The 1,153,433-nt window shown below is 40.2% G+C and overlaps 1 protein-coding gene across 5 annotated transcripts; it reads left to right on the top strand.

The window, feature by feature from the left end:
• The first annotated feature begins 190,873 nt into the window (after positions 1 to 190,873).
• LOC132816388 (protocadherin-9) lies at positions 190,874 to 925,462 on the top strand. 5 transcript variants are annotated; one of them, XM_060825876.1, is made up of 3 exons: positions 190,874 to 194,815; positions 637,339 to 637,414; positions 689,056 to 690,050. In XM_060825876.1, exons 1-3 carry the CDS (start codon positions 191,780 to 191,782, stop codon positions 689,853 to 689,855), a joined length of 3,912 nt encoding a protein of 1,303 aa, XP_060681859.1. In that variant the 5' UTR covers positions 190,874 to 191,779; the 3' UTR covers positions 689,856 to 690,050. The 5 variants fall into 5 exon arrangements, with proteins under 5 accessions (XP_060681859.1, XP_060681860.1, XP_060681861.1 ...); XM_060825877.1 differs by lacking the exon at positions 689,056 to 690,050 and adding an exon at positions 924,823 to 925,462 and having other exon boundaries at positions 190,876 to 194,815; positions 637,213 to 637,414; XM_060825878.1 differs by lacking the exon at positions 689,056 to 690,050 and adding an exon at positions 924,823 to 925,462 and having other exon boundaries at positions 190,877 to 194,815.
• The last annotated feature ends 227,971 nt before the right edge of the window (positions 925,463 to 1,153,433 follow it).

The following is a 1,153,433-nucleotide window of genomic DNA, read 5'->3' as shown; positions in this document are numbered from 1 at the left end:
GAACAGTGGAGGATCATTTTGTTGTTTGTCCACAGCACTCCAGCAAGCAAACAATTAAGCATGACTCTTGCCCCCATCTATAAGTATATTTCAAAGGAAAATGACTGTTAGTCTCACTTTAAATTCAATGTTTTCATAATTAATGTCACCTGAGGATTCTGTGGAAGAAGGTTGACTCTTTAATGTGTTCTGTTATCCATGAGAAAAAATAAATGGTTTTATTGCTCCTCATGGTAAACATGTCACTGCTAGGGAATAGAACCCTCCTCCTTTTAAAGTGCTCAGTTCTAAACTCAAGTCCATTACAACTGGTATGATGCAAGCTGGATATAATAGGAGCTGGGTGAAACTGCTGAAATATGAGTTGTGCAGTGAGTGAATTAAGAATATTCATCCCTCTCTATAAACAGGATTGTAACCTAAAACCTCGAGGTAAAATGGCACTATTGGACAACAGTCATCCAGTTCTCCTTATGAGCATCTCTAATGTCTCATTAGATTGAAGCCTCTGGTTTCGTTATTTCCTATTGATTTCCCCTAGTTCTGTACAATGTGCCTGTCTGCATCCATCTTATTGATTAACACCATTCATGATACTTTTCTTGATCTTTCTTTTCCTCAAGGAATTGAATTATCTTCCTTTGCCTTCAAAGTTCAGCAATTTTATTTTTCCAAAATTTGTATCAAAGCTGTCTTCCCACTTTGAAGCATTTGTTTGTGAATGTGTGTTACATTAAAATCTTGCACTGAATATTGAGATATCCAACAATATAACTACCCATTGCCAAATTATGTGACTCTGAATATTCTAGCTATTATCATACAACATTCTTTCCTTTCTGGTTCATTTGTATTTGGGGGGTAATTTTCCAAAAATTTTATTCAGGAAAATATTTTTATCTACATTCATTGTCACTTCGCAGTTTGGTTCTGTACAATTGCATATGAAGGAACAAACGAACATTGAAATTTGACTCCATCCAACAAACAAACCAAAGGCGTCTCTTATTTGTAACAAGCCTATATTTACATGCATTTAAGACATCCAATAACTGAATGGAGCTGAAAATGTGTTGCTGGGAAAGCGCAGCAGGTCAGGCAGCATCCAAGGAACAGGAGATTCGACGTTTCGGGCATAAGCCCTTCTTCAGGAATAACTGAATGGACCCTATTTAGCTTCAGCAGAAGGACCTCGGACTATAGAATTTTCCAATGCATACGTGCATGCAGTCCATGAGATTTCTCAGTACAATGCATATTCAGAAGGTTACATTTCTGTTAAGTAAAGACTGTGTGTATCTATGTGCCAAGAATGGCAATTCCTTTAATAAAATAGATGCTTATGAATTTGGTGGAAATAACTAAATTCACAGATAATACACAATCCTGAGCCAAATCTTGCAGATTTTGTTACACATACTGTATTCAGTATCAGTATTCCTCCGCCTCCACTGTATCTGCTCCTAGGAGGACCAGTGCCACCACAAAACACACCAGATGGCCTCCTTCTTTAGAGATCGCAAGTTCCCTTCCCACATGGTTAAAGATGCCCTCCAACATATCTCATCCACATCCAGCACCTCTGCTCTCAAGCCCCACCCCTCCACTGGTGCTCACCTTCCACCCTACCAACGTTCGCATTATCCGCATCATCTGACGACATTTCCGCCACCAGAGATATATATTACCCTCTCCACCCCTTTCCACTTTCCGCAAAGACCGTTCCCTCCATGACTACCTGGTCAGGTCCATGCCCCCCAACAGCCCACCCTCCCGTCCTGGCACCTTCCCCTGCCACCGCAGGAATTGCAAAACCTGCACTCACACCTCCTCCCAAGGCCCCAAAGGAGCCTTCCACATGCATCAAAGTTTCACCTGCACATCCACCAATGTCATTTATTGTATCCGTTGCTCCCAATGTGGTACCCTCTACACTGGGGAGACTGGACGCCTCCTTGCAGAGCACTTTAGGGAACATCTCTGGGACACCCGCACCAATCAACCCCACCACCCTGTGGCCCAACATTTCAACTCCCCCTTTCACTCTGCTGAGAACTTGGAGGTCCTGGCCCTCCACCACTGCTACTCCCTCCCCACCTGGAGGAAGAACGCCTCATCTTCCACTTCGGAACACTTCAACCCCAGGGCATCAACGTGGACTTCACCAATTTCCTCATTTCCCCTCCCCCACCTTACCCCAGCTCCAACCTTCCATTTCAGTACTGTCCTCATGACCTGTCTTATCTGCCAATCTCCCTTCCCACCTATCCACTCCAACCTCCCCTCTGACCTATCACCTCCATCCCCATCCCCATTCACCTATTGTACTTTTTGTTACCTTCCCCGACCCTCCTCTCTGACCTATCACCTCCATTCCCACTCCCATTCACCTATTGTACTCTTTGCTACCTTCTCCTCAGCTCAACGTCCCCCATTTATATCTCCACCATGGAGGCTTCCTGCCTCCATTCCTGATGAAGGCCTTTTGCCTGAAATGTCAATTTTCATTAGATTAGATTACTTACAGTGTGGAAACAGGCCCTTCGGCCCAACAAGTCCACACCAACCCGCCAAAGCGCAACCCACCCATTCCCCTACATTTACCCCTTTACCTAACACTACGGGCAGTTTAGCATGGCCAATTCACCTGACCTGCACATCTTTGGACTGTGAGAGGAAACTGGAGCACCCAGAGGAAACCTACGCTGACACAGGGAGAACGTGCAAACTCCACACAGTCAATCGCCTGAGTCGGGAATTGAACCCAGGTCTCTGGTGCTGTGAGGCAGCAGTGCTAACCACTGTGCCACCGTGCTGCTCCTTGGATGCTGCTTGACCTGCTGTGCTTTTCCAGGACCTCTCTGATCTAAACTTCAGTAACAGTATGGCCAACCCTTGATCTTCCAGCCGTGCTAGTAGACAAGCATAATTGTTATTGCATCATATCTCTTCCATAACCCTTTCCCTTTCATACACTAACCCCATAAGGTCATTGTTGTCACTGTTTCCCAATAATGTGGGCAAGTTACAAGATACAATAATTTGTTCTGCTTTCTTCTTGTTCTTCCACTGCTTCTCTTCTTCCTCTGGTCAAAGGCAGGCTTGACTTATTGTTCTAAGATCTCCATCATGGGTACAGAAAAGAGGCGGGTAATAAGGTTTATTGTGTATGGTCTGCCAATGCGAAGATGAATTTTCTCATGCAATATTCCACTGGCCTGTGTAGGTCCTGTCTTGCAGATCTATGCAGCCAGAGTGGCAGCAGTGCTGGGGGTAGTTGGTTATCTCAGTTGGCAGGCCAGCTTGTTTGCAATGCAATGACACTAATGGCAGGGGATCAACTGCTGTATCGACTGGGGTCACCATGAAGATTCCATCTTGTCAACCTCACCTGAGGTGTGATGACTCTCAGATTAAACTCACCACCAATCCCATCTTTCTTGGGCTTTTGGGACAATGGTGACTTTACTTGACTGCTTTGTTATAAATGCAGCTATACAGCACTGTAGACCCAGAAACTACCTTCCACACTGTGGTCCAACACCATTATCCAGGAAGCTCCTTGACTCACCAACATCAACCTGGAAGTGCTGGTGGATTCGATGGTGGAAAGGAGGGCAGTATTTTTTCTTGCTGACAGAAAAGGAGGCCACACAACTAATTGCAACCTCCCTGGAATAAGAGAGTGTCCCAGGTTGGTGCAGAATTGAAATGCTTTTTATGCTTGGCAAGCATAAATGCCACCATCTTCTCTCTTCTACCTCACACTTACAAGGTTACCGCTAACTCTACCTCAGCCACTGCATACTCATCTTAACCAGGAATATGTACTGCATTCTTCATTATTGCATGCATCAGGTCTATTCAGTGCCTCTTATCCAGCTCATTCTCCCAACATTGTCACCCTTCCTGCCCTTTGTGGTTCCTACTCTATCAGTGGGGACAGCACACCACTGCTCCTCTATCCACTATCAACATACTCAGTCCTCCCCTTTGTCTCATTGCAGGAATATTGATGCAATCCATCCACAGCTCCCCACCTCATATGTCTGTAATCCCTGTATCTGAAAGACCAACCATGACCAAACCTCAGGACGAGAATCAGATGAGCTCTTTTAACCATGGTGGTACCACCTGACTGACCATAGTTCTTTTGACCTCATGGAGGTTTGTACCCTTTGAATTTCATGCATAGCCATTTGGTTGAAGTGCATTTTTATTTAAATCTGGATTAACAGTCTAGCAATTATACCTCCAGGTCAGTGCCTCCCTGCATATGCTGCAGCTGTGACAATCATACGATATTTTGGCATGTAACCAAAATGTGAACCCTTCAAATATTCACTACTCTGAGTCATGACAAGCTGGCACCTCTCACAATAAAACAATGCTTGCCATAGAATTCGGTAACCTCCGTATAGGTGCAAAGTGAGTCAGAGTTAAGAAGTGAAGCTAAGAGCCATAAGTTGCAAACTTTGAGTTGCATGTGATATGTCTGGCTGGCTGTCTTTGTCTACATGCAGAGTAACTTGGCAGAAAATGCAAATCATGTTGAGCTTCTGACTTCCAAAGTGTCTGGGTTTGGCCGAAAGCAGCCATGCTGATATACTGAGGCTGATAGTTTGCTGTTTCCGGCTTGTTTAGACAAAGTGTGGAAGAGTTCATGCAGTGACATTGTGGTGAAGGCAGAGTTATCTGAAGGTATGGAGAAATAAGCAGCGGGCTGCTGCCATCAGGTAATGGCTAACTCTGACTTTTATGTGGAATATAGGCATCATCCATTTTCTTGTTGAAGAAGAGAAGAATTGGGAGTTGCATATTAATGAATTGCAAGTAGTTAAAATTTAGATCCAAATACTTGGAAATAAGGCAGTTGACACTCATTGTTGAGATTCTGAACTCACAGCTTAATCCCTAAGGGGAATGTTTCTCGATTTTGAGACATTGATTTTTGCAAGTTTCCCATATTATCTCAGTTTCATGCCTTTACTTAGGTTGCTCAATGGAGTGGATAATTCTACTCAATATTAATGATATGAAATATTATTGTGTCAGGTATTTCCTCGTTTAAAGAAGGAGGTGAATGCATTGGTAGCTGTTTTGAAAAGATTTACTAGTATAATGTCTGGATCGAGCATGTTGTTTTATGAGGGTTGGCTGGAACAGCCAGGCTTGTTTAGAAGATTAAGAGGTGACTTGAAACATAAGATCTTGGGAGAAGCGTAGATCGAGGCACTCGTTGTATTTTAGATGTCACTCATTTAAGACAGAGATAAGAAGATTCTTCTAACAGAGTGGTGACAATCTTTGGAACTGTCAACCTCAAAAGGAAGCATTGCCTGACTATTTTAAAAGCACATTTGGATAGTTTTTTTTGGCGAGATAAGGATGTAAGATTATCATTTGTAGACAGGAATGCAAAGTTTCAGATCATCCATGATCTTGCTGAAAGTTGGACTAGGCTCGTAGGACTGAGTTACCTATCTCTGTTCCTAATTTGTAAGTTCATACTTATTCTGATCGTGATAATGTTGAATTAACATTATCAAAGCTGATGATATAACACCATCTTTGTAGAGGAGAGCCTTAGATTCCACCAGTTAGCAGTCATGGTAATCAGACAAATACCTCATAGCAACAGCAGTGCAGAATCAGATCCCATGCTGAGACCGCTATGGCAAGAAGAAAAATTCCAGAAGAACTAGAGAAAGAATTATTTTAAGCAAAGTGAAATTACTACTTAAAGAGCATTAACAATTTAAGAAGATGTAAACAGTAAGGCAGCAAGACAGTAATACCAAAACATAGAAAATAAAATCTATAGGAAGCCATTTCACCTTTGAGTCTGCTCTGGCATTCAATGTAATCATGACTGATCATTCTGTTCAGTACCGTGCTCCCACTTTCGTATCATACTCTTTTGAGGAACATTCCATAGGTAAGTCAACACAAAGTGTGTAGGCTAGGAAAGAGAGAAATAGCCAGAGAGAGAAGGCTCTGTCAGAAGTAAGAGAACACTCAATAAGTAGTGTTTGATATTTGGAAGGTAAGACAGGCCAAGTATACTGAAATAACTCCAAAGTGGCCAATAGCCCATCACCAAGTCACTCTTTATTGACAAATGGAGAATCTTTGACACAATCCAGCTTCCACAGAGCCAGCTGTCAGAGTGAACAGGACAACTGATACTCCTGTTTCTTTTTTTGGCTAATTTGGCCAGGCCCAGGAGTAGGCCCATGAGGAGAGCTTCTGACGTGCCCTCCCCCCTCCACACTAGGTGCCCGATGATCAGGAGGACACTCTTGTTAATCTTTTTAGAAAGAAAACCCAGAAAAAAAATCACAATAAACAATAAAGAAAAATAAAGAAATCAAAGCAAAGTCTACAGGGGGGAGAGACAAAAATGAAAACTCTCCTCCTCAATAGGAAACACCAACAGTAGTAATAAGACACACTGACTGTGTAGGACATTCTTGTTAATGTTTTTCCCTCCCTAACACAAAATGGAGAGTCCTTCACCACTGATCCAGCTCCCTCAGAGGCAGCTCTCAGAGTGAACAGGATCTGATACTCCTGTTCTTATCTATCAGTCAGGGTTCTCTGATTGAATGAGATTAACAGCCTCAAACAAGGATCTCATATTCTCTGAGGTCCCTGGTTGATCTTGTTACAATCACTATACATATGAAAATGTTACAAAGACCAGAAAGTAAGGGCAAAGTTATGTAAAAGAGAGTATCCACATCACACAATGAGCACCACCACTGTGAAGATTAGTCTCCATGCAGCACAGCTGCAATGGGCAATGAAAGAGCCAAAAAAGGAAATTTTATTAACATTGTAGAATTGGAATGTATTTATCTCAGCTGGAAAGAAGCAAATTCAAAGAAATATAATGAAAAAGTCTAGCAGAAGAATAAAGGTCAAGGGAAATTAAAGATTTAAAAGGACTGGGATTTGATCAGTGAACTTCAGTTTCAGTGCAAGATTTATAATGGCCACGACCAGCGAGTGACATTAAAATATTTACATGAAAGAAAGTGCTTGGTGTATTCAAATTAAAAAGACTGGAAGATGTCTGTTTAGCGTGGGAAGAAGCAAAAAAAACTTCACTTTAGCTACAGTAGGTGGAAATGTCCTGTAAAAGGTGGAGTTATTTCAGTATACTTGGCCTGTCTTACCTTCCAAATATCAAACACTACTTATTGAGTGTTCTCTTACTTCTGATCACTAAATAAGGCTAGAAAAGCTGATAAAAGATGGGGGAAACCACAAGACGTTAAAAGGACTGACAAACAAAATCGTTGCATTACAAACATCAGCAAACTTTACAGCAGTTGAATTTAGAACATGTGTACAATCTTAACATCTGCAGATTACAAGCACAATTGAAATTATATCAATGTAAAATGGCTGTAAGAATTAATAAGAACATTGAGAAGAAATAGAAAGAGACATAACACTTACTTAAAGCTTGAAGGCCAAGACTGACTATACAGAACACAAGGTTAGACTTCTTGCAGGAATGGATCTCAGAATACAGAACTGCTTGAATATTAAACATGAACTTTGAAATATAGCAAGCTAATACAGCATAACCTTGATTATCTGAACATTGATTATCCAAATTTTGGATTATCTGAACAAGATCTCAAGGTTCCGATGCTTGGGTAAGTTGTTAAATATTTGATTATCTGAACATTCGATTATCCGAACAAAATACTCCCCTCTCATGTCGTTCTGTATACCATTTTTTTCATTAGATCTCATTGTGGATTAAATTAATGTGCAGAATATCAAAGAGACAACAGATATCTTTGGTTTTTCAAGGCCTTCTGTTGAAAACTTTATGTTGACAACAGAAAATGAGAATTAAGAGAAGATTTCATTTTACAGGTGAATCACTAGATAATTTCAGTACTTACCTCAGAGATTAGCAGAATGCTATAACAATGGACCTTTCATGCGAGGATAAAAGTATTATTCGCCAAAAACGGATACCCACGCAACTTTATCACCAGATGCCTAAGAGATAGACCACGGAACGAGAACATGCCACAACCAAAAGGACTAGCCACACTACCATACGTCAGGAGCGTCTCAGAACTGACAGCCAGACTACTGCGACCCTTAGGACTCATAACAGCACACAAGCCAACTTCCACACTCAGACAACAACTCACTAGAACAAAGGACCCAATAGCCAGCACGAGCCAAACTAACGTAGTTTACAAAATACCATGCAAGGACTGCACAAAACACTATATAGGACAAACAGGAAGACAGCTAACAATCCGCATCCATGAACATCAGCTAGCCACAAAACGACACGACCAGCTATCCCTAGTAGCCATACACTCAGACAACCAGGAACATGAATTTGACTGGGAAAACACTACCATCATAGGACAAGCCAGACAGAGAACAGCCAGGGAATTCCTAGAGGCATGGCATTCATCCACAAACTCCATTAACAGATACATAGACCTGGACCCCATATACAAACCACTACAGCTGAAACTGACACCCGGAAGCAGCAAGAACAAACCACTATAAATACCGGAAGAAACATCACAGCAACGCTTCACAGGAGGCTCCAATAGCACTGATGATGTTCCCTAGCCAGGGAACGAAACGTTTGCAGCAAAAACTTCCAGCTCGGCGAACAGAACCACAACAACGGAAAACAACACTACCCTTAGGAAACCAACCAAGACAACAAGCCAAACACCTCATTAGATTACTTACAGTGTGGAAACAGGCCCTTCGGCCCAACAAGTCCACACCAACCCGCTACATTTACCCCTTACCTAACACTACGGGCAATTTAGAATGGCCAATTCACCTGACCCGCACATCTTTGTGACTGTGGGAGGAAACCGGAGCACCCAGAGGAAACCCACACAGACACGGGGAGAACGTGCAAACTCCACACAGTCTGTCGCCTGAGTCGGGAATTGAACCCAGGTCTCAGGCGCTGTGAGGCAGCAGTGCTAACCACTGTGCCACCGTGCCACCCACATGTTAAGGGTCAGTGGCTGCATGGACAATATGCACTCATCACAAAGGAATGCTCAATCTGTAAGACTGAAGACCATTTACAGAAGAGATACAGAATGTCCACATCCTGTGAATGAAATATTGGAAGCGCTCTCTAACACCAATTAGGGAGCATAATCAAACAGCAATATCAACTGTTTAAGTAGAAAAATAGAATCTCAGAATTGTTACAGTGCAGAAAGAGGTCATTTGGCTCATCATGCCTGCACCAGTGTGAGTGCCAATCTCCTAACTTCTCTCCATATTCCTGCACACCTTTTTTATCCAAGTAGTAATCCAGTGCCCTCTTGAATGCCTCAGTTGAACCTGTTTCCACCACAGTTCCACGCAGTTCATTCCATAGACATGGAAAATAGGAACACAAGTAAGCCCTTCCAGTATTTGAGTCTATTCCACCATTCTTTATGATCATGACTGATCAGCTAATTCAATAATCTTTTCCTGCTTTTCCCATACATCTTTTTTTATTTCTTTAGCCACTGATACATATCCAACTCGTTCTTCAAATCGTGCAGTGTTTTGGCCTTGACTGCTTTCTGGGGCAGGGAGTTTCACAGTCTCATCAGTTTCTGGGTGAAGACATTTCTTCTCATTTCACTCCTTAATAGTTTACCCTGTCTTCTTCAAATTCATGCCTCTTTCCATACCTGCATCCAAATTTAACTAAAGCAAAGTTGCCATTTTCTTACGAAAAAATAACTCTGCTCTTAATTATGACATTTAATCATGACACTTGGACCATTAGTGTTAGGCGCAGACTGTTATCTTCTGTTGTGATTTCATAGATATTGGACTGCACAGCACATTACTTTTATTGTTGCTGTTAGCAGTATCTGACACAATGTAATGGAACTCTATTTTGCTAGTTTGAATTTGGTATACTTCGTACATAGTAGTCCACTGTCAATCCTTTCCACTGATGCAAATAAATCACACTGATGCATTATGTGGCAGAGTTATTCTCTTAAACAATTCAGGGGCATTAATCTGTTTTGTGTCATTGGTTATGCTGCAGTGAGTAGCACATTATCTATGCACAGCATAAAAAACCCAATTCCTTAGCACAGGCTGCAGAGATACCATTGTGACCATGGCATGGATTGACTAGTACCCCTCAGGACTCAGAAGCGATGTGCATTTTGATTAGTCTAATCTTTGTACCATCTTTTGAGATTCAACAAACAGATGCTACGAGGAATTAAAGGAGGATTTGGAGAGGCATTCATCCACTAATTATTTTCTACCAAACAGTAGCATTGAAGTCCCTGACTGCAATGATTGCTATCAGATGAGTCACTCAACATTATTCAGACCTATTTCTCAAGCTCTGTGTTAGTTATGACTGTAATGTGATTTGCTTCTTGCAGGCTGCTCAGGGAGACTTCAACAGCCCTTCAGCTCCTAGAGTTCTCACAGTAGCGACAGAAACAAAAAGAATTTTTGTTTTGTCCCAGTTCTCAGGCAAGCAATACCCTGAAGCAGACCCTTGCAGGGACATGTCAACCACAGTCGAAAGGATTTTATTCAATAAATCTAAAGTTGGTATGTACTTTGCATATATGTATATGCCAGCCACCTCAGCTGGAAAAGCGTACCACATAATGCCACATCCTTCTTATTCATTGAAGTTTTGCTGACAACTTTTCAGGTTATTTGCCACTCAAGTAAATTATTACAATGGTCAGATGCAAACAAAAAGTCAATAAAGAAAAAAGCTTGCTGTTTTAGTTCTCCATCCAGCTCCCATTCTGCCCTCGGCCTCTGAGACAGTTTCAATGAAATTCAATGAAAGCTTGAGGGGGAAATTCACAAGTTCCACTCAGATTGTTTACAAGTTTCCAGACTCCGCAGTTTCAGATTGTAACTGGTCTGATTTTTTTTCACTTGATGATATGTATTCTATTATCACTTAATTACAACTCTCCCACATCCATTCTTTGTTTCTTTGCATGTCCCATTATTGCTTAAATTTGATTTGCATCATCATCACTTCGACTGTTTGATCAGTCCTACCTTCACCCAATCATGGACTTTCCCATCTTTTGCTCTGGAGCCCACTGTTTCTGCTTCTGTATTTGCTTAAAATTGCTACATCTCAAGCTTCCTTTGCTACATGTGCCAAAAGATGACTGATTTGAAATGCGAGGCCATGAGATGTAGGAGCAGAAGTAGACCATTCATCCCTTTGAGTGTGTTCCACTATTCAGTGAGATCATGGCTGATCTGATCATCATAGAATCATGGAACCTCGCCATAGCCAGTATTCTAAAAGGAAAGAGGTCATTTAGACCATTGAGTCTGCACCAACCTTCTGAAAATCATTCCACCCACACCTAGCCCTCCACTTTATCCCTGAAACCCTGCATTTCGCTAAGGTTAATCCACCTAGCCTGCACATCCCTGGACACTGTAGAGCAATTTAGCATGGCCAATACACCTAAACTTTGGACTAATGCTGAATTCTATTTTCCTGCTTTTTGCCCATAGTTCTGTACACCCTTCCTGATCAGAAATCTCAGCTTTGACACTACTCTCTGAGAGAAGAAATTCCACCTCACCTTGTCTTAAATGTTGACCCTTCATTCTGAGGTTATGTCCCCAGGTGTGAGACTTTCCCAAAAAGGGAAATAACCTTCCAACTCTGCTAAACTGAAATAAGTACAGGCCTAACCTATTGAGCATGTCCTCGTAAGACTCTTTTTCTGGACTGCCTCCAATGCCCGTATGCTTATTCTTCTATAAGTGATGAAAAATGTCTCACTGTATTCCAGCCGTAGCCTGATTAGAGCTTTCAAAGATTTTGCAAGACCTCCAATACTCCATTTCCTTTGAAATAAATGTCAGCATTCCATCTGACTTTCCTATTATTCATTGAAGTTACATGCGAGTATATTAAAATCATTTTATGCATGAGGAATCCCAAATCTCTCTGTGCTCTAGCTTTCTGCAGTCTTTTTCCATTTAAATAATATTTGGCTTCTCTATTCTTCCTGCCAAACTGCATAACCTCACATTTTCCCACATTATATGCCATTTGCCAAATTTTTATCCACTCACTTAACCTGTCAATATCTCTGTGCAGATTTTTTGAGTCATGCTCACCACTTTCCTTCTCACTTATTTTTGTATCATCTGCAAATTTGACTATAGAACATTAACTTTCCACATTCATATTATAGATTGTGAATAACTGTGGTCCCAGCAATGGTCTGCAAATAACAGATGGACATCCTGAAAATGCCTCCCTTATTCTAACTCTCTGTCTTCTGTTAGCCAATCCTCTTTCCAAACTATCTTCAATATAACAGGCTGTAAACTTATTAAGCAGAGTTGAGAATTGTGGCACTGGAAAAAGCACAGCCGATCAGGCAATATCACGGGCTAAGAGATAAATGAGGTGGGGTGGGGTAGGGCTAGAGGGCAGGAAGGTGGGATGGCGATAGGTGGATGCAGTTGGGAGTGATTGCGATAAGTCGGTGGAGAGGGTGGAGCAGATAGGTGGGAAGGAAGATGGACAGGTAGAACAGGTCAAGAGGGCACTGCTGATTTGGAGGGTTCAATCTGGAATGAGGTGGGAGGTGGGTAAATATGGAAACTGGTAAAGTCAATGTTGATGCCAGGTCTCTAAGCAGAAGATGAGGTGTCCTTCCCCCAGTTGGCAGGTGGCATGGATTTGACAGTGGAGGAAGTCCAGGATTTCAATGTCCTTGGGGGAGTGTGAGGGGGAGTTGAAATGGTTGGCCATAGGGCGGTGGGGTTGTTTGTTATGTGCGAACAGAGATGTTCCCTGAAACACTCTGTGGGTCTGCACTCAATCTCCACGATGTAGAGGGGACCACATCAAGAGCAACAGATGATGGAAGTGAGGTGGGAGGATGTGCAGGAAAATCTCTTTCAAATCTAGCAGAGATTTTCCTGCACATTTTCCAACCTCATCTACTATGTCTGTTGCTTTTAATGTGGTCTCCTCTACACTGGGGAGATTGAGTGCCAATTCACGGAGCAGTTCAGTGAACACCTCTTCTCAGCACCAAACATCCCACTGCCATGTGGCCAACCACTCCCTCACACTCCCCTAAAGACATGTAAATCCTGGCCCTCCTCCACCTCTAAATCAAAGCTACCTGCCACCTGAAGGAAGAACACCTCATCTTCCACCTCAGGACCCTACAATCACACAGCATTAACATTGACTTCACCAGTTTCCATATCCTCCCATCTCCCCTCTCATCCCAGCTGCAACCCTCCAACTCAGTACTACCTTCTTCTCCTGTCCGGCCCATCCTCTTCACTAACCTATCACAATTACCATCAACCTGCAACCACTAATCGCCATCCCAACTACCTTCCCCACAGCCCCACACCCCACCCTATTATTTATCGCTTAGCATCTTTTCCCATCCACATTTCTGATGAAGGGCTTATGCCCAAAACATCAACTCTCTTGCCCCTCAGATGCTGCCTGACCTGCTGTGTTTTTCTAGCACCACATTTTCTGACACTGACTCTCCAGCATCTGCAGTCCTCACTTTCTCCTAATTGCTCTAAACTTATTAACTAATCTAATATGCAGTACCTTATCAAACATTACTGAAAATCTAATTATATTACACCCACTGTTTTCCCTTTATCTGTCCTGCTTGATTGCTCCTCAATGAACTCTAATAAATTGGTCAGGCATGATTCTCCTTCGTGAAGACATAATAACCCTGTTTGATCATACTGTGCATTTTGAAATGCTCTGCTGTTATATCATTTATAATAGACTCAAACATTTCTCAATATTAAATGTTAAGTTAACTGGCCTATTGTTACCTAGTTTTTACTCTCTCCTTTACATTTTAAGGAATGTGTTGCAGTGGTAGTTTTCTAATCCTCTGTGGCTTTGCCAGAACCTAAGGATTTTTGGAACATTCCTACCTCTGCATCCACTACATCTGTAACTACTTCTCTCAATGTTGTAGGAAGCATCCCATCAGTTCTGAAAGACTTCTCAGACTTTAGCACAATTAGTTTCTGTATCGCTTCATGTCATTTTGGGAAAGCAAATCTTAGCAGGACTTATACACTTAATGTTAAGGTCCTAGGGAGTGTTGCTGAACAAAGAGACCTTGGAGTGCAGTTTCATAGCTCCTTGAAAGTGGAGTCGCAGGTAGATAGGACAGTGAAGGCAGTGTTTGGTATGCTTTCCTTTATTGGTCAGAGTATTGAGTACAGGAGTTGGGATGTCACGTTGCAGCAGTACAGGACATTGGTTCGGCCACTATTGGCATACTGCGTGCAGTTGTGGTATCCTTCCTATCAGAAAGGTGTTGTGAAACTTGAAAGGGTTCAGAAAAGATTTACAAGGATGTTGCCAGGGTTGGAGATATAGGGAGAGGTTGAATTGGCTAGGGCTGTTTTCACTAGAGTGTCGGAGGCTGACGGATGACCTTATAGAGATTTATAAAATCATAGGGGCATGGATAGAATAAATAAACAAAGTCTTTTTCCTGGGGTGGGGGAGTCCAGAACTAGAGGGCATAGGTTTAGGGTGAGACGGGAAAGATATAAAAGAGATCTAAGGGACAACTTTTTCACACAGAGAGTGGTACATGTGTGGAATGAGCTGCCAGAGGAAATAGTGGAGGCTATTACAATTGCAACATTTAAAAGGCATCTGGATGAGTATATGAATAGCAAGGGTTTGGACTGATATGGGCCAGGTGCTGGCAGGTGGGACTAGACTGGGTTGGCTTATCTGGTCAGCATGGATGAGTTAGACCGAAGGGACTGTTTCCATGCTGTACATCTCTATGACTCTATGACTCTCTTTTCTGTTAAACGTCTTTCCCAGTCCACTCTCAGTCCTTTGTAATTGCAAAACAATCACACTATACCAGGTTATAGTCCAATAGGTTTAGTTAGTGCTTCCAAATAAATCTGTTAGACTATAACTTGATGTTGTGTGATTTTTAATCTTGTGCACCCCAGTCCAACACGGGCACCTCCAAATCATGACTTTGTAATTGCTGTTGGCATCTTTTTTTCATTCAATGGTTGCCTGACCTACTGAGCATAAAGCTTTGGGAATTTGGAGAACTGGCTATCTAGCCTTTTCAGCCTGCCCCAATATTAAATAAGATCAAAAAATCTGTTTGCTGTGATCAGTATACATTCATCCATCGAGTACCCTCGACTCCATTGTGTGGGAAGTTTCAAAGCTTCGTAACATTTGAACCAGAAATTTTCGTAAATGTTGACCCTTTATTCTGAGAGTACTTGCAGCCTTTGTATTTTATAGTTATATTAACATTTCTGAATAAAACTGGAAAAAGAAAAGTCAATTCCAATTCAGAATACAACAAACCATAACATGTATATTCCAGACAGTCAGGATAATGGTTAATTGGGAGAAACATTAATTAAAATTGAACTAGCTTTGGATTCATTATAATCTATCTATTTTTTTTCCTGATTTGTCGTGCTTCTAATTCAAACTCCGTCTTTGTGCTGCTTTATCAGTTTCCTTCCTTTATTTTGTTGTTATTACCTCAGAATCCACCAGTTTTTCTCTTAGTAGAATATCTTCCCCACTCTCTTTAGGAGCTTCAGCATCACACATCACTGTCAGTCATTCCCTTAACCTTTAGCATCTCCAGAATAATTCTGCTTTATTTATGACACATTTGTCTCGGAAACCAGGTGCAATAGGCAGCTGGTGCCCATATATCAATGTCTCAGTGGTGGACATGCATTTTTGGGACAGAAAGCGAGAAAGCTGAATATAAGGCGAGAATGGTGGGGTAGGAGTGTGGGATTATGTTTTAACTTGAATGTTGTAGCAAAGAATTGAACCAGATTTTTTTTCTTACTTTCATGCATGTCAGTAGCATGCAACAGACATTATAAATCTTATATCAGGAATGTCTTACTAAACCATCAATTTGAAATTCCAACTGACTCTCTCAGCTACAGTTGTGCATCCTTTCATTTCTATAAGGATTTTTAAGTTTGTTTATAATGTTTAAGATATGACACATTTTCATGAATATTAATTAAAAGCCATAGATAATTTAGCAGGTTACTGATAATTACTGTGTTTTTTTCCCTTTGAAATGGCGATAACGCCATTCAACCATGCACTGGTTTCATTGATATTCTTAGTGTTCATGAATAAAAATGCTGATTAAGCATTGTGAGAAAAGCGAGATTGATCTAGTACCAATGAACTCAGATGCTCTTGAAAAACAGCTATGGTTGAAAAGGTCAATTTTGGTGAACGCAAACAGTGCTAAGTATTTCTTGACTCTGCTTTTCATAAAATATACTATCGTACCTTCCAACTCAGAAAGTAAGTAGGCGTTTACTTCGTTAATCACTTTCAGGAATTCTGCTGCTAGATTTGGTCACTATTCTCAGTCTAATTGGATTGCTCCAGCAATCTGAAAGTGTTTCTGGGAATGCTTTCAGCTTCATTCAATGAAAAAGCATAGAATGATCCATTGAGCCGAGCAAGTCTGTGCTGACACTGAGAAAGAATCAGCTAATTAATCCCTTTCCCCTCCCTCTGAACCACCTCAACTCTAGTACCAGAGCCCTGCATTTTTTTTCCCTTGTTCACATTGCTATCCAAATCTCTTTCAAAAGTCACAATGGAATTTTCTTCCACTACCATTTCTTGCAGTACATTCCATGTCATAACAAATATGGCATTAAAATCATTTTGCACTTCCAGACTTTTTTTTTAACCGATGATGTTAAGTCTCTGTCCTTCTGTTGTCTGGTTACCTAATCTGTACATTTATTTTCAATGCTTCTATTAAATAATTAATAACTTTATTATTTATTTTCAAACTTGTCATTCTTAGTGATGTGAATCTCCATTTCAATTCATCCTTCTGTCTTGTTTGAATTTCCTGACCTCTTATCCTTCTGTACTGATTCCCTCTATGCAAAATCCCCAAATCATATTCACTGTTTGTTCTTCTGTTTCTTGTAAGCATATAAATCATACAACAGGGATTAGTAAAACAATAAAGTGTGTTCTTTATTTGAAGATAAGATGATATACAGATAATTACAACTGGGAGGCTGTGTGGAACATATCTGGCCTGTCGAACGGCTGCTCTGTTCTGTCTACTGCCTATATGGGATTATGTATTACATTCTGTCTTATAGTGATAGTGATGGACAGCTATTTAAGTTATGCATCCTTAAAGATACATGCATACCACATCCCTGACAGCCACCCCTCGAGAATGTTACCTCAAATCATGTAAATTCAAATATTACATTTCACCAATATCCCCTTTCACCCTACCAATCCAAACTACTTCTACAAACATCACTGCTTGGACTGCACATTTGAAATTTCAACCCTCTAGATTTTCTATTCACTGAAACATTTCTTCAGCAACAAATCTGTTAAACTGAACCTTTATCACCACTTTTGATACACTGGTTCTCAATAAAACCATTGCGATCTCTCACCCTGGCTATTCCCCAACAGGATTCTTTGCTCCACTCCCTCAGCCCAAGGGGCGTACTCTAAATTGGTATGATGGACAATTGGCTCAATCATTCTCTAAATGGATCTGTTGGTCCACAAAAAGCATTATTGGTTCCTGCACTGCTAAACCTCATCGCTATTCCAGGTTTGTTCAGGAATGCAGGGTGTTTTTCTAGTGCAAGCTGTCTTTCTTTCTTCTGCCCATGACCTCAAATAACTGGTGCAAAGAGACTAGTGACTTCTTTGCCTTTATTTTGAGGCCTTCTAAGCAGTGGTTCTGTTACATTTCATTTTGCCATTAGCACACCAGGCCAAACCTCCTTTGATGTATGTCTCCTAACCCCAAATCACCTCAACCCATCCGTCCCCAGCATTAGCTATTAGTTTTCAATTTATTCTGTTACCCTCTAAATCCCTCATGTCCTACTTAGTTCTTATCCATGAGATCCACCATTCCCCCTGCCTACCCACCACTATTCTCAAGAAACTGCTGATCACACAACTTCCTTTCATGGCATCTGATATTATTGGTGTTTCTCAAACATCAAGTACTATCTTTCTCCTTTTCAAATCCGTTGCAGTTGTCAAACTTGAAAAGAATTCTTAACCTCTCCTTAACCTCTGCAAGGAAGGTTATGTCTCACAAACTTCCTTGAGCTGTTTGAGGAAGTGACAAAGATGATTGGTGAGGGAAGGGTAGTAGATGTTGGCTACATGTACTTTAGCAAGACCTTTGACAAGGTCTGACATGGCAGGCTAATAAAAAAAGATGAAGTCACATGGGATTTGTGGTGAGTTGATAAAATGGATTAAAAAACTGGTTTTGTCATAGAAGACAGAGTGCGAAAGGGTGTTTTTCTGACTAGAGAACTCTGACCAGTGATGTTCCATAGGTTTCAGTCCTGGGATCCTTGTATTGTATATATTGAGACCCTTCAGTCCACTTCGTCCATTGCAACCAGATATCTTAACCTAATCTAGTCCCATTTGCCAGCACTTGGCCCATATCCCTCTCAACTCGTCCGATTCATGTACCCATCCAGGTGCTTTTTAAATGCTGCAATTGGCCCGGCCTCCACCACTTGCCTCTGGCAGCCCATTCCATATTCTAGATCAGTGGTGCTGGAAGTGCACAGCAGTTCAGGCAGCATCCAAGGAGTAGCAAAATCGATTTCCCTGCTCCTTGGATGCTGCCTGAACTGCTGTGCTCTTCCAGCACCACTAATCCAGAATATGGTTTCCAGCATCTGCAGTCATTGTTTTTACCTCAGCTCATTCCATACACATACCACCCTCTGCGTGAAAACATTGGCCCTTAGGTCCCTTTTGTATCTTTCCCTTCTTACCCTAAACCTATGTCTTCTAGCTCTGGGCTCCCCCACCCCAGGGAAAAGATCTTGCCTATTTATCCTATCCATGCCCCTCATGATTGCATAAACCTCTAAAAGGTCACCCCTCAACCTCTGATGCACCAGAGAAAACAGCCCCAGCCTATTCAGTCTCTCCCTATAGCTCAAATCCTCCAACCCTGGCAACATTCTTGTAAATCCTTTTGAACCCTTTCAAGTTTCACAACATCTTTTCAATAGTAAAGAGTCCAAAATTGCAGTAATATTCCAAAAGTGGCCTAACCAATGTCCTGTACAGCCGCAACATGTCTTCCCAACTCCTATAGTCAATGCTCTGATCAATAAAGAAAGCATACCAAATGTTGTCTTCACTATTCTGTCCTCCTGTGACTCTACTTTCAAAGAACTATGAATCTGCACTCCAAGATCTTGCCATTAAATGTATCAGTCCTGTTCTGATTTACTTTTCCAGAATGCAGTCCCTTGCATTTATTTAAAGTAAACTCCATCTGGCACTCCTCAGCCCATTGGAATGAGGTGAAGGAGAATGCAGGTGGCCTGACTGGTAAGTTTGCTCCCAACACAAAGATTGGGGGAACTGCAGATAGTGAGGAGGATTGCCAAGGAAAACAACAGTACTGGAGACTTGTGCAGAGAAATGACAGATGAGTTTAATGTTGCCAAAAGCGAGATGATCCATTGTGAAGGATCTAATGCAGAAGGGAAGTATACAGTAAATGGCAGAGCCCTTAGTATTATCAACATACAGAGGGAGCTAAGTGTACAGGTCCACAGTTACCTGAAAGTGACAGCACAGGTGGATAAGGTGTTCAAGAAGGCAGAGAGCATGTTTGCCATCATTAGTTGTGGCATAGAATATAAAAATTGGCAAATCATGGTGCAGCTGTATTAAACTTAGTTAGGCCAAATTTGGAGTATTGTGTATAGTTCTGGAAAGCACCAGAAGGATGTGAAGGCTTGAGAGAGGATACAGAAATGGTTAATCAGGATATTGCTTGGTTTTGAGGATATTAGCTATGAGGACAAATTGGTCAAACCTGGTTTGTTTTCACTTGAACATTGAAGAACGAGGGGTGACCTAACAGAAGTTTCCAAAATTATGAGAGGCATGAAGAGAATCAATAGTCAGTCTTTTCCCAGGGTAGAATTGTCAATTACAAGAGGTCATAGGTTTAAGATAGAGGGGGGATGTTTAATGGAGATGTTTGAGCAAGTTTCTTTTTCAACAGAGGATGATAAGTGCCTGGAATCCACTGCCAGAGCATGTGGTTGAGATGAATGAAATGGCAATGTTTAAGAGGCATCTTGGCATATATATACATGAATGCCCAGGGAATAGAGGGCTATTGACCGTGTAGACGCAAAAGAGTTTTAGTTCAGAAAGGCATCATATGTCAATGCAATCATAATGCGCCAACGGACCTGGACTTGTGCTACTTTGTTCTTTGCTTTTTATTTTCTCCATCCATGTAAGCAATAACACATCTCCGACTACTTTCACTTTGAGATCCTGAATGTGTCATTGGTTCCACAATTCAGGCCCAACTTTTTTCCAGATTTCCAAGTTTGGATCACTTCAATCAGATATAAATCCCTGCCACAGTACCATCATTATTGTTTTCAAAGCCTTAAAGGAGATCTTGTGTGACTGTGACAAGGATCCATCTTGACCTACTTATGGTCTTTGAAATGGCTGACCAGGTCATACTCCTCCAATAACTAGAGTAGAAAATGCTGAAGAACCTCAGCAGGTGTTGGAGCATCTGTGGAAAGTGAAATAGAGTTAACATTTTGAGTTTGAGATGATTCTTAAGAAGAATTCCAAAGAAGAATCCTTGGTCTTGAAACATTAACTCTGTTTCTCTCTCAGTGCTGCCAGACTGGCTAAGTTTCTCCCACATACTTCCTGAATCCACAATATTTTGCTTTCATATTCCCCTGATGCCTGTTAAATGTCCCAGGGAAACACCATCCAAAAAGCAGTATCAATTACCACATGTGCACTGATGACACACAGCTCCACCACACTATCACCACTTTTAATCCTTCCAGTGTCTCTAAGTGATTCAATGCTCTGCAATGATGAAATAATTCTCCCAGAAACCCACTGGGGATACTGTCACAAACTTTGCTCCCTCAATATTAAATTTATCCCTCTCCCGGGCAACTGTGTGAACCTGAACCAGAGTGTTTATAACATGCCACGTCAGAAACAGGTGGGTTTCTGATCTCATATCAATACCTGTTGCACATGTACCATTGCCAACATCAGCCCCTCAGTGAGCTCATGGCTGCTAAAACTCTCAGCGATGATTATTCCAATCCACTTCTAGATGAACATCTATATTGTACTTCCTATTTCCTAAACTATGCTGTCCATCTCCTAAACTGAACCCAATCCCATTCCTCCATCCCAGAGTTGACTGCCCTCCTGGGCTCCCATTTTGAAATCCTCATCTTCTCTTTCAAATCTCTCCAAACCTCACTTTCTCTGTAATCTCCTCCTATGCCACAACCCTCTGAGATAGCTGCACTCTAATTTTAGCGTCATTGTTTTCACTTATTTATTCACAAGATGAGAATCTTATCTTTTCCCCTTAACATTCAATGGTATTACCATCTGTCAACCACCCACTATGATCTTCCTGAGAGTTGCCTTTAACCTAGAAACTGAACTGGACCAGTTGTATCAATATTATAGCTACAAGAGCAGATCAGGGCTGGGGAGTTCTGCAGCAACTCTCATTGGCTCCTCTAATGGCAGTTTCTAATCCACAAACCCACCTAGAAGCAGATGCATAGGATTGAGAGGATTGACCTCCAACAAAAACAACTATCTTCCTTTGTTCAAGGTATGATTCCACCAATACAGAAAGTTCCTTCTATTTCCAAGGATTTCAGTTTCGTTAGTGTTCCTTGACACCCCACTCAATAAAACGCTGCCTTAATATCTAGGGTAGTCACACTTATTGCCCCTCTGGAGTTTAACACTCTTGTCCATGTTTGGACCAAGTCTGTAATGAGATCATGACTGAGTGGCCCTTGTGGTATCTAAATTGACTATCGGTGAACAGATTACTGCTGAACAAGTGTTGCTCAATAATACAACCAATGACACCTCCCATCATTTTGCAGGAAGTCAGGAGTGGAGTCTTGGGGCAGTAATTTACCAATTTGGTTTACTGCACCTTTAGGTGTCAGAATGCTCTTGGGCAATTTTCGGAATTGTTGGATAGATGCCCCAATTTTATTAATGCAATGGAGTAATTTGGCTAGGGGCACAGTTTGTTCTGGAACACAAGTCTTTGTAATTATTGACAGAATGTTGTTAGGTCCCACAGCGCTTGCAGTATTCAATGCCTTCAGACATTTCTTGATACCATGTGGAGTGAATTGTATCAGCTGAAGATTGGTATTTGTGATGTTGGAGAACTCAGAAGGAGGCTGCAATGAATCATCCACTCAGCATTTTTGGTTGATGATAATTGCAACTGCTTCAGCCTTGACTTATCCACTAATGTGCTAAGCTTCCCCCATCACCGAGATAGGGTTATTTCTGTCACCTCCAGTGCGTATTCAGGAGGAACATCTTCATTCAGAAAGTGGAGAGAATGTAGGAGTCATTATCACCAGAAGCAGTTCAGACAAATGCTGCAGGAAGCAAGACAAGTACATTCATAAGAAAATGACTGCTGAGTCAGAATAGTTTTTTTTTTAAAAAGTCATTTGTAGGCTGTGGGCTTTGGTTGCTACAGCTGCATTTATTACCCATTGTTCATTGTCCTTGAGATGCCAGTGGTGAACTCTGTCTTGACCAAGTGAAGCAGCAACATGTAGCTGAGTTGTTTGCTCATCCATTTTACAAAGCAGTGCAAAGTCAACTACATTGCTGAGAGCCTGAAGTCACATATAAAAGAGATCAGCTAAGGATGGCACAACAGTGCATCAGTGAACAAACTTGAAGGACCTTAAAGACCATCCAGCAACTCCATTGTGACTAGCCATCTGTCTCCAGTCAGAGAGTAGTTCTCTGATCCTCTGGGACTATGGTGATTTTATCTTTACTAGTTTTGAAATTCCAGATTTTATTAAATTTGACTGATTTGAAGTTTTCTAACTGCTGTGGTTTGATTTGAACTTATGTCACTTGTTAATTAGTCAATGTCTCCCGATTACTATTGCAGTGGCACAAGTACTATGCTACAACATCTGTGGATTGAGAGGAGGTACTTAAAATGCAAAGACCAACTGAACTAAAGGTATGTTTCTATGGTGCAAATATTTTATAATCATCATGCTAAGGTATGTTACCACACAACTGTGAATCAGTTAAATCTTTAACCTCTTAACTCAGAGGGAGGGACATTACCACTGCACCACTGCACATTCTTTGGTTGAATCAACATCACCTCATTTAAACAAACCCCAGAGTCAAAATGACCCATGTAGTCCTCCAAGGTTGATGCCGTTTTGTTTCAGTTGTTTATATTTGCTTTACCTTTTGTAGGGTTATCATTTTCAATTACGTTTCAAACATAGCTGCATTGAGAAGACGTTTCTTTTGTTCAGAAACTGTGAATTTCTTTCTTAACCTTATCCACTGTGGCTCTTTATAGCTTGAAGTTCTCAGAAAGGTAGTATATTTTCACATAAATGGTGCAGACATCTTCCATTGCTGGAACCATCTGTAAGGTTGTTTTACCACAGCAGTTACATTCCCAAAGCAACCTTTGTCATTGCACCAGAGGAGTCCAAGATACCAAATAGATTTATCTGCTAGATTATTCACCACCAGCTTGGGACATCGAATTATTTGATTAATAAAGAAAGCTGCTCTTGAACAGAAGCCCCTCTCCCTGGGGTGTTTTCTTGAGTCTGCCAACCTGCACAGTTGGTACCTATACAGAGTCATTAAACAAAATCAAACACACCAACAAGATAATGTTGTTTGCTCCTTGGCTGTGGGTCAATAACAAGAGCATGACAGTCACGCTGTTTGATTGCCCGCAGACTGTTCCTTCGCAAAACTGCAGTGCTTAGTTACTCACGGTCTTATGTTTATGTTCAGCTCCCAGCTCCAAAGGAAAGTAAATTTTGCCTGTAGGCTTACAGTGAGAATTCATTCTCAGTGAGATTTGGTTTTGGATGTTCAAGCTAACTGAATTCACAATCTTAAAACACAGATTGACTCGTAATTCTGAAACTTTGGATGGCCCAACAAGGTCACGGGCTTTATGTTCAGTGTCAATGTGAATAACATGAGCAAAGCCAGAATTTGTTGCTGATCCCTAGTTACCCCTTATTAAGGTCCTGGTGATTTATGATTGCCACACTCCTGCTGTACAGTGCTGTCTGGTAGGGATTCTTTTGATTTTAGACCAATGTTTAGGAAAAAAACTGGTGAACTCTGACTGAGTAAGGATGTGTGCAGACTAAAAAGGAGGTGGTGATGTTCCTTTGTGCCTACTGCTGTCATCTTCCTTGTTTGAAGCAAAGCAAACTGCAGATGCTGGAATCTAAAATAGACAAACAGGAGGCTGGAAGAACACAGCAAGCCAGGCAGCATCAGGAGTTGGATAAGTCAATGTTTTGGGTGTAACCCTTGACATCTCCACCTCCTAATATGGCCTGACTTGCTGTATTATTTCAGCTTCCTGCTTGTCACCTTCCTTGTGGTAGAGGCCTTAGGTTTATGAGGTTCTGGTGGAGGAACTACATTCTGTCACTACTGTACAGTGAGAAAGGGTGGATGGAAACAGTTTATGTACTTATATGTCAGATGCTAAGACAATTCTAGAAAGATCAGAACAAGCGGGGGTGTTAGGTGTACACTCAGCCATTTGATGAATAGGCTTTAACTATGCATTGAGGTGAAAGTGAGGACTGCAGATGCTGAAGATCAGAGCTGAAAATGTGTTGCTGGAAAAGCGCAGCAGGTCAGGCAGCATCCATCCAAGGAGCAGAAGAATCAACGTTTCGGTAAGATTAAACAGTGCATGATGTAATTACATGGATATTAAACCAAGGAGGCTCAATGTGGAGGTAAATAAAATAGGAGGTAAATGAAGGCTGGTATACCGTCACTAAGACATCTTTTACTTACACTTGCATTGTATATAACACTGATCCAGCTAGTTCAGAGCCGCCTCCAAGAGTGAACAGAACTTCTGACACTCCTGTTTATATCCCTCAGCTAGGGCTCCCTATTTTGACCAGGTTAACAGTCCCAATCAGGAATCTCATATTCAATGAGGTCCACCTGGGGACCTTATTCCAATCTCTACAGTAAATATTTTATTCGTTTTGTTAACACATTAGAGTGAAACAATAACGGAAAATAAACAATATAAATACCAGAAATATTCAGCGACACTGACATCAGTTGTGGAGAGAGGAACAGCATGAACATTTCACATCTTTTCTGATTAAAGGAAACTGTCAATGTTAATGCTATATCTTTCTCCACAGGGCAGCCAAATCTGCTGAGTATTTCAAGAAATTTTTGTTTTTATTTCAAATTTTCAAAATCCACAGTACTATTCTCTTGTGCAATAAAGCAGTACAGGGTTGATATTAGTAGATTGTTACTGAATGTGAATATTGAGTTAATCCTGGTATTGTATTATTGGAATATTATTGCTTCTAATTGCAGTATTTGCTGAAGGTTTAGTGTAAATCTATATGCAAATATGCTGACTTCACCTCAAAGTCAATTGTTATTTATCAAATGCCAAATAAATCAGCATATTTATTAATTAACTCATCTTTGAATGTTTAATGTCACTTTTGATTGATTTTGGAAAAAGAAGCATCAGATCGTGCCTGAGAATATGTTAGAAAAGTATTCTTGTAACAAGCAGAGAGAGTTATTGTTAGATAAATAATTGTTTCATATTGGTGGTTGGTAATTTAGAAATGGATTGCAAACAAAATAACCACCAAGTTCATGATTTTATGGATTATGTTCATCTTCATTTTTATTAAAATCTCTATTCCATACAGAACTACTTAAAATAGGGTGAAATCAAAAATCTAAGTAGTTACATTTCTCAGTGGCTTCAGTAATAATGGTAGATTTTCATTTAACAAGGGCAAGATAGTGATAAAACTAATAGTTGGCTGTTGTGATTTTTTCCAGCATAATGACTTCATTTGTGGCAGCACATTCTACAACAACTTGCTGTTTATTTTTTAAAGGTTTTTTATGTCTTTTCTGATTTTTTTTCCCATCTTTATAACTTATGTTTTCTGGCTACTATCTACTACTGAAATACACACAAGTTTCTGATGGTCAGATGGTCATTTCTGCAGTTTAGACTGAAGTTTGGTGTTGGAAGCATGCAGAAATCCTAATGCAACTGCCTATGTTTACATTACCCTGAAATTTAATTTTTTTGATTAGCAATCCCTAGCAACTGGAACACTTTGGAAAACCTACTTAAAGTTGGTGATTTCTAAGGAGTCCAACTCACTTAAACTTAAAAGATAATCAGGAAGTGATAGAAGATTAAAAACATACTCTAACTTCTGGGTAACTATTAAATGGAAATTCTGAATCAGCACTGACCCATCACAACTACATCATGACCTAACACCTTGTCTGACCTCCCTCTAGACCAACATCATCAGCCCTGGCACTATAGCCCCCTGATCAAACCCCTTCCTGAACCTAACACCATTCCTGAAGCCAATGGCCAATCCCTGGTGTAACCTGTTTAGACCAGGTTCCCCACTGACACCTTCCCCGAACAGACTTAACTCTACATGCCAAACAAGTCATGTCAGATCTGACAATCCCTTTACATCCTTTCACAAACCTTTCCCCTAAGCTGCCGTGGCTATTCATCCACTCGCCTAGCACCCTAACCCATACTGACATCCTGCCCCTCATCCATCTGGCACCTTATCACTTATATTCCCTCACATCCTATCTTGGCATTTGGCACCCTTTCTTCTCACCTTTCTGCCAATATCCCCAGCTGTCAACATACTCCTAACCGGCTCACAATCTACACCCTGTCTCAATGGCACACTTACTCCATTACCTACCTAGCTGTCACCATATCCTTTACTCACCTTTCACACTTAACTTTCCTTAATAGTTACCAAAGTCATTTTGGATGTTTTAAGTAATTTAACTCCTAAAATATGGCAGCAAATACAACTAAAACAGTTTGCCTCTTGGCCTGCAACATTGATCTTACACTAAATGAAATTCTCCCAGGTTTCCTCCAATGGCCAGTCCAGACTCAGTATTCTGACTGGAAACATCACGAACAGGTCATCTTAAGGTGGCCAAATCTATTGGACAATTCTATATAATAATAAATGGAAAATTTAGAACATTATCTTCATTCTATCAAAGCTGATCAAGATTTTCAGCATTTCTACCAACTCCCTGCTAACCTTTTCTTCAAGGAAGAGCAATCTTAGGTTCTCCAGCCTCTCCACATGACAGATTTATGAAGACAGTTGAACTCCATCAGTTACTGTGGGGATGAGTCATGCTCTTATGAATATTTCCCGGAGCCTGAGATTAAGTTGGGATTTACTCACTCCAAGCCTTATTTTCTATTTCATCATAGTGAAGATAAGTTTGATTAAAATCTCTTGAGCCTACACCAGTTCATTTAAATTTCAAAGCCTGACTGCTGTATCTTGGAGGTGAAGAGAAATGTAGACTCTACTTTAGAAATAATGAAAATGCAGAGTAATGCAACATGTTTCGCAGTTTATGATGAGTGAACTATCTGCAGTGCTGAAATCTATACTGAAAAAGGGAAATGTTTTAATTTAATGGAACAATTTTGAAAGATCTTATCCATCAAGGGGTCTTACATATGGTCAGTGAGTAACTTTTGTCAAGATGTCTATCAAAATGCATGCAAATCATCACACAGTTTATATATTGATTGTAACAATTTCCAGCCATCCAGAATTATACTTATCTGAGTAATGGCAATACAAGTTAATTCCTCCATAGCATTTTGACTTGTAATTATTGTCCAACCAAATAACAATCCCAGGTGCCCAATATTTATCTCTCAACCACATTATTAACACAGACTGTGTGATCAATATCATAATGTGGGATTTTTGTTACATAAAGTAACTGCCAATACAACAGTGACAACACTAGAAGAATAAAAATATTTTATCGGCTGTATTTTGTGACATTCTGAGTTTGTGACAGGCGCTATATAAGTGCAAATGATTTCTTCTCCAGTCAGCTAGTTGCCTCCATAAACATTTTCAAGTATCATTTCTACAAGTGTGATTTATTGCAATTTATTTAATAGGAAGCTTCATTTGACAGCTTTGAAAATTAGCATCTTCAGAAAAACAAATCTAAAAAATTATTTTAGGTGTAAAACATGCCAAAATTGCTGATCTCTGACATAAACATGAACATCTGTTTTCACAAAAGTGTTCAAATCCCAACATTTTCTTCATTTCAGGTCAACACTGACAATTATTTCCAACTCAGTGTTGTCTAAGTTTCAGCCATAATCCAAGAGTACATTTTATCGGCTTAGCAGAAACATGAATGATTAATGAAGATGTATTAAATATTCCGTGGATTGGAAATTCTGAGAAATTCCTGGCTGTGAAATTGTAAAGGGACTATAAACTGTTGGCTAAAATAATAGAGTATTAGTGCAGAGATTTATTCAAAATGACATTGCAGTTAGTGTGTGTAAGGGATGGTTGCTCTGGCAAGAGGACTTTGCCATGAATATTGAATGCAGCATTGGCATCCCTTTTGGGTTCCTGATCAATCAGTGAGGGAAGATAGATTGATGTTTCAAAGTCCAGCAAATGAGGGTCAGAATGGCTGAGCTGGAGACCTGATAATAATTCCAAAAAACCTCAAGCAGAAGATTCCTGCCAGCACCACAACATTCCCATCACAAATCTGGCAATAGCGACATTTGCAAAGCCAATGTAGGTCACCGGCTCTATGAGTATGCCTTCGCTGATCCATCCTTGCAAAGGGGACTGTGCTAAGCATATCTTTTGATCTTCAGTAATGCTAACGTGGAAAACTAATCTTCTTCTCCAAAAAGGAGAAGTGGTAAAACAACTATTATCACCAGGTTCCATTATCTATGTCATGCAGAGTTGCATGACCTTTTCCAGAGTTCAAAGCGGATTCATGCCTGTGTATGTGAATGGTTTGAACGAGTTAGAATCTTACCCGGAGTTAAGGCTGCTTTTGGCTCTGTGAGTTGCAAAAATATTCCAGGGGCCTTATGTCGGCAAGCCTTCATTAGAAGGAAGGGGAAGAAAAGGAACATATAAAAGACAAACCCCATTAGAATTTAAAGGACTGGTCAAATGCCAGAAGACAGAGTTGCTTCAAATTCTAAACTTTTTCACTCTCCATTGAAGAGTTTTTGTCCTCCCTGGTCCAAGAATTTCAGAGAACTTCCATCAAGAGAAGATGCTGTGCAAAGTATTGGATAAACCTTCAATTGTTTTATGAAAGTGAGTACTCCCAATTACAATTTAATGCTTTAACATATCACAATCTACACATTATCATGATTTCATTTTTTTATTCTAAGTGGTAGGCCTCATAACTGGGAGGCTAATCAATGTCAGGTTCATCTCTTGGTTAAGGTCCTGAAATATGTAGTAAAGCCCTTTCAGTAGATACAAAAATCCTAATTCCTGGTCCAGACATAGCTTTATCAGCCTTCAGAAAAATGGCACTTGAAATGCTCACCACTTGTCATATTGGGGTTGAGGTTTTCTAGAGTAATTGAGTCATCAGCCTTCCATTCTGCAGATACAGCCTGCTCCAATGTGCCTTTATTGGATGGAGAATGAGCTGTCCCTCATTCAGGAGAAAGATGTGCCTTAGAGAGCTGTGAGGCCAGTCCTTCTAACTCCAACACTGTCAGAAATTGCATTGGATAGGATTTGGACTGCTAGCAGTCCTTACCATTAAATAGTTAAAGACCAGGGTTAGATAGGTATTAAAAGTCTCAGGTTCAGGCGGATAGGTAAGACCCCTAGCAGTGGGGACAGGGAGTTGGGTGTGTTGATGGAGAGGAAGGGAGGGGATGGAGAGATCTCAAACAAGGTACAGATCTTTTTGGGGGAGTGGATCTTGATGTTGAGGAAGAGTAATTGATGGAGGTGTGCTTCCCATACAGGGTCTGATCAGGTTGATTTTTCAAGCTTTTCCCCTGCTACCAAACCCTCCTGTTGGCATCAAAACTGAGATCAGAGTGGGAAGGATCCATTAAGTGGACATTCATGCTGACTTAAGGGACTTAGAATGGGGAAACAGTGGGCTTACACGCCCAGTTTGTAATTGCAGATATTTAGAGGAGGACAATGGGCAGGCCAGCAAATAAATGATGTGAGCCACTCCAGTCCTGGATCTGCAAGTCTGCTTTTGGGATATTTCTTTTTTGCTCTGCTTTTCTTCAATACATTTTTTTGCCACTCCCCTTCTGACTCTGTAAGTCTCCCTCTGTGTTCTGCACTCTGCAAACCCACCAGCCAAAAATGAGAAAATTCTGCCTTGGATGTTTAAAGCAAAAAATTTCAGTTAGCTGAGAAAAAATAGAACACACAGGAAGTGCCTCAGAGTCTGAAAGAGAGTGGCAAAAAATATAATGAAGAAAAGGAGAGCAAGAAAGAAATATCCCAAAATCAAGACTAAAACAAGCACAGTAAGAAAAGAACAAATGGATTGACCAGAAAGGAGACATAATACAGATATCCGAGAACAACAGAGCAACTCCTTCAGCCAGATCATTGACATGACCATATCTACTGGTTACATCTAACAATATACATAACTTGCAAAGAAGATGACATTTCTGCAGTTATTCTGTTCTAGAAATCACAAGTACTGACAGCAACTTCAACCTCATCGGCCAGAAGACTGCTGCGAGTCTTTCCGCTTCGTTTCTGGCCTTGACAGATAAATGTACATGTTGATTAAGAAATTGCAATAGATCACCAAGAAACAATTAACAGCATCTTCTCAGTACAGGCTGCAGTCACAGAATGTAAAGAACATTTTAGCACACATGCTGTGCCAATTTAAGCTATGCCACGGAAGATCTACTTTGTATCATTAAAAAATAAATTAAAATTAATTTCAATGAGCGGAATCTTTAACTTCAGCATTTTACTGATGCTCAGATAGCTTAAATGCAATCTTTTAAAATGTCCTGTCTCCATTTAAGCTTTTGTTTTTAAATAACCAAGTCTGTTGGCACTATTCTTCGATAACATAAAATCAATCTATTGTTGAAAAGTTTTCTCATTCATATTTTTCCCATTTCCTTCTATTGTTTCCAAGAGAGGCATGTTGACCTGCTCTGTACCAGGTTTGTGATAATATTTATCTACCAACAGGTCACTTTTGGACTTTCCCTGAGAATTTTGTCTGCAGTGAAATATCTTCTATCCCAATGGATCGTGAAATAGGAATTAAATATATGGAACAACTGTGTTACAACAAGAATCTGCTAATGAATTGTTAGAAGTCACTCAGTTATAATAGGAAATTGAACTCTGAAACAACTTCCAAAATTGTGAGGTTATGTGTTTTGATAGCAAGAACACTGAAAGACAAAATAATAGGGAGATACAATTCTAAATGGGTCCAGGAGCAGAGGAATATGGGTGGTTATGAATATAGATTATTGAAAGTGGCAGGAAAGGCAGAGAGGGCAGTTAGTAAAACATACAGTCTCCTCTGCTTTATTAATAGGAGTATCGAGTACAGGACCAAGGAGGTGATATTGAACTTGTATAAGATACTTGTTAGACATCAGCTGCGGCATTGTGTACAGTTCTGGGTGCCACATTATAGGAATGTTATGAATGCACTGGATAGTTTACAGCACAGTTTACAAGAATGGTTCCAGGGATGAGGAACTTCAGTTATGAGGACAGATTGAAGAAATTAGACCTGCTGTTCTTCTTGGAGAAAAAATAGGTGAAGAGGAAATCTGATGGAGGGGTTTGAAAAATCATGAGTGGGCTGGGCACAGTAAAGCAGAAGAAATTGTTCCACTCATAAAGGAACAAAAGTAGTTAGGGTATGGAATGCACTACCTGGAAATGTCATGGAGGCAGGTGAAGTTATGTTTCAGGAGGCTGTTGGGTGATTATTTGGATAAAAATAATGTGAAAAAGAATGCAGAAAAAACAGAAGAGTGGGAGGAGGAAATGATGTTCCTTTAATGAGCCAATATAGGAACAATGGGCCAAATGTCCTCCTCTAAACTGTAACATCTCGGTGATTCTGTGAATTAAATGGATATTCAGCACCACAAAGAGCTGTGGATGATCATTAGTTTAGTTTATATGAAGCATAGAGCAATTGTGATTTCAATACAAATGGAATGACAGGACATGGGGATAATGTGGCAAGGTGCAGTTAAGAGGAAAGTCAGCCCTGGTTTATTGAATGGCAGATGGGTTTGATGGATTAAATGAACTCCTGTTTTGACTGTTCTCATGCAAAGTTTTGGCTCTCTTACCAAAAACATGTTGCAACGGAAATGGTCTACTTACTTTTTTCCTGATAGTATTCTGTAATCTTGGATATTAAATTTTACTTTGTTGTGAAATAAAACATTTTGGAAATGTTAAACAATGTTACTAAATTTTCTGTTGACCAGATACAGGCTGCTTGTCCCAGAAACAGTGGCATTTTTCTCCTCACAAGTCTCCATCTGTTTTACATCATCTAACCCAATATGTTTATCCTTCTCAGATGCAACATATAAGCTACATAAGCTAAAGAGTCTCTTGCTTTTTGTCATAATACAGCATCAAACACGCAAATTTCAAATTTTATTTATAATGCTATTGTAAGATTTGTTTTAAAAGAATTCAAAAGATTCCAGCATTTTTAAAGAAAATTCAGAGTGGGGAATGCATCTCACAGTTATAACAGGGAATTAATTATCCATTATAATTGGGATGGAAACAGTGTAAAGGGCATAGAGGGGTAAAGGTTCCTAGAGTGTGTTCCAGAGAATTTTCTGTATCAGTACATTTTTTCCCTAACAAGGTAAGAAGTATTGTTGGACTTGGTTCTTGGGAATGAGGTGGGCTAATGTGTCAATGAGAGAATATTTGGTCTCTGTAACATGGGGTTTAGAGATAGTGTGGAAAAGGATAAGTAGCAATCTAAAATAAGATTAATTAAATAGAGGAAAGCTATCTTTAAAAGGACAAGAATGGATCTGGGTTGAACAACTGCAGACAAATGTCAGCAGGAAAGCCAAAAGATTGACTACCTTCAGAGCAGAAATGGCACAGTTAATGTATATTCCCTTGAACAAAACTAGAACCTCCTGGATGACAAAGAGATAAACATCTTAATAAAGGAAAAAAAAATGAATGTCTGACATATAAAGCAAATCGATTAAGAACAAAGCTGAATACAGAAACTTTACAGGAGTAGTGAGAAAAAAAAGGAAGCTTATTTGGGAGAATGGGAAGAGTTGGGCAGCTAACAATATTGGGAATTCCAACATATGCTAAAGTTAAAAAGTAATAAAGGGATAGTTAAAAGGAGAAGTGAGGTTGATTAATACCAAAGAGTGGATTTACACATGGAAGAAAAGCACATGGCTTAAATAAGTCATTTGCAGTTGGTTTTCAAGGAGGAAGATGCCATCCAGGCTGTGTTAGAAAAGGAATAATTCAACCACAAGAAGGATATATAATTGATCAGGAGCAAGTATCAGAATGGCTGTCTATGCTTAGAGTTGATAAGCCTCGGGGATCCAATTAGATGCATTCCAAAGATATTTAAGAAAGTGAGAGTAGAGCCAGTGGCCATAATATTTCAGACTTCCTTTGAATCAGGGTGGTGCCAGAACAGTGGAAAATTAGAAATATTATGCTCTTAATTTAAAAAATGTGTGTAAGGGTAAATGAAGAAATGTAGATAGTCAGTTTAACTTTGATGGTTAGGAATCTTAACTTGCCACAATACTTACGCAGTAGTCACATAGAAAAATGTAGGTTAATTCAGGGTCTCTGATGGGAGACTTGCTGGATTTTTTTGATGATGTCACAGAGAGGGTTGATAAGAGCCATGGTTTGGAGATGCCGGTGTTGGACTGGGGTGTACAAAGTTAAAAATCACAAAACACCAGGTTATAGTCCAACAGGTTTAATTAGAAGCACACTAGCTTTCGGAGTGAGGCTCCTTCATCAGATGACAAGCCTATCACCTGATGAAGGAGCGTCGCTCCGAAAGCTAGTGCTTCCAATTAAATCTGTTGGACTATAACCTGGTGTTGTGTGATTTTTAGGGTTGATAAGGGTTTTGTTGTTTTTGTGATGTACTTGGATTTTCAGCATGCATTTGTCTGTGGTGAACAACAGACTTGTGAACAACGTTAGAGTTCATGAAGTAGAAGTGACGGGAGCAACATGGATACAAAAGTGATGCAGTGACAGGAAACCATCAATAATTGTGAATGTATCATTTACAGTTTGGGGGAAGATGGTAGAGGAGTGCAGTGATGCAACTCTAAAATTTTCCTGACTGCTTATAATGACCTTGGTGTGGATGGAGTTGGCAGATGATGTAAAAATTTGAAGCATTGTAAACTGTAAGAAGGATAGTGTTAAACTTCAAAAGGACAGAGACAAGTTGGTGGAGCAGGTAAACAGGTGGCAGATAAAGTTCAATGGCAACTGAAGGTGATAGATTTTGGCAGGAATATGAAGAGAGACAATTATTTTTTTAAAAAATGTATAACTTTAAAGGGAATGCTGGAGGAGAGGAACCTAGGTGTATATGTGCATATGTTATTGAATGTGACAGGGATGGTTGAGAGAGCAGTTAATAAAGGATACTGTATTCTAGGCTCTATCATTGTAGCCGAGAGTTCAAGAGTAAGGTGGCTATGTTGAATTTGAGTAAGGCATGAGTTTGATCTCATTGGAGTGTTGCACTTGGTGTTGGGATCTGCACTTTAGAAAGGATGTGAAGGTATTTGTGACACTATAGAGGCATTTTACAATAATTATTCCAGAGATGAGAAATATCAGTTATAATGCACAGTGGAGATCTGGAACTCCTTGGAGAAAAGATTGACAGGTAATCTGATTGAAGTATTCAAAATCACAGAGGTTTTGGATGGGTTACATCAAAAAAATGCATTCTCATTCATGGAAGGATTGAGAACAAATGGGCGCAAATTTAGAGTAATTAGTCAAAGAAGGAAAAGTGACACCCAGATATTATTTTAGAATCTAATTAATTAAGGTGTATTGCCTCAGTGTATGATGAAAGCAGATTCAATCAAAACATTCAAAAGTAAATTAGATGGTTATTTGAAAAGGAACAATATGCAGGGAGGTTACAGGCAGGAGGCAGGATATTATAAAGAGGTGACATGCTCCTTTGGAGAGCTACTACAGACATAATGGGGTGAATGACATACTCTACTCTGTAACAGTTCTTGTGGATCAATCTGACTATTGATCCGTCAAAGATCTCAAGGGTATGACTACAGTGAAGCACTTAATTAAGAACAAATTAAAGAGACTTTCAGGCTATAGAGTTCAACAGTGACCCTCATACACATGACACCTCCATGACCCTTTCACTGTGTTTCACTGCTGTGTGCTCTTAGTCAGTTGCTTAATATGGACCATCCATTGGTTGCAGTCCTGAGATGTAAAAGCACTAACTGTTAAGGGCATCAATGTCTGAGGGAATGCATTTTTAGTGAAGAGCTGGTTCTTCTAAGCTGTGATTAATATTATCTTCAGGTTCAATTTGGGTAATTACAAAAATGGAAACTGATACTTAGCATGCACCAGCAGAACTTCAATCACCATAAACATCAGACAAATGTAGTTTTAAGTGTTGTTCTGTTTCAGCAATATTTTACTTAATAAAAGAGTAATCCAATATCCAAGATTACAGAGTGTTATCAGGAAAAAGTAAATTCACCATTTGCATTATACTGCCAATGAATCTGCTTTACCAACAGAAGAAAGGCTTAGTGGAGAAATTAAACATCAAAATGCATGAGAGAGGAGCTCAAGTCACCTATTTGAGCTTGCTTCAAGATGCAAGAACATCATGACTCATCTTTAATCCCAACTCTAGCTTCCAACACAACCTTAATATTCCTTGATTCCCTTCAGCCCAAATTGTCTGGTCTTGTGACAGTCAGGAATTGAATTCATTCTCAAAAATACATGTACTTTGAAGTTTCAAAGCATTGACTCTGTGGGAACTCACTGCAAGGTTTGAACTTTTGATGGGCAGTTCTTCTGCAATTCCCTAGGACCCTCCTCAAGTGTCTCTTCCTCTCCTTAATTCAGGGAGAGATCTTGCGTACATGGCTGGGTAGTTACCCACGACACATTAGACATATTAAAACTATGTATAACTCCTGAATAACTGTAGAAATGAACACTACCCCGAACAAATCTAAGCCCTCCAACTCTCTTGACACACCACTGAGCTCATGAACTCAACATCTAACTCGCCGACCCCAACACCTCCATTTCACTCCTGAAAATCCAACATGTTTCTCTGATCTGGTTCTCTAATATCACCGGCACCTCTCCATCCCCCACCAACCCCCACCCCTACAACCTCCCCCCCCCCAACAAACACACAATCCTCCAACCTGAAACTCTGCTGTGTCCCGATCCACAATTTTTCTCTGACCTGAACTGTCCTGACCTTGCCACTCTTTTGCCCTGCCATCCCAGCTAGTTACGCACTTTAGCTCATTCTCATTTATTCAGTAACCTGGTCAAGAGCTACATAAATTTCTTAAAGCTTTTAGTGTGTTCACAAATAAAGATTTATGAGAGTACCATTGTCGTGCACTCATGCACTATAAACAAGGAATTGGATATCAGGTATGCTAAGTTTTTTTTCTGAAGATGTTGAGTTCAGAAGTCCTGCTTAGAAGTTTGGAGTCCAGTTGTAGCAGGAAAAGAAATATGAGTGTGAGTAACAATCCAGTCATGATTGCTGTTCCTGGAGGATTTGGGTTTCATATCCAAAAATCTAATGATCTCTGCTTTGAAGATACTCAATGTTTGAACATCCACAGCTCTCTGGGATGGAGAATTCCAAAGATTCACAACCCTTTAAGTGATGCAAATTTGGCTCTTGTTCTGAGCCTACCGGCTGAATTTTACCAAATGAGTGGAGGGCCTAACATGGATAGCTACAGTCAATAAATGATGCATTTAATCTTTTCAGTGAAACCTTGATAATCTGAACAACACATGCAGGGAGTATTTTGTTTGGATAATCAAACGTTCAGATAATCGAATGCCGGATGACATTGTTGTGCCAAGCATCAGGACCTTGCGATCTTGTTTGGATAATCCAAACTTTGGGTAATCAAATGTTAGATAATCGATGTTCCTCTGTACTATGTTCTTTGTTCATTAACTAATCCAGGCTAATATCACTTCCATACCCCTAAATCTTATGTTTGTTTTCTAACCTCTTGGGTGGAATCTTCTTGAATGCATTTAGAAAATCTAATGAAAATTAATCCATTGACATTTCAATTATTGTCCCTTAAATGCTTTTTGAAATATAGTATTTTTGGGACAAGCAACCAAGTTATTCACAAAAGAGTGCTGACTGTAATAAATTACAGTTAGATTTCAAAAAATGCAATTCAAAATAACTCTGGCCTTCAAAAAATATTCAAATTCATTTCACTGGGGTGCATGCAGCAAGTATAATCCTGATAGGATGCATTGCAACTCTGTTGAATACTTAATAAAATAATTTATCGTACAGTTTTATGTTTCTACACATATGGGATTTAAAAGACAGTTGCATAAATCTTGCAGGGTGGATGGTATAAACCACTCCAGTTTCATAAACATAATATATTTTAACTGCCTAAATCCATTTCCTTACAACAATAAATTAATGACACTGCACATTTAACAGTCAACATACAATAGTGCACTAGGGGTAGACTCTAATAACACTCTACAATAAGCAACATGTTATAGAAACCAAAGAATGTTCTATGTTTTGGGTTGTGTTGAATAGGTGAATGCTTAGCATTTTACTGTTGTCCATCAGTCAGCCAGCACAAGAGTCCAATCTTGCTGCTTCAGGACAGACCTTGCCATTAGCAATATACAAATGAGGGGGAATGGAAACTTGTTGGAAAACACACTTCAGAAAATCAGTGAAATTTAGGTGGCTATCAGATTGGAAACTCCTGGATTAGATTTTAAAAATTATAGAGTCATGGAGTCATATCGCAAGGAAACAGACCCTTCGGTTCAACCAGTCCATGCCAAACATAATCCCAAACTAAACTAGTCCCACATATCTGCTCTTGACCTAAATCCCTCCAAACATTTCCTATTCATGTATCCATCCAAATGTCTTGTAAATATTGTAGTTGTACCCACATCCACCACTTTCTTAGGAGTTCATTCCACACGTGAACCACCTTCTGTGTAAAACAATTGCCTGTTTTGTCTTTTTAAATCTCTTTCCTATCACTTTAAAAATATGCCCCCTAGTCTTGAAATTCCCCACCTTGGGGAAAAGGCAACTACAATGAAGTCCATCTATATCTCTCATTATTTTATAAACTTCCATAAGGTCACCTCTCAATCTTCTACGCTTCAGTGAACAAAATCCCAGCCTATCCAGATTTTCTTTATTACTCAAACATTCCATACCTGACAACATGCTGATAAATTTCATCTGAACCCTCTGCAGCTTCATAATATCTTTCCTATAACTGAGCAACCAGACTGGACACAGTATTTCAAAAGAGGTCACACCAATGCCCTGTACAAACCCAACATAATGTCCCAACTCCGATACTCAAAAGATTGAGCAACAAAGGCAAGCGTGCCAAATGCCTTTATAAAGGGGGACACAAACTTTGAAGAATTATGTACCTGTACCCCTATGTCCCTCTGTTTTACAAAACTAGCCAAGGCCCTACTCTTGTTTCTTGTACCAAAATGCAATGCATCGCATTTATCCAGATTTTTCAGCCCATTGACCCATTTGATCAGCATCCTTTTGTAACCTTAGAAAACCTTCTTCGCTGTCTACAATGCCACCAATTTTGGTGTCATCTACAAAATTACTAATCATGCCTTCTTCATTCTCATCTAAATCATTTATATAATTGACAAACTAAAGAGGATCCAGAACCAATCCCTGTGGAAAACCGCTGGTCACAGGCCTCCAGTCCAAAAAGTAACTCTGCACCATAACTCTGTACCATAACTCTGTCTCCTGTTGTTAAGCCAATTATGTATTCAATTGGCAAGCTCACCCTGAATCCCATGTGACCTATCTTTACTAATTAGTCTGTCATGTGGAACCTTGTCAAAGGCTTTGCTAAAATCCAAATAAACAACGTCTACTGCTTTGCCATCATCAATCTTTTCGGTAACTTGCTCAAAAAACTAAATCAAGTTTGTGAGATATATTTTTCCTCACACAAAACCATGCTAATTATCCCTAGTCAATTTTTGCCTCTCTAAATGTCCATAAATCCTATCTTTTCTAATCACCTCCAACAATTTACCCATAATCAAAGTCAGGCTCACAGGTATGTAGTTCCTCAGTTTCTCCTTACAACCTTTCGTATATAAAGATACAACATTATCCACCCCCCAGTAATCAGGCACCTCACTCTTAATTATAATGATGAAAATATTTCTGCAAGTGGTCTCGTAATTTCCTGTCTTGCTTCCCAAAACATTCTGGGATACATTAGATCAGGTCTCAGATTTATCCAATTTTATCTTCTCTAAGACCTTCCGAACTTCCTCTTCTGTAATGCAAACTGTTTATAAACAAAGATTATGTCTCTGCATTGCCTACACTTCATTTCTTTCTCCAATGTAAAAACAGATGCAAAATATCCATTTGGTATCTCTCCCACCTCCTGCGGTTCAACACAAAGCTGTCTTCCTTGATCATTAGGAAGCCCTGCTCTATCTCTAGTTACCCTCTTGATCTTAATGTTTCTGTAGAATCTCTTTGGCTTATCCCCAACCTTATCTGCCAATAGTATCTCATATCTCTTGTTTATTTTCTTGATTTCTCTCTTAAGAATGCCCCTACACTCTTTATATTGAACAAAGTTGTCAATACCTAAAATAAGATTTTCTTTTATTCTTGACCAGAACCTGAAAAACTTTATTCATTCATTGTTCCTTCTTCTTACTGGCCTTACCCTTCAGTCTCACAGGAACAAAATGCCTTTGTACTCTTGTCATCACATTTTTGAACACCTTCCACTCATCAATGTCCTTTTATCTGTGAATAGTCTACTCCAATCAATGTTTGAAAGTTCTTGTCTCAAATCATTAAAATTTGCCTTCCTCAGACTAAAATCTTTAACCTTTATAGAAGGCTTATCCTTTTCCATAACCATTTTTAAACTAATAGAATTACGATCGCTAGACCCAAAGTGTTCCCCCACTTTTACTTCAGTCACCTGCCATGCCTTATTGCCCAAAAGGGGTTGAGTTGTATTCCTTCTCTAGTAGGACTATCCACATAATGATAAAGAAAATTTCCTTGAATACATTTTGACAAATTCTTTACTATCCAAATTTTTAACACTACGTTAGCCCCAATGTTTGAAAAATTAAAATCCCCCATTATTACAACCTTATAATGATTACAAATATCTGAGATCTCCCTTTCCATTTCTCTCTTGCTACTGGGAGGAGGGCTACAGTACAATCCCAGCTAGGTGATCTTTCCTTTCTTATTTGTAATTTCTACCTGTATGTTTTTACTGAATGATTTTTCAGAAATATCTTCCCTAGTTACAGCAATAATGTATTCCTTAATCAAAAATGTCACCTCCATCCTTTCATGCTTCCTTTTCCATCCTCCCTAAAGCATGAAAAACCTGAAACATTGAGCTGTTAGTCTTGTTCATCTCTCAGTCAAGTTTCTGTAATAGCTATGATGTCCCAATCCCATGTTCTTTAACGTGCCCTGAGTTCATAAACATTACCCGTAAGACGTCTTGCATTGAAATAAATGCAACTTAGTTCTTCAGAGTCAGTGCATACTCTGACTGTCTCTTATCTTTCTTTTCTAACTGATTTGCTCTTCTCACATTCAGAATCTTTCCCATCAATTCTTTCATTTACACTGCTACTTAGAATTCATCCACCCGCTTGCTCTATCAGTACAAAGTCTCCTCTAATAGAATGAGCAAATCACCCTCCTAAGTTATTGGTCCCTTTTCAGTTTTGGTTAGGCACACCCTTTATGAACAGATCTTTTCTGTCCCAAAACACATTCCAATTGTCCAAAAACCTGACTCCCTGATCAGCACAACAACTCTTCATTCATTGATTTATTATCAAATGCTCATTGCTAAACAGATGAAGTTTCGACCTTGGGGGGATGACAGCATAATAAAGAGGACATTTATTAATGGCACACAATATAAATTAATAACTCCTATGCTCAGGTCAAGACCACTGCCAGCTGTCAATGTATGTCTTCTTTCCTTAATGTGCAATCACCATAATTGTCAGGGTTAGAGGTTGCATTTCCTGATGATATTGAAGATAGATTCTTTCTTTACGCATGTAAAGCAACCATAAAAAAAATTGGAATCTTCAACCCTTCCACTTAAATGCCTTGGAAACAATGCAAGTAACTCAGGAATTAATTGAATGAGTCTCCAATGTCAACAAAAGATTTCTGTCTCTCTCCCTATTGAAGACATGGTTTGAAAATCAAATCTCATCTTTCTTTGTTCGGCTTGAATTATGACTCATGGTTATTCATTTAGCTTTATTCTTCCCACCAACACAATTCAGACTTTGGCCCACTTGGCAGAATAGAAATGATCTGTGAAAAGACTATCATTAGCTGTTAACTATTTCAACTTCTTGATGTAAGAGGCTTTTCTTTTCACAATTCAATATTAAATCCTAAATGTTTTCTATAAATGATAACCGGATACGTTGAATAGTTTTGCAATAACATAACTTCAATACCGTAATTTGATTACTGAAGAATGTTATTAAGGTCAATGCTTTGTATGTATGCTTAATGTTCCAGTGAAACAGAATGTCAGTAAGTCAGTTATCATTTCAGTAAGTCCATTGCATTGAACTATAGGTTAAATTATGACAAACATGCATTTTATTCAATATGTAGTCTTACTTGAAGCATGTTTTTAATTCCTAGAAATCATTTTTTTTTTCAATTTTTGGATCACTTGGTAATTTAAAATATTACATAAACACTAAGTATATGAAATATTTTAAACAGGCGAAATATTCTTGGTCTGATAAGCACTTTGAGATAACACTGGCAGGTGTATGGATTGTAATTTATATGCTTTATGTATGATGGGGCAAGAGATATCACCAGACATTATGTAATCTGCATAATTTATTCATTGTTTCATTTTTAATGTTTTATTACACAAAATACAATCTTGTGTAAACTCAAAGCTTAATCAGGAAACCTTGGAAACAGAAATCATTCAATTTATGATAAAGCGCTTTATAAGTCTCTGGTTGACTTTGTCACTTGGGAGTTAGCAACATTACTTTCTCTTGGAATAAACTATTTATGCAACATCTGTGACAAAAATGATATTAGGTAAATTGTTGCTTTCTCAAGCATGTCAGATTTGGAAATGATTGCATTTCAGGTAAAATAACCACCATTTTGAAATGCTACTTCAAGCAGTAGGAAGGAAGCAACTGTAGCTATCTGGCAGGAACCAAAGTCCCACCCTAAATAGAATATTTGAATTATCTGAATCAACACACCACCTTGACAAACTATTTAAAAAGAAATCAACCTGCACAGACTTGCATCCAAGCTTTGTGAGATTTGAACACAGATCCTCTGGCTCAGAAGCAGACTACAACTCTGAGCCATAGACCCCACATTTAGGTCAAGGAACGAAAAGATATTTATACTTAACAGGACTCAGGCAACTCTACCATTCAAGATCGGAGACGGTTACAGAGAATGGTGAACTTGGCCCGGACGATCACAAAGGCCAACCTCCCATCTATAGAATCTATCTATCAGGCTCACTGTCAAGGAAAAGCCATTAGCATTCTTCAAGATTCATCCCATTCTGGCAATGTTTTTCTACAGCCTCTACCATCGGGGAGAAGTTACAGAAGCCTGAACACATGCACCAGGCGGTTTCGTAGTGGTTTCTACCCTACTGTTGTTAGAATACTGAATGGACTCTTAATATTTGCCTGTACCAGTGTTTTTATTTTTGCCCCTACTTACCAATTATTTATTATCCATACTACTTAACTCTGTGATCTGCCTGTGTTACTTACAAGACAAAGCTTTTCACTGTGCCTCAGTACACTTGACAATAAATTCAATTCAATTCAAACTTTCATCTGAAGTTTCCAACAGATTTCTAGTCCATCACTTTAATTGTTCATTCATAATTACAGTTCCTTAACAAAGTATATTTATGCTAAAACATAAATTGCCGGAGATGCTTAGTGGAAAAAAATAAACAGAATCAACATTTCCAATTCTAATAACCCTTCTTCAGAACTTCAGAGTTAACTCTATTTTCTCTCCACAGACTTGCTGAGCTTCTCCAGCAAGTTCTACTTCCATTACTTGCAGATCTCCAGCAGCCCTAATTCTTTGTTTTATTTTCATGTTATATCCAAGCTAAGTACTTCAGTACTAATTATATTGAATTTATTGCACAGATATAGACCATTTAGCCCAACATATCTTTGCTCGTGTTTATGTTCCAAATTAATCTTCTTCTGCCTTACGTTATCCCACATTTTCAGTAAGCCTTTATTTTTTCCTACTTGTGATTTTATAAGTTCAACTTATGGAAGTTATGTTATTCAACTTAATTACATCAGGCAGCAAGCTCCTTACCATGCTCTGGTTAGACCATTAATGCAAATGAAACACAGCAAAATCCTGCCATTGTAAGCTTGCATCCATTGTTTGGTTTATTTTCTTTTTACTATTTTATTATCTAGCAAGGCTACCCATCTCAACCCTATCACAACTGCTGCAATTGAAGGGACTAATAGAGGAAAAAAATATTAAAAATGTAATGATTTGAAATTAATGGACTGGGTAAATTGGATCTCAGTTTTAAAATTACAAGACTTTTAATTCACAAATAGGAGCTTATTCACGATGGTAGCCTTTTTTTTGGCTACCATCGTGAATAAGCTCCTATTTGAAATTCTGTATGTCCTTAAAACACAAGGCGTGGTCTCTAGATTATTCCTGCAATGATGTTATCATTATATTAACATCTCTCCAAATTGTTCACTGGTTCTCTTCACCACCAACGAGGTACATTAAAGGAGAGCTCAGTTACAGAGTGTTTGATACCCTGTTGTTACCTGGGAAGACCAGAAGGAACTGTGAAGAATGATATTTCTCTTATTCCTCTTTATTCCGACTGTAACTAATATTTCCAAATTCACTCATATGATTCCAGGGTCTTGTAAGCCTCAACCCGAGCTTATCATTTAGATTAGACTTACAGTGTGGAAACAGGCCCTTCGGCCCAACAAGTCCACACCGACCCGCCGAAGCGCAACCCACCCATACCCTTACATTTACCCCTTACCTAACACTACGGGCAATTTAGCATGGCCAATTCACCTGATCCGCACATCTTTGTGACTGTGGGAGGAAACCGGAGCACCCGGAGGAAACCCACGCAGACACGGGGAGAACGTGCAAACTCCACACAGTCAGTCGCCTGAGTCGGGAATTGAACCCAGGTCTCTGGTGCTGTGAGGCAGCAGTGCTAACCACTGTGCCACCGTGCCGCCCACGGCTTTGTTTTGCAAAGCGTGGGCAGAAGATCTTTCTCTTACTAGTCTGTATAGAAACTGGTTAAATGTGCAAACACTCAATATAACCTGATCTGCTCAGTGTTTGGAAGAGAGACTGGGCCCAGTCCTGTAGATTAAATTTAGTATATATTTTTACAAAATAATAGAAATCCACAACGGATGCATTTTTTAACACTGCTTTTGTATCATTTATGTTCACAGAGATACAAATTTGGACTCAGTACATAAGGAGAATCACAAAATTGTTACAGTGTTTTAGGAGGCCATTCGACCCATTGGCATAAATGTCGGCCACAAAAGAAAACAGGCTTAAATGATTTGACAAAAGATTCAGAGGGAGCCAAGGAGACTTTTATTTTCATGTGGCAGGATATTATGATTTGGATTACACCATGTGAAAGGTTGATACAAACAAATTCAATTTGAACTTCCCAAAGGGAACGCAACAAAAAGATAAAGGGAAAAAAAATTGCAGGGCTAAGGAAAAGAGCAGGGAGTGGAATAATTGGATAGCTTCCTCAAAGAGATGGCACAGACATGATGGGCCTCATGGCCTCCCACAGTGATGTATTTTTCTATGATTGACACATTTGTGCAATTTTTATTTTCTATGAATGTTACTTTCATGATAGTCTCAGGTGAAGATGAAAAAAATAATGTTTATTTCAGTCACATAGTTCCATTGTACCAAAGTCCTGCTGTCTTCCTTATTTATGGGTCAAGCATTACATTTCAATGTCTTCCTTTACAGGAAACAATACCTTCTTTGGATGCCCTGGGAGACCATACTGTATAGGATGTAATTTTCTGCAATTGTTGGAACACAAGAGTAGTCATCTGAAATAGCATTCGTCTCTATCTGACTTAGCAAGTAATAACATTCTGTGATAATAAAGCTAGCTAAAGGTTTTGGTTTGGAGAACCATGAATGAATACGACATTCTCATGCAATGTTAAAATTACAAAGTATAAGCACAAGCAGAATTTTACAGCTCCCCAAAGCAAGATGACAGGTCAGGAGAAGGGGGCACTGCTCCTACTGGGCCCTGCTTGCCCCAGTAGGCAAGCTTTGAGAATTGCATTCAGTTGGGCCACTTGAGGACAGTAAATCCTCCTGCTATTACTGGGGTTTCACCGTGGTGGAAAAGGCTTGTGTCACGATTTCAGTTGAAAACATGTGGACAGACAGTGGGGAAAGTGGGGGAGGATGGTTTCCCACATTTTGGTCTCCCTTGTTCATAGTATCGTATCATCCTGGTCATTCATATGTCATCCCCTACCATCCCATCCCACCATCAACTAATAAACCCAGTCTTCCACCTCCTTGACGCTAACAACCTGGCCATGGGGAAGCCCTAGACATATTTCAAACTCTGATTTACATCTTCCCCTTCCTGGAGATTTCCAGTAATCACAGGAGTGTCTTTCACTGCTGGTTGGCGCTACTGGCACAAGAGAGTTATGAAGACCCTATGACTTTATTTTCCTTATTTTTGGTAACAGACTGAAATGAGGAAAGGGTGGCTTTAAAACCAAGGATTGTGAAAGAATCACTGCACTTTTAAAAATAATTTACTAAAATTCATTGTAAGCCATTTTTACATGGCTGCTTTTATTTCAGGAATGGGGAAAGCTGTCTGTACATGGCTTAGCACCGGGCATGTGTATTAACAGTGATATTTGGATGGCAAAACGTAGCTGATTGTTTGTGCAATTTTGAGCAGTTGTGAATAGCAGAAGTCATCCACCTGACAACAATACTCTGGTTTCCTTGGTAGCTGAACAGCTTGTGGGTGTGAACAACACAGTGATAAGCATTCAGACTTCTGGAGGGAAATATGATGCGTGTGTCTATGCAGTGAAAATACCTAAAACCTAAAAAAAAACTATTTACTTCTCTCTTCCACTCTACCCGTTGCTGTAAGCTATTGCCTTTAACAAACAACTAAGAGACTTTGCAGTTTGTGTACCAATTGCCCTATGCATCTTGGAAAGAAGTGAAAAAAATCCAGAGAAAAATGTGAAGAAGAGAAAGACTTGAAAAGCCAGAAGGAGGGTCTCAGGAACTGTGTGACCTGGTGCTATTGAATTGTGGTTCCCAGTTATTTTCTCTCATCTGATGATATCAATAATAATTTGGTCTGTGTTTGTCTATTTGTATGCAAGGGTTTTAAAGGTGTTTATAGTTCCAATTAGTAAAACCATATGTTGATAATTCATAGCTGTTTACTTGCAGTTAGAATTTACTTATTTGTGGTAAAGATTAGTTTATGTTAAATCCAGGAACCTCAACAGTGTTTTCTGTTTACCTGATTCCAGCAGGCAGGAAAATTGAGGAATTTGCGCACTTCAGTTGAACCATTAACTTTCGGGATGACCCTGGTTATAGTGAGGTTTCTCAAGTGCGTCATGAAAAGAGCTGCTGGCCATTTTGTTTGTAAAGCAATACATTTTCAATTCAAGGTGATGAGCAGACATCCTTGGATGTCTACTGTTCTTTTCTAAAAGGACGCCCTATCTCTCCAAAGAGCTCTGCCCATTTTGGACCTTCTTCTGAAAGGTGCGAATCCCATGAGTCATATTTTGGACATTCCATTAGCAATAATTAAGTCTGGCCATAGACAGACTGAATTTTAACACAAGCAGCTGCCTCGATGCTCCCCTCTCACCCCTGGAAAAAATGATGGGTGTCAGGTTTGTGAGAGTCATAGAATCAGGCCCATAGTTCCTATTTGGCTAAACTAGCGACTCTCTGCATCTGAACAAAAAGTTAGAGCAGAGAAATACCTACTTTGATCATTTTTCCAAGCATAGAAAGGGGGAGTGGGGAAGGTGTGTGAGTTTCTGGGGACAAAATCCCATCCCCAATGTGTGGCATTGTGGTCCAATGCTAGTCTGCCATAGTGGGCAGCATGATGGCACAGTGGGCAACATGGTGGCACAGCGGTTAGCACTGCTGCCTCACAGTGCCAGAGACCCGGGTTAAATTCCCACCTCAGGCAACTGTCTGTGTGGAGTTTGCACATTTCCCCGTGTCTGCGTGGGTTTCCTCCGGATGCTCTGGTCTCCTCCCACAGTCCAAAAATGTGCAGATTAGGTGAATTGGCCATGCTAAAATGCCCATAATGAGAGGTGAAGGGGTAAATGTCGGGGAATGGGTCAGTGTGGACTTGTTGGGCCGAAGGGCCTGTTTCCATACTGTAAGTAATCTAATCTAAACATCCTGTTTTAGGACTATTACAGTCTGCAAAAAAAAATTGGTACTTACATTGCGCTTCCTGCTATTGCTTTTTTCTTTCTCTTCTACAGCAACCTCATCAGCTAGAACTACTCAAGTAACTATGCTGCATCATAATTCAGAATACAGCAACAGTTTGCCACTCAGCCAAATATTTATCTAGCTCTAATGATGTCTGAACACAGTTGACCTCTCCAATACTCGCCCCTATATAAACTGCTGATGTCTGTATCTTGGTATTTCCTTAGAAGCATTACTGAGAACCCATTTCAGCTTTACATAACGTAATCCTTATGAATATTTAACTCAAGCTTTGTATCTATAACTATTTGGTGGGCTCCAAATGTCACAGCATCCATATGAAGCCGTAATGCTGGTTTAAACTATCCTGTGCTACAGACAATATGTGGCATCAGGTCTAGTGCGTGACTTTTTCTAACCTTCAAGGCTTTTTACCAATCCTTCTGTAGTCAACTCTTCTGTCGTTTGAAGTTTGCGGTTGCTTATTTATTTCTGTCAGGTTTTTCATTCCTCTTTACATAAGCATTTGCTGCCAAAGTATTTTTTTTAAATTCTTCAGAAGTTTAATGTGATAAGTAAATGGTGCCAGTTGGTGCAAACGCTCCACAAATTTGAAGGTCAACCAGTTCAGAGTCACAGTCATCAGATAAAACATCAAAGGAAAGCTTTGTTTGAGCCTAACGTATGATGTGAAGTCAGGAATATTGAAACAGATGCCTTTTTGAATTTATGTTTAATGTTGTGACAGTATTAAATCAGTTGAACTACCTCAGTGAGCCAGATCTCCTCAAGTGATAGACTATTATGAATTTCTCAACTTTACTTTCTCAGAAATAAAGCAAAGCTGGTAGCAGGATTTGCTAGATCAGAGTGGGTTTGTGCCAATTTTGTAGGTTTTTTTTTAATTGATTTTGCAAATCTCCTCACAATCAAATGATTGGGCTCCAGCAGTGATATAAATCACATCAACCATCTAACTTGATTTGATTTAGCAGGATATGCTGCATGTTTGCTGCAGAGAAACAGTGGAAGAGTAATTGCTAACAAGGCAAAGGTTAACAATAGATGTCTCTATTGTGCTATCACGTCACAGAAATAACAAGAATGTGCGTTTGCAGACAGCAGCAAGACTTTAAATCTGTCAAACCGACGCAGGTAGTTTCAAATCGGGATTGTGAAGATCTTTCACACTGAGAGAGGGGGATGGCTACTTTTATTTGGGGTTTGATCTCCAAATTGAGTGCATATTTATCATAAAGACAGGAAATTTATTGATGGTACAACCCAGCAGTCAAGTCAACCATGTTTGATAGGGTAAACCAAGGATGTCTTAACCCAGCTAACTCCATAGGAATTGCTCTGAAAGTTAAAAACATCGAGAGGGCTGTCACCTGGCATCTGGAACCCTCCCAATAAAAAAAAAACCCAAATCTGAAATAGAGACAGAGGCTTCTTGAGTTCTTATTGACTTAGTTTAACGGTTAGATGGAAATTGGAGCAGGTTTTAATTTCTTGAACATTTCCGGGGCAATATTCAGAACAGAGCCCTGATTCCTACAGATCTCAGTTTGATATCCCATATCAATATGATATCCCACCAACCAGAATGTGTAAGCTCCACACAATCACCCAAGCTGGAATAGAATGGGAATCCCCGGCACTGTGAGGCAGCAATGTTAACCACTGAGCTACTGTGTGTCTAGCAGCCCAGGGCTAAGAGAGTCATGGCCAGTTCCAGAGCTCCTCCATAGGTTCAGCTGCCCTGTTCCTCAGCATGATCCAATTTCCTGGTGAAAGTGAAATGGTGTTGCAGGGCTCCTCTGATGTGTCCCAACTGCACAATTCCAGGATGTCTCTGTCTTTCTTCTTTCCTGTCAATTCACACAAACACTTCTATCACCTGTTCAGGACACTGAGAGTGAAGTCAAGATCCCTCAGTGCCCTTCGCTCAAAAACTTTGCAAACCTTCTGTTCTGGGTGGCCTGCAGGAGAATGCCTGGGGAGGTATCGCTGAATTTGTAGAGCTGATTTCTGGAGGCTCTCCATTATCGTCAGAGGTGGGTGGAAGTGATGAGCTGATGTCCACTAATATTGCTGGATTGCAGTTTGAAGTCTAGCAGCCAACTAGACCACATAGAGTATATTCCTTGATTGCAGCTGTTAATCTGGACCAATCAGGGAGCCCTGCCTGACATATAAAAAGGTGACTGTCAGAGATACTGACAATCTGGTACCTGACTCTGAATGAGGTAGTACTAAAGTCAAAGACTATTCATGTATAAATAAAGGGTGACTTTGTGAGAGGTTACCAGTCTCTGTGGAGTGATTTCACAGCTCATCTCTACACTCAGTCTCAGAAAAGACAATTCCACTTGATAAGACCATAAGACTAGAAGACATAGGAGTGGAAGTAAGGCCATTCAGCCCATCGGGTCCACTCCACCATTCAATCATGGCTGATGGGCATTTCAATTCCACTTACCAGCATTCTCCCCATAGCCCTTAAATCCTTGTGACATCAAGAATCTATCAATCTCTGCCTTGAAGACATTTAGCGTCCCGGCCTCCACTGTGCTCTGCGGCAATGAATTCCACAGGCCCACCACTCTCTGGCTGAAGAAATGTCTCCGCATTTCTGTTCTGAATTGACCCCTTCTAATTCTAAGGCTGTGTCCACGGGTCCTAGTCTCCTCGCCTAACGGAAACAATTTCCTAGCGTCCACCCTTTCCAAGCCATGTATTACCTTGTAAGTTTATATTAAGTCTCCCCTTAATCTTCTAAACTCCAATGAATATAATCCCAGGATCCTCAGCCGTTCCTCATATGTTAGACCAAACATTTCAGGGATCACCCGTGTGAATTTCTGCTGGACATGTTCCGGTGCCAGAATGTCTTTCCTGAGGTGTGGGGACCAAAATTGGACACAGTACTCCAAATGGGGCCTAACCAGAGCTTTATAAAGTCTCAGTAGCACAACCGTGCTTTTATATTCCAACCCTCTTGAGATAAATGACAACATTGCATTCGCTTTCTTAATCACAGACTCAACCTCAACACTCAGTATGTTATTACTGACTTCAATAGCTTACTCATTAGTTGACATATTACTATATATGAGCTAACGCATGACCGTAATTCTCAGTCCAATCCCAACTTGCCTGAAAGAAAATTACGAGTACATGAACGTTAGATGCATTACTAGGAGAATCTCTGCCAGTCCGTGGCCCTTTCTATTCCTGTCCGTTGATTATCATTCTTCAGCCTTTAGCTTGCTATCTTTGGCTAATTTTTTCCCAATTAGTTGGCCTGTGCTTTGCCTCGAGAAAGCCCTAACAGAAAGAAACTTACCTTTTAGCCTCGCAGATCCATGTGATGTTTTCTCCTCCTCAGACTCTCCTTCCCAGTCCTTTTCCTCCCTATTCTTCTGTTCCTTCGTGTTTTCTTCAGCTTTCCCCAAAAAACATCAATTTAGCTGAATATTCACACTCCTCTCAGTGTAAACAAGTTTCTCCTGAAACCCCTTTTTTCTTTGATTACTGACTCTTATTTATAGCTCTTAGTTCTGGTTTCAACTACAAATGGAAACTTTTGTTTTCTGATTGGATCACTGTGTACAGTTCTGGCCACCCTTTTCAGGAAGGATATTATTAAACGAGAGAGAGTTCAGAAAAGACTTACCAGAATGTTGCTTGGACCGGAGAATTTGAGATATAAAAATCGACTGGAAATGCTGCGACTTTATTTCACTGGAGCATAGGAGGTTGAGTGGTGATCTTCTGGAGATTTATAAAATCATGAGGGGCATAGATAAGGTGGGGGAGTGCAAACCAGGGGCCATATTGTTCAGGTAAGAGGAGAAAGATTTAAAAAGGACATGAGATGCAACATATTTACACAAAGAATAGTTTATGGGTGGAATGAACTGCTAGAGAAAATGATGGACGCAGGTACAGTTACAAGGTTTAAAAGATACTTGGATAAGTTCATGAAATGAAAAGGTTTGGACGGATATGAGGCAAGTGCAGGCAGGTAGGAATAGTTACATTTGGGAACATGGCTGGTGTGGAATGGTTGGACCAAAGGGTCTGTTTCATTACTGTATGACTCTTTTGAGTACAAGCCTGCCAAACCTTTTCATTAACTATGAAATATCCATCAGATCAACCCTCACTCTTCTCCTACCTAGAAAAAGGAGCCCTGATACGTTCAATCTTTCCTACTAGGAATCAAATTTCAGTTATGGCTTCATTCTTATAAATCTTCTCGGTGCATTCTCTTTTAACCTCATATTGTCAGGTGTTGATAACAGCACTCCAAGGTTTGTCCAGTTTCAGTCTGTGAGTGTCTCCCCCAGGCTTCTACCCTGCCTGTCTCATTACTGACTCACCGAATCTGTAATCTGCCAAGCTGAGAAGATTATGACTTATTTGTCCTTTCTTTCCCAAAATGGATGCAGGAAATTAGATAAATATTGCAACCATTTCAGCACCACTGACTACAAAAAGTGATTCCTTCCCACTGAGGGTCAAAGATTGTGGAGGTGCCTCTTATCTTGTTCTGAATTGAGTCCGAAATAATGTATCATAGCTAAAACTGCTCACCTCAAACCTTCTTGTGGTGAACCATGTGAAGGTTTAACACAGAGTGAGGGGAGACAGGAAAGGATGAAACAAAGTTCATTACAACATGGAAGGTGACACTTTGAAGTATTTGGCATTTTTAATGTATCTAGCAGGACAGTCATGTGTCATGGATTACAGTGAAGAAAGAAATCCCTGTGTCAGCCATTTGCTGCAGCTATCAACCTACCATGGCACCTGGCATCTTCATCATTTCTGGGATGATGCAAAAGCAACCAAGAGGTTGGTTGCTGCAGTATGAGGTGGAGATGCAGGTGTTAGACTGGTGTGGACAAAGTCAGAAATCACACAGGCTATAGTCCAACAAGTTTACTGGAAATCATAAGCTTTCGGAGTGCTGCTCCTGTGATTTAAAATAAACTTTTTTGGATTATACTATCCCAGGTTTCAATCTGATAAACAGGCACTGGTGAGGCCATAGCTGAAGTTTTGAATGCAGTTTTGGTCACCCTGTCTGAGGAAGGATGCATTTTTTATAGAGGGGATACAGTTAAGTTTTACCAAATTGATTGGATGAGTTGGGGAATGGGATGCTCTTTGGATGGTTGGTGTGGACTCGATGGGTTGCATCTACACTGTAGGGATTCTAATGATTCTATGAATGTTTGAGGCACCTCGAAACTTGAGATCATTTTGAATTGGGACTAGATTGGGTTGGGATATTATGGTCGGCATGGACGGATTGGATCGAAGGGTCTGTTTCCATGCTGTACACCTCTATGACTCTATGACTCTAATTATAACCCTGGTGTCGTGCGACTTCCTAATTGCAATCAAATTACTTAGCTTAAGTTTAGCTTCCACCCAGCCTTAAGAAAGTATTAGTTTCATAAAGAATGTTAACATGTCATGTTAATTTCTTGCTATCATTGCTCCTAACTTTCAATCATCTCCCATCTTCCATTTCTTTTTCTGTTCATGTATATTCTTCATTCCCTCTGTCTCTCTTGCTATTTCTTAAATGAGACCCATCAGTCTTGAGAAAGGCTTGAAATATTAATTCAACAGTTTTCGTAAAAAGTTCAGTGATGTAAAATGTTAATTTTGTTACTCAGTATACCTGCTGAGTATTTTCATTATTTTCTGCTTTGATTTGGTATATCAAGGGCTGCTTCTCTATCTCTGTGTCTCACTGACATGTGGAATATTTCCACATTCTTAATCTTCTGTGGTTTAATGGTGACAGGTAAAATCAGAAATGGAATAATTAGCAAAGATTTTGACTTTAAGCAGCAAGGCATGTCCCAAGGCAGCACCAGGAGCATAACCAATAAAAATTAGTTTGGTACCAATCCATGAAAAAGGATATCAAAATGGAAGACCATTGCTCAGAGGCAAGATTTAAGGTGCATTTTGAAAAATACTAGCAAGGTGGTAAGTTTTAGGGAGGAAATATCAAATCTTAAGCCTAGACAGCTGAAAACATCTCCACCAATAATGAGGAGATGAAAATCACGTATGCACAAGAGATCGAATCTGCAGAAGGGAAGAGTTCTTAGTAGATTCATGCTTATACTGCACCTTATCACAAGCTGCATGCTGTCACTGTTATAACATAACCAAACAGTGTCAGATATTTTGGCACAACAGCAAAATAATGTAGATTGTAAAACTGATAGAACAGTTCAACTAACAGTTATGTGAAAATTGCATTTTTATTTAAAAATAAAGGGTCCAAAGAATTCTGCTACTCAGTCAGAATTATCATTTTCTTGCAACTTTAACATGAGTAGCTGAACAGATTGCAGCTGGATTTTACTGTGTATCTGCATACTTAAATGTTTCATATGGTTCACTGCTCAAATGGGTCAGAAATCCACAAGCAGAAATTGCACAAAAATACAGTTGAATACTTTAGCATTTTTTTTACTGGAATTTCATAAGGTATAAATGAATTATTTTTACTCATGTCTTTTTTTTTTCAAAAATTACTTATTTCCATTCAATGCTGAATAAATAGGTAGTAACATCATAGTGTTCGTGAATACAGCTTAGTTGCTTTCTGATGTATTGTAATTGATATATGCAGGAACTAAGCTCCTGATTTCTGCACATTCCAAACCATTAACATCCTTTTACCATTGTTTAATTCTTACAACTGATCACTTTTTCTTTGAATTCTGTTAAGTGGGTATTTACGACAAGAAAATAAATAACTGCATTTATGTTCTGCCTTTATGGCCAAAGGATGTTGCAAAGTACTTTATGATTCATTTTTTTGAAATTATTTTTGAAGTGTTGTAATGTAGAAATTGTGCCACCAATTTGCTCACAGTCAGCTCCCATCAACAGCAATGTATTTTGTTTTTGTAAAATCCCTTCAGCCGTACAAGTCCACAACGACCCTCCGAAGACTATCCCACCCAAACATATTCCCCAACATTTACGCCCAACCTACACATCCCTGAACACTATGAGCAATTTAGCATGGCCAATCACCTAACATACACATCTTTGGATTGTGAGGGGAAACTGGAGCACTCAGAGCAAACCCACCCAAACACAGTGAGAATGTGCAAACTCCACACAGCCACCTGAGGCCAGAATCAAAATCTAGTTCCTGGTACTGCGAGGCCGCAGTACTAACCACTGAGCCACCATGCCACCCTTGACAATAAGATGAAATGACTTGTTTGAAATAACATGATGGGATGTTTCATATGCTCCTGAGAGGGAAAATTGGACCTCTGCTTAATGTGCCCACTGGAATTTGCCACCACTAGCAGATTTGTTGTACATATGTACACTCTCTCAGTATGACAGTAGATCTGATTTCCAAGTTACTGATTTGGAAAGCAGAAGTGGGAATACTACCACCAACCTCAGATAAAATATGAATATATGTACAATCAAATTGAGAGCAGGGTTTGGTCATTTACCTACCTTGTGCAGACCTGTCATTCAATATGAATATCATTGATCTCATTTCCATGTTTCTGACTACACCTCATAACCTTTGACCCCCTTGTTAATCAAGAAACTATTTCCATCTGCCTTAAAAAAAAAGGTAGATGACCCTGCGTCTATCAACACTCTGAAAGGAATAGATTTCTCTTCACCTCTGTCCCAGCTGTGAGCCTTCTTGTTCTTAGAATAACTCCCCTTGTTCTGGTTTCTCTTGGGGAAACATTCTTTCAAAATCCACCTTGTTAAGTCTCCTCAAGATTTAAAATATTTCAATGAGATGATGCATCATTCTTTTGAACTCCAATAGACACAGGCCCAATCATTCCAAACTTTCCCCATAAGACAGGCCCTGATCCCAGGAATCAGTCGAGTGCACTTTCTCTTCAAAAGCAATTATGCCCTTTCTCAAATAACAAGATTAATATTGTATGCAGGGCGTTGGATGAGGCCTCATCAATACACTATGGAGCACTTATTTCTCCCACTAATTTCTTAATCAACAAGGTTCGATTTGCTTTTCTAATCACATATTGTGCCTACATACAATGTTTCCACAACTCTGCACTGCTGTGTGCACACTTGTTCTGGTGTTCTGTGCCCGGTGATTGACGTGGCACACTGCAAATGGCACAGAGTCTGAATCACTACTGTGCACAGTCTCCATAGTCACACAGCCAGTAAGAAAATTAGTAAAAATAAGGAGAACACTCCTTAAATACTAACTTCTGGTGATTTATGAATCAGCACACCCATATCCTTCTGTGCCTCAAAGTTCTGCAATGTTGTTACATGTAAACTTTTTTGCTACTTTTTCATTCTTCCTGTCAATGTGGACAAGTTCACAATTATCTACATTATAGTCCATCCATAGACATTGATTGCAATCTGGAATTATGATGTTGTGGTGGTGACAGAAACCAGGTTCAGGGAAGGGCAACAGGGGTGTTAAATAATCCTGGATAGCAGTTGTTCAGGGAAAATGGAGAAGGAAGGAAAGGAGGAAGGGTAACAGATTGGTTTAGAGGGCATTTGCAGTGTTGGGGAAGGAGGATGTCTCAGAGGGTTCAAAGATAGAGCCAATGTGCCAAGATTCATGGAATAAAGAAGGTGCAATTAAATTGCTCGTTGTAGTCCACAGACCACAAATTAGTGGGAAGAATGGAAAGGAACAAATCTGCAGGAAAATTACTGAGAAATGCCAGTGATATAGATCAGTTGTAAGGGTGGGAGGGACTATAATTCCCTAAATATGGACTGGGATACTGGTAGTCTGACAAGTGATCCTGGAATGTGTTAGAGTTTCCTACAGTGGTATGTGTCCCACACAACAAGAAAGAATGCACTGTTGCTCCTTGGAAATAAGGTGGGCCAAGTGGATCAAGTGTTGATGGGGATCATTTAGGATAGTGATTCTCAACCATTTTTGGGTCATGGACCCCTACAAGTTCTTCTCACGTTCCAGGCCCCTCCCCCCCTTTCAAACAGGGATACAACACGAACAGATAGACAGAATAATAAATAGACCATTTATTATTGAACGCCAAGAAAACTTGAACATTATGACATTCTGGACAAGACTTAGAAAAGACTGTATGGAATTAAACATCTATCAGGCCTCATGTTATCCTTGAGCTTGGTGCTTTTCTGCAAGTTTCATAATATCAGGGTCCAAATTACACAATGACAGTTGGAGGTCACCATTTGTTGCAACATCAATTCTGTTCCTGGACTTTGTCAAGGAAACTACCTCGGAACGAAACTATTGACTCAAATGAAGGTTGTTGCTTGGGTATTTCATCAGTTCAGTTACCAGGGCCCCCATAAATCCTTGGGGCTCCCCTTGTCACAATTTTCAGTCTGTGGCCCCCTTCAAATGTGTCAGGGCCCCTTAGGGGGCCATATTGCCCCTGTTGAGAATGGCTAATTTAGGAGATAGTGATCATTGTATCATAAGGTTCAAGTTGGTATAGGAGAATGACATACAATAATTCAGAGCCAGACAAGTCAATTGGCAGTGAGCTGACTTCAGTACAGGTAAAACAGAGCTGAGCAGGATTGATTAGAATGAGAGGTCGGTGAGAAGATTGGTAATTGAACAATGAGCCACCTTCAAGGAGCAGATGGTTTGACAACATTTGAGGTGTATTGCCTTTAATAGAGAAGGTAAAACAAACAAATCCAACATTCCCTGATGACAAAGGAGATAGAAATTAACATTAGAAAGAAAATATGTGCTTATGGCAGGTGTAGGGCTGAAATACAATTGAGAATCAACTGGAATATCAAAAATTTATAAGGAGATGAATGATCAAAGAGGAACAATGCGAAAGGCTAGCAGTTAGTATCTCGAGAAGGTGATAGCCTTGTGGTATTAATTAGACCATTAATTCATAGATTAATTGAATCACAATACAATGCATCAAAAGGTTCCCCTCCATCCATGTCACTTGTTACTTCCTCAACTCGAATAAATTAGATAAAACCAATGTCTCTTTCACAAAAGCTGCTGTTGTTGGCTGATTGTAATAAGAATTTCTAAGTGCCCCACCACAACCTCTTTATCTGCCTGATTTAATCTTCCTTACTAGATCTTGAAGCTGCCTATTCAGCATTTCAATTTGCAGGTTTCGGGCTTTTCATTCAGTGTAGAAGAGCTGAAATGGTGAGGAACTGTGAGCGTGATGAGTCAGTGATACCAGCTGTGTGGCTGTGTATGGACATGGAGAACTGCGAAGGTGGTGGGGAGCTGGGAGGTGCAGGTTTTGCAGGTGGTGGGTATTTGGGTGGACAGACTGTGAGTATTTGAGTATTCAGGCACCGAATCAGGATTGTGAGGATGGGGAGTGGAGAGGCAGGAGCATGACCTCACACTTTCCCATATTGTACTCCATCTGCCATGTCTTTGCCCACTCTCCTAAACAATCCAAATTCTTCTGAGCCTTCCTGCCTCCTCAATGCTACCTCTTCCTTTATCTGTCTTTGTATCATCTGCAAACTTAGCCAGAATGCCCTCAATTCCTTCATCTAGATTGTAACCCTATGTTGAACAAGGCTAACCCAACTAGTCTACACATATTGGACATTATGAAGCAACTTAGCATGACCAATCTACCTACCACATACTTGGACAGTACAGTTACCTCTTTATTACAACCACAACTCAGCTTAAACTATTCATTGTATCTGATTTTTGCTTGATCTCCAAATGCTAATAACACATGATGCACATACAGTATCATTGCTTTGTTATGCTGCGGACACCAAAATCCTGCATCACCTCCTCTGAGAAGAATGCTGACCATCCTCATTCCATGTTCTCCCTCTGCCACCCCCAATCCCCCACAGGCAGAATTAACTCTCCTGGCTGGGGTTATAACTGATTTCAAAAGCTGCTTGGAAATTGCTGACTTTTTAATTGCAGCAATTTTATTTATTTGGACACCCAGTGGGATGAATCCATGCGTGTGTTAGCTGGCACGGGGAAGTTAAGATCTGGCACAGATTGTCCTAAGTGCTCATTCAGCAAATTCAACAGCTGTTTTGCACAACCAACAACTGCTTATGTTGATTCAGAGTAAGCTTCTGGAGAGCCAACAGCTGCTTCAAGTGAACCACAAATGGGTCCAAATCAACTACAACATGGTTTGCCACCTTTCATTCTTAATGTGGACATCAAGTGACATGTGTAGTACTTCTGAGTCCAGTCGCTCAAAGTCTTGATCACATATATAGATAGCTGATAGGATTGGTTTTTCTTACCTACCCCCTTATTTTTCTGCCCACACACAGACAAACACACATAGGCACAGACACGCTGAAATTGCACCAATTAACTGTCCTTAGTTAGTGCAGGCAATGGAGTTGTTGACACTTCCTTCAGAATCTGCACTGTTGTGAGATTGGAAGCAATCAGTCTGAATTTTATCTGCTGGGTTACAATTCCAATATCAGCTTCATTTCTGGGTCAAGGGACTGGAAGTGGTAAATTTTGTCCCTTAGTTACAATTTTCCCAGAGGTAACCAATTAAGTAAGCACCCACCCTCAACTCATTGGTTGAAAGAATTTGTGTATATTTTGTACCTCAGAGCTATGCAGAGATGATACAGAGGCTTGTATGTGCATGACAAGAATTTATTCTCACTGTTTTGAAATGTCTGCTTTCTCATACTTACAGCAACTAGCTTCTAGATTTGTTTACTTTTCTTGCAGTTCACTAATCACCCACAGTGAGGACGGATAATAAACAGACATAATAAAGTGCAGAACAACTGAATATTACAATAAGGATGCCAGAACACACTGCATTCTTTAAAAGCTAATCATGGAAATGTAGATATTGTGAAGACATGCAGATGTTCTGCTTTGGAACTCTACAAATATTGCAAAGGCATGTCAGACAAGCTAGTTTTCATAATTTTGTACTTTACAAACTATTGCAATTATTTTAAAGGCACAGAATCCTTGGTCCATATTTTTGTCATGATGGTGAGGCACTCCATTTGAGCAAAAATACCAGAAGATATCAGGAATTCCAAATACTGCCCCCAGACCTAAAATTCTCCTTCTGAGCGGCAGTGGATTGGCCTAAGTCCATATGTCCACATGTGTGTGTTTTACAGAGACAGCTGACCATTTAACTGCTCAGCTGTCTCAGTCAAATCCGATTTTGTAGTCCCTGATGCCTGAAGTATATAGAGTCTAGAAAGTGTATAGAGTTTAGAGGCAAGAGCACGTCTGTTCTCAGTACATTTTAGTTGGATAGACAGGGTGTCCCTTTGGCACACTGGGGCTTTACTGTTGCCGTGGTCACAAGACACCTTGGGGTTGAAGGTCTGGGGGCAGGGAGTGCCAGGTTGTTAACTGTGGAGATTTAATGTAAAAAAAAGTGTATAAATCCATTGGAACTGTCGAACTTGTCAAAGCTTGTCAAGAAATGTTGACTTGTCAAGAATTAACCAGAAATGTCAAGAAATGTTGACCTGTCAAGACCTGACAAAACTGTCAATACCTGTCAAATGCATTTTAATGAACAAGAGCAATTTTCTCAATAGAGTATCTTCTGCATTACATAAATGCAAGCAACAAAACCTTATTTCCTTTCCTGTATGTGATGAGATATGCCTTTAAGGAAAAGTTGTTCTGTCCTGTTTCTCTTGAAGAGGGGTGTAGTGAATGTTTTGCTGAGGCATCTGTTCCATGTAAATCAGAGTATATAGCTTTTTTTTAGTTAGCATGGGTGGGTGGAATCAGGCTCAAACAGACCCAAGGTGTTAGTTTTTGCTTTCACTTGTTGAAGTTGGAGTTTTGGAGTTGATACAGCTCTCTCTCTCTGCTGCCACAAAAGCTTGTGTTCTTTCTCTGCTGTTAGATTCATTCTGTTAGTGTTAGTGTTAGTGTTCCTTCGCCCGGACTGGAGGAGATAGAGAGTGTTTTGCTGAATTTGCCTTTGCCAAGGGTGTGTTTATGGAATGCTGCCAAATTGGAACAGTTGAGGAGCAGTAGTTAAATAATATTTTGTTAAGTATTTCTGATAAATTTGAAGTCATGCCAATTCTTCATTTTCCGTTTGTATTTTAACTGTGGTGAAAGAATAATGTGTGCTTTGCTTAAAGCCTAATAGTTTGACCAATTGAATTGCATCCGGATTGCAGTGCCTTACACTTGCCTTTAAATAAGATAAAAGTTAGGGTCTAGGCTAATTCTTTGAGTTGTTTAAGGGGTTTTGTCTGGTCCATAACATTTGTCACTGACTACTTGTGGATACTCAATATGGTGGCATGGTCAATGAGGGAGGAAAGGGTGGTTGGTACCAATATGTACTAAGTTGGCATGGGAGCATGCAGGGTTGTGGGGATGGATAGAGTAGCATAATGTGGTAGGGAGATATGATGGGATTTTGGAGATTAGTAGGTAGCTTAAGGTGAAATTAGATGTACAGAAAAGTTGTGAATTGCACTCAAGACAGATATGAGCTAAACCTAAATTTTCTGATCCATAGTCAGATGCATCATCCATTGTGGTACTGGTCCTGGGCATAATGGATAATACATCTGGCTGTGAAATATAGGTACGTAGGTTCATACTCCTGAGGTGATGTTAGTCGCTGGTGTTGGGGCATGGGAGTGAAAGTGATTGAGAGGGGGAGATTTGGAAGAATACTTTTGTACTTTATACCTTTATTTTGATTGTTGGCCAGAATGCTGGAACCCCAAGAGATGCTACTAACCCAATCCAAACTACCAGTGCCCTCAGCTCTTCCATTGTTGTCACGTTTGACTTGCAATCCAGACTCTCAAAGTCTGTAAGTGAGGGGTGTTATTAAAGGTCACGTTTGTAGTATCACGTTTCCTTCCATCTGTGCACATCCAACCCTGGAATATCAGGAACTTGCGTTGATATTACAGAAGCTAATGGTCTGGAGATTTGAGTTTAAATCCCATTATAGTAGCTGATTACTTTGTTAAATTAAATAAACCTCGAATCAGTGATAGTAACCATTACACAACTGCATCATCATAAAAGCATATTCAAGCTCACTAACCTCTTATAGGGAAGGAAACCAAAGTTTCTCATCTGGTCTGGTTTACATATGATCCAGTTGGGTAATACCACTCTCTGGAATGAATGATTTCATGAGTTTTTGAGTTATATTCTCAATCATCTTCTAATCTCAAGAACAATTCAATACAAATAATAAATACTGGTTGTTTCAGTAACTCCCAAATCCCACAAATGAAGAAATGAATCAATGCAAAAATGATCTAGTGCATCACTTCAAACTTTAGTTCAAAGTATTAGATGGTATAAGACAAGAAAGCCAGCAGCTTCATTTAGACAAGGATTTGATGGATTCAGGAGGTGAGTGCCTTCACTCTAACCTTCTGAACACAGATGGCTGCTGGGATGGCTCCACAACCAGACACCTCATCCATTGTTGCCTTACTTCAATAAATTCCAAATTCTGCTAAACAGGACATTAAAGCAAATTGACCAGGAACATAACCTTACCGCACACTGGTGCGGATTTACCTGCTACTTCAGCATTCACTTGACTGCTATCAATCAAACTTGGTTCCAGTTATCAGTAAAAACGAAATGTCTTATATGGGAAGGTAATGGCTTAGTGATATTATCGCTATACTGTTAATCAGAAAGGAGAAAGTGAGGACTACAGATGCTGGAGATCAGAGTCGAGAATGTGGTGTTGGAAAAGCACAGCCAGTCAGGGAACATCCAAGGAGCAGGGGAGTCAATGTTTCAGGCATAAGCCCTTCATCAGGAATCAGCAGGAGATTCTCCTGCTCCTCAGATGCAGCCTGACTAGCCATGCATTTCCAGCATCACACTCTCGACTGTTAATCCAGAAACACAGCCAATGTTCTGGGCTTTTGAGTTCAAATCCTGCCATGGCAGATGGTGAAATTTGAATTCAATAAAGAATCTGGAATTTAGGGTCCCATGATGACCATTGCTGGAAAAACCCTTCTTGATTCACTAAAAGCCTTTAGGGAAGGAAATCTGACATTCTTACTTGGTCTGGGTTCCATGTGATTCCAGGCCTAGAGCAATGTGTGGGTTGACTCTGAACTGCCCTGCGAGTAATTAGGGATGGGCAGTAACTGTTGAGTTAACCAAGACACCCACATCCCATGAGTGAATTTTTTTTTAAAAATCCAAAATGGAGGATTCCTCATGACTTTCTTATTCACCTTCTCCCTCCCAGTGAGACAACTTGAACGTATTGCCAACATCTGAAACACATGTTTCCCCTGGTAGTCCAGTTTACTCCCACAGTCCAAAGATGTGCAAGTTAGGTGGATTGGCTGAGCTAAATTTCCCACAGTGTTCAGGGATGTATAGACTAAGTGCATGGTAGTTTGCTCTTCGGAGGATCAGTGTTGACTTGTTGAGCTGAAGGGCTGGTTTTCACACTATAGGGATTCAATGATTCTTTGATTCTAAATGACAATTTGAATATCAGTGAGGTTTAGTAAATACCAATGCTTGTTGCAGTTTGGTTCTGGTAGAAGAATTTTGACATTTAAACAGTTTGCCTTGTAACCTAAGTTTGCAACATGATAAGGTGAAGTGAGCTTAAATGTGTTACTGACCCCATCATTGAGAAGGAGCTGTGTTAGTAATCATAGGGTTGAATTATTCTCTCAAAGAGTATGTTGGTGGACAATGCCAAGGCAGATTCTGGAGGGCACTCCTTTAGCTATTCAACAGAGCATCGCCAAATGAATAATATTACTTAATTTACATGGACTTGGTCATTTGAGTGCATGCATTCCAAGGTGGCACTGAGGAGAGCTGAAAATGTGTTGCTGGAAAAGCGCAGCAGGTCAGGCAGCATCCAAGGAGAAGGAGAAACGTCGATTCTCCTTCTCCTTGGATGCTGCCTGACCTGCTGTGCTTTTCCAGCAACACATTTTCAGCTCTGATCTCCAGCATCTGCAGTTCTCACTTTCTCCAGGCACTGAGGAGAAAATAGTCGTGTGCAGTGTTGCTTATGTGGCTGTTTTCTTCCCATGGGTTCACTGCAATCAAATAAACTGATACTTAATCATTTGCAAATCTAAATGACATAGAATTACATCAAATTTCCAGGAGCTGCCCTGTGGTGCTACACTATTCAATGGCTCAGTGATAGAAGCTGGCAAAATTTCTGTGATAGGGTCTTGGAGGTCCAGGTAAATGATATGGTAAAGAGAAGAAGAGTGCTTTTTCATCCATGTCCATTTGGAGATAGCATTGACCAGGATAGCTAGCTCCAGGGTGAAACAAAACACCCAGCAGTACTGTTAGAAAAATAATTAACTTCTGTGCTGGGTAAAGGTAAGTGCCTGCATATTCCATCTGCTACTTCACACTGACTGGTCCTCAACTGCTCCCTCCAACTCTACCATTTTAAACACCTGTCACCATGGTTCATAGACTGCATGCAGCATACCACTCAAAGCCTCTCCATCACTTCATTCTCCCAAACAATTAACCCTCCCTACACACTCACTGGGACATATCAGCACCTTTCCTGCATCATCACTCATGCCTCTTCCCTCACTACTCAATCCCACATGTTGCCTCAATGTGGGATCCAGCAGCTGGGAATGAGAAGGAGGTTGGTGCTGAGACCCTAGCTCCAACTCCATCTTTGAGAACAAAGCCAGTGAACCCTCAGAGAATGCATGATCAAAGCTTCTAACTGTGCCATTCACCCAGCTCAGAAAGTTTCACCTTGATAAGCTGGCTTTCTAAATTAAGTTTTGGAGCACATCATCAATACATCTCCACAGTTGGTAGTCGTCAGACTGCCAAAGACCAGGCAACTGCTCTGTCAGAGTCAGAGGATGATCCTATGGTCTTGGACATTAATAACAATGTCAATTTGCACAGAGACACTTAGCAACAGCGAGCAGGTTTGCCATAATCACTCAGAAGCTGAATGGAAGAATGGGGGAGTCGCTCAGTTATCAGTTCCGTTCTGTGTTCATTGCCTGCATGATCTGCTATCGCATAGGAAATCTAGATCAGCACACTCAGTGTTTGCCAGATACGTGCACAAACCTGCAGTGTGTTTCTGTGCCATTGGATTGGTATTCAGCAAGAGGAGGGTAAGGGACATTAATGACACTGCAGAAAACCCTTCCTGTCAGGGGTTGGTGCAGTAGGCACCCAGGTGGAGGAGAAGCCACACAGAGAACACCACCACCCCTGCCCCAGGAAACCTTCACTGAGGACAGTCCAAAGATACCTGAAGCCTCCACCTTTCCTGCTTGTGATGCCAATGCTTTATAGATGTCCAGATCAAGGAAGTTGCCCTTGCATCTGGACAGGACATTTTCAGTAGGCCTGGGACCTCTAAGCCTGAAGAGCACCCAGGGACAAATAGCCAAGATTTCCAGGCCAACAACGTCAACTATGGAGCAGGGTCCCTACATCTAACTGTGGAAGGCAAGGCTGCACTTCAACATAGTGAGAAGAACAGGACAAAAAGTAAAATCTACCCAAGGTATGTAGGTGACATGGATGACACCTTATAGTGAATAATCTTGCATTTTGGTAAATTATAGTTTTACTAATACTTTTGATATGTTTCCTATTATCTTGCAGTTCTCACATCTGGTAAAGACACAACCATTTGACATCTGATCATTGTATTCAGGCTTCCCATGGATGAAAAAAAATGCATTGGATAAAAATTGCTCCTCTCTGACAAGCAAACAATTCCTTGATACCCTCAGTTGGAAGGTAGAATCAGTGATGATTTCACAGATCTATGCAGACAATGCTGCATTCTACCTTTCAACTTTACAAGAGAGCACACTGCCATTCAGGGCTGGGACATATTCAGTGGGAAGTTCATAACTCCACTTTCTTTTTCATAGCTCAGTGACTTACGGAGATTAGCTACACAACCACTGTCTCTCTCAGGTCAAAGACTGTTACATAGAATACTTCAGTACTTAAGTGCTAGGTGTACTTAAGTACTTATGTTGACAATTTGGATGCAAAATTGGCTTAGTATCAGGAGACACAGGCAGATGGTCAAATGGTGCTTTTGTGGCTGGAGGCATGTTTCCAGTGGCATTGCATAGGGTTCAGTGTTGGGTCCTTTACTGTTTGTTGTGTACATTAATAATCTAGCCATGAATATAGGAGGTATGATCAATAAATTCGCAGATGACATGAAAATTAATGCTGTGGTAAATAGAGAGGAAGAAAGTCTTAGATGGACAAAACAGTGGCAAATATAATTTAATCCTGATATGGGTGAGGTGATGCATTTTGGGAAGTACACAATAAATAATCAGAAGCAAGGAAGAGCCGAGGATCAGAGGGAACTTAACGTGAATGTCAAAATATCCTTAAAGTCAATAGGTCAGTTCGATATGATTGTTAAGAAGGCATATGGAATATTTGTCTTTATTCATCAAAGTACTGAAAACAAAAGCAGGGAGAGCTATTATTTAGACCACATCTGGAGTACTGTGTGCCATTCTGCTCACTGCACTATAGGAAGGAAGATGTGATTACTTGAGGGAGGGTGTAGAGGAGAAAACATGATGGGCCAATGAGCCATCTTCTGTGCTATAAAATTCTATGAAGCTCTGACCTGCAAAGTGCAAATTCTTTACAGTGAGAGCAGCAGGAGCATGGCTAAGAAATACAAATGTTCAAGGAGAGCAGAAATAAACAAGTCCACAAGAACTGTACACTGTCCAGAGGCTGCTTGCCATATAACTAACAGAAAGTAATACGGTGTAAGTTAGTCCAAACCTACTTTATTCCTCCTTGAAGCAATGCTCAATGATGTTCTGCTTGGCTTCACTAAGTCCTCGGTGCATAGTTATGACAAGATCTCATGGATCCCATTTCTAGTCAGTGTCCTTATCCTCATCCACTGAGGACTGTCCTCCCCATTTGGTCAGCGTCCAAGACATTTCCCCTTTGTCAGTTTCATTTGACAAGGGCACAGAATGCTACAATGATGAGGTGCACACTTTCTAGTCTAAACTACAAGGCTTCAGTGGAGTCTAAACATCAAAAGCTCATCTTAAAAATACCTTTTCTGTATTCTATTATGGCCTGGTAAAAGCATGGGAAGCATTATATCATTATTCTGCATCTGAGAATTATCCTAAAGGTGGATCCATCATGTTTTGAGGTGATAGCCCTTTTCTTTCAGTAGCTATCCCTGTTTGGCCCAAAGATCTTAAAAGGAGGTAGGACCATGTGAATTTTCCAGTATGTTCATATTATGGCAGTTCTCAACATATTTGCTGCACCCTTCCAAAATCTAGCATCATTGATCACAGATGAGCTCAACATTGATGGAATAGAAGCTTTTACTTGTTGACAAACTATGCAGTTTGGAAATAGGGTTTCCTTAAAGCAATAAGTGTGCTGTCTGCAGAACTTTGCACTGAGCTGAAAGCCAGGGATGTTGGAGAATCCTGCTGTCTGAGCTGCTTGACTCTTTTCATCATAGTGGAAGGAAATGTGCTAATGAAGTTGGCATCTGTGACATCCTGGATGCATTTGTGCTCTAAGCAGTGCTGCACAGTGCTTAGATGGAGTACTGCACACTGCTTATCTGCTGCACAGATGCCCAATTGCTCCTGCAAACAATCCACTGGCATTGAACATTTCAAAAGCAGCAGTGACTTTGATAGACAGAATGAAATGGTCTCCCAATCCATCCAAAATACAGTTCCTGACCAGGCAGATAACACAGTTTGGTGATGAACGTCCTTAGTCCCCATCTGCACTGTTTCTGTGGGGCTCTGTAGAAATGACAGTGAAGATGGTGAATCCTCTTGCTCCCCAGATGCTGCCTGACCTACTGTCCTTTCTCCAGCACTACACTTTATCTGATTCTGGCTCTCACCATTCTCCTGCTCAGGCTGTTTCTTCTCTCTCTGGAAGCTAATGCAGCTGCCAGTGGAAGTATCCCTTTTTCCTGAGCTTGGTGAACATGGTGAAATTGATGTCTTTTTGAATGTTGACAACTCATGTTCAATATCACCACAAGAAAACCTCTTAAGTGCTGATTCTATTACAGAGGAGTGATCAAATAATCTGTTGTGAACATCAGAAATAGAACAGTGTTTCAGTAATGGCTCTCCTGAACTCTTACATCAAACACAATGAAACGACATTTAGTGGCATCATACACTGAGCATGACTTTCCAAGGTGTGCCAATTTCATGCAGATTGCTATTCTGGCCCTCTTCTTACAAACGAAGAGGGCTTCCCATTTCTGAAAGGATATTCCATTCAGGCTGCTTTCTTTCACGTCTTTCATTGTGCAGAAGTGTCAGAGGAAGGCAAATCATGCCCCCTCTTCATCGCAGTCAGCTGCTCAAAACTGCATGCAACAGTCCTAACAGCCACTACGATAGCTGCTGTCAAAACAGACATACATAAGTTGAGTATAAGTGGTCTGGAGGAGGAGTGGTTGTGTGAGGTAAGTATGGGGTCTATTTTCCAGAGTAACTATTTCACATAATTTCATTTGCAACCTCTGAGCTCTCTCTCTCTCTCTCTCTCTCTCTCTCTCTCCTTGATTTTCTCAATTCAAATTCCAACCAGTGATACTGCACTTTCTGCTGCGGACTCTTAGCCTGGTCGGTCAATATTTTCATTTTCTTGTCTTTCCAAATGGATCCATTCATTCCCTGCTGTCCCTTACTGACTGGAATGGCTGAAATCTGTACAACTCAAACCAACCCTAAAAAATGTACTGCTACCAAACAAAACAAGTTTGGAACCAATGATTCCTAATAATGTTTTATTTTATTCTATTTTGTCTTGGCAGCAGCATTTTCCGTGGCAGCATGGCTGCAGAGGCGGTCAGTCAGCCTGTGAAGCCAGGAGAGGGACTCTCGCTTCCAGTGTGGAGTAGGCCCCTGAGGCTGGTATGGAGTGGGCTGGTGTAGCATGGAGCGGAACAATCTCTCCATACCATGGTGTGGGCTGATATAATTAGGAATGGACCACTCTCTCCACACATAATGTGGGCTGGTGTAACCGGGAATGGGCCACTGTCTCAACGCCATGGTGTGGGCTGGTGTAGCCTGGAGTAGAACTATCTCTCATGCCATGGTGTGGGCTGGTGTAGCCCAGAGTGAAACACTCTGTGCCATGGCATGGGCTGGTGTAGCACAGTGCGAGACACACTCTCTCTGTGCCATGGCATGGACTTGTGTAGCCTGAAGCGAGGCACACTCTCTCTGTGCCATGGCGTGGACTGGTGTAGCCCAAAGTGGAAAAATTGCTCTACACCACGGTGTGGGCTGGTGTAGCCCAGAGTGTAACAATTGCTCTGCACCATGGGGTCGGCTGGTGTAGCCCAGAGTGCAACAATTGCTCTGTGCCATGGTGTGGGCTGGTGTAGCCCAGAGTGTAACAATTGCTCTGTGCCATGGTGTGGGCTGGTGTAGCCCAGAGTGTAACAATTGCTCTGTGCCATGGTGTGGGCTAGTGTAGCCCAGAGTGGAATAATTGCTCTGTGCCATGGTGTGGACTGGTGTAGCCCAGAGTGTAGCAATTGTTCTGTGCCATGGTGTGGGCTGGTGTAGCCCAGAGTGGAACAATTGCTCTGTGCCATGGTGTGGGCTGGTGTAGCCCAGAGTGTAACAATTGCTCTGTGCCATGGTGTGGGCTGGTGTAGCCCAGAGTGAAATAATTGCTCTGCACCATGGGGTGGGCTGGTGTAGTCCAGTGTGAGACACTCTCTCCATGCCATGGCATGGGCTAGAAATTCTGAGCAGGTTACAAACTGTGGAAAGCCCTGAGCAGGTCTCTGGCAACACTCTGCTATGCCAGCTGAGAAGGAAAAGCTGGACTCTATTTAAGTTACCCTTTTTTTATTTTATTATGTAAATGATGTAAAAGACAGGATATGCTTTTCACTATATTTTATATTGAATGCATGAGACAAAAGGAGGATATTCTAATTAATTTGCCAGGCCTGCAACTCCAGAGTAGATCTTTCCTAACTAGGGGTGGTAAAATATATTTACACACCGTTTGAGGGGTCTTCTCATTGTCACGATGATAGTGTGTCATTGGCCACTCTTAGCACCACATATAAAAGTTACAGAATTGCCCAAAAAAGTCTCAAGTTAGATGTCTTGTTGCTCGAAGAAAGCATACAAGGGGATGTCCTCCCTTCACAAATGATCAGTACAGGTTCCATCAGTACAATGTTTGAGGTGTCCTTTTATTCGGGTATATAAAGATGAGTTGATCAGCTGCTTTAACTTCAAATAATCTTTCCACCTTATTCTCCTGACCTCATGCTTCTTTTGTCACATTGTTATATGACTCTCTGTCTCTTCACCTCCAGTTTTCATCTGTTTTTGCTTACATCCTTCATATGATTCCCAAGTTTAACCAATTTGGGTTTTATGTAAAGGATTTCACAATCCTCAATAACGATTCTCCCTATTCATCATTCTCCCTAAGATTACATGTACCATATTTTATTTATCCTTCTATACAGGAATAACCTCACTCTAGAATCAGGATTGATATTTGACTTTGGATTCTCACTGCAAGATTTGGACAATGCATGTATCCTGTTCTTAGTATTAAAATCATAATGAAAAGTTGCACGAACTTGTGCTTCAAAAATGCATTTTTTTAATGAACATTATCTGTTGTGCAAGGTAGTAGTTCAGGAAGGATTAATGCACTATGTTCTACCAATCTGATTACTCCAGCTCCTCACAGACCATGTGAGGGAACTGGAGCTGGAGCTGGATGGACTTCAGATCATTCAGGAGGCTGAGGGGATGATAGAGAGGAATTATGGGGAGGCAGTCACACCTAAGTTACAGCAGGAAAGGGAAAGGGAATAGGCAGACAGTGCAGGGGTCTTCTGTGGCCATCCCTATCAATAATAAGTATACAATTTTCGACACTGTTGGGGGAATGAGACCTACCAGGGGAAAGTCTCAGTGACCAGATCCCTGGCACTGAGTCTGGCTCTGTGACTCAGAAGGGAAGTGGGGAGAATAGGTTAAAAACGATGACTGCAGATGCTGGAAACCAGATTCTGGATTAGAATGGTGTTGGAAAAGCACAGCAGTTTCAGGCAGCATCCGAGGAGCAGGAAAATCGACGCCCTGCTCCTCGGATGCTGCCTGAACTGCTGTGCTTTTCCAGCATGACTCTAACCCAGAAGGGGGGAGAATAGGAGAGCAATAGTGATAGGAGCAGTCAGAAGATTCTGTGGTTGCGAACGAGACTCCTGGATGATATGTTGCTTCCCAGGTGCCAGGGTCAGGCATGTCTCGGATTGAGTTGATAGGATTCTGAAGGGAGAGGGAGAGCAGTCAGAAGTTGTGGTACATATCAGTGCCAATGATGTAGCTAGGAAAAGGGATGAGGACCTGAAAAGTGAATATAAGTAGTTAGATTGAAAACTAGAAGGCAGGATGAGTCGAGTAATAATGTCAGGATTGCTACTGGTGTCACGGGCTAGTGAGGCTAGAAACTTAGAGTAAGTGCCATTGAACATGTGGCTGCAGGGCTGGTATAGGAGGGAATGCCTCAGATATGTGGATTATTGAGATACCTTCCGAGGAAGGTGGGACCTGTACAAGAAGGGCGGGTTGCACATGAACTTGAGGGGCAGCAATATCTTGGGTAGGAAGTTTGCAAGAGCTCTTCACAAGGGTTTAAACTAAATTGGCGAGGTGGCGGGGGGGTGGGTCCAGAGCTATGGATCTGTGGATGGAGTAGCTAATGAACAGCCAGATACAGCATGCAGAGAGTCTGTGAGGAAGAATAGACAGTTGATAGGGTATAGGTGCAGTCAGTGTGATGGGCTGAAGTGTGTCTATTTTAACACAAGAAGTTTCAGGAAAAAGGGTGATGAATCAGTACTTGGAACAATGATGTTGTGGTCATTAGGGAGAATTGGATATCATGGGGCAGGAAAGGTTGTTGGATGTTCCAGGGTTTAGATGTTTCAAAAGGATTAGGGAGAGAGGTAAAAAAAAAGGTTGAGGAGTGGGATTGTTAATCAGGGATAGTATAACAGTTACAGAAAGGGAGGTCATCAAGGAGGGATTGAGCACAGAGTCAGTATGGGTGGACATCAGGAATGAGAAAGAAGCAGTCATTTTATTGGGAGTTTTTTACAGATGCCCCAATAGCAACAGAGACACAGAGGAGCAGATTATGAGGAAGATTTTGGGAAGGTGCAGACGTAACAGGGCTGTTGTCATGGGTGACTTTAACTTCCTTAACGTTGATTGGAACAGCCTTCATTCAAATAGTTTGGATGGAGAAGTTTTTGTCAGGTGCATCCAGGAAGGATTCCTGACTCAATATGTAGATAGGCTGACTAGAGGAGAGTCCACATTGGATTTGATGCTTGGCAACGAACCAGGCCAGGTGTCAGAGCTCTCGGTGTGAGAGCATTTTGGTGATAGCATTCACAACTCCCTGCCCTTTACTATACTCATAGAGAGGGATAAGAGCGGTGGAATGTGAAAGTACTTAATTGAGGGATGGGGAATTACAATGCCATTGGGCAGATAAAGGAGGGCCTAAATTGGGAACAGATGCTCTCAGGGAACTGCACAAAAGAAATTCACTGCTGAGAGGGACTTCGTCGTTTGTGAGGACAGTATGAAACAGGCTATATGCTTGACCAGGTTGATGCTAAGAAGGAGGGTGTGCCAAAAAATTTTGAAAAACGTAAGAATAAATAAGTCTCCTGGGCCAGATGGGATAAACCCAAAGTCACTACAGAAAGAAAGGGAAGAAATTACTTCTCCTTTGGCAATGATCTTTGCGTCCTCACTGTCTACTGGAGTAGTGCCAGATGATTGGAAGGTGGCAAATGTTATTTCCTTGTTCAAGAAAAGGAATAGGGATAATCCTGGGAATTACAGATCGGTCAGTCTTGCATCTGTGGTGGGCAAATTATTGAAGAGGATTCTGAAAGATAGGATTTCTAATTACTTGGAAAACCATAGCTTGATTAAAGATAGTGTTAGGAAGCATTATTAAGGTTAGGTTGTGTTCAGAAACTTTATTGTTAGGTAGTGCTCACGTAAGGTAGTATTAGCAAGTCTGGAAATTGTTAGCTTCACTAGACAACAGTAAGCCATTATGTTACACTAAGAACAGACTGAAAAGCTGATGGCATAATGAGGCCCCAGGGAGGGTGAACAGATAACAGGACATTGAAACCGTGTTAGATTGCACGTAGCTCATACTGAGGTAACCGAATGTTATCAGTTTTGGGACCAATCCCATAAGAGTATACCGCTTCCTACCAAATAAGGATGTAGCACTGGGATGCGAGGGGCTAAAAGCTAGACAAAGAGAACAATAGATCAGAAGGTGCTTTCTCCAGTGAGCTGTAAACATCTCACTGTATTTTTGTGTACGTCTCTCTCTCAGTAAACAGCTTATATTTTGAATCAGATCCAGTGTTTCTCTCCTTCAAACGAACACGGGGACGGTAGCTCCGTCCTAACAATAGCCAGCATGGCTTTGTGAGAAGCAGGTCATGCTTCATCAGCCTTAATGAATTCTTTGAAGATAGGACAAAATGTGTTGACGAAGATAGAGCAGTGGATATGGTGCGCATGGATTTTAGCAAGGTGTTTGATAAGGTTCCCCATGGTAGGCTCATTCAGAAAGTAAGGAGACATTGGATAAAGGGACATTTGGCTGTCTTGATACAGAATTGCGCAGTTTTAAAGCATTTTACAATAGAAGCAAATGATAGATTACTCAGTTAGTAAATCAGTTGGGTTTGAATTGGACTGCCTTGAAGTGGAGGTAGGTTGAGTAGCCTCCTTCTGCCTTGTGATAATTCAATGATTCTGGAAGCATCTCTGAAAGGAGCTAATCTGCAATCTCTAAAATACTTGATTCATGAAGCTAGCACATGAGAGAACAAAACCGGATTGATCTGGCAGTTTGTCAACACATGCTCTGGAAAAGCTTTTTTGCAGATACAGATTTTTCATAGCTCATGAAAATAATATTTCACAGTGTTCAACAGACATTTTTGCTATCAGTAAGAATGAGATTTCAAAAAGCTATATTTTTTTCATTTCCTATCCGGTCCTGGTAACTGGTAAAGCTTTAGGTGCAGTATCTCAGACACAGAAAATGCACAGTTCAGAACCATTCTTTGGGACATGTGTTCACCTGTAATTAAATAAATTTGATTAAATAGCACAGTAAGGAAGTACAACATATGCTGAAAATCTTGAGTAATACCAGAAATTTGTGGAAATACCCAGAAGGTTCTTTGTTCTGTGCACTCTGCCTCTCAATCCATTTATGAGTGAGAACAGTTTCTCCCCATCTACTCTTTCTAGGGCCCCCGCTGGTTTAAAAATATTTCTACCAAATCTCCTCTTGCCCTTCTCCTTTCCAAAGAACAGAATTCCAACTTGTCCATTCTTTCCTCAAACTGGAAGTGCTTCACTCCTCGAACGATCCTCATAAATCTCTTCGGCACTGTCTTCAGTGCGTTCACAACTTTCCTGTGAGTGTGGTGCTCAGAACGGTACACAGTATGCTTGTGGAGGTTTGCCCATTGTCATAAGTATGTTCTTTATAGCTTCCTGCTCTTGCACTGTATGCCCCTACTATTGAAGCCGAGCATATTGCAGGTATATGCTTTAGAAACAGCTCTCCCTCTCTACCTGTCCTGACAACTTTAATGACTTATGTACATACACACCCAGATCACTCAACTGTTGCATACCTTTTGCAGTAGTATCCTTTATTTTATACTATCTCTCCATGTTCTTTCTTTGTATCAAACAGTATCACCTCACACTTTTCTGCTTTGAACTTCATTTTCTCCCTGTCTTGCTACTCCGAGGAGAAAGTGAGGACTGCAGATGCTGGAGATCAGAGCTGAAAATGTGTTGCTGGAAAAGCGCAGCAGGTCAAGCAGCATCCCAGGAGCAGGAGAATCGACATTTCAGGCATGAGCCTGAAGAAGGGCTCATGCCCGAAACATCGATTCTCCTGCTCCTTGGATGCTGCCTGACCTGCTGCGCTTTTCCAGCAACACATTTTCAGCTCTGTCTGGCTACTGCACCAACATATCAATATCCTTTTGAACCTCTACACCTCCTCACAGATTTTTTGCGAAGTGTTTTGTTATCTACAAACTTTGAAATTGTCCCATGTTTCTGATGCATTTACACCTTTCCTTAAATAAGGACCTGGGCTGTGTCCACCAATGCCCTGAACAACTGAAGCATAAAGTATTTTCTTTTGTATTAATTTCTCCTTGAAATAAATTATCGCTTTGTATTAAAGTTTCTAATTAATTACTGTGTCTGCTGTACTGAACTTCTGTGATTCTTGCACTAGGACACCTAGATCCTTCCACATCTCAGTACTCAGCAACATCTCTCCATTTAGATAGCTCATGCCAAAGTGGACAATTATACATTTTTACACATCAATCTCCATTCTCCAGATTTTCATTCACTCACTTCAGGCATCTGTATTCCTTTAGAGCCACCTTATCTTCACAACATACTTCCTTTGTGTGGGGCGATACCTCAGTGGTTAGCACTGCTGCCTCACAGCATGAGAGAAATGAGTTTGATTCCAGTGTCATGTGACTGTCTGTGTAGAGCTCGCACATTCTCTCTGTGCCTGTGCGGGTTTCCTCCCACAATCCAAAGATATGCAGGTCAGGTGAATTGGCCATGCTAAATTGCCCATAGTGTTCAGGGAGGTGAAGGTTATGTCCACGAATCAGGGGTGAATGTAAAATAATAGTGTAGGGGTCAGGAAGGTTACCCTTCAGAGTGTCAGTGTGAACATTTTGGGCCAAAAGACCTGTTTTGGGGATTCTACTTATTCTATAATAAACAAATTTAGCAACTACATCTTTGGTTACTTCACGCAAATCATTCACTGTAAATCACTGAGGCCCCATCAAGGATCCCTGTGGCATATGACTCAATATATTTTGCCAACTAGAAATAATCCACTTAGGCCTACTCTGTGTCATCTATTAGCTAGTCAATCTTCTGTCCTCGTCAATGTGTTATCGTGACACCATGACATCTTATTTTCTATGATAAACTTTGATATGGCACATTGACAAATGCCTGCTGGGAACCTAAACACAGATATCCTTTATGCACTGCACATGCTTCTTCAAAGAAGAAACATTTAAAAAGATTTTGTTTTTTCAAAACCATGTTGATTCAGCCTGATTACCTTAAACGTTTCTAAGTGCCCTGCTATCCCATCTTCCATCATGGCCTCTTACAGCCTCCTTAATAGCAGATATTAAGTCAACAGGCACTTCTTATTTCAGTCTCTCTCTACTTCTGAATAAAGTGGCTTTATTTTCCAATCAAATGAAACCTTCTTAAATTAAGGATTTTGGAAAATTAATAGGAATGTATGAATTATCCCATTAACCATTTATTTTAAGACCCTAGGTTGAAGTCCATTTGGACTTAGGGACTTGTTAGCTCATAGCTTCAACAATACCATTTTCTTGGTGATTGTTGTATTATCGATTTCTACCATTCCTTCTATTTCTTGATTTATCACAGTCTGAGATGCTACTTGTACCCTTTACAGTGATGAATGTTACGAAGTGCCTGTTTAGTTTATTTGCCATTTCTGTATTTTCTATCATTCTTAGACTCACTTTCCATAGAACCATATGCTCACCATGATAACTCATTTTTTGAAATATCTGTAGAAACTCTTATTATTTGTTTTTAGATTTTGACCTGGTTTTCTCTCGTTGTCTAATTTTTCCTCCTTATTAATTCTTCAGTTGGTCTTCGCAGGGTTTCTTTTTTACTGTCTATCCAATCCTATGACCTACTACTCATCTATCCTTAACATTTTAGCTAACCACAGATGTTGGGGGTCCTTCCTTTGATTTTTCTATTTTACCTATTCTGCAATGTCTCACTAAGTGTTAGACATGACATCTCTAATGACCTATTTCTTAACTCAGTTTCCCAATTCATTTTAGTTAAATCTACTTCCATCTCTTTAAAATTGTCCTTATTTAAACTTGGACCCACTCCTCTCTCCCTTAAACTGAATGTGAAATTCTATCATATAACGGTCATTGCAACCTAGGATGCCTTCAGTACACAATCATTCATTAACCTTACACTGCACAATGCCAGATCTAGTATAGCTTGCTGGTTGATCAGCTCTAGAACGTTCTGCTCTAAGACATTATTCTAAAAGATATTCTAAGAATGTCGTCTGTAAGGCCACCTTTGCCCATTCATTTTTTTTCCCGGACTATACATACATTAAAATCCTCTGTTACAGTGCTTCTCTGAAAACCTCCCATTATTTCTTTCTTAATACTCCATTCTAGTATACAGTTACTGTCAGGATCCTGTACACTACTCCTAATGACTTTTTGCCATTAGATTTCTCATCTCTATCCAACTGCTTTATATCATTTACAAAAGTAAGTAACTCTCCATTACGCCACTACCATTATTAATTAATTGAGCCACCCTCTAACTTTTCTTAGCATCCTTTCTTTTCTAAACATCCTCTGCACTTCAATATTCAGGTCCCATTCTACGTTATCCTGCAGCCGTATCTCTGGCAATGGCTATCAGATCGCACTTACTTATTTCTATTTGCATTATCGGCTAATCTACTTTGTTCAAATGCTACATGCATTCAGATGCAGAACCTTTAGTTTTGTCCATTTATTATTGCTGTAACCATTAGCCTGTTCTATTGATTCACTTGTAGATTTGAACTTCCTATCCCTTCCTGCCACAGTCTATCATGTCCCATATTAATACTTTTCTCTATTGTCTTTTCTCTACTCATTAATTTGCCATACTTTCCCAAATTTTATTCCATGCCTGCACTATTTTCTTCAAAAATCCTCTCTACTTCCCTAGTTATTCAGTTGCTAGAACACCAGCTTCAGCATGTTTCAGGTGCAAACCCTCCCAATGGTACAGCTCCCACTCTCCCCAATACTGATGCTCACTGCCACATGAAACAAATCCCACATTTATTTTTAAATTTGTTCATGAGAAGTAGTGTTGCTGGCTAAGCCAACATTTATTGCTTTGATTAATTGCAATTTCATTCGTCTGGAGTCACATGTAGACCTAGCCAGTCACAGATGGCAGATATCCTTCCTTAAGGGGCATATCCTGAAGCAGATGGGCAGTCATTAGGGCTTGTGGGGTTTATTTCAGAACCTACAATAGTGGGATTTCAACCAGTCCCCTCAGAACATGAGTTTGGGGTTCTGGGCTAATAGACCAGTGACATTGCCAGACTGTTTCCCTACACCAGTCTCTTAGCCACATCTTTATTTCTCTAATTTTTTTTGTTCTATGCCACTTCGCACAGGCCTCAGATAACACTCAAGCACTTTTCAGGTCCAGCTTCTTAATGTGGTGCTCAGTTCTTTTTACCCAGTAAATGCTTGACACCATCCAGGATAAAACAGCCCATTGGCAGCATATCCACAAACCTTCAAATGCAGGACAAACCAACAATGCCCACATCCTCTTTCCTTGCCCTGCCTGTGCCATGGTACCTATATAATCCATGATGACTGGACCCTCTCTCTTCACCTACCCTGAACAGATGTTCCAAATTGTGGCAAATTCAAATTTCACAGCCTTGTTGATTCTTGTTCATTGCTGTAGGGAGCTGTGTCAAATCCCTTCACTGTGCTTTCCCTAATGACCACTACATTCTTTTTCACTCCTCCCACTAGAATGGCTTTCTGTATCATGCTGTCAGGATCAGTTAGTTTATCCAACTTGCAATTTTCTCTCAAACCTGCTTAGACAATTACAAATGCTGTCACCCTGCACTTCTGTCCTCTGGTTCCCTTAACTGCCTCACACAGTCACATCCTGCTTTTGTCAACCACACACTACCCTACCAGGTTTGAATGCCTCCTGATACAAAATATTCAGCTTCAGCTTCCTCAGATTCTGAGTCAAAGCTCTGTGAGTGTAAGCATTTACTGCTGAAAAGATTGCCTTGGATCTTATCATCTGCCCTGCCAACCTTCATATCTGTTTTATTATGGCATAGATTCCAGGCCAGAAAGGCCTGTACCTTTAAAATAGTGACATGACATCATGTTACTTAATGTTCTGGAATAAGGGTACCCAACTTGCCTTCAGTCATTCTCCATTTGTAAGCAAATCCACATAGTCAATCCTTTATGGATGTGCAATGTACAGAAACATTGCTAAGCACTGAACCCAGATTGTAGATGTAAGTCCATTGCATGGTAGTACTGTAAAATTGTAATGTTCCAATTAAGCTCCAAAATTTCTGACTCAACAAAAACCGAGTCTTCAAGGTATCTGTTACCTGTATGATTGTGCCATAAATAACTATCTTGATAATTTTATGAATTATTTCCTTTACATACACATTAATGAGCCTATTACCAGTTCCTGTCTTATTTTGAACCTTCGGAATAGAATAGACCTTAATCACTGACCAGATATTCACCAGCATCTGTGTGTATGACTTGTCGTGTTTGTGTGTGTGTGTAAAACTATAAGTATGAGTCTTGCATATTCCTGTCTGCATATGCCAGTTGGCGTTCCTAGATACCCAGGCTATTGAGGTTCCACATTCAGGGTCATAACAATTTCAAAGCATGGTAATAATCCTGTTGTGTTTTCTTTCTGTCTCTTTAAGTCACTGTCTCTGCACTTAACAAATTAACACATAATGTGAAGCAACAATTGCATTGTTCTCTGCAGTCCTCTATGTGCACAGTGGAATCTTACTTTCTCCAGCAGTTTCCAAATCAAAAATTTACCCTGTGTTCAAATCAGCTGAAAAGCTGCAGGTTCCCATCAGGACTGATATGGATCTTTTGCCATTTTCAGCTGATGAGAAACAGTGAGCTGCTGCATTAGATAAGTAATTTAACACCTGCCTATGTGTGAAGTGAATTATGAAAATCTTGCTATAAACCTTGGGTGGTCAGGTCATTCTGCTCTGAACAAAATGAGATCTTCCCAACACGATCTATGTCTCCATCTGTCCTTCTTACTGTGTCATTTTGACTGCACAAATATATCCACACAGGATGAGCAGTAATATGTTGATCTAGTGTTCTGTAACTAAAACTAACACCCAAAGAAATGTTCATAAGAAATATGCAGTTCACGATTTGAATCGAGTCTCTAATGATGTGACATCATTTTATTATGCACTTTTTCTATTTTTTATATTTTCTCCTTTTTATGAAAATTAAATATCCTTATATATTGAATTTAATATCCTTTACTGAATTTAAATATCCTCACATCTCACACTAGCAGCATACAATGTGCGTCTTTGCATTGGAACTGAGGCATTTTCTGAAGTAGTTCCTCTCAACAAACATTTTGGCTCAGAGAGTGGCACTTTTGCCTCTGATTCAGAAATTATGTAGTTGAGAAATGCTCTAAAGAGCGAAGTGAAAAAACAATTAAGCTGATGCTGCAGAACTAAACAAAGAGGGTGCTGCACTGTCAGCAATACCATATTTTCAATTAGACATTAAGCCAATGCCCCTCTGAACTGCACACAAAACATTTCCTGTCTCTATTTCAGAGAAGAAGAGTAGATTTCTCCCTGATGCCCTGGTCAATATTTGTCTTTCAATCACCTGGTCATTCTTTCATTGTCATTTATGGGACCTTGCAAGTTAACTCTCTAACTTCCTATCTTCCATCAATAACTACATTTCAAAATTGTTCAATAGGATTTTAAGCATGTTGACATAAAAGGGTTACATAAATGAATTGAATTTATCTCTCAGAAAATGGAGTCTGAGCAATCAAGTGAATGAATATACTGTAGTTCTTAGTTTAACCAATAGTTGGCATTAGTATCTTGCATTGCTGCCAATACTCTGAATTGTCAATTTTGCATCTGGGCATAGGTCATATATCAAAAGAAGGAATCTTCCATTCAGATGCAAGAAATTTTCAATACTTTTGCAGGGAAGATCCCAGAGATGAAAGCTTTGCCCTGAAGCCATTTATCATACAGGAATGTTACCCTCGCATAGTGGCATTTAGCATGCACCAAGCTTTCAAGGAACTTGAAACTTTACAGAAACAACAAACTATCCGTGGGGTATATTTTTGATGTATACTCTGTGAACTAACAGATCTGGGTACAAATCAAAGTTGGTAACTGACATTTCCATTTGAGATTTTCAAAGATAGCAAGTTGCCTACCTCAGCAGGGTTGTATGTAGTGTTTCCACACCAGAGACAAAATACATGGCAGCAGCAGGGAGCTTCACAACAGGACTGCAGATCAGCAAAGCAGGCATGCTGACCAGCATGCCCAATTTGCTTATCTGTGCTTTGATGAATGAAGCTCATAGCTGGGAGCATAGCCCAGTTCAATGCATCCAAGGTATCAGGCTAACAGTAGAGAGGAGAAATCAATAAAGGACCTACCGAACATTATTTTTCCAGATTTCATACTTTTGAGGTGATGGAAAGTTAGCACCTCATGGAGAATGCCAGAAGGTCACGCAAAATGTTGCAATTTTTGTTTTGGTTTTGGATAGCTTTACTCGGTAATGATTCAGCTCTCCCATTTACAGTGACTTTCGTCCTTTACTTGGTCAATTATCATCGGCATATGTCTGCAGTATGACTGCTTTCATTATTTAATTCTTTCTGATTTCCACCAGATTACAGATCTAAGAGTTCTGGCTCTCATTGTGAAATTTTAATGTTGATTATGGATATCCACCTCTTTTTGAGTTAAATGGAGGATAAAGGAAAGGATGAAAAGCAGGATACAAAGTAGGGATGCATGCATGATAGGTCAACTGTAATAACTCAAAAAGCTTTTTTCCTGTAAAAGCTTGTTGGCCCTCTACATTTAGAAAATCAGGGAAAAAGCTTTCTTTTCAGAAAATAATGAGGAAGGTAATGACAAAGTTGTGCCATCTTTTATATTGGCTGACAGTGCCAGAGCCCATCAACATAATTATAGTCTTGATATTATTATGCACTGATCACATTCTATGCTACCAAACTTGATGACAACAGACAATCTGCAATCCATAAACATTTATCAGCCAAATAATTAATGCAATATTTGGTAAATTCAGCAATGCCATTATTTCCCCTGGAGGTAGACAGTAGCAAAATTTGACAACAATGTGATTGCATTTTCTTATATCACAGGATTCCTCAAAGTGGAGGACTTATAGAATTTGTGTGTTCTCACAGGCCTTCAACATCATCATATGTGACCTTTATTAACCACAAACTTGGACAAAAGTCCTGAAATTCAAGTATGAGGAGAGAATAGCTACCCACGGGAATGGTATGGCGGATCAGTGGTCTGCACTGCTGCCTCACAGCGCCAGGGACCTGGGTTCGATTCCAATCTTGGGAGACTCTCTGTGTGAAGATTGTACATTTTCCCCATGTCTGGGTCCTCTGGTTTCCTCCTACAGTTGAAAAATGTGCAGATCAGGAGGACTGGTGATTCTAAATTGCCCATACTTTCCAGTGATGTGCTGGCTATGTGAATTAGCAATGGGAAATGCAAGATTACAGTGTTAGGGCAGGGGAGGTGGGTCTGGGAGGGTAGGTGTGGACCTGATGAGCTGAATGGTCTGCTTCCACATTGTAGGGATTCTATGATTCTAAAAGCTTCAATTCCATAAATGAACAGGTCAGATGTGTCAATCTAATCTCAGCTGTGCACAGAAATGCCTGTATTTCAGCCAGTAATAATGATATTGTCATTTTCAGGCAATCCACAATGCCAGGATTATTTGATAGAGAATGAGAAATGGAAAGATAGCTCCTGGGAAACATGTCTATCTCCTCCAGGCTTCATGAATAAATGAAGGCAGCAAAGATCACTCTGAAACACAACAAAGGCATCTCAAATCAGCACTTCAAATCCCTGAACAGGTCAAGGTGGTGTCTTCCAATACTCAGTTTGTTGTACTTTATTGAATGGACCACACCAATTCAACTCAAAGATGTGGACATTTGGAAGGTTTCATTTGCTTACAGCTCAAGATCAAAGCAAAGCAAGTTAAAAAGTTAGAAAGTATTTCAACTAAATCATCTTTGTAGCTTGCATGTGGTTTATTACGGTTCTCTTAAGGAGCCCTTTATCTAGTACCCCGAATCGAAGTACCTGAATCTCTTTTGCACTCAAAACAATAAAGCAAAATTATAATACAATGACAGTTTATCCAGGTGATCAAGTCTTGGATTCATCTATCATAAAAGGTATAATTTGGTAAACAACTTAGTTGATAGCAAAACATTTCTGAAAAGTTTTTCAAAAGGGCATGCTATCATTGATCAAGTTATGATTTCATTGAATCATGAGGTGTTTGTCCACAGTAGATACAGTGAAAACATCTCCCACTTATGAAAGGCTGTATGACTCTGTAACCCTTTTCCCTGCTCCCTACACGCACACACCCCTCCCCCACACCCGCTCCCCCCATCCCCTGATGAAGGGCTTATGCCTAAAACTTCGACTCTCCTGCTCCTCGGATGCTGTCTGACCTGCTGTGCTTTTCCAGCACTACACTTTTCAACTCTAGTCTCCAGCATCTGCAGTCCTCACTTTCTCCTGGTCAGGCACAAGCGCAAATAAAGTGTAATTAGGAAAAGTGTCAAATTAAAATGTTTAGGATCTGCCTGAGAGTATGGTGGAGGCTGGTTAAATCAAAACTTTAAAACGAAAATTAGACATTTTATCTGAAATGGAAGAATGTGCAGGATTATGGGGTGAAGAAGGAAGTATGGAACTAATTGAATTGCTGATGTGGAGTGCCAGCACTAAGACAATGGGCCAAAAAGGTTTCCTTCTACACTGTATCAATTCTGTGATTTTGTGACATCCAGCCTGGCAGAACCATGCTTGTTTGTATTACAGGATGATGCTGTTGATTCAGTCAGTTCTTCAGATCTGCACAAGCCTCGTTCCAGCTCATCTCACACAATCAACATATCCTTCTGTCGCTTTCTTACTTATGGCCTTAACTAGCTACTGCTTTCAATTAATTCCCACTGGTTTTCCTCAGCAATTCTATATGTTGACAATTTCCATATTCACTCGCATCTTTTGGGGGAAAAGCGACTCTTGAATTCTTTATTGGAGGATTTAATTGTTTTCTTATAATCGCAATCAATAGCTCAGACGTTTTCAAACACTTTTCAAGCATCACATTCGAGCTTTCACTGTACTGGAGGAAAAAGCCACAGCCGACGTTATTTTTTTCAAAATGATACATAACGCAAATTATTAAACTCACTGATTTCAAGATAAAGTGAACTTAGAATATAAAACAAAGAGCAGTACAGCACAGTACAGGCCTTTTGGCCTATGATGTTGTGCCAAGGATTTATCTTAATCTTAGATCAATTTAACCTACGCACCCCTCAATTTACAGCGTTGATGTGCTTGTCCAGCAATCGCTTAAATGTCATTCATTTCACTGACTCTACTACCACCACTGGCCATGCATTCCATGCACCCACCAACCTCTGTGTAAAGAACCTACCTCTGACATCTCGCCTATACCTTCCTCTAATCACCTTAAAATTATGACCTCTCGTGACAGCCATGGGGAAAGCTCTCTGGCTATCTGCTCTATCTATGCCTCTCATTACCTTGTACACCTCTATCCAGTCACCGCTCTTCCTTCTTCTCTCCAGTGTGAAAAGCCCTAGCTCACTCAACCTCTCTTCATAAGACAAGCCCTCCAATCCAGGCAGCATCCTGGCAATTCTCCTCGCCTCTATGTACTTGGACTCCAAGATCCCTCTGTTCCCCCACACTGCTAAGGATCCTGCTTTTAACCCTGTATTCAACATTCAAATTCGACCTTCCAGAATGAACCACTTTGCATTTATTCAGGTTGCACTCCATCTGCCACTTCTCAGCTCAGCTCTGCATCCTGTCAATGTCTTGTAGCCTGCAACAGCCCCAGACACTGTTTACAACACCACTAACCTTTGTGCCATCGGCAGACTTACTAACTCACCCTTCCACTTCTTTATCCAAGTCATTTATAAAAACTACAAAGAGCAGAAGCCAAAGAACAGATCCCTGTGGGACACCACTGGTCACCGACCTCCAGGCAAAATACTTTCCATGCACTACCACTCGCTGTCTTCTTTTGGCCGGCCAATTCAGTGTCCAGACGGGGGTGGGGGTGGGGACTGGGGAGTGATCATGTATAGAAAACACCATAAATAGTGGCTGTTTCTTTCCTGTTACTGATTTCCACCAATACTGACTCAGTAGATTATCCCTCCTCAATAACCTCCTTTTCTGGAGCTGTGATGCACTGTCTAATAAAATGTTGCTCCCGCCCTCCCAACGTTTACCCCGCCTCCCTGTACTTTTTAAAAGATCTAAACTCTGAAACATCCAGCAACCATTCCTGCCCCTGTGAAATCCATGTCTCTGATATGGCCACAGCATCGTGGTTCCAAGTACTAATCCATGCTTTAAGTTGATCACTCTTATTCCTGACACTCCTTGCATTAAACGGACACAAATTAACCCATCCTTCCTGACAGTCTCTCTGCATTCTATTTCTGCCTGTTCAACAGCTATCCTTTCTGCTGATCTGTAGCTCTGGTTCCCATCCCCCTGTCAAACTAGTTTAAACCCTCCAGAAGCGGTCCAGCAAACCTCCTGCCCAGGGTGTTGGTGCCCCTCCAGTTTAAGTGCAACCTGTTCTTCATGTACACGTCCCACCTTCCTCAGAAGGTACTCCAATGACCTACGTATCTGAAGCCCTCCCTCTTGCACTAGTCCTGTAGTCACGTGTTTAGCTGCACTCGCTCCCTGTTCCTCTCCTCACTAGCAGGTGGCATCTGTCGTAATCCAGAGATGACTATTCTGCTTGTCTTGCTTTTTATCTTCCAAACTAACTGCGTGAAATCACTTTTTAGATCCTCATCCCTTTTCCTAGCCATGTCATTGATGCCAATGTGCACCACATCTTCTAGTTGCTCACCCTTCCCCTTCAGAATCGTGTAGACTCAATCAGAGACATCCCAGACCCTGGCACCTGGGAGGCAACATACCTTCCAGGAGTCTCATTTGCAATCACAGAATATTCTGTCCATTCCTCTAACATTGAGTCTCCTACTACTAGTGTTTTTCTATTCTCCCCCTTTCCGACTGATCCACAGAGCCAGGCTCAGTGCCAGAGACCTGGCCATTATGGTGTTCCCCTGGTAGGTCAGCACTTCCCCCCAAACCCCCCAACCTTCCCCCCCACCCCCACCAATAGTATCCAGAATGGTATACTTATTATTGAGGGGAGCGGCAATAGGGAATCCCTGCGCTGTCTGCCTGTTCCCTTTCCGTCTCCTGACTGTAACCCATCTAATGAACATACTCAGTGGCGATTATTTGTAGAACCACTTAAAAGAAGTTAACTTCCTTTGTCTAAAACAACATCGAGAACATATTTAGTTTTGTTGCAATAGTGGACAATATTTGGGAATTATCATTTCTGTTTATTCTCTCCTTGCTTTTCAAACTTTTCATTGATTTTTGCATTCTGTTGTGAAATGGCTTATGTTTGACTGTTTACAAGCTTTCTTTCAGTTGTTCAGCTTCCTATCCCATGCCTGAGAACAGTAAAGCTCCAATGCAATGGGTATGATGTGTTAATTGACGACAAATCAGGCTAACAAATTTTGATTAGTGTTGGTGACAAAGCAACAATAAAGATAGCTCATTAGCATCTTAGCTATCCTCATACTTTGTATCTTGACATTTCAAGTAATTCTTTTTCACAAATTCTTTCCGTGGAAATTAGTGGTCAAAAGATTCCAAAACATGACTGTACAGTATGTTATCTTTTCTGAACCAGCTGCTACTGGTGCTGCATTGCACCATTTGTGAAGATTCTCTGTGTTGTAGAAAGCAGGAACAGAAGTGAAATCAATCTTCCTTTCCCATTCTGTGCCCATGTTCACTGGGAAACTTGGTACTGAATTGCCTTAGAGAATAAAGATTTGAATATAACTTCAGTCTTTTTTTTTCATTTTGACCAAATATCTCACTGACAGACTACAGGGACTAGAAACCTGACAACTTATGAATGCAATCTGATTCCACAATTGTACATTTTCAGCTTTCTGCATGTGGCATATTCCCTACCAGCATTAGTGAGACTGACCAGGAGGTTTGCTCCATGTGTCAGCGCTGTATTACAAGTCTCAGCCTGCTAAAAATTTCCAATTGTTACATCATCTTTCCAAGCATCTGCTATGTCTCAGTAGGCAATATTGTTAGTTCTGAGTTGAAAGGTTGTGCGCCCGTGCTCCACTCTGAAGTCTTGAGTCCGTAATCCATGCTGGCAGGACTCAATAAGTGCTGCCCTCCCTGTCAGAAATGTTTTTAGGTGAGATGTTAAACTGAGGTCTTGTCTGGATTCTCATCCCACAGTCCCACAGGCACTCATTCGAAGGAGAATACAGGAGTTTCCCCATTACGAGTCACAGTTTTACTTCACTAACAGATGGAGAACCTGAGAATCCTGGATTTTTATTTCTATGTCGCTTGCGGCAACTTGCTGCGTGTAATTTGGCTGCTGTGTTTACCACATTAGTTCTACTTCATAAGTACTTCATTGCTTGTAAGATGCTTGGGACATCTTGAGCTTGTGAAAGGCTTGTAAAAGTGCCTTTTATTTGTATTCACTCAACTTTCATCCATCCAACATTGGCTTTCACACTGACTGTGTCAGCACCTCCTTATAGTGCATTCACACCACAGCTAATAATCTTGAAGTAAAATACTCCTAGACTTGTTGAATAAACATTTCCCTAATGGACAGAATTCTACAACAGGGACAATATTTAATGATCTCACAGTACAAGCAAAGTTAAATAATGCCTGTAGCATATTACCAGTATTCATGTTGTTTCATGTTGGATAGCAAAACCAATATGTCCCTAAAAAAGGGCTTTCCCAATCTAAAGGTATCAATGAGTATGTTACAGAATCCATAGTCACTCCAGAAAGTGGATTATTTCAATTGAATTGATCCTACTGAGTTTTCATACTGCATGGGGGAGGCAGTGGTGTAGTGGTATTGTCACTGAAAATCCAAAGACCCAGATAATGTTCTTGGGACTCAAGCACAAATCCCAACAGAATCAAGGCAGATGGAGGAATTTGAATTTAGTTATAATCTGGAAAGTGTAATGGTGACCATGAAATGGTTGTCGATGGTCAGTAGAAACCCATCTGGTCACGAATGTCCTTCAGAAATAATGATGGCTATTCTTGACTGGTTTGGCCTATACATGATTCCAGACCCACAGCAATGTGTTTGACTGTTAACTACCCTCTGAAATGGCATGCCAAGCCTTTCAGTTGTATCAAACCATTCAAAGTGTAAAGAAATAAATGAAACTAGGCAGGCTGCCTGGCATTTAATAAAGCACCAGAAACAACAACAACAAACTCAGCCCTAGCATATAGTCATAGAGATGTATAGCATGGAAACAGACCCTTCGGTCCAACCCATCCATGCCGACCAGATATCCCAACCCAATCTAGTCCCACCTGCCAGCACCCGGCCCATATCCCTTCAAACCTTTCATATTCATATAGCCATCTAAATGCCTCTTAAATGTTGCAATTGTACCAGCCTCCACCACATCCTTTGGCAGCTCATTCCATACACATACCACCCTCTGCGTGAAAAAATTGCCCCTTAGGTCTCTTTTATATCTTCTCAACTCTGCAAATAGTTCCTTACCAACATCTGAGCCAAAATTGGGAGAGTTTTCTCACAGATTAGTCAAACAACAGGCTGACATAGTTATATACACAGCCACACCTTACACCAATTGCTCCAGGTAAAACTACCATCATCCCCAGATATGTCCAGTCCCATCAGAAGGACAGTCGTGGTGGTACAGCGGTGTACGAATGGGAATCTTCAACATTGACTCTGAGTCCCATGAACCTTTATGGCATCAGGTCAAATATGAACAAGGAATCTTGGAGCCTTGTGTGTGGCAAGTAATATTGTGGAAAGCAAATGTCAGGCAAAGACCATCTCCAACAGAGAGATTCTTGCCAACACTCCTTGGCCTTCAATGGTATTACCATCACTATTATGACTTAAAAGTATACAGTTGTTCATTCAGGGTCAATGAGTTAAAATACTGGAACTCCCTCCACTCTGGTATTGCAGTTCAAAAAGGCAGCTTGTCACCACCTTCTCAAGACCAGCCAGGAATAGGCAGTCAATGCTGGTCCAGCCAGTAATGCACACGTCCCATGAATGCACAAAAGAAACCCTTTCTGGAGCTTGGCTATTAGAAGATATTTTCATGTAAAGCATTACAATAGTTCTCTGATTAAACAATTTGGTACAGATAATAATGTATTCTGCTGCTATGCGGGGGAAGATTACAGATAATTCTCACAAACACAGTAGAGAAGGAGGGAAGAACAGGTGAAGAAGGACACAGCAAATCTTGATAGGTCAGTCCATGAGCACAGTCAAAGTTGCAGTTATAAGACCAGCAGCCACCGTTTATTTGTCCCTGGCTGTCTCGGAATCAAAAATCAGAAATGGGTTATCTTTTCTTAAGGACTCAAACAGGATGGCAAAAATGGACAGCAGCAATCTATTGCGTATTTGATGCTATATATATATATATTTACACACACAAAAAAAAGATACAATTGTCTTGACACAGACTGATTCATTACTCATTAATGAGACAGATGACAGGGTACCTGAGACTGGAACATGATCTACATGAAGTGTTAGATGCAATATAGATGATGATCCTTGATTATGAAATGACTAACTCTTGTTTAGCTGTTTGAGCCAAATGAAAATGCTTTGAGATTGTTTAAAATTGAATAAAAGAATTCAACAACATTTGCAACACCAAGAGAGTCAGCACCTTCAAATGCAGGCTGTCCTGGATGCTTTCAAAATCTTCTGCACATAAGTCAAACACAGAAGCAACCTGAAATATAACTTCAAGGGCACAGTGAGTGGGCTAAACATGCTAGCTATATAAATGTGGGAGACTGCGGGTCTCACTTAATGTCACATTATAAGTCTCATTTCCTGAATTATTTACTGTTCCATTTTTTTCGCCCTCAACAAAGTAAATGTTCCAACTAGATAAGAAGTGGTTGACTGCAATGGGTATTTTTAAAAGAATTTGTTTGCGAGTTTAATACCTAACTGATTAAACTCTGCAACTATAAAACATACATACACAGACAGTTTTTCACCTGAGTTTTGAAATAGATCAAAACGGTGTTTATTGTTGCTAACAGATCTTGTAGGTTATTGTAACAGACGGTTTCAGGTCATTCTGGGTGATTTTTTTTTCCCATTGGATTCTGCCCAAAGACATTTTAAGCACAATCCCTGCCTTCTTCTCTGAAATCACCAGTTTACCCTTAAGACTCTGCCTGCAACATGCAATTGGTCGGGTACAGACAGGTCACATGCTTGCAGAGTAATAGGAGAAAAGGAAAAAGACTGTTAATTCTCCTCTTGCTGTTACCTACTCATAATCTGTCTGGAAAAGCAATCTTTTTTCAACACTCGGGTTAACTTGATGCTGCATGACATCCATAGAGAAAATAGCTAGTTACTACTAATAGTCATAGCAAGTTGGCAAATGCCCATTCAAAGTACATTGTCCGCAGTGATTAATTTAAACAGTTAATAGAGCCTTCTCCTCAACCAGAGTCCATGTTCAAAGTGGCATGTATTCAGTGGCTCAGAATGTACTTACCTGAATAAACAGATTACAGTTTCCCTGGATGTTTGTGAGGAATTCAAGGGATGGGCAGATCACATTCAGCTGAGCTGAAGGTCCCAGTGAGCTGCTTCCAGACAAGATGTCTCTCTTCCAATAGCTTTCTAATTTGCAAGGTGAAGTTACATAAGTTCAGTCATTTTGAGGTTTAGTCATTTACGAATATTGTTGATGGTCTTTTTAATGTCATATCCTGTGGTTCATCTCATCCAGTAAATAATGTGATTTTTGAAATAAAATAACAAAAATAAATGATATAAAAATGGGAATCGCACAAATAAAGACATATTCTAGTTGTTCTGCTCCAGAAAGCCAGTTGGTGATTGATAGTAGTAAACGCAATCTTAGTTCCAGCTTACCTTTATTTACAGAGAGAAGTTAACATACACCTTCTAATTCAACAACACCACAGTTTCAACAAGTCTCTGGGTAATTATTTTTCAGCAGCCTGATCAGTCATGGTTTGACAAATGTCCAAGGCTGGTGATACTTGAAAACAGACCACCTCGCCCAGAGATATGGACACTGCTACTGCACCACAAAATCTTAAGTGTTCCTTCACATTGAAGATTAAATGTAAATAATGTATTCAATTTCAAGAAATATATGAAGTTAAAAATCAAACAACAACAGATCATAGTCCAACAGGTTGATTTGGAAGCACTAGCTTTCGGAGCGCTTCTCCATCATCAGGTGGTTGTGAAGTATAACTTTACTCCACAACCACTTGGTGAAGGAGCATTGCTCCGAAAGCTAGTGCTTCCAATTAAACCTGTTGGACTATAACCTGGTGTTGTGTGATTATTAACATTGTACACCCCAGTCCAACACCGGCATCTCTAAATCAAGCAACATATAGAATTATACTATGTGTGGAAATCAAGTTACAAATATTACATGTCAAAATTATTTTATGAATGGTTTTATTTTCATTACCTGTGAAAAGTAATCAATAGTTTAATGATATATTTTAATTGAATCACTAAAGGAAACATTGTACCAAAGACTTTGTTACATCATGTCCTGTTCGCAAACAGGATTAAACACTTTCATGGATCCTGTACCATCAAATAATAAGTTACATTTCTTAAATGCACAAGATAAAGCAATACATTGAATAACATAATTTGGTCTTTTTGTTTAAAGTACATCCAAAATAATGTAGACCAGGCTACTATTGATAATATGTCTCCACAACTTTAAACTTTAAATAGGATGGAGTGAGGGATAGACTTTCACTATTTACCAATTATTTCCAAGCTTGAACACCATTAATTGACTTTGAACTCACATCCCCAGAGCTTTACTTTGTGGTTTGAAATTACTCGTCTGATGACAATATGACTAGGCTACTACATTCCAAAATTTATTTTTGATCTACCTGTTTGGACATGTTACAATACACCTCTGGGGGATGCAAGAATTGAGCTCAGGCTTTCTACCCCACAGATTAGTGCATTACAAGACACTTCATGTCTTTTTTTGATCAACCTTTTTACCCATGTTATAACACATTTCAAGGAAAGGTGGGACTTGAACTAAGACTTTCAGACCTAGAATTAGGAACATTGTCGCTGCACCACAAGATCATGCCGCTCCTTATGTGTGCTCAAGTGAAATCCCAATTAATACCTTCATCTGCATATGAAGCACATTTGATATGCAATTAACATCAGTCTTCTATTTAATTTTTGGAACATTCTGAAATTATGTGGAGGCGCTGGTGTTGGACTGGGGTGGGCAAATTTAAAAATCACACAACACCAGGTTATAGTCTAACAGGTTTATTTAAAAACACTTTCAAATCAACCTATTGGACTATAACCTGGTGTGATGTGATTTCTAACATTCGCAAATGGGGTATAGTCAGGAGCCTCCAAATCAAACAGCAATATGTTCGCAAAAAATGATTTCACATTTATTTACTTCATCACAAATAAAAGCATGACAATATCGCTTTAAAGGAACTAACATCAGTTTTTCTCCAGCTGCTGATCCATGTCATTCTGTTTTATTTTGACTTGAGATAACGAATCCTGAGATATTAATGGCAGAATTTAGGATGCAGCACGCTATCCTGATCTATGACCATAATACACATAAGCCACACCTGGCAGCACGGTGGCTCAGTGGTTATTACTGCTGCCTCACAAAGCACCAGTGACTTGGGTTCAACTCCAGCATTGGGTTACTGCCTTTTCCCCATATCTGTGAGGGTTTCTGCTGGGGGTTCTGGTTTCCAACCACAATCCAACGATGAACAGGCGAGGTAGATTGGCCATGTTAAATTGTACAGAATGTTCAGGCTGGGTGGATTATCATTGGCAAATATGGGATAATGTGGATAGGATGGAGGGCTAGGTTTGGGCGAGATGGTCTTTGAAGGATGCAGTCTTGGTGGGCTGATTGGTATCTCTCTGCGCTATAGTGATTCTATGGTCTTACATCCCCCTCACTTTTAGGTGAAACTCAAAGAAGATGTAAAATTTTCAAATCTTCCTGATTAGTTGAAAATCTGCCTCCTTCCAGAGTTGAGATTTGGTATCTATCAAATAAGCGCATCATGTGTGTAAAAATATAAGTATACTTCTATAAGCATGAGCTGTTCGTAAATCAAATGGCATACTTGGTCCATTTTCCACTTGTGAGTCTTAATGGTATTTTGGACTGAAGGCAATGAGTCTTTAGTTGAAATTTTGAAATGAGGTATCGTGGGCTTGTAGCTATCACATTCTAATGGCTTGTTAGTTGGCTTCAGTAACAGTGAAGCAGGATATTGTTGCCTGCCTCAGGATAGTCTGCATATGTCTCTTACCACAGTTAACTTTTCTATGTTCTTTTATAACCTTGGCACCAGTCCTTCTCTTCGAGTCAAACTCTGCACAAACGCAACCCATCTCAAGGCTTTTTCCTGTCACCAGTTCCCACATTATGCTTTTTATATCTTGTTCTCTTCATGGCTTCTTCAACACTGTGCCTTTGACTCTCTTCAATACTTGAGACTTCTAGTTTCAGAAAAATGGTCCACATTCATCCACCTTGATTTTAGATATTTAAAGTAACACTTCTAATTATAAAATATACCATGGGTGCTTTGTTTATTTTCCAAAGATCTCCCTCCACTATTCTTCCTTTACTGCTTTCAACTTTGATTATTAAAATTTTTAAAAATGCATAGGTAAACAATCCAGGTAAAGGCTTATAGGTCTTTTGTTTCTGATTTACATATATTCTTTTCACACTCAGTAAGATGGATAATACTTCCATTATTGTGTAGAGATTGCATCTCCTCCTCTCTGAGGAATTGCAGTCCCTCTGTTCATACTATTCCAATTTACAGTGAACCCAGCCAATCCAGTACCAATGCACTTTCAGCCCCTTATCCCCTTCCAGGTGGATCCTTTGCAACAGAACATTACCACATCAGAAGCAAGATTTATCTTTCTTCACTAAAGTGCTAATTAGTTACCAGAGGGACACTATTGCTTGAATTGGGACAAAATTACATCACTGTGGGGCATTTACACTTTTTAGCTGCACGAAACACATTTCCACCAAATTTTGGCTCATAAAATATATAGCAGACAGGAACATGCAGACATGCAATTTCAGACTTCTTCCTGTCGCCTCTCTATTTTATAATTTATGAGGTACTCTTTAGCACAGCTATAGTGCACAGGCTAGCCACAGTGATGTCATTATACTTCGACTGTATCACAGGAAGAGCAGTTAACAGGTTTCCTATGATGGCGACATTGCAGAAATAGGAATATTAATTTCTAAAAATCTGTGCAGTTCATCTGGCTGCAAGCTTTACATGCAAGTCATCATACCATAGTTTTTTTAAAAATTCCGACAATAGTTTCTTAAATGGAAATAAAAATTAATGTGACATTAAAACACTTTCCATGAAAGGTTTTTCAGGTTAAGAATGATGAAAAATACCACAAAGTTTAATTGAAATAATTTGACTTGACTCTATGATGTTCATATTGACAGAATTGTTTGTACTGTTCGAAAGACATTTATCAGTTTTGAACTTGTAGGTTTAAAAGGATTAATCATGTTGCTCATTGATTGAACCAGGCTAACAGCCCCAATCAGGGAACTCATATTCTATACTGAAAACAACAAATGCTTAAGATCACAGTGGGTCAGACTGCACCCATGGAGTGACAGCAAGCTTGCATTTCAGGTCTTGCCGAAATGTAAGCCTGCTTTCTTTCCATGGATACTGTCTGAACCATTATGGTCCCCATCATTTGTTGTTTTCTATACAGATTCCAACATCTGCAGTATTTCGTTCCTCCAACTCATTTTCCACCTGACTGACCTGATTCTAATCACTACATTCCTCCCCCAAATCTGAGGACATGGGCTAGTTCACTGTTTTTGTAGCTCCCCCAGGGTGTTTTAGCACTGGGTTAAGTTCGTCCATCTCTGCCTCTGATACGGATGGTTGAAGCACAAAATAGCTCGTCTCTTGCGCCGGGAGTGTCTCAGAAGAAATTCATTCTCCTCTTCAGGCAGCAAAGGCTTTCCATCCCAGATTCTGAGGTATCTTGACGGGGGGAGAGAGAACCCACAAGTTCCGGAACAATCAGAAAGGCAGTCAAGGAGCCGAGCATGTTTTGCTCCCGCTCCGTTTACAAGTTTGCAGCTTTAATTTGGTCCACATGTTTATTCAGGACTGTCGCACCAACCCAAACGTGCATTGATCATGCCTCTTACCCATGTAGGGCCATTCCTGTGGTTCCTACACCAGAAGTAAACTGTCTCTCTCACTTAATGGAGTCTTGTGTCTGACATTGGTATTCCTGATGCCAATTCACCCTCACCTCCAGGTCCAGGAAGATCAGATTTTACCTGGCCCAGAGTCTTATCCCCATTACCTGCTCTGCTGGAGCTATCCCTGGAATCACATGATGGGTGGTTCTATAATCAAGTAGAAACCAAGAGAGTTTGAAATCTGGAGAAGCTGTAGATTGTTTCTTTAAATCTGCCTTCAAAGTTTGGACTACTCTTTCAGCCAGACCTTTGGATGATGGGTGGTGTGAACCTGTTCTTATATGTCAAATATCATTCAACTTCGAGAAATACTCAAGTTCTCTCTCCCATTATTTGAGACCAACACTTCTAGGAGTCCATGTCTTACAAAACGCGGGTGCAGATTTTCTATCATCATTCCCGTGTTTGACAAACGAACTCTCTGCACATCCGGAATCTTGGAGTGGTCATGCACACAGACTAAGAATGTTGAGTCGATGAAAGGAACTGCATAATCTCAGTGTAGCCAAGTCCAGGGTTCACCCAGCCATTGTCACGAATGTGGAGGAGCTGCTGGCAATACGTTTTGTCCATATAGGCTCTCTGGGCACTTCCCCACCAACCTGGCTATGACTGCATCTAATCCTGGGCACTAGACATAACTTCTTGCCAACATCTTCATTTTGGAAACCCCTGAATGTTCCTGGTGGAGTTCAGCCAGTATCTGGCAATGAACTTTGCTTGGGACAATCACTCTTGCTCCCCATAGTGATATGTCATTTTCTGGTCTCTCTCAGTGCAAAACTACTTCAATTCTGCTTGTGATGGTCCTTTGGTTTCTCCATTACCATCAGCTGTTTCAATTTTGCCAGGATAGGATCTCCGTCTGTCCAAAATCTGATATGACTGCAAGTGTGTCAAGAAAATTTAAAACCATTGTAGACTCTTTCAATGGCAGTACCACTGACAGAGTGTCTTCCAGCTGGATGCAGTTTAATACATCCACATTTGCTACATGGCCTCTTGGTCAATGTCCAATTTGTAAATATTCGAGCCCACTACTGAATTTGGTCTGCAGCTATGGGCAGCATTGCCTTGTCCTCTTTCAGTAGGCCTAGCAGAGGTTTGTGGTCCATTATTATTTCAAATTTACATCCATAAACAATAAGTGGAACTCCCTGAATCCAAAAATAACTGCCAAGTTTTCCTTCCCTATCTGAGTGTATTCACGCTCTGCATTAACCAAAGGCCTTTATGCATGTGCTAATGGACATTCCTCTCCATTGGGCTACGTATGAGCTAATACTGCCCCGATGCTGTATGGGAAAGCATCACATCTAAATACCCGATCTCGCCTTTGAGGATGATAGCTGTTTCTTCACTTCCCTGAAAGCTATGGCCTGGCTATGTGACTATTTATAAGGCTGACCTTTTTTTGTTGCAAAGATGCCAAGATGGAGGCCAGGTAATCCATGAAACTTGCGTAATAATTCACCAGCGCAAGGGTAAACATAAGCTCCAGTAAGAATATGGTAGCCAGGGCACATTTCACTGCACTCACTTTATCTTCAAACGGATGTAAACCTGTCTAGTTCACTCTGCAGCCCAAGTAGGTCACTTAGGGTGGCCAGAGCCCACACTTTTCCCTTTTAAATTGTACACCCACCTGGTAGCAATGTCTCTGGATGATGTCCAAGTTCTCTAAGTGCCCCTTATTGGTCTTCTCTTTTTTTAGCACTCCCTGCCAGCCTTGCATTTAAATCCTCTATGTGACAAACTGGATATTTATCCAACCGCAAAATGCATCTTACCGTTAGTTTTGGCGAACTGACCCCGTGGGCTTTCAATCAGTACGAACGGTAGTGCTTATTCTGAAAACTGGTTTGATGTTTCCTTTGCTTTCCAGCCTTCTGATTTCATAGAATCCCTATAGTGTTGACACAGGCCATTCAGCCCATCAGGTTCGCACCATCTCCATCCTTTCTCTGTGTTTCCCATGGCTAACCCACTTAGCCTAAAATTTGGACCATAGTCACCTTGGACAATTTAGCATGACTAACCCACCGAACCTGCACACGTTTGGACTGTGGAAGAAAACCCATGCACAATGTGCAAACACCATGGAGACAGTCGCCTGAGGCTAGAATCGAATCAGATCCCTGGTGCTGTGAGGCGGCAGTGTTAACCCATAGAACCAGTGTGCCACCCCAAATTTCTGTCTTTACTTTTTCCCGGAAGGCAAATGACACTGGGCAGGCCCTGCAGAATCATCGGATTGCTTCCTGGTCAACATGCAAGGTAGCCTTGGCTCCTTTGATAGTCCAGATCTTCCTGAAAAATGTCGAGGTAATTATGTCAGACTTCACTCAAGCAGCAATTTTCAGATTGAAAAATGTTGAGCAAATCTAGCTGAATCTTTCTCTATCAATTTTGCCCCAGCAAGGTTGAACCTGAGTCTTTTTACAACAATCAGTGGTAACTGAACCAGCTGCTTCTCACAAGAGACCAGAATCGAAATTGTACCCTGATTCTGCAAAGGTTTCCCTGTGTCGGTTCTTAGTCTAGCTGAGGTCTTGTGCAAACTTAAGTGTTGGAGTCTAGTGAAAGCTTCATTAGACTGGTTCTGCAATCACTGAAACTACCATACTAGTATTGACCTCCATTAGAACTGGGTGACAATTTAACCATTCTTGATACCGACCTATGAGTTCTCCTACTCCACCTAGTTCTAATGGGACTCTTATGATTGTGGGCTGACATAGACTCTGTCTGGTATGTCATGAGTGAGGTTGTGCAATTGCCTTCACTCAAGTGGTTTTCTGCAATCTCAGTCAGACTGGTGAGAATGTCCACTTTCATCAGAATACTCCGTAACTCAAATGCTCCACTTGCTGCATTTTCCAATGCTAACGCCAGCAGCAGTGCCTATTTGAAGTCCATTTGACTTTTGCATGTTAATCCCTCATACCAAATGGTCTCTCAGCATCTCATTATTGGTTAAACCAAAGGCACATACCTCTGCTAGTTGTCTTAACCTAGTCAAAACTCCCAAAGCGGATTCCCCAAAGCGAAATAAAACTCATAGCATCTCAGAATTAGAGGAAGCTTGGCGTCATTACATACCTAAATCAAATCCATCAACTCTTGAAAGATTTTAGACTCTGGTGCCTCAGGGAATGTTAGACTCCTAATAATCAAATAAGCTGTGAGTCAGCAAGCTGTCATGAGAATTGCTCGTTGCTTTTCATCTGCCCCAATGTCATTTGCCTGGAAAGGGTAATGCATTCTTTCTACGTACTGGGCCCAGTCTTTGACAGCAGGATTGAACAGGTCAAGCTACCCAAGTAACAGCATGATGCCAACCCAAATAACAGCATGATGCTTACCCCAACTCAAAGGCAACTGGTGCAAGTGAAGTTCTTCAGGAGTATGCTTTGCTCTCATTGTCACTGAAATAACTCCACAGAGGCCAGTATCCTGTCATAAGTCATCCTTTATTTAAACGTGGAGAGTCCTTGACACTGACCCAGCTTCCTCAGAACTAGCTCTCAGAGCAAACAGAACCTCTGATACTTCTGATCTTATATGTCAGCCTACCCTGCAGCATGGTGGCTCAGTGGTTAGCTGTCCCGCCTGACAGTGCGAGGGACCTGGGTTTGATTCCAGCCTCTGGCGACTCTGTGGAGATTGTACATTCTCCCCGTGCCTGTGTAGGTTTCCAACAGGTGCTCTGGTTTCCTCCCACAGTCCAAAGATATGTAGTTTAGGTTGATTGGCCATGTTGTGTGCAGGGTTGCTAGAATAGAGTAGGGTTACTGGGTCTGGGTGAGATGCTGTTCAGATGGTAGGTGTGAACTCAATAGGCTGAATGACCTGCTTCTACACATATCTATGGCCCCAATCAGGAAACCCATATTCTGTCAGGTCTGCTTGGCTGACATAATTACAATCACTACAGTAAACCATGTATCATAGTCTTTTGATTATATCTATGCTGACGTGAACTGTACCAGTGAAATTTTTCACTGCTTTTCTGGGTCATGTTTAGCACCTGTCAATCAAACTGGCAGGTGCTTCCAGGTTTTTTGCTCATCCAAGTTGTAAATCTGTCTTGTGTGAAAGTGGGCAATCAGCATGTCTCTGCAGTGACTGTCAGAATCACACGTCTCAAGCAGTTAATGAGCTGCTTCACAAATGCATATTGTGAAATGGCAGTGCATCTAAGAGGGAGAAAGTGAGACAAGACAGGTCCAGAAATGTGAATCAGCAAAATAAAATCCTAATTTTCATCCACTGCTTAACAAAGAGCATTACTTTCTTTTCGAAGGCAAGTCTTGACCCATATTATGAAGTTGTCAGGCTGCCTTGATGTGTCTGCGCATATCACTTACAGCTCTGGAACACTGAAGAACATCAGAAACTGATGTCAAATTAAGAAAAGCTGATTTGACAGTACAAACATTTAGGTAAAAATATAATTTGCATTACTATATACCTAAAAAGATATATTTGACACAACAGCCCAAGAAAGTGTAAAGCAAATGAAGGAAAATGTACGTGATGGGTGTTTTAGAAAGTGGAGTTGTGTAATATTTGAATTGAATATGCCATTATGGTGACTTTTTGTCAACTGACAGGTTAGAGTTATGATTGTATGGGACTAACCAGTTTAGTTCAGCAATTGCATTCTTCCTCATCGTGATTTGTAGCAAAGTGAATAGCAATAACAATTTGCATTGCTATAACTAGGTGAGAAGTGGGAATCAGCTTCTCCTCTTTGTAACACCCATATCATAATTTCCAACAAATGTTTCTATTTTTCTTAAGCATGCAGCTATCATAGAAAAACTGGACTGCAGCCAACTAGATCAAAAGGAAGGAGTCTATTCCATGGTTTCTCTGAGTGAAAGAAAACGGTATTTTACTAGCTGCTAATCCTGAAAACAAGTAAGAAAATGTAAGAAAACACAAGCACACACAAACAAACACGGGCTTTTTTTGTTAGTGAGGAAGGAGCCCATTGCAAACATAATGATAAAAAAGGATGCAGATGTGTTTCAAAATTCTTGGAGTTATTGAGCTATGAGAGTAAAACCTAAGTCCACAGCTGTGTGACTAATGTCTTGCTTCCTCAGCAGTAGTGAAATTTGTTGAAGTTTCTAGTTTTTGGTGAATGGCTCTTTTCTCAAATTGCCTTTTCACTGGCTGTTATTTCAAAAGCTAATAAGGCAGATTCAGAGGGAAAGAAAGGACAAATCTTCTAGGTTCTGTTATATTGAATACATTTTTTCCTTCCCTCTGTCTCTACTCTGTCAAGCAATCTCCTGAGTTCTTTTTGTGTATTCCTGTGTCTATCTCCATTGTCTTTCCAAGCTGAATCTTCCATCGGCAACTTTTCATCTCCAAATATGTGAACTCATTATGCAAGTGTGAACAAAATAGTTAAGTGAACATTATGATACTGACTCAGTAATCTGGCTTTACTTACTTTGGATGAAATATCAATTTAAGTGCAACCAGTTTTGGTACTCTGTATGGATTCCCTGGACTGATCTTGTCAGGTGATGTGAGGCAGCAATTTTCAGTCACCTTTAAAAGTTGCTTGAGCCAACGAATGTCTTGGATAAAAACAAATCAAATGATGGAAATCAAACATCAATAATCCATTTTTACTATTATTATAACAACATCTAAAGAGAACCTTGCATGCAGAAATAATGTTTCAAGGTATTTTTCAGATGTGTAATCTGTTTTAAAAAGTGCTAAGCCAAGAAAATAGCAGAAATTGTGACAATGCTAAGTAACATTAGGAGGGTCTTACAGGTGGTGAGCTATAGAGTGAGAATTTAAAGTGTGTGCCCAAGGTTACTGAGCTATGGGCACAATGGAGCAGTGCAGAGTATTAGATATGTACATGTGGTCAGACTTGGAGAAATACAAAGGCCACGTTTATAGATTTATAGGTTGCTAAATGTTTCAGACACACCAAATAATACAGTGCTCTTGAGGGAGGTCTTGATAGTTGTACCTTGACTGAAAGTGCTTCATATTGAGTATCCATTATTCCACTGGTGATATTCATAATCTTTCAATATTTCTTTGTAATCTAATAGCCCATAATCAGTTCCGTACAATTTTTATGACAGCTAATGTGTGGACATTGCAGATTTTTAAACAATATGTTTACTTCTCTTGGACATCCCGACTGTTAGCTGTTTAACTAGAACCAGATCAAAGTAGGAATCAATATTTACTTCTGTGAATGTATCATCTTAGAGAAACTGAATATTTTGTTATAATGATTGTAGCGATCATTATCAAGCAGTCAGACTGCCCTTAAGAAGGGTTCTTATTTGCTTTATTTGCAATTCTTTGTTCACTTTCATTATTTGCTTTTCAGCATCTTCTCCTCGCATGGAATTCGCAAAGTTGTGCTCATGTTGGGAGCAATTTAATGATTAAAACCAGCAGTCCTTGTCTGCTTACTTCTTTTGATTTGATTCAATCTTATTCTCTTAAAAATTATAGACTTGTACAGCAATTAATTTATGCATGGTTCAACTTCATTCCTACTTTCTCATTGACTCTAACCTAAATATATTATTTTTATGTTTCTGACTATTAATTTTTTCATTCAATACTTTAGTGCTGTGGATGGCATTGAATAGATGTTCTCATTATTAAACACCAGAAAAAAGTAACTTTAATGCTCATTATCCACAGATTGTTTTCTGGGATAAGCTCACAATTTTTTAATAACAAACTGTAAAATTCAACCGACCTGTTAATATGAGAGATACACATTAAAGCATGCCTTGCAAAACATTTATTAGGAATTCTTTTACTGATTAAGAATCATTGAATGAGAGAATTGTTACATTGCGGAAGGAAGCAAATCAGTTCATCAAGGCAATGCTAACTCATATCAAAAGTAGTTGAAAATGTGTTGCTGGTTAAAGCACAGCAGGTTAGGCAGCATCCAAGGAATAGGAAATTCGACGTTTCGGGCATAAGCCCTTCATCAGGAATGAAGTATCATATCAAAAGTAGTTCAGATCCTTCCATCTCTCTGTCCTTCCCACATAGCCTGCAAATTAATTCTCTCTCTGTGCTTATCTAATTCATGTGTTAGATAATAATCAAAGGAAATGCTTTTGTGACATGAAGAGGGAGTGAATTGGGGTAAATTGGAGTTGTAAGGTAAAAACCAGATTTTTAAAATGTAGCGCGAATATTTCACACAATGCACCATTTCCCACTGGGATAGGTCGTGAGTACATTTTCATAAAATATTTTGGTTGAGAACTTCACTCAACATCTGTGAGGTGGATTCTGTATGGTTAACAGTTAGATTTACCACATCTATGAAGAGAAATCAGAGTTAACTTTTAAGGGTCACTGGACCTGAAATGTTAACTCTGATTTCTCTTCACAGATGCTGCCAGACCCGCTGAGCTATTCCTGAAATTTAAGGTTTTGTTTCTGATTTACAGCATCTGCAGTTCTTTCTTTTTTTTTAGTTAGATTTGTGACTTCTGTTTCAGTCTATTTCATCACCTAATCATTCAATTTCTACCTAATCAGGCAGGACTTGTCATTTATGTTTCATTGTGTGTTTTCCCTAATAACCAGTAAGAGCCTTTCTAAAATCCCTATGGTTTTGTTCTTCTCAGAATTCATGGTAATGCCCAGATGGTTGATCTTTAATTTTAAGAGATACCAAGATAAATCTTATGTTTACCATATTATTCTAACAGTTTAATAGAGCATTTTCTAGAAGTCCTCCATGATAGTGTGTCCATACATTGTGATACTGAATTTGTTTTGAGTGTTCCACCGTTCCTTTAGAGAAGATCATTATACATAAAACTGTTGTGTTAATTTTTATTAATTTGGAACCTTATAGGCAATAAACACTCCCTGTAAAGATAAAACATTGATGCATTTAATTAAATTGGGACTGTCACAGGCAAGGACTCACTCAATAACTACAAACTATTCCCACAATGTGCATTTTAAGAACAAGGTTCTGGGAATTGCATGAGGTGAATAGTAACATGTAGACCTTTACTTTGTCAGCTCGTCCAATGGGAGGGCTCAGAAAAGGAATTGGTAAAGGTGATCTAAGCTGATGAAGAGTTCAAACATCAATTGGTGCAAGCTAAGAGTTATGAAGCTGAGGGTAAGAAGTGAAATGATGTAGATCTTTTCAATAAGCATTGGATAAATCACTGGGAAAAGTTATCGAAGTGGATGTTAGAGGTGGTTCAATAGATAATTGAGTGTATTTCTGGAAGAAAAATTTCTTTTTCATTTTTTTCCTTTCTACACTTTTATCAGTTTCCTTCGTGACTTCACGAAAGGAAATTTGATGATACTTAAAGCAAAAAATGTCCAAGGAAGCGATTAAATTTCAAACAGGTACGTGTTGACAACAAGTAAGAAAAATATTGCATCAAAGAAAAATCATGCCAAATAAGTCTTCCAGAGGCAATGACAACTCAAGTCTTAGATCTGCAATGACCATGCATTTAATCCTGTACTTTATATAAAAGTCAGAAGTCATATGGTTTTGAAATTCTTATTAGCTTGCTTGGGGATTTATAGTTTGATTGGTTCACCTTAGCCTAAAAGCTTCCAAAACCAATATTAAGGTTTCCTTTCATGGTTTGTGAATATGGCCATTACACAATAATTAATAACTAAAATTATTATATTGAGTCATTTTTTATCATAGAAAATCTTCATTAAATACTACTTTATTTTTTACATTGCTCATTTAAAATTATTTTAAGAGTGGATTTAATTGAATATTTTGACAGATGTATAGTAAATGACTACTACATGACTTATCTAATACCTTTCCTTTGACCCAACCAAATTTATGCATTTTCATTACATGGAATAAGTTCTATTCTTTAATATCAATTCTTTAATTAAAATGCTGATTAATTAGGAAGGTAGGAGCAAAAGACTAATTTCACTCGCTTGTTCCATCTTTCAATTAGATCACATCCGATTTGTACCACTACATCATTTTCCTGCCTTCATTCTATGCCCCTTGGTATCCTTTCCAAAAACCATCTACCCATTTCAAACTTGCAAAGTAACTAAGAACAGAAAATGTTGAACCCACTCAGCAAGTCAGACAGCATTTCTGAAGAGAGAGACAAACAAAATAACACTTCAGATCTGTGACTTTTCATCAGAGCTAGAGGAAGTTCGAAATGCATTTAGCTTTAAGGTTCAAACTTTTGAAGCTAAGGTTACAATTGTTATTATTGAGTCTGATGTGCAGAAGCAGGGAAATTCTCAGCTCCGTGAACCTGACTTTTAAAACTGGTCAACTGCACTTCCCATTTTTGGTCTGGGGAAATGAAGCTAATTTGGGAGATTGAGTTAGGTGATGCAAGGAGTCTACTAGCTTCCGAAAAGAGGCTGGATATTAATCTTCCCTCTGAGCTTCAGCCAAAGTGTCCAAAAATTGAGATAAAAGAACAAAATGTTTCACAAATCACCCGTTGTTTCCCCTCTTAACCGATTTCTCCAAAAGACCCACCCACTCTAGCCAATGACTTCTATCAACCCCATAGCCCCTCAAACCCCCATGTAAATCTGTGGCCCTAATGTTTTCAAGTGGTTCCCCACCTCATAATGCTACAAAAAGACTCCAGAACCTTACCGTATGCCCTTATAATTCTCTATATCGACTTAGTACCTTCCTTCACCCATCACGCTTTCCAACCTGATCTAGAATGACATCTAAGCTGAAAATGTATTGCTGGAAAAGCGCAGCAGGTCAAGCAGCATCCAAGGAACAGGAAATTCGACGTTTCGGGCATAAGCCCTTCATCAGCTCTGATACTCCAGCATCTGCAGACCTCACTTTCCCCTAGAATGACATCTAACCAAGGAGCTACATATATCCAAATACACAAGAAAAAAAATACATTTCTATTACTTCAAGTTCTATATTATGGATTACATTTTATTGAGAAGAGCACTTTCATTCATTAGAACACGTTTTGACAGGTCCTGATGACTTTGACACCTCTTGAAAAGCCTTGACACTACTTGAGATTTCTTCACTCCTGCTGACTATAAGACATAGGAACAGAAGTAGACCATTCAGCCCATTGCATTTACTCCTCCATGGAATGAGATCAATGCTGATCGGATCATCTTCAACTCCACTTTCCTGCCTTTTTTGCCACAATCTTGATTCCATAATTGTTTAGAATTCAACTTTATGTGGCTTCAGTTCTTAGTAATAAGAATCTGATAGTCTGCTTGTTGATTTGTCAACTGAGCTTAGATGTTCTAAACTTCACATAACTCCTTCAGGTTTTCAACCAGACTACTGGTTTTGGAAGTTAAATTAATTCCTTAAATTGAGGTAAGTTCTGAACACCATTCCTTTCTCAGCAACAACTGTTCTCCACATCCAGCTTCAGCCAAGAATTCTGCAAAACTGACCAAATTGAAACAAAAAGCTTTCTTCCAAACTATGGGCATTTCCGTTAAGCTCAAAAACAGTTCTAGAATCTTCTAACAGAAAGCCCAATGCACCACATTGTTTACTTTATTCTTTATAATCTCCCCTAACAGAAACAAAATCCCATTACTCTCCAGGAAGCTTTCAATCACGCTGTGCTTTAAAGGAAAGAAGTCTGGTGACACAGCTACTTACAAATTAATCATGAAAACCCTTTAGACACATAGAAAACCACCTTTGCCATTAGTTTAAAGTTCACCGATCTAAAATTAATTAAATTAAACTACGTATAAAACACATATCTTACATCAGAAGATTTAATGTGCCAATTCAAAGAGATTGATAGCCTTCTGAGGGAGGATTGCTAATGTCTCTTACTTTCTTGTGCGAAAATGTCTATTATAATTGCCCCAGCCCTGCCGTATTTTCACCATCCCTCCAGACCTCCCCCTTTCTGAGAATGAACGATCAGTCCTCAGTAGAGGCTTCAACTCCATCCCCCTACTCTCCTAGTTCAATGGGTTCAACACGCGGCTAGACATCGAGCATTTCTTCCGCCGCCTTCGCCTCTGCGCCTACACCACTACCAAACAACCCAATGGCCTCCTTCTTCAAAGACCGCAATTTCCCCTCCGACGTGGTCGACAATGCTTTCCACCGCATCTCCTCCACTTCCCACACCTCCGCCCTTGAACCCCGCCTCTCAAATCGCCACCAGGACAGAACCCCACTGGTCATCACCTTCCTCCCCACCAACTTCCGGATGCATCATATCATCCTCCATCATTACTGCCACCTCCAAACAGACCTCATGACCTGGGATTTATTTCCCTCCCCACCCCTATCAGCGTTCCGGAGAGACCACTCCCTCTGCAACTCCCTCGTCAGGTCCACACCCCCCCACCAACCCAACCTCCACTCCTGGCACCTTCCCCTGCAACCGCAAGAAGTGCAAAACATGCATCCACACCTCCCCCCTCACCTCCCTCCAAGGCCCCAATGGATCCTTCCATATCCATTGCAAATTCACCTGCATCTCCACACACATCATTTACTGTATCCGCTGCACCTGATGTGGTCTCCTCTACAGTGGGGAGACAGGCCGCCTACTTGCGGAACGTTTCAGAGAACACCTCTGGGACACCTGCACCAACCAACCCAACCGCCTCATGGCTGAACACTTTAACTCCCCCTCCCACTCCGCTAAGGATATGCAGGTCCTTGGCCTCCTCCATCGCCAGACCCTGACAACACGACGCCTGGAGGAAGAGCGTCTCATCTTCTGCCTAGGAACCCTCTAACCGCACGGGATGAATTTAGATTTCTCCAGCTTCCTCATTTCCCCTTCCCCCACCTTATCTCAGTCCCAACCCCGGGATTCAGCACCGCCCTCTTGATCTGCAATCTTCTTCCCAACCTCTCCGCCCCCACCCCCTCTCCGGCCTATCACCCTCACCCTCACCTCCTTCCACCTATCGTATTCCCAGTGCCCCTACCCCAAATTCCCTCCCCACTACCCTTTATCTCAACGCACTTGGCACACCAGCCTCATTCCTGAAGAAGGGCTTATGCCCAAAACGTCGATTCTCCTGCTCCTCGGATGCTGCCTGGCCTGCTCGTTTTTCCATCACCACATTTTTCAACTCTGGTCTCCAGCATCTGCAATCCTCACTTTCTCCTATTATAATTGCCTTCCTACTTGAGCTAGCTCCAATTGTAATTTTATGTCCCATTGTTTACAATTCCTCCTCAGTTTCTCTGAGCATATCCCATCTAATCTATTGACTGTCAACCCTTTATTTTGCATGCTCAAGGGAATACAAGTCAAATTTACATAACTTGTTCTAGTAATTTAACCTTCCAAGTCCTGCTATCAAACTGGGAATTCAGTTCTTCACCATTATTATGTATAATTAACACAATTTTATGTATGATGTCATTAGTGATTAAACTATTCTAAAATTACATTTTAACATTGCACAATCACAGTCTGCAAATTTATTATAAGGATTTTAAATGTTTGGTTTCATTGGCTGGTTTATTCTTCCTGGACAGACTTACCAAGTGCTTCTCAGATGATAGAAACAAGTCCAACAGAAGCTTGTTAACACTGGAAGTACATGAATAGTTTGAAAGACTTTACAGGTCTGCTCATAGCAATGCTCAGAATCACAATTTCAGTGCTAAGTGCGATCAGCAAGATGTATTTACCTTTTACCAACTAAAGCTTCATGTTGAAGTATTCTGCAAAAAATATTCATCAGAGAAAGGGCTAACACTTTGGTTCAAGCAGTGTTCATGTATTGTAAAGGCACTTTATTGATGATTTGATAAGTAATGCAGTTACAATAATTCAGCATCCTCACATCGGTCCATCAACTTTTTATTGAGCCTGTATCCCTATAACTTCATTGGAAAAATAATGTCAAGAAACGATTCTTGTATCAACATGTGCATCTGGCTCCAGTTGTGAAAGGCACAGTATGCCAAAATGACACGGGATACCCTTTCTGGCCAGTAGTCTGTTCCAGTAGGGACCTGGGTAGCCCTTGTCTCCCAGCAGCCATCTTTCTGTAGACTGATTATTTTGGAAAGAAACCGAGTTCTCCTGTGTGTAAGCACCTTGGCAGCACCAAAGCTATTCGTTATACTCCTCCAGAATCTGACACCAATGGTCACAGATAGGCTGCATGTTGACCAAACTTTGCAATTTGCTGATCAGGTGCTCTCAGAGCAAATGGGTTTAGTCTATAGCCTCTTGTCCCTAGAAGAAGCTCCTAATGTTGGAGAATCTCACAACCCAGAAGGCTTGACTCTCTTATGTATGATTAGAGTATACAAACTGATGTAATCGGGACAAAATGGCACAAGAAATATCCAGGATACATTTTTGGGTCAAGGATTGGGAAATGCCATATAAATTCCAAGTTATCCCTTGAAAGAAGCTGGTAATATACAAATTCAGGCAGTTGGGCATTTGATGGCCACTGGGATAATTCCTGATGAAGGACTTTTGCCCTAGACATTGATTTTCCTGCTCCTTGGATGCTGCCTGACCTGCTGTACTTTTCCGGCATCACACTCTTGACTAGGATAATTTGGTCATCCATTCTTTTTGAGTGAGAATCCTGCTTCACAAGCAACACAGTTTGCTGATGGTGGTCCAGGACATCTTTATTTGGCACCTGCACAGTGTTTCTGAAAGCTGTGGAAAATAGGATCTTTCCTACTTTGTCTCTGATGAGGGCTCTTCATTGGCTGCATATCCATTTGGAAACGGTGCAACAGTAGCTGGATATTGCTCTTCTTGGTGGGTTTGCTGATTGTAATTGCTTTCTCCTTCAATATTGCCTTTGTCTGTTCAGTAAGCCATAAGCAATGCACCAGCCATTAGTTCAACTCAGTTGTGTGAGCCCAAAATCTGTGGGGATTATTAGAATAGGGCAGCAGATCAGTAACACCCCTCATGAGGCCTCACATAAATCTTAATAAATCTCACTCAATCTCATGTTATGCCGTGTCACAGTGCGCTACGTAGGCATTGCAAGGGAGCCAATATAATGCCTCACTCAGGAAGTCTGAGATGTGTAACTTTATCCAAATGCATATTGCAGAACAAAAGTAATTGTGCAACACTGAAGGAGTGCAATTCTGGCATTAATTCACTTTGATGGTACTCACTTTGAAAAAAAGGCCACCTCAAACATCACAGACCATCTGCTGGCATACTTACAGTTCTGCTTTGGCGGCTTCAAAGTGTTGCTTTTCATTATCAGGTATGAAACATGAGACAGAAATGTTAAAACTATCTTCAGTCCTTTCATATCTGCGAGTGGCATTGTTCTCAGGTATGACCAATTAGATGATAATGAGTACTGTCTCCATCAAGATGAAAACATGCTGTCATAGCTATAATATCAGATAGTTGTTAGTTATTTTCATTCCATAACTCATTGCCCTGCATGATAGAGGGAAGTGTGTCAGTAACTCTGATCCAATGTAGTTGTTATGGTTAAAAGAGTGGGCAACAGCTGTGAGGCGTGGGTGTTAGACTAGCAGCAGTGCTATGTGCATGAGTGAGGTGAAGCGCTGAATGTTAGGTATGCGTCCTGACTGATACAGACTTTTTTTTTAATTGAGTGATGGAGGTGTGGTGCATAAGGCCAATGGTGCAGTTGGTAGGATGTGACACTTGAAGGTGAATTCGGTGACCTTCTCCACTTCTGTGAGGTAATTGAACTTCTCTTAGCACCACATCCTAATCCTCAAGACTAAGCTCCTAATATTGCCTATGATCTTCCAGAAGCTTGTCTGATCCACTTATGAGGACCTCATTCCTATCTACTTTACACAATAAGCCCACCAATGCTCATCAGGCAATCTTGGAGTCCTCTCTCTGCCATGATGTGCCCCTCCTGCCTCTTTTCTAGGTCAAACACACTTCAGCAAGCACTTCCAAATTTTTAATTCCTCTCTGAACACAAGAGAGATACCAGAGGATGGGAGGACAGTGAAGGTGGGTTTTAAGAGGGTGCTAGAGATAAACCAAGGAATTACAGACTAGTGAGTCTCACATCAGTTGTAAGGAGACTATTGCAGAAACCTTTCCAAATAAAGAATGAACTTCCACTTGAAAAAGCAAGGTTTGGTCAGGGATAGTCGGCATATCTTTGTTACAGGGATGTCATGCCAAACATATTTGATTCACTGCTTCAGGAAGGTGACCAGGTCTGTCACCTCGATGAGAGTAGCGCAGTTGAGTTTATATGGATTTCAGCAAAACTTTTGACAAGACCCCGCATGGGAGATTGACACAGAGGTAAAAGTTCATACAATCCAAAGTAACTTGGCAAGTTGGATCCAAAATTGGCATAGTGGGAGGAGGCAAAATGTCATGGTGGAAGGCTGTGTGACCGGAGGTGATGTCATATCGCAGGGATCAGTGCTGGGTCTCTTATTGTTCATGATGGATATAAAGGACATAGAAGAAAATGTGTGCAGAGAAATAAGTAAGTTTGCGAATGACACAAAGATTGGATAGGTGGTTGACAGTGAGGAAGATGGTCTTAGATTAAAGGAAAACATAGATGATTGGTCAGATGGACAATCAGTAGCAGATGCCATTTAACGCTGATAAGTAAGAAGTAATGGAAGAAGGAAGAAGAGCTACACAGAAGCCAGTATCCCATCACCAAGTCACCCTATATTTATACACAAACAATCCTGGATGACCATACTGTGTCATGGAGAGTCAGGCACCAGAGGGTCAGTATCTTTGACACACATCATTTTTATATGTCAGCCAGGGCTCCCTTGTTAGACCAGAATTAACAGTCCCAATCATGAAACTCATATTCTATGACATCCAGCTAACTGACCTCATTGCAATCACTACACAAGGGAGTACTCAATGAATGGCAGGACATGAAGAAGTTCAGAGGAACTGAGGCATCTTGAGGTATTCATTTGCTGATCCCTGAAGGAGACAGGACAGGTTAGTAGGGTAGTTCAGAAGGCATACAGGATGATTTTACCAGTCATGGCCTGGATTATAAGAGTAGGGGAGTTATGTTGGAGCTGTGAAAGTCTTTATGTAGGCTGCAGCAGGAGTACTTCGTACAGTTCTGGTTAGCACACGAGAAAAATAATGTGAGTGCATTGAAGACGGCACAGATGAGGTTCACTAGAATGTTGTCTGCTTCAGACCATTTCAGCTAGGGAGAGAGGCTGGATAGCCTCTGATTCCTGATGAAGGGCTTTGGCCAAAATTTCGATTTTCCTGTTCCTCCTGACCTGCTGTGCTTTTCCAGCACCACTCTAATTTCCAGCATCTGCAATCCTCACTTTTGCCTAGAGAGACTGGATAGGTTGGGTTGTTTTCTTTAAAACAGAGAAAGCTAAGAGGGGACCTGACTGTTTAAAATTATGGGAGACATTGGATTGGAATGAAGCTGTTTGCTATTGTTGAAGGGTCAATTACAAGGGAGCATAATTTTCAAGTGAAAGGCAGGGGATTTGAGGAGGTCTTTATTCACCAGAGGGAGGTGGGACTGGTATACACTGGATAACTGAGACAGGATACCTCACAACCTTCAACAAGTACTTTGATTAACAGTTCAAATGTCATAACATTCAAGGTTGTATGCCAAGTTCTGGAAAATAGGATAAGTGTAAATTTAGCATTGTTTTCTATCAGTGTAGACTCAATGGGCTGAAGAGCCTCATCTGTTCTGTATGACACTATGACTCCAGATCCTTCACCAACTAGAATGCATCTCCTCTTTTTGGCATGCAGTAGTACAGGTTAGATTTAATCCATCAAATCTTCTCAAACTTTTGCACCACTCTCTCTACCCTAACAATGTTCTCATCCATTTCCAAATTTCCCGATTTTAATCACCTCGTGATGCCTTGATGACATGACAATAGATCTTCGAAGAAGGGTTAGAATCGATTTATAAGCTAGAAATTTTGCATTTCTCTAACTGTTTGCAGTATTGTGCATCATATATTGTAAACATTTGTAGAACACTCAGTAAAAAGCATGATTCCAGAAGGCAACTGAAAAAAAATTATAAATGGTATACATTAGAAAATTCTTTGATACTGGATTTTAACATTTTTTTTAAGGGATGTTCCTATTTCAACGAGACATTTTCAGGTAGGCACCAATTTGAGAAAATTATGACCGTGCTATTAAGTTCATAAATATAATGCGAGAGGAATTATTTTGCAAAAGCTTTGCTCCTGGCTTAAAGCTTAAATAAATGAGACTGTTGGTTGAAAAATCATTCGAATCACGTTAAAGTACCATTACTAACCTCAGGGATCCTCATGAATAGTTGCAAGGAAGGAAAAGATTCTAACAAGACTGCCACTTGAATCTCTGACAATTTTTAGAACTCTTTAGTCATCCAATTTTTTTCACCTGATTTCCAAAAGGTACAGATGTACGGTTCAGTGTCAGTCCATGGACACTGACTGCGATGTAATAGCTCTTTTAATTGATCTTCCTTCAATTGTACAATGAGACAGAATAATCAGGCCTGGTAGTTTTTTTTTCTTCTTCTCAGACCTATGCTCTGTTGCTAGGCCACAGTTGTGATCAGCGTTTTAAGACCACAGCAGAGATTGGACCCATGATCTTGCTGTGCCTTTTACCTCAAAAGAAAAGGTTCTATGACATTCACTGAATAGAAAAGCTCAAAAGATGAGAACAACATTATCTTTCTAGCTTTGTCCAAACAGCAGGTTTGTCGCATTCATCATTTTCTTGGCCAGTCGGTAATCTGAGTCAAGAGTGTGGTGCTGGAAAAGCACAGGATTCCTGAGGAAGGGCTTATGCCCGAAATGTTGATTCTCTAGCACCTCGGATGCTACCTGACCTGCATTGCTTTTCCAGCATTACACTCTTGACTCTGATCGTCAGTATCTGCAGTTCTCACTTTCTCCCAGTCAGTAATCTGATTATGTTTTCACTGTTTGAACTCTTCCAGCCACTTAAGAGATTTGAAAGATGTTTTTATTTGCATGAAGAATGCCCCTTTAAGCCAGTAAACATTGAAAAGCCAAAATCTACTGAAACCCAGTAATGACAGTCATTGGGAGAAGATGAGCTAACAGCCATCAATTGATTTTATTTTAGCCTAAATAATTAATCTAAACCGTGAATAATTTGTCTCGTTTTCCAAATGAATTTATTTTTGAGAGCAGCAAACAGATGTGTCTAAGATTTTACCATGTGGTTATATGAAACTCATTTCTGAAAACAAATTATTCTAATTAAGTCAATGTTGATCATTCCTCCTTTGAGTTCAAAAGAAAGAAACTTTCATGAACTTTATCAAATAAGTCTGACATCTTTAATGCTTTTATTTGGATAATAGCCTGACAATTTAAAACCTCTTGATGTACCTGTGCCAATTACTGTCACTGCTGTAAATTTTTCATTGTTAAATTGCCACTCCTGTATCAGTCAAAATATTAATAATAAGGTTCATGTGGAGTTGCACATTTCCTGTGGTGACGTTCTTTAATAGCTTCTTTTAGTCTGGTAAGTTGTAGAGTCAGCAATTATGCAGAATATTCTCATTATGAGGACATATTAATGCCAGAACAGCTGTACCTAATGAAGTAGTGTACCTGGTAATTACCATTCTGCTTACGCTTAATATTAATTGTGAATGTGCGTCTCAGCTCATTTGGTAGTGAGGAGATGGAATTTTGTCAGCAAGGGTGGCTTAGTGGCTGAGACTCCCAGAAGGGAACTGATATTCAGTATGTTGTGAAGCCCTGAGCAAAGTGTGGCTTGAAAAAGACAAACACTATAATCAGTGCAGGGCATGGCCACAGTCTTACAGACTTTCCATAGTGCTCACTTTGTAGCTCTGTTCTCTTTGCGTGTGCATATTATACAAATTCAGCTTTAAAGTTATGCAAATACCCTCCAGGAGCCTGCATTTGATTTATCAGTAGGTTTTCTCAATAGTATCCAGTTCCTATTTTAAAATTCTACAATCTCCAGACACAATTACTGGTGCTATGAGGCAGCAGTGCTAACCACTGAGAAGAGCAGACGACTCATGTTTGCTGTCCTGGCCGATATTTATTCCTCAATAAACATTGCTGCTTGTGGGAGTCCCTGCACACAAAGTAGCTGCTGCATTTCCTATATTACAACGGTGATAACTCTTCAAAAGCACTGTATAAACTGCAAAATATTTTAGAACACATTATGATCATGAAAGACGCTAATGCATTCTTTCTTTTATTTCCAAACATAAATCAGGCTTCGCGATAATTAATCCCAATTTTAAAATCATAAAGCTCCCAGTTGACTTTCCCACAAATGTCACTGTCCCTAGATTATAGAAACAAAGATGGTGAGTTTCTGCCAACTATCCACTCAAGAGGTCTCATCAAAATAATCTTCCAGCATTGACACATGGACACCAGTAAGCAACTTTTAACAGTTTTTACATCTGAAAAAATACTTGTTCCTGCAAAACTGTTAAACGTACAGTAATAATAGAACATGTTAAGCATTTCTATTCAAAAGAAACTTTTATTTTTATTTAAATTCAGATTCATCAGGCGGAAGGCTGGACCACCATATTCAAAGTATTTACTATCTATGATAAACCTATTTTCAGTTGTTTAATAAAAATGTACCAACTTGGCGCTCCTACATATATCAGGGAATAGTTTATAATGCAAAGAAAGAAAAATGAACAGTTACATTCTGTTACGCTGCCCAATTGGGCAGGTAAATGAAAGATTTTATGCTTGTGATTATCAAATACATTTTAGCGTAAAGTTGAAGTGTAATCTAACCATTGCAATTTCAAGCACAATTTGCATTCACTTCCCAATTGCGCCCAGTGTGGAAACTTCATCCCATATGACTCCTTTAATATGTATCACAATTTACTTTAGTTGGAAGCCACCACAAATCTTCAAGGATGCAGAAGTAACGACTGAGATGCTGTGAAATTATCCGTATTGTGACAGATGTGTGGGCTTGTTAATTGAGCAGTAGCCAAAAAGATAGACAAAAACTTGATCCAACATATTGTGAAAAAGACTGAGAGAAGTGAATAGAGTTCTTGGAAAATGAGTATTACCTCCCAGGGCAAGTATATCAGGGAGGATATTTGAAGTCATCTTAATCTGATTCACAGGTATTCTAGAGAGAAACTGAATACCCAAATCAGACTCAAGGGATCTTATTGACAGATCACAAAATAAAAATAGTCTCACTCGAGCTCAGTACAGAATTTTCCAACTGAGAGAAAACAAGTGGATGAAAGTTAGAAAGGCTGAATCAAGGAAAAATTAATAGAACAATATGAGCCATACTCAAGTGAATTGTGCCTTAAAAATCTTGATACTGCTCTAGATTTATCAGGACCACAATGCCTTGCTGAAGTGATTTTGATTGGCCAAAGTGATCGTCAAGGAATTATTTAGACTTTATTCCCTCAAATTGCCTTGAATTTTTAATCTGTTTTGTTTTACATCTATCAGCAAATCAGATTATCACACTTTCTTATTCACTTGTGAGACATGGGTGTAGCTGGCTGGCCAGCATTTACTGGACACCGTTAGTTACCCTGAGGCATGTGGTGGTGAGCTGCCTTAGTGACTTATTAGGACATTTCTGAGGGCAGCTGAGAGCCAATTATGTTGCATGATTCTGAAGTCACATGAGGCCAGGCATTACCTCACACCACCTTATTTTTATAATCTCTTTCTGCTCTGTAATCTCCAAGATATCTACATTCCTCTGATTCTGGCTTTTGAGTATCCCAAATTTAATTAATCCACTGTTGAATGGTAGTTCTCACAGCTGCCTTGATCCTAGTTCAGAATTCCCCTCCGAAGCCTTCAATTCTTTATCCCAGATTTGAGAAAAAGGAGAACTTCTCTCAGCCAACCTTGCAACATTGCTTTGTATAACCCAAATCTTATAGAACATAGAAGATTACAGCACAGTGCAGGCCCTCTGGCCCTCGATCTTGTGCCAACCTTTTATCTTACTCTAAGATCAAACTAACCTACATCCCCTTCATTTTACTATCATCCATGTGCCTATTCAAGAATTGCTTAAATGTCCCTCTGTCTCTGACTCTACTATCAGTGCTGGCAGTGCATTCCATTCACCTACCACTCTCTGTGTAAATAACCTACTTCTGACATCTCCCCGAAATCTTCTCTGATCAGCTTAAAATCTCCCCACCCCCACCCTCCTCTCATTTATCTCTCCATCCTTCAGGCGCTCTGCCTGTATTCCTGATGAAGGGCTTTTGCCCGAAACGTCGATTTTACTGCTCCTCGGATGCTGCCTGAACTGCTGTGCTTTTCCAGCACCACTAATCCAGAATCTGGTTTCCAGCATCTGCAGTCATTGTTTTTACCCACCTTAAAATTATGCCCCCTTGTGATAGCCATTTCCATTCTGGGAAAATGTCTCTAGCTACCCACTCTATCTATGTCTCTCGTCATCTTGTATACCCCAATCAAGTCACCTCCCATCCTTCTTCGTTCCAATGAGAAAAACCCTAGCTCCCTCAACCTTTCTTCAGAAGACATGTTCCCTAGTCCAGGCAGCATCCTGGTAAATCTCCTCTCCACCCCTCCAAAGTTTTCACATCTTTTCTATAATGAGGTGACCATAACTGAACACAATATTTCAAGTGTGAACTAAACAGGGCTTTTCAGAGCTGCCTCATAACTTCCTTGCTCTTAAACACAATCCCCCTGCTCATGAAAGCCAACACACCATACGCCTTCTTAACAAGTCTATCAACTTAGGTGGCAACTTTGAGGGATCTATGGAAGTGAACCCTAGATCCCTTTGTTCCTCCACACTGACAAGAATCCTGCCTCTAACCCTGTAACCTGCATTCAAATTCGACCTTCAAAATGAATCCTTCACACTTTTTCAAGTTGAACTTCATCTGCCACATCTCAGCCCAGCTCTCCATCCTGTCAGTGTCCCGTTGCAATCTACAACAGCCCTCCACACTAACTACAACTCCACCAACCTTTGTGACATTGGTGAACTTACTAACACATGCTTCCACTTTCTCATCCAAGTCATTAATAAAAGTCACAAAGAGCAGAGTTCCCAGAACTGATCCCTGTGGAGATATCTCATAAAACTCTTGTTAGCTATCTTGGGAATTTCATTAGGTGGAAGGTAGTGTTCAAAGACAAGATGCTGGATAACAGGATGTTTCTTAACTTTCATCATCTAAAATACCAAGCACTCTCATCTGTACAAATTTTATTGTAATTTTTTTTCTGGCTGCAACACTTGTAAACCAATAGCTGAAATGAGAGTTTAATCACCAACATCCTAACTTTCCTTCTGTGAGTCATTTGCAATATTTTTTAAAAATTCTTTCTGATTTCCAGCTTAATATTTTCTGAGGCCTTTTTGATTCTGCAGCCTCAGTCTACATATCTTTTCCAGCCCTTGTGCTATCTCCTGCATTTGTGTCTCATGCAATCTAATCCTGATGATGCTGATTTTTGAGAGAAATTAGAGCTTTTCTTGTCACTCCCGCACTCTCCCTTTCTGATCCTCGCAATTATTTCATGAAGTTAACCTCTTTTGTCCTCAGAATATTTCACTTCACTCCTAAACCTTCTCTTGCTCCTGACAGTGTCTCCTTTACTAATGTTGCAACTAGTCACTGACTGAACTCCCCCTTTTTTATGTTCTGAGATGGATACTCTGAAATTGTTTTGCCCTAAGTGAGAAGAAATTGACAGGCTGCCCTTTTGTATTCACCCACACCTCAGTTGATATCAATTAAAAGGTATCCTTTCTCTGGTGGATACCTTTCTACCAGACCGAAGAGGTTAATCTAACCATATTTTCTTGAATTAGCAAAAAAAGTAGTGCATTAGTTGCTAAACATGAGAAGAAATATTAGTGCAGCATGCATACACAGTGACTAGGAGTGAGAAGACAGTCCAAACAAAAAAATGCCTGCACCATTTGTGAAGAGTAGACGCAGGGTGCTGATAGTTGAGCAGTTGAGAGTTTTGGCTTTGCAAATTAGCTGAAATGATTTTGTCTTGTTTACTTTTGAAGTGGCTTCTGAAACTCAAACAAGGGAGATTTTCTTTTGTCCTCATACATTTTTAACCGACTTGCTGTCAAAGCAAAAAAAAATTACCTGCAACACAGGGCTGACGAGTGAATGGTTCTTCAATTTAACAGCCTTTAAATCCAGGCTAGTACACATGAACACCTCAGCCCAAAGCACATGTAAGTTTCAAGTGCATTAACACTCAGAGATCAGGAGTAGTAATTTTTTTTTATAAATCCCGCTTTGTGTATTCTTTAAAAGGGAAAAACACAAAAGCAGTCTCTTATCCAGACTGCTGTCTTTTCTCCAATGATTTTCACAGTTTGAGGTCCACACAGATTACAGTTCAGTTTATAATGCATTTCTCTTTTTGAAGTTGCCTTGACATTTTCAGGTCTGACACCCTAAGTTCCTTTCCAGATAGCCACTGAAATTACATCCACAGTCATCTTTTGGATGTAGCTCCTTTGTGAAAAAAAAATCCACATGTTGCAATGACACCATGGTCCCTGCATCATCACCAGGTTTGTGGTGAATGCTTGGCTTTGGAGTGCAGAGTTTGTCTTGTTGCACTTCTGTAACTGATGTAGTCTCTCTGTCTTGGTAATTAGGTCTCATCTGCTGACCGAGCATATATTCTTGGAGTAATAATGCTCTTAAAGTGGTGTTTTCAAAATCTTCTTTCGTTCTGGATCATCTTCTTGTGACGTGGGTTTCTGTATGGAATGTAGATCTGCACTATTAAATATCATGTGATATTTCCCTGATTGCCACTACTAACAACTCATGGTGTCTACCTCCTCTACCAGCCAATGGTTCAGAGAATCGGGGTTGTTTTAGGAAGCTTGCTGTAGCCACCCCTCCCTTGTCTAGTGCCAGTCAAATAGTCAATAGTACACATATACCATCAAAGTGTCTTTATAGAAGAGGCACTGCTCTTAATTAATAATGTACTTTAATTACATGGTAACAATTGCTGTTGTTTATGTACAATAGCGACTTGAATGTGAATATAGAAGATTTAATTAGCAGGTTTGCAGATGACACAAAAATTGGTGGTGAGGAGAATGGTTTCATGCTACAGTCTGATATTGATCAGCTGGTAAATTAAGCAGAGCAATGGCAGATAAAATCTAGTCCTCGTAAGTGTGAGGTGATGTATTTTGGGAGGTAAAATAAGGAAAGGATATACAATGGTATGTCTCAATTTCATACTGAGGAAAAAAAGGATCTTGGTGTATATCTCCATCGATCCCTGAAGGTGTCAGCACAGGTAAACAGGTTGGTGAAGATGACCTATAGGATGCTTGCCTTCATCAGCTAGGACATAGAATATATGAGCGTGGAAGTTTTATTACAACTTTATAATTCATTGGTTATGCCACAGATAGAACACTGTATACAGTTCTGGCTGCCACACTATCATGATTGTACGAGAGAAGGTGTAGAGGAGATTCACCAGAATTTTGCTTGTGATAAAACATCTCCAGTTATGAGGAGTGACTAGATAAGCTTGGTTTGTTTTCCTTGGTGCAGAGGAGGTGGAGGGGGATCTGATTGAGGTTTCCAAAATTATGACAGACAGAGACAAAGTAGAACATGATTTTCTGAGATCAGTGGACACAGATTTAAGGTGATGAGCAAATGGTTTAGAGGAGTTTTAAGAGAAAACAAATCACCTAGAGGGTGGTCACCCAGAATGTGCTGCCTGAGAGGGTGCTGAAGGCAGGTATTCTCACAACATTTAAGAAGCATGTGGATGAGCGCTTAAAATGCTGGGGCATTGGACCAAGTGTAGGTAAATGGGATTAGTAGTTTTATATTTGTTGGTTAGCATTACCAAGGTGAATGAAAGGCCTGCGACTGTACTGTATGACTCTGTGACTCGATGATAGCTACATGTCTAGTTGGCCATTATTGCTAAAGCTCTCTGAAGCAGTACAGAAAGCATTTTCTCCCTACGAAGGATCATATAGAACTTACTGAGTCTATCCACAGCAGCATGGACAGAATGGGTGGAGGTTGATGTAGCATGAATATCAACTGCTTCCCGTTCTATTATGTCCAACAACAAAAAGTTATGTGGAGAGAGGAATTTAGGGAGAGCAGGAGGGATGTGATCACAAGGGAAGTGGAAATGCAAATTCAGTTCATGGATGTTGGGAATTGTTCAGTTCAGAGTCTATGGGAAAAACGAATGCAACATAGATCACTATAGATTGGAACAGTGGTATGCAACAAAAAATTTAAAGAACCTGTAAGAGGAATGAAACAAGGTGATGTGTATAAAGAAATAGGTGAAATGAGAGGATGCACTTTAGAGATCCACTTAAGAGTGATGAGGTCCACATTGTCACCATGCAGACTTGACTGGTGAAATGTATTGCCAGTTTCTACAAACAATGTCAATTTAAAAAATCAGAACTTTAACAGAAATAGATTAGAATAGGAAAAAAAAGTGTTAATTGTGTAGTGATGGCTAAAGGTAAGAAGAGGATTTTGTTTTGCCCTTCAAGAGACGGTGCTGTTTAACAATCCACTGGAACTTGACACTGAACTTTCTTGTTCTGCAAACTGTGTATTTGATAATCTGGCCAGTACAACTGTAGCAATTCCAATGAATACAGAGTGCATTCACCAATCCCAAGCCCAGAAGGTACCGTTAATGAAAAGGAGTGTCAATCAGACAAAAAGGCCAAAACCATGATACACTAATCCTCTGTCTCAGACCTCCTTTGAATAAAATAAATTTTCAAGCATATAATTTAGTATACACAATTTATGCTCGGGTTGATGTAACGTCTTGATGTAATAAGTAACATTTTGAACAAAACACATGGTCACTGGGTGTTACTTTGAACTTTCATTCACTTCAAGCAATTAAATGGCATTTGTCCTGAATTTATAAACTAATTCATGGGATGTGAGTGTCACTGGCAAGGGCAGCACTTGTTGTTCATGCCCAATTGCCCTTGAATTAAATGATTTACTAGTTTAATTCAGAGGGCAGTTAAAAAAAGGTCAGTCATATTGCTGTCGGTCTGGCTTCACACATAGGTCAGGCTGGGTGATGACAATACATTTCATTCCCCAAAGAGTGTTAGTGAATCACATGTGTTTTTACAACCATTGATGATAGCTTTGATAGCCATCATTACCAAGACAACCTTTAAATTCCAGACTTGATTAATCAACTTTAAATTTCACATGCTGCTGTGGCAGGATTTGAACCTATATTCCCATTGCCCCAGACCAGACTGGCAAACAACTGCTCTCATGACATTACCATTATGCCACTACCTTCCCCAAATGGATATCTGTGACAGATGGACAGGTGGAGTACTGATGAGTCAGCTAACTATCCATTTATGCAATATCCTTTTTGATGGCCCCAATTAATTTACTGACACAGACTTTTGCATATGCAAGACATTTAGTCTGAGTGGCACAACCATGAAGACTATCCTTTCACTTTAGGGATCTAGGTTCAAATCTAACTATAATGCTTTTCATGGCTCTTAAACATGCTAAGTGAAATGAGTTCAGGCAGTTCCAATCAGCTCCCAGTAGACAACTCTGCCACACAAATGCTGCTTTAAATGTCACCACAAATATATTAATTCAGCAGTTTTTTCCATAAAGGGGCATGAAGGATAAACACTCAGTATTTGAATGTGAGAAGCATCAGCAGTCAGAGGTCATCTACAGCTGAGGAATAAGGTTTTATTCAAACTCTTGATAAATAACCAGATAAAACTTTGATGTGATAATATTATGTTTATCTGGTGTTAAGATCAGTTCAGAAAAGAACTCAATGACATTACAGCCTTGAAACCACTCCAGGATGTCAATCATTTTTATAATATGCCTTACATACCCCAAGGGATAGGCTCAATCCATTTAGGTTGTTTCTTCACCCACTATAAACATGCACCCATTTAAAATAATTGTCCTAATAGATGCAGATGGCAGAAAACACTCTACATCGTAGTACTGAACAATTCCCATTGACAATCTAATTTTTTTATTCATTAATGGGATTAGGACATCACAGACTAGGCCAGCATTTATTGCCCAGTCCTAAATGTCTAGAGGGCAATTAAAATTCAACCACATTATTGTGACGTCTGGAATTACACAGAGGCAAGACCAGGTAAGAATGGCAGTCTCCTTCCCTAATGAACCAGACAGGATTTTCCTGACAACCGGCAATGGATTCATGGTCTTCATTAATTCAGATTTTTTTCAATTATACATGAAATTCAAATTCCATAATCTGCCATGTTAGGATTTGAACCCAGGACCCCAAAGCATTCCCTGGGACATTGGATTAACAACCCAGCAATAAAGCTACACGGCCATCACTGCCCCTATAGCTATAGTGTGCTCATTGATAACTCGGTGGAGAGGTTTTATTTTTAAGTGCATTCAACTGGAAACCTTTAACTTCACTGTCTCCCTCGAACCAGGACAGAGAACTTGTTCCCATTCTTCCCTTGATTTTCAATCTATTTCGAAGTTTTATTGTCATTGTGAGACAAAGGAGGACAGAAGACTATCCTGATCTGCAAGGTGAGTATGAATTTGTGCTGCAACATTGTTTAGGTATTTAGGTTTTGTTGGGTATGAATCAGTGAAAGGGATGAATAGAGCAGAATGCGCGGAGATGCAATTAGAGTAGGCTATTTTCCGCTATTTTGTACCCCAGGGATATGCAGAAATGATATACACCAAGTTCTGTGTCTGAACAGGAACGTTATTACACTGCTTTTAAAATGCCTGCTGCCTCAACCTTAGTTTGAGCATGGTTTCATTTTCTCTATAACCCACAGCCACAAGCTTGACACAGAACATATAGCACAGTGAGCAGTCAACTGATATCAACCATCAAACACTGATATAAAGACTGCATTGTTTTATTATTTTTCATTGTGGACAGAAATGAGAAAGAACTGTTTTAAAACCTGTGTTTTCCAAAGATTGCTGCATATTTGGCGACTGGAAGCAGGAGGCTGGAAGAACACAGCAAAGCAAGCAGCATCAGGAGGTGGAGAAGTCAACGTTTTGGGTATCACCCTTCTTCAGGACTGGGGGTGGATGTAAGGGCAGCTGCAGATAAAGGGTGAATTGGGAGGGGAGGTGCAGGGTGGTGAGATAAGGATAGGTCGAGTCTACCACCTGGTTGATCGATGGGAGGAAAGAATCCGGTTGGTCGCTGGAAGGAAGGGTCGATGGCAAGTAAACTGACACTCGTAGCAAGAATTGTTTAAGCAACTGATTGAACAAGTAGTCGTTGAAACAAAATCAGACATTTCTGGAGAAAGGCAGCAGGTCTGGCAGCATCTGTGGAGAAAAAGCTAAGTTAATGTTTTGAGTCCAGTGATAAAAGCAAATTACTGCGGATGCTGGAATCTGAAACCAAAAGAGAAAATGCTGGAAATCTCAGCAGGTCTGGCAACATCTGTAAGGAGAGAAAACAGCTGACGTTTTGAGTCTAACTGACCCTTTGTCAAAGCTTTGACAAAGGGTCAGTTAGACTCGAAACGTCAGCTCGTTTTTCTCCTTACAGATGCTGCCAGACCTGCTGAAATTTTCCAGCATTTTCTCTTTTGGTTTTGAGTCCAGTGACCCTTCTTTAGAACAGTTTGGTTTTATTTCAGATTTCCATCATCCACTGTTCTTTGTTATATGTAAGCAGTCGTTAAAATTAATGTACAGGCAAACTGAAGCCAAGGGCTGTATTCAGGTGGAAATTTGATTGGCAACAGAAGGTTGACTAGTCTATAGACTAGTGACCAGTTATCAATGACAAAAGTCCTTTACCTGTCAACAACCATATGATTGGCTCTTAGGCAACTGCCCAGCTTGGGATTGAAGATAAGTTTCAGAGAAGTAAACGTGTCTCCACCAGTTTAGGTACTATTCTGATTCTCTGCAGTAAACCACTTTAAACAAGTGGTTTACTGCAAAGAACCAGAATAGAAGAAAACCAGTTTATCTTTCCTTCAGCACTTGTTGCAAGCTCTGACTTTTAACTGATAAGCCAGAAACCTTCCTTAAATGGACAAGCCACTCTAAGCCTCTTGCAAACCAGTGGAAAATATGAGAAGCATTCGGAAAATGAAAACCAAAAAGAAATCTTCTGATCAGCGAGAACCAATGCAAAAGATCTTGTGAACAAGATCCCTGTTATTGTGCACATCTCTGGTGGTGGGGTTCATTTGTAGGTGATAGAAGTGACGGAGGATGGTGTGATGTATACGGAGGTTAGTGGAGTGGAAGGTGAGGGCCAGGGGGATTCTGGCCCTCGAAAAATAAATAAAGAAAGCTTCTACCTCGGTCTCTTCAAATTCAAGAACATAAATATGAGTTACTTCCACCCTCAAGTCTGACACAATATTGTCTTGAAGGAACACTGAAAAGTTGTTGGATTCACCTCAAGCTGTCTTATTCCAAGCTCTTTTTCTTGCTATATAATTCGTGAAAATCCCCCTTTGCTTCTTACTATTTCCTCTGCTCCCACTTCCCTTTCTATCGTTCCCTTTTTTTAATTGAGATTTGAATTTCTGCTGCTCCAATTTTTAACTCTTTACCCCACTCTGTCCATTTCATTATCCTCCATTTCCATTTGTAAACTATTGGCTACCTCTTCTTAAATTGCAGGTTTTCTGATTTTGGGAGAAAATTCTCAGACTATGTGTCACAATTTTATTTTTATCTATAACTACAGTAAATTTTTACTTTTCAGCATTTTAACTTGAGGATTGAAATAGGAAAATAACATTTTTTGGAAAAACAAGGATTGCTGGAGAATTGATACATGTTTTGAAGGCAAGGAAGCTGACATTTACATTTTAAGTACAGTTTACACAGCTACTGGTTCCATCAGTAGCTGAAGTGTAGTCTGCAGGTGGACTGGAGTTGCAGGTTTATGTACAAATGGTTTGGCAACAACTGGTCTGGGAATGGGCAATGTTGATTTTGGTCATGCTCACGATTACAATCATTTAGAGTCATAGACATGTACAGTACGTAAACAGACCCTGCAGTCCAACTTGTCCATGCTGACCATATATCCAAAATGAATCTAAATCCATTTGCCAGTATTTGGCCCATATCCCTTCAGATCTTCCCATTCATATCCCCATCCAGATCCTTTTAAATGTTGCAATTGTGCCAGTTTCCATCACTTCCTCTGGCAGCTCATTCCATACTTGCACTACCCTCTGTATGAAAGCATTGCCCTTCAGGTTCCTTTTAAACTATCCCCCCTCACCTTAAACCTATGCCCTGTAGTTTTGAACTCCCCCCGCCTCCTGTGGAAAAGACCTTGACGATTCACTCGATCCATTGCCCTCATGATTTTATAAATTTCTATAAGATCACCTGTTAGCCTCAATATTCTGATAGTTTAGTCAGTTTAAGAAACAATAGTCTAGAATGTAATACATTAGTTAACTTGACAAAGAAAGTATGCAGCTGAGACAATTGGGAATCATTCTCTGATACCAAAGGACAAACAGGCTATTAACACAGGATATGACAGTCTTGCTAAATTTGTGGAGGCAACCTGCTATATAGTCAAAATGTTAGGGAACTCTGCCATAGGAAAAGTACTCATGACATCAGAATGTCCAATGTCCTCTTTGCCATCTCCATTTCAAAGTTATTTTTCATTGTTTTGAAGAACAAAAGCTTCTTATTTTACAAAACAACACCTTCACATTAGGGTAATATGGTATATGATCAATTGTTTGTAGAAGGCTAGTTAACACTTAACAGTTAAGAGATTTCATGCTACACAAGACATACTAAAAAGTGGAATACTAAAAGAAAGTAGTCTTAAAGGGGACCTGAATTTTCAACCATAACCAGTTATTGATTACCAAGACCTTCTGCTTGTCAACAACTGTGGTGGTTCTCCAGCAGCTGAACAGTGGGGCTGTGAACAAGTTGCAGAGAAGGCATCAGATCTCCTCGAGCTCAGGAGTTGTCCATTCTCTGCAGCAAAACACATTTTAGACCTGAAGACAACTAATTCATTTTTTTCTTTAGTTGTTGTAAGCCGTCTCTTTTAATTAATACAGCACCAGAATCATCTCAGCAACCCGATAAACAGGGACTATTGAATTGTCTTCCCTGGCTTTCTCTTTGCCCAGAACACCCACATTTTTCCCAATCTGTATTTATCTGTCTGAATGTGGTGTCTAAAGGTGAGTTTATAAAGGAGTTAAAGTTTTAACTCTGTTATATGCTTATCATTCATAATTATTGCAGCTCAAGTTAATTTACTTGAAAGAAATAGTAATTCTTCTTGAGTTTAGAAACCTGGTTCCTACTTTCTGACAACATATGTCTGAAAGACAGATAAATTGGGGATTTTTGCAGACTTTTCAAAAACTTCTAATTTTTGTAGTGACTCCAAGAATAGCAGGCTTTGATTTCCAGTATGCTGTCCCAGTGAGGCATAACAATTGTTTGTGACAGAATATTTAAATATTCAGAAGTAACTTATGGTATTCTGCTAGCTAAGCATTTACTGGTGTCAAATACAAATATTTCTATACTTTAACAACACAATGTCAACTAAGTCTTTTGCTACTTTTCTTCTAAGAAATGTAGGGTTCAAAGTGACAATTTACCCACCATAATTTATTCTATTTTTCTATGGATTCAAATCGCAGCATGAGTCCATTGTTTGTTATGCTTCGATCACGGTTGAGCCAAGGATTTGTTATGCCTGGCAAGATTCCAAATGGAATGCCCCAATCCATTAACCTCTTGGGTGAGGAATGGTGAACCAACACCTTTTCTTTATTCACCCATCCACTAGGTCGGATGTAACAGGGTTAATATAAGAATGATTTAAAAAGTAGATACATTTCTCCCTGACCCAAATGAATTTCTGTTTTAAAAAGAGCTAATTTAGCAAGGTTGTTTTGAATCAGCAAAAAAAGTGAGTTTATTAATCATTAAACACAAGAAGAAATACTATACATATATACCCAGATTATGTGTACATTCTGTCCATAAGGATAAAAATTTAAAATAAAACACCTAGCATAGTCTGAATTGTTCATGAAGAGCAGAAATTTGAACATTACAGCCATTCAAATGGAGGATACCTGCATTTTGACATTGGTAGTTGAAGACTTGGTTTTGTAATCCCTAGTTTTGCAGATTGACTGAGATTCTGCAATTCTGATTCCTTTCAATCCTGATTTAATTCCAACTCCAAGGTAAAAGAGAGTTGTTATGCCCTGGTTCTTTTTGTCTGGTTTGTAGTACTTGTGATGGGATAAGGTTTTTACATTAATACTGGATTAACTAGAACATAATTCTTTGACTGTGACCTTCACAGTATGCCAACATGCAACCCAGGTCTGTGTACATAATTTTTTGTCTCACTGGAACCAATGAAACTGGTTTAATTAACTCTGTCGTTTTGTATTCGTCAAAAGGATAACCACAAAATATGTCCACAGTTTTGGACATAATGTGTCAGTGCTTGTGAGCCTCTCATTATCTTTGTCATCTGTATTGATCTTACTCTTCTTTCTCCCCACCTTGCCCCCACTTTTGAAGAATTGTTTCAAGGTCTCTGTATCCATAGGTGTAACATTCCGTGGGTCTCTCTATACAGCCACTTATATCCACAGCTATCTATCTGCCCTCTTTTAAAAAAGACATTACAAGTTAAAAATGTCCACAGTATTTTGGGGTTCTAATCCATGGTTATGACAATCTGCATGATGCCTCAAAGGGGGCTGTACATTATTTCAAAATTAGAGCTGAAGTTTCTGCATGTGGATCTTGAGCAGCATATAACAGTTTGAAGTATCGGTTTCACAGAATTTTCACGTACACACCAAGTGTTCAGGATCATTTGAATTCTCATTTGATATTTATGACCCATTATATACCAAAAGCTTTTCAAATCCAATTTAATTTGTGCATTGGTGATAACAATCATAGGTTCGCAAAGACGTGACAGAGAGTCTTAAATTCTTTAAAGATGTCCAGGAAAATCCATCAGGTTATCAGATTTCAATTCTTAAATCACATGTAGATATACTTTTTTTTATATTTCTTAATCAGATGGGATGTCATTTTTGTTGGAAGACAGATTTTTTCAAGTTTTCTGTTAGAATAGTGTTATCTCTGTAGTTTTTTGAAACCTCCACATTATTGTCTCTTGTATATCATTGATTTCCTTTGTTTTCTTTTATTATAGATAAGACCAAGCCCCTCAAAATATATTAAGAAGAAATCCTAGACCCTAACGTTTTGCTATTTTAAAGTAACTGTAAGGTATTGCATTCCAGATGCAATTCGACTGGTCAAACTATCAGATTTGAAACGAAACACACTTTCTTCATACACTATGGTTAAAATACAACAAGAGAACAAAGTAAAGAATTGGCTAAGCTGGAACTCTATTGGAAAACACACCCTTGGCAAAGGCAAATTCAGAACAACAGATTGTCTCACATGCAACTCCAGCAGCGGGAAAAAAAACCCTTAGTTTTTTGCTGTAACTGAGAGGAAAAAATAGATTCCACATCTTCCAGAGCCCAGCAGCAACTCCTAATGAAGAACTGAAAAACTTAACATCATGGTCTTTGGAAGTTTGCCTCATCCATTCAGGCTATTCCTATTGTTCCTAGTTTTTAAAAAAATGCCAAGGCCTCACAAATTGTTTACTTTATTGGTTGCAGATAGACAGCTCAGTCCTTTTACATTAAAACATCTCATTAAAAAATCCCAGGACAAAACACATCTCTTAAAGCCATAGTATCCATCATATTTTCCTTAGATCAACCATCAGCTACCTCAGCCCTAACTTTGGTACTTCTTCATTAGCTCACTTCGATCTTTCCCCTCCCTCAAACCTATTTTAAGTCACCCTTGAACTTAGCTCTTTGGCCACATCTCCTAACATAACAGGTGGTCTGGAGCCATATCTGATGTTTTCCAGTGAAGAACCTTTACAATATGAAAGATGCTCTATATAGTCAAGTAGTTGCACTTTTTTGTCCACACTCCCATATGAAGAAGAATGTTCTGGCAATATTTTTGCATTTCTAGGGTCAAAATTTTTTTAGTGTTTGCAAGGGATCACTTGCAAAATCTTAAGAAAGACACAACTATTACTTAAAAATTTTAAATTGGACATCTTCAAGACCACAGTGACTCACAGCCGTTAGTACTGCTGATTCAAGCACTAAGGACCCAGGTTCAATCCAGCCTTGGGTGACGATCTGTGTGGAGTTTGCACATTCTCCCTATGTCTGTTTGAGTTTCGTTTGGGTGCTCTGGTTTCCTCCCACAGTCCACCAACGTGTAGGTTCGATGGATTAGCAATGGGAAATGTAGGATTGTAGGGTAGAAGGGTGAGACTGGATAGGTTGCTCTTCGGAGGATTAGTGTGGATGTTTTGGGCTGAATGGCCTGTTTCCACACTGCTGGGGTTGCATGAAATGGTTTATTTTTGCTAATCCACATTTTTAAACTTCAAATATGCAATTACTATGTTTTAAATGCAAATATTTTGTGCTTAAGTCCTCAAATACCACATGTAACAGAAAATGGAAACCCTCCCAGATTTTGTGACCCATATGTTTATTGCTAATGTGACTTCTGATTTTTTTTCCCAAGTGAAAGGGTGAGGGGAGCAGAGAAATTCAAACGATCAGTGTCACAACAGTTCTCAATGAATAGACTGTGTTCAAGAAAAAGGTAGAAGGAGGGGTCCAAAAGGTTTAACTGATCTCGGCATTCCAAATTCCAGAAAGCAAAATTATCTGATCGATGTCAATGATCTGAACAGATTTGTAGCTTTGGGAAAGATGTTTTCATTTCCCAGATGAGTCCAGAACAACAATAGAAGATATTTAGAAAAGGTTTTTTGAAAGAATCCTTTACCAAGCCTATAGTTATAATGCTAAACTTGCTGAATTTTAAACAGCAACCAGTTGGGTACATGAGGGAGGTATGTTAACAAGGTGCAAGGTTTGCTGTATGTAAATTAGCTGCTGTGTTTCCAACATCATAACTGCAACCACAGCTCAAAGTACTTCATTAGCTACAAAGTTCTTTGTGATATCCAATGGTTGTGAAAGATGCTGTACAATTATAAGCCATTTTCTTTCTTTTGTGTCACAGTAGAAGTTGCAGCAGCTAAGCCTTAGGCGGTGCATTCTGGGAGAATTTCAGTGCATGTTCTCACCTTCTTTGAAGCTTGTCACATGAATCATTATGCAGTGTGAGGGTACATTCAATTTTTTTTGGCAATATATTTTTCCTGTCATGCATTCAAGTGATATGAGGAAGCATATACTCCCAAGAAAAAAAGGGTTGATTTCTACTGTTCTCAGATCACACAAGTATTTTAAAATGAGTCCTGTGGCACTTAAATCTTTGGAGACACAATCAAAGAATGAATACTGCATTTTTACTGATCGCACCCTTAGTGAGTGAATGATTGAACTTGTCATTTTTTTAGGGAAAAAAATGACATTGTACATTTGATTTTAAAATATTTAAATTTGATTAACTATAAAAGATCAGGAACATCAGTTTGGAGTGTTAAATTGTCGTTCAGCTCTGCTGAGCTGACTCTGCAGACTTAAATCACTCTGCCCTTTACTTATACTGCTTTACGAGTCCTTAGAGAAATTCAAATGTCCACCTCCTGCTCGGCAGCACCTCATCTACCTGGGGCATAGATAAGAGCCTAGAATGAATCACAGAGCTTATTAAACATTTAATAAGCAATAAGGAACCATCAGCCACTGAACTCACTTTGTGAACTACAAGGCTGCTGCAGGCAATGTGCTGCAATCTCCATCTGGCTACAAAATCAAGTCCTTGCTCAACATCCAGCAATGGTACAGGAAAATTCTGAAATGGAACCAGGATTTTAAGAGATGACCTACAGGGAGCATCTGTATGACCAGCACTTAGCTGTATAAAGCACTGACAAGAGCATCATGAAAAGTGCATGCAAAACACCTGCCACTTTCCAAGCTGCTCCCTAAGAGAATATGGCTTTCCTTTTGCAGAGACTCAAATTCTAGTTTGCTCTTTGCATTTCCAGCCCTTCAAATTGTTTTCAGACTTTAAAATTTAATCAAGGGATCACTTAATGGAAATAGAGGAAGAGCGACATCAGAAATACATTTGACAAAGGGTAACAAATTTCTATTTAATTATTTACAATTGCCCTCTATAGCTGCTTACAGACAGTAAAGTAGTCAGGCTGTAAAGCTTCAAATACACCAGTCTGGAAGGACAAGGACATCTATTTGTCCTCGTGCTGTGCAAATGGTTTTCAAGATTACATCTTGTTGATCTTGATGAAATTACCAGTGTAGGATCTGATGCATTGTGCTGGGAATTTACGAGCATGGGTCACTATCAAGTCTAATATTTTTATTCAGTGTTTTCCGTGCACGTCTAGACAGCACTTAATTCAAGTCATTTCATAACCCCTGAAATTTCATAAAACAGCTTCATTTAACTCTAAGGCGTAGAGATTTGCTTTTAAGAGCTCAGTTAATAACAGGTTTCATTCTTCCGGTCTGGACAATCAAAGAGAAATAAAATGGGCTCAACAGACATGAATGTCCAAAATTTCAAAAGAAATCGATGAGTAAGTAAATCACTTTGTTTTTAAAACAAAGCAACTAACAGTGTGTTTGTTTCTATTGCACAATTGATCATAAGATAACATGCTGTTGACACCATTCTTTTAGGAATTATATGCCTTTTTGTCAGGAGAAGTTAATTTCTTTGAAAAAACAGATTCCTTCACTACAAAGCCCAAATGCTCTGAACAAAGTAAGGACAAAATTAATACTGCCATTGATTTCTTCTCTTGGATAAATCTGTTTGCTACAATGTAAATTGAGGCTTCAAATTTGTTGGTGTGCTCACATAACATACACTGAAGTCTATCATGTGTGTGCAAATTAAATTATTCTAACAGAATATCAATATGATCGAGTCCAGTATCCTTAGTGATCAAACATAATGTGAAGGATTGATGTTTGGTAAGGGAATGCTGTAAATTTAAACACAGACTGAGCTCAGATCAGAAGGATCGGATGATAAGGATTTTCTTTTTAAGTCCGAACACTTGATTCTACTTTCCTCTATCTAATTATAGTGAAACATCCTCAGCAATGGATTTTCTTCACTATTGTCTCTGTTGCTCCCCCATTGACCTATCCCAAGCCCCCTCTTACTTCTCATCTGCATGCTTCCTGAGTTGACATCATGTGCAGACGTGGAATTAAAGACTTAGAGATACACATTCAGGCTGCCATTAGCCGGAGATGAAATTGTTACAGCACTTCTGGTATCAGCCCTTTAAATGCATTTCCATTTTGAAGGAGCTCTTGGTATCTCTGCCAATTTTTACCTGTCATTATTGACTCCAGCGTAAATTGAGGGTGAAATATGGTCTAAAAAAGAAACTTTTTACCTTTTATCACAGGATGTCCCAAAGTGCTTTTCAGATACTAAGTGTTGTCACTTGTTGCAGTAGGAAATGCAACAGACAATTTGCATACAAACTTCCACAATCAATTTTCATAATGCTGAAGTATAAATACGCTGGGAAGAACTCTTCTCTTCTTGAAGTAATATCATGGATCTTTTAAGCACCTGAAAGAGCAAATGAGGGCTCAGTTTACTGTTGTATTTAAAAATGATAATACCACACTCAGAAATCAGACTCAAGTTTGGCACCCCAAACTTTAAGCCATAACCTTTTGACTACAAAATAAGGCTGCTAACTGCTGAGGTACGGCTAAAATTTGAAGGATTGACTCTGTGATGATAAGCATGCGTAAATATAGCAGTAGAACTGACCATTCGGCCTTGTGAATCAATTCTGTCACTCTATTATGGCTGATCTTGCTTAGATTCTTGCTTATACATGTCTGCTCTAGGCCCCTTTAGGACAAAAAAAACCTGACAACTACAAGAAGCTATCAAAATGGACATATATGTACAGAAATAGCTTAATAAAAGCAAGATGTTTCACCTATGATAAATAGATTTCACCTGAATTGTTCTTGTCAATTAGCTAAAAGTTGTTTGCTAATGGTTATTATTGTTGGAGAAGCCATATATGGATGTAGAGTTGCTGATCGTTCATCCCAAATGTGATTACTTTTTGACAATTTTCCATGTTTATGTATTTCTACATACTTCCTGCACACTGCAGTCCCAAATGCCTCTGCGATTGGCTACAAAAATGGGTATAAAGTGAAAGGTCAGTGTTGAAAAGATTAAAAACCAGGCTTTCAATCTGTGCTGCTAAATAACTCCAGAACTAATCATGTTAGGAATGTTTTGCTTTTCCTGCAGGTAATCTCCTTCACTTCTGCTCCATCAAGAGATTAAATGTGATTGCGTCACATTGCAGCTTTGAGTGCTAACAAGTATATTACTTGTAACTCAATTAGTTCCTTCTCTAAAATTTCATGATGATAGTTTGCATTTCTCACATTTTGCTGGTTTAGAAGAAAAAACAGTTAGGTTGGAGTAGGGTCTTTGCTACATAATGCTGAGCACAGAGAATACTGCCTGCAAGCTGTGGATAGCAAGCAACTAATCTCACTCCAAGGTTCACATTGTCATAGGAAGCAAGAGCAAAGCTCAAAAGCCTGAATGGTGAGATTAGATTGCTGTCAGTAATTCATTGTTGAATCTGTGGCATTTTTAAGAAATGTGTTGTGCATTTTTCAATTTCTTTTGACAGCAGTCATTTTCACTGAAATTGTGGAATAATGTCAAGTGACATATGACCTCTCCAACTAATGCACTGTGGAAAGGTTTCCCGGATATCAGGTTACGGCAAATACCAGACTGCATCTTGAGACCTCACAGACTGTGATATAGAATTTAACAGGGTACAAAGTAGATGCTACTTTGATGAAGTCCACAGAACCAGAGGAACCTAAAGCAAAAGAGATCGTCTATTGGTTCATTGTGCCTAATGTGATCTTGCTTCAAATTTTCTCCTTCTCCACTGAAAAAATTACAAATATCCCTTCTTCAACAACTGCCTGCATTAAGCCCTTCATGCTTCTATGGCCCTCTATTTATATTCCTCATGTCTCTTCCCACTTTAATTTAGTACAGCTTATCTGCGCTTTCTTGAGATACATGAGGATGAGAGAAATTAATGTTGTGGGATGGAGAGAAATTAATGTTATGGAAATGGAGAGAAACTATTTACTTTGTAGAGTTCAGCAAAGTGGATTAACATTTTACTCAGAGGCAGGTTCAAGTATTAGGGAGCACATTTTCACAAAGAAAGGTCTGTGGAAATCTAGAAATACTGAGAGAATCTGCTGGGAATGTTAGCAGATTGGAAGAGGGATTAATCTGAAAAGTTTGGAAGATGTTGAGACAAGGGTTTTAAGTGTCAAAATAGATAGATGGAGTTGATAATGAAATCAGCTATGATCTAACTGAAATGGTGAATACAGTCAACAAGCTGAATAATTTACTCATTCACATTTGTATGACCTTTCGTGTCCTGGACTTTTTAATGAGCTAAAGCGTTTGTGGCTATGTTCAGTATAAATATCTATCTTGAGCCTAATGGTGTACAGCCATGGTCTCCATCATATAGGATTGTGATTGAAAGATCAATTGCATACTCTCTCCATTTCCCATATTCCCTTGTTATGCACACTTCAATAGCCATTGGTTAGCTCAGTGGGCTGGACAGCTGAAGTGCAGTGTGATACTGAAAGCAAGGTTTCAATTCCTCTGCAATCTAAACTTATTGTGAAGTTCTGAACCTCTCCCCTCACCTGAGATGCAGTAAACTCAAGGTTAAACCACCACCAGTCATCTCTCTTTAATCAGAGAGAAAGACTGTTGTGACATTACTTTTACCTTTTTACATTATTTCTGCGTCTGGATGCCACAGCTAGAGAAAAGGTGCATGTTCTTAACAAGCTTTGCCAAGTTGTCTCATTGTGTTTCACTTTGGTCCAAATGAACTATCATTGTTGACAATGCAAACAAGGTGAAAAAGAAATATACTGGCTTCACACATCAGTTACCAGGCTGTTCTAGAAACATAGATGCTTTTCAACCGACCATGCTCATGCAACATTGTGCAAGAATAATTCAGCAAGTCCCATTCCTCTGCTGGTTCCTCTGCTATTTTTTCTGTAAATCTAAAGGTTGTTTCTTCAGCTGTTTATTTAATTGCCCATTCAGAATGAAAATAATTACGGGAGACATTGTCACACCTCACAACCAATATTGAGCAATGCAAGTCGAGCAGGGACCCTGGAAACAAACTGTGACCGCAGACATGACCCCCTGTGTCTTCAGGCTTGAAAGCAGTGAGCTATGTTCTGGATGTTCCTGAGACACAGATCCAGATGCTTATCTGCAGCATAACCTGTGGCAATGACATCAATAACCACAAGGAAATGCAATAATGATGAGTAAAACCTGAATCATCTTTAAAAAAAGTTCAAATTCCAAGTGAAACAGGGAAATGAATTTCTGTTCACAACGGGAAAAGTTAAGAATGTTTGCTTTGTACGTCACCAAGTCTATCAATAAGTAAAAAGGACAATTTAGAATGACAGAACACAACATGCACAGTAAATTCAAGAGTAGTTTTCCCTTGAACAATATACTTCAGACAAAGAAATTTGACAGGCTGAAGGTCGTTTTGAAAGCTCGACAGTCATCTGTCACTGGTTTAAAAAAGAAAGGCCTGTACTGGAGCATTATTATGTTTGCCATCTTTTGGAAAACACAAATCATTCACAAGGGTGAAGTAATCAAAGAAGCAATGATGATGATTGCTGACTTCTGATTCAAAGACTTTAAAAACAAAGTTGAAAAAATGACAGCAATCCGGAGCATCTTATTTTGCGCTTCCATAGTAGCAACACAAGTAGAATCTTTGTCTGGAGACATCTTTCAGAAACTCCAGCAAGACCCAAAGGACTGTGAATGATCCTCACTGCAGTTCAATAAATCCATTAATATCACTGATGCAGCCCAGCCAATTATTTTTGTTTTCATGATCCTCTTACACTTTTGCCCTTTTAAATGAACTAGGGGTGAGGGTGTTGACAATAAATTCAGAAGATGTGAACTTGAGAAAACCATTCTAATCAAGAAATCGGAGTCTATTGCAAATGCAGATTTGGTTGAATTTTGCAGAATTGGTACTGATTTCCTCTTTTTTTGTCAGTTACTACAGTGTAATCCACCAGCAAACATTAGCAAGTAAAGCTATGGACTTTTCTCATGTAATTAAAGTCCTTGTTAAGATTGTAAACATGACACAGCGTTGCCTGCCTAAATCTTTACTCGACAAACTCAATGCTGCCAACAATGAATTGATCCTTTCATGCAGATGTGAGGTGGTTAAGTCGAGGGAAGGTGCTGCAGAGATTTTTTGATCTGATGCCTGAAACCATCACTTTCCTTACATGAAGGAAGAAAGTGTTGAGCAAACTGTCAGATAATGCATGGCTGATCAACTTCAGGTTCTTTACGGACATAATGTCAAAACTGAATGTGAACTACAGGAAAAGGACAAAGACTTAGCACATATGATCAGTGATGTGAATGCATTCAAACTGCAACTGGATCTGGGGCCATCCCAATTAAAGAAGAAAATACCACAACACTTCCTGAGTCTGGAGACAATACCAGGAAAAATCAAAAACACAGAAAATAGTTCCACCCAGAGAACATCTGTGCACCTCTAGGGAAACTGGCAAAACATTACACTAGGTGATTTCAGGGATTAGGTGCAATGGAATAAATCATCACGATTGTTTCAAATCTGTTCCTTCTCATAGACTTTAGTTGTTGGTACCAAATTCCATCATATGTTTTCTTTACACATACGCAGTAGAATTGATACAGAAATAATTCTAATGCAAAATGATATTGAGCTGGAACTCAGATCAAGAGACAGTTATTTCTAGGGATTTGTAAACAGAAAAGTACCCATTTCCATCATCCTGTGTTTTAAAGTGAAAGCTTACTTTGTCTCCACATAACTCTGAGACACATCCTCCCAAATGAAGATCATCAAATCTAAGTATTGCAGTCACCTCACAGATCCCCATTTGATGGAGTGCATATGACTAGCAAACTCAAACTACCAACCAAATTTCAAGATACTGACAGATAAAGTGCAGTCACAGCTATCACACTGATACTTGGTGAGTAGAGGACAAAATTAATCATTATATGTACTTGGTTTTAGATTTATATAGTACTAAAAAAAACCTATTTTCTTCACAGTAGATACTGGGTTGCAGTCAAGTTGGGAGACCATTGGTATAAAGTTTCAACAATAGCAATTCAGGAGCATTCTCATTGAATATTAGTTTCACAATGCTATTAAGACAACAGCTTCAATGTTTAAAGATTTTTGAACAGTCCCATGCAATGTGGACAAGCCATCTTCAATAGAACAAGAATTTCCTTGAATTTTCCTGGAATGATATAGGGAAAGCAGTGACACTGACTTCCAAATGAATCAAGGAATTTAAGAGCAGCCTTGTAAGGAGTAGAACCTCAGTCTATCTCTTCCAAGGCCAGTGCAACCAAGTGAGTGATGAATCTAGAGTTCCTACTTCCTTGGTTCAGAAGCATTCTCAAGTCAATAGTGTTTTGACAATAAATCAAACCCCAAAACATTGAGCTTATCCTGATGACACAGAGAATACCATTTACCTTTGGAGCCATGCTTTCAGACAGCTAAGACTGCTTTAACATGGTGGCAACCTCTAACCAGGTTGGCAGGGTTCTTTGTCAAGGCCTCCGCTGCTGGTTCTGAGAAAATGGGAGGTGTCACAATCAGGATCATGCAATCTAGCAAGATCTACAGGACCCTGCTTGCAAAGTGGAGCACTGAATTCACCCCACCCTCCCCTTCTCTGCCATTTTGAGGGCAAATGTTAGGACCTGTGCAGGGTAGCTCCAGACACATCCTGCTTGACAACGTGCACTACTGGCTTTTCAAAGAGTGTTTTCAGAAGGGGTGCTGGTGTTTCAGCAGACATCTTTTCAGGGCCAAGTTGTTGTGTGAGTAGTGTGCGATAAAAAGGAATGGAAATCAACATGAGGGTTGTGCTGGATGCTTGGTAGTTAATTAATGAGATGAGTTTAGTAAGTAGGGCAAGAGAACTCCTTATGTCTTAAGGTGCAAGATCTATCATAAAACTTAGTTTACTTTTTGGGGGGCTAAGGTTCAGCCCATTGTGTTTTCCTTTGAATACAAGGATGGATTAAAAAGGCAGTTTTACCTCTACCAGAGTCTGCTAATAAGACTGGATGTTCCCATCTGCCAACTTGTGTTCAAGGATTAGTGCACTGTGAAGGTCACAGTCAAAAATCTATCCCCTATACATCACTAGGTAAAGACTTTGTCATTCTGAATATTAGATATCAACTAACCAGCAACCAGACAAAAGGAAACCAGACAACAAAAGGGCTTTCTCTTAGCTTGAATGCTGGATCAGTCAGAGTTTAAGGGAATCAGTGCAATGGAATATCAACCAATTTGCAAAACTAAGGATTCTGAACCTTATGTCTAATGTTAAACTGCTTATATCAGCATTATTGATAATCTCCATTCCCATAACAACATTCATCAATCTGCTTTCTTGGTCAATTCAAAAACTGATATTTTTCCCTTATCTTTTATGAGCTTCCTTCTATTTCTAATCTATGTGTTGAATTACTAATTCAGACATTGATTAATAAATGAACTCCCTTTTTTATTACCTCAAACCTGTTTAAATTGGCTTCTTTTGGAGAATATGTTCATTTGAGTCTGGGAGAAAAATGTAAGGAAGACAAAGGATCAGTTCTTAAGTTAACCTTATTGTGACCAACCGAGGAGGAAGGGGAAGAGAGAGAGAGTGAATAAAGGGGAGCCAATTCATCCTTCCTCTGGAATGTTGACAATTTAGGATGTCCCATTGTAACTTTAAAACATTGGGAAACCTCATTGGAGTCTGGGCATTACAGGTAAATGTACATCTAGGTGGATACAGCTGGGATTCATGGCAGAGGGGACAATGGCAGTACACTGTGGAAATTTAGACTAGTCAAGCTGCTTAAGTGAGTTTCTTGAAATCATAGAATCATAGAGTTGTACAGCATGGAAACAGACCCTTTCTAAATTAATCTAGTTCCATTTGCCAGTATTTGACCCTTCAAACCCTTCCTAGACATGCACCCATCCAGATTCCTTTTAAACATTGCAATTATACCAGTCTCTACCACTTCCTCTGGATGCTCATTTCATATACACACACCTCTGCATGAAAAAGTTGCCCCTTAGGTCCCTTTTAAATCTTTTCTCTCTCTGCTTAAACCTATGCCCTCTAGATTAAGAATCCCCTATTCTGGGGAAAAGACCTTGGCTATTCACCCTATCCATACCCCTCATGATTTTATAATATTCTATCAGGTCACCCCTCAGCCACCGATGCTCCAGGGAAAATAAACCAGCTTATTTAGCCTCTCCCTATAGCTCGAACCCTCCACCCCTGGCAATGAATGGAAATCAATGGCATCCTATGCACATGGGGATAACGGACAACTGGTTAAGGTTTTGTTTTAGGATGGAGCTCTGGATAACGAATTATCTTCTTAGGTGGTGGGCCCCAAAATTGTTGGCAACAAGCTCGGCAACGGAAATCTACCTCCAGAGATCTGGGCACCCAAGCAACTCAATGGCATCTTGAGTAACAGCTATTCCCTGTACTTATCCAGTATCATGTTATCCAGAAATACAAGCTGGCTTTGAAAATTAACCTGTAGAAAGGGGACAAGCCAGCCCCATGAAAATTGGGTTCCTCACTAATGAACCTGTACCTGTTGTCTAACTATCTGCACTTGTAATATGTTCATGTTCAAGGCTGTAAATTAACAGCTCAAATCTTCAACATAAAGTCTGTTGTAAATATAGTTGGATCTGGCAGAATGTAATGTACAAACATGCAATCTATAAGAAAAGTATCAAGGTATCTCAGAATAATACAATTATAATATTGGAGAAAAAGGTCATTAAGCTCATCATGCCTGTATCAGTCCTATGATCTAATGCCAATCTCCTGTCTTTTCCTCATATCAAAATAGTCATCCAACGCCTTCTACTCCCAGCCTTCACCCAATACTTTGGTCAAACTTAATAACAAAAATCAAGTTCAACTCCTGTTAAACCCCCTGCTGGAGAATAGATGGGTTGCTTGAAAGACAGATGTGTTATCCACTCCAATGATTGTGCATTAAATTATTCAGAAGACTAACACAAACAAAGGACATTATTTTGTTTCATATACATTTTTTTACAAGCTGTCAACGTAGGACATTTACTGCCCTATATTTGGATCATCATGCTTTGATTAGACCTAAGTAATAGAGAAATGGCATACTGATGCATGCAAGCATTTTCTTTTCAAATTGTAAAATTCTAAACATTATACACTGTTCCACCCAAAAGAAAACATGTTTGGATTATATGAGAAATATGGAAGAGAAACAGTCATGTATTGGCATTTTAGCCACAACTATAACTGTACAATTATTTGGAAATGACTTGATATTTTGAACACATCCATGTCAAACCAATATATTGCATGTCAATTTCAGAGATGGAATCATGTGCATTTCTTTTTACACCTGGTTGAAGGAAGTAGACAAATGAGCAACCTGAATTGTGAAAAGCACCAATGTTTCACAGACTTCAGATATATGTTGATTACAGAAGGGATAAAATCCATACATTAGTGTAGGCTTGAAAAAAGTAATATCCATAAATTTTAAGATTTATGTACTCCATGCACTTACTACATAAATACACTCAGCTCCTCCACACAACAGCCAAGATTCTCAAGCTAAGTGTTAAGTAGCTATGCAGCTGATCAAGAGTGTTAACATCATAAACACCAGCTACCAATACACAAATATGATGCCTGGCTGACACATTCATTAACACAAAATTAGCTGTTAGCTGACAACAAGCATATACCTGGCACGGAGAGTTCAAGTCTTTTATTTACAAATTTCAAAAGGAAAGGAGACCAAATCATTTCATAGCTGATGTTTATTGTGTGTCATATGCCCTGGGAAGCATGCATCTGACTGTTCATTGTGGATGAGTAAAGGCTTAGTCAATGTCAAATAGAGGTGGAAGCTTGCCACAGAAAATAACATTAACATTGTTTCCTTTCAGTGAATATTTCAGAGATTCTGAAGCCTTGGAAGGTGATCAGTAGTGAGAAGGAGGCAGGTGTTTCATCGGTTTTGTTTTCCATAACAATGTAAGTCGGTTTAGGAGGTTTATATTTTAATCCTAACCTAAATCTGGAGATGCTCTGTTTTTGCAAATCGTTCAGATTAACCAGTTAGCAAAGGGAGATCCAAGATGGCGGCGACTCAGCAAGTCTGAGTCTACAGAGCCCTTCCCAAAATCTGGGCAAAGTGGGTTACCTGTCCCCACCACACTTGCCAAACCACCCAAAAAAATTCTTTAATCTCAATTAGCTGCTGAACATTATATTTAAACAGTCTAATACTGAGTGGATAATGAGTAAATCGAAGGGACCCCGCAGCTCTCAGAAAACAAAGACCCCTCCCCCACCCTCCTCTCCTCCGGCTGCAGCTGATGTAAAAACGGGCCTTATAGAGATGATTGCCAGACTGGAATCGACACTCGTCAATTTCATCACAGAATCCCGACAGCGATGGAATGCATTAGAAGAAAAGCTGCATAAACAGAATCAAACTATCGGAGAACTACAGGGCCGAGTGGAGGGGGCGGAACTAAAGGCCACGACCTCGGAGGCTGCAGCTCAAACAGCTGCAGAACAGATGCGAGCTCTGGAGCAGAGAGTCCGGGCCTTTGAAATTTACATCGATGATATTGACAACAGAAATCGGAGAAAAAATATTCGGTTGCTGGGCCTTCCCGAGGAAGAAGGGAAGGGACAGTTAATAGCATTTCTGGAGCGATGGCTGCCGCAACTTTTGAACCTGCGGGCTGAAACGGACCGGGTAAGGGTGGAGTGGGCCTACCGGGTCGCAGCACGCGGATCTGGCCCAAACCAGCGCCCACGCCCGGTCCTGTTACGGCTGCAGAGTTATAGGGAGAGGCAGATACTCCTGGATGCCTCCAGAAAGCTTGGAAAGGATCCTAAAGCCATGATCCATGAAGGATCCAAGATTATGTTATTTCAGGACTTCTCCCCGGCTTTGGCCCGAAGAAGGAAGGCGTTTGATGAGGTGAAGAAATGTTTAAGGGGCTTAGATATTCAATACACCTTACGCTACCCAGCGATGCTATGCTTTACCCATGAAGGATCCGAGTATAATTTTAGATCACCAGAAGAGGCCAAGAAACTTTTAGACTCGGTTAAATAAATCGTAAGAGACAATTTATGTTGGCTTGCCTCTCTCACACTCCGTGGGAGAAATGGATACTTTATTCTACTTTACTTTTGCCTCTGGGAGCGGGGTTGTCTTCCTTGCTATCTTATGTTATTATACTTAACTGTAATCTGTTGGAGTTGTAATTTTATAGTTATGTATGTTTGTACGTGGCATTGATGCTATCAGATATACTCAGGTATGGGTGGGGAGGGGTGGGGGTGCGGCGCTCACTGTTAACTCTAGCTCGGTATTATATCTAAATCCTATTAAGGAGCGCCCGGGTCGAGGGTGGGACACTGTTTGGGAGAGGATATGGTGGAACGTTGGAAAGGTAGTAAGGCCCCCTGAGAACAAGGGGGAAGATCTCCATTCAAACATGTTTAATTTTTTGTTCTTATTGTTTGGAAATAGCTTCCTTTTTGTCATACTGTTATGAGTGTATTAGAGAACATTTTCTCTTGTTTGACGGATGTAAGCGACTCAACTATACACTCTGGATGATTGTGGATTAGTTGAATTTTGATGATTATATATTTAAGATTTATTTTTATATTAATGTTTGTGCTTGAAAATTCTGCTTATTTTTGTAAATTTGTCAAAATCTTAAACTTCTAATAAAAATATCTATTAAAAAATAAAAAAAACAGTTAGCAAAAATGGTAAATGGAATAACAAACCAAAAGCACAAGATGGATGAGGACCACATAAAGTATATGGAATTTCATTGAAAGAGAAACTTTAAAAGTGCCTGAACACTAGCATAATCATAGGTTTCAATCTTACATCTTTTGGCTGAGTCTAAGTTACGTCAAAGTAGTCTAGAGGGTTTGTCGCCATAGGTCCTCACAAACTATCATGTCATGTCTTACCAAATTTGCCTCATTTTTTACCCACCAGGCCCTGATAGTAGCTCTCATGTCCAACTTCTAGCTCATCTTACTATGGAGACTATCTCCCTAGAATTGAGTGAGGCCTGTTGATAACTAGGACAAGCTTCCTGGCTTTTGTTTGTATTTAACGACAAGGTAAGAGAGCAATAATATGGGTTCTCTGGCTGACAGCTTGGAGATGCAGCCAAATCCACTTCGATGAGTTGGGTGCAGTTGTTAAGTGTAGTGTTCTTACTGCAGCACTGCAATGATAGCTGCTGCTGCAGCTCATGATTCAGCACTGATGTGTAGACGTGGCCTGTAAGTGAATCAAAGATTAGTCATGAGGCTTTTGAGAGGCTGGCACATGTCAAATGCAACTGTGCATGGACATTGGATGTGTGTGACTGGTGCCCATAAATTATGACTCTGAGATGCCCGATTTCTAACATAGAGATCATTCAGAGCATCAAGCTGAACTTGCCAGATGCTTGCTTTGGTTTCTTTGCTGAGATTTTCAAACATCTAAATTGTTTCATGAGTTTTAAGATTGAAGCGTGTTTACTTATAAGGAGCGATGTTCTATTGCGTGTGTTCTGGTTGTTTGAAAAAGCAGTCCTGCTTGGTTTCACATCCTCTTCTCCATTACTGTGTGTTCCTCATACTCAAGTAACTTCCATTCTCACTTCAAATTATTTCTAAAATCAAATGTCATTACCTTTTTGGATGGTGTTCCAGATCCTAACAACACTAACTAGTTATTTCTCCTCTTTTCCCCTCTCAGTATTTTTCAATTTTTTTTTATCTTTGACTTTTTTTGTCAAGTCACTCATCACAAGTGTTGTGTCCTATTGTCTGCTGTTGAATATGTGAGTCTGGTAACCAATCTATGTTCACTGCACTAGGCTTATAAAGCCTGGGTATGAACTCAGGGTAAAGTAAACAGATAATACAGAAGCTACTGGGAGCTGATCTGTCAGTGCAGACATTTTGTGATTCCAGAGATATTGTAAAACCTTGAAAAGAAACCTGTGACATTTTTAGAAACTCATTTTATCTCTTGCATTGATCTCTGAGATATGAAATATACAATACGAGGGAATTATTTTTTCTATCTACTTTATCAAAACCAATCAACCTGAAATCTCTATTAGGTCACCTTTAACATTTTCTCTGGTCCAAGTCAAACAGTGCTAACTTTTACATCATCATAACTAAAGTTCCCCATGCCAAGCAACATCCTGGTAAACCTGTTTGTTACCTTGAAAAGGCTCTAGCAGCTTCCTTGAAGTTTGTAGCTCAGAATTATCCACAATAATCCAACTAAAGACTGAACAGTGATTTTCTTTACGTCATTTGAAAGTGTAATATTATTGCTTTGATCTTCTATACTTTTCCCCTCTTTGGCGTAACCAGTAATTTTTTAAATCAAATTATCAATTTGTCCTGCCACCTTCAAAAATTTGTACAAACAGACATGAAGTTCACTCTCCTCACCTCCACTTTTTGAAATTGTGCCATTTAGGATATACTGTCTTTCCAAATTCAATTTCCACAAGCAGAGCAATTCATCCTTTTCTCCTTGAATAAGTCTTTCCTATCCAGTTGTCACATGACACTAGGGTATATTTGAAATCACAAGTTTTCATCTGACAAAGGAGCAGTGCTCCAAAAGCTTGTGATTTAAAATAAACCTCTTAGACTATCACCTGGTGTCATGTGACTTCTGATCTTGTCCACCCCAGTCTAACACCGGCACCTCCACATCATGGCTATCCTGTTGTATAATAATATTCTTAGTTAAGGGTCAGAGCATTTTGGTGTAAGGGAGAAGGATTCACATTTTTGGATCATTGGAATCTCTTTTGGGATAGAAGTGACCTGTACAAGAAAGATGGATTGCACCTAAATTGGAAGGGGACTAATAGACTGGCCAGGGGATTTGCTAGATCTGCTCAGGAGGATTTAAACTAGTAAGGTTGTGGGGGGGGGGGGGGGAGCCCAGGAGATAGTTAAGAAGGGGATCAATCTGAGATTGGTACAGTTGAGAACAGAAGAGCATCAAACAGTCAGTTCAGGCAAGGGTAAGGAAGGACTAATAAATTAAACTGCATTTATTTCAATGCAAGGGGCCTAACAGGGAAGGCAGATGAACTCAGGGCATGGTTAGGAACATGGGACTGGGATAACATAGCAATTACAGAACCATTGCTCAGGGATGGGCAGGACTGGCAGCTTAATGTTCCAGGATACAAATGCTACAGGAAGGACAGAAAAGGAAGCAAGAGAGGAGGGGGAGTGGTGTTTTTGATAAGGGATAGCATTACAGCTGTGCTGAGGGAGGATATTCCTGGAAATACATCCAGGAAGTTATTTGGGTAGAACTGAGAAATAAGAAAGGGATGATCACCTTATTGGGATTGTATTATAGACCCCCCAATAGTCAGCAGGAAATTGAGAAACAAATTTGTAAAGTGATCTCAGTTATCTGTAAGAATAATAGTGTGGTTATATTAGGGGATTTTCAAACATGAGTGGGATTGTCATAATGTTAAAAGTTTAGATGGAGAAGAATTTGTTAAGTGTGTACAAGACAATTTTCTGATTCAGTCTGTGGATGTACCTACTGGAGAAGGTGCACAACTTGACCTACTCTTGGGAAATAAGGCAGGGCAGGTGACTGAGGTGTCAGTGGGGGAGCACTTTGGGGCCAGCGATTATAATTCCATTAGATTTAAAATAGTGATAGAAAAGGATAAACCAGATCTAAAAGTTGAAATTCTAAATTGGCGAAAGTTTAATTTTGACGGTATTCGGCAAGAAGTTTCGAAAGCTGATTGGGGGCAGATGTTCACAGGTAAAGGGACAGCTGGAAAATGGAAGTCTTCAGGAATGAGATAACAAGAATCCAGACAAAGTATATTCCTGTTAAGGTGAAAGGGAAGGCTGGTAGGTATAGAGAATGCTGGATGACTAAAGAAATTGAGGGTTTGGTTAAGAAAAAGAAGGAAGCATATGAAAGGTATAGACAGGATAGATTCAGTGAATCCTTAGAAGAGTATAAAGGCAGTAGGAGTATACTTAAGAGGGAAATCAGGAGAGCAAAAAGGGGACATGAGATAGCTTTGGCAAATAAAATTAAGGAGAATCCAAAGGGTTTTTACAAATACATTAAGGACAAAAGGGCAACTAAGGAGAGAATAGGGCCCGTCAAAGATCAGCAAGGTGACCTTTGTGTGGAGCCGCAGAAGATGGGGGAGATAATAAACAAGTAATTTGCATTCGTAGTTACTGTGGGAAAGGATATGGAAGATGTATACTATAAGGAAATAGATGGTGAAATCTTGCAAAATGTTCATATTACAGAGGAGGAAGTGCTGGATGTCTTGAAACGCTTAAAGGTGGATAAATCCCCAGGACCTGATCAAGTCATAGAGTCATAGAGATGTACAGCATGGAAACAGACCCTTCCGTCCAACCCGTCCATGCCAACCAGATATCCCAACCCAATCTAGTCCCATCTGCCAGCACCCTGCCCATTTCGCTCCAAGCCCTTCCTATTCATATACCCATCAGAATGCCTCTTAAATGTTGCAATTGTACCCACTTCCTCTGGCAGCTCATTCCATCACATACCACCCTCTGTATGAAAAGGTTGCTCCTTGGTTCTCTTTTATATCTTTCCCCTCTTACCCTAAGCCTATGCCCTCTAGTTCAGGACTCCCTCACCGCAAGGAAAAGACTTTGTCTTTTTATCCTAAATAATTCAAAAGCAGATTTGAATTAGGCCAATCAGTTTAAATTATACCGCAAAAAAAAACAAACTCCAATCGTATTTGAATTTAGTATATTGACAATTTAATAGCCACTGACACAATCCATTACTTTGGGGGTATAAGACCAGGGAAAATTTAACAGTTGGGAGGAGAACTGCCAAGGCAATGATATCTGTAAACTGCCCAGAAAATAACTCTCTTAAAAGTACCTTTATCGATCAATAACCTGTGAAGCAGAATCCCCAAAAAGAAAAGAAGACAGGAATACAGAGAAGAACCCCCCAAAAGGTTTTCAGATAGGAAGTTTAGTTTTGTAAGTCTTAATCAGGTGTTTTATTGGACTAATATTATAAAATGGAAGGTAAAAGATAGATTAGAGGAAGGAGTTTCAAATAGTTGTAAATAATTATTCTCTGTTATACTTTGAGAACTAAAGTTGTTAATTTTTACTTTAAAAAGCTCTTGGTCTCTCAAATTTTCACAGATCTCTGCATCGGATAAATATTTTCTGTGTTGCTTCTTTAAATTAAGTTGGAGTGTTTACCCATGTTGTAACAATTACATTGTTTCACAAGCCACTCAAGCGGCCAGCTGAACTAAACTAATCACCTAATATCAGGCTATACACTAGGGCATCAATTTCTCTTCACTCTCAAGTTATCACAGCAAATATCTTGTTTTTAAGTGTCTGTTCATGCTGATGTTGAAAATCAAATGGCCTAGCATGGCAAGGAGATGCATAACTGCTAAATGTGGTCCACGTTCTCCTGTACTAGGGAGAAAGATAAATATGTAATTCAAAGATGTTTTCATGACTGCCGAATGTTCCAAAAGGCATGACTCTGAAATGCAGTGAAACATTGGAAGTGCAGTCATTTAACATACTGAAGGAAATGTCGTGACCAATTCATTCAGAGCAGGCTCCCAAAGACTGTATGTGATAATGGCCATAAAATATTACACATGATAAGCTGATTAAATGATAAATATTGAGCAAAACACCAAGGGTAATTCCCCTTCCCATTAAAATAATGCCATGGGATCGTTTACTTGCAGCTGAGAGGGCAGACTGAACCTTAATTTCAGGCCCCATTTGAAATCCACACCAACAACAGTGAAGCACCCTCATAGGGTGCTCCCCACAGGAGTTTCCACTTCTTTTGTGGAAGATTTGTACTGAAAATTTGGCAAATGATGTAAATCCATAACATTGTGACTCAAAAGCTTTCATGTGCTACCAGCTGAGCAATGATGACAGGTTTTTCCACTAGAGTGATTGTCCAGTGATCATCACTGAGAATGAGCTTGTATGTGTGCTTTCAAAAATAGGACAGCATATCCCACATGACCAGATGGTCTGGCAATTCACCCTGCTCAAACTTACGACAGATGAATGATTTCACATGTGAAACTAACAGTTGCACACCCTCTGTCTGTGGGAGAAAAAAGAAAAATCTGAATTGTGAGAAAATAAATCTTCAAAAACGCGCTGTTCATATGGAAACACAGTCATCTTATAATCAATCACATCACTGTTTCAGACAAAAGCGCCTTTCTTCGTTACCTGTTCTTTGAAACCCTAAATATTTGTGGAAAATTGCAAAAGTAGTCATGATTGGTAGATGTTTCCATGGAGAAACAAAGCCTGGGGAAAAGATACATATGAAGTCTGGCTTCAGTGAACAACTATTTCTTTAACAAACTAGTTTTTGTCTAAGCAAATACAAATGTGGTATGATAAGAAGCCAACCTTACTGTTTGTTCACATTCATGCACAGAAAGATACTAAATCACAATTAAAATTATAGAATCCCTACAGTGCAGAAGGAGGCCTTTTAGCCCATTGAGTTTACACCAACCCTCCAAAAGCAATCCCAACAAAACCCATACCCTATCTCACATTTACCATCACTAATCCACTTAGCCTTTCCTTGAGGGGAATTGAGCGACCTATGAAAATCAATGTATCTTCAGACTGCAAAAGGAAGCCAGAGCATTTGCAGAATCAAGGTGAATGTACAAATTCCGAACATTCACCTCAAGCCAGAATTGAACTCAGGTCCCTGGCACTGTGAAGTAGCAATGCTAAGCACTGAGCCATCATGCCACCCAAATAGTTTGACTTTCCCTCTCATTGTTCTTAGCATTGGCATCAAGTGCCATTGCCACCTTTAAGATTTTTGTTCTTCTATCACTTTGCAAATTTTTTTCTTTTCGCTTTTGCTTTTTCTTTTCTCTTTGATGCTTTGCATTTAACTTCCTTCTTTCCTGCCATTCTTCTCTGAGGCTCTCATCACCTTTTCAAAGAAGTGCACCATCGAACAATGTAAACTGTGTACCCAAACAATTTTTGTGACCTGATCACCAGGATTGGAAGGATATCCTCTAATCATCTTCTAGTTTGTCCTTCTTAAATAATTTTAGTTCTTCTCAAAATGATTTTATTTTTTGACTGTAGTCACCAAGGAAAGGCTTAATTTTGTAACTGGCACGTGTAAGCATCAAGCATTAGTGAATAATTATTGCTCAAGAGTAAGATTTATTCTAATACAGAGATTACACAACAATGCAGATAATTTGTGTAAACCTATTTTGCAGAATTTCAGTTGCTGACTTGAGACTAATTACAATATGTAGCATTCAGTTCTTCAGTGCTTGAATTTGTGTCTGGTGTATGTTCTGTGTGTAATTAGTTAAATACAGATGTGGTGACTGGAAAAGTAACAGATACTAAACTGCTGGCAACCAGCTCCAAGCATGGTAGCAGACATTTTAATGCATTGAAAAAAAAACTCCTGTTTAAACCTATCACCCCTGGAGTGTGACATTTCTGCACAGCTCTACAACATAAAACACAACACAAGGAAGGTACACGGATTTGCTTTCCACCTTCTGAAAACTATTTGCTTTAGTGCTGCTTTTACCTTCACTTACTGACATCTTTTGTGAATTCTTAATTAATGCAAATTCACAACTTCTCATTCAGAGTAAAGATAATATTGAACATCAAAAAGGGAAAATCTTTCCCATTCTACCATGTACTGATTGAATCCTGTCAGTTCAAGGAAGCTCTGATAACTTATTGAAATATATTGTATGCTATAAAAATGTAGAGTTGTTTACACTCAATGCTTTTCCCTTTAGCTCTACATGATTTATCCCTTACTGACTGTTTTTGCAAGAGATTGACTATTTCAAAATTAGTTTCAAAGCTATTGCAGAAGAAATTCCATTTCATGCTCCACCTTGTTTTGGCCCTATATACATCCACGGGCAAATAGTCGTTGCTTCTGCAGTATTTTACCATTAATACACAGAAGCAGTAAAAAGGATGAGATATACATATATACAGCAGAACTGTCAAGCTTTATAAATAATAATACTATGTAATTCATGTAAATCAAGTTTTTTTTGTCTTGTAGAGCCAAATATATGCAGGGAAACAGTCCCACTCTAAGTCAAGTTCAAGACAAGTATCAAAGTGATAATGAATTTGTATTACAGAGTATCTTACCAGGCTAAATAAATAAATATCTGCAACTGTGTGGTCATATCAATTAGATAGTAAATGAAGGGACTTACAAAATGGACAAACAAGGCTGGCAGTGGAAATGGAGGGTCACCTATAGGCATTTATTGCAATGACCAAATGATTATTCCTTGATTAAACACACTGGAACTTGTAGAGTGAATAATGTATTGGACTTAGTGTCTGAGTAATGCAACACAATTGGCCAATATGATCCCTAGGTGTGGAGCTTATTATTACTTTATACTCCCCTCATGAAATTGGGTGCTGCAGCAAATTTAAGAACATAGGAGCCGGAGTAAGACTTGCAGTCCCTTGAAATTAATTTAGAAATAGTCAATCTCTTGCATCCACTGCCCTTTGTGTGTAGAAGTGCTTTATAACATATGACTCTTGAACAGACTGGCCCTAATTGTCAGACTATAGCCCCTAGCTGTAGAATCCCCAACCATGGAAATAGTTTATCTTTATCTACACTGTCTTTTCTCACTAATATCTTAAAGAGGTAAAATAAATCACCTCTTAACCTTCTGAGTTATCGAGAAAATGGGCCTAACTTGTATAAGACACAAAAAAAGAAATTGCTGGAAAAGCTCTGCAGAACTGGCAGCATCTGTGGAGAGAAATCAGATTTAATGTTTTGAGTTGAGTGACCCTTCTTCAGAACTGCCTAATTTGTATAATCATTCCTCATACGTCCAGGTATCATTCTTCTAAACTTACTTGTACTCCACTCAAGGCCAAAATATCCTTTCTAAGGTGTGATGTGGCTCATGAGATTCGACGTTTTGGGCATAAGCCCTTCTTCAGGAATGAAGGGCTTATGCCCGAAACGTCGAATCTCCTGGTCCTTGGATGCTGCCTGACCTGCTGCGCTTTTCCAGCAACACATTTTCAGCTCTGATCTCCAGCATCTGCAGACCTCACTTTCTCCCGTGATGTGGCTCATGGCATTCCAAGTGGGGTGTAAATAAGGTTTTGCATAATTGCAGCATAACTTCTGAACACATGCACTCCAGTCCTCTTGATAAAAAAAGACCAGCATTCTATTACTTTTCTCAATTATTTTACAACTGACTGTGACATTTTAAAGATTTAGGCACCTGAAGCATCAAATCTCTTTGGACATCTATTGTATTTAACTTCATGCCATTTAGAAAGTACCTTATCTATCCTTTACCGATTGAAAATGGGCAACTTGACACTTGCTTACATTGAATTCCATCTACCACAGTTTTGCCCATTCACTTAGTCTATCATTATCCCTTTGTAATTTTGTGCTATCGCAAATGCTACAATGCTGTCTAACTTTGTGTCATCAGCAAATTTAGATGTGCCTTTTTATGCTATTACCCAAGTCATTAATAAGTAATGTGAATATTTGAGGCCCTAACACTGATCCTTGTGGAATACCACTGGTCACATGCTACCAATCTGAGTACTTACCTGTTATCCCTACTTCCTGTTACATGTCACTCAATCAATTTCCCACCATGTCATTAATTTTCACTCAATAGGGATGGCATTCTGTTCTTGCTACAGAGAGAATTCAGTAAAATTCATTCCTGGTGTGGCAGGACTGTCATATGAGGAGAGATTGGGTTGATTAGGATTGAACTCACTCGAGTATAGAAGAAGGAAGAGCCATCTCATAGAAAGCAATGCAATTCTAATAGGGCTAGACAGGCCAGGTGCAGGGAGGATGCTCATAATGGTGGGACAGTTCAGAAGCAGAGGTCATTATTTAAAGTTAGGGTACAATTTTTTTATGACTGAGATGAGACAAAATTTCTTCCATTGTGGACGGCATGGTGGCAATGGGCAGCATGGTGGCACAGTGGTTAGCACTGCTGCCTCACAGCACCAAAGACCCGGGTTCAATTCCTGCCTCAGGTGACTGTGTGGAGTTTGCACATTCTCCCCGTGTCTGCGTGTGTTTCCTCCGGGTGCTCCGGTTTCCTCCCACAAGTCCAAAAATGTGCAGGTTAGGTAAATTGGCCGTGCTAAAGTGCCTGTAGTGTTAGGTGAAGGGGTAAATGTAGGGGAATGGGTTGCGCTTCGATGGGTCGGTGTGGACTTGTTGGGCTGAAGAGCCTGTTTCCTACACTGTAAGTAATCTAATCAGAGAGTGGTGAGCCTATGAAATTCATTACCATAGAAAGTGATTGAGACCAAAACATTGCATGTTTTCAAGAAGGAGACAAGGAGCTCTTGTGGCTAAAGGGATCAAGTGATATAGAAGGAGGACAGGATTAGGGTATTAAGCTCGATGATCAGCAACAATCATATTGAATGGCAGCATAGATTCAAGGGGTCGAATGGCCTATTCTTGTCTTTATCTTCTATGTTTCTCTATTTCTCTGTTGCTATATTTTCAAACAAGCCTCTGAGATATTGGCAAATATAATCAAAATGACTCGATTTTATTTTAAAATAGGTGGAAGTAAGTACATAATACTGCATCCCTCCATATCAAAAGTAACTTCCATAATAAGGTGACAAAATAAAAAGAAGTCTTGTATTCTTACAAAAGGGAAGAGAGTAATCAATGAAGTGGGTAAATAATGGCGAAGAGGGGAGCAACTTCAGCGATCAGCATAAAATAAGTGTTTCCTTAAAGATTAATAAGATGGGTAAAAATGGAAGAAGCAGTCAGTGTTGACTAAGACAGATGTAGAGAGAAGGTACATCGGAAAGACAGGTAGTTCTATAACGTGATGGTTGTGGTCTCGTGCAACCCCACATTATAGAAAAATCGAGCTTTAGAAACAGTGCTTAAAGTGTTGGCAATGTAATTATGTCACAGCAAACACATGTTTTGAATGTTCATGCTTTAGAAACAGTGTCCCCAATTCATTAATCGCATTACAGTGAATTTGCATTGGCAAAACACATATTATAGCAGAATAACCTGTGGGTCAATAAGGGAACATTACGTGCTCTTGTTGCATTGATTCATGAGGGAACTAACATCTATTGCTGGATGACTCCATTAACATTATGTGTAGTGAAAGAAATGGGGAGTGCATTTATATAGCATCTCCAATAACAAAACAATCCACAATCAGCAAAATAGTTTTGAAGTGCAGTCGCTGTCATAATTTAAGCCATGTGGCAAAACCTCAAATACAAAAATCTTACGAACAGTCAAATGATAATCATCTCACAGTCTATTTCTGTGATGTTGATTGAGGGATGAAAATGGTCAGGTCACTCTGCTCTTCAAAATATTATCGCTGGACCTTTCAAATTTATTTTAAAACACAGGCAGGGCATTGGTTTACGTCTCAGCTGAGAAAGAATTCTTACTGACCCAAAAATATTATGTAGCATTTAAAACAGCACTTACATCATGGCCCAGCCTGAACACTCTGTTGGAATGAACCAAGTAAATAAATTATTTGAAGTTACGGAGCCTGGTGAAATGCTGACACACTGAAACAGAGGACTCATGGATAATATTAGATGTTTCAGAATTGTTATTCTCCTTAAGAAGGTGATTGTTCCATAGGACTTGAAAATGGGCAGGTTATGGTGAGTAATTGTTCACCATCCCTAAATTAATGAGAGCTGGATTTGTGGGAAACTCCCTGCCAAATGAAAGAGAACAGTATCTTCTCCTGGGTAATGATTAGTTTGAGGCTTGCCTTTAAGACCCTGATAAATCATAAAAGAAATTTTGCTAGAAGTGTGTTAAACTGGATGTATGTTCATATTTAATTTTAATTACACTGAAAGTAGGAACAGGGGATGAATCAGCCGAAAGTTAGGAATGGGCAAGTGTACATCCATTCAGTTTGGGTCATCCTAGAATATAAAGTGGGCAGTTCTCTTATTTTCTCATTTGTTACAAGCTGAATAAAACATTTACTATTTATCTGAATCGTTGCTGAATTAGAAATTATTTTTTAAAAATAAAACCAAAAACATTTTCAAGTGGCGTAAGTTGAAACAGAAAGTTTGGCTTGCAAACTTTGTTTTACTGGCATGGTTTAAGCTGAGAGTCAGATTACACTGGAGGATGGATATGGGGCATAAGGTATACGTGGCATTTGAACAGAATCTACAGTAAAAGTACAAGCTGATTAACCCAATTATGCTCCTATTTATACATGCACCTCCTCTTGCTCCCTTTTACAGACACCTCACACTATCTTACCCTTGTTTTCCCTTGTCCCTCATTTACTTGTCTAGTTTCCTGTAATCGCACCTGTAATCATGTTATGAAGATGTAGGTGTATTGTAACTTTAAGAGAGTTAAAAGTTAGCAGTGATAGCACCAAGTATTCTCAATAAGAAACAATGTAACATGTGCTCCAGCTACTGGAGTAGCTAGAGTAGCTGGAAACAACAAAGCAGATTTGAATTAGGCTAGTCAATTTAAATTATACTCCAAAAAATACCAAACTCCAATCCTGTTTAATTTAGAAAATTGACAATCTTAAAAGCCAATAACACAATCTGATGCTTTGGGGATAGAGGACAAGGGAAAATTGAACAATTGGGAGGAGAACTGCCAGCCCAGCATGTAGAGACTGACTAAAAAAAATCTCCATTAAAGCTACCTTTATCGATCAGTAGCCTGTGAAACAGAATTCCCAAGCAGAAGACTAGAATACAGAGAAGAACCAAAAACTGCCTGGTTTTGAGTTAAGAAGTCTTGTTTATTAAATGTTAATTAGGGGTTTGATGTAGAAGGGGAAGATAAAAGATAGGTTAGAGGAAGGAATTGTAAGTAGCTGTAAATAATTGTTAGTTAATTATTCTCTGTTATACTTTAAGAAATAACATTGTTACTTTCACTTTAACTAGCTCTTGGCCTATCAAATTTTCTCAGATTGCTGCACAGTTTAAATCTTTTCTTTGTTGCTGGATTAAAATAAGCAGGAGGGTTTACCCCTTGTCGTAACAATAGTCATTTCAACTAGACCACGTGGTATACCAAGCATTGTCATGGCCTCTGTAAAGTAGATTCTCCTTAATTTCTTAGTGAATTTCTGTCTGAATAGCTTATATTAAAAGCTTCTAGTTATAGACAGGAAAAAGTTATTCATTCTGTCCTTTAATTCAATTCGATCCATGGCTCAGCTCTTTTTCAAGAAATAGGTAGTCTCATTAATTCTTCTCACACTCTTGTCTCTGTGTCAGCTGGTTTTGCCTTCAAGTCTCTCTCCACAGTTTAGGCAAAAACAATTCTCAAAACTCATCACAAAGCAAATTTTGGAGACAGAATCTTTCAGATAAGACACAATACAAACGTACTATCCACCACACTCAGGTGAACGTTAAAGGTACCATGACACTATTTTAAAGCACATGGAAGTTATCCATGAGGTTCTGGCCAATAATTACCCCTCAGTTGGGGTACTCAATTGGGATAGCATGGTGGTTCAGTGGTTAGCACTGCTGCCTCACAGCGCCAGAGACCCGGGTTCAATTCCTGCCTCGGGCAACTGTCTGTGTGGAGTTTGCACATTCTCCCTGTGTCTGTGTGAGTTTTCTCCGGATGATCTGGTTTCCTCCCACAGTCACAAAGATGTGCAGGTTAGGTGAATTGGCCATGCTAAGTTGCCCGTAGTGTTATGTGGAGTAGTCAGGGGTAAATATAAGGGGGTGCGTTTCTCTTCGGAGGGTCGGTGTGGACTTGTTGGGCCAAAGGGCCTGTTTCCACACTGTAGGTAATCTAATAATCTAATCTAGTTAATTTCATAAAAATGATTACTTGGTCAATATCACAGTGCAGTTTGTGGGAACTTTGCTGTGCTCTAGTTGGCTGCCATGTGCCCTAGATTAAAACAGTGACCACATGTTGAAAATGCTTCATTGCTTTAGGATTTCAAAAGGAGCTAATTTCTGACCAAGATACACTACCTTATGCATATTTAAGAATGAAGTCTATGAATGACGTGCTGGCAGGTGGAACTAGATGGGGTTGGGATATCTGGTTGGCATGGACGGGTTGGAACAAAGGGTCTGTTTCCGTGCTTTACATCTCTCGGTCTCTGTGAGTGTTATGCTGCAAGGGAGTCATGTAGGCATTTGTGTTTGCCTGTTGCAAAATTTGCGCTTTTTTTATCTTCTGGATCCTGCTGAAGATAGCATCCTTTCTGCAAATATTTAGCAGATTTGTGGAACAAGTGCTTTATCATAGTTTCTTGCAAGATAAACACATTACTTGCCTTAAAACAAGAGGAAAATACTGACAATGTTGGTAATCTGAAAGGAAAACAGCAAGTGCTGGGAATGCATAGCAGGTCAGTTAACATCTGTGGAGAGAGAAAAACAGTATTGATGTTTCAGGTCAATGTCCTCTCACTAGCACAAATAAATGATGAAAGGACATCGACTTGAAAAGTCAAATAATTTTCACTCTCCAAAGTGTGTTCTTCATGCTTCCTGTAGTAGATAAATAAATATTCTATCTCTTAGGTTAGTGTTTAGTGATGGACTCAATGGAAAAGTTGTGAAATTCTGACCTCTTGCAAATCAATATGTAATGTATCTGCTCTACAACCTGATGGGTAGTATATGTGCAAATGAGCTGTATGAATTATATAACATGAATTTACAGGTCGTTGACTCTACATGATATACAGAGGAACCTTGATTATCCGAATATCAATTATCCAAATTTCGGATTATCTGAAGATCTCAATCCCTCTATATAACCATTACATCAAAGAGGTGTTACGAACACTGATTGCATCTTTTGTTTACAATGATTAAACATGAATTTGGCCTACTGAAATGCTGCCCAAGCACCGTCTCCAAATGACTGGCTTCCTGCCATCTCTCTCTCCCTCTCTTTGTCTTTTTCTCTCTCTCACTCCACACTTTCCCTGGAGTTCTACACAGGGGTGTACCCTAAATCCCATTCCCAGATAATCTCTCCACATTGTCCTGTACAGGGCAGAGTGGGAACTTGTCAATAAGGTGTGTGTGTGTGTGTGTGTGTGTGTGTGTGTGTGTGTGTGTGTGTGTGTGTGTGTGTGTTATTTTGAGCCTCACCCCCCAAAGACAGCAGCAGCCTTGCTGTTGTTGTCTAGTCTGGCTGCCATCTCCATTCTGTTACTTTATGTTGTTCTGGAGTTCCACTGGGGAGAAGAAATAAGAGGCATTTGGCCGCTTCACTCCATCTGCAGGCTGGAAATGTGGAGAGTTGAAAGCACACAGTGGGAGAAGGGTGTGTGTGAGGGGGTGTTGGGGGCGGGGGGGGCGCGGGGGCGGATGGTGGGTGGGTTTTTCAGTTTGCTGCTGCCTAGTCTCCTGAATGGGGAGCAGACTCAGCAAGTGCTCACTGTGTCAATCCCATTGAAGTGAAGCAGCAGTGGGGAGAGGCTTCAGCAATGCTGCAGATCCCTTACACACAAGTGTGTTTCTGCTCAGAAACAAACTCTGAGACAGAGAGAGAGAGGGAGCAAGGCAGGCAGAGTGAGGAAAAAGGAAACTTCAGAAAACTCTGAGTCCCACAGAATCAATCATCCAAATAATGAATTATCTGAACGAAATACTGCCCGCCCATTCATTCGGATAACCGAGGTTCCTCTGTATATCTGCATGTGATTACAATACTTAAAGAAACATACTTGAATGATACTCAATGAAAATCAGCTTTAGAGGATTGAACCTCACTCAAAAACTCAGAAGTCTACAGTAAGTGGAATTTCTGATTCACATGACAAGTGCATGGAAAGCAAATAATGTACCACTTGTTTAAATGTAAAGTTATTTTGCTCAACACAAAAGAATAACTCCACTAAGAAAATATTCTGAAATGTCAGCTATGGATTTCTTACACATTCTACTTCAAGGGAATATTCTCCTTGAAAATATGTTGGAACATATTTCATCACAGTTTTAAACAGAATGATTACACTGAGTGGGGCTAATTCAGCTCACAGCAGTTTCGATTTTGCCTTTAAAATGAAAATACCTGCATTAGTAATTTAATTCCAAAAAAAATTTAAATAATGTCTTGCATGCTTAGGAGTTAATGTTAAAAAGCCCAGTTTATAGGAACAAAACAAGAGAAAATGTATCATAAACATTTGGGTTTTGTACTTGTTCTCATGAAAACACTACTGGGGAATTATTTTGTGTCTTGGTGTGGCCTCGTGAGTCAGAAATATCAATTATTGTAGATTTTGGAGGCCTTAGTTTCACTTTACCCATGAAATGGTTTAGTCTAAAATTGACCCAGTATCATTTTCCAGTTTCTTTTATGAGCAATGTGCTTCTATCTGGCTTGAAATCTGACTCTACATTTTACCACATCTGCAAAGTACAACCAGCGCAGATAACCTGTAGCCTCTTAGCAAGAAAACCTGTGGGTCCTTAAACTGCTTAGCTAACGTTTCCGTGTACTATATTGTTGTGCACTGTCTGACTTCCATTATCTAAGACAAACTCCAAACACAGCAACATTGCTGAACTTGTACTTTGTAAAGTCCAATTATCTACATATAGCATTTTAAGAATTCCATACAAATGTTATCTTGTGCACCACATTCTTCTTTCTTAGTACAACAATCTTGGATTAATAGTTACAGCATCTCATTACAGTGTTGAGCATTTAAACTTCACCTTGGTCAACGCATGAAGAATTATCAAAATACCACCTTAAACAATCTATTTTGCATTTATTTTAATAGTAAGGCATATGAAAAACAGTCCATTACCAAGCAGTGAACCATAATTTTCTGTCAAAATGATAAGACGAATGGTGCTTACATTTTTTTGGTGCATAACTAATACACTAACTACAAAAGGGAAAATTGGAAGCACACTAGCTTTCGGAGCAATGCTCCTTCATCAGGTGATAGTGGAGGGCTTGATCGTAACACAGAATTTATAGCAAAAATTTACAGTGTGATGTAACTGAAATTATACATTGAAAAATTGATTGTCTGTTAAGCCTTTCATCTGTGAGAATGCAGTGATAGTTTCACTTCTTTCATGTGTAAATCACAAAACCTTTCTTTTAAAAGTTGCATTCTTGGATGAGCTGTTAACAATGGTGATAGCTAGACAATATGTTGAAGGTGTTGGCCCCCTGTATTCTCTGTCTATGCCATGATGTTTAGATTGATTCTAATCTAAAAAGTGAGATAACAGAGTTTTACATAAATTCATGCAGGTTTTGAGCTCAGAGTTCTACATGAATGCATGCAGTTTTGAGCAAAGTACAATGTAACTCTGCAAGTACAAATTCACCACACAAAATATATGTGTGCATGTGGGTCTTTGTCTGTGTGTGTGTGTGTCTGTCTGGGGTGAGGGTTGTGAATGTGAGAAAGTGTGTGTGTGTAGTGAGTGCAGAGTGTCTTAAGTCTGTGAGGGGGGTGCATGTGTGAGTCTGGGAGTGTGTGTCTATAAGGGTGTGTGTGGGTGTCTGTGTGCGCGTCTGTGTGTACCTGTGTCCATGTGTATATGAGTGTGTGTGTGTGTGAGTAGTGCAATAGTGATCACCTGTAATGTGACATGAACCCAAGGTCCCGGTTGAGGCCCTCCCTATGAGTACCAAACTTAACTATCAGCCTCTGCTCGGCCACCTTCCCGTCAGACCTGGAAGTACTCAAGGATGCCCTCACAAGAATGGAGTACGATGATCAACTCATCAACCGCCAGTTCCAATGTGCCACAGCAAGGAACCGTAATGACCTCCTCAGGAGACAGACACGTGCTGCAACTGACAGGGTACCCTTCGTTGTTCAGTACTTCCCAGGAGCTGAAAAACTACGCCATGTTTTTCGTGACCTGCAACACATTATCAATGAGGATGAGCACCTCACCAAGACCTTTCCCACACCTCCACTACTTGCCTTTAAACAACCGCCAAACATCAAACAGCTCATTGTTCGTAGCAAACTGCCCGGCTCTCAGGACAACTCCATACAACCCTGTCATGGTGGACTCTCAAGACGTGTCAGATTGTGGACATAGATGCCACTATTATGCATGGGAACACCTTATACATGGCAGGTACTCATGTGACTCAGCCAATGTTGTCTATCTTATACGTTGCAAGCAAGGATTCCCGGAGGCATTGTACATTGGGGAAACCGAGCAAAGGCTACGACAACGGATGAATGGGCACCGCACAACAACAGTTGGGGAACACTTCAGTGGTCCAGGACATTCAGCCTCGGACCTTCGGGTGACCATCCTCCAAGGTGGACTTCGGAACAGGTAGCAGAGTAAAGTGGCCAAGCAGAGGATGATAGCTCAGTTCGGTAAAAAGTGGGGTCTGCAGATGCTGGAGATCAGAGCTGAAAATGTGTTGCTGGTTAAAGCACAGCAGGTCAGGCAGCATCCAAGGAACAGGAAATTCGACGTTTCGGGCCAGAGCCTGATGAAGGGCTCTGACCCGAAACGTCGAATTTCCTGTTCCTTGGATGCTGCCTGACCAGCTGTGCTTTATCCAGCAACACATTTTCAGCTAAGTTCGGTACCCATAGGGAGGGCCTCAACTGGGACCTTGGGTTCATGTCACCTTACAGGTGATCACCATTGCACCACACACACATACAGATATGCCTACACACACACACTCTCACATACACATGGACACAGGTACACACAGACGTGCACATAGACACCCACACACACCCTTATAGACGCACACACTCCCACACTCACACATGCACCCCCTCACAGACTTAAGACATTCTGCACACACACTCTTTCTCACACTCACAACCCCCACCCCAGACAGACACACACACACACACACACACACACACACACACACACACACACACACACACACATGCACACATATATTTTGTAGGGTGAATTTGTACTTGCAGAGTTACATTGCACTTTGCTCAAAAACTGCATACATTCATGTAGAACTCTGAGCTCAAAAACTGCATGAATTTATGTAAAACTCTGTTATCTCACTTTTTAGATTAGAATCAATCTAAACATCATGGCATAGAGAACACAGGGGCTAACACCTTCAACATATTGTCTAGCTATCATTGTTGGACTATAACCTGGTGTTGTGTGATTTTTAACTTTGTACACCCCAATCCAACACCAGCATCTCCAAATTACAAAAGGGAATACTTGAATACTTTTAAGGACAATATTTTAGGAATAAAAGGTCTCCCTTTTAAGACCGAGATGAAGAGGAACATTTTCTTTCAGAGGGTCATTCATGTACAAAATTCACTTCCTCACAAAATACCTATTTAAATTCATCAGGGTTGAGTTTGATAATTTTTTGAGAGATAAGGAATGAAGTATTATCATCATGGACAGGAAAGTGAAGACAAGACCCCAAACAGTCACTAAAATTGACCATTATTTTATTGAATTGTAGAGCAGATTCAAAGATCCAAATGGTTTTCACCTACTCCAAAATTCTATGTTAAGTTCAATTGTCTCTGTCAAAGCTTGCACTGCTCCACTGTTAGCTTTATGCAAATAGCATAATTATGATTAAAGTTGTTGCATTTGTATGCTAGATCTAAACTCGCTAGAGAAAGTTAAGCCCTAGTCGTTCAAGTCTTGACATCATTTCGCCAATGAAATAAGTGTCAATACTTTTGTCTGACAGTGAACAACACTCATACTGTTCCCTTCTATTTTACCCATTCTAATTTATACTTTCTTAGCTGTTAATTTCACAATCCTGAAAACTGATTGTTTGAGAGGATGCCCTGTTGATTGCTATGATTACTCAGGTCATAGCTGCCTGTTTTCTCCTCACTGTGTAATTATCAGATCACAATTCAAGCAAACTCAAAACATTTTAAGATCTGCAACATGCAACAGCAAATCTAACTAATGGTAAACATTTTAGCTGCTCTGTTGCAGGAAATTATGGCGCATGAATTTTTTTCACAAGTTGATTCACTTTGGCCATTTCAGAAATTATTGTGAAAATTATTTTCCAATCTTTAAATATAATTTTGACTTGTATTTTGACTGAAAATGGAACCAGAGCAACCCAATTTTAGAATGAGTTGATTATCATTGTACTGATCAACAAACTGAGAACATCTAAGTTTGCTCCAATGATTTCCTGAATTGTGCTTGCAGGTCAGGATGTTGCTTATTCAGTTTAGAAGGAAAGAAGGTGAGAGAAGAAAACCATTAATTGAAGCAATCTCAAAAGCTTTCTAAGAAGTGGTTATACATGTGAATTTAGATTCCACAGGAATAGGCTGTGCCTGAATGAAATTTAAGATTCAAATTTTTGTTTATGCTGCTCAGCTATTTGGCATGAAAATGTTTCCTGCTTATTATATTAATAAGATTATAATTTCATTACAATTGACAGGGAAGATTTGACTTTTCTTTTTTTTCTTTAACCTCAGTTAAAAAGTGGTACGGTTGAAATAAAACAGCAAACCCGTTCCTTTGTGACATGAGCATTTGATTAATATGGTTTGTACAGTATGATGCAACATGGGTATTTCACATAACAACATGAATTGGAGACATTATAATGTTTATTGTTAAAGGCAATTTGTTCAGTGGCATCAATCATATTTAGTAGGTATAGTTGGGCAGTTTTTTTTAATTGCTGACGTTGTCTGGTCCATTAGATGCATTTCTTCACCAGACTAATGTAACCAAAACTCCATTATTCTCATTAAAGTTAGAAAATATGAAATCACATAATAGTAAAGTTACTGTGAGTGCTGTTGATGTAATGATGATAATGGACGGAACCTATAATTGTAATATGGTAATCTTTAATGTAACAAATTGGTGCTGGTCGACAATATCTTATAATAAGATTTGAGTACAATGGCTTGATTTGACAACCACGTTGAAATACCTTGTGACAGCATTCTCAAACCATACCTTTGTCTTGCTCAATTTTATATAATGTATTTCTGTTTGGTTAAATTTTGTATGATTGAGTTTCTCTCTGTGCAAAGCACTTTGTACTGCACTAATGTTAGACAATAATAAAATTATGCCTTGGTTTATGTCAAACTCAATTTTTCTCTATTGAAGTCTTTTGCGAGTCCTTCCCTAGCGGCAGGCTGATACTGCAAATACACATGAAAACTTCATAGACCTTAATAATGGAGAAAAGTATGTGTATACATTTTTTGCTTCAGTGTTGAAAATTAGATGTTAATGCACATTTCTTAACATTGCTGGTTAGATAGACAATACAGTAGAAATTAAACTCTACACTAGTATATTGTAGAAGGGCTCATGCCTGAAACATCGACTCTCCTGCTCCTTGGATGTTGCCTGACCTGCTGTGCTTTTCCAGCAACACATTTTCAGCTCTGATCTCCAGCATCTGCAGTCCTCACTTTCTCCTCTACACTAGTATATCCTAAATAACGTTTCTTATTCCTTCATGCTTTGTGGGCACTGCAATCAAGATTGCTTTTTGTTGTCCAACCTCAAATGTCCTAGAACTGAATGGCTTGCTGGACTATTTCAGTGGGCAGTTAAGAAGCAACCACATTGCTGTCAGTCTGGATCAGGTGTAAGCCAGACTATCTTTCATGGTTAGACTTGAATCTCTGATTCCAAAGCATTAGCCAGGGTCTTTGAAGTACAAACTGCCAGCACCCCATATTAACCTGAAATCTCTGCCCACAAACAAAATCTTACCACAATGGCCACAATTTTCCATGAGTAGCTGAAACAAACTGTTGGCATTCTAAAACCGAAACAACTTCTGGAGTTCTCACATACAAGGTTAAATGTAGAAATCCAGAATTTGCTCTGAGTGAATCTAAACTTTTACATAGGGGGTGCTGTTGAGGTCTACCCAGACTGTAGAAATAGCTGAACTGATGAGACTTGCTATCTTTGTCTCAATGTAAAAATGCTGAACAAATTTATACCTTGTTGAATGAGGTGTAACTTGATTTCTTAATTTTATACTAAGTCTGAAATAATGGTTGACCAACCTTACTGCTCATGAGAAGCTAATTTTAGATTTATGGCATGTCAAGTTTCTCCATTGAGACAAAAATGCACATTTTAAGTTTACTACTTATTAAAGTTTGTTAATAACATTTCAGCTCTTATTCTGACCCCCTACATATATGTTGCAATCATTTAAATTACTTTCTGTATAATGTTAATTAAAATTGAAAATCTAAGTTTCTTTCTTAACTTCCTGGTTTGTTGCTGATGAGATTTACTTGAAGATGTTTGGCTGGTTACTTTCTATGATGTCATTGCTATTACTGAACATCTAGAGATCCCCTTCATTTGGGACCAGATTTAAACTCTGATTGGGAAAGGGAAAAACCACAACTTTGAGATCTCTAAATCTTTGTGGGAGACTTTATTTTTAAGTTAGTGGTAAACACTATTGTTTCACTGCTAAAATCAAAATCCAGTTCGTCAAACACTACAACCTAAATACTACATTGCTCATATTAGCCAATAAACCTTCAGTTTAATTATCATCCATAACTATTTAAATGGTAGTTTTCAGTTGACTGCCTTGTTAAAATAGAAGTATCACGGATGCATTAAGCACTTGTTCAGTATCAGCAATTATTAAATGGTCCATCACTCATGCGGTAACCCATGGAATCAAACAGCACAGAAGGCAGCTATTCATTCTATCATTTCTGTGTTGGTTCCCTGAAATAGCCACCCAACTTGTTTACTCTACTGCACATTAGCCCTGCAAATCTTTCTTTTGAAATTAGATATTTGAATTTCTTTGAACACTAGTGTTGAATCCATTTCCTCCTCCAGTAATGCATATAAAATCAGAACTCCATAAAAAGATAATCCTCTCATGTCCCCCATAGCTTTTCTTGCCAAATATCTTGAACATCTATCCTCTGGTCCTGCACTCTCCTGTCAATCGAACTATTCTAACTGCAGATTCAATCAAAATCTTTCCTAATTTGAAACACCTGTATTAAATCATCCCTCAGCATTTTTCTAAGGATATCAACTCATCATCTCTGCTCTTTACCCATAATTGAAACATACTGAATTATTGCTGGTATCTTGTGGGTCAAGATCAAGCTATGTCTTGAGCTGAAGCAGGGTCAGGTGGTGAGGCTTAATTGAACCAAGGCATGCAGACATAAATCAAATCCTTATTTTAATGACATTCATCCTGAGCTAATTTCCATTCTAAGTTATTATATCCACATTGATAATGGAGACTGCTTATATAAACTAATCATCTTGGTCGTGGTACTGCAGTAACTCTAATAATGGAAAGAATAATTGCAGTCTGATGAATTAACATTAGTAATTTTCTTTTGGCCGGATCTTGCTGGAATGGGACATCTCACATTGAGCACCATTTATTAGACTAGATGTCCATTACTTTATAATTCGCTGGAAATGCAAGCTGATAACAAGATAGCAAGAGCAATGGAACATCTTGGATCCTATGTAAAGAGTATTGGCTATTTCCTTGATTCAGTTGATTTAATGATAGGGAAAGAAACAAAAAAGATAGACCAGGAGAGTAAATTAATTAAATCAGGTACAGAACATTAAATAAGAGATGGGAAAGGAACACTGGATTTTTTTTTTTAAAAAGACCTCCAAATTCATTACAAGCAGAAATTAAACAAGCACACATAATACTAGAGCAAATCAGCACATTTGGCAATATATGCAGAGAGTCAAATGAGTCTTTTTTTTTCAGAAGGGTCCATGCTGAAGAGATGGAGAATGCACAAAATGTTGATTCTGTTTCTCACTCCACAGATCTGCTGAATTTCTCCAGCGCTTTTTGTGCTATGTCAGACCCCTTCAGTAGTTTGCTATTATGTAGGGGTGACCTTGAGTATTTTTTCCCCTTTCTTGGTAGGAGTGATTAGTACTGCATTGACCATCATCCTGCACTTAAAAGATTACTTAAGGTAATAATTGCAAGTGTGATGAGTTTAGGGGCAATTCTTGTTCAAAGAAGGCAGGTCCTCAAAAATAATGGAAAGGGGCAAGGTGAGCTTCATTTTTGTAAAGCATCCATTGGAAAGTATAAATGATCAGCACATCAATGGGACTGCAGAGAAGTCCACCGCCAGTGAATCTGACCCAATGTGGTCTCCAGCTGTACTTGCTACCCATCAGTACTTCAGCCAGAATTTCCCTTGCCCCTGAACAACATGGGCAATAGTGAGATAGTTGAGAGAATAGAAAAGAGTAGAGAAAAGGGATTCTGTGTATCAAGAGAAAAGGCCAATTTTCACTTCAGTTGTGAGATGAGAGTCTCGCCAGTGAATGGTGAGAGGCTTATTTGCATTCATTAACAGCTCACTTTTGAACCTAATCTCAACTTCATTTATGTATAGGTTGCTATTTTCCTGGATAGCAGAGAAGAAACAAAATTTCTTCACAAAAGTACAAGCATTTACCTGGAGACTGCAGTATGCTGGCATTACTCCCTGGCCTCCATCTTCTCCAGCATTGCATATTGTTTCAGAACACGTTCCATGGTCATTGAACAACAAAGTTAAAAATCAAGCAACACCAGGTTACAGTCTAAAAGTTCTTTTTTGTGTGGAAGCACTAGCTTTCAGACCTAGTGCTTCCAAATAAACCTGTTGGACTATAACCTAGTGTTGTGTGATTTTTAACTTTGTCCACCCCAGTCCAACACCACAACCTCCAAACTTTGGAAGTCACCAGTGCTTCACATTGCAATGCAGCTTCCAAGCCACTTTGCGTGCAGCGACAGACCGCCATCTACAGCATCAGAATAGAGTGCATGACTCAGAGCCATTAACTTTCTTTCTTAGAACTCACTCACACTTTGCAATATGAATTTTTCCTCCATATTGCCCTTGAGTTTCACACTCTAATTTGCTTCAAATAATTAAGATATGACAGAGAATAAATTGCTCATTCCTCAACAAAAGCATTCTTCTGTACAGATGGTCAGTCAGATACATTTGGATAATTACGTGCCGCTGCATTTGTTTAGACCACAAAACTCAAATTCAGTCAACAGTGTTACAGCGTAAACAAAGCAACTCCAATCCGAGACATTGGCCTTCAAGTAAAATCGTTAACAAAGGTGTTCAAAGGCTCTAAAACAAATCAATCAGTAAATGTAATCATTCTATTTCGCACTCAATACGTTTTGAATAGTTGATTAACCCCTGACTTTGAAGGGGAGGTCTTGGGGTGCAGTAGAGCATTTGTACTTCTGAGTCAGAAGTTCCAGGTTCAAACCTGACCCCAGGGGTGATGATTGTGGAAGGTGCATTTATCACACTATGAAAAATGTTGATGATCAACCTGCAATCCTTCTAATATGCTTACTCGTAGTAGGCAATTGTCTATTCAGTTATGTTTGATGGTACCTCTCAAGTTATAGCCATTTGACCTCAGACCAGTGACTTCAGAAACATATATAAACTTAAGGAACATCAGTTCGTCTTTCAACTAAGCGTCCAAAACACAATTTAACATTGTAAAGTCTGATCTCCATTTTGTTTCCTTTTATTGCTTTAGTTACTTTTCTTTCGGACAGTAGTATATCTATTCTCGGCATTGTTGTATTATGTTTCATGATTGGTACTTCTGTTTTCCTTCAAGACATTTGCTCATAATAACATCACAGCATCATAACATGGGATCTAAAGGTATAAAGATCTCAGAATCCATCTTACCTTGTATCACTTGAAACATGACGTGTCACTAGAAGCATGTTGTTTTCTGCAATAATCTGATAAAGTTAATATTTGGGTGGGCACGACTTTGCCTGTGAATGCAATGATCATATGTAACAGTTCTCTGTGATAGCTGTTTCTTATGTTCTTCTATACCATGACCCTTCAAGCAGGGAAGGCTGAGTGGGTAACTAGTTGAGGTGTACAACACCATGAGGCATAGATAGAATTAGAATTAGAATCCCTACTGTGTGGAAACAGGCCCTTCGGCCCAACAAGTCCACACCAACCCTCCGAAGAATGTCCCACCCAGACCCATTCCCCTGCATTTACCGCTGATTCATGCACCTAACCTATACATCCCTGAACACTATAGGCAATTTAGCACCGCCAATTCACCTACCTGCACATTTTATTGCATTTTCAAATAGTTGTAATACTATTGGGTGTAGATAAGAAGAAACATTTTCCCTTGATAGAGGGGTCAATAACCAGGAGATATGAATTTTAGATAAAGAGTGGAAGATTTAGAGGGAATTAAGTAAGAATTCTTTTCAATCAGTTGTTTGCCGGTGTCTGGAACTCGCTGTCCAAAAGGTGGTACAGGCGGAACCATCATAATTTTTAAGAAGTAATTGAATGATTACTTGAAGTGCCATACAATGCTTGATCACCTGTGCGAATATGATGGGCTGAAGGAGCTCTTCCCACGCTGTAAAGTTCTGTGACTCTCTATGATATCCATGACTAGTTTCTGATGCAATGGGAAATTGTATAAGCATTGCCACGTCAAGTAAAATACCCTGATGGTGGCAAAATCAGATCAGATGCGCCTTTTATTTCTTTATTTCTTTTTTTCCCATTTCCTTTGGCTTGGTGTACTATCTTTTCTGTGTGTCTCAGACTCTTCAATTTTCCACCCTATTGCAAACCTCTTGTCCTGTCCTTGTCCAATCTACTCCTTGCTCAACACCTATTACATCTCCAACCATTCCCAGTTTTGATGGAATTTTAGCTCTGCTTCTCTCTCTCTCTCTGTGCAGACTCTGTATGTTCTGAATTTCTGTTATCACTACTTTCTGGTTTGATTTCAGATTTTCAGGATCTGCAGTCTGCTGGTTTTCAAAAAGCGTGTAGTTCATCTGCCTTGACCCTGTATATGTGCAAATCGTCTCAGCCTAAGTCTGTATTTCAAGCTTCTGTGGGAAAACAAAATGGCCAGTTTAAAATAACACTAAATATTTTGAGAGAATTATGAATACATGGTGGAAAATTACCCAATCTGACTATATTGATGTTTCCATTGGAAATTATATGGGAAGTGGTTGACACCAAACGTGTAATAAAATATCGCAACATACAGTGAAATAGCACAAACAGCAACACTGTGTTGATATCATGTTTCATATTGCTATGAATTAGTACATTCCCTATTTATCTATGTGAGTCCGGAATGCTATGCAGTGTTACTGAACAAAAGGACAGGATATACCGATATTTGTATAGTACTATAATACAGTATTTAAACATCTCTGTGTGGTTCATAAAATAAATTGGATCTTACTTTATGATATTCAACGGAACCCTTAATAAATTAGTTAACAAGCCAGCTGATTAAATATTGTACTTGAATAACCAGGTGTCGACCAAAGAATTCTGTTTTGGACAGACTACAGACCTTGGTAGAAAATGTAACAAGGCAAGCAATTAGCAGCTGGGTTCTTTAAAACAAAATACTTGCATCTTTTCATGTGAATTTTGCTTCAATTTTCTGATATGCAAAGGAGAACTGGCAGATTAAAGCAACAGTTCCGTTTTGAAAAGTAAAATGACCTAAGTGATCACTCTCGAGATCATCATCTAAATGATCCACATGAACAAAATCACTTAAGTAGGCTGGAAATGGAGTTATGATTTTTAAGACTATCATCATAATTCACTGTGTGGGTCATTTTGCTAAATTATGAAGTGAGAATATCTTGAAGCGATTGCTTGCTGTACAAAACTCTCACAGTTTTCATTTCCATTAATTTCAATAGAACATTGGGCAAAATGGCTAATATGACAGCTCCCATTAAACCCAATGGCCAAAAGTTAAAACTGTTTTTGCAATATTCCCATTTTTGGTATATTGAGACAGAGAGCTTTGCTTGGGGAATCTCAAGGAATCTTGGTGAGGGGCATCACGACACATATTTGAAGTGGGTCTGATGTATAAGTGAGCCTGTCATCTGAGCTGCATTGAACATTGCAGCCTATCTTTGGGTTGGACCCCAATTCTGATGCACAACATGACCTGAATAATATCCGAAAGTAAATCTATCTGAAACATCCATGCTGTCTTGTTCCAGATTGTTTTTGGATTAAGTTGCAGGGAACGTAACATATAATAAGAATGCATTTTCCCTTCTAATTCGCTTGATTTAACTTTAATTTGGATTGATTTCTACTTGTTTCTTATCCAAATCAAAAGTCCTATTGTTTATATTGAATTTCACAGGAAAAATGCATGGTATTTTTCCTTGATTAATTAAATTAAAGAAAAAGTCTCTCAGGATTTAGAAGGATTACAGTCAATATTAATAAAACTGCCTTTTTCCACAAATAGTAATTCTCTTCATGTAAGATTCAACAGAGCACATCATAACATTAAAATCTCAAACAAACTGTGAATTCATTAAATTTGTTTTGCAGATATTAAAGTCTAAGAATTCCTAAAAGGTTCAGTTTAAGTTGCTACTTAGAGAATGTATATTCTACACTTTGACTAATCAATGACTACAGAAAAAGCATTTGCTTTCCAAAAGTCCATGTTTTAAAAAATGCCTTTCGGTTTAATGAATAAATTGTAATATTGCATTTCACAAATGTATTGGGTTTGCAACTGTAGAAGAAAATCGCTAATATTTGAACTACTTCACAGCTTTATTATGCAAACCAATAATAAGTGGAAAAGGATGTGAAGTGTAAAAAGAAGTCAGACTCGAGACAATACAGTGGTGCAGCACACTGGAGTGCTTATGCATTGTGATGTACACCAGTTTGATCCATGATTGCATCTTGGGTTGGCTGCATAGGAAATTTACAATCTGTGCTTCTACTGTTAGTTGAAAGTGCCAAGTGAAGACAAAGCACTACCCTGCAGGAAGGGAGAGAGCCAGAGAATGAATCAGCACAGGCTATTCTCAGTGAACACTTAGACTGAAACTGACAGAGGGCTAGAAGCAAAGAGGGAGAATATAGTAAGTATTTTCCGTTTATTACTGGTGCACCGTCATAACACACTGGTTTTAAAGAAGATAAAGAAACATGGAATTCACTAGAGATTAAACCTCTCATTGGACTTGCATTGTTCCTTTGATAAGGATTTTGTAGGCAAGAATTCATACTTCTTTATGCTTTGCACTTTCTCTCCTAAAGGCATTGCTTCATGTTTCCATGACTGATGACAGCAGTTGATCCCTCATCTAAGCATCTGTTCTCCATTTGTAAAGCGAGAAATGGAGTGTTTTCAAGCTAATCAACTATAGAGCAGCAACAAAGACCATTTCTAAACTCAGCCGGCATATATACATGTACATTTCCAAAAGAAGTTTAACAATCAGAAGGGGAAACAAAAACGTAATTTTTCTCTGCCATAGTGCCACCAATTAAAGTGCACTGCTGTCATGTGGCCAAGATCAAACAACTCATCACAGGCAAGATATGAGGTCTTCTTAACAACAGTGCGTGTGCCTGCAGCACATAGCCTGCAGCAGCAGATCGCCGCCAGTTTTTCAAGGGCAATGAGGGAAGAACAATAAATGACGATCCAACAAGAGATGCCCACATCCTGTGAAAAAAACATTGCAAAAAGTTTTGGCATCCCAGCATGCCATACATCTACCAACAATGTAAAAGATTCATTTAAGTTTCTCTGTGTTAAAATTTCATTTAGAAGATATATGTTTGATCAGTGAAAACAGACTGTAATTTTTGTAGCCCCTTTTGCAAACACCAGTTTCCAAAATTCAAACAGACAATGTAGTAATTTCTGAACTGTAATCTCTGTTATATCCCAGGAAACATGACAGCCGATGTGCACATAATAAGCTCCCACGGATCTGCTTTTGTGATGGTGAGTGAGGGATAAATATTTGCGAGTGCACAGGGGATAATTCCCCTGCTTTTCTACAAAATAGTGTCAGGCAATCTCTCACATCTATCTGAGGAGGCAGGCAGGACCCTAACTGAGACACTATAATGCTATGTCTCACAGCAATAGACCTTTGAGGGATGTGCTCATGATATTATCACTGTGTTGTATCACGTGATATGATGGTATAAAGGTCTCAGTCTCCTTCTTATTGATTGTAACCAGGATAGATTTCCATCTCTGAGGGTATGCTCAGATCTGGTGGAGGGTGCAGATGAAAGCTTTGTCAGTGCATCCTCTGAGGCTTCATTGGATTCCTCCTCAGAGGTGAAGGTGATGATGAATGTCAGTTGTGATGTCCTGTTCCTGTCATAGGCTCATTGGGTGCTGCTAGTACCTGTATGAAAGAGAGGGAATTAGCTGTTGAAGATAGATTAAAAACTTGTGCAGAAGATTGAGTGAGCACCACTGATAATGGGAGAGTAGCAGAACACAATGGAACTTGGTTGCCCGTTGGTATCTCTTAGTCCTCAAAAAAAGTATCCCATCCCCAGGACCTGATCAGGTGTACCTGAGAACTCTGTGGGAAGCTAGAGAAATGATTGATGGGCCTCTTTCTGAGATATTTGTATCAGCGATAGTCACAGGTGAGATGCCGGAAGACAGGAGGTTGGCAAACGTGGTGCCACTGTTTAAGAAGGGCAGTAAAGACAAGCCAGGGAATTATAGACCAATGAGCCTGACCTCAGTGGTGGGCAAGTTGTTGGAGGGAATCCTGAGCAACAGGATGTACAAGTGTTTGGAAAGGCAAGGACTGATTCGGGATAGTCAACATGGCTTTGTGCATGGGAAATCATGTCTTACAAACTTGATTGGGTTTTTTGAAGAAGTAACAAAGAAGATTGATGAGGGCAGAGCAGTAGATGTGATCTATATGAACTTCAGTAAGGCGTTTGACAAGGTTCCCCATGGGAGACTGATTAGCAAGGTTAGGTCGCTGGAATACAGGGAGAACTAGCCATTTGGATACAGAACTGGCTCAAAGGTAGAAGACAGAGGGTGGTGGTGGAGGGTTGTTTTTCAGACTGGAGGCCTGTGACCAGTGGAGTGCCACAAGGATCGGTGCTGGGCTCTCTACTTTTTTTCATTTACATAAATGATTTGAATGCGAGCATAAGAGGTATAGTTAATAAGTTTGAAGATAACATCAAAATTGGAGGTGTAATGGACAGCGAAGAGGGTTACCTCAGATTACAACAGGATCTGGACAGATGGGCAAATGATCTGAGAAGTGACAGATGGAGTTTAATTCAGATAAATGTGAGGTGCTGCATTTTGGGAAATCAAATCTTAGCAGGACTTATATACTTAATGGTAAGATCCGAGAGGGAGTGTTGCTGAACAGAGACCTTGGAGTGCAGGTTGATAGCTCCTTGAAAGTGGAGTTGCAGGTAGATAGGATAGTGAAGAAGGCGTTTGGTATGCTTTCCTTTATTCGTCAGAGAATTGAGTGCAGGAGTTGGGAGGTCATATTGTGGCTGTGCAGGACATCAGTTAGGCCACTGTTGGAATATTGCGTGCAATTCTGGTCTCCTTCCTGTCAGAAAGATGTTGTGAAATTTGAAAGGGTTAAGGAAAGATTTACAAGGATATTGCCAGGGTTGGTGGATTTGAGCTACAGGGATCTGAACAGGCTGGGGCTGTTTTCCCTGGAGCTTCGCAGGCTGAGGGGTGACCTTATAGAGGTTCACAAAATTATGAGGGCCATGGATAGGATAAATAGGCAAAGTCTTTTCCCTGGGGTTGGGGAGTATAGAACTAGATGCATAGGTTTAGGGTGAGAGGGGAAAGATATAAAAGAGACCTACAGGGCAACTTTTTTACGCAGAAGGTGATATGTGTATGGAATGAACTGCCAGAGGATGTGGTGGAGGCTGGTACAATTGCAACATTTAAGAGGCATTTGGATGAGTATATAAATAGGAAGGGTTTGGAGGGATATGGGCTGGGTGCTGGCAGGTGGGACTAGATTGGCTTGGGATATCTGGTTGGCATGGACAGGTTGGACCGAAGAGTCTGTTTCCATGCTGTACACCTCTATGACTCTATGACTCTATGTTCTTCTCCAGCCTGCTTAACTATTTCCTCCTCAGGAGCCTGATACCTGGAATCCCTCAGGGGCCTTGGACATCTTTATGAGATTGGATTTTCCTGCAACAAAGAGATTGAGAATGATGGAAGTGAATGCATGAGCAGCTGAGGTTGTGATTAAGCAGGAAGCCCAGAGGAGCAGGAAGAATTAATAGTTTGGGAAGATGAGGTCAAGTGAGTTCTTGGATGCTCAAGATACATGCAATATTGAGGGTTGTACTCCATGAGACTTAGTGAAATACATATGCACAGATGGAGTCTGAATGCTGGTTCTTTATGCATAAGGTAACAGAGCAGAGATAGTGGCATTTCCTCCTGCAGAGCACACATGAACATTGGTCTTCATGTTTGCTAGGTATCCCCCTTCACACAACACTGCACTAAGCCACACTGCAACTTTTGTCCAGGCTGGTTTTATCTGGTGATGTGACCTTCTGTAATGGTTTGCATTGAGGAGGACGTTTGGACCTTCTCCGTCTATCATCAAAACCTCCACATCCATGTCACTCTCCAGATGGTGGCAAGGCTTGTTCACTTCATTATGAGTGGTCACTTGGGGCTTGCAGCATATGAACAGCCTCGCTGCAAGGCTTCAAACATAGTGTCAGAGACATAGGAACCAGAAGGTGCCTGAAGTGGCAAGTACTTCTATCTCGACCATCACACGATATTCCCAGGAAATGCATCTAACATCTCAGCTGCATAAACAGTGAGGTGTAAAGTGAAAGATCATGTGAGAAAACTCACCTGGGCCATGACAGAGTGGACACCATGGAAACTACTCACCACCCCTACCAAAACCAGGCTTAATTCTTTGTGACATATTGCATTGGATAATAAACTTAGCTATTTGGTTTTTTTTTCATTATCCCCGCAGAGGAAATATAACTCATTAGGAGGATGAGAGGTAATCTTCTTTAAATGTGAAAGATCACTGATGGAACTGGATAAGGATGGTGCTGAAATAATTTTGGCCTGTATAAAAAAGACTAGAATAAAGGAGCAGAGTTTAAGAATAAGATATCTCAAATTTAAGGCCGAGATTGGAACGTTTCTCTAAGTGTCATTAGTTTGTGAAACTCTGTACACCAGAGAGCAGTCGAGGCAAGCTCATTGAATATTTTAAGTCAGAGGCAGATAAATCTTGATTGACAAGAGACTCAATGAGTATGAGGGATTGACTGTAAAGACCGCAATTGCATCAGTCATGTCCAATGGTGGAGCTGGCTCAAGTGACTGAGTAGCTTTCAATTCATTCATTTGTTTATGTAATGGGCTAAATGGTTTCCTTTTTTTGCTGAATAATGTTCGATCCTAAACATATGAACAATGGTGATGCCTGCTGATGAGGAATTACATTTGAAGGAACAAAGAGAAGTTACAAAAGACCAGAACCCGAGTGGGTTCCATTGAGTCTACTCAGTCATGGTCCAGGGGGAGTCTCCTCACATGATCTTTCACTTTGCACCTCATTGATTATGCAACTAAGATGTTGGATGCATTTCCTGGGAATACAATATGATGGGCGAGACAGAAGTGCTTCCCACTTCAGGCGCCTTCTGGCTTCCATGTCTCTGGCACCATATTTGAAGCCCAGCTGCACAGTCGTTCAGGTTGCTGCAAGTCACAGTCGACCCACCAAATTTACAAAATGCATTCAACCCAGTCACAATGATGCTTCGAATGGCAGATTCTGCTGCACAAATTCAATCTGTGACAGAGAGGGAGCATGGGCCATTGGGAATGGCGTAACGAATGAATAAGGCAGACATGTGAAGCATTCTGAAGCAGTCCTTAATTGCATTTATAATGCTATTTTTTTAAGTTTATAATTTATTAATAATGGTTACATAATTCATAAAATGGTTGTAATAGTAATAAGAGATATGGTCAGTTCTACTTAAGTGAATACACAATAATTGCATTGAAAACGAAAATCGCAAACCACTGTCTATCTGCGCTCACCCTTGAGAATTTTAAAAAGGGCTTATTTTATGATAACATGCTCCCAATGGGGAATGTTTGCAAACCCTTAGCACAATGTCTATCATTGATGAAAAATTGCATAAATCGCAAAGTCAAACGGTGAAGTAAAAATTACTTCTCTAATGTCTTATGAATTCGACATTGCTTTGCTCTTTCTTCACATATGCAGCTCAAGATTATATGGCATCATCTAATTTGTAAATGTGTTTCAAGACTCCGATTATGTATGTAGTCCAGCAAGTTAAGAGAAGATATACAGCTGCCTGTATTGCATCTATTAGGATCCCTGTAGAGACTGATAGCTTTTTAACAAGAGATTCAGACTTCCAATTGACATTAGAAAGGTTACTGAAATAATTTTTACAATTTAAGACTTATTTTAAGAAACAGACCAAAAGCACTATTTACTAAATACTTGTTGTCATCCATTGATACTTTGAAAGAGAGAATAGAACTTCCCCAATTTAATTTTAACTCAACCAAAAAATAAACTTTCCTCACAGGTATAGAATACACTATCCTTCAGGTAGACATTCAATTGTCCCAGAGCCTATCAAAAATTATTCTTAGTTCCCTGTACATTTCTTCTTCCAGCTGGTAACTTCTAACCCCAGAACTGCAATTCAAATTGAACAATGTTTTCTTCCCTGAAGGTTCTCCCTCGAGTGCGAGACCAACAAATCTTTTAGCTTCATTTCAAATTTGATCTTTCTACCCAATTCCTTCACAGTGAACTATTGATCTTTGGCTTTTACTCGTGTCCCTCTCAGATCTTCACATACTAATTGTGTCTGAGAATTTCAGGGATATCTTAGAAATGCTTCCTCCCTCAGTCCAATGTCCATGGCATTGGCATCCAAAAGGAAATGCTGATTAACTATCATTGAGACCCCAGCTTTCTTTTCTTTTATCTAGGAATTACATTGACAGTTTAAAAGTGTGATTATTTACAACCAACAATCTAAACACCTTCCTGGAACTTTGGACACTAGCTGTCCAACTACTGTAAACATAAAAATTGCTGCCATCATTTCTAATTGTGAATACCTTATACCTGCTTTCTATTAAAAGAATATTTGCCTGTTTAAATCTTTAACAATCACATCACAAGGCCTGTTGTTAAGCAGGTCACAGAACAAGTCACAACACCCCTTCATTTTTATTCTAAATGTAAGACTGTTCCTAAAAACCACAATCTTCTAAACCTGATGCTGGTTAAAGAATAATTGTTGTGCAGATCATGGGGATAACTCCCCTGCTCTTTTCTGAAACACTGACACTAGATCTTTGGATTTACTCGGAGTAACAGATTCATAGATTTATACAGCATGGAAAAGACCAACCAGTCCATGCCAAACATAATCCCAAACTAATCCTACTCCTGACCCATATCTATCCAATCCATTCCTGTTCACATACTTATCCAAATGTCTTTTAAACATTGTAATCATCCATCACTTCTTCAGGAAGTTCATTTCACACTCAAACCACCCTATCTGTAAAAAAGATTTGCCTCTTGTGTCTTTTTGAAATCTCTCTCCTCTCACCTTAAAAACTGAGAGGAAAGACAGGGCTTCAATTTAATTTCTCATCCAAAGATGGCATCTCAGCTACTGTCGCATTCCCTTTGCAAAGTCCATTGTCAAGCTTTTTTTTTGCATAAGTCTTTGGAGTGGGACTTAAATACACAACCTTCTGATATGGGATACGGGTCAAATGCTGAAAAATGTAATTAGATTAATTTAGGATATCTGGTTGATTTGGATGAGTTGGATTTGTTTCATGCTGTATGGCTCCAGAACTCTAAAGCTCTATAATAACATCTATAAGGGTTCACTTCCCAGCAGAAATTGGATTACAGCAAGGACCATGAATCTTGATTCATTTTTAATTCCTTATCTAGTTTATGGGGCAATTATATCCTTATAAGGTATTTTTAGTTCAGCTAAATCTGCTCAGGTTTGATCAACCCTGAGAATTCCTACACGGAAATTTCCCAAATAAATAAATAGGACTTATTTTGCATCAAACTAATCATAACATGTCAAGAGAGGCTTGAACCCAGGCCACAGATTCTTCCACTGTGTCACTAGACTCAATATAAATTGTACCCAATTGCTATCATGCAATAAACTACAGTTTTTTTGAAATAAGAATCCCCTCTTGTAATATGTCAACTCAATATTGGTTGATTCTCACTGTAAACCAATAGTCCATTGTATCCATTCAAAGAAGAAGAATTGGTGGCACCCAAAAATAAGATGCATCCTCCCCATTACTCTTTGCTGACATCTAACAAGATGTTACACTCTACTGGTCCTATTCTTATCCACCTAATTACAGCAAGAAAATCTCCTTCAATGGCTGCTCTCTATTCGTTAGTGTCCTCCAAGAATATTCATAAAACTTTCTAATTCTTGGCTACCTGGTGCCCCTCAGTCACTTCATCTGAAAACAGTGTATCAGTTTCCAAATGAATGTCAATGGTACCGAGCTCTGAATAACCACTACCTCTCTCCATCCTGTCATCCAAAGACCACCACAAAAATTGTTAAACTATTTTTTTAACCTGGTACTGAATGAGAAGAAATGGGTTCCAATTAAATATTGCAGACCAAAACCATTGTCTTTTGCTCCCAGCCATCAACTCTAACAACTTCATTTGGCAACAGTCTGAGACTGAGTCGGACTGTTTGCAGCCTTGTTATTTGAGCCTGAAATGAGCTTCGACATACAGCCACATCATCATGAAGACTGACTGTTTCCATTCTGAAACATCGTCAGATTCTACCCCAGCCTCTGCCCACTCACCGTTTAAAATCTTGGCTCGCCTTTATTCACCTCTGGACCTTGGGTATTTCCACATCACTTCTAGATGGCCTTTGCTGTTCTACTCTCGACAAACTTGAGATCAATGAAAACTTTCTTTTACAGATCAACTTTGCACTTTTTGACCTGCACTGACTCCTGGTAAAGCATGTGCTCATTTTTAAAATTTTGTACATGCTTTCAAACCTTTCCATAGATTTGCCATGCCTATCTTTGTAATCTTCTCCAGCCTACAATGCAATGAGATATCAGTGCTCATCTCAAGCTGACCTCTTGAATGCCCCAATTTTGACATTGCCATGATTGGCTACTGTGCCTTAGTTGCGAGGATGCAAAATTTGGGAAACCTCTCCCCAAACTCTCCCCCTCTTTTCCCTTCTTTAAGAGGCACCTTGAAACCTACCTTCGAATCCCTACAATGTAGAAGCAGGCCTTTCAGCCCATCGAGCACACACAAACCCTCCAAACAGCATCACACTAGGCCCGCACCCCCACCCTACCCCTGTAATCCTGCATTTCCCATGGTTAACCCATTCAGCTTGCACATCCTTGGACACTATGGGTAATTTAGCATGGCCAACCCTCCTAACCTGCACGTCTGTGGAGGAAACCAGAGCACCCAGAATAAACTCGCACAGACACGGGGAAAATGTGCAATCTCCGCACAGACAGTCACCCAAGGCTGGAATCAAACCCAAGTCCCTGGCACTGTGAGGTAACAGTACTAACCACTGAGTCACTGTGCTGGCCTATCAAGCTATTGATTGATAGGTTTCCTTTTTCCTTATATGACTCAAAGTCAAATTTTGACTTATAACACAGGGATGTGACACATTGGGACATTTTGTTATGTAAGAGGTACTATATAAACATGTCATTGTTGCAATCAAATGCGTTTGCTTCTGTTTACAAAGCTATTTGCTCAATTCCTTCATGGATATGACACTCATTGCTAAATCAGAAGGCTATGGGATCAAGCTTCACTTGGAATCTGAATATATTATCTAGGTTGACACTCCAGTGCATTATTGAAGGAGTGTTGCATGGTCAGAGATGTTGATATTCAGATGAAATATTAAACCTGTTTAAAATAATTCCCTGTTTCGGTCAACTAATGCATCCCATTAACATTGATTTAAAGAAAAACAAACAGTTATTCTAGTGTTTTGATCAGCTCAATTAGTATCAATCAAACAGATGAATGATAATTTATTTCATAGTGTTGTAAGGGATCCTGCTCAGCTCAAATTAAGGTCCATAGTTTCCTACAAGAGTGTGGACATTTCAAAAACAATTAACGGAGCAACACAGTACATCCTTAAAATGTGCAAGGTCCTTTTCTTTTCCTATCAAGATGCAGTGGGGAACGACATACTATCTAAGGACTTTCTGCCGAAGTTAAATGGGGGTCTGTTCTGTTATCGGACCCTTCCAATGCCTCAAATAGATGTTAATGTCTTGTACAAATAAAGAATGCCTTGAGTTTGTTTGTTGGATAGTCAAACTCCAATGTTTGTTTCTTCATAAGCTACTGTACAGAACTGAACTGCTTTTGCAACAATGTATGTATATAAAAATATTTTTATGAATAAAGTATATTTTTGAAATAAAAAAACTTGGGTTCCTAAGAACAAGAGATAAAGCAGGAGGAATCCCGAATGCCAGATTATTAATCAGACTACAGTTAATCTCTATCTTAGCTGAAGCTACCTGTCTTGATTCCATAGTTCTTAATAACCTCCCCTGACAGACAAACATTGTATATTAAGACAGATAGATAGCTACCATATAGATGGCACAGTTCAGAGACGAGATTTTGAAAGTCTCAGTACTTGCTGTCATTGCTGGTGTTATAAACTCAGAATTGTTCTCTTGTTTGTCGGCCAAATAGTAATTTACTCTCTGTTGAGAAAAAGAAATCCAGCTTTTTCATAACCTGATACAAAAAGGTGAAAATCTTGACACAGATGTACTTTTGTGAAGTCTAATTTACTCCACTCATTGTCAATATCAATGTCCTTCTGATATTGTCTTGCTTGTTGCCTCAGTTTACTGATTGAAAAGACCCATATCTTTAAAACTGTTTATGATGCACACAGTACCAGTCAGTAATTCCTTTTTTTTATATCTCTTCTGTGTCTCACATCACACATCTGCAAATGTACCCAGAGTGACAGAAGGAGATAAGAATGCATCTGCTGCTATATTCACAGTCACTCATTCACCACTTCCTACTTTTTGATTTATTTGTGAATGGGGTGTAGACATTGCTGGCTAGGTTAGCACTTATGGACAATCTGTCTTTGCCCTTGAGTAGGTGGTGGTGAGCTGCCACCTTGAACAGCTGCAGTCCATTTCTTCCAGTTGCACCCACAGTTAGAAAGAGCGTTCCTGGATTTTGACCCAGTGACAATGAAAGACCAGCAATAGTCAAGTTGTTGTGTAGTTAGAGGGGAACAAACAAGTGGTGATGTTTCCATGTATCAGCAGTCCTTTCATTCTACGTGGTAAAAATCAATGGTTTGGAAGGTGCTATCAAAGGAGCCTTGGTGGGTTGCTCTAGTGCATTTTGTTGCGTGTGCACGTTGCTATCCTTTACTACAGTGATGTAGGGAGTGAAAGTTAAATGAGGTGGATGGGGTCACACAGGATGTCTTGGATGGTGTCCTGATAATCAGTGGTCTGACAATGACAGCATTGTTTTTAGTAAACAAATGGATATGGCTGTTTTGTTTCAGTTACTAGTAATATTTAACGCACCTCTGTTCTATTCAAGGGTAAAAAGCATTCAGTTGACAAAAATCACTGTTGCTTAATCCTGACGAGAGTGACTCCAAACACAACAGAAGAACTTGCCATTTGGTCCATTGGTGTTGAAGACTGAATTGAACTTGTTCCAAGGAATGGGCTGAAGTGGTAACCTATCGGTTATAGAGATGCATCAATTTAAGCAGATCCATTTAAAAGTTCTGATACAGGCATGTGTTACAGCTTATTTTATTCAGGAACCTTGCCAACAAACTGACACTAATCCCAGCTGGTATCATATTTTTGGCAGTTACTGCTAAAGAACTGCAAAGTCTGGGACTGCAAATAGAATGATTCTGAATGTCTGTTCATGCTCTGAAAAGCATCTTGGGACATTTCACTAGGTGCAATATAAATTCAAGTGATGGTGGAGGCAAAGAGAGAGGCATTAGCATAGAAAGTAAAACACGTATTTAAATTTAACCTTTCATAACCTCATGTCATGCCCTAGTATTTCACGACAAATGAAATATTTTTGAAGCTGCATTCACTGCTGTGATGTAGGAAATGGGGGAGTCAATTTGTGCACAGCAAGCTCTCACAAACAGCAATGCATTAATGACTAAATAACCTTAATTTTTAATGATATTAGTTCAAGGAAGAAACATTGGGCAGGATAGTTATAGAGTCATAGAGATGTACAGCACAGAAACAGATCCTATGATCCAATGTGTCCACACTGACCAGATATCCTAAGCTAATCTAGAACCATTTGCCAGCAATTGGCCCATATCCCTCTAAACTCTTCCTATTCATATACCCATCCAGATGCCTTTTAAATGTTGTAATTGTACCAGCCTCCTTCATTTCCTCTGGCAGCTCATTCCATACACGCACCGCCTTCTGCTTTAAAACGTTGTCCCTTAGGTCTGTTTTAAATTATTCCCTTCTCACACTAAACGTTCTGGGTTTTTGTATGGTGTACAATATCCAGGATATTCTGAGGTAAGAGAGGGGTGGGATGATTAAAACAGGAAGTAACTTTACATTCTACTATTATATTGCCCCGGAAAACATTCCCCTGCTTCTCTTCAAAAGAAACCACAAGATCTTTTACATCTACCTGCGAGGATAAATGAGTCTTCAGTGTAAATCTCCAAAACAGCACCTTTAATAATTCATTGCTCCCTCAGAATGGAATCTTGATGGAATGTCAGCCTTGATTTTTGCATTAAAGCACTGCAGTAGGACTTGAGCTCACACCCACTTCCTCTGTCTCAGAAGAAACTGAGTCACAGCCTGGGTGGCTCAGGGAAATGGAAGAGATGAGCACATAATTGAGTAAACAGGGTTGATAGCATGTAAAACAATAACAACTGCTGGCATTTAAGCACACTGAGCCACACTTCACGCTTCAGACCTGAATTGGAGAAAATGGGACAGTTGTAGATCCAGAGGAAATGAGGGAGGGTCAAGTCCAAGAATGGATTTAAATATAGGTTGAAAACTTTAATTTTCAGTCTAATAAGCAAAGTACTGCTGGGCTGATGGGCAAATGGATTATAATGTAGGACAGAGTATAGGCAAGTACACTTTTGAATGAAGTGATGCTTACTTGGGTGGAAGTTGGGAAAGCGGTCTTGGGAGATAGCTGAGTCTGGAGACAGCAAAAGAACAGTCAAGTGTCTCAAAGGACATCCTCTATGGGCATATTGTTCACAAGTCTCTTTTGTGTAAGACTGAGACATAGTGAGACCTTCGTGCTGGAGCTGTTGTTTTCTGACTCCTGCTTCAGTGCACACATTTCCTCTGTGCATAGAACCTGGTGAAATGCAGAGAAATAAATCTCAATGAATAGATATTGTGGGCGAGCCCACAACACAGATCACCATTTTGTGATTTTTTTTCTCCCACAGAGTTCAGTGTGTAGAACTAACTTTTCATATAATATCTCAAAAACAGTCTTTTTAAAAAAAAATCCTGGTATAAATTCATGTTGATATTTGTAACTATGGGGAAAGGGAGTGACACTGTAATGGTGACACCTTTGATTCTGTCTATGACTTGATATTGAGAACAGCATTCAACTCTTTCTTGTCAAATGGGATTAATTAATAAAAGAAGTGACAGACTTGCATTTATAGAGCACACTTAATGATATTTTATGAGCAATCAAGTGCATTTGAAGGGACTTTCTTGGGACATGGGCATTGCTGCTACTGTAACGGAGGCTAAATGTATATCCTAGATTTAAAAGGAGACAATAAATCAATGTTTTTTGTCTTACATTCATCAAGATTAAATCACAAGAAAGAGACTTGAGAAAGACACAAAACTGAAAGAACTGCGGATGCTGGAAATCTGAAACAAAAAAACAGAAATGGATGGAAAACCTCAGGAGGTCTGGTAGCAATCAGAGTTAACATTTTGGTTCCAGTGACCCTTCTTCAGAACTGTATTCAAAAATGCACAGAATATATGCTTCATTCAAATAAAGAAGCTGCTGAAAACAGGCCAAGTAATCTCAATGCATAAATGGAAAATTTTGCAGTTGATCCACAATTTGGGTAAGCATGTCTGACAACATAAATGCAGTGGAAATACCAAGAGTGGTAATGGAGAGGTGAAATTGGATGTTAATGAATGTCCAAAAAGAAACCCATATCTGTAGATGATTATATGAGGAAGTAGTTTACTGGTGAAGTATGGAGGTCAAAGACCAGTCTATTTTGGGCAATTTCTAAGTAGCAGTGTATGCATAGGAAAAGGTGTCACTGCTGTACGATCAAAGAGCAGGAATCAAAATAAGCAATCCTACTTAAGTGGACAAATAAGAAAAAGGATTGCAAAAATGGCCAACCATGTTAAGAACAGCAGAAAGCTAAAAGGCTGTGGGATGTGAGGTCACAGACTCAGGGGAACATCATTAGTAAATTTGATCAGGGCTGTTGAACAGTGAATCCAATATCTTCCCTATCTAAACAACTTAGTGCCACTACATGGAATGTAATGCATTTTCATTGAGAAGAGTTTTGGCATTGATGTACATATTGTGTAAGATAACACCTGTAAAGTGTATCAAGTATATCTAAAACTTGGTGGATTATGCAAAAAAAAATCGCCATATGCTCCATACAACAAATTCCATCATTATTCAGAAGTCACAGAAAAGTCACTGGGCATTGTGTGTCAGGTTGGAATTGGCAACTGTTTGCAATAGAGCTAAGCAATACTGTCAGTTGAAACTAAAGTCACCTTGTTGGCATCTGCACACAATGCCGTATTTGCTCATATTAGTTCATATGTCCAACAGCCAAGAGCTGGAGTGAACCAACTTCAAATAACAAGTCAACATTAACAGCCATAAAGAGCCAATAATTATAACCACCATGCTTGAATGTCATCTGCATAAAATAAGAACCATTGAAAAAAAGTACTGGATTCTGCACTTGTACCACATCCTCTGGATTGGCTTCCTGTATGTTTCTGGAAGGTGACAAATTTTGAAGTCTTTGAATGAACTGAGATAATGGAACAAGGGACTTTGTAGCTCCCAGTGCTCACATCAAGTGACCCTGTGTCTGATGCGGGACTTTTTATTAAGCATTGAGCCCAATCCTTAAAGAGCGCACTTACTTCTACTGCACTCACGGATGTTCCATCCGAGCCTCCAACTTGTTTTATGGTTTTCTCAAGTGAGAGTATGGATGTGTATCTTGTTTTCATAGCAGGCTACGGTATTGGTTGTAAGCTCAATATCAGTTTAATCCCTACCAAAATTATTTATTTCGCACTGTTATTCCTTCAGCAGGAAGAAAGGACTTTAAACTAAGATATTAGTGATGAAAAACCAATGCTCCAGCTGCCTCTGCCGTGCAACAATGTGTTTCACTCATTGAAAGTGCTCTATGAAATAATTTATGGGAATGTATTATGATTTAGTAGAGACCAGTAATTTTTCTTTATGAATCTGAAATCCAAGGTACTTTCTAAAAGAAGGAAGTTGCAATGTTCACTGTTTAAATAAAAGATTATACTGCACCAAATTCAAAGGACATGAATATTAATAACCAGCCTCACTTAAATAGTTAAACTAAAGATATTAAAATTGCAACACATGTAATCTATACTTAACTCCTCAACTCAAAATCTATACTTATTTAACATATACTTCCAACAACTCAAACAATTTCCTGTCAATATCTGACCTGAGTACTGTTTCAAAGATTCATTTGTGATTCTTTTGAAAAGAACTGTACCTAAACTCTATGCACCCCGATAATCTACTTCTGATTTAAAATTATTTTTTTTCCCAGGCAAGTTCATGATCAGTTATTGAGAGCAGGAACTTTACCAGAACTTGTCTCAGAGAAACCTAATTCTTCAAGGGACCGTCACACCAGAACAAAATATGTTATTGCCCATAGACATGTTGGCTGCTTTAAATCAAAACAGTAACCCTGACCAGCCAGTCTTTCCTCTTGCCTATAACCACTCCAGACAATAATCCTTTGGGTTTGTGGCCCCTTGCCAATTATGTCTTCTTCCATGTCCTTGCTTTTAATCACTTCACTTCTGGAAGTTATACATTCAGCCCTCAGGTCTTATTCCTAAAACTCTAAACTGAATCTCTTTCAGTTCTTGCCCCCTCCTTCCTTATTTAAGGCTTATACCAGTTTAACCAAACTTTAGGTCACCCCTTCCAACACTCCCACTTGTGACTAGCTGTCAGGTTTTGTTTGCTGGTGCTTCTGTGAACTACCTTGGGTTTTACCATATTAAAGATGTTACACAAATTGATGTTTTTGTAATCATTCCAAATATAGTTGGAAAAACTGGATTTGTTCATGAGAAAAGCCAAATGCTCAGGATGTTGATAACAAGCAGCATGTTGTTGTTAGTTCTTGCGTAATTCACCTCTATTTCAGAATTTTTTCCCAATGGAATTTCTTGTGTCCTTTCTGCCTTATTCGCCTTCACTGTTTCAAGTTTCCCTTCTCATGGTTAACACGTGTCGGCCAAAACCAGTTCTTACGAAATGTTATCGCCTTGAAACACTAGTTTCTATAATTGTTCTGACTCCACTTCCACAGTGTTTTCTGCTTAATTGTGTTGTTGTTGTATTGGTTTGCAGACACAGAACTGTTGCCTCACTTGCAATTGATTTATTATTGCTGTTAGGTATCCACTTGTCGTAAATTTTATATTTCTGGGTGTTGAGAGGATGCCTCCTCTTGGTGGATAGTCTGGAACTGGAAATAACTTCGTGATAATGAAGAGTATCAGAGGATTATGAATCTTTGGAATTCTCTCCCTTGTCTGTGAATATTCCGGCCTTGATCATACTCAGGGCTGATACTAACAAATTTTGAATTTTGTGTGAATGGAAAGATATAGGGGTTACTTTGAGAGTTGATTAGATGCCAAAGATTAACCGTAACCTCACTGGACCTTAGAACAGGCTATTTCCATAATGTGGGCAACAAAAACTAATGATAAAAAACATTTGTTAAATAAAAGGTACATTTTAACAAGTTTAAGCACAGTACTAGGTTGATTGGATATCATCGATAATGTCAATTTCAAGGGACATTATAGCAGAATGCGGCAAATTGCAACTACTGCACATTTCCCTTTTAAAATATATCCTTAGATTCAGGTGCATGGCCGACTTGAGACGCGCCGTGCGAGTGGACAGTGGGAAAGCGAAGACTGCGTTTACACAGGCTGCTATTAAACAAAAGCCCCTCTAGATGGCAGCCTTGACTAATGCAGTAACATTAGTTCTGTTTCCTCAGAAGGATCTCCGGAGACGATTACATTCACCATTTCCCAGCACAAAGTCATCATAATGCATTGAAGTTTTCGCAAATTCCTCTGGGCTTCTTTAAAGGGATAAAACGTCGGATTAGATATCCACATTACTCATGGAAGGTTATATGCGGGGTTGATGAGAAAGACGCCAACATTTTAGCTGGAAATTGATTGAGAGACAGAGATGTTTTGGGGCCTTGTTTTCCCCATGTAAGGGGATGGATGAAACGAACTTCAAGTTCCGCTCATTTACCTGACCTTAACAGCACATCGCGTGTAAATGTGAACGTCCATGCACTTTTAAAGGATAAGTAATAACCAACAACAAAATTCCAAATTACCATGGGGCTTTTTTTTCAATGGAATTGCTTTGTTTAAAGGCGAGAATTTCCGACTTAAATATTAGAATTTTAAAAACTCAAATCAAAGATTATTTTTGTTTGTTGCGGCGAGCGCCCCTTTAATTTTCACTGAGCCCCTTGTTCCTTCTGTCTCCCATGCTTTTATTGGGCAGTGGTGCTGGTGGTATGTCTCCTACCTACAGGTAGTTCAGCCTGGCATCTCTATTTCCTTGTGAGATGTAGGTTGTGAATGGATAATAAATGAACTGTCCCCCACAGACATTACAGCCTTAGTGTAAGTTACAGCTTGGAGCCTGTGAAGTGTGGCCTAGTCCCTAATAGATCAATGCATTTCATTTTCAAAAATGTCTTGAAACAAGTTATTTTTGAAAAATAAAACTCCCCACTAACCGCGCAGACCTTTTTGGGGGGGGGGGGACAACGTTTTTATCTTACTGGATGAGTTGAGCTTAAGTTGTACATAAAATAAAACCAATGTCCCGCCAGACTGAAAATAAACAAATAGTTTTGTGTTACATAACTCGCAGTTGTGCGCTACAAATTGGAACTGAAACTTTCCACGTTGATGAAAGTGTATTCACCCGCTATCTCAAATCAAATGATTCGAGAGATGCAAATCGCTTCAAATTGCCGACCCGGCGCTTTGAAACAATATTGTAATTCCGATGCTGGGTAAATATAATAACTCCGGACAGTTCACATCGGGGTTACTGGATCTACTCGATTTCAAAACGACTACTCCTTCATCTCTTTGAGGATACTGATTCCAAGCCCTTCCTTCTCTCTCTCTCTCTCTCTAACAATCCTGCCTGTTCGATTCCAACTTGATTTATATTACAGATAGTGTGGGAGGAAGACAGAGTGTCAAGTGCAAAGTCTGTTACTGGAAGTCGAGGAGAACTTTTCGGACACGATTGTCCGTGCGCTTTCAAGCGGTAATCCCTAAACTCTGGACGCGCGTACGGAGTTGATGAGAATGATTCAGTGAATACATGGAAGTTCTTTTCCTGCTCAGTGCAGTCATCACCGCTGCCTGATCGCTCTCCTCCAGGTAACTTGTGCAATGAAGTGATTGCAATTTAATTCGATCAGCGAGTATTTTCATTTTTGCGCACTTCATTAAGAATAACAAAGAACAAAACCCCTCTGAATTCTTTCCTGAAGGTGGGGAGGGGGAAAAGAAACAGCCTTTACTGAGTGTTAGCGTGAGTCCGTTACCAATTGAAAACCCCCCGTCATTGCAGTTTGATGTTCAAATGTCACTTGTTAATTGGGTATATATTTTAAAAACGGGGCGACGGAGCATCGATTGCATCTCATTTGCAGCACAGAAATAGATTGTTTCGACACAACTCTGCTTTCTACGCGAGACATTCCCTCCAGACCTCAGCCTACACCTCCCTTGTGAAGCCAGTCCCTCCTCAGATGCACACCCGGGCTGTGCAATCTGCTAACCGCGTGGGTTAAAGGACGGAGTTGCTCAAATGGCAGGTTTTGGGTGGGTGTCTGCAGAGGGCCATGTGTTCAGGTGAATTCTTCAGTGTGCACTTAATCCACCTGCAACGAGGGGCGCAGCAGCAGCAGGAGGAGGAGAGGCTGGCATTGAGTTAGTCAATGTGTGTGTGTGTGTGTGTCTCTGTCTGTCTGAGCCTGGGATTAAAATCCTGCCCCTCACCAGTCACTTGCTGGCGGTGGGTGACGTCAGCCTTGCAGCTGATCAGGAATTCTGCACAACTTTCAAGGCTGAAGGGGATGATGGACAGCTCCCGAGGCCAATGGGTTGGATCCCCGGCCCCCAGTGACAGGCAGCGGGCAGCGAATGGGCGCAGGGTCCGGGGGCGGGACCTGGAGGACTATACTCACTTGGGCTGATCGAGAGTTAGGGAGAAGATTCAGTGGAGAGACGTGGATGTGTGTCTACGAGAGAGAGAGTGAGAGAGAGAAAAGGAACGGAGGATTTAGGGAATGTAGGAAGAGAACAGGTGATTCAAATTCGTGTTGCTTGCTGCATCCTCTTACAGCTCCATCGTTTTTTTTATTAACTTCGTTGCATCTTTAGACCACCACCCCCCCTCCAAAAAAAACGTGGAATGGCAATTGGTGCAGAGGAAGAGCCAGCATTTAAAGAAAACTGGATTTAAAGCGGCGAGGAGGGGGGCAAAAAAAAATGCGAAGCTCCTGCAGTTCCATCTACTGTCTGCTGTACCCTCTCAACTTCTCTCGCCGTGCAAACTGTCGCAACAGTGGGATATTCGCAAACTACGGCCGGCTCGGTTTGCTGAGATTACGCTTTTAAACCCCCCCCCCCCCCCCCCTTCTCCGTTTTATTGCACGATGATGGTTTTCACGCGGTTGAACCGTACCGAGGAGATTCTGCAGGCTGCTTTCTCCGGCCGGGAACTGCATGCGTCCTCCGACAGTTTTGTGCACCGTGCGTTGTAAATATTGCACCGAGCAGGCGAAGGGCACAGAGAGAGAGAGAGAGGGTGGGGGAGGTTGGTGGGGTTGGGAAGAGAAGAAGGAAAAAAAAAGACACAATCTGCGATGCCTGGTCTTACTTCTCCATGAAGAATTTTTTTTTAAAAAAAGCAAAGTAACTTGCAGCATCGATGGATTGTTATAGAGTGAAATTTTGTTTTCCAGCAACGCTAGAGAGAGAGGGATAAGAGGGGGTTGTTTTTTTTTGTGTGTGTCTTTCTTTTTGTATGGATTGTGTGTGACCCAAGTGTTGCCCCTTGTTTGTTGCCGGCGCAATGATGGAGCTGCGGGATTTCTACCTGCTGTTCGCCCTGTTCGCCTGCCTGACGGTGGACTCTGCCCTGGCTCAGGAGCTGGTCTACACCATCCAGGAGGAGCTGCCGGAGAACATCCTGATCGGCAGCATCCCGCGGGACCTGAACATCTCGGCTGGCGGGGGAGCGGACCTCATCTACCGCCTGGTGTCCAAGGCGGGCGAGGTGCCGCTGCTGCGGGTCTCCAGCGGCACCGGGGACATCTACACCGGCTCGCAGCGGGTGGACCGGGAGAAGCTGTGCCCGGGAGGAGGAGGAGGAGGCGGCGAGGGTGAGCCGGGCGAGTGCTCCTTCGAGATCGAGGTGGTGATCCTGCCCAACGACCACTTCAGGCTGGTCAAGGTGAAGCTGGTGGTGCGCGACGTGAACGACAACGCGCCCATGTTCCCCTCGCCGGTGATCAACATCTCCATCCCGGAGAACACGCTGCCCAACAGCCGCTTCCCGGTGCCGTCCGCCAGCGACCCGGACGCCGGCGCCAACGGGGTGCAGCGCTACCAGCTGCTGGACGGGCAGAGCGTCCTCGGCCTGGACGTGGTGGAGAGCCCCGAGGGCGAGAAGTGGCCGCAGCTGGTGGTGCAGCGGGGCTTGGACCGGGAGCAAAAGGACACCTACGTGATGAAGATCAAGGTGGAGGACGGCGGGGTGCCCGCCAAGTCCAGCACCGCCATCCTGCAGGTGACCGTCAGCGATGTCAACGACAACCGCCCGGTGTTCCGGGAGAGCCAGCTGGAGGTGCAGTTGCCCGAGGACTCGCCGCCGGGCACCTCGGTCATCCAGCTGCACGCCACCGACGCGGACGTGGGCTCCAACGCCGAGCTGCGGTACCTGTTCAGCGCGCAGACCCCGGCGGCGGTGCGGCGCTCCTTCGCGCTGGACCCGAGCCTGGGGCTCATCACCGTGCAGCGCCCGCTCGACCGGGAGGACGTCTCGCTGCACAAGATGACCGTGCTGGCCACCGACGGCAGCTCCAGCCCCGCCCGCGCTACCGTCACCGTCAATGTCACCGATGTCAACGACAACCCGCCCGCCATCGACATCCGCTACATCATCAGCCCGGTGAACGGCACCGTGCCCCTGTCCGAGAAGGACCCGGTCAACACCAAGATCGCCCTCATCACCGTCTCCGACCGGGACACCGACGTCAACGGCAAGGTGGTCTGCTACATCGAGAAGGAGGTCCCCTTCCACCTCAAGGCAGTCTACGACAACCAGTACCTGCTGGAGACCTCCTCCTTCCTGGACTACGAGGGCACCAACCAGTATGCCTTCAGGATCGTGGCGTCGGACGCGGGCAAACCCAGCCTGAACCAGAGCGCCCTGGTCCGGGTGAGGCTGGAGGACGAGAACGACAACCCGCCGGTCTTCAGCCAGCCCGTCATCGAGCTGGCGGTGCCCGAGAACAACCACCGCGGCCTCTACCTGACCACCATCAGCGCCACGGACGAGGACAGCGGCAAGAACGCCGAGATCGTCTACCAGCTGGGGCCCAACGCCTCCTTCTTCGACCTGGACCGCAAGACGGGCGTCCTCACCGCCTCACGGGTCTTCGACCGGGAGGAGCAGGAGCGTTACATTTTCACGGTGACCGCCAGGGACAGCGGCAACCCCCCGCTGCAGAGCCAAGCTGCCGTGATCGTCACGGTGCTGGACGAGAACGACAATAACCCCAAGTTCACTCATAACCACTTCCAGTTCTTTGTGTCTGAGAACTTACCAAAGTACAGCACTGTGGGAGTGATTACTGTCACCGACCTGGATGCAGGGGCCAACGCAGAGGTGATGGCTTCTGTCGTCGGAGACAATGCGAATTTCATTCTAGACCCACTGAGTGGTGTGATAAGGTCCAACGTCTCTTTTGACAGAGAGCAGCAAAGCTCCTACACTTTTGAAGTTAAAGCTGTAGACAGGGGGAGACCAGTCCGCACTTCCATTGCTAAAGTCACAATCAATGTCATCGATGTCAATGATAACAGTCCTGTTGTAATCTATCCACCCTCCAACTCTTCATTCAAACTAGTACCCCTGTCTGCTATACCTGGTTCCGTGGTGGCAGAAGTATTTGCTGTGGATGTTGATACAGGTATGAATGCTGAGCTCAAATACAGCATTGTAAGCGGAAATAACAAGGGTTTGTTTCGAATTGACCCTATGACTGGTAATATTACTTTGGAGGAGAAACCAACTGCTATCGACCAGGGCTTGCACCGTTTGGTTGTGAACATCAGCGATCTAGGCTATCCGAAACCCTTGCACACCCTTGTGCTCGTCTACTTGTATGTAAATGACACTGTAAACAATGCTAGTTACGTCTATGAGTTAATACGGAGGACAATGGAGACTCCACTAGATAAGAACATTGGAGATGGCACCCAGCCCTGGCAAAATGAGGATTACCTTACCATAATGATCGCCATAGTGGCGGGAGCCATGGTGGTGATAGTGGTCATCTTTGTTACAATATTGGTGCGGTGCCGGCAGTCCTCAAGGTTCAAGGCTACGCAAAGGAACAAACAGGGTGCTGAATGGATGTCTCCTAATCAGGAGTGTAAGCAGAACAAAAAGAAGAAAAGGAAGAAAAGAAAATCTCCGAAGAGTTCTCTTCTAAACTTTGTTACCATCGAGGAATCCAAACCTGATGATCCTGCCCATGAGCCCATCAATGGAACCATTACCCTTCCAGCTGAGCTGGAAGAGCAGACGATAGGACGGTTTGACTGGGGCAGCACACCACCAACTACATTTAAGCCCAACAGCCCAGACCTAGCAAGGCATTACAAATCTGGCTCTCCGCAGCCCTCTTTTCATCTGAAGCCAGACACCCCTATTTCTGCGAAAAAGCATCACGTGATTCAGGAGCTCCCTTTGGACAACACCTTCGTTGGGGGTTGTGACACCCTGTCGAAGCGCTCTTCCACTAGTTCAGACCACTTCAGTGCCTCGGAGTGTAGCTCCCAAGGAGGCTTCAAGACAAAGGGCCCATTGCACACCAGACAGGTAACTGAACGCTTTTACTAGTCTATCACTAGCTCTTCTAATTGTATATTTCCCAGTACAAACAAGGGCAAAACACAGCAGTGATCTGAAGAAATCTGTAGAAGTGGTTCTATTTCAAATTCAACTTTCCCGAAAAGAATTATCACAAGTACCCAAACTATAGAATGGTTAGAAAATCAACAAAGTTATTATGTTGTCATGCAAAATATCTGTTTGTGTAGGCCTATTAATTTCTCACTAATAAAGATCTAAATTAAGCCGATTTGAAATGATTTGATTGTACCGAAAATTAGGAAAACAAAGTGTGGCCTGTAGATGGCACTGGAGCACTTTCTGCTCGTGAGTGGCAAGCTGCCCAACTGCAGTCTAGATGGTGGGGGAAGGTGCAAGAAAGAAAAGCTGTTGCCTAGTAATGATTATACTGGAAAGCACCAGACAGTTGTAGTTTGATGATTATCTGCAGATGAACATTAGTACACCTGTAGTTTTGTTTAGCGATGAACTTTGAAACATACGTAATGACCCAGGAAAACAATAACCGAGTGCAAGAAGTGAAGCATTGCAGATAAATACTTCTCAATTAGAAAACCACATCTAATTATTTTGTCAGTTACTGTAAGTTGAGTGAATAAAGGGGAATGCTACACTTTCGGCGCACATTGACTCTTTTCTGAATTATTTCATATCGTTTGTTGCACTGTACCATGCATTGAGCATTGAGTTTACCAGTACAGTTATTTTATTTGTAGTTATAGAGATGTTTCGATCATATGAGGAGCCCATGCACTGCTGTTTCTTCCTGCCGTGCTATGGGTTATTTCATCTACAGCCATACAATATGAAGTAAGCAAGATTAAGAAAAAAAATTAACAATTGATTTTCAAAATCAATTGAAAATGCAAGAATGTGCAATATATTCTAGGTCTGATTGTGGTCCAATATAATGCTATTACCTTATGTCAATGATTGATCATCTTTAAGTAGTAAATATTGATACAATTTGGCTCAGTCACACTGAATGTGTTTATTATCTTGTAGCCAAAACACGCATATTACGTGTTCAGTTTCTGTTGTGTGGTGTAAGGTTCATAGACATAACATCTAAGAAAAAATAGCTAGATTGTGATGGGGAAAAGAGAGTGAGTGAGAGTCTGTATTCATGTACAAAATGCACTGATATATCCCAGAATCATTTCTCTGATAACACAGCCATAAAGCCAAAAATTTCATTGAAACACTTACTTTTCTTCTTTTGGTGGAGTGTTTGTATTCACAAAAGACAGGTGTTTGCACTGAAATGTGAAAGTCAGTGCAGAGATTTTTTCAGTTCCGTCATTGAGTTCAAGCATTTCAATTGTTTGGTCTCTGTCAAAAGATTTCTGAATACATAGCACAGATTTCTGCTAAACAAAATAAATGTAAGTAGTTGGAAAACTTGTAACAGAAGTAGTTAATTTGGTCAACAGAAACAAAGAAATTGCAATGTGCTTGTGTTTCAAAGATGTTTTTTGTCTGTACAATATTTATCCCTGTACTATCTGTGTTAGGACATCACAGTACTGCCTACTCATTGACTCAGCGTGTGGTGACCATTACTTAGAAATAAGACATATGTCAAACTCTCAATCAAAAATGCAACTAATAACTTGATAAAAGATATGGTTTATAAAATGAGATTTGTTTTCAAAGACGTAATGCACAATGGATACGTAAAGCAGAACAGGATACAAGTTTGCAAAAGCTGCATGAGTTAAATTGTTAAATACTTTCTACATGAGTTGCAAAGTAAACTGGAAACTGAAACCAGTTACCCTTCATCACCCTAAACTATATTTTTGTAAAAGTCTTGGCAAATATGACTATTTCCAAAGACTGCTAATGCTATCTGACTTATATTTTAAATTTGTGATGCTTGTTAATACACATGTTGTTATCTTCATTGGACATATTGGGAGAAGGGTGAAATGTGTATATGTTATTACAGCCACAACTAGGGTTATTTGACTATTTTGAGGATTGTGGCATTTTTAGCAGCATAATCCAGCTATCAGGATTTTTTATTCCTGAAATTTCTTGCAAGTTATAACTCTTTTATTGGGCATGTTACATTTTTGGGATCATAGACCAGCCTACGTCTGATGATTCAGATATTTCTGGCTGTCTTAAAGATCAAATTATTTATATATTTTAACTATACATTGTATGAGTGTAGAGAATCTATTTGAAGAAAATAGAATTATTAGATCATTAGAATTAAGTAATTTTAAAATAGTAGATTATATGTTGGAATCTTTCAACATGTCATTCAGTTTTGATTTCTATACTTAAAAATGAATGTTAAATTTGATAGTTCTGCATTTTTAAAGGGTCAGTTTTGTCAATGTTACTACTGATAAAACTCACTGCTTGGCCAATACATGTACAGAAAAGGCAACAAGGGTTATTGCCACAAACTGAGCAAATGAAATGCAAACCAACATAGAGTGCTTTTCACAGTCATAGGCAGATCTTTGTTCGCATTACCCATACGAGCAGTTTATTTTGGCCAACATACTGTAGACTGAGACATGTTATGACTGAGACATGTCTTCAACAATTTAAGAAGCACGTATGGAAGTACATTTCAATGTGAAATCTCACCAATTTTAAGTTGGATTAGATAGGAAATTACACCTGCTTCCTCTGCACTCGGAATAGAGATGTTCTCCTTTCAGATCATTTCTGCTACATGGAATGAAAGCCACATTGGATTTGTGTTCCATCAGCTATTGCAACATTATCTTTCGGTGCCAAATTACCAAAATGAAATGACAGGATGAGACACCACTGACGGTTATGATCAGTGGTGAAGCAGCAAGAATGTATCTGTAGGAGCAAGTGGGTGTGGGTGGGGGGGGGGGGGGGGGATGCTGAATAAATCTTCTGGCAATGCTATAAAAACCGGTCGCATTATTACTTCAAGGGAATTTTATGTAATCACGGCAGAATTACCTTGAGCCATTTTCTCTTGGTGAGGCATCTGCATTAATGTGTTACAGACAGGAGTTAATCTTTGCAACATAAATTAAGAATTAAGATTTTGTATTTGTGAAGCATTGTCATTGTAGCCTTCATTTGGGAAAAGTAGCATTTATACATCAGTTAAGTCGGACACATGCAACAGGCAGGGAATGATCAGGTAGACTGGATCTGATTTGCTGCTTCTTTTAATTAAGAATTAAGGCAAAAATCAAAATCAGGTGAGGGCTGCTTTCTTTTGTGTAATAACAAGTTATTTCAAAGTAATCTATAATTAGAGTAATATTGGGCTCTATTCTTTTGCAGAATTCCGCACAGTATTCCCAAAAGTATGAGATGGAAACTTATTATGGTTAAAACTGAGCAAAAGTCTGTTCTGAAAGGGGTTAAGATGGCTCTCATCCGACGCTTGCCCATCTTGAAATTCACCAAGTACACAGTTAAAGTGTCGGAGAAATTCATGACCAGTATGTTGAAAAGATATCTGTAAACATAGTGTACATGCCTTGGCTTCATCTGTAATTGGAATGTTGCCTCTCTAAACAGAGATTTATCCAGTGAATGTGATAATGGGAACAGCTGCTCACGTTTAAGATTATGGGACGTGGTTAATTGGGACATGTCTTTATAGGGGACGTCCTTGAGACAATGAATTGATGCCTACACTGTTTAAATCAATACCCCTGATTTTGTTGTCAGGAAAAATGATGTGGGAACTGAAATCACTCATTCTTCTGCCAAGATGTTTCTCTTGAAGATGCAGCACCTCTAGCATCAATGCAGAACTGTATCAATATTACCATGGCCTTGGTGAATACAGTAACTTGCTTGATGAATAGTCGAAATATACAACTCCGTTATGCAATTGGATGTGTTTCTGAATATGCTGGTGTAACATTATCCACTGGGTTTGCCAAGTATTTTATTTGCACATGCAGCCTTTGCTGAAACATTATGGGCGAGTGTTCAACTGCTGTTCTCGTAAAAATAAAGCCAAGGAAGAGCAAACATCCTTTTTAAAATCTGCTCTTCATAGAGTAAGGGTGTTCTCTAAATCATATTAATCAGTGATTCTGTTCATAACAGAACCATAGGATTGTGGGAGGATTAATGGAGCTCAGCAGGAACGTACCCAAGGAGAAGATCTAAGCAACAGCTTCTCAGCTCTGCTTGAGCAGGGAAAAATGAAACTGGCCGCCAATCCTTGCTCTTGGGTATTCTAAGCCAGTTTTTCTCTCTTAAGCTGAGTCACACTGAGTGGCTGGAAATATTTTACCGAAGTGCTTATCAGTAATCAAGCACTACACATTTTGCAGCATCTGAAAGCACTGGTCTTTTGGGACCCACTGAGAAGGGTCAGATAGCCATGTCAGTGTTGGAAAGGGCGAATCTATAAATATTATTATGCAGTATTCACAGACTTTGGCTTGAATCACAATGTATATTTAAATATATCTGATTATTATACACATGTATTTATTTTATTGCTGTTTTTACCATTATTATATTTAAAACTGTATGCACATATTGTGGTTGCAGATTTCTGTACTAAATAAAGTATAGCCTGATCATTAAATTCATTTTATGCCATTGTTTAAATTACAGTTTGTGTATTTTGTGTTTTTGTTGCTGTTTATTCATTTTATTTTTGTTAAAAAAAGCCTAAACTTTGCTTTTTGTTCCTTTCTAATTATTGTTTATTAGCGACATTACTTTTTCTCTACTTTTCATGCAGTACATGTTCTTGCCTATGTTAACATGTTGCTCAGACCCTCCAAGTATTTGTGTGGAGTCCTGCTGATCCTTCAGATGTTCAGTTGATTAGGAAATGCAAGGACTTCATACTTTGTAGTGTATTCCGTGCCCACATCATTACTTCACATTTTGATCTGGTCACTTTAGTAAATTACTGACACATATCGCAGGCTTTCATATACCCTCAAAAAAGTGGCATTAACTCTTTGTCTAAGCAAAAAAGATCAAAGGAAAGACTGACCTGATTTGAATGCAATGTACTTTCTGTCATGTTAGAAGATCAAGCATCAGAGCCAACTGCTGTTGAAGGAGTTGTATAAACACAATGGAAATTAAATTCATTTGGGATCGTTGGGATCTAATTTTATGGAACTGCATCTGTCATGCCAATGGCATGAGGGAATTGCTGAACACTAGCAATAAAACTTAATGGGCAGGGAGTGTAGCAGATATTCGCAGAACAGTAAAGAAAGATGGAACACATTGGTCTTTTGAGGGGCACATATGATTTATTTTCTTTCCATTTTTATTTCTGGCCATAAAATTAGCTAATCAGAAATTATTTTAACCTTACCTCAAGTATTGCCACCCCCACGGAAGTACTGAATTCAAAGCTGCCAACCTACATTCTGTTTCTATTTGAAGTTTTTAATCCAAGCATAAAGTAGTACAGCACAAGAGTCGGCCATTTGGCCCATTGCGTATGCACCAGCTCTTTCAGAGAACTATCTAATTATTCCCTAGATCCCTTTCTCTTACCAAGCTAATGTCACATCTAATCATGTGCTAATTGGAGTAAGGCAGCTTAGTGCTTATAATATTGGACAAGTAGCACGGAGGTTTTTCAAATCAAATTTTTAAAACCATTCAACACATTTAACTTGCAGACAGCTGGTGACTTCAGGGCTGAGCATTTGCATCTCTGATATTAATGCAAACTCAATAGTTTTATTATGATTTTTGCTCTCCTTAGTTAGATTGTTTTGCTGAATGAACTGGGATTTATAACAGCATTATGCAAATTGTCTATTTTTGATTGCTTTATAAGGATAATCCTGATTAAAACAAAATATTGACAAAGTAATTATTCATCTTTAAGCATTAACTGTACACCAGCTATCTCATTAATGCTGTACATTGTCACCATTACAGCCAAATAAACAAGAACCTAAATGTTTGGCAAAGCAGTAACTTCAGAAATTGCGAGCTATAATTGCTCTAAACATATATATATATATATGTGTGTGTTGTCAAGAGGTTTGCTTTGTTTAATAATCAGTACACTACAGGAAAATAATTCTTAATCTAATCAGTGGTATGTTTTCCATCTTTTTGAGTGGCAGAGAGGGTGGACAATAAAATTGGTGGAGGTGGAAAGGGGTAATGATGAGTGTGTTTGTAATTGCTGGGCCTGATCTAGAGATGGAAAGAGACATTGCTGTTCCTCCAAGCTTCAAATGAAGTTTTAGACCTGGCCTCTCAAGGCAGCTGAGTGTCTTGATGGCCTCCTAAAACCAATGTTAAGACTTTTCATTAGCAATTGGCAGCAAAGTGGTCCTGTCGTTTACCACTGCTGCTTCACAGCACCAGGAACCCAGGTTTGATTCCATCCTTGGGCAATTGTCTGTGTGGAATTTGCCCATTCTCCTCATGTCTGCATGGGTTTCCTCTGGGTGCTCTGGTTTCCTCCCACGATGTTCAGGTTAGGTGGATTGGCTGTGCTAAAATGCCCATAGTGTCCAGGAATGTGTAGGTTAGGTGGGTTAGCCATGTGAATTGCAGGGTTATGGATAGAGTAGGGGGATGGGTTTGGGTGAGTTACTGTTTGGAGTGTTGGGGTAGACTAGATGGGCTGAATAGCATGCTTCCATACTGTAGGGACTCCATGACTCTTTCCAGCAATGACAGCATGTATTGTATAGCACCTCTTCAGATTGTACCAAAGTGTTTCACTGACATATGACCAATCAAAATTTATCAATGATCAGGAGATATTAGGGTGACAGTACTCTTTTAAGATGTTCCTTAAAATCTACTCTTTGTCGCAGCTTTATGATAAAAGTATCAGCACGGCAGAGAGACTGTTGAAGGGAAATCCAGAGCTTGGCATCTGTTTCACTCCAGCTACTTTAGTTACAGATTAGATATTTTTGATCCTTGGTAAATCCAGCTCCAACAAGCTATTATTTTGTAATTTATCGGCCTTTATGGATTAATGATACAATCATGTTTATCTGCCTCCCTGACCCCAAATAGGAATAACCAAGATATGCATTGCTTTGGGGAAACTGAAAACTGAAATGGATATTTGATCTTAGACTAAGTGGTTCCATCGCCACTCTATGGACATCCTACACTGTTGTCATATTTAAAATAGATTGAATTTCATTACAATGTGGGCTTCTATTGTATAGTTTCCTGTCTAAATCATTCTAAATATTTTTTGTCTCTGTTTCCTAGAAGATAGAATGTAAAATCTAATTTCCTTAACTAGATGACATTAATAGAAAACTGTTCCATTCTTATTTTTATCATATTGCAAAGAGTGGGTTGAAGAGGTGATATAAGAGGTGATTATAAGAGAATATGGCTTCTTAGGTGGGTTTTATTTGACTTTTATGTAGAAAGCACAAACAACAAGCCTGCCAAATGGTGCACCTGGGAATATGGCAGAAGCACAAGGCCGAGTTGCCCCTGTTCTCAGAGGTGCACATGGCCATTGAAAGATGGTGAAAGAGCAGTGATGGCAAAGGAAGAGATAACACTGAAAGGGGAACTTAACATCTTGTCTCAATGATGCCTACAAACCTTTGTTCACCTTTTAGTAATTTGGTGCTCAGTTGGGGCAAGTAAATTTGAGTTCCATTATGTCACAGTGCAGCAGCTATCCACCTCTCCTGTGAGGAATAGCAAAGCACAGATACTGACCAGACGTGTGAACCAGTGGGAAGGTGATGGGAGTTTTGTATCATGCCGGCAGCAACAGCTTATCACATCACCCGTGCAAACACCTCTTCACTCATTAGCTTGACTTCAGCCGAGCGTCTCTCACTAGTCAGTTTTAGTATCCTTTTATTTACCAACCAGCACAAGCAACATGTCACAGTCTGCCCTCTTTCAAGTCCAGGAATTTGTTAACGCCACTTCAGTTCACTTGACTGGCTCCAGACGTACATGTAACCCTGACAGAATTTGCCATTTTGTGTCTCTGATATCCCGTTTGCATGACAGCTGTTAATTCGGTTTATTGCCAGATTTTCAACTGTGCTGCATTAAAGGACAGTGTAAACCATGTGTTGTAAATTGAACGCATGGTGTAAAACCGCGTGTAGTGAATTGAAATTCCTGTTGTAAATGGTGTGCCCTTAGTTAACATATGTGGTGTAACTACATGTAGTGAATTAAAATACATGGTGAAAACCATGTGCATTGAATTAAAATGCATCCAGTAAACTACATGCAATGAATTAGATGCAGCGTAAATCATGTGTATTGAATTAAAACACACCACATTATAAGTCAAGTGCAATGAATTTGAGTAAATAACAACAACAGGTTGCATTTATGTCTTTTATCGTAGTGAAATACTGTCTGAAACTTCACAAGAGCATTATCACCACTCAAAATTTGATATCATCTTCATGGGTCATTGAGGTAATAACCTAAAACTTGATCAGAAAAATAGATTTTGAAGAAAGAAAGACTTGCATTCAGATCATACTTTTGAAGATTACCGGAGTTCATTCGAGCCAAGCAAACTCAGCAGCCACTTTGAATTTGGCAAGCTCCCACAAACAGCAATATAACAATGTCCATACAATCTTCTTTTGTAACGTTGAATGACGGACAAATATTTGTTAGGATGCTAGGGCTAACTTTGCTGCTCTTCTCTGAAATAGTGTGTTGTGTAACCTTTACATCCACCCAAACAAGCAGATGTCACTTCATTTTAACACGTCATTCAGAAGACAGTACCTTTAACAGTACAACAGGCCCTCAGGACTGCATTGAACTATTAGCCACGATTAATAAGTGTTTTAAAAGAGGATAGATAAGTTTAGGGAGGAAATTCGTGAGCTTAGTGCCAAGACAGCTAAAGGCATTACTGCCAATGGAAGCAAATCAAGAAAGGATGATAGCTCAGAATTGGAGAAATGCAAAAAAAAGGTAGGTTGGAGAGATGAAGGAGGACTCTGTGATGGTGTAAAATGAGAGAAATGAACATAGGAATGAGAATTTCAAAATTGGAAGTGTTCTTCATGTTCAGGAGAATTTCCTATGGTGATATGTGTGCAGGGCAACAATAAACAATGCATTACTGGACCAAGTGCTTGGAAATGAGGTGGGCCAAGTGGATCAAATATCAGTGGGACAACATGTAGTAGACATTCAGGAGATCATTGTATCATAAGATTCAGGATGGTGATGGAGAATGACATGCAACAATCCAAAGTAAGAAAAACCAATGCAAATGGACATCCTGAGGTTCAATACAGAGGAATGTGAGGGAAAAATTTTGTAGAAACAACATTGAAAGACAATATAAAATAGGGATTATGATTCTAAAAAGGATACAGAAGCAGAGGACCTGGGTGTATATGCACACATATCATTGAAAGTGGCAGGACAGGTAGGGCGAGTGGTTCATAGAGCAGAGGGTGTCCTCAGTTTCATTGGTCATTGAGTACATGAGCAAGGGGATGATGGTGAACTTGTATAAGACTCTTGTTAGATCTTAGCTAGTGTGTTGTGGGCAGTTGTGCATGCCACATTGGAGGAAAGATAGAATTGTATTGGACAGTGCGCAAAAGCAATTTACAATAGTTCCACCAGACTGGATAGTGTTGATATGGAGAAGCTGTTCCCACTAATAGAAGAAACAAAAATAAGAGGGCATAGATGTAAAGTGACATACAAAAAGAAATAAGGGTGATGCAAGAAAAACATTTTCACTCTGAGTAATTATATTTTGGAATGCAGTGTCTGGAAATGCGGTGAAGGCAAATTTAATTGAGACATTCAAGAGTGCATTGGATGACATTTTAGTAGAAATAGTGTACAAGGGTATGGGGAAATGCAGGAGCTAATGATTCTCATTTGAAGAGCTGCTGCAGGTACAATGGACCAAATGGCCTCTCTCTGCATTGTAATAATTCTGTAATTCTGAATCACACACTGCTGAAATAAACATGAACATTTTAATATACCTGCTAGAAATTTTATTGCTGTACTCTTTATCTTACAATGCAAAACAGACATTTAAGTGAATTTCTCCAGAGTTTCTCTCCATTGTGATTTCCTTCATTCTTTTCATTATTGCATTGCTCCTTCCATGCAAATTGTGGTTGAAGGGCAGGGCAGTCCCCAGTGAATTCACCTTCTTGAAAAAAAATGGCATAAATGCCTCTGCCTCTCCTCCCTTTTCCTGTCAGTATGTCTTCATTTTTTGTTTTGTAATGTTGATTATGTTTCGTTCAATCACCTTCACGTTCATCTGTTTTCTTTTCTAAATTATATTTGGTAACGATTAAGTGCCTTTCATGACTTCAGAATTTCCCAAAGTGTTTTACAGCTGATTCAATATTTTTGAAGGGTCGTCACAGTTGTAATGTTGGACACATAGCAGCTAATTGGCAAACTGTAAACTCCCACAAACAACAATGTGGTAATGATCAGTTAAACCTGTATTAGTGATGTAATTTGAGAGATTAATATTGGCCAAGACATCAGGAGACCTCCTTAGCTCTTCGTAAAATAGCACCAAGGAATGTTTTACATCAGATAGAAAGGATTAGGAGTAGAATCTTATTTAATGTCTTATCCAAAAGATAGCACCTCTAAAAGTGAAACACTCTGTATTGTACTGGAAGTTTTTTCAATTCAGTTATGCAGCGTGGGTGTTATTGACTGACTTAACATTTATTACTGATCCCCAGTTGTGCTTGAGAAGGTGGGTGAGTTGTTTTCTTGAATTGCTGCAGTCTGTATGTTGCAGGTAGATCCAAAAGGCCATAACGATTTTGACCTAACAACACTGAAGGAATAGTAATAATTTTCTAAGTTAGGAGAGTGAGTGGCATGGAGGGGAACATGCAGGCAATGGTGTTCCAGTCTATCTGTTGCCCTTGTCTTGCTAGATGCAAGTGGCTTTTTTTTTGAATATCAGTCTGAATTTAGTGTTCTGTAATCTGGAGTGTGAAGTTGAAGCCGAGTCAGACTGCCATACGTTGAACCACAGTTGATACTTGCTCTTCAGATCTAAAGTTGCGTTCTTTCAAATTGGGTCCCATGTGTTCCTACATTGTAACAGCATCCAGTTATCAAAGTCACTTCTTCAGTTGTAAATTTTTTTTGGTTCAGCCTGAGGTGATGAAAGTTGCTGCTTAAATGTCAGTTCTTTCTTCCCTTTTCCTTCTGAACATTTTGCATTCCACCACGGAAAAATAGTAGGTCGATTGTTGTCTCATGACGACAGTTCAAAGTTAAGCTCTTTGGAACACTCTGAGGTTGTGAAAATTGCTATAACAATGCAAATATTTGGTTCTGTTTTTTTCCTGCCCATTACTTCCCAAATCTATAAATGCCACCAGATCAATAATTGCTCTGACTAATGGCATGACCATGGCATGAGTGATATGGACAATGCACTCACAGACTGATTGTCCTCAAATGAGAACTCATTGGCATTGTGGATGTGTTAAACAATGTAGCATTGGTCTTTTACCTTTCATTGATAAAACAACGATGAAATACCAAGAAAAAGGAGAACATAGCAATTAACTAATTGTTTTAGTAGTTTATAGATTGAAAGTGGACATCAGGACGATGGCAGCAGTGACATCTCATAGATAAAGTCATAGAGTCATAGAGATGTACAGCATGGAAACAGACCTCTGATATTGTGAGAAAGAAGTTGGGATAGATTGCAAAGAAAGGGATTCAGAAGCAAAATGTAGGAGCAAATTACTGCAGATGCTGGAACCTGAACAGGACTGATTTCAGTGCAGTGAGAATGCAGGTAAAAGGTGGACGAACAGAGTAAGATTTGGATGAAGTAGGGATGTACAGTGTAGAAAATTTAAAGTTTGAAAGTGAAAGAGGAATTGTCTGCTTTATTGAGGACCAGGAATGTTTGTCAATATTGTCAACAGTTCTATTTAAGGTACACGTATCCCCCACTTTTTGAACATTTGCTTCATGCAATTTTGCTTTTATGAAAGGCCTACATTAGTACCTGTTTTCATAAATCTGAGGAGGATTTTTGCTTTTATGAAAACTGGCGATATAAATCACCAATATAAATCACGCACCTTTGCTTTATGCCATTTTCGGCCTTACAGAAGGCTTCCCGGGAACGCTGTACCTTCGGGTAGCAGGTGCTATTTGTATCGTGGTTTTTTTGCGTTTCACATAAATCATCAGTACAATGAATCAGAAAAGTCAATGTTTTATCCTGCTAGTTATGTTGGAACCAAGTCAGGGTGAGGAGTAGATTATGTTTGGACTCCGCAGTTGGTGCATCCTGACTGACTCTTTTTAAGAAAAAGCCGTTGGCAGCGTTCAGAAAAGATTTACAAGGATGTTGCCAGGGTTGGAGGGTTTGAGCTATAGGGAGAGGCTGAAAAGGCTGGGGCTATTTTCCTTGGAGCTTTGCAGGCTGAGGGGTGACCTTAGAGAAGTTTAGAAAATCATGAGGGCCATGGATAAGGTGAATAGCCAAGAACTTTTCCCCAGGACAGGGGAGTCCACAACCACAGGGCAGATGTTTAAGGTGAGAGGTGAAATATTTAAAAGGGACCTAAGTGAAACTTTTTAACACAGACAGTAATGCATGAATGGAACAAGATGCCAGAGGAGATGGTGGAGGTTGGAACAATTACAATTATAGGTCATCTGGAAGATATATGAATAGGAAGGTTTTGGAGAGATATGGGCCAAATTCAGGCAAATAGGATAAGCTTAATTCAGGAGATCTGGTCAACATGGACAGTTGGACTGAAAGATCTGTTTCTGTGCTGTGCATCTCTGTGACTCTGTAACACGTCTCTGATCCAACCCCAGGTTAAATGACAACCCCAATGTTTGATTCATCTCAGCTACCCTCAACCTCCTAATGTTGATAGTTTTCATCTACAGTAGACTGTTGAATAATGCACCAGTTCATAACGAGAATATCCCTTCTCAAACACAATGCAGAGTTCGGCATAGTGCAGTCATGGAAGTGTAAATTATCTGTCCAAAGGGGAAGTAACTTGGACATGAATGGGTAAGTGGTAAAATGAGAAAACCATTTTCAATTAATGGGAAAAATTAAAAGCAGTATGATCTGATGGATTTGGGCACCAGTACCGAATGTATGAAATACATTTCCAATCTGGCTCAAACAGTTTATTTAACAACAATAAACAAAATGAATAAGTTATTATCTTGCAAGAAGAAGGATATCAAACTAATTCTGTATAGTTCCCTACACTGACTGCATGCCACTTGTGTTGAGACTCAATGACTAAGACATTTAAGAAAAGCCACAGTGCTGATTCCTATAGATTGATAAAATAATGAATTCTAGGATTGGAGCTCTCTGACTTTGAAAGTAAGCAGCTGACTGTGGGTCATTATGGAGGAATACAAAATATTAAAGACAGGAGTTGCATATGGAACACTACTTCAACAAGATTAAAATTGGTGAAAGGATTAGAGTAAATATCAGGAAATTGTTTCCATGTGAAGAAGCTATCAATATTTGGACTGGTGCTCCCCATAATTTAGATGCAATTTGAAACCAAACTAATTTATTTAAATTACAGTGTAATAGAAGGGAGGGATAGTGATTAAAACTATAAATCTATATGGATAAGCTAAGATGGACTGAACTATGTCCCTTGTGTGTAATCCTGTAAACAGATGGGCTAAAACCTTGATGATTTATGTGCCCTCCACATGCTCAGAGCAGTCTCTAATTTTGTCGCATGTACTTTGCTGCAGGGCAAAGTTACCATATGAACCAATAGGTTTGCAGTGAATCTTGTGCTTAAGCAGGCTTTAAGGGTCAAGGATGCTTATATTCAGTTCATTCCTAAATGGTTGAGTATGACTTGGTATTGCAGAAAGAAAACACATAGTTGTTCCATGTTTAGTCTTTTCCTAAACCATCAGCATACCTCAATATAACCCTAATCTGATAAAAAAAACTGATTTGAACATCAGTCCGTTGTTAGATTTTGTTTTAGAATGTGATAGTTTACTAACAAGATTGAAAAGGGTGTATTCCTAGTCACTGTGCAGTCAAGAAGTCTCTAATTAGAGGAATAAACCAGCAAATAAATGTGAAAATGATTAGTCTGAATTTTAAAAGAAAATTGCAATATAAAAGAAATGACACAACAGTGATCAAAGGTAATTGCAGAGAATGTTATGCTCAGTGGTCAATGCTCAATTTCCAATGAATTGTTAGATAATTACACATTTGCATTCAGCAGTAAAACCTTTGTTCATGGCTGAACACTTATCGAGAAAGTGCTCCTGTCTGGAACACTAATAAACCAGAACAGCATCACATCATCTTTCTCCTTTACTCCTGAATTACGTTTCTATAACCCAAGCATAAACTCTTCCACATGTGAAATTGAACACAATATTTGAATACTGGAGTTGGGGTCGTATTGTGTGAAAAACAACTCCTAAAGAACCATGCTTCTGGAACAATTTCGTGGAGACAGAGCATGGAGAGATAAATAAAGTTAGGCAGACAAAGGGATTGTTGAAAATAAGCCTATCTAAAGAAAGGTCACTGGACTCACAACATTAACTCTGTTTTCTCTCCACGGATGCTGCCGGACCTGCACTTTCTGTTTTTGTTTCAGATCTCCAGCTTCTTGTTTTATTTGACAAAAATTAGCCCGGTCGTTTGAAGTTCTACCCTGTTCCAGTGTGTTGACAACTCCTTTACTCAAGTCAGTTCTGGCTTTGCTACAGTTTTGTACAGTCATTTCATGTATGTATGAGATGTTTCAAAACCACAGGGACCAGAAATTGTTTCCTCTTTGCCTATGTGGCAAGAAGATGGTTACCTTTTACAGCAAATATTCCAAAATTCTGTCCTCGGTCACGGCATCACTCCTACCTGTCTCCATAATTTTCACCAGACCTTCAAGCCTTTAAGAATTCTGGACTTCTGTCCATTTATAAATTCCTTTACTATATCATTGGTGCCTCAGTTGTCAAGGTCACAAGCATTGGAATTTCCTCACTATCATCTCTTCCAATCTGCCTCTTATGATTTGTGCTCTTATAAAACATCCATGAGATGTTTTCTATGTTAATGTTGCCATATAACTGCAAATTGCTTGCAACTAAACTACTATTTTCATAATAATCTCTCCAGTTTTCACAGGAATTTTTTCTTCACTTCATTGGCTTTACAGTAATAATTTAGACAGCAATGAACTTTGAGCAACCAGTCAATACTTAAATCTATCTCTGTCCCCTTTGTACTGCTGCATTTATATCATCTGCTAATTAGCAATAACCTTTTGGTTTAATTGGAGTTTTTTAAAATTCGTTCATGAGCTGTGGGCGTTGCAGTCTAGGCTAGCAATTATTGCTGTTCTTTAATCGACCTTGAGAAATTGGTGAAGAACTGTCTTTCTGAACTAATGCAGTCCATGTGTTGATGGGATACCCACATTACTGCCAGGGATGGAATTTCAGATTTTTAATCCAGCAACAGTGAAGGAATGGTGCTATATTTCCCAGTCAGGGTGCAGTATGGTTTGGAGAGAAACTTGTAGATAGTGGTGTTCCATGCACTGGCTGCCCTTGTTATTCTGGATCGGGAAGATTGTGAGTTTGTCAGGAGTAACTGGTAGGAGCCTTAGTGAGTTGTTGCACTGTCTCTTGTAGATAGTCTTGCTGATGGCGTTGCGTGTTTGTGGTGGACAGAATGAATGCTGAAGGTGTTAAATAGTGTACCATTCATGTGGACTGCTTTATTCTGTACACTCATGCAGGCCAGTGGAAAATATCTCATCACCCTCCTGACTGCTGTGTAGATGGTGGACAGGCTGTCTGGTGTCAGGGGATGAGTTACTCACCACAGAATTCCCAGGCTCTGACTTGCTCTTGTAGACTCAGTATTTATATGATCCTGTTCATTTTGTATTCAATTGTAACTCCCAGGAATGGGGCATTCAGTGATGGTAATGCCATTGAATGATTGGATTTTCTCTTGTTCGAAGTTTTCCACTCATCAGTTTACCTTGCTGCGTGGTTGCTTCAGTATCCAAATAGTCATGAATGGTGCTGAACGTTGTACAATCAACAGTGGCCATCGCCACCTCTGACTTTGTAATGGAGGGAAGGTCATTGATGAAATGGATGAAGATGGTTGGGCTGAAGATTCTATCCTGAGGAATGCTGCAGAAATGTACTGTGGCTGAGACGATTGATCTTCAACAATCACACGATATTTGTGCTTGGTGCAATTCCAACCAGTAGAAAGCATTCCCCCAATTCCTATTGACTCTAGTTTGCTAGAGTTTCTAGATGCTACACTCAGTCAAATGTCTTGATGTCATAGAACAGAATCCCTACAGTGTGGAAGCAGGCCATTCGGCCCATTGAGTTCACACTGACAATCTGAGAGCATCCCACTCAGACACATCAGCCTATGCTGTCTCTGTAATCCTGCATTTTCCATGGCTAGTCCACTTAACATATACATCCCTGGACACGATGGGCAATTTAGCGTGACCAATCCACCTGACCTGCACACCTTTGGAGGAAAGCTGGAGGAAACTCCACACAGAGAGTGCCTGAGGGTGGAATCAAACCTGGGTCCCTGATACTGTGAGGCTGCAGTGCTAACCACTGAGCCACCATGCCATCCCCAAAGGTAGCTACTCTCTCTTCGCACTTGGATTTCAGCACTTTTGTCCAAGTTTGCACCAAGCTTCTAATGAGGTCCACAGCTGAGTGGCCATGCTGGTATCCAAAGTGAGTGTCAGTGAGCAAGCTATTTCTGAGAAAGTGGCACTAGATAGCACTGTTGGCAACTTCTTCCATCACTTCATTGAAGATTAAGGGTAAAGTGATGGGGTGTTAATTGACTAGTTAGATTTGTCCTTTTCTTTGTGTACTGGACATACCTGGGCAATTTTCCGCATTGTAGGGTCGATACCAGTGGTACAGCTATACTGGGACAGCTTGGCGATGGGTGCAGCAAGTTCAGGAGCTCACGATCCGGTACTATTGCTAGAATATTGTCAGGGCCCTGTAGTCAATGCAGTAACCTGTGTTTTTAACAATTGCTTGACATCAAATGGAGTGAGTCCAAAAGTGTAGTGCTGAAAAAACACAGCCCGTCAGGGAGCATCTGAGGAGCCGGAGAGTCAACATTTCAAGCATGAGCCCTTCATCAGGAAGAAAACCTACAGTCCTCACTTTCTCCAATCAAATGGAGTGAGTTGTATTGGCTGAAGGCTGGCTTCTGTGATATTGTAGGTCTCAGGAAGAGGCCAAGACATCTAGTCCTGAGTGATGATGCTTGCAATGCTTCAGCCTTGTCTTTGACATTCCTGATGAAAGCTTATGCCCAAAACATTGACTCCCCTGCTCCTCGGATGCTGCCTGACCTGCTGTGCTTTCCTAGCGCCACATGTTTTGACCCTTTCACACAGATATATTGGGCTTTCTATTGTGGGTTTACGTTAGATTAGATTCCCTACAGTGTGGAAATAGGCCCTTCGGCCCAACGAGTCCACACCGACTCTCCGAAGAGCAATCTACCCAGACCCATACCCATACCCCTACATTTACCCTTGACTAATCCACCTAACACTATGGGCAATTTAGCATGGCCAATTCACCTAACCTGCACATCTTTGGACTGTGGGAGGAAACCGGAGCACCCAGAAGAAACCCATGCAGACACGGGGAGAATGTGCAAATTCCACACAGACAGTTGCCTGAGGCAGGAATTGAACCTGGGTCCCTGGCGCTGTGAGGCAGTAGTGCTAACCACTGAGCCATGTGCTGTCATTTGGGCATGGGGATGTTTGGGGAGCCACTAACTCTTGTGACTTGTTTAATTAACAACCAACATTCAAAATTGGATGTGGCAGGATTGCACATTTTACATTTTGGTTGTGTACTTACCTAGTTCTGTCTATCACATGACACTTACACTGCTTGACATGCAAGTAAACCCTTGCTGTAGTTTCACCAGGTTGACACTTAAGTTTTAAGTATGCCTGATGCTGCCCCTGACATGCCCACCTGGAATTGTCACTGAATTAATGTTGATTCCCTGGCTTGATGGTAATAGTAGAGTTGATGCCTTGAGGTTATGAATTGTGGTTGGATACAACCCTGATGTTGCAGATGGCTCACAGCACCTCAGGGATGCTCAGATTTGAGGTGTTGTCAGACCAGCGGTAGGCAGGCCACATACATGATGAACAATATCCTCAATATGAATATGCAACTTGTCTCAACAAGGACTGTGCAGTACTGCCTCCTGCCGATAGTGTATTGGACGGATTTATCTGTTGCAAATAGATTTGTGAACATGACACCATCTCACTTTTTGCCCTTGTGAATTCCCTCACCATGGACAGCAGATCTAGTCTACTACCTATATTTTTTGGGACTTGGCCGCTTCAGTCAGTAGTGGTGCTCCCCAGCTACTCTTGCTGATGGACTGGGTGGTGAATGGATCAATGAGAAAACAAATTACAGTTTATTTTTCCACTATTGATACTTCTGTGTATTTGTGTACACATGTTTAACTATGATTGTTGATATAACAAACAAATTTGGTTGACTATAGATACACTAGAAACAGGATCACCTAAATGACTACTTACACGATACTTCTGTCCTTTCATTTCTCCTTGATTACAGCTATGATTAACCCATCTGTCAACACCTTTAGTGATGTAACTCGTAGATTTTCTGCGTAGTGTTATCCTGCAAAAAAAAGCAACTATTGTATATGTGTGTATACAATTAAATATTTTTAATTATGGAATAAAATATTGTTTCAATTTACTGCTTGGAAATGCAAGTGATGTTTGAATGAGGCATGTCGATGATGTCTCTTGGAACTATTGTGTTCCCGCACAGTGTCATCATGATCTTCATCAACCCAGCAACCCAGTGAGATTTCTGTGCTTCTCCAGTTCTAGCCTTTTCACTGATGTCGAGCTGGAAAAGCGCAGCAGGTCAGGCAGCATCCAAGGAACAGGAAATTCAACGTTTCGGGCATAAGCCCTTCATTCCTGATGAAGGGCTTATGCCCGAAACATCGAATTTCCTGCTCCTTGGATGCTGCCTGACCTACTGCGCTTTTCCAGCAACACATTTTCAGCTCTGATCTCCAGCATCTGCAGTCCTCACTTTCTCCTTTTCACTGATGTACCATTGTAAAGCCATTCCTTTTGTTGCTTGTGCATTTAGCTATTATTTTCTTTCCTAAAATATCTGTGTACCTTTATTCTTCTGAGCCAAAACCTTGAGACTTTCCTCTGACCAATCTTTTTGGTCATCTGTCCTAATACCTTCAAAGCAAATTACTGCAGATGCTGAAAATTTGAAACAAATCAAGAAGTAATGCAAATATTCAGCAGATCTAGCAGTACATGCAGGGAGTAACAGAGTTAATTTTTCAGGCTGCCAAACTTCTGACAGAAAGGTTCCAATGAAGGTCATTGATCTCAAATATAAACTTCTCAAAAATGTGTTTGCATGATGTGGTTTGCTGGCTAAACCAACATTTATTGCCCATTCTTAATTGCCCAGAAATAATTAAGACCACACTGCTCTGCATCTGGAGTCACATGGAAGCAAGACCAGGAAAGGATGACATCAGCAAAGTAGATGTGTTTTTACAACAATTGGTCGTGATTACACAGCCATCATTAAGCTCGCAGGTTTACTTGAGATAATTTCCACTTCAAAGCTGCTGCCTGACTTGCTGAGCGTTTATAACACCATTTGTTTGTAAGTCTTTGTGGGGCTCTGACAAGGGGCTTTTATATATGCAAGTTGTTTTCTTTTGTGATTCCAACCTACAGTCTTGATCTGAGCATCTCTGCTGACATCCCATCCTCAGGTTTTAATCTGACAGAAATTCTATCAGTAAGTAAAGCCCAGCACATCAGTCAGTGTCCGTGGAGAGAAATTAGAGTTAACGCTACAGGTCTGGTGACCCTTCTTCAGGACTGATTGCAGGCAGGAAAAGGTTGCTATGTAGGCTAAAGAAGGGATGAAGGAGGGTGAAGGAGTAAAAGACAGGTGGAGGTGGAGTCCTGAGAAAGAGAATAACAGTTGGGTTGACAGAAATTATTTAAGGTCGACCTGGGAGAATGGATGGCTGCTAATGGAGACTGTTAGCAGCTAACAATGAGTGGTTTGTGGGACCAGTTCATGTGACAACATGACCTGGTGTGGGGGGGTTGGGGTAAGACATGGGAGAAGGTGCTCAGGCTCTAAAATTATTGAACTCAGTATTGAGTCCAAAAGGCTACAGGGTGGCCACATGGAAAGTGAGGTGCTGTTGTTCCAGCTTTCTCTGAGCTTCACTGGAGCACTGCAGCAAGTGCCTTTAATGAGTGTTCTAGAAGTATTCCACTTGGCTGTCAAATTGAGGACTTCAAAGTTGATTGTTAACATACACCACCTCAGGAAAATGACAATCAGAGTGGTGGGTATTTCATTCAACATGATGAAGGACTGTTCATACTTGACTACCACGAAACCTAATTGTTTTTGGATTAGATTAGATTGCCTACAATGTGGAAACAGGCCCTTCGGCCCAACAAGTCCACACCAACCCTCTGAAGAGTAACCCATCCAACCTATTTCGCTCTGACTAATGCATCTAACACAATGGGCAATTTAGCATAACCAATTCACCTGATCTGCAAATCTTTTGACTGTGGGAGGAAATCTTCTAGGAGAAAGTGAGGACTGCAGATGCTGGAGATCAGAGCTGAAAATGTGTTGCTGGAAAAGCGCAGCAGGTCAGGCAGCATCCGAGGAGCAGGAGAATCGACTTTTCGGGCATGAGCCCTTCTTCAGGAATCAGGATTACTGAAGAAGGGCTCATGCCCGAAACGTCGATTCTCCTGCTCCTTGGATGTTGCCTGACCTGCTGCGTTTTTCCAGCAACACATTTTCAAATGTGACTAGAAACCAGAGCACCCAGAGGAAACCCGCACAGACACGGAGAGAATGTGCAAACTCCACACAGAATCAAACCCGGGTCCCTGGTGCAGTGAAGCAGCAATGCTAACCACTGAGCCACTGTGACAAAGCTTTGATGGCCTCTTGTACCTCTTCTGTCCTATCAGGTTTATGAGAATATTATGGTGGCAAACATGTGTAGGGAATGAGAAAATTATGATTTTGAAATAACATTACGGGTATTCATCTGTTTATTTAATGATATAAACATTGACTTTCAGAAAGTGTCGTCTTTATGTAAAATATGTGGCAAAAGGAGGGCATTCTTAATACTGTCAAAAGTTATCATCAAAGTTGCAGAGCCTTGTTCCACTGTGAACAATTGCACTGACCAAATACTGAAGCAATCTGGAAAAAGCATGGGATTATTGGAGTATGCTGGGCGTGGGGACATGGTTTCCATCATTTAGAGAGAGCTTCCTGGCTTATTTTGAAATCAGTCAATGCTGTATTTTTTTCTCTGCCAGAAGGTGTAGGTGAACATTAAAACCTACAAATACTGACTCCAAAAAGTGAATGTTTTCCTTTCAAAATAATTCACCCTTCAAATAATGTGCCAGGTGTTGTTGGAGTAATTATGTGCTATCTCTGGTCTCATTTATAGAACAGAATGTTTCTCATCATCACTTAGCTGTTTTCATATTTATAAAACAAAAAGCTGGAATAGTTCAGAAAATTATCACGACAGTTGATGGATACCATGCTCATGGGAATCATTATTCAAGGAGAATTCTGGATTTCTTTCTGTTTAACTAGAAACTTCTCTGGCTAATAAGAAAGGTTCAGACTAAGGTCATATTAATTGCAATTAGTGTTACGACTGTTTGAAGCTTCTGGGATTGTATTTTTCCAACGAAGCAAACCCAAGGGCAGGCGTTTTAATGTGAAACCATAAGCAGGCCTTTTATTCCTCACAGAATACAAAGGAGAGAGAGGGGTAGAAACAGCACAGTCAGTCAGTGTACTGGCTCCCTGTCTCCATCCAACCTCTTCCCAGGGAGGACGGGTAATGGATATGTCAAGAGAGTCAGTCGAGCAATCTAATTAAAGGCCACATAAGGCCAATGGAAGGAGGAAGATTGGGATTTTCCACTTGGCCTGTAGGATCCTCAAGTCAATAAGGAACACTTTTATTTGGCTAGTGACAGAACTGGGGGAAGGTGGTACAAAAATTCAGACAAGTTTGGACCCCCTCTTCTAAACAAATGCTGTGGACCAGATCTCCTCACTTTCCCTCCATCCTCACACCCCCTTCCTCCCCTGATCTCTGAGGACTCCCTGTGAAAGCAAATTTACCTTTATGCTTTGGAAAAGTTGGAGAGATCAAGTGTCTGTCTTCTGAGACATTGTCTTTCTTACTCATCTTTCATGGCAATGACTGACACTTGTGAAAATCCATGGCTAACCTTCTAGTTTGCGCCATCCTTAATTGGGCAGGCTATTATTTCAGCACTCAGGGGAGACTCCACATTGAAGTTGGGATGTGAAGCCTCTGATGCCTGGTTTGGAAGCAGCGAGGGCATTTAGCCACTCTGCCACAAATTAAGTCTGGAGCAGGAAAGCCTACAGTCAGAATTCCCGCCTCTAATGCCAACTGAACACCCCTGAGTAGGGGTTAACTATGACTACTTAAGGGTCTCATCCTGTCACCGCTGGTATTCATCTCAGCAGCAGGTAGACGTTTCACCAAAAGTAGGCAGTATGACAAATAAGCCCTGTGCGGGTTGCTTATGACGTCCCAGGAGTAGGCTCCCTCATTTAAAGGCATTCAGTTCCTGACCATGGGCTCAATATCAGGCAAAGGGGGACTTTATTGAGAGCCAACACTATACCCCCTCAACACCCCTTATGGGCGGCACGGTGGCACAGTGGTTAGCACTGCTGCCTCACAGCGCCAGGGACCTGGGTTCAATTCCCGCCTCAGGCGACTGACTGTGTGGAGTTTGCACATTCTCCCCGCGTCTGCGTGGGTTTCCTCCGGGTGCTCCGGTTTCCTCCCACAGTCCAAAGATGTGCGGGTCAGGTGAATTGGCCATGCTAAATTGCCCGTAGTGTTAGGTAAGGGGTATATGTTGGGGTATGGGTGGGTTGCGCTTCGGCGGGTCGGTGTGGACTTGTTGGGCCGAAGGGCCTGTTTCCACACTGTAAGTAATCTAAAAAAAAAACCCCCACCTCATACCACTGTCCACCTTCACCTTGAAAATACCTTGCAGCATACAGCAAGGTGTTGCTGAATAGACTGGAGCTTCACCTTGAAAACATCAGTAATTACCTCTGGGCTGTCACTCCTCGATTTTGCACCTCCAGTAGATGTGCACCAACCACTGCCTCCCTTGAAATACTTCTAAGCCTAAACAAACTGCTGGCCTTTATTGACCAGCAGCTCCTGGTAAGCAGGACCTCTTGTGGTGCATTTATTACTGGCCAGCTATTCCCAAGGAGGCAATGAACTTCCCTCACGAACTCTTCAGGGCTAGGAGGTGGAAACCCCAAAGCAGAGATGAAATGCCTGTCTGAATTGCTGTTTTCAGCACATTGTGGACTTAACCATTTGAGCTTGACAATGGAGTTCAGTAGCTGGCAAGGAAAATCATACCGCATATTTCTAGTTAGCTGAGATTGGCAGCTGAAATGTACATTTCAACTAATTCCCCAAAGCTGTCTCCAGCTATTAATCCACTTTCCTGATAAGGAGGATTTTGTAGGTGCTATAAATTCCACTCCATGTTGATAAACTTTTTAAGGATTTGGAATTCCCTGCAACTTTGGCACCAAATGGGCAACATTGGATGGTCCGCTCATTTATGCCACATCAGAAATTCAGTTTCTTAGGAATTACTTAACAAGTGCAAAGTATTAGATCCAGAGTAATCTGGTATTATCCATTTTGCCACACCTCATGAGACAAATATTTACACCAAAATATTTTGAGACATCAGCCAGGACTACTAAGGTTCTTGAAGAATGTACATTGTAACATTGTTTAAGTACCTCAGGATCACAAAGTGCTGTACATGGAATGAAATACACTTTGAAGTATAGTCAATGTTTTAATGCATGAAACTTAGCAGCCAATCTGTGCACAGAAGCTCCCACAAGTAACATTGTGAAAACGCTCAGGTCATCTGTTTCACGGCTGCTGGATGCAAATGTTGGCAATTAATGTTCTCTTCAGCCATCAATGGAAATGCACCCTTTTCCCAATGGACTTTACTGCATGTTCAGTGTCTTATGTAAAAGGAAGGATGCCAATGATGTTGGTGACTATGGTATAAATATTGACCAGGACACCAAAGATCATCCTTCTGGCTATTCTTTGGAGTAGTCCCCTGGTTATTTTGCATCCATCTATGAGAGCAGATAGAGGTATTTTTCTTCTGAAAGAAACTTCGATTTTGTTCTCAAGACCCTGGTGTGGAACTTGAACCCACCACAACTTTGCCTGAGAAGATGAGTATACTGCTGAGCTTTAGCAGAAAATGGTGCATGTGATATGAATAACAGTAGGATCATAGCTTAATTCTGAAAACAAGATCTGAGTCTAAGAATAATGTCTTCTGGGCTCAAATTATAATTCACATCCCTACCTCAAAGTTTCCTTTTAATATGTAAGCACTGAAACCTTGTGCTCGCTTTTCTGGAATAAATTGAGAGTATTGTAGTGACAGACTGTACAAAGAGAATGACACCTTTAAAAATTTGTTTAAAATAGAGGGTCATTAATAAGGGCTTATGGAATAAAAGTCATCTTACCTGTTGAAGGTCAACTAAGCATTTGCAAATGAATAATTGAGTTAGATTAATTAAGATTTACCAAAAGCTTCTTTTAATGAGAAAACTAAATGCAATGATATTAAAATGGTAATTATAAGTTTGAACTTTGCATTTATGGGATGCATTTGTGTAACCTCACATGATCCCATCCTTTGAATTGCATTTGAAGTACATTCACTAATGTCATGTAGGCAAATGTAATTGATGAGTGGTCTTGAAGAAAGATTTAGAAGAACAGAGATGATCAGATGCAAAACATTCATGTTATTTGCAAGTTGCAGATATTCTAATTTTTTGGTTCAGTAACTCACTCCCAGCTGCTCACTGTTGTTCTGAAAATGTTAGGCATGGAAATCCCTACAAGGAGCTCAGTTACCATGCATGTGCTAAAAGCTTTCAAGTTATTAAGACACTTCTTAGTCTTTGGCAGATTTTATTTGTGATTCAATGCAAGAAGCAATATTGAGTGAAATAATTATTCTTATGAGCAAGGGCTATTCATGTCTGAGTAAATGAGGAGACAAGGAGAAAATGATTTTCATGTTAATTATCAATCACTTGCAATAATACCCAGTGAGGCTAAACAAGCTAGGTTAAAGGGAAGAAATGAATTGTTTCATACCTTTCATATCTTAGGCCCTCCTAAAGCACTTTTAATCCAATAAAGTACATTTTGGATTGTGGTCATTGGTATAACATATGAAAACACCACATGTATCTGCAGTATTTCCCAACAAGCAACAATTTGATAATGATTGATCTTCAGTATTAGCGATGTGAGTTAAGGGATGACTGATTCATTCATGGGATGTGAATGTTGCTGCCAAGAGTAGTATTTGTTGCCCATCCCTAACCACCCTTGTGGAGGTGGTGTGAAATATTTTTGAACCTTCTATAGGATGGATGTTTGTAAACATGAGAGGGTGCAGAAATTATTTACAAGGATGATCCAGGGACTGGAGGGTTTAGGTATAGGGAGAGGCTGAATAGACTGGAGCTTTCTTCCCTGGATTGTCGGAGGCTGATAGTTAACCTTATAGAGGTTTAGAAGGTCATGAGGGGCATGAATAGGGTGAGTAGTCAAGGTCTTTTTCCGAGGGTTGGGGAGTCCAAAGTGAGAGGGCATAGGCTTAAGATGAGAGGGGAAAGATTTAAAAAAAGACCTGAAGAATAACTATTTTATGCAGAAGATGGTGCAAGTTCGGAATGAGCTGCCAGAGCAAGTGGTGGAGGTGGGTACAATTACAACAAGTGAAAGACATCTGGATGGGTATATGAATAGGAAGTGTTTGGAGGGATATGGGCCAGGTGCTGGCATATAAGACTAAGACAGATTGGGATGTCAGGTCGGCGCGGACATGTTGGACCAAAGGGTCTGTTTCTGTGCTATACAAATCTATGACTCCATTAACAAGGAAAATGCCCCAAATTTCAAATGGTGTTCCAAAATCTTTCATCTCCCATCTTAATATCCAACCTGTAATTCTGGAATTTTTGACATTGCAACATTCCCTGAGCACTGCATCAGGGGTGTCAGTGTGGTTTCTGTGCTCAAGTCTCTGGATCTATGACCACCGAACTTGACTGTAAGAGTATGACCAACTGAGTCATGGATGACAGATGCCGTTCGACTCAGCAACTATACAGAAAATGAACAATTTAGTTAATTAATTTTTTGTTCTTGCAGGAACTGATTGGTATACCGAGATGACTTGACAGCTATTTTGGAAAGGGCCAAACAAGCACAATTATAGTCTGTTAGTCTCCAAGAATAAGTTACTGATTCTTCTAACAATATTGAAAGGAATATTCAAATTAAATGCATCAGTATGGATAGCATTCAGGAATTCCTAATTCAGTTAGGATAATAGTGATGAAGCTAAGTGGATGAAGGCGTTGTTCACTGAAGTTTTTAAGACCCAATAAAATATAATTTGTACCTTAGTTTCCTGCAGGTGCACAGCAAATTCATAAAAGGGAATGCAATGTGAATGATAGCAATGTAATTTAGTTTTAGAATCTATTTGGGACAAAACTGCTCATGTTTTATTCACTGTGCTGATACAGAACGGTGAAGCTCAGGCATTGTTTCATTGTCATTTCATGAAGTAATCGTCTTGCAGCGATCTTGTCACTTGTCACATAAAATGGTGTGTATTCCACGCACAAGCAGGACAAATCCTCCTTATTGCTGCTGCAGACTAAATACTGCAGTGCCCGCCCCTTTACAATATCTGCAGACATGCTTGTATTCCATTGCCTGCCACAGATAAACTGACACATGTCGACTTGCAGTTTGTACAGTAGCACAGTATCAGCAAGTTCTGCTGATTTATTCTCCATTTTCAAGAATGTGAGTTTTTCTCTTTGTTTGAATACTAAAAATGAGAATGAAATGCAGCTTTTGTTTTGAATGAACGCATGGATTAAATTGCTAGGACAAGCAACATGTGTTCTTATTCAATTTGTCCTATAACACCAGGATTGGAGGTGGATGGAGGAGAGTAGTGCAAGCTTTCTTCAGATTGTTGAATAATTGAAATTGTAATCACAGGGAGTATCAGTGGGTTAAATAACCTGATAGGATGAACCAGTCTCTTAATCATTGACCTGTCCTGAACAAACAGTGCCTCTTTATACAAAGAGAAAAAATATAATGAAAGGTTAATGTGGCTTGTAGATAAAAAGAAACTGAGGCCAAAACAAGAGATCGGATGGGAGTTATTGATTTTGGGGGCTAGGGGTTAGCTTGGTGTCAGTGTTGAAGAGAAAATGTGGTGGATACTTCAAGGATGGCTTTTGAAAGGCATTGGGTAAGAAGCTGTCACACACAAAAAAAATCACAAGGCCAAAACAGAAAGAGTAGAGGAGTGGGGTTTGTCAAATTGTTCTGACAAAGAGTCAGCATGTGTATGACAGGCTATTGACCTCCATCTGAGGAATAACCATTCTTGGATTCTGTTCTATTCAAAAGGAATGATGTGTGAGACTTTTGGATGTCAAAGTGAGTTACTGATATGAAAATCAATAAATGGTGATTTAGTAGAGTTGAAAAGGTGAGGGACCAAGACAAGCAAATTAACAGAAGAAGTTAGTACTTGCAGGAGATAGGATTGGGGGAGGGGCAGCTGAAAATTCATAAGAAAAAGAGACACTTGTTACCATGGTTACACATCTGCTTCTGAATTATTGTAATTGTGGAATGGAGTGGTAATGTACATGCAATAAATTCTACATTTCAAGTAAGTGAAGTAGTGGCTGTTTATCAGTTGCTAGAGACACAGGTTTTGACACATGAACAAATAGAGGGCACATAGGAGTATGCATTTAACATCTCATCCAAAAGATTGCACCTTTGACAACAGTTTTCTACTTTCAACTGTGCTTTGTGTGTACTGAGGTAATCCTAACTAATCAGTTCACCAGCTGATGAAGGAGCGGTGCTCTGAAAGCTAGTGCTTCCAAATAAACCTGTTGGACTATAACCTGGTGTGGTGTGATTTTTAACTTTGTATGTACCAGTCCAACACCGGCACCTCCAAATCCTAACTAATCAGGTCTTCTTTGATGGCCTGATTAAGTTCACAACTCTTGCTTTGATCATGAGAAGTTATTATGACAATACTAGGAACAAATTACTGCAGATGCTGGAATTTGTACTGAAAGCAACAAATGTGGGAGATCACTGCAGGTCAGACAGCATCCATGAAGAGAGAGCAAGCTAATGGTTCGAGTCTGGATGAAGAGTCTGATGAAGTGTCATCTAGACTTGAAATGTTAGACTTGCTGTCTCTGCATGCATGCTGTTTGACCCGCTGTGATCTTCAGCGTTTGTTGTTTTCAGTCATTGTTACAATTATGTTCAGTCCTATCTCCTCTCACTTAGTGCCGTGCCTGTAATCTATTTGTCTAAGATTCAAGAGCTTTTTGGAGCAAAGCATTGCAGATTTTCACAACCGTTTGCTTGACAAAGGGTTTCCTGAAAGTCCTAGCTTCAGATCTGAGGTTATGCCCCTAGTTCTGGACTCTTTCCATCAAAAGGAATCTACCTATCCTGTCAACAGCGTTAATCTACTTAAACACCTCGGTTCAGTTGCTCCTGATTATGCTACTTCGTGGGAGTATGAGGATATTCTGTGCAACCCATCATACTTTAATTCTTCCAGCTTAGACATTGTTCTGATGAATCTGAGTTACACCCCCTCAAAGGTTAACAGACCCTTACTGATTTACAATGCTCAAAGATACTCTAAATGTGGTCTAAGTAGAATTTCATACAAGTGGAACATGTCTTCCAAACCTAATGTCCTCCACTATTCCACATTTATTAAATTAACTTATTTTTCCCTGTTCTCTAGCTTTTTGGAGATTTCAGGGGCACTTTATGAGAAATCACGATCTTTGATTATTTTTTCCCCTGGCCATATTGAGTACACTCCATCACAGCCCCATTAAAATGGATGTATGGTAGGAATAATTTTATCAAAGGTAGATTTCAGCACTGTTATTTTGATGTGTGATAATCAGAAATAAAAAGTGCACTTTGTTGTTTTCAGGGCTTGAAATGAAGAGAGTCCTGAGTACCAGTGGCTCTCCATTTCAAAGCAATAGAAGCAATTCAGTCAGTTCAAATGGTGCCCTGAACATTTGTATGATTCTTTTCCAAGATTACTAATACCACCTGCTCCTAATTCCTTGCTTCCACATATAGAACTCTGGAAACCAATCCTATTTCACATCAGAAATGCCCTGATTTTGAGGTATTTTTGACTTTTTGCCCCCCCCCCGACAAGTCTCCATTCTTTAAATAAATAATATTTGCCTATATTTTTCAAAGAAATAATTATGATTGCACATCCAATTCAGAATTGTATTCAGTGCTTCTTACTTATTATCATAAAAAAGGAAAGTATAGCATAAATCAATGGGACTGTTGATACGGATTGGTTCATTTTGTCAATCTTGGCCATTTGAAAGAGTGGTTCTGCTTAGTCATACATCCCTTGCCTGTATATCTGTCAAATGTTCATCAAGAACACTTTTACTCAAAACAAAACATTTTTCATAGAAATAGCTTCAGGAGATAAATTGAGCTTCATATTAAGGATATTTAGTCTCTGTTTTGTCATCATTCAATTACTTTCTCTACACATGTGACTCCTCTTAAGCATGCTAGCAAGCAAGTGAATAGTCATTCTCTTGATAAAGTTACACCGTGCTCTGAGGTAGCTTGATAGAGTGATGATCCATAGACTCTCAGATGAAATCCTTCCAAGTTTTAAGAGACAAAGACTGAAAGATTCTTGAACTTGCTGAAGGTAATCCTACTATTTGCTTTAGAATGAAATCCAGTCAAAGAGCATCCAATGATCTGTCCTGCCTGACAGCAGGAAAACAAGAAAGAAAAAATACTAATGAAGGCTGGTTAATGGAGTAAAGTGCAGATCAGGAAGGATCAAATTGAACGATGAAATGATGGAAGGGCTGTTCACATTTTCTTGCAAGTAAAGAAAATTGCCAGTTAGATGGAAATTTGAGACATTGTTTGCCCCAAGGGAAATCAAGCTATTCAAAGTTCAAGGACAATGAGGAATGGGCAAGAAATGTTGATCTTCACTGCCATGTTCATATGTTTAAAAGAGGACGATAATTCATATTTTTGGCACCTGTCACTATATTGACAAAATAATTGACTGATGGGAAAATGATAGGAAAGTAACGCTGAACTTGATTACATATTTAATTACTTAAGTGAAATTGGCTTTTAGGATGCCAGATTGTGCCAAAGCTCTGCATTCTATTTATCGAACAAGAAATGCTGGCAGATGGGAGATGTACTTTTTGGTACCAGGGCTTAAGGATGTCAGTTCTGTGGAAAGGTTACAAGATCAGGGATTGCGCTCCTCAGCGCAGAGGACAGTGAGCAAGGAGAATGCACGAAGGGTGGTGATCATACAAATAGGATAAAAATTACCATGAACAGGAGGGCTAGAAACAAGAGGATGTGGATTAAGGAGGCTGGTGAAAGAGCTAGAGATGTGAGATGTGAGGCCTGCCCTGCCCAAGAGAGTGGTGGGAACATGTTAATTTTCAAAAAGGAAGTGTATTAATAAACAAAAAGGATCAGAAAATAGCAGGGCTGTGTGAAATTGCAATGGCATGCTTCAATTGCATAAATTTTTTCAAAGAGCTTGCACATGAATGATGGTCTGAATGAACCTTCTGTGTTCTATGTGTCTACAACAAGACTTAAACATGCATGCAGGTAGCTTAAAGGCCAGTTTTACACTGAGGTATTGTGGTAGACAGTTGAGAGTATCAGCTTGGATCCCAGCAAGCTTAGGATCAGTGATTTTGCAAGTGAGGGAATTGTCTTAACACGAGTGGACTGAGATACAGTTAATGTATGTAATTGTATTCCACTGTCCTGACGGTTATCCCTGGTTGCCGTGACAGACACAATGAAACTTTCATTTTTACCCAAGCATTTTCAGAAGATGCAATGTTTCTTGTGCCACATAGTGTTATATTCTATCTCCTGTCAACACATATTTTAGCAATGGTACTAGGTCTGTATTTACTGGCCTAAAAATTGAGTCATACAGTAGTCTGCCGAAGTAGTGGCCTGAGCACTTTCAAATTGAACAAAATGTGTCGCACGAGCAAGCAAATAATTTTAATGAATAGTTAAGCAAAGAAAACGAAAGTACATCAACAGTATTGAAACAAATGTTCTGTATATACCAGCAGTGGGAGTTTGGAACCTCCTACAAATGGGGGTTGATGAGTTCAAACTTACTATTAATCAGTCTTATTAGCACAATTCTCAATATATCAAACTCCCTCCACAAGATCCAGCTGAAGGGATTGGAAAGAGGTCAGCCATATGGGCCTCACAGAATATAAAAACAGGAATTGGTGGGAAAGCTCAGCTGGTCTGGCAGCATCTGTGAAGTGAATTCAGAGTTAACATGTCGGGTCAGGTGACCCTTCCTCAGAACTGATGGTAGCGAGGAAAATGTCAGTTTATATGCGAAGGGTGGGGGGAGGGGGTAAGGATTAAATGACAGGTGGGAATAGAGCCCAAAGAGAGAGAGAAGAACAGAAGAATGGGTGGATAACAATCTGGCTAGGAGGGTGAATAGCTGTTAATGGAGACTGTTAGTGTTTGACAGAGGGTTGTGTGAAATCTTCGCAGACTGTGATCACAAGGTCTAGGTGGGGACTGGGATATAGCAGAGTTCAGGCCCTGAAGTTATTGAATTCAATATTGAGTTCTGAAGGCTGCAAGGTCCCCAAGCGGAAAATGAGGTGTTGTTCTTTAAGCTGATACTGAGTTTTGCTGGAGCACTGTAGCTAGCCTGAGATAGAGATATTGGCCAGGGAACAGGGTGGGGCGTTGAAATGGCAGGAAACTGGAAGCACAGAGTCAATTTTGCGGAAAGGATACAGGTATTCTGCGAAGCAGTCACCAAGTCAATGTTTCATTTCCCCAGTGTCGAGACCACGTTATGAGCAGCGAATGCAGTAGACTAAATTATATGAAGTGCAGGTAAAGCGCTGCTTCACCTGGGAGGTATGGATACTGGTCCCTTGGATACTGAAGAGGGAAGAAGCAAATGGACAGGTGTTACACCTTTGGCAATTACAGGGAAGGTGCCATGGAGCTGTGGGTATGCTTTTGGGAGTAAAGGAAGAGTGGACCAGGAGGGAATAGTCTTTGCGGAAGGCATCTTGCTAGAGGTGATGGAAATGGTGGCTAATGAGTTTCTGGATGTGAATGCTGGTGGGATGGTAGGTAAGAATAAGTGGAACCATATCACTGTATTACTATTGTGGGAGGGAAGAGAGAGGGTGAGGCCTGAATTGTGGGAAATGGGTTGGACTTCCAGGGTGGTGTCATGATTAGGATTTGGCACTCTCACCCCCATGATTCCCACTCAGGGAATGAGAGCTTATCTACCATCTCAGAATCTCTCTTCCCTTCTTTGCCATCTTGGAGTTATTTCACCAGTTTTAAGCTGTTGCTTTCAATGCAGCTGTCTAAAATTGGATTATGTTACCTCAATATACCTTCTGTATTTACCAGATGCAAAAATCATTTCTGGGCAATTTTAAATTATGCTATTTAAGATAAAAGTAAAGGTGAGCTTGACATAAGGCTCGAATGATAAATGTTCAGGCTCTAAACAGAGATGACACAAAGAAATCTGATATAAATTCAAATAAAAATAGAGTGAATTTTTAAAATTTTGTGAGGCAGGAGAATGGCATAACATTTCTGTTACTCTGGTCGTGCACATCAGCAATGTGATAATTTTGTCAAATTACATTTGCATAGCTTTTATTTCTGTTACCAAACAAACAACAATAAACAAACAGGTTAATGAGGAAACCACATGGAGGCTGCAAGTTGTGAAGGAAAGATCTTTTATTTTTAGCCTTCTAACATTTATTTTAAAACGGTCTTTATATTGTTGCTTGTTAAATCAAGCAGGTGGGAGGAAGTTGGATATGGGACTCAAACTACTGCATTCATCAATAACACCTTCCGGCTCGAAGGACATATGTTTAGGGCGGCACGGTGGCACAGTGGAGGGCGGCACAGTGGCACAGTGGTTAGCACTGCTGCCTCACAGCGCCAGGGACCTGGGTTCAATTCCCGCCTCAGGCGACTGTCTGTGTGGAGTTTGCACGTTCTCCCCGTGTCTGCGTGGGTTTTCTCCGGGTGCTCCGGTTTCCTCCCACAGTCCAAAGATGTGCGGGTCAGGTGAATTGGCCATGCTAAATTGCCCATAGTGTTAGGTTAGGGGTATGGGTGGATTGCGCTTCGGCGGGTCGGTGTGGACTTGTTGGGCCGAAGGGCCTGTTTCCACACTGTAAATAATCTAATCTAATCTAAGTAATCTAATCTAATCTAATCAAAGCATTAGCATAGATTAATTGAGCCAAGTGACCTGTTTCTGTGCTGACAAATATTTGACAAATATATTTCAAGCAGATTGCTCAAGTCAAGGTAATGATTTCATGGAAAATAACCCTACCCCTGTTTGTGCCTTTATATTTTTACAGTGCATGTCATAGAATCATAGATGTTTACAGTACAGAAGGAGGCGGTTTGACTCATTGTGACAGCACCAGCTGCCAAAACAGCTCCCCAGTTAGTCCCATTCTCCACCCCTAAGTTCATAGCCCTCTAATTTCACCATCCACAAATATATATCCAGCCTACTTTTGAAACCTCTTATGGAACCTCCACCACTCACCCAAGCAGTGCACTCCAAATCCTAACAACTGTTTGACTAAAGGAGTTTCTCCTTATCTCACACTCAGCTCACTTGCTGACAAACTTGAAATTTATGACTTCTAGTTACTGACATCCAACTAGCAGAAACAGAATTTTTTTTTAGTCTGTCAAAATTGGTCATAATTCAGAATACTTCAATAAGGTAATCTCTTAATCTTCTCTATTCCAAAGAGAATAAGCCCGATCTCTCTAATCTTTCCTTGTATCTAAAATCCTTCATGCCTGGTATCCTGGTCTGATAAAGGTAATCTTTGACTTAAAGCTAAAATGTTCATGATTTTAAAACATTATAAACTGTAATAGGAGTAGATCATTCATCCCTTTCAGCTTGTTCAACATTCTGCTAGACAAGTTGGTCCTCAATTATATTTACCCATATTTTCTCCACAACCTTCATTAACTTACTAAAACAAAATCCAAGATTCCACTCTTCAACTAGCATAGACTTTAGAAGACAGAGTCACTGATTTCTATCACTCTTTGTATGGAAAAAAAAATCTGAATTTTTGGTCTAAGTTCTAAAATTTACAAATTAAAGCCCTAGCTCTGGATTTTCCCTTATTGAAATATTGTTTTTTCTGCATCTCCACACTCCTGAAGTTCTTTACCATTTTCAGCACACAACCATTTAAACTCAAAGGAATATGTCCTTTCTCATGTGTCTGAGGGTGAACATTGGGCTGAATGGGACTGACCAAGGGTGTAACTTTTACTCTGGAGTGGGTTGGTTGCCCGTTTCCTAAAATCCATTAAAACCGGAATGGGCAAATTGAGGTTAACAAATATTTTAACACCTTAAACTCTCATCTCATCTAAACCCATCTGTTCCTTGGAGTCGAAGTCTCCAGTATGTTAAAGAATCTTCCTGACTGTTAAATTGCTTTGAGACATCATGATGTGAATTATAGTATCATATAAGTTATTGACAGAAGCTATGGGAGGAGATCTGGAGACCTCAGAGAGTCATAGTCACTGTCATAGAGATGTACAGCACGGAAACAGACCCTTCGGTCCAACCAGTCCATGCCGACCAGATATCCCAACACAATTTAGTCCCACCTGCCAGCATCCGGCCCATATCCCTCCAAACCCTTCCTATTCATATACCATCAATGTGCTGTATTTATACCTGTAAAGGTTATACACCATTATACACCAAGGCGTCATTTAATTTATCTGGATAAATTACCATTCTTTTAATAATTAGCCATGCAAATAACAGACAGAAAAGGGCTGTTATTTTAGATTTTGATTGCTTGTTTCAGGTAGACAGAAGTCCAGTATAAGTGAAATGAACCTTGTTCATGTACTTTGATGTCATATTAGCCCTTCAGCTATCATCAAAAGGGGCACAGTAGCTCAATGGTAAGCATTACTACCCCACAGCACCAGGGACCTGGGTTCCATTCCACTCTCAGGTGACTGTTTGTGTGGAGTTTGCACATTTTCTCTGTGTCTGCACGGCTTTGCTCTGGTTTCCTTCCAAAGTCCAAAGATGTGCAGGTTAAGTGGATTGGCCATGGGAAATACAGGGTTTTAAGGATGGGGTTGCATCTGTGTGGGCTGCTCTTCAGAGGGTCAGTGTGCACTTGATGGACCAAATGGCCTGCTTCCACATTGTAGGGATTCCATGACGTCATAGCTTTGAAAGTGGTTAATTTCAATTACATCACAGTTATAACTCATGTGGTCCAAGTAGTTTATGCCTATGGTTTAGTGCTATTGGTGAATGCAATGTTTAAGTAATATAACAGCCTCATCCCAACTACTTCAACTAACCTTATTACTATATTCCTCTATTTCTTTCTTCTTCATTCATGTACTTTGCATTACGTACATCTATGTTATTTGCTTCATACACAATGTGGTAGTGAGTTCTATATTTTTAGTATAATGGTGAGCATCTTCAGCTTAGGACCATTGGTGCTACCCCACAGTGGAAGCCTATTCCAAATTTTAACGATGTCTACCAGCTGAATGCCCTGCCATTCCTGTCTTTCTTGGTAGTTATAATTTGTTCCAGTAACATGTTAGCAAATGTTTTCTTTCATCTGCTCCAGTGTTTCTGTACTGTTTATGTTCTGGATATATTTAATCACCTTGTTCAGGCATGTTATCATACACCTTTGAAGCAAGTAGGACTTGAATCTGAGTGATCTGGCTCAGGAGCAGCGGGGAAACTACTACTGCATCTTAAGAATCTACAATAAGCAATGTTTCTGCCCCATTTCCAACTGGGATCTTTCACATATGAAATGAACATGATACCATTGTGTTACAGAAACATAGCGCAAAAGTTTTATCAATCTGTTTGGACATATTATGGCACATCACTCTGACCATTAGAATGTAAGGTAGGATTTGCATCTTGATCTTGTGGCTTAGGGATAGGGCTAGTTACCAATATACCACAAGTGCCCTACTATTCATGTTTTTTTTTTCTCCCATGGTGGCTCAGTGGTTAGCACTGCTGCCTCACAGTGCCAAGGACCTGTGCTCGATTCCTGCCTCTGGCGACTGTCTGTGTGGAGTTTATACATTCTCCCCATGTCTGCGTCAGTTTTCTCCAGGTGCTCCAGTTTCCTCCCACAATCCAAAGATGTGCAGGTCAGGTGAATTAGTCATGCCAAATTGCCCATAGTGTTAGGTGGATTAGTCAGGGGTAAATATAGGATAGGGGAATGGGTCTGGGTGGGTTGATCTTTGGAGGGTCAGTGTGGACTTGTTTCCATACTGTAGGGAATCAAATCTAATCAAATTAACCTGTCTAGAGATGTTATTACAAACCTCTGGAGCAGGTGGATCTTGAACTTGGACTTCCTTGGTCAGAGATACAGTCACTACCACTGTGCCACAAGAGCCTCTCCCTACTATTTATGTTTTATTTTCCTAATCAACCCATTCATAATTACTAACACATCACTCTGGAGCAGGTGGGACTTGAACCTAGAGCTCTTGATTCAAAGCTACAGGCACTACCACTGCATCACAAGAGTCTGTCTTGACAAGTTGTGCTTTTTTCTAATACCTGCGATTTGTTTTTTCTTTTTATGCACAACTGACTAACTTCCTCACCACCAAAATGACTGTGTCTTTATGTGTATTTATTTTCTTTTTTAACTATTCATCACCACCAGCAATCACCAATGTAGCCAAATAAATATTTACAAGTAAAGCCCATTATGTGCACTGCAAACCATCAGAACTGAGGGGGAGGTCGGGAGAGAGGGAAGGGGTTAAAGCAAACTGGAGTTGGAGGGAGAAATAAAACACTGTATTCCCCCATGGTGCCCACCTCTTTCTAAAGACATCAAGAGCATGGATAGACACCGTGTGCTCCTTCTCCAAGACCGCCCAGACAGGAGTATAACCTCGGAAGAGAGGCAGACAGTTGGCAAATATAATTCCATTCACAGCCCACTGCCCAGACCTGTTTACAGCCAGCCTGGCCAGGCTGAGGAGCAGACCCACAAGGAGATCCTCCAATCTGCCCTCACTCTTCCATGCCAGATGTCCAAGGATGAAGAGCGTATGGCTGAAAGTGCAACCAAAAACACAACAATAGATTTTTCAAACCACTAAAAAGGGTTTGCCTCCTATTTGTGTTATATGGAGACTAGAATTAGGGTCACCTTATGAAATTTAAAGCAAGCAAATGAATAAAACAATCAAATGGAACCTCATGGTTGTAACCTCCAAATAGTGGGAGATGATGATTCTCCTGGATTTAACTGGTGCATTATTGCTGGATGCAAATCTTTGTTCCTCCAAATATTGGTGGATGCTAAAATTAGAATCTCTTTGGAATGACAGATAGCAGGATGTATTAATAAGAAGCATAAATGCAAGACAGTAAAATATAAATTATATATAAACCTAATGAAATGACATATTAGAGATTGTATCTCAATCTCAGTCTTCATTGCTTCAGGTTATAAGAAGATCTTAGTTGTTATACAATTATCTACTTCTGTATGACCTATTTTGTTCTCTGTATATAACATGTTGGCACCTATGTTTTTTATGCTCTGTGAAAATATGACCATCTGTCTTTTGTTCTCTTGGTTTGTATTCGAAGTTGACTCAAACAGTTGCCTGCCAAGTGGCTAACTATTCAATTCTAGCATAAACTCTGCTGCAGCGAATCTGGCTGAAATAATTTCAGTTCTATCCTGACCCAATATATGAAATTGTAATGCAGAAATACCATGCCAAGGATAGCAATTGTGAATTTGTTCTATTTATTAATTTTTATTTAATAAACTTGCAGTGAGGGTTTTCATTTTTTTCACATCTGATGTTAGGGCTTTTACAATATTGATTTAAAGTGTGTGACAGATAGCTTTTCCACCCACTATCGCACAGTGAGACATAACAGAATGTGCAAAGCCTGCAGTGCTGGATGTTTGGTTAAGCAGAAGGGCTTTAGGCATAAACCGAAGTACTAGAGAGCCATCTGCTGAATTATTCATCCTTCCTCAACAGACTGGTGCTGTTGTATCATTATTTAGGGAAGAATATTATATTGTTATTGATTATAGCACTTGCTGTTACATTTCATTTGCCAGGCAGAATGTGTGTTGCATTACTGATGCTTACAGTGGCTTTTACTCTCCTTACTCAGAGCAAAGGTAAATTATAGAAGAACGTGTGCAGTTCTGTGCATGAGTATAAAATAAAGGAAGACTTGCATTTTTAAAATAGCTTTCACGATCACCTCACACCTCAAAATGTTTCTTTTACACCAATGTAGTACTTTTGAAGCATTGTATACTGTTGCAAAGGAGAAAGCAAAGCAGCTAGTATGCCCAGGAAGAATGTCCACAAGCAACAATGCGATAGTGACCAGATGGTCTGTTCTTGTAACTTGCATTAAGGGATGAATAAAGGGATGAATTAAGAAATAGTAAAAAGTTGCAGCATGTTGCTATGCAGAGGGACCTGGGTGTCCTTGTGCATGAATCACAGAGGATTGGTCTGCAGGTACAATAAGTAATTAGAAAGGCAAATGGAATTTTGTCCTTCATTGCTAAAGGCATTGAGTTTAAAAACAGAGAGATAATGTTACAGCTATGCAAGGTGCTGGTGAGGTCACACCTGGAGTACTGTGTGCAGATTTGGTCTCCTGACTTAAGGAAGGATGTATTGGCACTGGAGGGGGGGGGGGGGGGTGCAGAGGAGGTACACTAAGTTGATTCTGGAGGTAAAAACAATGACTGCAGATGCTGGAAACTAGATCTGGACTAGAGTGGTGCTGGAAAAGCACAGCGGTTCAAGCAGCATTCGAGTGATTCTGGAGTTGAGATGGTTGGCTTATGAGGAGAGGCTGAGTAGACTGGGATTATATTCATTAGAATTCAGAAGAATGGGGGGGGATGGGGGGGAGGAGGGGAGTCTTATATAAACATACAAAGTTGTGAAGGGAATCAATAAAATAGAAATAGATAGAATGTTTCCACTGGTAGCTAAAACCAGAACAAGATGGTCTGGCCTCAAGTTTAGAGGAAGCTGAACTGAGAAGGAATTCTTCACCCAGAGGGTTGTAAGTCTATGGAATTCCTTGCCCAGGGAAGTAGTTGATACTATTTCAGCAATCACTTTTAAAGCTAAGGTAGATACTTTTTTGAGAAATAAAGGAATTAAGTGATATGGTGAAAACGTGGGTAGGTGGAACTGAGTCCACTAAAAGATTAGCCATGATCTTAGTGAGTGGGAGAGCAGGCTCAAAGGGCCAGATGACCTACTCCTGCTCCTAGTTCTTATGTTCTTAAAAATATTGGTCTGAACACTAGGAATAACCATAAAACAAAAATAGAAATTCTTGGAAAAGCTCAGCGGGTCTGGCAGCATCTGTTGGGAGAAATCAGAGTTAACGTTTTGGGTCAAGTGACCCTCAGCTGCCAGACCTGCTGAGCTTTTCCAGCAATTTCTAATTTTGTCTCTGATTTGGAGCATCCACAGTTCTTGCAGTTTTTACTTAAAAGCCACAACACTTAGTGCTTCCCTTGAAAGTTGTACAAAATCTTTCACTTTTACCTGAGAGCGCAGAAAAGCCTTGGTTTAACATCCCACTTGAAAGAAAACACCTCCAACGATGCTACATTCCCTAAGAATTGTAATGGAGGGTCAACCTTGAATTTATTTACAAATCTCTGGTGTGGGCCCTGAACCTGAAACCATCTCAGTGGTGACAGTCTGACTCACTGAGCTACAATGATACCATGACCACCAGCACATGTGCAAAGGAACTGTATAAAACTATTGACTTTAAAAGTAGAACAGACAGAAAAGTTGGATGAAATAATCCAAAAGCTAAAACATGGTGGCACGGTGGCTCAGTGGTTAGCACTGCTGCCTCATAGCACCAGCTTCCAGGGTTCGATTCCAGCCTTGGGTGACTGTGTGGAGTTTGCATGTTCTCCCCGTGTCTGCCTGGGTTTCCTCCAAAGATGTGTAGGTCAGGTGAATTGGCCATGCTAAATTGCCCGTAGTGTTAACTGCATTAGTTAGAATGAAATGAGTCTGGATGGGTTACTCTTTGGAGGGTCAGTGTGAACTTGTTGGGCAGAAGGGCCTGTTTCCACTCTGTAGGGCATCTAATCTAATCATAAACAGCCCTTAATTGTATAACTGAAGTGGATAACCTTTCTAAATTAAGTATTAAAGAAAATGACTGACCAGAATGTGGAATAAAGTGAGAATGTTAATTTACATTCGGAGGAGCTTTGCTTTAGCATGAACATTGCTGAAAAGAGAGACTTGTTTCCAAAGTATTGTGTACTCATCAGAACAAATGAAAGAATATCAATTTGCAACTGATCAAAATTAAGTTATACTGCAAGACAAAAGGGTGTTGATCAATGTTCCCTCAAATTATTTTTTTCTTCTGCATAGACTTTCAGGCTCCCTGCGTCAATGCTGGGAATGGTGAGGCAGGTCAATCAGTGTGTGTGGAGCTGTGCACAGCCACACAGTCACATGGCTCGAGAGGAAGCCTTGGTGCTGATTAGCTGGCATATTGACTGTTGAATGGCTATGGTATTGCCATGGAGAAATGTCCCCGGAGAATTAAAAAGGTTATAAGGTCTGAACATGTGTCTTTTGTTTGTGTCAATGAATACATATATTAGAAATGACAATTATAATTATTTTACATTTCCCATTGTTGCATTTGTCGTGATGATCACAAGAAGAAAATCTTCAGCCACATGTCTCTCTTAGAAACATTCAAGTTCTATACATATGGCAGCATGGTGGCTTAGTAGTTAGCACTGCTGCCTCACAGCACCAGGGGCTCAGGTTTGATTCCTGCCTCAGGTGACTGTTGATGTGGAGTTTGTACATTCTCCCTGTGTCTGTGTGGCTTTCCTCTCAGTGATCTGGTTTCCCCCCTCAATCCAAAGATATGCAGGTTAAGTGAATTGGCCATGCTAAATTGCCCATGGTCAGGGGTAAAAGGTAGGATTAGGGAATGGGTCTGGGTGGGTTATCCTTTAGAGGGTTGGTGTGGACTTGTTGGGCCAAAGAGCCTGTTTCTATACTGTAGGAAATCTAATCTAAAGAAAGGTGATTGTTTTCATTTTTGCTATTTCAACTGAACAGAATCTAGTTGGTGCAGAATTAACCAAGAGTTACTATCCAGTTCCAGCAAAAGCCGGTTTAAATGTACAGAGACATAGCAGTACAAGGGACATATGCAGAGTTGCTGTTTATGTGTTTTATTTGCGTATCACAACAAAACACTACTTAATGCTAGTTTTTATTTATAACACACACTTGCTGCAAAAGCTTATTATTATACATTTAAAATAAGAAAAATCCAGCAGGATGAAATGGAACAAAGCAAGGAAGAAGAGAAGAAATTGGGCTTTTATAGACCACTACCAGGTTCAAATGAGGAATTTCAGTTGAACAGTCTTAACTGCAGTTGATTTTTGATGGACATGTAATTGAATCTTCCAAAATAGGCTTTAGAACTCTGCCGAGGTACTTCCATTTTAAATTGATTGTCTGCTCTGATGAATGCTGCACTTTTGAGAGGCAACACTGACATTTCATGTTTCAATAATTCATATCGTCACTTTTGACATTGCCACTTGAATGCTTCTTTTCGTCTAGCCCTTTTAACAAAATTAAATTTTGCTGGAAAAGTAGAAATGGCCTCACAGTAAGTGAATGTGAACAACAACTGAGCTATGTTTTTTTAATAGCCAATTAACCAACCACTTTCCATCAATGTCACACATCCCCTCAATGGTTAAGCTTTTCAAAGAAAGCTGCAAACAAATACCAACTTTAAAATAACGTAAATAGGAGCACCTATTATCCTGTTGGGCTCTGGGATGTTGTTTAGCAACCACGGTTCCGAAGCTCAGTTATTCTGGGGGAGAGATAATACCTTTGAGGATTGTTATAAGGCTCCCCCTTATCAATTCTACTAGTCATATCATTGAACAATTTCAGTAGATTTGTCACGTATGACTTCCCATTCATAGAGCTATGCTGACTCTGTCTGATCCTGTCAATGTTTTCCAAGTGCTCTACTGTTAACTCTTTTGTTAAGAACTCCTCTCCAAATATCTTTTGCACTGGAGATTCTGAGTACGATTGACTCCTTGACCATTGAATTAGTTATAAATCAAATACTTACCAGCCAAAATATGGTGGTTTAATACATTACTTTCTTACTTGCATCATTGACATTTTTGCATGCTGTATATGCAAGACAACAACTAGAATTTGAATATTAATGAAAATAGAAATTGTCAGAAATACTCAGTAGTTTTGGCAGTACCTGTGGATTACTGTTTTAGGCCAAGAACATTAGATTAGATCAGATTACTTACAGCATGGAAACAGGCCCTTCGGCCCAACAAGTCCGCACCGATCCGCCGAAGCGCAGCCCACCCATACCCCTAATCTAACACTATGGGCAATTTAGCATGGCCAATTCAACTGACCCGCACATCTTTGGATTGTGGGAGGAAACCGGAGCATCCAGAGGAAACCCACGCAGACACGGGGAGAACGTGCAAACTCCACACAGTCAGTCGCATGAGACGGGAATTGAACCCGGGTCTCTGGCGCTGTGAGGCAGCAGTGCTAACAACTGTGCCACCGTGCCACCCACGTTTAAAGAACGTTTCTTTAAAATTGACGGATGTTGTAAGAAGCCTTGAGCAAGTGAATTGGGTCGGGAAGAAAGACCAAAAGGGAAGGTCTGTGATAGGCTGCAAGACAAGAGTCAAACTGACAAAAAATCTCGTAGTACAAAAGGCAAAAGTGGGAATGATAATGATTGTAGTGAAGAAACAGAAGATTTTTCCAGTGTTGGGTGAATAGCAGATTAATGAACAGTTGTGCCTAAAAGCAAAGACATTGAAAAGAAATAAATGGGAAAGGGCAGAATTTAAGTTTAATTTACAATAACCCCTCTTAGTAATTAAGGTATTCGCAACAGCTCAGTTAAAACTATTTATTTTACCTTCAGTGAGCTTCGGTCTGAATGTTAGAACAACTTCTTCACAACACCAGCATGGCAGCAAGCAGATCCTTTGGCATTGGAGTGTAGCTTCCTAAATTTCTGTTATGTCGTGATATTTTCAATATTATTTGATATTCAATCTTTATGACATTAAAAAATTAAAATGCGTAATGGAATCTCATATCGAGGCATGACATCTCATTCAATGAAATGACATTTATAAAGGTTAGGTCACATTGCACATCACTGGGCTGTTTAAATTCAAGCATAGTGTAGTCACAGTAAGCAGTGAGTACTTAGCCAGTTTTTGATAGCCTTTTAAATTTTCGTACGGCTATTACATTCAATCCTTTTTGCTTGTTAGACGGTGTATTGTGGAATAGTAGAATAGCTTCTTGTTTGTACAAACAATTGTTTATGATTCACCAAGACAGCTCTTAAAATATATAACTTCATTCTGTTATCCATCCGGTCACTGAGGGTGTGAAATGCAGTTGGTAATGAGATTGGATCATAAGCCTGATTTGTTCTCCATATATTTTCTAGAATTATACTGGTTTGACATATTCTGTGCTTAAGGAAATGTTTGATCTCAGTTACAATAGGTTAATAGATAAAGACTGAATAATTAAAACAAATAAAAGCTTAAGACTTTCAAATATACACAGCATGTCCAGTGCATTTAGCTGAGGTCCAAAAATGAGTCATTGGACCACTGTTGCCAACTATTAACAACTGTTCTGGAGTTTCCATGAGTTAAAAATTCCAAGAGAAATCCAATAACAAAATCATAAATACAAACAAAAATATTTCTGTTTAATTTTGTTTAGTTAAACAACATAAAACTGACCATCACAATTATGTCTGTTGAGTAAGTCAAGGACCATCCATCTGATAAGGAAGAGACTGATTGCTTTATATTGGCATGATAGATAGGTGTGGGGAAATTGGAAACCGATGGTGATATGATAACCTCACTAGAACTATGTTCCTACTCCAACAAGTGCAAAATTTGCAGGGTTTTGAAAGGCTGTATTAACCTGCCCAACCTTGGATCTATAGAAACTGACCATTAAAGGTCTCACTCCACCACTGGTATTCTACCCACTGAGGGAAGACACCCACACCATGTGAGAAGCTTGAGAGGTCTTGCTATGCAGAAAGGAATCAAGCAAGGGGAAGATTTCTGCCATCCCTCCTTTGGGCGCGCGCGCACACACACACACACACACACACACACACAGTCAGCTTTAAGTTGACCCCAGCCTCTTGAAAGTGGTCGTGGGCTCCGAGTACATGCCTAGAACTGCTGGCACTAGGACCTGGTAGCTTTCTAAAGCAGGACCTCCTCCTGAGAAAGAAATGAAAGTTTTGCTTTAGAATAAATAGCAGTGCCTGCAGCAGCAAATTGCTGTGGGATAACCATCAGGGTCGTGGGTGGATCCTCTTTGATCTTTTAGCCAGGGTTGAGGGTGGCTAGGGGACTGTTGACACCCTCCAAATTTCTGGTCTAAGTGCTGCTTCATCCTTTCTAGGCCAAATGTTGTGTAATGTAGCATCTGAGTAATTTCTCTCCAAGTATAATGAATCAAAGTAGATCATTGGTTCCTTTGACAACACTAGCAACTCCTTTTATGTTTTTTCTTAGATTGCCCATTTTTCTTTAAAGCAAATTTCCAATCTTATTTATTGACTTTATTTGAGAAAACCTACAGCCATAATTCCCAGTTAGATTGGATCTAAGATTTAAAAGTTCAAACTGACCAAAGGGTACTGGCTTTTCGCCAGGGAATTCACATCCTACTTCACAATGTTAAATCTAGAGTCATCAAATAGTCCCAATTCTATCTGTCTTTAAATTTACAAAGGATGTATTCAGTAATTATTGATGAGCTTATTTTAGTTACTTCCACTCTGTTTCTATTCTGCTCGATGACTTTTTTTTGTACATTGCTTAAAATCTGATTGAAGATTTGTAGCTCGGGTATCCGTTGTTGTGGTTCTGCTCGCCGAGCTGGAAGTTTTTGCTGCAAACGTTTCGTTCCCTGGCTAGGGAACATCATCAGTGCTGTTGGAGCCTCGTGTGAAGCGCTGCTTTGATGTTTCTTCTGGTATTTATATTGGTTTGTTCTTGCCGCTTCCAGGTGTCAGTTTCAGCTGCAGTGATTTGTATGTGGGGTCCAGGTCGATGTGTCTGTTGATGGATGTTCTTGCCGTTTCCGGGTGTCAGTTTCAGCTGTAGTGGTTTGTATATGGTGTCCAGGTCAATGTGTCTGTTGATGGAGTTTGGGGATGAATGCCATGCTTCTAGGAATTCTCTGGCTGTTCTCTGTCTGGCTTGTCCTATGATAGTGGTGTTTTCCCAGTCAAATTCATGTTGTTGGTTGTCTGAGTGTATGGCTACTAGAGATAGCTGGTCGTGTCGTTTTGTGGCTAGCTGATGTTCATGGATGCGGATTGTTAGCTGTCTTCCTGTTTGTCCTATATAGTGTTTTGTGCAGTCCTTGCATGGTATTTTGTAAACTACGTTAGTTTGGCTCATGCTGGGTATTGGGTCCTTTGTTCTAGTGAGTTGTTGTCTGAGCGTGGATGTTGGCTTGTGTGCTGTTATGAGTCCTAAGGGTCGCAGTAGTCGTGGAGGAACCGGAGTTGTTCATATGTTGCGCTGAGGCGGTTAGCGCAGGATTCCCATCTCCTGGCTTGTTTCAGCGTTTCTCGCCCGTAAGTGTTTAAAATCTGATTGAAGATTTGTAGCTCGGGTATCCGTTGTTGCGCAACATATGAACAACTCCGGTTCCTCCACGAATGCAAAAAAAATCAAATCCTTCCACAATGTGTCAAGTACAGACCTCCAGTAAATAACCCACAAGCCAGGGAAACAGCCAAGAAGAACGGATTCAGGATGGTCCAGGTAATGATCACAGACGCTCACAACCGACTGCACAGATACAAGCAAGAAATTGCGCGCCAAAAGTCGTTAATTTCAAAAACCACTAATCAGGAATGGACCTGGACCATAGAACAGGCTATCACTATAGGACAGAACAGGACAACACTCCGCAAAAAAACAGCACTAAGAGAAAAAATGGACAAACTAACACACAAAAAGGAGGACACTACAACACACAACTGGGTTAAAAACCTCTCCCACAGACAGCTCACAGACATGGAAAGAACTATACTGGCCAAGGGACTCAAATACAACCACAGGGATGCCAACACAGCAGACTTCCTAGCAGCACTAGAAAGCACACTCAGGAACAATGGACTGACAGAAGAGACACAACAAACAGTGAGACAAACGGTAGTACCCATGATGATAAGAAAACGACAAACACATAACCTCAACACCAAGGAGAGGGAAGCACTGAAAGCACTGAAAAATGACAAAAACATAATCATACTACCGGCAGATAAAGGCAGTATGACGGTCATCCTAGATAAATCAGACTACATCAGTAAAGCACAACAACTACTCGCAGACACCAATACCTACCAAATGAAGGATTCCGACCCCACACCACAACTCACCAATAGAATAAACAACACACTAAGGAATCTACAAAAAAACGGACAGATAACCAAAGCGGACCAGCAAAGAATGAAACCTGAAAGCAACAACACCCCCAGATTCTATGGACTACCCAAAGTACACAAACCAGACATCCCACTCAGACCCATAGTATCACTACCAGGGACACCAGCATACAAACTGGCCAAAGAACTACAACAAAAACTGAAACACCTAGTCAGCGGATCCAAACACTCCATACAATCAACACAGGAATTCTTGGACGTCATCAGGAATACACACATAGACAAAGAAGAAACCATGGTATCATTCGACATGACGGCACTGTTCACTTCAATTGACAAAACCCTAGCCAGAGAAACAATAGCCAACCTACTGGACATACATAACAGAACACAGGAGGCCGAACCTATCAACAAGGACGGCATACTTAAACTACTGGACCTGTGCCTCACCACACACTTTACATTCAACAATCAGATATACGAACAAATCAACGGAACACCCATGGGATCACCAATCTCGGGACTCATAGCAGAGGCAGTTATGCAAAGGTTAGAACATACAGCCCTACCACAAATCCAACCCAAACTCTGGATCAGATATGTTGATGACACCTTTGTAATCATCAAAAACACACCGAATCATCAACGCCACACTCACAGGAATCCGATTCACACGAGAAGAGGAAAAGGATAGCCAACTCCCATTCCTAGACGTGTTAGTAGAGAGAACACCCAACGGAGAATTCACCACAAGGGTACACAGGAAACCAACACACACAGACCAAGTCTTAAACTATGAAAGTAACCACCCCAACACACACAAACGAAGCTGCATCAGGACACTATTCAAAAGGGCCACAACACACTGCAGTACACCAGAACTGCGAAAAGAGGAAGAGGAACATCTATACAAGGTATTCGCCAAAAACGGATACCCACGCAACTTTATCACCAGATGCCTAAGAGACAGACCGAGGAACGAGGACATGCCACAACCAAAAGGACGAGCCACTCTACCATACGTCAGGAGCGTCTCAGAACTGACAGCCAGACTACTGCAACCCTTAGGACTCATAACAGCACACAAGCCAACATCCACACTCAGACAACAACTCACTAGAACAAAGGACCCAATACCCAGCATGAGCCAAACTAACGTAGTTTACAAAATACCATGCAAGGACTGCACAAAACACTATATAGGACAAACAGGAAGACAGCTAACAATCCGCATCCATGAACATCAGCTAGCCACAAAACGACACGACCAGCTATCTCTAGTAGCCATACACTCAGACAACCAACAACATGAATTTGACTGGGAAAACACCACTATCATAGGACAAGCCAGACAGAGAACAGCCAGAGAATTCCTAGAAGCATGGCATTCATCCCCAAACTCCATCAACAGCCACATTGACCTGGACACCATATACAAACCACTACAGCTGAAACTGACACCCGGAAACGGCAAGAACATCCATCAACAGACACATCGACCTGGACCCCACATACAAATCACTGCAGCTGAAACTGACACCCGGAAGCGGCAAGAACAAACCAATATAAATATCGGAAGAAACATCAAAGCAGCGCTTCACACGAGGCTCCAACAGCACTGATGATGTTCCCTAGCCAGGGAACGAAACGTTTGCAGCAAAAACTTCCAGCTCGGCGAGCAGAACCACAACTTTTGTACATTGCACTTAATGTCACTGAATGTTGAATCCAAATGTGAAATAATCTTGTACCTTGCTTGTTCTATATCATGGTATTCCTTTCCTTTAAAGATTTATGCCACACTGAGCGACGAATGCACTACCCGAAATCTGGTTGTCGTTTCTCTTGTCTTAGCCAACAGAACATAGTGATTAGGGCAAGATGAATGAACAATTGCAAATTGGTTGAAGTATAATTTGTGGTCATGTGGGTGTTGATATGAATCACTGCCCTAAAATTGTAAATTCAGTAGTCATACGATGCCAAGTTGAAATCCAACAGGCTTATTTGAAATTGCAAGCTTTCAGAGTGCTGCTCCTTTGTCAAAGGAAGTGTCAGGGAAAGCTTCTGATTTTAAATAAACTTGTTGGACTATAATCTGGAGTTGTGTGACTTCTGACTCTGTCCACCCCAGTCCAACACCGGCACCACCACATCATGACTAAAATCGTAACATCTGAACAGTATGTTGATGCCTGGATATTATATTGAGAGATTAAATACAAGATATTACCTCAGCAAGAATATGTTGCAGTTAATTCTGGTGTCCAGATGGGAATGCTGACTTCAGAAACAAAAGGTGGAATGATCTCAATAAAACATAAAAGTAAAATGCTATCACCTGCATTCTCCCGCCTGATCCAGCTGGTAATCCAAACTCAGAAAAATCCAAACAATTGCATGGTTTTGCTCTTTAGTATGTTAAATTTTGGACATCAGACCTATATGTTAATAAAGGTAGCCATGATATGAAGTAAGTCAACAGACATCAATGAGTTCAGTATCTCCACCATGAACAAATTTTAAATGTTTTAAATCCAGTCCTGCAGCACATCTGAGCTGTGTAAAATCAAAATAGTGTAATAAGGGATTAAGCCAGTGGCTCCTTGCACAGTGACTTGCTCACATTAGATGTGAAGTTGTTTGGGGTTCAACTGATGAACAGAGATTGTTTAGCTTTGCTATTTCAGGTTGTATATTTCTGAAGCTCTTTGGAGTGTAGTTATTTTGCCTATAAAGTAATTGGAAAAATAAACACTTTTTACTTCTTATTGTCCCTCTCGGACATGTAGCTCAATCACTTTGAATTTTGATCCACAAGAGAAACTCAAGCACAAAATCTAGGCCAGTACAACAGTGTAACTGTGCTGACACTGTCTTTTCAATTAAACCAAGGCCCTGAACGAAGAGCGGGGAGTTCTACCAAGTGTCCTGTCCAGCCATCATCTCTAAAGTCGTCATTTTAAATAATCAGATTATCCAGTCAGTATTGCGTTGCTGTTGGAAGGGCTTTACCGTGCACAGTATGGTTACTGCATTTCATACACTTAATTGCTGTAACGTGCTTTGGAAGATCCTGAAGTCACAAAAGGAACTATATAAATGCAAGTCATTTTTTCCTTTTTGTTGTCCCTGGGTTGCAGAAAAAAAAAGTCCGGTGTTCCTATAATACTATCTCAAAAAGATTTATGGGGTGAAAACTTCATTGTAATTTTTCTTTCAGTGTTTTTTTCTCCCTCACAGTAGCAGAAACACTCATGTCTGCTGTAATCACATATATAATTGCTGACAGTATAAATTTATTATATGGGTAACCACGAATCTGTGTTCTGCTTCATGTAAATTCAAGACCTCAGATACCATGACATCTAATTACTGAATTGGTTTAGTGTCTCACATTTCATAGATACAACTTTTGCCTTTTAAATGCCAAAAATGTATGGAATCAGTCACATCTAATTACTGTAGTTAGCAGGGTCTCTTACAAATCAATTATTCTTTATGTAGTTGGGGACAAGATGTTTAATGTTTTCAAACAAATTAGAACAGTTATTCATACTATATGCAACAGAATAATATAGTTAATGGAAATTTATTAGAATCTTGACTTACATGTCTAGAAAACTTTAATATTTGCCAGTGAAAGGTATTTGTAAGATACTCTGCTGTTGGTACCAGGAATTGAGTAAACTGATGACCTTGTCTATTACTTTCCTATGGAACACATCTTTTTGAGTTTTGTCAATTGTTCCAGGAAAGTGGATACAACCTAAACATAAAAATCAGACTTTTCTTCAATTAACTTGGTAGAAATCTGTCAGGCAGGAATGGAGGGAGGGGCATACTTTGGAGAGAAACTGCTTATTTGTGAATCAGTGCCTTAGCTAACCAAGAAGAGGAGAGCAGAATTAGGGAGTATGGTTGAAATGTACCAATGACTATGCTCGGAAATATTACATCAGTTCTGTTCACTTTATGTTATGTGTGCTGAGGCAATGATTGACACAGAAAGGAATGTAAAGAATTGACGCAGGCAAAATGTTGCTGTGTAAAAAGGCTTCCATTTAATCCATAGCCTGTCAAATTCGTCATTAATTAGTGTCAGTATGTAACAGCCCAAAAGAAGCATGATTCACATTGTGTCAAAATCATTGCCAACAAAGATTGCATGTGTTTTTTTTGCTGGGTTGTTTAAGGGAGGCTGTTGTATGTATACTGAAAGATGTTACCAACAGAAGTTTCAGTTTGAGGTCTGCAGTGTTTTGGGACTGAATATTCCTGAATTGTGCATTGAGTTTGTTTGGAATAATTTGCTGAAATAAGGAGTGACACTTTCGTTTCTCTCATGCATTGGCCTGGAACAGTGTTGGCATTCCATTTTAACACCTGCTTGTGCCACAATGGAATATTCATCAAAAAGTGAACAGCAGATAGACCTCGAAGAGTGTGGTGCTGGAAAAACACAGCCCGGCCAAGCAGCATCTGAGGAGAAGGAAAATTGACGTTTCGAGCATAAGCTCTTCATCAGGACTTCCTGATGAAGAGCTTATGCTCAAAATGTCAATTCTCCTGCTCATCGGATGCTGTCTGACCAGCTGTGTTTTTTCAGCACCACACTCTTTGACTCTGATCTCCCACATCTTCAGTCCTCACTTTCTCCTAGCTGATAGACCTGTCTTCCTATAGTGCATTTCATGACCTCAGAACATGTTAGGACACTTTACAATCAATGAAGTACCTTCTAAATATTGTTGGTGTTGTAACGTAAGAAATAAAGGCACCTGTTAAAAGGATACAAATTGGTCAAATTCAAGAACTTGCTCATCAGAATCTCTGTGTGTTACTGCCAGAATATGCCAATATAATGAGAACAAAAGAAAAAATCCTCACAATTTTGTTTTATCTAAATGTAAGAAATAGCTGGAGTAGACCAAGTGGATCACTGAGTATTCTTTGCCATTCAATAACTTCATAGCTGATCATGTATTTCAACACCCATTTCCCGTTCTATTCCATATACTTCAATTTCCTTTATATCAAAACTATCTCAGTTAAAGATGCTCAATGACTGAACATCCCTAACCCCCAGGATATAGAATTTATAAGATTCACAATATTAAGAGTGAAACATTGTCTCTTCCTCGAAGTCTTAGATGGGCAACTCCTTATCTGAGACTGTGACATGCTAGAAAATCAAATACTTGTCAGTGAGGCAGAATATTTCTCACTGTCTGTATGAGTATGCACAGGGAGAACTTCGGGACAATATCTTTCAATTCCAGGTAGCAATACATTCATTGATTTTGCTTAAAAAAGGTACATTACAATTCACCTCACTGTAGGGACAAAGGACAACAGGATATTTTAACTATTATCTCAAATATCTGCATCACAAATTTAAACAACAAGATGGGCAGCATGGTGACTCAGTGGTTAGCACTGCTGCCTCACAGCGCCAGAGACTCAAGTTTGATTTCAGACTTGGACGACTGCCTGTGTGTTGTACATTCTCCCTGTGTCTGTGTAGGTTTCCTCCAAGTGCTCCGGTTTCCTCCCACAATCCAAAAATGTACAGGTTAGGTCAATTAGCCATGCTAAGTTGCCCATAGAGATGTGTAGGTTTGGTGCATTAGTCAGGGGCAAATATAGGATAGGGGTCTGGGTGGGTTACTGTTTGAAGGTTTGGTGTAGACTTGTTGGGCCGAAGAGCCTGTTTCCACACTGTAGTAGTTCTAATTCTAAGATGCTGTGATTCAACATTAATGGTTAATTTTTGTAATGACAGAGGCTTTGCCAGAATTATTCTCGGGTTATAAATAACCAGTTGCAAATATCGCACTACTTCTTGATGAAGACATCTGCCAATAAAGGAACTGACGACTGTGAACAAGAAACAGACATTTGTTTTAGATTTAACAAGTGAATGCTCTCCACCGTATTTCAAGCAGCATTGCATTAAATTTTGTATTTGCTGAGTAATTACAATTAAATAATTCACTCTAAAAGTAATCACCATGATTTTCAGGTTTTAAAAATGAGATCATTGTCAGGAACACTTGTGCCCGTGCTTTGGGTCAGATAGCCAATGATCCAATGTGAAAGAGTAGAGGTTAACAGCCAGATTACATTTTTTTTGTCATGAAATTAATAGTCTGCTGTGGGAACTTGCAGCAGAATATGCACACAGAAGCAAAAATGTATTAACAGGTGGGCCTCTTCAGCGGCTGTGTGGATGCCAAGAAAGATTAATTATAGGGCAGTTCTGGACCCAGTTCTTGGACCTTGCAACGTAGTACTCAAGAAAATGTTGAAATAAAGTTTCCTGTTTCTGCCAGAACCAATTAAAATTGAATTATTTCCTCACCTGTGGATTTTTTTATATGTTGATTTAGCTCTTGGAAGATTCAGAAAACATCGTTTTGAGGGCTATATTCCTGCATTGCTGGAGGCTATTTCTGGTGCAAGGTGCTGTGTTTTTAATTATTATACACAGCAAATAAAAATAATATTGTGTTTACCAAACATGATGTGTATGTCAGTTAGGTTCCTAAATTTGAAAATACAGCAAAGTGTTTTGCAAGACAGTTTACAGTGCCAGCAACACTGGTGTAAACAAGATAGTTGTGGTTCCATCAAGTTGGGGTTTTGTATTGCCTATAGACTTTCCGTGCCAAGGGATGAAGGGACTGAACACAGATGAATTCACACACTGCAAGTCAAGTGAATTTGTTTTTGTTAGGTTTTCCCATGTGTCCATTCTAAACCTAGCAAATTAAACTCCAAATGAAACCAACATGCTGGGCAGAAAACAGAAAAGGCGACAATCCCGTTACAAGACACTAGTTCCTTTCAAAGCTTGTATCCTTGTAATTAACTTTGAACACTGTAGTAATTGCAATGTTTTATGGAGACATTGAAAAGGGAATGTAAACCGTCTGTAGTTATTGCTAGATTAATATGTATACAAAAAGTATGGTGTGCCAATAGTATTTCAGTAAAAGAATTAATTAGATTGTTTTCTATATTCTGATATGAAAGGGCCTAGACTCCCTTGTTATCCCTTACAGTAACTCTCGTGGGAGAATGGTTAAACTCCCAGAAAATGATAATAGAGACATGATCACTCAGACTCCTATCATTCCTGGAGTTTTCCTGATTTGCTGAGAAGGGAACCATTCCTGATAGTAAATTGATTAATGAATAACGTATGCTTAGAAGGAAGGATCTACAATTTCTGTAGAATAGGCATCAAAACGGTATCCAGGCTGGTCTCCATTTAGATTAGATTAGATTACTTACAGTGTGGAAACAGGCCCTTCGGCCCAACAAGTCCACACCGACCCGCCGAAGCGCAACCCACCCATACCCCTACATTTACCCCTTTTACCTAACACTACGGGCAATTTAGCATGGCCAATTCACCTAACATGCACATCTTTGGAGATCATGTCTAAAATTAAAGGAGGCCCTTGACTACACCTCAACACCCCACCAACGCAAGGGAAAACTTGCAATTGCTCACTCATGGTAGCAAGTAGATTGCAAAATATATTCATTGTGATACATTGCCCTTATCTGTTCCATGCAAATGAGAGGATCTTCTATTTACCCTGTGAACTATAACAGGGTCCAGTGCTACAGTGCATTTGTAAGGCACATTGTTAGAATAAGATGATCAATGGAAATTTGAAACCATTGCTCTTTCACAAGAAAACCTAAAGGTGGAGTAATGCTTATGTCTGTAACTGTTGCATATGCTTAAAGTTAAAGGTTTTAATTGATCCACAGTATTGAAATCACTAAACCTAAATTCTGACATAAAATCTGACACTGAAAATGCATACCAGACCTACCAGTATCTGAAGGAGTAAGGTTAATCTGACTCTCCATCAGACCTGAAATGTCTTGTCAATACATATCCATTACTTAAATGTGATGTTTTACATCAGAAAATCTCTGACTTGGCTTCTCATGTTGAATATCGATAATGGAAACAAACTGAAATGCTAATAAAATTATTTGTTATCTGGATGACCTCAGGCTTTTGGGTCTTTTGAATAAATGCAAGTTCTTTTTTCTGGCGTAGCAGAATTCTTTTTATGCGATTCCTGGCAATTTTGAGTATCTACCTCTGAGAGGTCCATAGGCCACATTGTGCACTGTTACAAAGCAATTTTGACTTAATACTGATGTAAAATATACAACAAATCCTGGTGCTTAAGCCATTCAAATTGAATTTAGATTGAAGTGCTGTATAAGCTCCTCAAGGAGATACTCACACACTGCATTGGTTTCACATTCACTGCAGTAAAACTCTACCTGGTGCAAAGTAAATGTTCCCTTGTGGTCAAGAACATTCCTGATAGTTCTTTACCATTTCAGTGTTAACAAGGAACTGATTTTCTTGTGTCTTTTGTTAATGACTGAAATGTTACTGGCCGACTCTCCAGCGATTACAAAACTTTAGGCATATGTGTCTTTATTACATTTATTGGAGGCTTTAACCTCACTGCCTGGGGTTTAAAGTCAACGCTGAGTATTTGTTGATTATGATAAAATGCTGCGGAATGAAAATCAAGTGATTTGTGAATCAAGCAGCTGATCTGCCACATCAGCTTCCCATCCAGGTGATTAGCTAAGAATCCAGCCTTAGTGTTTCGAGAATACCTTGAATTTACTCGAAGTGGAAATATTCACAAAATTCATATCAGACAGCTGTGTTCTGAAATGCTTTATGCTCTTTTATTGTGCCATGTCAGTGCACACCATTTGGTCTGGATTAAGTGCACTGCCCAATGTAAATATGCATGAGTTCATCAACAGAACGAGCCCTATCAGTGGAAAGAAGTGTAATTAAACAATTTTGCAAGCTGAATGGAAATTATAAATGATGATCCCATTTGCACCAAGTCGTTAAAATATTTCATAGGGAAAGTGCATTTGTAGTAGAGGCTCAAAATCATAAGATGAATATTCATTTCAACTCATTTATCTGTCAAAATCTACACATCCCATTGCATCACCAAATTCAGTAATTTCAAAGTTTTCACCCTTACCAGTCTATCATTTCTGATGTTGGTCATACTTTGTTTGGAAAAGCAATTAATCATCAGCTTAAAAGTTTCCTTCACTTGTGTGAACCTACTGCTCCTTGCAGGGCAGCTCCTATTAGGCTCATCCCAAACCCCACTGCCTGCATTCTAATTTAAAGCAAATCCCATTCACCTGCCCGATGTTTACTAACTATATTGGCTACTCGTTATACATTGGACTTGATTTTAAAATCTGGATCCTCATTTTCAAATTCCTCCATAACCTTGTCATGCCTTGTCTCAGTATCCTCCTCCTCCGAAACCCTTCCAAAATATCTTCACTCCTCTAATGCTGGACTCTAAAAATTCCTCATAGGATCACAGAATCAGAGATGTGTAGCATGGAAACAGATCCTTCGGTCCAACTCGTCCGTGCCAACTAGACATCCCAACCTAATCTAGTACCACCTGCCAGCACCCGGCCCATATCCCTCAAAACCCTTCCTATTCATATACCCATCCAGATGCCTTTAAAATGTTGCAATTGCATTAGCCTCTGCCATTTCCTCTGGTAGCTCATTCCATACACGTATGCATGAAAAAAATTGCCCCTTAGGTCTCTTTATATCTTTCCCCTCTCCCCCTAAACCTATGCCATCTAGTTCTGGACTCCCTCACCCCAGGGAAGAGACTTTGTCTATTTATCCTATCCATGATTTTATAAACCTCGATAGGGTCACCCCTCAACCTCCGACTTCGAGGGGAAACAGCCAAAGCTTATTCAATCTCTCCCTATAGCTCAAATCCTCTAACCCTGGCAACATCCTTGTAAATCTTTCTTGAACCTTTTCAAGTTTCACAACATCCTTCTGATAGGAAGGAGAACAGAATTGCATGCAATACTCCAACAGTGGCCTAACCAATGTCCTGTACAGCCGCAACATGACCTCCCAACTCCTGTACTCAGTACTCTGACCAATAAAGGAAAGCACATCAAATGCCTTCTTCACTATCCTATCTACCTGTGACTCCACTTTCAAGGAGCTGTGAACCTGCACTCCAAGGTCTCTTTGTTCAGCAACATTCCCTAGGCCCTTACCATTAAGTGTATAAGTCCTGCTCAGATTTGCTTTCCCAAAATGCAGCACCATCTAAATTAAACTCCATCTGCCACTTCTCAGCCCATTGGCCCATCTGATCAAGATCCTGTTGTAATCTGAGATAATCTTCTTCACTGTCCACTACACCTCCAATTTTGGTGCCATCTGCAAACTTACTAAATATACCTCTTATGCTCACATCCAAATCATTTGTATAAATGACAAAAAGTAGTGACCGAGCACAGATCCTTGCGGCACTCCACTAGTCACAGGCCTCCAGTCTGAAAAACAACCCTCCAACACCACCCTCTGCCTTCTACTTTTGAGCCAATTCTGTATCCACATGGCTAGTTCTCCCTGAGATCTAACCTCGCTAACTAGACTCCCATAGGAAACTTGCCGAACGCCTTACTGAAGTCCAGATAGATCACGTCCAACGCTCAGCCCTCATCAATCCTCTTTGTTAGTTCTTCAAAAAACTCAATCGAGTTTGTGAGACATGATTTCCCATGCACAAAGCCATGTTGATTATCCCTAATCAGTGCTTGCCTTTCCAAATGCAAGTACATCCTGTCCTTCAGGATTTCCTCCAACAACAATCCCACCACCGATGTCAGGCTCACTGATCTCTCCTTGAGGTCTGTGCCTTCAGCTGCTGAGGTCCTAATTCTGGAATTTTTTCTATAAGACCATAAGACATAGGAGTGGAAGTAAGGCCATTCGGCCCATCAAGTCCATATAGGTCTCCCTGTCTCTCTTTTTTCTTCCTTTTAGATCCTCCTGAAAATACATTTCTTTGCACAACTTCACTTCTAAAATCACCTTAAATGATGCCAAATCATGTTTGCCAATTTTTCTGTGGAGCCAAAACCTGAAAAATGAGACTGGCCAAATCTTTTTTGGCTAGCATGAACACAATGGACTGAATGGCCTTTTTTCTGTGAGGTAAATGTCTGTACATTTATGAGAATCCATTGAAGGAGCAAGACGAGTTGTCATTTGGGTTTTATCTTTTATATATGCTTTATTATTTTATACATGTCCATCAAGTTTCCTCTCAGTCTCCCTTCCTTTTCAAGGCTGAAAAGACCAAATTGCTCCAGACATTGCTCATCAATCAATTGTCTCACATCAGGGCTCGGAGACATAGCTCTTTCCTGCAGTGCTCCTGAATCTTCAATGCTTCCCTTGTGCTTTGATAACCAACACTCAGTATGAAGTCTGACCAGAGTGCTGCAGTTTCAACATAACACCTCGGCTTGTAATTTACGGGTTTAGTTATATAATTCAGCATCCTATCTACTTTGTTGATTACTGCTCCAGAGTGACTCGACATGTTAAGTGCTGACTGAGTCTGTTAGAGCTCTTTCATTTCACCATTAGTTAGTTCAATGTCATTCAAGATGTCCATTCCCTGATTTTTTTCCGTTGCTTTCAGTGTCTTGCATCCATCTTTATTAAATTTCTTCCTCAATGATTTCCAGTCTCGACTCCTTCACTTTTTAGGGTGTTGCCAACCTCATCTGATTCAACTGCCCCATTCAATTTCGCATTGCCTACAAATACAACCAATGTACATAGAAATTCTGCTCCATTTAAAAAGAGAAGCCCCAGTGCTTCCTCATATTGAATGCAGATCTCTAATCATAATTATGGTATAGCGCTGAGCATTAAGGCAGGGATCTGTTTTCAGAAATTAATTTGTAGCCTTTTTGGGTTCCTTGCTTTTGCAATCCATCACTCTTTTACACAAACATGATGTTTGTAAGATCAAAGCAAATTTGTTTTTGGTATAATCTTTGATAATTTATTTGCATATAAAATACAATATGTATGTTTATAAATTACCTTGCCATGTTGGATTGTCTCAAAACTGCTTGTGCAATAATTTGCTTGTACAGTGCAGTTAATTGACATATAGGCACATTTCATCGCTGAATCATGCTAAAGCCTGATTTTAATTGGGAACTTACTCATCAGTGCCATAGTCATATCAGTGAGTGCCGATACTTTCATGTTCATTATTACAAAATAAGAAAAGGGCTTGCATTTATATCGTGCCAATCACAACATGAGAACATCCCAAAGCACTTTTAAAGTCCAGTCAAAAGGCACACAGCATGCTTCCACATGCAACAACATGATAATGAGATGATCTGTTTCGTGATTTTTTTTGGTTTAGGGAAAGATATTGGTCAAACACCAGGAAAAACTCGCCTGCTTTTCTTCAAAATAGAATCTTATTTCTTTTAGATTACAAAAGGCTGACAGTTGCATCCCTACCTTTTGAGCTTTTTTGTCCTGGAGGTGTTCATATCAGTGGCACATCATTGTCGACTGACAAAAAAACAAAATCTGTTTCTGTTTCACGGGCTGTACAGATAACAGAAGACGTGACCAGATTGATGAACAAAAGCAGGATGAGATTTTTCTTCCATTGAAAGTAAAGTTGCCATAATCTGACCAGACCATCATGCTGTTCTCTCATGAACCAGAGACAACTGAGGTGCTGCTGTTTTTTCATCGAATTCCTACAATGTGGAAGCAGGCCCACACCAACCCCCCGAACAGCAGCCCATCCAGCTCCCCCCACCTCACCAATCCCTCAAATGCTAAATTTCACATAGCTAATCCACCTAACCTATCATGTTTCGACTGTGGAAGGAAACCAAGGACCCAGAGGAAACCCATGCAGACATGGGGAGAATGCAAACTCCACACAGACCAGTCACCCAATGGTGCAATTGAATCCAGGTTCCTGGCACTGCGAGGCAGCAGTACTAAACACCGAGCCACTGTGCCATCCTTTTGATGGGGCAAATCAGGGCAGGAGTTATACATTTAATGGTAGGATCCTGTGGAGTGTTGTTAAACTAAGAGACCTTGAGGTGCAGGTTCATAGTTTTTTGAAAATGAAGTTAGAGGTACACAGGGTGGTGACGAAGGTGTTTGGTACACTTGCCTTTATTGGTCAGTACATTGAGTAGAGTAAGCTGGGATGTCAGGACATTGGTTCGGCCACTTTTGAAATATTGCATTCAATTCTCCCTGCTTTCGAAAAGATATTGTGAAGCTTGAAAGGGTTCAGAAAATATTTACAAGGATGTTGCCATGGCTGGAGGGTTTAAGCAATAAGGCAAGACTGAATACATTGGGTCTACCTTCCCTGGAGTGTCAGAGGCTGAGTGGTGACCATATAGAAGTTTATGAAATCATGGATGAGGTGAATTGCCAAGGTCTTTTCCTCAGGGTAGGGGAATCTAAAACTAGAGGTCAGAGGTCTAAGGCGAAAGAGGAAAGATTAAAAAGGGTCCTGAGGGGCAACCTTTTCACACAGAGGGTGTGACATGTATGGAGCCATGCTCAGGGCGTTATTCTGCATGACAAGCCAGCTGTCCAGCCAATTGAGTTAACCAACCCCATTCTTATCATTGGTTTCAGATTATTCTTACATTGATGTCCAAATGGTCAAGAGTGTCACATTTCAGCATTTTTGATGTTTCAGAATTTTAGAATCAATTAATCTTTCTGGTAAGAGATTTCAAGCACCTACATTCACGTAGATTTTTTTTTCTCTCTTCATATTTAGCCAATGGCATTTACATTCCTTACATCCTCTCTTGCTCTGATTCCTTAACTCTTCTCTTCCTCAATTCTAATTCCTCTCTTCTGAAATATCCAGCTCAGATTTTATATGATTTTCTCTTTCCTGATTCGCAGACTCTCTCCTGGTTGCTTCTGCTTTGCCTCCTAAATTTCAAGAGTCAATCACTTTAGGAAACATGGAGGATGAATCTTTGCATAATACTGTGTTCTAGATTAGGATAATACCGGAGCAAATTAAACTTTGGAAATGAGTGAAAAAACTGTGCTTTTGTTTTTGTATGAATAACAAAGAAAATGTATGAACATCATTAGTTGCCATCATGCTGTCAGGTTGCCAAATGTATATTTAAGGCAAAAGTCTCATGCATAACCATGACTTCATGTGAACATTCCACTTTCTTCTGATTACAATTTTTTATATCTGACCTTTTTTTTAAGCATATCCCAATCTCACCATGAGCTAGATAATGGAAATCTGTTAGTACTTTATAGATTTTGTTTTACTGAGTCATAACTGTTCCAATTATTCTTCATGAAATCTTCACTGACTCTCAGAATTACAGTTCACAATATAATAATTTCATTCCTCAGTTACAGTTACATATGTAATTTTAAAAATTGACTAGCATTAATAAATATCATATAGTAATATAACATACAATATAATATAAATAAAGAGTTTCTTTTCTGCTTTATTAACAATATTTTAATGTTTATTTTTTGAAGTGCTGTCTTGGGAAATGAATAAAAATGCAAAGTATAATGAGCAAATTTAGCTTTTTAAAAATTCTCAAAAACAGTCGAGACTTAAATGTGTTTCAATATATTATCTTTAACCCAAATGCAGACAAGATGATTATTTACAATTCGTCACAATTCTTTCAGTCATTTATCAGTTTGTTTACAGGTTCTTGGATGTAATCCATTAAGAACTGCCTTGCACGGCAAAAAATAGATAGCTCAAAGCTTTGTCTTGGTGTTCATAAGTGCTGACTTATCCCCATTCTTGCTCTGCATCTCTGGATCAACAATATCTTCAATGGCAAGCTCATTAAAGGCTTGGGACTTTGAAACTAATATAATTCTATGCATATTAGTTGGCTTTTTGCCATTAAGGCAAAAGAGATATCCCTTCAATATTTTTTCAGTTGTCATAAAGGAATTTTATACTTGTGAAGAAATGATTGTTGTATAGACTTGGCTTGTGTTCGCAATGAATATGAAAGGTTAAGAGGTCATAGTGTCAAACTGCTCCAATTGAAATGTTTAACTGATGAAAGGATTTGTACAATGGATAGAAAGAAATGTTTTCCTTTGGTGGGAGGAGTCCGGTACCAATACCTCAAATTTAGATTGCACTATTTAGGAGTGCTGTCAGGAAGCACTTTTTGACATAAAGAGTCATTGAAATTTGGAACTTTTCGTCCTTTCCTTCCACCAAAGGAAGTGATATTTAGGCTAAAATTGAATTCAACTGAAAAGTTCGAAGTTGAAATTAATAGAACCATTTTAGGCAAGAGTAATTTGGAACAAGTGATAGCCAATGCAGTTAAATTACAAGTCAGCTATGACCCAATTGAATGATTACTGACACTTATGTCCTTTCCTGGGTAATAAGCACTCAAAACTTTAATTCAACTTTTCCAACATGGTAGATGTTTTTTTACTCTATTTGCATCAAGCAGTTTGCTTTTCTCTGTCCTTCAACAGAATATCAGATTTCTTTTTTAAAATTTGAAATCCTCAGAACATTTTGGAACAATCAAATACTTGAATGGTTCCTCCCTACCCAGACCATAATCCTGCAACATTGGAATCACAAGGGAATTCCAGGCACCATAGCACAATTTTATCAGCAGCTGGTAATCATTCAATAAAGTAGAGACAGCCTGTGAGCATTTTGCTAGTCATCTGCTGTTAAACTCAATGCCTAAATAACAATATAAGGCTGTCAGAAATACCAGGTTTTTTTTCACCATCTCCTTATGTCTGTATGTAGTCAAATGCATTCAGAAATGGCAAGTATCAGCTGTGTGCTAAAGTTATAATTTAGCTGAGTTGATTCAGAGCTCTAGATCTTTATTTTACATCTATTGTGAATTTTTACATTTGGATCATTGCAGTTGTGTTTTATTTCCTGTCTTTTGACAGGTATGGTACTGAAATCAAATTGAAAGTGTTTATTTTGAGGAAAGTTTCAGACTTGAAGCACCTTCTATTTGCTACACACAACAGAGGGATAAGATTAGGCCATTCAGCCCTTCAAACTGTTTTCATTCAGTTAGCTCAAGGCAACTCTATATCTCACTTCTTGATTCCTATCCATTAATGTCCTTGAATATTTGACAACTTTTGGATTTTGATTTGGAGGTGCCAGTGTTGGACTGGGGTGGACAAAGTTAAAAATCACACAACACCAGGTTATAATCCAACAGGTTTATTTGGAAGCACTAGCTTTTGAAGTGCTGCTCCTTCATCAGGTGTTGGACTATAACCTGTTGTTGTGTGATCTTAACTTTGGATTTTGAAGTTTTCAAACGATACCCAGTGTAGTGTTCAGTTGTTCTGTGCTTGATTATCTGAGCCTTTAAGTAGTCTTCAAGCAACTCCAGCAAATTCTGGAGGCAGCAGGTCAAGCAGTGTGAGAAAGAAAAAGTTAAAGAAGCCTTCCAGGTTGGCCTTTTTACAATTTTAAATGTTAATTGAAAACAAGGTAACTCTCAGAACCAGGACTTTCACATTTTGGGTCAAAATAATTTGGAGGAGGGAGTCAAGGCCTCATTACCCTAAGACACCAATCAACTAGATCATTTCATGTGGGCTACCATTGATATTCCAGAGAATATGAACCGATGTGTTCAAGAATATAGGAGAGAAAGACTGCACGTTAGGAAGAAGAAATGATCAAGTCTTCCATGGGTATTTTAATGAACGGTTAAGGTAAATTTGAAGTGTAATTTTAATGTGCAGAAGAAATTATACCTCCTCATGACACTGACTTAAAACCAAGATGTGGTTTAGAATTCAGTGGAAAATCTGGGTATTATTTTCCTAAACATTAAAGGAGGAATAATTGAATGCCAATCTTAAAAATTGGATGAAAGATCATTCTTGTAGGACAATAGACAGGGATTTCATTGAAACAGCAAAGACTGGAGAAACCCAGCAGCTCTCGCAGCATACATGGAGAAACAGAGTTAATAAACTCAGTTATGATGAAGAGTCATATCAGACTCGAAACGTTAGGTTTATTTCTCTGTCAAAAGATGCTGCCAAATCTGCTAAGTTTCTCCAGCACTTTCTATTTTCATTTCAGATCGAAAGCATCTGCTTTTATTTGAAGGATTGCTAATACTTGGCTGTAAATCTTGCAAAGTTTAAAACAAAACAAGCATAAGCAGAACAGATGCTTCATTGCACGATTGAACAAAGCTGGAACCAGTAGTCTGGTTAAGAAAGAATCAGAAAGAATCTTTATCCAGCTCTTGTGCATAGTCTTTCGCTCTTCTTTCTGATCCCACAAAAAAAACATTATTCCTAGACATATGAAAGGCTTGCTGGCAAACTGCTTTCTGGACCGTACCTGTGGTGCAGTAACAGCTGCTTACAGAATTGTCTTGTATCTTTTCTTGTCTCAGGAACCAATCTACTTGTCAATGTCAGTTCTAAACCACCTACTAGGCCTGCAAGACTGGCTACTGTTTGTCTGTTTATGAATTAACTCAACTGGAGCTTGACTGTGGAGTGCAAACACGAGCTGTAATCAGCAGTTAAAATACTTCAATCACAGCATTAGGAATGCAACATGGCTTGATTTATAGCTGTATGGGAGCTGAGTTATTATGCCAATGCTTTATCAGATTTAAATGATGTGCATCTCTGAGGGAAAGAGAATTTTCATAAAAAACATTTTCTTCTAACTAAATTAGTCTTTTAAAGGATGAAGCAAGTTCCGGTCCTGACTAGTCATACAAATATAAAGGTTACAAAAGTATTCTCAGAAAACTGCAGTGAGTAACTCACCTCCTGACTCCCCAAAGCCTGTCCATCATCTATCACAAGTCAGGAGTATGATGAAATACTCGACACTTGTCTGGAAAAGTGCAGCTTCAGCAACACTTAAGATGCTTGACACCATCCAGGACAAACCAGTCCGTTTATTTGGAACCACATCCACAAACATTCACTCCCACCATCAGCAATGCTCAGTAGCAGCAGTATATGCCATCCACAAGATGCACTGCAGAAATTCACTAGGATTCCTTTGTCAGTGTCTTCCAAGCCCATGACCACTGCCATCCAGAAGGACAAGGGCAGCAAACTAACTACAAGTTCCTGTTAAAGCCACACATCATTCTGACTTGGAAATATACTGCCATTCCTTCTGTGGTGTTGGGTCAAAATCTTGGAACTCCCTCCTTAATGTCCATCTACAGCAAATGGACTGCAGCGGTTAAAGAAGACAATTCACCACCATCTTCTCAAAGACAACTAAGATGGGCAATGAATGTTGGTCCAGCCAGTAACACCCACATCCTCTGAGTGACTTAAAAAGAAGACCCATCACTTATTATTTTAATTTAATTTTAATTCTTCTACAGCCCATGTTTGTAAACATGGTCACAAAAACAGTGCAAAGACTTGCAGAGTCAGTGAATCAATATGGATTAGGTCCTCAGCTATGTTGGAAACTACTGAATTAGTAGATAATTAAAAGATATAATAAAAGATATGTGGAAATGAATATAGTTTCATTACATAGACAATTGTAATACATCAGTGTTCCATATTGCTAGCAATTTGCGTGCAAATGTTTGAAAACGTTATGTATGCATCACGCTTCCTCTGGCTAAGGCAGGTTATTATACGTTTGGTGCAGTTATCAGCATTGTATAAAGCAGGAGGTTAAAGGGCCTTTCACTTGGTTTATCAGTGGACTTGACTCAGGAATTATGATCGGAATGATGTCATCTGCTACCAAGTCAATTATAACATGTAACCTGCAAAGACATTGCTTGGGAACTGGCAGGATATCAGAGCTGAGCTGATAACATTTAAAGGACAGGAATGCCCTTTTGAGCCTACATTTTGAACACGGAGAGAGCAGTTATTAACAATCTGCATAGAGAAAGATCATTTACTTTGAAATGCATCTCATCAGATACAATCAAAACCTCCAGTAGTGGATTCAAATGGCAACATGCAGCATAGTTTTAAGGATTAACGTGATTCAAAATAAACTGTACATGTTAATTGAGTGCATTTTCTTAGTAGACTGTCCAAGTAGGAAAGGGAAACAAACATAGCGAAAAGAAAAAAAATATGTTTTTAGAGTCATAGAGTCATACTGCATGGAAACAGACCCTTTGGTCCAACCAGTCATGCCCAACTAAACTAGTCCCACCTGCTTGAGCTTAGCCCATATCCTTCCAAACGTTTCTTATTCATGTACTTACCTAAATGTATTTCAAACATTGTAATTGTGCCCACATCCACCACTTCATCTGGAAGTTCATTCCACACATGAACCACTCTCAGTTTTAAAAAAAAAGGCCCTCATGACTTTTTAAAATCTTTTTCCTCTTTCCTTTCTGTAGTACTTTGTGCAAAATCAGGATATCCCCGAAATACAGCCACTACTGCAATATAAGAAGAACAGCAGCAATCGATGCACAGTAAGCTCCCCTAAGTAGCAATGCGTTAGTGACTGTATGGTCTGTTTTACCAATGTTAATTGAGGGATGAACTTTGACCTGGACACAGGAAGAAATTCCCTGTCCTTTGAATCATATATGGGACCTTTTACATCAAGCGAAAAGACAGCCATGGCCTTTGTTTAATGTCTCGCCTAAAAGATAGCACTTCTGACTGCAGTATTCCTAAGTTCTGCAATGAAGTGCAGTTATTATCTCCCCTGATAATTGAGGAACTTTAAATGCATTGTGGTCAATGATGTAAAAAAAGGGAGGTTTTACAACTCTCCCCATCAGGCTTATTTTTACTGAAGGATGGAGGCTGGGTGGGTAGCCTGCCAATCTCTTGCCTACACTTAACCCACATGTGAAGGAGGGGTGGTGAGATACCCAGTAGCCTGTCAGCCCTTAGCATTATTGAGGCTATTAAGTTGTCATTAAGGCCCTAAATCCACTGCTATAAAACACTGGCCGTAGAAGGTGTTTCAGAGTGGGAAGATGGTTATCCATCAAAGTTAGTGAAAGGATGAGTTGAAAGGGGGAGTACTTCTTTTGGTATTTTTTCTGTGCGTATGGCAAAGATCCCTACATCCCATAGAATCATAACCCTTATCTATCCTTCAGTAATTTGGCCTCCACATGCTGTTTTCTTGTCATCATCCCTATCTCACCTGTCAGGATCGTTGACCCTTCCTGACCAAAAAAGGCCTGACTTCTGAGTCTCTGGATGTTTGTGTTACTTTTTTTGAGCTTGTTTGTAGCCTCAGCAGTGTCCACTACCCTCTTCTGGTGCTCCTGATACGATAGGAGGTACCTGGTCAATTGGATGTTCAACTTCTTGAGTGTAGAACATTATTCCACTGAGGGTTAAAGTCATCCACATCGCTGTGAGGCAATCTTTTTTAAAGGTGTTTGGATTTTTAGTAGAGAGATGAGCAACGTGCCTACTCTCTACCCTACATCAGCCCATAAAGAGAGGAGAAAGGTTTATGATGCTGTTGGTGTTGCCTACCTGATAATTCCATTTGACTGGCCATTCCTCACAGCTTCTCATTCCTAAATCCAAGGCCCTGGTACTCATAACACAAGAAAATTGACCATTTTTCCTTCACTTTTGACCATGAACTCCTTTGAGTTCAAATCTGAGAAGTAACATATTCAAGAGTTTATCACAGTTTATCATTGCAATGAAATATGAGCTCTGTAGAGACATACAAATTTGTAATGTGTTTGCTGCTTGTTAAAAAGCTGCTTTTCCACTTCTTAATTTTTTTGAGAGACAGTCAAAAGTTTCAACTGTTTTTATCCCAACAGCTTTGTTAATTTAAAAGCCCCACTTCGCAAAATCATGTTAGTAATTAATCTGTATTTAGGAGGTTGTCCCTTACTAATCTCTCCCTCCATTTAGAAAGTCAAAAATCACACAACACCAGGTTATAGTCCAACCGGTTTAATTGGAAGCACTAGCTTTCAGAGCATTGCTCCTTCATCAGGTGGTTGTGGAGTACACAATTGTAAGACACAGAATTTATAGCAAAAGTTTACAGTGAGATGTAACAGAAATTATACATTGAAAAATAACTTGATTGTTTGTTGAGTCTCTCGTCTGTTAGAATGACCATGATAGTTTCACTTCTTTCATTTGTAAATCACAAAGCTCTTTTTAAAAGTTGCATTCTCAGGTCAACTCTAAGAACTGGTGTCAGGCCAGATAAGATGTTAGGGTGTTAACCCCCTGAGTTCTGTTGTCTGTGCCATAATGTTTAGACAGATTCTAATCTAAAAAATGAGTTAACAGAGTCTTACATGGATTCATGCAGTTTTTGAGCAAAGTACAATGTAACTCTGCATGTATAAATTCAGCCCAAGACTGCACAAGGATACCAATAGACTTTACCTATTACCATGGCGAAAGCATGATCAACCTCGGGGACTGCAGTAGTTCAAGGAGAAAGCTCCCTGTCTCATACTATCCAGAGATGGACAGTAAATGACAGCTTTGTTTGTGCCTCCAAATCTGAAGATCAAATTTTTTTTAAATCAACTATTTAAATATTGGCAATGTGGTGTCTTTAGATGCAAATATATAGTTTAAGTTTTTAAATTGAAGGACATTAAATCTCAGTGTGTCCTGGATCCACGTGAATAAGTGCAGTAAATAAAGAAGTTACATTTCTTTAACAACATAAGATCGCAGAACAAACCAAAACACTGTACAGACAAGTGAAGTACCATTGAAGTGTGGTCATGGTTGAAGAAAATTTGCACACAGAAAGATCCCACAAATTGCAATGTAGTAGCAACCAGATTTTTTTTAACACTTTCGTGGTTCAAGAATAAATATTGACCAAAAAAGCAAGGAAGAAAGATGCTTCTTTCAGATTGTTCATTATCATCTTTTTATGTTCATTTGAAAGGGCAGATAGAGCTTTGGTTTAATGTTCTATCTGAAAGATGTCACCACTGTCAGTGCAACAGTCTAGATTTTATACTCAAGTTTCTTTAATATATACTTTCTAACTCAGAGGAGAAACTGAACCAAATGAAATATAGCTACTTTATGAATATTTATATACTTACTATTTGCTTAATGTTTGTCATCAAGGGCAGTTTGTATTGATATTGCCAATGGCTGCAACTTGGCACTACAGAAAGATATGCAGAAAAATAAAGCATGAAAAATGAAGTTGGATAAAGAAATGGAACAAAGATGAAAGATTAATAAATAGTCATTGATGAGTCTGAGAGGAAATGAGGATTCCAGATGCTGGAGATAAAAATGTTGAGTGTGTGGTGCTGGAAAAGCACAGCTGGTCAGGCAGCATCCGAGGAGGGCTTATGCCCAAAACGTCGATTCTCCTGCTCCTCGGATGCTGCCTGACCAGCTGTGCTTTTCCAGTATCACACACTCGACATAGATGAGTCTGGGACAAGAGTCATAATGGAATACCATTGTTTTCTTACATTAACTGCCAGCGTTATGGATGTTTTAAGTGATGGAACAGATGATGTTCGGTATGACTCAGTTCTGGTCGCCCTATTATAGGAAAGATACGGAGGCTTTGGAGAGGCTGCAAAGAAGTTTACCAGGGCTGCTGCCTGGACTGGAGGGCTTGTCTTATGGAGAGAGGTTGACTAAGCTTGGACTTTTCTTTCTGGAGAGAAGGAGGAAGAGAGGTAATGAGAGGCCTGGATAGATTCAATTACCAGAGACTTTTCCACAGAACAAGATTGACTATGAGGGGTGATCGTTTTAAGACAATAGGAGGAAGGTATAGAGGAGACGTCAGAGGTATGTTCTTTACGCAGAGAGTTGTGAATGCATGGAATGTGTTGTCAGCGGTGGTGGTGGAAGCAGAGTCATCAGGGACATTTAAGTGATTGCTGGACATGCACATGGACAGCAGTGAATTGTGGGGTGCATAGGTGAGGTTATTTTATTTTAGATTAGGAATAATCCTCGGTATAACATCATGGGCCGAACAGCCTGTTCTGTGCTGTACTTTTCTATGTTCTATGGTCGATGATGTATTTCCATATCTAAACAGCCATCTCTCCTAATAACAGCCATCTCTCCTTCGTCACTTCCGCCACCACCAAACAGACCCCACCACCAAGGATATATTTCCCTCCCCTCCCCATAAGCATTCCGGAAAGACCACTCCCTCCGCAACTCCCTCATCAGGTCCACACCCCCCACCAACCCAACCTCCACTCCCGGCACCTTCCCCTGCAACCGCAAGAAATGCAAAACTTGCGCCCACACCTCCCCCCTTACTTTCCTCCAAGGCCCCAAGGGATCTTTTCATATCCGTCACAAATTCACCTGCATTTCCAGACACATCATTTACTGCATTCGCTGCACCCGATGTGGCCTCCTCTACATTGGCGAGACAGGTCGTCTACTTGCGGAACGTTTCAGAGAACACCTCTGGGACACCCACACCAACCGACCCAACCGCCCCGTGGCTGAACACTTTAACTCCCCCTCCTACTCCGCCAAGGACATGAAGGTCCTTGGCCTCCTCCATCGCCAGACGATGGCAACACAACGCCTGGAGGAAGAGCGCCTCAACTTCCGCCTAGGAACCTTCCAACCACAAGGGATGAATGCAGATTTCTCCAGCTTCCTCATTTCCCCTCTCCCCACCTATCTCAGTCCCAACCCTCGGACTCAGCACCTCCTTCTTGACCTGCAATCTTCTTCCCGACCTCTCCACCTCCACCCTCTATCCGGCCTATCTTAACCTTCTTCCATCTATTGCATTCCCAAAACCCCTCCCCCAAGTCCCTCCTCCCTACCTTTTATCTTAGCCTGCTTGGCACACCATCCTCATGCCTGAAGAAGGGCTTATGCCCGAACCATTGATTCTCCTGCTCCTTTGATGCTGCCTGAACTGCTGCGCTTTTCCAGCAACACATTTTTCATCTCTCCTAATAACCCAAGCAATTGTCCATATTTGCTTTGAGATGAAAGCACCAAGATTTTCAAATGCCAATTCAGTGGTGACTTTTACAATTATATAAGGTCACTGAATTAAAAAAATACTTAAGCTGACAAGAGAAACATGCTTAAAGACATGGCATGTCATCAACGGCGCTTATTAAGTAAATGTCAGGTAAGCAAGTCATAACAATCCTTTCAAACCCCTTTCCTAATTATGTTCTGCACTTGAGCCTATGCTCTAATAAAGAGGCTCAAAGTTGTCACTTCCTCAATCATTAAGATGAGAATTTTAACCTTTGTGATAGGCAGTACAGTATCTGATGCATCGATCAGTGGTGTAGCTCATGTTCCACTTTTATTGGCCTGATGAAAAATTCAGTAGAATTAAATAATACAGTACCCCTGAGGTTTTTTTTTAAAAAGGAGTCAATTCTTTATGAGAAGAGATTAACACTGTTTTTAAGATGCAAAGAAAAATGAAGCTACTTGAGAGCTGACCGCTGCACTGGGACTGCAGTTTCATAGGCCCGGGGGAACTGAATGGGATTTTTTGTACAATGCAGATCCAACTTCCTCTTGCTGACATTCAGTGGTTTTCCACACTGATGGACACAGCCACAGGTCCCACGGCACCCTCACAGTAATAACCATGGATTCAATTCTTCCGGTTTTATACACTGGAAAAATGTATCCATTATCTGACTGATTAGTTTCATCCTCATGGCAGCTCTATTCTTTGTTCTCCCTAAATCTCCCTCTTTAATTTTCACAGGTTAACTGCTGCCTGCATCCCAAAAACATTTCCCAGTAGCTGTTAACTATCTAAGCATCCACTCTTCTTCCTGAACCGTGTGGTTTGAGCAGAGTCAGACCCAAGAGCAATGTGGGAGCAGTGAAGCAGTTAAGAAACATGAACAGAGCAGTGACTTGTGCTGCTGTCTTCTTTCTTTTTGTGATGACATATACTGCATTTATTTTCAAGTGGAAGTCTTCTCAAAATAAAATCTCCTTAGAAAGTGAATGAAGTTGTGATTTTTAAAATCTTTTTTACTCTCCCTCGTCACTGAATACCAGACAAATGTTGGTATATGTTTTCCAGGATAGACAATATTCGCCGTAAAATATTCAATTGTAAGTTGCACATCTGATATCAAAGCAATAAATATGTGGCAGATTGTTCCTGTTACATGGACTGGAAAGGGCAGTCTAAACACAAAAATGTATCCTCTCTGTTTTACCCTGTTTTTTTGTTTACTGTCCTGTTTTCTGCTTTCCTTTTTTTCTTTTCCCTTAATTTCTCTTCATATAGTTGTTTCTTTTCTTACACCAGTTTTTATTGGGTGGTTCTCATTATCATGGGTCGATGCAAGGTTCATTTTGAACTATGCATCATTTACTTGTAAAATGAATTTTTATCAATTCCAAGGCCACGTGCCAAAATCCTGCCTTCGTGAGTGAGAGAGACTTTAGGATTTAAGAACTTGCCTTGTTTACAATGAGATTGTAATTTTGCATTGAGAGAAGAGGAGCCAGCATTCTCCGTGGGTGAATTTGTACAGTGTGACAGTTTGTTAACGGTATGTTGCGGTATCTCAATCAGATCTGAGCTTTCTATCACCCTGCGCTGCACATGCAGATTAGAAGCATTAAGTCATTGGAATCACCTTGGGAGCCTTCTTAACTCACTTTCTGCTTAATGCCTTGTAGTGTCCTTGTGTTGCCCTAGCTGAGCTTTATGAAGGACACCAGTCAGCACACCCCACTGCCCCCACCAAGTACCTTTCCACTTCAGTATGATGTTATTTGCTTTGTACTGGCTGTAAAATGAACTTCTTTAGGGTCATTACACTTGATATCTAATTGCATTATCATAGATGGAGCAAAATCTGTGAGGATAAATGGAGAGCTGCTTCTGTTTAGTCCTTTGGCGCTCTGCTTATCCAAATTCAGTTAACCTTTTTGGTTGGGAGAAAGAAGGACAGCCTCGTTGATTGCACTCACTATTTCTCAAGCCCTTGGTCCTCGGAGGATGGCAGATGGTCTTATTATTGTAATAAATAAGACCACAGTTAGCAGTGTTCAGTCAGCAAGATAATATATTTGGTGATTATGGTGCTACGATTTACTGGTGTGATCCATTCTGGTACTTGCTGTGCTCAGCACAACTTAAGGATTACTGTCAAATTGACAATATGAAAGGGAGTAGCAGCAGATCAAAGAAGTATCTGGAGCAACTGGTTTCACAGTTCATTTAAAGGGACAAAGCGTCTCTGTGGTTAATGGTTCTGTTTGTCTCACTTACTTTAACAGATATTGCTTTAATTAGTCTTGGGTTGTTGCCAGCAAATCAGGCTGCCTCACCATCTCTCCACCTCTCACTTCTTTAAGTCATTCATTAAAACTTAGCTCCTTGATCGGGCTTTTGATTACCATCCGCTTTGGTGTCCCAGTGTCAAATTGTGCCTGTAACATTCTTGTGAAGTGACATGAGATGTTGTACAACATTAAACTCACTATCTAAACTGGTTATTTTTTGTAACTGTCCAAGATGTGTTTGAAAGGCTTGCAGTAATTTGCAGTTTTGTGAGACTCTGCACAGATATGTAGATTCACCCAAAAAGTAAAGAGCCAACTGAAGATCCTGTGACATTGGAATGTATGTAGTGCATCCAGAAGGTGCACAAAGTAACAAGATTAACACAAAATTATGCCAGTCGATTAGTCATCTCTCATTCACATTATATAAAATTCAAGTCATGTATGCCACTGTCTGCAATGGTCCAATACTGTAGCTCTGTGCAACAGCTTCAGAAGTTAACAGTTGATGTGGATCATTATTGAATCAATACTTTGAGCAGCCGTCTAATTGATTATTGCAACCTGAGTGGTGAAGGGTTTCTTTGGGTGCTCATACGTAATTCAGAATTTTGATCCAACAACAATGAAGGAAAGTCAACAGATGTCTAATGTCAGAATGGTGTCTGAGTTGGATTTATTAAAACAACAAATACTGGAGATCACAGTGAGTCAGATAGCATTCATGGAAAGAGAGAGAGAGAGAGCAAGCTAACGTTTCGAGTCTAGACAACTCCTCATTTCGACTTAAACTGTTAGCTTGCTGTCTCTTCATTGATGCTCTCCGATCCACTGTGATAGTCAGCATTTGATGTTTTCAGTACAAATTCCAGCATCTGCAGTAATTTCTTCCAACCCTGGATTTGTTGGTATTCCCTTCTGCTTGCGACCTTTGTCCTTCTAGGTGGTCACATTGGAATGTTTGTGTATTTTTAATTCATCTTTTCACACTACATTTCTTTAAATTGTGTTCATTTTTTAATGATAACAAATGGGAAGATTTTCAGAGCTCCACAGGAACGTTTGTAACCATGACTTGAGAATTATAAGTACGCCACTAAATATCAACAAAGTAGTCGCATAAATAATTTAAAGTGATTCAAGTATCTTTACACAAACTCTGCTTAACCAAAAGCACCTAAATACTCTTCCCCCTCAATTCTAATATTCAAAAGGCTTGCATTATCCTGTAAAAATAACAGCCTTATGCTCAGTATTCCCAATGGCAAAGATTATAAGTGGAAATATTTAAAATAGAAAAATGAATTATGGATAAAAACTGTGAAATCTCAAAATAATTGCCTCCTTTACTTAATGAAACCATTTGAATTGCAAGCACTGGATTCAGATGCAGCTTCAGATTAAAAATAGTACTCAGGTATTTCCAGAAGAGTAATGCCGTAACAATCCTTGTGATAGTGGTAGTACTGCTACAAACAAGATAGCATACACATCCATTAGGCACTCTTGTTGTGAAGTGACACTGTCTGTATGTCTGAGCTAGGAGGCCTATGTTCAAGTTCCATCTACTCCAGATGTGTGTAATAACATCACTGAACTGGTTGGCGGTGGAGGAGGGAGGTGGGGGGAGGGGAGATCTGCAACATCCAGGGAGCAATAATAATAATTTATGTCTTGCCTTTAATATCATAAAGTATCCCAAGGGTCTTTACAGACACATTAAAAATCAACTTTTGACATTGTGCCACATAAGGAGGTATTAGGGCAAATGACCCATAGTTTTGATTAAGGTAAGATAAACTCACTATAGTTACAGAGGACTACAGGACTGCTGTCTGTGGTGGTGGTTTAACCTGAGGATCACCATGCCTCAGGCAAGGGTCAACATTAAGATGGTCTGGAGATGCCAATGTTGGACTGGGGTGGACAAAGTTAAAAATCACACAACACCAGGTTATAGTCCAACAAGTTTACTTGGAAACACACTAGCTTTCGGAACGCCGCTCCTTTATCACAACCACCTGATGAAGGAGCGGCGCTCCGAAAGCTAGTGCTTCCAAATAAACCTGTTGGACTATAACCTAGTGTTGTGTGATATTTAATTTTAAGATGGTGGGACTTTTATGATACAAGTTAAGGTTACCATGAAGGTCCCACCTTCCCAACCTCACAGGGGCCAGTTAGCTCTGGTGAGTGGATGGCTGGTTTGTGAAACAGGGTGATGCCAAAAACGTGGGGTTCAATTCTTGTAGTGGCTGAGGTTAGCTTTAGTTAGAAGAAGGAGGTTTTTACTCACGGAAGTGCAGAAGATGAGGGAAGGAATTTTAGAACTTAAAAGCCAAGAAACTGAAGGTATTACAATGAATATTGGAACAATTAAACTTGAGAATTTTAAGGAAGCAAAATTAGAGGAACCTCTTATCTTGTAGGGCGGAGGGGCCTGAAAATGATTAAATATGATACCATAGAGGAAATTGCAAAAAAAGATGAAAGTTTTAAAAATGGAGGCATTATTTGACCAGCAGGCAGAGTAGATCAGCAACTTTGTGTGAATACGAATGTGGGGATCAGAATTTCAGAGTTAGTTTACAGAGATTGTGGAAGACTGTCCAGGAGAGTGTTGAACAAGTTAAATCTTGAGTTAACCAAAGCGTTAATGATAACAAAAACAGCAGATGAGCTGAGACAGTCAAGAAGTGCGACAGAGATAGAAGTAGGTCGTTTATTGGCACAATGTGACACACGTTCTTCATGGGATCAAATATGACAGCCAAAGTTACAAGTCTGGTGTAGTCTCAGGCTGTTACATGGGAGAGGGGTGGAGTCACTGTTCAGAGAATGAATTTTGGATTGAGAACCAAAAATAATGGCTTCAGTCTTCCCCCAGTGTTTGATTGGAGCGAATTTCTGCTCTTTCTTTTCTGGATATTGGATAAGCACTCTGATAACTTCATGACAGTGGAGGAGGAGAGATAGCTGGCTTTAGAGTGCACACAGAAACTAACTCAACACTTTTGAATGCTATCTTTAAGGGACAGCATATGGATTAACAATAGGCTTTCACTACAACACTGAATACATTTGTATGAAAACCTTGCTCAGCTGTTTTAACATTTTGCTTCAAGTCCATTAACAAGTGTCAGATATGGCTCAGTTGTTTATATTCTCATTTCTGAGTCAGACAGTTCTAGTTTCAGCTTCCACTCCAGAGACCTGAATACAAAATCTCGGCTGCAGCGCTAACACAGTGCTGAGTTTCAGATGAGACATTAAACTGAGCCCCCATCTGTCCTCTCATGGGGATGTAAAATGTTCCGTAACAATATTCCATTGAAAAACAGAAGAGTCTTGGCTAATATTGCATGAGCCAACATCAAACAGATTATGAGGTTTTGATCACAGTGCTGTTTGTAAGACCTTGCTGCTTGGAAATTGGCTCCGACATTTCATGCATTACAATAGTACTACTCTAAACGTTCTTCATTGTCTGTGAAGCCTTTTAGGACATCCGGAGGTAAAGGAAGATATAACATAATGTAAGTTCTTTCTTTCTTTCTAATGGTATTTTGTAATCCAATTTTGACCCAGAATATGAGAACATTACAGTGTTTCATTGTGCATTTTTTCTGTCTTAATTTCTGTTTAATATTTTGATATTGCTCCCTTTCCATATTATGGAAATCCTGCCATAGCATGACACAACAAATTAGCTGGTTTGGTGCAGGCGCTGATTTATAATGCTTTTAGAAAAAGGTTTGATGAAACTTGAAAAGTCACATGTGCAAATAAAGAATATTGTACTACTTATGCTCATTACTACAAATATACATGAGGATGGGGACTGTAAAACTGATAAGCAATCATGCTAGGGATTGATAAGTTCCGATAATATAGTTACAGGAATTGATATTATCAAATAATACAGCAGAAATCTAAAACCAGACAGTGGCTTGCTTGCAATGTTTCTCATGATAAGGAGGCAGCTTGAGCAGTGATATTGTATTCCAGCAGTCTGTACTCAACTTCGACTTGGAACTTTGAAAACCTTAAGTTGGTTCATGTATCCCAGCAGGTTTGGATTTGAAAAGTCTGGCCTCAAAGCTTGTGTTCTGACCCATTTTTATTTATGCTTGACCTGATCTTGAATTCACGGTATAAAGTATTATAGTAGCCAGGGACCACTTGCTATGAAGTTTTGAAGTTGGTTTGGGCCTGGTAAATATTTGCGTGTGATTTGATGCATGTCTGCAATTATCACTGTGTCTATTTAACATTTTCCAACAGACTGTTTATTTTCATTTAAGTTGAAGAAATGCAAATCCATTAGCAAAGGTAAACAAAATCACTTCATACTACTGTAATAGTCAGATGATGCTGTGTACCTTCAGGCCTCCTGCAACTGTTAAGCTAATTTGCCCTTTGCCCTTTGCTATGTTGGCTCCACTGTGCTCAGCTGAACAGAAGATTGTAAGGAATGTCACAAAGGATCTTTCAAAGTATTGAAAAATATCATGAAGCATTACACATAACCAGTCTTCAGTTTAAGACAATAATTCATTATCAAGATTTTCATAAGAATTTCAGTCCATGTCCATGATTTATGAAATATTAGATGCATTCAAATAAATTATCAATTTGTAGTGTATAAACCATGTATTGCAATAGACTTACTTTCGTGTATGTTTATATGAATTATTTTTTACAAGATCGTACAACATTTTACAACATATACAACACAAGCATATCAATTTTCTGTAAACAGAGGCTGAAAAACTGCCTGTTGTACTTAAACAACAACTTGCATTTATATTGCATCTCGATTCAGTCCAGAAACAGAAGAAACAAAGGAGGAAGAATATCTTGGTGAGAAACCTGATGTGGAGCATGATGTCTGAGGTATTTCAATAATAGGTGGGAGGGGAGTGGAATAAGGTGAGCTTCTGAAAGGGACAAGGGTGTTGGATCAGGTGGAGGCTGAGCTAGTATAAGATTTTATGATGAGCGTCACATTGCCAATGCTATTATTGTTTTTTTTAACTAAAATAATCCTAAAAGTGTATGTTTTATCAATACTATTAGGAATTCATCTGACATTTGACTCAAAATTAGTTATAACTTAAATAGAATTTGTTTCTAAAATAAACACCGAAGAAGCTTTTGAAGATGTTCACCATACTGCCAACAACAGGCTTTTTGATGTCATGATTGCTTTTCCATGTGTGTGCTACTTATATTCAGTGGAATATTGTTCAGCTGACCCACCCTGATACCGAGTTATTTTGAATAAACGGGCAGTAATTTCTTGCTCCTGTGTTGGAGATATCAGAAAATAAAAAGAATGTTTACAAGCATTACTGTATCAAACTTGCCATTGGAATATCCTTCAAAGACAAATCATCATGAATCTTCCACATTTTATATTAAATATAAAGCTTTTAGAGTCACAGGTTACCTGGCATCGTCAGTTGAGAATTCAGAAGAGATTTTAAGGAGTTTATTAAGTAGCAACAGTTTAGACATCATGCATAAGCTAAATACAGGAAAAACATACCACCTGGAGTAAATTAGGGTGGTTGACTGTTCATAAAGGGAGAATGGATAGATGGCACAGGCATGTTGATTTCTGTTTCTGGATTAGTGGTGCTGGAAGAGCACAGCAGTTCAGGCAGCATCCAAGGAGCAGCGAAATTGATGTTTCGGGCAAAAGTCCTTCATCTGGAATAAAGGCTGAGAGCCTGAAGCGTGGAGAGATAAGCTAGAGGAGGGTGGGGGTGGGGAGAAAGTAGCATAGAGTAAAATAGGTGAGTGGGGGAGGGGATGAAGGTGATAGGTCAGGGAGGAGAGGGTGGAGTGGATAGGTGGAAAAGGAGATAGGCAGGTAGGACAAGTTCGGACAAGTCATGGGGACAGTGCAGAGCTGGAAGTTTGGAACTAGGGTGAGGTGGGGGAAGGGGAAATGAGGAAACTGTTGCATGGTTGAAGAGCTTCAGGGCAGAGGAAATGACCTGGGAGTTGCAGTGGGAGAGGGACTCCCTGAGATTCTTGTAGAGAGAGGAGGAAAACTTCTTCAAGGCAGGCATCCTTGCAAGAGGATTCGCAGTAGGGTTAAAATCAACGAGGTAAAAACAATGACTGCAGATGCTGGAAATCAGATTCTGGATTAGAGGTGCTGGAAGAGCACAGCAGTTCAGGCAGCATTCAAGGAGCTATTGCCCGAAGGGTTTTTGCCCGAAACGTCGATTTCGCTGCTTGAACTGCTGTGCACTTCCAACACCACTAATCTAGCATCTGGTTTCCAGCATTTGCAGTCATTGTTTTTACCATGTTGATTTCTGTGGCAGCAGACTTCTGCACAGCAACTAAAAATGGCCTTCAGCATCAGATTAACTAAATAGTGAGCTCAAACTAAAGTGATAAACAAGGTAGAAGTTGCTTGTCTTGACAGCTTGGTCACCTGTTCTGTATACATTGCTTAGTAGAGTTTTAAAATGTTTAACTTACTAGCCCTGAGTAATGGGTACTCACAGCCAAACTATTAAGGAGATGTGATTTGGAGATGCCGGTGTTGGACTTGGGTGTACAAAATTAAAAATCACACAACACCAGGTTATAGTCCAACAGGTTTAATTGGAAACACTACTTTTCGGAGCGCCGCTCCTCCATCAGGTGATAGTAGAGGACACAATTGTAAGGTACAGAATTTATAGCAAGAATTTACAGTGTGATGTAACTGAAATTATACATTGAAAAATACCTTGATTGTCTGTTGAGTCTTTCATCCGTTTGGATACCATGATAGTTTCACTTCTTTCATGTGTAAATCACAAAACCTTTTTTTAAAAAGTTGCATTCTCAGGTTAGCTGATAACAATGGACGATAGCTAGACAATACGTTGAAGGTGTTAGCCCCCTGTGTTCTCTGTCTATGCCATGATGTTTAGATTGATTCTAATCTAAAAAGTGAGAAAACAGAGTTTTCCATAGATTCATGCAGTTTTTGAGCAAAGTACAATGTAACTCTGCAAGTACAAATTCACCCCACAAAATATATGTGTGCATGTGGGTCTTTGTCTGTCTGTGTGTACATGTCTGGGATGGAGGATTGTGAGTATCTGTGAGATAGAGTGTATATATGTGTGCATGAGTGTGGGGTGGTCTAAGTCTCTGAGAGGATGCCTGTGTGGATGTGGGAGTGTGTGTGTCTACAAGGGTGTGTGTGAGTGTCTGTCTGTGTGTCTGTGTGTATGTGTGTATGTGTAGGCGTGTCTGTGTGTGTGTATAGTGCAATGGTGGTCACCTGTAGTGTGACATGAACCCAAGGTCCTGGTTGAGGCCCTCCCTATGGGTACCGAACTTAGCTATCAGCCTCTGCTCGGCCACTTTTCGCTGCTGCCTGTCCCGAAGTCCGCGTTGTAGGATGGTCACCTGAAGGTCCAAGGTTGAATGTCCTGGACTACTGAAGTGTTCCCCAACTGGGAGGGAACACTCCTGTCTGTTGATTGTTATGCAGTGCCCATTCATTCGTTGTCATAGCCTTAGCTTGGTTTCCCCAATGTGCCATGCTTCAGGGCATCTTTGCCTGCATCGTATAAGATAGACAACATTGGCTGAGTCACATGAGTAACTGCCACTAATTAGGTAGACAGGCAGGAAGTTGGAAGAACACAGCAAGCCAGGCAGCATCAAGAAGCAGAGACGTCAATGTTTTGGGTGTAACTGGGGGTGGATATAGGGGGAGCTCCAGTTAGAGGGGCTGGAGGGGGCAGGGTGGGGATAGATGAAGACAGGCAGAAGGTACGACCTGGTTGGTCAAGCGGAGGAATGAATCTGGTCGGTGGTTGGGAGGAGTGGAAAGGGCGGGGAGGGGCTGGGAAGGGAATTGGGGCACGGGAAGAGAAGTTATTTGAAATTGGAGAACTCAATGTTGAGTCGTCCAGGCTGTAGGCTGACCAGGCAGAAGATGAGGTGTCATTTCTCCAGTTTGCGGTTTGGTTCGCTGTGGCAATGGAGGAGAAGTATGAGGTAGACTAGTCTCTAACTAAGTATTAGATAGCTCTCCCTCTGATCTGCCTCCAATTGAAGATTAGACAATTGCCTAAAGAGGACTCCTGCCTGCCTCTGAACTAACCTCCTACTAAGAGCCATTTGTGAGTCCTTAACAGACACTTGTATTAATAAAAGGGGATGAAAGGTAACAGAAAACACCCTGCTATCAGATGAAGAATATCAATAGCGATTAGTGACATCCTCTATGTAACTCTCATGGGATCACAACTTTGTGATCCTTTGCTCCATCTTGTCTTGGCTCCTCACTGCTTGGAATTGTTTGAGTGTGTTTTCAGGGAAAGAGAAAATAAATGCAATGCTAACAGATTCCATTAAAATTCTGTACTATTCTAAAAAAAGGTACTATTTATTCCTTTTATATCCATCCATAAAATAGTTTTCTGCCTGATTTTCCAATCTGTTATTATTTCCTCAAATCTGTATCTGTGTCCTTTCCTGTAGAAGTCGTTCTTTTAGACTTAAAAAAAATCACTCTTGCTGAATCGGAATGCCTGTCTCTTTCACATGCAGTCTGTCTTCTTCTTGTAGATCCTGGTCTGAATGTTCCTCTTAGATATTTGTCTCTGCTTTCAGTTATTCAGGGAAGCAGCACAGGATATAGCACAGCATGGGCTTCTTGACTCACCTTTTTGTCAGGATTGTCATTTGTCATGATGAACGGAGGACAGCATGAATTGTTGATTCTGAATGGGAATCAACACCGAAAATTTACAAAAGGAATAACGAGGAAGAAAAGCAACAGAGTCGTGATGATGTCATTGGGACAGTAATCCAGAGCACAAATTAATGTTCTGGATATGTTGGGTTGAATCCCACAATGGCATGAATTCAATAAGACATTGGAATTTCTTTAAAAAGCCTAATGGTGACCACAAAGCCACTGTCAATTTTCATAAAAATCCACCTGGCTTACTAATGTCCATTAAGGAAAGAAATCTGCCATCCTTAGCTGGTCTGGCTTACATGTGACTCCAGAGCCATGGCAATTTGTTTGACTCTTAACAAATGTTTGACAATAAATTCTGGCTGAACTGATGTTCACATACCAAGAATAAGTGTTTTAGAATTGAAAAAAAAGAGGAAAATATAAACTGTAAAATAAATTCATGATCATATAATGATGCTGGAGTTGGGCAGCAATTGTCAGATATTAGTTTCAAATCTTTCTACATCTCTATAGTGCAGATCTCTCCAGCTTACAAAGGCCCTAGGCTCAACAAGTCCCTCAGTAAATGTCTCCAACTTTTAGCCTGTCCCTTTTTAGGATTCTTTTAGAAGCTTAATCTTTGACCAAGCTTTTGAGGAGTTGGCTTAATAATACCTTAAGTGTCTTCTTGCCAAATTTTGATTGTTAATGCTTTGGTGAGCTGCCTTATAACTTATTGTTACATTGAAATTTTATATTTTATAACTTTGAGTGTTGGCGTTTTTGAATTAACTACCTTACCAATATCTGAGTGGTTTGTTGGCTCTTTTCAGAGTATAGTTAAGGATATTTCTGTGTATGTGGAATCATATATAGGCCAGATCAGGTAAAGATGGCAGATTTGCTTCTCCAAAACATCTTAATGAGTTTTTCACACAGTTTGGTAGATTCACAGTCATAATTACTGATAATTTCCTATTCCAGATTTTACTTAATTAATATCCCTTAAATTCCCTGGGCCGCCATGATGAATTTTAAACTCTTATCACCAGACATTTGTCTGGCTCTTTGGATTACGAGTTAAGTAATGTCACCACTATGTTACCATTTCCTTATTCGCCATAGAGCTGTCTGCAATAAAACTGCAAGCAGGTCAGCAATTTATAATTCTTTCTGAAAGATTTTATGATTACTTGAACCGTGGGTAATCTATCTTGACTGCTTGAAAAGTGACAGATCTAATAAATAATTTTCTGATTCCTGATGAGAATCAACACTGAAATTGACTAAGGAAGAGTTTAAATTCAAGAGACAAAAAGAGTATCTAAGAGGAACATTTCACATAAACACGAATTCTCAATAAGACTGTCAGACAGTGGTTAATAATGCTCTTGGATGGTTGATATATTCAGGCCCTATCAGTCCATTGACTGGGAAGGGGCTTACTGTATCTTACCCACTGGGGCATGCGTATTTAATTGCTCAATTATCAAACCATTGTCAAATGCTTGCAGAATGTTGTTGGTTTGCTCATGCATAAGGGGTTTTGCAGTGTGGTGCTTGAAGAGTACAGAGACTGAAGTATGAAAACCATTGAATAGCTTGATATTCTGCAGTGCGCACTGCCAGTCTAACAAGCTGCTATGAAATTGGTTGAGAGAACTTTAATATATATGTGTGTAAAATATTAATGGAGACATCAAATAGTGGAGTTTCAAAGCTCTAAATTACCTTGATGTTTTAAACCATCTATAGCAATATTAAGTCAGTACTTAGAATGATTTAAAAATTGGATAGTCTCTTCTTCATTGTCAATAAAAATTATTCAGCTCATATTTTTAATATGGAGAACATGCATAACTCAGGCTAAAAATGAGTTTTTTTTTCTGTAGTGATGTCAATTTGATTTCAAAGAAAAGCTTCACTTACTGGTATATATTCTCACAATTAACAAAGTTACAAATCACACAACACCAGGTTATAATCCAACAGGTTTATTTGGAAGCACTAACGTTTGGAATGCTGCTGCTTCAGGTGGTTGAAGAGGCAGCACCTTGAAAGCTAGTGCTTCCAAATGAACCTGTTGTACTATAACCTGGCGTTGTGTGATTTGTAACTTTTGTCCACCCCAGTTCAACACCGACACCTTCAAATCACAATTAATAAAAACAGTTAAGTGCTTTGAAATGAAGCATAATGTATTTTTGTACCTTTCTAATTGGACTATTCCAATAGTTGCTCCTGCCTGGCTTCGTTTTCTCTGCATCTTTAAGTTTCTGGATATCTGCATTATAAATTTTCCTGAACCTTCTGTTTCCTGATACTCTAAATTGAAAATTTCATCTTTCTGTATGAATCCTCTGCAGATATGAATCCTCTGCATCCTCCTCCAATCTTCCAACGCCTTCATAGATTTCCCATTTTCTCTGATTCTGGATTCTTCTGCATCTCCATCACCACCACACCCCCCTCTCCCTTCACTGTCAAATCTCTAGCTGCCTATATCCTATCTTTGGAATTCTCTTCCTACGTACTTCCACCACCCTGTCCTCAAGATCTTTCTTAATCCCTACTGATTTGACCAAATATTTTGACCAGTCTACAAGGCTGGGCTCTTCTCTGTTATGGTTGCGTAAACACTATGAGACATTTTATTAATGTTAATGACTTACATAGATGCATGCTGTCATTGTTGAAAGATGCTTCCTTGCCTATTCATTAAAGTACTTGTAACAGTTTGCCGTGAGACCGTGTAAACTTAAGGAAGGGCTATTGCCTTATCTTTTCCAATGAAGACTGACCTACATAAACTCTGAACTAGCTGTAAATTACTTATCACTGCAATAATCCTTTAACCAGTTTGCCACCGCCAATGAGGGTTGTATTATTTGGTGACTTTGATTACTGTAGTTGCTAACATTACAGAGTTACTCTGGTGTTTGGTTAGCTTAGTTGGTGAGGTGGCGCGTTTGCGATGCCACCAGCATGGGTTCAATTCCTAGGCTGGCTGAGGTCACCATGAAGAAATCTCCTTCCTAACCTGTTCCCTCACCTGAGGCATGGTGACCCGAAGGATAAACAACCATCAATCATCTCCTCAAAACTAGCTAACCACCAATCATCTCTTTTTGATCGAGAGCAGCCCTCCAGTTTGATAGGACTATGGAAACTTTTATTTTACTTTAAGACTTCTTATAAAGAAAATGCATTAATTAGCATTTTACTTCCAGATCTTTGCCAGGCTACTTGGATTTATCTACATTGCTGATATAAGGTAACCCTGTTCACAGATTTCCAACCGTACTCTCTTTGTTGAGCTGTTGGAAAACAATTAATTAAATCTCCCTATCTCTTCCAGACCAGACAATTAAAGCCAATTTTCAGTCAGCTATCAGTCAGAATCTGAGCAGGAGTGGGAGATTTCAAAATGTTACTGCCTCATGTGTCGACTTTTCACTAAACTATGAGAAATTACAGAGCAATGTCATTTAAAAGGGTAAAAATAAATAGAAAAGTGAAAGGAAAACATTTTCTCCTGTCATGCACAGTGACTGTCTAAATGGAAATCATAAGATAGTTAAACAGCTGATGATGGGAATTAAAGAGTAAGAAGCTTGCAATGTAATTTTGATGCTACTTGCCTTTTGGTAAATTGATGGGATTGGTTGTCGAGGCCGGTTTTAACACCCTCCCAATTTTACTCCGACAAAGTCAACAGAGAGCAGCATTAGGCGAAATGCAGAATTAGAACACACAATCAACACTGTGTTGAACATAGAACATAGAACATAGCAATAATTCTCATCTTAAGTACATGAAATCACTCAAGATGAATCACTTTATAAATCTAGCTGCATCAGAGCAGAATATCAAGGTGCATTTTACTCATGAGTTAATGCGGAAGTGTATGAATTGTGTAGCAGGTTCTACTATATCTGATAATGTATGTGCAACAGAGTAAATCTTACATGGCTAAATTCCTGGTAGTGAGCCTCGCCAGTTGGAAATGGATAATATAGGAAGCTTTTTGATCCTATCTCTCCAGTTGAGTAATAGATCTACATTGAGAACAGGCCTTGTAAAATTCACTCTATTGTATCATAAGCATTTTGATATTGGCACAGTTTAGTATTTCTGCTTCAAACAGGCTCATAGCATTCAACCTTGTATTACACTGCTGCTTGTAACATGGCAAAATCTGCATAAATTGGCATCTTTGAGAGTCAAGGAAAGGTATGAATAATGTGACTCTGGAAAAGAGCTTCCAGGCCATCCTCTACAATTGCGACGCCTCATGCATCACTGTAATTACGCTCGCCATGCCAGCTAAAAAGAAATTATCTGACCTCTTGGGGAGCAAGGTATGGAATGTTGGACAGAGCCCCTAGCAGTTTTAGGAGGAGATAGTGATGCAGTGGGAACAATATTGGATTACTAATCCAGAGGGCCAAGATAATGCTTTGTGGATATGTGACCTAATCATTTTGTTGCAGCTGGCGGAATTTAAATTCAAATGTAGAATTGAAAGCTAGCCTTAAACATGGCCACCATTAAGTTTCCTTTTATTGCTGTCAAAATCCATCTACCTCACTGATGCCCTTTAAGGAAGAAAATCTGCCATTCTCAACCTTGTCTGACCACCATGTGTTTCTAGACTCACAACATTGTTTAACACCTCTATGAATTGGTCGAGCAAGTTAGTACGCTCAAGGGCACTTCGGAACGATAAGACATGTTGGCTTTGCCAGTAAGTCCACATTCATGAAAACATAAAGAAAAACAAAACATTGTCAGAGCAAGCAAGAATGCAGCTATTAAAGGTGTGGCATTGCTTTGCACACAAAAGTGTCTGAAAAATTACCTAAGCAAGGCAGAGTAACAAAATTGTTGTCTTGTCTCCTCAGCATGCCAAGAAACCTGACTCTCTTGTCATAAACAATTTTTTCAGATTGTTTTTTGGTGTAATCCTCTTGTAGGTTGCTTAAGCTGTGGAATTGTCTGCATGTTCAAAATTAGGATCCTTTCAAAAATAAAAGGAGAAGCAAAGGCACAGTTTACAAACAAATGCAATTATTCCCTATCCTATATAATCCCCTCAGAACGGACTGATCTGTGGAGAATGGATTTGTCTGGCTTGCAAAATGTCCATAACCAGACAAAGCAAGTTGGCTGTTATTGTTTTTATTGCTGTTTGTTATTTCTGGGGCTGACAGTTTTGTTTCATGTCAAGCACGAGAGGCAGGAATTGCCAACTCTTCCAAGCTTTCCTGCAGTCTGCAGTAATCATTCACTGATCTCTTGGATTTGGCTACATGGTTGCAAATAATCGGTGGGATCTGACAATACATTCCACTATCCCATAATGTTTCGGATTTGGCCCATCAATAATGAGCAGCCATTATCTAACTGCAAGCAACATTAAAGTTACATCGTGCGAATTTTAGTATAAATTTGTAAACAGGGTCATAAGAAATTTGTTTATTCCCTGTTTTCTGTGGTAGTCAGAAATCTCAAAATTCATCAAGTAATTTGTAGCTAGTAATCTTGAATTTCAGCCTGTGTCCAGCCAAACAACAAAGCACCAAATATTTGGATTTATCTTGTGAGACTGTAGTCATGAATTATCTTCCATAGAATGGACAAACTGCGTATATTGACTCTTGCTAATCAACTGTCATTCATCATTTGATTGTTGAAATTACAATGAATAATTTTTCAAATATATAATTGTGTATATACTTCAGATATAATTGTACAACATGGATGTGTAATGCACATGATCTAAATGTCTTTGTGCAATAAACACCCAACCTGTCATTTAAATTTAAGTTTCCAGGCAGGAGAAAAGATGTTTTCTAATCAGTATAACATAGGAATATGAGATCAAGGGTTACACTGTGGTACCAACATTTCTGGGGTTCAAATATATTCAACGAAGGAGCCAAACCTCAAATCATGTCTCCTATAGTTAACTGAGTTATCTTAACCTTGGAGATGACTACAAACATGATATAGCTATTGTTTGATATTTACATTCATGCAGTTGTGATCAGAAAGCACAAAAGGACAGTGTATGCTGTTTCTTCATATTGCTGCTCAGAGATAGTTGAAGATAAACCTATGCCTGGTCATATTTAATACAAGCTGGCCTTTGAAGGAAAAAAATATGAAATGAAACAACATTTATTACTGTGAAGGCCCTTTGTTGGCCAGGATTATTGTACAACATTGAAGGCTGAAATTTAATTTAGCAGTGAATTGATTTACTTGTTCGTAGAATTAAATCCAAAAGAAACAGATATTTAAAGTTGGAACATTAGGATTAGAGGGGATTCAGTTTAGTTGTTTTAATATGTCTGAGATTGAAATGGCAGTGTGTGATTAAGAGTTTTTTTTGTTGCTATAATTGCTTGGTATTTCATTTAATACTGCACTTTGCTAACTGTTTGAAATTAAAGTGCTACTGACCTATTTTATAGGTGCAGTTCCTGCTTAGGTTTTAATAAGTTGTATAATATTGCTTAAAATCTTTACATCTAATATCCCTCTCCACACTAATTAAATGTCACAATTTCTATCAGTTGATTAATAAACTTTCTTCAAATATCTGGGCTAGATGATTACTATTTAACATAATTAATGAAGAGTCAACTCCCTAAATTTCTGTGGGTTTAGTGGTGGTACATTATTTAATTTTTATAAGTATCCTAGATGTTCTTAATGTGCTAAACTTCAAATTCTTAAAGTGCAAAACTGAGTAGGAACTAATTGGAGTGCAGCCTCCTCTCAGGGCGATAAAAATCAAACCAAGGTCAGAAAGCAGCACAAGCCATTATATGTGTTTTCTTTATTTGACTTGTTACACCACTAACTTGTTCAAGGTATCTTTCTACTTGCCTCCTCTTGCACCCCACAAACAACCCACCATTCCCTTCCATCTTTCGACCCTGAAAAATGTGCGACTTCAAAAACTGCAAGTGAAATGCTGGATGACCTAATATTGTCCTACTCACCCTATTATGGTAATTTCCTCCAGTCTTCAAACCTTCAAAAATGCCAGTTCTCCCCTATTTCCATTTCCTTAAGTATCCCCAAATTTAATCAATACACCATCGACAATTGCTCCTTCAGTTACCAATGCCCCAAGTTCTGGAATTCCCTCGCCACATCTCTCCAACTCTGCCTCCTCTGATTCAAGTTAAAAGTGAGGCCTGCAGATGCTGGAGATCAGAGCTGAAAATGTGTTGCTGGTTAAAGCGCAGCAGGTCAGGCTTATGTCCAAAACGTCGAATTTCCTGTTCCTTGGATGCTGCCTGACCTGCTGCGCTTTAACCAGCAACACATTTTCAGCTCCCCTGATTCAAGACACTTCTTAAAATCTAGCTCTTTGACCAAGCATCTAATATCTGCTCTCACTTTGCTTTTGCATGGCTGGCTTAAACTTTGTTTGATAACATTTATTTTGGGATATTTTATGAATGTTTAGGAAGTTCATAGGAATATAAGTCGTTGTTGTTTTAACACCTACAGGAAAACTAATGTCATGTTTGCTCTTTTCTCCCCCTCAGTTAATTTGAAAGATCTACATTCGAGTAGTGTCTTTTTAGTGCTATAATTGCTTGGTATTTCATTTAATACTGCACTTTGCTAACTGTTTGAAATTAAAGTGCTACTGACCTATTATTTGTATTTTGCATGAAATGAATGATATTAAAATGTAATTCCTGTTGGCAGATGTGAGAATTCTCCTCCTGATCTTAAATTATTTTTTTTGAGTGTGTGCAATGTATTTGTTATAACAACAACAGCTTACATTTATATGGCATCTTAAATTGACAAATGTTCTCAACATTAGTGATGCTAATGTTTGAAAGTACATATCCTTTTATTTCAGTGCTAACATCATGCAGTCTTCAGTGGGGAATTTCTGGATCAAATAACATAGAACGTCTTTCAAGTTTGATATTTATCCATCATCCATTCATTCAATTTTTATTGATTTTGCACATATAAAAATGGCAATTTCTCATTTTGTACAACAGCCTCACAGAGGAAAGTTAGTGAATTTTTCTACCTGTAATTGTACCAAGTTCAAGTAAAACCCTGTGAAGACATTGAATAGGCTGTGAACCCTTTATTGAATGTAGCACTGCATTTTTACTCTTTATGTACTCATATGTTGCCTGACAGACTTTACTTAAATATCTCCATAAAATAACACTTTTTATGTAGACATAAAAATTCTATCAGCTTCAAATACATATATATGTTCCATCTGTAACAATAGGTGAATTGTTATTCTACTCTTTTACACAATATCTGCTTCGACTACATTCAAATGCAGATAACAAAGTGTTCAAACACAACTCAAGTAGGACTTTTCCATTGCTTGGAGTACTGACCTTTTGACTTGAACCCATCTGTGTCAACACCGTCTAATTTAAAATAAAATCTTTCTTCAAAACCTACTCTACTGAAATGCTGTAGAGAACTCTTGAACTTGATCAACATGATATTAGAATTCAAAGCTTCCAGTACAGGTTTTAGCAAGGCCCAGCAGTGCAGGGTATTTCAAGCATGTTTTACAGTCAACTACACCATCAAAACTGAAAACAAACCTTCTCCTGCTGAGAAAACAAAACTGTGCAGAATAACATTGGGAAATGACATTGGCAAAACACTTCTAAAAAGAAGTTGGAAAATCAAATGTAAAAGAAAAGCAGTGGAAAATCACTTTGATAAAAGACTTTGGAAAATCATGCTGACAAAAGACTTTGGAAAATCACATGCTTCCTCAGGTAGTCTCCAGCCAGCGTGGTGAAAATGGACAAGTGTGATGATCGAGAGGCTGGGTTGGGAGAGGTGGCCAGTGATGGTGTCCATTGCCACAAAGTTTGGCAGATGATATCCCCTAGATTCCCATCCCACCGAGGCCCAATATATTCAAAATGCAAGTGTAAAATTTAAAACTGCAATTAATGCATTATGAGTGAGCAATTAACCTAAATCAGCATTGCTTCCTTGCTTAACATTTGAAGGAGCACACTCTCAGGAATAAGACTGAACAGTGACCCGTTCCAGTTATTAGTCTCTGTTTTTGTCTTATTTTCCCAGGACCTAGTTGCATTAATGTAAACACTGGGCCTTAATCCTGGACCCATCCAGTTCCACTGATGATGCTGGCTTTCCATTCAGCAAGCCCACAGTATGGATGCCTTAATTGCTGGCAAGAGGAAGGTAGCTCTTGATCCTGCAGGTGCCCACCAGCCCTGATTGTGTGCCAAACCAGTCTCCTGGTCACTTTGACCATTTGATTTTAAATAGGTCTGGATGCATTTGAGGCCTGGAATTGGGTTTTAGAACATGTCTTGGTGTTGGCTTCTAACCATACTTTGAAAATCCAGCTCTCTTCATCCAAAATGTTCTCCTGCTTCTTCTCTTTATAGCTGCTCCACATTTCTAGCACGTTTGCAGATTGCCAGCAGTTGTCAGCCTTTTTATTTTCATATCATCTCTTCAGCTGGTTGGACACTGCCTTGCCCCTGTCCAGTGGGAAATTACCCTTCAAAACGATACACAAATTAGTTTCCTGAAAAAAAGTGAGGATACAATTTATGGTACAACTTATAATACTCCTGAAATAACAATTGTGGATATTGCTTATATGTCTGCAATTACTTTTGTAGTCTCACTTCCACTTGCTGGCATTGCAAAGTGATGTAAAATCAGAACATACAAGGAGCTTTACTTACATGGTGCGGCCTCAAGTGTGATTCATGATAGTTTAGGTTTATAGAAACCCATGAGCAGATATGATGAGAGAGGAGAAGGTTTATAATTTTCTCAATCAACCCTTTGGTTGGATCAGTGTGAAAATTGACATCTCAGGAACTCACAGACCATGACTTTGATCAGAAGGCTGTATGCGGCACATGTCTGCAATTCACATTCACTGTGAGTGGTTGACTTTCTATTGGAAACATGAATTGATGAAATTATGGAGTGTAAATTGAGGTAATCATGGCAATACAGCAGACAGCCTTAGTTATATATCTGTACATATTGTTGAAGATGGAAGGGCAGATTGAAAATTGCTTAATCTTGGTTTTATTTTGAAGTACAAGCATCAAGTACAAAAACAAGGATGTTAAGATTTATAAAATGATGATTTGGTTTAAACTGGAGGGTTAAATATAAAATGTTCTTGCACCACACTTCAAGAGAGCTGTGAAGGTCTAAGAGAGGGTTCAGAAAACAATTTACAAGAATCATTGATGAGGAACTTCCATTGTGTGGAAAGATTGGAGAAGCTGGGATCTATGACTCTGTGTTCAAAATGAGATCTGGATAGGGAGACTATTCTTATTACTAGAGGGATCAGGAACTACTGGTAACTGAGTTAACGTAAATGGCAAAAACTGTCAAAGGTGACATGAAGAATTGTTATTTGTTTTACTCAAGAGTATGATTAGGATCTGGAACATACTGTCTGAGAGGCTGGTGGATGCAGATTAATTGGTGGGTTTCAGTAGGGAATTTGATAATTATGCAAACAGGCATAATGCTGGAAAATGGTTCTCCTAGAAGAACAGCCATGACCTATTTGTTCTTATGAGTGGGATTAGTTGAGCTGGTCTTTCCAAGAGCCAGCATGGACATTAAGGATTGAATTGTCTCCTATGCTGTAAATATTCCATGGTGATTTTATATTACTAGCTCCAAATAATATCAGAAGATCTATTACTGACTGTAGTCCTTCTTGAGGAATGGAGTACAATTTTACAGAAGCAAAAGGCTTTGTGCTTCATTTCATCCAGTTGTTTTCAAAAGTCCCCTACCAAGAAAATGGATTCTTCTGACACATTATGCATTTTCTAGTTGCTAAGGTAACCCAAGCATTATTTGCTAAGTGTCGCTTTCTTGCACAACATTTATTTTCTTTGATGTTATGTTTTCATGATCTTACCATGAGACCCCTCACTGATTGAAAATATATGGTGCGAAAGAGACTTTACCATTAGAAGTATCAGACACTTGGTCGATTTGCAAATCGTCTTTATGATTCTCCTTCAGCTCTTCGGTTGCTCATTTCCCACCTTTTGTATTTTTGCAAGTCAATTCTTTGTCAGACATAGAAATCTGAATTTACCACTACATATTCAGCTGAGTTTTTGGGGATTGTTAGGGTGATGGGTGTGCAGGGGAAATCTGTTTTGCTGTTAGTATCCAGGCAGGTTTGACTTGTCATTTTAACAGATGTTGGTAGGATTTGTTCAAAATGGAGGGTTATACTTAAATGAAGCTGTAGTTCTGCAGCAACGTGTTATGGCCCATTTTGCAACATTAACTCTGTGGAAATTGAGAAGTAATCATACTTGCATACAAGCCTGCGGGACTGTTAGGTACTTGGGGAGGAGCATAAAAATATTTTAAATCTCAAAGCTTTGCAGAATCCATTTTTTATGAACCTTATTTCAAGTCTGTTTCATTTTTGCTGCTGCAGCCACATTGATCTTTTAGCAATTCATCCTCCTCCTCCTCATCATCATCAACATTACTGGTCCCTCAGATACAAGGATGATTCTCTTCCACTCCCAGCTTGAGTCTGTATGTGGCTGCAGAGACCGATACGGCTACTGCAGGCTCTGTTGAGTGGGTAGATCATTGGTGTAGCGCAGGCCTTTCACTGTTTTCGCTTGGCTTCCACTTTTTTCCCAACGGCAAGTCTCAAGATGGTCCTTCTCCACTTTGGATGGTCTTGGGTCAGTGATTCATAGGTGTCTATGGGAATATTGCGCTTTGCCAGTGAGGCCTTCAAGGTATCACTGAAGCACTTCCTCTGTCCACCTAGGGCTTGCCTGCCTTTTCAAAGCTCACCTTTTTTTTTAAGCTATTATCTATCATGTGTCCCTTCATCTGTGGGATTTAAACTCTAAGATATTAACTTTAAACTCAAGGTGTTGCCAGATGGGGATCATTACTGATGAGATGAGTGACTGGTGACCACAAGTTGGTGTAGCTGAGTGTGTAGGCAGAGGAGCTCTAGATAGCTAATAGAGGGTGCAAAACAAGAGGCCAATTAGCAAAATGTTGAACTAGATGAGGTATTAAGAGCATGTAAGAGTATTTTAGCATCAGATTGTCTCAGGCAGGGGCAAAGGTGTGAAATGTCACTGGTGTGTGGGATGGATAGGAGTAACCTTTGTAATGGAGAGACTGTGAAATTGGAGGTTTAGCTTGGGGTCCAACAGACGCCCGAATCTGCAAAGCTCAGGTTCAGCATGAGAGATGGACCATGGAAAGGGATAGAACTGATAGTGAGTGAATCAAATTAATAGTTGATGCTGAAGATGAAGGTGAAATCCTAAAGGCTTGTCTTGGTGAATGCTTTGCGGATGTTTTTTTTGTAGTGGGGTCTAAAACCTATTTAAATGACATGGATCTCACATTTAAAACTTAGGTGGGATTTTTTTTATGTCTGAGAGGGTGGTTAGCCTTAGGAATTCTCATTCCCAGAGAACAGTGGAGGTTGAGTCATTGAATATAGTCAAGGCGATGTTAGAGTTTTGATTGACAAAGAAGTCAAAGGTTATGAGAGAACAACATAAAAGTGAAGTTAAGGCCACAGTTAGATTAGTGATATCTTATATAGTATCAGAACAGGCTTGAAGGGCTGCAAGGCAATCCTTATTGCTCTTTTTTCTGTTCTTGTGTTAATCATTACTTATACAGAAACAGGAAATCTTGTTACCATCTAGCAAACCAATGGAAATCAACACTATTTAACTTACCTTAACTTTCATCCACCTCAAGGGAAAAATGCTTTAATTTTTCAAGTCTTGCATCATTACTGAAAGGTAATATTTTCATGAATCTATGATCTGCACTATCCATCGCTTGATAATTATGCATAATAAGCTCCCCAAAACTGCATGACGTTCAAAAAAATGGCATTGCTAAATTCTAGTGCAAACACAACATGACTTAGTCAGCTTACGACAAGTCATTTTGTTTGCTTTTTATTATTGGAGTCATTCATTGAACAATCCATGAATTTGATCATTAATTTTTGAATCCAATAGCCTACATCAGGAATTAATGAGCTATTAGTTATGCAATCAGAAAATGCCATTTCACTCAACCATGTTTTAATTTCATAATAAGCATCACAATGTGTTTTGTACAGGACTGAGGAAGCCAATTTAAGTACCAAGAACCTGAGTAACTTTTATGAATGTGGTGTCCCCTATGTGAGTGAAGATCTGTTGTGATATTTATTACTGTCACTGGATAATGACTATTTTAAGAATATGGGTTTTTAATGTATATTAATTTACACTGTCTCAGCAATTCAGCCAACCCATTGAGTTAAATGTAGCTATATTACTTCCAAAACATGTTGTAACTGGAAAGGAAAATGTAATTGATTGGCATTGCCATTTGAATCATTGTGCTGAGCAAGACTTTCTCTCCTAATACACTCAAAAATAACAAAATCTACTGCTTCAGTTCTGATTTCGTCTAAACTGCAGCATGAGTTGACTTGGACAGGTTCCTAAACCTGCTGAGGTGTTGAAACACAGACAATTGGAACCAGTCTATTAGTCATTTGCTTTTCATTTAGGAGTATTACTCCTAATTTTTTTTTAAAATCCCTGCCACTGTTGGGGAGCATTTTATAAACATTTGAAAGAGCCATTTATGCATTGAGCAGAAATGCTGCAAATTATATTTGTGGCTTTATTGTGTATTAAAATCGCAATACTGGAGTTGAAATACAAGTCTGTTTGACACATACTGCGTCAATGTATTGCAGAAGGAATGAACGAGTGATGCAGCTTCTGAGGGAGCGTTGGCTAAATAAAGCACAACACCCATTCATTAGGCAAGATAGATATCTTTTATTTGATTTTGTGTGCGTAATCCATTCTGCAGACTACAACTCTACCGGTACACAATTAATTCTCCAAGGTTTGTCCAAACCAGGGTGCTCAACAGGCTATAAGTATGCAAATCATGTATACTCCAGACTCGCAGTGAAAATGAAAGTTCCCTTGTTGTCATTCAGACCTGCTGCCAGGATGCATTTCTACACACAAACAGAATAAGAATATGGAACTCTGTCCCAGCTGTTGAGGCTGGAGACCAATTGAAAATGTCAAAATCAAGAATGCTAAATCTTTGTTAGGCAAGGTATTAAGGATTAGGAACGAATTAAGATACAATCAGCCACGATCTAATTGAATGGCAGAACATAATTATTGTTGGTTGGCATTAAAAAAAAGTTAATAAATCGAAAATTGGACTCTCTCAATAATTTAAATGACTACTCGGTCGTCAGCAAAACATCGGAATTGTGTGTTGTTTTCCTGGTGCCAGGGTCAAGGATGTCTCAGAGAGGGTACAGAATATTTTGAAAGAGGAGAGTGGCTAGCAAGTAGTCGATGTGCACATTGGTACCAATGGCAGATGTAAGGATAGGGATGAGGTTCTGTGAAGAGAATGAAGGAAATTAGGCAAGAGGTTAAAAGGTAGGTCCTTGAGGGTAGTAATATCTGGACTACTATCGTTGCCACATGATAGTGAGAGTAGGAATAGGAGCAGAGGGCAGAAGAATACATGGCAATGGAGCTGTGCAGGGGGCAAGGATTCATATTTTTGGACCATTGGGATCTCTTCACAGATAGAAATGACCTATATAAGAGGGAAGGTTTCACCTGAAATAGAAGGGGACCAATATCCTTGTGGGAGACTTTAAACTAGTAAGGAAGGAGTGAGAATCAAAGTGATAGTGAGAAAAGGTAAAAGGCTAAGGATTGTCCAGCAGATAAGGGGAACAAGTCTAATAGTCAAGGCAGACAAGAGCTTGATAGAGAATGTGGTAAGACTGATAATTTAAACTACATTTACTTCAATGTAAGAGGTCTGACAGGTAAGGCAGATGAATTCAGGTTGGAAACATGGGGCTGGAATATCACAACTATTGTAGAAACGTGGATTAAGGATGGACAGGACTGACAGCTTAATTAAGATGCTTTGTAAGGATAGAAAGGGAGGTAAGAGAGAAGGGGGAGTGACTTTTTTTTGTTAAGTATAGCATTACAGCTGAAATGACGGATGATATTCCTGGGAGATCATCCAGTGAAGTTATATGAGTGAAACTTAAAAATAAGAAAGGAATGAGCACATTGTTGGAATTGAGCAGCAAATGTCTAAGGAGATTTCAGATTTCCGTCTGAAAAATAGGGTTGTAATGGTATGGAATTTTAACTTTCCAAACATTGACTGGAGCTGTCAGAGTGTTAAGGACTTGGATGGAGAGGAATTTGTTAAGTGTGTATAAGAAAACTTTCATCATCAATATGTTAGTGTACCTCCTTAAAAAAGAGCAAATTTGACCTTTTTGTTGTGAAATAAGGCAGGGCAAGTCACTGAGGAGTTAGTGGAGGGTGTACTCTGGATCAAGTGACCGCAATTTTATTAGTTTTAAAATACTTATGGGAAAGGATAGAACTGATCAAAGAGTTAAAGTTCAAAATTGGATTTAGAGCAATTTTGATGTTATTAGAAAGGAACTTTCAAACGTTGATTGTGGAAAGCCATTTGCAGGTAAAGGGACAGTTGGGAAGTTAAAAGCCTTTAAAAATGAGATAACGAGAGTTCAGAGATAGTATGTTTCTGCTAATGAGAAGGACAAGACTGACAGGTGTAGAGAATGCTGATGACTAAGGAAATTGCGGCTTTCATCAAGAAAAGAACGGAGGCATTTATCGGGTATCGACAACTGTAAGGGAGTGAATCCCTAGAAGAATATAAGGGTAGTAGGAGTATACTTAAGAAGGAAATCAGAAGGGCAAAAAGGGGACACGACATAGCTTTGGCAAATAGAGATAAGAAGACTCCAAAGAGATTCTGTAAGTACATCAAGAGCAAAAGAGTAACCAGGGAGAGAATATGCCTCCTTAAAGATCAACAAGGCCATCTATGTGTGGAACCACAGGAGATGGGTGTGATATGCATGGATTATTTTGGGTCAGTCTTATCCATAGAGAAGGACATGGAAGCTAGAAAACTTGGGGAAATAAATAGTGGTATCTTGAAAAATGGCCATATCACAGAAGCGGAGGTCTTAAAAAAGGTCGATAACACCTGATCAGATATCTTCAAGAACTTTGTGTGAAGCTAGGGAAGAGATTGCTGGCTCCTTGCTGAGATATTTCAATCCAGGATAGCCATGGGTGAGGTGCCAGAAGACTGGAAGTTGGCTAATGTGATGCCATTATTTAAGAAAAGCTGTAAGGAAAAGCCAGGGAACCATAGACTAGTCAGCCTTACGTCAATGGTAGGTAAGTTGTTAGAGGCGATTCTAAGGGACAGGATTTACATGCATTTGGAAAGGCAATGACTGATTAGAGACAGTCATCTTGGCTTTGTGCATAGGAAATCATGTCTCACTAATTTAGAAGAGCTTTTTGAAGAGGTGACAAAGAAGATTTATGAAGACAAAGTAGTAGATGTTGTCTATATGGACTTCAGCAAAGCATTCAATGAGGTTCCACATGGCTAGTAAGGTTAGGTCACATAGGATCAAGGGAAGTTCGCCAATTGGGTACAAAACTGGCTTAAAGACAAGAAATAGATGGTGGTGGTGGAGGGATGTTTTTCAGATTGGAGGTCAGTGATCAGTGGTATGCCACAATGATCAGTCTGCGTCCACTACTTTTCATCATTTATGTAAATGATTTGGAAGTGAATATGGTGAATAAGTCGACAGATGACATCAAAATAGGCAGTGTAGTGGACAGTGAAAAAGATTTCTCAGGGTGCAACCAGATCTTCATCAGATGGGCCAATGGGCCAAGGAGTGGCAGATGCAGTTTATTTTAGATAAATGTGAGGTGCAGCAGTTTGGTAAGGCAAACCAGGGTAGGATCTATACAGGTATTAGTAGGGCTGAAAACGTGTTGCTGGTTAAAGCACAGCAGGTTAGGCAGCATCCAAGGAACAGGAAATTCGACGTTTCAGGCCAGAGCCTTTCATCAGGATTCCTGATGAAGGGCTCTGGCCTGAAACGTCAAATTTCCTGTTCCTTGGATGCTGCCTAACCTGCTGTGCTTTAACCAGCAACACATTTTCAGCTCTGATCTCCAGCATCTGCAGACCTCACTTTTTACTCGAAGGTATTAGTAGGGCCCTAGGAGACCAAAGCAAAGACACCAAGAGTTGTAGATACAGATTTCTTGAAAGTGGAGTCACAGGTAGACAGGATGGTGAAGTAAATGTTTGACATGCTCACCTTCATTGTTTGGAACATTGGGTATAGGAGTTAGGTCATGTTGTAGCTGTACAGGACATTGATGAGGCCACTTTTGGAATACAGCATACAATTCTGGTTACCCTTCTGTAGGAAGGATGCTGTTAAACTTAACAGGATGCAAAAAAGATTGACAAGGATATTGCTGGTACTGCAGGGTTTTAGCCATAGGGAGAGGCTGAATAGGCTGGGGCTTTCTTTCCCTGGACTGTCAGAGCCTGAGCAGTGACCTGATAGAGATTTATAAAATAATGAGTGGTATGAACAGGAAAAAGAGCCAAGGTTCTTTTCCTGGGATGGGGGGAGTCCAAAGCATAAGATTTAAAAAGGAGCTGAGGTGCAACTTTTTCACGCAGAGGGTTGTATAAGTATGGAACGAACTGCCAGAAGAAGCTGGTAGAGCTGATAATCATCTGATGAAGGAGCAGTACTCCGAAAGCTAGTGCTTCCAAATAAACCTGTTGGACTATAACCTGGTGTTGTGTGATTTTTAACTTAATATTTTCAAGGGATTGAAATCCATGCCAAGTTTTTGGTACTGCTGAAATGCAATAATGCTGCTGACACTCAAGTAACGTAAAGTACTGTGGAAATTGGCAATCTGAAATAAAAACAGAGAATGCTGCAGAAACTCAACAGGTCTGGCAGCATTTGTGGAGAGAAAAAGAGGGTTATGCTTTGGGGCCAGTTTGACTTTTTGAAAAACATTTTGGTGACACTGGTTGCTGGCCATGGTCCTAACTTCAGCAGGAAAGAGCAACCCCAGGCTATCCACCAGCTTACCTGTTTAAATTAGAAAAGAGCACTTGTGAAAATAACTCACTAAACTGTTCCCACCAACCTTGGCTCCCAAAGCTAGCACAAGGTATATGAAAACTAATGATTTGAGGAGCAGCTCTTACACAAAAGCAACTATTACTTGAGTACATGCAGTATGTCAACAAGTGGCTAATCATTTGATTTGGAGCTGCCGGTGTTGAACTGAGGTGTACAAAGTTAAAAATCACACCAGGATAACCCGGTGCTGTGTGATTTTTAACTAATCTTTTGAGCTGTAGAACTTACTGCTGTACTCTGCTTGTTGAATTACCTGATCTCAGTGGAAACATGAATTTACTGCATATCTTCTAAAATTGAAAAGAAGCTTTCAAAATTTCTGCACCTCTATAATATCCAATAAATCACCAAAGCTGACAATAGCAATGGGTGTCTGATTGTACAAAAAACAAAGTTTTCACATCAGACTATTCAGAAATGTTATTACACACTTCTGGAACAGGTGGAACTTGAACCCAGGGCTGCTGGCCCAGAGAAAGGGATACTAACAGTATGCCAGGTGTCTAACTATATACCTAGGTGTAACTCCAATATACAGTTGGTCTGCTTGTGTTCACTAACCAGGATCATACCTGACAAGTCAAAAATATTGGAATAATAATACATTGATAATTTTTCAATCGGCCCATGAATGTTCTACACACAAAATCACATAGTGGTTCTGACAGACCTGCACCTTTACGCAGTATTTTATTTCATTTCAATTCCTTGACAAATTGCTCTGTTGCAATTAAGAGCACATTCCACTCTTCCTGATTTCAGAGTTGTAAATATTGCCAGGAATCTGTTTCTCACTTTTTTTTATGATTCAGTCATTTCTCTGCAGTAAGGCCTGGTAGTTGATCATGAACTTACCATTACTTTGTTACTGCTCATGTCACAGCCATCATTCTCAAATATATAGTGTCAAGCATCTGTGGACTGAATATAATCTCAGATGTCTTGAGGCGTTGCCAGAATTGTCATCTTCTGTTTAAACCTATTATAGTATCTAATTTGCTCATTTCTTTCAAAACTATTATCTTTAACTCATTTCTTCCCTAATGTGCACGTTAAGTACTTTGTATTTAATACTTAGTACTAAAGTGCAAAAGAAAATTGCAGGGCAAACATTTCCAAAGTGTGACAAGTGTTATGACCAGGAAATGAATAATGCACAATTGCACATCACCCCTTTCAAAACTCCAGCATAACCCCAGCTCCCAATTCAGTAACCCTAGTTTTCTTTGATATGAGTATGTTGGAGGATGATGATGGAGAAAGAATAACAAAAATTACAAGGGTAAAAAGAAAGGATGGAAGAAGAATGTACCCATGCTATTTCAGCCAGGATGGAAATAGGTTTAATGGACAAGTTATCTCTACCTGTCCATCCAATTTGTAAGCTCATAATGTCATAATGCACAAATGCTATCAAATTATACTCACACCAAACTTAGCAATCCAATTACCCATACATTCAAATCATCGCTTGTATTTGTATGGACAAAGCATTTTAAAAAATCAGAGGCGTGGCATGGATTTGGACTGGATTTGACCTTTGATTTTGGAAAGCCACAATGAAATTACATTCATTTATATGGAGCTTAAAGTATCAGCTATAGCTTAGTAGGGAGCATACTCAAGTCTGAACTACAAGATTATTGTGGGTTCAAGTCCCACTCCAGAGACTTTCACTTGAAACTTAAGCTGACACTTCAATGCAATATTGAGGGAGAGGTACTGGCTTTTGGGTGAAATATCAAACTGAGGTTCCATCTGGCCTGTAAAGTGGATGTAACTTCTCATGGCACCACTTCAATGTCAAAGACAATATTTATCCCTCAAGTAACTGAACAAATAAAAAAAAGATAACCAGGTTATGAACTCTTCATTGTTTATGGGAGCTTGTGTTGTGTAAATTGGCTGCCATGATTTCCTAAATTACAACGGTAACTACACTTCAGAATTATTTCATTGGTGCTTCGAGATATCCTGATCCCAAGAAAAATGCTACATAAATGCAAATCTTTATTAATTTCCAGTATGTTCAATTCCTATCAATTAACACAGATTACATGTTTGACATTGATTTGTATTTAGATTGTGGAATATCCTTGTTCTACATTAAAAAAAATAGAAATTACAATATAAACTAAAAAGATCTGTTCAGACAGCGTGAATTAAATGCTTTTGGAGATAGTGCTTTGGAGCATTAGTTTCTGCAGAAATCATTCTGACACCCAGGCTACAGACTGTTTATATAAGAGAGTCATTTGCAACCTATTCATGTCAAAAAGACACTTATGTTATACAAAGTAGGAACATAAATTGGATTTAGGGATTAACAGCTTGAAAATGTGAATTCTATGCAGTGTCATTCATTTATCCATTTGAGACAATACAGTGACACTTTCTGACAATTTGCTTGTAACTCTGGAGTGAGCACAGCATCCGTGTCCTGAATTGATTGGTGTCTTCTGGTTCCATCTGTTTAAAAATGGATCACTCTACTCCAATGCTAGTATGAGGAAAATTCTGGAATATCATGCAGACTGACTTCTCTCATCACTGTTATATAGTACTGCTGCTAAAACTGCCAGACTACCCTACATTGTGTGCCAGATTTTCACTATTGTGTAGTTTTCTTTCTCTTACTGATTCTGTAAAAAAAACGCATAGTCATGAAAGCACAGTTGACTCATATTGCTCAGTTAAAGTGAAAAATAAAGTGTATGGCCTGACGGATGATTCCAGCCTTGCTTCCCCATTAAAATTCTATAGCCTAGGTGTTAGCCAAAAGTGTGTGTCTTTGAGGCATTCATTCTCAGTTGGTACAACCTTGAGAAAATTCTGTGAGAATCCACAATACTTGCATTCAACTAGTTGAAAGAATTATGCTTGATCCGTCCTTTGGACCAGAGGCTATAATATAGCCTTGTCTAGTCTCTCGGGTAAATTATTGCCTGTAAATTGCTTTTAAGTGTCCTCATGTCATGAAAGGTGCTACCTGAATGGAAGTCTTTCTTTCATTATGTTTTTCATACCTATCCTTTTTTAATAGAATCTCCACAGTGTGGAAACAGGCCATTCAACCCAATAAGTCCACACCAACACACCTGAAGAGCGTCCCACCCAAACACATTCCCCTACTCTATAACCCTGTGTTCCCAAACGACTGCATCTAACCTATACATCCCTAGACGTTATGGGTAATTTAGCATGGTCAATCCACCTAACCTGCACAAAATTGAACTGTGGGAAGAAACCATAGCATTTGACAGAAACCCATGCAGACACAGGGAGAATGTTTAAACTTCACACAGACAGTCATCCAAGGCTGGAATTGAACCCAGGTCTCTAGCACTATGAGTGCTAACCACTGCGCCACTGTGCCACCCCAAATCTCAATTTTACTGATGCAAATGCTTTCTGACATTCATTTTCACTATTCCTTTAGCTCTCCATTGCTTCCAATACAAACGGTGTCTTCAGTCTACATAGCGTTAGCCATTACTGTCTTGAATTCTGCAATTTCCTTGCCTGTTTCCACACTGTAGGGAATCTAATCTAATAAATGTCTCCAAAGCTCTCCAACTCTCTATTACTCTCATATCCTTTCAGGTGCTCATGAACATTGACATCTTCAAACTTTTGGATATGTGCCCTTATGTTTTATCATCTTTTCTAGTGAAATACAAGTATCACTGACAAGGTCAACCTTTATTGTTCATCCTTAACTGCCGTTCAGAAGCTGGATAACGAGCAGCCTTCTTAATCTGCTGAACTCCATTTGATATAGGTATATATACAGAACTGCTAGGGAGGGAGTTCCAGGATGTTGACCTAGCAACAATGAAGGAATGACATTATAGTTCTACGTTAGGATGGTGTGTATGTGGGTGTTCCTATACATTTGTTACATTAGTACTTATAGATGATAACTGTCACAACTTGTTCAGGTTGTTGGGCATATGAACACAATCTGATTCATTATCTGAGTAGAGAATAGTAATTGACATCTGCAAAAATTCCCAATTCCTATCTGATGCAGGGGAGGTCACTGATGAAGCAGTTGAAGGTGTTTGGGCCAGGTCACTATCCATAGCAACAGCTGCAGGGGCGTACAGGGATTTGGATCACTGACCTCCAACAACCACAACCATCTTCCTGTGTGCTAGATATGATTTCAACCAAGAGAGATGATTGCCTCTGATTCCCACTGACGTTTCTTTTTCCAGGGCTCCTTAATGCCATACTCCATCAAAGACAGGCTTGATGTCAAGGGCAGTCATTCTCACCTCATCTCTGGAATTCAGCTCTTTTGTTTGAAATAAGGTTGTAATGAGTTCAGGAGATGATTGGCCCGAACAGAACCCAAACTGAGCATCAGTCAGAAGGTGTTTCTGGGTACTTGTCACTTTATTATACTGTCAATGCATTGATGATCAAGAGGAGACTGAAAAGGTAACATTTATTAGATTTGAATTGTCCTTTTTTGTGAATAGGCCATAGCAGGAGACAAAAAAAATCTGCAGATGCTGGAATACAAAGTAGATAAGCAGGAGGCTGGAAGAACACAGCAAATCAATATGCGCTAAACGTCGGATTTCTCCACCTCCTGATGCTGCCTGGCTTGCTGTTCTCTTCCAGCCTCCTACTTGTCTACTACTAACAAACCAAAGCTGAGCAATTTTCCATATTATTGGGTAGATGCCAATGTTATATATGGAGCAGCTTGGTTAAGGGTGTGCTGAACTGTGGAACACATGTTTTCAGTACTACTACTGAGATATTGTCAACGTATCAGGGCCCACGTCCTTTGCAGTATCCAGTGACTTCCTCTGCTTCATAAAATGAAATGGAGTGAATCAAATTGCTTAAAGATTGGTAACCATGATGCTGGGACCTTGGAGGCTAAGACAGATCATCTATTTGACATTTTCAGTGAATGTAGCTGTGAATGCATCACCGTTGTTTTTTTCATTAATGTCTCCTTATATACCCCAGTATCCAATTTTGTTGATGCTGTTGCACTCTTTCAAATCCAGTCATGCCAGATTTTTGAACCTGTCAGTTTTCAGAAAATAAAAATGGGAATACATTAATTTAGATTGAAATGCTTAAATCCAGTGAATAGAGGATGCGGGAAAATTGACTGATGTCATTGCAAAGCACTTTAGGTTAATGGCCATGTCACTGCTGATATTAATTCATTTTTCACACTTTGGGTTTAATAAGTCTTGTACGCTTTTCCCCACATCCTACACCAATAAAAACTGTTTTAAAAAATCAATCAAAAATATGTCTGGTTTTCAGACTGATTTTTATGGCAGCCAGATTTGAGGGTAGACTGTATTCACTCCTGTGAATCATTTGAGTGCTAAAATGCAAGATATGGACATATTGTTGTATCCTCATTGTGGAACTTGTATTCTTTTGCCTTTTGGCAGCTTACCTTTATATTGGACATATCTGCTGCGATACATGTTTGCTAATTCTGTTCTCTCGTCAGTCATTCTCTGATTCCTTTATCTGATGTCAAGTTGTAGAGTGTGTAACAGATTACAGGTATTTTTGACACCTCTGCAAGTGTCCTCCTGTCTGTTCATAATATTAGTATCTCTATAATGTGCTGAATCCCAACCCTGTTAAAAGAGGAACTATCTTTATAATTCTCCTCAGTGTTTTCCCTTGGACAGAACTTAGTTGTGAAAGTGATCCTGGGTTTTAAAAAATTATTTCATAGGGTGTGGCAAGGGCAGCATTTATTGTCCATCCTGAATTAAGAAGCTGGTAAAGCCATTTCAGATGGTAGTTTAGAGTCAATCACATTTTTGTGGGATTCGAGGTAAGAATGTCACTTTTCTTCCTGAAAAAATATTAATGAACTAGTTGGTTTTACAATTTACAATAATTGCTGATAGTTGCCATTGTCCTACTACTGAGATTAGCTTTATATTCCAGACTGATTAAGTGCATTTAAATTCCACCATCTACTGTGATTTGAACTGGACCCATTTCCCCAATGCCTTAGCCTGGATCCTTGTATTGTAGATTACATTAACTATATGCCACCATCTCCAAGTATGTTCCCACCTCCACTTATAAATTAACTCTTGTTGTTCAATTTCTACTCCAAGGCATAGCCATGAAATAAATGGACAGAAAAACATATATTTCGCTCTGTCACACTTCTTAATGTTTATTCATCAGCCTCGTGAATTAGAATCTTTTTCTGATTCAGAAATGTTCAACATGGTAAATGAGATGGGTGTCCATCACCTATCTCTTTGTTAGTGCCATCTTGGCTTTGGTAAGGTTTGCTATACTGGTAAATTCCAGGTGTTTGTCTAGGTCTGGTTTTCAATTGATGCTTGCTGCACTAACCTGAATTGACTTGATTTGATTTGATTTATTGTTGCCACAAGTACCTAAGTACAGTGAAAAGTTTTGGTTTGCGAGCGGTATGGGCAGATCATAGCAAACAAGGACATATAGATCATAGGGTGCTTAGACAGGGCAAAGCATACAAGGTTGCATTGCACAGGAGGTACACAAAGCACGATCAACATTAGCAAAATTAATAAGTTGAAATTGGAGAGGTCCATTCAGCAATCTAATAACACCCGGGAAGAAGCTGTTCTTGAATCTGTTGGTGTATATGTTGAAGCTTCTGTATTCAAGGTTTGTGTGAAGGCTTCTGTATCTTCTGCCTAATGCAAGGGGTTGAAAGAGAGCATTATCAGGATGCAAAGGGTTTTTGCTGATGATGGCAGTCTTTCCAAATGGATGGTGAAAACATTTGACCAAACTCTGTTGAATGTTCAGCATCTTGATGGATCTTGTTGCTGTATTACCAACTGCAAAGACAGTGAGACTGATTCTCTTATCTCCTGGAGAGCAGGCAGGAGAGGGACAGATAATTGAAATATAGGAGCTGTAAGTGCAATACCTGCTGTTCAAAAGGAACATAATAAGAAAAAGTCACTGACAGAACTGAATGACTGGAGGATTGTAATACAATCATAAACTGAAGCACAGGCGATGTGACACCTTTGAACAAGAAAGACGCAGACATCAAGACAGGAACAAAACAGCAAAAAACATTGTGTCAAAGAAGAAAAATACAGTAAGTGGGAAGGAATATACTTGAAAGCATATAAAAGGATGACAGAATGGAAACAAGCAAATATATTAAATGGAAGAAAGAGTTCTAATGGAAACTAATAGTAAATAAGATACCAAAGAAAAATAACCAATAAGAAAGAAATTAGGTAGAGGATAACACGAGACAGTACAAAGACCAAAGCTCAACTCGAAGCTGCAATGTGATCAAATTATCAAAGAAGCAACGTCAGTAAAGGAAAGAAGGGGAGATGATAAAAATGTGCCATCAAGTACCTGTTTAGTTTGTTGTTCATTACTTTTGCTGGAGTTTTGATATCGTATATCTTTGGTTGTTAGGAGACTGATCCCTGTATTACTCAGTGAAATAAGTGACAAGGTCCTGATTGAGTACTTCAGCTCTGGCCTACAGGAACTAGCTGTTCAATAAATTGCCAGTTTCAGCCACAGTCTGAAATCTTGTCAAGCAATTGCACACGTGCACCAACTGTCAGATCCAATGTTTAAAGCTCTTAAACCCCACCACTATTTTGTTTGGCTACAGAATTGTGCTCACTTAAAACATCAGAATAGCCTATTGTCTCACTTTTGGTCTGTTGTGTTTCGGGTACCTTCATATATGATTTATTTTCTTGCTCTTAGCTTTAAAACATAACTCTTTTCACATGAATAAACTGGAAGGAATAAAATGCTTTTCTGTATCATCTTCCATAAATTAAAGACATCCAAAGGTATTTTAAAGCCATTGAAGTACTTATGAAAACAATTCACTGTTGTAGTAGGTGATGTGACAGTCAATTTGTATATCAGCAACCTCACATAAACAGCAATGTGGTAATAAAGAGGATACTTCTTTTTTGCCATTTTCTTAAAGAAATAAATGTTGATTATTGCAGAAGAATTACCCATTTTGCCAAAGCTTTTTGCTTTGCATTCATCAGGATAATTTGAAAGAATGCTAATAAAGGCAATAAAAAACAACAAAAAATCTGTTTGAGAGGGGAGTCCTGATTGGTTGGAAGGAAAACAGATTCCCAGAGCATAAGTAACATTTTCATAATGTTCCCTTCACAGTCAATCAAAATTCTTGGCAAAGAAGGGACAATAGGTGTGAAGCTGGAAAAGCGCAGCAGGTTAGACAGCATCCGAGAGGCAGGAAAGTCAACATTTTGGCCTTATATGTTAATGTTCCTACCTCTCGGATGCTGTCTGACCTGCCGTGCTTTTCCAGCTTCACATCCACTGAATCTTGATGGTAGCATCTGGAGTCCTTACTGACCCTAGCAAATGAAAGCTTGCTCAAAATAACTTGGCAACCATCATGGGGAGATTGTAATCCTTTGTTGTATCTCTGGTGAATCTGTACATCTATTTATTCCCATTTCTACACTATACTTTAAAACACTGTCGTGACAATTTGCTGCAAAAGCTAAACTTCACTTAGACCTTCTGCAGGGCTCTATCGTACACTGTTTCGTCTTAACCACCGACTCCTCCCAGAGTAGAGTTCTGTGATTGACAGGGTTCATTGATCCCCTACATTCATATATTTTCCCACCAGGTGGGCATGGATATGCAATCTATGATAAGACCTCTGACTGCTTTTTCCCATTCTCAATCTAAGGGAGGTGAAGAAGGGCGCATGCCCGAAATGTTGATTCTCCTGCTCCTTGGATGCTGCCTGACTTGCTGTACTTTTCCAGCAACACATTTTCAGCTCTAAGGGAGGTGAAACCATTTATAATGATCTAGCTGTCAGCCTCTGCCAACTCACTACAGACTGTTAAAGGCTTTCTGGTCTGTTTGCCTCAGCGATTTCCCGTATTTGCCACTCTTGCTATCTTTTTCAAAACAAAATAACTTCAATTAACTTTGCTAATCAGAGAGTGCCTCACAGCTACAGAAACGAAGGTTGTTGGGGAAGGTTTGTCTACTGAGTCAGTATGGGTGGAAGTTAGGAACACAAGGGAACAGTCACCACATTGGGGGTTTTCTACAGACCACCAAATAGCAGTAGAGAGATTGAAGATCTCATAGGTGGGCAGATTCTGGAAAAATGCAAAAGTAGCTGGGTTATTGTTATGGGTGATTTCAACTTTCCCAATATTGACTGAAACCTCCTAAGTGCAGGTGGTTTGGATGGAGCCATTTTTGTCAGGTGTGTTCAGGAGGGTTTTCTTACGCAGTATGTAGACAGACTGACAACGGGAGAGGCCATTTTGGATTTGGTACTTAGCAATGAGCCAGGACAGGTATCAGATCTTGCAGTGGGAGAGCACTTTGGTGAAAGTAATCTCAACTGCCTCACATTTAATATAGCCTTGGAGTGTGAAAGGAGCAGTTACTGAGGGAAGATATTTAACGAGGGAAAAGGAAATTATGACGCCAGCAGACAGGAATTGGGAAATATAGACCGGAGCAATTGTTCCATAGAAAGGTCACAACAGACATGTGGAGTCTATTTAAGGAGTAATTGTTGCAAGTGATGCTCAAATTTGTTCCTCTGAGACAGGTAAGAAGGGGTAAGATTAAGGAACCTTGGATGACGAGAATATAGAGGAACTTCTTGTCAAAAGGAAGAAGTCAGCTTATGTAAGGTGGAGGAAGCAAGAATCTAGCACAGCTTAGAGGATTACAGGCTTCCTAGAAAGGAGCTCAGAAATGGACTGAGGAGAGCCAGGAGGGGGCACGAAAGGATTAGGGAGAACCCAAAGGTATTTTATTCATATGTGAGGAATTAGAGAGTGATCAGGGAGAAGGTAGGGCCGATCAGGGATAGCGGAGAGAACTTGTGCGTGGAGTCTGAGCAGATAGGGGAAGCTCTAAATGAGTTTTTTGCTTTGGTTTTCACCAAGGAAAGGGAACTTGTTGTAAATGAAAACTTCGAGGAGCTGGGACACAGACTTGACCAGATCAAGACTGATGAAGTTGATGTGCTAGAAATTTTGAAAAACATTAAGCTTGATAAGTCCCCAGAGCCAGACCAGATTTATCCTAGGCTGCTCCAGGAAGCGAGAAAGGAGGTTTTTAAGCTGCTAGCGAGGATATTTGCCTCCTCACTCTCCACAGGAGTCGTATCGGAGGATTGGAAGGAGGCAAATGTCGTTCCTGTTTTCAAGAAGGGTAATAGGAAAATCTCTGACAATTACAGACCGGTTAGTCTTACGCCTGTGGTCAGTAAAGTTTCGGAAAGAATTCTGAGGGATAGGATTTATGACTATTTGGCAAAGCATAGTATGACTAAAGGCAGTCAGCATGGCTTTCTGAGGGGCAGGTCATGCCTCACAAATCTTATTGAGTTCTTTGAGGAGGTGTCAAGACAGGTCGACGACGGTTGAGCAGTGGATGTGGTGTATATGAACTTCAACAAGGCATTTGATAGGGTTCCGCATGGAAGGCTCATTCATAAAATCAGGAAGTATGGGTTACAGGGAGATTTGCTATCTGAATTCAGAATTGGCTGGCTGACAGAAGGCAGAGAATGCTTGTAGATGGAAAGTATTCGGCCTGGAGGACAGTGTTGAATGGGGTCCCGCAGGGCTCTGTTCTTGGGCCTCTGCTCTTTGTAGTTTTTATAAATGACTTGGATGAGGAGGTTGAGGGATGGGTTAGTAAATTTGCAGATGACACAAAGGTTGTAGGTGTAATCGATAGTATACAGGGCTACTGTAGGCTGCAAGGAGAAAGTGAGGTCTGCAGATGCTGAAGATCAGAGCTGAAAATGTGTTGCTGGAAAAGCACAGCAGGCCAGGCAGCATCCAAGGAACAGGAGATTTGACGTTTCGGGCATAAGCCCTTCTTCAGGAATGTAGGCTGCAGCGTGACATAGACAGGATGCAGAGCTGGGCTGAGAAATGGCAGATGGAGTTCAACCTGGATAAATGCAAAGTGATGCATTTTGGAAGGTCAAACTCGAATGCTGAATATAGGATTAAATTAACAGGGGGATCAAGTTTAAGAGCTGTGAGGTTTTGCTGCAGCTCTCCAAGTCCCTGGTGAGACCACACTTGGAATATTATGTCCAGTTCTGGTCGCCCTACTATAGGAAAAATACAGAGGCTTTGGAGAGGGTGCAAAGAAGGTTTACCAGGATGCTGCCTGGACTGGAGGGCTTGCCTTATGAAGAAAGGTTGAATAAGCTTGGACTTTTCTCTCTGGAGAGAAGGAGGAAGAGAGGAGACCTGATCGAGGTGTACAAAATAATGAGAAGAATAGATAGAGTCAATAGCCAGAGACTTTCCCCAGGGTAGGATTGACTAGTACAAGAAGTCATAGTTTGAAGATATTAGGAGGAAGGTATAAAGATGTCAGAGGTAGGTTCTTTATGCAGAGAGTTGTGAATGTATGGAATGCATTGCCAGCTGTGGTGGTATAAGCAGAGTCATTAGGGACATTTAAGCGACTGCTGGACATGAACATGGATAGCAGTGAGTTGAGGGGTGCGTAGGTTAAGTTATTATACTTTACATTAGGATTAAGTCTCGGCACAACATCATGGGCCAAAGGCCGTGTTCTTTCCTGTACTTTTCTATGTTCTATGTTCAAGATATATTTTTCATGGACTGACTGTAGTCTTGTTTAACCAGTGTCAACCATTCTGTTAATTTGATCAAATCTGTTTGTCGCTGAATGAAACTAGACCTCGTTTAAATCTGAAAATGTGTTGCTGGTTAAAGCACAGCAGGTCAGGCAGCATCCAAGGAACAGGAAATTCGACGCTTCAGGCCAGAGCCCGATGCCTGAAGCGTCGAATTTCCTGTTCCTTGGATGCTGCCTGACCTGCTGTGCTTTTACCAGCAACACATTTTCAGCTCTGATCTCCAGCATCTGCAGACCTCACTTTTTACTCGTTTAAATCTGATCAGGGCTTGAAAGGTAAGGCTATTTTAACTCCCAAACTTCATTCGAATAATGCCAGGATAATGTCATGTCCCTTCCTTAAGTGGCTTTGTACACCGTCTGTTGGGAGTGCTGTCCTTGGGAAGGAGGTTTGGGAAGCAATGACAGAAGAAGTCTCAGATTTCCTTGTAGGGCTCGCAGGATAAGTTAAAGAAAAAGATCCCCGCTTGGGCAGTGTCAGGACCCAGTTAACCTCCTGTTATTGTTACAACAGGAAAAGCTCCAGTGCTTTCCTGACAGAGGCTACCACTTAAATTTGCGGTTGATATGTGATGACCAAGGCCTGAAAATCGCCCTCATTCCTGATGAAGGGCTCTGGCCCAAAACGTCGAATTTCCTGTTCCTTGGATGCTGCCTAACCTGCTGTGCTTTAACCAGCAACACATTTTCAGCTCTGAAAATCGCAGGCAAAGAATGTTTCAAATGGGCTTCTTTAATATCAACTGAATTGAGTGCATTAAAATGTAGAACAAATGTCCATGACGTGCGGATATTGCTTGCATGGTCAGTTTTTGTTACTCATCGTTATTGAAATGATGGTAGGAGCAAATGAATGTCTGCTTGAGCATCTTAGAGGGATGACATTGCTGCTGTTCTGGACTCTCAAGTCAGCTCAGATTGGAAGGTGTCCTTCCTTAAATTATGATAATGGCTTTTGAAAATAACAATCCAGCAATTAGATGGCCACCATTACTGTTACTAGCTTTTCATTCCAAGTTGTCTTAATTACATTGAGGTTTGAACTATACCTACCATCGTCAGTTCAACCTTGAGTCTACTAGACGAGTAACAGAGCAACGATGCTACTGTACTGATACCAGCACTGACTATTTTGTATCACTGCACAAGATATATTTCGCCTCCCAATATATGTTTATTTATTTCAACAAGCTTCTACTTACCTCATTATTAGCAACTAATACAAGCATTTATCGATGAAATCCCAGTCCTCAAAATTATTCTGAGTGGTACTACTCCAAAGACTCAATGGAGATAGTCAACATTGAAAGTTAATTAGTTACACAAGAATTGTTTTTACCCTGTAACAAAATTATGTTATTCACCTCTGGGAGGCATTTATTTTGATTAACATTTGCAAAGGCACAATATAATATTCAGTTTATATCTGAAAAATGTAAATAGCCACTTGCATCCTAAGCTGAATTGTATTTACAAGATACAGAATGTCATTGATTATAAATTCTTCGATTAAGTGTTTGTATATGTAGAGTCTAACAGTATCTCTTGAAATTTAATTAGGGCTAATGTGAGTGAGAGGTATTCTGTTGCCCTGATTCCAGCGAATACGTTGGTGTTGGATAGAAAGAATCATTATCCGATTTCAACTGAAAATTCACCAGTTGGCATTCATCAGCAGCACTTACAAAGACACTTCTTGCTATAATGGCGGACTTATTATTTGAATAGTCGCAGATAGCTAGCTCTCCAGCTTTTGCTGCTAGCTGAGCGTAAGCTTGGAGTGGATTTGTCTTTGTTGGGTATCTCTCCAAACATGGAGACAAGGAAGTTGAAACTGCTCATGACAAACTCTATTGCCTGACAGAGCAGCGTGTTGCGTCACTACACCAGTTGAAACAGGATGATGCTTCCCCATATGCTTTCCTTTATTTTTTCTGAAAAGATTGAATTTCCAGTCAGAATAATGATGGTTTTGTAGTTTGGCGTGTTGTTGCCACTGATTAGTTTCCCAAAGTGCGCGTCATTCTTTCCTGAGATCTGTATGGCTGGCTACACCTCCTTCAGCTTGTAGTTCAGGCCTACAATTGAGCTTCCATCGTGTTCAGGGTGACTCTTTGTAGAATGAAGCTGTGGTACTTGAGTCACCAGACAAATTGCTCAAGCTAATTACATTTGAGCAGCTGATTCACAGTCAGTGTCATTGCCGATTAATTAAGGCTTTGAGGTGCTCTTCTCTTTGATATAGGAAATAGTGGCGGCTTCTCAGCAGGGTAGCATTAATTCTTAATTGATTTCACAACCCAGTCTTTTTTTTACTAATCTCGCTGTTTGGGATTCATCGGGTGACACATGACTGGCTGGCTTGGATTCAGATAACTAATTACAGGTCACCTGGTGTGGAATATTTTTGCGTTTGTTATTAAGCACCCTTTCTTTCCTTCTGTTGCAAAACTTCTGTTTTGTTTTTAAGCTTTCTTTTCAAAACTATACTTTATTCATAAAAAATATCTTTATATACATCCATTGTCCCTGAAGGAGTTCGGTTCTGTCCAGTGGCATATGAAGAAACAAACATTGGAGTTTGACTCTACCCAGCAAACAAACTCAAGGCATTCCTATTTGTACAAGACTATATTTACATATATTCGAGGCACTGGCGGTGGGAATCTGATAACCCAATGGACTCCCCTTTAACTTTGGCTGAAAGACCATGGATGGTGGTGTTTGCCCACTTTGGCTTGGCTGCAGCTGCCCCAAGCTTTAGTTCATTCCTTATCCTGTAGTCCTGGAATGTGGTAGTCTGCAGCACTTGGTCAAAGTCAACTCCTTGTTCTGGAAGACCAACAGGTTTCTGGAAGACCACTGTAGTTGAAAGAGCAAACATGTTCCCCAGTGGGGAGCTCAAGCAGAAAAAAGACGAGAAACTTTCCATTCTTTATTTCACGCTACACTGAATTTGTTGTCTGAGTATGGCAGTGGCATTGCTCCAATCAGTCTTCGGGCTGTAACTTTGGAGAGGGAACTGTATATATGCATGGGCGAGAATGCAATAGGATCAACAGTCATATTTCTTTCATAACTGAATTGTTTACTTTCATTCAATTTGTTTCATTCATGAAGAATATTCATACGGTATTAGCAGAATTGTTAAAATGCATGATTTAGTCCTTTTAGGAAATTGGAGGAGAAAGAAATTACATTTATATAGTGCCTTTCATGATCTCAGGATATAGCAAAATGCTTTATAATCAATAAAGTAGTTTTGCAGTGTAATCACTGTTATAATGTAGGAAAGATTAGTCCTGCAGTTTGTGCAGAGATAGCAATGTGAACCTATATGATAATAATCTGTCATTATCGATTAGTTGAAGGATAAATATTGGCCAGGACACTGAGGACAGTTCCCCTGTTCTTCTACAAAATAATGCCATGGTGTCCTTTGAGCACATCTGTGATGTTAAGACAATGCCTCATTTAACAATTTATCCAAAGGTTAGCACCTCTGGCTGTCCAGCACTCACTCAGCACTTCCCTGCAGGGTTAGCCTAGATGGTGTGCTGAAGTCTCTGGACTTTAAACACAACTATCTGACTCAGAGGTGAATGTGATACCAACTGAGCCGCAACAAAAAACATAGCGAAAGTTAATGGACTCTTACGGTCAGTCTCTTGCTGCATTACACTGTGTTGCTGTTAATGTGTTTTGAATCTTCTAGGTCATTACATAATTTATGCTCAACTCAATAGATTGACAGTGCCCTTTTAATGTTTCAGTGTAAGGCATTCATGACCTTTTGTGAAATTATAGCACACACTTAAATGTTAATTTAGAATTGGAATTATCCCAACAACTTAACTTTCACAAACAGTGACTTTTGATCCAGAACAGATTCTTCCTTCTGTTTTGAATAAAGCTAATTAAAACTGAAGCCTGCTACGTTGTAGTCACGTCCACTTGAATTTATACGATCTTGGACTTTATGCATGCCTTGTTTCAAATTTTGTACCATTGGCAGATCTCCCTTCTGCTGTCTCGGGGTGCTCAGCTCCAGAATTTACTTTCTAAATTTTCCTGTCTCTTGGTTCCTCTTTTCAGGATGTTTCATAAAATGTACCACCTTGATTAGGCTTTTGCTCACCTGCCTTATTAGCTCCTTAAGTGGCTTAGGGAAGGACTTTGCAGATGACACAGATTCCTACCTCACCACGTGAAGGGTTGGTGCATCTCCAGCAGCATTAACTGTCCTGGAGCCATTAAATATTCAGTAGGGCATGAACTAACCAAGGGAAGATTTCCATCCCCATCTGGGGGGCATTCCCATGAAGGTCAGTTTTAAGTGGTTGCCACTGCTGGTACCACAGACATAAATAAAGTTGTGAAGCTGGAATACAAAGTAAATCTGGGATCTTAGTGGGTCTGGCTGGCAAGTCCCAGTAAGGGGAGTGACGTGCAGGGGTCAAAGTTTCAGCAGCTAGGGTTTTAAGATTGGGAGGGATGGAAGTTGTGGGCACAGGGACCTCAAAGGGGGTATTGTCGTTGAATTCTGAGGAAGAGTCACTCGACCTGAATCTGATTTCTTTCCACAGATGCTGCCAGACTTTCTTGAGCTTTTCCAGCAATTTCTGTTTTTGCTTCCAAGCTATTGTCACTGTTGCATGCCACCAATCCATGCAGCTAAATCTGCAGGCTATCTGCTTGACATAAGCATACCCCTGCTGCAGGGGTTTGGATGAAGCCGTTAAATAGCCATTAATTGTTCAAATTGAGGTCCTCAGTCAGCCTGAGGGCAGACAGGCAACATGATGTCACCATCACCCAGCTTGTAGTTACAACAGCTCAAAAAGGCAACTCAGCACCACCTTCTCGAAGACTTCTGGGAATGAGCAAAAGTGCTGGCTGAGCCAGTATCATGAATGAATTAAGGTTTGCAAAACAAGGATGAACTATTAAATAACAGGCAGGGTGCAAAACAAATTTCCTCCTCACCATATATCCACGTTTCACCCCTATTTCTGTGAAATTCCATCCTTGGCATTGAACTGTATTTGATTATTATCCTCTGAAATACCTTGGAATATTATGCCATGTCATAGGTATTATCTAATTACAACATATTGTGTCAGAAATGTTGAAAACTATTGCCATTGGTTGAAACAAAGTTTAATTTCAAGGAAAAGATTTGAAAGAAACTCAATCCCTTACATGTTTCTCTGTGGCAAAGGCTTCTTGGTTAAGGCAAGATTATGCTCATTTTTCACAAGGATCATGACATGTTAATTTTATGTTTGCATATCTTAACTAAAAAGTCCTTAATGTAAAAAAGATTCATTGTATTTTATTAGATCTACTCTTCATATTACAGCAGGGAATAATAATACTTTTCAAGCCACACATTATCCCTGGCAGTAGATCAGAACTCATGATTTGTATTTTATAAAGACATAGTGCGAACAATCTTCAGATAGAAATTAATTGTCTGAAACATTATTTTATACTCTACTTGCTAGTTCTTAATGAATGAAATATGCAGTGGATCTGAAGACAGGAGCTGTTGGGTTTTACTCCTATCTATGGTTACAAATCTGCTGCATGGTATAATACAATGATTCAGTAATAAATAATTGAGCTTTGTTTCCCAAGTCTGACTATAGAACAAGTTTATATTACAGCAGCTCAGCACATTCATCTATTGAACTGTTTTTGGTCGATCTATTAACTCCTATACTGGTATCTGATTGTTCAATAGTAACGTTGGAAATTAACTCTTGGTTATCCAGTCTTTATAGCAAGTAACAGCCTGTAGAACATTAGGCTATTGGTAGAGATGTACAGCACTGAAACGGACTCTTCAGTCCAACTCGTCCATAGCAACCAGATATCCTAATTTAGTCTAGTCCCATTTGTTGGCATTTGGCCCATATCCATCTAAACACTTTAAGATTAGATTAGATTCCCTACAGTGTGGAAACAGGCCCTTCGGCCCAACCAGTCCACACCAACCTACTGAAGAGTAACCTACCCAGACCCATTTTCCTCTGACTAATGCACCTAACACTATGGGCAATTTAGCCTGGCAAATTCATCTGACCTGCACATCTTTGGACCGTGGGAGGAAACCGGATCACCCGGAGGAAACCCACGCAAACACGGGGAGAATGTGCAAACTCCACACGGACAGTTGCCCGAGGCTGGAACCAAACCTGGGTCCCTGGAGCTATGAGGCAGCAGTGCTAACCACTGAACCACTGTGCCGCCCCATTTATACATTTACAATACATTTACTCATCGAAACGCCTTTTAAATGTTGTAATTGTACCAGCCTCCACCATTTCCTCAGGCAGTCCATTCCATACTTGCACCACACTCCGCGTGAAAAAAATTGTCCCCTAGGTCCCTTTTATATCTTGATTGAGTATAAGTTTTATTGAAGCACCAAAGAATATCACAGCCTCAGAGGGAAAGAGAGAGAAAAAGCAATGGAATCTTCTTTTTTTGAGGACTAGGTAGTGGACAGGGGACAGAGACTGAAACAGAAAGCAACGGAGAAAGGGGAGAGAATAACATAAGCTGGAGAGAAGGAAGATAGATAAAGAAAAAATTGATAGAAAGTATGTAAGGAAGGGCGAGAAAAGCCCAGATTTTTTTACCATGGATGTAGGTGGCTCAAATAAGATTGTTTTTACTCCAGGGACAGATGTGGGATGGAGGAAGCATGCCTCCTCCCCAAAGTAGGTTAGAAATGACCACATGGGCAACCAAGTTTCAGGTGGAGCTGGTTAAATCATTTGCTTCAGTTCTCTGGGACTTTATCTCATTTGTTTGTTTATATTTTCAGCTTTCTAGACGTTGTCCTTCTCACCCCACCAACCCCACCACTCCATCACGTTACCTCCATGTGCCTATGCTCCTGAATAGCCTCAAATAGATCTGGGTGATCCCAAAGGCAATTTCAAGCCAACTATAGTCCCTTCCCATTACCAATGACTGCTCACATACTGCATGTGAACTCATGGCCCTTCTTTGCACATTCATCCCAGTGTACACCACGCATAGAACAAAGAATCCTTGTGGAATCAATAGCACGTGTGAAACTGATTTGATGAAAGCTATGTATAATTTCTGGCCAAAAAGAAACCCAGTGTTCTACTACTCTATGAAAATATCAATCAACCAAACTATCAAATTAGCAAAAAATCAAAGCTTTAACCCATTTCACACTTCTTTATTTTGGACAAATAATTTTTGAGACATTCAAAAAAGAGGTCACAGAAAAGTAACAAGCTTAAAACCTCATAAAGATATTAACCAAGCAAAATCAAAGTTATTTTTAGTTCTGTAAGAGAGACTCTAAGAAAGTTCACCTTTTTTATGAGTCTGACCTGTTTGGAGGATTCCCTCTAAGGGAGTCCTGTTTACATAGACCAAGGAGGAAAGCAAGTCGGACAAGAGCATAACCCTGGTGAGATTCTGGAAGGGAAAGAGAGAGTGAGAGAGAGAGGGAGAAAGAGAGAAAGCACACTGGGGAGAGATAGAGAGTGCAACATAAACTGGAAAGAGAGAGGTAGAAAAATTGAAAGAAACAAATTAGGTAAGAGAGGGATGGTGTGTTTATGTTTGAAATATTTTGTACACTGTTAAATATGATGTTTGACTATTGAAGTTAAACAGCTTTCATGCTCCTCTCTGATGTCTCATTCCAAACAAATTGAAGTGTGGTCCTCAGTGGAAATCAGTGAATTGAAAAACTTCATTGAACTTTCCCTCACTGTTAAATGTGACAAGATAGTATGAAAACTTTAGGCAGAAGTAAATTCAAAGGTTGATGTTCTAATCAATGATATGTAGTTTATTTTCTCATTGTGGTCAATACTGCAGTAATTTCATTTCCACATTATGGGGTATAGCTTTGAGTGCAGTGTCTCAGTCCAGGTGAACTGTGATCAAAATTCAATACATTTAAAAAGGGGTTTTCTTTTATGAGGTTCCAATCAAACACATTTGCATAGTGCTGAATGCAAAATTTGCCTTGAACTATTGCATCCACATGTAATCTAAATGTAATATTGCATTAAAAATGTTTCCTTTGTGTTTAGAAGTGATATATATTTAATCTACATAGCTGAACTTATGTTCATCACCATAAAAAAACATTTTTAGTCACAGCTTCTACCAGTAACGGCATGACTCCATTTTAAATCACTTTTCAAAAATATGTAAAAGTATTTCTCAAATACATGAGGCTACATTAATGAGTTTCTGCATAATTTTGGACTGAAATCACATTTGAAAGCTTTTAAAGTGCATCGATACAAAAGGTTCCAGTTTAATTCTTGGAAGGCTTCAGTAAGGAGTGCAAACAAGCGCAGTTAGTTGATATAAAGGTAACTGGATCATAGGGCTGCTCAGTCATGAGAGAGAGCTGATTGCTGGTGATTTAAACCTGAAGGTTGTTACATCTCTGGGGAGGGGAGAGTTCAAGAAGTCATGTCCTTCATTGTAACCTCAAGTTTGTGAGGGTTGAATGTTTACTCTGTATCGCAAACCAGCCATCCATTCAAACTGGGAACATGACCAGTTTTGTGGATTGGGCATACCTCTCAAGCCACAATTTTAAAACTGCTACAGAAAGATTATAAAACTCTTGTATTGCGATGAAGTGAGTGCAAATTCCACTTCAAATTCCACAATTTGTTGTGGTGGCTCTTCTGATTTTGACTGAAGTACATCAAAACAAGCTTGTGTATTTGGAACAGAAAGCGGTGCCACCTTTCCATGGAAGAAGCAATTACCTGTTTCGGCAGGGAAGATGTACTTCATGAAGGATGTGCCATGAGATTAAAATTCATCCAATTTAAAGGGACCAACAAAAGTTGGATTGTCAGGAAGTGAATCAAAAAAACCAATAATCATCCACTGAGCATACTACCACTCTGCAAATGGAAAGAGAATGCAGTCCAGGAGAATAGTGAATGTACAGATCACTTGAACCTGTAACGTTAGAAACTACAGAGATGGAGCAGATAGTAATGTAATTATATACAAAAATGAATAACATTAATAATGGGAAAAAGAAGCTGAGGCGGAGATCTTATATTTTTGGTCTGAAAGGGTTAACATTGACATGAGCTATAAGTACCATCCACTATGATGATGGCATGTAGATTTCTAGGCAGAGCAGAGTCGAGATTGTGGTGCTGGAAAAGCACAGCAGGTCAGGCAGCATCCAAGCAGCAGGATAATCAACGTTTTGGGCATAAGCCCTTCAACAGCTCATGATCTCAGAGGCATGAGACTTGACATCCAGGTACCTCATAGTCTCTGTAACAATGTCTATAGTATCAATCTATCACATTGCTAAGATGCAATAAATAATTGTTTATTTAATACAAGAGCTTCTGATTAGAGCAATGAGTGCATTTTCTGCACCACACTAGAACAAGGAGACTTTGGAAATTCCTGCACTTAAAGAAGATTCTGATAGCAAAGCTATCACGTGGTCAGCCGCAAATTCACTGCCCATAAAACAAGAGCAAGCACAATCAAGTTAAATCTCCAGGTCTGTTTATCATCAAATGTCCATCAGTCTTTCTTCCTCATAAATTACATCTTTTAATCACACGCCAAGACCAAAGGCCAAATAGTGTTATGAGTCTTGGCAATACTTAAACATTCAACTGAGGTAAATGCAATAATATTCTTTTGTCTTAGGAACTGAAATGTCTGAAATAAGGGTACAGTCTCATTTATCTCCACACCTAAAATATAGTTTCTAGAAGTCTTTTTACTAAATTCATTCATGGGATGTGAGCATCAGTGGCTGGGCCAGCATTTATTGTCCATCCCTGGTTGCACTTCAGAAGGTGGTGATGAACTGTCTACTTGAACCACTGCAGTCCATGGAGGTACACCAAAATACTGGAAGGGAGGGAGTTCCAGGATTTTGTCCCAGTGACAGTAAAGGAATGGCAATGTATTTCCAAATCAGGATGTTGTATGGCTTGGAGTGCAAACTGAGGTAGTGTTGTTCCCATGTACGTGCTGCCCTTGTCCTTTTAGATGACAATGCTGTCAAAGGAATTTAGGTGTATTTCTTTTGTCCATCTTGTAGGTGGTACACACTGTTGCTACAGAATTTTGGTACTGGAAGCAGTTAATTCTTGTGAATGTGGTGCTAATCCATTGGGCTGCTTTGTCTTTGGTGGTATCAGGTTCTTGAGTGTGATTTGCGCTGTGCTTATCGAGAAAATTGAGGAGTGTTTCATCTTCTCCTGACTTAGAGACAGGTAATGGAGGTGAGGATTTGTTGAGTCAGGAAGTGAATTACTCGCAGCAACATTCCTAGCCTCTGACCTGCTTTTGTAGCCACCACATTTAGATGGCTGGTTCAGTTCAGCTTCAGGTCACATTCCTCAATCCCTGGATCATGGGGAATTCAGCAATGACAATGCCATTGACTGTCAAGAGGTTATGGTAAGATTCTCTCTTGTTAGATATAATCATTGCCAGGCACGAGCGTGGTATGACAACTTGAGACACTACTGAGACAATCCCTGCTGAGATTACTGATCTCTAACAGCCACAATCATCTGACTTCATACTAGTTATGACTCCATCCAGTGGTTAACCTTCCCCTATGCTGGGGCTGCTTGACCAAAATAATCACATGATGTCAAGGACATTCGCTCTCACGTCACCACTGGAATTTTGCATTAATGACGCCTGGAAAATGGGATTGCTGTACAAAGATTCCATTCATTATTTTCCCTTGGAGCCTATCAAAAGTACAAATCAATATGTACTGGTTTAGATGCTTTAGAAATATTCAGCATTGCTATGTCTTATTTTTTCTCCGAAACCTTTACAAAGGTATACATGCTTTTATCTCTGTGAATTTTGATAAGATCAAGGTCAAATGAAAATAAATCCCCTTTCCCTGTCATACATTTATTTATCCATTGTTCTATCCTCTTGTGACTGCAGATAAGATGATGAGTGTACATTGTTGCCATTTCACACAAACTGCTGGGAGTTATATTAAAGCAGAACAAATAGCATTCCTTATTCAATGAAGTTTAGCCTTAAGACTGCTCTGGTCTTTGTCACAGAACACCAGTGGGTGAACACATCATGTTGTTGGCAATACAGCTTTTTCAGCAGTACTTTTAAAGCAGTCTCGGATAATCCCTTAAACATTTTACAAATATCTTCTGTGGCATTATTTTAGAATCTCTTTATATTTATTTTGCAAGTAACATTCATACATTCAAGTGTAAAGCAATGACCATCACCAAGAACCATCATTCCTTTGATATTCCAATGCATTACCATTCCAGAGTCCTCCAGAATATCCTGCAGGTTAACATTCACCAGAAATTTAATGGTATCAGCCATAAAAAGACAGTGATTACAAAAACAGGTCAGTGACTATGAATTCTGTAGTGAGTAGCTCACCTTCCCATTGACAAGGCACAAGCCAGGAATACGATGGAATATTCTGCACTTGCCTGGATGACTGAAACTCCAACAACAGTCAAGAAGCTCAGTACTGTCTACTGTCTACTGTCTAGATAAAATGGCCCCTTTAATCAACATCATCCATCCTCCATCACTGATGCAGCGTTGCAGCAATGTGTGCTATGAATAAGCTACAGCAAATCATCAAGCCTCTTTTCATAACACTTCCCAAACCCACAAACTTGCTCTTTGGAAGGACAATGGCAGTAGGTGGGTGGACAAAAATCACTACTTGTTAGTTTCCCTCAAAACTTGGGACCATGTTGTGTTTTTTCACTGACACTGTGGCAAAATTTTGGAACTTCTCTTACAGTGGCGCCAACATCAGATCGACTGCAGCAGTTCATGGAGGCTACTCCAACATTGTTTCAAGGAAACTAAATCCTAGCAATGTCCCCATCCTGTCAATGAATTTAAAAATATAGGCTTACAAAATCTCGCAGCACTGAAGGAGGCTATTGGTCCATCATGGATGTGCTACTGCTTTGAATGAACTCTGCAGTGTTATCCTCCATCCCACTTTTCTCCCATTACTCTATAATATAATTCTCCACAATTTTGGCCAAATATCTATTGAAAATCTGTTGGATCTGCTGCCACTGTTTCTTCAAACAACATATTTCACAATTAAGAACCCCTGCATTAAATAAGTTATTCTAGTCGCCGTCCTCCCTACTCCACATTCTTTCGCCAATTATCTTAAAACAGCTGAGGCAAACAACTTTTCCGAAATTGCTCTGTCAAAATCCCTCCTAATTTTGAAGATCTCCACTGCAGTGCATTATTAATAATATAATCAGTTAAATTTGAAGAGGAATTTTAGCACTTTAGAAGCAAAAAACTTCTTATAACAGGTTCTCCAGTAAGGCTATGGCAAAGGAAATTAATGAAGAGAATAAGTAATTACACTGGAGAAAAGACTAGCTTTTGTGATTTAATCCCAGCTAAGCACCACCCCCACTTACCACACCCCACCATACTCTGTTCGACTGATCTATAATTATGGTTCCATGCCTCCTCTGGTACATTAATTCCTTCAGCACATGTCTGATGCAACAAAAAGCCATAGCAACAATAGTACAGCAGATTTGGATAGAATTTGGGTTGATAGATCATCATTTGCATTAGGTGGAATGTTCACATAAATTTGCATAATTACATGTCTAGCTTGCTTGTAACAGACAGAGAGATTCACTTTTGTCCCCTGCTCTTTTCTCTTTTGGAAGTGTAGTTGAAAGACCGCACATTCTCTCGTGTCTTTAGAATTTACCAATCTCTAGTACTTGAAGTATTTCTCTCTCGCCCTTGAAGAACTCTAGCCATTCTTTCATGTGTTTGAACCAGCGCCAACTCATTTATTCATTTGAGCTCTGTAAGGCATGGATAAATTTATTCTATCTAGCATTTAATAAAAAGTTGAATTAAAAATTGACTTATGCTATGACATGCTTAGTTTTGCCCTTCTAGGGTTTGAATTCTGAAACTATTGGCCCTTTCAAGAACGCAATGTGTCATCAATCTCCTAGTTGTGTGACAAGGCCACTGATTTCTTACAGTACTACTTGAGGCGGTTGTTTAATAATTAATTTTTTCGTTGCTGAAGTACTCAATAAAGTAGATTGAAACATTTTATTCAAGGGCAAGATATTACATCTTCAACACGGGGTGAAAAAAAATCTCATTCCCATGCAAAGGTTGGACCATAAATCAAAACGTACTTTAATAAAAGCCTTATTTTGTATCAACGATTTTTCCCCCTGAAATGTAGATTATGTTTTAAAGATCCTTAAATTTATATTTTTAATTTGTGGCAGTATTGTCACTATTTATCTTACCTTTGAATCACAATGGTCTCTGCACTGACGAATTGAGTTTGATGTTGATTTTTCAGAGATTATTTTGATATAGGTTGGCTGAGTAATATTGAGTGTAATTTACAAAAGCATTACGCTTGATACAAAAGCATTTTGCATGGCTCAGTCTTCATAACTGTCAAGGCATTTGACTTTTACAAACTGGGAATAATGCTAAAAATGTGGCACTGATGGTCAATTCACTTTCACTGAAACTACTGAATTGCTGACAAGTTGAGAGATTGCAGCCAATTAGACTTTCACCTGGTTAAAATAACATCCGGCATAAAAAAATGCATAATGTTCTCAAAGATCAATTTTTGTTTGCCAGTACACTAAGCTGGTATAATAATTTCTAAAAATAATTTTTGATTCCACGTAGTCTATAATATTCTCTTCTCTTCAGATGTCAAATCAACTTTAATTTCAGGTGTCAGGATGCATGTTGCCTTTTCAGCTACCTGAGAAGTGTTGGCACCAATGCATTTTCAATTTTGGTCTATCATTATGCCTGATAAGGTACAGCAGTGATTTGCAATTACCTTTTACAGGTTCTGGCTGACCAGCAGGCTCTGCCATTCCTACTGCCTGTCTTACTGGAATGATTTACATGTGGATAACCAAATCTGTTTGGCCATGTTACGTTATGAACATATGTACATGAACATATATTGTGGCCATCAAGTCTCAAAGTAATAGTCTAACCCAGAACGTATAGCATAGACTGAGGGACATTACCACTGTGCCACAAAACCTCCAAGCCAAATATCATGGTACATTCGCAAGCAAATAAATTGGAAGTGTTTTTATCTGTGCTTTAGAATGAAAACATATCAGCCCTCTCCTGTTTTCAGAAGTTTCATACCTTTGAATTCAGAAATCCTTTAATTGTTTTGTTTTGCATGACTGGACGTTTTTATTGTCTCCCAAGCAGTGAAAATCTATTTGTCAAATTGTATACCATTATGGTGACACCCGATAACATTATTTACAGAGGATTGTCAAAAAAGTCAGAGAAAAAAATAATTTTATCTCAGCAACATCAAAGCCAGTTTTTCTTTACAGATGCTACCTGAGCAGTTGAGTATTTTGTTAGTGTTGGAATTTAATATGATTTGATAAGGTTGTGCATTGTTTCCAAACTTAGCTATAGGGAAGAGTTTCACATTATAGCCATTCCAAACTAGTGCTAGAATTCAAAATAACACAGTACCACTGCATGCTTTTCTCAGACTGGACTACATCATTGCCAAATGTTTTATTCAGTAATCTCAGTGAGACCTAGCTAATCAGACCCCTAACCCTACTGTTTCAGCTCGATTTGTTGACATCATCTCGTGAGATGCATTGAATCTTTCATCCAGACTGCTAAATAGGAAGTCATTGAATACTTATAGGAAGATGGTTCATTAATAAGCCTTGCTCAGGTGAACTAACCATGGATGTAGCTTCAAGGAGGGTTCAGGGATTCGGTGTGAAAGCAAAATATTTGATATATCTTTTGAAATACACCCCCACTCCCTGATATAATTGATCCATTTTCATTTGCAATATGCTTAAGAGACCAAAACAATTAACCTGCAGTTATCTAAGATAAGACTGTTTTGGTGTTCTTTGAACAGTATGTAATGCAATGGCAAACTAATAGGAAGCCTTGTTTTCTTGGGAGATATTTTTAAATACACTGGCATATTTTCATACAAGATAGATTTATTTAATCACATTCTGTTTCTATCAGACAGCATTGAACTGCTGGGTTAATCCATAAGACATATTGTTGGATTTCAATCTCAGTAGATAATTTGAAAAGTCATGTGTTTCAACAGCTATGGAAAATGTTTCATTATAAAGACGCAACCTGAGAGTTTCTTTACATTAAATTGCTATTCTGTTCAATGCATGCTCTCCATAGTAAATCCGTATCTTGCTCAGTAGCTGAGCCACATGATGGACCAAGAAGATATCATGCTTGGTTCCTAGTTTGTGTTGAGAGAGCAACAGTGTGGGTATTGGAATTGCTTTAATGGGTTAAAAGGAAAATTGGTCATGGCTCCTGTTGCTGATCACCATATAAAGCTACACCAAGATCAAATCTCAAATACCTAGAAATGTAATATGGTAGTTATGTTATTCGTTAAGTAATCCAGAGGCTTGCCGTAACGATTCAGAGATATAGTGGGACAGAGTTTTGCTTGCAAAGTTGGTAGATCCACCTCCTTTCCCCCACTCATCCCCACCAACCCCTTTCCCTTATAACCTTAATGCCAATTCACCAGAATCCACCAAAAGAATAACTCAGGAGACATTTTGAGATAAGATAAAAATGATTTTCTAAAATATAATACAATCATCGCCATTTTGAAAAAGCAACCAGATTTTATCCACTCATCAAGTATGTTTGCACCTACTCCATAAATTTGTTACTCCTGTACTACAACTTCAGGCCCTTGAAACTGCAAAGTCTGAGTCATCATTCAGTTCAGATGGCTTGCAAATATTGGGTTTCGTTCACGTGTGAATCATGTTCCACCCCTTTCACCCATTGATACAATTGGCTCTATCACAAATTAGGAAGGTCCTTCATATCTGAGACACAAGTTGGTAACTCTGAGTCACAGTGACTACAGACAATAGACAATAAGTGCAGGAGTAGGCCATTCTGCCCTTCGAGTCTGCACCACCATTCAATATGATCATGGCTGATCATCCTTAATCAGTATCCTGTTCTTGCCTTATCTCCATAACCCTTGATTCAACTATCCTTGAGACCTCTATCCAACTCTTTCTTAAATGAATCCAGACACTGGGCCTCCACTGCCCTCTGGGGCAGAGCATTCCACACAGCCACCACTCTCTGGGTGAAGAAGTTTCTCCTCATCTCTGTCCTAAATGGTCTACCCTGTATTTTTAAGCCATGTCTTCTGGTTCGCAACTCTCCCATCAGTGGAAACATGTTTCCTGCCTCCAGAGTGTCCAATCCTTTAATAATCTTATATGTCTCAATCAGATCCCCTCTCAGTCTTCTAAACTCAAGGGTATACAAGCTCAGTCACTCCAATCTTTCAGCGTAAGGTAGTCCCGCCATTCTAGGAATTGACCTCGTGAACCTACGCTGCATTCCCTCAATAGCCAGAATGTCTTTTCTCAAATTTGGAGACCAGAACTGCACACAGTACTCCAAGTGTGGTCTCACCAGGGCCCTGTACAGCTTCAGTAGAACCTCTGGAAACATTTGATGCATGAGCTGAATTTGCATCATGAAGGCTGAGGAATTTAAATTCAGTGAATTAAATAAATCACAAGAAAAATATAAGATCAATAATGGACAACTATACAGCATGTCAAGTGTTGTGAACCCCTCACATTTGCAGGTGGAACTTTGTCATCCTTAGCTGATCTGGGCCTATATGTGATTCTGGACCACAGCAATGTAGTTGACTATTATCTATTTTTTTGAATGGTTTAGCAAACCACACAGATGTCAAGAAGGCAGCTCGCCAGCCCCTTTCTGTAGAAATTGGGTTGAGCCATAATTACTGAACTTTCCAGTGCCATTCATAGTTTGTGGCTGAGGCAAAGCAAATGACAGCTGAGATTCTAATAATAGATTTAGTCATACAGTTTTTATCTGCTCGTCCCACAGGCTAAGGAGATTGCAGTCATTTAAAAAAGAACCATTGTTAAATCTAAAAACGTTCTCTCAACAGAGTTTGTAACGAATAAATACCGTGAATAAGACTGAAACTTTCCTATGAAAAACGGCATTGTTGAATATAAGTGGTGGTACTCACACAGTACTTGCTCATATATGACATAATGGTTGGTTGTACGTAGGGCACTCAGTGGCTGTGGATACAAAATATGCATTTCACTCTGCATTTTGGATTTGAACCCAAAATTTATGAAAGTGTATAATTTACAGTCTTCCTTCTTGTTGTATGTTTTTATTTGTATGGTAGCTGGTTCTGTTCATTTTTTTTGTCAGCAGAGAGACAGTATAAATATATATTCCTATGGCCAATGAATGAAGTCTCTGATCTGCCTGATATCCCCAATCTGTTCATTGAGCACCTTGCGATCCATTTGTGCCATTTTCTCTCAAGCTACAGCCAGATGGGACACCACACGCAAGTGGAGTTTGCCGTCTCAAGCACAGAAAATCTAACACAGTTTGCTTTGACTCACAGTGAGGCTTCTGCCCAAACAGATTGTTGACAGTGGACATTCTCACTGCAAGAGAATAAGTGCAGACCTTTTCAGAAAAATAAAGGAAAGCATATGGGGAAGCTGGAGATGATAAACAGAGGGAGCCCGCCACCACAGTCTGTGTTCCACCTGTATCCGAACCTGCGAAAAACAACTCTCAAGTCTCAGAATTGTCAGTCATTCCAAACTTAACGCAATAGATAAATTGATTTCTGCTTTCTCTACAACTGTTTATTGTTAAAGAATAGTAAATGTAGGTCCGATTCACTGTGCTGCAACTATAACCTCTGCTACGTGGTTAAGCAATGATTAGAGATCAGATACTTGACAAGCCAGGAGACTGAATTCCAAGGTGTCAGCTGTGGCTCAGTTGGTAGAGCTGACATCTTTTGATTCAGACAGTTGGGCTTCCATTCCAATCTAGAAAAAGAGCAGAGACATGTAGACTGACATTCAGTGCAGCACTGAAGGAGTGCTCCACTATCAGAGGTGGGACAAGCCATTCATCTGAGGCTCAATTTGATAAAAAAAATCCAAGGATACTACTTCACAGAAGAGCAGGGTAATTTTCCTTGATATGCTGGCCAGTATTTATTCCTCATTGAGCATCACAAAAAAAATCAAGATTATTTGATCATCATCTTCTAGCTTCTTTCAGAACTCAATGTGACTAGTTTTTCTGTTGTTTAATCAACTACAGCAATGACTACCCCTCATTAGTCAGGAATTTACTTGGAGTGATTATAGCTAATCCAATATGGCCACCACACATGCACAGGCGTAACCAGTGATGCCAACTGTCCATGACAAGACAGGACACAGGAAGTGACTGCACAAACACCCATTATCTCACAGTTGTCTGTACCTGGTGACATCATCACATTCGTGTGAAAAGGCACTGAAAAATCTGAGGGTGAACAAATCACTAAAGGTGACAGGATCAGTTCAGAAAACAGCAACATGCAGAATCCCGGTCTTGAGTATGGACACAGAATCCACAAGCAGACACATTACATTAATCCATGAAGAACACGGTTTTAGTGTCAACTGGAGTGTTACACCAGATCTGGACACTAGACTTCAGGAATGCTCTGAAGGAATTAATGGAGTGCAGAAATTATTCATGAGAATGATTCCAGGAGTGAGGACCTTCAGTCACATGGATAGATGGGAGAAGCCGGAGCCTTTTTTTGCTTTTCAGAAAAAGAAGGAATTTGATAGAAGATATCAAAATGATAAGCAGTCTGGACAGTGTAGATAAAGGGAAACTGTCCCCATTTGTGAAGAATCAACAACTAGAGGCCTCTCATTTAAGATGCAGAAGGCGTAATGGATCATAACAAAACAAAAATTTTTAACATGCAGGAGAAAGATCTGAAATGTACTCCCCAAGGGTGGGTGGAGGGAAATTCGATTATGGATTTCAAAAGTGAATTAAACAATATCAGAGGAAAAAGGTATATGCAGGGCAATGGGTAAAAGGTGATGGAGTGGGATTAGGTAAATTGCTCTTGTAAAGAACCAAGATGGACATAATGGACTGAAAATCTTTTTTATGTGCTTTGATCATCCTACAATTTCAGAGAATAGATGTTCCTCTGAAGTATAGTCTGAGAAGTATTCTGCATCATCACTTGAGAGCACATGTGGAATGTTATGAAGTTTTCTCTGCTCATTACTCACTTTGACTCAAGAATTCATTGAATATGTGGTTTTGGTGTCACGACAGGTGAGGAAATTAGTTTGGGTTTGGAGGGATGTCAGACCTAGGTGGTTTTTACTATCTCTTTGGCGGCAACATTGTGGGCATTGATGACCAGAACAAATGCATGGATAAACCCTGCTGACTATATGCGTTAGGACAGACAATGGAGAAAGCAAATTTTAAAAAGTGAATTATCGGACAGTACATCTTTATGAATACATCCTAGCCCGAAGCTCAGTATATAATTTCATGAACTTTACATTCTTGTTAAAATGGACTAAAGTTTAAATAATTTGTTGATGAATTCTGTTTTCCATAAAGTTCTTTGTTCTATCAAAACTATTAGCAAGTTATTTATTTCTGGTGTGGGTGTATTTTATTGAGCAGGACTTCTCCATCTTGCGGAGAAATGATGGTAGAGGTTCAATGTTGACAGATATCACAATTTTTAATAATAGCAGTACGTTCTTCAGATAAATAACCACATACCACATTTATGTCTCAAGGCTTAAAGAGGTGTATAGGCCAAAAAGAAGTCTCACAATTAGAGCATTTCTCATAATTGTAGGGTGCCACAAATTGCTTTACAACCAATAAGGTACTTTTTAAGTATCACTGTTGTAAGTTTGAAAACATAGAACTAGTCACGTACAACAATGTGATAATCACCTAATAATCTTGTTTTATGTCTTTGGTTGGGGTTTAAATGCTTAATAGATATCAGGGTAAACTCCCAACGTTTCATGTGTTCTTTTACATTCACCTGACAGGGAGATCCTGAGTTTAATGCCTCATTTGAAAATTGGTACCTCTAACAGTGCAGAACTCCCTCATTTTATTATTATTTCTGGTGCTAGTCCTGTAATGAGACTTGAATCCAGAATCATGGAACTTAAAGACAAATATGCTACCAATTGAACCATGTCACGTGATTTTATTTTTGTTTTTCTTTCCACTTCTATCTAAGGCTGCGCTTCATTTGGGGTGGCATGGTAGATTAATGGTTAGCACTGCTGCCTCACAGTGCTAGGGCCCTGGGTTTGATTCCACCTTTGGGTGACTGTCTGTGTAGAGTTTGCATGTCCTTCTGTCTGTGTGGGTTTTTTGCCAGGTGCTCTGGTATCCTCCCCGAGTCCAAAGATGTACAGTTTAGGTGGATTGGCCATGCTCAATTGTCACATAGTGTCCATTGATGTGTAGCCCCGGTGGGTTAGTCATGGTAAATGTGGAGTTATAGGGATTGGATGGGATGCTCGTGAGAGGATCAATGCATACTCAATGGGTGAGGCACTGTAGGGATTCTGTGATTTAATGATGTCTTTCACTAAAAGTGAATCTGGAAAAACAAATGGAAGGAAGCATTTCAACTAGGAATGAAATGAGAGAGACAAGCATCTTATTAAAACATGTTTCAGTAATTAAAAAACTGCTTGGATGTGTTGTGAAGAACAATATCTACATCCTCTTTCAGAATCTAAGTGGTTTGGGAAGACAAATTGCAAGAAAAAATGCCAAGCATGACCCTCTTCAATAACAGAAAATGTAACCACCACCCCTTGACATTCAATCGTGTTGCCATCGCTTAATCCCCCACTATCAACATCCTGGGGATTACCATTGATCAAAATCTCAATTGGACACATGAATACAGTGTCTGCAAGAGCAGGTCAGAGGCTAGAAATAGTGCAATGATTAACTCATCTCCTGACTCCCCAAAGCCTATTCATTATCTGCAAGCCACAAGTCAGGAGTGTGATGGAATACTAGCCACTTACCTGGATGGTGCAGCTCCAACACCATTTAAGAAGCTTAATGCCATTCAAGACATTTGACTGGCACAATATCTGGAAGCATCCACTCCCTCCACCACTGATGCTCAGTAGCAAAGCTGTGTACAATCTTTAAGATCCACTGTTGAAATTCACCAAAGATCCTTAGATAGCATCTTTCAAACCCACAACTACTTCTATCTAGGAGGTCAAGGGTAGTAGATATCTGGGAACACCACCACTTGCAGATTGCCTTGCAAGCGATTCACCATCCTCATCTGTTGCTGGGTCAAAGTCTTGGAAATCCCTGCCTAATGGGTCAATCTACAGCACATAAGCTTCTGCAGTTCAAGAAGGTAGGTCACCACCATCTTCTCAAGGGCAACTAGGGATGGGCAATAAATGTTGGTCAGCCAAAGCCCACATCCCATGAAAGATTTTTTAAAAACCTTAGAATCTAAACCAAATTCATCGTTTTTCATATTTTTGCCTTCAGGAGTACAATGGGTGAAAATAGAGGATCAGAATCACTGAAACCAAGGAAACAAGTACTGTTCTCAGAGAATGTTTATTCCCAATCAAAGAACAGGGTAATTATTCAAGCAACAGTTTAAAATCAAAACATACAGTTAAAATGTGCCTCGATAGAGAAAATTGAGAAAAATGGAAAATGTGGAAAACGTTAAGAAGCTCTGTGAGCAGGGAATTTTGATGGAGGGTTTGTTGGACTGGAATGAAAAACTTAAATAGGCAAGATTCAAACAAGTTTCCATCAGTGAACTAAATTCTTGACCCATAAGTCTGTGAAACATTAAGTCACATACTCTGTTTATGATTATTTATGTTGCCTCTGGGTGCAATTGTAGTGAAAAGCACATAAAGTCGAAATAATAATGTGTAATTTATATTTTTCATATTTAGGTAATTTCTATGCTTATTAGGGGCTCCATTTAGATGTCCTATTCTAAGTTTGCATGGTATTATTTTGTTCCATGACAGAAAAATGAAGCATATTCAAAACAATTTGATCCTATAAGCAGCACACAGCTCTTACATATAAAAGTACTTCCTGTTAATTTCTACATAATTGATAGGTGATGAATCCTAATTTTATTTCTGTTATTTGTTTATATGCAAACGTACACCAAGTATCCTCACGCATCTATTTGCAGTTTACAGTCTTGTGACTCTATGGTGCAGACATTGTTTTGATTCTGACTTTCTCTGCTCATACGTGCATTGTGTCTGCCTCCTCTGAAGAGGTTAGATGTGCAGCGCCAGACATCTCTCACTGAGAGGCTTTGTAGGTTTTCTCCAAGGATGAAGCAGTGGCAACTCCAGGGAGGGTGCAATGCCTGTAACTATATGTACTCTTCTTAATTGAAATCCAATTATCCTTAATTCCACAGAGCATGTCACACACACACACATGCAAACACACGCGTACAACTATGCCTTTGCAAGCCAATTATATCAAGCGAAGCATATAAAGGATGACTTGTTAATTGTGTTGGACACTTTGCATAGCAACATTGTGCTGAGACAAAGCAATTTTCCCTGTGTTACACAACAAAGCACCTGTCATATTTCTTTGCTCTTTCTCTTTGCAAAACCTGTGAATTTCTGCGCCGCGTTTTTTTCTGCTCAGCCACTAGGAATATATTGTAAGTGCTTTGCTTATGAGACATTATAATAGTTTATTTTTCCCAACAACCGAGGTGAGATTTTGCACCTCATTAGAATAAGTCATTTTCAAGTTGCAATCATCCTGCTTTGTAATGACTCTACTTCCCCACTTGGACTGCACTTTGTCATTCGAGACTTTCAGCTGATATTTGGTTCTACAGAGAACTCATTATCAGTACCTTAACAGTTTCAACTGCAAATATATAGGGAGGCAAGGCACACAAATAAAACATTGAAGATAAGTCATCTCAATGTTTACCTGTTGTCCTGTTCAAGCCCAATGCATTCCCAAATATTGGATAAAATCATTCAGCCTTGGTTGCATGGGTAGCACTCTTGTTTCTTAAATGCAGGGTTTTTGACTTCCCAAAGGGACTTGATCAAATCTGACATTCCAACTGCCCTGTCAAAAGTGCTATCTTATGGATAGGATATTAAGTTAAAGGTCTCTGCAATATTTGGAAAAGATCCCATACCAGAAGAAGAGGGTAGTTATCTCTAAGGCTAGTATTTTTCCATGAATCAATATCACAGAAATGACTAACTGTTGTTGCTATTTGTGTGACCTTGCTGTCTGTGAATTGACTGCTGTGTTTCCAGCTGTACATCAAAAGCACTTATGGTTCAAAGTAATTTGGGGTGTTCTATGGTTTAAGTAGATGATACAGTTCTGGGACGCTTTTTATTGATGCTTGAAATCCAAAATATAAGCAGAAAAAACAGGTTAACACTTAGCAGGAAGGTAGCATCCATGGAGAGGGAGAGACAGAGATACAGAGACAGAGGTATCAGTCCAGGCACTTGTGGGCAGCACGGTGGCACAATGGTTAGCACTGCTGCCTCACAGCACCAGAGACCCGGGTTCAATTCCCGCCTCAGGCGACTGATTGTGTGGAGTTTGCACGTTCTCCCCAGTCTGTGTGGGTTTCCTCCGGGTGCTCCGGTTTCTTCCCACAGTCCAAAGATGTGCAGGTTAGGTGAATTGGCCATGCTAAAATGCCTGTAGTGTTAGGTAAGGGGTAAATGTAGGGGTATGGGTTGGTTGCACGTTGGTGTGGGCTTGTTGGGCTGAAGGGCCTGTTTCCACACTGTAAGTAATTTAATTAATTCTACTTCTGACTTGCTGAGTTTTCTCTATGTAGACCCTGAGATGATGTTCAAAGGAACGTGGAGCTAGGGAACACAGTTTCAAAATATGGGGTCCCCCATCTCAGATGGAAAAGAGAATGAATTTCATTTCAGATGAGGGTGGCAAATCTTGGAGAAAACTGTGAAGTCATTCAAGACATTCATGGATGAGATTGACAGGTTCTTGAACAACTGAGGAGTGGAGAAAAATGGGGAACAGGCAGAGAAATTGAATTAAAATCAACCACAACCTTAATGAATAATGGAGCTTGATGGGCTAAATTGACCGTTGTTGCTCTCAATGTTTATGTTTTGAATTGAATTGTGTTTTGAATGAAACCTTGCTTCCAAGACTCTCTTAATCGTCCCATTGGATGATTCGCCTTTGTCAGCTAAATAACCCAGCTCTCCTCAACATCAAAGTTAAAAATCACACAACACCAGGTTATAGTCCGACAGGTTTAATTGGAAGCACTCCTCAACATCAGTACATTTATTGTGATTAAATTATGGCTGGGAGCCTTCAAATAATGTATTACATTTTTTGAGGTCGCCTATGATTTACCTTCTTGTATATTGCAGCAGCATAGAGATTAACCTTTAATTCCTGGAGATTCCAGGGCAGCACTCAAAAGTCAATATGCTGACATCTGAACTGTTGACCTTTTTGTATATCTACTCATGCGAAGCAAAGAAGATTATCATGTTTTAAACACTTTGTAATACTTCCCATTACCCGTTCACGAACAGTAAATTAGTCAGGGAGTACCCAAGCGTCTCGTGTTACAAATGGACTAATTTTAAGTGTCATTGTTCTCTGACCTGATCGCATGCAATGCTTTATCTGAAGTAATTGTGCTTTGAATGGCAAAACTGATTGAAGTTGGATGACTGCTTTGGGATCAGCAATAGAGTCTAAGTAGACACATTTTGACCCGTGCTTCCCCAACCATGCACAGAAGTTGCAATACTCCACATGCATCACCAAGTTGAGTAACTTAATGGACCTTTCGTAAATGCTTTCTGATGTTTATCAAACTCTAGTGGGTACAATATGCCCCAAAAGAGATCTGTACAGTAATTCTGGCATGTTATATTTGACACATCATTGCTTTAACTGCAGCTTTCCACAGAATGACCCTTTGACCATTAAGCCTGTGCTGCTCCTTAATCATGCTGACATGCCTCGTAAATGCAAACCCAGATTATTCAATCTCAGACAGAATCTCAATGAACTTTTCAATGCAATACCAATCAGGTTAAAACAACAGGAGGCAGCGCTCAATATATCGACCTGTTTATGGTTTTATCACAAATAAAATTAACGTGTTTGTGCTTTGCAAACAGAGCTTTTTCAAACTTCTTGATAAAGTTCATGGAGATAAGAAATGTCTGGATGTTGTAGATTTGAGCTGAATTGCAAAGCTGAAGCTGTTGAGTTTTACTTCAAATGCAACTACAAATTGGCATTATTCTGGGCAACACTGAACTGCCAATGGTTAAGCCTTGAAAGGAATAAAAATATTAAGGGGAAACTAGACAAATATGAGGGGTTGAGTATAAAGGATGAAGGAAGGCTTATGCTAGGCAGAAGGTTAGCATGTAGCAGTTGGGCTGAATGGCCTGTGCCTGTGCTGTTAAATTCAATGGAATTATTTGAATGGTGCCCTTCAGAGCACATCAAAACTGCACAAGGTCTACATTATGATATTCTGCTTGGTAGTCTGTTCAGTATTTGAACATGCAACTGCAATTTGCACCTTAAATATTTACGAGATATGCCTCACTTGAATTGGACATGATTATTACTGAGAAAATATTAGTCTAGCGATACTTAAACAGACGTGCAGTGCCACATATCATCTTTCTGTTGGCCTTTATTGCTCCAATCTGGCACAAGTTAAACTCTGGATAATTATCTGGTTGTTGCTAAATGCTGTGCAGAGATTCTGACTTTGAGACCAGAAGTGATTGTGAGAATTAGTTCAGAGTAAAGGAGATTTCCAGTCAAGATGGAGTGCTTGAGTACTCCAAAAGTTAATATAAATAATTTGAATTTGTTTGCAGACATGCTTCATTTGGAAAAAGGTGTCCATTTGTGTCATGCCTTTCCTGTCACCCACAAGCACTCACAGTGATTCAACTATTTCTGAAATGTAGTTGCTGTGGCAATTTTGGAAATTTAGCTGTGAATGTACAAATTTCAAGATCTCATAAACTGCAAAATTACAATGAACTGATAGTCTGTTCTGTGATGTTGATTTGAGGGTGAATCTTTGTCTGAACAGGAAGGATAAAACCTCTGCTCTTCTTTGTAATTGTTTCATTATATACCCCTCCTGAGAGAGCAGATGGCATGTCCAACAGTGCAGCCGTCCCTTGGTACTGTGCTGGAGTCAAGGGCCTCCAAAGACAAGGGATGGACAAGAATTGAATGCTGGATGTTACAATAGGTTAGAAAATTGACTTCACTCCTCCTGTGAGCAAGCTGCAAATCCAATCTGAAATAAAGAAATAGAAGCAAAATCTCCCAATGACAACAGTAATGGTCCCAAAAACGTGTTTGTGTCAAATGGCCACACCTTCTTGAAATCGTCTCTTCTAAAAAATGTTGTGAGTTTTATATGTAAGTTAGCTATGCTCATAACTCTGGGCATTTATATTTTCTGTCATCTTTTACACTAGTTCAAGATTTGAGTCACCTGAATCAATCAAAACACACTAAACCGATTGTGCCCTCAAAACTGATTACACCGGCCATCAACTCTGTCTACCCCTGGACAGCATTCATTCAAGAAGGTAGCTCCCTGTAACTTGCCCCAGGACCATTAGAGATCAACAATAAATGCTGGCTTGGCCAGCTATGCCCACATCCCAGTGAATGAGAAAATATAAAATCAGAAATGTAAAATCCTCCATAAGTCATCACAATTGGGCCACAAAAGGGAAATAATTATAATTCGTATTTTTCTTTCATTTAGAAAGTATTCCTCAATGGTTTTAAAAGGCATGAGGAGTCATGCTTTATTAATGTTGTTTAAAATGGGTTTATAACCAAAAGTGAGAATATCAAATAAGTGTGTTCAATCCTCAATCAGTTAACGAGCTAATCTAAAATTACTGAAAATGACTTGCAAAACTCTCCTGTACTGTTGAACAGTTTGATGGTTGTACATTAGGCTGTTTCTTAGCAAACATCTTTTTGATGTGAAAATGCTTTTGAAATGTATGTGTGTGTCTGTGTGCCTAAGAAAGCATTCACAATTTGAAGGGAGCTCCCACACAGTTGGTAGGATCTCGCAATTCCCTGAGAGTGAATCACATCTTCAGCTGAAAACATGAATGCAGATGGTTTTGGATACAGCACACTTATATATGAAAATCTGCTTTTTTTTTGTTTTTTGGAATGTGCTGATATTAAATAAACAGAAACTCAATCCAATTAATTTTAAAGCCCATTTGGTATTGCAGACAAGTGTTTATTTTTAATGTGGTGGGACTCCTGTCTCTTGATGTTTAGTGCAAACGACTGTGGAGCTGTTTGTACACTTTATTAGGTTACATGATTCATGTAGATGGATTCAGGGACGGGGGCAGCCTTTAAAATGCTGAATCCAGGTCTCTTCTTCCAAATGTAAAATCATGCGATCCTGAGCCAGCTGCTTGGGTTAAGGCAGACAGATGAAAGCAGTTACCACAGGGATATTAGGGTCCAAAACACTGAAGTAAACCGGCACTAGTATTAAAACTGCTCTTTCGTGCATTATGTAGACAGTGTGGGATATGGTAAATTAATGTTACTTCTGCAATTCTCAATTATTAGCTAAAAGCGTATGCAAGAAAGAAATGGGACTGTAAGACAGACAGTTAAACTCAATATGCCTGTATAAACAATAGGTATAAACATCTGTTTCCCACTTTTACAGAAACGCAGGAACAAACCCCAATTAAAAGGCTTAGTGATAAGATGCTGTGAAAAGGCAAGGATGTGCCCACAGCAAGATGAGGTCAAATGGCCTTGAGAACAGGAATGAGTATGTTTTTCACAGACAAGACCGGATAAGACACGAGATAAGCAGGAGTAATGGGTACCGGTCTTAGGGAAGTGGAGGATGTAAACAGGGCGGAAACCATGAAATTAAAAAAATGTAGGAACCAAATTATATAAATATCGAGTATTTGTTGAATTCAGTGTGTTTTGTCCCTGCCTTGTGGACATCACACCCACTTGCAAGTGTGAAATAAATGACACAACTGATTCAGATCTTGTCTCGGACTGAAATTATTGTAAGTGAGTGAGCTTTGTTTCTCACAACAGGAAGGAGGTTGGAAGAACACAACAAGTCAGGCAGCATCAGGGGATGGAGAAGTCGACGTTTCGGGTGTAACCCTTCTACAGGAATGAAACATTGTTACACCAGAAACATTGATTTCTCCACCTCCTGTTGCTGCATTGCTTGCTGTATTATTCCAGTCCCCTGCCTGTCTATTTTGGATTCCAGCATCTACAGGTTTTTTTTGGGTCTTTTCTACATTAAAATAAAGATTGAACTCCAATGAACGAAGTCTTTCTATAAAGTGCTTTGAGACATTACAAGGAGCTGAAAGGCAGTATATAAACACAAGTTCTTTGGTTTTTGCTGCTAATATGATACTCATCCATCTACCAGCCCAACAAAAGTCATTGAAAATTGTTTAGAATCAGTTTAGAAATAATTTCAGAAAGGTTTGAAGAAGTTATTGTATTAATTTTTTTTCGGATATACAAATCATTTTAAAAATTATTTTGTTAACCAAAGAATACAGCAGGGGTACTGCAGGTGCTGGAGATTAGAGTCAAGATTAGAGTGGTGCTAGAAAAGCACAGCAGGTTAGGCAGAGTCCGAGGAGCAGGAAAATCAACGTTTCAGACAAAAGCCCTTCATCAGGAATGAGGCTGGGAGCCTCAAGGGTTTCAACTCCCTCTCCCACTCTGCTGAGGACATGCAGGTTTTGGGCCTCCTCCATCACCACTCCCTTACTACACGACGCCTGGAGAAAGAACACCTCACCATCTGCTTCAGAACCCTTCAACCCCATAGCATCAATGTGGACTTCACCAGTTTCCTCATTTCCTCTACCCCCCCCACCTTGCCCCAGTTTCAACCTTCCAGCTCAGCACTGTCCTCATGACCTGTCCAACCTGTCAATCTTCCTTCCCACGTATCTGCTCCACCCTCCTCTCTGACCTATCACCTTTACCCCCACCTCCAACCACCTATATCACTGTCAGCTATTTTGTCCACAGCCCCACCCGCTCCCATTTATCTCTCCATCCCCAAGGTTCCCAGTCTCATTCCTGATGAAGGGTTTTTACCTGAAACTTCGATTTTCCTGCTCCTCGGATGCTGCCTGACTTGCTGTGCTTTTCCAGCACCACTCTAATCTTAACAAAGAATACAGCAGCAGGGACATGGATATAGAAAGGTTTCTTTTTAAAATGCATTATCTAATGAGATAAACTGTTTAAATTTGAATGCAGAAGTAAATTAAGCTGGAAAATATCATTTGTATTATTTTTCATTCACTGTAACAAATCACTCATTTTAGTGGTTGAGTTGTTATTTATGTACAATCAATGCAATAGGATTATTATTTAATTACAGAAGTTTGCAGTGCTGTTAGAAAAAGGCAGGAGGCAGCTACTGTGTGGGAAGATTTATAAACCGAAGACAGACTTAATGGAAAATGATATGTAGTTTAAACCTGAACAGACAGAAAAGAATCAGGAGCTCATTAAATAGCAGAATTGTTTCAACTTCTTATGATAGAAGAGTGGGCCAGTCATTAGAATGGACCAGAATATTTTGGACTGGCATTCCTGTTAATAGACAAAATAATAATAAATAACAGGCTTTTTTTTAAGGATCAAGGCTGGGGAGGCTCTAAAATGCTGCTCAGTTACACAAGTTCATGGGCGATTTATATTTGCTGAAGTGTAAATAACTTGTGGTCGAAAATAAATCTTGGAAAAATATCCAATGCAATTTTGAGCAACCTCCAAACCTCTCGCCCCCCCCCCCCACCCCCAGCAGATTTTCAACATATCCAAAACAGAAGGTATACCTTCGTCTGATCTACTTTGTGAGAGAGCTTTGTGTGACAGCACCTGAACACTCATCTGGATTGTGAAAAGGTGAAAGTGATGATGATATCAAGCCAAAAGTCCCTCATCTACACAGGACACATCTGAAACATTGACCTGCCTTCGTGTAATATGTTACAATCTAACATGGCCATCCTCAGTGTCCATTCACACAGTGTTCCTCACTTGATTCTAAGACATGAACCATAGGGTGCTATTTGGCTTCTTGAGCCTGGTCCACTGTACAATTAATTTGTGGTTATTCGGCATCTCAACCATATCCAGCTTCCATGGACAGAAGTTAATGCCCGACAGAGTGTTAGAGCTGAGGAAGGCATGGGCTGAGGACTGCTTCCCTTTCCTGAAGCTAATTGGGGTCCTTAGTTGGACAATTGCTGTCCACTTCAGGGTCTCATCTCCTAGTTCCTTGCACTCAAACACCATTGAATTGAGTTAACTTTATGGTCACATGAACACAAATGAGTAAAGTGAAAAATTTACAATCGCTGCATGACAGCACAGGTACAAAGATACTTAAGGTCAAATACTTAGGAAACAAAAAAAATTAGGAGGTAAAGAAATCAATAATCCAGCATTATAGGTCATGGAATACATTAGAAAACTAAAGAAGTGATGAGTTCAGAATATCAGTCTTCCTGACCCAATCCATACTGGATATCTCCAAGGGATATCTCCACCACCTCGCCGCACACGCTGGACCCACTTGTGTAGGAATCTCCCCACTTTGGGTGCCATCTCTTTGCCACTGCCCACACTTACTCCGAAGCCAGGAGTCTCTGGCTCCGCTGCCAGGCCAGGCCTGACCACTGCTAGGTCGCGAGTCCAACTTCGGCTGTAGTTGTCCCCTTTCTGTGGGCGCCATGTTGAAGGGTCTGCTGCCACCAGTGCCACTGTCTCTGACCACCATAGGAGCTTTGCTGCTGTTGACTCCTATCACCAGGGGAACGTTCTTACTGCCTCCTATCACCGGGGAAACATCCTCACTGTCATTATTTCCTATCGCTGGAGAAACAACCTCACTGCCGCTGCCTCCAATTGCCAGGGGAACATCCTCACTGCCTCCTATCGACAGGGAAACATCCTCACTGCCGCTGCCTCCTATTGCCGGGGGAACAACCTCACTGCCACAGCCTCCTATCGCCGGGGAAATGTCCTCACTACCTCCTATCACTGGGGGAATGTCCTCACTGCCTCCAATCGCCAGGGAAAAGTCCTCACTACCTCCTATCATTGGGGGAATGTGCTCACTGCCTCCTATCACTAGGGGAATGTCCTCACTACCTCCTATTACTGGGGGAGTGTCCTCACTGCCTCCTATTACTGGGGGAATGTCCTCACTGCCTCCTATCACTGGTGGAATGTCCTCACTGCGTCCTATCACTGGGGGAATGTCCTCACTGCCTCCTATAACCAAGGGAACACCCTCACTGCCTTCTATCGCCGGGGGAATGTCCTCACTGCCTCCTATCCCTAGGGGAATGTCCTCACTGTCACTGTCTCCAATGGCCTGGAGAAGCCACGTCTGCCACTCTGCCTGCAGCCTGCTCCCATTGCTGCGCCTTTGCTGCTGAACCAACTCGTTATTGCCAGGGGAATCACTGGGAACCAACTGGCCTCAGAAAAACAGACAAAAAGGCGAGGACAGTAAAGTGAAAAAAAAGAGCAGAAGCAAAAATAAAATGAGGAAGGAAAGCAGGTGGGGGCCTGTGTGCTCTGGGCAAAAACCCGCACACAGCCCTGTTATTTGACTGCCAACTTGCATCAGTGGGTGGGGGGACTCACCATGTGTGTGTGAGGGGGGAGAGGGGTGACAATCAGCTAATCATGTTAGATTTACTTATCCGCCTTGCCACATGCGCTGGACCCACCAATGTAGGAGTCTCCCCACTTTGGGCGCCATCTCTTCGCTGCTGGGCCCATCAGATTTGAAAGAGAGAGAGTGCATTTCTTTGTACAACTGTACTCAGTGCCTGATTGGGGACTAGGCATCACAAAACAAAGGTTAAAGTTGTTCAAAGCCAACCTCAAAGCCTTTCTTCTGTTCCCTTATTCCCACAATCAATGAAACGCTCTTTGGACTCCCACTCATTTCACTCACATGGGCCCTGAATCACTTGGCAATCCTCCCCCTACTTCAATTTACCGTACTGGCTATCACCACCGCTCCTAGTGGCACTGTTCACCCTGGAGTGCTGCGGGCCTCTGGTTAAGTAGCCGTTGACAGTAGGTGGGATTTCTGTGACCAGACTCCTCAATCCTGGGGGCAGCTAAGTGCTGGTCATTAGGCTGCTTGATAGGCAATTAATTCCAGTGTGGGCCTTCTCTGAAAGAGGTGACACTGTTCACCTGTTCACACTGCAGTCAGCAAGTGCAAAGGTCATTGCCAAGATGAAATTGCATGAGTTCCTAGCCTTCTCACATAACAAGGATTTGTCAACCTCAGATTGTACGTGTAAGCTCTGGTCTTGCGGCAAGAGTTCCAGGTTTCCACTGGCCCATGTGTGAAGATCTCCTTTCTGCTGTCTCACCTAGATGGCTGATGTTATGCATGAGCCTTACCAGAGGAAATCACCTCTTTACTTTCTACCCTGACACAGTGGCTCAATGGTTAGCACTGCTGCCTCACAGCTCCAGGGACTCAGGTTTGATTCCACCCTTGGGTGACTGTCTGCGTCGGTTTCCTCTCACAGTCCAAAAATGTGCAGGTTAGGTGGATTGGCCGCATTAAATTATCCACATTATCTAGGTGGATTAGCCATGGGAAATGCAGGGATAGAGTGGTGGAGGGGGTGGGGGGCTGCTCTTTGGAGGTTGGGTGTTGGCTTAATGGCCTACTTCCACACTTTAGGGATTCTGTGAGCCCCCATGTCATCTTCAATGCTGCAATTACTAGGTTTGAAAATGTGGTTTCAATTGTTTAAGGTGCACTGAACCTAGCTGGAGTAGTAGATCGGTCTACCACTGGAGTGTTAACAATTTGAACAATAAGTTCCTCTCAAGTTTCTTCTCATATGCTTCAATAAACCGAAGCGGTCAGCAATCCAACTGACAATTCATAAACCTTTTCTTTGCATATGGAGTTAGACCCACACAGCTTAGGTGAACGACATTCAGTCTGTTGTGCTGTACCATTGCTTTGTTTGAACAATCCGAGATTTTCCACTAACTCTCCATATACCTCTTTGATATCTTCTTTTGCAAACATTTATCTCCTTCCACCACTGTTTCAGGTTGAGTCGGTTGGACATTTAATATGAAAGGATTGGCAATGAGATATAAACAAGCAATCCTGACCATGTGGTACAATAGCAGTTGCTGGTGGAATCTGGTTAAAAAAGACAGAAAGACAAATCATAATTGACTTATCATTTGGATGTAATCAGTTTGCCCATTTCAATAACCTTTCTATGAGAGGCAAAGCATAAACTGTAAGTGTCAGCAGATATTGCCTGCTGTACCACTAATGTTAATCTCACACCTGCTAAGCACAGCGCAGTATATTTGAAGGTGTGAACATTTTTTATACTGCCTTTTCTGTTGCAGAGGTTAAGGAATAAAGAACATTTTTGAAATCCTTTCTGCAACTTCTGACGTTTAATTTCGGGAAGTTTAAGTGATTTGAAAGATTACTCCATATGTGCAATCACTTTCAGGTCATAGTGAGTCAGCACTAAAGACAATTCCTCCACTGGGGAGAAATGGAGGAATTCACAAAGAAAACTGATGTAATTATGAAAGAACGTTAGACACTTGGCTGAAAGCAAATAAGGTGGATGATAGTATAAAGTAACTGTTTGCCATATCAAAGACATTTTTGATGTGGTGTCTAACCAGATCCCAGGAATATGCTGAAATTAATGAGATTTGTGTTTCATATGACTAACAGTGAGGTTTCAATGAGAGTTTCATTTTCTGATGGGAAGCAGATGTCAAGTGAAGCTGTTACATTCTACCATTAAAGGAACTGTCCTGGCACTATGGGTATGGTGAGTACTTAGAAATCATGTCTAGGACACCTTGCTCAGAGGTCTAAATACAATCCAAACCAAGCTTTTGAGCAAAGGCAACAAGCTGGCATGGAACAAAGTCTTTGATTAGGCTGCAGTCATGGAAAAAGAAGTGTCAATTTGCAAGGGAGTTTTTTTTTCCCCCCGAGTCAGCAGTACATGATTGGAGTTGTTTTAAAAAGACTAGGTCCATTTATATATTTACTGAAGATTGAAGAGAGACTACGTCAGTAAGATTGAAGAGAGACTACGTCAGTATCATGTAGATTATTCATGAAAGAGAAAAATCTGGCCAGGAGGCATGACAAACCTCCCCCGGACCAAATTCTTCCGACAATCCCAAGTGAAACTCAGAAATAAAGTGGAAGTTGCAAAGAAACCGAAAGTTTCAAAGTATCTGCTGGTAGAGCATTGTTGCTCCGTGTCTTTGATAAAGACACATGAATCAAAGTTGCCGTCCCAAACATTTAGTAGAGTTGCCAATCAAAGTCAAAGTTCAGGTTTAACACAGTCAGCGATGTTGACAGAACAGAGTTGAGAAAATGGAAATTAAATTGAAGGAGATATGCAGACGGGAAGAGAAATAAACCAGATTTGTTATGGAGGAAGGAATAAAATGGAAAACAAAATTCAATTTTTCTTGATCAAGTGTTCATAACTTGTTAAACACATGTTGGTGTAAGCTAAAATAATTTTTATCATAATACACTGCAAATATTGATCACGTTTTGGTTGATTTCTGCAAAATAAGTATGCAACCCAGTCGGTTAAATTTCCAATATTTTTAATATTTTAGTCAACCTTGTATTCTAAGAAGTTAAGTAGTTCAGCATTTTACTTATTAATATACAGGTTTTCCAGTGTGGTATATTGCAAGATCTGAACATTTTGCTTTCTTGGGAAGTTTTGAGGAAAGTTAGTTTAATAATGGCTGCTTGAAATTGAGCATTTGTTAGTTTTCTTGAGAAAGCAGGGTCTTGACAACAATTTATTGAACCATGGCACATGCCATGATGTTTTGCTCTAGGTAAGGAGAGAGAAGCTACTGGCTTTAACCTGATCTCTCATACTAGCCCCTTCCAGCCAACTGAGCTTACAACTCAACCTCCATTCCAGTTTTTTTGTTCACAGACCCTTCGGTCCACTTGTCCATGCCAACCAGATATCCCAACCTAATCTAGTCCCACTTGCCAGTAGCTGGCCAGTATCCCTCCAAACCATTCCTATTCATATACCCATCCAGATGCCTTTTAAATGATGCAGTTGGACCAGCGACTTCCTCTGACAGCCCATTCCACACATGCACCACTCTGTGCATGAAAAACTTGTCCCTTGGGTCTCATTTATATCTTTCCCCTGTCACCCTAAACCTCTAGTTCTGGACTCCCCCCACTTTGTCTATTTATCCTATCCATGCCCTTCATGATTTTATAAATCTCTCTCAGTTCACCCCTCAGCCTCCAATCCTCCAGGGAAAACATCCCCAGCCTATTCAACCTCTCCTTGTCGCTCAAATCTCCCAACAGCAACATCCTCGTAAATCTTTTCTGAACCCTTTCAAAGTCCTGCACATAGGAAGGAGCCCAGAATTGTGCAGAACATTCCAATTTAATCTTCGTGCAATGAATAAAATTAGCCCATTTTCTCACAGAAGAAAAGAATTGTCAAGAGGTCTTCAAATGTCACCAATTGCATCCATTTTTATATTTAAAAAGTCTGAAATAAAGCTGGCTGTATGTTATTTATAACTGTTTATTTGTCAATTATGGGGGAATGTATACATCACATATTAGGAATGACAGTTTAACCTTGGAAATGATCTGCAGCAAAGAAATCCATTGGTACTCTCTGAGCAGCTAAGTGATTGATAACTTATATTTGCTGATGTTAAATACTTCAGAGCTGCATTGTTTTTTATGGTAATGAGCAAGTTCAAGGCCGTTACAGAGATCTCAAAGTACACTCACGTATGTTTGTTAAATGTAGAGTAGCATCAATAAACAGCTTCTCTGCCCACACGTTGAGTGAGTTGTGAAAAGCACAGAGACTATAAGCGGTTGAAAACAAATGCCACTTCAGAACTGTTGGTCTATGCAAATACTTTTCTGTCCGAAGGAGATGCAATGCTGATATGTTGGAGCCACATTGATCCTAAAAAGACACTAATATTTTCCTATTGGCCTTTGTTTGTTTCTCAGGTCATAGCTATGCAAATGGATTCCAGATTTTTAAAATTTATGACAGTTCACCTGATGTGACCTGTGACATTTAACAAATGCATTTTCCAAGCTTTCCTTCTCAAAGGCACTGACTGATTAATGCTGGGACACTGTTCCGTGGCTCCTGACTGCCTACTGGTACTTCATCCAGTAGCTACTGACTCCCGCAGAAGAGCCTTGATGGATTTGAATCATTAGCTCTGTTGCTCTCTCCACAGATGCTGCCAGACATGCTGAGTTTCTGCAGCACTTTCTGTTTTTGTTTCAGCTTATTTTTTATAGGTTAGCCCAGATAGTGAATGACTTAATGCACAAAACCTAACTTGAGACTAGTCTCTGAACTTGTACTCTCCGTACACCTTCATACAGTATGTCCCCTGCCACACTCATGAGCATTAAGACAGATTGATGTTAATTTATCGTCTGCCAATCTTTGTTTTAACATTCTCATTTGTGTTTTCTAACCCTTTCATGACCCCGTTGCTTCTACCCCTGTAATCTATTCCCGCACCACAACTCTTTGAAACATCTGTGCAACTCCTCTGCTGGCCTTATAAACGTCTTCAGTTTTGTCTCTCCTGACATTTGGCAATGTGTCTTCAGCTCATTATGTCTTTTGGAACTGGAATTCCCTCTGCAAATCTCTTCATTTCTTAACTTCTCCCTACTTTGAAATGCTACTTAAAACCTATCAATTTAATCAAGCTTTTTGACGCTTGCTGTTATGTCTCTTCATGTGGCTCCATGCCAAATTATGTTTGAAATTTTACCCTGTGGAATTCCTGCGGAAATGTCCTGGAGTTGAGATGCCTGACCTCCAACAGCTACAACCATCTCTGTCTGTGATATGACTCCGACGGAGAATTTGTTGGATTAGGCAATACAACAACTTTCGAAGCCTGACTCTCCAATACTGTGTTTACTTGACGTCCATTCACACAAACTATCAATGTTTAATGCTTAATGATCAAGAACAAGAAATTGTGGCAGATACTACCGTTCCTTAATCAAGTGCATAGCTATGACGAAGTTACTGAAACATCAAGAATTCAGATTAAGTGCATATGTTGTATTTTTAATTTTAACCCATTCTTTAAGCTGTCACTTTAACCTCCATTGCCTATCGGTTTATGTGGGACAATTGATTTATGCTCTCTTTGATATTATTTTATCTTGACAGAGAGGGAAATTAGTTTGGGTGTAAAACTAATAACGTTCCGAATAAAGTTCCTAATTTGTAATTATATTGCATTTGTTTCAGCTGCACTTTAAATGAACTTGTCAATGCATAAACATTACTCATAATTATAAACAAATGATAAACATTGAACAATGTTTCCAGATATATATACATATCGAGTTGCAGTAATATATACTAAGTGTGAAACGTTTCATATATTTTTACCTTGATGGATTAGTGTACTTCCCCTTCTATATTTGTCAGGAGAAAATTCAATTTATGACTCATTACTATCATTCTGAAGCCGAAAAAAAAGTACAAACACTGTCATTTTAATCTGGCTTCTTATTTTCCTCCTCTTCTGTCCAAGAATTCAAACTATTAATAATTATCAGTTGTCATAGTTACTTGGGATGCACATGCATTATATTGGGGAATGTGAAAGCTATTGTTTTTACCTTTAGATTAAATTAGATTGTTCTTTCAAGATGAAGAATAGACTCATGTAACTGGTTGATTGTTGTGTGACTACTCACAATGACAGAATTTGGAATTCATTCCAGCCACAACATATTTTGATGCAAGTTTTGCTTCTTTCCCCTCCCTTCTACCTCTCCAGTGCTTGCTCGCTGCTTCCCTCACAATATCCCTCTCTTCCATGCTCCTTCTCTCGGCGTTGCCCTTTCACTTACCTACTCCCCATCTTTCTTATGGCCTATTCCCCTCTCTGTCCTCCCTCCCTATTATCTCCCTGTCTTTTTTGTTACCAGCCATAAGCCATTTTCCCCCTCCTCTGTTTCTAAAAGCCAAAGCAGATTCATCTCAATTATATTCTTGCTTTATCGGCCTCTTTTCTAAGGGCATACCAGAGACTTATAAAACAATGGCCTGATTTTTTTATTTGGGCTCAGGAAAAGTTTGCATACTTCAGTTATTTGCAAAATATACACACAATCTATATGTGACTTCCCAGGAGAGCTTTGAATTTTCTCACAGGGTTTGGATTCCCAATATATTTTGCAAACCTTGATGGATTGGAAGAGGAGTGAAGATGTACAGACAGGTTGTTTAGAAGGCGAGGTGTCACAGGTCTTAACAATGCTTAAAGAAACCCCTTTCAAATGTCACCCCTTGCTATCTTACATCCCTTGATGTCACTGCATGTCCCCTCATTCCCTGTGCCACATCACATTCCCCCATTGCCAGTCTCTGCACCCCCTACCACCCCACGCCATTTCACATTCTCTTATACCACATTCATGTGAATATTTCTGTTGCATGCAACCTCGTGTTTATCCACGTATCACGTACTATCTTCAATTCCATACTTCATCTATGCCATTTATCTACTATAATCCTGGCAATGGACTGTGTACAGTTCTCAGGTGCAATAGCAATGAGAATGATTTTAAAATAAATGGAAATCTATTAAACCTCTAAAACTCTAAGAAAACTCTGAACTAAAATCCACTATCATCGACTCATAGGTTAAAAAAAAGCCAAGGATGGAAAAAAAAATGTAATCCCCTATGCACCTGCTAAGTAAGCATACAAGAAATAACATCACATGCATCAACTTAATATCAGCTCAAGAAAGTTTCAGTAGTTATTGTATCAATAACAGTGCTCTGCTAAACCTTCTGAAGCACAGCCATACATTCACATCAGTACAACGATCACAACGAAAGCTTCAGCCTGTGCTGACTAAAACAGATATCCATTGACTGCAGGCACAGACCATTTACCTAGCTTTAAAATATACCAGGAATGTGAAGCTGATCACAACACAAAAACACGGCAGAGCTCATTGCTTTTACATATATTAATGCAATATGGTACTTTCTCCATTGAAAGATACACTAATGCATGTAAGGGCCGACTTATCTTTGCAGGGCAGATTTCTATAATGAATCGATACATTAAAAACATATGTACATCCGAAATAGCAGTTCCTGTCTACTCAGCAGTCTTTCTACGTCCTTCACAAACTCTGAAATTTCATGCACTTTAATGGGCTTCCAAAATCTGGCACCATCAAACGAAAAAGGTATGCAGGAGAAAATCTAATTTTCACCTCCCATTTAGAAACTGACCTCAATGACGTCAGTTTGCATTTTGCATTCCTGATCTGCAAAAAGGCCAGAGGGAAATGTTGTGGAGTTGAGAATGCATAGTAAAATCAGATTTCCTCCAAGAATAATTAGTGAGGCCATTCGCACACTGACATGTACGTCTGCACTCAGATGAAAATTCTGTTCGATGCATTAAAAAAAATCAGGTAGCTCAAAGAGCACAATATCAGAAATAATATGGAGCTTCTGGTTAGCTGATGAGTAATTGTGAAACTAATTAAAAGGGAAGATTTGAAAGCAAAAAGTGGGAATAGCTTTACTATTTTGAAAGCAAGGGTATCTTACAAAGATGGTAATTATATCAGTTTAATTGCAATTCCGTGCACTGTATTCAATTGGTATTGTCATAGAGTGGGAGGAATGAATATAGTAGAGCTTGTGAAAAAATATATTCTCTAGAAAAGAAAGTAAACATAATTTATATTTCAATCAGCGTAGGTATTGTTTTGAGTTTGTTTCATTGTAGAAATGGTTTGTTACTGCACAATGTTTTACCAAATCCAGAATCTTCTTGGCCTAGGGAAAAGGATTTTCCTGTAACATTTTTTCATTAGTTTAGCAGTCGGTTAATAAGAATAAAGCAAAATAATGTTAAAGCCAGCCCTTCAGGGATGGTGTAGGGAGGAACTCTACATGTAAACGGTACTGGAAATCCAGAAATCTCTCTTCAAAAAATATTATTAAGGCTGGCGTTCAACTGAGAAATTCGAAATTGAGATTGACAGCTATTAGCCAGGCCCTTAAAGTATGATAGAACTACCTCTTGGGATGAATGGCCTCCTAATTTGTAATGTCCTTTCTTATACTCATAAGATGCCAGTGAAGTGAGTATTTCACTACCAGCAGAAAGGAAATAATGACATTTTGTTTAAGGAAATAAGACATGAAGTCACCATCAGAAATAGCTGTAACTGAGCTCTTTTTTAAATTTCTGGAGGTTGGGGCTGTTCAGTCAGCTCGGTTGGCTGGATGGCTGGTTTGCAATGCAAAGTGGGCCAATAGCATTGGTTCAATTCCAGCACTGGCTGAGGTCATCATGACAGGCTGCCTTTCTCAACCCCAATCCTTGCCTGAGGAGTGGTGACCCTCAGGTTAAGCCACCACCAGTACACTCTCTCTAATGAGGGAGCAGCCCGATGCTAACTTTACCTGTTTAACTACTAGTATTAAGAACCTTGGATCATAATTGTTTTCTCCACCTCTCTATTGGCATGGAGAATGGGAACTGACTCTTTGAACTTGATAGCAGTTTATAATACTTTAGGGTGAGAGGCAACAGAGTTTAAAACTTTCACTACTGGTACCCAGATAGTTTAGCTAAAGTGCAAAGACAATTAGTCAAAGTTGTTGTCATTCCCAAAAGGTACTTTGGAGGAACAAGATAAAATGTCTCTATACTGACATTGGCAAGGCAGCACTGATCAACAGATAGTGGCAATGGTAGATTCTTGAATGATTCTCTGTGTTAAAATCTCTTTGGTTGGAAGGTTTTGGAATGATTATGGTCTTTGAGCACTACTGAGGTGCTTCAGCAGTGCCTTTACCAATGAGAGTAGGGTGAGAACACAACAATGACGATCAATGGCTGGACCATTTGGGAAGGAGAATAGACAATGCACTCAACAACGTCTTGCTTCCTATTTGTCTTCTATTGCTCACTGCAACTAACGTATTGTTGTTGAGTTTTAAGATTGCCAAAGTTCATCTCTGCTTCCATTCCCCATTTTTTGTCCACAGGATATTGAGCGGATGGTTTTTCAATACCAATATATTTTGAGACTCTGTCTGTGCTTGAGAGAATGCATTGTTAACTGAGTGATTTGACATGCCAATATGCTAGCATCTCTGAGATAGTATGCTCTGTTCTGTGAAGTGTGGAATGTAGCAGACCAGTCTGGAAGTGTTCATGAAGCATAACACATTACCATCTGGCAAATTGGACGATTAGATATTCTTGAATTTGAATATTGAACTACAGGAGATGCAGACTATAATATGCTTGAAAATCTTTGCCTCTGAGGAATTATAGTTCTGTACCTTTGATGCTGGCTGGTGGTCTCAATGTTACTTTGTTAAAGTGCATACAATAATTTGGAAAGTCAACGTGTCAATTGTTTTTCCCATTAAAGTTGGACTCTTCTGATGCACTTAAACGTGCAAGAATAGACACGAATCTGAAGTAAAGCAGTCTTACCCAGTGCGTGTGTGAAGTTGAATCTGGTAATTTCTGTATGGTTACACCTTGACGATACTCACTGTCTACCTTTTGATTTAGATTTAAAATGAAATTTTATTCATTAAACAAGGTATTATATGGGCAGACAGTGGTAATAGGTTACAATTATCTCCAAGATTGTATAGTGTCCTTTCTGCATCTTTTATATGCATTCACTTAATGTACTCTAATCACTTCTGTGTGATTTCCCCAAATTACTGCTACTGATTTTATTCAGAGATGGAAAGTGAATGCTTCATTTGTAGGGACGAGCACAACTATTGAAGTCACCGATACAAAATAGTCACAGAACAGTCCATCAGAAAATGTGGAAGAAATTCTGTAGAAAGATAGTGCTCGGAATGGGACTCACTGCCAGATGGAATGTTTAAACTAAATAGTACAGTTGCATATAAATTTTAATGGAAAGGGGAAGAGAGAATATCGCTCATAAAGTTAGATGAGGAAAAACAGATTGAGTGGAACAGAAACAAACTTATGTAAGTTGTCTCTTTCAATACTGTAGCCTTAAAAATGTGAATCTTCTGTGGGATACTTTTGGGATTGTTTCTCACAACTCAGAGTCCATGTGTCCTTTCCAAAAAAAATATATCTTATCACATCATTTTGCATGCTTCTAACAATCTCAAGAAAAGGAGTGATCTGATGGAGGTTTTAATGGGATCGATATATCCACTTATCAGAGATTCTAAAACTTGGCCAATCATAGAACCTCTAATTATTCCATAAGGAGTTCAGAGAAAGTTATTTATTCAGTGCAAAGTTAGACCATGGAGTTTATTATCATGTGGAATGGCTGAGGTAATTAACAAAGACCATATAAGAGAATATCAATAAATGCAGCAGAGAGAAAGATAGAAGAAAATGCTGACAGTGAGCAAATGGGGATGATAGAAAGCTGGCGTGATGTTTCATCATCATCAATCCATTAGGACCAAGTGGCCTGTTACTGTCTTGTAAAATTCAAATTAATTTTCTGTCTGATTCATTGAGGTAAAAGCAAAAATCTTTGAACACTGTGCCCAATTGCTGGGACTGTTAATTAATTTTTGTGACACTGATTAGCGAGGTCATGTGGCTTTTTCTTTTTCTAGATCAGCTCACCCCTTTTCAAGGGACTGTTTTGCATGTGTGTTTTTGTCTCCATAATTGGGATGAGATTTATTTGATTTTTAGAAAATGTCATGGAATTTGTTAAGTAGAAAGCAAACCCATAATAGCTGACTGAAAGTTTTCATCAGCAGTTCAAATTCAAGGCAAAACTGGCTTTGAATCAATTATAGTTGAAAAACTAAAGTTACAAAAATATGCTAACCTCTTGACTGCCTGAATGTTAATAAACTAAATGCTATTATATCTAATTTCTCTACAATGTGGCTGGAAATCTGAGTCAGTAGGTCTCCCATCCTGAAAATGAAATAATGTATGCAGTTGTTCACCATTGCACTTTGCTCTCAGTTTTGAGCAACAGAGACTGTGTACTACAGCAACTGATTTGTGACATTGTAAAAATTCAAGAAGTGCCTGAAAATGAGACTCATTACCAAATCAACAGCTCATGCTGTCCTCTCATGTGGTATAAATGGATGAAGTTACATCTGGTGGAAAAGGGCAGATTTGCAAATGAACAGGAACGAAGTGTTCCTTGGTCATTGAAACACTTCAGAATTAATTTATTTACTTGCTTTGCAAAATGAAGACACAGTTTCGCAGAAACTAATTCTTCCAGCATCTGGTAAAACACCACTAACTCATCTGCTAAAGAACAGCTGATTCCGCTGAGGTTTTCATGTCAGTCTTCCTTTACACTAAACTGATTAAAACTGGCGGTAGTAATAATAACTGCAAATACAAAGTGATGTTTCCATTATAAATTTGCCGCTGGATTATCCATGGGAAGTTGTATCTTTGATTATTTAGGATACTGTTATTATTACAACATGCTTTCGTAGTGTCAAACAGATCAGAGAACCTTCTTCAGTAAATATTTTCTTCTCTTCAACTGTTATCGAATAAACTTACAGAAGTAGTTTCTGATGTATAACTAGCTCTGAGTACCAAAACTGCACAGTGAACTTACTCCCTTCAGGTTATCCCATTCATTTATGGTCTAATATGATCTATCTTCAAATTAATGCTGCAAGTTCTTCCGTAAACAACATAGATTCAATGTAGGATCCAGTAAATTAGAGTCATGTTTCACACTGATGTCACTGCTATAAGAAGAACAAAGTTACCAATTTAAATAATGAATAAGAAAGTCTTGAATTTATAAGAGTGCTTTTCACAACCTCTGAACACCTCAAAACACCAGACAGCCAACAGAAGACCTCTGAGTTGTTATCAACATTGTACTGTATAGCAGAAAACTATCATTAGCAAAATTATCGTGACAACTGACTAAGCCAACCCATATCTTAAAAGAAAACCAAGTGACAAATAAGTACAGGTCATTCTGCGATTACATGCATTTTGTTAACATGAATTCACTGTAACACGACTGATGAATTGGGGACACTGTTTCTTAAGCACACAGTTTTAAAGCATGTATTGGTAATAACGTGATTCTGGTCCTATTAGTTTAAATGATGCTGCTATTACACAATTTTCTTATAACATAGAATTGCATGAGAACGGAACTACCGTGTGATAACAGAACTGACTGTATGGAGTAAAAGTAAGGCTTGATATTAAAAAGGAAAGTTTAGTGAGGGGGTGTGTAAGACTTCACTGGCTGCTGCGTTTTAGTAAACTAATTCATCCAGACACCAATGTTCGCAGACATTAAGGCTTTTGAAGTAGCTCATTTCCCCAAGAGCAGTGACACCAAAAATTCAAACCATTCATAGATGGTGCTGCTGGAACATTAAATGCTGACATGATGATGACACCACTGATAGAAAAAACAGTAGGGTTAAGATGAAGTTGGACTGACACTGACTGCTACTTTCTTGACATTATGAATGGGTCTGGGATTACTGGCAATGTGGCAGAACTGCAGCTGTTGTCAAAAGAAGCGCTGTGTCATAAAATTTGTGTTTCGCTTCACCAGAGTGTAGATTTTTATGCATTTGTTTTGGCTAACCAACTTGTGCTGAAACTTTTTCAAAGCAACATATTGGAGAAGTTAATTAGAATGTGTTTTGTCGGCATTATTTTGGAAAGGCAGACAGATAATTAAACAGGCTTAAAAAAAGAAAGCCACTTTCATTTTCCTGTTCAGTCTCAAATAAAACAAGTGGCAAAGAGAGGGAAGTTAAAAGCAGACAGTTTGGAAATAGATTTTCATCAATTTGCACCTTTTGCACTGCACCCTGCTCCTGCTAAAATTAATGAATGAAGGGCAACAGAGAGGAACATAGATAAATAAGAATCTCAAGGAGTTGTTATTCCACATCAGACAATTATTGGTACATTAATAAAAACTGAAAAAACCACAAATGCTCAAAGTCAGAAACAAAAACAGAAATTGCTGGAAAGGTTCAGCAGGTTTGGCAACATCTGTGAAGAGAAATGTTTCAGATTCAGTGACCCTTCATCAGAACTGATGGTATAGAGGAAAAAGTTTTATTTTAATGCAGAACATAGAGTGGGCGGTGGGGTAAGGAGTAAATGATAGGTGGAGATAGAGTCCAAAGACAGAGATGAACATTTGGATAGACAAAGGAATGGCTAATAATCAGCCTCAGAGAATGAATGGCTATTAGTTGACAGCTAGTGGCCAATGGTGGGTGGTGTGCAAAAGCAGACGATTTGGGGGCTAGGGAAGGACTTTGGAGAAGGTACCGCAAGCCCTAAAATCTTTGGACTCCACATTAAGTCCAGAAGACTATAGCAATCCCAAATGGAAAATGAGGTGCTGTTCTTCCATTTTGCATTGAGTTTCGCTGGAACACAGCAGCAAGCCTGAGACAGAAATATTGACCGGGGAACAGGGTGGTGTGTTGAAGTGTCTGCGAAAAAGAATCCTGAGCTTCTAGTTGTCTGCCACTTCAACAGACCAATGTGTTCCTTGGCCAACATCCCTGTCTCAGGCTTACTGCCATTCTCCAGTGAAATACAGTGCAAGCTGGAAGAACAGCACCTTATTTTCCACTTGGGAACTTGATAGCTTTCTGAATGCAATATCAAAATTGTCAACTTGAGCTTCTCCTATGTTCTTACCCCAATCCCCACACAATAGGCCTTGTTATCTCATGGCCTGCTATTACACACAACCCATCGTTAGCCACTAATATGTCTATTGTTAGCTATTATTCTTTCAGGCTGACCATTGTCCACCACTTTGTCTGTCCAACTGTTCATCTCTCTCTTTGGGCTCTATTTCCACCCATGGTTTACTACTTACTCCCTCTCTCTACCCTATCTTCTGCATAAAAAACAACTTATTTCTGAGCTATTATCAGTTCTGAGGAAGGGTCACTGAACCTGAAATGTTAAGTTTGATTTCTCTCCACACAAGCTGCCAGACCTGGTGAGCCTTTCCAGCAATTTCTGTTTTTTGTTTGTTGTTATTGGTACATAGTTATTTCATGGAGTGCATTTCCATCTGACAGGAAAAGGATTCAAAAACACTTCCTAGACAAATGAAGTATTTTTAAGGAAAATATGGCAGTTGATTTGCACAAAGTAATGGGACAGGGAAACACATAATTTGCTTATCATGATGTTGACTGAGCGATAAATATTGGTTAGGACACTACCATGAACTTCCCTGCTGTTTACATAATGCGATGCAATCATTTACATCCACCTTGGAGGGAAGACAAGCTTCACTTTCAATTCTTGTCTGAAAGATGCGAACAATGCACTATTCCCTCACTACAGATTTGAATTGTCAGCCCAGATCACGTGCTCATGACTCTAGGGTGTAGCTTCATCCTGCAATCTTTTGATTCCAAGACAAGTGTGGGTAACACCAGTCATGAAAACATCATTGTGCAACCATTTCAGTTTTAACTGCCATCAACTAGTCAAGAGAGGTCAACTGATGGATTTATCCTACTTCCTGCACAGAAAGAAATATCTCCAATGAGGGAATCTTAGACTGGATAACCAAAACATTGCTTGAAAGAAATTAGATGTATTTTCCTCATATGTAGCTTATTCAGTTATCAAACTTTGATATGCTAGAATCAGTGGCAGATTTGGAGCTTGCAGTACTATGATACATTATGTAGTGTTCAATACCTCTGGTGCATAACTGGCACAAATAACATGACGCTGTCAGCCTTTTGTTAAATACTGAATTGCAGGAGGTGCAAGCACTTAAGCAAAAGTAGCACAACAATGCTGGATTGAATAACACGACTCTTGATGAATAGCAGTAGAGCACTGACAGCAAAACTTGCAATGAAACCAACAAATGCCATCAGCTGTAGTTCATAACAAGCTCAACTTGCTAAATCCCTTGAGTGTTGAGAAGTATGGGTGCCTCATCTAAAGTAAACACAGCAAAATGATAGGCTTTCTTGATAGAAGAAAACCAGTGTGATATTGTCTGGATGTATTTTGTGAGTAAATTCACTATTTACAAAAAAGAAACACTTTTGTTGTAACTGCCGAAACCAATCTAAGGCAAGAGCTTAGAGAAGAAAATATCAAAATGAGAGGCTATTCATTTCCTGACAATATACTAACATCACAAATAGATCACTTTTTGTTTGCCTTTTCAAGAAAGCAGTTGCGAAGAAACCATAATATCTCTTCTGACATTATGTGCCTGTTGAAGTTGATAGCTCTGACATGGAATGCTCTATTTAATTGTAATCTGTGTTATGAACACCTGAGCTCACGACTCACAGGAACAGAATAAAAACCCTCCTAAATCAACGGTGAAGTAATGGGCTTCTGCCACCACACTCTCTGACTTCAGTGTATGGTCTGGTAACATCCAAGATAATCTCAGTCACTTTGTCAGGGCACATTCATGCACAAAGGTGGTTGCACAGACAACAGGGCGATACCATCAATAAGGCGAGCGCACCATTTCGGAATCATGGACGAGCAATGATTTTTTTTTAAATGTTTGCAAATTGTCTCAACTTGTCACTTGTGTAAACTATAGAATAGTTAACAAATTTGTGCCCACCAATCATAAATATTTTTGTGAACAATGGTAAAGAACATAAAGCTTACTTGAGGATAATGCTACTCTATCTTCAAATCGGCTGGATGAACAACAGCTCAAGAAAGTTTGAACCTGCTTATGGAATTGCCTATACCATGTGGTGGTGTTTTTTTCAAGAGAACAATATTCCCTGAGAATAGTTCTTCTTTTTCAATTGATTTTAGTGGAAAAAATAACATTATGTGGATATTCACCTGGTTTAATGTGCTGGTTTTTTTGCTCAGCCTATACTTTGTAAAATAATGAGAGCACAGGGTGAGTGAAAGCCCAGAAACTAATCTGTGAGCTTAGAGGATGTATGCAAAGCTTATTACAGCATCCTAGCTCATGATTAGATAGCTACCATGAAATACCTGCATTCTATCAATTATTCTGAACATATTGTCATGCCTTATTGAATAATTATTATAGTTTTAAATTAAAACTAAAGTAAAGTGGCTCTGACTATGTGATATCTTTAATGGCATGGTACATATCTGTTCTATTTGTGACTATCTCTGCTGAACATACCATGCTGTATTACATGACGTGACTCGAATTCATAACTAGGCGCACATCCATAGAGATTGTGGGTAATGTTTTTGATCAGCGCTAATAATCTTGCAAATAGATGGCTAATTCTATTTAGCAATTACTTTTGAGCCAGTTTCTAAGAGAATTACTGGGACTGGACATGTGGACCATTCCAATTGTAAGCTACTTATGGAATTTTACAGTCAGTGGGGTGACCTGGTTTCATTTATATGCAAATCCTGGAGAGATACTGTAAGCCGTCTGTTTCCTCTTGAGAGGTTTTAACAAGCGTGGATCCCAGCAAGAAGTTGGTTCATGGGGAGAGAGAGAAAAATAAAAAGGAATTGATGCTTCCTATGGCCCTCTCCTGGTGTTGCTGCAGACCATAACATTACTCATTTGCCATTGTGGCTGTTGTCCAGTCGGAAGTGCCAACATGTCACTGTGGGCAAAACGAATGGGAATGCAGCATGCTAATCTTTTATCTTTGTCTTCGTGTGGCTGGTTAAGGAACTGTACTGAATATTAATTCTATAAATTAGAGCAGCCCTGTTGTTTGAGACTAGGCAGGGTCTCCCTGTGAAGAAATACATTGCTGCATGATATGCAAATAAATGAATTCTGCAGTGAACTGTTCTGAGGTAATTAAGAGCCACAGTACTTTTTCATTGTTTACAGTAATATCATTGCAGCCCCAGTTACAATTAATGTCAGCATGTTATTTTTTCCTGTACCTTCTCTTTTTCTTCCAATATAATGTTTGGAAATTAAAAACTACAAGTTAACTCTGGATTCACTTGCTCACCATGTTAAAAAGTAACAGTGCTAGAAGTGAACATAGTAGAAACCAAACCATACAATCAGTGCAGCTGATTACTTCTTTTTATCTTTTTAATGTTTTTATTTTTTATGTTTATCGCTTATCGGGCGTCTTTGCCTGTTTAGAAGCATTGGCCTACATTTGCCCCTCAGCCAGGCCTACAGTGTTTGAGAGTTGGGGTTTTAACCATCTGCCCTTGGGCACCTTGTGCTAGCCATTTAATGAAGGCTATCAGCAAAGACCTGCTTTTGGAATCACAAAGGAGAAAAGTGTAATTCTTTAATGAGATTTGTAGCAAACCCAACATATGTTGTATACTTCTAATTGTCCTTGAATTGAGTGGTTAGCACAGTCATTTGGAAGGCAGTTAATTGTCAACCACATTGCTGTGGCTATGCAGGAGATAAGCCCAGGTAAGGACAGCAGATTTCATTCCTGGAAATGCATTCGTGTTTGATATGCAGTATTCCAAAAGTGGCCTAACCAATGTCCTGTAGCTGCAACATGACCTCCCAAATCCTATACTCAATACACTGACCAATAAGGGCAAGCATACCAAACACCTTTTTCACTTTCCTATCTATCTGCAAGGAGCTATGAACCTGCACTCCAAGGTCTCTTTGTTCAGCAACACTCCTAGGACCTTACGATTAAGTGTATAAGTCCTGTTAAGATTTGCTTTTCCAAAATGCAATACCTCGCATTTATCTGAATTAAACTTGACCTACCATGCTCGGCCCATAAATCCATCTGATCAAGATCCCACTGTAATCAGGGGTTACCTTCTTTGTTGTCCACTACATCTCTAAATTTAGTGTCATATGATAACTTGTTAACTATACCTCCTATGTTCACATCCAAATCATTCATAAAAATGATAAAACGCTGTGGACTCAGCACTGGTCTTTGTGGCCCACTACTGATCATAGGCCTTCAGTCTGAAAAAACCCTCCACCACCACCCTCTGTCTTCTACCTTTGGGCCAGTTCTGCATCCAAGTGGCTAGTTTTCCCTGTATTCTGTGTGATCTAACCTCACTAACCAATCTACCATGAGGAACCTTGTCGAATGCCTTACTGAAGTCCATATAGATCACATCCACCACTCTGCCCTCATCAATCCTCTTTGTTACTTCTTCAAAAAACTCAATCAAGTTAGTAAGACATGATTTCCCACACACAAAGCCATGTTGACTATTCCTAATCAGTTCTTGCCTTTCCAAATACATGTAAATCCTGTCCCTCAGAATTCCCTCCAATAACTTGCCCACCACTGAGGTCAGGCTCACCAGTCTATAGTTCCCTAGCTTTTCCTGACCACCTTTCTTAAATAGTAGTGCTACTTTAGCCAACCTCCAGTCTTCTGGCACCTACCTGTGGCTATCGATGATACAGATATCCCAGCAAGGGGTCCAGCAATCACTTCCCAACTTCCTACAGAGCTCGAGGGTGCACCTGATCAGGTCCAAGGGATTTATCCACTTTTATGCATTTTAAGGTATCCAGCACCTCCTCCGAGATCATATGGACATTTTTCAAGATGTCACTATTTATTTCCCCACATTCTATATCTTACATACCACAGAAAACACAGGTACAAAATATTTTAGTAGCTCACCCGTCTCCTGTAGTTCCACACATAGACAGCTTTGCTGATCTTTAAGGAACCCTATTCTCTCCCCAGTTACTCATTTGACCTTAATGTATTTGTAGAATCCCAATGAATTCTCCTTAACCCTATTTTGCCCTCCTGATTTCACTCTTAAGGAGACTCCTACTGCCTTTAAACTCTTCTAGGGATTTACTTGATCGATGTTGTTGATACCTGACATATTGATCTTTCTCTTTCTTCAATCCTTCAATTTCTCTAGTAATGCAGCACTCCCTACACCTGCCAGCCTTGCCCTTCACCCTAACAGTAACATTCTGTCTTTAGACTCTTGTTATCTCATTTTTGAATGTGTCCCATTTTCCAGCCATTCCTTTAACTGCCAACATCTGCCCACCAGTTAACTTTTGAAAGTTTTTCCCTAATACCGTCAAAATTAGCCTTCCTCCAATTTAGAACATCAACTTTTAGATCCAGTTTATCCTTTTCCATCAATATTTTAAAACTAATAGAACTATGGTCATTGGCCTCAAAGTGCTCTCCCACTCACATCTCAGTCACCTGCCCTGCCTTACTTCCCAAGAGTAGGTCAAGGTTTGCACCTTCTCTAGTAGGTACATCCACATATTGAATCAGGAAATTTTCTTGTGCACCCTGAATAAATTCCTCTCCATCAAAGCTTTTAACACTACAGCAGTCCCACTCAGCAACAAATTTACATTTTAGATTCTCTTGTGGTGTGGTGTCTAACAAGTGTGTCTACCATGTGGTTCATGAATCATAGATTAATCTCCCTCATGTAACCCTGTTTAACTTGTCATGATTCCAACCAGCAGACAAACATTTGTTTAAAAAGTTGGAGGGTTAGTTTATTACTCAGTGTTACTGAAGTTTATATTATGGATAAAAAAGATCAAGTTATTGACAATAAGTTATGGATAAATCATGTACCAATAAATTAGAAGGCTACTTAGGAGAAAGTCCTAATAATTTTATTTAGCATACATTTGTGGCTCCTTTCTTTTGTTACTTGTTGCTAAAGTGAAGAGATTAACACTTGAAGTCAGATCCAGCAATTGTGAATAGCTTCAGATCTGTAGTGATGTTTTATTGTATGGGTAAACTCTGCAGGATGGCAGATTGTACAACAGAGAGAAAATGTGTGGCTTCTGATTCTGTAGGCAAGGCACATTTAACTACCCAATTACTTGACAGCAATCCACAAACTATTTCAAGATGTTACTCTCTCTCTCTCTCTGTCCGTGCCTTCAGCTGTTTTTCTCCCCAGATGTCGAGGCAGCTTGACCTTTTGTGATTAGTTTTAGCCAGTGAGATAAGATGGCTGCTGTTACTGAGTGATCCATGCAAGAACCAAGTCCAACCTAAGGCATTGGAGACAACTCCCGTCCGACGGGTTGGTCATAGTCATTGAGTCAAAGAGATGTATAGCATGGAAACAGACCCTTCGGTCCAACTTGTCCATACTGACCAGATATTCCAACCCAACCTAGACCCTCCTGCCAGCACCCGGCCCATATCCCTCCAAACCCTTCCAATTCATATACCCATCCAAACCTTTTCAATGTTGCAATTGTACTAGCCTCCACCACTTCCTCTGGAAGCTTATTCCATACATGTACTCCGTGTGAAAAAGTTGCCCCTTAGGTCTCTTTTATATCTTTTCCCTCTCACCCTGAAACTATGCCCTCTAGTTCTGGACTCGCCCACCCCAGGGAAGTGACTTTGTCTATTTATCTTATCCATGCCCCTCATAATTTCATAAACTTCTATAAGGTCACCCCTCAGCCTCCAACATTACAGGGAAAACAGCCCCAGCCTGTTCAACCTCTCCCTGTAGCTCAAATCCTCCAACCCTGACAACATCCTTGTAAATCTTTTCTGAACCATTTCAAGTTTCACAACATCTTTCCGATAGGAAGGAGACCAGAATTGCATCCACTATTGCAACAGTGGCCTTACCAATGTCCTATACAGCCGCAACATGATCTCCCAACTCCTGTACTCAATACTCTGACCAATAAAGAAAAGCATATCAAACACCTTCTTCACTATCATGTCTACCTGCGACTCCACTTTCAAGGAGTTATGAATCTGCACTCCAAGGTCTCTTTATTCAGCAACACTCCCTAGGATCTTACCATTAAGTATATAAGTCCTGCTAAGGTTTGCTTTCCCAAAATGCAGCACCTTACATTTATCTGAATTAAACTCCATCTGCCACTTCTCAGCCCATTGGCCCATCTGAAGAAGATCCCGTTGTAATCTGAGGTAACCCTCTTCACTGTCCACTACACCTCCAATTTTGGTGTCATCTGCAAACTTACTAACTTTGTATAAATTACAAAATGTAGTGGATCTAGCACTGATCCTTGTGGCACCCCATTGGTCAGAGGTCTCCAGTCTGAAAAACAACCCTCCACAACCTCCTTCTGTTTTCTACCTTTGATCCAGTTGTGTATCCAAATGGCTAGTTCACCCTGTATTCTTTGAGATCTAACCTTGCTAACCAGGCTCCCATGGGGAACCTTGTCGAACGCCTTACTGAAGTCCATATAGATCATACCTACCACTCTGCCCTCATCAATCCTCTTTGTTACTTTTTCAAAAAACTCAATCACATTCGTGAGGTCTTTGCATTTTTTTGTGGTCAGTGCATTATTTGTATTTTCAAAAGTCATCATCAATGAACTTCATTTACACCAGGATGTGTGTTTTACATATATTGGATACCTCTTTCTGGAAGCCATGTAGAACGTGCAGCTGTATAATTGGGTGATTGTCACAGGTATGTCATCAATTTCATATCCAGTTGCAGTAAAGTTTAACCTTTTCACAAAAAGCAGTAACAGTTTCCTCTAAAATTATTGACAAATACGATAGAGTCATGACATTCGAAAGATTTTACTATAGATAGATTGAAATTACCTTGGATTTTCTTTTACATCTAGACCTATAGTAGCTCCAGAAAGGCAGCTTCTTAAAATGGAAAAGTAGAAATTTGTCTCAATAAAATAGGTGTCAGATAATAACTGATGTGGAAAACATCGATAGAACTCATAATATTTTTCATCTCACTGTGCTGTTAAAGAATATTTGGAGATCTGCTGTGGTAAGCAAAGCGTTACATTTATTTAAGAAACACCTCACTGTGGCTTCATTTTACCACAGGAGAACAAGATCATATGGTATAGCATGACTTCCTCTGATGTCATAAACTATCTCATTAGCTTATCACAGTCAGACTGAGCCCATAATATTGGAGGCTTCTAAATAATCCTTAGCACAGAGCTAAGCTATTACTTAAATAATAGTCTTGTTATGATATAGTATTTTCAATTAATTTTTGGTAGTGCATGTTGCAATCAGATTCCTATCTGATACTGTGATGGAAATTTGTTATCAGTCTTTAGCACCATATCTGCACAAAAAAAACTGTTGTCTGCTTTACATTTAAATACTGTTTCTATCTTCCACTGGATAACATTTTATCTTTGAGATATGGACTAAACTGTCAGGCTCTCTTTGATCTAAGAAATCTTGTCTCATTCCCTCAAGCAAAAGTCTCATGCCCATATTTATGTTGGAGATTACAGTATAGCTGGGGGTTTTGCATGTGCTCTTGCAATGGTCTGAATTTAGCATTGCACTTGCAGGATGCATAACTGGTTTTCAGTTGTGTTTATAATGGGCACTCTTTGGTCAATACTTGTCTTATTGTGAACTTAGCATGCATGCTGCGTATCCAAGTCTTTCCACATTCTATAATTATTGCCTCATGGTTAAGCAATCGCCAGTGAAAGGGAGAGATATTGACAGATTTCAGGGTCAGTCCACCATACTGAAGTGAAGTGATCTGTGTTGATGCATTATATTTTCAGATATTGGGTTACAAAACAGAAACTGATACTTTGAATCTTAATTAGTTATCATTAAGCACATGCTTTCCTGTTCCTGAGAGTGTCTTAATGAAAGGGTGGGCTGGTGGTTCAGGGTGAAGGAGTATATAATATTAAAATAAACAAGACATGGTTAGAAATGTTCATTTTACAGTAGAAAATTAAGTGAATGCTTTCTCCAATTGAATAATATCCATCAGACAAAAAAAACAGAGAGCTCAAGTAAAGGATTGCAACTGTTTCAATGGGGGGATCTAAAATGGCGGTGATCTGAGAAGATCGCACTGCAGAGCTTCACATCGCAGCAGGAGCAGGATGGTCCTTTAACCCACCCAACAAGGTCATCAGGATTTCTTGGGGCGTTAGAAACATTGTGGAGCCCCAAGAAACAGTTAAAAATTGACTTACCTGTATTTTCAGCTGTACAGAAATGCCTAAAAAGGGAGGAGGAGTATCTGAGGCCAGGCCTGCAGCTCAGCCTGCAGCAGCCTCAGAGCAGATTACTCACCAGGACCTGGTGGACCAGCTCTCGAAATCTCGCGAGATGTTAGGGAAACAGATTGAAGAGAAGCTGGCTCCAGTCTCTCTCATGCTGCAGAAGCATGAGCAGTAGCTGGGAGACCTGGAGAAGAGGACGGATGAGGTGGAGCACAGGATCACAGTGGTGGAAGCTGATGCCAGTTCATTCAAGGAAGCGATCCAAGCCCTGAAGACACAGGTTCGTAATTTGCGTGACCAAGTGGATGATCTTGAAAACAGGGGCAGGAGAAAAAACATTCAGATCATCGGTCTGCCTGAGTGCCCTGTGGAATTTATTAAAGATTGGCTTCCAAAATTCCTTGACTTGGAGACTGGCATGAGAGGTTTGAAGATAGAGAGGGCTCACTGGGTCACAGCATGCAGGTTAACGCCCTTGTCCTTTTCTGGTGTGGATCCATCATTCCTGGGATAAGGAGAGAGTCATGGAGGCCTCCAGACTCCAGGAGAAGGATCCAAAGGCCCTAATTTACGAAGAGTCTAAGATCATGTTTTTCCAGGACTTTTCAGCGGCGGTGATCCAGAAACGAAAATCATACGATGGTGTCAAGAGAAGATTGAAGGAGCTTGGGATTTAGTACTCCCTGAGATATCCGGCAGTGCTTCGGATCACCTTAGAGGGATCCATGCATCTCTTTGACACATCGGAGAAGGCAAGAGACTTTGTGGACAAACTAACCTAATTTAAACAATTGTAGTATGTATAAATAGTGTTGCTTGGGTATGCATTTATCATTCTGTAAAAGAAATGGAGGAAATCTGGTTGAAGCTTTGTTTTTCCTCTATTGATAATAATTTGGTTCAAACTATGTCTGGTGGTGGTTAAGACGTACATTTTAAATTTCTAAGTTAGAACATACCAAAGGATGGGTGGGGTATTTCTTCCCCTTTTTTTAATAAAAGAATGTTTTTTTATTCATATTGATATTCTATGGAGTGTTTATTCTTTTTAGCTTGTGCTTGCGATTCAGCTCTATCTGGGAGAAGTGAAGGTGGTTGAGATGGTTAGATGCCTATTTATGGGCAGTTCGGGATGGGTAGTTACCCCCTCTGGGCAGGGGGTGAGTTTGCCTACTCAGCGCTATTGGCACTTTATATGTTGATTTGTAAACTGGTTTTTGTTGTTTTTTTATTTTTAATAATTTTGTATGTTTGTTAACTATAGTGGTTTTAGTTTATGTAGTTTTTATATTTGGCGGATCATGCGACACTAAGACTCAGCAATTTGTGGTTCAGGTTCCTCCTCTCTGGAATTTAAATGTAATTGCAGATTATGGCTAATGATTTGATTAAATGGTGTACCTGGAATATCAAGGGAAGTCACTCACCAATTAAGAGGAAGAAGGTACTCTTGAGTCTTAGAAAGGAGACATTGGATATTGCTATGTTATAGGAGACACATTTGGTTGACAAGGAGCATCTGAAATTACAACAGAATGGCTTTGACCGAGTTTATTTTTCATCATTTAATACCAGAAGTAGGGGAGTGGCTATATTGGTTAGGAAAAATCTCTCATTTAAATTGTTGGAATGTGTTAAAGACACATATGGGAGGTTTGTAGTTCTTAAAGCCTTGACAAATGGGGAAGAATATGGTATTTTAAATTTTTATTGTCCCCTAGCTCATCCTCTTAAATTCTTGGTAGATGCTTTTTCTAAACTGATAGGTCTCAAGTCTCAGCACATTATTATAGGGGGAGATTTTAACTGCCTCATGGGACCCACAGTAGATGGGTTGCCTAAAGGTCCCTCGATACCCTCTGCACAAACTAAACAGTTATTGGGTTTGTGTGGGGAATTAGGATTGGTGGACTTCTGGAGGTGTCTCCACCCTACAGGAAGGCCTATTTTGACAGACCCTCGTTGGTCAAACTACAGAGGATTAAGGCACTGAGGTCTGCATTAAATTCTGTGCTCACGCAGACGACAAAGAAGGAGCTGGCTTTTGCAAAGCCAAGGTTATACGAGCATGGTGACAAGCCAGGCTAATACTTAGCATATAAGAGAAGTGGGGCTGAAAATGTGTTGCTGGTTAAAGCACAGCAGGTTAGGCAGCATCCAAGGAACAGGAAATTCAAGAGAAGTGCCCCACAAACCATTACAGCGATTAGGGAAGGGTCTGGGAACCTAACATGTGATTCTAAAAAGATTAATGTGGCGTTCCAGAGATTCTACTCTAAGTTATTGTGAGGAGTGACAGGCTAAAATGAAATCCTTTTTCAGAGATCTGAAGCTCCCGGGCGTGACTCCCGAACAACAGTCCTTTCTCAATGCCCCATTATCAGAGCAAGAAGTGCAGGAAGCTGTGAGGCAGCTTCCGAATGGAAAGGCGCCCGGTCCTGATGAACTTCCCAGTGAATTCTATAAGGAATTTATAAGTATACTGTCAGGCCCGATGCTGAATATGTTTGATGATTCATACAGTCATGTTTGTCTCCCACCATCTCTGAGAGAGGTCAATATTTCACTTATCCTTAAAAAAGGGAAGGATCCGGAAGACTGTGCTTCATACAGGCCCATCTCGCTCTTAAATGGGGACTTAAAGATCCTCTCTAAGGCTCTTGCATTAAGGCTGGAAACTGTGATATCCTCTATTATTAAAGAGGATCAGACGGGCTTCATAAAGGGTTGCAGATCCTCCAATAATGCTAGGAGGCTGCTGAATGTAATTCAAGCATGGCAACAGCTGTCAATACAGGGATTGGTGATTTCTTAAGATGCAGAGAAGGTATTTGACCGAGTTGAGTGGCCGTACCCTTTCTATACTCTAGACCGGTTTGGTCTGGGCGAAGTTTTTATAAGATAGGTAAAGTTTCTCTACAGTGTACCTTGCAGTCATTACCAATGGGTACGATCAAGCAATTTTAATATTTCTAGGGGCAGCCGGCAGGGCTGTCCCCTTTCACCATTACTTTTTACGTTGGTGATTGAACCGTTGACAGAGGCCATTCATGGGGATCTCAATATATCAGCTCCAGAAGTGGGGTCAAAATTACATAAGATCTCCCTGTATGCAGATGATGTTCTAATTTTCTTGACAAATCCAGCAGTTTCAGTGCCTTGCCTGATACAATGCATTCACGCGTTTGGTGCTTGTTCAGGGTATAAGATTAATTTTGCTAAATAAGAGGCTATGCCTATGGGTGGTCTTACAAAAGAGTTGGCTCTTGAGAGTGACTGTCGATTCCCATTTCGGTGGTCACAGGGGGGGGTTTGTGTATTTGGGCATATTCATTACTCCAGTTCTGGATTGGCTGTTCAAGGCCAATTTTACTCAATCACTTGAAAAAATTAAACAAGATCCTCAAAGATGGGAGGCACTTCCAGTCTTATGGTTGGGTCGGATAGCGCTTATTAAGGTGAATATTCTCCCTCGTTTGCTATACCCTATACGGATGCTCCCCCTGATTTTCAATAAACAAACACTCAGGAGACTGAACAGTTGGTTCAGCTCCTTTATCTGGCACCGTAAACGGCCCCTCATTAAATTAGCCAAACTGCAGATGCCTCACAGATTGGGGGGAGTAAACCTTCCGGACATTAGAAATTACCAATTAAGCTCGCTTTTGACCTACGTAAGTGATTGGGTTCGTGGGGACCTTCTTTCAATATGGCGAGATATCAAAATCTCCCAGGCAAGGTGCCCCCTTACCAGTTTGCTGTTTTTGGACAAGGTGAGGACAGTTAGGGAATATTGCCATAACCCAATAGTCATCAATATGTTAAAGCATGGAGGACAATTCGGCAGAGGGAAGGTAATATTGGCAAAACCTCTTTGTTTACACCTTTAGTGAGTATGCCGAGTTTTCAACCAGGTATGATGGATTCAGGATTTAAACATTGGGCAGCTAGTGGTGTATCTTGCATGGATGATTTATTTGAGGGAGATGTAATGATGTCCTTCGATCAATTAGTACGGGAGTACGAGTTACCTAATAGAGACCTCTTTCGTTTTTTTCAAGTTCGGGATTTTATTCAAAAAAAAACCTCACTTTTGACTGATCCCTACAAATCTGACATAGAAAGAGGGGTACTAAGGGCTAAGAGTACAATCTCTGTCCGTACTCTATATCACCAATTGGGGGGTGCCACCTCAGATGAGTCTGATCAACTTTGCAAGATGTGGGAAAGAGAGCTGGGTGTTGAAGTTTCTTCAGAGGCATGAGAGGATATTTGGGAGAATGCAAGGAAGATATCAATTTGCAATAGGACCCATGCTTTACAGTTGAAGATTCTCCCAGGGTCCACTTAGCCCAGACCGTTTGTCAAAATTTCAACCAAGGATATCTTCAGCATGCCCCAAGTGCAAGGTCTGCATGGGCACTCTTACCATTGTCTTTGGTCTTGTGACAGGCTTCAAACATATTGGAGCGCTGTAGTTGGGTGCAATGGAGAGGATTTTAGGTGTAGGGGTGGAGAAGGACCCTATTTCACTCCTTTTGGGCCTACCCATTGTATTTCCTGCAGACTTGCATCAGGAAAAACTTTTCAATATTCTTGCATTCTGTGCAAGGAAGAATATCTTGCTAGGTTGGATATCAGAAAACCCCCCAGGCCTGTCGGGTTGGCGGAAGGTTGTTATGGAGCATATTACCCTGGATTTTCTCACAAATATGGTACACCACAAAACTGAGAATTTTTACAAGACATGGCAACCCTTTTGAAATACCTGGACACAGATTTATCTGCCACACTAACAAGGGCTTTTATATAGCCGTAACGATTGTGTTTCATGAGTCCAATATCCAGGGAGGAGGAGCTGTGAATGTATGAGTGTTTTGTTTGGCTGGGCTGAGTTATTACTATTTATTTGTTTGTTGTTAGGTATTTATTTAGTTAGTTAAATAGCTAGTTTAGGTTTTTTGTTAAAATTTTATTCTTCTCTATATATGTTTATACATTCGTATAGGAGCGTGGGTTGGGGATTTTTAAAATTATTTGGTTTAGGTTTGTACTACTTTTGTACTGTTTTGAATTGCATTGTTTTGTATTTGTTGTAATATTTAAAAATCTATTTTTTCTTAATAAAAATATAGTATATAAAAAAAAGAAAGTGTTTCAATGGACAAGAATTTGAAGGAATCATAAGATTAGTTCTACTGAGTACAACATATGTTAATTAACATAATGTTTATTTGTTAAGGCTGCTTTCAAAACTTAGCTATTTGGATTCCAGTCCTTGTGTCGCCTTTATCTGGGAAGTATTTTCTTGGACATAAAAAGCATGTTTACTAAATTCCGCTAACATTCCTATTTTCTCACAATGGCTTCCTTTGTGACTGTTGTGGTTGGAGCTGGTCATTAATCCTACAGATTTTATCTGCACATATAAAATAAATAGCAAGCTGAACCTTTTTCGAAAGAAAGCCATTCTGTTTAACTTTCTCCACTATCAGTTGGCAAGTGTTCCCATCCAGTTTCCCAGCACCATAACTGACAGGGCCTTAAGTCAGATCCGACCCATCTCCCATACATCAGTCCTCACCCACAGTCTTTCCTCCCACAACAACGATAGGGTTCCCTTTCGTCCTCACTTACCATCCCAACAGCATCCACGTCTAGAGGATCATTAGCCATCTTTTCCACCATCTCCAGCAGGATACCACCAGCACACACATATTCTTCTCCCCTCCCTTGTCAGCCTTTCGCAGGGACCATTCCCCCAGGACACCCTGGTCCAGTCCCCCTTCACTCCTAACGCACACCCTCTCCACCCTCCCCACCTCCCCACCCACCACCACCCCAGCCCCACAGCACCTTCCCCTGTAATCGCTGATGGGGTAACACTTTCGCATTTACTTCCTTCCTTCTCAATATGCAAGGGTCCAAGCAGCGCTTCACACAATCTAGTCTATTACATTCGCTGCTCGCTCCGTGGCTTCCTCTACATTGGGGAAATGAAGCATTGACTGGGCGACCACTTTATAGAACACCTATGTTTTGTCCACAACAAAGACCCTGAGCTTCCAGTTGTCTACCACTTCAATACACCACTGTGTTTCCTGTTCCCTGGCCAACATTTCTGTCTCTTACTTACTGCAGTACTCCAGTGAAGCTTAGTGCGAGCTGAAGAACAGCTCCACATTTTCTGCTTGGGAACTCGACAGCCTTCTGGACTCAATATTGAGAGCAATAATTTTCGGGTTTGAGATACTTTTTCCCATGTCCTTACTCCAAACCCCACACACTAGGCCTTGTTATCACGTGGTCTGCTATTACATGCTACCCATTGTTAGTCACTAATAGTGTCCATTAGCAGCCATTAATTCTCCCAGGCTGACCTTTATCCACTCCTTTGTCTATCCAACTGTTCTCTCCTTTTGGGCTCTACCTCCACCGAAGGTTTACTCCTTTACCTCTTCCCCCCACCCTATGTCCTGCATAAAACAACCCAACATTTTCCTAGATCCCATCAGTTCTGAGGAGAAAGTGAGGACTGCAGTTACTGGAGATCAGAGCTGAAAATGTGTTGCTGGAAAAGCGCAGCAGGTCAGGCAGCATCCTGAAGAAGGGCTTATGCCCGAAACGTCAAATTTCCTGTTCCTTGGGTGCTGCCCATCAGTTCTGAGAAAGAGTCACTGGACCTGAAGTATTAACTCTGATTTCTCTTCACAGATGAGCTTTCCCAACAATTTCTCTTTTGTTTCTGATTACCAGCATCTGTAGTTCTTTCAGTTTTTTAATTTCCTGTCTGGAATGTTTGGTTCAAAGATGGCAGAGGTCAAATACCATAACATGTTGCACTGCTACAATAATGCTCAAAGATGTTCATGCATTGTTGACTATAAGTCATGACCTTTTCCCCTTAAGTAAGGAAATTAGTTTGAGTTATATGAGACTGGATATTCAAAGAAGGGTTGGCATCCCAATGCCCAAATAAGTTTTCATTCTCAACACCAAGCCTGTGGCCCTTGCACTATTTTTAAGTTCAAATGTCTTAGTTGAGCAGGAAAAAAGACTCAGCAATCACTGAGAAGGGCCATGTTTTTCCAGGAGCTTCCTGCCTGATGCCAAGAGCAAAGACAGGCATCAACTATGATGGTAGGGGGTAACTCTGTCTTGCTGAAGGTAGCCCTGTTTCAAGAACTAGGAAGTGGAAGATATGGAAAGAAGCCTTTGAAAGAAAGTTAAGGTGCAGTGCTCACCCTGTGCTAGTCGACCTGTCAAATTTCACTTCAAGAGAAAGGCAAACAGATATACTTTGGCCATGTGAAACCAACAGCTGAGTATTTGCATAAACCAGATTGCTAGGTTAACCAGAAAAATTATTAAATCGATCCAAATAAGACCACAAAGGCTTGGTAAACTTCTCAAGGAGTTTCATGGCCTGCTATTAGATAGCATTCATGTTCTCTATTCTTTCCTGACACACACTTCAAACCCCATCTAGAAGAGCTTTGAAAACATTGAATGGCCTTGTAAGCTTCACAATCCCAAGTTCAGCTTGAGAACCCCAATTTTCAGTGGATTCTCCCCCTATATTGAGTTAGAAATCCAGCCATGATTGCCAGTAGACCTATTTTAAGAGCTACATTCTGGAGGAGAGTCACTGGACCTAAAATGTTAACATTGCTCCACAGATGTTGCCAAACCTATTGAGTTTTCCCAGCAATTTCTGTTTTTGTTTCTGATTTCCAGCATCCACTGTTCTTTGATTATGGGTTTTCTTTTACAGCATACTGTCTTCATCGTATTTATTGATTCTTTGTGTATTTCACAATTGTACCCTACACGAGTGTGTTCTTTATTGGAATGTTCTTTTGTCCTATCACTTGGATGGTAGAATTTGTGTTTCATCCCATCATGAAGGCTCTGTTGTGCCATTGTTACTTCCTTCTGATTTTGTTAATTCTGTAAAAGACTCGGTTGGATGTCTGACGGGGAGACCTGTATTAAAAATGTCAATGAGTCTGCAAGTGCTTCTACCTGGATAGTCACAAATTATGATTCCTTGTCACCATTGACCCCTCAATAGTGAGGTTTGTGCTTTAGAGCTGCTTTTGCCAATACATCAATTGAAGGTTTTCACAGTAACAAGATTGACCTCAATTCTTCAAGAACCAACAGAAGTAATTTTCCATAAATGGCTTATGTTGGACATTCTATAATTTTCTATAACCTCCTATAACGAATGAAAATTCTGCAGTTTTGCAGAGAATATATATGTGAAATCTTCCATCCCCAAGTGCTGAAAAAAAGCTATCAACTACTTTATTTGCTGTCAATCAATAGAGCACTTTCTCACAAAATAATCATGAAACCGTTCGTGCATTTTACTTATGATATGATAGCAGATATCTCCTGATCATTTTAAAGTGATAGAGCTTCAGATAAAATCATGAACCATAATTGAAATATTTTCTTGAATTGAGAACGATTCAATATTTTGAGGTGGAATAGAGTTGCAACAATGCATAGGGCCAAATATTAATTCTTTAAATAGATCAGGTATTTACAACAAATTTATTGCATTATTCACATCAATAAAGAAGCTTAGCAGTAGTTGGTCACTTTTTTTAAATTCATTCTCAGGATGTGGGCAGCAAGCATTTATTTCCTATCACTAATTTTCCTCAAGAAGGAGGTGATGAGATGCCTCGTCCAGGGAAATGCAGCACCCCCTGTGTTGCAGGTAACTTATAGTATGTTCAGCAAGCAATTCTATGATTTTGCCGCAGAGACAGTGATATATTTCCAAGTAAGAATCGGGTATGAATGGAGGACAAATTTCATGTGGTGGTCTTCCCATCTGCCTTGACTCTGTTAGTGGCAGAGGTTGTAAACTTGGAAGGTGATGTTCAAAGAGCTACAATGAGTTGTCGTAGTTCACTTTGTAGATGGTTCACTCTGCCGACACTATATGTCAGTGTTGGATTGAGTGAGTAGAAGGGATAGAAGGGATACCAATCAAGCAGACCAGTTTGTTCTAAATGAATATTTTGGAGCTGCACTCATGCAGGCAAATAGAGAGTATTTTATCACATTTGTACATTCTACATAACAAACAAGCTTCGGGGAGTCAGGAGGTGAGGTACAATTTTAAAATTTCAAGTTTCTGACCTGTCTTGTAGCCGCAGTATATTGATAATGGAGGATTTAGTCATGGTAATAATAATGACAAGGCAAGATAATTATATTCTCTCTTATTAAGTATGATCTATGTTTGACTAACATTACTTGCCACTTATCGGACAAATGCTGAACTTCGCCAAGATGTTGCCGCATTTGAACATGGACTGCTTCAGTCTCTGAAGAGTCACGATGGTACTGAACATTATATAATCATGAGCAAATTGCCCCACCTCTGATCTTATGATGGATGGAAGTTCATTAATGAAGCAGCTGAAGACAGTTGAGCTGTGGACACTACCCTGAAGAACGCCGGCAATCATGTATTGGAGCTGAGATGATTGATCTCCACCAATCACAATTATCTTCTTTTCATTAGATATGACCCCAGTCAAAGAGATTTGATCCACCTGATTTTCATTGATTCCAATTTTGCTCAAGCTTTTTGATACCACATGTGGTCAAATGAAGAATTACAGACTTGAAATGTTAACTCTGCTTTCTTCCCATATATGCTGCCAGACCTGCTGAGTTTCTTGACATTTTCTGTGTTGTTTTTGTATCTGCAGGTCTTTGTTCTATTTAAATGCAAGTCTTTCTTGGTTTTTCTCTTGAATTTATCTGGAGCTGGGTCAAGAAATTTCCCACTATGTTTTCATAGCACACAAAACCCAGAGAGGAAAATAGATAACAAAAGTATAACACTTAGAAATGAAGATTCCGGTCATATTGGAGTTGAAAAGTGTGGCACTGGAAAATAACAGCAGGTCAGGCAGCATCTGAGGATCCGGAGAATCAACATTTCGGGCATAAGCCCTTCATCAGGAATGTTGGGGGGAAGGGGGCTAAGAGATGAATTGAAGGGTGGGGCTGGGGAGAAGGTAACTGGGAAAGCAATAAGCAAAAGGAGGTGGCAATAGGTCAGAGAAAGAAGGGTGGAGCGGATAGGTGAGAAGGAAGATGGACAGGTGGGACAGTTTAAGAGGGTGGTGCCAAGTTGCAGGGTTGGATCTGGGATGAGGTGAGGGGAGGGGAGATGAGGAAACTGATTAAATTGATGTTGATGCCATGTGGTTGACAGGTTCCAAAGTGGAATATGAGGTGTTCTTCCTCCAGGCATCTGGTGGCTAGGAATTGGCGGTGGAGGAGGAGGCCCAAGACTTGCTTGTCCTTGGTGTAGCGGGAGGGGGAGTTGAAGTGGTCAGCCACAGGATGGTGGGTTTATTTGGTGTGTGTGTCCCAGAGATGTTCCCTGAAATGTTCCACAAGTTGGCGTACAATCTCCCCAATATAGTGGAGACCACATCGAGAGCAACAGACACAGTAGATGAGGAATTTGGATCTGCAGCAAAATCCCGACCGAATGTGGAAGGATCCTTTGGGGCCTTCAACCCATGAACTATCATGATCACCCATCACTTCCATCTACCTATCGCCTTCCTAGCTCATCCCAGATTCAACCCTTCAACTCAGCACCATCCTCTTGACCTGTCCTACCTGTCCATCTCCCTTCCCACCTATCTACTCCACCCCCACCCTCCTATTTATCTCTCAGACCCCTTCACACCCTCACATTCCTGATGAAGGGCTTAAGCCTGAAACGCTGATTCTCCTACTCCTCGGATGCTGCCAGACCTGCTGTGCTTTTCCAGTGCCACACTTTTCAACGCTGATCTCCAATATCTGCAGTACTCCTTTCTCCTGGTCATATTGGCGTATTGTTTTGTGACATACAAACAAGTCAGACCAGTTTACTGTTTTTTTCTCTGTATTTCAGGGCCAGGACAGTATATTACTGCTGGAAAAGCTCAGCAGGTTTGGCAGCATCTGTGAAGAGAAATCAGAGTTAATGTTTTGGTTTCTGAGGAAGGGTCACCGCTCACAAAACATTAACTCTGATTTCTCTTCTCAGGTACTTCCACACTTACTGAGCTTTTCCAGCAAGTTCTGTTTTTCTTTCTGATTTACAGCATCTGCTGTTCTTTTGGTTTTCATTCAGACAGTGTATTGTTCTTGTGTTATAATGGAAATCTGTCTCTTTAAGGCAATGAAGCATCATAGTTATTATCTGATATTGAATGTGGTCATTCAGAGTTTAATTGTACCTTCTATGATGTTTGGTAAATTTACTTTTTTGCTTCAGTTTTTTTTCTTTGTTCCAATTCAAAAATTGGATATATTAATTTTCCTTTTAAGATTGCTAAGTCACCTGCAATAATGTGTAATGTTTGGTGTATGTAGGCATATACTGTGCACAATATTTTAGCCTATTGAGTTGTAAAGAAATCACAGAAGTTACCATTAAAGTTTTCTACTCTGTCTTCCACTCATTCCCATTTCTTTCTTGCTAAAACCTTCCCTTTCAAAGGGATCATGTACTTTCCTCTGCTTTATTCCTGGATATTTGATTTTTCAGCTGTGCCCTGGAACCCTGTTATGGTTTGAGGGTCATTTTGGAGGGAGGGAGGGATGGAGGGTTGGGGGAGAGGTGGAAGGAATTGACCTTTGTCTGACCTTTCTGGTCTTCCCACAAAACTCTCACAGCAGTTGTTTTCTTCCCATACATTATTTTTGCTCTCAACAGCAATGAACTGTGTGCTGCTGTCCCAGAGATCTGAGGGGAACGCATTGCTGTGAGAGGTCATAAAAAACGTTACTGTTGGAGCCTCAGTTGTAACAGGGAGCATTTTAATCTTTCTGCCACTGACTGGGATTTACACCAGTGACAATTTGTATTCATGAGAGAGTTTATTGAAGTACTTCATGAATCTTTCCTCAAATAGAAAGGTGAGGAGATCTGAAGGCTGCCTGAAGACAAGATTGGATTTTCTTTTCATTAATGAGGAGGAAGTCATGTACACAGTTAAGGAAATGAAACATTTTGTGGCAAAGTGATCATACATTTGTTGCTTTTAAGGCGTGAATGAAAACAGACCAGATAAAGCAAAACTACAAAGAGATTGGATAACAGAAGCGGAAATGTGGAGTGAATGATATATATGATTGAAATGCATCGAAAATACCTGCTTAAAGGAAAGGGAGGAGTAAAGCAGGTTTTAAGAAGCTAGTGTGTTCATGATTGATGACAGAATCACGTTGAGAACATCAGACAGCAAAATTAATATTTCTTGAAAACTGAAGTCATGAAAGGCAAAATGAAGAAAGAAAATGCACATAACATTCAGAGCTGAGATTTATAGTGGAGATAACAAGTAATTTCAAAATGAAAATAGACCGACACTTTAGGGAAATGAACTTGCAGGGCTACAGGGATAGAGTCGAAAGATTGAACGGACTGAATTGTTCAACAGATAGTCGTCATGGACTTGATGGGCTGAACGGCTACCTCCTGTGCTTTACAGACACTGTGACTCTATAAGGAAGGAACAGGAAAATAAGAACTACAAAATCAAACAGGAGAAAGCAAAAACTCTAGTCAGATAAATTGTTAGTGCTCAAGAAAATTTAGACATTTACATCAAACTTCATTATAGTGCTCAGCCCCTTAAATAAGCACACAATGGTTCTGTTGCCTGTTTAATGCCCTGTTTCTAGTTGCCTAGAGTCATACCTGTGCTATTAAAGTGGATAGCATGGTCTGTGTGTAATAATTGCATGTTTTCTTCCCTATAATGAAAGCTTAGATGTCCATTTAACACCTGCAAAATTGGTTTTACACAATGTACTCATTTTTATATCTGAAAAACAATTTTGCTTCTCTTATTCCTGAAAATCCTGTTCTGCCATTAATATTCAGACATCCCATGTGATTTCGACCAAATGTACCTTACCTGTGAGGACCACCAATTAAAAATTGATTTGACAGAGGTCTGCTTAGACACTGTCAAATGAACCTACAGATTCTTGTCCGTTTTATGCATATCTTTGTGATCACTTTAATTTAATAGCTAATCTTAATTCATCAATGTCTGTGCTAAAAATCTACATTTTTGAAAGTCAGCAGAGGCTGGAGACTCATGTATCTGTTACCTCCAGCCTTGATTATTCCAATGTACTCCTGTATGACCTCTCACATTCTAACTTCCACAAACTTGAGACTATCTATCTGATGCCAGAGCTAACTCCCAACATCCCATTCATCCATCACTGGTGTATTAACTGATCGACACTTGCTCCATTTCAACCAACATCTCAATTTTTAAGTTGTCATCTTTCTTTTTCAAATCCCTCCATGACCTGAAACTGAGGGGTGACTTTATAGAAGTTTATACAGTCATGAAGGACATGAATAGGGCATATAGTCTTTTTTCCCAGGATAGGAGAGTCAAAAACTGGAGAGCAGTTAGAAGGGAAGGATTTAAAAGGGACCTAAGGGGCAACGTTTTCAGGCAGAGGATCTTGCGTGTATGGAATGAACTGCCAGAGGAAGTGGTGGAGGCTGGTACAATTGCAATGTTTAAAAGGCAAGACATGTGGTTGGGTACGTGAATTGGAAGGGTTTAGAGGGATATGGGCCAAATGCTGGCAAATGGGACGACATTAATTTGAGATATCTGGTCGGTATGAGTTTGATTGAAGGGTTGTTTATATTCGGTATGTCTCTGAGACTCTATGACCTAATCCTTTTTTTTATCTCTGTGATGTCCCAGTAAGCCTTAGATCTCTGCACTCCTGCATTTCTATGTTCTTGATCATCCTGATTTTAATCTCGGCCGCTAGTATCACAGCTGCCAAAATTCAAAACTGTGGAATTCCCTCGCTAATCCTTTCCACTTTGTGACATCTTTATTTTCTCCTTTAAAACACTCTTATTTTCTCTTCAGCTGAAGTTGGGCTCTCTGTTATAATATTTTGCTGTGTGGCTCAGTATCATTGTTTGTTTTCCATACTCCAGTAAAACACCCTAGGATATATCACTATGCTAAAGATGCTCTCAAAACACAAATTGTTGGCATTGTTTAATCTAGGTGCTTTAATTCACAATCAAATGCACTAGACTTCTCAACTGTGAAATACTACAATGAAGCCACTGAAATTATAAATGATTTGTATTCAGTTGAAGTAAGTATGGAACAGTAGTTCAGCTTTTTCACACATCTCAAGAGAAGAACAGATGAGAATGGCCACAATACACAACTTAGCTCACCCACCCATCCCAGCATCCACCCCTGAAATAATAAAAAAGACTTTTGCCAGAGTTAGTCTACCCAGATGTCCATCCTGTAGTTTTGTTACTCTTTGCCTAAACAATTACATCCTGACATCACTTTGGCCAGTTTAAGGTATGGTTCTGTGCTGTACTGTCACAATTTAATTTGAGGCAGTGCTCAGGAATTACTTTCCCTACAATGTTTTGTGTTGTGGATTGCTTTGCAATCTCAGCTTGGTTGCCTCCTTTCATAGGCTGAAGAATCCAATTTTCTCCAGTCTTTCCTCATAAATCAGTCTTTATACAATAGTCTTTGTACATTAGCATATAACTTCATGACTCCCTTTCTGCCTTCATGAGAAAAAAATGAAGAATGGACCACAACTGCAGTCTGACCAGGGCACAATTTGAGTTTAAGATTCTCTGACTTGCATTTTAATTTAACAGTGCTGTAAGACTAGAGCCAGATTTACACCAGGTTTTATCCAACCTTTTTAAAGTCGGTAAACAAAAAAAGTAAGGAAAACATTAATGGTGGGAGATCTTCTACTCAGTCTAAACTATCTCGTAGAATGGTAAGCTTATGAGCAGTGGTAATGCCTATTTATTTTAATAGCAGGTATCACATTAGTTCTATTTTCCTAAATTATATTTGTTTATGTTTTACTTGTTCTTTTGTGTTGGATATGGCTCTAACAATGTATGATGACATTATTTAGTGTGTTCCGTGGGATGGTTAGATTTCATTTATTAGATTTAATCAAATGAGGTTAGATTGGCCTAGTTCTGTCTCTCTGGCTCATTTCATTTCATTCCTCACAGTAAATGAGTTAAAGTGGTTTCCCAGCGAAGACTGGGAAAGCCATTTTTAACCAATTTTCCCTGGCCTAAATCAAGCCTTGATCCTGCTGTCATATTGCAAGGTTCAGAAAATCCAGTGAACTGATAGTGTCAAGAGAAATTATGCCGGGGTTCACAGGAGTTTAACGTGTTGTGATTCACCGCACATTAATTATATTTTGGCTGTATCAGATCATGCTATGATATGTGATTAGAAGGAGATTTCCTCTGCATTGCAAGTGCTTAATGCACAATACTGATGAGAAGTGTCAATGCATAATTAGAATTTAGAATGCTGGTCTTAGTAATTGCAACCAGAGAATATATTAGGTCAAGATATTGAGAAATGATGCTTCAAGATGTTTGAAACGCATCTATTATTTGAATGTCAACCTTCATCAGTTGATGTTAAAGCCTGTTAATATTTCCACTTATATGTATTTCGTCTTTCTCTTCCTGCTTTGTAACATTTATAAGAATGTACTTTTTTCAACAATGGGTACGATAAATGCAATTCCTTTAATTGACCAGTAGTAATTGTTCACATATGCCAGGTTCCAAGAGATTGCATAATGTGTAGTATTTTCATACTGAGGTTTTATAAGTCAGTTCATGTGACAGTACAAATTTAAAGTGGATAAAATATGTACCATTTACTCTCCACCAATTAACACTGGGTGTAAAATACCAATCCGACAATCCTTAAATAGACTTAAAGTCATAGAGATGTACAGCATGGAACAGACCCTTCAGTCTAACTCATTCATGCCAACCAGATATCCCAACCCAATCTAATCCCACCTCCAGTACCTGGCCCATATCCCTCCAAATTCTTCCTATTCATATACCCATCCAGATGCCTTTTAAATGTTGCAATTGTACTTCTGTAAGTTGTTCAGAAAAATGGCCAAATTAATGTTTGACCTGCCCTTTGACCATATATTTAAAAAAAACTCAGCTGCTCCCATTTGAGTTCTCCAAACTATTAGCCACGAATGTAAAGTTATGTGCAAGTCCAGTAATTTTATAAAACTTGCAGCTGCCATTTTTCTGCAACTAAAGGTAAGATAAAGTTGCCAGAGTCTCAATTGACCATCAAACCGCTTTCTCATTAGAGAGAGATGACTGGTGGTGGTTTAATCTGAGGGTCAGCATGTCTTATAGCAAGGGGAGGAGCTGAGAAAGAGAGTCCTTTATGGAAACTGCAGCCAGTGTGGGAATTGAACCATTCTGCATTGAGAGCCAGCTGATCCCCCATGCCAACCTGATGTCCTTCTTCTGCTCAACCTCAATCTTTTGCATTTGCCCGCATGCTTCCCCCCAAAATTTGAGCACGTGCAATTTAAAGCAGTGCATAGCATGTATGCATTGGTATCAGCAAAGACAGCCTTCTGAAAATGCAAGTTGTTGTTGCTCTTAACTGTAAGTCTAAGCTTACACTCAGTTGAACACATTGAGAGGCAATCTATTCAAATTTTCCCTTCTTCCTTTTTTTTGCATTTTCCATCAACCAGCATGCCCTCCTTCCCTGGTTCAAATTCACCTTTGACTACTCATGCATGGCATGGTTAGTTACGATTTTATTTAATGTATTTCATGGTGGGCGTGGGCCTTGTGCTGTAGGGGTGAGATATATGGATGGGATAATTATCCAATATGTAATCATCTCCATTTGCCTTTTTGTCTTTCTCATCCAATGCATTCTGTTGGATTGAAATTTGCAGTAATTTTGAAATGAATGCTGATAATCCCTGTGCAGACAACATTTTTAACTTCAGTAGAAATGCTTGTTTTATGTTTGCATCTGCTCTTGATATATTTTATGCAGTTGCCTTACAGAGAGCCAGCAAGTACTTAATGGATCAAATAGTCTCAATAAATACTGTAATGACTCTTATGAATGGAACATTCCATCAGAGACATTAACGTTTTCAGGTTTTTCAGTGTTAGTTAAAATGATGATCTGTTTCCTTTACTAAAGATTCAAATTCTGCCTTCCTGTCTTACAAAGAAATATCTCATATTGAGAAGATCATCTCAGTATCATGTCTTAGAAATGGGTTGATTCACAACTGGGGTTGGTGAGATCACTTGTCTTTCAGTGAGTGACTCACTTTCAAAATATGGGTCGTTCTGCTGTAACACGCGTCTCATTACTGCAAATTCACTATAATGTGATTGATGAATTGGGGGACACTGGTTCCCTGGCACAAACTTTTAAAGTATGAATTAGTTATAATGCAATTCCAGCCCCTTGGTTTAGCGGTGCTGCTATTACATGATATTCTTATCACACGGGATTGCACGAGAATGGAATTACCATGTTATAGCAAAACTGACTGTAGCTAGATTAGATTACTTACAACGTGGAAACAGGCCCTTCGGCCCAACAAGTCTACACCGACCCTCCGAAGAACAACCCACCCAGACCCATTCCCCTACTACTACATGCAATTTAGCATGGCCAATTCACCTAACCTGCATATTTTTGGACTGTGGGAGGAAACTGGAGCACCTGGAATAAACCCATGCAGACACAGGGAGAATATGCAAACTCCACACAGACAGTTACCTGAGGCGGGAATTGAACTCAGGTCTCTAGTGCTGTGAGGCAACAGTGCTAACCACTGTGCCACTAGTTGTTCCTTTTTGCATTTTTAAAATAAATTTAGTCAGATGGAAAGCCTTACTTTCGACATATCCAGTCAAGCAAATTTTAATTGTATTAAGCTATCGCCTTCACCTTGTCTCACAACATTAGTCATGGAACTGCGCGTGCCACAACACTTTTTGGTTGTAACTGAACTGAAAATTAGCTGACTGGAGCAGAGCACCGACAATACCAATAGAAATGAACACATCTATACCTACTGATTTTTCTAGTCATGGCTTCTCTCTGCCACCATTCTGGAAAAAAAAATTGCATACCATTGACTGAGATGTTCATTAAGTTAAGCAAAACCAAATATCTAAAATTATAATCATGTAATGTCAAAATGCAATATTGTACTAAATTAATATCTGTCTAACAAAGTTCAACATAGTCCTCACAGCTAATTGATAATAGGTGATAATAAAGGAAATAACTATTCAACCTATTCAACCTCATCATGGTACAGAAATGTACTCAAAGTAGAAAAGCCTCATCAACTCATTGTGCTGCCAATTTATTTTTGTTCACTTTGACTTAAGAGTGCACGCTTATCTTTTACAAAAATGATACTAAACTAAGGTACTTTCAGTGCAGCCCTTTTTTTGTACAGTTTAATACTTTTTAGTAAGATGCAATTCTAAATATAAAGTCCTTGCTGCTGTGTGCTGTTATGATTGTGACCCTGGAAATTTCATTTTAATTCATCTTACATGCATGTCCACTGTCATTGAAGCTACCATGATATTGTGGTGACATTTTAGTCAGGAGAAATGACTTATCATTACAAAAGTGGTTTTACCATATTTTCCAAGATCAAAAATTCCCGGGCAGTAAGGAATCAGGATAGCAAATGCAAGAGGACAAACAAGGGAGATCAAAGTTTGTAAACAAAGAGGAGTGACATTGGGATTAAGGAGAGGGAGGAGATGTGACAGTCAAGTGGAAGGTGAATAATGGTGAATAACCTGTTGGAGAGGGAGCAATCTGATATATAGATGTGGAGCAAGAAGATAGAAATCCAAGCCCAAGATAGTGGAGTGTGATCAAAGATATCAGCATGAACAAGAATGATTTGGAACTGATTTCAACTTCAAGTTCTGATTATTTTCTGTGTGATGTGTACTTCCTGTCACCGAGCCCATCAGAGGAGACTCCACGAGCTGTCACTTTGGGACACTACTGAAGGAATGCTATCAATCTCGTTGACCTCGGAACTTCTTGCTCATTTCCTTGTAATTGCACACAGGCCAGGTTCTAAACATGGGAGCAAGTCACCTATTCAGAAGTCACCTACCATTCAGAAAAAAAAATGGATACACTTTGATGGCCAGGGAACAACTGTAGACTGAGTTTAGAAAAATATTGAGCTCTATTCTTTAAGGTCTATGATCAATTAATTGTGAGATGTTAAAGGTGAAAAACACATGAGGACAGTAATTAAATGACTGTACAAAGTAATTAAATGACTGTAGCGATAATAGCCATATACAAAAGAAGACATTTTATGAGGGAAACTGAAGAAATCACAGAATATCAGAATCGGTACAGCATGGAAAAGATCATTCATCCCACTATGATTATATTGGTTTTGTTGTCTATTGCCAGTCTCCAGCCTTTTCCCCATTTCCCTGCACACTATTTCTACCTGAATAATCATCCGATGTTCTCTTGAATGCTTCACTTGAACCTTCTTCCACTACACTGCCAGGCAATAGGTTCCATAAAATCAAAGCAATGTACAAGATCTAAGGGTTATGTGAATGGTTAGGACAGAAAAGCAGGAGGATGAAAGCAACAAGAATAATAATTTTTAATAAAAGTTTAATATGAGTTCAAGAGGAATGCTTTAAAGAAGAAGAGAGGGCTAAAGATGCAGAGAGATTGAGAAGGGAATTGCACACATCCATACCAAGTAGCTGAAGACATGACTACCAATGGTTGAGATAGAAGCTCATTGACTTGACATGTTAACTCTGTTTCTCTGTCTGCAGATGCTGACAGACTTGCTGAGTATTCCCTGCATTTTCTGTTTTGATTTCAGGTTTCTAGCAACAGCACTGTTTTTCTCCTGGTGTATTGGAAATATTCCATATATAGAATTAAGAAGCGTGAAAAACTTGGAAGTAAACAAAGTAGTTTTTTATGTAGGTCCAAGGGTGTGGTGGAAGGTAAGAACTGATAAATAATTTCAATTCCCTTAGAAAGTATAGAAGGGAAGGACAAACTAAATAAAAGTAAAACAAAGCTGCTTCTTGTTAATCTGTCAATAATTTGTCATATATAGGATGCACATTTCATTTCTTTTAGTAGACAAGAGCTGTTTACGAATGTTGAGCAGCAATCTAACATCAAATCATTTCAGAAGTTGTCTCAATTCATTTGATGTATTCCTTTTATTTCATGACTTGGGATTTGAAATGGGAATAAATTTATTTTGACTTACTCATATTTTTTGAAAATGTTTTGCCCATTCTTCTGAAAACTGAGAACACTGCAGAATCTGAAATAAACAACTTTCAACCTGTGCGAGCCACATTCATAAATATTTTAGCTGTCTCTGATTTACGTCTTTTGTGAAGTGATAATTTTTGTAAATTGCCAATTTCAGACTCTGAGTCAGTCAAACCTTAGCATGTCAATTCCTCAAATCCCAAGCAGACTAGATATAAAACTACTGTTGAGAGTTATTTTAAGATGGCAGCTGCTACAGTGACAGCTGTAAGGATGTTGCAGAATACTGATACAAAAATACCTCTTGCAGTTCCCTTCAGTGCTTTTCTCCCACTACTTCAGTATGAGCTTTAATCCAGAAATTGCTAGAAAAGCTCAGCATGTCTGGCAGCATCTGTGGAGAGAAATCAGAGTTAATGTTTTGGGCCCAGTGACACTTCTTCAGAACTCTGATTTCTTTCCATAGATACTGTCAAACCTGCTGAGCTTTTCCAGCAATTTCTGTTTTTGTTTCTGATCTTTTGGTTTTTATTAGGCATTCATCCAATTAATCTCTGCTAATACAGCTAAGCAATGAACTTTGTATAAAACATGAACATCCTTTGCATTTGTATTAGTACTCTATGCTGTTCCTTCTGAACCTAAATATCTATGAAGATCATTCATTTTTAATGCTGTATTACCTTTTAATACAATATTGTATTCTGCGCATTGGTTTCACTTATCGAGTGTTGTAACGTTGAGTGTGTTTATTGAAAGAGATTGACACATGAAATATGCAAAAAAATCTCTTCTCAGGTAAAAAGTGAGATAATATGGAATTTAAAATAATTCCACAGGATTAACACATTTTCTGCTGTTATTTCTGCTCAGCACACACACACATGTCGACACACATAAATAATTATCCATATTTCCCGGGCCAAAAATATATGGAGTTTTCCACAGCTTCTTCAATTACAGTAAAAAAGTTGTGTGACTTTCCAAATTAATCCTAACTCACTTATGAAACAGCTTTCTTTTATATTGACTTAATGAATTGACTTGTGGATACTTGCTTTATATTTATTTACTGTTGAATTGTCAAGTAGAATTAAAAGGAAGATTTGCACTGATACAATGATTTTCATCAGCATGAGACATTTAAATGTGTGAGATATTGATTTACAGGTTGGAGTGCCAAATCAAAAGTGTCAAAAAATATTGTAGACTTGAGAAAATCAGAGCACAATAATGCTAAAAATGAAGGTTGGGTGGCCATAGTTTAACTTGCACGTTCAACTCCATTCCAAATGGATAAATGCCTACTCAGTTTGATGGCTGTAAGGATCATGTTATTTGTCGATTTAAATCAATTCTTCTGCATTAAATAGTACAAAGCTTTCTGAACTTAAGTTAATTAGCAAGGCTAATAATGGAAGTTGAAGCTCACAGAGAGGGAGACAATGGCCTAGTGATATTGTTAATGGCCTGTTAATCCAAAGACCCAGATAATGTTCTGGGGACCTGGGTTTGAATCTTGCTACGGCAGACAGTGGAATTTAAATTCAATAAAAATTTGGAAATAGGAGTTTAATGATGACCATGAATCCATTGTTGATTGTTGGAAAAACCCATCTGGATCATTAATGTCCTTCAGGGAAGGAAGCTGCAATCCTTAGCTGGTCTGGCCTACATGTGACTCCAAACCCACAGCAGTGCGGTTGACTTTTAACTGTTCTCTGGGCAATAAATGCTGCCTAGCCAGTGACATCCTCATCCCATGAAATGAATTAAAAAAAACAGTTGTGCAAATGATATATTTTGCCTAGCTAGTGGCAATAAACTGTGAAATAAATGGTAATACAGGTAGTTGGAAGTGAACACACACTGGTCAGATTACACATCAATGTGGAAGACAAGATAGACCCAATATGCATCATTTACAAGTTGCCTTGTTTTTCTTCTGGGTATAAGCTTGGTTAAGATGTACTAGGATTGTAAAAAATGAGCTATACAATTTATGATATGAATTGAAGAAGGCCAATCAGCCCATTGCTCCTTCTGCAACTCCAATGAGGTGTTGAATAAAACTGATTGGATCCAGTGAAACAAAGTCTTTGAAAAGACGAATGCGAACACTTTTCCCTGCACCCATGAGCCCAGCATTTGTGAGTGAAATCGTGGAAAAATAAGGGTCAAGTGAAGAAAATCCAGGAAGAACACATTTCAGATCTGAATCCTATCCTAAGGATCCAAAAAAAACTCAGTGAGGGACAAAATACCATAAAAGGCAAAACAAACTGAAAAATAAAGTAAACCTGGACAAAGTTAATTTAACACAAAAATAATCTCAAGACCAGCAAGTGTGGAATAATAGATCAAAAGCTGAAAATGTGTTGCTGGTTAAAGCGCAGCAGGTCAGGCAGTATCCAAGGAACAGGACATTCGACGTTTCGGGCATAAGCCCTTCATCATGAAGGGCTCATGCCCGAAACGTCGAATTTCCTGTTCCTTGGATGCTGCCTGACCTGCTGCGCTTTAACCAGCAACACATTTTCAGCTCTGATCTCCAGCATCTGCAGACCTCACTTTTTACTAATAGATCAAAAGATAAACCAATAAAAATAAAATATAGAATTTGAAAATGAAATAATGATTTTCTTCAACAACATAGTTTCAAACAAGTAGCTGCCAACTCCAGCTTCCAAACTGGAATTTAATGTATAATGATATCAAAGTACATTATAACATCTGCATTGGAACCACATCTCACAGCACTCACTGTAAAGAGTTCTTCGTTTGATTCCACAATTTCCCTTTTGTTTCTTTCATGCCCCAATTCCACTGAATCTCTACTTCACTCAAAACTGTTCATCTTGAACATGGGGGAGCGCAGAGTTTTTTTTTAAATATTATAACATTGTGAGATAGTGAAGTTCAGAATTTGATTAGATTAGATTACTTACAGTGTGGAAACAGGCCCTTCGGCCCAACAAGTCCACACCGACCCGCCGAAGCACAACCCACCCATACCCCTTACCTAACACTACGGGCAATTTAGCATGGCCAATTCACCTGACCCGCACATCTTTGGACTGTGGGAGGAAACCGGAGCACCCGGAGGAAACCCACGCAGAGACGGGGAGAACGTGCAAACTCCACACAGTCAGTCGCCTGAGTCGGGAATTGAACCCGGGTCTCAGGCAATGTGAGGCAGCAGTGCTAACCACTGTGCCACCGCCGTTTAATTGGTGGTTGCTTACTCATTGTTAGAATTTTTTGTCCTCACCATATAGGTCCAACAGTTTTGTGCTGCAATTTGCTGCAGGTGTCTGATAATAATGACGTAGTGAGGGCATGAGACATTAATATCCAATCGATGACATGACCAACACAGAATTTGTTTGTCAGCGAAAAATTAGAACTGAGTTAGAAGTGAAAGATGACTAGAAAGGAGGATTCATTGAAGAGTAATTGAAAACAGAAAGAAAATTTAAAGGGTGCAAAGGTGAGTTTTTATTTTAAAAAGCCAGGAAAATGTAAAAAAAAGTATCACTTTTAAAAATGAACAATTTACTGTCTGTCAGAATACAGCTTTTTTGGACTAGAGAGGCTGACTAATATGATAGGAACATAAATCTTGTCATTTTTTTATGTTCTTCTGATGTTTAATACCAGCCTTAATTTTCTCTGGGGAGTTTTTTTTAAAGAAGCAACAATACAACGATTTTGTTAAACAGGTGAGTATTGAGTGCAGGAGTTGGGAGGTCATGTTGCGGCTCTACAGGACATTGGTTAGGCCACTTTTGGAAAATTAAGTGCAATTCTGGTCTCCTTCCTATCGGAAGAATGTTGTGAAACTTGAAAGGGTTCAGAAAAGATTTACAAGGATGTTGCCAGGGTTGGAGGATTTGAGCTATAGGGGGAAGGTTGAATAGGTTGGGACTGTTTTCCCTGGAGCTCAAAAGCTGAGCGGTGATCTCATAGAGGTTTATAAAATCATGAGGGGCATGGATAGGATAAATAGACAAGGTCTTTTCCTTGGAGTGGGAGAGTCTAGAACTGGAGGGCATAGGTTTAGGTGAGAGGGGAAAGATATAAAAGAGACCTAAGGGGTAACGTTTTCATGCAGAGGGTGGTGCGTGTATGGGAGGAGCTGCCAGAGGAAGTGGCGGAGGCTGGTACAAATACAACATTTAAAAGTCATCTGATGGGTATATGAATAGGAAAGGTTTAAAGGGATATGAGCCAATTGCTGGCAAATGGGATTAGATTAGATTGGAATATCTGGTCAGCATGGACTGAAGAATCTGCTTCCATACTGTACATCTCTCCGACTCTATGACTCTTAAGTGAGTACCTGTTTTCATGATACTAATGACAGAGTGCTGCAATTTGTGGCCAGTCGTGATTCACATTGTATGTCTTTTAATCAAAGTTGATGGGGTATTTATCTGATAATGGAGCACATAATTAAAGTCCTCATTTGTTTTATAAAAACAGTGTGATGTGAAATGCAGAAAATTCTTTCATTCTTATCATGAATTTTTATCTTCTAATTCTTAATGTCTTATAATGAACAAAGAAAGTTTAAAGTTTAAGTAGGGTGTTTTCCTTTTGACATTAGGACCAATGAGGGAAAATATTTTAACATCTACAAAAGGCGACTTAACTTAAGATGCCTGTAAATCAAGGCTGGGATTTGATTTAGAGGAAAATAAGGTCAAAGCTAGTGCACTATAAAAATAATTCTACTTCAACATTTGCAACTTTTGTAGCCCGTCAGTCATAGTAGATGCTTTGAGAGCTGACAGCTGTTAATGGCTCTTGGGTGATTTGATATAATTTAATCTTCCATTCTGCATTTGGTTGGAAAAGAAAAGGGCCTAGCATCTGAATGCTTGAATCATTTGACTGTCAGAGCACAGCAAAATAAATGTTGAAGATCTATTTCTGTTTGAACTTTCTTTATAAATTAATTCACCTTTCTTCTTCACTCTTGGTTTTCATTCCAACGAAAGCATTTATGTGGCATCATGGTTAGCCAGTTTTGAAATTGGCTGCTTGCAAATGGTAGCCTACTAAGAAATACACTGCAGCTCTGAAAAACAAACGGGCTAAACACATTGCCTTCTGAACAATTGGAATCAGGGTGCATTATGTTATTGATGTGTCTCTCCTCTCTCAAGATTGTCTTTGTCACAAGCACTACTCGGCTTTGTACTTTAGCATTTCTCAACTGATTTCATATTTAGTTGCACAAAGCTGATTGATTTTCGAATGAACAAAAAGCAAAGCATTCAGCTGGATCTGCTGAGCAGTGATGGAGGTCTTGCTGAAATGACTAACTCTGGCTTGCTACAATTGGGTGTGCAGAAGAATGATGAAACCCCTCAACAGACTTGCATCAAGATTATATGAGCAGAGTGTGAACAGATTGCTTATTCTCAGCTCATTAGTTGAAGATAAATGTATAACCTTTGCTCTGGAATGCTGTGGCATGAATCCTTGCTTTGAGTTTGAGTTAAAGACTGAGGCAGAATAATAATCCATCCTTTATCTCTTGTTCCATGCTGTGTTCTGAATCTGTTAAGGGACATCTGATAAAGTTCCTGGCCCAACACTCCAAAATATTTATGATGAAAACCATAGCTAGTGTGTTTTTTTTAAAAAATGTACTCCAGTCACACATGCAAAGCAGCTCTAATATGCAATATGAAGATAATCAAGGAAACCAAAGAAGTGCAGATGCTGGAAATCAGAAACAGAAGTTGCTGGAAAAGCTCGGAAGGTCTGGCAGCATCAGTGGAGAGAAAGAGGAGATAATATTCTGGGTCCGGTGACCTTCCTTCAGAACTGATAGCAGCAAGGCGGAGGTGGCGTATATGCTAAAGACGAAATTGAGGTGGAGAAGGAGTGAGTGGATAGGTGGAAACAGAGCCCAGAGGGAAAGAAAGACAGTTAGGCAGTCAAAGCAATAGTTTTGGCTAATAATAAGTCAGGGAAGGAGAAAAGCTGATGATGGAGACCATAAGTAGGCCAACATGGGGTAGCTGTGCTGAAAGGAGCTCATGCAATGATAGGGCCTGGGGTGTGGGAGTGGGTAAAGGACATAAAGTGAGGTATTCCACTTCTAAAATTATTGAACTCGAGATTGAGTCCTGAAGGCTCAGGATCCCCAAGCAGAAAATGAGATGCTGTTGCTCCAGTTTGAACTGAGCCTTGCTGGAGTACTGCATCAAGCCTGAGACAGAGAAGTTGGTCAGGGAACATCATGTGTGTTAAAGTGACAGGTAACTGGAAGTTTGTGGTCATTTTTATGGACTGAAAGTAAATGTTCCTTAAAGCAGTCACTTGGTCTGTGTTTCATAAAATTCCTACAATGCGGAAAGAGCTTATTAAGTCGACACCAACCCTCCAAAGAATATCCATGCCAGATCCCAGCCTCCTCCCTTATTCCCATAACTCCGCACTTACCATGACTAATCCACCAAACCTGTACATCCTATACGCTGTGGACAATCTAGCATGGCCAGTCGACCTGGCTTGAACATCTTTGGAGGAGAAAGCTGGAGCACCCAGGGGAACTTAAACAGACATGGGGAGAATGTATCATCTTTACTTTAAAACTAAGGCAGAAATGTCCAAATGTTAATTACCTCAAATTTTATGTGTAAACATTTGAATAGAAGTTGCTTTTAAGGCACTGAAAGAGTGATTTGTATCAATGAGCAGTGCAAAGCTGCTTCAGGGAGTCTTCCAGTCCTTATGTAAGAACTTTTGGGTTACAGCAATTTGCCGAGTTAGTTTCTTTGTTGGAAGTGTGTGTTTTCTGATTGTATATTTTTAAAGTAAATATAAAATGAAGAAAATGATTTTTTTTTTGGCGAACTGCCTTATAAGATTCTGCAAAATAGTAATGTACATTTTTGTGCTATGTTTGCAGCATTGTTAAATATATTGACATTTGATTTATTTCTAAATATATATTAACTTCCCTTTAGTACAAGGGAATAGTAATGCACGTAAGCATAATCAAGGTTATTGCTTCAAGCACGGCAGGAAATATATTTAATTAAGTGTGCCATCCGAGGCATTCATTGAAAAGTGGTCCTTTTTGGAGATAAGACAGGAGTTGATAGGGAAAATGATTAGCATGACCACATATAGGTTTTGGGCATTTACATATAATCTTCAGCTCATGGTAGAGACAGAGGCTATTCAGCCCTTCATTGTTGCACCATATTTCATATCTCTCTTTTATTTTCAATTCCCCATTCATTCCCTCTTAAACAATGTTGTAAGCTCCACTCAATAAATTCTTGTTGTAAAGCATTCTTTATTTCAGTTCCCTGTGTCTAAATATCTGTGCTGACTTTCCCTTCCATCCGATGGAATTATAATTGTAAGTCTATACATCTGTTACAACATTAGTCATACAGTGGATACAGTCTTTGAGTACTTATACTTTTAAATCCTCTGAATCTTGAAAATCTCCTTTAATATTTTCTCAAGAGATAAATGAAAACTCCAATTTTTCAAGCCTATCTTTATAAATGTAAACTACAACAAGGAATAAACAACAATCGTCACCCAAAGTGCTAAGTGGAGAATCCATCCTGGCCTCTTCCTAAGGTCTGCAGCATCACAGATGGCAGTCTTCAGCAAACTTGATTCTATGCGACATTAAGAAATGGCTGAAGGCACATGATACTACAAAAACAATGGATTCCAACAACATTCTGGCAGTAGCACTGATGACTTGTGCTTCAGAACCAATTCTACCCTTAGCCAAGCTATTCCTGTACAAGTACAACACTGACATCTACTCAACAATGTTGGAAATTTCCCAGGTATGTCCTGTACAGGAGAAACAGGACAAATCCAATCTGAGCAATTACTCTGTCACCAATCCATTCTTGATTAAAATATGAAGAAAGAGGTCATCAACTTGGGTTGGGTTCCGTGAGAGTCACTCAGCTGCTGACACATTACAACCTTGATTCAAATCCAGATATAACAGCTGAATCAAAGTAATGAACTGAGAGTGACAGCCCTAAATACCAAATACCGACTGAGTGTGGCATCAAGCAATCCTAGCAAAACTGGTATCAGTGAGAATTTCGTCACAAAGAGTGTTGTTGTTTTTGGAGGCTTGCCATCTCAGCTCTAACACATATCTGCAAGAGTTCCTCTGGGGAGTGTCCAAGGCTCAACCATCTTCACCTGTTTCATCAATGACCTTTCCTCCATCATAAGGTCAGAGGGATGTTTCCTGATGCTTGCACAATGAGCAGATCTATTTGTGAGTCCTCAGACATCGAAGCAATTCATGTCCAAATGCAGCCAAACCCAGATAATGTATAAGCTTGTGCTGAAACAGTTTAGCCACACACGTACCAGGCAAGTACCATCCCCATCACCCTTTGACATTCAATGGTATAACCATTACTGCCCCATTACCAACATCCTGGGAGGCTACCTTTGACCAGAAATTGAACTGGACCAGCTATATAAATATTATGGCAACAAGAGAAAGTCAGAGACTTAGAACCCTGCAGTAAGACTCTCATCTCCAGAGACCCAAAGCCTGTCGACCATTCAGGAGGTATAAGCCGGGGACTGAAGGAATACTCCCCACTTGCCTGGATGAATGCAGCTCCAACAACACTCAAGAAGCTTGACACCATTCAGAACAAAGAATCCCACATAATTTGTGTCAGACCGACAAACATTCACTCCCTGCTTCAGTGTTCAAAGAGCAGTGTGGTATTATCTCCAAGATGCACAGCAGAAATTCACTAAGGCTTCTCAAATGGCAACTCCAAACCCACAATTACCACCATCTCGATGAATAAGAGCAGCAGGTACTTGGAAACATCATCACTTATTTGTTCCTCTTCAAGCCATTCACCATCCTGACTCGGAAATCTATCACTATTATTTCAGTGTCACTGGGTCAAAGTCCTCAAGGGCCCTCTTAAACTGCATTGTGGCTGGCAAGAGAGGTTCAAGAAAGTACCATCTTCCTGAAGGCAATTGACAATGGACAATCAATGTTTGCCAGCAAAATCCACATTCTCAGAATGAATTTTTTAAAAATGAGCAATTTATAAAGCTATGGGGAAGGAACTGGAGAGTGAAAGTTACTGGACAATTCTTTCAGAAACCAAGTGCAGGCACAATGGTCAGAATAGTCCTTTTCTGGATTATACAATTCTAACATTCCTTTCCTACTCTTCCTCTCCTCTCTGAGTTGGTGTTGATGCTGGATGATTTCCCTTCTCCATCTCCTCCTGAAGGATAATCACACTACATTTAAGACATTTGGCACATTATCTTTCCATCTGTCTTAGGTCTCCCTGTTCTCCATCATGGTAATCCCATCTTTCTTGAGATGTTTCCTCTTTGATTGCTTCAGATAATCAGACCATTTTGGTCACTTCCCTGATACTTACTTTAATGCTCTCAAAATTTTCCTCATTTGTTTTGTCTTTTTTTTTCACACATTCATCCCAGGATCTGCATTCACTAGTATTCACTCGTTGTTTCTTGCTGACTTCTCTTTCCTGTTGTGAGTAAGTTATTCTGTTAGTGTCCTCATGGCATGAGTGTTTAATTGGAAAAGGTTGCCAAAATAATCCAGACCTTGTTCAATGTCAGTGAGCCACAGATCCAATCTTTTTGCGTTATTACCAACTGAGGACATGTTATGTAAATTCACTATTAATCACCTGCATCAATACCTTCTAGGTATGATAATTCAACCACTATTTCTCTTGATGCCATTCTCTACCTTTTCATCTTTAATATTTACAGTTCCTGAAAGTAATGCTTCTCCCTAAAGGAATGTGCCTTGAATGTTGCTCTGTTTCTGAGTGGGTGGAGAAATCAAATGCAAGAGCGGATTTGCAGACCAAACATTATGACTATCAGTGTGAAATGTACCAATAAAATGTTCTTATTTACTGCTGACCAATTTCAAACCATATTCAAATTAGTAGTGTGTTGTGACATGAATTGAAAGTTTATGCAGTGCCAATGGTATTTTTCTGTGAGCAATTTATGTGTGTGCTCACTCATCTAATGTTGTTAATATACGTAGCTGTGGACCCCATTGCTGCACATTGTGATAAAATTATTGCATTGCTTGTGTGCAGAAGATTGCATTTTTAAGCTATTTCCAATCTCCCTTATTATGTTTCATTGTTAGTAAGGATGCATTAACAGGAGGTAATGCTGAAACAGCATCATGGGTAACAGAACATCATCCTTCACCTCTGTCAAGAGACTTTCACCTGATGTTTTCCATTGCACAAATTCTAAATCTCTGTCAGTCTGATTGAGGAAGTTAACAGGTGAAAGAAAGGTGAAAGAAGGATTTAAAAAAGAGTTTGTCAGCTACTGGAGGCATCTCTTGTCTACTTGTAGGCCACTAAAAGAGGATGCATTGGTAAAAGCCAGGCAAAGATTATTTGCCTGGCTTTTTGATTTCGAAAACAGATGAGAGGAAAAGTGTTTGTCTGAGTTATTTTTCGAGGTAGAGGACTGTATCTAACTTGCAAAATGTCCCAATCTTGAAAATCTCAATGAACTTTAATTAGTCATTAGTTTGTAGAATTTATGAGCCGACCCACAATGTTCAAATAAAATTGCTGTCTCAGCATTTTTACCTTGGCTAATGCTAACTGTTTTAGAGCACACAGCTCAATAACTTCTAAGTTCTGCTGAATAGATTCTGGCTGACTGGTTTCTTAATTTTACTTGATCTGCCCAACTTAATTGATTCTAGCTAAAGGTCTGCATAGAATGATTTTCCATACTTTCCAGTGCTAGTTTTGCAGCTGTCTACTTATATTCTTTTCTATTCTGCCTGCTTGCTTATTCATGTCTGAAAATGATCTGGGAAGTAAATTGGACATAATATGTATATTTCTCCCATTCTAATATAGTTCTCCCCCTTCTTCCCTACCGTTTGGCAGAATCCTGGTTTTTGCCATTATCATTGTGTTGCATTGATGAGAAGCAGAGAGCAGATGTAATGGACTTTGCAGAAGCAGAGAATTATAATGAATGTACAGTACAAGACTTTTGGCCGAGTTGGTCTATTCCAGTATTTATACATCACATGAGCTTCCTTCAGCCCAATCTCAGCCTTCCTTGCTTTGCTCCTTCAGGTAAGCATACAAACAAGGAGCAGAGGTAAGTCATTCACCTCTTCAAGCATACTTCACTGATCCACATTATTGCATATCCCTGATAACCTGTTAACCGAATACCTCAAATCTACCCCCCGCACCCCCCCACCCCAGCTCCATAAACACACTCCTTGCTTAACATTGAGTGAGTTAACTCAGGTTGAAAAATGTTCAAGTCGTGGAAGGGAGTTTCTCAAAATGGAGACCTGTGACCAGTGGTGTTCCATAGGGATCCGTGTTGGGACCACTTTGTGATATATATAAATGATCTGGAGGATGGTGTAACTAGTCTGATTAGCAGATGACACTCAGATTGATGGAGGAGCAGATAGTGAAGGGGATTGTCAGAGAATGCAGCAGAATCTAGATAGATTGGCAGGTTGGGCGGAGAAATAGCAGATGTAGTTCAATCCGGGCAAATGTGAGGTAATACATTTTGTAAGATCCAATTCAAGAGTAAATGGAAAAGGCATGGGGAAAATTGATGTACAGAGAGATTTGAGTGTTCAGGTCCATTATTCCCTGAAAGTGGCAATGCAGGTCAATAGAGTGGTCAAGAAGACATACAGCATGCTTTCCTTCATTGGACAGGGTATTAAGTACAAGAGTTGGCAGCTCATGTTACAGTTGTATTGGACTTTGGTTCAGCCAATTTGGAATACTGCATAGAGTTCTGGTTGCCATATTACCAAAAGGATGTAGATGCTTAGGAGAAGATGCAGAGGAGGTTCACCAGGATGTTGCCTGGTATGGAGGGTGCTAGCTATGAAGGGAGGTTGAGTAGCTTAGGATTATTTTCATTAGAAAGATGAAGGTTGAGGGGGGGACCTGATTGTGGCCTACAAAATCATGAGAGATATAGACAGGGTGGGTAGCACAAAACTTTTTCCTAGAGTAAGGGACTGAATTACTAGGGGTCATGAGTTCAAGGTGAGGAGAAAAGTTTAAGGGAGATGTGTGTGGAAAGTCCTTTACGCAGAGGGTGGTGGGTGCCTGGAACACGTTGCCAGCGGAGATGGTAGAGGCAGGCACAGTTGCATTATTTAAGATGTATTTCAACAGATATGTGAATGGGCAATGAGCAAAAGGATGCAGGCCCTTAGAAAGTAGGTGACAGGTTTAGATAGAGAATCTGGATTGCTGCAGGCTTGGAGGGCCAAATGGCCTGTTCCTGTGCTGATATTTTCTTTGTTCTTTGACTCTACTTCCACCAACTTTTCAGGAAGAATTCCAAACACTTTTGACTCTCTGAAAAGAAAAAAAAAATCTCATCTCTGTTTCAAATGGGTGTCACAGATTTTCAACAGTGCCTGTAAGTGTAGACTTACCCATAAGTGTAAATATCTTCACATCTACCCTGTCAAGCCCCCTTCAGGATCTTGTATTTCAATACAGTCACTTTCAATATAGTTACTGTACTCCGATGTATACAAACCTAGCCTGTCTGGCCTTTCTTCATAAAAAAAATCCACTTTGCCTGCTCATCCTTGGACAATCACATGTTATGATTTGGAGGTGCTGATGTTAGACCAGAGTGGACAAAGTTAACCGCACAACACAAAGTTGTAGTCCAACAGGTTTATTTTGAAGCACTTCAAAAGCTAATGATTCCAAATTAACCTGTTGAACTATAACCTAGTGTTGTGTGATTTTTAACTTTCAGATGTTATTTTGATGAACCTTTTTTTTAATGGATTCCATTGCATTTCCATCCTTAGCATGGTTTCAGTCCTGCCTCCTTATCCTGCCAAATGATTGATGTGGAGTGGCACCTCTCAAGATTTATAATTATGCATTTCTTGAGGAACTACAGCTAATTATCTTACTAATCAACTCCATTGCCATCCTCAGCCCTTGAACCAATATATAATAGGTGCACAGAGGAAGCAACTACATAGTATTTTTCAACAGTACCATATCCTAAGCTTTCTATGTCAACATATTATAATCCAAGATATAACTCTGTTAAAGTGGTTTGATTGCTGTACTAAGTATTCAAAATGGTAAGGTCCACATCTCTTGAATTGTTATCTTCTGCTCATGAATAAATCACACAATAAAAGATTCATTTAATTCTACATGATGGAATCTACAACTGGAGGTGGTGATCCAAAGATATTTGTTCTTTATCCTGTCATGGGTTATGCACGTTGCTGGTAAGGCCAGCATTTGTTGTTCTTCCCCATTTACTTTTTGATAATGTTGATCTCTCTCTCTCTCTCAACACTTTCTGTGAAGCTGTAATGCTGTATTCTGCTATCCCAATGCACTTTGTAGGTACGATCTGCTGGCATAGCATGCAAAACAACAGTTTTCACTGTATCTCTGCACATGTGACAACAGTACATCAAAATCAAATTTCAAATTAACAGTGTATTTCAGGACCAGTTAGAGTGAACATAATTGCTGTGGGTCTGGACCCACATGTTGACCAAGATAAATTTAATGATTTTTTTTCTCTAAAGGACATTAGTGAACCAGAAGTGTTTTTACAACAGTCAGTAATAGGTTTCCTGGTCACCATTATTGAAATGTGCCTTTTAATTCCAGATTACATTCATGAAGCTTAAATTTCACCACCTGCTGTGATCATAGAATGGAATCATGGCAGGGTTGGTCTGAATGGATTAACAAAAGTGAGTAAACAGCAATTTTTCCACTGTAATTATCTTGTGGTCTTTTGCTCAAACCCTCAAGTTACTTTTAAAAATTCATTCAGGATTAAGGTGCTTCACTGGCAGGATCACCATTTATTGCCCATCCCTAGTTGCCCTTGAGAGGGTGTTGGTGAACTGTCTTTTCAAACCACTGCTGTCCATTTGCTGTAGCTGCATTCACAATGCTATTAGGGAGGATATTGACACAGGAACTCTAAAGGAATTGCATTATTGCTGCATGTATTCAGGAAATTTTATGTGCCAATGTTCCATTACTTTTCACATAGCTTTTTTTCTGAGCCACAGGTGAGATTGTGAGTCTTGATTGTGACACCTGCCTCTACAGATGGGAAAATTGCACAGAGCTGTCTGACTCACACTATTCAAACAACATCTCCTGCTGCCTGGTGGCTTTGTTGGCAGTGACACAGTTTATTCACAGGACATCATTTCACATAAAACTGAAATATGACTGCCATGGAATAATTAGGCAGGACATTGAAACTATTGAATCCCAAATGAAAACTTTCTGCAAAGCCGATATTGCAATATTAATTATGTATGCTGAGGAAACACTAATAAAAATAATTTTGAAGTGGTGATGTTTATTCACCAAGGTATTATCACACCTCCACAGTACTTTGTAGAAAGGAATAAAAAATTAAACTCGAGTAACATGTCCAAAACTCAATTAAATCATCCATATACTTCATGGGATCTCTCAGTGAGGAAAGAGGCCATTCAGCCCATCAAGTCTGCACTGACCCTCTGAAGAGCATCATATTTACAACGAGTCCCCCACCTTATCCCCGTGACTCGACATTTCCCAAGAATAATCCATGTACCCTGCTGACTCTGGGAAAATTTAGCACGGCCAATCCACCTAACCCACACATCTTTGTACACTGCGAGGAGACCAAAGCATCCACACAGCCAGAGAAGAATGTGTAAGCTACACATAGACAGTCACCCAAGCTGGAATTGAACCCAGGTCCCTGATGCTGTGAGACAGCCGTGCAAACCATTGTGGCCCATACCTTTAATATTAATTTTTATTTGCTACTTTGATATCAGGCAAAGTAGGCCATTTGGCCCATCGATTCCAAACTGACCCTCTGAAGAGCACCTAACACAGTCCCACTACACCCCCCCCCCCCACCCCCCGCCACTTTATCCCTGTAACCTTGCATTTCGCATAGTTAATCCACTTTGGCTGCTCATCCTTGAACACAATGGGCACTTCAGCATAGCCAATCCTCCTCAGCAATGCATCTTTGGACTGGGGGAGGATACCAGTACACCCAGAGGAAACCAAGGCAAACTAAGGGAGAATGTGCAAACTCCACGCAGATAGTTGCTCGAGGCTGGAACTGAACCCCAGTCTCTGGCGCTATGAGGCAGCAGTGCTAACCACTGTGTAAATTTGCAAAGAATTCAAAGATTCTGAATAGAGTTACATAGAAATGAGACAAAAAAGGATGCTCCTATAAATATTGAGAACAAATACATTTGGGAAACAACAACATTTTGGGTGGCACGGTGGCACTGGGCGGCACGGTGGCACAGTGGTTAGCACTGCTGCCTCACAGCTCCAGGGACCTGGGTTCAATTCCCGCCTCAGGCGACTGACTGTGTAGAGTTTGCACATTCTCCCTGTGTCTGCGTGGGTTTCCTCCGGGTGCTCCGGTTTCCTCCCACAGTCCAAAGATGTGCGGGTCAGGTGAATTGGCCATGCTAAATTGCCCGTAGTGTAAGGTAAGGGGTATGTGTAGGGGTATGGGTGGGTTGCGCTTCAGCGGGTCGGTGTGGACTTGTTGGGCCGAAGGGCCTGTTTCCACACTGTAAGTAATCTAATAAACCAGCCCATTGAATGCACTAAAATTGAAGGAAAGAAACGTTTGCATCTGTGCAGTATCTCTCACAACCAGGCACCTCAATAGGCTTTGCAGTCAATGAGACACTTATAACGTGTAATCACGATTGTAATGTCAGCTTGATTTCTCAATGAAAATGGGATATTGTAAAAGTAGCTATCATATTATTATCACATATGGCAATAATTGTATACATTAACTTGTCAATACATAGGATTTACATCATCAACGATCTGATAGCCATGAGTTACAATAGTGCAACTTTCCTATTCTTACAGATGGAGGAAGAAAATTGCTGGTAACTGGTTCATAGGAAGAAAAATGAGCTGAAAAGCTCATTTTAACATCTGTGTGTCTATCCACCAGTAAACAGATTCCACCAGTCTTCAAATTCTGATCATCCAGACAGACATTAAATTCCAAAGCACCATTTGCATTTTCTTTATGTTCCCCCATAAGATCCTTCCCTCAATGACAATAAAACAGAGAACTGCGGATGCTGGAGGTCTGAAACACAAACAAATTGCTGGCAAAACTCAGCAGGTTTGTCAACATTTGAGGGAAAAGAAACATTAACTGATATGAAAGCATTCTGCTTTCTTCTCTCAGATAGATTAGATTAGATTACTTACAGTGTGGAAACAGGCCCTTTGGCCCAACAAGTCCACACCGACCCGCCGAAGTGCAACCCACCCATACCCCTACATTTACCCCTTACCTAACACTACGGGCAATTTAGCATGGCCAATTCACCTGACCCGCACATCTTTGGACTGTGGGAGGAAACCTGAGCACCCGGAGGAAACCCACGCAGACACGGGGAGAATGTGCAAACTCCACACAGTCAGTCGCCTGAGTTGGGAATTGAACCCGGGTCTCAGGCGCTGTGAGGCAGCAGTGCTAACCACTGTGCCACCGTGCCGCCCACCTGCCGAGTGTCGCCAGCAATTTCTGATTTTGTTTCTTCCTTTGACTAATACTATCTGCAACTCATGATTTAGTCCTTCATCTTCTAGTTGCTTTTAGGAAATTTGTCACACATGTCTGGATTACACCATGCTTCAAAAAATAATTTATTCAGCAAAGCACCAAAGCACGTTTGAAATGGAAACTGATGTAATTGGACATCTATCATTAGGACTTTTTATTTTCTCTTTAATGCATTTTTTTGAGCTTTAAGTTTCCTCTGATTAGCTGGTCGTATATAAAATCAGGTGCATAGAAGCTGATTTCTACCAAGTAATGAAGCTGTAAGGATGTTTGCCAAACAGATTAACTGGGTATCATCACAGCAATATAAATGCAGAACAGCGAGCTATTCATTTCTCAATAGCTAATCTGTGTAATGTTTCTGTGTTTAATATTCCATTATGGTGGAGATTGATTTTCTTTGTAAATTGTGCATATTTTTCAAAGACCTAGTCACAAATATACAGAAAATGTAATTTCAAGATATGTGCCAATTCATTTTTGTGAACGTAAATGAGTGTGGAACGTGGAATTCTCCACCCCAAACATCTGCTGAAGCTGTGGGTCATTTGAAAATGAGAAAACTAAGATTGCCTGCTGTGGAATGCAGTTCTCAAGAATCCAGCGGAGTATAGTTCAAGAATAAGAAAGTAGAGTTAGTCAGACATTCCAGAATGGATTGGCTTTTGTGGAAATTTCACGGCCAGGTCAAGGAAAGTGAAGTTATAGAGAGATTTGGTAACCTACAGTGTCACTAATATCTATGAGGGTTGGTGGGGAGTAATTGGTTGAAAATCTGCAGGGGCTATTTGATCACATTTGCTTTTTGATGTTTTCTGTGGCTTGCTATATCTGTTGTTCATATTTTCGAATTAGAATTCGAATCCCTACCATGTGGAAACAGGCCTTTGGCCCAATAAGTCCACACTGACCCTCTGAAGAGTAACCCAGCCCAGAACCATTCCCTCACTCTTTATTTGCCCCAGATTAATAATCTACACTATGGGTAATTTAACATGGCCAATTCACTTAACCTGCACATCTTTGGACTGTGGGAGGAAACTGGAGCACATGTAGGAAACCCACGCAGACACAGGGAGAATATGCAAACTGCACACAGACAATCACCCAAGGCTGGAATTGAATCCAGGTCAGTGACTCTGTGCCACACATTATCTTTCCTCATGTTAAATTTGGGATGTGAGAATTTAAGCCGAATCTACCTTTGGACAGTCGAAACCAGATTTTTATCAATGTTAGTTTGGCTGAACTATTGCTAATATTAAACAAAATAGTAGCTAAAACATACATCATTGGCCAAATCAATACTCTGGTTCAATGTATCATTTGATTTGATTTAATTTGATTTTGTTATTGTCACATATACTGAGATACAGTGAAAAGTATTGTTTTGTGAACTGACCAGACAAACCTTACATAAGTACATCAGAGTAGACTCACAGAGTCAAAATAGAACAGCATGCAGAATATAATGCTACAGCTACAGAGACGGTGAAGAGAAAGATCAACTCTAATATATGAGAGGTCTGTTCATAAGTCGGATGACAGTGGGGAAGAAGCTATTTTGTTATCACCAGTGGAAGTGGAGGATTAGAATGAAGAAGTGCGCTGCTCCAATTTCAGTCATGATATGGCTATCGGTGCACAAAAACAAACTCTTCATTTCAATCATCAGGAAGCTTCTACTGAATGAGATTTGTAATATTGCTGTAATATCATTTGTGAATGAACAAGAGCTAATTGTTTTATGAATTTTATATGTGTGTGTGTATATATATATTTCCTAGGATGCCAGTTTCAGTGTCAAACTGTGGTGATGTGTCAAGTAACAATGGATCAGTCCATGTGTGGGCAGCTGAAGGAAGTACACTTGTTGAGGCTGCAGCATGTTCAGTCTGAAATGTAATTATTTCTAACTTATAAGAACCAGAAGACTTTGCAAAAATCTAATTAAAAATTATTTTAGTGCTGATAGCCACAGTGTGCCAGATAAATACCAGTGATCTCTGCTAAGTAATTAACGACTGTTCACAAAAAGGAAAAGCATCCACGTTGAGACTTGTTCCACTTGAACCAGTAACATGGAAACATTGCAGTGCTGTGCTCTGTGTATTGAACTGAAGTTGAGTAGGAGTCCGGTTTTTCTCATGAGAAAAAATAAATCCAGGATGATTGTAGCATGAAAGATCCCATAAAGGTTATCACTAATTCCACAGGCCGGAATTACTCTGTTTTGGACTTGCTACTTCCTGAATACACTCGGACTAAGCCCTGCAAAATGTACCGAGAGCTCCCAAACCTGGCTGAGCAGGGTTTTCCATTCCAGCATCTCCAGAATACTTCTGAGGTTGTCTCTGAGACAGCAGTCTTTATCTCTGTCATTAGATTTGCTAACACACTTTTCCAAATATATCAATAATTTATAGTCTTCTGAGATGCAGCTTAAATTACAGATAGTGCAGTTCCAAAGCTCTGCTGCCATTTCCAGAATTCACAGAGTGTTGTTCAGTTAGTGTCCATGAGCTTGTATTTGTTTCTGGTTCAGCATAATTTAAATTCTCATATGTCTTTTCAAGTCATTCCATGACTGGCAACCATGTTTTTGACCTCCTGGGCCCTAATCTTGAAATTTCCCTCTCTAAATTTATCCACCTCTCTACCTACCTGTGCATGTTTAAAGTGTTCCCTGAAACATATCTGTTTAGCCATGTTTTTGGTCAGTTTTCCTAAAATCTTCTTCATGTGGCTGAACATCAAAGTTTTCTTGAAATGTTTTGGAGCATATTGCTGTGCCAAAGTTACATTTTTAAGTGCAAGTTGCTGTTGCCATATTCATGGAGCTCATAACAGTTTTGACCAAAAGGTCGTATAAGGATCTAAGAGAAAGTGAGGACTGCAGATGCTGGAGATCAGAGTCGTGAGTGTCGCGTTGGAAAAAGCACAGCAGGTCAGGCAGCATCTGAGGAGCACAGAATTGCTGTTTCAGGCATTCTTGATGAAGGGCTTATGCCCGAAACATTGATTCTCCGTCTGCTCCTTGGATGCTGCCTGACCTGCTGTGCAACACTCTCGACTCAAATGAGGATCTGTCTGACAATGTGATCATCAAAAATCTTGGTTTTTAATCTGTGTTGACCCAGCTTCAGGATCATGTATTCAGCTATACCGATCTCTATTGGAGAGATTACATAAATATTTAGATCTGTAATGGAATATGTTCTTTTCTCAAATTATTTTTTTGTACACGTTTTCCAATATGTGATGTAATGTCACATAGCAATTGTATCACTTTGCATGTACATGAACAATGGACTATATGTACTGGTTTAAGTGATGAACTGATCTTTAAATGCTGAGGTTTGATAGTGATTTATGACATTCTTAGCTATTTTATAACAGATATACTCTTTTTAAAATCGAAACTGAGAGGTTGCTAAATTGTCTAGATGTATTGTTGTTACTGCTACTTCACTCATGGCTTTGCTGTTCAGCTTAACCTCAGCTTGTCCAGTTATCTGAGCAGCTGTTTAACCAGCAAAGAGGAGAGTGAGGGTCTGAAAATGGTTCTGCCTGTCTGATCACCCATTAGGTTAAAGCCAGGCAGAGGAAGGTCTCAGAGATGGGAGCCCATGACCTCCATTTAAGGCAGTGAATCCTCATTAAGCTGGGCTTCAGAAGTTAGGGGTTTCAAGTCCCACTGTCCAAATACAAAAGCAAGGCTGACACTTCAGTGTGGGAAATGCTGTATTTTGGAACTGCTGTCCAATGATTTTCAGATGAGATGTGAAACTACATACCTGTGTTAATGGATGCAAAAGATCCCATGGCAATATTTGGAAGATGATCATTTGAGTTATCTCCAGTGTCCTGGCCAAAATTTATCCCTCAGTCAACATCATATACAACAGATTATTGGATCATTTTGGGGTTTGCTGTGTGTTTATAACTGTTATATTTCCTGTGTTACAGCAATTACCACACTTCAGAAAATCTTACTAACCTTGAATGCTTCGATACGTTTGGTGGTATGCAGCTGGTTATATGTATAATTTTTCTTTTACATATATCAGCGTAAACATCAGCAACACTGGGCAAGTGTCTTGTTACTTACCAATTGTAAGGATATTCTTGAACTATTTGTGTTATACAATGAAAATACCAATGCCCTGCAATAAAATTGAAAATCCAGCAGTCATGTCAACAGCATAATTCATCCGTGCTGAAATTCATGACATTGAAGCCTGAACCAAAATCTTTCACCATTAATAAAAACAAACATTTTTTTTCTAAGTCCTGTTCTTCAAATATGCAGGAGCACTGTTAGCTTCTCCTGAAAGCAATTTTTATGCTGTGGGTGATCAAGAGAGTAGCTGATTTGCTGAATATCTTGTTGTGATATATTGGACAGCTTCAGCTAATGGAGCTTGGAAGGAATAACTTTAAATTGATCCAGTTGGCAGAAGAGAACTTGATGGTTAGTGAATCGGAAAACTACACTTTCTGAAATAAGGTTCTTTGAATCTTAATAGTGAAACTTCATTTGTCAGAATCTTCTAACTGTATTGACAGTCAGGTCAAAATGGGCCACTGTAGGATTTGTCTGTGTAATCATCTTTCTGAAATTTGGTCCTCTTTTTCTGGCTCTCCTCCAACAATAAATAAAGCCAGAGTTGGCAAACAGGTTTAAATGCACAGAAACCTAATAACTGGATATCACATTTCGTTCTTCACATGACTACAGTGCTTATTGGTTATGACACTGGCTAGATATCCAGAGTGGTTGAGTAATGATTGAGAGACGAGAGTTCAAATATTATTGTCGGAGTTTATGAACTGAAGTAGATAAGTTTTGAGTTTTTAAAAAGAATGTGTATGCACTGGGGATCCTGAAGGGTTTTTCTTTGGTAAATTCCACTGAGTTTACCAATGCTCTTCACTGAAGGAAATCCACAGAAGTATAACTAGTCTTTATAAGTTGAGTACTTGAATATTAGGTTATGGTGGAGCTGTATATAACATTAGCTCAGCCACAGTTGGAGAACCAGCTACAGTTCTGGTTGCTATACAGTGGGAAGGATGTGATTGCATTAGGGAATGTTGTCTGGGCTGAAACACTTCAGTCATGAAGAGGGACTGAGGAGACTGGGCTTGTTTTTCCTTAAAGCAGGCTGAGGGAGCACTGATGTACAAAGTTATGAAGAGATAGGAACAGGAGGAAACTTTTCCCTTAGTGGAGAGATCACTAACCAGGCACCATAGATTTAAATACAGGGCAAGAGGATGAGAGGAGATTTAAGGAAAAGACTTCTCATCTGGTAGATGGGGCCTATCTGAAACTCACTGCCCAAAAGGCAGAGAGGCAGGAATCACCACAATGTTTAAAAGTATTTAGATGAACACTTGAAACACTATAATATACAAGGCTATGTGCCAAATGCTGGAGAAGATAGCTTGATGGCTATCTTAGTTGCAATTGGCAGGAAGGCCTCTTTCCAGGTTGTGAATCCCAATGACCTTGGATGTGATTGACTTGATACTTTTTGTGAGATGGTGTGGCAGGCCACAAAGGCAGCTCATCATCACTGTTTCAAGGCATGGACAATAAGTGTTATACTGTGGGCATCACAGTGACTCAGTGGTTAGTACTGCTGCCTCATTGCGCCAGGGACCTGGGTTTAATTCCAGCCTTGGGCGACTGTCTGCGTGGAGTTTGCACATTCTCCCCATGTCTGTGTGGGTTTCCTCTGGGTGCTCCGGTTTCCTCCTACAACCCAAAGATGTGTAGGTTAGGTAAACTGGCCAGGCTAAATCGCCGAAAGTGTTCAGGGATGTGTAGGTTAGGAGTAAATGTAGAGTAATGGGTAGGGGAATGGGTTTGGGTGGGTTACTCTTCAGAGGGTCAGGGTGGACTTATTGGGCTGAACAGCCTGTTTCCACACTGTAGGTAATCTCGAAATGCTGGATTTTCCAGTGGTGCCCACATCCTAGTCAGACCCTTTCATGGAGACTGTTGCCCTCCTGTCTGATTGAAAAGTCAGCTATAAGCCCATGCCCTCAGGCCATAGTGGTCCGGCTATCTGGCCAATGTAGAGGCATCTTCTCTCAGTTTGGCAGCTGCCCCACCTTTGAGATTTGCTAGACAAGCAGAGAGGCTGGCAGCCATCCAGTCGCTGCATTAGCAACAGTCTGCCACAAAACACCAGCAGTGGAGTCACAGGAGTTTTGCTAGTCAGAGAGAAAGGAATGTGGAGGGGCTGTGACTGTGAGATCAGGGCAGTTATATGATGGATGAACACCAATTGCTAAGTACCTCTATTGGGCAGAGTATCCAAACAGGATGGGACACTACCCATTCTCCTGATCCTGCAGCCAGGTTACCAGGGTTTACCTGGTAAAAGAGCTGCAGCAGTGGACAGAAGCCCTTAAGTAGCCATGAATTGACCACTAACGGCCATGGTTGGTCCAAGGGCTCACACAATTAGTACCATAAACCTGGTAAATGCCTGTGAAGGGGTTCGGTAATGGGTATGGTGTCCTGCCACATCACCCAAGTTTTTGTTTTCCCTCTTGCCAACTGCAAAATGATTGCCCCTTTGAATGAACACGTTTTTAAAACGTGTTACACAAATGAATCATATGCCATATTTTGTGAGCATTCAGTGAAGCAAGCAAGCTACCAGAGTAAAATATGATAAATAAGGTCAGCTTGGAATTAGTGATATGTCAAAACAAAGACGCTGTGTCAGCGAGCATCAAAAAACTTCAGTGCTGTGGAATGGGCAATGGCCATGTCTTTATTAGGTTACTATGGTCACAGTCGTGAACACTCTAAGTATTGAATCCCAAATGATGATCATGGAATGTTTAATACACTGCATGGTCCTCTGATAATAATGTTATTTAAGTATTTACAAGAGCAAGTGATCCACAACTTACAACTTTCTGTGAAGGGGGAGGTTTTGGAAAATCCAGGGACTTCTCAATTACTTGATAATCTTTGCATTATCTTGAATTACAGAAGAGGCAAAGAAGATCTGTGTCATTTTCATGGTGATGGTTTTACTCTTAAGTAACAGTGATGCATTTTGACCTGACTGGCACAGAGTGTGCTGTCTTTTTCAATGAATGCTGGGACACTTGAAACTGTTGGATCCTTGAACCAGCCAGTACAACAGAAGGCCAATTTTCTCAACATGTTTTTGAAAATTTTGTCCTATTAGTTCCACTTCTCATTTCCTTTCTCCCCATCAATATTGTTCCAAGTCCATTTTGAAAGTTAAAGTTGAATGTTATTTCACCATTCTTTCAGGCAAATATTTATTGCATTTACCTAGCTCCATTTCCTTAACTGCTTGTATCTGATCAGTTTAGTTTAAAGCGTTACTAAATTGTAATATTCAAAATTTTGCTGTTGCAGGATATCTGATTGCACCTTCTATATTTGCCCCTGTATTATTTGTGTTATTGTCTCTCCACCCATCAATCAAAACATTATTGCACATAGCGTCTCGAGATGAGCAAGCATGAAACTGAGCATCTGGAGTCCAGGGCAACAAATAAGGTATCTCAGTAACTAACCCCATTGAGTATTAAGGAAATAACTAGTGCAGGGATGAGGAGAATGATTTTTTTAAGGTACCTGTTTAGCGGATAAGGCTAGTTCTAGAGGGTGGTTCAGAGTCCACCACACTGCTGTAGGTCTGAAGTCACATGTAGAAAGACCAGGTAAGGATGGTAGACTTCCTTCTCTAAAGGACATTAGTGAACCAATTGGGTTTTCACAACAATCAACAGGCTTACATGGTCACTGTTAGGTTAGTTTTCTTTTTTCTTCACATTTCTATTGAATTCTACCATCAGCCACGTGAGGTGTGAATCCAAGTCCCCAGAACATCAGCCTTGGGCCTTGGATTAGTCTGGGGACATTAACACTGCACCACCATCTCCCTGCAAGTTTAAGTGGGTGAATTCAATGTTAACTCATATTTTGAAAGGCAAATGAAGGTCAGATAGATTGGATAAATGGGGAGAAGAAACTACAGAACTAATAAATTAAAATTTCCAAATACTTTAATGCTCTTCCATGCACATAATTTTATTTGATGCAAGAGGTGTTAATTTATAATTAATGACAATCAATAAAAGCCTACTTATTGTATTAAGTACTGGCCCTAAAGAGAGCTCTTGTAGCACATTGAGTAACATCTCTACCCATGTGTCAGACCTCCTGGGTTGATTCTCACTCCAGAACTTCACAGCCGAAGGAATATATATTTATCAGGTGGTCAGACAGTTTCGTGATCAACCTGCACATCCTTCCAAAGCACACCAAATGCATGTGAATGGGAATTGTTCCTGGTCAGCCATGTGATTGAGGCCTCTGCCATCGCTATCCATTGCCCCTGACTACAATTGTTATGTAAAAGTGTGTGATGCTACAGGAAGTCAGATTCCCAGAATGAAACGTAACATAGATGTCAGTTTGCTTGCTGAGCTGGAACAGTCGTTTTCAGACATTTCATCACCATACTTGGTAACATGTTACCGAGTGTGGTGACGCAGCATCTGAAAACGAGCCTTCCAGCTCGTCGAGCAAATGTACATCCAGAACCTCAATCTGAGGTACAGATCTTCTCGAAACTCGATATGTGTTGGGTTTCATTTATGCCTGCTGTGCAAATACAGCAATTTTACCTCGTTCATGGTCAATAAAGGGTGATACAGACTGAAAAATGCTGCCTTAGTAAAAATATTGCAGGTGCCCAAGATCTGAAATAAAACAGAGTGCTGGAGAAACTCAGCAGCATTTGTGGACAGAGAAACAAAGTTAATGTTTTAAGTCCAGTATGCATCTACTTTGGAGAATTGTTGTGCTTATGAAATGAATGGTAAAGTAGCATCTCTTTGATAGAATATTATGGGGTTTCAGTGTTTAATTGTCCTTACTATCTTGTACCACTTACACCAACAGACAATATCATTTCACAGCATTATTTTGACAGTGACATTCTAGCTCACAAAATGTGTGTTTTGTAGACAAGCGTTCAACTAACTCATTTGCTGTCCTCGATTTTGTTTGCTAATGTAGCTTTCACACATTAAATGAAAACTGTGAGAGGAGATGGAAATGTGAGTGCAAAATGTAGCATCAATTATGCTTTTTCAGTTTTCAGCTTTCTATGTAATTTGAGATTTCAGCAACATCACGTGTCAATCTGCAAGGTCTTGTGATTTGTTCCAAGGTGCAGTGTAAATGCAGCTCTGTGCACATTGTGATAAGGAGACACACTAGGAGTCTTTCACACTTATCGTCCTTTTTCAATTATGACCTATTTTGTATGGAAAGTACTTTTTTTTTGTTTTTTATGCTTGATTACTGCAAGTGTAATTACAGATGGAAACTCATAGTTTCTCAGAAGCCATGGAAGTCTACATTCATTTGTTAATTACAATGCTGTTGCTTCTGCAAGGATTGACACAAAGCTTTTGAATTGCAATGTAGAACTTTTGATAACAATGCGCTATCTACAAATTGCTATCAACAACATAAAATACTCTATTCATTCTGTTTACGGTTCTCATTTGCTTTACTGGCTGCATTGTGTCCTTCAAACAAAAGCAAAATTCTGCCAATGCTAAAAATCTCGAATCTGAACTGACAATGCTTGAAACACTCAGCGAGTCTGTCTTCATCTATGCAGAGAGAAGCAGAGGTAATGTTTTCAGTTGCTGAAATCTCCAACAACCTTAAAACGTTTCAGAATTCTCTGTTTCTTCAATTCTGGCCTGTTGCACATCTCCCCTTTTCCTTCTCCCCTTCCCTTTGTGGCTGTATTTACAGCTGATGAGGCCTAAGTATCCATAAGGCCTGAGATGAAGCCTAATTCATTTCAATCTATTTCTGCCTGTTTCCTCCTTTAAGATGTTCTTTAAAAGCTCGTTCACTGGACCTGTACTCATGTCAATTTTGTACTTCAGTCTTAATTGTATATAACATTTCTGAAAAGCACTTTGACATTCATTTTGCCATATATAAGACATAGTAAAACTCCAAGCTGTTATATTGCAAATTGCATGGAAAGTTAATGAAAAAACTTGAATCCGAAATGACCACTCTCCACTGTCTTAACAAGTCCAACCTTACAAATAAAATGCTCATTGAAATGTTTCATTTAATTTCTGGACTGACTGTAAATTTTGCATCACTTCAGGTGATACCTGGCTTGGTACTAGAGACTTCTGACAGGGTCAGAGAAAGAAAATGAGACATGTCACTGTCAGCCTAGACTGGAATTGATTCCAAATTCCATTGAGGGAATGGCAATATGTTGTTTCCCCCTTCCCCCCCAACCAACCCTTTTATTCTGTTTGGCATAATAATTAGTGAGATACTGTGAATAGTGAGTTACTGTGAATATCAAATAACATGAAAAAGCAGTCTACTTCCAAGTTTACTGACTACATTGAAAATATTATTGTAAAAGCATTTATTTCCCAGAGTGCACAAAGAGTGGGCAGCAGTAAAGCAGTGTTGTTTGAGAGAATGTGATGAAAGAAAATGGACAATTTAATTAAATGCAATTTAATTGACTAAAACTTGAAAGTTCATGTTACGGTTAAAATTCTATATGAACAAGTAATGGGGTTTGTGTTGCATTAGTTGACTCAATCAGATAGTCAATTATATAACCATATCATGTGGTAAGCTAAGTGCTCAGATAAAACATTTATTTTCCTCATCCTTAAAAAAGCCTGAGGTGAGGGAGTGCTAAAAGCTAAACAGTTTCAGTTCAATTTACAAAATTTATTTTAAGAGATGAGAATAGCACATTAGTGGCTGTATAGCTCTAACATGTAGCTTTTCACAAAACAACACCATGAGTTTGATGTGTAGGAAAAGTGAAGCTTTTTGAGTTCACTCATCCAAGCAATTAGAGAGTATTTAATCACACTCCTGACTTGTGTCTTGTAGATGGGGCACAGCCTTCAGGGTACCAGGATGTGAGTTACTCATTGCACAATTTCTAGCGTCTGACCTCCTCTTCTTGCCGCAGTGCTTATACAACTGTTCCAGTTGAGTTTCTGGTCAATGGTAAACCCCCAGAATGTTGATCGGGTAACACAGTAGTAATGTCATTGAATGTCAAGGAGATGTGATTGGATTCATTGCCGATCACTTGTGTGATGTGAATGTTGCTTGCTACTTATCAGTTAAAGCTTCAACAATTTCTCGGTCTTACTGCACTCAGACATGGACTGTATCAGTCACTGTGGAGACGCAAATGGTGCTGACCATTTGCAATCAGCAACAACCCCCACCTTTGACTTTATGATTGGACACTATCCTGAGGAACTCCTGCATTAATGCCTTATAGATGAGGTGATTGCACTCCATCAAGCACAGCCATCTTCCTTTGAAATAGTCGCAGAATAAAAGGGTGCCACTTTAAGACTGAGTTGAGGTGAAATTTTTTCTCTCAGAAAGTTGAAGTTGTAAGCCTTTGGAATTCCTTGCCACAGAGAGCTTGGGGACAGAGTCCTTGTGTACATTAAAATCTGGAAGAAGTAGATTCTTGATCAGTAAAGGAATCAAGGGAAAAGATAGGAAAGTGGATGAGAGGAATGTCAGAGCAGCCATGATCCTATTGAATGGTGGAGCAGACTGAAGGAGCCAAACAGCGTAGCCCTGTTCCTATTTCTTAAAGTCTCACGGTCTAAATAAACTCAGCATGTCTGGCAGCATCTGTGGAAAGAGAAACAGAGTTAATGTTTTGTGTCTAGTATGATTTTCTTTAGAACAGTCTTCCTTTGTGCTAGGTTTGACCCCAACTAGGAGCAATTATCCCTTAATTGCCATTAAATCCACTTTTTCTGTGGGACCTTTGATGCCACACAATCAAATGCTGCCTTGATGTCACGGGCTGTTGTTCTCACTTTCACTCTAGACGTCACCTTCTTTGTTCCTGTTTGGATCAAGGCTGTAATGATGTCAGGAGCTGAGTGACTTCACCAAAACCTAAACCAATGTTACTGAGCAGGTTATTGCTGAGTAATGTCATTTGATAGCACTGTCAATGACACCCTCCTTTATTTTGCTGATGGGGCAAAATAAAGTGTAGAATGATGGGGCAGTAAATGGCTGGGTTGGATTTCTCGTGGTTCTTGTGTGCAGGATGTACCTGGATAGATTTCCTCATTGCTGCATAGTTGCCCATGTTGTAGTTATACTGGAACTGTGTAGTTTGAACCAGGGTAACTCTGGAACATGTCGTCTGCACTATTGTCAGAATGTTGTTCTGGCTGATAGCCTTTAGACTATCCAATGCCTCCAGTTGTTTCTTGATATCATGTGCAGTGAATCAGATTGTCTGAAGGCCAGCATCTCACAAGAAGCTGAACTGGATTGTGCACTCAGTATTTCTAGCTGAAGATGCTCGCAAATACTGCACTATTGTCTTTTGCACTCCCTCATCATTGAGGATGTGGATATTTCTGGAATGTCCTTCTCCTGTTACTTGTTCAAATATCCACCACCATTTGTGACTGGACATGGCAACATTATGGAGCTTAGATCTGAACTGTTGGAATATTCAACTTCTGGAAGTGGCATTGTGGCATACACATATCGATTTACCTCCCCAACTCCACTGGAACTATGTTTTGGATAGGACATTCCACGATTGACTTGTCCACTGTGAATCAATTGAGGCACTTAAGGATTAATTAAGGGCCTCATCACACTGCTACTGAGATCAATCCAGATGCTGTTGAGTCTGTCATCATGGGTCTCTCCTGACTGCTGCCACCCTCTGGCCAGTTTGTCATCTTGGAGGGGAGGGGTTGACTTCTTCATTTAAGGTAATCAGTGGCTGGTGAACACCAGGCATGAACTTAATTTCCAACTGTCTCACTGAGCTGCAGTGCATGCTGAAGAGGGGTCAGTAATGAAGAATTGTACCAAACTCAGTTAGTAGAGACCAGTGTTCATTTAGGTAGGGATCAAAGACTGTACTTGCCATTTTCTAGATAGCAACTGAGTGAGAGTTAGGGAGAATCATTGAGGACCTGATGAAGCAATCACACTGCACAATGAGGAGCTAAAGTGGACAGAGCTGATGTATTGATTCATTCAAATGTGAATTGCGATTTTACATTTCGGTGAAGGGTCAGTTTTTGAAACAGGCTTCTTGTGGGCAGAGTGAATAGAAACAGTAAGAATTAATTCATTGCTGGGAGCCACACCCTAGCTTTATTTCTGGCTCCTCTGGCCTGTTTCCTGAAAGATGTGAACCTGAGAAGACCCCTCCATCTCTTAACGTTGAGGTGGGTCCTTCACAATCCAGCCCTCCAGAGATGTATTTCAGATGCAGCAATGGCCTCCCCCGTGGCTGTGTTGCTGAGAGCAACTAACTGAGTTTGGTACAATTCTTCATTACTGACCCCTCTTCAGCATGCACTGCAGCTCAGTGAGACAGTTGGAAATTAAGTTCATACCTGGTGTTCAACCCTTTCACCAGCCACTGATTACCTTAAATGAAGAGGTCAACCCCTCCCCTCCAAGATGACAAACTGGCCAGAGGGTGGCAGCAGTCAGGAGAGACCCATGATGACAGACTCAACAGCATTTGGATTGATCCAAGTGGCAGTGTGATGAGGCCCTTAATTGATGTGACCTTACAACTGCTTGATTGACATGACCTTTGGCAAGACATTCACAGAAACGTCTTTCTTGCTGGTTCTCCAGCTGGGAGATGGGAACCCTAGTTTCTCAACAAGATTCTACTCTTTGTCCCTAGACAGGGTGTATGAGGTTCAATTCTGGCATGCGAACTTTCAGAACATTGCAAAATGTTCAGAAAGGATACGGAAGAGATTGAGAAGAATCACTCCAGAACATCAGTTATGAGGATAAATTCAATAAGTCATTGTGCTGCTCAGGCAGAAAGACCTCTGAACTTGGATTTGATGAGATGTTCAGACACATGAGCAGTTGAGAATAGATATCGTGGAACTGTTCCCTTTGGTTTAGGGGTTGAGAAAGAGGGTGCAAGCTTAAAAGTGAATGGCAAAATATCCAAAGGAAACATAATGGAAATATTTATTACACAGTGAGTAATTATAACCTGAAATGCACTGTCTGAAAGGCTAGTGGATGTGCATCTAATAGTAGCTATTCAAATAGAAATTCAATAAGCAGGGAAGGGATGTGAAGCAAAAGGAAGAGAATGGTAATTTCTAGGGACATGGGGAGAGGTAGGCCAGGCGAACAAGCTCAGTTACTCTTACAGAGAGTTGGCATGAGCTCAAAAAACCCAATGGCCTCCTTCTGTGCTGTAACTGTTCTTTGATTCTATGTCTGAGTTTTTGAGCCTTTACCTCTCCTGCAGGTATTTTAGTCTGGGTCCTCCAGCTTCATAGGTTTGTAAGTTTCAAATAAAGTTTAAACACTGACATTGTGTTGGAAGGAAGAAAGCTATTCAGATTTCTGTGAAGCAGATTGGCAAGAAGTGACAGTGCAATTTATTGAAAAGAATGGAGAATATTACTTGTTTCTTTCCTTCTGTATTTGGATGGGCTGCAGTTTATTTACTGGATATACGATCCAGAGGGTTGATTGCTAACATCATGTGTTACCAGAAAATAGTAAATGACATTATAAAGTAATATAGTTTCCTTATGCACAGCATATGTGTGCCTTAATATAAATCTTAGATTGTTGGATATAGCTGGAAAATCAAACTCAAATTCCCAAGTGCATGAAGCTTGTGGACCTGGATGTTTTGAGATATCAATTCTAAATGGTACAGTGTTAAATCAAAAGGCTCTCCACAATGTAGTCGGCCTGTTAGTAATGACTGGAAATTGCATTCAGGCCCACAGTATGAAGACAGAGAGCCGGAAAGTAATTGAATGCGAATGCTGTCCCTGTTTTGACTTAAGAACAGAAATTGGCTTTTCTGACAATTGGCTGCACTCCCTCAATAAGACTAGAAGCGCTGATGTGTTGAATTTCCACTTCATTTCATTGAGTACCAGAATATAACTATTGTATGTGATGCTGAAAGTGGTTTTGGCTCAGTGTGGACTTATAATTGTTGTGTTGTGAGTCATGTAATAGGATTAAAAAGAAAGCCAATTAAGAAAAATAATACACAGAGTTTACAACATAGGAACAGGCCATTCAGCCCAAGTAGTCTGTGCCAACGTGTCATACAGCCCTCTTCTCAAACACTACTTCACGACAATCAACATAATTTTGTTTTATTCTTTATTGGACTATCTAGCTTTTTAAAAATGCATTGATGCATTTACCTCAAATGGTTTACTTCAAGCATTTCACATCCTAATTAATTTCTGGGAAAGAAAGTTTCTCCTGTGTTCCCTAACATCTTTCTGTTCATGGTTTTCTGGTTTTTATTGTATTCTTCCGATTTCCTAACACAAATTTGTCAATCTCATACTAGCCTAGCAAATGATGTAGGTTCATTTTATTTGAAGATGGAAGATAGGTTTGCTGATTAGGTAGACTTATTGGAGACTTATTAGACTCTGGCTTGAGAAAATTGCCTGGGATTCTATCAGTACCTACTATAAGAGGAAATAGGGTTCAGATCGCAGAGATAGACGCCTATGTTACCTGCCTTTCCTACATCACAGGTAGAATGGATTACATTTCAGACAACATCATTGAGGTAGGTCATTTGAATGCTGTTTATGGGATTTTTCTGTGTGCAGATTTGGTGCAGTATTTCTGACATTCCAACATTGGTTCATTTGAAAGTTTGTGGTGCCATAATGTTGAATTGAATTGAATTTAACATGCTTCTTTAATGTTGAATTGAATTGAATTGAATTTATTGTCACGTGTACCGAGGCACAGTGAAAAGCTTTGTCTTGCGAACAATACAGACAGATCACAGAGTTAAGAAGCATATATAAGTAAATAATAGATAAACAGTGGCATAAACAAAAACACAGGTAGTGGCGAATGTTAAGAGTTTGTGAGTCCATTCAGTATTCTAACAACAGTACAGTAGAAACAGTTTCGAAACCAATTGGTGCGTGTGTTCAGGCTTCTGTCCCTTCTCCCTGATGGTAGAGGTTGTAGAAAAACATTTCCAGGGTGGGATGGATCTTTGAGAATGTTAGTGGCCTTTCCTTGACAGTGGGCCTGGTAGATGGATTGTATAGGTGGGAGGTTGGCCTTTGTGATTGTCCAAGTTCATCACTTTCTGAAACCATCTTCGACCTTGAATGGTACAGTTGCCATACCAGGTAGTGATACATCCAAACAGAGTGCTCTCGATGGCACACCTATAAAATTTGGCAAGGGTATTCACCATCATGCCAAATTTCCTCAGCTTCCTGAGGAAGAAGAGACGTTGTTGGGCCTGTGTAACCAATACATCCACATGAAGAGTCCAAGAAAGCTTGTTGTGGATGACCACACCTCGGAGCTTGACACTCTCCATTTGTTCCACCTCTGTATTGTTAATATATAGGGGGGCATGACTAACATCCCGCTGAAAGTCAATAACGAGTTCCTTGGTTTTGCCGGCATTGAGAGCTAGGTTGTTCTCAGTGCAGCATTTTTCCAGGTCATCCACCTCCTGTCTGTAGTCTGTTTCGTCGCCTTCTGAGATTCGACTGACTAAGGTGGTGTCATCAACAACTGTCAGATCTTCTACCCACATAAACAGAAAGTGACAAGTAAGAAAGCAAGTAATTGTAAATGAAAATAGCCAATTTTGAAATAAATCATTCAGTTCATGTTTCTGTTTTGACCTCTGTTTGGAACTGCGTTCTACATTCCTGATTGAGTTGCAATCAAAACGTTAGCCTGTATTGCTCTTTCAGATGCTGACTGACCTACTGCACCATTACAATATTGTATCTCAAATGTATGTGTAGTAAGAGGCCTGGCAATTGTATGTGGTATGGTCACCATCCAAGGATCAGTGTGACAAGCTGTGAGACAAAACATGCATAAATAAAGACCATGTCAATGTCCTGTGATCCCTCTTCAAATATTTATAGCTGTGAAAATATCATTCAACTCTATTGACTGAGGCAGCTATGCAATATTGATTTAAAAAGCTGAGAATGAAGATAAGGACAGTGCAATGCTAAGTCAGTGATAAGTCACATTGCAAAAGTTCATAGTCTGACTGTTAGAATATTTGTTTCAACCAAATGGACTTTCACAGCAATCCCAAGCTGAAAGAGCTGACTTTTGACAGGAATCAAAGCTGCAAAAAACTCTCAGTTGAAATGAATAACACATATGGATGTAAAAGAAATAAATAATTATTATTTTGTAATCAGCAGTTTTTATATTTGAAGAAAGAATATCAATGTAAAGAAATTAAATTCACTTTCATTTTTCCATTTGATGCATTTTAAAAAATGCTGTGTAAATGTTCAGTATGTCACAGAACAAAGAGAGAACAAAGAACAGTACGGCACAGGATCAGGCCCTTCAGCCCACCAATACTGAGCTGACATATGATGCCTTACTAAACTGAAAACCTATTGCCTCTTTCCAGTCCTTATCCCTCTATTCTGTGTCTATTCGTATATCTGTCAAGATACCTCTTAAACATTGTTATTGTAACTCCTCTGCTATGTCTTCTGGCAGTGCATTCCAGGCACTGACCACCCTTTGTGTCAAAAAACTTGCCTCTCACATCTCCTTTAAACTTAACCCCTTTTGCCTTAAAATTATGCCCTTGAGTAATTGCAACTTCTACCTTGGGGAAAAGACACTGACTATCTATTCTATCCAAGCCTCTCATACTTGTGTAAATTTCTATCAGGTCACACTGCATCCCTTGATGTTCAAATGAAAATGAATGGTCTCTGCCAACGGTTCAATCACCAATGTAAAAAGTAATGGTGAAAGGGGACAGCCCTGCCGGCTGCCCCTAGAAATATTAAAATTGCTTGATCGTACCCCGTTGGTAATGACCGCAACGAGAGGTACACTGTAGAGAAACTTTACTCATCTTATGAAAACTTCGCCCAGACCAAACCGGTCTAGAGTATAGAAAGAGTACGGCCACTGAACTCGGTCAAATGCCTTCTCTGCATCTAAAGAAATCACCAATCCCCTGTATTGACTGCTGTTGCCATGCTTGAATTACGTTAAGCAGCCTCCTAACGTTATTGGAGGATCTGCGACCCTTTATGAAGCCCGTCTGATCCTCTTTAATAATAGAGGGTAACACAGTCTCCAGCCTTAATGCAAGAGCCTTAGAGAGGATCTTAAAGTCCACATTTAAGAGCGAGATGGGTCTGTATGAAGCACAGTCTTCCGGATCCTCCCTTTTCTTAAGGATAAGTGAAATATGGCCTCTCTCAGAGATGGTGGGAGACAAACATGACTGTATGAATCATTAAACATATTCAGCATCAGGCCTGACAGTATACTTATAAATTCCTTATAGAATTCACAGGGAAGTCCATCAGGACCAGGCGCATTTTCACTCTGAAGCTGCCTCACAGCTTCCTGCACTTCAAGCTCTGATAATGGGGCATTGAGAAAGGACTGTTGTTCGGGAGTCACACCCGGGAGCTTCAGATCTCTGAAAAAGGATTCCATTTTGGCCTGCCCCTCCTCACAATTCTCAGACTAATATAACTTAGAATAGAATCTCTGGAAGGCCACATTAATCTTTTTAGAATCACATGTTAGGTTCCCAGACCTTTCCCAAATCGCTGTAATGGTTTGTGCGGCACTTCTATTTCTGGCAAGGTATGCTAAGTATTTGCCTGGCTTGTCACCATGCTCGTATAACCTTTGCTTTGCAAAAGCCAGCTCCTTCTTGACGTCTGCGTGAGCACGGAATTTAGTGCAGACTACAGTGCCTTAATCCTCTGTAGTTTGACCAACGAGGGTCTGTCAAAATAGGCCTTCTTGGCTGCCTTCAACCATGCTTCAAGGAGACGTTGCTGCTCACCCTTCTGTCGCTTCCTACTTGTGGAATATGAAATAACTAACCCTCTGGCATAAGCTTTGGCAGTTTCCCAGAGAAACAGATGAGCTATCAACCGAGCCTATGTTGATGTCTAGGAATGCCCGAAATTCCCTAGAGAAATACTCTACAAATTTGCTGCCATTGAGAACAAAGGGGTCCATTCGCCAGTACCTTGAATCCACTGTAACATTCTTAATTTTAACCATGAGGTACACTGGAGCATGATCAGAGATGGCAATATTACTAATTGTACAGGATGCCACCAGATCCAGGATTACTGCAGGGGTCAGAAAAAAATCAATCCTCGTGTGACATCTGTGCGGATTGGAGAAAAACGTGAAATCCCTACCTGTAGGGTGGAGACACCTCCAGAAGTCCACCAATCCTAATTCCCCACACAAACCCAATAAACTGTTTAGTTTGTGCAGAGGGTATTGAGGGATCTTGAGGCAACCCGTCTACGGTGGGCTCCATGAGGCAGTTAAAATCTCCCCCTATAATGATGTGCTGAGACTTGAGACTTATCAGTTTAGAAAAAGCATCTACCAAGAATTTAAGAGGATGAGCTGGGGGACAATAAACATTTAAAATGCCATATTCCTCCCATTTATCAAGGATTTAAGAATTACAAACTTCCCATATGTGCCTTTCACACATTCCAACAATTTAAATGAGAGATTTTTCCTAACCAATATAGCCACTCTCCTACTTCTGGTATTAAATGATGAAAAATAAACTCGGTCAAAGCCATTCTGTTGTAATTTCAGATGCTCCTTGTCATCTAAATGTGTCTCCTGTAACAAAGCAATATCCACCTTCTCCTTTCTAAGACTCAAGAGTACCTTCTTCCTCTTAATTGGTGAGTGACTTCCCTTGATATTCCAGGTACACCATTTAATCAAACATTAGCCATAATCTTCTGCAATTACATTTAAATTCCAGAGAGGAAGAACCCGAACTACAAATTGCTGAGCCTTAGTGTCGCATGGTCCACCAAATATAAAAACTACATAAACTAAAACCAGTACATTTAATAAACATACAAAATTATTAAAAATAAAAAAACAACAAAAACCAGAAAACAAACCAACATATAAAGAGCCAATAGCGCTGAGTAGGGGAACTCACCCCCTGCCTGGAGGGGGCAACTACCTGTACCGAACTGCCCATCTCAACCACCTTCACTTCTCCCAGCTAGAGCTGAATTGCAAGCACAAGCTAAAAAGAATAAACACACACTAGAATATCAATATGAATAAAAAAAACATTTTTTATTTAAAAAAGAGGGAATAAATACCCCACCCATCCTTTAGTATATCCTAACTTAGAAATTTAAAATGTACGTCTTAACCACCGCCAGACATAGTTTGAACCAAATTATTATCGATAGAGGAAAAAAAAGGGGAAAAACAAAGTTTCAACCAGATTTCCTCCATTTCTTTTACAGAATGATAAATGCATACCCAAGCAACACTATTTATACATAGTACAATTGTTTAAATTAGGTTAGTCTGTCCACAAAGTCTCTTGCCTTCTCCGATGTGTCAAAGAGATACATGGATCCATCTCAGGCGATCCGAAGCACTGCCGGATATCTCAGGGAGTACTGAATCCCAAGCTCCTTCAATCTTCTCTCGACACCATCGTACGATTTTCGTTTCTGGATCACCGCCGCTGAAAAGTCCTGAAAAAACATGATCTTAGACCCCTCGTAAGTTAGCGCCTTTGGATCCTTCTCCTGGAGTCTGGAAGCCTCCATGACTCTCTCCTTATCCCAGTAATGATAGAACCGCATCAGGAAAGGACGAAGGCATTGACCCAGACCCGACCTCCGTGCTGCGACCCGGTGAGCCCTCTCTATCTTCAATCCTCTCATGCCAGTCTCCAAGTCAAGGAGTTTCGGAAGCCAATCTTCAACAAATTCCGCAGGGCACTCACCTTCCTTACCCTCAGGCAGACTGATGATCTGAATGTGTTTTCTCCTGCCCCTGTTTTCAAGATCATCCACTTGGTCACGCAAATTATGAACCTGTGTCTTCAGGGCTTGGTTCTCATCCTTGAATGAACTGGCATCAGCTTCCACCACTGTGACCCTGTGCTCCACCTCATCCGTCCTCTTCTCCAGTCTCCCAGCTGCTGCTCATGCTTCTGCAGCATGAGAGAGACTGGAGCCAGCTTCTCTTCAATCTGTTTCCCCAACATCTCGCGAGATTTCGAGAGCTGGTCCACCAGGTCCTGGAGAGTAATCTGCTCTGAGGCTGCTGCAGGCTGAGCTGCAGGCCCGGCCTCAGATACTCCTCCTACCTTTTTAGGCATTTCTGGACAGCTGAAAATACAGGTACGTCAATTTTTAACTGTTTCTTGGGGCTTCACAATATTTCCAACATCCCAAGAAATCCTGATGATCTGGGTTGGGTGGTTTAAAGGACCGTCCTGCTCCTGCTGCAATGCGAAGCTGTGCAGTGTGATCTTCCCAGATCACCGCCATCTTAGATTCCCTCCTCTGTACTCTTTCTAAAACCTCCACATCCTTTTTGGAGTCTGACGACTTAAATTGTATGTAATATTTCAAGCGTGGCTTAACTAAATTTCTACACAGCTACAACATAACTTTCCAGTTTTTGTACTCTATGCCCTAACTGATGAAGGCAAGCATGCAGTATGTCTTCTTGACCACCTTATCCACTTGATTTGCCACTTTCAGTTAATTATAGACCTGTACGTCTGGATCCCTCTGTACTGTTGCTGCTACTAAAGAGTTCTTCCATCTACTGTCTACTTCCCTCCTACATTTGGTCTTCTCAAAATGCATCTCCTCCCATTTGTTCAGATTAAGGCTGGGTATCTTAATTCTCTTCTGCTGAGCTGGGGGCCTTGCTTGTAAGTTGTGAAGATGAAACACAAATATGCCTCCATCAGAGTCACTTCGGGAATAAAATCAGTTACCGACTAGGAACTGCAGTTAACACCATAATGACATGAAGAGTAGGAGACCTGATTGTCTCCAAATACAATTGTCCCTGATTGCCCAATGCTCCACTGCTGGCTATATTATATTTAAGAGTGAGTGTGGCTTTAGATTAGTTCAAATCATCCCTTACTTTACATTCCAGCCACCAGTGGAGGGATAGTTAAAATCAGGGACTTGCATAAGGCAAGATTTGGAGGAAGCAGGGATTTTAAAGGTATGTGGAACTGGAGGGGATTGTAGAGATAAGAAGGGACAAGGTCATGATGCAGTTTGAAAGGAGCAAGAACGAGAATATTGAAGCTGATGTTTTGCTGGTCTGGAACCAAGGTTAGCCACTGAGCACAGGGTTGAAGGATGTACGGAACTTATGGCTGAACTATCATTGTGTAAGGCGAAGAAAAAGTCACATTGCCATTTTTACGGTGAAAATCAAACACTGAAATGTGTTTTAAAGAAGTAGAGTTTTGATCCTTTCACACAACAGATTTTGACCCAGATTTTCACCATGACAGAGCATGTATCCACTGTGGTAAAAATGTTATAAGAATTCAGGAATCCCATGCCCCAAACTGGCCCCGGAACTTCCCATTGTCACAGGGGAGGATTGGGGTGAATCAGTAGTTCAAGCATGGACATTTCCAGGAGGTAGCTAACTCTTTAAATAACTGCAGCTTCCAATGAAATTGGAGTTTTGGGTCGGGGAGTGTGGAACCCGGAATATGAAAGTTAGACCAGATAGGAGCAGGCCTGTTCTCAGTGTATTTCCTTGGAATAGTTGGGTCCCTTACGTTTTGGTGAGGCAAGGTACATCTTTGAATCTGATTCTGAGACACACTCGGGGAACGTAAGTTGCCCTTTTGTGAAGGTAAATCAATATGTGAAATTGTGAAAAACAGGCATGTGTTTTAAAAAAATACATCTTTTTATTTGTTCATCACCAGCTTGAAGAGACATTATCTAAGTGGCATTTTGACTGGGCTATTCGTCCAAAGACCCCAAGTAATGTCCTGGGGTGGAGTTCAAAGTGTTATATCAGAAGGTAGAATTTGAATATAATTTAAAAATGTGGAATTAAGAGACTAATGATGGTCAAGAACCCATCGTTTATTTTTTTGGGAAAAAACCCATCTGATAAACTAATATTCTTCAGGAAAGGAAGCTTTCATCCTTACCAGTCTGGACTACATCTGACTCCAGACCCACAGCAATGTTGACTCTTAATTGTCCTCTGGCCTGGGCAATGAGTGCTGGCCTAGCCATCTGTGCCCTTATCCTGTAAATGAATAAAAGAAAAGCTACGTCAGCGTTTATTACGTATTCCTGATTACCCTCAAAGTAGTGGTGACTTCTTAAATCATTGTATTCCTGAAGGTGCGGGGTCATCTACATTGCTGTTAGAAAAGGATCGCTGGGTTTTTGACCCAGCACCAGTGAAGGAGCAGTGTTAAAATTCCATCAGGATAATAAGTGAGTTAGTGTATGGTGGTGTTTCCAAGTACCTGCTCCCTTGTCCTTTTAGGTGATAGAAAGCATGGATTTTGAAGATGCTTTCAGGTGAACTTTGGTGAATTTCTGCAGTGATCTTATAGATGGTACAGATTGTTGCCACTGTATGTCAGTGCTGAAGGGAGTTCAAAGTGGTAGATTGGATGACGGTCAATTGGGTTGCTTGTCAATAGTGTTAAGCTTCTTGAGTGTTATTGAAGATACACCCATCTAGACTAGAGGAGAATATTTCATCATACTCCCAACTTGTTGCCCTGTGGATGGTAGTGAAGTATTCAGGAGACAGGATATGAATTACTTGGTCATAGAGTCACACTGTATGTAAACAGACCCTTTGATTCAACTAGTCCACGCCAACCATCTTCCCAAACTAAATTAGTCCCACTTGCCTGCATTTGCTTCATATCCCTTCAAACCTTTCCTATTCATGCACTTATTCAAATGCCTTTTAAATGTTGGAACTGTGCCTGAATCCACTACTTCCTGTGGAAGCTCATTCCACGCACAAACCACTCTGTGTAAAAAAAGTTCCCTTCATATCCTTTGTAAAATTTTCTCCTCTCACCCTAACAACATGCCCCCCAGTTTGTAATTCCCCCACCCTGGGGAAAAGACCCTTGCTCTTCACCTTATCTATGCCCCTCATAATTTTACAGAACACAATAAGGTCACTCCTCAACCACCTAGTGAAAAACGCTCAATCGTATTTTTATAACCCAAACTCTCCATTCCTGGCAACATCCTAGTAAACCTCTTTTGAATCCTGTCCAATTTAATAATGTCCTTCCAAAGCGGGGTGACCAGAATTGCACACGGTACTCCTGAAGAGGCTTTGGACTACTTCTGAGGAGTTTCAAATGCCATGGTAGATGGGCAGAGAGTGGGACAGGAAGTATGGGGGTGTGGTATTGGGGCTGGGTACTAGAGCATAGATTGGGATCAAATGCAGTGAACCTCCCATTTGTGACCTTATGATGAAGGGAAGGTCTTGGTGAAGCAGGTTGGAGATGATTGACTCCCATGTGGAATTCTTGCAGTGATATCCTGGCACAGAGATGATTGACCTCCAATAACTGCAACCATCTTCCTTTCTCCTAGGTATCTCCATCCAGTGTAGAACATTCCTCCCAATTCCCATTGACATTTACTGGGGCTTCTTGATGCAGTACTTAGTGAAGTGCTGGCATGATATCAAGGCCAGTCACGCACACCTCACTTCTGGAGTCCAGGTCTTTTGTTCATGGATGGACCGAGGTTATAATGAGGTCAGGAACTGAGTGGCCCTGCAAAACCCCAAACTGATCATCAGTTAACAGGTTATTGCTGAGCAAGATCCACTTCGTTACACTTTCGATGATTCCTTCAATCACTGTTGCTGTGACAATGAGTGGGATTGTCAAAGCTGTCATGGAACTATCCAAAAAACTGTGGCGTTTTCAAAAAAGAGAAATGCTACGTATTTCAGCACTCCTGTTGATATAAGCCATTTTAGGATTTGTGCTGCATGACTCATTTCCTGAGCTATCATTTTCACCATGTGGTACCTACCAAGTGAGCACTTTTATGGACAGCTCCGACTGTTTGTGGAATAGAAATGTTTGTTTACATCAGGGGTAGCGCACTTAAATGAAATGTTTGTTTCAATAAGGGATTATTTGAAAGATATTAAATATTTTGAATATTTTTGGCACCACTGAGAACGTGTTGCTTTATCATTAGTGACGTAATCAGTTGTCAGATAACTTTATTTTCTGACAGCATGCCTTCTGAGATAAGTCCAATCTAGACACTAGGTAAGTTGGCATAGAGAGGGAACTGCAAAGTGTTGTGGGTGAGGTATATTTTGGCATGAGTTTGCACTAAATTGGCAAATGGGTTGTAAGGGTCTTTGGGGATGATTGAGTTCATAGACATAAGGGGGCACCATGGTAGATGGGCAGAGAATAAGACAGGAAGCATGAGGGGGGTATTGGGGCTGGGTACAGGGGCATAGATTGGTATCAAATATGAGAGTGCAGAGCATCAGATAAGATGGATTGGAATGAATGGGTCACAGAAAGCATGGGGTGAGGGAATGTGTTTTTGTATCAATCTTTATTTTAAACTTTGAACACATGCCGGATTTTCCAGACTTCTTGCTGCCCAGTCCAACTCAGGAACCGTTGGCTCCTTTTCTTGGCAGGTCACCTCGAAACGTCGAATTCTCTATTCCTGAGATGCTGCCTGGCCTGCTGTGCTTTGACCAGCAACACATTTGCAGCTGTGATCACCAGCATCTGCAGACCTCATTTTTTACACCTAGCCCAATGCCCAATCCTGCTCATGCACCCACACTGACTTTGTGAAGTGTGAGTGATCCTTTTTAAAGGCCAGGTCCACCGATCTGGGATTTCTCCTGCCTCTGATCACCTGATCCAGGGACAAAGTCAGAGCCTTTGGGAATGAGCTACATCAATTATTGAATTGCAATAATGTTTTGAAACTAAGGGAATTGGTGCCAGTTTACAAAACAAGAACAACAGTTTTCATAAAGCGGAGAAAACACATTATAGCCAGGTGAGCCAATTTGGGGAACATCATCACCAACAGTTTATTACGATTTGATGCAGAAATCACTTTCCATTTACTGAGAAACCACTAAACAAGAATCTTATTTAAACAGTGCACTACAACAAACAGTCTGCTGCCTCAACAAAAACAGAGCCTTCAGGAACAACAGCAAATAGACCTCCCAGCAGATGAAGCTACAACCAAGTCTCTTGATAAAAGCTGGAATTGCAAAATAGAGTGAATAGATGATCTTGCATATAACATTTGGAGTTTCAATTTCAGTCATGTACAGCAGTGATTTGGTAATTTCCCCCTGTCACTCATCTCCATTCCAGTTAGGACTTGTAGCATCCTTGTGAGAAATGTGTACAGGGACTTACTCCTGGGAGGAAGGTGTTTGGTTTTATTCCAAGGCCTGCTGTTGGTTTCCTGTAGCAGGATTCCTCACTCCATAAGTTATAGAAACAAAAACAGATACATTTTGATCAGATACAGTTAGGGGTAGCTGTTTGGCCTTAAATGAGCGATATTCTATATGGAGGAGGCCATATTTTGTTCTAATATATTTTGTTAACAAATAAGACAGAGATAAAAAGGGAAAGGGCATTGGAATTATTACTATTTCCCCATGTTTTCAAAGAGAGAAGTGAGATTGAGCTAAATTAGTAAAATTTGAAATAAAAGTGAAGCTTTCATTTTTAGACATGATTCACAAGTCCAGTGTCCAAAAATGTCTAACAATCAATGCCTTATGTTTTAATGTAGCCACTGTTGTTAGCGTAGAACTCATACTTAATATATTTTGTAGCTTTGAATGAAAATAATGAATTGTATCTTTCTGCTCTTACCAATTTTCCCCAATCCACCTTCGGAAATATCGAAAAGATGCCTGTGAGAGGCGTCCAAAGGACACATCCAGTTAAGATCACATCCCAGCATTCAGTTCTGTACAGTTAAATATCAGGCCTGCGTAGACAAATCTTTGAACATTGGATACTCATAGTGCAATATGGAATTTAACTAAGAGAACCATGTAAACTTGCCAATCTGAATACTGATTGCCGCAGGGTCACTTAAAACTTCAGTTGACACCATGTGCCATCATTCCTTTCAAAACAAAGGATTTTGACTCAAAATGTGAACAATTTTGTGAAATGCAATGGATCATCCCAACCTCAACCAGATGATGCTTCTGTGTGCAATCACTCAGAAACTGAGCTCTAAGACATTGTTGAACTTTTTTTTCCAAACCAGATGAGAAAATAGGCTTTTGACTAAACGCCCAGAAAATTAAGATCCTCTTGCAAATACTCTGTGACTTTTAGCATTCCTCTTATTGCTACCACCCTAAGTAGCTTAGTGACTAAGCGTAGAGGGTTGTCATTCTGATTTTAAGAAAGCTTAACGGTAAAAGTGACCATTTTGTACTAAGACAATTTAAAGTTCCTTTCAAATTTGACACGTGCCCAGAGAGAACATTTGCTGGCAGTGTGCAGTGGTGTTATTAGTTGTGGAGGGGAGCAATTTGAAACTATAGTTGACAATGTCATACCTGATAGGTAGAGACACAACACTGAGGTGCATTGAGTTTTATGTCGAGCTCTCAATAATGTTTTAGCATCAAGATACTCATGGGTGATAAAATCAAGCCCAATTTATTGGTCTCCAGTGCAAGACATTTGCAATGGTTTATGTCTACTCTCTGCAGACTTCTGCATTAACATCGAGCCAGTACAAATAAAAGCAATTAAAGATCCAGTCATGTTGATCACAGTTTTATTTCAATATATTCATAACATTATATTGAAACAATTGTATTGAGTGTCAATATTGAATGAAAAACCACAGTATTAAAATGCATTGTGTGCTTAGAAATCTGCTTTACTCCCTGCCAAAATGGTTCTTACTTGCTACCCATTGCCCTACTTCATGTATACCCTCTTTATTAGATAATTTAAGTTCAGTAATATCTCATATTCCAAATGGCTAGTCAGTCACATGTTATTCTGGAGAAGAATAAACTCCAAGCTTATACAGATAGAAAAGTAAATATTCAAAGGATATGTTATGCCAGAAGGGAACCGAGAAAGAAAAATAATCAAACTAACTGTGAGCTATCCCCTGACTGATCTGTTCAATGGTCGAGCAGCTTTTAATGCTGAACAGGAGAACTCGAGATAATGAAACCACTCTGCCCTTAGCACCTACTTTAATTAGCTGTCTGTCCCCATTTCAATAAAAAAAACCTATGGGACCCTTCAGCACATTCATTGAAGCATGTAAGGCAGAGCAGAATTAACACACGCCGCATGAAACCAAAATTAAAAGAGTTCGCTTCTGGCTTGGAACCTCACATCAAATAAAACGACACATCAGAGGCTCAGCTAAAGTCAATGGTGAGAAAATAGAGAATGGGGAGCCTGGGTTCACATTACCATCCAATGCTTGTGATTTGTGTTCTTGTCAAGAGGGACGAGCCAAAAAACATGTACAGGCATATTAAGGTTGGTTTTTCTTTATCAGATACTCAGAAGTTTGTGTAGTTATTGCCGAAAGATGACCTTACTTGGACTGGCAACCTAAATTTAAATAAATAAGTTTTCATCATGGTGCATGAGCCAGAGGAAGGTTTATGGAAGAAGGCGTTCAATGGATGGGTCCAACCCCAGGATTAGAAATTTACACAATAACACCTGCCCACTGTATCTCTTCTCACATTTATGTGATAATGAACAATTGAAGATATTTGGGGAGACTCAAGAACCCTGTAGCAAGGTTCATTCGTAGTGGAGAAAGGAACAGAAGGATAGGTTAATAGGATTTATTGAAAATTGTGAGGAACATTAACATCAGCGTAGACTGGTGGTTCAAATGACCTACTTCTCAAAAGACTGGCTTTTTATATGTAGTACCTTTCAGAATATCCCAAACAGCTATGCAGGAATGAAGTCCTTTTTGAAGTGTAGCCACCACTGTCATTTGAAAATGCAACAGCCAAGTTGCAGCCAGCAAGTTCCTACAAACAGCAATGTGATAATAATGATGATTTTGATTAGAGATTATTTTGATTAGAGATAAACATGGCTAGGATACAAAGGATACTCCCCCTGTTCTTGTTTGATGGTATAATTTACATTCAGTTGAGAGGGCAGCTGAGGCTTCAGTCTGTTATCTCTTATTTGGAGTTAAAAGTGCTGCCTCATAACCCTGGCCAGTACTAAGTTTTAATTAAAAATGGTATTTTACGATCCATCCGTCCAAAATAATGTTCTTATACTCAATCTTCCAATGTTTAATGGACCAACGTACAATTTTCTGTGGTATTGAGCATCAACTATGTGTTGTGAGTTTACTTCAGCTTAGAGAATGGTAGAATTGTTAACCTTCAAAACAATTATGGATATCATACGACACCAGGTTAGACACCTGACGAAGGGGCTATGTACCGAAAGCTAGTGATTTCAAATAAACCTGTTGGACTATAAGCTTGTGTCATGTGACTTCTGATGTTGTCCACCCCTGTCCAACACTGACACCTCTACTTCAAGACAATTATTTACAGAAAGGGAAAATTTGTTGCCTTTCCTTACCTGATGGATGCTTCTGTTCAATGTTAGAAGCCATTTGAGCACTGGTGAGTTCCTTGGCTGCAATGCCACAAAATTTGCACATTATTTTCCATACTTCCAGAATTTAAAGAGCCGTCTTAAAATTCCATCATAGCTTTGCCTCTTTACTATTTCTGTAATCTCCTTCAAATATACAATCCTTCTCCACATTGTATTTGCTCCATCATTGATACCTGTATCTTCAGCTACACAGGCACAAAGCTTATGAATTTCAGCTCTCAGTTTCTTCAGTTCCATGCCTCTCTCATATTGTCAGCTTCTCCTTGAAATCCACTCTCTGATCAAACTTTCAATCATCTTCTTCACGCCTTCTTATTTATCTTGCTATTGATTTTTGATGAGTTACATTACTGGGGCCTTGAAGATTTTTCCATTATTAAAGATGCTTACATAAGTGCAAGTGGTTGCTGCTATCATCATTCTTGAAGTTCACAACCCAAAAACGGCCATTGGGTGAGATAGTGGAGATTTATTGATGTCTTTAGTTATGTATTACAGCAGGAAAGATGAACAACAGAAAAAAACCTCATCACATATAAAGTACAATGACTTATAGTCTGTGCCTTGACCAATAGATCCCCCTTTGATGTAAGCCTCTGGAATTCTCTCCCTAAACTCAGTGATTTGTTCTGCCGTGGTGACAATGATGGGCCTTGAGCAGCGTATCGGTGCCCGATGAAGCAATGCTTATGTTAGCTTCCAAAAACTAAGTTAGAGACAAAAAGACTGCAGATGCTGGAATCCAAAGTAGACACACAGGAGGCTGGAAGAACACAGCAAGCCAGGCAGCATCAGGAGGTGGAGAAGTTGACCTTTTGGGTTGAGACCCTTTGCCAGGAGATTGGGGAGGAGGAAGGGAGCTCAGAAATAAATAGAGGGAGGAGGCTGAGGAAGGGTGATTCAGCGATAGTTGGATGCAGGTAGGGGATTATTATGATAGGTAAATGGGAAGGATGGACTGGATAGGTGGGAAAGAAGATGGACAAATAACATCAGGTCAAGGAAGTGGGGAGGAGAGTAAGGGCTGCATACGGGATGAGGTTGGGGTGGGGGAGATAGTGAAGCTAGTCAGGTGGGAGGTGGAAGGGAAGGTAGGAGATGACGCTGTAAAGGGTGCCGGGAGATGGGCGGAAAGGTTATTTGAAATTGGAGAACTCAATATCAAGTTCCTTGGGCTGTAGGTTGCCCAGTGGAGGATGAGATGTTCCTCCAATTTATGGTCTGATTCACTGTGGCAATGGAGGAAGCCAAGGGTGGACATGTTGTAGGGGGAGCGGGAGGGGGAATTGAAGTAGGCAGTGACCTGGAGGTCAGGCTCGCCATTTATGGCCTGGCAACAATGCTTGGTGAAATGGTCATCCAGTCTATGTTTGGTCTCACTGATGTAGAGAATCACATTGAGAGCACCAGATGCAGTCGATTAGGTTGGAGGAGATGGAGGTGAATCACTGTCTCACCAGGAAGTACTGTTTGGGGCCTTGGTGGAAGTGAGGGGGGTGCTGTATGAGCAACTTTTTCGGTTGCAGGGGAAAGTGCTGGGGGTGTTAGAAGGGTTGGTGGAGACTGTGGCATGAACAAAGGACATTGACATGGTTGAAGTGTACATAAAAATGAATAAACCTCTGAGTAGTTATTGGAATGAGGGACAGGTGGATCTTATTGAGTATGATATCCCTGATTAGGGCTGCTAATCTGGGCCAATCAAGAAGTCCTGACTGACAGATATAAACAGGAGTAGCCACCCGGGTGTTTTCCTATTTTCCTGGTGGTGGAAATTGAATAAAGATTTGTACACCTTGTCTCTCACTGTGTCTCACACCTGCGCACACACACCATGGGTGCTGGGGTTAAAAATAATAAGCACTACCGCAGTTAGGCGGTAGTGTGGGGGTTAATATAAAAGAAAAAAGAAAAAAAAATAAACAGAAAAAAATAATCAGATTAGCATTGCCCTTTGATAAAAAAAAATAAACAGGAGTAGCCACCCGGGTGTTTTCCTATTTTCCTGGTGGTGGAAATTGAATAAAGATTTGTACACCTTGTCTCTCACTGTGTCTCACACCTGCGCACACACACCATGGGTGCTGGGGTTAAAAATAATAAGCACTACCGCAGTTAGGCGGTAGTGTGGGGTTAGGGGGAAAAAAAAATTTTTTAAAAATTAAACAGGAGTAGCCACCCGGGTGTTTTCCTATTTTCCTGGTGGTGGAAATTGAATAAAGATTCATGTACTTTGTGTCTCTCACTGTGTCTCACGCCTGCACACACACCATGGGTGCTGGGGTAAAAATAAGCACTACCGCAGTTAGGCAGTAGTGTGGGGGTTAATTTAAAAAGAAAAAAAAGAAAAAAAAACAGAAGAAAAAAATAAACAAGAGTAACAAGGCTTCTGGTCACTTTAGCGACTGGCTCTGAGCTTGCTGGTCAGAGTCCATGTACTTTACAGTAAATAAAGGGTGAGTTGGTTAGGGGATACCTGTCTCCATGGAGTTATTTCACTTTGTAACAGTACTTGATGTTTACCTATATAAGAAACATAGGCACAACAGTATCCAGGCTAGTACTGAGCCATTCAGTTACAAATTGTGGCCCGATTCCCCCAGTATGGCAAGCCGCAGGTCACATTTATGCCATTGGTCACAAGCCATTATACAGTGACGGCATCATGTGAATGCCTCTTAACGGTATATTGGGTACTTGCCCTGAGATATAGCAAAACACTATGCACCTACTTTACCTCCTGTAAGACTTCATTCAAAACTTACAATTTTTAATCAAATTTATCTGAATATTTCCTGATGTATGTTTGATTTCAGATTTTATTTTGGTAATGCTCTTGTGAACACCTTTTGACATTGAAGGCATAATATAAAGCACGGTTTTGTGCTCCAGGTTGAATGTGAAGTATGACAGGAGCTGTAATGAAATATAAATCTTGTGATATACAATGTGACAAATTGATTCAAGACTTAATTAACAGAAATTTATAGAATCAATTTGTCATTAAAGCAACTGACAGAGGCATGATCCTTTTACACTCAACATATTTAATCTGCTTGTTCACTCCTATTTGATGGAAGGCTGTTAACATAATATGCTGCCACATGATATTTTTAGTTTCCAATTTATCCTCTAGGCAATTAGCATATGTATTAGATTGAAAAAGGAACAAACTATAATCTGAAGGAATGAGGGATTAATTTGATTGAACAGGAACGCTACTGACAGCCCTGAACGTTTCTGCAATGTTGGAAGTTTCAATTTTTAAGCAGAAGTTGATGCTCAGTGGCACTGCTCATTTATTGAAGAAAGAGTTTGCAACATTTGCAGGCTACTGATTTGTTTGGATACAGTTTTTTTTGACAAAGTGACAAATTATCATTACTTGAAATAGTGTTGAGAATTCATTCTGGTTAATGTACCTAGTCCTTCCTTGGAATATTTGACTAAACACTCTTCCACACTGAGATTTAAGAGAGGGCACGAAAAAGCACTGGCAGGTAAAATAAAGGAAAATCTAAAACCATTTTAGAAGGCATCAGTTCAAGTGGATAATCTGGGAAAGAATAAAGCTCTTTATTGGACAAAAATGGCAATCTGTATTTGGAGCAGGAACATGTAGGTGAGGCTTTAAATGAGTACTTTGCATCGGTATTCACTGCAGAGAAGGTATATAGGCACACTATATAGGAATAGAAATCATGGCCCAGAACTGTAACACACTTGAATGGGTGGCACAAGAACACTCTTTTATCATGGGCTTGTTTAATATCTTTGAAGACTTTTTGTGATTTCAAGTATTAAGACAATAATTTTATTTGCATTTATCAGTCTTCAATTGGGGATATTAAGTACTGAGGAGATGTAAAAAAATACTTAGTGGTAATAGCAAAAATATCAAATTAGATGCTAATGAGGCTTTCAAAGATATTAACAGAAGCATAAGTCAAACAGTTTAAGGAAAGAGGATTAGAGACTGGACAGTAATTGGCCAAATTTGGTGCCACTGATGGATAAATGGAGAAGATATCTATGTAAGGCTAATGATGGAAAATCAAAGATCAGAAATTGGGACCTAGGATCTAAAGAGGTTGCAGAGGATATGGTTTTTAATGATAGTTGTAAATGAGATAGCAGTACTTGTCTTTGTAATTGGCAAGAACAGGACTGCTGAGGAAGCAGACTATTGCATGGAACATGGTGAAGATGTGATATTTTGAACAGATAAGAGTCTGTGTGAAGTGGATATTGGGAGGAGAAGTCAAGTTTAGAATTAAGACAAGAAGGATATATGTTTCAGTGTCTTACGTTCTGAAAATCTTCAGAAAACAACACCATGGATTTATTCACTATCTTATACCCAATTAAGAGATAATCTGTAATGGAGGTACAAATGACAAATATCACTAATTCAAATTGTCAAGTCAACCTTCCTCCCTTTTGCTATATTGGATTATTTGCTAGAAATACATCAACATTTTTAGAGATCAGGAAGAAGTTCAATATTTTTGCTGTGTTTTATGATCTCTGGTGCTGAGGCAAAAAAATTGCTTGTCATTGAAATCACATGAAAATGCACCACATAATGTCATAATAGATACAAATCTTTATTGCTGTCACAACAATGCATTAACCAAGATGAAACTGACTCTTATTTCTGGAACTATTTCTACCATCTCAAAAACTCTAATCATTGCAGTTAATCAATTAGATAACATTTACAGAAGTATTTATCAATACCACACATCTGTTATTATGATTGTATGTGTTGCAAGAGTGCACACATAGCGACCATAACTCAGTAAGATTAAGGTAGCTATAGAAAAGGTGAAAGATAGACCAGAGGTAAAGGTTCTGAATTGAGGTCTGGTTAATTTTAATATGATAAGACAAGGTCTGTTTAAAATGGACTGGGAGCAGCTACTTGCAGGAAAATCTCCATCAGAACAGTGGGAATCCTTCACAAAAGAAATAGTGAGAGTGCAGTGTCAACATGTTTCCATAAAGGTGAAGAGTAAGACTAACAAGGGTGGATGGTGACTCAGTGGTTAGCACTGCTGCCTTACAGTGCCAGGCACCTGTGTTTGATTCCAGCCTCAAGTGACTGTATGGAGTTTGGACATTCTGTCTGTGTCTGCATAGGTTTTCTTCATATGCTCTGGTTTTCTCATACAGTCCAAAGATGTACAGTTTAGATATATTGGCCATGGGAAATGGAGGGTTGCAGGGGAGATGGGTGGGGCTGGGTGATATATTCTTTGGAGGATGAGTGCACCGCTTGATGGGGTGGATGACATGCTTCCACACTGTAGGGATTCTAACAAGTTCAAGGAATCCTGGATGTCAAGGAATACACAGAATTGGATAAGAGGAAAAACACAAAGCAGGATTAAAGCCTTGTCCAGTAGTTTAGCAGGGTTTGATGCAGGGACCTTCGCAGGTTTGAATTTTGTTTATGATCGAGTCGTGAATGTAGAAGGTATGATCAATAAGTTTGCAAATTATACAAAAATTGGTGGTGCGGCAAATAGTGAGGAGGAAAGTCTTTCAGTCTAGGATGATATAAATGAGCAGGTCAGACAGACAGAAGTGCGGTAAATGGAATTTGGTCCCGAAAATTGTGAAGGATATATTTTTAGTGGACGAACAAGCCAAGGCAATACACATTGAGTTGTAGGACCTGTGGAAATACAGAAGGTTGGATAGAACTGCTATGATTAAGGGCTCAAAACAGTGGATGCCCTAGAGGAATATAGAAGGTGCAGGGAGTTACTTACAAGAGAAATTTTGAGATTTAAGAGGGGGCACAAGAAAACACTGGCAGGTAAAATAAAGAAACATCGAAAACCATTTTAGAACATGTTAGTTCAAGTGGATAATCAGGGAAAGAATAAGGCCCTTTAATGAACCAAAATGGCAATCCGTATATGGAGTAGGAACATGTAGGTGAGGTTTTAAATGAGTACTTTGTATCTGTGCTCACTGCAGAGAAAGTATATAGGCACACTGTACAGTATAGGAATAGAAATTATGGGCGAAAACTGTAACATATTTAAACAAATGTGCATGGAGAACGAGAGGGTATTAAGTGTTTTAGCAGACTTCAAAGTAAATGATTCCCCACACCCAGATGATATATATCCCTGGCTACTTGAAAAGCAAGGTCAGTGTTTGCAGGGACTCTGACATTAATTTTTCAATACACTTTAGCCATAGGAGATGTTCCATCTCTTATCATTCTTTAAGACGTGTCATCGGGTGGGAAAACCAGGAAACTGTAGATGAGTGCATCTAACATCACTGATAGAGAAACTATTGGAAAACGTTTTGAGGGACAGAATTAATTTTCACTTGGAGAAGTAAGGATTAATTGGCAGACTTTGTAAGGGAAAGATTATGTCAGATAAATTTAATTGCTGATTTCGAGGATGAGGCTAGGTGTAGAGATGAGGATAGTGTAGTTGATGGACTTCAGTACGACCTTTTGATAAAGTCTTGCATAGGAGACTGCTAAAAAAGGCAAATGCCAATGGGATCCAGGGCAATTTGCACATTAGTGGCAGGAGGGAGAGGGTAGCAGTTAAAAATTGTTTTTGGGATTAAAACCTTGTCCAGTTGTTTGACAGGGTTTGGTGCAGGAACCTTTGCAAGGTTTAAATTTTGTTTATGATCTGGATATGAATATGAAAGGCATGATCAGTAAGTTTGCAAGTTATACAAAAATTGGTGATGCAACAAATAATGAGGAGGAAGTTCTTGCACTATATGATATAAATGAGCTGGTCAGACAGATGGAAGTATGGCAAGTGGAATTTGGTTCTAAAAATTGTGAGAGATATATTTTTAGTGGACGAACAAAGCCAAGGCAATACATGTTGAGTTGTAGGATCCTACCTATAGGGATACAGAAAATACAGAAGTTCAGATAGAGCTGGTGTAAATGTTCATAAATCCTTAACGCAACATGACAGGTAGATAATGTGGTGAAGAAAGTATATGGGATACCATTTTTATTAGATGAGGCATTGAATTTAGGAGAAGGAAGGTTATGACAGAGATTTGTATGTACGTTAGGCCACAACTGGAATACTGTGTGCATGCATTTCTGGACTCTGCACTAAAGGAAAGCTGTGTTTGCTCTCAAGAGAGTACAGAGGAGATTCAGCAGGATGTTTCATGAGCTGGAGCATTTTAGCTCTGAATACAGACCAGGCAGGCTGTGTTGTTTTTCTGAGAACAGTTTAGGCTGACGGAAGCCTGAGTAAGACAGATAAAAATATGGGGGAGATAGATCGTGTAGCAAAGAAGAAAACTTCCCATTTGTAGAGGCGTCAATAATCGAGGGGGGCGGTGCAGAGATTTAAGCTAAGGACAAGAAGAGGAGTCAATGGACTTGTGGTATTATCACTGGATTGTTATTCCAAGAACCAGGTAATGTTCTGGCGACCCAGGTTTGAATACCGCCATTGCAGATGGTGGAATTTGAATTCAATAAAAAAAAATGTGGAATTAAGAATCAAAATGAATCTTTGACTGATTGTAAGAAAAGCCCATCTGGTCCTTTAAGGGAAGGAAATCTGCCATCCTTAAAGTTATTGCCGATATGTGACTCTTAACTGTCACCTGAACAAATGAGGATAAGCAAAAAGTGCTGGCCTAGTTAGTGATGCCCTTATCCTGTGGATGAAATTTTAAAAAAAGTTGAGAGGGAATTTGAGGAAAAGTTCTTTCACTCAGAGGATTTTGGGTATCTGAACCTTACTATCTTGAAAGGTTTGTAAAGGTGAGAACCTTGAGAACATTCAAGAAGCATTAAACTAACTCTTAAAATGCCATAGCATTCAAAGCTGCAGGCTAAGTTTTTTGATTAGACTTACAGTGTGGAAACAGGCCCTTCGGCCCAACAAGTCCACACCGACCCGCCGAAGCGCAACCCATCCATACTCCTACATTTACCCCTTACCTAACACTACGGGCAATTTAGCTTGGCCAATTCACCTGACCCGCACATCTTTGTGACTGTGGGAGGAAACCGGAGCACCCGGAGGAAACCCACGCAGACACGGGGAGAACGTGCAAACTCCACACAGTCAGTCGCCTGAGTCGGGAATTGAACCCGGGTCTACAGGCGCTGTGAGGCAGCAGTGCTAACCACTGTGCCACCGTGCTAGGATTAGAGTTGATGGGTGCTTAATGGTCAGCGTAGACACGACAGGCCAAAGGGCCTTTTGATTTAGTTTGTAATCCAAAATAGTACCAGATTTTGATGACAAATCACTTTTCACTGTATTCTTCTATATGCATGTGACAATAAAATCATTCATTTATTCAGTTCTGTAAGGCTCAGCAACTGTATCAGGATTAGTGTACTGATGACATCATTGGTTTGTTTCCATATTCTTCTGTAGCAAATGGTAAAGACACATTTCCATTTATAATTGTTGGCATTACGTTCTGGAATTTTCTGAGTCTCCATCCTTCTTCCCTCCTTTCAGATGATTCTCAAAACTGTATTGTTTGATTAAACCTTTAGTCACCTATCTCAATGGACTGGGTTTTCAATTCTGGTTTGGAAATTGTGAAGCAGCGAAGATTCCAACTTTGTCAACCTGAACCCATTACCTCCTTCAAAACCTGCCATTATTTCACCACCTCAGAGCAGAGGTGAATAGAGTTCTGGTGTGTCACCTTTTGTAAGCAGGCCTGAGACAGTGGCAGATGTATGTGAGTGCTGAGACGAGCTACATATTAGGAACATTGGCCAGCTCCACACTTCATTCTTATGCTTCATAACTCACATCCCCAGCCACCCATACCTTCATCCATTCATCATTTATCTTTACCCTTGGCTTTTCCTTACCCTTTGTATTATTACTTTTCTTCTTTGCTCCTTAATACTTCTATCCCATTGCATGAAAGGACACATTCTAGTCCCATTGAAAAGAAGCAGTTACATTTCCATACATGGACACTCAATTATTAAAAACAAATGAGCATCCATTCAAGAGTCAAGTCCTTGTTAGATAATTCTATTAAAATATTTTTAAAATTGTCAATAAAATTGAAACAAGTCCCTCTGCTTATTTCAATGCTACACTGTAGTTGAAACTCAGCCAACCATTCCTAATGGGCTCAGCTGTCAAAACAAGCTGGTGTAGTTCTCGAAAAAAATCAAGCATTAGCTTGTTTGACGTTTTTTTTCCTAAACGGCACCAGATGATTAACATGAGTCAAAACCAGTAAACATTGAAATGGTTTGGATCTTGACATGAGAATACCATGGCATTCTTTTGCACATTTCCAATGCATGATATTACTTTTAAAAAATAAAAAATGTACTTCAATAAATCCTAACACTTCCATGAAATGCTGGTCAATGTAATAATAAATTTATCTTTGTCCGCCAAAGCCCTGTGATCAATCACTGCAGTGGAAACATGTCTAATATATATGACAACATAACACTTGATGTTATGAAAACTTTTAAAACTTATCCTGTCAGAAGGTTCCCAATTCCTCAGCAGGCCTCCCTCAATATTTCTAAACTCGCACTGGGCAGCTTTTCTAAAAGCTTCAAAAACTGACAGATCTATTGAAAGTATTGTGAGACATGAAATACAAGTTCCTCTTATGCCTCTCAATAATAACCTGAACATCACAAGATATGCATGCAAAGTTGTAACCTGAACCTAACCTGAACCTTTTCCTGCTGATGTGAAATTTGTGAGCAAGCTATTTTCAAGCAGGAAATTCAAGTTTACATTTTAGGTTTTACTGACTCCTGCATCCATTTCCAACTATTTTAGGACAGGAAGTTCAGCTCGATATCAATAAAAGTCTTATTTTTTTTTCCGATTATATGCCTTGAATTATTATATTGTTTTAAAGGAGCTGTATAATGACAAGACACTCCCTCTTGCCAGCCTTTCCTTTCAAGAATATGCAAATTACAGCATTGATGAAGAATGTATTGTAGGGCAGGCCTCCAGACGAGGTAATTAACTAGTTGGTACTCTGTTTGGTATGGGTTTGGGCCTTTGCTTTGAGATGTAACTCCCCACTGTGGTGAGAATTTCGCTAATACAATGAAACACCATTGCATTTTCAGTAGACCTTTTAGCTCCTTTTGCAGACTATAGAATGAAATAATTATTGGCTGTAGCTCCAGGCCTATCACAGAGGTCATCGCAGTGCACAGAAACAAGCTTGTTTTTGGCATCTGAGTGCTATTACCTGCCAGAAAAATAATTTCCTACTTAACAACATACCCTTGGGAATTCCCCTACTTAACCACAGTGGGGAAAAAAAATCGAGTCGTGTCTGATGAAATAAAAATCTGTGGTGTAAAGACTGACCTTAATTTTCCATAAATTATGAAGCCAATCCTTATGTTAAGTTGTTTCCAAAAACATGTTCAATGTTGGCTCTGTTGCCTGCTGCTATTTTAACATGTACAAATGATCTGAAAGAATTCTTGAAATAATTTAAATTTATAAGTAAGAATGTTATACACAGTAGTCATTTCTATCACCTCAAGTCAGTGGGTTTGAATTGTAGTTTTCCAGTTGGCAATATTGCTATTTTAATGATTAATTTTAATTCCTGCCAAAGAAACAATTCCTCACGGGTTAATTTTTTATATATCTTCCACAGGTCGAATACCAAACAGTGCAAGACATGCATTTATTTATCACATTTCACAACCACAGGATATCCCAGAACAACTTACAATCAATTAGGTACTTCTGAAGTGTTGGCACTGTTATTTGCAGGAAATTCAGCACCAAATTACACATGGGAAGCTCCCCAGAAAGCATACCATAATCTGTTTTAATTATAATGTTGATTGAGGGATAAGTATTAGCCAAGACAGGCCTTTCTTCAAGTTGGTGCCATGGGATTTTTTACATCCATATTAGAAGGGCTAAAGTTTAACGTCTCATCTGAAAGACAGCATCTCTGATCCTGAGTTTATGCTTTGAGTTTTACGCTCAGGCTCTGCTGTAGGACTTGGAACTTGTCATCTTCTTACTTCATAGCAAGAGTGTTACTAACTGCCACAAAGTTGGCTCTCAGATATCATGTAAAATCACTACACAGTGATGTTGATCATCTGCCTTGTACTACATGCTGAAAAATTTCCTTACTTTGTTTAATGTCTGAACATAGAACATAGAACATAGAAAAATACAGCGCAGTACAGGCCCTTCGGCCCTTGATGTTGTGCCGACCGAAGCCTACCTAACCTACACTAGCCCAATAACCTCCATATGCTTATCCAATGCCCGCTTAAATGACCATAAAGAGGGAGAGTCCACCACTGCTACTGGCAGGGCATTCCATGAACTCACAACCCGCTGAGTAAAGAATCTACCTCTAACATCTGTCCTATACCAACCTCCCCTTAATTTAAAGCTGTGTCCCCTAGTAACAGCTGACTCCATTAGCGGAAAAAGGTTCTCACTGTCAACCCTATCTAAACCCCTAATCATCTTGTACACCTCTATCAAATCTCCCCTAAACCTTCTTTTCTCCAATGAGAACAGCCCCAAGTGCCTCAGCCTTTCCTCATACGATCTTCCTACCATACCAGGCAACATCCTGGTAAACCACTTCTGCGCCCATTCCAATGCCTCCACATCCTTCCTATAGTATGGCGACCAAAACTGCACACAATATTCCAGATGAGGCCGCACCAGAGTCTTATACAACTGCAACATGACCTCAGGACTCCGGAACTCAATTCCTCTACCAATAAAGCCCAGTACGCCATATGCCTTCTTCACAGCACTATTTACCTGGGTGGCAACTTTCAGAGATCTGTGTACATGGACACCAAGATCCCTCTGCTCATCCACACTACCAAGTAGCCTACCATTAGCCCAGTAATCCATCTTCTTGTTACTCCTACCAAAGTGAATGACTTCACACTTAGCTACATTGAACTCCATTTGCCACCTTTCTGCCCAGCTCTGCAACTTATCTATATCCCACTGTAACCTGCCACATCCTTCTTCGCTGTCCACAACTCCACCAATTTTCGTATCATCGCAAACTTGCTCACCCAGCCTTCAAGCCCTCCTCCAGGTCATTTATAAAAATGACAAACAGCAATGGTCCCTAAACAGATCCTTGTGGAACACCGTCTGTTTTATTAATGACAGAAGAATCAAAAAAGCTGTTTCATGCATGAATAAAAAAGAAGTATCTTGAAAATGATTTTATTCAGGAGTCTAGTCCTAGGTATAAGCATGAAACTTTGGAACTTATCGTTCATGCACTGGTAATAATTAGCCACTACATTGTGGTTGAAGAAATTGGCATTATCCTCAGAATTGAATGCACTTAATACCCGCTGTTTTTCCACATTAAGTGAAGCATGTCTCGATGTTTGACTGGAAGATTGTTTTCTCTATTTTGAAGATTTATTCTTAGTTTGTCAAGATAGAATGCAAGTCAGTTAAAAAAATTCCATTCTACATTACTCATGATGATAAATGTTTTTTAATTAAATAAAGTTTCACCTCTGAATCTCTTACCCTGAGTAATTAATTTGAGATTTTCTTTGCACTGGGAAACACCTGACCTCTTATTCGTTCGAGAAACCAACAGCACAGACTCTTTATTTGAGTAAAAAATGAGGTCTGCAGATGCTGGAGATCACAGCTGAAAATGTGTTGCTGGTCAAAGCACAGCAGGCCAGGCAGCATCTCAGGAATAGAGAATTCGACGTTTCGAGCATAAGCCCTTCCTGATGAAGGGCTTATGCTCGAAACGTCGAATTCTCTATTCCTGAGATGCTGCCTGGCCTGCTGTGCTTTGACCAGCAACACATTTTCAGCAGACTCTTTATTTATCCTATTTAATGAATGTGAGAGCTTGTTGTTCAGAAATAATTTGCTGTATTTGCCTGCACAATACATTATTAGTGCCTTAAAATTAATTCAATGGCTGTTGATATCTCGAGAACTTGAAAGAAGCTACATAAATGCACGTGCTCCTTTTTTTCTCTTTTAAAAATAAACCACTTAATTCCTTGAAAAAGGAGGGCTGCAATTCCTTACAGAAGCATTAAAAGATGTATATATGGGAAACAGTTTTTTTTTAAGTAATAAGTATCCAGACCATCTGTTGTAATTTGGATTGAGTTCCAGTGTAGCATGATGCAGCTCATTCTCACTTCACACTGTCTGGTGCACACTTATGGCTTCTATGCAATAGATTTGCTGTTTAATTATAGCTCAAAAACAGACAATTCAATGCATCAGGTTCATGCTATTGTATTTGGTAATTCTGCACTCATATTCATCCAATTACTTATTGCGCATGCATATATGAATTCCTGGAAGTCATACAGATGTACAGCACGGAAATATACCCTTCAGTCCAACCCGTCCATGTCGACCAGATATCCCAACCCAATCTACTCCCACCTGCCAGCACGCGGCCCATACCCCTCCAAACCCTTCCTATTCATATACCCAGCCAGATGCCTTTTAAATGTTGCAATTGTACTCGCCTCCACCACTTCCTCTGGCAGCTCGTTCTGTACATGTACCACACTCTGCGTGAAAGAGTTGCCTCGTAGGCCCCTTTTATATCTTTACCCTCTCAACCTAAACCTATGTCCTCTAGTTCTGGACTCTCCTACCTCAGTGAAAAGACTTTGTCTAATTATCCAGTCCATGCACTCATGATTTTACAAAGCTCTATAAGCTCACCCCCTCAGCCTCCAACTCTGGAGGGAAAACAGGACCAGCCTATTCAACCTCTGATAGGAAGGAGACCAGAATTGCACGCAATATTCCAATAGTTGTCTAACCAATGTCCTGTACAGCTGCAACATGACCTCCCAACTCCTGTACTCAATACTCTGACCAATAAAAGAAAGCATACCAAGCACCTTCTGCACTATCCTATCTCCCTGCGACTCCACTTTCAAGGAGCTATGAACCTGCACTCCAAGGATTCTTTGTTCAGCAACACTCCCTAGGACTTTACCATTAAGTGTACAAGTCCTGCTAAAATTTGTTTTCCCAAAATACAGCATCTTGCATTTATCTAAGTTAAACTCCATCTGCCAGTTCTCAGCCCATTGGCCCATCTGATCAAGATCCCGTTGTACTCTGAGGTAACCTTCTTCAATGTCCACTACACATCCAATGTTGGTGTCACCTGCAACTTACTAACTACACCTCTTGTGTTCATATCCAAATCTTTTATATTGTCACAAAACTGGCTCCTTTTTATGAGGGATACTGTGTCCTTGTTTTTTTTTCAGGGGGGTCATAAAACCCTCCAGTTCAGAGGTGACTAGTTTGGTACAGAGATGAAAAAGGTTGTTGAAAGGCCTTTTGTTTATATGTAAACTGTTGAGACTTCAGGCCACATTGGTCATGTTTTAGAAGTAACTTGTATAATGAAAGGGGAGTGGTCAGCTGTCTAACTGAGCTGTTCAGTCCAGAACTAGTAAGGAGTTCAGTCTGGAAACAGGTTATGAAACTCTCTCTCTCCTTCTGCCCTTCTAACTTCAACCTGTTTGTTCCAAGCATTGTTCCATTTTTACTGTCTTTAAGGGGGTTTACTTATTGGGACTGTTCTGAACAGCATAATTAAGCCTAGTTTGGATAGATTGAGTTCTGTAGGGGTTCTTTATTCTGTTCTTTGTGTTTCATTGTATAACTTTGTGAATGAATTTTTTTCTGTTTTAAAACCTGGTAGTCAACCTAGCTAACATAGTTGTGGTTCTGTTCGCTGAGCTGGAAGTTTTTGCTGCAAACGTTTCGTCCCCTGGCTAGGGAACATCATCAGTGCTATTGGAGCCTCCTGTGAAGCGCTGCTTTGATGTTTCTTCCGGTATTTATAGTGGTTTGTTCTTGCCGCTTCCGGGTGTCAGTTTCAGCTGTAGTAGTTTGTATGTGGGGTCCAGGTTGATGTGTCTGTTGATGGATCTTCTTGCCGTTTCCGGGTGTCAGTTTCAGCTGTAGTAGTTTGTATATGGGGTCCAGGTCTATGTGTCTGTTAATGGAGTTTGTGGATGAATGCCATGCCTCTAGGAATTCCCTGGCTGTTCTCTGTCTGGCTTGTCCTATTATGGTAGTGTTTTCCCAGTCAAATTCATGTTCCTGGTTGTCTGAGTGTATGGCTACTAGGGATAGCTGGTCGTGTCGTTTTGTGGCTAGCTAATGTTCATGGATGTGGATTGTTAGCTGTCTTCCTGTTTGTCCTATATAGTATTTTGTGCAGTCCTTGCATGGTATTTTGTAAACGACGTTAGTTTGGCTCGTGCTGACTATTGGGTCCTTTGTTCTCACCACACACTTTACATTCAACAATCAGATATACGAACAAATCAACGGAACACCCATGGGATCACCAATCTCGGGACTCATAGCAGAGGCAGTTATGCAAAGGTTAGAACATACAGCCCTACCACAAAGCCAACCCAAACTCTGGATCAGATACGTCGATGACACCTTTGTAATCATCAAAAACACAGAAATAGAAAAAACACACCGAATCATCCAACGCCACACTCACAGGAATACGATTCACGAGAGAAGAGGAAACGGATAGCCAACTCCCATTCCTGGACGTGTTAGTAGAGAGAACACCCAACGGAGAATTCACCACAAGGGTACACAGGAAACCAACACACACAGACCAAGTCCTAAACTATGAAAGTAACCACCCCAACACACACAAACGAAGCTGCATCAGGACACTATTCAAAAGAGCCACAACACACTGCAGTACACCAGAACTGCGAAAAGAGGAAGAGGAACACCTATACAAGGTATTCGCCAAAAACGGATACCCACGCAACTTTATCACCAGATGCCTAAGAGATAGACCACGGAACGAGGACATGCCACAACCAAAAGGACTAGCCACACTACCATACGTCAGGAGCGTCTCAGAACTGACAGCCAGACTACTGCGACCCTTAGGACTCATAACAGCACACAAGCCAACTTCCACACTCAGACAACAACTCACTAGAACAAAGGACCCAATAGCCAGCACGAACCAAACTAACGTCGTTTACAAAATACCATGCAAGGACTGCACAAAACACTATATAGGACAAACAGGAAGACAGCTAACAATCCGCATCCATGAACATCAGCTAGCCACAAAACGACACGACCAGCTATCCCTAGTAGCCATACACTCAGACAACCAGGAACATGAATTTGACTGGGAAAACACTACCATAATAGGACAAGCCAGACAGAGAACAGCCAGGGAATTCCTAGAGGCATGGCATTCATCCACAAACTCCATTAACAGACACATAGACCTGGACCCCATATACAAACCACTACAGCTGAAACTGACACCCGGAAACGGCAAGAAGATCCATCAACAGACACATCAACCTGGACCCCACATACAAACTACTACAGCTGAAACTGACACCCGGAAGCGGCAAGAATAAACCACTATAAATACCGGAAGAAACATCAAAGCAGCGCTTCACAGGAGGCTCCAATAGCACTGATGATGTTCCCTAGTTTGCAGCAAAAACTTCCAGCTCGGCGAACAGAACCACAATAACGGACACCCGAGCTACAAATCTTCAACCAGACTCTAGCCAACATACTCCGGGCAAGCTTAACTGTACACTTACCAAAACAAATTGCAAACTTATGGTCTGGGCTGCCTGCTCAAGAATGTTTTGAGTGGTCTGGCCTAGTCCATAACAATACAAATGACAAAAAGCAATGGACCCAGCACAGATCCTTTTGGCACTCTACCAGTCACAGGCCTTCAGTCTGAAAAACAACCCTCCACCACTACCACCACCCTCTGTCTTCTACCTTTGAGCCAGTTCTGTGTCCAAATAACTAGTTCTCACTGTTTTCCATGAGATCTAACCTTGTTAACCAATCTCCCATGCAATAAGTTCCACACTTTTGTCACTATCTCCCCCTTTCTGTCTGAAAATGATTTCCCCCTTCATTCTTTAATTTGTATGTTAGTGGTTATCTTACATTGACGCTCCCTTGTTCTGGACTCAACATCAAATACAGGTTCCTCACAACTAGATACTTGGATTTCTTCATAATTTTAAAGATTACTCTCAGATGTCTTTTCTGTCCTGTATGTTCCCGTGGCATTAAAAGAAAAACTACCCAGCATTATATGTATTAGTAATTTCCATATTTATTTCTTTCCTTTCTGCAATTGCTGCAGTCCTTCATTGTCTTTTTAAGAAGTTTTAAATTTAATTTAATTTCAGTGTTGCAATTGTGGGCTGAACAAAATGCCATGTAAAAATAAATGCATTTAGTCACTGTTTTTAATTGCTCCAGAAATTGACCCCAGTGTTTTGCATATAGCTTTATGGCCTTAAGCACTTATGTTAAAACTTACAACTTATGTTTTTTTTTGTTCCTGTATCCGGTGTATTTTCATATATTCCAGGGATTAACTGCGTTCTATTCCTCCTGCTGAAGTGAAGCAGTGAACATGTTGAAATTCATTTGCTATTAATGCAATCATTTGCAAAGCTGTTTTATCATCTTTGGTGCAGTCCTCCATAATTCCTGAAGTTGGTGTGATCTGCACATGTTTAAAATTTGGTGAGGAACAATGGTCATCTAGGAATAAATCCCCATGAGGCAACTTTCTTCAGTTTTCCCATATTGAGAAATATTATTTAAGTCTTAGCTTTTATTTTCTGTTTTTGCAATCATCCATCAATCCATTTAGATGTTTGACCATGAATTTTTAATGTGACCCTTACCTAAAGCTTTTTGAAACTACAGATTTATTACATCTGTTTTCTTGCCCTTGACTGTGCACTATGTAGCTCATTCAAAAGTTCTATAAGGTCACGGTACATCCTGCCCCTTTACATATCAAGGCAGATTTTCTTTGAGATATCCTCCATCTCTCAATGCTCTGTTCTCTGATCATTGTGTAAGTCTTTTCCCATCTATGCTCCTGTTGATATTAAACAACTGGTTTAAGGTTCTCCAGATTAACACTTTTCTATCCTGCAAGATGCTATTTTACAGCCCTCTTCCACTATTTATTTTCTGTTGAATTTTAATATACACTCATTTCTCATTGTTCACTGATTTGCTACCTGTATAACCATGTGCTCATGAGGTTGGCCCCAGATCCCATCTTTTTTCTCTCATTGATTCACACATCTGTTTGATATATAGGAGAGTTAAATAGGAATGGTATACACAGTTTTTGTTATCTGTGGGAAATCTACCCTATCCCCTGCAGACAACAAGGATTTGGTGGAAACATACTACTGCCTCTGTTATGTTCTCCCTAGTTTCATTGACTAAAACCTAAAGGGAAGCCCTATATTTATATCATGACTTCTGCAGCCACAGAATGCCTCAATGATTTATTGCATTTCTTTTTGTTGTATGGAAGGAAACATAGCAACACAGCAAGCTCTCAAACAGCAATATGATAAAGAGTAGATATCCACAAGTGTAGCCGATATGGATCAGGGATTCTCTTGAGTTGGTTCAATCTGCAGTAGCAACTTTCATTTACACAAACTTTATATATCCCTGACAGCTGAGATTTGAGAATTTAATCTTTCCTCACCTCCCACTTTCTCCATAACTCTGTTGCAATGTAATTCATTGTGTTGTACTTTATTGATGTTTTCTGTAGTTTTGCTTGGTGAAGAACCAATGTAGAGCGCTTTCAAATTATTTTAAACGTAGTACATTGTGACCAGTGCTTTCTTCTTGTTCTTCCTCACTTATTTCTCCCCATAATCCAGTCAGTTTCTTGGTTGGCCAAGCAGAGCTGTTTTGAGGTTCTTAAATATTAAGTCAAAAATATCTTGGACTCTAATATACCATTCCCTTGCCCCACCCCCATCATTCAACGTCTCTCTATCTCATAGTTTAGTTATGAGTAGTTCATTACTTTTTTTCATGTATTTGCTTATATATTTCTCCCTTTCATCCTCTTGTTGGTCTGCAGTGTAACACATAACTGTATTAATCCCTCTGCACTTTTATTTTTGATGCATGTAAATTCTCTCTCCATCTCTTTATTAGTCAGTCCTTTCTCTCTACTTTCATTATTTCGTCTCATTAACATTGACACTGCCCCACCCTTTCTCCCTCCTCATTGATTTATGTTCCATATCACCATTGCCATTATGCCACCAAAAACCATGTGAGAACTGTTCAGACACTTGTGTTTCATGATTGGGGACTAATATTAGGAAGAGAAAACGCAACCGAAAAGCAAGACAAAATAAGGAAACCAAATTGCGCCATAATAAATTGTTCATAGATAATCTTATCTCTATCAATGATATATAGCATAACTCATACATATTTATTTTAAACATAAAGACTCTTAAGAAAATGCATTTAGCTAATTTAACAAAAGTTTAGTGAAGCAATGAGTTCAATGCATGCTCGCCTTGAACTAATGATAGGTCTTGAACTTTCTGAATTAACATTTTTATAATGCAATGTTAGTAATGACTTGTAGCTCAGATTGGGGTTCTGGATATACGTTTGCTCGCCAAGCTGGAAAGTTTGTTTTCAGATGTTTCATCACTAGGTAACATCATCAGCGAGCCTCTGGTGAAATGCTGGTCGTACACCCCGCTTTCTACTTACCTGTTTAGGTTTCTTTGGGTGGGTGATGTCATTTCTTTTTCTCAGAGGATGAGGTCCAAATCAATGTGTTTATGGATAGAGTTCCAGTAGGAATGTCTGTCGCGTACATGTCTGTGTTTGGTTTGTTCTTCCTGTGTCTGCGTGGGTTTTCTTTGGGTAGTCTGGTTTCCTCCAACAGTCCAAAGCTGTGTAGGTCAGGTGAATTGGCCATGCTAAATGACCCTTAGTATTAGGCACACTAGTCAGAGGGAAATGGGTCTGGGTGGGTTACTCTTCGGAGGGTCGGTGTGGACTTGTTGGGCCGAAGGGCCTGTTTCCATACTGTAGGGAATCTAATCTTAAAAAAAAACTTTTAAACTGTGGTCACTGTTGTGATATACAAAAAAAAGGCAATCAATTCACACACAGCAATCTCTCACAGTAACAAGAAGATCATAATCAGATTTTCTTTTTATTTTGTGCTGTTCTTTTGAGGGATAAATATTGGGTGGAACACAATGGAAGCTTCTTCTCCTCTGAAAATAAGAGTGAGACATTTTTTTGTTCCTTAAGAGAGCAGACATTTAAGACTAATCTGAAAGAAAAGCACACCTTTCAAGGCAATATCCCCTGGCACTACACTGGAAAATTGGCCTAAACTATTGGGCTTGAGTCTGGAGGAAGTTTCAACTCACAAACATGAACCAGTGAAGCAGCAGGCCTACCAATCGGGCTAGAACAGATAAGTAGAAATTCTGTGCTTCACCTTTGAAGCCAAGGGAAAGAGAAGCAGTGGATTTTTTTTGTTGTCGAGTGTGGCAAGGCATTTGAAAAATGATTTAAAACAGATGAAGTTATTGTACCAGTTTTAGCAAAGCTCACAGCATGCACTTGTGACATTGTTCTTCTGTAAACAGATATAGTTTGTCCTGATGTGTCTTTTGTGTGTTGTTTATATGGAAAACAGCTGTCTATGATAAACAACTGTAGGCACTTCACGTACTTCTGTTTTCACGTCCCTTAGCAAACAGCTGGAGATAGCTGAAACCTCTTGTTCCTCAGTCCGCTATCTCGTAAACAGCTGGAGGCAGCTCAGCAGCTTCTGTCGCAGATGCCTCATCAGGGAAACAGTTGCCAAAAGTTCATTTGCTTCTGTAGTGTGTGCTTGTTAAATGATAAGAGCTGTGGATAGTTCACAACTGCTGAATGAGAATAGCATTTTGTCACAATTCCAATACACTAATTGTAAACAGGGTAATACAACTGAAATTACATCGGGAGTGGCCATGGGAAGCATGAACCTCTATTCATAGGATGTGCCTTAAAACCACAGTCGATTGTTTACTTGTGCTGATATCTTCAAAAGAATGCTCAAATTGTTCCTTATTTTCTGCTAGGTTGGTTGGGTTGGTAAGTGGCTACACACATTTAACTGCATACTCAGGCAAGGAAAAGATAGGTAAAAGATAAGTGCCTGACAAAGTCATATAATTTCTGGCAAAATGCCGCAGAGAGAAAAAGGACACAATGCTGATGGATGATGCCAACTAGGCCAGTGAATTTGATAGACAGTAACTTGCCTCGCTCTGGCCCAGAAGAATGTAATTAGCTGCTTAGAAAATCTACACATGATTTAGGTGTAGCCTTATCAAAACGATGCACCTTTGCTTTTCACTGTGGCAGCAAGGGATAGAGAATGTGTTTGTGCGTGTGTACCCTGAAGGAAAATAGCAATGACAGCTCTGCTATCATGGGAAGAAGAAGCAGTTTTCTGGTGTGATAAGCAACTGGAACAAATCAGGGCCAGCGAAAGCTGATTCATTCAGCCAAAAGACCGAGGGAGCCTCAGCACATTTCATTAATGGGTAGGATTGGAAGCTTGACTGACAGCAGAAGGATTTGCTGTGCGAATTGTCGTTTTCAAATGTTCATCATGTAATTGGAATGTGCATACCATCAAGCATGTAAATTGGGACCATGGCTAGAAATCCCTACTGAACAATCAGGCTTCCGAATAGGAATTAATTATTAAACTGCAGAGAATGCATTCTGGTGTCAGATATCCAGTGACTCTCGGATAGTGGAACAGGGGAAAGGTAATTTTTTTGAAGTTTCAAGGTTGTGATTACACTGCAGAAAATACATGGGAAAATCCATTTGATGGAGAGCACAGTGCGTAGTTCCTATTTTTTTTAAAGATAGGGTTGTCATTCCAGGCTGAACTGGAAAGTGGGAGTGGAGAAAGGGATAGAAGGCTGCAAATTGACTGCTGGCTCAAAGCACAACTACACATAAAAAAACCCATTAAACTGGACAAGGCTATCAGACAATGATAGGGAGGAGAAAATTTGAGATTGGTCAAACCATGCGGGAATGGATCTGTTTGAGTTTTGAGACATTCAATTCATCTACTTCCTTCTTTTCACACCATATAATCCTTCTGCAGCTGCAGTATCAGTTGGTACGATAAAAAAGGCTTTTTTAAAAAAAAAGCCGTGAGGCAGTTTTCCCATATATGAAGACACCAATAAAAATAAAAACACTCCGTTAAACTCCCTGAAAATATTAATGGAAACTGGCGTGCAAACATTCCTTCAATGTCCTTTGAATGCGTTAAACTTATGAATTGTGTTAACACAATTCTGACTTCATTTATACTTCTGCTGAATTATCTCCAGTTTCAGCACTCCCTGTTCGGTACAGATGCCACACAACCATTCAGTTAAAATGAATGCTGACCTGTTCTGGACCTTGAAAAGCATTGTAATTGGTTTTAAGAGCAGCAATAACAGAAGTTTGAGATATAGTGTTGCTCGATGAGAATACGACTTCAGTAGAATTGATAAACAGTCAATTAGCAAAACAGTGGAGGGAGTTAAAGTAAGTTACTATGTAATGGTGAATCTTTCATTGGATGCAATTTGTTGACAATCAGAGAAGTCCTCCAATATTCAGATGCAGAAGGTTTCCCTCCAGCTGCTTTACTTCATAATATATCCTCTTGACATTGATGATCATGTTTATAGGAAAGGTCAAGTAATCATATTATTAGAGTGCTGGTTCTATTATGTACCAACAAATGTCTAATATTAGCCATTTCGTGAGCCAAACAGTTATCGTATTGTGGTTCTTCCCACTCAGCCAGTCTTGAAAATGAAGGATATAACTTTTTTTGTAGTATTCGATAATATGAGTTTCTCCTTGCCTCAAACTATGTCAGGTATAAATTTGTTTAGCTGATGCTATTTGTATTTTATGGACATCTCCGTCCTGCAAAATAATAGGATCATTTAGATAAGATGAGCAGGAGAGGATGCCGTTGGCATAGTGCTGCTATCTTGAAAATAACAATGCAACAGTAACAATGCAATATGTATCCTTGGGCCTTGTCAGGTTTTTGTATCACTATGCAATCTATTCATCTGTGTGCTTCCAGATTTGAAAGGAGAGAAAGGAACAGCAGGAGGCTGCAATTGAAACCCTCAAACCTGTTCCACTGTTCAGTTAAATCATGATTGAATCTGGAACAACAACCCGCAGTGCAATGTAAATCTTATTCAGTCATGAGCTCCCACATAAATGTTGGCAGTTGCTGAAATTTGTGTCTTTAGCATACAGAACTCTCATATGTTAGCCTGTAGCTTGAAAATCAATTCTTGTTACTTGGTCATTATGAAGCAGGTGATTTAAATAGAAATAAAACTGTTTTTCGGTCACATTTTGTGAATGGGCTTGCTGAATGTGCTTTCACAGTTGGGAAATGGAAAAATGTGAGCTCAAGTGTTGCAAAACGAACAGTGGCATTTGAGATACAGATGGCATGGCACAAGTGAAGTAGTAATCACCTATCTTTCCTGTCAGTGGAGTTGACAGAAAGAAGGCCATTGCATTTCATATAACACATTTTGCAACCAACTGAAAGTGAATGAAGCCCTTTTGAGTGTGCCACTGTTGTAGTGATGGGAAATGCAAGTGATTTTGTGGAGTCCAAGGTCCCACAGACAGTGAAATGATAAAGAGGAGGGAATTAATTTGGCTTGAAATGTTAGTTACAGGTTAAATGTTAGCCAAGAAACTGGGAAAACTTCCCTGCTTTTATTCCCAAAATAGTAAGGTACCTTTAAAGTCTACCTGAGATGGAAGAACAGGGTCTTTTTTATATCTCAGCTGGAGGGTGGCACCTCCAATTGTACAGAGCTTACATGATACTGCATGGGACTGTTAGACCAGACTTTGTGCATAAATATTTTCAATGATGTTTGAATCCACATCCTTCACCCTTCATCCAGGGCTGGCACTTAAAATGACAGGTTAACTAAATATTACCAAATATATTTTATATCTATGAGGCTTGAGTATATTGTGTCATATCACAGATACTGAGGTCATTCAACAAAGGTGGAAGGTGAACAATGAGCTCGAGTTTAATTCTTGGAACAGATATTAGCTGCTGTTAATAATAAATATGATTTACATTGTAATGTCAAAATAATTAACTTAATTTATTGCTTTGAAGTTGATGGATATAGGTTACAGTATAACCATATTCTTGTCTACTACTTTTACCCTTTGACACTGTTCCATCATTCGATGTGATGACCAATTGCAATCTTAAGATAGGGATTGATATTGTAAGATTATTTTGCACGACGTATGCATGTGCAGTGCACTAAGTGACATTTTGGAAGTTTACATCTAGATACCATGCCAGATAATGGCAGCATATTTTTTATGATTCAATCATTTGACCTCAGCTGTATAGCAGTCATTCTAAATGATTTACATTGGACTTTTCATGTAGCAGCAGGTTACATATAGCTACCACAACTTGAAAATAATTTAATTCTTAAAAATGTCATCAGAGTTGTATTTAAAGCAGTTCTTTTTTGATGAAACAAGACTTGAAGCTACTTTAACAATTATTTGCTGCCTCATGGATGGCATGGTGGCTCAGTGGTAAGCATTACTGCCTCACAGTGTCAGGGACCCGGGTTTGATTCCAGCCTCGAGCAACTGTCTGTGTGGTGTTTCCATGTTCTCCCAATGGTTGTATGGGTTTTCTCCCACAATCCAAAGATGTGCAGGTTAGATGAATTAGCCATGTAAATTGCCCATAGTGTTGGGGATGTGTAGGACAGGGGTAAATATAGGGTAAAGGAATGGGTTTGGGTGGGTTACTCTTTAGAGGGTCAGTGTGGACTTGTTGGGCAGAAGTGCTTGTTCCCACACTGTAGGGATTCTAAGTTCTACCAGCAATTATCATGACTCCAGGCATTTGAAATGTTGATTTGCCCTTTAAGTCTGCTTCTCTGCATTTCCTCAGAGCAGACAAATAACAAAAGTAAAACCGGGGAGAGAAACAGAAATCATGAAATTCAAAGAAAACAATAATGAAAAAGAAAGAAAGGGAGAAAAAGTATTTAAATATTTTTCTTTAAATGAAACTCCTTCTGTATGCTGGGTGTAACTGTTGAGGAAGGGATCCTTCAATACCAAAAAGGAAATAAATCTAATAATTGGAAGAGTATTGCAATTCTTTACATAACACTCATCGACCAATATACCAATTGATTTGCTGGATAATCTTGCTTCCAGTTGCAATGACTTCAAAGCTACAGCGGAAGCCAAGTGCACACACAAAATTGCTGGGCAGGTATCAAAGCTGGTGTAATGACATAGCCACAAGGCGATTATCATCTTTTTACTCGATTGCACATAGCTCAAGAGCCTTCACTTCCAATTGATCCACTCAATACTGAAGTGAACTATTTCTGCTTGACCTGTGCAATACTGAGAAGGTGCAAGAAAACAGGCCCTCCTGAAAGAACATAGAGGTCAAAGACTTCAGTTGGTCTGTTGTCCTGAGTTCTCTGGTATAAATCAAGAAGAGTCAAAGTTGATGTTTGGTCAATAATTTTATTCCTGCTACAGCCATTGACTTATTTCTTCCTGAACCTTGCATCTTTCAAGAGGTAGTGTGTGGACTTTCTGCTGCCATTTCAATTGGCTGATGCTCTTTAATTGTATTTGTACTGGACTGTCTCTTGTGACATCTACCCTGTTTACCCTCAACTGAGTTTACATTTATAGTCACAGAATCTTACAACACTGAAAGGTTTTTCAATTGTCACACTTGTGCTACCATCTCTGAGGAAATGTCCAATTTAGTTACAAATCCAAGCCTTTTCCTCATAAAACTGCAAATTAGTCCTTACAAACATAGACCTAAATGCCTTTTAACAATTCCTATGGAGTATGATTGAAATGTACCTTTAGGTTGTGCTTTCTGGTGCAACAAACTTGTGTTTGAAACAATAGTCTCCTAATTTCCTCACAAGTTTTTTGCTGTCAATTATTTAAAACTCTGAACTTTGGATTCTATCCCATTTGCTCCAAGAAATAGTGTCTTCCTCTATCCTCTCTCGCAAACCCTCATAAGTGTTTCTATTCAGCTCCTCCTTATTTCTATGTCATAAGGAGAACAATTGGCAATAATTTCTCAAAGGTAATTAGACGTGGGCAATAAAGACTGACCTAGTTAGTGATGCCCATATGCTGATGATGAACGAATGGAGAAAGATCCAACAGTGCCCAGTCTCTCCCCATAACTCATTCAGACATAAATTTGATCATATTTATGTTGTTAAGAGTTTCTTCTTAATGTTTCCAACTTTTGCATCATTTGACACTTTTCAGGCCTTTTAACTAAATAACCGTGAGACTTGTTAAGCCTGCAAGTATGTATCAGTATCACTCCTAGAATTAGCCTCAAGGAATCTTGAGTTTTGAGTATTGTAATTATCCTTCACAAATTGATCTTCTTTGCCTCTTCCTTCCTTGTGTGGTACTACTGAGATTGGGAACTCAGTTTGTGTAGGCAGTGAAATCTCAGATATCAGAAAGTGAACTGGACCAGCCATACAGGTACTGTGACAACAAGAGTAGATCAGAGACCTGCAGATATTCTATGGCAACTAAGATATCTTTTGCTTCCCCAAAACCTGTCCACCAGTTGCAAAGTACGAGTCAGGAGTGTGATGGGAGCGGCACAGTGGCTCACTGTTGCCTCAAAGCGCCAGGGACCTGGGTTCGATTCCACCCTCGGGCAACTGTCTGTGTGGAGTTTGCACATTCTCCACGTGTCTGCATGGGTTTCCTCCAGGTGCTCCAGCTTCCTCTCACAGTCCAAAGACGTGCAGGTCAGATAAATTGGCTATGCTAAATTGCCCATAGTGTTAGATGCATTAGTTAGGGGTAAACATAAGGTAGGTAAATAGGTCTGGGTGGATTACTCTTCGGAGAGTCGGTGTGGACTTGTTGGGCCGAAGGGTGTGTTTCTACACTGTAGGGAATCTAATCTAACCTAATCTCCACTTGCTTGGATGAATACAGCTCTGGCAACTCTCAAAAAGCTCAACATCATCCATGAAAAAACAGTCCACTTGTTGGTGACCCCATCAATCATATACATCATTTCCTCCCTTGATCACTGGCACACTGTAGCAGCAACATGTACCATCTACAAGATGCACTGCATTAATTGACTCAAGCTCCTTCTACATGACTTTTCAAAACCACGAACAACACCTAGAAGGCCAAGTGAAACAAATTTATGGAAATGCTACCATTTGAATTCCACAGACTTTTCACTATATTGTTGTTCCTTCACTATTGGTCAGACAAAATACTGGAACTCCCTTATTAACAGGGCTATGGGTATACTGCACATGAACTGCAGTGGTTCAAGAAGGTAGATCACCACCACCTTCTCAAGAGGAATGTGGCAATGCGAGGCCAACTAGAGATATCCCATGAAAGCATTAATAACAAAGTGAATATCTGGTCCAACTGTATACACAGATATGATTATCAGATTGGAAAGCAAATGAGACTTTTAACTGATTTAAAAGCTTGTTTAATTGGAGACACAACTTAAAACAATATTATGCTTATTATCTAAATATTTAAATACATTTCGCAAATTGAAACCCAAACATGCTAATATTTTGTGTATATCATACTTAGTTGGAGATAATTGCATAGTTGGAAATAATTGATCAAAATAATTGTACACATTAATGGAGAAATGTTCAACTACATATTTCACAAACTAACTGGACTAAAAAATACTTACTTCTCATAGTGAAACAAATAGAAAGCAACAATTGCATCTTTGGATCAAGCATACTTTGTTCAGAATGCAGGTTGGAATATTGCATGGAGTTACTTGAGCAGTCCTCGCTGTGTTATTAATGCTGTACAAATGAGAAATGCACACAAGTCAAATCATAAGTTTTTTTGCATCTTGGAGTGGAGATTTTTCCTGTTTTTTGATCATCACATGAGTGATGGTCAACAATCTGCATGCTTTCAGTAATAAGCCTGTCTAGCAAGGAGAATGGTGGCTCTACTGATGCAGACTAATGCGATTTATTTGTAATAATTCTGCCAGTCACAGTTTAGCTCCACTTCTGTACAAAAAACCTAATCATTGTAGCATGCATACCTTCCACTGCCAACAAGCCTTGTGCCAGCACTTGCTGAGCTTTGGCAAGTTGAATTGTTTTTGGCACGCTGCTCACAATCTAACTTGAACATCTCAAATCTACAAGCTTTTATTCCCACAAGTCCACATTTTGCATTGTTTTGTACGTAAAATGTGTAATCTTGGGCTATAAAAATATTTGCAGTTATGTGACATTCAACAGTTTAGTTGTGGTGATCCCAGGGAGAGCACACAGTTGCTTTAGCAGATTGAGATCCAAGCCTTGTTCCATTTACGGCCAAGAGAATTGGCACTTGTTGCACTTTGCCAATAAATTCACTGAAATTAGAAAATCTATGACTGAATCTGACAACAAGCTAAGTTGGCACAGATTTGAGATGAGAGTGTTCTATTTAATGCAGTAACAGGGAGGATGCTTTTCCCACGAACCAAAAATGCTGGCAGTAAAAAATGAACATGAATGGTGAGGCAGCTTGATGGAGTTAAATAAATATATCCACCTAATTTTCCAGTATTTTGTGTAACCTGCCTAAGAGAGATAAGAGTCCCAATAGTTGTGCAAGCTTGTGACCAGCTGAAAATGTGTTGCTGGAAAAGCGCAGCAGGTCGGGCAGCATCCAAAGAGCAGGAGAATCGACGTTTCGGGCATGAGCCCTTCTTCAGTTTCCTGAAGAAGGGCTCATGCCCGAAACGTCGATTCTCCTGCTCTTTGGATGCTGCCTGACCTGATGCGCTTTTCCAGCAACACATTTTCAGCTCTGATCTCCAGCATTTACAGTCCTCACTTTCTCCTCCAAGCTTGTGACCAACAGAGCATAAATGTCTAGCAATATGAATATCAGGCACATAGACCAAAATTTACTGAAGGGCAGACATCTTATAGCATGTTCTGTGAGTTAGTTTCTCTCCTTTACCCTCTAACCATATTTTGCTCTGTCAGTTGATGGAAGTGTGAGCTGTTAATTCAACATGGGATTGGAGCATTTGGGGCCTTGGATAATGGCAGCATCAGGAGTTTCTGTGGTGACTTTAATCGGCGTTTAATGAAAAAAATAACAGATTCATGAAATTCCTGGGGAGATCGATGGTTATATGTTATTTTTGCAAAGCCAAGCTCTGGGTGGCGTGAATTCACAATTCACATGGTAACTCTACCCCGTCACAATTTGCTGACCAATCTGAGCATTAATAATAATAGGTGTAGATAAGGTGATTTATTCTTCAAATTCTGCCCCACAATGAAAGTGAGTTTGGAAAACAGCAGCATTTTTAGTTTGACCTGTACAGTGACAATGGCTATAAACACATGAATTATTAACTAAATTTCCTTTGTGGTTTTATTACTCTCTCACACAGACACATTTTTGCTTCATTCTTGGTTCATGTGCTCCAAATGCTGCAGGTTGTTTGGTCCAGTAATGAGCAGTCCATTGCTAACATGAGCTTATTAAATGTATCAACCATGAATTTTGTCAGCAGCCTCTGTGCAGTGTGGAAGAAACTGTTCCTTTAAAAGCATTCATATTACTTGGCCATTGTTGGCCCAGATTCTTCAATGAATTGCACACCAGTCTGCATTCTACTGGTTATCAGTCATGCACTCTGAAAGGATACTAGTTTGGGAGCTTCACTGAGGATCTTGACATTATCCTGGGGTGCCTGTATATGGTGTTGCAGTTTACTTGTCCTAAGCTGCCGACTAAAATATGTGATTCAACTACTGATTTTTTTGAGTTAAGTTTGTTAACATCTCTTGAAAATCATAATTCCATGATTAATGTAAAATGTGATTTTTACTTTTTTGGGGTCTTACGAAGTAAGGGATGAGGTAATGAGTTGTGGATCTATATTTCCACATCATTCAGTGATCAGACACACTGATAGACACCCCTCATGTGGCATTATGGGTCTTTATTGGGGCTTTTGTACTCTTAGATCTTTTTGTCTTGTTAGCACCAGGTAACCAACCAACAGTAGGTGAAAGCAACAGTGGGATCATGGAATTTTCTCTCCTTCCTCACATATCTTCCTCAGTAGTCTGTACTGAAACCATTCTGTGATGATATGATTTTGTTTCCAAATGTCAACACAAAAAGAAGCTCACAGGGAGCCAGTATTCTCATGGGGTAATGTAAATGTTACCATCAGTTTTTCTCCCTGTTCAAAAGCATCAGTTGTTGTTTACTTGTCGAGATATAAGGAATCTTCCCACCAAAGGCACAGTAGAACAGGTGAAAGTAAGGACTGCAGATGCTGGAGATTAGAGTCTAGAGCATTCTAGAGCATTCTAGAGGTCTAGAACATTCTCAATCTGACCTGCTGTGTTTTTACAACACCACACTCTCGACATCAGAACAGGTGTCTGTTAAGCTCATGTATCAGCAGATAAAATTTTAAATGCAAATTGTCTCAATAGATGTCAGCACTACAGAGGATCATTTACTTACCTTTATAGTGCTTGTTGCTGCTGTGTATTGGCTGTAGTATGAAAACTGCTTTCTTATGCCTCACCAAAAGGCTTGGTTTATCCTGGATCCAATACAGCCTTCCTGTCCACACAGACAAGTGATTTCTTGCTGAGATCAGCTCCTCATTCATCTGAAGTACAAAATCTTTATTTCTCCATGATTTTGTTTCAGCTGTTAAGCTCCCACCATTTTTTTTGATTTCAGCAGCGTAGACTTTGGTTAAACTATAAGAACAGGTTATTTTTAGACATATTCCTTTAAGCATGGACAATTAAGTGGTGATATGATTCAATATTTTGTTCAGGTAGAGAGAAACTACTTTTTTTGTGTAGAGCCCAAACAATTGGACGTAACCTCAAAATGAGAATTAAGCAGTTGGGTGTTTTTGGGAAACCCTTTCTCTCACCAACGTTACTCAAAATTGTCAAGCTCTTCCGCACCACTCCCCACCCCAAAGAAATGAGGCTGTAGAACAATTGAAAATCTCAAAACCAAGAATTGATACCTTTTCATCATGCAAGGCCTTATGGAACCAAAGTGGATGGATAGCATTAAGATTCAAACTAATCTTCAGCTCATTGAATAATGGAATACAAGCATAAATGGCTAAAGGCCACAATGTTCCCATGTTTCTGAACTCATTACTACACATTTTACGATACTTAATAGAATAATCAAATCCCTACAGTATGATAACAGGCCATTTGGCCCAACAATTCCACACTGACCCTCCGAAGAGTAACCAACCTAGTCTCATTCCCCTACTCTATATTTAACCCTCACTAATGCACTTAACCTACACATCCCTGAACACTATGGGCAATTTAGCAATTCACCTAACCTGCACATTTTTGGATTGTGGGAGGCAACCCAAGCACATCTGGGGAGAATGTGCAAACTCCACACAGACAGTTGCCCAAGACTGGAATTGAACCCAGGTCCTTGACACTGTGAGGCAGCAGTGCTAACCATTGAGCCACCGTTCTGCCCCTAAAATTGCAACAGTGTGGGAGAAACAATTTTTCAAAACCCAATTACCTCATTTGTGCCAGAAAATGGGCAGCCGCAAGACGAACATCCTTGGATAAAGAAAGTTATATAACATAAAACAAAGAACTGTAGGTGCAGGAAATTTGGAACAAAAACAAAAATTCTGGAAAAACTCAGCAGGTTTGACAACATCAGTCGAGAGAAAGCAGAGTCAACATTTTGAGCCTAGTGATCCTTCTTCACTTGTGACATGTAAGACTTTTATGGTACTTATTGCAATTCCTGAAGGTCCATCAACACTTTATGGCCAAAAAAACAACACTGTCCTATAGCCAAGATGTCTGCACTCAAGTCATGCATTGGACGCGAACTCTGAACCTCATGAATCAGAGGTGAGGGATGCCATCAACTGAGCCACGGCTGTTATATTGCATTAATTTGCCTTGCTGAATGCCTTTGTATGAACCTGTGTGGCCATCTATTTTTTTTTCTATATGTGACTGGGAGTCTTTGTAAATTTCATGTACAAGTTGAATTGGAATTATGATTGAAGCAGGAAAAGTATCAATTTATCTGGAAGAAAAAAGACCATTGATTATGGAAGGAGATCCACTGGGAAAAAAGCTGTGATGCGTTGATGCTATATAGACTTGGGTTGTAAACATTACTGACCCTTTAAACCAAACGGGAAATGTGAATTAATTTACAGCACTAATGTATGATATAAACAGCATCATTGATTAACGTTGAGGTGGAAGGTTGCAAAATAATGCCAGTTGAGACATCAGGAAGCCAGTAAATCAGTTGTCCCAAAGTCTCAATGCACCATGCAGTGAATTATTGTTATTTCTTCAGTCACAGCCAGTTAATCTATTTATTTCACATTCAGGCTGGCTGAATGGGATTTATCTAGTGATGGTGAGTTAATAAACAAAACAAAAATACTGGTATAATGAGGATCTTAAAATCTAAACAGGGAGAAATTGTACAGAGAACGATTTCAAACGATGAAATCTGTTCCAAAACAGAAAAATGGGTTCCTGACAACAAACTCAATCAATTTATTGCTATCATTTGATTCTCAAGATTACTTTGAAATATTATGACATGGGGTAAAACCTCCTGCTTATTTTAACCCAGCAACACAGAAAAGATTTATCCTGTGCAGTAATCTGTGAAAATTTGATCGTCCAAGAACTACTTGAAGTAAAAATTAACAATTTTATTTCAATCATTTTATTCCCAAGATTACTTTGAAGTAAAAAAATACAGAAAACGCAGGAAATGCTCAGCAAGTCTGACAGCAACTAGGGAGTGAGGGACAAACTTAATGCTCCAATGTAAACATTCACCATTACAAACTCGTTTCAGATTTCCAGGAGCCCCAGTTTGGTTTTCTGTTAGCCTTTAACTATACTGTCACAGTTGCAGTAACGGTCACCATTAAACCATAATTGATTGTTCTGAAAATCAATTCGGGAAGGATACCTGCCATCCTGTTCTGGCCCACATGTGACTCCAGACCTCAGCAATGTGAATGACTCGGAACATCTCACTGAAAGGACTGATCAAGACACTGGGTTCAAAGATAATTAGGGATGGGCAAAAAATGCTGGCCTGCCAGAAATGCTCACTTCCCATAATAATGTGTTGCTGCGTGATGCTTTAAAATATGTTAACAGAGTTACAGAATTTTCATTTAAAAGGCACCTATCATAACTTCAAGACTTCCCAAAGAACCTACAGCCAATGAAAGAATTTAAAGTGCAGTCATTATTATAATGTGAATAGATGTGGCATCTAGTTTGCAAGTAATGCCGCAATGTCTGCAAACTAGCAATGTGGCCAACCATCAAAATCTGCTTGTGTTGTTGGTTGAGGGATAAATGTTGGCCTCGGTCAGTTTGCCTGCTTGTGTTCAGACAGCGCCAATGCATCCCATGGGACCATCTGTGAGGGCAATTGAGACCTTGGTTTAGCGTCTCCATTTGGAAGATGTCACTTTCAACAGTGCAGTTATTTTCTGTCACACCAAAAATGTCAGCCAGAACACTGATTCTGCCAGTGACTGGGCTTGAACACACAGACCTCTTCATCTGAGCAAGAATGTTACCTTTGAAACACGGCAAAATTCAAGCTGTAATTTGGAATACAGGTACATAGAATATAAAGCACAAATTAGACTTTTCAATGATATAGGTCCACACCAATGCCTATACTCCAAGTGAGTATCCTCCCTTCCCTCTTCACCCAACCCAAATACCATTCTACTCCTTTCCCTCCACATCTGTTGATGTAACTTCCCAGAAATGCATCTGTAATATTCACCCAGTTACCCCTGGTTGTACTGATATCCACATTCTAATCACTCTCTGAGAAGTTTCTCCTGAATTTTGTAACTAATTTATCACAAACTCTCATATTTATCATGAATTTTTGTCTCTTCCGCAAGTACTTACATCTTCCCTAAGTGTACCCTGTCAAACCCAGTCACAATCTTCAAGACCTCAGTCAAATAACCTCTCAGTCCTACCTTTTGTAGAGAGTCCCAGCCTGTTTAATCTGTCCTCAGAGGTGTATTCACTTCATTCAAATGCCTAGATTAAGTTGCTGCCAACTCTTATTAAGGAACTGTTAGTTTCCGATACCTCCAGTAGAAGTTCACTAATCAAGCATTACTTATCTCCACTGAGAGTCACAGGTTTCCATTTGCAACAGTGAGGAGTGGGATCAGTAATCTGCTAGGTAACTCAGTACTACCTACGTGGACTGCAACACAATTCTCATAATGGACCATCTACAGCACTGACTTTCAAATTAAATCGATGATTTGATATGTATCCAGGAAAAATAACTATGGAAAGCCCAGGAGTAATATCACTTAGCAACAAATTCATAGTGTTGCACTGAAGGATATCAAGCAAGAAGGCCATAAAGAGCCTTCCAGCAATAACTATGTGTAAAGCTGCAATTTTGTTTTTGAGAGGTATATAACATACAGACAGAAGTAGGCCATTCAGTCACTTTAGCCTGTTCCATCGTTCTTTCAGTTCTTCAATCAAATTGCAAATATGCAGTCATTATCATATTTCTGTTAATTAGAGCTTGCCAGGCAAAATTTGGCCATCCCATTTAATCATCACAACACTAATCGCAAGTTAATAATCTATTTATTTGACTGTGAAGAGCTTTGCGGAAATGTGAAGTCTTTGTGTCGTTTATTCACTACCACATTTTGATTAGGAGAAAAGATGCTTTGAAAAAAATTGAAATGACTCCTTACCTAAAAAAAAGAAGAAAAGATAAACTGAAAGATTGGGATGAGGAATTTGGAATGACAAAAGTTTCATGTGGGACTCTCAACATTAGCACAGGATAGTTACTTCTGATAACCTTGTTATTGCGGTCTGTGCTGGACTTTTTATAATTTGGTAATATGTGGTGTTTCAAGTGTATATAATGCCATCTCTTATATACCAATGGGGCTTGATTATCTACCATTAAGGATACTTTCCTTTCAGCAAGGGAGGGAGAGAAATGTGCACCTAAAGCATCTGACAAGTTAAGCCCCCTGATGCATTGTAGGGAAAATGATGATGGAAGTAGAAAGATGAAATATTAAACTACAAAATGGAAACAATGCATAAAAAGAAAACAGTTATGTATATTAGCTTCCACAAAACAATTAAGATTTGAAATGTGCTAACTGAGAGAGTGGTGGAAAGGACTCCAAGGTCTCTCTTAAAAAGGAATTATTTAAATTGTTGAATAAGTACCAATTAACAATGGGACAGAGAATGAGTGAGGGCATTGGACTAACTGGATTGCCTGTTGAAAGAGCTAGCAGTAGGTTGAATGGCTTTCATCTGTGGTGTACATTTCTGTGGTTCTATAGGATTAAGAAATGAGATTTGTCCCAGAAACCCACTCCTTTTTAGCACCTGGATGGGAAATCTTGGACTTTATTTCAATACAGTGAGCATGATAGAAAGAGCAGAAAGGTACAGACTAGTATGAGATACCCAGGTAAACTACAAGAAAAGAATCCAAAGAATTAATAATCGCACCAACACTGAAAATGATTACATGAGAGAGAGAAAAAGAAATAGATATGCTGAAAGGATATATGCAAACATTTGAGACAATGGGCCAAATTTTGCTGGAAAACTAATAGCAAGTGTCCAACAATTTAACAGGATTAAGAGATACAACTTTCATTACAAATTATGAATCTCCAGAACTTGCTAGGCATATATTTCCATATTCATATTGTTTTTTAAGAACTTGCTGGGTCTACATAGAACATACAACTGTACAAACCAGGAACAGGCCCTTTAGCCCATGATGTGCTGAACGTGACACCAAGTTAAACAAATTCCTTTTGTCTTCCCTTGGTCCATATCCCTACATTTCTTGCATATTCATATTCTTATTTAAAAATCCTTTAAACACCCCAGTTGTGTTTGCCTCCATCACCACCACCCTGGGAGTATGTTCCAGGAACCTACCACTGTCTGTGTTAAACATTTGCCCATCCCATCTCCTTTGAACTTTCCCCTTCTCACACAAATGCATAGATTGATCTGTACACAAACTTCCATTAAGTCTATCACAGAAAATTCAGACACATATTTAAGTGTCTTAGTCCTTCAGGTTGCCTTCCTTCCATTCAGAAGTTGTAAGTCCTCAGTTGACTAAATAATCCATGTGGGACATTTGGAATTTTGCACATTCCTTTTGCTGTTTGCAATTGGCCTCCAACTGGGACATTTGTAGATGCTCCAAATGGTTGTAATCTTTGAAACCTTTCTTCACCAATTTGGGATGTCTTGGGCACGGGATTCACATGAATCGATGAGGATATTGGTATTTTTCAGAGATGGGCTGCAAATATTATTGAAGTGTTTCTTTTACTCTTCTGGTAGCCATTTGCCATGATGAGAGAATAAGGAACATGTTTTGGATGCCCTGTGTCAGGCACGTTGATGATGTCAGAAATGCAGGCAATGTGACCCACCAATGCATCAATAGAGAAACCAGTGTCTCTGGTTGTTAGCCTATGAGGAGATTCCTTTATTTGCAGTTCATATTCTGCCATTGGATTGACAGGATTTTGCAGAGCCATCACTTTTCCACCATAGGGATTTGAGGTGTCTGCTGTACAATATCTATGTGTCCAATGTATAAACAAAGGCAGATAACACTGCAACCCTATAGAGCATGAACTTGGTGGCAGGTTTAACATATTTACCTACTTAATGACACAATCACTAATGCAGTGTCAAACTCTTTGGCTAGGAAGGGAACAACATGTACTATTAAGTTTGACTCCTGATTATAGTAAATTCTTCCAAGAATTTCCACATTTTTATTTTTCCTATTTCTTTTTCTTTCTGTCTCTTTTTTTTGTTCTCTCTCCCTCATTCAAACTTTCTTTCCCTCCCTTGGTTTTACTTTTGGTTCCTGATTTGACTTTATGTTTCCTTCTTCATCCCTTGTCTGATTCTTCCTCAATCCTTAAATCTCATTGGTTAACGAGACAGATTGCCCTCAGTCACGGAGGTCACAGATACCCTGTTGCCCTCACAGCACGGTTATCAGCTTATACTTTCTGCAAGTTGCAGGACAAGCATTTTTTCAGCTGACATGAGGGAAGAAGTCAGCTGATAAGGGGCAGCCTGTGAGATACTCCACTCCAGCAAGATTCTGCTAAAAGTCCAATCAATTTTTTGGTCTGTCTGCACACCATGCAAATATTTGTTTATTAGTTGATTACACCTGTATAATTGTAATAACTTTTGCAGTGCCTTTCTATAAAGAAAATAAAGGCTTTTGCATAAAGCTTTTTCCAGCCAATAGAGTATTTTTGAAGTGTATTCACTATTGTCACAAATGTACCAAAGTGAACCTTCTCATAACATCAAGGTGAACACCATAAAATCACAGTGCTCATGCAAACAGTACAGGTATTAGTTTACTTTTTACACCCTTACGATTTGAAAATAAAGCAAAATCTAAGTCTCAATTTTTCTTTTGGTGTGATGCAGAATTACTTACAAAACTGCTTGCCTCCAAAGGTCATTAGAAATGTTTTATTCCTTCCTAAAAAAAGTGGCATTTTTATTATCACAAATTTTTAATAAAACTTCTGTGATGTAAAGTGAACCATAAAAGGCCATAATCACATTCTTTTTAACATTGAACATCCTTTGCTAATGGTCTGCAAAACATTAGATTTCAGACCTCATATTTCTTAAGAAATCATATTCTCATGGATATATTTTACTTAATGAATGATAGCAGCCAGTACTACTTACAAGTTGCTGTTCTTTTAGTCTTATTTATTATTTTTGCTGTTAAGGACAAGATTATACTTTAGCTTAGATACATTAAACTGAATGACAGTTATTGATGCTTCTGTTGTTATCACTGAGCAATTTAGTAATGAGCCAGTATCTGAGAGGTTGGGCAGTGTCTTTTATCACCACCAGATCTTTCAATTGCAGGTACAACCAGAGATGCTCTTATACTTAATGATCCTAGGTGAGGACTGAAACACTCAGGATGCTTGACACTATCCATGACAAAGTGGCCCACATGATTCACATCTGACCTATCACTATAAACATTCACTTCCTCCAGTCCCAACACAGAGTAGCAACAGTGTGTATTATATATGAGATGCACTGCTCCAACTTGCCAAAGCCCAACATTTACCACCAAAAAGGATAAAGGCAACAGATTAACAGGAACATGAATACCTCCAAGTTTCCTTCCAATTCATACAGCATCCTGACTTGAAACTTTATCAGTGTTCCTACTCTGTTAATGGGTGAAAATCCAGGAATGCCCTCACTAAGAGCACTGCCGCTATATTGACACAAGATGGACTACCGTAGTTCAAGAAAATGTTGACCACCATCTTCATAGGGACAATTCTGGATGAAGAACAAATGCTAGCCTTGTCAGCGATGTCCATATCCTTTGAAAGAATTTTAAAAATACAATGCCAGATCTAATCTGTAAAGCTGTTACTGAAGGCTTTTTTTGTGTGCTTTTGTGAATTTTTAATATTTCTTGGTCTTGGGTGATGTTAGTGGTTTATGGTGGTGATGTATCGATCATTTTCATATAAAGGGATTATGTAACTTTCTGATGATTTGGAATTTTTTTATCTGTCTCAAATGAGATAGGAGTAAGGTTTCAGGGTAAGACTGTGGTGAGGGGAAGAATACATCAACAATTGAAAGAATGAAGTGATGAGTATTTTCTTTAAAGTAGCTAGACTGTGGTGGATAATGAGTGCCTTTGTCTCAGTGTGTTGCTAATTGTTTCAGAGTGCATTCAGACAGTTAAGATAGTTTACGTTTGTATTTGATTGATAAATGTGATAGGTCATACATTCTGCTGGATTTTGATGACATGCTGTAGACAAACTGTTATGCACATGTCACCCTGTGTCAATCAGTGTAATCAAGCTGATAATTAGCAGCTCCAATTAAATGCAAACAATGGAAACAAATTGAGTTAAAATGACTGTATTTCCTTTTATCAAAACTTCAAACATGTTGAAAGCTGAAGCAGTTTGGATATATTATTGAAGTAATAAAGGATGGTCACTTTTACTGAGATATAAAGGACAAATTATTAACACTTCAGCAAGGGGTTAGAAGCTCTTCTGTCTTCAGTCCATCACTCCACACTTTTTAGTAAACCACAGAACTGCATATTGTAGGGCTGGAGTTCATGCCTGCATATCGGGTGTGCTGTACTTTCCTGACAATCTGTACAAACATAAAGTAGGGTCTTATAACATTGACTCGTCTCAAAAAAAGTTTTATGATTACACTATTGAAAAAACTGAAACCAATGTGGTTGTTCTAACAGATGAGAGACTTAACAAACAATCCAGGTCTTTTTCAATATATAATTTCAGTTACATCACACTGTAAACTTTTGCTATAAACTCTATGTCTTACAATTGCATATCACAACCACCCGAAGGAGCAGCGCTCTGAAAGCTAGTGCTTCCAATTAAACCTGTTGGACTATAACCTGGTGTTGCGAGTTTTAACTTTGTCGTCCACAGTCCAACACCAGCATCTCCAAATCATCTCTAAAATTATAGAAGGTGAATGGGCGTAAATATCAGCATCACAAGCCACTCTAAGGGTTAACAATGCAGTTGTCTTCACTTCTTCAATGCCTGCTGAGATTTTCAGTTAAAAATCACACAATACCAGGTTATAGTCCAACACAGGGGTGGACAATTAATTCTTCCAAGAGGCCACATGAGAAACCTGAGTTGTGTTGGAGGGCCGAACCAACAATAAGTTGAACATAATTCTGCTCGGTATTAATTTTCTCCCATTGTAAAAAGTACTAAATTACTGAAACTTATAATCGAAAGAATAAGGTTATTCTGTTACAATAAAGTTGTGAAATTGTGGAGTAGGTCAAATATAGAAGAAATAAACAGTAAAAACAATCATTTCAGTATTTCATTTTATTTTTAACATGTTAATCTTACAAACCAATAATGAAAAGCTGTTTCATTATTGTTCAGTATTACATACAACAAACAACTCTATACAAAAAGCAATAAGTGCTTTTGATGTTTTTCAGTTCATTTTACTTGTTTAGTGAGAAAAATCCAGTCTGTTTTGGGCTTGAACAAGTGCACTGAAGTCTGGTTGAATGTCTGAAGTGGATATGCGAAGAGGTGAGAGGTGATAGAGGATCTGTATTTGGATTTGTTGAACCTCATCACTGAAAATGTCTGTTCACATATATAAGTAGATCCAAAGAGGACTAGAATCTTCTGAGCATACCTCCTCATGTGTGGAAAGTTCTCCTCTTTGAGGGAAGAGTAAAAATCAAGCAGTGAGACTGACCTAAAGGTACTCTGCCAGAAGTGCGTCAGACTGCAGGTCAATGAGTTCAAGCTGAACATCACTAGGTGCATTCTCCACATTGCATGTAAATGGGGAAAAAATTATGTGCATTTCATTCTCAACCATTTTAAAGTCTTGAAATCACCTTGAAAATGCACCATGTAGTGCTTCTAACATAGATGAGCCCCTGTGGAGGTGATCAGCTGAAGGTGCACCTTCCTTCAGTGTTGGCAAGTGGGTGAGAATGTTGTCCTCCATTTGGCTTGAGAGAAGCTGCAACTTTCTCATAAAAGCCTTCACCAAGTTGTACATTTCATGGACAAAAAGGCCCTTGCACTGCAGTTTCACATTTAGTTCATTCATAAGTGCAGTCACATCAACATGCATTTACATCCGTGAACAAATCATTACCAGTTGTTGTTCCTTTCATTGACTGCATAGCTGCCAGCTCCTCCATGATTTTAAAGTCCGTAGTTATCCCACGTACGAAGATGAGTAGCTGGGCTGTGTCACATACGTCACAGCTTTCATCCAAAACCAATGAAAAAATGTCAAAGTTGACTGCTCTGTGCTGAAGCTGCAGATTTCTCGCGATGTCCCCAGTCCTTCTCATTACAGTGCATCGGGAGAGGGGCACATTCTCAAATGCCTCCTTTTTCTCCGGGCATATTAGTTCTACAGAGTCCCAACAAGCACTCCTTAATAAACTCTCCATCAGAAAACGGTTTACTGTTTCTGGCGATTTTGTGGGATATGACATAACTTGTCTTGGTGTGAGCTGACATTTTGAGGGCTAGCCAGCAAGCATCACTTTTAGCTGTTCACGCACATGTGCGTCCATACATAAATAAAAAAAAGCATCCTTTTCAAAACAAAAGCAACACAGTTGTATTGTGTGCATTCCGTAAATACTTTTTCATTTATGTTCTAATTTAAGATTGACCTCATGCAGGGCGGACAGGAATGACCAAAAGGCCGGATATGGCCTGCGGGCTGTAAAATGCCTAGGTCTGGTCCAACAGGTTTATTTGGAAGCACTGGTTTTCGGAGTGCTGCTCCTTCACCAAGTGGTTGTGGAGTATAGGATCGTAAGACATAGAATTTATAGCAAAAGTTTACAGTGTGATTAACTGAAATTATAGATCAAAAAAGACCCGGATTGTTTGTTAAATCTCTCATCTTTTTGAATGAACATGTTGGTTTCAGTTCTTTCATATGTAAATCACACGCGAACTTTAACAATTGGTGTCCTGTTGGCCCAGATAATGCATTGAAAGTGAGGTGCCCTGAGTGAGACTGTCTGCGCCACAATGTTCAGAATGATACTAATCTAAAATAGGAATTTATAGAATCTTACATGGATTCATGCAGTTTTTGAGCAAAATAAAATGTAATTCTGCAAGTACATATTCACTCCATAAACTTATATATATATGTGTATGTGTGTTGGTTGGGGGTAGCGGGGTGGGGGGGGGGGTGGTGGGGGGTGGTTATGAGTATCTGTAAGAGAGTGTATGTATGAGTGTGAGAGTGTAAAGGGTATAAATCTGTGAGAGGGTGTGTGCATGGGAGTGTGAGAGTGTATGTATGAGCGTATGAGAGATCTTATATATGAGAGAGGGTCTGTAAGAGTTTGTGTGTGTCTGTAGGAGTTTGTGTGTGTCGGAGTGTCTGTGTTTTTATGTATGTGTCTGTAAGTGTGTGTGTGTGTGTGTGTGTAGTGCAGTGGGGTCTCTGCAGGGCAGATTTTCAGGCAATAGTCATGAAAAGGTTGCACCTGCAACTTCAAGGAATTGCTACATGTGCAGATGAAAAGTCTGAGGACCATTGCTGAATATGGTATCCGAAAGTGGCTGTTTCATGTTTTTTAAACTCATTTCAGATCTTGCAGTTAAAACAAGAGGGCAATTCAGAGAGTAGAAGTAGTATTAGAGATTTGAATTCATTAGTTACGTTGGAAGATTCAAGGGTCAACAGTGAGAACCTTTCATGTTGCTGGTGATAGGGGTTATCTGAATGCTGCCACTTCTGAAAATGGTATATTTAGCCTGCACCAATCTGCACAAAACCAGTTTAAATTGCAGGGAAATTTTTTTTCAAATCACGCTTTATAAAATTAATTGCAAGTCCTAAGATTTCAGGAAAATCTTGAATTTCATATCTGTGATTCCATAACAAACATTAACCAACTTAAAGTGTAAGCTATTTATTCCCCAAACCACTTGTGTTTGTGTTTATTATGATTTTCCTGCTTCAAGGTTCATTTTGTTCAAATCATGCCAAACTCACTCAAAAGGCTGCACCACAAGCTTGAAATTGCTTGCACGAAAGCACTGGTTTGGAATAATTCTTCAAATTACACTCATTTTGCTTTTCAAGTTGTTGCCAGTGATTTTAAATCGTATTACTAACAGATGGCGGACAGGACATACTTAATAAGAATGTCTAATTTCTCTGATAAGCTTGTTTCAGATGTGCTAATACAACTGCACCAGGTTAGCTCTCGTAAATTCATCAAGGTAAGATAATTATCCATAGTCCACAAGGGACCATAGGCATATCTCTCTCAGCTAGATAGAGGCATGTGATTAAATAGCTTGAGGGCTCCACTCCATATCAAGCATGGTGCAGGAATGCAGCCCTTCCTGAACAGCTGGTACAAGGAGTGAACCTATGCCATTGACATCATTCCGCATCAAACTCTAACCATTTACACAACAGAGCGAAGCAAGCCTCATTAACTTAATCAAGAATTACTTTATGATGGAATTTTAAATAAAATAATTACATCCTATTACATTGACCAAATGTGGTGGTTCATCAAAACTTTGTGTCTCTGATTATGCAAATAGACTTTAGCAAAAAAAAATGTAAGTTTAACCCAGGCAGTGCAATTTCAATTTTGTGAGATTTCATGATTGGCCCCAAATTAGAAACACAACCTGACAGGGCCACATTTTCTGAAGAATGGCACTCTCCTGCAGATTGTGATTCTGTCCCTTTTTTTAAAAACAAAAGGAGGGAGCTGCACTTTTCTGAGAGGTGTATCAGATCTTGATTAGATTCCCTACAGTTTTGGAAACAGGCCCTTCAGCCCAACAAGTTCACACTCACCCTCCAAAGAGTAACCCACCCAGACCCATTCCCCCTGACGAATGCATCTAACATTATGGGCAATTTAGCATGGCCAATTCACCTGACTTGCACATCTTTGGATTGTGGGAGGAAACCGGAGCAAACTCCACATAGGAAGTCTCCCAATTGCGGGAATTGAACCCAGGTCACTGCCAGCTGTGAGGCAACAGTGTTAACCACTGACCTACCATGCTACCTCTGTGCTTTTAACAGCCTTACTTGCGTTCTGACAGTTATTCTATCAAACAGAACTGACAGAGGAAGTCAAACCATACCCCTTTTCATAGCAGTCACTCCTCCAGTCTGAAATTTAAAAGTCCAGGCAGCCACTTTGGCAGCTGAAATTGAACAGTAAGGACATAAGGTAGGAGTGATGTTAAGTTGTTGGTAAGGTAGGGTGCCAGCTACAAACAGCATAGGATGCATGGGATAGAATGTTGGGGTAGTAATGTGTTAATTGGTGGGGTCCTAACTGGATAGAGATAAAGTGCTAGGTGGGTAAGATACCAGTGAGAAGCAATATGGTTCCAATTGGGTAAGGTGGAAGGCTGCAAGGTGGCAAGGGTCGATGATTGCAATCCATCACACACATCCTTCACTCAGCAATAACTGATGGATTAAAAAAAAACAATATTTGCATATCGAAATCTTTGAGTTTCTGTCCAGTACCTTCCGTACAAATGAAAGTATTGAGGTGTTACAGTTATTCATTTTTTAATTCATTTTTTCAATTGCTAGATTAGATTAGATTAGATTACTTACAGTGTGGAAACAGGCCCTTCGGCCCAACAAGTCCACACCAACCCACCGAAGCGCAACCCACCCATACCCCTACATTTACCCCTTACCTAACACTACGGGCAATTTAGCATGGCCAATTCACCTGACACGCACATCTTTGGACTGTGGGAGGAAACCGGAGCACCCGGAGGAAACCCACGCAGACACGGGGAGAACGTGCAAACTCCACACAGTCAGTCGCCTGAGGCAGGAATTGAACCCAGGTCCCTGGCGCTGTGAGGCAGCAGTGCTAACCACTGTGCCACCGTGCCGCCCTTTTTTTTAGACAAAATGTGTAATGCAGATGCATGAATACTATGTGTCAGTCAGTTGATGCACCCAGGATTGAAGGGCACAAGAAATGAAACCGGCACCTGATATGTTCCTAATGACTGAACTTGTCACATTTCTACTTTCTTACTGCAACCTGTGGTATACCCCATGCCTGAGGGAACAGCAATCTGAGTAATCAGTCTCTGCCTTTAGCACTTAGTTGTGGTTTATTTTTATGGAATCAGTGGAGAGTTTTAGTCCCTTCATTTAGGCTTCAATCAGCTGTCAATTCCTCCTGTGCAGTGGAATGTTTTTTTTAAAAAGTAGCTTGAAACTGGCAGATGCTATCATGGTCCGTGCCCTCAAATGGCAGATTGGGTTTAGAAAGTACTGTCAACAGAGGACACTTAGAAACAGTGCCAACATATACATTACTCTCCCTATATTCACCTGATCTGTTTCCGCTTGTGGAGCCATTGTCTGGTTATATGCAACCCAATCTTGTCTGCACTTTAGTTTAATAAAAATCAATGTTTGCTCCACTGGGGAATGGACTGGTGCCAATCACTTCTTTGTGTTTTGCACATACAATAACATCTACTTAATTTTTAACTCAATTAAATGACACATTGCCCATTCCAATTAATATCGTTGTATTCATAATTTGTATCTTTTCTTCTAATTTAAAAAGAATAACTTGAATTGATTCCAGACTTTTTATGACTCAGATTTATCCTACAGCACTTTATAACAAGTGTAGCATAAACATCTTTGAAATGGAGTACACATTGAGATTCTATAGAAAGAATGCATTAATGACCACACTGTCTACAATTAGTGATATTACCTTAATGTTAAATATCGGCCAAGTCAACATGAATGATTATATTAGATTAGATTAGATTACTTACAGTGTGGAAACAGGCCCTTATTATAGTCCCTCCAAATGGGTTTGAAAGTTGGGATGGAGAGATGTTAGGAGGCTAATAAGGTGCAATGCTTGACTTGGCTGTTGACGACCAACCACACTCAACATGCCCCAGTTTTACAGTGGAGAGTTTGTGTGGATTTCCTGTGCTGTAGCAAATAGTTGACCTTTAAGGGGCCAATTCATTTCCATTTAAAACTTCATCTTGACCTTGCTATCACTTTTCCTGTGGCAGTTGTCATCCCATGCCAAGCAGGTGGTCTGACAGCTTTTACTAGGTGAGCTGGTGTTGGGCAAAGGGACACAGCCTAGTTTGGTGCTCCACTATTCTAATTAAAGGTAACTCCCACAAGGTCATGACCTCCACTTAACCCTCCAGGTCTGTCAGGCCTGGCGTGGCAACCGGTGTATTGCTGCTAGAGCCATGTAATAGTACTTACAGTCTTTCGTCCCTTTTAATGCATCTTTCCAATCTACTTCAGCCAATTTGTGTTTCATGCATTCATAATTTCCCTTATTCAAATTACATACTCATATTCTGATTGAATGATCTCACTTTTAAACACAATATAAGATTCCATCATATTGTGGTCAATTATCAATAATGGTTCTTTTTTAACAAGATTATTAATTAGTCTGTTCTAGATCCTAGATACTAGATCCAAAGTAGCCTGTTCCCTAGTCAGCTCTTCGGCATGTTACTCTAGAAAATCATTCCTGGGATACTGCAGAGACTCACCATCCACAGTTTTAGTGCTTAATTGGTTTACCTAGACTATGTGCAAATTGAAATCACCCATGATCAGTATGTTGCACATGCTACAAACTTTGCTCATTTTCTGATGTATACCATGCCCCACACCGCCGGTATTATTTAGAGACCTATAAATAGCTCCAACCAGTGTCTTCTGCTCCTCTTTGTTTGTTGGTTTCTCCCAAATGGATATTCTTCCAACCTGAGATCTTCCCTTATTAATGTACTGGTCCCTCCCTTATTATCAGCATAACTCTACCTCGTTCATTCCTGATGAAGGGCTTATGATTCTCCTGCTCCGTGGATGCTGCCTGACCTGCTGTGCTTTTCCAGCGCCACACTAGCGACTCTGATCTCCAGCATCTGCAGTCCTCACTTGCTCCTCTCTTTCCTTCTGTCTGTCCTTCCTGAATAAATACATGAATAATCAGTTCCCACTCCTTATCACAAAACAGCCATTTCAAACATAATTATATTCTACCAAAGAGAACAACATCAAATAAAAAAAATGTAGTTCATAGAGAAATGCAAGTCCACGGTATGTTATTAATTTGCACAGAATTTGAAATACATTACGTTGTTACGCACATGATCACCATGTCAATCATTAGATCTTCTGTGAGGAGGGAACTTAATCAAGAAATTTGCGTGACTCTGTCCTTTTCTTTAAATACTACTAGGTATCTTAAGTATCTGTCTAAATCATTGGCCCAAACAGTTGATTTTTACACGGTCCATGAAACAGTTCAATTTTTTTGTCTGATTTACAGCATTCACAGTTCTTTCAGCTTTTAGTCTGAATTAACGACTCATGGAACAGATTATATGCTCAAGTCTTAGACTGAGACGGGAACTCACAACTTCTGACTCGTTATTAGCTGATTCAAGCTGACATAGAGCATGCAGAGCGTGGTACCCAAAACTAATGTCTTTCTTCAACACTGTTTAGGGAGTGAACACTATATATTAGGTTGATAAGATTAGATTACTTACAGTGTGGAAACAGGCCCTCCGGCCTAACAAGTCCACACCGACCCTCTGAAGAGCAACTCACCCAGACCTACATTTACCCCTTCACCTAACACTACGGGCAATTTAGCATGGCCAATTCACCTAACCTGCACATCTTTTGGATTGTGGGAGGAAACCGGAGCACCCAGAGGAAACCCACGCAGACACGGGGAGAATGTGTAAACTCTACACAGACAGTCGCCTGAGGTGGGAATTGAACCTGGATCTCTGGTGCTGTGAGGCAGCAGTGCTAATCACCATGCCACCCAAATAAAAGGCTGCCATTGGGAACAGGGCTGTTTCTGCCCAGTTTTGAACTGGGGACCTTTTGTGTGTAAGGTGAACGTGATAACCACTACACGACAGAAACAAGTCTAAGGAATGCTCAAATAGGTGAGATGAATACTCCAGCATTGTTCAAACTGGTTTGAGTCCAAAATCAGGGAAATTAGGATTGTACAATATATGAAATACATTTCCTTCTAGTCTCATGTCTGCCAGGCCTCTAACAAAGCCTGCCCCCACAAATCATGCAAATGAAATTTAAAGAATTTGCCGGATTCATTTGCGATAAGATTTAGTTTATAATGGAAAATTCCCAGCAGGCATTTTACACAAGCTTAATGAGAACTTCCCGAATTGTTAGTTTATCATCAACTCAGAGAGAAAAAATGCAAAGAGTCTTTTACTGTGGAGACTAGCCACAGGGACTGACTAACTACTGCTTCTATTCCATTGGAAATTACAAGCAGATCAGTCTTAAACTCTGGGCTGTGTGAACTTAAAAGACAAAGCAATAGAGACATCAAAACTATAAAACTCCTCTTGTTCTCTCTCTCTCTCTCTCTCTCTCGCTTTCTACCTGCAAAGTACTGTTCATTAACCTAAACTTGACATCATCTGTTACTTTTGATGTGCATTGTCTTCTTTTACCATCTACGTGTGGACTAATGGTACCTCCAACAATCAGAATTGTTATATCTTCTGAGACAGTGCTACTTTTACAGCCCTGCCTCAAAGTCAGGCTCTCATTATGAGCTAGACACAGACTTGCAATGAATGCCCTCCACTAGCATTTTGATCTTTTCAAACAGAAGTAATGAAAGAAAAGGATGGTTTTCACAAGTAGAATCTAATAAATAATATTGTTGAGCGCTACATGTGAGATAACTATGTGGAACTATGATGTGGAGGTGCTGGTGTTGGACTGGGGTGGACAAAGTTAAAAATCACACAATAACAGGTCATAGTCCGACAGGTTTATTTGAAAGTACAAGCTTATGGAATGCTGCCCCTGTGATCCTGCCCCAGTAGCTGCTTGACAAAGGAGCAGTGCTCTGAAAACTTGTATGTTCAAATAAACCTGTTGTACTATAACCTGGTATTGTGTATTTTTTAACCATGTGGAATTAGCCACTGCAAGTTAACTGCACAAACCAGACAACTGCACTCAGTCACACACAAGGTCTTCATTCGGCCTATATTAATGCAACAAATTTTGACATAATTGGAAATCACCATGGGGAAGTTAGATTTCACTTTTAATGAAAAACAGGCCTGTTTTTCTTTGTAAGTAATGAACTGCCATGTAACTTTGAAATGTGCAATCTCTGAGAATGTGACTTTGTTAACGGAAACTTTAACAGCAAACAAAAATGGACATCTGGTAATTGCTCATTAATTGATTAATTTTACGCCCTTCAATGTGCATCAGGTGGAAAACAAGTTAACTTTCTGCTTTTTTAAAAATCTGGTTGAAACTACAGAGTTCATAAGATAAAATAGGACTATTTTTAATTTCATGAGTAAAGTTAGCATTTTATTTTTTAAGCAGTGCATGGAATTGGATTATTGAGCCCAATTTTCATGAAGTCTCCTTTTCAACAACATAGCTTTCAGTCTAATTTATTCATGGCCATAACCTGTCTCCAAAATTAGTAGAAACAACAAACAAGTCACACCTGCACACTTCAACAAATGCCTGCCTGGAGATTCCTCAGGTTAATGTGCTTATGTCAGGTTGTGTATCCAATTGAAACACCTGCTTCAGATATCTCAGTGTTAGCTACAGTGCAGTTATTAATAAAAGCCTTGTTAACATCTTGAGAGCCAGTATCAATGATTGTTCCAATGGTCATCAAAGCCAGTTTCCTCACACCACAAGAATATTTAGTTTTTTTTTCATTTATGCTAAGGAGCCAATTTGAAACTAATAGAACCTTTTGCAAAATGATGTACAGCATTGAAATACATTTTGGAAAAGGAAACTGATCATTGGTTGAGAGAGAAAAATACATTTTATAGGCAGAAGTCCAATTTGCCCCAGTGTGGCTTTGCAGGCAAACTCCAGTGCTCTGTTGTTTACCTGATGTCCTGTTTGGTCTTCTAGATTCTTTCTTTAAGGTGTTTGGTTTTCTGCCTGATATAATCAGGTAAAAAGGACATGGAATGCATGTCAGCCTTACTCTGCAAAGCCAGTGCTGACAATCTGAATGCAAGTGATTGCTTTTCATATGCTGTGCCTCCTCTCGCTCGATTCCTTGATGCCTTATGACAGACTTGCTGAGACAAAGCCTTAATCAATTCTCAGTTGAACAGTGACAAATGCTGTTGTGTCAGAAGCAATATGGACCAGGCAGAATAAAACAAACGAAAGCCTGAGGCACTGGCAAACAAGCAGCAGTTAGTGGTACCAGAAAAATGGGGTCTAATTAAGTGAGTAATTTTTAATTTCTCTCATAACATACATGCGCTGAACAGAATATCTTTCAGTATTTATTGAACAATTGCAGCTGTCAGCAATCCATGAGATAATTAATCAGATACATCATATTTTTCAGTAAATGAATTGCTTTGACATGAGGTTAATCACAAAACCACTTTTCCGCTTATTATTGAGAAACTGTTCTTTGCAGTTCTCCCCCATGCTTCTACCATTGGGCTAATTACCTTGAACAGCCTATTTACTTATGTTCTTTCTTAAATAACACAATTCAAATGGCTCCAGGGCATTGATAACATTTCGGAAAAATAATTAATGAATGGGCCCCAAGGTGCTTCATTTTAGCTAACCTTCAAGCGGCCATCACTGCAGATTTCACACTAAACACTGTTTTGGTTACCTATATCTCAAAGGACAGCCAACTAAATAAATATTGTTTAAGAATTATATTATTACCTTCATTTCTCCTGAGGGTCTAATTATTACTATCTTTCTTTTTACCTCTTTTCTTTGATTTGAAGACAATTAACATATGTTATCCTATATGGTCCCCATAGAGTCAGGTCTAGTCGTTGGCATTGTGGTGAGATTAATGAATCTAATTTTTAGTTTGTTAGTTACATACTAATGATAGTAATACATTATTAGATAGTTTGCCAACTTTATACTTGGGCTGTCATTGAAAAGGGGCCAAACTGCAGTGAGTGGAGAGGAGCAGGATTTATAAAAAAGATAGACTTGCATGTTTGCACCCTTGTACAATCACCAGACATCTAATGCACTTTACAGGCATTGAAGTTTTTTTTAAGTCCAGTCAATCTGTTAATGATGCAGGTAATTAGCACAGTGGATGCTCCCAGAAACAACAGTGTGATATTGACCAGATAATCTAGTTCTTATGATGTTGTTTGAGGGGTAAATATTGGCAAGGACATCAGAAGAAATCTCCTGGTCTTCTCCATGTGGTCTTTTATGTCTACTTCAGAGAGAAGACTTGTTTTAATACCTCATCTGAAAGACAACACTTCTGCCAGTACAAAGTGACAACTGCTTTGAGATCCTAGAGACTCTTCATATTGGTAATCACACTCGATGATAACCCAGAATACCCAATGCTCTGGAACCTGGGTTTAACTAACACCACAGCAGCTTGTGGAACTTATTGAGCAAATTTAGTATATAAACCTCAAATGGTGTCATGAAATTACCATTCGTTTAGAAAAATTCCAACTGGTTCATTTATCTCCTTCAGGAAGAGGAATCTGCCATCTTTACTTGGTCAGGTTTATACGATACTACATAACCACAACAGCCGTTGCCTCTGAATTACCCTCTGATATGGCTTAGCAAAGTGACATGGTTGAAGGCCAATTCACTGACTTCTTCATCTCTTGAAAGAATAAAGAAAAACTCAGTTAAAACAAGGCCTCAAATTTCACAAAATCTCACAGGAAAATACAATTTGTGGCAAATTGATTGTTGAAAATAGAACATTGTTGCCGGGCAACGTTTTCAATGTAAAGAATTTATGTATTCACTTGGACAGGTGAGTTGAGGATAGGGAAAGAAAGGAAGAAGAATAATTTTCATGCATCCTCTATGAAGAAAGGTATCACCTGGGGTTACACTTGAAAACAGTCTTTTGTTTTATAGCAGGTGTTAAGAATGACTATGAAGAGTGCAAAGTAGTCTCTCTGGCAGACTGCCATCAAAGTAATCAGAGAAGACAGATTTAGTGTAATGTGCATCTGTGGTCAGGAAAAATCTTCAGTCACTAATCCTAGATCAGTCTAGGTTGGAATATTTCCTCATTAATTTTTGAAATTGAATTGTCTCATACTGCTTGGATCAGTTGGAGTGGTTTTGGACACACTGAGGAGCAAACAGAAAGCAGAGAGTATGGTAGGTAGTAGCTTCAGGGATGTGGTCACACCATAGGGTCAATCAGGTAGATGGATGCACCAGGAGAGGTAAGCAACTAGTGCAGGAGTCTCCTGTGGCCATTGGCCTTTCAAACAAGTATGCCGTTTCGGATACTGATACGGGGGATAGCCTTGCATGGGGAAATAGCAGCAGCAGTCGAGTCTGTGGCACCACAACCATCTCTGCCGTAGAGCAGAATATGGCAATATCCAATTGTGATAGGGAACACTTTAGTTGATCAACAGACAGATGCTTGTGTGGCCTCAAGCAAGACTCCACAATGGTGTGTTGCTTCCCTGGAATCAACATCTCAGAGTGATTGTAGCAAATTCTCAAAAGGGAGCGTGAGCAGCCAGAGGTCATTGTGCACATTGGTACCAACGACATCAGAAGAAAAAGGAACAAGGTCCTGCAGAGTGAATGTAGGACTCCAGACAATCCAAAATTGGATAACAATGTAATAACAGTTATTGAAGTAATGGTTGTCATTATATTGATTGCATTTGATCTGTCTGCACCTCACAGATGAGCCTTTTAATCATAGAATCATAATCATGTAGTATAGATACTGACCTTTCGGTCCAACTAATCCATGCCAAACATAATCCTAAACTTAACTAGTCCCACCTGCCTGTTGTTGGCCCAAATCCCTCCAAACCTTTCCTATTCATGTCCTTCTCCAAATGTCTTTTAAACATTGTAATAGCACCCACATCCATCATTTTCTCAGGTGGTTCATTCCACATGTGAATCACCCTATCTGAAAAAAACCACTCTTGTATTTTTTAAATCTCTCTCCATTCACCTTAAAGATGTGCCCCCTAGTCTTGAAATCCACCATCCGAAGGAAAAGACACCTACCATTAACCCCATCTGTACACTTCATGGTTTTATCTATCTTTATAACCTCCTATGCTCCACTGAAAAAAAAAGCCCCAGCCTATCCAGCCTTTCGTTAGAACTCAAACCTTCCATGAATAAAAACTACCTAAAGAACTTGTAGGCCATTTACCAACTTTGGTGGTAAATGATTCAACTTTGACACTGAATCATTTGGTTTTCACCGTTAGATTAGATTACTTACAGTGTGGAAACAGGCCCTTCGGCCCAACAAGTCCACATCAACCTGCCGAAGCACAACCCACCCAGACCCATTCCCCTACACCTAACACTATGGGCAATTTAGAATAGCCAATTCACCTAACCGGCACATTTTGGACTGTGGGAGAAAACCCACACAGACATGGGGAGAATGTGCAAACTCCACACAGTCAGTCATTGGAGGTGGGAACTGAACCCAGGTCTCTGGCACTGTGAGCAGCAGTGCTAACTCTTATTAGGTTTTCTGCAGTTTACCATTCAAAGTATGTGTCCCTTCATAGAATTAATAGTCTACAAAGTAGGTACATACCCCCAATCCCACCTCCATGTCCAGCTGCCTTAGCCCATGCCAGCTTGAATTTTAATTTCCATTCAGATATCTAACCAGTGCAGTTCAGTTTGCAGTATCTGTCTCTCATCAAATGAACATTTTTGCCTTCCAGTTGTCCATAGTGTTAAGATTAACATCACCTCAATTTTCTTAATTTGTCCTTTTTGAAACACTTTCTATTCCGAAATGTGATATTCATTTTCATCTTTTAAGATGTTTCTGATATTGATCAGAGTTCCAACTGACACATTAGTCTTCATCTTCAGCATCTCATTTCGAATGCATCGAATATCTCATTTACAGATTGCCTGCTTGATGTATTCTGAAGACTCTGTATCTTGGTTTTGGTTCCTATATGATTGCAGGCTGTTCTGTAATCATAGTTCCTTCTTGATTCCGTTCTGTTCTGTAATGTGTCTTGACTGGTTCAAGGAGTATGACCTGTATACTTTAGAAAACAACAGCGTTTGAGTAAATCAATGTAAAGTGTCCTGAAAAAAAAGAGTTTATGCAGACTTCACCTTGAAAAGATAGACAGGGCTAGGTGTTATGCATACAGGTTACTCAGAATTGTGTAGGATACATGATAGAAAAAGGTCATTCAGTCCAGTCAGTCTATACCAACTTTTACCTTCCACTTGAAGAACCTCCTAGTGTCTGTTAACTGACACTATCAGCATTATCCATTATTTTTCATCTTCCTCATGTGCCAATTCACCATTAAGTATACCCATGCTATTCTCCTCCATTACCATTGGTAGTAACTTCCACAATTGCATCATTTTCCAGGAATTTTTTTTTCTGAATTCCTTATTTGATAATTCAATGATGCTTTACATTGAGAGCCTCCAATTTAGTTTTTCCCTGTGAATATAAATTCTCTCTCTCTCCCTTTCTCTCTCTGTATTCACTCTGTCAAAACCTGACATCAGTGTGAAGAATTTTATTTGGTCAGTACTGTCTGCCCTCTGTAACATTTATGCAGGTATAGAAGTAGCTGGATATTAGGTGGTGGTTCTTTTCCTAGAAATGAGTAAAGTTATGAAATGCTATAAATGAAGTCACCCCCCTGTCCCTCCACTACCATTTCCACTCCAGTTACAGTCTCCACCCCGACTCCCAGCTCCACCCCTACACCAGGTCCTAGCTCCCAACCCTGCCTTGTTATCACCATCCCACTAGACCCTCCCCCGCATTGAGGATGAACAATCAGTCCTCAGAAAAGGCCTTATCTTCATCCCCCTCTGCTCCCGGATCAACTTCTCCTCCTCTCTGTTATGAAATGCTTGCCCAACTCATGTGGTGGGTACGAGTTGTCTGATTTTTTTTCAAATGAGTTAGGTTGTGTTTTGACTTGAGAAGACACCATGTCTTAGAAAAATTCAAAAATGTACTATAAATTAGCGTTAGACCAATTTCAGTCAAATACAGCTATTCAGAAGATTCATCATGCTCCACTCAAAACATTAACTTTGTTTTTCTCTACACCAATATTGCCAGACCTAAGGAGTATTCTCAGCACCTCCCATTTTTATTTTGGATCTGCAGTATTTTCTTTTTTAAAAAAAAATTCTTGCACTAGCACTTAAACTGTGATGCTTGTGCAAATCCAACTGTTGAAAAATGTGTTGCTGGAAAAGTGCAGCAGGTCAGGCAGCATCCAAGGAGCAGGCGAATCGATGTTTCGAGCATAAGCCCTTCTTCAGCCCTTCTCCTGCTCCTTGGATGCTGCCTGGCCTGCTGCGCTTTTCCAGCAACACATTTTTCAGCTCTGATCTCCAGCATCTGCAGTCCTCACTTTCTCCTAAATCCAGCTGTTTACCACTATAAATTGACTGGCATCATGTGTCATTTTTTTTACTGCAAATGATGAGTTAAAATCACAGTATAAATAGTATTATTCTTTTCTAAGCACAAACCAAATATATTTATGGAAAGATGCCAATTTTGGGTCACTTAAAATACAAGTCAAGCCTTTGGCTTTGCTCTATGATTTCCAGTCAGAATTCAATGTTTTTGAATATGGCATATGGAAGCTTAATAATGTAAAAATCTATCAGACTAAGCTTGTTTCCCAGTTTCATGAATAGCAAACATTCAATTAACGGCTCATCGATCCATTAGCAGTTTTGTTCTGGTCTGAAAAATGTGTACTGTGTCCACCTCTTAGCACAAAGTGCTGCAAGGTTTTAAGGGCTGTATTGATTTACTTTGAAGACTTGTGATCCAAGCCCTCATACCAATTAATTTGGGGATCAAAAGATTGTGTGTTCCATGGTGGAGTGTGCTTTAGCCTCTTGCTCTCAGTGTAGTTGAGTAATAAGGCAGTACTTGTAATGCGCAATGACAAGACTATTATTTTATCAAATCATATAACTTTCTCATTTCCTGGCACTCGTTTATTACTCTCAACATTTGTGTAATTCTTGCCTATATATTCCCTGAAAATATCTCAAAACACATTTTTGTTAGAAAGGAAAGCTGTATCTAAGCTGTATGCTAGTTGTCTCCTTGCCAAGATAGAGTGAGCATTTCTTTCAGACTCTAGCACATAAACACTTGCCAGCTCAATTAAGATTTGCATATGCCTTTTTCTTTCATTACAATCCCTCGGAAGAACATAGCATTCCATGTGCAGGTGTGACAGAACTCACACATTTCTTAAGAGATCAGATTTTACAACTAACGAACCTCAGTATAGAACCAGAGAAAACTTCAGAAAGAGGCCATTCAGCTTTTCACATGTTTCTTGGCTGAATAAACGTAGCTGCCTATCCTGATCCTACTTATCGCCACCTACTCCGTACCTTTGCAGATCACAGTGCTTCAGGTGCAGATCCCAGTTCTTCTTAAAAGATTTGATGGTTTTGATCTCAAAAACTAAAATGGGCAGATATCCACCACCATCTGCGAGAACAAATTTTTTTCTCATGGTTCCTCTAATTCTTCTACCAACCATGTTAAACGTGTTTCACCTGGTAAATGACCCCTCCCCTCAGGGAAACAGATCTTTCCCTTCCATTTTGTCCAAACCTTGATGATATTTTATATCTCAATCTGCTCTGTTCGAAGGAAATCTACACTAGCCCATTCAATTTTTCCCCCATACCTCCAACTTTCTAGCACTGACAACATTGTTTTAAGTGTCTTTTGTACCCTCTCTAAACGATTATGTCTTTCCTGTAATGTGACGATCAGAACTGTACACATAACTCCAGCTGTGGCCTCAACTGTATCTTATACAGTTCAAGTATACACCCTTCCTCTTGTAGTCAATATCTTGCCCAATGAAGGAAAGAATCCTGCTTGTCTTCTTTACGACCTGTATACCTATTGTATTATCTTTTGATACCAGTGGACAAGCACTCAATGTATCTCATATCCTGTATACCTTTCAATGTCTTACAATTTGTTATTTATTCACTTGCTTTATTGTCTTTCCCAAATGTGTAACCTAACAATTCTTTGGACCCAATTTGCCACAACCCCCTCGATTCTAAAGTCTTCAATTTTTGCCATATGAAACCTTACTGAAATCCATGTAGACAACATCAACTGCAATATCCTCAGCAATCTTCCTTTTTACTTCAAGCAAACATCCTGTCCCTTAGGATTCCCTCCAGCAACTTTCCCACCACCGACGTCAGGCTCACTGGTCTATAGTTTCTTGGCTTGTCCTTACCACCCTTCTTAAACAGTGGCACGATGTTAGCCAGCCTCCAGTCTTCCAGTACCTCATCTGTGACTATTGAAGATACAAGTATCTCAGTAAGAGGCCCATCAATCACTTCCCTAGCTTCCCACAGAGTTCTAGGGTACACCTGATCAGGTCCTGGGGATTTATCCACCTTTATGTGTTTCAAGACATCCAGCACTTCCTCCTCTGTAATATGGACATTTTTCAAGATGTCACCTGTGAGAAGAAAGAGAGATAACATCTCAAGTCTGGCAATTCTTCATCAGAATGGATTTGATGCTAAATTGTCCATTGTGTAGGTTATTGGTCAGGGGTGAATATAGGGTAGGAGAATGGGTCTGGGTGGGTTACTCTTCAGAGGGTCAGTATGGGCTTGTTGGGCCAAAGGGCCTGTTTCAACACTGTAAGGATTCTAATTCTAATCAGATGGGAGAATCCTTGCAACCTCAATCTTTAAAAATTGTTTCCTGCACTGAAATGTTTGGACTGGAGTTTTTGCTTTGGGGAAAGGGGGTAAGTCGTTGCATTTGGATTGGAATTCAGGCCAGATGATGCAGGGACAGCTGAGGATGCTGCCAATACCTGAGGCTGCCTTGTTGGAAAGCCTGGCAAAGACTAAACTCAAAGAATAGAACATGAAACTTGAGCTCTCGTCACCTTTTTTTATTCTATGGCACTTCATACCCGTTATGTCAACCTGGTACCTATTTCTACCCACCACCTTCTCCTTTAGAAGAGACAGAAGGGGAAAACACACTTATTCGTAAAACCATGAAAACAAGTGTCATCACTTCCTGATATTTGTTGACACTTCTTGACACGTCTCAACACTTGTTGACACTGCACAGTTCTTGGCAGATCTTTTATATGCTTGACCATTGCAAAGGATTTGTGCACATTTTATGCACAGATAACTCCACAATTAACAATCCAAAGACGCTTAGCCTGAAATTATATGCATGGGTGTACTTCAGCTTTCCAAAGCGATACCCTTGTGATCTTAAACTAATGCACTAAGACCAAATCAGCTCTTATCCAGGTCTAATCATCACAGTGTGGGTTTCATCCAGCAGTGATTCAAACAGCAGTAGTATCAAACTCTAATTTGAGGGGAGGCAGCTGATCATTTAAATAGCCAGATGCCTTTGCACACATACAATAAAGATTTGATCTGAGGTGACAGAGGGAAGGTTTTGGGAAAAGAGGTTCGAGATGAATGTGAAGACATCTTTTAATATAGTGAGTGGTCATCTTCTGAAATTCACTACCTTTTTGGGGTGTTAGAAGGCAAAAATGCTGAATAATTTGGAAAGAAAATAACATGGGCACTTGAAGGAATTAAACTTGTGGATGATTGGTATGCTGTACAAAGACCTGGCATTTTTTTTGAAAGGCGAAATGGCCACATTTTATTCCATTATAACTCAATGACAATCTTGAAATCACTACTTGGACAAAAGCTCCCCTAAAGGCTTCAAGGCATCATCACTGAAGTGGTTAGAGGATATTTCAAATGTTAGCTTTCTGTTAATGCTGTGAAAAATTTAGTGCTTTCAATGTTCTGTCGTTTTAGTTCATGTGAGAGCTGCAAAATTGATTTTCACATCTCCTGAGTTTAAAGCATAAAGCAAAGAGAGAAACACTTTTTAATTCTCAGAATTTCAGGCGACAAATCAGATAAAGGAACTAGAAATTTTTCTCAGAGTTCTTATCTTTTTTCCAGAAAACCTGCAACAGTCCTCAGAGAATTAACTCTCCAAATCTGATCCATTAGGAATAATTACAGATATTTTGTTCCCTCATTATTATTCATTATCAGCAGGCAGACCAGCCAGCAGTTACATAAGGGGAATATTGGCATGTTAGAAATAAAGTAACAGCAATGCTTTTGGAATAATTTAATAACACAAATGATTGTGAATGAGTTGAAGGAGAAATTTCAGTAGAAAACATATGATCAGAGATAGACTTCAAAATCTAGCTTTGTGAAGTAATTTTTTAAAAAATAAGTTGATATATTTAATCTTCATCCTCCTAAAGAACATTTTATATATGTGCATGCATATATTAAATAAATATGCACTATGCATACACACAAGCTCTCTCTCTTTCTGTCACTTCTACATACACATACACACATGTATATATGATCATATTTTTCTTAACCCAAATTAATTCACGTGTCTGGAACAGCAGGAAACAGAGAAAAAAAAAACTATGGTGTTATAAAGCAAAGAACTACAGGTGTTGCAGATCTGAAACAAAAACAAAAATTGCTGGAGAAACTCAGCAGGTCTGGCAAGATCGGTGGGAAGAAAGCAGAGTTCATGTTGCAAGTCCATCAAATCCATTCTGATGAAGAATAATCAGACTCAAAATGTTAACTTTCTTCACACAGGTGCTGCCAGTCCTGCTGAGTTTCACCAGCAATTTCTGCTTTTGTAATAAAAGTATGGTAATTTTAACACATATGGAAGACTGTACTTGACGGCTAATGGGAAGTAAATGATTCTATCATTTCAAAACCCTCTACCACCTCCTAATTTCCATTTTATTGGGATGAATTGAGCTGGGGGAGTTTGTCAGTTAAATTTTTAAAGTAAGCCGCATGTCATTTGAACAGACCATTTGAACAAGTTTTTTGTGTTTTTTTTTGAATTTTGCCTGCATTTCCCTGAGCTTGGTATCCTGGCAGGTCGATGGAGGTGAGAAGGATAAGATCCATAGGGTAATTACATATGCAGCACTTGAAAAGTAGCAGAGATTTGTCTTCTGGACTGCTAAGTTTCAGTCTGTATGATTCCTGATTCACCTTCCTAGTACCTCTGACCCTCAACAGCAGACCTCCACCACACGTAAAATATCCCTCTATTTTCCTGGTATCCCTTCTTCTAATACACAACAAGCAGCATCCAACCTGTTTCACCTGTATGTGAACCAGGCTGGATTTTGGTTGGGAAATCTACAGTTTTTTTTAAACTTTACTCCAGCACATTAGACACTGGGTCCTACAATGATTCGGGTTACTAGGATGATGAAGGGACTGGAGGGTTTAGTTAAAGGGAGAAGCTGAATAGACTGGAGCTTTCTTCCCTGGAGCGTCGGAGGCTGATTAGTAACCTTAATGAGGTTTTGAAGGTCATGAGTAGCCAAGGTCTTTTCCTAGCGTTGGGGAGTCCAAAGTGTGAGGGCATTGGCTTAAGATGGAGGGGAAAGATTTAAAAAGGACCTGAAGGGTAACTGTTTCGTGCAGAAGATGGTGCAAGTTTGGAATGAGCTGCTAGAACAAGTGGTGGAAGTGGGTATAATTACAACAAGTGAAAGATATCTGGATGGGTATATGAACAGGAAGTATTTGGAGGGATATGGGCTAAGTGCTGGCAAATGAGATTAAGACAGATTGGGATGTCAGATTGGACAAGTTGGACCAAAGGGTCTGTTTCTGTGCTGTACAAATCTATGACTCTATGAATCTACTACAGGGTCTTGTGGGGCATTGTTTTTTATTGGCTCTTTGATGAAGCTAGCAATTGTCATGTTCCTTTCTCATAGTTCCAAAAAGCTTTATACTTCCAAGTACTTATCAAATTCTCTTTTGAAATTCACTCTTGATCTGCTTCCATTGTCCATTCTGATCTGATATTTCAATGTTGTACGAAGAAGGGTGTACTACATTGCCTTAAATACCAACTATGAAAAGATTCCATGACATTAGTTGAAGATCAGAAAAGTTTTCCCTGCCGAATCAACAACAATAAAACATGATGTGGAGGAGCTGGGTTTGGACTGGGGTGGCTGAAAACGTGTTGCTGAAAAAGCGCAGCAGGTCAGGCAGCATCCAAGGAGCAGGAGATTCGACATTTCGGGCATAAGCCCTTCTTCCTGCTCCTTGGATGCTGCCTGACCTGCTGCGCATTTTCAGCAACACATTTTCAGCTCTGATCTCCAGCATCTGCAGACCTCACTTTCTCTTCTTGGGCTGGGGTGGGCAAAGTTAAAAATCTCACAACATCAGGTTTATTTGGGGGCAGTAGCTTTTGGAGTACTGCTCCTTCATCAGGTAGCTGTGGAACGGATTCAAGAGGAGTAGTATCAGTTGCGAATCATTTATTTACAATGACTGAAAGAGTTATGATTCTAACGTGGACTGCAATTAGAGAAAAAAAGTTGCAACCATGGCAACGTCTTAAGCAGTTTCAATTTTGTGATTTATTTTCCCCAGCATGATGTCTTTCACACTACATACTGCTCCATCAACAAGAGAGCCATTTGCTGAGCAATCTGAATGGCATCCTTGAAGTTTAGCCCATTAAAAGATGATTTGATCAAAGATTTCAATATATTTAGTTGATATTGATAGAGTAGATAGCAAGGAGCTATTGACATGAGTTGGGAAGTCTAGGACATGTGAACAGACCCAGAATTAGGCATTTTCAGGAGTGAACTTAGGAAATTCTTCTGCACAGCAGAGATATAAAATTCACTTACTAAGCTGCAATTTATGCTCGCTCGTTGATTAGCTTTAAATATGTAATTGATAGATTTTGTTTACCTATGTTATCAAGGAATATAGGGTAAAGGGAGGTCAAATTGATTAGTTATTAAATTGCAAAGCCGACTTAAGAGGCTAATTACTTTCCTCCAGTTCCTATGCCCTTATGAAAATAGATAATTTCCCAAACATTAACTCTTTCTGAAAACCCATTGTTATGATCCCAGCTGATTATGTTTCTGGACATGTCAGATCCCAAATTGAAATCTGGCTTGATAAATCACATTTTGTTTAGTTTGGTGAAACATAAGTACACAAAACTACAGATTTGGTTTTAATAATAAATCAGAAGCTAATTACACAAAAGAAATTAACTTAGAATAAACGAAACTATACACATATAACACAGATTTAAAGAATTCACAATACGTCATGCGTTATGTAAATTAGGATCCTATTAATCCCAAAACACTCCTTCATTATATTCACACCAGAAAGAATTCCCTTCTATTTCCTATCTATAAAGTTTAAGGAAACTATTGCTTAATGCCCTCTCTTGAGAATCTGTCAGCTTCGTGTTGAAGCCTTTATACAACTGAGCTTAGATTTTCTCAGCTTCCAATAATGCCTTCAGGGTTTGAACCAAACACTTCTGATCTGCAGCTGTTAAACTAAACTCCTTGCACTGAGCTAACATCTTTTGTAACAGTCCCAAACTACCAGTGTTTCTCTGGAGCAGTTTTACACACATCCAGCTTGAACCAAATTTTGGCAAACTTTCTCACACTGAAGCTAAAAAGTTTTACTCCCAAATTATGGATAATTCCCTGAAAGCCCCTCTAAAAATTCCATAACCTTTTATCCAAAAGCTTGATGCACCATACAGGGGAGGCAATGGCCTAGTGGTATTATTGGTGGACTGTTACTTCGGAGACCCAGGTAATGTCCTGGGGCCCTGGTTTCAAATCCCAGCATGGCAGATGGTGGAATTTGAATTCAATAAATATCTGGAATTAAGATTCTAATGATGACCATGAATCCAATGTCAATTGTTGCTGGCTTTAACATGAATAGTTGCATTAAATTTCCAATCCTAGTTCAGGTTACATGCCTCAGTGTCTGCAGCAAGACAGCTGTTTTTGGATTATTTGAAAATATAATTAATCTGTACAATCAGGGAGTTTTAGGAAAGTGTGTAAGCTATTGAAGAGTTCCTACCTACCACCCAGACTGGTTACTGTAAGGTTCAATGGGGATGTGGAAAGTTTGCTTTTTCTCATAGGTGGGTCCAGACCTGGGGAATGCTGTTTTAAAATTAGAGGACACCCTTTTAGGACAGAAGTTTCTTTTTTTAACTCTGCGGTTTGTGTGGTTTTGAAACTCTGCTGCAGAAGGTGCAGAGGCAGCATCATTCATTTGTTAGGGCAGAACTGGATAGTTTACTGTTCAACAAGGAAATCAAAGGTTAACTGGGGTAGATATTAATTTTTTTTAGCAGTAGTTACATTTTACACTAACTAATGATTATTTGAACCACTGCTTCTTCACCCAATTTCCCTTTGAACAACATCTCTCTCTCTCCTTTTCCCTAATAATGGCCCTGAGTGGCTTGCAACAGATCAGTATCTTTCTCCCCATGGAGGCAGAAATTATTAAATATACTGTGACATGTCTTTGTGTTATGTTTTCATCTTGGTAGCCTGCATCACCAGGCCACATTGAGGTAAGCATTTTGTTGTCACCAGCAGTCAGAATTACACGTGCTTCTTGGTAAGTAGTGAAGAGAGTGGAGGGTGTCACACTACTGCAGGGAAATGAGTTAGCTTGACAGTCTAGAAGCCTTCTTTATTACACGAAACACACCACATAATTGCAACACTGTTGTAGCTCTTTTTCTTTGTCTGGTTTACCTTACTCTATCCTGATCATCCCTCTTGTCCTCCTCTCCCTCTGAAGGTTTTGACTCCTTGTTCATTACCGTGTCGTTGTTCCCTGCCTTATGTGGTATGTACAGCATACGATATACCTGTCATTGCCTTATGAGATTCAGAAAGAAAGCCTTTGAGATCAACCTGTGAGTGGCAGCTCATTTTGCATATGCCACCATCTACAGTTATCAAAGAGAAGAGGACGCTTAACTGACACTTGCAAGAGATTTGTTGGTGTACACATTTACACGGCACAAATGTTATTCTCATGATGCAGGTACCTGAATCCTTGGGCTGCATCAAACACCATGCATGCATAAAAGCATCACCCCAGTCTTTGATACCTTGGAAGCTTGTCTGCTGTTGTGAACTAACCAATTAACAAACATAGTATAAAGCAATAGTTCTTAAGGAGTTGATTTAAAGTTGTATTGAGCTCCTCCCTGTCTGGTGTCTTACAGCTCCTGGGTGGAAGATCAGTCAGACTGTCCTGAGACAGATGTGTCTCTTTACCTCTTGTAAACAATAGTTAATATGTCTAAAAGTTCATGGACCCCAGTATATATTTACTTTTATGTGATAAACAACGACTTGAGTGTTGTTGAGAAAAGATATGTTTTATTGAAATGTTCTTCATTAAGACAATTTAAAAAAATACCAATGTGAAGACCAAATAGCACTCATACAGCATGGAAGGACGGTTCTTTCAGCTGGGATAGCTCCTAGCAGAATAGATGTTAATTGGCAACAAAGTGAGCCAGCCAAGCCAGGAGACATGGATCACACCCTTCTGTGTAAAATTGAGCCCACTGAGTTCACTTCCTGGCAGAATAAATCTTGCCTGTGATTTCCTCCATTTTATGAATATACGCATGGTTGACCCTCCCTGGTGCTGGACTGCTAACCAAGTATGCGTTGGACATCCACCTGAGTGTTAATCATTGGAGAGCAGATCAGTTTCAGAAATGGGTGGAGAATAGAACCTCAAAGCTGTGGAGGCTGAGCCATTAAATTCTCAAGGATGAATTCGACTTTTGAACTGTAGGGGTGTCATGTATTCTCAGGAAAGGCTGGAAAATGGAGTCGAGGCAAGGATCAGATCAGACATGATTGTACTGAATGGCAGAGCAGGCCTGAGGGGGCCATATTGGCCTACTCCTGCTGCTATTTCTTATGTTCTTATGATGCGTTTAGAATCCAAGAGAACATCGCGAAACTGGTAATAGGTTTTGTGAACCCTTAAATCAACGTGCAATGTTTATTTATTTGCTGAAAGCACTGGTGAGCTGCTTGAGCTGAAAAGCCACTAAGAACATAACCGCTTAAGTATGCCAAACAGCACTTGAGAGATTTTGCATCGGCATTTTGTTTTTTTTGTGAAATAGAAGTTCCCAGAGTTCCACCTGGATATGCCCACAAAGATCACAGAAGTAATCTACACTCTGTGACCTGGACTCGCTATAAATAAATAAACTGCAAATGCCTGTGGGCTGTAATCCTTGGCAGGCTATTGCAATGAGGTCGCCCACCTGCTGGAGTCACAGAAGTATGAGGGGTGAGAAAAAGCAATCACTTCAATGTTTAATTCAGTTTGGTGAACTTTCCAGTTTAAAAGGGAAGGTAATCCCAAAGATAAGTTGCCTGTGGTTAACTGTGTTCGCTGATATTTGGCTGACGTGCTTTTCCTTGCTGATTTTCTTTCAGAATTCTCGCATCAAACAGCAAAGAGACCATTTGGCCCACTATGCTGCTGCCAACCGCTTTAAAGCAGCTATCCAATTAATGCTGCTCTTTCCCCTTGTCCTGTAGTGTTGTTTTTTTTTGAAATTGTGTATCTGCTTAGCCGCAGGTGGATATTTACATTGGCCTCACGCCTTCTCTAAGTGATGAGTCAGCCTGTTTACATGCACCTACCTTGGCGGTTCGCCTGATCCCACTGCTTTGACTTCACATTTGCCACGTCCTGACAAACTCGCACGACTACAGACGCTTGTTTAGTTACCTCTGCTCATGTGGCGCGCTTCTCAGCATTAACAGATTGTTTAACTTCAGGATCATCTGAATAATGAGGAAGCCTTGGGCACAATCCTCCCTTCACAACTCCTTTTTTTTGTGTGTGCAAGGCTGGACTGGAACAGCGTGAACTCCTCATGCATGGCAAGCTGTAGTTCATCCAGTTTTGCGATTCCCGACAGCCTGCCTCACTGCACGCATTTCCTCTGTGTGTGTGTAACCTGGTGAAAAGCAGAAAAGGAACTTGCAACGAACAGTTAGCGTAGGTGTGCCGAAAACACAGATCAGCACTTTGTGATCGCTTCTTCTGGAATTGCAGGACTCCGGTTATAGAATTAATATTTTAATATAATAACACATAACTTTTTTTGTCCAGGAATAAATTCATTTTGATATTTAAAGTTATGGGAATGGACATGATACTGTAATGGTGACACCATTAATCCTGTTCACGGCTTGATATCTAGAACAGCATTCAACTGTTACTTGTCAAATGGGGTTAACTAATAAATGACAGATTTTCATTTATATGCACACCACGATCTTTTATAGGCAATCAAGGTTATATGAAGGATAGTCAGTGCACTTTCGTGGAATATGGGCATAACTGAGACTAGGTTCATATTCCAGATTTAAAATGAGACAAGAATTCAAAGCTTTTTGTCGTCTACTCATCAAGATTAAGACACAATGAGCAGACTTGAGAAAAGGCACATCTGACTGCAGCACTGCTTCAGTATTGCAGTAACGTTGCCGAGATTTTAAACCTCTGGATGACTCAGTGATTACAATGCTATTAATAAAGCAATGTTTAGAGACAAAAACACCGCAGATGCTGGAATCCAAGGTAGACAAGCAGGAGGCTGGAAGAACACAATAAGCCAGGCAGCAGCTTCCCCACCCCCTGGTGCTGCCTGGCTTGCTGTGTTCTTCCAGCCTCCTGCCTGTCTACCATTAATAAAGGAATAGCTGGCGGAGCATTATACAATCAGGACTGATTCGCAATGATATTGACGACCAAGTCAGAATCTGAGAATAAGGGGTCTCACATTTAAGACAAAGGTGAGGAGGGATTTCTTGTCTCAAAAGTGTTTTGAATCTGTGGAATTCTTGACAGCAGAAGGCTGTTGAGGCTGGCTGATTAAACATGTTCAAGGCTGCGATAGACATACTTTTAATCAGTAGGGGAATTGAGAGTAAGGGGGAAAAGGCTGAAACGTGAAGTTAAGGATTATCAGACCAGTCATGTTTTCATTGAATGGCAGACTAGACCCAAAGAGCAGACTGACTTATTTGTACTACTACATCGTATGATTTTATATTCACTCCTGTACTAATATTGATTCCAAACTGAAAAAAAAGTTATTGTAAATAATGCAGCTTTATTGGTGTTTCAAAAGTGCATTGTTCATTGGGGATTTATTGCAGTGACCAATTTGTTTGATTGCATAAGAGAATAATTGAACTGATAGTGGCTATTTTATTATTTATAGAGTTATACAGCACAGAAATAGACCCTTTGGTCCAACTCATCCACACTGACCAGTTTCGCAAACTAAACTAGTCCCACTTGTCTGCATTTGGCCCATGTCCCTCTAAACCATTCCTATTCATGTATTTGTCAAAATGTCTTTTAAATGTTGTGAGCATACCTTTGATACCCATAAGTTAGGGGAAAAAACACCAGCAGTTTGACATAATGGTACCTTTTAGGTGTTCTCAGGAATAGATGGTCATTTTATGCATATTTAAAGGACAAAGGCTCATACTGTTATTTAAAAATCTACCAGTCAGCATTGGAATTCCTCTTTCCATTTTTGATAAAACAAAAATGACTCCCTTACTTCCGCCAATTTATCAGGTTGATCTTTTCATGGACGGGCCTGCAGAGAACTCCTTCAGTGCAGAAAGTCTCTGAGAGACCAACCTTTAGAATATGCACAGAAACGATTCCCTCTTTTCATACTGGCTGCCATATTATAATAAATAACAGTTTAAATGTCTCATAACGCACTGCATCAGTGAGTTGTAAGTGAGTCAGAAAAGGGAAAATGGGTTGCATATATGGGACATTAGAGAGTTAGTGGCTGAGGTGGGTGAAGTAAGGCTTTGGGCAGTAGCAAAGTGATCTGGCAGGCTACAGGTGGCTAGAGTGCAGATTGGTCGAATGGCACAATGGTAGTTGGTTAAGTACCAAGTATGTGGAAATGTGTGTGTCTAAGGTGGCAAGGTCAAATGAGATTGAGTCATTGAAAATTGAGCGTTGGGGGAGCAGAAGGATTGAGGCTGGGCTTATTGGACAAAACGTACACAGTAGATTCAATGGAGTCAGATGTTGATAGGCATTGGAGAGTTCCGGAGGTTGGAGGGTCAAGGGGCATTGGAGAAGGGGAGTTGGTTTACGGCGGATGATCAGTTGACATTGATACCTTATAGCAAGGTTCAATATTCTCGCTATCTAACCATCACCATTGCATTCAGCAACAACTGGGCCAATGCTGGCTTCTACTAATCCATGGGCCAATTTGAGGCCCTTGTTCATCATTTGTGGCATTTTACTGTAAATGACGAGTGCTCTATTCCCATTCAGAGTTCATAAGATATAAATCTTGGAGACTTATCCACAGTTTTGAAGAAGTTGGTCAGGGTCCTTCCATTTTGATGCCCTGTGCCTCACAGAAGGCCTCCTCCCCCAAGGTTAGGGCCATTCTTGCTTGAACCCATTCCCTTCAGAGCCCTCTCTATTGCAGGGCCATCTTGAAATAGCTCTGATGATGCTACCTCACTGTATTCCATAGTGACTTCCTCCATGGTTTCTCAATGGGGATTGACTGCAATACCATTAGTGACCACTGCAACCAGTGGCACTGCTGGGATGGGAGAGCTGCTGCCCTCTGGCTGCAGGCAACAGCCTTAACCGACAGCCTGAAGACTGCAAAATCCAGGCATGACCTCCCAGATGAGTGGATGTTTGCCTGGTTGTTCAGTCAATGAATAAGACCTGACGTGAAACTACCTCTGCATGAAATCCAGTGAAGTTTGCCAGACTAATATTATTCAATTGTCACAATTCAACTTTAGTGTTACAACACATATGCACATGCACATATACACACCCACAGTAACATGTTGATACAAACATAAACACGCAGTTGTATATATTGATTCACATGTGTGTATATATACACATAAACAGCGATATTATTGTAGCTTTAGATCACAACACCTTCAGTTAATTGTAGAATTTGTTGAACAATGCTCCTATGATGTGTTCTGTCATGTTTTACAGTATTAAAAGTGATATGTAAATACAATTTGTTAGTTATGAATAAATGATTAATAAGGGAAGCTGAGTGTAGTGGTAATGCTATTAGACTAGTAATCTAGAGTTCCTAAAGTGCCTTGGGACGTTGGTTTAAATCCTGCTGTAGCAGATGGTGAAATTTGAATTCAAAAATTAATTTAAAATGCTTGCATAATGGTGACCTTGTAACTGCTGTCTATTGTAAGTATCCATCTGGTTCACTAATACCTTTAGGAAAGGAAATTTGTTTTCATTCCCCGAACTGGTCTAATCTGACTCCAAACCGTCAGCAATGTGGTTGACTCTAAACTGCCCACCGAATTGTCAAGCAAGCCACTCAGTTCAAGAACACTGGCCCAGCTAGCATTGCTCTCATAAATGAATGGAAGCATTCTGCTTCTTGACAAAGGTGGGGATAGTTCCAAGTGATGAGTGTTGTAGTACTTCTAATTGACAGAGTCATTCAGTTCAGTTGAAGTGCTTCTTCAGTTGAAAAATGCTGTTTTAGTTCCTTTCTCATTTTAAAATTCTTTGCAAGTGGGCAAAGAGTGCTGTCTCTTTGCCAGAAGGGACTGTTCATAAATTTTGTATAACTGAACAAATTGGTTGCAAATCGCCTCCCTATCCTTGGCTTCTTCACAACCGCAGTGAAAATGTTAGCAATATAGTCCCTGGATAATGAAGGGTAAATGTGCAGCCTAGATTTCTAACATTTCTTGGTTGCTTGATGACCCCACCCTCTCTACACATTACTCAAAAAAAAATTGCTGTTCAAACTATATCTTTATTTCCAACAGCTTTAGGGGCTCAAAGCAAATATCAAACAATGTGAGTTATCATTTATTAATACCTCAAATATTAATTTGTACATGATCATTGTACAAAACTCTGGTGAAATATTTAGGTGCATTTGTTTCTCGGCAAAGTTATAAAGACAGGAACGCGAAAATAAAACAATAAATCACAGCTAAAGGCACAATGATAAACCCAAAATTAGACCTTAATTACTTGCTCCTTAGAGATGAGTTTCTAAGTGGTTTTTGAATGGATGACTACAAAGCAGCATCGAAACCTGTTCTCTCCCCTTTATCTGCACTTCTTAATAAAAAAAGGTTCATGGGATATGAGCATTGCTAGCAATATTTGCTGTTGAAAAGGTAGTGGTGAGCCACCCTTTGCACGCTGCAGTTGGATATGGAGAAACAGGATTTTGACTCAGCAACAATGAAGGAAGATTAGTAAGTGCATGAAAGCAGACTTTGGGGTTGTGGTTTTTTTCATGTATATGCTACCATTGTTCCTCTGGGAGGTAAAAATTGCAAGTTTTGAAGGTGCCATCAAAAAGGCCTGAGAAAGTTACTGTAATGAAACTTGTAAATAGTATGTACTGTGACCATGGTGTGGCAATGGTGGAGTTGAGAGTGAATGTTGAAGGTGTTGGCTGGGGTGCCAGTCAAACAGACTGTTTTGATTTGATTGTTGTAAAAGTTCCTGAGTGTTGTCGGAACCGCACTATTCCAGGCAATTGGCGAGTATTCCATCACACTGTACTCTTCCAGGTGACTGGGCAGTATCCATCACATATCCGATTTGTAAATGGTGGACAGGCTTTGTGGAGTTTGAAGGTGAGTTTCTTATTTCTAAATTCTCAGCCTCTGTCTTGCTATGGAATCACGAGTATTTAAATGGTTTGTTAAGGTTTTGGTCCCCATGGCATTAATGATGGAATCTTCAGTGATGACACTAATGAATGTCAAGAGGAAGAACCGAGACTGTATATTCTCATCTGTGTCTATAACAATACATGCTTTGGCACACTTGCAACCATTAGTTACAAAATAATGGGCACTATGTTCAGCCAATCCTGTGTTTTCTTTGCTCTGTACTTCTCTGACACCCTTTCAGGCCGCCTCCTCCCTGCCATCCCTCCAACCAACTCTTCCCTCCAACTACCAACTGGATTAATTCCTCCTATCAGCTAACCAGATCATACCTTCCACTTATCATTACCTCACCACTCTGTCCCTTTCCCCATCCATAACACATTCCCCCTTTATTTGCAGCTCCTGCTACCCCCACCTTCAGTCCTGAAGAAGGGTTATACCCGAAATGTCAACTTCTCCATCTGCTGATGCTGCCTGGATTTGTGTGTTTTTCCAGCCTCCTTCTTGTCTACTTTGCATGCACCCTGTCTCTTCTCAGAAAAATAAACCATGTCTTGTATGGGTGTAGCTCCTGAGATGTTGCTTACTCTTGTTTCTTCATCCAAATGATTGTTGTTCAATGATGAGATTCAAGGCCATTCGATCTTAGTGACTGTCACATCCACCCACCTTCAGCTGGATTTAAGACACAGCAGTCATTGGATAGCAATGAGCTCTGTAAAGTCCAGTTTATTCTTGTAATCTTCACCGTGAGTGCAAAGAATACATAATGGCCTGTTGGTTCCAACTGAATTTCAATTGATTAGATTACTTACAGTGTGGAAACAGACTCGCCGAAGCGCAACCCACCCATACCCCTACATTTACCCCTTACCTAACATTACGGGCAATTTAGCATGGCCAATTCACCTGACCCGCACGTCTTTGGACTGTGGGAGGAACCTGGAGCACCCGGAGGAAACCCACGCAGACACGGGGAGAACGTGCAAACTCCACACAGTCAGTCGCCTGAGTCGGGAATTGAACCCGGGTCTCAGGCGCTGTGAGACAGCAGTGCTAACCACTGTGCCACTGAGCCACCCACAATTGGTCGTGCTGCTGCCTCTGAGTCAGAATGAAATGGGTTCATGTTCCCCTTCAGGTCGTGAGAATAAATATCAAAGCTGACAGTCCAGTGTAGGTAGTGCTGTTGTCAGTCTTTTCAGTGAAAGATACTTTGAACACTCCATTAATACTAAAGAATCAAGGTAAGGAAATAAGTACCATTACCATCACTAAAGATGAGACAAACTAATAGGGCTAAAGGCAGAACAATCCCTGGCCCTGATGACCTGCACCCAGAAGAGGTCGGTATAGACATAGTGGGTGTATTGGTTGTAATTTTCCAAAAGTCTCTGGATTCTGGAGAATTACCAGAGAATTGGAAAACTGCCAATGTGACACCATTATTAAAAAAGGGAGGAGGTAAAAAGTGGCTATCAACAGATAATTAGCCTAACATCGATAATTAGATATGTCTTGGAATAAATGATTAAGGAAATAATAGCAGTGCATTTGGAAAATCATAATTTACTTAAGGTTGGCTTTATGATAAGGGAATCATATCTGACTAATTTATCAGTATATTTCAAAGAAGTCTCAACCAAAATGCATAGGTGGAGGCAGGAGATATGTTGTAGCTGGACTTCCTGAAGGCATTTGACAAGGTACCTCACAAAAGATTAAGTTATAAGATAAGAGCCGAGGTGTTGGAGATAGCATATTGGCATGGATTGTGAATAATTGGCAGGAAACAGTGAGTGGGGATAAAGGGTTCTTTTTCAGGTTTGGCAACCCATAACTAGTGGGATTCTGCATGAATTGGTGCTGAGACCACAACTGTTTACAATATACATTGATAACTCAAAGGAAAGAAGCAAATATACTTTAGCCAAATTGCCAACAACACTAAAATAGATTGCAAGACAGGTTACAAACAATTATCAGAAAGATTTTGAAAGGTTAAGTAATTGGGCAAAAAATTAGCAAACTGAGTACAATGCAGGAAAATGTGAAGTTGTTCATTTTTGCAGGGTGAACAAAAGAACAGAATATTATTTAAATGGAGAAAAACTGCAGAATGCTGCAACACAAAGGGAGTTTGGATATGAAACACAAAAAGCGAGCACACATGTGCAGCAGATAATCAGGAAGGTGAATGGAATGTTGGCCCTCAACACAAGAGAGTTGGGATATAAGAGTAGGGAAGTCTTAAGGCAACTGTACAAGGTGTTGGTGAGATCATACCTGGAAGACTTACTAGTTTTGGTCCCTTTATTTAAGGAAAGATATCATTTCTTTGGAGTCAGCTCAGAGGAGGTTCACTAGGACGATCCCCAGTATGGACAGATTGTTTCTTGAACAAAGGCTAAACAGGTTGGGAGTCTACCCATTGGCCTTTAGAAGAATAAAATACATAGGATTCTTAAAGGGCTTGACAAAGGAAATGCAGCGAGGATATTCACCCTCATGGGAGAGCCTAAGTCTGAAAGCATAGTCTCAGAATAAAAGGGCACCAATTTAAGACTGACATGAGGAAGAATTTCTTCTCTTAAAGGGTAGTGAGTCTTTGAAACTCCTTACCACAAAAAGCTGTTTAAGCTGTGGTAGATAGATTCTTGATCAGTGATGGAATCAGGGGTTATGGATGGGAAAGTAGATGTGAGGAATGTCAGATCAACCATGATCCTATTCAGTGGCAGAGCAGGCTAAAGGGGCTGGACAGCTACTCCTATTTCTATTTGTTAAGGTCTTATAGAAGTGCCATGAGGTCTATCTGCCTGCTTGGTTAAATGAATAAGATCCCTTGACAATTATTTGAAGAAGAGCAATAGACTCCTCATTGGTGTCCTGGTCAATATTTATCTTTCAACCAACATTAAAGAAACATATTATCTGATCATTATTATGCTGATCTTTTGGGAATTTGCTGTGCACCTGTGAGCTATCTTTTCTGCATTTCAAGAGTGACTACACTTTAATCTTCATTGACTGTAAAGCACTCCGTGTGGTCCAGCCATCTTTCTTTCTGTAAAATGTTTCTGACCTCCCTGCTCCATGATCCCCTTAGTATATCTCACACAAATTTGCACACAAAATATGAACTCTCTTTAGTTTTGTAGGTATTGTAAAGAGTGGCAGGTCCACTCTGCTCAATTACTGTTGAGATGATGAAAGTAAAACATCGACACCATAACCGGTTCAGAATTGGGATCATTGAATAACATTAAATATCTTTTTCTGCCTCAGTGACTCTCAAAACTGTGTCATCATCCATCCTATTTTCATCTTTTTCCTTCATGAGAATATGTGTGTATGAATGAAGTATGACTATTGATTACGAAAGGATTTTTTGGATCGCGAACTCAAACACTGCTTGGGTAAACTGTATGAGCTGCAAAACGTATTTAGAATCCTAACAATTTTTGTGGGCACTTCTTAAAATATTTTATGCATCTCCAAGAGAAATGGAAATAGAAATGATCAGAAAGCAAAATCAACAAGATCTGATCTTGAAGGTCCTAACCCTCTTGATTTCCACTCCCATAAGGATGCACCTTAACAGTACAATTTGATGGGTTTGGATGTGTCATCTAATGTTGTGTATCAGCATCCTGTTCCTCAGTAGTACAACATGTTGGTACCCTAAAACGTCATTGCACTGGGCTGTCTTTTGCAGCTATCCTTAATTAAATACAGTCCACTCGAGGGACTGCGATTCCCACTGACAAGTTGTGAAATAAAAACAGATATTCAGATCGTATAACACTTTAACTCCAATTAAATACCTGATCCCAGGAGCTGGCTTTCTTGGTTTGACATGACACCCATTGTCAGCAATGAAAAATGGAGTCAAATTACCTCTATAAATTCCACCTGTGAATAACATGCAGAATATTGTATGCACCAGTTTTGTAACGTGCTCAAATTTGTCAATGATATGTCACTTAATTCTCTGCGCTCTCTCAGTAAAATCATGTAGGTTTTCAGTTGATCAACACGGCATAATTACATTAAATGAACAGAATCATGGCAGATAGAATTCAATGCTGAGGAGGGTGAATTGATTGCCTTTGGGAGGGCTGTTTTACAACGGTAGGACATAATAAATTGTACGATTTTGAGACGTTTACATGAGCACAGACATTAATGTCCATATGTACAAAACCTTAAACATAGCAGCGAAAATCTTTAAGGTAGTTAAAAAAAGGGTTTTTTTGGCTTAGGAATGCATCAAACTATAGTTAGCAGTAGAAGCTGGAAAAGTAGGACGTTTCTCCTTGGAACTGAAGCAGTTAGGACATTTACAAGGTGACAAGCTTTGTTCAAATCATAGAATCCCTTTAGTTTGGAAGCAGGCTATTTATCCCATCAAGTCCACACTGACCCTCGGAAGAGCAACCCACCCAGACCCATCTCTCTATCTTATCCTTGTAAACCTGCATTTCCCACGGCCAATCCAAGTAGCTTGCACATCTTTGGACTGTGGGAAAAAAACCAGAGCACCCAGAGGAAACACATGCAGACACAGGGAGAATGTGCAAACTCCACACAGTCATCCAAGGTTGGAATTGAACTCAGGTCCCTGATGCTGTATCCCCTCATTCTGAGCTCCCCAACTGGGGTAAACATCCTCCTTGCATTCTAATCTTTTCAGCCCTATTGGAATTTTATATGTTTCAATCAGATCTCCTCTCATTCTTCTAAACTCTAGAGAATACAGGCACAGTCGAACCAGTCTCTCCTCAACCCTGCCATCTCTGGTATTGCCAAATGAACCTCCACTGCACTCGCTCTATGGCAAGTATGTCCTTTCTTAGGTAGGGAGACCGAACTGCATGCAATACTCTGGGTGTGGTCTCAGAAGGCCCTGTATAACTGCAGTAAGACACCTGTACTTTTGAACGCAAATTGCCTTGCAGAGATGATCAAAATACCATTTGCTTTCCTGATTGTTTGCTGCTCCTGCCTGTCTACTTTTATTGACTGGTGTACAATGGCACCCAGATCCATTTGTAGATTGTCATTTCCCAATATATCATCATTTAAATAATAATCTTCCTTTCAGCGAATTTGCACATTTAGCCACCTTGTAATGAATCTGCCATATGTTCACTCACTCATTCAGCTTGTCCAAATCACCTTGAAGTCTCTTTACACCATCCTCACAATTCACTATCCTGCCCAGTTTTGTGTCAACAGCATACTTGGAAATGTTGGCATTTGGTATCCTCATCAAGATCATTTATACATATCGTGTGAATAGCTCGGGCACAAGCACTGTTTCATGCAGTACCCCAATAGCCACTGCCCACCGCTCATAGAGTCATATAGCATGAAACCAGACCTTCGATCCAACCAGATACTTCAGTCCAACCAGTTCAGACTGACTATGTTCCCAAACTAAACTAGTCCCACCTGACTGTACTTGGCCCATATCCCTCCAAACATTTCCTATTCATGAACTTATCCAAATGTCTTTTAAATATTGTAACTGAACCTGCAGTCAACCACTTTTTCCGGTAGTTCATTCTACACAGAAACAACTCTCTGTTTAAAGCAGTTGCCCCCATGTCCTTTTTAAATCTTTTTCCTGTCACCCTAAAAAAATGACCCGGTGTTTCTCAATGTCTGTTTCCTATCTGTCAATCAATTCTTGATCCATGCTATTATACCCTGTATCTCATGCACTTTAACCTTTCCCACGAGCGTCTTAACCTTATTGCATCACATCCACTGGTTCTCCCTTGGTTATTCTACTAGTTACATCCTCAAACGACTTCAGTCGATTTGTTCAGTACATTTATCTTTCTTAAACTCATGTTGTTCTTTCTCATTCATATTTTCCAAATGTTCTGTTATCATTGTCTTTTATAATAGATTCTAGCACTTCTTCCATGACTGATGCAAGGTTAACTGGCCTGTAAATCTCGGTTCTTTATTTTCTCTCCCTCCCCTTTTAAATACAGTTGGTTCTGATATAGTACGATAGCTCCGTTCTTGTGCAATCTTGTGTTATAAGAAAATTGCGCAATGTCTGTGCCTTTTTAAACTAATGGGGCCAGAATCACATTATAGCCAATACAGTTAAGGAAAGTTTACGTTCTAGAAATAATGGTCTGAATTCTTCAACCGCGTTAAAGCCAGTTCACACTGAAGAAGCACCTGTTATGGCAGAACCGACTGCAGGGCGGGGGGGTTACATTTGCCACCGTTCAATCTGTGACTGAGCATATTCCACACTTTCTGTTGTAAAATCAATAAAATTATTTGATTGAGATAAAGATTGGAGTCTTTGCCTGGAGTGAAGCTGACAATTATAAATTGCTTTCGTCTTGCTCCTGCAATACATGTTGCCTTTTTAAGTGTTCATTGAGATTGCTGGTAAATATTCATTTCAGGTTTATAATGTGTTTGATATATTGTGTTTTGATTTGAGCAGCATCTCTTAAACTGAACATAAAGGCAAAAATTCACTGTAAGAGTCATTTACCAGTGCTGAAATTTAAACATTTCATATTTAGAGATGAAATAACAGATTGTTAAGAAGGTATTCTGACTAAGAAATTACCTAGGAAGCATCATGAGGACTATTTCGTCAAATTACTGTTTAGATTGAGACTTGTTAACCATACATATTTATTCAGAGTAATATTCAGGGTCAACTTACTGTTAAATATAACAACGCTACTAAATTTCTCTATTCTCATAAATATGTGTTTTTGTTTCTCATTTAATAAAATATATTATCTCTTTTTTGATCTCCAGAATGCAGGAAATTCATCAGTAGCATAGCTGATAACACCCACTTTATCACCAGCATTATAACAGATTAATCAGTCATTTATGTCATTGCTGTTTGTGATGTCTTACTGTGTATAAATTGACTGACAGTTTTGCCTAAACTGCAACAATGGCAATATTTCACATGTTATTTACTATTTGTAAAGTGCCTCATTTGTAAATATATTCATTTGTTGTATGTCGACTTTGTAGAAAAATGCATCTTTTGAAAAAAAAGCTGGAATTATCCCTTTTCTTGTTAAAAACTAAAAGAACTGTGAATGCTGTAAGTCAGAGACAAAAGAGAAGTTGCTGGAAAAGCTCAGCAGGTCTGGCAGTAGCTGTGGAGAGAAAAACAGAAGTAACGTTTCAGGTCGAGTGACCCGAGGAATTAATTCCCATTTCTTTTTGTATGTGGTGAATGTGTATATTGGTGACTATCTTCCTGTCTCCAAAGTAAAGGAAAAATGTTGCACTGGCCGCCAACCTGATAATGAACAATTGATCACTGAGCTTCTCTAATGACATATAGACCTGGATACTGTCATCTCAGGTAATCAGAAGCTGTTGCTCAATCTGGGTGCTGAAGCCTGCCAGTTGAGGCCTCATCATTGGCTGATGCAGCAATGAGAAGCTAAGAATTTTCTTCTGTCAAGGGGAAGCTTGCAGAGAGAGAATGATCAGATACAAAGGTAAAGGAGTGGCTTTCAGCAGCCAGTCACTTACTCCATTTGTCCCTCACGTTGTTCACAGACTGGAGCAATTGGAAGCCTCCTCCTTATCAGATAGGCAGATTGCTTTGGTTTCCCAGTAAGGAAACTAGCCAACTTTCTCACCTAACGGGAAGGCAGGTAATCGAGGAGATGAGAAATTGAGGATCTTAGTTGTTCGTGAGTCAAGAAAGTCACACATAGCCTTCTCACTCCAAAACTTACTTAATGAGATGGTGATCAATGGGTTAAGTTTCTCTCCAGGGTCAGCTCATGCCATATTTCTCCTTCTAATCACAAATAAGAGAAAACTAATTTCTTGTAAAATTTGAGCAAGGCTCTTTGTGTTGGTACAATTTTACAAAAATGCAACGTTGAGGGTCAACAGGCAGCCAAGCCAGTTTCTATTTTCATTTGCATCTATGTACAAAGACTTTTCACACCACCTTCAATCGTGGGCAGCACGGTGGCACAGTGGTTAGCACTGCTGCCTCACAGCGCCTGAGACCCGGGTTCAATTCCCGACTCAGGCGACTGACTGTGTGGAGTTTGCACGTTCTCCCCGTGTCTGCGTGGGTTTCCTCCGGGTGCTCCGGTTTCCTCCCACAGTCCAAAGATGTGCGGGTCAAGTGAATTGGCCATGCTAAATTGCCCGTAGTGTTAGGTAAGGGGTAAATGTAGGGGTATGGGTGGGTTGCGCTTCGGCGGGTTGGTGTGGACTTGTTGGGCCGAAGGGCCTGTTTCCACACTGTAAGTAATCTAATCATACCTATAATGTCATTTACACTGGCTTGGAACGAATCAATATTACTCATCTATCCCGGCACACGTTCACTCTTGCTCACTCATTCAAACAGAAACTTAGATATAATATAATGAAGCATTTCAAGGCAGTTCACAGGAACATAATATAAGACAAAAGGTGACAAGAAGCATACATAAAGAGATATTTGGGCTGGAAACCAAAAGTTTGGTCAAAGAGATAAGTTTGAAACAATGTCTTGAAGAAGAAAAGATAGATAGAGAAGTAGTGAGTATTGTGGAGGGAAATTCAGAGCTTAAGACCTTGATAACTGAAAGCACTGCCACCAATGATAGCGTGTTTTGAATGAGGGATGATTAGAATGACAAATTTGGAAGAATATGGATATCTCAGATAGTTCTGTGCCTGGAGATAGACAAGAGTAAGGCCTGCAAAGGATTTGAAAGCAAAGATGCAAATTTTAAAATCAAGGTGTTACCTAACCAGGAGCCAGCAATATAGCTCTACTAGCATAAGAGAATTACAGGACTTGATGCAAGTCAGTGTAAGGACAGCAGTGCTTTGGTGACTTCAAGTTTACAAAGGGTACAGCCTTTGTAATCCCTCTTAGTGAAATACATACATACTTACAGACACTCATGTGTACAAAAACAAATGGTACAGCATTTAATTAAGCTAGACATTGAGTAAGTATGCCAACAAGGAAAATGTCTGACTCTATTTCTCCCCAGTAGTTTATAGGTAGTGCAAAGACAATTGCATTGAGACAATTGTATCAATGGCTAGGAATCAGTTGAGCAAAATAGATGAAATGACTACATTTATGACTACAGAGGTCAGTTAATATAGTTCTGATCATCATAAATATTAATTTATATTGTACTCCGTTGACCACCATGTGACAAAGTGATGAATAATATTGGTTACAGAAAGGAAATCAGGGATGAAACTACTTTCCTACAATGAGATGCTTGAGGAAATTGAGCCTTTACTTTCCAGAGTTTAGAAGAATTTGAGGCTATTTTGTTGAGACATATAAATTCTGAAGGGACTTGACAAAGGAAGCACTGAGCACTTATTTCTCCAGGCTGAGGAATCTAGGAGATGGGGTGGGGGATGTGGGGTGTAGGGCACAACCTCGGTTTAAAGGGTTGAACACTTCAGACTAAATGAGGAAAACATTTTTGCTTAGGAAGGTTATGCATCTTTGAAGACTATGCATCTATGCCTGAAGATTACAGATCCTCTATCATTGAATATATTTCATGCTGAAGTAAACAGGTCATTGGGGTCTCAGTGAATCAAGGAATGACCGACGGGGGATGAGATTGGAATTGAGACATAAGACCAGCCATAATTATTTTTGATGGAAGACTAGATTCAAGGGACAGAATGAGATAGAATACTCCTGCTCTTATTTCTTAGGTTCTAATGTTGTACCGTTGGAAAGTGCAATGCATTATACCATGGTATAAATAAGAATGGGAAAGATGCTGAGAAACATGATATGTTTCTATTAAAATTCAGTCTTTGTGACCATGTATCTTACTAGAGCCATGTTTTCTTTAAAAACATATAATAGCAATCCTGATTACCGCAGGGAATTTCAAAAATCTACAAATTGTTGAATGATAGTTCACTGTATAATCCAGAGAAAGTCAATATTTGACTTCAGTCATCTGTATTGGTGTCGTTGAGCGATTATGTTTTGCACGTGGTGCTGGTTTTTTCAGCATTCCAAGATGTAACTGTTCCTGGTCATTGATATAAAACATAACAATTGTGACATATAAACATGCTTTGTAGAGATGTAACTTGGGGGATTTTTCTTTCCTCTCTTTCTCTCTCTATCTCTCATTGTCAGCATAGACTTGGAGAGCCAAAGAGACTATTCCTGTGCTGTATCATTCCTTGTTTGTTCCAAACAGAACAACATGGATTTTAGGAGAGGGCATGCTGTCACTGGTGAGAAAGTGCTGAAGGTTTTAGTCATCCCAACATTTAGCTGCAATGTGTCATAGGCACGAGACATAGGTTAAGCAATAAAATGATACAGAGGCAGTGGAGGAATTGAAGAGGGTAATACAACTGAGTCTCCCTGGTCTCCACCACATATACATCCAAAACTTAACTGGATAATCAGTTAAATGAATAAAGTAAGAGAAAGGAAATTGATGCCATTGGTAAGAGTTTCTAACCATTAGATCTTTTATTGAATTGTGAATGCAGGCAACAATGACTTCATCATAAGGTGTTCATTTATACTGTATATGTGGTTAGCTGAAGAGGTCTAATAGTTTATAGCAGACAGCACATATAGCTTTGAACTGCAAAATATCAGTCGTCACGAAGGAATTAAGTAAAGTTGTCTCAGAGCAGAGTTTGAACATGCTAAGTAAAAACTGACTAAAGATTACTAGATTTGGTGTTTAGTAGCTTTCAATGCTTTGTTTCCTTCAAGAGTAATTAGTTGTTGAATCTCATGCCTGGAATTTAAGTCTCTGAGAGCAAATGTTGTGTGCATTAAAATGTTATTCCTAATGTTTTCATCACTATTTCAGAAAACCAGTGTATATAAAAAAAACTGGCAATTATACAATATTTTCCTTAAATCCAGATAAGTCCAAGGTGCTTTTGAAACAATGAGGTTTTGTCACTGTTATAATGTAGGAATTACAGCCACCAATTTACACAGGGAAGGTGCCCACAAATTGTACTGAAACAATGACATGATAAACAATTTACCTTAATAATTATGCTTGAGGGATAATAAATGGTGAGGACACTGCAGTTTAAGTAATACTGGCTTTTGAATAAAAACTCAGTAAGATGACTCACAAGCAGGAGGTATGATACAAGCGTAAAATGAAGCTCAATAAAATGTGAAAAAAAAATGAAATTGGTCATGTCAAAATTCGAGGAGTGCATGCAGGTTTTTAGTGTTCCACTTTGAAAGAACTTTAAAATCATTGGATCACACAATATAGATTCTCCAGCATGATGCAACAGCTGAGAAGTTACCAGAGTCTTGGATACTGGTCTTATTTTTACAGAGGCAGATATTGCTAAGAGGAGATTTATATACACGTTTAATATTGTCATTGGCTTTGATAGAGTTATTAGAACTCTCAAAGTTCAAAGAAGTCTCAAACAAAGTGCATAGGGGGAATGCTATCATTGAAGTGGATGACAACTTCAAAAATGCATACGTGAACTTCTGAGATCCAGAAGTTGTTCTGAATTTCACACTCTTCCAAAGGGTATGCTGTTGAGGCACTCTCATATTACACATGGTTAAAAATCAGGGAACTGACATAACTTCCAATTTTAAGTCAATAGTCTTACCAGAATAAAAACCTTGTAAAGGATATGTCACATAGAAGAAAGTGGCATACTAGTACATAATTACTTTAAAATGCTGCAAAATTACTTTCATGTAATTCATGGAACATAAAAATTCTCTCATGACGAAAATATTCCACACAAAGTCATAGAGTCACACAGCACAGAAACAGACCCTTCATTCCAACCAGTCCATGCCAAACATAATCCCAAACTGAACTAGCCTCACCTGCCTGCTCCTGGTCCATATCTCTCCAAACCTTTCCTATTAGAGTCATAGAGATGTACAGCAAGAAAAAGGACCCTTTGGTCCAACTCCATGTTGACCAAATATCCTAAATTAATCCAGTCCCATTTGCCAGCATTTGGCCCATATCCCTCTAAACTCTTCCAATTCATATACCCATCCAGATGCCTTTTAAATATTGTAATTGTACCAGCCTCCACCACTTCCTCTGACAGCTCATCCCATGCATATACCACCCCCATGTGAAAAAAAAGCTCCGTAGATCTGTTTTAAATATTTCCCCACTCACCTTAAACCTATGCCCTCTGAACTGCCCCATCCTAGGAAAAAGACCTTGTCTATTCATGTATCCATCCTAATGTCTTTTAAACATTGTAATGGTACCCGCATCCACCATTTCCTCAGGAAGTTCATTCCACAAATGGATCATCCTTTGTATAAAAACATTGCCTTTTATATCTTTTTAAAATCTCTCTCCTCTCACCTTAAACATGGGCCCCCTAGCCTTGAAATTACCCATCTTAGGGAAAAGTTCCCGATGGTGCTTGTGTCCAGAACCAGGGGTCACAATCTGAGAATTCGGGATAGACCATTTATGACAGAGATTAGGAGACATTTCTTTACCCAAAGAGTGGTGAACCAATGGAATTCATTACCACAGGAAGTAGCTATTGCCAAAACATTGAATGTATTGAAGGAGTGACAAGATATAGCACTTGGGGCAAATGGGACAAAAGGTTACGGGGAGAAAGCAGCATTAGGCTATTCAGTTGGATGATCAGCCCTAATTATGATGAATGGTGGAGTAGATTTGAAGAGTCAAATGGCCTCCTCCTGCTCCTATCTTCTGTGTTTCTAAGTAACTCTATCTTTACCTCTCTTTATTTTATAAATTTCTATCAGGTCACCTCTCAACCTCCTGCACTCCAGTGAAAAAAGTCCCAGCCTATCCAGCCTTTCTTTCTAACTCAAACCTGCTTTACCCGGCAATATCCTGGTAAACCTCTTCTGAAGCCTCTACAGCTTGATAATATCCTTCCTATAACTGGGTGCCCAGAACTGGACACTGTATTCCAGAAGAGGCCTTACCAATGTCCTATAGAACCTCAGCATAACATTTCAACTCCTATAGTTAAAGGACTGAGCAATGAAGGCAAGTGTGCCAAATTCCTTTTTAACCAGCCTGTCTATTTGTGATGCAAATGTTAAAGAAGTGTGTACCTGCACCCCACTGTTCTACAACACTACCCAAGGCCCTACCACTAGTTGGTGAAGCCCTATCCTTTTTTGTTGTACCAAAATACAATACCTCGCATTTATCCACATTGAACTTCATGTGCCATTTTTCAGCCCATTGACCCATTTATTCAAGGTAATTTTGTAACCTTAGAAAACCTCTTCACTATCTACTATGCCACCAATTTTGGTGTCATCTGCAAATTTACTCACCATGCCTTTTATATTACTATCCAAATCATTTATATAAATGACAAACAAAAGAGGACCCAGAACTGATCCCGATGTAACACCACGAGGCACAGGTCTCCAGTCTGAACAGCAACCCTCCATCATAACTCCTTGTCTCCTGCCATTAAGCCAACTATGTATCCAATTGGCAAGCTTACCCTGAATCCAGTGTGACCTAACTTTACTAATTAGTCTACTATGAGGAACTTTGCCAAATGCTTTACTAAGATCCAAATAGTCAACATCTACTGCTCTGTCATTATCAACCTTTTTGGTGACTTCCTCAAACACTCAATCAAGTTTGTGAGACATGGTTTTCCTCACACAAAACCATGCTGACTACTCAAAGAATCCTTTTTTTTCTTTTTAACAGGTTTATTTATCTTGACTTTAGGTTTGATCTTAATCTAGCCATAATAATTTATTTTGGTATCTGTTAAATAAATTGAAAGTGGAAGGTACTAAGTGATTTTAATTTGCTGAATTTCTGTCTGTTTGATACTTTGATGTGACTGGCTGGTTGCGAGTTTGCTGTATGTCAGGAGATCACTGTGACTTGCACCAGATTCAAGCTGCTGATAGGAAAAGGAAAATCCATTCCATAAAAATCACTAAATCTTGTGGACAGATTCCTTAGAAATGACCATCAGAAATCCAGCAGGAATTAGGGTGGCACGGTGACTCAGTGGTTAGCACTGCTGCATCACAGTGCCAGGGACCCATGTTCGATTCCAGCCTTGGGTGGAGTTTGCACATTCACCCCGTGTCTGCGTGGGCTCCCTCTGTGTGCTCTGGTTTCCTCCCACAATCACAAAGATGTGTAAGTTGGGTGAATTGGCCACGCTAAATTGCCCATAGTGTTCAGGATGTATAGGTTAGGTGCATTAGTTAGAGGTAAATGTAAAGTAATAGGGTAGGGGAATGGGTCTGGCTGGGTTACTCTTCAAAGGGTTGGTGTGGACTTGTTGGGCTGAATGGCCTGTTTCCACACTGTAAGGATTCTATGAATCATTGCTTCACTACTGATTATAAATTCCCTTTACTGTCACTAAGTGAGATTAGGAAGACTTTTTTTCTGTTCAGGGACAAAGAGATAAGTATTTAAAGTGATGGGAGTAAAAGGCAGTACAATTACAATAGAGAGTTACTATCCAATGCATCAGTTGATTACATGAGATTGCAGAGTCCTGGTTTTGATTGTTAATCGACACACTTTCTAAATGCTGCAGCACCTTAACGTGGTTGGAAAAAGTTTTTCTTTGAAGAACCTGGCTCAAGAGGTCCAGATCCTTCCCATATCAGATATAACTGATGAGAATAGATTTCTGGACAGCTGATTCTTGCTTCTTCTATCTGACAGCAACCTACTCTTGATTTGTGGCTCTGTCTTTGTCAGATGGTGACACTCTCCTCAATCTCAACTCAGGATCATTTAGACTTTGAAATGCACAGCCTTAAATTGATATCTGATGATGACAACGACATGGTCTGGCATACAGTGAAGAGGCTGAGACAAAACTTCAGGAGGGCAGACCCAGGTTATTGCACATGAAAGGTAGCTGGCAGACACCTGAGGTCATGCACGTTGTGGGGAAAAAAGACAGAATGTGAGTTGGGTCTTATTGGATGGACAGATAAATGGACAACACAGGAAATTATGTAGTGGCATAAACCATGTGTGCATCAGTATTGGCTTGTTTTGCACAGCAAGCATAGCAAGGAATAGATTGAAAAAACAAATGTGTTGGCACTGTTTGTGAATAGTAGTGTGTTGTAAATACAGCTTTACAGAAAAAGAGGATGTAAATCATTGTCATATTTGCACTGTTTTCATTAACTGCATCACATCTGGTGTGGCTGTGCTTCAAATAAACACAATATGCTTTCATGCAAATATGATACATCTTATAAGAAAATGAATGATTGACACACAGCCTTTTTGCAACAAGAGGTTTATAGAATTCAATGTAAATTTTATCTGTCAAGTCACACTCTCCGATGAGTATTTAATCCATATGTTACTACAGTGAGAAACTTGTCATGAATACTGAATGTAACTTTGTTTTAGTGAAAATTTTGTCAATTTATTCATTCATATATATGGATGATGGTAGTATCTATTGCCTCTCAGAGATTTCCCTTGACAAGGTCATAGAGTCATAGAGCCATACAGCACAGAAACAGACCATTCGGTCCAACCAGTCCACGCTGAACATAATCCCAAACCAAACTAGTCCCACCTGCCTGCTCCTGGCCCAGATCCCTCCACAAACCTTTTTCACGCAGAGGGTGGTACGTGTATGGAATGAGCTACCAGAGGAAGTGGTGGAGAGCACAATTGCAAAATTTAAAAGGCATCGGGATGGGTATATAAACAGGAAGGGTTTAGAGGGATATGGGCCAAGTGCTTGCAAATGGGACTAGATTAGGTTGGGATATCTGGTCAGCATGGACGAGTTGGACTGAAGGATCTGTTTCCATGCTGTACATCCCTATGACTCTATAAATATTTCATGTACTTGTCCGAATGTCTTTTAAATATTGTAATTGTACTCGCATCCACCACATCCTCGGGAAGTTCATGGCATACACAAACCACCATCTCGTGTAAAAAATGTGCCTCGTTCAAACCTCTCTCCTCTCACTTTAATAATGTGCCCCTTAGTCTTGAAATTCCCCATCTTAGGGGAAAAAAATTACAATCAACTCCATCTATACCTCACATTATTTTATAAACTTCTACCAGATCGCCTCTAAACCTCCTGTGCTCCAGTGAAAAAGGCCCAGCCTATCCAGCTTTTCTTTATAACTCAAACCTTCCAGACCTGGCAACATCCTGGTAAATCTCTCCTGAACTCTCTCCAGCTCGATAATATCCTTCCTATACCTGGGCAACCAGAACCAGACACAATATTCCTGAAGAGGTCTCACCAATATCCTGTGCAATCTCAACATAACGTTCCAACACCTCTCCTGAAGTGACTAGACAATGAAGCATGCCAAATGCCTTTTTAACCATCCTGTCCATATATGATGCAAACTTTAAAGGATTATGTACCTGCACCCCAGGTCCCTTTGTTCTACAACACTACCCAAGGCCCAGCTATGAATTGTATAGGTCCTGATGAACTTGAATGGCAGCAATTCATGTGCTTTCGGTAAATCGGTAATGTTATTTTTTGGAAGGTATCTTATGATGTTGACCCAGCAATGAATGTTCATACCGTTCCAAGGCAGGATGGCCTTTGGTTCTGAAGTGAACATGCAACTATTCCAAATTTTCATACTTCTAGGAGCAACAGGTTCCAGGTTTAGAATGTGCTTCTCGCGTGCATACAAAGGTGGAATGTTAGCCCCCACTGGGGCAAGGAATTAGGGAAGGAAAGTTGGGAATTTTACATCATTGATCTGCTTGCCATTTACCCGGCTCCATCTTGGATCATATTCCACATCTCTGAGCCTTTCGTTGGCTCTTCAGTGAAATTTATTTTTGAGTAACTGTTTGCAACACTCTTCTGCTGCTGACTCACATTTGAGCCGGATGATGGATCCTGCCGCCCACAGGAAAAACCCTGCCCACTGTATTCCAATGGGAGGCAATACATAAGAACAGGAATCTAGTTTGTATCTTTTGGTCAGAGCATTCCACCCATGGTTCCAACATTGCACCTCACTTTGGAAATTCTACACCAGCGTTGACTTTTCATGTGCACTCGATATCACAGAGCAGGGATTAAAAATGAAACGCTAACATTTTGATAGTGCTCATAAACATTAGTTTATTGCAAAGGACGGAAGATGTTAAGAACATTTCAAAGTTTTCTCGGCGCAGATGCACAGCAGGCTACACTTAGCAGCTGCCAAACATTCATGTTCTCAACACTTTAACTGCCTGAATCTTGTCAGAATTGTTAAAAAAAAACTTTGATGTTATTAGTCAGAAAAAACAGTGACAACAGCACTGCGGAAATTAGCTGCCATCCTTATTTAGAGCAGGGCCATGGCATTTTGTTAGCATTTGCTTTTCTGTGTATTAATGAGTAAAACATTGCTCCCAGGGAGGCACCTGGAATTGATAATGATGTCTAACCAGGAGAGGCATTAAAAGCAGATTCCTACTGATCTGGAGATAAGCATTACACATGTTAATTGATGCTTGGTTGTTTAAACATCTTTATCCCTTTGAAATTCTGTGCAGACTAGCTTACATATTTGGACTTTTACAGAATGATTTGACTTGTCAAAACAGATATCGAGGTCTGAGGGATGAGGTTTGGAAATGTGAGAAAGCACGTTGCATTTTTGATTTCTGTCTTTATAATTTAATGCAGGGAAAGGACTTTGCATATCAAACAGTTGCAACAAATTTTGAATTTTAAAGATGTCACACTGGATATCTTTGCTGCCATCATATTATAACTTAAATATGAAATGTGGGTTATGTGACAATCACTCGGGTAACTATGGTCAAAATGAAGAAATGGGGAAGCACAGGAATGATGTGAGCATTTGTTTTATATCCCATTCCTAATAATGTGTTTCAATAATGAACATGAAGAGCAAAATAAGATCGGACGAGAAACAGGAGATTGTGTCAAATTTTCAGCAAGTTAAGTTAAAATTACTGCAATGGTATAGCTGTTTTCTAATCAACCTCTTTTGAAATGTAGTTCATCAAAAATAAATTTGAAATCTACTGGTGCAATTCATTTTCAGTTCTGAGCTTGTCATTAAAATCTTGATAATACCACAATAGATTAAACTTTCTAAGCTCATGTATTGAATAACTTCCATTCTAGCCGAGACAAGGTTTGGGTACAGGGTGATTGTTAGGCTTGGAGCATTGGATAGGTGTGACTGTACAATCAGTTGTTTGGTAGTTCGGAAGTTGAATATTACTCTGAAAAGAGATGTGTTGCGAAAGCTTTCTGTCTTGCGCTCATCAGAATATCTCCAAGAATGCTTTATTTAAAATGATCACGAACCCTTACAATACACATGGAAAACATGCTGATTAGATGGCAAGTCACTTTGGCTGAGGCATTACTGTTGAAAGAGCATCAGGAAATTATTGGCTAATCAAGTTTCTGGTAATTCATTAAAGGCACAAAGCCTGAACCTGTTTTTATTTCTTGTCGAGAAAACGTCACTGTGTGTGTGTGTGTGTGTGTGTGTGTGTATGAATTTCCAATCAAATGTAAAAGGGCCATGTTACATACTCAACTGATTATCTTAAATTGCTGGTTAATGTAGCTATTAGTGCATTCAGGATTACTCTGCAAGTGTTGCCCAACCACAGTACTATTTCACAAAGCAAAACCCTGATGTTTGTTTTTTTAAAAAAAGAAAACTTGCCACCTGCTGAGCGGAGTGGCAATATTATCATTGTTCTGGAAATCATACTGTAAACCTCTTTTTTTTTTGCTTAAGATCTACTCCTCCCATGATGACCCCCCACAAATATCATTTCTTGACTCAGTGTCAGATTTCTATCCGATTGCATTTCTGTGAAGAATGTTCTGCTTTCCAGGTACTCTGTAAAGGCAAGTTTATTTGTTGTCAATGCCACAAATTTTAACATGCCAAACATAGATGATGACCTGTAACCTGCTGTTGGTTAGCATAGGTTATGCATTTCTTTTGCTTTACATGTTTTTTCATATGCTAATGAAGCACAAACAAGTTGCATTGATGATAAAAAGCATACTGACAGTTTCTCTAACCGAGGAGAAAGTGGATTGGACTAAGAAGGCATAAATCATCAAAGTTTGTGTACATGCAGCATCATAATGTAAGGCAGCAGGATGGCACAGTTTGATGACAGAACAGTAAACATTAAGGAAAATAGCTTGTCAGAATTTATCTGCAATAAATCTGAAATCTAACTCATTTTGTGTTAGGTACTGGATGAGTGTGAAGGATGAGCAATCCCACTGAATAATTTCTGATGAAATCTTCACTCTTTTAGTTTGTTAGTCAAAGGTAGTGATTGAAATAACACCACCTTCCCAGAATTGCTTACATAATACGTGGATTTAAAATACCTTTTGACTTCTGTTCATTTGTGTTTTCTGCATTGAATGATGATGCAGAATCACAGGATCTGTCTCTGAATATCAGGTCGTATTCAAAATGTTGAGAAACTCACTTAATATCTGATTATGAAATCAAAAGATAGACTCAGAATATGTTAAACCAATGTAAAAGGATATTGAACAGTGAATACTTGAGTATGAAATTAAAGTCTTGTTGAACTTTAAGTATTAATGAGATATAGGATGCTGAAATAGCAAATATTATTGTAAAATCAAAAATTCACTGATAAACAAATATAATATTACAGGGGGCACATATCAAATATCACTGTGAAATGATTGAGGACTTATTGAATAAGGAATGTTATAATAAAAATCACAGAGCCTTGAATATAAATGATTAGTGACTTGATGTTTATCAAACATTTGAGTGAAGTAAGAGAAGACTCACTGAACTTTGAATATTACAATGAAATCATTAGGTTCGGATAGCAAATTTTGTATTATTGGATGTGACAGAGGAACTACTGATTAGCTTGGAAATGAGTCTGAAAATTAAACATTTGTAAAGAAATCTTGGTTGTCATTCAATCAAGTTTGTTTAAATAATATCCAGATAATTTGAACAGTTTGTTATCGGCCTGCAAGATGTGATATGATCGCACAATTTTCAATGAAAGAGCATCAAAACCAAAATATCCAGTAGACCTATCAAATCGTTGAGCAATGACATGCATCTCTTTTAATAACTCTACTCATAATCAGGGATAAACAATAAACAATACTCTAAAAGTTGGTTTTGATTATAAAATAATGAACTGATACTTAGGCAATTTATTTAAAAAAAGGCAGAAAGAAAGACTGACGGAAAGAATGTGAATGGAAAGGCTTGCAGTTCTACAGTACTGTTTGTGATTTCAGGATGCCATAAAGGGATTTACAATTAATAGTGTACTTTTTAAATGTAGTCACTACTGTAATATAGTAGATACAGTGGCAAATTGTGCACAACCAATAAAGGCAGATAAATGGTTAAATAAAAAATGCAAAATACCTAAATATGATAAGTTGCTTTAGCAGAATGTGCAGAAGGAGTAGACAGCACAAGGTTGGTGGGGGACAGGGGGGATCTGTGTAATAATTTGCAAAGTAATGCTTGATTAACCCATGCCCATTGATTGAACTGGAGGCAACATGTCAACTTCTTGACGCCTGCTGTTTGGATTGACAGCAGCTTGCAGCCAAGACTCACCATGTTGCCCATTGCAGGGGAAGGCTCAACACTAGAAATTGCTCGCACCACTTCAAAGATACATTACATGCCTTGAAGGGGAGGTGCATAGATTGAAACAACTGCTGGCTGCATGTAGGAAGTCAACCTGATTTGGGAATCAGTGGCAAATTGGAGAGAGTGGGTTCTGTGATTTTCAAGTGCAGCAGTGGAGGCTTTGGTAGGGAGGTGAAAATTTGAAGGGCTGTCCCAAGTCTCCAGGGCATCAGGTGACCCCTCCAGACATGGTCAAAAACAGTGGAAGATAATTCTCATCAAGACTAGTGCCAGGAGCTAAGGAGCCTGGAGCAGTAATTTTAACAGCCCCACATGAATAGTCAAGGTCAGTGAATGCAATCTTCAAATGCCAGCTGCACAAGTAACCTAAGACAATTTTCAATTCACCACGGTCAATATTTAGCCCTCACTGCACAGTAAGCACTGTTTAGTTTGCTGTGATGGCTCAAATGAAGATGGCGCTGCATACATTATTAGCCAGAAATTGGACAATAGCCCACATGATTCATTGTCTCTGGTTGCATATTGGCTGGATGCTATAAGAGTGGAATCTAATTCAGATCCAGTACATGTCACAATTGGCATTGCTTTTCAATGTGATCATCAAAATACTAATAGTAATTATATTGCTCTTTGATTTGAAGGAATACTCATAGACTGAAATTATTGAGAATAAAATATTTTAGCATCAGAACATTATGAAGTAAACTTGAAGTATGGACATTTTTAAAAGATGGTGAAGTTCATCTCATGATGTTGACAAATAATGAAGAAAATCCTAAGAGATTAGGAACTGTGTCCATTTGCATCTTTAAACATATTTCTAGCTAACTTTCCCAATTCCGTCCAGCATCACTGCCAACAATGAAATAATAATTTAGACCTCATTCCTTGTACTGTGAAAACTCTTCTGTGAAGATCACCGAGAACAATAGGGGTTCTTGAAATCTGCTGTGCCACCCAAATTGGCAAATCCCTGCAACATTTCAAACTGTGAGCCACACAAGTGAAGCCTCACATACTGCCAGAAATAATCTATTTACTTAAAGAAAAGTTTTTTTTTGTTTCCTGTGACAGCATACTGTGGATCAGCATGTTGCAATGCTGAATGAAAAAATTTGGATTTGTTCCTGTGAAATTTTATGAAGTTCAGTTCCTGATCTTGCCTGTGCCATATTGTCAAGCAGAAACAGGAGGTCTTTACACAAAGACACAATCTGAGCTTCCGGTAGTCCAGCTCTCTTCGGGACTAGTAGTATGACTATACAATACAATTAGCAAAGGACCTTGGAATCAGACAGAGCATCTTTCCTATTCATTGAGGTAACAACACAAATGCGAGGAGTAAAGAGAATGGCATTGCAGTTCAAACCTTGGTTAACATTAAAAAAAAGTTGTGATAATTTTAAAGAAAAATTAATCGTAAAATATGTGGAAAACACAAGAAATAACCTCAAGAAACATTTTCTGTATATATCATTATACATAAAAAAAGAATGCTAATTGATTCCTACCATTGTGGAATTTCAGTTTTGTCCGAAGTCTCAGCACTCAATGAATTTTAATTATGGATAACTGTCTGTTATAGTAAACCAGGATTATGCAATCTGTTGTACTGTTTTGCCTTCCAGCAGACTAGCTGGTGACTACCATGATCTCAAATCAATACAATCTGATTTCTTTTTTCTACAATAGTCATTAGGAGTGCCAGCAATGGTCTTTCTATTGATGCCAATGTTCCGTCCAAGATTAGAAAAGGAAATGTGGATTGGAAGCTTGGCTGTTGACACTTAAATCAATTATCACTGAGTTTCCATTCATTCCTCTCTCCACTTAGAATATTAGATTACTTACAGTGTGGAAACAGGCCCTTCGGCCCAACAAGTCCACACCGACCCGCCGAAGCGCAACCCACCCATTCCCCGACATTTACCCCTTACCTAACACTACGGGCAATTTTAGCATGGCCAATTCACCTGACCCGCACATCTTTGTGACTGTGGGAGGAAACCGGAGCACCCGGAGGAAACCCACGCAGACACGGGGAGAACGTGCAAACTCCACACAATCTGTCGCCTGAGTCGGGAATTGAACCCGGGTCTCAGGCGCTGTGAGGCAGCAGTGCTAACCACTGTGCCACCGTGCCGCCCTCCTTGCTTTCCTGCATGAGCCATGAGAGTTGATGTAACTTGCTCTGTTGTACACAAATATTTTTGGGATCCAACACACATTGCAATGATTAATTGGACAATCCATATCATATTTATCTCAAATTCCCATTTTTTTCTGAAACTTTATTAAATGAAAACAGCATTTCTCCTGGTTTGGTCCTCTCCCTGAACTGTTTGCAAAGGGGAAACACACATTGTTTCTTTCAATACTGCCTTGGTATGTAGGCTGTTGCACAATGCACAGTGCTTCTTTTTGTTAATGTTGTTAAACATATTCATCAACCAATGATGCTGAAAAAAATGTGATGACATAAAGCAAGAAGACAAGATGAAATCAGAATTAGGAAATCTGAAGCTCTCAGCATTTATGGAATTATCAAAAATAGAATGTATGAACAATAAAGACATCTTAACGAATAACAGGTGAGGATTTTATGTGAACAATTTCCACCCGTCAGAGTTATGTTCCAGAAACAGTGGCTGAAGTCATTCGCTTTTCCTTTTTATCTGAGAAAGCAAGTGGCTTACTATTGTAGCGTAAGGACACTGATAATTGGGCTCAAAGCTTCAGTTTCATTCATTCATACATTTCTCCTTTTTTAGCAACTTTCACATTCTGTCGAGTTATTTTTATTGACATAAAGGGCCGCTTCCACTGGTGTACTGGACAGAAAGCCATCAGCTTTACTTGCTGCTAGTGTTTGGAATTGGTCCAAACTCCACTTCAATTTGCTTGAAGCATCACTCTGTAAATGTGTAAAATGGTTTCATTTGGCCTGTGTCCAGTTTCTGCTGAATCTGCTGTAATAACCTATCAATACACTTTGCCTTTCTTTCTCTATGTACGAGTGTTGGAGCTGACACCACTGAGGAATGGTTTAATTTGTTCCTTATAGTCCTGCACATTGGAAAAGAAATCCAAAATAAAAAAAAGTGCAGAAAATGCAGAAAATACTCATCAGATTAGGTTGCATCTGTAAGTAGATTTTTTTTTAATGTTTCAGGACCCAGGAAAGTTTATCTTCCTAACTTCTTAATTCCCAACATTCAAGATACAAATTTTATTGAATTTGACTTTTAGAAGTACATGTATTGCTGATAAAATGGCCACCAGGAGTCAGGTGATTATTTTCTTTTCTGTGCACAAAAGGTATTACCTCATGCCTGTTTCTGGGAAGCTGTCAAAATGTAAATGGCCGATATAAAACTTCTTGTGGAATCTCAGCCCGATTGTTTTCACCAAAGCCCAAAGTTCAGTAGCTCCCAGACACAGTGTCTGTGAGACTCATGCTCATGAGAGGTACAGAGAAACCATTTTATCATAAACAGGTGTGAGTAGGCTCCACTACATAACTATTTGTGTAGACATTTTTCTGTATTTAAAAGAAATTCTCAATAGTATATCAAATTCACTCTATACAACTTCTCTTAATCCCTTAGAAAAGTAAGCAATTCTATTTATTGTCCCACTTCAAAGAGTTTATAAGCACTTGGAACTGTTCATTAAACTGAAAACTGACAGATAACCGACTGAGCTAATTGTAGGTGGTGAAATCAGTCAAGCAGCACTAATCCCACAAAGATAACCCTTTGGCTGATGTCAATAGTCAGAATGAGATAGTAAGTCTGTTTTAACAATTAAGGATAGGCAATAAATGCTTGTCTTCCAACATCATGTTAATGAATTACTTGAAGAAATTACTTGGTGCCATATGTGAATGAAATGTGAGTTGCTCTGAACTGAACCGAATATCCAAAGACGACGTCCAGTTGTTGTTACTGAGAAGTCACTGCAGAATCTTCTTTGTATGATTTCTGGTGTAAAATTAGGAGCAGTAGTATACTGTTAGTCAGATAGCGCTCCAGTTAACTTCTAATTGGCTGGAATTCCAGTTCCTCAGCTCAGAGCAGATTCATGTTCATGTTTGATTGCAGGCATTTTGCTGAACCCCCTCTCTGAGCAGCTCAAATTAAAATGTTTAGACAGTATAGGTGGTGGTGTCTGTACTTTGTAAGAATTTAAATTAACTTTAGGTAGATGTAAAAGTGGCCTGGAGGTCTGAGGGAGGTTTTTGATCATTAATTTTTTAGCCGTGGTATAAAATTGCATTGAACCTATTAAAATAACGTGCAAATACTTCCATTCCAGGCCATTTCATTGACAGATCCCTCCACAGTCAGATGAGAACTGGACTTGGAAATGATATTACAATTTTACTGTCACTGCAAAATGGAATCGATAATCATCATAGAGTGCTTTTCCTACTTAGTTGACTAACTGGTTGAAATAAAACAGGGATCTAGGTTTCTGGAAAAGTGATGAACTGGTTTGCTGAGCAAACAAAGTACAAATAAATTGCTTCATGGATGTGTGCACAGCCATTGAAGAATTGTGATTGATGTTCCCAGTTGCTGCATAGAATGAGCCCATTGTGTAAACTTTCTGGGCTATGACAACCATCACAGCCACTGTCATCATTATGTGTGAAGTAGAGATGAGAAGTAGGCCAGGATTCTACACTTATTATAACACACTGATTACTTTGTTTACAAAGTGCAATCTTGGTACACACTGTTTCTGGGTCAGATGGAGAATGAGTGCCTTACCAACTTGTCTTCCCTTTGTTCCTCTTAGAGTGAAACGTATGCTGAAAGAAAATCCCATAGGAATCCCCGAAGGCACACCTTACAATAAGATCAACACTAAAGCAGTAGTTAGCAGTGAAAATAAAATGTCTGCATTGTGGAATTGTACAGTATCTCTGCAAGGAAAATTCATCTGACAAAAAAAAACTATTCAGTGCAATGGATCCACACCAGGTTTTCTGCTCTCACCTATATTTGCTCCTGATGAAGACACAGAAACAAATCCTGGGTTGGTTCTGTTTTATGCCAATATAAAGAGAGCGCAGGAACAATAAATGTTTTTCCCTTCAATCAATAACTTTAACAACACTTAATGAGTTTCCAAGGGCATTTTACTTAGACACCAATTAAAGTAAAACAACACAAACTTGCTTTCATGTCGCACCTTTAAGTAGTAAAGTGCTGGAAAGTTATAGGACAAAAATTGACTCCAGACTAAAAAAAGGAAATATTCATGTAATGAGACTTAAGTGCACATCCATCTTATAAAGCAGAGATCCTTTAATCCACAGGCATTAAATTTTTATAAATATGAATTGAAAAGTTTAACTTAGAGGAATAAAGTGTTTGCAATGGATCTTCACAGCTGATGCATCAGATCTACTGAGAGACAATTGTTATGACACAACTGTGAGCCCCTCTGTTAATTAAACTAAACCTCCAGAAAAGCGCACTTCTTCTCATAATCTGAGTGACAGAGAGTTCCCAAATTCCACGATTTAAAGAAAATAACATCAATTACTTTTTTAACTCTAAAAGTGAATATTGAACAACTTTTCACAACTCTAAGCACCCCTTTCTCTTAACTGCTTATTATCTGCCTCCAACTCTATAATTGTGTGCTGTCCCAATAAGACACTTATTAAAATTGCATCAACCTAATTTCAAAACTACACAGCCGCTGTTGTCTTCAGTGTCACAAAGACAGAGAATGCTGGAGAAATTCAGTATGTTTGGCAACATCTGTGGAAATAGAAACAGAGTTAACTTTTTTCAGTCTTGTATGACTGTTCAGAACTGAACTCCAGTGATGCAGTACCTCGATAATGTGAAATACTTCATGAACTACCAAGCAAATTTCATGAGTAGGTTTCCTTCTGGGAGCAACTGGATTCATTTTGAAATCTGCATGCTCAGAACTAAGTATAAGTAAGAAGTCATGTGTTACAGCAGTAACTGAATCATAAAATCATCCAACCTTTATAAGCCTCTTCCCACTTGGACTGTTTAACAATTTGGAACAAGTGTAATTTACTGAAACATTTTCTAGTCTGTGAATAATTCTTGTTCTCCATTCACTTTTTTTTATGTTAATATGAATTCATTACAAGAAAGGTGGCTTTGTAAAGCTTCCAAATTATTAATATTTTTTCAATTTTGTCAACAGCATTCCCTGGGAGGATGGGCATATTTTTCTGAGAGTACTTTCAATTCCAATTGCATTCTATACATTTTAAACTTTTCCTCACACAATATGTTTTAAAAATTTCTGCACTAATATATCCCCTTTACCGTATTATTTAGCTTTTATATTCAGCTGTTTGACTAAGATGCAGACAATTAAAATTTTAATCGATGCACCTGTGAGAAAATGTTCTTGTACATTGGAATGCTTGAGACTGAAATGAAGATATTTCACTTCATACAATACTTATCACACCTCTGAGAAACATCCTGAAAAACATTAGATACACAAAATACTTTGAATTTTAGTTTATTGGGCAAATTCAGTTTTCAAGTTGTACACAGCATGCTGTACAAACACTGCTGAAATAAATATTGATTATTCTGCCTTTGGTTAGAATCAGCATTCTTAGAGAGATCAACTTTCTAGTCTTCTCTTTTTGCTGCAGCCATATCTTTACTACTTTGCTAACACCCAGATTTCAATTTAACATTTTATCCCAGCGACAATACTTTCAACAATATCGCACTCTCTCAAAACTACACTTGTGGGCCCCGTCAAATTACTGTGCAGAGGTTCTGGATTGGGATTTGTATCTTTTATCTTCTGTTTCAATGCAAGGAACTGAGCTATAAAAGCATTCCTCTGTTATTTCCTATTTTAATGAGAAACAATGTGCTGTGCTTCCACCAAATTTACATGCATTTAAGGGAAAAGAAGATGGCCAAGTGAAGCAGGATGATGAATTACTCTGAACCACTATTCTCTATGCTATCCCTTCCTGTATTGTACAACTGTGTTTGTTTTAATTGTAGCATGACATGATATCTTAGCTGTGACTTTTACCTTCAGCTTAATGTATATGCTTCAAGTTTTCTCCATGATGGCATTCAAACATTTGGACACATTTTCAAACCCTTCCTTCTTGCTTGTCAGCTTTTTTGTCCCCCCAGTTTTCAATATTATCCTCTATGTGGAGCACAGGCTGAAAAGGATCAAATTAAATGCAGGTTTTGGGAGTGTGCACACAAAAAAAGTTGTTTGTCACAAAATAGGCTTCAGTCATATTATACCTTTGACAACTCAGTAGCTAAAAGAAGTTAACCAGAACAAATTGCTTTATTAGGTATATTCACACTTCCCTTTAATATCAGAACAAATGGCTTCTGCTTTAAATAAATATTGGCAATTATGTGTCAGCTGAGTTGAAGGTACATGGAACCAGCGCCGAATGTGAAATCCTGGTAGTTCAGGCCTGAAAGTTAGATCTCAGAATTAAATGCAAATCTGTCTTTCTACAGTTAAGGTTCCATGGGGAGAAGTTTAAAATTGAATTATGGAGTTCCTGTGATGCAGAAGTGGGCCTTTCAGCCCATCAAATCCACACCAACTCTTCAAACAGCACTCAACTCTATCCCTGTAACCCTGCATTTCCCAAATAGCCTACACATCCCTGGGCAATTTAACATGGCCAATCCATCCAACCAGTATATCTTTGGACTCTTAGATGAAACATGGAGCACATGGATAAAAACCACGCAGACACAGGGAATACTTGCAAACTCCACACAGTCAATCACCTGAAGCTGGAATCAAACCTGGCAGGCAGCAGTGCTAACCACTGAGCCACCATGTCACTCCAAGATGATTGCTAAGTAGATTGTTTTTTATTGCTTGCAATGCTGGAACTTTCATTGTTCCTCCATGGAATATAACTTCTTTTGTTAAAAAAAACTATATTTGTTAAATTTAAAGAGATATAAAAATGAGGGTAAAAAGGAACAAACTCTTAACTGGCATCATATTACTGTCATGAACAAGAAATTCCCTAAGTTCAGAAATGTGAAAGTATCTCTTTTAATGAGATGTCAAAATCTGAAGAAAATTTGGAAGGTATTCATTGCATACTTTATCTTGATTTTGAGTACATTATTCAATGATCCTGATGCCTAACTCGAACATAAATGAATTATTTCACTATTGCATAAGCTTTTGGAGACTTGTGTGACATCACAATAGCTTGGATGACAATTAATAAATTAATAAAGCTGCTGCATTATCGAATGAACTGTGTGACATGTTGACATTATTGGATAGAATTTGTCTGGATGGTCACACTCAAAATAGCCACATAATGATATTGTAGGAGATGCCATCACAACAGCCCAATGCTTCTGGAACATTGGTTCAATGACTATCTTATGTTGAAAGATTGGAGCGATTGGGCTTGTATACTCTTGAGTTTAGAAGACTGAGAGAGGATCTGATTGAGACGTATAAGATTATTAAAGGATTGGACACTCTGGAGGCAGGAAATGTGTCTCCGCTAATGGGTGAGTCCCGAACCAGAGGACCCCGCTTAAAAATAAGGGGTAGGCCATTTAGGACAGAGATGAGGAGAAACTTCTTCACCCAGAGAGTGGTATGTGTGTGCTGCAAATGTGTTGCTGGTCAAAGCACAGCAGGTTAGGCAGCATCTCAGGAATAGAGAATTCGACGTTTCGAGCATAAGCCCTTCATCAGGAATAAGAGAGAGAGAGCCAAGCCGGCCTCCTTCTTCAAGGACCGCAGATTCCCCCCAGACGTGATCGACGATGCCCTCCACCGCATCTCCTCCACTTCCCGCTCCTCCGCCCTTGAGCCCCGCTCCTCCAACCGCCACCAAGACAGAACCCCACTGGTTCTCACCTACCACCCCACCAACCTGCGCATACAACGTATTATCCGCCGCCATTTCCGCCACCTCCAAACGGACCCCACCACCAAGGATATATTTCCCTCCCCTCCCCTATCAGCGTTCCGCAAGGACCACTCCCTTCGTGACTCCCTTGTCAGATCCACACCCCCCACCAACCCAACCTCCACCCCCGGCACCTTCCCCTGCAACCGCAGGAAATGTAAAACTTGCGCCCACACCTCCACACTCACTTCCCTCCAAGGCCCCAAGGGATCCTTCCATATCCGCCACAAGTTCACCTGTACCTCCACACACATCATCTATTGCATCCGCTGCACCCGATGTGGCCTCCTCTATATTGGTGAGACAGGCCGCTTACTTGCGGAACGCTTCAGAGAACACCTCTGGGCCGCCCGAACCAACCAACCCAATCACCCCGTGGCTCAACACTTTAACTCCCCCTCCCACTCCACCGAGGACATGCAGGTCCTTGGACTCCTCCACCGGCAGAACACAACTACACGACGGCTGGAGGAGGAGCGCCTCATCTTCCGCCTGGGACCCCTCCAACCACAAGGTATGAATTCAGATTTCTCCAGCTTCCTCATTTCCCCTCCCCCCACCTTGTCTCAGTCGGTTCCCTCAACTCAGCACCGCCCTCCTAACCTGCAATCCTCTTCCTGACCTCTCCGCCCCCACCCCACTCCGGCCTATCACCCTCACCTTGACCTCCTTCCACCTATCCCACCTCCATCGCCCCTCCCCCTAGTCCCGCCTCCCTACCTTTTATCTCAGCCGGCTTGGCTCTCTCTCTCTTATTCCTGATGAAGGGCTTATGCTCGAAACGTCGAATTCTCTATTCCTGAGATGCTGCCTAACCTGCTGTGCTTTGACCAGCAACACATTTGCAGCTGTGATCTCCAGCATCTGCAGACCTCATTTTTTACTCGAAGATTTTAACCTACTGCGAATCCTCTTACAAGGATGCCTTCCTTGAAGAAGCTCTCTTCCTCCCTCTACAAGGATTTCAGTGAGTCCCTCTCTCACTGCACCCCCCAGGTCATCTCCTCTGCACAGAAGCTCTTCAGCCACGTTCTCAAACAGACTCGTTACCACAGCCACATCTCCTTCCTCAGCACCTGCCTAAGGAACCGACTGATCCCACACGGACTCCGAACTACATTCCAACCAACAAAATTTGGACCCAACCAGGACAACCTGTACCTACAACAAATCCGAAGCCTCCAGCAACAGACCTCCCTCCGGATCCTCCGCTCCACCCTTGCAGCCATGCGTCGCTACCTACACTCCCTGCAATCAGCCCTACCCCAGCTCAGGACAACACTCTCACAGACCTGCAAAGGACCCCTGCTGTTCTTCATCTACAGAAGAATCCACAAACTCAACAAACAGTTCTTCCTAGCCCTATCAGAGATTAAAGACAGTAAGTACCAAAAACTTTCATGTACTTACCCCCACACTCGTGGCCCCTCAACTATTCCAGAATCTTCCACAGGCCTGTCGGACGCCATTACACATGTGGCCTCCACAGCGCCCGCGGCACCAAAGGCCGCCGCCGACCGTGACGTCACTTCCGCCCCCACCGACCTCGGAGCCCCCGCGATCGCCGCCCCTACAACTGCCCCGGTGACCACCACACACACAACCGCTTCCACAATCGCCGACGGACCCGCGACCCACGCGGCCACCGGGAATGACCACCACTCCTCCGTCGCCGCAACCATTTCCGCCCCTCCGGTTGCCGTCGACGCAGCCACTTCCGCCCCCACTGACATCACTAACCTGCAGGAGCACAAATCCTCAGGTTTCCCCGCCCCCCCGCCGTCTTTCGTCACTACGCATAACCCCGCCCATAACCCCGCCCCCACGCCATCTCCCGTCGCTTCACGTAACCCCGCCCCCACGCTTATTTCCGTCACGACGCATGACCCCGCCCCCACGTCGAGCAACGTCACCACGTCTAACTCCGCCCCTACTTCGATCTCTGTCCCCGCCCCCAGCTCCAGCTCCAGCTCCAGTCCCACACCAGGTCCTAGCTCCCAGCCCTGCCGGATTTTCACCATCCCTCCAGATCTCCCCCTCTCTGAGGATGAGAGATCAGTCCTCAGCAGGGGCCTCACCTTCGTTCCCCTACGCCCTCGGATTAATGAGTTCAACACGCGGCGAGATATTGAACAATTCTTCCGCCGCCTTCGCCTCCGTGCCTACTTTCACAACCAAGACTCCCGCCCACCCTCTGACGACCCCTTCTCCCGCCTCCAACACACCCCATCCACCTGGACACCCCGTGCAGGCCTCCTACCCGCCCTCGACCTCTTTATAGCCAACTGCCGCCGTGACATCAACCGACTCAACCTGTCCACCCCTCTCACCCACTCCAACCTCTCACCCTCAGAACGTGCAGCCCTCCACTCCCTCCGCTCCAATCCCAACCTCACCATCAAACCCGCAGACAAGGGAGGCGCGGTGGTAGTTTGGCGCACTGACCTGTACACCGCTGAAGCCAAACGCCAGCTCGCGGACGCCTCCTCTTATCGCCCCCTTGACCACGACCCCACCTCCCACCACCAAACCATCATCTCCCAGACCATCCAGGACCTCATCACCTCAGGGGATCTCCCATCCACCGCCTCCAACCTCATAGTCCCACAACCCCGCACCGCCCGTTTCTACCTCCTGCCCAAAATCCACAAACCTGCCTGCCCCGGCCGACCCATTGTCTCAGCCTGCTCCTGCCCCACCGAACTCATCTCCCAATACCTCGACACGGTCCTGTCCCCTTTAGTCCAAGAACTCCCCACCTACGTTCGGGACACCACCCACGCCCTCCACCTCCTCCAGGATTTTCGCTTCCCCGGTCCCCAACGCCTTATTTTCACTATGGACATCCAGTCCCTGTACACCTCCATCCCCCATCACGAAGGACTCAAAGCCCTCCGCTTCTTCCTTTCCCGCCGCACTAACCAGTACCCTTCCACTGACACCCTCCTTCGACTGACTGAACTGGTCCTCACCCTGAATAACTTCTCTTTTCAATCCTCCCACTTCCTCCAAACTAAAGGAGTTGCCATGGGCACCCGCATGGGCCCCAGCTATGCCTGCCTCTTCGTAGGATATGTGGAACAGTCCATCTTCCGCAACTACACTGGCACCACCCCCCACCTTTTCCTCCGCTACATCGATGACTGTATCGGCGCTGCCTCGTGCTCCCACGAGGAGGTTGAACAGTTCATCAACTTTACTAACACCTTCCATCCCGACCTGAAATTCACCTGGACTGTCTCAGACTCCTCCCTCCCCTTCCTAGACCTTTCCATTTCTATCTCGGGCGACCGACTCAACACAGACATCTATTATAAACCGACTGACTCCCACAGCTACCTGGACTACACCTCCTCCCACCCTGCCCCCTGTAAAAACGCCATCCCATATTCCCAATTCCTTCGTCTCCGCCGCATCTGCTCCCAGGAGGACCAATTCCAACACCGCACAACCCAGATGGCCTCCTTCTTCAAGGACCGCAGATTCCCCCCAGACGTGATCGACGATGCCCTCCACCGCATCTCCTCCACTTCCCGCTCCTCCGCCCTTGAGCCCCGCTCCTCCAACCGCCACCAAGACAGAACCCCACTGGTTCTCACCTACCACCCCACCAACCTGCGCATACAACGTATTATCCGCCGCCATTTCCGCCACCTCCAAACGGACCCCACCACCAAGGATATATTTCCCTCCCCTCCCCTATCAGCGTTCCGCAAGGACCACTCCCTTCGTGACTCCCTTGTCAGATCCACACCCCCCACCAACCCAACCTCCACCCCCGGCACCTTCCCCTGCAACCGCAGGAAATGTAAAACTTGCGCCCACACCTCCACACTCACTTCCCTCCAAGGCCCCAAGGGATCCTTCCATATCCGCCACAAGTTCACCTGTACCTCCACACACATCATCTATTGCATCCGCTGCACCCGATGTGGCCTCCTCTATATTGGTGAGACAGGCCGCTTACTTGCGGAACGCTTCAGAGAACACCTCTGGGCCGCCCGAACCAACCAACCCAATCACCCCGTGGCTCAACACTTTAACTCCCCCTCCCACTCCACCGAGGACATGCAGGTCCTTGGACTCCTCCACCGGCAGAACACAACTACACGACGGCTGGAGGAGGAGCGCCTCATCTTCCGCCTGGGAACCCTCCAACCACAAGGTATGAATTCAGATTTCTCCAGCTTCCTCATTTCCCCTCCCCCCACCTTGTCTCAGTCGGTTCCCTCAACTCAGCACCGCCCTCCTAACCTGCAATCCTCTTCCTGACCTCTCCGCCCCCACCCCACTCCGGCCTATCACCCTCACCTTGACCTCCTTCCACCTATCCCACCTCCATCGCCCCTCCCCCTAGTCCCTCCTCCCTACCTTTTATCTCAGCCGGCTTGGCTCTCTCTCTCTTATTCCTGATGAAGGGCTTATGCTCGAAACGTCGAATTCTCTATTCCTGAGATGCTGCCTAACCTGCTGTGCTTTGACCAGCAACACATTTGCAGCTGTGATCTCCAGCATCTGCAGACCTCATTTTTTACTCGAAGATTTTAACCTACTGCGAATCCTCTTACAAGGATGCCTTCCTTGAAGAAGCTCTCTTCCTCCCTCTACAAGGATTTCAGTGAGTCCCTCTCTCACTGCACCCCCAGGTCATCTCCTCTGCACAGAAGCTCTTCAGCCACGTTCTCAAACAGACTCGTTACCACAGCCACATCTCCTTCCTCAGCACCTGCCTAAGGAACCGACTGATCCCACACGGACTCCGAACTACATTCCAACCAACAAAATTTGGACCCAACCAGGACAACCTGTACCTACAACAAATCCGAAGCCTCCAGCAACAGACCTCCCTCCGGATCCTCCGCTCCACCCTTGCAGCCATGCGTCGCTACCTACACTCCCTGCAATCAGCCCTACCCCAGCTCAGGACAACACTCTCACAGACCTGCAAAGGACCCCTGCTGTTCTTCATCTACAGAAGAATCCACAAACTCAACAAACAGTTCTTCCTAGCCCTATCAGAGATTAAAGACAGTAAGTACCAAAAACTTTCATGTACTTACCCCCACACTCGTGGCCCCTCAACTATTCCAGAATCTTCCACAGGCCTGTCGGACGCCATTACACATGTGGCCTCCACAGCGCCCGCGGCACCAAAGGCCGCCGCCGACCGTGACGTCACTTCCGCCCCCACCGACCTCGGAGCCCCCGCGATCGCCGCCCCTACAACTGCCCCGGTGACCACCACACACACAACCGCTTCCACAATCGCCGACGGACCCGCGACCCACGCGGCCACCGGGAATGACCACCACTCCTCCGTCGCCGCAACCATTTCCGCCCCTCCGGTTGCCGTCGACGCAGCCACTTCCGCCCCCACTGACATCACTAACCTGCAGGAGCACAAATCCTCAGGTTTCCCCGCCCCCACGCCGTCTTTCGTCACTACGCATAACCCCGCCCATAACCCCGCCCCCACGCCATCTCCCGTCGCTTCACGTAACCCCGCCCCCACGCTTATTTCCGTCACGACGCATGACCCCGCCCCCACGTCGAGCAACGTCACCACGTCTAACTCCGCCCCTACTTCGATCTCTGTCCCCGCCCCCAGCTCCAGCTCCAGCTCCAGTCCCACACCAGGTCCTAGCTCCCAGCCCTGCCGGATTTTCACCATCCCTCCAGATCTCCCCCTCTCTGAGGATGAGAGATCAGTCCTCAGCAGGGGCCTCACCTTCGTTCCCCTACGCCCTCGGATTAATGAGTTCAACACGCGGCGAGATATTGAACAATTCTTCCGCCGCCTTCGCCTCCGTGCCTACTTTCACAACCAAGACTCCCGCCCACCCTCTGACGACCCCTTCTCCCGCCTCCAACACACCCCATCCACCTGGACACCCCGTGCAGGCCTCCTACCCGCCCTCGACCTCTTTATAGCCAACTGCCGCCGTGACATCAACCGACTCAACCTGTCCACCCCTCTCACCCACTCCAACCTCTCACCCTCAGAACGTGCAGCCCTCCACTCCCTCCGCTCCAATCCCAACCTCACCATCAAACCCGCAGACAAGGGAGGCGCGGTGGTAGTTTGGCGCACTGACCTGTACACCGCTGAAGCCAAACGCCAGCTCGCGGACGCCTCCTCTTATCGCCCCCTTGACCACGACCCCACCTCCCACCACCAAACCATCATCTCCCAGACCATCCAGGACCTCATCACCTCAGGGGATCTCCCATCCACCGCCTCCAACCTCATAGTCCCACAACCCCGCACCGCCCGTTTCTACCTCCTGCCCAAAATCCACAAACCTGCCTGCCCCGGCCGACCCATTGTCTCAGCCTGCTCCTGCCCCACCGAACTCATCTCCCAATACCTCGACACGGTCCTGTCCCCTTTAGTCCAAGAACTCCCCACCTACGTTCGGGACACCACCCACGCCCTCCACCTCCTCCAGGATTTTCGCTTCCCCGGTCCCCAACGCCTTATTTTCACTATGGACATCCAGTCCCTGTACACCTCCATCCCCCATCACGAAGGACTCAAAGCCCTCCGCTTCTTCCTTTCCCGCCGCACTAACCAGTACCCTTCCACTGACACCCTCCTTCGACTGACTGAACTGGTCCTCACCCTGAATAACTTCTCTTTTCAATCCTCCCACTTCCTCCAAACTAAAGGAGTTGCCATGGGCACCCGCATGGGCCCCAGCTATGCCTGCCTCTTCGTAGGATATGTGGAACAGTCCATCTTCCGCAACTACACTGGCACCACCCCCCACCTTTTCCTCCGCTACATCGATGACTGTATCGGCGCTGCCTCGTGCTCCCACGAGGAGGTTGAACAGTTCATCAACTTTACTAACACCTTCCATCCCGACCTGAAATTCACCTGGACTGTCTCAGACTCCTCCCTCCCCTTCCTAGACCTTTCCATTTCTATCTCGGGCGACCGACTCAACACAGACATCTATTATAAACCGACTGACTCCCACAGCTACCTGGACTACACCTCCTCCCACCCTGCCCCCTGTAAAAACGCCATCCCATATTCCCAATTCCTTCGTCTCCGCCGCATCTGCTCCCAGGAGGACCAATTCCAACACCGCACAACCCAGATGGCCTCCTTCTTCAAGGACCGCAGATTCCCCCCAGACGTGATCGACGATGCCCTCCACCGCATCTCCTCCACTTCCCGCTCCTCCGCCCTTGAGCCCCGCTCCTCCAACCGCCACCAAGACAGAACCCCACTGGTTCTCACCTACCACCCCACCAACCTGCGCATACAACGTATTATCCGCCGCCATTTCCGCCACCTCCAAACGGACCCCACCACCAAGGATATATTTCCCTCCCCTCCCCTATCAGCGTTCCGCAAGGACCACTCCCTTCGTGACTCCCTTGTCAGATCCACACCCCCCACCAACCCAACCTCCACCCCCGGCACCTTCCCCTGCAACCGCAGGAAATGTAAAACTTGCGCCCACACCTCCACACTCACTTCCCTCCAAGGCCCCAAGGGATCCTTCCATATCCGCCACAAGTTCACCTGTACCTCCACACACATCATCTATTGCATCCGCTGCACCCGATGTGGCCTCCTCTATATTGGTGAGACAGGCCGCTTACTTGCGGAACGCTTCAGAGAACACCTCTGGGCCGCCCGAACCAACCAACCCAATCACCCCGTGGCTCAACACTTTAACTCCCCCTCCCACTCCACCGAGGACATGCAGGTCCTTGGACTCCTCCACCGGCAGAACACAACTACACGACGGCTGGAGGAGGAGCGCCTCATCTTCCGCCTGGGAACCCTCCAACCACAAGGTATGAATTCAGATTTCTCCAGCTTCCTCATTTCCCCTCCCCCCACCTTGTCTCAGTCGGTTCCCTCAACTCAGCACCGCCCTCCTAACCTGCAATCCTCTTCCTGACCTCTCCGCCCCCACCCCACTCCGGCCTATCACCCTCACCTTGACCTCCTTCCACCTATCCCACCTCCATCGCCCCTCCCCCTAGTCCCTCCTCCCTACCTTTTATCTCAGCCGGCTTGGCTCTCTCTCTCTTATTCCTGATGAAGGGCTTATGCTCGAAACGTCGAATTCTCTATTCCTGAGATGCTGCCTAACCTGCTGTGCTTTGACCAGCAACACATTTGCAGCTGTGATCTCCAGCATCTGCAGACCTCATTTTTTACTCAGTGGTATGTGTGTGGAATGCTCTGCCCCAGAAGGCAGTGGAGGTCCAGTCTCTGGATTTGTTTCAGAAAGAGTTGTATAGAGCTCTCAAGGATAGTGGAATCAAAGGTTATGGAGATAAGGCAGGAAGAGGATACTGATTGAGGATGATCAGCCATGATCATAATGAATGGTGGTGCAGGCTCGAAGGGCAGAATGGCCTACTCCTGCACCTTTTGTCTATTGTCTCATAGATGTTCCAAGTAACAATCCAGCACCTGCAGTAATTTGTCATACAGATTTAATCTACACTAATCTCAAAAGTACCTTCTTGACACCTGTTCAGTTGTTTTTAAAAGGAAGGGTGAGATTTGTACTGAGATGATGTAATTACAGGAATTGTATAGAATATACAAGATACAAGGGACAGGTCATTTGGCCCAACTGGGCAATGGCATTGTTTATGATACAAATGAGCTGTCTTTCAAATAACTTCATATAATACCTATCAGCAAATCCTTCTATTCCTTTTTACCTTTATATTTTTATCTCCCCTTCCCTTCGATGTATCAGTGTTATTTACTTCAATTACTGCTTGTGCTATCTGCCAAAGTTCTCAGCCTTTGGTTAAAGAATCACTATTATTGATGACAAAAGCTAAGTACTGCTTGAAATTATTAGTGCTTTTGGATAAATGTACTTTTCCTGGACTCAAATGCATTTTATTTAACAGTTTTTTGATGGTATTAAATGCTCCACTGCATAGTGCAAAAAATGCACTTCTCAAAATAAATGAATAGGTGATGCTTTCACCAATCAATGCGTCCAGGAAATTCTTCCCATGAGTGTAAAGAACTAGCAGCTTTTCCAAAACAAAAGCTAATTTGCCCTATTGGCTGCATGTGCTGTTTACAATGTCATTTTGCTGTGTACAAGTTGATCTCTTGAGAGACTAAAGATGCAGGTGCGATAAACAGCACAATGGAGAGTGTCCTGAGGATTATACCTGTGGGAGTTTCTTTTTTTAGTCATTGATCCCGAGCTACTAAGAAAGCTAAACAGAAAAATGCTTTAATAAAACACCACTGTATAATTGTAGGGCCCCTTGTCCACACTCATACAAGCCTTAATTGAGAACTACAAGGAAAGAAAGGCATAAGCAAAAATCCCATTACGTGCTCTTTTTCTTGCTTCAAGGGAACTGCGAGATGACAGGTTCACATTTAATTAGGCAACCTCAGCAGGAAGAAGCCTGCCAACTCCCCCTGAACAATGATTTTCCTTTGTTTTCCTATTACCTTCCGAAGTAATGCAGATGTAGATCACTCAGTTATGCCAAAATATCATGCTCAACATGACAGTCCGATAGCATGTCAGTGCCTTCCAGACACTTGTCTTACATTTAACAAGATGATGTTTGGAGCACATCTTATGACAGCCATTTTGAAATTTCAGGTCAGGTAGAAATAAGCTGCAAATTATTTATTTTATTTTCTGTTATAAAAAATGAAGGTAAAATAGCTCAGTCACCGTTCTATCAAAATGTTCTGGGAAGGGAAATTAGAGTATCTAGTCTGGGCTTTTCAGAAATTGCAGTTCTGTTTAAAGGAGAAGTATTTGAGAACCCATTTTCCCTTGGTCACACTGTGTTTTAGGATGTAAGTCCTATTGAAATACATCATCAAGCCAGGCGCAAGAAATGTCAAATACACCACATCCAATTTGGTTCTTCCCTTGAGCAAACGCACAAAGCTTTCTGAAATGGAACTTCATGTCATTGCCACAACCCCCATTAATAGACTTGTCATGATCAAAAATATGAAATCATTCAATTGTTAAAGAGCTATACTATGTGCAATTTAGAAGAATGAGAGGCAATCTTTTTAAACATGTTACATTCTGAAGGGGCTTTGTGGAGTAGATGCTAGAAGGAAGTTTCCCCTCATGGAAGAATCTCAAACTAGGAAACATGTTTTTCAAACAAGGGGTCCCACATTTAAGGCAAAAAAGATGAGGAATTTTTCTTTCTTGATACACTCGTAAGTAGTGGTGAGTAATTGAATAACTCACTGGAGAAGGAACCTCCACATACTTTCTTACCTTCAATGATAGAACAGTCCAAAAAGTGAGGTTGAAACATTTTCAACCATCTTCAGTCAAAACTGCCAAGTAAATGATCCATCTTGGTCTCCTGCAGTGGTCCCCAGCATCACTTTGCCAGTACTCAACTTGTTTAATTCATGCCATGTGATATCAAGAAATGGTTGGGGACATGTTATCCCTGACTACATTTCAGCAATAGTACTCCTGTCTTCCAGAACTTGCTGCAACCCTAGCCAAGCTGTTATCAAGCAGCACTTGCTCAGCAATAACCTTCTCATTGATGCCCAGTTCTTCCAGGGCCACTCAGTTCCTGACCGCATTACAGCTTTGGATCATACACAGACAGAAGTGCTAAGATTCCAGAGGTGGGGTGACAGTGATAGCCGTTGACATCAAGACCACATTCGACTGAGTGTGGCGTCAAAGAGCCCTAATTAAACTGGAATCAATGGCTATCGGGGACAAACTCTCTGCTGGGTGGAGTCATATCTGAACCATAGAATGATGGTTGTTGTTGTGGGAAGTCAAATATCTCAGTTCCAGGACATCTCTGCAGGAGTTCTTTAGGGTAATGTCTGAGGCCCACATATCTTTAGCTGCTTCATCACTGGCCTGGCCTCGATAATAAGATCAAAAGTGGGCATTTTCACCTATGATTACACAACGCTTAGCACCATTCACGATTCCTTAGATACTGAAGCAGTCCATGTTCAAACGTAACAAGACTGAGATAATATCTAGGCTAAGGCTCATAAGTGACAAATAACATTCACACCACACAAATGCCAGGCAATGACCATCACCAATAAGAGACAATCTAATTTTAGTCCCTTGACATTCAATGTCATTACCATTGCTGAAACCCCACTGTTAACATCTTTGGGGTTACAATAGATCAGAAACGCCCCATCACTCACCATAAAAATATAGAGACTACAACAGTGGGCACTTGGAATAGGAATAAGCTATTCAGCTCCTCAGGCCTGTTCAACTATTCAATAAGAAGATGGCTGATGGATTTCCTGACTCCATATCCCTGCTGTTGGCCCATTTCCTTAATATCTTTGCTTAACAAAAATTAAAATTATACATTCCAAACATCTACCACACTTTGTGTGTTGACATGCTTCCTAATATCTCTTCTGAATAGTCTGGCCCTCATTCTCAGACTGTGCCCCCTAATTCAAGAATCCTCAACCAGTGAAATTTTCAAAACTTTGATCAGGTTACACTCTAACCTTCTAAGTGCAGAAAAAAAACATGTCTATTTTTCATAATCTCCGGTCATAACATAACCTCTGAAGTCCAGGCATCACTCTTGTAAACTTTGTAAACATTGTACTCCTTCCAAGGCCAATATCTCCTTTCTAAGATATGGTGCTCATATCTGGTCATAGTACTCCAAGTAGAGTTTAACCATGGTTTTGTACAACTGCAGCATAACTTCACTATCCTTGTACTCTAGTCCTCTAAATATAAAAGCCAGCATTCCATTATGTTCCTTGATTATTTTCTGTACCTGTTCATGATGTTTTCAAGATTTATGCACGTGCACCCTCAGGTCTCTTTCAACATTCATTGTATTTAAGTTCATGCCACGTAGAGAGTACCCTGGCCTATCCTTGCTCGGATCAAAATGGATAACATCACACTTGTTTACATTGAACCCTATCTGCCTCAGTTTTGTTCATTCAGTCAATCATTATCAATTCATAATTTTATGCTATCTCCTACACTGCCTGCACTGCTACATAACTTTGTGCCATCTAATTGGATAATTTGAATATATTATCCAAGTTGTTAATAAATAATCTGAATAATGGGGGCCATAATACAATGCTTTATGGGACGTGACAAGTCACAGTCTACAAATTTGAGTACCTATCCATTATGGAGAAAGTGAGGACTGCAGATGCTGGTGATCAGAGTAAAGTGTGTGGTGCTGGAAAAGTACAGCAGGTCAGGCAGGATCTTGCTCTTTGGATGCTGCCTGGCCTGCTGTGCTTTTCCAGTATCATACTTTCAACAACCTATCCATTATCTCTACTTATTGTCACCTACCACTCAACCAAATTCCAGTCCACATTTGTAATTTGCCCCCTATTCAATGGGCTTCTACCTTAGGTAACAATCTCTTATGTGGGACTTCATCAAATGCCTTCAGAAGTTCATATAAACAACATCAATAGATACCATAGTCACTTCTTCAAAAATGCAATGAGGTTTGTTCAGACTGACCTACTTGCCATGAATCCATGGTGGCTCGCCCGGATTAACAGAAAAATTTCAAGTTGTTCAATTACCCCCATCCTTGTTGTAAACTCCAACAATTTCTCCACCACAGATGTTAGACTAATTGGTTTGTAACTTCCTTGGATTTTCTGTTGCGCCCCAAAGCCTGTGCACCATCTACAAGGCAGAAGTCAGGAGTGTGATGGAGTACTCCCCACTTGCCTGGATGGATGCAACTCCAACAACAATCAAGAAACTTGACATCATCAGGTCAAAGCAGCCTGCTGGATTGTGCCCACATCCACAAGCGTGCACTCCCTCCACTGCTGACAGTAGCAGCAATGTGTATTATCTACAAGATGCACTGCAGAAATTCACCAAAGATCCTTCTAAAAACACAACCACTTCCAACTGGAACACAAGGCCAGCAGATACATTTGAACACCATTGCCTGCAAGTTTCCCACCATGCCAGTCACCAACTTCACTTGGAAATATATCACTGTTTCTTGAATGTCGCTGGGTCAAAATCTAGGAATTCCCTTCCTAATGGAATTGTGGTTTCACCTACAGCCCTTAGACATCTGTGGTTCAAGAAAGCAAAAAAGTACAGGCAAGCCAAAGATGCCACGTCCCATGAATGAATGTTAAAAAATGTTTTTGGTATTTTCAGCCACTGAGAGTAGTAGAGGCGAGGTCATTGAATATGTTTAAGGCTGAATTTGACAGGTATTGATTAACAAAGGAGACTTGAAGAACAGGCAGGCAAGTAGGGTTAAGGCCGCAATTGGATTAGTCATAACATTTTTGAATGATGGGGAGGTTCATTAGGCTAAAGAGTTATTCTTGCTCCTAATTCTTTTGATTTTGAGAGGTGAGCATAATTATTGGATTCGTTAGTTATCAGGTACCAATATATTAAGGTGACTTGTTAGTGTTGCTAGAAAACAATGTTGGAAAAAAAAACTGACTGCTGTATTTTCATTCGATAAAAAAAAGGACATAATTTTTTCAGGATTTACTTAATCACATTGCACAGCAGGGAAAAAGAAAGGTCAAACATGTAATTATTTCTTGAAAAAGAAGCTGCTGACATTGTCTTTTTTTTTTGTCATGTAACAGTTTGTCCATTTAAGTGACTGAATGCTTTTCTGAATCTGGTTATCTAGTTTTATTTGAAAAATCCTGGATTCTTTTGCATCGTTTACAAACATCAATTCAATCGAGCAGTTTAGCTGACCAATGAGTCAAATATATACCACAAGCTTTTTGCTATTGCAAAACAAACAAAAATCTATAATACCTTAAATACTAATGGCAGCACATACATGCTCTTGCATACTGCATACAACCACAGCCACATGAATCAGAGAGGCTCATTGTGTGTACACAACTGACAAGAACCCATATACATAATGTGCATGTATTTATACTTACAACATAATCCATGCAATCACATACATGCAAACATTACAGGCGTATATATATATATATTATATATATAATATATATATTATATATATATATACACACACACACACACACACACAGGCCCTCTTCTCTATCTCTCTCTCACACACACACACTCTCAAAGATGTAATAAAATCATTTGAAAAGACAATTGCACAATTCTTAAAATAATGTCTGATATCTATAATTAATGTAAAGCGGTGATTCATTTTGACTTTTTGGTTTGAGATTTTCCTTCATTATTTAAATCCCAAATTTAAATTACATGCTTCCTTCCCATAACCCTTTCTTAGCAGTACATTAATGGGCCAAATATTGATTTTAGAAACATGTCTGCTTGTAGAACACAGGTCAGGTTTTAATTACTTTCAAAAGTGACATTATAAAACTAGATCTATAGTTTTCATATAGAATCCAAAGTATCAGTTACCAATGCCCTCCATTTTGTTCTGTCATAGAATAACTTTGTATGTCATTTGGCAGGCAGCCCCAAGTTTGATTTCCCTGAAAGACTTGCCTTAGCAAGGTGCAATATCAAGTACCCTGGTTATAAATAGTCCTTCTCAGTGCAGCCAGGAAGGAAAAAAGAACCAGCAGCCAATATCACGCCGATTGACCTGGATTAGTCTATTGTATCGCATCTCAAGCCACCCTTGTTTTTTTGTCCTATGAAATGCTTGAAAATGGCTTTCTCAATCCTCTCTAATCATGAATAAATTTCCAATGACATGCTTTTGATTCTTTTAATTTCTGACAAGCCAATATTATCGTAAGGTTATTCCTAATAAAAAAAATTCTCCAGTTTTTCATTTAAAAGGAATTCCATCCTGTAATTAAATCCCTGTGATTATTTATGCTTTTGAGAAACATATTTGTGCAGAACCTGTGCATCATCATATTGTGTAAAATTACATCAAATTTTATAATGAATAGCCAGCCCAATCAGTCCCATTGGCCAATTCCCACCCTTCTTTCAAATCTTTTCAGTCTGTCCTTCAATTTCTTGCTCATCCATGACTTTATTTAGTCTCCCTTTAAATGCATTCATATTATTTTCCACTCTCATCATTTTTGGATGAAGAAGTTTCTCCTGAATCCCTTGTAAGGTTTATAAGTGACCATCTCAAAACTCTGGCCTAAGGTTTTGTAACCCGACACAGAAGTGGGAATATAGACCTTCCACATGCAATCCTTTTATAAAATGAAAGGCTTCCATCAGGACACTATTTATCCTTTCTTTTTGTAGAGAAAACAGCCCAGTCTTTCATACTGTCATAGAATCATAGAGATGTACAGCATGGAAACAGACCCTTCGGTCCAACCTGTCCATGACGACCAGATATCCCAACCCAGTCTAGTCCCACCTGCCAGCATCCAGCCCATATCCCTCCAAACCCTTCCTATTCGTATACCCATCCAAATGCCTCTTGAATGTTGCAATTCTACCAACTTCCACCACTTCTTCTGGCAGCTCATTCCATACACGTACCACCCTCTGTGTGAAAAAGTGGCCCCTTAGGTCTCTTTTATATCTTTCTGCTCTCACCCTAAACCTATGCCCTCTAGGTCTGGACTCCCAAACCCGAGGGAAAAGACTTTGCCTATTTATCCATGCCCCTCATAATTTTGTAAACCTCTATATGGTAACCCCCCCAGCCTCCGATGCTCCAGGGAAAACAGCCCCAGCCTGTTGAGCCTCTCCTTGTAGCTCAGATCCTCCAACCCTGGCAACATCCTTGTCAATCTTTTCTGAACCCTTTCAAGTTTCACAACATCTTTCTGATAGGAAGGAGACCAGAATTGCATGCAATATTCCAACAAGATCTAACCAATGTCCTGTACAGCCCCAACATTACCTCCCAACTCCTGTACTCAATACTCTGACCAATAAAGGAAAGCATACCAAATGCCTTCTTCACTATCCTATCTCCCTGCGACTCCATTTTCAAGGAGCTATGAACCTGCACTCCAAGGTCTCTTTGTTCAGCAATGTTCCCTAGAACCTTACCATTAAGTGTATAAGTCCTACTAAGATTTGCTTTCCCAAAATGCAGCACCTCATATTTATCTGAATTAAACTCCATCTGCCACTTCTCAGCCCATTGGCCCATCTGGTCAAGATCCTGTTGTAATCTGAAGTAATCCTCTTCGTTGTAACCTCACAGTTTTGGTATCAAATTCTTCTTGGAAAAACGGTAAATATTTTTTCACACAGGAAAACCAGTGAATGATTTATATTACTTTCTATGCTGTGAACGCATAGAATTGGATTAGATTAGATTCCTTACAGTTTGGAAACAGGCCCTTCGGCCCAACCAGTCCACACCGACCCGCCGTAGAGTAACCCACCCAGAACCATTTCCCCCCTAACACTAACACTAATGGGCAATTTAGTCTGGCCAATTCACCTGACCTGCACATCTTTAGATTGTGGGAGGAAGCCGGAGCACCTGGAGGAAACCCACACAGACATGGGGAGAATGTGCAAACTCCACACAGACAGTCACCCAGAGGCTGGAATCGAACCTGGGACCCTGGTGCTGTGAGGCAGCCGTGCTAACCACTGAGCCACTGTGCCGCACTTTTATGAAGAATGAACAAATAAGGAAAAAAAAATGAAAAAAAAACAATAAAATATTTTAAACCTCTCATTCCAAGTGCAGTTAATGGTAAAGCATTATAAATTTCAGTTCGGTTTGTTTTAAAGAAGTACATTAGAGCAAGTAGGAAATATTAGATATAGCCAAATTTTCCATTCAATTTCGCTGAAGTAATTTTATGCTCCATAGACTAGATCAAGCCAGGCTGGAATCATCTACTGACAATCTGGTGAGCTTCCCGGTGATGTGAGTAGGACAGCTTTACTCAATCTGCTAACGTGCATTCAAATGCTGAGCACAGATTGCAGTGGTAGAGCTGATCATAAATGAGGTGTCAGATTAATGTAGCCCATAGCAGGTCTTTTGGTAGAACCCATTACATTTTAAGTGTTATATCGAGGGTATATTGAATTTAAGGTCCAACAATATGACTGATAACATATGATGTTGCAAATCCGAACATATATTGAATGGTGGATCTGTTTAATTGCTGTGCTCCAGCAATTTACAACACCCGAGCAATGGTATGAAATGTGGGATTTGAGAAAAGCTGCAAGTTACAGCTTCATCCTTCATTGTCTCCAAACCCTGTCAAATTCCATGTAATGTAAAAGATATAGTGGTTTACATCAGGCTTACCTGAAGAGAATAGCTTCAAAAAGCAGTACAGAACAGTGGAGAAGGACATGACATCTAATGAAAGAAGTGGATTGTCTGAGGACATCGATATTGGATGAAGGTGTTTTGTCATCATTTGGTGGTAGTTAGTGTGCAGGTGGTAATTAGCCATGTTGTCAAGTTGAACACGCATTTTTAATACAGAGTAACAGCTTAAATTTCAGAGATCAACATCCAGTATTGGCCAATGAACAAAATGTTGTTACATTATAGGGTAAAGGAAGAGAATTTGCTTATGTAGAACATCTTTCCTGACTCCAATTCTAAAGTGTTTTACAGCCTATATGTAATAATTGGGTGTAGTAATTGTTGTATTATTAGAAAATTGGCAGTTAAATTGTAAATAACAAGCCCCCACAACTCACAGTTAGATCAGGTCATTTGTTTTTCATGATGTTGATTCCGGGATACGTTCTGGTCAGGATAATGTGGACAACTATCCTGCTGTTCTTCAATGAAGATTAGAGGATTTTTTCCATTTACCGAAGTGGAGATTTGGGACATCATTGGGAAGACGATCTGCACAAAGAGGGTTTATACCAAGGAAATCTGATATTAGGATAATTCATCACTCACAGATTAATCATTCTCTGGACCCTCTGCTTAAATATGGCCGACAACATTTGATGGTCAGTAGGATCTTTAAGTGTGAATCGATATAGACAGTCAAATCCTGGAATGATACAACACAAAAGGAGGCCATGAAGAGAGTCAGCCATAGTTCAGTGGGGAGCACTCCTCGTCTGAGCCTCAATATTCTGGACTCAAAGTCCTACTCTAAATTTTAAGAACAAAAATCAAATGGTGATGTGAGGTCGCCATAACCATAGTCAGTATCCTTGAGGACCCAGTGACAAGGGGTCAGGTAAGACCCATATTATATATTTAATACTACTTAAGCTAGATGAAGTAAATAGAAAAAGAGCCATTTAAGAGTAAGTCATGGCAAGTCAGCTTGGCCTGAAGGAGTGAGATGTGCATAGTAAGAGACACTTCCAGGGTCTAGGATAACCACATGTGCAGGAAATGTATTCAGCTGCCACTACTGAAAATCCACTTTTCAGATCTGGAGTAGTGAGTGGAATCCCTGTGGAGTAGATTCAAGGCTGAGATTTCCATGTGCAGCGCATGCAATGAGGTGGTCATGCTGCCGGTAAAGTGTTCACAGACAGGAAGAGTAAAAGCACCAAGAACATTGTACAGGAGTCCCCTGGAGCTATATTCATATCCAATAGATTTTCTATTTTAGACACTGCTGGGAAAAACATTTTTTTCAGGGGAACGCGGGACTAGCCAGGCCCATGACATGAGGATTGGCTGGGCTGCATAGCTTTGGGGGAGAAAAATGTGTCAAAGCAATAATGATAATGATAGGATATTCAATCATGAGGGGAACAGATAAACATGTCTGCAATCATAGATGTGACAGCACGATATGTTGTGTCCCTGATGCCAGTGTTAATGATGGCAATCGTAGCTACAGGATATTCTAAAGAGAGAGGGAGAACAGCCAGAGTTGGTCTCAGTTAATACCAACAACATAGGTATAAACAAAGGAGTTGGTGTCCTGCAGATAGAAGATAGAAATGTTAAAAATCAGGACATTAGTAATTTCATGATACTGCCAGTGCCACATTCTCATGAGATGAGGAATAGGAGAACCGACTGAATGCATTGCTGGAGGGCTTGAGTAGGAAGGAAGGATTTGGATCCTTGAGGCATTGAGACCCATTCTTGAGAGGCTGGGACTTGTATAAGCTGAATAGGCTGCACACTAGCAGGACCAGGACTGATGTCCTTGCAGGGGTGACAGTAAGTCCAGTGCAGAGAACTTAAACTAGTGCAAAAGGGGGACAAGAGCCTGAGGGGGCAGACCAAAGTTTGAGTTAAAGAATGATGGAAATGAAAAATAGGAAAGTAAGTAACAAAACTGAAAGGCAGTGAAAACAGCAGATGAGGCTGGAGCAGGAAGAAGTGTAAAAATGCCAGTATGACAAGTACAGGTATTATATCTGAATGCACATTTGTCATAAGACAGATAAATTAACAAAGTACATAGTTGTACATGAAGACAAGATGATTATAATTACACAAACATGGCTGCAAGGTGACCAAGGCTGGAAAGTGAACATTCAGGCTATTCAATGTGCAATGAACTGGGCAACTTGGCTCAGTCATGATTAACAAAAAAAATTATGGATACTATTTGATCCAAAGAAGAGTCATGTAAAGTTGCTCCAAAAGCCTGGAAACTGGGAGCGGTTTAAAATTTAGTTGAGTATGAGAATGTATGCAAAGGCGATCTAAGAATGGATTATTAGAGTTTCTAAATTCACGTAAAAAGAAAAAGACCAGTGAAGACAAAGAACGGTCCTTACATACTGAAACAGGAGAATTGATCATGGAGTAAAGGAATTGGCAAAACAATGAAACAATTGCTTTTGGTGTGTCTTCAGAGAAAAAGACACAAAACAAACTTTCGCAAAGTGTAAAGGAAGCAAGACTCTTTGCGAACAAGTGATTGAAGGAAGTTAGCGTTAACCAAACAAAAGCACTGCTGAAAAATATTAATTGCACTGACAGGGGATAAATCCCCCAAAGCCTGATAATTCACATTTGAAATGAGGTGGTCATGGAAATAATGGATGTGTTTATCATCTTTCAAAATTCTGTAGAAACTGCAACAATACCACTTAGAATCACAGAGTCATAGAAATGTACAGCATGGAAACAGACCCTTCGGTCCAACTCATCCACACGAGACATCCTAACATGTTCTAAAAGGAGGCAGGGTGAAAAACAGGAATTGAAGATTGATTTGCTTAATACTTGTATGAGGGAAAATATCGGAGCCAGTTGTAAAGGATGTGATAACAGGTCACTTAAAATACAGTAAGATGATTATACAACATCAACATGGAGTTTTGAAAGGGGAATTGTGCTTGTCAAACCTAGTGGAGTTTTTTGAGATCATAGCTTGTAAAATAGATGAGGGTGAATCAGTGGATGTAGTGTGTTTGGGCTTTCCAAAGGTTTTTGTTAAAGTCCCAGAGAAGAGGTTATTATGGAAGCACATGGGATCGGTAATAATATATTGGTATGGATTAAGAGTTGATTTGCAGACAGGGAACAGAGAGTAGGAATAAATAGGTCATTTTCAGAAGGTGGTGACAAGTAAGGTACTTCAACGGTCAGTGCTTGGGCCCCAGCTATTTGCGTGTAAAAAATGAGGACTGCAGATGCTGGAGATCAACACGTGGCGAGATATTGAACAATTCTTCCGCCGCCTTCGCCTCCGTGCCTACTTTCACAACCAAGACTCCCGCCCACCCTCTGACGACCCCTTCTCTCGCCTCCAACGCACCCCATCCACCTGGACACCCCGTGCTGGCCTCTTACCCACCCTCGATCTATTTATAGCCAACTGCCGCCGCAACATTAACCGACTCAACATGTCCACCCCTCTCACCCACTCCAACCTCTCACCCTCAGAATGTGCAGCCCTCCACTCCCTCCGCTCCAATCCCAACCTCACCATCAAACTGGCAGACAAGGGAGGCGCGGTAGTAGTTTGGCGCGCCGACCTTTATACCGCTGAGGCCAAACGCCAGCTCGCGGACGCCTCCTCTTATCTCTTGACCACGACCCCACTTCCCACCACCAAACCATCATCTCCCAGACCATCAATAACCTCATCACCTCAGGGGATCTCCCATCCACCGCCTCCAACCTCATAGTCCCACAACCCCGCACCGCCTGTTTCTACCTCCTGCCCAAAATCCACAAACCTGACTGCCCCGGCCGACCCATTGTCTCAGCCTGCTCCTGCCCCACCGAACTCATCTCCGCATACCTTGACACGGTTCTGTCCCCTTTAGTCCAAGAACTCCCCACCTACGTTCAGGACACCACCCACGCCCTCCACCTCCTCCAGGATTTTCGCTTCCCCAGTCCCCAACGCCTTATTTTCACGATGGACATCCAGTCCCTGTACACCTCCATCCCCCATCACGAAGGACTCAAAGCCCTCCGCTTCTTCCTTTCCCGCCGCACCAACCAGTACCCTTCCACTGACACCCTCCTTCGACTGACTGAACTGGTCCTCACCCTGAATAACTTCTCTTTTCAATCCTCCCACTTCCTCCAAACTAAAGGAGTTGCCATGGGCACCCGCATGGGCCCCAGCTATGCCTGTCTCTTCGTAGGAGATGTGGAACAGTCCATCTTCCGCAACTACACTGGCACCACCCCCCACCTTTTCCTCCCCTACATCGATGACTGTATCGGCGCTGCCTCGTGCTCCCACGAGGAGGTTGAACAGTTCATCAACTTTACTAACACCTTCCATCCCGACCTCAAATTCACCGGGACTGTCTCAGACTCCTCCCTCCCCTTCCTAGACATTTCCATTTCTATCTCGGGCGACCGACTCAACACAGACATCTACTATAAACCGACTGACTCCCACAGCTACCTGGACTACACCTCCTCCCACCCTGCCCCCTGTAAAAACTCCATCCTATATTCCCAATTCCTTCGTCTCCGCCGCATCTGCTCCAAGGAGGACCAGTTCCAACACCGCACAGCCCAGATGGCCTCCTTCTTCAAGGACCGCAGATTCCCCCCAGACGTGATCGACGATGCCCTCCACCGCATCTCCTCCATTTCCCGCTCCTCCGCCCTTGAGCCCCGCTCCTCCAACCACCACCAAGACAGAACCCCACTGGTTCTCACCTACCACCCCACCAACCTCCATATACAACGTATCATCCGCCGTCATTTCCGCCACCTCCAAACGGACCCCACCACCAAGGATATATTTCCCTCCCCTCCCCTATCAGCGTTCCGCAAAGACCACTCCCTTCGTGACTCCCTCGTCAGGTCCACACCCCCCACCAACCCAACCTCCACTCCCGGCACCTTCCCCTGCAACCGCAGGAAATGTAAAACTTGCGCCCACACCTCCTCCCTCACTTCCCTCTAAGGCCCCAAGGGATCCTTCCATATCCGCCACAAGTTCACCTGTACCTCCACACACATCATCTATTGCATCCGCTGCACCCGATGTGGCCTCCTCTATATTGGGGAGACGGGCCGCTTACTTGCGGAACGCTTCAGAGAACACCTCTGGGACGCCCGGACCAACCAACCCAACCACCCCGTGGCTCAACACTTTAACTCTCCCTCCCACTCCACCGAGGACATGCAGGTCCTTGGACTCCTCCACCGGCAGAACACAACAACACGACGGCTGGAGGAGGAGCGCCTCATCTTCCGCCTGGGAACCCTCCAACCACAAGGAATGAACTCAGATTTCTCCAGTTTCCTCATTTTCCCTCCCCCACCTTGTCTCAGTCGGTTCCCTCAACTCAGCACTGCCCTCCTAACCTGCAATCTTCTTCCTGACCTCTCCGCCCCCCACCCCACTCCGGCCTATCACCCTCACCTTGACCTCCTTCCACCTATCACATCTCCATCGCCCCTCCTCCCTACCTTTTATCTTAGCCTGCTTGGCACACTCTCCTCATTCCTGATGAAGGGCTTATGCCCGAAATGTCAAATTTCCTATTCCTTGGATGCTGCCTAACCTGCTGTGTTTTAACCAGCAACACATTTTCAGCTCCAGCTATTTGCAACATGTTAGTGATGTCTGAGCAAAGTTGAATATAATATTTTCATGCTTGCTGATGACACAAAACTAGTTGTGAATGGTAAGGAGGAAAAGAGGATTCTGGATAATTTAGAAACATTTAATGGAAAGGCAAATACATGGAAGATTCAGTATGCTGTAGATAAATGTGAACTTATCAACTTCAGTAGGAAAAACAGAATGGTGAATAATATTTAAGTGGTGATAGATCAGAAAAAGTTTATGTACAAAGGGACTTGGGATTCTTATACACTGATCATTGAAAGCAAAAAGCAGATATAGCAAGCAGTTAGGAAAGCAAACAGTTGGCCTTCTTTGTAAGAGGGTTTGAGGTCCGTGGCAATGAAGTCTTAACGCATTATCACATTGTTGTTTCCGGGAACATGTTGTATTCAAATTGACTGTTGTCTTTTCTACATGAGAATTATGACTAAGCTTCAAAAGTGGGATTCATTTGTTCAGTGGCCAGATGGCTGGTTTTCAATGCAGAGTAAATCCAACAGGGTGGCTCAATTCAACACAAATTCCCCACCTTCCCAACTATGCTTTTCGCCTGATGCAAAATTAACCTCAGGTTAAATTAATCACCAGTCATCTCTCTGATGAGCAAGCAGCCTATGGTCCTTTGGGACAATGGTGGCTTCCACTTCAATAACAATGCAACACTTTGATTGTTCAACGTGTTAGATAAAGAGAATACTTTCTTTCTGTGAGCACTTATATTCATGCAAAATCTACTGAACACTTTAGAAAGAAGGATTTTACATTTGCATCAGGTGCTTTGTGACCTCAGGATATCCCAAAGCTCTTTAGAGCACAGCAAGTTCCCATAAACAGCAATGTCACTAAATAGCCTGATTTACTGAGTGATGGTGATGAAATATTGCCCCGGAAATGTTCATGCCCACTTAAGAGTGTAGAAGAGGACTCTGGTTTGATGTTTTACCTTAAAGGTGACACCTTTGACAACATAACACTCCTTCAATATAACCTGTACAAATTGGGTAAAAGCTTCAGTGCATTATTAAGGGAGTATTACACTGTTGAAGGAGCAGTCTTCCAGACGAGGTATTTAACTGAGGCAGGTCTGCTTGTTCAGGTACATGCTATGGATTCCATAGCATTACTTTGAAGAAAAGCATGTGAATTAACTTCACTGTCTTGACCAATATTTATTCCTCAAACAATACCACAAAGCAAATTATCAGGTCATAATCACATTGCTGTTTCTGGGAGCTTCCTCTGCTCAAAATGAACTATTATGTTTCCGATGTTAAGTAACTTCAAAAGTCTCTTATCGTATGAGGTAATTTGAGATGTCTTGTGGGCATGAAAAGCACAATAGAAATACAAGTCTTTATTTCCTCTTGGAAGAAAGTTAGTAGTAGGATAATTAATCACTGATTCCCTTGAGTTTTTTTCCCCAGGATCAAAGGAAAAGCAGTTTTTGGGGAAAATTGCTCTCTCTCATGCGATTAAACCAGTCAAGGCAATCATGCATAACAAATATGACCATCCATACAGTATCACGCTCCTTTTTGTCAGTAATTACTGGGGTTCAATGTGCTTTGAAATACTCTCTGATCTGCCAAACACAGTGCAAACCTGATCATTGATTGATTAAGAGTGAGTGCTATTGATTGGTATACAGCAGCTATTACTGAGGTTCTGCTAATGCCTGCCAATGAAAATGATTTACCATTAGTTAGTATTCATTGAAATTGCTCACAACAAAGCAACCACCAGTTATCACTAAATCATTTTGCAAGGAATTACATTCATAGCAGCTAGAAATATTGATTGTTAATCCCACAACAACTGAGATTCTTTTGTGACTCCTCAACATCAGCGTATGGATCATGATAAGCCTTTTAATTGTATACAGTAAGCAGAATAAAGGAACCATTCCCAGCTTAATAAAGGGCTCTTTCTATAATTATTGCCCTAACTAAAGCCACAGTGGCTGTGTCCAATTAAGTGCTAATCCACTAATTGCAGTAAGTGGTTTATGATGGGTGTAATCTTACCCTATAGACCTAATTATCACTGTTGGTTCCCAATTAATGCATTTAATTATTTAGTACTTGTTTCATTCCATTCTCCAACTGGAATGCTGCAGTCTTTTTTAAAAGTACACTGTTTTGGATTGGCATTGTAAATCTTTTCAGCAACATTAGTGTTGGGTGTGTCTCTGAATTGGTTCTTCTAAAGTCAGCCTCTGACTGCTTTACATCATGTCGTAGCAAAGCTTGTTAGCTGTGGTCTTGAAGGTCCTGAGGGCCTCGAAGACTAGTTGTGAAAATGGTCTCAGATGTTTGTGGGTGATGTGTCAAGTCTTATATTGGATGATTACAGAAGTAGTGGTAGGTTTGCCTAGTCAGGATCTGAAGCATATGTTCATTCCAATAAGGCTGTGTTTTAATCTATCGCTAAAGGTTTTTTTTTACACTGTCTGTGCCTATTACTATTAAGGTAAAGAAATAGCCTTGAGCTAGCCCAGGCATGGACAGCTGTCTAGATTGAAATTCAATGTGACAAATCCTCTACCTTTTAGCTTAATAACATGATTTGCAGTTATTTTTCTACTTGCCTTTGATAATTTGAGTTGAAATAATGTCACAGAAACATTTTTAAAAGCACTATTATTAAATGCATGGGCCAGGATTTTCTGTACTGTAGTAATATTGCATATCCAAATCCATTTTAGTGTGCAAACATTTGAGTAAATTATTGCTGAAGTTATGTATTTCATTACTTGTATTATGTATCTAGGACTTCTGAGCTCTTCATCAAGATCCTCCAAGGAAATAGTTGAAAAGTCATTACGATAGGTTCCCATTCCTCCAACCATATCCTCATTTACATCAGTGGAGAAGGTGAATTTCTTCATTTGTGTTAGGTTCCTGGTCATTTGCTGAAATAATGATGAGGAAAAATGTAGTGCAATAACAATTAACCAGCTTGGTTTTTTTTTCCTTACTGACATCAACTTACCTTGATGCATCTAAGATAAAGTTAGGTGAACAAATGATGGAGAAAGGAATATAAATGATATGCTGATGAGGTGAGACTAAAAAAGAAGAAATGGAAGCTAGTGTGAAGTATAAATATTGGTGTGGATAAATGGGCTGAATGGCCTTGTGCTGTAACTTGTATGAATTAAAATATCACATTCTTCTCATGAAATTTCAAAAGGCTGACTAAAGTTAGATTCAGATCATGTGAAAAGGATGGTAAAGAAAAAAGGAGTGAGGCAAACAAATTATTTGGAAAAATGAAATGGTGAGGCATGTTCTTCAATTTACATAACTCTAAAATTTCACTATGAATAACAATCTTGACACTATAAACTGTTCACATTCTAAGAATACAACAGCTCACTGTCTGAGAGGGAAACCGTAACTTGGCATTACCATCCTAATTCACTGTGCATATTATGTACAAAATCTATCTATCCCTAACGGGAATCGGTGAAAGCAACAGTAAACGTTCAAATCAAATATATGGTCATTTATGCAAATAAGTAAAGTTTGGGTAATCCACCAAAAGCTTTTTGGTCTGTCCAAAGTTTGTTGGCCTTCCGAAACAAGGAGTTGACCTCGACTGTGTGTTGCAGACTGGTGCATTCCAAACTCCAGGACTATGTGCTGAGGGATGCACTGACACTTGAGGTAGCTGCTGCCAAGGTACAGTAGGCAAAGGGCCTCTATTTGAGGTCTTTCTGCTGAAGTTAAATGGGGGTCCGTTCAGTTATCAGATCCTCCTAGCACATGAAGGTATACAAATATAGGCTTCCATGTGTAAGAGTTGTTTTTGATTGGTCCGGATAGAGTCAAACTCCAGTGTTTGTTTCTTTGATATGTTATTGTACAGAACTGAACTGCATTTGTGGTTATGTGTGGTATGAATAAAGTACATTTTTGAAATTTAAAGAAATGAAGGAGAGTCCTGTATGAGCCCAGATTTAGATACAAGCCACAATTTATTTGACTCCTTCTGTTTTTTTTTACTTCTAATAGGTTGCTATGCTTATTGCATCATTTGGCATCTGTTTGGAATAGTAAGATCAGAATGCATGATAAGAATTTAGGGCATGGAATAACCAATTCCAGTGCTGCAGTCAATTTCTTAGTCACAATCCATATGTTAATTTTAAAAGTTTAAGAGTTAGCAAAAATATCTGAATGAATTCTGAGAATTTATAATGGTCAGTTATTAATATAAATGCAATATAATGAAAATTCAGAATGATTTTTAAAAATTGTTACTGAGTTTGGCACTGATCTCAAGTAGGATAGCTTGTACAAAGTGTACAATTACCCTAAATGTGCCAAGAGTTAAGGAAAGGGTACAGAATTAATTTAAATTTCCAGTCCTGAACATTACCTGTTAAAGACTGATGGAGAACATGCATCTTTTACCCTGATAAAGATACATTTAAGCTTAGTCATGCGACATTTAGTGGTCAAATATTCTGCTGCTATTCATTATCTTAGATGGAAGTAAGAGTAAGCCATTTGACCCTGCATTCTGGTCAACTATTTGTTCTGATTGTGGCCAATCATCTACCTCAAATCCATTTTCCTGCTCTCAGTCCATAACGCTTGATTGTTATAATGATGAAAGGCCACTTGGCTGAGTATTGAAAGTCCCTCAGTACTGATGGAATGGTGATTCTGCATGTCAGCCCCTTTTAGGAGAGAAGTGGAAAAAATTATAGAGGAAAGACATCATTTTTTTTGTTGAAATTTTAAACTAATCAGAAAATACTGGTACAATGGTGATTACCATGAAAGCTGACTTTAACAGAATTTAGATATATAGTATACTACAAGATACAAACTAAAGTTGCAGAACTTTTGGAATAAAGCTGAAAGTGAAAATTTAGATAATAGTTGATCTGTTGATAATATTATAGGAAAAGCAGTGATCACTAATACAGTTTGCTATTTACATCTGGAAACACAAATCCCCTAATATTCCTGCTCTCAGAATTCTGCTGTTCAAAGTATTAATGAAAAAGCTTCAGAGAGTATGTCCAAAATGAAATACCATTAAGTTTGCAGATAGTTTTAACTTGTGGAAAAGTGCCTCACACATATTGATAGATGAAGGTTAAAATCTTAAGGAAGGTAAGGTACTGGATATATTAGTCAATAATGGAATAAACATTGATGGAAAAAAGGGTAGATATAAATGGAAACAGACAGGGAGTTCTCTCTGTGCATTTGATGCAATAGAATTTATAAACTAATTTCTATCAGCATTTTTATGATTTCTCTACAACTGCAGTCACAATTTAAAATATGAAAGGACATTATTGAATAAAACTTAAAATTGTCAATGAGATATTGTTAACGTCATCGGGAATTGGAGATGTAGTGGACAGTGAAGAGGGTTACCTCCGATTTACAACAGGATCTTGACCAGATGGGCCAATGGGCTGAGAAGTGGCAGATGGAGTTTAATTCAGATAAATGCGAGGGCTGCATTTTGGGAAAGCAAATCTTAGCAGGCCTTATACACTTAATGGTAAGATCCTAGGGAGTGTTGCTGAACAAAGGGACCTTGGAGTGCAGGTTCATAGCTCCTTGAAAATTGAGTCGCAGGTAGATAGGATAGTGAAGAAGGCGTTTGGTATGCTTTCCTTTATTGATCAGAGTATTGAGTACAAGAGTTGGGAGGTCATGTTGCAGTTGTACAGGACATTGGTTAGGCTACTGTTGGAATATTGCGTACCATTCTGGTCCCCTTCCTGTGAGAAACAAAGCTCACTCACTTCAATAATTTCAGTCCGAGACAAGATCTGGAGCAATCGGTATGTATATTACACGCTTGTAAGCGTGGTGCTTGGAATTGGCACGCAGAGTTTAGCAAGTACATATCTTATATAGGATTTACTACTCCAAACCTGGTGCCCATTACTATTGTTTATCTCTTGCCTTATCTGGCCTTATGCATAACAAAATACAAGTTTTACTTGACCATTTCACCACATCCTGCTGTGGCCCATTGTTAGGTATATCCTCCTTCACTACTATCTACTTCCCCCACCTGTGACATTTCCTCCCTTTCCCCAACCATATTATCCATATGACCTTTTAATTGGGGTTTTCTTTTTGCAGAAGTGGGAAATAGATGCTTATAACTGCTGCTTGTACAAGTATATCTGGCTTAACCTACATCCTCACAGCACCTTATGTATTTGTCTGTAACATCTACCATTGTTTGCAGGCATGTTTTATTCTTGGATGCACATTTTAGCTAATACAAAAACAGTTACATATTTCCTCCACATAGTTTTCATTCTTGTTGACTTAGCTCCTGGTTGAAACAATTATACACTGGTGTGAGTGCATTTACCTTGCATAAGTAATTATGATTGCAGAAGTAACACTCCTTTACCTATATCCCACATTCCTATTGGGAAGATGTTGTGAAACTTGAAAAGGTTAAGAAAAGATTGACAATGATGTTGCTAGGGTTGGAGAATTTGAGCTATTGGGAGAGGTTGAACAGGCTAGGGCTGTTTTCCCTGGAGCATCGGAGGCTGAAGGGTGACCTTTATAGAGGTTTACAAAATTATGAGGGGCATGGATCAGATAAATAGACAAAGTCTTTTCCCTGGGGTCAGGGAGTCCAGAACTAGAGGGCATAGGTTTAGAGTGAGGGGGAAAGATATAAAAGAGACCTACATGGCCACTTTTTCATGCAGAGGGTGGTACATGTATGGAATGAGCTGCCAGAGGAAGTGGTGGAGGCTGGTAAAAATTGCAACATTTAAGAGGCATTTGGATGGGTATATGAACAGGAAGGGTTTGGAGGGATATGGGCTGGGTGCTGGCAGGTGGGACTAGATTGGGTTGGGATATCTGGTCGGCATGGACAGGTTGGACCGAAGGGTCAGTTTCCATGCTGTACATCTCTATGATTCTAAAATGTAAGTTCAACCAAGACTTAGGAAGAATTGATATCAAACATATCAGAGTCAGATTTGGTGTGGGGCAGGGATAAACAATAGACAATAGGTGCAGGAGTACGCCATTCAGCCCTTCGAGCCTGCACTGCCATTCAATGTGATCATGGCTGATCATTCCTAATCAGTATCCGCTTCCTGCCTTATCTCCATAACCCTTGATTCCACTATCTTTGAGAGCTCTATCCAACTCTTTCTTAAATGAATCCAGAAAGACAAACTATATCATAACATCCACTTGTTATATACTCAGAATCATATTTAGTTCCACAGAGTTCAATATAACTGCATAGTACGGAGGCTAACCATAATAACCCACAAGGAGATGTTAAAATCAGTTTAAAAAGAAAAGGATACTTTCCGTTCAGACCACGTCTCTCTGAAGCAGGGATTACATCTATTCTAGTTGGAGTGAGAAATAAAAATTTAATAGTTAGTGAAAACAGAATCCAAATTTTAGGGAATGATTAAGGCAATCAAGAACATTAATTTAGAGAAGTAATGTCTATGAAAAGAGAAAACCTAAAGAACCCCAACGTATTTAGACTGTTAAGTTGGTGATTTGTGGATCAGGCTGCCACCTAGTGCAATGCTTTATAGTTGAGCTGAAACAAATAAAAGGGAATTAGATCCATTCTTCTTTCGGAGGGCTGTAGTGGCATGCTGGTAGTGTCCCTCCCTCTGAGCTAGGAGACATGGATTCAAGTCCAACCTGTATCGGATGTGTGTAATACTATCTCAGAGCAGGTTAATTAGAAAATATCTCAATTTTTAATTCAAATGGGTTCTTGTGGCATAGCGGTAGTGTCTGTGCCTCAGGATCCAGAAGCCCAGATTCAAGTCCCACTTACTTTAGAGATGTATAATTGCACAGATTGATTTGATTGATTTTAATTCAACTGAAGGTAAAGTAAGGTAAGAATGGCAAAAACAGCCCAACATGTCTTAAAATGTGTATGAGAAAAGTTTAAATTGAATTAAAGCAATTTACTGTAGATGCTGAAAATCTGAAAAACATCAGAATGCTCAAATGAGGGAACTGGTGGAAAATAGAATTATTGCTGTGTTACTGGATGATTAATATAGACATTTGGCCTAATGATCTGGAGATAAGAGTTCAAATCCCGTCATAGCAGCTGTGAAATTTGAGTTCAGTTAAATAAACCTGAAACCAGAAAAACAGCAATGGTGAACACGAAACTGTTGGTTTGTTGTAAATACGTATGTTTCACTACTGTTATTTGGAGAAAGAAATCTATTGTCTTTGCCTAATCTGGCCTAGACGTGACAGTGAGCATTTTGAAATATGGTTGCCACTGAGTTAAATCTTATGCAATTGCAAAGTTTATTAAACAATAAAATAGTATGGGTCACATAGTATTTACCTAAGCACTGAGCAAGCCACCATACCAAATTATAAACCATCTTGTCATGCAACAATTCATCATTGTGTCAAACAACGCCATTAACAACAACACAGTACTGCATAATTGTTACAGGGCATAAGGTCACCATTCAGTCCACCATGCTGCACCAGTTCTCTGGATGAGCAATGTGATTTTGTGAAATCTCCTGCCTTTAGCCAAAATGCTGTACACTAATTGTATTCAGATAGTCTTCTAGAACCCTCTTGAGTGCTTTGATTGAAAGTGCCTCCAACACACTTCCAGTTAGTGCATTACTTTTTGTTTTATTCACTCATGGGATATGGGTATTGTTCGTTGGGCCAGCATTTATTGCCCATCCCAAGTTGCCTTTAAGAAGGTGGTGGTGACCTACCTTGAATCTTTGCAGTCCATGTGCTGTAGGAAGGGAATTCCAGGATTTTGAACCAGTGACACTGAAGGGACGGTGTTGTATTTCCATGTCAGGATTATGAATGATTAGGAGGGGAATTTGTAGGTGGTGATGTTCCAATGTATCTGCTGGCCTTGTCCTTCTGGTTGGATATGGTTGTGGATTAGAAGGTACAATTTAAGGATCTCTGGTGAATTTCTGCAGTGCATCTTGTAGAAAGTACACACTGCTGCTACTGACTGTCAGTGGTAGAGGGAATGTATGGTTGTGGATCCAATGCCAATCAAGCAGGTTGCTTTGTCCTCCAATGATGTCAAGCTTCTTGAGCATTGTTAGCAGGCAAGTCGGGTGTATTTCATCAGACTTCTGACTGGTGCCTTGTGGATGGTGGACAGAAAGTGGGGAGTCAGCAAGTGAGTTGCTCAGTGCAAGATTCCTAGTCTTTGACGTGTTCTTGTAGCCACTGCATTTATATGGCTAATCCAGTTGAGTTTCTGGTCATTGTTAACACTTAGGATGTTGCTAGTGGGGGATTCAATGATGGTAATGCCATTGCATGTTAGATTGGCTCTTAAAGGGAATGTCAGACATGAATGTTACTTGCCACTTGTCAGCCCAAGCCTGGATATTGTCCAGATCTTGTTCAAATGAACATGGACTGCTTCAGCACCTGAAGAGTTATGAATGATGCTGAACATTGTACAATCGTCAGCAAACATTTCCACTTTGATCTTAAGATGGATTGAAGGTGACTGATGAAGTAGTTGATGATAGTTGGGCACAGGACACTACCCTGAGGAACTCCTGTAGACTCCTCCTTGTGTAAAATGAAATGTTTTTCTTTTCTTGTCATCACCCTTGCTTCTTTTGCAAATTGCTTTAAATCTGTATCTTTTGTCTCCCAACCTTTTTCTGAAGGGAACAGTTTGTTCCAATGCACTCTCTTTATTCCATGGAATATTGCATGCAGTTTAGTCTCCTTCCTTTTGGAGTGATGTTGTGAAACTTGAAAGGGTTCAGAAAAGATTTACACAGATGTTGCCAGGGTTGGAGAGTTTGAGATACAGGGAGAGGCTGAATAGGCTGGGGCTGTTTTCCCTGTATTGTTGGGGGCTGAGGGGTGTCCTTATAGAGGTTTATAAAATCATGGGGGACATGGATAGGGTAAACAGACAACGTCTTATCCCTGGGGTGTAGGAGTCCAGAACTAGAAGGAATAAGGTTAGGGTGAGAGGGGAAAAATGTAAAAGGGACCTATCAGACAATGTTTTCACACAGAAGGTAGTGCGTGTGTGGAATGAGCTGCCAGAGGAAGTGGTGGATGCTGGTACAATTACAACATTTAAAAGGCATCTAGATGGGTATATGAATAGGAAGAGTTTAGAGGGTATGGGCCAAGTATTAGCATATGTGACTGGATTAGGTTAGGATATCTGGTTGACATGGAGGAGTTGGACCTAAGAGTCTGTTTCTGTGCTATACATCTCTGACTCCTTATCAGTTTCAAAACTTCTATTAAATCTCCTTTTAGCCTTTGTCTTCAAAGAAGAGTATCATCCTATCCAATTAATCTCCATATCTCAAGTTTCTCATCCCTGGAACTCTTCTTGTAAATCTCCTACAACCTCTGTAATACGTTTACTTCCTTCCTATAATTTGCCCAAAACTATTCACAATAGTCTAGCTGAGGTCCAGTAGATGTACATGCGGTTAGATCTGGTTCATGAGGACAGTTCATTAGCACTTTCTCAGGGTAATTAATGTTGTTCATAGCCCATGAATGAACAAAAAAAAAACGTCAGTTAGACTGCAACTGTGGAGGGAGAATCAGAGTTGGGTCATTGACTTTCCACCAAACTCAATGGGTTTGTAACTTTATATCTTTACTCTTACATAAATATTCAAAATGCAGGTCTTTTCGTGTTTAAAAGATTGTTGTATACTTTTCTAATTTCACAACTGGGAAACCATGTCTAAATGGATTCTACAATACTTCTAGTTAGCACATATTCCCATTTACAGAATTAGTTATGTGGAATGTTATGGCCAAAACATTTCAAGAAAGTTACCCAGATCCTAATTTTGCTAGTTGTTTTAAGCAGTTTTATAGTGGATATTCCAGGAATGTTGCAGCTGGTCAAACCACTTAATTTTAAACAAAACAGAATTTATTTATAGGATTACCAAATGAAACACAAACAAAAGAGAACAGAATAGAGAATAACTTATCCGAAAACCCCACAGATTATCCCAACTTAATGATGCTGTTCCAAATACTTGCAACAATCCCCATAAACACCCCTTGGCAACAATGGTAAAATCAAACACAGGATCTTATAGGAGAGATATTAGAGCAACATGGACCTGCTTCTTTGGGTCCAGCAGCTTCACTCACTTGCTTAAAAAAATCAAACCAGAGAAAAGCTGAGCTGGGAGAACTGACCAACCCACTTTCATTGTACAAGTTTTCTTTAAACTTGAAAGCCTTTTGCCTGGGGCAGTAACTACCAGCAATAATCTAACTGGCCCTACAGCCCCATACCTTTTGGTATCCATGCTTTGACAACAGCTCTGAAAAAAATGACCAAGGACTGCATAGCCTTGTTAAAGCAGCAGCATCGTCACACTAAGGTATGTTTTTGTTCAAATTTACAACATGTCTTGACAGTTTGGGATGAACTTTAAGTAAGAGTGACAAAAACAAGGTAAGAAGGAAGCCTTGTTTATGGTTTAAAAAATGGAAGGAGTGCAAGAATTGGACTTGCAAGAATTGGACTTGCAAGAATTGGACTTGCAAGAATTGGACTTGCAAGAATTGGACTTGCAAGAATTGGACTTGCAAGAATTGGACTTGCAAGAATGCTTTGAATTACACCCAAGTCCACATGATTAAAAAGTAATTTTATCTTTGGATGATTGAGAATGTTGCACTAATTGTTTTTTGCCATATTGTTGTGGCCTTGATATGTTTGTTGTCCTATTTCCATATCACCTGATAGGCAAGTGTCAGCGACTATAGTTTCCATCAAGTAGACACTAAAAAGGGCCTCAAGTTAAAAAGAATGGTTGGACTATACAAGGTTTTCAGGACAGTATTAAAGACGTTAGCACTGTGTAAGAAGCTATGCTACAGCATTTAGAGGGAAGAGCTATCTATTCCTGTATATTGCCCAATGAACTCTCCTATTGCTTAGTACTTACTGAATTCTGTGACATAGCCAGGTACGTTTTAATACGAGCCCAAAGTGATCAGTCTTTTTTTTTGTCACAAGAGATATATGATTACATAATTAATGGAGAAATCTTACAAAAGGATTGACCACACTTACTGATCATCATCCTATCTGCATACATCAATGTTATTCTGAAAATTTTAGGTTTTGTAATAATCTGCAATTTAGCTGAATACCTTCTGAAAATAATACCAGCTCTCTTTTTAATCCTTTTGAAGGCAGTTTGCTTTTTGTTTTCAAAGCATCTAATAGCTTTTATTTACATAGGGAGCAAATTGTTACAGTTAGCCAATGAACTTGCAATACAGTGCTACCTTTGGTATCAAAACTGTATTAGTAACTGAAACTAGAGCACATATATCATCGGGATCCACTTAATATGATCTAAGTGACAGATAAAAGATTATGCTTGACTTCGGAGTCTTTTGAATAGTTCTTTCTTTAATCTGCAATTTCTGAGTTTCATTAAGAGACTTTACTGAACCTAACAGCGGGAGGCAATTGAATTAATGTGCGCAATTGAGACTACCAGATTGCTAAAACACACTAAATTAATGACTGTATCTATTGATATTAACCTAGTTCCTTCACAGAATCAGAGCCTGGTAGCAACTTATGAATGAGAAGAGCCCATTCACCCCCTCCAAACTCTGCCACTACTTAATTAATTAATCTATATTTTAACTTGATATGCCTGCTTTGATTCTTGAATATGTCTGCCTTATTAAATTACTTACCGTGGTTTTGGAATGTATTCCTCATTTCCATTTTTTTTGTGAGGACATAGTGCAAGTCATTTCTTTTTGTCTACTAACATACTATCTTACATGACCACTGGACCTTTCAAAGAGCCTAACATCCAATTACATACTGTTTCAAATGTAGTGATTGTTCTAATGTAGAAAACATAGCAGCCAATTTACACACAGCAAGTTCCCACAGCCAACAAGACAATGTTGAACTGATGACCATTTTTGCAATGGAGATTGAAGGTTAGTTATCAGCTAAGATGCCAGGGACAATTCCATTGCCCTTATTCAAGGTCATCCTCAAGATTTTTATGAACATGTGTGATCAGCCAATGGGGTCTTGATTTAACATCTTAGCTGAAAGTTGTCACCTCTTAAAGTGCACTTCTGCCTCTATATATTGCTTAGGTGTTGACCTTTTTTTTTTGGTCACCTGGATTGGACTTTAATCCACATGAGGCAAGAATGCTACCTACTGAGCTGTGACAGACCCAACTGAGTTTGAAAACAATCATTGTTCATGTGGTCGGTGTTCCTTCTTTAGAGTGGAAATAATTGGTCACATTTCTTCCATTTGAAGATAAATCTTCCAGTAAAGAGTTGTACCTTGTGTGCTTGCTTAGTCTCTGAGCATGAATAAAATCTCACCTGGATTGGATAAGTTTCGGACATTTACAAAGAAAATAAAATAGCATTATTGAGCTTGAAAATTAGAAATTTTGAGTCAGTATATGAAAATTGAGTTCATTAATAGTTACATGGAATGCATATTCAAAATATGACATATGGGATGATCTCCCCGTCACTCACTCCTCAATTGCCAATACAAGTCTCCAGCTCTGCTTACACTCTTAGTTTCTTACCATTCAATTCTTTAGACTTCACCATTGTTCTCCTTTCTTTACTTGTTAGTATTGGTTCTTGCCAGAAAACGTCACCATGCCTTCAACAGATTTGTTATTTTTGTCTCTAATCAACCCTTATAGCAAGGTCCGCCTAATGGACGTTTGACAATCCAGTTGGTCATACTATTGTAATGTCAAACCCAATGATGCTGAATTCTGTATGTTTTGTTAAGGAGACAACTAATAAAGTTCAAATGAAAAGTGAAGAACTTCTCCTTTTTTAGACCTGGGGTTTTCACCCTTTTTTGCAGCTGCAGGGAGAATGCATCAGACTTGGGAGACAGGAGAATAAAAAAAATATTTTTTCAAGCTGTTTTGAAAATTCTGTTAGAGAGAGGCAGATTGAATGTACCAGCTGAGATTCTCTTGCCCATCGATTGTATCCATTTGCAATATGTAACACAATGGTTCTAAGTACTAAAAGCCTCAAACAGTTTGAGAGAAACGTTACACAAAAACCTATCTTTAGTACCAGTACAATATCTACTGAAATAATAACTTAATGTTGGATCAAAGGTCTCATGATGTCTTACTCACAACTGGAAGGTGCTGGCGGATTTTAGAAAACCTCTCTTTTCGCAAGTTTACAGAAGTGAAAAACACAGTCCCACACAGAACCATTATTATTTATTGCTAAACAAAAATATAGTGCATTTGAAAAGGACAATGATAATGTAACTGGCTTGTTATAAAGCGCATATCAAATTTACAAATATTACCGAATCACATTCATAGAGATGTACAGCATGGAAACAGACCCTTTGGTCCAACCTGTCCATGCTGACCAGATATCCTAACCCAAGCTAGACTCACCTGTCAGCACCCAGCCCATATCCCTTCAAACCCTTTCTATTCATATAGTCATCCAAATGCCTCTTAAATGTTGCAATTATACCAGCCTCTGGGTTTTTTTTTGTCTTGCACCCACCAGGACAAGCATAAGATTGGCAAATTTCAAACTAGTGTGGACTTGTTGGGCTGAAGGGCCTGTTTCCACACTGTAAGTAATCTAATCTAATTTATATTACAATAGAAAAGGCGTGCAGATTGGTTGGCAAGTTATCTCTGGGTGAAATATTGCCATGGAAAAAAGTAACAGGGAATAGATAATGTCTTGGCCAAGATAAAAACTTCGGTAAGACACCTCTGTTTTCAGCAACGGCCACATTCTGTACCACCAAGCAATTCAAATATCTGAATGACTTACTCCAACTTAATGCAGTCTTGACTAATTGGCAACTGACTAATTCCAGCTAATGTTAATGAACCACATAGATAAGTAATTAGGGAGTTACAATTAACTGTGGTGAAGCAATAAACTCCACAGAATGGCACATAGCTGGAAGAAGGAATAGTGCTGAGGAGTGGGGGTGGTGAAAGGAGAGAAATAATAATCCAATGCAAATATAATTTTGGAAACCTCCATTGTATTCTAATACCATTGTGCTCCTAATATCGACAACACGTGAGCACTTTGGATGAGCTAAATTAAACTGTCATTGAAAACTTTTTGAAGTAATTGAAACATTTCATGCAACATTGCATCTCTTTCAAGTTAAGAGCACTGCATCAACTGCTCCAGCTGTAGTTGGGTGACACTTTGCTGTTGAGATTGGCACAGCTGTTCAGCCTCTATAATTAGTCTTACTGAGGAATGGTAATCTTCTGTGTAGTTCACATGCTGCATTATGTTGAGAAATAATTACATTAGTGCAGAGGAGTAAAGGAGTCCTTACTTTTAATGAAAAAATACAAGCAGAGTCATCTTCTGTTATAATGACTCTAAAAGAGCTTGCTTTTGACAATTGTTTATCTTACATTCAGCATTAGAATTGTGTTGATTACAAAAATATCAAGTATCGTTTACCTGAAAAGAACAACCATTCTTCCTGAATCATTGCACCATTTCAGGCTTTTCTCTTGAAATGAGATGAGATCACGCTAAACAAGTCTCAACATGTTCAGAAACCATTTTCAGACAATGTCTGTGGAAAGTTCCACGTAATCAAATGAAGACAATAAATACATTTCAGCCTGTATGTCATTATTGCTTTTGTAAGTATAATCATTAAGATACAAATCCCAGCACAACTGACAGATCTCATTCTACATTGGATTAATTCATCAATTCATCATTTTGTTCACTGCTGATGATTTTTAATGGGATGATACTATTTCTATTTGCCCTAAGAATTGTAGTGTGGGAAACCTAGCCAATTTACAAATTGCAAGCTGCTACAAATGTGACATAATCTGTTTCGAACACAATTTAGGAGCTGGTGCTGCAGCACAATCTTCCCCTACTATTCCCATATTGCAGGATCACATTGTCTGTGTTCACCCGAACTTAGCCAGACCAAGTCTACCATGGGATGTAGTTTCATAGCTGTCATAGCCCCAAACAATGTTTAAAAATGCAGTCCAACCTAACAATGCAGAGAAAATTCCAGAGAGCTATTAGAGAAAAAAAATGAGTGAAATGGGAATGGGAATCAAATGTTCACAATGATGATGGAAATTGCTAAGGTGAAAACCATGAAATGATTTCCACAAAATTGACAGCGAACAAAGTGCAATAATCAGAAATTAGGCTTGGACACATCTACATATCACCTTGCATGGCCACAGAAGGCAATTTATAGCTAATTTGAAGTATTAGTTGCGATTGTAGTGTGGGAAACACAGCCAATTTACAAATTGCAAGCTGCCACAAATGTGACATAACCTGTTTTTTTACGAGGTTGATGGAGGGATAAACTTTTTCTTGAATGCCAGGAATAGTTCCTCTGCTCACCTTTGAAGGGATGCTATGGGGTCATTTGCACTTATCTCAGTGGACACAAAAGACCTCAAATTAACATATCCAAGGATGGCATTCCTGAGTCTGCAGCATTTCCTCAGTACCACAGTTAGATTTCTCAAGTCCTGTGGTAAAATCTTTTTATCCAGAGGGTGTGAGCCTGGAGGTAAGAAGGCAACTGAATCATGGGAAGTAAGCAGAGGCCCGCTGATTTCCGTCAAATAAAGTTCTGGGACAGTTCAAGCTCTATCTTCCTGCCCTGCTGCCATGCGAGGCCTTTATGTTGTCAATTAATGACCAGCTAAGGGCCTATTCCCACCAGGGGTCCAATTAGTTCAACTCCGGGGAACAGTTAAAAGGTCAGGCTACCTACTGTAAAAGCTCGTGAGGCAGACTTTCAGTGAGTGTGAGACAGGAGGAAGTGGGATGATGTCAATTTGCTCTGATTTATGTACAATCAGAGGACTGGACAAAGTTGGCTGCTGTCAACCAACCACTGCCCTTCCATCTACTATCCTATACCATCCTCTCTCCACGTCTCCCATCCACAGCACCCCACCACAAAGCACCCTGTCAAAAAAGCAACCCCCCCTCCCCAGAAACATTGATCCTTGGGATGTTGGGTGTATTCTCAACAGCAGTTGTGACCTTCATTGCATTAATGCTAAAAGTATAAGCTGCCAGTCTCCCATTGTGAGCAGCTGTCAAAACTGTGTGGGACTTCAAAGTGTGGGGACTCCGATTTCCGAGAAAGTCCTACCACAGCCCTCCAAACTGTTTAAGTCATTGAGTCATACGGCATGGAAACAAACCTTTCGGTCCAACTAGTCCACATCAATCATGTTCCCAAACCAAACTGGTTCCACTTGCTTGCGTTTGTCCCAAATCTCTCCAAACCTTTCCTATTCATATACTTATCCAAATGTGTCATTTACATAAATGATTTGGATGCGAGCATAACCGGTACAGTTAGTAAGTTTGCAGATGACACCAAACTTGGAGATGTAGTGGACAGCGAAGAGGGTTACCTCAGATTACAACAGGATCTGGCCCAGATGGGCCAATGGGCTGAGAAGTGGCAGATGGAGTTTAATTCAGATAGATGCGAGGTGCTGCATTTTGGGAAAGAAAATCTTAGCAGGACTTATACACTTAATGGTAAGGTCCTAGGAAGTGTTGCTGAAAAAAGAGACCTTGGAGTGCAGGTTCATAGCTCCTTGAAAGTGGAGTCACAGGTAGATAGGATAGTGAAGAAGACGTTTGGTATGCTTTCCTTTATTGGTCAGAGTATTGAGTACAGGAGATGGGAGGTCATGTTGCAGCTGTACAGGACATTGGTTAGGCCACTATTGGAATATTGCGTGCCATTCTGGTCTCCTTCCTATCGGAAAGATGTTGTGAAACTTGAAAGGGTTCAGAAAAGATTGGCAAGGATGTTGCCAGGGTTGGAGGATCTGAGCTACAGGGAGAGGCTGGACAGGCTGGGGCTGTTTTCCCTGGAGCGTCAGAGGCTGAGGGGTGACCTTATACAGGTTTACAAAATTATGAGGGGCATGGATAGGATAAATAGGCAAAGTCTTTTCCCTGGGGTTGTGGAGTCCAGAACTAGAGGGCATTGGTTTAGGGTGAGAGGGGAAAGATATAAAAGAGACCTATATGGCCACTTTTTCACGCAGAGCATGGTACGTGTATGGAATGAGCTGCCAGAGGAAGTGGTGGAGGCTGGTACAATTGCAACATTTAAGAGGCATTTAGATAGGTATATGAATAGGAAGGGTTTGTAGGGATATGGGCCGGGCACTGGCAGGTGGGACTAGGTTGGGTTGGGATATCTGGTCGGCATGGACGGGTTGGACCGAAGAGTCTATTTCCCTGCTGTACATTTCTATGACTCTAAATGCTGTAACTGAACCTGCATCCAGCACTTCCACTGGCGGTTCATTGCACATACGAACCACTCTTTATGAAAAGGTTGCTCCTCCTTACTTTTTTAAATCTTTCTCCTCGCACCTTCAAACTATGCCCCCTCATTTTAAACTCCCCCACCCTACGAAAAAGACCCTTGCCATTCACCTTATCTATGTCCCTCATGAATTTATAAACTTCTATAAGGTCACCCCTCAACCTCCTATATTCCAGTGAACAAAGTGTCCAGTCTATCTTTATAACTCAAATCCTTCATTCCTGGCAACTGCCTGGTAACTCTCATATGAAAACTCTCCGATTTCATAATATCCTTCTTATAACAGGACAACCAGAACTGGACACAGTACTCCAGAAGAGCTCTCACCAATGTCCTATACAACCTCAACATGACGTTTGAACTCCTGTACACAAAGGTCTGAGCAATGAAGGCAAGTGTGTTAAACGCCTTCTTACCCATCTTATATGTGATGCAAATCTTAAAGAATTATGTACCTGATCTCCTAGGTCTGTCTATTCTACAACACCACTCGGACCTATTATTTATTATATAAGTCTTGACCTTGTTTATTTTTCCAAAATGCAACACCTCCCATTTACCAAATTAAACTCCATCTGTCACACCACAGCCCAGTGATCCAATTGATCAAGATCTTCTGTAATCTCAGGTAATGTGTTTCACTGTCCGCTGTACCACCAATTTTGGTGACATCTACAAAGTTACTAACCATGCCACCTTTATTCTCATCCAAATCATTCACCTAAATGACAAACAAAGTAGTCCCAGTACCAATCCCTGTGGAACACCATTGTTACTGGAGGAAGTTATGACAACCCTTACTGTGTAAAATCAGGCAAATATCTCTCCAACTTTACAGCAAGCAAGTAAAACACCTGATGATAATTAGTAGATCCCGGCCATTTGAATTCCAAGATAATAGTCCTGAATGGGCTAATGTTTTAAGCTCCACCCAATCCGAAGTCACACAAACTTCGGATGAAGAAACAAGAGGGTTAGACAGATGAAGACAGACACGACATATCTGGTTGTAATCATGAAATTTAATTGTACCGATTACTATCATGCAATATCTGAAATTTTGCTAAATAAGACATGTTTAATTTAGATAAATGTGAGGTGCCGCATTTTGGGAAAGCAAATCTGAGCAGGATTTATACACTTAATGGTAAAGTCCTAGGGTGTGTTGCTGAACAAAGAGACCTTGGAGTGCAGGTTCGTAGCTCCTTGAAAGTGGAGTCGCAGGTAGATAGGATAGTAAAGAAGGCGTTTGGTATGCTTTCCGTTATTGGTCATAATTTTGACTACAGGAGCTGGGAGGTAATGTTGCAGCTGTACAGGACATTGGTTAGGCCACTGTTGGAATATTATGTGCAGTTCTGGTCTCCTTCCTATTGGAAAGATGTTGTGAAAATTGATAGGGTTCAGAAAAGATTGACAAGGATGTTGCCAGGGTTGGAGGATTTGAGCTATAAGGAGAGGTTGAATTGTCTAGGGATGATTTCCCTGGAGCATCGGAGGCTGAGGGGTGACCTTATCGAGGTTTATAAGATCATGAGGGGCATGGATAGGATAAATAGACCTCGTCTTTTCCCTGAGGTGGGGGAATCCAGAACTAGAGGGCGTAGGTTTAGGGTGAGAGGGGAAAGATATAAAATAAACCTAAGGGGCAATGTTTTCACACAGGGTGGTACATGTATGGAATGAGCTGCCAAAGGAAGTGGTGGAGACTGGTACAACTGCAACATTTAAAAGGCATCTGAATGGGTATATGAACAGGAAGGCTTTGGACAGATGTGGGCCAGATACTGGCAGATGGGGCTGGATTGGGTTGGGATATCTGATTGGCATGGACGAGTTGGACCGAAGGGTCTGTTTCCTTGCTGTATATCTCTGACTTTCTGACTCTATGTGGCTCTTTATATTAAAATTCTCTGATAGTCTCCCCTCTACCATTGATGATAATCAATCCCTTACATTCAGCACAAACAGGAGGATTTAGCCAAAATAGCTCAGGACAACATTGGGCAAAAGATCTAAAGGTGCCTGTAATACTTCTGGGTATTGACAGAATAAACTGTTACTTTCCATATCAGTGTTTCTTCACTGGTGGTACAGTGGTAGTATTCAAGTGACCCAGATTTAAGTCCGATCTGCTTTCAGGGTGTGTAATAACATCTCTGAATAGGTTGGTTAGAAAATACCTCATTAGGAGGATTTGGTAGTCTTGTGGTAAAGTAGTTATATCCTTACAAATGAGCCAGAAAGCCTAGATTCAAGCCCCACATCAGCACATTTGATTAAAAATCTGAATTGAGGAATTTGCACCAAAAAGTCTATCTTCTGGTTCAAATCCCACCTGTTCCAGAGGTCAAGAAAAAAACTTTTTCAAGCCAATTGACTTCACTGCTTTAGCAAAATTACAAGCCATTTTGAGAAGACAGCATCTGAGACACAAACATGACAAATTGTCAGCACGAGTTGCTGGTGAACACAGTAGTCTCCAAGAAGCCCTTCGCCTTAGATTTGGGACAAGACACAGAGGGACAAGAGTTCATTAAGAAAAGAGTCAAAGCCAGTCGTGCTATGAAGAGACAGAGACTTTGGATGAAAAGACTCTCTAGGGGTATTTGAAAGTTCCAGAAATAAATTCAGAGATCCTTAAGAGAATAGGGAAATCATTCATAAAGATAATGATACAGCTGGGAAGGAAAGAAGGTGAAAAGAGAGCTCTCACCAATCCAACAAGCCTCACTGTCATTGCAATAGTCACTGTGAGGGCAGAACCTCAAGAGAAAGTGCAAGTGCCAGGAAAATAATTAATACAAGACTTTATTTGAGACAATAGAAGGCATATTTTAATAGATCTGAAGGAAGAGTTCAATAAAAGAAGGAAGTTTTCAGCGTTTAAAGACTTTGAGAAAATTGGAACTCTCAGGATTACAACTGTTATTTCGGCAAGAAGACTTATTGAGGCTGCAGCCAAAGAAGTGAACTTTAAAAATTGTGTAATGGGATGTGCTTTGTTCTTGGGCCATGACAGGCAAGAACGCATCCATGTAGTTAGGGAAGAAGTAGGAAAACCTCTATCCTAGTTGACAAAGGTGGGAAAATTCTCTACAAGACAGAAAGCAGCATTTTGATCATTAATTAAAAACGAGTGATTGAATGAGTATTTTGCATCAGTATTTACTATGGAAAAGGATAAGGAAGATACAGACTGTCGGAAAATAGATGGTGACATCTTGCAAAATGTTTATGTTACAGAGGAGGAAATGATGGATATCTTGAAATGCATAAATGTGGATAAATCCCCAGGACCTGATCAGGTGTACCCGAGAATTCTGTGGGAAGCTAGAGAAGTGATTGCTGGGCCTCTTGCTGAGATATTTGTATCATCAATAGTCACAGGTGAGGTGCTGGAAGACTGGAGGTTGGCTAACGTGGTGCCATTGTTTATGAAGGGTGGTAAGGATAAGCCAGGGAACTATAGACTAGTGAGGTAAAAAAACCTGTATTCCTGCTTAAGGGCTTTTGCCAGAAACATTGATTTTATTGCTCCTTGAATGCTGCCTGAACTGCTGTGCTTTTCCAGCACCACTAATCCAGAAACTATAGACCAGTGAGCCCGACATCAGTGCTGGGCAAGTTGTTGAAAGGAATCCTGAGGGACAGGATATACGTGTATTTGGAGAGGCAAGGACTGATTAGGGATAATCAACATGGTTTTGTGCGTGGGAAATCATCTCTCACAAACTTGATTGAGTTTTTTGAGGAAGTAACGAAGAGGATTGATGAGGACAGAGTGGTAGATGTGATCTATATGTTTTTCAGTGAGGCGTTCGACAAGGTTCCCCATGGGAGACTGATTAGCAAGTTTAGATCTCACGGAATACAGAGAGAACTAGCCATTTGGATACAGAACTGGCTGAAAGGTAGAAGACAGAGGGTGGTGGTGAAGGGTAGTTTTCAGACTGGAGGCCTGTGACCAGTGGAGTGCCACAAGAATCAGTGCTGGGTCCTCTACCTTTTGTCATTTACATAAATGATTTGGATGCGAGAATAAGAGGTATAGCAAGGTACAATGGTAAGGTCCTAGGGAGTGTTGCTGAACAAAGACCTTAGAGTGCAGGTTCATAGCTCCTTGAAAGTGGAGTCGCAAGTAGATAGGATAGTGAAGAAGGCATTTGGTATGCTTTCGTTTATTGGTCAGAGTATTGAGTTCAGGAGTTGGGAAGTCATGTTGTGGTTGTACAGGACATTGCTTAGGCCACTGTTGGAATATTGCGTGCAATTCTGGTCTCCTTCCTATCGGAAAGATGTTGTGAAACTTGAAAGGGTTCAGAAAAGATTTACAAGGATGTTGCCAGGGTTGGAGGATTTGAGCCAAAGGGAGAGACTGAATAGGCTGGGGCTGTTTTCCCTGGAGTGTCAGAGGCTAGAGGTTTATAAAATTATGAGGGTAAATAGGCAAAGTCTTTTCCCTGGGGTTGTGGAGTCCAGACCTAGAGGGCATAGGTTTAGGGTGAGAGGGGAAAGATATAAAAGAGACCTATGGGGCATACATGTATGGAATGAGCTGCCAGAGGAAGTGGTGGAGGCTGGTACAATTGCAACATTTAAGAGACATTTGGATGGGTATATGAATAGGAAGGGTTTGGAGGGATATAGGCCCGGTGTTGGCTGGTGGGACTAGATTGGGTTGGGATTTCTGGTCAGCATGGACGGGTTGGACCGAAGGGTCTGTTTCCATGCTGTATGTCTCTATGACTATGACATCCAACTTAATGAAGTGGAGAGCTTGTATGCTTCACTAAGATGCATCAACCAATCTTCCAAGTCAGAAGGAAATGCATTCAGGAAAATCTCTGCACCTTCTAGACCGTTTAGGTATGTGACATTCGAAACTCGAGGAAGAGGAAAGTGGGTTAGGAGGTGGTGTTGGGCTATGATTGGAAGCTGGTAAATGTAAACGTCGATTGGCTCATGATGATTTTTATGTCTAGCTATATAATGTTAATGTTACCCATTAGTATCATGCAATTAGCTATATCTTATGTCAGACAAGTGCCTTTTCATGTTCAGTTTCTATAATAGCGTATCCCCTTCTGCAGATAATAGACAGGGAGAAAGTGAGGGCTGCAGGTGCTGGAGATCAGAGTCGAGAGTAGATTGCTGAAAAAACACAGCAGGTCAGGCAGCGTCTGAGGAGCAGGAGAATCGACATTTCGGGCAAGAGCCTTCATCGGGAATCTTCCTGATAATAGACAGGCCCTAAGATTCAGCATAGGAAGAAGGAATGATAAAGTTAAAAATCACACAACACTAGGTTATAGTTCAACAGGTTTATTTGGAAGCACTCGCTTTCAAATAAACCTGGTGGACTGCAACCTGGAGTTGTGTGATTTTTAACTTTGTCCACCCTAGTCCACCACCGGTCCCTCCACATCAAGGGGGAATGATGACAGCAAACTACCCCAACCACAAGTGATCTTTGATTGGTAACCAGAAAAAACAACATGGCGGCACTACTGGTCCCTGGGGATATGACAACAAGTAATCAGCACTGTACTTTTAAATGAATCTCAAATTGATTTTCCAGAAAATGATATGATGACCTCCATTGATGGGTGAGCGTGGAAATTATGAAACGAGTGTTTGAATGGGAATTATGCCACTTTCTGAAGCAAGATTTAATATTTTCAATACGGTTACTTGAAAATACATTGGAAGTATTTAGAGGTTGGGCGTGGAGACAATAGTCATGACTGCCTTTGGTGCCCACTCAACTCCTCTTACTGATTCCATCCATCTTGGGGATTCTGAGGCTGACAGATCATCCACATCTCTGGTGCTCTTTTTTTTGTGTGATGAGCTACAAATCAGATGTATTTTACACTACCCTCAAGTGTCTACTGCCACCTGTATAACATTGCCATCTGTCTCTGTGCTTTGCCTCATCTGCCGAAAACTCATCCATATTATTTATACCTCGAGACTTGACTGTTTCAGTATTAGCCAGTCAGCTTCTACTTTAATCAAATTGTTTAAACATGTTATGACACACCCTGTGGTCAGGTGGAAATTGAACCAAGATCTTCTGATTCAAAGGTAAAAATGGTAGCTTTTTTTTAAAACACCTTTCTACATGCACAGCCAATTGCATAGAGATCAGCCACTCTCCACTGGGGACTGGTCAAACCCTCAGCTTGAACTCATGCAAAACTCTGCTGCTTGTATCACAACTTGTGCCAATTCCTTTTACAAATCAGCCTGTGCTGTCTGACATACATTGGTTTCTGGTCAGCAATGCTTATACTAAAACATGCTAATTCTTGTTTTCAAATCCACCTATACTGTCAGCTTTCAATATCATTTCAACCTCCTTCAGCACCAGAACTCTGCAAGACTTCTGTGCTTTTCCGATTCTGGCACTTCGTGCAGACCCAGTTTTAATTCTGTCTCTGTTGGTTGCCATGCCTTCAGCTACCTTGACACTTTGTGCTCAAATTTCCTGAACTTCTCTGCTGTTCCATTGCTGTAGACCATTCCTTAAAGTAGACGTCTTTGCTCAAACTTTTGACCACCCGTTCTAAAGTCTTCTTATGTGGTTCACTCATACACCTATGAAGGGCTTTGCTACATTTCAATGGGAATTGATGTTTTTGGAGTGGGTGGGATGGAGAATGAAAAGACCATTTTGGCCAGGTACTATAACAACATGACTTGGGTGGTTTGTTCATAATCTTAAAGCAATTACTTAGGTTATTAGTGTTCAGTTTATAAAATAAAAAGTGCTCGAAACTATATATCTGTTCCATTTACTGGGCTTGTTAAAAAAGTACAATTGAAGGGAATTCAATACAAATTGAGGGGAATTCAATGCAAATGAATATAATAAAGAATTATTTTCTTAAAATCTTTAGGAATCAGTTCAACACTCCTCGGCATTGACTTATCTTCTAAACAGAACCTGGGAACTGTGGCTTAGGAATCCACTCATCTCCGTCACTTTATTTGTACAATGTGAAATGTCACAGGAATTCTTAACCAGACCTTTTCTCTTGGCATTCATTGTGCACTGATCAATAATAGTGTGTGTTGAAAATAATAGAACTGAGAAGGACTGAGGCAGTCCCCCTCACTTACTTATCGACTCTTAATTGCATTTTCCAGAAATAGTGTGTGCAGAATCAATTTCCACACTTTCTAGAAAGTTTGAGAAACCTTCCAGATGATTTTTAACGGTACTGTTTGTCTCTCAACTCTCAGTCCCTATGCTACTCTGTTTGTAATGTTTCATTGAGAATGTTACTCTTCTTTACTAACAGATATCTTATCATGGATCAAACAGGCAATGTTTTTTGAGTCAGTTTGAAACACAAACTCATTTTTGTTTTCAAAATGTGCTCCCGAGGCATGACCGATACTAGATTGCAATGGCTGCACACCTCTTATCACTATGCAATCATGGCAGTGGGCATTTTCCTTCGCCCAAATCACTTAAACGGGTTATCTCATATCTTATTTGTGGGAACTTTCTATTTATAAATTGGCCACCGTGCATTTATTTCTATTGCAGATGCTTTGTGAAAAGGTTATTCAGTTGAAAATGTTTTGAGACATCTCTGTGATAAAGCATGGCATACTTGCAAATTTTTGTTTTCACTTTGTTTTCTATTGGTGATAAATGTAAGCTTTTTCTTTCTTCTGGATTAGTGGTGCTGGAAGAGCACAGCAGTTCAGGCAGCATCTAAGGAGCAGCGAAATTGACGTTTCGGGCAAAAGCCCTTCATCAGGAATAAAGGCAGTGAGCCTGAAGCGTGGAGAGATAAGCTAGAGGAGGGTGGGGGTGAGGGGAAAGTAGCATAGAGTACAATAGGTGAGTGGGGGAGGGATGAAGGTGATAGGTCAGAGAGGAGAGGGTGGAGTGGATAGGTGGAAAAAGACATAGGCAGGTAGGACAAGTCCAGACAAGTCATGGGGACAGTGCTGAGCTGGAAGTTTGGAACTAGGGTGAGGTGGGGGAAGGGGAAATGAAGAAACTGTTGAAGTCCACATTGATGCCCTGGGTTGAAGTGTTCCAAGGTGGAAGATGAGGCGTTCTTCCTCCAGGCGTCTGGTGGTGAGGGAACGGCGGTGAAGGAGGCCCAGGACCCCCCTGTCCTCGGCAGAGTGGGAGGGGGAATTGAAATGTTGGGCCATGGGGCGGTGTGGTTGATTGGTGCGGGTGTCCTGGAGATGTTCCCTAAAGCGCTCTGTTAGGAGGCACCCAGTCTCCCCAATGTAGAGGAGACCACATCGGGAGCAACAATAAATGATATTAGTTCTGCCCTTGTGGTCCTGTCACAATTTATACTGTGTTACATGTTAATACTTAAAATGGTAAGGCTGCAAGCTAGTGTAAGACAGGCAAGTCTAAGATATTGATTTGTTTTCTGCACTCTCCCAGAGATGTGGAATGAATGGAATTGTCAAGTCAGGACATAGGTGAGAGTTGGACATCAGCAAATTGGCAATTGTGGGAATTAACCCAGATCTAATACTGGCTTAGGCCTTCTGCAGTAGCCTATCATAGCTCAGTGCAAATTTTAAGCAAACTCAGGACACTTTCTCATGGGGTTGCAGCTAGGGAGAGTCGGTCACAAAATCTGACATGTGGATATTCATGACTTAATAGTTGCTGTGTAATTAGGAAAATACCAAGTGTAAAATGGAATTTCCATTCAAGTTACAGAGCAAATTACCCTGCTAATAACACAGGATGTAAAGTTCTCCCCTGCACCTCATCCACCATGTGCCACAATCTGAGTCAACTTCAGACTTAATACATTGTGGTTGTGTTACTGGATAGATGTTTAGAATGATGATCTGAAGAACAAAAGTTTAAATCCCACTACAGTACCAGGGTCAATTAAATTAGTTATGTAAATTTGAAACAACAGAGTCAGTGTTAGTGATGATAACCATGAAACTGTAGAATTTTTAAGTAAACCTCCATCCTTATCTATCTGGTCTACTTGTGACTCCAGACTCCCAACGATATGCTTGACTTTTAACTGCTCTTTGAAGTGGCTCAGCAAACCACTTAGTTGTTCTTTTCTTGCAGGCATTTAAGAATGGGCAGTCAGTGCTGATCTTTTCAGCACATCCACACCCAGTAAATGATTATTTAAAAATCAGATCATAATTGTCTCCCTGTTCTCTGCCAATATTTAGCTTTATTTAGCTTCATTTTGGAATTGAATTCCATTTTTTTTGGTTCCTTTCAATGTCTGAATCTCTCAACATTGTTCCACTGGCTTGCAGTTCTATGTTTCTTTCCATCTTTCTGTTAAAATGTCACACACCATTGTGATGGACACTTTCATATTTGATTCTTGATTTCTGCAGCACTTACTTTTCTTGCCCTTTGGTTTTCCTTTTATTCAATTCCCACTCTGAGATTTGCTTATTTTCAGATGTATGACAAGGAATGACATGCATCCAAACCATTATCCTATCTTGTATGATGCCAATTAACTTGCTGTTTATTTTCATTGTTTTGACTTTTGCTGTCAGTTTGCTTTGCACTTGTTTTTCCTTATGATGTAACTTGACTTTGTTATTTCCAATTTAACCACTGCAAATAATCACCCGAAGTATTTGCAGCTGTTAAATCACTGTTATATGTTTGACATGGTTAAATAGACTGCTCTAGCCAGTTATTTATCATTGGCTAAAGACAAAACCTGACCCAATATACAGATTAAATTTTTTGGCATGGCTTTTATTGGATACATAATGATAACCAACAGATAGCTGGTAGTTTTAAGATTGCCACTCCATCTTATGGTTGAGGTGACAGTCTGGAAGCTCCTCCAATTTCCCTTGTGGTTCCCCATGTCATGTGAAACTTTCAATAACATTGCAATCTTATTATCACGTGTAAAAAGTGACGTCTGCAGATGCTGGAGATCAGAGCTGAAAATGTGTTGCTGGTTAAAGTACAGCAGGTCAGGCAGCATCCAAGGAACAGGAAATTTGACGTTTCGGGCCAGAGCCCTTCCTGATGAAGGGCTCTGGCCCGAAACATCAAATTTCCTGTTCCTTGGATGCTGCCTGACCTGCTGTACTTTAACCAGCAACACATTTTCAGCTCAATCTTATTATCACACCAGGATCATATATATTTTATGTTAAACACTGCAGAAAATGTGAACAAATAAAAGTTCATTTTCTGAAAAGAAACATGTAAAACATTGACACAAAAGGCTAAGAGGGACATTTTGTCAAGATTCAACTGCATAAAGAGCACAGAGGTAAATCCTTTGTAGTGCTTAAAATCATCTCTGCCTGTTGCAACAACAACCAAATAACACTTGAACACAATGAAATGTTCCCAAAGAGACTGTCAGAACAAAGTATTTGGGCAGGTGGCCAAAGGTTTGGTCAGAGGGATAAGCTTTAAGAAGCATAAAGGAAGAAAAATAACCAGAGTGATGTGAGGTGCATGTTCTGGGACTCAAGGCCGAGATAACAGAGGGCAACCACTGATGGTGGAGCAATTAAAATTGTGATGTTGAAGATACCAGAATTACAGCAGTACAAATATCTCTGAGTGTTAAGGGACTCAAGAAATTACAGGGGTCATGGAAAAGTTTCAGTAACGATAATATCGAAGAGCTAATAATGCAAGATAGCCACTAAAAAAATCACTAGTGATTTCAAGAGAAACCTGTTCACCCAGAGAGTGTTGGGACGTGGAACTTGCTACTGTGAAATGAAGCAAGTCATGTCCATACACTTAAAAGAAAGCTAGATAAGCACTTGAAAACAATAGAAAATTGTACTGATACAGCGAGATAAAATGGAGTGAGAGAAGGCTTTTGTGAAACATAAATGCTGACATGGACCAGTTGATCAAAATGGCCTGCTTCTGTATAGCTCTAAATGAGTGACCATTTAATAACCTCGCTTACAGTAGGGCAGGTATGATGTTGTGCAATGTATAACCACCTACTCTTGGACCTGACTGTTTGAAATTGCTTTGTTTTTGGATCTCTGCAGATCAAGTTTCAGTTCTAATCAATGCTGAGCTGCCTTACATTGATGTATCTCTATGAAACAGAGTGAGCATTGAGCTCAAACAAATCTCCACAGTCTGAAGTTTATTGGTACAGACTAGACTGCAGTCACACAAGCACTGAGCTATTGGACTGGAACAAGTCATAATAAATTGGTTCCTGAAGCGAGAGTGCATATCTGTTTAAAAATAACAGATATCCTATAGATATGTAGGAAGAGGAATGGGCCATTTTGTCCCACGAGCTTATTCTGCCATTCAGTTTGATAATAACAAATCTGTATCTTGATGTCTTAAACATGCTTTGGATCCAAAACCTTGCATTGCCTGACCTAACACAAATCTATCAAGATCAGTTTCAAAGTTTTTACATGACTCCCTCCCTCAATAATTCTGGCAGAGAGAGTTCCTGATTCCCACCAGTATCTGGGTGAAAGAAATCATTCCAGCTGTCACCTTTGAATAGCCTAACCCTTATTTTACAATTCTGCCCCCTTATTCCCCATCAAGGATGAATAGATTTATAAAAACAAAATGCTGTGGATGCTGGTAATCTGAAACCAGCATACAGAATGGGAGATAGTCCTGAAAAAGAAGGAAATGGCAAAGTCATTGAATCGGTAGTCTTTATCGATCATCCCATTATTACTAATGAATACAGAGGATGAATTAAGTACCACCACCTTCACCAGAGTAGTGGTATTAAATAAACTAATGGGGCTAAAGGTAGATCATTCCTTGGTCCCTGATGGACTGTACCATCAAGTAGCTTTGGAAAAGGACCATAAGACACAGAATTTATAGCAAAAGATTACAGTGTCATCCAAATGAAACGATATATTGAACAAACCTAGATTGCTGTTAAATCTTTCATCTTTTAGAATGGGTTGCAGGTTTCGGTTCACTAATATGTAAATCCCAGAACTCCTTTTAAGTCACATTATCGAGATAGCGTAAGGTTCCATTTTTTTAAAAAAAAGGTGACATCTTGGCTCAGATAATGCATGAAAGGTGTAAGGTTAGGGTCTGTCTGTCTCCCAATCTTGAGTCATCTGGTTCTATTTCCAAAGTAGGAGTTTATAAAATATTACATTGATTGACTGCTTGAATTGACTGCCTGTAGATTGTGTGCTTGTTTGTTAGCAAAGTACAATGTATCTGCAAATATAATTTTGGAAATGCAAATTCACCCCATGTTTTTCACAGCCTGGGACACGTTAATGATGAGGATGAGCACCTCACCAAAACCTTCCCTACGCCTCCACTTCTTACCTTTTAAACAAACACCAAACCTCAAACAGATCATTGTTTGCAGCAAACTGCCCAACCTTCAGGACAACATTGACCATAACGCCATACAACCCTGTCATCGCAACCATTGCAAGACATGGCAGAGTGTTGATGCGGATACCACGATTACACATGGGGACGCCACCCATCATGTGTGTGGCAGGTGTTTCTGTGACTCGGCCATTGGTGAGACCAAGTAGACACTATGACAACGGATGAATGGACACCAAGCAACAATTGCCAGACAGGGATGTTCCCTCCCAGTCGGTAACACTTTCTTGGTCAGGGACATTCGTCTCTGATCTTCGGGTGACCATCCTCCAAGGCAGACTTTGGGATAAGCAACAATGCAGAGTGGCCAAGCAAAGGTTATTAGCCAAGTTTGGAACTCCTGAGGATGGCCTCAACTGGGACCTTGGGTTCATGTCACACTACCCCACTACACTTTACACAGTTGCTCTCTCACACATATGCACATGCACAAACATACACACGCTCTCTCCCATACACACACATGCACCCCCCTCATACACTCACACCCAGGCACACACCCTCTCACAGACATATACCCTATCTCTCATACACACACACACACACACACACATATTACCAAGCATGCACACAGTAAACACATACTCTCTCACGTGCACTCATATTTGCATACACACACTCACAGGCACATACTCACACTCTCTCTCTCTCATGGATGCATACACATATAAGAGTCTATGGGGAAAATTTGTGTTGCAGAATTATATTTCCAGATACATTCTAGTTTGCTCAAAAAGCACATAATCTGCAGGCAGTCAATCCATGAAATATTTTATAAATTCCTACTTTGGAAATAGAACCAGTCTGATTCAAGATTGGGAGTCAGACAGACTCTAACCTCACACCTTTCATGCATTGTCTGAGCTGAGATGCTAGTTTTTTAGTAAAACCTTAAGATATCTTGTGACTTAAAGAATGTGACTTAAAAGAAGTGCTGAGATTTACATATTAATGGACCAAATCCTGCAACCCATTATAAAAGATAAAAGACTTAACAGCAATCTCGGTTTGTTCAATATATAATTTCAGTTGGATGACACTGTAATCTTTTACTTTGTATTCTGTGTCTTATGATCCTCTTCCAAAGCTACCTGATGAAGGATCAGCGCTCCGAAATCTAGTGCTTCCAAATAAACTTGTTGGATTATAACCTGGTGTTGAGCGATTTTTAACTTTGATATTCAAGGAAATACTCTATGCTTGAATTCAGAAAATAACTCTCTTTTGCCAGATTATCATTCTATGGAAATTGCACTACACCTACTTCAAAACTGATATTGCCTTTCTGAGGTACAGTGCGCTATACTCAAAATGTGGTCTCATCAAAGCAGGTGGATCACCACAATTAGTGAACTGTTCCACTCCTGCTAAACAACCAATTTGCACAAAAAACATTTTAGATGATTGTAACAAGTTTTTAGTCTTCAGAAAAGGGTAACCTAAACTCTCTGTCAGCTTTGTCAATGATGTTTTATATCTTTGAGAATACACACGTTGAGGTGCTGCGTTTAGTGATCACTGACCCAGAAGCATGGTTGCAACACATGGGGTTTCAATGTTATCCTGTGTTTCTGCCAACTCCAGATTAAAGCCAAACACCTGCCTCTTTGTGGTTATGTGCTGAACAAGAAACTGCACTGTCATAAAATTCAAGTCAGTGCAAACCTTAAACTGAATAAAATTATTCACCCCGCTGGTCTCATTCCTTAAAGGTAAAAAAGCAAAGGGATTTGTCTGGCCACATCACTTAGCAACATCCTAAAGGAATTCCTAAAGATTCTTCATGTTTGATGTTGTAAAAATGTAAATTGACTCACTTACTGTTTCACCAGAGGTACTGAACAGAATATATTTCCAAACACATTGACAATGTCAGTACCGATAATGACCACCACGTATCTTATCTTAGTTTGTCCTTGTAGTTAATATGGTTCTGTTTAAATAATAAGTTTATATTTTCTTTCTCACAGAATGTTAGCTGTGACTCGATAACAATATTGTCATATCAGAATATAAAGTTTTGGGTACAAGCACCACATCAATGTCTTGAATACATAATTTTGCATTACATAAGGAGTGCTATATCATCAGTACCACTTTCTTTTAGGTGGGATACTTAGGTCCCAAATATGTTGTGTTATGATCAGGTAAGATGGGGAATCGGCACCAATGTTTTTAATCTCTTTTCAGTTGGTCACAACGAATACTTTTTGCTACTTTTCTTTTAATGGAGCTGTCACACTTCAATTAAAATCTAATTCATTGGAAAATGGAGGAGCCAATTACCAAGGTTGTTTTGAGTGAAAGAAAGAAGAATGTTATCATCAATTAATGTGATGACAAAAATCAAAAACATAGAACAGCACAGCACAGGAACCTTCCTGTGGCATTTGTATCCTGGAACATTAAGCTGCCAGTCCTGCTCATCCCTGAGCCATGTTTCTGTAAATCATAGTAATTTCAGAAACATGGCTCAGGGATGGGCATGACTGGCAACTTAATGTTCCAGAATACAAATGCTACAGGTAGGATAGAAAGGGAGGCAAGAGAGGAGGGGGAGTGGTATTTTTGATAAAGGATAGCATTACAACTGTGCTGAGGGAGGATATTCCCTGAAATACATCCAGGGAAGTTATTTGGGTGGAACTGAGAAATAAGAAAAGGATGATCATCTTATTGGAATTGTGTTATAGATCCCCTAATAGTCAAATTGAGAAACAAATTTGCAAGGAGATCTCAGTTATCTGTAAGAATAATAGGGTGGTTATGGTAGGGGATTTTAACTTTCCAAACATAGACGGGGACTGCCATAATGTTAATGGTTTAGATGAAGACGACTTTGTTAAGTGCGTACAAGACAATTTTCTGATTCGGTATGCGGATGTACTACTAGAGAAGGTGAAAAACTTGACTTACTCTTGGGAAATAAGGCAGAGCAGGTGACTGAGGTGTCAGTGGGGAAGGATTTTGGGGCAAGCGACCATAATTCTATTAGATTTAAAATTGTGATGGAAAAGGATAGACCAGATCTAAATGTTAAAGTTCTAAATTGAAAAAAAGGCCAATTTTGATGGTATTAGGCAAGAACTTTCAAAAGCTGATTGGGTGCGAATGTTCGCAGGTAAAGGGACGGATGGAAAATGGGAAGCCTTCAGAAATGAGATAACGAGAATCCAGAGAAAGTATATTCCTGTTGGGGTGAAAGGAAAGGCTGGTGAGTATAGGGAATGATGGATGACTAAAGAAATTGAGGGTTTGGTTAAGAAAAAGAAGGAAACATATGTAAGGTATAGACAGGATAGATCGAGTGAATCCTTAGAGTATAAAGGAAGTAGGAGTATACTTAAGAGGGAAATCAGGAGAGCAAAAACAGGACATGAGATAGCTTTGGCAAATACAGTTAAGGAGAATCCAAAGGGCTTTTACAAATACATGAAGGACTAAAGGGTAACTAGGGAGAGAATAGGGCCCCTCAAAAATCAGCAAGGCGGCCTTTGTATGGAGCTGCAGAAAATGGGGGAAATACTAAATGAGTATTTAGCATCAGTATTTACTGTGGAAAAGGATATGGAAGATATAGACTGTAGGGGAATAGATGGTGACATCTTGCTAAATGTCCATGTTACAGAGGAGGAAATGTTGGGTGTCCTGGCATGGTTAAAAGTGGATAAATCCCCAGGACCTGATCCGGTGTACCCAAGAACTCTGTGGGAAGCTAGAGAAGTGATTGCTGGGCCACTTGCTGAGATATTTGTGTCATCGATAGTCACAGGTGAGGTGCTGGAAGACTGGAGGTTGGCTAACGCGGTGCCATTGTTTAAGAAGGATGGTAAAGATAAGCCAGGAAACTCTCGAACAGTGAGCCTGAACTCAGTGGTGGGCAAGTTGTTGAAGGGAATCCTGAGGGACAGGATATACATGTATTTGGAGAAGCAAGGACTGATTAGGGATAATCAACATGGTTTTGTATGTTAGAAACGATGTCTCACAAACTTGATTGAGCTTTTTGAGGAAGTAACAAAGAGGATTTATGAGGGCAGAGTGGTAGATGTGATCTATATGGACTTCAATAAGGCGTTTGACAAGGTTCCACATGGGAGGCTGATTGGCAAGGTTAGATCTCATGCAATACAGGGAGAACTAGCCATTTGGATATAGAACTGGCTCAAAGGTAGAAGACAGGGTGGTGGTGGTTGAGGGTTGTTTTTCAGACTGGAGGCCTGTGACCAGTGGAGTGCCACAAGGATCGGTGCCGGGTCTTCTACTTTTTGTCATTTACATAAATAATTTGAATGCGAGCATAAGAGGTACAGTTAGTAAGTTTGCAAATGACACCAAAATTGGAGGTGTAGTGTACAGCAAAGAGAGTTACCTCAGATTACAACAGGATCTGGACCAGATGGGCCAATGGGCTGAGAAGTGGCAGATGGAGTTTAATTCAGATAAATGAGAGGTGCTGCATTTTGGGAAAGCAAATCTTAGCAGGACTTATACACTTAATGGTAAGGTCCTAAGAAGTGTTACTGAATAAAGAGACCTTGGAGTGCAGGTTCATAGCTCCTTGAAAGTGGAGTCACAGGTAGATAGGATAGTGAAGAAGATGTTTGGTATGCTGTTCTTTATTGGTCAGAGTATTGAGTACAGGAGTTGGGAGGTAATGTTGTGGCGGTACAAGACATTGGTGAGGCCACTGTTGGAATATTGTTTGCAATTCTGGTCTCCTTCCTATCAGAAAGATGTTGTGAAACTTGAAATGTTTCAGAAAAGATTTACAAGAATGTTGCCAGGGTTGGAGGATTTGAGCTATAGGGGGAGGCTGAACAGGATGGGGCTGTTTTCCCTGAAGCGTTGGAGGCTGAGGGGTGACCTTATAGAGATTTACAAAATTATGGGCGGCATAAATAGACAAAGTCTTTTCCCTGGGATTGGGCAGTCCAGAATTAGAGGGCATAGGTTTAGGGTGAGAGCAGAAAGATATAAAAGAGACCTAAGGGGCAACCTTTTCACAGAGAGGGTGGTATGTGTATGGAATGCCAGAGGAAGTGGTGGAGGCTGGTATAATTGCAACATTTAAGAGGCATTTGGATGTGTATATAAATAGGAAGGGTTTGGAGGGATATGGGCTGGGTGCTGGCAGGTGGGACTAGATTGGGTTGGGATATCTGGTCGGCATGGACGGGTTGGACTGAAGGGTCTGTTTCCATGCTGTACATCTCTATGACGGGCCTTTTACCCCACCACATCTGTGCTGACCATGATGCCATGCTGAACTAATCCCATCAGCCTGCACCTAGTCTGTATCTGATTACTTCATGCCTGTTCATGCGTGTGTCTAAATTAAACCAAATATGACATCAAACAGACTCATAAACACAGGTAATGGGTTTAAAAAAAGGGGAGTTGTGCAGACAGAGAGAATAAAAGTTGCACAAGTCAACAGTCTTAATTGTTTTTTTTGAAGCGTGAGGTTTTAAATTCAGACCACAGTTCACTAATTGTTGACAGCAGGAACAGAATCAGTGGATATGTCTTTGAGTTTTTGGTAAATTATTGTTTTATCAACGTTTTTATGTTAACCAGGCATAATTAGAATATAGAACATAGAAAAATACAGCACAGAACAGGCCCTTTGGCCCACGATGTTGTGTTGCGGTTTAATCCTAATATAAAATATAATAACTTAATGTACACACCCCTCAACTCACTGCTGTCCACGTGCGTGTCTAGCAGTTACTTAAATGTCCCCAGTGACTCTGCTTCCACCACCACAGCTGGCAAGTGTTCCATGCATTCACAACTCTATGTAAAAGATCTACCTCTGACTTCTCCTCTATTCCTTTCTCCTAATATCTTAAAACTATGAGCCCACATACCAGTCAATCCTGCCCTGGGGAAAGGTCTCTGGCTATTGACTCTATCTATTCCTCTCATTATCTTGTATACCTCAATCAGGACTCCTCTCTTCCTCCTTCTCTCCAGAGAGAAAAATCCAATATTATTCAACCTTTCTTCATAAGGCAAGCCTTCTAGTCCAGGCAGCATCCTGGCAAATCTCTTTTGCACCCTCTTCAAAGCCTCTGTATCTTTCCTATAGTAGGGCGACCAGAACTGGACACAATATTCCAAGTGTGGTCTCTCCAGGGACTTGTAGAGCTGCAGCAAAACCTTGCAGCTCTTAAACTCGATCCCCCTGTCAATGAAAGCCAAAGCACCATATGCTTTCTCAACAACCCTATCCAATTGGGTGGCAACTTTGAGGGTTCTATGTACTTGCAAACCCAGATCCCTCTGTTCCTCCACACTGTCACGAATCCTGTCTTTAATCCTTTATTCAGCATTCAAGTTCGACCTTCCAAAATACATCACTTCAGATTTATCCAGGTTGAACTCCATCTGCCATTTCTCAGCCTGGATCTGCATCCTGTCTGTGTCATGCTGCAGCCTGCAATAGCCGTCAATACTATCGACGACACCTCCAACCTTTGTGTCATATCAATGGCACCTCCAACCTTTATGTATTCTAGAATGATAAAACAAGCAGAGAGAAAGAGATCCCAGGTATAGACACAATTCGGTTTTTCCCTTGCTCCCTGGCGGCATGGTAGCTCAGTGCTTAGCACTGCTGCCTCACAGCACCAGGGTCCCAGGTACAATTCCAGCCTTGGGCGACTGTCTGTGTGGAGTTTTCACATTCTCCCTGTGTCTGCATGTGTTTCCTCCAGGTGCTCTGGGTTCCTCCCACAGTCCAAAGATGTGCAGGTTAGTGAATTGGCCATGCTAAATTGCCCATAGTGTTAATCAGAGGGTTATGGGTGGGTTACTCTTCGCAGAGTCGGTGAGGACTTGTTGGGTCGAAGGGGCTGTTTCCACACTGTAGGGAATCTAACCTAATCACCTGGTATTTGGAATCTACAATTGAAATGTAGTTCGGTGTGTATTCTAGAGCCTAGCTTCTTTGCCTTTCCAAGTTAGTTAGTTGACATTTTTAGTCTTTGATCTCCAATATGTAAAATTGTCACAAAACTCTGAATTAAACAGGAGATGATAATTTGTTGGTGCTGATCTAGTTGCCTGCTTTCAGTATATTGAAAAAAGTATTATTTCACATGGGTCTCACAAAACTTAGTTCTATTTGTGAACAGGTAACTAATGAAGTCATGTTAGGTCCCTGTTACTTGTTTTAAAAAATAGTCCATGGAAGGTCCCACATACAATATAACAATCAGACAATAGAAGTTAAAAACATATTAGTCTATATTTACTGCCATTGTAATACCTGTCAGGTAGATATAAAGTATCTAATGAGTAAAAAATGAGGTCTGCAGATGCTGGAGATCACAGCTGCAAATGTGTTGCTGGTCAAAGCACAGCAGGCCAGGCAGCATCTCAGGAATAGAGAATTCGACGTTTTGAGCAGAAGCCCTTCATCAGGAATAAGAGAGAGAGAACCAAGCAGGCTAAGATAAAAGGTAGGGAGGAGGGACTAGGGGGAGGGGCGATGGAGGTGGGATAGGTGGAAGGAGGTCAAGGTGAGGGTGATAGGCCGGAGTGGGGTGGGGGCGGAGAGGTCAGGAAGAGGATTGCAGATTAGGAGGGCGGTGCTGAGTTAGAGGAAACCGACTGAGACAAGGTGGGGGGAGGGGAGATGAGGAAACTGGAGAAATCTGAATTCATACCTTGTGGTTGGAGGGTTCCCAGGCGGAAGATGAGGCGCTCCTCCTCCAGCCGTCGTGTAGTTGTGTTCTGCCGGTGGAGGAGTCCAAGGACCTGCATGTCCTCGGTGGAGTGGGAGGGAGAGTTAAAGTGTTGAGCCACGGGGTGATTGGGTTGGTTGGTTCGGGCGGCCCGGAGGTGTTCTCTGAAGCGTTCAGCAAGTAAGCGGCCCGTCTCCCCAATATAGAGGAGGCCACATCGGGTGCAGCGGATGCAATAGATGATGTGTGTGGAGGTACAGGTGAACTTGTGGCGGATATGGAAGGATCCCTTGGGGCCTTGGAGGGAAGTGAGTGTGGAGGTGTGGGCGCAAGTTTTACATTTTCTGCGGTTGCAGGGGAAGGTGCCGAGGGTGGAGGTTGGGTTGGTGGGGGGTGTGGATCTGACGAGGGAGTCACGAAGGGAGTGGTCCTTGCGGAACGCTGATAGGGGAGGGGAGGGAAATATATCCTTGGTGGTGTGGTCCGTTTGGAGGTGGCGGAAATGGCGGCGGATGATACGTTGTATGCGGAGGTTGATGGGGTGGTAGGTGAGAACCAGTGGGGTTCTGTCTTGGTGGCGGTTGGAGGAGCGGGGCTCAAGGGCGGAGGAGTGGGAAGTGGAGGAGATGCGGTGGAGGGCATCGTCGGTCACGTCTGGGGGGAATCTGCGGTCCTTGAAGAAGGAGGCCATCTGGGCTGTGCGGTGTTGGAATTGGTCCTCCTGGGAGCAGATGCGGCGGAGACGAAGGAATTGGGAATAGAAAAGTAATATCATGCTGTTGGTGGTCTGTATTTTCATGTTTCTTTAGATTATAGTAATGACTATGAATCAAAAAAGACAATTTGCTGAAAACCCTTATGATATGTTATGATGCTATATAAGAAGATTTATAAATAAAAGTTTGTTCCTTCTATTATAAATGCTTTGTTGTTTCGACCAACATTTTTTTTGAGAAAGTTGTTTATGAATTATTGTATGTGTTCTTTCTGCATAGATCTTTAAAAGTGGTTTTACCCTGAGATGAGTAGAGTTGACAATAGGTATGCCATAATACCAGATATAAACAAGACAACCTTTGAAAAATTGCAACACATAGAGAACAGGATTGGGATAATTTTTGATCCTTCCCAAGGAACCATTACTTCAGAGAAGTGCAAATTATCAACTTCAAGTACTTTAAGACAGAAAGTAGGACCTGGAGAGATTGGGAGAGGGAAGGGGAGGTATACATTCTGTTTGTAGGTGGTTGATATATCACCAAAGCAAGCATCTGAAGTGAACAGTGAATTAACTCTGTATGAATTGGCTGAACCTCTGGTTGAAGGTAAAAGCGATCCATTGCTTGTGGAGAATGAAGACCAATGTAGAGTGATTGGGTTGACCAGCTTATCCTGAATTCTGCAATGCTATGCTATTCTCCATGTCAGTCTCCAGTGAACCTACTCAGAGCCTTGTATCATAAGAGAGTGATCACAATGAGTGAAATTTAATACGCTACCCTGAGGTGAGTTTGAAATTGGTGGATATTTAATCAGATGAGGGATGACAATTACTATTCACTTAAAATCCTCATCATGTCACCACTGGTATCAAATGGTATGGGGGAACTTCATGTTTGAGATCCAAATATCAACCATGCGCCACATGAAAAAATATTCTCCTTGTGTCTCCATTGCATCTTTTGGCAAATACCTTAAATCAGAAGTGCCACATTGATGATCCTTCCACCAGTGGAAGAAAAGAGAGAGGAAGTAGGGGCTTCCATCGTGTTGCATTCTCCAAACATTTCTTAGTAATGTAAGAAAAGAAAGTGATGACAACCTCCAGTACTTGTGGAGGGAATGCTCCTCCATAGGACAGCATGTGGGTGAAGCTTGTGGACATTGCTATATGATGAATGCAGAGGTGGGGGTTGATGCAGTTTAAAAAGAAAACATTGCAGCAGTGCACAAATCCCTATCCCATCTTTCTAACTGCTACCTTTACCTCTCCTGCTCCCGTTCAGTAAGCTGCTCAGAAACCTCCTCCTCTCAGTGGCTTTGTTTTGGTCAGTTCAGGGGTTCATCTGCATAGGTGAGGGGCCATAATGCCATAAAGGGCTTGTTAATCATGTTTATTAGGTGTTTACTGCTGCAGGCAGACATCTGTGCTGGCCTCCCAACTAGCTTTCTCAAACATAGCCTGGCAGGTAAACTGGGACAGCCCCCCCAGTGCACCTGGAAGAAATTGGGATTGCCTGCATCTGGCCCTGCCCCCATCAGACTCGGAAATCCACTCCTTGTAGATGTAAGTATTCTCAAGGGGTGATGAGACAGGATGGTTAGTGTGGAGCAAGCGGATTCTCTCCAACTTTTAGCAGGTTCTTTAGTAAGTAAAGAATAGAAGGTGTCAAGCGTCTAAAAACCTCACTCTGCATTGGCAGATGCTCCCAGCAGGATCTTCATTGTCAAGCGGTTTTCCCTTGCTGTAATGGATCAGTAATGTTTAAACAGCATGGTGCAGGCCTTATTGTTGGAGAATTGCTGACTGAAGGAGATGCTGCTTCAGCCAGATGCACAAGTAAGCTCTGTTAGCAGCCTTCAACAGTGAGCATTGAGTTTATTTGGGTCAGTGAGTTAGTGTTTCCGCTTGAAAGTGTGCCATGTGTTCTTTTAAAGAATAGACCACCAACATTTATTAGTATGTACACATCTACGTTATCTACAAAGCCTCTAACCTTACAATCATCCAAAACTTCTGCATTTCTTCAATTCTAACCTCTTGCACTTTGCCATTTGACCCAGGTCCTAAGCTATGAAATTCCTCTCAACATCTCTCTCTTGTTACTTTCTCTTCTTCTGAAGATACTCTGTAGAATCTATTACTTAGAGCTTATCTCCTTATGTTGCTGTGTGTTACATTCTTGTCTCAAACTGCTTCTGTGAAAAGCTTTGTGATATTTTAATATGTTAGAGGTTTAAATGGAAACTGCTCTTTTACTATCTCATAGATCTCTATCTATTATAATTTCTGGGAGTAAATTTACTTAGAAGTAACTAGATTGCATCCCCAAATCATAGTCTGATGAGATAACATCCAGTATTTTCTGCTGATAGCACGCATTATAACATGCCAATTCAGTGAGCTGAGAATGAATGGGAATTCACCTTTGTGCCATTATGTAGTTTCCAAGTGGAAACCAGAATTATGGGAAGTGTATGCTTCAAACAGACTCTATTTCATTTAGTCAAGTGATACTCCCCTTTAATTTGCAATTCCCCTTAAAATAGTGGATATTCCAAGTACATGCTTGCAATTATGGTTCTTTCACTTTGATTTTAATTGATGCAAATCTCAATTGCTTTTGATATTTAGGATCAGCAAGTGTTATTGAAATTTAGCAAGACAGTTTAGAAATAGTCACAGATTCTATATAATACTGGCCACTGTGTTTATGTGTCCTTAATTAAAGCACCAATCTCATTGCCATAGCTGTTTGGATTAAGCCTTATTAAACAAAAATGCAGACACAAATTGATGCTTAGGAAGAAGAGCAGTGTTACTGCTGACATTATCTCACACTTCAGGTTGGGTATTGGATATTTAATGTAATAGTATTGATAAAATGTTGAACTTTTCAAACCCACCAGTAAATTTAGTGTTGCTGCAAGTTTGTAATGCTCAAACCTAGTCTTCGAAATATTCCTGCTAACTGCATTGTGGCAGAACTATAAAATCTGAGGCAGAAATGACAACTGATAAATGAAAGAAAGGTTTGCATTTCATGACACAGAACATCCCTAAATACTCTATGACCAATGAAGTACTTTTAAAGTGCAGTCCCAGTTGCAATATATGATACAATTTGTGCACAACTAAGTCCCACAGTCAGCAACATGACGAAGAGCAGATGGCCTGTTTCAGTGATGCTGATTGATGAATAAATATTGATGAAAATGTGTCTTTCTTTGAAGTAGGACCATGAGATGGCAGGCAATTAACTATTTAGCCAATAGCTAGTTTCACTGACAGTGCAGCACTCCCTTTGTGATGCACTGTTGGTGTCAGCCTGGATTGTTGTACTCCAGATTGGAGTGATATTTGAACACTTGACCTTTATAATTCACAGGAAGGGTTTGTACTGACTGAGACAGAGATATAGTGGGTCATTTTAAGCCCCTTTTCAGAGTGTAATTGTCAATTCAGTGCAGAATTTAAAGACGTTCTGTGCCGACTAATAGCTGGTTTGAATTTGATTAAACTCATTTTACAAAAGAGTGTCGTAGCTGGAAGACAAGTGATTTGAATCCAATTTGAATGTAAGTTCTAGAAATGAGCAATCAGCATCTGACTTAGTCTATTTTTAAAAAAATTGCTAACATGCATAATTGTAGAAGAGTTTTTTCCAAAAATTCCTCAGTTAATTGTAAAGTTTTCCAGCCATATTCTACTTGTTGCAGGCATGCTTTCATTACATAAACAAAAGCTGTGTTCTTTTTTTAAAGATAGTCTTTTTAAAAAGAAAGAAACTGTGAGGATTGGCAACTGCTGATTAAAATTTGAACTGTCAGATTCATTCCTCTCTTTCTCTATGCCAAAATTTTTTTTAATAACTTGCAGCTTTATGATGAGATGAAAGACTGAGGCCTCCTTGACTGGCAAGTTACTTGAATAAGATTTAAAGAAATCTATGTTACATGAGCAACTAGCAGTGATCAGCATTGGCTATGTTTCCGGCAGCTTGGACAGAACATGGAAAAGCTAATGTAGTGAGTTGAATACAGACGATAGATGCTTTCATCTCACCAAAGGCCATGTCTATCAAACACATTGTGTAAGACACTGTAGCCATGCAACACTGACTGCATTGACAAAGCATGGAGAACTTCCTTCTTTGGGGATGAGAGCATCAGACAGACCATTACTAAAAACTTGTAAATGTGTGAAAACAAACTCACAGAGTCTCAGAATTTTTTGTGTTTATTTCTGAAGTTCTGATTTCCATGTTTTCCATTGCTTTGCACATATAGGAAAGGAAGAGGCCTCAGGTCTGCTACATCATCAAATCATGGCTGTTCAGTCCCTAAACTGATTCTGCCCAAGTTTCAGAACCCTTGGTATCCTAGCCGAAGAAAAGTCTTTCACTCTATTTTCACTTCACTCCCAGCCTCAGCAGCTTCTTTGTTTTTTGATTTGATTTTGATTTTATTGTCATGGGTACTCAAATTCAAAAGCACAGGAATACAGTGAAAGGGGTATGGTGTCACCATCTTAGGTACAAGTACCTGGGTACAGAATCTTAAGAACAAGATCGAAAGATTGAGCAACATCAAAAGTTAAAGATTGCAGTAATTATGGTGCAGTGTAAAACATACAAAATAAGGTTAAAAGTTACACATTGTAGACCTTTCTAGAGAAGAGATCCATGTGCCTGCCAGCACTTTTTGTGAAAAAGTGATTTTTGAGCAACTTGGATCTCGATGTCATCTCTTCTTCTGGAGAAATGGTTTGTTCCTGTCTTTACTAATAAGTTCTTTAATCACTGTAAATACTTCAGTTAAGTTCTGCCACAAATGTTCCTATCATAAAATTGTTTAATTAGATGGGGAGAAAAAAAATTAATGGTTGAGACTAAGCCCAATCACACAAAAACAGTTTGGCATTTTGCTTATTTTATTTTTGCCTTTGCAACACAAAAACATAGATTTCATTTTTAATATGAACTCAGAAGTAGAAGTCAGCAGTTTTCACAGGGATAAAAGCAGCAGGTCGCACAGCAAAAAAAAAAGGCTAGCTTCTCAATAAATGGCTAGACGTGTGGGGAATCTTCGTTAATGTTGAACATCTGAGCTCATCTAAGCTGAGCTCCTGCAGAGATGTAACAACCTCCATACCACTAGTGAGTAGAACTGGAGTCATGTAATTAATAGCAGCTTGTGTTATAATTTACGTTTTGAGAGTGAGAGAAATGAGCTCATGTAGATTCATGCTGTGCCTATAGAGTGTACAGACAAGATTGATAAGCAGATTTTTTTTTGTTTGAATATCTTTGTCTAGGTATCTGCTACTATTCTTTCAGTATCAGTCATGCTGTTCTTTTTAAGTCAGGAAGTCAGTCAGTTCTTTTGTAAAGCATTTATTCTGTTTAGAGCACTCCAATCCTTAGGCATTCCAACCTCTAATGAAAACTGATAGGATAGAAGGTGTTGGAGCATTAATAAGTTGGACTGTGGAGTTGTGAATGCCCAGTTTAATCTGGGACTGTCCATGTAGTGAGTGATTAATTTCAAAATGTGTTTGCATTTATCTGCAAGCAAAAGGCCAATTTCTTCTTGTGGGCAACATGATCTGTGCTCAGTCCTTGTACACATTCACCATAGATTAGAAAACCCGATAAGGGGAGTTCATCTCGATACCTCTCCATCAGGAATGAAAAGAGGTTCAGGGAAGAGGATAAGAAACTAGGAGAGGCAAGATACATTGCACAACACCGACAGCTTGAAAGGTTGACAAAAAATGAAGTACATCTTTAGGTTGAGAATCTCCTCCATTGTGTTGTGTGGCACTATCATGTTGCTAAGTGGAATAAAATTCAGACAGATCCCACAACTCAAAACTGGGCATCCATGAAGTGCTGTGAGCAGCAGAATCATGCTCCAATACTATCTGCAACTCATGGCCCATATATCACCATAGATCCTTAGACAGCACCTCCCAAACCCATGACCATGTCCATTTGGAAGGAAAAGGGCAGGAAATACATGAGAATGCCACCATCTGCAAGTTCTCTTCCAAGCGACTCATCATCTTGACTCAGAAATATGTCATCATTCCTTCACTGTAGCTGGGTCAAAATTCTAGAATTCCCTCTGTAAGAGCATTCTGGGTTTACCTACAGTGTGTGGACTGCAGCAATTCAAGAAGGCAGCTCACCACCACCTTTTCAAGGGCAACCAGGGATGGACAACAAATGCTGGCCAGCCTGTGACAGCCACTCCCCATGAGTGAATAAAAAAAAGGAGAAGGCATGACTTAGAAAGAAGACAAAAAGGATCTGATGTTTATATGGTACATTTCATGGCCTAAAGATGTCCCAAAATAGTTCACCGCCAATGAAATACTTTAGGATGTAGGAATGCTGAAGCTAATTTGTGTGCCACAAGATCCCAACAAACCGAAATGGATTATCTGATCAAATTGATCAATTTGAATCAATCTTGTACTTTTATGATAATCTGACATGGTGGTATTCTAATTTTGTGGAGACATCAATCAATGCAGCCAGAAATAAAGACATGGGGCAGGATATTATGGCCGCATTTTGGGCTAGTGTGAACATTAAATAGGTTGTGATGACCTTGAGTCAGGAATACAACTTCATCACAACAGTCATATCTGCATGTTTCTCTTTGGTTAGAATTTTCCCATTTGCAGTTAAAATATGAGATTCATGGCACTCCATCTGCTATGGATTGAGTCAACATTCTCATGGAATCTTTCACTCTTCATCTCATTCATTATGCTTCCATGGTCTTGGACTACTTTCTTCAGGAATCGAGAGGCTAGGAAGACAAAAGTGCTTGTCATTGTTGGGACCCTCTGATGTCTCAGCCAGCAGCACATTATTTCAGGCACAGGAAACCAGTTACTGCCCTTCAGATTTTGGTGCATAACCTTTGTTACTGAAGAGATGGTGCAGATAATTGGAAAGCTTCCTCTGCCTTGTGGGCAGGGACCTGGAAGTGTGGGTGAGCAGACGGAAAGGAGATTGCCACAGGAGGCCACCTCACTAGACACACCCAGCCTGCACCTCAAAGGACAGACTGGGTCAATACTATGTCCTAGCTGATGCCCAGCAATGTAGATGGAAGGTAGGTGATCTTCTGAGTTCTGAGAAGATAACTACTATCATTATCTCCCTGCTCAAGGCTAGCTTTCACTTTAACTCTGCTACTGCATATGCATCACACTTGATGGCTCATGGACTTCAGCTCCCAGTACTGCATGCATCATGGGGGGTCCGCTTGACTTCCCAAACTAATAACCCTTTCTGCCCAACTTCCTACTCATTCACCGAGGACTGCTCACCACCTCCCGGGCTTGTGATTATCACTGCAATTTCTTTGTGCTATTGAAGTAAATATTGTCCCATGCTTCAGACTGATATATGTACAGCACTTGACTGACTGACCTGTAACCTTTGGGCAGCTTAATTTTGACTATAGCCTAATCATGAACTGCATAGACACGGATTCTGCACTCCAGTAGAACCAATTGCCTGATTGACTGTGGCCAAATCACTTGATTGAAGGAGGATGAGCCCATTGACTGTTGTTATTCCTTGATTGGCAATATCCCCTATCATCCAAAGAAAGACTGCTCTACCCTGGATGTTTTTGAAACCTATGTCGTGTGGTTATCTGTAGAATTACATGCCCGGCGAAGTAGTTGAAGCTTCCTCATTGAAGGTTTTTAAAGCTAAGATAGATAATTTTTTGAACAGTAAATTAATTAAAGGTTATGGTGAGAGGGTGGGTAAGTGGAGCTGAGGCCATGAAAAGATCAGCCATGATCATATTGAATGGCAGAACGGGCTTGAAGGGCCCGACGGCCTACTCCTGCTCCTATTTCTTATTGATCTTTATTGATTTTTGGTATGCTTTCCTTTATTGGACAGAGCATTGAGTGTAGGAGTTGGGAGGTCATGTTGCAGCTGTACAAAACATTGGTTAGGCCACTTTTGGAATATTGTGTGTAATTCTGGTCTCTTTTTCCTATCGGAAGGATGTTGTGAAACTTGAAAGGGTTCAGAAGAGATTTAGAAGGATGTTGCCAGGGTTGGAGAATTTGAGCTATAGGGAGAGGTTGAATAGGTTGGGGATGTTTCCCCTGGAGCATCAGAGGCTGAGGAGTGACCTTATAGAGGTTTATAAAATCATGATAGGATAAATAGACAAGGTCTTTTCCCTGGGGTTGGGGAGTCCAGAGCTAGAGGACATAGGTTTAGGGTGAGAGGGGAAAAATTTAACAGGGATCTAAGGGACGCAGAGGGTGGTGCATGTTTGGAATGAGCTGCCAGAGGAAGTGGTGGAGCTGGTGCAATTACAACATTTAAAAGGCATCTGGATGGGTATATGAATAGGAAAGGCTTAGAGGGATATGGACCAAGTGCTGGCAAATGGGACTCTAATAGGTTGGGATATCTGGTCAGTATGGACGAGTTAGACTGCAGGGTCTGTTTCTGTGCTGTACTTCTCTCTGACTTTATGACTCTGTAACTGATCTTATAGATCTTATTGTTTGCTATGTAACCTGCTGGTGTATGCTGCAGGACATTTAAATAACATGATGCTGCACAGCAACATGTCCACCACTATTTGACTGTTGGAATGACTGTCTAAAACTCTCTGTCTTCCAAAGCCAGGTACTTCTCCCAAGTCATGAAAAACCTGTGCAAGCCCGACAGAGACTGACAGCCTGTGAGTCAGTACATAAGACAATCAGTGTATGCTGAGAAAGTAATGTGAAGTAAACAGAGATAAATGGTAAACACTATTAAAGTAGGCTACAAGCCATACAATACATGGCTGCATGTGTACTTCTGCCCTATACAAACACCTTCAAAGCAATTGTATGATCACTAGGAAATGCTTTCGGTGAGATGCAGGTGTCTAATCCTCACTCTGATTTATCTGCACCATCAAGTTTCTCCGTGGAACAGAGGGGAATGTGAGCTGGTGAATAAATAAATTAAGTGGGGGTGTTTGTGAGACTCAAATGCAGGGCAGTAATGTCACTAAATGGCAAGATTCTAAATTCCCCATTAAAATTTGAGAGGAAAATTGGGGAATTTATTCTCAATGTTGAGAAAGGTTTTTTCATCGAATCCTACAGTGTGGCTAGAGGCAATTCAGCCCGTCAAGTCCACACTGACCCTCTGAACAACTCCACTCCGAGACCCACCCCTGTAATCCTGCATTTCCCATGACTAATCCATCCATCCTACATTTCTTTGGACTGTGGGATGACACCATAGCACCCAAAGGAAATTCATGCTGACATAGGGGAATGTGCAAACTCTACACAGGCAGTTGCCCAAGGGTGGAATCGAGTCTGAGTCCCTGGCACTGTGAGGCAGCAGTGCTAACTACTGAGCAACTGTGCTGCCCCTTGCTGTATTTTCCTCACTTGCTTCATCTTGCTATGTTTTTCCCACTTTTCTTGTTATTATTCTTGCCACATCGGGAATGGGAAGCCCTGCTACCATTTCTCACCACCCCCCTTCCCCCCCGCCCCGCTCCCCCCAATAAACCACCACCACCCAACCACGATCCATAACAAACAGCACATCTTTGAATTTTATGTTGAGCTGAAAATGTGTTGCTGGAAAAGCGCAGCAGGTCAGGCAGCATCCAAGGAACAGGAAATTCGATGTTTGAAGGGCTTATGCCCGAAACATCGAATTTCCTGTTCCTTGGATGCTGCTTGACCTGCTGCGCTTTTCCAGCAACACATTTTCAGCTCTGATCTCCAGCATCTGCAGACCTCACTTTCTCCTCTTTTGAATTTAATGTGCCAGGATTAGTACCAGGGGAGTTTTTATCTTGTAACCATGACTGCTATCAGTGACATTTACTCCCTGCCATACGTCCCTGTGATGACTGGGACGGGGTTGGGGGAGTGTGGCTCCACCTCACTGCCAGCCATTTCTTGACCATCTGACACTTATTTGAATGAGTTGAAAGATGGGGGGGTGGGGGGAGCTGGAGTCAGTAGGTCATTTCTAAAGAGCTTTATCTCATGAAGTGTGATCACTGCTGGTATGTAAGAAATGCAAGCTTCAAAGTTTGCACAATGAGATCCCACAAATGGCAATCCGCAGTTGCCCAGAATATCTGTTATGGTGATGTTCACTCATGGGACAATGTTGGCTAATTCACTGGGGCAAACACCCAAGTTATTTATTTCAAAATAATGCTGTGGAATTATCTACATCACCTGAGTTTACTTCTGTTTTGAGAATCAGGATCTCCATCAAGACAGTCTCCATCAGTACTGTACTAGTATGTCAACCTAACATGTATACCTAATACTCCAGTGTGAAGTTTGAATCACTGAACTTATGATTGGAGAGACAAGATTACTAATGTATGAGTCCAGCCAACATTGCTGGAGACATGCTAAAAAATCTGTGGAACTATATCGTTCTGAATACAATTTTGCGTAGTCTAGTGAAAACATATTGCCATTTATTTTTAATAAAGTGTAACAGTGTGAGAATGATATGCAGACATAATGCTATACATTTAGAATATTTGGCGCAAAATATTCAGCAACAGCTAACATTGCATAGGTGTCATTTATATTTTCAAGTCTGTAAAATGAAATGAATAATATGCATTATATACTAAAATGCTGTATATCATACCAATGTCAGTTCTTTTTTGCTGCTGATTGTATAAATAAATTAGTGTTTCAGATGGAAAACTAGTTAGTTATCACTTAAAAACTGTTTCATGTGATTCATTCCCCTAAATGTGCTTTGAAGCCAAATGCTTTCCTCTAATAAATAGAACATTGTTGTGAATTACAAACCTGCTTTCATGCATGTAAGAAAAACATCATTAATTTTGAGCAAAACTGTGTCTTGAGAACTGTTTTAAAAATGCACTAGTAAAGTAATCTTTCTTGTCCTGTGATCCTCACTCATTTTGCCTCAGAGGAAAATTTTATTTTCCCTTCAATTATTGAAACTATAATGTCTGGTTCATGTCATTCACGAGTTATAGTACAGGATCCTGCATTAGTGCTGTTGTGTGCATACATTTTATGCACCGATATTTAGGCAGTGTCAGCAGTGGGCAGTGCTAATCCACGTTATGTCTGTAGATTGTGAACAGCAAAGAAAACTAGTACTAAATTTTCAAAATGGCATTTTATTGTCTAATTGATAACCATTGCACTGTGCAGATTTGATAACTTTTCTCTGTGAAGATAATAACAACCTACTTGTTTCTCTACCTTTCATTTCACTTCTCCTTTATGACAGTCTTCATAACCTACTAATTTAACCAACGTATTTTGGCCTACTGCCCGAATATTTCCTCATATGGCTTCATAACAAAACTTATCTGATGATGCATGCTGTTTAAGATGCTATACAAGTACAATTAATAAAATGAACACTTTGCCTTATGTCTCTTACTGCTACATAATTAAGATGTGGATGAAAAAAATAGCACTTTTAGAACCAGAACATATGGTCATGAACCAGAGCTCCTTATTTATTTGCCAGCTAACATGCAAAAACTAAAATTTGTCCTGTGTCTGTAGCTATTCTTAAAATTAAACATTATTTTTATTTACATTGTGTTCATTCATGGTTTGTGGACACTGCTGACAAGGCCAGCATTTATTACCCATCCCTAATTGCCCTTGAGAGGAAGGTGGTGGTGACTTGCTTTCTTGAACCACTCTGGTCCATCTAGGGAAGATTCTCCCAGTGTTGTGAAATCGAAACTGATCAGCAATGAAGGAATTGCAATTCATTCTCAAATAAGAAGGTGCATGTCATCCAGTGGGGCGTGTTCCTATGCACCTGCTGCCTTTGTACCCCTGTTTAAAGTGGTGGATGGGGTGCTGATCAAGCAAGCTACATTTTATTTGATGGTGTTGAGGTTCTTGGGCTAAACTGCACCAGAAAGTGAAATGTAATCCATCACTCAACAAACAGATAAAATTTCAACTTTTGTTTGTTTTTGTTGAAAACTTCATAGTGGTAATGTTTTCAGATGATAATGGATCATTCCAGTAAATGACTTGTATGACAGTTTTGTCATACTGGCAGAATAATATATTATATATTGATGGTAGTAAACTTGTCAACTATGAAGGCTTCGATCAGGAATTTACCACTTTCAGATAGTATAACACATTAATAGGCATCATGGTCAACTGGATATTGACATTTGAATTAAAGCTGACAAGGATTCAGAAGATGTGTCAATTCAGTCATGTCCATAACACTACTACTTTTTGGGGTTGTCTAACATGGTGCCAGAAAACCCATGATACATTCAAACAATTCCATATGAATTTCTTAAGTCTGTTGCCTGCACCCGTCTGTCTAAATATTCCCTGATTAATGTCACATACTGTGAAGATGTTTTGTATTTAATAGAGCAGCACATTACATCTGTGTAAAATAAGGGAATAATTACTACATTTTTTATTTCAACAGTGAGCTGTGGTGTTGATAATGAACTCCATAGCAAATGAATATTTGTTTTGGGGAGGGATCAGGAGTGGTTGGTAGTGGGGAACTGCTGATGATTAATATATCGGTGATTCTGACTCATGCCTTGACAATGCCAAGTCTGTTCCCAAAGCAGAGAAGTGCTTTCATTGAAGTGTTTATTCTCGTGTGCAAAGAATTTTTGTGACAGGTAGATTGGTTCTACGCCTAAGCACTGTGGAACAGATGCAAGAATCCATTTGCACCCTCTGTGCTATTAGTCTATCCACCTTTCAGTATTTTTCAACCACTCACACAGCATGGGATCAACAGCAATGAGTTCTGCGCTATCGAGCAATACTCAAATTGCCTACGTTGTGCTTTAAATATAATACTGAATGCACAAAAGATGTGTTTGTCTTGATAAGATTTCCCAATCTGAGGTCACTTCCTCTGTGGAGGGTGAACAATGCTGTACTGCAATGGTGATTTCAACTGTTTCTTTTAAAAGGCATGTCCTGAAAGATTAACATCTTCCCTAATGATGGCAAAATATTCCTTTGTTCTGGGGGGTAGAAATGGCCATTTTAGACTGTGTTTCTGAAAGCCTTGAACTGAAACCTGTCATTTTATATCCATGTTGAAGAACAAGAAATCGTATGTAATCATTTCTTTCCCTGAGTGATACGAAAAGATGGAGGAGAACTCCATGCAATCGATTTAGTCAAGTCTGTTGAGGTGAGAGAATCGGCCTTTTTGTCATGGTGATTGCATTCCCTTTAAATAATGGCAGTGAGTTGCAGAATAAGGTACATTAGGTAATTCCGTGCTGTTTTGCCTTCTCAATCCACAATTAATGCTTTCGCTACCATTTGGTCTTCAGTTTCATTCATGTTTTGATCAAAAGCTTTGGGATTTTATAAGAGGTCAGCCAATGAGCTTTTTAAGAATAAAATTGCAATTCTGGAAAGGAAGCATGTTTGACTGATGATATTTGGTATCGCTGATGTGTAGAACACAAATCTGTGATCGTACTGACTGGCGCTGACAGTACTGGCAAAGATCAAGTGCACAACCTCCTCCTCAGCTGCATACAATGATGTTTTATTCAGCAGTCCACTGAGCAGACCACTTTATTTGCTCCTCATTTAAAAACAAGCTAAGATTTTGTATCAGATGCAGATGCAAATCAGCCCATCGCTATAAATTAACTGTGTCCTTTTAGCACTACAAAAGTCAATACGCCTAGATTTTACCCTGTTTGCCTTTTCTCTTGGTGTGTTGCTGCATTATTTAAGGTACTTGTGTCCAGCAACAACAGTATATTTGCTGGAGGAAGAAGTGTGCCTTGGATGTTACATCAAAGAGTGTCTGTTTGTTTCCACTCATTGTATCAGTGTAACTCAGCCAGAAACAGACAAACCTGCACAAAAGAAAGGGAACTTCAAATATTAGCTATGTCCAGAACTAATTCCTGTCCTGGTTTCTACATGATATTTATACCACTTCAAGACTCTATTCGCCCTGGATCAGGCAGCACCTACAAAAATGCACCATGTTCCCAACTCCCCAGCAACTGCACAAGATTCAGCCAATTACACTGGTTGAAGAATGCTATCATTATACACAGAAAAAAATTGGCATTTTTTACATATCAAAGAAGCTGGCTGTTGTGCACCAATTGAACTACATGTATTCAATAGTCTAATGCAATTTTTAAAAACTGTCTTCAATAAATGAGATTATATGGATGATTGTGTGAATAAATTGGGGCAGAAACTCGTGGAATAATCTAACCGACACACTTTTGACCACCATTTCCACACTGCAACCAAAGCAGCATACCTAGCCCATTCCAGAACGAGAAGAGATATGATACAGTTGGGTGGGTGAGAGAGAAAAGTGTTTTTTAGCAACATTATGTATGCAATTGGTGTAAAATGGCTCCCTGGCCAATCTGTCTGGCTCTCAACAGCCAATAGCTTTTTCAGTTGATTTCAATCTCTCCTTTTAAAATAAAAAAGGAAAATCTGACCATAGGAGGGATATTGCTAAACTTGAAAGATATTATTAAACTTGAAAGGGTTCAGAAAAGATTTATGAGGATGTTGTTGGGATTGAAGGGTTTGATATACAAGGACAGGCTGAATAGGCTGGGGCTATTTTCCCTGGAGCATCGGAGGCTGAGGGGTGACCGTATAGAGGTTTAAAAAATCATGGGATGTATGGATAAGGTGAATAGCCAAGGTATTTACCTCCATTTAGGGAAGTCTAAAACTAGAGGCTTTAGGATTAAGGCGAGAGGGAAAAGATATGAAATCTTGAGGGGCAACTTTTTCATGCAGAGGGTGGTGCATGTATCCCACAACAAGTGGTGGGGGTAAGTGCAATTGCAACATTTAAAAGGCATCTAGATGGGTATATGATTTGGGAGAACTTAGAGAGATATGGGACAAATGCTGGCAAATGAGACGAGATGAAGGAGCGTCGCTCCGAAAGCTAGTGTGCTTCCAATTAAACCTGTTGGACTATAACCTGGTGTTGTGTGATTTTTAACTTTGTACACCCCAGTCCAACACCGGCATCTCCAAATCAAGACTAGATCTGTTTAGCATATCTGGTCAGCATGGATGAATTAGAATCATAGAATTCCCTATAGTGAGGAAGCAGGACATTGAGTCCACACCAATTCTCCGAAGATCATCCTGCCCAAACCCACCCCCTACTCTATCCCTGTAACCCTGAATTTCTCATGGCTAATCCACCTGGAATGCACATCCCTGCATACTTTGGGCAATTTAGCATGGCCAATCCATTTGACCTGCACATCCGTGGGCTGTTGGAGTTGGACCAAAGGGTCTGACCTGGGCTGTGTTATTCTATGATTCATTTGTAACACTTGGAGTGAGACAGGGTCAATGTTTTGTTGCGCAGCTAGCTTGGTAGCTGCCTTCTAGCACTTGGAGTGATAGATGCTCTTTACCTGCAGCACAAGGGTAGCTGGGGGAATGATTCTTCAGCTGTGATCTCCACAGCCCACCCAAGTATAAGCTGGCACATGCAAGAACATTCAGTCCCAGCAAGGCACTCCAGCAGACTTAAAGCTGTCTTTAAAATCCATGCCCCTGTGTATTCTTCAAAGGGAAGAGCATAAATGTATTGGCAAGTTTGGACATAATGTCCAGGAGATTTCTTGCTTGTTGGTGGGGATCATCACAACCTCATTATCGTGGTCATAAGAGTTTATAATTCAGTCTGAAGATTTATTAACATGTTTCTCTCTCTCTCTTTCTCTACCCCCTCCTCCACTTCTCTCTCTTGTGCATGCACGTTTTCTCTCTCTTCCCCCTCCAAACTGCAATTTAGTTTACAAGCACAATCATTTGTGTTGTTTCTGCCCTCTTTTGAAAAACACATTCAAGTTAAGATGACTATGGTGCTTTGGGGTTCTGACCTTGGTCGTGACAGCAGAAACTCAACCTCAGCCTTTGGCACTTCCAAATTATGTGTTCACTCCTATGTCAACTTGCCCCAGAGTTTTCCTGTAAGTGAATATTCTAGATGAATGTGCCTAATGTTTCCAGATACAAGCCAGTTTTCTCAACTGTTTTGAATATCAAGCCTACTGATTGGAAATTTTCAAATATTCTTAAGCAAATTGATTCCAATAGAATGAAATTGATGGCGAGAAATTTTTTAACATCCCTCAGCATGTCAGTGCTTGCTTCATTATAGTTGATGGTAAGACCAAACGTTTAGCACATTTCATAACAAAAAAGCCCACTTTGGCACCAAAGAACTCAGCCCACTGCTAGAAGGGGTAATTGGAAAAACCAAGTCTCTTATGGAAAATGAAGTTTTGCACAAATGAAGACATAGTTAAATTGTTCTGCCTTTAGCAGCCTAATTCCAAACAAATTCATCTCCAAACAACATTGTTCACTGTATCTTAGTACATGTGACAACAATAAATCAATCAGTTAAATCATATCTTTCCTCATGTAAAAATAAAATTACAAGTACTTGGATTAAAGTAGAAATTAGCTCCCCGCTCTGTAACTAGATCCTTGACTTCCTGACCCATAGATTGCAATCAGTAAGAATCTGCAAGGACAGCAGATTCCCCCCAGACGTGATCGACGATGCCCTCCACCGCATCTCCTCCACTTCCTGCTCCTCCGCCCTTGAGCCCCGCCCCTCCAACGGCCACCAAGACAGAACCCCACTGGTTCTCACCTACCACTCTCGCCAGAACATAACAACACGACGGTTGGAGGAAGAGCGCCTCATCTTCCGCCTGGAACCCTCTAGCCACAAGGAATGAACTCAGATTTCTTCAGTTTCCTCATTTCCCCTCCCCCCACCTTGTCTCAGTCGATTCCCTTGAACTCAACACCGCCCTCCTAACCTGCAATCCTCTTCCTGACGACCCCACCAACCTCCGTATACAGCGTATCATCCGCCGTCATTTCCGCCAACTCCAAACGGACCCCACCACCAGGGATATATTTCCCTCCCCTCCCCTATCAGCGTTCCACAAAGACCACTCCCTTCGTGACTCCCTCGTCAGGTCCACACCCCCCACCAACCCAACCTCCACTCCCGGCACCTTCCCCTGCAATCGCAGGAAATGCAAAAATTGCGCCCACACCTCCTTCCTTACTTCTCTCCAAGGACCCAAGGGATCCTTCCATATCTGCCACAAATTCACCTGCACCTCCACACACATCATCTATTGCATCCGCTGCACCCGATGTGGCCTCCTCTATATTGGGGAGACAGGCCGCCTACTTGCAGAATGCTTCAGGAAACACCTCTGGGATGCCCGAACCAACCAACCCAACCACCCCGTGGCTCAACACTTTAACTCTCCCTCCCACTCCACCGAAGACATGCAGGTCCTTGGACTCCTCCATCGCCAGAACATAACAACACGACGGTTGGAGGAAGAGCACCTCATCTTCCGCCTGGGAACCCTCCAGCCACAAGGGATGAACTCAGATTTCTCCAGTTTCCTCATTTCCCCTCCCCCCACCTTGTCTCAGTCGATTTCCTTGAACTCAGCACCACCCTCCTAACCTGCAATCCTCTTCCTGACCTCTCCGCCCCCACCCCACTCCGACCTATCACCCTCACCTTGACCTCCTTCCACCTATCACATCTCCATTGCCCATCCCCCAAGTCCCTCCTCCCTACCTTTTATCTTAGCCTGCCTGGCACCCTCTCCTCATTCCTGATGAAGGGCTCTGGCCCGAAACGTCGAATTTCCTGTTCCTTGGATGCTGCCTAACCTGCTGTGCTTTAACCAGCAACACATTTTCAGCTCTGATCTCCAGCATCTGCAGACCTCACTTTTTACTCAATCAGTAAGAATAGGCAACAACATCTCCTCCATCAGATTTCGCAGCACCGGTGCCCCCCTGCATACACAGTCCCCTACTATAATCCTTCTACCCGTACAACCGTGTGGCCACATTGCACCCTGAATTTTGCTGATGACACTAGTGTTGTAGGATGGATGAGACAGAACACAGGAAAGAGATTAAGTGCTTAGCAACATGGTGTAAAGACAACAATCTCTCTATCAACATCAGCAAACCAAAGCAGCTGGTCATTGACTTCAGGAAGGGCATGCCCCTGTCTGCATCAATGGTGCTGAGGTGGCGATGGTCAAGAGCACCAAGTTCCTGGGAGTAATGATAGCCAACAATCTGTCCTGATCCACCAATTGATAGGGCAGTCAAGAAAGCACAACAGAGTCTCTACTTCCTTAGGACGCTAAGGAAATTCAGCATAGCCTTAAAGAGTCTTACTAATGTTTATGGATACAGCACAGAAAGCACCCTGGATGAGTGGTGCTGGAAGAGCACAGCAGTTCAGGCAGCATCCAACGAGCAGCAAAATCGACGATTCGGGCAAAAGCCCTTCATCAGGAGTAAAGGCAGTGAGCTGGAAGCATGGAGAGATCTGGGTGCATCACAGTGTGGTTTGGCAACTGCTCTTCTGCAAGTAACTACAGAGAGTCATGAACACAGCCCAGTCCACCACACAAACCAGCCTTCTACATTGATTCCATTTATACTTCCTGCTGCCCTGGTAAAGCAACCAACATAATCAAAGACCCCTCTCACCCCAGTTATAATCTCTTCCACCCTCTTCTGTTGGGCAGAAGATATAGAAGTTTGAATAGATTCAAGAACAATTTCTTCTCTGCGATTATCAGACTTTTGACCAGACCTCACAAATGTTAATTCTCACTTCACATTGTCTGCCGCTGTAACATTTTATTCAGCACTCTGTTCTGTTACCCCGATGTACTTTGTATGGTACGAACTGCCTGTATAGCACACAGAACAAGACTTTTAACTGTATCTTGGTGCATGTGACAATAAATTAATCAGTAAAATCATATCTTTCTCATGTAAGAATAAAACTACAACTGCTTAGATTAATATAGGAATTTTAACATGCAAGGTGTGTCAAAGAAGCATTATTAAATAGAATTTGACAGTGAGCCACTTCAGGAGATGTTAGGCAAAGCGACCGATAACTTTATTGAAGAGGGAGCTTTTTATGGCTGATCTTAAATGAGAAAAGAAAAGTCGAGAGGTGGAGAAATTTAGGGAGTTAGGCTCAAGACAGCCAATGCCCGAGTGATAAAAAATTATTAACCAAACGTTGGAAACTGGAAACGTTGGCAGAAACACTTAGGGAACACAGGTGAAGGTAGAGAGAAAAAGATTTAGCATTTCAGACTGATGCTCTTGCAGTGGAAATTCCCTGCTGTGGTCAGAAGGCTATACTTAAGGAGTTCTCTATCTAAGATAAGGCTGCAACAAAGTATCAATGATTCACTTCCATTTGTTCATAACCTTACAGTTTGTGGTGATATTCAAGGTGATGTCAGGAAGGGCACCTTCACAGAAAAAAAACTTCAAAAAGCTCTTGAGTCTGGAGGTCAATTGAAAATGTCAAATCTGAGGTTGACAGATTTTTGTTGAGGTTTAGAGAATCCAGTTGGGCAGATGAAGTTAAGGCTCCGATTAGCTGTGATCTCATTAAATAGTGGATGGGGCTCGTGTACTGTTCCCTTCTTCACTGTGATCACACGTATCTGTGGAGCACACAGTTTGCTCATGAGTTCAATGTGTCTAAAGCTTTTCATTGTGGCCAAGTTAAATGGTGTGCAGTGTGCTTTTGCAAAGAAGCAATTGCAGATTGTAAGAAGACTATCCAGCCACGTAATTATGTTCATGTAAATGATAGTCAATACATAGACCCAAGTGTCAATATGTGCCCATTCAAAATAATCAGATATTTGTAAATTTAAGCTCCACAACATGTTGGAAGAAGTGTTATAATTAGTATGAAACAAGTTGTCCATCACTATGTCCTGTTCTGGTGATTTTGGTGAACATAAAAAATATTATGGTATGATTTGAGGAAAGGCAGGGACATTTGCTTGTGCTTTGGTAATAATTATTGCTCCTTCACTGAATATTACAACAAGAAAATTTAGATTTATTGGTGATCCATCACATTTGCTTTTTGACAAAGCTGGTAATGTGATCAAGTGAACTGTGGCCTTTTTACTAACAGTAAGTTGCAATCATAGCACCTCATAAAGGGATTTAAACAGCCTGTTGTATCTATTGGGCCTTTCAGTCGCACCTCTATTTCCTTAGTTCTTTACATTCCTTGCACTATTGCTTCCCTTTCATTGCACACTTGGCAGACCTATGTCAGAATAATGTGGAAAAATCCCACAGTAGGACTTCAGCACAAAAAGTTTGATTTAACACTACATTCCATTGTGCTAGTGCAGTGCTGTACTTTTGGACAGGCCATGTTTCATTTGAGATTTTAAACCAAGGCTCTGCCTGCATTCTCAGCCAGACATAAAATAAGCTATTATTTTGAAAAAGAACAGGGTCTGGTCATTATAGCGTTAATATTGTGAGAGTTATGTGTAAATTGGTTACTGTGTTTCCCACATTACAGCAGTGACCGAACTTAAAAAGTACTTGCTAAAAAACAGAAATTGCTGAAAAGCTCAGCTGGTCTGGCACTTTCTGTGCAGAGAAATCAGAGTCAATGTTTTGGTCATCTGAAACGCTAATTCTGATTTCTCTTCATAGATGCTGAGCTTTTTCAGTTTTTTTTCCTGATTTACCTCATCTGCAGTTCTTTTGTTTTTTTTTCAAAAATCCTTCAATGGTTGTGAAGCACTTTGGAAAAATCGGAATCTGGGGAAGATGCTTTAAAAATTAAATACTGTTAAGGACCCCTCCCAGTGACACAAACTTGTCGAAAGCCATTAAATAGTAAAATAAACTTTCAGCACCTCAGTCAGTGTTCAGTCCTCCCCACCAGATGCTTCAATTTATTGCCTTCTGAATTTTAACCTTCTAGCTCAGCATTTTGCACCAATGCAGACAACTTTAATAAGTAACAGATCTTAGATTAGCAATTAGCTCCACCTTTCTTTGGCCATGTTACACTCATCACTCACTCACTCATTCACATTTTCTAATCCTATTTGCTTTTGCTCTTTGTCTATTTCAATCTCTGTTTCTTAGTCCATCAGTTTTCATTTTTGTTTTTCTTTTTGATAAATGTTTTGCCCAATATTGTAGATAATCTTTCTAAGTGAATGTGTGCTTTTGTATTTGCTGATGATTTATAATTTTCAAACAAAAAGCACTCTTGTCAGATGAAAAGGGTTTACTACTCAATCAGCAGAGGTCGGATGTATTGATTCCCCTTTTAACTTGCAGATGAAAAATGTATTACTACAAGATCATTTTGTATAGAAGATCATTCAGACTCACCAATTCTGAGTGGCTTTAGATGGCACCAACAATTGAACTGGACTACCATGGTGATATACCATTGAAAATCATGTGTCAAGTATCACTTGATCATGTAGATTTTTGGGTTCCTAATGTCAAGCTGTGGAGAACTGACATTTATCATTTTGACCGCTAATGCTTGAAACAGACCAGAACATCTTGCTTGCTGCCAAATGTTTGACATCTCCTCTGCCTCTTCTAAGAGGATTATTTGAGCAAGTTAATAATTTTTTGCTCCCTTTGTGGCTAATAAAGTATATTACACTACATGCAATATTCACGTTGTTTCAAAAGGGATCCTAATTATCAAGTAGCTTCATCCTAACAATTAAATTATTCTTGATGTAATGACCATTTAACGATCTTGCTTGTCAACTAATAAGTGGTAACCATATCTTCCAATTCCCCCAGCAATCATTTTTATTTATTCAACCAATTTTAACATGTTACTCTGCAATACCTTTTAAAAAAAATCTTCCTGATATATGTGAAAAATTGTTTTCAACCCCTCCCATAGAAGAAAATAATACATGAATACAGGTCACATAGTCTTGTTGCTGCCTGTTATTGCCATGAAGTTTTATTTTTTATTGTGCAATGCTGTTAAATTTACTCCAACAGCTCCATCTGCAGTCGAGCGAGAGGCTGTGTGGATTTCAACACATACACGCATGTGTGTGTTACACAGTTGCGTTTTCAAATTAAATCTGAGTTCTGACACTATATAAAATTGTTTTGCGATTGAGATTTTGGCGATGTCAGGTTTTATATGATCTGAATTCACTCATCTGCAAGCTTTGGAGATGACAGCTCATTGAAAAAAGGTATTAAGTGTTGCTGAAGGGCAGCAATCAAGCATAATAAACACTTCAGTCAGCTGTTTAAACAAGCACACAGCAAATTTCATTTTCATTTGTTCGAATGTTTTTTTTTATTGCTGAGATTAATTTATCGAGGTTTATTTTCCAAAAAAAACAGCCTCAATTCAGCATGTAGCAATTTCTCTGTCGATACGGGGTAGGATTTTTCATTATAGAAAGCCTAAGACTTTCTTCTGGAGCTTCCTACAGTTTTTTTTCTATCACATTTATGCATATCTTTCTCTGGTTACAAATAACAGGAGCTGTAAGCTGTGTCAAAGACTGATGCCTAATGTTAGCACTAGAATATCAATGCACATGACTGGCTGATGAACTGACATAAGCACACTAATTGCAGAAGCCAGATTTATTTATCCAATTGATTAATTCAGCTCAACCAAAGCTTTGTTGCCTATATATCACACACATCAAGTACCAATCATTTGTGCTTGCTGGTCTACATTGACTACCAATTCAGCATCCCGTATATCTTTGTTGTCTGTGCCCTTGTCCCTCCCCATCTCTGTAATCTCATCCAGCTCTACAACTCTCTGAAATCTCTATGGTCCTCCAATTCTTACTTCTCATATCACCAAATTGTTTTGAGGCTACCAATGGCATGTGTGCCTTCAGCTATCCAGACATTAAGTTCTGAAATTCTCTCCCTAAATATCTCTCTCTTACTGTTAGATACTCCATAAAACCTACATTTTTGACCAAGCTCTTAGATCATCAGTCACCGCATTTTCTAATCTGTTTCACTGTCAAAATTGTACTCCGTAATGCTCCTGTGAAGTGCCTTATGATGATTTCCTAAAGGTGCTATATAAATTCACATTGATGTTGGTGTGATCATTATTTGAGTGTTAGGATTCCCCAGAACACCTAACTGAAAGTTTTATAGAGGAGGATTGAACAGAGGGAGGTCTGTAGCCATCATTCAAAATAACATCTGACTGTATTTGTCACTTAATAGGATTTTTCTCCAAATTGTATTTAAAAAAAATCTGCTTTGTAAAATGTCACTTCACAGAAAATCAAATTATAGGAACGTCACTCTCCTGTTCTTGGCCTGCAAATAGCAAGGCAACAGAAAACACGGCTATTGATTTTCTATCATTATGACAGCAGGGTGCAAGAATTCATTATCTGCTCTCCCCAATGGGAGATAATATTGCGTAATTAATCTTTTGTTATAAATCACCAGTGCGGCTAACTCTTCCAGGATTGCCCTGGAGTCTCATAAAACTAAAAAAAATTGTCTTGTGGACCCTGTTCTGAGCATGTCCAAGAGAAAAATTATGGCGTCATTAATCAAAATGGAGGGCCGGTTCCATTTGTTTCAATTGCATTCTGGCTAAGAAAAGGTGAGAAATTTGGTTGGGGGAGGGGGGTGGTGTGGGAATCAGGTGGGGAAGCAGAACAGGCTATTTGACTTGTCAGGGCAATTGAGGTCAGGAGGTCTGAGGGACAGAGGGAAGTATCAGAGGGAAGCAAAAATAGATTGGAAAGAAGGACACAAGAAGTAGTAATTGAACAATCCAGGTAGTTCAAAAAGGTTCAGGAGGTGATAGAAAGACAAAATATTCAGACATTGATCCACAAAAGGAATGTACATAATGTCTACAAAAAAAAACATGAGATGAAACTAAAAGTAAACAAATAGGCACTGACGGTTCCCTTTGTAACGAAGGGAAAGATGGTTCTTGTGATGAGTACCAGTTTCATTTCACTGTGCTGCTGTGTTCTGATACTTGCTAAACATTGCATCATATCATGGCATTGAACCATAGAGTCATACAACATGGAAACAGACCCTTCAGTTCAACTCAACCATGCTGACCAATTTTCCCAATTTGCCTGTGTTTGGTCTATATCCCTCTAAACCTTTCCTATCCATGTACGTGTCTAAATGTCTTTTAAATGTTGGAACTGATCTGCATCTACCACTTCCTCTGACAGTTCATTCCACAGACGAACCACTCTGTTTGAAAAAGTTGCCTTTCAGGTCTCTTTCAAATCTTACCCCTCTCACCTTAAAAATATGCCCCCTAGTTTTGAGTTCCCCCATCCTAGGAAAAAAGACCTTGGCTTTTCACCTTACTTATGCCGCTCATGATTTTATAAACCTCAATAAGGTCACCCCTCAGCCTACTAAGTGCTGGTGAAAAAAGTCCCAGACTATCCAGCCTCTCCCTATAATTCAAACCCTCCAGTCCCAACACCATTCTGGTAAATTTTTTCTGAACCTTTTCCAATTTAATAATATCCTTCCTATAACAGGGTGACCAGAACTGTATGTAGTATCCCAAAAGAGGCATCACCGATGTCCTGCACAACACCAACATGATGTTTCAACTCCTATACTCAATGGTAAGTGTGCTAAACACCCTCTTAACCACCCTGACTGCCTGTGACACAACTTTCAAAGGGCGATGCACCTGAACCTCTAGGTCTCTCTGTTTGACAACACAACCCAGGGCCCTACCATTAACTGTCAAAATCCTGCTCTTAGTCGTTTTATCAATTGATCAAGATCTGTTAGTAATCTTTGATAACCTTCTTCACTGTCCACTATACCACCAATCTTTGAGACATCTGCAGACTTAATAACATGCTTCCTAAACTCTCATCCAAATTATTTACATAAAAGACAAAGAAAAGTGGACCCACCACCAGACCCTTTAGAACATCACTGGTCATAGGCCTTCAATCTGAAAAACAACACTCCACCACCATCCTGTTTGCTATCTTCAAGCCAATTTTGTATCCAATTAACAAGCTCTCTTTGAATCCCATGCAATCTACTATGAAGAACCTTGTCAAAGGCTTTCAGCCCTTCAAGTTTATTACATCATTCAGTCAGGTAAGGGTTAATTTATTCCTCAAGTCCAGTCAGCCATCTTTATTCCCATGTCAAAGGGAGATTTTGATGATAGTGAAAAGGGAGAAGGATGGTTGAATGTACTTCCAGGTTACTCTCTCATATCTTCAAGAAGCTGAGTCACAACATGACTGGTGGAGGATTATGGTAAAGATTGACCTTGATGTTTGCTGGTAGGATGTGTTATGTGAAAGCACAGAAAAAATAAGTAATCTAAACCTCTTCATCTTTTTCTTCAAAACTGCAAGCAGGATATGTAGTAAATAAAGTGTAATGGGATAAGGGGAGAAAGATGGGAAACATTTTTTTCTTTCAATTCAGCAAAATGTAAACAAAAAAGGAGTCATGGATTGATTTGCACAAAGTGAGCTATGTTGGTTCACCTCATCCTTGATCACATATGTTTTTGCGTACAGGCAATGGCATGAATCTTCTCTTGCTACTTGTCATCATGCCTAGATTGTTAAGGCTTTCAGCAGCTCTACATCCCACTCAATGTGACTGTAAGACTATTGGACTTTTGCAGGCGCTATAGGTTATTAAATGGCCATAACAGAATGTAAGAGGAGAGAATAAGGCAGCATTGTTTAAGATGAAGGCATTTCATGGCCGAGTTTAAATCAAGAAGGTTGCCCTGTGAAGCTTTGTTCAGTCTCACATTGAAAGTGGGCACATAAAACATCATCAAATACAAGACAAGTTATGTTATAAAATGAGCCGGGGAGCAATATGGTGTCACCAACCTAGGTAGGTTCCTGTAACTAAGATGAGTCATAAGGAAATTCAAGCATAAAAGTAAAATGTTTATGCTTCTACCAATAGGAAAAAAAACACTTCCGAACTGTGGAAGCCTGATCTTAAAGCTTGAATAAATTCCTTGTTTTTAAAGCACTTGGTGATAGAACAAATTTGGATTATGTGCTGGAGATGACACAGCAAAGCTGCCAAATGGTAACTGCAGGCAACAGTGTAATTTTCCACTATATTAGTTCTCCGATGTTTTTTGCGTCTCTGGATTCTGGCAGCAGTAAGCCACACATGGTATCAGAGAGACGATAAAATTACATTGTTGCCAGGAGTTTCCATTTGGCAGCTTTGCTGCCTCATCCACTGCACAAATTTGTTCTATTGCTCAGTGTATTATAATTAAGAAATTGACTTAAGCTTTGAAATCAGGTTCTGAGACTGTACGATTGGTAGAATGATCAAAATCAGGATTTTGAATTCACCTGCACTCTGTTTACTTTAGGATTTATGGTGATCATTTGATTTAAATGTTGCTTTTGGACTACCACAAAGTTTGAGGTGAGTTGACCCCACTCTGTATGTCCTGGGACTTTGAATATTATTACCATGCCATGAAAGTCCTGTCCTTTTAGATATTTGAAATCTTTTGAGAGATCAAAACTGCGCTGTTAGGAAAACTGGGAGAAGAATTTTATTGAAATAGAGGAATTTCACAGAAATGCAAGACTTGAGTTGTTCAGATCTCCCAGCACAATTTCAACCCATTAGCGAAATAAATGCTATCAGGCTCCTTTTATGCCTCAGTGGTTAAATGTGTTTGTCTGGTGTGGCACTCAGCTGTCCAGGAAGACTTGAGTTCAATCCCTATTCCTGGTGTCTGTTACAATTGGAATGGGATAAAGCTGCCAATGTGAGATTTAATGTAAATAATGAGCTTTATGATCTAGAGGAGTTTAATGGATTGCAATGTTCTTTATAAAACATAAACTAAGTTTTACTTTTAGGAGCTTTTTATCATCTAAGACAAGTAACACTGACCACCTCTGTTTTTAGCTTGTAAACTCAGCCTCTCTTGCGGAAATTGGATGGGCATGGGATCACCTGTACACTTTTATTCTTGCAATTATTTTGGAGGGTCCTTCAGTTGTAAAAGTTTTCAATATAAATGTAAGTCTTCCTTTTGCCTACTTGCACACACTGTTGGTGGAGGAGGGAGACAAAAGAGGGGTAAAAATGTTTCTTTTTCACAATACTTGAGCTGAAGATCATTCACAAGGACCAGGATAGTTTCAAATAGCCTGTGAGGCTATGCAAGTGCAGTCTGAGGATTTGAATTTCTCACATTGTAGTGTGCTCCTTGAAGCACATTACATTGTGTATTCCTCCAAATTTGCTTTCTTATGCATCCCTGATATTCATCACTCTGCATGTGACTTCAGTTGCCTCTGTTTTCGCCTATAGCTCCCAGCCTCGCTCTTCTCTTTTAAGATGCTCCTTAAAACCTATCTCTTCAATTACGCTTTGGGTTATTGTCCTACTGATTCCTTTATGTGACAGTTATTGTTGGTTTGCCTTGAGACATCTTACAACATTAAATTTGCTATGGTTAGGATATCTGGTCGGCATGAATGAGTTGGACCAAAGGACTCTGTGACTCTATGAATGCAAGTTGATGTTTAAATATCCCAGAGTTTCAGGGAGGTCTCCGGAATGTGAGTAGTTTGAAACCTCTGGTTGTAATTGCTTCACAGGTTTGTTCTATTTGGTCTCTGTGAATTGTTTCAGGCTTAATCAGTCTCTGGCAAGTGGGTAAAAGAAAGATTTGCATTTATAAAGCAACGTACATGATCACAGACACCACAACGCATACCGCAGCCAAAGGAGCACTTGTGAAGTTTAGTCACTATTATCATGCAGAAAATGTAATAATTTCACTGATAATCTGGTTTGCATCTACTTCCTTTGCGATGGGTTTCTTGCTGTAGATTCATTGTTCATGTTTGAAAAAATAAATGGAAGGGAAGTCTCATGCAAAAATGAATATTGCAAAATTTCAGATTGACATAGGACAAGGTATCGCGATTTTGCTCTTGTAGTTAAGACAAATAGAAATTTCCATGCTCATGTGACTCCATTGGCAGTAGAAAACTCTTGATTCGAACATGCTGCACAAAATGTAGTTAAAAAGATTTTCACATATTCCTGTAATGACTTGTTCCTCAGAGAAGGGCCACTGGAATAAAATTAACATCAATACTCCTTAGCAACAGCATCTTGTATTTATATTGCATCTTTTTTTAAATAATAAAATTGCTCGTGCAGCTCAGTATCTACCCGTTTGCAATACAAGCTGCTGACCCCTGGAGATGGCCACAAAAAAAAGTTCCTTTTGGGAGATGGAAGATGGTGAATTGATAGGAAAATAAAATCACAAACTTCTACATAGGCAGGACTACTGCATATAGCAGTACCATCAGTCTCAATAGAGGTGAACAAGTATTTGTCCTTCAATCACAGCTGGAAAATATGTCACTCTACGTGACCAGTGATTTTACACACCATATGCTGTAATTCTCTACTTGCGCTATTGTACTGAATGAATTCAGCCTACTTTTAAAACTAAGTTTGATAGATTATTGTTAGGCAAGAATTTTAATTGTTGGACGACAAATGATGAATGGGTTAAGATCCAGACCTCCTTCACCTAATTGAGTTTGAGGATGCTCAGGGGGTTTGAGTTGCCTATTCCAATTTCTACATGATTATTATGTGAGGTCGATGAAGCTGGTGATTTTCTAAGCTATATTAATAGTTGAAGGTAAGATGTTTATTCTCTCTGAATCCACGTACCCAGTGTGATTGTTGAGCACCATCATTGTATTGTATAGACAGTTTGCCTCAGGGCTTGACAGATTACTACTGCTTAGAAATAGTGAATTAAGGTAGTGTTTGAGTGCAATGTTTTATCTGCCTTTAGATGCATAAAATTACATTTACAACCATCAGAAAAAATTATAACTGCGTAAAAATACATCTGCCAAAATGTCATACATCAGATGAAAACGTAGTTACTGTACCCTTGTTTTCCTTATTTTGGGGGAAATGAAAGCAAAGTTGGAAAGATAATTATTAAGTTGCAGTGAATGGATTGTGTAGTATATACAGAATGGTTTTAACAAATGTCTCAGGGAATGCAATCTGAAATTAGAGTTCTTCACAGGCAGATATTCCAGTGAGTTTCTGAAAAGTATACATGATCATTCTCAAGTATTGTGGTGTAATTGGCTCCAATGATGTAGCCACTGGTGTTATGGTCATCATATTGCTCTTTCACAGTTTGAGATTGGAATGCTGTCAAGAGTGGCTAGTTTCATTTGTCTAGGCTGAAGAGATGAAGGAAATGGAGGGTAAATAAGAAAGGGAAAGCATGACAAAAAGAATTGAACTTAGATACCTATCTAGTGAGTAAATAAACACAGTTTTTGGGACCGATAAAGAAACCTAGCTTGTGCCTGGCAATGTATACATGAAAACACAAATGTGCATAATTTTAAATATGCATTATCTCATGGCATTAGTTCAATGAAAAGCTGTAGCAATCTTCCAAATGCATCTCCCACCCCCAACCACCAAACTCCAAAGTCCATGCCAATATTTATCCCTGAAGCAACACCTAACAATAGATTATTTGTAATCACATTAGTATGTGCTAGCTTGCTGTGCCTAATTTGGTAGTCATGTCTCCTACATTACACAAGTGACTACAGTTTGAAAGCACTTCATCAGTTGTTTAGATGCTCTGAGCGGGTCAAAGGGAGTAAAATAAAAGCATTTTTTTCCAAGTCTTGATCAACACTCTGACATCTTCCTTCTTCCAAGCAGAAACCCTGTTATCTCTTTATAAATACAATAGTACATGTTTGTAGCATTCTTCCTTGTTCCAGAGTTGCTGCTGAAAGTTCCCTGTTACAAGAAGCACAGCTAACTGATCTATCAAATCAATTATCAATAAGAATCTGTGTTGACCAACAGTGCAACAATTTACTCCCTTAATTCATTCCAGCAGTTTACAAACCCCTATAATAGATTATATCATTTAATTACAGTTAATATCACTTGAAAATGAAAGACTTGCATTTATGTGGCATTTTTCACATCTACACAATGTCAAAAAGCACTTAATTACAATGTAACAAGAGAATGAGAGGTGAATCATTCCTCTCTTGTAATGCCTTGCAGTTGGCCACAACAAAAATTGTAATTTTGTTTAGTCGTTCTTCTTAAGTCGCTCAGTATGACACAGGTTTTACTGCCCTGTTGAGCTTCCAAACCACTTTTCCTTCTCATTCTTTCTGTTGCTTATTAGAATTAGAATTCCTACAGTGTGGAAACAGGCCCTTCGGCCCATCAAGTCCACATCGACCCACCCAGTCCAATAAAATATCCTTTCCTGGCATTGCTAAACTTGGAACTGTCCCCACTGTTACCAGACCTGGAGCACGTTCGCTGTCCAAATAAACTTTAATGAGTGGCATTTTTGTGGGCGGCATGGTGGCACAGTGGTTAGCACTGCTGCCTTACAGCGCCAGAGACCCGGGTTCATTTCCTGCCTCAGGCGACTGACTTGTGTGGAGTTTGCACATTCTCCCCGTGTCTGCGTGTGTTTCCTCCCACAATCCAAAAATGTGCAGGTTAGGTGAATTGGCTGAATTGCCCTTCATGCTAAAGGTGAATGGGTAAATGTAGGGAATGTGTCTGGGTGGGTTGCGCTTCGGCGGGTCGGTGTGGACTTGTTGGGTCCAAGGGCCTGTTTCCACACTAAGTAATTTAAGATAATGTTTCCTAGGAGCACACTGGAAGTTAATTTGCTTCCAGGTGGAAAATCCCAGGTACAAAAACCAAGATAATGGAAGTTGGAAATTGAGAGTTGATTTTGACTGCTTTTGTAATGACTGACTATAAAATGCTTTTGAAGTTGTCATAGTAGCAGTGTAGGGAACAGAGCTGCCGATCTCTGCACAGCAAGTTCCCACAAGCAACAATGTAATAGCGCCCAGTGGAGTAGGAATAATTTCCTATCGTCTTAGAACAAATGCCGTGGGATCTCTAATTTGCAGCTGAAAGGCAGACGGAGAATTGGTCAAACTTCCCATCAAAATGATAGCACCTTTGACAATCCAGCAGTCCTTCACAACCACACAGGAAAGTGAGGCTAGGATTTTGTACTGAAATTCTGGAGAGAGGTCCTGAGCCCACAATGTTGTGACTCAGAGACAAACGTGTAACCCTCAAGTTGACTTCTCAAGACAAGCTTTTATGTCCTGAATTTAGATGAGCAAATAAAATTCATAACCTTGTTTCTAACATCCAGTTATTCATGAGCATTTCAAAGGATTTACTTGCTTTTTTTTTGTAAATTGCCAGCAATAAATCCATTGTTCCTTTCTTAATGCGGGGATTCCTTAAGCTAGAGAAATTCATTTCAGAACTCCAATCTTGTCTGTGTTGTTCAGTTTTGCAGATTGTAATGGCCACATGACATCAATAGTCAATTTATTGCAAGCTGTTACAGCATTTCAAAGTCCTACATTCACATTGGCGAGATTCTTTTCCATTATTAACACAATGTTTATTGTGGCAAGCAGAATCTAAATTACTAGAAAGGAAAACACAGTAATTCAGCTCCTGTTAGCTGCTATAAACACAACACATTAAGATCAGATTAAATAAACCTCATATTGCTTGCTGAGTTTTATTTTCTGATGATTTAGACCCTGCTAGTGCGGATGTTGGCAGCTGCCACAGCTGAATTCACAGCTGCCAAGTGACATGGGTGCTGCCTTCCTCCCACTGCCTGGCATCTCTCTATACACTTCAACAATGCCTTTAAAAGAAGTGGAAGAAGGATAGAAAGAAAATATGGCTGCAAGCCAAAATTCACTCCAAATCCACAATGTTTTATTGTCACCACACAAATTTGTTCTGGAATTGATCCCAAAAAAGGAAATCCTGATTTTATATTTCACTTTTGCAGTGCAGAAAAGCAACCTCACCCTCCGTCATTCTCAGCTCAATCCAAATCAAAAGGAGCAAAGGCAAGTAAATTCATTCCAGAAGTGACCAAATGTGACAGTCTGATCAACAGGAGGTGGAAGCACTGAGCCTAAACATGAAGTTAAAACAAACTATCAATGTTTAGAAAATATGAAAATCAGGCATGTTAAAAGCTTCTAGCAATAACATTTTACACCTGTGTCACCTCCTGTGAGTGAAATGTGTTTAAAGCAGATGCTTGCAACAGCAGTTTTATCAGAATTGGAATGTAACTATCTATAATTTGCAGTTTGTTTTGAGTTGATGAGACAGTAACCAGATGCATTGCAATTCCAAAGTTTTCAACTGATGTGCTTGTCATGTGCTTGTGTTTGTCAAAATCTTGTCATCTATAAAGTGATATTCTCAACAGTCATTTTGAGCTTGTATTTAGATTAGCAGTGAAAAGCTTAAAATAATTCATGTGGTGACTCAAAGTGAATACGCACATTGTGGAAATTGGATTTTTTATTGTCGCTCACTGAGATGCTTAACTGTGTTGTGCGGAGTGTTGAAAAGAAAGGCATTACGTTTAAAGTGTGCTCCACTTACAGTAATTAATAAGTTATTTGGTGTAAAGACAAAGGCTCTTTAAAAAAAGTGTACCTCTATCCATATGCAATGCCAGCCAACTGAAATTCTTGGCATTGTGGCGACTGACAGTTTTGCAGTTTAACAATCCTTTTGGTGAATTGATTATGTTGGTGTTTATACTCCAATGAAACCCCGCCCAGTCTACTTTGTGTCACACAATTAAGACACCAGTAGGTGGAAATAAAATCCTGTAAAATTTGCATGTGCTTTCTGAATTTGCCTTCTATATCTCGACTTTGCTGGTTACCACAAGTTCATAGGATCTTAATTCATTGGAAAGCCTTTGTGCAATTAACCACCACTAACTCCCCTCCAACACAAACACCCCCCGACACACAAAAGTCAACAAAATGAATTCTAAGTTAGTCTCCGCCCCACTGATATTAACACCCAAATTTTCTTAACCAGCATTAACAAAAGTTTCTGCTTGGATTATAGATTTCTAAAATGTATTCTACGGAATATAAACTATGATTTATACCCCAGTGAATGTGTATGTATTTGCATTGACATGTACTGTTTATATTGGTATAGCCCAATTGGATCAAATATTGATGCTGTAAAATTTTATGTAATTCTAGTTTGCAACTCTATGGTTCACAAGAGGGAAAGATCTTTGCAATGCTCAATATCTGCTATGGAGGATAAAGATTGTTTGTAACTGAATGTACTTTCAGTGCATTTGATAATCAGGACATAGGTGAAGCTGATTTGGTGATAAAATATGAAGCTGTTTGGTTTCAGATACAATTCCTCAGTGAATTGATGCCACCTGGAACTAGCTAGTAATGTTCTTTAGTGGTCGCAAGTTAGGTGTGGATATGGAAAACATATCCCCAGGCTCCTGCTTCTGATCCGTGTCGAGTAGGTTTTACTAACAAGTGGCAGAACAGTAGATTGGTGTGTATGCTACCATAGCATTCGATTGAGCATGTAGGGAGGTTAATGTTTTTGTTAAAAGGAAAGGTTGCTGGGGCTGTTCGGTTTGTGTGAGAGAGGAATAAGTTCACTTATTAAGGAAGTAATTTATTGATGTTTTCAGGGGGTATTTGCTCTGTAGTGTTCGAAGCAAGGTTACATATTAATTATTGCAGCCAACCAACAGCATGTTAATCAGAATAGAAGTTGTGGAAAGAACATAAATCACTCTGCTTCAGAATGTTCAGTGGATTGATAGAATGTATGAATATTTTTACTGAGTTAACTAACCGCAAAGACACAATAGGGACTAAGGTAGATTCTGTATAATTCTAATACTGACTTTTACTGTCAGCAGAGAACAAAGAAAACAGTTCTATTTGTTAATCAGTTTGAACACAGTGCAAGTTGTGATGATGGTGTTTTTCTGTTACTCAGCAGAGCAATAGGCTAGATTTCTGGGATCTGGCAGCTTTGATATTCAATGGTAATATTGATTAAAAGGATTCATCACCATCAATGGCTATGACTAGAATGTGAATAATTATCAGTTAGCATTTCCTTCCTGTGAATTGGAGGCAGGAATTTTATCATATCATATTTGGTTTGTGTAAAAATTATTGAGTAGTTTGAAGTCAGTCAGTATCTGAGAACTGAATGGGGCTGTCACTACGACTAGAGTGATATAATGTTAGCATGATTGTTTCCATCACAGATTTTCCACTCGATTGCCTGGTTGCACATAACATCTTCAAGAACCATGCCATATTAAAATGTGACTAATGGGCACATACAGGACAAGAATGGTGGATTTACAGTATACATACTGTCTGCGTTTCACAGTGGAATTACAAACAGTAAAGTTTTGAGTCCTTTCCAAATAACATACAACATCAAAGGCACCAAATTGATAGGATAGTCAATTCCGAGGAGGACTAGAACAACTTATGAGAGGTCTCTATGTATGTGCAGAATGAGCAACTAATTGACAAATGAACTTCAACACAAATAAATATAAGATATTATACTTCAGAAGGTGCATGTCTTCTTGGGGTTGAGGCACAAATTGATCTCAAAACCATCATGCCAGTTACTAAAGGTTCTGCTAGCAAGCGACTATATTTTTAGAGAAATGGAATTGAAACAGAAAGAAGATATGTCGAACCTGCCTTAAATCTTGTTTCTACCATAACTGGAGTCCTCTGCCATATGGTTATGACCAGACCCCAGTTGAGGTTCCCCAATTTATCACAGACCCAGACAAGATAACCCAAATTATTTGGCTCTAGTGTGAGGAGCGATGAAATTCTTAATTCACCCAGCCCATTGTTTAGTTGCATTAAAGTTAATCTAAAATGATCCCAACTCTTATGGATATCTCTCCTGTAGACTTAAAGATGGTACAGTGGCTCACTGGTTAGCACTGCTGCTTTACAGTGCCAAGGGACCTGGGTTCAATTCTAGCTTTGGGTGACTGTCTGTGGAATCTGAACATTCTCGCAGTGTCTGTGTGGGTTTTCTCTGGGTACTCCCATTTCCCCCTGCACAGTCCACAGATGTACAGATTAGATGGATTGGCCATGTTAAATTGTCCATAATGTACAGACCAGGTGAATTAGCCACGGGAAATACAGCAATACAGGGATGTATGATGCTGTTTGAAGGGGCAATGTCGACTTGATGGGCCAAATGGCCTGCTGCTGCACTGCAAGGATTCTATGAAATTAATTCTTATTTTTATGCATCAATTCAACCAGACTTTCTTGAATTAACTAAAAGAGTGAGTTTATTAATGACTAAACATGAGAAGAATTAACAATGAAGCATTCATACACACAGATTAGGAACAAGAGGTGAATGCAAAAAGATCAATTTTTCAAAGGAAACCAATGTACAGATCAGTTTCTGATTTGGTCATAAAGAGCAGATACTTGAATGTTGTAGCTGTTGCAGTTATGAATGACCCTAACTTTGACATTCGTAGAGAATAGTCTGTTTTTGCGATTCTTGACTTTGTAGGTTGAATGAGGTTCCATGTTTAGAACACTTTATTAACTGATTTGTGGCTCTTGGAGTGAGAGAAGGTCTCTGTTTTATCGTCATGCTCTCTGAGCTGACTTCTTGCACTCAATAAGAAAGAATCTTTGCCCACAGCGCAGGGTAATTAGCAGATAGTTCTTTGACTGTGACTTTAGCGGCATGTTAACACTTGAAAGTAAACTGGTGTACACGAGAATATTCAGTTCCACGAGCATACTCCAATAGTGATGAAGCAAGCTTTTTAATCTCTGTCCTTGTGTATTCCTCAAATGGAAAACAAAATGTGTGTCTACAGTTGGGGACATATTCCCTCAGCAAAGATGTGACTTACTGACAAGTGGGCAGTTGTTACCACACATTACTTTTAGTTGCAAGAGATGCTCGAAACGTCGAATTCTCTATTCCTGAGATGCTGCCTGGCCTGCTGTGCTTTGACCAGCAACACATTTGCAGCTGTGATCTCCAGCATCTGCAGACCTCATTTTTTACTCGACGAGATCACAGTCAAGTTTGTTTGGAGTTCCTTTCACACTGTAGACATATCATTCCATCAGTCGCTCTCTCTCTCTCTCTCTCTCTTTCTCTCTCGGCAGCACCGCCATCCAGAGGCAATTTTTGACTGTATTGACCTTTTAAAAACCATTTTAGGATTACAAGTTAGAAATGTCCACAGTACTTTTGGGTTCTGATCTGTAGTTGTAACAATATTGTAAAAAGACCATGGAAGGTTGGAGAGGGTTCAGTGACGATGTAACCAGGAATGTGCAGGCATATACATCAGAAAAGAATTAACAAACAGGTCTTTTCTTTCTTGAAACAGGAAACCTGAAGATAAACTAATAGATTGTTGAAAGTTGTTTTGCTTTTTAATTATTATGCTATTTTGATAAAATAGATACAGAGAGGAGGTAGTCACCAAGAAATTCAGTAATGAATTCAAAAGAAACGTGTTCACTCTGAATGGGAAGAATATGAAACTTACTTCCAGAGGGAATATTTCAAACAAGGAACAGAAAGATATTGAAGAGGAAGTCGGCCATCATTTGATGGAGAAGTGAATAGATGCTAATTATTGTCAATTTAGATAAGAAAAGGTGGAAGGAGACTTGAGCAGAGCACAACTCTGACATGGACAGTTTGTCTGAACAAACAATTACTTTACTGTTTGTCCTGTACAATCAGCTCTCTCATGGCAATTTTTAGAAAGAATCAGAGCGTGCAGATTTCAACAATTTATTGAATCCCTGCAGTGTGGAAACAGGCCATTCAGCCCAACAGGTCCACGGCGACCCTCCAAAGAATATCCCACCCAGCTGTATTCCCCTACCTTATCCCCGTAATCCTGCATTTCCCGTAGCTAACTCTCACAGCCTGAACACCATGGGAAATTTAGCATGGTCCATTGTACATCTTTAGACTGTGGGAGAAAACTGGAGCACCCAGCAGAAACCCACACAGACATGGGGAGAACTTGCAAAGTCCACACAGACAGTCATCCGAGGGTAGAATCCAACCCTGGCACTACGAGGCAGCAGTGCTAATCATCCTGATTATACACCAAAATTGTCAAGATTTCATCATCAAGGTGTAGTGGGTCAAGTGCGATTGTATATGTATTAGGTAAAAACAATGACTGCAGATGCTGGAAACCAGATTCTGGATTAGAGTGGTGCTGGAAAAGCATAGCAGTTCAGGCAGCATCCGAGGAGCAGGAAAATCGACGTTTCAGGCAAAAGCCCTTCATCAACAATAGAGGCAGAGTGCCTGAAGGGTGGAGAGATAAGCTAGAGGAGGGTGGGGGTGGGGAGAAAGTGGCATAGAGTGCACTAGGTGAGTGGGGAAGGGGATGAAGGTGTTAGAGCAGAGAGAATGGTGGAGTGGATAGGTGGAAAGGAAAATAGGCAGGTAGGACAAGTCTTGGGGACAGTGCTGAGCTGGAAGTTTGGAACTGGGGTGAGGTGGGGGAAGGGGAAATGAGGAAACTGGTGAAGTCCACATTGATGCCCTGGGGTTGAAGTGTTCCAAGGTGGAAGATGAGGCGTTCTTCCTCCAGGCGTCAGGTGGTGAGGGAGCAGCAGAGAAGGAGGCCCAGAACCTCCATGTCCTCACACCAATCAACCCCACTGCCCTTTGGCCCAACATTTCAACTCCCCCTCCCACTCAGCCAAGGACTTCACCAGTTTCCTCATTTCCCCTTCCCCCACCTCACCCCAGTTCCAAACTTCCAGCTGAACACTGTCCCCATGACTTGTCCTACCTGCCTATCTTCCTTTCCACCTATCCACTTCACCCTTCTCTCTGACCTATCACCTTCATCCCACCCCCATTCACCCATTGTACTCTTTGCTACCTTCCGCCACCCTCTTCCCTGACCTATCATCTTCATCCCCACCCCCACTCACCCATTGTACTCTATGCTACTTTCTCCCCACCCCCACCCCCCTCTCATTTATCTCTCCACCCTTCAGGCTCTCTGCCTCAATTCCTGATTAAGGGCTTTTGCCAGAAATGTCAATTTTCCTGCTCCTCCGATGCTGCCTGAACGGCTGTACTTTTCCAGCACCACTCTAATCCATATATATGTATTATACAGATCAACCTTAATTATCTGAACAAGACGGGCAGGAAGTATTTTGTTTGGATACCTGATCTGATCATAAACAAAGGAAGCCACACTGAACATAATTACATAAAGATGCATGTTTACAGAGTTTTTATTCCATTCAATCGATAAAATGTGCACAAACATTGGATATTGCTTATAAACTCATGATAATTTACAAATAAAATCACTTTTTGCTACAGTTTGACTGAAATCTGTGAAACTTTTCGCTGACATTTTCCTCGGTTTTATCCCAGTCCTAGACAGCAGCCGGCATCTTTCTGCTCGGTGTTGTCCCGCCATCCAGATTAACCAAGTGTTGTCCCTCCCTTCTCAATGATCACTGAGTCCTTGGAGAATAGAGAGGTGCAAAATAGACATGAGAGAGAGAAGGTTTTTTTTTCACTGACTTCAAGTTCCAACCTCTCATCATTTATTTTATATGGCGGTAATGTTTTCTTCATTTTCCTCCAGCCAAGCTTTCCTCCTGTTTATATTCACATGTGCCAATTCACTATGATTTGCACTCCCCCATCAATAAAAAGTTACATTAAATTTTACTGACAGCTGAAAGATATTGAACTGCTTTCTGTTTGGAAAAAAAGAGTCATCTTGGGATAATGGGTGGAAAAAGTAACGGAAACGAAAAGTGCAAGGGCATGTTTTGACTTAATTCTCTGGAGAATGAGCTGAGGAAACACTGTTGGGTTTGCAAAATGGAGTGGGTCAATGTTGAGAGGGAATCTTGCTGTTAGAGTGCACAGCTCAGGTTTGCACTTATGTTCTTGTGTGCTCACAGTAACAAACCTTTGTCTTCAGGGAGAATAAATATCAGAGAGCCTTTTAATAAAAAGTGTAAGACAACTCTAATATCCTGTCTCGGGTATATACTTGAAGTCAGTTATTTATTAAAGCAAACTTGCATCTGTATTCCTGTTCAAACTTACAAAAATGATGCATTAGATGAATGAAGAATAGAATTTTCCTACTTCAATTGAAATGCATGTACAAGGATCTTACGATCTTGTTCAGATAATCCGAAATTCGGATAATTGATGTTCGGATTACCAAGGTTGTTAGTGTGCACCACAAGAAAGGCTTTAAGAGTATGATTAATGGTTGCTCCTATTGATTTGGAGAATAACGTTCCTGGCATTTTGTAGGGATACTGTGAAAATGTGGTAGAAGAGAGCCACTACCCTAGGGGCATGGTGTAAATAGTTGTTTTGCACGGTGATTTCTGTGCATTTGCCACTACCCTTGAAGTGCAGCACGACTGAATTTCCAGGTCTATGCTTAAGAGTAATAATGTCATTAAACAAGACAAAATCAATGCTTTGCTGACTAAATAATTCTAATATGTGTACTTTCAGTTTACCATTACTTCTGGAGATTTTCATCATCCACAATATTGTGGGCGGCACGGTGGCACAGTGGTTAGCACTGCTGCCTCACAGCGCCTGAGACCCGGGTTCATTTCCCGACTCAGGCGACTGTGTGGAGTTTGCACGTTCTCCCCGTGTCTGCGTGGGTTTCCTCCGGGTGCTCCGGCTTCCTCCCACAGTCCAAAGATGTGCGGGTCAGGTGAATTGGCCATGCTAAATTGCCCGTAGTGTTAGGTAAGGGGTAAATGTAGGGGTATGGGTGGGTTGCGCTTCGGCGGATCGGTGTGGACTTGTTGGGCCGAAGGGCCTGTTTCCACACTGTAAGTAATCTAATGTAAGTAATCTAATCTAATTTTGCTTTCGTCTTCTTGTTTAAATACTGTTGACAGAGTAGCAGGTCTTGAAGATCCACTGAAATTACCAGATAACCAGGAAACATAAGAAACAGAATGGGTCCTTAATAATATGAGGAGACAACGTTTGCATCACTAACAAATGATAGCTTTTCATATTGATCCACACAATAGAGTGGGATGTGGGGCACTCTGACAAGAAGGACCAAGAATGATGCAACATGGCACTTTGACATTGGACCTCATTCCGATGAAAGTACCACTAGCCTTGCTGCAGTGAAACACAACATTGCAAGTGCTGCATGAGTTCTGAACCCTTCTGTTCCCAGCCCACTTCAACGTTATATTTACAGTTCAAATTGAGAGGAATTCAGTTCCATCCCCTTGTGCAGCCTAGGTTTTGGATTAGCTTTGTATTTTGTGGTCTGCGAGTGCCTCTTTTAAGGTCACCTGGAATTACTCTTGTTTCATAGTAGAAGTGTGGAAGCAGGCCATTCAGCCCATTCAGCCTCCCACCCAGACCTACCTTCTACCCTATAATCCTGCATTTCCCACGGCTAATCCACCTAACCGACATTTCTCTGGACAATAGGAGATATTTATCATGGCCAATCCTCCCAAGATGCACATCTTTGGACTGTGGGACGAAACCAGAACACTGGAAAGAAATCCACACAGACAGTCGCCTGAGGCTGGAATCAAACCTGGGTTCCTGGCACTGCAAGAATGACTGATGCTTTTGCCTCTTGAAAGGCTTACTGCTGCTCATAAGTGAAATCTGAGTAATGGCCCAGAACACAAAGTACTGATTACTCCAATTCCAGGTGCCATGACAACCGTTTAGGAATCAGGAAACCATGGAAGGCAACATGAGGCCCAACATCGGCCCTTTCATTAGGATCCCAAACCTCCATGCCTCTTTTTACATTGCAGTTCCTCTATAAGCTATCATTACTGATTCCCAATACCTTGAGCTATTTATGCCCTAGCCCCATCCTTATAGTTTAGCTCTGGGGAATATTGTGATGCACACTACCTGCCCCTCCTTCAAGACCAAAGTGATGGTGATCTCTATCTACCATCAACCTCCTACAGCATCCCACATCCTCCCATGCGCTACTATATCTCCCCTCTTGCATGTCAAATCTTCCTCTTTGTCCCCTCAACATCCCAAATCGCTGCCTCTAATCTGCTGTGTTGATTTACCCCACTCCCTCACTTCTATTCCATAACAAGCAGGCCCCATATTTATTTTGTTGACCCCCACCTGTTTTGTCAGACAGCAACACATTTTCAGCCCTGTCTGATGACTGACTGGACCCTGAACACACTCCGTCCTGATTCTCGCCTGACAAAAGGTAAATTGTTGACTGCTTTTACTGGACTGACTGTGTCCCAGTCCCCAAATTTCAGTGTGAAGTAGCAAAGCACTGTGAGTTTTTAACATCTGGCTGAGGGCGATAAAAGCAAAAATGGCAAGGTAAGGCACGGATGCTGTGAGCATCCACGTAGGCCCAATGTGTTGGGTGTACTAAGAGAGATGAGCAAGCAATCCTGAAGTGTAGCCTGACCCAGTCTCTGAGCTGACTGCCTGAGCTGACATCCATAGTCTGTGCAGCAACTATCCCATGAAAAGTGGTGTTGTGCTCCAAATGTAGTATTAAAGTGCAGAAACTTGGTGTAAGTGAATTGGAGATGTACTATGATGATGTGGTGAGGCTGGTTTAGGATGTATATAGTCACTGCCCTGGAGCATTCATTGAGCGGTTGGTGCTGGGTGCTCAAGATGAAGGTCCCCAAAGGAGCAAGCGAAGGCTGCAGTCACCAGTTAACTGCTCCGTGTTGGGAATTCTTCGTGTCTTATTTCTATTCAGCTGCTGGAAGAATGGGAATCTGCATTTAATGAGGCAAGATTATGTAAAAATGAGGGTGATAATAATCCTGTTAATCTGTCTCTAGCCACTCATTGGCAAAAAACGCAACTCGACATCTGGGACTTGGTTGAGAAAAGCAACTTTACATTCTTGACTGGAAAAAGGCCTTGCTCAACATTTCACATGACTCTCCCAGACCTCTCACCACTGCAGACGTCATTCAGGGCCGGTGAAGTTTCCTTCAATATATCTGTTGTAAAGCTGATGCAGGCAGTTTTACCTGCATTCCAATCTCACCGGGGGAGGTGAAAACAATTAAGGAAATGCATTTGGTGAATGATGATGTACTCATTAAGGGTTAATAATGCAGTCATGGCTTGTTCAGCAGGAGGAGCATTAGAGAATAATGCAATATAGTTCATAAGCTTAGAAGTCACTCAGTGGGAAGATTAACAAATGAACACACAAAGCATTCTTTGTTGACCCTTTGCCAGCGCTTTCAATGGAAGTGTTAACCCTTGTAAAATAAATGTGTTAAAGAGCAGCCTATGGTTACATTAAACATTTATGTGCGTAGAGTAATTTCAAGGTGACATATTTCAATGTTTCCGTGAGAGAGTGTGATAGGGTCTGGGTATAATGGAGAGCAGAGTATGATATGCCAGTGTTAAATCTGCAGGTATTTGTAACTCATCTTGAGTAGCCGTATGAGATAAAATCTGATTTCATCCTGTTGTTCTCAAGAAAAATTAAAGTCGGCCTATTTTGCTTACTAATAGTTTCCGTTGCAAAATATGTACTCGGCTTGTGCAGCTCCACTAATACATGTGATGGGCAGGAAAGTAACCACCTTGTACTGCTACACAGCTTGTGATGCCTGATACCAATTGCCAATAGACATCATTCAAAACAAAATGATTGAAGTATTAAACAGCATCATCTCAGTGATCATCAACCTGGAAATAATTGCAAATGTGATGATGTTGCATTGGTTGAATCACAGCATTTGAACATTTTCAATTGGTTTGAAAATGGAAAGAAACTGAACTGGAAAGAAAATTTGAAATAATTCACGCAGTTTATAGCACCTCCATCTTTTTGGAAACAAAAGCCAAATATTGCCGAAAAGGAGGAACAAAGAAAAAGCAGCATAATCTCACCAGGTCAGGCACTATCTGCGAAATGAGAAAGATGGTTAATGGTTCAGGTTATTGAGCTTTGGTCAGTGCTGTTCAGTTCAAATTAGTTGCGACATTTCCCCACCTTACCAGGTCTGTACCTCAAAAATATTTTATTGGTTGTCAAGCATTATTGGAGATCCTGTGTTCATGAAAGATGCAAGAAATGAAAGCCTGAAGCAAGTGAATTCAGCTGTAGTGCAGTGTCACTGGCTTCCAGTAACTTATCCAAGTGGTCATTCCTCATTCATAAGAATACCAATAAATGAACCAACCAAGGAAGAGGGAAATGGAATGGAAATATAACTGCATGGTCATGTTATCAACAGCACCATCCCAACAGCACCATGCAGTCGGACAAAAACTTATAAATATCAATTGGGCAAATTTTCAAGGAGTTTATAATATTCAGCAGACCTTTATTTTTTGAAAATTCTGTATCTCTTCCAGCAGAGCTATGGGAGAATGTCTGCTGTAAATTTGCCCTCTTAATGTCTGCTATCAGGCAGAAAGCATACACATAACAAGCTGTGGTAGTCAAGTGGTTAAACAGTTCTGTGTTCATTCACGATAAGGGACATAAAGCTTACATTTTATAAACCCCCCCCAAGAGTGTGAGAGCACACCATCGGGTTTTACAATCAGGCATTTCCAACCATGTCGGAGTAAATCAATTGCTTATCAGTGCTGTGCTGCCTGAAAGAATTCCATTCGGGTTACGTTGGCTTCTTCAAAAAAAGAAGCAAAACACTATTCAGCAAAGGATACTGCTTTTATCAGAACCCACTGCACATTCCTTTCTAGGGTGTTCAGAACAGTTAGAGTCTGGAGGCCTGAATAATGGATTTTTGTTTTCTGAATCTCTTCCTTTTGAAAAGGATAAAATTGAAGATAGATGGAGAAGCAGTGGTTTGTGTTTTCAGTCTTCAGGACTAAAGGTTAGAGCTACTTTCCAGTGTGCTAAACAATCAGATGCATTGTCGCATTCATTACTGTGTTAGTGTCTCCTACTCAATGAATCAATCTCATTATTGAAGCTACTACCTTCACGTTACAAAACTGAAAATAAATTGTAAAACATTGCTGAAGTCAATAGGATTTAGCACTGAACCAGGCAGTCATTGCCAATTCAGATCCCAGAATCGCTAAGACATATCTTCACAATCTAACCACCATCCTTTAAACTACATACAAAGGTCATTGTGTCGCTTAGATTAGGCTAACAAAAAGGGATTGTAAGGGAAATACACTGAGAACCTAACCTTGATGTTATATTTGGAAAGGTTTTGTAACTTATTTCCACATGCAGCACTTGGGGCCAACTAACTTTCCTGACACACAACTCATTCCTTAGTAAAGAAGATACAACAGCTCAGTAGGACAGCGATAACCTATCATTGCCCTAACAATGTATCCTTAAGCTTGTAAGGCACCAGGAACACATGGTTTTAAACTCAAACAAAATTGTTTTTGCTAATTCGGGTAGAAGCTCAGTAAGTCACTTGACTGTTGAATTAATTGGGGAAGTAATGATACAAAGAGCCTATTGCTGTTCTGCTGAATGTAAAAGTGACATTAGACCTCATAAAGAGATTCAGCCTGGAAGGAGGCAAGGTCACATGAGTCACTTGGTGAATTTTCTCTTGTATTCTATCTTACTATGAATGGCACCTGAGTTTGGATGGAAGGTTTTTCAGATCTCCCTGCAGTATAGAGGTGCAGACCTTATGAGACATTATACATGGTTATTACAGTTCTGTTGTACAGGGAATGGAGGAGGAAATGATGTTTGATCAAATTTGAACCAAGTGACTGCAATTAGCGTTAGGGTCCTTGTTGGTTAATGTAGAAATTAGGGTCAAGAATCAGAGGGCACTGTGTTAAGGTGATTGAGCAATTTAGCCAGTGGGTGATAAGGAAAAACCTTTTTGGACCCTGAATAGTTGGATCTGGAATGCATCTTAACTGAAGCCTGACCCAACTCTGGCTTTCAAAAGGGATTTGGTTCAGTGTCTGAAGAGAGAAACAAAATGCAGGATCACACGTCAACAGCACAGCATCAGACTTAGATGAGCTGTGTGGATATAATGGGCCGATGGCGTCCTTCAGTTGTGTAACCATTCTATGCTTCTATGATTTGACAAAAGCAAATTAGCAGCCGGCATGGATTAAAACCATTTATTTGATCTGAGATCAAAAATTTTAATCACACTTAATCACCTTACCCACTGCATGCTATCTCAGACATTAGAACTTTGAAACCATTGATGTTAAATTTTCATGTTAGATATCCATTTTGTTAACTGTTGGAAAGGATCTACTTCCTTTTCACATTTACTGCATTGTCAACACCCACACCTTTGTTGCTATTCATTGCTGTCTAAGGAATGTTGCTGCTTTTTCTCTCCCTTCTATCCTAAGCAATCACATGTACCAATATAATTGCTGATCATCGCGAACTTTATACATTGCAGAAAACAACTTATTATGTACACATCTCTGGCATTTATTGTGGATGATTTCATCAGTGATATGTATAATTCTCTAGCATTAAATTTGAGATTCATTTCACCCACTCTTATAATTTTTTGAAACATAATAAATAATTTGTAAATTGAAGCATTCATTTTGGATGATTGACTGCCATAGTACAGATCAAAACCTGGCCTCATATCTTTGCTGTTTAAACAAGCTTCTGTTAATTGGATTGTGCCTGAATTAATTACAGAAACTCAAACTAACTGGAGACCAGCTCAGAAGAAGAGTCATACCGGACTCAAATGTTAACTCTGTTTGTCTCTCCAGACAACTGCTGGGCTTGCTGAGTTTCTCCAAGATTCTCTGTGCATGTTTCGGATTTCCAGCATTTGCAATATTTGGCCTTTTATCTGTGTTAATTGGCTCCATCTACGTTGAATACTGTTTATAAAGCACTTTTATGCAAACCCAGAATATAAATAGTGTTTTTTTCAAAAGGGGCACAGTCCCCTTTTGCCTTTCTCTTGTAACCTCCTTTCTTACTTGTCTTTGAACGTAGCCCTTTGACAAGCTTTTAGTCATCTGTACTGATTTTATTTTTGCTAACATTTCTGGGTCACGCTCATATGTTAAAGGTGTTATATAGGCCCAGGTTCCAAATTTGATCTATTATCAGTCTACAGCAGTTCTCAGGGTTATTTTACATGAACATGTACCATCTGCAATTTTCTACAGGGATATGGACATGTTTCTTATGACTTCAGCTAAATTTGAGACCCCTTTTATTTTGCATGTTTAATCATGTTTGCATGTTCAGTACTTTCAAAGAACCATATATATCCAATTGCTTTTTCATCCTTCAGAAAGCATATTTGTGGAACTGTATCAATAAGAGTGATATATTTTGTGAAATCTGAATTCAGATTTCTGCTTGAGGTAAATTCCGTCAGGTGTGGTAGCTTGCTTTAGAGAGAATTGGCACCAAGTGACTCAAATACTGATTGTGGCTGGGGGTGCGAGTGACTAAACTGAACCGAGAATAATCTGTCCAAAGTTGGAAGGAGTTGGGGGAAAGGGTGGGAAAGCAAAGAAGAGCATTAACTTCCATGTTCTTTGCCCTTCTTTCTAGTCTCACCGCCGCGTTACATTTCATCTGCCCGACGGCTCCCAGGAAAGCTGCAGTGATAGTGGTTTAGGAGACCATGAACCAGTAAGTGGTGGCACGCTGATCTCACACCCTCTCCCTCTGGTTCAGCCGCAGGACGAGTTCTACGAGCAGGCTTCCCCAGACAAGAGGACCGAGGCCGACGGCAACTCTGACCCAAATTCTAGTAAGTGACGACCTTGTTTCTTTCCCAAATGTGGTTACTCTAAACTGGGAATATAACCTTGCCTTCTGCCACATTAACTTTCAATGCTAAAACAACCACCTTCCCCAACCTGCTCCTCCCCACCCCGTTAAGGGTCACAAATTTATCACTCCTTCGTGCCTTTGTTTCAGGTCTTGAATGTGGTTCAGCAGTAATGTGTGGAGCAGCTGCAGGTTTTACTGGCTGCAATGCATTTAGCACGCCATAAGGCGGGGAATATTTGCTGTTTTACTGCCAAAGCTTAAAGGGGGTGAGATGCCTCTTTCACCACAAAGAAAATAAACAGGGGAATGCTCACTTTTCTCCCTGCTTAATGACCCGCTAATTAAATTCCAGAAACACACCGCTGCCAATTGTAGCATTTTTGAGAAGGATATTGGCATGGCTCATTAATTCTGGAGAAAAGCAGACATCTTTCTTCTCTTTGTAGGCAAAAGTTTACTTCTGTACCTCCCCAAGTACTCACATTAATCACTGGGTATTGTGGTCCAGGCATTGTGCTCCTTGTTTTAAACTGTGACACAATATATTAACCATCTTGTACCAGTCAATATTTTGGGCTACTGCTATATGTTGGGAAGGGATGTTCAGATACTACTTTCAACTGAAAGGCAATTTTATTTTTATGCTACCACCAAGATATTGGGGATGGTCTCCTTGTACTGCAATTTGTTTGTTGGGTATTGCCTTCTGCATCTTGATTTGTACTGACATCTGTTGGCTATTCACTCTGTGCTGAACACGAATGAACTGATTCCAGTGCTCACTTTCTCCCAGTTGATTACAAATCCAGTTTTACTGTCACTTTTGATATATTCGTGAGATTGGATGCATCTTGAGCATTGAATGATCAATTTGGCTGCCTGTTGAGAGTAAAAAGTGAGGTCTGCAAATGCTGGAGATCAGAGCTGAAAATGTGTTGCTGGTCAAAGCACAGCAGGTCAGGCAGCACCCAAGGAACAGGAAATTCGACGTTTCGGGCCAGAGCCCTTCATCAGGAATGAGGAGAGGGTGCCAGGCAGGCTAAGATAAAAGGTAGGGAGGAGGGACTTGGGGGAGGGGCGATGGAGATGTGATATGTGGAAGGAGGTCAAGGTGAGGGTGATAGGCCAGAGTGGGGTGGGGGCGGAGAGGTCAGGAAGAGGATTGCAGGTTAGGAGGGCAGTGCTGAGTTCAAGGGAATCGACTGAGACAAGGTGGGGGGAGGGGAAATGAGGAAACTGGAGAAATCTGAGTTCATCCCTTGTGGTTGGAGGGTTCCCAGGCGGAAGATGAGGCGCTCCTCCTCCAACCGTCGTGTTGTTATGTTCTGGCAATGGAGGAGTCCAAGGACCTGCATGTCTTCGGTGGAGTGGGAGGGAGAGTTAAAGTGTTGAGCCACGGGGTGGTTGGGTTGGTTGGTCCGGGCGTCCCAGAGGTGTTCCCTGAAGCGTTCTGCAAGTAGGCGGCCCGTCTCCCCAATATAGAGGAGGCCACATCGGGTGCAGCGGATGCAATAGATGATGTGTGTGGAGGTGCAGGTGCAGGTGCCTGTTGAGACTTGACTTTCAGCACATGTGAACTATCTAACACCAGTCCAAATTTCAAAGCTCTTAAACATCTCAGGTTAAAGATACTGAGCCAGTTCAAAGGATCAACCAATGTTTTTTTTTGTGGGACACGTGCATTGCTCAGTTGAAGAGAAGGGTTTGCAACTTAAATGTTTTTTTCTCTTTACTTCTTGGTAATATCATCACTTTTGTCTTCCCTAGTGGTTCTATAGTTACCAATGTTATGTCAATCCAGAAGGCATCAGTTTTGATAGTTAATTTGTGCAAAATAAACAAACCACAGTTAGAGAAGTGTCTATTTCATTACCTTAGAACAATGCAGAGATTAATTTCTGTAGTTTGTAGTGTTAATAGTTTCTTGGTGTACAGGAATTCTGTTGACAGAATCTTCCAGTTTAGCTCAGCTTTTGTGTGTCTGTTTACTTATCTCAGTGCCCTCACCAAAGATAAACTAATCAAGCACAGTGAGCATAGATTAGTTTTCTAACTCCCATGATCAAACACAGAACAATTGAACTATTGTAAACTATGGGTTGCCCAGAGGAGATTACCTTAGTTTCGTTCAGGAAAGATCTATAGTATTTGGGAGGCTTCCTGATCCTTATCAGTCCACCTCAGCTGTAGTTGGAGGTGCAAGTGTGGGTCCATTGTCATTGGATTCCAATGATGTCATTGGTTCAAGAGACATCTTCAGAACCTGACTATAATATTAACATGCTCTGTGGGTGGGAAATCATGTTTTGGTTTTTAAATTTATTTTCTTTCCATTGTAGAGCCATTGTAGGGTCCCTTTGGCTGTGAATTTGTAAGACGAACATTTCAAAATCAGCTAGTTCAGTGAGACTGGAACTATCAGTTTGCCTTTTGTTAAAATTAATTGTGTATGTGACATGTGGCATTATGATAACTCCAAAAGTGAATGAACTTTAGACAGCAATCATTTTTTTCATAGGAGTTAACCAAAAGAGAAACTGTACAGCATGGTGCAATGTGTAAGATTGTCCGTGATGTGTCATTTGGTTTTGTTCAAATTTTGTTATGCAAGTACTGTCCTGACACTTTTTTTTGATGTTTTAAGGAAGCCTCATTTTTGGTAGAAACAGAATTATAAGGTGAGTGGTTGGTAAGAAACATTGGGTGAAGATTGGTGAAACTACGAAAGCATTTGCTTCTGAAAATTCAAGGAGAAACTAAGACTTTTTCAAGAAATTTATTTCAGATATTAGGAGACCACAAGGATCATCTGATTTATGTAAAATGACCGCCGTCCCATCACGGATATCTGAAGTGGAAGAGTAGTAATACAATTGATGGTCGGTTAGCACTGTCATAAATTGCTCATGCAAGCAGAATGTAGGATATACATTAAGTGCTTTCTTCAGATTCCTTCAACCTGCTTAGGTTAGAATCATAGAATCCCTACAGTGTGGAAGCAGGCCATTCAGCCCAGAAGTTCCACACTATCCCTCCAAAAGCCCTGACTCGCCCCATCCCTGTAATCCTGCATTTCCCCTGGATCATCCACCGAGCCTGCATACCCCTGGACACTGCAGGCGACTTAGCATAACTAAACAAACCTAACGTGCATGTGTCTGGACTGTGGGAGGAAACCCCCAAAGGCATGGGGAGAATGTGCAAACTCTGTGCAGGCAGTCACCCATGGGTGGAATCAAATTCGGGTCCCTTTGGCTGTGAGCTGCACTACTAATGAAGGTCAATTTTCCTGCTCCTCGGATGCTGCCTGACCTGCTGTGCATTTCCAGTACCACTCTAATCTTGACTCTAATCTCCAGCATCTGCAGTCTTCACTTTTGCCTAGTACTTCTAACCACTGCGCTACCACGCTGGTCAGATACAATGTTAAATTAGTTGCTTCCCTTAAAATTCTTACACTGAAGGTTGACTTTGCTGGTGAGACCAACATTTATTCTTCATTTGTAACTACCCTTGAGAAAGTGGCAGTGAGCTGTCTTCTTGAACTGCTGTAGTCGATATGGTGTAAATACACACACAGTGTTGTTATGAAGGGAGTTCCAGCCTTGTGGCCCAGCAACAGTTTAGGTTGGTGATACGGTTGAAAGAAAAGATGATATGTGACTTGATGGGAATTCACAAGTGGTGGTGTTCCCATGCAACTACTGCCCTTCTCATTCAAAGTGGTTGAGGTCTTGGGTTTGTAAGGTACTATTGAAAGAGCCATAGTGAATAGCTGCAGTGCATCTTGTAGATAGCACATACTGTCTATTGGTGATGGAGGAAGTGAAAGTTGAATGAAGTGAATGGAGTGCCAGGCACATGGACTGCTTTGTTCTGGATGGTTTTGAGCTTTTTGAATGCTGTTAGAACTGCACTCATCCAGATAATTGAGGAGTAGTCCACTAAACTCCTGACTTGTACTTTATAGGTTGTGAGCAGGCTTTGGGAAATCAGAACATGAGTTATTCAAAGCTGAATTCATGGCCATTGATGTGCTCTTGTTACTACATTATTTAGATGGCTACTCCAGTAAAGTTTCTGATCAACAGTAGCCCCCAGGATGTTGATGGTGAGGAATTCAGCAGTTGTAATGCTGTTGAATGTCACCGGGAGATGTTTAGAATTTGACTTGTATATGTTTATTGGTAGACATTTATGTGGCATAAGTATTACTTGCTGCCTAGCAACCCCAAGCCTGAATGTTGTCCAGTTCTTACTTCATATGGGCATTGACTTCTTCAATGTTGTCTGAGGAATCGCAGATGATGCTGAACATTATGCAGTCACCAACGAACATACTCAGCTATGATTTTATGATGGTTACTGAAGCTGAGGATGGATCATTTAATTGTCACTTCTGGGCTGAAGATCATTGCAAATGCTTCAGCAATATCTTTCATACTGAGGTACTAAAGTTCCCCATCTTTGATGATGGATATATTTGTGAATTCACCTCATCCAGTAAGTTGTTTAATAGCTCACCAATATTCACGACTGGAGAATCCTCAGAGCTTAGATCTGATCCTTTACTTGAAGGATCTCCTGCCTTTGTTTATCAGTTCCTCCTTCCGCTGTTTGACTGAAAGTAGTCCTGTGTTTCTCACTTTAGAAAGTTATTAGATATGTCTGGTGCTGTTCCTGCTGTATTTTTTCTGCACTTTCCATTTAATGAGGATTTATTTCCTGGCTTTATGGTAATAGTAGAACAGGAGGCCTGTGCTGAGCCATGAGGTTACAGACTTGTTGAACACAACTCTGCTGTTGATGACCCACAGCATCATGTGCATATCCAGTTTTAAGTTTCTAGATCTGTTTGAAATCTATACTACTTAGCACAGTGAGATGGCACACAACAGAATGGAAGGTATCATAAATGTGAATTTTGTCTCCTCAAGCTCTGTAAGATGCTCATTCCTACCCAAAACTAACATGGACAAATGCATCTATGACAGGTGGATTATTGAAAATGAGGTTAATTAATTTTATCCTTCTTGATACTTTCACTATTTGTTACAGGTAATTGTAACACTCTAGTACGTTTGTTCTTTAGTATTCAACTAGCTCAGTCAGTTGTCATACATTTGAGCCACTCTTGACAATGGACACTGACATCCCCCAGCCAGAGTATATTCTGAAGCCTTCACCCCTCAATTGTGGTCAACATGGAGGAGTACTCATTCAGCGATTGATAGGGGTGCTGTTGAGGCAATCAGCAGAAGATTTCCTTACCTGTCTTTGACTTAATTCTATGAATTTCGTGTGATCCAGACTCTCAGGGCAACTTCTTCTCAAATCTATATAAATGTGTCACCATCCCTGATGAGTTGTTGCTGGTGGTGCCTGTAAGGTATTAGATTAGATTAGATTACTCACAGTGTAGAAACAGGTCCTTCAGCCCAACAAGTCCACACCGACCCGCCGAAGCGCAACCCACCCATTCCCCTACATTTACCCCTTACCTAACACTATGGGCAATTTAGCATGGCCAATTCACCTGACCCGCACATCTTTGGACTGTGGGAGGAAACCAGAGCACCCGGAGGAAACCCACGCAGACACGGGGAGAACATGCAAAATCCACACAGTCAGTCATCTGAGGCGGGAAATGACCCTGGGTCTCTGGTGCTGTGAGGCAGCAGGGCTAACCACTGTGCCACCGTGCCGCCCACTAATTATTTGGTGAGTGTGACCTTTGCCAGGCTGTTGCTTGACAGGTGTTTGAGGTAACTCCCATAATTTTGATAGCAATCCCTAGATACTAGTTTAATCCTTTTCAAAGTTGACAAGAATACGTGTTCCATTCCCATTTCTGATACCTGTTCAGTTTAATTTCTTTATTGACTTTGTGTGGCAATTTTATACAGTGGAGAGGATTGCTTGATTGTTTCAGAGTCAACCACATTGCTATAGATCTGGAGATATATGTAAGCCAGACCAGGTAAGAATGCCAGATTTCCTGCCCTGGAAGACATTTTAGTGAGCAGTTTTTTCTTTGCAACACTCAACAATGATTTTGTGGCCAGCATTAACCACCATTAGTCTGTAAATTCTGCTGTTATGACTTGAAACTAACTTCTTTCAGCTGTCATGGTTGAATTTGATTTCATGTCCCCACAGACCCAGGGCCTCTGGATTGCTAATCCAGTGATATTCCCACCTTTTTGCGCTGCAAGCAAAAGCATTACTGTTAACAGTAGGATTATACTCTGTAAAATCCCAACCATTACTGCAGTGATTTTTATTTGGTTTGCAAGTTTGCTCTGTGTCCTAGCTGTGTCATACCTCTTGCTGGCGTCTGTCTGCAGAGTCATTGCCTTTTGTTAGGATCATCCAACTCTTTTGTTGTTCCAGACTTCATGCAGATAGAGAGATGACATATTCCAATTAAAACAGTTGAAGTTGATGATACCACAGTGATACCAGATGAGGTACCAAGGTATGCCCATTTGTGTGCATTGCCAATTGTGTGGATGCTTAATTATGAGCCCTGGGGCAGAATGAGCCTTGTCCACATTCATGGATGACAATGGCTCTAGTCAAAGCCCTTTCACAAACATTTCTCTGAAATATCAATTTACAGGCAGCACATGAGTATGCTTATACATACAATCATCATGATCTGTCAATGAGAACATTCCAGCATTGTTGAATGAGGTTCTGAAAATCAACCAGTCTAGAAGTAGAAACTGACTTGAGATTCCTGTTCGATAGATTCGTAAAATCAATGAATGGGGACTGATCAAGGTAATGCAATATCTCATGCACGATTGTAACATTTTTGGTCTCTTACTGTTGATGATTGATTAAACACTTAAAATTAAACATTACGCTCTGCCATTATCAAAAGCAAAGCTTAAACTGCTACTTTTGAACCCATTACTGTATTTTTATGGAGGTGTTAACTCATTGAAAATTAATTGTTGAAAGTGTCCATTAAAATAATGAAGAGGGAAACATTTATACCAGCCATTAAGCATGTGATAACATCACGGACGGTAATTTCTCAGCTGAAAAGATTCGAGCAGTGTTTCTTGTTTGACCGTTGTGTGAGGTGAAACCCTAAGGTATTGAAACTGTTTTCTGTCTTGCAGTGTACACGTCTTCATCATCTAATAACATGTCCAGAATCTCTACAGGTACCTGTAATACACTTGTAACATGATTTGTTTTGATATGAGAAATATGAACTGAGACTGTCTCAGAGGCTTTGAGTTACTTGATAAGCACTAGAAGAAGCCTGTGAGATTTTAAAAAAATCTTCTGAGTGTTGGTTGGGAATAAGAACATATTTTCTAGTTTAACAAGGTTTTCAAATGTGTGCTTATTTTTCAAAGTAATCTTTGTAATTTACATCATTTTCCTTCCCAGTACCATGCAGTGTTCATTCTGGTCCTCAGTGTCTGTGATTCTATGAACCACTTTTGTAATTGCTTAGTGTTATTTCCAGGTGGTCCTTGGCATAAACACTACATTATCTATTTTACCTGCTCATTTATACTTTTGTTCAGAGAACCTCGAATATCAAAAAGTAAATTTAGCTTCGAATGGCATTGGTTTGTGTTAAGGTGGAGATGAAGTTGAAAATAGGTATTTGAATATGCTAGAGCACACTGAGTTGCAAGAATGTTTTGATTCAGCCAAATTTTACATTACTGTAATTAATTCTAAGGAGCAACACTTACGGAAATGGGAAGTTTTTCTAACGTGACACCAATTGTCAGTGCCAAACCTTCTAACTTCTGTCTAGGTTTCACTGGTTGCAGAGTACACTTTTATTACATTGTTCCAGGAACATTTCTGAGCCTACTCCCAGCAGAGTAGCCCCGACTGCAAACTCTCTAATTGGTGTTCGCCATGGCTCTGTTGGGAGCTCTCTCACTTCAGAGTGAAAACATATCGTAGGTTTAACCCCACTCCATTATTTGATCAAAATCTAATGTTGACACATCAGAGAAGTACTGAAGGAGTACCACCTCAAAGATACCACTTTTCAGGGTAAACATCAAATTGAGGTTCCCTCAGAAAAGCATAAAAGAAACTATGGCACTATAAAGAAGGGGGTGAGTTATCCTTAGTGTTCTGACCTACTGTTATCGTTTGACCCACAACACAAAAACAGATTTTTTTTTACTTTATTACATTGTTTTATGTGATTGTTGGATGCAAAGTTGTCTGTCATGTTTTTGACAAGTGTTTAATTGACTTGCACAGTATTTTGGAATAAGAAAAGGATCATGAAAGACACAAAATAAATGATAGATTTTCTTTGACTGATTCTGTTTATTGCACCAAACATCCTTGTGGTTTCTATGTGAGATGACCTGTTGGATGTTAACAAATGATTAACTACGATTAATTTATATTTTAGCTTTGTGCCTATGAATCAGTTTCACAACTGTCAAAGCTTTTTTTTAAACTGAGAAACCTGGCAACGAGGAAAGAAAATAAATTTGCCCTCTATTAATATTGGCTTAATTGTGGCCCAGGCTCTACAGGTGAAATGATACTGTGCTAACCCACTGTACTATGCAATATATTGCACTGGTGCCTAAAATATTTGCTTGCGGGAAATTTCTAATGAGGGTGACTATTTTATATTTTTGTTTTTTTGGTCCCTCCTTCTCACAGTATAATTGACTAATTTTCTACTGACTTCCTCAAAAACGATTACTCTCAGAGTGAAAATTGATTTCCTGCACCCTGAGAAAAAGTTGTGAAATTACCCGAGGATATCAGCATATGATTGCAGTTCATACTTTCATTCACATGTACGGTTTCTCTTCCTCTGCTTGCTAACAGCTCTACAGAGATCACATTAGGTTCAAATCAGTACTATCCTTTTAGTTTCAATCGAAATCATACAGGCTGAGCCCTAGGGTTAAGCTCATGGCTGCTCAGATTGTTTTATTGATGGACAGTGTTAATCCATAGGCACAGTGTCCACAGTTGGCATTCCTTTCCTGCAGGGAAGGATAGAAAATATTCCTACAGATGTCTATTCTATCTTTATGAAATGCAATCTGAGGAGTAGACTAATCTAATTCATCAGGCATTACAAATAATTTGTTGTAGTGATGGTAACAGACGTGTACGGCCTTGTGAGATATTTTCAGTTGCCTTTGGCCCCTGCATTCCTTGAAACTAAGGTACCTCTGTTTAATTTTGGCTTACATATTTAGTGCCTTATTATGGCAAAAATGTACAGGCCTGGAGGAGGCTCTCAAAATTTCAGGATGGTTCTGGAATCTTCAGAAATCAAACAGTTATCTCCAGGCCTTTGTTGCAAACAGAAAAATCAGTGGTGTGTGAAATGGTTCTTCTTTTGTTCAGTTTTCTTGAAGTATTCTAGGTTAATGATATTGGAGATGGATTAACATCTGTTTGACTGGGAGAGTTTGGAACAAGAGGCCTTATGGCCCAGAAATACATCCTACCAGAATTGGCAACCCTATCATGAAGGATTGGAAAATGCATGCTTTTAATGCAGTTGCTGCATTTGTCCATTGATCCTAAGCTGAATCCTGTTACAGTACATTCATGCAACCTAATATTAAAGAGAATGTAATTCAAAAGCATTTCTGCACTGATGTTTGAAAGTATCTCAGTCTTGAAAGCCTGCATTGAATCCAAAGTGAAGATATTGACTCCTTCACTTTGAGTGTCAGCATCTATACTGTGAGCCCTAACATGTGACAGAATGGTTTGTGCCTCACTTCCCTCTCATAGCAGAAGGAAGGGAACCCCACATGAACTTTCTGATTATATGGCCAGACCACAATGTCAAATTTTTTCACGCTGCCAATGTATATAATTTATAAAGAAAGCAAGTTTAAAATTGAGAAATGAAGACCTTTTGTTGTACCTGTTTTGTTGTAAACTGTTTTGACTCAAAATACAATGCTACAGGCTTTCATTTCTCTGAATCTTGGGGAAAAAAATATAGTAAGGTCCCAGAGAGTGTTGCTGAACAAAGAGACCTTGGAGTGCAAGTTCATTGCTCCTTGAAAGTGAAGTCGCAGGTAGATACGATAGTGAAGAAGGCTGTTGATATGCTTTCTTTTATTGGTTAGAGTATTGAGTACAGGAGTTGAGAGATCATGTTGCAGCTGTACAGGACATTGCTTAGACCACTGTTGGAATATTGCATGCAATTCTGGTCTCCTTCCTATCGGAAAGATGTTGTGAAACTTGAAAGGGTTCAGAAAAGATTTACAAGGATGTTGCCAGGGTTGGAGGCTTTGAGCTTTGAGGGGAGGCTGAACAGGCTGCGGCTGTTTTCCTTGGAGCATCGGAGGCTGAGGGGTGACCTTGTAAAGGTTTACAAAATTATGAGGGGCATGGATAGGATAAATAGACAAAGTCTTTTCCCTGGGGTCAGGGAGTCCAGAACTAGAGGGCATTGGTTTAGGGTAAGGAGGGAAAGATATAAAAGGGACCTAAAGGGCAAATTTTTCATGCAGAGGGTGGTACGTGTGTGGAATGAGCTGCCAGAGGAAGTGGTGGAGGCTGATACAATTGCAACATTTAAAAGGTATTTGGATGGATACATGAATAGGAAGGGTTTGGAGGAATATGGGCCGGGTACTGGCAGGTGGGACTTGATTGGGTTGGGATATCTTGTCGGCATGGACGGGTGGACCGAAGGGTCTGTTTCCATGCTGTACATCTCTATGTCTCTAAGAGGTGAATAGTGCAGCAGTACACATGTTGTTAAGATTTTGTTTTCTGTGGGATACTAGCTCCATTTGCCTTTGCTACCTCTTGCAGGGAAGGGTCTTTCATCTTCAGAACAGCTGCATTGCACAAATGCAACTTTCTGATTTTGTATAATTTACATGGTCATATGTGTTTATCTGCAGAAAGAAACAGGCATGTCTGAAAACAAGCCATACTTGAGTTGAGTCCAGGAGTTGTTAAGTTATTAGATAATCATTTGAAAAGGAACATGGGAATAGGAATAAGCCATTAGATATCTTGATTTGAAATATCGTCTTTAAGATGAGAAAATACCCCTAGGTGCTTCCTAAAACATGACATGGCACTGAGCCACTTAAGAAGATATTAGGTCAGGTAACCAGAACACTGGTCAATGAGGCAGGTGTGGATGAAAATGAGGCAGTGGTGCAATTCCAGAATTTAGGACCATAGCAGTTAAAGTTACACCCTTCAGTGATGGGGCAATTAAAGTTGGGCATGGGAAAGAGTTAGATAAGCACAGATAATTCAGAGGGTTATGTGGTTTATAAGAGATTCCTGAGATACTGAGGATTGTGACCACATAAGGATTTGAAAATAACGGTGTGGATTTTAAGATCAAGTTAGTCATCCCCTTGCAATCCATCGACCCAACTTCTTTCTCAAACCCATAATACGTACCCTTGGTTTAACAAATCCGTCAGTCTCAGTTTTCGCATTTTCAGTTGACCTACAGACTCAACAGCTTTTCAGGGTTAAGCTGGAGAATTTCACTACTTGTTGTGTGAAGTAAATATTAAAAGCTTTGGTGTAAGTAACTGAGCAACAGAATGGAAATAAGTCAAAAGATTCACAGAAAGAGAAATATTGGTGCAATTTGATGGACCAAGATATTTGTGCCTGTGTTGAAAGAGTCTTCAATTGTATGCTTTTTTTTTAAAAGACTGAAAGGTTCATTTAGTACACAATCAATGGATAAGCTGTAACTAGGTGAGTTAAGTAGTAAGTCTGCAAATCCAATATCTCAGCGTTCGAACAGAATAAAAATGTTATATCACCTAAAGCATTTCTTTCTCTCTCTCTCAAGAGTATGTAATGAATGCAGATATTTTGTGACATTAATTTGCAAAAAAATAGTAGTGTTAATAGCGTCAAGATGTGGCATAAATCCATTGAGGGGTAAGGCAGGATCTTCACAAAAATATGTAAGTTGTCACAGCCATTTCCCTTATAGTATCGTTCCCTTCTGTAAGGAGCTCAGCAGCTATTGGCATCCCATCTGCAGTCTATTCCCAAATGTCTTATAATCTCTTTTATATTTTTTTATGAAAATTGCAATGAGTGAGTTGCTGCATTTATTTGTGATTGCAGCTTGGCCAAGTCTTTCATGTGGGCTGAACAGAAGGCTTGCTGCATTAATAATCTTAATGGAATTCTTTTGACCTACTGCCTGGATGTATTTGAAATTCTGTTCCTACTGTTTTAAAAATCTTTCAAATATGTTAACTACTGAATTTGTTCCAGTTAAAGAACTGTTTTATTGAGAAAGCATGCATTTTATTTAATACTTCAAGATTAAATAATAAGTTGAATAATGTGTTCTTACCAGACTATACACATCCCAACAATCTATCTTTCCGTTTGTCCTCTATTCCTTCTTACCACCTCCTATATTCTGAATTGGAGTAGCTTTTAATGCAATGTTTTACTTCCAATCGATGTGCTTATTTCTGACCTTCAAAAATAACCTCATACACTTCTAAAAAATGTTATGAATTTTATGAAGTTATTCCTAATGCAATGTAATTCACCTAATGTTGAGCGTTCTGGTATGCCGCACTCAGCACTGGAATAGATGGCTGATTATTCAGAAACTCTGAAAAAAAAAAGTTCTATTCTTATTGTGTGTTAGTTGTGCACTCTTGACGTAACTTTCCAAGGACTGGTGCCATGGACCTTTCCAATAGATTAAGTCATTTTGAAACTAATTGCAATTGAATCCACACAGTGGGGTTCCCCTACTCCCTGCTGCATATCTTTTTGGCTTTATCCTTTCAGGTCTCCTTACTTTCTACCATCATGCAAATTCAGCTCTGGCCATGATTTATTTCAGATCCAAACACATACCAACCTACGCCGTTTCAATATTGGGGGGTCCTCAAGTTCCAGCTCATGGCAACAAAGTGAAGTATGATTCTTCAGGCATTTGCTAACGAGTGTGTGGACAGTTAATTTCTCTGCAGTGCACCATCCAAAATAACCTGGTGTTCGATGTCACTTTCATGCTTTTCATCAGCGTGATGTTGGAGTGATCACCACGGTTAGTGATGCAATGACCCATGAAATTGGTGTGCACAATGCTTTTTTGTGATTGTACCAGTACTGCTGCGTATGCAGGTACCAAGTGATGTGAAGGGACCTTCTCATAGTGAGCAGTGAACGTTAAATGGAGATTTAACTTTGCACTTACACGTCACTAAGTGTCTGGCTGAGAAGAGCATCAGAAAGGCCTGGATGGATTAAACCTCTTCCCACCCTACCTCTTGCAAAAATGCCATCCCGTATTCCTAATTCCTCCGCCTCCGCCGTATCTGCTCCCAGGAGGACCTGTTCCACCACAGAACACACCAGATGGCCTCCTTCTTTAGAGACCACAATTTCCCTTCCCACGTGGTAAAAGATGCCCTCCAACGCATCTCGTCCACATCCCGCACCTCTGCCCTCAGCCCTCACCCCGGCAACCGTAACAAGGACAGAATGTCCCTGGTGCTCACCTTCCACCCTACCAACCTTTGCATAAACCAGATCATCCGCCAACATTTCCGCCACCTCCAAAAAGACCCCACCACCAGGGATACATTTTCCGCCCCACCCCTTTCCGCCTTCAGCAAAGACCGTTCCCTCTGTGACTACTTGGTCAGGTCCATGCCCCCCTACAACCCACCCTCCTATCCTGGCACTTTCCCCTGCCACCACAGGAACTGTAAGACCTGCGCCCGCACCTCCTCCCTCACCTCCATCCAAGACCCTAAAGGAGCCTTCCACATCCATCAAAGTTTTACCTGCACATCCACTAATATCATTTATTGTATCCGCTGCTCCCGATGCGGTCTCCTCTACATTGGGGAGACTGGGCGCCTCCTAGCAGAGTGCTTTAGAGAACATCTCCGGGACACCCACACCAATCGACCACACCGCCTGTGGCCCAACATTTCAACTCCCCCTCACACTCTGCTGAGGACATGGAGGTCCTGGGCCTCCTTCACCGCCGCTTCCTCACCACCAGATACCTGGAGGAAGAACGCCTCATCTTCCGCCTCAGAACACTTCAACCCCACGGCATTAATGTGGACTTCAACAGTTTCCTCATTTCCCCTTCCCCCACCTCACCCTAGTTCCAAACTTTCAGCTCAGCACTGTCCCCATGACTTGTCCGGACTTGCTCTACCTGCCTATCTCCTTTTCCACCTATCCACTACACCCTCTCCTCCATGACCTACCACCTTCATCCCCTCCCCCATTCACCTATTGTACTCTATGCTACTTTCTCCCCACCCCCACCCTCCTCTAGCTTATCTCTCCACGCTTCAGGCTCTCTGCCTTTATTCCTGATGAAGGGCTTTTGTCCGAATCGTCAATTTCACTGCTCCTTGGATGCTGCCTGAACTGCTGTGCTCTTCCAGCACCACTAATCCAAAAACTGGTTTCCAGCATCTGCAGTCATTGTTTTTACTGGACCGATACTGTCTGGCATCCAGGACTGCCTGTGGTACAGGCAGTGTGGTGTCAATGAGACCTGGGAAGAAAATAGCGGACTTTTCCACATAGAAAGATTGTTTGTAGTAATACAAATATTTATATTCTTTCCTCTATTAATATTTAATATTCAGTGAACTCCAAAGAACATAAGACACTAATCAGGAAATTACAAACTGCAGCCTGACTCAATCAATAAAATGATGTAAAAAGAAAAAAATCACAAGTATTTATCTAATGGATTATGTTATGATCACAATATTTTGTTAATTTAATTTCATTATAAACCATCTAATATCATACATTAGATGAATACTTATTTTTCTCAAAACGAGAGAATGATTTGGGAAGTAGAACTTTTCATCCTTTTTCCCACCTAGTGTTTGCGTAAAATATTAGATCACGAATACCAGATACAGAATAAATACACCCCCAGTCCCCTGCTATGCCAGAGCCATGTGTTTCCATAGCATCTTACTGCCAATTTGGTGCCATTAGCCAATGTCAGATAGAGACAGTCCAGAGTTCACTGCACAGCCAAGAGGTGGAAAATACTTTGATCCAGTTGGCTAGCATTAGATCCAATTCACTACATGATTTTCAGCACCAAATGTTAAATTGTATGTGTGTAGTTAACCTGTCCGTACAAAATTACAAATTCTGTCTGTGACATTGTGTCTCAATGCTCAAGCAAACTAAGGTTGGCATCAATGCAAACACTGGATCAAGCCAGTACAAGGCTTTTCCTGAATTAGAATGTGAGGATGTTCATTTGGAAATCTGCAAATGATTCAAAGATTGGTAGAGGAGGATTGTCGAAGGATACAGCAGGGTATAAATCAGTTGGAGGCATGGGTAAAATAAAATAACAGATGAAGTTTCATCTGGAGAAATGTGAGGTATTGCATTTTGGAAGATCAAGTACAATTAAAAATTGTACAGTGAATGGCAGAACCCTTAAGAGTATTGATACACAGAGGGATCTGGGTATGCAGAACCACAGATCACTGAAGGTGGCAGTGCAGGTAAATAAGGTCATAAAAAAGGCTTATGATATGCTTGCCTTCATTGGAAGGGGCATTGTGTATAAGGTTAGAGAAGTTATGCTGCAGCTTTACTGAACTTTAGTTAGGCCACACCTGGAATATTGTGTACAGTTCTGATCACCACACAACCAGAAGAATGTGGATGCTTCTAGGTTTACTAGATTGTTGCCTGGTATGAGGAGGAGTGGGGTGTGGATTTTAGCTCTGAAGTAAGCTTGGCTAGACTGGCTTGTTCTCACTGGAACACAGGAGTTTGAGGGGTGACCTAATTGAAGTTTATAAGATTGTGAATGGCATGGATAGAGTGGAAAGTATGAGGCTTTTTTTCCAGGTGGAGGGGTTAATCACTAGAGGACACGGGTTCAAGGTGAGAGAGGGGAAGTTTGAAAGAGATGTACGAGGCAAGTTTTTCACACAAAGGTTGAGTGCTTGGAGCATGCTGCCAGAGAAGGTGGTGGAAGCAGACACAATAGCAGCATTCAAGAAACACCTGAACAAATACATGAGTAGGAAGGAAATAGGATCTATATATCTCTATCAGTGAAGATAATTTTCGTATTAAGGGGCAAACTGTGGTGGCACAGGCTTGGAGGGCTGAAGGACCTGTTCCTGTGTTGTATTTTTTTTGTTCTTTTTTTCTAACTCAAACACCAGTCCAAATAAACTGGGCTGAGTGTCCTGTTTTTGTACTCTAAGTTGAACGTCATGGTGATATTGTGGTTGACTCACCAATGGAATGAGGTTGTGCTTCCTTGAACCCCACTTTCTGATTTTCAAACCAAAATCCTTCACATGGAATAAGCATCCTGTCAATATCCATTTGAGAATTAGCCCAGAAATCACTATATCTGTGAGGGTTAATAGAAGATGGGACTTTGCAGAGAATGAATTTTCGTGTTTTTCCAACTTGATCATTTATAAAAGATTACAAAAGCTTCCTGAATCCAATGGCTATTGAGATCTTTCATCCTTCTACCATGTTTCCATCAGCTCTTCCTCTTTCTCCAGTGATCTCGCACCACTTAATCATGAGGACTGAACCATTACGCAGACCAGTTGTTAAATGTATCTCCATGTACAGTCTACACTACATGCCCTGATTCCCTATAATTTACCACAAACTGTCATGACATTTCAATCCTTTACAGTGATTGAGTAAAAACTGAAAGATTATTCATAGAGAAGGATTTTGCAAAACCCTGAATACCTGCTGCAACTGACAGTAAGTGTGTGATAAGTCATACAGTTCAAATCCATTGGTAAATTCGAAGAAACCACCTCTGGATATGCAAAACGTTACGTAGATAGGACAAAGCCATGAATGGATTTGAACACAAGGATGAGAATTTTACATCAGAAACGTTGCTTAACAGGGAGTCTATATAGATCAACAAGCACAGAGGTGATGAACAGAAGCACACATTGTACATGAGCTGTGATGATCATAAATACAGATGGCACAACTTCAATTTGTGACGTATGCTCTGTTTCTACTCGAAGATTATAACGACTGTCATAAAAGTAAGAAACGCTCCAATGCACAGCACTCAGCTTTATTTCAGTGATAGTGAGATTCAATCCCTCAGCTTACATTAAGTTACAAAACATTTGGTTTAAAGTATCAGCAGTCTCCCAGGGATTCCTATCCTCTAAAATCGCCTAACAATATATCTGTGAATGATCTTTATGTTCCCATTCTCTTTAGCTTTTGAGTTTGTTTTGTCAAATGATAACACCTAACAAAAATAAATTCCAGTTTTTTTTTGTCTTCATCTTGTGACCAATGATGACCATTACAAATTTCAACAAAGGGTTGTATTTATATGTCACCTTTCAAAGAGTCACTACAGCCAGAAGAAATCTATTTGGCCCATTGAGCCGCTGTTGGTTCCCTTTCAAGTGATCCAGCCATTCCCAATCCTCAACTCTATCCCTGCAGTTGAGTAAATTTATCTTCCTCAAGTGCCATTCACTTTCCTTTTGAAATTGTTTGCTTGACTCTGCTTCAATCTCATAGGCAGTGAATTCCAAGTCATTACAACAGGGAACCTTTTCACAGAAGTGGTTAATGTGTATCAGTGGTCACAGAAGTGCCTTATGGAAAAGGAAGAAAAATGCAATCAAATATCTCAACACACTTTACAGTGCATTACAAAGGATGGTTAGCACCAAACCCCCTCACAAAATAGCCCAAATCCTGTTCAAGGAAGAAGATTTAAAAGAAAATCAAAAATAGGTTAAAGGTTGGGAGGAGTAAGTAACTGATTCAGGAAGGGAATTCCAGAGGTTAGGAACTGAGCGTTTGAAATCACAGCAAGAAATTGAAGGGCAATTAGCATTGAGGATGCTGAAAAGGCTAGACTTAAGTGAACACAGAAAGCTCAGGGCAGAAGAGCATAGAGAGATAGGGGGAGCAAGGTTCCAGATGAATTAGAAAACAATGTTAAACTTGGAATTATTGTAATAACACAAACAGGGAAGTGTTGAATGACTTCAGGTTTACAGAGTGTAGAATTAGTGGGTGGGGTGGGATTGGCTACGGTTATAGAGTCATAGAGATGTACAGCTTGGAAACAGACCCTTCAGTCAAACCGGTCCATGCCAACGAGATATCCCAACCCAATCTAGTCCCACCTGCCAGCACCCGGCCCATATCCCTCCAAACCCTTCCTATTCATATACCCATCTAAGTGCCTTTTAAATATTGCAATTGTACCAGCCTCCACCACTTCCTCTGGCAGCATATTCCATACACGTACCACCCTCTGTATGAAAAGGTTGCCCCTTAGGTCTCTTTTATATCCTTCCCCTTTCACCCTAAACCTATGTCCTCTAGTTCTCAACCTCCAACGCTCCAGGGAAAACAGCCCAGCCTGTTTAGACCCTCCCTGTAGCTCAAATCCTCCAACCCTGGCATCATCATTGTAAATCTTTTATGAACTCTTTCAAGTTTCACAACATCATTCCGATAGGAAGGAGACCAGAATTGCACGCAATATTCCAACAGTGGCCTAACCAATGTCCTGTACAGCTGCAAAATGACCTCCTAACTCCTATATTCAATACTCTGACCAATAAAAGAAAGCATACCAAACACCTCCTTCATTATCCTATCTACCTGCAACTCCACTTTCAAGGAGCTATGAACCTGCACTCCAAGGTCTTTTTGTTCAGCAATATTCCTTAGGACCTTACCATTAAGTGTATAAATCCAGCTAAGATTTGCTTTCCCAAAATGTGTTGGAAAATGAAGTCTTGAGTTGATAAGTGCATAGATGAGGGTTTCAGCAGATGTGAAGGGACTGGTCAATGTGAAAGTCCACAGTATCTTTGAGAAAAATGGCTACAGACTCATCCTTAGAATTTTTATGAATGTCAAGTAATCTTGTTTTCAGTCATTCATGAAAAGGGGGCATCACTGGTTCGGCCAGTATTTATTGCCCATCCCCACTTGTCTGGAGGGCAGTTAAGAGTCAACCAGATTGCTGTGGGTCTGGAGCCACATGTAGGCCAAGCCTGGTGAAGATTTGCCCTGAAAGGCATTTTTCCAATTATTGATAATGGTTTCATGGTCTTAATTCCAGATTTTTAAAAAATTTGGTTGACATTCCTCCAACTCCCACCATGGAGTCCTCAGAACATTAGCTACATTTTTGGATTAATACTCTAACGATGATACCAGTAGGCCATAACCACCTCCGTCTCTTTGACACAGCAAGAATCATTGTGATGCCATGTGAATGAATCTTGCAGGGCTGGACATCAGTGGTGATGATTTGAACTGAATGACCACAGTCACAGTTTGAGCTGTGCTACCATGTTCCATTTTTGGGGCAAGTGGCCTCATCTTCCTTGGCCTGTACTTCAGTTGAAAGTTGCACACAATTTTCATTGAAGATTGAAGCCTTGAATTTCACCACTTGGATCAGTTACCAGTATCAAAACTGAAAAGTGTTACAAAAGTTGCCTGTTTTTAGCAAATTTGGCAGGAGTGGGGAAGGAGAAAACAAGAGAGAGTATGGATTAAGAGTAAAGACCTGAGAGCTCAAATTACCAAAAAGGTGAGGGCATAAGGCAAAAGGAATGGTAATGGGATGAGCAAAGCAACAGAAGATGGCTCTGGTGTAAGAATCATTACCAGTTTATCCAGTCTGTCAAAAATGGGAGCAGTGGTTATAATTAGTGAAGCATAGGATGCACTTGAACTGAATAGACCAGAACAAATGCATAAGTTGGACTATTAAGAAGTAGATTGCGTGAGTGTGAGAAACAGAAGCAATGAAATCTGGGCTACCTCTTGGAAAGATGTATAAGCATATGCTAATGATATCCAGCTTGAGTTGCGATTGTAAAGGTGATCTAATGAAATTTTTATTTACTTTTAAGTTAATTAAAAATACATCAATTAGTGTTATTTCTTAATAATTAATATCAGAAGATCACTTACCTTAACAATTAGCATGACATACTTGTCACCTGATTAACACTATATCTCATTGAAGATTCATGAACCTTCACATACCTCCCCCTCATCCACCACAACACAACTCCCACCCACTCACACACACATAACATGTGATAATGCAAGTTATGCAGTGTTGCACTGGCATCTGTTCGACTGCCTGCTTGATGCTCAATTACATTACAGTCATTCAAATCATGTATAGCCAAAGACCGATGTTCTAAGCCACATTTTGCACTCCCATCCAATAAGCATTCTACATCAGTTTTCTGTTGTTCCCCACAATATGGCTCAATCCTAATAAAACAAAGAACTGTGATGTCTGATATCTGAACATGCAAAAGACAGATTACTGGAGAAACTCTGCAATCAAAAGGTAAAATGTGTTTCATCTCCACAGAAGCTGCCAGACCTGCTGAGTTTCTCCAGAAATGTCTGTTTTAAAGTGCCTTAATCCGATGTTGGCAGAAGACTTTGAAATAAATTCAAAATATTGCCATGTAGCCTTCTGACATGTCAGGATTGTGTGCCTCAAATGTCAAACTGTTTCAGGGATTGACAAGCACTGATCAGGGAGCAAGGGGGAAATGTGAAAGGGATGTCTTTTAGTTTTAATTGACGCAGTCCTCACATTAGAAGCAGCCTGTAGAATAAACAGAGGTGATACTGGTTTAAAGGCAATTGGATAGCATGCAAGGCCTTACTGGGGCCTCTTGGTTTTCTTCAGTCTGTTCTCCGAAAGTTTCAGCGACTTCTTTCCAAGACACATCCCCCAGTTTTGAAACGACCATAAAAAGGGATGCCTCAATTAGCTATCTTCAAATTTTTTTTCTGATATTTTGTCAAACATAAAGTAGATTAATTTGTATTGTTTTTCATTGTAGACAAGTGTTTTCTAAAATATATTGCACTATGTATCATTGTCAAGAGTTCTATTGAGGCAATATTTACTGATGAGCTACATTGACCTATTTTTAGCAAACAATTTAAGGATAATAAAAGCTTCAATAAAAGTGGAGTACTGCAGATACTAGACATTTAAAATTAAAGCAGAATGTGTTGGAAAATATCAGGTTTGGCAGCATGTGTGCAGTTAGAAACAGAGTTAATGACTTCTTTGGACCTTAAGAGTTTCAATACATTGTTTCCATAAAATCAACTCAATCTTTTGGTCATGGCAAACTAACTTGAATCCATCTTTCAGTGTTGGCTCCGTATGGCCTGTCAGGTGGATTTAGAAGATCCCATGGCATTATTCAAAGAGTAGCAGGAGAGTAACCCCTGGTATGTGACCAATAAATATCCTGTAGCCTACACAAAGAAAAGATTATCTGAGCCATTATTATATAGCTATTTGTTGGAGCTTTGCTGCTGTGTTCCCCACATTCCATTTTCAAAGTACTTTGTTGATTGTGTCAATCTCTCTGGAATGTCATGAAGTTATAAAACACACTGCAAAAGAATTGTTTTCTTTTACCCCGGAACATACTGCTGCAGCTTCCCAGTTCTCATGATCTCTCTATTCATGCATTTATTTATTATGTCTCTTTCAGTCACCTCAGGCCAAGGATATCCTGTGGTACAAAGGACAGGCCTGTGAGCTAACACTTAGTTTCCTCTGGTACTGCTTTGAACCTAGAGAGCTGCCCAGCATTAATTCACCTACTTTCCATCCCACTTCTGAGGATCCCGCTGAGTTCTGTTGATTGTGTCACACAGAGATGCTGCTGACATTGAGAAGTTAGTTGTATGAGGGTAGAAACCCTGGGATCTCCTTTGCCTTCCAAAGATAGGGACTCCATTATATTGTGCCACCTGAGTAATCTGGTTGGCAGGCTTTTGAATTATATTTGCTTCTTTAGAGACTGTTGCTCAGCAAACCAGTTAGTATCATGTTTAACTTTCACATTCAGCCTGAATCTTGACTTTATTGCTGCTAAATTTTAATGTTTCAGTGAAATAGCTTGTTCATTTAAAAAACACACTGTGGAATTTGTACTATTTGTACTAAGGTTGTAAACCCATTTTTAGAAAAATGTTTATCGTAAATAAAAGTCTCTTAAAAAAAGAGGATGAAGACAAATATCAAGGCAGAATATACAAAAGTAAACTATGAATAATATGAAAATGGATCTGACAGAAACTAAAAGAGAGATAGGCAAAAGGAATCAGTTGTTTGTCACTGTAAAGGAATATGGTAAGGATTTTTAAAGTTGTATCAGTTGAAAACAAAAGCAAACTTAGTTATGCTTGAGCATATAAGGTTAAGGAAGGTGCTGAAGAAGGGTTCATTGCAGTTTGAATTGAAGTTAAAAGTGGGACCCCAGAAAGGCCTGATAAGGATGTGGAAAAGTTACCTCTGAAAGCAGTATTTTAAATAAAAAGTTAATAGGAGTCAAAGTGAAAATGTCACGAGACCCATGTGGGAACCCTTTGGAATACCACTTAAAGCTAGCAACAGCAAAAGCAATTAGATAAACCATAATTTTTCCACAAAGAAAAATGGGATTTGTACTAAAAGAGTGTAGTGTGATCCACATTAGAATTCTCTTCAAGTGACAGAGCTGTTAGAAAATTCAATGTCTCTTATTCTTAACTTTGGTTGTGGGCAACATGCCAATTTTAACAGACGGCGAATTATGAACTGTGCAGATATACTTTCTTGATAGCTGTTCACAAGGGGAATTTAGAAAAAGTTCTTTTAACACAGATTATTATTAGAACATTAAATATTTGATCACAATTGAGGAGATTCATTCAGAGGGGAGTCCAAAATATTACAAAAGGAAATGAATGAAACAAAATAGAATCAAAATATTTAGTTATGATGTTACTGTCCTCATTCTGAAGGTTGACTTCTCAGAGACAGAGAAACAGGGAAAGAATTAGTCAGAAACAGACAGTTGTTTCTTCAGCTGCTTTTTCAGGCAGTCAGTGTGGTTGACAATATTCTTGATGGTAAGATCTTGACAAAGTGAATGGGGTCATTCATATTTCTGGACTGATACATGTTTATGATAAGTTTTCCTCCAGGGTACTGTATGTGGGTGAGAGTCTAAATATAGCAGCTATCTCCCTTAAAGTTTCAAAAAAACTTTTTCAAAGAATGTTTTCATGAATCTGGTTGAAATATGATAAGAGGACCATCACCCTGCCGTGTTTACAATGGTGCTCCTATTTAGTGAACAGAGGAGGTCTATCCCTTCCATTCTTTACCCATGGTAGCAGTAAATGTACCAGTCACAAGCTGTGTGACACAATGCTATTCACAATGCCTTCCAGCCCTCTTGAGCTCCTTTATTAAAGCAGAGATCAGTACAACTGTAGTTAAGAGATGGAGTCCCATTGTAACGATCTATCCCTCCTGCACACATCAATCCATTTATTGCAATCAACTTTTGACACTGTGGAGCTCTGACATGCTCACTCTATTGAAGTCACCAGCCTGTTAACAATACACAGTGGTCCAGCAAGATGCCAGTTGAATTCTTAGAACACAAAAAAACTACATGGATCTGTTCAATAAGAATGCTGTTAGCTCAGATGATATGGATTATATTTCTGGTGCTAAGGCAGGGCCTGAGCACTGCTGCTGGTATCTTGCAGTAGGTAGGTGATCATTTGGATTGTAACAACGCAATGCAGATTGAGAAAATGAAAGCACAAATTTAACTGTGCGTTTGTAAGGCACGAAGAAAGAAAATTAAAAATCTTCAACTTGTGTCTCATGAATTATTTTTTGCCATGAGGGAGCCAAAGGATTGTGGCCATCCAAAGAAAAAGTGATAAGAATTGTGAAACAAGCACTTTCCATTTGAACATATTAAAAGCTAACAAATATATTGAACAAGCAGAAACTAATAAGGAAAAGCCAATGGGCACATCTGATTCATAAATGGGACAGAAAGGCATGTCATTACTTTGTTATTGAAAAGCTGACGCAGAGTAAAGTTTTAGCCCCAGGTCACATTGAGTTTAAAGGATTTGTGTCTTGAAAGAAAAATTGACATAAATTTCAAGGTTAGAGAAGTGGAAAGGCCTGTTGCAGCTTTTCAAACTTCACTCTTATTGATTGTATGAACAGGAATAGATGTGTATTAAGGGCAATGGTATATGGAGGATACTGCCTGAAACACGTGTGGACGTAACATGGTTTCATTGCAAAATTGTATGCTTCCATTATTTATTGTGAATACATGTGACTTACTTTCCTCAGATCCAGCATGGGCACAATGGGCCAAATAACCTTCTGCAATGATTCTCTGGAAAATTGGTGAGTCATGGGTTGGCGCTTAATAGGCTGTGCCTTAACTCACCAATGCTGGTAGTTTCAGGAGAAGTCAGTTATTAAACCGCAAACGATTGAATTAGATTAGATTACTTACAGTGTGGAAACAGGCCCTTCGGCCCAACAAGTCCACACCGACCCGCCGAAGCGCAACCCACCCATACCCCTACATATACCCCTTACCTAACACTAGGGGCAATTTAGCATGGCCAATTCACCTGACCCGCACATCTTTGTGACTGTGGGAGGAAACCGGAGCACCCGGAGGAAACCCACGCAGACACGGGGAGAATGTGCAAACTCCACACAGTCAGTCGCCTGAGGTGGGAATTGAACCCAGGTCCCTGGCGCTGTGAGGCAGCAGTGCTAACCACTGTGCCACCGTGCTGCCCCTACGATCTAGAACATAAAATGAACCCACCCACTGCTTAGGCTGGATGTTACATGCCCCACTGGGTGTGTTTTCAATGTGGGGGTGGGGAAAGAGCAAGTAAAGTAGAGCCAGTGCCCAGCAAGCCATCTTCCCAATATCTCCGAAGTTCACCCCATAATAGAGGGTTGAAGGTGTCAAAATCATCAGTCCACCCATGTATGCAAATAAATAATAAGGGTCACTTGAGCTGAGTAAAATGTTCTAAAATGATTGTAGGAGTTTCTAGTTTTAGAATAACTGCTTTTAGGGTGAGCATTTTAACCATCAGAGGCACCCCTCCAAAAACATTATCTTATTGAGACTGAGCAACATAGAGAATGGTGGCATTGTGACATTATCAGACAAGTCTGGCAAAGCATGTCTTAATGCCAGGAGCAACACCCTTCATCTTTTATGCTTTATATAAACAGCATAGGGAAGATTCTTATTTTGTCTTAAATGCCATGTTAACAGTCCCTCAACTCTCAGCATTGGTAGTTAGCTTCCCACCCTATAAAACTCACCAAACAAACTTGACACCTGTAAAATCCAGCATGGACCTCGAGGATCTACTAGTGACTTGTTCCAAAGGGAATATATGTTGGAAACCAGGCACAAATATCTCAAGGCACTCTGTTGGTACTGACCATTTGCACATCATTTCCATGAACATTGGCATCTGACATGTGGCAGCCTCTGATCCTCTAACAGCATGCTCCTGCACTTTAGAACAGCACCTCAGGCTGTACCAGCGGCTATTATTGTAATGCAAAGGCACTGTGTGCTCAGGGACACTGCCTAACTCATGGATTGTACCAGGCTGCAGCCCAGACTCTTTGCTTGCTTGCATAGTAATCACTCACACTAAGTCTACCTGGACTTGTATTGCCTTGTTGGACCTTTCTTGTACTTTGTCCCCTCAGCCAGATGTCCCCTGCTGATATTACTGCTGAGTTACCATGCTGATTAGCACAGAACAAAGCCAAGAAGCTTATCAGTGTGTCTCAGGCAAGTCAATGGAAGAGCCTTCACTCAAAGGTTCATGGTTTAGTGAGTCAAGAATAACTTCATGTCAATTAAGCCTTGCAGAGTGGTCAACCACCCCACCAACCTCCGCATACAACGTATCATCCGCCGTCATTTCCACCACCTCCAAATAGACCCCACCACCAAGGATATATTTCCCTCCCCTCCCCTATCAGCATTCCGCAAGGACCACTCCCTTCGTGACTCCCTCGTCAGATCCACACCCCCCACCAACCCAACCTCCACCCCCGGCACCTTCCCCTGCAACCGCAGGAAATGTAAAACTTGCGCCCACACCTCCACACTCACTTCCCTCCAAGGCCCCAAGGGATCCTTCCATATCTGCCACAAGTTCACCTGTACCTCCACACACATCATCTATTGCATCCGCTGCACCCGATGTGGCCTCCTCTATATTGGGGAGACAGGCCGCTTACTTGCGGAACGCTTCAGAGAACACCTCTGGGCCGCCCGGACCAACCAACCCAACCACCCCGTGGCTCAACACTTTAACTCTCCCTCCCACTCCACCGAGGACATGCAGGTCCTTGGACTCCTCCACCGGCAGAACATAACAACACGACGGCTGGAGGAGGAGCGCCTCATCTTCTGCCTGGGAACCCTCCAACCACAAGGTATGAATTCAGATTTCTCCAGTTTCCTCATTTCCCCTCCCCCCACCTTGTCTCAGTCGGTTCCCTCAACTCAGCACCGCCCTCCTAACCTGCAATCTCCTTACTGACCTCTCCGCCCCCACCCCACTCCGGCCTATCACCCTCACCTTGACCTCCTTCCACCTATCCCACCTCCATCGCCCCTCCCCCAAGTCCCTCCTCCCTACCTTTTATCTTAGCCTGCTTGGCTACTCTCTCTCATTCCTGATGAAGGGCTTATGCTCGAAACGTCGAATTCCCTATTCCTGAGATGCTGCCTAACCTGCTGTGCTTTAACCAGCAACACATTTTCAGCAAAGTCAGGATGCTTTCTGTATAAAGGGTGAGGATGCAAATGATGGGCAGCATAACCACCTGTCTTGACTCCTTCTGCTCTATTATGAGCTGCTTTTGATATTATGGGAGATTAAAGTGGGTAGCACAGCCATTACTGTTGGTGCAGGTGGGGTGATGTCCGAAATGAGTGAGTAGGCAGCACAGAGGGCATACAGGGTAAGGAACGCTGTGATTGGTTTGGGTGAAAATGAGTGATCATGGTAATATGGGAGTGTGAACCTTGGTGGGAGGTGATGCAGTAGCAGAGATAAAGTAAGTGTGAGGTTTCAGAGAGAACATTTTAGTGTTGTGGAGAAGGAATGGGTTAGTGGGTTGAAAATGGCAGATGGAGCCCAATTTGGATAAATGCAAGTTGTTGCATTTTGGTGCAACAGACAGGGGCAGGACATATACAATTATTGGGAGGGCCTTGGGTAGTGTTGTAGAACAGAGGGACCTTGGATTCAGGTGCATAATTCCTTCAAGTTTGCGTCGCATATAGGGAGGGTATTTAAAAGGTGTTTCGCATGCTTGCCTTCATTGCTTTGAATATAGGAACTGGGAAGTAATGTTGAGGTTATACAGATCATTGGTGAGGCCTCTTCTGGAATACTTTGTCCAGTTCTGGCTGACCTGTTACAGGAAGGATATTATTAAGCTGGAGAGAGCTCATAAGAGATTTACCAAGGTGTTACCGAGTATGGAAGGCTTGAGTTATGAAGAAAAGCTGGATAGGTTGGGATTTTTCACTGGTGTGTAGGAGGTTGAGAGGCGACCTTACAGAAGTTTATAAAATCATGAGACGTATAGATAAGGTTAATGGTAGATGCCTTTTCTGTAGGATGGGATTTCAAGACTGGGGGGGGGGGGGAACACGTATCATTTTAAGATGAGAGGAGAATGATTTAAAAATGACATGGGGGCAAAGTTTTTACACACAGGGTGGTTTGCATGTGGAATGAATTTCTTGAGGAAGTGGTGGATGCTGACATATCTATAACATTTAAAAGACACTTAGATAAATATATAATTAGGAAGTTTTGGAGAGATCTGTGGACAGGCACATGTCAGTAGTTTAGTTTGGGATTATGTTTGGTATAGACTGGCTGTACTGAAGGGTCTGTTTCCATGCTCTATGTCTCTGTGACTCTAGGTCATTGACCTTGACAGGGCTGGGATTTCCTCTAAGAGAAAGTAAGGATTGCAGATGCTGTAGAGCAGAGTTCAAAAATGTGCCGCTGGAAAAGCATAGCTGGTCAGGCAGCATCCAAGGAGCAGGAGAGTTGATGTTACAGGCATAAGCCCTTCATCGGGAATATGGGGTGGAGGGATGGGAGCTGGGAGAAAAATAGAGGGGTGTGGGGCTGAGGGGGAAGGTAGCTGGAAAGACGATAAGTAGATGCAGTGATGGTGATAGGTTGGAGTGGAGGGTGGAGGGGATAGTGGGAAAGGAAGATGGATAGGTGGATCAGCTCAAGAGGGTGGTGCTGAGTTGGAAGGTTGGATCTAGGATAAGGTTAGGGTAGAGGAGATGAGGAAACTGGTGAAATCAATGTTGATGTCATATGGTTGGAAGGTCTCAAGGTGGAAGATGAGGCTTTCCAACTGCAGGTGTCAGATGGCTAGGATTTGGCGGTGATGGGGGCCCAGGACTTGTATGTCCTTGGTGGAGATGGTCTTGTGTCATTGCCTCCACAGCTGGTTCTGAGGGAGGAAGACATCTTATGTTGGTGTCACACTGGCCAACAGGAGATCAAAGTCACGCCCCACAAAGCAGAGCATTAATTTTCCCCAGTCTATCATAATTGGGGAAAGTGTCAGCAACCGTACCAGACTGGCAGTGCTTGTCAAAGAAATGAGCCTTCAAACATGGTACGGATATAAGGAATGCCAGCTTTCAATAAATATCCGGTGATTGGGGATTCTTTCCAGGAATAGCACATGGCAATATGAGGTGGAAATTGAATGTGAGGGACACTGTAGGGATATTAATGAGTTGCATTTGGTTTGATATAGCGAGCGAACTTGCTTGGCCTGAAGTGACAAATCCTGAGACAAAACTCGGCACAAATTGGACAACGCCTCAAAAATGTATGATTCCGCCCATATTACCTGCTTATACTTTACAACCTAGCCCCTAGCCTTTGCACCACCTCCCTAAGTGAGCATTTATGTCCTTATCTAATTGTGGGACCCACTGGGCCTCCTTCATGGGCCTGTTGGAGTCTTGGCAGCATCCAACCTTTCCAGTGAGAAGTGGAAGCCCAACTCTCCAGTTCTTTAGTCCAATTGCAATCTGTTATGACTGTGGACAGGCTTCTTCTGAGCCTCCAGGCTTGCTGACATCTTTTCTGGAGCTGAAGGGGCTGGTGATCTAGGCAAAAGTGAGGACTGCAGATGCTGAAAATCGGAGTCTACATTAGAGTGATGCTGGAAAAGCACAGCTGGTCAGGCAGCATCCGAGGAGTAGGATGCTGCCTGACCGGCTGTGCTTTTCCAGCATCACTCTAATCTAGGGGCTGATGATCTGTCAGTTCTTCTCTCACTACCAACTCCACTGTGATTTTCTGCCCCATATTCTTGTGCAGACAGAGTGAGGTGCAGGAAACCAATTCCTCTGTAGAAAGTGGGTTGGCTACTATAATGAAGCCACGTTCTTTCATTCTGTTTCTGATCGTAGGTGGCTGGGATTTTTGAGCTTTAATAAGCTCAGCAGCTTAAAGGAAGCACCAATGCCTGAATCCAGGAGGGCGGTGACTTTACAGCAATGCTTACCGACCACAAGTACAGCAGTGTTTCCTCAAAATCGAACAGGTTTTCTTTTAGAAAACACCCATTCCTGCATGAAAGCACCTAACAGCTGCAGATTCTGGAAATCAGAAACAAAAACAGAAATTGCTGGGTAAACCCTGCAGGGCTGACAGCTTCTGTGGGAGAGAAAGCAGAGTCTCTCAAGCTTGCTGCAGTGCTCCAGTGAAGTTCAGCACAGCTACAAGAATAGCGTCTCATTTTCCACTGGGAGACTCTGCAACTTTTGGGACTCCATATTGAGTTCAATACTTTTTGGAGCCTGGACATCTATTCCTTATCCAACCCTCACCCATCCCGTTGTCATCACATGGGCTGTGACCACAACCATCCCATTGTCATCACATGGGCTGTGACCACAACCATCTCATTGTCAGCCACTAATGGTCCTCACTAGCAGCAATTAATCCCACCAGGGTGACCTTTATCTGCCCAACTGTTGTTTCCTCTCTCTCTCTCTCTCTCTCTCTCTCTCTATATGGGCTCCATCTCTCCCGTCGTTTACTCCTCTCCCCTCCGCCCACCTCTGCCTGCCACCTCCTACCCCATCTTTTGCATAAATACCAACCTTTTCTTAATTGCAATCAGTTCTGAGGCAAGTCCCAAAACATTAACTAGCAATTTTTGTGTTTGTTATTCATTCTTGCACAACCTGTCTGCTGTCCTCCAACACCATTGGACCATCCTATCATCATCATCCAGCCACTTGTATTCATTTCAAATATTACTGAATGATCATCAGTTCATATTAGGGTGCCCCTGAACCACCGTCTGACTAACTCCATACAGCTCTCCAACATCCCTCCCATCCACCCCTGGTCCCTGTCCCCTTTTTACAGGCTAAAGCCCAGCTGATTCATACTGAAAGGGAAGAACAAACTCAAGTAGGGTCACACAGCAAACATTGCTGAAAATGTGTTGCTGGTTAAAGCACAGCAGGTTAGGCAGCATCCAAGGAATAGGAAATTCGACGTTTCGGGCATAAGCCCTTCATCAGGAATGGCTTATGAAGGGCTTATGCCCGAAACGTCGAATTTCCTATTTCTTGGATGCTGCCTAACCTGCTGTGCTTTAACCAGCAACACATTTTCAGCTGTGATCTCCAGCATCTGCAGACCTCATTTTTTACCCTCACACAGCAAACATGGCCAAGTTTTATTTTCATCTGTTTTAATTCTAATTAAAGGCTTAGAAGTGTATTCATTTTCCTTTATAAGAGACAACAGTCGATAACTAGTAGAAAGTTATGTGGCAACAATGCAGGCAATTCTTTTGCCTACAATTTTGAGTATCATAAAGCTTTCTCATTTCATTTCCTTTACTTCCAGAATGTGCACACGAATAGCGAGGATATTACTATTGCTTATTCACAAGATTACAAGCTTAGGTACAAATTTAAGGTCATCTGACTATATGTATGGCTGCTTGCACCTACCCCTTCATTCAATATGCTTTGTAACATACATTAAAGCACACAATGTTTAAATACCTGGTGAGTTGGTAAGTCTTTGTGGGGAGAGAGAAATTCAGAATTCACTTTATAAGTCAAGGGGATTACAGTCAAACTGTAAGTAGTTAACCCTCAACTAGAGGGTTAACAGTTTTACACAGCAGTGAAAACAAAGGAGTAAATGGAAACTCTGTGGAAAATAGGACGGATCAAAGACATTTGGATGGATAATGGTGCAAGAGAGAAGTGAATGGCAAGGAGTTAAGTAAAGAACCAAAATATAGATCCAATGGAACTGTCATGGTAACAGAAGACCAGCATCTGTAGTCATAAACGAAATGATGGGAGAGTTTATTACCCAAAGTTATTGCAATAAATGTTAAATTTTGAAAGCTGTAAATTGTTTAATTGAAACATAGTTAGCTGTTTGTACCTTGCACCAAATAATACAGTAAAATTTAGAGGAAGAAATGGAAGCTGTTTATCAGCAAAATACTGAAATACAGGAAATGTGGAATGGCATAGAGCAATGAAAGGCAACCAACCTATGCTTACATTATACTTTGGGCAGTGGGATCACAGTGAGATCTATCTGCAGCTAGATAGAGTCTTCTTTCATTGTAAATATTTGTGTAGTTTAACTAAACCTGGCTTTTAAGCTTAAAAGCTCTTATTTTCAGTCACAAATTGTACTGTGGATATCTCTTAATTATGTTTTCCCATTTCAGTTCCTTTACTCCCAGGATGTGCGCACAAATACTGAAGACATTATTGCTGCTTGTTCACAGGATTACATGTTTCGATATAAATTTAAGGACATCTGACCATACATATGAATCCTTGTGTCACGCAGTTGTCCTTTTTTTTCTAAAAGCTGTTCCTTGGCTCAAGGAGACTCTGTCCTTGATTTTTTTTCTGAGGGACAATAAACCGGGCTGTGCTCCGAACAGTCTGGTTTGGTACAGCGATGAAAAGGACTTTGAGAGGCCTTTTGTTTTTATGTAAGCAGATGAGACTGAGGCCAAAGTGGTCATTCTTTCACAGTGACCTGTGTAAAGAGGTGGGAGTGCTCAGATGAGCTGAGCTGAGCAGTTTTATTTCAGCCTTGAACTGATTGGAAGTTCAACAGGGAGTGTGTCAAAACTCACTCTCTTTTCTGCCCTTCAATTTCAACCTGTAAGCATGTGTTCCATTTATGCTGGGTTTTAAAGGGATTGTTGTGCATATTTGGAACAGCATAATTAAGTCTAGTTGGATAGGTTGAGTTCTGTAGGGGTTCTTGATTCTGTTCTTTTGTGTTTCATTGTCTAATTTTGTGAATAAATGTTTGTTTTAAATTCTAGTAAGCAACCTAGCTAGCATACTCTGGGTAATGTACACTGTACACTTACTGAAAGAAATTGCAAAGTTATGGTCTTGGGCTGCCTGCTTAAGAATGTTTTGAGTGGCCTGGCCTAGTCCATAACAGACTGGGGGCTCTTCCAGGATTTTAAACAGCGAGTGGTAGGTGCTAGTGTCATTTTCACTGGTGTTACTTTGGTTGGGTAGACAAGGCTTTGGATCGTTCTGGTCCTTTCAATCACCAAAAGTTTTCTGGAAGTGGATGTGGTGACTTTGGAAGGTTTTGCAAAACATGAATAAGACCAAGTTGCAAGAATAAGCAGAGAAGCTGGAATTGGAACTGCCTGCTTCTGTGAGGAAAGGAGAGATAATTACAGCAGTAGCTCAGCATTTAAACTTGCTGGAGAGACCATCAGAATCTACACAGATGGCAAGAATTCAATTGCAAATGAAACAGCTTGAGTTAGAGCTGAAAGATAAGGAAAGGGCAGCAAAAATGAAGCCGTTTGAGTTTCGATTAGAAGCAGAAGAGAGGCAAAAAGAGAGCGCAGCAGAACTGAGAGAAAAACAGAGCAGCATAAAAGAAGGAAAATGAGAGAGCAGAGAGAAAAAAGTGTTGAACTTCAAAAACTGACACTTAAAAAGGAAAGTTAGCTTAAACACTGGAGATAAAGGCTGAGGGTAGGCTTCGTGAGGAAGAGAGTGAGGAGGAGCAAACCCCTGGTAGTCAGAAGCTCAGTGAGAAACTGTTTGTATGTTCAAGCATTGCCGAAATATGATAAGAAGAACATGGAAACTTTTTTCATCTTATTTGAAAAGGTGCCTAACCAAATGCAGTGGCCAGTGGCGCAGTGTGAGTTGTGTTGATCCTAAGAAAACATGTAGGTAGGGCTAGTGAGGTATTTACATCCCTATCAGAGGAAGTATCTGGGGAGTATATGGAGGTGAAAAAAGCCATTTCAACTCCTTGCACCAAAAGCCTAAAGACAATGTTTCAGGAATCTAAGGAAGGTCCCTGGTCAAACCTATCTCGAGTTTGAAAGGATCAAACAGATTAATTTCGATAGATGGATAAGAGCTTTAAAAATCAAGCAAACCTATGATGCCCTTAGAGAGATAATTATTTTGGAGGAATTCAAAAATTCACTGCCTGAAATGATGCAAGCTCATGTGGAAGAGCAGACAGTTAAAACAGCCAGGTTAGCAGCTGAAGTGACTGATGATTATGAGCTGGTCCATAAAACACGGTTTGGTTTTCAGAATCAATTTCAGTCCATGAGGAATAGAAACTGGGGCAAAGAGAAATCCTCACGTGGAAAGGGAAAGGTAGACCTCAGTGAAGATCATAGGGAGAGTTCACCACAGGTAATAAAGAAACCATTGAGGGGGACAAAGAAGTTAAAAAGTTCTGGTGTTTTCATTGTAATAAAATGGGCCACACAAAATCACAGTGTTGTTGAGCGAGGAGAAAGCCAAGTATAGGAAAACTAGACAAGCCTGGAAGTTTTGTTGGACTAGTAACAAAAAGCACAAGGGAAGTTAGACAACTGCCTCAGAGTGTACAAGATGATCAGAGTTTGATTAAGGAGCAACTATAGATCTGCTTAAAAAAATGTACATGCAAGGGTCAAGTTTATTCACAGATGTCAGGAGTGGCAGGTAAGGAGGTTACAATATGAAGGGACACAGGATCCTCTTAGTCTGTAATGCTGAAGGATGAGGAGATATGCACACCTGAGAGACTATTGCTAGAGAAGGTACTGGCAACAGGAATTCATGCTGAGACAAAAAGTGCTCAGTTATGTAGTGAAGCTAGAGAGTCTAGAGAAGAGTGGAGAACTTGTGGTAGGAGTATTGGACAAACTCTCAGCTTCAGAAATACAATTTGTCCTTGCAAATAATATAGCTGGTTCACCAGTAGAAGTGCTGACTACTCTAGTTGAAAAGCCAGTGGAGACACAGGCAACTAAAGAATATTTATCCAAGACTTTTCCCTGATTGTGTGATCATAAGATCACAGAGGCACAAGTTGAAGCAGATGAGACACAGATAAGCTAGCTGACATAGAGTTATCCAAAACCTCCTTTGATCAGACAAGTGGAACAGAGAAAGGGCAAATATGTAAACATGCCAGTATCTTTAGCTCTACTAAACTGATTAAATTACAGCAGAAAGATAAGGAATTAAAACAGTTATATCAAAAGGCATTGACAAAGAAAGAAAGTGAATGCATTCCTGTGTTTTAATGAGGAAATGGAGGCCATCACACATTCAAGCAGATGAGAATGGGCAGAGATTCATCACCTTGTTTTGCCAGTAGGGTATAGAAAGGAGGTGCTGTGAGTGGCGCATGAGCTATCATTTGGAGGTCATTTAGGTGTGAGGAAAACACAGGCTAAAATACAAAGGCATTTTTACTGGCCTGAACTACATAAAGATGTAGTTGAATTTTGCCAGACATGTCATACATATCAGCTAATCAGAAAACCACAGGCAGTAATAAAATGTACACCATTAATTCCTATTCCAGCATTTGAGGAACCTTTCACAAGAGTCTTCATTGATTGCGTAAGTCCCCTACCTCAAACATAAAGTGGGAATAAATATTTAACAATAATGGATGTGTCGATTAGATTTCCAGAGGCAATCCCATTATGCACCATCACAGCAAAAAAGGGTTGTAGAAGAATTACTTAAATTTTTTACTAGATACAGAGTGCCAATAGAGATCCAGATCAAGGATCAGACTTCACATCCAAACTATTCAAGGAGGTTATGGATAACTTGGAAATAAAGCAATTCAAATCGACTGCGCACTATCCGGAATTGCAGGGACCACCAGAGAAATGGCATCAAACATGAAAGACCATGTTGAGGGCTTATGGTCAGGATTATCCAGATGTTTGGGATAAGGGAGTTCCATTTGTACATTTTGCAATCAGAGATGCACCGAATGAATTGACCAAATTCAGTCCATTTGAATTAGTCTTTGGGCTTGAAGTGAGAGGACCATTAAAACTGATTAAGGAGAAATTAATAAGTCAGAATTCAGAGACAACCCATTTGAACTTTGTGTCAAATTTTAGAGAACAATTAAATAGAGCTGGAGAGTTGGCTAGACGGCGTTTAAAAGTATCACAACATATAATGAGACAGGAAGTGGATAAGAAACCATAAATTCACAATATTGAATTGAGGATAAGGTATTGATGTTATTTCCAGTAACAGATGAGCCTATAAAAGCAAGGTTTAGTGGACTGTAACAAATTGAGAAGAAATTGAGTGAGGTGAACTACTTGATAAGGATTCCAAAAGAAATCTCACAGAGTGTGTCATGTGAATATGCTCAAAAGGTATTCTGACAGGGAAGGAAAGCACGAGGCGAAGGTGTTAATGATTATAGCACAGAAGGAAGAACAAAGTTCAGAGGATTCTGAATTGGACATTCCTCAAATCAAATTGGGATAGTGAGGGAGTTGTCAAAAATTGGGGTAAATTATTGAGTTACCTTCCAAGAAAATCAAAATGATGTAAAAGAATTAGTACTATCACATGGGGAGATATGCAGAAATAAATTGGGAAGTACTAACCTAATTGCACATGGTGTAGAGATAGGAGATGCTGTTCTGATTAAGCAACATCCTTATAGGCATAACCCTCTGAAATTGGCATAGGTTCAGATGGAGATAGAATGCATGCTCCATGATGGCATAATCAAAGTGAGTTACAGTGACTGGAGTTCACCTAGCGTCACAGTGCCAAAGCCAGATGGTAGCGAACGGTTATATGTGAACTATCTCAAAGTCAATGCAGTTACAAAGACTGACGCATATCCAATTCCACGGTTGGAGGACTGTGTTGAAAAAGTGGGACAAGCAACTTACATTTCTAAGTTGGACTTGCTCAGAGGCTACTAGCAAGTACCTCTGTCAGAGAGAGCAAAGGTGATTTCGGCTTTCATAACACCAAAAGGACTATATCAGTTTAAAGTCATGCCATTTGGTATGAAAATCACTCCAGCCACATTTCAGAGACTGACTAGATTACCCTATTGTGTGGTGAATATTGATGACCTGGTGATTTTTAGTCATCATGGAAGGAACATTTACAGCGTTTATTGGACTTGTTTGATCAATTTCAGAGGTGGTAAACCTAGGTAAAAATGAATTTGCCAAAACCCAATCACCTTCCTGCCATGTTATTGGACCTGGACAAATGGCCTCTCGGGATGCAAAAATGAAAGTAATTGCGGAATTTCCCTCACCGTCAACTGAAAAAGCAGCACTCTGGTTCCTGGGGTTGAGTGGTTTTACTGGAAGTTTGTGCCGAACTTGAGCAGTGTGGCTGCTCCACTCACCCAATTGTTAAAAAAGGGCAAGAAGTTTCAGTGGAAAAAGGCATTTGACGGCCTAAAAACTATGTTAACTGCCTCAGTATTAGTCACACTGGATTACACAAAGTCTTTCAAGGTGGCCATCAATGCCAGTGATGTGGGTGTTGGTGTGGTGCACCTGCAGGAGGATGACGAGGGAATAGAAAGATCCATTGGGTATTTTTCCAGGAAATTGAATGTTCATCAACAGAAATTTTCAACACTGGAGAAAGAGACTTTAAGCTTGGTGTTGGCATTAGAACATTTCAGTGTTTATCTTACCTGCAATGCATCTGAGACCATTGTATACACTAATCATAACTCATTGACATTTGTGGAAAAATTTAAGGACAAAAATGCCAGACTGTTTAGATGGAGCTTGTTGTTGCAGCCATTCAGTTTGACAATTGTGCACGTGGCAGGTCGTGAAACATGATTGCTGATGCGTTATTGCGACGCGAATGAGATACAGGGGCAATCGATGGCAGGTGTGCCGTGGCCTGAATTTGCATGTGTGCATGTTTACGGTTAGTACAGTGTATATGTGTGTTTAGACTACTAATGGGTTTTGAAGGGTTAAAAATGAAGCCATCTTTTGGCGTTGATAGTTCATTTTTTTAAAGGCGGGATGTGTCACAAAACTAGTCCCTTGGTTCTAAAAACTGTTCCTTGGTTCAAGGAGACTCTGTCCTTGATTTTTTTCAGGCAGGCAATAAACCGGGCCGGGCTCCAATCAGTCTGGTTTCGTACAGAGATGAAAAGGATTTTGAGAGGCCATTTGTTAATATGTAAACAGATGGGACTTCAGGCCAAAGTGGGCAAAGAAGTGACCCATATAAAGAGAGAGGAATGCTCATCTCTCTAGCTGAGCTGAGCTGAGCAGTTTTAGTTCAGTCTTGAATTGGTTGGAAGTTCAACAGGGAGTATGTGGAATCTGTCTCTCTGCTGCCCTTCAGCTTCAACCTGGAAGTATGTGTTCCATTTATACCGGGTTTTAAAGGGAGTTTGCTTATTGGGACTGTTGTGTATATTCTGAACAGCATAATTAAGTCTAGTTGGATAGGTTAAGTTCTGTAGGGGTTCCTTGTTGTGTTATTTCTGTTTTGTTGCGTAATTTTGTGAATAAATGTCTGTTTTAAACTCTAGTAGTCAACCTAGCTGGCTTACTCTGGGTATTGTTCACTGTACACTTACTACAACAAATTGCAAAGTTATGGTCTGGGGCTGCCGGCTTAAGAATGTTTTGAGTGGTCTGGCCTAATCCATAGCACTTGCATCTACCCTCTGCCCAACATGTTATGTTATGATCTTCTGCTTCAACTCCAATTGCCTTCCTATGTCCCAGATCCCATAGCCACAAGGAGAAAGCAGAACTATGTCCATAGATTTATTTGTTTATGACAAAGCTGCTGTTTGTCTGTGCACCAATATCTACTCTTTACACAAGTTTATTAATCTAAAATATATTCCTTGGTCAGCATAAAGAAACTCAACTGGTGGAGGGGCAATCATAGAATCTCTTAGAAGTTCCAAAGGTAATAGATATGAGGTGTATCTGAGAACAGATAAATAGCAATTACTATTCTGATAATGGAAAGGCATAAGGTAAAAGCTACAGGCAAGTTGACCTGATAACAATATTATGTCAAATATTCCAGGGTGTAACATGATATTTTGAGTATTCACTCAAAAATCACTCAGACAACAGAAGTAATCTTGTCATAATCAAAATACTTTTGGAAACAATAGGTCATGGCTCATTAATCTACTGAAAGTCTTTTGAAGAGAGAACTAAACCAATGAATGAAACACATTGGGGAATATGATTTGAGTGAAATTTTCAGATGGCATCTGATCAATTTGGTATACGTGAGATTTTCAAAGAAGTTTGTGGCTCATGATCTGAAAGGCACATTGACAAGCTGGAATATCTATTAAAAAGCAAAAGGTGTTCACAAATGCAAAACCAGAATGTATTGTCTGAAGATCAGTGACTAATAGAATCCTGAGGAGATCCATTCTGAGTGTCTGCTGTTTATATCATCTTGAAGTGAGAAGGATGCTTCAAGAAGCTGTGTAATATTTGTTAACACAAAGCTGAGTTTTCAGTTAACTTGTTTATGAGAGATTGATTATGTGTAAAAGGGATTTGGGCAAATTAAGTGTGTGGACTAAAGCAGAGAAAATTAATTTTATTGCTGCTAAGTTTATATTAATGCACATTGAACTTGGAAATTAACAGTAATAATGGAGAGTGAGAATTGAGAAGGTTATGTGTACTGACTTTTGATAGTATCTGATCAAAAATGTGTGGGTAACCAGATTAACTGGGCAATTAGATCAACCTCAGATATTTGGTTATAAGTGAAAGCAAATTATGTTAACCTCAGTATAACTTTTTGCAAGACTACTTTCAGTATGGTTTCTACATACTAACTTGGGACACTTGGTAGTTATCTTTTAATTGTTTTTAAAGTCTTGTTAATTAACTAGGGATTCATATGTGTTTCTATCTATGTGGTTGTTGAGGTAGGAGGTATTTGTAATGTTTAACTCCCTGAAGAAAAGATGTAAAGATTGGCTCCAGTTCTCTCCTCAATGATTGGTTTTATAGAATATATCAACACTGATGCAAGGAGTCATGTCTAACTTGGATGATTTCAAATTCAGACCACAAGCTGTAGAGACATCTCAAAGAACAAAACGTTTTTTCATTTAAAGAAAAATATTTAAAAAGCACATGATTCAAATTTTAAAGATCATGGGAATCATGAATAAAATGAATATCTTCAGGACATTTTTGATGAACTGTCCAGACAGAATTTGGACACAGGAATGCAAGCTTGATTGTTTTGTGTAGGGTGGTCTTTATTTTTGAAGGGGAGAGTCCTTGTGGAAGGGAAGTTAGATTTTCAACATAAGTAATTCATGCTGACTTTATTGTTTTTAAAAGAGAGCTGTACAATTGCATCTTTAACAGTCAGGGTGATGGTTGGAAAGGTAAATAATAGAAATAATTTATTATGAAATATAAGGAAGATATGTGTTCATACACTGATGGGGACTAAAAATGATTTTCTGAAGCGTGTAATTGATCAGAATTAAAATTGTGGATTTTATCATGAAGCTAAAATTATACAAATGTCCTGAATTGTTACCTAGCCTGGGGATTACAAAACATCATGAACACTTGCATTTCTAACATATTTTAAAAGTACCTACTGATGCACTTGAAGTGTCATAACCAACAAGGCTATGGACACAGAGCTGGTAAGTGGTATTTGATTGACTAGCTACTTGATGATCAGTGTAGGAACAGCACGCTGAACTGCCTCAATTTGTGATGCAAATGTCTCTATAGGTATGATCTCTGAGGTTTATCTGTAACTCACTTCCATTAGCAGACTGAATGCCCTGCAAGAAAGTCTAATATTAGTCAGATGTTTTTGGTCTGTCATAGGAAGGGATAGGGGGATGGCGGTGGGGTGAATGATTACAGGGAAGATGACTGATTTGACTGATTGCTCATATGCAAGTAAGTTTCATAAGCAAAAGATGTTTCTGGCTGTTGTGTACAGGAGAGGTTGAGATTCTGTTGGGTAAAACCATATAAGTTGATACATATGCTGCAGACCCCATTCCAATATTGTGTTTCTAAAAGGCACAAAATAGCATATCTACTTTGAGGACAAAAGTGAACCATTTTAGATTACCTCGCTATTTAGGAAGGAGCCATGAAAAATGAGAGTTCTACCAGAGGTCACAGTCTATTGGAGCATGTTAAAGCGATGGAGTATTGTGGTGTGTGAAAGCAAAATCCAGAACTATCTGGGAAGTAAATTGCATTTGGAGGAGGGGTACAACATTATAACAATAGCCACAGAATTGCTGATTATTATTCTTGTAACTGTCTCCACACAGCTACATTTCATGGATTGCTTTGTTAAATCGTAGAAACAATACTGCAAAATTTATTGATTCCGTCCCTATGGAAAATTAAAGGCATTTAGATGCCTCATTAAATAAATAATGAAGCTTTTTTGGAAATTGCCTATTGACCAACATACCGCAAATGACTGATTAAATTCTGCATGAAAATCAGCACTGTGAGGATCCTGGAATCTCATTAAAGTGAAAGATGGGCATGCTAGGATTTAACTACTCAAGGTTTCACCAATGTGTTGATTCATTGAAAAGCATACTTCGTAACCTAAACAGAAGTGTGCAATAAATAACTGACTGTGGTCATTTTATTACCACGGCATTTCATAAGAGTTGTTCCCTGACACCATATGTGGCTGTAATGATAGATTTGATTAAGTAACATTTTTTAAAAATACGGAATAGAGAGAATTTAATTTTCTTTGTGAATATATATCTTAAACTGCAACTGTTGGTGATATAAACAGGACTGCTGCATAAAAAGAGGAGAAAGTGAGGACTGCAGATGCTGGAGACCAGAGCTGAAAATGTGTTGCTGGAAAAGCACAGCAGGTCAGGCAGCATCCAAGGAGCAGGAGAATTGACGTTTCGGGCATGAGCTGAAGAAGGGCTCATGCCCGAAACGTCGATTTTCCTGCTCCTTGGATGCTGCCTGACCTACTGTGCTTTTCCAGCAACACATTTTCAGTGCTGCATAAAAAGAGAAAAGAATTACTGTTTTAGACATCAAATATTCTCTTCAACAAGTATAGTTTTTGAAGCATTTAGTGATTTTGAAAAGAAAAAGATCAAAATGTAAAGTTAATTATCTGGTATTTGTACACAGCATAACAGAAATATGCCATTTGGTCCAAATGGTCAATACTGGTGTCAATGCGACAAATGAGATTCCTCCCACATGAATTCACTTCATCCTATCATCATACCTGTTTCCTTCTAGTACTTACGTCTTCATCTTAAATGCAACTTTCAACATAACTGCATTCATGCTACTCCTTTCAGCTATTCTATTCTCACCACACTCGCAATGAAGAATTTGCTCCTGAACTGGATTTATAAAATGCTTTAACCTCTAGTTTTGGACTCCAATGTGGATTGATTGAAGTTGCCATCCCTGCCATTTATCTAGGGGACTGACATAGAAATACAACATTATGTGTCCCTAAGTCCACTGATCTATGAACAACGTCAATAGTGGGCAGTATGGATAATGACTGACTGCTCCCTCTCCAACACAAACCTTGTAAATGCATTGGGTGGTCAAGCATTTTAAATATTGTGCTTAATTACTACATATACCAGCTATGTAAAGGAAATATGTGTTAGACATGACTATTCTTTTACAAATGCTGGAGACACATGGTATTCAGAGTGGCTTCTAATGCTTTTAAAATGCAACCCTCCCAGGTATTTGCTGACAGTAATGCTTTGACAGCAGATAAACAACCGATCGAAATGTCAAAAAGAAAACAGAGTAATGGAATATTGCACACATATAAGTGCACCAATAAACTGTATAGGGACCAAAGACAGTGTTGAAACTCTCGGAGAAGCTTGTCACATGCACAATGACATTAAACCCGACTTTACTGAGGGAGCAAACCACCACAAATAGAAGCTGACAAGTGTAATTTAACTGAAGACAGAACAAAACATGGCAAATTACAGAGCCTGCCTTCAACCACCAGTCAAACTGCTACAAATAAAGACAGAAAACGAGCTTGAAACATTGCAAATACAAAGCAGATCTGACCAGACTCACCACCACAGCTACAGAAGCAATTAGCAATCTGTAAAAGAAAAAGAAATGCATTTTGTTATGACTCCAGTCGAAGTTATTCTTGAACAAGTTGGATGCCAGACTGATACCTGGCTTCATGCTTCATTTTGTTTTGGTATTAATAGTGATCTCTCACTGAAACGTGAGTATGTAAGACTGCAGATTTTGCTTTAACAATAAAACAGAAGTTTAGTAACAAAAGAATTAAGATCAAATAGAATAAACCAAACTATCTACTTATAGCACAAATTCAAAGATTTTATGCACTTAGTAAAGGTATAATCCTATAACTCCCGAAAAAAAATTTCTTTATAAATTGGGGAAAAAAAAAGTGTAGTACTCAAAAGAAACCCGTGGTACAATACCAAAACATTCACCTTGTTTCGTACCAAAAACACTAAAATCCCTGTCCATAGCAACTTGATAGGTTTAGGTGACTTGTAAAGAATAGAACTTACACAAAATTTCTTCCCGGGGCTAATAATGCGCCTGCACTTAAGATTACTCAGCTTCTGATAATCTCTTTATTACTTTATATGAAAACCTCTGCTCTGGGACAAATACTCTCTTCTCTCAGATAATTTAGTTGCACTGTATCCTACCCTTCACAGGAGCACTGGTCAATCCAGCCATCTTCATGGAAAGGTATCACAGGATATCTTTCAACATTCAAAACTCAACGTTAAACTAAAAAAAAACTCTGTCTCTAGTCTATATGTTTCCTTTAAGCATAAAAACCCATTCCTGACCTTCTAAACTGGAGTTTATTTATCTTGTTTGGTTGTATAATGTACGTAAAAGCCCATTAATTCGAAAGCTGAGCCTCAAAAAAACTGTTTTAAGTAAATCGCTGTAGCTACAGAAATAATAAACTTATTAAGTTCAGACACACATTAGTAACACAAAACCAAAATCCAAAAATTACAATAATGAAATACATATGAATCACACTTTTTCTAACAGTTGCGCATGCCAAAAAACTTTACAAACAAATGAATTATTTTAAAACTTTTTTTGTGGAAATGGAGCAGCCAATTTGCACATAGTAAGCTCTCAAACAGCTGTCTGCTAATTACTGCATAATCTTGTGGTGTTTCTTAAGGGATTAACTCTGGATAGGTTAGCACATCGTACTTACCTGAAAGCACTTCACATGAGGTTTAATCAGACAAAACGGTGCATCAAACCAGATAAAGGATTTTGTGATTTTATGTATATTACAAGTTGTTCGGCTTTAACGCTCATTTTGTCAACGTAAATCCGCTGTCACGTGATTGACAAATTGGAGACATTGTTTCTAAAGGGCAAACTTTCAAAATGTGTGTTGGCTATAATGTGATTACATCACCAAACACTTTAAAAGCTGTTTCTAAAGCATGATCTTTCTATAATGGTGGGCTGCACAAGAATGCACCCATTGTGTTATAGAAGATCTGACTGCATGTGCAAAAGTTCAAAATTAATGGAACACAAAGGTCTCAGAGGGTTGTAAGGAGGCGAAAAAATGGGGGCAGGGTCAAGGTCGTGAAGGAATTTGAAACATGAATGAGTTGTTAGGGCATGAAATACTATAGTGACAACAGAGGCAAAATGCAGATGTGGATTTCAGTTGCTGGAGTCAAACTTAAATCAGAAAGTGCCGTAGAAAGTCAGCTAGACTGGTAGCAGGTGTGGAAAGGGCAAGAGTGAATGTTTGTATCCATATTTCTTCTTCAGAACACTAACTATTACAGCTAATATGATGCATGACCCATCTCTGATGTAACAATAGCATGATAAGCAAAAAGACTAGGTCAGATGTCAACAATATGTACCAGCCTAAATGATAGAATGACATTGTTTATATCTAGATTACAACTCAACAATCATAAAAAGTTTTAAAAAATGCTTAAAACATGTCTTCCAAAACATTCACACCAGCACAGTCACACTAATAGGAATGTAATGGACTGATACATTTTTTAAACAATAACGTGAAGATGTCATTTAAATTACAATCCAACAGATTGGGAGCAAAGTGGAAAAGAACACAGAAACAAAAACCTCAGTAAGCTGAAATGTTAACTCTTTTTTTCTCTCTCTGCAGTAGCTGCCAGACCTGCTGAGTGTTTGCAGCATTTTCTGTTCTAATATCAAAAAAAATCAACTTTGCTAATTTATTATTGAGAATGCTGGATATCTGAAAGAGCAAAAAAACATAAAATGCTACAGAATTGACATTCAGATTGATGAGAGTTCAGTTGGTTAACCATCAAGTTACAAATTTCAAGCACGCGGTAGGTTATTGAATTAAAGTCCAGCTCCAGAACTTTGTCCGCCAGCAAAGTGTATTTTGAGTTTGGATGCTCATCTGAAACATTTTCCATTCTTTGGATTTGTGAAGTAAATCATTTTGCATATGGAAAAGCATCCCAAAATTTTACAAAAAAATGATGAACGGTTGTGGTCATTACTCTTCGGTAGATGGTGTCAAAATACCATGTTTCCATTATCACAAATGTCATATTGCTTTGGAAGTCCTTTGCTGGCTCTAAAGCATTTTGGAAACTCACAGTATCATTAAAATAAAGCAAACAACCAGATCTTTACTACCTGGTAGTTTGAGTTTGGAAATTTCTCTGCTCAGCAGACCTACCTCAGTTTGAAGCAGCTGTTCACACAAAACCCATGCTCAGTTATGGGATAGAATTATGGCAACTGACCTCAGAAGCAAACCCCAGGTTACCACGGTGGGGGGGGGGGGGGGGGGTGGGTGAACACTGAGGTGTACTTGTTAGAAGGCCTGCTTTGATTCTTTAGAACTTTTCCTGGTTATAATAAAAGTAGTCAGGCCCTGCAACATTCAATCTCATGTTCTTTACCCAACACCCCATGGTCCCCCCTACGATTCATAAATGGATTAACTCTGCGGGAGTCTTATTTTGACAGCTGAAGAGAAAAGTTGACACTGTTTCATTGACATCTTTATGTGGTTATGTTATTCTTTGTTGTAAGATTTATTGACAATGTCCCAATGATTATTTGTGCAAGATTAAGATGTATGAGATGTGTGAAGTTTTTTTTCCCCATTGATACCTCAGTTGGTTGCTTGTTTTGAAGCTTCTTTTAGGTTCTAGAAACACCTGTTTCTACAAAATAATATCAATGAGTGTTTTTTTTTCTAAATAGTTTCACACTTTCCATTATTATTCCAGGGTTTGTTAGTTCTGTTTGTAATGTATACTAGGTGAATGGGCATGGAAGGACCATGGCTTGGCAAGGAGGATCATGGGGAACATGACCAAGATCTTTTAACCTTATCTTTGAGTGGTGTTGGATCTCAGTTTCTGTTTCATGACACCTCTGAAATCTGTTAACCATAAATTATAGAAAAGCTGGTTGAACGCCAGGAAAATTGCAGGCAACTAAGAGATGTCTATTCTGCAATGCAGCCGGCCAGGTTGGTAATCCAGGCTCCGGTTAGGGATCTGTGCCTTTATCCCACGCCACCAAACACTGGGTGTCTGGTAATGGGGATGGGAATTCCAGAATCAGACACAGCCTGCCATTTTAATAGCTCCAGTGTCTTGCTGACTTAATGAAAATTCAGCTCAAAGTTCAAATGGTTGATTCGCTCTTTTTAAATTAATAATTCTCAACCCCTCAAGTGTGCTTAGGGAGATATTTTAAGTAAGCAACTGGAGTGTTTTCTACCTTAAAAGAGCTATATTATGGCAATATGTTGTATTGCCTGCTGTCCTTCTTACCATTCCACCAAGCAACATTAAATTCCTTTTCACAACTGTCAATCTACTTTGTGACAAAATAAAAAGCTTATTCCACATGCTCACTTATGACATGCTCCCTAACTAGAAAAGAACATGCAGTACAGTTAACCTGCCTTGACAGCCTTGGCAACTGATTGCCGAGTTTATAGTTGAATACTCAGTCAAGTTATGGGAGCTAACATAATTAATGATAAATGTGGCTGGTGGTTTGTCTTATTGGTGACAGTGGTTGACAATCCCACTCTTTGCATATACGTCATGTGTCTCCAAGCTATCCTTGTACTTGAATATTCATCTGAGAATGAATAAGCAATGTTTTACCACAGTAGATGTTCTGCCCTTTAACAAATACAAATCAGTTTCTTTCTAGTTTGTTGGTGAGAGCAGTTGGTTTACTATCTATATATATTGATCATTTTGCTAACTTGGCAATAATCTCACTACAGCTTTAAAGCAATGTGTTCCAATTTTTCGAAATGGTTCCCTCCAGTCAGGTAATGTGAAAGGCAAAAAAATTCTAGAAATGTCCACTGCTCTCAGATGTCATATTAATCGGTTTGCATATATGCAAAATCTACTTCTGTAACTGGACTGTAAAGATATGCCAACATTAGAACAATGTTGACATATCCTCAATGTAAGAAAAATAATCATGATTAACCACAGTGATATTGTGCCAATACTACATCCTAAGACCGCTCAGAAAAATTTCTGAAGTTTCAACTGATGAAACCTTTGATTAATGCAGCATTAAATTTGTTCTAACCTAGATCAGGTTACCTTCTCTGGTTAATCAGGTAATCTTGGAAATAATGTGATTTGACATATTTGGAGCCTTGGTGATGATAATTGTAATCTTAAAACAGAAGTTGATTTTGAAAGTTTGGATTGTGGATGAAACAGCTGGTTTGCTGAGTTGCATGTCATTACTAGAGTGCTGCTGCTCTGAAGTTGTGACAAGCCTCAGTCCTGTGCTTACTGTCTCGTTTTGGTTTCTGGTCCAACAATGCCTCAATCTTAAGACTTAGAGCCTATTTTCCAAATCTTGCAAGTCTCTCCTTAACTTGCAGCCATACAACATTTTAAGGACACTTTGGTCTTCTAAATTGGTCACATCCCTAATTTTCAGACTCCCTGATTAACAACATAGTCCTAAGCGCTAGAATTTCCTGACTAAGCCTATAAACCTAATTGTAACTTCACCTAAATTCTAATCCTGAACTTAACCCTAGCTCTCTCTGCATATTGCTGATGCTTTATCAAACCCAACCCTTTGTGGTCCTGATATCTCATTATGTGAGCCAGTATCAAATATTGTTTGACGATGTTTCTGTGAACTTCACTAATTTATCTCCTTAACCTAAGGTTCTCATCTCTGGAAATAATCTTGTGTAACCTGTTATGTATTCTATTGCTTCACCCTCATCATCAAGTGTAGTGCTGAGAATTGGTCAGAATATACCATTTGAAGTCAAACTTATACAGTTTCAGTGTAATCTTCCTGCTTTTGTATTTTATGTCACTGTTATTCAAGTCTAAGCTACTGTGCACTTTATTAATCACTGTCGCCACCTATCCTGCCACCTCAAATGACTTACACATTGGTCTTTCGGCTCCTGCTTATCCTTTCGAGTGGTATCCTTTAATTTATACAGTTTCTCCATGTTCTTTCGATCATAAATATATCATTTCAGATTCCTCAGCAGACTTTCAGCAGCTTCCCCAGTGCTAAAGTTAAACTGCGCATTTCTTTATAAACTTTTTTGAAGAAGGACATAACATTTGCAGTTCTCTAGTTCTCTGGCCTCACATCTGTGTCCAGGTCCAAAGCCCTGCATTTTCCAATCTCACTTCCTGCAATGTCCTTGAATGCATCTCATCTGGTCCTAATGTCCTGTTAACTCTAAGCACCGGCAGCTAATTCAAAATGTCTTTATTGACAGTATTGAGCCCTCTCTTGCCTGAGGTTCCTCCTCTATCACCGTGGCCTGAGTAACATCTGATAGACAAATAAAAACCGAAAGAACTGTGAATGCTGAAAATCAGAAACAAAAACAGAAAATGCTGGAAAAGCTCAGCAGGTTTGGCAGCATTTGTGAAGAGAAATCAAATTTAGCATTTCAGGTCTGGTGACCTGAAGAAGGCTCACAGGAACCGAAATGTTAACTTTGATTTCTCTTCATAGATGCTGCTAGACATACTGAGCTTTTCCAGAAACTTCTGTTTCTGATCGACAGATGCCTAACCCCATATGGAAATCCTCGTTTTGGCTGTTTATAAACCCTACCCCTCCTTCTACCACCATTTTTATGTGCCTACAGAAGATCTTTCAAATCACCTTTATTTTAGATGCCAAAACCTTCTTATTAATATTTCCTCTTTGCTTCGCTTATTTGCATTTTCACTTTCCTTCTGAACATTTTGTTCTTGGCTTTGATCTTATTTATGTTTACGACTTGACACCTCTCATAAGTACACATTTCCTTCCATATCTTTTATTCTCTCTCCATTTTCATCCAGGGGATTCTGGATCTGTTGTTCCAATTCTCCCTTTTGAAGGAATATATTTTGACCGTATACAAACCAGTTCTTCTTTAAAGTTAGCCCATTGTTCAGCTACAGTTTTTCCTGCCAATCTTTGGCTCTGTTCTCTCTGGCCCAGCTCACTTCTGGCCCCATTGGTGCTGGTTCTCTCCTGGTTAGTTATTTTTACTCTGGCTTGCCCATTATACTTTTCTACCGCCATTCTTAGCCTTGTGATAGGAGGATTACTGTCCTCTAAATGTCCCTTCATTGACACTTGGTCTGTTTGGCCCACCTTATTCTTAAGAACCAAGCTTCACAGTGCTTCCTTTCTTGTTGAACTGATCACGCACTGCTGGAGGAAATTCTCATGAACACAACCTTTGAACGCTTGTCCTTCTCTGCCCTTAACATTACCACAACACAGTCTATATTTGGGAATTAAAATCCCTTTATGTAACCACACTGTAATGTTTCCACTTCTCTGTAATTTCCTTGCAGATTTATTTCTTTGCATCTTTTCCACGAGTTGTTAACTACACTGAGAAATATAATTGAATCCCCCTTATTGCTGAGCTCTAGCCAGACTTATTCTGCCCCCTAGCCCTCCAAGACATCCTACTTCACCAGTACTGCAATGTTTTCCTCAACCCTCATCCTTTTCTTTCTTTTCTATCTTTCCTGAGCATGCAGTACTTTGTTTATGCTGTTATTAAACTCCAGTAATCTCTTCCATCCTCTTACAGGGTTAGTACAAAACCTGCCTGACAACAGTAGCAAAATGTCCCAAAATAATTCAGTTCCAGCTCTGTTCAGGTGCAACACATCTGACTTAGACAGTTACCATCTGCTCCAGAGCTTATCCCAATGGCCCAGGAATTGGAAGCTTTCCCTCCTGCACTATCTTTACTGAACTAACACTCTTTGATACATAACGGTCTGGATTTTGAAGTGGTGGCGATAACAGAATTGTCAGCGTTTGTCTTCATTACTCCGCCACCGTTGTAAGCAACTCCTGGAGTGCGTGTATATCCATAGAATGACACAGAAATTCAGAAGTTGTTGTCAGTGAATCTATATGCGTACTGAATGTGCACTGTTGAGGCACAAGCAAACTGCAATCAATGGATAGCAATTCTATTGATGAGAACATCCATCCTGTCGCTGTTTGTCTCTCTGTGAAAACCCTTGAAAAGTTTACACCTTGTTAGATGAGGGTTTGTAACTGTGTACAAATTTCATGATTAATGCTAACCGCCCTCACTGCTTGGAGATGCTAATTTTGCATTAGGGGAATGTTGAGATTGTTCATAATAATCCAAAAATATGACCTCAATTTACATCCTGTTGTATTGTGTTATAATGACAAATTAGTTAATAAAGCAAGAAATTTGTTAACTTTCACATCAGGACACTTTAAAGGTACCCTTTATCCAAACAAACTGCAAGATTAAAAACAAAAATATGAAGTGAGCATTGAACACTCAATAAATGAAGAATAAAAAATGGTCTCCATATATTATCCATCCGTTACAATTTTCTGAATTTCATAGCATGCCACAAGACATTGTGTGACCAAATAAGAATGTGGATAAGATCAGACTCTATCCAGTGAGATGTCTTTTAATAATAAACTCCTTGGGAGTTTTGTTACCAAGTTAAGGGCATTGTTTAAATTCAAATTGTTATTGATTTCTTTGATTTTTTAAAAATCTGATATTTTCTGGATGGAAGCCAAGCTGTTGTTGAATGTAATTATTTGGGCTGGATGATACATTGGGTTATCAAGTTATCAAATTTTTCCTGGAACCTGGATTTAAATGTAACCTGAATTGGAGTATAGAGGCAGAATAGAAAGTCATTACACTCCAGTCCATCTTCTTCTTTCATTGAGAATTGGTAGGATAACCGTATTTTCTTTCTTTGCCACTTACAAGGACATTAACTATAGTTATTTAGGAGATATTAATACAGTTCCTGGTTGCCTCAGTTTAGAATAAAAAAAACTACCCATTAAATTAACATTAAATTGACAATGTCATTCATAACCCACAAGGATGATTGGTGTGAAAAATACAAGCAGTATTTCTGCCAACAGAAAAAAAAGTCACAAGTTCAGAATTCAGCTGCAAATAATTGACAATTACCACTTTAACTTCCTCAAGGAAGCCACTTGACCTTTGCAAATGACTTTTCTTTCCACTCCGCACAGGCGGAAAGCAGACGAAAATGGTGTCCACAGTAGCTAAACTGCAGAAGGTTAAATTCTCCACGTTGGCTATGCAAATGCTTGTGAAACATTTCACAAGGTTACAAAGAATATTCCTGGCCACGAATCCCAAAATGCACACTAGTGAGGGTCACCGATGTGGCTGGGACGTCATTGTTGTAAAAGTCAACAAAATTTCCAAAGTAGCACGAACAACCGAGGACTGTCAAAAGCGCATCAATGACTTAAGACTTGGTGCTCGACAAAAAGTCGCTTTTAACAAAAAGAGAGGGACAGTCCAGCACAGAGATGTGGCAAAACAGAAAGTCCTAACATGGGAGGAAGAAAAAGTGGCCCCGATAGTCCACCTTGTGGAACATGGACCTGAAGCGTCCTCTGACTCAAGTGATTCTGGTGAGTGTTGCATTGTTTTATCAAACCCATCATTGCTTGCGGCAGATATCACAGCCTCAGCTATTAACATTAAGCATGCATTGCAATGATTATGTATGTGAGCCCTTCAAAGCATATCTAAATGTCTTGCTGTATAATGAATTGCCAGCTTTCTTGTATTCGAAGCCAAGAATACAAAGCCTGTATTTGTACAAATCCTTTGTACAGGCTTGCAAAGCGTTATTGTGAACTAATCCTTCAAATTACACAAAGTCCATCATCAAGTAAGCCAAGGTCCTGTCTTTTTATCTTCCCAGGTGATTGTTGCACCTCAAAACCCTTGAGATCAGAGCAACAACAAACCACTGTGGTCATGGAGGAGGAGAAGATGCCAACCCAGCATCAGGAGCCTAGAGTAGCCATGGAAGGTGCTGACAAGGTACAACAAGGTTCATATGGGGAACAGAAAGAAGACTGTACAGGTGGGCAATGGAAAGCAGCAGCTTACATGAAAGTGCCACCCTCAGAGAAATCAGAGCAAGGAGGGACATGTCAGCCAGAAGCAACAGGTGCTATGAATTCCTCTTTTCCATCACACACTCAAAGTGCACATGGTGAGGAGCTTTGTCCCATATGTCGTAGGTTAGATACACTTGTGAGCACTGTGCAACGTGGGTTCAACCACATACATAGGGACATAAACACATTACAAAATGCCTCTCAGTACCGTGGAGCCCGTTTGTCCCAGAATGTCATGTCTCTGATTGGTGCAATGCACACTCTTGTGAGACTCCATCATTTTTCCACATTGCCACGCAGAGATGTGGCTATTCAGACCTCCATCATGCTGACTGGAAGGCATCTGGGGGAAAATGTTGGAGCTGCATCTAGTGACACAACAACTGTATCAAGTGATAATGTAACTACCCTCAATAACACCCCACCTACATCCAGTGACACTGTAGTGGCATCCAATGAAACTGGAGTTGCATCCAGTGACACTGGGGTTACGTCAAATGACACAGTGATCGAAGTGTCAGTTGATCCTGATGGGGATTCTGCAGAGAGTATGTCCATTGAGGAGTCCTCTCAAAATTCTTCAGACAGTGATTGGTAAAATCAGTTGAAAATAAAGGGTACGTGGAGTTGACGGTGCGTATGTAGCTATTTGAACATACATACACTTAGATTTTGGGTTATACATTTTACCTAGTTTCACCCATTTAGACAATAGCTTATTGGATTCAAATAATTCCTGCATGCAAGTTTTTAACATTGGGACTTAGTATAAGGGTTGCAGTTTGGTAATAAGTAGAACATCATTTAAAATGCATATAATATAAAATTTAGATGCACTAGCTTAACATGTCTAATATTATGTGGAATTCTGTGAAAATGTTTTCCACTTCCACAATTATTAATGTTGTTTGTAATAAAAGAAAACCATCTATCATTACCTGTGTTGTTTTGTTGTTCAGAACCAAGGTTTTGTACTCGTTTTTTCCATCTTTTCATCGTTATATGTGTTGTGTATGGAATAAACATTTTATATCAGTCTCTCTTTGTCCTGTGCCTGCTTCAGCCCATGATGCTTATCCCTTGCTTTCCTATTTCGTCTTAAATTTTACACATGAGCTGCCAAGTGGCAAAGCAGCCTGAGGTATCTAGAGTTATTGGTCTTGTCCAATTGTCTTTCGTCCTCTGCCTCTTGCCCCACTTATGTTATTAACAATGCGTGCAATTTGGATTTTGCAGTTTCACAGATTCATGATCGTATGTTTGCAGAGGTATATTTTAAAATTATGCTCTATCACATAGCATAGTGAGAAAGCTGCATTGATATGGTTTGAGTTTAGACACAAAAACATAAAATGTGTGAACCCAAGTTTCTTCTCGTTATAGATAATTTATATTTTTAAATGTTCCTAAGTATATTTAATTCCCCAGTTATTATGCTTGGCAAATTAGTCTTTCATTATGCTCCAAAATGAGGCTTGTCATGCATATACACAGACTCCAGTTCATATCAGGAGTTCTACATGTTGATTAACATTTATACCCAACATATGGATAATAGGCTTTAAAATATACATGTATAATTAAGAAAAACACAACTGATTCTGTTTGCTACATGACCTTATCATTCTAAGAATTATGCTATGTGCTGGTTTCAGCATCTCTTGTATAGTGCTGCTTGAGTTAATTTCAGTACCCAAGCTCTGGTCTCCATATATAGCTTTCGTCTCCATAATACAAAACACGAGGAGAAACAAAGGAGGCTCAGTTAAAATATTCATGGCTATTAATGAAACTGGGAGGTCATAACTATCAGGAAGGTCTGATGCTCTTTTTATCAGAAATGAGACAGATAGGGGTTGCCTATAGAAATCTTTATAATTCGGAAGCGGTTTGATGGGGGGAGATGGGAAGAAGATGTTTTGGCTTTTGGGAGTGCCCGTAACTCTGGGTTATAAAATAGTCACTAATATATCCAATATAGAATTTCAGAGATTTTCTTATCAAAAGAGTGGTGAGAATGTGACATTTTTCCACATGGAGTTGGAGTAGTTGAGATGAATATTACAGGTACCTTGTGAAAGAAGTTTAATTAGTTAATGAGGGAGAAAGAAATAGAGGAACGTTTTGATAAGGTATGATAGGTAAGATGGGGAGGAGAGATACGTGTTACATAATATCTTGTAAAAATTAGTTATATCAAGTAACCTGTCTTTGTGCAGTAGATTCTGTTTAATTCAACTGCACGTTGTCATCTTTTCCAGCAGTTTTCTATTAATGGTAACAACTAGTCTGATTGTGGCTGTTTATATTACGAAAAATTAAAAAAATAACAAATTACTCTGCTTAGTGAAACATAGTTCCAGGACAAGAGGAAAGATTTCTCCACCAATTCTAACTGAGAAGACATGGTTCTCTAATAATTCATTACTTGGGTGAATTTTGAGACTAGGCGAAAGTGAGGACTGTAGATGCTGGAGATTAGAGTCAAGAATGTGGTGCTGGAAAAACACAACAGATCAGGCATCATCTGAGGAGCAGGAGAATCAATGGTTTGGGCAAAAGCCCTTCATGCGGCCTTTGAGGAATGAGGATTGTGAGACTGTCTTGCAAGATTTAGCAAGGGATATCCCAAATCACAGTCACACAAGTACAACTCCAAGGAGTTTGCTGTTCAATCTCCAAAAAACACACTTACTTCATAAAAGGTTGTGATTCTGTCTTCTTCCACTTGGGATGGAATTTATTTTCTATTCAAACCTGTTTATCCTAAACTTTAGGGAATGCTTGATGTTCCCCTTGACTTGATAATTGAAGCAATGTTTGAGTGCCCAATACGTGTTTCCTGCATCTTAATAGGCAGAAAAAAAAGATTAGTTTGTACTTATTTCAAAACAATTACATTCTATTTGTGGTGCTTTTAGGTTAAGGGTTATGTCACCATAATCTTACCAGACCAGAGGGCCATTTTCTAATTAGCGAGCGATGACTTGTGGTAGTTTAACCTGAGGGTCACCATGCCTCAGGTGAGTGGAGAGCTTGAAAGTAGAATCCTTAATGGGGCAATTGGATCTTAAAAGTTGGTAACTGATTACTCTTGATCTTTTTAGTACAATCTTCACAATATGAAATGCTTTGGGAATCTCATTGGTAATGTAGGACTCGGACTCAGCTGGAATGTCACAGAAGAGGAAAGATAATTAAGTAAATGATTTTAGTTCATCTTTAAAAAAGTTATTGAATCCCTCCAGAGCCATAGAATCCCTACAGTGTGGAAACAGGCCCTTCAGCCCAACAAGCCCATCCAGACCCATTCCCCTACCCTATTATTCTACATTTACCCCTGACTAATGCACCTAACCTTCACATCCCTGAACACTATGGGAAATTTAGCATGGCCAATCACCTAACTTGCACATCTTTGGATACCTTGCAGCTTCTGGTTTGCAATATATGTCTCAGTGGCGACAATGCGGGTATCGTCTTGATGTGCATACTGGACAAAGTTGTGGTGGTTTGTTACAAGCTCTTTAAAGTTCAGCTTGAAAGATACTGAGATTTTAATTCCTGTGATATTTCATAACATCCAACAATTCATATATTTTAACACCTTTGACATGATAAAGCATCCGAACTCACTTCACAACGGTGTAAGCAGCCAAAGGTTGACACCCAGCCAAAGAAAAATACATTAGGACAGGAGCTAACAGAATGAATGAGAAGTGAAAAGATTAATTCCAGAGTTTGGTGAAGCAAAATAAGTCTGGTTGCACAAGAGAGTGGAGTTGGAAGAGCACAGAATTCTGAGAGAAAACTGTTATCAGATTAAGAATCACCTTGAGAATCAAAATAGATAAGCACTGTCAAATAGCTGCTCTGTTTCCAGATTCAAAGGCTGGCAAACTTTCCGACTATGGTCTTTAACTACAGCTTCTGCTGATTTATCCAGTTTTGTTTTACTGCTTTCTCCTTCATGGTCATTGAGGTTTTTAAATACATGAAAGTGCACATTCGCTCGCTGTGCTCATGTGAGCTCAAAATGGCGTGAGAGAACAGTGGCCAAACCATGTGATGTACAATACCTTCATATGGCGTTGTACCTGTCAGTCATACAAATACTTTTCAATGTGAATCTCGTAGTTAACAACTGGGGAGAGAGCATATATTTACACTCCTGTCTGGCTCCACAGTCATCTGCTCGGGATCACTGAGTTCGGAACAGTGATCCATCTTAACCTGTGTGAATCATTACTGCACTCAATGTGTGCTTTTATCCACTCAGTCAATTAATGGCAAGGTTCTTCTATAATAGTTCATATAGTTCTCCAACAATAACACTGCTCATTCAGTGTCCAGCCTTTTCCACATTAGTTCTGCAAAGCCTTTGTTTTCAACATTGAAGATGTTTTTTTCAAGTTCCTTTTGAAAGCCTCATTTGTAATTATCACCACCACATACTGAGGTAGTACAATCCAGATCCTTACTGCTCACTGTGAAAATAAAGTTCTTCAGCATGTTGAAATTGGTTCTTTTGTCAAGAATCTTAGGTTGAAAACCAGAAAACATCAACTCTTCTGCTGAGGAGAACTGTTTTTCTCTCTCTCTTTCTCTCTCTCTCTCTCTTTACCCTAACCATACTTCTAATGATTTTGAACACTTCTGTCAAATCTCTCTCTTCTCTGAGGAAAACAAACTGAGCTTCTCCAATCAATCCACATAACCACCAGTGAGTTTAGTGAAGAAGTAACACCGCTGTGGATAAAGGGATATTGGTTGATGGACTGTATTTGTATTTACAGGTGATATTTATTCAGATATCACCTCAAAGGTTATTGTGGGAGATGAAAGCTATCCATGCAGGGAGAAATTAATAGAATATTGATTAATTAACAGGAAGTAGAGAGTAGACATAAATGGGTCATCACTTGGTTTGCAAGGTGTACTGAGTGATTTCAAAGATCAGTGCTGAGACTTCAATGTTCTACAATTTATATAAATGACTTGGATTAAGGGCTTGAAAATATTATTGTCAAATTTACTGACCACACAAAGACAGGTCAGAAAATAAGTTCTGAGGAGGAAGTAAGGATGCTACGAATGAATATTGATAGGTTAAATGAGTGGGCAAAGATTTAGCAAATAGACTGCGTTTCTGGAACATGCAAAATTGTCCATTTTTTTTTAGATTAGATTACTTACAGTGTGGAAACAAGCCTTTCAGCTCAACAAGTCCACACCGACCCTCCAAAGAGCAACCCACCCAGACCCATTCCCCTACATTTACCCCTTCACCTAACAGTACAGACAATTTAGCGTGGCCAATTCACCTAACCTGCACATTTTTGGACTGTGGGAGGAAACAAGAGCACCCGGAGGAAACCCACGCAGACTCAGGAAGAATGTGCAAACTCCACAGACCGTTGCCTGAGGTGGGAATTGAACCCGAGTCTCTGGCGCTGTGAGGCAGCAGTGCTAACCACTGTGCCACCCAGGGAGAATAAAAAAGAAGCATATTAACTAAAAGGTAAAAGGATGCAAAGTAGTCTGAATGTCCTGGTGTATGAATTAGTGTGAAGGAACAGCAAATAATTACAAAATGTTAAAGTTTATGACAGGAGAATTGAATGAAAAATTAAGGCGTTTACACCATTGATGAGACCACATCTGGAATACAATGTACAATATTGATTGCCATATTTAGGGAAGTATGTGAATGCATTGGAAGATGTTGAGAGAAGGTTTTTATGACTAAAATTTGGAATGGACAAGGTGGCTTATGAGGAATCGTTAGATGGGCTAAAGTAAGAGGCACCTTCATTGAAACATATAAGATACTGAGGAGTCTTGACAAGAGTGGATGTGGAATAAATACTTCTTGATGTGGGAGAATCCAGAACTAGGGTTCACTGTCTAAGAATAAGGAGTTGCACATTTAAGAAAGAGTGAGGAGAAGATTTTCTCCCAGACGGTCATGATTCTTTGGAACTTCCTTCCTGGAAAGATGGTGGAGGCAGAAACTTTGAATTATCTTAAGGTAGAGGTGAATAGATTCCAATTAAGCAAGGATGAAAAATGGTTGGGGTAGACAGGAACATGGAGTAATCTGATCAGTTAATACCTTATTGGATGTCAGAGCAGATTCAAGGGTCAAATGGATATGTTCTGCTCCGAATTTGTATGTTTGTGACTGACATTAATCTTTAAAACCTTAGTTCTCTTAAACTATTATTGTATCTTTAAATATGCTAGCTTTAATTGGCTATTGTGTAACAATTTTGTGTTATCAGATTGCTGCTGCTGCTTACTGAAATCCAAGTGATCTCTTATACCTTTTTTGAAAAAAAAGATTTTATTAACACCAATTCATATTCACTCTTGCAGTCATTTAATGTTTTTGTGAAATTTGTCTCACCAGCTACACCATATGGAAAAAAGGTATTCATCCCATTTCATAAAGCATTTTTTAATAATGGTTTTATTTATTTGCTACAAAATTATCAGCAGTTAAATGGAGTATGGTAGGCAAATGGGAGTGATTATACTGAAAACAAGAGAGGTGAATGGGTATGATTGCAAGAAAATAATTCTATTAGTGGGTTCAGATCATGTCATAAACTGCAAATTAAACTCAACTGATTCATTTTCATCTGAATCCATGAAATTAGATTTTCTTTCCATTAACTTAAGCCAAGGCTTAGTTTCTGGTATTCTTCTATCTGAGTGAAAAGGTCATGAGTTCAATTTATACCTCCAGAGATCGAGACTTAAGAGAACTTTGGTCAGCAGGCTTAAGGAGAATCTCAAGGCATTTTGTACATCTCCAGAGGAACCTCAGTTATCTGAAGGACATGGGCAGGGAGTATTTTGTTTGGTTAATTGCATTCCAGATAATTGAGTGCCAGATAACATAGTTTAGCCAAACATTGAGACCTTGCAGAATTGCCGGATAATCTGATATTCGGATAATTGCATGCCACATAATTGAAGTTCCTCTATAATAGGAAGAGAAAGAGTAGGATCACTCAAGGATAAAGGAGATTATATGTTCTTAATGAGCACTTTACATTGGTATTTACCAAAGAGAGGGCCATGAGGATGTTGTAGTCAGGAAAAGGCATGTGAATAATCTCAGGCATGTCAACATAATGAAGGAAGAAGTATTGGATGTCCTGAAATATATTAAGAGAGTCAAGTACCAAGGGCCAGATGGGATCTATTCGAGAATACTATGGGATGCAAGGGAGGAAATAACTGGGGCCTTAATCGATAGATTTGTATTTTCTTTGGCCTCAAGTGATGGTCCAGAGGACTAGAAAATGGCCAATGTTGTTCCTTTGTTTAAGAAGAGGAACAGAAATAAACCAGGTAATTACAGGCCAATGAATCCGCCATCAGTGGATGGACAATGTTAAGAAAATACTGAGAGACAGGATTTATTCACGTTTAGAAGCGAATGGACTTATTAGTGATTGGCAGCATGGATTTTGTGCAGAAAGGTCATGCCTCACCAACTTGATTGAGTTATTTGAGGAGGTGACAAGAATGATTAATGAGAGAAGGGCAGTGGATGTTGTCCACATGGACTTTAGTAAGGCATTTGATAAGGTACCTCATGGCAGGCTAGTACAGAAGGTGGAGACTCACGGGATCTAGGGTGAGCTAGTGAGATGGATACAAAATTCGCTTAGTCAGAGAAGACAGAGTGCAGCAGTGGAAGGGTGCTTTTTGGAATAGATTTCATTAGCTAAAGGTGTTTTGCAGGGATCAGTGCTGGGACCTTTGTTATCTGTAATATATATAAATGATCTACAGGAGAATGTTGGTGGTCTGATTGTTAAGTTTGTGGCTAACACCAAAATTGGTGGAGTGCAGGTAGGGAGTAGGATTGTCAAAGGATACAACCGGATATAGAAAGATTGCAGATTTGGGCATAGCAATGGCAAATGGAGTTTAATCTGAATAAATGCGAGGTGATGCATTTTGAAATATCAAATTCAGATCAAATTATATACAATAAATAGCAGAACCCTTCGGAGTATTGGCATGCAAGTTCCCACATCCCTGAAAGTGGCAACACAGGTGGATAAAGTGGTCAGGAAGGCATACAGTATGCTGGGGCATCGAATATAAAATTTGGCAAGTTATGTAACAGCTGCATATCACTTTAGTTAGGTCACATTTGGAATATTGCAAGTAGTTTTGATCACGCTACCAGAAGAATGTGGAAGCTTTGAAGAGGGTGCAGAGAAGTTTTACCATGATGTTGTGTGGTGTAGAGGATTTTAACTATGAGGAGAGGTTGGATAAACTCAGATTGTTGTCACTGGTGAGATGGAGGCTGGAGGGTGTTCTGATCAAGGTCTACAAAATTATGAGAGGCATAGATAGGGTGGATAGTCAGTGTTTTTTTTCCCCAGAGTGGAAAGGTCAACTACAATAGGGCACAGATTCAAGATGAGAGGAAGAAAGTTTGAGGGAGAAGTGCAGGGAAAATTTATCACACAGAGGGTGATGGAATGCATTCCCAGTGGAGTTGGTGGAAGCAGGCACATTAGCAGCTTTTTAAGTGTATCTTGAAAGACACATGAACGGGAGGCGAACATAGGGATGGAAACCACTCATGGGTAATAAGTAATGGGTCTAACTAAGGATTACAAATTGGCACAGGCTTGGTGAACTGAAGGATCTATTGTATTGTATTGTATTATATAAAACCTATGCTGACAATTCAAATACACTACTGTGGGAAACCTGCGCTCTCAGACCAGCTATTCTTCGGATAACCTTACATCAATCTACTTTCTTGGTGAATGCTAAAAATATAATTGCATTAATCCAAAGAAAAGCAGGGGAGGCCTCCCTAGCTCCTAACTGATATGGATCCCTTAACCAATATCACAAAACAACATGCTATCAGTTCATGATTATATTGTTGTTTGAAGGACATTGCTACATGCTAATTGTGCTGCTTCCCTTGCAGCAATCACAATGGTTCAAATGAACTTCCCTCGCTGTCAGGTACTTTTGGATGTCATGCATGGTTCTACATTAATGCACGATTTCTTTTTATTATTGGGAATTTATACTGTTTCATTTAGTGTGTAACAGCTTGGAGTGGTTTTATTTTACAATCTTGCTGTGGATATGTTTTACTCTTGTACAGTGTTGAAATTCCATTATTTTCATTGAGAATATTTTCTTGCAAGACTGTCGACCGCTCTCCTGTTAGAAAACATCGCACAGAGTGATGAGATGGTACCAATTGTCAGTCAGAACACATTTAGAGAGACATTGCTTTGGCATGGTGTAAACAGGCCAGGGTAGAAAATTGTCACATTTCCTTACAGACCTTTAAACACAGTCACAAGAAACCATGAATAGTCTATTGACTGTGAAAAATTAGTAGTGACAGGGAACGTAAAGGGAGGCAAAACTTCATCCAAGTATTTTTTTCTGTCCTCCGTGGTTTTACAGTACATTTGTGACTAAGTGTCCTCAAAGGTGAATCATGCTTTATTCTACATTATCAGGAAAGTTTCATAAAATCACAGGTGCAGATCTTAGAAGTAGGAAGGGACCTTAGCAAAAGTTGTTTCAAACACATGCAGTGAACTGGAAAACATTGAGTTTTCAGAGTAATTTTCGACACTACTCAAATGGAAGACCAAAGAACGCATTGCTTCATATCTCTCTCTGTTCTTCTGCTTGCATTTTTGTCTCATTTGCGTTGCTCATTCTCAGAATTTCCTGCAGTAATTTCAATTTCATGGATTAAAATGGCCAATCAGATGCTGCATAGCCAAAGCTTAAAACACATCTGCGTTGATTAAACAAATCAATTTTGGCATGGCCTAAATAATCAAATCTATATTTCCAGTTTTTTTTTCACATTATATTAAACTTGATCCCTCACACAAAATCTTTTGAATTATAGACATGCTCAACTGTTGAATTTAATGTTCAAGTGCATTTTTACAAACAAATTCATTTTATGATCATTGATTTAGAATCTGACAGTGACCATTGAAGTCTCAGGTTATACAAGTTGGACCTTGCTTTGATTGTTTTCTTGGTGTGAAATGGATGTAAAAAGGTACATTTTTCAAGGACCTGTCTTAAGAGCACCAGAATATGTCTGCCACCATAAAGACTTGGACAACAATCAAACTTCCCTATCACCATCACAAATAGACAACTTGGTAACTGAGGAAAATAATTAAGCTGAGGTAATCGATTATCAGCTAGCAGTGATCCCTATGCTCATCCCTGCTTCCAAACTGTGGACAACGTATCTCAAAGCACTGGAGATGTACCACTACTGATTCCTTCACAAGATACCCACTAAATCCAGTCATGGAAAGGGGTCTAACAGCAATATGCTGTTTCAAACCAAACTTCCCTTCATAAGTGTTCTAGTCTAATATTTTGCAAGTGTTTTCCTACTGTGACATCATTTTGGGGCTTGAAATTATCACAGCCTTTCAATGAGGATTGTGAGGGTGGGGGTAAGGATATTGTAATTTGGTCCAAGCCCCATGATTACCATGACTACTTCAGATAATATGATCATCAAATTTTAGCTCAGGACCCTGCTTGTGGTTTCAACCCCTGCTCAGAAGTCCTTTTGCAATGCCCTCTTTGGCAAAACTGAAGCAGGCAAATATCTACACTGATGCCTGAAAATTCCTGGTTGTGACCAATGAAAATGAAGAATGTACTTCAGGAAAGGTGTTCTTGAGGAGACACTGAGCTCCTACATGACCTCCTTTCTAGTCAGGGAGAAAGTGAGGACTGCAGATGCTGGAGATCAGAGCTGAAAATGTGTTGCTGGAAAAGCACAGCAGGTCAGGCAGCATCCAAGGAGCAGGAGAATCGACATTTTGGTTATAAGCCCTTCTTCAGGAGCCCTTCTCCTTTCTAGTCAACCAAGATTCCCCCACATTGTGGTTCACAGCACCTTCAGCCATTCCCCTCCTCCCCAGAACAATGATAGCGTGCCTGTTATTATTGCTTTCAAAATGCGAGTATCCACATTCAAAGGATCATCTTTCGTCCCTTCCCCTCACTCCAGCAGGTTGCTACCACCAGACAAACACATCCTCCCCTTCACTGTGAACATTTCAACAGGAGCTGCTCTCTCTATGACACTCTGGTCCACTCCTCTATCAATCCTAACACTTCCTCACCCTCCAATGGCACCTTCCCATTCAATCACAGAAGGTGTAATACCTGCCCATTCATCTTGTCCCATGCCACTGCCAAACCTTTCTGGTAAAACATCATTCACTTGGACTTCTTTTGATCTACTCTGCTGCATTTGCTACTCCCAATACGATCTCCTTTACATTGGTGAGTCCCCCAAATACAGACAAGGTGATTGCTTTGTGGAAAACCTCTGCTCGGTCCATAAGAATGAGCCTGACCTTCCAGTTGCTTGCTATTTCAAAAACCACCTTGCTGTCATGCTAGCATTTCTGTTCTGGGCTGGTTGCAACGTCCAGTGAAGCACAACGTGAGCTCCAGGATCAAGACCTCAGTTTTATCTTTGGTACTTTACAGTCTCAAGATCTCAGCAGTGAATTCCAGATCTTCAGAAACTGACCACAATTCTCCATTCTTCTCACATTTTCTTCCTCTTCTCACCTTCCACCCCACCCCAGTCTCCACCTCTGTCCCATCACAGCTTTATCTTGCTTGTGTCTTGTTTACTCTACTTTTAGTGGTTGACTCTCCCTTTCAACCTTAATTTGCATCTGTTTTACATCTCTTTCTCTCTTACACCACCACTGTCTTTTGCACTAGATTTCTACACTATCTGCATGTTTGCTCCACCTTCATCTCTGTCAAAGGTATGCGCAAACACAATTCTCCAAGACCTTTGAGTTCTGAAGACGGTCACATTGGATTCAAAAAAATTCTCCCTTCACAAATGCTGCCAGACCTGAAGAATGTCTCCAGCATACTCTGCGATTGTTTTAAATTTTTCATCCTTGTTTTCAAACCCCACAGAAGTCTTGTTCCTCTGTAAGTCCAACTCATAATCCTCTGAGATATCTGTGCTCCTCCAATTCTGGCTTCTCAAGCATCATCACTTTCAATGTTGGTGACTGTGCTTTCAACTGCAAAGATTCAAAGCAGTGAGACATCCTCCCCCCCAACAAAAATCACTACCTCTTGTTTCTCATTTAAGACAGGAGATAAACATTATAACTTTGGCCCCACCATTTGTTTCATTTGTTCAGTGTTTGATTATTATGACAGTTCACTGTGTATTATTAAATAAGTCTGGTTATGGTCACTTAGAAAAAGAGAAAAAAACAAAAGTTAAGAAAATGTAAGTATCAGCAGACTTCTTTAAAGGATTGAATAAAGTTCCTATTGCATTCACAGAAGCAGAAACATCATCTCTGCATATCTCCAAGACATAAAGCAAACTATTGTAATCCAATCCTCATGTTCCTCGATATCTCTGTTTCAATTTCTGGGATTCGGCTGGCCATCAAAATTCATTAGAAACTCACTGACCCGCATTGTTACCATGACTATACATCCTCACACCCTGCCTTGACTATACATCCTCACACCTATTTAATTCTCCCAGTTCCTCTGTCTCCATCATAGCTGTTCTGATGACGCCAGCTGCGACAAGGAGGCCTCTGAAATGTTCACATTCTTCGTCTACCAAGGATTCCACAGAACCATGGTGGACAGACCCTCTCCCGCAGTTTGGCCCTCACACCCCTCTTCCCTCCAACAGCAGCAAAAGGATCCCTCTTGTCCTCCCATCCTGTCCACCAGCATCCACATCCAAAGGATCATTCACTATCTGTTCCGTCACTGTCAGAAAGATTACACCGACAGACACATATTCCCTTTCCCTCCCTTGTCAGCCTCCTACACGGACCATTCCCTCTGGGACATTCTGATCTATTTCTGCTGCACTTGCAACACACCCCCACAACCCCAAGGCACCTTTACATGGAATCACAAAAGGTATAGCACCTGCCCATTTACTTCCTCCAAGGCACCAGATACACCTTTAAGGTGAAGCAGTGATTTATATGCACTTCAGTCAGTGTAAACTATTATGTTCGCTGATCACATTGTGGTCTCTTCCATACTGGGGGGTCTGCAAAATTGATTCTGAGTTTGTAGTTGCCTGCCATTTCAGCACACCACCATATTCCCTGGCCAACATCTCTCCCCAGCAAAGCTCAGAACAAGCCAGCAGAACAATATTTCATTTTCTGCTTGAGATCCCTAAAAACCTCAGGACTTAATATTGAATTCAACAATTTTAGTGCCTGAGCAGCTTCTCCCATTTCCCTATCCCTCCCTCCATACACCAGGCCTTGTCATCACATGGGCTGCTACCACTAACAACCAATTGCCAGCTACTAATCGTCCCCATTAGCCGTGATTCATTCTCCCAGACCAAGCCTTTATCCATTCCTTTGTCTATCCAACTATGTTTGTCTCTCTTTGGGCTTCATCTCCACCTATTGCTTACTCTTTCCCTGTCCAAACCGCCACCCACTCCTCTTCTCCAGAGGGGAACCAATGGACTAAGCTTCCCTCAATTACAATCAGTTTTGAAAAAGCATCATTGGACCTGAAACATTAACTTTACTTTCTCTGCACAGATGCTGAGAGACTGGCTGTCTTTTTTCAGCAATTTCTGATTTTGTTAACTCCTCATGTTCTGGATCAAATTTTGATAGTTTTCTGGAAGGATCTCAGTGTATTTTATAACATTAAAGGTGGTATATAAACACAACTTCTTGTTGAGAGTAATGACTACCACTATGTTAACAAGTTCCTATGTGACAGACAGCTGAAAGTAATGCAGTGGCCTCTTAATGGACCACCCCTCTATTCCTGACACTCATGGACAACCTGAAGGAGGTACGTATGAATCACTGTCAAGTTTTTAGTTGAACTATTTGCTGCTATTGCCTCACAGAGACTGTAAAGAAAATGAATATCATTCAAGATACCATTGTCCAAGAAAGTAATTGGTGTTTCATTTCTTATTGACTGCTAACATTTAAAAACAGCTTAAAGCTTCCTATTAAAAGCTAAAAAGGATATCAAAATAAAATTTGAATTAAATTTAACTTTAATCATTTTTACTGCAATAAATTACTAAAAGTACTTTAAGTTAAACACTATTTTTGCGTGTAACTTATACTTTTGACTACAACCAGGAACCTTTCTCCTTTATACTTAATTCATGTTGCACAATACCCTATGGGGCAACCTTTTCACGCAAAGGATGGTGCTTGTATAGAATGAGCTGCCAGAGGAAGTGCTGGAAGCTGGTACAATTGCAGCATTTAAAAGGCATCTGGATGGGTATATGAGTAGGAAGGGTTTAGAGGGGAATGGGCCAAATGCTGCAAATGAAACTAGATTAGGTTAGGATTTCTGGTCAGCATGGATGGGATGGACTGAAGGGTCTGTTTCCGTGTTGTACATCTCTGACTATATGACGCTAATTGGTCTCAGCTTCCAATAAGTTCACATTTTTCCATTTCCCAAGAATATAGTTTGTGTGGCCATCTCCAAATATTTGTCTCAGATTTCAGAGAGTTCCAAAACCTACCATGCTAGAACAAGTCTCTTAGCATGCTTACATGACTGCAGTTATTACCTGGACTAGAAACTGACTTTTGTAGAGCTTGCAGTCTCCGCTCCTTCCAGGCCACACAATCTACTGTTCTTCTCTTCTCTTTTCTCGTTTGCCTGAAAGCTTGAAACCAGCATCTTCATTTATCTTTAGCACAGCTGCCCTTGACTTTTGTTCTCAGGTGAGAGAAATTCACATCTTGCCAGGCAGCTTCCTTGACTAAGCCAGGCTTGTTTTTTTTTGGCAGACCGAGGAATAGTCACATGATGGCTTAGTTTTAAGTCAACTTTTAAGGCACAATCCAAAATGTAATATCGTAATAAACCTCATAATCGGAGCATGAGCTAACATTGCTCATGTAATGATCATGCAAATGATCAAGCAGAACCTAAAGCTATGACACAGCTCTCATTCTTCACTGTGAATGAAGGTAAGCATACTATGCCAGCCCAGCATGAACTGCATTGGGCACATAGACTCTGAGGAAAAACAAATGGGGGTGGGAGGGGGCGGAGTTTAGGTTTTGATAATGTAGACAAACATAGGTTGTTTCTATTAGTTGATGGCACCATGTGGAGGACACAGATTTAAGTTTTTAGCCATGTAATAATAGGATTGAGGAGTGTCAAAGTGTGGAGGACAACATTTGGTATTACATGGTGAGTGCAAATAACCTGGAACTCATTGCCAATGAGGGAAATGTAAATTAATGTGATCAGTTACAAAAGGAATTGGATGATCTCTGAAGAGTTAATAACTGACAGGATTATGAGGATAAACTGGAGTCAAGAGCCTCACAGACCTGGAATGGAAGTGTTGGGTCAAAAGCCTCTTGCTGTACCATAATCACTGAATGACTCTAGATGAAATCTGCAAGACAGCATCATTTGAATAATTCCTGAACCTCATCCTTCTCTATGCATGAAACCCTGTGCTAAGGGCATACTTTCTGCCTTTCATTTTATTGGTTCAGTTCAGGGAGCTGGGGACGGAGCACCAGATGCTTCTCTGAGGGTCCTATATATAGTTAACATGCGACTACTGACAGCAGCCTCTGGTGATAGGCTGTGACTGGCAGTGTTTGGAGGCGCAGTCCCAGCGTTGTTTCTGCTTCTGGCACATTGCCTTGGGCTGCATAAGAGAACTCACCCTGGAGCTTGTTGCCTCCCAGCTTCTCAGCAACAAATCCTTCAGGGATATTGGCCGCAGAAACCGACGCTGTCAAATTCATCAGCAGCACACTGTGACAGAAAGTAAAAACATCTCACAAGGTAACCAACTTTGAAAACTTACTTGTCTTTGGGTTCAGTTGGGAGCAAATGATCAAACCTTACCTTGAAACAACTCTCCTTTGCTCACGCTCCAAATAATGAAATTGAAGCACAGGTCTCATTTACAAACAAAACCAGACTTTGCAAACAGCAGACAACTTTTGCATTTAATACAATTACATATTCTGAATTAAAGTGTAGAAAGTGTTTACCTTGCCTGCTCTGATTGCTGTAATTTTTAATGCCATTGGTCCCTTTGATTATGGAGCAGCCGACATCAGCCATCTTCTGGCTCATCTAACCCAATTAAATAAATAACTTCAAGTGAGAACTGGGTGGCAGTCATTTCTGTGGCTACTTTCCTGATTGTGTGATGTAAGTTTGATGCAATGTTGGTGACAACAACTACGGCAAAAACGGATTTCCAGATTAAATAAAGATTTCCATTTATATTACACCTTTCACATCCTAAAGATGTTCCAAGGCAGCTGATAGTCAGTAAAGTCCTATGGAAATGTTGTCAACTCAGTCATGTAGAAAACATGGCAGCCAATTTATACACAGCAAGTTCCCACAAACAGCAATTTGATTATGAGCAGATAACCTGCTTTGCCGGACAGATGGTGGACTCAACATTGGCTAGAACACGCTTCTACCGCTAGTATCCTGGGATCTTTTCTGTCCAACTGAGACAGTAGATGGGTTGTAATTTAACATCTAATCCACAGTGCAACTCTCCCTCACTACTGCGCTAGGAATATAAGCATTGATTCTGGAATAGGGCTTGAATCTATCAAACTAATTCTGGAGCCATGTATGCTACCAGCTGAGCCAGATACTACCACTGAAACCAATGTCATGTGATACAAACTGATTGTTGGGAGCACAACTATTTATTCACCTTGATGAAATCAAATTCTCATTTCCAGCATTTAAGTCGTTAAAGGAGAGCAGTATGAGTGAAAAGAGATGCCAAGCAAAGATACATTGTTACAATAACCCAATAATGGTACATGCTAAGATTACCTTGACTCAACTCTCAACAGATACAAAATTGCTTCAAATGTCGATAAATGGAATAACTCAGAAAGGTCAGAGTCTATTAGTGTTGCAGGTTGCCTAAGGGATTCTTACTGCTTAGTGAAAAACCTACAAATGGAATTTGCCACTGATTATGGTGTGCAAACTAATAGTCTTTGCTTACTTCTTGTGTTGTACACAGCAAATTAAATAAAATAATTTCTATTTGTTGAGCTACCTTTTCAAGGTTGTCTTTCTTTAAAAGAATGCGTGGAATTTGTACATAACATACAGAATTCATTCAGCAGAAATCCTGTTTCCTGATTTAATCATGCTAGCTGAATGAATTCTAATCATTGTTAGCGAGGTGAATGATGTTGAGATTGCAGCTCACCAATTTCTTACTGAAAATATTATTTTTAATTTAATGTTGTTTGTCTCTTTGCTTTACTTATTTATGAAGTGCACAGCTGGCTTTGCTATTTCCCATGGATTTTGTTTGTTGTAGACAGGTGACATGCTGTTATAAACTAAAAGTTGTACGTTGTACATTCCCCATTAGAATTTCAAGGGGTTGGTATCAATATTTCACATGAAAGTGGTAAATGGATAGTCCGAAAATCTTACCAAACTGTGAACTAACTTTGATGGTTAAACTAAACGAAGCAACGCAAAATGATAACCAGTTGTTATTGCATCAGTCACATTTTAAGATTTATGAAATTCTGCATAATATCATTGTGAAGCAGCGTGGGTTTATGTAAGAAACATCTGTTGTGTAATAAGGGCTCCTTTTCCAGTATTCATAGCTGCACTTAAACGACACTATCTCTGGGATTGTATGTAGTGTCAGTGTTAGAGTATTCCTTTGCTGCTATTATGCGATAAAATATTAAGATCCCTGGATTATACAACTTTTAGATTCATATTTGAACTAGAAAGATCTCATGAAAGATTTCCAGTTTAAGCCTTTTTATTGTAAAAATAAGTCTGAAAGCAAGATTGTCAAAACACTATTCCAAAGGCAACCTACACTTAAAACTAAAGGAAGGATTCCAATTTAACTGTTAAAATGAATCTTTTGATGGTTATACTTCATTCTGTTCCTTAAATGAGCACTTCATTCTTCAGTATCCAGCTTCTGATGACTTTTCCTTTTCCAGATTGACAACTTCCAAATCTCAAACTGATTTGTAGGTAGGAAATTCTTCTCTTGCGCCAGGCTGGGTACATCTTTCAGCCTTTGAACTCAGCTTCTTTAATTTAAATGGGATGAGCCAGCATTTTCTGTCCTTCAGGTGCAGGTCCAGCTGTCAGTTATAATTGTGCTGTCATTTTCTCTCTCCCTCCATCTCTGTCTTCATCTGTATCTGTCTCTCCTTCTCTCTGTCTGCAATTCATGCAGATTGACCATATCTGTGAGGTTTATGGACCTTTTAGGATAACTTGCAGCCTGACCGTAGAATGGTTTCCTTTGGGCTTCTCCTTTCTCAAAGTCAGTTTCCATGAAAATGTGAATCACATGGGCTCTGAATCCAGGTAGTAATGATAATTAGGTATCCTTTAGAACTGTAACTGCATTCTCACTTAAAACTAAGCAGAGACTTTAAAGTACAATCGCTTACAAAAATTGACATTCCAAACTTCTCCCTGTGACTTAAAGGCTACCAGCACAGCTACTGCGACCACTGTTTATGGAATGAACAGCCTACACCTTTTCCCAGTAAGAAACGTAGGCTCCCTTTTAACCTTTAACAATCAAATCACCCAACCTTATCAGTGGGCAGAATTTCAGAAAGTTTATGTGACCTCTACAAGATTCCATTTTACCTTAAATAAAGCAAACAGTCCCAAAACGTAACAACTTACAAATTTTGTATTTGTTAAAAAGAACTCAGCATTCTGCTGAAAGTTTTTAACAGTGTATGCGGTAACTACTTTGAAAACCTGACCTTATTACAGGGCTCATTTATGCATGCTAGAAATAGCTGACATTTATACACAAAGAATTATTCTCCACAAACGTAAGGAATATGTTCAAACCTTGTACATTTTTAAATTGCTTGTGAGGTTGAAAATCTGTAGTTCCTGACTCGCGGATGCATTGCTACGGAGAAAGCATTCGGGTTCAACTTGCCAACCTTGTTCAACATTTTCTCAGCATGAATTGTATTTTCTTTAAAATTTAACATTTGTCCATTTTTCCTGATGAACACAAGGTGTCCATCTTGGAATATCGCCATGACTCCACCTCCAGACACCCAAGTTATCCTACACTGCATGGTGTACTTCAGTCAGCCTCCCACACAAGACCTCAATTGGCCTTTAATAATTTCAATTGTCCATGCATCATTCTTACTGGGAAAGTGACCCAGCTTTGAAATAGAACTTAAGAAACTGGTACTGCTGATCAGCAAAGCTAACTTTCGTACCTGCCCTGCTCCATCCAGCCTGAGTAAGCTCCCAAGCTCTCTCACCCCATACAGGTGTGCTGGAAGGGCTTGGTCAGACTGTCATCCTTTTACATAAAGAGTTAAACTACATACTGTTTGGCGTTCATGCTTAAATGTTTTGTTGTTGTCGTAATTTGGAGGTGCCGGTGTTGGACTGGGGTGTGCAAAGTTAAAAAGCATACAGCACCAGATTATAGTCCAACAGGTTTATGTGGAAGCACTAGCTTTTGGAGTGCTGCTCCTCCATCAGGACCACCTGATGAAGGGGCAGCATTCTGCAAGCTAATGCTTCCAGATAAACCTGTTGGACTATAACTTGGTGTTGTGTGCTTTTTAACTTTGTAAACCTTTTATCAGTTTTCTGAGACTGCATGTAAAATATCTTTTGGAATTCTGTTCACCCAGTTCTGCGGTTTGCGAATTTCATCATGTGTATCCAACTGAGACATTAGACCTAATATAGTAATTATTAATATGAAACAGTAAGATGATATTCTTTTGACAGTATGAGGAATCATTTAAAATACACCAGGTTAGTGTAGTTTAGATTCATATATTGATTTCAAGGATTACATTCCCATTTTCTTTTCTGAATCCAACTGGACAAGGCAACTGAATTTCAATACATACAAGGTTAATATTAATAATCTCAACATGTTTGAAACCTCTATATTTTATAGTGGTGGAACTCCCTAGATTTAACAGTTACAACAATAACTTGCTTCTGCTCATCCTTCTTGACCTCTCTACAACCTTTGATAAGGTGGACGCCATCATCCTCCGTTAGTGTATCTCTACTACATTGTAGTTGTAGTGACTGCACTCAGGGCTTCCATTTTCATCTCCAGTCATAGTCAGAGAATTGTCTGTGATAATCTTTATTTCCACTCCTGAACTATTATCTCTGTTATCCCTCAAGGGACTATTCTTGGCCTCCTTCTATTTCTCATTTACATTCTGCCCTTTGGTGCCATCATCTGAAAACATAATTATAGTGTTATATTGTTATATCTTTTGTGAAGGACTAGGAATTAATTGCTATGTGAATATATATCCTAGGAAACCGTAATCAGGATTGTACTGCAGTCATGGATTGAGTAATAATGCATAATTTCCTCAGCTAAAGTTGGAGATCCGAAGTAAATACACTCTAAGCTCCATCATTTTGAGGTCAAAGTGTTATTATTTCAAAATTATGGAAACAAGAACAGTTAGGTTGCAGATCTAAGCTGGTGACACTCAACTCTAGACTATTTTATTGCACAGTCTCTAAATTGTCAGAATACTTATCAAACCACCAGCTTGGATGAGCACTTGCTAAGAATGCCATCACTTTCTCAAGCAAACATCTCTGGCTGAACCAGTCTGCTTGCAATTCTAATGTTGTATTTGACACTGATCTGTAGATAATAATGTAAATTAAGCTAAGTTAAATTGAAGAAAAATAAATTGCTGTATTGAAAAAAATAATGGTTAGTTGATGCTCTAACATTTAGAAAGTTCACTGGTTTACTGTGATCCTCCATCTGAAAGAAGAGATAGTCGTATTTTTAACCAGTTGGGGAATTAGGGGTTTTGGGGAAAAATGGTATAGTGAAGGTGAGGATTATCATATTCAGCCATGATCTCATTGAATGAACAGCAGATGTGATGGGCAGAATGGCCTAATTCTGCTTCTATATCTAATGATCTTCATGTGTGTTTGGATCAAATGCTGTAATTTCACAACAGTGGATTAAACTGCCACAGTATTTGTGCAAGTCTGGAGTCTTGTTAAAATCGAGCAGGACATCAAATGTGATGATGTGGACTATTTATTCGTTACAGAGAGTGTTTGATTATACAATTGTGCTATGTAATTATTATACAGTTTAATAGAAGGCATTACAGTGGCAACAGCCTGAGAAAGCTAAGTCTGAGGTCAAAGTTTGTTAAAGCCAGGGTCGGGCAACATCCGAGGTTAGGGGGAGGGTTGTCGATGTTTCTGGCAAGAGCACTTCATCAGGCTCTTGCCCGAGGCGTCGATTCTCCTGGACCTCAGATGCTGCCTGGCCTGGTGGACTTTTTCCCAGTACCCCACTCTCAACTCTGATCTTTAGCATCTGCAGTCCTCACTTTCTCCAAAGATCAGGGCCAGTCAAGCACAGTAGTGGGAAGTTGTGTGTGAAGTCCGTGGAGATATGAGAGGTGCTAAATGAATATTTTTCGTCGGTATTCACACAGAAAAAATACAATGTCATTGAGGAAAATATTGAGATACAGGCTATGAGACTAAATGGGATTCAGGTTCATAAGGATAGATGTTAGCAATTCTAGGAAGTGTGAAAATAGATAAGTCCCCTGGATTGGATAGGATTTATCCTTGGATTCTCTGGGAAGCCAGGGAGGAGATTGCCAAGCCTTTGGCTTTGATCTTTATATCATCGTTGTGTACAGGAATATTGCCAGAAGACTGGAGGATAGCAATGTTGTCCCCTTGTTCAAGAAGGGGAGTAGAGACAATCCTGGTAATTGTAAACCAATTGTAGACCAGGTGAGCCTTACTTTGGTTGTGGGTAAAATGTTGGAAGGATTATAAGAGATAAGATTTATTCTCATCTAGAAAGGAATAATTTGATTAGGGATAGTCAACACGCTTTTATGAAGGGTAGGTTGTGTCTCACAAACCTTATTGAGTTCTTTGAGAAGGTGACCAAACAGGTGGATGAAGGTAAAGTGGCTGAAGCAGTGTATATAGATTTCAGTGAAACATTTGATAAGGTTCCTCACAGTAGGCTATCGAACAAAGTATGGAAGCTTGGATTAAGGGTGATTTAGTGGTTTGCATCAGAAATTGGCAAGTTTTAAGAAGACAGAGAGTGGTGGTTGATGGGAAATGTCCATCCTGGAGTTCAGTTTCTCGTGGTGGACCGTAAGGATCTGTTTTTGGGCCGCCGCTGTTTGTCATTTTGATAAATGACCTGAATGTGAGCATAGGAGAAAGTGAGGACTGCAGATGCTGGGGATCAGAGCTGAAAAATGTGTTGCTGGAAAAACGCAGCAGGTTAGGCAGCATGAAAGGAGCAGGGGAATCGACGTTTCGGGCATAAGCCCTTCTTCAGGAATGAGGAAGGTGTGCCAAGCAGGCTAAGATAAAAGGTAGGGAGGAGGGTCTTGGGGGAGGGGCGTTGGGAATGCGATAGGTGGAAGGAGGTTAAGCTGAGGGTGATAGGCCGGAGAGGGGGTGGGGTCGGAGAGGTCAGGAAGAAGATTGCAGGTCAAGAAGGCGATGTTGAGTTCGAAGGTTGGGACTGAGATAAGGTGGGGGGAGGGGAAATGAGGAAGCTGGAGAAATCTGCATTCATCCCTTGATTTCAAGGGATGAATGCAGATTTCTCCAGTTTCCTCATTTCCCCTCCCCCCACCTTTTCTCAGTCCCAACCCTCGAACTCAGCACCACCTTCCTAACCTGCAATCTTCTTCCTGACCTCTCCGCCCCCACCCCCTCTCCGGCCTATCACCCTCAGCTTAACCTCCTTCCACCTATCGCATTTCCAACACCCCTCCCCCAAGTCCCTCCTCCCTACCTTTTATCTTAGCCTGCTTGGCACACCTTCCTCATTCCTGAAGAAGGGCTCATGCCCGAAATGTCGATTATCATGCTCCTTGGATGCTGCCTGACCTGCTGCGCTTTTCCAGTAACACATTTTTCAGCTCTGAATGTGGGCATAGAGGGATGGATTAGTAAATTTGCAGATGTCACTAAGGTCGGTGGAGTAGTGGACAGTGCACAAGGATGTTGCAGGTGACAGAGGGTCATAGATAAGCTGAAGAGCTGGGTTGAGAGTTGGCAAATAGAGTTTAATGCGGAAAAGCGTGAGGTGATTCACTTTGGAAGGAGTAACAGGAATACAGAGTGCTGGGCTGATGGTAAAATTCTTGGTAGTATGGATGGGCAGAGATATCTCAGTGTCCATGTGCATAAAGCCCTGAAAGTTGCACCCAGGTTGATAAAGCTGTTAAGAAGGCATATGATGTGTTAGCTTTTATTGGTAGAGGGATTGCATTCTGGAGCCCTGAGGTCATGTTGCAGCTTGTGCGGCTGCATATTGCATACAGTTCTTGTCACCGCATTACAGGAAAGATGTGGAAGCATTGGAAATGGTGCAGAGGAAATTTACCAGGATGTTGCCTGGTGTGGAGGGAGGGTCTTATGAGGAAACGCTGAAGGACTTGAGGCTGTTTTCATTAGAGAGAAGAAGGTTGAGACATGACTTAATACGGACATACAGGATGATCAGAGGATTAGATAGGGTGGACAGTGAAAGCCTTTTTCCTCGGCTGGTGATGGCTAGTACAAGGGGACATAGCTTTAAGTTGAGGGGTGATATATATAGGACAGATGTCAGAAGTAGGTTCTTTACTGAGAGAGCAGGAGGGGCGTGGAACGCCCGGCCTGCAGTAGTTGTAGACTCACTAACTTTAAGGGCATATAAATGGTCATTGGATAAATATATGGATGATAATGGAACAGTGGAGGTCAGATGGGCTTCAGATTGGTTCCACAGGTCGGTGCAACATCGAGGGCTGATATAATATTCTAAATGGTAGTACATGGCAAAGCAAAGTGGGAGTGTTTGAGGCCCAGTGTAAAGGCCTGCATTTCTGTTTTCAGCAAAAGGAGGAGCAGGAGCTTGGAAGAGGGGCCTGTCAGGAAAGGTGAATCACTGATTTAAATCTTTAAAACGTTACCCCAAGCGTCGGAGCCCTCCATTTCTGTTTTCAGTAGCAGAAAGAGCAGGAGCTTGGACCAAGGGCCTGTTGGGAAAGGTGAGCCTTTAATTTAAATCTTTAAAACCTTAACTTGGAGAGCAGAGATTTCTGGGAAAGGAATGTCACTTTTTTCCCCTTAGCGATATAAGTGAGTGATTTCATGGCCACAGGAAAGTGCCGGCAGACAGCAAACTGAATTGTGTCTACTTCAATGCTAGGAGTAAGCAGAATAAGGTAGGTGAGCGTGCAACATGAATAGGTGCCAGAGACTTCGATGTTTTGGCCATTTCAGAGACATGGATAGAGCAGGGTCAGGAATGGATGTTGCAGGTTCTGGGGTTTAGATCTTTCATTAAGATCAGGGAAGGCATTGAAAGAAGAGTAGGTGTGGCTCTATTAGTCAAGGACAGTATAATGGTGGCTGAAAGAACATTTGACGAGGACTCGTCTAATTAGGTGGTATAGACTGAAGTTAGAAACAGGTTGAGGAGAGGTCACACTGCTGGGAGATTTTTATAGGCCTTCGCAATGTTCGAGGGATGTGGAGGAGAGGATTGGCAAAATGATTCTGGGCAGAAGCGAGAGGAACAGGTTGGGGGCCTTTAACTTCTCCAACACTGACTGGAAATGCTATAAATGTAGTAAATCGGATGGATCGATTTCTGTCTAATGTGTGCAAGAGTGTTTTCTGACACAGTATGTCGAAGGGCTGACAAGAGGGGAAGCTACACTGGATCTGGTACTTGGTAATGAACTGGGCCAGGTGTTTGATTTAGTGGTAGGCGAGCTCTTTGGAGACAGTGACCATAACTTGGTGACATTTGGTTTAGTGATGGAAAGGGATAGGTACATGCCACAGGGCAAGAGGTGTAGATGGGGGAAGGGCAATTATAATGCGATTAGGCAAGACTTAGGAGACATAGAATGGGGTAGCAAAATGCAGGGCATGGGGACTGTGGAGCTGGTTTGAGGAGCAGACATCGCATGTCTTTGATAGGTATGTCCCTATCAGGCAGGGGGAAAGTGATAAGGTAAGGCAACCATGGTTTACTAAAGAAATGGTATCTCTTGTTAAGCAGAAAAGGGAGGCTTATCTGATGTTGAGATGAGATAGTTCAGGTGAGGTGATGGAGAATTACAGATTAGCTAGGAAGGATTTAAAGAGAGAGTTAAGAAGAGCAAGGAGGGGACAGGAGCAATCTTTAGCAGGTAGAACAAAGTAAAATCCTAAAGCATTCTGTAGGTATGTGAGGAATAAAAGGATGACTGGATAGGAGTTGGGCAGTCAAAAACAGAAGTGGGAAGATGCGTGTGGACCCTGTGGAGATCGGAGAAGTGCTAAACGAATATTTCTCATCTATTTTCACGTAGGAACAGGAGAATATTGTCAAGGACAAGACTGAGACATGGGCTATTAGACTTGAAAGGATTGAGGTTATTAAGGAAGAGGTGTTATCAATTCTAGATGGTTTGAAAGTAGATAAATCCCCTGGGCTGGATGGGATTTATCTGAGGATTCTCTGGGAAATTAGGGAGGAGATGGCGGAGCCTTTGGCCTTGATCTTTGAGTCTTCATTATCTACAGAGGACCAGAGAATTGCACCTGTTGTGCACTTGTTCAAGAAGGACAGTAGAGATGACCCAGATAATTATAGATCAGCGAGCCTTACTTCTGTATTAGGAAAAATTTTGGAAAGGATTATAAGAGATAGGATTAATAATCATTTAGCAGGCAACAATTTGATTGGAAATAGTCAATATGGATTTGTCAAGGGTAGGTCATGGCTCACAAATCTCATTTGAGTTTTTGAGAAGGTGATCAAGCATGTGGATGAGGGTAGGGCAGTTGATGCGGTGTGCATGGACTTCAGCAAAGCCTTTGATAAGGTTCTACATGGTAGACTATTGGAGAAAATGCAGAGGCCTGGGATTGAGGGTGATTTAGCGGTTTGGATTAGAAACTGGCTTTCCGTAAGAAGTAATGAGTGATAGTTGATGGAAAATATTCAACCTGGAGTCCAGTTACTAGTAGTGTGCCGCAAGGATCTGTTTTAGGACCATTGCTGTTTGTCTTGGACACAGGCATAAGTAATTTTAGTTAGTTTGCAGATGAAACTAAAGTCGGTGGAGTGTGGACAGTGTGGAAGAATGTTGCAGGTTGCAGGGGGACTTAGATAAACTGCAGAATTGGGCTGAGAGGTGGCAAATGCAGTTCAATGCAGGTAAGTGTGAGGTGATTCTCTTTCGGATGAATAACAGGAATGCAGAATACTGGGTCAATAGAAAGATTCTTGGTAGTGTGGATGTGCAGAGGGATCTTGGTGCCCATGTACATAGATCCCTGAAAGTTGCCACCCAGGTTGATAGTGCTGTTAAAAAGGCACAGAGTATGTAAGGTTTTATTGGTAGAGGGATTGAGTTCTGGAGCTGTGATGTCATGCTGCAACTCTATGAAACGCTAGTGCGGCCTCACTTGGAATATTGTGTACAATTCTGGTTGCCCCATTACAGGAAGAATGTGGAAGCATTGGAAGAGGTACAGAGGAGATTTGCTAGGACGTTGCCTGAACTGAAGAGGTCTTATGAGGAAAGGCTGAGGGTCTTGGGTTTGTTCTCATTGGAAAGAAGAAGGCTAAGAGGGGATTTAATGGAGACAAAAGATTAGATAGGGTGAACAGTGAAAGTCTTTGTCCTAGGATGATGATGTTAGCTTGTACGAAGGGACATAGCTGCAAATTGAGGGATGATAGATTTAAGACAGATGTCAGAGGCAGGTTCTTTATTCAGAGAGTGGTACGAGCATGGAATGCTTTGCCTGCCAATTTAGTTAACTCAGCCACATTAGGGGCATTTAAACAGTCCTTGGATAAGCATATGGATGATGAGGGATAATGTTGGGGGATGGGCTCAGATTAGTTCACGGACTGGCGCAACATTGAGGGCTGAAGGGCCTCTTCTGCGCTATATTCTTCTATGTTCTCTGTTCCATTGGACAAGGCTGGTCCCATGGGCGATGCCTTCTGACTGCTTGAGCATGTCAAACTTCCATATTAACCAAATGGAGAGGGTGCCTGTGCCAAACTCGAACAGAGGAAGGGTGGCGAGCTGTACACTCTGAAAGGAAACTGATTTCCCAATAAGCTCAATGATTTGGGATGAGAACGATGACCCCCCTGCAAAGCAGGAGGAGATGGGAAATCCCCATTGACACTCCGACCAAAGGTGTGTCCCGAAACAGAGGGAGCCTCCTTGTTTCTGTGAATCTGGAGTCTGTTGGCTGCAAATTTTACACTTAATCATAATGGCAGGGCTCACACTGCAAGACCTTAGCCAGTCCTTTTTTGTGTTTTCTTTGCAGGTATCTTATGTTTAATAAGATAATAATTATAACCATGGTCACTATTGTGGCGGAGATGAATCTGTTTGGGGAGAAAATCATCTAATTGGCATGTCACTTGGTATAATATTTAGGTATATCAATGGAGTGTTTTGGAATAATTGGATTTACACTAATTTGAAAAAAAAGATTTGAATCAACATGGACATTAAGCTCGACCTCCCTCCTGAATAACATTGTGGGTATACCTTCAGCACATGGACTATAACAGTTCAACAAGTCAGCTCACCATCACCTTCTCAAGGGCAACTAGGGATGGGCAATAAATGCTGGTCAGTCAACAATGCCTACATTCCATGAGTGAATTGAAAAAGAACTATGGTTCCAATTGGGCCACCAGTATATGTCGCCAATCCTTCGATTCCCACAAACTGGAGGGCCAATTATCATCATGTGTTATGTCAAATCAAAATAGTGGACAGAACAATAAATGAACTGAGCCACACCATCGTGCAATGGTGTGGCACAGTGTATTATATTCAAACCCAAAAAGCTTTTATATATTGGGATCCACTGCAACCTACCTCATGGGGTGGAAGATGTAAAAAGTGGCTATTGTCTGTTCCCATCCCATCTAAAACACAGACAAAGCTTAGTGCAGTTTTTTTTGTTTGCTTCTGTCAATTGTACGACAAAGACGATCTCAGTGAATAGGTGGGTGAATCAAGTGAGGTACAGAGGGATAAGAGAGTAAAGTGTAACTGCCATGAGCATATTGTTCCTACATGGAGACACGCAGTGCTCGAACGAAAACCGCACAGTGTGTTTCACTCTACCCTTGTCATGTGGGTCAGATGGAATTAGTGAGAATTAAAGATGAAAGTTTGAGATAATTGATGTCTATGTTGACCTTAAGGAGGGTCTAAGCAATACATTAATTAGTTTTTGAATCCTATATCACGATTACACGAATATCTAACCAGGGAAATGCAAGTGTTCAGATGAGTGGGGAAGATGCATTATGCCCTGCAGCAATGAGGTGAGCAGGCGCAGAGGGAGGTCAAAGAATTCAGGAGAACAATTGTAGGGGCAATCTTTGGGATTGGGGGTTGAATGTACAGATCCACCCCTGATTGTCCTATGTTGCAGTGATAATCCAATGTGCTGTGCTACTTGTGTTGGGGATCCTGCTAGGCTGTATATGATGTCCCTTAAGGCGGACACAACAAAATGATGAAATCTCTAAGCTCCTGAGACAAAGATTATCAAGTGAGAATGTCTGTGCTCATATTTCATTAAATTCTTGAAACTTCCAAGTAAGGCTCTCAGAGATTTAAAATGGTTGACTATGCTGATATTAGGCTAGAATTTGCTGGGTTGGCTGAAATGAAATGGAAAAAAGAAGCCTGGTCTATTGAAAACTTCATGGTTAGTTGATGATCTAATGATTAAAAAGGTCACTTGGTTTAATGTGTTTTTTCTGATTGAAAGAAGGTGTCTTTGGATTAAGTGGTATAACCTAACAGTAAAGGATTAAACTGTTAGAGTATTTCTGAAAGTCTGGAGTCCTGTTAAAACAGACCAGAATGTCAAATGTGATAATGTGGACTATTTATCAGTTAACTAGAGAGTATTTATTATAAAATTGTGATATATAAATACGATATGATTAATTACATTTGAGCGAGGTCAAACTTCATTAAAACCAAGAGATGATGCTCTTTCCGGGGGAACAAGCAAATGCCCAAATGAGTAATTGATCAGACAGGCTGTGGAAAACATTACATATTTGTGATGTTTGTCTGTGGTCAAAATGATTGAATTGCTGAAGACTGGACTGTGCCAAAGTTGGAACACATTGGAAAAGAGTATAAGGAAGTCTGCCTCAGAGCAATAGGTATTGAGCTCAGGATGGAGTCATTTGTTCAGTATCTGGAGATTGCAACGGAGCAGACTGAGCACCTGTTTTAGCCTGATTCTCAGATATGCCCATGCAAACTGATTTGCTTGTGATTGTAAACGTTGTATGGATAAGCTGTGATGTATCACTATATTTGCAGAATTATGTAGTGTACTTCAGTAAAGAACATGAGTTTAGCCCAATGTTAGAACTGTTTGGGCTTATTGATTTCCAGAGTAAACCTGCCAGGCCAGGGAAAATAGGAATAAAAGCTTTCAGATCCCATCTCCAAACCATTGCTAAGACTGTGCCTTGCTCCATTGTAACACTGTTAGATTCCAAGCCTTCCTCAATTTACTGATACCTTCTCCTGAAGTTTTCTTCCCTATCTTTGATAAGTTTTTACTATCACAATGTTATTCTGGTCTGTCTCCTATCTTTCATCGTCCATAAACTTGAGTTCCTCTGGGACTCTGTTCACTCACTCACACCAAGACCTGCTCACCTGTCACCTGTCTGTTCGCTGATCTACATTGAGTTCTGTTCCAGCAATGCCTCGGTTTTGAAATCCTCATTCCTTTTTGTAATTTCCTCCAGTATTTTCTTCCTCAACTGCAAAGTACAGCCCTCAGATATATCAGATATATACCAAAGTTCCTCCAATTCTGGTGCATTAGCATTTCTAACCCATTGCCTGCAAGCTACCTGAACTCTAAGCTCTGGAATTCTGTCTCCAGTACCCTTGCCTTGATCTGAACTTTTCCTCCTTCAGGATGCTTATTTAAACCTCCTGCATGACCAAATCTTCAACCATCTGTCAAGATACCTCAACATATGAAAAGCATCTGAGGAAGTTTCATTTTATTAAAAGCTAAAACTCGCACAACACTAGGCTATAGTCCAGCAGATTTATTTGGACTATAACCTGGTGTTGTCTGATTTTTAACTTTGTCTACCCAAGTCCAACACAGTACCTCCAAGTCATTTATTAAAAACAGTATATAAACAAAAGTCATTGTTGTTTGTTCTGATATTTTGTGTTCTCTTTGGGAGCATGTTTACAACAAAATGAATTGTTGTTTTACTGCATTATGAAATCCTTGTCAATTAGCGAGCTGTCTCTCACAGATCTTTAGAATAAGTGCCATAAACATGGTCCACGCATTAAAGGGTCAACTCACCCTCACCTTAAAGCAGGAGTTGAAATATAGCCACATTTCCTTCACCCCAACTCAGCAGTTTTCTGTGTTTTGATTGCATCAAAGATTACTGTGCAAAACGAGAGCTTATGGCGGAAGGGGTAGCAGTGGCATAGCTAGTGGATTGGTTAGCTAATACAGAGTAGGCAATCATGGGTCATTTTCAAGTTGGCATGATCTGATGACTGGAATAGCACAGGGATCAATATTGGGGCCTCAATGATACATCATTGCAGTGAATGACTTGAATGAAGGAACTAATTAGATGGGCATAAAAGTTAAGAAGTAAAGAGGAAATGAGGAGTTTGCAAAGAAATTTTGACAAGTTCAGTGAGTGGCAGATGCAAATCATGGAGCAAAACGTGAACTTGTGCATATAGATAGGAAGAACGGTACAGTAGCATACTATTTAAATGGGAAAAGATAAAACAATTTGTGTGTCTTGGTTCATGAATCATATAATGTTGATACAGAGGAACCTCAATTATCCAGCATTCGATTATCCGAATTTTGGATTATCTGGCAAGGTCACAAGGTCTCGATGCTTGGCTAAACTATGTTATCTGGCATTCGATTAATCAAATGAAATACTGCCCGGCCGTGTTCTTTGGATAATCAAGGTTCCTCGGTGTCCAGATACAGCAAGTGAGTAGAACAGCAAACGGAATGTTGTTGTTTTTTGCAAGGGGAATAGAATATAAAATAGGAATGTCTTGCTTCAAGTGTCTTGGGTAGAGCAGCAATGAGACCACATCTTTTAAGTTTCTTTATTTGAGAAAGAATACAAATGCATGAGAAGAAATTCAGAGACAATTCACTCAACTATATTTGGGAATTACTTATGAGGAAATTTGGAACAAGCTGGGTCTGCATCAATTGAGACTTCAGAAGAATACGTGTGATCTGATTAAGACATATGCGATCCTGAGAGAGGTTGAGAAGGTGGGTGTTAAAAGGATGTTTCCTATTGTGGGAGAGACTTGAAATAGGAACCATGGCTCTTCCATTTCAGGAGACATGATCTTTGGAACTCCTTTCTCCAGAGTAAAGTGGAGACAGAGATATTGAATTCACAAAAAGGAAAGTAGACAGATTCTTAACTAACAAAGGATTTAAAAGTTATCAGTGGTAAGTGGAAATGTAGAGTTGAGGCCAAAATCAGATCTGCCATGATCTTATTGAAAGGCGATGCAAGTTTGAGAAACTGAATGACCTAGTCCTGCTCCTAATTCATAAGTTAACATGACGTGACAATAGAAACCTGAGTTGTGTGACTTGCTACTGAGCCATATTTAACAGGGAAGTTCTGACATTCACTCTTTTGAATTAAATAATCTAAATGGGAGTGAAATAATGATGTTACAGTTGGCAGTAATAGTCTTCAACAAATATTACATGCATGCAAAACAATGAGGGGTCAAAGTGTGACATTATGCTTCTAATGATGATTCACTTAGAATTCACTGTAGAAATGTTTAGCTGACATATTCCTGTGCTAAATGCATTTTGTTTGATTTCCATACATAAACAAGATGGAAATACCAAACACGTTAGCATCTTGAATTTTCTCAATCTGACTGGTTCATGAATTAATAGCAAATTCCATTATTTTAAAGCAGGTTTTCCTGGGGATAGTCAATTCTTAATATAATTTGCTTCAATTCACATTATGCTGTTGCAGTGAAATTTGTATGCAGTTTATGATCTTTTCAGTTTGTGATCTTTGTATTGAAGAAATAAATAAATCTTGGCGATAAACATTGTTGGTAGATATCTGCAGTGCTCTTAACCTTCGGATTTTATATGGCAGACTGAAATGATTGCCTTCAACACTTACCAATTTGCTGGCCCTGTTTGATATTGATATTGAAAACTGTGCCAGGTGTCAAACTGTTTATATACCTGGTTACAGGATAACTTGGCTCTTAATTAGATGAGTTGATTCTTTGATTTGTTGGAGGGAATTTTTATTGATAGTCTATTTTAAAAATTTTTTGTAATTTAATAATGTCAGACTGGGAGTCAAATTTCTGACTGGAATGAAGATTTTTGCAATACTGTTCTGTTAGTCTATACTGACATGAATATAATCCACAATTTAACTTCCATCAAAGTATAATAGTAAATTTCCCAAACCCAGCAAATACTGGCTTAGAGATTTCAGAATTTCTCTCCTCCAGTGGAACTTTTTTCTGTACTGCGGTTAAAGGATGGCATCGTGTTCAATTGTTCTGTGTTTGATTATGTAAGACTGATAATTGAACTCTGCTCACTGTGCTTGATTAGTTGAGCCCGAGTGTATGCTCAAGGCAAAGAAAGTAGGTAGTAACAATGCTACTAGAAGCTGTGCTCTGAGCATGAGTGCAGACAATTTATGAGTACAGAGATATTTTAAAACCCGTATAAGTAAGCATGTCATACACTTATGACAAAGAGTACTCTTTTTGTGTTGACCTGAGATAGATACAAGATATATCATATGAAAAATTATAAGGTTGGAAGGGTTTAAATTTTATTATGAAGATAAGTCCTCATCACCATATAAATTAAGGGGCTGGAAAATCTATTACATCCTGTTATTTCTTATCTGCAAAAAAAACCCAACTATTTGGACTATTTAGATAATGCCAACATTTCTACTCCACCTACAATTCCTCCCATTAATCTTCATCTAACCTGATCTGACTGTCCTTCTAACCCTTTCCTGTCTCTATCTAAAATCCCTTAAATATATCCATGTTTGTCCCCAGTGAAAACAATTTCCACTTCCTCCCAACCTTTTGGGTAAATTGGTTTCTCCTGAATTTCCGATTGCATTTAGAAACTGGATTTAGCCATGGCTATTATATCATTATGACCTACATTTTCATCTCTTCTACAAGGAGAACTAGCAAGTTATTCAGTAGGGCTTGATAACCATGAGCTTTGTGGACCAAACCCATGCCATCTTGGAAATGGTGAGATTTTTCAAAGAGTAAAGTGAAGTTTCCAGTGCTCCTCATGGACAAGAAAGCAGATAAAGGCAGGAAGGTTTTTGACTACATGCTTTGGTCAAACAGAGCTCTACTCACCATTCAGTACGTCTCTGGTCCTGACCAATTTTCCTCAGTTGCTGTCACGTAAAACATGGAAGAGAACCTCTCTATGGGATTTCCATTGTGAAAAAAGATAGTGCAAAGCAAAAGGCAGTAGTCCAGTGGTATTACCATTGGACTGTTAACTAGACTCACAGGTAGTGTTCTGGGGATCTGAATTCAAATCCAGTCATGGTAGATGGTGGAATTTGAATTCAATTGAAAATAAATCTGGAACCAAGAGTCTAAATGATGACCGTGGATTCATTGCCGATTGTTGGAAAAACCCATCTGGTTCACTAATCCCCTTTAGAGAAGCAAAACTGCTCTTACCTAGTCTGGCCTACATGTGACTCCAGACCAGCAGCAATAAAGTTGACTGTTAACTCTCAATTGGGGATGAGCTTAAAATGCTGTCCAGGCTAAAAATACCCTCATCCTGTGATTTTTAAAAAAAAAAGTTACATCCAGAAAAACTGTGTACCTGCACACCAAGATCCCTCTGTTCCTCCACACTGCCAAGAATCCTATCCTTAATCATGTACTCAGCTTTCAAATTCAACCTTCCAAAATGCATCATCTCGCATTTATCTAGGTTGAACTCCATCTGCCACCTCTCAACCCATCTCTGCATCCTGTCAATGTCCTGCTGCAGCCGACAACAGCCCTCTATACTGTCAACGACACCTCCAACTTTTGTGTCACCTGCAATCTTGCTGACCCATTTTTCAATCCCCTCATCCAAGTCATTAATAAAAATTACAAACAGTAGAGGCCCAAGGACAGAGCCCTGTGGAACACCACTAACCACAGACTTCCAGGCAGAATATTTTCCTTCTACTACCACTCGCTGTCTTCTGTTGGCCAGCCAATTCTGTATCCAGACAGCTAAGGTCCCCTGGATCCCATTCCTCCTGACGTTCTGAATGAGCCTACCCATGGGGAACCTTATCAAATGCCTTGCTGAAGTCCACATACACCACATTGACAGCTTGACCCTCATCAACTTTTCTAGTCACATCCTCAAAGAACTCGATAAGGTTTGTGAGGCATTACCTGCCCCTCACAAAGCTATGTTGACTGCATTTAATCAAGTCATGCTCTTCCAGATGGTCATAAATCCTATCCCTCAGAATCCTTTCTAACACCTTTCAGACGACAGACGTGAGACTTACTGGTCTGTAATTGCAAGGAGTTTCCCTATTTCCTTTCTTGAAGAGAGGAATTACATTTGCCTCTCTCCAGTCCTCAGGTACGACTCCAGTGGAGAGCGAGGATGCAAAGATCTTCGCAAGTGGCGAAGCAATTGCATTTCTCGTTTCCCAAAGTAGCCGAGGACAAATCTGGTCCAGGCCTGGCGACTTGTCAATCTTAATGTTTGACAAAATTTTCAGCACATCAGCTTCCTCTATCTCTATCTATTCCAGCATGTACACCTGCTCTTCAAAGGTCTCCTTCACTACAAAGTCTGTTTCTTTCATAAAGACTGAAGCAAAAAAACTCATTTAGGGCTTCCCCTACCTCCTTAGACTCCACACACAAATTCCCTAATCTATCCCTGATCAGCCCTACTCTTTCTTTGACCATTCTCTTATTCCTCACATAAGTGTAAATTTGTGAGGATTTGTAAATTTTGTAAATTGATAAATTTACTAAATTTGTAAATTTAGCTTCTTTTTTTTTATTATTTTCTGCCAGTCAACTTAATGGGTGACAGTATAATAACACTATGTAGCCCTTTGCAAGAGACACTTTGCCATCAAGTCACCATAATCTAAGTTCATTTCTGTATTGCCTTCCAAATTTGCAATGACTTCCAGTGTTTACATGGTGGTAGAGATTTCAAATAAATTTGTTGTGTCTGTACTTGTAATGGGAAGAAAATAAGATTCAATGGTTTGTTACTATGAACAGTTGTTTAAAAAGAATAAAAACTGGCAGCAGCAAGTTCTATATACTGCAGCCTGTCTTGTGCAGTAGACCTAGAATGACTGTAAACATGGAAAGTGAATGAGCAAATGTCACTGTCTCCAGATATTCAAAGATACACTTCAAGAGAGGTTTATTTTTCCTTAGTTTTGACTGAGGAAGCACTGACATTCTTCACAAGAACGGAGATCAGTATATTTTTCAACTGTTTCATTCCTTATTTTTTCTATCTCACTGGACTATTAATGTCCTACTCAGCCATCATAAGAGGTGAAGCTGGGGAATTGTAATCACCAACATTTAGAGTCTAGTTGATATACATGTTTCCACATGATCACTTGTTCTCGTATTGTTCTGCCAGTGCCCACCTCATTTTGAAACATAGATAATGTGAAACTAGCAGTGCAAAGAATATGACAGAATGGTTTCTTGCTCAAGGATGAAGAAGTACCAAAGATACAACTGTGGTAACATTATCATTTTAAACTCTCATTCGCAACTTACTGGAAGGAATGAAGAATGGTGAGATTTCACAATAAAACTGAAATCTTATGTATTTTTATGGATGATGGAACAACTGGAGTTTTTGTGACAAATTCTTATTCGGTATTTGATCAGTATAGGAAAAACATTGGGTCAATTGAGTTGAGGTGTATATTAGTCGTGATCTGATTTATCAGGCTTGGGATGTTAAGCAATGTCTCTTATTTCTTCAAATTGAACTGCAGAGTACTGAGCATATCTATTTGTTCAATTTCCAGTTTGCTTTCTCATGCAAAGTGCACATTTAAGTTTTCTGAATTGTAGATGAAGATTTTTTTAAAAACACACATTATAACATGGCATAGCAATTGAAATCACTGTTTTAGTTAAGAAAATAAATTCAAGACAACATTTCTTTGGAGTTTGAGAGCTTTGTTCATTCCCAGAAGTCAATTTATTTAAATATGTTATGCAGTATTAATATTTAAACATTCACAAAACTAGAATTTGTCAGATGTGGCACAGCTGGTCAGGTGGTCATTTGCTGTCCATCCCTACCTACACTCAGGAAGATGATAGTAAGCTAACGCCTTGAACCACTGCAGTTCATGTATTAGAGCATGGTAAGGAAGGGAGCCAGGATTTTCATCTAGAGCAACACAATTCCAAGGCATAGTAATGTGTGCCTTGGAGGGGAGCTTGCTGTGGTTGTGTTCCCATGTGTCTGCTGCCATTGTCTTTCTAGACAGTACGAGTTGGGAGTTTTTAAATTGATGACTGTGCATCAGTGTGTTGAGAGAGAATAATTAAGATGGTGATGTGATACTAATCAAAGGCTATTTTGCACTGAATGGTGTTGAGCTCTTGACTATTGCTGGAGCTGCATGCTTTAAGGCAACTGGAGAGTAGTCTCTCACATTGCTGACTTGGTGGTGGACAGACATTGGGAAGCCACGGTGTGAATAGCAGGATTAATTGGAACAAGAGGTTGGCAGATAAAACAGTAACTGAACAATGGGCCACTTTCAAAGAGCAAAAGGTTCAGGAACAGATAAGGTATATTCTCTTTAACAGAAAAAGGTGGGACAAACAAATCCAGCATTCCTGGGATGACAAAACAGACAGAATTTAACATGATAGAATCAAAGTGTACTTATGACAGGTGCAAGGCAGAAAATCTAATTCAAAAATAACAGAAATACCAAAGGTTTAGGCAGGAGAGATGGAAAGTAAATAAAAGGAGCAAAGAGAAATTTGAGAAAAGACTGGCTGCTATCATAAAGGGAAGTCCCAAAGTCAATCATCATATACACAGTAAGAAGTGGTTTAAGGAGGAGTGCGACCAAGCAGAGACTAACCAAGAGATTTGGGAATAGAGGCATAGCTGAATTGTTAAATGAATACTTTGTATGTGTCTTTACAAAAGAGCAGGATGCTATCCAGGCCATGGTGACAGAAGAGAGAACGTTGTCAATAGAAGGTTTCAAAGTTAATAAGGAAGAAGTCTTTGGTAGATTGCTGGCACTAAAAGTTAACAAGACATCAGGATCAAATAAGACATTCAAGAACTTTGAAGGAAGTGAAGGCAGAAATTGTGGGCACTGGCCATAACTTTTCGATCTTCCCTGGGCTCATGGGTGATGCCAGATGACTGGAAAATTGCAAATATTGTGGTCTAGTTTGATACTGGTTATAAGGACAATCCCAGCAACCACAGATCAGTTAGTTTAACTTCTGTGCTGGTGATACTTCTAGAAACAGTTATTCAGCATAGATTTAGTGTTCAAATAGAAAAATGTGGTTGATCAGGAAGAGTCAGCACATATTTATTAAGGGAAAATACTGTTTCACTAACTTGCTGTAATCTTTTGAAGATATAACAGAAAGTGTAATTGAGGGTATGGATTTCCAGAAGGCCTTAGACAACGTGGTACACAACAGACTTGAGAGGAAAGCTGTAGGTCATGGTATAAAAGGGACAGCAGCAAGTCAGATACAAAATTGCCTGAGTTATTTGAAACAGAAAATAATGATAAATGAATACTTTTGTAGGTTTGTATTGGAGAATCCCAGGGTTCAGTATTGTGACCCTGGCTGTTCCTGATATATATTAAGGGTCTATATTGGAGTGCAGGGGACAATTACAAAGTTTTCAGATGACACTAAACCTCTTGCTGAGATACCTGTATCATCGATAGTCACAGGTGAGGTGCTGGAAGACTGGAGGTTGGCTAACGTGGTGCCACTGTTTGAGAAGGGTGGTAAGGACAAGCCAGGGAACTATAGACCAGTGAACCTGACATCGGTGGTGGGCAAGTTGTTGGAGAGACAGGATGTACATGTATTTGGAAAGGCAAGGTCTGATTAGGGATGTTAACATGGCTTTGCGCATGGGAAATCATGTCTTACAAACTTGATTGAGTTTTTTGAAGAAGTAACAAAGAGGATTGATGAGGGTAGAGTGGTAGATGTGGACAATATGGACTTCAGTAAGGCATATAAAAAGGTTCCCCATGGGAGACTGATTAGCAAGGTTAAATCTCATGGAATACAGGGAGAACTAGCCATTTGGATACAGAACTGGCTCCAAGGTAGAAGACAGAGGGTGGTGGTGGTGGTGGTGGTGGTGGTGGTGATGGTGGTGGGTTATTTTTCAGACTGGAGGCCTGTGACCAGTGGAGTGCTGCAAGGATTGGTGCTGGGTCCACTACTTTTCATCATTTATATAAATGATTTAGATGTGAGCATAAGTGGTACAGTTAATACGTTTGCAGATGACACCAAAATTGGTGGTGTAGTGGGCAGCAAAGAAGGTTACCTCAGATTACAACAGGATCTGGATCAGATGGGCCAACGGGCTGAGAAGTGGCAGATGGAGTTTAATTCAGGTAAATGCAAGGTGCTGCATTTTGGGAAAGCAATTTTTAGCAGGACTTATACAGTTAATGGTAAGGTCCTAGGGAGTGTTGCTCAACAAAGTGATCTTGGAGTGCAGAATCATAGCTCCTTGAAAGTGAAGTTGCAGGTAGATAAGATAGTGAAGAAGACATTTGGTATGCTTTCCTTTATTGGTCAAGTATTGAATACAGGAGTTGGGAGGTCATGTAGCTGTACAGGACATTGATTAGGCCACTGTTGGAATATTGTATGCAATTCTGGTCTCCTTCCTATCAGAAAGATGTTGTGAAACTTGAAAGGGTTCAGAAAAGACTTACAAGGATATTGCCAGGGTTGGAGGATTTGAGCTATACGGAGAGGCTGAATAGGTTGGGGCTGTTTTCCCTGGAGCGTCAGACGCTGAGGGGTGACCTTATAGAGGTTTACAAAATTATGAGGGGCATGGATAGGATAAATAGACTAGGTTTTTACCTGGGGTGGGGGAGTCAAGAACTAGAGGGCAGAAGTTTAGGGTGAGAGGGGAAAGATATAAAAGAGACCTAAGGGACAACTTTTTTCACGCAGAGGGTGGTACGTGTATGGAATGAGCTGCCAGAGGAAGTGGTGGAGGCTGGTACAATTACAGCATTTAAAAGGCATTTGGATGGGTATTTGAAAGGAAGGGTTTGGAGGGATATGGGCTGGGTGCTGGCAGGTGGGACTAGATTGGGTTGTGATATCTGGTCGGCATGGACCGAAGAGTCTGTTTCCATGCTGTACATCTCTATGACAATGACTCTAAACTTGGAAGAATCGTAAACTATGAGGAGGACAGTGCGGAATTCCAAAACCACATCGACAAGTTGGTGGAGTGGGTGGATAGGTGGCTAGATGAGGTTCAATGCATAGGAATTGAGGGATGCACTTTGGTCTGAAAAACATTGAAAGATAGTATGAAATAGAGGAGTAACAATTCTAAAAGGGGTGAATTTTGCCTCCATAGATTTTGTGACACACATGCTCCTTACAATTCAAAATCATTGGAGTTTAAATGGTTGAAGAGAAAGCAAAGTTGAAAGAGAAACAAAAAGAAACAACATGACAGTTTTCTTATTGAATGTCTTACCGTATCCATCAGAAATCATTTTAGAAATTCACCAATAACCACAAACATATTATCTGGAGGCTTCTGAAATTGAGCTGACGTGTCTGTCTTGCAAAACAAGTTGACGATGTTTTAACTAAAGCAGAAAATACAGATAATATAGGTCGACTTGCAATTTATTGAAGGGTGGAAATAACTTTTCAAAAGCTAATGATGCACCTAATGTTTTAAGAATTATGTGTTTTGTTTCCCATTTCCACTGATTATTTTTATCCTGAATTGCTTAATTATCCAAGTTATTTTGTCATATTAAGTCGAACAATCTGGCTTTCAGTTGTATGCTCAAAAGGGATATATGCAATTCTTTGTAATATAAATTTCATATGCGTTCATGAGTGTTGAATACAGTTTAACGGGAAAGTCGATGTAAGCAAACATACCTCTGCACTTCTGTAATGACATCTAGTGTACTGACAAAACTGTCTTCTGGTGTTGTTCAGGGAACAGATTGTTACTGTTGATCTCACAATGATAGTAATTCACTGTCAAAAATGCCAAAATTAATATATGCTGCTGATTTCAGAAAAACAAATCTGAATTCATTCTCTTTCTTTGTGCATTACATGTATAAAATGAGTCAGAAAGGTTCACACAGGATTTGCACGGATTCTTGAGCCACAGCTATGTTTCGTCAAGGTCTTTCATTTACTTAGACTAAACATCTGCTTGAATTTCTGGAACCAACTCCCAGAATTGCTGAGAAACGTTCAGAGTTTGCAATGACCTTCTGCCTGGAGCAAATGGATTGATAGCTATATGCCCATAGCTACACTGCATCGTCAGTGATGCCAGATAATATCGGATCACATGGGACTGGGATGCTTCTAGTGAAAGGAAAGTGAAAAGCTTTTGGCTGCTTGAATGCATTTGAGTAAACCCTTCACAGTCGTAATCAGAGCAGCTCCAGGGAAGTGATAGCCTCGTGGTCATATCACTAGAGTTTTAATCTAGAGATTTCAGTAACCATGGGGACTTGGGTTCAATGGCAAACGTGGAATTTGAATTCAATAAAAATCTGGAATTAATAGTCTTGCAGTGACCATGAAACTGTGGTTGATTGTTGGAAAAGATTCTTCTCCTGCACTTATGTCTGTTTAGGCAGAAAATTGCTGTCCTTGTCTGCTCTGGTCTACATGTGACTTCAGACTCTTCGTTGTCCTCTGAAATGACCTAGCAAGTCATTCAGTTCAAGTGTCTCAGGAAAGAAATCAAACTGGACAGAATATCTAGCATTGACCTGGGCACTGGAAATGACACAGCAAAAACAGCCCTGTTGAGCCTGCAAAGTCCTCCTTACTAGAACCTAGCTCCAAAATTGGGAGAGATGTCACACAGATTGGTGCAGCAATAGCAAGTCATACCTTATAGATAACCATTCAGACACCACCTTTATCATCATCCCCAGAAAGCCCTGGAGGAGCCCTCCACTGACTCCAGATACCAGGAAGTTTCATGACACCAGGTCAACTATGAGCAAGGAAATATCCTGCTGTTTACTGTAACAAGAATTGCTTAGCTGATGAATCATTGCTCCTCCATGTTGAACAAAACTTTGAAGAATCACCGAAGGTGTTGAATTTCAGCAGTTACCATGAAGAGTGGCTCGGCAGCAGCACTACTGATTGAGCTGGTCGGGTATATATGATATTGCTGCCAGACTGCATCTGCAGCAGGTCGTGAGGAAACCAATAAGCGGGATTTTGTCCTGTCCAGTCTGCCTGCCACAGATCCATCAGTCCAGGACAATATCAATAGAAGTTACCACCACACAGTCTTGTGATGACAAAGTCCCATCTTTGCATTGAGAACACCCTTTATTGTGTTGTATGGGACTATCACTGTGCTAGGAGAAAATGTGCTAAAGAAAGCACTATCACTGTGCTAAATTGGATATATTTTGACCAGATCTAGCAACTCAATGCTGGACTTCGTATGACATTGTGAGCCATCAATAATAGCATGATCATACTCTACCAAATCTGCAACCTTATGGCCTAGCATATCTCGCACTCTATTATTGCCATTGCACCAAGGGATCAATCAAGAATAGGAGGGCATGGCAGGAACAGCACCAGACATACCTAAATAAGAAGTGTCAGCCTGGTGAATCCACAAAACAAGACTACTTGCATGCCAAACAGCATAAGCAGCAAGTGATAGATAGAACTAAGTGATCCCACAACCAATGGATCACACCTAAGCTCTGCTGTCCTGCCACATCCAATCATTGAAAGGTGGTGGACAATTAAACAACTCCATGGAGGAGGAGATCTACAAATCTCCCCATCCTCAATGATGGGGGACCCAGCATATCAGTGCAAAAGGTAAAGTTGTAGCATTCGTAACAAGCTTCAGAGGGAAGTGTTAAGTGGATGATCCATCTCGCCCTGCACCAATAATCACGGCACCACAGATACCAGTCTTCAGCCAATTTGATTCACTCCATGTGATATCACAAAACAGTTGAAGGCACTGGATACCGGAAAGGCTATGAATCCTGACAACATTGCAGCAATAGTACTGAAGACTTGTCCTCCAGAACTTGTTGCAGCCCTAGCCAGTTGTTCCTGCACAGCTACAACTCTGGCATTTAGCCAACAGATTGAAAAATTGCCCAGGTATGTCCTGTACACAAAGATCAGGACAAATCAAATCCATCTAATGACTAACCCATTAGTCTGCTTGAAATCATTAGTAAAGTGATGGAAGGTGTCACCAACAGAGTCTCAAATGGCACTTACTTCACAATAATGTGCTCAATTGACATTTAATTTGGTTTGAACCAGAGCCACAAAGCTCCTGACTTCACCATGACCTTGAATCAAACATGGACAAACATGCACTCATGAAGTGAGGCAAGACTGACTGCCCTTATCAGTTTGACTGTGTGTTGCATCAAGAAACCCCAGCAAAACCAGAATCATTGGGAGTCAGGGTAAAACTCTCCACTAGTTGGATTCATACCTGGCACAAAGGAAGGTGATTATGGTTATTGGAAGTCAGTCAGCTGAGCTCCAGACATCCCTGCAGGATTTCATGAAGATGGTGTTCTGGGTCCAATCATCTTCACCAGCTTCATCAGGGATCTTCCCTTGATCATGAGGTCAATTGTGGGGATGTTCACCAATAATTTCACCATTTGTGACTCCTCAGATACTGAAGCAGTTTTTGTCCATATTGGCATTATGGGTGTGCCTATATCGAATGAACTTTAGTGGTTTAAAATATTAGTTCACTATTACTTTCTTTATGGGCAGCTAGAAATGGGCAATAAGTGCTGGTGCAGCCAGAAATACTCATATCCATTAAGTGAATAAATAAAATTGAGAGATGAAAGTCTCATCTGCCTGTTAGTCAGCTTGAAAAGACAATGCAACTAGACTCCGGAATATACATTGATCTATATTTCAAAAGGTTTTTAAAAAAAGTTTCATTGAAAGAATGTGGGCTTTGCTGGCTGCGGTAGTATTTATTTCCCATCCCTGATTGCCCTTGGTAAGTTGGTAGTGAGCTATCTTCTTGAACTACCATATTCAATTTGGTGTATATACACCTACAGTACAATTAGGGAGAGAGTTCCAGGATTTTGACCCAATGACATTTAGTGATGGCAATATATTTCCAAGTCAAGATGCCGTGTGATTTGGAGGGAAATTTTTTAATAGTAGTATTACCAAATATCTATGCCCCTATACTTCTAGGTGGTCATGGTAGTGAGCTTGGAATGTGTTTGTGAAAAAGAGTCATGGTGAAACAACCCTCAGTCCCAACCCTCGAACTCATCACCACCTTCCTAACCTGCAATCTTCTTCCTGACCTCTCCGCCCCCACCCCCACTCTGGCCTATCACCCTCACCTTAACCTCCTTCCACCTATCACATTTCCAACACCCCTCCCCCAAGTCCCTCCTCCCTACCTTTTATCTTTGCCTGCTTGGCACACTTTCCTCATTCCTGAAGAAGGGCTCATGCCCGAAACGTCAATTCTCCTGTTCCTTAGATGCTGCCTGACCTGCTGCGCTTTTCCAGCAACACATTGCTTTCACTATTCAACTTGAGTGTTGGGCTGGTATTACAATTGGTATCAACACATAGCTTAAGACTAAAAGTACTTGTAACAGGGTTTCGCAATTAAAAACTTGTTCCGGTGCTGTAAGGTTGAGAGTTCAGGTCCGTTGCAGACTCTTGAGTATAAAATCCAGGCTGACATCTAAAATGGTTTTAGGCAAGAACTGCTTTGTTTAAGGTGCCTTCAAGGTTCCATCTGCTGTCTCAGGTAGACATAGATGCTCCCATGGCACTCTTTGAAGCAGTGGAGTTTTGACTGGTGGCTTGACCAATAAAACCTGAACTTAATTGTTCACCAACTGGTCTCTGTACAAAACTTTTGTTGGTCCACAGCTGGAGTACTGTGTGCAGTAATGGACACTGTACTGTCAGAAGGATGTGACTGGACTGGAGGGAGTGCAGAGGAGATGTTACACGGGTTGAAGCAATTTTTGGTATGAAGAGAGGCTGGATATGCTCAGGTTGTTTCCTTTAGAGCATAAAAGGTTGAGACGTGACCTGATTGAGGATTATAAGATTACGAGGGGCAGAACAGGATAGATAGCAAGCAGCTGAATCCCTGAGTTGAAGGGTCAATAATGAGGGTGCACAATTTTGTGGTGAAGGGCTACAGCTTAGAAGGAATTTGAGGGAAACTTTTTTTTTCACTCAGAGGGGGTGGGAATCTGAAATGCACTGCCTGAGGTGGGAAACCTCACAGTCTTCATTGGCTGTGAAGCACCTTGAAAGGTGCAGAGATTGTGAAATAAGCAAATTAAATGTAAGTAATGTTTTAAAGATTTTTTTTGACATTGTTGGGGAGTTGGTCCCCAGAAAGTTCTGTGATGTGTCTTTTAATGGCCTAGCTCAATCTAGGTGGAGTCTCCAGCTGGTATCCAACTGACAAGCTGGCAAGTGGATGGGTGAATTAATATCGTGACAGGAGACTATGGCAGACAGACACATCCAGAATCAATTGGACATCCAAAAGGATGGTGGTGGGTGAACCCAGGTTTGATAAGTCTGAAAACTTCCCCAACAAATCAACTCCTCATGACCATGCAGCTTGATTTTCAAAAAAGAACCAATCTTGTTTAATAAAAGTAAGATACTGCAGATGCTGGAAATGTGAAATAAAAGTGGAAAGCACTGGAGCATCTATGGAGAGAGAAACAGAGTTAATGTTTCAAATCCATTTTGACTTCTTCAGAATTGGACTTGAAATGTTAATTGTTTCACAGTCCACAGATACTGCCAGACTTGCTGGGTTTCTCCAGCACTTTCTGTTTTTATAAGATTTCTGAATTTCATACAAATCATTACCCATTTCTGGGCATCACACAGTGTGGAAGCCACTCTGACTTGTAGTTAATATTGTGTAGTGGTAACATTGATATGATCAGACTACAGCTATTGCATCCTAAGTAGACAACCGGCCTGCTATGAGCAGGAATCCACTCCTATGACTGAAATATCAGCATTGATACGATGGTAACTGAGAAAACAGTGGGTTAATTGCAGGCTCACCCTTTCTAAGATGCTAATCCGTCAACTTCAACACATACACACACAATCACTCACACACACACACACACTTCCCATCAGACACAGATTTAAATTATGGCTTCTCTATTCACTGGTGACCTGAGATGTGGCATGCCTGTGGTCCCTTTGTAGAGAAACCCACTCACAACCTAACATTTTACAATCACTTTAAGGATAAATGAAGTAACCATGTTGATTTTACGCAGGGTTGGTTTCTGAAAATTGGACTCTGCTCTGCTGACTTACAGAAAATGAAGTCAGATCTTGTGCTATCTCTGCAGTTCATTGTTGAATGTAGAGGTCATGCTTAAGTGGGTGGCATTATAATGGTGATAATCATTTTTAGTCTGACTGCAGAGATAGTGAAATGGAAAGATTCATGCTATTTGAAATGACAAGAAGAGATAAAACAGCATAGCTCAAGAGGTCTGTGGATGCATTAGCCCTATTTCATTATTGCACCATTCACACTTGTTCCCAATCATCCAACTTTCCAAAGAAGAATTATATACATTGGCCTCAATAAATCTAAAACCTTGCATGAATGACAGTGAGAAGTCAAAGTAAAGTAGCCACAACTACAGATTGGATGGAGAACACGATTATAGGACAAATAATGATGAATATGACTCACACAAAAGTACCGCATGGCAGTTATTTTCCAAAGTAGAAAAATAAAAGAATTGAAGTTAATATTCTAAATATGCTAATAGAGTATTTTTATCTAACTGAGTAATGTAACAATGTGGTTTGGTTGAAGCTCACTTAAGCTCCATGCGCTTAAGTAGCTTTGATTATTAAAACTGCATTCAGATTCCTGCTTAGCAGTGAACCAATGTCAATGAGTTCTGTTTCGAAGACTTCATTTCCTGGAAACAGCACTCTATTTATGGAATGAAACAGTTCCGTATATGTTAGTTTCATGTAATGATGTGCCGGTGGTTGAGCGGGCACAGACATATCTAATTGCATATCTAATAATTTATTTCTTTGGCCCCAAATCATCTCATTCAACTTGTACATGTATGATAGAGACATACATAGAAACTTACACTGAATTTAATCCCTTCACCTATCTCCAATGGTGAGTTACAGAAAGGCAGTCAATTTAATTGGGTGGAAATGTGACTTGGCCCAGTTGAGACTTGGTGGTAAGGTGCACGGATGGATAACAAGCCAGACAGTATTTGAGGCTGTTAAGTGAGCAACTAAGGGCTTCAACCCACTGCTGTAAGTGTTGAACCAATGACAAGCATTGGAGTTGCCACACAGGTAGCCAGAAATGCAAGCTGTGATGGGTTTCTGGGGTGGGGTATTGTTTCCCTCATTTGAAAGCATCAGAGTCTGTGCGAGGAATCCACTACTGTGAAAGGGAGGGGTCACTGAAAGCTTTTGCCTCCCATTTCCGGCCTCATCCCTACCCCGATTCTCTGATCTCGACCATCCTTCGACATTGAGCCTGGGCCTTTGTTGAGAGGAATACTGCTGTTGACGGCAGTGGAAATTTGTTGGCCTTTGGTATTAAATGATGAACTGTAAAGGAAGCAAACCCAGTTCACTAAACTTTTAAATGTTTCCCACCATCAATCCATGGTACGCACGTTCATGTAACTGATTTAAGCAACAGTGGTTAAACGCTGGTTGCCTCCAAGAAAACTTAAAAACTACTTACCTGAGGCGTGCTCCCAATGATCCTTTGATGTTCTCAGTTTCATTCTACGTAGGAGTGGGTGGGTTCCAGGGCCTACACTCTTCGTCCCCCTTTGCAGAAAAGATTAAGTCTGGGAATGGAGATGGACTTTCAGCTGCCTCATTTAATGATCATTTCTCTATCATGTCGCTGTTTAGTCTTGCCAACTAGTGCTTCGAAAATCCAACTAATTTCTCTGCCTCTTGTTCTCTCTGTCTCACACTTATTATCTCTCACACTTTCTCTCCCACGTCCATACAATTTCATACACACGCACTCACATACACTCACTCACAGTATGGCATGATTTGCCCATAAAACATGTCAGACGACACTTTTCACTTTACCTCAGTACACACAACAGTACTAAATCAAATCAAATCCCTGCATTCATTTTAACCTGCTCTTTCATTGTATCCCAGCAATGAGCATCACATAAGATTGGAATTGAAATATTGCCTTCTTTCTTTCTAAGGGAGGTACAAATTCTACTGATGCCAAGAATGTATTAGATGGTTGCACAATGGTGAAACATGACTCCCAAATCAGAACTTCCAGTGGCTGATGCTCCTTTTTGTCCATTATTAAACCTGACATAACAGTACATCTAGAAATCCTTGTCCCTCCTTCCAGAGGATTGAAATGAATTGATATGAACTGAAAAGGCTAATCCTGTGGACCAGTTGTGTGTCCTCCTCTCTGAAGTGGAATTCCATGCACTTATTTATGTTGTAATTCAGGTAAAATCTTACTCGCAAACTCAAAAAATGTCTGACAATCTGCAATGACAGATAACCCATGGTGGCAAAATGTTTTTGACTGCGTAAAGGAAAATTTGGAAAATTGTCAGCCATTTCAGCTCTAACTCCACAAGCATTGCCAAAACTATATCTTCACCCATTTTGCTAGGGTGAGATTGTAAGATTATGCTTGAACTGAGAGAAATTCATCTAAGAATTGATGGTGCAGTGGTGGGATGAGGAAGTGGGGGAAGGTACTGAATCATTATTGAGGCACACTGAAAGCTGCTTTCCATTTTTGTTCAGATATTTCCCTCTGAGACTTTGCCAGCTGCCTGGTGAATCCCACTGCAGATTTTATAAATCCCTCATTGAGTCGGATGACATCACCATATAAACGCTCGAAGGAGATGGCATTAAATGATGGCACCTTGTTGCAGTTGTTTGGAAAGTGTTTGAGCAAAATAATGACCTGGAAGTGAGTGGCCTTAGTTCATTGAAAATGGGATGACGTATCAACCTGTTAACCTCCTGAGACAACATGATATCATATTCTGATGCGATTAAGGCATGTAGTGAGTGTGGTCCTCTAGTAGTAATGCTTACGTGGCATTAGCTTAAGTGTTTAACCTACCCCTTCTAAATAGTCTTCACCATGGTGAAGTGATTATAAACTGCTGAAACCTTTACCTAGTTTCTTGGATCATTGAGTACATGGTCATTAAAAATAGTTTCCCTTAGGATTAAATATTCTGCTTGATGCACTCCTTCCTTTGTACTTGTGAATGAACTGTAAACACACCATTGCAGTAGGCAGTACGAGTTCTTTCTGCAGGTTATGGGACAACAATAACTTACATTTATAAAGCTCCTTTACTATTAAACTAAAGGCGTTTGCAGGATCACTGTCAAACAAACTAAACACTAAGCCATATAATGAGACATTACGACAGGTGACCAAATGATCAAAGAGGTAGGTTTTATGGAGTTTCTTAAAGGTGGCAGACAGAGGCCAAGAGGTTCAGATGGGGAATTATTTATGGATGAATGAAAAGCAAAAGAAAAACGTGAAGTTGAAATATTGGCAAAGATAAGAAAAAATGATTGGCAGGGATGCCATTACTTGTGTATTATATCTTAATCGGTTGGTGAGAGGAGAAATAATGTCTTTCTACAACAGTTATGGAGCAAGCAGGGAAAATAATTTCTGACTTTGTAGAGATTATCAAAAAGGCTCAGGTTGGAAAGTTCCAGAAGTCTGCTGCCTTTTTGGCTTTTCCAATATTCTCTGTTCTTTTGTGTTTTAAGTGGATTTTAAAATCTGCAATAGTTTATTGTTGAAAGAAATGTCATCCCAAAATCTAAGCAATTTTGTTGTTTAATACGTGAGCTGTGGAACATTGGGTCCTGACTCACTCCAACTCCTGCTACTGATTCTCAAAATTAGCTACATCAAACACATTTCCAAGGCTGATCCTAGTCCCACAGTAAGAGCTTACAGGTTCAACAGAGGACTTTTAAAATATCAACATGGTTAAAATGATAGATATGGGGAAGATTTGCCACTTTGAGGATGGACTCCAAACCAGGGACTTACAAGAAAATCACCAGTTAATCCAATAAAGAAAATTCAAGATTAAGTTCTTCACCCAGAGAATAGTGCCACATGAAGTTGTTCACATAAATGGCATGGATACATTAAAAGGAATGTTAGATAAGTACTTAAGAGATAAACGAGTAGAAGGGTAAGCTGCTTAGAAAGGGATAGGAAACAGGATGGCAGGAGGCTCAGTTGGAGCACAATTACCGTGCTCCAGACTTCCACCCACTGCAGGCAGTATTAGTGTCTTCCTCCATCATAAACTGAATGGCTGGCCAGGCAGCATTCAAAGAGACCAGCCCTTCACACTCAAACTCCTTTGGAGAATTAAAAGAGTCCTGTCATGCGACAAGTGTTTCTGTTTGGACAGTATGTTTGCAGACTTGATGTCATCATACAGTAAATTCATAGTGTAGTCTATTGTACCGATTCCTTAGCTGTGCTAGTATTATCAGGAAAACTGCAAATAATGAACTGGACAACCTATTTGAATGCTTCAGCAGTTAAGAGCAAGCCACCAGAAACAGCACGTATGACACGGTATAAACTGTAGCCTTAGTGAATGCTCGGTACATGTGTATGTGTGAACACTGATCTCCACCAACACAAGATGTTGCTTGTGTCTCCCGTACAACAAACCACTTGTCTGTCCCATCAGTCATTTTCAGTGAAGTCTTTTCAGCTTGAATGGCAAATTACTAACTTGATATCATCTGAATATCCATTCAGCTCCAGTCTTTGTGTCCTAATTATCGGATTTCTTTGACTGTATTGTTGGTGACAGCGTGAAGGAATCACTTCACTGTTCATAAAGCTTAAAGTGGAAACAAATGATCATGAGCAGTCGAATGTTTTAATCTTAGTTGAGCAAGGTTGCATTTCTTTTTGAACTTTGTAGTTCAGATTTTCCGGTCAGAACACTGACAGCTCTATCAGTAAGTACAGCTTGTAATGTGGTTCTGAAATGATACCTGGGTAAGGAAGATCCAAAATTCGATTAAGTGTAGTCAGCTAGCTGTGAATTAGCTGATCATTTCCATGTTAGAAAGGTGGATTTAAAAAAAAATCCACCAAGCTTCTTCCTTCTTTTTAATGTCCAATGTGTCTTTCTGGAAATGTAGATGGGCCAAGCATAATGCAAAATAGAATCAGACACGGATATAACAAATATGAAACCCATGTTAAAGCAGTTCACTGATAGTCCGCCCTATATCAGTAAAAACAAGGACTGCAGATGCTGGAAATCAGAGTCTAGATGCTGGAAAAGCACAGCAGGTCAGGCAGCATCCCAGAAACAGGAAAATCGACATTTCAGGCAAAAGCCCTTCATCAGGAATAGAGGCAGGGTGCCTGCAGAGTGGAGAGATAAATGAGAGGGGAGTGGGGGTGGGGAGAAAGTAGCATAAGGTACAATGAGTGAATGGGGGTGGGGATGAAGGTGATAGGTCAGAGAGGAGGATTGAGTGGATAGGTGGCAAGGAAGATAGGCAGATAGGACAGGTCATGAGCTGGAAGGTTGGAGCTGGGTTGAGGTGGGGGAAGGGGAAATGAGGAAACTGGTGAAATCCACATTGAGGCCATGGGGTTGAAGTGTTCAGAGGCAGAAGATGAGGCGTTCTTCTTCCAGGTGTTGGTAGTGTGGGAGCGGTAGTGAAGGAGGCCCAGGACCTGCGTGTCCTCGGCAGAGTAGGAGGGGGAGTTGAAATATTGGGCCACAGGGCAGTGTGGTTGATTGGTGCGGGTATCCCGGAGATGTTCCCTAAAGCGCTCTGCTAGAAGGCATCCAGTCTCCCCAGTGTAGAGGAGACCGCATCGGCAGCAACAGATACAATAAATGATATTGGTGGATGTGCAGGTAAAGCATTGATGGATGTGGAAGGTTCCTTTGGGGCTTTGGATGGAGGTGAGGGAGGAGGTGTGGGCGCAGGTTTTGCAATTTCTGTGGTGGCAGGGGAGGGTGCCAGGACGGGAGGGTGGGTTGTTGAGGGGCACGGACCTGACCAGGTAGTCACGGAGGGAATGGTCTTTGCAGGAAGCGGAAATGGGTGGGGAGGGAAATACATCCCTGGTGGTGGGGTCTGTTTGGAGGTGGTGGAAATGTTGTCGGATGATGTGGTTTATGCGAAGGTTGGTAGGGTGGAAGGTGAGCACCAGGGAGGTTCTGTTCTTGTTCCAGTTGGAAAGGTGGGGTTTGAGGGCAGAGGCGTGGGATGTGAACGAGATGCGTTAGAAGGCATCTTTAACCATGTGGGAAGGGAAATTGTGATCTCTAAAGAAGGAGGCCATCTGTTGTGAGCTGTGGTGGAACTGGTCCTCCTGGGAGTAGATACAGCGGAGGTGCAGGAATTGGGAATATGAGATGGCATTTTTGCAGGAGGTAGGGTGGGAAGAGGTGTAATCCAGGTAGCTGTGGGAGTCGGTGTGTTTGTAAAAAATGTCAGTGTCAAGTCAGTCGTCATTAATGGAGATGGAGAGATCCAGGAAGGGGAGGGAGGTGTTAGAGATAGTCCTGGTAAATTTAAGGTCAGGGTGGAATGTGTTGGTGAAGTTGATGAATTGCTCAACCTCCTCGCGGAAGCATGGGGTGGCGCCAATGCAGTCATCAATGTAGTGGAGGAAGAGGTGGAGAGTGGTGCCAGTGTAACTACATAGCCAACAAAGAGACAGGCATAGCTGGGGCCCATATGGGTGCCCAGGGCAACCCCTTTGTTCTGGAGGAAGTGGAAGGATTCGAAAGAGAAATTGTTAAGGGTGAGCCAAACGAATGAGAGTGTCGGTGGAAGGGTACTGTTGGGGATGTCGAGAGAGGAAGAAACAGAGGGCTTGGATGCCCTGGTCCTGGTGGATGGAGGTGTAGAGGGATTGGATATCCATGGTGAAGATGAGGTATTGGGGGCCGGGGAAACGGATATCTTGGAGGAGATGGAGGGTGTGGGTGGTATCTCGAACGTATGTGGGGAGCTCCTGAACTAGGGGGCATAGGACAGTGTCAAGGTAGGTAGAGATGAGTTTGGTGGGGCAGGAGCATGCTGAGACAATGGTTCGGCCAGGATGGTCAGGCTTGTGGATCTTAGGAAGGAGGTAGAATCGGGCAGTGTGGGGTTCCCGGACTACAAGGTTGGAAGCTGTGGGTGGGAGATCTCCTGAGGTGATGAGGTTCTGTATGGTCTGGGAGATGATGGTTTGGTGATGGGGGGTGGGGTCATGGTCGAGGGGGTGATAGGAGGAAGTGTCTTCGAGTTGGCATTTGGCTTCAGTAGTGTAGGGGTCAGTGCGCCAGACTACCACTGCGCCCCCTTTATCTGCTGGCTTGATTGTGAGGTCAGGATTGGAGCACAGGGAGTGGAGTGCAGCATGTTGTGAGGGTGAGAGGTTGGAGTGGGGTAGACAGGTTGAGGCGGTCAATATCCCAGCGGTAGTTGGAAATGAAGAAGTTGAGGTGGATAATAGGCCAGCACGGGGTGTCCAGGTGGATGGAGTGTTTTGGAGGCGGGCGAAGGGGTCCTCGGAAGGTGGGCAGGAGTCCTGATTGTGAAAGTAATCTCGGAGGCGGAGGCAGCAGAGGAAGTGTTCGACGTCCAGGCATGTATTAAATTCATTGATTCCTGGACAGAGGGGGATAAAGCTGAGGCTTTTGCTGAGGACTGATCATTTGTCCTCAGTGAGGAAGAGGTCACGGGGAATGGTGAAAACTCAGCAGGGCTGAGAGCTAGGATCTGGGACCTGGGGTGGGTGTGGAGCTGGGAGTGAGGGTGGAGCCTGTAACTGGAGTGGGCGTGGTGTTAGGGGAAATGGGGGAGGGGAGTGGTTCTAGGGAGTGGGGATGGTGACAGTGGGACCTGCGGGGTGGGGGGGGGGTGTCAGCAGAATGCAGGTGAGTGGCGTTGGTGGGTGCGGAAGAGGTGGCGAACACAGCAGTTGGAGGGGGTGGAAGTCACTGAGTGTGTGACATCAGTGATGATATGAGGGGCGGAAGTGATGTCATGTGTGGTGCATGAAGAATTGTGAGGAGCAGAAGTGGCTGTGGAAGCGGCCATGATGGTGGGGGGGGCGCGCCGTGAGTGGAAGTGACGTCATCCATCACCATGGGGATGGTAGCTGTAGCAGCTGCATGGCTAATGGCGCCCAAGCAGTTCCAGAGGCTGGTGGAATGTTCTGGAATGTTTGAGGAGCGCTGGTTATGGAGGTGGGTATTTAAAAGTTTGTTGTACTTACAGTGTTTGATGTTTGAGATGGAGTTAAAATATTGTTTGTTGAGAGTATGAATTCTTCTTAGAATATAATACAGAAGGGGTTCTTTGCAATTCTGAGAGAGTGTGGCCCTCAGCTGTGGCAGGGCTGACTGTAGAGAGGTTAGGTGCCGGCGCATGGCTGCGAGTGTGGAGCAAAGGATCTTGAAGGAGAACAGTTGCTGGTGTTTTTGAATCTGTAGTCTGTACTGTTTGTCCTGTTTGGTTCCGAACTCTGCTGGTTTAAAGATGGTCCGTAGTCCATGTGGGATGAGTTGGTTACGGAGGCAGGCACTGAGAAAGCAAATGTGGCTGTGGTAGCGAGTCTGTTTCAGGACATGGTTGAAGAGCTTCAGGGTAGAGGAGATGACATGGGGGTTGCAGTGAGAGAGAGACTCACTAAGATTCTTGTAGAGCGAGGAGGAAAACTTCTTCAAGGCAGGCATCCTTGCAAGAGGATTCGCAGTAGGGTTAAAATCAACTAGGTACAAACAAGGACTGCAGATGCTAGAAACCAGAGCGGTGCTGGAAAAGCACAGTAGGTCAGGCAGCATCAGAGGAGCAGGAAAATTGACGTTTCGGGCAAAAGCCCTTCATCAGGAATAGAGACAGGGTGTCTGCAGATTGGAGAGATAAATGAGGTGGGGTGGGGGGGGAGAAAGTAGCATAGAGTACAATAGGTGAATGGGGGTGGGGATGGAGGTGATAGATCAGAGAGGAGGGTGGAGTGGATTGATGGAAAGAAGATAGGCAGGTAGGACAGGTCATGAGGGTGATGCTGAGCTGGAAGGTTGGAGCTGGGGTGAGGTGGGGGAAGGGGAAATGAGGAAACTGGTGAAATTCACATTGATGCCATGGGGTTGAAGTGTTCTGAGGCAGAAGATGAGGCGTTCTTCCTCCAGGCGTTGGGTGGTGAGGGAGCGGTGGTGGAGGAGGCGCAGGACCTCCATGTCCTCAGCAGAATGGGAGGGGGAGTTAAAGTATTGGGCCACAGGGCGGTGGGGTTGATTGGTGCGGGTATCCCGGAGATGTTCCCTGAAGCGCTCTGCTAGGAGGCGTCCAGTCTCCCAAATGTAGAGGAGACGACATCGGGAGCAACGGATACAATAAATGCTATTGGTGGATGTGCAGGTAAAACTTTGATGGATGTGGAAGGCTCCTTTTGCAATTCCTGCGGTGGCAGGGGACGGTGCCAGGAAGGGAGGGTGGGTTGTTGGGGGATGGTGGCGTGGACCTGATGAGTCATGGGGGAATGGTCTTTGCGGAAAGCAAAAAGGGTGGGGAAGGAAATATATCCCTGATGGTGTGGTCCGTTTGGAGGTGACGGAAATGTCGGCGGATGATGTGGTCTATCCCATATCCCCCAATTCATCAAATCCTTTTGCTCTGTTCGCAGCTCAGCTGAAACTGAAATAAGGACTTGCATTTTTAAAGCAAAATGCAGAACAGGCAGACCTTCCAAAGCACGTTACAGCCAATGAAGCATATTTTTTGAAGTGTAGTCACTATTGTGATGTCAAAACTCAGCAGTCACTTTGCACACGGCAAGCGCTTACAAAAGGACATTGTAATTATGAGATAATGTTTTCCTGAGATGTTGATTGAATGATAAAGATTGGTCAGGACTTTAGATACAACTCCACTGCTCTTCTTAGAAGTAGCTCCACAGGATCTTTTACATCAAAGCGAGCAGGCGAGTGGAGTGTTTGTTTAATATTATCTAAACAACACCACCTCTGATAATGTAGTGTTCCCAGGACTGCATCTTAGTGTCAGCCTTGACTTTGTGCTCAAGGTCTGCAGTGAGACTCGAACACAGGACTTTTTGACTCAGAGCCAAGAGTGCTGCCAATTGAAACATGCTGACAGCTTTGGCTATTCGTGAAGTATTTGTAAATGCGATTACTGAGTTTTGATCGGGAAACCAAATTTTGAATGCATCGGGAAAAGGAAATCCAGAATGGATGAGTTGAGTTGAACTGACTTGCTTGTTTTTGCTGAGGTAAGCCTTGTCCGGATAATGCTGTTGATGTGGTGCATGTAGATTTCCAGAAAACATTTGATGCATGCCACACAACAGATCTGTGAGCAGCAGTGGAACTGGTGGAACAAAAAAGACAATGGTCGTGGAATTGGCTGAGTGATAGGAAATATAGAGTTATAGTTAATAGATTTTTTTTTCTGAAGGAAAATTTGTCGTGGAGCTTCCCAGGGATCAGTGATAGCCTTTAGTGTACAAATCACAGAATTTGTGGATGTTAATGAAATGTGTAAACATTGTGAACTGTTAGGAGGACAGTGTGTAATTTCCAAACATTGCTGCAAATGTGTTGCTGGTCAAAGCACAGCAGGCCAGGCAGCATCTCAGGAATAGGGAATTCGACGTTTCGAGCATAAGCCCTTCATCAGGAATGAGAGAGAGTAGCCAAGCAGGCTAAGATAAAAGGTAGGGAGGAGGGACTTGGGGGAGGGGCGATGGAGGTGGGATAGGTGGAAGGAGGTCAAGGTGAGGGTGATAGGCCGGAGTGGGGTGGGGGCGGAGAGGTCAGTAAGGAGATTGCAGGTTAGGAGGGCGGTGCTGAGTTGAGGGAACCGACTGAGACAAGGTGGGGGGAGGGGAAATGAGGAAACTGGAGAAATCTGAATTCATACCTTGTGGTTGGAGGGTTCCCAGGCGGAAGATGAGGCGCTCCTCCTCCAGCCGTCGTGTTGTTATGTTCTGCCGGTGGAGGGGTCCAAGGACCTGCATGTCCTCGGTGGAGTGGGAGGGAGAGTTAAAGTGTTGAGCCACGGGGTGGTTGGGTTGGTTGGTCCGGGCGGCCCAGAGGTGTTCTCTGAAGCGTTCCGCAAGTAAGCGGCCTGTCTCCCCAATATAGAGGAGGCCACATCGGGTGCAGCGGATGCAATAGATGATGTGTGTGGAGGTACAGGTGAACTTGTGGCGGATATGGAAGGATCCCTTGGAGCCTTGGAGGGAAGTGAGTGTGGAGGTGTGGGCGCAAGTTTTACATTTCCTGCGGTTGCAGGGGAAGGTGCCGGGGGTGGAGGTTGGGTTGGTGGGGGGTGTGGATCTGACGAGGGAGTCACGAAGGGAGTGGTCCTTGCGGAACGCTGATAGGGGAGGGGAGGGAAATATATCCTTGGTGGTGGGGTCCGTTTTGAGGTGGTGGAAATGACGGCGGATGATACGTTGTATGCGGAGGTTGGTGGGGTGGTAGGTGAGAACCAGTGGGGGTCTGTCTTGGTGGTGGTTGGAGGAGCGGGGCTCAAGGGCGGAGGAGCGGGAAGTGGAGGAGATGCGGTGGAGGGCATCGTCGATCACGTCTGGGGGGAATCTGCGGTCCTTGAAGAAGGAGGCCATCTGGGCTGTGCGGTGTTGGAACTGGTCCTCCTGGGAGCAGATGCGGCGGAGACGACGGAATTGGGAATATGGGATGGAGGTTTTGCAGGGGGCAGGGTGGGAGGAGGTGTAGTCCAGGTAGCTGTGGGAGCAAGTCGGTTTATAGTAGATGTCTGTGTTGAGTCGGTCACCCGAGATAGAGATGGAAAGGTCTAGGAAGGGGAGGGAGGAGTCTGAGACAGTCCAGGTGAATTTAAGGTCGGGATGGAAGGTGTTAGTAAAGTTGATGAACTGTTCAACCTCCTCGTGGGAGCACGAGGCAGCGCCGATATAGTCATCGATGTAGCGGAGGAAAAGGTGGGGGGTGGTGCCAGTGTAGTTGCGGAAGATGGACTGTTCCACATATCCTACGAAGAGGCAGGCATAGCTGGGGCCCATGCGGGTGCCCATGGCAACTCCTTAAGTTTGGAGGAAGTGGGAGGATTGAAAAGAGAAGTTATTCAGGGTGAGGACCAGTTCAGTCAGTCGAAGGAGGGTGTCAGTGGAAGGGTACTGGTTGGTGCGGCGGGAAAGGAAGAAGCGGAGGGCTTTGAGTCCTTCGTGATTTGGCAAGGAGGTGTACAGGGACTGGATGTCCATAGTGAAAATAAGGCGTTGGGGACCGGGGAAGCGAAAATCCTGGAGGAGGTGGAGGGCGTGGGTGGTGTCCCGAACGTAGGTGGGGAGTTCTTGGACTAAACGGGACAGGACTGTGTCGAGGTATTGGGAGATGAGTTCGGTGGGGCAGGAGCAGGCTGAGACAATGGGTCGGCCAGGGCAGGCAGGTTTGTGGATTTTGGGCAGGAGGTAGAAACGGGCGGTGCGGGGTTGTGGGACTGTGAGGTTGGAGGCGGTGGATGGGAGATCCCCTGAGGTGATGAGGTCATAGATGGTCTGGGAGATGATGGTTTGGTGGTGGGAGGTGGGGTCGTGGTCAAGGGGGCGATAAGAGGAGGCGTCCGCGAGCTGGCGTTTGGCCTCAGTGGTATAAAGGTCAGTGCGCCAAACTACCACCAGATCCACAGATTCCCTCGTCAGATCCACACCCCCCACCAACCCAACCTCCACCCCCGGCACCTTCCCCTGCAACCGCAGGAAATGTAAAACTTGCGCCCACACCTCCACACTCACTTCCCTCCAAGGCTCCAAGGGATCCTTCCATATCCGCCACAAGTTCACCTGTACCTCCACACACATCATCTATTGCATTCGCTGCACCCGATGTGGCCTCCTCTATATTGGGGAGACAGGCCGCTTACTTGCGGAACGCTTCAGAGAACACCTCTGGGCCGCCCGGACCAACCAACCCAACCACCCCGTGGCTCAACACTTTAACTCTCCCTCCCACTCCACCGAGGACATGCAGGTCCTTGGACCCCTCCACCGGCAGAACATAACAACACGACGGCTGGAGGAGGAGCGCCTCATCTTCCGCCTGGGAACCCTCCAACCACAAGGTATGAATTCAGATTTCTCCAGTTTCCTCATTTCCCCTCCCCCCACCTTGTCTCAGTCGGTTCCCTCAACTCAGCACCGCCCTCCTAACCTGCAATCTTCTTACTGACCTCTCCGCCCCCACCCCACTCCCTCCTATCACCCTCACCTTGACCTCCTTCCACCTATCCCACCTCCATCGCCCCTCCCCCAAGTCCCTCCTCCCTACCTTTTATCTTAGCCTGCTTGGCTACTCTCTCTCATTCCTCATGAAGGGCTTATGTTGAAACGTCGAATTCCCTATTCCTGAGATGCTGCCTGGCCTGCTGTGCTTTGACCAGCAGCACATTTTCAGCTGTGATCTCCAGCATCTGCAGACCTCATTTTTTACTCGAAAATTTCCAAACATTGACAAGTTGGAGGAATGGGTGGACAACTAGCAGGCGAAATGCAGTGCAGGGAAATACAAAGTTACTTATTTTATGACAAACCTGGAGAGAAAATATAGAACAAAAGACACAACTCCAGTGGGGGTGCTGGAGCAAAGGGACCTGGGTGAATATGTTGAAAATCGTTGAAGGTGGCAAGACAGGTTGAAAGAGTTGTTAATAAACCCTACACTATTAATAAATGTGACATAAGTACAAGAATAAGGAGGTTGTGTTGATCTTGTATAAGATATTATCTTAGCCTCAGATGGAGTATGTATCCAGTCATGGACACTACATTTTAGGAAGGAAGAGAAAGCATTGAAGAGAGTAATGAAGAGATTCACATGAATGGCCCCAGGAATAAGAAACTTCAGTTATGAAAATGGATTAGACGACGTGCGACAGATTTCCTTGGAGAAGAGAACACTGAGAGCAGATTCAAGGACACGATTCAAGATCCTGAGGGGTATGAACAAAGTAAAATGGGGCAAAATGCTACCTCTCTCCACAAAAGGATCAAAAAATGGGAAGACATAGATTTAACGTAATTAGTAAAGAAGCAAAAACAACATAAGGGAACACTTTTTCAAACACTGAGTTTTTAGATTCTGGAATATAGTACAGTGGAGACAACTTTAACTGAAGTATTCAAAAAGAAATTAAACTATGATCTGAGAGGAAGAATGTGCAAGATTCTAGGGAGCTGGCAGCAAAATGGCACCAGTGAATTGTACACTTGGTAAGCTGGTACAGGCATGATAGGCCAATGGCGTTCTTCTGCAACACAAAATGTCTGTGATTTTGTGAAGAACCCAAAGGCCAGGAATAGCTCATGGATAGCTGAGAGCAACAGCCTAAATTGATCAAAGGTTGAGTAGAACATGTGTGCCAGAAGATGCACAGTGAAGCAGAAGACAGAGTAGTTGGGTGGAGAATGGTTTAGAAGTTGTCTTATTAATATCCTAAGCTATATTCAACAGTGTGTGCGTCAGGATGAAGCAGCACCATGTCCTGGGAAAACTTTGGGTGAGTATAGCAACAGCAAAAATAGTGTAATTGCCTAAGGGGTTTGATTCAATGCCAAAGCATTTTCATAGCAGTTAGAATAATTATCATGAGAAATAAATTTTGTAATTTCTTAAATGCCAGTCATTTTTTTTATTTTGTGTTATATTTTATTTCATCATCCGAGCATGTAGACATCACAGACAAGCCTAGGATTTGACGTTCATTCCAATCATCCATCAGAAATAGTGCTGAGCTACTTTCCCAAAGCAGTGTGGTGCATCTGGCATCTGAGACTGAGTTACTTGTTCGGCCTTTTCAGAAGACAGTTAAGAATCAACCACATCACTGTGTCTTGGGTCACATGTAGGCCAGGTGAGGCATATGGATGGTAGATTTCCTTCCCAACAGGGCATTAGTGAATGGGATTTTTTTTACAACCATTGATAATAGTCTCATAGCAGCATGTCTAAATCGAGCTTTGAGCTACAGCAAGTGTTCAGAAAGTATTTTGAGCATTTTGACTAGTTTGTTTCTTTTTATTGGTTAGTACGCCAATGATTCTGGATTGCTAATTGCCGGAGGTCCTTCGAGGTTGTCCTTGTAAGCTCAATTGCCCTGTTTTCACACATTCAGTGGACCCTATTCAAATGCGATTTGCCATTAGCTCAATGTTTTGGTTAACATAATAATCTGATGCTGCTGAAATATAAACTTTGCATACCAAGAACAAAAGAGTGTATTTATCTAGCTCTTTCACAACTTTTGACATCTCAAAGCACTTGACAGTCAATTAAATAGTTCTTGAACTGTAGTCACCTCTATAATGTAGGAAACAAGGCAGCCAATTTTTCACATAGCCAGATCCACTGAACAGCAACCTGAAAAACAGATTAAGTGCTTTGACAGCATTTGAGAAGGACAAATTTTGGTAAAGTCGTAAAACAGAACCCCAAGGCAAGCTATGGGCTCTTTCACATTCACATGATCTTTTACATTCATATTCATATTTCAGTATGGAGGTGGGCTGGGAAAATCAGGGTGATGGTGGATCACAAGAAAATAATTTGTGGAATATCTACAAAATGTCTTTTTGGAGCAGTTTGTGGTGGAGCTCACTAGGGAACAGGCAATTCTAGACTTAATGGTGTGCAATGAGGCAGACCTGATCAGGAGTTTAAAGTGAAGGAGCCCTTAGGAGGCAGTGACTATAATATGATAAAATTTACTCTACAATTTGTGATGGAAAAGCTGGATTCAGAGGTAATGGTATTACAGAAGCCTGTGGGAGGAGCTGACCAGAATTAACTGGGCAAAGAGCCTAGCAGGAAAGATAGTGGAACAGAAATGGGACACACAGCAAAAAATCATCCCGAGGAAAAAGAATCATATGAAAGGATAAGGGAGGCAGCCAGGCTGACAAGGGACATCAGGGATAGCATAAAAGCAAAAGGGAAAGAATATAATGCAGCAAATGGCAGTGGGAAGCTAGACGATTGGGAAGCCTAGAACGACCAACAGAGGACAACTCAAAAAAGAACTAAGGTGGGAGAAGATTAAATATGAGGGTAAGCTAGCCAGTGATCTAAAGAAGCATTGCAAGAGTTTCTTTAGGTACAAAGGGCAAAGGTGGACATTGGGCCATGGGAAAATTACGTTGGTGAAGTAGTAATGGGGAACAAAGAAATGGCAGAGAAACTGAACAAGTACTTTGCATCTGTCTTCACAGTGGAAGACACAAGTCGCATCCCAAAAATTCAAAAGAATCAGGGGACAGAGGTGAGTATGGTGACCATCACCAAGGCGAAGGTGCTATAAAAAATTTAAAAGCATAAAGGTGGATAAATAACCTGGACCAAATGGACTGTATTCCAGAGATCTCAAGGAGATAACTGAAGAGATAGTGAAGGAATTAGTAGCAATCCTTCAGGAATTACTGGAGTCGAGCTGGGGAAGGAGTCCCCCGATGGACTGGAAAATCACTAATGTAACCTCTCTGTTTCAGAAAGGAGTAAGGCAAAAGATGGACATTACAGACTGATTAGCCATTAGTAAGATTTGGAGACCATTGTGAAGGATAAGATTTCTGAATACTTGGAAGAGCAAAGCCAGCGTGGTTTCATTAAGAGGCGGTCATGCCTGGCAAACCTGTGAGAATCCTTTGAGGAGGTAATTAGCATGATCAAGGAGAGCCAATGTATGTTATCTGCTTGGACTTCCAAAAAATCTTTGTCAAGGTGCCGCAGAGGAGGCTGCTGAGTAAGATAAGGGCCTGTGGTTTTAGAGCCAATATACTAACATGGATTGAAGATTGGCTGTCTGGCAGAAGGCAGAGAGCGGAGATAAAAGGGTCCTCATCGGGATGACAGCCAGTGTCCAGTAGTGTTCCGCAAAGTCAATGTTGGGACCACAACTTTTCACTTTACACATTTTAATGATCTAGATGAAGGACCTGATAGCATTTTGGCTAACTTTGCAGATACAAAGCTAGGTGGAGGGATAGGTAATATTGAGGAGGCGGGGAGGCTGCAGAACAATTTAGACAGGTTAGGAGAATGGGCAAAGAATTGACAGATGGAATACAACGTGGGATAATATGGGATCATGCACTTTGATAGGAAGTATACAGGAATAGACAATTTTCTAAATGGGTCAAAAATTCAGAAATCCAAAGTGCAAAGGGACTTGGGAGTCCTAGTCCAGGATTCTCTGAAGATAAACTTGTAGGTTGAGTTGGTAGTTAGGAAGGAAATACAATGTTGTCATTTATTTCAAGAGTGCTAGAATATAAAAGCAAGGATGAACTTCTGAGGTTTCATAAGGTTCTGGACAGACTACATTTAATGTGTTATGAGTGATTTGAGCCCCATACCTCAGGAAAGATCTACATGCCCTGGAGCATGTCCAGAGGAGGTTCACAAGAATTATGCCAGGATTAAAAAGCTTAACATATGAAGAACGTTTGAGGTCTCTGTAGAAGAATGAGTGGAGATATAATTGAAATTTACAAAATACTGATTGGCATGGATGGAGTGGACATTAGGAAGATGTTTTCATTGGTAGGAAAGACTCAAACCTGAGGGCGAAGCCTTTGAGTAAAGGGGAGACTCTTTAGAATGGTGATAAGGAGAAATCTCTTCAACTGGAGATTGGTAAATTTATGGAATTCATTACCACAGAAGGCTAAGGTGGCCAGGTCATTGAGTATATTTGAGACAGAGATAGATAAGTTCTTGATTGTCAAGAACATCAAAGGATAGGGGGAATGTGGGAGAGTGGGATTGAGAAACTGATCAGCCATGATTGAATGGTGGAGCAGACTCAATGGGCCAAATGGCCTAATTTCTGCTCCTCTGTCTTATGGTCTTATGAGAATTCAGTTAGATCCTTAGTTCATCATCTCCTTCAAAAGATGGGACAGTCTCCAATGCTGAAGCAAATAAAATTGAGAATGGGTATTATGCAAAAATTGAAGGAATGCAGAAACTTTGAAGAGTTATAGGTCTGGCTGGGAATGCAGGCACAGGGAAATTGAGCTTACAAGGACAATATTTCAGAATGAAAGATTTATGATCTCCAGGATGAAAAATTTAAATTAAAAATTTACCTCAAACAAGTGTACATCAGCAAGCAGAAGGGTTGCAGTTTATAACTTTTTTAGGGGGGGGTAAATAGAAATTTATTGTTGGAAGAAGAAATAATCTAATATATTAGTAATGTGATACAGTCTTGGATTTCAAGTACCAACTCCCAAAAGGATAATGTACCTAAAGTCGGCATTTCAGTTGCTCAGATGTTGTTGCCTATTATGTATTGAGCAGAACTTAACAAATCCTTATCAAACTACAAAATAAAGATGACAGAGGAAAAAGGCTAGATTAGCTTTCCAACAGTGGTTTAGTTATAGAAAAATGGCAGTAATCTAGAATCTGAGTAGTCTCTGACAGCTGATAGCCTTCACGGCTGTCCTTGACTGACATCAGCAGTATCTTGTTAGAGACAATCAGATACTGAGAATGAGATGAACGTCACAATATCTCTTTTTGTTGACTTACCCTGCCTAGGTTTTCAAACTTTCAAAGAGCATAAAGAAAACAGAATTGTACGGAATAAATGTTTTGAAGGAATGGTGTTAGGAAAGACAACTGTCAGACTGGAGTCAGGCCTAATGGTGTATGGTGGCAATCAGCTGTTACATGTAGTCAGGAGAATTAAAATCATTCATCATGTCAGCAGGATTGATCAGGTGATGGCTTATGCTTTACCTTAACCTTTTGTAAATCAGTTATAGCTTCAGGGCAGAGCACAAAAGGTAACAAGGTGGCTCAATGTTCAGCACTGTTGCCTGACAGCACTAGGGACCTGGGTTCAATTCCAAACTCGGGAGACTGTCTGTGTGAAGTTTGTTTAGTCCTTTCTGTGTCTGTGTGGGTTTCCATTCGGTACTCTGATTTTCTCCTACAGTCTGAAGATGTGCGGGTTAGGTGGATTGACCATGCTAAACTGTGCTGTTGTGTCCAAGGATATGCACACGAGGTGGTAAAGGTTGGGTTACAAGGATATGATGGGGTGGGGGTGGGAAGGGGTCTGTGTCAGGGTAGGATGTTCTATAGAGGGTTGCTGCAGACTCAATGGGCCAAATGGCCTATTTCTGCACTGTAGGGATTTCATGATTTTGAATTGAGTCTGTCTTAAGATGGCACAATTCTGGAAATCCTGCTGTACTTGTAGTCCCTGTACAGTATATCATAGCAATGCTGCATTGAAGCGTGGATGTGGGATGCATGTTTTGACTGTGTACTTAGCTTTCTATATGTTACTGCAGGCCACTCACTTCCCACTTTCCATAAAAATCAGCTCATTCAATACCGTATAAATGCAATTCATATAACAATCTTGTGCTCATTGACCTACATTGGCTGCTGGCATTTCAATTTTAAATTCTGATCCTTGTGTTCCTAGCTTTGTGGCCTCCTCCAGCCCAACAACACTTTAAGATTTTTGAACTGCTTTAATTCCATTCTCATGTCCATCCCCCCCTGCCTTCAGCAGGTTCCTTCCTGAAACTCTCCACCACTTTACCTTTCTCGTCTTGTGGCGATGTTTGTTAGAGCTAATTTCTTTGACGAAACCTTTTGCACCTGTTTCAATATCTCTTTATATAATTTGGAACCATGTCTTGTTTTTTTTCCAATCACTCAGAAGATACGGCATTGCTTTCCTTAGTTGCCCTTTGAGGTGATGGTGAGCTGCCTTCTTGAACCATGTTCTGCGATTTACATATTAATGAATTGAAACCTGCAACCTATTGTAAAAGATGAAAGACTTAACAGCAATCTAGATTTGTTCAATATATTGCATCAGTTGTATGACACTATGATTTTATGCTATAAATTCTGTGTCCTATAATCCTGTTCCACTAGCTACCCAACTAAGGTGAAGTGCTCCAAAAGCTAGTTCTTCCAAATAAACTTGTTGGACTATAAACTGGTGTGTGACTTTTAACTTTGTCCACCCCAGTCCAACACCAGCACCTCTACTTCTTGAACCAGTGCAATGAACATCCTGCAGTGCACTTTCAGTGAAGTGGCTTTGGATGTTTTGCAGCTTGTTGATGAGTAAAGTATCTGGGAAGCATCTATAAAGGTAAAATTGGTTGCTGTCAGGTGAACACCGGCTGCCAGTTGCTGCTTTTTAAGTGTACTATGTACAGGAAAGGTAGAGGACCTTGGAGAACCATAGACTGAGAAAGTTAAATTTAGACTATATCTACAGATGATGTATAATATCCTCAAGTGAATACTATCCTATCTATTTAATGCATTGAGGGAACATTTTCTCTAAAATCTCTTATCCACAAATAATGTTACTTTTCTCATCATTATTTTATCCTAGCCTGCTCCTCTTCTCCCATTGCTCAGTCTGCACAGAAACTGTTTACCTTCCTGAGAGTCTTTTGATTGATACAGTCAATGCTTTTCCTTGTGATCCTGTTCTGTAAAATGTGATGCATATTCTAGCTCTCATGCATATTACAAAGGCAAGAATTAACATATCATGTTTTTGAGAGATAGCTGCATTGCTGAAGATATACCTTTGTTTCAGTTCTGGCATTTTTACGGCATTGCTTTCAATATAGTTGAAGAGGTCACTTCTAGCTTCAATCTCTGCAAATTTCAAAGCATGATCTGCCTACTAATTCTTGATTTAAAAGTAAAAACATTCTTTGTTCAAAAAGTGTGAGTTCTGTTCTTTGTTAATTAAAATATAATTTTAATATTTAATTTTGAGTCCTCAGAGTCAGATTTGTTGTTCAATTATACACACCTTTTCCCTATGTTCAGGAAGAGAACATGCATTATGCAAATGCCCCAGTTGTGAATGAAGAATATATTTGAGGTGTTGAAAAAAAGTATAAAGGAAGAGTTTTCAAGGAGACTTATCAGTTATTGCTTTTTTATATATTAATCAGCCTGAATGGTGACTGTGGTATGGAATCTACTCATGTTTGTGATATGTAAAGGTATGCTGTTATCACTGACATGGGAACTCTAGTTCCAGTTATACGTTTCATCACCACCATCACAATAGTAGTCACCACAATACTGCAATTATTGCCAGCATCTTTGAGAAAACAATGAGAAACTGAAAATCCCTTGAATTGACTAGAGCTGAGTTTGCTTTATAGAAATTCACTTCAATTCTATTCAGATGATTGGGGCGCATCCTCCTTCGCATTGATCTAAGCGTTTTTTGTTGCTTGGAAATTCTGTGCATAAACATTTCAGAATGGAACAATATTTATGTATAAAATGGATTTTAGTGCCTGAGAATGTCCCATGGTTCTTTGCAATCAATTAAGTGGTTTTTAGGCATTTTTAAAAATTCATTCGCAAGGTCTGGATGTCACTGACTAGGCCAGCACTTATTGTCTATTTTAATTTCCCTTGTGAAGGTGGTGATCTGCGGCCTTTTTTAAGTGTTACTATATACTTGTGGTGTAGGAATGCTCACAGTACTGTCATTGAATCATAGAGGAAGTTCCAAGAATTTGACCCAGTGACAGTGAAAAATCAATGATTTAATGCCAAGCCATGATAGTGTGTGTATCAAAGGAGAGTTTGCAGATGGTGGTGTTTCCATGCATCTATTACCCTTGTCCTTCTAGCTTATAGCAGTGATGGGTTTGGAAGGTGCTATTCAGACAGATTTAGTGAGCTGTCCACATTATTGCACCAAAGGCAGACCCATTGACATTTGTTATAATTGGGACATCATGCTTTTGTTATTGCTGTCTCTTGTGAATCGAGTATAAATGGGAATGCACTCATGTCTCAGCTAGTACACTCTGTGACGCATAATAAATTCATTGATAGTCTCACTACATTTATGAACTTAATTTTGGTCCCAACCCTCACTCAACTATGGAATATCACAGTTTACAACACTACGGGCCATGTGCTCGATGATTGCAAAAGATAGATGCTTGATGACCAATGTTCTTTCTGTGCTCTAAAGTTCCATGACTGTAACCGTTGGGAAACAAAATATCATAATACTGTAACCTGATGCTCAAAGTGAACAAACCTCCCACTAAACTCATTCTGAATAAAGGTCTGATGACATAATCATTTGTATTTAATTTATGAAGTTGGGAATAACAGGGGTCTTAGTTGGAAATGCCAAAACAACTTGATTTCCACCAACTGATCACACCCAGAAAACTGTCATTTCATGGTGTGGCAGTAGGATCAGAAGGTGAACCACCTCTGATGTATCAGGATGCCTTTGGCCACCAAAATGACCTTTGGTCATATCTTCTCACACTCTTGATCCATGTCCTTCCAATTGCCAAAATCCCCACCCCCCCACCCCTCCCCCCACTCCCATCCTCCCTCAATTACGTTCTGGAGAACCCCTGTCAGAGCTCAGAAGCATTCCTAAGGTTACCTGGCTGTGACCTGGAGCCACTGGTGTTGACCCCTTACCATCTCTCACATTCTCTGTTTCATGGGCTACTGGACGGGGCACAAAGGTTGCATATGACATCGCAGTCCTGACGTTATAGTTTGCTGAGCCTGTGTGTCGTGAGCTCCCTCCTTACTTCCTATAAGTATCTCGGACTGTGCAACCTGTCATGATTCTGATTCCAGCGTTACTGATGTTTGATAGAACCGCAGAAAATTGTGGATTCTGCAACAAATTATATATATCTTTGGAGGACAAAATAATGGTGTGAGACCATCAGGAATCCTTTGGTGGTTGAATTGAAAGACCCAAAGGATTTATTGGAGCTACTTTGCCCAAAGATTATAACACTAAATGTGGGCAGTCTTGTGGTTATCTATTTAAAAAAGCCATCAATCAGCGTGCATGTTTAAACAATTGACCTAATCCCCATTATTTTTGTTTCCTTTCATTTTAAGGTCTCCCTTTCACTCAGTTCTCAAGAATCCACGTTACAATTCATAGAATTTTAAGATGGTGAAAATGTATAGAATTCCTATACATTTTCACCCCAGTCTCACAAGCATTTCAGTCTCATCAAACGAAACTGTTACTGAGGAGACTGTGAAATAATATGAAGCAAATCAGAAACCGATGAAAAGAAACCAGATGGCCTCACTACCCTCACTCATAATACAGAGCCAATTTCAAAGGTATTTCTGTCCATTTTGATTTTACTCTCCTGCTGACAAAACCAAAGAACTAGTGATTTGGCTTTCACTTTTCTCCCCTCGCTATATCCTGTTCTAGCAGCATGAAGCTCCATTCACAATGCAATGCGGTGTCATCAACAAAGGGCAGGAACTGAAGAAAACAAAACATGTCTTTCCAGCCGGAATACAAACTGCCCTGGGTAACCCGCCTCTTGTGCAATTGAGTCAAGCAATCAGACAGAAAAGAAACTGAAGTGTTACAAAGCCAAAGACATGTCACCGTGTGTGATTTTGACCCACACAGACCAGTCATTCTGTGGATGATTTAGGAATTTTCAGAAATGTAAGTAAATGCTAGAAGGCTTTCTGTTGAGTATAGCAGTCTGCCTTTTATTTCAGTTGTATCCCTCTCTTTGTGATGTGGTTGTGGCAGCCACCTGCCTCCTAAGATGGTGGTTTGTGTTGTGATGGTCAGTCAAATCTATCAAACATCGCCTGGTAGAGCTCAGAAGCCCCATTCTAGAATCAGCATGGCAGTGTCTGCTGCCTTTACTGTACAAGGAGTCTGCAGGCTGAGAAATTTCCCCATCCATTGGTCTCTGAGTTCTCTGGGCCTTCTTCTTGGCCAGCTGAACTTCTTCTCCTCCAAAACTTTTGTCTCAGCGATCAATCTCCAGAGCTCATGTCTGTCACCGACTATCTCGCAGATACCAGCATGTGTCCATTATCTTCACATCTCTCTTGCAGGTATTCTTACAGTGAAGTTATGGTCAAGAAGGAGGTTATGATCTGGTGGCTCATTTGCTGTAGGAGAATGCCCTTGAATTAATGGCAGTCAGCCATCTGATGAATGTAGCTGAGCCAGCACAGATGTCATTTGTTTAACAATGAGTATACATATTAGCAAGTTCCAGGACCTTTGAGTTTATGATTATGTCATGCCAAGTAATGCTGAGGTTACATTTGCAACAGTAAAGATAGAAACTTTTCTACTGCCCAGCATATATTGTCCAGGTCTCAGCACTGGATGAGTGCACAGACATGGTAAAGTCTCAGTTTGTCCTTCACATTCAGGTTGCAGTTTTGCATTCTGTTACTTAGTTTGGATCTCATAGTAACAGATTTTTTCAACACTTGTATGATTACAGCATCAAATGACAGGTTCCTACTTGAGACTGTGGAAACTAGGTTTGTGAAGTTGCCAACAAAGTCCAGCATCATTGTGGATGACAGTAGGTAGTAGTATCACAATGATTTGAACCATGACATTTATTATCCTGATGCTGATGGTCAAACCAAGCATGCGAGAGTTTGTCTAATTGTCACTGAAAGTGTTCAATACTAGTGAAGTAGTGTCAGTGTAGAACTACTCTCTAATAAGGACATTTTTCTTCAATCTCAGGCATCTGGGTAGAGCAGTTTTCCATCAGTTCTGGTATGTACATAGATACCCTCTGAAGTTGACCTAAAGGCATACATAGCAGCAAAGAGAAAAATGCGTCAAAGGAAGTTGGTGCCAGAACACAATCCTATTGACCCCACTGTGAATTTGAAAGAGTTCTGATGTTATCCCATCATAGTTGATCTTACTTATCATGTTAACATGAAAAGAGAAGTCTGCTAATTTCATTTCTATCTTGTGATATGATGGATCAGATAAGGTTTGCAAAAGATTTTAATCAGCAGCAACTTGCTGCAGTTGTCCCTTCCTCCAGTTGGGTGTTGATTTCAGTCGAAGCAGTAACTGTAAAGAACAAAAATGTTTAGAAATTGGTGGACTTCTTTTGTGATATTTTATGCTTCCACGTTTTTAAAATTAGGAGTCCTTAATCCGAGATAACAGCCCCTCTAGCTGTCCATGAGAAGATTACAGTGAATGTGTTCAATGTAAATATTGCGCAAGATACTTACGATTCCCTTTGTCCAATGTATTTTAAAACATGCATTAGTTCATATTATCATAATAGTTTAACAAAAGGCCAGTATTTGAGAGTAACTGCTCATGCAAATGAATATGTTTGGCGGGATATGGGTCAAATGCAGGTAGGTAGGAATAATTTCATTTGGGTTGGATGAAGGTTGGCATGGAATAGCTTGACTGAAGGGTCTGATCCTGTGCTGTATGACACTAAGTGCAGAGAGACTATCCCTGTGACATAATTGGTATCCTCAAATTGATTAATCTGAAAGAAGCATTATCTTAGAACATTGCAAGATCAGCAATTCTTTAACAATGTAAATCAGGGTCTCTCAAATATCTTTTGCTTCAGGGCTGCTCCTCAGAATCTCACAGAGCCCTCAGAGCTGAACAAGTTAACTACATGTTTAATATGGATTTTTATAATTTTACAGTTTAATTTGAAACATTATTGGGTATCTGACTTATTTTTAAATTTGCTATTAGGTGCATTGCTCTCATGAAGGAGTGAGTAAAGGATGTTTCTTTTTAATCACTGCAGTCTGTGTGATGTAGACACAGCCGGAGTGTTATTCTGTAGCAGTTTGGCACAACTGAATGGCTGCTGGGCCTAGTCATTTTAGATGGTAATCCAGACTTGACCATATTACTGTCGATCTGGAGTTATGTACAGGGCAGACAAGGTAAGGATGGCAGATTTTATTACCTGAAGCGAAGGGAGTGAACCAGTAGGACTTTTCAACAATCCTGTAATTTCATGGCTGTTATGACTGTGATTAGAATACTATTCCAGGTTGATGAATTCAAGTTGAATTCTTCCAGCTATCATGGGAATAGAAATAACGTTTCTGGACTAATAGCTCAGGATTACTAGTCCAATAATATTACCACTTTGTTATTTACTCTATTTACATCTCCCCGACTGAGGCCAAGATGAATGAAATGAAGCACAGATCAAGGCTAGGGTGAGCCGTTTAATGACATGTTGCGATTCAAGTGTGATTCATTTTCCATGTGGTGGCAAATTTGTCTCAGAATCAATTTAGCAGTGGATTTATATTTTGTAATATCCAGAAAGGACCACATCAAAAGAAAATCATGTACTTCCTATGAACTAGTATGATACCTTACAATAAAAATCTGTATCTTATTATACAACACAGAAGGAGGCCATTTGGCCTATGGTGTCTATGCTGGATGTCACTTCGATCCCAGGCCAGTTATTGAAGAATGAAGCTGGACAATAGTACTTTTCTTGATAATAGGTGTGTTTAGAGAATTGAATATGTCTATTTCTTTTATCTAACATCCCAATATCCCAGCAGTTTCTCTTTAAATGCTCCATGTACTGAAGTGCCCTTCTCCTGCGATTTTAACAATATAATTAATATACCCTTGACACTGGCTCTTTAAATAAGTTATCCAATTAGTGGCACAACCTCTACACTTTCCCAGTAGCCCTGTAAATGTTTTCTTTTCAAATGTATTCATAATTTCAGTGTGAATGTAAATCATTTCACACTGACTGACTGATGCAAAGAGATAGACAGTGTTATTATTCTGGCAGTAAAATGAGGTTTAACAAAAATCAAACAGCAGTCAGTTGATCAATCATGATAATTCCATTAACTCTCAGCATCTATTATAAAACAGAAAATCACCTCCAAGGTCTCAGCTTTCAGAAAATTTGAGCGAGTGTCACTGTTGAACTGTTTTGAAGTGACACTAGATATTTTGGTAGATTTGGCCAAATTAATGTGTGGCTGGATTAAAAACCCAGAAATAAAAACAGAAATTGCTGGAAAAGCTCAGCAGATCTGACAACATCTGTCGAGAGAAATCAGAATTCATGTTGAATAACCCTTCCTCAGAACTGAGGGTGATTAGCCATGGGAAATGCAGGGTTACAGGGATAGGCTCGCGGGTGTGTCTGGATGAGAGGCTCTTCAGAGGGTTGGTGTGGACTCATTGGGCTGAATGGCCTGTTTCTACACTATAGAGATTTTGTGATTCTGCGGTATTAGATGAACAAGGCTGAAGCAAGCTCCATCATTTTGATAATTTCGAAAGAAAGAGACGCCTGAATTATATACTTTTTTTTGGAGGGCTGGAACCCACAATCCTATTGTGTCTGTTTTCTATCACAGATGTTAAACAATTCATTTAAACAAGGACAATGAAGCTTCTTTCATGTAACAGTGCACTGTCCAAGATTTTTTTTGTCCTAATGCACAAAAATTCTTCACATAACCTGAAGCATTGTTGACCAACTATTCCACTTATGATAATCATAGCCCAGCCTGACCTACATACTCACCTAATATTTTCTGAAGAAAAGCAAGTTTTTGTAACTTAAAAACATAAATATCAAAAATAATGTCTTGATACATAGTTCAATGCTACCTAATTATCAATCACTGTGAGGAAGTCACATGGACACACAAAACAAATGGCCAATTCAACAAGCCTGCATATTGAACTTTGAATATGCCTGGGGGAGTTCATCAAAGATAATCATAGATCGGCAGTCTGACATTTTAATTCTGTCATTTTCGATGGACAGGAAAATTATGGACTGTATGTTTTACATGAATGTGGCTGTCAGCTCAAGAAATAGGTCCATAAGTTGTCTTGACGTCTTTCATAATGAAAAACGAGACAAATTTCTGATCTGTCACACTTGTTAACATCTCCAATAAAACAGATTGAGAGGGAGAAATTTGATATGAGCATCTTCTAAATCATAACATTGGCCACCATCATTTCTACCTTGTGCTGTGTAAGCCACTAAACTCCCAGCTTACGTTTAAAGTTTCTTTCTTTTATTCTTGCAGTATATTCAGCTGAACTATTCCTATTCAAATTCCAAGGTGAACTGATTTTGCCCAAAGAGAAACTTTGCAAAATACGATCAACCCTGAAGTAGTTCAACCAGATTGAAACAGTTTGAATATGAAATAAGAACTATAATAATCTATGAAATTTCATATAAACTTAGAAAATTGGTTTGGATTTAGAACTGAATCTTATATGCATAATACCTATTAAAATTGAAACTCCCTCAAGAATGAGTACAGAAATGAAAAGTCTTAAGTCTTTTTGAATGAACAGAAAAGCAGATAACTGCTGATGAATGAGTTAAGTAATTCATGTGTGCAGAATAACAAATTCTTAGATTTCACAACAATTTGTGTGTAATATAACAATTATCAATGATTAGGTCAAAAGTAAGCATATGGGGATGGGTACTGAGATCACCAAAATTAACAATTTTGTCAAATGGTTTGTTATTGTTTTTATACAAGCATGCTGGAGGTGGTACAAAATTGTGGAGATATGTTTTGAGTGCATTTTAAATGGTGATGTTTAATGAAATACCATCAATACAAAGGAACACCAATAAAGTCTACAATTACCTTCACTGCACTTGGAGTGGGAAGTGTCTGGAGACAAACTAGTGGGTGGTAATTGTGGAGAGAATTAACTGAGAGGACAGAAGGAGAACTGCCAACAACATAATCATTTTGTAGGAAGGAGCCAAGTGAGGAAAGACCTTTTCAGGCAGAGGATTAGGAAATTTTGTGTGCAACTCTATTAATTTCTGAAAACTTTATCCGCTTCAAGGTTGGAATTTAGGAGACATAAGAAATGGTAACCTGGTAGCATTTACTGCAGGTGGTTGTGATACAACTGAGTTGCCAGACCAGTTCAGAAGATGGTTAACAGTTACATGGAAATGCATGGAGCCACATGGAATCAGCTCAAAAAGACAGTAATAAATCATAAGGAAAATATAATATTTTCATGATCATCATTGGGGTTTCTAAGGGCCCAACCTTCTGAGTTTGCTAGGGGTCCTGAAACAGCACTGAAATATGTGTGCTGTCTCTTAAGATGAAAGCTAACCAGACCTTCTGTAAAATAGGTAGTTACAGGGCAATTGAATTCATCTGGGGTTGGGTGTCGAGGGTAGCAGTCACTCCTGCCAGAGGCTGATGGCCAGTCAGAGGTTAACACTTCCTGCACGCAGCACAGCCATGTGGAAAGACCTTGTTGCTTACAGTACAACCTCAACAATCTGATGTCCATGCCAAGGGAAAGTGATTTCAGAAGGTTTGACAAACAAAGCCAGGGATTGTCTTTTTTTGGTGGTTGTATTGGCAAGTGTGGTTTTCAGTTGTGGGAGTCATGGAGGACTGTGCAAGACTGTTGGAACATCAGGGATGTGGTTCTCAGTGGTCACCTGTAGTTCTATGTACATAACATTGATCAGGCACCACTGCTACTGCTGAGTACCCACTGAAACTCTGGGAAAGATGCTTGTCAAAGAGGCCAGCTTTCAATGAGTTTAATCCCAGTGTTAGTGAGCTGAGACTCTCAGGTAGACCTTAATTGATCACTCAGTTGGGAGTGGGCTGAGGAGATTCACCATGCCCATTCTTGCCCAGAACATAATTCCTGTGGAGGCAGGAATATGGTGAGGAGTGGAATGCCTCCTGCCCGCTTTGCTAAATACCCTTGTCACCTCCTACCTCACTTTCTCTGAAATTGCAAGTTCCACCCTAACTTTTCATTCTTGATTTATTTAATTAACTGAACTTAAATTATCCACTACTATAATGAGATAATAACTCATGTCTCTGGAGTATTACTGCAGTGCATAATCTCTACGCAATCACATCATAAAGTTTGTTGTATTAATACCGACAATACATCAAAGGTGGAATGCTAATAATACACTCCACTCCAGTCTGTGAGATCGTAAGATGCTTGATAATTTTTTTCTCTTGTTGCCACACCTGCCCCCTCATGCTACTCTACACAGAGAGGCACACGGTCAAATTGCAGAAATCATGTTTGTCGTTCATTACACTGACACAGTTTATTCATTCCAAAATACCAGCCCAATGTGTTATTACACTTTCACATCTGATTTGCTTCAGGAAAAAAGACTCTGCAACTTGTCAAGTTAGAATAATTGACAGAAAGTTCAAAAAGTAGTATCCCAGTTCTGTGGAAAGCATTGCTTTGACAGATACCATTTTTGTTTAAAAGTAAAGACAGTGGCATTAACTTATTGCATATGATTTTGCACTTGGTTGCCATTAATAATAAGCTGAAAGCTCAACTGCCAGAATATAATTTCCAGTCTACATGTGGCATAGGGGTGAAGCAACTTTAAAAGAGTTCTCTCAAGTGAATTTAATTCTCTTCTGAAAGCTGATGTTTGATATATCTGTGCGCACACAAATGCAAGTGTATTAACATCTGAAACATTTACTTGTAATTCAGGTATAAATATAGAAACTGTGCCTGCAGCTAACGCTTATATTCACTGTGACATGTGAAAGGCTGATGATAACCATTAGAATGTGTTACTCATGTGAGAATGAAGTGGAGTTCACAGAACAGTTCTGTAGAATATAAGAAAAAAAATCTCTCATCAAATCACATTCAAACATCTCAAAATGCTGTGCAATTAATTAGTTTGGAAGTGAGTGAATATTGTTAGGTAGATTTGCTTATACTCTTACTACTGTTCTTTGTATAATTAAGCTTTGTCAGCTTAAAAACAGGATTGTGGCATTCTACAAAAGTGTTGTGAACATGTGTTTAAGCAACAGTGAGGAATACAAATATATCTTTATGTTTGTAGATTCTTGTAATTTGTTGCCAGAAGACAACAGCTCCAGTTTGTATCACAACACATTGATTTGAGAAAAAATACTTACATCGTACTTTTCCCATCCACAGTATGCTCAAAAGTGCTTCACAGCCAATGCAATAACATAACTGTCAAAATGTGGATGACTGTAGCAGACAATCAGCAGACAGCAAGATCCCATGCTCACTACTTTTTTAACATTGCTTTGTTTCTGAGGTGAAATTTGATTGGAAATGAGGAAAATTGTCTTAACCTCTTTTGAAAGATTGTCATAGGATCCTTTTACTTTCGCCTAAGGAGGTAGAGTGAAGGGAGACAGTGTTGTAATTACATCTTTGGCCTGAAAGAGAACATTTCTGACACTGCGACATTACTTCAGTACTGCACTGAGGTGTTGGTGCAGATCATGTAACAAATGGCCAGTTGCCTCTTGGAACTCTGGGTGCCCATGGCCATGCCCAAAATTCTGCCCTCCGCGAAAATAAAAAAAATGCTGATTTTTAAGGGAGACGGTTTGAGTCTCTGACAGCTTTTGCCACAGTGGAAAGGCTGCCTACTGTTGCAAAAAGCCAGGGTCCTTGAGCTCCGTGTGAACAATTTACTCCAGCCATATTTACATGAACCTCACTTCAGGCCCTGTCTAGTTGTCTTGAGCTATGGTCTGCTAATGGGTTTGATCATCCACTCATCATGAATCGCTGTCAGCTTCAATTAATTTTCAATAAACCTCACATGAGAGAGAGAGAGAAAAAAAAACCAAAATGTATCAAGATAGTACCATTCATAGCCTCAGGATGCTCCAAAGCACTTTTCAGAGAAAGTATTATCTTTTGCAATGATATCACCACTTTAATGTAGAAAATACAGCAGCAAATTTGCTCAGTGCAAATCATCCATGAACAGTCATGTTGACACATATTGGCCCAGATCTATGGGGAGAATCTCCAGTCCGTCTTCAAAATAGCGTCATAGAAGCTTTTTACATTTTGAGACCAGTGGAGAAGACCTCTAATTAATGTCTCATTCAAAGTTGGAAATTCTGACAGTGCATCACTCTTTCATTAAACAGTCAACTTGGATTAAATACTCATATCTTTGGAATGAGACTGGAACACATGATTTTTTGAATGAAAGGAAAAAGTACATTGAGCCATGATATATGGCTTAAATGAAAACGCAGACCTGTGGCCTCTCAATGGTAGTAGGATCTGCATGGAAATTAAATATGGTAACACTGTAAATGTTTGTCACATTGCCAGTGGAACATCAATGAAGGAAAGGTATAGCAAGCAGATGGAGCCAGAAGGAATGTACAAGAGATAGCAGACAAAGTATTGATCAAGCAAAGCAATGTTACAGATAATAGTAAGACATCAGTTTTTGTCAGCAGATATCATCAGAGGATTCAAACCTCGATTGTCTCATGTCTGCCCGTTATCAACAAAGGTCCATCTGTGCCTTTGTGTAACACCCCATTGTCTGATTCTTCCTTGACTGACATCTTGACAGCCTCAAGAAATATTGCAATAGAAGCATCAGTATAAAAATTTCGCTAAAGGCAACTTTGCAAATGGATTTTATCCATTATAAAAGTATTCTGTGCTTTAGGGATATGCAGAGAGCAAATGCATTCAGAGTTTTCAATTGAATTGAAATCAGCTTTTCACATGCTTTTTTTTAAAGTGTAGCAAACTTCCACCTCTGATGAGCTAAAACAGTTTATTATACAGTGACCCCTGGTGCAAGGAAAGAATTGCCTGGCTCTAAGTGATAAAATCACTCTTGATTTTATTGGACATAGTAAGGTTTTCCATCAGATTAAACCTTCGTTTCATATCTTCTCTTGCAAACATACATTGCCAAATATTGTGTTCAAAGATAATGTTTCTGATCTTCAGTCATGAACACTAAATTGCGTGCAATTCTGGTCTCCTTCCTATCAGAAAGATGTTGTGAAACTTGAAAGGGTTCAGAAAAGATTGACAAGGATGTTGCCAGAGTTGGAGGATTGAGCTATGGGGAGAGGCTGAACAGGCTGGGGCTGTTTTCCCTGGGGCTTCGGAGGCTAAGGGGTGACCTTATAGAGGTTTACAAAATTATGAGGGGCATGGATATGGAAAATAGACAAAGTCTCTTTCTCTGGGGTCGGGGAGTCCAAAACTAGAGGGCATAGGTTTAGGGTGAGAGGGGAAAGATATAAAAGAGACCTATGGGGCAACTTTTTCACAAAGAGGGTGGTACGGTTATGGAATGAGCTGCGAGAGGATGTGGTGGAGGCTGGTACAATTGCAACATTTAAGAGACACTTGGATGGGTATATGAATAGGATGGGTTTGGAGGGATATGGGCCGGGTGCTGGCAGGTGAGATTAGATTGGGTTAGGGTATCTGGTCGGCTTGGACGGGTTGGACCGAAAGGTCTGTTTCCATGCTGTACATCTCTATGACTCTTTAACTAGTGGATGGTAATGATTCTATGGTTCAATGATGATTACAAAAAAAACTTTCTCATTCCTCAAATCATATTTCAAAGACGTTACATAATGAGTGGTAACAGCAAATCCATTATTAGCATTCAGCTGCATAAATGAAAAAAACACGAAACAACAGATCAGTTTGTAATGAGGCATTATGTATTTTCATAATATTTATTAAAAGCACACTCTGCATTTTGTGACCCAGCACTTCAAACATTGATAAAATTGCAAGCAATCACAAATGCGTCAGATTTGAGAGTACTTCAAAAGATATGCTTCCTTACTAAATATATCAACATTTTAGAAATCAATGCTCTCTAACAATCTCATACTTTTGATTCAAATTTATGTCCATTCACCAGTGAGAAACCACGATGAAATCCACAACTTTAACTTGCCAAATGGCAATTGTCTGTTTCCTGTACTCAACTAAATCCTTTTTGATCAGGATTGTTGATGGAATTCTATTTCCCCATTGTTTTAAATTAATAATCAACATTGCTAAAAAATCAGCTGAGTTGTCCTATATTTTGATGAAGTGTCATTTCTGTCAAGTTTAACGGAAAGTTTCTCTCTCCGAGGCCTATTGGATTTTCTTGCACGATTGTCCCAACTCACCTATTGACTAGTTACCGTGCCTCCAGTACACCACTTCCATCTAATGCTAGCCTGATTCTCTGACAAGCCATCACCAGGTGTATTCCCCACTGGCCGGATAGCTCAGAATAGACAGGCATCTCTGGTGCTGACACCATCTTTAAAAGGTCAGTGTGCACCCTATCAAATACTGGTCATCCATAGTTATCCTGCAGGGTTTGTAATGTGTGCCCTGACATGTCAGAATAGGGGAAATCTGTGCCCCACTTTGTGAACAGGGACCTGGATGGCCCGATGGATGGGACAGTGCCATCATTGTGCCCCAGGACTGGCAGATGAGGTCATGACACCAGACCTTGCCCAAGGTTGTGACCCAGAGCATTGTGGCCTCAACTTCCAGAGGAATGTGAAACAATGTCGCAGGAAAGTCAATTACCCTCACTACTATACTGAGGGAAATACCACCATCTTGTCTCTACTACTCTACTACCCTCAAATTCACATTAAATTTGCTATTACACCCACTTTCCACCAAGGCTAATGCTCTTCCATTCTCAGTGTTACATATAATTTTTCCCTCACTCACTCTCATCCACTCAGTTGCCCAAGAACACTGACCGTACATAGCCTCTAACTGCTTACTCACCCTAGACATCTCACCTTACTTTCCCTGGGTGCACAAGCACCAACTACTGTAGCAAACACTTTCATCTCCTTCAAATGCTCCCTTTGTCTCATTCCAGAGGGCAGGAAGAGCTGAGACAGGAGGCAGTAACTTTGAGAAGAGGATACCGACCCTAACAATTCTAGTGGCTGAAAATACCTCTACCCAAATACTAATATCAGATAAAACCATGAACTAACTGTACAGTAAACCCTTGACTAATGGCACCCTTCCTGGATTTGACTGGTGAGTATTCCCCTTGAGATTTGAGATATTGCCATTTAGTTAACACACATATAGAGTATTTACTGCAGAGGCTGTTACTGCATGCTTTGGGTGTGACACTGCAATAGGATACATCAAAGTGTCGAACCGTTGACTGATGACAGCTGACAGTCACGACAAACTGCCTCACTTGCTGTCACCACTGAAAGGCAAGACAGGATAGAAGTATCCTGTGAGTCAAGCTTTGGCTGAGTGGACAAAATGCAAAAAGTCAAGGCATGGCAGAGATGTCCAGGTTGGCCCAAATTGGGTGTGCACTAAGAGAATGATTGAGGTGCCACGAGATTCTCCCAATCCAGTCCCCTCGTGCACAATGTCCCTGCAGCAGCATTGCAATGAAAAATGTCGGTGCTCACCAAAGTGTAGATGAATACTGTAAGTGGAGCAGAGGTGTGCCACAATGATGTGATGAGCTTGACTCATGTTAGATGGCAAAGGACATGAGGTGCCTGCAGCTTCTGCCCATGGACCTTGCCATGGATTGTTGGTACAGGATATCCAAGATGAAGGTCCAGAGGGGCAGGTGATGATTTTGGTGATCCTGGTGAAGGGCTTTTGCCAGAAACGTCGATTCTCCTGTCCCTCGGATACTGCCTTACCTGCTGTGCTTTTCTAGCACCACACTCTTGACTCTGATCTCCAGCATCTGCAGTCCTCACTTTCTCCGAGGTAATTTTGAGTCACCAAGTTCCCAAGTTCTCCTTGCGAATTTGTGGTGTCTTATCATTGCCCAGTGGGTCAGAGAATGGGAGCTTGCATATAGAACATAGAACATTACAGCACAGTACAGGCCCTTCAGCCTTCGGTGCTACACTGCGCTGTGGAACCAATCTGAAGTCCATCTAACCTACACTATTCCATTTTCATCCATATGTTTTATCCAGTGACCCTTAAATTTGGTGAGTCTACTACTGCTGCAAGCACTGCGTTCCATATCCCTACTACTCTCCGAGTAAACAAACTAACTCTGACATTTAAAGCTATGCCCCCTCGTGCTAGTCATCTCCATCTGAAGACACCCACTGTCCACCCTATCTAACCCTCTGATAATCTTATATGTCTCAATTAAGTCAACTCTCAACCTTCTTCTTTCTAATGAAAATAGCTTCAAGTCTCTCAGCCTTTCCTCATAAGACCTTCCCTCCATACCAAGCAACATCCCAGTAAATCTCCTCTGCATCCTTGCCAAAGCTTTCACTTCCTTCATATAATGCAGTGACCAAAACTGTACGCAATAGTCCAAGTGCAGCCGCACCAGAGTTTTGTACAGCTGCAGCATAACCTCGTGGCTCTAAAACTCAATCCCTCTACCAATAAAAGCTAACCCACCGTATGCCTTCTTAACAACTGTCTCAACCTGGGTGGCAACTTTCAGGGATCTCTGTCCATGGACACTGAGATTTCTCTGCTCATCTACACTGCCAAGAGTCTTACCATCAACCCAGTACTCTGCATTCCTGATGCTCCTTCCAAAGTGAATTACCTCATACTTATCCGGATTAAACTCCATTTGCCACCTCTCAGCCCAGCTCTGCAGCTTATCTCTGTCCCTCTGTAACCTGCAACTTCCTTCAGCACTATCCATAAAATCCACCGACCTTAATGTCATATACAAATTTACTAACCCATCCTTCTACGGTCTCATCTAGGTCATTTATAAAATGACAAATAGCGGTGGCCCCAAAAAAGATCCTTGCGGTAGACCACTAGCAACTGAACTCCAGGATGAACATTTCCCATCAACCACCACCCTCTGTCTTCTTACAGCTAGCCAATTTCTGATCCAAATCGCTAAATCACCCTCAATCCCATGCCCCCACATTTTGTGCAATAGCCAAACGTGGGGAACTTTATCAACCACCTTACTGAAATCCATACACACCAGACCAATCACTTTACCCTCATCTATCTGTTTGGTCGCCATCTCAAAGAAATCAAGAAGGTTTGTGAGGCACGACCTTCACAAAACTATGCTGACTACCCCAATCAACTTTATCCTTTCTAGATGATTATAAATCCTCTCTCTTATAACCTTTTCCAACACTTTACCCACAACTGAAGTAAGACTCATTGGTCTATAATTACCAGGGTTGTCTCTACTCCCCTTCCTGAACAAGGGAACAACATTTGCTATCCTCCAGTCTTCTGGCACTTCCTGTAGACAATAATAACATAAAGATCAAAATCAAGGGCTCTGCAATGTTCTCCCTGGTTTCCCAGAGAATCCTAGGATAAATCCCATCCGGCCCAGCGGACTTATCTATTTTCACACTTTCCAGAATTGCTAACATCTCCTTCTTGTGAACCTCAATCCCATCTAGTCTTGTAACCTGGACTAGTAAGTTTGCTCGCTGAGTTAGAATGTTCGTCTTCATCACCATACTAGGTAACATCTTCTGTGAGCCTCCGAATGAAGCACTGGTGGTGTAGCCTGCTTTCTATTTGTATGTTTGAGTTTCATTGGGTTGGTGATGACATTTCCTGTGGTGACATAATTTCCCATAGTCTAGTAGCCTTTATCTCTGTATTCTCCTTGACAACATTGTCTTTTTCCAGTGTGAATACTGATGAAAAATATTCATTTAATGCTTCCCCCATTTCCTTCCCACTACCATCCTTAATTGGCCCTAATCTTTCTCTAGTCATTCATTTATACCTGATATACCTATATACAGCTTGAGGGTTTTCCTTGACCATATCTGCCAACAACTTCTCATGTCCCGTCCTGGCTCTTCTCAGCTCTCTTTTTAGGTCTTTCCTGGCTAAATTGTAAGTCTCAAGCACCCTAAATGAGTCTTCAAGTCTCATCTAACATAAGCCTTCTTCTTCCTCTTGACAAGAAATTCAACTCTTTTAGTAAACCATGGCACCCTTGCTTGACCACTTCCTTCCTGCCTGACAGGTACATACTTATCAAGGACCTGCAGTAGTTATGTACCTATCCCTTTCCATCACTAAAGTAAACATAACAGAATTGTGGTCACTATCACCAAAGTGCTCACCTACCTCCAAACCTAACACCTTGCCAGGTTCATTACTCAATACCAAATTCAATGTGGCTTCCCCCCTTGTTGACTTGTCTACATACTGTGTCAGGAAACCATCCTGCACACATTGGATGAAAACTGACCCATCTAAAGTACTCAAACTACAGTTTTTTCCAGTTAATGTTTGGAAAGTTAAAGTTCCCCCATAACAACTACCCTGTTACATTCACTCCAATCCAGAATTGTCTTTGCTATCCTTTCATAGAGTCATAGCCATGCACAGCACAGAAACAGACCCTTCGGTCCAACCTGTCCATGCCAACCACATATCCCAACCTAATCTAGTCCTACCTGCCAGCACCCGGCCCATCTCCCTCCAAACTCTTCCTATTCATATACCCATTCAAATGCCTTTTAAATGTTGCAATTGTACTAGCTATTCAGAGGCCTGTAGAAAACACCCATCAGAGTGACCTCTCCTTTCTTGTTTCTTACCTCAAATCATACGGCCTCAGTAGATGGGTCCTCAAACATCCTTTCTGCCACCATAACACTGTCCTTGACTATCAATGCCACACCTACCCCTCTTTTGCCATCTTCTCTGTTTTACTGAAACATCTAAATCCCAGAACTTGCAACAACCATTCATTACCCCGCTCTATCCATGTCTCCAAAATGGCCACAACATCGAAATCACAGGTCCCAACCCATGCTGCAAGTTCACCCACCTTATTCAGGATGCTCCTGGCATTGAAGTAGACACACTAAAAACCACATCCCACCTGCCAGTACACTCCTGCAACCTTGAAACCTCATTTCTGACCTCACTGCTCTCAAACTCCTGGGCACTGGAACTACAGTTTAGGTTCTCATCCCCCTGTTGAATTAGTTTAAACCATCCCGAAGAGCATTAGCAAACTTCCCCCCCTAGGATATTGGTACCCATGTGGTTCAGGGGGAGACTATCATGTTTGTAGAGGTCCCACATACGCCAGAATGAGCCCCAATTATCCAGATATCTGAGACCCTCCCTCCTGCATCATCCCTGTAACTATGTGTTCAACTCCTCTCTCTCCCTATTCCCTGCCTCACTAGCACGTGGCACGGGCAACAAAACATATTGGTGAAGTGAGATGAGATAGTAATGAAAATGACAATGAGTGGTGATTCCTCCCATCACTCACTGGTGAGAATCTCATCTTGATATCTGGGACTTGGTCAGAAAGTGCAATTTGTCAGACACAATGTTGAGAAGGGCCTCACGCAATATCTCAAGCAATTGTCCCACATTTCTAATCATAGCCCAAATTGTCCAGCTAATGGAAAGATTTTGCCCCTTGTCTTCTAATCTTGCTATCATTTTATTGCACTCTCCTGAAACCTATACAAAGCAACCTCGGTTATGTGAACATCAATTATCTGAATTTCAAATTATCTGAACGAGACTTCAAGGTCCCATAAAAAGCTTATCCGAGTAATCAGTCATCCAAACAATCAAGTAACCGAACAAAATACTCCCTGTCCATTTTGTTTGAATAATCAAGGTTGTTCTGTAGTTCTATTATCATTCCATTTGCCTTCTGGTTATTAACTGAAAATGTGTTGCTGGAAAAGCGCAGCAGGTCAGGCAGCATCCAAGGAACAGGAAATTTGACGTTTCGGGCATAAGCCCTTCATCAAGAATCCTGATGAAGGGCTTATGCCCGAAAGGTTGAACTTCCTGTTCCTTGGATGCTGCCTGACCTGCTGCACTTTTCCAGCAACACATTTTCAGCTCTGATCTCCAGCATCAGCAGACCTCACATTCTCCCCTTCTGATTATGAACCCCAACCTCCCTCTCCCCTTGCCAGAGTGGCAAATCTTGTGACCGCTTTGATCCCACTCTTTGGCATCATGCCACTACTTTTTGTTTTGCTCCTTCTTCATCATTATTTACATTCTTCTGTGGATGCAATTTTTTTGGCCTGGTTTTCAATCGCATTGTCTTAAATGGTCTCTTCTGGCTCAGTAACTCTTGCAATATGGTATCCACTGGAATCTAGCCATGATAAAGAATAACACCACTTCTGCCATAGCAATGAGGTTGAGAGATCAAGAGGTGGAAAGGATAAACTCAATGGACATGAACGGGATTAGACAAAATCTAATGAAAGACAAAAATTTGAGGATTGGTCAGGGGAGAAGTTTGAGAGAAATATACTTGGGTGGGAATTAGTGATGGATGATCCGCTTGAACTAATTGAATGGATAGTCTGAACCACAATGACAAAATGAATTCCTTGCACTTATTCCTTCTTGAAGAAAATGGGTAGAGGGAATAGGAGAGAAGGGTTTTCAGAATGTTTTGCAGCAGAGAGAAGAAAATGGCGGTACCTTATCATTGCAGCATAGTCCTCCCGGTGTTTTGAAAGGGAACATGCCTTCATAATGATTGACATTGTCCGTCTCCTGTAGGAAATGTATAGCTATGTCAGTTATGTGCCCAAAATGTTCAACCACCCTGTTTTGAGTTTGAAGTTTCATATGTATTGGAGAGCACAAGGCCAGGTGCAGTTAGAGATATAGAGTTATAGAGTCATAGAGTCATAGAGATGTGCAGCATGGAAATAAACCCTTCAGTCCAACTCATCCATCCCGCCTAGGCATCCTAAACTAATGTAGTCCCATTTGCCTGCACTTGGCCCATGCTCCTCAAAACCCTTCCTCTTCATATACCTATCCAGATGCCTTTTAAATGTTGTAATTGTACCAGCCTCCACCACTTCCTCTGGCAGCTCATTGCATATATTCACCACCCTCTGCATGACAAAGTTGCCTCTTAGGTCACTTTTAAGTCTTTCCCCTCTCACCCTAAATCTACGCCCTCGAGTTCTTGATTTCCTCACCCCTGGAAAAAGACCTTGTCTGTTTACTCTTTCCATGGCCCTCATGATTTTATAAACCTCTATAAGGTCACTCCTCATCATCCATCACTCTAGAGAAAATAGACCCAAGCCTGTTCAGCCTCTTGCTGTCGCTCAAACCCTCCAAACCCTGGCAGCAAGTTGTGTTGGGAAGGCATTGATGGTAGCAAGAGAGTATATGCAAGCCTTAAAAAAAACACAGATGATCTTGGTCTGTGATGGAGATATTAGGATTCGGGAGGCCAAATAATTTAAAAGTCGATTTTTTTTCCCCGGAGAAGAGCATTTGCTTTGAGGGAGAGTTTTCTGGAGGGAGGTGAGAGGGAAATTTATCTGGTAAGGTTCGAGAGAATTAGAGAGCTGGAAGAATGCAAAATGCAGCTGTGATGGGAAGCAAGGAATAGAATACGACCAGATGCTGAAATTTTATAGAATATTTACTTAACTATCTTTTACATGATCTCCAACAAAATTCTTTCCAAATCCTTGCAACTCTGACTTATGATTGGAATTACCACTGGAAATTTCTATGTGATTATGCTATTCTTAATATCCTATTGCCCTCCAGTCCAGTTCTTTGTAATTGTCTATTAATCATTTCCCTTTTAAAAGAAAAACAATTTTAAATGTGCAACGTGTCTTTTTCCCCATAAGTTAACAGTTTGTGATCGCTGTCTATTGCTGATAGCTATTTTCATGCTGAGGAAGAACGTGTGATTCATAATTTACTAAATAGTGGTCCCCAGATTATCAAACTTCCAGTAGCATTGTGTCCAAAAATGACCCACTCAAGACGGCTAACAAACTGGATGCTGACCATTTCTTTCCAGCAGCTTACCCACAGCCTCACCCTCGTCATCGTGTGAAGGCTCCCTTTCAATCTGACACAGATGCATGTCAGCACTCGCTCAAGCTTTCTGTGTAATTGTGCATGTTATACGCCAGCTAATCACTTCATTTTTCATGTAAACTCCATCTCATTTATTACATTAGTAAATGCAGCAGGCAACAATGGGTCAACACCAGTTAAAGGAGATTAGCAGTGATCCCTCTACGATGATTTCCTGTGGGGCCTCAGAGAGGCATGCCATTCAGCTACTGGCAGGGAGTCTCATGCTACCTGGCTCCTGCTGCATGCAACTCCAACTTGTGTCTGGAGGGAAGATTAAATCCCCTCTTGTTAGACGAGGCAGAGAATTGGGAAGATGATGTGGCTGTCAGGAGGATGTCATTTGATGAGAGAATGAGAGAGATGCTAAATCCTTGGAGGCTGGGATTACTGCAGCAGTTTGTTCACTCAAGCTGGTCACATTTTCTCCACAATTGTCCAACTGTGATTATTTTTACACCATTTCATATCAAGTGTACCCATTAATCGACACCCAAAGGAGCAAAGTAATTAAATACTCAAATTATCTGCTGGTCCAGTTGGGATAATAAATGACAAATGAATTGCCTTCCCTTACTCTGTTGCATTTTACCAATTGAACAATAGAGTGCCATATGAAAAATAACCTTGAGGCTGTTTAGCTGGGGTGAAATTGCTTGAGAAAGTGAACTCGGCTGTAGTCATGAGCTAGCAGTTTCTGTGTCAAATCACTGGAGGAAGAAAGTAAACTGTTTGAAGAATGAGATGATAACTTGCTGATTGGGTATTTTAGTCATTAGGAGAGCGATTTGTTTTTGTTACATTTTTTTCCGCTTAAATCTAATGGTGCATGTGTCTTTAAAGAAACTCTGTCACTTATTCAACTCTGGACTCACTGTTCTCACTTACAGTAATGTAGAATTGTTCACTGTGGTTGCCACAACAACAGCATATTTTCAAGTCCTATCTAAGTAAGCAAGTAAAGCACTGTACAAGACTTCTTGTCATTTGAATATTTTGTGGGTAAAACTTCAGAATCCATTGGGCTTTGTTGTCAGTCTAAAATCACTGAATGTTTGGCAAGAAGGGATGGGTCATTACATTATTAGAAACAGTAAGTCAACCAACTGCCTCCAAGGATCCATCCAACTAGGATCAGGTCTCAGCAGCAGTTAAGGGGATAGATGTTTACCATTGTGAAGATCTTGTGGTGTCACTGTTTTGTAGTAATTACTCTCTTCATTGTCATTAATTGGCTACCTGCCACTTTTGGATAATGAGTTGGTGCCAGTGTCATCTCACCTCTGGCATGTTTGTTCTGAGTTGATGATGACATTCAAAAAATCACCCACCCCCATGTCTAAAGTTATTCTTGTCTGATAAGATATTACTCTGTTCCCACCAATTAATCTGCTCCCTGTTTCTTCTCCTTTAAGATGCATTTCAGAACTAAACTCTTGGATCAACATTTTGATCACCTGTCATATTTTGTCTGGTCAATTTTCTGTGAATCACCTTGGGGCATCTTTACCTTCGAGATGCAAGTTGTTAGGTTGTACATGACAGCAATTCTATTGTTGATCCAAGTGAGACTGTGGCTGCATGTGATCACAATAGGATATATTGGTCATTTTATTCCCCTTGTTTGAATAACATGCACTGGAGTTTTGAACATGTGAAGATTTGTCTGTTGCACTCAGTTATATGATTTGATTCTATGATCTTTATGAATTTAGCAACACCTTCCTTCCAAGTTGTTTGGTTCTATTCACACTAGGTTTTATTGTCCATTTCGAAATTGATTGTACACTGCGTGTTCATTAAAAAAAACGCATTAACTAGAAATAAGGAAAAAGGGACATTACACTGGAAACGATGGGAATTGTACAATTCCATGTTGCCACAATACTTCACAATTTTATTTCTAAGTATGCAGGCAAATTCCTCTGTTTGCTGAGAGGACTGGGAGAAGAGGGTGCGGAGGCAACAAGGCTTTTCAGGGAGAGTATCTCAGAGAGGTGAGGAACAACAGATGCTGAACACAATTATTCAGTCGCAAGTAACATAACAGGGAAGGCACTACCTACTTGAGTTTTCTCTCTCCATCAACTATCCTTGTCTTGTTCAGTGGCTCATCCAAGAGGATACAGACGCACTATCATTTGCATTAGCACAAAAGAAATACCTCAAAGATTTTCTCGGTAGGTCACCTTCAGTTCTGGCTTTTCTAGGATAATTGTGGATCTTGTGTGCTGGACTGGTTGATGCTATTCTGTTTGCTCTGGCATTGACCATTGCTGGTGATGTACAAGGTCAAACCCTGCAAATAAAGTATCATTTGGCATAGGAGCAGAATTAGGTCATTTGGCTCATCAAATCTACTCCACTATTTGATGAGATAATAGCTGACCTGATAATCTTCAACTCCACTTGCCTGCCTTTTTGCCATTACCTTTTATCCCCTTACTGGTAAAAATATGTATAGCACATCCTTGACTATACTTAAAGAGCTGAAAATGTGTTGCTGGTTAAAGCACAGCAGGTTAGGCAGCATCCAAGGAACAGGAAATTCGACGTTTCGGCCAGAGCCCTTCATCAGGAATACTTAAAGACGCAACCTCTACCTAATAAGCCACTCAGCTCAAGCTAAGGGCATTAGAAATGGGCAACAAATGCTATCCTTGCCAGTGACTACTGTAAAGGATTAGAATAAAGTAATCTATTCATGACTGACCTTCCTTCCAGTCCCATCCTGTGTCAGCATTCATGTACTCCAGCCCAAAAATGTCCACAACTATGCCAACTGTCTCACCCAATCAAGATACATGCCTATAAACACCATCGAGTCAAAAGATCAATGGCACTAACATGGATATTAATATAAAACTCTAGAAGAAAATACCTCAAAGCAAACATTTGTCAAACACATTTAAATTAAATGTGACTTGTCATATATAATAACTTATTTCCATGGGCACCAACTCTAAATAGGCTTTAGATTTATTTAAGACCTTGTAATTCTATTGTATGTTTGCAAACATGCAGATTTAATGCAACTGTTCAGGTTTGCTGATAATCCTTTAATTCATTTGCTAAAAAACGCAAATCTTAAAATTGGAAGGATGAATATGGTTTCTCAGTGGATATTCTGGAAGCCTTAATGGAAGTAATCTAAATTTTCAAACTACTATTTCAAAGTAATTGTTTGACAATTAAACTAACCTCAGCTCCCGAGAATTGCACTGCATATATTTTCTCTTGTGAAACTTAGTTCTTTAGTTCTTTTTTTTATCTCAGTGAGCTCGCTAAGTGTTTTTTTTCTGATGCAGCATTTTTTTTTCTCTACAGACACTGTTAAATAGTGTTTTTCAAATCATGCTACTAGCTGGCATACAGATGGCATCTTGAAGCAATGGCTATTAGCAACACCTCTTTTTCACCAGTTGTAAACTGAATGCTATTGGAACTACTATTTTTAATGTTGCCTGATTTGTCAGATGCAGAATTAAGTTCAAGAGAACATTTTTAAAAAGTCATATCTACACCTGCCATTTAGAGTCATGGATACATGCTATCATTCTGACAGAAGTAAAAACACATTTAAACAAGAAGAAGCTATTTAAAATATTGTTTGGCAGGGGCTGCTTTTCTTCAATTTTGACATAAATCCAATAAAGAATTCAGGAGAAATGTGTTCATGCAGAGAGGGATTAAAATGTGAAATCTGCCAGAAACATTTCAGAAGACATTTCAGAGTTAACCACTTTCTATGGGTCTTGTAGGCTAGACCAGTGAAGATGGGAGATTTTCCTCACTGGGGAGCCAGATGTTTTTCATTTAATGAGATTAGAAGATAACTTCACAGTCACCATGACAGAGACCATGGCCTAAGTATTACCAGGGAAGAGCGGACCATTCACCCTCCCAGACAGAAAGTCAGTGACAGACTGACCGACCAGAAACCGAGCTGTCCTGCAGACATAACTCATTGTAAGAGGGCTGAAGTGCTGGAACATAGGATCCTCTGCCCCTCAATGGGGTGGAAGATCCACCCTCTAAAACTGCTGGTTGATCTAATTACCCAACAGCTGCAGGAGTGCCAGTAGCCTGTGTAGTGCCCTCTGCTGGTACTACATTCCTGATGAAGGGCTTTTGCCCGAAATGTCGTTTTTATTGCTCCTCGGATGCTGCCTGAACTGCTGTGCTTTTCCAGCACTACTAATCCAGAATCTGGTTTCCAGCATCTGCAGTCTTTGTTTTTACCCACTGCTGGTACCACAGGCAAGCCCACAAAGATGACCGCATCAATCTTGGCCTAAGAAAGGTAAATGGTATTGAATCAGAGAGAAACACCTAGTGAGGGGAATGGGGTGTTGGTGGTGAGGGTGTTGGGTTACGAGGTTTATGGAGCAGGGGGGCGGAAATGAAGAGGGATGTACTATCTTCACTGAGGCTGCCCCAAATGCACACAGGGTACTGCCTGAAGATAAGATCCCCCTACCTTCCTGCCATTTATAAACTTCATTTTAAAAAATTAAGCTGCCCAGTGGCCTACACCATCATGCATTATCAAAATTAATTCAGTTGCTAATGAGCTCAATAAATTTTTAATTATTTATTTACATATGGTGGATGGACTGCCAATTTTGGAGCCCTGTTCACTCCGTGTGATGGCAATCAGCTCAATGGTGAGTGAGAAAGTAGTGGACGAGCCTGCTGAAGAAACACTTTAGGGTGACATCATATCCAGACTTCATTTTGAATTTCAAATTTTAGAATTGAATTTACATTCAATTAGTTGCTGCAATGAAATTTGAACCTATTTCCTCAGAGCATTAGCCTGGAGTTCTGGATTGCTCACCCAGTTGCTATTACACCACCATCACCAACTTAGACCATATACATAAGTGGGAAGGAGGGAAGGAATAGAGATTATGCAGATACGATTAGATGTGTATAGTGGGAGGGAACTCATAAAGGATGAATACAGTTATAGCACATTGGGCTGAATGGTCTGCTTCAGTGCTATAAAAACCATGTGAAATTTCAGCTCAGATTGCACCATAGGGAGCAGGGAAGCTTGCATGCTCAGTTCCTGGCTGCAGTAGACATCAAACAATCAGGATTAAATGGAAGAGAATTAGGTAAGACACTGTCAGAAACCCTGAAATGTGATCATTTTTCAGTGTGAGAAGTATTTAGTTGTGTCTGAGTGCTGATTTTCTTACATTGCAGATTCCTGTTTTCCAAGTAGCTTTAGTTATGACAGTATAGGAGAATCTCTATTGAACCTGAGCTCTCAAATTAGTTGTATTGGGAGTCTACAATTCAGCAGAGGTTAGAAAATCAACTTCGTTGTAAATTAATTTGTATATTGTTCACAAAATGATGGGTTTGAAATCCTGTTAGGGAAGCAGTAAACTATCTGTCGGCTGACATTTCAGAAGCAGTATAGTGTTGACATTTGTGGGGACTATGTCTAATATAATTATCATGAATTAGTACCAAATTATTATACACTGTCAAAATTTCACCAGCGTTTTTTTCTTCATAAATTTCTTAATTGTATCAATGAAAGAGGAAACAGAAGCTGAGGAAATGTTGACAGTGTATAATAATTTACCACTAATTTGTGATAATTATATTATACATATACAGTTCTTGTGAAATCTGCTGCTGTATAGAGTAACAGTTTGAATTGTGAGAAATGTTTTGTAAATCATTTGTTTTTACCAGTTTTGTTCTTCACTTTGTTAAATATACAGACCATCAATTCCGAGATGGTATTTCTCACCCACCCCCTCCCTCCCAAAATAACCACATAATGTAACACAATTATGCTGGGGCATTTTAGCACCTCGCGATGATAGATGTAGTCATAATAGATATAGGTTGTAAACCTGACTATGATTTATATTTTCATGAAATGCAGAACAGGCAAGAGACAGGAGTTACTTTGTAAACACCTCACTAGGATCTTGAATAGCTAACACTCCTCTGCTCATTGCACAACATTGGCTCTTGCTCACTAATATTTTACCCTCAAAAATTGTCTCTGTCTCCAACACTCCCTCTAACTCCATCCAGTTTTATAATACTCTAATATGTCACTTTTGACCCAATTCTAGCCTCCTGTACATCTTCAATTTCCTTTGCTCCTACATTGACCTCTGGACGTTCATCTACTTTAGCTATAGGTTATATAATTCGCTCCCCAAACCACTTTTGCTCTCCATCTTTCTGTCCTCAGTTTAACGCACTGATTAAATTGTACTTACAAGATCCTGTGTGCTAATACCTTCAATTATGGCTCCGTGTAATATCTCAACCTGCCATGTAGATTAATGGATACATTCTGTCATTCTGATGGTGAAAAAAAAATTTAAACAAGAAGAACCCGTTTAAAATGTTAGGAGAAAGTGGGGACTGCAGATACTGAAAATCAGAGTCAAAAAGTGTGGTGTTGGAAAAGCACAGCTGGTCAGGCAGCATCCGAGGAGCAGGAGAGTCGATGTTTCGAGCATACGTTCTTCCTGATTGACAGGGCCATTTCTGCTTTTCTTCAATTTTGGTATAAATCTAATCTAGAATTCAGGAGAAATTAATTCACTCAGAGACGGTAATGAACATGGAATCTGCCAGAATATTTCAGAAGGCACTTCAGAGTTACTACTTTCTGTAGGTCTCATAGCAAAGTTAGAGATTTTCTTTCCTACTGAACCGCACAGGTTCTGTGTGCTAGTTCAATTTTATGGCTCTGTGACAAATTTTGTTTGCCAATATTGTTACATTAAAGGCACTGTGTAAATATAAGTTGTTCATGCTGTTTTCTGTGGACTGTGACAATGGTTGCATGTCAATGGTTAGTAGACGGAGTGAACAAGCTCTCCATCAAGTGTTGCAGGTGTTGAGAAAAATAAAAATACAGGAAAGAAAAAATAAAAGTTACAATACATAATTGTAATAGTTAATTTTCAGTGCTAAAGAGGTAACAGTTAATATTTATAACTTTATTGAAAGAGTAGTTTAAATGGCTGGACATCACTCTGTGGTGTAGTTAGTTCAGTTCATACCAACAACAGACAGCAATTTCTAGCAATTCAATGCTATCAAGATGTGATGATGCTATGCCTTTAAGAGATTTGTCTGAGTTTTTTTGTATTTTGTCTGAGTTTTTTCATGAAGGTTGAAGCAGAGATGTCGAGCGGTCTGCACAAAGCCAATAAACAGCTTGACAGGCCTTGGTTGTTTTTTTAAGTTGGGACAATAGAAACAGCCTGAATGGGTGGGGTCAAGCTCCAAAGAAATCAGAAATTTTTAAAACATTAACCTTCAGTCGCAGTTACTGCTGGGGTCTTGAAGCCGGATGTGGAAGCCGTTTTTTCCTCTCTCTATTACAGTTAAAGTTGGGTGTTCACTTCCTGCTGCTAGATTTTCATGTAAGACAATCTATTTTGTTGAATTTGCCTTTGCCAAGATGGGATGTTACTGTATTGGAACAGTTTCTATTTTATTAGTTAAATAATTTATTATTCCATTAAATTGTCTAGAACAGTTAAATTATTGCAATTCTTTATTTTGTTGTATTTTAACCGGTGTATGAATAAATTGTTGTTTTGTGTCAAAATTGATAGATTGACCAATCCAATTGCATCTGGAATGCAATGCCTGGCACTTGTCTTTAAAATAAGAAAAAGTTAGGGTCTCAGCTGTCTTCTTCCTACATTTTGAGGGGATTTGATTTGGTCCATAACAAAGGTGCTACCAGCACTGATCAGCAGTTGATGGAAAATTCACTTTGATGGGTGAGATGGGGAAAGAGGTGAAGATTCCTCAATGGAGGAGGCAACTCTTTCAAAGCAAGCAAGGAAATTTGCTAAATGTTTTGAGTCATTCTCTGCAACCTGCATTGAACCAACTGATAGGCTGGTGGTTCATTTCCCTGATAATCACTTCAAAATTGTAACAGGGTCCTAACTGTGAAATGGGATCGCCACAGGAGTATGGCCCATGCCTACATTGATTGGTAGCATTCACTGCCTATTCGAGTGATAATTGGGCATGAAAATGCTGAGGTAATTTTTTAAAATATGTATTTTTGACCCACAATCTGAAAAATGAATGGTCAGCAGTTAAAATCTGCTTCCTTAAAAATTTTCATCTGGACCACAGCATGCAATTTGTACAGCACAATAATTACCTTGTTCTTGGCACAGAATAGACAATTGAGAATCAGCAGCCTGCTTTAAACTCTGTTTGAGCTCTTCCCTGTCTTCTTACATTGTCCGTCATGGCTCAGCTGTTAGAAACGTTGCCTCTACGTTAGAAGATTTCGGTTAAAGTTCCACTCCAGGAATTGAGCACAAAATAATCTTTGATGCCTCGAGTGAACTACTGAGGAAATGTGGTCCTTCAGATGAGAAATTCAAGTGACCACACTTCTGCCCTCGCAGAGAAAAGTCCCATGCCACAATGTTGTGAAAAAGGAGAGTTATCCATAGTGCCCAGTCAACATTCACCCCCAATCAATATCACTAAAATGGATAATTTGACCTTTCTGACATTTCTACTTGCTGTGCACAAATTAGTTGCTGCGTTCATCCTTCAAAAAGAAAATTCTTCATTGGCTGTCAAATGCCTTGGGATGGCCGGTGGTCATGAAAGGCACTATATAAATGCAAATCTTTTTTTTTCCCCCATTGATTACAGACTAAGCAAAATACAAAACCAATTGTCCATTATGTGCTACTGCCAAAAGGCAAATCTGTGCCCATTATTGCAAAGGCTTGGAACTATTGCCCAGACTCTTGAAAAGCTACAGGAGACAGATATTCATTTGATTCTATAATTGGAAGCCTGGCATCCTGTTGTGAAATAGTCAGCAGAGAGCCAAGTACATAATCGACAAGCTTCCAGTTACAATTGAACTCAACTTGTTTGCTTTGTTAGGAATATTTATGAATAATAATTGCCTTTAGGCTTAGCAGCCTGCAGAGAAATTCCATGGTCTGATTTCCCTTTCTCTAAAATGTGATTAGCGATGAATATATAAGTAAATCCTTTTTGGCTCCACATTTCTTGATAAGGAAGTGTGGAAAATGATCAACACAGTTGTGAAGGTGTGAGTCTTCATTATTATTCTGGGCACTATCTGTGGGATTGTGGGTAATAGGATACATTGTGTAAAAGCTATAGACACACATTAAATAGCTTTAGGTGCACAATTCCGTGGACTTGCATGCTTAACTCCATGTTGTTGAATCAAATTTGACAGCAGCGTGCTGAAAGCTCCACATTTTTGCACCACAAAAGCATCTGTACCTTTGATGAACAGTGTTGCTCCCGCTAAGGAACAGTTTAGATGAACTGTCAAATGTGACAATGTGATCAGAGACATTTATTGACATTTCCATAGCACGAACACCTACAGCATCTGAAGTCTTGAAAGGTGTCCTTTTCCTGAAATTCACATATAAATATAAATACATTAAGCTTTTCCATGTATAAAAATCCCAGTGTATGTTTGGCTTTTATGGAGAATCAGTACAGGAGGTACAGCTCAACATTTGAAGTTAGCTTTTCCAGACCGTGCAATTTTGCACTAAATACATAGCAAAGATGATAATTAATCATTAATAGAACTAGTTAGCACTTTGCATTTTTATGCAGTAAATTGTGATGTAAATCCATGATTTTGTACTTTGAAAATAATTCAATTGGCACAATATTTTCCAAAGAATATAAAATGAAAGGTAATCAGCAGGAGAATTTGTGGGGCAAATAAAAAAAGTCTTTGAAACAAAACATCTTTGAAATTCTCAGGAATGTGATGAGCTACTTGTAAAAATAATAATGCTTTTTAGTGGTCTAATGAGATATTATTACATTTTGTACTCATCTGGGAACATAAGATAGCACATCTCCCATAGTGCATACAACATATTCATTAGAAATAGAATCTTTGCTCAAGTTTTAAAGACAACGATTTTAGTTAGATAACTTGCTCTTCATAGAAAGATTTGCCACTTTGTGAGATAGACCTTTCTTTTATCTCTGCTCACAGGACTAGTCAGTTATGTTTATTCATGCGTACGGAAGAATGCATTTGCACTTTTATCATGCTTTATCACATCCTTCAGTGAGTACGAAGCACTTTGCATTCAGTAGCTTTCTTATAGGCCGTCCCTATTGTTGTGTGACCTATTTTGGTTACAAAAAGGCTGCTTGAGCACCATCGAAATGGCATGGGATTGACATTGATGTGACAAGAGTAGCCCGATGGCACAGTGGTAAGCACTGTCACTTTGCAGTGCTGGGGACCCAAGTTCAAACCTAACTTTGGGCAACTATCTGTGTGGAGTTTGTATGTTCTCCCTGTGTCCACTTGGGTTTCCTCTCACAGTCCAAAGATGTGCAGCTTACGTGAATTGGACATGCTAAGTTGCCTCATAGGGATGTGCAAGCCAGGTGGTTTAACCATGGTAAATGTGTGGTTACAGAGATAAGTCTTGGTGGGATACTGTTTGAAGAGGTGGTAAAGATTTAATTTGCTGAATGGTGTCTATCTGCACTGTGCGGATTCTATGATTCTTACCATAATAACAAGTCTTTGTTGGTGTCTGCACTCCATACAAGTTTCTTCTCATCCATTTTCAACCTCACACCAAAATATCGAACTTCTTTTTAAATGCACCTATGCTGTTCTCCACAATCTTGACCTCTACGTAATCATGGAGAAAGTGAGGACTGCAGAAGTTGGAGATCAGAGTTGAAATGTTTGGTGCTGGGAAAGCACAGCAGGTCAGGCATCATCCAAGGAGCAGAAGAGTCGATGTTTCAGGCATAAGCCCTTCGTCAAGAATGTCATTCTTGACAAAGGCTTACGCCTGAAATGTCGATTCTCCTGCTCCTCGGAGGCTGCCGGACCTGCTGTGCTTGTCCAGCACCAAACTTTTCAGCTCTATGTAGTCGTGGCCAACCAACATGGTGGTTGAAAGAGGTTTCTTCTGAATTCTTCGTTAGACTATTTGTGATTATCTCAGATGTATGGCCGTGAGTTTTGCACTCCTTCACAAGTGGAAATATATTCTCTACATTTACACCATCAAACAACTCCTTGAAACAACTTTTTCATTTTTAAATTCTTTAACTGGTCATCTCTCCACTTTTTTCTGAAGAACAGAACCACAGATTATTGAGTCTTCCTTGATAGTCAAAATAATTGCCTAATGAATTTATTTTTGATGGTATCGGTTGTGAATCAACTTACCAGAGAGATGCCCTGTTCTGCTGTGAATAAGGCTCTTTGATATTCTCTTAAACATGTGTATTGGCATGAAGTGAATGGTACAGCAGAGACAGAATGAACAAAGACCTCCTTCTGTGCTCTCACCACTCTATGTTGCTGTGCTCAGGAATAGAGAGGATAGAATGTTACAAGAATCAAAAGAGATCCATCCTGACATTGAGATCATCTCAAAACATCTTTTCTGCTTTTCACAAGTGGAGTGGTGAGATTCTCATTGGACAATGGCAAGATGTCAATTGATGCGGATTCATACATGTTAAATGCCTGAATCACAACTAAACTCATTAATGTTTCACTTGCCATTTTACCAAACTCACCAAACAAGGTAAAGGAAAGGAAACCTCATCAAGAAAACCAAAGTGTATACCTGGTGGACTTAGCTTGCTGTTTGCTCTGAACAACCACATAAGGTGTCTGTGACTAAACCACAGAAGAGACCGCAGCAGCCACATACTGAATGGACATTGGTATCTAACATCTTACATCCCATCACAATCAAGTAGCAGGACATTTTGGAAACACAGATTTGCATGACATACTTGTGTTGAAATCAACTAGGCAAAAGTTAGGACTGCAGATACTGGAAACCAGCGTTTAGATCAGAGTGGTGCTGGAAAAGCACAGCAGGTCAGGCAGCATCCGAGGAGCAGGAAAATCGACATTTCGGGCAAAAGCCCTTCATCAGGAAAGGGCTTTTGCCCAAAACGTCAATTTCCCTGCTCCTCGGATGCTGCCTGAACTGTGCTTTTCTAGCACCACTCTGATCTAAACACTTGTGTTCAAAGGCTACAGCAGAGAGACTTGCAACCTTAATACTCGCTTACTTTTGTGTCTGCCTGCACAATTCCAGCATCCCTGTCATGCCTTACAGCACAACTGTGAAGGGAAGCAGCAGGATTTGCAAGGATAGGATATGATAAAATGTGGCAGGGAAGGGTGTACAGTGCATTGGGGCCCATGGAAGGTGGGGAAAGGCAGCAAGAAGTGAATTATTGCATCTGGATGGTCACCTCATCTGCCACGGAATGGGAAAGGTAGGCAAGTGTAGGTACATATTGACAGGTTGGTTAGTGATGTGGGCAAGTGTAAAACCTGTGGATTTGGCAGGATAAGCTATTAGGAAGGGGATGTCAGTGACTTGATCTGTGAGAAAGGTGACTGCAGCATACCCTGGTCAAAGGGCTATTGAAGAGCAAGAACATTGGTCTCAGGCCCATTAAGTGTACAGAAAACAGGCACACAAGCTACCTACTCCCTGGCCATCTGCTGCATTGACCCTTTCTGTATGTTGTACCTCTCTGCATTGGCACTGCTGGGTGACCCTTGATACCTTAATGCACAGAGGGTGCCAAACATTCGGAATGTTGAAAAAGGGGGAAGAAAGGTATCATCATGACCTAAGTTTTAATAAACCTAACTCATTATGTATTATCTAATTCTAGATGATCTAGATCCTTATATATTTTGTCATTTGCTTTTATGTCATAGTCTCAAATCTGAGGTCTTAGTTTGCGCCATCCATTCATTTTAATCCGGTTTCCTGCAAAATTTCTATTAGTTCCTCTAACAAGGTAATGGATGTGTGTGTTTCTAAGAAAGTGGTGGTAGGGCTTTTAAACTCTCTGAAAGGAATCCAGCACAATTGCTGAAAAATTTTTTTATGAAAGTTAAAGTAATAATGAGTTTAGTTTGAGTTGAAGTATCTTCGGAAGAGATACCAACTAAAGAAAAAGTAAAGAATGTACCACAATTTCCTAGAAATGTGCCAGGTATAGCTAGAAGTCTTTATCTCAAGAGATTTTATTTTCTACTCTTGTATGGGAGGTGGACATTGCTGGTGAGGCCAGAACTTGATGACCATCTCTAATTGTCCTTGTACTGCATGGCTTGTTCGGCAGTTTAGAGGGCAGGTAAGGATCAACTGCATTGTTGTGCTTTTGTAATTACATGGAGATCAGATCAGATCAGACTGGATAAGGACAGAGGATTTCCTTCCTTAAAGGATATTAGTGAATCAAATAAGTTTTCACAACAATTGACACATGGTCAACATTAGATAAGCATTTAATGCCAGATTTTATTGAATGCAAATTTCACCATCTGCCATGGTGGTCTTCAAATCCACATTCCTAGGCTCTGGTAACATTACCAGTATATCACTACCTCCTGTACAGTTGTAAATTTTGCTGGGGTTTGGAGTTTGGATATTGCTGGGATGGCGGAAGTTTGAATATTTTTTTCAGTATTTATATGTGGTACATGTTTTTTGTCCAGTCCAATGTAGTCCATGTTTTTCTTGTTTAATGAACAATTTATTATTTATGTGAAAAATACACAGGCAGACTCATAAGCATGTTCAGTAACTGACATCCATCTATGGTTAAAAAAAAATGTTAGGGTCCATCAAATCAAGTTTTAACTGGGGTCTGACTTGTCCAGTTTTAATGTAGCTGGGATCTTCACAGTAGCATTTCTGTTTAATGTATGTCTAAAATTGTAGGAAAGACTGTTTTAGCAATTAATTTCTTGTTGGAAACTGCTTATTTCACTCTTTGATGGAAATAACCTTTGCTGTAATAAGATTAAAGAATTAAAACACAACATAAATTGATTGAATATTTATTATGGGACATATGATGTAATACTCCCCTCAACTTACAGGCAACTCTATGGGAGACAGCTTGTTTAAGAAGAGTTCATGGGAACTGCCAAAGGGCATGTGCCAATCTACTTTTCTGGCATAAAAAAATTTAGTTTGACTGAATTTACAACTTAATTTAAACACATTATTATGCCACCTACAAAGTAAGAAACACCAGTTTGATTAGAGGACCAGTTAAAAAAAGACTCAAAAGTTCTTTTGTTCCTTCACAGGATGTGGGCATTGCTAATTAGGCCACTAATTGCTACTCATTTCTAATTACCCTGCTGGGTCATTTCAGAAGGGGTTGAGAGCCGATACATTGCTCTTGATCTAGACTTACCTCATGACCAGATCAGTTCTTTCCTTGAAGAACATCACTGATCTAAATGGTTTGTGTTTTGACAATCCAGTAGTTACATGACCACTATTACTGATTTCTGGTTTCACCCACCTCCCTGGCATTGCAAAATGTTTCCATTTGTGTCTTGTGCAGGGTTTGCAAATCCATAGTGATATCAGAAAAAAAAAGACACTATTTGCAGATTTATACTTTAGTTTTAATATTAATTAGGTGTACTCGTGCGTGCCCTAGTGAATCAGTACAGAGGTGTGGAGATAATTTTCCTTTGTCAAGACTGTGTTTATCTAGAGTTAAATTTTAAATAAAGCTATCCCTCAGTCTCCATGGAAACAAGACAAAAAGGCAAGTGTGTACAACATGTGTCTTTGGAGAAAACGAAACCATTGGGGAAGCTTGAATGAAGATATCAGCCATTCCAAGCCCAGGGTACTTAATACCAACTTCATTAATTAGACATGATGTCATAAAATGTTGCTGACTTCCTGTCTTTTATACTCATACTAAAGAACCAAGTAAAATTTCTGAATGCTTTAAAACATCAATCTTGTCATATGCAGTGTCATTTTAGACTGAACAATTCTCAGGTGGTCAAAGTTTTGCTGCTGAGCCACACAAAAACACAAGGGAATTACTATAAACTTTAAAAAAAATTTAGAATGTGATACACTCGTTACTGTGAATGATCTAACCTGGAGTAGAAGTCATGGAATCAATGAATCGCAAAGGTCTTCAGCAGAGACAAGCTTCGTTTGACCCATTGAATCTGCACCAGTCAAAAAATCTACTTTTGACTCCATTTTCCTGCACTTGGCCCATAGATTTGGCATCCCAAGTGCACAGCTGAATACTCTTTAAATGTCATGCCTCCACTACCTTTACAGGCAGTAAGATTCTCATATCATCTGAGTGAAATGAATTTTCCTCACATCCTTCTAAACCTACTTCACCTTACTTCAAATCTATGCTCCTGAACGTTGATCCATCCACTAAAGGGAAAAGTTCCTTCATGTCTATCCTGTCTGTGCCCCTCATAATTTTATATACCCTCATCATGTCCCACTTTAGTTTCCTCTCCTCCAAGGAAATCAACTCCAGCCTACACAAACTCACTTCATAACTGAAACTCTCCGGTTAAATCTCCTCTGCACACTCTCCAGCTTAATCACAGCCCTCCTTTCATCTGGATTCTACATAGGAGATGGGATTTACTGTGAGTGCAACACTGAAGACAGCCTACACTTTTGGAGGTGCCATCATTTCCAAGAAAGCTTAAATTAAGAGTCTGTTAGCTAGCTCAGAAATTATCCCGTGTCCCAATTCAAAAAAGTGGAAGATGTCCTCCTCAATCCTTTGGCTAACATTTCTCACTCAAGCAACATAATCAAGAAACACTGTCGATGTCTTACCTCATAAGGAACCTTGCCTTGTGATGTTCAGCTCCTATTCTATCTGTGGTGGCTGCAGTGGTTTGGCTGGGTGGGGCAGGCACTTCCAGGGATGCAGTCTTTGGTTGTAACTCCACAGATGCTACGTAGAGTGCTGTCCATCCCTCATCCTCAAGGTCTGACCCTGAGTGCCTGGCTTCAGGTAGTTAATGTCATTGCATTGGGCAACTTAGACTGTCTGAAAGATCTTAGTTTGTGTTGTTGACTGACCTCCAAATGACTTGAAATGAGCTGAATCAGTTACCCCACTTCATGGGGAGGGGAAACATGGTGTGTTCTGAAGTGACTTCCGAAATGGTTAGCATTGGGATTGCTAGCATTATTGTTTTCAGGTCCTATTCGCCTCAATCCTTTTTCTAGCTGGGCTTACAGCTCCAACAAGTGTCAACAAATCCGTTTTTGCTCGGGCAAGAGGCAGACTTCAACAGGATTTGGAAATTCAAAAAAACATCAGCATGAATTTGAAGGAAGGTCTGGTGCAGTAACTAGTGTGGATATTCGAGTTGGACTCTGAAGGAAAAAGATGAAAAGAAGGTAATAGTTTTTGAAATGTAGGTATGGCAGAGGTCACTCAGAGATGAATGCTCAGAAAGACAAATAAATGAGTTAGATCAAGGGGAGAAGTTCAGGAATCAAAAGGCGCGTTATGTACTGTTAGAGAGCAAAATCTAGACATTGAAAACAAAGATTTCATTTCAGCCTTGCCATTTCAGCCATTGCATTTTAGCTTTGTCCTGGCAGCACCTGAAGAAAAGATTGAGAACAAAACAAAAGAGTAAGAGGAAAAGTTGGATGGGTGGACGTGAAATAGAGAAAGGTAAAGACGAAATAAAATGATCACATCAGCCCTATTCTATATTAACAATGAATGAATGAGCAAAATCAGTCCCCCGCAAGTGTACAAACTTTAAAATGCAAGTATAAAGAAATCTGAAGATGGTAGAGATTGTTCTATGAAAAGTATAAATGGAAAAATGGAGAAGGATAATTAATGATTTAAAATGACAATTTGCCTCTCCCCTCAAACACTGTGTGTGAAGAAACATGAGGAAGTCATGATATGAAATGGTTTAGGATTTGGACACAATCTCACAAACATTTTCAGTTTTCAAAATACAGACACTTATTCTGTATAATCTCAGCATGAGAAATACTTTCAATGCATTACAGAGCTAGAGTACAGTACTGAACTGGACAGGAATACACCATTGTAAAAAGTCAATAACTCGCATGTACTTTAAAATAAACATAAAACATAATGCTATCTGCTAATACAGAACTCAAAATTCTATGAAGATTCAATGACATTTGTGTCCTATCAGCCAAAGACTGATAGCCAAAGCAGATAATAAAGATTCATTGTCCCATTGGTTTTGGGACTGTTAACTGAAGAAACTAAGTGATTCTGCATTTGCTCTCAGCAGCAAAGCCCAGTTAAAGTGCAGTTTCAGTCTTTGAGTGATGTTGCAGATAAGCATCTTTTCTACTTCAAACTTGAGTGAAGCCCTGTTAATATTTCAGCGTAATTTATATGAGGTAATTTCATTTGATCCTTGCCTTTGGCTTGCATAGACCTAAATCACCCAATGGGCAACAATGAGAATGCTTCTTATTTCTTGTGCTCCCACAATGAAATCAAGTATAAACTATTATAGAGTAAATTAATTAAGGCTTTATGATGCTGCAAGGGTTTGACAGGATAGATAGAGGGAAACCAGTTCCTGTGGTGGGGGAATGCAAAACAAGGGAGCACAATCTGAAGTTAGAGCTAAGTTTTTGGAATGGTGCCAAGAAGCATCCTCCAGAAAGCTGAAACTGTCCCCTAAAGAAACAATTGAGATTAGAAGCAGGATTTTCATGACCATAGATCCAGAAGGGCTATTTCCAGGTCTGACAGACCCATCAGAGTTTAAAAGGCCCTGTCAGATCCACTTTTCAAGTGCCAAGTGCCAGTTCAGTTGTTTAGCCTCAGATTCGTCATTGATGCTGGGTCCACGACATTTTTTTTTGTCATTTATATAAATGATTTGGATGTGAACATCGGAGGTATCGTTAGGAAGTTTGTAGATGACACCAAATTGGAGGCTTAGTGGACAGCAAAGAAGGTTACCTCAGATCACAATGAGATCCTGATCGGATGGGCCGATGGGCTGAGGAGTGGCAAATGGTGTTTAATTTAGATAAATGTGACGTGCTGCATTTTGGAAAAGCAAATCAGAGCAGAACATGTACACTTAATGGTAAGGTCCGAGGGAGTGTTGCTGAAAAAAGAGATCTTGGAGTCCAGGTTCATTGCTCCTTGAAAGTGGAGTTGCAGGTAGATAGGATAGTGAAGAAGGCGTTTGGTATGCTTACTTTTGTTGGTCAGAGTATTGAGTACAGGAGTTGGGAGGTCATGTTGCGGCTGTACAGGACATTGGTTAGGCCACTTTTGGAATATTGTGTGCAATTCTGATTTTCTTCCTATCGGAAGGATGTTATGAAACTTGAAAGGGTTCAGAAAAGATTTACAAAGATATTGCCAGGGTTGGAGGATTTGAGCTAGAGGGAGAGGCTGAACAGGCTGGGGCTGTTTTCCCTGGACCATTAGAGACTGAGGAGTAACCTTGGAGAGGGACATGGATAGGGTGAACAGACAAAATCTTTTCTCTGGGATGGTGGAGTCCAGAACTAGAGGGCATAGGTTTAGGGTGAGAAGAAAAAGATATAAAAGGGACCTCAGGGGCAACTTCTTCACACAGAGGGTGATGCATGTATGGAATGAGCTGCCAGAGGAAATGGTGGAGGCTGGTACAGTTACAACATTTAAAAGTATCTGGATGGGTATATGAATAGGAAGGATTCGGAGAGATACGGGCCAAGTGCTGGCAAATGGGTCTACATTAGATTAGGATATCTGGTCAGCATGGACGAGTTGGGTCGAAAGGTCTGTTTCTATGCTGTACATCTCTATCACTCTATGACTGTAAGTGGTGAGGGTGAGGGTTCTGGCCTCTTCTCTCACATAGCCTAAGCCATGATTTTGTAGGCCATTAACTTGCATTTTGGATAAGTATCCAGACTATATAGAGGATTATCACAATTGGGAACACTGTTCTTGATGCTAACAACAACATTATTTGTATGACATAGTTAAATGACCCAAGGTTTTTAAGAGCAAAATTTTACCTTGAGCCACAGAATGAGACTTGTGAGTGATTAGATCTTTTTACTTACTTTTTAATTTTGCTAGCTTTACTTCTGGTTTTACAGCAAAATTTAATTTGTCAAAAATAGCTTCAGCCAACATGATTTCATGAAGTTAAATTGTACCAGTGTTGTGAACGGGATTTCTGATGCACCAGAGCATTTGTATTTGATGCAGTCTTCTGTTAAATGTGATAATCTTTCTAATTTATTGACCTCAATGTTGTGATTCTGTAAACACGGTCGGAACTGTCCACATGCCTATCTATTTAGAATGATGTTAAAAATCACACAACACCAGGTTATAGTCCAACAGGTTTAATTGGAAGCACATTAGCTTTCGGAGCGACGCTCCTTCATCAGGAAGCTAGTGTGCTTCCAATTAAACCTGTTGGACTATAACCTGGTGTTGTGTAATTTTTAACTTTGTACACCCCAATCCAACACCGGCATCTCCAAATCATATTTAGAATGAAAAAATCAAACACAGAATGAAATGTACAAATGTATTTTATTGTGTGCTGGGTGAGTACTTTAGTTCCTCATCATTCACTGGCAATTCTATAACAGTGCATAATCAAGACTGTGCAGTGGAGATTGTCTTAATTTTGATTGTAAAGGGCAGTTCTTCCTGTTGTCTGCCTGGTATTCATTCCTTTGCTGTCTGGAGAGAGATATGAATAAATGGGACAAGTGATCGTTTTTTTTTTCATGCTTATCCCCAATGGTTAGGACATATATCTTTTGCAAAATATATCTTTGTTCCCTTCATTGTACAATAAAAAATTGCAATATGGAAGTCACAGGTCCTTCTTACTACTAACTTGAAGTACAGACCATCTTAATTGGACCAAATTGTTGTATCTCCCTGGCAACCAGAGAAGAATGTTATTGGTGTGTCTTGTGCTGGTGGCAGTCACTCTCAAACTGTAATTTTGTATTGCTTGATTACTGGTCAAAACATTCATTCTATTATATGATGTTGTATGTGTTAATGCCTGCTGAGGATTAATGACTTAATATAAACATGTCTCTGTCACATGCTGGATTCACCTGGTATGAGTAAGAGATCTCGTAAAACGCAGAAAAACTTGAAATTCAGTTTCTCTTCCTGAGAAAAACTGAAAAATATGAGTTGATGATTTGTCAAGCCTCATTGCCTGATAACTGTGAGGATTTATTTTTACTTCTAATTCAAATGAATACATATGGTGTCATAGACTCATAGAATCATACAGCATGGAAACAGACCCCTCATTCAAACTTGACTCGACATCTTAATCTGACTTAGTCTCATTTAGTAGCATTTGGCCTATAGTCCTCTAAACCCTTCCTATTCAAATACCCATCTATATGCCTTTTAAATGTTGTAATTGTACTCGCCTTCACCACTTTCCCTGACAGCTGATTCCATGTCTACATGAAAAAAGTTACCTCTCTGGTTCAATTTAAATCTCTCCCCTCTCACCTTAAACTTATATCCTCGACTTTTGGACTCCCCCACCCTAGGAAAATTTGCCTATTCACCCTATCCATGCTTCTCATGATTTTATGAATATCAATAAGATCACCGCTCAGTCTCTGACACTTTATGGGAAAATGTCCCAGTCTATTCAGCCTCTCCCTATAATTCAAACCCTCCAGCCCCAGCAACATTCTTGTAAATCTTTTCTGCACTCTCTCAAGTTTAACAATATTCTTCCTCTAGAAGGACAATCAGAATTATATGCAGTATTCTAAAAGTGGCCTCACCAATATTCTGTATAGCCACAACATGACATCCCAACTCCTTTAGGAGAAAGTGAGGTCTGCAGATGCTGGAGATCAGAGCTGAAAATGTGTTGCTGGAAATGCGCAGCAGGTCAGGCAGCATCCAAGGAGCAGGAGATTTGACGTTTCGGGCATAAGCCCTTCAGGAATGAGGAGAGTGTGCCAAACAGGCTAAGATAAAAGGTAGGGAGGAGGGACTTGGGGGAGGGGCGATGGAGAGGTGATAGATGGAAGGAGGTCAAGGTGAGGGTGATAGGCCGGAGTGGGGTGGGGGCGGAAAGGTCAGGAAGAAGATTGCAGGTTAGGAGGGCGGTGCTGAGTGTGAGGGATTTGACTGAGACAAGGTGGGGGGAGGGGAAATGAGGAAACTGGAGAAATCAGAGTTCATCCCTTGTGCTCTTCCTCCAACCGTTGTGTTGTTATGGTTTGGTGATGGAGGAGTCCTTGGTGGAGTGGGAGGGGGAGTTAAAGTGTTGAACCACTGGGTGGTTGGGTTGGTTGGTCTGTGTGTCCCAGAGGTGTTCTCTGAAACATTCCGCAAGTAGACGGCCTGTCTCCCTAATATAGAGGAGGCCACATCGGGTACAGCGGTTGCAATAGATGATGTGTGTGGAGGTGCAGGTGAATTTGTGGCAGATATGGCAGGATCCCTTGGGGCCTAGGAGAGAAATAAGGGAGGAGGTGTGGGCGCAAGTTTTGCATTTCTTGCGGTTGCAGGGGGAGGTGCCGGGAATGGAGGTTGGGTTGGTGGGGGGTGTGGACCTGATGAGGAAGTCACGGAGGGAGTGGTCTTTTCGGAACATTAATAGGGAGGGGAGGGAAATATATCCCTGGTGGTGGGGTCCGTTTGGAGGTGGCGGAAATGACGGCGGATGATATGCTGTATACGGAGGTTGGTGGGGTGGTAGGTGAGAACCAGTGGGGTTCTGTCCTGGTGGCGGTTGGAGGGTCGGGGCTCAAGGGCGGAGGAGCGGGAAGTGGAGGAGATGCGGTGGAAGGCATTGTTGATCACGTCTGCGGGGAATCTGCGGTCCTTGAAGAAGGAGGCCATCTGGGCTGTACGGTATTGGAACTGGTCCTCTTGGGAGCAGATGCGGCAGAGACGAAGGAATTGGGAATATGGGATGGCGTTTTTACAGGGGATCTTCCAACCAATGAAAGCAAGCATGCAAACACCATCTTCACCAACTGTCTACCTGCAACTCCACCTTCAAAGAACTATGCAATTGTACCCCTCAGACTCTTTGTTCGACAACACTTCCCAAGGCCTTACCATTAACTGTAAAAGTCCTGCCCTGGTTAGCCTTATCAAAATTCAACACCTCACACGTATGTACATTAAACTCCTTCTGCCACTGCATGGCCCATTGGTCCATCTGATCAAGGTCCCATTATACACTGAGATAATATTCTTCACTGTCCACTTACCACCTATTTTGGTGTCATCTGCAAACTTACAACCATAACTCCGATGTCTGTATCCAAACCATTTATACAAATGAGGAGAATCAGTGGACCCAGCACCAATCCTTGTGGCACACCACTGGTTGCAAGCATTCAGTCACAAAAACAACTTTCTAACTCCACCCTGTGTCACCCACCTTAAAGCCAATTTTGTACTAAATGGATAGTCCCCCTGGAGTCCAAACTTACTAAGTTGTCCACCGTGTGGAACCTTGTCGAGTGCCTGCTGAAGTCCATATAGATAATGTCTACCATTCGGCCTTCATCAATCCTCTTTGTCATCTCTTCAAAAGATTCAATCAAGTATAGTGAGACATGATTTCCCACAGACATAGCCATGTTAACTATCCTAATCAATTGTTGCTTTTCCAAATGCATGTAAATTCTGTTCTTCAGAATTCCCTCAAACAACTTTCCCACCACTGACGTAAGGCTCAGTGGTCTGTAGTTCCCTGGCTTTTCCTCATCACCTTTATTAAATAATGATGCTTTTTGTTGTTCCCGAAAGTTTGATACTAGGGTGATTTCCTAAAAGAATTATTGAAAAGTGTTACAAAGTAGAATTACATAAAACATGCAGCACCAAAGAAAAAGCCATTGGGCCCAATTGATCTATGCCATTGTTTATAATGCACACAAGCCTTTTGTTCCACTTTACCATATGTCAATCTATCAGCATATCCTTCAGATTTTGTAATGCACACAAGCCTTTTGTTCCACTTTACCATATGTCAATCTATCAGCATATCCTTCAGATCATTCCTCCATTTTCTACATCTGCAGTTTCAAACCACAGTTAGTTTGGAGAAATGGGAGTAATTCTCATTGGGATAAATGAGATTAAGGGGAGATCTGATAGAATTGTAGAAGATTATGACAGATTTATTTAAAATAGACAAAAAAAAGGTTCCCATTAGCTGATTGTACAAAGAATTAATGTTTTGGGCTATCTCTGAAAGCACCATAGAAACCCTTCAGAACGTTAGAGGTTAAACCAAGTAACGTAAACCAGAAAGTAAAATATTCTGGAACCAAGCATGTCTTAGACTGACATGTAGTCACCTGCTCAGTGATATTGTGCCTCCATTATAGCTCTTGCTGTATCATAGATGATAATTAGCAAGAAAGATAATTTGCTATCAGTCATGTTACCACATGTACTTGTACCAAGTTTCTTTCTCTGCTTGTCATGAGAGGCATTAACCTATTTATATTAGTTAATGAGAACAATTTTAACTTAAGATGCATTTTGGAAGGTTGAACTCGAACGCTGAATATAGGATTAAAGACAAGTTTCTTGGCAGTGTGGAAGAACAGAGGGATCCATCAAAGTTGCTACCCAATTAGATAGGGTTGTTAAGAAAGCATATGGTGTTTTGGCTTTCATTAACAGGGGTATCGAGTTTAAGAGCCGCGAGGTTTTGCTGCAGCTCTACAAGTCCCTGGTGAGACCACACTTGGAATACTGTGTCCAGTTCTGTCGCCCTACTATAGGAAAGGTACAGAGGCTTTGGAGAGGGTGCAAATAAGGTTTACCAGGATGCTGCCTGGACTGGAGGGCTTGCCTTATGAAGAAAGGTTGAATAAGCTTGGACTTTTCTCTCTGGAGTGAAGGAGGAAGAGAGGTGACCTGATCGAGGTGTACAAAATAATGAGAGGAATAGATAGAGTCAATAGCCAGAGACTTTTCCCCAGGGCAGGATTGACTGGTACGAGAAGTCATAGTTTGAAGATATTAGGAGGAAGGTATAAAGGGGACATCAGAGGTAGGTTCTTTATGCAGAGAGTTGTGAATGCATGGAATGCGTTGCCAGCTGTGGTGGTGGAATCAGAGTCATTGGGGACATTTAAGTGACTGCTGGACTTGCACATGGATAGCAGTGAGTTGAGGAGTGTGTAAGTTAAGTTACCACATTTTACATTAGGATTAAGTCTCAGCACAATATCGTGGGCCTAAGGGCCTGCTCAATGCTGTACTTTTCTATGTTCTATTACCCTGCTGAGTAGGAGATCCATGGTACTGGGTGGAATTATGTGCTTCCTTATTTTTCTAAGTTCATGTGAAGTGGGCATCACTGGCTAGCTGCCCTGGAGACGGCGGTGATGAGCTGGTTTCTGGAACTGTTGCAGTTCTTGAGGTGTGGGAATACCTAAAATGCTGCTCAAGGGAGAGTTTCAGGGTTCTGATCCAGCTTCAGTGAAGGATCTAATTCCAAGTCAGGATAGTATGTAGCTTGGAGGGGATCATGCTAAATATTACATGCTGCTAAATTCACTGTTATGCTTCTGAACTAGTAATCCACAGTCACAATCTCCTGTGGGCTTGGGAAAATATAAACTGTGCACTCTTATACCTTGTAAAAGGCAAACTGAACCTTTGTGTGACTTTTTCCAGCATTTCTGAGCTTTTACAATGTGGTTGGGTCCACTGCGCATTTTGCGAACTCCAGTGGAATTTGTGAGGAGTGTGGGTGTGAAGATGAGTTGGTTAGAAGATCTGCATCTGTTTTCCAACACATCACCCCAGTTCACAAAATACAAACCAAAAGAACTGCAGATGCTGTGAATCAGATACAAAAACAGAAATTGCTGGATAAGCTGAGCAGATCTGACAACATCTATGAAGAGAAATCCAAGTTATGTTTTGGGTCGAGTGACTCTTCCTCAGAAATCTTGAATTCAACAAAAATCTGGAATTAAGTGTCTAACGGTGACCGTGAATCCATTGACGACTGTCAGAAAAACCCATCTGATTTGCCAATGTCCTTTAGGGAAGGAACCTGCCATCTTACCTTGCCTATCCTGGATTCTAGCATCTGCAGTTTTTTTGTCCTTACCTGGTCTGGCCTACATGTGACTCCAGACCCACAGAAATGTGGTTGACTCTTAACTGCCCTCTGGCAATTGGGGTTGGACAATAAATGCTAAACTAGCCAGTAATGCCCTCACTTTGTGAATAAATAAAAACATAGTGAATCAAAGCATTGAAAAACATTCAAATTCCAATTCAGTGTCTAAATTTATTAGAAACTGCAAAAGCAAATGCATATCTTTCAAAATATTCATGACCCCTTTAACTGGCTTCCGCTAGTAGTTAGAAACTTCCCAAGGAATTCAATATTTTTAAGGGCTGACAAAAATGACACATGCTCCTAAAAAATGTCTGGCTATTGCATGAAATGCAGATCTGCAGAAATGCGACTGACTCAGAAGTGCCCTTTAAAAAGATTGACAAGCATTCAGTTATATAGCATTGACAATAAATGCCAGCTTTGGTAGCAGTGTCCACATGTGATGAAAGAATGAAGAAAAAGAGTAAAATCATGTAAAACCATCATTCTACCCCATCCCACTCTTTTCTCCATGGGCATGTTGATTTAAAATTGCCTTTATTTCTGCTTCTATTGAAAAATTGAACGGAAATGTGGGTATGAATGTACAATCAGGTATGTTAATTTTGATGTTTTTCCTCACTGTAAAGTGTGTAAAATATGGATTTATGCATTTGGGAATCACTTTTCTCAACAATCCAGTGTATATTAATATCTGCACTCATAGAGAAATTTAGGATAATAAGACGAGTTGGTAATGTGAGTCATTTATGATTTCTAGAAATAACAGACATTTATATAGACCGGCAAATCAAAGGGATATGTTTAAGCTTTATACTTTATTTGAATTACCTGAGGTCTTTAGAGCCTATACTTACCTTGTTATTTTCTCCACGCCAATGTCTCAATCAAGCAGGGTCAACCTGCTGGCCAAACAATGCCTTTTACTTCTATAATAAAAATAGATGTGATCATTTGAAGTTTTGCATTCATGCATTGGTCCTGATGAACGCAAGATGAAAAGCTTCTGCAAAGTGTCTCTCTTTACACTGATATTGAATACTTATTTAGGTTTTACAATTAAATCCCCTTCTTCCAAACTCTAGAAGAAGAGAGCATGCTTCTCTCTTTCCCTGCTTTGTAATATCAAGATGCAAGTAAGCTGTAAGGAAAAATGCTGCTGTCGCAAATATTGAGATAAAAAAAATTCAGACATCCATTAACCACTGCTTCCTATTCTCTTTAACCAATGCTGGAGGATAGACTTTAAGAAATTTGTGCTGTCACTATAAACCTTATATGTCAGGCATACACATTGGAAATCAGTGTAGCCTATGGGGATTTATGCCATTAAAATTAAGCATCAGAAAATCAGTCAGGATGCATTGACCTCCTGGCCCAAATTTCTGATGTGAATGTTTGGCTGCATAAATCAAGAAAGTATCTCTTAAGTGCCAGTATTAAAATTGCAATTTGCTGTACCAGGAATGAGAAACAGGTTATATCCTGAAAGCACATTGTCCGAGTTATAATACTGCAAACACAACAGAAAACCTAGACACAGCAAGATCACACAAACACTGTAATGATGAGCAAGATTTTTTTTAAAACTGATGCCTGTCGAGGAATAAATAGTGGCTAGAACATGGGAGAACTCACCTTTGTTCTTCCAAGTAGTATCATGGGATCTTTTACATGCACTGAAGAGAATAGATGGGTCCTCAGTTTAATTTCCCATTCAAGCCAAAGCACCTCTGATCGTGTAGCATTCTTTCAGTAAGGCACTGGAAATGCCAAGCTAGATTATGGGCTAAAATCTTTGCTTTCAAACTTAAGAATGATGCACAGTGGATACCAAAGGAAATGTTCTCTGCATAAGACAGTACTGTCCAGCCAACTGCTATTAATTTAGGGCGACTGTACTGCTGAAACATCCAGCCTGATCATTCAGTTGGAAAGGTTGCTTTCATTGCCTTCTTGGTGCAGTACCAGTTACAGTACATAAGGAAGGTAATGTGTGGCTGTTTCATTCATCACTAGGTGCAGGGAAAAAAAATGTTCACGTTTTATCCTTCAGTGTGTGCTGCTAAGGTTGCAACTGAGTTCTATAGCAGGTCAGAGTGCTGTCAAACAAAAATGATTGTGACAGCCTCCTAACCCAGCACTTGATGACATTCCCTGCAATTTATGACATCCCCTGCAAGCACGATGGTTGACAGTGGGACCTCTTTCCCACCTGCGTTGGTGAGGGTAGATGTTCACTTTTTAAGTTGGATACTGTCAACAACAGATGGGTAAATTGCCACACATCAGGGAATTCCACTTTTCGTTCTGTCGCTGCCAAAATAGGAAAGTGTTTGATTCTGAAAATATTTGATGTCAGCTCTGTTACCTCTCAGGCACAAAAAAAATCTTTGGTAGGGTAAGGGCAAGGAGAAGTATCAAATACTTATTAGCAAAACTTGATGGTCATGTTCTGACTGAATAATGCTTGTGCCGTAAGGCTAAATAGTTAGTGGGATGATATTGCCAGTTTAAATGTGTTAATTTATATTGACTTATGCAATTTTATGATACACTTGAATAAAGGGGAGAGTATATTTTTTATGAAAAGTGATAGTGATGGAGCCAAGGGCTAAGAGTTGAGTCTGACACCAGGTTGAGCTTGTCAAGGTGTAAGTCGGTGCATATTACTATTTATCTTTTAATAAATTGACAAGCCTACTTTATCTTCAATTTGAGGAATTAAGATTTTCTAAAGTTATCACGAGTGCAAATTACATCTGGCATCCTACGCAAACTGATCTTTCCCAATCTCTGAATTATTGGTCATGTTCAATATCTGGTATCAAATGGAACAAAATTTCTTGCAGCTGAACAATGGCAGGACCAAAGTTTTTGACTCTCCACTAGAAACTGTACATTAAAAACTTCAACTTCACCTTCAAGTTTCTCCTTCGAAACTGAGGCTGAACCAGACTAACCAATACCTTGCCTGTAATCCTCAGCTTCATCATGACTTTCACCTCCCTCCCTCAATCTTTCCACTACTGAAATCCTCATTTATGCCATAGTAGCATCTAGACTTGACTATTCCAGTGCTCTCCATTTTTCACCTATTGTAAAAATGAACATGTCCAAAACTCTGCTGCTGCCTACATCCTAATTCACATCAAGTGCTGTCCACTCATTGTGTCTAAACTTGTTGACTTCTGGCTCCCAGTCTAGCACACCCTCAACATTTAAATTCGCATCCCAGTTTTCAAAATCTTCCATGACCTTCCATCTCTTAACACTATCAATTACTCTTATACCAATCTTATAATTCTCTGAAATCTCAGCTTCTCTAATTCCAAACTCTTGTGAGAGCATAAGATGTTAGGAAATAGGAACAAGAGTGTGCTGTTCAAACCATCAATCCTTTTCCACCATTCAATAGGATCACGGATGATCTGACATTCCTCACATTCACTTTCCTGCTCTTTCCCAACACCTTTGGTTCTCCTTCTGATCAAGAAATGATCCATCTCAGCCTTAAATAGACACAAGCACTCTGCCCCCCTCAGCTCTCGGTGGCAAGGACTTCCAAATACTCACAGTCTTTCGAGAGAAGAGATTCCTCCTCACTTCAGACTTAAATGGCACCCCTTTATTCTGAAACTATGTCCTCTGGTCCTAGAGTCTTCCATGATGGGAAACATCTTCTCAGCAAGTGACCTATCAAACCCCTTACGAATCCTTTACATTTCAATGAAATATTTTTCTTTAAATAAGGGGACCAAAACACTCTAGATACGGTCTCACGAACACGTTATACAGTTGCAATAAGACTTCCCTTCTCTTAAACTCCAACTCCCTTGAAATAAGGGCTAACATTTCAATCACCTTCATGACTACCAGCTGGACCTGTGTGCTAGCTTTCTGTGTTTCATTCATAAGTACCCCTAAGTCCTTCTGTATTGCAGCTTTCTGCAGTTTTTCTCCATTTAAATATTGTTCTGTTCTTTTGTTCTCCCTTCCAAAATAAACAACTTCATGTTTTCCCACAAATTTATTCCATTTGCCCACTAACGTAACCTTTTAGTATTTCTCTGTAAAATGTTTTTATTCCTCTCGCATCTGCCTTTCTATCTATTTAGTGTTTTGTGCAAATTTGGCTACGGTACACTCACTTCCTTTTTCCAAGTAATTAATATATATTGTAAACATTTGTGGTCCCAGCACTGATCCTGTGGAACCCCACTAGTCAAAGGTCACCAACCTGAAAAAGAATCACCTATTCCCAGTCGCTGTTTCCTGCCCATAAGCCAAATCCATAACCGTGTCAATTTGTTACCTGCAGTACTGTTGACTTAATCTTTTGTGAGGCACTTTGTTGAAAGTCATCTGGAAGTTCACATAGAACACACCTGCTGGTTCCCCTCTGATTAAGACTTCCTCAAACACTCTAATAAATTACTCAGACATAATTTCCCTTTTATGAACTCATGCTGATTCTGTTTGATGAGATGATGGTTTTCTAAATATTCTGCTATTACTTCCTTCCTAATTGATTCCAGTACTTCCTCAACAGTAGATGTTCAGCTAATTGGCCTATTTTTTGCCTCCCTTCACTTTTGATGAGGGATGTCATATTATCAGGTTTCCAGTCCTCTGGTACTTCTCCAGAAAATTGCAGCCAATGTGTCTATAATCTCTGTAGCTACTTTTTTTAGGATCCTCGGATGCAAGCCACCAGGGCCAATGGAATACCTGCCATTCAATTACTTTGCCTAATACTGCTTCTTTATTCTTGTTGATGGTACTTAATTTCTCCCCCGTATTCTATAGTATTAATGGAATGTTTGAAGCATTTTCCACCATAAAGACAAATGTAAAATATCTGTTAACCCTGCCATTTCCTTGTTTGTCAAAATTGCCACCCCAGATTCATTTTCTAAGGGAGCTACATTCACTTTGACCTCTCTCTTTATATATTTAAAGCAGCTCTTATTGCCATCATATGCGTGTAATCTGTCATTGGCTTATCGTTACTGTATTTGTCTAATTATAATTACTCCGCTATTTTTCAACATGTATACAGCTACCAAGTGCTTAAACTCAAGAATTCAACCATAAAACTCTCACCTCAGTGCTTTTCTATCCTCTAGTTAACTTTAACTTTGTGATTAGTTTTTGATCACCTGCTCTGATATATTCTTATAGTGTTCGGTGTCAAATTGAATTTGATATCAAGCAATCTGTGAAGTGACTTGGGAAATTGTATTACATTCACAGTGCTGTATAATTGCAAATTAATCCACACAAATCATAAGCTGACCCTTTGCATCCTTATACAAGGGCTGTTGGTTTGCATGACCTGTAAAACTAGTCTGCATTGTCTCGCATTTAAAGTGTTCTGAATTCATCAAATTAATATTGCATGATGCATGAGAGTATAAAACCATAACCATGATGCTTTATGTTTTACAGTATTTTACAAATTTTTGCTCTTGTTTGTAAATCCCAAAGTGGCCTCACTGCTCCCCAGCTTCCAAGTAAATGTCATATAAGGTAACAACTCTTAAATAGCTAACAATGAAGTTGTATTGAAGTTGTATAAGCACTCCCAGCCTGATGATGTTTCACAGGCATTGGATGGAGAAATAGTTAAACTTATACAAGGTCTCAATGGAAACATAAGTAATATGCTTGGTTCTTGATAGTTGTAATTATGCTCACGAGTGAATGTTAATTGCACCTATTAGTATCATGCAATAAACTATATCTTTTGGTCATCAAAATGTGAGTATTACAACAAAAAGGCACTGGCAAGTATGTAATTAACATGGTCTTTGGAAATAGGCTTTAGTTGTGGCTTTGCCATGGAATAGGACTTTGAAATTGTTTACCATATTTGTGGAAAATGTTGCTGAACCAAGCTTGGGCTAATTGAGCACACTAAAGCATGGGATTTGGTCTGATTTTTGTTACGAACATACACACTACTGTGATATTAATAGCATATGGTTGCAATCATGCACAAATTTGTGATTTTAAATGTTGTAGCAGCGCATTCATTAACAACACTAATTAAATTTATACATGCAAATGTCCATGTATTTCTGTCACATTTGTGAGTTGCTGTTTTCAGGAATTGAGAAATACAGGCAAACCTAGCAACCATCCTGCTTTTCTTGGGAATTGATTTGTTCACTTTTTTTTGTGCAGAAAAAGGGGCGAAGTACCTGACACAAGGCTAAACATGCTGGGATTCTTTTCTCCTGGAAAGAAAAGACTGAGAGTTGGGGTAGAGATATTGATAGGGCAATGAATGTCAGATACTCACCAATAAGTTCAATCGGGAATCCAGTAGAAATTTCTTTACTCAGAGATTGTTGAGAATGTGGAACATTCCAAAAAATGGGAGTGGTGAAGGTGAATAGCACAGATGTATTTAAGGAAAAATAGATAAGTACTTGAGGGAGAAAGCAATGGATGGTTTGTTGATTGGATCAGTGAAGGATAGCTTGTGTGGAACATAAACATAGACTTAAATCTATTTAACCTGATGGCCTGTTTCTGTGCTGCAAGAACTATATAATTTTAGACAACTATCACCAGCTTCCCATGTTGTAATTGTATGTCGAATATCATGGTGATTTTTGATTGGTGTCACACTTTCATAGAGCTCACTGTTTGGAACATAAATGTGAATGTCGACATCATGGACAAAGCTATTTAATGTATGTTGCATTGTGGAAAGAGTAACTTCACTCTAGATGTTACTTAGATTGGAGTGTTTTTGTAAAAATGACAATAAAATGTAATTTAACACATTTCACAATTGAAAATCAAAAATTAATTCAGCCATTTGTGAAAATAAAATGGATATTAAACTGCCCCAAATATGTCAAACCTCGATTAGTAATCCAAGAAAGTAGGCATGTTACATTTATGTAAGTTTTGAAGATTCTTATATGTAAGAGTTGGAGCTTTGAGTTGGGTTAATAAATTAATTTGCAATTAATTTAAGATGAATCAGGTCTGAAGGTACAATCTTGTTGAAACATGATACCTGTAGGTGTTGAAAATGATGATGACCATCCTGTATGCTAAGAAGAAGATTCTGCAAAAACTTAGCAGGCCAGGTACTATCTGTGGAGAGAAAACAAGAGTTAGAATTGCAAACTGATGACTGCTCATTGGATTTGCAACATGTCACAATTTTCAAACAAATATAGAACCAGAGAAACAGAGGTTAGGGAGTGGAAAAGAACAAATGATTTGGGATAGTTTGAACGGCAGGAGTGCTAAAATGTCAAAAGGAATAGTGCCACCTTTTGTACAGTGCTTTAAAGTTTATAATTTCCTCTTATGTCTCTCAATTTACTGAATGTTTTCTTCTGATCTTGGAAGCATGAGTGGAGATCTAAATAGGTCTTAAATCTGACCTCAGCACTGGAGAGAAAGCTCAGATGTTGAATGCTCTTCATCATGGGGTGACACGGTGGCTCAGTGGTTACCACTGCTGCCTCACAGCACCAGTGTCCCAGGTTCGATTCCAGCCTTTGGCAACTGTCCGTGTGGAGTTTGCACGTTCTCCCCATGTCTGCGAGGGCTTCCTCCAGGTGCTCCGGTTTCCTCCTACAATCCAAAGATGTGCAGGTCAGGTGAATTGGCCATGCTAAATTACCTATAGGTTAGGTGCGTTAGTCAAAGAGAAATGCGTCTGGGTGGATTACTCTTCGGGAGGGTCAGTGTGGACTTGTTGGGCCGAAGGCCTGTTTCCACACTGTAGGGAATCTAAACTAATTTTCTTATATCAAATTAAGTTCAATATTGGGGAGGCTTGGGAATAGGTTGTCTATTTGGTTAGAGAGTGATTCATGGTCCATAGTAGATGTGACAAAAATGTAAAAGAAGGGAGGAAATACTTTGTGGATATAGTTCTCTTTGAAATGCCACAGATAGTACCTGACCTGCTAAGTGTTTGCAGAATAGTCTTCTTTTCAAGAGGTAAATTAAACAAATGCAACAGAGGATTTAAAAAAGTTTGATTTGCTGTTGTTTCATTTTGAGTTCTAAAGTCGCTGGAGTCCACTCTCAATAGTGCATTTGCATGATTTGCTTTAAACCTTTTGTATTTCAGTAGCAAAGGCTGCTTTTCTCTTGGATCCCATTACCTTACACAAAGAAAGGTTAGGAGATTATGTTCTGACAGTATGCCATGAGAAAGAACGTGTCAGTGAAAGTCACTTACCTGTCAGATGGTGGGATGAAGGGGAACCTATAGAAAGAAAACTCATTCCATATCCTATCTCTCTACTTAAGCAACTTATGATGATGGATGTGGAATCAGTGACTGCAATGTTTCCAGGAGAATCTTGCCTATGAGGGACATTTTCCTTTCACAATGTGTATGTGTATGGAATTTTCAAGTTGAGTGATAAGCTTTTATAAATTACCTTGCAATTTATCTCTTAAATGGTGTCATAAAGTGTTCTCTAGTACAAATGCAGTAGCTTGCTCATGATTAGTAGCAGCCAAACAGGTAGATTTTGTGTTAACTTTGCATTAAATGCGTATTGTGGATTTATTGTGGAGTGATAGCAGATGATCTGTTAATGATGAGTCTGAGCAGTAACCATTAGCAACCACACTCATCAGCATGGCTAGTCACCCCATTTTCTCTTCAAAAAAGCTGTGTTTAAATGGAATTCAATCTGATTTTCACACAGAAGTGGAGGCTAAAATGAATTGAGACTGTTAAGCACACCTTATCAATTCTAGCTATTAATGGCTTTCAATCCCAATTTTCAATTGCCTCTATTTTTGACCTTTTTCTCCCCTGTTTTTTTTTTGCGCTTTGTTTCCAGACTAATTTTCCAGTACAAATCGGATGAGTAACTTGATCTTCGCAATAAGCCTACTTTCTTGACCTCCAACATCACTTTGCCCTGATTCTACTGTGTAAGTCCTTGAAAACTGATCTCTTTGGAACCCCTACCTTGTCTTTCGCACCACTTATGTCTTCAAATGCCAAGGTCATAAGCTCTAGAATTCACTCATTAAACCTCCTTGCCTTTCTACATCACTGTCTCTTTGACAACGCTCTGCCTTTAAGGCAGAGGGAACCTTAGTTGATGAGGGAGGTTGAATATCTAGTAAAGAGGAAGGAGGCATACATAAGGTTGAGGAAACAAGGTTCAGACAGAGCGTTGGAGGGATACAGGATAGCCAGGAGGGAGCTGAAGAAAGGGATTAGGAGAGCTAAGAGAGGGCATGAAAAATCTTTGGCGGGTAGGAACAAGGATAACCCCAAGGCCTTTTATGCGTATGTGAGAAACATGAGAATGACAAAAACGAGGGTAGGTCCGATCAAGGACAGTAGTGGGAGACTGTGTATTGAGTCAGAAGAGATAGGAGAGGTCTTGAATACTTTTCTTCAGTATTTACAAATGAGAGGGACCGTATTGTTGAAGAGGAGAGTATGAAACGGACTGGTAAGCTAGAGGAGATACTTGTTAGGAAGGAAGATGTGATGGGCATTTTGAAAAACTTCAAGATAGACAAGTCCCCCGGTCCTGACGGGATATATCCTAGGATTATGTGGGAAGCAAGAGAGGAAATTGCAGAGCCGTTGGCAATGATCGTTTCGTTTTCACTGTCAACGGGGGTGGAACCAGGGGACTGGAGAGTGGCGAATGTTTTGCCCCTGTTCAAAAAAGGGAATAGGGATAACTCTGGGAATTACAGGCCAGTTAGTCTTACTTTGGTGGTAGGCAAAGTAATGCAAAGGGTACTGAAGGATAGGATTTATGAGTATCTGGAAAGACACTGCTTGATTAGGGACAGCCAGCACGGATTTGTGAGGGGTAGGTCTTGCCTTAAAAGTCTTATTGAATTCTTTGAGGAGGTGACCAAGCATGTAGATGAGGGTAGAGCAGTAGATGTAGTGTATATTGGTTTTAGTAAGGCATTTGATAAGATTCCCCATGGTAGGCTTATGCGGAAAGTCAGGACGCATGGGATAGTTGGAAATTTGGCCAGTTGGATAGAGAACTGGCTAACCGGTCGAAGTCAGAGAGTGGTGGTAGATGGTAAATATTCAGCCTGGAGCCCAGTTACAAGTGGAGTTCCGCAGGGATCAGTTCTGGGTCCTCTGCTGTTTGTAATTTTTATTAATGACTTGGAAGAGGGAGCCGAAGGGTGGGCCAATAAATTTGCAGACGATACAAAGGTAGGTGGAGTTGTGGATAGGGAGGACGGCTGTTATCAGCTGCAAAGGGACTTAGATTAGATTACTTACACACCGACCATTAGATTACACACCGGCCCGCCAAAACGCAGCCCACCATACCCCTACATTTACCCCTTACCTAACACTACAGGCAATTTAGCATAGCCAATTCACCTGACCCTCACATCTTTGGACTGTGAAAGGAAACCGGAGCACCCGGAGGAAACCCACGCAGACACGGGGGAGAATGTGCAAACTCCACACAGTCAGTTGCCTGAGGCAGGAATTGAACCTGGGTCTCTGGTACTGTGAGGCAGCAGTGCTAACCACTGTGCCACCATGCCACCCTATCTTAAAAAAAGACTTAGATATGATGCAGAGCTGGGCTGAGGAGTGGCAGGTGGAATTCAACCCTGTCAAGTGTGAGGTTGTCCATTTTGGAAGGACGAATAAGAATGCGGAATACAGGGTTATCAGTAGGGTTCTTAGTAAGGTGGAGGAGCAGAGGGATCTTGTGGTCTATGTTCATAGCTCTTTGAAAGTTGCCACTCAGTTGGATAGAGCTTCTAAGAAGGCCTATGGTGTATTAGTGTTCATTAGCAGAGGGATTGAATTCAAGAGTTGTGAGGTGATGTTGCAGCTTTACAGGACCTTGGTAAGGCCACATTTGGAGTACTGTGTGCAGTTCTGGTCACCTCACTTTAGGAAAGGTGTGGAAGCTTTGGAGAGGGTGCAGAGGAGATTTACCAGGCTGTTGCCTGGAATGGAGAATAGGTCATACGAGGATAGGTTGAGAGTGGTAGGCCTTTTCTCATTGGAACGGCGAGGGATGAGGGGTGACTTGATAGAAGATTATAAGATGATCAGGGGAATAGATAGAGTAGACAGTCAGAGACTTTTTCCCCAGGTACAACAGAGTGTTGCAAGGGGACATAAATTTAAGGTGAAGGGTGGAAGGTATAGGGGGGATGTCAGCGTAGGTTCTTTACCCAGAGAGTGGTGGAGACATGGAATGCGCTGCCTGTGGGAGTGGCAGAGTCAGAATCATTGGTGACCTTTAAGCGGCAATTGGATAGGTACATGGATAGGTGCTTAAGCTAGGACAAATGTTCGGCACACATTGTGGGCCGAAGGGCCTGTTCTGTGCTGTATTGTTCTATTTTATTATTCTATAAGGCAGTTTGTGTCATCTATTATAATCTCTTTCTATGATGCTTGATGACAAACATGGTCCCTTGTGAGGTATATTGTTTTTTAATGTTATATAAATGCAAGTTGTTGTTGGCCCTGCAGAGTGATCAGGCCACTTCTTTTGGCCATGTTGATCTCAGATTACTTACATGATCCATCTATTTCCCACTGATGGTGTTTTCAATAGTCCTGTCCGAGAGTTGTTATTAAATGCCATAACAATAGCTTGCATTTACATAGCACATTTAACAGGGTAAAAAGTCCTAAGGTGCTTCAAAGGAGTTTAAATTAGACATAAAAGAATTGTATGCACAGCATTTGAAGCAGCATCAATTTGACACACTTGGTATTATCCATAATCATGCCAATAGATTTACTGAAGGCTGACTCGACTAAGTTGTCAACACCAGGGGCTTCACTGTCGGTAAATTCATTACAGCCAGTACACAGCTTTTGAAGACAAATCATAATCAATCCAGCAAAACAGCCTTTTACAAGAAATTAACTCTATTTTAAAGTGCCTCAAATGATACACAGTTTGAAGGGAGACCTTTGGAATGATACAGAGCTATTACATTAAATTAAAATGATAGTAAATGAATTCTAAAATTATTTGAATGTAATGAAACAAACTTCATGAATGTCTGAACTCATTCAGGTATCAATCAAGGCAAATCCTTTAGGAATTAAGATGTTCATTTCACTATGACAGAAACAGTGTCAATGTTGTATCTTCACATATATGTTTACCAGGGATTTTCTGCTTCAAATACAATCATTGGTCAAAATCATAGAATCCCTTCAGCCCAACAAGACCTCACTGACCCCCTGAAGAGTATCCCACCCAAACCCATCCACTATTACTCTACGTTTACCCCGACTAATGCATCTAACCTACACATTCCTGAACACTATGGGCAATTTAGCATTGCCAATTCACCTAATCTGCATATCTTTGGATTGTGGGAGGAAACCAGAGCAAACCCACACAGACATGGGGAGGATGTGCAAACTTCCACACAGACAGTTGCCTGAGACTGGAATTGAACCTGGGTCGCTGGCACCATGAGGCAGCAGTGCTAACCACTGAGCCACCGTGCACTCGCACTCACCTTACTCCCCCACCCCACCCCCTTTTGCTTTCACAACTTCTCCAGGTCTTATAAAATAAATTTGTTTGGATTTGTTTGAGTGTGAATATATCTTCACTACCAAACAACAGACTCAACATTGATTTAAGATTTTCCATTAAAAAGCTTAGGAACAGATGTGAGGAGTTTGAGGTCTAACATTGATGCTTGCTTCAGTGTACAGTTAAATTTATCTGGGAAGAATTTCAAAGATAAAAAGAGAAAACATAAAGCTGGGCGAGGAAAGATTTGTAACTAGGTGAAGAAGAAGTGGATCTTGGATGGGGAAGTAATGACTTTGGAGCAGGGAAGAACTCAAGATTCGATCAATTGCAACAGTTTCACAATATTCTTAAATTCTGGCATTCTCCATATGTAAAACACCCTGAACTTTAAAACAATGAGAAGCAAAGTGTTAAAAGTTATGAATGACATCATACTTTGCAGGAACAAAGCCAAAAGGCATGAAGAAAATTTGTTGATTTGTTGATAAATTCAACCTCAACAACTGAGGGAAACAATTCTCCTTAAAAAGAGCTAAATAAAAGAGAAGTAAAATCACCAAGTTAGATGCTACTTTATTCCTGTAAGTTTACTATTCTTGGTGGCACAACTGCTAATAATCACCCCCAAGTGTGCTTGTGACACTTTTAATGCTTCTCCAGACCATTCAATATAATCGTGTATTAAATACACAGGATATTTTGCTTTTAAAAGAATCTTTTTCATGTGTTTGGATGACACTAGGTCAGACCTTTTGTCCTTTCAGTGCAGACAACTTATCAGGTAGGTCGGATAAATGAGAGCAGGATTCTCCTTTCTTTGTTCGCTGCTAAGTGTGACAAGTGAAATGAGTTCTGGCTGTGCCCATCAGCTTCCCAACGGACCCAAGTTCTCTGACTAGAAACTTTATCAAATATGGAACAGCAATTCTTGATGCTGTCACTAGGTGAAAATTAAAATCTCTTACATTCTCAGGTACTATTGCACTACATCTTAATGAATGCAAAGGAAGACAGATGTTCATATAATTTTAATATATTAAATAGATAAGATTTCTGCTGAAGTTTTACTTTTCCACCCTTGCACTCCTTTTCCTAATGTAAGTGAAATCTGTCTGATATTTAGCTTGTTTTGAGTTACTCAAGCATCGATATTATTTGTGGCTGTGCTCTTTCTAATTTAAGTGGTTCTTACAATAGACACTTCAAAGTAAACTTCGATCAATTTAAATAGGTTTCTCCGATACACCCTTAGGAAGAATAATGTTTTTTGATCAATTTATAAAATGTAATCTGTGACTGAACAGAAGTTTATTGCAGACCAGTGACTATGAATACTCCAAACATTTTGAAAGGTACAATATATCACAGAGAAACCAATATTGGGGAATAACCGAAGCTATTGCTCGACATTCAAAGTGACATTTTTAAAAAGGGTCATTCATAACAATCATTAATAATTGATCCCAAGTTAGGTTTTTCATATGTCATTCCATGTGGAAAATGCACTTGCTCTCTTTAAAAATTTTGTTTTAAACCTATAAGAGAAATAAAAGTACATTTGCATTAATGTAATTCTTAAACAGATTATCAGCTCTCCTCAAAAGTGTGCTCCAACCATTGAACAACATGCAGAGGGCAGTAACTCTGCATCTAGAAATGTAATCTATAGATTATAAAATAAATTATTGGATTTTTTTCTTAAAAAAATAATTTCTCTCCAAAAATTGAAAAAGGTTAGTTCTCTCAACTTGACAAACAAAAGTAATGAAGGATTGCACTTAGATGCTTCATCAGAGCACTTCCACAATGCCACACATGTCACAAAGGTATTCCCGTGTCTTGCCCCTGGTGGAACTTAAATCCAGCTCAAGAATATGTCAAATTCATAATATATTTTCCGATACTCAAAACAATCATTCAAACTCACAGTCTTTGAGGGTGCCAATGACAAAGTGGGCTAGATTTTCACCTCTGAGGCAGAGAATGGAAGTTGGAAAATGTTCTAGCTTGGCATGGCTGCCTTGGAAAAAGTTCTAACAAACATGAGGGGATTGGTGATGGCGGGTGTTGTTAGGAATCAGGCCTAACCTGGCCTGAAAGCATTTAGAGGAAGCCACAGAGACTGTTGGGTGTTGAGGCCGGCTGTTTAAGCTTTTGTTTCAACGAACAATAAACAGCCTTTAAGGCCTCATTTTTCATTCTACACTTTACTGAGAGACCAGAGATTTATTACTTTATTGACAGGGCATTCACACTGATCTGTTCAGTAAACTTTTAAAAATATGAAGTCTTGCTAAAAATATGCAAAACTCTGCTTAGTCCACAACTGGAATACAGTGAACAGGTTTGGTCCCCTTACTTACGGAAAGAGAAACTGGAATTGGAGATAACCCAAAGAAGGTTCATTAGTTGATCAGTATATGGAGGGATTTTCATATGAGGATATGTTGAGTGATTTGGGCCAATGCTCATTGGAGTTTAGAAGAATGAGAGGTGACATTTCTGGAATATACAAGACGCTTATGGAGCATGATGAGGTAGATGATGAGAGGTTGCTTCGCCTTCTGACAGTGTCGAGGACCAAATGGCGTAATCTCAGAGATGAGGAGAAATTGCATTTTACACAGGTGTGGTAATATAAATGTGTGGTATTCATTTCCATAAAGTACTGTGGAGGGCAGGTTATTAAGTATATTCAAGGTTGAGATCAACAGATTTTTAATCAATAAAGAATCAACTTTTTATAGTTCCTTTAACATACAGCACTGTCTCAAAGTACTTAATAGTTGTGGAATGGACAATATTTGATGGTGTGCCAAATAGAGATATTAAGACAGATGGGTGATAGGTTGGTTAAAAAAGGTTTTCACGGTGACAAAGTGGTTAGTATTTCTGCCTCATAGCACCAGGTAATCGGGTTCAGTTCCAGCCTGGGGTGACTGTCTGTGTGGAGTTTGCACATTCTCCCCGTGTCTGCGTGGGTGTGCTACAGTTTCCTTCTATAATCCAAAGATGTGCAGGTTAGGGTGTATTGGCCATGCAAAATTGCCTGTAGGTGTTCAGGGATGTGCAGGTTAGGTGCATTAGTTGGGGTAAATGCAGAGTAGTAGGGGAATGGGTCTGGGTGGGTTACTCTTTAGCGGGTTGGTGTAGACCTGTTGGGGCAAATGGCCTATTTCCACACTGCCGGGATTCAATGAAAAACAGACAGGAATTCCCCACAGAGAAAATTTTAACTCTCACGATCTGCACAGCTGGAAGCATAAGATCATGAGATATAAGAGTAGGATTAGGCCATTCAGCCCATTGAGTCTGCTCTGCCTTTCAATCAGAGCTGACATGTTTCTCAACCCCATTCTCCTGCCTTCTCCTCATAGCTCTCGATCCCCTTACTCTCTATTTCTGTCTTAAATACACTCAATGACTTGGCCTCAACAAACTCTTTAATTTTCAGTATTTTCCCTTTATGGGCTTAAGGAAGTGCCAGAAAAGTGAGTAAATTGTGCTTGGGGAAAAGACAAGCAGGATAATAGTCCAAATTTGTCAGTGTGGGGATTCACGATGTGTGATCTATTAATTTGACGTTTTCCCCAGCTCTTCAGGATTTGTTTTTACTCTGCAACATGTTGGGAACATAGGTTGGTCGTGAGGTGACAATGGCAATGAAACAACTGAGCGCTAGATGAACAGTGGTACCAAAAGCCTATCTCTTGAATCAATGAGATTTCAGGAGTAATACTGAGATAGACAAATAACAGAGAAAAGAAAACGGGTGATTTCAATCAAATCACTTACAGAAAGTGAAATAAAGAGAGGAAAAGAAAGATTGAGTTGAAAGAGAAGGGCTTATGCCTGCTCCTCGGACGCTGCCTGACCTGCTGTGTTTTTCCAACACCACAATCGTGCCTCTGATCTCCAGCATCTGCAGGCCTCACCTTCTCCTTGAAAGAGAAAAAAACAAGAAGCAGAAGGTAAAGCAAGAACAGGTCTTTTTTTAAATCTCTAACAACCATTAACTATCTGTCAACAGTTTAAATTGGTTCCTTTCTGTACGAATGCAGTTGACTTGGTAGTGCATTAATAATTATGACTTTAATTAATATTATTCTGTTAAATTCCATTCCCAATTTTCTGCATCGTGTTCAATAGACACTGAGTTTGCAAATCCAGCAAATTTTAAAACTAACAAGGTGGGCGGCATGGTGGCATAGTGGTTAGCACTGCTGCCTCACAGCGCCAGAGACCAGGGTTCAATTCCCACCTCAGGTGACTGTCTGTGTGGAGTTTGCATGTTCTCCCTGTGTCTGCGTGGGTTTCCTCCGGTTTCTTCCCACAATCCAAAAATGTGCAGATTAGGTGAATTGGCTATGCTAAATTGCGCGTAGTGTTAGGTGAAGGGGTAAATGTAGGTGTATGGGTCTGGGTGGTATATGCTTCGGTGGGTCGGTGTGGACTTGTTGGGCCGGAGGGCCTGTTTCCACACTGTAAGTAATCTAATCAAAAAAAGGTGCCATTTTTGTGTAGCAAACAGCTTTGATTGGCGAGCAAGGACAACAAATTCATAGCCCCTGATGTTTCCCTTCATCCCCAAACTCATGAGTCATTCTGTGCATTGAAAATCTTCAGCTTGTTAACAGAAAATGATTTTCTCACAAGGGTTAATTTTCTGGATCTTGTCGTGGAAGATAGAGATACGGTGCATTGTCACTGAGTCTTTGACTAAACCTAGCGACAAATTAAACAGGAAAGAAACCATTTTAGAAGCAGCAATTTCTTTAAGATTCATTTAAAGCGAGGTGATTTTCAACAGTGCACCATGAAAATAAATTTACTTTCTTTAACTGTTAGTACAGAATGTTTAGTAGATAGGATAGCTGCATTTAAATTGTGATTATCTCATTTTCTGCCAGATGTGTTATCTGCAAACTGTACAAATGTTTCCTGGAGCTTCATGCTTGTGAGGTCACTGAAACGTTGTTTATAAGTATGTGGTATAAATAGACATGATAACATGGCCAAAGGTAAACGTAATGCATGTTTCTGCTGTGAGATAATCAGTACTTACATACTATTGGAGAGCTGTGTGTTTTGCTGTCATGCTCAAATTTAACTTATTTCAAATTGGCACTGTCTTGTTGTTTAATTTGATTTTTTTTATTAGTTAACTCTAATTGCAAAAAGGGAAATTGATAGATGTTTTCCTTGTATGCAATGAGATGTTTACAAATTGAGCTATTCCCTGACAGGTTTTTTTTGTGTATTTTGTTGAATATATCATTAACAACTTGTGTTGCCCTCAAATTAAAGGATGGGTAGATCATTGGAACAGTGTTGTTTTGGAGAAGCTCCAGTAATCTAGATACCCAATTGATCACCGACTTTGTGTCTGGAAGATGCTTACTCCCTGGATGCAGAGCCCAGGTTAAAGTAACTTAAGCAGTGACACAAGTCTGCACCTGATTTATGTTGCCTTATACTTTATTTATGGGGTTTTGCCAGTCAGGGCACGGAGATGCAGGATGCTCTCATCTCAAACAGGTAGAATCATCAAGTAGAAATGACATTGCAATACATTCACATTTCATCGTCTCATGTCTCTGTTTGCCCAAACTCATGTGAAAATTATTCCTTGAGACCTGGCAATTAGAGTATGTTTTCAACAAGGCCCTGATGATGGAAAACACTTGTGTTATTTTACAGTTTCCCCTACTTTTCTCTTAGGCAACCTGTTAACATATTTCTGAAGCTAGTATCCATTTGGCTGTAGCTGCAGACAGTTATATTTTCTCCCTCAGCTGCTTATCACAAATGTCATACTAACTGCTGAGATGCTTCAAGCTAAGAAGTCACCTAAATTATTAAGATCCTTCAGGTACCCAAGTTCTGGAAATAGTCTCTGCCCCTGTTACTCATAAACACACGCACACACAAAGACATACATAAGCACATGCAGATACTCAAACAAGCACGCACACATGCATGTTCCCATAAGTATTCACCAGTCATTTCTTTTGTGTGATACACTTGAAAGCTAAATTCTTTCAACAGGCTTTTGGTCATCTGTCACAAGAGCTTCATGCATGTCTCGCTGTCAAACCTTGTTTGATAATTCACCCATTAAATCCATGGGAGGCTTTCGTGCACTACATAAATGAAAGTTGTTGTTGACCTTGCTGATGGGAGTCAACAAGTCCCAGTTCACACACTGTTCATCCACCAGCTAACATTTTATTACCTGACTGTTGAGAAGAGACTTTTCTGTTTTATGATCAAAGGGAAGAATTCCTTTTAACCTTCTCGCTTGCTTGTGGTTTTCATTTCTCCATTGCACTCCACCACTAATACAGACACTAATGGAGTTTTCTGTGAGGAATTATTTCAGCCTGATTTACCATCAGAGACTGTTACTAATAACTTACTGAAAAGACTGCAAGGATTTCAGACTTCAATAGACAGAAATTCCCACAGAGCTTTCTGATCTGCTATCCGAATTCCTGATATACATTTCCTGGCATAGGAAACTCCATATAGGAGTATAAATTTATTAAATCTGGTTTGTTGTCACTTGACTGTCTTTTGTAGTGTTCTTCTAAACATCAATTCATATAATGTGCATTTTCTTATTATTTATTTCTTATTCTCTGCATTAACTTTCACGTGAAGAAATCTCATTAAGCAGTTTTAACCTGAATTTATTAATTGGATGTCATATCAAATTTCAAATTTGGCAGGTTGCAGTAAGCTGCCTTCTATGATTCAGGGTATACTAACATGTAAACAATGGTTTAACATTCATGCAACTTTAAATTCATTGAGGACTTTCTGCTCATGAAAGCTGCTTGCTAGCCATGAACATCAGATGAAATACTGGAGACAAGCCTGAAGTATGGTGTTAAGACGTTTATATTTCATATACTCATCCTTTCAAGTCATGACAAGGCATGTGTTGCAATAAAGCGACATATTCACTAAGAGGGTTCTCATATACAATGTTTGTTGAGATTCTCCCACTTCTCTTGCTGGCACCAACTTCATATTTAATCAGTTCTGTCACATCATACCATGAATGATAACAGCACTGAAGTGGTGCCTAGTTTGCGTTCACGGTCCCATTGCTGTGATTTTACATGGCATGACATTGTAAGCTAAGGTTCAGTTGATATGCCTGTGGATTCAAGACAGGAATTCAAGACTCTAGTTTGGGACTGTGGAGTGTGTTACATTTTCAAAGGGGTTATCTTTTAGATGCACCATTAAACCAAGGCTGTATCTGCTCGTTTATGTGAAAGTAAAAGATCTGATGACATTATTTTGAAGAAGAGCTGGGAAGTTATTTCTGGTGCTTATAAACATTTATACCTCAGCAACACCAATACTAAACAGATGTTTGGTCATTATTACATGGCTGCTTTTGGAAATTTGCTGTGTGAAAATCCATTGTCATATTTCCTGCATTACCACATGGGCTACTCTACTAAAGTAGATGGATGTAGGGTTGCTCGCTGAGCTGAAAGGTTCATTTTCAGATGTTTTGTCACCATACTAGATAACATCTTCAGTGAGCCTTTGGATGAAGCTTCTGAAAATGAACCTTCCAGCTCAGCGAGCAAACCTACATCCAGAACCTCAGCCTGAGCTACAAATCTTCTCAAAACTCACTAATTCGTTATTGTAAAGTGCTTTGAGATATCCGATGCTATTCTACAGTAATTTTTTTAAAAAGAACGATACATGGATATATATGAGAGGCTTTGTCTCTGCATCCTCCAATACACTAAGCTGCTGCCACAGCTATCCTTGCATTTATTGGCAAAGACTTCGGGGTAGAATTCTAACTTAGGTTGCTACCTACGGATCAGATTGGATTGGCTGTTTTTTATACATTTTCTCAGCTGTTGTTTTCTCTTTAATTGAAGTTAAGCTATCCCTGAGTGTTTACTGCATATAATAGAGGTCAGAATTGCTTTAAGAGCTTTTTAAGGTGTGGAGAGGATTTTTTTTGCATTTTGAAATCTTCAGAAGACTGACAAGATATTATAATGTTTACTGGAAAGGGGTGGAAATGATGGAACTAACTTGTTCCATACTATCATTTACTATGTTATAAATTTTAACTTATGAATACACAGAGGAGGTGAGTAAAGAGTAGTTGAGGTGATCTTCTGGAACAGTATTACATTTGGTCAAACACCGATCTTTCAGAAATGGTAGCAATTGACAGAATCCTGAAGTCTGATTGAATTCCATTTCTAAGATGTAATTGCTGAAAGTCATGTCCAGAATACTTCGATGACATAGAGAATTAAAGACCTGTCAGTAGCGCACAGTGCAGTGAGATTACTTTTGTATTGTGCTACAAAAAAAATCAGTGCAGGAGTGATGAGTTTCCTGGCATCTCTCTGTGCTGTGAACCACTATCAGTCTCACTGATATTTGGCATGTTCCAGGAATGGTGGCTGTAAGTACCTTTAGTATTTCAAGGGCAAGGAGGGCCAAGGATCAATATGAAGGCACCAAACTATTCTGTAATGAAAATCCATTTCACAGTCAGTCGGCTATTTCACAGCCACCATTCAGGTCAGCAATTTTCAGATGTTGTAGGTCAGCACACAATGTGGACTGTTTAAGGTTGTTTCGGCATGAATGTTACCATATAAAGTTGTGAAATCAATATATCTCCAAGTCTCATGTTGACACAAATGAGTCTGAAGTAATGCATTAGAGTCCATTCCATTGCCCAGACTACAATATGAGGGAGTAGAGCTGCAAGTTACAAAGCCTCCACATGCTTGCCTCAGAGTGATTGAGTGATGCATTCAGTACAGGGTGCTGGATCTGCCAAGAGAGAATTCTGTTTGTACCAACATTGTTACAACACCCAAAAGCACAACATTACAACTGAGAATGAAAAGAGAACAGTTTGCATTTATTTAACGCTTTATATTACCACCAGACATCTCAAAGCACTGTACAGCCAAAAACGTACTGTATTTTGTGATGATGATTTAAGAATAGATATTGGTCAGGCCACTGGAGATAATTCCCCTGTTACTCAAAACAATGCCAAGAGATCACTTTTTACATCTATCTGAGCAGACATACCATACCCAAGTTTAATGATTGACCTAAATGACAGCACTTCTGACAGTGCAGTGCTCCCTTAGTGCTGCACTGGAACAGCAGCCTTGAATTTTGTGCTTAGGCCCTGGAGTAGGACTTGAATCCCAAACAAATAGCTGCAATGACTGAAAATAAACAGGACAGCAGAATGATTTGCTTTTGCTTTTACCTTGAACATCTCCATAATCACCTCACGCTGTTCTTGCCAAAGAATTAATAGCTTCCTAATTGGTGGACAGGTGACTGAAACTGGAGAGGTATTTTTAATAATTTTTACTCTCTCCTGCATGGAGGGAGCGCTTATTGATTTTTTTTTGTAATCTCTGAGAATAAAATGGATTTTCTTCCCTCTGTGCAGTCACTTGACTCAACAGTGAAATGTTCTGGCAAATGCACAATGTAAGTTGCACAAAGGAACGTAACCAGCATAATATTATGAAATGTTAGCATCTACCTCAATTACACAATTTATATCTGTTTAATGAATGTACCAATTAAATTCTCAATATTCTCCTCTGTTAAAAGATTACCACAGACTAATAGCATTTATTTCTGAGAACAAAGAAAGCTGTGCTTCTGAACAAACAAGTACATTTTAAGGACAACTGAACAGAGAAAATGCTTATTTGATAGAACAGATTGTCACTTGCTTATTTCCATATTTTTCTTTTTCTGCATCAAATGTTTCACAATCCAGTCGTTAGGGCTAAATGGTGATATTATCATGGGTTCCTCAGTCATTGAGTTATAAGTACACGTCTCAAAAAAAATGCACCAATGCTTCCTGACTAAAGAGACAAAATCATAGCTTCATGCTGTTTGATTAAAATTGTTTTGACCAATGCAGCGTGACAATGTCAAATTATGATGACAATTGTACTTTTATTGGGGGATCAAGAAGACATGTAAACCTGAACAGCAGCATTCTTCAGTTCTTGGTTGACCTGTGTCATTTTTGTTCAGATTTGCCTCAGCATTAGCCTCGCGAGAAAAATAACGTTTGATCGACGCAACTCATATGTGGTTCCTAATGATCATTTAAACTTACTCCAACTAGTTGCAAATAATGTATCTTTGATGTATATATTGAACCCCAGGTGATATTTATACTAATTGTGCATGCTGATTGAGCCCTTTTTGCACACAGCCGAATTAGCATATGTCCTAACTCCCTAGGTTATATCTGTTTTGGAAGTACAATCAACGTGTTTTGATTATGGATGAAGGTTAATCTAATAAAGGCATCCTGGTGACCAGAGCAATCCACCTACTGGCTGCTTGCAGCCCTCGATGGAAACTGTTCACAGAGAGTAATTCTGATCAAAAGGATTATTGTTAATCTTCCAAGTGCACGGCTGAGGGGATTTGGACAGCTTTGTTAAAGTTTATGTGGAGGCTGGAAAGTGCAGCGAGGGTAAGTATTAATTCTTAATGTGCTGGAAAGCAAGAATGGCTTTGTCCCAGTGGTGCAGCCTGTCTCTCAGAAAATCAGATATTAGCAGATTATAGGCTGATCCTTGTACCACCCAGGGAATAGAGATAAACACAGTCGGTTCGCAGATGAAAAGACTACAAGAAGAAAAGCTGATGTTACAAAATTAAATGTCTGTTCCAAGGACGTTCAAATGTCAGTTTGAATGAAACCACCACAAACAAAGATAGGTGTGTGAGAGAGAGCTTTTTAAAATTGCTTCTGTTGTTTTCTTTGGCAGATTCAGTACAGTAACAAAAACATCAACTTGCATTTGTCATGCACTCTGAATGTAACAAAGCATCCAAGGCACTTTACAGAAGCATTACGAATCAAAATTTGACATAGCATAACTGAAGGAAATATTAAGCAAAGTGACCAATAAAATGCAAGATCGAGATTTTAAAGTGCATCTCAAATGAGGAAGGAGAGATAAAGCGATGGAGAGGTTGAGTGAGGGTTTTCTGGATTTCAGGGACCAGGCAGTTAACAGTAATAGTAATAAAACAATTAAAATCAATAATTAATGCTCAAAATACCATATTGGCAGTGCACAGATATCGGGGTAGGGAGTTGGGAGTAGGAATCCAGCGACCATTAGAAGTTATATCCAATTAAGAAATCTGGTATGCGAGGATAGTCTCAGTAATGGTGACCATGACAACTGTAATCAATTTTTTTAAGAACCCACCTCATTCACTAATGTACTTCAGGGAGAGAAATCTGCCATCCTTAATGTGACTCTAGACTCACATCAATGTAACCTACTCTTAATGTCCTGTGAACCTACAGTGTGGAAGCAGGCGATTTGGCCCATATGAACCCGTACCAATTCCACCCAAAAACAACACATATACCATGGCTAGTCCACCTAATCTGCACATCAATGGACTGTGGGAGTAAACTGGAACACCCAGGGGAAACCCATGAAGACACAGGGTGAAGATGCATACTCTACAGAGAGAGTCACCTGAGGCTGGAATGAAATCCTGGTCACTGGCGCCAAGAGGCAGCATTGTGCCACCCACAAGTAATAGCTGAGAAAGACTCTTAGATTAAGGACAATGTGACATGGCAACAAATTCTAGTCTTTGCAGCAATGCCCACATCCTGTAAACAGGTCAAAGGAAAAATATAAGCACAACCCTAATTCCTTTTTCATAATTAGTTTGACTGGTAATATTTTTTCTAGATTTGTTTCAATCTATTCTGTTTAATTATGACATAGGTCAGCTATTTGAATGTTGAAACAAATAAAGCAGCAGGTGTTAAAAAGCTTCATTTAAATCTGTAAGGCACCTGAACCCAAGGGATTGACTTATTTTCTGTATTCTCTTCATGCTAACTTGTCCCTGGAGATTGTTGGGCAAGAGTCTGGGGAAGTGGAAAAATACCCAAAAGGAAAATAATCTTTCACAAAGATATATTTTCCATATATGACACCATTTTGCCTCTGAAAGAATTGCAGAAATAAACTCCAATTGCTAATTTGAAGCGTAGAATGAGCAGAGCAAGATGTATTGATGAATCATTGGAAAACGTGGCATTCACTTTCATTCGAAAAGTCAATTTTGAGAATTGCCAAAGATTCTACCTATGATGCCGATCTGTAAGCAAGCTCAAGTGCAATATGTGTCACGTAGCATTTGTAAAATGCTATATGAGCAGATATGTTTGTGACAGACTGCTTAAAAATGAGGTAAAAGAAAATGCAACTATAATTTTCAAAATTTAACAAAGTACAGTAGAAATAAAGACAAGGGTTTATTTGGATCCCTGTGGGGTATACGAACATTGTCAGGAGCTTGAGATGCATGAGGACTGAGTTCAAGGCCAACGGAAAATATTAACTGTTATGTTCCCAGCTGATGGCAATGCTCAGCAAATCAGGTTGCAAAGTGAAACTTGGCGAGATAGATCACAGTTTTTTTTATATTTCACTGGTGGACAGTCACTGAAAATATTTAGACATGGTTATCATTGATTACAGTTGTTGCTGCTGTTATTATGATTGATGCTTATGATTTGTGGATTCAGTGAAGTAACTGCAGACTTGAGTGGTCTGTTTACAAACTTCTGCTGCATAGATGGAAGTCCTCCAGCCTACTGAGGAAATTAATCCAAAAATGGCCTCTCTTATGATGTGTATGGCACACACCCTTTATGACTGTGCAGGTTTGGTGCCAGTGAAGATTTGTTCGACCATAACATAAATGAGGCAAATTCACCACTGGCACCTTTCTCATACATTTCCTTTCTGCTCTTGCAGTGCTGTTTTGGTTCTATGCCTTTGAAGATGAAATGGCTAAGTTCTGTTCTGCCCTTTCCAAGTTGAGTATGGTGGTGGTCACTGCTGACTTGAGTTAACTTGTACTTCTTCTGCAGAATGGTGTGTGCCCGATTGTCATTTGACAATCATCTTTCCCCTTGTGGTTTGACTGCTGGGTTGTTTTCAGAATGTCTCATCCCTACTCCCCATGGTTACTAGGTTTATTTTCAGACTTTCTCTCACTGCCTTCTTTCATATTTCTGGGGTAGGTCACCATGTGCCACCATATAGGAATATCATTAGGAACTTGAGACATGTAAGACTGACAATAAAGCTAACATGAACTATTAACATTTATTGCGTAGTAACTATTTATAGTCTACCCTAAGTCTGATAGGGCAGAGTTTTGTCAACTGATTTCAATCAATGTGACCTAATAGCATCATGAAAGAGTTCCTTATGCAGTGTTGCTTTTGTCAGAGTGTTAGTACAGTTTACACTACAGAAGGTTGTTTTCAGTGTCTATTGAGGCGGTTTCCTCTGGACATTTAAACTATTGTTGTATTGAGTAATACAGACTAGTTATACACAACCAGTGTTGCTTGAGAGGGAATTGGATATATAAATGAAGTGGAAAGAATGTATGCCAAGGAGCAGGAGAGTGGGAGGAATTGGATTGCTCTATTTTACAGGTATATATATGGTGGGCCAATTTAGCTCTTTTTTGTACATTCCATAATCTATGACAAGCCTATAATAACAACTGATGGATATGGAGGTCGCGGATGAGGATATGGATGGGATATATGTATCCTTATTTTGCAACCTTAAACAAGCTACATTCTGTAGTGGTGGCTTCCAGGCCAGTATCTGGAGCTTCATGTGATCTATCGACAGAGGCCGTCTTCTCAATATTACTGCAGGGTGCAGCAGCCTGTTGGCACATTTAGAATTCCTTATATGTTGTTATAATATTTTCTCTAACTTTCCTTCTGGCAGGTAATAAATAACGAGTAAGATGTCACAGTGAGAATTTGAACTCCCTGCACATTCAGGAGTCTATTTTATTTAGTAGGCTATTTTCAAGATGAAGAATCCTTTTCTATGAGACCCACATCGATTGGGTCACAATATGTGATAAAATGTGGGTGAAGAGCAGGGAGCAGTATTTAATGACTAGTTTTATGATGTAACTTCTACTGTCACTGGAACTGAAAAGCTGATTTCCACAGCCACACCTGACTTTTCTTCTAATTTAAAGATTTATTAATTTAAAACCAAAATACATCCCCCAGTCCAGCCACAGCAGAGTTTTCACAAAGTTGACAGCATATCATATGTATCCTAAATTTGATTCATAAAGTGGAAAAAAGCACCAAGAGATTTCAAGATTTTTCTTCCCCTGACAGCAGACATGATGAGATTTAGCACGATCCAGCACATCATCTTCAGTATTCATTTCCTTTGATGTTGAGTCTATGACCATCTGCAGCAACTCCCAAAACACACACATTACACATGCGCGCGCACACACACACACACTCGCTCGCATTAAGACCTGGGGCACTCCTCCAATTCTGACCATTTGCAAATCATTAATTTCCTTTGCTCCATCATTGGCAGATGCCTAAACTCTACCTAAACTCTGTGTTCTCAAATTCCCTGCCTGTCTACATCTCACTCCTCCTTTTAATTTGCTCCTGAAAACTTAATGCTTTGATCAAGTTTGGCCACCAATGCCACTACCCATCTATCTGTGTTTTTTTTTCAAATTCTGTCTGATAATACTTCTGTGACACAGCTTTGGACATTTTATGATGCTAAAGTCACTTTATGAATTCAAGATGTTGCTGCTCTGGTATCTGAATATCCCCTATGCATTTGTGAAACATTTTATTTGCAACACATTTTAATTAAGAACAAAGCAAAGCTTCGCAACCTTCCTGCTGGAAGTGCATTGTATTATTTATTGCAATAGCAATTTCCCTAAATTAATTACTATTGTTGAATCACACTACTGATACCAGAGTAGAGAGGGGGAACATCAGAAATTGAGTTGAACAAGCCATATCAATACTGTGGCTGCAAAAGCAGTTCAGAGGTTAGGAATTGTTTGGTGAATTATTCATCTACTGACTCATCAAAGCCTGTCATCTACCTACAAGTCACGAGTCAGGAGTGTGATTGAATACTTTTTATTTGTCCACAGGAGTTCAAGTTCAAAAAACACTCAGAAGTTCATCTCCATCCCAAATAAAGAAGTCAATTTTATTTTCATTTGATCCATCACCTTAAATATTCAGTTCCTTCATCACCAATGTACAGTAGCAGCAGTGTGTACCATCCGTAAGGTGCACTGCAGCAACTCATCAGGTCTCCGTATGTCTTCAAAACCCACAACCTCTACCAGCTAGAAACCCTTATGACGGCAGATGTATGGGAACACCAACACCTTCAAGTTGCCTTCATATGACACACCATCTGACTTGAAGATAGATCACTGTTCCTCCGCTGTCACTGTGAAAATCTTGGAACTCCCTTTTCAACAGCAGTGTGTACTTGCTATGTCACTAGGACTGCTGCTGTTCAAAAGGTGATGCCATACAATGCTATATTAATAGTGCTGTCACTGATCATGTTACTCTGTCATCAACAGCAGAGAAGACAGATGAGAAGAAAGGTCTTTACTATAACATTAAAAATCTGTATGCATTATTTTTTCATATATAAATGTAAATAAAGATCTTTACAGTATTGAACAGAATAAGAGGGTCTTACACTAGGATGAGGATGAATGAGGGATGCGAGAAACAAAAAGTAATTGCGTGTTAGTAAAAGGGAACAGTCTCTAAACGTGTATGTGTAGGCACCCAGAACTCAGAGATGCTCAGGAAAAACATCTAAGAATGTTCATGCCAAGCATAGCATAATGCACCCAGCTTATTGCCACTTTCTAGAGGACAGTTTGTGACACCCACATCCCATGAAAAGTAAATTAAGCAAAAGTGACTCTTCAGCTTTCTTCAAACAGGCTTTTGATTGCGCACGGTATGGTAGTGACGATTTTTGTTGCCATGGTGTAGTGCACGCAGCAACCTGGAGAATACATTGCAAAAGCTCTGCACTATCAAGGCTACAAAGTGTTACTACAATTGCAAAAGCATGTGAATGGCAATTATCAATTTATAATCATCAATTTCTTGTAGTGACCGTTTTTAACAATTGTAGTCTATATGTTATATTTAGAAACAGAATAATCCATGTAAGGATTTTCTGAGAGAGCAGAGAATAAACTGCATTGGGTGGGGCATAAAGGATTACAGCAGAGAGATTATATGAGAAGTAGATAGACTGCCGGTAGAGTGCTGTGTACAGTTTTAGCAATATCATTGGTAACATTACAGGAAGGATACGATCATTTTCACAGGGAGCAGGGAGATGTACAAGGATATTGCCATGAATGAAGGATTTTAGTGTAAGGATAGGCAGGGGTTATATTTTTTTGGAACAAAGGAGGTTGAGGGGAAATTTAACGATGGAGATAAAATTATGAGGGATTGAGATGGAATGGATATAAAGGATGTATTTTTGTCTGAATTCAGTAATCTGGGGCATAAATTTAAAGTAATTGGTAAGAGGACTAGTGGGGAGTTGAAAAGCTTTTTTTTACTTCAAAGAAATGAACTTTTTACCTCAAAGGTTGGTAGAGGTAGAAACCATCACTGTATTTTATATACGCTTGAATATGCACTTGAAATGTTGTAACCTAGCCAACCACAGTTCAAGTGGTGGAAGAAGGGTTTAGGCTGGATAACACATTTTCAATTGGTGCAGACAAAATGGGCCAAATAGTAATCTTCAGTGCTGTCAACTATTTTATGTTTCTATGCTAGCATATGACGAGTATTCCTGACATTTTGGAACATTCTATAGTATCATTATTGTACAATAGAAGTGTTAATGTGGGATGTTGATTTGAACTTGCATCCAAATAAAGTTGATTAAAATAAAATGCAGGCTTTCTAAAGCACCAAGTTGTAATGAAACTTGAAGCCCCTCTGATTGTAACACACATGTCACAACTAGAAATAATCCAAAACATTACAAACAATATTCAAAAATGAAAGATTCATCAAATGAAATTGCTTTAATTTTTAAAAATGAGAAGATGGTAGGAATGACATTGGACTACTGATAGAAACCTAAGGGACATGGATTCCTGTCCCTTCATGGAAGCTGCTGGAATTCAACATTTTTTAAAAAAATGTGGGATATGGAACTAGTTTCAGTGATGGCAAACATAAAACAATCACATAATTGTGATTCACTAATGTACTTTAATGAAGGAAATCAACCATACTTTATTGGACTGGCCAACATGAATTGTGGTTTACTCTTACTTACTCTGAAATGGCCCATTTGTACTTCATTTGTAGACATGGATCTTCAAATACCTTTCAATGAGGAGGAATGGTATATGATCAAGTTGAGTGCAGAGAATTGACATGCATGTTCATAATGTATCAGTATTGAGGACTTAAAAATCTGTTTGGTGTAAGAGGTAAAAGATTGCAAGAGTGCAGTGATCTTAAATTGTTGTCGAGTTGGAGGAAATTACAGAGGTATGTTGGGCTGAAGTCATTCGTAAGAAGCTGTACATATTTGTACCCTGCTGTTTAGAATATAGCAAAGAACATGTTTCTGATGCAGTTCTACTGATGTTTGTAAACAGCAGTTACTGATCCACTTCTGTCAATAGTTTTGTTTGTACTCAAGACATCACTTGGTACATATTAACAGGACTTGAATTGGGACTGATCTACAATCTGACGTGTATGGATGGAAAGAAAATCCATACAACCTAAGTGAGTGTAATTAGGTTTAGATTACATGAGTCTAATTTTCCATGGAAAACAATTGAGAAAACATCATGGCCTTGCAAGCTTTGTACTTAATGGATCCAAAACACTTTATAGAAAATGTTCAGCATTTCGAAGTTCTGACGTAATGTGGTTCACGAAGGTTTGCCAGTGTCTTAATTCAGCATCACAAAAAAACATATTTGCAAAGGTTAAATGATTTTTTTGATCTTTTGATTTCCACTTATAATATGTCTCAGAAAATAATTAGTCAAGTTTGAAACACTGCTAGATTAAAACAAGGTAATACCTATGACAAAATTTTTTCTAGTAATTCCTTTAAATTAAGGGATGACACGATGGTTAGCGCTGCTGCCTGATAGTGGTAGGCATCCAGGTTCAATTCCAGCCTTGGGTAACTTTCTGTGTGGAGTTTGCACATTCTCTCATTGTCTGAGTTTTCTCTGGGTGATCCAGTTTCCTCCCAAAGTCCTAAATTGTGCAGATTAGGTGGACTGGGCATACTAAGTTGCCCATAGATTCCAGGGATGTGCAGGCTAGTTGGATTGACCATGGTAAATGTGTGATACAGGGATAGAGTGGGGTGGTAGGTCTGGGTGAGATACTCTGTGGAGAGTCAGTGCAAACTCAATGGACTGAATGCAACTGTCTGTGATTCTCATGTTTGGGGGTGTGGTATCACCTCTGGAAAATGCATAATATTGCCTTAATAGGCAATCTGCTTATTTCATGGCATGCACATATTGACTAAACGTCCTTTGCATTATTTTGTAATGAAATAGATCATTCACCATATGCATTGCTCAACATCTTCACATTTTGCTGCTAACTGCTCTTAAATCCAGTCATTTGTGGTGAATATTCTGCAAGAAAAAAAACATAAATCAGATGAGCTGTTTCTATTAACCCTGAGCAAAAGAATGCTAAATCACTTTGATAAAGCCATCTCAAAAAGAAATTGAGTCTTTACTGACTTGAAAAGAAATCCACAAATATTATTGCAATAAGCCAGTTGCTTATTGGATATCTTGTTCCAAATTAATTAACATGTTATGCCTTCTTTCACTTGCTGACATATTTGTGTTTGAGTGGTGCAGGATTTCCTGAATCCTATAGTGCAAAAGACATAATGGTTCCAATCATGCTTTATTTCATCGCAGGAGCATTTATTAAGTGCCACAGTTTCCTTGGCATATGATAAGTGTTGATGATAGCACAATTCCTACAGCTTCCTTATTAATACAGAATGCAAATGCACTGGAACAATAAATTTCTTACATAGTTACCAATGACTTATAATTGCAAACATATCAATATACAGACGATTTACACCCCCACACATTGAGGGAGCTGCTTTCTGCGATTGCAAGTACAAATTACCACACAAAGCTAATGGAGTTGACACAGACAGCCTAGAAACTTTGCTGGAAGATAACATTAGCTAAGGGTTCAACTCCACTGTGATTATATCATTGAACTCACATGAAATACATCCCTCTATGACAATGAATTACAAAATCATAGATCATAACCTAGACAAGCTCATCAAAGTACACAATTTTGTAAACATAAATTTTGCAAACACAATTGATAGTGAGTCTTCAATACGACAGTGAACCTGCACATCTTTGTATTTCACCTGATAACAGAGAGAATGGCAAGTCCTCATTTGCTACTTCTGAAAATGGAACTTCAAGAGAAGTATGGAACTTCAAGAGAAGAAGGAATCTATGTTAAAAACAGAGTTAGGTTCCCATGGACATTTCTTGCTCAGAAAAACAAAAGCAATGTGCAAACCAAAGCACAACACCATATATGTGCAGTGAGTACATTCTTAGCTGAAATGACTTGCAAAATAAAACAAGTCACTAAACACAGGTGGCTTATGAATGTTCGACTTATGAACAGTCATATTTAACAAATGAGATCCACATTAATGTTATTTTTAAAGATCTCACACACAAAATTTGTACTTACAAATGACTGTTTTCTATTGTATTGTCTTCCAACTTGTGTACAAAATGACTTACGAATATACTTAAGAATTGAACTCATTCATAACCAAAGGACTGCCTGTTTTAAATTATTACTATGTTGAAGTGAAACCATTGCAATTAGCATGGTGAGTTTGAAGGTGGGCATTTCTGGTAACTCAGGGTGCCTTTTCTAACAAAGCAACATATTTGTGGATGGTATTCATGACACTATAAATTGGAAATAGCAACCCAGCAAATGCTACAATAACAACAGGTAATAATAGAGCTCCATTCAGCAGTAAAGTATGAAGGAAGACGTAAATGTGAAGGAAACAGTACATTTTTATGTGAATCAATGGTGCTGTGGTGCTTTTGTCTCATTTTTGGGCTGTTTTCTTTTCTTTACTGCTTAGTGCTGATATCTACTGAAGATGTGGGTGTGGGAAAATGAGGCTGTCATTTTCTAAACCTTAGTTGCTGTTCAGTAGTACATAATCGTACAAAGCTCTGGGATAAGGCCCTGAAATGAAGAGACTCCAAGTACTGACACCATTGACAGGCACCAGTACTCATCTCCAGCCTCACCCACTCTGTTCTTCATCTACACAGATTGCTTGTGTACATTTAGCCCTTTCTGCTCTTGGTCCAGTCACTCAGTGGACAGAATTTTCTTCTCCACCTCCAACCTTGATTCACTGCCCTCCTAGAGATTGGAGCAAATGACTGTGCCATGAATGGCCCAGGGTAGGCAAGCATAGTGCCCTTCCCATGCCCAACACTAGAACAAAGGGAGAGAATGTCTGGTATGCAGAAAGTATGCTGATCTGCAATGACAATGTGCATTGTCAATACGCAACTCAGATGCCGACAACTCTCAGAAATTGAATCAAAATGCAAATGGCCTAAAAATAAACAACATTAAAATAAAATGATGTTCAGCAGTGTAACCTAAAGTGAGTACTTACCATGCAGTAAATAGAAGAAATAATGGTGCAGTCACAGCTCTGTCTGTTTGCCAGAAGCTCTATGTTTGAGTTCTACTCCAGAACTTGAACACCAAATAACTTGTGTTCATAAGGTTGAGAATCAACCTGCAAATCTTTTCAATGATGACCAGTAGGATTGGAAGAGTGTGGTGTAGTCAGCTGTGTGGTGGGAAGAATGGATCCCTGCAATCAGTAACCATAACTCCATACTGCAATCTGTATCTGAATGCACATTATGCTCCAGTAACCTGGACTACCTGAATAAAGATTAGATTACTTACAGTGTGGAAACAGGCCCTTCGGCCCAACAAGTCCACACCGACCCACCGAAGCGCAACCCACCCATACCTCTACATTTACCCCTTACCTAGCACTACGGGCAATTTAGCATGGCCAATTCACCTGACCCGCACATCTTTGGACTGTGGGAGGAAACCAGAGCACCTGAAGGAAACCCATGCAGACATGGGGAGAACGTGCAAACTCCACACAGTCAGTCGCCTGAGTCGGGAATTGAACCCGGGTCTCAGGCGCTGTGAGGCAGCAGTGCTAACCACTGTGCCACCGTACTGCCCAAAACTGTAATGCCATACATCAAATGTTTCTCTATTTGGCTATGTTAATCCACCAGTGAGCCTAATGCTTTTTTTTGCACTGGGTTCTTTCTGATCATAAAGAGGAAAGTAAATCTCAATGCTGACACGAATGGTGGCCATGATGAAAAAACAACGTTGTATGGAAGTGAAGTGCGCATGGTAGTACACTGGAGATAGTGAATTCTTGCCACAACTTTATCACATTCATGTTATGTAAAGTCAACCAGCGAAGAGAAAAAAGACTGACGTTACTTCAGATGGTGAGATTCTTATAGAAACTGCCCCAACTTGAGTGAAAAATGAAACTTGAGGATGGAGACATTATTGAGTTCATACCTGTAAAATGACAGACACTTACACACTATTTGGCATGCTGTGACTCTCAAAGAGGAAGCTTATGTTTAAACAGATTGCACATCAAAAGGCATTAGCACTGTATGAAAAGCAGAATTAAGATTACAATATCAGTGAAATCTCAAGTGAAATGGAACAAGGGTATTTAAAATGGAGAACAGGATATTGGCAGTTTTCCGAACAATAAGACATTTTGGAAAACTGGGTTTGATAGAGTTTTGTTTGGTAGGCAATCAAGATTAAGCATGATTTGACAGTGATGGTGGAGGTGGCCCAAGGGCAGAATGTCTACTCCAGTTCCGGTCTTCCAAATTATAAGGCAAATGGGTGTCTTTGTCAATGTCTGAGAGCAAAGATTAGTAAGTTCACCTTTGAAGTTATGTTAGAATTTTATTCAAGATGTTAACTTTCATCTTCCCCTCCACACAAAAAGTCACGTTCTGAGCAGTTGCATTAACACTGAACTTTCCCAAAGAATTTTGAAGAGAAGTTTATCATGGAATAAAATATTTTCCAGTGACAGTCATAATACTTTCTACCTAAGAAAAACCATTTCAAAGTTTGAGTAATTGTAGGTAATTGAGGGAGAGTGAGGACTGCTTCCTTGCACAGAGGAATTGGAATAAATACATATGTTGTCTGTATTACCCACATCACCTGTGTACCTATAAGGTGAGGTGCAAGCATCTTTAAATTGACCTTCAAAGGCACCAAGAGCACCAAGTCCCCCACCATCAATAACATTTTGGTGATCATTATTGACTAGCTATGTAACTGTCAGAGTAGAAACTTGGAAAAATAGGTCATCTCTTGAATCCCTGTCCTCTTCACCCCTCCCTGTTATTGTCTCAATCCTCTACAATGATCAAGTCAGAAATACAGTGGAATTTTCACTGGGACTGATTAGGTGTAGGTCCACAAACATATTCAAGAGAATTTTCACCATCCAGGACAAGTCTGTCTAATTCATTGGTGACCCAAACACCACCTCCAATTGTCTGAATATATTATCCAATTTATAGGATATGTTTTTATTTTATAATCTTATGAAAGGTTAAAAAACACTTTGCCATGTTACACCTTTCAGAACAATAAATAAAAGACAACAGCTGGTTGAGACAGCAACAGTAGAGCAAGAGGAGCTATAAATGGTTTTTGACAGGACTGAAATAAATAAGAAGTCTCAAACCTATTTTGTAAGAACACAAACAAATATAGATATTTCTTTCAAAATCTGATTATCAAACAGCCTTCTGGTATTTTGCTGCACAATTTAAAGCTGTCATTTAACTAGCTATTGAAATGAAGAAAATAAAGATAATTGCTTCAGGACATGCTGGATGTTACTTTGACTATCAATAGTTCACAGAATGATTTGAATATAATTCCATCTTTGGCAGAACTACAAAAGAAAGAGAAGAATATTCATGTAGTCAGATTCGGTGGAGTGCCAGGAATAAATGAGAATATTATATACTCAAAAATAAATCAGAATATGGAATTCAGGGGTAGTTCAATCAAGTCGTTTCCCCCCTCAATTTAAATGAAACAAGCCTGTGGCTCAAATCACAGTCAATCAGATTCATTGTGTTGGCAGATAAAAGCAGGGAACAAAAGGTTTTTGTGTCCAATTTCATTGCATCTAATGCAGTGGTGGCATGGACCATGTTTTGTGCCACTCTTGGTTTATCCTAAGAACATGGCAATTAATGCATACATTGGGTTAAGGAGTATATGAAGGAGCATTTGGCTAAAGAGAAATAAAATAATGTTCCTAAACATCAGTCATATTGAAAATTCAAGTAAAATGTAAAGGTAGGCAGGACATATTGTCACTCAGGCTCAGATGTTGGGAAAATGATTGGTTTATTTTCCTTTTTGGATAACTGTTGAATGAGATTAATAACTTATATTTATCAGGACTATTACAAAGATGCTTAGTAAACACAGGCAAAAATGCTGCAGAGCCAACCTTTATCAGCCAGTTGTTCCACATTATGTTCAGAACCAAAGCAAATTACTCTGATAGCAGAATTCTAAGCGAGGGGAAATAATCTTGAAAATCAGAGCCACACCATTTAAAGAGAAGAGACAGTGTGTTTGGAATGTTTCCTTACCTAAAATCAACTGAGGCCAGTCAGCTAATGGAATATTTCAAAACAGAGATTGATAGATTTTTATTAGACAATGGTGTTAAGAATCACAGAGCTAAGGCAGGTAAATTCAAAGGAAGATCCAGATCAGCTATGACATAATTGAGTGACTGAAGAGGTTTGAGGGTGCAAATGACCTCCATCAATTCCTATATTCCTACAGTTATGTTTAACTTCCTAGATCTTTCCTGAACACGCAATTACTCCAAATTTGAACATTTAAAAGATGACTAAATGCTACTTCCCAAAGCGCCAACACTTAGTTCATTCTCAGTGATAACTGACAAAAAAACTGTTGTGTGTAGAAGCTGTCCAGACATTTCATGCTCACAACTGTATTATGGATTAAAACTCATGAAGTTGACAGCTTAGGTTTCTCAATGCATCACTACAATTATACAAGCCTTATGCTACATCTTACAGGGAAACCGTCTCTAGGATAGGCACACTTAAAACACAGAAGGAAAATGGTATTTAGGCTGCACAACATCGACAATATTAAGATGACAATTGCTAGGTTGCCTGTTGGAGGACTAGACGGTGCAGTTGTAGTTGACATAACAAGGGGTTTATAATTCCTTTTTCTGCAAGGTATTACCATTCTGATGTAAACAATTCAGAGGTTTAGTTAGACAGAAGCACAAAAAAGGGAAACCAAAATAAGGATGATTATATGGCTTAATATTTCCTTCAAGATGTGACAACATTTGAAACTAAGTTGTGGAAGCTGTAAATAAATGATTCTTCACCTACATTCACACTTAGCTGCTTTTAATGTTTCATGAGTGAACAGGTTGATGGGCACGCTTTTGAAGTTATAAGTTTCAGCAAGCGTCCCATTGAACTCTTGCCTCCCTTTATTTTCATCACTTCAAGTAAAAAAATCTGCGGTACATGTTTATGACAATAAAAACTTTGATACATCTTCTCTTTTGGCTTTTCCTAAAAGTAAATATTCCTTCAGCATTAACTCCATATTCTCTCAATCCCCAGAAGCAGAAAGCATTCACTGTGAGAGTATAACTTTCACCTATCTTCTACCCCAGATTGAAAAATGTGTGATGTCTCAGCAAGAACTGATAAAGCTTAAGTTAATAGTAATTGGAATTAGTAATGCATAAAGCCATCTGTCATACAGGCATAGGTGATTATTACTTTCAAACAGATCACCTCTCCCTGTACAAGATTTTAACAAATGTTGGAAGAACGTTAACCCATTTTGTGCCTCTACTCAAATAGGTGTAATCTAGAAATTAAAATCTATGAAAATTAAGGGCTCAATGCCTTATTCCCTTCTTTAACTTAAGTTTTTAGCAAATATTTGCATATACTTTTTTTTTAAAAAGTCACTTTGTTTTTTGCAGCCTTTCTGACAAGAGTCCTTTTCCAAACTCATGTTAATTTCATCTTATAACTGGTCAATGGGGAGAGCCATATGAATCATTGCTCCTTAAGTCATCTCAAGGCTCCCCACCTAATTAAAGATTTAAGGCTGACCAGGGGAGTGAGATGACCAAAGTGAGGACCCACATTGAGGCCTGTCATCAGGAAAGAGGGCACTGAAGGCAGGAGACTCTGAAGGTGACTTAAAAATGAAAACATTCTTCCCAGTATTGTGAAAAGTTAAGATTTCCAACTGCTGCAGATGTTATTGAATCATCATGGAGGGGGAATGAGGCTACAGGATGGCTGGCAGATGTGATAGTGGTTATCATACCCTGTGGTTCTGTGTTGTACTGATCGAGAAAAGACAAGGTTGACCCAGACTCCCATTAACAGTGGCATCTTTTCTCCACTTGACCCAATAATAGCTGTACTAAGTTTACTGCCACTGCTCATAGCTCCTACTCAAAGACATGATCACATTAAGTCATTGACCCAACAAGCTATATTCTGATTTTGCTCTCTCCAAAAGTGCAGTTGAGCTGGTGGTCAATCAAGCATCTTTACACCGAGGTTGATAAGGCCTTCTTAGGCCAATGTGTTAAGGTTTTAAAACCAAGGCTCAGAGATAAATTTACAATGTAAATCTGACCACTGGTGGAACTATTTCAAACAGAAAATTGGCCCCTTCCTGTTCCTATGTTCTCAACAAAAAAATCAGGAGAAAAATGATGGGAACTTGGAGAAAATGGGAGAAAGTTGGTCACAAAATCTCATTTATTTGCTCAACTCTTCAATATAAATATTGGAAATCATTTTGTTTCAATTGCACTAATGAAAGATGAACTACAATTTTATTCTTGGCAATTATTTCTTTCACCTGTAGAATTACTTTTTTATGTAAAATATATTTTCAACTGGAGAGAGAGAGAGACATATGTTCATTTCCTGTTCATCAGTAATTGGTGTGAACACCTTTGAACTGATTAACGTTACTTGACAGATGGATCAGACTTCACACTTTGTTGAAAATTATAGATACACATAACAGGAGAAACCAGAACAAACATCTGCGCTTTGCCCTGGGCACACAGTTCATGGCAGTTCACTTTTGATGGCAAAGTACACGGGGAGCACAGCAGAGTATCTACATAATCTTAAAAACAAGCAAATTTCAAGTATTGGAGGTGATAATATACAATTTGTATCTAGTGATTAGTTGAAGTTTAACTAGATAAGCTTTCGATAGTTATGAAAACTTCAAAGTGATTACCTTTGCTGGGAGATTTGAACTTCAAATTTTAGAAGAAGTTTATTTATTCAAAGAGCTCCCAATTCTCCGATAATTCTGAGCTCATCCAATAAATTCTGATAGTTGTGTAGTGTTTTATTGAAAGCTTATGTGAATGTTTTACGTAATGGACACTGGTCCAAATTTTCTGTAACTGAGATACTGAGTGAAGTGTTGTTCTATTCATTGTCTTCATATCTCTGTACAAATCTTTGTCCGCGAATTAAACCTATGATCCCTTTGTGGTATCCTACTGTCCTGTTCAGAATTAGTTTGCAACCTATTTTTGTATCATCAGCAAACATAGTCATCATACTTTTGATTCCTTTGTCCAAATTATTCATATAAATTGGAGAAACTTGATGTCCCAGCATTGATCCCTGTTGCATACCATTCATTGCATCTTGCCAGCTAGAATATAACCAATTCATGCTTTCTCACTGTTTTCTGTTAGCTAGATAATCTTCGAACTATGTCAATATATTACCTCCTGCATCATAACTTTTATTTCCTACACTAATGTTTGATGTAACACTCTATCAAATGCTTCCTGGACATTTAACTACAGGGTCATGAATCTTTGGATCTCCATGCCACAAACAGCAGTGGAGGCAAAGTCCTTGTATATACTTAAGGTTGAAATAGATTTTTGATCAAAAATGGAATCAAGGATTTCTGGGAAAAGATAGGAAAGTGGATATCAGGAATGCAGGAATGCTGTCTCATTGAAGCTTATTACATGCTCAAGGGGCTTGAGAGAATTCAAATGCTAAAAGGACCAAAGGACATAGTCTTTGAATAAAAGGGCATCAGTTTAAGAAATAAATGAGGAGGATCTTTTTCTCTTCGAGTTCTGTGAACCTTTGGAACTCCTGTCACTGGAAAGTGTGCAGCAGAGTCCTTGTGTATATTTACAGCTGACATAGATTGATTCTTGATCAGTAGGTGAATCAAGGATTATAAGGAAAGGGCAGGCAAGTGGACATGAGGAATGTTGAACCAACCATGATTGATTGATAGTAGAGCAGGCTCAAGGGGCTAAGTGGCCTACTCCTTATGCTATTTCTTATTGTTATGTGATTTTATAGTACATCCATTGGTTCTGCTTAATTCAAAGTGCATGACATCTTAAAATAACTCTAATAAATTGGTAGAACATGATTTCCCTACACAAAGCCATGTTAACTCTGTATGATTATCTTGAATTTTTAACAACAACTTTAAGCACCTTCCCTGCTAACATCTAATATCCGTTAAGCTAATTGGCCTGTCATTTCCTGACTTTCTGGTTTTGAAGAAATGAACAACGAAGGATTCACTTACCATTTTCAAACCTGTTGTAATCTAAATGGGAAAGTAGTGATTCTCCTCCTGCTACGAGCTGTGCCTCAGTGTACAGTGTTCTCATTTCTGACTTAAAAATTTGTGAGTTCACATTCCATTCCAGATAATTCATCAGGTAATCTAGATTAATATCCCAGTGCACTGTTAGTCTTTGGGATGACATTTACCTGAATACTCATTTATCCTCTCAGAGGCTTGTGAAAGATCCCACACCACAATTATTAAAAGAGTCGTGGAGAATTTTATCAATTAACCAATGCCGTGTTAACATGTATTAATTACTTGGATGAGCTATTTGCAGATGACACAAAGCTGGATGGGAGAATGAGCTGTGAGGAGGATGGAGAAATGCTTCACTGTGATTTGGACAGGCTGGATGAGTGGAAAAAATTGTATACTGTAGATAAATGTGAGGCGATCCACTTTAGGAGCAAAAAGCAGAAGGCAGATTATTATCTGAATAAATATGAATTGAGAGAGAGAGGTTTGCAATAACACCTGGGTATCCACACATACCAGTCACTGAAGGTAAGCATGAAGATGCCACAGGTGGTAAAGAAGGTAAATGGTATGTTGTCCTTCACATTGAGAGGTTTTGAGTACAGGAGCAGGGATATCTTGCTGATATTAGACTGAGCCATGGTGAGACCACATATGGGCTGTTGTATGCAGTTTTAGTCTCTTTATCTGAGGACAATGTTCTTGCTATAGAGGGAGTGAAATGAAGGTTTACCAGACTGATTCCTGGGCTGAGGGGATAGACATATTAGGAGACGTTGGTTCAGATTATTTTCACTGGAGTTCAGAAGAATGAGGACCTCTAACAGCAGGAAGGATGTTTCCAATGGCAGGGGAGTTGAGAAGCAGGGATCACAGTCTAAGGATGTGGGTTAAATCATTAAGGACTGAGACAGAAGAATTTTGTTTTTCACCCAGAGGGTGGTGAGCCTGTGTAATTCACTACCACAAAAATAGTCAAGGCCAAAATGTTGTATGATTTCAATAAGGAGTTAAATATCACACTTGGAGCTAAAGGGATCAAAGGGTATGGGAGGAAATATGGCATAGGCTATTGAGTTGGATGTCAGCCATGATCATATGAATTAGAGACAAAAAAAATGGCAGATGCTGGAATCCAAAGTAGACAAGCAGGAGGCTGGAAGAACACAGCAAGCCAGGCAGCATCAGGAGGTGGAGAAGTCAATGTTTTGGGTGTAACCCTTTTTCAGGACTAGAGGCTTGTGTAGGGGGAGCTTAAAGGGGTGGCAGGGGACAGGGTGGTGAAGTGGGGTTAGGTGAAGACAGGTAGAGTGTATAACCTGGTTAGTCAGTGGGAGAATGAATCCAGCAGGTGGCAGGGAGCAATGGAAGGGAGGAGATGGGGCTGGGAAGGAAGTCAGCGAATGGGGACAGAGGCTATTTGAAATTGGAGAAGTCAATGTTGCGTCCTCCGGGCTGTAGGCTGCCTAGGCGGAAGGTGAGGTGTTGTTCCTCCACTCTGCAGTTTGGTGTGTTGTTGCAATGAAGGAGGTCAAGGATAGTCATGTTGGAAAGGGAGTGGTTGGGGAATTAAAGTGGACAGTGACTGGGAAGTCCAGTCAGCCCCTGAGGGCCCGGCTGAGATGCTTGGCGAACTGTTCCCTAAGTTTATGTTTGGTCTCCCCGATGTAAATAAGACCACATCGGGAGCACCCGATGTGGTCTTTTCTACATCAGGGATACTAAACATAAACTTAGGGAACGGTTTACCAAGCATCTCAGTCAGGCCCGCAGGAGCTGACTGGACTTCCCAGTCACTTCCCATTTTAATTCCCCTTCCCACTCTTTTTCTGACACGACCATCCTTGGACTCCTCATCTTCTGCCTTGGCAGCCTACAGCCTAGAGGACTCAACATTAAGTTCTCCAATTTCAAATAACCTTCCCACCCATCCCCTGACTCCTTTCCCAATCCCTCCCCCTCCCTTCCACTCCTCCCAGTCACCTACTGGATTCATTCCTTCCATTGACCAACTAGGCCGTACCCACTACCTGTCTTCACCTATCCCCACTTCACCATCTTGCCCCCACCACCCCCTTTACCTGCAGCCCCCCTTACACTCATCCACAATCCCAAAGATTAGTTACACCCAAAATGTCGACTTCTCCACATCCTGATGCTGCCTGGCTTGCAATGATCATAATGAATGGCAGGGTAGGCATGAAGGGCCTGTTTCTGTGATTTTACTGTGTTCAATTTGATTGTAACATTTGTCTTATCTGCACAAATAATATAGTTTTTTTGGGCTGTCACAGACTTTCACATTTCATGAAGCTACAGAAGGTGCTATTTAAAACAGGTCTTTCTCTACAATCCAAATACTTGCAAAAATTACAGAAGAATTGACGCCATTTACATTGGATACATGCATGCTTTTGCTTCAGCTGTTGACTTGAAATCTGTTTTTCTATACACTTTTATGGTTTTCTTTTTTTTAATACATAGACAATGCTCATTTAAATAACTTACCCACATAAATTTACTGGGCAAAATATTTATTTTACCTTTAAACTTTATAACTTAATTGTGATAACCTTGATAAGTAAATGTGGAATAATTCAATTAACTAATTACAGTAACTTGTGTTGCTGTTGTGTTTTTGAATTGCTCTATTTGTCATGGCTGATTAAATTGAACAATAACTAATTTTACATTTTGATATTCTGATAAGAAAAATAATTGCAGCAGGAATAATGGTGATATATTGCTTTGATGTCTCTCTGACTGAACTGATCTCGATAAATCATCTGAAGACTGGGCATTTTGTTACAAAATGCATGCTCTGTTCTCATTGACCAGTTACATACTGGAGAGTTTTCGGCTTTTGGTTTGCGCACCAAGCATACATATTTACAGTGCTGTGTGAAGATACATTACAAGATTATCCATGAGTTTCACAGAAGACTGAAGCAAAGAATCCTTTGTGGAGAGTCTTTCCCCAGCTGTTTGTTTCATTTTGTTGACTCTGTTTGGCTTTCCAAGCTTCATCGGAGCTTAGCTAACATTGTTGAAGGTAAATATGAGATAGATAAGGGAATCTCTGACTTCAAGTGGTGTTGAATAATATGTTACCAAGTTGCAAACCAGTTCATTGACTTACATAGGTGTCAGAAGCTGAGGTGTGATCTTATAAAGGTTTATAAAATCATGAGAGGCATGGATCGGATAAATAGACAAAGTATTTTCTCCAGGCAGGGGAGTCCAAAACTAAAGGCTATAGGTTTAAGGTGAGAGGGGAAAGACTTAAAAAGGACCTCAGGGGCAAGTTTTATATGCAGAGGGTGGTATGTGTATGGAATGAGCTGCCAGAGAAGTGGTGAGGACTGGTACAATAACAACATTTAAAAGGCATTTGGATGGGTATATAAATAGGAAGGGTTATGAGGGATATGGGCCAAATCCTGGAAAATTAAACTAGATTTCTTTAGGATATCTGGTCAGCATGGATGAGTTGAACCAAAGAGTCTGTTTCCGTGCTCTGCAACTCTCTGACTCTGTGACACTATGCTGGACATAAAGCACAGAAACGGGCCATATGGCCCAACCAGTCCGTACCAGTATATCTGCTCAAATCTCCTTGCATCCTTCTTGCTCTCAATTGATATAACCTTCTGTGCTCTTCTTCCTTAATTGCTAATCAAGTCTTCCTGCTAATACATCAATACATTGCATTTCCAAAACTTGCTGTCATAGTTTGCTTCATATTCTTAACTTCTCTGAGTAAAAGTTTCTTCTGCTGAACTCCCTATTACATATTATAGGCTTTTGGTTGGTTAATCCCAACAAATGGAAAGTCTGAATTTACATTTTCAAAATTCTTCATCCTTTCATAGAGGGGAGGCAATAGCCTAGTGGACTATTAATCCAGAGATTCAGATAATGTTTTGGAGACCTGGGTTGAAATTCCGCCATGGCAGATGAATTTGAATTCAATTTTTAAAAAAAAATCTGGAATTTAGAATCTAATGATGACCATGAATCCATTGTTGCAAAAACCCATTTGGTTCACTCACGTCCTTTAGGGAAGGAACTGCCATCCGTGCCTAATCTAGCCTACATGTTATTGCAATCTACAGCAATGTGGTTGACTCTTAACTACCCACTGAGCAGTGAGGAATGGGCAATAAATGCTACCCAGCCAGTGATGCCCTCATCCTATGGATGAATAAATAATTAAAAAAAAAACTTGTGCAAGGTCACCGCTCACTTTTCAACCTGTTCTTTCTTTCCAGAAGCTTGCTAATGACTATAGTCTTGCACTGACCGTTTGAAAAAAAAAGCATTTAATATCTAAGTCTTAGTGAAATGTATAACCTAGTGATTTTAGATTGTGGTTACAGTTGCTTAGAATACCAGAAAGATAAATTCACTTCTGAATCTACGGCAACACTACCAAATTTCATAAAAACATCCTGCTTATTATCAGAGAGCAAATGTTCATATTCTGTTTGCTATGATTTCCAAGCATAAGTAAAGGAGCCAATTAAACAAACTTGGCTGCTTCAGGTTTCTGAACTCACTTGTTTCCTTTCAACACAAGTAAACCGTATAAACCTCATTGGAGAGCTTGTGGAAGATGATTAATAATAAATCATTCATTGCTAATGAGGCACCACTGTTGCCATCAATATGGCATGAAGAAACTTTACAGCTTTTAAATCAGTCAATGTTTCATACTTGTCAAAATTAAAACATCTGAGTTTCTAAGAATTTTGCAGGTATCTTTTTTGCCTCTTCCCCTTGCTTATGATTTGGTGTTTTTGTTTTGTGAATGAATGTTGGTTATCCTGCGGGATGCCTCTCAAAGCCTGTGCCCATTTTCATAGGTTTATTACAAATGCTCCTCTGGACTTGCCAGTATTTTAGGAATTGCTATTTTTTTGAGATCAGCATGTGTAGAGATTAGTCTTTCAATGCTGTTGCATATCGTTGACACATTTCTTCCAAGTTTTCAGAACATAACATTGCTAATTTTCTCCAGAATTTGAGCTTCACAGTGAACCACAGAATCACAGGATTGTTACAACGCATGAGGCCAATTGGCCAATCATGCTTGGACTGGCTCTGTCACTTAATGCTTTGTTCCCATATCCTATTTTTCATCCAAATAATCAGTCAATGCTGTCTTGAATGCCTCAATTAAATCTGCCTTCACCACATTTATAGGCAGTGTATTCCGTATCCTAACCACTTTCTGAATAAAAACATTTTCTTTCTCTTCACATCACCCTTCATTAGGTTTTTATCAGCTCAAGATCTGTTAATTCCGATAAGGCTACATATTAGTATGATATAATTTACTCTGAAAGCACCATCAGCAGATCAGAAAACTTTCTCACACTTTGATGACAGGACTCAGAATTAAATAATGAATTGAGGTTATTTGTTTTTAAAGTCTGGAAAACCAGAACGTTGAACTCTTTTTGTTCTGACACGAGTACTGAAAGTACAACTGTATTCATTTGGTCACAATACAAGTGAATATGCTGCAAATGCTGCACATGAATATAAAAGCAGAAATTGCTGGAGAAACTCAGCATGTCTGGCAGCATCTATGGATAGAAAGCAGACATAATGTTTCAGGTCCATTGACCATTCTTCAGTTTTGATAAATTTGGCTTTCTCTCTGCAGATGCAGCCAGACCTCTGAGTTTCTTCAGCAATTGCTGGTTTTGTTTCAGATTTTCAGCATTCACAGTGCTTGGGTTTTTTGAACCATGTGTGGATATCAGAATCCCTACAGTGTGGAAGCAGACCATTCAGTCTATTGAGTCCACAGTGACCCTCTGAAGAGCATCTCACCCAGACCTACCCCCTACCCTTGTCTCGATATTTTCCATGGCTAATCCGCATATCCCTGGATACTGTGGGCAATTTAACATGGCCAATCTACCTCACCTGCACATCTTTGGACTGTCGAGGAACCAAGAGCAACCGTAGGAAACCCATGCAGACACAGGAAGAATCTGCAAATTCCACACAATCAGTCGACCGAGGGTAGAATCGAACCGGGGTCTCTGGTGCTGTGAGGCAGTCGTGCTAACCACTGAGCCACCTTTAAACTCGATATTACTTGCTCAATGAGAGTTCTCATTTTCTTTCACAGAATAATGGTCCTTTGATAATACCTATCACAGTTAGTGCACTTGACCTGGTTCAAGAAGTGAGGCTCTTATCCAACGGCTGAATAGGTTTTTCTAACAGTGTTATTTAATTAGAGACTTGCCCTATGCTTTGTATTTGCAGCAGAGAAAGTGAGTTGCAGTGATATAAGGCATGTCACTATTTTCACAGGTCCTAGACTGCTAGGGTACCCTGCACTCTAAAGCTAATTCATCACTTTGGACAGAATCCCAGGAGACACTTCCTAAAATTTTGTCACTGTGTTAACAGTACATCCGCGACCCTGTGAAAAGCCTAACCACATTTTCTTATGCTTTCATTTTCTACTTACAGCTTCCTGTCTCCCAAATCTAAGATATAATACTTGGATCTCCGCAGTCAAGTGCACAGAATTAACTCATAGAATGGCCAGAATTCTGTTCCTTTTGCTGAGGATGTATTATATAGAATCACATGGAAGTTACAACTCAGTGACAGGGAATTCAGCTGAACTGGTCTATGTTAGTGTTCATGCTCCACAACAAACCTCCTTTTACCTTTCTTCCACTGACCTTCAGCCATATATCCTTTTGTTTCTCTTCAACTTGTTGATTTATTTAGCTTTTCCTCAGATGAATCTGTTCCACTCATCTCAACTACATTGTGTTGTTCCACATCCTGACCATTCTTTGGTTACAGAATTTTGCCCTTAATTCTTTATTGGATTTATCAGTGACAGGCATACATTCATAACCCCTAGTTTTTGACTTGTCCACAGTCTAACAGTGAGTTTTAAAGAAACAGAATTTCCCAGAATGTACATAACGTCAAGAAAATAATTTAAGATTACCTAAAGTTACCTTGCTGGAAGCTGACTGGCTTCAATGATCTAGATAAAATGTTTACTATATTGGAAGGCTCAAACTTTAATGATGCAATTAAAAGTAAGAAACTTAGGAAAGTGAAGCAGAAATATTTATTAGCAATTAACTTGAGAAACATTGGCAGAGGAATTACACTGGCACCACCCCCCACCTTTTCCTCTGCTACATCGATGACTGTATCGACGCTGCCTCGTGCTCCCATGAGGAGGTTGAACAGTTCATCAACTTTACCAACACCTTCCATCCCGACCTCAAATTCACCTGGACTGTCTCAGACTCCTCCCTCCCCTTCCTAGACCTTTCCATTTCTATCTCGGGCAACTGAATCAACACAGGCATCTACTATAAACCGACTGACTCCCACAGCTACCTGGACTGCACCTCCTCCCACCCTGCCCCCTGTAAAAACACCATCCCATATTCCTAATTCCTTCGTCTCCGCCGCATCTGCTCCCAGGAGGACCAGTTCCAATACTGTACAGCCCAGATGGCCTCCTTCTTGAAAGACCGCAGATTTCCCCCAGACGTGATCGACGATGCCCTCCACCGCATCTCCTCCACTTCCCGCTCCTCTGCCCTTGAGCCCCGCCCCTCCGACCGCCACCAGGACAGAACCCCACTGGTTCTCACCTGCCACCCCACCAACCTCCGTATACAACGTATAATCCGCTGTCATTTCCGCCACCTCCAAACGGACCCCACCACCAGGGATATATTTCCCTCCCCTCCCCTATCAGCGTTCCGCAAAGACCACTCCCTTCGTGACTCCCTCGTCAGGTCCACACCCCCCACCAACCCAACCTCCACTCCCGGCACCTTCCCCAGCAACCGCAGGAAATGCAAAACTTGCACCCACACCTCCTCCCTTACCTCTCTCCAAGGCCCTAACGGATCCTTCCATATCCACCACAAATTCACCTGCACCACCACACACATCATCTATTGCATCCGCTGCACCCGATGTGGCCTCCTCTATATTGGGGAGACGGGCTGCCTACTTGCGGAATGCTTCAGGGAACACCTCTGGGACGCCTGGACCAACCAACCCAACCACCCCGTGGCTCAACACTTTAACTCTCCCTCCCACTCCACCAAGGACATGCAGGTCCTTGGACTCCTCCATCGCCAGAACATAACAACACGATGGTTGGAGGAAGAGCGCCTCATCTTCCGCCTGGGAACCCTCCAACCAGAAGGGATGAACTCAGATTTCTCCAGTTTCTTCATTTCCCCTCCTCCCACCTTGTCTCAGTCGGTTCCCTCAACTCAGCACCGCCCTCCTAACCTGCAATTTTCTTCCTGACCTCTCCGCCCCCACCCCACTCCGGCCTATCACCCTCACCTTGACCTCCTTCCACCTATCACATCTCCATCGCCTCTCTCCCAAGTCCCTCCTTCCTACCTTTTATCTTAGCCTGCTGGACACACTTTCCTCATTCCTGATGAAGGGCTTGTGCCCGAAACGTCGAATTTCCTGTTCCTTGGATGCTACCTGCCCTGTTGCGCTTTAACCAGCAACACATTTTCAGCTCTGATCTCCAGCATCTGCAGACCTCACGTTTTACTAGAGGAATTTACTAAATGGTAAGGTCCTGTGGAGTATTGCTGAACAAAGAGAATTGGGTGTGCAGGTTCATAGTTCCTTGAAAGTGGAGTCGCAGGTAGATAGGATAGTGAAGAAGGTGTGTGGTATGTTCTCATTTATTGGTCAGAGTATTGAGTACAGGAGTTGGGAGGTCATGTTGCGGCTGTATAGGACATTGATTAGGTCACTATTGGAATATTGTGTGCAGATCTGGTTTCCCTGCTACAGGAAGAATGGTGTGAGGCTTGAAAGGGTTCAGAAAAGATTTATAAGGATGTTGCCAAATTTGGAGGGCTTGAGCTATAGGGAGAGGCTGAATAGACTCTAGGCAATTGTCCCTAGAGTGTCAGAGGCTGAAGGGTGACCTCAGAGGTTTATAAAATCACGAGGAGCATGGAGAGGGCAAATAGAGAAGGCCTTTTCCCTGAGTGAGGGAGTCCAGAACTAGAGAGCAAAGGCTAAGTGTGAAGGAGGAAAGATTTAAAATGGACCGAAAGACAACTCTTTCACACAGAGGGTGGGCACGTACAGAATGAGCTGTAAGAGGAAGTGGTGAGGGCAGCTACAATTGCAATTTTAAAAGGCATCTGGATGGATATGTGAATAGGAAGAGTTTAGATGGATTTGGGCCACATGCTGGCAAATGGGACTAGATTTATTTAGAATATCTGGTCGGCATGAATGATTTGGACCGAAGAATCTGTTTCTGTGCTGTAGCTAACAGTTTAGACAACGTCAATCTTTGTTTCTCAGAACTGTGAGAATGAAGAAATATTCTAATTTAATCAGCAAGGATTGAATGCAAACATGCAAACAGCATGTGTAAATCATCCCCAAGCCATTTCGTCACAATGAATCAACATCCAAAGCTCTATTAACATTGAGAAGTGTACGATTCATGCTCATTGCTTCAATTCAGCACCTCTCATTTCAGAAGCAGCTGGCATTTGGAACAGCACATGAGCCATCCAGTTATTTAGTTAAGGTTCGACCCATAGCCCAACCAATTCTAATATTTGTGAAGGGACAGATTGGCAAAACCTTCTCTCATGCCATTCATCAGGATAAACACAAGAAGACAAAATTTCAAGTTTTCAATTTATACTATTGGAGAAAATGGGAATAGGGTCGGTTCTGCTATTACACAATAGTACCATACTTGTGCCACCCTGTATTATAAGAAAAATACATAATACCAGCACCATTGAAACTAATGGGGCCAGAATTATGTTGTAACCAATACATGCTTGAAACATTCATGCTTTAGAAAGTGTCCCCAGTTCATCAGTCATTTTATAGCATATTCATGTTAATGAAATGCACATTATAGCAGGATGACCTGTAGGTTATAGAGTCATAGAGATGTGTAGCATGGAAACAGACCCTTCAGTCCAACCCGTCCATGCCAACCAGATATCCCAACCCAATCTAGTTCCAACTCCATCACCCGGCCCATATCCCTCCAAACCCTTCCTAATCATTTACCCATCCAAGTACCTCTTAAATGTTGCAACTGTACCAGGCTCCAACACTTGCTCTAGCAGCTCATTCCATACACATGCCACCCTCTGTATGAAAACATTGCCCCATAGATCTTTTTTAGATCCTTCCTTCTCACCCTAAATCTATGCCCTCTAGTTATGGACTCCCCAACCCAGGGATAAGACTTTGTCTATTTATCCTATCCATGCCCCTCATAATTTTGTACACCTCTATAAGGTCACCCTTCAGTCTCCGACGCTTCAAGGAAAATGGCCCCAGCCTGTTCAGCCTCTCCCACTAGCTCAAATCCTCCAACACCGGCAACATCCTTGTAAATCTTTTCTGAACCCTTTCAAGTTTCACAACATCTTTCCGATAAAGAGACCAGAATTGCACGCAATATTCCAACAGTGGCCTAACCAATGTCCTGTACAGTCGCAACCTGACCTTCTAACTCCTGTACTCAATACTCTGACCAATAAAGGAAAGCATACCAAACGCCTTCTTCACTATCCTATCTAACTACAACTCCACTTTCAAGGAAACTGCACTCCAAGGTCTCTTTGTTCAGCAACCCTCCCTAGAACCTTACCACTAAGTGTATAAGTCCTGCTAAGATTTTCTTTCCCAAAATGCAGCACTTCGCATTTATCTGAAATAAACTGCCACTTCTCAGCCCATTGGCCCATCTGGTCCAAATCCTGTTGTAATCTGAGGTAACTCTCTTTGTTGTCCACTACACCTCCAATTTTGATGTCATCTGCAAACTTACTAACTGTACCTTTTATGCTTGCATTCAAATTATTTACGTAAATGACAAAAAGTAGAGAGCTCAGCACCGATCCTTGTGGCACTCCACTGTCACAGGCCTCCAGTCTGAAAAACAACCCTCCACCACCCTCTGTCTTCTACCTTTGAGCCAGTTCTATGTCCAAATGGCTAGTTCTCCCTGTATTCCGTGTGATCTAACCTTGCTAATCAGTCTCCCATGGGGAGATTCCCATGGGGAACATTGTTGAATGCTTTACTGAAGTCCATATAGATCACATCTACCACTCTGCCTTCATCAATCCTCTTTGTTACTTCTTCAAAAAGCTCAATCAAGTTTGTGAGACATAATTTCCCATGCACAAAGCCATGTTGACTATCCCTAATCAGTCCTTGCCTTTCCAAATAGATGTACATCTTGTCCCTCAGGATTCCCTCCAACAACTTGCCCACCACCAAGGTCAGGCTCACTGGTCTATAGTTCCCTGGCTTGTTCTTACCACATTTCTTAAACAGTGGCAACACGTTAGCCAACCTCCAGTCTTCCGGCACCTCACCTGTGACAATCAATGATACAAATATCTCAGCAAGAGGCCCAGCAATCACTTCTGTAGCTTCCTACAGAGTTCTAGGGTATACCTGATCAGGTCCTGGGGATTCATCCACCCTTACCCTAGGTTTCAAGACATCCAGCATTTCCTCCTCTGTAATACGGACATTTTGCAAGATGCCACTATCTATTTCCCTACAGTTTATGTCTTCCATATCCTTTTCCACAGTAAATACTGATGCAAAATACTCATTTATAATCTCCCCTATCTCCTGCAGCTCCACACAAAGACCACCTTGCTGATCTCTGAGAGATCCTATTCTCTCCCCCGTTACCTTTTTATCCTTAATGTATTTGTAAAAACTCTTCTGATTCTCCTTAATTCTATTTGCCAAAGCTGTATCATGTCCCCTTTTTGCCCTCCTGATTTCACTCTTTAGTATACTCCTACTGCCTCTATACTCTTCTAAGGATTCACTCGATCTATCCTATCTATAGCTTACATATGCTTCCTTCTTTTTCTAAACCAAACCCTCAATTTCGTTAGTCATTCTTCATTCCCTATACCTACCAGCCTTTCCTTTCGCCCTGACAGGAATATACTTTCTCTGAATTCTCGTTATCTCATTTCTGAAGGCTTCCCATTTTCCAGCTGTCCCTTTACCTGTGAACATCTGCCCCCAATCAGCTTTCGAACGTTCTTGCCGAATACTGTCAAAATTAGCCTTTCTCCAATTTAGAACTTCAACTTTTAGATCTCGTCTATTCTTTTCCATCACTATTTTAAATCTAATGGAATTATGGTCGCTGGCCACAAAGTACACCCCCACTGACACCTCAGTCACCTGCCTTGCCTTATTTCCCAAGGGTAGGTCAAGTTTTGCACCTTTTCTAGTAGATACCTCCACATACCGAATCAGAAAATTGTCTTGTACGCACTGAACAAATTCCTCTCCATCTAAACCCTTAACACTATGGCAGTTCCAGTCTATGTTTGGAAATTTAAAATCCCCAATCATAATCACCATATTTTTCTTACAGATAGCTGAGATCTCCTGACAAGTTTGTTTCTCACATTTCCCTCTGACTATTCGGGGGTCTATAATATAATTCCAATAAGGTGATCATCCCTTTCTTATTTCTCAGTTCCACCCAAATAACTTCCCTGGATATATTTCCAGGAATATCCTCCCTCAGCACAGCTGTAATGCTATCCCTTATCAAAAATGCCACTCCCCCTCCTCTCTTGTCTCCCTTTCTATCCTTCCTGTCGCATTTGTATCCTGGAACATTAAGCTGCCAATCCTGTCCAGCCCTGAGCCATGTTTCTGTAATCGCTATGATATCTCAGTCCCATGTTGCTAACCATGCCCTGAGTTCATCTGCCTTCCCTATTAGGCCCGTTGCATTGAAATAAATGCAGTTTAATTTATTAGTCCTACCTTGTCCCTCCTGGCCTGAGTGTTTGACTCGCTTCTGTTGTCAACTGTACCAGTTTCAGAATGATCTCTTTCCTCATTATCTCCCTGGGTGTGTCACACACACACACACACACACACACACACACACACACACACACTTTACATCCTCCCAAACAGTTCTAGCAAATCTCCCTGCCACTATATTAGTCTTCTAATTTACGTGCAATCCGTCCTTTTTGTACAGGTCACTTCTACCCCATAAGATATTCCAATGATCCAAAAATGTTAATCCTTCTCCCCTACACCAGCTCCTCATCCATGCATTCATCTGCTCTGTCCTCTTATTCCTGCCCTCACTAGCTCATAGCTCCAGGACTAATCCAGATATTATTACTCTTGAAGATCTCCTTTTTACATTTCTCCTGAGCTCTCTGTAATCTCTCTTCAGAATCTCAACCTTTTCTCTTCCTATTGTCAATGTGGACAATGACCTCTTGCTGGCCCCTCTCCCCCGTGAGAACATTCTGCACCCTCTCTGACACATCCTTCATCCTGGCACCAGGGAAGCAACACACCGTTCTGCTTTTTCTCTGCTGGCCACAGAAACGTCCATCTGTACCTTGAACTAGAGAATCCCCGAACACAATTGATCTTTTGGAACCCGATGTACCCTTCATTTCATTAGAGCCAGTCTTGGCTGTTGGTGCTACGTTCCCCTGAGAATCCATCACCCCGTACATTTTCTAAAACAGCATACCAAAAGACTCCTGCACTAGCTGCCTACCTCTCTTACATTTCCTGGAATTAACCCATCTATGTGACTGTATCTAAGACTTTCCCTCCTTCCTATAACTGCCATCCATCACATACTGTTGCTATTGCAAATTCCTCATTGCTTCTAACTGTCTCTCCAACCAATCCATTCAGATCTGATAAAATTTGCAGCCAGCAGCATTTATGGCAGATATAATCCGCAGTAACCCTTAAACTCTCTTTAAACGCCCACATCTGACAAGAAGTACATATCACTCTATTAAAAGCCATTTTTGCTCCTTCACAATCTACAGACCCAGAAAATAACACCGCCTTATTCCTCTACAAACACTGCCCAGGTTAAATGAATAGTTATGGCTTATATTTTAAGTTTAATCAAGACACATATCTCCAAAAACCTATCATCAACAAAGAACCTACTCTACTCACTACTGCAGGTTCTCTGTAGGCCACACTTAAAACAACGATTAACTTATCGGATTCTGTGCTGTGAACTTCACCCAACAGTTCCTCCAAGATCAGTTGTGAATTTCACTGTTTGATACTTTTCCCAGATGCACTCCGATGTCCAGCGATACATTGATTCTAATTGATATAATAGATAAGGAGGTAGTGTCTTCACTGGGATGAGGACTGGTAAGCACAGAGTATAGAAATGAATGATCTTGCCAAAACAATTAGAAAGGAAATGGGGAAAATTTATTTTATGCAACAAGTTAATATTTGCACTGCCTGAAAGGTTGGTGCAAGCAGATTCAGAAGTAGATTTCCAAAGGAAATTGGTTAAATAGTTAAAAATGAAATATTTCTACGGGAAATAGCAGGAGGGTGTGGATAACTTCAGAACATCTGCATGGATGTGATGGGCAGAAAGACAGTCAACTGTATGATCACCATCAATCCTGTTTAATACACAAAATGGTTCATTTTCTTGAATACTATTTTTGTTTTGATATCACTGAAATACTTATAATTTTTAAGACTTGACTCTTGCATTGTTTATAAGCTTGTGGCAAGTCTTTGTGATGCAACTTTTTTACAATTGTGGGAATAGCGGACGCACATTTTGTAGGAGAGATGCCCTGAACCCTCTTGCCTTTGTAGAACATTTAGTTACATTCTGACAAACCTTATCTTCGTAAGTTATTTCTTTGTTCCCATTACGTTGCGCACACTGAAAGATTTTCTAGTTTCAGTTTGGGATCCAGAGTTCCAGTGAACATTCAGCACTTTGCAAATTTCAAGGCCCACACTGTTCAAAAACGATATACGCAAAATTAGAAATGTAGCAACAGCTAAGGTGACTTTCTCAACCTCAGCATGCCCCATCAGGTTTTACACTTAATGAAGTACTTTCTGAATTGTATTCACTGTTGTAATGTAGCAGCCATTTTGTATAGGGTAAGATTCCACAAATAGCAGTAGGAAAATGCACAGATGATCATAGAATCCATACAGTCTGTAAGCAGGCCTTTTGATCCATCGACCCTTGAATAAACATCCACGTCTTCCCTGCAAACCTGCATTTCTCAAGGCTTATCCATCTAGCCTGCACACAATAGGCAATTTAGCATGGCCAATCCACCTAACTTGTACGTCTTTGGACTGTGGGAGGAAACCAATGCACCCAGAGGAAACCCACGCAGACAGAGGGAGAATGTGCAAACTCCACACAGACAGTTGCCTGAGGCTGGGATCGAACCTGGGGCACCCGTGCTCTAAGGCAGCAGTGCTAATCACTGAGCTATTGTTCTAATGGAGATGGCATCTTCTTGCGTATTTTGTAAGAAATCAAAGAACTGCAGATGCTGGAAATCAGAAATGAAATCAGAAATTGCTGGAAAAAAACTGAACAGGTCTGGCAGCATCAAGAAAGAAGCAGAGAACACTTGTATTGTCCTGACGGGTGAATAGAGACATACAGGGATTGCAGAGTTATGGTTATTACACACTTTTGCTTAAATCTGCAACCTCTGCACCATTTGAGTTGATTGTGCCTGGATGAGGAAGTGAGAAATAATGCAGAAACACTTGGCCAAAGGGTGTATCCTTTCCAAGCAATCCCAATAATTTCCAATGCAACATCCATGGTCCTGTAATAAAATTGTAGAAATTTATAGCATGGAAGGAGGCCATTGAGCCCATTGTTTCCTGGCCAGCCAACAGGCCTCATCCCACTTTCTGGTTCTTCACTCTAAAGGCTCATCCAAGCATTTTGTAAATGTTTCAGGTCTTTCCTCTACCACCCTTCCTGACAGTAAGCTCCAGATCCCCTCCACTGTCTGAGTGGAAAAGATTTCACTTTGAATCTTCTCAAAGCCTTCTAGTCTGAACCCTGGACCTATGCTCCCTGTGTAAAGCTCCAAGGCAGAATTAAAAATACAGAATAGGGACCTTTTTTAAGACTCTTTGAGATTCTAGGCAAGTACATTGCATAAGAAATGATAAATTCGTGATTTTTTACACTGGCATGTAGCAGGCTTATTGTATCCCCTCAGTGGAAGTTCTTCATGACGAGAGAGATCTTTGGGACAACTGTGGCCAAGAGTTCCATTGTAGGCAATTTCTGCAATATGATCAGTTCTGAACTGACAACAACTGACTAACCGTGCAACTTATACAACTGCGAGAAAAATACTTCAAAATTACTCTGCCAGAAAATATATTAATTTTGATTTTTGAATTACTAAAAAAGGCATTTTATTGAAGCTATTTTACTTGTACAAAGCTATGAAAATAAATTCCACTAATGCAGGGTTCCCAAGAATATCATCTTACTTCTGTAATGCTGCATACTGATCAACAGAGTCATTGATCAGGTTTTTAGCTGCAGACACATCAAACATAGTTACAAGCATTGATTGCATCCAATCGCAGCGTCCTGCTGATGTAACCTGATAATACAATCAGAGGGTGGAATCTTATAGGGGTGTGATCAATGTAGGCTATGGTAGGATGTCCGTTTGAATGAGGTGGGATGTCCAGTGAAGCTGATCCCAACCATGAGATCATCTCACAGCATATTGAATGTGATCACTAACAGAGTGGCGAGAATCTCACTAGGTGGCACTGAGATGCCAGTTATCGTTTTTTTAAGATTACATTCCCTTCAGTGTGGAAACAGGCCCTTCGGCCCAACAAATCCACACCGACCATCCAAAGTGTAACCCACCCAGACCCATTTTCCTCTGACCAATGCGCCTAACACTATGGGCAATTTAGCATGGCCAGTTCACCTGGCCTGCACATCTTTGGACTGTGGGAGGAAACTGGAGCACCCCGAGGAAACCCACACAGACATGGGGAGAATGTGCAAACTCCACAAAAACAGTTGCCCGAGGCTGGAATTGAACCTGGGATCCTGGTGCTGTGAGGCTGCAATGCTAACCACTGAGCCACTGTGCCGCCCTAAATGCTTTGTTGGTGCCTCACACGTCTCATTAATATTCAGACCCCATCTTACAAAAATTGTCAAAAAGCTGGACATCAGGAAAATGTGGCAAGGAAAGCAGAGCGTGTGTAGCTGGGGGATTCAGTTCAGCACCTGCTCTGAATGAGCTCCATGTGGACACGATGCAGCAGCTGCTTAGGCATGATGATCCGCGGGCACCCACAACTCACACCCTTCATCGATGGGTACTAGCAACAAGCAACTCAACCATTGTTCTTCAGAACCCGGCAGGTTGCTCACGAAGCACTGCGTGCACCACGACGGTCACCACAAACTACCATTTAGAAGGCTGCCGACATTCGGATGAGCTCCTATTTCCAGAGGGTTTCAGATTAAAGCTTGAATGGGAGAGCTTTGGACTAACCAAGTGTGGAGCTTTATGCATGGATCATTGAATGTAGTTGGAAAGGTTGAGAGAAGAGTAAATAAAGCCTTTATTAATAAAGGCCTGAAAGACAAGAGCAAAGAGAACTTCCACTCATGGATAGGGACCCAGCTCATGGAATGGAGGAGGCTGCAGGTCAGGGTTACTCTCTCGCTCTTTCACATCTCATTCACTTAGCACCAAGCTGCATGCCTTGCCATGAGTTACCATGGCAAGCTGCATGCCTTGCCATGCCACTGTTGACGCATCAGCCAGAGCCAAAGGCTGAGCTTACTGTTGTTTCGAAGGGTTCTCTCAAGCACAGAGACGATACCGGTCATTCTCGTCAGGATTGGAATGTGCTGGGGTGGCTGGTGGAGGTTAGGGAGAATGACATCTTGTACACTGAAACAGAAATTTAACATCTACAGCATGTATCCACTATCTGCACAGAAAACATACTGCATCTTCATTCAACCAACATGTTGGAAACTGGTGGGGGAATAGTCTTCAGCCCTGGTCAACATATAAGGGGATGGTGTGGGATTCGTTGTCTTTCAGGGAGTCTTAATCCCATCAGTCACAACCACAGTCTGGACTTTCATCGTAATTGTCCATTTGAGACGTTTCGATGTTAGGGGATCTGTCCCAGTACAGACTAGGATTTAGTCAGCAGTTAGTCCATTAGGGAACTATAAAAAAAAATCAAGGATATTGTTAGTCAGAGAGTTCAAGGGTCTGGGTTTGTCATGTCTTTGGGCCGAGCCTCGAAATTGCTCACAGGTCTGGGGTGAATACAGTTCTGTGTGTCTGTCCATTAATATTTCAGGTGGATTTGGTGGGGAGGGATGCTTTAAGGGCATTGAAGGGATCAATGATAGAAAGAGCGAAGGTGTCAAGATGAGGAAAGGAAAGCACAGACATGTATAATAATGGGGATAATGGCAGTGATGGGGTGGGTAGGAATACAGAACAACGTTGGAGGGCTCATTAAATTATAGGGGAGGGCACTATCGACTGTGACTGCAGGGCAAGCATAGAGGAGATGCAAGTTGGTACTAGCAAATGGCTGGAACAATTCCCAGGGAGGGCAGAGTGCCAACGTGATGGGTGAAAGCACAGGACCCGTGTTTGCTGCACACTAGTAAGTTGTAGCAACAAAAATATGAAGAAGCCATTTGCAAAGTGCAGCTAGATTGGATTTTCAATCACTTCACCACCCATTTCATAGCCACATTGATGGGGCAGTGCCCAGAGTGCTAACACAGACAAGAAGTGCACCAGCAGTTCCCCCACATTTATGGGAATGGTCGGGCAAACCCTAGACTCAGTTACACACCGACTTTGCAAGTCCTTGCATGAACTCAATGTTCTTAGTCATCGTAGATGCCCACTCAAAGTGACTGAACATGCATAGAGTTTATTCATCAAACACAGGAACAATGACAGAAGAACTGCGCGCATTTTTTGCAATACACGGACTCCTGGAAGTGTTGGTCACAGATTATAAGCCATCGCTTGCCAGCAGGGAATTTGAATACTTCCAAAAGTCAAATGGGATTCGACATATAAGGAGAGCTCCATAACATCCATCATCCAATGGCATAGCAGAAAGAACAGTCCAAACTTTGAAAGCAATCTTGAAGAAATCGCCTTCTCCTTCACTAGATATCAAGCTGTTCCAGTTCCTATTCGATTAGAGGACCGGTCTTCATGCAACTACAGGTATAGTTCCAGCAGAGTTGCTAATGGGGAGAAGACTCTGCACCAGTTAAATCTGATCTTTCTCTACCCAAGGAGGTGGGTGAAAATGCATCAGGAATGCCAGTAAGAGACTTGGTCAACACAGTGCCAGAACCAGTGACATATGAAGTTCAGGTAGGAGTGACAGTCCTGATCATGCACGTGGACCAAATGAAAGCCGTGAACTTGTGAATGGTGTGGGAGCAAAATCTGTCCACCAAGGCTCCCTGATTGGATGAGATTAACAACCCCAATTAGGGAACTCCATTCTGGATGTCTACCTGGCTGACCTCATTACAATGACTGCATGTCTCCACCTCTGAGTCCAAGGACATATGCTGGTCCTTTTTCTTTTAGTACCTGCTGGAACATTATAGCACCGGGTCAGGTTCCTCTACGTTAGATACGGGTGGTGTGTAACACATGGAGCTCTTGCCCCCAGAGTGCCTCAGGAGAAATTCACTCTCTTCTTCCAGTGGCAAAGGCGAGATCGGCTATGTGAACCTCAGATTCAGCAGTCTCTTCAATATTTGATGAAGAGGGAGAACCTACAGGTTCTGACAGCTTTTCCAACTGTTCTGAGGATCAAGGTACGTTTTGCACTTGGGACTACGCTGAGTGTTAAATTTTTGATTCCTGTGCTCAAGTCCTGGTATGGGACTTAAGCCCACAGCTAGGAGTTTTGACTCTTGAGCTTGGGTAGGTCGTCAGGCAAGCTGAGCTCTTGGCCTTCCTGTAAATGGCTGCATCATGATTATCTCACCACTGGCTTGCTGGCACTCGAACCATCCCACAACACCTCATGACAATCAGAAAGATTTGCAGCCAGCTTTTCACTCAGTGGTGCATTGAGGTTTATCCTGCAGTGCAGATTGTTAACAAATGAATTTTGTATTTTCAGCCTTTTGTCAGTATTGAACTCACACTGTTCCCCTCACAATGGTGCCTCATTAATTGAGGTTGCTCTGGATACTTCACTTGTATGGCACAATAAAATGTGTACTTGTTTGGAGCTTGCCCCTTTTCATTTGCTGCAGTGTAGTTTGTTTGTTTTGGGTTATTTGTCAAGGGCTTCATCAACCTGTCCTGCCAGCTCCTTATTTCCCAAGCTTTTTCCCCCCCTATCCATAGTACCAATACTCCTACATAATTGAAAACTTGCAGCATTATATGTCTCCTGAGCAGTCCAAAGATGTGCGGGTCAGGTGAATTGGCCATGCTAAATTGCCCGTAGTGTTAGGTAAGGGGTGTATGGATGGGTTGCGCTTCGGCGGGTCGGTGTGGACTTGTTGGGCCGAAGGGCCTGTTTCCACACTGTAAGTAATCTACTAATCTAATCTACTAATCTACATTGTTGATAAATTTATCAAAACTATTTGTTTCTATCGAGTGATATCTGCACTCAATATTTTGTCACTTTTTTGCTTCATTTAATGAGTCTATATATTGACATTAATTATTTGTGTTCATTAAGGTATGTTTAAACACAATGGGATAGATTTTCAACATCTTACACAAACACAAAATGGCTCTTATCAATGGTCCAAATTTAATTTTCCTTTGAAGCATTATGGCTTGATGTAAAGCTATTAAATGTCCAATATGATTATATTCCCACTTTAGTATTTTTAACACATCAAGACTTTTAGCTTTTATGTATAAACTGCAATATTTTTAGATCACAAAGAAAAGGTTATAAAGAGACAAGAGGCTTCTGGCTGACTGCCAGCTTCCTAGTTGTCATCAGTTGTAGCTAGTCCTAATGGACATGTTGTGGTCTTACTATGAAACACTTTGTCAACACATAAGCTCCTGCTGACTAACGACTGGTGAATTAGGTTTTATTTATGACCACAAGCCTTACAACCATTGGCAACCTGCTGCGAGATTGGAAAATACTGTATAAATAAACTGTGGCCTGCTTTAGGTTTCAGCCTGTGGTACTTGCACAGGGCTACAGGTCTGTCAGTCAAGGCTGATCTGTTTCCAGGGGCTTTGCAAATTTTGAAGCAATGTAGTAGCTGTCCAATCGAAGGAAATGATCATTTGTCACTTCCTGGCTTGTATTTAGACAGTTGTGAGAGCTGATACCTGACACCATTAGAAAAACAGATCACCCCCATTCTAAAGCAGCCAAGGAATCGGTTTAGCTCAGTTGGCTGGATTGTTGGTTTACAGAGCAGTGTGATGCCAGCAGTGTGGGCTCAATTCCATCACTGGTTTGAGATTACCATGAAGGACTCTTCTTCTCAACCTCTTCCCGTGCCTGAGGTCTGGTAGCCCTCAGGTTAAATCACCACCAGTCGCCTCTCTAATAAGAGAACATCCCCTATGGTCTAGTAAGACTATGGTGACACAACAACACCGCAGTAACCATTCATTATCGCGTGACTTTGAGGAATGTGAACTTAATTTCCATGGAAAGTCTAGCAAACTCTAAATTCTAAATAAGGATTGATTTATTAGGGTCCTGATGCAGTAAATATTCCACAGGACTGCATAGGAGAGTATTAGACCATGGAGCCACATAAGATTCAAGGACACATGATAAACACCAAAGCTTCACCAAGAAGGAAGACTTCAGGCACATTTGAAAGGAAAAAGAAAGATACAGTGAGGAAACTCCAGAGCTTAATAGAGCTTAGGTAACATGACCACCAATAATGAAAGAGATGCCATATGATTGTGATAACATACCATGAGACATCATTTTGAGTGGTACAATTAGTTTTTTAAATCATAGAATTTGTATTCAGTCCCAACTGAGGATGCACTTTTCACCTATTAACTAGATTCTTTTACCTAATTAAAAATAGAATTACACGTTCTCCCCGTCCCCTTTTGTTCTACAATTTGTAAATGCGTTTTTGAAACCAAAGAATACACAAAAGCTTTTCAATTAATGTTGATATTGAGAGATTAGATAAACTCCTAAAAGTTTCTATTGTTTAAAAGTTGAAAGTGTTTATGAAGTGACTGCAGTAAATGCGTAATTAATTTACATTATAAAGTGTGGGCCATTTGTGCCATTCTAGATCACTTAATGACAGCGTTGGTGTCCCTTTATGTAAAAAGTACCACTAAATGTCATTTTTAAAGATAATTGTTCACTTAGCATGATGGAATTTTATTTCTGGCTGTAACAGATGAGGAATAAAACTACTATTAATTATGTCATTGCATCAGAATACTGGAAATGATTCAATGCATTTCATGATCTGTTACCTCTAAATCAGAAAGTTGTGAGTTTACATCCCTCTTCTGACACCTCAGCATAGGCAGTTACTCCCAGTGCGGAACTGAGAGTAACTGTATTGAGAGTGCTATATTGTCCTGAGTGGCATCTTTCAGTTGAGGTGTTAAACAGAAGATTCATCTTCCCCCTCAGTAATTATCTACTATCATGAACAATTGGATTTGGCAGGTTTGCAGAGTTTAGATCTGCTCTGCAGTCTGTAGAATCATTTAGTCCCTACTATCACTTGTTGCTTATGTGGTTTGGTGAACAGTGAATCCTGTTTTGTCACCCAAGTTGAAACTTCATTTTTAGGTATGCCTCCTGCATTCTTCATTGAACTAAGCTTAGGGTTGTAGACTATGAGACAAAGCGGGTATCTGGGAGTTTGGGTCAAAGTGGGAATTCAGGCAGAGGGAGAAATAGGTGCTGCAATTGAGGTTTACTGCAAGGAGTAAAGTCTCCTGAGCGAGCAGTGAGTGGAAGAGGAAATACAATGTAGTTCGAGAGGCCCACCTACACCAAGAGTAATGGTGCTGTGACATCACGAGTACAGAGACTGCAGCTGATTGGTGAGTAGGATTGGTCAGCATTTCTCAGCTTTTGAAGTATAAATTGGTTATTTACTTTGTGTTTGAGTTTCTGCTGAAACTCTTTGTGTCGTTCAAAATACTTAAAGGGATAGTGCATGTGGATATAGCTGTTTCCCCAAAATGGGGAGTCCAAACCCAAAGGACGCAACTTAAAATAAGGAGGTTGCCACTTCAGTCCGAGATAAGAAGAAATAAGTTTATTCTCAATGTTGTGGACCTTTGGAATACTCAATCCCAGAGAGCTCTAGAACCTCAGGATTTGAGTGTGCTCAAGCTAGAGATTGAAATGTTTCTGGTTACCAGTGGGAACGGGATGGGTTAAAGGCATTGAAGTGTTCAACCAGCCATGATCATAATGAATGGGGACGGGGTCAACAAGCTGATTGATCTACTCCTGTTCCTACATCGCTGGTGCTTATAGTCAGTTATGCAGATTGAGACTTGGTCTTGGCATGGGACAACATAAAACTTCACTGCAAAACCATTTTGATTTTGTGAATACCCAGCTGCTGAAGTTACAGGAAAATCCATCACATCAGTATACGGAGTTTACTTAAACAGTCAACCACAGCAATCTATCTGCAGACCGCAGTTCAGCATATCCTGATAAGCTACACCAAACAGAACTGACCAGACCAATAGCAGCATGTCCAAGAAAATATAGTCAGTGAAGAATAATTGCATTCTACAATTTCTGTGGGTAAAATCAGTCCTATTCACTCACCAAGTGTAGTTTCCTGATATGATTGGATAATTTTACCTGTCAGTTATCTGGATTGTAACCAGGTGCAACAGTGTCACTTCGTATAGGTAGGACAAACATCAGAGATAAGCAAAGATCAAATTCCAGTGTCAAAGATTAAAATGAGAACAGTTTGCTGCTTTTTTCCAACAACATCTGTGCTCCCTTAGCCAAGTAAATGAGAACTAGAAATCATTAAAAATAGAACAATTTTTACAAACTTCAATTCAAGATAAAATGTATTTGGCTGAGAAGCAGGTTTTTAGCATTGATAATTATAATTACCTGTTATCATATCCTTTCCTCAAAGTGTTTTGAGAACATTTTTCAGAAATGGTAGATCAAATTTCAATTGGATTCAAGTATGGTTCACTTCTTATCAGTGGGAAGCTACCTGCCAAACAATGTTAAACTTGGATCAAGTTTTTCAGCACAGAGGGGACAATAATTTTATTCTGTTTTACCAGAACATTTTGTTCAGCATTTCAAATACAACTTATACAAAATAATAGAAGCATAGAGTGAAAATAGAGCAAACTTGTCTCCTCATTACTATGCCAGCTCTTTCAAAGCTATTCATTCTCTTTCCCATGCCTCTGAAATATTTCCTTCATTAAGAAAGTATCTTTAATGCCTCCTGGGGTAGACATTGGAAATAAGGCCCCACTATTCCTGAAATCAACACAAGTATTAAGATTTTATAAAAGTATGCAAATTTCCCTAATTTGTTTGTCAGTCAGTCCCAGGTTGACAGCAATCACAGACCCGGTTTCTGTACTTTAATAAGAACTGCTATTTATTACATATAAACACATTCTACCTACAGGTAAACAGCTATGAACTGTAAACATACAACTCCACTAGTTAAACTCTGAACACCCTTACGCACATATACAGCCAAACACAGAACAGAAAATAACATGGTTTGTAATGAGTGAAAAGATAGGTGAGACAGGCAGTTCAATTGTTCATGTCCATGGGGTTCATTAAGATGATCCATTTTATTCATAAGGTCCTGTTGCTCATTATTCTTCATTCTCCATGTCCTTTCATTTGCTTGCAGGAGGCACAGGACAATTCATTCCCATTTCTGCAATTTCTGATTTACAGGTTAAGAACAATAGTTTACAGCAACTTATGAGAGGCAATAAATGGACTTTCTTCAGATTTGTAGTGTTTTTTTTAACTGACGAGCAAAGGAAGACTTCTTTCTTTTCCTGAAGTCACATGGCTTCTGACTAATCATTCACAATCAAGCTGTTCAATTATTTTGAGACAATCATTTGCTTGTTGGAAGGTAGAAGTACTTTGCCATCGACAACAGGCCATCACTTCAAAGACCAATCAGCTACTTGTTGCTAGCTGAATCACATTTTGTACAAATCCCAGAGACCAGCTCATCTGTAATAATCTTTTTCATTGCTTGAACAAACAGCAGTGTAAATTACACTTACAATAAAAGTCAAGTAACTTGGTTTCACAAAATGTCATAATCCTTTCAACAATCCGGTCTTTTTAAAAAATAGTCTTTTTTTCATTTCAGTCCACAATCAAAAATACAGAAAAAAACAAAAGCCACAGACTTTAAGTAATCAGTTCCCTCTTTAATTATCCATTGATTCCATTTTTACTTCTGTTTCAGGCAGCACATTGTTAAATACAATTCAAAAGGTTCAAAAAATGACCATCTCCCCTTGGTTATCTTGTTAATTGCCTTAAACTTGTATCCTCTAGTCGCTGATCCTCTCAAATATGAAAAAAAAAATGTCCTTTGTGTTGCAAATAGTGAAGTGTTCTGAAGGATTTAATGTTTTTATTACAATGATTCCACCCATTCTACTGATGCCACACCCACCCTGTGGGTGGAGAAAAGGAGTTCTACTCTAGCCTTTGGAGGGAACAGGTGTATCCATCAAAGCTCTCTAAAGTCTAAGTAATTCTATTTAATCAAATGTAGTTCGACTTAGAGTTAATGTAACGAAGCTTCTTGTTCTGTGAGAACAGTAAACCCTTCTGTCGATATGCTGTAGTGGGGCATCCTCTACTATCAATGATTAGATAGGCCCAAAACTAAGCAAAACAAAGGCAGATTGGTGGCACTGAATTCCCTCAAACCAGTATTATTTATTGGCAGAGGTGACAAGCACAACTGAGTGTGGGCAGTGGATAAATTTCACACTTTGCCTTATCAGAGCCTCATAATTCTGAGCATCTTTATCAGTTTCTCCCCTTAACCTTCTTCATTCTGATGATGACAATCCCAGTTTGCCCTGTTGATCCATGATGAGGGGAGCAAAGGCATAGAAGCTAAACTTGCAATTGAAAAATGTGGCACTGGAAAAGCACAGCAGGTCAGGCATCATCTGAGGAGCAGGACAGTTGACGTTTTGGGCATAAGTCCTTCATCAGGAATTCCTGATGAAGAGCTTATGCTCGAAATGTTGACTCTCCTGCTACATGGATGCTGCCTGACCGGCTGTACTTTTCCAGCACCACACTTTTGAACTCTGATCTCCAGCATCTGCAGTCCTCACGTTCTCCCAGCTAAATTTGCAGATGTTACAAAGCTATATGGGAATAAGTAATATTATTAATAAAGGTTATGTAATAAAGTATGTTGCGAAGAGGACACAAGGAAGACACAGATCATCTGACTAGCTGAGAAAATATCTGCCATATGATGTATATTGTGGGAAAATGTGAAATTGTTCACTTCGGCAGGAAAATTAAAGAGCAAGTGCAGAGGCTGAAAATCTAAAAAAAAAACAGTTAAGTGCTGGGGAAAGTCAGCAGGTCCGGCAGACTCTATAGAGAGATGGAAAAACAGAGTTAACAAGTCCAAATACTCCTCTTTGAAAATCAGTAACAAGTAAAATATTATCTAATGGAAGAACAACTGCATAATTCAAAACAGCAGAGCGTGTACTAAATATGATAATCTCAAAATCTTAGTATGCAAATACAACACATAATTAAGAAAGCCAAAGGCATTCTAGTTTTGTTGTTGAATAATTAAGTGGTTGGCTTTTCAGGACAGATTTATTTTTCTGTCAGAATAGTGTGACTTTGGAACACTGTCTCAAGAGGTGGTAGAGACAGGTCCGATGAATATTTTAAAACCAGTGTTAGATATTTTCTTGTTAGGAAAGAGAATATAAGTTTATTGAGATTGGATGGGAATGTGGAATTCAAAACCCACATTGGTCAACCTTGATCTTATCAAATGGGAAAACAGTCTCAGGATGATGAGTAGCTTGTTCCTAATTTGAATGTTTATACGGATATGCAGATATTTTATGCATGGCTTTGTTTTACAGTTTAACAGGACACTGTATGCATTGCCTTATTTTTTATTTTCTCATACAGATCCAGCTTTCAACAATTGAACTGTGCAATGTCAGTGGAGATTTGCTGGAGCTTTTTAATACCCATAAAAGAGATAGAAAACAAAGCCTCAGAGAATTTCTCGGGACTGCGTCGTGTGTATGGTAGCAGAGTAGGGCAACTTGCAATGAGAGCCTGAGGCTGGAAAAGTTGTTGTCTTTCTGAGCTGTCAGATACTTAATTTAATATTTTGTTAATAAAATCACAGTGGGGTTCTGGAGTCTGGTGTAGTGCTGAGATTTGCCAAACATCTAAATTGGAAAAGCAAATGTGAAAATGAATGAGAATGATATGTTTTTTTTTAAATGACTTCACTGACACCTGCAGTGAACAAATATAAATTGTTAATTTGGAAAAATAATTCGATCATAATGAACTTAAATCATTAAGTGGATACTTTGCTCCTATTAATCCTTTCAGCTTCAGATATCCTTCAGTGAAGAATATAAATTGCAAGTGCAGTTAGTTGTAAGATTACTGCTCCATTACTTTCTTGATTTGATTTGATTTATTATTGTCACATGTGCCTAGATACAGTGAAAAGTTTTGTTTTGTTCATATAAAAGCAAGCCATTTCATACAAAGTGCTTTGGGTAATAGAACAGAGCAAAGAATACAATGTTTCAGCTGCAGAGAGAAATTGTACAGAGACAGAGATCAACATTAAATTTAAAATTTGAGAGGCCCATTCAAAAGTCAAATAATAGTGTGAAGAAACTGTTCTTGAATCTGTTCACACATATATACAAACTTTTATATCTTCTGCCTGACAGAAGAGGGTGAAAGAAGGTATAACCAAGATGAGAGGGATCTTTGATCAAGTTGTTTGCTTTCCTGAGGCAGCGTGAAGTACAGATGGAGTTATTGGAAGGAACGTTAATTTGCATGATGGTCTGGGCTGTGTTAAGAATACTCTGTAGTTTTTTTTATAATCTGGGGAACAGCAGTTGCTAAACTGCACCACATTGCATCCAGTCAGAATGATTTCTATGATGCTTCTATAAAAATTGGTCATATCAATAAATTGGTATTCTATTTCACAGGAAAAATATCTTTTTAAGCTAAAGGAACATGTGTTTCTTTCTCCAGTGCTCAAGTTCTTATAAACTGAAGATCAATGCCAGAACTGGCAGTGGTCCCTGCATAACATAAGGTATAAAAAGTAAGATGAAGTGGAATATAGATGCTGGGACAGATGTTAATTTGATTGTGCAAGTGAGTATCAAGCCAATTGTAGGAAGCTTCGACAAAAAGTAAAACAGGAATGAGAGGCCGAGAGAAAATATGAGAAGACTCTAAAATCTAACATAAAATTTGTTGTCTATTGAACTATAAATAAGACAATAATACTGGGAGAAAGATAAGGCCTGATTACAGATCTCTATCTTAACCAGCAACAATGGGAGCTAGCCAGCATTGAGCCTGGAGACAACCAATTATGGGACCATTTTCCAGAATATGTTAAGCTGATTTTGCTGCTTGTAAGTGCAAGGTCAGGGCACCCTTTGGTCTGGATTTTTGCATCAAGAAAACAGTGCTAATATCCTGCCAGAGAATGCTACAACATTGACTGTAAATGGGTGAATTGATATATAAAATGACTAATACTTCAGTGGTCCAGGCTAATACCGATGGGGACATGGGTTCAAATCTCACCACAACTGCTGGTTGAATTTAAATTCAATTAATAAAATGTGGAAATCAAAGCTCATCGTCAGTGACGATAACTGTGAAATGATGATTGATTGTTATAAAAAAGCATATCTGATTGATACACTGATATTCTCTCAGGAAGGAAATCTGTGGTCCTCATCTGGTCTGACTGACATGCAATTCGAGATCCACAGCAATGAAATTGAGTCTGAACTGCCCACTGAATTGACCAAGCAATACAGTCAATTCAAGGGCAAATGGGGTGCACAACAAATGCAGGTATGGCTGGTGATGGCCATAGAATTTCCTGAATGCTTGGACAAAATGAATGCATCGTGGAATGCAAATATTAGTCATCCTTTGGTATTCTGTATTTGTCAGTATTCTGTCAAGATATCAGAGGCTTGTCGGGCACACTTAGGAAAATACATCAATAAAACCATTTCTGCTTTTTGTGCCACAATCTGCAGGTGGGCAGAAAATTGAGAATAACTCCCACAGGAGTTTTGTAAAGATAATACTGTATCCATCAGAAGGTTAAGCACATTTAATGAGGAACTGCTGATGGGGTTGAAACTGTTGTCTGGTTTAAATTGCACAGCAGGTTGCTCAACACCTCATTTTATTTTGATAACCTCAAGAATTGGTTAGTTAATTGGGTGGTAGGCGCAATAAGGGAAAATGCTTTTCAAGACCATTGGGGTTGGATTGGATTGAAGGGGAGGACTGTGGCAGCTTGTATGGTATACTGCTGAATTTAAAATGGCAATATCCCTTTGAGTTGACCTCATCACAACAGGAGTGTAAATAACACAGCCTTTTCAGAAAGTGGAATAATTCCCAGTTTAATATCACAGCTTGATAAATCTGTCAAAATAGTTTTGAATGTAAGTTATATGTGCACTAATTTACTGAAAGAACTAAAAGTTAAAGTATTTCCATTCCTCTTTCCTTTCCTCATGAAAACTTGCAATGGTGCTCTTGGTGTCACTAGACCATGTTTAGTTGCATTTTTTGAGCTTATTTTATTTGTGATTGTTCATGCACAGGCCAGAAATACGGTACTTTTTAAAAGGTGGATGTACAGATTGTCTTGATAGACTTGGTTCTGCTAATGTTGCGAAGGCCTATGCTGACTTACTGTTTGTAAACCAACAGTAAACCCCTGAAGCTGATGGGAACTTGGCATAACAACCAAAAGCACTGGGAAAGACCTAACAGGTCTGGCAACAACTGTGGAGAGGTGAAAAACAGAGTAAATCTTTTGGACTGATAAATTTAATCTGAATTGGAGGGCATTGACTGGAATGTTAACTCTCTTTCTCCTTTCACGGAAATGGCCAGACCCTGCTGAACATTTCTAGAAAAATAAATTCTGTTTTATTGCTGTGATAGGAATGTTGCTAATATCTGCAATGTGCCTGGAAACATCATTCCACTTAAGAAAATCATGAAGTCAAAGAAAGCGAACAATTTACATTTATGTAGCACCTTTCATAATCTCAGGACATGTCAAAACATTTCACAGATAATGAAGTCCTTCTGAAGTGTAGTCACTATTGTGATGTAGGAAGTACGGCAACCAATCTTGACACAGTAAGCTCCGTCAAATAGCAGTGACATATTGACCAGATACTTTATTTTAGCAATAGTGGGAGGGGGATAAGTGTTGATCAGGACATCAGTGAGTCCTCCCTTGTACTCACAAAGATTTGATATGTACATCAGCATACTCTTAGTATAACTGACAAATGGAAATTTCAGAGAGAAAATAGTATTGAGATAATTCTGGGCAACTGACTTATAATGTTATTGTAACATCTTTCAACAAAGTGCAATATAAAATGGTGCAATTTTATAGTAGAGGTAACATGTAGAAAGGAGGCTTGTATTTTTAAGTGTTAGAAAAAGCACAGCTTCTCTGGTGGGTCTGGACAAATTACAGTACTAACTCTCTTAGAACAGCAGGTCCCATGACTAGTTAGTAACAGCCATTGTTTCAGCCACAAAGGCAGAGAAACATGACCGTGCCTTCATTTCCTTCTAGTTCACTTCTATGAATCTACTGTAGGAACAATAATCTTAACCTCTTAGACTTGACTGCATTGATTTGAACCCTAAACATGGATACAGTGCCCTGATGTGCCCCATATCTAACAGCAACCCCAGTTCAATTATTCACTAGTCACTTGGAAATTTATCCTATTAAATTGTCAAGGCAACCAATGCTTATAAACTGACCACACAAAGAAGCAATAAAGTTTGAAAAAAAGTGTCCTTCTCTCAGATACTCTTTTCCAATGAAAATTGCAACTTCCATTTCCATAAGATTATATAGGCTCTGACAATAATCCAGTTCTTCATCCATCTTTAAAAATCACACAACACCAAGTTATAATTCAACAGGTTTAATGGAAAGCACCAGCTTTCAGAGCCCTGCTCCTTCATCAGGTGGTCGTGGAGGACACAATTATAGAGTCATAGAATCATAGAGATGTACAGCATGGAAACTGACCCTTCTGTCCAACCCATCCATGCCGACCAGATATCCCAACCCAATCTAGTCCCACCTGCCATCACCCGACCCATAACCCTCCAAACCCTTCCTGTTCATGTACCCATACAAATGCAAAACACAGTATTTACACCAAATGTTTACAGTGTGATGTAACTGAAATTAGACATTGAAAAATACCTTGATTGTTTGTTTGTTGAGTTATTGAGTATTTTTCAATGTATAATTTCAGTTACATCACACTGTAAACTTTTGCTATAAATTCTGTGTCTTGCAATTGTGTCCTCCACAACCACCTGATGAAGGAACGGCGCTTCGAAAGCTATGTGCTTCCGATTAAACCTGTTGGACTCTCACCTGGTGTTTGATTTTTAACTTTGTACACCCCAGTCCAAAACCGGCATCTCCAAATCATTCGCCCATCTTACAATTTTCACTCAATAGTCTGAACAGTGTGTTTTACCTATTGATCCATGGATAGCACCATAAGGAAAGTGTGATTCTGTTCTCTTTCTGTAATTCTAGTCATGAACACAACAAGAGATCATTTTGTAATGCCCTGAAGAAAGCAATTATCCCATTAGACTACACGAGAATCTCATCAGCAATGCAAGGAGGTATTAGCACAAGTAATTAAAACCTTGGTTAAAAAAGTAGCTTTTAAGGAGTGACTTTGAGGCAAATAAAAAAGGGAATAAATTTCAGAGATTCAAAGCCTTAGCAGTTGAAGATACAGCCAGTAGCAGGGGAGCAGTTGGAGGAATGGTGAATACGAGGAGTACAACATTGAGTTCAGGAGACTACAGATGTAGGGAGCAGTGAAACAACAGAGGTAATTGGACAAACATGAGAATTTTAAGATTAAGGCATCGCCGGGCAGGGTGCCAATATAAGTCAGCATGTATTGTGGTGATTGCGTACAGTTCTCAGTGAGAGTTATGATACAGACAACTCAGCGCAGCAATCCAGAAGGAACTTTCCCTTTCTTCACTGTGTGAGACCAAGGTCAGCTAAGATGTTGTTCCAATCTTTATGAATCAGTATCAAATCATGTAGTCAACTTCACCATTAAGTCTTAAGCAATTTCATTGATTTATTTAAACGTGCATTCCTAATTAATCCAGCGGAAACCTGTGCTACAGAGAGAAAGAAATCTAATAGGAAGGGAGCAAATTATACAAATTTCTAAGATACTAGCATAATTCCTAAATAGGTTACTTTGAAAACTATCTTTTTTTTCTGAATGTACAAATTCTTCCAATGTAACTCACATTGATTATTTAGCATTCATTCACCCAGTCTTTCAATGGATCAGCCTGATGTGTTTCAATTAAAGGGCTGCTAAGGAAACAAGTGAAAAGAATCTTGATAATACACAATTGCTGAATCACCTAACATTGCTTACAACCCACCTCTGTTTCAACCTCAAAGTGCATTTTCTTGCCTCCTTGTTTAATTTCCCAGCTGGCACAAATCCAAGTCACCATAATAGCTTTGAATTTATAATTAACTGTGCAACTTGTGAACAGTTTGAAAACAACTTATTAAGATTGGAAATGTCATGCTGGCAAATTAAACAAGGAGGCAAGAGAATGCATTTTGTGGTTGTAGCTGAGGTAGGTTATAAGTAACCTTAGGTGATTCAGCAATTGTTTATTTTGTGGTTGGTTCTTCGACATAAAGTTGAAAATTGCATGATTTATTTGTCTTGAAAGCTCTGCCTTGTAGTGATCACAAAACCACATTCTTTGTACTAAAGTAAAGTTGAATTGAATTTTATAGGGTGTACTGATGTTTTAGCAATATCACCATGTAGAAGAACCAATACATGTTAAACTTAAAGCATTGAATTGCACAGATGACAACACTATGCAACAATACAGATTGACTAGCAATTTATTTAACCAGTTCCAATAACCTTATCTAAATGCAACATCCTCATTGCACCAACTTTGAAAATCATGTTACATTCCATCAAATCCAGTATTTAAATTGGGGGAAAACATTTCTTTTCAGATATTGACATACAAACAGATTAGATTAATGAATGGGGTCACAATGTCCATTTGGATCAATGAAGTATTCATAATGTACCTATCCCCATACTGTTGGGAATTGTATGGGATGACTACACCAAATTAGTTGTGGTAAGCAAGAAGAGATTCGAGAGTACTCATGCCATAATAGCTGCCCTAATATGGCAAATATTGACATTGAAAAGACGAACATAAATTTGAGGATTGATAAACTGAATCAATAGCAATGCTCTTGTTCCCAAGTCAGTCACTAAACTGAATGTTACAGCAGAGGAACAGGCTATTCGGCCTAAATGGCCAATCCTCCCTATGAGCGTTCTCCAATTCATCTCAACCTGTCGGTGAACCTTTCAATTCCTTTCTTCTACATGTTTATCTAGTGTCTTCTTAAATGCAACAATACTGTGCTGTGTGAGGGGAAATAACCATTCATGGAATTGACCACAAACATTATAGCAATTCTGAAAATGTACATGTTTTGATAAAACTTCTTTGCAAAAGCTAATCAGGCAAGTTTTGTGAGTGGAGGGATAGTGCTAGGAGCAGGGAGAACAAGAGTAGACAAGTTTATTTCTGCAGCACAACATAATATTTTAGAAAAAGTTAGGCAAGGTATTGAAGAAAGACATTAAAGAAAATGAACTTAGTCTTTGGCATCTTCAATCATCCTTTAACTACAGGTTTGACAGCTGAAGATCCAGAAAAAAATAATGCAAGGTAACCATTATAGTCCACATTTTGCTGAATTTGGCTTTAGGGTTTAAAATAGATATTAAGTTCTGATGAGCATATTTCAGGAGGTCTAACACCTGATATAGACATGTGCTGTAGGCACTTAGTTGACACTGGTTGGCAATCTAAGAATTAAGCTTGGAATAGGCATTATGCATAATATCTACCTCCTAAACTTCTGTTTTTCTCCCAGTGATTAGATTCAATGAGGACCAGTTTCTTCCTCCAGAGTCACCCATAACTACATGATTAGTTCTAAACCGAACTCCAGTTACCATCGAAGTTTTGAAATGCAGGCAAGAGGTTTTGTGAATAGAAGTGCTTTACATTTGGTGACCAGAACATAACGTGCTTAAGACCCCAACTGAGGGCTTCAGATTTCAACGTGCACAATATTGGTACCTGGTTTTCCTGAACACTGCAGAATGTAAGCAAGTAATTATTGAAATGTTATGGATTGGGATGTTTTGATATTGCCAGTCTCTGCTGTAAGCTGATCTCATTTAGCCAGGAGAGTGAAAATTAGTCTCAATGTCCTTTGGGGAGGGAAACAGAAATCCAACAGCATTTGCAATATTGCTCATTAGTAAGCCACCTCTACTGTTAGCAGTGCCTCAGGTGGATACTGTGGGCACTTCAGAGACACCATGTGATAAGCCTGTCAGTATACACAATAAAAGCTCAATACTATCAGAGAAAACTGGGAAACTGTTGAGTTATGACTCATGAAATACCCCAAAAGCTTAGATGGAGCTCAATTTGGTGAAATGGGAAACCATCCATAATGAAGGGTCAGAACAGTTTCACAACAGTGAGAAAGAAGATTCCTATGAAGGAGCAGAAGGTCCTTGTGGCCTATGTATAGAAGAAACTAATGGCTAATTATCATGAAGGGAGTGCAACATGCAGATTCACCAGCTTAAATTACACCAGCTAAATTACAAGGCATAGTTGCACAGGACAGCTTTGTATTCCCTTGACTGTAGAAGATTAAAAGGAATGACTAATTAAGGTATTGACCATATTAAAAAAAGGATTTAATAGGGTGAAGAGGAACTCTTTCTTCTGGTTTACGGGGAGTTCCTAACCTTAAAATTAGAATTAGTACATTCATGGGTGATGTTCGAAAGCACTTCCTTACATTAAGGGGAGCGTGAATTTGGAATTTCATGCTCCAAAAACTATTGAAGCTGGGCTAGTTGGTAAGATTTATTCATTTTTGCTAAGCAAGGATATTTGGAGTTTGGGAACGGAATCAGGCAAGTCAATTTCAAGTACAGAGCAGTAATGATTGAACTGAATGTTGGAACAAGCTCACAGGTCTGAATGTCTTCTTCCTATTTCTATGTTTCTAAGTAGTCAACACCTTCTGGAGAAGAAGAGAGTACAGAGTAATTTTATGCTGGAAAAAATACTGGTTATTTGTCAGAAACAGCCATATAAATTAGCAAATTAGGCAGGTTTCACTCAATCAATTGTGCAATGTTTGATTGCCTGCACTTACTGGTAAACAGGCCCATTTATTGTTCAGCTCTGGTCAATTAATGTGAAATACACATCAAATTTAAATTGTTTCTTGATTGACAGTTGCATCATGACTTTGTGCTAGCAAATACACACATAATTGAAATTGGTATTCTGACCCACTTGCCATTTCTTCATTAAATGCTTCCAAGTTTGAAAGCAATGACAACAATACCTTTTTTTTTGTTGTGAATGCAATGACTGACTATTACTTGATGGCATGTTTCATGAATTTTCAGGACTTGGTAGACAAAGAATGAAAAAAAACACAATGAATTGTGGTAATTTGAATAGATGTAGGAGGCAAAATAATAATGTCGTTTGGTTGGGTTCCAGTAATTGCTTCTGAACAGATGTATGTAGCTGAACAATGATTTTTCTCATTGATTGTATGTGCATCCTTCTTATAATTCCCTGTTCCCTGGCTAGTGTTCAGGAGACTGTGTTGAGGTGAACAGCTGAAAGACTTGTGGGTGGAAAGATCAAAAAGGCAGATTCCTAAATACCTTCGGGAGGCTGTAAAACATGAATTTCCTTTCTTTTTTCATTGCGATTAGACTATAAAATTAAATTGTACAAGTATCTAGAATAGATTATTTTTCCTAGTTTGAACTCCAGAACTCCAAGAGGGAAGGTGAACTTGGTTGGTCTCATGCAACATTCAGATTCTGTGGAATTCCCTCCTTAAATATTTCAGGAGTGAGGCTGGGGTGTGGTGCAAAGCAAAGAGGCAGCCCTCCATAAACAGTCTCCATAGGAATTGAACCCACACCATTGGCATCTTTCTGCACCACATCCCAATTGAGACCAAAGGTTTTCAGATTTATGGAGTGAGAAAGTTTCCTTAGAATGGAGAAGCTTGGAGCAGATCAAATAGATTTGTTACAATGTTAAGGCTATTTGCATTGGAAGGAGGGTCAGTAAGCAGCAGACGAAAATTTAAGATAATTGACAACAAGGTTGGAAATGCAGGAAACCTTTTTATTTTAATGTACAGCTCCACACATTAAGGACAGTCTCGATATTTGTGGAATTTAAAAAAGAGTATCCGTCCTCACTAAAGTTGCCATCTTGGATAGGTGACCACCCATCCTGCAACAGTTTTGTTCCATCTCCAACAATTCTAGTCACTTCACACACAATGCTCGAAGACAGTGAAGAAAAGTATGCAATCTGGCTTTCATTAGCTACCTCCTGTCCTCTTGTTCTACTCCCAGATTAGGGAAGATTGAGGCTCTTACTACCACCCTAAAAAATGTGTCAATCATGGCCTTGGTGCACCAGCTGTCAAGAGGCGAGCGTAAAATTAATTCCAAAATTGACTTAATCTTGAAATCTCCAAGAGTTATTGTCCTGGAACACATTGTGTGCAAACTGGACAGAAAATAACTCAGATGATCATTAAGAGCAAAGTGTGTTTGAACATGTCTACTTATTAATTTAAACATAGTGGAGATAAGCAGGGAGGGGGATGTGGTGGGGTGGGGTGTTATGAAGGCTGCTAACTGCCTGGAACAGTTAAAGCCATGAAATCTTATGATGAAATCCTGAGAACTGTACCCAACTAAATGTATTAACCCTCAAGTGAACTGGGAGGGAGCAAAATTGTCAATGTCTCTAGTTTTCAATCTGTTAGCAATACATTTTGATCATTAACCCCATCCTCTGAAATTGGATGTTAACTGCTCTAATGTAATTGACGTGAGCCCTCTTTCGATAGTTTGTGCTCACTAAGCAAACAAGCCATGTCATACATGCTGAAGCAAACTGAAAAACAGCTTTGCACAAAATAGAAAACAATGAGATCTTGCCATTTACAAAGAAACAGATTAATCTTTTGCATCACGGATCAAACTGGAACATTGTGGTAAAATATTTCACATGGCCATCAGTTTTTTTAAAAATGTTCATCTCATTTCACTCCTTATATCATCTTCAAATCACTATAATTCCACACATAAATTAGACGAGCATTCATGTGGCACCTTTCGTGACCTCAGCAGACCATAAGGCACTCTGCAGTCAATGAAATATACTTGAAGCATCACCAACTTTATAATGTAGGAAACAAGGTAACCGATTTACTCAATACAAACACCTGCATATATCAATGTGATAAGAATCAGATTGTCTGCTTTTTATGATGTTACTTGTAGAGGCACATTTGTCAGGGGAACAGGGAGAACTCACCTGCTCGTTTTTTCAGAGTAGTGCTGTGATTTCTTTTATGTCTCTCTGAAAGAACTGACAGGACTTTAGTTTAATATCTTATGCAAAAGACAATGCCTCTAGCACTGCATCACTCCCTCAGGGATGCACTTAAGTGTCAATCTACACTTTTGTGTTCAAGTCTTGGAGTGGTACTTGAACTCGTATTCTGACTTAGAGATGAGAGTGCCAGCAATTGGGCCATTGCAATAGAAATACGCAAATGAACCTTTCTACAATTAGAATAGAATCATTCTTTTCTCAACCAAACATGTGTAATTAATTTAAATAAAAACTAAATCTTTGCATTGAGCAACATCAGAAGTGTTTAAATGCTGTACCTTTCCAGCTACTTAGGTATAAATTTTGCAGAAAAATTAGTGATGGGATGCATATGTTAAACAGGCCTGGTATGATACTAACTAACCAGGACATGAGCTCAAATCCCAACAGGTTGGCAGTTGGGGAATTTAAATTCAAGTAAATTCATAAATGCTAGGCTTAATAAGATTAAACATAAATGTATGGGATATCAGTAAAAAAAATCCACAGGTTCATTCAGTCTTCAGGTGACCAAGTCTAGTCTTTGTTAATCAAGCGTGTATATATGCATGCTATAGTTGGGATTAAGAGCAATTGATATTAATTGGGGAAATATCTTTTTTAATGTATTCATTCACAGGATGAGGGCATCACTGGCTGGGCCAGCAAATAATGCACATCCCAGAGGACAGTTAAGAGTCAACCATGTTATTGTGAGTCTGGACTCACATATAGGCCCGACCAGGTAAGGATGGCAGTTTCCTTCCCTAAAAGGCACTTGTGTGTCAGATGGGGTTTTTTTTCCCAAACAATTGACATCGTTGGATTCTTGATTCCCGATTTGTAATTGAATTTAAATTCCACTATCTGCCATAGCAGGTTTTGAGCCCAGGTTCCCACAACATTACCTATGTCTCTGGATTAATAGTACAGTGATAGTACCTCAGCCATTGCTTCCCTTGCAGACAGATAAGAACCTAGGAAGGGCTGGTCTGTGGAAAGGAAACATAATCTGTATTTGAACGGCCCTGGGTATTGTGAATAAACCTATGAGAAAGATAGATTGGTTCCTGCTTCTCTCCTTGACAGGCAGATGTTTAGCAAATAATATAATCTACTTTAATTCCCAGTCCTGACCAAAATGGTTGACTATTAATTGCCTGCTGAGAAAGTCTAGCAAGCCACTGAATTGTAGGTGTCTCAGTAACACCTTCTCTAGGGAAAATAGCGATAGACAATAAATGCTGGCCTTGCAGGTGACACTTGTATCCCAAGAGGGAATTTTAAAGAAACCATTTTACTCTCAGCAGTCATAAATTTCCTTTTCTGCCTCAAATTCAGTCACAAAGGACAACTGAAGAGCTAACCACTGATTGATTTGTTCTGATGGCTTTTAGTCTTGACCTCCAACCTGCAATAACAACAATGTCCATTTATAAGCACCTTCAAAGGTTATGTCCTCCAGTGGAAGAAAGTACTCTTTCTTCTTTCTGACAAGCTGAAATGCTGATAGTTACTGAAGAAGTTGATGGTTGATGTTTCTGCCATATTAAAAGCAGAAGCAGACCGATTTTCTGTAATCAGCTGGTAGGCATGTCTACGAACCGAGCTGTTATTTGGCCAAAGTGCAGTGTAATCTTTCATCTATAAGTAGCTGTAGGATATATAATCTGACACAGATGTAGGATAATTGGCCAGAGAGGACGAGGGGTCATTAAAGTTTTTTTTTTACTTATGCAACAAGTTGTTATGATATGGAATTTACTGCCTGAAGAGTGTGGAAACAAATTCAATAATAACTTTCAAAAGGGAGTTCAATACATTCCTAAAGACGGGTAAATGTTAAGGCTATGGACAAGGACCACTGGAATGGAACTAATTGTTTCTTTTGGCTCTTTTCAAATGCCGGGAGAGGCATGTTGGGCTAAATGATCTGCCATGCATTACACTGCGATTCTTTTTATGGAGTTAGTGGATCAACATTGGGAAGCTGCGTTATGATGTGACTTATCGTGGTTAGAGGTCAGTGTCACACCAGAGCATCATAGAAGCACGGTTATTTTTTTTTCTCAATTTGCAAACTTGTGATATTTCAACCTTTTTGTTTTGGGATTGCTTTTAGAAACATATGTGGCCGAAACCCATGGAGTGGAGTTGATGTGAAGTTCGTATGAATAGGTTGAACAATGATAGTCCTGCGGCAGCCCAGAAGAGAGATGTGTTTGTTATTCAGTGCAGAAGTAGCAAGCTCTGCTTGGCAATGTGATCGCTTTTCCCATCGGTGTCAGCCACAGGTTCAGCCTAGCCACTATAGTCCGCTCTTAACTACTAGAATAACCATTGAAATGAGGCAGGCTTTTCTTAACACATGCAAAAGTTTGGTGTTTGACGTGGTGAATATGGAGAAGAAATCTCCACTGTGGGGCAAACCAAAAAAAAATGTCACCAATGAATTTGAAAGGAAATTCATAAGCAACTCCTTTATACAGACACTTAATTCTGTATACAGTTGTATTCTTTATACAGCTCACTACCACAGGGACTGGCTGAGGAAAGTAGTAAGAATGCATTTGAAAGCAAATGGTTCATTGGTGGTGTCTGCTCCCCAGTTTGAGGATGTGGTCTACCCAGGGCTTTGACTCTGTCTGCCATGTGTCTTCATACGATTGAATGGATGGAGTCTTGACCTGCAGGAATTTAAGGAACTGGAGCAGGCTTACCATTTGAGTAATGCAATCAGAAGAGTTTGCTTCCTTTTCTTCTCTGATGTTGTTCTGTCTCATCATTAAGGCATTGAGACATAAAGCACAGACAAGTTGTTGCCACTCTGGGCAACTGTTAGCAAGCTCCTCCCACTCATTAAAGCCAAAGCTGCCAAGCTTCAAAGATAGAAATCACACAACACCAGATTATAATCCAACAGGTTTTATTGGAAGCACACTAGCTTTCGGAGTGATGCTCCTTCATCAGGTGATAGTGGAGGGCTCGATCGTAACACTATCACCCTCCACTATCACCTGATGAAGGAGCATCGCTCCGAAAGCTAGTGTGCTTCCAATTAAACCTGTTGGACTATAACCTGGTGTTGTGTGATTTTTAACTTTGTACACCCCAGTCCAACACCGGCATCTCCAAATCAAGATTCAGGGAGAGTTTCACAATGTGTGTGAAGTGTTTTCATGGCCTTTCCTGAAACATTTACAAACTGAGAGTGAGAGGTCAGGGCCGAGGAAGGGGGAAGATTTTCAAATGGTCAGTTTTTCAAAGTTGACATTGCAGAAGCTTTGTTTAATACTTGCGGACACCAGCATTTGTTAGAGGACCCTGGCCCATCAGGCCACTTCTCTCAAAAGATCACTGCAGATTAGATTAAATTACTTACAGTATGGAAACAGGCCCTTCAGCCCAACAAGTCCACATTGACCCGCCAAAGCGGAACCCACCCAGACCCATTCCCCTACATTTTACCCCTTCACCTAACACTATGGGCAATTTAGCACGGCCAATTCACCTAACCTGAACATTTTTTTGGGCTGTGGGAGGAAACCGGAGCACCCAGAGGAAACCCACGCAGACACGGGGAGAATATGCAAACTCCACACTGTCAGTCGCTTGAGGCGGGAATTGAACCCGGGTCTCTGGCGCTGTGAGGCAACAGTGCTAACCACCGTGCCGCCCACAATGAGCAGATTCAATATCTGCTCAGCTGTTCCAGATGCATTGATAGTGTCCCTACTCATGGGCCAGCAGGCCAGATTCAAGTCCCACCTGCTCCAGAGGTGCATAATAACATCTCTGAACAGGTTAGTTAGAAAAACAGGTTAAGAGCAGCAAATGATTGACAGCCAATGTCCTCAAATATCATAAAATGTATTCACGTACAAAGAGTTATGGTCACAATCAAAGCTGCCGTCTGGATGCATTAACTTCCGATTCCAGAAGCCATTGCTGTGCACAGACCTCAAAGGTCTGTGCAGTGACAGGAAACATTAGAGAGAGCATAGGTTACAACGTTCCTGTATGCAATGAGACCTTGTGTGTTTGTGACACATAAGACAGCTAAAGAAAACCCAGTAATGGTGTCTGCTGTATCCCTTGAATTCACTGGAAAGGAAACACATGAAGAATTAAGAAACAGAATGATAAACTGTTAGGTTTAAGTTAAGATGGGTGAAAGGAAACTTATGTGGAGCATAGACCTTTTTGGCTAAACAGCCTATTTTGATGCTGTAGTTTCTATACTATTCTGTCTTTATAAAAAAAAATGGAAGTACAAACTGACATATGACTTGGATAAGATTGAACATTAACCCTTTTCCTTGCTTTGTTGCATATTTATTGCACTTTTATGCTAAACAAATCAATTCATGCCATGCTGACACCGTTTTGTATTTCAACTGAAGTTTCACAGTGAGATTTGCAAACTAATATTGAGGTAAAAAACAAAGCAACTTATCAGTCAGGAATAAAGGTCTGTGTAATAAACCTCACTTTAAGCCCTTGACATCAATGATAATACGGGGATACAATTTTAATTTAACGAAAAAATAATTAAAGAATACATTTCTTTGCATAGAGGTTGATTGGGAAATGGAATTATCCGACACAAACCTTTGTTGAATCAATCTGCAAATACTTAAAGAATTGCTCATTTAAAGGATTTTTGAAGCAAAGTAGGAGAGTAAAATTCGACAAGTAATTTTCAAACTGATAGATTAAATGGACTGTTTACTGTGCAATAGCATTCAATGATTCAGTACACACAACAGAAAGAAATACGACCACCCAGCTTCAATCTGATAAGATTTCAGTCTATTTAATACGCTACATTGTTCCTGCTGTGTGGCAGTATTCACAAAACCATCGATTTACAAGGAGGACATAAAGTGGGTGTGTTATAATACAAATAATCTCATCAAAGGCGACCTTTGAGTGGATTAACTAGGATGATTGCAGAAGACTCCTCTGTGCAGGAGCAGATGCAGACACAGAAAGCAACAAAAGACTTGTGTTCCATTCAATGCCTTCTGCAATATATCGTATTCAGACAGTCAATTGGACAACACCAAGACTGAGAACCAGAAGAATATTACAAATTAATTCTTAGTGATGGTTTCATAGGTGAAGGGTGATTAATGATTGTTGTTCAATCATCTGACTTGTCAGAAAACATGAGTAAAATGTATGTACTTGTATTGTGACAAGGAAAATATTTAACATGAGAGCTATTTAGCAATGAACTGCTGAGTGAAAGCAAATTTTTTTACAAGCCTAAGTAGTCAGGAGAGTAAGGATAACACCCATTTCTAAAAGGTAGCTCTCATTTGGATCAAAGTTTTACTTTATCTTTACCTTTTTCAATCTTTAGAAAAGACAGTACAGACAATCCAGTTAAGCTCATTTAATGATAAAATATTGGTCCTGTGTAGATTGTGAGGTGTTTGGGAGGAAAAGGAACTCCAATGTCTAGTCTTGAGGTTCTAAACAATGGAGATATGATAATTAAATGAGATGGTCGTGAAAGTAGATCAATAATAGAAATGACTGAGCTAATAGTTCAGAAATATGAGTTCATAATGTCATTATGACAGTTTAGGCAATTTAAAAAAAAATCATTTGTGGGATGTGGGTGTTGCTGGCTAGGTCAGCATTTATTGTCCATCCCTCATTGCCCTTGGGAAGGTGGTGGTGAGCTGCCTTTTTGATCTGCTGCAATCCACCTGCTGTGGGTTGACCCACTATGCCATTCGGGAGGGAATTCCAGGATTTTGACCCAGCAACAGTGAAGGAACGGTGATATATTTCCAAGTCAGGATGGTGAGCGGCTTGGAAGGGAACTTGAAGGTGGTGGTGTTTGCCATATAACTGTCGCCCATGTCCTTCCAGATGGAAGTGGTCATGGGTTTAGAAGTTGCAGTCTGAGGATCATTGATGAACTTCTATAGTGAATCTTGTAGATAGTATACACTGCTGCTACTGAGTGTTTGTGGAGGAAGGAGTGGAAGATTGTGAATGTAGTCCAAGTCAAGCGGGCTGCATCGTCCTGGATGGTGTCAAGCTTCTTGAGTGTTGGTGGGGCTGTACTCATCCAGGCAAGATTAATTTCAATTAGTCCAAAATGAGAAATAACTTAGGGTCTGTAATAATGATCGTGTATTGTTGTTAAATACTTATCTGGTTCATTAGTGGGTGTCATTTAGGGAAGGAGAGCTATTGTCCTTAGCCAACCTGACCTATATGTGACCCCAGAGCCATGTGACTGTCCTCTGAAAGTATCTCAACTGTCAGCAGGCTTGTTGCAACCTTGAGTTGGAGTCCAAAGCTTTATGACCATATCTGCTTCACCTGAAAGGTATGTTTGGGCCCTTGGATACTGAGGAGGCAGGAGGCAAATTGACAGGTGTTACACATTCAATGGTTGGAGGGGAAGGTTCCCTGGGGCTTTGGGGGTGGGGGTGGGGGCTGTGTGGTGTTGGGAGTGAAGGAAGATTGGATCAGGTTGTCCTGGAGGGAACGGTCCCTGCAGAAGGCGGACAAGGGAGGGAAATATGTGTCTCATGGTGGCATCCTGCTGCTGGTTGTGAAAATGGCGACTAATGATCTTTTGAATGTGGATGCTGATGGGATGGTAGGTAAGGACACCATATTGAGGGGAGCATAGGGGGAGGGTGGAAGTGCAGTAAATGGGTCGGACCTGGTTCAGGGCCTAGTTGACTACGGTTGAGGAAGAGGCTCCCTTGTTAAAGTTGGCCTCATCAAAACATATGTGACAGAGACAGAGCAGCACTTTACCTGCACTTTTCACAATTTAGTCTGCTGCATTCATTGCTCACAGTGTGGTCTCCTCTACACTGGGGAAACAAAGCATAGATTGGGTGACCACTTTGCAGGACATTTACATTCTGCCATAAAAAAAAGACCCAGAGCTTCCAGTTGCCTACCATTTTAACACATCACTATGTTCCCTGGCCAACATAAGAACAACACCTTATTTTCCAGTTGGGGAATGTGCAGCCCTCCAGATTCAATATCAAGTTCAATAATTTTAGGAGAAAGTGTGGACTGCATATGCTGGAGATCAGAATCAAAGAGTGTAGTGCTAGAAAAGCACAGCCAGTCAAGCAGCATTCGGGGAACAGGAAAGTCGACATTTTGGCCATGAGCACTTCATCAGTAATAAGGCTTGTGGACCAAGGGGGCTGAGAGATAAATGGGAGGAGGGTGGGGCTGGGGAAGGCAGCTGGGAATGCAATAGGTAGATAAAGGTGAGGGTGAAGGTGATAGGTCGATGAGGAGGGTGGAGGTGATAGGTGGAAAGGAAGATGGGCAGGCAGAGTGGTTCAAGAGGGCGGTGCTGAGTTGGGATATTGTGACTGGGATAGGTGGGGTGAGGGGAAATGGGGAAACTGGTGAAATTCGCAATGATCCATGCAGTTGAAGTGTCCCAAATTGGAAGAATGAGGCGTTCTCCCTCCAGGTATCGGAGAGTTTGACGATGGGGGAGGCCCAGGACCTGCATGTTATTGGTGCAGTGGGAGGGGGTCTTTACCTCCCCCCAGGTCCCAGCCCCTAACCCCTTACACCAGGCCTTATTTTCACATAGTCCAACATTGCACACTACCTATTGTTAGTCACTAACAGTCTCCATTAACAGCTATTAACCCTCCCAGCCAAATTGTTACTCACTCCTTTGTGTATCCAACTGTTCTTCTCTCTCTTTGGGCTCTTACCCCACCTATCATTTACTCCTTAGCTTCTCCTCCCATGCTATCTTCTGCACATAAACTGACATTTTCCTAGCTAACATCAGTTCTGAGGAAGGGTCACCAGACCCAAAACATTCTCTTCACAGATGCTGTCAGACCTGCTGAGCATTTCCAGCAACATCTGTTTTTGTTTATGAAATCAATAATGATTATAATGTACAAACTCGAAGGGTTGAAGTGCCTACTCTTGCTCCCTGTTCTTTGGGAAGCAGATCAGCAGATCATTTGTCCCCTTCACTGTCAGGGGCAGCACAATGGCTTAGTGGTTAGCGTTGCTGCCTCACAGCACCAGGGACCCAGGTTCGGTTCCCACCTCGGTGACTGTCTGTGTGGAGTTTGTACGTTCTCCTCGTGTGTTGTGTGCGTTTTGTCCGGGTGCTTCGGTTTCCTCCCACAGTCCAAAGATGTGAAGGTCAGGTGAATTGGCCGTGCTAAATTGCACATTAGTGTTAGGTGCATTAGTCAAGGGTAAGTATGGGGTGGGGAATGGGGCTGGGTGGGTTACTCTTTGGAGGGTCGGTGTGACTTGTTGGGCCGAAGGGTCTGTTTCCTGTAGGAAATCTAATCTAAAAACAACTGCGGAAGCTGTAAATCAGACAATCACTTCTCAGGTCAGAGTACCTAAAATGGGTCAGGGAGCAGGCATGTGCCAAAACCCAGAAAGAGAAACATCTATGATAAAACAGTGACTTTTTTTTTGATGCTCACCCTCCATTGCAGGTAAAATCCTGGTCTTGGATGCAAAGCTTTCTTTAGGTTGCTGAACACAGCACAGGTCTGGTCCATTCTTCACTCCTGTGCAGTGATGAGATATTTGTGACTTTTTCCACGATTGAAAATATCGACTGTGTCCATGGGGCTATGATGTGCAAGTATGTAGACAAAGGATGAATAAACTAAGTGTCACTGTCAAGCTGAGGATCACCATTGTGTGTCCAGCTAAGCACTGAGTGAAATGTCACTATGTACTGAGATACCTGCTGTCCACAGTGTTGTGAAAAAAGGGGCTGGCCATGTTGCCACTGAATGCTCCATTCAGGTGAATGATACCATACCACACATTCCTGTGGTAAAGCTTGTGCAGAGAAACACCTTTGACCAGCCCATCAGACAATGGTTCCCAAGGTAAAGGCCCATGACCATGAATCGGGGAGATAGTGAATGCTGGCAAATGGAGAAAAGCCTCATCATCAGAACTTTCAGGCAGTAGCTTGGCTGGTGATGAGGAAGGGTTTTCATATTTGAACCCTCCTTCATGCCCAGTGTATCATCCACTCTGCACATTGCCCTCAAGTTGGCTGTGGTTGGGCCAAGACTCCTTCTGGAATGCTCATTTGCAAAGAAAGCCTGGAATGGTAAGGCAATGGCTTTTCTTGTGGTTCATCCTGAGCAGCTCTATCAGAGGCCTCTGGGCTGTACTGGCCATTTCTATGGATTCACACAAAGATAAATCTGCATGCAGCTGGAGGACTGTTTACTCAGTGAGATATGCCTTTTGTTCTGCCTAAAGCTTGTGGAAATTCTAGTGTATAGAGTAGTTAATAAATAAGTATTGAAGGCTGGACAGTTCGATGTGCAGGACTACATATTGAGAGGCAAAGTAAAACTTGGGGCAACCACTAGAGAGGTGCAATGGAATCAGGACCTCGTCATAGACCCATCCGTCAATGTACTGTATAATTCTAATGAATGTATCAATTAATTGAATGTAACTTCTGCCTGCTGCCATTTGAAGTCATGTTCCCAGGGGATAACTTGACTTTCTGGATCATTCAGTACCATTAAAACTATACCAGGATCTCCCTCTCATGCATTGGACTGTCAGCCTTGAATTAGTGCTCCATCTAATTTGAGTCTACAGCCTTCTGACTCAAGAAAGTGTTAACAACTGGGCTCCACCTGACACTTTTATTCACACATATACATGATGAAAAGCAGCCTTGCCTGATTACACCTTCACAATACATGCATGATGTTCCATTATTCTACCCACTACAGTAAACAGAACTGATTGGATAACATTGCAAAGGGAATTAGTTTGAAGTTCTATTCAGTTAATGGAATTACATTCTCAGCAGGTATAAACTTGGATCAAATCCACTTAAGCAACACTGAATAAAAGAATGTGCATTAACTGGGGAATAATATATATTACAGGTTGCACACAAAATATTCAGTCTCGATCAACTACAAATTCTGCCAAGGTAATAGATGAAAGACCAATCACTATCAGTTACTATGCAACAGCAGTGTGATATGAAAGCAAGGAAGGCCTGGCCCAACAGGCATTCGCTCTCCATTAACCTTTGTGCTACATGCCACCTTTTACTAACAAGGAGGGCTGTTACGAGAAGGAAATTCTCCTTGCTGATTTCTGAGAAGATTCCTATTAAAGCACCCTGACTGTTACTCATCATGTTGGGCAACTCGTCAGAAGTTGCCACTGACCAAATCGATTAGAGGCAGCTTTCCCTTCTTTATTAATAGCTTTCACTCCCACTGTGCAGGAACTGGGAAACTGAGAGAAGACAACACAGGTTTATAATTCTCCAAACCTTCATCAACAAACACAGCAGGCTGAATGTGAAAACATTACGTTTGTTTTTGTAGATCTTCCCTCCTTTTTAACAGTATTTTCAGTTTCAATATATTAAACAGCTCTAATATTGAATGCACTGTCACTAACTCATTCCATTGTTGCAGCATCTACCGCTCCATAAATACACCCTCTGGAAAACATGTATTGCAAAGAAATCATACTCTGATTACAAGGAAATTAAAACAGCAGGGAGGAGGATGATGAGTCTGTGCTGATTCACCAATCAATACTATTTGACCTTTTCCTGTCTGTGATTGATTAGTTCTTCAAATCTTTAAAAAGGTGGATTGCCCTCTCTGGTTAGGGAGAGTAGTTTTACAGCATCTGTATAAATTTGTATTGATTATGACCCTGTTCTTTACTATGATTGTCATTTAATGGATAGATCAATTGGAAGAATTCATTAACCCAATTCAGTAGATTGCGACCCAGCAATAAGTTGCGGTTAGAGGCAGCTCCCGACATTATAGACCAGCACTAAAGAATTGCAAACAGCTTCTTCAGGAAGCAAGAGGGAGTGAGAGAGAAACATCTCTTTTCAATAGTAATGCTGGTTATAAATTTGCCTGTTCACTGTGCACATTGCTTGTTTGAAATGAAGGGATTTCATTGTATACTTTGACTGCCTAGTCAGCAAAATACAATGGAAGGGAATGGATGTTACTTTGTCCTGATAGTTTTTGTGGCCAATTGCAATAATGTATTGACCTGAAGTCCACAGAACGTGTCGAGGGGCTGATGTAGCACCACAAACTATTGTTGCATGTTACCAATCATTTGCAGAACCTGATGGGAATAGTTAATAACTCTAAGGGCAAAATTGCAGTTAGTATTTCTTTTATGAAAACTTCAAACTAAAGCTTTTGGGGTGGTCATAAAAGAAATACCGATCTTTCTAACTGTAATTTTTTAAATATCTTACCTGTTCCTCATGTGACACTGATTGTCAGCAAATATTGCTGTTTTCTTTATTGTACTTGAGCAGTTGTACAAGTTCCCATATATCGTTTACATCAATACTTATCATTAACAGACTGTTATAACACAATAGCTTGAATATTATCAGTGAAAGCTAGTTTTGTCCTATGTGTTGGCTTATTAGGATCACTGAAAATGTTAAGTGCCATGGCTGGAAGCTGATATTGAATAGAAAACTTTAAGCAAACATGGTTGGGGGCATTATTCCAAATGATCATGGTAACTTTCTTAAGGATATTAATATGATTACTACCAAAATTATGGGCGATTTTCATGGTTCCCCCAAAAGGCAAGCTGGGAGCATGCTAAAACTACTGGAGACTAAATCTTAAAAGTTCTATATTTTGCCAGCTGTGGACTGGATGTGGAATGGAAGTTCATTCCCAGGAGTTGGAAAGCTGATTTAAAGGCCTCACGTGTGAAACATTCTACTGACCTTCTGAGTGAAAAGAAAGGATGGCTGGTGGATGATGGGTTTTGGTGCCAGGTGGGTGAAAGGATTGGCTGTCAGGTTAATGTATGAGTGCTTAAGGTAGGCTGATGAATGGGTTTGGTAGCATTGGGGATGGGGATATCTGGTCAAGTGGATTGGATAGAAGAGCCATACTAGTTCAACAGAATGGGCACGAGGGGAGGATGTTGAGTGCATGGCTATCAGGAGGAGCAATCTGTGTGAGAAATGGTGAGTTGGGATCGGGTTAACAAATGGTTGGGGTTCAGAGCAGCAGTTGGGTGGTGATGTCAGATAAGTGAGAGGTTTAGGTTCAGGTGGGTGAAGGAGTAGGGTGGCAGGAAAGTTAGAGAGTCAAGTATTGGCTACGTGGTTGAGTGTTCAGGATAGGTCAGAGGGGCTGGGTTGGGTTGGTATGGAGTGACTGGTCTGTTGGTGTCAAGAGTCAGGAAGCGTAGTGCGCGGGGGTGAATGGTGAGTTGGAGGATGAGTTACCTAGGAGTTAGAGTAGGTTTTCAGTCATCCAACTTTTAAGCTTCAGGGAGTTGAAGGCTTCTAAAATCAATGAATCTAACATAGTGTTGGAGAGTTTTCCAAGATTTTCAGATGTTAGTTAATTGCCATGAGGAAATTTCAACTTCCTGAGTTACATCTGCAGAGTTAATAGTATTGCTGCTGCAAAGACCATCTCCCTATTAGAATCGCTGGGCCATTGCCTACCAAGCCAACCCTACCTCATGAGCCCAAACAGTAAAGTGACTATGCTTAACATTTGGCATTAGCCTCTATTAGATGTGATTAAAATTGCAGTGTTGGCCAGACCGAATCATTGTTTTCCTCCCTGCCGTCTGTGAAATTGCAACCGGGCAGACAGACTAGTTCTGAGAATGTTGCCCATGGCTATGTTCCTGCCTTATGAGGCTCTTCACCTCATTCCTGCTAACCATTCCAGGGGGAACGTAAAACTCAGACAATCACCAGGGTTTTTCTCCCTCCGCAGTTGCATCCTGACCTACTAAAACAAAATGCAGTCCTTTCAAATACCAGCTCTCATGCAAGTCTGAAGAAAAGGAAGCTCTGGGTTAATGTTTGCACAAAAAGAATAAAGCATAATTAGAAACCATGTCTTGAGAGATACTAGCAATTTAGATACTGGACTTTCACTTAGAATCATAGAGTTATCCCAGATCTGAAGGAGGCCATTCAGCCCATCATATTCATTCTGGTTCTCTGCAAGAGCAACTCCTGTAACCTAGTTCAAAATCAAGCATCGGCTTCTCTATTATTGGCTAAAAGAAAATAAACAGGAATAAGGAGATCACTATGATCTCAATGGCTGCTCAGCAGCAATTTAGTGAGAAACTTCCACTCCTGTCACAGTGGAGACATACCCGTCAATTGGATTTCACCAGCAGGTCTGCAGTCATACTGCCCAAGCCCGGAGCAGGCATTGCTGCTGGGACTGTAGGCATTCCCATGCTATGGGAAACCCAGGTGAGTCCAGGACAGGCAAGGATTTTAGAGAAGCTGAGTTCTTGCAGCTAAGAGGAGGATAAAGGATGAACTAACCTCCAAGAACCCTGCAGGGACTCACCGGGAGGTGAGGCATAAGGTCTGTAATTGACCACTTCGAGAGCTTCATAGGTCGAAGGGCGGGCAAGGCACCCCACATTCCAGCTATCACCATAAAATATCAAACATACTGAGATAAGGCAGGCGGGCATGTAGCAGTTAAGAAAGCCACCCACTAGATTTCCATACTCTGTCTTCAAACCCACTAATGGGTTCAGTTAAAATCCAGCCTTATGTTTCAAAATATGCTTTGCCATCTTAATGCACTTTGTGACATCTTGAGGAGCTGAAAAATGCTATATACATACAAATTGTTTTTTTAAATTTCAGTTTTAAGATGTAATGGCTTTTGTAGCACAGACCTGGTTTTAGTTTGACACAACTTGAAGAGCTCACTCTGAGAAATCAAACAATGACTGATACAGCTGATGTGGGTATTGGCATGTGAAGTATTAGTCATTGCTCTTCTGTGATTGGAACTAAGTAGAGAGAGCACTACATGGATTCGAGAAATCTTAAGTAAAAGGAGAAATACTAAACGGTTCAGTCAGTCTCGCAGCTTCTTCACAGAGATTGAAAGAGAGAGAAGAGGTAAAGTTAACATTTCAGGTTTCTAATGTTTAATCTGCTGTGACTACTTCATGAAAGCAATGACTGTGTGAAGTGTCATGCTTAAGCACTCCTCCTACTGTTGACAATCAAAACTGTTAAAAAAAAGTGAAATTTCACAATTGGCAGGTGGTGCAAAAGTTCACACTGGCATCATTGCATGCAAGTTATACTGTGCAATTTATGGGATGCTTCAATGTAAATCAAAGACTGTTGTTGGCTCTCTTGACCAGCCTTGTGATTTAATCATGTTGATCGTGAAAGATAGGTAAAGCCGCTTCATTTTTCTTATGCCTAACCTGAAGGTTAGCTTTCCAATATGTGTCTTATCAGCGTCTGTAAACTGAGTTGAGTGGAGGACAGTAGATGTAAGTTCAGGCTTCTCTCTATCAGTTCTACAGTGTATTTAAAGTCATTGAGTCACAGAAATGTACAGCATAGAAACAGATCCTTCAGTTCAACTCATCCATGCTGAAAAGATATCCTAAATAAATCTACTCTCATTTGCCAGCATTTGGCCCATGTCCCTCTAAACCCTTCGTATTCATATACCCATCCAGATGCCTTTTAAATGGTGTAATTGTTTCTCGGGAGAATTCACAGCACTTGAAAAAAAGCACAGAAATCAAAATATTCCAAGACCCAAACAGAAGCCTTGGAATGGATTTTCACTATATTGTCATTAAGAGAGAAAAAAAATCGGTAGTCATTGCTTTCCCCATTCTTGGGGATACCCTAGGATTTGGAGGAAAAGTTTACAAGCTATATCCAGACCTTTCAGGAGTGAAATTAGAAATCATGTCTGTGCAAGAAGAATGATAGGAGTTTAGAACTCTCTTCTGCAAACCACAATTGGTGCTAGATCTGTTGTTAATTTTAAGTCGGACTTGCACGCACTTCTGTTTACCAAAGGTATTATGGCCTATGCTGTTATGGTCACAGATCAGCCATGACCTCATTGGATAGGCTAGAAGGGCTAAGTGGCTTCCTACTTTTTCTGTGCTCCCAAATGAATTTACTGCAGGCTGTGTTTTTCAAATTAGGAAAAGGGTTTTAATTTCCTATCAAGCAGGCTATATGAACATGCAACATGACAATGATGTGATTAATGTGATACAAATCTGACACGAGTAGCTACTGAATCACTTTAAAACAAGTTGACATCACTCAGCTGTAATTCTCACGCAGATGCAAAGCCAAATGTCAGAGCCATCTTCTCTCAATACAAACTCTTAACTGGGAACCAAATAGGGAACTTTCCAATAATCTTTTATGGCCTAGACAAAGAGGTTAGGTCGTCGAACTTTGGATTTCTGGAACAGAAAGGCTTGGACAGCTTTAAAGCATTCAACACCTGTTAATGTGTTTGGGATGATGTCAGAAAGCATCTCTTCACACAAAGGCTTGTGAAAATCTGGTGTCTGTTCTCCAAAAAGCTGTTGATGCTAAGACATGAATTGAAAGCCTCAACACTGAAGCTGACAGACTTTTAATAGGCAAGTATCATCTGGAAGGGTCATTTTGAATCCACACTAGGTCAGTGAGTTCTGAGGTAGCTGATAAATCTGGTGCATGTTCTGTGGACTCTGCCATGTGAGGGGCAAGTGTCTCCTGAAGGGTCAGGTAAACGAGGTGTGTGAAGGTTTGAAGATTCTCTTGGATGTCTTGGCTTCACTTCTGCACATTCCTAATGAAAACCCTCCCTCAATATTTTTGGTATGTTCTTTAATTAACTCTCCATTTCAATAAAACAAAGAACTGCAGATGCTGGTGGCATGGCTGAAGGGATTCTCATGAATTACTGAGAATGTTTAATACCCTCAGAAATGCTTTGAGGACATCACTAAAGGGCTTCTGCTGGGAGTCTCCTGCCACGACCAAGTCAGGGTGGAGCAATAGATTTGGGAGTCTGGTGTCAGGCATACAAATGACACGGTATGTGCAATGATTTTGAGTAATTAAAGGTCCTCAATACTGGGTGCATTGAGTTGGGAAAGGACACTGATGTTGGCTTTTCTTGCCACTGAATTTAGGAGATATTATGAAGGTGCTATTGGTATTAACATTGCTTTGAGGTACCTGCTCGATATTGTTCAAGTCTCCAAATCATGTAGGAGCACAGCGATCACTATTCCCGAATGAACCATGAACTCAAACTTGGGTTTGAGATGCTGGCCTTCAAATATTATTTTCCTGAGTTGACTTAAGGCTGAGCTAGCATATCAGAGGCAGTGATGAATTTCATCGTATACGTCTGCCTTCACCTGAGGAGGTTCGCAAGAATGGTCCACACTTTCCAGGATTTTGTCAAGGCAAGAACATTAAGGGTTTCAGAAACAAAGCAGGTTGGTAGGGCTACAATACAGATGAAATAATCTAACTGAATGACCTCCTCCTGTTCCTGTGCTCCTTACAGCCTATTTGTTCCTAATGACATCCTAAGGGCAATTATAGAGCAATGTTTTTTCTGTAGATTGGCAGCGGATTCTAAATGATTTGCTTCTCCCCGAGACTAATACAATCAGCAGGAAATGACTGCTATTATATTTCTCTTTTTGTTAAGGATTGCTTTTCTCTGAAACGAAAAGGGTGTAACTTTCAAATAAGACTGATAAAGCTTTGAATGTGTATACTTAGGTAGGTAGATAGATTGTAGCAATGAAACAAAAATAATCGTGTTCGAAGCAGAACTCATGCAGCACAGAGTGAAAAATGCATTGTAAGAGTTCCAGGACATTGATGCGCCACACACAACTGACTGATTTACTTCCATTCAACTTGCACTCATTAAACTGTAACCTATGTCTAATCCTCACTTCGAGAATCTTTGATCAAAGCCATCAACTGGGAACTGACAGCATAGCTTTGGCAAAAAAATGCTACCGCTGCCAGTTTCAGTTGCTAGGTGACAGGAATTAGATGGGAGAGAGAGGACATTTAAAAAAAAACTCTGCCATCCAAATTTTCACACACCGAGATAGCTGCTTTTGAAAGTTTATTGAGTCGTGGATTCAAGTGAGATGTTTGGCAGCAGAGCTCGTCAAAACACGACTTTTGTTAGCGACAATCTTCGATATACAAGGACAAAGAAAGGAGACTGTGACGAGTTCCCTGTCATTCTGCTGATTACTGGGGCAAGCAAACGCATCTGCTTTATGACACTAATGCACAATAGACCCTATTCAATTGTATTCAGACTGCATTAAGATTATTGTTTGCTGTTGCAAATTTACTAGTTATGTTGAGAACAGTTTTGGCGTAAAGAATTAGTCCCAAGCCTTTTTGTTTTAGTCTTTCACCTGAAACTCTGGTACATACGTAGTTTATGTCTGCACACAATGGCAACTTGCATTTATATTACACCTTTTGTGGAAGAAAATGTTCCAAAAGCACTTCACAAAAATACTATACAGAATAATATTTGACATGAAGCCACACGAGGACAGCTGACGAAAACCCTCATCAAAGAGAGAGGTTTTCATACAAGGAGGCCTATCATGTTTGTGCATGTTTTCTGAAAGAGCAATTCACCCAACACTACACAATGCCTTTCTCCTGTGGTCCACCAAACTTCGGGTAATATCAAATTCTCTTTTGAAAAGCAACAGTGCGGAAATTGGGCAATGCATTCAAGATTTTAAGCACACAGACAATTTTCCTCATATTGCCATTGCCTCTTTTGTAAACCCCTTAGCTCAGTGTCTTCAGTTCCCAATCCTTCCACCATTGGAAGCAAGTTCTCCTTACCCACAACCCTCATGATTTCGAATACCTCTCCCAAACCTCGTATTAACTTTCTCTTCTCGAATGAGAATAACTACAGCTTCTCCAATTTACCCATACATCTAAAGTTTCTCATCATTAGAATCATTCTTATGAATCTTTTCTGCTCCTTTGCAAACACATGTGCATTCTTCTGAAAGAATGTGCCCATAGCTGAATACAATACTCCAGTTGAGTATTATCATTTAAAAAAAAGAGAGAGATAGAGAGGTTTCGAGAGGGAGTTTCATAGTTTAGGAGTAAGGAATGGTTGGCAATCATGAAAAATTTGAAATTGTATTGTATATGACCAGAATTGTAGGAATGCAGTGATGCTGGAGGTTTAGAGACCGGGAAAACCTGGAGAAATTTGAAGACTAAGAAGAAAATTTTAAAATACCATGCCCTTTTAACATGGCATTTTGGACACATCCAAATAGCAGATTATAGTACCAAAGCAAGAATAAGGGCAGCAGCATGAGAGAGCTTTAAGTGACCAGGGAACATTGCATTCAGAAGCTTTGCAATGTGCCTGTTACTATCCAAGGTTGTTTTTAAATGTACAAATCTCTCATTACACAGAGATTTCTAAGGAAAAAAAAATTCTCCATGCCAGCAAATGATGTAATATTTTGCTATAATAGAATACAAAAAATAACCAGGACATTAATGGCATGGTCTTTTAGGAAAGGACAGAAACAACATGTAAAGTGTAGTGCAGGAGAGGTTAAAACAGCCTGGACATAAATTATAAAGTGAGAGGAGGGAAGACAGAAAAGGGCATAAATTGCCAAGTAGAACAGAAAAAAATGCATCGACAGGTTGTAAATCAGAAACTGGGATGAAAGAACCTGCTTACATATAACCTACAGAAATGCAATGAGAATGTTATTCATCATGCTGTCATACTATACAAATCAATGGAAATTATGCAGCCAGATACTGTCCTGAAGAATTTGCTTAAGATTTTTTTTGCTTTAACAGAGTTTGATTTTTTTTTCACACAATGTTCTAAAAACAGTCGACAATGCAAAGCAGCCGCATTCAATTCTAGAAACCTTTCGATTTCCTACCTTTCAACCAATGCTATGCAGCATTGAGGTCTCATGTCAGTGCACTGGGAAGATCACATGAAACCAACCTCTGCTAACATTGTTATTCTTATACCACAGGAGGCACCTAGCCTAGAGTTCCTCTTCTTTTCTTTGTTATTAGTGACTACCTGGATTCTAGCCCAAAGGCATCTCTGAGATTCAGGATGATGAGGATCTGGCAAAAGTTATTTTGGACAGCTAGATCAGTCTATTTTGACAGCAGCAAGTCAATGAAGCTCGAACATTTTTATTAATTTTTGTAGATGTACTTATTGTTTATCGAACGCCTCATGTAACAGAATGAAATAAGTGCATGGGTAAATGTTTGGTTGACTTTTCAGTCAAAAATGCCAATTGACTTAGCGACTGATGAATCATTGAGTTGCATTGTTCACTCTGCTAGTATCTTCTTACCAGAGACAGCATGACGAAACACAGCTCAGTCCATGTTCCTGGACTGGTCCATGCTGTTAGTGGGAAACTGTTCAGTGCTTGCTTGTAGCTTGGTTTACCTGTGTCTTGTCTTCTTGCTTGTCTCTCATTATGCCAAAGGTCAGACACCACACTGTTTGATTTTGGCAATAGAAACACAATAATTTTACAGATAATTAGACTCAATTCAAGTGTATCTAAGCAGCTAAGAAGATTTGCATTTTTGTTTGCATGCCAAGACAAAAGTCTGGCAAGGCCAACTTTAACTTTCCTAAAATAGGGGAAATCAGTGAACCAAACATTCCCCTTTGCCTTTCTCTCCTCTTTTAAGTAGCTCAGTGCAACAACAAAAGCCAAAATAAACTCCATTAAATATTTGAAGCCAAGGTTGTGAGGTAATCAGAAATAATGTACTGAGTAAAAAGCCAGTGTTAAATTGATAAACATAACTAATTCCCATTGATATGTACAATTTTTTTGAAACAATTAGGCCGTCAAATCTTCCATTGACTTCAATATTTTCCAAAAAGTACAAATTAGCCATTAAATAGAAACAAATAAATTCTGTATAATTTTGCTATCCAGTGAAAGAGATTTCAAGGGAAAGTCAAAAACTTTTGACCTGGATTTTAGCAGAATCATAGAGTTATACGGATACAGACCCTTCAGTCCAACTCATCCATGCCGACCAGATATCCCAACCTACCTAGTCCCAAATGCCAGCACCCGGCCCATATCCCTTGAACCCCTTCCTATTCATATAACCGTCCAGATGCGTTTTAAATATTGCAATTGTACTAGCCTCCACCACTTCCTCTGGCATCTCATTCCATACATGTACCACCCTCTGTGTGAAAAGTTGCCCTTTAGGTCTCTTTTGTATCGTTCTCCTCTCAGCCTAAATCTATGCCGTCTGTGCAGGAACTTCCTGTTACACATGCATGGCTGTGTCATGGACATTTGTAACCCCAAATTGTCAAGCAGTGACTGAGCTATCACTAATTAAATCTTCCTCCTTTTATAATCCATAGCATTATGTTGCCACGCCCTCAGTCACTTTTAAATGGCAGACAAACTGATTCAATGTCACCCACAACAAACTCATTAGTGTCGAGAATCCATTGGAACCAATGTGATGATTCTGTAACTGATCTTCTGACCTATGCTCAGAAAAATCCTTATGCCTCTATTGTTTTTGCCGATTTTCCAAGCAATGTAGAAGTCCTTTTGCAATTATACAGGGCATTGGTGAGGCCAACCCGAGAATACCATGTGCAGTTTGTTCTTCTTAACTAAAGCAGGACATTCCTGTGCTAGGTGGAGTGCAACAAAGGTTTGCTAGACTGCTGCATGAAATTAATGGATTGTCCTCTGTGGAGAAGTGAATTAGACTTTGTCTCAGTTTCGTTGATTTCAAAAGAAGAAGTGATTGAATTGAAACATTAAAAAGAAGTCCTTCAGGTGATTGAAAGTGTAATTGCTGAGAAACTGTTTACTTTGACTGCTGTGTCTCCAACATGGAATCACAACCAGGGAGCATAAAATCAGCCATTTGTGACTGAATATATTTCAACTCATCTCAATGTACTGGATACTACATGAATTAGGGAATTTTGAAGTTGTTTGAAAATATGGAAGATAGGCCTTGTTTTGAATGGTGAGGCAGCTTAGAGGACTAAATAGGCTAATCTATTTCTTATTTCTTAAGTTCTTGTGTTTTATTAATACGATGAAATGGTCAAAAATGTCCATATCCTTATTCCTGATGAAGGGCTTTTGCCCGAAATGTTGATTTCACTGCTCCTCAGGTGCTGCCTGAACTGCTGTGCTCTTCCAACACACTGATCCAGAATCCCATATCATCTCAAACGTCTAGTAGATACCTCTTGATTATCTTCTTTGTTATTGTGAAAAGACCTGTTCCTCATAAATATATTCCCAGTATCATCCTAGTGAATTGTCATGGCATCTCTTGGGACCTGAACACACAGAATTTACCAGAATGTTGCCTGGTATGGGGGATTTTAGCTAAGAAGACACATTGGGTCGATTGGGTTTGTTTTCACTGGAACACAGGCGGTTGAGAGGTGACCTGGCAGAAATGTATAAGATTGTGAATGGTATGGATAGAGTGGAAAGTCTGAGGCTTTTTCTCAGAGTGGAGGGGTCACTTACCAGGGGACATACATTCAAGGTGCATAGGGTGAAGTTTTAAAAACATGTGTGAAGCAAGCTTTTCAGACAAAAGATCATGGGTGCCTGGAAGCACTGCCAGAAGTGTTGATGGAAACAGACACAATAGCAACATTCAAGAAACACCTGGTCGAATACATGAATAGGAAGGATATGTATTGTGTAAGCAAAGACAGTTTTAATATGGATGGGCATAATATGTTGGTGGAGGCTTGAAGGCTGCAGGGCCTGTTCCTGTGCTGTATTTTTCTTTGTTCTTTTGTTTTTTTAATTAACTCCAGTTTTGGTTTCCACAAGCAATTCAAGGCCATTTCTTTGTTGTAATTGCAGTGCTCATGTGGAGGGCATGTGAGGGTGATTGGGGTGTGAGGGCTTTAGGGATCAATAAGATAATCCCATTTATATTTTTCAAATTGTTGTTCCAGTAGGAGACCTATCTTGAAAGATCTTGATCTCTGCATCTGCAAATCATTTTGCTCCTCAACTTTGTTCAAATCTTCACATTTAGAACAAAGTTTCCAGCACTGAGATTTCAACCATCCCATACTGTTTTGAATGGCTTTCTTGCAGTTAGTTTAGGCTCCTTGAAATTTAAAATTCCTTTGGATAATTTGTTACTGTGCAACAAACTTCCATTATTTCAGCTTTCTTCAATGGTGTTTTCATCAAAGTTACAGATAAAGTTCAGCAAAGGGCCAATTATTTTTAGTCTCTTTGACTGTGTTTGTTGGCTTTACCCTCTGACCTTGGTCACATGACTTTTTTCTATAATTTACTGGTTGAGGACTTGGGGTTTCCTGCATTTCTCAGCAGTGACCAGTGGTATTCTGATTGAGCTAATGTCATGAAGACCCATAGGTAAAAACAATGACTGTAGATGCTGGAAACCAGAGTCTAAATTAGAGTGGTGCTGGAAAAGCACAGCAGTTCAGGCAGCATCTGAGGAGCAGTAAAATCGACGTTTTGGGCAAAAGCCCTTCATCAGGAATACAGCAATCATGTAGACCCATGTCATCCTTATTGAGATACCGTTATGGGCCAAATAGAGGTATCTTACAGCAAAGAAAAACTGCCACTTCAATAATCAATCCATGTGGGCTTAAGAACTGCATATATCCCAATGTTCGGAACTCTCCCACTGCAATCAAATTTTATCCCATTAAGTAGTTACATCCATCTATTCTAATTAGTGCCATATGTTTCCAAACTTTCCTTTTTTTTGTTTCACTACTTTATTTATTCAAAGGTAAGACCCTCTGTTGTTTCAGTCCTTAAAACTTACTATTTTAAAACACCTTTGACAATTGCTAAAATTTATCTAAGCACCTCCCTAACATCTGACTTATCCTTCACCATCTTAGTTTATAATCATCTTTCCATTGCTCCCACTTACCTTCACCAAAAAAAACACCAGTCTGTGTGAAAACTGTTTCATTTGGAAAGTTTAGTCCTGTCTTTAAACTTGTCCTAATGCTGCAGAAATGTTAAACACTTTCTCCTACACCATCTGTCAAGTCACACATGCATAAGTTATTGCTGTTTTTCTTTAAATGGTGGAGTGCAAATGACTACCTCTCACTCTATTTTAGTTCATTTGCATTAAATGATAAAATTGTCATACTTCCACCCCCAACACTACTTTGTGTTTTTCTCCACTCCTGACTCATGTGTAGCACCATTTCTTAGGTACTAGTTGCTCTCTGGTATTTCATACAAAATGGAAAGACTGAACTACAAGATATCAGCAGGATCAATAAGGGGGAAACACGATAGCCTTGTGTACATGCGATCTCCATTTGTGCCTTTAACCAGACAGATCACCAGAGGGACTGATAGCAGGGCCTTGGCTGAATTCCACCCCCAACAGTACCCTCCACTATGCAAATCTGCCCTCTAGCCCCCTACTGTCACCAGCACCATCTTTCCTTGTCAAGCAATAAAATACTGTTTGTCCAAATCCCTATCCCAAATGTCTGTGGCTGATTGATCAATGATTGAACCATCATCCCAAAGCTGACAGTTGTTTTCCTATCAACTCCTCAGTTCTTAGCTCGAAAAGACAACGTCAGCATAGTTCCCAAGGGCTGCTCTCTACATTACAGAGAGATAACCAGTAGTTCAACCTGTGGACCATGCCACAGCCAAGATTGAAATGATGGGACCTTCAAGGTGGTCTCAGTCTGGACAGGAACTGAACCTGCACTGTTGGCATCACTTTGCATCACGCACCTGCTGTCCAACCAGCTGAGCTAACCAACCCTTTTTCCACTCAAGCAGCTCTTTCATGAATAAAAAAAGTTCATGGCAGCCAACTATGAAAGTTTTGGTCTCTCTGGCTGATATTGGATAGTTAATTGCTCATTAATCAGTTAATCATGTCTGCATACTCTCCTCTTTCTTTCTCTGTTTTTAAATAAAAATCAGGCTAGGTATCTAACAATGTATTACAGTGATGCTCTCTGCTTGAGGTGATTTCATTTGCAGCCCATACCAATTCTCAAAGTGCTTGTTTCTCCCAGCGAGACAGATTCTGCCACCTACAGTGAAAGTTGCAATCAGAGTGACAGAGTGATGAGGATATTACTGGAAACTGGCTTTTTCCTTCAAAATCCGGTGCTAATTATTCTCAAATACTGACAGAAATCAAAATGTGGGAAGGCTAAACATATCAAGTTTGTGATTTTGAGATTTTATCAGACATTTGAAATTGAAAACGGTTTTAAATTTGAAAGGCAAATGCAGGAGAATTTGTACTAAATTGTGTTTTTGTGATATCGTTTGCTGCCTTGGAGGTGTTGCCACTAGAATTAGTGGTTAAGAGCCACCTGAGCTAATAGAAGACTCAAATTCAGATTCAGGGACCGAGAACTTGGATATCTTCCCAGACCTTGCTGAGATTTTCAGAAATGCTTCTTGGTGTGACGATCCTGTCTGCCAGGCTATGTAAATGACGTTAGAGTGACAGATTTACCCCCTGGTTAGGCCTAAGGTGTTATTTGTATGTAGAAAATCATTTTTGCCAGGGGAGTTAGTACAACAAATTTGCACATTAGTGGATAAGGACGTTTCCCAGGCTAAGATAATTTAGGTAACAATAGAAAGTAATATCTGGTCTTCAAAATTCAAGAGCTTTGGTCAGAACTAACACCTCTTCAAACTAACATAACGGCTTTTGGCCCTGCTTTGCTTTTTGAAACACACATAATGCACTCTAACAATTTTAAATCAATCTGTTTCATGGAAGAATGAAGGGTGCAGTGGGTTAGTACGCTGACCTATCTTGTATGCGGATGCAAATTTGAATCGAATAAAAATAAATAGGATACCTAGTGCTGAAAACATTAAGTAGAGGAAATATAATTGTAATTCACGTATGTACAGCTTGCAGACCAAGCTGCCCTAATAACTACTGTGGTTAAATGGATACCATGCACTGTTTTCACATCCACATCTCTGCAAGGATCTAGAGGTACTGAAGAAAATGCAAACAAGATTTGCAAGCAAGATAACAAAACCAAGAGGTTATTGCTTTTAGAGAAAAAATCTGAATAGATTCTGACTCATCTCTCTAGAAAAGGGACAACTCTATCCCAAAAGGTAAATTGCACGAATACTGGGGTTACATTCAAAGCTTATGTGATGATTTTATCAAAGTGTCAAAGGTGTTAAAGGAAATAGATCAAAAAGAAACTTTTCATTGGTTGGGGAATCTGTGACTCAGGGGAACATTGTTTAAAACATACAGCGAAACCTTTCAGGAGTGAAGTCTGGAAATACATCTTTACATAATAATCAATAGAGGGATGGGACTATCTTCTGAAATTATAAATTGACACGGAGTCAGTTGTAAATTTGACAACTGAAATTAACAGATAATTATCATCCAAATACATTAAAAGATACTGCATAAATAACATCGTATGGAGTTAAGTCATAGATTACCCATAAACTCATTGATTGGTATAGGATGCTTGAGGAACTGAATGCCTCTCTCTGTTCCTGTGTTTGAAGTGATCAAGTTTACTTATACTACTTTCTGAAAGAGAAAGATGCATCATTTTGTTATCAATGGAAAGTTGTGCTGTGTGGAGGCAAGAATTGCACTCTTCAGAAAGAGGAGGATAACATCCGTCTGTCGAAATGTGTTTATGACAAAAGACACTTTGACTCTGCTAGTTTAGCAAAAAAAAATCAAATCCGTGGACAAGAACAAATGTTTGGGAATCAAATGAATTGCTATGTACTGTTGAAGAGAGAAAGATAATCAATGAAGACCCATCAGTCTTGTCCTGATAACAGTTGAAGGAGAAATTTAGGGTAAAAGAAAAAGTATCAGATGAGTGGATAAAGTTGAAGAACATTGAAGAATGTCAGAAACAAATCAAGATGATGTCAATGGTCACACTGACTATTCAGCAACTGTGTTCTCCAAGTTAGATGAATTCCATAATTCATTGAAAACAAAAGCTCAGGTTCCTAATTTCTCATATTAGGTTTTGGAAGATAGTCAGATTAGGATGTATCCCAAATCCAGACAACTCTGCACATAACCAAAGGGATCATTAATGCCCCATTACACCAGCATCTGTTTGAGGACACCAGTGCAGATTGCGTACGGAACCGAGTAGAGACAGTGGGGGGGAGGAGTTTGGGAAGGAATGGTTTAATGCAGAGCTGAGAGGTGCTTCTGGGCTGTTTGGTGCTTGACAAAACCAAATTCACTATCCTTGGTGCACTCAGTCCAGATTCACAAGGGGCCTGAAACAGGTCATAAGCATGGGATTTGCGTATGCAGTGGGTCAAATGCAAGGTTCAGATGTGAGTTCTGGATGACTTCCAAAAAGACCTAAGTAATATAAATAAAACTGATAAAGCTTTTCACAGGGAATATGAGGACACATATCTACCATCTGATTCCCTTTTGGGACTCCACTCAACACCTCTAAAATGGATAGTGACATGTAATTGCTGGATATTAAAGAAGGCTTGTTTTGTCTGTCCAATTGCCTCACAGTTGGTGAGTATCATGATAGTGAAATCAAAAGTAAGCGTATGGAACTAGCACATATTCTGCAGAATATTTATTTGAGACCCCTCTCAATCCATTATAAAGAACTACAGAATATTTACTTTGCTGTCACACCATTTAAGTACCAAATTGTTCACTATCTGAAAGCTTTCTGCTTTCCCAAATATTTCTGTCTACTTCTGCTGCACTAGGTGGCAGTCTCTTTCACAATATAACAACTGATAAATCTAAAGTAATTTATTCCTAAATTAAATTTTGTTAGTCGTTTTATAACTGTAATCTGTTTCCTTACCCCCCTTGTAGTTTAACACAAAGAGGTTCTCAATAAGTACCTCATTGATTCCCTTGAATATTTTCTCTCCTTGCCTCCCCAACTCTAAGTGGCTCATTGTACATACTGAAAGAGATTCAGAGGGAACAATTTCTGTTATGTTCAGATCACTGAAGATTCTTTGCCGCTGCAGTGAAATTGTATGTAGAGAGATTAGCATAGTGAGCTGTTTTGTTTAGGAGTACAGACCTGAGTGTTGTCGAAAAAAAATATATTGCTAAAGTCTTTTGCCAGATTTCAAAATGAGCAAATATATGCACGAGAGACTGGTGATGATTGGTTAGCAAATCTTCTCTGTTTGGTCTGGTCAAGGTGTTGCCTTGGAGAGTGCACTGGGAAACTATTGCTCCCGCTAATTCAAATATAAATTGTTGCTCCATTTGAAATTTGGCATTCTTGCATTTATCTTGGTGAATGCAAGGTGATAAAGTTTGAAAGCAGGTCTCTTCTTTCAGCAGATTTAATAGAATCCCCTGGTGCAAATCAAATAATTTGATGATCATGCCACATCCAGAGTGATATATCTTGTTTTCCACCCTTCTCATGATAGGTTATATAGTGATCTTGGAAAGAATCCAGAAGAGAGCTCTAAGAATAATTACTGGATTAAAGAACCAACTCAGGTCAGCTTAAGGATCTTGGTCTATTCACTTTAGAGTAGTGTAGGCTAAATGTTAATCTGATAGAAGTCATTACAATAATTAAAAGGCTGGATAGTGTCTGTATTGATGGATTATTCTAGTTTAATAGGTTGGGGAGGAGGGGGTGGCATGGGTTTAAGATGTGTAAGACTAGGAAGAGATTACATCCTGGTGTTTTTTCCTTTCCCAGAGTTTGGTATGTAGTTTTGGCTGATGTGATGGGTGCCTGGTAGGAGGGAGATGGAAAAGTGCAGCAGGTCAGGCAGCATCCAAGGAACAGGAGATTCAATGTTTCGGGCATAAGCCCTTCTTCAGGACTTATGCCCGAAATGTCGAATCTCCCGTTCCTTGGATGCTGCCTGACCTGCTACGCTTTTCCAGCAACACATTTTCAGCTCTGATCTCCAGCATCTGCAGACCTCACTTTCTCCTGGTAGGAGGGAGATGTATTGTTTTATGACTAGAGCATAAATTATATGATATGAAAGGTAATTTATCTACATCATTTCCTGGACAGATTTAGATCACTTGAGGATGATTCTGTTGACAAGGTTCCTGATTCAAATGTGAGCAGTCCAGTTTCTGAACGTGCATATTTGCAAAATAAGTCTGAATTTCGCACAAAAGCTGCATTTGTTTTGTTCCTATAAGCAATGTGAAAGTTACTTATTATTTGTTACTTATTAGTTAGTGTGGAGAATCGGATGTTAAGAATCATGAAAACCATTCCAAAACGTGACAAGGTGGGAATAGAACTACAAAGAATGAAGGCAGTTCGCCATAAATAGCTGCTTCTGCTTTAAACAGAGTGGCTTCTTTAAAGACGACAAGCGTGCAAATCTTAAAGAAATACCTTGCTAATGTGCTGCAGAGTATCGATGCCCATTAAGATAATATCAGCCCAACTTATTTTTAGCCAAACAGTTTTTTCTTAAAAAAGCTACTTCTAAAAAAACAGCCAAGGTAAGCTTGCAATCTCCTCCAATCGCAGCAGAGACTGAAAGCCGTTTCTGGTAAGATTAAAGTATTAGTAAAACTGATGGAAACGGCCTTGGTGAGGTTAAGAAAAGAAACCTGGCTTACTTTTCAGGCTGGTGTGTCCATGTGCAGAGAAACATACTACAGTGGCGTCAGCGACCAGCAGTAGGCAATGGCATTTAGAAAGAAGAGATCTTTGGCTAATTCAGTCAATTATGCAATCGTTAGTAGGAAGCTGGGACCTGCTGCCCTTTCACTTTCCCTGTGGCAGTCAAACCCACATAACACTCGCCTACAGCTTCCCTGTAGCTGCTGTACAGCAAATTAACGTAAAATAGACAGAACTCAAAATCCATATTTAAACTAACAAAATTTTATTTCACCCCCTTCCCCAGCGGGATAACATTCACGTCAGTTTCTTTTTTATTAAACACAGTGAGCTACTTACTTCATACCACTGAACTACATGATTTCCACAGCCTGGGTTAAGCATTTCTTCCAAAATGGGATTACTTATAAATATTCAGTCTCCCAGCCGACTTTAATCACGGTGCATTTAAAGAAATGACGTTTGCTGAACTGTTCACTCCATAGATTAATTCTCACACTGTAACAATAATGAGTTCCTGGGTGTAGTTGTTGCTTGTCTCTGGAGGTAATAAATATGTTCGGAGTAGCATCACTGCGGTCAAAACAAAAACCCCAAATAAAAGGCAGCAATTATTAGCCAAGAATCGTGGGATTTTTACATCGCCATTTCAAATATATACTTTTAGTCGGGTATTTAGTCAATTCCAGAATTTGGAGATTTAAATAACTGATAATAATAGACTTTATGCACATGCTGACCGAATAATTTCAGTGTTTTGCCAATTTCCGAGAGCTGGTGTGTTATTGTCTGTGACAGACAACAGACTACAACCGTCTCGTGTGTCTGAGTGGTACGAGTTGTTTGTCAACGCTGGTTAGGTCATAATTTGGCCCTTTTAGCTGCTCTGTCCTGGCCAGATACAGTACGTTTGTGACGCAAAGACAGAGAGAGAGGAGCCCTTTTATGACCCCTTTTTTTTAGCTTTGACAAAGGGTCAGTTAGACTCGAAACGTCAGCTCTTTTCTCTCCCTCCAGATGCTGCCAGACCTGCTGAGATTTTCCAGCATGCTCTCTTTTGGTTTCAGATTCCAGCAACCGCAGTAGTTTGCTTTTATCCTTTTATGACCAGCTCTGGTTTGAGCTATTCCTGCAAATTTGATCGTAAAGATTTGATTGTGTGGCTTGCAGTCAAGTGATGGGTTCTGAACTTTGAAAAGGTCAGCGATTAACAGCAAATCGATGACTTTTCCTATAAATAATTTCTTTGTTATGTAGCTATCATAGTCCCTGTTCTGACATGCATTCCAGCTGTTGGATTCGGTGAGTCCTCCACACCTCCATGCTGGATTTAATTCCCGCCCCCAACACACACACACTATAACAGATGAATCCTGTCCAGAACTGGTACTAATCCTCCTGTATGCTCTGCAATGACATTGCAATCACTTCATTGCCGATTGCCGCGGTGTTAAACTGCTGGATTTAATAACCTGATACCAATTTTCGAAAAGAAAGTTTACACATAAACTACGTTCCGCCGTTTAAATAGCACTACCTCAATGCACAATGTACAACAGTTCTAATTTTTGCCATCAAATGTATTGTTTGCATTATTGGTGAATATTGCTCATTAAAACATTCTAAACAAAAGATGTTTAATTACCACAAATTTGCCTTTATTTCTAAATTGCACACGCATTGACCGCAGATGCACCGATCAGAATCCTGGCGCTCAAATCTGGTGAAAATAGAACTGAGCCAATTGCTCCCCCTTTTCCCTCCCCGCTCCGCCCCACATTAAGATTTTATTTTTAAATCTGGCGAACTGCATATGCATTGGAGGGCAGTTGTTAAAATACCCTGAGTAAAAACCGAAAGAACTGCGGATGCTGGAAATCAGGAACAAAACAAAACCCAGAAATTGATGGAAAAGCTCAGCAGGTCTGCCAGCATCTTCGGAGAGAAATCAGAGTTAAGCCTTCAGGTCCAGTGACACTTTCTCAGAACTAACGTAATGAGGAAAATGTCGGGTTTTATGCAGAAGGTAGAGTGGGGTCAGGGGGTAAGAAGTAAAGGATAGGTGGAGATAGAGCCCAAAGAGAGAGAAGAACAGTTGGATAGAAAAAGGAGTGGATAATGATCAAGCTGAGAGGGTGAATAGTTGTTAATGGAGACTGTCAGTGGCTAACAATGGGTTGTGTGTACTAACAGATGATTTGAAGGTGCCAGTGTTGGACTGGGGAGTGGACAAAGTTTGTTCAATATATCGCTTCAGTATATGACACTATGAACTTTTGCTATGATTTCTGTGTCCTATGATCCTACTCCACTAGCTACCTGATGAAGGAGCAACGTTCCAAAAACCTGCACCTCCAAATACACCTGTTGGACAATAGCAGGTGATGTTCTAAGGCTTGGTGTGTGGGAGCTGGGGAAGGACACAGGAGAGCTCAAGCCCTAAAGTTGTTGAACTCTATGTTGAGTCCAGAAAGCTGTCGAGCCCCAAAGTGGAAAATGAGGTGCTGTTCTTCCAGCTTGTGCTGAGCTTTACTGGAGCACTGCAGCAAGCCTGAGATAGAGATGTTGGCCAGAGAATAAGGTGGTGTGTTGAAGTGGCAGGCAACAGGAAACTCAGGGTCTTTTTTTTGCAGACAGAATGTTGGTGTTCTGTGATGCAATCAAAATATCCTTGTTGCCTCCAATCCACACTGTCTGTAAGGTCTGATTCACAAACACAATTTATATTTTGATATTTCCTTTAATGTGAAAAGAATCTGAAGGAACTCAACAGGAACTTTATGAAAGGTGGTGACACTGGGAAAGGAAAGGAGATATTAGTTGAGATAATCAAATACTTGTCTCAAAGAGATGGATTTTAATGAGTGTCTTAGAGGAGAAATATGTTGTAGACAGGTTGAGAGGTGTTGGAAGAATATTCTTAAGCATGCAGCTTTAGCATCCAAAAGCATAGTCAAGGTGTTTCTCAATGAGACCTTGTGGAATTCAGTGATTCAGTAGGAGGTAGAAAAACTGGACTTGCTGCAAGTTAAGACACAAGCAACAGATTTAGGTAACCTCTAAATTTATGGAGGGGAGAATATGGGACACCAATTCTGAGAACTTTGCAGTAGGGGAGTTCATAAGCAATAAAATCACGTTGAGGATTTCAGCAGCAGATGAACTAAAACAGGGGTAAAGTCAAATGATGTTACACAGGCGGTGACAGAAAGTTTTAGTGATGGCATCAATAATTAGTATGAGACTCATCACGGGATCAAGCGAATGAAGGCGTGCCAGTCTCCACATAAGTGGATGTGAAACCCATCAACAGGCTTCCTGTCAAAGATATTCAATGACTCCACGTACACCAATCAAGTTGAGACAGTTGCTCCAATTTTTCATTGACCAATGTAAAATACTTAAACCCATCCTTATTATGCCACATCTGACCTTTCATTTTGTATAATGGAATTAATGACTAAAAGCCAGCCTATTTGGCATTCCAATGGTACTACATGGCTCTGTCATATTTTTCTTTTATTGGTTTATGAAGTGACAAGTTCTTTGACTATAGCTCAGTAAGATCAATATATAGGAAACCTAATGGAGACAATAGTCTCAGCTACAAACTAGATATGGTATAGGTTTGTGCAGGTATTTTCTAAAGCACCTGATCAGAGATTTATTTATATCTCTGGAGCAGTTGGGACTTAAACCCAGGCCTGCAGGCTAAGAAGAAGGGGCATTACAACTGCAACAGAAGGGTTTACAGATTTGTTCAATGGATTAAATAGGTGTTAGTTGTATTCAGGTGGTGGGCATTAATTGGGAAATGACCCATGCTCAATTATATATGGGAACATAAGGCATTCTTGTGGCACAGCAGTCCTATCCTGGAGACGTATCATAATGAATTGATTTAATAAATGTTTTGATGTGAGAGAGTAGACTACAAGAGAGCCAATTGGTTAGAGGTGTGTGATATATTGTGTGCCTTTAAGTGTATAAAGACTAGACTCCAAAATTCTATCCTTTACTGCTTAATTTTGCAAAAGGGCCTGGGTTTAAGACGGTAATGTGCCAAATAGCCTTGCAGGTGTTTTATGCTAGCAAATGAACAGTATGTGTTTATGGTCTGCTTTCCAACATGAAACGATAACGTGCGTGGATGCTTTAACTGTTGTGTTAAAATGGCATTGGTACATAACAAGCAACTGTCACTGAAAGATAAGGGCTGGTGATTTTAAAATAAAGTATTGAAGCTGAAGAGACTAATTAAATGTTTTATCTCTCAGAAAGCCGCAGTTTGTTTTTGGCCAGACAATTACAAACTGTATAAGGGGTGTGTTTCATACATGAATGGTGCCAGTGAGTATGTTTTCCTCCAACAGCTGATGTGAGTGAAAGATGTCTTTCATTGTGTGGCAGTTCAGATAATTGAAGTAAAATGTACTGGTATCTTTCTACCTAATAAGAGTTGATAACAGCCAACTAAAAGTGGCACATTTTCCTCAGTTTATCTGTCACTGTGTATTGATATCCTCTGTGCTGTCACACTGTTACATGAGTGCTGCTGCCAACAAGACAGTAAACACTTTGCTGACATGGAAACAAAGAAATTAGAAGCAAGAGTAGGCCATTTGGCCCTTGAACCAGCTCTGCCAATAATGATAATCGGAACTCATCAGCCAACTCTATACCCTGTTCATGCTTAATCACCATGCCCTTTGATCCCTTCAGCTCTAAAAATTCATTCTTGAAAACATTCAATGTTTGATCTTAACTGCTTTCTGTAGCAGAAAATTCCACACTTCACCACACTCTAGGTGAAGAAACCTCTCCTGCTTTCAGTCATACCTAAAAGATGTTACCAATACCTGTGAACTGTGACCCCTGGTTTTGGATTCCCCAGTCATCAAGAACATTCTTCCTGTGTTTATCCTTTGTAGTCCCGTTAGAATGTTACAGATTTCTGTGAGAACCCCTGCATCCTTTGACATTCCAGTGAATATAATCCTAACCAATTCAGTTTCTCTCCGTACGACAGTCCTGCCATCCAAATCAACAGTCTGGTAAATCTTTGTTCCACTCTCTCTGTAGCAACAATAATCTTTCCTCACTGAATGAAATCAGAAGTGCACACAATACTCCAGGTGTGATTTCTCCAAGATACTGTATAATTGCAGCAAGACATACCTGCAGTTATACTAGAATCTGACTATGAAAGCCATTTGCCTTCTTCACTGCTTGCTTCACCTACATGCTTATCTCAGTGAATTGTGTACAAGACACTAAGGTCTTTTGCATGGCCCCCTTTCCCAATCTGTTGCCACTCGGATAATAATGCACCTTCTGTTTTTGCTGCCAAAATGGATAACTTGCATTTATTCGCATTATTGTCGGGTTGTATTGCAGTGCAAGCAGTATTGTAATGTAAAGACCATAAGACATAGGAGCAGAAATTAGGCCATTCAGCCCATTGAGTCTGCTCTACTGTTCAATCCTGGCTGATTCGTTTCTCAACCCCATTCTCCCACTTTCTCCATGTAACCCTTGAACCCCTTTGATCAAGGGGATCCCCCCTACTCTTTCCTACCAATAAAAAAAATCTTCCCAGCATCCACTTTGTCCAGGCCATTCAGTGTTCTCTATGTTTCAATTAGATCCCTCCCTCATCCTTATACACTCAATCGAGTATAAACCCTGAGTCCTCAAACATTCCTCATAAGTTAAGCTTTCCATTCCCGACCATTTTCATGAATCTCCTCTGAACATGCTCCAGGGCCAAGGCATTCTTCCTGAGATATGAGGCCCAAAACTGCACACAGTACTTCAAATATAAAGGAACCCAGTAAATCATTGTGCATTGGCCATGGCCCAGCTGGAAGCACTGTTGCTTCTCAGCGAGCAGATTGTGGTTCCAGAGCCATCTCTGGAGAGCTGAACTGAAAATATGGGCTGTTACTCCAGTTTCAGGACTGGGAGCACACCACTTTTGGAGGTGCCATCTTTGAGACGAGATGTTAAATTCAGTGACTGACTGCCCTTTCAATTGGGCAAAAAGGACTCATGGAATGAGAGGAAGAGAGTTCTTTCCCCAGTTCCTTGGCTAATATTTATCCCTCAGTTAACACTTAAAAATAGATGGTCTAGTCATTATCACATTGCTGTTTGTGGGAGTTTCCTGCAAACAAGATATCTACTGCTTTTCCTATGTTACAACAATGACTAGACTTCATTGTGTCATAATGAACATCTGGGGCATCCTACGGTTATGAAATATGTCTTATGAATGAAAAAACTTTTATCTTTTGAAAGCTGACCACAGCTACAGTGATATGACTGGTGTGAAACCAAGTCATGTAAGTTGAACTACAGAGAGTGCTCTCATACCTTGACAGCCAAGTGATGATGCATTTCAACTAATTCTCTGTAATCTGAAAAATACTGCTGCTGTTTGTTTTTTTACTTTATTCCACTTGTTCAAACTTAGCTTTGACATATGATCTTAATAATAAGTATTTTCCAAGTACTCTCGCTGAATATTTAAAACATTGACAACTGATATTAATTTTAGACTCTGTTAATTTGGACATGTTGACTTTCTGCAAGTGACAGTTCTAATTGTTGATAGAATGAAGAAGAATATATATGCCATATTGAAGTAAAATTAGTGTGACACCCCCAATTTGGTTCACAAAATGTGTATATATGAAGTACTTTTAACATAGTTTCCTTGTAATAAATAAACTAGAATATGTTACCAGTAGAGGAGATAAATAACATTAATATGTTTAATGGGACACTAAATGATTGCATGAAAGAGAAAAGAATAGAAGGTAATAGGGTATAGGATTAAATGAAATTGAGCATGTGGAGTCTCATATAGAGTGTGAACCTCTGTTGCATCAAATTGGTAGGTTGTATGCTATCAACACTTCATGGCATTTTCTAATAAGGCTGCATGAATCAAAAGATATAAAATACCAATAGTTCAACTTTGTTTCCATGTTTTTGTGGAATACGATTCTTGTAGGTCAGCAATTGAGAAGCTCAGAGATTTCTAAGACATATAGAGTATTGATGGACCACCTTTGAAAAGCAGGCAATCACCTTGCCAGCAATCACCTTCAGTTACTCATTTAGTTAGAGGCTGTAAAAAGAAGTGAAAAAAATACACTCACCTCTTTCAGTACAGAGTGAACGATCACTTTTGTGCAGAGGAGTTTGTGCTCTTTTCAGTTTATCCCACAAGGTGAATGAGTTTTCAATCTGTATAGTCTATGGAATGAGAACATTGTAACCTGAAGAAGCTATAAAAGCAGATGTCCTCTTGTACTTTAAGCTGCATATGTGAAGACAAATCAGGAGATTTGCATTATGCAATTTAACTGATAGTTGTGGATAAAATGTAAAGGTGATTGAACAATAGTGAAGCTACAAACTCTGCACAATTTTGTATAAAATTGGCTTCCACGAATCTGTCACATTATTTACTGATTAATGGATAAATGTAGACTTCATGCAAGTGACAAAATTATCTTTCAGGTTTGTAGCAGATATTCACATTTTATGATAATAAAATATGTGATCTCTTCCTAATGCCAAGAATTGTCTAAGGCTCTCAGTGCATGTAATCAATAGTATAGCATGAATCTTCTCCTAAGCAGTTATTTATAATTCTAGGCATGCCAAATTTTATACAACCCAATAATTGGAAATACTATAGATAAAAAGACAAGTCACATCTGGCCACCAGAAGGCAGGCCTTTTTAAAAAAAAACAAGCTTCGAACTCTTTTCTGAGGCAGTCTGTAAGGATCAAAGATGACATGCTTCTACTTCAGTTCGATGGGTTCTGAAATGCCTGTTTGGTCCAAAGTGCAATTGGCATATTCTGTCAGATGTGGGGCAATTTGTGCTCGAAGGGTTGACTAGGTGGGTCATTTGTGTTTTCTCATTATAGCCTTAACTTCAATTCTGCATGTCCCTGATAAAATCTTTCAATGTGTTTGGTGTTTTCCTGAGTAAGCCTTCTCCATTTTGATCAATTACAACCTAGGGTCTTCCATGAGTCAGTGCACATGGTTGACCTCTCCATGGACATTTTGAGGACTTCTCAAAGGAGGTGCTCTCTCCTCTAGAGAGTTGTCTGATCTCTGACTGTAAAGAGCAGTTGCTTCAGGAGTCTGGTATTGGGCATGCAGATGACATATCCCACCAAACAGAGTTAGTTCTGAATTTCATTAATCTGTTTTAATATGAGCCATGATGTGGAGATGCAAGTATTGGGCTGGAATTAATAATGTGGTGTTACTTGATTTTTAACTTTGTTTTAATGGAGTTAGCCAGGACATGTTATTACAAACTCATAGGGAAAACTGAACACCTAAATGACCAATTTACAGAATGGCTTCCAAAATGAAGAATTTTTAAAAATTTCCATATTTTATAACTTTTAGTTTAACATGAATCATAATCAGCAAACTATGCATGAAATAACAGGCAAATACTAATACATAGAGTCATAGAATAATACAGCATGGTAAAAGATGATTCCGTGTCCAACTTATCCATGTTGACCATGTTTCACAAACTGAATTAGTCTCATTTGCCTGTGTTTTGCCCATATCCCTTTAAACCTTTTCTGTCCATGTGCCTGTCCAAATATCTTTTAAATGTTGAAAATGTACCTGCATCTACAACTTCCTCTGGCAATTCATTTCATACGTGCAGCACCATCTGCATGATAAAGCTGCCCCTCACGTCATTTTTAAACTTTCCCCTTTCAAATTCAGCCAATTGGAAGACAAATAGTGGATGCAATAAAGACACGTCCTGCACATTTCACAGGCATGCACTATCACTCCCTACTTCAATGTTGTACCAAATAGTGGCACAATTCCTGTTCTTCATTCCCAGGGGAGACCTAATTGACAAAAGTTTACATCTTTGATTTTCATGGATAGGATTACCATCAGCGAAACTCACTTCTAGCAGCCCGTGTCTCTGTTGGGTCGATACAGTCCTGATGGTGTATCTTTCTGGAGTTACTTTTCAAAATAAATGACCAATAACATCTCAATTCACAGTTTTGCCACTTCTGGGCAAGCACCCAGCTCATTGGCATCTGTGAGTTATTCATACAGCTTTCTAAGCCAGTTCACATATGCCTCAAAGAGTTCCAACCAACTGCCAGGAAGAGTAATTGACCTCTTCTTGAGAGTGATTTGTTTCTTCTTCTGGCAAAAATCCAGTGTTCCTCTTTCTGTCTCCCTGGTGTCTGCACCTGTCACTGATTCCCTTCATTCTTCAGCTCCTCTGCTTGCGATGTTCCTTTCTGTTTGCCAGCCACATAGCTTCTTTTGCAACATCCTTCCTGTTACTGCTTTTCAAAGCATGGGTCACCAGGGTGCACGAGCCTGTATTTCTTGCAATCCCAGAAAGTTACTATGATCCTTTTACAATTGATGCAAATTCTTAAGTAAGCCTTTTAAAACATTTTTAAAAAAACAATAAGAGATTCTACAGACCATTAAAAGAAATTACAAATTATCCTTATTATATTGCATTTGAGTCTTGGGGTGTGCCCCCAATTCCCTGTTCCTCATGGGATCTTTCACATCTGTCTAAGAAAGTGACTTACATAATGCTCTAATGGAAAGATAGCACCTCTGACAAGCTCGCACTATCTCTGCTACATTTTTGCATTAAATTACTCCTGGGCTGAAGCCTTGAACCTGCAGCCTTTGACTCACAGGCAAGTGAATTACCTAAACACCTAAAATGCCTGCTGTGATCAAAATGTAATGACAACTCAGAGATACAACTACCAGATTCTGTGTTATCTTTAAACATCTAGATGTTTTCTAATGAATCTGTCAATTACATAGTCTTTCAGAAATACCACAGCCTGGCGCACTAAAGTTTGATCCAGTTTGCTTTATAGATCATCTCTAGTGAACATATTCTTGCATTTATTCGGAAATTTATTTGTAGTTCTTTGTCCATAAACAGAATGTTTAAAAATATTTAATGTAATAATCCAATCTGATCTATCATTAATTCTTAGAGAAAATACAAATTTCTCTTCAGAAGATCTAAGTTACATTCATTGCATCATATATTATTTATTTAGATTCTGGGTGGAGGTCTGTTTTCAAGCAGCACTACCTTTGTTTTCCAATTGGTTTCACCTGTTCAAGACCCAATGATTTGAAAAAAAAATTGTAAAACTCAACCCCTTACATCTGGAAGGCTTGGTTGATGCTTCCTCACAGGAAATCTCTTCACTATAGATCTCATTTTGAGCCTGAGACCTACACCAACCTTCAAACACCTTTACATTAGGTGTGAATATCACAAACCGAATTACAATCTTTCTACCATCTAATTAACAGTCGTAATTTCACACCTTTTTGATTGTATTAATAATTCCCATTGATTCTGTCACTGGAGAAAAGAGATGGTTAAAAAAAGCAAGAAAGTCAAGTCTCTTCCAGCATATATAGTGGTAATGAAAGCAGTAGGTTAAATAATAGGACATCACATTGTAGCAGCATGATTCTATTAGCACTCTAGATGTTCACACAGATTTTCCTATATGACAGTCTCTCATTTTACCTTGCCTGGAATGTGAACAAAATTGTTGTTGATCACATGGCTCATTTAATTGTAAAGGAGAAGGAAAACAAATAACTGAAAAAATATACAATGACAATAAGAATATAATGAAATCACCTAGTCATGCTATGCAGCCCAAGTGATAACATCTAATTCAACTGTAATTATATCTATGACAGAAGTCTACATCTCAGATTAGAGCTGCCAAATTGTCAAATGTTGATCATCCTAGGATGAAGTAGTTCCAACCATCTCTAAATTGTACATTGCGTCAATCCCAAGAAAGTTCCATTTTTCTCTGAGGAATAACAGAAATAGCATAGCAGCATGATATCTAAAAAGACAGAAGATCAGAGAATAATCCTGACTTGTTACTGGCTGTTCAAAATGCCATTAGGATAGAGGTTTTGACTCCCGATAGTTCAAATTGTGATTCCTTGATCTCGGCTGCACTATCAAGGGATCACTAATGAGCTTGTTCTGCTATTCTGTAGGAAGGTTAAAAATCTCAAAGCTCTTTCTTCACAGCAGGTGGAGCAGAGTTATGCAGTGAAATATCAGTATATGGCCTACATTTTGGGGTAACTTATAACAAGACAGAATCTTATCCATTAGTCTATCAATAATACAGGGACCATAAGTAAGTTTTCTAATTTACTTTAGAGGAGAGTCATGTGGTTATACTGTTATCTTCACCAAGTACAGCAAAAATCAATGATGAAACTTGTGCCTTTTTTAAAAAATTCATATTTTTAAAATAACTTCCTTTTAGACATGTGATTAGCAAGAATCGTTCTATCCCAATTATCTCTTGTCCTTCTAGCCCTCTGTGGAAGATGCAAGTTTTGTGTAAGTGAAACATTTCTGATCCATTAATGTGCTCAGGTGGTTTTCAGGCAAGTTCCCTGGAGCACAGCTGGTTCCTTCATCCAACAAACCTTGATCCTCTCGATTTCTTCCTCTTAAGGAAAGTCTGAAGGGGCATGTGTATATACCAACAGTCCTGCTACCCTGGAGCGACTCTTATTCCCTTGTCAAGCGTGAAATCAGGAGGCTCCCTTCCGAGTCAGATTTCAAGAATAGTGGGCAATTTTATTGTCTGTGCCACAGCTGGAGTCACACTGTTTAAACACTGCTTTCAAAGCAGCTGTTGAAACTGTGCCAACTGAACTGTTGAACATAGTGAACACATCAGTGTCAATCGGGTCAAAAAGCCTTGAAATGATTGCTGTCAATACCTGAGTACCCATGATTGATTATGTTCCATTGAAATTCCTCTGCTATTTTAACTCAATGGGGAGCATGGTAAATATGTTTATTTGAAATGGGAGTATTTGAAAATGTAAAAAGGAATTGAAGGACAATGGGGAAACAGCAGGGGAATGAGACAAAATGGACAGATCTTTCACAGCATGATGAGTTGAATGTTATAGCTTTAAAATTCCTTCATTCAAAGAACAAAAGTATGGCGCTTAAGTGTTTGAGCATCATTTACTGATATCACCGGTATTATTTTCTAGGCTCACAATAAAAAGCCAAACCCTCCCTACTTTAATTTTCCTCAAAGGATATCATTTCTTTTAAGCTTAAGGCACTACCAAAGAAATACTTAAGTGGTTTGTTTGATGATAACCTGAATTGATCAGCCCCCATGACAATTAAACTAAACATATTCATCAGGACTGCCAATTGTTCTGCAAACTCTATAAGTCACCCAGGGATGCATCATAATTCACACACCTGCCACACACACACGAGTATTTTACATTTGGGCAGAAACCCAGCATATATATTTGACCAAGGCAGGAGTAACTAGCGAAGACTAATATTTATATTTACATGGTGAGATCACTTGCATGCATTTGTTGTTACCCACCCCTATAGTTAAGTAGATGTTGTCTGTCTCGTGTCACACTGAGAGAACAGTTTGTTTATTTATTCAAGGGATGTGGCTTTGCTACCAGGGTATATATTTAGTGCCCGTTGCTAATTGCCCTTGGGAAGGTGGTAACAGGCTGCCTTTCTCAACTACCTCTGTCCATTTGGTGTCAAGACATCCACAATGCTGTTGGAAAGGAAGTTCAATGATTTTGTCATAGTAACAGTGAGTGACACATTTCCAAATTACGATTATGAGTGGCTTGGAGAGGAACTGGTAGGTGGTGTTGGTCCCACATTTCCGTTGTCTTTCTCCTTCTAGATTGTAGCGAGTGCAGTGAGGGGAACTTTGATAAATTTCAGCAGTAAGTCTTGAATGTTGTGCAGATTGAGCAGGCTGCTCTGTCCTGGATGCTATCAAGCTGCTTGAGTGTTCCTGGAGTTGCACTTATTTAGAAAAGTGGAGAGTATTGTATTACACTTGTGCATTGCAGATGATGGACAGGCTTCAGGGATTGAGGACTTAGGTAGACTTATCTAGTTTCCTCCTATTGCATTTATGGCATTCACCTCAATCATTCCCTGCAGTACCAAGTTCCACATAACCACCGCTCGCTGACTAGCAGGGTTCCTAGCCTCTGACCTCCTCTTATAGCCATTGTCTTTAAATAGCCAGGAACACAAGAGAATATAAAACAATCTGACTGATGTTTTCCGTTTATTAGGACTGATCAGATAAAATGTTTCTACTTGTGTCATAAATCAAAACTAGGAGCTAAAAAATAAAATGGTAATTAATTAATGTAATAAAGAATTCAAGATAAACTTAACGAGTCAGTGAGTGGTGGTTATGTGGAACTTGGTACTGCAAGGAATGGTTGATGTGAATGCCATAGATGCAATAGGAGGAAACTAGATAAGTCTATGAAGGAGGAAGGAATGGAAAGATATGCTGATGAAATAGTGTGGGAAAGAGTTGATGTGGGACAATAACTCTGTTGGACTAATTGCTCCTTTTTTGTGCTGTAAACTTCCGTGTGTAACTACTTATGAAGAATGAAAGCATGACTGAACCATGATTCCAAACCAAGATCATCTGGCTTCTAATCTGACACTCAGATCATCAATCCTACACTCCATTTGCATAGGACCTTTTTTTTGAGCAATTGCCCTTTGTAGAAATAGACCCATTTTTCTCTATCATTAATCTAGTGCTTCTTTACAACTCAAATGCCTGTTGTATCAATGAAAATTGTGCAGGATGAGTTCCAAACTGGACTTCTGTTCCCTGTGAGAGAGAGAGAGGAGAAAATGATTGGCATTTTCAAAAACACATGACTGCAAGGCATCTCAAATTACTAAAGTATTTCAATGGCTGCAATCTTTTTGCAGGTTATAATATTTGAAAGACGGTGTCTAATTTGCACAGAGCAAGCTCTCACAAAGAGCAATGTGATAGTGACTGGGTATTTATGATTTGATTTAGGAATATGACACCAAGGATAAGCCCCTGCTATTCTTTGTACTTGTGTCATAGATCCATTTACAATGCAACCAAATGTGAGGATGGACAGTGCCTTGATTTAACATTTGATATGAAAGTTGGCACCTCTGACAATGCATGAGGAGTTTGCTCTTTGAGGGTCAGCCTGCTTTTTGTGTGCAAATTTCTGGACTGTAACTTGAAGTTACAATCTTTTGAAACTGTGTGATAGCAAGATATTTGAGAACAAATTCTTGATTCAAGCAGAGAAATCTGCCTGTTTTCTGACAATTCGTTTTGCAGATCTCACAAACTAGATTGTTAAGTTAAGGGAATAAGATAACTGTCATCTCAAGCTTACCTTTGCCAACTTTATATTGATTAGAGAATTGAGGAAATCGCTGGGTTGCCTATTTCACTCTCAGATCTAGTGTCTTTACTGTCTTCTCAATGGCCTCAGAGCCATTGATTCCAACAGTGTCATTGCAGTGTGCCACAACAGTGGTAAAATGTGGGCCATCAATTCTCAACCTACATCATCTGATTATTAATGCCTGAAACCTTTCATGGTCTAAGCAATCATTTAACTACAGATTGAGGCAAGTTCAGGGCACTAATGTGGCATAAACAAAATTATCTGAACTGAAGTAATTTTATCCAAAAATTCTGAAAACAGTCAACTGCGCCAAGCATCAAAAAACTTCACACTTGTATGAAAAGTTGCATGTATTGAACATGAAAAGTTTGCCTACAATTATTCACTTTTGAAATACAATACAGCTGGATGCAGAAATATACAAATTAGACATATTTCCATAGCTGCTTGGCAGATCAGTAGACAGAAAGAAAGGAGCATGGATTTGTTAAAGCAAGGTCTGAAAAGTCTCCCTCTCTTTTTGTTTCCTACTCATCCTTTCAAAAACTGAACGCTACAAAAAGGCAAATCAGAGAAATGGACAGTTTACCAATAACTCCATCAGATCTACACTTTTTTGCTACTGCTGAGGCTATGAGCCACCAATTAAGCAACTGTGGTCTCAGGTTGAAGTCTAACACAACCAGGACTCTAGAAACTTTTAAACTGCATAGCCTTTATTCTTTATCACTATACACACTTTTTAAAAAATCTTATACTTGTGTTTGTGCATGTGTGCTTGATATTAGCTTTCATTACTTTTCTTAGGTTCAGTTTTACATTCCCTTGTTCTTTCACTCAAGAAAACCTTAGTCCCTTAAGTATCAATTTTTAAAATTGGAATATGATAGCTGCATGATATAAATAATTTTTTTTAGTGACCGGGTTAAAAAATAGAGTTGGTTTACTCCTTCAAACTTGGATGTAACAAGAGTCAGGATAAATATTCAAGTTTGTTACCAATGTGTTTTTTATATATAGAAAGGCAAATATACTCCTACTTTTCAAAATTGCAAGAGGAACTTCTCTTTTTTTTTCCTTTGTGTGACTCCCATTGTATTAAAGCTCCCATTTAAAGCATTCCTGTTTTAAGTTGTGCCTATTGAAGCATGTTTCTTCTAAAGGAAAGCACAGACAAATTTTCCTCAGGGTGGTTATGCTGAAAATATTTCTGAATTCACAATAATAAATGCTGAGGTACTTATCTGCTTCTTTCCATCGTATTGATTCGAGCTTTCTGTGATGAATTCATATCTGCCCATTTCCTTTCAATGAAAATGCATTCCACTGTGGTAAAAATAGTTCAGTATTTCAGCCATTATAATTAGGTTTAACATCAATGTCTGTCTTGCTCACCCACTCCTCTTTACTCAATGTCCTCTCAGGACTTGTGCCCTGCAGTATGTTCTTATAAAATTAAACCTGAAAGACCAAACATTTTGCAAAGCTATTTTCTGCTTCTCTACAAGCATTAACAGGGAAGTGGAATGCCTGATAGTAAAACCTGGAGACATTTCTATACTTTCCATTTAAAAAAATGTATGCAATGTTATCTGTTAGTGACAGCAATCTTGTATGAAATGCCTGGTAGTGAAGCATCAAGACATAGCTAGTTAGTGGCAGGAAACTCCATGTTTAAATACAGCTCACATTTGGCTTTCCTTTGTTCCTGTGCTATGTTGTTTTGTCCAGTAATCATTGCATGCATTTAATTAACAAGTAACATGTGATTATGTAACAATGTTCCTCCTAAGTCTTTCAAAACATTTTCTTGCCAGTATGACTGTCAGACTTCAAAAACTAAACCTTTCTAATTAATCATTTAGTTGTTTTCCCTCGGACACAGTTAAGGTAAGGTTTGAAAAAAAAATCAAATTGCTGGAAAGGCTCAGTGGGTCTGGTAGCAACTGTGGAGAGAAATCAGAATTAACGGTTCAGGTTCAGTGGCCCTTCTTCAGTTCCTTCCTTAAAATTTCCTGAATTTCATACTAACCATGCGGAATATGGCACTTTCGTCAAGTGTATGTCAACCCACACTGAGTGGTTCATTTGAGATTATTTGCATTCATTTTAATCAAAACCTTTATAATTAGGAGAGGGAGGAGCCCTTCACCCCACCACTCTGAGCTGGTTTCAAATGTACTTTTAAGCAGCATTATAAGATTTTAAAAAAATCTACATACAGTGTCACTGATGTATTTTTTTTCTGTATCCTTTATTTCCAGGTGATGTTCCACTTGGTCCAAGAGGTCTAGCTGAAGCAACAGAGATGTGCACCCAAGAATGCTTGGTACTTGGCCACTCAGACAACTGTTGGATGCCTCCAGGGCTTGGTTCCTATCAACAGCTGAAGTCCCCTCTTGCTACCTTTGGATCTCAGAAAGAATGGATTAAGAAAGATAAGATAGTGAATGGACATGCACTCTCAAGGGCCTGGAAGGAGGATGGGAACAGAAATCATTTTAATGACAGGAAACTAATTAGTGGAAATGAGGGACATTATACCAGTGGGAGTCAAATGACGGACATTCCTTTGGCTAGTCTGAAATCGTACAAACATACACCAGCATCCATGGAGAAGCCTAAAGAACATCAGCTATGAAGAGTGCTTTTCCTTTACCCAACATTAACTCATGCAAGCCTCATTATAGGCTATAGTGGTAGAATATGCGAATCCTGTGTGTCAGAATTCTGTGTTACGGGTAGGCCTTTAGACCAGTGTTGCAGCAAGTACTTGGAGTTATTTGTGTTTTAGAACTACGAGGTTTGATCATTTCTGTAGTCCACTCTCTGTCAGTTCACATGCAAAAAACCTTAAATACTGTGATTGATTAAGGGGCTACCACAAGTTTGTTGCTCCACCTGAACTGCATGTCAAGATGATAAAATAACAGTGGAATTGTCTCACGATCGTGTCTCAGAGCCGCTGAGAAATGAGAGATGCCAACCGAAGTAGAAAGTGTAGGGGAACAAAATGCTTCTTTTACTTGATATCGATTGCTGCTGATCTACTTAAAATAGAAATCTAAACAGGAGTGATGTTGACAATGGCTAGAAAATGGACAAAACAAACGTCTCTCTTGTGCAGTTACATATTCTGAGTGGACACTTCAACCATCACTCAAAGTGTTTGTAAATACAATAAATCAGTGAGATCTACTTTTATGTAATTATATCCTTCACCAACAGTAGCAAAAGGCAGTGTTGCACAGTTGCTTCCCTCCCCAGTCCTTCTCCCCTCTTTGTTTGTATACTTTTTGGGTTTACTTGTTGCTTCTTGTCGCTGACCTCCCAGTGAAAGTGGTATGAGTGTTTGTGATCTGTCCAGGACCACTGTTTTTTTTTCACAATCAGAATATTTAATGTGTTGTGCCTTCATAATGTACTAAAGCATAATACTGGTCGTTGTGAGTGCTGGGCAAAACTCTACTTCTAGTTATCTGTACATTTGTTCAATGCCTGGCAGGTACCAGCATCATGTTTATTTGTTACATGAGTACGAGGAAGTTTCCAACACAGCTTTTAACAGCATGTTTAAGCAAACAAGAATCAATGCTTCTTTCAACAAAAAGCAAATTCAACAGTTTGGGCATGGAAAGCCAATTTAACAATCTGGTAGATAGCATGTTTTGCAGAATTGGCTGATTACTTTTTTCAAACACATTCCAATAATAGTAACAGTGAGGGGAAAAAATAAAAATGCATACAAAAAAAAGAAAAAAAAACTAAATAAAACAGGAAACCAAAAAAAAAGAAACAAAGCCAGCAGTCATTTAAAAGCTGTAATTTCCTCCTTTTTGAGGGGGTAGGGGGTATCATTTCCAGACCAATCATATCTACATGCAAAATAATGGATCCCTGAGTCTGCATTATGGAATCTGAGGTCGGATTCAGGCTGTAAAGTCCAGGAGCAGTGAGACACTACTTAATAACACAATTCAAATTTATTAGTTATTTGTATCCGCTGTTATGTATTTTAATACATATAGTGTACTTTTTATATGAGAAATCTGGAATTGTCATTGAGTATAACATATACAAAAAGGTCGGTGGTGTGAGCTTAACACAGTGATAGTAAATTGGTGCAAACATTATTGTGATGTAGGTTATATTATAGGTACTGAAGCCACAAAATTCAAAAGAAAAGCTTGGAAGTACAGAAATGTTCAGTACGCTGTATATATTACAATTGAATAACATTCCCCCCCTTAAGCAATGCAATGTACTAAGCAGTTTCCTGCTAGTTTAATTTGATGATTGCTGATTTTTCAGAGACAGTTTTTCTGTGTATCGATGTCAACACACATCTTTAATATATCTGTATTCAGTAAAAGAGTCATTGAAAAATATTTTTAACTTAGGATACTTGTCAGGTAAAATACATTTTTTTCTTAGAATATGTGCTAACAAAAATGTCCACAGCATAAATGTAACTTGTAACTTAAATGTTAGGGCTCAACTCTAAAGGTGTTTCCAATACTGAACTTTGAAATAAAGATAGCATGTTAATATGAAGTTGACAATGGATTCATGTGAAATACAGTCAGTAAAAGGGTTAGCAACAGCTTTAACTGTTATATGTTGAAAACATTTTGAACCCAGTAATGTATTTGGGTGCAAGTGATTAAAAAAACTTGCATTTATATTGGCCCTTTCATGACCTCAGGACATCGCCAAGGTGCTCTATAGCCGATGAAGCACTTTTTGAAGTACAGTCATGTCATGATGTAGGAAACCCAGCAGTTAAACTGCGCACACCAAATTTTAAGTCAGTAATGTCAGAACAACCAGATGACTTTTTTTTTAAGTAATGTAAGTTTTAGGGATAAATATTGACCAGGACACCAAGGAAGCTGCCCTGATTTTCTTCAGCATGGTAATCAACAGAGGTTGCATACATCCATCTGAGAGGCAGACAAGGCTTTGGCCTTTAAAACCTCTCATCCTAAAGGTGACATCTCAGATAGTGCAACACTGGCATCATCATTCTTGATTATGGTCAAGTCCTGAAAGGTGCAGTCTATCTGAAGGAGTAGGCCTGAACGGCTAAAATAGAGAAAGATGTTTAACAATACAGTTCTTGATAGCTGGTTTCCTCAGTCCTTTTGAGGTGAGGGTACAGACTGAACTGGAAGATAAGCAAACTAAAGGATTGTGGGGCATGAAGACAGAAGATCCATTAAGAGCAACTTGATGTCTTTCAAGGTCTAGCAAAACATAATAATTATGTTCCTGCATTGATCAGCTGTGGTGTCCAACAAATGGGGAATATTTGTCTTCAAACAAAATGAATAATAAAAATTAACCAAAAAAAACTCTTCTGCAAAGGAAGAATAAAGATGTTATCTTTGGGTGCTGCATCCCTAATGTCCTTCTGTATGCAAAGAAATCTAGCAGGACAGGGATACAATCCCATATACATAGAGACACACACACATATATAAATAAGATATACATATATAATTTAAATATACATTTACTTACATGCTGGGCACTGGAAAAAAATATAAAAGTCACTAATTTGTGTTTGTGCATAGCACGAAAAGATTAATTCCATGTTTTAAGTTTTGATGATCAAAATGCTATACTTTGTATAAGCAGCTCATGTGTTTTTGGTTTTGTCAAATTGTTATAATGTGGGTTGCAGATGATCTGCGTAGTCACAGTAAATTCTGTCGGTCTGCAAGAAGTGTTTTGATGAAGATGGCAAAAATATATGGCAGTTATCCTTGTTACTGCATTGTTGGTTCAACGTTATTTACCGTTATTCTGCTCTGCAATAAATGTTTGACATTCTGTACTGTGTTGTATTATTCTATAAATTCATCACTAGGTTTGAATCTTGCTACCCAGGTACAATGGTTCACATTAAACCTTGATATTCTTCAAGTCTCAATTTGTCCATTATTACTAATCAATTTAAATGTCTATCATACTCAAGGTTTATTTTCTCCTTCAGGTAAAATTTGTCTCTTTTTACCTCCATTGTATTAGTTTCAACTTTCTGCCCTGGATCTTCAAATATGCACAGGGTTGGCATCCAGTGTGAGTGGGGAGGAGGTAACAAAAATAAAGAGAACCCACTCTTGTACGATATAGCCCGTTAGTGTCTCTTAGGAGCTGGTTACCATGTTAAGAAGGGCGAGGATACGATTTTCAAAAGACTAATTGACAGATTTCCTTTCTTTTTCATTTCATTGCTTAACCAGATTTATTATAGATTTTTGTGTGGGTGAAATGGAGAGGGAGGAAGACAATTGAGCAATTTAAACATCTGCAGAGATCGAAGAAGATCCATGCCCTATTTGTGCTATATGTTTCTACGTAATTTAATCCACTTCTTTAGTCCAGCTATCAGTTTCATTGCAGCAATATCAAAAAGTTTTTTATTCATTGAAAACTGTTGTTTCATCGATCAACTTCCTTTGGTTTGATCACTCTACCTTTATTTCACCTGCATGACCACTTTGCACCACATTACTGCTGATGACCCTATGGAAACCTATTTAGTCTATTTTGACTAGAAGGCAACAGGCCTCAGTTTGGCTGCATCCTGCTTTTGCTACTGGTATCAGATAGGTATCTCCCACTTCCGAGAGGCATACTACTCTGCAATTTGGGTACCAGTGTTCACCTTCTGTCCAATTAAGACATTTATGTTTAAAAAGAGCATTATCATATTTACACAGTTGGTGCATGTGGTCAACACCAGGAATTCATCCTGATTTCAGGATCCTGACCTCACATTGAAATCCAGCCCAATGTATTTCTGGGATAAACATTTTTTTTTGATGGGGGTGGAGGGAGTGCATTTCAATTGAAAACTGAAAACAAGACCGAGAGTTTGCCTGTTTGAAAGAAGGAAAAGCTTACATCTCCACCACACCTTTCACAATTACAGAACATTTCAAAGTACGTTGCAGCCAATGAATTGCAGTAACTGTTGTAATAATGGAAAACATAGTTGTACATAGCAAGCATGTAAATCGATGCTAATGATCAGATAATTTGTTTTTTGTGTTCATTGTCTGAGGGTAACTCTTTTACAAGGCATTAAGAATAACTTTCCTACCCTTCTTCCAATTTATACCTCTGATCCGATGCAATGGGATTTCCTGTCTCTGCCTCCCATACCCTACCCCATCACCACCACCACCACCATTCGAGTTACATTGGAATGCCGGCCCAGATATTTACACAGCTGTCTCTATTACGGAACTAAATATTCCACCTCCTGATTCAGAGAGAAGTATACCATCACATAATCATAACAAATGTATAAAGTTTATAGTTAAGGTTCATGTAAAATCTCTAATGATTACAAATTAAGTGTGACAAGATATTTTAACCGATATTCCTCTGTTAACAATGTATCCAATTTAAACAGAATTCATTGTCTGAAAAATCACTTGGACCATTGGATAGAACATTGTTAAACAATGAGTTAAGGTGAAAGGAAATTATCTGGATTTCTACTCCCTCCTGCTTTGAGATAGTATTCTGAGCTTAATTCATTTGGCCTACATCCCTCTAAATCCTTCCTATTCATGTACCCATCCAGGTGCCTTTTAAATGTTGTACCAGCTTTCACCACTTCCTTGGTAGCTAATTCCATACATGCATCATCCTCTGCATGAAAAACTTACCCCTCAGGTCCTTAAACCTATGCCCTCTAGTTTTGGACTCCCCACTCCTCAGAAAAGAACCTTGGCTATTCACCCTATCCGTGCCCCTTACGATTTTATAAACTTCTATGAGGTCATCCCTTGCCAAATGCTGGCAAATGGGACTAGGTCAGATTGGGAAGTTTGGTCAGCATGGAAGAGTTGGACTGAAAGGTCTGTTTCTGTGCTGTGTAAATTATGATTCTATAGTGGCCAGGATTTGACTGGAACACAGATTCCTTGGTGTTAGAAATAAAATATGCGACTTAAAAGTTGTTTGAGACTTTGTTGCAAAAGTAGTAACATCCACTAATGCAATTTTATTCAGTTACGCCACATAAATTTTGCTGTGGAAAAAGCAGTTCATAAGAGAATTCCTTTGAGGAGCTGACAGACTTCAAGGTTTTGTTATAATTGCATGAGACAAGTAGGTAATCAGCAAACATGCTCAACTCAATAGACACCACATCCAATATTCTAATTCTAGACTCACTTCATTCATGTGCTGGCACACAAGAAGTGTCAAGAATGCCACGGATATTGACTAACACCATTGCCCAAGACAACAGCCTTCCCAACAGTGGCATGCGATTAGCTTGACTCAAGAACCATATTGCTATTTTTCTTCTGCACAGTCAACCAGTCGGCAGTAAGAATGCTTTCACATAACAAGCTATTATAAGCTCAATAACCTGACTGAACAACAGTCAGATCCTGCCTCGACTACACCTGTCCTGAGAATCAAACATCTCACCGGTTCTAGCATTGCAACATTACAATCATGAGGATTATTAGATTATTAGGACCACGCCTTCAAGACAAAATGAAAATGACCTGTGCTGGAGCTTATCTGACATCACAGGTAGGGTCTGGGTGGTTTACTTAGGGTCAAGTGGGGTAGGGGGGAGCTGCAGATTGATCTTCTAGATAAAGGTAAGAAGCATTTTTAGATAATGGCCACAGCCTGTAAGTAAACAGTGAGGAGATTGTGAATTTTCAAAATTTCAGGCATGTGTTGAAAATTTCAGTTTATAAGTAGTTGTGTTGAAAACTGTTCATATCATTCCAAATTGGAAGAAAGCTAGGCCCTCAAGTACAGCTAATCATCATCTCTACCTAAACACAATGTCCATCTGGTTAGTGTTGCCCTGGTGTTGGTTTTAAGCTGGAAAGGGTACAGAAGATGCCGTTGTGATATTATGCTTTGTGAGCTCATAAAATATTCGAGTGAAACAGCTTGGTGCCAGGTCTGAGAGAGAAAAAAAGAATGCAGCAAAAGATTGAAAATATCGACAGTTCACTACTCCAGACTGCAGATGGAAGTTTGTGTTAATACTGGAAAGAGCACATTTTGTGGAATTAAATAGAGGCTAGAATATTTGCCAAGCTGTAGTGAGAGGACAAAGTCTCCAGAAGAACTTAGACCATGAAAGTCATTTGTGATGTTACAAGTTTTCAAGCTCAGAAAGCTATAGCTCAGAGGTAACCGTTTGCTTGTTAAGAATATTTTTGGATGAATTCTGGGAGAATTGAATATCTGCTCAAAGGACAAAACATTCCCAATCATGGTTTATTTTTGTTGTGTGAAAAGTCCTGTTTTGTATTTTAAATTATAAGTTGCGCACAAAAGTAGCTCTTAGTCTGTTGAGGCATAGATCTGAAAATGTGAAATCTTGTTGTGTCATTCTTTTGGCTATTAACAAGAATTTCAATTTCTTGAGAAATATCATTTATCTCGTTGGGAATTACAATAACAAGTAGCATATGCTACCTGACACATCAAGACAAATCCTGTAAAGAAGTCCTTTCCATGATGTAATTGTAAGAGCATCTTAACCAATGTTCAGATGTGTCTTATTGAGCTGATTCTGTTGCTCAACTGGTCCATATTTTTTTTCTTTATGGTAATTAAAACTCACTGCTTTGAGTTCAGTAGACATTTTTTTCTGGACAGAACCTAGGGTGTGCTGCCTAGTAAAGGTTTTATTAAACTTGTGACACCACAGATGAAGCAAAATTGTCATGTGGCTGGACACCCATCCAGCAATAAAATCAATTTAATAAGACTCCGTTTAACACTAAGCTAGGCAAACTTTATATTTGCACCACATTATATCTCTGAAAAGAAAAGTTACCAATTTAAAAAGAATTCTTTGGAAGAGCTGGTAGGCCTTGATCATTTTCTCAGCAATTGTTAGAATCCCCGTGGAACTCAATAACTTTTAAAATAAAAATTGAGCTTCCAGTTGATATCCTAAAGAGTGTTATAACAAGACTTCATGTTTATGATGCTCACTACAACCATAATCGATGAGGCTAGACACTTAAACCAGCTCTGAAGCTGTGTCGAGTGCAGTGATTGTAATGATATCAGCCAGGTAAACCTCACAGAGTTTGAGTTCCCTGATTGGGACTGTTAACCTGGTCCAATCAGGGAGCCCTGGCTGAGAGAGATACACAGGAGTAAGGGCCACTGCCTGTCACTGACCACTCGAGTGTTTCCTTTCTTCCTGGTAGTAGAATGTAAATAAAGATGTACACACTTATTGTTTTTTACTGTGTCCGACACCTGCACACACACGACATGGATGTAAGGGAAAAATAAGCACTACCGCCGTTAGGCGATAATGTGGAGAAGAAGAAAATAGAACTCAAGAAAAAAGGAAAAGTAGAACATGAAAGAAAGAAAAAATAGAACATGAGAAAAAAAGAAAAAAGAGAACATGAAAAAAGAGAAAAAAATATTCAGGAGTGTCAGGGGTTCTGTTGACTCCGAGAGTTGGCTCTGATGAAGCTGAGTAAAAAATGAGGTCTGCAGATGCTGGAGATCACAGCTGAAAATGTGTTGCTGGTCAAAGCACAGCAGGCCAGGCAGCATCTTGGGAATAAGGAATTCGACGTTTCGAGCATAAGCCCTTCATCAGGATGAAGGGCTTATGCTCGAAACGTCGAATTCCTTATTCCCGAGATGCTGCCTGGCCTGCTGTGCTTTGACCAGCAACACATTTTCAGCTCTGATGAAGCTGAACCAGTGTCCTGTAAATGCACGTGTAAATAAAAAGTGACTTGGTGATAGGATACTAGCTTCTGGGGAATTATTTTATCTAGGGCAATGTATTACAACTTATGGTTAACATTTGGAGTCTTCTGAAGAAAAACAGTTATATCAGACATAAAATGTCAACTCAGTTTCTTTCTCCACAGATGCTGCCAGACCTGCTGAATTTCTCCTGCATTTTCTGTTTCGATTTCAGATTTCCAGCATCAGCAGCATTTTAGGTTAATACAACTAAAGGTTTCTGTCTTTCAGCAAACTAGGATGCGAAATCATTTTCCGCAACAATTTATATTTATTATAACATAACAAAACATCCAAGGTTTTCCCCAGGAGTGTCATCAAGCAAAATTTGTCATTGAGTTATTCTAAGCAGAAGGCTTATGATCGTCTTATTGGGAAAATGGTGATGGAGAGGTTTAGGAAAAGCCAAGACAGCCACAGGCATAAGTACCAATTTTAGATAATTCAAACTGTGGAAGCTCAAAGCACCAGAATTGGAAAAATGCAGATATCTTGGGGGTTGTGAGACTGGAAGGAGTTCACAGTGACAGAAATAGAAATCAGGAATTATCAACAATGATTTGCCTGGAAGCCTACTGAAGATGTTCGGTAAAAACAAGGACTACAGATGCTGGAAACCAGAGTCTAGATTAGAGTGGTGCTGGAAAAGCACAGCAGGTCAGATAGCATCCGAGGAGCAGGAAAATTGACATTTCAGGCAAAAGCCCGAATATTCCTGATGAAGGGCTTTTGCCCGAAACATCGATTTTCCTGCTCTCGGATGCTGCCTGACCTGCTGTGCTTTTCTAGCACCACTCTAATCTAGCCACTGAAGATGTTACCTAGCAGCGTGATGAAACACCTTGAAATGAACCTTCCAGCTCAACGAGCAAACCTATATCCAGAACCTCAACCTGATTTACAAATCTTCTCAAAATTCGCTAAGTGATAGAAAGGGATGAAGCCATGGGGGAATGTGGAGATATGGCAGAGAATTTTTAACTTGAGGAGTTGCTTAAATGCAGGTCCAGGGACAGAGGAATGGTGGGTGACTTTAGACAAATGTCAGAGGTTAATATTTCTAGTCGATCATGTGATCCATAAAACTCAAAGCAAGTTGCAAAATTTTTGAAAGTTAGAAAAAATCATCAAACTGAGCTACTGAAATACTGAAGCAAATGCTGAAAAAAATCTGCAAAGACAAAAATGAACAAGCCAAGCAGGAATAACGTGTTGGTGTTCTTTTATTTTTGTGTTTAATGAGTTCTAATTTGGAGTTAATCTTAACAAATACTTGGCATTTAATAGCTGCATTATTATAACATTCCAGTTTATTTCAGCACCACAGTGTCTGAGTCTATTTAAAAAGTTGATGCCAAGATATCCTGTGTCTGCCTGAATTTAATCTAATACCTCCAATTGTGATGATGTTAGCAGTCACTATTTAATGAAAAAAAAATTAAAAGATAGGAATAGACTGAGCAAAATCAAGACAGATGTTCATATTAATGATACTTCTTCATAATTGATTTCTAAAGAGTCCCCTTTGGGGAGAGATAGCATCTTTAAACAGAGCCCAACAAATAGAATACAGGTGCATCAGTTAATCTGGCATCGTGCTTTGGAATGCATTCTTGGATGCACTGTGTAATAGTCAATGACTCATAATATTTCTTACCAATTAGTTGCACAGTGAAAAGAACTAAAATAAAGCACCTGCTTTCTATCTTTCAATGCGGACAATGGAACATAGGGCTTAGGCCATAGTCCTTCAAGCCTGCTTCATTATTCAATGAAATCATGGCTGATGAAATCTGGAGCTGGAAAGGCACAACAGGTCAGGCAGCATCACAGGAGCAGGAAAGTCAATGTTTCATGTCAGGAACCTTCATTACGATTGATGTAGTATTCCAACCCAAAACATCAACTTTTCTGATCCTCCAATGCTGACTGACCTGTTTTGCCTTTCCAGCTCCACATTTTATCAACTCTGACTTCCAGCATCTGCAGTCCTTCCTGTCTCCAAAAATCATGGCTGATCTGGCTGTAGCCTCAACTCTACTTTTTCCTGTCTGCTGTCTATAGCCCTTGGCTTCCCTGTATGTCAAAAATCTAACTGACTTAAATAAATTCAATGAACCTGCCTATGTTGTTTTCTTGGGACAAGAAGTTACCATAATAGTGACCCACTGACTGAATCTCCTCATCTCTGTCCTAAACAGTTGACATCTTCTTCTTAAGTGTCGTCACTTAATTCAAATGACAGCATTAATAACACCTTTCTAGTGTCCACCTCATCAAGATCAATCTGGATATTTCATGTTTCAATAAAATCACTTTTTTAGGAATTTTAGAGAAATTACCTTCTAACTGAAGTGTTCTTTTCAAGATTGCAACAAAGCAGGGACATTATGACTTAATGGGTTTGTTGCTGGATTAGTAATCTGGACAGCTAGGTAATGTTCATGGTGGAATTTGAAATCAATTAAAAATCTGAAAGTTAAAGTTTAATGATGGCTATGGAAGCATTGCTGATTGCCAAAAAAAATTCTGGTTCACTAATATTCTCTGGTGAAGATCCTTACGTGATCTGGCTGACAGAGACTCCAGAACTACAGCAATGTAGTTGACTCTCACCACTCCTCTGAAACAGCCTGCCAAGCTGTTCAGTATTATCAACTGCTAGAAAGTAACGAAAAAGGGTTTGGTGGGATATGGGCTGGGTGCTGGCAAGTGGGACTAGATTGGGTTGGGATATCTGGTCGGCATGGACTGGTTGGACTGAAGGGTCTGTTTTCGTGCTGTACATCTCTATGAACATGACTCTAAAAAAAATTAAAATGATGGATCACCTGCCATTAAACAATCCACCAGAAAGAAAAGTGGTTAGAGACAAAAAAAAATGCTGGAATCCAAGGTAGACAACCTGGAGGTTAGAAGAACACAGCAATCAGGCAGCATCAGGAGGTGGAGATCTCAATATTTCAGGTATAATACCTGTTCTGAAGGAGGCTTATACCCAAAACATTGACCTCTCCTCCTCCTGATGCCGCCTGGCCTGCTGTGTTCTTCTAACCTCCTGCTTGTCTCCCCCAGAAATAACAATGACAAACATAACCTTGTCAAAGCTACAAAGTCCTCCTTAATAGCATCTTAGTGCTAAAATTGCGAGAACTGCCTCACAGACTTGTCAAGCCTGGTAAATTTGGACTCACAGCATCATGCCTTACACACAATGTCCCACACAACTCCATCAACATGTCCTGTCCCACTGGCAAAACTGATCCAGCAGAGATAGTGGCAGAGTGTTGCATTGTCAGGAGAGAACCAGTACTCTACTGAGGGTGGCAGGATGTAAAATATATTTTGGATGGGGGACACCAAGGATGGCTCAGCAGCACCATTACTGACTATGTTGGTGCTAAAATATATTGCTGCTAGGCTGGGTCAATGGCAAGCAGTGAAGGAGCCAATAAGAGCATACTTGAGAGAACTATTTGATTTCATCCTTACCTATCTACCTACTGCAAATGCATCTTTTCATGACAGTAATGGTATTGGAAAGATTGCACAGCAAGACTGCAGAGTTCTTATGATGACAAAGTCCCGTGTTTACATTGAGAATGCAGTCTATTGTGTGGCATTATTACCATGCTAAATAGGACAGACTTTGAACATATCTAGTGACTCAAGACTAGATATCCATGAGATTCTGAGGGCCATCAGCAGCAGGTGAATTGTATTCTTATACAGTCTAAAACCTCCTGGCCTTGTATAACCTCCATCCTACCATTGCCATCAAATCAGAGTTTTGACCTACTGAACCATTACCTTTACACCAGAAGATTAACCCTGCTTCAATGAAGATTATGGGAGGCATGCTAGGAGCAGCACAAAGTATACATCAATCTAAGTGTCAACCTGGTGAAGCTACAAAACAGGACCCCTTGTGTGCTAAATAGTATAAGCAACAAATGAGAGACAAAGCAAAGTGATTATACAACCATTGGATCAGATCTTACTTCTGCAGTCTTACCACATCTAGTTGTGAATGGTGGTAGACAATTAAATAACTTACTGGAGTTGTAGTTTCAACAATCATCTTCATCCTCAATGATGGAGAACCCAGCAAAAGATAAGGTTGAAAATATTTGCAAAATTTTCAGCCAGAAATTCCAAGGGGAAGATCTATCACAGCCACCTCTAATGGTCCCTAGCATCACAGACGGCAGTCTTCAGTGAAGTCAATTCACTCCATGCAAAATCAGGAAATGATCGGAGGTACTGGATATTACAAAGGCTGTGGACTCTGACAACAGTCCAGCAATACGATGGAAGAGTTATGCTCCAGAACTTGTTGCACCCCTAGTCAAGCTGTTTCAGTTTAATTAAAACACTGGCAATTACCAAGCAATGTGGAAATTTTTGCAGGTATATCCTGCACACATAAAGCAGGACAAATCTATCCGCCTGTGTCTTTAAAATTTGATACCCTCTGGTGGAAGAGGGTGGAAGACAGTATAACCAGAGTGGGAGGTGTCTTTGATTATTAAGGTTACTTTCTGAGGCAGCAGGAAGTACAGGTGGAGTCAGTCGATGGAAGGCTAGTTTGCTTGATAGACTGGGCTGTGTTTGTGACACTCTCAAGTATCTTGAGGTCTTGGGAAAAGCAGATACCAAACCACATTATAATGCATCCAGAGAGGATGCATTCTATGGCACATCTATAAAAATTGAGTTCTTGTGGACACGTTGAACTTCCCCTATCCTCCTGAGTAAGTAGAGACATTGTTGTCTGTTCTTGACTGTTACATCAATGTGGGTGGATCAGGATAGATTGTTGGTGACCTTCACTCTCAGGACCTTCACACCCTCCCCCATCTCCACCTCAGCATCATTGATGCCAATGGGCCATGCCCTTCACTCCACTTGCTGAAGGCAATGACCAGCTCCTTCATTTTGCTGATGTTAGTGAAGAGATTACACCATACTGCTCAGCACTCAATCTTTTTTGTGTATTCTGTCTTGTCATTGGTTGAGAACCGACCTAGAATATTGGAGTTATCAGCAAACTTATAAATAGATTTGGTGCAGAATTTGGCCACTCAGTTGTGAGTATGTAAGGAGTATAGTAGGAGACTGAGTATGCAGCCTTGTGGGGCATCAATGTTGATGCTTATGGTGGAGGAGGAGGTGTTACCATCTATTCTTACTGATTGCGATCTAGGGGCGAGGAAGTCAAGGATCCAATTACAGAGTGGGGAGCCAAGACCTAGGTCTCGGAGTTTAGAGATGAGTTTGTTTGGAATTACAGTGTTGAAAGTCGAATTATAGTCAATAATAATAGCCTGACGTAGGTATTATTGCTATCCAGATGCTCCAGGGATGAGTGCAGGGTCAGAGACATCGTGTTTGCTGTAGATCTGCTGTGCTGGTACGCAAATTGCAGTTTGATTGGAGACTGGATTTATTATGAACCATGACTAACCTCTTGAAGCACTTCATGATTATGGAGGTAAATGCCATCAGACAGTAGTCTTTGAGGCACACTGCATGATTTTTCTTTGGCACCAAGATGATGGTGGTCTTCTTGAAACAGGTGGGGACTTCAGATCACAGTAAAATGAGGTTAAAGATGTCTGTGAATATTCCCACCTGCATGGGATCTTCGTGAACACCTGGGGACTTCATCTGGGCCAGTTGCTTTCCATGGATTCACTCTCAAGAAACATTGGTGGTGGTGACTGTGGGTACAGTGCATCTGGAGCTTTTGGGATAAGTGACATTATTTCACTGACCTTCTGGCCAAAATGAGCATACAATGCATTGAACTTATCGGGTAGAGATGTACTGCTGCCTGCGATTCTGTGTGACTTCATTTTATAGCCTATTAAGTCACGTAAGCCTTGGCACAAACATTGGGTGATCTGGGTCTCAAGCTTAGTTTTATATTGCCTGTTGGCATTTCTGATTGAAGCTGAAAATGTGTTGCTGGTTAAAGCGCAGCAGGTCAGGCAGCATCCAAGGAAAAGGAAATTCGACGTTTCGGGCATAAGCCCTTCATCAGGCATTTCTGATTGCCTTACTAAGGTTATATCTGGATTTCTAGCTTGGGCAGTATTGCCTGACTTGGAACTTCGGTAGAGAGCAGATCTCCCAGTTCATCCATGGCTTTCGTATGGGGAACATTCAGATTAACTTCTTTAGGGTGTGGGTGTCTTCTACACTCTCACTAATGAAGTCTGTGATGGTCGTACACACTCATTTAGGTTGGCCACTGGCTTCTTGAATATCGACCGTTCCACTGACTCTAAAAATTCCTGTAGAAATCCTTCCATTGCCTCAGGCCAACACTGTACAACTTTCTGTACTGGGTCCTCATGCTTCAATTTCTGCTTGTAAGCTGGGAGGAGGAGCACACTGTTGTAGTTTGATTTGCCAAAATGTAGATGAGGGTAGAAATGGTAGGCTTCTTTGATGGTTGTATAGCAATGATCAAAGATGTTCAGAGCTTTGGTGAGACAAGAGACATGTTGATGGTATTTTGGAAGCACATTCTTGACATTGGCCTGGTTGAAACCATTGGCTAAGATGACCAAGGCTTTGGGTAATCTGTCTCCAGTCTATTAGTAGCACTGTATACTTCTGGATTATTGGTACTGGAAGAGCACAGCAGTTCAGGCAGCATCCGAGGAGCAGTAAAATTGACATTTCGGGCAAAAGCCCTTCATCAGGAATAAAAGCAGAGAGCCTGAAGGGTACAAAGATAAGCTAGAGGTGGGTGGGGGTGGGAAGAAAGTAGCATAGAGTACAATAGGTGAGTGGGGGAGGGGATGAAGGTGATAGGTCAGGGAGGAGGGTGAAGTGGATAGGTGGAAAAGAAGATAGGCGGGTAGGACAAGTCATGGGGACAGTGCTGAGCTGGAAGTTTGGAACTAGGGTGAGGTGGGGGAAGGGGAAATGAGGAAACTGTTGAAGTCCACATTGATGCCCTTTGGGGTTGAAGTGTTCCGAGGCGGAAGATGAGGCGTTCTTCCTCCAGGCGTCTGGTGGTGAGGGAGGAGGCCCAGGACCTCCATGTCCTCGGCAGAGTGGGAGGGGGAGTTGAAATATTGGGCCACAGGGCGGTGTGGTTGATTGGTGTGGATGTCCTGGAGATGTTCCCTAAAGCGCTCTGCCAGGAGGCGTCCAGTGTCCCCAATGTAGAGGAGACCGCATCGGGAGCAACGAATACAATAAATGATATTAGTGGATGTGCAGGTAAAACTTTGATGGATGTGGAAGGCTCCTTTAGGGCCTTGAATGGAGGTGAGGGAGGAGGTGTGGGCGCAGGTTTTGCAATTCCTACGGTGGCAGGGGACAGTGCCAGGATGGGAGGGTGGGTTGTAGGGGGGCGTGGACCTGACCAAGTAGTCCAGAATCTTCTGGAATGTTTGAGGAGTGCTGGTTTTGGAGGTGGGTAGATAAAATTTTGTTGTATTACAGTTTTTGATGTTTGAGATGGAGTTGAAATACTGTTTCCGCCTTCCGCAAAGACCATTCCCTCCGTGACTACCTGGTCAGGTCCACGCCCCCTACAACCCACCCTCCCATCCTGGCACCTTCCCCTGCCACCGTCTCAGACTCGTCCCTCCCCTTCCTAGACCGTCATAGACTCCTCCCTCCCCTTCCTAGACCTCTCCATTTCTATTTCAGGTGACCGAATCAACATGGACATTTACTATAAACCGACCGACTCCCACAGCTACCTAGACTACACCTCCTCCCACCCTGCCCCCTGTAAAAATGCCTTCCCATACTCCCAATTTCTTCGTCTCCGCCATATCTGCTCCCAGGAGGACCAGTTCCAATACTGAAAAACCCAGATGGCCTCCTTCTTCAAAGACTGCAATTTCCCCCCAGACGTGATCGACAATGCTCTCCACCGCATCTCCTCCACTTCCTGCTCCTCCACCCTTGAGTCCCGCCCCTCCAATCGCCACCAGGACAGAACCCCACTGGTCCTCACCTACCACCCACCAACCTCCATATACATCACATCATCCGTCGTCATTTCCGCCACCTCCAAATGGACCCCACCACCAGGGATATATTTCCCTTCCCTCCCCTATCAGCATTCTGAAAAGACCACTCCCCCCGTGACTCTCTTGTTAGATCCACACACTCCCACCAACCCAACCTCCACTTCTGGCACCTTCCCCTGCAATCGCAAGAAATGCAAAACTTGCACCCACACCCCCCCACCTTACTTCCCTCCAAGCCCCCAAGGGATCCTTCCATATCGGCCACAAATTCACCTGCACCTCCACACACATCATTTACTGCATCCGCTGCACCCGATGTGGCCTCCTCTATATTGGGGAGATAGGCTGCCTACTTGCGGAACGTTTCAGAGAACACCTCTGGGACACCCAGACCAACCAACCCAACCACCCCGTGGCTCAACACTTCAACTTCCCCTTCCACTCCACCAAGGACATGCAGGTCTTTGGACTCCTCCATCGCCAGACCAGAGCAACACGACGGCTAGAGGAAGAGCGCCTCATCTTCCGCCTAGGAACCCTCCAACCATAAGGGATGAACTCAAATTTCTCCAGTTTCCTCATTTCCCCTCCCCCATCTTGTCTCAGTTCCAACCCTCAAACTCAGCACCACCTTCCTAACCTGCAATCTTCTTCCTGACCTCTCCGCCCCACCCCCACTCCAGCCTATCACCCTCACCTTATCACCCTCACCTTAACCTCCTTCCACCTATCACATTTCCAACGCCCCTCCCCCAAGTCTCTCCTTCCTACCTTTTATCTTAGCCTGCTGGGAACATTTTCCTCATTCCTGAAGAATGGCTCATGCCTGAAACGTCGATTCTCCTGTTCCCTGGATGCTGCCTGACCTGCTGCGCTTTTCCAGCAACACATTTTCAGCTGTGATCTCCAGCATCTGCAGTCCTCACTTTCTCCTTTTTTTGATGTTGCACAGCTCCCCAGACTGACTGTACTAGACCTTCTAGGCTGAGGTGATCCACTCCCTGGACTATTGACGTACAGATATCTGACTCTGACCACCAAAGCAGTTGATTGATCATACCCAAGTGCCTGCATTGATAGTGGAACCTGCCCTTGACTAACTGTGCTAGGGCAACCTGACAGAACGGTGTCTCCCTTTAATTTTCTGAAGATTATTCCCCTTAGATTTTGAGAAACTGCCACTCTGTTTGGTGCACATAGAATGTGTGGCACTTAGTGTAGTGGTGAGATTGATGTAGCAAGGTGCTTTACAACAATTTATCAAGCCCTTTAGCTGATGACTGATGACTGGTGGCAAACACAAGGAGCTAAATGACTTTGTGTCTGCACTAAACTGTATGGCAAAACAGGAGTACTGTGCACCTTTAATATTAGGCACAAAGTACAGAAAGGAAAAGCAGGGTTGCAGTGAGCATCAAAGTAGGCAAAATGTGAGTGAGCACTGAAAGTATTGAATGAGAAATTCTAATCCGCACTCTGTCTTGTCGGTGAGTTCTGTGCCTGTCCCTGCATGTCTTCTGCCATTTAGTGAGAGCTATCTCCAACTTCTTTACAGTTCTGAAACAGGGTCACTGGACTTGAAACCTGAACTTTGCTTTTTCTCCACTGATGATACCAGACCTGCAGAATTTCACCAAAAAATTCTGCTTTTGCTTCAAGAATGCAACTTGGTTGCCTGCTCACCTCAGGATGGACAGCTTCTCAGCCATGCGGCCCATAACTGATCAAATTCCCCGAAGGTGGAACTGCTCAGGGAGACATTCTAACCATAATCTCCTGCAATTATATTGCTATTCCGCTACCACTAAATATGATGCACATGCAATTAGTTGCATGTTATTTATTAAGTAATAATCAATATGGAACAAGTTATCTGAAAGTATATCTTCTGAACTTCATTTGTGGCTCACAATCTTGGGACAGGATTTAATTTAGGATTAAAGGCTGTCATAATTGGGTTATCATGAGATAATGGCTTGCGCCATGGTGGTGAACATTGTCTTAGGCAATGGCTGTTACAGCTCAAATGCACCCCCTGCCTTTTTGGAAATTTTTATGCGGTGAAAGGTGCTACATAAATGCAGGTTGCTGTTCTCCATCATTTATGAAGAAAGTCATATCCACCCCATCCTGTCAGATAGCCCAGCAATTTATGAAGCAGTTGAATTCAGGAATTAAATGGAGAGATTATGGCCAAATTTTACATCTGGAACAATCCTTTTACAAAGGGTAATGGCAGTTGAAATATATTTATCTTTTCTCTTCCCTCACTACCTTAAAAACATCAAAGGTGTCACAAAGCTGTTCCTTTTCTCAAAGATAATATGAGTTTGGATTTTTTTCAGAGGGGTCATAAAGCCCTCCCAGTTCCGAGATGGCTAGTTTGGTACAGAGATGAAAAAAGATTTTGAGAGGTCTTTTGTTTATTTGTAAACAGATGAGACTTCAGGTCAAAGTGTCATGTTTTAGAAGTGACCTGTATAATGAAAGTGGAGTGGTCAGCTCTCTAGTTGAGCAGTTCACTCCAGAACTAGTTAGGAGTTCAGTTGTGTGGAAAAAAGGCTGCTAGACTCTGTCTTTCTGCCTTTCTAACTTCAACCTATAAGCATTTGTTTCATTTTTACTGTGCTTCGGGGGTTTGTTATTGGGACTGTTGTGTGTATTCAGAACAGCATAATTAAGTCTAGTTTGGATAGACTGGGTACTGTAGATATTCTTTGTTCTGTTCTATGTGTTTCATTGTGTAATTTTGTGAATAAACCTTTGTCTGTTTTAAAACCTGGTAGGCAACCTAGCTAACTTACTCAGGGTAATTTTCACTGGACCCTTACCAAAATAAATTGCAACCTTATGGTCTGGGCTGCCTGCTTAAGAATGTTTTGAGTGGTCTGGCCTAGTGTATAACAAAGGTTAGAGAAATCACCTACAGAAATCAGGAAATCACACAACAAAGAGGTTTTACCATTTATTAGCTCAAGCCTGTGTGTATGAAGTTGGAAATGGAACCATGTATTATATTTAGCTCTGAAATTGGTTATTATTTGGAGGACAGTGTTGGAAATTGTGCCTCATCTATTTTAAATCCATCTTTTCCCATAGATGATTTTGAATTTGAAATGTAAATGCATTTTTTCCTCTGTAGTATCCTGCAAACTGAGAAGATAGTTTCTGCCTGAGAGTGGAGATTTGTACCAATTCCTATTTTCATTGTCAGTTACTTTAATACTGCCCATATGCAGAAAAATAATTTCCAGTCAGTAAGCTCTTGAAAAAAAAACACATTATCTGCTTCTCTTGATGCAGGTGTGCCTTAATTAAGAATGCAATAATTATGGATAATTATGTTCAGTCAATTGTCAACTACAATCAATTTTTATTTGATTGAATTCTGTTAAATTATTCAAAGAAACATGAGCTCCAGCTGAACTCTGTCTAACTTCATCATTTTGAGGTAACAGCTGCCCTGCATTCTTTTCTATTAAAAAATACTTGACTCATCTTTATTTGAACTCTGGGAGGGATACTGGTTCTCCCAAATGAAATTTGCTGATGAAAGTGCTCCACAGATGCTGGTATTCCGTCACCAAAGTGCCCTTTATTTATACGTGGAAAATCATTGACTCTGATACAATCTTATTAGAGTCAACTTCCAGGGTGTCTGACCCCATTCCTGTTAATATTTGTCAGCCAAGGCCACCTGACTGAACCAGCTTACCAGCCTCAACCAGGGAACACATATTTTATGAGGTCCACCTGGCTGGCCTCATTACAATGACTTTAGTTATTATTGTGCAAAACGGTTCATTGTCTTTTTGATTGCGATCAAGAACATTTAACTTCCTGTGGAGTCATCTGTATTCCCTTGTTGTCCAATTTGCAAAATGCATGGCTTTTTTTTCCCTAAGCATGTGCTTTAAACCATCCTCTTTCAGGTGGATTGTCAATGCTGCCATTGCTGTAGATGTTGTCTCCTCAACAACTATTCCTCTTGCAACTGTTGGGAGCATTACATTTCAAAGTCAAATCTTCCCCACTCCCATATTAATTAGCAAACTGAATAGTTGTGCAAGTAACATCGAATTACTTGTTAATGCTACAAGTTTCAGACTGCACTTTAGTCCATCCTTAAAATTTGAACAATAACCCACAAGTGTGAAAAGTGAAAATTAAAACAATGATGGACACTGGCCCGTTTAAACCAATACCCTGCTGCATCAGTCTTTCCCACAAAATTGCGGTGCCTTGCTTTTAACAATATGTCCATTGTCCACACTTCATAAAGCCATGCGGTCCCCTGGGAGAAGTGAAAATAAAGGTCAAACTCAGCAAGTTTGGAAGGGGGAAATGTCTGAGAAGTTCCTCTCTTACCCAGCTGGGAATCAAAGCTACTCTAGGTGATTATTCTTGTGGCATTTTCCCAGATGAGCACTCCTACCACCTTGTGGTATTTAGGGTCATCCCTACTTATCATACACAATATGTCCCACTTGGTAAGTGTTGTTTGACATGGTTTACCACCAGTTCTTCTTTCTTTCCGCTTTGTCTTGGATCTATCCAGTGATTAACGGTAGAGAATGCACCGGTGTCGAGTATCTGCAGAAGAAGTGTGTTCTTAGACAACAAGAAGGCTTATTGTAAGATCATTAAGAGGCAGATTTATATTGTACTGCTGGCTGCTACATAGTCATTTACTGCTTTCAGGTTTTTAAAAATCATTTGTAACAATGTACCTCTGTACTGCTTACCGAGTTTTCGATACCTTTTAACAATAGAAATTCTGCTATCGACTTATTCTCAGGGAATTCTAGCAATTTGCATATAAAATGGAGTTTTACCACTTCCTCCTGGGTAAAATGGATGCTGTTCCACATTTCACAGTCTAAGGTATCAGCATTTTATTGTATGTAAATTTAAGTGCATCCTCTAGCAATGGCCTTTAGAAAAACTACACTTCAAAATAACAGCCGAATTACTGAGTTTCAATTCTTTTGAACTTTTTATTTTTCCTGACCTTTCTTCTTCTGTGAGACACCTTCACTGGATTTATTCAAATGTGGTCATTTTAGATTAAATAAATTCCGAGGACTTCCCAATTCCGTAGCCTCAGTTTGTACATCATTTCTTGTTCTTTCCCTGTTGTTATGATTGCAGCTGATGTTATTATTAGACAAGTTGGATGCTGGACTAAAATACGGTTTGATCGATCATTTTAAGATTTCTTATCATGAAGACTGCAGCATACAAAGTTGCAGATTTTGTTTTGACAATAAATTAGAAGTTTATATGTGGCACAATAAATTAGAAGTTTATATGTGGCACGGTGGCACAGTGGTTAGCACTGCTGTCTCACAGCGCCTGAGACCCGGGTTCAATTCCCGACTCAGGCGACTGACTGTGTGGAGTTTGCACGTTCTCCCCGTGTCTGCGTGGGTTTCCTCCGGGTGCTCCGGTTTCCTCCCACAGTCCAAAGATGTGCAGGTCAGGTGAATTGGCAATGCTAAATTGCCCGTAGTGTTAGGTAAGGGGTAAATGTAGGGGTATGGGTGGGTTGCGCTTCGGCGGGTCGGTGTGGACTTGTTGGGCCGAAGGGCCTGTTTCCACACTAAGTAGTCTAATCTAATCTAATGTCAAATAAATTAGAATAGTGTAGAATAAGCCAATCTATTTACTAATGCAAATTCAAAATGTTTTGCACATACTGTAAAAGCATAATTTCATTAATCCCAAAACACACATCAAACAACATCATTTTTACACTACCCCCTAACAACTCTTATGCAGTATTACACCAGAGTTTGTTTCTCTAATATCTCAATAGATATAAGGTAAACGTAGCTTTAACTCTTAGACCGGAAGCTATGATAGTTTCTTCCTAGAATGATCAGATAGTTGAGTTTAAACCTACTCAGCTTCAGTTAACTTGTTCAGGGTTTACGTCAATTTTTCTGGTATGGGACTGTCACTAACTCCTTACTCGAAGGTAATCTAATTTACTATATTCTCCACTTCCCAGGAACACATCTATCTCCATGCAAGAACGTCAGAGACTGTCAAAAATAAAGTAAAGCAGAAAACAAATCTCTCTCTCTACACAATTAGTATTTCCCTTCATCTTAAAAAATAGCACCCTAACCAGAAGTTCTAATATAAAACTTGAGGTACAATTCTCTATCTGGTAACAATTGTAATATTCTAAAATAAATAAAATTGCATTAGATTGCCAAAGCAGCTTCACCATCTAAAAGTTTTAAAATACATCAACCTGACTACAGAAATACACACAAGTCAATTATTATCATCTTCAGACCCACTGAAAATCCATATGCTATTCATTTAAAGTTCAAAACATAAATTGAAAAATTAAAATAAATAATGTTAAACATATTTATAAAGCAGATAGGTTATCCCATACCATTCATTGCAGCTTGAAGTCTAATATTAAAGACAATGATGTACATTGTAAAAGATGAAGACTTTGTTTTACAGAAGTTCACTTTTCCTTTCTGATCGAGGCACATGTGTTCAGTAAGTTATTCCTTTTCTTTCAGGGACCTCCACCTTTATTCCCTGGAGTAGTCAATTGCTCCTTACAAAACCTCATTTGCCAAGGCCTGTTTTCAAAATGTTGATGGCCTTTCTCTTCTTTTCTTCACCACAAACCCCAGGATCCCCATCCAGGAGAAAGATATAAATAGAATGCAGGAGACAACAGCTTCGCTTCACTTAGAGGTCGCCACTTGATGATGTTACCTAGCCAGGTAATGAAATGTTTGGATATCAAACCTACAGCACAGCGAGGAGAAAGTGAGGTCTGCAGATGCTGGAGATCAGAGCTGAAAATGTGTTGCTGGAAAAGCGCAGCAGGTCAGGCAGCATCCAAGGAACAGGAGATTTGACGTTTCGGGCATAAGCCCTTCTTCAGGAATGCCCAGCTCAGCGAGCAAACCTACACCCTAAACCTCAATCTGAGCTACAAACCTTCACAAACCTTGCATAGCATATTACCTCTGGAGCATTGAGCTTGTCACTTCTGCTACTTCTACAACTACAGTTTTCTTCCTTGAGTGGTAACCTCATTTCAGCTGCTGACTGTATTAATGCTCTTCAAAAAATAATTGTGCTTGATGAAAATGTTCTCTTTACTTCTTGGTCTTCTGCACTTCTCCTTCTCATGTTTGGCATCAAATCTGTATTGCTGCAACCATGTGGTATTTTACCAGTTGACCACGCCTGCTGTCTTGTTGTATTTTCCAACTTGACCAGTCCATCACACTGGATGAGGGATCTTTGAAGTAAATTGATGCTGCCAATCTTCTTTGTCTTTGCCTTAACTTGGGTGATCTCGTGATTAGTGGTAAAGGATAAACCACAACAGAGTACATACAGAATAGCACTTCAATCAAAGAAGATAACTGTTAGCTGCAAGCTAATGGTTGTAGGCTGTGAACATTTAGATTTTACATGACATTGTGGATACAGTAGCCAATTTGCGATTGCTAAAACAAGGTGGCTTTTAATAGCAAGATAAGTTTGACTGGTGGGGGAAAGGGTTAAGGAGTAACAATAGTGGAGATAGAGCCCAAAGAAAATGAAATTAAAAATCACACAACACCAGGTTATAGTCCAACGGGTTTAATTGGAAGCACACTAGCTTTTGGAGCGATGCTCCTTCATCAGGTGGTTGTGGAGGACACAATTGTAAGACAGAATTTATAGCAAAAGTTTACAGTGTGATGTAACTGAAATTATACATTGAAAAATACCTTGATTGTTTGTTTAGTCTCTCACCTGTTAGAATGACCATGATAGTTTCACTTCTTTCATATGTAAATCACAAAACATTTTTTAAAAGTTACATTCTCAGGTTAACTGTAACAACTGGTTTAGCCAGATAATATGTTGAAGGAGTTAGCCCCCTGTGTTATCTGTCTGGCTTTTGCCCGAAACATCAATTTCACTGCACTTTGGATGCTGCCTGAACTGCTGTACTCTTCCAGCACCACTAATCCAGAATCTGGTTTCCAGCATCTGCAGTCATTGTTTTTACCACCGCCATAATGTATAGACTGATTCTAATTTAAAAAGTGAATTAACAGAGTCTTGCATGAATTCATGCAGTTTTTGAACAAAGTACAATGTAACTCTACAAGCACAAATTCACCCAACCAAAGTATACGTATATGTGTGTCTGTCTGTCCGTCTGGGGTGGGGGGTTGTGAGTGTGAGAGAAAGACCATATGTGTGTGTACTTGACTATAAACTGGTGTAGTGTAATTATTAACTTTGTACACCCCAGTCCAACACCAGCATCTCCAAAAGAAAATGAAGAACAGTTTGGACAGACAAAAGAATGGATAACAATCAAATTAAAAGAATGAACAGCTACTAATGGTGACTATTAGTGATTAAACTATGGGCTGTGTGCCATAGCAGACCATGTGATAATTGCTATTCCTGATGAAGGGCTCCTGCCCAAACCATTGATTTTCCTGCTTCTCGGATGATGCCTAATCTGCTGTGTTTTTCTAGTACCACTCTAATCTTGATTCTAATCTCCAACATCTGCAGTCCTCACTTCACCATGTGATAACAAGGCCTGGTGAGTGGGGGTTGGAGTAAGGATCTGGGGTAACGCCTGCCCATTTGCTTTCTCACACCTCACTATCCAAGGGGCTGAACATGCCTGCCAGGTAAAACAGTGCTTTACCTGCCCTTCATTCAACCTAGTGTACTACATTTGTTGCCCACAATGTGGTCTCCTCTAAAGTGGGGAAAAAGAGAATAGACTTTGTGACCACTTCGTAGAACAACCACGTTCTGTCCCCAGAGCTTCCAATCGCCTGCCACTTCAACAGACCACCTTGTTCCCTGCCCGGCATCACTGCCTCAGGCTTCCTGCAGTGCTCCTGTGAAGCTAATGCAAGATGGAGGAACAGCACCTCATCATCCACTTGAGAACTCTCCAGCCTTCTGGACTCAATATTGATTTTGGTAACTCAATGTCCTCATCCCAATATTCACGCAACAAGCCTTGTTATCAGCTGTCCATCTTCCTTCTCATCCTGCACTCCGACCTATCACCATCACTGCCCTCCACCTGCAGCCACTTTCTGCCCTCCATATTCCGGGCGAATAGATAATACCCAAAATATCAATTTTTCTGTGACTCAGATGCTGCCTGACCTAAGTGCTTTTCCAGTGCCACACTTTGCGACTCTGATCTCAGGCATCTGCAGTCCTCACTTTCTCCTTTTTATCACATGGTCTGCTATGACATGCAACCCATTATTAGCCATTAATTGACCCCATTAGCAGCTCTTCAATCTCCTAGGCTGATTGTTATCCATTCTTTTGTCTGTCTAACTGTTCCACTTCCTCTTTGGACTCTAGCTCCATCTATCATTTCCTAATTATCCCCTCCTCCCACCTTATCTTCTGTATAATAAAACAAATTTTTCATCAGTTCTGAGAAAGGATAAATGGACCGAAAATGTTGATTTTGCCTTGTCTTCATGGATGCTGCCAGACCTGCTGAGCTTCTCCAGAGATTTTTGTTTTTGAATGATTAGATTATTTACAGTGTGGAAACAGGCTCTTCGGCCCACCAAGTCCACACCGACCCTCCGAAGAGGAGCAACCCACCCAGACCCCTATACTTAACACTACGGGCAATTTAACATGGCCAATTCACCTAACCTGCACATCTTTCTACTGTGGGAGGAAGCCGGAGCAAACCCACACAGACATGGGGAGAATGTGCAAACTCCACACAGATGGGAATTGAGGCAATTCCCTGAGGCAGGAATTGAACCCAGTCCTCTGGCACTGTGAGGCATCAGTGCTAACCAATGTGCCACCATGCCACACCTTTCTTATTTCATGTGTAAGACTGAACTACCAGGTTGATTATTACATTTCAAACCCCTCCTTGAACTGCATGTTGCACACTACTCATTTATTCTAGTCAGAAAGTGTGGTGTCTTATCAAAATTGTATCACTTTAATAAATTCAATGCATCCATGTTTATCAATTCAACGCAACCTGCTGGACGTGCAAGGCTTCAAATGAAACCTGGAATAGGATTTATCTACAGTGGGTTTACATTATTTTCTTTTGTCAGATAAGTCTGTAGTATCACTTGCTGACTGACCTCAGTAGCAGCCCAAAACCTTGTTTCATCTGTGATTCAGTACTTAGCATTCCCATCTCAGAGTTTAAAGCTTAAAAGAGTGCATCGTGTAAGTTAGCTCACCAATAGAGTATAGCATTAGAGGACTCATCTTTTGCATGGAATGTTCAGCTCAATCCATATATTACTCTTTCAGAAAAGTAAAGAAGATCCAACAGCAACACAACAAAGATGAACAAAGAATGTTGTTTCCAATGTATTGACTATTGCCTATCCCTCTGCTGATATGGTTAAAATATGTGGTCATTTATCATATTGCTGTCTGTGGTATTTTGCTGTGAATTAATTGTTTCCTCAATAGTTTCCTGTATTGCAACATGGTGATACTTCAAAACTAATTTGCTTTAAAGTGCATTTAGATGTTCTGATGTCCTGAAAGGAGATTCATACACTGCAAATCTTTCTTTCCTTCTCCCCTAGATTTTTGACTGTTGGCTGGATTGACACTTTAATCAATATGAATATTATTATTCTCTATTTTTCCTTATTGGATTATCTCAAACGTTTGAAATTAATGCAAATTGATGCTGATAATAATTTAATCAGTTATTATACATGGCTCTGTTATGAAATGTTTTGTTTCTTATTTTCTACATTGCATTGAATTTTATTTGTTTCATGAGTGAGCAGTCGAATAGGATGAAAATGTGGCCCTCCAAACTCCCAAGGTGTGGGAAAAGATCACCAACCTTGATACTAAGGTATTTGTCCAATGGTGATGACTTAATGTGGAAGCAGTAACAGGAAAGACAATTTGAATTGTTTTAAATTATTACTGAAGCAACATTTTCAACTGATCTCAACCATTTATCCTCCAGGAGAAAATATTAGTTGGCAAGTCAATTCTGGATGTCTGGTGCATTACAATGATGAAAACAATGAAGAACTAATGGCTTCCCATGTTTCCGCATTATTCAATAAACATGCAAGGCTTGAATGTATTTCTTCTGTTTGCAAAGACTTGATCCCCACATGTAAAAATTTGTCCTTTTCAGCGAGTGTAAATACTTGGCTAATAATCTTATGTTGATAGTTTGTGTAACTATTAGCACACTTACTATTGTTCAACAAGTGCTGCCTAATTGGAGATTTTCATTTTTTCCAACGTGGAGTGTTTGATTATAATCAATACTCTTCCTTTTATGAACTGTCAAAGAATGTGTTGTTTGATTCGATCAACCAATTGGTAAGGCATATGGCCAATGTACCTGGCATGGCTCTGGTACTGAAGTTCAGAAACAACATTGATCAATTGCATATAGTAATCTGAGTTGTAAGAAATCAGTCAAACAGTTTTGCTGAATAACTGACTAGAGATATTCAGTAAGGAGACCCTGACATTTGCATTTGAAGATTTCCATGTCATTACATGAGAGATGGAAGTCACTCTGCATACTATCCAGAACATTCTAGGAGCCCAATGGATTTTTGTAGACTCAGGAATTGAGATCGGGATGTGACTGGAGTAGACTGTACAGCACCCTCAAACTTGTTCAAACATTCAATTAAAGCACGCCTGAATGTTGTATCAATTCTATTTTCCTATCTTGATTCTATAACTACTAATAAACTTTGCCCAATGAAAATCTATCAATTACAGTTTTGAAAAGTTCAATTGACTCATGACTTCGACAACTTTCAGGATGAGAGAGTTATTAATCAAATCTCAGCCTTTGGTGGAAATGTTTAATTTCACAGAGCAATGACAGAATATATGGCAAATGTTTTTCAAATATTTATTTTCATTTTCTCTGTACGGACAGTGAACATTTAGGGCGGCACGGTGGCACAGTGGTTAGCACTGCTGCCTCACAGCGCCTGTCAGACCTGGGTTCAATTCCCGACTCAGGCGACTGACTGTGTGGAGTTTGCACGTTCTCCCCGTGTCTGCGTGGGTTTCCTCCGGGTGCTCCGGTTTCCTCCCACAGTCACAAAGATGTGCGGGTCAGGTGAATTGGCCAAGCTAAATTGCCCGTAGTGTTAGGTAAGGGGTAAATGTAGGGGTATGGGTGGGTTGCGCTTCGGCGGGTCGGTGTGGACTTGTTGGGCCGCAGGGCCTGTTTCCACACTGTAAGTCTAATCTAATCAGAAGCACAGAGCAAGATATTTCCTTTGAGTGTTCAGTTCAGAAGTACATTGACTAGAAGGAATGAGAAGATGTCACATTGATGTCAACACTGAAAACATTACAAAAAAACCTTTACACCACTGAAAAGAAAGAAATGTTCCAAGACAAGTACATTGTGAACAACATGCTGAGTATGGCCTCCTCCTTTTACAGATTACTGTTGTAAAAGTCTCCCAGAAGACAGAAAACAGAAATGATAGGAACATTCTGAATTCTCCAAGATTTGAGATCTGTTTCCAACTAAATGAATTGTGCATTCTGTAAGAGTTTAAATCTGCTGGAAAATGTGCTTGATAATAAATATCAGGTGTTCTGGTGATAATTACAGATTGACGGTAGGGAGTCGACAGCCCAGTGGTATTGTTGCTGGACTGTTAATCTAAAGAACTAGGTAATTTTCTGGGGACTGAGGTTCAAATTTCAATCTGGCAGACAACTGGAATTTGAATTAAGAATCTAATGAAGAGCATGAATTCATTGTCAATTGTCAAAAAAACCCCCATCTGGTTCACTAATATCCTTTAGGGGAAAGAAATTGCTATTCATGCCTAATCTGGCTACCATGTGGCTCCATACACACAGCAATGTGGTTGACTCTTAACTGCCCTCTGGGCAATTAAGGAAGGGCAATCCATGCTGGCTAACTCAGAAATACCATCATCCTGTGAATTAATTAAAAAAAAGGTTGCCATCTAATGGTCATATGGCCAAACAACTTGAAGATCAACTTTACTCAAACCTTGACTTAAAATACCTTAAGGCCAAATTGTTTCACAAAGACTGTGGCTATTTTGTGAGCTAGCAATTAGAAAATGTATTGTGCTGCTTAAAGGGCTCTTGTGGCACAATATTACACAGTATCTCTGAGCCAGGAGGCCCAGGTTCAAGTCCCACCTGCTCCAAAAGTGAGTGATAACATCGCTGAACAGATTGATTTAAAATATTTGTATTACACTGCTATTTGTACATTTGACAATATATTTACAACTATCTTGCAATGACACTTGTTGTCAGCAATAGTTATGTTGACAGCATGAGTTTCATGTGCCTTGTGATTTTCAAGAGGTTTTTTTAAACTTGTGTACTTGCTTTCTGAACCACAGAACTCAACCATTTCATTAGGTGGCACTTCAACAATTTCTGATGGAGGGTAGATTACTGGACTATGTTAATGCGCTGCAAGACCCTTTAAGCTAGGACAAGACAGCTTAGCCTCAAAATTAGGAGGAGCAGATTTAGGACTAAATTGAGGGTTGTGAATCTATGGAATTCCATATCCAGTGAAGTAGTTGAGGCTTCCTCATTGAATGCTTTTAAAGCTAAGGTAGATAATTTTTGAACAGTAGATGATTTCAGGGTTATGGTTAGAGGGTGGATAAGCGGAGCTGAGGCCATGAAAAGATCAACCCTTATGTTATTGAATGGAAGAACAGACTTGGAGGGCCAGATGGCCTACACCACCTCTTATTTCTTATGTATTCATAGTCATGGTGGTAACAGTCAAAACTTGCATAGCAGCAATTTCATCTTGACTAATGGTGGGTGGCACAGTGGCTCAGTGGTTAGCAGTGATGCCTCACAGTGTCAGGGACCTGGGTTCCAACCTTGGGCAACTGTCTGTGTGGAATTTGCACATTCACCCCATGTCTGTGTGGGTTTCCTCCCACAGTCCAAAGATGCGCAGCTTAGATTGTCCATAGTGTTCAGGGATGTGTAGGTTAGCTGCATTAGTTGGTGTAAATAAAGGTTAGGGGAATGGGTCTGGGTAGGTTAACTTTCAGAGAGTTGGTGTGGATTTGTTGGGCTGAAGAGCCTGTTTTCACACTGTAGGGTTTCTAATTCTAATGTTAGTTTGAGCTTCCACTATAATATTTAGATTACTGGTGGAAGCCACTAGTGCTGTAATGAAAGTTACAAAGGTTTCCATCAGACATTGGAAACTGGTTGGGTTCATAAGTGTGTTGATGGTATTCGAAAGCTGCTTGCTGGAAATAGTGTGCTCTGAGGTCCATGCACCACCTGAGTAATGGCAAATAGAGTTTAATATAGGTAAATGTGAGGTCTTGCAGTTTGGAAGGTCATATCAAGGTAGGAGTAAAAAATAAGGGGTGGCATGGTGGCTCAGTGGTTAGCACTGCTGCCTCACAGTACTAGGTTTGATTCCAACCTCGGGCGACTGTCTGTGTGGAGTTTGCACCTTCTCCCTGTGTCTGTGTGGGTTTCCTCCAGGTGCTCTGGTTTCTTCCCACAATCCAAAGGTGCGCAGGTCAGGTGATTTGGCCATGCTAAATTGCCCATAGTGTTAGGTGCATTAGTCAGAGGGAAATGGGTCTGGGTGAGTTACTCTTTGGAGGGTCAGTGTGGACTGGTTAGGCCGAAGGGCCTGTTTCCACACTATAGGGAATCCAATCTAAGCTAATCTTTGTCAGATTCCTCCATGATCTTGGGCCTTGACTGGAGTAAACCCAGCAGGTCTAGCAGTACCTGTGGAGAAGAAACAAAGTTGATGTTCTGAGTCTGATAAGATTGTTCTTGAGAACACCAAAGAAGAATGCTCACCTGAATTCTCTGTACCAGATTGAAAGGGCAAATGGCTTTTACACTAACCTTCTTCCTGCCCAGGTTCTCAGGATTAACTGGTGTAGGCTTTCTTGGTTATGTTGTCCAACAGCTTTCTCATCATGTGGGATAGACTGATCCAATCTCTAACATTCCACCCCCACCCCAACAAAAAGCTCCCTATGTTTCTCCGGCCAACACTGCACTGTCACAGATACAGCCTCTCTTGCCCTTTCATTTTTCTTTTCCAAAACCTTAACTGTAACTTTAGAAAACTTTAGTGACTATTATCCCCCATTTTAGTCATTCTTTCTTTCTAAGGTCAAATTTAGTTTTCAGAGAATGTGCTCTAGTAACAACGGATTGTGGTAATAAGAGGGATTGAATAGATTTATGTGATGCTAACAAGCTATACTATTTATACAATGTCAAATGAGTAAGAATTACAAAGCTTGATGAATTTATATGTTTTTAAACTTAGATCCCAAAATCTTAAATGCTGAGAAGTTACAAATTATTTGAAAGTATGTTCGAACTGTTAAGTTTTAGTGGGGACAGAAGAAACTAATTAATGCCTACTTTTGATGTTTTAGCTTGAGAATATCTTCCCTTCACCTTTACTTCAAAAGGTTAGGAAATTTCAATGTGAAGTCACAATAGGAAACTTTTCTTTTGAAGAAGTTACAATTAAAAGAATGATGTTTACCAAAAGAGAGGATCAGTAAAAACAACAGTCTGTCATAAAAAAACGTTACTCATAAAACGTTCAGTTAACAAGAGGTTTCAATGTATAAATTTCAGCAATGTACTTGGATCAGCTGTGTGGGATCCAGTATAGATTCTCCATTTGCCATCCTGAGATCTGTGTGTCTTAATTATCTTGCAGTTTGGCTTTAAATGTAATGATAACTAAATTAGATGTTTTCCCTTCCCATTACATGATCTTTGTTTGTGAAGATTGCACCCATGAGCTTGAACACCTGTTCACATGCAAATGTGGTTTCTGTATAACTATGATTTAATGAAAAAAAAACAGCTTCACCAAAAGTGAATGTCTCAGACTATAAATCTATTTCATTAAACTAAATGAAATATTAGAATCGTTTGAACAAATTTAATTACTTTGGTTTCTCTATTTTATCTGGCATGACACAAAAATTAATTTACCATAACATAGTACAAGAGGGGAGGAATGTTGTCAGGCATTTAATAGCTACTTGGCAGAATCCCCAATTTTACTTTCAGCAGCAATAGAATGCAAAATAATTTATTTAACAATGAACAGTTAAAAAAAGAAAGCGATCTGCTTTTATTTTGTCACTAATTTCAATGGCTTTGTGGTAAATAACAGAAGAGATAATATTGTCAGTTCAGTGGATTACTTTTTAATTCCTTTATTCCATATTTCCTTTCTGTCCTTCCATATATTGATACCACATTACTAAAACTAATCCCATTAAAGGTTAATCAACACAATTTCTAGAGAAAAAAAAATGCCATGCTAATATCAACTGCTTTGTGCACTGCTGTGTTGAGCTCATGGCATGATAATCACCCATGAGATTTCTTCAGCAATTCATAGTCAGAAAATAGTAGTAATGTTTCACATTTCAGGGAAAGGAAGGTGAGCATAACATCCCATGCGAAAGCAGATGGAATTGTTTGGTGAAATCCTTTTCATATCTCTAAAATTGAGTTTGAATGACTTATTTGACTTTGGCATAGGAAGATAAACATTTTAGGTTTTGAAATTGAAGAAAAGAAGACAAGTGTATATTCTCGAGTAACAGTTGATCTCGTGTAAAAGTAAATGTGGTCCTTAGTTTTTTTTTATATTGCATAAAAATGGCAACTCACAACTTTGACTCACATATCCTTCATGTTACATATACCTTTTAGAACAATTTGTCTTTTCAACCTGCAGAAATAAATGTAAAGTAACCATATTCGGACCCTCTCATTGGAGAGAGACAACCTGTGGTGGTTTAACCTGAGAGTCACCATGCCTCAAGAAAGGGGTCAAGATGAGAAGGAAAGTCATTTGTGGTATTGAATCCATGCTCTTAAGTATTATTAACTAGTCAACTGAGGTTCTGGTGAAGCCAAACCTGAATATTGTGTATAGTTGCGGTTTCCTTACTCAAGAATGTATGCACTGACACTGGAGGGGCTGCAGAGGAGGTTCACTAGATTGATTCCAGGGTTGAGAGGGCTTATGAGGAGAGATTGAGTAGACTGAGACTATGCTCATTGGAATTTAGAAGAATGAGGAGACATCTTATAGAAACATGTAAAATTATGAAGGAAATAGATAAGATTGAAGCAGGGAGGTTGTTTTCTCTGGCGACTGAAACTAGAACTAGGGGGCATAGCCTCAAAATAAGGGGAAGCAGACTTAGGACGGAGTTGAGGAAGAACTCTTCACCCAAAGGTTTGTGAATCTGTGGAATTCCCTGCCCAGTGAAGCAGTTGAGGCTACCTTGTTGAATGTTTTTTTAGGCAGAGATAAATTGATTTTTGAACAGTAAAGTAATTAAAGGTTATGGTGAGTGGGCAGGCAGATAGAGCTGACTCCATAAAAAGGTCAGCCATGATCTTATTGAAAGGCGGAGTAGACTCGATGAGCCAGATGGACCATTCCTGCTGCTATTTCTTCATGTGCTTGCATTTTATGTTCTAACAAACCTCTGACCAGAAACAGCTCATCTGTGACAGCAAAGTATTGCTGAATTCAGAACCATGGCCAGTGACCACAGGGACTGTGTCCTTATCAGTCAGTCCTGAGAAACAGTATGTTTTCAACTCCTTAACAATGTAACTCATGTAAAAGTGTGCTGCCTTCTCACACACATGTACACACAAACACACACACATATATACACACATGCACACACACTTACTGTCAGAAAGTTTGATCTCAAACATTGACTTTTGCATGGCTATATATAGTTCACAGTTATGCCATTAATATTTTCTGCGAATATACACACGTGGGACACATTTTTATTAACTTAACAATATATTCAGTCTCCATTTTCGAGGTCATAGACTAGCAATCTCTTCCCAAGCCTCTCTTTATGTGATTTATTGAAAAGTTATTTGTGAGTGTATGAGATAGTTAACGTCACATTTATTCTTGATTTTTCCAATTCAGTGATGGAGTTCTTACCAATACCTCAACATGGCTGCTACTTCTATTTGGCTGCTTATTGGGAGGTGTCATCACATGACTTCTAATTTCAAACAATCCTGTCCCCTCACTCCAGCAATTGGTGCGTCCTTTAGATATGGGTGGCACAGTGGCTCAGCAGTTAGCACTGCTGCCTCCCAGCACCAGGGTCCTGGGTTCGATTCCTGCCTGTCTGTGTGGAGTTTGCACATTCTCCCTGAGTCTGCGTGGGTTTCCTCCAGGTGCTCTAGTTTCCTCCCACAATCCAAAAATGTGCAGGTTAGGTGAATTGGCCACGCTAAATTGCCCACAGTGTTAGGTGCGTTAGTCAGGAGTAAATATAGTGTAGGGGCATGGGTGGGTTTATCTTCAGAGGGGCAGTGTGGACTTGTTGGGCCGAAGGGTCTATTTCCACACTGTAGAGAATCTAATATAATATGTCACTTTCAATAGCCAGTTGGAAAGGAAGCAGTATCTTTTCAATCTGATATGATTAATCTTTACAGTTTTCTTAATAGTCTTCTAGCCTCCATCTCCAAACTTTGTACTAATAATAAATGAAAGTTTTCAAGGAAATTGGAATAAATGACATTTTTAAGAAATCCTCAATGTTTTCTTTTCTGTGGACAGGCTGACAGCAATGTTCTGGAGATTTCATGATTAATTATTGGCAATGGCAGAACAACTTTGGATTATTGGAAGCTCTAAACTTTGAGAATGACAAACTGAAGGCCACTATGAAGTCTCTTTGCGTTTTACAATGGTGGATAAATGTTGAAAATTTCCTTTCCTGTGGTTGGAATTAGACATTAGTGTGGAGGTATCCTAATTTCATGAATTCCCCTTCATTGTGCAATGGGCATAATCCTTGGTGCATTTAGCTCCGAGTCGTATTTGCTCTCATTAAATCAAATGCATTTTGATGAATACAGATCACAAGGCGGTCATTCATCATTGCATTCTTGTCACATCAGTTCTCCCTACTCATATTAGTAAGTTGACATGGCTAGTTGACACAAAACACAAGATAAATGTGATGTATATGAATTTTCAGAAAAACTTGAACAAAATCTCACTGAGAAAACTATTTGAGAAGGTTCGGGATTGTGAGTGAAAGAAATGGCATAATGAGTAGGAGCAGTTTAGAAGGCACAAACAGAGAGTAGGAGATACAGGCAGTTTTCAGAGTAGTAGGAAGTGATCCTGGTGTCCCATTAAATGGTTTACTTAGAATAAAAGCATACATAATTTCTTAGTAGATGTAGTTGCAGATGGACCAGTATCAAAACCTGTTTTAGTGATCATGATTTGGAGATGCTGGTGTTGGACTGGGGTGTACAAAGTTAAAAATCACACAACACCAGGTTATAGTCCAACAGGTTTAATTGGAAGCACATTAGCTTTCGGAGCGACACTCCTTCATCAGGTGGTAGTACTAGTGTGCTTCCAATTAAACCTGTTGGACTATAACCTGGTGTTGTTTTAGTGATGTTAGTTGCGCAGTAACTGTTGATTGAGAATTCTCAGTGAGATGATGCCAGCAAATTGGCCTTGCCCCTTGGAGGTGAAAAGCTGAAGCATTGTCTGACCAGATGACCCCAATTGTTCTGGGTATTGGATGAGCTCTCAAGGTAAGGTTTGGTCACAGTGTCCATAATTCTTTATCAAGACTTGTAAGCCAATTTGGACCAGCTGGACAAGCTATTAGAGGACCACTGGTAAAACTGTACGCAAGAACTAGTCAGAACATTCAGGGAAACAGTGAGCACTGAAGTAAAGATAAATCGAAAAGTAAGTTATATGGCAAAATATATCTGTGATGTCCAACACAAGAACTTCTTTCATCGAAGGAAAGATGGTCTTAACCATGTGGACATGAATACAATCATATGATAGCAAAGTATTGGAGATGGTGGAGATCTGAACAAAAAAATCAAGGAAGTGTGGGAGAAGCTCAGCAGATTTGGCAGTCCCTGTGGAAAGTGAAATGGAATTAATATTTCAATTCCAATCTAACTCTTCATCAGTCATATCAGACTGAAAACATGATCAATTTCTCTCTACAGATTAGATTACTCACAGTGTGGAAACAGGCCCTTCAGCCCAACAAGTCCACACCGACCCGCCGAAGCGTATACCACCCAGACCCATACTCCTACATTTACCCCTTCACCTAACACTACGGGCAATTTAGCATAGCCAATTCACCTAACCTGCACATTTTTGGATTGTGGGAAGAAACCGAGCACCTGGAGGAAACCCACGCAGACACGGGGAGAATGTGCAAACTCCACACAGAGAGTCGCCTGAGGCGGGCATTGAATCCGTGTCTCTGGCACTGTGAGGCAGCAGTGCTAACCACTGTGCCACCATGCCACCCAGGTCTGCTGAGTTTCTCCAGTACTTCCTGTTCTATTATTAATGGAATCAGACCTGACAACTGTTAGTGTTTGTGAAGTTAGTTTGCTGTGTAAATATTTGCAACCTGGACTTCACATGCATCTCCATGTGCATTCCTTCTGAGAATAGAGCCAAATGCATTGGACCAACTCTAATTCTCCTCTTCTCATGCCCTGCACCCCTGATTATTATCCCTGTACATTAAAGCTTCAGAGAGAATACAAGGACATTAAAAAATTGCAAAGTTCAAGTAAGGACTTGGGGTGAGGAGTAGTTTGAAATAACAAGCATTCAACCTTCATTCTGATCTTTGAAATGTAGGAGTTCACATAGTGCAGGAGACTTTGCTTAGAATACAGACTCATTTTATTTCAGGGTAAAGAAGAGGGGATTCAGGATATAGAGAGAAAATGTAGAGACACCGATTTTGTGCAAAATTGAAGGAAGTTAACAGCCTGGAGTTTTGACCAGTTTGAAGAAAATTTTCAGTGCACTGAAACCTTTAATAAGGAGCCAGAAAATACAGTCACTGTCCATAACCTTCCTCAGCTTTTCCATCTCTCTTCTCCTTTGAGATGTACCACTTTGACCACCTGTTCGAATATAAAATCATCCAGTTCAATCGAAATTTCACTAATAGTGCCACGAAGTCATTGAGTTATACAGCACAGAAACAGACCCTTCAGTCCAACATATCTGCACTGACCAGATGTCCTAAATTAATCTACTCCTATTTGCCAGCATTTTACCATTTTTCTTCTAACTCCTTCCCATTCATAAACCCACCCAGATGCCTTTTAAATGTGGTAATTGTACCAGCCTCCATCACTTCCGCTGGCAGTTTGTTTCATACATGCATTGTGCTCTGCATAACATGTCCAAGAAATGACTATGCTATAGGAAATGCAAAAGTAGAACGTTTTTCAGAATGATGAGCAAGATAAAACAAATCTGGAAGATATTAATGAACAATTTTGAGAAATACTCTATCCTAGAGATAATGAAAATGTATTTAATCCCATATTTCAAACTCTAGAGGAAAGCATTGATTAATTTGAATGTTAGTTTTGTCAAAAAGGACACATTTTTGTTATAGCCTTGTTAAGGACAGAATTGTGTGATCATGATAGAAACAATTTTGGAAAACCACTCCTCCAGGCTAGCCTTGTATCCTGACAGAACTAAGAAATTGTGTCTCGATTGTTCCTGTGAAGAACTGAGGAGAAAAAATTATAGAGCTGCTTTAAAACTAATGTTCTTTTGAATTTTATTGGAAAACTTTAACATGTTAGTTATCACAATAGGACATATAGAGGGGAAAGCTATTTGAACGGATGGTTGGAAGTGAGAGGTCTTGTATTATAACCTCCAGGAAAATACCTTTCCAAAATTAGTAACCCCATGCCAGACTACGAAAAGTAAAGAACTTTGATCTGTTGCAAACAACTGATGGCATAAAAGTGGCAGAAACCACTACAACAAACTAGAACACCAGCAGTGCTATGGATAACGTGAATAGAGAGATCATTTCTCTCACTGGGGAATACAACCAGGGAGCTGCCAACAGCAGATCATGGAAATTCATGGATTAAGATGACAGTGGTAAATAATTTGAGATGCCCACTGTGAAGCCAAATGTGTACACAATGTAAGAAAAAAAAACACATTTTGCTAAAACCTACAAAGTCAGAGTAAAACTATCCTCATCAGACAAACAAATGAATAAAAAAAGGTGGAGAGTAGAAAAACACTCGGGGGAGATTTAGTTTTTATTTCTATACTCATCAATGCAGGGAAAATCTGTTCTGAAGAATAGAACACTTGAAAAGATTTGTGTCTCCATAGCATCATTCACAGCTTCAAGAATTCCCAGAGATAACTTCAGTCTTGAAAGGTAGGCACTGTTGCAAGGTAAGATCGACAACAATCAATTTGCAGCCAGCAGATTCCAATATTCAGTGGTCTGATAGTGATCAGTTCTTTGGAAGAACAACTATTAACCAAACCACAAGGGAGAACAACCTTACACATCTTCAAAATAGGGCTACAGCTTTTGAGTTCACCTGAATGGGAAGACAGGGTTTCAACTGAATGTCTCACCCAAAATTTTGTAACTCCAACAGTCTGTACATAAGGGTTCAATATATTGTCACATTTTATAGATACTTTCTAAATAACCTGTGCAGGACAGTAATAAACACATCTGAAACACGTGGAACTTGAATCAAGGCCTTCTAAGGCCACAGATAGGGAAATTACCATGGTACCTCAAAGGCCCTGCCATAATTGATAATAATAACTACAAAATTAAACAAGCCCAATGGAATATCAGTAATATATTTTGACTATAATAAGGTTAAAGGGAAATGTAAGATGATATCTGATTTTCCACACAAACTCCAATTTTTCGAAGTTTTTTTGAATAGGTATAGCTTGTTTATTCAAGAATTTTAACAATTGGAATTGGTTACATAAATGGATGCACCAACTGTATTCCAAAAAATTTAGATTAGAAAAGAGTAATTTGATGGATCGCAGAATCCTTACAGAGTGGAAACAGGCCATTGGACCCAACAAGTCCACTGAAGGGTAACCCACCCAGACCCACCCCACTATCCTATTAGTCAACATTTACCCCTGACTAATGCAACAAACCTACACATCCCTGAACACAATGGGCAATTTAGCATGACCAATTCACCTCACCTGCACATCTGTGGATTTTGGGAAGAAACCCACACAAACACGGGGAGTATGTGCAAACTCCACACAGACAGTCACCTGAGGCTGGAATTGAATCCAGGTCCCTGTGCAGCAGCAGTGCTAACCACTGAGCCACTGTGTCACCCAGATGGTTTCACATTTTAAGGGAAACTAGTAGGGTGGACATTATTTACTACTTTGCTTGGTTTGGGAATCTTAAGTAATTGTATTATTTCTGAAGAGCTAGGAACCATTTAGCACAAACTAAGCATTGTGATAACGCTGCCCCTTTTACAAGGTTATGTTTTCCTTGTGTTTATTTTCAAGAGGGGTTGTAAATTCAGTGGTGCCAAAATGGCTAACAGACACTGCCTAAGTCAGAGGAGGCCTTTAGGTTTCTTTAACACTGTTGTACAATGAAAAGGCAGTGGCCTGTTCTCCCAGCTCAGGCTTTTAATAGTTTAGTTTAGCTTTAGTAGGTAGTCAGAAAAACTGCTGGGGACCTAGAGAAGCAGCTACAGTGAAAAGAGGTTCCATACTTCAACAGACATTTCTCACCAGATCTTTTCCTCTGAAACCTCTCCTACCTGTAAGGTCTTGTGTTTGAATTTACTTTTTGCCAGAGGGTGTATTTATGAGATGTTGTGGGGATTGGAACAGCTTTATTAAGTTGTGATAGAGTCGTTTTGGTTATCAGAATAAATTGTTATTCTAAATTCTGACTTTTTTTTCCATCTTTCATCTGGAGCAGTTAAATAAATTCAGTTTTGAGTGCGAGCAGCAGCTGAGTTTAAACAAACTCGGAAGACTACAGCTAAGATAAGACAGTTTGTTTTAAAATTACTTACCGGTAGCGGGCAGCGGTGGTTTTTTTTTCTCTTCTCTTCACAGAAAGAGCGGGAGAAGTAGGGGAAAGTGACGACGACCAGAGGGGCAGCCGGGCAGGAAAGCAGTGAGTATAAATACTCACCCTTCGACGCCAACGGTCATTTTGAGTATATAAATCAGGAAGGCGGCTAATCCCGAGACTCTACAACTGTAGTATCTCCCACCTACCCCCCTCCTCTAACCTCCTTAAGTAGGCTGATTTTTTAAGGTAAGGATTTTCTATTTTTTTACCAGTGACTGGTTAAAAATTTACTTTTTTTATTTATCTATTAATTCTTTTTTAGGAAAAGACTATAGCAGAGAGGTATCAGAAAGTATTTTAACTCAAACCCGTACAAAATAACAAAGTAATTAACTAAGCAGAGATGGCTGGGCAGGTGATGTGCTGTAGCTGTGTGATGTGGGAGCTGGCTGATCCCATTGTGAATGGCAGTGACCACATTTGCAGCAAGTGTTGGTTGCTGGAAGAACTCCGGATCAGAGTTGATGATCTGGAATCTGAACTTCAAACACTGCGGCACAACTGGGAGGGGGAGAGTTACCTGGACGCTTTGTTTCAGAAGGCAGTCACACCTGGGAGATTAAGTAATTCACATTCAGTTAGTGATCAGGGACATCAGAATGTGACTGTAAGTGAGGCAGGTAGGGGGAACCTGAGTTCAGGAGTGCAGGAGCCTCAGCCCTTGACCTTGTCCAACAAGTATGAGATTCTTGCTCCATGTACGGATGAGGAAAAGGGCTCTGGACAGGATGAGCCAGCTGACCACAGCACCATGGTACAGAAGGCCATTCAAGAGGGGGGAGCAAATAGACAAGTAGTTGTTATAGGGGATTCTATAATTAGGGGGACAGATAGTATCCTTTGCAAGCCGGATTGAGAGTCTCGCATGGTGTGTTGCCTGCCCGGTGCCAGGGTGCGGGATATCTCCGACCGATTTGAAAGGATATTGGAGCGGGAGGGGGAGGATCCAGTTGTTATGGTCCACGTTGGTACTAATAACATAGGTAAAGCTAGGGTGGAGGACCTGTTTGGGGATTACGAAGCACTAGGAAGGAAATTGAAGTGCAAGTCCTCAAGGGTCATAATCTCCAGATTACTGCCCGAGCCACGTGCCAATTGGCATAGGGATAAGAAAATTAGGGAAGTAAACACGTGGCTAAGGGATTGATGTGGGAAAGAGGGATTCCACTTCATGGGACATTGGCATCAGTTTTGGAACCGGGGGAATCTGTACCGTTGGGACAGTCTCCACCAGAACCGATTAGGTACCAATGTTCTAGTGAAGAGGATAAATAGGGTGGTCAATAGGACTTTAAACTTCTGAGTTGGGGGGAAGGGAAAGTGAAAGTGACAGGGAGTATGGAGTTAATTGGAAAGATAAGCAGCAGGATAGCATATGTGCAGGTGGATTTAAACTCGAGGCAGACTGGGAATGCAGCAAAAAGGAAGAATAACTTAGGACATCTATGACTTCCAATACCTCTAAAGATAAAGTTAGCATTAAGGCACTTTACCTGAATGCTCGTAGCATTCGTAACAAAGCAGATTAACCAATGGCACAGATCATAGTGAATGATTATGATATGGTAGGCATCACAGAGACGTGGTTGCAGGGGGGTCTGGACTAGCAGTTAAACCTCCAAGGATTTTCAGCTTAACAAAAAGACAGGGAGGTGGGCAGAGGGAGTGGGGTTGCCTTGTTAGTTAAGAACAAAATTAAATCTATGGCACTGAATGACATAGCGTCGGATGATGTGGAGTCTGTGTGGGTGGAATTGAGGAACCACAAAGGCAAAAAAACATAATGGGAGTTATGTACAGACCTCCTAACAGTGGTCAGGACCAGGGGCGGAACATGTACAGGGAAATAGAGAAGGCATATCAGAAAGGCAAGGTCACGATGATTATGGGAGACTTCAATATGCAGCTGGACTGGGTAAATAATGTTGCCAGTGGATCCAAAGAAAGGGAATTCATGGAATGCTTACAGGATGGCTTTTTAGAACAGCTTGTCATGGAGCTCACAAGGGAGCAGGCTATTCTGGACCTAGTGCTATGTAATGAACCAGACTTTATAAAAGATCTGAAAGTAAGGGAACACTTAGGAAGCATCGATCATAATATGGTAGAGTTCAGTCTGCAGTTTGAAAGAGAGAAGGCAAAATTGGATGTAATTGTGTTACAGTTAAATAAAGGTAATTATGAGGGCATGAGAGAGGAACTGACAAAAATAGACTGCAAGCAGAGCCTAGTGGAGAAGACAGTAGAGCAAAAATGGCAGGAGTTTGTGGATATAATTGAGGACAATGTACAGAGGTTCATCCCCAAGAAAAGAAAGATTATCCGGGGAGGGATTAGACAGCCATGGCTGACAAAGGAAGTCAGGAAATGTATTAAAGAAAAAGAGAGATCCTATAAAGTGGCCAAGAGCAGTGGGAAATCAGAAGATTGGGAAGGCTACAAAAACAAACAGAGGATAACAAAGAGAGAAATAAGGAAGGAGAGGATCAAATATGAAGGTAGGCTAGCCAGTAATATTAGAAATGATATTAAAATTTCTTTCAATACATAAGAAACAAAAAAACAGGCAAAAGTAGACATTGGGCCACTTCAAACTGATGCTGGCAGCCTAGTGATGGGAGATAAGGAAATAGCAGGAGAACTTAACGAGTACTTTGCGTCAGTCTTCACAGTGGAAGACATGAGTAACATCCCACCAGTTAAAGGGAGTCAGGGGGCTGAATTGAGTATGGTTGCCATTACAAAAGAGAAAGTGTTGGAAAAGCTAAAAGGTCTTAAAATTGATAAATCTCCTGGCCCCGATGGGATACATCCTAGAGTTCTGAGAGAGATGGCTGAGGAAATAGTGGAGGCATTGGTTGAGATCTTTCAAAAGTCACTGGAGTCAGGGAAAGTCCCAGATGATTGGAAGATCGCAGTTGTAACCCCCTTGTTCAAGAAAGAATGAAGACAAAAGATGGAAAATTATAGGCCAATTAGCCTAACCTCGGTTGTTGGTAAAATTCTAGAATCCATCATTAAGGATGAGGTTTCTAAATTCTTGGAAGAGTTGAGTCTGATTAGAACAAGTCAACATGGATTTAGTAAGGGGAGGTTGTGTCTGACAAACCTATTGGAATTCTTTGAAGAGGTGACATGTAGGTTAGATCAGGGAAACCCAGGGAATGTAGTCTATCTAGACTTCCAAAAAGCCTTTGATAAGGTGCCACACGGGTGGCTGCTGAGCAAGGTGAGGGCATGTGGTGTTCAAGGTGAGCTACTAGTATGTATTGAGGATTGGCTGTCTGACAGAAGGCAGAGAGTTGGGATAAAAGGTTCTTTTTCAGACTGGCAGCTGGTGACAAGTGGTGTCCTGCAGGGTTCAGTGTTGGGGCCGCAGCTGTTCACATTATATATTAATGATCTGGATGAAGGAACTGGGGGCATTCTTGTGAGGTTTGCTGATGATACGAAGTTAGGTGGACAGGCAGGTAGTACTGAGGAAGTGGGGAGGCTGCAGAAGGATCTGGACAGTTTGGGAGAGTGGTCCAGGAAATGGCTGATGGAATTCAATGTGAGCAAATGCGAGGTCTTGCACTTTGGAAAAAAGAATAAAAACATGGACTACTTTCTAAACAGTGAGAAAATTCATAAAGCCAAAGTACAAAAGGATCTGGGGGTGCCAGTCGAGGATTCTCTAAAGGTAAACATGCAGGTTGGGTCCGTGATTAAGAAAGCGAATGCAATGTTGTCACTTATCTCAAAAGGGTTGGAATATAAAAGCACTGTTGTGCTACTGAGACTTTATAAAGCTCTGGTTAGGCCCCATTTGGAGTACTGTGTCCAGTTTTGGTCCCCACACCTCAGGAAGGACATACTGGCACTGGAGTGTGTCCAGCGGACATTCACACGGATGATCCCTGGAATGGTAGGTCTAATATACAAGGAATTGCTGAGGATCCTGGGATTGTATTCATTGACGTTTAGAAGATTAAGGGGAGATTTAATAGAAACTTACAAGGTAATACATGGCTTGGAAAGGGGGGAACGCGAGGAAATTGTTTCCGTTAGGCGAGGAGACTAGGACCCATGGACGCAGCCTTAGAATTAGAGGGGGTCAATTCAGAACAGAAATGCGGAGACATTTCTTCAGCCAGAGAGTGGTGGGCCTGTGGAATTCATTGCTGCAGAGTGCAGTGGAGGCCGGGACGCTAAATGTCTTCAAGGCAGAGATTGATAAATTCTTGGTGTCACAAGGAATTAAGGGCTACGGGGAGAATGCTGGTAAGTGGAGTTGAAATGCCCATCAGCCATGATTGAATGGCGAAGTGGACTCGATGTGCCTAATGGCCTTACTTCAGCTCCTATGTCTTATGGTCTTATGGTCTTATAGTTTTGTTTAAAACTGTGTGAGTTGATCAGCTGCATCACTTTTGGAATATCCACATTATATCTGCCTAAAAAAATAATAAAAAGTTAGTGTCTGGGCTAACTTCTTAAAATGTTTTGAGGGGGTCTGACCTGGTCCACAACAGGAATATGTAAATGTTTCAGGGATCCCATTTGTAGCTTCACTAGCTAGTCATTAGACCTGCATCAAGACCAACCTAAGTCAGTTCCTTTGTACAAGGCAGCATGCCAAGAATTTCAGAAAAAGATCACTCATCACAAGCTTAAAGTATGATTGTTCCAAATGTCTTGGAACCATAGACAAGCAAAATAATAGATTGTGGGGTCACATACTGTCAAGGGACATAGCCTAAAAATAAGAACAAATCTTTCATGAATAGAAACATTTCAAAACACAAAACGATGTTAGATGTTTGGAATTCTCTTCCACAAACCTCAGAAAATTAACCAAATGTCCTTGGACAGCACCTTCTACCACAACAACTACCATTTGGAAAAGGGGTCACTAATGCACTGATTTCAAGCAAATGGTAGCTCACCATCTGGCAATGAGCATCCTGCATCAAATTGAAAAGATGATCAATGAGATTTCACAAGTTAAATCAAATAATTCATTTCCTGATGTAAGCTTGCCTAACTAGTTTGCCACCCCAGTCCCTTGATGTGGTACTGTTGTGCGTTTGCTTCTTGTCTAGCTAAATTCAGCATGAAAAATATAATCTGCTATTTTTGACATGAGTGCAGAAACAGGCTCATACATGAAAAAGTCCATGACGCACTACTCTCATGAAGAGTGGGAGAACATTTTTTTTGTTTGCAGTTTTGAAAAATAAATGCGTCTGTTTAATCTGTGGTTTGAGAATTGCAATTGGGGAAAAAAAACAAGGACAAGAGATGCCTTGCAACAATGTACAAATATCTTGAGAGGGATTTTCTTACAAGAAACAATATGCGCTCACAAGAAATAATTGAACTAAAAACAGCATTGCAGATACAACAATTTGTCTTTTTTTTAAACAAATTACTCAAAAAAGCTAATGTAGCAACAGCCTTATCTTTCAAAGTATCGCATTTTTGTAACAAGGGTAAGGCAATATTTACAAATGACGTGTTTGTGAAGGATGCAATAATTCTGATGGACAGGGTTTATTCTTTATTCTAAGATTTCCGAAATAACTCTGAAATTATGCCTACCATTTCAATAGTGCAATTAGAAGTAAATACCATGGCATAAATAGTATCTGCACTGCCAGCCAATGTGACGGCGCTGTGTATCTGTATGCAAGAGGTTTTCTATTCAACATGATGAATCGGTCAACAGAAACCATACTTCCCCGTGGCAGTGCCTGTTTGAATGGTATTTGAAGGCTGTATCATTGAAAAGAAATTCTCAATATTGATGCCTCTGACATCTACAATCAGAGGAATTGATAGGTACAAGAGATCAAGAATTATTTTGCAAAAAATAAGGTAAGATTGGAATAGTTAGCAGCAATGATCAGGAGTCACACCAGTTCATAGTTATGTATAAAGCGGACCCTGAATTCCATCCTTTCTTGAACTACCACTGTATCATACATGAGCAAGCAGCAGACTGCAATGTCAATGGAGTTTGATTATGTTATGTCTCCGTTTTTAGCATTATTAATGCAATTCATGCAGAGACCAAATATCATTGAAGTTTCAAATCATTATTTGATGAACTGTCATCTCAGTATGGTGATCTTTGGAGATGGAATTCATTGACTTAGCAGAGGAAAAATACTGCATTGATTTGTTTCACTGTTGTCAGATTTTAAAGCTTTCATGGAGTCAAAAAATAAAGGTGCCACCCAATTATCAAACATTGCATGGCAGCTTGATTTGACATTTTTAACAGAAATGATAGAGAAATTGAATGCACTGGACTGTGAATTGCAAGAGAAACAGAAGACAATCGTCAACATGATTAGTGCAGGGAAAGCTTTCAAGTTGAAGGAAACCTTCTGGTGCTGCAAGTCCAGAATAGAAAATAGCAATTTCTGTTTTGTGCTCCAAATGCTAGCAGAAAATAAAACTGCAGTTGGGATCTCAGACACTGGTGAGAACTGTGGTTTCCTGATTGGACTTGGTCAAGAGTTTGGTGACAGATTTAATTATTTTGGACCTCTGTGTGATATTTACTTCAAAACCCCTTCGTGAAAGTGAATGTTATCTGAATAAATTAGAGAGTTGTTTAACTTTATTTTGCCACTTTGGAAATAGAAATCATCAACCTTCAAAATAACTTTCAAGGCAGTCTGCCACAAATATATGGAATCAGTCCAGTCGCATCCGCAAAGCAACAATGATTCCTAATTGGTTCTGCCTTTTCTGACACGGTCTTTATGAAATACATATCTTAATTCTATCCGATGGACCAAGCACCTGAATGACTCCATCAAAGTTACCCTCTCAGGATATGCATCAGATTACACAGCACTGGTAAACAGACGGCAATGTCAAGTTTCATATGGAAATAAAGGTAAAGATCAAACTTCCTTTATTTTAAACCTTTTGTGTAATAGCAAATATGTACACCTACCATTTCTTATGTATGCTTTAGGAGCTCATGTTAGTTTTCATGAATCAGATGTAGCTCTCATGAAAACAAAATGCTTGTTGATCCCTGATTTGGAAGGACAATGGCAGGTTACAAGTTTGCCTCTGAGCCACCTGGTCACCCTGACTTGGATATATATTGCCACCCCTTCACTGTTGCTGGTTCAAAGTTCTGGAAGTCCCTTCTCAACATCATTGTGTGCATTCCAGCACAAAAGAAACTGCAATAATTCAAGAAGGCAGCCCACAGCCATCTACTGCAGGGAAAATAGCCAGTAACAATCACATCCAATGAATGAATAAAACCAATTTGATGCTAGATCAGTTGTTGCTGTTAAATCTTAGATTGTTAAGTGAAATATAGGAGAATAAGAGATATATGGATTTAGGTCACACGTCATTCTGTGGAACAGACATGAGAAGTTAAGCGTTTACATACTATGTTCCTGTACTAATGATTTGGAGATGCCGGTGTTGGACTGGGGTGTACAAAGTTAAAAATTACACAACACCAGGTTATAGTCCAACAGGTTTAATTGGAAGCACACTAGCTTTCGGAGCAGCGCAATCACCTGATGAAGGAGCGGCGCTCCGAAAGCTAGTGTGCTTCCAATTAAATCTGTTGGACTATAACCTGGTGTTGTGTGATTTTTAACTTCCTGTACTAATGCAGTCAAAAGTTTGAAATGCATAGCAGGTAAGTGACTCATTTGCAATTGGAATTCAAGTCATCACAATTCATGCAGACAAAAAGAAAAATATCAATTGTACTTTGCAGCAAATTAGAAAAAAAACTCATTCAGCATAGCAAAAGAGCTAAACTAGTTTGTCTATTAACCGTGACAGTAATAAAACTGAACAATGAAATATTGGAAACATGTCTTGACAACATAGCCAAAGAAAAAAATAATACCAGCTTTCAAACTCCAAAATCTCCAGGCTTGTTGAAAATTATAATTATTATGATGGGCAATAAGGCAAAGATTTGTCAGAGTTGTCTGCACCTAATAACCTTTATTTTCTCAGAACTGTACATAACAAAATTCCGTTTGGGATCAGTTTATTTCTGGATATTTTCCTATAATATCTGAGTTGTGAGACGAGACTGACACAGATGAAGTTTTGTCATTGGTAACCTGATTTGGGGAGAGAATGAACAGAGACATCTATAAAGATTGGCACAAGAAAAAGTGGGTGGTGTAAAGCTGAATGTAAAGGATCTAAGTTGCAAAGGAGACAGGCTTATAGTAACTGGATAAGAATCAATAAAAAGGCATATCAAATTTGTATGGAATGTTGTCATATCTTCCTATTGCCCGTACTGAAATATTATAAAATAGTTTCATGCATTACATTCTCATACCATTAGTTCAGGAAATTGGAAACACTGAAAAATGTTGATTTGATACTCTTTATTAACTCAACTGACTAAGATAGTAAATCATGGATCTTTATTTGCAGTAAGTATGATGTATAGGCTCGAATAATATTCAAACACCAGATAGAAAATACTAATATATATATATATACAAAACTAAGGTCCTCTTCCAACTACCAACCAAAATATATCATACTAGCTTGCCTTAATACTAATGCAGCATTGTAGTAACATGTACCAGTGACAAAGAAAGGTCAATGACCTTCTTTATGCAGTGTCTTCTCTCTGTTACCTCACACCCACTGTAATTCAACTGCTGCACCCACTCTCACCAAAGCTCAGGGTCTGCCATTCTCGCTATCGTATTCAGCATCTTCTCTCACTTGCTGTCACCACACAATCCCCTCATCCTCCTAATTCTGCATGGAAATATTGAAAGTAGGAATGGGAAAAGGCAATTTGGCTCTTTGAGCCTGCTACATCATTCGATATGATCATGTTTGATCATCCAATTTAGTATGTTGTTCTCTGCTTTCATCCCAAACCCTTTTATCCCTTTCGTCCTAAGATTATATCTAGTTTCTTCTTGAAAACATTCAGTGTTTTGGCCGTAACTGCTATGTCAGTGGCAGAGAATTCCACAGGTTCACCACTCCCTGGTGAAGAAATTCCTCCACATCTCAGTCCTACATGACCTACCCTAGATCATTAAACCACTGGTTCTGGACTCCCCAATCATCAGACACATCCTTCCTGCATTTGCCATGCTCAGTTCTGTTGGAATTTTAATGATTTCCATGAGATTTCACCTCATTCTTCTAAACTCCTAAATAGTGAATACAATCCTAACTGATCCAATCTTTCTTCACATGCCACACTTGCCATCCCAAGAATCAGTCTGGTAAATGTTTGCTGCACTTCCTCATTAGCCAGAATTTTTTTTCCAAACAGAAGGAGATCAAAACTACAAACACTTCTAGAGATGGCTAGATTAGACTCAGGAGTACTTGCTGGTGACTAATCCCTTGTCAAATAATCTCCACAGCTGGTTGAGGAAGCAATGCTCCAAACCAATAGCACTCAGAGGCCTGGCACGACACAAATACTTGCTCAACCCCAGGAAGGATAGGGCCCCGTCAGGGTGCCCAAGCATTGAAATGCCCAAGGAGACATAAGAACAACAGGCAATTGTGCCAAGGACACTGCATAAGCTGCCACAAAAGTTGCATGAGAACAGCCATGCTGTTTGCCACCTTTTACCTATGGCTAACTCCATGGACAGGTCAGTGGCTGCCCTGGACTCTGCGCAGATCTCCACTCTGCTGCTTCAGCCATTGATACTGAGCACCAACAACATGGTGGCAAGGGGTACAGAGATCTTGACAACATTCCAGGTCCCTTTGTCACAACGAGACAAGACAGGCACTCAGCCAGAGGAGGAGCAAGTCTCCACCCAGGGCACTTGAGAGATGGCTGGGCCTTTCACTTGTCACCCATCTGACCTCAGCCCTGTGGGAGTTTAACCTGAGGAAGGTGCATTTGCCCCTGAACAAGACACGCTGACTCCTTCTGAGCCTCCTAGACACAGACGGCCTGAGGTTAACTGGCCAAAACTACCTGGCCAATGGACTCCACCGTAGGGCAGGCTCCCAGCACCTCAGCAGCAGAGGCAAGGACCAAGACAGAGTGGAAAGAAAAGAAAAAAAGAGGAACATCTAAGGGCATATGGTTAGTACAGATGACATTTCATTGTGCACTCATTCTTACATTTGTAAAGACACGTGCATTGTTCATTATCAGCTGTGTGAGCAAATGTCATTCTAGCTGCAACTACAAGATTGAAGGTGCAAGGTGCAACCATCCTTAGCACCACATGATGCTTTCTGGTCCAATGTACCAAGTGAGCTTTTCTTGCATCATGGGCCCTTTGGAGTTGACAACTAAGGTCAATCCTTTCCGTATTGCTGGTGCATCACTTCAATTTATGGGATTGGTTCTTAATTTTCATGATGTAGTCAAGAATGCACGCGTCAGGTTTGGACTGTGCAGTGTAGACTAATGCCTAAAGTTCACTTGCAGAGTTCAGTGATTAATGGTGTTATTTACTTGCACCGTGTGGGTATCTATAATGCTATAGCCCTTTGAAGGGTCTCATATTGCACAAAAGTGGAGCTGTCTCCCTCACAGAAAGAAATAATTAACTTAGCCCAGGCTGGGTGCAATGGTAACAAATCATATTCCATTGTGTCTTTGATATTTACACCACGATGAGCTTGACTTAGAATTTGAAACATGGTCACTGTGATGGACTTGACTTAGAATTTGAGACATAGCCATTTGATTAAGCTGGAGTTGTCAGCTAACTGCTCTGAATTTTGAGGGAATGGTTACCATATAGTTTCTACCTGGCATGTGATAGAAAGGGGAACTGCTATAAATGAGTCAAAATTTACAAATGTTGAGATTCAATGCATGTAGTGGATACCAACTGGCCTTTTGTCATTCATTAGTGAGAATCTCTACTTCCGTTCAATGGTTGCTTGGAAAATGAAACGTTTTGCTCTCAACATTGAGGATGTTCCTTGATTTAACTCCAACAATCTCACCATTACCCACATCCTTCAGTGTCTAGTAAAATTCACCCATAGTATTTGGGAACCATAAGCTTCAACAATGTGCAGATTGAAGAATTATTTAATAGTGTGTGATCTTGAATTTCTTAACACAGTGAGAAAAGAAAGACATGAGGACGTTGTCAATGAATATGGAGTATATTTGTTAATTTACCAAAGTGCAATTTGATGGTAGAATGTAAGAAAGGTACAGATCTATATATATCTATGTATGTATTGAAACCACTTTGCTAAAACCAATGACGTGAATGTTGAAAATGTCAAATTACAATGTGGGTGAAATTTGCTTCTGGATATCCCAGGTAAGATTTGATGAGGTGATAACAGGAACTGAGGAAGCACATCAAACCTGCACCAACTCTGAAAAGGGTATCTCACCCAGACTCCTACCCTATCCCCATAAGCCCACTCTTAGCATGGCTAATCCACCTAGCCTGCATACTCCTGGGCACTGCAGAGCAATTTCCCATAGCTATTCCACCCACCCTACACATCCTTGGGCACTCCAGAGCTTTTTTAAAATGGCCAATCCATCTAGCCTGCACATCTTTGGTCTATGGGAGGAAGCCAGAGCAGTTGTTGAAATACAAGCAGATGTGCAAATTCGACACGTCACCCAAGGCGATAATTGAGCCCAGATCCCTGGCATGGTGAGGCAGCAGTGCTAACCACTGTACCACCATACCACCCTTGCTTAGATTAGATTAGATTCCTTACAGTATGGAACAGACCCTTTGGCCCAACAAGTCCACACTGACCCTCCGAAGAGTAACCCACCCAGACCCATTCTCCTGCATTTACCCTTGATTAATGCACCTAACATTGCGGGCAATTTAGCATGGCCAATTCACCTAACCTGCACATCTTTGGATTGTGGGAGGAAACCGGAGCACCCGGAGGAAACCCACACAGATGTGAGGAGAATGTGCAAACTCCACTCAGACACCCAAAGTGGGAATCGAACCCAGGTCCTAGTGCTGTAAGGCAGCAGTGCTAACCATTGAGCCAATGTGTGTGCCTCTGCCTCAGCTCTTCCCTGGCTTCCCACTTCTCACCCATGTATTTGTTACTTCCAAACTTCACTATTGTCATTGATTTCTTTGCAATCTCTTCCAGCGTTACATTCCACCCCCAGTTTTGGTCTCTGAACTTTCCTGACTTTAATCATCCCAATGTTCACAGTTATGCTCTCAACTGCCTGGGTACAAAAGTCTGGCGCTCCCTCCCAAAACCTCTCTACTTCAGTACCTTGCTTTTAGCATTTATTTCACCCCTTAAAATGTCACGTTTTAACTAAGCTTGTTGTAGTCCCCTGATATGATTTAGTGTCATATTTTAGTATTAGAATGAGGCTGTAAAGTTCCTTAAGTTATTCTATATTTAAATTGTTTTTTGCTGTAACAGATTGCAAATTTGATATCACTGATCTTTTGGACATCCAGGCAGATCAATCTGAATGTAATCATGGGATCCAACGACATCAATATTTTCAACATGAAGTCATAGAATCATAGAGCCACACAGTCATACAGCACAGAAACAGATCCTTCAATCCAACGCATCCACTCTGACCAGGTTTCCCAAATTTAACTAGCTCCATTTGCTTGCATTTGGTCCATATCCCTGTAAATCTTTCCAATTCATGTACCTATCCAAATGTCTTTGAAATGTTGTAACTGTAAACTACCACTTCCTCTGGTAGTTTATCCCATGCATGCACTGCCCTCTGTGTGATAAAGCTACCCTTCAGGTTCCTTTTAAATCTTTCCTCTCTCTTCATAGACCTATGCCCTCTCGGTTTGATCTCCCTTGCCTGAGGGAGAAGACCTTTGCTAATTATCTTGTTTATGCCCCTCATAACTTTATAATTTCCAAAAATCACAATGCTGTTATGTCTGCTGGCATGAGAGGATTTGGTTTGGGTGAAAATATTATGAAGAATTTTTTTTTGCATTTTCCATGCCTAAATGTTTAGAGGAGATGATTTTGTATGATCTGTTAATACAACATGTAGATGTAATGAGAAAAAAAAGTGGAAAAATCAATTATTACATTTCATGCATTTTATTTAAGTTTTTCTTTTTTTCATGTTTTTCCATTGACACTAATTCCAATCTGTCACCTTTATTGGCAGATATCAGTAAAGCAGTCTTGCGAGGTTAAATCCTTTGGTTTGTGATATCTGAATTGGTGTCAATAATTTCTAGGCCATTATTTTGGAGTTATATTTTCAGTGGCTTCCTTCTGCAAGCAGATGTACAGTAGAATTTAATTTCTGATTGCTTGTTTAGTCCCAGGTCTCTATCTCCATATTTTGGAATTGGGGCATTTAAATGCAGCTCAGTTACTTGCCAATGTAAAGTATCCTTGAACATGATATAAACAGGTTCCCTAACTCATGGAGCTCATTAAAACATCTCAAATGCCTCTTCTTGGTTATGTAGGCTTGTAATAAATTCCTAGCTTGTGCCCTAAGTCAGATGATTTCGGTTACAATATGAACGAAGATAGACATCCTTCTCTTGCGTATTTATATAAATGGAAGTATTTGAGAAAGATGGCTTGCCTGGTCAATTTTGATGGACCAAAAGTCAAAGCTGCCAACCAAAGTATTTTACCAAACTGACACATTTTTGGTAAAAATTCTATCTAACATCAAAGTTGCGTTTTTCTTAAACCATATACTTTCTAGCTATTTTTGTGATTCATTTTCTCCAGCAGTCTCTGCTGTGCTGTATCTTGCACTATCTCTCTCCTTCTCTCCCTAATTTCCTTTTACTATCTTTTTTTTCTCCAATCAGCTCCTGGACATTGTATCAGATTAAAGATACCTAAGTAGAAAAGTTGAAAGGTCTAGTATCTTTTTTTTTAGTCACGTAATGTTTTAGTCTGAGAATGAATCTGATCAGTTATTTAACTTAGTTTTCAGAGAAGTGTTTACAGATTTTTTGAATCACACTGAGTTTGCAAATCTGCTCAATGTTTTTTTTCATTTTAAGAAAATGCACTGCATCTCTGAGATGAGATTCCAATCAGGGTTCCTTCAGAAATATGGAGACACGCATTAACTCTGACAGAAGTCTCAAAATGTGGAATGGTTGGGGAAATGCAAGCCACACTACCTCTCTCACAGCAGTCAGTTGCCATATTCTGTAATTTAAGGGTCCAACATAATCAACAGCTATTTTGACTGCTCCTGAAAACAGTAGAAATGTAAAGTAATGTTAGGTGTTAAGGTGCCAGGTGGGTTGGAAGATACCTTGCTAAGTGAGTAGAATACTTGACCAGAGGGGTACTAATAACCTGTGTGGGAAATTTGCGAGTGCTATTTGGGTGGGTTTAAACTAGCTCAGCAGAGGATGGGAACCTGTGTTGCAGTTCCTGTACACAGGTGGATGAGAGTAAGGAGGACATGGACAGGATTTCACAGTCACAGTAGCATGCTGGCAAACAGCAAGCTGGTTTGAAGTGTGTCTCCTTCAATACTAGATGTATCCGGAATAAGGTAGATGAACTTGCAGCATGGATCGTTACCTGGGACTTTGATGTTGCGGCTATTCCTGAGACATGGATAGAGCAAGGTCAGGAATGGATGTTGCAGGTTTAGATCTTGCACAGGAATGGATGTTGCAGGTTTAGATCTTGCATTAAGTTGAGGGAAGGTGGTAAAAGAGGGGGAGGTGTGGCTTTGTTAGTCAAGGACGGTATAACTGTGGCTGAAAGAATATTTGACAAGGACTCGTCTGCTGAGGTGGTATGGACTGAGGTAAGAAACATGAGAGGAGAGGTTACACTGCTGGGAGTTTTTTATGGGCTTATAGAACAGTCCATCTTCCGTAATTACACCGGCACCACTCCCCACCTCTTCCTTCGCTACATTGATGACTGCATTGGCGCCACCTCATGCTCCCGCGAGGAGGTTGAGCAATTCATCAACTTCACCATCACATTCCACCTTGACCTTAAATTTACCGGACTATCTCTGACACCTCCCTGCCCTTCCTGGACCTCTCCATTTCCATTAATGATGACTGACTTGACACTGACATTTTTTACAAACCCACCGACTCCCACAGCTACCTGAATTACACCTCTTCCTACCCTACCTCTTGCAAAAATGCCATTCCGTATTCCCACTTCCTCTGCATCCGCCGTATCTGCTCCCAGGAGGACCAGTTCCACCACAGAACACACCAGATGGCCTCCTTCTTTAGAGACCGCAATTTCCCTTCCCACGTGGTTAAAGATGCCCTCTAATGTATCTCATCCACATCCTGCACCTCCGCCCTCAGACCCCACCCCTCCAACCGTAACAAGGACAGAACGCCCCTGGTGCTCACCTTCCACCCTACCAACCTTCGCATAAGCCAAATCATCCGCCAACATTTCCGCCACCTCCAAAAAGACCCACCACCAGGGATATATTTTCCTCCCCACCCCTTTCCACCTTCCGCAAAGACCGTTCCCTCCGTGACTACCTGGTCAGTCCATGGCCCCCTACAACCCACCTTCCCATCTTGGCACCTTCCCCTGCCACCGCAGGAACTGCAAACCTGCGCCCACACCTCCTCCCTCACCTTCATCCAAGGCCATAAAGGAGCCTTCCACATCCATCAAAGTTTTACCTGCACATCCACTAATATCATTTATTGCATCCGTTGCTCCCAATGCGATCTCCTCTACATTGGGGAGACTGGACACCTCCTGGCAGAGCGCTTTAGGGAACATCTCCGGGACACCCGCACCAATCAACCACACCGCCCTGTGGCCCAACATTTCAACTCCCCCTCCCACTCTGCTGAGGACATGGAGGTCCTGGGCCTCCTTCACCACCACTCCCTCACCACCAGACGCCTGGAGGAAGAACGTCTCATCTTCCACCTTGGAACACTTCAACCCCATGGCATCAATGTGGACTTCAACATTTTCCTCATTTCCCCTTCCCCCACCTCACCCTAGTTCCAAACTTCCAGCTCAGCACTGTCCCCATGACTTGTCCTACCCGCCTTCCTTCTTTTCCACCTATCCACTCCACCCTCCTCCCTGACCTACCACCTTCATCCCCTCCCCCACTCACCTATTGTACTCTATGCTACTTTCTCCCCACCCCCACCCTCCTCTAGCTTATCTCTCCACATTTCAGGCTCTCTGCCTTTATTCCTGATGAAGGGCTTTTGCCCGAAACATCGATTTTGCTGCTCCTTGGATGCTGCCTGAACTGCTGTGCTCTTCCAGCACCACTTATTCAAAATCTGGTTTCCAGCATCTGCAGTCGTTGTTTTTATCTTCGCAAAGTTCCAGGGATGTGGAGCAGAGGATCGGCAAATCAATTCTGGGCAGGAATGAAAGGAACAGGGTGGTCATTTTGGGGAACGTTAATTTCCCCACCATTGACTGGAAATGCTATAACTTTAGTACGTCAGATGGATAGGTTTTGGTCCAATATGTTCAGGAGGGTTTCCTGACACAGTATGTTGAAGGGACGACAAGAGGGGAAGCCATACTGGATCTGGAGGAATTAAGGGCTACGGGGAGAATGCGGGTAAGTGGAGTTGAAATGCCCATCAGCCATGATTGAATGGCGGAGTGGACTCGATGGGTCGAATAGCCTTACTTCCACTCCTATGTCTTATAGTCTAATGGTCTTATGGTGCTCAGTAATGAACCAGGCCAAGTGTTTGATTTAGTGATAGGTGAGCACTTTGGAGACAGTGATCATAATTTGGTTACGTTTAATGTAGTGATAAAAAGGGATAGATACATGCCACAGGGCAAAAGTTATAGATGGGGGAAGGACAATTATAAAGTGATTGGGCTAGACTTAGGAGGCATAAAATGGGGCAGCAAAATGCAGGGGATGGGGACAATCAAAATGTAGAGTTGGTTTAAGGAACAGATATTGTGTGTCATTAATATGTATAATCATCTAGCAGGCAATAATTCGATTGAAAACAGTCAACACAGATTCATCAAAGTTAAAAATCACACAACACCAGGTTATAGTCCAACAGGTTTAATTGGAAGCACTAGCTTTCGGGGCGCTGTTCCCTCATCAGGTAGTTGTGGAGTACACAATTATAAGACAACTACCAGCTGATCTGACCAAAGAGCACACCTGTGAACTAAACACATTGATCAGAACTTTGGATCCAGTCCTTCAGAGTTCCCTATGTGCCCTCATCCTATATACTTCTCGCATAGGCGACTTCAACTGCCTTCGAAAGATACACAAAGCCAATACACCAGGACGTCCCACCGTATCAGGCAATGGGACCCTGTGTGAGAACCTTTCTGGCTATGTTGAAGGAAATCTTGAAACCCATTGTACAGGGTATCTGCAGCTTCTGTCGGGACACTATGGATTTCTTACAGAAACTCAGCACCCAAGGACCAATCAAACCGGGAACATTTTAGTACTCTACACCAGCATCCCCATAATGATGGCATAGCGGCAACAGCCTCAATACTCAAAATCAACAACTGCCAATCTCCGAACACCGTCCGACAACTCATCTGCTTTATCCTCGATCAGAAAGTCTTCACCTTTGACAACCAGTTCTTCATCCAGACACGTAGTACAGCCATGGGGACCAAATTTGCACCCCAATATGCCAACATCTTCATGCATAGGTTCGAACAAGACTTCTTCTCTATGCAGGACCACCAAATAACACTATACACCAGGTACATTGATAACATTTTCTTCCATGAACCCATGGTGAGGAGTCACTGATAAAACTACACAGTGATATCAACAATTTCATCCCACCATCAAACTCACCATGGACTACTCTCTACTATCTGTCTCATTCTTGAACACATGCATCTCTATCAAGCATGGATACCTCAGCACCACACTCTAAACACACAGACAACCTCTCAAAATTTACACTTCTCCAACTTCCACCCAAAACATATTACAACAGCCATCCCCTATGGACAAGCCCTACGTGTACACCGGATCTGTTCAGATGAGGAGGAATGTGATGGGCACCTGGAAGTACTCAGAGATGCCCTCATAAGAACACAGTACGATGCAAGACTGCCAGTTCCAACATGCCACAGCAAGGAACTGTAATGACCTCCTCAGGAGACAGACATGTGCTGCAACTGACAGGGTACCCTCCATTGTCCAGTACTTCCCAGGAGCTGAAAAACTACTCTATGTTTTTCATGGCCTGCAACACATTATCAATGAGGATGGGCACGCACTAAAATCTTCCCCATACCTCCACTGCACACCTTTAAACACACTAAACCTCAAACAGATCATTGTTCATAGCAAACTGCGCAGCTTTCAGGACAACTCCATACAATCCTCTCACAGTCGGCGCTGCAAGACATGTCAGAGTGTGGACACGGTGGCAGGTATTCATGTGACTCAGCCAACATTGGCTATCTCATATGCTGCAGGCAAGGATGCCCTGAGGCATGGTACATTGGTGAAACTGAGCAGCGGCTACACCAACAGATGAATGGGTACCACACAACAATCAACAGACAGGAGTGTTCCCTCCCAGTTGGAGAACACTTCAGTGGTCTAAGGCATTTGACCTTGGACCTTCGGGTGACCATCCTCCAAGGCAGACTTTGGGACAGGCAGCAGCGAAAAGTGTAGTTTAGAGTGGTGCTTGAAAAGCACAGCAGTTCAGGCAGCATCCCTGGAGCAGTGAAAAATGGCTGAGCAGAGACTGATAGCTAAGTTCAGTACCCAAAGGGAGAGCCTCAACCGGGACCTTGGATTCATGCCACACTACAGGTGGCCACCATTGCACTATCCACACACACAGACACTCCTACACCCAGGAGGACCAGTTCCAATACCGAGCAACCCAGATGGCCTCCTTCTTCAAAGACCGCAGATTCCCCCCAGACGTGATCGACGATGCCCTCCACCGCATCTCCTCTACTTCCCGCTCCTCTGCCCGTGAGCCCCGCCCCCCCAACCGCCACCAGGACAGAATCCCACTGGTTCTCAGCTACCACCCCACCAACCTCCATATACAGCGTATCATTCGCTGTCATTTCTGCCACCTCCAAACGGACCCCACCACCAGGGATATATTTCCCTCCCCTCCCCTATCAGTGTTCCGCAAAGACCACTCCCTTTGTGACTCTCTCGTCAGGTCCACACCCCCCACCAACCCAACCTCCACTCCCGGCACCTTCCCCTGCAACCGCAGGAAATGCAAAACTTGCGCCCACACCTCCTCCCTTACCTCTCTCCAAAGCCCCAAGGGATCCTTCCATATCCACCACAAATTCACCTGCACCTCCACACACATCATCTATTGCATCCGCTGCACCTGATGTGGCCTCCTCTATATTGGGGAGATAGGCCGCCTACTTGCGGAACGCTTCAGTGAACACCTCTGGGACGTCCGAACCAACCAACCCAACCACCCCGTGGCTCAACACTTTAACTCTCCCTCCCACTCCACCAAGGACATGCAGGTCCTTGGACTCCTCCATCGCCAGAACATAACAACACGATGGTTGGAGGAAGATCGCCTCATCTTCCGCCTGGGAAACCTCCAACCACAAGGGATGAACTCAGATTTCTCCAGTTTCCTCATTTCCCCTCCCCCCACCTTGTCTCTGTCGATTTCTTCGAACTCAGCACTGTCCTCCTAACCTGCAATTTTCTTCCTGACCTCTCCGCCCCCACCCCACTCCAGCATATCACCCTCACCTTGACCTCCTTCAACCTATCACATCTCCATCGCCCGTCCCCCAAATCCCTCCTTCCTACCTTTCATCTTAGCCTGCTGGACACATTTTCCTCATTCCTGATGAAGAGCTTTTGCCCGAAACGTCGAATTTCCTGTTCCTTGGATGCTGCCTGACCTGCTGTGCTTTAACCAGCAACACATTTTCAGCTCTGATCTCCAGCATCTGCAGACCTCACTTTTTACTCCTACACACACACACACACACACACACATAAACACACACACTCACACGTGCACACATGTATGTACATGTTTGTGGGGTGAAATTATATTTGCAGAGTTACATTGTACTTTGCTCAAAAACTGCATGAATCCACGTAAGGCTCTGTTAACTCATTTTTTACCTTAGAATCAGTCTAAACATTATGGCACAGACAACAGCATACAGGGGGCGAACACCTTCAACACATTATCTGGGCTGACACCAATTGTTACAGTTAACCTGAGAATGTAACTTTTAAAAATAGTTTTGTGATTTACATATGAAAGAAGTGAAACTGTCATGGTCATTCTAACAGATGAGAGACTCAACAAATAATCCAGGTATTTTTCAAAGCATAATTTCAGTTACATCACACTGTAAATTTTTTCTATAAATTCTGTGTTTGACAATTGTGCACTCCACAACCACCTGATGATGGAGCAGTACTTCAAAAGCTAGTACTTCCAAATAAACCTGATGGACTATAACCTGGTGTTGTGTGATTTTTAACTTTGTATACCCCAGTCCAACACCAGCATATCCTTCCATATCCGCCACAAATTCACCTGCACCTCCACACACATCATTTACTGCATCTGCTGCACCCAATGTGGCCTCCTCTATATTGGGGAGACAGGTCGCCTACTTGCGGAACGTTTCAGTGAATACCTCTGGGATACCCAGACCAAACAACCCAACCACCCCGTGGCTCAACACTTCAACTCCCCCTCCCACTCCACCAAGGACATACAGGTTCTTGGATTCCTCCATTCCCAGACCATAGCAACACGACGGTTGGAGGAAGAGCACCTCATCTTCCGCCTAGGAACCCTCCAAGCACAAGGGATGAACTCAGATTTCTCCAGTTTCCTCATTTCCCCTCCCCCCACTTTGTCTCAGTCCCAACCCTCGAACTCAGCATCACCTTCCTAACCTGCAATCTTCTTCCTGACTTCTCCACCCCCATCCCCACTCTGGCCTATCACCCTCACCTTATCACCCTCACCTTCACCTCCTTCCACCTATTGCATTTCCAACACCCCATCCCCAAGTCCCTCCTCCCTACCTTTTATCTTAGCCTGCTTGGCACACTTTCCTCTTTCCTGAAGAAGGGCTCATGCCCGAAACGCCGATTCTCCTGCTCCTTGGATGCTGCCTGACCTGCTGCGCTTTTCCAGCAACACATTTTCAACACCGGCATCTCCAAATCATGGATTCATCAAGGGCAGATCGTGTCTTACAAACCTCATTGAGTTTTTTTAGGAAGGTGATCAAGCATGTGTATGAGGCAGTTGATGTGGTGTACGTGGACTTCAGCAAAGTGTTTGATAAAGTTCCACATTGTAGGCCACTGGAGAAAATGCAGAGGTATGGGATCGAGGATGATTTAGCAGTTTGGATTAGAAACTGGTTTTCTCTAAGAAGGCAAGGAGTGGTGGTTGATGGAAAGTATTCAGCCTGGAGTCCGTTTACTAGTGATGTGCCATAAGGATCTGTTTTGTGACCATTGCTGTTTGTCATTTTTATAAATGACTTAGACGCAGGCATAAGTGGAGACTTAGTAAATTTGCAGATGATACTAAAGTCGATGGAGTGGTGTGGAAGAATGTTGCAGGTTGCAGGGAGACTTAGATAAACTGCAGAACTGGGCTGTAGGGGTCAAATGGAGTGCAATGCAGGTAAATGTGAGGTGATTCACTTTGGGAAGAATAACAGGAAGGCAGAATATTGGGTCAATGGAAAGATTCTTGGTAGTGTGAATATACAGAGGGATCTTGGTGTCTATGTACATAGATCCATGAAAGTTGCCACCCAGGTTCATAGTGCTGTTAGGAAGACATACAGTGTGTTAGGTTTTATTGGTAGAGGGATTGGGTTCTGGAGCTGTGATGTCATGCTGCAACTGTACAAGACGTTAGTGCTTCCTCGTTTAGAGTATTGTGTGCAGTTCTGGTCGCTCCATTACAGGAAGCATATGGAAGTACTGGAAAAGGTGCAGAGAATGTTGCCTGGCCTGAAGCGAAGGTCTTATAAGGAAAGGCTGAGGGACTTGGGTCCATTCTTATTGGAGAGAAGAGGGCTGAGAGGTGATTTAATAGAGATATACAAGATGATCAGAGGATGATTGGTGGTGAGCAAGTTGTTGGAGAGAATCCTGAGGGACAGGATTTACATGTATTTGGAAAGGCAAGGACTGATTTGGGATAGTCAATTTGGCTTTGTGCATGGGAAATCATGTCTCACTAACTTGATTGAGTTTTTTGAAGAAGTAACAAAGAAGATTAATGAGGGCAGAGCAGTAGTTGTGATCTATATGGACTTCAGTGAGGCGTTCGACAAGGTTCCCCATGGGAGACTGATTAGCAAGGTTAGATCTCATGGAATACAGGGAGCACTAGCCTTTTGGATACAGAACTGGCTCAAAGGTAGAAGACAGAGGGTGGTGATGGAGGGTTGCTTTTCTGACTGGAGGCCTGTGACCAGTGGAGTGCCACAAGGATCGGTGCTGGGCCCTCTACTTTTTGTCATTTACATAAATAATTTGGATGCGAGCATAAGAGGGACAGTTAGTAAGTTTGCAGATGACAACAAATTTGGAGGTGTAGTGGATAGCGAAGAGGGTTACCTCAAATTAAAACAGGGTCTGGACCAGACAGGCCAATGGGCTGAGAAGTGGCAGATGGAGTTTAATTCAGATAAATGTGAGGTGCTGCACGTTGGAGAAAGCAAATCTTAGCAGGACTTATACACTTAATGGTAAGGTCCTAGGGAGTATTGCTGAACAAAGAGACCTTGGAGTGCAGGTTGATAGCTCCTTGAAAGTGGAGTCACAGGTAGATAGGATGATGAAGAAGACGTTTGTTATGCTTTCCTTTATTGGTCAGAATATTGAGGACAGGAGTTGGGAGGTCATGTTGCAGCTGTACAGGACATTGGTTCGGCCACTGTTGGAATATTGACTGCAATTCTGGTCTCCTTCCTATCAGAAAGATGTTGTGAAACTTGAAAAGTTTTGAAAAGATTGATAAGGATGTTACCAGGGTTGGAGGATCTGAGCTACAGGGAGAGGCTGAACAGACGGGGCTGTTTTCTCTGGAGCGTCGGAGGCTGAGGGGTGACCTAATAGAGGTTGACAAAATTATGAGGGGCATGGATAGGATAAAGAGACAAAGTCTTTTCCCTGGGATTGGGGAATCCAGAACTAGAGGGCATAGGTTTAGGGTGAGAGGGGAAAGATATAAAAGAGACCTAAGGGGCAACTTTTTCACGTAGAGGGTGGTACGTGCATGGAATGAGCTGCCAGAAGATGTGGTGGAGGCTGGTACAATTGCAACATTTAAGAGGCATTTGGATGGGTATATAAATAGGAAGGGTTTGGAGGGATATGGGCCTGGTGCTGACAGGTGGGACAAGATTGGATTGGGATATCTGGTCGGCATGGACGGGTTGGACCGAAGGGTCTGTTTCCATGCTGTACATCTGTATGACTCTATGACTAAGCAGGGTAGACAATGAGAGTCTTTTTCCTAGGATGGTGACATCTGTTGTACGAGAGGACGTAGCTGCAAATTCAGGCATGACAGATTTAAGACAGATTCTTCACTCAGAGAGTGGTAAGGGTTTGGAATGCCAAGCCTGCCAATGTAGTTAACTCAGCCACATTAGGCATGATTTGGAGATGCCGGTGTTGGACTGGGGTGTACACAGTTAAAAATCACGCAACACCAGGTTATAGTCCAACAGATTTAATTGGAAGCACACTAGCTTTCGGAACGACGCTCCTTCATCAGGTGATTGGGGAGGGCTCGATCGTAACACAGAATTTATTGCAAAAATTTGCAGTGTGATGTAACTGAAATTATACATTGAAAAATTGATTGTCTGTTAAGCCTTTCATCTGTTAGAATACAGTGATAGTTTCACTTCTTTCATGTGTAAATCACAAAACCCTTCTTTTTAAAGTTGCATTCTCGGGTTAGCTGTTAACAATGGTGATAGCTAGACAATATGTTGAAGGTGTTAGCCCCTGTGTTCTCTGTCTATGACCTGATGTTTAGATTGATTCTAATCTAATAAGTGAGATAACAGAGTTTTACATAAATTCATGCAGTTTTTGAGCTCAGAGTTCTACATGAGTGTATGGAGTTTTTGAGCAAAGTGCAATGTAACTCTGCAAGTACAAATTCACCCCACAACATATATGTGTGCATGTGGGTCTTTGTGTGTGTGTGTCTGTCTGGGGTGGGGGTTGTGAGTGTGTGTGTGTGTGTGTGTGTGTGTGTGTGTGTGTGTGTGTAGTGGGTACAGAGTGTCTTAAGTCTGCGAGGGGGTGCATGTGTGAGCGTGGGAGTGTGTGTGTCTATAAGGGTGTGTGTGGGAGTCTGTGTGCGTGTCTTTGTGTACCTGTGTCCGTGTGTATGTGAGAGTGTATGTGTGTGTAGGAATATCTGTGTGTGTGTGTAGTGCAATAGTGATCACCTGTAATGTGACATGAACCCAAGGTCCCAGTTGAGGCCCTCCCTATGGATACCGAACTTAGCTATCAGCCTCTGCTCGACCACTTTCCTCTGCTGCCTGTCCCAAAGTCCACCTTGGAGGATGGTCACCCGAAGGTCCGAGGCTGAATGTCCTGGACCACTGAAGTGTTCCCCAACTTCAGTGGACAGTGGACAGTGAAGTGCACAACAATCAACAGACAGGAGGGTTCTCTCCCAGTTGGGGAACACTTCAGTGGTCCAGGACATTCAGCCTCGGACCTTCGGGTGACCATCCTCCAAGGTGGACTTCGGGACAGGCAGCAGAGGAAAGTGGCCGAGCAGAGGCTGATAGCTAAGTTCGGTACCCATAGGGAGGGCCTCAACTGGGACCTTGGGTTCATGTCACATTACAGGTGATCACCATTGCACTACACACACACACAGATATTCCTACACACACACACTCTCATATACACACGGACACAGGTACACACAGACACACACAGACACACCCTTATAGACACACACACTCCCACGCTCACACATGCACCCCCTCGCAGACTTAAGACATTCTGCACCCACTACACACACACACACACACACACATACTTTCTCACACTCACAACTCCCACCCCAGACAGACAGACAAAGACCCACATGCACACATATATTATGTGGGGTGAATTTTTATTGCAGAGTTACATTGCTCAAAAACTGCATATATTCATGTAGAACTCTGAGCTCAAAAACTGCATGAATTTATGTAAAACTCTGTTATCTCACTTATTAGATTAGAATCAATCTAAACATCAGGTCATAGACAGAGAACACAGGGGCTAACACCTTCAACATATTGTCTAGCTATCACCATTGTTAGCAGCTAACCCGAGAATGCAACTTTAAAAAGAAGGGTTTTGTGATTTACACATGAAAGAAGTGAAACTATCACTGTATTCTAACAGATGAAAGGCTTAACAGACAATCAATTTTTCAATGTATAATTTCAGTTACATCACACTGCAAATTTTTGCGATAAATTCTGTGTTACGATCGAGCCCTCCCCAATCACCTGATGAAGGAGCGTCGCTCCAAAAGCTAGTGTGCTTCCAATTAAACCTGTTGGACTATAACCTGGTGTTGTGTGATTTTTAACCAGCCACATTAGGGGCATTTAAACAGTCCTTGGATAAGCATATGAATGATGACGGGATAGTGTTGGGTGATGGACTTAGATTAGTTCACAGGTTGGTGCATCATCGAGGGTCGAAGGGCCTGTCTTGAGCTGTATTGTTCTATGTTCTATGTTATGTGTTCTATATTGGTTCCAGTAAGGTGGGGACAGGTGAGGTGAGGGTGATGGATCCTGGTGGGTTGAGGGGGTATCAGATCCAGGAGGAGGTGGGCGGCACGGTGGCACAGTGGTTAGCGCTGCTGCCTCACAGCGCCAGAGACCCGGGTTCAATTCCCAACACAAGCGACTGACTGTGTGGAATTTGCACATTCTCCCCGTGTCTGCGTGGGTTTCCTCCGGGTGCTCCGGTTTCCTCCCACAGTCCAAAGATGTGCAGGTCAGGTGAATTGGCCATGCTAAATTGCCCGTAGTGTTAGGTAAATGGGTAAATGTAGGGGAATGGATGGGTTGCGCTTCGGCGGGTCGGTGTGGACTTGTTGGGCCGAAGGGCCTGTTTCCACACTGTAAGTAATCTAATCTAATCTAATCTAATTGAGGTTGGGGTGATTTTCAGTTCCACAGGGAAAGGGTGAAGTGCCAAGTTGGGTCCTGGAGGTAGAGGGAGATGTTGAGTCAAGGTCACGCGGTTCAAAAGGATTTGGAGGTGTTTTGTTGCAGACGTATGAGATGAGTTGAGTTGGTTAGTTGCTTAGGAGTTAGACAAGGCACTAACTATTCTAAATTCTCCTGAGCTACTATTTACTTATCTGCATTTGAAATTCTTCACTTTTAAATTCTTCACTTGAAATGGATACATTCAGAGGGTTTCAGGCATAGGGAATTTGGCAGTAGAATCTTCAAGGGCAAGAGTCAGCCCTAAAGGGGATTTTGCAAAGTGCACAATTTTCATTTACGCTGCAAATATCTGCCCTTCAGAAAATCTAGGCCCTAATATCACAAAGATCTTTTGATTATACTGGAGCAGGTGTTTAAATTAGTTAAAACACTGTCAACTTCATTAATCTTGTGTTAGATATTGGTAAAGCTTTAAATTTAGAAGAATAGCTAATAGTTAAGAGTTAAATAACAGGATTGTTATCTGACCATTTGCCCTCAGGCTTGAATTGGTGTATAATTATTGGCACTACCATTAGATCGAATGGATTGTATAGAATTTGAAGTTGAGAAGAGTTGGGGAAATACCAATGGACATATCAGTGTCCTGAAATAAATGTGAATCACTAAAAGTGTTTGTGCTGTGGTCTTCATTTATAATCTCCACAAAATTCATTCAAAATGTAGACTACCATTACTGCTAACTTTTTAGGAAACCTTATATATTAGTGTTTTGCCAACACATGCATTTGACTGTTCAGAAAAGCATACTGTTTTCAGTCAAGCGTATAAATGTTAAACAAATTTCACAGCCTCGTTTACTGATTGGTATTTTCCACAAGCTTCCAAACCTCATTCAACCCAAGAAGCCGTGTATAAGTACACCGCTGAAAATATTCTTTTTTTAACATGGTTAAAAAGCCAGCCTAAAAGAAATTCAGATAGGTTGTGTGAATAGGATGATAAGTTTTTGCAATCAATTTCCACCTTTTTACAACTGTGTGATGTTAAAAGGGACCAGTTTAACTAAGTTCAGAAAAAGCCTACAAACACTTTTTTGAGAAATTGCGAGTCAATGGAAAACGTCAATTTAATTGAACAAAAGAGAGTGTGGTCCTATCAAATTGACCTGCAAAACCAATTTCAGAAAATGCTGAGTATGTTGAGTCCAGGCTTTATTATTCTGGTAAAAAGAGATTCTGGAACATTTATTCTGGGCCAGACTGCAGGACGAGTGTGATCTCAGTTAGTTGTCAAACAATACACATTCAGTTTTTTTCCTCATTGTGATAAAGAGAGATTTTAACATTAATGGCATCAAATCCCATCATAGTTTAGGTCATGCAATGCTAAGTAAACTGCTTCCTGTGTTAACATTGCAGTCAAATGTTTTCCATTTTCTGTGGTATGAACAGTAATACTGTAAATGAATTTAGCATCTCTGAAAGAATGGTAGATTAATGTTTTTGAGCTTTCACCTTCCTCAGAACCCACAAAGAACTATCTATGATACATCAATCTATCTTTCTCTTTTTGGTACTGACCGCCCGATAGGTTCTTTCTATTTTTGTCTCCCAATTTAATCTTACTTTCACCCCTTATATTTATTAAAAATTGTCCTTTACAATAAATCCATACTCTATTATAATAAATCCATATTCCATTACTTTTGCAACACCTGTTAAAAGCAGTGAGCCAGTTCAGAAAACAGAAACGTGCTTTTTGAGAAGTGTCATCTGTTAGAATTAACTTCAAGCCAAAGTCAAAATAATAAAATAATCAGCATTAGATTTCTTTACAACAAGCTTCACAGGAGCATGTTTGGGAACAAAGGGAATCCAGGTCGATTAATTGATGTGAGTGTGTTCATTAATTGATGATGACAATAAATATATATTTCCCTTTCCACCAGATGTATTTGCACGAACTAAAACAGTAAGGAAAGTTTGGATACAAACTAGGAGCAAATTACTACAGATGCTGGAATCTGTACTGAAAACAACAAATGCTGGATATCACAGCGGATCCGACAGCATCCATGGAGAGAGAGCAAGATAATGTTATAAGTCTAGATGACTCGTTGTGATCTTCAGCACTTGTTGCATTCAGTACAGATTCCAGCATCTGCAGCAATTTGCTCCTAGTTTAAAATTTTCTTGCTGTTTTAGTTAATACAAATACATACGGCAGAAAGAGAAATATATATTCATTGTCATTATCAATTAATGAACACACTCACAATAATTAATTGACCTGGATCCCCTTTGTTTCCAAACATGCTCCTGTGAAGCTTGTAATGAAGTATTAAAGAAATCTAATGCTGATTATTTTATTATTTTGACTTTTGCTTGAAGTTCATTTTAATGGATGACACTTCTCAAAAAGCACGTTTCTGTTTTCTGAATTAGCTCAGTACATTTTTAACAACAAATGCTGGATATTACAGCAGGTCAGACAGCATCCATGGAGAGAGAACAAGATAATATTTCAAGTCTTGACTCGTTGTGATCTTCAGAATTTGTTGTTTACATTGGAAGAAAATCATAAGAGCAGCAAAAATTGTTTTATCTCAATTTTCTTTTAGATTAGATTAATTACAGTGTGGAAACAGGCCCTTTGGCCCAACAAGCAACCCACCCAGACCCATTCCCGTAACACTATGGGCAATTCACCTAACCTGCGCATTTTTCGACTGTGGGAGGAAACCCGTGCAGACATGAGGAGAATGTGCAAACTCCACGCAGACAGGTGGGAATCAAACCCAGGACCCTGGTACTATAAGGCAGCAGTGATAACCACTGAACTACCATGCCACCTATTACTCCATTGTCATTACTTCGCTTTCTCTTGATCATTGCTTTCGTGAGCTTTCATTTTCTCTCTTGGCCTTCATGATTAGAAGGGTAGTGGTGAAGATGGCATGGTGGCTCAATTGTTAGCCCAGCTGTCTCACAGCATCAGCGATGTGCAGGCTAGGTGGGTGAGCCATGATAAGTGCCGGGATTATGTGGATAGTTTGCGATGCTCTTTAGAGGGCTAGTACAGACTTGATAGGCCAAATAGCCTCTTTCTGCACTGTAGGGATTCTATGAAGTCATGCTTCAGCATCACAAGTCTTGATTAGAGCACACTTGGAAGGCTGAGCACAATTGGACAAAACGTCTTAGGATGAATATAATTTTTTTGGTATGTGTTCAAAATTAGGTTTATCTGAATAATACACATTCTGATTGTATATTGCACAGTCTTGCATTAGAGTCAGAATCATAGACCTGTACAGCATGGAAACTCATCCACATTGACCAGATATCCTAAATTGATCTAGTCCCATTTGCCAGCATTTGGAACATATCCTTCTAAACTTTTTCTATTCATATTCTCAATCAAATGCCTTTTAAATATTACACTTGTACCCGCAGTTCATTCCATGCATGCACCAACCTCTGCATGAAAAATGTTGTTCCTTAAGTCCTTTAAATCTTTCCCCTCTAATTAAACCAATGCCCTCTAGTTCTGGACTCCCCTGCCTTTGGAAAAGGACTTTGGCTATTCACCTTACCCATGTCCGTCATGATTTTATAAACCTCTACAAGTTCAATCCTCATTGTCTGATGCTCTAGGGAAAATAATCTCAGTCTATTTAGCCTCTCCTGTAGCTCATAAGCTCCAACCATGGCAACATCCTTGTAAATCTTTTCTGAACCCGTCCAAGTATCACAAAATCCTTCCTATAACAGGGAGATCAGAACTGCATGTAGTATTCCAAAAGTGACCACACCAATTTTTTGTAGAGCTGCAACATGTCCTCTCAACTCCTATATTCAATGCATTGACCAATAACGGCACGCATGCCATACACCTTCTTCATTATCCTGTCTACTTGCGACTCCACTTTCAAGGAACTATGAATTCTTGAGACCTGCATAAAACTGATTCTTTTTGACAAACTGTGAATTGAATATTGCTCTCTCCTAGAGTTTAAAATGTGGGATTTTAAATAAATTCAAATCTAATGTTGATTTTGCACCTTCTTTGCAGTCTTACCTTTGTATTTCCACCTGTTCCATATTCCTATGATCTTTGTATGGTATGAACTGCCTCTACTGCACCCAAAAGAAAACTTTTCACTGTACCTTGTTACATGTGACAATAATAAATCAAATCAAATTTGATTTTACACAGCTATAAAATTTTCTCAAATCTGTCCATTAAAATCTTCCAAATTACTTTTTACCTTTCGTCACCGCAATGAAACGACAAATTCGATTATTGCGGCTGCTTTAACATAATCACAGGCATGTTATGGGAGAAAATAAAACATTTAATCACATATGTATCACACACACCATGGGTGGCATGGTGGCACAGTGGCCCAGGTTTAATTCCCGCCTCCACTGTGTGGAGTTTGCACATTCTCCCCGTGTCTACGTGGGTTTCCTTCGGGTGCTCCGGTTTCCTCCCACAGTCCAAAAATGTGCAGGTTAGATGAATTAGCCATGCTAAATTGCCTGCAGTTTAGGGGCAGGGGTAAATGTAGGGGAATGGGTCTGGGTGGGTTGCGCTTCGACGGGTCGGTGTGGACTTGTTGGGCCGAAAGATCTGTTTCCATACTATAAGTAAGTAAAGTAATCTAATCTAAAACACAAAGATATTAAGTGAAATTGCCAAAAGCTTTGTTGAAAAGGAAGATTTTTAAGAGCTTTTTTAAAGGAAGCTGGAAGAGAAGGAGAGGCCTAAGAGGTTAATGGAATTTGCTACCACAGAAATGGCTGAGACCAAAATATTTTATGTTTTCAAGAAAAAGATAGATATAGCTTTTGTGGCTATTTGATCATAGGGTATGGGGGAGAGCAGAATAAAATTATTGAGCTCAATGATCAGGTTGAATGCTGGATTAGGTTCAAGGGAGTGTTTGGCCAACTCCTGCTCCTATCTTCTATGTTTCTATCAAATGCAGATTGGTACTGACCTGCAGTTTACCTATTCTGGCTCCTACAGCTCCATTGTTATGACATGGACATCATGATTTTCTTTTCAGTTCTTCTTAGCTTCTTGAAGAAAAACAGAAATTGCTGCAAAAGCTCAGCAGGTCTATCAATATCTGTGAAGAGAAATCAGAGTTAACTTTTCAGGTCTGGGCTCCTTCCTCAGAGCTGATGGTAGCTTGGAAAATGTTTTTTTGTTTATGCAGAAGATACGGTGGGAGAAGGGGTACGGAATAAATGATAGGTGAGGATAGAGCCCAAACAGAGACAAGAACCGTTGGACAGACAAAGGGGTGGATAATGATCTGTCTAGGATGGTGCATAGTTGTTAATGGAGACTGCTGGTGAATAACAATGGGTTGTGTGTAATAGCAGATGATGTGACCACAAAACTTGTTTTATGTGTGTGTGAGTTTGGAGGGGGGGGGGGGGGTGGGGGGGGAGGGGGGGGGATCTAGGACATGGGAGCATTTAAGTCTTAAAGTTTGTGAACTCAGTTACTGTTCTTCTCTCTCTTTGGGCTCTATCCCCAAAAATCATTTACTCGTTACCCCCTCCCCTTCCCCCATATCTTCTGCATAAAAAAACGCTTTTCCCAGCTACCAATAGTTCTGAGGAAGGGTCACCAGACCTGAAACATTAATACTGATTTCTCTTCACAGATGCTGTCAGACCTGCTGAGTTTTTCCAGTATTTTCTGTTTTTCTTTCTGGTTTAAAGCATCAGAGATTGTAAAAATTATTTTAATAAAAGAATTGCTGAAAGAACATAAAACTATTCAACCTGATCATTGAGCTCAATAATTTTATCCTGCTCTCCCCCATACCCTATGATCAAATAGCCACAAAAGCTATATCTATCTTTTTCTTGAAAACATAAAATATTTTGGTCTCAGCCATTTTTAAACAATATTTACCTCCTCCTTTGCACATGATGCTGTTTATGCATCAATCCCACAGATGTTCTCTAGATGGCTATATATCTAATTTTATAGATCCTGATAAAAAGGGACATCATAATGGACCACTTTCAATGTTTTCTCAGAGGTGCTTGTCAATTGACATGTCTACATATCTAATTCATCACTGCATTTCACACATGATGAATTGAGGCCAAACGAGAAAACTAACAAAAGCTGACACGGATCTCAATCTGTTAGCAACTGAAGAATGCCCTTGATATGTGAAAAGAAGGTGTTGCTGTAACTTTGCACCTTAAATTGAAGATATATTGACTATTTCTGTAGTTGCATTGGAGGAAAGAAATGTAATTTTCTGAAAGCGTGAAGGGAAATCCAAATGTTGAAGATACAAAATGAAGACCTGCATTAAGATGATGCATTCTACTTTGTATTTCACTTTACATTTTCTTTTTTTCAGTACATCCATTCTTGGCTATGTCAACTCGAAAGATTAAATTATAAGGAGAACTTGCATCAACTAAGGCTGTTTTCCTTGTAATTTGAAGATTACAGATACTTTGATTGAAAGGTATTTTCAAACACTTAAAGGATAATATAGAAAGGGGGAAATTACTTCTAGTTGTTGAAGCGCTGCAGGGCTATAGGGCATAGACTAAAAATTAAATCCAGACCTTTCACGAGTAAAACATTCAGGAGTGAAATCAGGAAACAACTCTATGTACAAAGTGTATGCGGCATAGTCACAGCAAGATGGCAGCAGAGTAGGACGCTCTAACCGGAGCTCCTCTGCTCCCCCTGTTCTTTTGCTTCTACTTTTCTCTTTCTCTCAGCAATGGTGAGTGGTGCGAGAGGAATTCTGAGCCCCTATATGACGCAAAGTGAAGCGAATCCCAGTACAGCAGTGCTGCTCAGTGCCAGTGAGGAGTCGCCTGGAGGCTGGAGTGATGCAGGACAAGTGTTGGACTTGGGCCTGGTGCCACATGCTGAGCTGCTGCTGTTTGGAATTCTTTACCAGGCTGTAACGTAAATCCTTTTCATAATGTTATAACTGTCTCACGGTGGCTCAGTGGTTAGCACTGCTGCCTCACAGCACCAGGGTCCTAGGTTCAATTCCAGTCTCAGGGTGACTATCTGTGTGGAGTTTGCACATTCTCCCTATGTCTGCGTGAGTTTCCTCCCACAGTCCAAAAATGTGCAGGTCAGGTGAATTGGCCATACTAAATTGCCTGTAGTGTTAGGGGGTATTAGTCAGTGGGAAATGAGTCTGGGTGGGTTACTCTTTGGAGGATCAGTGTAGACTTGTTGGGGGCTGAAGGGCCTGTTTCCACACTGTAGGGAATCTAATTCAGTGACACTGCTGCTTTCCTTTTAATTTTGTACCTAGATACATGTTTCTCCTCCCTAGATACATGTATCTAAGATGGTGCAATTGAAGGCAGCTATTGTAAAAACTATTCAGCATACTTCTGTGCTGGAGTACAAGTGCCAGTAAAGGATATTCACATCCAAAATCTGAGACATGCATATTCTTGTTAAGCAAACGTACAATCTAATATGGGACAAAAAAGTTGTTTGGAGAAAGGTCACAAATCAGCCATTGAATGGTGGAACAGGCTACAGGGTGTAAATTGTTTCTGCCTCTGTGTTCCTGTGACTTTGCATCCAACTCTTTCTTGCTTCTTTGCCTTGTGTTAGGATGACATCTTAAGTTTGTCTCTGCTACCTCTCAAGACATCCTTTCCCTGATTATAGATACTCTCTTTCTCCTTCAGTGCTGCTTTCCTCCACCTCACATTGTGGACTGGATGGGTGATAGGCTAACCTGGTCAACAATGGAAATTCTGACACCTCGCTCAGTTCTAAACAGAGAAACATTTTGATGGAAGAGCCATTTTGCAAGTAAATGGGGCAAAGGTTCAAGCAAAATTCATTCACTGTTGAATAAATCAAGAAATAAACAAAGAAAGAGAGTTGGGATCAGGAGGGCATTTTCAGGATGGCAATCTGAAATAAACGGAATGTCAGAGGCATCAACATTCAGACCAACCCAGATGAGGAATGACAATGTGCTATAGCAGTTCAAAGAAGGTTGGCAAGGCTTATACCGAGCAAGGAAAGGCTGTATTATGAGAGAGGTTGAATAGATTGGGCCTGCACTAGTTGTAATTTAAAAGAGTGACAGGCAACATTATTGGACCTATAAAATTTGTAGAGAAATTGACAAGGTAGGTTGTTCTCCTTGTGAGAGACGATAAGACCATAAGACCATGCAATATCGCAGCAGGATTAGGCCAACTGGTCAATCAAATCTGTTCTGTTATTCAGTCATAGTTGATATGTTTCTCAACCGCATTCTCCTGCTTTCTCCTGCATTCTCTGATCTAATTACTAATCAAGAATCTAATTATCTAATTATCTATATCTTAAATTCACTCAAAGTCTCGGCCTCCACTGCCCTCTGCAGCAATGAGTTCTGCAGGTTAACCAACCTTTGGCTAAAGAAATTCCTCCTCATCTCAGTTGTAAAGAGTTGTTCCTTCATTCTGAGGATGTGCCCTTGGTTCCTATCTCCTACTAATTGAAGCATCTTCTCTATGTCCATTGTCTTCAGGCATTCGACTGTTCTGTAAGTTTCACTGAGATCCCCTGTGGATTAGGATCAGAGGAAATAACCTTAGAGTAAGGGGTTACATACTTAAGCCAGAGATGAGTAAATTTTTTTTCTCTCAGGGGTAGTGAATCTGTGGAATTCTTCATCATGGACAGCTCTCAATGAATATAATACATGAATATTCTGGAAGAAAGTCACCCTTTCTCCAATTGTCATTTACTGTGTTATCAGTTCTGTAGAATAATTAGCATATGAATAACCTTGACCTGTGAGTTCATTTTTAACTATTGAAGTATATAAAGCCAACACATATTTTGAAACTTAGCAGGGATTCATTCTTATCTGCAGCACACTTTACATTTATTTTAAACATTAATGCTATCATTGTTCAATTTACATTGGGATGCTCTCTATTGTTCAGCAGCAGATGAGCAGAAATTCCTCTAATTAAATATAGGGAACAACAAATACATTGTCTTTGGCCTCACTATAAACTACATTCATTTGGTACTGACTCCTTCCTTTCATGGGCAACAGTTTGAAATTAAACCAGTCTGTTTGTAGGCTTTATGTCGTATTTCACATTAAAGTAAACTTCCGAACACACCATCACTAAGATAATTTTTGTTTCCAGTTCTGTAACTTTCACGATCATAGAACAGAATCCCTACAGTGTAGAAGTAGGCCATTTGGCCCATACCCACCCTGCAAAGAACTCAGACTCATTCTATCCCTACAGCCAACCCACCCATCCCTGAACACTACAGGCAATTTAGCATGGCCAATTTCACAAAACCTACACATCTCTGGAGTGTGGAAGTAAATCTGAGCACCCAGAGGAAACCCACGCAGACACGGGGAAAATGTGCAAACTCTACACAGTCGCTTGAAGGTGGAATCAAACCAATGTCCCTGGCACTGTGAGCCAGCAGTGTTATCTAAAACAGTCTTGGTTGATCATTTTAATTCACATTCTGTCAACTTGAGGTAATCCAAAACATTGCTGCCAGTGTCTTAATCTGCACTGAGTCCTAATTATGATCTCTTGTGCATCACTGATTTCAATCACCTTATCTATCGACGGCTATATCTTCAGCTCCCTAGCCTTGAAAGTGTTGAAATTTCTTCCTAATAGTTCTTTGTCTCCAACATCACTTCCTTGCATTACGTCAATTTTTGAACTTGTGTATTTAACAAAGCTTTGATCTGACCCTAATTGTAATGCTAACATCTCCTTGTTTGATTCAGTGTCATTATTTTGCTTGATCAATGCTCCTGTGAACATTCTTTTAACATTTTACTTTGTGAAGGTGCTGGACAAATATATGTTGCTGTACAGACTACAGCATTTCTGCATCTTCTCTCTCCCAACTACACTTTTCTCTTAAAGCATTAATGCTCTGACAAAAAATACCCAAAAGACATTTCTTCACCTGGCTGCCACATAAACCAGGGTGTCTAGTACCAGTTAGGAGCACCGATCTATCTAATTTTCACCTTCCTGCCTTTGGGTGCAAAATTTTGACCAGTCCAGCTTGGCAAGAAGAAATGCATTGATGTGAAGATCTTGCTGAATTGTATTGGAGAAACTTGTGTTAGAATACAAAATGAATGATTCTTCTTATGCGTACCATATAAAAACAGACAAAAGCCTTTACTCCAGATTATCGCAGCATTCATTTGTTATTAATATGTCCTGTAAAAAGAAGTCACTGAAAGCTAGCATGCAGGTGCAGCAGCAAATTGGAAAACAAATAATTTGTTAACCTTCATTACAAGAGGATTTGAGGGCAGTGGAAAGGGAGTCATGTTTGAAACTTGGTGAGGCTGCACCTGGATTATTATGTGCAGTTCTGATCCTCTTGCCAAATAAATGATAGATTTACCATGGCGAGTATGCATTGAAAATTCACTAGACTGATGCCTGGGATAATGGGATTGTCCGTTGAGGAGGGAATGTGGAAACTTGGCTGGTATTCTCTGGAGTTCAAAAAATGAGAGACTTTTTCATGGAAACATATAAAACTCTTTGAGGGATAGACAGAGCAGATGTTTTACTTCATTGTGGGGTACAGAACCAGGGCAAAGATATTAACATAAAAAAATAGAAACAGCAGCATAGCATGCAGCCTCTTACATCTATCTTGCCAACCTCTAAGATTATGGTTGATTCTTGGCCACAATTCTTCTTTTGTTATAATATTTTTTTTATTGCTCTCATCTCCTCAACATTTGAAAAATCTACATATCTCCTCTTTAAATACTTTCAGTGATCTAGCTTTCACAATTCTCTGAGGTAGAGAGTGCAGATATTCACTATTCTGAGAGAAAAAATTCCATTGCATCTCAGTTTTAAATACATTATTCCTTACAGGTAGTTCTATAACACAATGGTCGCATTCACGCTTGAGAAACAGTGTACCCAATTCTTCAATTGCGTTGCAGTGAATTTGTGGTAACGAAATGCATGTTATAGCAGAACGACCTGTGTTCTGTAATAATGTCCCCAATTTGAGGTTCTCCCATGAGTGGAAACATTTTTCCTTGCAGGCTGCTTGTGTTCTCATTGTAAAATGCTCAACCCCACCTGGCTTATCTTAGTGACATTAGCTGATTTGGATACATGTCCCTGTTCCAAGTCATTAATATAGCCCCTTAATAATTGAGGCCCTAGAACTTGTCTGTCTTCAGTTCCATTGATTTGTCAAACATTTTGTTCTTCAGGGTAGAGACTGTTAGAAGACCTTTCCTCCTATTAGCATCTAGCTGATCTAATATTTTTGGGATGTTAATCATGTCATTCACCACGAAGATTGATGCAGCATTTTGATTTCTATTATCAGTCATTTGCAATATTATCAATTTGCCAGTCACATCCTCCAAGGTCCAACACTCACTATAACTATTCCTTTCCTTTTTATATGCCTGCAAAAGCTCTTAGTGTTTGTTTATATATTTGTTATCGTCATTTTCAGAATTAATTTTCTCCCTTTATTTTAGATTTCTCATTGAGCACTTTCTCTCTCTCTTTCTCAAACTGAATTTGTAATTCAACCATGGTGTGATTACTAACCCCTAAAGGATCCTTGGCAATGAGATTACTTACTAATCTGAACTGAGTGCTAGATCTAAGTGTTCCAGCAAATTGTGCAGCAAACACACTGCACGTGAATCAAACAAATGGCCATATCTCAAAACATTGAGAGGGTTTCTCTCAGTCAGGGCCACCCTGGCGCAGTCAATCAAAGCAAACATTCGTAATCAGTCCAGGGCATTTGACACAATCGGGTGTCCACGTGATGTTGTATAAATCATGCACATTTTATGACAGTCTGGAGAGTGGGCCATGGTCACACTTGCAGGGCCACTGTGACCAGTCAGAGGATGAATGGATTGTCAGTCAAGGAGATGCATGGAGATAGGCCATAAGATGATAAGATGTAGGAGTAAAAATCAGTCATTTAGCCCTATCAAAAATTCTCCACCATTCATGGCTGATCTGATAATCCTCAACTCCACTTTCCTATCTTTCCAAATAACCATTAATTCTCTTACTGATTAAAAATCTGTTTATCTCAAACTTGAATCTCCTTAAAGACTCAGCCTCAACAGCTCATCTATTCTTCCTGCCAAAATGCATAACCTCAAATTTCCCCACATAATTTCACATCTGCTAAATTTTTGCTCGCTGGCTTCACCTGCCTGTGTTCCTGTGCAGATTGGGGCCATTATATCCCAGAGTATCCAGGTAGTGGCAAAACTCTTCAACTATGGTGAGTGAGCGAAATCAGGCTGGCAATGGATAAGAGTGGTACCATTGAGGCATGATGGTCTTGCTTGATAAGGCAATTTGGGATAATAGCATGAGAAAACTCACATGTCCTCGCGTTGGCAGCCCTCCATGAAACTGCGAAAATGGCACTAAGCCAAAACATGGTTAGATTCAGCTCACCATTGCAGAGAAGCTGGAAATAATACCCCTTTTATTTACTCTCCATTGACCAAGGACATTGTGTTTTTTTAGAAAAATATATACTATATCAGCTAGCAGCAACTGGCAAATGATAAATAAAGAAATAATGTCAACAAATAATATTAAAGATTTAATAGTCAGCAGTTAAATATATATGCAACCACATCCATTCACATAAATGCACACAAAATTTATGTTGTGACACTGCAGTTTTAAAAAATAACTTTCCAACAAAAAAAGAGCAACCAACTGGAATTGACGATTAAAAATATCCTTGATTTCTGGAGGAAAAACAAGTCGTTTCAGCCATGAAAGAAACTTTGTATTTCATTGAATGTCCACAAATGGAAACTGATTTAATTGACTTGGTGGCTTTCATTCATGCACAAAGTCTTTCAAATAATAAAAAAAATTAAGGCAAGAGAAGACGTCAGACTGTGAAATTAAATCATCACAATGCTTTATTTGTACCATGACTAGGTTTTTGTTGCAGGGTTGCATGATACAGCAGCCATTTTTCCATATTGGTTGAATGCTGCAAACATTCACACACAACTCAATTGTTTGCATAATGATAAAAATAAATCTAGCAACAATTGTCAAACTTTCAAATCATCTAGGTTGTAAAAAGGCCACGCCTGCAGTTCCATACAATGACAAGAAGGGACCACTGTTTCCCACACACCATTCCATCTGCAAGTTTCCTGTGAAAACAACTTCCAGCAACTCAAGCATGGATGTTGTCATAGTGGCTGAGTTATTTCTGCAATTCCAAAGTCTTCACTTCCAATAATTTGACAATGTCTGGGTGGATGGGAATGGTGCAAGCTAGACAGGTTGCACCTGGGCAAGATTAGAACATGTGACTGGAACAATATTTGCAAGTGTGTTTGGGAAGAGTTTCAACTAAAATGGCAGGAGGATGGGACCTTTCAAGAGAGATGGGAGAGAGGGAAACAAGGGCAAAGACGAAAGGGAGAATGGAAAATGAAAAACGATAGCCAGAGAATTCAAGGATCAAACAGGACCACAGTCCAATATGGTGCCAACTGAACTAAGAATATTAAAAAAGACAAGTGTTAAGGCCTTGTATCTTTATGCATGAAGTGTTCATATTACATTTCACCGAAACCTATGTAATTTTAATAGGCCTAGATATTGTTGACATGGGAAGGATATTCCCTGTGATGGTGCTGGGGTAAGGGGGGGGTGGGGTCTGCAGAGAGGGGGGAGGGAGGGAAGCGGGTGAAGGAGGTTCTAGAACCAGGGATTACAGCTTAGGAAATGGGATAAGTTATTAAGGACTGAGATGAGGAGGAGAAATTTCACTCAGAGAGTGGTGAATCTATGAAATTCTCTGCCATTGGAAAAAGTTGAGGCCAAAAATTTGGTTGTTTTCCAGGAGGGGTTGGGTACACTTCTTAAGGCTAAAACGATCAAAGGGAATGGGGACAAACTGGGAGCAGTATACTAAGTTGGATGATCAGCCATAATCATATTAAATGATTGAGCAGGCTCAAAGGACTAAGTGGCCTATGCCTGATCCTTTCTTTTATGTATCTGCACTTCTTATGGACAGCTGGTCTCTGCCACGCATGGGTCAGTTCTCTGGACAACAATTAGATTAGATTAGATTACTTACAGTGTGGAAACAGACCCTTCAGCCCAACAAGTCCACACTGACCCGCTGAAGCGTAACCCACCCAGACCCATTCCCCTACATTTACCCCTTCACCTAACACTACGGGCAATTTAGCATGGCCAATTCACCTAACTTGCACATTTTTGGATTGTGGGAGGAAACCGGCGCACCCGTAGGAAACCCACGCAGACACGGGGAGAATGTGCAAAGTCCACACAGAGAGTTGCCTGAGGCGGGAATTGAACCCAGGTCTCTGGCGCTGTGAGGCTGCAGTGCTAACCACTGTCTCTACCTTTCACTCTTGTCAATGGATTTGATTTGATTTGTTGTATTGTGTATCAATGTATCTAAGTACAGTTAAAAGCACTGTTTTGAGCAATACAGGCAGATCATAACAAACAAGGGCATTCGGATCATAGGGAGCTTAGAGAGAGTGAGGCATACAAGGTTACAACTGCATAGGAGATATGCAAACGTTAGGTTGGCCATCAGAAATAAAATGTAGGAGACAGGTAATAATGAGTGAGAGGAGCAAATAAATTTAAATGGCCAATGTCAAACTGGTAGTGCTCACTGAAAAGAGATTGTAAAATGTCACAGGGAAGGATCCAGATGGAGCGAGATTGTTGGAGGCGGGCAAAGTCAGCTGTTAGTGGACAGCATGCCTCTGGAGCACGAAGTGAGCATGAAGGCAATCAAAGAAAAGATCAGAACGATACTGAACATGAAGCTAAATGAGTTGGTTCATAAGAGGATGAAACTAAGGCTTTTGCTGAAAACAGAGAGTTCAGGGTGTGAAGAGGATGGTCACAAGAGAGGTGAAACTGGAGGAAAGGAGTGGGTTGGCAGGAAGCGAACAGGAAGGTGAATTCAAAGGATGCTGGCATCCATGAGCTGATGAAGCTGGTGAATGTTTATACCTAAAAGTAAGTTAAAATGTATGTGTTAAAACCCAGCATGAGTAAAGTGGTGTTGATTATGTAGAAAAGACAAAGAGCCATGTGGTGCTGCATGACACTGAAAGGTCATCTTGGGTTCTGGTAGAAACAATACTGCAAGGAATTCTGAAGGAAACAAAACCTCAAGCAGACCTTTTATCTTTTGTTTTGTAAGAAAGCTTATGTAAAAAATAGATTAGAATTACATTGTTTTTTCTGTGTGACAAAGCCGTGTCATAACAGTGTTGCCATGACAGACTTGTGAATGATGAAAAACTGCATTTTTAAAGATTAGCTTTGCAATAAACAAGAAAATGTCTTTAAAATAAAACATCAGAGTGACCCCTGAAGCAGCCAGAAAGAAGTTTGGTTTTTAATATTCACTTTATATCCAGAGAAAATAAGGGAGGCCATTCCCAGATGTGAATTTCTCAGAATTCAAAGAATGTCCACATATGTCAATAAGTTCAATTAACTTTGATAGCCTTCTTTTAAGTACAAAGAACATTTTATTGAGAAGAAAATTAAATGTATGAATAATCAATCATTGCATGAGGAAGAAGACTTTAGACTCTAAGATGAAATTATCTCAAAAATTTATTTGAAATACAGTTCGGTATTTGTTACAGGATTATGATCAAGGTTGGTGGAGTACACTGTTGCTTGTGTTCGTCTATGCCTTTGACTGCAACATAAAGTGAAAATATATTTCCCAATTACTGAAATGGTAAATTATATACTGTTTCTATAGTTAGTTGGTCTGATGCTCAGCTAGTCTTTACTGATCTCTGGAATAAATGGATTGCCTTATGAGGACAGGCTGTATCTTCTGAAATTTAGAAAAGTCAAAGGTGACTTAATTGAAAATAATATCCTGAGGGGACTTGACTGAGTGGATGTTGAAAGGATATTTTGCTTGTGGGTGTATCTAAAACTTTATGGGTCATAGTTTAAAATAAAGGATCATTCATTTAAGTTAGAGATGAAACTTTTTTTTCTCTCAGAGGGTTGTGAGTCTTTGGAATTTTCCTTTTCCAAAGAAAGATGAAGAATCTTTAATTATTTTAAGACGGAGATAGATAGATTTTTGATAACCAAGCAGATGAACGATTATCAGGGATATAAAGGAAAGTAGAGTTGAAGTTAAAATCTGATTGTCATGACAATATTGAGTGGCAGAGCAGGTTTGAAGGGATAACTTACCTACTCTTGTTCCTATGTTCATTGGTTTTAAATTAGAAATCACTTTTTCTGACAAACACACTTTCTGATTATTAGTTTTAATTCTTGAAGGTTAAAAAAGGATAAGCCACAGATTGTACAGGCCAATGTTTTGGTATCTGCTGTCAAATCACAAATAATGCATGATTGTCTCTGGAGTCTCGATAGACACAGCTTTCTCAGGAACTATTTTATTGAGACATTCCTTCAATCACTCTCCTGAAGAACAAATAGGTTTCAGTCTGAACTCAGAAAGAAGCCTCCTTTCAGGAAATAGGGGAGATGAGCTAGGAATCTCTTTGTCATAGGTTTTTTTTTGGTCCCCAATTGATTTCCTATCCAATCGTTGTTCACAAAGCAGAATACCAGTTATTATCAGTTGTTTGATTTTGAGGAAGCTTTGTTAAAGAAATTCTACCTGCCCACAGTGACCTTTCAATGACCTTTTTTAAAGAAACCATTCCTGTTATTGCCAAAAATTTTGAAATAATTCAATGTTTTCACAATTCCTTAAAAATTAAATTCTCCAAGATATATTAAATATGAAGCATCTTCATAACCCCAGGCTCACATGATATACCAACCATCTTATTCAAAATATTCAAATTCGTGGGTGGCACGGTGGCACAGTGGTTAGCACTGCTGCCTCACAGCACCAGAGACCTGGGTTCAATTCCTGCCTCAGGTGACTGTGTGGAGTTTGCACGTTCTCCCCGTGCCTGCATGGGTTTCCTCCGGGTGCTCCGGTTTCCTCCCACAGTCCAAAAATGTGCGGATCAGGTGAATTGTCCATGCTAAATTGCCCGTAGTGTTAGGTAAGGTGTAAATGTAGGGGTATGGGCGGGTTGTGCTTCGGCAGGTCGGTGTGGACTTGTTGGGCCGAAGAGCCTGTTTCCACACTGTAAGTAATCTAATCTAATCTGTAAGTAATCTAATTACACAAGTAGACATAATTTCTAAGTGGAAGGGTTGCTTCAACTGTAGAAAAAGAGGGATGTGCAGCACCAAGCTATATTAAACAAGGTTTTAACAGAGCTACACCTGCAGATTTGTGAATGAAGAAAGAAACGGGACCACTTTTTCCCCTACCTCATTTCATCTACAAACACCCTGTAGAAGATAAAAATATCCTCTGATTGTGAAAATCATTACAATAACTGAGATACTTCTGCAATTTCAAAATCCTTGCTTTCAATAGCCTGACAATTCGACCTTCAAGCTCCAGAGCTGCATTCAATATGTACCGTTATTGCTTATATCTTCATTTGTTTCTAACCTGCCTCTGTCTACGCGACTGACATAGTTTCTTAGCAACTTCTAGAGCATCGGTGTAAAAATAATAAATTGACCTTTTCTTTTACGTGCAAAAGGCTTTTTGCTGGGTTACTTAAAATTGAATCATTAACTCCAAGGTTAAGAAATGCTCTCATTTACTCACGAATACATTAATCACTGACAACTTTGAGGAATATTATACCAGGTGAGGAGGGGAGATAAGCTCTCCTCTTTTTTTTAACTCTCTCCTGATCATCACACAAACATTTTTATTTCTTTCTTTTCACTCATGGGTATCACATTTCAATTAACAATAGTTATTAAGATATAAAATGAAGAAGAGAAAAGTTCATGTTTTTTTTTAGATTAGATTCCCTACAGTATGGAAACAAGCCCTTTGGCACAGCAGGCCCACACTGACCCTCTGAAGAGTAGCCCACCCAGACCCATTCCTCTACCCTATATTTACCCCTGACAAATGTACCCAACACTGTGGCCAATTCATGGCCAATTCACCTGACCTGCAGATCTTTTGGATTGTGGGAGGAAACCAGAGTACCCAGAGGAAACCCACGCAGACAAGGGGACAATGTGCAAACACCAAACAGACAGTCACCTGAGGCAGGAATCAAACCCAGGTCCCTGTCACTGTGAGGCTGCAGTGCTAACCACTGAGCCACTGTGCTGCTCCAAATTCTCGAGTGCAGTTTTATCACTTACAAACATACAGAAAAACACACTCATACACAAACATAGAGTGATAACAGTTCAAAAATAGGGGAGGCTGCCTGGCACAAACAGAAAATTAAAGGCAGTTGCAGTTTGATGCCTTTAGTCTTTCAGTTACAACAGTGAAATCTAACAGATGAAGATTGCAGATCATTTTGATTTCTCGGCAACCATGGTTTTTCCAAGTTGGTTTTCCACTTTTATGGTATCTGAGATTGAGAGACAAAAAGGAGATGTTTTACTGACCTTGCTATTCTTGGTCTGTTTTGCTTTCTCTCTCCTTATTTTGCTCAAAGGCTGTTATTGATGAATAATTCCATTGAGGATTCTGATATCTGCTTTATCCATTCCAAGGTGGATAGTTACAGGCAACCCTTCCTCTCTTAATATGTGATGTTATCATGCAAGTCTGAGTAAAACATGAGATGCAAATTTCTTGAGGCCTTATTGAGTTTCAGTGCCTTTTGATTAAAATGGTAATTCCAGTGCAGCCTATTTTGTATATTTCACATGGGTTTCCTGAGATTGTCAAGTTGATGACAGCAGTCATTTTAGGTCAGTAGTGCACTTTGTCCAAACTATTTTTAGTCTTTGAGAATTTCAAACTTAAAGGAGAATGGTGAAAGTTGAATTTAATTATTTGTTTTCATTAAGACTGTAACAGGAAACAATGTGAGACTATCCATGACAATTATGATTACCATTATGTGGATTGGACTGGGGTGGATGAGGCCAGAAGTCACATAACACCTGCTTGTAGTCCACCAGGTTTATTTGAAATCACAAGCTTTCAGAGCGCTGCTCCTTCATCAGGTGGAGTGAAAAGAAGCACACAGGCACAGAATATATCGGCAGCAACATTGGCAGCATGAGTAGAGCATCGACAGGCTGAATAATAATTCTCTGCAGGTGATCAAAAGTGTCAGATGGTGTGAGTGAAGTGTCAATAGCTGAACAGCAAGGGAAGGGATGACTTATATTCTGATTAATTGAGGCAGAGAGATAATTCCAAACGAAATAAAAATAAGGTGGCTTGAAAACAAACCAAATGCCTGGAATAACTTGATAGGTGCAAGAGTCACATGCTGAGGGTCTAACCAAAGTAACAAGTAATCCAATATTGTGCAAACTAATTAAGGTAGAGAGATCAAAACAAATTATCAAGCTGACGGTGTCAAAACAGGACAGCAAGGAAGATTTTACAGATACAGAACAGTGAAGTGGAGTTACATGCAGCACAACATGAACCCAAGATCACGATTGAGGCCGTCTTCATGAATACAGAACTTGGCTATCAACTTTTGCTTGGCGAATCTGCTTTGTTCTGTATTTCAAAGGTCGCCTTGGAGGATGCTTAACTGAAGATCAAAGGCTCCTTGACTGCTGAAGTGTTCCTGCTCTGGGAGAGAGCATCCTTGTATGGCTATTGCTGCACAGTATCCATTCATCCATTGCTGTCACTTCTGCATGGTCTCACCAATATACCACACCTCAGGGCATCCTTGCCTGCAGCATATGAGATAGACAACATTGGTCAAGCTTCTTGAATATCTGCTGTACACATGGTGGGTGGTGTTCCCATGTACGATGGGCGTATCCATGTTGATGACCTGGCATGTCTTCCAGAGGTTGCCATGACAAGGTTGTGTGATGTTGTGATCAATGTGTAACCCTACCACACTGTTCTGTATCTGTAAAATCTTCCTTGCTGTCCTGTTTTGACATGTGCTATGATCTCTCTACCTTAATTAGTTTGTACAGTATTGGATTACTTGTCACTATAGTTAGACCCTCAGCATGCAATACCTCCACCCACTATGTTATATGAGCCATTTGGTTTGTTTCCAGCACCACCTTATTTTTATTTTTTTGTAATCCTTCTGCTGCAATTAATCGGATCATGGGTCATCTGCTCACTTGCTATTCTGCTGTTGACACTTCACTCACACCATCTGTACAATCTTTTGATCTCTCTGCCTATAAATTAATACCTGTGTGCTTCTTCTCACTCTGCCTGATGAAGGAGCAGTGCTCCAAAAGCTTTTGTTATCAAATAAATCTGTTGGACTACAACCTGGTGTCATGTGAATTATGATTACAGTGGTGACATGAATTTAAATCTTAAGCATTCAAAAGTTCTTTATTACACTTGTTCCTAGAGTAAAATATTGAAATAATGGAGACCTGTAATCCATTTCTGGTCCAGTGGGCAAGAGAATGGACATTTTAGAAAGATAGATTTGCTCTTATTTGTTGTTTGCAGTAGCAATGTTTTTAGGTTCCACAATACTCACAGTGCTGTATCAAAACACGATAGATCAACTCCAGTTTAGTTCCCTAGGTTGACAGCACAAGACAAACCTGAATCTTTACAACTAGTATTTCTTCGCTAGGATCTTGTTCTTCCTTGATCTGGTTGCTTCTCCCTCTGCCCCCAAAACACATATACATACCATTGTAATTAAACACAGTTTTGCAATGGCATTCTGGGGAGTCTTGGGTAGAAAATTCTGTCAACATTATTCTAAGACCAATTTCTTTAATTATTAGCCAAAAAGCAGCTATTAATCATAGGAAGGATCATTAACAATTTGAGATCATTCAAAGCTCTGTCCAGATAGATCAATCTTATTTTAATGAATTTGTAGAAATGAAGACCAAGTGATGGGGGGTTGTAGCTTCATATATTTGAAATGAAAACAATGTCACTTGACAGTGCAATACCATTATGTTTGAAATAAATATCAATTATATATTTTTTGCCTAATTCCATGTTGGGAGAGTCTGATATCCCTTTGGAATCTACTTCTTCAAGAAAGCTTTTGATCATCTGAGTTAATTTCTCTTTACATGACTCAATGTCATATTTTGCTTTATAATACTCATGCAAAGCACATGGGATAGCAGGCAATTTTAAAGATGTTTTATAAATGTAAGTTGTTGTTGGACTTTTTTCATTATTCTCTCCATTGCAAATCTTTTCCTCCTTTCTCTGTATACATTGTGTTTTAGTAAGAGTACCAAAGGATCAGTTTTTCACCTGATGACTTGACTATGAGAATCACAAGATCTAGGCAACTAGCAACAAAGTTCTTGAAGTGTATTGAGAAAGTAAGGAGTTCAAAAAGGGCTTTAAGAGAGTGAAAAGAGGCTGTGAAATATCCTTGGGCAGCAAGGTTAAGGAGTGCCCCAATGCATTATATTAGGAGCAAAAGCATAGCCAGGGAAAGAGTAGGTCCACTCAAAAATAAAGGAGGGAAGTTGTGTTTGGATTCAGAGAAATTAGGGTGGCATGGTAGCTCAGTGGTTAGCACTGCTGCCTCACAGCACTAGAGTCCCAGGTTTGATTCTAGCCTCGGACGATTGTCTGTGTGGAGTTTGAACATTCTCCCCGTGTCTGCGTTGGTTTCCTCTGAGTGCTCTGGTTTCCTCCTACAGTTCAATGATGTGCAGGTTAGGTGAATTGGCCAAGCTAGATTGCCCATAGTGTTAGGTGCATTAGTCAGAGGGAATGGGTCTGGGTGGGTTACTCTTCAGAGGGTCGGTGTGGACTTGTTGGGCCGAAGGGCTGTTTCCACACTGTAGGGAATTTAATCTAAAATGGGCGAGATCCTTACTGAGTACTATCCTTAGTGAGTATGGTATTTACCAAAGAGAAGGATGTTGAGGTGAGGGAAGGTTGTGTGAATACTCTCAATCATGTCAACATAACAAAGGAGGAAGTGTTGGGTGTCTTGAAGTATAATAAAGTAGACCAATCCTCAGGGCCTGATGGGATCTATCCTGGGCCTTAGCAAATATCTTTGCATTCTCTTTGGCCTCAACCACTGTTCCAGAGGACTGGACAATGGCCAATGCTATTCCTTTGGTTGAAAAAAGGAATCAGAGATAATCCAGGTATTTGCAATTTTAGAGAAAATTTGTAGCTCAGGTTGTGGATTGGGTTGTAAGCTTGCTTGCTGAGCTGGTAGATTTGTTCTCAGACATTTCATCACAATGTTTGGTAACATAACCAGTGAGCCTCCAATGAGGACCTCCAGTTTGAATGCCAGACCTCTAGGAATTCCCATCCGTGTCTTTGCTTTGCCTGTCCCAAGATGGATGTATTGTCCCAGTCGAACCTGTGTCCCACTTTGTCTGTGTGTATGGAAATTAGTGATAGTTGGTCAGGTCATGTGGTGCCTAGTTGGTGTTCATATATCCCGGTAGCTAGAAGAAACCCGCAACCACATAAACAGCATTCCAAAGAGGAAGAGAATAATAACAGACTCCCACTCCTAGATGTCACAGTAGAAGGAAAAGCCAATGGAGAGTTACAGACCAGCATCTACAGGAAAGCAATACACACTAACCAGATACTCAACTACAGGAGCAAACATCCCAACATTCACAAACAGAGCTGCATCAGGACATTATTTAAATGGGTCACAACACACTGCAGCACCCAGGAACTAAGAGAACCCAAGGAAAAACACCTATGCAGCGTATTCAGGAATAACCGGTAACCGATAAGCACAATCATGTGATTGCTATGCAACAGGCCTAACCAAGAAGACACAAAACACCCAGAGACTCTAGCCATCCTGCCATACATTAAAGACATCTCAGAGATGACGACCAGACTAGTCTGGCCTCTAGGCATCATGGTAGCCCACAAACCTACCACCACATTGAAACAACTCCCGATGAATTCAAAGGACCCCGTACGAAAAGCTAGCAGAATGTACGTCATACACAAAATACCCTGCAGGGACTGCAACGAACAATACACTGGACAGACGGGCAGGAAACTAGCCACCAGGATACATGAGCACCGACTAGCCACCAAAAGACATGACCAATCATCAATAGTATCCATACACACAGGCAAAGAGGGACACAAGTTCAAGAGGGACAATATATCCATCTTGGGACAGGCTAAATAAAGATACGCATGGGAATTCCTAGAGGCCCGGCATTCAAACTAGAACACCATGAACAAACACATCGATTTGGATCCCATTTACTAACGTCTCAGAAAAAGAACAGGAAGTGGTATCACCCACCACAACAGAGCAAGACACATAAATAGCAAGTGGGAGAGAACTCCAGCGCTTCATCAGTGGGTCACTGATGATATTACCAAGCATGGTGATGAAACGTCTGAGAACAAATCTACCAGATCAGCGAGCAACCATACAAAATAATCCAGGTAATTACACACCAGTGAGCCTTACATCAGTGCTGGGGGAGATAGTGAGAGACAGGGTTTATTCACATTTGGAAGAAAATGGACTAGTTATGATAGGCTGTAGGGGTTTGTGTGGGAAAGGTTATGTCTCACCAACTTCATTGAGTTTTTGGACGAGGTGACAAGACTGACTGTTAAGGGAAGGGTAGTGGATATGTGTTACTAATGTACTTTAGTGAGGCATTTGATAAGGTACCTCATGGCATCATGGTACAAAAGGTAGAGTCTTGGCATGTGGGGTGAGTTGGCTTGATGGATATAAGAGCTGAAAATGTGTTGCTGGAAAAGCGCAGCAGGTCAGGCAGCATCCGAGGAGCAGGAGAGTCGACGTTTCGGGTATGAGCCCTTCTTCAGGAAGGCCCTTCTTCAGCCCTTCTCCTACTCCTTGGATGCTGCCTGACCTGCTGCGCTTTTCCAGCAACACATTTTCAGCTCTGATCTCCAGCATCTGCAGTCCTCACTTTCTCCTTGATGGATATAAGACTGAATTTGTCATAGAAGACAGAGAGAAGTGGTGGAAGAGTGCTTTCTGAATGAAGATCAGTAACTAGCAGCGTTCCACGGGGATCAGTGCCGGGATCTTTGCTGTTTACAATATATAAATGATCTGGAGGAAAATGTAGGTTGCCTGATCAGTAAATTTGCAGATGACAGCAAAATTGGCGGAGTGCAGATAGTGAGGAGGATTGTCAAAGGATACAGTGGGATATAGATAGTGTGCATATTTTTGCAGAGAATAGTAGAAGATGTTTAATTCAGACAAATATGAGGTGAATCATTTTGGAAGATCACTTTTGGGTGCGATTAAACAAGAAATGTCAGAACCCTTCAGAACATTGACTTTCGGAGGGATCTGTGTGTACAGGTCCACAGATCCCTGAAAGTGGCAACACAAGTGGATAAGATGGTCAAGAAGGCATATAGCATGCTTGTCTTCTTTGGCTGAGGTGTTGAACATGGAAGTTGGCAGGTTATGTCACAACAATATAAAACTTCAGTTTGAGTTCATTTGGAATACCGCATGCAGTTCTGATTGCCATACTTCCAAAAGGAATATGGATGCTATTCAGAGGCTTTTTCCTCAGGTGAAAGGTCAATTATAAGAGGGCACAACTTCAAGGTGAGAGGGGGCAAGTTTAAGACAACAGTCTGGGAAAATATTTAAGACGTAAGTCTGGGTGGTGGGTGCCTGGAGTGCACTGCCAGTGGAGCTGATGGAAGTAGGCACTTTAGCAACATTCATAGTGTATCTTGATAGACACCTGAAGGGGAGGCAAACAAAGGGTTCAAACCCATGTGTGAGCAATAAGTAGTAGGTCTAAAAAGGAATAGGAATCGACATACGCTTGGTGGGCTGAAGGGCCTGTTCCTGTGCTGCATTGTATTGTATTATATTTAACCTTCACCTGACAGCCACAATAGCAAATGCTTGTACAATGATCAAGAGCATAAACTTATGAGTGCTCAATTGTGGGTAGTTTAACTCAGTAAAAGTCAGGAGTCAGAGCTAAGATCTTGCTGAAATGTAAGGCTGAAACCTGCACCAGAATACAGAGTGGATGATTTTGCAATTACATGTTTACCATTTAGGAAAAGGACTAGAGCGTTATTTCATTTTATTACAGCATTTACTTAGCTAATAACAGTACATCATGTAGATAGTTCCCAATGTAACCATGCTGCATTTTGGCAAGTGATTAATAGGTGATTCAAATGATGAAATGAACTGCTTTGCTTTGAATGGTATTGAGTTTCTTTCGAGAGTTGTTGCGGCAGTATTTGACCGAGGGAGAGTATTGTGACAAATTCTTAACTTATTCTCTTTTAAATTAAAGGCGTGAATCATTTGCCACAGAATATCTGGATACTGATTGTAGCAGTATTGTAGTAGCCACAATAGATATGGAACTTATCCAGTTAAGTTTTAGATCAATAGTTGGCAGAGATCGTAAATTCACCTTATATTACTAAAACAGCTTCTGAGGTGCATAATGGTATAATATTAAATAATATCATATTTTAGCATCTGGATTGTGTCATGATTGGTGGAGATTTCAGCAGGATATTCATCTGTCATTGAGTGTGCAGGAACAAGTCGAGAAAAGTACAGATTTCACTATGCATTTAAGAAAAATGCAAATTTCATCAAAGACAGGCTGAAGAATTACTAATAACAATAAACCTGATGTGAAACATGTATTATAAGCCAAAAGATCTGTGAGAAAAAGGTCTTTTGGTTTACCATACTTGTTTCAGTTCTTAGATGGGTCTTTCCAATTCGATCAAATCTACTACTGTTATCCCAGAGCTTTGCATTATTATCTTCCATTTCTGTTTGTGATTTAAATTATTATTGTCATATGTACCTCAGTACAGTGAAAAGTTTTGTTTTGCGTGCAGTATAACTGGATCATGCCATTTAAAGCACATTCAGGTAATAGAACAAAGCGAAGAACACAATGTTATGGCTGCAGAGTAGATGTACAGAAAACAAGATCAACATTAAATTTAAAATTTGAGAGGTCCATTCAGAAATCTAATGACACTGGGGAAGAAGCTTTTCTTGAACCTGGTAGTTATGTACTTATGGAGAGACACAAATAATGCTACACATTACTGACCAGTGTCACTTCTGTAGACCGAATGTTGAGCTTGGATATTCTTGAACTCCCCAAATAAGGAAGCCTATTACTGAGATAAATCAATAATTTCAAGTTTTAAACAGTTCAATTTTTTAAAGTTACTGTTGAACCTGTCAGTGCATGAACCATATGTTTGAAGAGAGAGTGAGCTAGGATTGCTCTTATTTGGCCAGCACAGTTACAAAGGCTGAATGATCTCCTGCAAGATAAACCTCATTTCTAATTTGCTTCCACCATTTTTTTTGGCCATGCATTCCAGAGCACATTGACCTGCTAGCGAGTTTTGAGAAGATTTGTAGCATGAAAATGAATCTTCCAGCTCAGCGAACAAACCTACATCCACAATGAGTTGCTGTTTTTCTTTTTAAAAAATCTCTCCTTTTGTACTTTGCTTTCATTGCACCAACTGAATTTCTACGTTTATTTCTCAGAACTCCTCATAAATTTGGAATTGATTACCTGAACACTATTGGATGGTCATTTCCATTCATTATCATCACAAGCGATGCTCCTACTGGAAAAGTCAGACTGCGGACTGAAATCCAAAATGATAATTTAAAAAAGAACATATTGGTCTTTCACTGAAATGCAAGCATGGAGCTACAGATTTGTTCACATTGCTTACTTTGTCAAGTTCAAATAATCCCTTCAAGGTGGGAAACAAACACTTCCGTAGGGAATTGCCACACGAATATCCTTGCACTGAGGTAATCTGTTTCCCAACTGTTCTGATTGAGCTCCTTTCTCCAGGAGAAACTGTTCTACAATTGTCCCTAGCCATGCTTTCTGTAAACTAAAAAAAAACTTTTGAATCTATGGGTTGTACCCTAAGCAAAAATCAGGTTCTGATTCTCCTGCACCAAAGGCAAGCTTGTGCCTTCCACTGTATGTTCTCTCCAATCATAAAACTCTCATGATACAAACGCACATTATCATGGCAGGAGTACCAGAGTCAATAAGTCACAGGATCACACAGCTCAGAAACGGACCATTTGGTCCAAATCAACCACTCTGACTAGACATCCCAATCTTACCTAATCCCATTTGCCAACATTTGACACATATCCCTCTCACCCCTCCCATTCATATACCCATCCATTGGGAGAAAGTGAGGGCTGCAGATGCTGGAGCTCAGAGTCGAGAGTGTAGTGCTGGAAAAGCGCAGCAAGTCAGGCAGCATCCGAGGAGCAGGAGATTCGACGTCCTTTGTCAGGAATCCTGATGAGGGGCTTACACCTGAAATGTTGATTCTCCTGCTCCTCGGATGTTGTGTGAATTGCGGTGCTTTTCCAGCGCTACACTCTCTACATGTACACATCCAGCTGACTTTTAAATGTTGTAAATTTACCAGCCTCCATCACTTCCTCTGGCAGCTCATTCCATACACGTAGCACCCTCTGTGTGAAAATGTTACCTCTCAGGTCCATTTAGATCTTTCCCCTCTCACCTTCAACCTATTTCCTCCAGTTTTGGACTCTCCCACCTCAGCTAAAAGACCTTGGCTGCTCACCCTATCCATACCCCTCATGAATTACACCCCTCAGACACTCCAGGAAAAAAGCCCCACCCTAATCAGCCTCTCCTTATATCTCAAACCCTCCAGCCCCAGCAAGATCCTTGCAAATCTTTTCTGCACCCTCTCAAGTTCAACAATATCCTTTCTAAAAATGGATGACTAGAATTGTATGCTATATTCCAAAAATGGCCTCACTGATATCTTGTATAGCCACAACGTGACATTTATACTCAATGCAATTCAGAGGTTTTTTTCCTCGGGTGGACAGGTCAACTACAAGACGGCACAGGTTCAAGGTGAGAGGGGGATCTCCTGTACTCAATGTCATAACCAATGAAGACAAACAGTCAGCTGCTCTCTGACATAAAGTGGTTGAAAATCATGTCCTCTGAAATACTGACAAATTAATTATTAAATTTCTTCATTCATTTGATAAAACACACATGCCACTAGTTCAAAATGCAAACCCTAAAATAAATTTTATTCATATACATAGGCTACACACCTAATTCCACATAATCATCATCAGGCTCACCAATAGTTATACATTTCCACAAAGAAAAGTCCCAAACAGTTTGATGACTTCAGATCTCACTTGAGAAAGTTGCCTCAAAAGTCAGTAAAGAAATATATACTTTGCTTAGCTATCTCAATCAGTTTCTGTTATCTCTGAGGAACGGTATAATGTTTGACTTTTATACTGCTGAGTGCTGAAATATCTTAAAGGCATAGTCTTTGGATAAACATGATTGGAAAACCTGTTTCTTTTTGCCTGAAGAAAAGTTATAAGAACCATGAATCATCTTTGGCAAAATGGTGTCAAATGCAAACAATGCATTTTGACACAAATACTTGTCATGAAGACAGTGCCTTTTAAATACTACAATTAAGATAATTGCATTTTAATTGCAGCTGAGTTTGATAAAAGTTCTTTCCATATGATCAATCTTCACTGAGGCTATTTGACTTTGTCTGCACTTCACTTAACCATTGGCTAAGTTTGCGACCAGTAATTCTTTATAAGATAAGGATTGGAGGAAAATGATTTGCCTGTGTCACGAGAGGACATTTTTGCTTTAAGCAAGGTATAGTTTATTGCAGGCAAGCAGCTCTTGCAAGTTACACTGATATAGTATCCCTACAGTGAGGAAGCAGGCCAATCAGCCCATTAAGTCTACACCAACCTCTGAAGGGCATCCCATCCAGATCCATTCAACTACAGTTTTTCCTACCAATCTTTGCTCCAATCTCTTTAGCTCAGCTTCATTCTTGTCCCATTGAAGTCAGTTCTCCACCAGTTCATTATTCTTGTTCTGAATTGCCTGTTTGCCTTTTCTAGCATCAGCCTAAACCTTACAATGCAATGATCAACTTTTCCAAAACCTTCCACTAACGACACTTGATCTATTTAGCTCACTTAACTTTCAAGAACCAGATCAAACTCTACAACCTTTCTTGTTGTACCAGACACATACTGCTGTAGAAAAGTTACCTGAACATAATCAAGGAATATTGCATCACTCCATTCTTTATGCTACCACCGGGCGGCACGGTGGCACAGTGGTTAGCACTGCTGTCTCACAGCACCTGAGACCCGGGTTCAATTCCTGACTCAGGCGACTGTGTGGAGTTTGCACGTTCTCCCCGTGTCTGCGTGGGTTTCCTCCGGGTGTTCCGGTTTCCTCCCACAGTCACAAAGATGTGCGGGCCAGTTGAATTGGCCAAGCTAAATTGCCCATAGTGTTAGGTAAGGGGTAAATGTAGGGGTATGGGTGGGTTGCGCTTCGGCGGGTCGGTGTGGACTTGTTGGGCCGAAGGGCCCGTTTCCACACTGTAAGTAATCTAATCTATCATTGTCTACATTTGATTAGCTAAAGTCCCTAACTATAACTACCTTATAGTGATGGCATATCCCTGTAATTTCCTTGCAGATTACTTCATCTGCATCCTTCCATTAATTGATGGTCTATAGACTGGGCATTGTAATTGTCACCGAAGAGAAAGTGAGGTCTGCAGATGCTGGAGATCAGAGCTGCTGGAATTCCTGAAGAAGGGCTTATGCCCGAAATGTCAAATCTCCTGCTCCTTGGATGCTGCCTGACCTGCTGCGCTTTTCCAGCAACACATTTTCAGCAATTGTAATTGTCACCATCAAACTCCACTCCCTATGCTCCAATCCCAACCTCACCATCAAACCAACAGATAAAGGGGGTGCAGTGGTAATCTGGTGCACTGACCTCTACACCGCTGAAGCCAGACGCCAACTCGAAGACACCTCCTCCTACCGTCCCTTCGACCATGACCCCACCTCCCATCACCAAAACGTCATCTCCCAGACCATAGAGAACCTCATCACCTCAGGAGATCGACTGGGACAACACTACTATTATACGACAAGCCAAACAGAGAACAGCCAGAGAATTCCTAGAGGCATGGCACTCATCCACAGACTCCATCAACAAACACATCGACCTGGATCCAATATACTGGCCACTGCAGCGGACAGCTGGAACTGGCAACCGGAAGCGGCAGAGACAAATCACTATAAATGCCGAAGGAAACATCACAGAAGCGCTTCACAGGAGGCTCCCAAAAACTGAGGATGTCCCCTAGACAGGGGACGAAACGTCTGCAACACAAATTCCCAGCTCAGCGAACAGAACCACAACATATTTTTATGTCATTGATGCATTGAAATGTCTTAAGTTGTTACTCAGTTCTTTCATGAAGATGGTTCACCCCCAAATTTGTAAAGACAGTTTGAGGCAGGCAATAAATGCTGAGACTGTCATTGATGCCAACATTCTGTGAATTAATTTCCTTTAAAATTAGACCATGTGAGAACTTGACTTCAGAGATGAACAAGTGACCAGAAGCACAGAAACTGATAGATGGCTCTTATGTTCCTGATTATTATCAGACTTACCGAATCAAATTGTGCTTTTGCTCCTGTGAGTGTAAAGCATCACCTTTGAAGATGAATGCAGAGGCCAATCTAGTGACACAGAGTTTGCCAAATTCCTTCATCATCACTTGAAATTAGTAGTATATTGGCTCGTAGTAAAGTCCCTTCCAGTCCAAATTTCTTCTTATCATCTGTACAGGCAAAGCTTAACATTCAATATTCAGAGAAAACAAATTCCCTTCTCATTTTTAATTAATTGTGAGTTTCATTGAAGAAAATATTTTGGTTAAGCTGCATTGAAGTCCTGTGGTGCGCTTTTTGTTATGGTGCAGTGTTCTGTGGTGTGATTCACTGCTAGTTAATGAGATGTCTGTCTGTATTTGTGCAGCCAACTAAGTATTGACATCAGTTGGGGGCTTTTAATTTAATTGCCACATTGCTGCTGAAGGGATCTCGTAACTAGGTCCTGATCTCCACTAGAGAGAGCAGAAACATATAAAAAATGACCAGGATACTTAACAAAAAAAGAGCAAGTGCATTGTTTGGAGAAAATAATTTCTAAGTGTTTTGCACTGTGCACTGTGACTTGCCATAGTTATGTGACCTCTAAAAGAGTTGTAATATAATGGAATATATAAATGATGGTGATGATGTAATTTAGTGTTGCTCTGATGTTAGCAGAAAGGATCAGAGTAGAGAGAACAGAAACATGTAAAGAGAGAGAAATCTTAGAGACTACACTGGAGAGCTATATGGTGTAACCTGTCAATGTCAGTTGGCTGGATGGCTGGTTTGTGATGCAGAGTGACAACAACAATGAGTGTTCAATTCCCTTACCAGGTGAGTTTAACCAGAAGGGCCTTCTTTCTCAACCTCTCCCCTCACCCAAGGTGTGATAACCTTCAGGTTAAACCACCATCAGTTGTCTCTCTCTCTAATGAGTGTGCAATCCTATGGTCCTCTGGGACTGTGGTAACTATACCTTTATGAATGTCCAAATGCAAATAAAGATTGTTTTGAGTGACAGAGCCATACTGTAGGGAGTGGAGAAACTAGGGATGTTTGAGATCATATGGAGTGACAATCTAATGAAAGGAAGCAGACTCTAAGAGTGTAAATAGATATCCATAATCCAGGAGAGTTAGCTAAGAATGCTAACAGTGAAGTTCACATAAAGCATGGCATAAAATAATGGCCTCATTCAATCTCAAGAAAGAAACCATGAAATTTTTCCTAAGACTATGTAGCACTGGTAACAGATGTTTGGAAATGGGAACAAACTGAAGACCAGTGGAATGTGAGACACAGCAAACATAAGGGTAGAAGACCAGCAATTGAGAAATAGCAAAAAATGCTCAAACAGAATGTTCGAATTGAAAAGGAGACAATTGTTAACTGAGAAAGAAAACTGAAAAGATTTTCATGAAGTGCTGGAAAGAGGCAAGTCAGACCCTTTTGGAATTTTCAAAACATGAGCCTGTGGACCAGCAACTATCATCAGAATGTTGCTGCAAGGATGCTTTGTGCACAGGGACACACATCTGGCTCATGAATTAGACCAGGCTGCATCTCAGGGCTGCTCGCTTACTCACTATCTTAGCGCTCAATCACTTAGTACCTACCTGAGTCCTCACAGGATCCCTACCTTGCTTTTCACTTCCATGTCTTCTCTTTTAGCACTTTGACCCTTATTTGTAAAGGCTGACAATACCTTTGTCTTGCCTTGTGGTTTTTCACAGAAACAAAACGTGGGCAGCCTGTCTTGCTGGTCAGCAGTCATCAGTCAGGGGGGAATATGTTTCTACATGGCACAGTGCTATACCTACATCATGTAGCAGCCATGTAGGTAGCAGACATGTTCCATGTACTTTGAGCAGACAGACGTAGTTCCAAGTGTAAAATATGGCGGTGTTTTTTCAGGAAGTAACCAAGAAGATTGGTGAGGGCAGAAGGTCTGTTTCCATACTGTATGACACTATGACTCTCTGGCTCTCAGACTCCAAGGGAAGTAAAGGTAGTTCTTGTATAAGCGTGTTTCAGCAATGTGATTTGGCTATGACATCGCTGAAGAACTAGAGAATGGTATTTTTGAGAATATTTACCTTTGTTCACAATAGCACAATTCCAGCAGCGACCATTTCACATGCTTCACTCTGTGTAAGTCCTGTATGATTCCTGCAGGACTGCATTACTCTTATTTTTAAAGTGGTGCAGGAAAAGCACAGCAGGTCAGGCAGCATCCGAGGAGCAGGAAAATTGATGTTTCAGGCAAAAGCCCGTCATCAGGAATCCTGGTGAAGAGCTTTTGCCCGAAACATCAACTGTCCTGTTCCTTGGATGCTGCTTGACCTGCTGTGCTTTTCCAGCACCACTCTCATCTTGACTCTAATCTCCAGCGTCTACAGTACCCACTTCCACCTGCATTACTGTTATACATACCATTCACCTTTTTAACTTGTTCTTGTACCTGCATATCACACAATCTAAACTGTCTCCCAAGAAACTGTTAGAAGACAATTAACCACAGCCATCCACTTCTGCAACCACAATTGCATGTGAAGATAATGATGATGGTGACCCTCTGTCACTACATTAACAATATTGTTTCAGTGTAATTTATTAAATTTCTTTCTGTTTCATTAATAAATATGAATTAAACCTTTATTCAGGCTGTGCTGTACTTTGTGTTAGGCTTTTGGGTGATTTTTGAGTGATTATGAGTGTTATTTTTTGCAGGTCTACCCCTCATCCCACTTTTCCCATAGGCCTCATTATTTCTATTATGCGAGGTTTCACTGGAATGCAATTATGATGTTATAGAAGAACTATCTGTCATCTTCAGTCAAACCAAAGAAATTCACATCAGGCAGGAGGAGCCCAACCCAGTAAGTCAATGGCTCTACAATCAGTTCAGGGGCTTGGGCATGGTCAATAGGCTGATCGGGGTAGTTACAGTCAGGGCACCCATACCACTGCTGTCTGGGGAGTAGGCCATTATCAACCGTGTGGATACAGTGTCACCAATACAGTGAACCATGGGAAGACAGTCAGGGAACTGAACAAATATTAGTCATGGAGATGTAGAGTTATACAGACCCTTCAGTCCAACCAGTCCTTGCTGACAAGAACCCAAGCTAAACTATCCCCATCTTCCTGCGCTTGAACCATATCCGTCCAAATATTTCTTATTCATGTACTTATCTAAATGTCTTATAAATATTGTTCACGGCTGTCTGGCTAAGTCCTCAAGGGACTGAGACACAGTTGACTCTGGGGGTCCAGATATTTAATGTCAAGAGGACATTATCAGGGGTCACTGCTGCAGGTGTGGGGATCAGTGTCAGAATACTGGGAAATAGAGGGAATTGATGTGCAAAAGGAACCAATTCACTATAAAAAGGAGGATCGATGGACTGTAGGAGGGAAAGGATTTAGAGCAGGGAGTGGGGAACCATTGATAGTCAGAATATCATGGCTTCCATGAGGGATACAGTACACTAACAGACCTAGCATGTTTATTTAGTACACCTGGGGCTGGGAAGGTAAAGTGTGCTGATGTAGACTCAAATAGGCAGTTTAGATGGGGATATAGGGAAGTGGGCGGCACGGTGGCACAGTGGTTAGCACTGCTGTCTCACAGCGCCTGAGACCCAGGTTCAATTCCCGACTCAGGCGACTGACTGTGTGGAGTTTGCATGTTCTCCCCGTGTCTGCGTGGGTTTCCTCCCGGTGCTCTGGTTTCCTCCCACAGTCCAAAGATGTGCATGTTAGGTGAATTGGCCATGCTAAATTGCCCGTAGAGTTAGGTAAGGGGTAAATGCAGGGGAATGGGTGGGTTGCGTTTCGACGGATCGGTATGGACTTGTTGGGCCAAAGGGCCTGTTTCCACACTGTAAGTAATCTAATCTAATCTAGAAAGCCTACGGGCTTGGCAGGCAGAGCTACTAGAAAGGGTGATTTGCATTTTCAGGTTCACCAAGCTGGAGAGGAAGGATCTGAAACCCACTGCTCAAAGAACGATCATTGTTGCCTTTCACTGTGCTGTACATAACAAATGTATAATGGATTACTGGGAGTGGGCAGCATAGGTGTTTTTTTTTCTCTTTGAGGGATGGGCTTCAATTTTGAGCAGTGATGCTCTTCAGACCACACAGACACCCATATTCTGAAACTCAAACAAATCTGAGAATACAGCATGCTGTGCGAGTCTTATTCATTAGTCTCCAGTTTGCAGTTCACATCCTTGCCACAGGCACTTCTGACAATATCATGCAAAGTAACAAATGAATCCCACAGGTGCCTGTGATGAAATAGCAATGTTTGTCCATGTGGAAAGATGGGGCCTAATTTCAGAAGCAGCTACAGTATACCCATTGTATACCTATGGTGCAGAAGCTTCTTGTTTCACACCTTGGACCATCGAAGATCAGGCCGTGCTAAGGATATGCCATAGAATCATGGAATCCCTACAGTATGGAAACAGGCCATTTGGCCCAACAAGTGCACACCAACCCTCTGAAGAGTACCCACCCTGACTCATTCTCCTACCCTATTATTCTACATTTACCCCTGACTAATGCATCTAATTTATACATCCCTGAACACTATGAAGAATTTAGCATGGCCAATTCGCCTAACATGCACATTTTTTGGGTCAGCTCTGTAGAATTAATGTTGAAGTTGCAGCTCGATTGAGACTTGCACAAATTGCACAGGATGGAGGTGAAAGACCCAGCCACCCCTGAAGTGATGGATCTTATGTGGCTCTTCCTCTAATTGAGTGCCTACTGTCACCACTACATCTACTTGTGAGAAAGGGGCAACTGGAAGGAGATCAAGATACCTCATGCCTCTGTCCCCTAGCCTTTATGCTGAGCACCAATGGCTAAAGCACACAGTGTTGTTCTGTGCAACTATCCAGCAGACTCAGATACAGCTTGTCCATGGAGGCTGGTAGATGTTCACATGTCTGAAGCAGATATATTCCAACTGTGTTGCTATAGTCCTGCAACATATGTGTTCAGTTCTCAGTGCCTATTATGTTCCTGCCTGCTGCTCCTGTGTTTATATACACACTGGAGGGAAATTCCCAATTGCTGACAGTGTAGAGTCCTCTTTCCGCTGCCGTCAAGGAGGGACCTGGACTCCAGCAGTCCTCCATGAGTCTGTGACTAGGGTGTTTCTTCTTCATTCAGCTGCAGAGAGATGGTAGTAATGTGTTCACCAGTAGGTGCTCCTGAACTCTAATCTAGCCAGCATACACACTGTGATGTCAGGATGTGAGGTATCCTTGCCAGTGCCTCTTCTGAAGCCTCCATGCTTTCTTCCTCAGACCTGGAGGAAGAGATATCTTGCAGGGTATGCTTTTTGATGGCACACACTGAGGACATGCTGCTGATATCTGCAGAATGTCAAAGAGAGAATGTTATGAATAAGTGGCGGAAGAAGTGGCATTTTAACATTAAATGCACAGTGAGGATCATATGGAAGGTAAAATTCCTCTAACTCTATTGGACTGTGGGGCATCTTTCTCATTAGAGTGTGACAAGTAGTGGTTTATCGTGTGCGTCACCATGCCTCAGGCAAGAGGAGAGTCCCTCTTTGTAAGCCCAGCCAGTGCAGGAGTTGAGCCCATGTTACTGGCATCACAAGCCAGCTGTCCAGCCAACTGAGCTAACTAATCCTTAGTATTATGAGGGTGGCACAACAATGAACAACACATCATTCTTGGTTGCTGGGGCATGATGTTTCTGACTAATCTTTGGATCCATTACAGTTTTCGGCCAGTGCCAAAATCCACTCTTTATTGAGGGCAAGGAGGTGAATATCTGGCACTGCATCACCCGTACTGGCCCTTTCGACTTTATTAGGAGTATGTTTCTTCTGGAATGAGTGAAAGAGATGAATTGAGCGAGTCTCACAGCAGTTATTGCTGGCACAGCACTGGGGGAGAAGTGGCATGGTTCCCCGAGTGAGTGAGTACGCAGCAAAGAGGCCATGCTGGATTAGTATTGTGGAAGGATTGGATGGATGAGAGCAAGTGAGTCAAAGTGTTGAATATTATAGTGATAGTGGTAGATCTTTAGCCTTGATGGGAGATGGGTTAAGTTACAGAGAGAGAGAAAGAGAAAGTGAGAGTGTAAGGTGGTAGAGAGACGATTGTGGCACTTACCATGTCAGAGTGAAGAAGATCTTCTTCCTGCTTCACTGGGTTTTCTCTGGACAGTGGGGACTGCACTGACCTGGTGGCAATCTTAAAACTGGACTGTCAGAGTCTGGTGGCATGATCTCCTCTGATGTTTGTCAGAATATAGAGGTGCTGTGTTGAACAGCGTTGGACAAGGTCAAAAATCATATGACACCAGGGTATAGTCCAAAGGGCTCATTTGAAAACACTAGCTTTTGGAGAAGCAGCAGCGCCACCCTTGTCCACCAGGACTTCCAGGTTCCTGTCTACAAAGTGGGATGCCAAGGCTTCTTCTATGACTCCTCATTCTGGACTCTCCAATGAGAGTAATTTCGAGGGCTGCCTGAATTGCCAGCATTTGATCTGGTGTGCAACGGCCCTTTAAGATTGTTTCCAGCACTGGGAATGCCGCTATATCCCAGAATTCCCCAGCAGAACTTAATACTTTGAGCTATGGTGAGTCGGAAAATTGAGCTAGCATAGTATGGTGGGGCATGATATGAATAAATTGGATAATTAATGAGGTGAATTCAGGATAACAGCATGAGAAAACTCATCTGGCGTCATGGAGAGAAAGCCTACAAAAATAACACTTTGTCAAAATTCGGTAAGATTCAGCCCTAAAGGTTTGCCTCTGCCAATTCCATTCCTGTTTCAATCAGCAAATCACGATCTGATTCCATATTTTATCTTTGAGATTCTGTTTTTGAATTGTGGAACAAATTTTTTTTCAAGGTAACTTTGCCTAGCTGGAAGTAATCGTGATATAAATTACCGTGAATTCTAATTTGCATGTCTCTTTTACATATTGTACCTATATGCCTTAACACCAGTTTAACAACACCACATGAGCTGTTACGCCATTCTACCACCAATATTTTTCATGGAAGTTGAAATTCTTTGCCTATTCAGTTTCTAAAATCTTACAAGCCTAAATGCTATTGCTGGAGGCCTGTTGGGTATTTTTAAAAATTAAGTATCAATAATTATTAAAAAAAAATACTGATTATAAAATTTTCCAGATCTTTTTAATATCCCCAATGTGATGGGGACCAAGGATCACCTCTATCATTATTGATATGACTCCAAAACTTGCTCTGCAGCTTTTAGGCTCTAGATCTTGGGCCTTGCTGTACAGAACTGTACAATTCAAATTCTGCAGCGTTCTCATTCTGGGCAAATATAACAGAGAATAAATGTATAATGCAATTACCATGAGTATTTTAAAATGAACCTGCAGTTGATTGCTCCAGAAAGGAACAAATAAATTGATACAAATTGGCTCAATAAATCATTGACATTCATTGACAATTGCACCGTGCAGTTGACAAAACCACAACATTGACCTTGGGATGATGATTAATTTTAAAATGCATTTTCTAATGGTTAGAATCCACAAAAACAAGTAAGATATTCACTAAATGTCAGAATAAAAATCAACATTGTGCAAGTTCATGAAGAGGCAATCTCCAATAGAAGTAAGGTACTTAGCCTGCAATATTTTCGTAAGCTTTATTGTCAAACATCAATATTGCATACTTGCCAATGCCAGGTGCCTCTGAAAGGAATTCCTCATTACTTATGAATTGGGAACCATTCTGCTGACTGACGTTAGCTGAGAAACTCCTCTCCCTCTAGTTTGGATTCTAGTTGTTTTTAATCAACCTGTTGACACAGGTTATGACACACATCTGAAGCAGATGGCACTTGAACCCAGGCCTCCTGGCCCAGAGACAGAGACACCATCTCTACACCTCAAGAGCTCTCTACATTATTCTAGCTATTTCAATCAACCTGTTCAGGTATGTCATGACACATTTGCTGGGACTTGAACCCAAACAGCCTGATCAGACATGTTATCACAGACCTTTGGGTTAGGTGGAACTTGAATACAGATTATCTCACTCAAGAATAAGGACTTAAGAACCTTCCAGGTTTTGATTCCACATATACCTCAGAGATAAAAGGCAAAAATTCAGCTTGAACACTCTGCCTTGTTATGTCATCTCAAGCTCATAAGAATATTAGAAATAGGAGCAGGAATGAACCATTTAAGCCTACTCCCCTAATCAAAATGGAAATGGTTGCTTTATGATTGGTCTCAACTCCACTTACTGTATGTTCCCAATAACCATTGAATTCTCCAGATTTTAAAAATCTGTTTAACTTAGCCTGAACATATTCAACGATTTATAGCATCCACAGCTCACTGGGATTGAGAGTTCTCAACACTAATGAGTCTCTAAAAGAAGAGTCTACCTTTCATTTCTACCTTAAATAGAAGACTCCTTGTACATCTCCTCTTTCTGGACTCTCCTGATAGCGTATAGCTGATCAAGCCCCTTCAGAATTGAATACATTTTGATAAGATCACATCTCATTCTTTTGAACTCCAACAAGTTTAGATTTCGGATGCTCATCATTGTCTCTTCAAACAAAACTTTTATCCAAGGAGTCAATGTGATGGACCCTCTCCGAAATCCCTCAAATGCAAATACTTTCCTCCTTGAATGTAGAGACTAAAACCATGTTCAATTCTCCGAGTTCTTCACACCAGTAACCTGTGGCAAATCTGCCCTACTTTGATACCCCTTTCAATAAAATTATGTTTGCACAATTCTTTTGGCTGTAATACATACATATTAGCTTTTTCACATTATAAAATTGTAGAATAGATTCATAAAATACTTCAGAATAGCTACAACACGGCAAGAGATAATTTAGCCCAACCAGTCCATTGCCAGTTCTCAAGAGACATTTAGTTGGTCCTATTCCCACACTTTATCCTCACAATCCTTAATTCTTTTTCTCCTCAGTTGCTTATTCAATTTCTTTTGAAAAGCCATGATTGAATCAGCCTTGACAACAATTTCAGGTTGTGCATTCCAGATCCTTTTGATTCAATCCTTGTAGACATAAATGAAAAGATCCAAATTTACCAAAACCGCCAAACATAGAAATTACTGGACAGGATTTCACTATTTGTAACCTTTATTTTAGCATGGCCCAAAATCACAATAAAATGAGCTAAATTAACAGGCAAGTATCTGTGAATATAATCTATAAATTGCACATGGAATAGTAGATACGCAACCAATATTTCATGGAGATCCATTCCACTTGTAAGAGCATAGGGTATGGGAGCAGAATCGTTGGCATTCAGCCATTCAGGGCTCACCATTCCTGCACTCCCCTCAGAACTGTACCCTTCAGTCTCTGTTTATTAATAATGGAGAGTTTGAATTCTTACAAAATGGTGTGCCCGACAATCTAGCAAAACAAGTTTTAATCAAAGTTTTAACTCTTCAACTTCTTACTTGTTGAGCCACAAGGCATGCTCCTTGACTGGCCACTCTACAAGCAAGTATAATTCTTAAATATTGCCTTTTTAGATAGCTGTAAGCTGATTTTTTTTTCCATTGAATATTGCTCCTTCTCATTTATATCCTGTGTACATATGTCTGGAGCCAATGCCAACTGTTATGACAAATAGGGCAAATATCCAGTCTTCATTGATAGCAAAGTAACTAAATGACTGCAAACTACAACTTCACAAATCACTTGTGCTGCAGGATGGAAGCATGACCATGAATGTAGATGAAGACGAACTTTTAACTTTCATTTCAGCATTACTTAAGCATTGCAAGCGCCAACCAGCAAGATTTACTTTACTTCATATTGTTGAAAAATAATTATACTTGAGTGTGATAAAAGTTAGAAAAATCTCATTCAAGAAAAGAAAAAATAACATGACCAAGCCATTCAGTGCTTCAGATTTGAGCTGCTCTTCAACAAGTTCATAATTGATTATCTCCCTCAACTCCACCTTTCCGCACTATCCCCTTAGCCCTAATTATCTTAATATCCAAAAATGTATCAACCTCCGCCTTGACTAAGTATCCACAGTCTTCTGGAAAATAAATCTCTAAAAATTCACAACACTTTGAGTGAAGAAATCTCACTTCATCTAACTGTCCTAAGTGTCAGTCTCTTTATTCTGACATTGTGACTCCCAGTTCTAAACTCCGCAACCAGGGGAAATATTTTTTTCTCATTCTGTAAAATTCTTTAAGAACATTATATGTTTCAAAGAGATTACCACTCATTCTTCAAACTTCCAAGGACTCTATGTTGAGTTAATGAATCACTCCCAATTTAACTTTTCCTTATCTGTGCTCACTGGGCGTTCCAGCATGTATCAAGTTTTTCCTCAGAATTCATTGGCCAAATCTATTGAATTGTTGAATCTAAAGTTAAACTGACTTTGCAAAATATCCTTTATGCTGTGCTCCAATAGTCTCACTCTATTCTCATGCAAATGTTGCAGTTTAGGATTTCTGCAAAAGTGAAGGAAATATAATGAGATTATCTTTGAAGAAAGAATTGCAAAGAAGCAGCCTCTGATTCCCTAAAGTATTGCCAAATCTGAAAAAAGTTTGAAATGTATCCAGGGCTTGCTGCAAAAAAAAGTGGCCATTCTTAGTTGTTAATCATTTTGTTGCTCTTGACAAAAGGTTAGATGAAGTGAAAACTGTTGTTGCTGGCAATACAGTGATCGGGAAAAAAAAATGTGTTCGAACTGATTAAATGAATTCAATCCTGAAAAGGCACTCAGAAAGTATGCAGCTAATGATAAAATCCATAACTGAATTTCATTTTTCATAAAAAAATGATTGTTTAGCACTTCATGGCTAGGTGAAAGTGAATTAGCATCACATGTATCATCAAATTTGTCCAGAGGTCAACCTGACCCCTATAATAATATCCTGTCTCAAGCACAGCTTGATCAATCTTCTCTCAACACTTCTGCTATGCCAATTAATTTCTCACTAGGTGCTGGCTTGACTGCTTCTATCAATGATTGTGTACTGCTGCAGAATTTTACATAAATAGCTTTAACCAGCATGAGATGTCCAATAGCGGAATTAAAAGTAGTACCACCCAGGAAATGCTGTCATTCCCAGTGTAACTGTGGGAACAGCAAAAACAACAGGGATATGATGAGTGGTGACAGTGTATTGAAGTGTTTTGTCAACTTCACAGTTTTGCAAGGAATTATTTAATTTGGCAGCTGAATATTTGAACTCGTTCCATTCCCCCAATTTGATTAGGTGACGATAAAAGGTTAATTTGCCTTCAGACTTTTATTTGCCTAAATATACATGGATTATAAACCTAATTTTTGACTGGTGACTATCCTCCAATTCTAATTGTTCCATCATTTGCAGCCATATCTTTAGTTGTTTATGCTCAAAGTTCTGAATTCCCTTTCAGACAGATCTGTCTCTCAGACAGAAAGATCTGTCCATCTTTCCACCTTTTTATACTAATCTGTCTCAACATTTCATCTTTGTCTCAATATTTAATATATTAGCAAAATGTGTTAGCATACTCTCACCATTTTTTCACATTAAATATAGAATTCCTGATTTATATGGTATACTGCTAATCACATCCAGTTTCCACTGGTGTTAACAAACATAGCACCAATGTTATCTTTATAAAACACCCAGCATTATAAATTATCCTGTAATTATAAGTCCTAAAATGCCATGATTGTAGCATCTGTTCTTTTATATTGTGGCTCAAATTTCACAGTCAAACAACACTTAGCAGGGCGTAATTCTTGCAACTTGTTAGTGGTTTGATAATAATGATGCACCTCATTTATTGACTGCCCAGACCTTTCCAAATAGCTGAAGAGAGGTCCGCACTTCAATACACATGAGAAGATGTTTTTCTAGATTGTTGAGCTCTAGTAGTCCTCCCACTGGGTCAGGAAACAACAGTCATAATTTATTTTGATAGCATTATATATCGGTCAGGTATTGCTCTGGGGAAATAGATTTGAATCCAAACATGATATTTAATGACGTCTTATTAGATTTGTAACCCTTATCCTTCTATCAGACTCACAAATTATTTTAAAAAATAAAGCCAACAAAGCTTTACAGGACATATTAATCTTAATTTATCTTCTCATATTATGGTGCATTTACTTTTGCTCAGCTATGGTCTTTTCTTCGATCTTACCGAGGTGGGCCTGGCTGAGGACCCAGAGAAGTAAAACATTAGCTCAGTAGGAAATCTGTTTTGATAAATAAAATATATTTTTATATTTACTTTACATATATATGTGGCTACAGTAAGTTCTTTCTATTATTTGTTTTGTCAAGTCTCAAAGATTAGGCAAGATTAAGAAGATTGAAGTTTTGTAGACTGGTCTGTCAGAGTGACACATTTATGTGGTTATAACAGGCTTTTGTTCAAAGAACATTTATGAATGAGATATTTTCTCACCAGTTCTACACTTGCTAACATTATTCTATGGTTTCTTGGTTTTACATACTAAAGGTAAGGTCATGTAGACTTAACAGATCATAAAGTTGGTCTGTCATTAGAGACTGGTGGTAGTATAACTTCAGGGTTATCATGCCTCAGGGAAGGGGAAAGGTTGAGAAAGTGAATGGGGACCTTAGCTGATATGGAAATTGAACTTGCTGCATGCTGTTAGTATCACTCTGTATTGTAAGCCAGCAAACAAAGCTGAATGAGCCCATTATATAAACTGCTGACTGGGTGAATGGATGCAGAAGGAACAAATTCAAATGGAGCATATGAGGAGCCATGAATGGTGACTGTGGGACATAGAAAAGGAGCTTTTAATTTTCAACAGCTCCTCTAATCTAGTCTATGGGTCACAGCTCCTCTGAGGAGCCATGATGTATTATGGAGAAGGATTGTGGGGGGAGGGGTGGGACAACGCTGAAGTTATATTGTCATCGGTCTAGTAATCCAGATGCCCAGGTATTGATCTGGGGAAATAAGTTTGAATCTAAACATGACAGATCGTAAATCTTAGCTATAAAAACTGAAAGTAAAAGTCTTATAATGATCATGAAACCATTGTCATTTGTTATTTAAATGTCTGTCTTTAGGTAAGAACATTTATTATCCATTTGTGACTCTCTAGACACTGAATAAGTCTATGTTCAAACACAGCAAGGCCTGGACAGGATCCAGGCTTGGGCTAAAATGTGGTAAGTAATATTCTTGCCACACAAGTGCCAAGCATTGACCATCTCCAACAAGAGAGAATTACCTCTTGAAAATCAATGCCATTACTATCACTGAATTCCCCATTATCAATGTCTCCAAGGTTACCACTGACCAGATGCTGAACAGGGTTAGCCATGTCAAAAAAAATTGGCTATGAGAGCAGATCAGAGGCGAGGAATCCTGCAGTGAGTAACCTCTCAAAGCTTATCCATTATTTACAAGGACCAAGTCAGAAGTGTGATGGGGTATTGTCTACTTGCCTGAATGAGTGCAGCTTCAAAAACATTCAAAAAGCTTGGATCCATTCAGGTCAACGCAACACTTAACTAAGCATCACATCCCTGAATATTCACTTCCTGAACCATCGATACCCAGAAGTAGCACTCTGTACCTTCAACAAGGTGCATTGCAAAACTTGCAAGGTTGATTAGACATCACAATTAAGACCCAGACCCACAACAATCTAGCAGAATAAGGGCAGTAAAACAAATGGGAATACCACCATATGAATTTTCTTCCAAGTGACCCGTCATCTTGACTTTCAAATGTATGCCGGAAAGCCTTTCTTCAAAACCCTGAGACCAACTGTTTGTTAGATAAAGGATATTCTTGATTTTTAGATGAATTACCATCCCCTCTAAGATCTTTAACTAATAATCTCACAGCTCAAAGCAAAATATCCGTTAAGCTCTTGAACTCATTGTATCCTATTCTGTTGAAGAATGGGTTCATATTATATTGATCAAGAACTTGGTGATAACTTTAAACATTTTTCATGATCTCTGAACGTCTTATCGTCTCCTATTTAACACTTACTACTTCAGTCCATTTGAACTTTTCCAGTCTTTTCAGGCCCTTTGGTAAAAGACTTTGCTTGGCTCCAACGGACACAAATGGACACAAAGTTTTTCTTTCTAAAGGGGTGAACAGACTCAAACAGACCTGAAGACATGCTGAGTTTGGACCTCCTTCTGTTCCTATTTTTTATGGACTTATGGTCTTAGTTCTTATCAGTGCAAATTGCTGGTGCAGAGAATCAGGACAGAAGTTTGAAATCTGATTTTGATTCCTGAACCAGCTTGGGGTCATTCTGAAATTTGGAAACCATCCTGCATTGTTAGAGGACAATGTCCTTCCGCTTGATAGTTATGTCTAAGTGATCATTGTCAATTTCTCTCACCTGCTCTGTTTCATAGCCAAAGACTCAATCCAACTGTCTACCAAAACATGTGAGGAGGGAGGCAATGACCTAGTGGTATTATCGCTGCACTGTTAATTCAAAGACCTGGATAATGTTCTGGGGACCTGCGTTCAAATCTCATTGGAACAGATGGTGGATTTTGAATTCAATTAGGAATTAAGAGTCTAATGATGATCATAAATCCATTGTTGATTGTCAGGAAAAACCTATCTGGTTCACTAATATCCTTTAGGAAAGAAAAGTACTGTCCTTACCTGGTTTGGCCTACAATGTGACTCCAGACCCACAGCAATGTGGTTGACTCCTAAATGCCCTCTGGACAATTAGGGGTAGACATAAAATGTTTCCTCAGTGCAACACCCTCATCCCATTGGATGAATAAAGGAAACAAAAAACTCGAGGTTGACCCTGACTATTCTCAACCCCAGCAACCTATTTGACACTGACATGAGCTTCAGATCACATATTCTCTCCATGATTAAGACTGACTTTTTATTTTCCATAACATTGGCCATTTGAGCTCCTGCCTTTGTCCATCCATGAGAAACATGCCTTTGCTGCTGTTAGATGTGATTATTCTCCTGCCTGGCCTCCAACCTGTCACCCTCCATTAAATGAACTCATCTAAAACCATTTTTCATTCATACTAACTGGTGTGTAGTCCTGTTATTTCATCATATCTGTCTTTGTGGATCTAAACTGGGACACAGTTTAATGATGCCTTGATTTTTAGATTTCTCATCTGTGTATTTTAATCCATCCATGGCCACACCCACGCTCTCTCTGGGGCCATCCAAGGTTCCTCCGTATCTATAGTTCTGGCCTCTCGTATCACGCTGATTTTCTTTGTTCCACTGGGGCCCATTACCCAGGATTCCTTCCTTCAAACTGGCTGTATCTCTCTCTATCTCTCTCTCTTTCCCTATTAGTTGCATTTTAAAAATTTACTTTTGAACTGAGTTCCCGGTCATCTACCTTTTTATATTGTTTTTTACGTGTCAAACTTTGTCCACACCCCATGAAATAACATTGGAGATTTCTGAATATTTAAGGCACTATATTAATGCAAGTCGTCCTATTGCAAACTGAGAGTTCTGTTATTTTGAAGTGAGTGATGTCTATAAATGGGAAATGTTCATAACTTACCTAAAGAAAATAAAATGACTGTGGTGTAGTGTTTGCCACAGGTCCATAGTTGCCCTTCAAGCAAAATGTCATAATAAGTGATTATATTCCTCGTTTCAGCTTATTAATCTTCTCAATGCTTCTGGTGAAACAGGCAACTTTTCATTAAATGTTTGCCACTCTCCAAGCCCACTAAGCCATTTTCATTAAATTTTACCAACCACCTCCAACTCCTTTAGGCAATGCTTATTGATTTTTTTTTTAGCAGAGTCTTGAAACTCTTTAGGGCTGTTTTTCTAAAACTATATAGGCTCTCCTGGGCAATTCTGTGACCTTGTAATGTATTGGAAAATTAAATCTGCACCATGGTCCACCTTTTCAGTGTTTTTTCTATTCACGAATGACCAGCTAAAAGCATTATTACAAAATACACCTGCCGTAAAATATATAGGTAGGCAAAAAACAAAGCGCCACAACCAACTCTTGGGTATTACATTGCACACAATGTTTTACAAAGTAGAATCGGGAAACGTAAGATCAAATTGCTCATAAGAGGAAGAGTTGACTCATAATATCTTAATTTTAGATAAGGTGAGCTTGAAGTCATATTCACTCCAAGTTTCAACACTGACGTGTGGAATTTGACTGCATTTGGCAGGCATTATAAGCTGTTATTTAGATTTATTTACACATCTGCAGAACCATTTGCTTTGTAACAACGCAGACTACCAAAACACACAACTGGATAAATATTTATTAGGAATTTTACCTCTGAATTGTGACAAATTTTTAGAGCTGAGGTTTCAAGAGTCATCCATCAACTTACTTCCTGCATCACGCAGAAAGCTAGTGAGAGAAATTTAACAGAACTGTTTGTGGACAACTGACCAGATTGTTCGTGTTGCTGGTTGTGAACCTTGACCTCTGATTTTAGTAATTATCGCAGTCTCTGCATGGCAATAAGGTGAGATGATGCTAATGTCAATGGACTACTAATCAAATGGTTCAAGCTAATGATTTTTAAAATTCATTTGTGGGTTGTGAGAGTTGCTGGCTGGCCAGCATTTATGACCCAATCCTATTACTCTTGAAAAGGCGAGCTGCCTTCTTAAAGTGCTGTCCATCTGTTGTTGATTGACTGACAATGCCATTAGAGAAGGAGTTCAAGGAAATGATGTGAGGACATGGGTTGCAATTTTACAATGACAGCTGGTGGACTCAGGATTGAAAGCTTATCTCAGTCATGATGTCTATACAGTTAATTGCCATTAAAAAAATGTTTCACTCATGTCCTTTAGGGGAAAACAATGACACCTTTATCTGGTTTGACTTACATGTCATTCTAGAGTCACAACAATGAGGTTGACTTTTAACTGCCCTCTAAATTGAACCAGGAAATCTTTCAGTTCAAGGCAATTAGGCATGAGCAACAAATGGTGGTCATGCTAGCAACACTCATACTCCATGAAAGAATAAGAAATAAAACATATTTGACTGGGTGAAAAAGATATATTGCGAGCAATTTCTGTGGGTTTTCGCCTGGCACATGAGTATAACATTTCCCCAAGTTTTACAGGATACTGTCTCTCCTGTCTCTAAAAGCAAAATGTTGAAATAATGGCAGACTTGTACCATCTCTGCATCAGTTTAGGCAATCAGGATTCTATGCAAAGCCACTGTTTCATTGGCATTTCAATGGAGTTTTGGTGAATTTAGCAAATGATAATAATTGTTAAACCCACATTAATATGAATGACAAACATGTTGAATAAGATCGTCAATCCATTGTTGCCTTGAATAGCAAAACAATGTCTTCTTTTGCATCTCGGATTCATTCAGAACGTAACACTACTAGTGATTGGAAAGAGTGTTGCACAGTGTTTCATTAACAAATTGAAAAGTAAGCAGTAATAAGCCTGTGTTTCTACAAATGTAATGCGTTAAAAAGGTTTCATTAAACTAATATTAGACAGTTGCACACCCAATTCATTAGCAATTCAGAAAAGATTGAGTCACTTGATTCCAGGGATGGAGGGATTATCTTCTGATAAAAGCTGATATGTTTGGGCCTATATCCACTGGACTTAGAAGAATAAAAATTCTGATTAAAACATGTAAACTCCTGAGGGGACTTTGCAGGGTGAATATTGAAAGAATATCCCTTGTGGGATAGTCTAAAACCTGAAGTCACAGTTTACAAACAGGGAGTCTCCCATTTAAGACAGCGATAAAATGAAATTAAAATCTGACAGAGGGTTGTTGGTACATGGAATCCTCTTTGCCAGAAACAGTGGAGACTGATTATTGTTGTATCCATCTTGATATCATTGGTATTATTCAAGGCTGAGGGACATGTTTGATCTGCAGGGAAATGGGAGATGGTGGGTGGTGATGGGGAGGGGGACAAATGGACAAATACGTTCAGGTGACCAAATGTGCAACATTCTGTGCCATGGTACCATTTCAGTCCCTGTCATGGGTTGGAAACTTTCTCACTGTAGGTATCGGTAAAATGAAATTGCTAACCAATTGACATGAACAATTTCACTTCAGTGCATCCTCAAGAGTGTTGAAAGATTGAAAAAAAACAATCAGGTTGTTGTAATCATGCAATCTGCTTTTAGTTGCTGCTGAAATATATTATTGCAAAAGATTAAGAATAGTTTTATTCTGGTTTCTCGGAGTACTTGTGATATTTACTTGAAGGTATCTTTCTGAATAGAAAACTCACAGTATCAGTTGGAATGCTGATTTTATGATGTACCTAACTGTGATACCTCTAACCTATTCTATGCAGGCAATGGGGTTTGGTGAAATTTTGAATTATCTGATCTTTTCCTCTATTGAAGTAAGCCAATAATATAGGGCAGGGTAAAATTAATGTTCTATCCATTCTTCTGGCACTTCTGCCTCTGAGTCAGGTTAAAAGTGATCCTACAGTGTCTAATAATGATGAAATTCTTTTTTCATCTTTGCATCATCATCATCATCATCATCATCATCATTACCTTGACAAGACCAAAAGTGAAGCCATGACATAGACATTATATTTTGTTTCTTCCAAGGATAGTTAAATGGCCATATCTCTGGTCCCACTTCTTATTGACGAATATAAAAACAATCTGACCTCCATGAAACATGTTTTTAAAGCTTGCTGTAATCATGTCAACGAGGTCGACTAGGAATCAGCATTCATAGTAGTGTTGGAGAAGCACAAATCAAATATAGCTCAGCTATTTTCTCAATTATCAATGGAAATCTAATCCCAATTCAAAGATTGCATTCCAAAGATTTCCAAGGTAGTTGAACAAACCCAGGACCAACTTACAGAAACATCTTTGACTGCATCCAGTGCCAGTACAGGTCATTCTGCTATAACGCAACAGTTGTGTTAATCTGTAACCTCATGCTATTGGAAATCACACTGTAGAAAATCTACCTGTTCAGAAGAAAGTTTTCATTATCCACACAAGGTCCACAATTCGTCAATCGTGTTACAGCCAATTTGCGCTGATGAAATGTGTGTTATAGCAGAATGACATGAGTACTATTAGTACATAAACATTTAAAAGTACATATTGCATCAGATATTATTAAGAGATGGAAGAGTTTGAATTTTCTTTTAGGTCCATAAGCTGCAGGAGCAGAAGTTAGCCATTCAGCTCATGGAGTCTATTTTGCAATTCATTGTGGTTATAACTGGTCTGATAACCTTCAACTCTAGTTGCCTGCCTTATCCCCAAAACCCTTGATCTCCCTAAAAATCTGTCTACCTTAGCCTTGAATACATCTAACAAACAAGACTTGGCAGCTCTCTGTGGTAAAGTATTCCCCAGATTCACCATCATCTGATAGGAGTTTTAAAATTCACCTTCTCTTTCTTGATTGGGTGACTGCTTACTCTGAGACTATGTCTTCTGTCCAGATACTTTCCTATAAGGGGAACTCACCTCTCCACATTCACCCTGGCAAGCTCTCTAAGAATCTTAGTTGTTTCAATTAGGTCTTCTCTCATTCTCCTCAACTTCAATGAGCACAAGCCCAAATTACTCAACATCTCCTCTTAAGAAAATCCCTCTATACCCAGGACCAATTTACAAAAACATCTTTGATTGCATCCAGTGCCAGTACAGGTCATTTTGCTATAACATGACAGTTGTGTTCATCTGTAACCTCATGCTACCAGAAATCACGCTGTAGAAGATCGCTAGTAGAAAATCTACCTGTTCAGGAGAAAGTTTGTATTATCCACTGAAAGTCCACAATTCATCAATTATGTTGATGAAATGTGTGTTATAACAGAACAACATTTACATCTTTCCTTCGAGAAGGGGACCAAAGTAGTATTCCAACTACGGTCTGACCAGTGCCTTGTATAGTTTTAGGATGACTTCCTTATTTTTATATTCCATTCCCTTTGAAATAAAAGCCAACTTTTCATTTCCATTTAACTGCTGAACTTGGATGCCAGCATTTTGGTAGCCGTGCACTAAAGCACCAGATCCTTCTGTACTGTAGATTTCTGTAGTCTTTCTGTGTTTAAATAGTATTCAGCTCCGATTTTCTTCCTGACTAAATGCATAGCCTCACATTTTTTCATATTATGTTGCATCTGCCAAGTTTTTGCCCATTGACTTAACCTGTCTATAACTCTCTACAGACTCCTTGTGTCAGCATCATGACTTGTATTCCTACCAATCTTACATCATTTGCAGTCTTGAATACATTCAGTTCTGTTATCTATGTCATAACTTACTTATTGTACTTTTTATATCTAACACAATGTCGTACCGGTGCACTGGAGGGAGGTGAATGTTGCTCCTCAAGAAGGGGAATAGGGAAGTCCCTGACAACTACAGACCATTCAGTCTTTTGTCTGTGATTCGCAAGGTTTTGGAAAGAATTCTGAGGGATAGGATTTAAGACTATATGGAAAAGCATAGCATGATTAAAGGCAGTCAACATGGCTTTCTGAGGGGCAGGTCATGTCTTAGAAATCTCACTGAGTTCTTTGAGGAGGTGATGAAACAGGTTGACAAAAGTGGAGCAGTGGATGTGGTATATATGGATTTCAGCAAGGCATTTGATCAGGTTTCCAATGGTAGGCTCATTCATAAAGTCAGGATGTATGAGATACAGGGGGGGGATTTGGCTGTCCAGATACAGAATTGGTTGGCTGACAGAAGGGAGAGTGTGGTTGTAGATGGAAAGTATTCTGCCTGGAGGTATGTGGTGAGTGGTGTCCCCCAGGGCTCTGTTCTTGGGCTTCTGCTCTTTGTAGTTTTTATAAATTACTTGGATGAGGAAGTTGAGGGGTGGGTTAGTAAGTTTGCCAATGACACAAAGGATGGAGATGTCATTGATAGTATCGAGGGCTATCACAGACTGCAGTGCAACATTGACATTATCCAGACCTGGGCTGATAAATGGCAGATGAATTTCAACCTAGATAAATGTGAAGTGATGCATTTTGGAAGATTAAACTTGAATCTGAATATAGGATTGAAGACAGGATTCTTGGCAGTGTGGAGGAACAGCGGGATCTTGGTGTTCAAGTGAATAGATCCCTCAAAGTTGCCACCCAAGTGCATAGGGTTTTTAAGAAAGCATATGATGTTTTGGCTTTCATTAACAGAGGGATCGAGTTTAAGAGCCCCAAGGTTTAGCTGCAGCTCTATAGAAACCTGGTGAGACCACACTTGAAATACTGTGTCCATTTCTGGTTGCCCTATTTTAGGAAAGATGTGGAGGTTTTGGAAAGGGTGCAAATGAGGTTTACCAGGATGCTACCTGGACTGGCGGGATTGTCTTACGAGGAGAGAACGACTGAGCCTGGACTTTTCTCTCTGGAGAGAAGGAGGAAGACAGGTGAACTAATTTAAGTGTACAAGGTAATGAGAGACATGGATAGAGTTGATAGCCAGAGGCCTTTCCTCAGGGCAGGATTGACTGACACGAGGGGTTATAGTTTTAAGGTGTTAGGAGGAAGGTATAAAGGAGACGTCAGAGGTAAGTTCTTTTCGCGGAGAGTTGTGAATGCATGGAATGCGTTGCCAGTGGTGGTGGTGGGAGCAGAGTCATTAGAGACATTTAAGCGATTGCTGGACATGTACATGGAAAGCAGTGAATTGAGGGCAGAGGTGGTTAGGGTATTTTATTTTAGATTAGGATTAATCTTTGGCACAACATCGTGGGTCAAAGGACCTGTACTGTGCTGTATTTTTCTATGAATCTATGAACATCAATCAGTTCATGAAGGCGACCAATATCATTACAATCAGTATTTTAAAGTTTTCAGATTGTGGTAGACAAGATGAATATTTATGAAGTTGAATATTACAGGAGGGACCAATTTAGTCCAAAATATCCATGCTGTCTCTTCGAAAGTTTCCTATTTATCCCACACCGAGGTTTTCTCCCAGTACTCCCATCCACTTCAATAATATGTCCGGTTGTCTTTTGAAATTGACCACGCAATCTGATGGAGAAAGTGAGGACTGCAGATGCTGGAGATCAAAGTCAAAACGTGTGATGCTAGAAAAGCACAGCTGATCAGGCAACAGCTTATGCTGGAAATGTCAACTCTCTTGCTCTTCGGATGCTGCCTGACTGGCTGTGCTTTTCCAGCACCACACTTTTGGACATGCAATCTGATGTCCAGGTTACAGCTGATATTGTTTCTCACAGCAAATAACCCGTCGGGGTGGCTAAATAGGATTGCTCATTTCCTGTAAATTGTTTTTTGGACTTGGGCCAGAATAAAATTTGATTAAGAGTTCTCAAGCTTACTTTACTTGAGACTGCCAAAATCTTGCATCATGACGTTAGGATTTTCACAATCATAAGAGAAATCCTAATGTGAACAAATGAAGCCATCTGTCTATGCTTAGTTTGAATTACTGGGGCACCATGCTTACCGAGAAATCATGTGTTGAAGATTGCATGGATGTAATGGAGGATATCTGAGTTTTTAAGCTTTTCAATTAAATTGATGGGAAATTGTAAAGATTCCAGTATGCTAAGACATTCTGTCCCATGTTTTACTCATATTGCTCTGAGAATAAGGTCCTCAAAGCCCAAACAGGCAAACTAAAGCTCAGAAAGAAAGGTTACGGTTTAAATGTATCCAATTAAAGTTAGAAAAGAATATACATTTTGGTGGAATAGGCATCTCTGCGTAAAAGTTTTAAGCCTGGAGTGTTGCACAGTGCTGTCTGATGAGTGTTCGTGGTATGTTATTGTATGGAAACTTGGGGTGTAAAGTGGACAGAGCCACATGCAATTTTAGGTTTCATTTGTATTTCAATTGTGTGAGTTAAGACGAGAGAGAGGTTTAGTTTCACTAAATAATGCCTTTTAAAATATCAGGTGAACATTCCGGTACTTTACAAATAAAGGGAAAACAATTGGCAGTTGCATTGCGTCATCAAGTCACAGAGATGTATAGCATGGAAACAGACCCTTCGATCCAACTCATCCATGCCTACCAGATATCTCAACCCAATCTAGTCCCACCTGCCAGCATATCCACCCACCGGCCCATATCCCTCCAAACCCTTCCGAGCATCAAGGTGTCCTATGACACAGTATGAGAGAGGCAGAAACAGGTTTTTTTTAAGCAATAGAGAACTATCCACAAGATTAGTAAGGGTACAGGTTTCTTTCGGAAAGCAAATCATGTCAGCCTGAGGGAAAAGTCCTGCAAAAGCAGCTATGCAATCTTGCAGTTTCCTGAACAGGAAAAGAGTTGACTGTTTATTTATGATATATGTAGTAGTTATTTTAACTGGTTCTTTTATAGTCTCGTATATTTATTAAATTTTGATGTTCTTCTGTTAAAGGCATGTGAGCAACTTTGTAAGTATGTTCAATCTCTGCACATATCAGTAAACAATAGACTATAATAATTTCTGGTAAATTTGGACAACTCATCTGGTTCACTGATGTTCTTTAGGGAAGGAGACCACTGTCCTTACCTGATCTGGCCTTCATGTCACTTAAGACCCATAGCAACATGATTGATTTTTATCTGACCTCCCTCTGGGCAATAAATGCTGACCTGACCAACTATGCCCATATCTGGTGAATCAATCAAAAAAGGCAACCCAATCAGGAGTGTTATGACATATCCCTGGAGAAGGTGGAGCTTGAACCCAAGCCTTCAAGTTCAGAGATAAAAGTACCATCACAGTGTTATAAGACCACTTTATATCAGTAAATTAAACTTTGATTCATTAAACCTGGTTTAAAAATCTGTTCTTTCTTGTAAAAATTTTTAAAATTTATTTGGTCAACCAAAGAATTACTACAATGCAATGTTGCTGTCCTTACTATATGTAATAATGTAAGAGTGCATCCAAGCAATTTTGCAAACATTAAAACGGAATTTATACACATTCCCTAATTAATTAAGTGATAGAAGATTCTGCACAGATAGTTATGCATCAAACTGAATAGTCAGCTTTTTTTATGTCAGGTAAATTCAATAGAGAGCCACAGGTAAGTCACTGACATAACACTTGAATTGATTAATGGTGAATTGATTGCTATCATTAAAATGTGTAAATGACCCACCAACACTGGGAATGAGAGGATTCAACCAGCTTCACAAAATTACTTAATTGATTGAGATTTAAATCCACAATAAAATATGGCATACCTAAAGCGATTCTCAATGCAAATGTTGTAAGTATGATCATACAAAAAAAATTAGAATTGATTAATCCATCACGATCAGCTGGATTCATTTAATGGAAAATTAATTGTTGTATAAGTCTGACCCTGCTGTCAGCAATAACCAGCTTGCAGAATGTACAATTCCAAGTCTTTAGTCCAGACTTTTGTCTGGTTGAATGAAGTTTGGCTCTGCCTATGATAGCACAGTCTTGTATACAGCTTCCTTCTGAGTTGGTCAACCTGTGATCAAAGTGTTTGTTTCTCGGACAGACCCAAAATTAATTAGTTTCCAAAAAATAAATGGTCTGAAGATAATCTGTTGATGTTGCAAACACAGAACTTTGTTAATTTTACAAACAACACATCCTGAGGAAGGGTCACTTGACCTGAAATGTTAACTCTGATTTCTCTCCACAGATGTTGCCAGACCTGCTGAGCTTTTCCAGCAACTTCTGTTTTTGTTTCTGATCTACAGCATCTGCAGTTCTTTTGTTTTTTTTTGTTAATTTTATGATTGTTTTCCTGTTGTACATGTTGCACTGTTAAGGTGCTGCAGAGGGAGGGCAAATGAATCTTGTGAATATGTGCAGTGCTAGCTAGGTTTGCTTTCAGCATGTTCGATTTTTACCTAATTCACACAAATGGCAGTGAAAAATCAGAATCCTTGCAACCCAAGTTTCCAAACAATAACATGCCACAAGCACTCATCAGACAGCACTGTACAAAACCACAAGCTTAAAACTTTTATGGCAGAGATATCTATTCCATCAAAATGTGTGTTCTTTTATAACTTTAATTGGATACATTTCTACCATAGCCTTTCCTTTTGAGCTTTAGTTTGCCTGGTTGGGCTTTGAAGACTATATTCTCAGCGCAATCTGACCTAAAGGATTGCCTGAGTAAAACATGCGGCAGGATGTCTCAGTAGACTGGAACCTTTGCAATTTCCCATCAATTTGAAAAGATTTAAAAAATCGATATCCTCTCTCCCACCCAAAATGCTGTTGGTGATGGGGATCAATTAAATAGCTCAAAGCTGAGATTGAAACATCTTTGTTCTTCAGTGTTTTTAAAGGTTTTTTTCTGTGTGGTGCATGGGCATTGTTGGCTCAGGCAGAACATTTTGCCCATCTCGAATTGACTTTGACTCTTGTGAATCACATATTAATGGGTCTGGAGTCACATGCAGGTCAGGCTAGCTAAGGATGGCAAATTTCCTGCCTGAAAAAGAATTAATGAACCAGATGGATTTTTACAACAAATAAACATGACTATCACAACTGAAACAATGCCTTAACTCCAAGTAAGTTACTTGAATTCCATCAACTGTTATGGTGGGTTTTGAACATATGTTCCCATTAACCTGAGCCTCCTTAACTACTAGTCTACTGGCTATTTTAACCTATCTCCTCAAAGGCCAGGGGATAGATTTATAGATATAATATTGATTGATCAAGATCTACTTGATACAATTAATTGAGGGATTGAATGGCCTACTCCTGTTTCTATGTTCCTAATTTCCCAAAATAAATTAGGCATTTTATCATTAATTTACTGTTAGCATAGCCAGAACCTAAACCATTAGAACTCATTTTAATTTGCAGGTGCATATTGAGAATAGTTTGACATCTTCCTTTAAAACAAAATTTCTAACAAAATCAAAAAAGGGAAACATCGCCTCCAATAAACGTGAGGAATATAAGCATTTTAAAATTAGGGATAATCTTAACAGCCAATTAATCGTGATGTGTATATGAAAATTAGATTACTCAGAAGAGATTTTCTCAGAATGCAAAAAAATTGCTAGCCCTATCTATTTGAACATGAAGAATTTAATTATTCTTCCATTAAAGATAATTTCTCAATTAGTTATGCTAATTACCTTTGCTTTAGAAGCTTTTATCATCAAAAAATAACTTTCATTTAAAAACATTAGTCCCATTTCAAGAATTTTAAATAGCTGTTTCATGAAATACTGTTATAGTTAATTATGTGAAACATAATACAAGCTGTTTTACTTACAAATTTGAACTGAGTTAATTAAAAAATCTACTTTCCTTAATAAACCGAGATTACCCAAACTGAAGGAACCTGAGCAATTTGCACGTAATATTATCACATATTTAAGGGAGGGAAAATTGACCACTGTGCCACTGACATCTGTTATAATGTGGCACATTCCTGACTAACATGTAAATTGACAAACTGAAGCATTCCACAAAAATCAAAGTTTGAAGCTGTCAAATCTAATTCCAAATCTGTTGTCTAACTTTACTTGGACTTTACCCAAGCTGATACAATATCATTTATATCTGATCACTTGACATGTTCAAGTCTCATGAGATAACTGTGTCTAATACTACAGTAGCCGAAACAATGCATGCAACAAGGATTGCAGTGGTTCTGGAAGCCATCATTATTGCATTCCCCGGGTCAATTTGGAATGGGCAATGAATGCTGGTCTAGATAGTAATGGTCATGCCCAATGCATAATTAGTTAAAAAAAAACTTGTTGAAAGAATCCCAAATGTACATGTAGTTTTGAAACTGCCCCCCTTGGATAAGAGTTTCAAAAGCAACAGTTCTCTCATTCAGATGTCAGGATATTGATTATCTTATTAATTCCTTACGTATAAATTGAGAACACCAACTATTTTATCTTACAAAGCCTAAACCAGTTGGTAGTGCAATCATTTTGTTTTTCTCTTCACAGATAATCTAGCATGGATCACCTCCATTTCCTTTGCTCTGGGTATTGACTCCATTTTCATTAGGCCAAGGGAAGTTTCAAATGATTTGATCTTAGTGGTTACTCACAACTGCTGGTTACAGATTGAATGAAGAATCCTCTGCTGTTATGCTTCCTTGTAGCATCCATGTTGATTTTAAGATAACAAGCCATCGATCCAAGTTACTGACAGACTATAACCCTGAAACTCCACTGTCAGATTCTAAAAAGTAAAAACAAATTGAGAGAACTATTTTGCAATTCCAAGGTCGAATAGGTTTTCAAATTATTAAGAGTTTTTTTGTTATTTTCTCAATCTGTATAAATTGAGCCATGTCATTACTTATTTTCAATTAAGAATCTTTCCTCATTTCTATTGCCTGTAGCTGCTGTGTTTTGAGTCACCTGTGGCTTAGTGTGTAATAATTAGCCTCAAAATCGATTGTTTTGGGCTCATGTCCTATTCCAGAACTCGATCAAAATAATCAAGGTTGACTCTACAGTGGAATATTGAAGGAGTTTCAGAGTTTCAACTTGCAGAGTTGCAGCCTTTCAGATGAGATATTAAAACTGAATCCAGTCTGCTTCCTCATATGGATGCAAAAATCCTGTGGTATCTCAATCTGCAAGTTAATGCCACTTTACTGCAATTTGGTATTAGCTGTAAATTATTTGGAATTATATTTCTGATTCAAAATTTTAAATCATTTATCCAAATAGTGAACAACAATAGCACCTTGGTGTGGAAAAATTCATCCAATCCCTTTAATCCACTTTTCTACTTATAATCTGCTCGTTATCCATTCTTTAATTGTTAATTTTTTTAAAAAATCATGGATAAAGCTGGCAAGAATTAAATTGTCACACAGCATCCATGGAGAGAGAAGCAGAGCTTTTCAGATTTGGGTTTTTGTATGTCAAGGCTGGACAAAGTTAGGATTTGAACAGTTAGCACGTACCGAGGCAAACAAAAAATGAGGGGGTGGCAGGAAAAGAAGTGTCCCCTGATTTCATGTGTTTTTATTTTAGTTATAATTTACTGTGTTGTACCATACTGAGAATTTTGAAAATCCAAGCATATTTCGGTGGAAACTCAATTATCCGAACGAGATGGATGGATACTATTTCATTCGGATAATCGATTATTCGGAAAATCGACTAAATGCCTTTCCTCTGGGGCTCGGAGTTTTAAAGTCAGCTATCCATTCAGGAAACCGCAGAAGCCCATAGTGAGGCCCTGCCCCAACCCCACCCCCGACAGCCCCCCTAGTCCTGCACCGCCCCCCAACACGGTCCAACACCACCCCTGCCCCCAGCACAAAGCACCTGAGTCCCCGTCCGCATTCCGGCCAACCCTGCCCCCAAACCCACCCTGCCCACAATACCGTCCAACCTCGCCCACCGCCCCCAGCCGCATCCAAACTTGCCCCCCGCCTCCCAAACACCCCTCCCCCAACCCCTTCCAACAGCGTGTCCAATACCACCTCTCACCCCTGGCACAAACTCCCCGGCCCTTCTCCGGGGCTGCTGGACTTGACACCAACAATAAGACTGCTACTACTGCTGCAGTTGCCTTTGTGGGATAAGTCTCCAAATAACACACACACATACACGCAGCCACAGCCACATGCACAACTTTTAACTGCAACTTTTTGACAGGTTCCACATTTGCCCTGGACAGAACAATGCTGGGGAGATTATCTGGGGAAGTAGGGAGTGGGTTAGGGTACACCCCTCTATAGAACTCTAAGGAAAGTGTGGAGACAGAGAGAGAGGGCGGGGGTCGGGGTCTGTCATTTGGAGACGGTGCCAGTTTAATCACTCTAACAAAAGACGCAATCACTATTGGTAAAACGTCTTTGATATAATGTTTCTAGTGGGACCTTGAGATCTCCGTCGGATAGTCTGATTTTTGGATAACTGGTATTTGGATAAGCGAGGTTCCACTGTATATCTATGTTATAAGCATAACTTTCCCCTAAAAGTTTTCTCAAGCTATACCTTTCGAAATGGAACCTGTGATGACTGCTCTTTATTTTACTTTCATGTGATAGACATCTATTAATCTTTGATTTCCCCCTTTAGGAAATTGGTCTTTAGCTCCTTCGACTTGTTCTACCTTCCCATTTGCATTTCCCAATCACGTGAGCTGTCTGCAGCCCTCTGGCACTATTCTCTATGAATGAATATATGTTGTATTTTTATAGTGCCTCTGCTTTTTCCTCCCTGACTGCTTTGAGTTGCTTTGATGAAGTCTGTGGGTAATTTTATCCTCTCCAATTTTAATTCAATTATTAATTATTCCTTTCTTTCCATCTTAAATATTTTCCAATCTCTTTTGTTATCTTCTTCCAATGTTATGTCCACCATGTTGGACTCACTCACCAGTACCAGGGCAGGTTCCTGTTTAACGATTCTACCAATTCAACATCGTTTTCTGTGAGCTTAGCGTGTGCCTTAGTTTCTTATTTGGAGAAAGCTTTGAGAAATAATTTTCACTCAAGTGATTGTTCTCTGTTTCTCAATGCAGTTCATTTAATGTCCTTATGTTTAACCATATCCATTCATAGCCATGTCCACCCTACATTTGAAATTTTCTCCATTCTTGCCTCCCAGCTTCCTAATCAACTAAGTTTCGGATCTAGGCTCTTGTTTATCTCTCCTGCTGTTCCTCAATTGAGAGCAAAGCATTCACCCTCGCCATTTGGAATTCCTCCCTCCATTCCCTTGAACTTATTTGTTATGCCACCTCCATTCACTCTATTTTAAGAAACTATTTCAAAATTGATTAATTCTGAGCCTGCTGATGCTGCTAAATTACTAACCACCTCTATTCTATTCTAGCAGTTTTCTCTCTGATCTTTGATGCAAATTGTTTAAATTACACTCAGAAATGTACTCCATAATAAATGGAAACTGATATAGACCCTTGGAAGAAGGATCTCTGGACTCAAAGTGTTAACTCTGCTTTCTCTCCACTGATGCTACTAGACTTCATACAGTCATACAGTCATAGAGATATGCAGCACAGAAACAGACCCTTAGTCCAACTCATACATGCCAACCAGATATCCTAAATTAATCTTGTCCCATTTGCCAGCATTTGTCCTATGTTCCTCTAAACCCTTCCTATTTAGGTACCCATCTAGATGCCTTTTAAATGTTGTAATTTACCAGCCTTTACCACCTCTTCTGGCAGCTCATTCCATACACACGACCCTCTGTGTGAAAATGTTGCTCCTTAGGTCCCTTATAAATGTTTCCCTTCTCACCTTAAACCTATGCCCTCTAGTTTTGGACTCCCCTGCCTGGGGAAAAGACCTCCACTATTCACCCTATCCATGCCCCTCATGATTTTATATACATTTATAAGGTCGTCCTTCAGCCTTCGACGCTCCAGGGAAAATAACCCCAGTCTATTTGGTCTCTCCCAATAGCTCAAACTCTCCAACTCTGGCAGCATCCTTGTAAATCTTTTCTGAGCACTTTCAGGTTTCACAATAGCCTTCCTATACATGGAGACCAGAATTGTATGCAGTATGCGAAAAGTGGCCTAACTAATGTCCTGTTAAACCGTAACTTGACCTCCCATCTCCTATACTCAATGCACTGATCAATAAAGGCAAGTGTACCAAATGCTTACTTTGCTACTCGGTCTATCTGCAACTCCATTTCCAAGGAATTACGAACCCAAGGTCTCTTTGCTCGGCAACACTACACAGGACATTAGCATTAAGTGTACAAGTCCTGCCCTAATTTGCCTTACCAAAATGCGGTACCTCACACTTATCTAAGTTAAACTCGATCTGACACCCCTCAACCCATTTGCCTATATGATCAAGGTCCCACTGTACTCTGGGTTTCTCCAGCAATTTCTGCTTTTGTTTCATATTTCCCGCAATTCTTTGTTACATTTTACCATAGTAATTAGACAGGGGTTCACCTAAACTGACTCGGTTAGTAATTTTAAAAAAAAGCCATGAATAAAGTTGGAAGGACTTGACTTGCCACACAGCATCTATGAAAGAGAAACAGAGCTTTTCAGATTCAAGTTTTTGTCAGTCAGGTCTGGAAGAAGTTAGAGTTAGCAAGTACCGAGGTAAAGGAAAGAAAGTTTAAAAGGGACCATTTTGATAGGATGGGAGTGATTAAATCACAGGATAATGGAACATGTAGAAGGGATAGTTATGAATAAATAAGAAAATAAATAGCTGGAAGTGCAAACGGTTGCAGGAACAGTGTAAACACCTGAAACTTGAGAGGTTTCCTACTTTTGCTTTAAAGAGCTGTACTATTCAGAAGACTAGTCATTATTTTAGATTAGATTAGATTAGATTAGATTCCCTACAGTGTGGAAACAGGTCCTTCGGCCCAAAAAGTCCAAACCAACGCTCCCAAGGCTAACACACCCAGACCCCTTTCCCTCTGACTGATGCACCTAACACTATGGGCAATTTAGCATGGCCAATTCACCTGACCAGCACATCTTTGGACTGTGGGAAGAAACTGCAGCACCCAGAGGAAACCAGCACAGACACGGGGAGAATGTACAAAGTCCACACAGACAGTCGCCCGAGGCTAGAATCGAGCCCAGGTCCTTGGCCAGACATTTTAAATAGCAGACATAATGAAGACCAGCTTCCCTGCAATTCAAACCAGGAAAAAGAGAGCCATGAGCATGTTGTCTTTCAGCAAAATTGCATTAACATGCTAATTTTGATTTCAGGTCAATTTATCATGTTTGTGCTTATAAATCAATCTGAAAAAAAACAATTAATTGATTGTTTGCTGAGCTATTTATAGTTGCACTATGTCTACTTGAAGACAATAATTGAACCCTAAACCAATGCAGTGAAAAATTGTTTAACGTAAAATGCCTATACAAAGCAGTTTTATGTGCTGAATGGCATTATTAATTTACAAGCTGAGTTGCATGCTACATAGAGGTTAACTGTATTGGCACATTGTAGGCCGATCTGATTCAATACTTTTTTTGTTCTTTGCCCACTGGTACACGTCTACTGGTAATAGTAATGCTGAAAGCAAAAGTTCTGAAACTCCTTTTCAGGCCTGTTTTTGTTCAAGGCCACTAAGCATGTGTGCAATGCAAGTCTGACTTCCTGCTTGTCTCATTCAGGTGACGAGAAGGAAGATAGAGAATGCATGACATGTGTGTTCTTTATTTGCCATTCTCTACTGAATGCATGTTTTTTTTTATTACTGAAAATGTTATTTGAAGACAACTTCAGATATTTTCTGTCCATGGAGGTGAAAATTGTCAGCATCAAGGATGTAGTTTGCCCACACTGGTGATGTGATAGATTCACCTGTTGTTTTAATAGATGAGCATTTAAGTTTGTTGGTGTTGGCTCATAGCTGATGTTAATCAAACCTTGACTTGCAAATTTTATTGCAAATATGAAGTCATCATAGGATCGAAGGCACTGGCTTTGCAGCATGCTCACATAACCTGGAGGAACCTGACTCTGTTCTCCTCAAATGCTGAGATTGCCTGTCACAGAGAATTCTTCATTTGGATCCATCAAGGTATTTTACTTTATCCGTGAAATATGGTCCATCTTGTAGACACTGAGATTAATTTCAGAATGACTTTGTTTCTGAGCTTGGGGTGTTCTTCATGTAGTATAAAGGGTTAGTTATAACATTTTAATGAGATTATTGATATTGTCATTGGGAAATGATATAAGATTACATGTCTGCTTGAGGATGGTTCTCTCAAACAGCCTGTTTATAGAGATGTTATCTTGACCTATAAGTAATTTAATATTTAAGATGTCTAAATAAAAGATAACATTTGTCAACCTCAATAAGTGTTATAGACCAGAACAAACCCCCTCAAAATATATTAACAGGATAGCCTTGATCCAAACATTTTCTTACTTTAAAAACAAGTGCTGAGCATTGTATTCCAGATGCATTTCAATTCGTCAAACTTAAAGCAAACATACCTTATTCATAAACAATAGTTAACATACAAAAAAAAACAACTGCATTGGAAATCTAAACAGAATAACAGATTATTTAACTACTAAACAGCAAATATTCCAATATGCTAACATTCCATAAACACACCCTTGGCAAAAGTAAATCTAATAAAATAGATGGCCTTACTTGCAACTCTAGCAACAGGATGAGAACTCCCAGTTTTTAATTGTAACAGAGAGAGGAAAACCAGTTTCCACATCCAGCTCCATGGATCCCAGCAGCAATTGCTATTGAAAAAGTAAAACTAAAATATGCTAGTTCTGTGGCAGCTTTATCTCACCCTTTCAGGCTGCTTCTATTGTTCCAACTTCAAAAAATAAACAAGGCCTTACAAAGTGTTTACTTTATTGGCTTTAAGTAGACTTCTCCATAGCCCCCTCAATCTTTCTTCATAAAGAAAGGGACAAAATACACCTCTGAAAGCCTTGGTATTGTCAGAGTCAGAGTGTTGCTGGAAAAGCACAGCAGGTCAGGCAGCATCCAAGGAGCAGGAAAATCGACATTTCGGGCATAAGCCCTTCATTAGGAATGGAATTGTCACATAAGATTGCTGCAATATTTACCAATCCTCTTCCCAGACCTAACCAGTGTAGAACAGTAGAGGGCACGGTAGCCTGCACAGACATCATTATTGGTGTCGTGGGTAAAAGTAACATCCATACAAAGGTTCTCCTGCCGAAACTGCAAAGTGCAGCCTTTTGTAAAACGATGTGTTATTTAAAGCAGTGTTTCTCAGCAAAACCTTAAATTTTCAGAAACAAAAGTACTCTGATACTTCCCTCCCCTTCCTAAACCTCTCCATCTCCATCAACGATGACCGACTCAACACCAACATCTGCAGTCCTGATTTTCACCTTAATTAACACAAAGGCTAGAAAAAGAAACTGAAGATGCTTGTGATGTAGATGTATCATTTTACATGAGGTTAACACATCAGCTTGAAGTTTTTGGAGTTCTGAAAATTTCGTCAGCAGACATGGATTATGTTTTAGACTGAATACCACAGCTGGAGTTTTGTTCTTTCTGAATCTGAACCATCGTTAAAACAAAAGCTTCTTCAGCCATCACGTGTAATATTCCTTGGACCCTGAGACATGCAACTTAAATTCATGGAGCACAAGACTGCCACCCTTAAGGGAATAAAATCACATAAAACTTACATATAAGCCCAAACCAGAAGGTTTCACTTTTAATCAGTGGGGTTTGGACATATTTACTGATATTTTGCAAAGTGGAGAAATTGGGAAGCCAGGGGAAACCCAAAGCTTTTCAGGTCAAATTTCCACAATTGTTCAATGGGCTTGTGAAGTGATAACCAGTTTCTCACATCACCTTATGTCCAAAAACAAAGCTTGTGTGAAACGTTTCTCACCTATCTTTGCAGAAGGTAAAATGAGAAGTTGGCTCAATGTTACAACGAAGAGTTATCTCACTTGTAACAAAACCTACAAGTTGATATTTAGATATGATTTCTGTACCTAATCTAAATGCATCACTGTCACATAGTTCAACAAATCTATTAGAAAGGAACTTCATCCTCCATCAACTATTGATGAGAACTCAATGTTCACCAAGCCATTTGTGATCATTGGTTTAAATTACTTGAAAACTTCAGTGTCCCCATTTCAGAGATATTACTTTAAACAATATATTTTGGCATTATTTCTGCACGTGTGGGTTTTTGGTAAATGATGTCAAATATTTTGCAAGGATAGAAAGGAGGAATTTGCCACATGGATGAGGTCCTATTTGATGGATCCGGTACAATAACCATTATGCCAGAGTGAGGGCTGTGCTACAACATCTGCAAGGAACAAGACCTACCCTCAGTGACAAATGAGAGTTCTTGCTACTAATTATTGAGTTCCAAGGACACATTACAGAGGAACCTCGATTATCCATGATTCAGTATGTGGATGTACCTATTGAGAAGGTGCAAAACTTGACCTACTCTTGGGAAATAAAGCAAGGCAGGTGACTGAGGTGTCAGTGGGGGAGCACATTGGGGCCAACGACTATAATTCTAATAGATTTTAAATAGTGATGGTAAAGGATAGACCAGGTCTAAATGTTGAAGTTCTAAACTGGAGAAAGGCCAATTTTGACAAAATTAGGCAAGAACTTTCGAAAGCTGATTGGGGACAGATGTTCGCAGGTAAAAGGATGGCTGGAAAATGGGAAGCTTTCAGAAATGAGATAACGAGAACCCAGAGAAAGTATATTCCTGTTAAGGTGAAAGAAGAGGCTGGTAGGTATAGGGAATGCTGGATGACTAAAGAAATTGAGGGTTTGGTTAAGAAAAAGAAGGAAGCATATTTAAGGTATAGACAGTATAGATTGAGTGAATTCTTAGAAGAGTATAAAGGCAGTAGGAGTATACGTAAGAGGGAAATCAGGAGGGCAAAAAAGGGGACATGAGATAGCTTTGGCAAATAGAGTTAAGGAGAAACCAAAGGGAGTCACAGTTGGATAGGATAGTGAAGAAGGCGTTTGGTATGCTTTCTTTTATTGGTCAGAGTATTGAGTGCAGGAGTTGGGAGGTTATGGTGTGGCTGTACAAGACATTGGTTAGGCCATTGTTGAAATATTGCGTGCAATTCTGATCTCTTTCCTATCAGAAATATGTTGTGAAACTTGAAAGGGTTCAGAAAAGATTTACAAGGATGTTGCCAGGGTTGGTGGATTTGAGCTATGGGGATAGGCTGAACAGGCTGGGGCTGTTTTCCCTGGAGCATCGGAGGCTGAGGGGTGATACAGTTCAATAGGACTGACACAGCGAGCACTTGCTAAGTTCGCTTCCTGTTCAGGAGAAGAAGCAGCAGCACACCACGCATGAGCCCCTACTCCCAGACCACCCCCACCCCCACCCCCGCCCCTGTCCCTGTCAATTCCCGCAACCCCTCCATCCCTGCCTGCATCCATCGCCCTCCCCCCCCCGTCTGCACCTCTGCCCGCCCCATCCGACCCAGCTGTCCTCGCCCCCAACCCCGATGCACCTGCCCACCCCCCTTTAACTTCCCCCTCCGTCAGTCCCACTGTCTGGAGCAGCTGAACTGGACACCAACAGCAAAACTGTTGCTGCCTGTCGGGGAGGGGGAGTCTCCAGATAGCACACACACATGCATGTAGATCCGGGTGCACACACACACACACACACACACACACACACAATCTCTTAGCCACACACACACAAACACACATTCTCAGCCACACACAACTTTTTACTGCAACCTTTTGACAACTTCCACCTCTGCCCTGTACAGGACAATTTTGGAGAGATTATCTGGGGAAATGGGGTTTAGAGTACATCCCTGTGTAGAACTCCAGGAAAAGTGTGGGGGGGGAGAGAGAGAGAGAGCGAGAGAGAGAGAGAGCGAGCGGGTGGTCAGTCAGTTGGAGATGGTGCCTGGGCTACCATCGATGTCCAGGACTGTTCTCGGCAGTATTTCAGTAAGGCGGGTTCATTTTAAATCATTGTAAACAAAAGATGCCATCAGTGTTGGAAACACCTCTGTGATGTAATGTTTCTTGACCTTGAGATCTTGTGGGCGGCACAGTGGATGGCACTGCTGCCTCACAGCGCTAGAGACCTGGGTTCAATTCCCGACTTAGGCAACTGACTGTGTGGAGTTTGCACATTCTCCCCGTGTCTGCGTGGGTTTCCTCCGGGTGCTCTGGTTTCCTCCCACAGTCACAAAGATGTGCAGGTCCGGTGAATTGGCCATGCCTAAGTGTTAGGTAAAAGGGGTAAATGTAGGGGAATGGGTGGGTTGCGCTTCGGCAGGTCGGTGTGGACTTGTTGGGCCGAAGGGCCTGTTTCCATACTGTAAGTAATGTCCGTCTCAGGATCTTCACAATAATTCACTCCAAGGTGGAGTCATGGTCCACAGTATTAGCTGTGCTATCTGTTTCATTCAAGGATATGTTTTCTTTGTGACAGACAGCTGCTACTGCCATTCTATTGCTAGGCAATCATACTGCACTATTCCTCACCTGGTGGTGGTGCTCACAATAAATGCGAAGTCTTTCATTTATTCACAGAATATGTGTAATGCTGGTTAGGCTGGTCTGTATTGCCCATCCCTACTGCTCTGATAACAGGAGGTGGTGAGCTATATTATACCTGGCTAAGTTATCCCAGCTGTGATCCTGCTGGAGCCCTATTTTCTGTTCCTGATATCCTTTTCCTCCCACACGTCACTTGCAGTTCTTCCTTAGATAATCATGGCAACCTTCAGTCTCAAACAAGAGTTCCAGTGGAAGAAAGTTTGGGCAACACTACTTTAGCCAATGTCATGTCTTGCGAGAATTTGGTGGACTGCATTCTTGGTCTTTGTTTCACATGCATGACTGATTGCAAACCTCTAAATACTCTGTTGTATAATTGACATTCCTATCTGACTTCAGTACTTGATATATTTTTGAATGAAAAATTAATTCATAAAGGACATTACTGCTCTAAAAGGCTAATAAACACCTGATGAGCCCAGGCAACCCACATGGTATACACAGATCCAGCTGGGTTGCTTTCTTTTGTATCGCGCTTAGCATTTTAATCAAGAGACACTGAAACTCAGTGAGGTAGGTCGAGATTTTGCGTCTCTTGCTTCATTCAGTCTTGCATAATAAAAGCACATATGGAGATTAAAGTTTGACTATAACTATCCAGCCTGAAATGAAATAATGACACAGCCACCAGAATGGCAGACTACAATGCACGGACCCATATACTGTTGATGATAGATGACCATGTTTGTGACATGGGAATCCTCCATATGAGCCACACAGTGAAGCTGAGCTCTGTAGAGCATGGCCTCAACACCAGGTATGAAGCATCGGCCATTTTATCCTGTCAGTGAATGTTGCAGGTGGATCTTAAACTGCAAAGGACAAATGCAGCCAGTTGCTTTATCTTGCACACATTGTCCATGCCTTTTTCTTATTCTTACATGAGATGTGGCTATCACTGGCAAGGCCTATACTTATCGACCATGTCCAATTGCCCTTGAACTGCTTGGTTCTCCTGATCATTTCATAGAGCCGTTAAGAGTCAATTATATTGTTATTGGTCTCGAGCCATGCAGGCCTTTCCTGATATGGAATAACAGTTTGCCTTTCTTAAAGAGCATGAGTGAACCAGGTGAGTTTTTAAAATAATTACATTTGGTTACATGGTCACCATTAAACTACTTTTTTTAATTGCAGATTTCTACTAGATTCTAATTTCTTCATCTACAAATTTACGGTTCGAATCCATGTCCTGGGAGAATTGGCCTGGGATTCTGGGTGATTAGTCCAATAACATTACCATTTGCTACTGTGCCCCATTATAGTCTCAGAGTCACAGAGACATATGACATTATATATGTCAAGATGTCTCACAAGTTGAATGCAAAATACAGTTTCAAGTCAAGACAAATTATAAGAGTAAAGTATCACACATTAAAACTGAAACAGAAGATTACTCGTATTGCTTCTTCAATGTGAATTGTTTCACTGACAGTACTGGATAATTGGCACATTTCCCCAGTGAAACTTAGTGCCAAAATTGTGTTGTGTCTGCCCAGACTCCTAACAGATCATATCTCCATGGTCCTAGGAAAAGAGACTCCCAACACTTGGTGCTGGGCTATGTTTGAGCTTTGATCTCATGCAAAAGTAAAACCTTTTAAATAAAAACGATTATGAAATTAGTGTGAATCAAGGCAAGGGACTTAAAATCATTAGTGCTGGAAATTAAAGAACAGAACATTTTCCCTTTTAAGCAAATGTGCTTGGCACAAGTAATTCCTGGGTTGAGTATTATACAGACTAGGTGCAACATACTGGTAGTTCTACTCTGCTCCAATGGAATCCAATCAAACATCCCCCACTACAATAGTTTGACATTTTCATTTCATACATTAGACATCCTTAGGGTTTTCTGAGACCTACAGTCAACTTATCACCAATTACATGTAATTTAGACATAGATCATAGGATCCCATAGCAGACAGAGGCAAGAGACTTTGATTCAACTCCACACCTCAAGATAACATGTCAGGTCTCTGAACCCAACTTACTGCACACCAATCTCAAGATAAATACTTGAAATATCACTTCTTCTGCATCAAATAAGATTTGATTCAAAGGATACTTAAAGTACAATCTTCCTTATGAAGCTCAGGCAGGAGGTATTTCCTTATCATTGGTCCACTGACAGTAGATTATTACAAAGCAAATTATTCATTATGAACTTGGTATGGAACACACACGAATCAGGATCAGGGGTGAAAAGCTTTTCCTTGAAAATGTTTAACACATTAATTTTAAAAGCAATTGCTACTGCATGTTGATTAAGACTGTTATAGGATTTGTCCCGTGGTTGAGGAAGTTAAAATACCACAGGGCGTCAGTTCCATACTTTGCTTCTCTTTCAGGACACACGGGGGACTCAAGGGTTAAACATTCCCCTTCCAAAGGACTTACTGTAATATCAACTGAGGCCTGTACTCTTACAATCCAGACAGAACACCTCAGTAGCGGGGAGGCTGACTGTATCTTGATTTGGAGATGCCGGTGTTGGACTGGGGTGTACAAAGCCCTCCACTATCACCTGATGAAGGAGCGTCGCTCCAAAAGCTAGTGTGCTTCCAATTAAACCTGTTGGACTATAACCTGGTGTTGTGTGATTTTTGACTGTATCTTAGAAATAGAACCCGTAAGAGCTACACATGTGGATTCCCCATAATGCCAGACATAGGAATTTGCCCTTTCCAGATAGACTGATAGCCCTGGCCACAATCCTGTTAAAATGCCTCCCAATCCCATTGTCTTACTTCCCCTCCACATTAGCATAGGTATGTGAATCCCCCATTTACTGAAGGAAGAACCTTTCTGCCTTAATCTTTTCCCAACAACTCATAATTATGAACAAGATGATAATCAGTTTCTGTAATCCATTCACATGTTATCACAGGACATCGACATTCATCAAGCTTTGTAAATTCATAATTACCTACTTTAAACTATGTAATGACAATCGCCCATGTGACTGATATACCTTTGCCTAATTCCTATAAAATATATTGTCTTTGTGTGTAAGGCAGAGATTCGTGAAGAAGAATCACTACAAGTAGACACTCGACTACTTCAGAGATGCTTTGAATCTCTCGCTGGCTGTCTGATAATAAAGCTATACAGAAAACTTGCGTCGTCCGGATTTGTGGAACAAAATGTACATCAATAGGTTCATCAATCACCTGATGAAGAAGCGACACTCCGAAAGCTAGTGTGCTTCCAATCAAACCAGTTGGACTATAACCTGGTGTTGTGTGATTTTTAACTTTGTACACCCCAGTCCAACACCGGCATCTCCAAATTATGATCAATAGGTTAGTTAGTGAACAGGAGCCTAATTCAAAGTCAGTTGATATTTCTTTCAATCAGTATCTCTATCGAATGTCAAATACCTTAAACATTGTTCTTAATTGGATGGATTTAAAAAAATAGTTCCAATGCTATTTAAATGAGCAGTTTATTTAAGTTCAGTTCTACTCATGTTGTGCAATGTGAGCTTTTCTTAAATATGCAGAAAAATACAAATCAATTGATCTCAGCCTATTATTATATCCATCAATTAAATATCTGCAGTTCTTTTCCAAATTTCAGAGAACCCTGGCCCATTCTACAAGATACATTAATGTTCTCTCTGGAAAACTGATTATCCTCTATAGTACAGTACTTAGGATCATTATTGTGTTTAATATATTTGTAAATGACATTTTGTTTCTTTTAGCAGTATCAAGGCGAATCAAGGTGAGCTAAAGACTAGTAACAGACGAAACTTCCATAAATCATTTTTATTTTTCCTTCTCAAATTTAAATTAATTATAAATGTTCAATGCTATTATACTGTACAAGCAACTCAGAAGTTGTGGATTAAAATCTAATCAGGATAAATGTGAAATGTAAATTCTGATAATTTGTGCACCAGAAACTCACTGCAAATTGACTAAGATGAAAGGAATCTGTTGCCCTTACCTAGTCTGGCCATGGTCAATTCTCATCGTATATTATACACACTCTCTCCTTTAGTGAGTTTGAAGGTGGCTTTAATAAGGCAGGATGATAGGTACATGTGTTGGTTTGGGCACTTTCCTGCCTCCACACCAATTTAAGTTTGTGGCCAGAAGGCTGTATTAAACCTGAGTCCCTGGTACTGAGTAGCAGTGCTAACCACTAAGTCACTGCACTAGCCGAAAGAGACAGGCCAAAAAGAGGTTATGTCAGGGATGATAATCAGGAATAATATGTACACATGATAGGGAAAGAAGCACGGAGTGAAATCGAAATATCAGAAAAATGGAGACTGAATCAGAAATTGAATATTCAGAAGTTTACTCATTAGCAAACAGATTGAATGACAAAGAGGTGTTTAAAATGTTAGGTAACATAATAGTTACCTTCCAGAAAACTATTGAAGTCATTTACAAAGGCTGTTACAGAACCATATGTCAATTTATGGGAATGGGCCAGCTAAAAAGAGTACTTTTTGACTGTTCAAGGTGTTAATGTGGGCATGTGTTACTTATAAAATAACATCCTTACAGACTCAAGTCTGAGTGATTAGTTCAAGTGGTGGAAGATGTTAAATTCATAATGCACAATAACATTATTCAACCAAGTCACAGTAATTGAACCTGACCTAGTCTGATTGGTACTGAGACCTGATGGATCACAAAGAATGTATTAATTATTAGTAAATCAATGTTATAACAAAAGTATTCTCATATCTCATATATAATTTGTCAAAAGAATTGCCATTGTAAAAAGGATATTAATAAGGTCCATATACTGATAGGACCAAAGAGCTATTGACTTATTCTGAGAATGTCTTATATGAATATGGTGAACCCTGTTGGGAAAAGAATCTTTTATTGTCATCCAGCCCATCCACATTTCTCCATTACAGTCACAGAATGTCTTTACAGTATCCACAATTGAAAATGTGTTGCTGGTCAAAGCACAGCAGGCCAGGCAGCATCTCAGGAATAGGGAATTCGACGTTTCGAGCATAAGCCCTTCATCAGGAATGAGAGAGAGTAGCCAAGCAGGCTAAGATAAAAGGTAGGGAGGAGGGACTTGGGGGAGGGGCGATGGAGGTGGGATAGGTGGAAGGAGGTCAAGGTGAGGGTGATAGGCCGGAGTGGGGTGGGGGCGGAGAGGTCAGTAAGGAGATTGCAGGTTAGGAGGGCGGTGCTGAGTTGAGGGAACCGACTGAGACAAGGTGGGGGGAGGGGAAATGAGGAAACTGGAGAAATCTGAATTCATACCTTGTGGTTGGAGGGTTCCCAGGCGGAAGATGAGGCGCTCCTCCTCCAGCCGTCGTGTTGTTATGTTCTGCCGGTGGAGGAGTCCAAGGACCTGCATGTCCTCGTTGGAGTGGGAGGGAGAGTTAAAGTGTTGAGCCACGGGGTGGTTGGGTTGGTTGGTCCGGGCGGCCCAGAGGTGTTCTCTAAAGCGTTCCGCAAGTAAGCGGCCTGTCTCCCCAATATAGAGGAGGCCACATCGGGTGCAGCGGATGCAATAGATGATGTGTGTGGAGGTACAGGTGAACTTGTGGCGGATATGGAAGGATCCCTTGGGGCCTTGGAGGGAAGTGAGTGTGGAGGTGTGGGCGTAAGTTTTACATTTCCTGCGGTTGCAGGGGAAAGTGCCGGGGGTGGAGGTTGGGTTGGTGGGGGGTGTGGATCTGACGAGGGAGTCACGAAGGGAGTGGTCCTTGCGGAACGCTGATAGGGGAGGGGAGGGAAATATATCCTTGGTGGTGGGGTCCGTTTGGAGGTGGCGGAAATGACGGCGGATGATACGTTGTATAAGGAGGTTGGTGGGGTGGTAGGTGAGAACCAGTGGGGTTCTGTCTTGGTGGCGGTTGGAGAAGCGGGGCTCAAGGGCGGAGGAGCGGGAAATAGAGGAGATGCGGTGGAGGGCATCGTCGATCACGTCTGGGGGGAGTCTGCGGTCCTTGAACAAGGAGGCCATCTGGGCTGTGCAGTGTTGGAACTGGTCCTCCTGGGAGCAGATGCGGCGGAGACGAAGGAATTGGGAATATGGGATGGAGTTTTTGCAGGGGGCAGGGTGAGAGGAGGTGTAGTCCAGGTAGCTGTGGGAATCAGTCGGTTTATAGTAGATGTCTGTGTTGAGTCGGTCGCCCGAGATAGAGATGGAAAGGTCTAGGAAGGGGAGGGAGGAGTCTGAGACAGTCCAGGTGAATTTCAGGTCGGGATGGAAGGTGTTAGTAAAGTTGATGAACTGTTCAACCTCCTCGTGGGAGCACGAGGCAGCGCCGATACAGTCATCGATGTAGCGGAGGAAAAGGTGGGGGGTGGTGCCAGAGAAGTTGCGGAAGATGGACTGTTCCACATATCCTACAAATAGGCAGGCATAGCTGGGGCCCATGCGGGTGCCCATGGCAACTCCTTTAGTTTGGAGGAAGTGGGAGGATTGAAAAGAGAAGTTATTCAGGGTGAGGACCAGTTCAGTCAGTCAAAGGAGGGTGTCAGTGGAAGGGTACTGGTTGGTGCGGCGGGAAAGGAAGAATTCTTTAGTTTGGAGGAAGTGGGAGGATTGAAAAGAGAAGTGGAGGAATTGAGGCCCAGTCCCCTCACTCTGACCACATCAGGCAAGTTTACTGTCTTGAAATCAATCTCATAAGCCTTGACTCCCACTTACACATGCTTGTCAGATGCTTTGCTGGGTCGTGACAACAACATTAAACACATACATTTATGACAATGGAAGAAAAGTTTTCTGCCGGAAGATTAACTTCACAGAGTGTGATCCATAAATTTCATTTGCTTTCATTTTCTTTTCCTTGCCTTTCTAGTTCCAATGTTTAAAATTTTAATGCTCTTTGAAATTCTTTCTTTTTTCCTCCTTTCTTTCTGCCATTTCTTTCTCTTCTACTGTCATTTGGAATTCCATCTCTAATTCCTTCATTTTCAATTGCTTTAACTGCAACTCAAGGTTTCATGATGTACCCAATGCCGCTTGATTTCTCTATTTTGATTAAAACCTACTGTTTTAATGTTAAATCTATATTGTCTGCCTTCTTATCTTGTTTTGACAATCTTATTTCCAGTCTGCTGGCTAACCCTGCTGTTCAAGCTTTAATTTCTGACTCTTTTTAATATGTTCTAGTGCAATCTTAGGTCTTGATGTCCAATTACAAAATCCAATTACAGAGCTATGTTTCCTGCTTTCCATGATCTTGGACTTAAGTCCTCAATCATGTTATGGCACGGAGGCAGCAAGTCAAGCTGAATCACAACTAAAATTAAGATGTGTAGCTGCCGGAGTTGGACTGGGTTGGACAAGGTCAAAACTCAAATGACACCAGGTTATAGTTCAATAGGTTTATTTGAAATTGTAAGGATGGCTGAGGAAGGAGCGGAACTCTGAAAGCTTGCAATTACAAATAAACCTGTTGGACTATCACCTAGTATCATTTGATTTTTGACCTAAAATTAAAACTTTGAATGACCCTCAAAATTGCCCCAGTATTTCTTCACTAGACTTTTTGAATAACTGATGCTAGATACCATATTTATACTTAAACAAAAATTAACAACTTATTATTAAAGTTCATGATTTCGAGATGCCGGTGTTGTACTGGGCTGGACAAAGTTAAAAATCACACAACACTTGGTTATAGTCCAACAGGTTTAATTGGAAGCACACTAGCTTTCGGAGTGTTGCTCCTTCATCAGGTGGTAGTGGAGGGCTCAATCCTAACACACAGAATTTATAGCAAAAATTTACAGTGTGATGTAACTGAAATTATACATTGAAAAATTGATTGTCTGTTAAGCCTTTAATCTGTTGGAATACCGTGATAGTTTCACTTCTTTCATTATAAATTACAAAATCTTTTTTTAAAAAGTTGCATTCTCGGGTTAGCTGTTAACAATGGTGATAGCTAGACAATATGTTGAAGGTTTTGGCCCCCTGTGTTCTCTGTCTATGCCATGCTGTTTAGATTGATTCTAATCTAAAATGTGAGATAACAGAGTTTTACATGAACTCATGCAGTTTTTGAGCTCAGTGTTCCACATGAATGCATGCAGTTTTTGAGCAAAGTGCAATGTAACTCTGCAAGTACAAATTCACCCCACAAAACATATGTGTGCATGTGGGTCTTTGTTTGTCTGTGTGTCTGTCTGTCTGTCTGGGTTGGGGGTTGTGAGTGTGAGAAAGTGTATGTGTGTGTGTAGTGAGTGCAGAGCATCTTAAGTCTGTGAGGGGGTGCATGTGGGAGTGTGTGTGGCTGTAAGGGTGTGTGTGGGTGTCTGTATGCGCATCTGTGTATATATGTGTCCACGTGTATGTGTGTATAGGAGTGCCTGTGTATATGTGAGAGTGTGTGTATGTAGGAGTATCTGTGTGTGCGTATAGTGCAACGGTGGTCACCTGTAATGTGACATGAACCCAAGGTCCCGGTTGAGGCCCTCCCTATGGGTACCGAACTTATCTATCAGCCTCTGCTCAGCCAGTTTTCTCTGCAGCCTGTCCCGAAGTTCACCTTGGAGGATGGTCACCCGAAGGCCCGAGGCTGAATGTCCTGGACCACTGAAGTGTTCCCCAACTGGGAGGGAACACTCCTGTCTGTTGATTGTTGTGCAGTGCCCATTCATCCGTTGTCGTAGTTTTTGCTCAGTTTCCCCAATGTACCATGCCTCCGGACATCCTTGCCTGCAACATATAAGATAGACAACATTGGCTGGTCACATGAGTACCTGCCATGTACAAGGTGGAAGATATCCCCATGAGTAATAGTGGCATTTATGTCCACACTCTGACACGTCTTGCAGTGCCTACCGTGACAGGGTTGTATGGTGTATGTGTTATTAATGCAGTAACTGTAGCAGAGCAAAGTTAAACAACAAGGTAATCCAATTAATACCTATGACTTAAACCCAATCTTCTTTGAACATTACCATTCACATGTGGAAAAACAGACAGACGCAGTTAAGAAATAAATCACAAGAAAATAAGAGGTGCAACTGGCTGTTTCATTTAAGCAGTTTCAATGATGTGCAATATCAAAGGCACACGAGACTATATCTTGCTTGACTTCTGAAGACAGCAGTCAAAGCAAATAACTTCCAGGAGACTCCAAGGAATATTCACTTTTTTTTAAACTGGATTCTATTCCATGACCTTTCAATGAGACAATAACAAGAGGATAACTAGAGGACTAAACAAAACTCCTTCCAGCACCTTTCATGGTCACATTCTTTCTGTTAAATAACTCAGCTCAAACCAAGTCAAACTGTGGTTTTCTTTATGTTCGTTTTCCAACATTCCTTTTGGGAGACTGGTCAGCAGTGACCTCCCTGTGATGACTCCTTTTAACACATAAACCTCTGTCATCTTTTGAGAATGATTCTTTCCAGAGCCACGGTGTCTACATTCTTTTTAAAACAGTAATTAACCTCCAATCAATGTCAAAGGCTATATCCTATAAACAAGTATCATTTTGCTTGTTCTTTCCTTTGTTTGAAAAAAAGTCAAGTTGCTGCTCACTGTCCAAATGTGATCTTTAACTTCAGCTCACGTTCCAAATCAAACATGAGAGAGATAAAAATAAAATAAGAAGAGCTCAACAAAGTTACTTGGGAAATGGGTGCTTGCCAAATGTGTTGGTGACACAAAGATAAATAGGAAATTGAGTTTTAAAGAGGTTACAAGGAGGCTATGAAATATTGCAGATAGTTTAAGGGAGTGGGCAAAGATGTGGCAGATGGAGTATAATGTGGGAAAATATGCAATTAAGCATTTTGGCAAGAAAAATATGAAAAGAAACTTATGACCTAAATAGTGAGAGATTGCAAACCTCAGTTGCAGGGGGATCTTTGTGTCTTCGTGTATGAATCACAGAAAGGTTATTATGTAGGTACAGCAGGTAATTAAGAAAGTTCATTCAATATTATAATTTATCACAAGGGAATTGAGTAGAAAAGTAATGAGATTATGTTTCAGCCCCACAGCGTATTGGTGAGACGTCATCTGGAGAATTGTGCGTAGTACGGTTCATCTAGTTCAATGAAGGATGTAAGTACATTAGAAGCAGGTGAAAGAAGGTTTAGCAGACTAATTCTTGGAATAAACAATTGTCTTATGAAGAAAGTTGCAAAAGGTAGGCTTATATCTGCTGGAGTTTAGAAGAATAAGATTGATATCTGGTCTGCATGGACAGGTTCGACCGAAGGGTCTGTTTCCATGCTGTACATCTCTATGACTCTATGTTGAGGGATCTTGAGATGATAGCTGTGGAAACAACATTGCCTCTTATGGGAGAATCCACAACTAGTGGTTACTGATTAAAAATCAAGGGCTGCTAATTTGAAACAGAGATGAAATGAAGTTTTGTTCCCTTAGAAAGTCATGAGTGCTTGGAACACTTCACCAGGAAAAGCAGTGGAAGTAGAAACATAAATATTTTTAAGGTAAATTATCTAACAAATGATGAAAAGTTCCCAGGGGTTGAGAATATTTGGATTTGAAGTTGCAATCAGATTAGCCATCATTATAATGAGTAGTGGAGCAGGTTTAAGGGGTTTGAGTGGGCTCCATTTCCTTTCTCTGTTGCTTGTGTACAAATATAGAAATGAGGACTAGATATGATGAATAAACACCAATGCTAGCTCTGCATGCTGGACATGTCTTCTTTCTTTGTATCCAATTCAGTCTAGACGCTGCCTTTGTGGAGGCAATTTTCTGTTGGCTATGTTCTAGTAATTGATGAATTTGGTGGATGTTCTCTGAAGACTTGGTGCCTAGAGAGTCCTGAATGCACAGACATAAGTGTCCCCTCATTTACCTGAGCTACTGCAGACAATGGGATCACTATCAGAAAGATAATGGAGAGGCAGGCCCTTTCTGGTGTGTCCTGAGATTAATTTGTCAGGGAGTCTGACCAACAAACCTCCTCCTTATGGGTGCCTCTTCACACCTCCTTGTCTCCTTGAGATGCAGTGGCTTCTAGAATCAGATGGACTTTCCTTGTTCCCTGTCACCTTATCATTGACGCTGTGTAGGAATAAATGAGGACTGCAGATGCTGGAAATCAGAGTCTAGATTAGAGTGGTGCTGGAAAAAGCACATCAGGTCAGGCAGCATCCGAGGAGAGGAAAATCAATATTTCAGGCAAAAGCCCTTCATCAAGAATTATGCTGTGTAGCCAGTGATAATCTACAGGTCCAAGTGCACACCCATCCCCAACCCATGCAAGGTATTACAGCCCTTTTCCATCTTCCCTTTCAAAATTGGTCTTCTCCAAGTCATCATGAGGCTCTCTGATTCCTTACCACCCTAAGTATGCAAGAGTCCAGCATTTGTTCCCCTTTTCTCAGGGCCTTCTTGCAGTCCCAGCATGGAGCAGTAGGTGTTGCCAGCAGCTCTTAATTGTCGATTTTCCTGCCACTTATTGGCAGGAGTCTCACAGCAAGTTATTTCATTGGGGTGGCATTGTTGACTGTCTGTTCATGCACCATCAACTTTCCTTCTGGGGTAAAAGTTGACCCACAAACCATCCAACACTCTACCTTGAAAATTCAGCTCATTCTTTATTCAGATTTGTAATGATGTGAATTAACAATGTTCATCAAGACACACCAAAAGAATTATTCAGTTACTTGATTTAGCTGTACCTCTAACCATTAAGTTAGGGTTATTTCAATCTCCTTGGGAATTGATTCATGACATTGCAATATGTTGTGGCATAACTGTATTTGGCACTTATGCCAAGATAGGCCAATGTCATGAGCCATCTGTCACTCTTGATTAAAATATTAGTAATGGCACCTGTACATTTTTTTTTAGCAAAATTTAAATCTCCCTGCCAAAAAAAATCAAATATCTTTATGCTCACAGGAGCCCTGTGAGAGCAAAATGATGGAAGTAATGAGCCTGATGCCTTCTGCTTTGTTTCAGTCACATTCTCAAGCCATAAAGGTATAATTGCTTTCTTTCAAGAGGTCACTCATTTTCTTTTGTTAAATTGCTAAAAGATTAAACATTCCAGGCATTAACATGCAGGCTTTCTCTAACACCTTGTTAAATATACTCAAAGCCCTGCTACCAGTCATGCATGTGAGTAATTTCGACATATCCCAGTAGGTTTTCTGACATGAATTCTTCCCACTCAAAAATTATAGAAATCCCATCTTCCCAGATGATTATTGATTTGAAATACAAAAGATGTGTAGAAGTTGCAAATACTTATTTTCTTTCCTCCTCCCTATCTATTCCTCCAATTTTCCTTTCCCATATTCTCACCACCACCACCAAGCCTTGGTTCTGCCAGTTCTAATTTATTGCAACAGACGTGTGTTAAGCGGCAAAGCCACTACACTAACATGAACTGAACCGATATTGAACCAAAGCGGTGCTATTTGCTAAATTGTTGTTGCAGGAATACAGCAATCCCCATTGTTAAATTAGTGGGGATATAACTGGGTATTCCACATTCCTGGCTCCACCCTGACTATTAGAGTTATGATGTATGCTTCAGGACTGCTCACCTTAACCATTATCTCACTTGCCTCATGCTAATAGCTCTGTGCTCCTTTAAATTTCTTCAGAAATAGATCTTTGCCCTCTTTGTATGGATCTTAATCAAAAATATAAACAAGTGAAAGGAAGAAGTAAGTCATATTGCAAACACAATAATTCTTGAGTTTTCTACTGCTACGCTAGAACACAAATTATTGTGCAGTTGAAGGACATTGAGGTATTCAACAGTATCACATTCACTGCTTCCCCTCATGCTCACAAATCTACATAGGCTCCCTGTTCAACAACATATCAAATTTAAAATTCACATCATTAAATTCATATCTCTCTGGGCTCATTAACTCCAAGAACTCTACATTCCTCCATTTCTGGTCTCTTGCCCATTTTGGTTTACTCCTCATCAGCAGCCAACAACAGTCGAGACATTGAGCTCTGGATTGTCTCATGAAGATTCAGGATGTGAACAATTAAATATTTATTAACTGCAAGTATTTAAATATCAAGATAGTAAAGTTGAGTTGGGGCAACAGTGTAAAGAAGTGATGACCAATGGACACACACAATGATACAACCTCAGGATATTAAATCTGCCATTGTTGGAGGTAAGAGAGTCATTAACAATGACAATCATCACTATTGTCAGTATTACTGGTAATAAGAGGTAAGAAGAGCCAGGAGGGGACAGGAGAAGTCATTGGCAGTTGGGATCAAGGAAAACCCTAAAGCTTTTTCTAGGTATATCAGGAATAAAAGAATAACAAGAGAAAGATTAGGGCTCATCAAGGATAGTAATGGAAAGTTGTGTGTGACGTTTGAGGAGATAGGGGAAGTGCTAAATGAATGTTTTTCACCAGTATTCATACTGGCAAAAGATAATGCTGTCAAAGAAAATCCTGAGATACAGACTACTAGACTAGACAGAAGTGTTGTTTGCATTGAGGAGCTGTTAGCAATTCTGGAAAGTGTGAAAATAGATAAGTCCCCTGGGCTGGATGGGATTTATCCTAGGATCCTCTAGGAAGTCAGGGAGGAGATTGCACAGCCTTTGGCTTTGATCTTTGTGCTGTCATTGTCTATGGGAATAGTGTCAGAAGACTGTAGGATAGCAAATGTTCCCTTGTTCAAGAAGGGAGTAGAGAAAACCCTGGTAATTATAGACTAATGAGCCTTAATTCAGTTGTGGGTAAAGTGTTGGAAAGAATTATAAGAGATAGGATTTATAATCATCTTGAGAAGAATAAATTGATTAGAAATAGTCAACACGGTTTTGTGAAGGGTAGGTGGTGCCACACAAACCTTATTGAGTTCTTTGAGATGGTGACCAAACAGGTGGATGAGGGTAAAGTGGTTGATTTCATGTATATGGATTTCTGTGATGCATTCAATAAGATTTCCCTTGGTAGGCTATTGCTCAAAATATGGAGGCATGGGATTGAGGGTGATTTAGCAGTTTGGATCACAAATTGGCTAGCTGAAAGAAGACAGAGGGTGATAGTTGATGAGAAATTTTCATCCTGGAGTTTAGTTAATAGTGGTATACCGCAAGGATCTGTTTTGGGTCCACTGCAGTTTGCCATTTTTATAAATGACCTAGATGAGGGTTTAGAAGGCTGGGTTAGCAAATTTGCAGATGACACTAAGGTTGGTGGAGTTGTGGATAGTGATGAAGGATGTTGTAGGTTACAGAGAGACATAGATAAGCTACAGAGCTGGACTGGGAGGTAGCAAATGGAGTTTAAAGTGCAAAAGTGTGAGGTGATTCACTTTGGAAGGAGCAACAGGAATACAGAGTACTGGGCTAATGGTAAGATTCTTGGTTGTATAGATGAGCAGAGAGATCTCAGTGTCCATGTACATAGATCCCTGAAAGTTGCCATCCAGGTTGATAGGGTTGTTAAAAAGACATATGGTGTGTTCGCTTTTGTTGGTAGGGCGATTGAATTTCGGAGCCACAATATCATGCTGCATCTGCATAAAACTCTTGTGCGGCTGCATTTGGAGTATTACTTACAATTCTGGTCACCCCATTATAGGAAGGATGTGAAAGCTTTGTAAAGTGTCCAGAGGATATTTACTAGGATGTTGCCTGGTATGTAGGGAAGGTCTTATGAGAAAAGGCTGAGGGATTGAGAGAAGAAGGTTGAGAGGTGACTTAATTGAGACATATAAGATAATCAGAGGGTTAGATAGAGTGGACAGTGAGAGCCTTTTTCCTCGGAAAATAAGGGCTAGCATGAGGGGACATAGCTTTAAATTGAGGTGGGTGACAGATGTCGGACAGATGTCAGAGGTAGTTTCTTTACTCAGAGTGTAGTAGGGGCATAGAATGCACTGTCTGCAACAGTTGTGCACTCACCAGCTTTAAGGGCATTTAAATGGTCATTGGATAAATATATGGATTAAAATGGAATAGTGTAGGATAGATGGGCTTCAGATTGGTTCTACAGGTCGGTGCAACATCGAAGGGTGAAGGGCTTGTATTGCGCTGTAATGTTCTACGTTCTAAGTTATACCATCCACTGTGTTCAGAGAACACAGTCTACAATACCTCAGATGCAAGTCAAGTTGGTCCCCAAATTATCCATTGAAAACATTCATATATGAATGAGCAATGTTTTTGAAATTATACACAAGACTATGAACTGAATTCTTAACCAGTTGAATAAAAATTCCCCAGTTGCTGTGGTGAAAGTTGAACCTCCCATTATTGGTCCAGTAACATGACGACTCCACCATCATATCCGTTTAAACTGGATCTGATCAAAGACTGCATGGTTGGGAATGCTTGCCATTCCTTGTCATTGAACATTTCACCTATCTTTCCTGTTACTCAACAAGAATACGGATCCACCTCACCCCTTTAAGTCGAAAAAGAACAATTGATTTCAAGGGCAGTTAAGGATGGAGAATAAATGTTGGTCTAGCCAGTGACATTCATGCCAAAGAAATGAATAGTGACAATTTTAAAAATTGGCTGCTCTGGAAGCAAAAATAACATGCCAGCAAGAGTGTATTTGAAGTTTTCCAATGGAAAAAGAAATGTCTTCAGGTGGTCTTTTTTGTTGTACAGGTATATGGCTTTTCCCATAAAGACAATGATGAAAGTAATAAACACAATCACATTTTGAGCTTGAAATTTGAAGGGTATTCTTTACTTAAAGGATTGTTATGATCTGGTATGCATTTCCTAACATGCAGAGGAAGTAGTTTTGATCAGAAATGTCAAAAGGATTTGGATAAATGTTTTGAGGTGGAACAAATATTGCAAGCTTATGAGGAACAAAGTAAAGTGAATGAGGAGTTAGCTCTTTCAAAAGCCAGCACAGGCATGCTGGGCTGAATAGCCTCCTCACCTATGATTCTCTGATTTAATGCAGAAAGATGTACAATAGAAAAATAGACCAGGATAGGATGGAGAATGGTATCTTGTGGTAAAATTTAGTAATCTTGGGATTTCCCCAAATAGAGTTATAGAGTCATAAGAGATGTACAGCATGGAAACAGACCCTCCAGTCCAACCCGTCCATGCCGACCAGATATCCCAACCCAATCTAGTCCCACCTGCCAGCACCTGGCCCATATCCATCCAAACCCTTCCAATTCATATACACATCAAAATGCCTCTTAAATGTTGCAATTATACCAGCCTCCACCACATCCTCTGGCAGCTCATTCCATACACGTTCCACCCTCTGTGTGAAAAAGTTGCCCCTTAGGTCTCTTTTATATCTTTCCCCTCTCACCCTAAACCTATGCCCTCTTGTTCTGGACTCCCCGACCCCAGGGAAAGGACTTCGTCTCTTTATCCTATCCATGCCCCTCATAATTTTGTAAACATCTATAAGGTCATCCCTCAGCCTCCGATGCTCCAGGGAAAACAGCCCCAGCCTGTTCAGCCTCTCCCTATAGCTCAGATCCTGCAACCCTGGCAACATCCTTGTAAAGCTTTTCTGAACCCTTTCAAATTTCACAACATCTTTCCGATAGGAAGGAGACCAGAATTGCATTCAATATTCCAACAGTGGCCGAACCAGTGTCCTGTACAGCCGCAACATGATGTCCCAATTCCTGTACTCAATACTCTGACCAATAAAGGAAAGCATATCAAACGCCTTCTTCACTATCCTATCTACCTGCGACTCTACTTTCAAAGAGCTATCAACCTGCACTCCAAGGTCTCTTTGTTCAGCAACACTCCCTAGGACCTTACCATTATGTGTATAAATCCTGCTAAGATTTGCTTTCCCAAAATGCAGCACCTTGCATTTATCTGAATTAAACCCCATCTGCTACTTCGCAGCCCATTGGCCCATCTGTCCAGATCCTGTTGTAATCTGACGCAACCCTCTTCGTTGTCCACTACACCTCCAATTTTGGTGTCATCAGCAAACTTACTAACTGAACCTCTTATGCTCGCATCCAAATCATTTATGTAAATGACAAAAAGTAGAGGGCCCAGCACTGATCCTTGTGGCACTCCACTGGTCACAGGCCTCCAGTCTGAAAAACAACCCTCCATAACCACCCTCTGTCTTCTACCTTTGAGCCAGTTCTGTATCCAAATGGCTAGTTCTCCCTGTATTCTATGAGATCTAACCTTGCTAATCAGTCTCCCATGGGGAACCTTGTCAAACGCCTTACTGAAGTCCATATAGATCACATCTACTCCTCTGTCCTCATCAATCTTCTTTGTTACTTCTTCAAAAACTCAATTAAGTTTGTGGGACATGATTTCCCATGCACCAAGCCATGTTGACTCACCCGAATCAGTACTTGCCTTTCCAAATACCCGTGCATTCTGTCCCTCAGGATTTCCTCCAATAACTTGCCCACCACCGAGGTCAGGCCTATAGTTCTCTGGCTTGTCTTTACCGCCCTTCTTAAACATTGGCACCACGTTTGCCAACCTCCCGTCTTCTGGCACCTCACCTGTGACTATTGATGATACAAATATCTCAGCAAGGAGCCCAGCAATGGCACAAGAGTCCAATATCAGAACAATGACCTGCATTGATCTTTGCAATAAATGCTGACAAGGAGATGCTACAGAAAATGCTGTCTGTTTAAATATTATTCATGGGTTGATGTATTGGTTTTACTAAATTGTCATCATTTAATGGATTTGTCAACATGTTTGAGAACAGAAAATGGTGACAAGAGATGGGAGGTAAAGTGGTCTACATCAGCAGTAATAAGCCACAGCTTGGTTCTAGATTTTATTATAAATCAGTTAAATGAAAAAGCAGGACCAGAAAAGGACTTATATTCAAAAATAGACAAACCCTGACGAATGGTCATTGGTCTGAAGCATTGGACAGAATTTTCTCTTTGCAATTGGATTGCAAATTGGAGCTGATTGGGTACATTAATTTGCGTAGTAGTTTGATTGCAACATTACAAACCCTAACCGTATTTTTGTGATGGAGGAAGGGCTATGTGCTCACAAGAGACAGGAGGCCAATTCGGACATGTTAAAGGTAAAGTAAAAGCCAATTTTCAGAGGACAATGTCAGTTTTTCAGCTGGTCTTGGAATTGGACAACTGGAAAGCTGGAATCAGCTTTCTGGAAACAGCCTCAGAGTTTGCCAGCACTCCAAGAAGACTATGATTTCCACTCCCATCCATGCACTGTAACCCAGAATTCGACAACATCTCTACCGAAAGCCCCAGTTCTTGCCCCTTAGCTTTGGATCACTCTATCCACAGATGCTGCCTTACCTACTGAGCGTTTCCAGCATTTTCTATTTCGATTTCAGATCACAGCACTGGTACTCTGCAATTATGGTTCTTATCTTCTGGGGCTTGCTTCACTTGATTGCAAATTTCCATCAATGATGCAGCACCTCTGTGCTTCCCTTAATGTTAAAATAATTTAAGATAGAGGCAAGTCTACTTTGTAGAAATTTTTATGGTAGTCTGCAAAACACTAATTTTGCTCATAGTTCTCCTCAAGCATATTTTATGGACAAATTTGTTTGTGTTTGTTCTGAGGTCCTATGATGTTGTACAAGATTGTCTTTAACTGAATGTAGATGACCTACCAAAATATTTAAACTATGCTTAATTAAAATGATTGTTGGTCTCAAATGTTATTTATATATTATCTGTTATGGAGTGTGTTGGTGCCTACAGAAGCTGATTTTTAAAAAATACAATATAATCATTTGCTATAAATTAGTGTTCACTGACACTGTTTCAAATTGATAGATTGAAATGAGTAAGTTGCTATTTGCTGAGAAGATCTAGCCAACACTTCATTGGAGATTTTTTTTTGATCACTCACTGGACTAAATCATCAGAAATCAAGAAAGCTTCATCAAGCAAAAACAAAGCTGAGTGCAGTACTTAAATAGCTGCATTCTTAACATTAGCTTACTTGAATGTGAAAAATGCACAAATAATAATAGACATATATTTACTATTGCTATGTAACGACTTAAATGTCACCAGTGCCAGGCTCCTTTTGGAAGGAGTAAGATTTCTTAGTAAAGTGCTATTTCCTCCAGAGAGTTATGTTAAAAGAGTTGAGTATCAGTACCTTGACAGAATCAATTTACTTTTGAAGTGAAACATGATCTTATTGGAGAATTATATGACTGAAAAAGCAATGCATCATCGGATTCTAAGACATGTGCCTCAGCTATTGTTGTGGTTTATGAGATAATGTGGTGCAGCAACAATCTTGATTTACCATTATGCTTTCCTTCTGTATCATGTAGTGTGAGGTGATATACTCTAAATGTGAAAGTATGCAGTAGTATGTGATATTTGAAAATGGCTTGAAAAATTAATTTTAAATATTACTATTTGTATATAAATAAAATATTTTCTAGATGATTATTAAATGCAGGAAATATCTCACATGTAAATATATTCTATATAGATGAAATGATACATAATAGAAGTTCACATGATATAATTGACTCTTTAACTCATGAATTCTCCAACTTATGTCATCAGGGAATATTTTTCATGGCTAGCAGATAGAGTAATTCCGGTATATGTAAAGATAAAAAGTGAGGCATTATCAGAATCAGAAATAGTTTAATAAGAATGAACAATATGAAAGGTTTTTATTCGTGGGATGTGAGCTGGCAAGGCCAGCATTGGTGGTCCATCCCTATGTTGTTGTAGAGAAGGTCATGATAATTCACCTTCTTGAATCACTACAATCAATGTGTTGCTGAGAAGAAAGTCCAGTGCTTTGATCCAGTGAAAATGAAGAAGCAGCTACACAATTCCAAATCAAGATGGGTGTATGGCTCGAGGGGAACTGGAAGGTGATGGTGTTCCCATGCTGTAGCTGCCTTCCTCCTTCCTGGTCATGGCAGTCACAGGATTTGAAGATGCTGCCACAGAAACTTTGGCAAGATAACGCCACATCACTTGAGATTTCCAATCTCAAGGTTTTTGATTAATTATTCTTTTGTATGAGTCAGTTACAAGCACATAATTTCCTTTTGTTATGTCAAAATTATTATTAGCCGCGATCCAAAGGAAACAGCTAAATAATGATTATTTAATGATGACAAATTTTGTTCATGAATGAGGACTTGAAATATGTCTGATGAGAAAAATTACACTGTTGCACTTTTAACATTCAGATAGTTATGTTAAAATTACAATGAATTTAAAACTACATTTAGAATACTTCACACACTTCATATTGCCTCACAGTTAAAGAAGAGCTGGAAAAGGTGCTCAAAGGTTTAACATGGATGATACCATGATATGGCTGCTACAGAACGAACAGCTATCCTTCAGAAAGGGTCATAATATCTCCATGTTGGTGCAGGTGAAGGAAAGGTGTTCCCAGTGAGTCAGGAGGAGGTACAGAGCGCAATAAGTTTTTGTGGGGTGAATGGGGGGGTGGGGGTGTGTGGGGCAGGGGTGGTAGTGATAGGTTTGGGGAGGAATCAGGAGTTGAGGGAAATTGGAACATAGGAACATGATGTGGAGGTGCCTATGTTGGACTGGGCAAACAAAGTTAAAAATCACACAACACCAGCTTATAGTCCAACAGGTTTATTTGGAAGTACTAGCTTTCAGAGCATTGCTCCTGCATCAGGTAACTGAGCAGCACTCTGAAAGCTAGTACTTCCAGATACGTCTGTTGGATTACAACCTGGTTGTATGTTTTTTTACAATGGAACAGCCATTCAGCTCCTGAGCATGTTCCACCATTTAATGAGATCCTGTGACCTAATTCTGTCTTTGGCCCATGTCCCTTAATACCTTTGCTTAACAATAATAATTCTTGTAAATATATGTTATGCTCTATCCAAAACCAATAAATGCTTCCTAAGGTGTGATGCCCAGATCTGCTCAAGGTAGTCCAATTGGAATCTGACCAGGGTTTGTATAACTGACTGAAGGGAGATTGCTGCATGCAACAATGGGAGTAATAGGTCATGAGCCTTGATGTAAGGTCTGTGCTGTAGCAGAGTTATAGTGGGTGTGAGGTAACAGAGAAAAGGTTATGGTACTTTTCATCTCAGAACACTGAATGACTTTAACCCTTTTTGCAGCATTGTTGGGTGTTCCTCTGCCTCTGCAGCAAAAACAATGGCATCTTCTACCTTTACCACCACGAGATATTGTACTGACACTGGCTGCTAGCTTTAGACTGGTTTGGCAGGTGTTATGGTCTCCATGGGCACTCCTGAGAAGAAAGGCAACTGTCCTGTCCACCAGCCATTAACCAGCACTCCCAAATTCCCATCAGCTTTCTTCCTTTGGCCATCTCTGGGGCAATTCTTCACAACATTGGAACTGAGAAGTCTAATTTCTGCTTTGCATTGTTTGAACAAGCACATAGCTGGTCTTTGGATATGGCACCAGGAACGGGAAAGCCAGGCAGTGGCGAATGCTTCTGGTGCCTGTGAGTGAAAACACAAGAGCTGAGTCATGGAGATATGGTGCAACAATAATGGACTAATCAGAGTAAAACTATGCAATAATGCTCACATGGATTCATGGACAAACCGTCCCTGAAACTCACCAAAATTTGCATTTAGTCAAATATTGGGAAAATGCAACCCATTATTTCAAGTTTGAGGTGAGTTCAAATCTCAGGTTGAGAAATATCATAGAGTCACTAATAAATTCGGTGGAGAATTCAGAAGAAACCATTTTATCCAGAACTTAGTTAGAATGTGACTTGCTACTGTGTGATGCAATTATGACAATTAACATTTATGAATTTAAGGGTAAGTCAGATCAGTACATGAGGAAGCATACATTGCATGTTTACATAATTATATAGAAATTTGCTGATAAAATGAGATGAAATTGTGTTTGGGGAATTATAAGGAACATTGACACCAGAACATACCAGTTGGCTCAAATAGCATATATCCTCTTTGGAATTTCTATGTAATTGTATGCCATTGCTTGCATACTGGGAGGAAGTTTCAAGATAACAATGAATGGTAAGTTTTCCTTTATTTCATTTGCTGAAAACAGTCAACAGTTAACCATTAGGTACAATGCTGTTCTGAAGTCCCTTTCAGAAGGGAAGGAACTTTCAATTGTTTTAATGAGAGCATCTCAGAAATAACCTGACCTCTCAATAATAGCTCACCTTGGTCAGACTTAGTCCATTTGGGATCAATTTCTATGCACTCATGAAATTGTGAACTGGTGTGTTATCAGAATTCAATGCTAAATTCTATTGTGAGATTTAAGTCAACATTCTTTTTACATTTTACTTCATCACTGTCTCTAAAGTAAATGTAAATAATAACTGATACATATTTTGTTTCTAGCTATTCTTTCAGTGACTTTGCCAATGAATAGCAATTGCAGTTTGTTACTTGCATTTAAGCAGATTTTTGCTGGCATTGCTCATTAATCCAAGGGACTGAATTATAACACCCAGCTAATCAATGGATTCAACTCTTCCACAAGGACATTAGTCTGTCCCCATTACCAAAGATTGTCAATATAAAGCAACACAAAGTCACAAATGGTAAAATCATGCTCAATTTAATGAAACAGCAGACAAATGGAAAACACTGTTGCCCTCAAAAGGAGTTTAACAAGGTGATAAATAGGCTGACATAAATTATTTTTATCAGACATGCCTCAAGTTGACAATAGAAAATTAATTATCAAAATCCAATCAAAAATGTTTTTAAAGTTCTCACGTTTCTATCACAGGAAGGTAGAAATGTATTTTGGTGCAACTAATATTTTCATTATCTAAGTTACAACTTAAGACAGCCCTGCTTGTAAGGACAAACAAAAAGAACATGTAGTTTGCATTACTTTAAACATTAGCAGTTTAGTTGAAAAAAAAAGATTTTTTTTCGCTTACAGTGCTGACCCCAGGATCTGAACGCCCTATTGTTCGAACAACTTGGACTCCAAACAATTATTTTGAGAAAATGTTGCCCTAAAATCTGAACACATTTTCAGAATCCGAACACCACGTACCATTCAGGTCGCACATTGTTTGTTCAGTTAGTCCCGGGAAGTAGTCATGAAAGCATCTCTTGTGTATCCATCACTAGTTTACCTCGTGTTTTCACCTTGATTTGAGTTGGGTTTTTTAAAAAATGATCACCTTTGTGCATTTACCATGGCACCCAAGAAGAGCAGTGAAGCAATTAAGTGCATTCACCGTTAGCACTCCTCAATAAGGTAAATGAAGTTATTTTCATGTTAGCACATTTGTTTAAAGTCATAGAGATGTACAGCATGGAAACAGACCCTTCGGTCCAACCCATCCATGCCGACCAGATATTCCAACCCAATCTAGTCCCACCTGCCAGTGCCCGGTCCATATCCATCCAAACCCTTCCTATTTATATACCCATCCAAATGCCTCTTAAATGTTGCAATTATACCAGCCTCCACCACATCCTCTGGCAGCTCATTCCATACACGTTCCACCCTCTGTGTGAAAAAGTTGCCCCTTAGGTCTCTTTTATATCTTTCCCCTCTCACCCTAAACCTATGCCCTCTTGTTCTGGACTCCCCGACCCCAGGGAAAAGAATTGGTCTATTTATCCTATTCATGCCCCTCATAATTTTGTAAACCTCTGTAAGGTCACCCCTCAGCCTCCGACACTCCAGGGAAAATAGCCCCAGCCTGTTCAGCCTCTCCCTGTCGCTCAGATCCTCCAACCCTGGCAACATCCTTGTAAATCTTTTCTGAACCCTTTCAAATTTCGCAACATCTTTCCGCTAGGAAGGAGACCAGAATTGCATGCAATATTCCAACAGTGGCCAATGTCCTGTACAGCCGCAACATAATCTCCCAATTCCTGTCCTCAATACTATGACCAGTAAAGGAAAGCATACCAAATGCCTTCTTCACTATCCTATCTACCTGCGACTCCACTTTCAAGGAGCTATTAACCTGCACTCCAAGGTCTCTTTGTTCAGCAACACTCTCTGGGACCTTACCATTAAGTATATAAGTCCTGTTAAGATTTGCTTTCCCAAAATGCAGCACCTTGCATTTATCTGAATTAAATGCATCTACCACTTCTCAGCTCATTGGCCCATCTGGTCCAGATCCTGTTGTAATCTGAGGTAACCCTCTTCGACGTCCACTAGACCTCCAATTTTGGTGTCATCTGCAAACTTACTAACTGTACCTCTTATGCTCACATCCAAATCATTTATGTAAATGACAAAAAGTAGAGGGCCCGATCCTTGTGGCACTCCACGGGTCACAGGCCTCCAATTTGAAAAACAACCCTCCACCACCACCCTCTGTCTTCTACCTTTGAGCCAGATCTGTATCCAAATGGCTAGTTCCTCCTGTATTCCATGAGATCTAATCTTGCTAATCAGTCTCCCATGGGCAACCTTGTCGAATGTCTGACTGAAGTCCATATAGATCACATCTACTGCTCTGCTCTCATCAAACATCTTCGTTACTTCTTCAAAAAACTAAATCAAGTTTGTGAGACATGATTTCCCATGCACAAAGCCATGTTGACTATCCCGAGTCAGTCCTTGCCTTAGTGGGCGGCACGGTGGCACAGTGGTTAGCACTGCTGTCTCACAGCGCCTGAGACCCGGCTTCAATTCCCGACTCAGGCGACTGACTGTGTGGAGTTTGCACGTTCTCCCCGTGTCTGCGTGGGTTTCCTCTGGGTGCTCCGGTTTCCTCCCACAGTCACAAAGATGTGCAGGTCAGGTGAATTGGCCATGCTAAATTGCCTGTAGTGTTAGGTAAGGTGTAAATGTAGGGGTATGGGTGGGTTGCGCTTCGGCGGGTCGGTGTGGACTTGTTGGGCCGAAGGGCCTGTTTCCACACTGTAAGTAATCTAATCTAATCTAAAAATATATGTACATCCTGTCCCTCAGGATTCCCTCCAACAATTTGCCCACCACCAAGGTCAGGCTCACTGGTCTATTGTTGTCTTTACTGCTCTTCTTAAACAGTGGCAACTGTTTGCCAACCTCCAGTGTTCCGGCACCTCACCTGTAACTATCGATGATACAAATATCTCAGCAAGAGGCCCAGCAATCACTTCTCTAGCTTCCCACAGAGTTCGCGGGTACACCTGATCAGGTCCTGGGGATTTATCCACCTTTAACCATTTCAAGACATCCATCATTTCCCCCTCTGTAAGCTGGACATTTTGCAAAATGTCACCATCTATTTCCCTACAGTCTATATCTTCCATATCTTTTTCCACAGCAAATACTGATGCAAAATATTCATTTAGTATCTCCCCCATTTTCTGTGGCTCCACATAAAGGCCGCCTTGCTGATCTTTGAGGGGCCCTATTCTCTCCCTAGTTATGCTTTTGTCCTTAATATATTTCTAAAACCCCTTTGGATTCTCCTTAATTCTATCTGCCAAAGCTATCTCATCACCCCATTTTGCCCACCGCATTCCCCTCATAAGTATACTCCTACTTTCTTTATACTCTTCTAAGGATTCACTCAGTCTATCCTGTCTGTACCTGACATATGCTTCCTTCTTTCTCTTAACCAAACCCTCAATTTCTTTAGTCATCCAGCAATCCCTATACCTACCAGCCTTCCTTTCACCCCGACAGGAATATACTTTCTCTGGATTCTTGTTATCTAATTTCTGAAGGCTTCCCATTTTCCAGCCGTCCCTTTACCTGCGAACATCTGCCTCCAATCAGCTTTCGAAAGTTCTTGCCTAATACTGTCAAAATTGGCCTTTCTCCAATTTAGAACTTTAACTTTTAGATCTGGTCTATCCTTTTCCATCACTATTTTAAAACAAATAGAATTATGGTCGCTGGCCCCAAAATGCTCCCCCACTGACACTTCAGTCACCTGCCCTGCCTTATTTCCCAAGAGCAGGTCAAGTTTTGCACCTTCTCTCGTAGTTACATTCACATACTGAATCAGAAAATTGTCTTGTACACACTTAACAAATTCCTCTCCATCTAAACCTTTAACACTGTGGCAGTCTCAGTCGATGTTTGGAAAGTTAAAATCCCCTGCCATAACTACCGTATTATTCTTACAGATAGCTGAGATCACCTTACAAGTTTGTTTCTCAATTTCCCTCTGGCTACTGGGGCGTCTATAATACAATCCCAATTAGGTGATCATCCCTTTCTTATTTCTCAGTTCCACCCAAGTAACTTCCCTGGATGTATTTCTGGGAATATCCTCCCTCAGCACAGCTGTAATGCTATCCCTTATCAAAAATGCTACTCCCCCTCCTCTTTTGCCTCCCTTTTTATCCTTCCTGCAGCATTTGTATCCTGGAACATTCAGCTGCCAGTCCTGCTCATTCCTGAGCCATGTTTCCATAATTGCTATGATATCCCAGTCCCATGTTCCTAACCATGCCCTGAGTTCATCTGCCTTCCCTGTTAAGCCCCTTGCATTGAAATAAATGCAGTTTAATTTATTGGTCCTACCTTGTCCCTGCCTGCCCTGACTGTTTGACTCACTTCTGTTCTCAGCTGTACCCATCTCAGATCAATCTCCTTCCTCACTATCTCCCTGGGCCCCGCCACCCCCCCGCCCAATCCCCCACACCTTCCTAGTTTAAATTCTACCAAGTAGTTCTCACAAATTTCCCTGCCAGTATGTTAGTCCCCTTCCAAATTAGGTGCAATCTGTCCTTCTTCTACAGGTCACTTCTACCCCAAAAAACATTCCAATGATTCAAAAATGTGAATCCTTCACTCATACACCAGCTCCTGAGCAATGCATTCATCTGCTCTGTCCTCCTATTCCTGCCCTCGCTGGCTCGTAGCACTGGGAATAATCCAGATATTACTACCCTTGACAACCTCCTTTTTAAATTTCTACCTAACTCTCTGTAATCTCCCTTTAGAGTCTCAACCTTTTCGCTTCCAATGTCATTGGTTCCAATGTGGACAATGATCTCTTGCTGGCCCCCCTCCCACATGAGAACATTCTGCACCCTCTCTGAGACATCCTTGATCCTGGCACCAGGAAACAATACACCATTCTGTTTTTTCTCTGCTGGCCACAGAAACTTCTGTCTGTACCTTGGACTGCAGAATCCTCGATCACAATTGATCCCTTGGAAGCTGACATACCCCTCGTTGCATTAGAGGCAGTCTCAATACCAGAAACTTGGCTGTTTGTGCTACGTTCCCCTGAGAATCCATCACCCCCTACATTTTCCAAAACAGCATGCCTGTTTGAATGGGTATATCCACAAAAGACTCCTGCACTAGCTGCCTACCTCTCTTACTCTTCCTGGAGTTAACCCATCTATGTGACTGTATCTGAGACTTTCACCCCTTTCTGTAACTGCCATCCATCACATACTGTTGCTGCTTCAAATTCCTCATCACTGCTATCTGTCTCTTCAACTGATCCACTCGATCTGATAAGATTCGCATCCAACAGCATTTATGGCAGATATAATCCGCAGTAACCCTTAAACTCTCTTTAAACTCCCACATCTGACAAGAAGTACATATCATTGCAAAGGCCATTTTTGCTGCTTCACAATCTACAGACCCAGAAAATAACACCGTCTTATTCCTCTACAAACACTGCCCCAGGTTAAATTAATAGCTATGGCTTATACTTTAAGTTCAATCAAGCAACTTATCTCCAAAAATATATAATCAAGAAAGAATCTACTGTATCCACTAGTGCAGCCTTTCTCTTGGACAGACTTAAAACAACAATTAACTTATCTGATTCTGTGCTGTGAACTTCGTCCAACAGTTCCTCCAAGATTAGTTGTGAATTTCACTGTTTGTTAATTTTCCCAGATGCACTCCGATGTCCTGCAATACACGAATTCAAACAGCAAAGGCGGTAACTATCGAGGTTTTCTTTCTCTCTCTCTCTCTCCTGCACTGACCTCACCATGTGCTTCCTTTGTCTGCTCTTCTCCCTTTAAAACTGCTGTTGTTTTGATTTTTTTTCCCCCAAAATTCCAAAACAATGCAACAGCATATAAAACAGTAATTGCTGCTCCTAGAATTCCAGGAAATCCCTCCAACACCTAAAATGCCTCAAAAAAAGGAGCAGCTCTTACAGCCAGAAATTTTTCCCGTCCTCCATCTTTCTTGCTTTTATTATTATTACTTGATATTTAGGTCATTTACTCATCTTATTTTACCTTAACCATGTGTATTTGCAGTTCAAAATGTCTTGAAAATGTGTTTTTTTGGGGTCCAGAAACGGATTAATTCACTTTCCATTATTTCTTATGGGGAAAATAGTTTCGGAATCCGAACTTTTCGCAATCCAAACAGCCTACTGGAACAAATTAAAGTCGGATTCTGAGGCACCACGGTATATTAAAAAGAACTACCAAGAGCTGCAGTAATAAACGTAAATCAAAATATTACACTAGCTCTCCAGGTACTTGCATGTATGACATTTACATAGAGTCATAGAGTCATAGAGATGTACAGCTTGGAAACAGACCCTTCAGTCCAAACTGTCCATGCTGACCAGATATCCCGACCTAATCTAATCCCACCTGCCAGCACCCGGCCCATATCCCTCCAAACCCTTCTAATTCATAAACCCATCCAAATGCCTCTTAAATGTTGCAATTGTACAAGTCTCCACCATGTTCTCTGGCAGGTTCTCTCAGTCCATACACGTACCACCCTCTGCATGATAAAGTTGCCCCTTAGATCTCTTTTATATCTTTCCCCTCTCACCTTAAACCTATGCCCTCTAGTTCTGGACTCCCCAATCCCAGGGAAAAGACTTGGTCTATTTACCGTATCCATGCCCCTCATAATTTTGTAAACCTCTATAAGGTCACCCCTCATCCTCTGATGCTCCAGGGAAAACAGCCCCAGCCTGTCCAGCCTCTCCCTATAGCTCAAATCCTCCAATCCTGGCAACATTCTTGTAAATCTTTTCTGAATCCTTTCAAGTTTCACAACATCTTTCTGATAGGAAGGAGACCAGAATTGCGCGCAATATTCCAACAGTGGCTGAACCAATGTCCTGTACAGCCACAACATGACCTCTCAACTCCTGTATTCAATACTCTGACCAATAAAGGAAAGCATACCAAACTCCTTCTTCACTATCCTATCTACCTGTGACTCCACTTTCAAGGAGCTATCAACCTGAACTCCAAGGTCTCTTTGTTCAGTAACACTCCCTAGAACCTTACCATTAAGTGTATAAGTCCTGCTAAGATTTAATTTCCCGAAATGCAGCACCTCGCATTTATCTGATTAAAATCCATCTGCCACTTCTCAGCCCATTTGGTCCAGATCCTGTTGTAATCTGAGGTGACCCTCTTCACTGTCCACTACACCTCCAATTTTGTTGTCATCTGCAAACTTACTAACTGTACCTCTTATGCTCGCATCCAAATTGTTTATGTAAATGACAAAAAGTAGAGGACTCAGCACCGATCCTTGTGGCACAGACATCCAGTCTGAAAAACAACCTTCCACCACCACCCTCTGTCTTCTACCTTTGAGCCAGTTCTTTATCCAAATGGCTAGTTCTCCCTGTATTCCGTGGGATCTAACCTTGCTAACCAGTCTCCTATGGGGAACCTTATTGAACACCTTACTGAAGTCCATATAGATCACATCTACTGCTCTATCCTCATCAATCCTCTTTGTTACTTCTTCAAAAACTCAATCAAGTTTTTGAGACATGATTTCCCACGCACAAGGCCATGTTGACTATCCCTAATCAATCCTTGCCTTTCCAAATACATGTACATCCTGTGCCTCAGGATTCCCTCCAACAACTTGCCCACCACTGAGGTCAGTCATTGTACTGTTTCTGTAAAGCCACAACATAACCTTTTTTTTTGTTTTGCTAAATATTCAAACCCTTTGGACAATCCCCTCTTAGATAATTTTTGAATAGCATTTATAACCAGACAAGTAACATTTTTTTTTAGATTAGACTTACAGTGTGGAAACAGGCCCTTCGGCCCAACAAGTCCACACCGACCCGCCGAAGCGCAACCCACCCATACCCCTACATTTACCCCTTACCTAACACTACGGGCAATTTAGCTTGGCCAATTCACCTGACCCGCACATCTTTGGACTGTGGGAGGAAACCGGAGCACCCGGAGGAAACCCACGCAGACACGGGGAGAACGTGCAAACTCCACACAGTCAGTCGCCTGAGTCGGGAATTGAACCCGGGTCTACAGGCGCTGTGAGGCAGCAGTGCTAACCACTGTGCCACCGTGCCGCCCACAAACGTGAGTGTCAACGTGAGTGATTGGGTCTAAATGAATGTGGATATGGGTCAGAAAAGTAACCTGACCATAGCAGTATGGGCCAAAACTATCATTTCGCAGAGAAGTTTCTTCCACGTTGTTTAAAAATAAATTTAATTGAATATGGGACATAAATAACTGTTATTGATATTTTTACATCAATTACTGGGAAAATTTAATATACTTATGTACAGCTGCCATCTCTTTTCTAAGGTTATGGTAGGATCATGATAATTGATGTAAAAATATTAATAATGATCCTCTATAACCTTAGAAAAGAGGTGGCAGCTGTACATAGATATACTATTTATACCCGGGTTCACAGTGAGAACATGATTTGTAAGCATGTGCAAGGGAAGACATCTTATCCAAAAACAGGGTGAAAAAAACAGTGAGGTTAATTTTGACTTTATATTGCTGTACGAGGGAGATTGTGAATTGTGAACCTGTTTTACACTTCTTCATGTTTATAATTCCACAATCTGGTTGGATGTGAAACAAATTGTTGGTTTTCTCTCTCTCTCTCTCTCTCTCTCTCTCTCTCCCATAACTTGTAAAATTGCGCTTCATTAAGTACGAGGTAAAAATTTCACTTGCAGACATTTGCTATGCTTTTCACAGCAACATACTCTGGCATTGTTGCTAAACAGGCTTGGACACTTGAAGCACCTAACAATGACAGCAGATTCAAGTCAGAAAAAGTTGTAGCTGAAACTGCATTTTAAGTGGAATCCAGTCCCAGTCACTGAAACATTCAGTCCATGGAGGAAATGCAGAGAAAAAAAACAATACTGATCCCTACATTGCCTTATTGGGTGAGTTTGGAAAAAAAATAGACTTACATCCACAACAAGAAACTTCAGTTATAAGCAAAGATTGAAGAAATTGGGTCTGCTGTCCTTGGAGGGAAGAAGTTTGAAAGACGATGTGATGAAGGTTTTAAAAACCATAAGCAGGCTACAAAGTGTGGCTAGGGAGAAGCTGTTCACTCTTGTAAAAGAAAAAATAATGAGAATACATAGATTTAAAGTGATGTGCAAGCAAAGCAAGGGTGATGTGAGAGAAACAAAAAACCTTTTCATACAGCAAGTACTTATTGTATGGAATGCATTGTTTGAAAAAGTGGGGCTGGCAGGTTCAGATGAAGCATTCAAGAGGGAGTTGAATTGTTACTTGGGTGTAAATTGTGGACAGGAATGGGGGGGGGGAGATTGGCATTAGATAATTGGATCAGAAGTGTCAGAATGTGCCTAGTGGTTTCCTTTAGTGCCATAACAATGCTGTGACTCTGTAAAACTGCTTTTGCAGCTTTTAGGCCACAGAAGGCTGAGTATGAAGCGAGCAGACCAGATTGTTGAGAGTGGACTGATAAGAAGAGCTAGGTAAAAACAATGACTGCAGATGCTGGAAACCAGATTTTGGATTAGTGGTGCTGGAAGAGCACAGCAGTTCAGGCAGCATCCGAGGATTAGTAAAATCAACGTTTCGGGCAAAAGCCCTTCATCAGGAATACAGGCAGAGAGCCTGAAGAATGGAGAGATAAGCGAGAGGAGGGTGGGGGTGGGGAGAAAGTAGCATAGAGTACAATAGGTGAGTGGGGGAGGAGATGAAGGTGATAGGTCAGGGAGGAGGGTGGTGTGGATAGGTGGAAAAGAAGATAGGCAGGTAGGACAAGTTATGGGGACAGTGCTGAGCTGGAAGTTTGGAACTAGGGTGAGGTGGGGGAAGGGGAAATGAGGAAACTGTTGAAGTCCACATTGATGCCATGGGGTTGAAGTGTTCTGAAGCAGAAGATGAGACGTTCTTCCTCCAGACGTCTGGTGGTGAGGGAGCAGTGGTGAAGGAGGCCCAGGACCTCCATGTCCTCGGCAGAGTGGGAGGGGGAGTTGAAATGTTGGGCCACAGGGCAGTGTGGTTGATTGGTGCGGGTGTCCCGCAGATGTTCCCTAAAGCGCTCTGCTAGGAGGCGTCCAGTCTCCCCAATGTAGAGGAGATCTCATCGGGAGCAACGGATACAATAAATGATATTAGTGGATGTGCAGGTAAAACTTTGATGGATGTGGAAGGCTCCTTTAGGACCTTGGATGGAGGTGAGGGAGAAGGTGTGGGCGCAGGTTTTGCAGTTCCTGCGGTGGGACCTGACCAGGTAGTCACGGAGGGAACGGTCTTTGTGGAAGGCGGAAAGAGGTGGGGAGGGAAATATATCTCTGCTGGTGGGGTCTTTTTGGAGGTGGCGGAAATATTGGCAGATGATTTGGTTTATGCGAAGGTCGGTAGGGTGGAAGGTGAGCACTAGGGGCATTCTGTCCTTGTTACGGTTGGAGGGGTGGGGTCTGAGGGCGGAGGTGTGGGATGTGGACGAGATGCATTGGAGGGCATCTTTAACCATGTGGGAAGGGAAATTGTGGTCTCTAAAGAAGGAGGCCATCTGGTGTGTTCTGTGGTGGAACTGGTCCTCCTGGGAGCAGATACGGCAGAGGCAGAGGAATTGGGAATACGGGATGGCATTGTTGCAAGAGGTCGGGTGGGAAGAGGTGTAATCCAGATAGCTGTGGGAGTCGGTGGGTTTGTAAAAAATGTCAGTGTCAAGTCGGTCGTCATTAATGGAGATGGAGAGGTCCAGGAAGGGGAGGGAGGTGTCAGAGATGGTCCAGGTAAATTTAAGGTCAGGATGGAATGTGTTGGTGAGGTTGATGAATTGCTCAACCTCCTCGCGGGAGCACGAGGTGGCGCCAATGCAGTCATCAATGTAGTAGAGGAAGAGGTGGGGAGTGGTGCCTGTGTAATTACGGAAGATCGACTGTTCTACGTAGCCAACAAAGAGACAGGCATAGCTGGGGCCCATATATGTGCCTATGGCTATTCCTTTGGTCTGAAGGAAGTGGGAGGATTTGAAGGAGAAACTGTTAAGGGTGAGGACCAGTTTGGTCAAACGAATAAGAGTGTCGGTGGAAGGGTACTGTCGTGAGAGGAAAAAACGGAGGGCTTGGATGACCTGGTCATGGCGGATGGAGGTGTAGAGAGATTCGATTGGAAGATGAGGCGTTGGGGGCCGGGAAACGGAATTCTTGGAGGAGGTGGAGGGTATGGGTGGTGTTTCGAACTTATGTGGGGAGTTTCTGGACTAGGGGGGAATAGGACAGTGTTGAGGTAGGTAGAGATGAGTTCAGTGGGGCAGGAGCATGCTGAGACAATGGGTCGGCCAGGGTGGTCAGGCTTGTGGATCTTGGGAAGGAGGTAGAACAGCGCAGTGCGGGTTCTCAGACTATGAGGTTGATAAGAAGAGCTCTTTACTCATCCCTGAGAACTTCATCTCTGCCTTTGTACATGTAAATTAAGAGCATTGTACATGTTAATTAGGAGTGTCCTGTTTGAAGCCTTCCTCCTCAAGATCCCTGAGGCAGCCTGCATTATCTCTGGCTGCAAACCAATCTTGGAAATCAACTGTAACAAAGAAAATAAAGGAAGCTACCTGAATCTGCTGCTGTGATGGGCAGTAGATATGGCACCTTGAGTAACATTTCTTCCTCTCCTGGGGTCCTTACCTCCATCACTCAACACAACTCTCCAACTCCTATCTCAAGGACTATCTGCATCGATTGTCCTATGTGTATTCATGCCAGTTCAAACATGGCCAATAGCAACCTCATGCCCTTGAGTGTTGTAGCATGGCTTTGAAAGCCTCAGACATAAGACAAATCCTTCCTTTCTGGAGTCTTTAGACATGTGACAGATCCCACAGAATACCTTGGCAGAGCATCCTCTGTGGGTTCAGAGGATGCGAGCACAGGCTGCAGGTTTTCTCACTAGGCCCATAGAGTGCATGTGTCAGCAGCAAAGAAGGTAAAAATCTCAGAAATCAGTGGTCATGCGAAACATCTCAATTCGAGTATTGATGGACCATGACACCATTTGAACATACTTGATGCCATACTTTAACTTTAAAATGGAAAATCTCAGCCATTAAATCTGCGTACATGATGTGGATCTGTCCCACTTCAAGACAGGTTCACAGTCTTGTTTGTGAATTTTTTATTGATACTTGCAGCAAGTGAGTAATCAGCAATCCACCCTCTGGACTGTGAAGAATTGACCACCATGCAGTAATCTGATCAATGCGGTCAGGTGCCATGCATCATCTGTCTGGAAAAGATACCTGACTATTAAAATACAATTATAGCCTTGAAATCCCATCTGATTGACTGCTATTTTTCACAAGTATTACATAGTGCTAAGTTTTATGAGGTGAAAACCATTCTAATGATTGGTGTGCACAGTTTTTTATCTTCAATTATTTGCAACTCTAATTCAGTCCCAAGATTCTCGCATTGTAATTGGCTGTTGGTTACAATTAAGTAGTGTCTGGATACATTGTGCAGAAATATAAATGACTATCTGTTAGATTTTTATTTCTCCTTGGAATGCGAGCCTTCTGTAAATTGCAAGATTTATTGCGTGTTCTTAGCTGCTCTGAAACAACCATCCAATATTTCTCTACAGCCTTGCCTCATCTCAACTGATGCTGAAATCATTATTCATGCTTTTGCTACTTGCAGACTTGTCTATGGAAATGCACTAGGCGGAGATTAGAGTCAAGATTAGAGTGATGCTGGAAAAGCACAGCAGATCAGACAGCATCCGTGGAGCAGGAAAATCGACGTTTCAGGCCAAAGCCCAAAAGGAAGGGCTTTTGCCCGAAACATCGATTTTTCTGCTTCCCGGGTGCTGCCTGACCTGCTGTGCTTTTCCAGCACTACTCTAATCTTGACTCTATTCAAATGCACTAGTAATCGACCACACAAATCCCATTCTCCTGTGACTTACGCACAAATAATTCTCGTTAGGATTTTTCATATTGTGTCTTTTTTGACAATAAATGGTATTAAGTTGCAGAAGTAGAAATTTTGTGTAATTTTATCCAAAAATGGCATTTTGTTTGAACATGAGGCCTATGTGTATAGAATCGTACATGAGTTTGTACAAACACTGCAGTAAGTCTGGCAGAATGAAACATTTTGAGATTTGACCAAAACGTTTAGTAAGGTTAATAAAGAAATTGCTTCTTTTGTCTCATCTTTTACTTTCTCTTTTCATTTATAGGGAGAAAAGTCTACTAGGCACTTGGAAAAGAATGTGAGACTATCTTGAGGCTAAGCAGAATAGTGTAGAAGTGATTGACTGTATTTTGTGTTCACAGACAGCAATACGTAAGTTAACTCCCAGGTTAGAAAATAGCATAGCCAGTTTCTTATATTGCTCTGACTTATGATGAGCACAAACGGACTCTATGGGGACGGTGTTATTGACAAGAAAATGTTGGTTGAACACATCAAACTCTTTGAAAAAATGAGGAATGACAAGTAATTACTTACACACTAATGCTTGGAGTTTATAAAGTTTGTAGAATTTGAAATGTAGGCATGTTGACAATGTCAAGGATCTGGTCTACATTGGACAGCAGTTGGAAAGAAAAGAAATGAAGGGTCCACACAAAATAGCTCCAAAGTAATACAAGTGAGTGAGGTATGTGCCTTGCCTATTACAGAACATAGAATGTAGAATGTAGAATGTAGAATAATAGTACAGCGTAGGAACAGGCCCCTTGGCCCACCATGGCTGTGCTGTCCATGATGCTATTCTAAAGTAATCCTACTTACCAGCACATGGTCCTTGTCCCTCTGTTCCCTACCTGTTCATGTATATGTCTACACATCTGTAAGTGTAGCTACCGCATCTGCTTCGATCACCTCTCTTGGCAGCATAACCTAGACATGTACCATGTGCTGTGTAAAAACTTTGCCTCACCCATTTCCTTTAAAGAATCCCCCCTCTCACCTTATACCTATGCCCTCGAGTATTTGACATTTCCAACCTGGGAAAAGAGTCTGACTATCCACCCTTTCCATGCCTCGCATAATTTTATATACTTTTACCAGGTCACCCCTCAGCCTCTGATGCTTGTGAAAACAATCCAAGTTAGTCCAATCTCTCCTTAAAACTAACACACTCCAATCCATGCAACACCTGGATCTTTTTCATCCTCTCCAGAGCCTCCACATCCTTCCTAAAATGTGGTGACCAGAACTGCACACAATACTCCAAATGTGGCCTAACTAAAGTTTTATACAGCTGCAACATACCAATTCTTATTCTCAATGTCCCTGACAAGACTTCTATTTGTGTTGCCACTTCTAGGGGAACTATGGACTTACACCTCAATATCCCTCTGTATATCAGTGTTTCCAAGGGTGCTTCCATTCATTGCATATTTTTCTCTCGCATTTGACCTCACAAAATATAGCACCTCACACTTGCCTGGATTAAACATCTGCCATTTTTCCACCCAACTGATCTATATTCTGCTGTATCCTTTGACAACCATCCTACTATCCACAACTCCTCTAATTTTTGAGTCATCTGCTAATTTAGTAAGCAGATCATCAATATGTTCATACAAATCATTTTTATATGTTACAAATCATCTCTATATATCACAAACAGCAGCAGATCTAAGATTGATCCTGTGGAACACCACTGGTCACAGAAGTCCAGTCAGAAAGAGCATTCTTCCACGACTGCCCTCAAGCTCAAAAAGAGGTAAGAAAGTGGTTCTTACAGTTTTCCTCCAGATATCAGAGAAATATCTTCTGTTGAACTGGAATATGTGTAATGATGCCTAATTGTTCATAATTATGGATGTTATTTAACCAGACTCTGCTTCATTGAGATGTGTCCAAGATATTTTCCTGTTGCACAAGGATCTCAATTCCCTCAATGCTACAACATTTTAGTCTTTCTCCATTTAAGTAACGTTTAGTTCATCTACTGATCCTGCCAAAATGCACAATCTCACACTTCCACACAAACTTTCTATCTGCCAAGTTTTTACCCACTGGCTCATCCTATCTACTTCCCTCTGCAAACTCTTTCTGTCATCCTCAACACTCCCCTTCTCTCCCAACTCCGTGTCATCTGTAAGTTAGCCAATCCTGTATCCATGCTTATGGTGAGTGTGTGTAAAGTTTACACGTTCTTGCCATTTTCACTGGGTGTTTTGGTTTCCTCACGCAGTTCAAAGACGTGCAGGTTAGATAGATTAGCCATGCTTAATTGGCCCATTGTGTCCAGGGATATACAGACTATGTTATATAGGGTTAGGGTGGATCTGGGTGACATGGTCTTCATGCAGATATGATGGGCTGAATGGTCTCTTTCTGTTTTGTAGAGATTCTATATACTATCTCCAACATGACAGGCTCTTATTAAGTAGTCTTATACTGCCTTAACACACACCTTTTGAAAATTCAAAAATTTTGTATCCACTGCTTCCCCTTTGTGTCCAGCTTGTTGCCTCCTCAAAGAATTCTAACAAATTGGTTGTACACAATTTCTCCTTTGAAGCCATGCTGACTCTGCTTGATCATATTATGTATTTCTAAATGTTCTCATATCACATCCTTAATAAGACACTCTGATGTTTTCCCAACAACAGTTGTCAAGCGCACTGGTCTATAGTTGCCTGTTTTTATTTTATTTCTCCTTCCTTTTTTAAGTAAAGGTGTTGTGTCAGCAGTTTTCCAATCCTCTAGGATTTTCCCAGCATCCAAGAATTCTTGTAAGATTAGGACCAATGCAACCACTATCTCTGTGGTTGCTTCTTTTAACAGCCTGGGTTGCATCCAGTCAGGTCCAGGGGACTTCTTGGTATTTGGCCCCAAGAGTTTCCCATTCAACTTTTCTCCAACGATCGTTATTATGTTTATTTTCTCCCCTCTGTTTCTTGCTTTCTTTCCCAATTTTTGGCTTACCATGAATTTTTGCCACATTATATATTTTATTCTTTCAATTTGATGCTATTCTTAACTTCCTTGATTAACCATGACTGGCTTATTCCTTTCCGAGAATCCTTGTTTCTCACTGAGATCCTTACACATAAATTAACATTTTAAATGGGGCTGCCAGATACCCGGTCTGAGTTTCATGTTGGGAATTCTCATGGTCTAGTTTCCTTGTGGCAGTTGGTTGGGAAAGAAGCTGCATATCAATGAGACAATATAGGAGCAAATTATAGCAAAATCTGGAATCTGTGCTGTAAACAAAAATGTATCAACTCTGATTAAGACTCAAAATATTAGCTTGCTCTCTCTCAAATTTGATGACATCACATTTGCTTCCCACATCCAAGTCATTACTATAGATTGAAAATAATTGTAATCCCCAGCACTGATCCCTGTGGCACCTGACTACTTACAGATTGCCAAATAACCTCTTCTCCCAACTCTGTAACATCTGTTAGTTCGCCAATCCTGTGCTCATGCTCATAGGTAGATGCTACCCATGGATGCTGCCCAACCCACTGTGATTTCCAGTATGTTTTTTATTTTCAGTATCAGTGAGGCAAGATAAGCTGTTAATGAGACAACCATCAGGCAATACTCTCCCTTAATAGGCACCTTGCTGCTACCTAGTGAAAATCTTGCCTTAATGTCTGAAACTTGGTTGGAAAATGCAGCAAGTTGTTTCCAATGTCAAGAAAGGCTTCATGTGATTTTCCCAGATTTCACAACATTGCCAACACCATTCAGGGCCCTATAAAATTCTGGTCACTGCACTCATTCTATCAAAACTATTCATAACTTACAATGTCAATCCAAAGCCTTCTTTTTTCAAATGAAGTATGTTTAAAATTGGTCATCCTCTCTTGGTATGTTTCTCATGAAACCTTTGTATCATTCCTGTCTATCTATTCCTTAAATTTATGAAATGAAAATTTAACACCTATGTGTTAAGTCCAACATTGGCAAAAGATGGTGATAAGGCAAGCGATCTTTGTGTTATAATAATAAATCCAGAATGCTCAACACAACATACACTGTCAGCTTTTAAAAATATATTTTTTTAATACTGAGGGTTAGAAAAGAATTAATAAGAAGTAGGTAGGTTATCATTGAAGAAGGAAAAAGCATAAATCAATTGAGGAGAGATCTTTTGCCAGGATAATGGATGAGAAATCTTCAAAAAGAATAGGGTTGTTCGCCTAATCTTTTCTTGTTCTTGAAAAAGTGTGTTGTCTGTTCCTTGTTCTTCCTATTGTACTAACATATAAATGATTTAGATAAACCCTATTAATCTGAACTTGCAGATATCATTAATCTGAACTTGAGATAAGGGAGCTAGATTGTGCATTCCGAGTGACCCAACTTTAAGCATCTTCTGTTTTGCTTTTCCTGAATTGAATTTGAATTAAATTTATTGTCACATGTACTGAGGCACAGTGAAAAGCTTTGTCTTGCAAACAATACAGGTAGATCACAGAGTTAAGTAGCATATATAAGTAAATAAAAGGTAAACAGTGACAAAAATAAAAACACAGGTACAGGCAAATGTCAAGAGTTTGAGAGTCCATTCAGTAGTCTAACAATAGTAGGGTAGAAACTGCATGTTTTCAGACTTCTGTACCCTTTCCCGATGGTAGAGGTTGTAGAAAAACATTGCCGGGGGCCTAATAGATGGATTCTGTAGATGGGAGTTTGGCCTTTGTGATTGTCCGGGCCGAGTTCACCACTCTCTGTAACCATTTGCGATCTTGAATGGTACAATTGCCATACCAGATACATCCAGACAGAATGCCCTCGATGATGCACCTATAAAGGTTGGCAAGGGTATTCACCGTCATGCCAAATTTTCTCAGCTGCTTGAGGAAGAAAAGATGTTGTTGGGCCTTTGTAACCATGGTTTCTTATATAAGGATTGTCAAAATCTATTGTTCCCTTTTATGTCCATCTAGTTACCTCACAATAGCACTCTTTTGTTGCAAAGGTGATTTTGTAGCAATAGGTAATTGTCTCCCATAAAATTGCTCCTATTATAGATTGCATACCCTCTGACTTATTTAAAACTGTTATACTATGGTGACAAAATTGTAGCTGACATGATATTTGTGATTCTGTATTTAAAGAGTCTAAATGTTACTCATAAGATCCCTTTTGGAAATCTTAAATTTTCCATTTTGACTTAATAAATGCTTAAATAACTAGAGATGTTGACCTCAGTTGTGGGAAGGCACAAATAACACCCCATGAAATTGATTGATTGATTGATTTATTGATTTATTGTTATATGTACAGAGGTACAGTGAAAAGCTTTGTTTAACGAGCAGTACAATCAGATCATTGTCAGCAAGGATGTAGAGATAAAAAAGATTTAGACAGAGGCATACAGGTTATGTCACACAGGGCATGCGCTAGGCAAGATCAGTGTTAGCAAGACTAGCTTTATTTGAGGCTAGAGAGTCCATTCATCATTCTAATAACAGCCAGGAAGAAGCTGTTCCTGAACCCGCTGAAGCTTCTGTATCTTCTGCTTGATGGAAGAAGTTGTAGGAGATGGTCTTTGATGATGTCGGCAGCCTTTCCATGGTAGTGAGTCATAGAAATTGAGTCCATGGATGGAAGGTTGGCTCCCATTAATGGTCTGGGCTGTGCACACCACCTTACGGTCCTGGGCAGAGCAGTTGCCATACCAGGCTCTTATGTACCCAGATAGTATGCTCTCAACAGTGCATCTGTAGAAGCTCGAGAATGTCCTTGTGGACATGTCAATTTTCCTGAGCCACTTGAGGAAGAAGAGGTGTTGTTGTGTCTTCTTGACCTTCGTATCTATGTGGCAAATCCAGGATAAGTTGTCAGTTATTTTTAATCTGAGGAACTTGATGCTCTCCACCTTCTCAATCTCAGTTACATTGATGTAAATGAGGTCATGTTCTCCTCCTGGCTTTCCGAAGTCAACAATCAGTTCTTTAATTTTGCCAAGAAGAAGTTGTCTCATTGGATCATGTCATCAAGACTTAAATCTCCCTTCTGTATTTTGGCTCGTCATTGTTAGATTTCTGTCCCACTACGGTGATGTCGTCAGCCGATGCTGGGGGAATCAAAGTCTACTGGGAAGGGAGAATTGTAGGAGCTTAGTGTTTATAATGAATTGTACTGGAGAAATTCATGGGACTGAAAGCTGATAAATTCCCAGAACCTGATAATTTACATCCAGCTTATTAAAGGAGGTGACCAAGAATATTGCTGATATGTTTTCATCTTCTAAAATTCTATAGATTCTGGAACAGTCCCAGCAGGTTGGATGCTGGCATATATAATTCTACTTTTAAAAAAATGTGACAGAGGGAGAAATCTCGGAATTAAGAGTGTGGTGCTGGAAAAGCACAGCAGGTCAGGCAGCATCCAAGGAGCAGAGAAATCAAGGAATTCCAGATTGATGAGCTTAAAATCAATAGTAAGAAAAATGCTGGTGTTGATAATAAAGGGTGTGGTAATAGACACTTAGAAAATAATTATGTAAATGTACAAAATAAACCTGGATTTATGAAAGGGAAATTATGTTTGACAATCCTATTGGTGCTTTTTAGTAATGTAATTAGTAGAATAGAATAGGCATACACTGTAGATGTGGATATCGTTGGCATTTTTGGATTTACAGGAAGGTTTTTATCAATTCCCACAGAAAAAGTTAGCATGCAAAATAAAAACGCATGGGATTTGTGGTAATAATCTGGCTTGAACTGAGCATTGGTTATCAGGCAGGAAACTGTTATTCCGTGTGTAAGATAATGACAAGCAGGCTACTATGTGGGCCAACACTTGGGCCTCATCGATTTACGATATCTATCAACAATTTGGATGAAGAAATCATGTAATATTTTATAGTTTGCTGAAAATACAAACCATTGGGGTTGCAAATGGTTGTGAGAATATAAAGAATCTTCAAGGCAATTTGGCAAACTGATTTGGTGGACAAATGCATGGCATTTATCCACACCATTTGGAAAAACACAATGTCAAAAAAATTACATATACTGTGATAGATTGGGAAAGTTTGATGTACAAACTGACCTGAATGTCCTTGTACACCAGTCACTGAAAGCAAGCATTCAGAAAGGCAAGTGGTCATTTGGTCTTCATCGCAAGAGCTTTGATTACAGGTTCAAGGAAGTCTTACTAACTGCACAGGGCCTTGGTGAGACCACACCTGAGATATTGTATTCTGTTTTGTTCTCCTTATATAAGAAAATTTGTCTGTCATAGAAGGAGTGCAGTAAATATTTGTCAGACTGAATCCTGGGATGGCAGTTTTGCCTCTAGGGATGGGTTGGGTTGACTATGCATGTATTTATAGAAGTTCAGAAGAATGAGAGGGAACCTCATCCAAATTAAAAATTCTGACAGGGCTGGTTAGACTGAATGCAGCGATGATGTTTTCCCCGATCAGGAGGTTCATAGCAATGAGTCATAGACTGAGCACACGGCGTAGGCCATTTCAGGCTGAGGTGAGGAGAAACGATTTCAGGCAGAGGGTGATGAACCTAGGGAATTCTTTTCCCCATAAGGCTGTGGCTGAGTATGTTTAAGGAAAAAAAGAATAGATTTATAGTAGCTAAAGGTTTCAAGGAGTGTGGGGTGAGATTGGGAAAATGATATTGAGATAGAGGATTAGCAATGATCATCTTAAATGGAACAGTGAGCTCAAAGGGCTGAATATACTACTTCTGCTTTCATTTTCTGTGTTTTTCGGGTCTGAATCTGATGTTTCCTTGGTTCAGTCTGAGTTACATTGAGTTCTTTGGAGACTTTTCCACTACAAGTCCTAGTGAGGAACAAAATGAACCAAACTAATCTCACACAGATGACATAGTCACTGCCCTGTTACATTTGTGGGTGCATGATTGACAGTTCCCACTGTTTCCCCATCACTCTCTGGAAGGAGCCAGTCATGTAGAAGTTCTGAAGAATTGTCACCTTCACAGCCTCTAGACAAAAGTGGCCTCCCACCCCTTCAACTCTCAGGTTCCACTCTAGCATCTAGCACCATGTCTTGAAACATATGGAGCCTGCACTTTACTCATCTCCAATAAATGGATTTGGGTTTGAAGAATTCTGGACCTCCTGCACAGCCCATTAATCTTGAGGGGTCCTGGAGCAGTGACTTCTCCTTGAGCTCACTGCTCCTCATCTTTACAGCCTTCAAGTATGTCAGAGAACTGCCATGATGATCAAGATGGATTGGCAAATGCTGGAATCCAATGTCCATAGCTGAACCGTGCATTTGATTGGCACCCATTGATCATGTCCTTGAGATACTGTTGCCTAGTGTCAAACATGGATGTGGCTTAGAGCAAGCAGAGAGCTAATTCCACCAACACTCTGCTCTGCTTTCCTTGTTGAGTTTTCCCAATGTTGAGTTTTTTTCGCCCATTTGGTAAGATTGAATATTAATAAGATGAGTTGTGATATTTAAAAGACTTAATTCCCTTCATTTGGCATTTTGCTGCTGCCCTAGTGGGAATCTTAGTATGCCGCTTGTGAAAAGCTTAAAAGGTGGAGTAATTTGATCCCAAGATCAAGATGGGACCCCAGACTTTCCGTCTGATGCTGCCATACATTTCACCAGAGCCGATGTTAAAGATTCTGCCCTTTTTGTCCATGTGATTAGCCTCAGGAGTGTTACTGAACCTTGATCTGAGCTAAAATGAGAATAGTTACAATAAGACTGAAACCCCTTGGTCATTAATTATCATTAGTCGGAATTGTGCTCTGTTAGTGGTCAGTGGATTTTCTTTGGGCAGGGAGTGGGGTGCTAAGAATGTTAAAAACTTCTCGAACATGGTATGAAATATTGCTCCCTTTGAAATTTGACATTCTTGCTTTTGTCCTGATGATGCAAATGAAAATTTCCCTGATATGTCTATTTTCTTCAACAATACTCAAGTTCTGTACTATCAAGCAACTAACTGGCAATATTATTTTCAGTTCAGTTTCTGTGAATCATTTATAGCCATTGGACATCACTACACGAGAATTAATTCCCCAATTAGTCTAATAATTAGTTAATAGGGAAACCAGGCTAAATTAACAAATAACAACTTTGTTAATTTGATAAATTTGGTGTTAGTCACGGATGTCATTAAAGCGTTGCTCATGAGGGTTTAAATTGCATTTGCACATGTAGTAGTTTATAGTATTACCATTCATGTATTCTAGTAGAGGACTTGTGGTACAGTGGTAGTATACCTGCCTCTAAGCCAAGGTCGCATCTGCTCCAGAGGTGTGTAATAACATTTCTGAACAGGTTGATTAGAAAACATATAAAGAACTCACATACAACTAATGTTCTCCAAGTCAGAACAAATAAATATTTGGCAAGTTATGATTAGGATAACAATGCAAATGAGCAAAAGGCAATTGTTGTTCAGGTCTGACTAATAGTACAAATTATCTGATGAGGAGAACTAAATTGCCCTTGATCATTGCTTATGATGAAGAAGATGAAACTTTACAGATTGATAAAATGAGCTTGGTATTCTGCAAATAAAAAAAACACTTTTACAACAGAATAGACTGATTTTTTTGCCAAATTACAATGAAACTTTTGATATTTACTATTTGCATTACTTTACATTTTTGACATATCTTAATAAAGAATCATTGGTTGCACAAAATGCAACTTTGTCTTGTGGTACAATAGTAATATCCCTGCCTCAGAGCCAAAAGACCTGGGTTCAAGTCACACCTCCTTCATTAGTGTGTAATTAAATCATTGAATATGTGGATTAGGCCAAAATAAACAAATTCAAGTATCTAGGTATAATTCTGTGAGCTTTCAACATTGGCTTACTGAGACCAATGATTCAGAATTTCCTGAATGTGCAGGATATTATGTGTAAAGCATTATTAATAGCCTGAAACCACCTGCAAAGGCTTCATACTTGGAAATGCATCATCCACTTTCAGAATTATACTACAGCTATCAAGCTCTTGAGAATGTAAGTTAAAAAAAAACGTTTTCACTGACACGAAAGTTGCAACACCTAATTAAAACTACCAAAGAAACCAGGAAAGTTGAAGATTTTGTAATGCTGTGCTGTTTTATGATCTGGAATGCACTGCCAAAGATGTTGCAAGCTGAGTTAATATTAACATCGAAAAGGGAATTGAATGTATACCTGTACTTGCAAAAGGATCACAAACTTGCATTCCTGTGGAAACAGGCATGGAAATGGGGTAATTGTATAAGTCTTTCAAGATGGGCCAAAGAAACTCTGGAGATATTGCATTTACATCTGCATTTGCGTCAACTTCTTTTATGCAAACATGTAGAGTTAGGAATTTGATAACAGCGAACTGTTGCTCTAATTGAGACACAAAGTAAAATCACTGTCAGAATAAGATTTTATTTCATGATCACTGCAAACAATTTTTTTGCTTATGTATATGGAAAAGCCAGCATGATCCTGCCAATTGTGCTCTATTTAAACCCAATTATTGCTAGAGGCTTGAGTATTCAGTTTCATCAGTATTGAATTTTCATGTTTATACTCCAAACATGTCAAACAACACTGGGAGGTCCGTGCAGTCGTGTGCTTGAAAATCTACTGCAAATTTGCTTAAACAGTATTCTGCACGTGGCCCTCCCTGATGTGGGCAGATACTTGCTTGAGGAAACATTATTTTTGGAGAAGGATAAGGGTGAAGGACTGAAGTTTGAGCAAATGAAACACAGGTAAGATCATATTAGTGGCTTGCTTTCACCCTCACGTTCTGTCCTCAGCCTTCTTCAATATTCCAGTGAGGCTCAACGTAACTCCAGGAAGAGCACCTCATCCTCTGGTTAATCACTGAACAAACTTCTGGATCCCACACTGAATCCATCAGTTTGAAAGCATGAGCTCTGTCCTCCACTTTGATCCTTTTTGGTCATTCAATGCCAATATGTATCGCAATCACTTTCAGAAAAAGCTGTTCAGAGAGGGATAGGTATCAAAATAGAAGACAAAATTCAAGATCTATGGATTTAATTGCAACATAGTTTGGTCAGAAGACCAGTGTTTCACTAAAGAACCATTCAACAGGTATAGAGGATATAAATACAGGATATACATAAAGGAGTCAAGATAGTAAGTGCAACATTGCCTGACACACTGCTGCCGTACATAATTGTGATTAATTGCAGAAGAATGCATCAATGGTCCTTTCCATTCATGAAAATAGCCAGCTTGCTTGCCACTGGTATTCATAGGAAATGCCAAAAAAAAACTGTTTTGTAAATATGGTCATCTGCTATCTGCTTAACACAAGCCTTAACCTCAGACTTTCAGAATGCCCGGCCTCTATTTTGTCGCCTCTATGGGGTCAAAGGGACTGGAGTTGAGATCCTTAATAGATATAATTGAAATAAATGTTGTAATGCTAACTGAGAATTGGATTGCAGGAAGTTATATATCAGTAAAGGACTGAATGGAGAAGTGTAGCCTTGCATAGCTCATTTGGACTCGATAGATCAGATATATGACCATGGTCCTATGTACCTGCAGGGACAGGATGTCTAAGCTGCCTTCATTTTTTTGCTTTTTAATTCTCCCTTTAGCTGCATCTTTAGCTGATGCTCTTCCTCCTCTTTCTCAAAAGAAAGACTTGCATTTCTGAATTTCACATCCTCAGGAGATTCAAACACATACACTAGCAAACAAAGTACTTCTGAACTGTGGTCATTGTCATGTCGGAAATGCTGTGGCCAATTTGTGTGAAGCAAGATCCCACAACAATTGTAAGATGATCTGGTTGGGGGAGAATTCCCATTGTTATTTTTAAAGAAAGCATCTACACTAAAGGAAGGTGTCGGGTGGTGCCTCACCTTAATGTCTCATCGAGAAAGATATCAACTTACGCCTAAACCAACTGTCAGGAAACTAATGAAAGCAGGAGGATTTACAATCTGCCCAATATCAGACTCCACTGAAGTCAATGGGATCATCCTGATATGATTCAAAACAGTGTTCAACTAAATCCCACGAGTTTTCCATTAGGTGAGCCTCACAAAGAATGGGAAAATACAAGCCTGATCAACCGAACGAAAAGCGAATGACTATTGTTAGGACTGCTTTCTTACTGTAATTTATTTTGACCTTAGGCAGTATATGTAATAATCGAGAATCAGTCTTTAATGAGATGGTACAGTACATGGTTCCATGATGAGTACACGGTGTTAATAAGCTCAAGTTATGTTATCCAACATGAGGACTCAGGTGCTTTACAAAGTAGCATGTGCATAATGTACTATAATTCACTAATAGCTCTGGCACTAATTCTAACTTTGGTACCTGCACTATCAATGGCATGCTCCCACTAAATCAGCATATCAAATATACATAAAACTGATGCCAGAATAACAATGTGGAGACAGCAAAATATACTCTTCCTATGGTTCTGTGGCCCACTTCCTTATTATGATAAACATCGGTGATCAGATAATCATCTTCCAGACCATTAACTTTCATTTATTCCATGAGTTCGTTAAATTAAAGCTTGCCTTAGGCACATTTCCACAATACATCTCATATCTAATAAAAACTGATTGAATTCATCCTGCACTGACCCAACAAACAGCCTGTGACATTAAGATATTACAGGTAATGTGAGCCTTCAATCCCACAACTATCATTGGAACTAGCTGATATAGGTGCAGTTATAATTTTGAGAATGGCAATGACGGATCATACGTCCTTATTAAAGTATAATTATTTATTTTGAATATCGAACAAAATTTGCTTTCAGAGATACATCTCTTAGCCACAATCACAGGATCCAACGTTTTCCATGAGGATTCCATCTGAAATTGCACTGTTTGGGATGTAATGCCCTATCCTATGGTATATTTTGTTGCTGAGGATTTAACCAAGTGGAAGAATAGCAACACACTGCCCTCCTGTCTCTATGTCAATTAGGTCCATGATAGGAGATTCATGATCAGTCTGCCCATCTTTCCACCAATTCAGGCACAAAGTGAGCAACTAATACCTATTTAAGACCTTCAGCATGTTACAGCTTGTATTCACCCAGCAGTAAGTGGGACACTAATGGTGCGATTACAGATATTGCCAGGATACTTTGACCCACATCTGAAACCTCTGAGTCTCTTCTAACAAGTACTACCTTACCTGATAAGTATTTCCAATATTTTCTATCTTTTTTATAGCTATTCAGAACTAACTTTGCTTTCTGCAGTTAATAGCTTCCTCAAAATAATTTTGTCATTGCCTTTTGTTATCTCGTGAATTTATCCCAAACATAAAACTATTCTAGTGTTAATCATTTCACGCAGGAATGTAAAACTAAAAACTTATTGTGCTGCTGAAACATATGAATGTGAAAAGTAAGATCAGAGCATGAAATAAAAGTTCAAAAACTTTAATTGTACTGCGATCTCCTTTTCGAGAAATAAACTTTATATGTTCATGACTATTAGTCAATATTTGATAGGTACAATCCTTTTGTGAATGTGCACAATGGGCTAAATTTTACCTCATTTTTGCTAGGCCGTTTTTGTTGAGTTTCATATAAGGATTTTCTTTATGTTTTCTTGCACTTTCATCCCAAACTCATCTCATTAATTAACTACCATTCCCTCTCATGAGCAGCTTTCCCAATTTAACCAATCGCCAAAGATGGAAATACTCGTTATTGGTGGGATATTTCAACATTCCTGGTGGTGTTGCTTTCCTGGAACTGACTTGTACGTGCTGAGAAGCATTGGCATTCTGGGATACCCATTCATCATCAAAGTAATGGCATAGAAAGCACAAACCAACACTTCTTACAGAAAATAAGTGACCCAGCTAATATTTTCTTGTACATACAAGTACACATTTCAACACCTATAGCCATTTAAGTGCCGGACCACACACTTCACTCATCTTCAGCTACATCTTACCTAATAAGCCTCTCATACGTTCCACATATGAAACATACCTTAGCATCTTGTCCGTGATGTATGTGGGCAATGCAGGTAAACCTTTGAATGCTTCAAAAGATTAATGTTTTATTTACAATAATCAAAAGCAAAGAGAAACCAAATAAACAGAATATGCATTTGCCTCTCTTAACTCAAATAAAGTACTTGTGTGTTGAGCACCAACAATTTAGGCAGTCAATTAATGATTACTGCACCCAGCTCTCATCCATTGGAACTATGTGGCAATCAAGTCCTGTCTAGGGCCCAGTGCTCCTGCACCCTATCATGTAGAAGGTGATGTTCCTCCTAACTCAATGCCTCATCTTCCTAGTTAGAAGACTATTCCAACTTGTCAGCCTCCATTGCATCCCCTCTTTGTCTTCCGACTGTGTACAGCACAGGATGAATTATGTAGAACATTGTCCAGGACATACCACAAGGTCCCCTAAAACAATCTAAACAGTGGAATCTTATCTTCGTCGGCTATCTGTTTCACCATTACCCTAGTTGAATAATGGGTTACTCAGTCAGGGTGTTGCATCATGGAGATATCCACCATGGTTAGAGAGGATAGTCCTTTTCACTCAGTAACCATTATTGCAGGATATCTGACCCCCAAACACGTCAAGAATATGAACGTTGTCAAAGATGTAGGAATCACAGTAGTGTAATAGACATAAACTTTTCAAAAGTGCAATTGATTATCAAAAATCATTTGTACATTGTTGAAATAGAAACCATTTCTCTTAGTAAAACTAAAATATTGTAATGCTGGAAATCATTCAGAAGAAGTAATATGGACTCAAAACATGTTTCTTTCTCCACAGGTACTGCCAGACCTGCTGAGTTTCTCCAGCATTTGCTCCATTTATTTTCGCTTGAAGAGCTCTGCTCCAGTATAGTATGACCCCTCTCTGTGGCTTGTATTGACAGTTGTGCCCTGCATCCAGGAGAAAGTTAGCTGTGTTGCCTCGTCCTACTATTTGATTTGCAGCACAGATCATATCATATGGAGGTGAAGTAGTGTGTTCTTGTACAAATGGCATCAGTGACAGCCTTGATACATTTGCGTATTGATGATCGGAAGATCTCACATAAGTTTCCCTGGAAGGAGCCAGTCACATAAACATCTGTTTCTTTGACAGCCATAGGGACTGGATTGCCACCGACTCCCTCTGCTTAAAGATGGCATAGTTCTGTGACAGTGATCCAGGACATCCTCAGCTTACGCTGACACTGCACCTTGCTCATGCAGAGGAAGTGGCATTAAGGACAAAAGGCTCTGACTCAACTGTGTTTCCTCAGGGGACTTGCAGTTGTAGTATCTTCCTGTGGAGGCTGTTTGGGTTCTGTTGGATGTTTCTGCTGGTCGTAGGCTGGTTGGCACATCAGTTTGTCTTCCATTTCTCTGCACAGTTATTGCTCCATGGCAGCAGAGACAATAATACTTAATGTAGCATCCATAAGTCATGCTTGCAATGAACGTGTGTGAGGAGTGGAAGAAACAGAACAGCTCTTTAGCAATGGTAGGCCAGCCATTATCATTCCTTACAAATGAAGACTGAATATACTCCTTCATGCAGTGGGACATGGGACATTCAGACAATAACGGCCTTTTATTAATTCATTTTGGCATTTGGACCTTATTTCAATGTGGGACAAAGTGAGGACTGCAGATGCTGGAGATCAGAATTGGGAGTGTGGTGCTGGAAAACTACAGCAGGTCAGGCAGCATCCGAGGACCAGGAGAATCAACGTTTCAAGCAAGAGCCTCCTAATGAAGGGCTCCTGGCCGAAACATCGATTCTCCTGCTTCTTGGATGCTGCCTGACCTGCCGTGTTTTACCATCACCACACTCTTGATCCTTATTCCAATGTACCTATCACCTATCATAGAGATAGTAGCAGAAAAATGCTTTGCAAAAGCACTAATTCCTTTGCCTCCAGGCCCCTCAATATCCATGGAAAATGTAATTGAAGAGAAGGGAGGAGACTTACAGTTCAGGTGGAAAGAACTTCAGTGCCATGTCCCTGTACCCTCTTTGAGGACTTGAATTAGTTGTGTACATAGTGGCCCTCAGGTGCCTTTTTAAGGTTGCTTCTGTATAGTTTCTACTTCATGGAGATGTCTAATTGCAATTTGCAAGGGCCAGTGAGATGGATGACATTGCTTGTAACCAGCAATCTCACCCCACACATTTGTTTTCATATGCCTAAAGATATGACTGCAAAAGATATTGTGAATCTGCATTCAGCGTGAGACAGTTCCACCAATACATTTGTAGATGTGAATTTGTAATAATAATGACCACAAACCCCTGCTAGGGTGACTAAATGAGGACAATGCGGTACCGCCCATAGTTGCAAAGTGTAACACTGGAAAAGGACAGCAGGTCAGGCAGCATCCGAGCAGCAGGAGAGTCGATGTTTCGGGCACAAGCCCTTCATCAGGAATGTTGGGGGTGGGGGAGGGGTGTTGGGGGTGTGCGGAGAGAGAGAAGGGGTCTGAGAGATAACTAGAGGGGTTGGGCTGGGAGTAAGGTCGCTGGAAAAGTGATAGGTAGATGCAGGTGGGAGGTGATGGTCGTAGGTCAGAGGTGAGGGCAGAGTGTTTAGGTGGGAAAGAAGATGGGCAGGTGGGACAGTTCAAGAGGGCTGTGCCAAGTTGGAGTGATGGATCTGGGATGAGGTGGAGGGAGGAGAGATGAGGAAACTGGTGAAATCGACATTGATACTGTGTGGTTGGAGGGTCCCAAGGCAGAAGATGAAGCGTTCTTCCTCCAGGCGTCAGGTGGCTTGAATTTGGCAGATTGTATCGCCTTTAGCTTCAGATAATTTTCGCGAGAAGAAGCAGCAAATCCAGATATCTTGAGCCACCTGCTGCTGGCAGATATAACACTGGAAGAGTCTGTTCTGATTTTAAATGTTCTGGATACCCTCCAGATCACCACTAACAATATTAGACTGTGAACGTATAAATATCTGGTCCTGGCAAAACTAAAACAGTTGGTGGTAATGGGGGGAGCAATACAGCCATCACAACCAGGATTGAAACTTTTCTGGGCCCAGCAAGACCAGATCATCATAGAGTACAGCATTTTATTAGGGGGAGCTAGAGCAAAGGAAAGATGACTGCCAGGTACTGAATGAACTCCACCATGGTTATCCAGAGATGTCCAAAATGAAAATGTTGGTGAGATATTGTGATTGGTGGCCAGGACTGGATGCAGACAGAGCTGCCTCGGTGCCAAGAATGCCAGCAAGGACAAGAATTACTGCCAGCAGCTTCCCAACATTCACAGGAATGGCTGGATGTGGTGATTGTATTGAGGTCAGCTAAGTGGGCCTCTTAGAATGTGAGTTCCCTGATTGGGGCTGTTAATCTGGACCTATTAGGGAGCCCTGGCAGACAAATATAAACAGGAGTGTCAGAGGTTCTATTCACTCAGAGCTGTCTCTGAGGAAGCCAGACCAGTGTCAAGTTCTATGCACGTATAAATAAAGGGTGACTTGGTGATGGCATACCAGCCTCTGAGGAGTTATTTCAATGTCTGCCCATGACATTTATTCCTCAAGGCTAATCATGCTCCATCCCATGACCAACTTTGATGTCGAGTCCTGACTGATCAGACACCTGATAATTGTCTGTGAAGTCCCCAGACTTACGATATAAAAAACGCCCTGACTATTTGTAAGAGACCAGCAGGACTGACAGTGGGCCACTCCACAGACTGTGGTCAGACCGATCTTCTGAGTTGATTGGCTCAAGTGGATAACTGACTGTGGGTTGGGCCCTGGATTCAGTTGAATGCTGATCCTGACTGATGTATCAGCACTTCCTGATTGACAGCAGCTTCCCTTTGACTTGATGACGTGGCCATTTGATTGATGCATACGCAGTGCTTGCCATACAGGCTGCTGGCACATGCTGTGGCTGGCTGGTAGCATACGGCCATGTTTCCACTCCTGGCAACCATGAATAATTGCCTGGCTTTGTGACTGCAAGGCAAGGTAGGGGTAAGACTTTAAACTGTATCTGAGAAGGCAATGTGATAAAAGGCAAAGCAGGGATGGCGTGAGCTTCCAGGTAGTTGCCAAGTGAGTGATTGCTAGAGAGCAAGCAAGCAGCCCTGAGAAGGGTCCTATCCAACCTGTGACCTGGGTCCCTGCCCCTGCACACAATGTCCTTCCAGCTGGACTGCTATGTGAGGTGTTGGTGTGTGCCACAGTGCAGCATTAAAGTTATTGGTGAATGTTGTTAGTAAATTGGAGACGTGCTATGATGTCATGGAGAGAACAAAATGTGTCAGATGCCAACATCATGGACATAGGGAGCGTGTCCAATGATGCATACCCTGAGACTATGGTGCTTCTATACCATTTGCTGAACTCGGAACACAACTACCGGCTCTAATCTCCAGATCAAGAATTATTGATGAGCAGTTTCAATCCAGTGGGTAGTAGGTTAAGAATCTTTATACTACTGGGGTGAGGTTGGGTATTAAAGAGAGTGACAATGAGTGATAATCCCTATCAATAGGCCTCTTGCCACTCCTTAGTAAGAATTTCATCTTGCCATCCAAAACAAAGTTAGGAAATATGATGTTTTGCTCCCGACCTCAAGAAAGGCCTCCTCAAGTCATTCTCATAATTTTCTTGGCTATAATCCATGTCATGCAGGAAGATTCCAACCAGTTTTTCTTTACAACTTAAATCATGCTTTTAGACCACAGAATGTGTCTGAATGCCCAGCAGCCAGAATGTAATAGTGCATTTTTAATGCTCCTTCTATATCAGGCTCAATTGCTGACAATGGGATGCACATTCACAAGTAAAAGTTCCATAACCTTAAAGTTGGCATGATGTCTTCTTTAGCTGTACTTCCCACAGCGACCATTAGAAGATCTTCTCCATGCTGTCTTTTGTTATGTGACAACATTAGCCTATTTACTTTTATCCAGGCCACAGCCATGTGAAAAATATCCATTGACATTTGTTATTTGTCTTGTTTCCATTGAAGTTTTTAAAATTGAAATGGTAGCTTAAGTAAGCTGACAGAATAGATTGGGAGAAAATCTTTACTAATAAATTTCCAGGTATAATTTTAAATTTGTGGAAGCCAACGATCATACTTTATGATATTAAGATAATATTATGATATTACTTTATTATAATTAAACCATTAGCACAAAGTAAATAAAACTGTTGCTGCCGCTCTTAAAATGACATTCAAAGGAATTTTACATGAAGGAAATAAAGAATCTGGTTGTTGACAGTATTCCATTTAAATCTTTGTTGAGGCTGACTTGACAGAATAGATACTTCATCTGTTGTCTATATTTACATTGTGGTTCATTTGTTTCATTATCTAATTTTCATTTGTAGAGTTTTAAGTTAAACAGTGGAAAATGGAATAAGTGCAGTTAAAACAACTCGACTATGTTTAAACAATTTAGCTCATTTTATTTTAGAGAGTAACAGGTAGGAAGGTATGGTAATTAAAATGCTGGTGTTTGGTGATTGCCAGAACACCTAAAACAGCTGGCAGTTCAGAATATTACCCATGTTTGTTTAATAGAATCAGAATAGAACAGATGGAACTATTAAAACAGAAGGTTGCCTTACCTAACTGAAGATGCAGTGTCTGAAATGCTGGAAGCAATGGCAGTCCAGAAGGAGTTCGAGGCAAAATAGCTTAAAGGCATACAGATAACATTGAAGATTAGACTAAGAACATGCTGGAGCAAGCTATGTTGTCATGGAGATAAGTGAATCTAGAAAGTTATTTGGTTTCAATTTACTAAATGTATGTATTCTGACAATGGATCATAGCTCAAAATTATTTCTGATATGTTGAATTCCTAAGTATTACAGTTTTTGTGTAAAAAAAGAAAAGAAAGACATATAAGTTAAAAATAGCTGAGAATACAGTTCAGTGACTGGAAAATTCATATGTGGATTATACACTGTCCTGAGAAAGACCATGGCATGTTGCAATGGAAGGGTGTTTAGAAACTTCAGAGAGAGACATTTCAAAGGAAAAGAAAAAATGTGAAACAAAAACTAAATTGTAATGTCCTGTGGTTGCAGAGATAATGGGGGCTGACTGCCACTTTAGCAGAAACCACCTCTAGGAAGCTATATTTCAGACTGTGAATATGATGCTAGGGAAGGGAAAGCAGTGTTGAGACATGTTTGTGCCTTCATTTTTCAGAAATATAGAAGAGATTTCTTTTTTAAAAAGTAGTTACAAAACAGGTCTTGACATGTTGGTCTGGTGTTTGAATTCCATGGGGCTGGTCATAGTTGAGGAAATTCATTGCACTTGCAGGTAAAAAAAAGTCTCCCTCTCCAGCAGAGGTGGTAGAGGCAGGCATGGTAGATTCATTTAAGGTGCGTCTGGATAGATGCATGAGTAGGTGGGGAGCAGACGGATACAGATTCTTAGGAATTGAGCGACAGGTTTAGACAGTAGATTTGGATCGGCTCAGGCTTGGAGGGCCGAACAGCCTGTTCCTGGGTTGTAAAGTTTCTTAGTTCTTTCTCACAAGTCAGAACAGGAAACAAGACAAACAACCCTCAGCCAACATGCAGAACTCAGAATCTCCAGACTAATTGGTCAGCTGCGAAGATCAACAATAATAGAACCATCTAAACAGCCACAATGTATTATCATTTGGTCCTCATGAAAAAGCCAAAAACTGATTCCTATATTTTTATGCAAACTATTTTGCACATCCTGACTTCTCATTTCATAACTGAGCATGTGTATTGCGTCTAATTATTTTTACTTCCATAGAAAACCATGATCTCCTTTGAGCATTCCAGGACCCTGCCACTCAGTTTTACTTGAGAATATTGCCCTTTTTCTGCTGTTAGGTTCTTGGACTAGACTCATACACCCATCCACTGCACTGTACTACCATCAGGCTTCAAATTTTGGCAGTCCCCTGCTCCTTGCTGTCGGTTCTGTGGGTCTGGTCACCACTTGTCACTAAGTGGCAATATTGTGTCTGGGTTGTTGATAGAAGGTAATCTCAATCCAAATGAATAAGCATCCTTTTCTTACTATTTATAACTAGATAAAATGAGTGGTAAGAGAAGATATCTCTGGGAGTCTGTGCACACAGGTATCAGTAGCCATTATTACAGTAAAGGTATAGTTAACCATTTATTCAACATTATTGAATGTTATCTGGTCGTTATTTCATTGGTGTATGCAGAATTCTACAGAGTCCAGTAGTTCAGTTAACTAGATGGCTAGGATGTGGTTCAAAAGAACAGTGCAGCTTTAATTCTTCTTGTGGTTGAGGTACATTTGGGACCTGCCTTCTTGTGTGTCCCATGCTTGATCTAGAATGATGCTCCTGAAGCAGTATAACCAATTGTTTCTCTCTAATACAGAGAGATGCCTGTGATCCCTCCAGGACTGCTGCTAATTACTTACCTATGTGGGACCTTGCTGTGAGTAAGTGGTCTGCTGTGTTTCATACATTGCAGCAATAACTACACTTCAAAGGTACTTAATTGGTTGTAAAGTGGTTTGGACTATTCTGAGATTGTGCAAGCCACTGTATAATTTTTTTACAGCATTGCACTGAGTGAATGAATGTGAACTGCTGAAATGCACCGATATTCGGTTTTAATATTCGATGCTCTGCCGAAACAATTAAAACCCATCTTACACATTTAAGAATATGTGCCAGTAACTGATTTATTCCAAAGCCATTAATACTTTAATAGGCCCCACTGGGGAAATTTTACATCAGCAGGAAATAAAAAAAAGAATATTGCACAAGAAAATATTAACTGATCTGTCACACTAAGATGCAGCTTCATTGAAATAAACTGAGCACACACAGTCAATCAAACATGCTCAGCTGTTTCCTGGTGTCATTCCACAACAGAAATATTTCAAATAAAATTAACCCTATAAAATTGAAAACATAAGTTTTAGTTTCTATTCCCTCTTCCCATGAGTTGAAAATTTAAATGGTTCAGAATTTATCAGCATTGTGTGAAACATTCCCAGCCAAACCTGGCTGAAGTGCACTGTCCAAGATTAATTTCATTTACTAGAATTCTTTCTGCCTGTCTTTCATTACTCATGCTTTGCAGCTGCAAAGTATGGCGAATGAGGCGCTCATGCCATATGTATGGAAATAATAATTTGCAAAATACTGAGTTTTCACTTCATAAAGACAGGATAATCAGAAGAAATGTAATATCAAAGACAGTCTGAAGCTTGCTTTGAAGCATGGCAGCATTGACATTAATGACTAGGAGGCGTTTGCTCTGTTCAGCTTGCAATGTCCAGATATAGCAACAACTTGTCCATCTAGCTGCACCTTGTTTTGAGTCAATGACAAAGGAAAGTGGTGGCAGAGAACGGAAGAAAAGAAAGCCAAACCTGCACTTGGCATACCACTACTTGTAAAAAGTGAGGCCTGCAGATGCTGCAGATCAGAGGCGAGAGTGTGGTGCTAGAAAAGCACAGCAGGTCAGGCAGCAGCCGAGGAGCAAGAAAAATCGATGTTTCAGGCAGAAGCCCTTCATCAGGAATCCTGATGAGGGACTTATGCCTGAAATGTTGATTCGCCTGCTCCTTGGATGCTGCCTGATCAGCTGTGCTTTTCCAATACCACTACTTATGCGGCATCTTAACCCCACATGTCCAAAAATCTATGGGTCTAGAATCAGCTGACTTTGTTACATGATGTCATCCTCAAATCAATTAAGTGTAGGTGATGACAATAAGGACCAATAAAAAGGGAGGCAGATTCAATTATGGCTTTAGAATGGACTAAGCACTTGAAAGGAAAGCAAACATGGTTTTTACCAGAAAGAGCAAGGAAGTGGGACTAGGGAGTGCACTGAGCCTTCCTGAGCTTGTTACGCTGAATGAGTTCTTTTTCTGTGCTAGCTATTGTACGAATCTTCCATCTTTTCAATAATGTTGGATTCTGTCTTAAATATATTCAATGATTGAGATTTCACAGCTCTCTAAGGTAAAGAAATCCAAACCTTCACAAGCTCTTGAAATAATAAAGTTTTCAGCAACACACTGGGAGGTTATATGTAGTTGTAGCACAGAGGGAAACTTGCTTTTAATTGGGGTTTTAATTGGCTTAATTACTGCCTGCCTCCGACAATCCAAAATAGTTAACCAGAGAAAGGCTCCTGTCGCCCACCAATAACATCCTTACCTCTGGGACAGAAAGCCCAGTTCAAATTCCACTTGATCCAGAGGTGTAACATCTCTTAACAGGATGATTTTAAAGAAGCTAGAATTTTAAAGATAGATCAGAACACAGCATCCTCCTTCAAAAGAGATTCATGAAACCAACAGAAAATATAGACGTTCAGCAAACCCTTAACTTCAAATCCTTGGCATGGTAGCACAGTGGTTAGCACTGCTGACTCACAGTGCCAGAAACCCGGGTTCAATTCCCACCTCAGGCAACTGCCTGTGTGGAGTTTGCATGTTCTCCCCTTGTCTGCGTGGGTTTCCTTTGGGTACTCTGGTTTCCTCCCACAGTCCAAAAATGTGCAGGTAGGTGAATTGGCCATGCTAAATTGCCTGTACTGTTAGGTGAAGGGGTAAATGTGGGTTGCTATGCAGAGAGTCGGTGTGGACTTGTTGGGCCGAAGGGCCTGTTTCCACACTGTAGGGAATCTAATCTTCTCAGATTACAGTAGTGGGAATGCAAGCAATCTACTTAAAAGTGATACCAAGTTAGAACAAAGGCAAAAAACACCTATTGTCATCATTTTATATATTGCAGGTCTAAATACAATAAATTAGGTTCTGTGACTTAAATGTTGGCAATACTTAGCAAGAAAGCACATGTGGCAAAACAGAAATAGAGTTAACATTTCAGATCAGTAATCTTTTATCACACCCTAGGCTCACATGCAGCAAAGTCTGGATAACATACAAGCTTGGTCTAATAAGTTAGAAATAATGACCATCACCAATCTAGTCTAACCACGTTTCCTTGATATTCAATGGCGTTGTCATCATTGAATACTTCTCCACCTCTCCCCTGCCCTCACAAACCAGCAGTAACTTCCAAAGGTAGGATTAGGATTATCATTGACCTAAAACCTTTTAGAGTTAGATTTGTAAATGCCATGGTTACAAAAGAAAAATCAGTGGCTGGGTATTTTGCAATGGCTAATTCACTCTACTTTTCCATTACCTACAGGAAGCAAAGCAGGAGTGTGATGGAACACCCTCCTTGCATGAATGAGTGCAGCTTCAAAGACGCAGATGAAGGATAAACTCCATGCAGCACATCTACTACCTCAAGGGTTGCCTCCCTCTATCATAATACACAGGGGCTAAGTATCAACCATTTACAAAATGCGCTACAGTAAATTGAAATGCCTTGTTTACAGCACCTTCTAACTTCATGTTTTCTCATTTCTACATAGATAAGGGCAGCTATTTTCCGAGAACACGACCACTTGCAAGCTTTCCTTTAGGTTACACACTATCCTGAAAGCATACCACCTTTCCTTCATTATCACTGGGTAAAAAGCCTGGAATTCCTAGCTTAACAGCATGGACCACATGGGCAACTACAGTTCCAATGTCTGCAACAACACCTTCTCAATGACAATTAGAGCTAAGAAATAACTGGTAGCCTAGCCAATGATACTCACATCCCATGAAAAAAAGCAAAGAAAAAGCTGAACTCCCATAAATGTTGCACTATTTTGATAGTGTTCATGACCCTGAACCCATAATGACATAACTTTGTAGCTAATTTACGTTTGGAGACAGCATTGCAGCTTGAAGTTCAACTAAATATTGGTCTTTCAATTTTGGAACAGAATTATCTATCATCAGACTTTTCTTCTCATGTCTCTTGCAAGGTTCAACTCCAGTAAAGTCCCAGGTGAGGACCCATGCCATTTGTAACAATTGAATAGATTTCCAGTTCAATAAGAGGGACACGGACAGCCATTTATCAGTGCAGCCATTTCTAAATATACCTTTCTTATTTTAATCCCCATTGTTTTAAGGAGTTGGTTATAACTTACACTTAACCTTGTTCGATATAAGGACTATATTAGAATCTCTGGAGATCAACTACATACTCACTGACAATCCTTCAGGGGACTGGGCAAGTGCAATTGACAATAAAAGCAGAAACATTTAGGTCACTATTAATCTGAGTATGAAACCGTCTTTTTCATTATGATGGCTTTCTTTTCATTTTCCTTGCTGTAAGTTTTTATCTCCATTGTGCAACCAAATATTAAGGCACCTTAATTGGTCTCAGTGAGACCATGAGCATCTCTAAAGGGGGAATGGGGATTGCAGTTAATTATGCCAGTTGCAGTGGACAACAGCACATAACTGGGCTCAAATTCAAAGACAGTAAATGTCACCTTTCCTAACATTCTCAATTTTGACTTCACGCAGATCTAGAATGCAATAGTATCTCAAATTTGATCTAAGAGGACTGAATCTGAGTTAAAATTGCCTTTTTGGACAAGTGATGGTCAATCCATCAAGTAGACTTCCATGCAGGTTACTGTGGTCAACTCATTGAATAGTTTATTCGGGGGTTCTTGAGCATTTTTGGCCATGTGAAAAAACATAAGAATCAACAGGATGCCATTCATTTCCTCGAGGCTTTTCCACTATTCAGTCTCAAATGTGGCAAATCTGCATCTTTACCTGATTCCACTGCCTTAGCTCCAAGATCCTTAATGCATTCATCCAATATTCTACCAATAGATCATCTATCCTCTCTAAAGAGAAAAAGAGTTAATGTTTCCGAGTTTTGACAGACCTGAAATGTTAACTCTGATTTTCGTCATGCTTGCTACTGGACCTGCTGAATATTTCCTGCAGTTTCCTTTTTTATTTCAAGTTTGCAGGATCAGTTTTTTTTGTATCTCTGTTAAATTCTGTTGGATTCAATTTTGAACTTTTTATTTGGCTCTCAGTTTCAATAGTTTTCTTTTTGTAGGGTGTTGGTGTTCATGGTGAAAATTTCCATGGTACCAGAACTCTTTGTGTGAAGAGGTGCTTCTTGATATTACCATAGTAAGATTTAAATTCCATATATATTCATGCAAAAGTCATTTTTTTTAGACTAGTTTTAAAAGTTCAATTTATAGGGGCGACTAATACATGGATGCTAGTTTTGAGGGGCTGAAATTCATTTGAAATACCATATTATTAGCCAAAGTCGATTTGATCGCGCAGTTAATTCCAAATAAAGAGAAAAAAAACACAATGAATTACAGTAAAGATAATTACTGGATAAAAGCAAGAGAAACAAGAATGAATTACTTGTAGGAAGTTTTATTTATATATACTTGGACAAAAATTTAACATGTCAAATGGCCTGGTATAATGGCACAATTAAAATGAAACATTTATTAAATTCTGAATGTGTAAACGTCTTGAACTTTCCTGCCAAATTCTTCCATTTCCCTCCCATTTACTCTCATATGTTATGAACCTCAACAACATTAACAAATTTGTCAAAAAATTAAAGCTAATATATCTGACTTTTATTCACATATAATGGCATAATTAAAATGGTTAACTTTTTCACGAAATTAGCTTTTGGATGTATAGTGAACAAAGTGCAATAAATACTGATAGAATGAATGAATCAAAACGTGCTATAGTAATCCAAAAAGGCTCAGTAGAATTATGAATGAATGAATGAATAGAGACACAATATAGTAAACAAAGTGTGATGAGTAGAACTACCATTATGAAGGAATGAATGTGATTTCATTTAAGTGGGTTATTGGAATATGCAGTTTCTTTTGTAAGAGATTTATAATGCGATATAGTAGGATCCACTTTTACATGAGATAATGGAAAATATAAGATTATTTGGCCAAAAATACGGGGTGACTTTTACATGAGATTGACTTTTACATGGGTATATATGGTAGAAATTTAGTTAATTTAGATGAGTTCATTTTGTTTGAGGTCTCCTAATTTAAAGTTTCAAATTAATCCCTTCAAACTATATTCTTTAAGTATTCCAGATCTGAACAAAATATACCATTTGGCAAGACAAAAACATTGAGGTAATGAATAAGATCAGAATTTATCTAGCATAATCAAATAAACACCTCACCCAATAGTTAAACACTATTTAAATAACAAACAAGAGACATAAAAGTTATACTTAACAGTAATACAAAACAGACGTCATACTGGATACAAAACCCAGCTCTCGGACAGGAAACCACTTCCTTTCTTGAGACAAAACACGGTAGTAGATGGAGTTTCCTGACTATCTGTTCTGAACTTTAGATCCATGAAATGTCTAGCTGATGTAGGCCAATGCCTCACTACCCACAGTTATCTGGAGGATATCTACACATGTGCACAAAGCACTAAACCTTTATTGTATCACTTTTGGAATTAGCCACTTCCTCTTATTTAACTGTTCTAGTTAAAATTAAACTTGCTAATAATGTGATAAACTTAATTTGGTTGGATCTTTCTTTGTGTACATGATCTCTCACTCTAAGAAGATGGACTGTTTCATGATATTCAATTTACTTTCATATCCCTTTCAATTCATATCAGTGTTTTCTTCCAAGGACAGTCCTAACTGATAAGAATTAGCTAGGATGTCTTGTCTCTTATGTTCCCTTAGGCTGTTTCTAACAGCACTTTTATAAATACTGACAGTTTTTAAGATTTACTGAAAAGATAAACAATGAATGTATAACTTCTATTCACTAATGATTATTAATCACTTATTCTTCAATCACAGATGCAATTGAGGTGTTTCTTGTAATGTTGCTGGCTACTGCTCAAAATTTCATTTGCCAGTGCTCTAGGATTGTTAAATATGGATTAAAAATAATGAAGCAGCATTATTCACAAAATGGAATCCTGGCTTTGTTAATTGAGTAAAATGCACGTGCTTGTAAATTTCCTAAAATTAACGGAATCTTAAACCAAAATTCTAACCCCAAATTTACTTATACCCTGACTTTTAATGTTATGCTCTTGGTCTGTACTCCTCACTGGCTTGAAGAAATGGATTCTCTCTAGCTTTTCAATCAATTTCTTTCATTATCTTAGATGGCTCATTAGGTCATGCCTTATTCTTCCAGCTTAAAGGAATGCCAGTTATAATTCAATGAGTCACACTTTAGCTTGAACCAGAAGTTCATTGGTTTAAGCCCCAGCTCAGAGTTGTGAGAACCCAATTTTAGCTGACGTTCTCAGCACAGTGCACCCCTCACCAAAACACTCCAATAAGACATTGATGCCCTTGATATTATTATTGTGCACCAGCACCACATTGGAACTGAAATTGGAATAGAGATTAGACATAGACCAGCCCGCTCACTGCCTTATTCCTTGGTCCTCTTGAGGATGTACAAAATTCAAATCAGGAACTTTCTCATTCCTACACTTCAAGCACCAGCTGTATAATTTAAAGATTGGAGAACATGGGAGGATTGGTCACCTCAATGTCTTTACCAATGCAATTTTAAAGATTGAATAGTTGTGGCAGGCTACACATTGTTGTTGGGAGTTTTCTGGTGAAATGCAGTGACACCACAAGTAGCCTTTACCTTACAATAGTAAGACCGTAATTTAGTATTCAGATTTCCAAATGAAACAATAAACCGGGGCTCCATCTGACATACCTCAGGTGGGCTAAATGATATTCCACTAAGAAACAAATGAACTGTTTGTTATCACATTAAAGTTGTTAGGAGATTGCTGTGCACAAATCAAAGGTACTGCCTTTTCTCTATAACAATAACAACACTTCAAAAGCCCTACTTGGCTGTCAGGCATTTAGTGAGATTCTGAGCTCATGAAAAGTGTTCTATAAATTAAAGTTGTTTTTCCTTTTTAGAATGCGTGTTTGAAAGAACAGAAAAGTATGTTTATGCAGTTTTGAAGGGCAGATGACTTGCAAGACAAGAACATTCCTGATTATATTAAGTGTAAAGAAGAAGGGGAGGCAGGGAATAGTTACCGTTGGAAACTGTGATCTTGGCAAACAGATAAGCAACTGTCACTGGAATGTGACAATAAAGCAAGAGAAAGATCACACATCACAGCCATGGAGTAAAAGATGGGGAACTCTTTCCAACTAGCTGTCAACAACTTCACAGGATGAGGTCTATGATGTTGTGTGAGATGAAATGTATTATATTACAGCTCCATGTGGGGTTGAAGGGGTATCAAACTGCTCTGCTTCATAACAAAAGTTAACATCGGTCACTTTTTGAACACTTTTTATACATATCAAACCAATGGTTAAAGATTTAAGGGGAGGAACAGTTATGCAATATTCTTGTTAATTATAAATTCTGATTAATCTGCAGTAAGATGCATCAAACTGTCAACAAGAGCACCACATTCTCTCAGTTTTCAATTTAAAAAAACCTTCTGATGGTTTGGAGAAACAGGTTGTTTATTAGCATTCATTTGTCTCAATGTATTGGCCATTATTTGCCTCCATATTGTGGTCTTTCACTATAACTGTAACCTCCACGAGCCCAAAATCGTTCAATTTCCCTGTGGTCATACAATTCTGGCCTCTTGTTCATCCTGAATTTTAACATTCGTCACCACTGGTAACCATGTATTTAACTATCTTGGTCATAAACACTGAAATCCATCCATTAAACCTTCCTTCCTCATTGTTTCTCCCTCCTTTACGATGCTCCATGAAAGGTTTCTGTGTCAGTAGATTGCATCAGTGTTTCAAAAAATGTGTTCTCAAATTGTAAAAAATGACAAGCTGCCTTTAATTTAGAACTCATGATAATTTTGCACAGAGCCAGAGGAAATGGTGGAGGCTAGTACAATTGCAACATTTAAGAGGCGTTTGGATGGGTATATGAATAGGAAGGGATTGGAGGGTGATGGGCTGGGTGCTGGCAGGTGGGACTAGATTGGGTTGGGATAGCTGGTCAGCGTGCACAAGTTGGACAGAAGGGTCTGTTTCCATGCTGTACATCTCTATGACTCTATGATTCTATGAGGTAATTGCTGGTATATTAATGGAAATTTTCCTGAGGTTATGGTTTGTGGGATATGTTAGAACCCGTGTGCAGGAACCTTTCTTCTTTTTTATTCCATTATATATAACGGTGGGAACTTTTGCTACTGGTACCAATTGCTATAATGAAAAGAAAATGTACTCTGTTTGTAAATAATAATATTCTCAACACTGATGAATGTTTGAACTAAAATCTCCAGAACTGTTAACATGGATAATCAGTTTATATCCCACAGAATCATGTCATATTCAAAACAAGAATCAGTATTCGGCCTCTTATTGTTTGTTATATGTGGTAAGTAAGTTTGCGAATGACACGAAGATTAGCTGAACATTTAATAATGAGGAGGAAAGTCTTGGATTAAAATTAAATATAGATGAGTTGGTCAGTTGTACAAATCAGTGGCAGATGGAATTTAACCTTAAGAAGTGCGAGGTGATGAACTTTGGAAGGAGTAAAAAGACAAAAGTGTACTCAATGAATGGCGGGACACTAGAAAGCTCAAAGGATCAGATCCCTCAAGGTAGCAGGGAACTTGCCTTTATCAGTTGTGGCATAGATGTTAAGAACAGGGAGTTTATGACTGAACTGTACCGGACTTTGGTTAGGCCACAACTGGAGCACTGAGTGCAGTTCTTATTGTTACACAATAAGAAGGATGTGTTGGACTGGAGAAAATGCAGAATAGATTCACCATGATATTGGAGGATTTTAGCTATGAAGAGAGACAGGATAGGATTGAGTTGTTTCCTTTAGTGCAGAGAAGGCTGAGTGGAGACTTGGTTGAGGTGTGTAAGATTATAACGGGCATGGACAGAGTGAACAGGACACAGTTGTTTTCCTTATTTGATGGGTCAGTAATGAGAGGATGTAATATTAGGGTGAAGAACAGTAGGTTTAGAAGGGCTTTGAGGACCAAAATGTACCCAGAAGGTGGTGAGAATCTGGAATACACTCTTGGATGTGTGGTATTGGCAGGAAACCTCATAAACTTTAAGAAGTACTTGGAGGAGCAAATAAAATATCATAGCATTCAAGAATGGGCTAAGTACTGGAAAGTGATAGTAATGTAAAGAGGTCAGTGCAGACTTAATGGGCCAAAAGGCCTCATCTGTGTTGTATAACTCTATCTTTTCACACCAACCTGTTCTGAGATATTTCACACCTCTGGATTAGGTCAGGGACATTATCATTAACCTACAAGTATTCATGACTCTATACACATCAATTAATTATAATTTGTTGAAAATTCACCACTGCTCAGATCATGGTTTAATTTGGATATGATCTCATTGTTAGAGAAATTAGCAATTCTAGTGTTATACCAGGGGCCAGGCTTTAATGTACAAAGTTATACAACAATATCTTTAGTAAATTAGTGTTTCCCTGAAAATCTGCTGTCAATTACATTTAATAATTGACCACTAGGAGGTGTGAGAGTGCAAACACTAGTGACTTCCCTTTCAGATTTCCCTCCCTTTCCATCCAGATATGAAAATACACTTGGCTTGTGTTGCTGTTGTTGAACAGTAACTACAACCTGCCCACAAAGCTCTTCCTCTATGGCGTTGAAAGCATATCTTACTGATTAGATTATATTCCCTAAAGTGTGAAAACAGGCCCTTCGGCCCAACAAGTCCACACCTACCTTCCGAAGAGTAACCCACCCAGACCCATTCCCCTACATTTACCCCTGACTAATGCACCCAACACTATGGGCAATTTCCCATGGCCAATTCACCTGACTTGTACATCTTTGGACTCTGGGAGGAAACCAGAACACCCAGAGGAAACCCACGCAGACATGGGGAGAATGTGAAAATTCCACACAGACAGTCGCCCAGGGCAGGAATCAAACCCAGGTCCCTGGCGCTGTGAGGCAGCAGTGCTAACTGGTGTGCCTAAATCTTTGGGTGTTACTACTAACATTTGGACGTTGAACATGATTAGTAAAATAAATCAGGGATAAAATAAAAGCCACCATCTATAACGATGAGCACATACAAGTCAAACTGGAGGAAGCCTGTTATTATTGTCTGGTCTCTATGTGACTCCAGAGTCATAACAGAAAGTGACTCTTCACAGTCTTGTGGCTAAAGGAACCATGGGTTTATAAGCTCCTAAGATAGCAATAATTTCATAAGGGCAGTGAATAATACTTAATAAATGTTGGCCTTGCCTGTGCGACCCCTAGAACAAATATTTTCTAAAAACTTTTTCCATTTATCATTATTTGAATGCAATTACAAATCAATCTGGTTAGAGACATGGAGAAAAACCTTAGCTGGTAGAAGCAAATTACTGCAAATAATGCAGGAGATCACGACAGATCAGACAGTATTCATGGAGAGACAGCAAGCTAACATTTCAATTCTAGATGACTCTTCATCAGAGCTGAAGTGAAGTGTGGACGGGACAGCATTTTTGCTATAGTTGGGTGTGGGGTGGCGGTTTGGGGTAGTGGGTGTAGATGGATGGTGGGAAAAAGTTGTTGGTAGTTCAGATTTAGTGACTGGAATGTGAGAATGGCAGAACAATGCTGTGTCTCCTGCCAGACTTGAAAGGTGTGGCTGGTGGCCAGTGAAATGATCCTGTCTGTCAAATATACAATTAAGCACTGGATTGATTGACTTGAAATACTAAAATAAATTTGACAAAAGCAGCTACTCAAAAACCTGATTTTGTAGCTATTGCAATCTGTCACTAAATATAATTGATTAGGAATCAGGTGGAAAGTTTTTTTTACCTATTAAACAAAAGCAGTTTAAAATCCCTGCCTTTAAACCATTTTTTTCCTCCCCTACTTCACCTTTTGAAGGCATAAACTCTTTGCTTTGACTTTGTCTCCATGAGTGCACGTTATTAGTGAACCAGTATTCATGAGAAAGTGAGCCATGGGACTAAAGAGAGAAAAAGTAATGGACCTTCATATTCAACTAGGAGATAGTAAGGACTGCAGATGCTGGAGTTCAGAGTCGAGAGTGTGATGCTGGAAAAGCGCAGCTGGTCAGGCAGCATCTGAGGAGCAGCAGGATCAATGTTTTGGACAAAAGCCCTTCATCAGGCAAAAGCTAACATCTCTGGCCCAACAATATTTCACAAGAATTAGAAAATGGTTATTATTTCTCACTTCCAGCAGTAATTTGCTCCAATGCATCAGTGACCACACGAAAGGTTTCTGGCCCATAGAAATGATAGGCACTATTATCAGTCCTTGGTATACATTTTCATCAGCAGTTGTTAAATAGGGGTGCAACTAAAGGTTTTTTTCATTTTTTTTCTTTTTCCCAAACTATGAACAATTATGTCATTTCTTCCCTTCTTTCAACAGAACTAATGTCATTCTCTGCAGAATTAAGATGTATATTTAATAAACTCATTGGATGGAAAGGAACAGAATTATGGTGGGAGATCATAAATCCATGTATTTTGAAGTAGCTTTCCAATCTGTGACATTTCTACTGATCTGCAGTTTGATGCTCTAAATATTACCACTATGTTGGCTGCTGTCTAACACTATTTATAAAATATATCAATTCAGTGGGTAACTGGACCACAAAGATCAATAAGGTTCAAAGTTTAAGTGATTTCGAAATGCATTTCTACCAGCAGTAAAGTACCACAGGCCAACATTTAAGCAAATACATTCGCAAATGCACCAAATAATGACTCAGAAAGTGAGCTGAATCCATTGTAGTGATTGTAATGAGGTCAGCCAGTTGGACAGCATAGACGATGAATTCTCTGTTCAGGGATGTTAATCTGGTCCGATCAGGGAGAGCTGGCCAACATAAAAGAATGAACGTCCAGGATATTGATAGCTGAATGCCTGACTCAGTCAGAGGCAGTGCTCAAATCAAAAGCTGTGCGTTCATAAATCAAGAGTAATTGGTGATGAGATGCCAGCATCTGAAGAGTTATTTTATCCACAATTGAAAGTTCTAGCCCCAGAATGAAATTGCTATCAGTTAAGAAGTAGTTCTCCCATTCTTTATGGAATCAAAGTTGCTGATTGTGAATTGACAGTGAATTGTTAACCCTTTTCAATTTCTCTATTCATTGATTTCCATTTGGGATGACATCCATATCTAATACCTTCCTTGGCATTCATAGGTACGTATGGATAAAGGTCACTTGGGCAAGATATTGGTGGACTGCTGTGTTTTTGGATCTGCACTTTAACTATATCAGTTCATACCTGAAGAACTTAAGAAGCAAACTGTGGCAAAAGTATTGGGTTCTGAGAGCATTTAAGCTAAAGATGTTTTGATAAAATAGATGGAGAGGCTGTTTCTATCAGCACCCAGAGGACACAGATTTAAGATAATAACCTAAAAAAAGCCAGAGAGAGTTGAGGCAATTCATACTAAGAAGTATTGTGAGCAGGATTTCCCTCCCTGCAAAAGTTTTGGAATTAGATGCAATAATACTGTTCAGGAGGGAATTGGATATACAATTGAGAAAGAAAATGTTGTACAGCTATTAGGAAATAACAGGCTGGTAGGATTAATTTTCTAGGAGAAAGTGAGGACTGCAGATGCTGAAGATCAGAGCTCAAAATGTGTTGCTGGAAAAGCGCAGCAGGTCAGGCAGCATCCAAGGATCAGGAGAATCGATGATTCGGGCATGAGCCTGAAGAAGGGCTCATGCCCGAAAAGTTGATTCTCTTGCTCCTTGGATGCTGCCTGACCTGCTGCGCTTTTCCAGTAACACATTTTCAGCTCTGGTAAGATTAATTGGCTAACTGTTTCAAGAGCTGTCACTGACACAATGAATTATAACATTCTATGGTTCTTAACTGCATGGACAAATGTATTCATGTGGCTTTTTTTTATTAGGTATGTCAGACTGAGACTGGTCTTGTGAATAAGTTAAATGTTTGACTGTTACACGGGCAAAGAATTGCTAGGCTTTTAAATAAATATCCAACTCATAAAACATTCACAAGGTTTGGAAATTACTTTTAATCCATTTTTAGAGTACTTGTTCAGAAGGCCAATATAGAACAGGAGCATGCTGTCTCTCCCGTCAGTTTTCATTAAGTTGGATTTGCTCACATTGTTGCTCTAAAACTACATAAAGAGTCTGCTCAGTTCATTATGCGTTATCAATCTTTTGTCTTGAAATAGGGTTTTATGGATTGTTCAGGTAGGCTGAACTCTGTCTCATAACCTGACTTGGTCACCTTCCTTTTAAGCTATTTCTGAAATGTGAGCAAAATCAAAAGAGTAAAAATTATGAATGTAATTAAAAGATTTTATTGTTGTTTTTAGAAGCAATAAAGAACTAATATTTACTCATAGTTCTTATTGTTAATTAGGAATTGCCAACATTTGAATGAAAAATGTTAGAGGTGTGAAACCAGTCTCTAAATAAATATCTTGATAACTGATTTTGGAAGATCTTTCTTCTCTATTCTCATGTTTTCTCTAATACACCTGCATGTCTAAATCACTAATTGTAATTATGATTGTTACTAGCATCAAGGTATTATTACATTGATATTTGTAATGATGTGGAGGTGCTGGTGTTGGACTAGGGTGGACAAAGTCAGAAGTCACACGACACCAGGTTATAGTCCAATAGGTTTATTTGAAAGCACAAGCTTTTGGAGCACTGCTCCTTTATCAGGTGAAGTGACTGGGACAGTAACCTGGTGTTGTGTGACTTCTGACTTTGATATTTGTAGATTAAGTTATTTGCAAATTGTTGATTTTCCTACATTACAACACTTCAAGAGTAATTGATTGGTTATAAATTGAGGCATTTTGAAGTAATAAAAGACATTCTTTTATACAGTGGGATGTCTTGTCTCTTACTGGTGTAGATTGAGTAATATAAAAGGACGATCTGTTAATGAAGATACTTGTCATGTTGGATTTTACTATGGGTTGGCTTCTATAGTTGTCCAGATGTTATATTAGATTCTCTGTGACTTTGAAGATTTTTCTGACCAATTTCTCCATAAAGACATAACATCCCAAAGCACTTTGTGAAGAAAGCAAGGTTGAGCTATTTCAGATACTCATTCAATATCTGTGAGACAGTGACATTGTAACTCTGATACAGTATTAAATCCATTAAGAGCACACTATCACGCGATACAATCTTTCATTGCGAATTTTAACAGCTGAAATGACAATACTAATGAACTATAAAAATTCTAGTTATAAAAATTAAATGTAAAAGTTCAAAATAAAAGCATAAGTGTTGTAATGAATATAAAATGTTTACTGTTTCTTGGGCTGGTTGTGCATTCTTCAGTGTCATTATGTGAACATATCACAGATTTTTAAGCTCCTCAAATGTTTTGCTTCAACACATGCCTAATAATTGATTGAAAAAGTATTATAACCCAGTGAAAAACAGTGCTTAAATACAACTCTGTTTTCCTGCCAATGCTCATTAATATTTCCTAAGAAGTGACCCTGTTAAGATATTGTAATGCTAACTGCTGGAAAATAATTGCTGCACAAAACTTGGTGACCAGAATAGTCGTCAACAAAATGTCGCAACATTAATATCAGACTGTGTTAATACAAAATAAAACAAGATATTGTCTTTTTGTCTGTAAAGTTGAACAAATGCTGCTTTGTGTTTATTAACAGTACGCATAAACACAGGGTTTCATACCTGGTCTCCAACAATTTTAGTATGCATATGATAGATAATAAAATAGAAACATGTGGTAAGAAGAAAGGATTAATAAATAACTGGACAGGTTTTGTAACTGTTTTACCTGCAATGTTATTCAAACTCCTTGGAACTAATGAAATAGATTGAATTACATTGCAAAAGAGGCACAATTTGAACAGGAGAAAAAAATGATTGTAAACATAACAATGAAGCTAGAAAGCTTTTTGCATTTTATTTTGACCCAGAGACATCTTACAGAATGGAAACAGAATTATGTGCTCATAAAATATCTGCAACGAGCTAATTTGATTTGAACTGACTTTTCCCCTTTATCTCATTGCATTCAACAAGAGCATAGTCTGTCCTTTCTTTATATCCTAGAACGCAGGAACCATAGGAACATTCAATCCTTGGAGCCTGTTCTGCCATTTGATGAGATAATGACCCATTTGTGGCCTAGTTCCATGTAGAGAACATAGAACATAGAAAAGAACAGCACAGAACAGGCCCTTTGGCCCACAATGTTTTGCTGAGATTTAATACTAATGTAAAATATAATAACTTAACATATGCACCGCTCAACTCACTGCTATCCATGAGCATGTCCAGCAGTCACTTAAATGTCCTCAGTGACTCTGCCTCCACCACCACAGCTGGCAATGCATTCCATGCACTCACACCTCTCTGTGTAAAGACATCTGACATCTCCTTAATACCTTCCTCCTAATATCTTCAAACTATGACTCCTAGTACCAGTCAATCCTGCCCTGGGGAAAAGTCTCTATCTATTCCACTCATTATCTTGTAAACTTCGATCACATCTCCTCTCTTCCTCCTTCTCTCCAGAGAGAAAAGTCCAAACTTATTCAACCTTTCTTTATAAGGCAAGCCCTCCAGTCCAGGCAGCATCCTGGTAAACCTTCTTTGCACCCTCTCCAATGCTTTTGTATCTCTCCTATAGTAGGGCAACCAGAACTGGTCACAATATTCCAAGTGTGGGACTTGTAGAGCTGCAGCAAAACCTCGCGGCACTTAAACTCAATCGCCCAGTTAATGAAAGCCAAAACACCATTGCTTGCCTTATGAAGAAAGGTCGAATATATCTGCCTTTGGCCCATTTCCCTTAATACCTTTGCTTAACAAAAAAAAACTGTCTCAGATTTAAAATTAACAACTAATCCAGCATCCACGGCCATTCATGGAAAATAGTTCCAAACCTCTATCATCCTTTGTGTGCAGAAATTCTCCCTAACATCTGTCCTGAATGGGCTGGCGCTGATTCTAAGACTATGCCCCTAGTTCTACAATTGAAATAGTTTATCTTTATTTACCCTGTCATTTCCTGTTAACATCTTAAATACCTTGATCAGATCACCCCTTAAACTTTTAAATTCTAGGGAAAATATGCCTAATTTGTATAATTCCTCATCATAATTTAACCCTGAAGTCAATGCATTTTTCTTGTAAACCTACAATGAACTCCCTCTAAGGTCAATATATTCTTCCTAATGTTTGATGCCCAGATCTGCTCCCAGTATTGCAAGTGGAGTCAAACCAGGGTTTTGTGTATTTGCAGCATGACTTTAGTATCCTTCAACTCCAGTCCTCGAGAAATGAAGTCCAGCATTCCATTCCTATTGTTGGATATTTCTGCACCTGTTTGTGCTTCTTAAAGATCTGTGACAAGAACACGCAAGTCCCTTTGGACATGCACTGTATATAACTACAAACAATCTGGAAAGTACCCAGGTCTAACCTTTCTCGGTCCAAAATCAGAATCATACAGTACAAAAGATGCCCTGCAGTTCATTGAATCTGCATCAACAAAACTTTTCTAAATCAATACAAGCCCCACTTTCCAGCACTTTGCCCATAGCCTTGAATATCATGAAATGTAAAGTGCTCATTGAAGTATGCAGCATCAGAGACTGAGGGATGACCTTCCAGACGTTTGTAAAATCATGAGGGGCATGGACAACATGAATAGCCAAAGTGTTCTTCTTAGGGTGGGTGGTTCAATACCAGATAGCATAGGTTTAAGTGAGAGAAGAAAGATTTAAAAGGGAACTGAGGGGTAGATCTTTCTCATGGAGGGGGTGAATATATGGAACGAGCTGCCAGAGGGAGTGGTGGAGGCAGGTACATTTACAACATTTAAAATATTTGGATGGGTACATGAATAGCAGAATTTAGAGGGATATGGATCAAATGCTGGTAGATGGGACTGGATCATATTGGGATGTCTAGTAGGTTCAAATGAATTGGACTAAGGGGTCTGTTCCCATGCTGTGTCACTCAATGATTCTATAAGTACTTTTTTTAAGGATTGTGGGAGTTCCTGCCTTAGCTACCATCCCAAGAAGTGGATTCCAGATTCTCACCATCCTGTGTGAATATACTTTTATATCTGAGCCTTGTATCATTAACCACATTGCAATATTTCTGATTTCCATCCTTCTCTTTAAATAGAGAGATTCATGTACAGATTAGTGGCTAACTGCCTTCCTAATGTCATTGACGTTAAAATAATTTAATTTTTCCAGTGTGTGAATTATTTCACTGAATGTAGAATTTTACAGCATAGAAACACAATTTGGCCTAATATGACTATGCTAGTGTTGATATTCTACATGAACAACATCCCGCACCCTTCCATTCTTTTATCCATTGTGATGATCTAACTTCTTCTTTAATCTATAATATTCACTTTAACTACTCCATGATTCTGAGAGTTCCACATGCTCACCACTCTGTGTGTAAGGAGGTTTCTTTTACTGAAATCCCCATTGGATTTGTTAATGATCATTTTTATTTATGGCCGCTGAGTTTTGAAAACACTCACAAAAGGAGATATTGTTTTAAAGCCCATTGTCAAGAAAACATGTTTTATGTCAATAAATGATTTTTAATCCACTAGCTGGAAATTTGAATTCAACTTTTAAAACCTGAGACTTTTTAAACACAAAAATTAAGACTTGCGCTCACAGCTAAAGGTGACGAGCACAATTTACATCACAATACTGTCCACATTCTATTCCACTGGGATAGAGACAGCATGACAACAAAGATTCATCAAGGACAATGACCTGGAGAATATGAGTGAACCATGTATCCCATCTCCATTGGTGAAGCTTTCAAAATATCCAACTATTAGGAGCAAATCATCAAGCCTAGTTGCCTGGATGATAGAGTTGTCAGACTTTAACTCATTGAACTGTAATAGGAAAGTCTTAAACCCAACCACTTGAATAACAGGATCATTACTATCAGACAAGTTTCCCAGTTAAAAGTCACAAGGGAAGATACACTGGACACATAATTTGAATCACTGGGTGAAGGTCATGCGACAGATCCATTATTTGTGTGTGTTTACTAATCTGGTTTTTGTGTTGTCATGGGGTAAGCAGCTGAGATACTGATAAGAGAAGACCTGAGTGTGGTCCATCCACCCTCCTTGATCTAGTTTGAAAGCTTTTAACACTGCTGATTGCAAACATCTAGAAACAGCCTGCAGCAGACATTCCTCTTCACATAATACAACTCAGCATTGTACTTCCAGGAAGACAGCCACCTAATTGTTTTCAAATCAGAAACAATGGGTCCATCGAATGAAAATGGTAAGACCATCAAAATCAGCCTGGAGGCAGCTGTGTCATCAAATTACAGACTGCTTTTTATTTCCTTTTATATTTATGGAATCCAATTTGACTAACCTATCCTTCCCTATTCTGTATTCTGTGTATGTGTGTGTATGAAAGTCAGAGCTTGTTTTATTATATCTTCTCAGATCATTTCAAATATAGCAAATCCAACATCTTCTTTTGTTGAACTCAAGAAAATCTGTCAGGTTAGTCATTTTTGATAGAATCCCTACAGTGTGGAAGTAGATCATTTGACTCAACCAGTCCATACCAACCCTCCGAAGAGCATCCCACTCAGATTCACCTCTTCTCCTTGCCCCCATCATTTGGCCTAATCAGTCCACACCAACCGTCCAGAGAGCATTCCACCCAGATCCACCTCTTCTCTTTGCCCCCATCCCTGTAACCCTGCATTCCCCGGGCTAATCCATCTAGTATGAACACCTTTTTGACTGTGGGAAGAAACAGGAAGACCTGGACGAAACCCATGCAGAAAGGGGGAAAATGTGCAAACTCTACACAGATGGTCATCTGAGGGTGGAAGTGAATCTGCTTCTATGGAGCTGCGAGGCAGCAGTGCTAAACACTGAGCTACCATGCTACCCATGGGGAACATGGTGTGCAAACAGATAACCACTCAGTAAATTAGCAAGTAAGTCCTTTTCAATACAAAACAAAACCTGTTAATGATCAAACAAGGAGAGAAAAAGGAGGAGAATAAATCAAGAGCCCCTCACCTGGCCATAACACCATGATAAGACATGTTGTTGATCATTACTTTGTGTTCTCAATTCACATTATTGCTGTAAAATGTATTGGTGGGGCCCTCCTGTGGCACAATGTTAGTGTACCTGCCCTGGACCACGGAGACCCACATTTAAGTCCCATCTTCTCGAGGAGTGTGTAGTAAATCTCTGAACAGGATGATTAGAAAAATAGGTTAATAAAAAGTGGTATTGGACAATGCAGCATCTTGCATTATTTTAAAGCCATGTTAACTTCTAGAACCTGGGTTTAACTCTTTGGTAAAGTGAAACAACATTTCCCCACCCCCTTTGCTAGTTTTGAGTAACATGAGCTTGTAGAGTCTGACCTAATTTAAAATTAATGCATGAGGCATAGACTTTCAAGATTTGTCACAGCTGATTAGCAAGGATAATAAGTTGCTAATATCTGAGATACTGCATTTATGTAACAAGACAGTTTGTTGCTGCAAATGGGTGGAGGCATTATTTAAATGCTGTGGAAAGACTTTTACATTTAATTTGTGCTACATTTATCTGAAAATATTGCTGATAAGAAAAGTCTTTTAGCCTTCATATCCTTTATCTTAAAATGTTTAAAAAAATTACCTTTAATAAATTGCTTAATATCAAATAAAAAGGGAATGTGCCTGAACAGACACATTCTGGCAACATTAATACATTCAACATCAGGAATTTCTCACACTTTACAAGAACATTATTTTCTATATGCCAGCTTTAGATTCTAATTGTTGTAGTTGTCCCGATGACTGTTCTAAACACTGGCTTGTTTCCAGTTGAGACCGATATTCCTTGAATAGTACTAGTCACTACAGCTTTAAGTATTTTATCATCATTGGCAAATCTCTGCCTTTGAGCATTGGGACAAGATGGTCATTAAAAAATACTAAACTATCTGCTCTAATCATTTATGGCTTATTGCTCATTCCTCTACTTTGTAATATTTTTACCCGATTCAATTTTAGTCTGATTGCGGGGTTGAGACTTGAGGCTGTAATGGAGATGAAAGCTTTGATAGATTTCCTTATTGTTCTGGCTCTTTCGCAGGTCCTCGGGAAAGGAATAAGCTCCCAGCGTTGATCACTGAGTGTGCACTCATGAAATTTTGCAAAAGTTTTTAATTAAATTTGGAAATGCTAACATCTGGAAGAATGCTGGCAGGGGACGATTTATATTGACCTGAAGATAGCTTTTGTGCTTGATTTTTGGGGAGCTCTCAGGGAGGTTTGGGAACATGGAACTGCAATCAGAGGGAGAAGTTGTGGCAAATAATATTGATGAATTTAAGGAGAAGCAAGATAAGTTTATGAGAGAGAAGGGAATAGAGTGTTGTGCTGATAGAATTAAATGAGGAAAAATGGGAGGAGACTTGAGTGGAGTGGAAAGACTGGCATGGACTTGTTGGACCAAATCAGCTGTATCTGTGACATATATTCTATGTAATTATATGGCACCAAAAACACCTAATGTTCCAAAAACACCAATGCTCACCCATTGTTATTATATATTACAAATTTAAGTTGCTGTTGAGTATCTTTTCAACAATATTGATCCTTCGTTTAACAGCATACACAAATTCATTATTACGTTGCCATTTGTGTGAGTTCACAGTGTGCAAAATTAATTCCCACGTTACCAACATTTTGCCCATGGCCACAGTTCAAAGGTACATCACTGGCAGTAAAGCGTTTTAGGATGAATGGTGGTCATGAGGTCAGTGCACAAATGCAAGTTTTCTTTCTATAGTGTCTGGTAAACAAAACATATGCAAATTGGTGTTTGAATATGCAATTGGTGGATAAAGATATGGTGAGTCTTGAAGTTAAAAAGATCACTGTTGATAGTTTGGATTAAATACATTGTCATTTATGCATCTTTGTCTTTGAGATATTTTAATTTATGGTCTATATAAAAGCAATGATGAAACAGTCTGATGCTAATCCACGCAGGTTACAAAGATCCTCAGGTACAGTTTTGCTTTCTTGCACTGGTATTTCCAAAGCAATTTACTTAAAATTCACCAAACGACTACAAATGATCGAGAAATTTCAATTGCATCATGAAGAATGCACTACAATCTTTTGCACTACAAAGATTTGTCTTTTGCATGTTGTTTAAAAGAAATTAAGACCAATGATGTTGTGGAGCTACTCCGGTGATTTTCATCTTTAAAGAGGTGAATATGGGCACAGAACTCTCAACAGTCTATGGCTCACAATAGCCTTCTTTTCACCCTTGTTATAGAGAAAAATATTAGTTGCAATCAGAAAATCCTTCATACAGAAAGCAGTTATTCATGGGATTAATTTCTCAGTGTAGTAGTATGAAATATTAAGGGATGGACTCAGATTAGAGTATTAAGGATCTTCCTGAAGGGTTAAAGATAATTGGCCAAATGGGTCTCTCTCCTTTTTTTTATAACTATTTTGCTTCAGATTGCATTGGATCATCTTCCTGTAATGATATGCTTATGCTTTGTTTTAAAAAATGAATCACAGGAAATCCATTTCTGGGAGTTAAAAATGGGCAGTGTAAAAATGGAACAGAAATCTTGATGAATTTCATTGGAAGTGAAGATCTTTGTATTGCACAGGGTTGGTGAGGTTGGAAAGGAAGCTGCTCTTCACAATGAATTGAATGTTCTTCAATGCAGCAGGATTAACATTCTGACAGTTAACTTCATTATGCCTTTCACTTGTGATGTTTAGAATTGAAAATACCGAATTAGTCTTTTATTATGTAAAATATGCCTGGTGAAGATTAAAATGTGAATCATTTCTCTGTATCTAGAGATGATGGACTCCAATAACAAGCACATTTGATTGCATTGAACAACTACCCACAATTAGCAGAGAACATTTACTTTCTAATGCTGGATTTTCTATGATGTTGTGAGCATTTTTAAAAAAATTATGGCTCACGACACAACCATTTAAACTAATTAACCTATTTAGCAAAAGCTTGAGTGATCTCCTTATCACAACATGTACTTGATTCAGCATCTTCTCAGTGATTTTCATCGTTGATCCTGTATTAGCTTCCAACTAGGGCAGCAAGATGGCTCAGTGGTTAGCACTGCTGCCTCACATCGCTAGGGACCCAGGTTTGATTCCAGACTTGGGCAATTGTCCATGTGGAGTTTACACGTGACTGCATGGGTTTCCTCCCACAATCCAAAGATGTGCTGGTTAGGTGAATTGGCCGTGCTAAATTGCCCATAGTGTTCAGGGATGTGTAGGTTAGGTGCATTAGTCAGGGGTAAATGTGGAGTAATAGGATCTGGGTGGGATACTCTTTAGAGGGTTGGGCTGAAGGATCTGCTTCCACACTGTCGGGATTCTCTGGAACATGATTCTTTTGAAATGAGACAATGTAACGCACTGCTGTGCTAAATAACATGCACACAGCATAGCTTTACATATAAGTAAGTGAACGAGGAAACAGTAATGATTCAGAATTAATCAAGACTAAAAGTTGAAAACAATTTTTAAAAATCAATTATACTTTTCTTATATATTTGTTTTCATGTAGCTGTACTTAGCTCAACAGCTGCTGATTTTCATTCTTTCTGCTGGTGCACAAGAAATTACACTAATTGTGACCTCCTAATGGAAATAGAATAAATTCCTTTTCACTTTGGTCTTCACCCCTTTCCCATGCCTCCCCCTGAATTTGCATAATCTTTCCCTTATTAATCCCAAAATTCTGCCATCTCCATTTATTCCCTCACCTTCACTGCTACCTTTCCTTCATCTTGTCCACAGTATATTCATGGCATTAACTTTCATTAACCAAATGCTGGAGTCCCCTTTGCAGCTTTGAATTATGAACTTTACTTTTTATCAGTAAAAAGATCTTTAAATTTTAACACATTGAATTTCAATAAAATAAATCATAAAAACAAGGTTCAAACATTTGTATTTCAAGTAGCAGATTAAATAGCTGGGATTAGGAAGAATCAAATCTTTCAAAGAAATGAGGAGGTGTTCCAGCCATTCTTTGAGGAAAACACTTGATGGCTTTGTGTAGTCTTGGCTGGATTACTTCTGCACATTGGTAACCAGATACATTTATAGTTAGGCTCATGGTCATCATGAAGTCATCTCCCAAAGGATTCAGCTCAAATTGGTTTTTTCAATCCAACATGAAGCTAGTGATCCTTTTCCTCTCTTATACAGTATGGTCAATACAAGCTTTCATTCATCCCATTGACATTGCTGCTTAAAATTTGACACAAATTGAACCGTGAACAGGAAACAGTACTAATGCAGCATAACTTTTTTTAACTTTCCCTTCAATATAAAATTCCCTTGCTTGTCCATCCTATTCCTTCATTTCCTCTGATCACATTTGCTATTAACCTCTCTTCCATGCGCCCTGCTGTACAATGAGTTTAATTTCAATATCAGCATGGAAGTAATCTGATTCTGGAGAGCAACTGCCCTGAGATGTCCTGCTGGACGCAGATCCTCCCTGGATCTGGTGTTATGACTGGGATCTCACTTGGAAAAAAAGGTCCATCTGATGGTGAGGGCCTTCTCTTATCTGAATGAGGAGGGAACGAGCTGAAAGCAGATAAGTCTAGAGTTCAGGATAATTGAAGAATTCTACTTGCTCTTTCCATCCTCGTAGAAATAGTTACCTTTGGGAGCCTCTTTAGATGAACCTCACAATGATAAATTTGGTGCACACCCAGCAATCTAAGCCCCAATTCAACTGTTAATGTTTTCATTGAGGGATTAACTGAGGAACACAGATCTCACGCAGAAATTAGCATCAATTGATTCTCATCCCCTTCCTCCAAACTTACTTGTGATGTCTATGTTGACCTTTTCTATTTCTCACCTGCATAGAGCTGTTCAGTGACCTCATCTGAAAACAGTTTAATTTTCACAGAAGTGCTGACAACACCTAGCTTTCCTTGCTGTTAGCCACTTAACCCTTACACTGGTCTCTAAATAGTCAGACTGCTTGTCGAACATTCAGCACAGGATACATCAAAGTATTTTCCAACCAAACATTACTGAAGCTGTTGCTACTACCACAAATGTCAGTCCCCCTGACACCAGTCACAGGTTAACTCAAATTGTTCACAACTACAATCTTTGCTTTGTTTCTATGTTAACCATCGATCTGAACTATCAGTAACACTACCCATTTTCATCTCTATTGTCATTATCTAACTCTGCAAGTACCTCATGAAGCTCTGATGTTTTGTTTTGTTAAGACTCTGCAAAGTGTTCTGTGTTCACAGGGTAGAAGTCTGCACAGAATGGACTCTTTATTGAAAAGCCTGTAAGATGGCTGCCTCTATTGTATGTGTTTCTTGGTAGATGTCACAAGATTACGAGATATTTGGACAGGATTGCATTTCAATCTAAACACTGAGAATCAGGGAAGATTCTAAGACATTAAAAGCACAGGATAAATAAAAGTTGTTTTTCAATCCTGGTCAAATGCTCATAGTTAAAGCGATGACTCTAACAATAAATACATTGGATTTTAAAGGCACTACCATTCCATTTGCACTGACAAGATATCTTAAACCTCCCTTATATGTGTTTATTTTCATCGTTGATGCATTCAGTTTAATTCACTGCATAAATGTCACATTAACCTTAAATTGTTAAAATATCTTTGTTAGCACAGACCCATTCTAGACAGCTAAAAACCTGGATCCACAAATCTCATGTTAGCATTGTAGTAGAGAAAGGTTTAGTTTTTAAAGATTTTACAAGCAGTTCATGAAATCCCAATGACAAAAGATAAAACATCTTTAAGATGTAGTTTGTCTTGTGTGTTACAATAATGCAAGAAATTATGAAGATCAGACAGGAGACACATTTGTAAAATAATGTTATGAAGCTAGCAAATGCTTTAAATACTATTGATGTGAACTTGTTTTCACTGCAAATGACATTTCCATTGAAGACTGATAAAAGGGGCTGCATTGACTTGAGCCTTTCTGCAGTCTGAAAGACCAGATCACCAGTCACAGCAATGTAGAAATGACATTATGATATTGAAGGAAAAGTTTAAAAAAAGGTTGTGCTGCATCAGTGTTGTTTCATGTTCATGATGCAATTTTGTGATTCATTGTGTCAAACTTTAAGCAGCAATATCAATGGTATGAATGAAAGCTTGTTGCATCCCTACTGTATTAGAGAGGAAAAGAATCACTAGCTTCATGTTGAATTGAGTTAAAATGCTATGATTCTTTCTAATCCCAATTGTTTCACCTGCTTCTTGAACTACAAATGTTTAAACCTTGTTTTTATAACTTCTTTTACTGAAATTCAGAGTACAAATTTTAAAGTCTTTTTAACAGACAGCAAGTTAAGCTCATAAGTCAAAGCCAAGAGGTGGCTCCAGCATTTGGTTAATAACTGTAAATGCTATGAATGTGTATTGGTAAGTTTGGATGGAATTGGCATGATGTTTCTGTTGAAATACCAATATAGCCTTTTGAATAAAGCCTTGATGATATTTTTAAAATTCTTTCCCGACATGTATATGTTGCTTTGAGAAGCTATCTAATACATCAATATTTAATTTCGTGCTTCCAGTTAAACCTGTTGGACTATAAACTGATGTTGTGTGATTTTTAACTTTGTACACCCTCGTCCAACACCGGCATCTCCAAATCATCAATATTTAATGAAATGTTTGTGTGCTGAACTTATGGACTTTATAGCAAAATATATGCATCCTGTAATTAAAATAAACTGGATGGTCAATGTCTGTCCAATATTACACTATGAAACTCAACTTCACATTTCCCCTCGAGCCTAAGTGTAAACAAGATGTCCAATCTCATTGAATAACCCTGGTTTAAATCCCCAGTGTATGCAAATAATAAGTGCCACAGCTCTCCACTTAACAGACCAGCTGAGCACAGATGAAACTCCTTCAAAACATTGGCAGGCAACTTGAATGACAGGCAGCCCTGGGACTTAAACGCACAGCCATCTGGTAGGGAGATGGAAGCCGTATTACTGTACTCCAATATTGCTTTTGCTGAATAGACTTTTTGTAACAAATTAAATGCAATAAAAACTTGAGTAACTGCAGTGCTTTTGATTTCAGAATGAGTGAAAAATATCTGCCTTTGAAGGCGGCATTGTCTTGTGATATTTGCATAAAGCTCTTAAGATTATGAGCTCACTTAGAATTTCTATGTGAATCAATTAATGTGTCATAGTCTGCATTTCTTCACAACAGATTATGTTGAATGTCTATTGTTCACATGCAATGTTTGGGTGGAAAGGGGTGGAGGAAGAAATCCTTTAATCCTGAGTTTAAATTGAGGATTGTTTCACTCTAATGCTCTCACATTGCAATTTAAAATAACAGATTTGCATTTATATTATCATTTTCTCTCTCATTCTATTTATAGATGCATATCTATCTACAATTCTCCACTCAGTCTTTCTTTCTCAAATTTTGAGAACGTCATTTACCACTATAAATGTCAGAGGAAACATCACAGAAGCGCTTCACAAGAGGCTCCCAAGCACTGAGGATGTCACCTAGACAGGGGACGAAACGTCTGCCACACAAATTCCTAGCTCGGCGAACAGAACCACAACAACAGAGAAAGGTAGGTTTGCAAGCTCTTTTACTTAGAACTGTAACACCCTGTCTGACCAATGTAAATGATCTAGCAACATAGTGATCACTGAATTATGACTATACCTCCAAACAATCAAACCAAATACTTCATAAATGTGACATCAATTATATGTTCATTGACATGGAAAGTTAGCTAGAAGTTTCAATACGCTGGTAATTATCCTTAAATTATTATGACAAATTCTGTCCTGCTCAACAGAGTTGTGGAATCTTGTTGAATAAGTTGCAAAAGCACTCTGATTTGGGAGATTTTACTTTAAAAAGAAAAATGCGTTAACAGTTGAGGATGTGATGCATTAAAATGGAAGCTAAACATTAAAATGGAAGCTAAACATCAAAATGGAAGTAATAGCTAATTAAAAACAAACTTGCTGCTACTGCTAATAAGGGGTGTTTTCTCTTTTCAGAAATGTGCTACTAATTATTTAGTGTCTGGTAGCTTAACAAAGAAGTGTAACAGAAAATTACTTCCTTCGAATAGAAGGTGAAGTAATAATTTAAAATATTTTGAAAGGGATTATTCACTGAATCACTGCACTCTCAGCATTGTTTATAACAGCTAGTAATTTAACAAAGCCAGAAATGAAATTAAAAGTGCACATAGTTTAATCAAAGTGATAGAGATGCTTGATCTAATTATAAATGCTATTCTTCATATTTTTGAATATGGTGAAGACTCGTACAAAATTCTTCCCTTGTAATGTTGCCTCATGGCAGTATTCCAGTCTCCTTTAACTTCAGCTGTTGAGAGGCCACAGCTTGTGAAGGTGACACACATTTTGTGTTGATGCTGCTGGGACCTGGCAGATGTTTATAAAGCCACAAGCTCTTTCCTGCACTTCCTCACGTGTGAATTTGCAGGCTGCATGTTTTTTTTCCAGCAGTTTTCATGATTGTGCATTAGGAAGGAAAAGCAGTTTTTTGCTCTCAGAACATTTTGCATTTTGAAGACATACTTTTGTGTTTGGCATGACTAAGCCTTCATTACCTCTCAAACAAGACAATACTTTTTCATTGTTTCTATCAGTGCAGGATGTCAAAGGTGAGGAGCTGTACAGAACAATTCAATGGATCCGAAACATAGGTGTCTATGTACAATATAAATATTTAATGAGTAGTGCTCCTTTCAGATCAGCAACAATTTTCTAATCCTATTTTGCACAGATTTTCAGCTTCTGTAATAATTGGAACTTTCATCTCCTGCAGGACAAAGCTGTTGAAAAGTTGTTTCTGTGGAAGTGCTTCAAGCACTTTTTTGCTGAAGGATACTATTTTGTCAATAAATTTTCAGCCTGTTGATTCTGCTTCCAAGTTTATGGAGACCTTCTAGCACTTTCTCACATTTACTTAACAAAATATAAGATAAAAATTTTATCCAAGGAGAAAATGAGGACTGCAGGTGCTGGAGATCAGGGTCAAGAGTGTGGTGCTGGAAAAGCACAGCAGGTCAGGTAGCATCCAAGGAGCAGGCGAATCAATTTTTTGGGCATAAGCCCTTCATCAGGAACCTTATCCTGATGAAATTCCTGATGACGGGCTAATGCCCGAAACATCAATTCTCCTGCTCTTTGGATGCTGCCTGTCTGTTAGCCAAACTTGGCCTTAATACTTGCCTTCAACATTTCTGTGGGAGAAAGTGAGTTCTGCAGATGCTGGAGATTAGAATGGAAGAGTGGATATCTGGAAAAGCATGGCTGGTCAGACAGCATCCAAGGAGCAGGAGAATCGATGTTTTGGACATAAGCCCTTCATCAGGAACCTCATCCTGAGGAAATTCCTGATGAAGGGTCAATGCCCGAAACTCCGATTCTCTGCTCCTCAGATGCTGCCTGATCGGCTGTGCTTTTGCAGCACCACACTCTTCGATTCCAACATCTCTGTACCTCTCATGTTATCCTGTCTCTCACTACAGAATGCTGAAGTAGCTTTTCAACTACTTATTTCTCCTACCCTTCAGGTATGCCATTGTATAAGAAAAAAAATTATAAAATAATTTTCTTCTGCACCAGGCATCTCAAAGTGCTGTATGTCAATGAAGTACTTTTTGAAGTGTAGACACTGTTGTCATGTGGGAAATGTGACAGCCAATTTGCACAGAGCAAATTTCCATTACCAGTTATGTAATGGCCAGGCAGTCTGACCTGGACTCTTACTACCTGGGTAGATAGTTCAAATAAGGAAACAAGATTGACTCATCAGACCCCTTCAAAATATTGAGTCTCCTCAGGTGGTCAATCTCTCAGAAAAAGAAACAAACTTCTGTTCAGATCCTATATCACAGACAATGAACCCTTTAATGGACTCTTGAAAGTCAATCAATTGTTTATGAGAATTATCTCAGAAGAGCATTCTAACTTATGTTGAAACTCTGCCAAGAATTCAAGCAACACAATGATAGTCCTTAAAGAATATCAGTCAGGAACCCTTATTGAAATTGCAAAACCAGATTTTACTGCTTCTTATCAAACTTACAACAGTTGAGCTGTTGATGAAAGGACTGCTTCAGAAAAAAAACTGTTTTCTGAAACTCTCAATGACAGTGATAACATTTTTGTACCATTCAAAGCCATTTAAAAAAAAAAATCAGGACATGACAGCTATGCAAACATTATCTACCTTGCAAGAGAACCTATATCTACTCAATCAGTTCATGAGTCCCACATTGATTTCAACTTGCTCTGCTGAGTTTGAGTTTTGTGGGTTATTTGATGTGGCTAGAGGAATGCAGGGGAGTTGGCAGCAAGTACAAAGGTGTGGCTCTCAGCAGATTTGACCCTTTTCCAAGTCCAGTCTCTCAATCAAATCACAAACTGGCTGTAATGATTTCAGCTCCTGAAATGTTCTCTGACATTTAAGACATGTTTGAGGCTGTTTGACATGGAAGAGTCATTATTAAAAATGGGAATTAGAAAACTTGGTGACAAATCATCCTAGCATCTCTCAATGATCTTTTTGTGATATACAACATCTCTGCCTGATGAAATGAGTAAGGAAGTAAAATCTTCCTTCCTGGTTGTAGGAGACCTGACATTCTTTGACCTTCCCTGTTTGTTACAAGCCCTAAAATAATCTGTGCATCAGACAATCCCACTTTATGCATAATATATGAGGATAATGAATAAGATAAAGAATGCAGAAAATCTTTAACCAATCATTATTATCTTGCGTCTTTTTTTTAAAGAAAAGTACAATTTTATTTTGACTGCATGGGAATTAAAACAAAACACTGGGACAACTCAATTGTGTGATATGAAACAAGATTAATAATACAATGGAACAATAATTCTAAGCAAAGGAAATATGACCCAAGGGCTGTAGTAAGTATCTATAAAAACAGATCAGGCAATTATGACTCTCTTAAATTGACAAATGTCGAATTTCTCTGCTTAGTAATATGTACCTTGTCATTGATGAGTTATGAGGTCTCCCTCTTCCAAGAAATCTAACCAACATATATCCAGTTCCCATCAGTGAACTCATCTGTGGAATAATTGTTTCTTTTGAAATCAATTGCTGCAGAGTTTTTTTCTGTTCTGGTATGTAACAGCATACTACATCATTATAAACATTTTAGTGGCCATGTGGGATGTGGTTTAAGTTCTATCCCTGATCTCCATCAGGATAAAATAAATCATTGGTTCAATTTGAAATGAAGTTGAATTATGATCCTGTTGTTGAATTATTACTCTAGTCTTTAAACATCTGCTCTTGAACATGGATGCAATAGGAATTTGGAGCTCACTGCTGCCATCGTTTGAATTTGGGATTTCAGTCCAGATTTGTGGAAGTTTCATTTTACTAATACCAATCATTGCCTTCATTAAGCCTTGTGTGAATCCAGTCTTTAATTCACTCATATTTCAAACTTAACGACAATACATAATGTGTGTAGTCAGTTGAAATTTCCCATTCCCAGTATTATTGTTAGCTCCCATTCTTCACTTCTGCCTAAACTCAGCATCAGCTTAATATAGAATACCATTTACGTTTGTGAGTAGTTCAAATAAAGATTTTCTGATCCACTTACTGTTGCATTAGGTTTGTCAAAACACCACTTAGCTCTTTAACATTCCACTGTTGAATAGGGCTGATATAAGAGTTTGAATTTGAATTTTCTTCATGCGTGCTGGCATTGAATGTGGAAGTACTGAACTTGTGGAAGTGAGGAGGCTGCACAAGGACTTGGCCATGCCAAGAGGGTGAGCAAAGAAGTGGCAGAAGAATATCATGTGAAAAAGTGTACACTTTTGGTTGTCAGAATATAAACACAGACAATTTTTTATTAATGAGTAAAGGCTTTGAAAATCTGAAGAATAAAGGGACAGGGAAGTCCTAGTTTAGGATACTCTTTAAGTTTTATATGGAGGTTCATTTGGCAGTTGGAAAGGCAAATGCAATGTCAGCATTCATTTTGAAAGGGTTAGAATGCAAGAGTAAGGATATGTTGCTGAGTCTGTCGGCTCTGGTCCGACCATAGTTGGAATATTGTTCACAGTTCAAGGCAATGGAGGAGGTTCTGGAGGAGGTTTATATGAATGAGCCTGGGAATGAAAAGCTTATCATATGAGGAGAGGTTGAGGTCACTGGGTCTGCACTTTATGGAGTTTAGAAGGGTAAGGGGGTATCTCATTGAAACTTGCAGAATACTAACAAACCTGGATAGAGTGAATGTGGAGAAACTGTTTCAACTAGCAAGAGAGACTAGGACTAAGGGCACAGCCTCAGAATGAATACACAATCCTTTTCAACAGAGTTGAGGAGGTCAAGTCATGGAGTGTCTTTAACACAGAAATAGATAGGTTCTTCATAGTGAGGGGATGCAGGGTTATGGGTGAACGTACAGAATGGAGTTGGGAAACATAGAGTCATAAAATCATACAGCATGAAACATATACTTTGGTCCAATTACTCCATGTTAACCATGTCCCAGACTAAACTAGTTACACCTGCCTGTGCTTGACCCATATCCCTCCAAATCTTTCCTGTTCATGAACCTATCCAACTGTCTTTTAAATGTTGTAACTGTACCTGCACCCACCATTTTTTCTGGCAGCTCATATTAGCCATAGTCAATTGCAGAGCAGATTTGATGGGCTAAATAGCCTAATTCTGATCTTGTATTTTCTCGTTTTATAGTCTTAAAGGTATTAGAGATTAACCAGACAACTTTAGTCCAGTGAGTCTATGGTTGGGAATCTATTGGAAAATATTCTGAGGGCAGAAATGATCTCTATTTAGGAAATCAAAAAATTAATCAAAGATATTCAGCACAGCTTTATCAGGGTGAAATCATATCTAACAGATTTAATTTTGTCTCCTGAGGAGGTGACTGGTTATCTGGATGAGTGTATTGCAGTATGTACAGTCTACATGGCTTTCAGTCAGGCTTTTTACAAAGTTTCACATTTGGCAAGTGGTCAAGAACATAGGAGCCCATGGGATGAAAGGCAATTTGACAAATGGGAACCAAAGTTCACCTCATGGCAGGGGACAGAGTGTGATGGTCAAAGATTGTTTTTATGACAGTGTCAGTAGAATACTGCAGGATTCATTGCTGGGTTCCTTGCTCTTTGTAGTCTTCATTAATGATCTTGACATGAATGTAGGAGGAGGAGAGAGATAGAGAAAGAAACCCACACTGCTCCCTGACACAGCAGTGAACCTGCACAATTAATGCCTTTGCTGTTCGAATTCATGTATCGCTGGATATCAGAGTGCATCTGGGAAAATTAACAAACAGTGAAATTCACAACTAATCTTGGAGAAACCTGTTTGGGAGAGGTCAAGCCCAGAAACAGATAAGTGAATATTTTAAGTGTGGCCTTACGGTAAATCTGCAGTGGTGAATAGAGTGGGTTCTTTCTTGATTATATGTTTTATTGAAATATGTCCCTTGATTAAACTTAAAACTGTAAGCCATAAGTATTAATTTAACCTAGAGCACTGTTTTGCAGAGGAATAAGACTGCTATTTTCTGGGTCTGCGGATTGAAAGAAGCAAAAATGGCCTTCAGGAGAGTGATATGCTCTTCTTGTCACGTGTGGGAGTTCAGGGAGAATTTAGGTGTTACTGAGGATTATAAATGCAATAAATGCCATTAGTTGTGAATCCTTTCAGATTGACTGGATCAGTTGGAGAGACAGTTTGAGGCAATGAGGAATTTACAAGAGCAAGGGGATGTGATGATGACAGTTATAGGAAGGGGGAAAAGTCACAGGTACAGTCACATAGATGGGTTAACTCCAAGAAAGGTAAGAGAGGTAGGCAGGTAGTGCAGGAGTCTTTTGTGGTTATCCCCATTTCAAACAGGTATGCTGTTATGGAAAATGTAGGGGGCAGAGGATTCTCAGGGGAACGTAGCACAAACAGCCAAGTTTCTGGTATTGAGACTAGTTCTATTGCAACGAGGGGTACGTCAGTTTCCAAGCGATCAATTGCATCAGGGGACTCTAGTCTGAGGCACAAACAGAAGTTTCTGTGGTCAGCAGTGAAAAATCAGAATGGTGTGTTGCTTCCCTGGTGTCAGGATCAAGGATGTCTCAGAGAGAGTGCAGAATGTTTTCAAAGGGGAGAGGGGCCAGCAAGAGCTCATTGTTCACATTGGAACCAATGATATAGGAAGGGAAAAGATGAGATACTGAAGGGAGATTACAGAGAGTTAGGCAGGAATTTAAAAAGAAGGTTCTTGAGAGTAGCAATATCTGGATTACTCCCGGTGAGGGCAGGAATAGGAGGATAGAACAGATTAATGCAAGGCTGAGGAGCTGGTGTATGGGAGAAGGATTCACATTTTTGGATCATTTGAATCTCTTTTGGGGTAGAAATGACCTGTACAAGAAGGACGGATTGCTCCTAAATTGGAAGGGGACTGGCAGGGAGATTTGCTAGAGCTGCTTGGGAGGATTTAAACTAGTAAGGTGAGTGGGTGGGGAGGGGGTGTGTACCCAGGGAGATAGTGAGAAAAGAGATCAATCTGAGACTGGTACAGTTGAGAACAGAAGCAAGTGAAACAGTCAGAGTAGGCAGAGACAAAGCAGAGAACAAGGTAGGACTGATAAATTTAACTGCATTTATTTCAATGCAAGGGGCCTAACATGGAAGGCAGATGAACTCAGGGCATGGTTAGGAACTTTGGACTAGGATATCATAGCAATTACAGAAACTTGGGTCAGGGATGGACAGGACTGACAGCTTAATGTTCCAGGATACAAATGATATAGGAAGAACAGAACGGGAGGCAAGCAAGGAGGGGGAATGGTGTTTTTGTTAAAGGATAGCATTATAGCTGTACTGAGGGAGGATATTCCTGGAAATACATCCAGGGAAGTTATTTAGGCAGAACTGGGAAATATGAAAGGGGTGATCACTTTATTGGGATTGTATTATAGACCCCCTAATAGTCAGAGAGAAATTGAGAAACAAATTTGTAAGGAGATCTCAGTTATCTGAAAGGATAATAGGGTGGTTATGGTAGAGGAATTTAACTTTCCAAACATAGGCTGGGACTGCCATAATGTTAAGGGTTCAGATGGAGAGGAATTTTTTAAGTGTGTACAAGAAAAATTTCAGATTCATTATGTGGATGTACCTACCATAGAAGGTGCAAAACCTGACCTACTCTTGGGAATTAAGGCAGGGCAGGTGACTGAGGTATCAGTGGGGGAGCAATTTGGGGCCAGCAAACCTAAGTTTTAAAATAGTTTGGAAAAGGATAGACCAATCTAAAAGTTGAAGTTCTAAATTAGAGATAGGCCAATTTTGATGGTATTAGGTAAGAACTTTCAAAAGCTGATTGGGGACAGATGTTCGCAGGTAAAGGGATGGCTGGAAAATGGGAAGCTTTCAGAAAAGAGGCAACCAGAGTCCAGAGAAAGTATATTCCTGTTAGGATGAAAGGAAAAACTGGTAGGAGTATGAAATGCTGGATGAGTAAAGAAATTGAGGGTTTGGTAAAGAAAAAAAGGAAGCATATGTCAGGTATAGACAAGATAGATCGAGTGAATCCTTAGAAGAGCATAATGGCAGTAGGAGTAGACTTAAGAGGGGAATCAGGAGGGCAAAATAGGGCCATGAGATAGCTTTGGCAAATAGAGTTAAGGGGAATCCAAAGGGTTTTTAAAAATACATTAAGGACAAAAAGGTAACGAGGGAGAGAATAGGGCCCCTCGAAGATCAACAAGGCAGCCTTTGTGTGGAGCTGCAGGAGACGGGGGAGATACTAAACGGGTATTTTGCATCAGTATTTACTGTGGAAAAGATCATGAAAAATCTAAAATGGAGGGAAATAGGAAGTGACATCTTGAAAATGTCCATATTAGAGAGGAGGAAGTGCTGGATGTCTTGAAACACAAAAAAAAATGGATAAATCCCCAGGACATGATCAGATGTATCCTCGAACTCCGTGGGAAGCTAGGGAAGCATTTGCTGGGCCTCTTCTGAGATAGTTGTATCATCAATAGTCACATGTGAGGTGCCAGAAGACTGAAGGTTGGCTAACGTAATGCTACTGTTTAAGAAAATTGGTAAGAACAAGCCAAGGAACTGGAGGTGTAGTGGACAGTGAAGAGGATTACCTCAGATTACAACAGGATCTGGACCAGATGGGCCAATGGGCTGAGAGGTGGCAGATGGAGTTTAATTCAGATAAATGCGAGGTGCTGCATTTTGGAAAAACAAATCTTAGCAGGAGTTATACACTTAATGGTAAGGTCCTTGGGAGTGTTGCTGAACAAAGAGACTTTGGAGTGCAGGTTCATAGCTCCTTGAAAGTGGAGTCACAGGTAGATAGGATAGTGAAGAAGGCTTTTGGTATGCTTTCCTTTATTGGTCAGAGTATTGAGTACATGAGTTGGGAGGTCATGTTGTGGCTGTACAGGACATTGGTTAGACCACTGTTGGAATATTGCGTGCAGTACTGGTCTCCTTCCTGTCGGAAAGATGTTGTGAAACTTAAAAGGGTTCAGAAAAGATCTACAAAGATGTTGCCAGGGTTGGAGGATTTGAGCTACAGGGAGAGGTTGAACAGGCTGGGGCTGTTTTCCCTGGAGCGTCGGAGGCTGAGAGGTGACCTTATAGAGGTTTACAAAATTCTGAGGGGCATGGATAGGATAAATAGACAAAGTCATTTCCCTGGAGTCAGGGGCTCCAGAACTAGAGGGCATAGGTTTAGGGTGAGAGGGGAAAGATATAAAAGAGACCTAAAGGGCTACATTTTCACACAGAGGGTGGTACGTGTATGGAATGAGCTGCCAGAGGATGTGGTGGAAGCTGGTACAAACATTTAAGAGGCATTTGGATGGGAATATGAATAGGAAGGGTTTGGAGGGATATGAGCTGGGTGCTGGCAGGTGGGACAAGATTGGGTTGGGATATCTGGTTGGCATGGATGGGTTGGACCGAAGGGTCTGTTTCCATGCTGTACATCTCTATGACTCTATGACTCTAACAATAGACCAGTGAGCCTGATATCAGTGGTGGGCAAGTTGTTGGAGGGAATGCTGAGGAACAAGATGTACATGTATTTGGAAAGGCAAGGACTGATTAGGGATAGTCAACCTGGTTTTGTGCATGGAAAGTCATGTCTCACAAACTAGATTGAGTTTTTTGAGGAAGCAACAAAGAGGATTGATGAGGGCAGAGTGGTAGATACGATCCATATAGACTTCAGTAAGGCATTTGACAAAGTTCCCCATGGGAGACTGATTAGCAAGGTTAGATCTCATGGAATACAGGGAGAACTAACCATTTGGATACAGAACTGGCTCAAAGGTAGAAGACAGAGGGTGGTGGTGCAGGGTTGTTTTTCAGACTGGAGGCCTGTGACAAGTAGAGTGTCACAAGGATCAGTGCTGGGTCCTCTACTTTTTGTCATTTACATAAATGATTTGGATGCGAGCATAAGAGGTACAGTTAGTAAGTTTGCAGATGACACCAAAATTGGAGATGTAGTGGACAGCGAAGAGGGTTACCTCAGATTAAAACAGGATCTTGATCAGATGGGCCAATGGGCTGAGAAGTGGCAGATGGAGTTTAATTCAGATAAATGCGAGGTGCTGCATTTTGGGAAAGCAAATCTTAGCAGGCCTTATACACTTAATGGTAAGGTCCTAGGGAGTGTTGCTGAACAAAGAGACCTTGGAGTGCAGGTTCATAGCTCTTTGAAAGTGAAGTCGAAGGTAGATAGGATAGTGAAGAAGGCATTTGGGATGCTTTCCTTTACTGGTCAGAGTATTGAGTACAGGAATTGGGAGGTCATGTTGTGGATGTACAAGACATTGGTTAGACCACTGTTAGAATATTGCATGCACTTCTGGTCTTCTTCCTATTGGAAGGATGTTGTGAAACTTGAAAGGGTTCAGAAAAGATTGACAAGGATGTTGTCAGGGTTGGAGGATGTGAGCTATCAGGAGAGGTTGAATAAGCCAGAGCTGTTTTCCCTGGAGCATCAGAGGCTGAGGGGTGACCTTAAAGAGGTTTATAAAATCATGAGGGGCATGGATAGGATAAATAGACAGAGTCTTTTCCCTGGATCGGAGGAGTCCAGAAATAGAGGGCATAGGTTT

Source organism: Hemiscyllium ocellatum, chromosome 6 (assembly GCF_020745735.1).
Source record: "Hemiscyllium ocellatum isolate sHemOce1 chromosome 6, sHemOce1.pat.X.cur, whole genome shotgun sequence".
NCBI lineage: Eukaryota > Metazoa > Chordata > Chondrichthyes > Orectolobiformes > Hemiscylliidae > Hemiscyllium > Hemiscyllium ocellatum.
Note: the sequence above shows the minus strand (reverse complement) of the source record. Positions and strands in the feature narration are given on the sequence as shown.

Excerpts from the sequence above, each read along its gene's own strand:
- LOC132816388 (XM_060825876.1), top strand. The coding sequence starts at position 191,780 with ATGATGGAGCTGCGGGATTTCTACCTGCTGTTCGCCCTGTTCGCCTGC. Across the intron at positions 194,816-637,338 it reads GCCCATTGCACACCAGACAG|CCGCAGGACGAGTTCTACGA; the intron begins GTAACTGAACGC and ends CCTCTGGTTCAG. Across the intron at positions 637,415-689,055 it reads CAACTCTGACCCAAATTCTA|GTGATTGTTGCACCTCAAAA; the intron begins GTAAGTGACGAC and ends TTATCTTCCCAG.